Genomic DNA, 1153433 nt, shown 5'->3' on the forward strand with positions numbered 1-1153433 from the left:
TTAAGCAGCTGCTTGTAATATATTATTTAAACGAAAGCTTGAAGGCCGCAGGCCCGCAAATAGAATGAAGCGAGCGGTGATCGAGTACCCCTATGCGTTTTCTGAGGGTGCCACATAGGCGGGTGGTAGTAGTTACATCCGTTTCAGAACCAGGAAAACATCCCCCTCAATGAGACGATGTGGTTACGTAGTTACTTCTCTCCCCGGCACTGTTCTCTTGACTGTACTTACGTGTCTCGAACAGGTTACAAACGACGGGCGCAGTATTACAACCCGCAAATTACGGAGCCCCCCATTTGTCCCCTCCCCCTCCCCCCGCTCGTTTCTCTGACTGCAACACAAATATGCTGGTCCAAAGCTGGTGGATTACACGGTTGACTGTGAAAACTGGAAACCTCCTTCCCGTCAGCCTTCTCTCTTTGAACGCGCAGACATTTGACATCTTCGGGATATATTAAGAAAGAATATCTTAATTAATTAGTAAACCAAGTAGGTTAATTTTTAAGGTAGGTTAATATTTAAAAGATAATCGTGAAAGTAGGATGCATTAATGTAACTGTATTTATACACGGAAAGAATGATTTTGCTGAAAGATCTAAAATTTTGGATAGATGTAAAAATAATTTTGTTGAAAACTCAAACAATTGCTATCAAGATTGCTATAGAATATCAAAATTTATTTGTAGCACTGGTCATAACTTTTTACAGTTTCCAATATATAATAATTATTTTGATGATCCATTAAAATTATTTTCAGATTTGTATTCAACAAAATTTTAGATCTTTCCGCAAAATTCCGTGTAATAAAAAAGTAATTCTTTTTAACACTAATAAATATAATAATATAGTATAAGAATAATATATGAACAATATTATAATATTTTTACAATGACTTTTCATAATAATGACAAAGATTAAATGTAATTGACTTTCCGGGCGAATGAAAATTTGAATGTCAGGGAAAAAACACGTGATCACATGTGGAAGCTAAACGGAGGAGGTAGTTCTTCCGTTCATAAATTACAATATTCGTGAGCCACCCTCGTCGTTAAGCGAATGCGTGTTTCCCGTCGCGCGGTGGCTACGTGTGAAATTCATTTACGGAATTAATACCGTGGATTTGCTAAACGAAGAATTACTGCGTGTCCCGCGTTCGCCTTAATTGCGCGAGCAATACTATTTGCATCGGGTTTGAGATTGGTTCATTTTACACTATTAATTTTTTACTTTCGAATTACCGTATATAATTAATTAACATGTTCATGTCATCAGAGCTTTCTCAATTCTATTTATAATTATTTATGATTACTTTTTTATAAATTATTTTTTAAAATATTTCTTACGTGCTGTTAGGAATTACGTTATTATTTAAATTAGTCAACTCATAAATTATGTTAAATTAAAAGAAAAAAATAATGTATATAAAAATATAACATTTGTTTAAATATATAATTAATTATAAATGGTTTTTTAAAAGTATGATTGTCCATTTATCATTTAATTTTACATTATACGTTATGATATATTTATAATGAGTCATAAACATCATTTTTACGATGATAAATAGCCGCATGTAAAAGTTTCATTTTGCGCCGCGGTTTAATTTTCCGGAACGTTGAACCCGCAGGATGTTGCTCGCGTAACCAAAATCCTCATTTCGCCCAGAGGCGATCCTTTTCACCTCCTCGGCCCGTAATAACGCAGGAGTCTGCGTATTACGTCGTTTGATTAATTAATTTACGCCGATGAAGCATCGGATTACTAACCCTCAGGGCTGCAAGCTTTTCCTTGCCTCGTCTTCTTCGCGAAGAAACGAAGTAAACAAACGATTCCATCCGCTTTTCCAGTTGCCATTATACACCTAATGGTGTTAACATTAACCGTGACAACAGTTGCGCAGACAAGCAAATAATTGCATCGTGTAAATTTGCTAAACGGCGTGACTGCCGGTTCATACAAAGGTACATCTTAATTCTCTCGAAATGGGCTTTTCATTGTTTGAAAATTGTGTTCATATAACATGTTATTCTCTAAATGATTTCATTTACTCTATTATCATTCTTGAAATTTTCTAGCAATTTAAGTTATATAGCAAAGAAATCTAAATTCCGTTTATTTTCATAAAATATTAACATAAACCAAGATTTATTAGATATTGATTTTATAAAAACTCGATATATGATGATTATGACAATTTTAATTTTAAAAAATAAAAATAATATATTTATTATATAAAGATATTTTTTTCACATATATATATAAAGCTTATATAGATTTTTATCGTTGTATAAACAACTTTATAAATTATTATACGCTAATCTTTTATTGACAACAATAAAAATGGCTTTACAAAATGAAGAAAAGTTTGCGATAAGAAAGACAAAGGAATAGTCTCTACTGTACCGTTGAACACTATTCTTGAGATAACAATGAATAATTGAAGAAGAGACTCCGAAGGGGAGGAACACGCGAGGAGACGTCTAGTATGGGAAACTACTTTCGGTGTTAGAAGGGTAGGAGAAAGCATCGTATTCACGAGAAGCACGAAGGTACAAGCATTAATTTTTGCGAGTGTGAGACTCGAGGGACGAGTTGCATCCACGATGCATCCCGGAAGCTGCACCGTATTTTATGCGTGAGGTTTGCAAGTTTACATTACCAAGAGAGGATCTGTTAGTTTCGGTAAAGTAAAGGTTTATAGGGCGGCGAGAAATGTAGAAGTATTCGCGCTACAGCGTTATAAATGGCCGCAACAACTGCAGTTGGTCCTAATAGGTAGAATTACTACAATATTCTTCAGTACGCGTATTAAACAGAATAATCATGTATAAGTGTCATGGAACAAAAAGGAAAGGGCATACAAAATCAGCACAAATTCTGGGATTTTTTTCAGTATTAAGTATTTATTACATACAAGCATTTTTTACAATATGAAGTATTTGTTTCTTTAGACATGACTGGTGATATTTAGCATTTTTTTCGTTATTGTATATTTAGAAACATTCTCTCGTATTCTATTTAATTACCATTATTATTAGGTATTCTTATAGAATAGTTTTAATAGAATCTCTCTCAACCAAATCTAATAAAAATAGTATAAGTGTACACGTGACGCAGGGATAATATACGGTGTCCAAACGATTAATAAATATTTAAAAGAAGAACTAATATAAATAAGTTTCATACAATAAGTCGTAACGAATCGGGCGTTTCCAAGTTCGTTACAGTTGAAATTTTTACAAGACAAACGCAGAAACAATTTCTCATATAAGAACGGGCGATAAAACGTGTCAATAAATCTGTCACTTTGCATGGTTTCAGACTGTGTGTATACGCTTTTCTTGCTCGATTTTCTTTTTAGTGATCGGGACATTTTCGGCGTATGAACAAGTGACTCGCGATGCAACTCTGTACAAATACGTTCGCTCTAACAACTCTCAATAAAAATATATATTAATCGTTCATAAGAAAATATATTGATCATTCGCGAATGTGATAGAATTTTTCCTGGCGCCCGAAAAATAAGTCGCAAATGCGAACAAAGAAAAATCTCGAATTTAAAAAATTATTAACGAGAAAATTTGAATTTTATAATACATATCAGTTCGATAAATCCTCTACGCCGATTATGATAAAATGTGAATAAAGTAAAGAGCGAGGGGAAAAGGGAGATAAATCTCGCGCGTAAATGTACGAGAAAAATTGAATAACAAACAAATTTGTACACTAATCCTATCATTTTTCTAATGTCGACGTTTCTCTCGATCATATTTTTCGAACAAAATCAGAATAACAGAAATGCTCGTTTCTCTATTCTTGTTATAAATAATTTGTCAAACACTATATCGTGAAATAGGGCGAGCGCAAAATATAAAGCATGCTACCGATATTATTCCACGTCTCAGAATTTTTATGTTGCAAATAATGACAAGTAAAACTCACTTTTTGGACGTTGCAGCGATATTCGCTTTTACGTTATGCATTAACGTTGCGGTATCGATCGTATTTACCTTCATCGAATAAAGTGTAATTAAATCCCATCCATAGTATCTCTCGCATAACAATTCTTACAATTAACGTTACTAGATCGTCACTCACCGTTAACTTATGCAGCGGCTATCTCACAAAGCAATCAGCATTATCGTCTTCGTCATCACAGCTAGAAAATTTATGCACGATCCGCGAAAAAAACGTAACGATAGTGAAGTCTAGCAAATACCTAGAATATATACCAATGTTAAGTAGGCCCTCTAAATGAAATACGAAGAAGAAAAAACAGTAAGATTGCTTGACTAGTGAGCGCACGCCCCAAAATCTGGTATGGAAGAAAAGTTTTTTCTTTTTCTATCTACTTTTCCCCATCTCGTATCTGCAGAATGTCTCTTATGAATCTCCTATTCAAGAATGCGCTTAGATCTATTCATGAAATTATTATAAGATAGTACCACGCTACGTTATCTTATATGTTAGGGACATTCTCTAATTCATCGTTTTGGCAGATACGTTCTCAGCGTTTGATCTGACTTCTATTTTATCTCTCTTTTTCTTTTACATCTTGTATGTTTATTCGTCATTTACTCTCCGTGCAATTTCCAATTTTGTCATCTCTATTGATTAACGCCTCAAAAATCTTAATTGTAATCTACACACGCATGTATATGTGATAAGGGCGAAGTCGTGTGTGTATATGTGTGTTGCGTGTGTATGTGAGAGAAAAAAAATAATTTCATGTCGATTCGTTATCGTAAAATATGTCTGTGTGTGTAATGAACATCTGAAAATGATGTGTTACAAATAGGCCTCAATCCCCTTCCTTTAGAAAGTTACATTTGTCTAATAGCGTACTACGACACACAGATTGAGTGTCCATACTTGCTGTTGCGTAATAATAATCAATTAACATTATATATTATTTTACATTTCCTTCTTCCCGGTGACGACGCTCAGAGCTCGGCATGATTGTGAGGTACGGGGATAGTCTTTGCGCCCTCATTCTCGCTTCACCGAGATATCCCCTTTACACATGATACGTCGCGCGACGGCGGTTATTTACATTATCATAAACAACAACGTCTCGTTCCGAATGCTACCGCTCGCTATGAGCAATTCGATTGCCCAACTGCTCTTTTTCTGTTCGTCCGGGAACGTTTAAGAGACATCTTATGATAGTAGATCTGCGGAGAAAAACAGAGACAGCATTTATTCAGGAGTCTATTATCCAAGTATTTTCGATTAAAATGATATATTAGTCCATTTATAGTTGTAATATGTAGGTTCTATAAAATCGCGATTCCAGTTTTCTTTATTAAACAAAATTCAATAATTAAAAATGCAATAAAGACTTTGATTTACATACCTGGTACTTGATTGTTATCCTGTGGCTTGTTGATGAAATTGTCCTGGAACGGATTAACATTGGCATTAGTGGCAGCGGGCACGAACCCCATCGGAGTAAACGGCATCGCCGCCGGATTCAGATTGGAGTTGAGAGTATCCTCATTCGCCAGATTAGGCGTCAGTTCGAGTATCGGCCCGGTATCGTAGCCGGTACTGTTACTCAGAGTATCGAAGTCCGACAGGTCTAACAGGTTGTTGGTCACGTTGTTTTGCTTGCTACAAAACGAGCCAAATGAAAAACATAGAAAGACTAAGTTGATAGCCAGACATACGGATTAGGGACTACGACTTAAGCGACTATTTACGATCACTAACACGGAATCGCCGCCGCTAAATTAGCTAAGCCGATTGCGAACGATTCATTAACACCTTCAGTTGAATCACTAAAATGAAATGAAACGGATTCGGATTTTGTCGGATAGGAACATAGTTCGCGATTCTAGGTACATCTAAAAAACGTCATCAACTGAATGATAGAAAGCTAGATAAAAATAACTAAATAACGCATCGGATAAATATAAAGCGCTTATGCGTCAATTGTTCTGCGTCATTGATCATATAACTGCTTCTCAAATCAGACTTTAAATGCCTTGAGGGGTAACTATTTTGATATATAACTATATAAAGAACTATTATAAGCGATGAAGTCTGATAGAAATTGCTTTTATGCGTAGCAGTACTAACCAAGAAGGTTGACAACCTTTTGCGGTCCTTTGTAGTATCCAATATATATATATATATCTTTTGTCTGCTTTTGACCGAATAGAAAAATTTAAATATAACCAATATATTTACGTATATTATTCTGTTGTTGGATCGCAACAGGTTTCTGTTTAAATAACTACGGGAATCAGTTAGTTAAATTGATATACACATGTCAACTGTGTAACTATAATAATCATAGCTTGCTAGAACATATTACAGCAAAACAGCAAATACAGATCTAATTACATAAAAAATTGAATCACATTCGATCGAATCACACTCGTCGGATTAAGATATTAGAGAAGAAAATTCATGCCACGTTTGGTTTCTTCTTCTTTCGTTTATTTTCCTATACGGGTACCTTTGTGGAGGATTCGTGGATGTGGTGTGCGTGAAGAGACGTTTTCTCACGAAAAAGTACTATATCGGAAAATGTGGAAGTAAATAGTACATAGCAAAAGTAGGCAGTAAGTTGACATATATCGCGCTTGGTATACAATACACACAAGCATGAGGAACTCAGACAATCATTGTGCAAGGAAAAGAACAAGCCACACCATATCAACGTTAGTTAACATGCATTGGTGATTTGTTACGAAAATCAGTCGCACTTACGGTACACAACTGGTCAATAAATGGAAGAACACTTTTTATTAGTACCTAATTGGAGGAAAGATCAAAGAGAGATACTCAGCAAAGATGATATTTACAAATTATTATACTATATACTTATTATACTATGAAAATGTTAGTTGCATTTAATGTAACTGTGATAAGTTATTGTTTTGTTACTTTGCAAAAGTCATGTTAGCATTATTCATCCTTGCTGAGTTGGTATATTGTGAAATCACAAAACGAAACTTTTCGATGACTCATTAGATTTATGCCGTTTGTTTCTCTTTACATTATATATACTGAGATTTATTTGTCCTATGTGATTTAACACTAAATGTATTCTGCAGTTTTGTTAATATTTTTCTTAATTTCATATTTTTGTGTACGATATTACATAACGTTCTTCCAACTCGTTCACATAATACCTAATGACGATCGAAGTACGCGATTCTCGTTATCTTAGACAATCTAGCTAAAAATAGTATGTAAATTTGTCGTTAATACATAGCTGAATATCAATTATAAAATATATGTAACTATTACAATAGGTGATATACAATATACATTCTCATATTTGCAATCTCATTATCACCGCGATAGTAATGTTAGTCTCATAATTTATTATTGATTAATATGTTGCTAATTGTGCAACTAATCATATCATAAACGGTGAGTCGCAATGGCGTGCTTATTATGCTCGTCAACCGTTATTCTGACTACTTTTGCAATGTACAATACGCATGGGTTACTCAGAATATTTGCATGAAGCGATAAATGTTCGGTGAAATTAATTTCGATAGGCAGTTCCTTCCTATAGATGTCTCAGGAAAGCGCAGTATATAAACTTTTTTACTAAATAACTGTTTATTATAATAATGTACATATTGTTTATTTGCTACAACAATATAACAAAAAATTGTCATTCTTTAATTAATTGCAAAAAGAAAACAGAAATATTAAGAAAAAAAAATATATACTTTAAAAGTATATACATATTTTTACTTCTTTATGATCAATTCTTACATAAAAATTTCATTTCAAAATTAATATTACCTATAAAATTTTATTGATTCAAAACATTTAAACTTATTTACTAGACAACTTTTAGTATTTTGAGTTGTATCTTTGCTGCAGCAAATGAGCGATATATACATATGCGCACACACTCATATATATATATATATATATATATATATATATACATATATATATATACACACGATATAACTTTGAAATTTCAATTATAACTTAATTCACTTCAATAGTGAACCGATATTACAAGACACAATTATAAACAAGACAATTTATTATATATACAATGCCTTTCATAATAAAGCTTTTAAGAATACATCTAACAATTTTACATTCAACCATAAATACAAGTTCAAATAATTGCCATTTCAGAATCTGATAGAATCCCTCTTGCCGGTTCGGAATCTGATAGAACCCCTCTATGTATGTGTACAAATCTAAAATTCGAAATAATCAATCTGTTTATGGTGCGATAATAATTCATTGTGATTTATCACTACATTATAGAATTTTTATCACACCTATTTACAAATAAAAGCGTACAATATTTAATTTAATATATTTGGCGTGTCACGTATTCTCTATAGCTTTAAATTATACAGTGTACTCAAGAAATCTTTACGGAAATTTTCTTTTTAATAGATGCCATAGTAATATTTGATTTCTTAATTTTCTGTAACGCGTAGATGGTTTTATCATGTATAATGATGATGGTATATCATGTATAAGAATTTTATATGTTTAATTCATTTTATGTGCAATATTTAAAAGTTGATCCTTTTATTGCGGATTAATCGGATGTGTGTATGATATTTATTTAACATTTAGTTCTTTTTTCGATCGAGTAACCATACTGTTGACTTTGTGATAATCAGTTCATTTTAATTAAATAGTATATTGGCTAGTATCGTGCAAATTACTTATGCCCTATACAAACGTAAGTGATATTGCACTTTATCTATCTGTTTCATAGTTATTTCACAATTAATTATTAAATTAATTTTTAATTAATTAAATACAATAGAAGATTGTGTTCAAAAGTGTTTATTTTTCTTATCATGCTTAAAAGATACTTTCGCTGTTACGTAAAAAAATTAAATTTCCTTGATGTTACACTCTTGCCTTCAATGTATTTATTTTTGGATGTATTTTTCAATCGTATAATAAAATTTTAGCAGCGTATGTTGCATCTAAAATTGATCTTGAACGCTTTTCAATCACGTCGAAAATTATATGCTTCAATGCTTAATTAAATGCTCGTTACCGCAAAAAACAAGTTGTTACTATGGTATATTATTGTCCATCTAACGAGAAAAGACGCATATGTTTTTAACTCTCGGTCGACGAAGGTATAACACGTTTACGATTCCGTGGTTTAGAATTGGTATACTTACACAGTGGCATTGTCCAGCGTAATCGATTGACTGTTGATACTATTTCCGTGATTCGTATGATGACCGTTCAATTCTCCTTCAACGTTACCCTGATTATTATCCAATACGATTTTATTTTCGTTAATGCCGTTGCTATGTGTCGTGCCATTGTGCACTATATCAGGTGCAGGTACACTGTTTTCTGTGTGATGCGCCCGTTGTTCGCCGCTGATAAATTGCTGAGTCGCCTCGGAAATTAAACTAGCTGTCATGACGTCGTCACCTTTACCGTCCGGCATCGGTTTATTCTCGTCGGTAGGGCTATCTTCTTTTAGCTTGTCGCCATCACCGCCTTCTCCCTGTACATATTTGTTGTAAGAGATTATTTAATTTTATCAATTAATTTATTAATTTATATGCAAACTTCAGTCTGGATGAATTTTGCTCCAATATAATTAATTTGAATAATTTTTTAATTTAATAGAAACATTAATATATTTATATAAATGTTTCTAATATTACCTTGGTAGACGTATTAGTTTGATTTTTGCCTCTAGTCCTAAGCATAATCGCCTCGACTCGTTTACGTCTAGCATTGCGCTCCTCTTCTTCCTTCTTAAGCCTCTCAGCCATCTCGATTCGTTGCCTGTAATTTAAATATATTGATATTTCATCATGTAATCTATTATTAATTTTCCAAAAAATAAAGAAGGAGAAGATTCTAAACCAACTTTTCTGCTTCTTCTCTCGCTTTGCGTTCTGCTTCTTCTTTTTCTTGTTTCTGGCGAGCTTCCTCCTCTCTTTTTCTTCTATCTTCTTCCTCACGACGTTTAGCTTCTTCGATTGCCAATTGCAATCGCTGTTCCTCGGCTTCTCGAGCTTCATTAGCTAAGCGTATAGTTTCTTCCTCCAGACGACGTTGCTCTTCTTCCTCCGCGCGCAATCTTTCAGCTTCTATACGTGCTTCTTCCTCCTACGGAAATTGTTATACATAAGACGCGAACAGATGTAAAAGCTAAATTGGTCTAATTAAATTGATTTTGTAGATGGTATGTACCTGTCGCTGGCGCTCCAATTCCGCTTCTCGTTCCGCTTGTTCTCGAGCTAATCTTCTACGTTCAGCTAAAGCGGCTTTTGCTTCCTCTTCGGTGGTGATTCTGATTTTCGCGATCATTGAAGCTGTAAAGAATCATTAATATAGATAAATATTCATCATTAAATCAAGAGTTTGTCACAAATCATTCGACATCGATAAAATTTTGATGAATTATACCTGACATGTCAACTTGCTCGTCCATTTCAGCTTCAAGCTTAATTTCAGTCATCTCTGGCGATTTCTTCTCCTGTTTGTTTTCTTCCTTTTTAGCAATTTTCGACGGTTCTTCCGCAATAGCACCTGATAGATTCTCTTGCATTAAATTAGTTTCGTCTTTGACTTGTTTGCTTGCCGACACAGGTTCTGTCCCTATCTTTGTATCATTAGTTATAGATTCGACAATATTCGCTTCCTGTTAGAAAAAAATGAAAATGAAAATTTGAATATATCTTTTACTACGTAAAAATTATATATTGAAATTTACCTGTGTCTTTTCGCTACCCTGATCCTTCTTTTCCTCATTTTTATCCTCCGATTTCACATTCTGCGTCTCTTTATTCTCATCCTGCTTTATGATCTCCACGTTAGTTTCGCGAATGAGTGGTGCGTGCTCAGCTCCGGGACTCTGCAGGGGTGTCGCTTTCGGAGTTATTCGCGGTGATGACTTGGCGTTCTTGATTAACTTCTCCGTCGGCTTTCTCACTTCCGCAACTTTGGGTATAGAAGGTTTCTTTGGAGTGCTATGGACCTTTGGCAGTGGTGGCTTTGAATCCTTCGTTAATTTCGTGTCCACCAGATCTGCGATAATGAGAACGATCGGGATATTTTCTATTCTATCGCATATGAAGCTTCTCGGGTACATACATTTACAGTATTTACATGTGCAATTCTAACAATTGTGAACAAAAATAATATATACAAGAGGTGGAAATAGAAATTTAAAAGCAAAATTTCATTAAAAAGTAATAAAATATAAATTTCGTAAAAAAAAGAAATAAAATATAAATTTATACAAAAATATATTGTTCAAGAGAAGAAAAGATATACGAAGAAAAAAATTTCGAATAAAGCCGAGATGTCGTTAGACATGTATACATGTATCCTTGTATATCCTTTCAGGATATTTGGATTACAGGCATAAAAATAATTTTTATATTTATCTCCTTTTCGACCTAACTCCAACAGTAGTGTAGTACAATCTTCTGTAGTGCTCTACAATCTTCGTTAATCGAGGATTCAGTTTTGATTAATTGTTTTTCTTTTCTTTTTTTTCTAATCCCTTCGCTGATCCTCGGATGATGTAAAAGGGATGCTGTAGGGAGGAGAAGTAAAATGGGCATGCTCACTGTGTTTCTCTGTGACCGAGACACCGGTACCGGCAATAGAAGCAGGTCGCGGTCGGCGCGACGCGGCCGTACGGGTACGCAGATTGACGTTACTGCTGCCCACGCTGCTGGCACTCTGTTGACTCATGGAGCTGTGCGGTCGGGACGGGCTGTTGGGTGTCACTTCGCCGCTGCGGATACCTACGCGTACCCACCCAAGGTAAGTAATTTGTTTGATCTTTTCGATGGAAACTTGAACGCGATCGCGTAGATCTTTCGATAGAGAAGCACGGCGGTGCAAATGAATTTCTCGTTTGTACTTTTCACACTTTGCATATTGAGATCGTTTCGCGCTTGTGACGTTGTTGTGACGAACGCGAGGTGTAGCAGGTGAACAAGAAACACAAGCACCGCCACCGACGTTCAAGTGCAGTCCGTGAATAAAAAAAAAAAGAGAAGGAAAAGAATACAGTCGAAATAAAAGAATAAGCCAATACAAATAAGAAAAATTAAGCCAACAGAATAAGGAAAAATAAATTATAATCGCACAAAAAAGAGTGAACTGAAAATAAGAATAAAAAGTAAATTAATTAGGAATAAACTGCACACCAAATACGAATATATACATTTATAATACTAAGTGAATTGCAAGATAAGTTATATAGCGATATAATAAGGTATAAAAACGTGCAGCTTACCGGGATGTTAGCTCATACCTTCACCTGTGGTACCGAAAAGCCGTTGAAGAGATCTTCCTCAGGAGCGTTTTGTTAATCAATTCGGAAGTCAAAGAGCCGGCTGCATCAAAATCGCGTTGACAATGCTTAATTAAATTCTCTTCCTTTATATTATTAATTTAGCCGTTCTTTAATTAATGCAGATTATTGATACAATCGGCTCTTGATGTTAAAAGTGACAAAAGAGTCTGCCATCAAAATATAATATTAAAAAGTATAGAGATCGAGATTCGAAAATCGATGGGTTAATTATCTTTGAGAAAGTATTATAATAGATAGAAAAAAAGTTAGAACAATTAATATTTCGCGACTTGAAATTAGAAGAAGAACATCTTTACTTTTATGTTCACGGCGTGAAATAAAGTTGGTCATCCCGATTGACTTACAAAGACTCCTTTTCACTTATTCATACATGTGTGCACCCAACTCTGATTGAAGTTTTCTTGTTAAGACAGTGAGTGCATTCATGTGCTGTATTTTGATTCAACTTTGATTTATGAGATCATTTCCCATTTTATTGAAAACCATTTTATACCAAGCTTACGAAGCTTGTCATTAAGCAATGATCAGTTTGACTATATACAGTGACAGAAATTGACTAGAAAATTAGTACGAAGCGGGTGATTAATTATTCTGAGAAAAGCTACAATGTTGATCGGAGAAAGTTATATCGCATAAAGAGGATATTGAATATTACGAGATAAATTGATAAAACTGTAGTTTTTATATATAAAAAGAATGTGATCTATATTATTGAACTATCTCTTAACTATAATTATACTGTATAATTATCATCTATAATTATACGATTAAGGATAGACCTCTACACTTTCTTAATAACAAAGAATGGAAAAACTATCGATTTATTTCTTCGGAAATCGTGGGAGATACTTTTGCTATGTACAGAAGCTGAATTTAGTGAAGGATTCGAAGTAGTCGAGTTGAGTGCACAGTGACACTTACCTTGTTGCTGTTGGGTCTGCTGGTACTCGCGAGCCTTTCGGCGTAGTCTTTCCGCGCGGGTAGGTCTGGGCATAGGTGCCGCGCCCGGTAGCGTGCCCATGCTACGCGAGTTATCGGAGCGTTTTAGACTCTTGGCTCCTCCGGGCGCGGCCAAGTGCGACATGCTGCGACTCATGCTAGAAGCGCTCTGCAGAGGCTGGCTTTGCTGTTGTTCCGCCAACGTGCCGAGTTGTTGCTCGGTCGTGCGTTTCCTAGGCTGCGCCAGCTGATCCAGCCTGGACATGGAGTAAGTCCTACCTGGCGAACGTGTGAAGGCCTTGACGCTGGAGCTGCGTGCCGTCGACGGTGGGCCGTCGCGCGGGGACGGTATCGTCGGCATGAGGTCGGTGCGTCTCCTGTTCACACGTAGGTAAACCGAGGTTGGGGTGCTGGGCGTGCCACCGTCGCTATCATCACCTGCAAAGAATCTCGCTTAGGGTGTCGCCCGTACTGCGAAACGAGCGACGTCCATCGATTCGTGGGGAACGCGACGCGGCTCGCTCGATGGAGAAGCACACTCGAGTAAAGAGTTTCTCTGACGCGCCAACTCGGTCGCATTCAGATTCTCATCTCTCTTTTTTTTTTGCTATTTCTTTGCGGTTGTATTGCTTTTCATGCTGTGGCGTGTGGGAATGATGCGGAGGAGTACACTGAGAGAGATTTTATTTGGAATTTCATAGCTGTAAAGTACAATATATTCGCGTTTGCTTAAAATTTTAATGTGATAAAGAATTATATTTGATATAAATAATTGACAAAAAAAGAGATTTTTATTAATAAAGAAATATATATTTAAATATATTTAAATATATTTTTGAACGATTTATTTGATAAAAAATATATTCTCTCAACGTACATAAATCATGTATTAAAGCACATGTAACTATTTATAAATATCAAATAGGTATCAAATTTAATGTGCATATTTTATATACACATTAAAAGAAAATACATATATTACGATATTTTTTGTAAATAGCACATAAAAAACAACATTCAAAGATAACATTCAATTAAATAGAGTTAATCAAACAAATTCTAAAAACAGCAAGAAACCCATCTATGCAAGCGATAAACTTTATACTATTGACGATTGTAAGTTTACGTCAAATTAACTAACTAACGTCATTAATTGAGTTAGATTTTCACCGCCGTACTTTGTTACAACGTGCAATAATATTACTCTATCTTTTATTACTAAACTACAATTTAAATTCTATTATACAGTAAATTATCAAATATATCTTAAGTTATGTATGTAATTGTTAATAAACTGATAGTTAAACGTTGAATTGCGAGGTATATGCTTTAATGAAATAAATGAAAAATTGATTGTGACTGATAATCGTCCTAGATCGCATTCGCGACGAATTCATTAAGAAATAACGCTGAGCTAAGTATTAATTAACGTACTACGAATTAACAAATTAAAGGTTCGGCTTGCAAAATGCACGTTGCAACTAAATATTAATAGTGTCTAGTGATTAGTTCGTGTCAGTAACGAAATTAATAGGAATCACATACGGATAGGCAAACTAATTATTGCGTGATATTGATTACCACATGGTTTCACTCACAAATTGTAAAATCCATCTGATACCAATATCATGCAATCGGGAAGGAGCTACGGAATGAGAGAAAGTGCGCGAAATATGTTCTTATACGGTGTTAAATGAACGTTACATGCGTTGATAGAGTGTATTGTGAAGTAAATGAAAAACGTAATGGCGTAGAACACGAGAGAGAAAAGGAGAGAGTCCGACGAGAACAAGTGCTGCTAAACAAAACGAGAGAGAGAGGTAAAGGATCGACAATATTCATGACGAACAGAAACGGATCTCTCCCGGCTTTCTTGCAGGCTTCTGAGAGATCAGGACTCACCACTGGCAACCCGCTGAATCATGGGACGCCTAGTGTCGCTATCGGACTTATCATCGACGGCAAAGATGTCAGTTGTGGGGGGCAGAGAGAGGCTGGCTCTCTTATGCTTGGCAGGAGTTAAGGGGGGATCGGGGCTAGAATTCCAATTGAACACCTCGTACATGGACGAGGACATTCTCATATCTGCGAACAAACCATTCAACGCAACGCAAATATTAGGTGTTTCGCGAAAAGTCTTCTAAATAGGGCCGGGATAATGAGAAAAATAAGTCGGGAAAGCATAGGTATCAGCGTGAGTTAGATACAGTGCGAATCGCACACCCTGTTGCCTTCCCTTATTATTTTCCATACACCTCACTATGCAGAACCATCACCGGTAAGTCTAAATCATAAAAGGGACAGAAGTACAGAGAGGAAACGTAACCCCAACAATTAAAAATTATTTCCTGATATTTTAAGAAATCTATGTATCTTCCGTTTCCTTCCAGTGGTTACCAAAATGTTATTTCGTTAAAGAAAAAAAAGAGAATGTTTGGACAGAGAGGGAAGAATGTGTGGATGAAGATGTGATGTTTACAGAGTGAATACTATCCGAGCAATCTGTGTGTGCAGTGTAATATAATAGTAAAAATAAATGATATCGCGTAAAAAGCAAAACTTGCGATTTATATCGCGGGACTTCAAACGTTCTCAAGACTCGCTTGTGTAACCAATCTCAAGCTGAAAATACGTGAATTCGGCTGTCGTTTAAAGGAATATTGCCATAAGAGTGTACACAAAATAGGCTATAGAGAGTGTAAACCTGAAAGTAAAGAACCAAATATAAAAACTTATGCTATGGGCAAAATCGCGATACAGATTCTAATAGTGCTGGTACAATCGTTCTTTCATGCTTCGCGGTGTCGTCTTTGCAATTTCATACAATCACACGAAAACAATATTTTTTTTTATTTAAGAATTCAAAAAACGCAATTCAATTATTCAACCAATTTAATTTTACATAGAAGTAATTTAATCGCTTTAGTTATTAATTTCCATAATCATAATAATTCACATATTTTATTAAACACAATTATTTTTATTACTATTTACATTCCACATTATAATAATAGATACAACAATTTTACGCAGTGAACAAATTGAATTTTACAGCAAATATAAAATTTTATCTCCTGCGATGGAATCTTTTCTTACTTTGTAAATAGTAGTATCGATTATCACTAAGAAAAATATATCGTTATCAAAGGTATCGGAATCAAACCTGAAGTATAAGCCGCGAGTCGCTTTCTTTGTAACGTTTATTTGATTAGCTCTGAAAATCGACATGACATAGAAATATTTTAGAAGCGATGACGTGATTAAATGACACATTCCTCGTGAATCCGCGACAGAAAGAACGATTATAGGCTTGTACGACAAACATCAATCATCAATATATATGTCGGACGTTCGAGCAAATAGGGGTGGAGCAAGCAAATGGAAACGGGACGTGAATTCACCGATACGATTTATCCCTTCAGAACGTCAGATTTATCTCGCTTCAAAGAACAACTTTCACATCATTGCGAAAGACTTATAAAATACCGTCGTATATTTTATTACAAGATGACTTAACTGTCGTTAATCAGGTGCTTAATCTCAATCTTTCTCGTTATGCGATATAGCATGTATTAAGTATCCCGATCTGTATTTATACTCACATTGAAGTAAATCCGCTTCCGAGTCGCTCATCATGCGTGTTCGCATCAACGATTGTTGATTCGACGCCCGACTGAATTTTTTAGAGTAAATACTAATTTGCATTCTACCGGTGCACGGTGCAGAATAAATACCACGCGTGTATTATTTACCCGTCGTATCCGAGGAACGGAAAAGCCTTTAACGCTTTCAGCTGCTGCTGAGCTACTTCATATTACATATTTATGTTTTATGAGATATTTCTTATATATCACATTTCAATCTTCTCTCTGTGATAAATCACAGAATATTATTTACAAACAGTTGCCCGCACTTTAATATAAGAAAATTATACTGGGTTTTAGAAACATACGAGAGATTTATTTAATCAAAACTGAAATTGATCAATATTCGTGACGTAGATCAGAGAATAAAATTATCGTGCAAACATTGATTGAATCAAATTGCATTTTGTATATATATTGAGAAGAGAAACTATTCAGAAATATTCCAAATTCTTCGGAGTCTACCGGAGAATTCTCGATTGAGAATAGTTTATACAAAACAGAAACGAACAAATATGTAGAAAGTTTAACATCGCGCGCTGAAAGGGTTAATCGAATTTTCACGTGCGATGTGCAACTAACGTGCTCGCATCGCCTACTTGCCAATTGATATTTAGTGAACTTTGGTGAATTGACGTAATTCGATCGATCGATATTTGAAGAAACATATTGACTGACCTTCACCCGGTTTCCGGTCGAGTCCACCAGCGGAAGTAGCTCGTTTTTTGCTGCCATCCAGCTCCCTCTCGGAGGATCTCCTAGTGAGGGGCTGCGCAGCAGAAAACATCATGACATTGGTGGTAGAGGTGGCCCTGCGAGTACCCCAGAAGGTAGAGCCGCCGGTATCGGCGGGCTCCAGCATCCGCGGCGTGGAGCTGCCAAACGCGAAAACGATGTGCGACCTCTCATTCCTCTTCTTTGCCTCGATGCGTGCCTCCCTCTCCTGATTTTTACGGAGGATAGCCTCTCGTCTCTCTCGCTCTGCCTCGCATATCAGCCGTTTTCTCTCTTCGACTTGATTTCGTCTGTACAAAAAAAACGACAAAATATAAATGAATCTAATTTCAGACATAAAGTCTATTTTCTGTAGCTGAGCTAGTAGTATACATACAATTTTTTTGAAATTTAAAGTGAGATAGGTATATATTTGATATTTGGCGAACGCGAGAAAGAGAGTTCTAGTGCAATCTAGTGTAGGAAATAGACTTATAATTTCCGATGAAAGACTTATTTTTACAGATAAGAGACTAGATCATTTCCTATTTTACGTACAGATTACGTATTAATTCCTTTCAACCAAATATCAAGATACACGTAATTTAAGCGGAAAAGAATATACAAATTTGTTCTTTAAATTCTTGATCTAAAATCAACGAAATTATCAATTGGATCAATTGTAAAGTCCCTTAATTGCGGCATTTTTAAATCGACAAACCTGTCGTTATCACGCGATCTGAGTTCATCGATGCGTCTTCGTCGCTCTTCCTCGCGCTGTTCGCGGAAGCGTTGCGCGGCGAGAGCCTGCTGCCTAAGCTCCTCCAATTTCCGCTGCCGCTCCTCGTTCTGCCTCTCGCGGACGAGCTTCGCCCTGTCCAACTCCTTCGAGCTTCCCGTCGACTCCCGTCCTGCGAATCACGCGAAACAAAAATATTCAGTATCCGCTTGCTAATTCCAAAAATTACAAATATTTAGTTTGCGCTGACTGTTTTCCATCAACAAGTGAATTTGATTAGCGATCAACGCATCTTTTTTTTAGAATGTTATACAAAGAAGTTTTTAATCGCAGCTTCACTCAATTATACATTTAGTAATATAAATTTCAAGTTAAGCGGGTTTAAATACATTGAGATAATTTACAATCGAAATTTTAAAAGATTATTATAAGTCACAAATAAAAGTTTGCAAATGAAAATTAATATTCTTAAAATTTGAAACAATTCCCAAAGTAAAGGTAATATAAACATATCGTAAATAATATCAAATATCCAAATAATTAATTATTAAAAATAATGTATGTAAGACAAGTGTGTGTATATGTATATGTATAGGAATAATCAAAGGAATATGCTAATCTTATTCATTAAAAAAACAGATGGAGAATATATATATGTATATATAAAATACAATAAGATAGTAATAAAAATAGCTATTTACAAACGAAATATTTAATCAGAGAATACGGTAAAATACATGACGCGATTAGAGATAATATTCAACATAAATGAGTTTTTATTATTAGGTTAACGTATAGATACGCAAAATTAACATGAGTAATAACTGCCATCGTTATTCGTTGACTGATATGAATGTTAGCGTTAAAAGGCGTTATTATATCTTATTAATATTATCGAAAAAGAAAGAATTTACTGAGAAGAAAGAAGGAAATGGTCTGTACAATGCCCTTGAAAACGTTGATACCTTCATTGTCGTAAGGACGATCGCCATCGAGAGAGTCCTCGTCGTAGAGACTTCGCGGGCGCTTCACATCTGCCAAGAAGAAAGCGAGATATGTGCGTGTACACGTAAGATTCAAGTATTAATAAAACTACAGCACTTACGAATGAATGTATGAATGAATGAATGAATAAATGGTTATTAAGGTATGCTGTGTATAGTGATATGTGTACTCGCGCGGTTAAAATGAAAGATTTGCATGCATGTGAGTGCTCGTGTTAATGCAAAATTGTGGACAGATGTTGCAACGAAGAAAAGTAATGGATAAATCGTGATGATGTTAGTATCGATAGGTCCTAGTAACTTTGGTACATAAATATAAAATTTCATTAATGAAATAATTAGGAATTAAAAACTAAGGAGTATAAAATTCAAAATAATAGACCAGTTTTTTTAATGTTCATATCAAGAATAATTAAAACATTGTCTTTTTATGATTTCTCTTTGCTTAGTAAGCTTCTAAGTAAGGCTCCCTTAAAAATATCTCTATTTTATAAAATGACAACTCTCATTTTTTCTTTAAGCGATATTTTCATCCTGTAATCTTTGCGTCTGCCTTTTATAATTTCTTCGGAAAAGATAATCAGATTCTATAAGAAGAAGGTAATAATCTGCGTATAAATCTGCTCTTCAGATATACGTTTTATAAATACGATAAAAAAATGGGGTTATCATAAAATGTGAAAAGAAAATCTATTTTCATTGAATATTAAAAATGTAAGCCGCATTCGCTAAGAAGCTCTCAAGGCGAGTTGAAAATTGCGCAGTAGCGAAAAAAGTACGTCACATTTTACCAGCCCATTTTATTTACCATTAATAATCAAAATGAAAATTGTACAAAAAATATCATAATATTCAGTATTCTCTATTTAATACAAATCCTATTATTAAATTATTATATACAGTTCAGAAAGAAATTTTAATTAAGAAAATAACGTCAGGGTTTGTAAAAATATTTACTTTACTTGAAAAATAAACAATATTCACCTAACATTTTTAAGACATAGAGAACAAACATTTTTACAATGAATTCATATTTAATTTATTACATTTAAACAGCATTCACTCGCCGAATAAACAATATTTTGCGGTATTAATATACAGCGATAAATTTTTTATAATATCATTTATTAAATTTATAAACGTATCGGAAGATTAGTTTTCAAACTGAAAAGCGTTAACCATTATTCGAACACGCACTCCGTTACACAATTGTCAAATTACTGAACTCGTTAGTGTTGTTATTCATTGTAGGATGAATTCGATTTTTATATATTTTTCAAAATAGTACGTGCCGTCCAAAAAATAAAAACGTTTAACGTTGCATTGAGAAAAATTCTGATTGAAAATCAACGAACCAGAAGATTCTGATTATATCAGCCAGAGTTCTTGTTATCTTAAAATTATAATAGATTCAACAAGAAAATTGATGATTTATTTATTTTCAATCAGAATTCCAATTAATATAACCAGACTTTTTCATTGCAGTTTTGTTAAAAAATAGCCTAGCAAAAGCAATATCTTATAGGCTCAATAAACGCGAGTAGGAAATATTATGTTCTATAGCAATATTATATTCTGCGGCTTGTCGTTAAATAACATAATTCATATTCATATAAATTTATATGAATTTTTTTTCACATTCAGTGATGATATTGTTCAATTCTCATGCTTACAATTAGTTAAATTAGATCCTCGTAAATCGAGATGCAAATAAAATTCACATCAGGATTTGTCACACTCTTTGTCACATAAAATCGAATACCAACAGATATATTATACATTTTTAGTATTTACTTACAGATTTATTTAGCATTTTCTAGTTATAACACAGATATAAATTATCTCAATTTTAAAAATATGATATTAAAATTATCGCATTAGGATTAATCTTTTGTTAGCAACATCAAAATCATATGGAATCCCTTGGGTAATAAAACGAATGACGATATACATCACTTTTCACTTTATAAATTATCTCGAAAAATCAGAAGTGTCTCTGCGCACACAAATATGCAACGGGTTAGGATGCAATCTCGCTTTTAGATGTTCAACGCAATAAACATGGCGATTCTCTCAATGTTGCAAAGAGATAGGTACCACACACAAGTCACACAATCGTTATCGAAGTACGTTGAGCTCAACCCGAGCATACCTGTCAAAGAGAGAGAGTCGTCACCACCAATCTGGGCGAACCAGTGCATCGTTTGTTCTGCGGAAGATAAATTCGATGGTGTACACTTTCTCTGAGAGTTATAAAGTTCACGTGGTTCGTAATACTCTTCGCGCGATAACGTTACCACTACTGTCAGTGAAAAATATGTGTTTAATGATCAATGATATCAAAGTACATTGTTGTAGATAGCACCAGCTGATTCTAGTCAATATTGTTTACCTAATGATGACAGAGTGTCATATACGTTACATGATATTGCAATTTATTCGATCACATTACTTGTTAAATGATATTATTTTCTCTGATAAGAGTTGCTTAAAATTATACTATCTAATTATGCTGTGGCCTTTTGAAACTTCGCAATAAATAAATACTGTTAACTGTATCTGCGTAACGAAGTTATTCATTAAATCTCTATATTCGAAATTACATTTTCGTCGAGCGATGAGATATATTGATCGACACCTCGTTATCTCACCATGTTATTTATTGGTGCTAGTGAAGTCTTTCGCTTTGCATCCATACTGCATTAATCCGATGTATCACTTTCCCCTATGCTTATTAATTGCACTGCGGCTGGCTTATTTTCATCCTTCGCGGGCTGTTTTCGACAAGTGTCAACGGGAACGACCATCAAGCTGCCAATACTATTATCTACCACTGATTGCAAATACTGGATGAAAGGAAAGAGTGTAAAAACAAAGAAGAAGGAAACGTACCATCTACCGCTGATGATAATTAGACATGCCATCAGTAATACGGAACGTAGAATCGAACGGGAACGAGAAAAAGAAAAAAATGTCGAAGAACGCGAGAGATGAAATGCCGAAGACTACGGCGAATGATATGAAAAGAAGACATTTTGCGACGTCACGAATATCGAATTACGTCGCAACATGCAAAAGAGGGTTCTCTCCGATGAAATCAGCGCTTGGATTTTTCAAATAACATATGATAGTAATATAAGACTCGCTCTCCTTTTATCGAAGATAGGAAACTGTTGAGAGTCACTTGCACGTAAATATAATTTAGAAGACGAATTCGTATTGAATCATTAGGGAAATACTCGATATACTCGCTCAAGTTGAAGACGTTGAGTGAAGTGCTCTAAAAACAAAAAGGAAAAATAAAGAGCCGAGATATTCGCAAAAAATGAGCTGTATGAAAGTTTGATATCATCTTATCCATTTACTTAACTATTTATGAGAAAATCAATAGACTTTATATTGCAAAATTGTGAATTATTGAAGTATAATAACTTTTTATTACTCACATTTGTGCCATCGTGTCGTACTTTCGCCAATAAATTTTTTTGAAGATCGTTAAATATAAAAGAAATATCAAATGCTAAAATAATCAAATTCCTTGAGTTAAATAATATTTTTTTATTTCTAACTTCCATGTGTGTTCATAAAATGTAAATCAAACCATCATTTTTAAAGTTAGTTTCAAAGTAAACAACGTCTGCATAACATATGCACTTAGAATCAAATTTAGTATTTTTTAAAATTAAATTATTAAAGTCTAATATTTTAGTTAAATTAATGATGTATTGAAAAGAAGTAGTGGCGTATAAATTAAAATTGGGTATAAATAATAAGTTATGAATTCAAAAGTGTGTCTAAATATAAGTAAAACAATTTTCAATATTTCTCATATTTAATTAAGAATCAACATTTTATAATTGGATAAACAATGTTAATATAATACAAAATACTGCGGGTGTAACATACAATCGTAATTTTTACAGATAAAAAATGGAAAGAAAAAAAAATTCGCTACAAAAAGCGCGCACCAGATCTCTTCTCTTTCGTCTCCATTACCGTGATCAAAAAGATTTTTCTTGTTCGACTGTGGAAAACAAAGAAACTTCTAAAGAAGAGCGAAGGTAAAGATATTCGTTGGAACATTATTTTCGTAGATGCAAAATGTACTGTTTGATATTGCACGCAATCCGTAGAACTATTAATTTCCCTGAAAACGCACAATGCGTCTCGATCCATCCTCTGTCTGAAAGCTGTCCTCCACACAATATCGCCGTTAATTTACCCGTCTTTGATGAATGGAATGGAATAGCGCATGAAGAACAATGCGATCGCGTTTAATATATGGCGTTCCGGTTAATTTTGAGGGATTTTTTTGCCAAAAAAATACGTTTATCTTAGGGAAATGTTAAATCATATTTTATTCAAAATATTTGTCATCACTAGCTACAACTTTTTCTCACTTTTCTAGCAATAATTGGATTTCGCGATAAAAAAATGTTCGTCCTTCCCAGCAAGCAACCCTTCATCGAGCTACTTTTTTATGTCATCATATGTTTTGAAGTGCTGGTCAGCAAGGTTGTGCTGCATCGATCGAAATAAGTAATAATCCGAAGGAGCACAGTCTGATGAATACGCGGCATGTAGTAAAAGTTCCTTATACAGATTTCTTTAATAAGATTTAATACAACGTGCGAAGAATTAGAGTTAAATGAGAAATAGAAATGCTTAGAAACAGATTGCGAAGAAGCGTTAAAGTATTTTGTATAAACATTTTATTAGGTGTTGGAATTAATTCGTAGCGTTTTTAATGAAAGAATGTTATTTATTTCACATGAGCATTAAAAAATACATTAATGAAAGTACTTCCCATCACTTGTAAAACGCTACGAATTAATTCCAATACCTAATATATAAAATTTCGAAAATATAAACAAATTATAAATTCATACAATGAAGATATTTATTCTGCGGAATTGTTAGATTTTGACTTAGCAAGATCGTATAAAAACTGCTTTTTAATGAACTACAAAAAAATCAACTTAATACAATAAACTGCTCTCTAAATTTTATTCTATGGTAAGAATAATTTTGTAATAAAATAGGTATCTAAAAGTTTAATTATAGATGTAGATTTGTGAAAATAATTTTGTTAAAATAATTATGTAAGTCGCTCAAGCTAATCGTTAAAATATTTGCTGATTGTTACAAACTTTTTGTAACATTGCTCATTATGTTTGAGTGTTCTACATAATTATATTAATAAGCTAACATTTTCAGATTTGTATATATTTGAATTTTTAGATACTTTAGCAAAATTGTTCTTTCCGCACTGAAAAAAAAAAGATTGATTGCTGCAACAATTTAGACAGTAAAATATGGCATAGCATTTTTGTATGATTGTAACCATATAAAAATGCTATGCCATATTTTATTATATAGTATGCAGTATTTTAAGCAGACGATTCATTAAAATATCGATCTGACGAAAATATTTACAGCCATATATCCGTAATTTTGAGATGCAAGGATAGGTATAATGCGGTAACCGACACAATTTAACAAATGGGATAGTCGCAGCCTGTCGCCTGGAGGAATGCGCTCATTCGAACCGGTGGTTTATCTATCATGCAGCTGCAGTCATAACCTTCGTCTTGGAAGCTCAAACGCTGGAAAATCCACCAGTGGATACACATAGTGCTCTGTTAATCTCCCTTCGCTTGGAAGTGGGTCGGAAAACAATGGAATCCGTCGCTTCCATCTCTTGATGGAATCCGTCGCTTTTGTGTGGAGGTTGTCTTCCTAATTCTCTCCCTTTACTTCTTTCCACCTCCTCGGCTTTTCCTCTCAAATCCGCCATTCATTCATTTGACTGTTCTATCTCGCTAACCTTGCTCGAGTGGCGATGTAGAATGCGAATAGATATGCGCTAGTTGAAGTCACGCGAATGATCCATGAGGTGTTGCCACGTGGTATTCTTATCGATGATCGTGTTTTTCATGTCTGCTGAAGCGATAATTACGCGTCGAGTGACGCCTATAGATATTCATATATGAATTATGTCTCAGAAGGAATATATCATTGTAAAGATAAATCACCAATATCTCTTACTTGCAGATGGATAAATCGATATAAAAGAACGATATAAGAGAAATGTTAGAAAAATTTTTATTTTAAGCTATTCGTCTTTTATGATTTGTTGTTGATATTTAGTTTATACTGATATTTAATTTTTTAAATTACTAATTTCTAATTTATACAAAATAAATTGTAGTATACTTATTAAAATATATTTTTAGGAAATAAAATAAATTTTTGGAAAAACATATTTTTTTCGATGTGCGTAGAGTAATTTTATGTAGGTAAATTTTTAATGAAGGTCGTGGATAACGATCGAAATTGTTTTTATTTCTCACGTACGCTCTAGTATGCTAGTGTTTAATTTAACAAGCGAACGTGCTTCTTAAGCACAGACGATATTTATATTTCGAATTTAAAGCCTCGATAATTCTCTTTGTCTTTCAAGTTAAACAAACGTACTTTAAATATTGTGCAAGTGTTTCATTAATTTTTAAATAAACTAGAGAAAGTAACTCGGGGGAAAGACATACACGTGAATATTCCCCAGATAATATTTTCCCACTTTCTTCTTTTGTATTATTCTCATAAAATCCGTTATTAAAATAAAAGACGAATTAAACTTTCCATTAAACTTTCAACTGTACATAGTTAAGTATAAATTAATATGTTGTACGTGTGTGTAATAAATTATCTGGTGCGAGTTACACGTACGCACACATATTCGACATGGACCTTGTTAGTTATTTAATTATACCAGATGCTGAGATGTGTTTAATTATACAATCATATAATAAATTACGCATCGCGTCCCTTGTTTCGAATTACATTTTTATGCATTACTACGCGCGCGATTTTTCCATGAAGGATTTATTAATAATTTCATGGGCGCTTTTCACAATTGATTAAACTAACGCAACAGTGCCTTCCCACAAAAGCGCGAATTGCATTTGAAGCGTTATTAAATCCTCTTAACTGTTCCGCAGGTTGAACTAGGAGAATTGCATTTGTTATCTACCACGACTCAGAGATCGTACTTCGGATTCATCATGACTCGATAGTTCTACCACAGATTGGAAAGCAGTTATGTGGTTTCCCGCGCTAGATTAATATCGTTATCGACAGTGGAATATCTCGGATGCAGCAACCTATATTCTTAAGAGAGAATTCGACAAGGATTTTGAATTTACACGGAAAGAACGATTTGGTTGAAGTATCTAAAAATTTAGCTAGAAAATAATATTAAAATAAATTTAACTGAATCATTATATTTAATGTAAGAAACTTAAGCACGATGAACAATACTGTAAAAAATTTAGACAACCAGACCGTTTTACATAATTATTTTGATAGACCAAAAAATTATTTACGAATCTATATTTAGCTAATTTTTTAAATATTTCGGCATACAAAATCATTCTTTCCACGTACGCAAAATATTTGGCAAATTCTTCTCTATTATTCTTGTGTAATTTTATAAAACAGTTTTAATCATTTTTTAAATGAATGAATTGAGGAATTTCATGAAGATTGTTTGATGTTATTACTATTCAAATTAACATAATTAAAATGTAGCGTTTATATATATATATATGTATGTGTGTATATATATATATATATATATATATATATATATCCACTGATAGATATGTAGAAAATCTAACTAATTGTAAGTGAACACTTTGAGCAATTCGATCGTATCTCTTTATGTTTTGAAAGTACATGTTCAAAATGTCAAATGTCTCAAGTTCTAATAAAAACTGATCTGTATATATATTTGTATGTACATACGTCTGTGTCACTATTTATATTACAAATAAATGATCAAGCTGTGCTTTCAAGCATCACAGAAATGTCAGGAGGTACGAAGTGCGATATTAAAAAGTGCACCGCGTTCAAATCCGCCGTGTAAATGTCAAAAAGCCACCGTGAGAGTATCACATCGAACATCACACGAGGTAATAAAAAGTTCTCAAGCCAGCGCTTTAGAGTTTCGAAAATCAGTCAGGTTACATTACATAAGATAGACAAGAAAAAAAAAGAGAAAAGATTAAATTAAATTTTAAAGCACAAAAAAAACACCGCATTATATCATTTTCATAACAAAGCTATTTCTTTAACATAATTTTATCCGGAAATTAAAAAAATTACGAATTGATTAAGTTAGAGCTTTTATTTATGCTTGTTGCTAAGAATAGCAAATCATTTAATTGTTTATTTTGAGATACAATGTGGCGATCCTTTCGGCTCGATAAACTATAGTATTCTATTACAACAAACGAAAATGTCTTAAATGCAATTAGTTGTGTTCGTAGAACTTACCCTTCGTGAGAGAGTGGCGATTGTGTGCAGAACTGGACCTTTGGTTAGTTTCCTCAGGAGCGGCTCCAGCTGCAAAATAAATTGTTCCACATAAAACAATTCACTCCACTGTACCGAAGTTAGTTATTGAATATGCGAGCGTGTTATGGCAGTGAATAAAAATTTAATTAAAAGCGGTAGTCGTCTGGCGACATACGGTTTCGAATGCTTCGAACACCTTGCGTCGCGCCGGTATTAGTATTTTAGTAGCTGTCATCATTCCTTGCAGTGAAACTGGTGTCATGGAAGGCAGAGAGCAGGGGATTTAATTAAAGTTTCTGTTTTGGATTATATTATCTAAATTCATTATCTGATTTTAGTTTAGGATTATTAAGCGCATTTTAGACGTTCTATAATTTACGTCAGAATTCAAGATAGAATTTTATTTATAATTTTATATGTATGAGGTACATTCTATTGTATTATAATATACATATGAATTATAGATTGTTAGTTGCTATAATCAATTAAATTATGATGTAGAAAATTCATAAATTTGCAATTAGTTTCGCAATACCTCAATATTCAAAATTAGATATTATGTGAAAGTTAAGCAAATATTATAAAAGACAGATTTTCGAGAAATACGTCTATTATTAAACGAGAATTTTTTAATCGCAAATAAAACCGAGATATTGACAGTGAATGAAGCGAGACATCCACACGCACCATAAAGAAATTGTATTATATGTTAATGAGTATCGAATTGTGCATTGCATGTAGGTAAGAGTTAGGCGCAATGACAAGGAGATGCGTATCTGGTGCACAACATGTATAGGGTAGATGCGGTAGTTGAACTTCGACATTTCGCAGAGAGGGTCTTTTCCTTCCATTACGTAGAGACATTCACCGACTAAATTGGGTGGAACTTGGACGCGCTAGTCTAGAAAAGGTTCGATATGCAGGCTCATATCCTCCGAATGAAGCATATATTTCCAGCGCATCTAATTTACTTCGAGATTCGATAGATAAAATTACACTTCATTACTTCTTTTTACCTCAAATGTTAAAATCACCAGATTTAAATTTCTAAACTTCTTAAAAACGTGCTAATAGAGAATAATTTTTTGAAATTAATGTAGCAAAAGAGACACATTATTATTTTTAGCTTAATATAGGAACGATTTATCGACAATTTAAAAAAAAACTAAATTACCTCCTGCATAAGAAACGACGGAAAAGAGTACTTAGGTTCTAATTCCAACCGCAAGATAAGATTTTAAGTGAGAGCATAGAGAGAGAGTAGGAAGAGACTAATCTGAGTCGACGGTGAATCTCGCTTCCTATAGCAGGTGTGCTGTACTTTAAAGTATCGGGCGGTGGATAATGACGCGGAACGACGGATGAGGACGCTAACGATGATAACGCGAGACGTTTATGGCGAGGAGAAAGCATTTTATCGCACGTCGTCAGAGTTTACCATCGATAGTCGCTCTTACGAGGACAGCTCTCCAAATTCTCGCTAAATTCGCGCTATTAAGACGTCGCTGTCTACAGATAATGAGAACGGAGAGGGTAAGACGCCGATGAACGTCGAGATAAAATCTCCGATACAACGCGCATCGCGAAAGGAAACATAAGACACGGGACGAAAAGCCGAAGTGAATCTTTTGTGATTTAAAGATGCCGGAGGTGTACTCGGGAAAGCATTGTCACGATTTGTCAGAATTAGGAGTCTCGCTATGAAAGAAGAATCCGGCTCGCTTAACAATGTTATCTAATGTGTTTTTCTCATATAAAATACAATAACCATCGTTTTACGTTGACTTTTTGAAGATGCAGTCAGTTATAATATTTGCATTACTGTTAATCATACTAGAGAATACAAAAATATTTTTGCATTATTTTAGAATATTTAACTATTACTTTTCCCGGATTAAGAATGAGAAATAAAATATGAATGATAGAATTAAACAATTCAAAAGTAACAGAAGGTCCTAATGCGTCAATCTTTTATTAAAAATATTGCACGGATTTAGTAATATCAAGTTATTACAAACTAATGATCGCTTATTGTAACACAATTGAAATATCTGCGTAATGAATCTAAGAAATGATATATGTATAAATCGTGCAATAAAATCTATTCGTCGAAGAATATTAAAAATGTAATAATGATTTTACTTATTTCGTAATATGTGTTAATATTTAAACTTAGACGGTTGGCGCGCAGTGTTAATTTTCATGGGCGATCATGTTCACGCATCATGTTCACGCATCATGTTCACGCAATCATTTGCATATTGAGGCTCGTACAAATAGTTAGTCACACCATTTTGGGTGTTCTTCACATTTTTTTTTTGAATGCAATGGAGACAAGTGTTAGATAATATGAAACGTTACATATACTTTATAAATGCTCACAGTATATGCAGATTATTAGCTTGCGGTTAGCTTCATAAATGGATCGAGATGACAATCATGTATTACGGAACAGATGTTTCATATAGTCATGTATGTTCGTATAGTTTGGAATCAAAATGCGACAGAAAACAAGATTTATAATTATTTCGCAATAATTACGAACGAAACGTATTTTTATTTAACATAAAATTTTTCTTTCGAGTGCGTAGAAGTCTCGATTATACTTCGGACGGTATTACACGAGTAAAAAAGCAATGTTAATAAATACCCTTATTCCAAATGACGTAATTCATACGATTCCTATTTTCAAAATTAACGCATTTTGTATGTAGTTATTAATTTAATTAATTTTTCGTGCATCTTTCCTAATGCGATAAAAAATTGAGCGTAACTTTGAAATGGAATTATTTATCGGTAATAAAAAGAATCTTTCTTTTTCTTTAAGCATTCGATTGATTCTAATCATATCTTACAGATATCACAATAAAAAATTCAACTCTTCTATCTGCTCTGTATTTATTTCGCAGTGGTGACGAATTAACGTGTGTTTGATACTCATTTTTAAAAGTTAACCGATTACTGTAGTAATATAGATAATTCAGATAATTATATATTACATTTTCTAGATGATATCTTTCCTCTCACGGATACGACGTAGTGGAAGGGCTCAGTATCCCAAGGATATAAAAAAAAAAACGATTTTTCTAAAGTATCTAAAAATTTTTAACTCTGAATTATATATCTAGCTAAATTTTTAAAATATTTGAATAAAATCGTTTTCATGTAAAAAATCCAACGACGGGGAAACTAACGTACCGTCGTCGTCGATTTAATTGAAAATGAACAAATCGCAGTCGGTTCATCCGCGTTGCGCGTTTGTGTGTATGTGTGCGTGCTTCGAGAGTGCCATTGAAATTATCATACTAATGAACTTTTCACAAAACCCATTCGATAGAGTTGTAATTCGACGATGGTGTCATATCTTCGATGTATAGTAAGTGGAACTCTCTTATTGAGACGCTGTATAAGGTGTTCCATGGTCACTGTAACTCTCACGTCAAGTGCTCCGGGCACGAAGTGATGCCGTGTAATATCACGCACTCCGCAATGGTGCAGTTTGGCAATTACTGTTGCTGTTAATTGAGGACACGCTCTGTCTGTCGGCAAACGGTTCGGTCCTTAGCGGGGCTCTTTAAGAAGTGATCGATTGGTTCGGATTCGATTCTGGGATGCCCAAAAAGGAGTTGTATTACTCTGATCAGAGCGCTCATTTCTCTGCCTTTATCTATTAACGTCTCAATGTGTTTAATCTGACTTGGCCAGAGCCTAACTGGTTAATTTTTTGCTCATGACAAAGGCTGGATCTCATTTCTTAGATTGTCTAGATTGTCAGACTCGGCAATGGATACCAACTTTTCTCTTATTAGAGGCGCTCGTCACGTCTACCAGCCTCTTCGAATTGCTGGTGGTACTGCATCACTTGTGTCTCACTAGAAGTAGTAGTTAGAGAGTATACTTGAATCAATTAAACGTGATTTTTTGCGTAAACTAAAGATGACAGAGTCGATACGATCGATTTCGTTTTTTTTCATGTGAGACTTAATCCTTGTACAGCATTCATCGAGTGTTTCGCATATAATCGTCGACGTGTGCTGTTAATGCCACCGACCGAAATGGAAATTCTATCATGAATTTGGTAAATGTAAAATACCGCAGAATTTTATAATTCAAAAACTATTCATTTATTAAGCCTTATGTCTATGACATTTTTTGTCTATCATGTTATAAGCTGTATTGTATACCTACATATATGTGTACTTATTAACTCATTTCATCTAGATCCAATTTTTCATATAATAATTAGTGTGAGCTCTTTCTCGATTTTTAATAAATCGATAAAAAATTGAGCACAACATTTAGGAAAAGAGTGGAGCAATAATGCATGAGATTTATTTTAAAGATTGTATCTAAAGTGAATATTAAATAAGTTATTTTATTAAATCTCATAAAATATTTTACGTGCGAATGCAAGTGAAGAACATCAGTATTAGAAAGATTTTTAGAGTCTCGGTCGAAGTTTTCTAACATTTTTACGTTTCTCTCAATGCTGTTTTCCTAAGGGATTAACTCGATGTTGGAGCGAGGCGAATGAATCGAAATCGCGTTTACTGCGTCACTGAGAGTACGAATGAAGTCTTGGGCAAATTTAGACACACTTGAAACTACAACGAGAATACGAATCGGGATAAAAGGAAATGGCCTCACGGGAATAAACGTGAGTACGCGAGTTCTTGCATCTATACAAACGGCTAAGTTGAACAACATACGCTACATAATCTCGCGATTTGTCGGTTGTGTCGACACAAGAATCACGAATAAATTATATCGCTACCTGACTACGTCTGGCAACGATAATCTATGTAACTTATGGCAAGAAACTATGTTTTCAGTTAACGAAGGTTTAAGAATTTTATTCAACTCTAAAAAATGATAGCATACAAAAAACTACTTTAAATTTCTGAAATGTTTTTCCTAAAATTTTAATTATTATTTAATATTAAAATAGCTTTCAATATTATTTTTAAATTCATAAAAGAGATTGATGTGAAGATATATAATTTTGTTTGTTTTTTGTATAAAAGATTCATTGTTGCATATTTCTGTGATAAATTAATTGTTTTCTCTATTTGTTGTTCGGAAAAATTTTTTAAAATTCAAAATTTTTGAGCATGTGAAAACATTTAGTGAATATCATGAATTTGAGCCCGGAATTCAGCATCTCAATTTTTAAATGGAGTCTTTTGTATTCCCGGATGAACTCAGCTTGCCCGGAGGTACTTTTCTGGATGTGCAACAATTCTTATCGTGTCTCGCAAGTTACTCTCTCTATATCGTTACATAGGGGAAAAAGTGCGCTCACCAGCAGTCATAAATTTTCAGGCATTCTCATGCAAACTAATGTTGAAAAACTAATGGAACGGTATGTGTGAAAAAATTCAGAAGAAGTAAAGCAGAAGATTTAAATCCTTTTGGATAGAATAAATTTCATTAGTTTTAAAAGTCCTTTTCTGTACAATTAGATAGTTTTTTTTGGATTTGTATGCAGAGAAGAAGCTATACGCGGATATACACGGTAAAACACGTGAAAAAAATTTTTATTTCTAACAGCGTTATAACTAAGCAGTGTTACGTGAACAGTGATCAGGAAACTCGGTTTCTTACGTTACATAAGAAATTCACGTATAGGCAATAGAACCGATTTGCATAAATCTCTGACGAGGACCGTATTGTGTTAATATATTGCGAACGAGAGCAAGAATGTCAGCTTATGACACAATTAATTTTTATTACCTCCCTTCCGCGTGATATAGCCGGATTCATTTGTAGGTCATTAGCAAGAACCGGTGATTATCTCGTCGTGTTGCGTACACTCGAATGCACTTCAAGGTCCCAGGAGCAAATATCAGCAGCCGTTTAACTAGTTGGCAAATACACGCTAACGCATTTAGTACGACGATCGTCGGTGATTCGGAATTGCGTCATGTGTACTTACATACATGCACACACGCATACACACACACACACACACACACACACACACACACACACACACACACACACACACACACAAAATGATTAATGGAAATGCAAATCTACATCGAAAGCTTTCAGGCTGGTTTTTTAATATTCGGCAATTTATGAATGAAATAGCATCCGATGCATCATTTGATTTATAATCCATAAAAAATTGGTGAAGAATTTTTTTGTTAAATTACGTCTTATATATGGAAAGAATAATTGTGAATATCTAAAAATTTAGCTACAGATTTAAAAATAATTTTGTTAGCTTAAATTAAAATAATTACGTAGAAATCTCAAGCATAAATGATCAATGCTGCAAAAAATTTTGATATTCTAGGCTACAGTTAAGCGTATTACATAACTAACATAAAAATGTTATTAAGCATCAAGATCCACCTTGTGATTGAATGTAGTCCTTTTCGCTCATTTGAACATTTCTCGTTTAGTTTTCCTTAATACTGTCCTAATTATTTTGATGATACAACAAAATTATTTTCAGATTTGTATTTAGCTAAATTTTAGCAAAACTATCATTTCTGTCCACATAAATATCAAACAACTCTAAACAAACGTAAATTCGAAATAGTCCTAGTATTATATTATTTAGATTTTATAATCACGCAAAATAATGTAAAAATAATGTCAGACTTTTCTCGATGTTACGAGCATTATGATCGATCTTATTTGACAAGATTCATAATTTTATTGTTAAATTGTTTCGATAAGATTAAATTTAAATAGCGTAATTTAAGTGTAATATTCTTTTTTCTTCAAAGTAGCAACAATATCACATCAATTTATGTATAATCGGAGATATCGTGTATCGAGACAACGTAATGAATTTGTATTGGCTGGTTTATGGCTTCAAGAAAGTTAATTGCTATTACATGCCGACGAAGAAATAGCAGGTGTTCGTTCTTTAAAGTGCGCCAATGACACGACGTTCTACCGTATTTTGAAAAGGCGCTTAAATTGCTGCAGCGCAATCCTTGAGAGAGCAATGCGTATCTTGATCGGACAATGAGAACCACCGTCCTTCGTGTAGCAATTAAATAATCGATCGATTGAATCGTTAATTGCAATGTTCTGGTTTCACACTTTTCGCGAATATAAGGGTGTTAAGATAAAAACACATATTTTATTCATGTCCCAATAAATTTTCAGGATCACATTATTAAAATAAAAAAAAAATTTACATTTGCAAGAAATATAGTTCAAGTTTTTATCGAATATGCTATGTCAGGTAAATTAAATTTTGTAATACTTAATTCAAACGAGTCAAAAGTACATGCAATTACATTATGTTTTCATACATTAAAATTAAAGTTTATTAAAACGTTAAAATTGAATTCAATAAAAGTAATAGTTTCGTTATGTTAATATTGGTATTTCCGCGAGTAATTTTTATTTAAAGTAGCCTTATCACAGGAAATCTCGTTTCCATGAGACTAAGTGCATTGTTTCTAAATAGGAAAGAAGGTTGCGATGTATTTGCAAGAAGCCAATGAGGAAGCCTAACATCAATCGTTCTCCTCCCTCGTCAAAGCAACACAGTGAGCTTTAAAAGAACGAAGTTGCCATGAGGAAGAAAGGGAGAACAGTGATGGACGAGAAGGAGGCGATGGGCTATCAAGCAATATATTAATTTAACGGCTGGGTTAGTCTAGCAGAAGAATAAGGCAACCTATTAGATCTGCGGGAAGAAAATAAGTTCCCGAAAAACCAAAACTTTAATCACTCGCGAATTCTCTGGCAATGTTAATACTGCAATAATCGTCCTAAAATAATACAATTCGCAGAAAAGCACATTAAATTTTCTTAAAATGTCAAGGAAATTTTGACATTTTCGTGAAATCGTAAAATGAAATAGAATGAAAAAGAGATGGTTTACTATTAAAACTGTGAAGTAAATGCTTTCGAGTGTCATAAAGTTTACAGGATAGGAATTTTGCATTGAACGGTATTATTGGAATAACTTTTACGACAATTTCAAAGAAATGCATGTTTGCACAACGATTCGCGTTTATGGCGGCGACGAACATAAACGCGAACTAGTCTTCCTCGGTTATATGATCGTTTAATCAGATCGTTACTCGTTATGACATCCCGTGTATAACGAAGAGACACATCTATTATTTGGCATGAATGTCGCAAATATTTTATCTGTAATATATATGTATATGTCCGCCACTGCAGCACTGTTGTGTCGTGATAAATGCAATCGTAAAAGTATGGGGTTATCTCTAGAAAAACAAGAAAAGAAGCTATACGCCCTCGCAATCTTTCTTATATACTGATGAGAAAAAATCCGTCTGTTTCTGACCTGTTTTAGATTGAAATTTCATTGCGGTTTGCTTTCGAGTGGAAATTCGTATTTAAATTGCACTACTTTCTCCCGCATATTAAAATTTCATAAGAGTTCCTTGAAATAAATGTTAAGATATTCGTTTCACTATCGCATTGTATAATTAGATATTTAATTCATATTACTGTCTTTCTCTTTTGACGAATCGTTTAACTCATAACAACTTTGAAGTTTCGAATGCAACGCTGAATCTAAAAAGACAGCACATCTGCAAAACTGACATTTATCCATGCTGAAAATGTCAGAGACAAATGTCTACAGTGATAAATGATCCACATGATCAGACACGTCGAGTTACGCCGAGGCACAATTTTCAGCGCCGACTTTCAGGCAACGTCTGTATCGTTCTTTTTTTCATTGTTCGTGCTAATTTATTTTCTCGCGCGTATTTGATTTCCACTTGACTGTATGCAGCAGTTTCACCGACTTATCATCAATTTCGCGGAAATGGACGCTACTTCAAACCTTTCGCTTTCAATCTCGAGATTATCTGACATTTAAAAAACGTGAAATGCGCAAAATAAAACGTTATAATATTATTTAATCTCTTTCCTAGTAAACTTTTATACTGAACAAGGATGAAAAGATCTATTTCACAATGAAAAAGAAAAATATGCAAATACTAAAAACACAAAATACAAAGCTGTAGATAAACAAGGAAATGTTGGTAGAACTCTACCAATTTGTGTATATTATTTGAGTTTAATCATGGTGAGTACTTTGCGCGTCGCGTCATGATTTGAAACATTGCAATAAAGTATTTATACGTAAGTACATCATCAGAATATACACATATGATTTATTTATCGGAATCTAAAACATTGGGCTTTCTATGTAATTTAAAGATTAAAAAAAAAACGTTACTTTCCTTAATAAAATACATCCCATCGGGAATCAACCGAAAGCAGGCGGATGAAGAATAGAAAGAAATGTACATATGTATTGCATGTGTTTCGGAATAATAATCGAAGGCCTAGACGTTAGCGTGTCCTGAATAAAATAATGGCAGTGCACTAAAGTTTTAATCATTTTAATCCACGCGTAATTAAATAAAGTACGCGATAAATGATAATTTTTACGTAAAAGTGAGATAAACGGATAACTCCAAGTGATATAAAACACAAAAGTTATATATACATTTTTTCTTTAGTTGCATATATAAATAAACAAATTTTATTTAGTTATATATATATATATAATTAAATAAATTTTGTTTTTATTGCTTATTCGTTTAAATGATGTGAATGCGTGATTGCATTCCGGAAATTAAATTTGCTCGAAAAGCCAAGACAATTAGGCATCACTAAACGGACAATGACATATTTTCTGATAAGAATATTCTATCAAATCTTCCAAGGTAACAAAGACGCCACAATAATTGACATGACAGATTAATTGTCCTAGCTGATGTCTACGGAATGCAATTACAGTCAAGTATCAATTGCACTAAATCGCCTTAATTTTCTGACCGTCCACTGACGTACAGCGTTGACGTTTCGCATGCGGAGAGACACAGCTGATTCGATTCAGAACTCTCGCTTGGGCGTTTGATATGGATTCATTTGCATCCGTGGAACCACCTCACGAAATTACGTGTGCTCTTTCCTACGTGGGTGTGGGTCGACTGAATGGTTACCAAATTACTGTATAAGCCCAGATGCATAGGCATGTATTATGTATACAAAAAATCCAACAATTGCTTAAAATTCAATAGGCACTTCACAGAGATTTGAAATTGCAAGAGATACACGTTATCTCTCGAAATACATAATCGATAAATAATACAGTAATATGTTCGATGCAGGCAAAGACGAAAGCTCATTCAAGTATACAATATCTATTGCACCGAGAATGATTTCACATGCGGATATAAAGCAGCATTGCGAGTCGTAAAACTAAAAGGGAAAAACGCGAAAAAATATGTGCGTATCGAGCAAAACAAAGGCAGGCTTATCCGAGCCGACAATTCAGACCTCGGCGCTCGTTTCCATTTCCTATTTCGCGCTGCTGTTCGACGATGCAGGAAATCGGCCGTCGTATATACATTCGTCATGTCGGAAAATATAAAACACCGAGAATGGCCGCGAGAATTTCAAAGCGAGGGAGCGATTACCGTTTTGTGTTCATCGACACAAAAAAAGCTGAGAGCAACTTTATGCAGGAAATTTAATTAAGAGTTTAAGATTAAGATTGTTCCAAGTGTCGCTTTTCGTACTTTACAGAGCGTATATTTGACCCATATGAGTGTGCATCTTAGCGTAGGAGAGAATGGGGGAATTGTGAACGAGATAAACGTAAATTATGGCAGTGGTAATTCCTATAAGAGGAGAGTAATCTCTCTTTTCTTACATTTCTTAGATTCAGTGATCATTTAATATGCATTTAGTGCCGCATTGTAATCGGTTAAAATAAATATCATACATATTCTCGATAATGTAAGAGAGAATGGAGGAATTGCAAATATCTAAGAAAAAAGCTAAATATAACCGTTCATTATTTATCAATTATAGAAGATTTTATTTAAAGGATATCGATTTTAAACTACAATTAATTGAGATTTATATATCATTAATATAAATAATTTTAAAAATAAATAAAACAGATTTGACATTGTCCTACGTGACGGCGGATTTTCCGAACAAGAGTTTTATTTTTGTTTAAAAAAATTATAGTTTATATTGATAATAAATGAATTAATATAGTTTAAAGTCAAAAATATAACGAGCATTTTTTAAAATAAAGATTTCTATTAATTGATAATCATCGGTTTTATTTAATTTTTCTTTAGGTGTTCCAATTTCCTCATTTTCTCCTTTATACATTATATATTCTTTAAAAAGACGCAAAAGTGTGTGCGTGATTACATTTCCGTGTAAAACATAATTGCGTTCTTGCAAAGATGTAAAATGTAAAATGTATCTAAAGCAGAAATCCTTACTTTACTCTTTTCCACTGCGTTTTTTACTGTTTCTTGATTTGTCGTTACTTTAGTAAATAGTACAGAGAATACTGTAGCAGAGTTTATTTAAGTATACTTTACGTTTTCTGCTTCTAAATGTCGGAATGAATAAATATCGATTCCTACGCTACGCAAGCACGTGTTTTTTGGCCGTCTCGCCGAATCCAATTCTGGAATGACATTTAGAGGGAACGAGATATATACTTTGTATTCTAGTGCGAAGGAAAACCACTTTCTGTCAACGTACGCCACGTGCGTGGTAATATCGCTCGGAACATTTCTTTAAACGAGCCGAAAGTTTCGGCAAGAGGTGTAGGTGGGAAAAATAAAGTTCCGGATATGAAGGAAAGATCTTTGGCGCACCTGGCTACCGCATATTCTGGCACGGTATATCAGCAGTAAGTGTCGTGGAGGTAAACCTCTCGTATGTATGAAAAGTGCAGCTAGTATGCTAACAACAACTATTTCTTCATGCGGTAACTGAAAGCTCTAGAGATATAGTAGACAAATTTTGAAGATTAAGCGAATTTCTCTCAGAGAAGTAAATAAATAAACCAAAAGCAAGGATAATGCGATGATGCACGGAAAGAATAGTTCTGCTGAAGTACCTAAAAATTTATTACAGCTAAATACAGATCTGAAAATAATTTTGTTGGACCATCAAAATAATTATGTAGAAAGTTCAAACTGGTGGCTGGAATGTCAAAATTTTTTGCAATATAGTGCTCGTTATGCTTGAATTTTTACGTAATTAATGAGATGATATCCAACAAAATTATTTTCAGATCTGTATCTAGGTAAATTTCTAATTATTTCAAATCATATTTTTCAGTATGCAATTTAAAAAAGAAGAAAAGGTTACAGGTTTAATAAAAAATGTATCGAGCAAATGAACTAGAGAGGTATTAAATTAACAAAAGTTTCTCACAAATAAAATTTTCGTTCTTTGAAAAAAAAAAATTATTCTCGATTCATATATTGTTGGAAATCTTCGCTGAATGGGAATAGACTATTTGCAGTGTCAGTCGAATTTCTTTCGGGCTAGATGCCTGATTAGTCTTAGTAGATCTGTCGAATCGCATTTATACATTTACGTAGCGGTTAGATCGAAGGAGATAAAAATCGTGATATCTTTATCTAAAGGAATCTTGAGGAGAGAAAAGAATGTTGAATGAGGTCCGATCGCTCGTATTCTAACTCACAAAAATAGCTTGCATCTTCTTCCGTCAGTTCCTTCAGAGGAAAGATCTCATTTTATCTTCTTTTGTGGCGGATTTCAATTGGCAAGCCGTTGCCGCAGGGACTTCTTTCTTCCGGCGATATCGCGGAGGCAAGATGGACCGAAACAGGACGGGGGCGCAAATTAGGTCACTCTATTAAAAGAGTAATAAAAAGCTGAAGGTCTTTCTTCAACCAATATATTAGCAGTTGCGTGTATTTCCAGGAATTCAACTAATCACATAGTTGTTTTTTAATGAGGCTACTCTAGATAATTGGTAGTACAGGGAATTGTAAAATATAAAAGAGAGTGATGAAAATATAAATTATTACGTAAGAAAGAAAATATCTAATAAAGCAAATACATTAAAAATGATTTGTATTTTGCGTCTAAGAAAGTACAAAAAAAAAAACGATTTTGCTAAAGTATTAAAAAATTTAACTGGATATAGATTTGAAAATAATTTTGTTGGACCAAATAATTATGTAGGACGCCGAAATATAACGAGCACTGCTGCTAAAGTTTTGATTCTAGCAATCAGTTTCAACGTCCGTTTCCTATATAATAATTTTAATGGTCCAATAAAATTATTTCCACATTACCTGTATCTAGCTAAACTTTTAGATACTTTAGCAAAACCGTGTGACATTTAAAAGTATGTCGATTAATTTAAAATTATACAGTAACTCGATGAAATTAATCACCATTACGAGCAAAAGAATGAATAATTAAAAACTATTTTTTTTTATTAGAAATTCATATTTATCATAGAAAATGCTGCTGGCAAAAGGGTCGTTCATCACAAAGACGTGAGAATTCTATTTCCGCTATTTCTCAGAACGCCAACAGGAACGAATGTCGACTCCCAGTCGACTTTTTCACGCCAGACCTCAATCCATCGCAATCGAGCTCGTTTATCACGTGAGCGAGAGTTCTACTGGCTGCCGTCGAACAATCGGAAAATTTGTCGGGTCATTAGCATCCGCGATCAGATCTCGAACGCTACGACGATCCGTTGCACCGAGCATTACGCCATGCCGTTTGCTGTCTGCACCATCTGATTAATGGCCAAAGTCGATCGTCAATTCATTCTACTCATTTTCCTCCGGGAAAATCGCCTACGCTTTCGAGTTATTGATATTCAACGTGAAAACAATTCAACCTCTCGGATCCTCTTCCATATTGATGTGACGCGGACATCCAAGCCGATATTATTAATATTGTCGATTGTTATATTATATATATAATCTATGCATATATATCATTATAGTCTATGGCATTACGATGACATTTCTTGGGTTGAAGATGATCAAATGTCATTGAAATAGAATGGTATTACTTTTTTCTATTTTATTAGCCTGACATTTTACGGTTTATAGTTCTCAGCCTTTTTCACACCCTCTTCAATTACGAGATTAGAATCACGCTTTAAATAAACGATTCATTTGATATTTGGAACGATAGATGCTACTACCTTTCACTGTAATAATTATTAATCCTAGGCTGACAGCGCTCGACATGGTTCAGCATGGAAAATAGGATGTTTCTAGGTCGTCTAAGGTCCTGAGAATAAAGGGCGACGCCGACTACGTTTATCCCGTCTTTCACAGAGTAATTGCAGACTCGTAGCACTAGATAAGACTAGGATGCGTTCTCAGTTCTTCCAGAGGTCGATAAAAAAGAGCAAAATACGAGCTGAAATCTGCAAGTGGCATTGATTTGTAGCGCTGTTATTATACAGTTCCATCCAATTATTAATATCGAGTCAAAAAATTTGGCAACGTAACTGACAATAAATCTGTCTATCTGGTACTTCATTGAACGCATCGTAAAAACGCAAAAATATATTTATCAATTAAAAAATTTTATTCATCTCATTATTTCGAAAAATTTTCTAAAGTTAGTTTAAAAAAATAATTATTTTTAAATAGTGAGATATTTTTATTTCCAATATATTCTTGATGTCTTTCTTAATTGCTATTTTTTACTGCGCAGCTATTTCTCGAATTAGATGAAATTCCACGCAAAGAGCAAATGGCTGTTCCTCTCGCGAAAACGGAGAAAGCCTCTTGGCTTGATAGCATGGTCGAATAAACGCGAATTTACAGCTCATACGTAAGCGTCCTAAATTGCACGATTTATCGGCGTTGAGACCAGAGGCGTGCAAGAACCTCGTTAACGAGGAGTAGCTTTTAACGACGGACTTGGCTACTACAAGGAGGCGGAGGCTTCAAGAATCCGGCATACCGGCGATTCGAAATAACCAGCTGTCGTAATATTGTACATTTTTGCTTCTCATCAAGGATCGTAAATAGTTTCGTATTAATTAATTATTCGCAAATCGGGTTATTCGCTAAGAGGAGTTCAGTGATCGCGCGTGAGCTTGCGAAGATGTGCAGGGGAAATAATTAATCGCCCATTAACGTCGTCGAGCGTAATTATTGCTGCCGAGCATCGTGCGAAACGGAACCGCATCCAGCTGTGAGATAACCAATCGCCGTTTCCGCTTATACAACGAGACCCATGCAAGTTCCGATGATTTATAGCGAACGGAGACGTCACGTTCTGCCTCCGTTAAATCTGCCACTAACAAGGATAATATTCTTTCTTCAGAGTAGTCTTTCCATTGGGTTGCTTAACAATCGAGCTAGAAAACAGTATTGTTCTCTTTTAATAAGATAATCAAGTCAGATTAAAATTATTTCAATAATTTAATATGCTGTTTTCTCTTCGTTTGTATCGTGGTTAAATTTATACACTCAGTATTGTAATATGCATAAGTACGTTGCCTATATAAAAATTAATGATAATAGCAACAATATATTTTACGGCTACAGGAAGCGTAAAAGTTATTTCCGGTGGACATTTCAAAAACTTAATTCACGTTCGAATATCACGCGATCCAGGAAAGATTTAGACGAGAGAAGTGTTTAAAAAAGCATGACAGTTCGAGAATGAAATAGCAGGTGAATCGACTTCTTGGATAGAAGGTTTGATGTCTGCCTTCCGGGTGTTTGCGGATGCATCCTATATCCGTCGTGAATCGACGAGGTTTCTCCATTGACGTCTAGTTATATTCTCAACAAAGTAATTTGGGCAACTTGTATCGAGCAAAACGAATGACGCGAATCGTCGTCGTCTATTTTGCCGGTTGAGAGATCTCCAATACTTCCCAAACGGATTTAATTAAAACAACGGTGGGTGATCTTACTATCCAGGGAAGCGCATCTCAAGTACGAAACGCACATCGACAACTTACGAAAACTTAGTTGTAAGCGAAACTTGACTTAAAATTTTAAGGCCAGTTTAATAATAATAATAATAATAATACTGTTATATCTTTAATAATAATAATAATAATAATAATAATACTGTTATATCTTAACAATAAGTAATTACTATATAACATTAAAACATTAATAACTATAAAAATGAACCTAATTATAATTGTATGATAATTATTTTACCATGTAATTATAGTCATAAATAGCAAACATTTTTCTCTCAGTATACACGTATCTATATTTATATATTACATTTCTTTCAACAATGGTGTACTGAGTTCAATAAATTATCTCGAAATAAAATATTTAAACTTTCTTCGTCGTGAAAACACTACAGAAGAAGTTACTTATAAATTTGTTTTTCTTCCAAAGAAATTAACTGTAGCTTAGCAAATATGCGAATCAAGACATACCACGAAAATCCAAGTTTCGCCAGAAATTGGAGATTCCGCGATCTAAATGCACGTTCCCAGATATTCCAGAACATCGGCCAACTAACGAAGGAAGCTATTAGCGAAATATGTCTTCTTGGCAACCGATACCGGAGCACACCGAGGATCGATGTGGGAAGAGAGCGATTAATGCGCTCGAAACGTACTTACAAATGTACGACTAATTTTAAGCATGTGCCACTAGTTTCGAAACATTGATTAAACGGAGTCGGTCGTTCGGAATATCTAATTTACAGTCATGTACAAATTGCATGCATGCGACAATCGCGTGCTAAAAAAATAATAAATATTCAACTAAGATTTTTTATAATACAATAGCTTTAAAATATCATATAATTTATAAAATTCTGAGGTTTATTTCAAAATTGAAAATGCTAGTAATTTATTCGAAGAAAAAATTAATTCGTAATGTCAAAAGACTAGAGCACACAAATAAAGTAGCTGTATGATTTATTAGATCGTGTCATGTTATTAGATCATGTCATGCTAGCGTACATTTTGAGCCACAATAATCAACATAATTTATAACTAGATTTAATCACGGTTGCCCGCGTCGATGGTCGACGTAATCGAATTAATGGCCAGGAAACGATTCACTGCCGAACTTTGACGACGTCGACGTTTATGCGAAACACAGACAATCACGCGACATGAATTTGATTGATAGCTTCGGGATTTCTCGATTTAATCGGAATGTTCGTTTTGGAAGAATTCTGACAATGTTGATTGAAGCTATCAAAAAGATCCTCCGAAGAATACGTGAACATTCCAACTTCGTGAGAGAGTTTTAAAGTGTGTTCTTCGAACAATGAGCAAAGTCTTCCATGCTGACAGATAAAGTGACAGAAAAAAATGAACGTAGAAAAAATGCCAATGGGAAAAACGCAAGTTGAACGCAAGTTGAAGCTGAACTGAGCAGTGACCTCGTTGGAATGAAGTTCTTTAAATTAATGGCGTCTTCTTATAGCCTGCAACAGCGATAACGCGCGTTTGTCCGTCTCGTATAGTCAACTCTTTTAAGCTCTTTCGAATAGTATAGTGCGGTAAAAAGGATTAAAATCGCAAATCGATGTGAATACGATTTTCACTAATGATTATAAGTTCCTTTTCTTTTCTCTCAAAGATTAAATATAGTTAGATTTTCTTTCGGCAAGAATTCCATTCTCGATTCTTAGCAGGTATTAGAGGTAGTATTGTAAATTAAGGTTCGATTATGCAAATGACTTTTCCGTTATAAATACCTGACACCGTAGAAGAAAGATAAGACGCTTCCATCAACTTCGGCGAATACTCACCTGGAAAAAAATAAAAAATATAACATTAGAAATGTTAACCGTATTAATGAATCCAGACAAAAATTGTTTATATCGCGTCCTTCTCAAAAAGCTGTTTTTAATTAAGTTTTTTATATTGCTTATAGCAATAGCTTAAGAAATATTTTGTTTTTAATAATCAGTGGAGATATATTAATATTAAAATATTAAAGCTCAAATAATTAAAACTCAAAATCTTAAGGAGATTTATAATCTATGTCAGATTTCTATTTATAATTTTATCACATATTTCGATTCTTTAAATATTTTTTGTATTAGAAGTAACATACAAAATTATAAATATAATTCTACCGAATTTTTACATAAATGATCGCATCTAATGTGAGAGCTTTAAATTCTAAATCTAAATATTAAAAAATCAGTTGTGTGTATGTGAGAAGCAATGTTAAATTTTTTTAAATATATCTTGTAAACCATATGAAGTTGACCTCCAATTTCAACTTTTGAAAAAATTAAGTTTCTATAGCCCATGTACATTTCGAATTTTCGTTTATACACTTTTGATAAAAAAGTTATTGAAAAAACAATTTTTAATGTGGTGGCTAATTTCACACTATTTCCCCCAATCACGAATAAATTAAATTTAATTAGCCTCAATCGATAGATTTTTGTTTGCACATTCCGAAATAAATCGATTTTTCGTTTACACACATTTAGTTAGAAATTATTAACAATTAAAATTTCGAGGACAATTGATTCATGTAGATAGGTTCAAATCGCAATTACTATACTCAAAAATGACATAAATCGATAGGTTTTAGTTTTTTTACATTAAGAAACTAATTGATTCTTCGTTTGCACATTCTTGTTAAAAAGTTATATTTTAACGTATCTACCTGAGTCGAAACTTTAATTGTTCATAACTTTTTAACTAAAGGTATGTAAATGAAAAATCGACTATTTCGAAATGTGCAAACGAAAATCTATCAATTGAGACTATTTAAATCTAATTTGCTCGTGATTAGGAGGCTAGCGTGAAATTAGCTTCTTAAAATTGTTTTTCAAATAATTTTTTACCAGAAGTGTATCAAACGAAAATTCAAAATGTGCATACATGTGCAAACGACGAGTAATCAAATAGAAAATTAATTTTTTCAAAAGTTGGAGAGCTAACCTCATACGAGGATCTTGTATATGACAGGTCACGTGGAAAGAGAATTTGATATCGCAAGCAAACCCGAGAAGTGTCGTCGAACATCGTAAGTTGGCACACTGCGAGATAGCTTTTGGTACTTTTAGGCTTCGAGCGCAGTTGATATAGTTGCGAAAGTCTCCGGAAAAGAAGGGAAGTTCCAATTGTGAGAAAAGATGCCACGTTAAGCTACCAGCTCAGCAATTCGAGCATCCTTGAGAATATCAACGTATTGCTTCAGCGATCTTAGCAATCCATTGCAATTGAGATGTTCATGTCAATTGCAATAGCTCATATATAATCCGAGTAATGCTTATTATATAGCGTACTGAATCATACCTATATAAAATCTTACAGAAAATTTATAAATCCTATATAAAATTTATTTGGTTAAAATATGAAACAATAAAAATATTTGATAACGTTATTATGAAATCTTTTTATTATCTTTTTTTATAAAACAATTCAATACTTGTAGAATCTATTAAGGTATTTCAGTTATTTTAGTTACTTAAATAGTGTAATATCAAGTAATAGCTTCTCTTTTTTAAAATATTAATTACAAATTTATCAAAAAATCTGAAAAGATTGACGCGATAATAGTAGAATGCGTGTTGTATTTTATAACAGTAAATAAGAGGATATAAAAATCTAAGGGAAGAAAAGAGTACTTGTGTCTACTACAGAAATAGTCGGAATCCCAGGACCCAGGACACAATAGGGGAAAAAGACCGAAGAAAGGAACCCCTGCAATCGATCGCAGATTGTTTATCTATAAAGTAGCGCGGTCGCGTTTCGACCTTGTTCCTCCTTTGAAAAGTTTCCTTTTTCTAAAGCGTGGAAACGTTACACAGTGGAGCACAAACGAGCAAAGTATCATCTATAAAGTTTCGCATATGGAAATACAAAATAGCTAATATTATTAGAACCTCTTCTCAAATTTTGCCTTTTTGCAATGTATAAATCCATTTATATTGTTGAGCTTAAAAATAAAAAAAAGAAAAATACTATATTATCAACTAGTGTAATAATGGGAATTTATATCCGATCTTTTTTGCGATTTAACTGCAAATACTTGAAAGAACGCATAGCAAGTATTGATTTATATTTCCATCGAGTTTCTTGAATTTTTTATTTGCGCGACAAATCAAAGAATTGATATGTTTTCCAGATAATAGAAATAACTTCTTTCTTGTATTCATAAATATTATAATCTAATACTTCGTATTAAAGGGATAAAATATGGGATGAAATCTCGAATGCATGTTGCGTTTATATTTCATCTTCAAATTCTGAATGATATATTTGCATGATCTGTAAATGAGGCGACAGCGTGAATAAGCTAAACGCAGCTATTAACGTTTTCTCTGTGATTATGTGGTCTCCTCTTTCGACGAAGCTATCTAAGATCTCCCAATTCACCTTTGTCGAGATACTCTCTGCAACTTTGTGAACTCGATTCCTCGAAGAAGAACTACGATCAACAACTCCCGCAATCCCCGAGAGTATTTCCCAAACGCGGAGATCTCATCGAACTTCCACTATTCCGCGTCGAGCACTCAAGGGATTATCACTGAACATTTTCTATGATACATTCTTTTTCTTCTAAAAATAACGTGTTTAAAAGGTGCTATCTAATCTGATATACAATCAATACAAGAATTTTTAGGCAAATGTATTGTAGGCAATTATTAAATAATTTTAATAATGCTATAAAATAAAATTTCATTTAATTTTAATTTAATTTCTGTATCATACATCTCGATGGAATGAGATACATGCATCTCAGCGTAACTATACTTAGAGAAAAAAAAATAGCAACTATAACAACTGACATAACTGATGTAATTATCAGCGAATACTTGCTGTTTTTCACTACTAATATACTGATTCATTTTTAGAGATTACGATTTTCTGCAGATTTAATTTGCAAAAATAACTTCCAAAAGTAAATTAATATATCAGATATTACTGAAAAATAGTAATTCGTTAATGATTACATCAGTTATAAATGTAGCACTGAAGTCAGTAATAATACACTGATTCACTTTTAGAGAGTACCTACATATTTAATTCTATATATAAAATTTGTACACCTTTACAGTTGTACTATGTTTTTCTTTGAGTATAAAAAAAATAACATATTTTCGCATATTCTTAAAAACTATACAGGGAAGGCATTCGATCAGTTTATCACATCGATTACTTTCTAATTTTCACATTTAAACACGATTAAATTTTCCCATATCATATGATAATACATATAATTATTACGAATAAAAATCGATTAGAGATAATGGTAATCAATTTTGCACTTTGAATGCCGTACGAATTATACGATTGAATTCGTGTCGACATGCGAGAGCACGCGAATGTTTTACAATCCCGCGGGATAGACCGACGGGTCTAGTCGGGGTCAGCCGTGAAAAATTCAGTGTGCATGCGAGCAACAGGGGAAGGTACCTTCGTCGCCAGAAGTTGAGGAGTTGTCCTCGGGTTCGGGCGACGATCCTGAGGATCGTCGGCTGATTCTTGTGTCCGATCTACCGCATTCATTGCCGGCACTTCCACCTCCTCCTCGGTGGTCCTCGTGTTGACGTCCTGTTCCTTTTTCGGGGGATACCGATCGGGACTCCCTGAACTCGGTGGTACCGCACGTGCCACTACGTCGTCCCTCTCTTGCCTCGAGTCCGGGCAATCGTTTGCTGAAGTCAGTGGGCATCGCCGGTCGCTTTCTGGGAGTATGTTTACGTTTACGCCACGGTTTACGTATCAAAAAAAATTTTTTCCAATTTTTGACATGAGACTCGCAAGAACTGAATGAGAAATTGAAAATGAGAAACCGAATTTGATTTAAGAAACGCATTGAAATGATTCTTGGCATGTAAACAAACTTGGCGCGATGTCTCGCGTTAATTTTCGTTTAATTAATAAAGTCTTATTTGAATGATGTATTTTTTAACTGATTTTTTTTTCATTTATCATGTAATAACACGTCAGAATAAATATAAGCTCTGTAAACTGTTGATTCAATAGCGATTCAATCGCGAAACTGAATACAAGCGACTCGTATGTTCAGTATGTTCAGAATAAACGAGCGCGAAGAATAAACGATGTCGCCATACTAGCACTATGTTAAAAATCGAGATATTACGTCGGTGCAATGTTGTCGATTTTTTCTGATGACTGCACGTTAAAGCTAATCTCGTGGTACATGAAACGGAAGTGAGCGAATCAAACTGCATTGAGTTTCACGGAATGATGCATGTGATCGATCAATTTTCTCGGATGACAACGTCAGGCCATTCTAATGGATCAATAGATCCAATGCGAGCATCGACCGTCGCAATGCGAAAATGTCGTTCAACATTATTGTTTCGCGAAAATAACAATCACGCAATTTCCTAGTTATCATGTTTTTATGTTTTAATTAAATTGAAACTATAGATTGATATTGTATAATGGTAACTAGAATGAAAGAAATAATAATCATAATAATTTTACAATTTCGGGTTACATAAAATATCTTTATGTGTGTATATATATATATATATATAAAATATCCGTGAAACGTTTAATCATATAAGTTGTAGATTACAATAATGTAACAAAAGCTCGCAGAGTGCAGAATAGAAACCATAAAAATTCAGACAATTAGTTCTATGGGAGCTAAATGAACTGCCTATCCCGAAGGATTGTTCTAAAAAAATCAATCTCTTTTTATCTATCAGAATGTAAGTTCTGGAAGGAACCAACGGTTGATGCTCGATCTATTCCCAAAGAACATTGAGTAATGAACTAATGTCAGTCGCGCACCGGACGTAAACGTACTCCCTGAAGTCGTTCGGACGATCGGTTGGCCGATCGGAGGCCGATCTTTCTGAGGCCGGATCTCTCTGGCCGGACTCGCTGGTGGTGTTTCCGGTCGGCGACGTTCGCTTTCCGGCGGTGGTGGTCCCTGAATGATGGTGGTGGTGCTGATGGTCTCTGACTCCTTCGTGAATGGCATCACGGACATTTGCCAGGTCAGCGTTGGCAGCAGTCTTTGCCTCCTTGGCGGGTGATGGCGGCGGAGACGTTGGTGGCGATGGTGATGGACTTCCTGCACGAGCAGAGTAACACACTGCTGCCTTCCGCAGGGTCTCCCTGCACAGCTCGGAGAACATACTGTCTCCCCCATGGCCGGGGCCCCACCGGACCGGCCCGCTTCTTCTTCCTTCTGTTCGTTCTTCGTGATTCTCTTCCCGCAATACGCGAAATACGCAGTCACGAATCTCGCTCGCCGTTCATCGTCGTCTCATCTTTTCTTTCCCCGACCATCAACACGGTGATTTCACCACGACAATTGACATTACATTGCGTTTGTCAAACGGGAAATCGATCGCATCGCTGTTCAGAAAAGAACTCGCTTGGAGATGGAGAACTCGCTTAAGCGAATATCTGAGAAGGAGTGATTGGTAAGGTTACACCAGGCTCGGCCTTGGTTCGTCGGCCTTTGCGTCGTAGAGGTTGGCTCGTGTTTCATAGTCATCATTTAGCGATATTAGAAGGGAGAAACAGATATTGGAGTGGCGGATCGTTCGAAATCTCTAAGATTCTTAAATTCATTGACAAGTTAAAATTATATCTGAATAACTTAAATTCCTTCTCATTTCTTTGTCTAGACCTAACTCTTCCCGTGTAAATACTTTATTATGATGTTATAAATATTTATTAAACGACGAAGTCTAATAAGGAAAAGATGTGAGCTAATTCTAGGAGCGACGGAAAATAAATACTTATCTCCCTGAAACTGAGACACATGATTCCGATATGAACGTATTCACACGAGTAACGTGAGAATGTGGTGATCGAGAACTTGGCGAGCGGCATAAAGCACGATAGGCATGCCACCGTGGGCAGGTGACACGGGTACATTCCGATAGCGCGAAAGTGCACGGTGTTCATTAACGTAGGGTGCACGACACGGCGTGTAGCGTTACGCCGGTCATAGTCCGTAACAAAAATGTGTCTGGCTGGTTGCCAATCGTTTGTAAAATTTACAGCCTCGGCCGCAATTCTCCCGGCAAAATGCGAAATGTCTCGTACAAAGCGGGATTCCGTGACGTTCACGTTACGGGGGTGCCAGAGAGCGGGGGAGCACCGCGGTGATATCGATTTACATTACGCTAAAATTACGCCGCATGCTGTTAATTTAGCTCTCGCCGCGTGGGCATGCGAGGTATTTCTACCGCAAACGCGGGTATGAATACGCGGGCCCCGTTATTACGATTTATGTCGCGTATTCCACCCCCGTCTATCACGTCACCTATTGAAAATTATCAAAGCGAGTTTAACGACTCGTGTGTTCTCAAATAGGGCTATTCGTGAGAGACCTGTTTGACTGATTAATAACTAATAATCGCTGATGTAAAATAATTAGACCAATGCTAAACGAAGCGTAAAACGATGAATTAGATATGCGGATTTGATAATATACCTCGTAACTTTTTAAAATACATATATTAATTATAAATCAGATCAAACGATAAAAGGATTCTCAATAAAGATTACAGAAAATAAAATAAGAAAATAAATCATGTTTTTACATCTATACATGGAAAAAGTGATTAATAGCATCGGTCAGCAGCGGTATAATTAAAAATAATCTTATTAATTTTCAATAACAGTATTAATAAAACAAATAAAGTTTTTATTAAAGTAAGAGCATTTGTTTCATTAATACTCTCTGTGTAGGATCATACATACTTCTACACTGATCGGATAGACAGCAAAACCAATCAGTTCGTGTTGATAAAAGCTTATTATTATAATATCGCGATGAGTAATCTTGCACGTTAATATTTGATTTCATCAATAACACAAAAATTGCATTTGATTATTAAACTAGATGGTCGAATGTCAATACAGAAACGGACGTTTATTTTGAAAGCCGGTCTCCGTATCGCGAGTATTTAATAGATTCCATTATTCAGTATTCCATTACATCCCGTGTTAATGAGGATCATGATAAGTGCAGAATCATTCGTTTTTTCCGCGTTTGTTATCGAAACGCCCGCATTTAAACGCAGATAAACATTTTGCGGATAGCTGGATTTCGCGACGAGCAGAAATCCCACACATCCGCACGTTATCCGATGAGATAAGTATAAAATTCGAGTGTGACCTAGCGAGAGAATGATTTGGGAAATTTCAAGCAGAGAGAAAGGTGCTTTTCTATTTTTCTCTCTTTCTCTGTCTTCGTAGAGAGAAAATATAGTCTACATTCCTCTGCTTGAAGGACTCCATGATTTATAGCTGCACACGACATACAGCGTGCAAAAACTCTTTCGGTATGCGCACACTTAGCATGCACATTATTCCGTCAAACGTCCGCTGTAACGTTGCCAACTACACATCGGCTATTAGGAGGAAAACAGAATTGATGAGAATGCCCGAACATGACGATTTTCAGCCGCGTTAAAGAGAATTCCATCGCTTTCGTTGAAGCTAAAGAAACGAAAGTATCTTTTTACCGTTTATCTTTATCGCCTTCTAAAAGCGGATCCATAAAGTAACGTGAAAACGATGTTCCTTAAGTGATACTTAATGCTTGTATTTCGCAGCAAAACAGTATTACTATTTAAAAAAATCTTGTCTACTTGTCAATATTTTCTTCAGATTAAATTTTCAATGATTAGATTAGCTATTAATGCCTATTTCTACCAATGTGAATTAACTTTAATCTCGGTTCAACTGACTCTTCATTTTTTTCTAATTTTTAAGACTAGAAAAAGGTAAAGTAACCTAGATTAAAGTTAATTTATAGTAAGTTCATTTAAGTTAATATACATTGATAAGCATAAATTGAGTTTCATCCTGATTAAAGCAACAGATTAACTTTGGTATTATAAAATTATCAAGGAAAATATTATCAAGTCTTGATGCAAGTCCCACGAGATTACGTCGAGATATAGTTTAATGGAATATTGAATATATCTTCTCAAAATCTGATCGCGCGCAGAGTTGTGACGCGAAAGAATCGGAAGCCGACTTCGTCGTTGCGAACAACTATGCTGAAACGTATGTATATTTTCATTCGGGTGAGGCTAAGCGATTCACGCCCATGCGTGAAAGCAATCGCCGACGGCTGGTCGGCCTTGCCAATCGGCAAACGAATCATTGAGCTTCTGTCAGAGTCAGACGTGCGTGGGAACAATGCGCGCGTCATTCTCCTGGCATCTGGTACACGTGGAGACATCCTCATTTTCATTTACGTTTTCATATGTGTTACAACACGTCCGTAATACGGTTTACTTTTTACATCAGTGAGACTGCAGAAAATATAAGGAAAAGAAAGAGAACAATAAGTCCACGTCCAGATAAGTTATTTACGCGATGTGAATAATAATTGCAACGTAAAATAGAATCGTGAGTAAAATAGCGAAAGGGAAATACATTTCGGACTGACGACATTAATGACTAATGAGCGACAATAATAAAAAGATCTTTGTGAAATGGCGATGCATCCGACGGAGGCAGACGAGCGGCTTCAAAATAGTACACATAAATATTTGGTAAATTATTGCGAACTATAGGTACGTATGAGTCATCTTAATTTAACATTCTCCACTATTTGCCGAGCCCCATGAGAATTACTGTCCGCTTTAATTCTGGTACTTAGAACTGAACGTACGCAAAAGATAAATGGCGAGGCATATGATGCAGCCAAAATTCATTATGTTAATTCCCTCCCTAGGGCGAGAATGGATATAAGCTGAGAACTGAATAATGAAACAAAGGTAACGGAATTAATTTTATTCCGTAGATGATCGAATACGACTCATGTATTAAACTACAAATTGCCATAACAGATGTGGAGAAATTGAATTAAATAAATTCATGCTATTATTAAACATACTAAATTTAATAAATTCAAAACTCTGATTGAAAAACAATATTAACTTAAATATAAATAGAATACTAAATTTTTTATAATATTTTAAACAAGAAATATGCATAGATGACATTTGTTTCATGGAAAGAACGGTTTGCTAAAGTATCTAAAAGGTCAACTAGATACAAATCTGAAAATTATTTTGTTAGACCTCAAAATAATTATGTAGAATGTTTAAAGCTGATTGCTAAAATATCAAAACTTTTTGCATTGTTTATTATACTTGAGCGTCCTATGTAATTATTTTGATAGTTGAACAAAATTATTTTCAGATCTAGTTAAATTATCAGATATAAATTTCAGCAAAATCGTTCTTTCTATTCAATAATAATTAATTATTATTCAATATTAATAATTAATGTTTAACATAATTAATAATTAATATAATATAATATTAAAATATATTTTTTTCTTAATAAAAAGATCATGTCTTCTTTATCTTCAAATTTACAGAAAATCGCGCTTCAATGAAAAAAAAATATTCTGATATTAATCTGACAAAATTTTTATGATCAAAATTAATGACACTAATTAATTTCTCATCGAATATTCTGCAAGAAGTTTCAATACGGAAGTCATTTCCTTGCTTTACAATCAATGACACTTCGATTTCTTAAACTTCATTTTAAATAAGTTTTCTCGGATAAATTGACGTGTGTCATCGTAGAAGTCGATAAAACTTGATTTTAATGGCTTAACTCGAACTTTGATTACGAACTCAATTTGGGGCACTCCAAATTGAGTGGTCGTTTTCTAGAAAATCGAGCCTGCCAAGATGGTCGATCGCCAGTTACATAGACTGTGAGGGTGGAAAACAAAAAGTTTCCCCAAAACAACGTCACGATGCCGGTGGAGATATAATTCTGTTACCATTTCTACAGTTTACTGTCACATTTCTGTTTTACAGCATTTTGCTGGCAATCAGATCAACAATTTTAAAATACGTAAAAATGAAAAAAGTCATTTGATGGATAAAACTAGTATTAATTCAATTGTGTGTATCCGATTTGAAATATCTTAAATAAATAAAACGTGACAAGATATCGATATGTCAATCGTATGATGAAGATAAGGTCAAAGTTCAATTGGGGATTAATTTCGAAATTAACCAATCAATTCTCGAGATTGTCAATTTAATCCTCGATTAAAGCAAAGTCGATGTTGATGCTCAAAATTGCATCGATACCAGGTAATCTTCATGGAATCGTAGTGGCCACGTGATCGAGACGTTTGTGACATTCTATCTGTCCACGTGCGAAATTTCACGAAGTAGATTATTTCAGATATGTCAGTACAATAATTTAACAGTTTTTCCTGCACGTTCATTTGCTGAAAAGCTCTTTTTTTTAAAACAATAAAAGAATGCAGTTCATAAATGTGTCAATTAATTATCTTCTATGAGTAAATTAAACAACTAAGAAGACTATTAGAAACTATACCAGAAACTGTACTTCTATTTATTGCATCGTTACGAAATTATTTTAAAATTCTATATAAAAATTTAACAAAGTAGAATTAAGATATGCATGATGCAATATGTGATCGCAATCTTTTAAGTTGTCTTTGAAGCTTTACATTTCTCAGCATTTATAATTAATGAAATAAAATCTGTCAAGATAATACGACAAAATATCAAATATAAACGAGTTGTACAATTGAAGCTTCATTGAAGAGCATATAACAAATTAATTCCAAAATTAAAATTGCAGTCTCACACAAATAAAACAATTTACCGAATACTCAACTGCCAAGTTATTATTATCGAATACTCAATTGCCAAGCTATTTAAGAGTGGCTCACGCACAACTATCTCCAAAATATTGAATCGTTTTTACCATCTCCTCTTAGCTTTGTCAAACTACCAGACTCGACCAATGGAAACAAACAGATAACAACGAAAATTGTCGACACCAAGAGACAATGATCAATTCTTATCCGCATTAAAACGAGCCAACCGCAGCGGACCGCAGAGCAGGAGCAGAACAGGATGAAGTATCAGAGGGAGATTTTACAGCACAAGAAAGTACGATGAAAAAAAAGCACCTTAGGACGCGCGAGTCTCGCGTTCACCTCGTGAGCCGACGTGTCATCGCGAACTCGCGTTCGAGATGGATGGTCCCGGATCACCTGCGTACCGGATGATCTCCAGGCGAGAACTGAGCCTGCGAGATAGTCGAGAGGGAGAGAGAACAGCGCGAGGTGCTACGTCGAGGCAACCCCCGACTAGAGGGTGGCGCACGCGGAGAGGGTCGCACTGACTCCCACGAAGGTCCGACGTGCGCCGCTCGGTTAGTACGTGCGTAGTACATCGTTGCAAGGATCCTAGAAGGTTAGAAAGAGTCGGAGGGATATAGTGGAGGGATATAGTGGAGGACAGAAGTGGAGGAAGGGCAGATGATAACGGAGGGATGGAACAAGAGAGGTGGTACTGTCAGTTAGTGCGTACTTGGTATATTGTACGAGAAAGAAAGACAAGGTGAAAGAAGGAGGAAGCTAAAAGAATGACTATGAGATAAAGCGGGAAGGTAAAATCACGAAATACAGATACAGGAGGAGAAGGCAAGAGAGAAGTGGAAATGCCGGTCGTCCTCCATCGCCTGCGATGCTGAACGGCGCGGCTAGTGGCGCTGGTGTTGCATCGATCAGCCATCGCCGCCACCACCTGCAACCCTATCTCGAAATGGTCAACCCTCGATCTCATAGAGCGCTACGCGTTCGGTACATCCGTTCAGCTCGCCTAATTCCATCATGATCTTCAATCTTTTTCTCTTTCTCCTCCTCGAGTCTCTCCTCTTTCTGCCCATCATCCCTCGTTTCCTGATTATTATTCGCTATCAACCGTGACTTGATTTATTATTTTGCCGTTTTACTATTGAGTTTTCGCCTCGTCAGCGAGCGCTTTCGCGTGAAGCAGCATTTTGCATCGCGTTGAATGGTAGTCATCGCGATTCGCTGGAGAACCAGGTGACCTCGATCAGAAAATTTGATAGCTCTTAACACTTGAACGATCATACAAATAGAATCGTATACTGAAGTTGAGATCATCGTTAGATGTTCTTGGACAGGTTTGAATTCTTTTTAAATAAACTGAAAATAGCTTCGAGATGGGAAACTGACGTAAAATATCACAGAACATTGAACACCAAACGAACAGATTTTGTTGAGGACTGATTCTCAAGAGTTTCGCAAGTGAAGATTTAGGATAGAGAACGGCTGGCAATTCCCATAGTCGATCTGCTCTTCTCTCGGTCCACGACGTCGCCCTCGAGGATCGATAACCTTGAAGACGCCTTGTAGGGATCCTCTACAAATCCCCTGACGGATTATGGCGATACGGAATATCATGGTGCGGTGCGGGAATACAGAAACGTCTTCCTTTTAGGGAATTGTTCGATGGTGAAATCATATTATTTCTTCTTCAACGTTAAATTCACCGCGATGAAATTCGTTTTTAGATTGTCGTTCTTGATTTTATGATACGATAAATGAGTTGAGCGAATATAGCTTCGCAGAAATAGAGGATTACGAGTTTTCTCCTATTTTATGACTTACTTAAACGTATACGAATTCAAACTGACAACAAATTCAGCAAAGAAAATAGCTTGTGTACTAAAATTACACTGATCTAAATCGTCCCAAAACATTATACAATTCTAAGATATCTCAAAGACATTATTTTGATGTGTTTACAGTTTTTCGGAATATTTCTATGTACAGAAATTGTTGGAGAAGCAATATACATTTTCAAGATATTGTCCTACTTTTCAAATTTCCCGACTATTTTGTTAGATATTTTCGTGTTGCTTGCTACTTTTTCAAATTTCGCGATTATACCCTTTCGAAACTTTGTCGCTTTCACCAAGCGATGTTTCCGAACGTCACACCCGAATTTACATTGCTGACGTGAACGACGTAACTCGGTCTTGCGTATGTGTCCAACCGAAATTCCGGGCGTGTCTGGCGAGATGGGAAGACGACCAATTCGAGAAACCAGACTAATCGGAATCCCTCGCCGCGTGGAGCCGGTGTATCCATGTTTCCGCGCAAGAACCATTTTGACGGCATGGCGCGACGCGGCACGTCTAACATCGCCGCCGCTCTTTCTCACGTTTTGCTACTCATCTCGGAGAAGAAATCCCCAGGGTGATCCCAACTGTGTGATTTTGCTCTCGAGCGTACTACCTCGATCTGGAAAATTACATCTCGACACGGAGATAATCCGATGATGATCTCTATTCCGAGAGTGACTATTCTTATTCCAAACGTTTGGGTAAACTGGACACATTATCGATATTAAATATTTCACAATTTTGAAACAAGAATATTGAAAATGCGAAATAATCTGTATTGTTATGGTGACGTGATTTATTAGATATCGCTAATTTAACTTTCCTCATCAAAAACATTGTGATACATTTAATGTCAAATCCTATTTTTCAGTTCCCATAGAATAAAATATAATAAAATACAATAATTATTTTTAATAAAGAAATATAAAGATAAATGTGCTTTAACGTTTTCATAAGTCATATTTTAATAACTCAAAGTTTCCGAAGTTTTCAAGGAAAATATAGAGATCATTTGATCAAGGTAATCAATTCCAAAGTATCCCTGCATTTGCGGTTTGAGATATTTAATTGGTAAAGTTTTCCCGTATTCATGAAGAAAAGCTGTAGGAGTTGTGCGAGTCCGCGCGATACGATCATCAATCGTTAGTGAATTAGTCGTCGAGTCCTGAAGAAGTTTGCATCGAGCCTTATCGCACTGTGATTATCAAGCCGGAGACGAGAGTGAAGTAAGTTATTTATCGGAGGATTAATTTCAACAGCGAGGAAATGTCCATTGGTGGGGAATGCGATTTCTCTCGAATCTCTCGTTAACGCTATGAGAGAGCCCGGAATAGGAAAGCGGGAAAACAAGGAGCACTTTGCAGCACTTAAAGTGCTTTCGCATCTCTCGTCCCACTTCGCATTCGTAAATTTGCTTTATCGATGATTACGTTCATCCCGGTCAATAAGTTGCGATGAAATGTTATATGAGAAATATCTGTTCTATCCGAATATTTAAGAAAATTATTAATAAGATTGCTTGGCTTTCCATAAGGTATATATATCGTATTCACTTTGATCTTTGATATTATTTTTCACGAAAGTGCATTTCATGTAAACGTACCCTTCATCCTCTTGTCAATATTCTCATCGTGATTAAACGAATTAAAAATACGCATTTCCCTTTCTGTCAGTTTCACTAAGTTTCATTGGTCCATCCCGGTTAAAATCACATTCTTCCACTAAATGGAAATCAATCGAACGGCGCTGTGTCCACGCTGTACGTCTATATTGCCATCCCATCGCATCACTTCGTTCGTTAATTCTCTGTCATATCGAACTTCCGTAGCAAGTTCCCCTTATATTCTGTTCGCTGTGCTCACATACAGTTTTTCATATAATCAAAAGGCAACATGCTTTTGTAAGTTGTGTGAATCGGTTAATGTAAAATAGGATTTTCAATTGATAACTATGCGTGTATTCGCTCACACTTCATTAAAATGAAGTTAAGATTTCATCGACTGATTCTTGGACATCAAAATGACGAGGGTACAGTTTAAAATAGAAATCTAGCTTTATATATATATATATATATATATTGTATCTTCATTTTCTTAACTAAAAAAATTAGGGTTTTAACATGTCACATTTAATATCCTATTATTCATCCTATATTTGATCTGTATCAGATTCTCTCTTTTTTCCCCCCTACAAATCACTGTCATCATATTCGTTTGGACCTGTCGTCTTCGATACGATGACACCTTCAAAAAAGTTTAGAGATAGGTTTTCTTCAGCTTAAATTATATATAAGAGTCCGAGAATCTTTGTCGAAAAGATTTGATTCCTACAGGACACTAGGAGTTATACTACGAACATAGGTCGGTGTACCAAGTTGTGAGCACAACAAAGTTGATTCTTAAAATTGAGAAAATTTTATTTTCATATATTTTTCAGTTTCGAAAGTAGTGCTTGCCACTGGAATGTCTAAGGATTGAACACGAACGTCTCATATCTTCGATAGACAAAAGTCGATTATATAAAGCAATCATGAAATCAATTGAATTTAAGAGTATATCACGTAATATCCTTCCAAGATTTAAACCAACTACTAAATAAACTGCACCGACATTTTTTCGCCATCGTTCCCTGTTTCACCGGGTAATTGACATCTTCCATGACGCGAGCGAAGGGAAAGGATGAAGAACGATGTGAGAGGAAATGGATTGGAGGGAAATGGCTAGATAGGAATTGCCTGGATGCTGCGCAGTTGCAGCTGCTGTCGCGCTGAAGTAGGACGAACGTTCTCCCCGACTGCGTAAATAATAAACGATTCCTCGCACTAGCTGTGGTAGCGCGATATACAAACTCACCCGCGGAGAGAAGATTCTTTTTCGTAAGGTAATTTGGAGGACAGGCAGTTTACCCATCAGCTAAGCTATCGAAATTATGGCGTGCGTGCTTAGATCGACTGGTTCGAAATTCGATGAGACTAACTCGTCGATGATTAATGATTGTATTGCGTGAAGTAGCACAACTCTTTTTTCAGAGATAATTTCGCGGATGTGGAAAAAATAATCGGACGTCTATTTTTCAAATCTGGACTATACGAGACGATTTTAATGCAAGAAATCTGCGAAGCGCATAATCATGGTCGTGGAAAAAGGTCATTAATCAAAACTGAAAGTCGCTTTTAACGGAAGTTTGAGTGAACTTTGCCATGGATATAGCCAACTCGACGATCATCTCTGCAAAGCAGATCGACACACCACGTATTCGCCACACGGAGGAGGAATTATTCAAAAACTTGGGCTAGAACAAGCATATAACCGTGATATCGGTAATTTCTTGGTAACAACATGATCATGTTTGCGAATATTTCATATAAGATGCTCGAAAGGAATTTGTGCGCGATTTTGCTAAAATATTTGAAAATTTAATTAAATATAAAATAAAAATAATTTTGTTGAATTATTAATCCTTGGAAGGTCGCGGTCTTTAATTTAACGCCGGAGGTCGCGATGTATCCGAAATATATAAATATCTTAAATCGGTATTGCAGGGTTACTTTTTGCAAGAAAACAATATGAATGGAAAATTTGTTTTATTGAAATAACTAATTTATTAAAATTTATATTTTTTTTGTATAACGTAATATAATCTCAACTGTCCAACATGCTGTTAGAATCTTAATGACTCATATAATATTATTTAGCCAACAGGTCAATAATGTCACTACTTAACGATATTTACAAACACATTTTGTATATCTCTTAAATTTACCGCGATTTCTCGAGGATTAATATAATTACGTTAATACAATAACGTTGATTACAACATTGAAAAATTATATTTTAACAGCATTATTTTAATTGAAGATAATCTTGATGATTTAATAACAGTATGAATGAAACAAATAGAATTTTATTAAAACAAGAGCATGACGTATTTGTTTCATTAATGATGTGTTATTGAATTAACAAAATTATTTTCAATTAAAGTAATGTTGTTGATAGTGTATGTCATTTGTTTCAGTGTAGAATGTCAAAACTTTTTGTAATATTGCTCATCATGCTTGAGTATTTTGTATAATTATTTTGGATGATCCCACAAAATTATTTTCAGATCTGTATATATTTTAATAATCTTAAACTTCTTTCGATGTTAGTACATCGGTCCTTAAAGTTTTGATCATTAGAAGTAAGATAAAAAATCTTTCTTGCAAATCTCGGTTTGTGCGATTTGTGCGTGACATTAACGATTCGTATCACTTGTTACTGTAGTCTTTTTATCTCGCACAAGATTTATGTCAAGTGCATTGAAAGCCTCGGGCATTTTTATTCGATCGAGATAAAGTCGATGCCGTGTAGCTTCCTTTGTTTCACCATTGTAGCCGATTTCGGTGGACCACCTCGGCAGAATTATCAAGTGTTTTTGAGTCACAAAGGCATATTTCGATGTCAAAAAACAGACGATGTCCGAAATGTGAAATTCTGCGAATTTTGAAACTGAAGATCAATTCTTTTATTAAAATTAATATGTATATAAGTTGATAATATTAACAGATTAACAATATTAACAGAGTTGACAATATTAACGATTAAATTTTTTATTTTATTCCTGCTTTTATTTCATATAATTATTTCTTCTATTTTTTACTTTGCTAAGATGTGACTTCTTCAATTGGATTTTCGTTTTGTTCTTATAATGAGGCTGTAATGATGACCCACTGCCAGCAGTAACGAACGTAGCAGAATATAGAACGAGAACTTCATCATAATAGTTATATGAATTATTGCGAGTAACGAGAAAACACCCGTATTACTGTATAAAAATTAATTTTCATTGTTAATTATGAGACATTTTCCCAGGTTCGGAAAAAGTGAAATTATTATAGAATGTAATATTAAAAAGGAAAATATACATACATATCGATGCTTTAATGGGATGCAGTTTTAATTTTCAATCACAATAGACTAGCAGAGAAAAAACGGAGGAATCTTGCATAGTAAATGGTTTCGTATAAAAAGATTTTTTTTTCGATACGCTCATGATTACAACGCTCCCTTACATTTGGAGCAACCCTTTTGTTCTCAAGAGAAAGAGTTGTTTTCAGAATGTATCGTTCCCTAGAAATAGAGTGCAGAAATATTTTCGCTTATTCAGATTCATCTTCTATAAAATCAGAATTTTCGCCGTAGTTTCTCGTTGAATAATAGAAAAATGTACAAAAATATACCTCGTGAAATAACATTTTTAGGTAACAGACGCATGAATTGAATCTAGATTTCTCGGACAAGAAGTTAACTGACATAAATTTCTAAACAAATGTTTTCCCCTTTATATTCTATTTTAGATAATCTAGTTCGAAATAACATTAGCAAATGCCCATAAATATTATACCATTCCTAGGAACAACTAAATCTCAAATGAGTTTGACAGAGTGAAACCTCATTAAGAACTTTCCTTTCTCGCCCATTATACTTAACTTATCTTTGGGTCCGAGAGTTTCAGTAAGACCATCTCTAATTAATACAATGAGTCATGAGTATAAAAAAACCATTCTCTGATACATTGAATACGTTATCCCGATCATCATTCCAGCCACGTGGCAAAGCGGATATTCGTGGAGAACGAGGCGGACGTAAAGTTCGCGCGTTCATAGAATCGAAACGGTTCGTTTGTGCATCTTAATTTCGCCATTATCGGTTCTCATCCGTAAAATTTGTGAATCGATCAGGAGAACATAATATTGCTCTGCTTTGTCAGCGTCAAATCGAAAGCCACTTATAAATGGATAAGTATATTATTATTATTCTAGATCACTGATCGCGAATGCCTTTATTCAAATATTTATTCCCTGTCTATTCATTTTAATTTATTGCATTGCTCCTTTCAGAACAACATAATTTTTAATATGCTAAAACGCATTATTATTCGATTAATTGTTTCTTATTATAAATAAGTGAAACTGAAGAAATGAACTTCTGGATTGCTAAAATGAAAGAATTTTTAAATGATTCATTTAACAAATCCGGAAAAATAAGTAAGCAGTAAACTTGAAATAAAAAAAACATTTAAAAAAATCATAACGTATTTTATCTAGAACATAAATATGTTTAATCAGCAACTCTTAGCACTTAACTCTGACATGTTCTGCTCCAGAAAAGGTACTAGAGGAATATACATATCTCTCTGTAATATATGCTAAAAAAGAGATTACGTGCTTCTTTTCACGGGAATAGCTTTTAACGTTAGTTATAGTTAATACCTCTGCATTTAAAAACTGCAGTTTGCCAGTTATACGCATGCATGAATCGGGTGAGAATAAAAGTGTTCTGCCAAGTGGCATTGTGAACTTTCTCGACGATTTTATTAGACTTCACGAAGTGTATTAAGTCAAACACATTCTCGCGAACAATACGCTCAACCGTTTCATGCAATGAAACATTCATATGCTGCACATTCATTACCATGTGGTATTATTTTGTAAAGCCAGCAGCTAGATCCCCGACATTCAAGTCTTATTCAAGATCTCCTCACCAGAAGAGAAGATTCGCAATGGAAACAGATGGAATACCGTAGTCTTCTCCATCCGAACGTAGATATACATGTAGCTGAAGTGAATTTACGAAGTCGATTTTCTGATAGACGCCAATCAGTTAACTAATCTACATCGAGCAGATCTATTAAACGAATTCAATATGTAAAATATCGAGTGACGAATCGTATATCGATTGTACACGGAAATTGCAATCTCCCAATGTTATGCAGATTTTAACTTCATTTTATGAAAATTTATGAAATAAGAGATAGAATGTGGAAATAATTAAAACAGACTCGACAAAATTATTTATCTATTATATAAAATATTTCACATAATCTTATAATATTTAATTAAATTATAAATTATATTTTAATATAAATTATTAATTAAATTTTATAAATTAAGATCAATTTTGAAGTAAATCAAAACATTCTCGCGATATCACATTGAAAAAAACTTCATGATGAAAATTTACGCATGATCGCATCGTTATAGTCAAGGGAATAATATTTATCGCAATATATTACATGTTATTGTATATCACGGCTTGTGTCAATGCGATAAGAGTATCTTATTCTCGTTATTTATACCATCGTGGACATCATAAAGTTAAGCGCGTAAAATGTAGCTGGTAATAAACGATGATTAATGCATCATCAAAAACTTCCTCGAAAATTGTATCATTATGTTGATGTATCACTAGAAAATATATACTTGATGAACGAGTCTTATCTCGTTAAGTAAACTACATCTATTTTAACAAACCCAACAACCCAAAAAAGTAGAAGTACTGAACAATTTTGATAACCAGCGATAATTAATCAAATGTCTTAAATTAGAAGCATTTATCGTAATTGATCTTCTTTAATTGTGACACGATTTACGACACGCGAGAATAAACTATCTGCTGTCGATTAAACCAGGACGTTTTGACATATACATATCGTTCGCGTTTATATTTGTTCACTAGTGCAAATTGACAATGGTCAACGCCGCTCTTGATTTAAAATCAATATTTACTGACATGTTCGTCAACGACACCATTTCAAGCCTCGCTCCATTGATTCGCGTCAATAACAGACGTTTTTCAGAATTTACCTATTTGCTGTCTCGTTTTCATAATTTTTTCACAGTGATTCTCTCTCTTTTTCTCCCTCCCGCCCCTCTCTCTCTTCTTTCCCTCTTCCTCTTATTCATCAACAATATGTTAAGCATCAATAAAGAGTCACGTATTATATCTTCTTTTTGTCCTTTCGAGATTCAAGAGCTCATTAAGAAAGACCTAGAACTATCGACGACTTGATACACACTGCAAACTTTCTCGCAAACTCTGAAGATTCAAAAGGGTCTGAAATTAATTGCTCGTCACGCTCGACACCCTTTCGACGTAGGGTATTGCTTTAGCAAAAATGTTTGGAAAAGGACCTTTTTAATGGTTCACACTATTTCAGTGCTGCTCAACATATTGCACGAGAGAAAGAAAAAAAAAAGAGACAAGAGCAATGAACGCAATAACACGCGATGCGCCTCAGTTTCGTCCGAGTAATTTACCGCGCGATGCGCCCTTTGGGCACGAATTAAGCTCTTTGAGCACGTACGCACTCTCGGCGAGTTTCTTTCTCCCTTTCTAGCTTGGAATGATAACGACGCCGCAAAAGGCGACTTTGCCGATAAAGTGACTCTAAAATATGGCACACTGATCATTTTCGCTTTATTCCACCCTCGAGCGCCGAGATCTCGCGGAATGCAAGCGCGTTAAAGTGCAATATCGCGTGACCGCCGCGGACTTCCCACAAAGGCTTCGATATGTAAATTCTCCCCCTTAATCTTGGGAATTTATCCAACTGTTATTTATTTCATCCTGTCTTAAAAGGCCGTTTATTCTCGTATCGTCGCGCCGATTGCTCGATGCGGTCAGTAACGTGAATTTATACCAACCATAACGTACAGAATCCTAAATTCATCAAAGCAATTCATGATTTCAGATATTATACAAATATGCGAAAATATTTTCATTTTATGCCAGACGGTGAAAACATTTGAAGTTTTATTTTTAAAATTTCATACTCGATTTGAATCCTATATATCGCGCTAAATTATTAAACTCATCGAAATTCTACTACTAGTGTCGATCTCTCTCTGCTGGAAAACATATCGGTTCACGTTTGTATCGGCTTACTGTTGGATTGGAAGCATTGGATAAGATGAAATATATCGGGTTCGAGAGGACTGAACTCGGTGTGTCCCGTATATTCCGTAATTGCATTTGCAAATCTACATACCGCGATTATCCGAATGACTTGTATAGCAGCTTTTTATGGCAGGGTACTCACCTAAAACAGAAAAAGAGAAAATATTAGATCTATGTCAATTACAATAATTACAAAATGACGAAACTTTATATAATGTTGCGCGGTTAGTGAACGCTCTGTTTTGACGCAATGCGGATAAAAATATTCGTGAATAGTTACAGTAGTCTCCGAATGAGATATTATATTTCTCAATAAAGAGAAATGTCTTTCCGTAAAAAGAAGCAAAAAAGAAATGTATATTTAAAAAAATGGTAGGCATTTTTTCATTAAGATATATTGCCGCCAGTGTAATATCATTTTCTGAAAATATTAATATTTTCTTAATAGATATGATAAGATATTAAAATATTGGAATCTGAGCAATTTTTTTTTAGCTGAAAAGTCAAATAATAAGCATTTTGTAATGGATGTATTATAATAAGTGTACTACAAATATCTGCTTCTAGGCTATTCTGCCTTCAGGGGATGGGATGATATTGGTTGTTCTACTTACAAGATATTGATATATTGATATATATATCGATATATTGATATATAATCTATGAGTGTTGACAATAAGCGATCCGTGCTAGAAGCTATTGATCCTCAGCTGATGTAAACAGATACTACAAGAGCACACATTGGCGTGTATAATCTCCAACCAAATTTTGTTACCATCCGTTAAATATTGATTCGAGCGAAATATCACGCGTCAATATTTTCCGATCTTTATTCCTTTGTTAGTCAACAATTTAATATTATCGAATAATACTTGCAATCGGTGTAGTAAAAATGTTGCATGTTAAAAAGAAAACTTCTCTCGCACTGTGTAATGTCTTTGAAAGAATAATTTTGCTGAAGTATTTAAAAGTCTAGCTAGATATTTTGTTAGACCATCAAAATAATTACATAGGATACTTAAATTGGTTGTCAGAATGTAGAAATTTTTTTTGCAGTGTTGTTCATGCTTGAACGTCCTACATCATTATTTTGATTCAATTAAATTTTTAAATGTTTCAGCAAATTCGTTGTTCCTGTGAATAACATTTTTTTATAAAAATTAGTAAATAGAATGATCAAAAAACACGAGCACATTTATTGGATCTTTAATGTTAAACTAGTTTATTAAAACATACATTAGGAATTAAACTAATATTTCATCAAAAAAATCATAGGAAACATTTCGACTGTACTAAGTCTTTATCAGCCCAAATACAAATAATATGAAGGAGAAATTATAATAAAATACTTAATAATTAACCATTGGAAAAAAGATACAATATATCAAAAAACATAAAATCATATCACAGGTTGAAACCGATAAAAATAATTAAACATTACAAATAAAAATATATAAAATTGATACATAATTAATGTCATATTAACGTCAACGATGAAATAGTTAAAACTCTTGACATTAATATGATGAAAAAGATGTATCAACTTTATGTATTTTTATTTGTAATTATTTTTATTGTGTTCAATCTGTGATATGATTTCATGTTTTTTGATATATCTATTATACTTTTTTTCCAATTAACTTTTTAATGGTTAATTAACTTTATTATGATACTTTATTATGATTTCTCTTTCTTGTTATTCATATTTGAACTGACGAAGACTTAGTACGGTCGAAACATTTCCTATGATTTTATTGATTAAAAACTAGTTCAATTCTTAACGTAAATTTAGTACTATTATTTAATACTAATTAGTTTAAAATTAAAGATTCAATAAACGCGCTCGTGTTTTCTGACCTTTCTATTTACTAATTTTTGCAATCTCGAGTAAAAAAATTTTACATATTTTAATTTATTTCTTTATAATTTATAATATATCTGTAACTTGCTTTTAGCTTTTCATTAATAACAATTACAATTAATAAGTTTTAGTAATATTTAATTATGTTACTATCCATAATAACGGTAACTAGAAATAAGCTCTAGTCATTCGGGAAAATGGAAGACGGAAATGAAGTCTCTACCCTCTAATTAGAAAATTAGGATTATCGTTGAAAGGGGGACTTTCGCTGTATTTGTATCGTATGCGAATTAACAAAAATAGCACAGACGGAAGACGGACCCGCGTAAACGCAAACGTCGAGCCAATTAATTGGGGCGTGGATTGATTTATCCTGTAATTAACAATCAGAGAACCCCGCCCGTACCGTTTTTCCCATCCTGCGGCGTTTCCTGCTCATATAGACTGGTTAATAGAGTCGCGAATGATGATGCCTTTCACGAGAATCGCAATTATCGTCGCAATCCCTTTCGTCGAATCGATGACAGAAAAAATTAAGAATCCCAAAGAAGCAATTTTCTCTTATCTCCGAGTTATCTATCTACTATCTTATCGACGCGTGCCGTCACGCATCTCCAAAGATGTGTCACGTTTCTTCATTGAACGCGTTTTACGTGCAAGTCGTTCTAAACGCGTGACGACACTCCAATTGCGTTGCATCTCGGGTTTTTGATCAGACAACAATCGGCACTCGAGCCGGAACTTCGCAGACATCGTCGCACGTTTTGTGCGACGCCTATTCGAGAATGGCGTACTTTTCAGCGCGTGACATCAACGGATTCTATTAGTCACGGAGGAGGCGTGCGCGGTAATTGTCTGGGAGATCCGCTGTCAAGGAAACGATCGTTCCCAGAACGGCTATGAAGTGGCGGTTGCCCGTGGACGTTGCTTCCTAAGCAGCGCCGGCATTTAATGTGCTTAACGAGAAACGCGTCGCGAGATTTTTATCAGGACATCGCCGCCTGCGCGGCATAGACCATACAAGTTTCTCCTTACTCCTCGTAAGGAAGTTGTATTATTTTATGCATCCCCGTCGCGTGTTTCCGTCGATGAGAAAATTCGCTCGCGTATGCATTACGCATACCGCAATATGCTGACCGGATCTCTCTACAATCTCTGGAATTTCAGCGAAGTCAGGAATTTTGAATGGCTCATTGAAATAATAGATCATCGGAAAACATAATATATATCTTCATTATAAATAATTTTAAATTGATATTCACACACACACGCACATATGATCATACACACACAAATATCTAATATAACATACACAAAGAATGATTTTGCTAAAGTATCTAAAAATTTAGACAGATCTAAAAATATTTATTGGACTATCAAAATAATTACGCAGAACGTTCATTGCATAGCGAGTAGTGTTGCAAAAAATTCTGACTTTTTAACAATCAGCTTGGGGCGTTCTATATAATTATTTTAAATGCTTTTAAATGCTTTTCGTGACGCACCTGACAATGCTTTTTCCATTGCTTATAATTTCTTTATTAATAAAAATATATATACTTCAGCAAAATCGATCTTTCTGTGTACGTTATATTGGACATTTGTTATACGTGGATATCAATTTAAAATTGTTTTAACACGAAAATATTACATATATAATTTACATACGTGTTTATGTTATTTTTATAAGCCATAAAAAGCCATTCAAAATTTCTTCCACTAAATTTTTAAACTTCAGCAAAATCGTCCTTTCGATATTATATCATCATTTAAACAAGGTAAATATTAAAACTCTCGGTTAACATAACGGTGTAATGAAGTCTCAATCGCCATGACATTCTCGCATGAGAAAGTTCTGATCATCGAATTATAGATATTTCAGTGTAATTAATGAACCCACCCATACATCAAATAAAATTTCCGTCGCGAAACATTCTCGGGAGTTCATTATGACTGTTCATTAGGGCGGGTCAATTACGTTTGAGAAAATCACTATGTCGTTGTTTTATCGGTTGCCGGTTGAGTAAGTTACGCGCGCAATGTCGTAAGTGAAACGTGCAAACCGGAGACTATCCTTGAAGCACACGTCGAAGGCGAACCACCACTTAACGCTTGATGCATAGTCAATTTAAAGTTTTTAACATTAATTTGAATCAGAAACTATACGCTATATGTGAACGAGGAAGAAAATTAGACTGCGATTCTCTGCAAGAAGCTCTTCGATGATAATTTTATATTCAATTTAGATCAGACAGATTAAAAATTCAAGATGGTTTCAAATGAAATATTGTTTATTAACAGAGTAAATAAATCGGTATTTTTCAACGATTGCGCGAATCGAGTTGAATTACTGCTCTGCAATTATTTTAATTCTACGCGGATCTACGCCGTGGGAGACGGCTGAGAATCTTCTCGTTATATCCGTCTTTTAAACGATTATGGTAGTACATAAATCGCATGTGGGGATCAACATAATCGATCAATAATGTCATCGGTCGATGGGCGTGCCACTTCCTCCGTTTATATTTAAATTATCGCACGATCACGATGGAGGGATACACAACGTGTGGATGCACTCAATGTTGGGAACTTGATGCGCTCCCGTGTAATCAAGCTCTCCCTTATAACTTCGAATCGCCTCGTATGTAAATTGAATCGAAATTCAGACGCTACTTCGGTCTTAATTTGATCAAAACTTTTACGTGCGTGTCATTTCAGGTAATATCGTTTACTCTTAAAATTTCTTGGAGTGAAATCTCACTCCAAGATAGTAAAAATACAGCCACTTTTAGAGAAAAGTCAGTTTTATAGAGAATACATTTTATAGAGAATATTAAAAACCTATGTTCATTTGCTAAAATCCACAGATGAGATATGAATTACGCGGCGAAGCAATTACGCTGGATGAAATAGATAAGACCCGTTTCATTCACGCTCGTTATCTCAAAATGGTTTCTACTTCCGGTTTACCTTCGTGAAAATGCACTTTTCTGGCCGATCGATGCCTCGTATGCTCGTGAACGGGAAGATCGTGTGGGCCGAGATTCTCCCTTGACAACGAGCTCACCAGAATCCCTCTCAAGGTCGCAAGGGTGCTGCTGGGAATCTCTCTATTCATTTTGCCGGCTCCCATATCATCCGGGTCTTCGCCATCAGTGTCGACGCACGTGCTTACGGTCGGTGCAATGTCCCGGGAGGAAACGCGAGCAATCCTCGTCCGGCATGACGGTTTCTAAGGCGTTACATCGTAATGACGTTATTCACGTCCCGGAACGTATAATATAATTCGACTATGACAATCTCTGAGGAGATGCGAGGGGTGCTTCGACGAGAAGGCCGGATTCCACTTGGCTGCCTACACCGACTCCCAATTGCAGCAAGTTTTATTCGCCGTTCTCGTTTACGGCCGATAAACGTTCGAGTTAACGAAGTAATTCCCGCGAAAGGCTGATTAAACGTTCATGTGTTGCGAACGAATCGCTGTTGAAAGCGAAAGGTATCGTCTGAGGAGCGAAGCAAGAGGATTCGATCGATGCTCGTGTAATCACCTGCTGCTGAAGTTCTTGTGTAATTATTTAATTTATCATCCGTTGTAAAATTCCGTTTGACACAAACGGAATTTTAATTAGGATCATTAATTTTCGGAGCGATTTTAGTATGCTTTTACTAATGCAGATCAGCTATGGTGGTAGTAGTCACACGTTTCCATGACACGATATTTTAATCGATCCGCAAAAAAAAACTAACGCAACACGTTTCAAGATCGTGACTACTTTTTTTTCAAAGAGACTGCGCTTGCGATTAAACTCGAACGCGCATTACGTCAGCGTATAAATTTAATCTAGCATTCGGCGAAAGATAATTTGTTCTGCGTTAAGATTGCGGATTGTCGCTGAAGAATTGACGTTCAACATCGAATTTGGTTTACGTGGCGATCAAAATTGATAAATTGGATGAATAATTGTAACTATAAGCATAAATTTTTCACGATATAATAAATATATTCCTTTAATTAGCTATTAATCGAGATAGATACAAGAGATTTTCAGCTAATAGACAGATAAATCATGTTTGATAAAAAGCAGGTGATGACAGATTAATCCCTTAAGTATCCTCTCGAGGTAAGAATTCAATGGCAAAGATAAATTTATCTTATTACACATCAAATATGAATTGTGATTTTAAGATACGAAATTCTTGAATGTGAAATATCGATTCCATTCATCTCATTGATATTCGAATCCAAATGTTAGCAAGCAAAACAAGACATACTACATAACTTAGCATACTACATATAATATAATGTCTATTCCATTTTAAAATATCTCGAAGTTTTAAAAGTACATTGTCGATCGAATCCTTTTTTTCGATTTACACACAGATTAAATGTCACCGTGCAAAGATAAACTTGTTGGGATATTGTTGAGACTGGGATTCTGTATTCTGGTCTCCGATCTCTCTGTCAATCGGATCTCCATTCGATTTGCATACAGATTAAAAATTGCGGTGGAAAAGTTAACTTTTTCTTTAAAGAGCCTCTCGCGCGCGTACAAGCCGAATTCTGACTTGGAATAATATAATGTCTCCGCGTGACATTTTTACGTAATTAAGCCTGAAAGCCGAGCTTTCAATCATGCAACCAGTGTTTGCGAGTGTTCGATCGATCCGGACTAACCGGTTAGAAAAATTTAATTATAGCACTCTTGCGTGAGTGTAAAGTAAGAGCGATCGCGAGTATATCGTGAAGCAGCTCGCGCGATTTTTAAAAAGTCTAGCACCCGGATTCGCCGGAGCACCCGCTCGCCACGGCACGACCTCGCACATTTAGAAATCCCTGTGCAATACAACTTTTCCTTTTCTGCCGGTAAATCGCGCACTCCGGGACCGCGGTGGCACGCAACGCACCGTGGCGAGCAACCCACGTTGCATTCCGCACGGTGCACACAATAATGCATTCGATACAACAAAGCACTCAGCCGCGCGCACTACTCTCACTTGGTGCTCCCGATTTACCGGCGATTTCACTGAGAGACACACGTCACCACGGAGGAAGTTCGGTAATTCTGCAGCTTCCCGCGGGATCCTAGATTAATTTCTAGCCTTCCATTGTCCCAGAGACGACTCATACCTTTCGTTCAAGGACATATCGTATCATTCCACGAGTATATATACGTATCCTGCGGATGTGTCGAAACGTCACTGTATATCGTTGCGATGATATATCGTTCCAACGTGCGCGAACGTCCCCGTCGAACATGCCCGAGTGTGTGACTGACTTGCTGGAGGTACAGGTCTCTCCTTAGTGCGAATGCCTCTTGCTCTCTCTTTCCGCACTCTCGCACTCCTCTCCCACTCGCGGCGCGTCTCGCTTCGCAGGTACCACGCGGATAGGTATATTACCTTCTGTAAGGTGCCTCGCATTGCCGTTTGTCGCTGGACAGAGTGGGGATGGAGAACACCTGTATTATACCTATCGATGAACGTCTTGCAAAACGAGTGCCGTGCAACGTGAGACAGTCACAAGGCGGATCGCAACAACTGAAATTGGAGTATCTCAAGATATGTATGCTTGAACTTTCTGTGACTTTGAATAAAAGAGCACATGGAAAAAAAAACAGTTTTGCTGAAGTATCTAGAAAATTATTCAGATACAGATCTAAAAAAAATTTTTTTTTTATTGGACTATTTAATTAATTATATAAGACGTTCAAGTTGCCAAAATTTGCAATATTATTCAACATGCTTGAGTTTCCTACATAATTATTTGGATGATCCAATAAAATTATTTTCAGATCTGTATCTACCTAAATTTTTTAGATATTTCAGTAAAACTGTTCTTTAATGAATTCTTTCCGTGTAGTCAGATCATTCATGACTTTGGCGGAACTTCCGAAACGAAACGGTATATTGTTAACTACTTTTTCTTAATGATAATAATGAAACTAAATGCTGGTAAGACAGATAGTAAGAAGACTTTCACACCTAATTTGGATCTGCCGCCGAAGAATGTAACGCTTATTAGAATCCAAGTATAAATACTCTTCTACTTTCACCACGCTCTATTAAGAAGATTAAAACAGCAACATTCTCAAAGACGTCCACCAATGTTTATTATTATTGAATTAAAATAAAAAATTCCGCATTTAAGATCGAGCAACAAAGACTGATCAAAAGTCAACTGACGGTTCGTTGACTTTCCGTTTATGGTTATGGCGGAGTTTCACTCTGCAAGCACAACGGCGCATATAAACGGCAATGACGAAAACGACCTTAAAAGGCGACGCTAACAGACGTTCTCCTGATTATAAGTATGATAGAAATCTTGCTTACTCATTTAAATCATTTAATTAATTCCAATTTAATTAATTTTTGTTCTTTTACAAAAATCATCATCTTTTATTATTCGTCTGGCATTGTTGTGTTACAAATAAATTCTTGAACAAGCAAGAATTTCGTTAAATTTTTAAGTGAAGAACAATTTTGGATATTCTAAGAATATATCACATCATTTTTTACGAGAAAGTTACTATAATTTCGATACGAGATCTTCGTCAAGGTTATGAAATGTCGACAGCATAATCTGCTCACGCTTCGATGATACTCATTTTGGCGCAGCGTCGATATATCGCCGATATCTTTATAATCGTGAACGAAGGGCGGTCGTCCGTAAACTCCGTAAATCATCTGTAAAGTAACAACTTACAAGGATCAATCTAACGAAGATCTACGCTGACCTTACAAATAAATCCTGACAAATCTTTCGCTGTCGACGCCCACAAACTCTTAAGGCGAAAGAACAAATATTATACCAATTTATTTTTATCGATAAAACATTTGATTAAATTTCTATTTTATAAAAATCTATTGCTCCAAAAAATAAATGCTTTATGTTGCATCATTTTTATCCCCCTCCATTTTACGCGTCATAATGTGGATATAACGCATATACTGTATAAATATTGTCTGCGAAATTGATCAGAGGGAAAATAAATATGTTATGTTTGCCACATGAAAACCAGAAGGGAAAGAATAAAATTGAGTCGAAAGATCGATATAGTGTGTATTTGAGAGCACTATTTGTTTGATATCGATTTTGAAAATCAATACACTGTTAAATCTATAGTGTCAAATTTAATCTAATTTAAATCGCCACTGTGTCTATTCAATCATTCTTTTATACTAAAACAATAGTTAAATTTGACACATTATTATGTATAAATTAAAAAGTATCTTCTATCAGATGATATAAGTAGTTTTATAATACTGTTTGCAATTTTGCAATAATTAATTTTTTCTTAAGATAAACAAAAATAAGCGTTTAACAAAATGGGCTCTAAAACTGACACAGTAGGCAGTAATGCTACGTATTCCTATTTTTTTTCTTTTACAGAAATTATCGGTATAAAATACCTACGAATGAATGTAAGATTTTCCAAAATCTTTTCACTTCATTATAAAACATTTTTATTAAATTATATGCATATTTTCTTTACGCTGTTCTGCAAGATGCAAATATGTAACGTGATAGTTTTTCAAGAGTTTTTCTATATATGCACGATTGCCTTCAGTTCTAATAGAGTTATTTGATACTAAAGCCTGTAGAAAAACGCGCTTTTATCGATAAAAAACGCACTTTTATCTCTTTATAAAGAGTAATTTGTCTGTTTTACAGATAGGTGGCGATATACGCTGCATCCCAATTTTTAATTTAAAATCATATTATAAAAAAGCTATGAGGAAAAATAATATAAAACTGATTTAGGAAACTACAAGCATTTAAAATAACGTAATATTATCGATAATATAGTCACTATTTTATTTATAAACTACGCAATTTGCAAAAGAAAATCGTAAGAATTTTATTTTCGTATACATAGAATTCTTACGATTTGTTTTTAGCTGATTTGGTATAGAAATGAACCACAAATATATAATACGAATTATGAGTTTGTACTTTAATTAGCTAAAGAGGTCATAATTTTATTAATAAAATGCAATAGTTAATTTATAAGAAATAAGGAGGTGTTTAGAAGACCTATGTCAGTATCAGCGATTTTCCTGTATAGCGTCAAATTGAAATTTCAAACTATATGATGTCAAATTGACACTATTCAAATTTAACATTGTTTTAGTTAGTATAAAATAACGATATATTGAGTAAGAGAAGTGGCGACTTAAGTTAAATTTGACTATATATTTAACTTTTTTTTGACTATATATTTAACAGTGTACATACGCTATGTACAATTTGTCAGCAATATTATTGTCAGCAGGTCGAAGGAACATTTTTATCGGATCAACTGTATATGTTTTATGGCGCGGGAAAGTATAGCAACAGTATTTCTTTTTTTGCAGTAGCCCTTAGGAGAGGCGTTAGAGCGTGGCAGTCGTAAATCATCCGTAAAGTCGAATCGACTGTAAGTAACGACTCCGATCGCGGACATCAGCTTCGTCATGCTCGCAAAATACATGAAGAACCATCTTCGTTGGGTGCCTCTCAAATCCTGTGTAGCTAACAGATACGGAAAATAACGCACTTGGTATCCATTCTCTCTACAAATTGCTTTTAAATGTTAAAATATTTCAACTGCGTGAGAAAAACAAATTTTCATACCTATATATATATATATGTATGATACTTTCGAGATTATATCCGAAGGGAAAATGCATTCTTCGAGTCTTGATTGTGGGTCTTAAGAAAACATACGATGAGCATCGTGCTTACATTACTTGCGACGTGTGCATCCAATTTGCACTCGGTGAGCAAATCTATATTGATAATGCATGCTGCGACGGTAATGACTGTGAACGGAGAAAGCGAGGAAGTATTCCCTGGACTTTAGAAAAGCTCGGAAGAAACGAACTGCCTAAAATAGCTCGCGATTTCTTCTTCGGAGTCGATCTCGCGGATACGACTTCCTCCTTTCGTGTTCGCTATTCCGCGAACTGTTCGCAGAACAGTGGCACAATCGCGGGGCTAGAAAACCGCAAGATGGTGACTCAGTAAGTTCCAATCGCGAAAAGAATAAGAGTATTGTGCGAGACGAAGAAGTTGTTAAGTGTCCGCGTGAATGGCTGTTCAATGAATGGAAAATTTTACGGGCACTCTTTCTTTCGTGTGTCTTCAGAAACTCGGTTTGTAAACCAAATCCGACATGCCGTTCTAAATTCGACATGACACGTGGCGTGTGTAGATATCGAAGACGAGAGGTGTGTGAGTAAGCGAGTACTTCATTAAAATTCTAAACATAATACATGAAACAGAAAGAATAAATGTGCTGGATAAACGATCGATTCTTGTTCTTTTTTATCAAGTGTTTCTTCTAATATCAGCCCTTAATCCAATAACTATTTTATTGCATAACTGGAATATATGAGTTCTAATGATTCTAGGACTTTTCCTAATTTTTAAATATAGTACACGAAAACACAGCGATTTTGCTGAAGTTTATAAAAATTTGACTAAATACAGATCTGAAAAATAATTCTTTTAGTCCATAAAAATAATTATGAAGGATATTTAAATTAATTGCTAGAATATTAAAACTTTTTGCTGCACTGCACAACATGCTTGAGTTTGCTACGTAATTATTTTGATGGTCCAACAAAATTATTTTCAGATCCGTATCTAACTAAATTTTTAGATTTTTCAACAAAATCATTTTTTCCATATGATAATTTAGAACAATTTTATGTATCACAATCTTAATTTTCACAATTTTAAATTTGAAAAATTTTTTTTAAATAAAATTGAATAATACAAATTAAAATGGGTCCAAAAACATATATTCTTTTAGCGTCAAAAAATATGTGTTACGGATTAAGACCATACACAGCTTTTTGCAAGATAGTTCGTCTTAGCTAACAATTTTAATAAGCAATAATTTTACTCGTTGCGATCGCATTACATCGCGAGCTAAGATGTCTTCTACTGATTTGCATCACGGATTGCGCGCTGGCGATAGCACGCAGGTGCTTACGCAAGAAATTTGTCTCGGCTCGACATCATCTTGCGCAGCGGACACACCGTTGTGTCGTGCCTTCGCGATTTATGCGTCACGCAACGCCGGTATTCTCGTCCCGGCGGTCTTTCGCGGCCGGGCGACCTTGCAATGCCGTGGCGCGATACAATCGACGCGCATAGCGTTGTCGACATTAGCATCAGACATTATCGTCACTGATGCTGAAAGAGCATACTTCGGAACAATATGCAGACTTTTGCAGATAATAATGTACACGCGTAAAATATGCATTTCTGAGTGTACTACAAAAACATATGTGCGATTACATTTACAGGTATACTTTTTGCGACTATTTCGATTTAAGGATTTTCGGCTGGCATGTGATAAAAATTTAAAAATGTAAGAGTGAATTGAATCGAGATTAAAATTAATCTATATTGCACTCTATAAAATATAAGTGTAGATTTAACATCATATGCATTGATGTTTACATTAACATCATCATGATTTTAAAATTTCTAGTATTAAATCTATATTATGATATCTATAATCACAATATGATGAAAATTATACAAACATCGCATGATATTAAATTCACATCGAGATTCACATCCATATTTTTTAAAGTGTGAGTTTTTTAAACGGGCAATTAACTTACTTTCTCACATAAGTATTGTAATTATTTATATCCGAATTATTAGAATGGAACAATGCAAATATTATTACTGTAATAAAAGAGAAAGGAAAACAATAGATTTTATTATATGGTTACTGTTCGACTTACAATCAATTTACGATCGAAGTTTCGGAATGTTGTAAGTAGAAAGATGTCACCTGACATCTGTATAAAGTTAATCTTAAATCCCAAAATATCATTTCGATTACAATATCATGCGCGAAAAAAATCGATAACAAATTTCGCGGAAGTTACGAACTGAATTTAAATCAAGAGTCTTACATAAAATGTAAATCGAGTTCGTGCTATTCATTTTGCGATATACGCCGATTTCCGAGATAGATGCGCATCTCGATGCCATGGTTTAATAATGAATTCTCATAGGCATCAAAGGCTGGCGTAAAGTCAAGTAATTAGCAGCAACGCCGCGGAAAATAACGAGCATTCGAATATGAACTTCGAATATGAACTTCGAATATGAAATCTATTGGTGCCTAGCAAGTCCGTAAAAGAGCCATTAGGAAGTTTCCTGTCTACAAAACTTTAAATCGTTAATCCTCGTTTTCGTAAATCGTCGACAGAGTTATGCATTTAAAATTCTAATCGAGGCTATTTTTATTCCGCAAGGATCGGTCGCTCTAAAGCACAAGAAAAGAACAAGATTATCTCTTTGGTTTCCCGGAGACAAAATTACAATACAAGCGGTCCTCTGTTATTAACTCTTAAGTTCTTAAAAAAATATGTGCTATCTTTCGAGCATTCCAAGATTTGCATTTGTGTTAACAGTAAAGTAGTCATTTATTCATCATTTCAATTAAGTATCAAAATTTATTTTAAGCTTAGAGGATCCAATTATCCAATAGTGAGAAGAATATTGACCCATTTAAGAATAGAGTATGCTTTTCGTGATATTATCTTTCAATTTACGACCTCGAAATTTTTCTCCACTGAAAGCGCAAAATCATAAAACTCATAGTAACGATTATTGCTAAAAAAAAAAAGAGATGAAGGGCGAGTAATATTAGTCATAAAATATCTAAATAAGGTACTTTGGAGAAACGAAACGTTTCTATAAGAGACCTAGAAACACACGGTCCTAAAAGTTAAATCACACGTAGCGCACATTAAGACTTAATTATCGAAGTTCGTTTTAAGTGGAAAGGTGTAGAATAGGTATCGTAATTAAAAGGTGGCATTACAGAAATGGCGTTATGAAACTACGTAAGCTCTCATAGGAATAACTGATCCACACAGTCATTTGGACTTAGAGAAACCACAAATCCGACATTCAATCATGTTTATATATTACGTATATATGTTTTATAAGTCATAATGCAATAAACATTCGAGAAACAGTAAAAACCAGATACAACTTAATTTAAAAATAATAAGAAAGCTCTATATAAATACAAAAACATATAAATATAAATATATATGTATACTATATATAAGAATAAAAATACATGGAAAGAATAATTTTGCTAAAATATCTAAAAATTTAGCTAGATACAGATTTGAAAATAATTTTGTTAATTATTAAAATAATTACATAAGAATCTCAATGCTGCTAAAAGTTTAGACATTCTAGCAATCAATGAGCGTCCTCACATAACAAAATTATTTTTAAATGTCTTTAAATTTTTAGATATTTCAGCAAAATCATTCTTTTCATGTGTAGAATTATACTTATATTATACATGAGAATTATACACACTTGACACATATGGAACAAGTCATTGAAAATTAAAACTCATTTTTTATTTATATAATATACCTAAATTAAAAAAGATGCGCTAACTGTAATTGAGATCGTTAATTAAGAAGTTTTAGCACGCCTGAAGTTTGTATATGGCTGCGCATGTAAGTCGCGACACCCGACTTTTTCTAAAGATGTTACCTCGGATATTTTAAGCCGCTTGTGTAATCATCGAGTGCGAAATGAATGATCGGATAATACTTTTCAATTTAGACACGCACTGCGGATTACGTGATGATACTCGTGAAATCATTGCTTCTTATCGATCAATCGGGGCAATCACGATTGCCTTATGTATGTCAATTTCCTTCAGGATATAAATCAATTGCGAATTGTACTTTTATGATTATACGATTGGAAAATTGTGAGAACTTCGAGATTAAAGCGGATATGTATTAACGAATATCTCCTGAAACTCGAGGTTAAAGGAATACAACAGGAAATTCGAGGAGCGTGTAAAGGAAACAGAAGGCGTAGGAGGAAATGCAATAATCGAGATCGTCACCGATGCGCAAGCATTCAATTTAAGAACCAACGACATGGCTACCAAGTTGCGCGTCATGCATCGAGGATGCAACGGCACATGTAAAATTGCATCTCAGAGCAACGTGCTGGACGTTACGGTCCTCAGACAACAAAACGGTAAAATGTTTTACATGACTGAGAACCGACGTGCCCTTACCCGTTTCTCTTATTAGCCTTCAAGCGCACTGTTTCGAGTGCTGTGAAAATATCCGCGATAAAAGCATCCATTTCTCACTTTCAAGCAGACGAGCAGGACGTTATGAATAATTTATGAACAGATAATTGACATAAGAAAGTGTTGATCAACTAAAAAAATAGGAATCACGTTGAGAAAGTGGCTGTGCGGCATACACATCTTTAAATAATATTATATAAATCATTTGGAAATCTAACAGGATTAATATTTCTCTCACATCAAATTCTCTCATATCTGCAAACGAAGTTGATCGCTCGAATCCTTTTACGTCATTCATGTCGTCGTTTTTCTGAAACCTCCCGTATTTTCCCCGATTAATACTCGGCAGCTTCATTTTATAATGTGTGTTATGTAGGTATCCGAATACACACATACTTTCTACTGGTAGCACGATTTTACGCGAATGCAAACTCGTTCCGTTCGATTCCTCCGTACCTTTAGCCGTACCGCCGGTGACCGTAAAAGTCGAGCGACCAGTTCTTAAATCGTCGGGAAATGTATTTCGCGGAATGCGTTATGCCAAATAAAGGCCGATATATAGCCAGTTAATACCGCAATGTGGTGGAAAAAAAGTGACCCGCATCGGTCGCCGTATGTCGCAAGCACGCCGACATTTATTGGGAACCAATAACCACGTCATGGTAAGGTATAATACCATCGTGAAACTCTTTTCTGAATAAACATAAATCTACATTCCTACTCGTATGATGGATAAAATGGGCCTGACTGCAACGACGCGCAACTGAATTCATTTCAGTTGAACTTTCTCAATAATTGTCCGGAAATGAGGATCATTCTGGTACGAGTAAAATGCCGAAATTTTCTCTTTTACGTTTTATATCTCTCTTTTATCGTCCTATTTATAACTGTATCATTATTACATGAAAAATTTCAAAATTTTTTTTAATCTTAAGAGAATTATAATTTTCAATATTTTCAATATTTCTGTTATGTGTATGTGAATATTGTAAATCAAAAATTCTATGACAAAATCTGCATTTATATATCAAAACAATTATCTTTATCAATATCGCGATTAATATATGGAAAAACGATTTTGTTAAAGTATTTAAAATTTTTAGATAGATCTAGATCTGAAAGTAATTTCTCGTTAGCTATAAAAATAATTATGTAAGAAACTCAAGCATGATGAGCAATGTTATAAAAAGTTTTGACACTTTAGCAATCAGCTTGAACGCTCTACATAATTATTTCAATGAACCAATAAAATTATTTTCCGATCTGTATCTAGTTAAATTTTTTAATCTTCAGCAAACCTGTTCTTTTATAAATTCGTTCTTGTATAAATTTCAGATACTTTTTCCTATCCAATCACGTAAAAAGCATTAAATTATCATTGCTCGTACAATTCGCAGGAAATCTTATGTGGATTCAATCTATTCGCTTGCTTTTAGAATGCATACGTTATCAGTCCGTCCGTATGAGATGAGATAAATGAGAAAGCGAATTTGAAGGATATCGGATTAGCGAAGCTGAAAAGTAAGAGGCATCGCATCTGCGAGGCTCTCAGGTTCTTACAATTATACATCAGCAATCTCAGTAATTCGACACCTATAATAAGATCGAACCTCTACGAAGCCTAGTTCTTCGTTATAAGAGCTGTGTACCACCCACCTATTGATTTCATCGCGCTAATACTATTTTGACATTAGAGATGGATGGACGGATCATTTGAGCACAAAGCCGAATAGTTCAGATTTATATTACTATTGCTTACAGATATCACTACATTAAAGCAAAATAGGGAAGGAAATCGGATCCATAATTCATTCGGAGCACAAAACGAAAACAAATTCCAAGTAATGTAACCCATTAATTCAAATACTAATTAGAAGCTAATTAATTTCATTACATTCAACCAACGTTCTATTAAATGAATGAAAATACATTATGAATCACTGTTTATTATTTCGGAGCATTATGAAATGATGGACATGATAAACGCGACGATAATGAACAAACTCGTGCGCGGGCCATGTATGTGAAAATGTAGATTGTAAAGGGATGGAGAGACGTAACCGGCGTGTGTATCCTCCGGGCAAGGCCATCTACACGGTTTGCACGAACCGATGCACCGAGCACCATGGCGATTGCAGGTAAATACAGAGCGTGCGAGCGAAGCGACGACTGGAAACGCTCGAGATACCGTGGGTGGGTGAGAAACATAGAACTTACCGCCCACTCGACGAAGACCATCCAGGACAATAAAGGAGATGGTAGGAAGCTAATTCCTAACTCCAAATCAGTCGACGCGATGTAACAAAACGCGCAGAGAGACGAGCTGCTGAGCTTCGCAGATTTCAATGGAAACATAACTGTAGATCGGATGAATTGATTTATTAGATCAATGTGAGACCTATCTTGAAGCCCACTCTAGATGGATTATAATTCGTGTTGTAATTTAGGATTATTTATAATTTTTATTTTAAGTTTATTTTAAGTCGCATAGAAACGAAAAACGTTTGAAATGTATAAAATATAAAAATAAAATTCTGTTCTAAAATATGATGCGAATTACAAAATGGCTGAAGTGAAAACTCGCGTGAATATTTTATTATTTTATATCCTTTCCGTTTAAAATATTTTTTTTTACAATCGTGAACGAAGAGCTTATTTTTACCGATTATATATTGTAACTTTCTCTGTACCTGTCTCGTTTTTGGAAACTCATTAATAATCCCACCTTCGAGTCGATGACGAAATATCGTTTGCGTGCGATAAAATGAAACGCATAAGATTAACGTGCGGTGTAAATATCATGTAAAGGGGTCAGGTTCTCTCAGACTATGCATAGTCTGTGCGTTCGACATCTGATTCATGATGATTATTATTCACGTTCCTGGCCTAGGTCTCATTTTATTTTTAAGATATTCTTCCGAGATTCTAAGCTTAAGATCGCAAATCAGGTTTCCAAAGGCAAGAAGTTATTTGTTCAAGGCGAAATCTTGAATAAATTCAATTTCTTAAGAAATAGTAACGCGTGTACTTTCGATCTGCGAATAGCAGTAGTCAGGAAAAACTACTTATAATTTTTATTACTTAGGTAATACTAAAACTAAAGGAAAGTATAGTCTTACGAAGTATTAAAGCCTTTCATGTATTAATTTATTATATCTTTTTTTTATCAGAATAACATGATTTTTCATGAATGTTTCACTTAAATAAAATCATTTTACAATCCTTTTATTACATCATATCGTAACCATAATATTGAATGAACAGAAAATATTTTAAAGGTAAACTCAAAGAATAAGTGGATGAAGATACTATGTAATGTTTTTAGATAAATTAAAACATTTTTATTCCGTTTTTGTCGAGAAATATTTATTAAAATCACACAAAGAAAGCGATGATATAATACATAAACTGCAGAATATTTATATATCATATGACAAAAGCACGTGAAATATTTCTATGGAAATTAATCGTCGCCTAGAGAAAGAAGAAATGAATTATTCCGTTAATGAAGCATTCTCTATCTTTCTCTCTCGTATAATTGTTGCAATTAAAGCCACGAATATGCAACCACGTCACGGAATATAAAGGTTTTTAAGATGAAACAAAGTTTGTTAACTAATTCTAATAAATAAATACGATCAGCGGGCTCCGTTCGTATAATAAAGATTACCTAGGAATAATAAATGACGCAGCTGCAAAGGAAATACAATTCAGACGAAGAACATTTGTCCTGCAATTTATCGCGTTATTCGAGTTAAGAACTGTATGGATCTTTTATTAATATTTTTTATAAAATTGTAATTATTAGATTTCTTCACGAAACAAAACAGAATAAAAGAAGATGATAACAAATCGATGTTGAAATTTCATGTTTAATATCACTAATCGTTATGCTCTTAAATGATACAGAAGGAAATTTTATAACTGCAATTTTAGAATTCTTGCCACGTAAAAGCAGCACGACTCACGAGACTTCGAGGCATTTCAAAGATGCTATCGATCTCATAAATTCGGCTCGCGAGTTTACGTGACTGTGTACAGTACAATTTTTCTCCAATAACACGGATTCAATAGCAATATACGCTTAATGTTTTACTTAAATTTTAAATGGTAGCGTTGTTTTCTATCTAAGAATTCATTATCTTAATTTTAAGTCTTGTAATACTAGTAATGTGTACGTGTAGACACGTAACGATAGACACGCACGGTTGCGTTACATTTCTGTCAAACTTGCGCCGTCTCGTTAAAAGTCTCGGTGTCACCGCAAAATTTAAAGTCAATTTCCCTCAAGTTAAAACCGTGGAAATTACTGTGGAAGTTACGAGACACTGTCACGAAGTATTGCACGCGGACATTTATGCTGTAAGAAAAAGTCTCGTTACGGTCGTAGTGCGTTCATCACTGGCGTGTGCACACGCCAGTGACGTGTCCCTTTTTCACATCGCTTATCAAAGGCACCGACCAATTCATGGACGAAAATCTCAGTTAAACGCTTCCAACATTTTGTGCTGTCACGAACCTTGTGGCGTTTTAAAAAACGCCACATTAAAAAAAAACAATTTTATATTTTACAGTCATTCGTAACATTGTGCAGAATAGAAAAAAAATAAAAACCGTATTAATCCTCCAGGGATGTTGGACTTAAGTAAAATCGATTTTTGAAGTAAAAATTCTGATACACTGTCAAATCTGTAGAGGAGGGGGGGAAGAGAGAAAGAGAGGGGGAAAGGAGAGAGTATAAAAATTAATTTAATTTAAGTCGCCACTGCTCCTACTCATATATCATTATTTTATATTAAAAATAAAAAAAAAATTTAATCATTATTTTATATTAAAACAATGATTAAATTTGAAACTATAGAGCGTCAAATTGACATTATACAGTATTAAATTTAACCACTGTTTTAGTATAAAATAACGATTTATTAAGTAGGAGCAGTGACGACTTAAACTAGGTTAAATTTGACACTATACATTTAACAATGTAGATAAATTTAAAATAGATAAAAATAAGTGAAATACAATCCAACTTCTATAATAGTAAAAACTCGTTGTTTTCACAAGTATGTAAGAATTTTTTCAGATTTTTATACAGTTCAGTAGCATTTTATCGTCTGAAACGATAAAAATCTGTACTAAAGTTGAAGGCTCAAAACAAAGGGTGAAAATTTCACATTGTCGACGAAGGGATAAATTATATCGAGTTCTGCTTAATTTTAAATGCAGAAGAATGAGATCTTGGAATCCGTCATGATTCCTTGTTGCGATATCGTAGTCGCGCCTTTAACACAAAAAAACAATCAGTAAGGAATATCGCGCAAAACACGCCTGCTCGTTCTCATAGCATTTAAGACACAATGTAACGTTTTTCTGATTTTTCTGATATTTTCTTTAGAATTCGCGAGTAAATTATCGCATGAGAAATCGTCTGGCTGCATCGCGCAATTGAGTGATCTGCAGCGATTGTGTCACAATCGTGTGCGTGTCATACAACGCGAGTGCATATTCTCGTATACGGTTATCTAGAAACATTAGATCGAGATCATTCGACGCACCTACAAAAGAATTGAGCTTGCCTTGCTTCAAGAAGTCCTTGAAAGGGAATTTCTCCGCCTCTGCCTCATATTTTTATGCCTTTCGCTTTGCGCCCCAGATTAATTATTTCAATTATAAATAAGAATTAGATTCATAACTTATTAATCTAATTATCAATGATGAGAGCAAAGTAAGAGAACTAATCCTATGTTTGGTCAAGGAGATTTTGATGCTTAATAATATTCTTATGTAAATTTTTATATGGATAATATATTCTACAATTTTTTATAAACTGCGTGGCGATTCAGTTTTTGTTGGACTTAAAATACAATTGCAAATTAAAGCTAAAATATCAATATCTCAAATTAGATTGATCGCCGATTTAATAATGATGCTAATAAGCATCTTAAAAATCTGCAAAGAACTTAATTATTTTTTCTTTAGTATTAATTTAAATAACTGAAAAATTCTAAGCTCTAATTTTGTCCGAAAATACGTAAACGTTGACGAACCGTTTTAGAGTACGACTACGTAACTCAAAAGAATAATGTTTTAAGAATCGGCGTTCGTCGCGCGAAATAATCGCTTCAAGCCATATAATATGCGAGATGAAGGAAAAAGATCTCAAAAGCGTCTCACACAATATCTTCTTTTGTGCTCGTATGCATAATCGATCAATGTTTCTTTACATTCCACCAATCGGAATAACGAACAAAACGGAGAAAAAAACAGGAATGAACCTAGAAAATCAGAATAGAATTTATATTTTAATAGAAAATTCATCCAGCGCGAAGGGAACAGCGTTGCTCTTTTTGAACGACAGGGTGGAAGAGAAATGAATCCTGTATCGCGACATTCCAACGATAAAAAAGATATCTGGGGCAAATCGATTAACTATTATTCAGTTTCGCACAGATGATACGTACAAATCATACGTCATATCGCAAACCAGATCATCATAGTAATCATTGGCGTTTGATTTGCGAGCTTCGTTACAGATTGAATCCGAGGATAGGATATGATACCTTGAGTTAGTGGACTGGCTACACAAGAAGCCAGGACGATTACTCTTGCAAGCATTTAGTGGAAAGAACGATTTTGCTAAAGTATCTAAAAATTTAACTGTATACATAGATATTAGATTTGAAAATAATTTTGTTAAATCATCATCAGTAATGTGATAAAAAATTTTGACATTTACTATTAAATCTATAACGTGGGCATCCTACATAATTATTTTAATGGTTCAACAAAATTATGTTCACACGCAGATCTGTATCTAGCTAAATTTTTAGATACTTCAGCAAAACCATACGTCCTTTTCGTGCAGCTGAGCATTACGTCCGTGACAACGTAATTAATTCCTCCTCTCTTTTTCTTTCTTTCCGTTCATAACATCGTAATATTCTCCAGCTTTCTGCTCTTTCTTGCGAGGGAAACAAATCCCCTTGCAACGAGCACGGTGCAGTTGCTGGAATAAGAAGTGATGCGGGAGTCAGGTGATGGGGCTCGAGCAATACCTCGGTTGAAATCTGGGTCAGAGGCTCTCGTGCGTGCGGCTCGAATCGGAAAAATCTCGGTCGCGATCGTGCGGCAACCTTTTGTTTCTCGCTCCGTCGCGTTTCCTCGCCTGCCTTTTGAAAAATGAATTAAGTCGCGTGCGTTATAGAACACTGATTATTTCATTACCGAATATCCAACAATGTTTTCGCGTTATTCATTTAACAATGCGAGCTGTTATGTAATACGTTAATTATTTTGCAGGTCGTCGAAATCAAATTAATCAAATTTTTCAATAAAGCATAATCCGCATGTGTGTCATTTCTGTACACTAAATGTACAGCTAAATGACGATTACAGAGAAATAGGTCCGCATTAATTACAGAGAGAAATAATTAAAAAGCATCTCATTAAGAGAACGCATACCTTTCTCTCTGCGAAAATGTCTGCATAGAGAGAGTACATATATAATTTTAACATCGTCGAGATTCACGTAGCATTTAAACGAAATTAAGTCAAGATTGAAAAACGGTCAGGATTAATTTTCTTAAAATACAGTCAACGGAAACATTGAGAGCGATGATTAAAATGAGCGAAAGAGCGAGGGGTTGAACGTAGACTTTCGTCGTGACTGCTCAACTCTCTAAAAAGACGCGAGATTTTCCACCGAATTCATAACGTGCTCGCATCAAACGGCCGTAAATTGCAGTTAATTAGCTCGAAGCTGCAGATTATGCATAATTAAGAGCGGGGATGGAATAGCAAGAGAGAGGCATTACATAACGTTGAGCGATGTCTGCGATAATACCTCGCGTAGTATCATTCTCTTTTTTAACATCATTAACGCTGTAGTGTCATTCTCGTATAATACTATTAATTAATTATGATGAGATAGAATTGAAACTGGAATGACGAATTATGATGTATGGAAGACAAAATAATTCATTACAAATATGAAATGAAATTGATAAACGACTGTTATTATCCTCGATATGTTATTAATTAAGATGGATGCTTTTGAGGATAATATTGTTTTGTAATTCTATTTGAAATAATAAAATGTTTTTAATATTTCATCAATAGTTGCGTAACATTGAGATTGTAATCATACGGATATCGTACATATCCGTAGATAGTAATGCAAGTCCGACAGATCCTCAGTTACCAACTACTGCTGAGTTAGCATCGATCGGATGGCTATCATTCGTTGATGCAACTGCAGAATTTCTGCCATATCATCTGTGTTACAGGAACCTGTAATGCCTCTGCGGTAGGAATCTGTATCACAATTACCGACCATGAAATGATATATACAACCTGAAATATATATATATATAGACATATATATAAACGAAACACTTCCAGACAGAATGTAAACAATCAATGTGCAAACAGAATATTTTAATTTCGCAAATATTTTTTGCAGAAGAAAAAATTCGAAAAGAATTCGAAGAAATTTTCGAAAAAAATTCTAATGCCCATTTATACCAATGTTAACTTTAATCTCAAGTTCAACTCATTCTTTATCTTTTTCTAGTTCCAGAAACAAGTTGAATTGAGATTAAATCTACATTGATAGAAACGGATTTAAGAACATCGTTCCTGAAAAAAGAATTATTAATTCTTTTAATTCTTTAAGAAAGATTAACGAAAGATAAAATTCTTAGAAAGAAATAACTTATCTTTTTCAGCTATTTGCAAAGTAAGTTGTTACAACGAAACGACATTCACGATTACACGACATAGACTTTATCAGAGAAATCGCTATTCACAAACGATCGACAAGACGCTATATAGCAGCTACATCATGCTTATTGATTTCTTTAAATACAATCGGTACAAGTAGTACCCGTTGAATCACGCATTTCGCGAGGCTCTTGTTGATCACGAAGGGTAGGTAGAAAATGCAAATGTTGGGCGAGACAGTGACGCGACTTGTTCGATGCAACGATGTGGGCGGATTGTCTCGCCCCCGCAGCTCAAACACGCCTGAAAGACGAGGCAACCGACCGACCGACGTATTTCTTAACTGCACCCTTCGTGATTATCTTCTTGTCCTGCCCTATTCCCTACACTCCGCAGCAATTCGCTTCAAATCGAGTAAGAACCTACGGTCGCAGTGGTCAAACTTTAACACGACATTGAACATTCAGCATTATATTTTAAAGTGAGACCAATTTTCTATGTACAAAATAATTCTTAGCATAAAAGCTTGGTGTTTAGAAAAATACATACTGTATTTAATACTTAAATATTAATTACTTCAAGTATCACACTTTTTAGAAATTTATATAGACTTGAATGTTCCGGCTAGACTTTGATTTTTTTAGAAAATTTAATTCTGAACAATTTCTTATAAATATAAATTGAAAAATATTTCCTTAAAAAGTTAGCGCCTAAAAACCTCCGAAATCACGATTTTCTATACACATTTTTACAAATATCATTAAATAGGAAAAGTATATATTTTTTAAGAAAAAATAACAAAAGTTATAGAGAATTAAATTATCTTTTAAATGAAATAAAAATGATTATAGTACGTTCCACAGGTTTTGAGATAACCAGTTTTAAATGTAGAAAAAAGTGTTTTTTTAGCTATTGACGATGGAGCTTTTAAAAATACTCTTCAATAAATATTTACAGAGTATTTTAAGGAGCTGTACCGTCCATAATCAAAAAAACAATTTTGTTGTATTCGAAACGTTATCTCATAAAATAAATCATTTTTCTTAGCAGTAGACTATTTTTCTGTGTGTGACTTTTAAGTTTTATTTAAAAATATAACGACAGATTTATGTGTGTGTGTGTGTGTGTGTGTATGTGTGTGTAAAAAGTGAAAAAGATCATAAAATAATTCGAATCGAATAAATTGTATAACATAATAATTTTCTGATGATAAAATCAATAGTCATTTTAATAATTATTAAAATAATTCATCTCGAAGATGCGAGAGTTTATTATGCGAATACATTTATGCGAGAGAAATGACTTTATTTCTGCGAGAAGATATATTCGAAAAGCTGTTACGTTATCGAGATACAGGGTGTCGTAAACGTCACAGTTCACCGTCAGTGGTCTGACAAACGCAACGTTTGTTCCTAATAAAAATGTGGCGCTGTGGGCGTGAAAGGATCAGTGAGATAGAGAAAGTAAGAAATAAATTGGGGAGAGACGTCTCGCTTCCTCATGACGATGGTGCCTCATCATCAGGCACGTGCTGGACCGCCAAGAGAAACCGGTTCTCTCCTGATCGCCAACTGAGGAGTCTTTTTACCGGACCGCGATGACCTTAACGATCAATTTCGGTGCATTACTGTGTCGAAGGAAACGGTTTTCTTTCTAAGATAAGAGAACTTCCTGAATTAAAAAAATATTTCGGCGATTCGAAATCTTGTGAAAAAAAATTACATAATCTGTCTTCAATTCTACAGGGTATTCCCGGATTAAATGGCCAAACTTTAAATATGAATTTAGGACCTCAAAAACAAACAAAATTTTCTTCTAGAAGTATGTTCGCAAACTCTTCATTCAAGAGATATTGACTTATAAAGTTATAGAACTTATAAAGTTAGAAATGAATAATATAGAAATAATGTCGAAATAAGATCTATCCTCTTTATTGCTTTACAATAATCAAAATTTAATTATTAAATGTTTTATTCAAAGTAATGATCTCCAGCCCGGAAACAAGCATACATTTATCGATGAGAAAACGAGTGGCTAACTCACATTATGCGTCTGTAATTTCTTCGTACGCTTGCACAATTCTTTATTTTAATGATTGAAGGTTATTAACAGGCACCGTATATATTTTCTATGTGCTTCAAAGTTCCCCATATAAAAAAATCTAATAGTGTTAAATTCGGTGACGCAAAGGACAAGCCATAGATCCAGCACGACCGATCCATCTTCTGGGAAAATAAAAATTAAGTCACTATCGAGAATCTTTGCCATAGTGAGCAATACAATCATCCAATTGAAACCAGGAGTTCCCTCTCATATTCAAAGGAATGTTTTTCAAAAAGTCATAAAATTCATTGTCCAAAAATGCGAGAAATCCATTCGCATTCAAGCGAGTATAGAAAATGGGATCTAATAAAAATATCGCCCATTATTCCTATGTCCATATATTTTCATTTCGAACAAAACATTTAATAATTTAATTTTGATTATTGTAAAGCAATAAAGAAAATAAACCTTATTTCGACGATTATTCATTCCTATAGTTCTGTAACTTCAGAAGTCAATATCTCTTAAACGAAGCGTTTGCGAGCATACTTTCAGAGGAAAATTTTGTTTGTTTTGAGGTCCTAAATTCATATTAACGTTTGACTATTTAACCCGGGAATATCCTGTATAATAACATCTATGAAGTTAAACAGAGAAAGATTTTAATAATCTAATAAACAAAATAGTGCACATTTGTGTAGGAGCATAATTATGTAACGATAAAAACTAATTCATGTTTTTATGTATTTCTTTCTTTAAATTTTATAGAAGATAAGGTTACCTTTTATATTAAATTTTTCATAAGTCGCTAGCACGATCTATACAGCGTAACAGTTGTTAAAGCTTTAATTAGCACCAGCAATGAGGAGACGTACGAGAGAAATAACAGAAGTTCTCGACCAATAACAGAACTCGGAAGCCGATTTCCTACCGTCGACATTGCCTACTTTCTGAGACTCAAAATGAATCCTTTCAGAGTTATGAGGTAGAAAATAGACCCTCTGAAAGGAGTTTATTGTTGCAGACTAATTAACGGTTGAAGAGAGCCTCTCGGTACATTGTAAGTTGAGAGATTGAAGCTTGTAAGTTATATGAAGGTAGATTCGGTTCCATTGTAAATTATATCGTGTGCGACGCACTATCGTACGGTATTCATAAATCATCGTGCTGTAATAAGTCACGGCATCGAGATGAAAGTTTTCCACTCACGATGTCCCAGGCAGGATCTAATTACAGTTTAAAAAAATTCCCAACAATACTCGCGTACATCCCTCATACACTACGCTCGTTTCCACTCATCGTACAACTCTCAAATTACACATTTGCAAATCATGCATATACGATCATAACGCGCGTCGCAATTTTGTACAACATTTAATTAAACGTTGAAAGCGAAGAAGTGAAAGGGCGACGATGAATACGAATACTGACATGTCTGTTTAAAATAAGATTTTCCTCTTCCTTTCTAATCTCACATCGTGCCTGTCAATTAATGTTAACATAATACATAGTCTTTAAAATAAAAGACAAAATTATAAGAATTTCATTCTCTATCGAATATCCCAGAATTTTCGATCACGACTTTGATTCTTTCCAAGATTAGGGATAACGATTTGCGTTGAGAAGCAGCGGAGAACTTAAAGAATTCCGATGCAACGAGTCACTCTTAAATTGTTTATCCCGAGGACGTTGTCTCTCGGCTCCCCCTCCATGATAGAAGAATACCGACAAACATTCTATCATCTCCGGTCGTCGAACGACAAAGCGAACATCAGGAAATTGAATTCCGCTAGAAAATACCACTCCGACTTCGAGCTTCGTCCGATAGATTCAAGTACGACACTAACTCTACGCAAGTTAACAGTAGGACAGGTAGAATACTTGTTCTTTGTAAGAAGATATGTTCGCGTAAGAAGATAAAGAAACTTGTTTTGTCCATCTTGAATTTTGAACAAATGTCAAGAACAAACAAGATTGGACTTTTATTGTAGATATTCACAAAAAGAATAGTTTTGCTGAGGTATCTAAAAATTTAGTTCGATACGAATCTTAAAATAAATTTGTGGAATCATTAAAATAACTATGTACGACATTTAAGCACAATGAGCAATAGAAAAAGTTTTGACATTCTAGCAATTAAAGTTACCAGATATTCAAAGTACCACAATCAGTTCCAAACTTTCGCCATTTTGCTTCACACTTACATGGCCACATATATAAGATTTTACACAACAGAATCAGGTTAAGATAACTGCACATTAGAATAAGTGCATCAGATAAGCTATACAAAAGACACTATATACATTATCTGATGCTATTTTCTAAATGTTGAATACTGAGTCTTATGCGGTATTTTGTCTACCTAGTAACTTTACTAGCAATCAGTTTGAGCGTCCTACATAATTATTTTGATAGTCTATACTAAGAGAAAAACGTATTAAATTTTAATAAACATTTGTTTAAATAATGTCAGTTGAATATTTACTACTAAAAGTAAATATTTGATACAAGAACCATTAATTTTATTTAACCATGATTTTTTATTTAGCAAATATTTACTTTCCATAAATATATATTAGTACTAAATAAATATTAGTACTATGTATATTCAAACAATCATTTATTTTCAGTTGACTTTGATCCTGAATTTTATTTTAACTCAGCGTGCGCTCAAACATGCGCCAATCAGAGCGCAGTGACTTTAATAAAGAAATCATGCAGTATGTATTTAAGTTCAATATTTGTGCGCGGAGATAAATTCTCAGCGGAAGCCCGCTGAGAGGAACAACGAAGGAAACATAAATCGTAAAGTAATCGAATTCAACTAAAAAAAAGTGCATAGGCCCGCTTCTGTGCGATCGATCGAACTTCATGCAACCTACGGGTCGACGTTAGTCACGCATCGGGGAGCTTTGAGCTTGGTGTACTTTCTCTTGGAAGAACGACATGTTGCCGACATAAGGAAGACGAGGAAACAGCGTGGCAGGGCGCCTGTCTAAAGTAGGTTTTCCTAATAGAACGCACTTACCGCGTGCTTTTTCAACCTCTTTGTGGACGAAGATTCCTTACCACATTAAGTCTAGACATCGTCGAGGATTCGAAAGCTCTCAGCTCTCGACTACTTGAACTTTTCATCAAATTGTTAATAATGTATTAATGGTAATAAGATAATAAGTAGTAATAAGATATTAAGTTTTACGATTTTATCCTAAACGATTTGTAAAAAATTAATTTTTACAAAATCGTGCTTTAAAGATTTAAAAGGTTTGTTTCGCAAACAAAATAGATATCTTTCTTTAGTGATAACAATGAATCAAACTCCAGTGCTAATTGAAAGCTCCTAACAAGAGGATTCGCAAATTCCGTAACAAACTTTTTCGCTAATTGGATCAAAACTTGCGTGTGTCTGTGTTAAGTATCTACAAATATCCTTTAACTAAATATAGTTAAATATTGCCATTCATTTTTGAATTTTAACTAGAAATTGCTAAGTGGATGTTTAGGAAGGCATTGGCTTAAGATTCTAATTCATTAAGCAGTTCACTCAAGTCAAGTTTGTGTGATACGACAATAAATCGCGGTGATATTAAATGAAAGAAAATGAACGCAACCGAAATTCCGGATTTGTAGTATTAACGACTCAACGTTGTTCAACACTTCGAAAAAAGAACAATAGAAACTCTACAATCGTTCTTGAATAGTCAGTACTCTCGTTCTAAAAGAAAAAATTTTGATTATAAATACATAAATATCTTTATGATTTTATAATAAATTATTTTTATTTATAAGATTTATTATAATAGCCTATTATAATTATTCAAAATTATTGGCATATTTTTAGTTAAATATATCTCATAATCATAACATTTTCCTTCAAAAATATTTTTTCTATTAAATTTTGACTTCAGAGAGTTGTTCTGATAAAACTTCTACATTTTACGTTCTATTTATTCTTATTACTTTAGAATTAATAAAAATTCTAGTAGCATTGCCTCAAGAGTGTAAAAACGCTGTTTCCAGAAATTAAAACATGATAGCAAAGTTTCTATCGCGAATGAGATGGCATGACGTAGCAGGATTAGCAAGCAGACTCTCCTTGATTTTCTTTCCATAGTGTAATAGTCGATTGCACGGTAGCTGATATAACGGGCGGAGTCAAGATCTCCTTGATAAACCTTCATTCGTGACCTGTCTTTACCCTGAGACAATGACGCGATAAGGAGCGACGAATTTCCGGATATGCCCTTTGCTTATCAAAATTTGCCTGACACACAGAAAATCTGCGAGTCCGCGAAAAGTCAGGTTCATCAACTTGAATCTCACGTTGGTTGAATCATCTTATAAAAAATAAAGAAATTCACGCAAAAAAATTCTTGAATTTTTCACGAAGTTTTCTATCTCTGCGAGATTAAAGATATTTTGATAATATCTTCCAATTAAAAGTTCATTGTGAAAAAGATTGCAAATCTGATGTAGCCATATGTATGTTCATTTTTCTAGATAATACTTTTTCTTAGTTCTGCACGTTAGAGATAATAGCGCCGTAAATTGCTAATTTAGAATAGCTTTGAAGCTTCAAATACAATGGAAAAAATATTCCTTCTGTGATTTGCTACGGAAAGTTATTATATTGTAATTACAAGATAAATGAAACGTAAACATGTCACAAAATGCTATAAAATTAATGCATACGTGAAAAACAGTTAAATATACTTTTTACTTTTTACACGATACTATCGATCTCTTTTTAGCAGGCCGATGGTGATCACGGATTGGTGCACACGTTGAAATTTCTGTCGAACGATCGTAAAGTTGCGTAAACGTTCAAAGTAATGTCAGACTTCGAAATGGAACGCGTCCGGCGGATTTAATTAAACTCAAACGCAATAGTATGGAGAGTTCGGCAGAAACCGGCGTAACACGCTAACGACGGTGTGCACGCAAATGTATTATTTTGCATCCACTTTTGTTACGTGTCCTCTGGTAGTAATCAAGTGGGATCGGTGTTGCGTATTCTTCGCTTGATCGCACGATCGATACCTATATCGGTCTACAGACAAACCGAGTAGGATAGCGTGAAATTACCTTCGACTTTGCTCTATGATTTCTTTCATACTTTTCTGCACGTACGCTTGTTATGTATCATTTTATCTGTCTGATTCTCTGACGTAACTACGTATTTATTTATCTCTGTGTAAATTTGATTTTAACATAATTACATTTTCTGTGTGACAAAATATTTACAATTACTGAGGAAAATGTTGTTACGCAAAATTATATTACATGTAATTATATAATAGACAACACTATACGTGGCACGCTTACTTTCAACGGCAACGTTCCTAAAATATTATACATTTTATCATCTCAAGTATCAGGAAATATTCGAAGAATCGTTTAAGAAAGATTAATATATTCTCATTCAAAGAATCGTAAGTATACTGGTTTATTTTATAAACTCTCTGCGTGCAAACGTTTAATACAGATGTTGTTTAATACAGAAAAATACGAGAGCCATATTGTAGAAAATAATAGCAAAGTTAAATGAATGATCGAGATAAAATGGACGGTTGTCAAGCCAATCGTATACACGTGATGTGTTTAACCAGACCATCGAGTTCCCGTTCAGGAACTGGTCGCTGAAGGGACAATACCATCTTCCCGGTAATGGAATTTTACGGTCGTAGAGCGAAACCCGGACGTAAATCCATCTTACACCATAGCCGCCATATAAAAGTGTGTTATTTGCTCGGCGAATAGCTGCAAATTCCAAAAGTCGCATAAACGCTGGACTATATCTTGCGCGAAAACAATCGATTTTGAAATGTATAAAAATTATTTTTAAAAATTGCTGAGAATGTATTTATACAATAAGTAATCACTATTATATTTGTAAAAATTATTTAAAAAATTAAAGATTAATTAAAAAGTTAAAATAAATAACTTATAAATTAAAAAACTTTAAAATGGAAAAAATAATTACGATGACGACAGAAGATAATGATGTTCTCAATTAAAAGTTTAACGGAACGAGGACAGAGTCCATAGTATTGATCGTGGGAGTCTCTCGGCCAATGGTCGTCCTTGCCGTCGTACGCATTTGCGTAAATTCCGTGAGTGACGTGTTTACCGGCAATTTCGAGATTGCACGACGCGGAAAGAAGCAGCTGAGGTGAGGAAGCAAAGTGTGCTTTTGCAAATCATATGAAAATCGTCGGAAACTTGAAGTGAGAGACAAAGTTCTTGTGAAATAACTCTTTCGAGGTATGGGTTTTCTCGTTTTCCACCACTGTCCACGTTATTAGACGATAAATCGCCACGAAGGTATCTGGTATTTTAATAGGGCTATGCTTCTCCTACGAAATTCTGCAATAAAATTTTAGCGCGTTTTTCTGCTCGCAAAAAATGTTCACCGAGAGATTGTATAAATGTCAAAGTAAAAATAGTATATAATTTAAGATAGTCGTTTTTAAGATAAATATAATTATATACTGTCTCATGCATAATAAAAAGACAGATATACATATATACACTGTAAAAAATAAAATGTTGATTTCAATTTAAAGACGTATAGTAAACTTTCTAAGATATGCAAAAATGTTAAAATTAACGTTTGTGTGTTAATTTTAACATTTTTGCATGTTTCAGAAAATCCACTATACGTTTTTAAGATAAAATTAACATTTTATTTTTCACAGTAGGTATACAAATGTTGATAACAAATTACATTTGCTCTGAAAAAAGTATGAACGTTCATGTTTATATGATGTATAAAGATTTGCAGAAATTTAATTTGGCTTCTCGTTAGCGATTTAGCCTGACAATCCGCGTGATACTCATAAATGAAGCCGCACGCGGATAAAGGAAGTATGCCACGTACTATTTTAAGCGATATATCGATTTTAAAGTTTATCCGATGATTGCACAGTGGTACGATTTAATATTGGATCATTGATCCGTGAGGTGTCTTCATCGAACGCAGTTTGACTTGTCATGAGGGAGTATTAAAAAAAAAAAATGATCGACCATTTAAAAAAGTTAATTATAACTTGGATCTTTTTTCCGGAGCAACATCAACACACTTGCATTATTATACATTCCGCACATTCATACGCGTATATGTTCCTCGATGTTGCATCAATCGATAGGTTGACTCTCGAAGAATGAACAGCGCCTTTGTATCGGCGTCTCTCAATACATTCCCCCGAGAATCCTCACTTTACGAGCGCCGAGAGAAACCTAATGTCACAGTTGCCATTTGAAATGACTATCGGCCGTTAAATATCTCTCCATAATTCTATCACTAAGTCATCGTGTATACTGAAAGGCGGACTTGACTGCGAAAGACTTGGACGTTTAAAGCAGCGATTCATCCCGGTTGCAATGAACCCTGTGCGAGTTGATGATCCTCATCAAATGCCACTGTCAAAACACGACACAGCGTATTTACACAGTCAGATAGGCGCGATTCTACGTGAACTTGAGTGTCATAATGTTTCAATCAGTTACCGATATCGTAGATAAATAATGAAAAAAAATCGCGATATTACATTTTTATTTAAAAAAAAAAGCTTATCTTCATAGCGATAACTAGTGAGTATTTCAGAATTTTGAATTTCAGAGCTTCTGTTTTTCTATTTTAAATCATCCGACAGAAACGATATCGGCGAAATTACGTTTACTGTACATATAAATTAATCACTCGTTCGTTTCAGACAAAGATTGAATTTTTGTTGCACGATCGATAACTCGTGTAAACAGCGATTTGTCGAATTGCCGCGACAAACGCTTCGGATAACGCGTAACACGATTATGTAACAAGACGAGTTCGGCGTGCGTATTCACTTTGTTACACATGCGTCGATTACGTTTCATCGTGAGACATGTGTTTCCGGACTTTGAGAATGAGGCATGGTCAATCCGTACATTTCCCCGGACATAATTGCAAAGACCTCGCGTGCAATAATTGCAAAGACAGGGCGTGGTTAGAGCCCTGTGTGTTACAGCTGATTCATCTCATTAGTTACGAAATTCGAAGCAATCACAACTCGATGTAACATGGGAATATTTCGTATAAATTATCTAAAGCGTGACCCTGCCACACGTCATTAGCACAATAACGATGCGTTAATTCGTAAATATTTCGTAATATAGAGCAATCAAACTTGATGCTTAGCAGATGTCGCCGTTATAAATATTTCCCCGTATGCAATGAACATCGTAAAGCATAAGCAATTTAATTTGATGTATATAACTTTCTAAATTTCCCCTTCAATTGCGGCCACAAATTTGTTTTTATCTCAAATTTACAGCGCCTTTAACGCATTCGCTATAAAAATCATTTAAACTTGTGACTGCATTTTCGCAGGAATAATGAAATCAATGAGTCAGAACTTTCGTTTTAAAAATTTGATTTACGACAAGAGCCGTCGTAATTGCCAATAAAGTGCAATACACAAGAAAGAAGAAAACAACTAACCATAAGTTGAGGCAAGCGAGAAAAACGGGAAATTACACGATGCTATGTCGGCCTGACTCCAGCAACGCTCCAAGTGCTCTAGCTAGCTATGTTTCATTGCAAAAGCTTTTAATAACCGTGACACACTTGCGCTGCTTATCGCAAACAGCGTCCAAGCCGCAGCCCATTAGTCTTGATCGCGGAACTAGCCTAGACTGCGAAAGAATATCGTCTTTAGCATAAATATCTTCGTGCGTGTATTTACGACGTCGGCGTCGTTGGAAAAAAAAAAGATAACAAATTAAGAACATGATTTTATTCTGTGCCACTTATTAATCTTGCGCGACATTAATCTTGAACCTGTAAAAGATGATATATCGTCAAAATTAAAGTCCTGGTCAAAAACGAAGTTGGGATTACTTTATGTCGAAGAAAATGATTGACGATACCATCGCAGCAAGTCGTCCTTCTTACATAATTAAACTACGACCAATCGGATTATCATTGATCAAGCTGTAATCCGGTCCCAAACGTTCATCGACTAACTAAACGGCAAGGCACAAAGAAACTGACCCAACTTGAGTCACGCTTTGATGCTGAATAGCGACACGTACGTATTTCCAAGGTTCAGTTTACTAACTTTATTCGCTGAAAAAAGACAATGTTGCTGTTCAATATTTTAGCGTCTGATTTGAATCATAATTTTTTTAATTAATCATTTAAGAGAAAGTAAAAATAAATAAAAAACAATTCTACATAGAAAGATAGATCTAAAAATTTAGATACTTCGGCTAAAAAAAATAGCGATATAAAATTCTACAAATAGATAGGCCATGCAGGTCAGACATATGTAACATATTTGTTGAGTTTTTATTCTCTTCAAAATAGGTGATTATATATTAGAAGTGATACAGGAAATATATCATCAAGTAAAATTGCCATAATGACTAAAAACAATTCTACCGCGATGTGTAATAATGCGACTGGTGTGAAATAATCGCGATGATGCAAACAATGTCTCGTGTGCGCTCGTGTGTAGTAATAATGGCGGGGCGAGGTTTTATTAAATTACTCGGACGTGCATCATGAACATCTACTTCAAAAATAGAGCTTACATTAGCATGATTAATGATGGAACGAAAAATATCGATGCATGTTAATTATTGTCGCGAGTAAAAAATGAATAACTAATTTTGATGTAAAACTGTAGTTTCTCGTAAATATCTCGCGACATGAATTATTCAACGATCCTTTATCTCTTGCACGAAAGAGATTAGTCTTTTCCGGAAGAGGATTTACGTCGTGTGGCAATTGTACGCGTGGGATTTGCATCTAAATATGTCCCATTCAGTGAAACGATACCTTGCGCTTCTATCATGACTTTAACTTTCTATCGATATCGATCGCGCTTCGTACAAGCGAATAGCATAGATTGCTGTGACACGCTGCAGTTGTAAATCATCATAATGTGACAGTGTATACAGTGCGAGAACCAATCTCTTCAATTAACTTCGATAGAACTACTATATTAAGGTAAACAGCTGTCATCATCGTTTCATCATTATTGCCATCATATATGTCATTATATATTACAATAACTATTAAATTACTGTTGACTTCGCAGAATTGACGAATATATTTTATGCTGTATTAACATTGATAGTTGTAAGATATTTATCTTATCACATTTGTAAGACATTTAATTAATTTATTGTTATATGTGAAATAAATTAATTTTACTAGTTTTCTAACTACACAGATTACATTGCTTGTCTCATAGCAAAGTAGCAACAGGAATAATTGTAAGACATTTCAAACTGCACCAATAAAAATAATCGCAATACGAATATGGCAACTCATAATTTCGTAAGCTCGTTTTACGAGCCTGTTTTAACTTGCTCGAGATCGAGTTTACAGTTCCACGTGGTGCGTTCGTCCTGTCTCCGTTTAGCAAATTGATATTTGAAAGCGTAATGCTTGCCAGTGTAAAGCTAATATTATGTATTCCCTTTAGACACGCGAAATAATTCCGTGACACCTGCGTGAATTCCTGCTCGAGCAACTGACTTGTCCGCCTTCTGAACACGTGGGGATCGTAAATTTAATTTTAATAACGTAAATTGATATGAAATACAAGAACTGTATTCTTAAACCTACGTCATATTACGAATCATAAGATATTAGAAGATCACGAAGATTTATATATTAATTCTTGCATATCTTGGTTAATTACAGATTTTGAAAGTATGATTTTTTTTTTAAATCTTTCATTCATCATATTTTTGAATTTCCGAATCAAAAGAACAAGATCCTCGTATTTTTAAATATTCGACTTCTCAAATATTCAGAAACACTCTCCGGTATCTTTTCGATTTTATTCGCACGGAAAAAATTAAGTAGTGTTTATCTTACTATGACTAGCAAAAAATATTCTGACTATTTTTGTCGAATTTATAACAAACTTTATTTGTCTGAAAATAAAAATATCGGAGATAAAAAGTACATTACAATTATAATAAATCCATTCAAATAATTATATCTTGTAAAACAAAAAAATCATATTATTCTCAAGACTGTAAGCAAGAACAAACAACTCTCAAAACTTTACACACTTGTATTTTTTACCATGCAGTAAAGTACATTTTGTCAGCGCTAAGGCTCTTAAAAATACTTGGTGATAAAGTAAATTCTATTGAGATGTATGGTAATTTATAGGTTTACTTTCATGAAATATGTAAAAAGTATTTTATAATATGCTTCTATACAACGATCGCTCATTTACGAGGAAGGTAAAGTAAAAATTTTACATAAATGCGTAACCTGTTCCTATATGGATCTGCCAATTTCACAACATTTATTAGAATTCTAGTAAATTTTGTGGAGTTATTACTAATATTATTATTATTAGCATATTACTTTCCATTTTTCTCCGTGCGAGTTGTCTGTCGACGCATCTCTCTCCTCTACAATCCGTATATATTAATGATGTAAGAAAAGTAGGAAACGTAGCGCAGTACTTCTGTATATCAAATCGGACACGGTCTACCTCAGAGTAATCCGATGGCACCCGCGGTGCGCCAAATGAAAACACATCCCGGATGATTTCATAAATCTTTGCGGTGCTGTTGAACGTGCGTGGGGACAGCTGTCGTAATTAAAAAAAAAAAAAAAAAAAAAAAGAAAAAACAAGCGGGAAATATGCTACCGAACATGTCTCGTGCAACATCTTCCTATTACGAGCTTCGCGAATATGGACATTAACGTCGTGAATTGACCGCCATTACAAAAACCGTAATAATATGGTACGTCGACCTGATAAATATAAATCGTAACGATCTTCTTGCCGGACTTTCCGTAATCGCGCGCGGCACAAGAGAGTATACGATAAAGCCCCTCTCCTCTTCATCTGGGTTAATACACCCCCTTATTAATGTTCAATCGGGGATACTTCAATCGGCGACTTCCACGCGATCATCAGGCCGATATTTTGCACAAATTTCTGAGCATTACACGCGTCACGCGTCATTTCACGCTCAGCATTATGTATAAGGAAAACGAATAAGGAATAACCGTTAATGTGATATGGGACAAGTACAGCCACGATTTCTTAATAAAATCTTCATGCGCTAGTATATCTTCATTCACTGTACTACAAATTAATAAACGTTAAGAGCAATCGTTTCCACGGAAAAGAAAGTTTCATTGACATTTCTTAACTTTCGAAAAATTACCACATCAAAGCGTTTTTCTAATCGGGAAGTAAATACAATATATAAAAAATTGTTATGTCTCATTATTATATATTTATATTTTCACAAGGATAATCGAAAAATTTATTTGCGGGAAGTTTATACATCGACAAAAACAGACTTTTACTATACTTTTTACAGGAAATTAAGAGAACGACGTTTCGATATTTACCGCAATGATTTACGTTTTTATTACGATCACAAAAAAGGAGGAAAATCACTTTTCAGGGAAAGTATCCATTACCGAGAGGCTACTGTTACTTCAAAGCGAGTTATTTCGTTTACGATTTCACATCATTATTTATCATCATTTACGACTCGACAAGACGCTCGTTCGTCATCCGACAAGTTGGAGACAATTCCCTCGCTATTTAGCAAATAAAGGATAAGTTTTTTTGTCATTCAGTGAACCTCCATTAATCGAAAAACGCGAAACTCCTTCGAATGGATTAAAAAAAAATTTTCATAGCTTGTGGGATAATACAAGATCGCCATACGCGTTAACAGCATCAAATCTTTCAATCCGCAATCAGAACGTATAATTTTACCGTTAATATGCTAAAACGATATTTTGCGACCGAGGAGAACGTCCTCTCGACCAGACATGTAATAACTTATACTCAGCGTGTGTTCACACGTTAATTATTCATTTTATCCTGCTCCAATTATCGCCAGTTACGAGGAAAGAAGTACGTTGTAATAATTGTCAAGCACCGTAAGAAGTAATGGATGTATTCGTGTTTAATAAATACACGTCTGCGAAGAGGAATCGTACGCGACCTGGAGCGCGTGGCGCAACGAAAACGAACGCACCAATTCGCGTTAATTAAATTCCATCCGCCAAATTAACAGTCGCTCTCCTCGTGCCGGGATGATGGCGGAAAAAAAAAAGCACGATGACGAAGCATCATAATTGCACGGTATTCATTCGCGAGCGCGGCTTTTACGCTTTTACCGGTGGCAAAAAAGCACTTAATTGGCGATAATTTCGCGGCGCACCTGTTAACTCTCTCTCCGTATCTCTTACCTCTTTCTAGAGTCTGAGTTTTGCGAGGCTAGCTTCTTTCTTTCGTGCCTCGAAACATATATTTTTATACGCTATTGTAATTTATCTTCTTCCGTGTTTCTCCTCGCGAATTTCGCGCGCAAGAGTTATGAGTAACATCCGACTGTCAATAATTCTTCCCTCGGCTTCCTCTGCTCGCAATTTTCATCCCGCGAAATTCTGATGAAAATCGCACCCGATGATCTCGCGAGAACAATTCACGGCTTTTTGCGGAACAGCTATCGCCGGGATGCCGAACCATGTCTATTATTGACAGGGACCTATTATTGACATGGCACGTGAGAGATCGTGAAAGACAAGAGCGATCGGGTTTATATGCGTCACGTTTCAACACCTAATATCGCAGAGATATACACTTCAAGATAATAAAGTACCAAAAAATATAATATAAGAACATCTTTGCGTCATAAAGTAAAGCCTTGGCATACAATGTTTTTGTGATAAAAACTATAAATATGATACAAAAGTGAAGCTTACAGAAAGTTTATTTTAGTACAATTGTATTTCTTTATCTTTATCTATTAGTCGAATCATCGAATTTTTTCTGAATTCTTTGTTAAAGGAAGATTTTATACATACGGCGCAGATAAAATTAATGTTATCAACATTTGGGATTCGAATAGCTCGGACACTATCGGTTTATTTTGAAATAATTGGAAAATCTGTATATCGGACTTCTTTTAAAAAATAGTGCAATTGTTTTACATAGAACCGTATAAACGCGATGCTATTCGTTTAAGGCAATTTCCCTATTTAAACAGATAAGTTAGTGAGAATTCCATATTCACATAGATAAGCTACTTAAAAAATCTTTATCTGAACATGTGCTAATTTAAAAAAATACATGTCCAAAATGTCTCAACATGTCTCTTGTATTATCTGTTATTTACCCGGGATAATCAAAACCCCGATTTATCCCCGCCAATTGAAGTAATAGACGGATATAAAAACTTAAACATAGGGATTATCCTGTTGATTATCGGTGACACGTGTTATAGTATAAAATAATAATACGATTAACTACTATGATAATAATAATAAGATTCCTCCGAGAAATTAAATCAATTTAAAATAAATTGAAAAATTTAATTTTATCTATGTATTTATAAAAAATTTTTAGATATTATCCTTCAATCAATTGAGTTTTCATTGAGTTTCCATTAATCTTTAGAGAGCGAGATTCTATTTGTTAAATCTTTAGCTTTTCTTGAGTAAGATTTATTACAATACATTATTATATTCCTTGCCTTAAAAAATGGCATTGTTTTACAACACCATTACAATAATTTTTCTGTCCTGCAAATATCAAGTTCTTTAATGGTTTTATTAAAAATTGAAAATAATTCGTTTGATTTAATCCCGAATAAACGTATCTAAATCTTCTCTCTTTTTTCTGTTCTATTTATCAACTCGTTCACATAATCAAAATGTGTAGAAGTCGCAATAATACATAGACAGAACTACTTTCTTCCTCAAGACCGAGAGAATGAGAGAATCAGAAAGAATGAGTTCGGCAAATAAAACCAGGGGAAAATAGACGTCGGAGGTATTTCGAGAACGAATTACGACACCTTCCTCTCTCGTCACACAAGTTATCGTTCAATATCGTTCGTTTACGCGATAACTCACATAGCCAGACGTTGCCGCGGGGTGCGGTGTGCAGTAGGTTCAGGTGCAGATTAAAGTCCAGGCCAGCCAGGTCCTGTCGCAGGTGGGTGCTGTCCATGCCGAGAGCACGTTCCGGTAGCAGGAAGAGGTGATCGCTTCCCTCCGCGGGGCCCAGGGTTCGTGGCACGCCGAGCCCGAGAGGCCCCGAACGGGCCGTCAACATCCTATCGTCAAAATCAGCCAGGATCGCGTCGCCATGCGAAATCGCATTCTCCTGCGACCGCCTGACGCCCGACACGCTGATCCGCGACAGCGATCCGCGACTCTTCCGCACTGCGGATCGGTTTGTAACAGGTGGCACGTGACCGCCTTTCCTAACAGCGCCCGTCTTCGGATACTTAATCCTGATGTCGGAAACGCAAAGCTAGCGTGTCGCTCCCGATCTTCGATTTGTCGTCGAGGAGACAGGAAAATCAGAATAAATCCTCGAGAGAGTATGACTTGCGATACGCGAATCAGCTGCTAGGAATGTTGGTCGTAGCAGCTTCTAAGAATCACTGTCTTCTGTCATCGTGAGAGATCTTCTCTTTCGAGTTCAATTAGAAGAATATGAATGACTCGAGTACGATGATCGCAACGTACGTCCTGGGAAGCTGCACTTTCTTCGTCGACTTTTCCTTCTCCGGCTCCGATTAATTTCGATGACACACCGTCAGCGATCAAGGAGGCGACGAGGAGTTTCACAGTCAAGGACAAGTTTCTTCTCGTAATTCAATCCCAGGCTGTCGCAAGGTGCAATCAGCGATGTATTAATAATGCGATATCATGCGATCGATGTGTTTTTTTCGACGATGACGCGATAAGACTGTGAGAAATGCACCCGCGATCACACGACGCGACGATCACCACAGCTCAAGAATGACTTGTGATCCCGTGAGTCACGTCGGTCAGTCAACTTTCGACAGACGTCGACGACGGAGAGGAGGAAAGAGGGAGAAAGGGAACACTGGTCGATCTTTCGCCGCGTAAAGTGGCACGAATTGTCTGAACGGGTTCGCTCGTTAAATTCGTTTAGGAGACGACGAACTCCTCGTGCTCGAAGCGAGTTTCGTAAGGCCGGTTTCCGCGCGCGAAACCTCGATGCCAGAGAGAGGAATCAAGACGCTTCTTCCTCCGAGACTGAGACACGCGACTGAGCTCCACAATTTGACAGTTCGTGACAGATACAAGTAACTTTTCCTTCTTCTATCTATTTCGTGGATTTCAGACTCAACTGACTCTTAGTGCTATGCGAAAAATAACTTGAGGGGATGAACTCCCAAGGGAGAGAAGGTTTACCCAGTAAACACAAGCAATTCATGAAGCGAACTCAAACTTTGCCGCGCTTCACACAACTCAGCTGTGCGCTATCTACTTTGTCGCAGGTGAACTTCGTATCGATACACTGTTGCCGGCACGGCCTTCCACTATTTACGCAGCACGGGATATTAATTAATCCCGCCCACGTTTCTCCGTCGCTGTCTCAACAACGCGGTCGTTCCAGCGGTTCTCACGTTCCTTCGAGTGGGAATTGACAGTTCTGACGACAAGTGAGTCTTGTGTCAGTCACCGAGCGACACAATCTATTCCCGTCGTTACGACAGAGAAAAAGTGGAGTCTTGATGGGACGCGTCTCCCACACGCGACAAGCCGTCAATCTGACCTGGGTTGTCTTTAACAGCTGGATCTCGATCCAGCCGGTGGGACTCGTGGCTGCGTGGCTGACACCAAGTTCTCTCACGAACGGTCTCACGTGCACGGCGGTCAGCGTTCGACTGAGCGGGTCCGTCTCACCGCGTTCACGAGCGACACCGACGAACGTCGGAAACGACCGACAAGGCGCCAGAAGAGATGCAGCGCGGGCAGACAGATGCGTTTTCCGCATCAGAAAGAACATGGGAGTTTTCGCATGGAATCCACGCACGCGGAAAAGCTCACCGAGCGATTCAATTTTCGTGCATACGCTCGAACTCGAGCTTGGAAGCTCTTGCTGCATCACGCGAGAAATTCTACATCTCGGAGAAAAGAGAGTGAAGATTTTATGTGACATTGACAGCATCCATGATCATCTTTGATCATGAAATGATGATTGAAAACCACATCGATGCGCTTAATGATGATGATGATAATAGTTTTATGACAGGAAATAAAATTAGAAGTTTCACCAACAATGACGCTATGCAATAATAGATATCTTCTAAAAATTAATTTCGAACAATAATTGATGCTAAAATAATATCAGAAGTATTGTAATTTTTACACATTCCTTTTATTCCTTCCGGTTGCACGAAATTACGTAAAAGGGAACCAACGCCTTTCGGCGTCAGAAAAGCCAGTCGATCATTAAAATAGCTTTGGCCACAACCATTTTCTGGGTCATAATCCGAGCAATTAGACGGCTTGGAAACCGTCTATAAGAGGGGATTATAAATTTAGCCACGGTAACAGAATAATCTTAGTAGTCTATATTCAAAAAGTGATTTTACTCCCATTAAAACTCCTTTGTCATATCTAAACTATGTAATTCCCTCTTCAATCAAACTTAACTATTGTACACACATGAGTGAAAAGGACCATATTCGATCAAAATGAGTCTTGGTGCTTAGTAATATTTTTATGTGAATTTTTAAAATGTCCAGTTCAAAGTAAACAGCGTTCTGATTATTTGTCGGTTTTAAATAGTTCTAGACTGAAGGTGGAGTAATTAAATTGATACAAATTAAATTGACAAGACATTTAATATTACTGATGTTAATGAGCATCTTTGGGAATTGTAAAAATTCACACATATAAATATTATTAGGCACCAAGACTCGCCTTGAATATGTCCCCATTCACTTGTTTCTGTTAAATTTTTGTCGGTCAATTTTCGCTTAACAGTGTTAACTACTATACATGGCTACCATTGTGAATCGCTTCACAGTCGCATCGTTTGACCGTCTCGTTAAGTTTCTCGCGATTCGTTATAAAAAAATTGTCGTTATTTTGCATAAGCAATTCTTTCCCTTCTTTAAATATGCGCATCATCCACACAGGTCCATTTACGTAGTCGAAGATTTGATGTGCGAAAACCTAGCATAAATCGCAAAGAAACGTGGGTGGTTTGACCTGGGTGAATGCGGAATCACATTGTAAGAATATCGCGGTTGTACGGAAGAAGCGGCTCTTGTTGCGGTTACAGTAATTTGCGGCAAGACCGTTTTTATCGTTGGAAAATGCATCTCACGAATACGCATCAAAACTACCGAGCATACAACGAATCGTTTCTAAGAATATTTCTGAGAATATCTTATGCGGATATTTTTTGCGGTTAATCGAATGTACGAGATGCTCATTTATATTGATCGCTAAAGACAAAGTTTTTAAGATTTTTAAGACATCAACTATTCTTAGAGTAAAATCAGTAGTTAAAAATAAAAAGTTTTGAAAATTAAGTTAGCTATACTATTTATATATGAAAAGAATAACTTTACCAAAGTATTAAAAAATTTAGGTATATAAATACAGATTTAAAAATAATTTATTGAATCAAAATTATTATGTAGGAAATTCAAGCACGAGAGCAATGCTGCAAAAAGGTTTGGCGTTCTAGCACGACAGTACCTGTACATACAATTATCTTGATAGTTCAGCGAATGTTTCTAATCTCTGTAATGTTTTTACATCGTAACTTTTTTTAATGTATCTTAAATGAGTATTAATATTTGTTATAGTAGGTAAACGTCAAAAAGAATGTTCAAACAACAAGAAATCGAATCGTAAAAACGCTGGAAAATAATATACATTACATCTAACGGCTGTTTCGTTAGTGCGGACTTCCCTCTCGGATATATTGGGTCACTTTTTTTTCTATTGCTACGCAAGCGCGTCGAGGACGCACGTCGTCTCGACGGCGACGTCGCGAATAAACGAACCATCAGATTTTATCTGCGCGACATTCCACGCAGTAATTCAAAGATTAGGGTTAATCGACTGCGAGAAATATACGGTGCTTCTCTACTAATTAAATCAGCTGTCATTAGAAACTTGTTTAATGCGTTATCTACTTTTATTTAATAACTGTGTAAAATCACTGGAAAATTATAGTTATTAATTATAGTTTATCATTAGATAATAAATCTGATTGCGATTTGGTAGTTTATCTCGACTGTTATTTATAATAGATGGTCACATTTCTTGATTTTAATGTTAATTTGCACTTTGTCAACATTAGTAGCACAAAGTGGAAAATCTGTGTTCTCTTTTCTTGCAGTCGTAAGACGCGAAGCTATTCATTTCAATCGTCGTAAATCCGAGTTACATTGTTGAGTTAATAGGCAATTTTTGTGAGATCAGGATTTATATTAGAGAAAATTGTAAATCTGTATTTTAATTTATTTTTATCCGTTCCATGTTAAATTAATTCAATTGATTGTTAATTTAGTATGAAACATTCTTAATAGTGGCAAATATCAATAATACGTTCAGAAAATTTCTTCGACAGCGCTTTTATCATTCACCATTATGTACTCAGCAAACGTAGCGAGCGGTTTCTTGCAGCCTGATCTTCCGCGTGCGTGCCTCGTGTATGAAGTCATTCGAACGACGATCGATGTCCTCGTATGGACACTAATATGCCAGGTTCACTAGCTGACTTTATTAGATACAAGCGACACTGCACTGTCGAGCACCAAGGGCATTGATTGACGAAGATTGCTTATCACTCGTTACTAACTCGAGAGCTCGTGTCACATCGATTATCACGTGCGCTCGTATCTGTCTTGTGAAAGGAAAGCTCATAGCGAACAAAAGCCACGTAAATAAAACATATAGACGATAAATGATTCACCGTACGGATTTCTTGTCGTGACTTTGCTGACAATAGTATATGTAAAGAAAATCTTTTCTTTAAAATACCTTAAAATATTTTCAATATTCAAAACCAAAATTATTGTGCACATTTGGAGATAATGATGTTATATTTGAAATATGAATTGTACAAACGGAAATATGCAGATAGAAGCTTAGACTTTAATAAAAAGAGCGTAACACAAAAGATAGAGGTTTGACAGTGATGAAAATTTCATGAATTGCACGAACGGAAACGTGCAGGTAGAAGATCAGGCCTAAAAAAGGGACGTGACAAAAGAGGTTTGACAAAAATGAATATTTCAGAGGCAACGGCTGACCGTTAACCTGTTATTTTGGAACCTCGATACATCCTTTTAATTCACGATATGGAGAAAGAAAGATTTATTGGAACGTGACAGTAATTCTGGAGATATATATATAATATGTACCACTTACTTATTAATCATAAATTCACCACGCGTCGGCAATCCGGAAACGTTTCGTCGATAGAAAATTAAACGAGTTTAGCTGAAAAGTATAATCGCTCCATTTTTTATTGGATTGATTAACGTTACGCATGAGATATTATTGACATTTTAATAATAAAACGATTGTAAACGATAAATTACGTTAATGAAATATTAAAGTATCATTAATCATTCAACATGATATAGATTAAAGATATAAAATATAATTATAGTAATAATAGTAAAGGTTGATTAAATCATAATAATGTTAATTCCGGCAGCTTTAAGTGATCATTAATCATACGTAAAATAAAAGATCAATAGAAAAGAGAAGGAGAAGATTGCATACCCTTCAATTACTTGATGTAATTCACAAAGTACTTCGAACTTTAAACTTATATCAGTAAAGTAATATATGAAGCTGCTTCTTTGAAAGAATATTATAGATGATCAGAGCTAATAAACATATTAAAAACTTTTTCCAATAGAGCACACTATTAAAACGCCTCTATCCCGCGTTAAATGTCATTGATATAAGCGTAGTTAGTCGGGATCAGCTTTCCGTGAAAGACAATCCTCTCCTCGCGTGATGGGAAGCCGGATTGACGCGTCACAAATTGCGTCACCTCTGTCGTGCTTTCTCCCGTGATTGTCAACGAAGAGACAGCGAACGCGCAGTCTTAATGTCACCATAATTTGCGCGTTCTATTAGGCCAGTGACGAAACGATCTTCCGTTTCCCGCCGCTATGACGTGTCGTAAACAATTTTCCGCGAGTTTCGCAACGTGACTTTTCCGAGAGCGACCGTGACGTTTTCTACGCAAAACAGTTGCGTTGACTTGGCGTTACACTTCGCGGAGTTCAGAATGGCTGTGTTCAGCAAAAAAAAAAACCTTGTAATTATTGTAAAATTCTTGATGAACATGATTGGTTCTTGCTCTTAGGTCCAACAGGATCTACGTGACTAATCAATGTACAAATGTACACTGAAAAAAATATTAAATTTTAATAAATATTTGTTTAAAAGTTCTAAGTAAATCTGTATTCGCCAAATGTGAACATATATTTATCTGATACGAAAATACTTAATTTAAATATTGTTAATTATTAATTTTAAATAACATTTTTTTGTTAAGTAAATATTTATTTACGATGAATAAATGTTTACTTAGTACTGTTTAAAGAGAAATGAATTAAGCTTTATTAAATTTTTTCAATCACACAGTAAAGTAGTATAAATTACAATATAAAACAATCATAATAAAAAATCTTACAATAGCTGCTTTTTCTGCTGAACGCATCCGATGATTCGGAAAGTTACAAACGCCCGATCTATCTTTGATAGTTGACGAAGACAATACCGAATAATGTATTTCGATTGGATGAACAAATGTTTTAATTAACGACGTCTATTACGTTCCGTTTGTTCTTCAACATACCAGATTGTGCGGCGTATATCGGATGTGCGTGCATTCGCGATCATTACTTGTTTGGAATTCCGTTTTCCCATAGTCCTCATTATAATGAAGACCCAGAATCATGCGGCCAGCCGCAACCGACGCGTGCAATGCATTCGCGTTCGTATTGCGAGTAAATACAAGGATAGTTATGATCATTTCCAATACGAAATATACCTAGTCGTGTTGCAGATATTACGATATCGAATTGTGCGTTTGGAAGCATCTAAAGTAACATATCGCTACATTCGCTTTCGAATTTGCGATAAGCAGCAGTTTTTTTTTAATATACTACTTATAATAAATATGTTATAATAAATGACAAAATAATAAATTATTTCCGATAAAGAAGATTTTGGAGATTCAAACATAAAGATTCAAGTTAAAAATCTATATAAATCTCATGAATATGCTCAAGAATTCAGACTAATAAAGATTTACAGAATCGTGAATCCGTGAAAATGAGTAATCAATTTCATAGTCTAATCTTCAGTCTAGTAAAAGATACGCTCGTAAGGTGTGATCTTGAATAGTTTCGAAGTTTTAACAATGATTGATGATCCAACTTCATTGTTACAAATAATTTACAATTCCAATTGTACACGACCCCCATGCAATTTTCAACTTTAAACCTCGCCTGTTTACCTCGAAACCTAACGGAACGCCATAATTGGTATAAAGATCTTCAATCCTTTATTCACCGCGAGAATCGCACTGTGGGCATGGCGGAGGGAATTAGGTCGCTCGATCGTTTCTTAGAAGACGCGCAAAGGGACGCCAATAATTTCGTACCGAGGATCGTTTCCACTGTGGCGCAGGACGGAACGAAACAACGACCGATAATTCCTCAAACAACGGTAATAAATATCCCCTTCTTCGTGGATCTTCTTGCCTATGTCGAGCCCGCATCGGTTCCGCGCCTTCGAAGATTCTCGCCGCTGTTTCTTGCCGTGAATCGCAAATTAAATGAGCGAGCGTAGTCGGCGAAAGTCGAGCAGGGCGGGAGAGAAAAAGCTACGAAGAAGCATCGTTCACGAAGGAGTACCGTCTGAGGGAAAATGCGAAAGTAAACTGGGAAGTTGCCGGGGGAAGGGTTTCGAGGGACCCGACCGGTCTATCTACTTCCGCGATTTCTTTCGTCGCTTTTTAAAATATACTCGCATTTTTCTGTCTGTTCTCCGTATACGGAATAAACTGTTCGTATTTATATCCGACGAAAGAGAAATTCAGCTGTTTAAAGGTTGAATTTAAATCGGAGATATCGATTTAAATTCGATAAACTTATGCTAAGTTTCTCCGGGATTGTCATGAAATGATAAAAATGTTTTCTTTCTTGGAAATTCGAAACTTCTTCTAGAAACTTGAATTTATCAGATAATCGTTCCGGTACAGAAATCTCTGATTTCAAAGAAGTTGAGAAGAAGAGTGTCGTGTTTACATCGTGCGTGCTCTCGATCTCATATACTCTACTGTTGAAAGATGAATCATTAGGTAGGCCTGCTGATGATGCATTCGAAGGAAACACTTCGTATCGACAATATCAGTCTCGTTTAATAACAATACAAAAATATGCTCTCTCTCTCTATCTCTCTTTCTCTCTTCAAAATACTAGCGGCAATTATTACTTCTCAATATAATCGAATACAAGCAAGATGATTTTAATTTACATAAAAAAATGGTTTTGCTAAAGTATTTAAAAAATCAGCTAAATACACTGTAAAAAATAAAATGTTAATTTTAACTTGGACATATAGTAGATTTCAAGTTAAAATTAACATGCTATTTTTTACAGTGTATACAGGTCTCAAAATAATTTTGAGTTATCAAAATAATAATAATAATATTGTTTATCATATTTGAACATATTACATAATTATTTTGATGGTGCAACAAAATTATTTTCACATCTGTATCTAGTTGAATTTATTTAATACTTTAACAAAATCGTTCTACCATGCAAAATAATTATAACTATTAAAAAAATATATTAATTAATTAGCGCATGAAAATAATATCAATTTAAAATATAGAGATAGTTTTGCAGAGATGACATCACAAATGCTTGAAAAAAAAAATGTTTAAGACTGACTGCTCGAGCTCACCGTAATTTTAGACCTCACGCAAGAGACGCACAAAAATGCTAACCGCGCAATTGTGAGAGACTTGTTCAATTTCGGTCAAAGACAACATTATGAGCTGTCAAGTCGTCTGTACCTTGAAGAGAATTATAGAACCGAACAAGAGAGCTATTTCCGTAAATCTTAATCAAATCGGTATACTTTTTGCGGTTGATTTCCGCCTTTCGCGGCCGCAGAGATATTTGCACTTTCTCGCCTTTTAGACACCTAAATTGCGTTTAGGGAGATGCCTTCCGGTATTTTTAAAACAAATAAATAAACGTTATAATCTGTTTTGAGAAAATTAGTTAATCTATTCTTAAATTAAAAATATAATTAAAATAGAAAATAATATATTATCTAAAAACAGATGTTATCTAAAATTAATGCTATGCTCTCTAACGCGCATAGCCAATATGTTCGTGAATTCAATTTAATTCCAGAAAACAGAATATACAGAAAATAAGATTGATGAAATCATAGAAAAATGCAATATTTCACTTGAATGAAAAACTCAATTAATAAACAAATTCTTTGGGGTCATCTTTAACGTGTAGTACAACAAGCATAATTTTGAAAGGAAATAATGCGTTTATTGCTACCTTAACTCGTCCTTTGTACACCTGTCGATATCGACATTATTCTAATAGGAGAAGATTACATGCATCACCGAGCATAAAGTCGTCCCTGTTCCAGGACCGATCTTTTAATCAGTATCGCGATTCCTCGCAATGTTCAGGCATCGTCGGAGATACGGCAGTTTCATGCCTGTCTCTTTTCTGTCTTGAAACGGGCTTTGAAATTCGTCTCGCAGCGTGCCAAGATTTCGAAGAAAAGTGATTTCTATTATGCGGAGTAAATTAACTCGAACGAATTAAATTGCTCGTGTACGAAGTATAACAGCGCGCGAATGACTGGAACGCTTTTTAGCGTGATTAACAACGATTCCGCGGACGGTATGAAGAAATAAGAACGCTTTGATGAGGGCAAGCATCGCGAAACATTAAAATAAAGCAGACGTATTGCGTGAGATAAAAGCAAGATACTTTCGAAATTGAAAGAATCGTGCATGATAGATATTTCTTCGAAATAACAATATGAGATAATCTAGGAATTGCATGACGAAGTGTTGCAAATTTTATCTAAGCAATTAATGTACAATAATTCTCTACGAAAGATGTACGATATATTAATGATGTGCACGTAAAAGTTTATTACAGTATTCTGCTATATGTATTATGTACACGCAATACTATGAACTCGGAGAAAACACGTCCATCAGTAATGTTGGATGCTGCATTAACTCCAATAGGAAGGATCTGTTCTGATTAAAGTTAACATGAGACAACGTAGGTTGTAGTTAGCGTAGTCCGAGTATTTCGATTCGGCTTCTACATGGGAGAATCTGTAGCATCCGGTATTTCTCTCTTTCCCTCTTGTTAAAGTACACGTATCCCTACTACGTGGGAGACCCGCATCCTTCCCTTTTCTAAAAGTGATGTGCTGGTCTTCTTGCCAACTTAGATAATGCATAGGTGTATCCAGGTTTCCGCTCAAGCAGGAAGCAACCGCTCGTAAATACTTTATACCCGCAGACGGAATAGGCGTGGTAGCAAAAGCAGTGATCTTCCCTTCCGCCAACTATGTTGCAATTAAATATGACAGTTGTGAACTGTATAACGATGCATATAATAATAAAATATTATTTGCAATTCTTGATGCGATTCTTGGCTTTTATTCAAAACAAATTAGCCTAAGAAAACTTTGAAAACTCGATTATAGGTATGTATATGTATAGATCCTTCAAAGCATTGCGACATTACATTTTTTTAACTTGACTACATAAAATTATAATATTTAGCACGTGGATCTCTACTTATTCTTCTTCATTTACATTGAGTTTATCGTTTGATCATCGGAGAAGCGTTATTAAAGAGATTGAGTTTCTCTAAATATACCTTCCCGCTAAAAGCAAGAAAATAAACTTCGCAAGTGAGAATTTCCCGTCACTCCCTTTGGTCTTCGTTAATCGTGTGTTTTGCACATCAAATTGCAAGAGCGCGAAATTACTGGATTCCTAAGGCGATCCTGATCGATCGATCATCTTTTCAACGCAAGCCCATAAACGACGTCGTAACTCATCGTCCTAGGGTTGCCGTAAAAATTTCAATTGCGATAATTAACCCCGTGTGCGTAGAATTCTCGCAAGTAAGATTCTCTGTTACACGCTCTGATCCTTATCGGTTTTCTCCTCCGTTCTTGCGTGTTAATGTTCTAGCATCCGCGTAAGAAAGAACCAATAACTTTCTTGGATAATGTAATTTCCAGCACCAGTGTATGCTCAGACGTATGTGCGCCTTCATGTAAGTGAAGAAGACAAGCATCGGCTTTATAGGTCAAACAAGAAAATTTCAATATAATTATCAACAGAGATGAGCCACCATATATGTCGTATGTATTTTAGCTCCTCTTACTACGTGCGTGAAGAACATTCTTTATACACAGAAGATAGATTAGATAAAGTTACAAAAAAAAATACCTAAAGAATATCTAAATATAAAGAATGTTTAAGTACAATTTACAAACGTAAAATTTCCAACTGAGAGAAAGATGGCGACGACCGTGTATAAGTATTGCGGCGCTTTATCGACTTCCTGGCTGCACCTGTGCCTTTACTTCCATCTTATCTGCATAATAGCGTTGCCGTCTTCGGGATGCACCCGAAGATACCATTAGCATTACTGGTCAAATTTCTTGCTTGATACCCTGACTGTTAAGTTAAATCGAGGAGAATCATTGCTTGATATTTCGATGAATATCAGCAATGAATATTGGGTCATTCAAAAATTGAACAAAAAACCGCGGATACTCTTTAAATGACCTAATATTATATGTAAAATTACATCTCTTCAGATTTTCGATAAAAATAAAAGGAAAATGAAAACATTAAAACTATTAGGTTTACCAGACGTTTGCTTCCCTTACATTCGGTTAAAAATTGTGCATACATAAACTGTTAGATATCAAAGGGATTACAACTTAATTTCTTGACTTAAATTAAAAACATTTTTAAGTTTTATATGTGTCAAAATGCAAATCAATTTATTTCTGTAGTTAATTTCAAAGTACAACGTTTATAACGTATGAACTTAATAAATAATGAACTATTATATAAAAAGTTAAATTTAATTAACTTTTTTTAAGTTAAATGATTTAAAATTAAAATTTATAACGGTCTTTTGAAAAAAAATCAAAGTTATAAGAGAAAAGAGCGTACAAAAGCCAGCGCTGGATATTATTGCGAAATAATTTTATCACATTAAATTAATAAAACATATAAATACAGATGTTTCTTTGGACTTTTTTTGGATTATCCTCAGTATTACAATAGTAAAATTAAATTATATACTCCATTGTTTTAGTCAAATTAACAACATATTAAAAACATATTATTTAGAATCATTAGGCAATTAGGAAAAAATTTTAAAAACTTAAATTAGAATAATTCGACTACAAATTCAACAGTGTACGGAAGAAAAATTAAAGTTACGTGCGCGAGACCTTTCATATAATCGCGGAAAGATAACTGTATATTAAAACGTCGATCACAGCACAGATATTCGCAAATTAAAGATGCGAGTTCAAAGGTAGCAGAGAAGAATAGCATATCTCGTTAAAAATTCACCACCTTTTACAACCGCCCGTGATTTAGCGGGTTATTGCTTCGCATTCATGTTCTTTTCTCCTCTTGAGGTGCATCGGCCATCAATATGATATCGCGTGTAATATATCAAAGCCGATGCACAGGAGCATAAGCGAGTAGCTTCCCGGCGGCTGTAAAGTCTCGGTCGATGCTTCCTGTAATCCCGCGCGCGGTGATGATAAATAGGAGATAGAATGATACACGTTCGATGATACGCGCAAGAAGAGAGCGATCCAATGCCGACTTAATTAAGGAGTACGATTACGAGTGACTATACGTACATCGCTATTACCAGCGTAATCCACCTGTTTGTTACGCACAATCCTGATTATTCATCGTCAAGAAAGTCAATGAGACTAGCGGAATGACAATACATCGCGCTATTCTAACAGAAAATCGATCGGCGAATTAAAAACAGTTACTCCGAAATCACCAACGATTTAATAGCAGAGCCTCGCCGCGATGTACGGTCTTAATCTGTTATTCTCTATCATCTAATGCGCTGGAATAATTCCATCCAATGGATGATCTTTCTTTTCATCGTTTGGAAAGCGGAGTTAACGGAGGAAAATTAATATAATCTAAGAAATTATAATATGGGGCTTGTCGTACTATTAAAATAAAGCTGTGAAACTGCCTCGCGTAAAGAGGATTAAGATTTTGAATTAATCAGTGTACACCTACACCTCGTTCCAGGACTCAAACTAAAAGTAGTAATTAAAAGTAGTGATTAAAAGTATAACAGGATGTCGAGAGACCAGAAATATATTTTTCTGAATGATCGAGATTCAACGGTGTCTGTTTCAGATTATCTCTTCCTTCATTGCATTTCATATAAACAACTCATTCAAAGCTTCACCTTTTTTTCACCGATAAACCTGTCGATTCTATTTTTTTAGTAGTGTCGCCCCTTTTCTCACTTGTAATCTTCTCAATCACAGTTTCATTGGTAGATAAGATTATCCACAGATTAGCCACCCGAGGCAATCTTCTTCGGTGCCAGTGGAAGACGTGATGAAAACTGTCTTTGTTTTTCTAGCTCTCTCTCTCTCTCTCTCTCTCTCTCGAGCGTACTCGACCATCCGTTGACCGTGACGCTAACGAAGAATATACGAAGAGAAGATCCTCCAACCGTCTAGCCGGCGCGCATAACCACCATGTCTCGTCTATGCAAAAGGAATGGGCGAGGGTTGCCATGGGTGACGGCCTGCCGGCGCCCGACTGGGAGGGTCGATACTACGACATCAACGTCACCAATTCGTTCTTCGTATTCCGAAGAGACCATCCCTCCCGTTTGTCTTTTGTTGCATTGCATCCTTGGAAAGGATATTTCACAGAGCGATTTAACGGAACAATGAACGTTTTGTAATTTAAGGGTAACTGTCGCGCTACATTTTAAATATATAATTGGCTTTAATATTTACGATATTAGATTATTTCTATTTTAAAAATTGAACGAGAATATAGCATAGAATTGACACAGTAATGCATAATACTACTCGTATCTTACTTGATTGTAAAATTATTCATGTTAATAAGAAAATAATACCGTTAATTCCGTGATGGAATTAACTTATATTCACACACAATTTGAGTTTTTTAATTTTATAGATCGCCATACTCCTTAATTTAAGTAAAACAATGATGTTAAAAAAGTTAACTTAAGAAATTGACATTAAATTTGACTTCAATTTAATTTATTACAAGTACGTTAATATAAACGCTATTTAAAATCAATCAATTTGATTACAATCTAAAAAATAGCGATATGAAATAGCTATATGCTGTCTACATAGTTCTTACTATGTTAAATTAATACTGACATGGTGTGGATTAAAAATATCACATGATTTTAAATCCATACACCCATAGTATTAAATCTACCACGATGGTATTGATATAAACACCAGGGGTTTTAAATCTATATTATGCTTAGTGTTAAAGATATGGTTAGAATCGTATAGAATTATATACCATATGAATGTTAAATCCACCAGGAATGTGTATATGAAATTCACATCAACATTTTTTAGAGTACACAGAAATGGGTTGATTAAATGTGATTATTTCTTTAACCACATGTTTTGTATTAAAATAATAATACATTTTGATGCACTTGAAATAACAATGTTATTAAAAAATAACAATGTTATTTAACTTGAAAAATTCATTTAAATTCGGGTCTGTAATATTTAACAGAAAAGATAATATATATTGTACAGCTTACTTTTCAAACGTTAAAATTTTTAAACTTTAAAAAATTTGTATCATTGTAATAAGCTTTAGAATTTAAATTATTTTACTATTATTAAAAATGAAATATTATTATATGCTTTATATATATATGACTTTTTGTATCTATTATTTAAGGTAATAAAAAAAAATAATAAACTCGTCTTTCAAGAAGAAAGTACAGTTGTAAGCGGAAAATACGCAATGCGCAACTACATGCGTAAGTCGCAAATGGCATGCTATTCCATCATGCTGTATCAAAGATATAAAATAATATGCGTGGTGCGTTCAAAGCACATTCATTTTTCGAATAAATTGAGCTTGTTGAGCGCGACTCTCGTAGTTAAACGAAACGAAGACGCCGTTACTCCACTTACTCTTAGCAAGAGTTTCAAAATTTACGATCCGTCATGTACCGTACTCGTTCCAGTAACCTGCAACTACCTAACAAAAGAAAGAAAAGCGCGCGCAATGGCATTGTTATGACTTCGTGGAAGATATAAAGATAATCATTTAACTTTGCCCAGCATCATCGATCTATATCTCTTGACGTTTTTGTCATTGTAATATTCACAGTACATGAACACGTTCGTCGCGTTAACGCAGAAAAAAAACATCACAATTTTCACGCTTTCGCCGATGCGATGTAAAGAAAACGATTTGTCTTTCGCGACCGAAATATTTCTGATGGTAAAACTGGTCCATGAATAAAGGAAGATACTAATCTTTTAAAAGAAAGAATATTCTAATATTCTCTATATAATATTAAACTCTAAAAACGGCATCGCATTTGATTATTATCTTGTTGCAATTCTGATATTATAAAAGTATTTCAATCTTCTGATTCTCTAATTGTTTCAACTTTCTCAACGTACTGTCGAGATGCACTGGCACGCAACAAAACGATGAGTAACAAATCCCACCGAACCTTCGCGAAGCGATCGCGATATGGTTCGTAAAATTTTATGACGTCGATATCTCGCGAGTAGCTGGAGGGTCCGGGTTTTTCTCCAATCGCAGATCTTCTCCAATACGCAATCTCGCGATTTCTCGTAGCGCCAAAACGGAAACTGTGATACTTCACAGCCGTGCAAAGATGTTCACTCATGCTGAACGATTAAACGATCAATTCAATGTGAAATATCAGCATCTCCTATCGTAATAATACAAGTTCGCGATCCTCTCTTGCATAAAAGATATTTTATTTACAGTCCTTAAACACATGTCTTAAACACACTGTCACTGTTTATCACAGATATTTTTTGAGCTCATGAAATTATTTTGTACTTCATACAGTAGATGCCATATATATATATATATATATATATATATATATACATTTTTTCTACCGGTAAATAGATACCTTTACGTAATATGTAATAATACATAGATACACAGATAAAATGGTTTTCTTAACCTAAAAATTTAGCTATAGATTACAGATCTAAAAATTTAGCTATAGATACGGATCTAAAAATATTTTTGTTGGACTATCAAAATAATTATGTAAGATGCTCAAGCTAATTGTTAGATTGCCGAAACTTTTTGCAACATTACTCATCATGTTTGAGTTTCTTATATAATTATTTTGATGCTTCAACGAAATTATTTTCAGATCTGTATTTACCTACATTTTTAGATAGATACTTCAGCAAAATCATTCTTTTCGTACAGTTACTTCCAAATATTAATAAAGCATAACTTTATAAAAAATAAATATGTGATAGCAAATCCATCGATTCCTTCACAAAGAAATTGGAGATAAGCGAGATGGATATCTGCATTTCAGAGAGTTGCTTCGCGCAGACAATAAGAGCGGCAATACTATCAAGCATCAGTTTCAATGCATTCCGATTGCATTACAGAGGCAAACATGGTTAAGTCAGAAATGTCTGGAAGTTTACATCAGGATCTGCACGTACGCAACATGTTTGTAGACCGCAAACGATGTTTGTAAACGGCAGAGCAAGTGATCATGGCAGCGTGTGGTCAAGCTGCCCGAAAACTCTCGATGAATTCCGAGTTTCGCAATAAGGAAGGCGGAAGATGCGATATATAAACTCGTACGTGTGACACAAATACAAATTTATAACGAAATTTGCGCGTTATTCTTGGAAATCCAAATGCTAATTTCTCAAACGTTTACATTTCATTGAAAAAGTACACTGTAAGGGGTTGCGTAATGTTTTAATTGAGAAATAATATAGCAATATGTTGATAGAATGGAATATATTGATGGAATATTTAGATTACAATGCTGTTTAAGAAACAATGATTCCTATCTATCAGATAAGTAATGCAATTTTTAATTTTTATTAATTACACATACTTTCTTTCTTGTTAGGATAAAGTATATATAATCAAAATTGCTTTGATTAATGATTACTAACCATGCTATGGTGGCCCAGTTAAAAGTGCCGTCTGAAAGTGTAACTAATTAGACACTTTCGAAAGTTACCACAGAGTCTGACGTGACATTGTTTCATTCGGTTGCTTTACCGCAAACGCGATATTAATAAACGTAACTGAGGGAGAAAATCCACATTCTATTAAAAATCTATAATGATACGGAAAATGAAATCTGTTATTTGTACGTATATAATTCTTCGTATATTTATACAATACCTGAATATAAAGAAAACATTTAAGATCTCTGAATTACACGCCTATGACTTCTATAAAGGAATTTAAGGATTCAGAAATTTCGGGAAAAATTGGAACTGTTTCTGATAATTTTATCTATAAAGTGCACACTCTTGGAAGGAAGCCAAACAAATATCTAATAAGTAGACGTAATGACACTTTTCTGACAAAAATTTTGCCCTGTTTTTTCCAGACTAGTCCGTTCTTGGCAAGAATTCTCAATGTTTTAGAAATTATAAAAACGTTATCTTAACGATATTTTTAAGACTTGTCCTTAACAATGTTTCAAACTAGTACGTGATAGTGTTAACAAACGAAACTTGCCAATAATGCTTTTGCCAGAAATGCTTTCCATGTCGAATCAACATAGATTCATCCAAATTGAATGGAAATAATTATACAGTTACAAATCAATTCCTTAATACCTCTTAAATTTTATAATCAATATGATTATTCCAACTAATAACAATCGAGTCACAAAACTGCATAAAATTCTGAGAAGACAAATATTGAAAAAAAAAAACAAATACAAAATATCATATTGGCTTAAAAACTATTAATTAAATTTACTAATTTAACCGCTTAAATTGTAAAATTATTGCACTGTAAAATTTTAATTCATGTATTCTCGGTGCAATTCTTATTTTCACGTTACGTGCATTGGTCGGCCGCGACCGCGTTGAATTCGTTGAATCGTCATCGCTCGAACGAGCGCGATTGCGAAACGCGAAGGTACGGCCGCGGTCCGACGATTGCAATTTACGTGGGCGGCTTCTAAGGAGAAACAGCAGTGATTCAGAAATGTGTGCATGCAGCAAGCGCTAAGGGGATAACCGTAATATCGCGAAGCGGCTACATAAACCGTGACCCACCTCAAGCGAGTGCAGGCTACGTGCACCTGCGACGAAGGCGGCACGAGCGAGTCTTTACGCACGTGTTACACCTTGTTAAGCTCGCACGACCTTTGTAGCACCCGTAGCTCTTGCACGCATTAATAATACTATCAGTTAAGCAGCTGCACGTATGATTAAACGATGGGTGACGTGCGAAATTGTCGATCGATATATCTAACTTTTACGTAAAAAATATATCGATATCATTACGTCAGCTGATAGAAATTTCAATATTAAATAAATAAATAAATAAATTTTAATATTAAAAAGAAACGTACATTTTCTAATATTATATAAAGCGAATATATTATATGTACACGAAAAGAATATTTTGCTAATATATTAAAATATTATTTCATCACGTATAGATCTGAAAATAATTTTGTTGGATCATTAAAATAATTTTATAGAGAACGTTTGATTTATTTTAATGGTTTAAACAAAATTTACAGATCTACATTTAGCTAAACTTTTAGATATTTTAAGAAAACTTCTTTTCGTATATATTTTTTGAACAAATTAAACTTTCACAAAGTTTCCGAATTCTTTTTAGCAATCATCGTAACAAATATCTGGACGCGATGCATTTTTGTTATCTACTGTTCTTACTTATTGCATACTCGTAATTTTTCTGATCCACTTATTCCACTCCTTTTTGCAAATTATCGATCTGATTCTATGCTTGCTATCGTACGCTATTTGTGGCCAAATATGTGGGACATTCATTACGATGATTTACCCAGGGATTGTCGTTATTACTTGCCTTTCAGGTCAACGGTAACGCGATCCATCAAACCATTCTGTGACCGGAATACAAGTCCCCTTCGACAATGAGATCGCCGCGATCGAATTCTCTTATTACACCGCGAGTAATTAACTCGAGCACCGAGAGATCAATTAATACCGGTACCGATAAAGAGCAGAACGAATTAAATAAGAGATTGATACAGAAAGTTCTCTCCATAGTGCACCCGAGTTCTTGCAGAGAGCAATTCCGATATATTAATTATAATTTCAAATATATTAATTATTAGCAACGAAACATCAATCCAAAAACTTGACGAAAGCCGCTTTCTTTGGTCATACAAGACTTCACGTGCGTGCGCTTTAGAAAAAAATTCCGATTCTTCCCCTTGGAATTCTCTCGACACCGTCAGCCGTCGTCGAAACAAGACGATCGGTAAAATCGGGTCAAATTCGTTCCTTCTAAAGTCTCGGTATCGATCGATTGCGATCTTGACTGTGATTTACGAGCCTGAACGTGCTGCCACAGGGGAGAAACTTCGCGTTTGCGCGCGCACACATCAAATCGATCTTTTGTCACATTTTAACGCGCTGTTGCTCTAACCCAAGCAGAATTTATGACGAGACGTTAAACGATAGATTGCATAGTGGCCTTTACCAACGAGCAGATTTCTTTAGCCCTGACCAACGTGTCGATCGTTTCATATGGCTGCTCACACCTAAGCGCAACGAAGCGACGTGTACCTGATCTCCCCTCATGCGACTCATGATACATCCATCTGATTTTCGATGGTACGATTCGGTATATCTCGATCTTCCGTCGCGCAACGTTCCGGCCGCGAGGAAAGTCGGTGCGAGAAACATGATACAAAATGTACGCGAAACTCGCGACAAAATGTAAACGAAACTTGCAAATAGCTCGGAGTGCTTGGTGAGCACGATTTAAATTCAGGACATAAAAACATTTATTTAACATTTATTTAATTATTATTATGACAGTGAGCTTTATAAAAATTTAATATTGAATATAATTTAATACTGAAAGGGAATAATTAGAGTAGTAAGTAGTAGAGAGTAATTAATATTTAAAAAATAGTTATTAAATATTATTTTAATTATTGAAAGCATTGTTGTTCAGTCTTTTCAGTACTATAAGTAAGTAATTAATTATTATCTTTTAATAAATAAATTATTAACACCGTTCTCAATAATGCAATAAATTTATTAAGATAATAGAGAGTTTCTCTTCAAATTTTCGTTAAAAGAAAACATGAAAAAAAATATGTGAAAGCAACGACTCACATTATTATAAATCGTGTTTCAAACTGAATTTTCACATATTGTTTCTACATAATAGGCACATATAAGGCTCAGATAGTATCGGATTTACTTAATCCGGAGCACGAATGTCCGCCGGCCATCCAGACGAAAGATAATGCAGAAATCGAGGACGGTGGATTAGGAAAATAATTCGCTTTCACGCGATTCAACGGCCGGAAACTTGTTCGCGGCTGCGGGAGATCAATTCAACAATTAATCGTACGTATTGAATATTTTTTATACGCTTTCTAGTAGTTCTGCTAAGTGTTAACAAGTATAGTAGACAGTGCTAATGCTAATAGAAAATCTCGTAATTAAAACGCAGGCGAGGTTATAATTGAAGAATGAAACACGCTCATTAATATATATTGTTCCGCGTTCTCTAGATAAGTGTGTGTAATTAAAATTGATTACGCGATATTATCACGTTATTACGAAGTATTACTTTTAATAGCAAAAGTTCCAAAAAGGAGGAATATATTTGTTTTAAGTATTTACAAAATTATTATAATTTAATTATTTCTAACACTCAGAGAGAGGATCATATACTTCTTAAATCTTTGGCCTTGAAAGCTATAATGGATCACATGAAATGTACATTGAAGGAGCCTCCAATTATATGCGACAAGTACAAATAGCTAGCGAGCATGACAGTAGCGGACGATACGTATAAGGAAGGTCTACGCTATTTTAACGGTACATACGAGTCATCTCTGCCGAACAAATTGTCCTCTTTTTTGCTTTCTCACGTAATTAGCCGCGATCTTTTAGTAAAAATGATGTCGTGCTATGCTATCGCATATCGCAATTACTACAATTTTATGAAAACGAAAAAGTGGCATCATTTTGTGAAACTCCGTAAATATAATTACGAGACTTCCATTTAGCTTTAATTATCAAATCACGCAGTAAAATATAACTTATGAATTAATTTTAAAGAATTTAGTAATTTATAAAAATGTTTTTCCTTTATGATAATTTTTTAAAATTAACTTATAGAGAAATATTATGGAACTATAACAAATTTTTTTTAAATCATCAATCATGTCTAGAGTAGAACAAAGAAATATGGTCAAGATTGGCAATTTAAACAGATTTTATTTGTTTTAATAGAAGAACGCACGTTATACTATCACTTTGCGTGCCATACTGATCTCGACCTTAATTACTCTTAATTTAACGATGCTAATGACAATTAACGGTTGGCACATTTCTCGTTGCGCCTCTGATAATAATTGAACGCTCGTATCACGCCGATATCCGCCGCGTCATATCTCACAGACCATGTCATACGTTAATATCCGTTCAATTTTCCAGACTCAATTAATTTCCGGCAGATCCCGTTACATCGCGTTACACTCATCCGAATATTTGAGAATTCTTATTGTTTATGAAGATAACGACATTCGATCAACACTCACTTTATAAGGGTATACTTTGAAATTATTGCGCTTCAATATAATACTTCAATATAATACGTTAAAAATAATAAGATCTCATATGTGATGTTTCATGCAATATTCTGATTAAAAAAATATCTTTATTCGTCTAATAAAACTTTTTCTCATTCTTCAAACTCTTCGAAAAAATAGAGCATTACTATCAGCTGGCATGATCTTGGTTAGAATTGGAACGTCGATGCAATCACTGCCAACTGGCAACGGGATACATTTAAAGATTAGAGTACGCTACAGCGTGTCTCACTGCTCTGAAACTTTCTTTCGGCACGAAAGTACAAATATATCATTGTCATCGTGTTAATTAATAATTCATTTTTGCAGTAAAATCGCGACCGACGATAATAATAATTGTATTTTTCCATACACACACACACACACACACACACACACACACACACACACACACACGCAATATTAATGATGAAGACGTTCTCTCAAAGTTACAATTTTATAAGAAATCCTCTCTTGTGTGTGCAATATTTTTACACCATGATCGATATACGAAAAAAGAATAGGTAAAAATATAGGTAATGCTTTTGAAAGTTCCCACGTTCTTCGTTCGCTACTGTCAAATGCATGCATATATCTTTCATCTGGTTTTTCTCAATTTTATATGTAAAAGGAACGCGAGAGAAACTGCAGAGAGGCAAATGTCGTCGTAGCAATTTTACAGGCGAATCGGGCCAAGTCTATTTTCGAAATTCAATAGTTACTTGCATCTCCTCGCGATTAAAGCTCTTGCCAAGGGCGATCTTTGATTAAATGATATATAACACAAACTGCATACGAACGTTAATTATCGAAATGATTGGTCACAAATATCTTAGGATGTTGTAAAGCTTAGAAAGATAAGTCTATGGTACTTTAAGTGTTCAGATAATAGTAGATAATCAAATATTTGAATAAAAAATAATGTCTGTGAGAACTCTATTTTCAAACAGCATTTGTTACATACACTGTTAGAAATGTTTTTAAATTTCATTAAATTTTAAGTTACACAATTTGAATTTAATTTCATGACATTACATTAAATTTAATGTATTTATAATTAAAAAGTATATTTGTGTACATATAAAATTTAATGTATTTTTCATGAAAATTTATAAAATTTAATGTACTTTCCATAAAATTTTATTAAAAGTACATTAAATTTCATAAATTTATGAAATTTAATATACACGTTCATTACATTTAAGTAATTACTGTAACTTAATTTTCAGTTAAATCATTCATTACTTTTAATTTCATAATTTCGTAACCACGAGCTTCATTTACATGTACGGAAGTAAAGGAAGTTCATGGTTACATTTCTAACAGTGTATGGTTTATCTTCACGCTATCGAAAAATAATGAAAGTTTACCTGAATTTTGGATAGTTATTTTTGCGCAAACAGCTCCGTGAAATAAATAATGAAATTACAAGTCCTTAAATGCTGCTGCGAGCATAATTGTATAGAGCAATTCGTGACTCACCTGTAACAGAAAATTACATCTTATAAGAAAAGAGATTAAATGCATAAATATTGATCTAAAAGGAAAAATAAACCTGTAGCCCTCCATAGCCATATAACAGATTGTCATTCTAATTTATAGCGAAGGCAATTCATATTAATTCAAGCGATAAGTTGTAATTAATAATTTTATTAAACTTGAAGTTAAACTATAACTTATCTACCTTTGGCTATTGAGTAACCAGAAATAATTAACAGTTTCCTGCGTGAGAAAGTTTTCCTTATAAAATAATTTTTTGTTCCTCTCTCTAAAATGACCAGTTTTTGACATTTATTGGATATCTTTCAAATTGATTTTCCATCGTTCGTTTGAAAGTTGTTTGCGAAGTTGTAACGGAGCCATTGGAATGTGACGAAAAGGAGAAAGAGAAGGGGAGCAGAAGCATATGTTTGTGATAATACAGTAAACGGCAATCGACGCTCGATTGCACTCCGATGGGGAAATTTAATTGAATAGCTTGGCGATACGCGTCGATAGCAAACCGATTGGAAAAGCGGTCACATGAAAAATTACGATCAAACATAGAACGCCGCTTGCAATTCCTTCTTTTTTATCAGTGAGGGCAACGTGTCGCTTACAGTCGTAAAAACTGTTCACTCTCAGTTTAAACTTGCAGAACACACCGTATCGATACCCGAAAAAATCGAGAAACAAGAAATTTTAAACATTATCTATATGTTATATCGATAATGTTGCAGGGTGTCGCAGGAACTTTCTCTCGTCTATCCTCCAAAAAATTCATTTTTTCCTTGAAGAAATTTTATTCAGTACAATATATTGCGCAATAATTTTACCATGTAACAATTTTACTATACATCAATGATTTTGATTACACCGAGCCTCAAAATAAGAAAAATCCATTTTAGAAAAACAAATATAATTTTGTTACTAATTTAAAAATTATTGTAAAGTAAAATTTTTATTTTAATTATCCATTTAATCAACTTACTTCATAAATCCATTTAAATGCATTTAAATACAGATTTTTTTAAAATATAAAATATATAATAATTATATTTATGATATTTTTTTTCCATTAAATTAACCCTTAACGAATGACGGTATTATCAAGCATATCACCCAAGACAGAATGCGCTGTTCACGGTGATGGCTGCAGGAATCTGCAGCTCCGATAGTCGACGTCAAGAGTATAGGCACCAGTCTGCGAGTTTCGCTCGCCAGACGTCGTGGTCGAGAAATCACGATCAGTTGTATGCCTTCGACGGTAACTCGAGGCGAGAGGCTCGAAAAATGCAGAGCGCGCGCTTCCAAAAGACGCTTTTAGAGCGATGCCTCCTGCCGACCAAGTATCGCGAGGATCGACCCAACTCGATTATAAAATTAGAACCACGACATGCCCAGCGTCATTTGCATTCCCCTCGTTTATTATCCTATTTCTGCGCCTGTAATATGCGGAAATCCATACCGCGATAAATACTGACCATTTGCCACGTACAGTAATCAATAATTATCACAGATCCTGAATTTTTAAATAAATCGCATCTATTCTTGAGATGTACGGAATCGAAAATAAAATATCGAACGTTAATAATTATATAACGAAAATATACATATCTTACGATTACATTGCACGTAAGGTCTGTTCATAATTAATAGCAATCTATTTTAAAATTAAAATTTTCGAGGCAATGACGTGTTTCCCTTCCATAGGCTATTTCTGCGGTCACGTTCAAGCACCCTAGACCTCTCGTTTCGCTTTTGTTTATCCTCTGATGCATTCGGAGTAGTGCAGTGCGGATCAAAGTTACAGAATTACCGCTGTGCATGCTGGCGCGTTCCAAATTGATCGATAATTTTAAATACTTAACTTTTATTTAAAATAAAAACTACAATAATGGAAAAAATTTATGCAAAAATTAATTTTTGCCGATGTTATATCAACAATTCCTAAATCGATTTTTAATTAAATTTGAATTTTATAATACAGTTTCGATTACTTATTTATAATATAACTTATTTATGTAAATTAATTTCTACAGGAGCAAGTCACTATAATGAAACAGCGTTTGATTATTAGTATTTTAAGGCAAAGACAATAAAAAATGACAATTACAACAAACCTTACTCCAAGAAAAATTGTAAAATTTCAAAAATAAATCCCTATTCCCTAATGATTAATAATTAACTTAGAAATGCGTTATCCCTCTGTTACGATATCCCTTCGTGGCGGTTGCTCAACATCGGTTCTAAACGAATTCTAAAGACTCTGGGATTTAAGTAAAATTACAGGGATTGACGAGAAAACCATCCGCTAATTGCAAATGAATGACAAATGGTTATAGGATGAAAGAGAACAAGAAGAAAAATGCGAATGCAACCACGATAATTAAGAGTTATAAAAATCGTCTTATTAAATGAACATGAGTAGGACGAGATTCTAAACCGGCTATGAAACGACCTTTTCTCATCTAGAAAATGTTAATTTATACACCGAATCGAGAAATCACAGTCCAGTAATGCATCTTATTAAGTTCTTAACTTGATAATCATTACAAATTTAAAAAATAGTTTTGCTAAGAGGAAATTTAACTCGATACAGATCTGAAAATAATTTTGTTGAACTATCAAAATAATTATGTAAGAGATTCAAGCATAGCATTAATATATGCTGCATAAAATTTTGACATTCTAATAACCAATTTGAACGTTGTTACATAGTTATTTTAATGGTCCAATAAAATTCACATGTCCAGCTTTTTAGACACTTCAGCAAAACCATTTTTATCGTATAGATGTATAATTTTAAATTCTATTTGTTCAGCAATTATAATTAGATTATTAATTAGTAATCATCAATAAAATACACACACACACACACACACACATTTGCTCTTAAGTACGTTGAATTAAATTGGAATTACTAAAACTTCATTTACACACTGTTAAAAATAAAATATTAATTTTATTTTTAAAAACGCATAATGAACTTTCTAAGATATACAAAAATATTAAAATTAACATTTTGTGTTAATTTTAACATTTCTGCATGTCTGAGAAAGTTCATTATATTGTGTCTTTAAGTTAAAATTAACATTTTATTTTTACGAGAATATTGAGAAATAGAGTATTGGAATCTAATAGTTTTCCTCGAATTCGTTAACGTAATACTCTGGAGTAATTTTCTCTATTATCAGAAGCGTGACTTCGCGTCGTTACGGCAACCTCTTATTGTCAGCTAATTAACTGCAATCCCGTTGCCACATTATAAGACCGATTATGCAGAACGAGCGGCTACATCGAGCGCATGCGCTTATTTTTCAGTCTTGCCGCAGTATTTACATAATGTAATTATCGTTCTCGACCCCCTTCGCGATAAATCGATCAACGTTCATAATTTATCCCAAATCATTTCGAAAATACTTCTGTAGCACCGTTGCGTCTTTTAATCTACGATCGCGCGAGCAGCATAAATACAAGTAGTAACAAAGCACATTCATAAAATTATTCATCATATCATATCAATATCTAAGATGCAATTTCCGAATGCTATCGTAAATAATAACGATCTGAACCAGATGCAACAATTAGCATCTACAATTTATCGATAACTTTGTCGGCAAGACGTGCAACAAATTACACTCGGTCGACCTATATGGAAAACAATCTCGGAATCTTTAAATTACGCACTCCCCAACATCCTTCAGATTTCTAATCTATACCTAAGTCGATTGCCTCGTTTGATAAAGAAAAAAAGAATAAAACGACGCAATGTAAAAGAAAGAAAGCGATCAGAAAGTTAGGGCTAGTAGAGAGAATCCTAAAGGTCATTACCTTTCTAATTATGAATCGGTCAAGACACGTTCGTTAATGACGCAATTATGCGTTTGTAATCGGGATGGTGGCCTTCAGTCTGTCTTGCAACGCTCGCCAATCGCGAGGAGTCCTCGAGAAAAAGGCAATCGTTAATTAGGGCATCGAGTGGACGATATTTACGAAAGGATTTATTTTAAATCATTGCAACGGTCATTTATGAGTTATAGGCCTCTGGTACAGTTCTCCATCATTTGAATTTGCGACACAGCTCCGTAACACTCCCAATGGTCCGTACAGCGTGGTACTTTATATCGGGAAGAAACGACCCCGTTAGACGCGACAGAAATGAATCTCATCATTACGCGCGAGACGTACTGCTTTATTTATTGATTCGATCTGGCAGCGATTGTGATCGATGATCATGTCGCAAGGCACTATTGGTGCAACGAACTATCGACGTTTCTCATCTCCACGTCATCGCTCTCTTCAAACTTTCCTCGCAATCGCGTCAGTACTTTTGTTCGCTAACTTTCTTGCAATCAAAAATTTTTACCGCTTTTATTAGGAAAAAAAAAATGTATAACTCATTTTACAATTACTTAAAAAACTAAAATTTTTCCGCGCTGTGAATAGCAAATTCTATCATTCACACTAGTTTAGACATAGTGCATATTAAAGGATACTTTATATGGAGTATTTAAATGCAGTGACATAATATAATTAACTTTAACAATAAAATAATATTAAATAATGCAACAATATCATTATTTAATCATTTAAAATATTTATATGCTTTACGGTGAACTTTGATAATTTTATGTAGTTTGTACTAATTTAGTGTATATATATATAAGTGACTATAATCCGCTATCTCACTAAAATTGCATTCAAATTCGTTTGATACGATCAAATTTAATTAATTTCATTTTTATGCAAAGTAAAAATAGATTCCGTTTGGTTAATAAAGATTTTATTTATGAATATTTCGCATAATATTTATTGTATCTTGTACATATATGTTCTTACCGCATTCAGACACATTTCTACTGAATGTTCATTTCGAGACAATCCGATATACGATCGAAAGAGAAAGACTGATAAACGAGCGTTCATTGGTACCTGGTGTCGATAAGTGGCAGCTGCCCACGGTTGTTCGTTAAGCACTATAATTACTATCCTCAGAAATTCGCCAGCCGTCGCGTCGCGCGGGATTACGAAACTCGCTACCACAAGACAGGCTGTGTTTTCTGTCGGGGAGAGACCGATTCGCAATACACTGATTAGCGATCATCGTCTCGAATTCGATCGCATTAACCGATAGGAACGACGACTTCTGAGTGCCATCGATCCCTCGATCGAATATGCACCATGCCTGGGGCCACCATGCCTCGATAATCGACGGTTCCTCGATCCTGCTCGGCAATTCGCGATCTGCCGCAATCTGTCTTACGCGATTATATTGTACTTACTCGCGATATGTATAACGCTCAAGGCTCTTATATCAGATCAGGGTTATACCGAAGTGTCCCACTTCTACTGTATCATTTTTTTTTTCTTTTTGTCGAACTTTGAATCAACTTTTTGTAGCAAAAATTATATTATATTATTATATTAAATTATACTTGGAAAAAATTTGGGAGATATTGCCAAAGAGAACAAAGAAAAAAATTCTAGTAGTTTGTTGAACTAATCTAAATCGAGTCCATGTCGAATAATTTGTCGAATCTCTTCTCTCACGGTAAATCGAAAAAAAAATGAACATGAATTAAAAGTTAGAAAGTTCTTTGACAATATAATTAAATGGGAATCTCAACCTTCCTGGATCAGAACTGGGATCAATTAATCCTTTTTAACACCGGAATTACTTGATTTTTTTTTTAAGTAAACAATTAAAATATTTTTACACCCCCCCCCGTTTAAAGTCTCTATTATTAACACATATTATATATTATCGATTATTTTCCGATCTACTAGTATTTGAGAACTTTATAGATAGATATGGGTTTAATCATAATTTTCTTAAGAAAATAAATAAAAATCAAACAAATATTAATCGGAATTGTAAGTAGCTTGTTACGACAGTATTTCTAAGAAATAAGGATTTTAATTAATACGAATTTATAACGACTCTTTATTGCGAATTTTCAATGAAATTATTTAATTATGAACATATTTAAGGTTCGCAAAGAATAGTTATTAAAAAAGATAGAAAATATGTTAAACAACATCTATACAAAACATTATTTAACTATATAAAACATATTTTACAAAAATTCACAGAGTTTATCGTCGCTGAGGCTTAAAAACACTCCTCGATGATTATTCTCGGATTAAAAAAAGATAAGCATTAGTTGTACAGCTTTTGCATGTGGCTTATGGTCACGAATTTCAAAAATTCATTATTGATATTTTCCACGTAAAGTGACAAAACATACTATACTACTCTATTGCCTTTGTTTTGCAACAAGTCAATAAACCGAACAACAAGAAATATAACGGCAGAAAATTCGTCTCAGATCGATGTCAGCGTCACATCAATTTCGCGCTGGATTGTTGGAGAGAAGAACTAAGAAAATCTAAACGGTCGTAGCAACGCTTAATGACTGCCTTTAATCAAGGAATGTATAATGACTAAATGAAATTATCCGGAATGGCAAGTTTTCGTCTCTATCGTAGAAGACTATTTTCACTGTGGTGCAATCAAATAAAACACTTAACTTTTGAAAGTTTCGAAGTGACGATGAAAGTCATACTTGCTAGTAATGATGTCAGGTTAATAGTAATTATAATTAATTATAAGCTTTCCTGGTTTCTTTACAACCACATCTCTCTCGTGTCGGAAACTGCCTCTTCGCGTCATCATCGTACGACCAGATAGGTTAGTCGAACAATTTCCTCTGTGAAATTTCCTTACCACTTATATTAAAATGTCAAGAAAACATTGCCATAAAGTATATGTGTATATAATAATTATAAAGAAAGAAATATATAGAAATATATGACACGACTCAGAAAATCGTCATTTAAATATAGATAACGAAATATATCCAATAGATATCCAATAGAAATATGACTAACATCTTCGGAGTAATTTACAAATCACGATTTATGACACGTACAGTTTTCACATTTTATTTTAATTGCATGATACGTATATGACAAATGCGATAGCAGATGTGGGCGCATGAATTTGCATAAGGGCCTTGTAGAATCAGTCTCTCGAAGAAGTTGCCGTTGTTGGTATACGTGGGCAATGATATCTGGTACGCGATGGAGATTTCGCCATGGATCACGTAAGCAAGACGGCATTTTGTAGCGGCAGTAGCATTTCGCGAGTCACGATATTTCTTTAATGAAATCCCACAGAACTCCCGATCGGATAACGCGAGATTCATTGGCGTTTAACCTTTAATAGACAATATAATCGACGAGATAATCCGAAAAGATGGCTGCAAATACCTCGCGATTCAAATAATTTTTTCTCTAAACAGCATGGGGATTTTTACGAAAATATTTAAAGATCAAATATAATAATGACTTAACTTGAGAATAATCATATGAAGTAAAATATTGTTTTGTATGAATATTGTTTAATATATTTTCTTTTTTTTTAAATAACTATTCTATATGAATCTGTAAGTATATTCTATTGAAAACTCACAATAAAATAGCATTATATTAATTAAAATTTTTCTTTTTTTAGAAATACTGTCATAATAAATTACTTAATATGCTTATTACGTGATTTTTTATTCAATTTTTATCTATATATTTTTTTCAAAAAAAATTATAATTAAATCCATACCCATAATGTTCTCAAATACTAATAAATTAGAAAATAATAAATAATACATAATGTATTTTTAATAAAAGTAATTTTAATTTGAATTATAAAAACATTTGAGGTAATTGTTTACGTAAAAAAATGAGATGATACTCACGAGTTAATATGACAAAAATCGAAATATTAAGTTACTTCTTCATGCCATATTAATTAATTTACATAAATTTTATATTTTCAAATATTATTTTTTTTTTATTATCAAGCAAGCTAGAATCTATTTTATTGTAACTAAATAATTTTCACTGTAACAAAAATAATTTTTTGAACTAAGAGCCTTGTCGACGTGGACAGAAATAACTCGCAAACGGTCGACGCCTTTAGACGGCGGATGTGCCAAATACTTTTACCGACGCATAACGGAAGCCGTTATTTTTGCCACTGATATTCCTTTCACGCGGATCATGAAGAATTATTTGCATTAATAGCGCTGTCAATTGTGTAAAGTACGATGAGTAAATAAAAAATTAAAATGCTACATCTATTATTATACCTTCACATTCTGATGTTAGAATTACTGTAAAATTTTTTAGAAATGAAGAAAAATAACTTTTTTATATATTACAACGTATAGTATTAATATATATATATATATATATATATATATACATAAATTTCATTGCATGTGCAATGGAATTAGACATGTGCTGCAAGAATGATTCAGCTTTTACGCGAAGGCTTAATATAAGCATCGCACAAAGATCCACGTGGCGCGAAACTTCTTGTTTCCACGCAGAGGTACGTATTCCAGATGTCCCGCGGGTCCAAATCCGGTAACTGGGAGTTAACGCCGAAGTTTTACGACGTCCGGTTTTAACGCAATTGTAATTGCCGACCGGTCGCTACACGTCGCTAATTCCTTTTTAAATACTTGCCCTCAAATTGGTGAGAAGATAAACTCATTACTCTTGATTAACTCCGCTTTGCTATTATTTGTAAAAATAGTGCAAGAAAATATTTCGGTTTTTATCATAAATAAAATATTTAAGAGAGAAAAAATTCATGATTATAAATAAAATATTATATTTAAGAGAGGAAGAATCACATGATTAATTTAATATTATTCTAGATACGATATTATACTAGATACGATGTTGTTCCAAATATACTCTAAAAAAATTACACAAAAATTCATAGATAAAAAAATATAAATAAGAAATTGTTTCACGAAATAAATTTACTTTGTGCTCTTTGAAATTAAAGAATTTAATGAAGGTGGTTTAGAAATCGTTAGATTATCACAATCAATTAAAATAAAGGTACATCTGAAATTTACTTATCCAATTTTTAATCGCTTTAATCAGCCTTAATCATGATATCAAGCCTCAATCCACAGCAATCGGCAATTGCGGCTTGTTAGACTTCTATTTCCAGAAGAGACCGCTGCACGCGCACGTCATCCGCATTACAGCAAGGACCACAGCACAGACAAGTACTATACGCTGTGCTCAAAGTGTAAAGAGGAAAATCAATGATCGCGAGGGAGGTTGCGTTTGTTACGTCATTCATAAGTGGAATCAAATCAAATAACCTATCCAAGTGTTCAATGCGATTAAGGAAATATGCGCCGATATGCGACTTCCAATAGATCGAACAAAGTCATATTATGTCACGAGCTGGTTACGCACGATTTGTTTTCATAAACGATTGCGCGACGAAATTGCCGATGCTAAATTTAGCATGGCGATTGAGAGCCTTGAGGTGATAAGAGATAATCGATATTACGTCCTTCATCACTGCGTTCATCAGAGCGTTCATTATTTGTTAATAGTTGACACGAAAATTCGATGGATAACTTTAATCTATGTAAATCTTGTAGCAAAATAATTTTTTAATTATTTCATACAGAAGGTGCGATAAATACACAAAGCCAAAAGCGTGTATAGCTGAATTCAAGCGTACCATATAATTAGATTTATTTGCTTAAAAGATTAGAAACTAACAGATATAATACCATTATAAGTTTCTCTGATAATCCATTATCACCTACTCAATAAGCTAACTAGGACGATTCCATTTCGTAATACTCGACCTTGACGTAGGAAAAGCAGAGCGATATCGAACCAAGTGTTTGAGGAGTGTTCAATGAGAAAGCTAAAAGCATTATCGATTAAAAAGCTTTTATCCATCTCTATAATAAAACAACGTTGAAAAATATGAGCACAAAGAAGTCGCCTAAATCTGTTGAACGGATTGATGGATTTATCTGTCCGTTCAGCAAAATAATGGTGAGCGATTTTGCCAACCTCCTCTAAGAATTACATCCTTTGTTCATAAACTTATTAAACAACAATATTATTTTTCGCGTCCACATTATTCGAATTATTAAATATTTATGGTCAATGACCTAATGATCGTTTTATATACATACACACACACACACACACACACATATATATATATATATATATATAACGCATATTGCCTATACATAACGCAAATTTAAGGGAGGTTGGTAAAATCGATTAGCTTCCAAGGATAAAAACATTTTAGAAGACATCTTGGCTCAACATAATAAGCAACGTCTCGCCGAAATTCGAGCAACTCGCGAAGGTCTACGGCCTGGCGACCTGTTTCGTGTGGACACTGTTCGACCTTCATCTCCTCCTATCTCTTCTCGTACAGGTATGCGAATACTCTTTCTCTCTCTTTCTCTCTTTCTCGATGCAGCAAAGAAGCGGTGAAGAAAGCTGAAGAAGCACCCGTGAGGAAAAGAAAGAGAGAGACAAAGAAAAGAAAAAGACAAGTAGTCTCGAGAACACAACAACCTGATGTCTCGAACGTAAGAGAGGCAACAGCAGCAGCGACGTGCAGACAGGAAATGTTACCTCGAACGACGGTCGTGACTGGCCAATCGGAAGCATCTAGTCGTTTACAACACCACATATTGCTGAAGCAACGCAGGGATGATATCGATAACGATACGAGGACCGAAAGGAAAAACGTCTGTGAGGATAACGTCGAGTATTTTTTCCCCACGACACGCGGACTCTTCCCTCTGGCTTTAGCTCGAGACGCTCGGCTCGGCTCGGCTCGGCTTGGTTTGGCCTGGGCTCGCCCCGAAAGGTGGAGCAGTGAACCTCTGGCTGGCTGGCTGGCGTCGCGACGCTGCGCGGCGCCAACAGTACATGGTCGATAGACGCGACGCGCCGGATGGTTTTTCCCGTTTCCACAGTCGCAGTTCGTAAACTAAACCAGAAGATGGTGTTGCCACGGCCAGCCCCCACAAAGACCTTGAGACGTTACATCGAACGCATAACGTCGACGTCGACGATGCTGTCGCGATGACGTCGACGTGAACTCAACGCAGAAAGAGCATCGATTTTCTTCATATTCGTCATTACCGACTGTCGAGTTCGTTTCATCGAAACGAACGCAAAAAGGAAATAAATGTAGACAAAATTTCGAATTTTAAACCGAATTAATTAGGTACCGAATAATTATTAAATTTAATGTAAAGATGAAATATCATTTACTGCACAATATCGAATTAATAAGATCAAATAAAAAATAATTTTAATTAATCGACTATAATAAGTTTTAACGGAAAGATATCATTAGTTTGAAGATTGGCCAAGGCGATGCATTCAAAGGTAGGCTATAATGATGATCTGTTAAGACCAGTTAAGATCTCGGGCGAAGATCCGAAGAGCAGTTAAACTCGATCCGACCTTCCGGATGGCTCATATTGTAATCGCGAAATGAATGTGGTAGTCTCGAAGCTATTCCTATAGGACTGCCAAGATCAGACGAAGCTTCGATTAATCAAGGATAGATAGAATTCGACCTAGCCTCGCAAAGACGGATAATCTTTCGCGCGGATGGCGAACAGGCGAAGCTATCGATTTATGTGCATTTCTCTCAGATTCTCATGACCGCGGGCAATGGATAACGCAAACGAAGCGTTACACGTTTGACCTTAAAGTCTCTCTTTCTCTTGGCCTAATCTCACCGACAACTTCCGACGAAATCTAATCAACGAAGTTTTTCAATCCACAGAACCATTCAAGCGAAGCCGCGTGGATTTCGACGAGAAATTGAACGTAAACTCTCGAAACACAACTAGCATTGAATAAAATCAATATTTCCGTTTTCCATTAAATGCTGTGAGCTGCAACAACTTGATGTGTGTCTTCGCGGTCCGTACATTACGTAGTGCAACTACGACCATCAGTTTTATTAAATTACAAAATGTATCCAAGCAATAGAGAGATATTTCAACATTGAAATATAGACTAAAAATATAAAAGTATCTAAAGTATATAATATAATATATAAATATGAAAATATTTTAAAAAATGAATTATATACGTAAAGAAAGGAGATTATTAGTTTCATTAAACTATAAAATCCAAGCAATGTTTCAGTATTAAAATTAAAAAATATGAAAATACGTAAAACATATAAAATAAGAGAAAACAAATTTATATTGGATCAATGATCGAATAACGCATCGCGTAGATGTAAAAAATCATTTTTTTACTATATAAAGAAGAAAATAAATATGTAAGTTTAACATAAATTTCGTATATTTTTAACACACTATCATGTATGTTAAAAAGAATGCACTATTATGACATAACTGATAAACTTAATAACTTAATAACTTCAACTAATTTATATATTAGGTGTTGGAATTAATTCGTAGCGTTTTTAATGAAAGAATGTTATTTATTTCACATGAGCATTAAAAAATACATTAATGAAAGTACTTCCCATCACTTGTAAAACGCTACGAATTAATTCCAACACCTAATACAATATGATAAAATAGCGTAAAAAAATCAAAGTTTCCTGAATTGTACATTGCTCGAAAACATATTTTTCATTCCGGAGATCGTTTTAAAGATGTTTATTCCTTATTCCGCTGAGGTTGAACCGCAAACTAGGGTTCTAGGAAATCCGCTGGCATTCCCGAAGGGTGAATCCGATGTTTGACACGAAACCAGACAGGCGCTAGCGGAGCACGAAGAAGCTGGTTTGGCTCGTTGGAATCGCGGCAGGATTAAACGGGCAAATTACGGGTTTGTGGTGGACTACGAAGGAAGAGAATGAAAATGAGAGAGAAAGAGAGAAGAGGTTTAAATGGCGAAAATAAAGAAAGTGAAGGACAAGACGTCTCCCAGCAAATTCCATACGCGAACATGAGGCCCCAGCGAATTTATTGCATCCTCAGGACACCGATGTAATTATCCTCGTTCCGAAATCTTCGAACGCGTGTCCCCGTGTATACTCGAGCAGTGCAATGTACGAGAGATCGTGGATAAACTTCTTTAAATAAGACCCAACTATCTCTTTTTTTCTCTTTAACGAACGAAAGATTCTCTTTAGTAACCGAACTCGAAAAAATATACTCAATATAGTCTCACGAGAGACTAATCGATTCGTAAACATTCGCAAAATAAAGCTGTGCATTTCTTCAAGAGAGATGTGTGAAGAAGGAATCCTTACATAAAATTCTCCAATTAGCTTTTAAATAGATGTTTTCATGGACTCAAGAAATTCATTTTCATCCTACAAAAGAGGGAATTGCCGCATTCCCTCCACGTAGTTATAGCTAAATATACTTAAGACACGCTGTAGTTTCGCATTGCGAGATCTCACGATCGGAAAAAAGCACAAGCATAGTCCTGATTCCCGTGTGACTGCTTATTCGCGCGTGCAGATTAACTGGACATCAAACACGGAAACACGTCGCAAATTAACATCATTATTAGCGACCAGTATTATTGGCTAGACAAGACACGTGTTTGTATTGTAAATCAGAGGTTCCCAAATTAAGCAAAATAATACATTTCAAGATTAAAAAAAATACAAAAATAAAAAATATTGAATCCTTTACAGATTAATATTATTTTTCGGATCTGCATAAAAAGAAAATCATACACACCACGAAATATTATAATAAAAATAAATTATTAATATGCAATAATACTCAAAGAGAAATAACATAAAAAAAATTTATTTATCTTAAAATAAAATGTCATCTTAAAATCTTCCTCGATATAGAATCCTGCATCGTGTAAAAAATGAACTAATAATACAATACAATGTAAATGCAATGAATATGACTTAACGTTAATATTCGTTCTATCAATAAATAACTAATCAACTTGGAACACTATATGTTGCAAATGTTGTTATTATCAAAAAATGCTCAGATATCCTATAATCAACTAATTTAACGTTTGGGAACCTCTGTCATGTGTGAGGGAACCGGTAGCCTTTGCTGAGTATACTTGAGCGACGAAGAAACATGAGAACGCATCGCTATTTCCATAATGAAAAGGTTCGTCCGTTAACCGCTGTTAACCCTTGCCTGAAGAGAGCACGCATGAAATTGCATTCGTAGTTTCTTTCTAGGACTCCATATACCAGTTTCCAGAATGAAGACCAGTAACACGACAGTATTTCGATACGCATTTCGTCGGCAGAGCAATTGATTATGCTGTTATCTTACATCGCTGCAACTCGTGGGAGGTATATCAGGCGTAAAGTCAACAACTTACAGAATCTAACAAGCAAAAACATGAACGTTGGGATATCATTGCGCGTAAAGTAATCGAGCATATAATTATAAATCTAAAATAAACTATTTCATAAATTACATTTCTATTAATTTGCAACACTTTCCGAAGAGATCTTACAACTGTTTTCACTTTAAAAAAAAAACAAAACTGAAGAAAGTAGTGTTAGACAAAAAAAGCATAGCGTCCTAAGTAGATAGACATTCGAGAAATGTTACATTACTGCCTACATAAATATACTACTGTATATTTCCCATCTTTCTAAAAATCATTCTATATCTAATGGTGAACATACGTATAAATTATCTATCGTTAATATTCCACCCGTTATTAATAATTCGAAAAATTCCATAGACAATAAGAGTGGAGAATTCGTTCTGATTCGGATGGATTTAATTTATCGAGAGTAACGGCTGGCGAAAAGCTGTTTGGCTATAAGATCGGGCTTGTCGCCCGTAAATCGTCATTATGCCTGCAAACCCGCTACTGGTTTCGCTACACTGAGTTTTCCCGATCGCGGCGCGTACTTTCGCGATAAGGTCGTATCTCAATTATCATTGGATATGATTTATCGCAACTCGTCTCGGATCTACGGACGATAGAGTAAACACAAAGCTCGTAAAGATGCCCGTGAAAGTATCTCTGGTCAAGACATAGAACAAATCATTTCAGAAGAAGACTTTTGCATCTTGATATGTCGGACACAGCTAGTACTCGTATGACGACAGAGGCCACGAATTTCTCTTTTTCACGGTTAATAATTGCGTTTACAATGGATTGAGAACCTGAACAAATTGACACTTGCGCACATTATAAAGTTGATTTTATCAGCTTTCTAGCTGTCCTGTGAATGCTTGAAATATAAGCAACTGTTACGAATATAATTTACATTATAATTGATTCTATGTATGTAGGGGATATGTAGATTGAATAAATTTAAATCTATAAATTCAAATTTAAAAAAAGCTGCAAGATTTTGAATTTTTTTCATATTATACTGTACAACAAGCGTTCATATTGCACAGTTTCTTTTCATTCGACTTAGCTAACGAGTCTAAAATATTTAAACGCAGTTTATTAAAAAGCTATCTGTTGAGGAACTTGCGCTGCAGAAGTTAAGCTTTTCTAATCTATCTCTTTTACCTGTGCGAAAGAATAGTTATATTTCTCATATGTGCATCAGGAAATACGTAGACGATAGATTCTGGCGTAAAAGCATGAATTATATACGTGGTTCGTACCAAGTTGCTGTACTGACTAAAAGCGGATATTGGGAACGAGCATCGCGGAAAAGCACAACGTGTCGCGCGCGTCAGACTTAGCTATTTTTGCTTGGGCTTTCCAGAACATCCAGCAGCCCGTCATAGCTGCATTCCACTCGAGATACCGCTCTTTTAATACTTTTCATTGAGCAATAATGCATTATTAGTGAAGTATAAATCTATGGAACATTTAGTTCAAAAACAGTTTTTATTTATAATTAAACGCAAAATTATTTTATCAACGTATGATTTTACGTGATAATAAGATTTTTCATAATTTTCATAATATCAATTTTATTCTCTGTAATAAGTCGTTATATAAAAACAGGTTAATATAAATAAATTAGGAATAAATTAATAAAAATAAAATTTTTATAATTCATTTATTCTGTCTTTTCCCTTGCATAAATAATATAGAATATTTTTATACATAAACTTCAAGCGTTGTTATGGATTTATTTTAGACATCGTATAATCTTTTTTCTAGTGTGATATAAATTTAGCAGAATTGAGCAGCAGATCTCTCAGCTAAAAGTTAGTTTTATTCAAGAGCAATGCTTGAATCAGACGTTCAAGGTTCTAACGTAAGGACAAGTTCAAGATAAGTAATAGAAGCGGAAATACGTTGAGCACAAGGAAAGACGAGAAAGGAACGAGAGAATTTTAAGCGTATTTTGCTGCAAGATATTACAACTGTAATACTGCAGTTAGTCGAGTATAATTGCGAGTTTAATGTCGATCAATAGTGGCAAAATGTGTTTGTGTGCTCCTCACGATATGTACGAAGTTCAATTCATATCAGAGTTCAGGCTGAGAAAGTATTGTCAGAACAAATGTATAAAAAAATGCATATAATTTGTATAAAATATCAAGAAGATATACCCATTCTACATTTGCCAAAATTAATAGAAGAAAATAGTACGGGACCAATTCAAGTCTAGAATATTATATACATTATTAATTATACAAGAGAGAGAGAGAGAGAGAGAGAGAGAGAGAGAGAGAGAGAGAAGTATTAAAAAAGTAATTGACAAATTTATCTTCGAAAGACTATATTGACGACCTCGATGAATTGTGTAAAAAACAGCATACTTTTACTCCATACGATGTATTGACCTGCGAAGCCGCATCTCGCAATCTTTTAATATTAGCCAAGAAGCGATAACCATACGTTACACTCACGGATATGCGTTTCGAAAAGGTCACGCAAGGCAGGAGGTTCCATTTAGCCGTCGAACTGCGAATTCCATGCGTCTCGATATTAATTCACCGATCGTTTTAAATACCAAAGGGCGGATGATGTTAAGATTAAATTTCCATGTGTACGTTTTGTCTTGGCAGAAAATTTTTAGAATTTATTAGACTTAAATCAGATTTTTAAATATAATGAAAAATGAAGAAATTTATCAAATTTTTTCAATAATACAAAATCAATTTCTCAAATTGATTAAGAAATGCGCAGAAAATCCATGATACTTCAGTACAGTTAACGAATTAATAAATTTCACACAAAACAACAATCTAGAATTCATCATAATTTATAATATTCTTGCAAGCCAATATTAAAGCCGGTACTAAAAATGTGCAACATGCAACAATTGTCAATTAGGAGCGAGAGACGCACGCGAGGTATAAACAGCAATAAAAATTGCAAACATGCAACGAGAAAGAACGGTCGAAGGTGCATCAATATAACGGCAGTATGTTATGTTGATAAGCCTTAGATACAGTTCCCCTAATGAACTCGTTTGCGCAGAAAAATTACGGTTTGTCGCATTGCATGGTACGGCGAGATGGCGGCGAATTATTTCGAGTTCCCGTTCGGAATAAAGACTGACTACGGTAATCGTCATATCACCGTCGATATCGGAATTCCCCTCGAGTTTGTAAATGAGTCGTTTCCACGTCCCCGTAGGGTTAATGCACGACCAAGCATCGATCCCGACGAACAAACCGACACCTGCGAGCACGAGGTCGGCATACATGTCCCTCGATAACCATCAGATCGAGCGAAGAAAATCGATAATTACGCTAAGGCTACGTTCAGTAAAATTAATATGAAGCTGCAGGTGACCTCAACAAGAATTTTCGCATCCTTGCATGAAACGCAACGACGGAAATAGATGTAGGCATGGAAAATGGATAATTAGGTGCAACGTGTCCGGTAAACTTGTTGAGAGAAATGCATCCCAACTGTGGGTCTCAGATTTTTTTCGAATCGCGATAGGTGTGGTGGCGAGTGTGGAGAATGGATAATTATACGACATAATGTGTACGCAAAGAGAAGGAAGGAAAATATTCAGCTTTGAATATATATTTTTAAAAACCTGCTCAGAAAGGAGAAACTTCACTTTCATCGGTCAGGTACTTTTAAATCGTGTACGGAAATATTAGCAATGACAGACACCCGTTAAGCATGCAAAATCGATAATCATGGCACATAAAATGTGCCCATTGAAATCGACGCAATATAATACCTTATTAATACTTTCCTAGCAAAAGTTTATATAATGACGACGCGTGCGCCAGATTAAATTTCATGTTATTCAAGCTTTGTATACACGTTTTCTGCTGTAATTAATTCACAAACTGCATAGTAATCGAAGATATTTAAGCGTAACGAATAGATAACTCAGAAATGTAATAGCAAAATTCCGCCAAGTTCGTCGAGTATCACATTAATCCTGCTAGATGCTTTGGACACGATATATTTATGTTTTACAGTACTTGAGGTCGAATAACTTGTGCGTTATTACTCCGTTTCACAAAATAAAACAACCCAAGTGGTATGCGCAACTTAGCGGTTTCGCTCCTTGACTGTCGCTCTGATGAATATGACTTAGGTGTTGCTCAAATGCGAAGTATCATTCATTAGAAACTGCGATTCACCACAGCGACGGGAATATTTCAATGTCATCTCTCTTCTCTATTATCGTGCAATGAAAATAACCGTAAAGCGTATGAAACTGTACAAATGTATACTTTGTATCGCGAATATCCTCTTAATCTTCGCGGGATCGAGTAACGAGAGAGCTTCAGCTAGGAATCCGTGCGAATTCAGTTGGGATAAGTGACGGTGTGATAAAATATATGAGGCAGCCAATCGCGGAAGTGCGAAGATTGAGCGCACAGTTTCGGAGACAATAAAGGTCGACGTACGCGAAGTAATAACGGTGCAAGATTAATATCGTATAGATTATATCGAAATAGGATTGCCATCGAGATGCCCGCGCTTCCAGCTGTCTCGTATATATCTTTCAAAATAACATTCAAACAGCTTCATAAGCTACAAAAGCATTAAGCAGAAAATCTTTCTGAATACAGGATTTCATTTCTGTAAAAATGATTTCCATTTTTTAAATAATTTTATACTTTGCATCTTCTTAAAAATTTAAGATTTATTCAAACTTCAAACAGTTGCTATTTTTGTTAAAAATAAAATAAAATCTAAATTTTACTCTATCTAAAGAGAGAATTTAAGAATCTATTTTTTTAAATTGTGATAGTTTTGATAGAGTTATAAGCAATCAAAGTTAAAATATTCATTTTAATTTGTAACTCAGTAACAAAAAATCGTAGAAACATTTTTAGAAAAACGATTTTGTAGGAAAAATTTCAAGCTTTTACGATAGAGAGTCGAAAATTTTCTCAAATTTTTTTGGGGCACGTTACAAATCTACAAAGTGAGAAAGAAAATTTTTCATTTTTTTCAGCTCATAGTGTTCCATATGTAAAAATTATAAAACTCACATAAATTCAAAAAATATAATAACCATTCGAAAGTAGAAATTTCAAGTTTTAAAACACTTTTTTTAAATTTAAATTTCGTTTATTTTTAACAAAATTGCAGTTGTTTGAACTTTGAATAATAAATCGGGCATGAACTTTTGTACTGATCCTATATTTTTATCTTCTCAAATTATATTAAGTAAAACTGTAATCAAATTTTTTATCGCTCTTAAAATTTTTAAATAAACAGCAACCTCGAAATTCGATATTTTAAAGACAAGTGTTGCCTACACCGAGAAAAAGAAGTTGAAATATTCGCAAGTAAATAAAATGTTACGTAACGTTTTCTTCGACATTTATTGATTATATAAAGAAATTAAAATATGTAAAATATCTCGAGATTGCTAAACAAAAATTAGTGATTAGAAAAGTCAAAAAATGAGTAACGTTTAGTGGATCTTTACAAATAAACTAGTTTATTACAACATACATTAAGAATTAAACTAGTTTTTTATCTATAAATTAATCAAAAACGTTTCGGCTGTATTAAGTCTTCTTCAATCAATATACAAAAAATAATTAAAAATTAGAAAGAAAGATACAATATATCAAAACAATATATCAAAAAATGAGGTCATATCACAAATTGAACACAACAAAAATATTACAAATAAAAATTTATTTTAGTGAATTAAACATTATATCCCACAAATAAATTTTTAAGTATCCTTTTCTCAGTATGTATAATTTTATCTGATGTTCGTTAATAGAATTAATTGCATAATAAAAGAAAAATGATAAGTTCCCTGATAAAAATTTCCTAAGATTACAAACAGGAATTTTATATTAACTTTGATGTATGTTCATATATATTTATAATAACAATAATCTCATAAATATTGAAAATTATTTTGCAAGAACGATGAAATCACGTTTTGTTCGATCCGACGACCTAAACCACTGGTATGAGCGACGAGTTCACAAAAGGCCTTCACCTTAACCTTGAAGAGCACCGACCGTCCTAGCAAAGGTAAACCAGACGGATGGGGTATCTCTAACAACGTGAGTAGTTCTCCCGGTTCCGTAGTGAACATAATACACGGTTTCCACGCTTATGTAAGCCTGAACGTTTCCTTGCGGCACGTCATACGTCGTCGGCGGTCTGATCGTCCGCTCATCTTATGCCGGAACACGTCGGTGCATAACGATATTAGACACGGAATCACATTCCAAGCGCATAGTGTGCTCTACTATTAGGTTACTTGACTTAGAAATGCTATAACGTAAGGAATACAATTTTCCAACGAATAGAATAAAATAAAAAATTATTTTTATTCTCTCAAATTACATTAACTGTGTCCAGCAGAGAACGCAACTGTTGTAAAATTTTTTAAGATTGATTTATACATTTAGATCCAGTGAGGAACTAAAACTAATCATATTAGAGAATTTTATACAATAGTCACAAAGCTGCTTATTTTTTTGCTGAACGCAGCCATTAAAACTATACATAATCTTATTTTTTAATACCTAACATTATGACAAATAAAATGTTATTTTTTATCCTGCTTAAAATAAACAGCAGCCTCGAAATTTAATATTTTAATAAAGACGAAAGATCTAACTATTAAAATTAATTCGAGCTTATTACAGTCCGGTCAGGAAGTAAAAATCGTAATTGTGAGCGTAGTAGTTGTCTAATATAATATATAAAATTAATGATGATATTAAACTTTAATGATGAATCTTAGATGTAAAATACGATTTACAATTGAACAGAAACGATTTACGAATAGAGTTCTTCCAGCATAATTATTTGATACTTATCCGTTATTACTGATCCGTTAATAGAATTAATTGCGTAATAAAAGAAAAATCTGCGAGATCGATCCAATTTCTAAACGGGCATTAATCACGAAGATGATTCACGGGTCAGTTGGCACGATCTCTATTAAAGTGATCTCCATTAAAACGATCGTGCAAATAGTCGTTACACTTTCTGAGCACACGTCTTTCGCGCCGTATGCAGTTTGCGTTCGTTTTATTTCCGAAAAAACTCAGGTTTTATAGTATGATTAGTCGTACAAATTTAGCGTACGCTCTGCTGCAAAAGACTGGTGAACCGGACAAACAAGTCGAAAGGGAACTCAATCGTATATATAGAGTAATAATTAATGACACGAGCTACATTTTCCAGTTCAAATATTTCACGAATAACAATTCGTAATCTCCATTACTTTACAATACTATATAGCATCACACAATCTCTATCAAAAGTACACTCAAAAATACACTGAAGAAAATTAGTTGAATTAAATTAAATTTGTTTATAATAATCAGACTATTTGATAAAATATAAATATTTTTTAATTTTGATTAAAATAATCAGACAGATTTAATTGCATGGATTCTGACAGAAAAAAAATGACAAAACTTTTGGTCAAAATACCTGATTATTTAATTATGATAATCAAAAATTCTGTTTAGCTCTTTCTTTAATATATGTTACATTAATCCAATCTTCCTCTTTTCCTTTGTAATCGCGCTGATTTCCTTTCAGGAGATACGTTGACACAAATATCGTTCTATCTTTATTCATTGAATGGTAAGAAAGATAGAATGATGTCTGTGTCTCCTAAAAAGAAAATCATATACTCTAAAAAGAGTGTCACTCTTTCAAGAAATGAAATATTTTCTTTTTTTTTTCAAGGGTGGTTGTATTTTTATTCTCTTGGAGTGACATTTCATTGTAAGCAATTTAGAGTAAATAATTAGATTCTTGAATATTAATACATACACACTAAAATTATACACCAAATTTAGTATTATACCTAAATATTCCGGTTGCGTACCAAAATATTTGATTTTAATAATTAGAAATTCTATCTAATTTTATCAACAATGCTTAACCAAACATATCTTGTTAATTCAATTATGATTCCTAACATTAATTTTCTATCATGAACTTCGAGTTCTTAATGCTCAATGCAGCGATTGGAGCTTACGATTAAGACGATTTATTTGACGAAAATCTCTGTTGTGACGAGAGAAATCATTTTGCTATTGTTTCCGTGCGATATTATCAATCGCCAAGAGCACGTGTTCGCGCTAATAATGGCTGAGACGAGTAGAAGGAACAACATGACGCATCACGCCTTTCCGTAGTAAATTACGTTTCGACTTGCATCTTTTCTCACTATTGTATGTATCTTCCCACGAAAAGCAAGTGCAACCATTGAACACGACGGTATGACACGGTATTATCATCTACGTGTTCGCATGACATCTTTACATTAGATCTTCACTTTTACGTTACATAATCGATAATATCTTTCAAGAAATTTTCCTAATGTTCATATTCGTAGAGAAATGAATCTTCAGGACATAAGTTCAACGATATCTCTACCAGAAAAATCTGTCTCAAAGAATCTCGAAAACGATTTTGGAACATCCCCTCTTCGTTAATTGAGCCTGTTCAAGCACGCAATAGTCAATTCTCGCAATTCGCGACGAGGTATAGAAACTAGTACCGCGAAGGTAGTCACACCCAGCTGACTAAAGTGACGTTAAGTGGGCCTTCACATTTAACATCATTGGCCTCCGCACGTCAGCGCGTTGGCCGCACCGGATAACTTGTTCGTTCCAACTGCACCGTGCAAGCTTATATCTGTTTATGTAATCGCGTAATGAGACGTAGGCGAGGTCGTCTTTCGTTCTTATCCATTTGTATTTCTGAAACGATATTCGAACTTGAAAGAATCTGTTGGAGAAAAATCCTACTTGAAAGATTGTGGCAAAGATTATATACATTTGTTGCAACAACAACAAACTAAAAAAATTGTCATTTTTTTAGTATTTCAGTTACTTGCAGAAAAAGAAAAAATATAAAGAAAAGAAAAAATGTACTTTAAAAGAATATACTTTTATTCTTCTACAATCGGTTATTGTATCAAAATTGCATTTCAAAATTAATAATACAAAATTTTAATAATGCATAACATTAAAATTAATTTTCTAAACAACTTTGGTTTTTTTAGTTGTGTTGTTGTAACTGTTGTTGCAAATGAGCGATAAGTGATACGTTTTAAAAACAAGTGTTAAAGTAAATGTCCCAATGACCGAACACATAGAGGAGAGTGGGCATGAGAGACATGTTTTGAAAGAACCATTTCGTATTCCAACTAATTGAATATCATCAAAAATTAAAAAATATTTTCATTTGATAACAGTATTAAAATTATGTCATCCATAAACATTTGACAGTCATCATCAAAACGACATTGCTGTAATGAGAGATGCAAAATTATCGTTATAGAGAGGATTATATATATATATATAATCCTCTTTATAACGATAATTTTGCATATATATATATATATGTATATATAAAAATAACATCTTTCCTATTTCAAATAAGATAAATTAAATTAAATTCATACACACACACACACACACACACACACGCGCGCGCACACATATATGCACGCGATATCCAAATATTTCATCTCGATTATTAATCTCAGATTGATTGAAATATCCGAACGTTTCGGCGCACAGTTACATCTGAAATAAATTAAATTCATGAACCAAGAATATATATTATTCGAAACATCTAACTTTGATCGATCCTTGGCGCTCTCTACTATGTTGTATTAAATGAGTCTTACATATTTAACATCTTTAAAAAGTATTTATAAAGTTGTGTTTTAAAATAGAGTCATTATTTAGCCAAGTGCTCCTAGTATAATTTCAAAGAAAAGAAATTTACGAGGGGCGCAGGATACGAATGACCCAATCGCGTGTACTAAGAGTTATTGGCAGACAATGGGTCGCGAAGCAAACGATTGCGGAGCTCGACGAAAGTTGACGAGGGTGAATGACCGTGGCGAACAATTCGCAATCGGTTCCGGGCGATTTCCTCATTTGTCGGCGTTTGATTCGCTATAACGATTGCACAAGGGTCCAATACGAGAAGAAAACCTCGAGGCGAGACGGCAGATATATAGATGGTTTTCGAATGAAGGAAGGCTCAGGCTGGTTTCGCAAACGAAGAAGCTAGCTTTCTTTGTCACGACATGCACTGAGCACTTAACTTCCTCTTTGAGAAAAACGCACTTCCTTTATCGTTTGAATGAAATTTTGTTTTTAATCAAGTGCGAGCGTAAGATTCCTCTTTAAATATATACACAAAGAAAGCGAATGTTATTTTTCAATATTCTCTCGAATAATTCCTAGCCACAAAAATATATGGAAACATATTTTCTACTTACGTACGAAATATGATTTCGTTAACTTCTTACAATTAGCTACATGATACAGTTGAGTATGAGCGTGTTACATATTGACAAATGGGTATCCTTTGGAATTATCTGCAATTAGAGTTATGACCAATGATTTATCTTCGATCAGCATCTCACCAGAAACGAATTACCGCGGACACATTCCACGATCGTTTATCACGCCGCTAAGAAATCTGTCGACCAAGCCTACGTGTATCAGTTTCCACTAGAATGTCTATACGAACTACTATACGTGAAATCCACTTTCCTGAAATTATGGGCCACGCCCAATGCGGAAATGAAACCATGTTATCTATCATCGTTTGATAAAAATATCAACCTATTACGAAAAGCGAACGGATCAGAAATATCATTCTTTCGCGCGTACAAAGACATTGCTAAATCATAAATTACTTAAAAAAAAAATCTATTCAGACGTTATTTTATTTTTGCAATTTCTTGTTTTAAATATTAAATGCTCTTCGATAATTGCAATACAAAATATCAAATTTTGAAATAGTCCACGTAAAATTAAATAAAATATGAAAGACTTTAGAAATCAATAAAATTTACATTTAATTTACAATTATGAGAATATAAATTAGAGCAATACGAGCTAAAAATCTACGTTCATGCACAAATAATTCCTTATGAATAAAGACTTTATAATTTATTATTTAATGCTCGGCACTAAATTCTATTTCTATATATAAAACTCGATTGAGAGCAGTTTAATTTGCAGTCAGCTTGTAACTTGGAAGCTATTTTCATTTCAATATATTGAAATAAGCGACAATCTTTCTCAATTCAGTCTTTAGAAGGGGCCTATTTTATAACACTTAAAAGGATCCTAAAGTCGTCTGTATTACCGACTAAATTATATAATTTTTGTATAACAATTACTTTTTTCCTTTTTTATTGATTTGGAAATCCTTTTTCAGGATTAAAGTATACGCATTAATACGTGTCTGTGAAGTGGAATCTATATACTGAGAACAAAAATTTCAAAATTGAGATCTTTACCATTTCTTAGTCCAATATGGTACTTCAGCCAAGTGTTTGCTTCATATAAAAGCTGTGCAATCAATACTTACGAAAGTAGTCCACAGACTAATTTTCATGACGAAAAGGGTGGAATTCTTAAAATTGGATGTAGACATAATTAAAACGTAATTGTTATACGAAAATTTATGTATATGTATGACATACGTGAATGAAATATTGATGTAGTGATGTCAATGACACGTAAATCTTCTATATGTACTATTTTCAGTGACTGTAATCATTAGGATCCCCTTAATGACTGTAACGATATTATCATAATGTCGTTGCGCAAGTTTTTTACTGTATAAAACCTGCGCAATGACAATATAACGATAGAATTACAATTGTTAAGAATTACAGAATAGGCCTCTAAGAGGCAGTATTTAGTAATAAAATATTTGATTAAAAAAATATATATAGAATATCCCATATGTAGAATATTGCGTGGCTGCGAGAGTGATTAAAAAGTACGCAAGTCAACGGATGAACTTGGAATGTAATTAAAGGAAATTTAACGAGCTTCTTATCGTTATCTAGAGTTGGCGTTCAGAAAATTAGTCGGACATGCTCAAGGAAGCTCATCGTTTCCGCGAGGGCTTAATCTCTTCCTGCCACGAAATCGAAGAATTCGCCACGGTGATCTCCGTTCCTTCCTTTCATTCATATAACCGTTCCGCTCGCGTTTGCGTTTATACACGGTGAATACCGGTGAATTTATGAATAGCACACGAGATGGAAGTCATTAGGAAATTAAACGTTCGACTCGCAGATATTAACAAGAAGAGAAACGACGACGTTACGCATAGATATCGTGGGGTTAGCAAAAAAGGTGGGAGCTCGTCATCAACTTTGCAATGTTATATACTGTAACGTTTATCATATATATATTAGGTGAAAGAGAGATAATTTTCGTGCACATACATATAGACATTTGCAAAAAAAATAGCTACGAGTTTCTTCCTTCCGTTAACCATAACTGAACACGTTAGCGCGTGCTGCCTCGCGCCGCTGAATTATGCATCGTTGAATTATGAATGGCACGGGATAATGGAAATAATTAACGGTGTCCGATTCGCGGATGCTAATGAAGCTGGTGAGACGGTTTTCTGCTCGCATTAATGCACGTCTCGCCGTCGGAAATTTCTCGGCCGCGCTACGAGACGCACCTCGCAACAAAAGTCGTCCTCTGCAATTATTGTCGGTCCTATTTCGCAGCAAAGCCAATTCACACGCCGTGGAGTGGGTCGGGGCTACAACGGGAAAGATGAATTTCGATTTCACCGGGTCGACGACGTGACTCTGGGATCGCGAGGGCGGATAAGCAAAATTAGCGGTAACAAGAATAACTGTTATTATATTTTCTATAAGATACCCGTGTGTGCTAAAAGCGCTTTCGCAAAAATTCCACATTCAATTCTAAACTTATAAAGTATTCGCAAAAATGTGAGTTTGTTAAACGAATGTGTAATAAACTAAATTTTATTTCTTAAAATAAATTAAACATTTTAAGTCAAATTAGTCATATGTAAATAAAAGCAGAAAAGATATTGAAATATTGTTCAACACTATCTTCTAATTTCAGAATTTCTTTAGAAAGTTAAAGTAATTATGTGCAAAATATATACCTATACATATAAGCCTTTCTTCTTTCATCAAGTGGAAGAAATATTGCTTACCCTTTCCGCCGCTGTAACTCTTCTTAACTATAGTTACCTGATTTTTTTTTTATGTAAACACTCTGGGGTAAACACACTCTGTTTTTATACTCAATTAAAATTATTATTATTATTGACAACATGTTTCATATTATTGATTTTTTTCTTTTATTTTAGTATTTATTAAAAACATGGATACACTGAAAAAAAAGATTGTCTGCTGCAACCAATTAAAAATGCTATGCCATATTCAGCTAATCTTTTCTTTTAATATATGGATTTAATGACAGTTTTCTGTAAAAATAAATAGAAATTACAATATTAAATAAAATAGTACAAATATGTCAAATAGCTTATTATAATGACAATATTTCAAAGAAATAAAGATTTTAATTAATATAATGTATTCTCATTGCGAGTTTTTTATGGGATTGCAAATTTAAAGATTCGTAAATATTTATTAAAAAAGAAAAAATAAGTTAAACAATATTCACAACAATACAGTACAATACAAAATAATATTTTACAATTAACATTTTTTTGCTGCTGGTGCAAAAATACCCCAGGTGACTATTTTCGAGTTAACGAATGTAATTAACCGATCGCAATACATAAACATATGTTAATATAATAATCTGTCTTTTTAAGCGAAGCGGTGGACGAGAAGAAGCGTTCTGCAATCTTGGACAAGTCTGTTCTATATCTATATGGGTGGCCCTAATGATATTCAGCCTGCTTTCTCTCCTAAATCATTGAAAGTAGCGTGGATGCATGGAAGATTAACACAACAGGATAATGTTTGATTAGATCAGCGTACAAGATACGCGATTTGTAGCGACACGAACGATTCGTGCGTACGGGCGCGTAAATTCGCCCGCAAGAAACGATCGCTCGTGATAGCGAAGACTTTCCGCGGGATCGTTCCCCTGGCACGAATTCCTCGATCCGGCGATCGAGAAACGCAACGCACCTTCGTCGACCCACCTATCGTGGGAATCTATCACATTGATCGAACCTGCCTCTTGCTGACCCCCACATATACACCGCTAATCCGCGTGTCGAAGACCTGAATGTGAGAGCCAAGCGAGTATGCTGCCGCCGCTACTTTTTAACCCGCTTCTCGCTGCATGCTTTTTATACTGATGAATCAGACATCTATTCATTGAGCATTGAATGCTAAATAACTTAGTGCACGTAAAAATAGACACGCGTTGGTTGTTGCAGCTATGCAATTTGCATTATCCTACATGTTCAGCGGCATGCACTTGTTTCAATGGGAGACCATTTCGAATTTTTTTTCTTATCTCGAAAAGATTAGATTGACGATGATCACATGACGTTCACCCTTCCGGCGATAATAATTAACTTTCTATCTGTAATCTGTAATATTATACTCCCTCCGTCCAGCCCAAGTTTTTTCACTGCTCTAGGCTCTCAAAAAATGTAGAAAAATTCAGGATTAGTTTTCAACATTTTTATTATATGACTAAATAGTTTCTTAACAAGATTTTAAGAGGAGAAACCAGATTTCACCCTCCTCTTTATTTCGGAGAAATTTGAGAGTGAAATTTTACTTGTACCAAAAAAAATTCAGACTGAAGAGAAGATTGCGAGAAAAATAGATAAATCTCGTTAAACGATTTGTACAATACTTCCACATAGAAACGTGTCAAATTCTTACGGTTACAACTCTCTCGACGTTATCTTAATCGCTGGAACCGGTCATATATCAGAAAAGTTTCGCTTTAATTAATTCACATAACTCGCGCAGGTTGACATGTTAATTAATCGAAACCACGTTCCTGAGCAATATTACGATAGAAAGCAATGTTAGTTACAGAAAATCGCAACTCACTTTTTGGCGCAAATAATAATGATGAATCACCATGTACATAGAAAATATTCGCATCGACTTACCTGAAACAGAAAAAGTTATACAAAATTAATTAACGGAAATATTACAGAAATATTTCCAAATAATTTTTCATTATTACATAGAAAAAATAGTAATTTTGTTGCACTAAAAAGAAAAATTGGTTGCTGCAGCAAATTAGATGGTAAAATATGGTATAGCATTTTTGATTGGCTTATCTGCAATGTCAACATAAGATTTTGATAGACTAACGCAATCCAAAATTGACTGCTGCAATTAACCAATTAAAAATGCTGTGCCATATTTTATCATCTAATTTGTTGTAGCAGCCAATCTTTTTTTTCAGTATGAAATATCTAAAAATTTAATTAGACATACAGAGCTAAAAATAATTTTGTTGGAACATTAAAATAATTATATAGGAAATTTAAGTATGATAAGCAATGCAGCAAAAAATTTTGACATTTAGCAACAAATTTAAACGTTCTATATAATTATTTTGATGACCTGACAAAATTATCTTCAGATCTGTATTTAGCTAAATTTATAGATACCTCAGCAAAATCACTTTTTTCTGTATACATGTCTTTCTTGCCTCTTGACATAACTTTTTTTATTTTAAGATTAATTAACAACGACTATTGCGGGAAGCATATATTTACTAGTAGCGAAAACGTCGTCGCATAAACTTCCGCGATTAATGCTTCAGCCGCAATTAATGGTTGGCGAGATATCGATCTATGATATTCGGCCTCGCACGGCAAAAGATAAATTCCAAAGTTACCACAAAGCTATCACGGATTATCGCGACTCTTCATTCCTCCTCCTATTTCAATATGCGCGCTATAATATATCGCGTGAGCACGCAAGCGACCGCTAAGCAGAATTCGCGGCGCGGTCTCGCGCGCGGAACTTCGTTTCATGCCAGGCTTCGTGGTAGATTCGCGAGTAGATAGAAGAAACATTGAAGCTCCCCGGCGAATCGTCTCGCTATATACCCTACATTTTGCATCCGTCATGAATACTCAGCATTTAACGGTTATGTTACACTCATTACGCTGAAAAATCACGCTAAATGCAGCACGCTTTAGACTCGTGCTTCTCGCTCAGTGGGCTTCCGCGAACATCTTCCTCTCGAGACATTAATAAATCAAAGCAACTGGAATGCCTTTCCATAGATATGAATGTGTATTAAGACTTGAAATGGAATAAAGATTCAAAAAGAAGCTCGACGATTACAAAGTAAAATTATTGGTTTCCTGTTTTCTTCGAATAAATTTAAAAAAGATTTTATTTGGATTTTTATGGATATTTAGACACGTTAATTGCATTGTAAATATCGCGGTACAAGTCACGAAAGTAGAAAGTAATTCTGGTACTTAGATTCTCTATTAAAGAGAAGATTTAATGCTTCGACTCAACCTTTTGCCCTATGACTGAGAACACGAAATACCACAGTGATATCCATTACAGTTTTTCCAAAGTGTTCCCAAAGTGTTTTCAAATTTTGATATCGGCAGACAATATTTCATTTCCCATTTTATAAAAAGCCGAAAATTCTGAAGAATATTTTGTATGCATTTCGCGATACATGCGTACAGAAACAAAAATAATTTATATATATTTTAATGTATTATTACATCATAATCTTACGTAGTTAAATATAAAATTTTAATAAAAACGATATCAATACCAATCATACTTTTTAAATCTCGTAGAGTGAAATCTCACTCGAAGAAACTGAAAATTTAACCTGTCTTGAAAAAAGAGTGAAAATACTTTTTTTCAAGAGTGGCAGATTTTCACTCTTTTTAAAGTAAGATTTACTCTTTTGGAATGAAATTCACTCCAAAAGAGTAAAATCTCAATCTTTTTTTTGGAGTGAGGTTTCATCTACCCTGATATTACACTCCAAAAAAGGGATTGATGTTTCACTCATTTAGAGTGAATCTCATTTCAAAAGAGTAAATCTCACTCTAAAGGGTAAAAATCTGCCACTCTTGAAAAAGAGAGATTTTACTCCATGAGATTTAGAGAGTACACTGTTAAATCTATAGTGTCAAATTTAACTTAATGTGAGTCGTCACTACTCCTTCTCAATCATATCGTTATTTTATACTAAAATGATTATATTTATCACTATACAATGTCAGATTGACACGATATAACATCGAATTATCGTTATTAATTATTTTAATAAAAAATAACGATATATTTAGTAGCAATAGTGGCGACTCACATTAGATTAAATTTGACACTATAGATTTAATAGTGTAAATGTCAATTAACGTAAACGTTTTTCAATTTACGTAAACGTAATCGTTTTGTGACTTATCTCTGCGTTCGATTGCATTTTATAGCACGTTATATATATTATATTTTATCTTTATCGTAATTAACAACGACAGCAACAGCGAATTACTTTTTAATTACAAACGAATGCTGAAAGGAAAATCCAGCTGTGCTTTTCCCAATAGCTTGTGAAAAGCAACCAAGAACAATAGTACCGAACCGTGTACGGGTGTGCACAATACAAATACATCACAGATCTCTTTCTCCTTTCGTACACGTGGCCAGAAAGAGAAAGGAGTGAAACATATCCTTTACATTTTACCTATGTCAAATGCATATTGACCTAGGCCATGGATTATGCATTCATGTTAACATGAAATAATTTCGCTTGTGATTCATATAGTAATAAAAAATTGATCTAAAAAAACATTTTTTTTCAAAACTTAATTACAAAATTCAATAATAGAAATTCGTATACATTATAGCTATTTTAACCCTTAATATACACCTTAGAGTTATTCGTATCGTATACGTATTTCTTTTTTTTTTTTTGAAATATTAACAGTACTTACTTGATTAAATACCGGTCTGTTTTCTATTCCTAAAAAAGTTTAGTATTTAAAGAACAAGTTTTGTGCATTGCCGATCTCAATTCGTGTGTATCCTTTAACTAGAATAACTCCGAAGTTCACCTCTGGGTTACAAATAACGTGTGTACAGTGTATATTTTTTGTAACTAAAAAAAAATTTTTATTTGTTTTTTTTATTTTCAACTAATTCTCATTTGTATTAGCTGACACTTGAACTATTTTTTTTTGTAGTTTGGAATGTCAATTTTAAGAGATTGAAATGTAAAAGTAATGTAAAAGTGATGAAAATTAATTCCGGAACACGAATGATCCAAGTGTGTAATAAGAGTAGCCAAAACAAAGTGTGTACTAAGGGTAAGATAAAAAATACAATATTATTACCTACGTATGTTTTATACTTCATATATATATATATATATCCCTTAATATATAACACTTATTATATAATATATTTAATATATTCTTTCTTAATATATTTAATGAATTCTAATATATACATATAAATATATGTATAAAGTATAAGAGCATAAAATAAGATATAATAACTGATATTCTGGATATTATTAAAAAAAAACGCTTGTTAGTCTATTTTCCGTAATTTTCTTACTTCTATTTATTTAAATTTCTCACGTAGATACGTGAGACTTCGCACCAAGAATTAAAAAAACACAATCTCGTGAGGAAAATACTGATAAGCAACTTGAACAATGTACCATTGTGAAAAGCATTAGGTAATAATATGAGGAATCATTTTCCAATTTATTCTGCGCCCGACGTAATTAAGAAAGCCTATAGCTAATTACCACCAAGAATAGCGCACGCTTAATTAAAAGACATTGGCCGAGATGATATTTCGCGTCGCGACTTTCTCGCTATAAATACATCATAATCGCGGTCAATGTCATGTTGTTAATTAATCAAGGAAAAATCATTGTAAAAAATTCAACCGCAATCTGGATATTATTACGGTAAATCGAAGTTTACGCGTTGTATAAGGAGCAATACATACATCTCCTACATGTTTTTCCTAATATCTTCAAAATACAAAAATATATACTGCTTCATTTATCAAATAAATAAATTACCCTCTGGAAACAAAATATAATTTTGATATCCGGTTGCAATTAACCTGTGCCTCTTACACGATCATTTTCGAGCCAAGATTTCCCATTAGCTAACTTCTTCACCACGCTAATCTTTTTGTATTGCGGATACTTTGACTGCATTCAGCATAAAAAGTAGCTTTGCAACCGTTGTAAGATTTTTTAATATAATTGGTTTACACATTTAGATCCAATGACTAAGAGCAAGACCAATCGTATTAAAAAATTTTACACTAGTTGCAAAGCTGCTTTTTCTGTTAAACGTAATCTTTGTATCGCGGAAGAATCGGCCAGATTTTAAACGAACTGATTCGTGCTGCAGGCGAAACATCACAATGTTAAGAGGGTTAATGACGCGATTCGACGTGTGATGACGCCGGACAAGCTGATTGCGGAATTCGCCGCGACGAATTTCAATCCACCGTGCCTTCGGTCCGGCGTGAGGCGGGTCTTGCAGGGGCATCAGGCCGGCGGAATGCCATTAAGCCGGTTCCATCTCGAGTACCGCGGAATCTCTCCCGCAGTTTTTCAACCGTCAAGCGATTACGTATCGCGCAACACGATCGAGTTCTCCAGAACGATCGATGGTGGAGGACTTTCAACCGCGCGTGAACGCACTAGTCGGCCTCCGAAGACTTTAACGTACTTTTCGCCGAACGCACGATGCCGTACGTGTATGTATACCTTGCAATTACGGCACTCGACTGCAAATAAAGCAACCTGCCCCGCGCTAGACGGAGTAAACATGCTCCGAATGGCAAAATTAGCGCGGAAATTACAATCCCGCTCTCCGAATCGTGGAACTGCTATGCAGACGATTAGATGATAAGTGAATGAAGGAGGAGATTATGTTGTATCTTACGAAACTCGAACCATTATTTTGTACTTGAATCATTATTTTGAAATTTTCTGTACGTGTGCAATCAATTTAATAATAATTTTTTCGTTATCTAAACCTATTTCTCATTGATAATTATAGTACAATAATTATAGTAAAACTTATAGTTCCGTGATTAAAGGTATGGCTGGAGAAAGATTATGATCAAAGATTAAAATGTTTCATAAAGAATAATTGTTTTACTACAGAGATTATGTGTACATCGAGATTAACGAGTATGCGTTTTGATCCTGTTTTTTATCTACATTCACATAAATTTTATTATTTATATATATATATATATATATATATATATTCGATTAAATTTTATTTTGATCATTAATTGAGGTTTATTATATGAGGCTTATTAAAGTTAAATTTTTATATTTTTTATAGATGTAATCAGTATCAACATTTTGCGGAAGTAATAATCGATCAGAGTATTAAGGCGACCTATTTCACCCAGCGTTTTCATCTTGCCTCGTTACAACATAATACACTCGTTTATAATTATAGGTCGTTCGCTCGAGTTTGTTTAGCAGTGTGCAATTCATTAGAACAAATCTCTCGCTTCCTTCGCGTGGCCGAGATAAATTGCATCTCTAAACGTGCTATATCATACACTACATTCATTATTATCAGCATGTGTACAAGAAATACCATTGCGCAATAATTATGCAAGTTAACACCAATATGCTATTTGCGTAGCTATCGATTTTCCTTTGGTGATAAATCTAAATGCAATGTATTTTGTATAAATGAATGTAAATAAAAAATTTTGTAAATAAAAACTTAAACGACACCTAGATACTCAACATTATTATATTATCTTGTACAATATTAATCCCCTTTAAATAATTTAAAAAAATAATCTAAAGACTCAATGTAGCCTCCAGATAATCAATAATGTGCAATAATTGATCGTTTAAGGATCGTTTTAAGGAAAGATTTTTTGACAACACTACATATAATATGTAATAAAAATCTTTATAAAATAGAAATGGAAAAGCAATGGAAGTTTAAGGTTTAAGCACGTGTGAGCAATTTTAGTGTTTTCCTATTATAATCAATCAATCAATTAATCAGACATACCTAATTCGGACTGTCCATATTCAGCGACCATTGCGACTACCATTCTGAGTTACTACTCGATTTGTAGTCGTTTACACTAATCACCGGAAACAACGGGGTGTGTTCACGGTTTTCACGGAAGATGAGATCGAGGAATCCCGAAATTATTCGATCGTGAACAACCGAGAAAGGTAAGCGGAACGATACGATTTCGAGTGTTACGAACCCTCGATGAACGCTTAGTGAATCACCAATTTAGGACACTGTGTAGGCACGTACTGCCTTCGTTATAGAGAGATCGGGAGCAATTTATGTCGTGTTAAAATGATTTCACGCTGGCCTCACACTGAGACTATAAACGAGAGTTTACTTCATGCTTTACTTTATATTTAACAATATATAAAATAATGTATCAAAATATGTTGACAAAATCGATGGGATATCGAAACTTCGTTGTATATGATAATATTGATATTAATAATATAATTATATAATTATATAATAATATATTGGTTATTGAGGTAAAAAATATATGAAGAAAAAAATGAAAATACGATGCATGATCGGAGCAAATGGCGAAGAATTTAAAATGAACTTCATCCACGTGCCATAAAGTTTTGAGTGAATTTATATAAATAAAATTATATGAATAGAATACGCGATACATAGAATCACGTTTCACTTTACAGTAGTTTGCAAATTTGTAAATTTGACGCACGGATAATCACTTTATGCGATGATGTAACATCGTTTAACAATCAGACAATATATTCAAATGCAATGCAGACGTGCTTCATTGTGTGTAATTATTGAAATATTCTCTCCGTTTTCTATTTAGCATCAATTTAGTTTCTATTCGAAACTTCCTTCGCCACCGGCTTCGTTTAATCCTTATTTTCGCGACGTTATATTTTCTTTATCAAACTTTCTAGCATGCACTACTCCACTGTACAAGTGTAACACTATCGAATTTTTTATTCCCTCAAAGGTGAGGAGCAAAGATATATTGGTAAATATTCGTGAAATTGCCTAGAGGCCTAGAAGCCTTCCTTCTCGCTGGGAAGGAATCGAGGGACTGAAATGAATGGAGAAGTCGACTTTTAACTTAGGAAAGTCACGAGGATTGATAATCGCGGGATCCTCTTTCTCGTCCTACGAAATCACTGACCTCGGCAAATCACACGATCGACTGTTACCGTACACGCGCGCTCGCGAAGGTCGGGGAGAACTACGGAACCTCGTTTGCGCGTCCTTGACTTTCGCGCGGAAGACGCGTAACCAACTGGGCTGTCTGGCTGGCTCGTGCGCGCTCGAATCCAGGATCGGGACAGACGAGATTCGCTCTACGGCTGCGTGAAGCCGAGTGTGCGGCCTCTACGATGAATCAAGCCCCCCATTTCATCCCGAGTCGACCGAGTCGACCGAGTCGACCGAGTCGACGTACCGGCTGCCCCACCGTCTCCTGTCTCTTCCGATGCATTTCTTTTTCTGTTCTCGTGAAAAATAATAATAACAAACGGCGGCTGTCGCGGACGGACTTTTAGAAAGAAGACATTAGAATCTAGAGTCGAGAATTTTATTTTAATCGTGAAATTTGATTACGAACAGTACAACAAATGGGTCGCGTGTAAAATAAAATTGATCGTTTTGAAATGTGTGATCAACCTTTTTTAGACACACTTCTGCTTGATAGCAATGATGCGTGATGCCGAGATTATCAATCTGCAATGCCAATGGACTTTAACGTTAAGTACAATTTATAGTAAACGATCTTGGAAAACTAGTACTGAAGGAGAAGAACCCAGAGTATTGGAGAGAATTCGTAATATTAGAGTGAATCAATTTATGGTAATTCTTGAGGAAAGGCAACACGTGCAATTCGCACGCGCCTGGTGTTCAGAAAGCAGTAAATAATGTTGTCGAAATGATGGAGAAAGACGAGGCAACAAGAGATATTGAAGGCTGCATTCCGTCTATTTTGTTGGACATTTTCTTTTTAACCACAAGTTTGAAACGATGTGTGACGACATTAAATAGGCAGCATGCCAACGACTAAGTTAAGCAACGCGTCAAAAGTCCATGCGAGATTCACGTCTCTTGATGAATCTTCCTCCTATTTTTGCGATAAAACATCTGGCAGAATTATTTAAAATATTGCTCTACATAAGAAGTTGAATGATTTAATAATTCAGCTTAAACAGATGGACTGGAAGAACATAAATAAATTACAATTTATTCGAGGCATAAGCATGCCTGAGATAAATCGTCATTTATTCATGTGTTCCACTTGTGTTTAATCTCTCTCTCTCTCTCGAAAATAATTTTTCACAAATTAATATTAACAACGCCAAACAATAATGAGATTCATTCTGTTATCGTTTTAATTCCATACAGATATTAATTTACATAATCTTAATTTAATTATTATACAATATTAATTTAAAATTATTTATTCAAAATATTTCATGTTTAAAATTAAATCCATATACAAATAACCTTTTATTACAAAAAGTTAACTTTATATCAATTTAAAAAATTCATAGAATGACAATATTATCTTCGCTGCTAGCGAATACTTCATCGAACAATTAGTCACTCTTTTATCTAACTATCTACATGCAAACTAACAGAAGGTGTGCTTTTTCCGCGGTTGCGATAAAGAAAGAAATGACCCGCCATATCCTCATAGCGGGAAGAATAAAAAAAAATTTGCCGTGGCTCTGCACGGATAATTAGCATGCTAAGCGAGCATAAGTCACGATCTCATACTGCACGAGCGTGCCACATGCCGCGCGAACGAACGATGCACGGAGCACAACTTTCACGGAGCGGCCACAAGCAAAATTGCTTGGCGGTGCGGACAACAAATGACCGATGGTGCCCCGACGCGTGTATAGAAATCGGATGAACGGGGTTGGTCGATCGAACCGACGTTCGTCATGCGATCGCACGTTGCGTTTAATACATGGACGTATAGAAACGTGACCGTGGGAGGAGGTTTCCTCGCGTTAGCGCTACATAGCGGGAGAGACTTTCCTCTGAGGCGATTTCTAACGTCGGACATATAAATGCATAGACGGCGGGGATGTGAAAGATTGTTTCCACTTTGCATAATGTGCGCGGCGCGACACTTTCCGGTGATTTAAATCGAACAATGAAAATATGATTCAAAGCAACTGTTGCTGCAACAGATTTCAGCAGGGATTATCTGGCGAAAATTTGAAAGAACGATTTTATTGAGATATTTATTAAGTTAGCTAGATACATCTGAAAACAATTTTGTTGGACTATTAAAATAATTATATAAGAGACTTAAGACAGTTGTTAGAATGTCAAAACTTTTTGAACCACTTATTATGAATTTCTTATTAAAATTCCTAAAATTATTTTCTATAAGTATTTCGATGATCCAACAAAATTAGTTTTGGACCTGCATCCAGTTAAATTTTTAAATACTTCAACAAAACTTTCCATTTAGGTGTCAATCCGTTTAAACGCAATGTGTATTAAAATAAACTTGCATTTATATCATCATATTATCTTCGATATTGTGATTTACTTATTTTCGTGAAATTTTGTTTATTTCATGATACTGAAGCGTAAAATTACCTGATGTCAGAGGCAGGCAATATAAAGATAGGAAGATATAAAAAAGAAACGTATGCTAACGATACGTATAAAATATATCTTAGTGCTATCACATACGGAGTAGTTTCATTTCGCCAGTTCGATTACACTAATGATAACAGTAAAGGCGAAACAGAAAGTCCTGCGAAAAAGATATGATTATCGCATAGCGGAACGTATCTCGGAACGAGCACAAAGACAATGACCAAAGAAATCAATATCTTGTTCGAAAAAAGGAAAGAAAAAAAAACGATATACTATTAAATAAGTTCTCGTAATAAATAAAATATTTAAATTATAGTATAGAATGGCTCAAATAATATAAATAAGAATTGTGTCGAGAAGGGCTACGAGCCATAAGAAAACGATGTAATGTAAATAATATAGTATAATTAAACAAAGATATAACTGCAGATGGTGTTTCGACCCTGATCGGGTCGTTCTCAATGTTAAACAAAATAAAACATAATAATTAAATTTAAATTACAAACGGATTAATAAAATTAAAATTAAAACTATATACGACTTAAAAAATACTGAATAAAAATACAGACTAATGATAGACGTAATGTCGCTAAATCCTGTGGCCATCGAGCTAAGATAAAGATAAGTTAGAAGTGTTTCTTTGCGCATCTTAAGAGTTATAACAGGCTGAAATTTCAACCAGTAAGAAATATTTAATAAAAGCATGTGAAGACTATTATTATAAAACACGACATCAATAACACTCAAAATATATAAATAAAAGTACAAATGAATACACTGTGTAAAAGAAAATTTACGATACCCATTACTTATTAACATCTGCTTAACTGCCCCCTTCCTCTCTCTTAATCAAATCTTAATGAATAAATTATATAATAATGCACTATTTACGCAAAAAAAAAAATTTTGCGTTTATTTCGTTTAGCTAAAAAAAAATTTTGTGGAGAGGCTAACTGACTAGTTAGCCTACTCAGCCCCCTACAAAAAAATTTTTTTTAACCAAACGAAATGAGTGCAAAAATTTCTTTGCAAATTTTGAGAGCATAAATAGCGCATTATTGTATAATTTATTTATTAGAGTTTGGTTAAGTGAGGGACCAGCTAGACAAACGTTACTTATTATACACGTTATCAAACGAATGCTTATAAAAAACAGGCTTTAAAGCAAGGACGGAGTAGGAAAAGATTTCAGGTTTCATCAATCAAATGGATTGATTACTCAAGATAATTCTATGAAAGAGACATGGATGTAAAATCCGAAGACTTTTAAAAAGGACAAAAAGAGAAAGAGTCAGAAAACTGTATAAAGATATGCCTAGTAGATAGTATGCAAATGTAGGAGTATGTAAAATCGCAGATTGTTAACTTGATGCAGATAACGCTTGATCCAAAAACAAACAAGCGTGAACATATACGAATGAACAGCTTGATTCAATGAATGCGAACGGCGACGTGAGTATACCTTGTAAGCAAACTGTTTATTCATATTTGCTTAAGGTTGTTTACTTGGTCTGGATCCGGTTTAAGGTTTACGACACTTTCGAGTCCATCTAGAATAAATTACAATAAGAGAATCGAAGGACATACATCCATCGATCGATCGATCGATCGAGTTTTATCAGGCAAATTATGTTTAATTACATCGACGAGCGAAGTTAAAGTAAAATCCTCGTTCGGTTGTTTACTTGTTCTTTTTTATTCGGATGGTCAATGTGCTCGAAGAACAAAAAGCATTTCTCTTGCGGTGAGAAGCGACGACCGAAAAGTACCATCCGGCTGATGCGATTACGTAACGGTGTTAAAATAATTAGTGCGTATTACGTAGCGTTGCGCTGCACGCGGTCGTAATTGGTGAGCGCTGCGTGTTGGCGGGCGAGAAACACGGCCACGTTGCGAACCCACGATACGTCGCGATGAAACGGTGGACTTTGAACACACGAGATGCAAATTTTCTCGTTACGTCGTCTTCTCGCTAGCTTGCTACTTTGATCCAGCCGCGGTATACTTTCGTTTAATTAAATTCAATTTATTCTAGTGACACGATGAAAATCATCTATATAAAGACAAGCGAAACCGATAAAGATATATCTCGAATCTTACGAGAAAGCTATTTCATTAAATAAATTATTATATATTATTCGATCCATATTATCTATCGTTGCTGAGGCAGCTATAAATTGTCCGATATAATATCTAAAGATAAGAAGATAAAACGAGAAAAAAGGAAGATAAAAGGACAAATCTCCGTGGTCAGAGATTTTTTTGACACGATTAATGTCGAGCAAAGTCGCACTGTAAAAAAATCCATATACATTTGAAAAAGAGTCTTGCATTGATTAGAACTTTGACTGAAAATGGATCAAATCAACATTTTTTTATTAAACCTATTATAATTCTAGTTGAGGTAATCATATAATCAGTATTTTCTGATTCGTCCATTTTCCATCCAGAATTTTTTTTTCACTAGTGTACATTATATCTGCATATCCAAGGCAACGAGATTCGAGAAGTAGTGAGTCATGTATAATATTGATCCGTCTACATTGAGTAATCCGCGTACAAACACATATTCTAGAGCTTGAGCCGCGGACTTACACCTATCGATATGAGGGCGATGAAATGACGAGACACGAGATCAACGTTTCATTAAAACGACACCACGAGCAACTTCCCGCTGCCGATTCGACTGGTAGTCGACTGGTAAATGTCGACCAATTTAAAACGTTCCACATCGTTTCCTGTTTATTACGCCCCCGATGTCGGCACGATCAATGGTTACGTGACCCTGACGAGAGCGGAATATCACGCAAAATCGCGCTCGTTACTTATAAATTAACCTAATGTACCCTCTGTTCCAAAAATTAGTGGATAGTCTGTCATCAGTACTTCCCCGACAATAAGAGTCACCAGAGTCGTTGCGTGCGCACGCATAAGCATATAATACCATGTATGTATAACACCTTCGAGTCTTGAATGAAGCAATGTACAATGTTGAAATGAAGTTCCAAGCATGCCAAGGAAAATAAAGTTATTCTGGCAAAGTTGAGTATAGTGATCTCTCAATTTAAATGAAAATAAATACGCAAAGATATATAGTATGCCCAAGATTATAAGAAAAGGACAATTTTGCTAATATATTTAAAAATTTAATCAAATAAGATCTAAAAATAATTTTGGATTATACAATATTAAAATAATTATGTAGGAAATTCAAGCAATGAACAATATTGCAAAAAATGTTGGTATTTAATCAGCTGAGCATCCTACATAATTATTTTGATAGTATAATAGCAAAATTCTTTTCAGATCTATATCGAACTAAAATAAATTTTTAGATAGTTCAGCAAAACTGTTCTTGCCATGTATAAAGAATGAGATTAAAGTCGATACTCTGGTCACTCCAGTGCGTACGTGGCCATGATAAATTGCTTTTTTTTAAGTACACGACACGTGAATTCGACATTGAAGGATTAACGATAGAAACAGGCCGCGAACGATGAAATTATCAAAGCCAATAACAAATGGATGTATTTAGAAACGTAGCTTCGGAGACGGAAACGGACAACAACGCCGTTCCATTACCGAGAGAAGGCAGTATACGGGTGTTACGAGAATAAATAACTGCAACCTACTTACGCGCCTTCGTTACACGCTACTACTCGTATGCCAAAGAACTATCAATCTGAAACAGAGGCGCGGTGCTTCGAGTGATCGAATTGACAAACTTATATTCGTCTCGATGAAAGAGATGAAATCAGCTCAATGTAATTGCGGCTGCAAAGCTTGAAGAAATCAAAGTTATCATAATCGCTCTGCCAAATTATTTTTCTATTATTTTTGATTGTCTTAATCTCATTAATTATATCTTATATAGGAAATTACAATACATTATAACTTTTATAATTACGTTACAACTCTTCCATCTCATCTTTTTAAATATACAAAGATTAATCGACGTAATCGAAAATATGAGCTAAGATAGCGTTAATTTAATATACAAGATAAAATCATACAACATTAATGTTATGAAAACAAATATATGCAACGAGTTAAAGTAGCAGTAAAAAAAAAGAGTATTCAAATATTATGTTTATCTTTCTTACTTTCACATTTTAAGGTTTAACATAAAATGTGTATTTAGCATTTCGATGAAAATTTGTTAGGACTTTGCATCTCAATAGAGGTGATATGCAAATGTAAAATTTGCAAGATATTACGAGCTCATTCTTAAAATTACAATTAATAATACAATACAATATAAACCTATTTCTAATACAACACAATGGAAAAATAGTTAAAAATAAAGTTTTCAAAGAAATATAAAAATAGATAATAAAAATCGGATGCAAGGAACGAGACAATATCGTTTTACATGAAAATACATGAATATAAATTCGTATTCAATTATTCAAAGAAGAATACTGAAACCTGACCGTGAAACTCGAATGATTGAAGTGCAATGCGAAGTTACGTCATGACATTACGAATGTTAAAAAAATGTAAAATGCAGTATCATGAATCACGACATCATAAGAGATAGATATAAATAAAAATATCTCGAAAGAATTATTAAATTTATTTCGGAGCTTAGTGTTCGCACAAAAACGCGCGATCAGCCGACTTCCTTCCGTTAAAAATCGGTGAACCATACCGGCAAACATGGAACCATCTGGCGGATACGTATGCAGCCGACGTTACAACGCGGAAACCGTTCCTAAGTGAATTCTATGTCTTTTCAATCGTGTTATATATGTGACTATACGATGAATGAAAATATTTCTGAATAGCAACAATTACGTCATCAGTTAAGAATATTGTTAGGAGTGATGGAGTTATCTATCTATATTTATGTATCATTGAATGCGCTGTGTCGCAAGGAACTTCAGTTAGCTGTTAAGGCCGGTTATTCCATCTTCAGATAAACTATGTGGTAATTTATTTAATGAACAAAAGAAAGCCCAAACTTAAAGGTGGAACAACTCAGCCCAAATAATTTGTGTTACCTGAATTTAAAGCGAGCTAAGAGTTTATGCAGAATTTATCGAATATTCTTCCTTCTCATTGAATTCATTTTTTCCCTATATATAATATTAACAATATTAAATATAGCTTGTATTTTATCTATGTAATTTTATTTCTCATATAGAAAATTCGTTCATCTTTCAGAAGCCAAATTCTATAAATTGTTTGAGTTGAACATTCTATAAAATAAAAAATAAAAAAGATTGATGAAGATGTAAATTATGTTCCGAATTATAATTTGAAAAATTAAGAAATTTACAAAAAATGCAGGTAAGGTAGTCTTTACAGGATGAAAAAGTTATTATAGTAACGTTGAAATGTCATATTTTGAAGCAAGAAATACAATGTAATGATTAATTGTAACAATCAAGAAAAACAAGATTTAAAAAATAGATATTCTTTAAAGATTAGTTTGTTTTCTAAAAGTCTCGTGTAATTAATATCGTACTTCGTAAAAAATATACTTTCTGTGTTAATTATAGCATAACAAAGTATTTTCCACGGAATCCGTTGAATCATTTATTACTACTGTGCGATTGATTGAGATCACGCAATAATGCAACGAAACTGAAATGTATAATCGATAGATCGCGCGGATATTAAAGAGCGCGATAAGGGAATCTGGGTTGCAATCACGCAAAGCGACTCCTTGCATGAACCTTACGACTTATGTATGACCGGTCAAGTCGAGTCAATATCCTTCATCCAGCCGAGGAAATCCACCGAAGTTAATCGCGATATTTATTGGAAAGTCCTTTCGCTCGCTTTTAAAATATTATTTTCGACGTGCGTATATTTTCTCGCAAGATAAAATCAAAATTGTTAATCTGACACGTCTTTGGCACGTCTGGGAAATGCGATGCAATAAACATGTAAATTGATTAACATTACTTAGAACTCACGGTTACATAATTTAGACGTCAGGACTGTACGGTGAGTATAAAATGTAGATATTCGTTCAGGAAGCTACGAGATTCGTGTACAAATGTGCACCGAACCGATAAGCAAGGCATGCATCGTTACGGGATACGGTGCATCGTTGGATGCGTATTACAGTTAATCTTACTGCGCGTGCATAACGGACTATATCAAAAATATCAAGTGATAGCGCAATGATCATTCGAATTCTTGACTTGTTATAGGATTGCTTCGTGTAATATCTCATAGCTAATTCGATCATTTGTATTACACTAGATTAGTGCATACTAAAAAAACTGCTATACATAAAATTAGCGAAGTTAATATAAAAACATATAAACATTTTAAAAGATTAAATACTAAATAATAATATTATCATGTTATTTAATAGAATATGTATGTATTATTTCAAAATTATTATATAATATTATACCATTTTATTTAGATACTTTATATGAAACAGCTTTTTTAAAGATATTAATCCAGTGTAGTGCGAATGGTCAAAGTAATTATTAGTATTTCATATCTTAGGCAATTATATTAGGTGTTGGAATTAATTCGTAGCGTTTTACAAGTGATGGGAAGTACTTTCATTAATGTATTTTTTAATGCTCATGTGAAATAAATAACATTCTTTCATTAAAAACGCTACGAATTAATTCCAACACCTAATATATTTTCTAGCTTATTCTTAATTCGGTTGTTTTAATTTCCAAAAGATTACATAAAAATATTTAAAAAATTAATAATATTACTTAAAGCATGTCCTAAATACTGGAATAACAGCCAATATAGTTTAGCTAAAATTTATTAGTTTAAAACTTTAATAAAAATATTAATATATATAGTAATAAGAGACAATTGGAAGGTAAAAAATACAAATATAAATGATTGCTTAAGATATAAAGTATCTAATAGTTAATTCGGTCATTTACACTAAATAATATTTAGATTAGTACATATAATATTAAAGACTTTTATATAAATCTCATATTTATATATATCTCATATATATCTCAAATTTTAATATCTATTTCTGAGAAAGAAAATACTCCAGTATGCCAAGTAATAATAATTTAATATTTTTATATAATCTTTTGGAAATTGAAATAATAAAACATTAACATAATATTCCCAAATATATACAATTACATTTTTAGAAAATATTTTGATAAAATGTGTTGATCAATTAAAAAGTTCATTTTCGATATCTTCTATATAGTAATTGTCAAATGAAAAAAAACTTAAAAGAATATAAACAGAGTAAAAAAAAGTTTATAATATTCCAATGTGTAATTATCAAAATATAAAAGAATTGAGACATAGCACTTAAACTAGATTCGACAGCTCAACGTGATTAATATTAAAAAATAATATTAAAAAATAAAGAAATACAATATCGATCTATACAAAACTTAAGAGCTTTTATATCAATACTTTTTAAGAAATTCGATACCACCGAGAATTCCCACTACTTTGTTATATTTATATAGAGTAGCTCAGAATTACAAACTCCTCCAATGACATTAAAGTTCATTTAATGATATTTAACAAGCTCTCCTTTAATAAAAATTTATTTAGAGATACATTATTCCTCACTATTTGATATATTAAATCCTTATAATTAATTTAATCAAGTTAAAATTCTAAACTTGATGTTAAATTCGTCATTGTTCAGATATATTTCTTAATGATTCTCGGCTATTTAACACGTCGAATACTATGATTGCGATTGACATTACTTGACAATTCTTGATAACAAAAACAGTATTTAGGGTTTTCACAATATGTGTTACTAAAGATTAAAGGTGACCAAGAAATTCATTCATGAATTTCATTAATGAAATCTCTTGATAACCTATTTTAATTTTTAGGTAATCATATATTTTGAAAACGGTCCTCGTGTCCGTTTATTGTTAATCTATCTTTTTCTAGTTCAAAGAATTAAAAAAAAAATAAAAAGTACGTTGAAGAGATTAAAGTTAATCTACATTGATAAAAAAACGAGAATTAAAGAATTACACGAGTCACTAGTTCAAGTATCAAGCGAGGTAATAGGTGTACTCATTGAAAAGGCATCCATTATCTGACGCGTGTGTATGTTTATTTAAATTTTTGCAGAGATGATCGAATTCGTGTAGTATTCGACGTGTTAATACGGCACACAGAACACAATTATAGCGCACGCTGACGAATCCAGCGATGACGAAGAAGCGAACGGCCGGTAAGAGCACGTTGCGGCGCCGTGGCTGTCGTGCCGAACTGGTGCACGCAAGACAGGACGAGAACACATCCGTGTAGGTGTAAGGCGAATCAGCCGGCATTAAATTCATGAGGACGAATCATTGCGGTACAGAAAGATAGTGGTAAGGGGAAAAGAAGAAGAGAAATCGCGAAGGAAGGAGGAAAGATAGACGGAGACAGATAACGGTAATCTCAAACGACTGGCGGGGATGTCGTCGCGGCGACGCGAGTTGCAAGGCCGTCGGCGCGTGACCTTAATGAGTAATCACCTCGGCGACTCGGGAATTATTATCGTTTGTATTACGCGAGGTTGAACGCGCTGTCAAACGCGCGCGGACCTGGTGACGTCCGATAGACGAGCGGCGAGGAAGACAAACGTGACGGCGACGATGACAGCCGTCACCATGGAGTCGCGGATCTCGCGGATGACGTCTCGGATGACGGCGGAACACCCAGTTGAAATCGGACTCGATCGGCGCGCGCGCGCGATCGTCCAGCGGATGGTCCTCGGCACGCGGCGCGGCCCACGGCTGACCGACGACGTGCGGCCGCGGTCGCGCGTGCATAGACGACAGGACGTGTCGCGGCGACGGCTCGCCGTCTTGAGATGCGCGACGCACCGCCCGGCATCAAGACGTCCACGGTAAGACGCGATTGTGATGAGTAAGGGGCGCGACGCGCCGACAAATACCTCGTTTCTCGACGAGCTCCGAAATCTCCTCCCTGTTGTCAGCCATCTTAGCACCAGTCACCGTTCCACAATGCACACTGGGTAAAAACAAACGCGCCGTCGCCGTTGCTGTCGCCGCGGCGCTCCGGTACATGCCGCGCCAGCGACACCTGCTGTATGCAGGCAGAAGCATCTGTCCATCTGTCATTCGGCTCGTGCAGGATCGTGTCTATTGGTAATTAGGCACGTGCTGTCTTAAATCGGTTCTACATTAGTTGCAAGCTGATCGCAAGTTTGTTGCGACAGCCAATCTGAAGCTTGCATTTTGAAATCAACGCTTCATATTGGCTGTCGCAATAATCTTGCGATCAGCAACTAATGTCCAGCAAACGAGAATGGACTAAAATGGATTGAAATTTTTTTCTATCCGTAAATGCGTACTTTAAACAAAAAATATAACGAATACTTTTTTTTATTCAATTGGATTCAATTAAATTCAATTGGATGCAATTGGATTGAAAAACTGCATTTCCTATTCAAAATTTTGAATTGAGTATTCATAATTGTGTGTTTTTGAACAGAAAAAGTTAATATTATTTTTAGATTGAAAGGCATGGAGATATGCTCCATACAATTCCTATAAATGAATAAAAATGCAATTAGAAGAAAGAATTTTGCAAACTGACTAATTAAAAAACGCTTCAAAGTAACATCGCGTTGACGTACTTTAAAAAACATGTTTAATCGATATTTTAAATATGTTTAAGCTTTTTTAAAATACTTTAAAATATGTTCAGAACATGTTCAAAACATTAAAGATATATATTTAAAAAGGAAACACAAAGTTGTTTAAAAAAAAACATTTTACCAACCATGATCGAGTGTCGAACGAAATATTGTCGCTATATCTAATTTTTTTTGCTTGTCTCATTGATATTCCAAGCTTTAAGTTTAGTTTTTTTATTACCTTTTCGTATTTTGCATTGCACGCACGAGTATTGTATTTCATTACCAACAACTATTTTTGTTAACCTCTCTTTCTTATTCTTTGACCCACCTTCTTATATTATTTTTTGTGTTTAGCTAGCTTAGTGTAATATTTAACCGCTGTCAGTTCAGTTTAATGGATACGTTTAATAACACAGAATTTTATTTCTTTTTTAGAAAATTTCAATTTCGTGATTAATAAATAAATAATTGTTTATAATAATTGTGTCTGTTTATTTGAGTTTTATAGAAGGATTATTTTGCCGGGAAACTTGAATAATGTAACGATCAAATTTTTTAAAAATATATCAAAATGTATACTCTTACAAAGAAAGAAAAATGGAAGGGAAGATTTGACTGAAGTATCTAATAATTTAGTTATCTAGATACAGATCTGAAAATAATTCTATTGGGCCATAAAAATATAATTACGTAGGAATTATAGTGAAAACAATGCTGCTCCTATAGGCATATAATATTATTTAATATTAAATAATAATTTAAACATATTTCCAAACTATTAAACGTAACATTTGAGGAATATTTTAGTGAAATTAATATGATATTAAATAATATTCTTTAAATATTAGTGGATGGTTATATGTCCACAATTCCTGATAATATTACATGATTATTAAAAATAACATTATGTAATATTACTGTAATATTGTATGAACATTAACCAATCATAACATTTATTTTAATTTGTAAAACTATTACACCAGTTTAAATAATAATAGTTAAAACATATGTTTGAAAACTAAAAATAATTTTGGTGTGCAATTATAAGACTAGATATGTACGTAAAATCACATTGAAACGTTATTTAAGCACAAAACGCAGCATAGATAATAACTAATAAAAATGATAAGACTTTCATTACTGGATTGTGAATTCGAACTACACTAATATAAAAATAATTAATATTAATAAATATTTTAATAATATTTTATATTAGGGATGTTAAAGGAAATATACCAAGAATATTTATACAAGTGGACTTATAACATCCATAAAATACTTTCATAACATTAAAAAATATTGTACAATATTCTCAAAAATTATAATAACTTATTTTAATTTTTTAATGATATTATATAATATTCTAGGAATATTTTGCGCTTATAGGGGCAAAGCATTATTTGCAGCATTGTTCATTATACTTGAAATTTATAAAAAGAAGTAATATAAGAAGGTGGATCAAAGACTATTTTAATTATACGAAAATTACTTTACGTATAATTATATATAAAAATATACATTGTGTATGAGCAATTTTTCTTAGATGGAATCATCCCAGCAAACAAGAATGGATTGAAATGAATTGAAATGGATTCAGATTTTCAGAAATATTGATTCACGAATGTTAAAATAAATGCTTTTCAATCCTGAATGCATTTTTATTCATTTATAGGAATTGCATGGAGCATAACTCTACGCCTTTCAATCTAAAGATAATATGTATTAGCTTTTTCTGTGCACACATAACACATTGTGAATACTGTTCAATTCAAAATTTTGAATACGAAATGCAGTTTTTTCAATCCAATTGCATCCAATTGAATCTAATTGAATCCAATTGAATTTAATTGAATCCAATTGAATCCAATTAAATCCAAAAAAAGTATTCGCTATTTATATATATAAAATACGTATTTGGATAGAAAAAAATTTCAATCCATTTTAATTCATTCTCATTTACTGGGATATGATGCTCAATTTCTTGAATAATAATATGGGGAGCTTTCCAGCAAGAAATACAAATTGACACAAGAGTCATTTTGTCCTTGTTCAATAATCAGTGAGAAACAAAGACGGAATGACTCTTGTGTCGATTTGGGCCTGCTGGAAAGCTTCCATGTGCATACAGTCATGCCTGCTCTAATGTATGCTAGAACTCGTTCATGCATTGAGTGCTGTGTGCTGCATGTAAATAATGTAAATGATGTAAATCAAAAGAAACAATTGCTAATTTAAATGATGTAAATGATGTAAAGCAAAAGAAACAATTGCTAATTTTAATAGTTATTTGTCAAACGTCACTGTATGCATCAAACATAGAAGCATACACGTATGCATACATGCTTGCATACATGCTTTCGGTCAAAAAAATCGAGTACCATGTGATTCCATTTTTATATTTCTTTAAACTTGATTTTTTTTAAAACAAATAATATGTGAAAATTACTCTTTTAATTATTTTTATAATATTTTCACATTAGTATTACTATTTCTATTGCACTAAAAAATAATTTTACAAAAGAAAGAGGGATGCCCAGCAAACGAGAATGGATTAAAATGGATTGAAATTTTTTTCTATTTGAATGTGTATTTTAAATAACGAATATTTTTTTTGGATTTAATTGGATTCAAGTGGATTCAATTGGATGCAATTGGATTGAAAAACTGCATTTTCTATTCAAAATTTTGAATTAAACAGTATTCACAATGCACAGAAAAAGCTAATATTATTTTTAAATTGAAAGGCATAGAGATATGCTCCATGCAATAAATGAATAAAAATGGATTCAGGATTGAAAAATATTCATTTTAATGTTCGTAAATCATTCGTGAATATTTCTGAAAATCTGAATCCATTTCAATTCATTTCAATCCATTCTCGTTTGCTGAATGTATTATTTCATATAATCATATATGTTTATGAATATTTATGTATGTTTATACACATTTATACATATTCATGTCTAAAAAATTGTTTACTGGATGATTATGTGAATTCGCTTTAATACGTATCAGCATATTACATGAAATAAAATTTTAAAGACTTGTGTTATTACATTATTATCATTACATTATTTAGTTGGAGTTACTATTTCTTCCTATTCCCAATTTATTTGTTATTTTTATCAACATTGTGTATTTATCAACGTTGTTTTTTATCAACATTAAAGTCATTATTTTTTAAATCTTATCGTATATTTTACATACGTCATTTTTTTTAATCATTTTCGTCACGCATTACGTAATAATTTTTTTTTTTGTAAAATTCCTAAACATATCGAAAGACTCGAAAACAGCTCTACCAAGATCTCCCCTTCTTTATTCTCTGCTTTTCTTCCGCGCATGTACATGTTCGGCGTGACACAATTTCACGATATAGCCGCTCCTGGTACACGGCGTCAAGCTAATATAATTCCGTTATTCAGTCAAGACGTGGCAGTTTTTGTGTATCTCTCAGTAGATTCAGTTGTGCTTGTTCACGGACATAAAATGAGCGATCGCACTGTAGTGATTGTGTCTGCTGTAAGGACACCCATAGGTAATAACACTAATAACGAAATACGCAGCTAGTAAAATTCTGTGTAATAATTTGCAATGTTAAATTATTGAAGTTTAAACAAATGCGAAATTTGAATTTGAATAGTGCCATTGAAATAAATTTCTACGATATTTTGCGCAAAATTCTATCATAAGCGATAAAAATTTATCAAACCCACTTGGAGATTCATTCAGGTTATCTCTTTTGTTATTAGTGTATCAAAATACAATCAGGGTTGGGCATGCATTTGAAATATTTTTATTTTAAACTCAATACTTGTAATATAATTGTATTTTGTATTTCAAATCAAAAGATTGAAAATATATTTTGTAATTTATAATTCAAATAATAAGATTGATTAAGATATAATCAATCTTAGTATTTAAAACACAAAATATTAAATACAATTGTATTTGTGTAACAAATACTGTTTTTCAAATAAAAATATTTTAAATACATGCCCAGGGCTGAATATGATTATAGATACATTAAAAATACTATAATTGTGGAATAAAAAATAGTTTGTAAAAATATACAAATATTAAAACATAATATACAAATATTAAAATATACTAATATTAAAAATTGTGCTGTGCATCAAAGAAGCGAATTTACATCTTATTTGATTACCATAGGATATTATTCCTACAGAAAATGCTATAAATATAAAACTTGTTTTTGTAATAATTAAATTTACTGTTCTGTAAATGTAGGATCATATTGTGGGTCCTTATCTTCGTTAAAAGCATCAGTATTGGGAAGTATCGCCATCAAAGAATGCTTAATAAGAGTTGGACTGGAAGGATCAGATGTTTCTGAAGTTATTATGGGTCAGGTACTCATAATTCTAGAAGAAATAAAGCATTAAATTATATATATTTTTAAATACAATTAAATTCATATACATATAAGGCATTTCTATAATACGTTGCATTTTTTTCAGATATTTTCTGCAACTGAAGGTCAAAATCCTGCAAGACAAGCAGCAATACGTGCTGGCATACCTATCGATGTACCTGCTTATCAAATAAACATGTTATGTGGTTCCGGTCTAAAGTATGTCTACCTGTTCTACATGTGATATTAAGTTTGTTTTTTATTGCTGCACTGGATTAAAACTTTCCTTCTCACTCTTGCCAAATATTAAATATAAATGTATTTCACTTTAAGAGTACAAAGAGTACACTAGTTCAGCTATAAAAAACAGACTTATTTCCATATTATACATATAGTTAAGAAAAAAAATCACCTGAACTATTTGATGTAACATATTACATGTCTTACAGATCTGTAATGAATGGTTACTTTTCTATAAAGTTAGGGGAAAGCGATATAGTTGTGGCTGGTGGTCAAGAAATTATGAGTAGAGCACCGCATGCCATTTATCTCAGGTCTGGTGTGAAAATTGGAAGTTGTAATTTAGTTGATACACTATTGGAAGATGGTCTAACAGATTCCTTTCATAATATTCACATGGGAGTCACAGGCAAGACTACAAAATATTATAACTAAATATTATATTTTTGTACTAGGAAAATTTAAATTTTATGTATTATCATTTATATTATCAATTATTGGTAGCTGAGAATCTTGCTGAACAATATAAAATAAGCAGAGAGGAGCAAGATTATTACGCGTGCAAATCTCAACAGAAGGCAGAGATTGCTATCAATGCCGGATATTTCGATAAGGAAATTGTTCCAGTAACCGTTACAACCAAAAAGGAAACTTTTGTTATGTCTAAAGATGAATTCCCGAAATTTGGAACGACCACAGAGAAACTTGCAAAATTAAAACCAGCATTTATACCGGTATGGACATATAATATTCTATATATCTATAAATATATAATTGTCTAGAAAAAAGATAATATACGTTTGAAATCATTATATTGTATTTAGAGTAATGGTACGGTTACTGCCGGCAACGGATCCGGTATAAATGATGGTGGGGCTGCCGTAGTGCTCATGTCTGAAGAAACTGCTGCAAATAGAGGAATCTCACCATTAGCCAGTATTGTTGCATTTGCACAGGTTGGAGTTGAACCTAAAATTATGGGCATCGGACCTGTTGAAGCTGTTAAATTAGTAGTTAGTATTTATGTGTTACTTTTATTTCAACACGATATTATGAATTAAAATGTGCACTTATTTCAGTTAAAAAAAGCGAATTGGACAAAAGAGGAAGTGGATTTTTACGAACTAAATGAAGCCTTTGCTGCACAAGCAATCGCATGTATTCAAGAACTCGGATTAGACACTGAAAAAGTTAATGTAAATGGCGGTGCTATCGCCTTAGGTCATCCTATTGGTATGTCAGGTATGTATTAATGCTTGAACTTTCTTTAAAAGAATTCAAAAGAAATTTTATGATAAAATTTTATATTTCAGGCACAAGAATACTAATCACTCTGTTACATACTTTAGAAAGAACAGGAAAGAAAAAAGGTGTTGCATCTTTATGCATAGGAGGGGGAATGGGCATTGCCATTGCTATTGAAAGAAAATAACGAATGTCTTCTCTATTAATATATACATCTTATATAAAATTTCTTATATTCTTATTAAAGCATTTCTTGTTAAAAATGGCCTTCTTCTTGTGTTATACATTAAATAAAGGGATCTATTACAATATTCGTATATTGAATTATGTGATTGAATATTTATTTTGTGATTCTTTTTTAAAAATATATGTACATTTAATAAAATTTTGTATAAAAAAACAGAAATGTAAATTTACATAAAATATTACAAAACTGAGCTGTCAAGTTTAAAGTACAAACAGTCAACCAAAATAAAAATGATCATATACTTAGGCAATACACAATAAAATCAGAATCTACGAGTATCATTTATCTTCATTTTTTGTGGTTTCGTCTTTTGTTGTATTCCTACTCTCTAAAATTTTTTCTACAGCTGCAAGGCCTTCCTGTTGTCGCTGCTGAGCATATTTTGTTTTGAAAGTGCGTTTCTTATCTTTCCAAGCAGGTCGGCTTAATCGATTTAATTGTTGCTTGATAGCTGGGATAATCCGTATCTTAAATAATAATATACTTAAATTAGATAAAACTAAATATAAAAATAAGTTGCTCTATTTTATTAGAGATTATGGTTTTTCAACAACAGAATAAAATGTACGAATATACATAATATTTAAAAGTCTTATAAGCTAAGCACTTAAAACTTTTCTAATACTTGTAAAATTTTTTAAGCTAAAATTGTTTCTTTATAACGAACGATATAATATACTTAATCCTATATTTCTATTCTTATATTACATAGCTGATATACTAAGTGGTATAGCAGGATAATATCCGCGATATAACTTTCCATCCTTATCAAAACAAGGAATAGGTTCTTCCAATGATTTCTGTGTTACTAAACTGATATCTGGTATACATAGCTTCGCGTGTTTCTTTATTAAATGGCCCCATAAAGAGTCTACATTAATCGTCGAATCTTTTAAGCAAAAATAAGACCCCCAAAACCTCGAATTTAAAATCTTTTCGTCTGGATGAGTCAAAGCTTGTTGAAGCATTCCTTCCGACATTTGTTCTTCGATCACAACTAGCGTATCACAATGTGCGAATGCATTTGGTACATAAATGTCTTGTATGAGATTATCGCCAACGTACAAACATTGCTGATTAGTTTTCCCTGTTATATGAGCGAGAAATTCCAATAGTTTATTCCAGTTTCCTTGACTGTACATTTCACCTCGTTTTAAATCTTGACTCGGGGTATTGGTTTCGTTATTATTTATAACATCGAAAAATGGTCGATTATTAATAAAAAATCCTGGCTTCTTCGCGAAACATATTACAATATCGAAAAGTGATTGCCAGTCCTCTCCGAGAGCGTAACTCGCAGTAAAATTTACATAATCCGCGTTTGATCCGGTAAGAAGAAAGGTCGCGGACATTTTCTTTATTTCTTTCAACCACGAGATGGTGTTCGAGCTACATTTAAGTAGATATTTCTCCGGGTTTCTCTTAATGTGTCCAAAGATTCCCTTGCTCGATTGAAAGTGCTCTCTAGAAAACATGTAGAACAGCCCAGCCAATATGTCAGGCCAGACATTGTATCTGTCCAAGGATGATCCGTGTTCTTCGTCGAGTGCATCTACAATTCGTGCAAACGCGAGACTCGCCACTATATCGAAATAATCCAGCAAACTCCTGACTTTCTCTGACAGAGGACCACCCCAAGTTGCCATTACGTCGTGGCAGAAGATATCAGTGATCTCTGATTTCTGTTCAGGATATATCTCTCTTATTTGATCCATGTTTAGCAAACACGTACCATGGCATGCTCTGCGAATAACACCATCTGGACTCATCCTGAGCAAGTTTCCCCTTTCCAAGTCCAGCAATAACCCTTTCTGCATGAAGTCCAAGTCATCATCTGTCAGTGGTTTTAGCAGATTCCTGTTATATCCCCGTATTTCGACCAGGAATCTGGCTAGCATCTCATACTCTATACACACCAGATTCGTGACATTATAACGCAGCAACGTGTTATCCAGGTCGAAACCGATACAATCATAGTCTGTGAATTTGAACACATCCATGTCACTTTTGGCGGGATTACTACACGCGAAACCGTATCGGTCGTTAGAAATCGAACACACAGTTGTACCAGGAAATATTTCTATTTTATCAGTCACTTGTTTCACTCGTTTGCATATAGAAGAGTGTCTGTGTTTATATAACTTGACAGTACGAAAACCCACGTTTCTAATCATATCCATGAAGCGCAATTACCGACATCATGTTAGGCGATAGCAATGGATGTACGTTAGCATGATGCAGTTGAATAATTCAGCAGGTATGAGTAAATGGAGTGGCATATGACCCGGCAATTATAGGGACGTTTCAGAGTCAGACTGAGCAACTCTGAAGTACAAAATACCCTAAACTCTAGATACCCTAAATACTTTGATGACCCGAGTATGCTTAGATAAGTAATCCGAGGAGCGAATGAAAGATCGATTTTTTAGTCACGAAACGCAACATAACCTCAACGTGCGATCGATTATTCGAACGCTTCACTCTCGCCAAGCCGGGACAAGATTCTCGACACGGAGATAGTCGTTAAAGGAGAAAAGGATTTCGATGCACTCACGTTCATTGGCACGTGGACGCTGCGAATGTTACGTGCCTGTACGAAGAACATATCATATTTGAACGAGTCTCCGCGGGGATCCGTAAACACGCAGTCTTTCATCACAATGTTCATGTATCTACAAAATGAAAACGAAAGCAATATGTTCAGAGTATATGACGATAATAATTTATTTCGGAGTTATTTCAATTGCTGACATTTTCGAGGAAAGAATTTAGGGACATCGTTGGTTTTTCCAATTTTTATATGCATTTTTTCATAAAAAAAAACAGAAAATTTCTTAATACAACAACAAGCTCTATAAGGCCCGGTTTCATTTCAACGTAAGATTAACTTTAATCTTAATTCATTCTAAGAATTTTTAATTAGAAAAAGATAAACGCAAATTGTAAGTTAAAACAAGACAAAATTAATCTTACATCGATAGAATTAGGAGGTGCATTCCGTTTCACACATGATGCATCATTTATCTATAGGTCTGTTTTTTATTGCTGTACTCTGAACCGGTGCAATAAGTTAAAGTGGAACAAACATATATTTATGTACTGGTTCAGAAAGTGCAGCAATAAAAAACAGACGTCTTGTTGTTCACCAATTAAACAAGGATAAATGAAGCATTATGCACATGATGCTTGAATACACTCTAGGCCTAACCTACATGTACGACAACTTCACATCGCAGCAGAAACAAAACCCTTTACTTACGCGTCCGCATTTTCGATAATGCCGACGATTGTCGCCTCATTCCGCAGGTCTACGGTCGTTCGAGTTTTCTCTACAGCCTTTAGCAGGATCGACAAAGTGTTGTAGAGAAAGTATTGTTCACGTCTCGAATCATAAGGCATCGCGAATGGGAGCGTAAACGTGCGTATTGAACATGCAACACGTGGGAAATTTTCGTCTGCTCTGTTTTCGTTGCTGAGCAAACCACGTGACGATACCACGTGACGATACGTAATAGTCGTGCGCAGAAACGCGGGTAAATTGAGAACGCGTGTTGCATTCAGTTGCATTCGTAGAACATATCGAAGGTTATGGTATTATAAAATATGTATACAGCAAAATATATATATTGATTTAGTTTAATCTATCTTTCGTTAACTTTGTCATTCTTTTGATCACAGTTTTGCCATTATACAACATAATAATGGATTGTTTAAACAATAAATGATAGGATGATTCGATCATCACGAAAAACGTTTGTGTACGTGGATTATAGAAAATAGAATTATATTAATTTTGTCTGAATTATATTTAATAGAATTATATTTACTTTATCTGAAAATTATTAAAATCGCTTTCATGTAGATTCGCATAGAAACATATTTCTTCAATTCACAGCAGCATCGCATTTACATCTAACTAATCTAACATTTGGAATCAAACAACCGATCGAAAGAATTTAATTCTACATAATTATTAAATATTTGGCTTTGTAAATCAAAATGTAATAATAATTGTAAACATGATTTTGAAGTAATTTCAGTTAATTTGTTCCAAAATACAAATAGCGAAAAAGAAGATAAATTGCATGAGATAGATAGGAAAAGAAATCGAATTTATGCAAATGGAATGCACGAGCGACGACAATTGTAACTCAATTTTCTCAAATACATTAATTAATTCTATCTCGAATGGCTCGCTCTTTCGCTCAGAAGTTACGGGATGTTAAACGCGTTATCGTGGGGAGATTCGATTTGTCCTCGTATTATACTACCACCGTAAACCCGATGTTAGTCTATATATAGTCACTCATATAGCCGTCATTGCTAGAGGAATTAGGTTACTTCCCAACGGATATACAAAGGGGTCTTGTAAATGGTCGTATCCTACATGCATCTAAAACAATTACGCGCAAATATTTCCGCGTAACTGTTATCTTTTATCACTGTCAGGTTCACGAAAGTTTGGAAATCGATGATTTCAACCGAAATATGCTTGCAAAAGCTGGGTAGAATATAATTAATTGTAACATATTATGATCCTTTATAAATAAAATCTCAGAAAATATTTTGACATCTTAAATTCATCTAAGAGATGTCTTAAAATTACTGTAGACGTCTTATGAAACTAACAGAAAGAGATCATATGATGTTTTTAAGATGTCTAATTTAAATTAGATATCCCAGATAGCAAAACGTGTCTCAGCAAAATCGCACAGATCTGATTGTTTATGATGCTAGCAACTTGCCGTAGATTTATCTTCAACGATTTCGAATATACCGACATTGTAGCACATGCAGACAATAATGTGTATTGCCAACAATTTAACTGCAAGATAACTGCGTCAGTAACAGACATGTTGCTACTTGGATAGGTGTCAGAAGAACAGTACAGTAGAAAAATTAGTTAGAAAAAAAGAACATATAAGCTAAAAAATAACTTAATATAAATTAACAGTTGATATCAACTATATAATTTGATGATTTAATTAAATTAAATAAATTACAATAATATAACAATGGATTATTGGAGCCAATACGCAAGTTGTTTTAGTGCGATATAATATATTATATAGATGTTAATATCATTACAATTACGTCTTCAAACGTTTCGACCTTTACTCTAATCATTTTCAGTGAAAAATTATATTATTGTTCTAATGTCTTCCCCTGTCTATTATTACTGTCTAATATTAAATTGTGTTAACTATATATTTGTTCTTCATTATCATTGCATTTGTTTTTCTATTGTTATCGCATTATAAAAGTTCGTCTAACAATAAGATTATTTCGTTTATACCGTGAGGAACATAGCAGATCCTAGATTTGTCTTGGTTACAAAACTTCGTACATTCTTACAACATTTTCCAATATGTTTGATTGGACTATGTAAATAATTATTATAATGTAAATAATTATTAATTATTAATCATTAATAATGAAACTGACAAGTCAAAACGTTTGAGAACATAATTGTAATGTATTAATTTATTTAGTATTGTATATTATATCGCACTAAAACAACTTGTGCATTAGCACTAATAACCTATTATTATATTATTATAATTTATTTAATATAAATTAATATGTCAATAATTTAATATAGTTTTGATAACAATTTAAAGCAAATTTTATATATTTATTGTTATCATAAGATCTATATGTATATTAATGTGTCTACTAATGTCACTTATTATAATAATGTATATATTGTAATTTTTTAAAATACAATAAAACTTGCAATTAATGATATAAAGTACTTGTCTTGTAAATAAGCATATCCATATATGTATATAATATCCTCCATAATGAGCATTGAAAGTCTTATTATATTATTTTACTTATATTATATATATTGGATTAATATAATTATATATTTATTCTATCTATCAATGTTCATATTTCAGCTTCACATACACCTTTCTAATTGAATATTGCGCATTAGAAGATATCTAGTATTCAACACTCTTCATGCTCCGATATCATCATCATCAAAGACTTCCCTCTCATACAGCGCTATTTTAATTCTCTCTACCTTCATTTCAGAATGCCTTACGTCAAGCAGCGATTTTTACGAAATGCACCGGGCAGCGGCATTTTTACTCCCTTCGGCATTTATTATTCGGTGCCGTGCGACCCGCCGCGATGAGTGCCTTCTTCCTGTGATCTACCGGTCTCTCTTTCTCCTCGTGACACATCTCCGTTCATCTCGCCGTGTGTCCCCCTTTCCCCTTTCGGTGCGTGCCTTTCGTCTCCCCGGGGCCTCCCCCGACGCGCGCACTAATCAACTTCCTGGATGGGGCACATTATCGGCCTGATTGCAGGCAGATCCCAACGCCGCGGCGCGATACCTAACTCACCGGCGCGGCGCGGCGTGGCGACAGATCTATCCGATCTCTCGACAGTCGATTGCGCGATCACGAAAAGCACGTCGGAAGCTCTGCGGATGTCATTCGCGCCCGCAACTGAAGCGGTGCAATGATCCTGAACGTAATAGATCGGTTGTGACCTCCTTCGGGGCCTTACCACCTCGTCTTTCCCCCTCCCCCCTCCCCCTCCCTCCCGTCATCATCGGGGCCAGCGTTCCATCGTGCGCTTGTGCAATTTGCCCTGATGGTTCCCGGTGGTTCACGTGAAAGGATCGTCGTGTGTCGCGATGCGCTACCGAACGGTTCGCACGTGCCTCGATAATCGTTCGCGAGAAGAATTGTTCGTTTGCCGAATTTGATTTTCAATAGAAAACACAAAGAGCAGGAAGCGAAGCGGAGGATCGTGATAATTCAGGAAGATAATCACGGATTTTCATAAGCATTTTTTGCTGCAACAGTGGAAGCATTTGAATTTTTAATTTGACGTTTCCTTTAAGGTCACTAAAAAAAGTACTAAAAATAGAAATTTTCTTAACGATATAAAGTTCTAAATAATTTAATCTCTTAAGAAAAAGTGTTTGAATATACTGACTAATTATTCAGTACATTGAAACACTTTTTCTTAAGGAATTGCATTAAAAAGAAGTTTTTTAAACGAGTAATAAAAATAAAATATTTTAACGCTGTAAATCTTTAAGTAATTTAATTGCATTGAAGAAAAGTAATTTTATTCTTTAATAATTCTTGACATAGACAAACTTATGAAAGAACTATCGTAAAGGAATAATACACATTTCTTCTACATTTGATAATCCAGACAAATTGTGGAAGCCAGTGAATAAAATCAGGATGATTCGCATTGTGAAAAGGTATAACGCAGTTATAAAGGCCGCGGGATGAAGACTCGCGAGGCCTATTTCGACATTCCTCGTGCTACGTTTCACCTAAAATCTTGAAGCGACGTGTCTTCAAAAGCCAGAAGGATGTCTTTGGGGCAACGTATTTCTGGCGCGGTTGCAGTTCTCCGGGGAGCCTCGACGGAGGCCAAGGAGAGCGGCAGTCATATGTAAAAAGATTTCTTATGCTTTTACCAAAAATTCGGGCTGCTTTTCATCTGGAATATCTTCCAGGTCGTGTGTAGAGGAGATCGAGAAGATGACATCTGAGGAAGAAATCGAGGCCGAAGCGCAGCACAAAGTGACGGCGCTTGATAGGCTACAGATGGTCAGTAAACTTTTTCAAGAATCAAATTTTTATAGTAGAATCAATAAAATTTTCAGTGCGTAATCCTTCCTTATTACTTTCAATTTATTTTCTCAATATTCTCTTATCTTTGCAATGAAAGTGATCAAAAAGTATATGATGCTCAAAAATTAACTTTCTTGGAATCTTATTTGCTCCGGGAAGAAAAATATCACGCAGTGTGGCTTCATAAAATTTATTACGCATTGTGGGGAATGTAGGTGATAGAATGGATGGGAAATAACTTGCTTCTGGCACTAACCATCGCTGGAGTTTTGATGGGTCTAGTTCTCGGGTTTCTGGGTCGATTGGCAGATTTTACACCGCAATCTATAACCCTCGTCAGCTTCCCGGGAGAGCTTCTTATGCGGATGTTGAAGATGTTTATTTTGCCACTCATCATCTCATCGTTAATATCCGGTAATTATAATTCACCGACAATCCATTTTTAAGCAGATAATGAATAGAAAAAGGGAAAGAAAAAGATAAAATTTAATTGCTTAAAGATTAAAAACAAAAATTTAATTTCGAATGTCAGAGTTTTGTGTTGAAATAGCAAAGATATTATGTCTGTTCTAAACTTCTTGTAGCGTTTATCTTTTTTCTTTTTTTTTTCCAAATAAAGAGAAAAGAGAAAAGATGAATTGTGTAAAGAGTTCAGATGAAAAAAACAAATCTATTATACGTTTAAAATTTTTCAACTTGTCTCTACATATCTCCCTCATCCCCAAGGTACAAATAATTACTTATTTTAGGAATGGCACAGCTGGATGTTCAAAGGTCAGGAAGGATAGGATTCAGAGCATTAACGTACTACTCAATAACGACCATTCTCGCCGCTATAGTGGGTATTGCGATGGTGCTGATGATTCATCCAGGTAATCCGCAGATCAAAACTTCGGCCGCGGCGGTGGTGAAAGCTGAGGAGACAAAAGTTTCTACTGTAGACGCAATTCTCGATATAATTCGGTATGGAAAATCAGCCTCTATAACTCCACAGTAACAATTTAAATTCGAAAAATCTTTTGTAATCTTTCGTTCTTAGAAACATGGTGCCGGAAAACCTGGTGCAAGCGTGCTTTCAGCAGGTTCAGACCTCTTATGTGAAGAAAAAGGTGGTCATAATTGGTAGCGCGAATCAAAGCGAATATATAGTGGAGCCGATCTTGGTTTACAAGGACGGTACGAATGTGATGGGTATGATTGTATTTTGCATCATCTTCGGTGTACTCGCGGGACAGATAGGACCACGCGGCAAATTGATGGTGGATTTTTTCGTCGTGTTGAATGAGATTATCATGAAACTCGTCACGATCGTCGTTGTTTGGTATGAAACAATAAATAATTTCACACGAGCACAAATTTAAATAATTAAGTATATAACATTATTCAATTTTATTTTTCAGTTTTTGGAATATAGTCAATAAAAATATAACTATTAATTTGACATATAATATATATACATATATATATATATATATATATATATGTAACTCACAACTACCGCATTTCCTCTTATTATTCTTGAGGTAATTTTGAAACGAAAATCTTAATACGAAAATATCAAGCTACAATAATTTTTTAAATTATAAACTAACTTTAAATGTTTATAAGTCAAAAACCATTTTACTTTTATAGTCTCTATTATTATTTCTGGATTCTTTTAAACATTTTAAGACGAAAATCCTAATACAAAAATGTCGAGGCTATAATAATATAGTTTTCGAATTACATACTATCTTTAACCAATTATATAATTCGAAAACTATTGTAGCCTCGACATTTTTATAATAGGATTTTAGTCTTAAAATTACTTTAAGAATACGTTCTTAAGAAGAAAGGTGGTAGTTGTTAGACCCTGTATACACACACACACACACACACACACACACACACACACACACACACACACACACACACACACATAATTAGAGTTTGAGATAAAAAATAGAAATACATAAGAAATAAATAATAAAGTCAATAAAATAATTTCACATAAACTTAAGCAATAATTGATCAAACATAATTCAAATTTAGCTCAAGCATATGAGTTGATAAGAATACGAATATTAACTTAATGTATAGAAATTTAAGATAAATAAAACATTTCTCTTTTTTTTTATTTTCTCTTTTACGACAATACAATTGGCAATCGCTGTAGGTATTCTCCGTTCGGAATTATGTGTCTGATAGCTGGAAAAATTATGTCAATCACAAATCTGGCGGCAACCGCTCAAATGTTGGGTCTGTATATGGTAACCGTTGTATTAGGCTTGATGATTCACGCAATCATCACGCTACCATCGATCTACTGGTTTATGACCCGAAAGAATCCAGCAGTATTCTTCAGAGGTATGATGCAAGCCTGGGTGACAGCGCTAGGAACCGCTTCGAGGTAATAATTAAAAACATTTCTGAAATTAATCTTAAGTTTTCGTGATCGTTATTTTGAAGTTAATTCAAAAATTAATCAGAGATTATCTCAAAATTAATTAGAAAATCGTGATGCTACCATTTTTTATTTATATTTATGGAGTCAATTGTGTATAAAATTGAATTTTCTAGCATGACTAACTTTTTAAAGGAATAGCAATGATATAATCGATACATGGGTTTATAGCGCTGCAACCTTGCCATTGACTTTCCGTTGTCTCGAAGAAAATAACAAGATCGATCCACGAGTGACGCGTTTTGTTGTGGCAGTCGGTGCCACGGTAAATATGGATGGGACAGCTCTTTATGAAGCCGTAGCCGCAATCTTCATAGCACAATTGAATGGAATCTCATTGGGATTCGTTGAAGTCATTACTGTCAGGTACATGTATTTCGTGAATATGATTTCTTTCGTTTCACCAACTACTTAGTTATAATTGAAAGAAAGAATTTCAGTGTATCTAATAAATGAATTAAAAAAATTCATGTACTTTGCTTTAAAATTTACTCTTTTTACAGTCTTACGGCTACTTTGGCGAGCGTTGGAGCCGCAAGTATTCCCAGCGCAGCTCTAGTCACCATGCTGTTGGTGCTGACTGCTTTAGGTCTCCCTACGAACGATATTTCCCTGTTATTCGCTATCGACTGGATGTTGTAAGTTACATGTCTATTATTGTGTCTATACATTGTATGCTCATAATCGTTTTTTATCGATTATTGAAAAATACTAATCTGATCAAACTTTGAATATGCTATTAAAAATTATATATATATTAGTAGTCGATGATAATTGATAGACGGTTGAGAACAACAGGTTCGATTAGAACGGTAAAATTAGAGCAATCGTTTTGCTTCAAGGGATCGGATCAGGACTTCGATCAACGTTTTGGGCGATGGTTATGGGGCTGGAATAGTCTACCACTTAAGCAAAGCGGAACTAGACAAGATGGACGAGGAAAGAAGACTAGAGGGTTTGGAAACTGGAAAGCCTCTCGAAATTGCCGCTGAGAGCTGTCGAGAAGAGCCAGGAATGCATGAACAAACTTCCGAGACGAAAATCTGAGATTTTTCTACAGATTTTAGCAAAGACATGACGCTAATCTTCGTCTCTGCCATGTAAATTAACTTTTTAATTGCGGTTTAACGCTACTTACCTTTTTCTAATTCTCAGAACTAGAAAAAAATAAAAAAGTGAGTTAAACTGAGATTAAAAACTGAAATTAAAGTTAATCTATACATTGGTGGAAATGGACATAAGAATGTTATCCGTCAGTTCGCAAGAACTATTACTCGTCCCTGTGTTAAGTATATTCGTATAATGCGATTGATTTTCACTGCCGAAATCAAGGTTTTTCCGTGGATTTTTAACATATATCAAAGTAAGCTATATATATATATAATTATTAAGAATACTATAGATATGATTCTTTAATGACATACAAATATAAGTTTCCGTTTTTGTAGTGAGTGTTAGCTAGTAGCGAATGAATAAAGTTAAACATTGAAGTAGAAAATGTGAGCATGTTAAGTACAAACTAACGGAAGTTGTATCTCGATTTCTTATTCTCTTCTTTAGTGCGTGAGATTCTTCTATTTTAGAATAACTTTAGAATTGATAAATGTATGCAGAAATAAATATGTACAGTAAAATAAAGATATATAATGCAATAAATTATTGGAAATTGCATCTGACACGAAAATCGTCAAAGCGCTTATATTCATTTTTATTGAAGATATTTTAAAAAGATATATCTCATAAATAAATTTAATTTATTTTTATTTCAATGGTGTTGATTAAAAATAATATTATAAATACAATATTATTTTAAATAATAGTTCTTGATAACGATGAAAATAATGATAAACTTTTTAAATGTATTCACAGTCGTTGTTTAGGTACATGCATATGATACCTTCAGTCACTTTCATTGAATAATTGTAATTTAGTAATTAATAATTTATTATGCAAATATATATATCTACATATAGATCATACATTTAATAAAGAATATGTAACATCTCTATTGCATTGGCTTTCATATTGTCTTTTACGTTTAAATATTGGATAATAAATGCCAGTGATCATTTTAAAGAAACATGTCTTGTATATACATACATATTGACATACGTGTACAATAACGCGTGAATGCTTCGTCATTTATTTGGTCAATATTCGAAAGGCTTAAATAAAATAAATACAATGATTGGTTTATTATAATAATTATGCAACTTTGTTTATTTAGATAATTACGTGATGTGTCACAATTGTTGTAAGCCATCCACCCTTTCTCTTTTCAATAGACATGAACCATTCCATATAAAAATCTGAATCAGAATCATTAAGAAATTTATAATGTATTCGTACTTAAGAAACAATCAAGCAAAACAACAAGTCATGGGTCATGTTCTTTTTAGATGAACTACTTGCACGATTCAGTTTTTTTCTTTTTTTTTCCAACTTGGAGAGAATAGAAAGAAAGATGAAGTGTACAAGAACTTTAGCTAAAAAGAATAGCCCTATGATAACATCAAAATGATATTAAAATAAATCGTAATTGTAAATAAATCGTATTAAAATAAATCGTGATTTTTGGTAATCATTTTGAAATCATTTTGGAGTCATTTTGATGTCAATTACTCATGTTCTGTTTGAGTATTGCATATTTATAGAAATATATTGTTTGTATCATTTATATTGCGAAAAAGGATACGTCCAGAATAATACGTATGTCTGTAAAAGATTTTGCAATCACATATTAAGGAAAAAATATATAGGCCAGCCTCCGAAAATAAACTTTCTAAAACATTTATAGAGTGAATTTTATTCTGAAGAGTCACTGAAATGTCACTTAAAAATTGAAATTTGAGTCAACCTCTTTTAAAATTGGCTCAATTTTCATTTTTTAGAGTGAGATTGAAAGAATTTAGAGAGAAACTTTAGAAAGCAGTGTAAAGGATACACAAAGTCCCCCAAAGAATCCACTTGTTAAGAGATGCCGCCTGCTAATAAAATATTTTCTCCACTGGCCACCAGCCTTCATCAACAGCATCGCCTACGACGATGATTTGTGACATTACATACAATTATTGCTAATTCTAATATAGTGCTCTTACCCACAGTCCGAAAACTGCAAAGACGTAAAACACGAATCCGTACAATACAGTCAATCCTAGCAGTCCTGCTGTGCCACCTGATAAAGCTGCCATTGAGATCTTACAATATTCTACAACTGCGGCGTTGTTTGCAACAGCCGTCTCGCTATATGCAACAATCTCTGCAATACATAATCATATTTAATATCTACTTTAGTTGACCATTGATTTAGTAATTCTATTGCATATCTCTGATAAAATTTTGGAAATTTTTATACAAATTGGAATGCCTTTCAGAAATATTGAGAAAGTCTATATTTTTTAAATCAGAATTTTTCATATATGTGAATTATGAAATATTCTAAGATTTCTCATACTATAATTTCCGAATAATCTTACTTAATAATTCAGATTTGATAAGATTTCATTAGAAATTATAGAATAAAAAATTATAGAAATCTTAGAATATATATTTCAGAATTCTTCATATATAACGAACTTCTAAGAAAAATGTCGACTTTCTCAGTGCTTATGAAAAATATTACAATTTAATATAAGATCTGAAATGAGTACAGAAAATCTAAAAAATGTTCTAAAAAGTCAATTCATAAATTCTGAAGTTTACGTAAACATTTTTTTAAATTATATAAAAAATTCTGAGAAAAATATTCACAAGATATAAAAACTTCTTTAGAAACACGAAAATCACTCAACAATTCAGACTCATCGATCGTGACTAATTAGTTATGTTACTTCGTGGATTAATTAGATACAATGTGAATGATTTTATTAATTTATAATTTATATGTTGCTGCGTTTAAATAGCAAATAAATAAATAACAAACATAACCTCTCAAGAAAGTATTTATATTATTCAATTTTCTTGCGTTTACAATTACAATTTACTTATTTTCAAGATAATTCTCGCACTTACCGCCACTTTTCTCCTGCTTCGTTTTTATTTTCCCCAACATTATTTTATTAATTAACGAGATATTAACCTAACAATGAAAAATAATGATACGTCTGCACGAACGCACGAACAGTGTTCGTGTTCAATCAGCTGTTTCTATCGAAACACGTCAGCTTTTGCGCTGTGTAGATTCGAGAACTGACGGCGGTAAGTTTAAAGATAGTCACGTAGCTCATGAGACATTGTTAAAAACTTACAGACGTTCAATAGACAATTGCCTAGCAATCAGTGATATGATGTAAGTTTTTAATAAGTTACTTATCTATCAATTACTAATTTTTAATAGTATATAAATATGCAAACTCTAATAGATTAATGCTCTTTAATGTTACCAAAGAATGATTATAGAGCACATAGTATATACACTGTTTTGTGTATTTCTTGAAGAATCTATTCTATTGCATGTCCCCGTGACAATGACATATTATGTTGAAAATCTTGGCAAGGATCAATGGCAACAAAAGTAAGATTATAATAGTCGTTTACTGAAATTTGAGAATGTTATAAATCAAATATCGCTAAATGATTTATTAGACGTGATAGTTTTTAGTGTTAATCGAATTAAATTCTGCTGTTTTAATTCAACATTAGTTCGTTTAAAACATATGAGTTTGATATAAAATTATTAACAATTTCTCGATAAATTATTTAATCAAAATGTATAAAATATACATATATATGTAATACATAATTTCTTATATGATATATAATTGTACAGATCATATAAATTGAAAACAATTCTATGATAAGTGTAATATCCTACAATGAAAAAAATTTAATACAATAATATATATTTATTATGTAACAAATATTACATTATTATACAATAAATATTTATTATGTAATTTTTTATTTATTTTAATATTGTTTTAAACTTGTGCGATATGTTCTAATGGACATAATATAATACAGACACTCCTTAAATACATAATTATTCACAGAATTGCAATTTGTATAAAATGTAATCACACTTTATGTCATCACAAGAAATCAGACATAAAGTGTGATTTTTATACAAATTGCAATTCTATGAATAATTATATATCTAATCTTCTTGACATCTACTAAGATGAATTACTCCACTTTTTAATGTTTTATTTTTTTATGTTTTACTTCCATAATAATCAGTTTTCTTGTACCGCCACATTTTATACTTCATCTCTGGCAATTTGTGAATAACACAATCTTTTCAGGTATGTGAACATTTCGTTATATATCTATATTGCTAAAGAGAATTCCAAAAAAAGTTGAAACGTTCAAAATAAAAATTCTATCATCATTTATCGATAGAATATTCGTAATTTTCATTATTTTAAGATCTTACGCCTGATCATCTGCGTTTGATTCTCATTAATCTTGATTTATGTTAGTTATGTTTATAATTATTTCAAAATTATAAAAATTCAATTATTGTAATTATTTTCTATCATTCTATTTATTATTGCGACCACCAAGAGTTTTATGTTAGTATTTCTTTAACGATGTATTATACATGAATTTTAAGAACGATGCAAAAAATAATTTGTTAAAAAAATGAATAACATTGAACAAAGAAAAATTTTAAATAAATTGTTAAAAAAAACTATGCCATATAAAAATTATTCATATTTTTTAATTATTTTTATTATCATATTTATTACGTATTAATTAAAAAGTCACTGACAATCATTATAATAATTTCAATAATTATTCCGATAATTCTAACGTCGCAATTGCGAGTCTCCGAGGTTTATTCAGCTATGATGGGAAACACGCGGAGCGGAGCGGTGCAGTTTGCTCGGCTCGAGGCTGAAAATAGTCGTCGCTCCGCTCAGCTCAGCATAGCTCCACTCAGCATAGTTCCTCGAGCTCCGACAAATATTCCGTCGCGGGGGTCCGATTTAAAGCGGTCAGGAAAACAGGAGACTCGGCACCCCGAAGAACCCCTCGGCTCGCGGGTGTAAGATATACGATTTTTCGCGCCCTTGTGCAATAATGATGCGTTTGTTGTGCGTGTGTTCGTAAATTTCTACGTGAGATTGCGTAGAAAATTTTTTCGTTGATTTGTGACAAAATAAAACGTTATCCTGAGATGAGTCTTTTCGGGATGAATCGCGATTAATTCTATCTCTTCTCATTCGCGGACACGTGGTTTCAAGACCAAAACCACCGGTTGCACCCTGTTAGGGCGCACATGTTGTGTGTGTGTGTGTGTGTGTGTGTGTGTGTGTATAACTATGTGCGTAATGCTTTGAATGATGTGTATGTGGAAAAACGTAGTGTTTTTTTTTGTAGTAATCCGGCTTTTTTAAGTAATTAATTAATTCTATGGAATAGTTTGTTATTAGGAGTGTTATAAATGTAACTTCTATATGATGAATTTGAAACACCATAAAAAAAATATCATGCAAACATGACAATGATTTTGTAGCTTTAATACGCTACATAATCAAACTACACAATTAAATTAATTTTAAAATAACAATAGTAATAAATTCAAAGCTAATAAAAGTCAGCGCAATACTGGTATGGAAAGATAACTTAACTCCGTTGTTCTCACATTTAAAACTTGGAATAAAGAATTAAATTCTGCCGGTTTAATTTAATACAATATGTTTACTGATGGGCTTCTTATAATTATGACAATTAAAGTTTAATAATTTATAATAAAGAAGACTTCGTAGAACAATGGAGTTAAGTTATCATTCTATACTAATACTGCGCATCCTTTCTCGCGCTGACTCTTATTAGTCTTGAATTTATTATTATTATTTTAAAAAGTGAGTCCTGTGTGTTAAAATATTCTATTATCAATTTTAAAAATAAGTTTGGTTAAATAATAATATGGATAAATGCTTTATTACTCGCTAGAAGAAGCTTAATATGTTTCGAATGTTAAATATTATTTTCGCAATTTTAAATTCAGCAGACAGTCTTAAAATTAGAAAGTCGGTTTTATATTCTTATGTAATGCTGCTTTCTGAAATACCTCTGCCAGAAATGACGAAAAGACGTAAAAATGTTCCGAAAGACGAAATATTTTTCAGTTATCAATGAAATCTATTAATATTAAATTACTCAAAAGGTTTTTTAACTTAAGTAGGTTTTTTTAACAATTGCTACATTTTTGTTATTCAATTAAAATTCTGAAGTACTTTCTCTCTCTCTCTCTCTCTTTCTCAACTGCAGATAGAGGAAATGTATTTCACTATTATTTCACTTTGATGTTACTTTGTAATACCATCGTGAAATAATATTGAGAATAATAGTAAATCGTTTCCGATAAAATATATATTCAATACCGCCAACAATGAAGATAAACGAAATATTTATAGCACGCATGTTAGAACATATAGATTTTATCGATTTTCAATGAAGTTTTTATTAATTCATTCTAAAACGATTTTATCAGAAGTGCAATAAATACCCATTAATGTGGATCCAATTACTATAAATAAATATTTAAGAATTTTTAAAAATAGATATTCACATGTGCTTTACAAAAAATATATCTTTAACCTTCAATTATCATATTAAACGTGATAACGAGGAAACGAGTCTCATATGGGGATATTTCGGTAAGCCATCACGGATGCATCTATTTCTGCTTGCTGGAAATAAACTCTCAGAGAAGGTAAAATCAACCAGGCGATCGACAATTCTGTGTCGATGCATTGCAGCGTCGCTGCCAAACTAGGTTTTTTTACTATTCAAGTGTGTGAGAGAGAAAGAGAGAGAGAGAGAGAGAGAGAGAGAGAGAGAGAGAGAGAGAGAGAGAGAGAGAATACAAAGATTCTATGTTCAATAAAAATATAAACAAGACATAAAATATTATGAAACGTATTCAATATTTTTATGTAATTATCGCTTGATGATTTTAATTTCGTAAAAATAAATGAAATATTAACAAAACATCTTAAGATTCTAATTTTTTATATTTTAAAAACGTTACTGTATTGTATATTATAACAAAAAAATTTTTATGGAATATCATATATTTATTGCAGATTTATTTTTATCATTCGTGTGCTATGTTGTGCGCGATCCATTCACTGTAATGAAAATCAAAGAAAATAACAAATGTGTATACATTATGACAAATTATTAAACATTAATTATAATAATAATTGTGAAAAGCCGATCAGTGAACATATTATATTAAATTAAACCGATAGAATTTAATTCAGCATAAAAACTATAACATTAAATAAATTTTTTAATAATATTCGATATTTATAACACACATTCCCAAATCACAGAACAAACTATTATATTGTTAAAATCTTATTTCATTGCAACGCCATAATTAAATAACTGTTATTCGTACTACTTGTGTGAAAACTAAAAGCTATTTAAATGTGCTTAAATTAATGTTAATAACTTGTATTCCATTTATCGCTCATATTTAGTGTAATAATATTGCTTGCAAATATTATTGATCGATATTTTTGACCTTTATATTCAAATCGAAAGAGGAGTTAATAACCAGAAAATTTGTGCTTTTTATACTTTACTCGCAATATAAGCGAATTAGATCAAATCAATCTTAAATTAGGCGTTTTATTTATAACATTTTCCGCCTGTGCTCTTGTAATCCAAGATACTTTCTAATTCTGTAACGTAATCCGTTGAAGCATTCATTTATGACTTACTCATAAACACTCGCTTTTGCGTTCATCAGTGAAATAAAAGATGTGTTTGCTTGAAACTATTTTTATACAACTACAAAATCATCGGAATATACGTGTCTCGTCGAGTTTTAGAATTTTAATAACATGTATGAACATTAATAATCGAAACTATTTGGAAAATAGTTAACGCTACTCTATTTTCAAAGATTAATTTAATGAATCCAATTAATATGAAGAGCCAAGTTTTTCTCTAATTAAAAATACAATATATAGAACAGAAAAATTCAAATTGTCAAATTAAAAAACCATTCACATAGAAGACCATTCCATTCTACTTTCAGTTATTGCAATATAAGTGACAACATAATAACACGTTTATGATGTACGTTTTCATCTTCGAAAACCACCCTTTATCCCTATCGCGTTATTTAGATTTATTGGAAAGGTAAAAAAAGAAAAACTGTTCAACAATATTTCACGGTGAGACGGACGGCACCGTAACGCGAAAACCATGTAATATAGTCACATAACGTGGGATTTTTCGCGTTAACGGAATCTCGAGCATGCGGAATTTGATTGAAGGTGTTGGGCGCTTGCGCGAGAGACGTCGGCGAACGGTCTGGGTGCCATCCGATCAGCAGTGGGTGATCGTCGGTGCCCTACGACGGTTCAGCGTGCCGACGTTGACATCATCGTCGACGTCCTTGACAAGACAAAGAGGCCGGGGAACTGTGTGTAGTGACGGGAGCATGCCGTCCACGCGGAACTGTGAATGACCACCGCGTCCACTTCGAGCATCGATAAGGGTGCCTCGGACACGAAGTGACACGCGAGATACACACGCACACCCGCATACGCACGCACGAGAGCGCAGGGGTGACGCAGACGGAGGAGGGTCGTCGCGTGAAAGCGCGTCGAAGGGATGGCCGACAGCGAGGGTGGCTCCGAGCAGGACGACGTATCATTCCTCCGCACGGTAAGTCTTACTTTGTTGTGTAAAATTTGGGATGGCGCGATAGAATGGGACCATTGGTTTCAAAGTTTAAGAAGGATGCTGGAGAAACTGTAGACCAGAAAGCTCACAGTATCAGTAATAATGTAAAGTTGCTATCTTTTGGAATGCGAAGGAGAGGAGCTGGTATCTAAAGATGCTGACAGGAATCTCATGATTAATGATCTAGGAATGTTGAGGAAATTGTTTATCAATGCTGGAAAGATGAATTTACATGAAAAGAATTCTGATCTCTTTTCATGCAAATCAGAAACGCATTTTTTATTAACGTGTATTTTTTCATTAACAATTTAATTATAATTAAGTTTCTTTACTGGACCCTACATTATTCAACAACGTAACGTTATTTAAATAACTAATGAATATTAAAAAGAGTTCATGGTTTCTCGCTTCAACGAATCTATTCGTGATAAACTGGACAAAGATCAAGTAGCTTCATTAATAACTCTGCAAAGTTCACATAAAAGATGGACGTGATATGAAAGGTGTAAAGGTGATGTTTATCGATAGATTTGAAACGAGCCGAGTGTTAATATAACAGCCAGTATATACTAAAAGCGCGTGAGAACGCGGAGGTGATTCGCATTCAATGATTCACTGATGTGTATGTGTGAAAATGAATGAATGCCGATGCAGTCGGTGGAAGTTTGTTTGCACTACAAGAGATGGACAGACTATATGCATTGCGCGAGCCGGTGTATTGCACTGATGCAGTACAATGATAATATTATCATATTATAGCGTACTTATAATTTCTGTAATGTATCTCGGTGAAAATGTAGAAACGTTATACAATAATCTGAAAAATAACATAAAAACAAAGGCTCAAATAATTTATAAAATAATTTAATATAATAAAAATAGGGCTACGAGTCAAACAAGGTCTTAATGCTGAGTTATCATAAGACAAAAGAGTTTATTTCTACATACGTTTCGACCCTAATTGGGTCATTTTCAATGTTAAAATTGATATAATATAAAAATCAAATAATCATTCAAATAACAATCTTAAAACAATGTAATCTAATTTAAAAAGTAACATAAAAGATTAAACGTGGTGTATGTACATCAATAATTGTAGAAGGTTAAGATTGTTGTTCAAATGATTATTTGATTTTTATATTAATTTTATGAGTAACATTGAAAATGACCCAATTAGGATCGAAACGTATGTAGAAATAAACTGTTTTGTTTTATGATAACTCAGCACCTTGCTTGGCTCGTAACCCTATTTTTATTATATTAATCTGAAAAATGTTTAATTTTAGAAATTTAATAATTAAAGTTATGTAATACATTATGTTTTCATTTAAATTGAATTACAATGTACTTTTTAAAAAAATTAAAATTATGAAGTATTTATTTAATACCCAGTAAATTCGGACTAACAATAACATAACAATTTCGCATTCAACAAAATAACTGTAATATAATACAAATTCTATATAATAATTATATAGGAAATTATACAATGATGTCACGGCACTGTTAGTTGATGTTTGTAGAAATAATTTAGTAATTTGTATTGATGACGGGTTCAACTTTAAGTAAATTTCAGAATAGTTTACCTGAGTATTTTCAATTTATGTGTTCAATTTAAATGTTCGCATGTAATTTTTTACGTGGAAAGTCATAACAAGAAAAACTGTATGTGATTTTAGCGAACTGTGGAAGCACTTAAAGTACCTTGCAGCACAACCTTGACCTCGTTCGACCTACAGAGATCATGCGCGTGAATACAGCCTTGTAGTTGTGTCATTGCGTCATAATATTTAATTTATGTTTATGTTATCTATTTATTTGATACTTATAATTAATTATCATACGAAGTAAAATTTATATGCAGACATTTTAAATATTTCACAAATGCAAATATTCTTCCATAATTATAAACTACTAATTATGTTTTATTTTTAATATTTCATTAGCATTTAAATTAAAAAATTTTAAATAAATATATATTTAATAAAAATAATATATATTTCATAAAAACAAAGTTTAAAAATTAATTACAAATTGTACAATTTCAAAAATATTCAACTCATCATACAAAATTGGTCACAAATTGTACAAAATTGCATATTTCCTTGTGTTCGTTACAATTGTCTTACTATTCTCTTTCATTTTTATCTAAAACTCGATGCTTTAAAATCCTAAAATATATATATATATATATACATCAAAGGTGTATGTATACACATAGTAATGTATTATCGATAATATTTCGTGCAACTTTGAAATAAAATGGAAATTTAAAGGTTACAAACGTGTTCCAATGAGCAGAAATTTTCAATATGTTGTTTTATCAGTCACAGCTTATTTTCTCATATTTTTCATATTATATCTGTTTTGCTTCTTTTGTATAACTGACGGATTTTAGAATATTTAATTATTTCGACAACGTCTGCGTTTTCTTCTTATCCTCCTCCGTACCCTCCCACACCTTCCACGTCGTTTATTCTTTTCTCTTTCTGCCAGACGTTTGTACTTCAGCTTCTCTTCCTCAGGCAAAGTGCACCATTCCTTGCCGGCCTGACGGGCGACTTCTGCCACACGTTTGCCAGGCATTTTACAATACATCTCAAGATAAAAGATGATAAAGGGATTCTGTGAGACAATTCTTCGTCTTATTCTTCTAGATCTAATTCTATTTCTCTTTCTATTTCTCTGGTCACAACGGCATAGAGCTTTCCTTGCGGCCCTTCGTCTGCATCGATTAAAACATTTTGTTTTCTCAGCATCTGCCTCCTTCTTCTGCTCGCACGTCTTTTTATTCGTTTGTTCAAAAACACCTCTGCAAAGTATTTTAACCGGTTTATCTCATTATTGTATTCCATTATAATTCATTGTAAATTATAATGCATACAAATATATACAAATTAATTAACATCTATAATATTCAATTCAAACGAATTGTTAATATTCTCTCTAAATTAATTGTTAATGCGCGCATTTTTATTATGCATTTAGCGCAATATGTATTACCGATGATTAAAACGATCGAAATACTTGATTTTCACAAAATTTTCGGTTTTTCTTCAAAGTCGACTACTATTTGACTCACTTTACAACGAGTGGGTGTAAATTTTATCACCACGAAGTACACATAGGATGTTCTGGAAATCATAATCGGGAAGGAGGTAATTCCTCAGGTAAAAAAATAAATTGAAAATATAGTATAAAATTTTTTCGCACATTTTTAATATTTTTTCAATTAATAAAATAAATACATTATTGAAATTTATTGCATTATTTTAAATTATATCAAATTCAGACTGGTCTAAAAATAGCACCGAATCATGATTGAATAAGAGCAGATTGTAGCTATTTAAGTACTTGCGTATTTAACGAATGTTCAAACTTGATTTTTTTGAAAACAGAACTCTATACGAAAAAATTTAATTTATATTTTTTACTTACTTTTACACGAGTACTAATCACCTCCTTCTCGGTTGTATTATAATTTCTGAAACATTTTGTATACATAAAGCATACGTAACGTTAAGCAAAAAAATCGATTTCTTTTCCGGAAGGATGGCTTTGATTATCAACACGAGTGCTATCTTCGCGGGGTTAAATAGCCTTTCACATTCTTAAAGAACTGTTGCGGCGAAATCGCGTGTAAAGATACATTTCCATTAGATTCACATAACGACGATAACGTGCCATGTAAAATCGATGGAAACTATTCGTGTTCTTATATGAAATGTCACATCCGCATTTTTCGACAGGCTATCTTCCCTGCGAATGGATTATGTACCCGGACACGACAACGAAGTACAGAATATCGCTCACCTGTCATCAAATGTGCTTTCATTAATATTAGGATCCATCATTTGCTGTCATAATTTTCACTTGATAATTTGATTTGGTATTGAAAAGAAAGTGAAATGTCGTCCGCACGAAAACATCTGAAGCTTTACGAATTTAATTCTCTCACTTCGCACGCTCGAGAATAGTTGATGAGTATCGATTATCAACATTGCGATAACAAGAATTTTCCAATAGGATCAAATATCAAAAGTGTGCGCGCCATATCGGATACGGTTAGTTCCGCGTGTGAAGTTAAATTTGTATGTAACTTTGTAATTGCGATCATTTCAACTTCGTCATAAAAATTGCTTCTTAGCAAGATAATTATTTAAGAAAAATTAAATTTTAATTTACTATGATTTGTTAATTCATGTAAAGTTTGAATTAAAAAATTTATAATGCAACTTTAAGATTAAGAAAAATAAATTATTCAAATTAAAAAAAAATAAATTACTCAAATTTTTGCAGATAAGGTAAAAAAATATGTGTAACAATGTAATAATATCTCGAAATTCTTTCATTAAAGTGGATATAACTTTTAATTAATTACATTTCATCTTAATGTCACCTTCGAGGAGATACTTATAGTAAGTCGAGTGATTCATTGTGCAGTTTGCTGACAGTACTTTGCAACACGTGCTATGCACGTCGCGCGCATAGAAATCTAGCGAAGTTTCCGGCACATCGCATATGTTTTATCGTGGTTCTTCTTTAAAGTCGCTTCTTCAAAGCTAGTCGCTTTTAGTTAATTTTAGAATTTAATGTGACGCTGTTCTGTCTGATCGATAGCTGTCAGCTCGCGTAGCTTTCATTAGTGATGTCGCATCGAAAAGTGATGAATTTATAATTAATATACCGCGATGCAACGTGCGTCGGATGCATCGACTATCGAACAACAAACGATATACTACACGCACGATGGGGACACCTTTCTAAAGCCTCTTCCAGTTCAGTGGTGCCGTCACGAGGCTCACTTTTTACCGATATGTTTATCAAACGATCACTTTATATGTTGATATTTCTGATGAATAATGGAAGCAACGAATTGTTAAGTTAACTTGAGTAAATTTTAGTTGGAAAGGATTAAATCAAGCTTCGAATTTTTAGAAACGATTACTTCAAATAAATTTATATCTTCAGGATTTTGATTTTAACAATATTTAAATTTCTTTAAATATTGTTCAATTGTATATGTGATAACTTTCTCATATCACGCACTAACTTTTTTTCTGTACATCTGAATAAAAAAAACCTTGAAATGTGCAATATAAATGTGAAAAGATTAAATATGATTTATGATTATTCGTTGGTTTGATGGAATTGTAGGAGTTATCTGCTTGTGAAATGCAGGTTTATCCTTGACCTATACCGCAATATGTGTTTCGATCGTCAACCGACTCCGGAAGTAAACGATGTATTTGGTTCATTATCAATGCATACGTCGCTCGTTTATCTACTAAATTACCAACAATTCTATTCTAATGTTAAGAGAAAAAATTAAATATAAAATCGTATGCACTTATTTATATGTGTTTCCATAATCTCTGATGTTATACTTATTAACAGTAAAATCAATATCTTAAACACCGCAGGAAGAAATTACATGTTTGATGCAATTATAATAAAAAAAATTTAAATAATAGAGAATTCTTAATTTTTATTTTATCGCGTACATTATATATGGAAACACAATCACGAATTGGAAAATATTTTGAATACAAATATTTCTTCATATAATATCTAATTAATGTTAGCAATTTATAAAACCACAGTCCGCGTCATCAGTGAATTGACCGATTGCATTTTATTAATATCTCGATAAACAAGATTAGGATTTCTTGCCAAATTTCCAGCGAAAATTTTCGGTACTTCGCGTGTTTCAAAAGTAAATATACGATCTCACATATGGCGAATCGCGTGCCATTTCGTTTAACCCAGCAAGAAGTTATGTTAATGTGTCCTTTAACATTATTTATGCATTTCTCTCCGTTGCGTTCAATTTTTTTTAAACTTAAACAAGTCAGGAATGTGCGTGCACATTTTTAGTTACACCCACCGTTGCATTGCATCCGATAACCGAGAATATTCGGATTATATTCTTACTAAAATATAGAGAAAAAAAAAGAGTGAATATAATTGTGACGACACAGGTAGGATACAATTAATACGGTGGTGTAAAGCAATTTCATTTGCACGAACGGTCCTGTGAGCCGGGTTCTGCAATCGATTTCAATTTAACTCTATAATCGGTTGATTGCCTTAGATACGTTGTTATCACATTCTTGATTGCCAATAAATCATACTGATTAGCGATTGAAGAATAATTGAACGCAAATTGAAGAATAATTCAAGTACGAATTGCTTGCAGGTATTAACAATTTTTTAATCAAAAACTGATAAACGCGCGTGCATGTTTAATCTATTTTAATTTCATACAATGTACTTCAATTTTCTAATAATATAATAAAGATAACATTTTCTTTAATAATAAAATAAAGAGAACATTTTCTGAAAATGTTTTATGTATATATTTGTGATAAATTATATAATTTAATATGAGATTTTTAATTGGATTATATATTGCTTTATTTAGAACGAAGGTAAAAAAGAAAGCACTTAGATGATTGCTAGACTGTCATATTAATTTTCTTCTCGCACCATTAAACTGGGCTTGGAAATTGTTAAATACAGGACGATCTTATCTTAGCAACTCATTATATGTAATTTATTATATATAGGTGTGTACCGATTGAGTAATGAAGTCATCTGATCTAATCATATTACAGAAATACGAGATAAACGACAATTCTTTCTGAGACTTTTAAGTTTTATCAGCTTCTACATTCGCTCTCATATATTTTTCATTCATTTTGTCGTTCAATTAACTATTCTCTTTTCCCTCATTTCCTTTTTCTCTATCGTGTCTTAAGTTAAACTTAAAGGGCATGAATACATAATTCTTTGTTTACAATAGCTGGCCGAGTGTAAAGGAAAATAAAACCGTCGATGTAAGAAATAAATATTTTGAGATTGCAACTACAGAAAAGGGCAAAGAGGATGGAGCTTGAAAAAGTCCAGAGTACAGAGTAAAATCGAATACAAAGATGAACAAAATCTACGCATTCAAGGGTTAAAATCGAACGACGCAAATTGAGTGACTCACTCGACGAGCTTTTCGAGGCGCGATATTATTGCAAACCTGTATTAAATAACGCCGTTTTCCACTTCTCGCGGTGACGCATTCAAAAATTACGAAGTGCATTCGAAGCCGGTATACTTGTGTATGTCCGGTCCTCATGCATTCCTGAGGTCGTCCAAATTAATTTTGGCACGGCGGCCGTGTTCTGTCGTTCGGCTGGCAACATAATTCATGCGATTTCGCAAAAGCTAATTATTACTATCGCAGTGGAAATGCTTTTTAAAATGACATCATTCAGATCAATGATATCAGTTCGTCATCTGACGACATCCTCATTGAGCCTCGATTCCATATTCGCAAAATTCTACGGATCGTACTTTGTAGAACCATCTCTATTATGGATTGCAAAATTCTTAGATGGTATTGCGTATTATTGCAGCACATCAACGCGATGGAATCTCGAGAGAAATTCGAGATCTTTTTTAATTGCGATTAACATAAATTTCGAATTAAGCAATAGAAATATATGTATATATGTACACACACACACGCATGTGCGTGTATATATATATAGTTAAAGTAATTATTTGAAGATCTACATGAACAATGAATTATCTTTTGAGAAATTTTATAAAATTATTCAAAAATTGACGTTTTAATGCTCGTCAATGTCATTCTGGGTATGGCAACTTTTTTCCAATGCTTTTTCCACATTCCTATAATATTTTTATTAATAAAGATATATATATATAACATTTGCTATGATATCATTATATTGTATTTCTTAATACCATCTGACGTTTGGATTGAAAAGAATTTCATAATATGTTTATTTTTATAAAAATTATAAACAATAAATATATTCTATACTCAAGTATGTCGTAATGTGACATAGAGGTGAAATTCGCTTTCCTTAAAAAGTAAAGTAGATAGATTGTTATGCAGAACACATCTAAAGATATCATTTAAAATTTACAGGAGGATATGGTATGCCTGTCCTGTACCGCAACAGGAGAGAGGGTCTGCCTGGCAGCCGAGGGTTTTGGCAATCGACATTGTTTTCTCGAAAATATCGCAGATAAGGTAAAAGCGAGCGCGAATTTCGCAAACAATGTCTCTCATCTCGTCTTTGTGCATGCTTAATCTCTCTTCTCTTCCAGAACATACCGCCGGACTTGTCGCAATGCGTGTTCGTGATAGAGCAGGCCCTCTCGGTGAGGGCCCTGCAGGAATTGGTTACCGCTGCCGGCTCCGAGACGGTAACGTATAAATTATCTGCTTAATATCGTACACTCGTATGACTTCAGCTTTGCTAACGAAAACTCGTAGATTCAGGAAATAGTGATAGTTTCTACTTGCCATCAATGAAACAGCGACTCCTTCATTTCAAGGGAGGTGAATAATTCGAACATGTGATTACGAATGACGAGGCTCATACAGCCGAGCTTGATTCATACGATCCGCTAATTGTAGTTTACGCGATCACCCGCGTCTCGCGATTAGAAGCTCTTTACATTCCAAATTAATGGTCAAATATTAGGCTGTTACACGCGCTCGCGACCTGCATAGGAGTGGGCCATAAAACCCGCCCCCTTTTGCCAGTCTCTGTGTAAAAAGTCCCGGAACAACACACAGGTCTAAAAGATGTTTAAGAAAGAAGAAACGCTGAATGGTATCCGAAAAGATTGGGATGTCTTCTAGTGTAACATCTTTACAACGTCTGTTAGATCTTTAGGTTTGCTCAATTTTTCCGCCGAATAATTTCCGAAAGATTCCTTATACGGAATAGCTTCTCTTCAACGCATCTGCAACCCCCCCCCCCCGCCGCACCCCTTATCCGAATGATTGTGGCATGTGTCCATAGTCGTGTAAAAAGATTTCACATCAATTTCATCAATTTCATGTTTTATCATTCTCTGTTGATGGTTCCTATCTGTGATTTTGTCACTCAAAACATATCAGCATTGTAGAAAGAATAGAACATCATCTAAAAATTTAATCGAGATCCATTATCATAAATAATCGCGAAATGTATTATTTCCCTTTTTCTTTTTCTGTGCTTTTTTCTTTACAACAAATTTAAATTCGACACTTGACGAACGAGATTCATTACCTTTTATGTTTTTCTTTGCAGCGACAAGACAGTTTAGTAAGTATAATTTTCGTACCGTCTGCGGGGCGCCGTAACGTGCTCTTGGGTAAAACGATCATTTGTTTGTGTGTTAGAACATCGTAATGTCCGATCGAGTTTGGGTGAAGATACAAGTGTAGATAAGTACGTTCATTTCATGGCAAAGGCTTCAGCCAAATTTCGAAATACGATAGTCTGTATTCATGTCTCTATTTAGCGCCACTTAAACGTGATTCCACATTGCATTACGTTGCATTTATACAACCTAAAGATATAGACTTACAAATTAAATAGTAATAATTTTTTAAATCTAATTTACATTTTTTAAGATAAATAGCTGTATTGTTTTGATTTTTGACATTTATATAATAGAATTTCATAGAGTTATTTAATATAGAATTTTAATAATAATTTACTTTTTACAAAAAATTATGTAATAATATTTAATTTCTCCTAAATTTTTTTTCATCAAATACCGAGATGTTATTTCACCCATCGATCAATTAAGCTATCATATCTGAAAACTACAGTTAACATTAATATAATATATTGGGATTAATAACAGCAACCGCTTTCTTTCGTTTGACTGCATAATGTCGTATTAACATCTACATTCGAAAACGCGTTTAGTGCTGTGTCTTCAATTTATGCCTCGTAAGCTTCGCATCGTAGCCTGACCAGCACTTATGGCCTTCTCTTATCAGTACGCTTGTAGAAGTTGTCTAAGAAACTGTTATTTTGCGAACTATTAAAATCTCGTACGATATATGGAGAGGAACATTAGCATGAGGGGTTGCAAGGGCTTTGACCAATCCTTTGATGCTTCCAGGGAAAGGGCACCGGGTCAGGGCACAGGACCTTGTTATACGGTAACGCCATATTATTGCGACATCTAAACAGCGACATGGTAAATTACTCTTCTTTATAATAACGCTGTTATGCCACATTAATTTTTCATGGTTACGTAAATCTATGATCGTATACTGCAGTACCTGGCGTGTCTATCCACGAGTTCGTCGAACGATAAGCTAGCCTTTGACGTCGGTCTACAGGAACATTCTCATGGTCAGTGCAGCGTAATTACGCTTCAACTCTCAATAAATTCTTTTATCGAAGTTAAAGTTATTTCTTTCTATTCCGGCATTGGCATAATATATCTCTTTATTAAACATTCATGAATAATTACTTCTTAAATAAAATTCTTCTTAAATTATAACTTTTGACAGAATTGAAGCAAAATTGAAGTTTAAAGTTGCATGTAAAGCTAGTAAACTTTTGACGAGTCGAGAAGTATGAATGGAATCTCGTGATAGTTCGAAATTTCTTAAAGTTTTACTCTCGAAGGTGAGGCATGTTGGTGGACTGTGCACCCCGCTTCCAAGCAGAGATCCGAGGGTGAGAAGGTACGTGTGGGTGACGATCTTATTCTGGTATCTGTTGCGACCGAACGATATTTGGTAAGTGTTTGACAAAAGATTATAATATTTCAAAGGATTTCTTGTGAAATAGAAAAAGAATTCATATCTCTCTCGTTTCAGCACACGACGAAAGAAAATGACCTGTCAGTGGTGAACGCATCTTTTCACGTGACGCATTGGTCGGTACAGCCATATGGAACCGGTATCAGTAGAATGAAGTACGTCGGTTATGTCTTCGGTGGTGATGTGTTGAGATTCTTCCACGGAGGCGACGAGTGCTTGACGATACCATCGACATGGAGTCCAGCACCCAGTCAAAAGTAAGCTCTTTTAGAGGGATAAAATAATCTCTTTTATAATTACAAGAGTAGCGTAAAATTATAAAAGAAATTATCGTTATTTAAATAAAATAGGAGAGAGGATAGAAATAATCGTTTTACAGATATTTTCTTCGTGGTTTTACAGCCTCGTAATCTACGAGGGCGGTAGCGTGATGAGCCAAGCGAGGTCGTTATGGAGACTAGAACTCGCCAGGACAAAATGGGCGGGCGGCTTCATCAACTGGCTACATCCCATGCGGATCAGGCACTTGACAACTGGACGTTATCTTGGTGTGAAGGAGAACAACGAGCTCTATCTGGTCGATAGGTTAATATTTATTTTTAGAAAAGTTCAAGGGTCACGGCGATTCTTAGAGGATCATGATAATGTTTCCGAAATTCCGGATTTTTTTTTCCAAGGAACGAGGCGACAATTGAAACCTCGACGTTTTGGCTGCGGCAAGAGAAGGATGATCAAAAGATTGTTCTTGAGGACAAAGATCTGGAGGTCATCGGAATGCCGATTATAAAGTATGGTGATTCTACCGTGATTATGCAACATGCCACCACGTGCCTCTGGGTGTCTTATAAAGTAAATAAAAATTAATTTTTCTAAATTTCTTCTAAAACTAAATGTCAAAAGTAATTAAATAATCACTTGTAATGAAAGTACAATAGTAATTCTCACGAGACTTATCGCGATATTGTTTTAGTCATACGAAACAAAAAAGAAGGGCGTTGGAAAAGTTGAAGAGAAACAGGCAGTACTTCATGAAGAGGGTAAGATGGACGATGGTTTGGATTTTTCCAGATCACAGGAAGAAGAATCTCGCACTGCTCGCGTCATCAGAAAGTGCAGTAGCTTGTTTACTCAATTCATCACGTAAGTTTTTGTAGTTAAAATATTTTTAAAATGTAAAAAGAGATAAAAGAAAATTATGTACTATATATAGAAGTATGAAAGACAGATAAAAAATATCGGATATCAAGTAGAGAGAAAACGGGATAAGAGTTTACTAAAAATACCGAATACGTTTTAGAGGCCTAGAAACGCTGCAAGTGGATAGAAGAGCGTCCATGTTTTTTCAAAATGTAAATCTTAATGAAATGGTAATGTGTCTTGAAGACTTGATCAATTACTTTGCTCAACCCGAGGATGACATGGGTAAGAAAATACTTTTACATAATATTTTTAAATCTTTCTTTTTTTCTTAGTACTCTCTCTCTTCAGATTACTTTGCTAACAATAGATTCTTTCAGAACACGAAGAGAAACAGAATAAGTTCCGAGCTCTCAGAAATCGTCAGGATTTGTTCCAAGAGGAGGGTATATTAAATCTGATCCTCGAAGCTATTGACAAGATTAACGTGATTACTTCGCAAGGATTTCTCGTCGCTCTTTCCGGCGACGAGAGCGGTCAGGCTTGGGATCAGATATCCGGGTATCTCTATCAACTACTGGCAGCCATTATCAAAGGAAATCACACCAACTGCGCTCAGTTCGCCAATAGTAATCGTCTGAATTGGCTGTTTAGCCGATTGGGCTCGCAGGCTTCCAGTGAGGGAACTGGAATGTTGGATGTACTTCATTGTGTTCTGATTGATTCGCCGGAGGCTTTAAATATGATGAGGGTAAATTGCTTTTGCAATGTAGATTAGCTATTTGACAAACAATAATATTCTCACGAATAAAGCTTTTATAGAATAAATTAAATTTAATAAAAATTTATTAGGTGTTGAAATTAATTCGTAGCGTTTTACAAGTGATGGGAAGTACTTTCATTAATGTATTTTTTAATGCTCATGTGAAATAAATAACATTTTTTCATTAAAAACGCTACGAATTAATTCCAACACCTAATATATAAAATGGATTTAATTTTTTCAGGATGAGCACATAAAAGTAATTATTTCTCTGCTGGAGAAACACGGTAGAGATCCGAAAGTTTTGGACGTCTTATGTTCGCTATGCGTCGGTAATGGTGTCGCGGTACGCTCTTCACAAAATAACATTTGCGATTTTCTGCTGCCTGGAAAAAATTTGCTCCTCCAAACGCAACTGGTGGATCACGTGGCGAGCGTTAGACCGAATATATTTGTCGGTAGAGTTGAGGGCTCGGCTCTTTATCAAAAGTGGTATTTCGAGGTGACAGTGGATCACATTGAACAGACGACTCACATGATGCCGCACTTACGAATCGGATGGGCGAACACCGCTGGGTAAATTAAGTTAGATTACGTTTTTTAAGTCTTCATTTACAAAAATGTAAAGTAAAAATGTAAAGTACATGAAATGAAAGAACGATTTTGCTAAAGTATCTAAAAGTTTAACTATAGATCTGAAAATAATTTTATTAAAATGATTATGTAAGATATATTCAAGTTGGTAATTAAAATATTAACATTTTTTACAGTCTTTCTTACTTATCATGCTTGAGTTTTCTACGTAATTATTTTAATAGTCCAACAAAAGTATTTTCATATCTGTATCTATCTAGATTTTTAGATACTTCAGCGAAATTGTATTTTGGCTATAATTTCTTAAAGTGATAGTTATATATCTTTGGTATTTAATTAAGTTTTAAGTTTCGCATTATGAAGTTTAATAAAGCAAAATTTTTTCCTCGCAGTTATATGCCGTATCCCGGTGGTGGTGAAAAGTGGGGTGGAAACGGCGTAGGTGATGATTTGTATTCGTTCGGATTCGATGGCGCTTATCTATGGACCGGCGGTAGGAAGACGCAAGTAGTTCAAAGTGCCACCGAGCCTTACATACGAAAAAGTGACGTGATTGGTTGCGCTTTGGATCTAACGGTGCCGGTGATAACGTTTACTTTCAATGGCACTCACATTATGGGCTCTTTTCGGAACTTTAATCTAGATGGCATGTTCTTCCCTGCTATCAGTTGCTCGTCTAAACTCTCCTGCAGATTTTTGCTGGGTGGTGATCACGGTCGACTAAAGTTCCAACCACCGGAAGAGTTTTCGCCGCTGGTGGAGAGCCTGCTGCCGCAACAAATTCTGTCACTGGACCCATGTTTCTATTTTGGTAACATGAATAAGGTGGTTCTGGCGGGTCCATGGTTGGTCGAGGACGATACTGCCTTCGTTCCAGCTCCGGTCGATACTTCCATGGTCAACCTGCCTGCTTATGTCGAGCAGATTAGAGATAAACTGGCGGAAAACATCCACGAGATGTGGGCGATGAATAAAATCGAAGCCGGTTGGATCTACGGCGAGGTCAGGGATGATCTCAGGAAGATACACCCCTGTATAGTACAGTTCGAGCGACTACCAGCCGCGGAAAAACGCTATGATACTCAATTGGCTGTGCAGACCCTGAAGACCATTTTGGCACTGGGATATTACATCACCATGGATAAGCCCCCATCTAGAATAAAAACTTTGAGGTTGCCAAATGAACCATTTTTGCAAAGTAGTGGATATAAACCAGCTCCTCTTGATCTATCTGCGATCACGTTGACTCCCAAAATGGAGGAGCTCGTAGATCAATTAGCAGAGAACACGCATAATCTTTGGGCAAAGGAAAGAATCAGTCAAGGATGGACATACGGATTGAACGAGGATTCGGAAATGAGAAGAAGTCCCCACTTGGTACCGTATCCGAAAGTCGATGAAGCTATCAAAAAAGCCAATCGAGATACAGCCAGCGAAACCGTCAGGACTCTGTTGGTTTACGGATACATGCTCGATCCACCCACTGGAGAACAGCATGAGGGTGAGAATTTTAATCCTGGCTAAATATACTCGGTTATTTAAAAAAACAAATCAAGTTTATTTCATCAAAGATAACACTGTATCTTTTTTTTCAAATATTTACGAAACATGTATATGTATTATATATACATATATAAAACATTACTGCTATTAATTTAATATTAATTACAATTTGTAATAATTAATACAAATAATTTTTGTTCTCCTAAAGTCCTAAATTTTAATTTGTGTTTGATTGTTTGTAAAACTTTAATTAAAAATGTGTGCATTAAATTCAAATAGCGATTATCTTTTAGAGTTTTTAGATATTTTACATATTTTTTAAGATTTTTATATATATTTTTAAGATTTTGATAGATATATTATACGTATTAATATAATGTATTTACTTTCTGAAATTTCTAGCATTGCTTTTGGAGGCAAGCAGATTACGACAATTATACTTCAGGACTTACAGGGTTGAGAAACATTATGCAGTCAACAACGGAAAATGGTATTTTGAGTTCGAAGTTCTCACAGCTGGGCCTATGCGAGTCGGTTGGGCGAAAGCCGATTGTATGCCAGGAAGTATGCTAGGCAGTGATGAAAGTACTTGGGCATTTGATGGTTATAACGTAAGTGTCGATATAATTTCTCTTTTCATTTAATTTAAAAATTAGACAGACAATACTTATTGAAATTTGATGAAATAATTTTTCCAATCGTTAGAATGATAATTCGGCATTTTTCTAAAATATTAGATTTTTATTTTGAATTAAGTAATGAATAAATAAAATAAACAAATTAAATAAAAATATCTTTGCAAATTAAATTCAAATTTGTTTTACCTTTTATTAAAAAGCTACGCAATATTTTCCGTAATTTTAAATATATTGTAGCCACGAAAGGTGAGAATTTTATATAGACTTTAAAGTTCATTTTTTTTACTAATTTAAAGTTCGCGTTTAATTTATTTTTATAAAAATATTAATCAAGGAAGTTGCGTGCAATCATAGAAATTCTCATGTTGTAAGAATGCAAATATTAATTATAAGCGCTATATGGCTCTTATTGCGATCTCTGAAACATGAATAATCCATAAGAACATGAATGTCAGGTGACTAAAGTGCACGCTGGCACCCACGAGTCATTTGGTCACAAATATCAAGTGGGCGACATAGTTGGATGTTTCATTGACGTGGCAGACCGAACGATCAGTAAGAGTCCCATTTTCCAAATTAGCCGATCTTAGAGGCCCCACTATACGTATACACATCTTTTCTTTTCTTGAGTTTTCTCGTCACTACTACTATTGTCTTTGTCTCGCTCTATATGTTTCTTTTCATGTTGACTTTGGTTTTATATCTTACATCCTTGTCCCAAGACAAATAAAATCGCTGGTAATATTTCATTCGGCGAAGTGTGGCTTGATCTTTATCGATATCGAGGGAGGAAAAACCGCGAAATTTCCTCGAGATATTTTACTTAATATATATATTATGTCGAACCTTTAATATCGCATGAGTATAAATGACATCGAGAGCGATATTAACAGCAATAGAGAAGATAAATGTGTACAAGGTGTTTAAGACCGCGGACAAAAATAGAGCGGTTGGATTACCGGTCTGTCCTGATCTTCACGAGCGAAAGTAACCTTGAACTGGTGAACCATTCTGTTTTAAAGGAGGAAAAAGTATACTCGGGCACGACCGAAACATTCGGCAAACAATGGCAGATCGGAGACGTTGTCGGTGTTTTCCTGGATCTAATTGACCGAACGATTAGTAAGACGGAATTTTTAAGCGAACGCTTTAGCTGCCATATCTCAAGCTATACACATACGATTTGATCTCTGGTGATAGATTACTGGATACAGACATTGCGATTTTTAACACGAACCGTTTTGCTCTGCATAGTTATTCGCGTTAGTTAGTTAGATAGTTCTTTAACATAATATTAGATCTATAATATTATATTAACCGAGTAGATATTATGCAAATTGTATTGAAAACAAAAATATAACAGTGTAAAAAATTGAATAAAATTATACAAAATTAAAATAATATTTAATTTGCAGAACATATATATAATTTTATAATCATTTGATGTTCAAATAGATATTTATTAGGCAAAATTTTCGTGCCATGCACTTCGAGGAAGGGTCATTCCATTAATGCTTTCTTGATAAAAAAAAAAAACTCCGTTGTGACGGTTGCTTAAACAGCTGAGGAAATCATGCATTTTTCTCACACAAAATTATTTCATCTTGTTATTTTAACACACTTCTTTATGGGGTTAACCATAAAACCAGAAGCAGTCCTGGTTTCTACCATCATTAATAATACCGCATTCTCTCAAGTGACGAAAATCATAATCTGCCCAATGTCTTCTCCGGTATCCAGTACTCTACTCAGTGTTTATACTGTCAGCGACAACAGTGCTTCTATAATTCATACCTACTAATCACTAACACTAGGGTGACCCCAGATATTATATATATCGATCATATCACGTGCATTCTGAAACAGTAATCTCCGAATATACAATTGTTTTACGAACACAAAAACACACGATAAAACTTTTTCAAAAATGTCACAGCCTCTTTTTAAACTATTTATCTTTCTCTAAATATGATATTTTCTAAACTATTAATTACAAACTATTGCCAAATACTGCACGTGAACGTGTATGGATTAAACTATCGAATAAAAAATATTGAAGAAGATCTCTCATTGTCCAGTTTATGAACTGTTAAAGTCTTAATTTTTTTATCTCTATATATATTTACATTTTGTTATTTTTTATTGTAAGAGTTATTACTTAATGCATCTCTCTTGTCTGTGTATGATAATATTGCACATATTTAATTTTTAGTACATCACTTTCAAATAACACCGCTTGCATGCGTATTTCGTTTGATTTTGTGTTAATGGGTCGTATGAGTAAAGATAAAATGAATGCTTTATCTTCGAATTTTGAAATATTTTAATATTTTTGTCCAAATATCTAAAACAATGAAGCAGATGCTTTTCATACGGCCTTTAACACCTGCTTTGTTGTAATTTGTATTTACAAAGTGTTTCAAGCCGTTAAGAGAATCTTATTAAAATTCCTAGATTATTTTTTTATACAAATCGTAAGAGCTTGCGTTTTATATGTGTCATAACATTTGATATTTACGAATTGTAATCATTATTTATCGCCTAAATAGATTTCTGTTTTTTTCTAATAAGTCGAAATGAATGTTTGACAGTTAAAATTATTGAGTAAAAGATATATTACTTGATAATCATTATTGTTACTTTATTTTGTACAATTTTCTGAATTATATTGTTCGTTTCGATTTTTCATAATGCTCAATGTAAGTATATCGCAATACAAATTTGCGAATTACGTTATAGGTTTCTCCTTAAATGGAGAATTGCTAATGGATGCACTCGGCGGTGAAACTTCTTTCGCCGATGTGCAAGGCGATTCTTTCGTACCTGCGTTTACCCTTGGCGTTGGGCAAAAGGCAAGACTAACATTCGGCCAAGATGTAAACACCCTGAAATTTTTTACTACTTGTGGTTTGCAGGAGGGCTATGAACCATTCTGTGTGTAAGTAACTTTGTTTATTAAAATGATTTATTTATTAAAATGAAATGCAGCAAGTGACAGGAAAAAATTAATGTCATTTATTCATTTTCTCAGGAACATGAATCGTCTAGTCACATATTGGTACACGAAAGATCAGCCCATTTTTGAGAACACCGACGACATGGCCGACACGCGAATCGATGTGGCTAGGATACCAGCTGGTTCCGACACACCGCCGTGTATGAAAATCTCTCACAACACGTTCGAAACCATGGAAAAAGCTAATTGGGAATTTCTACGATTGTCATTACCTGTAATTTGCCAATCTAGTTTCATAACGGAGGGTGAGAAGTTGCGCAGGTGGCAGGAGATTAAAACGCGACAGAACAGACTTTTAGCCGAGCAAATTGAGCAAGGGCAGCAGACAGCACCGTCGGGTCATTTAGAACAGATTATGAAATCCGGCTTCAGTATGAGCGATATCAAAGGTAATTACATAGAAATCATTAATTTAAAAATATGATTTATATTCGAAATGTATATTTATAATACATAAAAAATATTTAATTATAATAAAAATAGTTTGTGGCTTCCAAAATAAATCAAATATAAATAACTATATATATTTTACTTATATTTGAGAAATCTTTTTAAATTTATTCACTAGTTGTAATTTAAAAAAAATTTTTAGATAAATTAATTGATGAAAAGATTGATTGGTTTTTAAATAAAACTATTCAATCTAGCAATAATATTACAATATCTAGTAATGTTACAGTAATGATATACCGATTATAATATTATGCAACAAATTTAATACAAATATTATTGAATAGGATTGCAAAGAAATTATTCGGAAGATGCGGCTGAGGCGGACGAAATGATGAAAGAATCACCACTTCCTATGCAAAGAGGTAAGCCTGCCAGACCGCCCAGGAAAGGTTCACTTTATGGATCACGTTTAGATAACGCGATCAGTGATGCTGAAATGAATGGATATGGCGAGATGAATGGTGACATAAAGGACGAGAAAAAGAAACGCGGTCGCTCACCTTTTCGGTAAGCATGAATTATATTAATAACCATTATCTGTAGTAACTGTTGTAAAAAACAAATTGACTTCGATATTTTGACTTTGTTAGCAAGCTTAGCAAAGAAATGGAGGATGCACCGTAAGTTTTTTTAAGTTTTTTTTCCAACGTTATTATTAAAATATAATCATTAATATTTTTAATTCAATGTTCGATATCTCAGTAATTGAACAGCATTGATTTTATTTTATCTTGTTATTAAAATTTTATTTTTTTATTTTTAATAAATTATTTAATTGATTCTTATCGTGTGCGCAGGTTCTTTTCGCGTAAAACGAAATCACCGGAGACAAAGTCGAAAACGCCTGAGCCGCAAATACGCGCAGATATCTCAGATAAAAGTACAAAAACGCTCGGAAGCAAAAGTGCCAAAACTCCCCAAATTCGTGTCTCAACTGTAAGTGTATATAAAATGTGTAAATAAAATTATATTAGAATAAAAATAGTATTTGAAGATATTTTCTACAACTTCATCTGAAGAAATTTTTTTTATCAATTCCGCAGACGATTTGCAACTTTTGAGAATATTAAGAATTTCGTAATATCTATAATTTCTCTTTATAGACGGACTTAAAAGTCGTCCCGCCACAAATCCCAGAACGTAACGTTCCCAAGGCGATGTCTGTTTTAACTGGAAGTGGCGTCGAAGCGATCGGCAATGAAATCTTCGACGCTGAGTGCATGAAACTAATGAATGAGTATTTCTATGGCGTTAGGATATTCCCCGGTCAAGATCCGACTCACGTTTACATTGGCTGGGTTACTTCGCAATATCATCTGCACACGAAGGATTTCAATTTATCTCGCGTGAGGAAAGCTTCCGTTGCGATTATAGATAATTACGATCGTCTCGTAGAGCAGTACGTTTTAATATATTTCTTATTATAGAATTTTTGCTAGAAATATAATTATAATGGTGCTCATCTAAAAAACAATGTTATAACATTGCAGAGTCGATAGACAAAGTTGTTATATGGTTCGAGCGGATGAACTGTACAACGAAGTCACTCAAGATGCATCAGGCAAAGGCGCATCTCAGGGTATGTTTGTTGGATGCTTTGTTGATACTGCCACAGGCTGGGTATCCTTCACTTGTGAAGGGAAAGAAACGAGTCACAAATTCAAGATGGAGCCAGACACGAAACTGTTCCCAGCGATCTTCGTTGAAGCCACCAGCAAAGAGATCCTACAGATCGAACTCGGCAGGACTTCGACAACGCTTCCACTATCGGCAGCTGTACTGCAGAATTCTGAACGACACGTGATACCGCAATTTCCGCCAAGATTAAAAGTGCAATGCCTCAAGCCGCACCAATGGGCCAGAGTGCCAAATCAGTCTCTTCAAGTACACGCCTTGAAGCTGTCTGACATCAGAGGCTGGTCAATGCTATGCGAGGACGCTATTTCAATGCTGGCTCTTCATATACCCGAGGAAGATAGATGTATCGATATTTTGGAGCTTATCGAGATGGATAAGCTGCTTAGGTAAGACATTAGCGAGAAATTTGCGGCGGAAATTTTGAAAAACATTTTTCCCTTTACCTGAACTTTTCTCTCTTATATTAAAACTACAGATTTATATGAACTTATAGAAGTCACAGACTTACAGAAGTCTGTGATTAAAACAATGTACTTCTTTTGCACAGTTTCCATGCGCACACATTGACACTGTATGCAGCTCTGTGCTATCAATCGAATTATCGTGCGGCGCACGCTCTGTGCCAACACGTTGACCAGAAACAATTGTTATACGCGATACGAGCCGAATACATGTCCGGGCCCCTGCGACAAGGATTTTACGACTTACTTATCGCCCTACATCTCGAGTCACATGCGACGACGATGGAAGTGTGCAAAAACGAATACATAATACCGCTTGGTAAGAACTTGATTTTTAAAAATAGAAAATTGTGCGTATATCAAACATTAAAATTTAAAATTAAAATTTTTCGAAACAATTTTGAATATATTCTTTGATTATATCTTGTATATTTAATTGCTATATTTTTAAGAATTTATTTAAAAAATATATAATATATAGAGAGAAATATAATTATAAATTAATATAAATATAAAAATATTTTTCTTAATCTCTCGTTAATTAAAAATTTAATAAAAAAAACTTCTTATTTTGCCCATATTAAGATATTTTTTATGAGTCTCTGTGTAGTAATTATTTGTCTGTTACGTAGGTCAAGAATTAAAGGATTTGTACGAGAACTACGAAATGAAACACAGTCTCAGGTACTTAGAGACTGAGTCTATTCGACCACAAATGAAAATGACAGAGATCAGGTAAGTAAAATTTTTTCCCAAGTAGATGCGAGATCCTTTACTAATCAATTGCCATCAAGGAATGTTCCTTCCAGTGACCAAGCGATCGAGAACATAAAAAACCTATATAGTCCACACTTTCCACTCGATGTCGTGCGGGATTACGTGATGATGGCGCTCAACGAAGCTGTCGAAGTGAATCAGGTGCACAACCGAGATCCAATCGGAGGCAGCAACGAGAATCTCTTCCTGTATGTAAGATAATAAGTGCTGCTGCTGCTGCTGCTGCTGCCGCTGCAACTAATTCTTCGTCAATACTATCGGGGCAACGATAATCGTCGTATTCATTTTCAAATATTTAAGCGAAAAACAAAATATGCGAGCTTGTTTCTATTTTTTTTTTAATAGGAATTTTCAATTTCTTGCTTCTCGCTTACAACATTTCACCTGATAGTCATATACGATATATGATATTCTGATGCAATTTTTGAAAATTATAGACCTCTTCTGAAGCTGGTAGATAGATTGCTCTTAGTCGGCATGCTAAGAAACGAAGATATATTCAAGCTACTCATCATGGTAAATCCTGAAACCTGGGACCCATCTTTCGATAAAGGTAAGTTGATGAAAGAAAAATAGCATTAAATATTGATAAATAGGAAATATAGTAATTCAGAGAAAGATAATTCAATACGATGTCATTAAAACATTATAGAAGGAAAAGACGAGCACAAGAAGGGCTTGTTGCATATGAAAATGGCCGAAGGAGCGAAATTACAAATGTGCTATCTACTTCATCATTTAAATGACATCCAATTGCGCCATCGCGTCGAGTCCATTATCGCCTTCGCTTACGATTTCGTTGGAGAATTGCAGGCAGATCAATTGCGACGTTATATTGAGATCAAACAATCAGATTTGCCATCGGCTGTCGCTGCCAAAAAGACCAGAGAATTCAGATGTCCTCCACGGGAACAAATGAATGCTATTCTAAGCTTCAAGAATTTAGATTTGGAGGAAGATCCAGACAGTTGTCCCTGCGGCGAGGATCTCATCGTCAAGATGAACGAGTTCCACAGCGAATTAATGTCCTATGTATCCTTGACCGCTCTTCAAGAAGCAGCTAATGCCGCAAACGAACCAGCCGAAGAAATTCAGAAACCTGGGGCTATGAAACGTCTCTTTAATTTTATCAACGCTGTTAAAGAACTCGAGGAGGAATCTAAACCTGAAGCCGAGCCTGAGAAAAAAACTCCGGAAGGTAAGATTTTTGTTTATTTTATACAATTATTAGTAGAAATTAAAAAAACAAAATTTTTTTATTTTAATAAATTTATTTTAAATAAAGCTGGTTCTTATTAGATTTTTTGCTCAAAATTTCTAATTTTTCGATAATTTTTCTGCATGCAGTTATAATAAATGTATATTATGTAATATATTTATAAACAATAATATTTGTCTGACTTTTTTATAGAGGTATTTCGCAAGGTGCTAATATCAACCATTGTGAGTTGGGCTGAAGAATCACAAATCGAGACACCGAAACTCGTACGAGAGATGTTCAGCTTATTAGTCAGGCAATACGATACCGTCGGCGAATTGATCAGAGCCTTAGAGAAAACTTACATTGTTAACAATAAGACGAAGGACGATGTCGCATTAATGTGGGTCGGTTTAAGTCAAATTCGTGCCTTGCTACCAGTACAAATGTCTCAGGAGGAAGAAGCGCTAGTTCGAGAGCGACTGTGGAAGCTGGTGAACAATCACACTTTTTTTCAACATCCCGATCTCATTAGAGTGCTGAGAATTCATGAAAACGTTATGGCCATTATGATGAATACCCTAGGAAGACGCGCTCAGGCACAGTCTGACGCTCAAACTCAGGCTCAAGCGGCGGAAGGTGAGCCAGCATCAAAGGAGAAGGATACCTCTCACGAGATGGTCGTAGCTTGCTGCAGATTCTTGTGCTATTTCTGTCGAACATCCAGACAGAATCAGAAAGCTATGTTCGATCACTTTGACTTTCTGCTGGAGAACAGCAATATTCTCCTGGCAAGACCGTCATTACGAGGATCAACGCCATTAGACGTAGCATATTCGTCACTGATGGAAAACACCGAATTAGCTTTGGCCCTAAGAGAACATTATTTAGAGAAAATCGCTATCTATTTATCGCGATGTGGCCTGCAGTCCAATTCGGAATTAGTGGAGAAGGGCTATCCTGATTTAGGTTGGGATCCTGTCGAGGGTGAACGCTATCTCGATTTCTTGAGATTTTGCGTATGGGTCAATGGTAAATTTTATCATTTTTAATTTAATTTATTCAACTTTCTACTGTAAAAGCGATTAATATTAAACACTGCGATCTTAATCACAGGTGAAAGCGTGGAGGAAAATGCAAACTTGGTAATCCGTTTGTTAATTAGAAGACCAGAATGCTTGGGCCCGGCTCTTCGAGGCGAAGGTGAAGGTTTATTGACAGCCATTATAGAAGCTAACAAAATGTCTGAACGTATTGCCGATAGACGAAAAGTAAGCTATCTCACTATTTTATTTATAGTTAACTATAAGCGAACTATTTTGTAAGTAAGAAACTATTTTTTCTTTTAATTGTTATTTTTAAGAAAGAACCTATGTGTGTATTATCAATTCTGTGTGAATTAGCCCCTAGAAATACCAAAGATATATCTATATTCTGTATATAGATAATATTCCCCTAATTTCTTTATTTCAATCATTTTTACTTAGCCCTTCTTTCTTTCTAATTCTTAGAATTGTGATTTTATTTATATTTATTGCATTTTGATACGCTATCGAAATTTCCTTGGAATTAATATGAACTTAATTTCTCATTTAATCCACATGATTTTCTTTATTTCCAAAACAAGTTCGCTAAATATAAGGCATAAAATATGACTGTGCGACAATGTTAAAATGAATCTCCGTAAGCATGTACCCGACCTTCCATTAATTTGATGTCAACTTAGTACCTCGCACAGGTGCATGACGAGGCCGAGGGCACGGCTATGATGATGCAATTCGAACATCCACTGCCGGAATCAGATGACGATGAAGATTACATCGACACTGGTGCGGCGATATTAAATTTCTATTGCACCCTCGTCGATTTGTTAGGCCGCTGTGCTCCGGATTCTTCCGTCATAGAACAAGGTAGGAAAATGAATTAAAAAAATTAAGCCAAAGAGTTAACGCGTTCATTGTCTTTTACAAAATTCACAAAAATAGTTACATTTTAAATTAATCGATTTTATGTATAATTTTTATGCCTACTACTTAAAATAACTGAAATAATTCAATATAAAAAAGTGTAAGCAATTAATATTAAATGATTTTTAATAATATATAATTTCCTTCAAATTTAAATCATTGGTAGAAATAGTATTTCAAACAACATTACAAGATTTTTTATATATGGAGAGAATTTTTTCTTAGAGTTTACCCTGAAAATATGATAGTCATGGGATAACATTATATTTTCAAGAATTTTAATGTAAATCTTATTTATTAATAAAATTAATAAAATTACAATAAAATATAAAATATGATATTTAATTAATTTTACTGAGGTGCATGATACAAATTATTAATTCTCCAATTATTTCATACTTCATACCATCATATTACATTGTTCGCATATAAAATCGCTCGAAAACTTCACTACATACGAACAACAACGAATTATCTAATAAAAATCGTTTATTTCTTTCTTAATGACCAACAGAGGCCTTCACAAAATCCGTTGGTAATATATGAAATGAAATTTTGCTTTAATAGATTATTAGTACCATAAACAATGCTCGTTTGTTTAAAGCCCTGCAATTATTTCAGGGAAGAACGAATCTCTGCGAGCCCGAGCGATCTTAAGATCGTTAGTACCCTTGGACGATCTTCAGGGCGTGCTATCTTTGCGGTTTACACTGCTCAATCCCGCTGCCGGCGAGGAACGACCGAAAAGCGATACACCATCTGGTTTAATACCAGGACACAAGCAAAGTATTGTGCTGTTTCTCGAACGTGTTTATGGTATCGAAACGCAAGAGTTGTTCTACAAATTATTGGAGGAAGCTTTCTTGCCGGATCTTCGCGCCGCCACCATGCTCGACAGAGTACGAATCATATTGATGTTTATGTACCTCATGTAAAAATCATTCAAATTTTATTATTCGCAAATTTTTTTTTATAATTTAACAAAATTAATAAATTTTAAAAAATTGCAAATTGAAACATTTTCATATTGTCTGATTTAATTTTCCGTTTTGTAGAACGACGGCTACGAATCCGAAATGTCGCTCGCTATGAATCGTTACATAGGAAACAGCATTTTGCCGTTGTTAATTAAGCATTCCAAATTTTACAACGAGGCAGACAATTACGCGAGTTTACTCGACGCCACATTGCACACGGTGTATCGACTCAGTAAGAACCGAATGCTGACGAAGGGTCAACGCGAAGCTGTATCGGATTTCCTTGTGGCGTTGACTAGGTAAGCAAAAACTTTTTAAACTATTGAATTCTTTTACTATTCTTTTGTTCTAAGAGAAACAAATTTTCATTTGTTTAGTAAATTTCAACTCTATTATTTAAAAATAACTGAGATTTAAAATAAGCGCTTTCTATTTTAATTGGTATAGTCTTCACAAATTCATGAATTATGTTCTAAGGATTAACTCGAATTTTTCTTTGCAGCCAAATGCAGCCGAGCATGTTGTTGAAGTTGTTACGGAAGCTGACTGTCGATGTATCTAAATTATCAGAGTATACTACAGTAGCTCTCAGAGTACGTCGATTGTTATTACTTTTACAATTTATTTTTTTTTGTTTAATGTAAATAATTATTAAAAATTAACAACCGTAAAATTTTGTTTATAAAAATAAATTTTGTTAAAAACCTCTATTGTTAATTTTATTACTGCATAATTTAATTTTTATGTTATCAGTTGTTAACGCTGCATTACGATCGCTGCGCGAAATATTATGGTTCCACCGGCTCCACCGGTCAAGGAGCTTACGGTGCGTCGAGCGACGAAGAGAAACGTCTCACGATGGTCCTCTTTAGCAATATATTCGACTCCCTGTCTAAGATGGACTACGATCCGGAATTATTCGGAAAAGCGCTGCCTTGCCTGACAGCCATCGGTTGCGCTCTGCCGCCAGATTATTCTCTATCGAAAAATTACGACGACGAATGGTACGGCAGCAAATCAGCCTCGACTCAGTCACCTGACGGTCCTTACAATCCGCAGCCAATCAACACTTCCAGGTTAATTATTAATTCTTATTATTAAGAAATTATTATAGCAATCATAAACAAAATTTTATAATAATTTGAAAATTTTTAATAATTTGATAATTGTAAAATATGGAAGATGATTTTGAACATTTTAATATTTCAATATCTTCTTTACAATCTTCTTTTAGCGTGGTGCTCAATAACGATCTTAATCAAATAGTACAAAAATTCTCTGAACATTATCACGATGCTTGGGCTAGTCGTAAGTTAGAGAATGGTTGGACTTATGGTGAGCAATGGTCGGACGTGAATAAAACTCATCCGAGATTAAAACCGTATAATATGTTGAGTGATTACGAACGAGAGCGATATAAGGAACCCGTCAGAGAGAGTTTGAAAGCTCTCCTAGCAATTGGCTGGAGCGTGGAACACGCAGAGGTCGATGTACCATCGACCAATCGTAGTTCGATGAGAAGATCTTCTAAGAGTCAAGTAAGAAATTATTTGCAAAATTTATTGTAGCTATAAAAGAAAGATATACATACATATTTTCAAATATGTTAGGGGGACTCGGCTAATCCGTTTAATTACAATCCTCATCCGGTGGACATGACTAATTTGACGCTAAGCAGAGAAATGCAGAACATGGCTGAACGTTTAGCAGATAATGCTCATGATATTTGGGCAAAGAAGAAGAAAGAAGAACTTACTACCTGCGGTTAGTATAAATTATGATCTAATAATCTCAATTTTTATCTCTTGTTTCTCTCTCTCTCTCTCTCTCTCTCCGTATTCTCAACAAATACCAACTATTAACATATTAGTTAAAATTTTCCATTCAACAATATAACTATAATATAAATATATAATACATCTACTAAATTACAGTTATATTGTTGAGGAAAATTATAATTAACGTTAATATTAATTAATGTTTGTTGAGTTAACATTTAATTTATATATTAAATAATTTTTTCGTAATATCTTATGGCTACAGGAGGTGGCATTCATCCTCAGTTGGTACCTTACGATCTGTTAACTGACAAGGAGAAACGAAAAGATCGTGAGCGATCGCAAGAATTTCTCAAATATTTACAGTATCAAGGGTACAAGCTTCACAAACCTAATCGCGGTGGCACGGAGACCGAAGTGGCTGGCGCAGTTGCTGCGGTAGAATTAAGATTTGCTTATTCATTATTAGAGAAGTTGATAGCTTATTTGGACAAAGCGACGATCAATATGAAGCTCTTGAAACCCTCTGACACGTTCAGCCGAAGAAACAGTTTCAAGACCTCGACAAGAGACATCAAGTTCTTCAGTAAAGTGGTCCTACCACTAATGGAAAAGTACTTTAGCACGCATAGAAACTACTTTATCGCTGTAGCTACCGCCACGAACAATGTCGGTGCAGCGTCGTTGAAAGAGAAGGAAATGGTAGCTGCTCTTTTTTGCAAATTAGCAAGTTTGCTAAGATCGAGACTCGCCGCTTTTGGCGCAGATGTGAGAATAACTGTTCGTTGTCTGCAAGTGTTAGTAAAAGGTATAGATGCTAAGAGTCTCGTAAAGAACTGTCCTGAGTTTATCCGAACGTCCATGTTGACTTTCTTCAACAATACCGCTGATGATCTGGGTCACACGATTCTGAACCTTCAAGAAGGGAAATATAGTCATCTCAGAGGCACCCATTTGAAAACTTCCACGTCATTATCGTATGTCAATAGTGTGGTTCTACCGGTGCTCACTGCGATGTTTGACCATCTTGCCGCATGCGAGTACGGCAGTGACTTGTTACGTAAGTATTTACAAAATTAATAAAATTAATGTTAAAATAAGTCCAGTTGGGAATGTTATTTCATGAAAATAATACTTTGTCATATATTATTATCATTTTTTTGTAAAAATTTGTTATTATTACTCGTTACTAGTTTTAAAAAGTAACACGTTACTGTTATTTAGAAAATAACATTTCATTACTTTTTCTCACTCTAAAAATATTAAGTGTTGGAATTAATTCGTAGCGTTTTACAAGTGATGGGAAGTACTTTCATTAATGTATTTTTTAATGCTCATGTGAAATAAATAACATTCTTTCATTAAAAAACGCTACGAATTAATTCCAACACCTAATAATTAATTGATTATTTTAATTTAATTACTATTAATAATTTAATTACTACTAATGTTATTAATTTAATTAATTAAATCAATATAATTTGAGCATTAATTTACTCATATTCTTCGTTTTACATAGTTGACGAAATTCAAGTAGCATCATACAAAATGTTGGCGTCTCTGTACACTCTTGGAATAGACGCTAGTTTAACGCACGACAGAAAATACCTCAAGACTGAGATCGAGCGACATAAACCTAATCTAGGCTCCTGTTTGGGTGCTTTTTCAAGTTGCTTCCCAGTGGCCTTCTTAGAGCCTCATTTAAACAAGCACAATCAATATTCCCTTCTAAATCGAATCGCAGATCATTCTCTGGAAGCTCAAGATATTATGACAAAGATGGAATCGAGTATGCCAACGTTGGAGACCATCCTTAATGAAGTCGATCAGTTCGTTGAATCCGAGAAGACCTACAATGATGCTCCTCACGTCGTTGACGTAATTCTACCTTTGCTCTGCTCTTATTTACCATTCTGGTGGGCACAAGGGCCTGACAATGTAAGTCCGACTGAAAGTACCTACGTCAGTATGGTAACGAGCGATCACATGAACCAGTTGCTGAAAAACGTGTTGAAGTTGATCAAGAAGAACATCGGTAATGAAAACGCACCGTGGATGACGCGCATTGCGGCCTATACGCAGCAAATCATTATCAATTCGTCCGAGGAGTTATTAAAGGATCCATTTTTGCCTCTCGCCGAACGCGTCAGAAAACGAACGGACACTATGTTCCACAAGGAGGAATCTCTTCGGGGTTTTATTAAATCTTCGACTGACGATACCTCGCAAATTGAAGCGCAGATTCAAGAAGATTGGCAATTACTTGTGCGCGATATCTACTCATTCTATCCCCTATTAATAAAGTATGTCGATCTTCAAAGGAATCATTGGCTGAGGAACAATATTTCCGAAGCTGAAGATCTATACAATCACGTAGCAGCTATATTTAATATCTGGTCCAAATCACAGTACTTTTTACGCGAAGAACAGAATTTTATATCCGCGAATGAAATTGATAACATGGTGCTCATCATGCCCACTGCAACAAGAAGACCTGCTACAGTGTCTGATGGCACCGCACCTTCCGGAGGAGGCAAAGTTCGTACAAACGATTAATTTTATTTACTCTCCAGCAAAAACAAGCTAACGTTATTTATTTATTTATTTACCGTTTTCTACATTAAAATGACATTAAAGACGATAAATAACGGCAACTTGTTTCCTTGGCTATTTGATTTTGCTCTAATCTACATTTAATTCAAGAATCAAAAGATCAAATGATTAAGTATCTCTTTCGTATTTAGAAAAAGAAAAAGCATCGCGACAAGAAGAGAGATAAGGACAAAGAAGTACAAGCATCCTTGATGGTCGCTTGCTTGAAACGATTGCTACCTGTCGGCTTAAATCTCTTCGCTGGTCGCGAACAGGAATTAGTGCAGCATTGCAAAGACAGATTCCTGAAAAAGATGCCGGAATCTGATATCTCGGAATTTGCCAAGACTCAACTGACACTGCCGGATAAGATCGATCCTGCCGATGAAATGTCTTGGCAACATTATCTATATTCTCAATTAGGTCAGAAGAAAGACGCAATAGAGCCTGTAAAGGCTCAGCAACTGGAAGATGTCGTTGCTAGAATCACCGATATGGCCAAAGTCTTGTATGGTTTACATATGGTTAGTTATGAAGCTGTTTAACATTATTGTATAGTTGTAATTTTTAAACTTTTGTGGATTCACAGTACTTAAGGAAAAATCTTCGAAGCTTTGTAACTTTTTTTTAATTTGCTATTGATATCAATGTTTTCGTGAACACTGGAAATGCAAACGCTATTTTTGGAAATCAGTTCATCATATCATCATTTTTCTGTTTCTTTAAGTCGCGCCGAAGTATTCATCGTATTCATTCCGTACTTTTGTTCTCGAGTAGATAGATCATCCACAACAGCAGAGCAAGAGTCAATATCGTTCAGTGGTGTCGATCCAGCGTAAACGAGCGGTAATCGCTTGCTTCCGCCAAACTTCCCTACATTCCTTGCCAAGGTATCCTTCTTGTTATTTAGTTTTTCTCTTCATTTGTGATTTCACAACATTATTAATTTTTTTAGTATCACCACATTTTTATTTTAAGTTAAACTGAATGTCGGCGGTGTGTTTTGTGTTATTGATTTATGTAGAATTTATTAGCTATTTTGCTGTTTATTAATCGGAGAGAGAAATAATTAGGCGATAAGAATCGAGTTTTGAGTGTTATATATATTATGTAACATTAACTGCAATAATTAATGAAAGTGATTGTTAAGTGATTTAATGAGTGCGCTTGCTGTTTACCTGCACGCTAACAGGCGACAAAGCCGCCGCCATCGCGAGATGGATGGAAACGTGTGTTGTGCGCTGCTAGAAAAAGAGCGGCGATTGCATGTTTGCGTAGTGAACCTCTATATAAATTGAGAAGGTATGATTAACGCAAATTAATTTCTACTGTATGTTTCTTTGAATAATATTTTAATTATATAAATTTATTCTTTTAGGCATCGAGCGATAAATATTTTTGCACGAACGTATTACGAGTTGTGGTTACAAGATGAAAATGTGGGTCAAGAAGTTATGATCGAGGATCTTACGGTAACAGCGATCTATATTATTGAATCCTTAGTACACATGATTCAGTCATTCGTATGATGACGATTTCGTCATCCTTCTCTTCTTTGAAATACTTGGAGCACCTTAAATAAAGATATCCTCTCCTTTTTTTAAAATTTTACAAATATTTTCTAAAGATGTTAAAGTATATGTAAGATCATACTTAATATTTTTTACATACTTTTAAAAATGACAGAAATTAACTCGGAATACGAAGGACCCAGAAAATTATCGTATGTATTAAGGGTTAAGACACAGACTTCTATAAGTTTGTGGGTTAAGCTGATTGAAATGTAGATAATTTAACATAAAATTAACAATAATATTAATATTATATTTTTTCTTTCAGCAATCGTTCGAGGATGCTGAGTTGAAGAAAATGGATAAGGCTGAGGACGAAGGCAAGCCCGATCCGTTGACACAATTGGTGACAACATTCTGTCGTGGTGCTATGACTGAACGATCAGGCGCTCTTCAAGAAGATCCGCTTTACATGAGTTATGCTCAAATTATCTCAAAATCATGCGGGGAAGAAGAGGAAGAGGGTGAAGAAGAAGGTGGAGGTGAAGAAGAAGGAGGAGCTTCGATCCATGTAAGTATCTTTGATTGATAAGTTCTCGTCTGATATAATAGATATAATTCTCATACACACACACACACACACACACACACACACTCACACACACACACACACACACACACACACACACACACACAAGTAAGAAAATAGAATTCTTTAAATTCCCACTAAATCAGTCTACCGCATTAATAAATTCCCTATTTTTTTCTAACTTACTAAAAGCGGAGACATAAGCTATTTACGGTAAGAATAAGTAGTTAGTGCGAGAATTCATCCGCTTAATATATGCTCGCAGTCCAAAGTATTAATCATATGAGTTTTCCATATTGTAACACCTGAATTTGTTGAATTATATATTGTTTTATTCATTGAAATCAAAGCAATATGTATAATATCATTCATGAATAAGCAAAACATCATAGGCTATCAAGATTTGTCTTCCTTTCATCAATCTATTACTAACAATATAATTAAATTGTGCATTTTTTTCTTTTATCGTAATTCTCAAGAGGCCAATGCATAAATTAATGGTAAGATATTCCATTATATTTAATGAACATTTTTTAACATAAAATAATGTTAAATCTCACCAACAAATGTAAAGTGATTATATAAAATTTTTAATTAGAGAAGTTTAATATTAATTATATTTTTTTATTATAAATTATTATATGCTTGGTTAAAAGTAATGTATAATATGTATGTATATTTATTAAATTTATGTACATGAAAGTGATTTTAATTTTATATAACATTTTCATCATGTTCTGTAATTATAGGAGCAAGAAATGGAGAAGCAAAAACTCTTGTTCCACCAAGCTCGTCTAGCAAATCGCGGCGTCGCCGAAATGGTCCTTCTGCACATATCGGCGTGTAAGGGCATTCCCAGCGAGATGGTGATGAAGACTTTAGAGCTTGGAATTTCGATCCTGCGTGGCGGTAATATCGAAATTCAGCGAGGAATGCTGAATCATCTGAAGGAGAAAAAGGACGTCGGTTTCTTCACGTCCATTGCAGGTCTAATGAACTCTTGCAGCGTGCTGGATCTGGACGCTTTCGAGAGGAATACGAAAGCTGAGGGTCTCGGTGTTGGTTCCGAGGGTGCAGCTGGTGAGAAGAATATGCACGACGCCGAATTCACTTGCGCCTTATTCCGCTTTATCCAACTCACCTGCGAGGGTCACAATCTTGGCAAGTATTATTCCGCTGAACACAAATTAACAATAACATTATATCAATAATATAATTTCTCATTCAACAACATAAATTTAATTACACACATATATAAGATGAGGCTCCAAAGAATCTATCAGTGAAAAATGTAAAAAAATTTTTACATTTTGCATTACTTATGTAACTTCGATTTATATTTTATATTGATAAAGACCTGAATTAATGGGTGAAACGTGTATATTTTATTTGTTACATTTACATGAAAATAAAGAATTTTCTGTGCATTCGAACAGCTGATGACGGCTTTTGATGGGCTTTTTTACATTTTTTATAAATGTAATTAACACATATTGTATATATAATAATTACATTGTTTAATAGGAAATTATAATATTGATATAATTGTATTGAACTAATTGTGTTCAACGAAACATTATCACTATTGAAAGTAATTCGATCAAATGACGTTTATTCTATATTCAATAGATTGGCAGAACTATCTTAGGACACAGGCTGGTAATACGACGACGGTGAACGTGGTCATTTGCACCGTCGATTACCTACTGCGATTGCAGGAGTCAATCATGGATTTTTACTGGCATTACTCGAGCAAGGAACTCATCGACCCTGCCGGCAAAGCAAATTTTTTCAAAGCTATTGGAGTTGCTAGTCAAGTTTTTAACACTCTCACTGAGGTTATTCAAGGCCCATGCGCACAGAATCAACAAGCTTTAGCGCATTCAAGATTGTGGGACGCAGTCGGAGGTTTTCTTTTCTTATTCTCGCATATGCAAGACAAACTATCGAAGCACTCCAGTCAGGTGGATCTTCTGAAAGAATTGCTTAACTTGCAGAAAGACATGATTACCATGATGCTTTCCATGCTTGAAGGTATATATTTCTTTTCAATTTTATTAAAAAAATGAATAAAGTAATCAATATTCATGTGATTTAAAGGTAATGTCGTGAACGGGACGATTGGAAAACAGATGGTAGACACTTTGGTCGAGTCGGCTAGTAATGTAGAACTGATTTTGAAGTACTTCGACATGTTCTTGAAATTAAAGGATCTTGTATCATCGCCGAGTTTCTTGGAAGTCGATCTTAACAATGACGGTTGGGTGTATCCTAAGGATTTCAAGGAGAAGATGGAGCAACAGAAGAGTTATACCAGGTATTACGCTTGCAAAATTACCTATCATCTAATATTTTTCGAATTAAATTACTTTACATCTAAAATTTAAGATTAAAAAAAAATCTAAATTTTTATTTTTCAAATGTTTTCAGCGAGGAAATTGAATTTCTCTTGGCCTGTTGCGAGACGAATCACGACGGCAAGATCGATTATGTTGCTTTCATGGATCGTTTCCATGAGCCGTCGAAGGAAATCGGTTTCAATCTGGCTGTATTACTCACCAATCTGTCCGAACATATGCCTAACGAACCGAGACTAGCCAGATTCCTTGAGACAGCCGGTTCTGTTCTAAATTACTTCGAGCCGTTCTTAGGCAGAATCGAGATCCTCGGTGGCAACAAGAAAATTGAGCGCGTGTACTTTGAGATCAAGGAATCGAACATCGAACAGTGGGAGAAGCCGCAAATTAAGGAATCGAAGAAGACCTACTTCTATAATACGGTAGTTGAGGCTGGCGAGAAAGAGAAACTCGAAACCTTCATCAACTTTTGCGAAGATGCTATTTTTGAAATGCAACACGCGAGTGCGTTGATGACCGTAGAGGAAAGCGGCGGAATCGGCAAAGCGAGGGAATCGTCGTACACGTATATGACCGAGGATGATGAAGAAAGAAATAAAGACCCAATCAGGCGGGGGATACAAGCCATCAAAGATGGTGTTTATTTCTTCTTTTACATGTTCTCGCCTACCAATATTAAGAACAAGATTGCTGAAATGCAACAGATGACGATACCCGAGCTCTTCATTGGTTTCTTCAAGATGATTTTCTACGCCTTCTATTATTCCGGTTTCGGTGTTGGCTGTGTGATCAAGTATTTCATGAGACTTCTATTGACATTAATGAGAGGACCGCATGTGGAGGAACCTGTTGTAGTCAAGGAGGAGGAAGAGAAACCGTCGAGGCATTTACCCGCTTTACCACCGACGCCGGATGAATCGAATTTACAAGTAAAATTTTCTCAATAAATTATGTTAATACAACACTAAGAAATATTATTTAACAAATTCGCATACATAGGTGCAAGCCTTCGGAATGGATATAACGAAAGAAGAAGGAGGGCAAATAAAACTAGCGCCGCACGAATCGACTACTTCTACGCCGCAATCCAGTATCGAAGAAACAGGTGAGAGTACACCCGAAGAGGGTACTGGCGAGGATGGAGCGAGAGCTGAAGGAGGAGAAAGCGAGTCGCCTGTTACTTTAGCTGATCTACTTGGGTTAGTATAAATATAGTATAAATATTAGTCCATTAATGAAAAATAATTAAATAATCCATAAAATTATAATTATTTTATAATTTTATTTTTAACGTTATTAAATTTAAGTTTATGTGCCATGGTGCAAAATGTGCTGCAAAATAGAAAACTTTAATACAAATTAAAAAAGAATGCCTAAATAGTACGCACTTATATTCTAAAATCAGAATATAAGATGTCTCAAAATATTTTTAAGACGTTTTTAAAACGCCTTATGTTGTTCAAATTTTGACATTCGTCATGTTTCGACATTGTCAAAATTGGGCCTAAGTTTTACGGTATCTGCAGATCGTGAAACGAAGAAAATACGCGTTTGCCGCATGTCGCTACGACAATTTTTCATTGAGTTATAGCGCTCCGAAAATCCGGCGGGCGCGTACGAATTATGAATAAGTACGGCGTGCGCTTGTGTGTCACGTGCATGTGACGCTTATGTTACTACGTTACTATACTACTACTACGGTCAGCTGATCAGCTGACCAATAGTAATCGCTTGACACGTGTTTCGCAATGCGAACGGGTGAGTGAGGCGGCCTCGCCTATGGATTAAAATCACAGGTCGATATAATCGACAATATCTTCGCATAGAAAAATAGCAGCGAGATGATCCTAGTCGCGTTGGAAAGCTGAAACTTTAGCGCTTCTAATGAACGCAGAATCATGTACCTAAGATAATTAGATCGTAAGATATCATCAGTTAATTACAAAAATATAATTAATTTCACTTCGAAACGATTAGCATCCTTGCAGCAGATATTAATATATCTTTAAATTACGATATTTCAACCTGAAAAAATCATGCTTAAAACAAATTGCACTGAAAAATGCGTACTTTCTTGTTTATAACAATATCGTTTATATTAGTATTATTTTATCTTCTTTTTTAAAAAAATAGAATATTTTCATTTTACTGCATGTTAACTAAATTTAGATAATAATTAATTAATAAATTATTGTAAATTTTTTTTTGTTAATTAAATGCTTTGTTACAATATTTGTTTAGCGGAGAACAAGCCAGAGCGCAAGCTGCCGCAGCGGCAGAAGCAGCGGCGGCACAACAAGCAGCCATGGCAGCAGTTGAAGCCGAAGCAAAGCAAGAAATTTCAGTCGAACCTTCCACAGGATCGAGCATCGATCTGTCCGAATATAGTCATCGTATAGTATCCTTCTTAGCCAGGAATTTCTACAATCTGAAATACGTCGCGCTAGTTCTCGCCTTTTGTATCAACTTTATGCTGCTATTCTATAAGGTTTATCAACATTTTCTATTATGATTTTTTTTTCTGTGCAAACGCAATAAATTAAATATAAAAATCTAAGATTATCTCTATAAATTCAAATTTTGCGTGTATATCGGTTTTTTATGTATGCTAATTTTAAATCTAGGTTTCGTCTTTGGCTGATGACTCGGACGAAGAAAGTAGTGGACAAATAGCGGATTTGTTAACGGAAATATCAGGCGAGGGGACATCGGGTTTGATAGGTAGTGGTATGGAAATAGGCAGCGGTAGTGGTGAAAACGGTTCGGAAGAGGAAGACGAAGAGGTTCAGGAATTTGTAGAAGTGTCTGAGGATTATTATTATATGGCTCACGTCATGAGGTTACTGGCTGCTCTTCATTCAATCGTTTCACTCGCTATGCTCGTCGCATATTATCATTTAAAGGTGACTTGAAACGCGAATAATAACAATAACTACACAATAAATCTTGAATATTTTTTTTCTATAACGTTTTCTATTGACAAAATATTTTAATTCAATGGTAGACATATGTACTCATATAATTATTGTAATTTAAAAAGTGAAATTACAAAATATTTATATTTATTCAGGTACCATTGGCCATATTCAAACGAGAGAAGGAAATTGCACGACGAGTAGAATTCGATGGATTATACATAGCCGAAACACCAGAAGAAGATGACATTAAAGCGCACTGGGATAAAATGGTAATATCAGCAAAGACTTTCCCCGTTAATTATTGGGACAAATTTGTAAAGAAGAAAGTCCGACAAAAATACAGCGAGACGTACGATTTCGATTACATCAGCAATTTGCTCGGAATGGAAAAGACTTCTTTCAGCCAGCAGGAAGATGAAGGATCTGGCTTAATACATTTGTAAGTAGATATTGTGATAATATCTCAAATCTTTCCGTGAGAGTCTTTAATGTAAAAAGTAATTTTTTATAGTATTGTAAATATCGACTGGAGATATCAAATATGGAAGGCCGGAGTCACGATCACCGATAACGTAAGTTCTTTCAAGTAAATTTTCAGCGAGATTAATTCATGTATTTTATATGTAAATTATTTAAATTAAATACTTATATATGTACGTATTTGATTTCTAGGCTTTTTTGTACAGTTTGTGGTACTTTACATTTTCAATCCTCGGCAACTACAACAATTTCTTCTTCGCCGCTCACCTGTTAGACGTCGCGGTCGGTTTCAAAACTTTACGAACAATCTTACAATCGGTAACACATAACGGCAAGCAGTTGGTCTTAACAGTGATGCTACTGACGATCGTAGTATACATCTACACTGTGATAGCCTTCAATTTCTTCAGAAAGTTCTATATACAGGAGGAAGACGAAACAGACAAGAAATGTCATCATATGCTAACAGTATGTTATACAGAAATACGTAAAAAAATCTTTTTTTAATTATAATGTATTTCATCTATAAACTTTGTGTTATTTTAATTTGAAGCTGTTGATGCATTTCTTTATTTACTTTCAGTGTTTCGTTTTCCATTTGTACAAAGGCGTAAGAGCCGGGGGTGGTATAGGCGATGAAATTGGTGAACCTGACGGTGACGATTACGAGGTTTATCGTATAATGTTCGACATTACGTTCTTCTTCTTCGTGATTGTCATTCTGTTGGCTATCATTCAGGGTGAGTATAATCGATTGATCCCCGATTGCAGCAGAAAAAAAAAACAATATTACATCGCGATTGATCCTTAGGTTTGATCATCGATGCGTTCGGCGAACTTCGAGATCAGCTCGATAATGTGAAGACAAATATGGAGAGTAACTGCTTCATTTGTGGTTTAGGAAAGGAATATTTCGACGCGGTACCGCATGGGTTCGATACTCATGTGCAACAAGAACATAATTTAGCAAATTACATGTAAATGTTTATAAATATTTTATGCTTTTAATTTTACAATCATTATATCAGAAAAAAACTTTATATCATCAATTTCTATATGATTTTAAATCACAGGTTCTTCCTTATGCACTTGATTAACAAACCAGACACCGAATACACTGGTCAGGAGACTTACGTGTGGAATATGTATCAACAAAGGTGTTGGGATTTCTTCCCGGTGGGCGACTGCTTTCGCAAGCAGAACGAGACAGTAGAAGAAGAAGCGAAGAAAAAATAAAATTAATCCTGACTCTAATTAAGGTGACCAATAGAAACGATCGATCTTACTTGACGAAGAGACTCTCTCATCGAACAGTCTTCGAAGTGTCTTCGATAATTTCGCATAAATTTTTGCTCATCGAGAGTGCGTGGATAGCACTCATTTAAAAATCAAATTTCGAAAGTTCTACATCTTACCTCATAACGACAAAGAAAGAATTTTTATCTTGTAAACTTATGCCTCCGTTTTCCACTTGGTAATTTATTCCGGCTAACTAATAGACTTTCTGACGTGTGAATGTAATGCATTAATTGCGTACTGCGTGTAATGAGGATTATAGAGAAATTCGTGTCTGATACCGCATCGGGGGAATAAAATTGAACATATTTTTCCAACTTTGTAAAAAAGGGCATAAACTGTATCATCAAAACCAGTAATTTTCTTTTTTAGATTATATTTCGAACACTAGATACCAAAATCATTGACAAAAGCTCGATTTCCTTCGATCGGCGGTATGTTATTGTTAAATCGTTGGAAACGGCGGAACCGACTGCACAAATTTACATATTCATAGCGTTATAATATTGCCTTCTTTTCATACGTCGGATGATCTATACTGTATAATTTTATGCTACATCGCATAAAATACGAAAAGCGATAACAAGTTTGAGATATATAATGATAGAATAAATAAAATTAAAGATGTTTAAAGTTTATGTAATGTGCAAATCTTTTTCTGACTTATATGAAAGTGAGAACTTTTTGGACATTATATGACTGGGCATCATTCTCATATATCTGAGAATGTCAATATATTGTAAATAAAATTCTACAGCAGGACTATCTGGTAATAAATAAAGACATAATTCTTTATTTCGTTATACTAGAATCTCTCTTTAACCTTGTGCACATCACTTATATATTTTTTTCAAATTTAATTAAAAAACTTAAGTATTAGCTTTATCTTCACAGAGTAACTTCAAAATTATGTTAAAATTTACAAATATATAAAAAATGTGTTAGAATCTACAAATTATTAATATCATTACATTCTTATTTAATTTACTTAGACTGATTATGTACGGAAAAAATTTTAAAAATATACCTATTTCAAATTTCAAAAATTATTAAAAATTCCTTTTTTATTTTCATTGAAATAATATCGGAAAGAGAATTTTATCAAAAAAGATTTCGTTCCTCTTAATCAGTTTTGAGATCGATGAAGCGCTAGCGGAATTCCGCATGACGTTATGACGCCGTGTCGTATCGATGTCTATCCCTGCATAGTAAAATCTCGCATTTCCCGTCGCGACACGCACCCCCGGGGAAATGAAAGAGGAACAACAAGAGTAACGGCGTGTCCCTCCGCACTAACGGCGGAAGGAGGTCGCGCAAGCGCATCGCATCAGTACTCGCTCGCCGGCGAGGAGCCTTCAGCCGCTTTCAGGGTGAAAATGCACCATGGCATGGGAGGATCGGCGGGCGATCGTCACGGCGCTCAAAATTCAGCGATGCAGGCCAGGAATGGCGTTTGTGACAAAATCGAAAATTACATATCCGAGTTAGGCCGATGGTACGTGAGTAAACGTCGGGGTGGTCACCTTAGACGCTCGCAGGAGCCTTTGCGTGTATTTTCCGCCCTGTGCCGCCCAGCAAAGTCGGTGGGGACGGGCGCAAGGGGGCGAATGACCCAGGGATAAAAGTGGCGGGTGTTTAGCTACGTTTCGTCGTAGCTTTTCACAATTGGCATAACAACAATCGTAGTGCAATCACGATGATTTAATATATATCAATCGAAGTTTCAAAAATTAGAGTAATAAAAATAAAACAAATCAATATACGTGATAATACAATTTCCAAAATTCGGAATGCGCTAGTGTTGGTGTATCTTTTGCATGGTTTCTGGATGTGTGAAATTCGTAGATCTCTATGTTAAGATATGTGTATTTTAGTAATCTTACATATTTTTAATAATTTCAATCATTTTTGTATGATTGATATAAAAATTTGCCACTATAAAGTATTATCTGTCATCTAAATTAAGCGTTTATTTTTACGCGGTATTTCTTATATTTTTGCATAGTCGCCTCGAAAGCGGGATATAGCCAATCTTAGTCTGACCAACGTCAAGCGTTACTACTTAAACACCGGGACACAAATATTTAATATAGTTAAATTTAAGTTCAATATGTAAATTTCTATTTAAAGAAAATCAGTTTCTTATTTTTTATAATAGGCTCAACCGTAGTAATTGTGACAATATCTAATTGTTTATGTATTAAAATTTAAAAAGACTTTATATTTCATGTTATTCTATGTTTGAAGATAATTTGACTTTAAATTGATACAAGTCTGAAATACAAAAATTTTATGTTATAACAATTATCAAATGTGTAAAGTATTATAAAAAGATTAGGTTACTAAAGTTTACAGATATCAATTCAATGTCAATTTTTTTCCAGATTATGTCGTTTTAAATATTCATTGTTTCAAGATTACTATGAATCTAAATTAATGTTTTGTCAAGGACATAGCATAATTAATAGTGTGTATAACACTTTTTAATTAAACATCATAATTACCCTACTGTCAATTCAATGTACGGGGTAATTGTGACGATAAACATCAGAGTAATTGTGATACTTCGTGCGCGATTACGCTGAGGTTTCTTCTGATGATTTGCACAATTTTTAACAGCTGCAAAAGATACCGTTACAAAAATCATCTAAATGAGATCCACAACATATAGACATTGATTTAAATAGAATCAAACCAGCAGAAGAAACGAAAACGTAGGATAAAATCGGAATTAGTGCAATACGTTAACACGAAGAATTTAATGCTCTTTATGTATTAATTTGTTGCTTTAATTTTAATTGCTCTAATTGCTAACAACATAAATCGGTTTTATGCTAACTTTTAAAGTTAGAATGCCCATTAAAAATAATAATGATAAGGCTTATACCATAATTTAGCACTATATGCTTTTAATACATATTACTAGAATATAAAAAAATTAAATTTCAACTGGAATTTAAATTTTGGTAATTTAACCGTAGTTTCGGTGCGCTACACTTCACTGAAACAACACCAAAACACATATCATGCAACAGCAAACTATCAAATTAATACTTGATGAATTCTAAATTATAATATAAATGTTTTTATTATATGTTTATTACTTTAGGTATTTTTTCTTGAAACGATATATGTTTCGGGGTTGTTTATGACGTGAAGGATAATGCACCGAAATTTAAACTAAGGTATATTAAAAACACATAGTTAGCACTAAATTACGATGTAAACATTATTATTATTATTATTAACATTTTTAATAGGCATTCTAATTTTTTTAATTTACAAATTAGCATAAAACCGATTTTTTACTAAAAATAATTATTAAAATATTGATTAAAAATAATAAAATTAAAATTAGGGCAATAAATTAGTACATAAAGAGCACTAAATTCTCCGTACATTGGAACCTGATTCTGTTCAAATTGGCGTGCTATCTTAATGGACGTCTATGTCTATTAAGATAACATGCCAATATGAGCACAATCAAATTTTGATATATGAGAATTTAATGCTTTTTATGTGCTAATTCGTTGCTCTAATCCTGATTTGATTGCTTTAACTATTTGTCAAAAAAATGTTTTAATCTATAGTTAGAAAAATTAGCTACATAAATCTTTCAACAGAATATATAAATATACGGAATACAAGAGATCCGGGTCGACTCCCGGTCGAGGTAATATTTTTCGCAATAAATTTATTTACAGTTTTTCAATACATTAATATCTTTCTAATAGAATGCCAGATTGAACATCAAATTATTAAATTACTTATCAATTTAATTTGTGATAATACTATAGTAGTTTGATTGCGTTTATATTTTCGAAAAATCATTTCGACGCGTAGTTCAAATAATTATATTTAGTAATTGAAATAAAAATTAAAAAAGGCTCCAAAGATTAAATCAATAAAGAAATGTAAAGCCAATGAGAGCCGACACAGTACGTGTGTAATCATAAAAATAATATATATATCAATCATCAATTACAGACGTTTCGATCATAGGATTAGGTCATCTTCAGTGTAACAATAAATCGGAATCAAAATTGATGCGTTGTAAAACAATAAGGTAAATGCTGTTAGTGAATCGTTAGGCTGTTGTCCAAAATTAACAACTTCATTATCGCCTGTGATACTTAGCTAGATACTCAAACAAGAATTCAATCATTTAACTAAAATCGAGTTAATATATGAAATTTATGAAATTTTAATTGTAGTCAAAATATTAAAATAGATTGTATCAGTTGGATAAAACTTACATTGTACTTAGCATAACGATGATCCGTTATAACGCGATGTACTTATAACTACGTCTTGAGAACGTGTGAGAGTTTATGGTCGAAATATCTGTAATTGGTGATGGATATACATATATATTATTCTTGATTACACACGTACAATTGTATCAGCTTTCATTGGCTTTACATTCCTTTATTGATATATATTTAATATATTAATTCACATAGAAATTATTTAAAAAGTATTAAAGATCCTTCGACCGGTATAGGCTTCTAATTTATCGATTGTGTTCTCACATGTACAGTCTAAAATAAGATATATTCTTATTGAGAATAAATAAATTTTAAATACTAATCTTTATGGCATTAAAAAGTGACACTAATTGACATTAATTGATTTAATATAAAATTATTAATACTTAAAGATATTAGACTTTTAAGATATTAAAATCTGTTTACAAACGCAATATCATGTAGTATTATATTTAGATATATTTTAAGGTACACATTTGTACATTCTTGGAATACGTACCAATGTTTATTAATGAATTATCAAATAGGGCAGTATGGAGGGCGATAATAATGGGCCAGTTCCTCTCGCTGGTGCTGTGCTTCATGACATTCATAAATCATTACATAAACACCGGTTCCTACAAGCTCTCGCTCCCAACAGGTAACTTATTTATTAAAAAAAAAACTGTTTTGTGCCTTCAGCGTCGGAAATTAAAGTGATTAAATTATAGCAATTTCAAGTTCATGAAACTTTGCGCGGCTAATTAATTATTATCGTTTTTGCGAGACAGGGCAAAATGTTCCACACTACGTGATGATGTGTTTAGTCTACACGACGTGGATGTCCTGTAGAGGTGTAGGGAATGGCTTAATTTCCGTCATACGAGCTCGTGGCTGGAGATATTTGTTCTTAGCACTGATTGACGTTGAGGCGTGCACTCTTATTACATCGTCGCATCAATATACCAGTCTCGCTAGTATACAGGTATGTGCATACATAAAGAACTTCAAAATACTGTTTATTGTAAGAGCAGTACAAAAATATAGGTAACAATTAATAAATCTTGTTTTGGAAAATCCATATATTATTGAGTAATTCTTACTTTCTAAAACTCTTAGAGCAAATCTTACTCTGAAGAATAAAATCTCACATAAAGATTAAAAAATCTTAAAGATTAAAAATTGAGTCATTCTTTTTCAAGACTGGGTCAATTTTCTTTAGAGTGAGATTCCACTTCAAAGAATTTGAAGAGTGTCATACATATTTTTCGATACTTATTTTTTTCATCAATTTTTTATGTTTATTGTATTACAATTTTTAAGCTTCATTGAATAATTCGCAAAAAAAAATATTTGTTTTGTGATTACCTCCGCTCACGTTTAAATTCAATTCAAATGCGATTTCTGTCGATGTTGTTTAATATACGATTTCCTACTCGAGTACGCAACTTTCCTCTCGCAGTTTGAGTTTGCATTATCTGGCATAGTAATATTCATATCAACTATGAATGGCGTACGGAATAGGCATTGTAATAGCCATAGCGGAAGAGAGAACGTTGGGTTTTCGACCCAACAATGCTCGTTCCCTCATGCTCGAGTCACTCATTCTTAATCAAACGCATTGCGCGCTTTATGAATTATCCATTGTTGCGTGTCTCTAACTCGCTTTTCCCCCTTACTATATATATATATATATATACACACACACACACACACATATATATACACACACACACACACAAATATGGCTAATATATAAACTTTTATAAAAAGGCTATAAAATATTTTAGCTTCTTGACTGTGTGGCGATACCGGTCGCGTTGGTACTTTCATTTCTGGTATTGGGCGTCAGATACAGAATGGTGCACATCGTCGGCGTATCCGTCTGCTTGATGGGCGTGGGATGCCTGGTTTGGGCTGGTATAGACGACAATAACGATCCCACTGCTACTGGTAATTATCGATGAATAGAATGCAAATAGGCCGATATTCATAGTTAATTCTTATATTTAAACATAAACGGTTTTTTAAATTTAAAACAGTCTTAAGTCCATCTTGAGTAATATCTTAAAATCTAATACGGTTCTGTGATTGGTTTATGTTTATAAGATCTTCAAACCGTCTTAAGAATTGACTATAAATATACTGGTTTATAAATCCTGGGCCACAAATAGGCTATTTCGCGATAGAAGAGAGTAAGAAAAAAATTAATGTTTAATGTTTCAACATGTTAGGGAAAAATCAACTTGTCGGCGATATGCTTTGTCTTGGCGGCGCGGTGTTGTTCTCGATAACGACGGTTCTTCAGGAATTGGGCGTTAAAACGGTCGATATTATCGAATACCTCGGCATGATTGGTTTTTTCGGTACGATACTGAGCTGCATGCAAACGTAAGTAGTAAATCATAATGGATATTAAAAGTTTTCAGAGGAATGCTTTGAATGAGTGACATTTTTGTATTGATCACGTCATTACAGCGCCGTACTCCAAAGGTTTCAAATAGAAGCATTTCACTGGGACAACGTACCAGTAATAACGATCCTGGTTCTCTATTGCATCACGCAATTCATGTTCTTCTCTTTGGTGCCAGTAATATTGTTCGAATCTGGTGCTACCGCCTTGCAACTAGCGCTGCTCACCTCAGATTCCTTCAATATATTAGCTGGAATGCTTAATCATCATTACAAGGTAAGCTATTGATTCGCACAAATGTCATCATTTCCTTTGCGCGATCGATAGTGTTCTCATTTAAATACATTAAATATAAGGTATTATTCAATACTTCTAGAATATTTACGCTGCAATATCTTTTCATCAAAGTAAAGTTAGCTTATACGGAAAAAACAGTGAAATATTTTAAAATTTAAATATAGATTTGAAAATAATTTGTGATACTAACAAAATAATATCAAAATAATGCTGTAAGGTACTCGAGTTGGTTACTTAATATCAAAACTTTTGCAGTATGATTCATCATGCTTCACTATTCTACATAATCATTTCAATGGTTCAAAACAATTACTTTCCGATCTGTATCTAGCTTTTTACAACTAGCATTTTAGCAAAATCATTCTTTCCGTAAATAAAAATAATATAAATCAGTATTGAAGTCTTTCTTCGTCTTCTCCAGTTTCACGCTTTGTACTTCGTTTCGTACGCACTCACGATGACCGGCATATACATTTACGCCATAAAAAGAACACCAATGTCGTCGAACTCACGGAGACAGCACATTGAACCGCCGATTCCGGATTATAGGTAAAAATAATCTTATTAAACATCATGCGAATCAATTCCGAAACGAATTATCGAATGCATTAACGTAACATTATTTTATTCTCAAGACACATGTCCCATCCCGATGTTGGTGAAGTGGAGATGGCTACGAGTTCCGGAATGTCCGGCGTGAGTGGTACTCTCGATATAAGGGCATCCACTCTCGGCAGCGAGAGAGAGACGATGGACGCAACAAGCCTACCACTTAGCGTCAGTTCCGACACGGCCTTCACCTCTTTCTACGGCAGTCAAGCAAATCTAAAGGTAGCATCAAGATCGATGCCGCGTGTCTCGTCCAATTCATTTTTCGATACGAGTACCGGTGTGCCCTGATATTTATCGGGAATGAACTTGACGCGAGCGCAAGGTTCGCGTGATATTCCGAGGCAGATAGAATCCACACGATTGAACATTTTCTCGAAATCTACCCATTTTCAATAATGCTTCGTGTTGCAACATGAGACTCAGTTTTACGCTACCGTAATTCTTTAAAATTTAGTAAACTCATTTTATAAAAATTATAGCTTTTTTGAACAGAAATAAATCGCATAACGTAACTGATTCATACAAAAGCAATAAAATCACACGACAAATAAAATTAATAATTGCATAAGTTTTAGATTATATCATTATGTGTTTGATAGCAGGCGTGATGCTATGGATTAAAGTAATGTCTAAATGATTGCCCGCGTACACAAAAAGAAAACTTTTCGTGGTAATCTGCCTGCGATAGCGAGTGATCTCTTCGTTCTTCTTTATCTATTTTTGGAGGTGTAAATGAAATCTGTGACGGTTTCAGGCTGCGAATGGGAACAGTGGTTCTGCCTGTAATTAATAAGCGGAAGAAAACGACTGCCTAGAATAGAATACCATGCGATTCATTCATTCGCGAACTTCTCGACTTCTTGAAACGGAGCCCTTAGAAAGCACGAAAGGATGTTTGTATGTCGACATCATAATTACGAACGCTAGCACACAGTCTAAAGACTTCTTTTAGATATCTGTGTGAAATTATTATTACACAGTGTTAATTGTACTTAATAGAGAAATGATAACTGGACCGTCTTTCAATTGTAATCCGATAATGTGATTAGACGTTATTTAGTAAATAAGTACAATTTATTTTTTATATTATAAATATATAATATGAAAAAATACTATTCGTTACAATATAACTTAATTATTGTAACAATTATAATTAACTTTATAATTTTCGCGCGCGTGGCAAAATAAATCTGGACAGCATAACAACTATAGTTTGATAATAAAAAATAATTTTATTTACTGTACATGTATGTGTAATTATCTAATTGAACTCTTTCAATATGCATATTATACATTGACAACTAATATTTAAGATTAAAACATTTCGTAATAATCACATATTTTTGTGTGTATATTCATCTATAATCGAATTCAATTCAAAGACGGTTATAAAATCAAAATATATACCAATCGTAGATATCAATATATTCTTTCGAATCAAAAACATTCCTAGTATTATTTATAAAAATGTGAACTAATTCTGTAAGAACGAAACGTGCCAAATGTTAAAGTCTATAAACACTTAGATCGTAGAATTAGGAAAATGCGAATGTAAAACATATACTCGTTTTACGTACATTGTATACTCATTTTCACTTAAATTTTTTATATTAACACGAATTACCTTCGTGGAAGTTTGTTATGATTATACGATCGATATACTGTAGTATATACAGAGATATTTATAACTTATAAGTTACGCTGATAAAATGAGGGCTGAGCGAGGAGAAAACTTTACATAATTCAATCCGACGAACTCGACCTAATTAATACAATAAATGTAAGTCAACTATGTAATTATGCTACGCTATTCTATTCTTCTACAATAGTACGATTTGTGACTGCAATGAACAAACATCATTACCAGTGCGGATAATATTTACAATAATTATAACAAAATACTTATTTGTATTCCGCTATTGCGCGCACAATATCGAAATGTAATAACAACTAAATCTAATATTCTCGTGAATAATCCACCTTTTTTGTTGAGATAACTAATCACAATGAAATTTCACAATATATTTACAAAATGAGCAGAAAATCCAAACTTGACACAACTTTGACCTTATTGTTACACCATACTAATTCATATTATTATACGATCAATCAATAAATTAATCTTACGTAATTAATGTTGAAAATATTATAGAAGACAAAGTGATAATTCAGCAAAAATTCCCTCTTCCTATCTTAAAATTCTAGTATTTACTGAAATTCTTTTAGTTTAGATTTTAGTGTTCTTTAGATTTAAAATGCATTATTCTTTATTTAAATTAATTTTTTAATAACATTGCTAACTTGTGAGAATTTAATTTTTCTCACTTAATGTTCCCATACTTAAAATTGTAGAAAGAAATTTTAGAAAACTCATTGCTACTTCTTGATTGATTACAAGTTCCATTAATTTTGCTGATTTGCGAGTTTAAGAAGATCTTAAACAATAGGAATTACTGACAATTGCAGATTGCCAATTTCTCCGAATTTATAGCTCATGAAATCCTTTTACATAATAAAGATATGCACAAAAAACACCGCACTAAATTTGACGAAAAAATCGAGGAAAAAATTAAAAGTTTACTTTATTTCAGCTCTCACAACTGTCACCTCAAGTTATAATTCCCCTATAGTACAAAAATAGGTCGTACGTATCAAATGATATCTTCCCCGGAAGCGTACGACATGCACAAATAACTCTGATCTTGCGAAATTGTGATCAAAGGTCTAACAAAAAAGATTTTCCAAAATTAAAATCGTCTTTTTTGTATAATTACTTTTTTCCTCTTTCATAGAAATCCTCTTTTGGAAATTCTTTTCCAAGCTTAAAGTATACACATTAATACGTGTCTGTGAAGTGGAATTTATTCCGAGAACAACAAAAAATTTCGAAATTGAAATCTTAAGAAAAATTTTTTATCATTCTCGGCATAAACTCTACCTCACAGACACATATTGTACTTCAATCCTGGAAAAAGATTTTCGAATCTGTAAAAAGTAAAAAAGTAATTGTCCAGAGAACATTGAGAATATAATATATCATAAAATATCATAAAAACATCTTAAAATTCATGAGACATTTTTTGGAAGTATTAGAATAATATCACTATCAATAAGAAAAGTGGACGTTGCTATATAGTTTACATCCACTTTGTCGGAGGGCAGTAGTGCGCGGCAGCATTTGTGACAGATTTCGGGTCGTCATGTCCTTTCTCAGGTTTCTCTCTGGTACATACAATATAGACACTGAACTTTTTATGTGGTCTCCAATTTTTAGTGCGCATGCGTCGATTTCCAACCAGTAATATAGCTGCCTTCAGTAAGTTGAAATTGCAGGTTAAGTTAGATTAGCTGAATCTCCTCATAAAATGTAATTAATAAAATTAAGTTTTACTAAAAAATTAAATCAAATTTTTTCGGAGACGCTATATTGTGTAGACTGTTATATTTGTATACAATAAAGTATTTATTCTCGTAATAAAGTATGCATTTGTGTGTACGTATATTATTAAATTATAACTTTACATTTAATTACAATTTTCATATAGTATTTAATTAATATTTTTAATTTACTTATTATTGTTTAATATTATTATTATTATTATTAATGTGAATATTATCTTTATATAATGAGTTCGTTAACATTATATTATTATATAAATCTGATTTAAAAATATACTTGCTATAAACAATTTTCATGACACGACCGAACTATGTCTTTTTTTTTTTAGAAAAATCATTCTGTAGCTTTATAAAAACCCAAATTTATAAGCGCCTTTCCAATCCACAATATGGCGGCGAGTCATGTGACCTGGGATCCACTATATCAAAGGTACCGATGGTCAGTGTCTATACTGTATGTACTTATAACTATGCTATGTGCTCTAAGATTTAATCGCCCTAACGTGAAAATATGTTACAATGGCGGGGTCTATAGAGATACCACTCCGCGATACAGACGAGGTAAATATGCTTTTTCTATTGATTATATCATTAATTTATAATATCTATATGTGATCCTGAGTGCAATAGAATTGGAAGACTAAAATTTTTGCAATAATCAGCGACGTCCATACAGACCTAACCTCAAAATAAGAACACGCTTCTCCTGGTTGAATAAATATTATATTTCACGTGCATACATTCGGATAGCAATATGTTGCTTTAACATCTCGGCGTTAATAAATTATTCTTACTTTGTTTACTTTAAACTCTCTTATTTGCCCCGTATATGTTTATATGTATCGTTGAATTTTTCTTTGTAATAATTGCATGTTATGTATCGGTAAGGTTATAAGTCTATAATATTTAAAATACAAATTCAATTTCGTCTGTTTATATTTCCAAGTGTTTTTAATTCTTTTTACCTGTGACAATGGTACAAATGTGAATCTTAATATTCCAGCTAAAATATAATTTAATATCACTTGCATAATTCTCTATCAGTATATTTGTACGAGTATAAATCATAAGCCTATGACTTTCCATCTAGAATAATCCAATATCACTTGCACATTTTCAAGTACTGTTAACAATCTTTTCTGTCTGTGACAATTGTATTGTCAGTATATAGCTTTCAATTCAAAATATCATCTAATCGTACTTATGTGTTTTTAAATAATTCTTGTAATAATTGTCTTATATATGAATAATTGTGATATTATGCAAATTATAATTTAAATATCACACTTCCTTTATTCTTATGTTATGATCCAAATATTATTTGTTCCATGAATTTTGCATTCATGGATACTTTGATATTAGATATCATGCAGTTATATATAATAATAGATAATAATAAATGTAATATTAGTCTTGTAGATCAATATAAACACTATCATATATCAGAAAATGATAGAAATATAAAATATTCATATGTAATTTTTCTATCATTATTTCTATGTTAATACGTTATGTTTTAAATATTACTTATTTTATGGATATTTTGATATTACAATGCAATTATATGATATTAATATGTTAGTAAAATGTAATAATCTTCATGTATCTATCAATATCAATATTAACATAAGAAAATGACAGAAGTGCACAATAATATTTATACATTTATACAACTTTCCTGTCTCCTCATTTCTGCAATATGTAACTTTTATATTTCTTATTAATTTTATAATATTATAATTCAAATGCTTATCTGATTTTTATATTACTTGTAAAGCAATTATAAGATAATAAATAGGTAACATGTAATATTAATTTCCATATATATATATATATATATATATATATATATATATATATATACATATACATATATATACAAACATTAAATCAGAAAATAATAGAATTAAGAAATATAGTCGTATGTATCTTTGCTAAGATTGTAATTGTTCTTTTCAATCATAGGTCATAGAACTTTATTTAGATCAGTTACCAGATGGAGATGAAGTTCTGGGAATTCTGCGACAGGAACATGCTCAACTTAATATCTGGGTCAATTTGGCCGTATGTATAACAGATAATTCTAATAGAAAAGGAATGTATGTTAGTATCTATCTAAGTTTATTTCTTATTTCAGCTTGAATATTACAAGCAACAAAAAATTGATGATTTCATTAAGATACTTGAATCTTCTCGTATTGATGCAAATATTGATTACCGTGACTATGAAAAAGATCAGATGCGGGCCCTTGACATGTTGGCTGCCTATTATGTCCAGGAAGCCAACAAAGAAAAGAATAAAGATAAAAAAAGAGATCTCTTTACAAAAGCTACATTATTGTATACAACAGCTGACAAGATTATCATGTATGATCAAGTACGTATTATCATATGCGTTTGAATAGTAATATCCATAGTAGTATCTTAATTTTTATATTTATCGTTTTTTCATTGTAGAATCATTTACTCGGTCGAGCTTATTTCTGCTTGCTCGAAGGTGACAAAATGGAGCAGGCTGATGCACAGTTTAATTTTGTATTAAATCAATCGCCAAATAACATACCTTCTCTGCTCGGCAAAGCTTGCATTGCTTTTAACAAAAAAGATTACAGAGGTGCCCTTGCATTTTATAAGAAAGCCCTTAGAACTAATCCAAACTGTCCAGCCGCTGTTAGATTGGGAATGGGGCATTGTTTTATGAAGTTGAATAATCAAGAGAAAGCGCGACTTGCATTTGAAAGAGCTTTACAGTTGGATGGACAATGCGTCGGTGCGCTAGTTGGCCTTTCGGTCTTGAAATTAAATCAGCAACAGCCCGATAGCATAAGAACCGGCGTGCAAATGTTATCGAAGGCTTACACGATCGATTCGACAAATCCGATGGTGCTGAACCATTTAGCGAACCATTTCTTTTTCAAAAAAGATTATAATAAAGTTCAACATTTAGCGTTGCATGCATTTCATAATACCGAAAACGAAGCTATGCGAGCAGAAAGTTGCTATCAACTAGCCAGAGCATTTCACGTCCAAGTAAGTATAAAGTAGTAACTAATATTATTTATGTCAATATTGCTTTTTTTGCTAATTAAATAAAAATATTTCAGGGTGATTACGATCAAGCGTTTCAATATTATTATCAGGCAACGCAGTTTGCTCCGCCTGTATTTGTACTGCCACATTTTGGATTAGGACAAATGTATGTTTATCGTGGTGATGCAGAAAATGTAAGAATATGCAATATACATTACTTAAAATAATTATTTGGTGTATATAAAATAATAATTTATTCCTCTAACAAAAGGCAGCCCAATGCTTCGAGAAGGTCTTGAAAGCACAACCAGGAAATTACGAAACAATGAAGATTCTCGGTTCGCTCTACGCTAACTCGAGTTCCCAATCGAAACGCGATATTGCAAAAAATCACTTGCGAAAAGTAACGGAACAGTTTCCTGACGATGTCGAAGCTTGGATTGAATTAGCACAGATATTGGAGCAAAGTGATCTGAATGCAGCCTTGAATGCCTATGGAACCGCGACCAGAATTTTGAAGGAGAAAGTTCAAGCGGACATACCGCCGGAGATTTTGAACAATGTGGGAGCGTTACATTACAGGTACGTGTATATTTTTATATTGTATTTATTTTGTATATTATAGTAATTTTGTGATGATTTACTTCTCAGACTCGGTAACTTGGAGGAAGCCAGGAAAAATCTAGAGGAATCTTTGGCGCGTTCAAAAGCAGACGCCTTACATGATTCTGTATATTACAATTCGATAGCAGTGACTACGACGTATAACTTAGCTCGACTTAACGAAGCGTTATGTGTATTCGATCGAGCAGAGAAACTGTACAAAGACATTTTAAAGGAGCATCCGAATTATGTGGACTGTTATTTGAGACTCGGCTGCATGGCGAGAGATAAGGGACAGATATACGAAGCGTCTGATTGGTTCAAGGACGCTTTGAGAATCAATAATGAACATCCGGACGCATGGTCATTGCTGGGTAATTTGCATCTGGCCAAGATGGAATGGGGTCCTGGCCAGAAGAAATTCGAGAGAATTTTGAAAAATCCGACAACGAGCACCGATGCTTACTCTTTAATAGCGTTGGGAAATATTTGGCTGCAAACATTACATCAAAGTGGAAAAGACAAAGAAAGGGAGAAGCGACATCAAGATCGAGCATTAGCCATGTACAAGCAGGTAACTATTATCTAATTCAATTTATTTAGATTCAATATTAACTAGATTAAAATACTTCTGATTATAACTAATATGATTTGCTAGGTTCTGAGAAATGATCCGAAAAACATCTGGGCTGCGAATGGTATCGGTGCAGTACTCGCGCATAAGGGTTGTGTAAATGAAGCTAGAGATATATTTGCTCAAGTGCGCGAAGCAACGGCAGAATTCTGTGATGTTTGGTTAAATATTGCGCATATCTATGTGGAGCAGAAACAATTCGTCAGCGCTATTCAAATGGTAGATAATATATATACAGAAGTAATTAATTTCAACTTAACTAATTTAATATTTTATATTGCAGTACGAAAACTGTTTGCGGAAATTCTATAAATATCATCACGTTGAAGTTTTGCAATATCTTGGACGAGCTTATTTTAAAGCTGGCAAGTTAAAAGAAGCGAAACTGACATTATTAAAAGTAATTAGCTATATATGTGATTTTTTAAGATTATTTTATTTTAATGTTTCATGTTAATATTTAATTTGTCGATATATTTTTAGGCACGCCGAGTAGCTCCACAAGATACCGTCTTATTATACAATATTGCTCTTGTACTTCAACGATTGGCCACGCAAATTCTTAAAGACGAAAAGTCAACTTTGACCACCGTATTGCAGGCAGTTCATGAATTAGGTCTCTCACACAAATATTTTCAGTATTTGTCAGCGCACGGCGACAGGATGGAACAGCTGGCGGAAGCTGAAGCTAGGAGGTGTCAAGATTTATTATCACAAGCGCAGTATCATGTCGCTAGAGCTAGAAGGTTGGATGAGGAAGAGAAGATGTTAAGACGGAAGCAAGAAGAAGAAAGGTATGTCACTCTCATCCTATGATATATGAGAGATGAAGATATAAAGATAGAGAAGAATATAAAGATATTCTTCTTTATACGCTTATCACTAAATTATCTAAATTTATAGGCAAGCCTTCAAAATGCGTCAGACGGAAGAGCAACGCAAGCTGGAAGAGATGCGTCGCCAGAAAGAAGAGGAGATGTTGCAAAAGCGACAAGAATATGTGGAAAAAACTAAGAACGCGCTGGTATTCGGTGAAATGCCATCAGAGAAACCCGGTAAAAAGGGCAAGAGACTCCGAACTGATCAATATGTTAGTGATAGTGGAGGCTCTGATAGAGATGAAGGCAGAGAAGAAATACCGAAAGAAAGAAAGCGTAAAAGGAAACCTAGCAGTGAAACTAAAGACAGGAAGAGCAAAGGTAAAGGCAGACGCAGGAAGGATGAAAGTGGCAATAGCGGTAAAACAATTATATTTTATTTTATTTTATAAATAATTAATCAACTACAAATTAATAGCTATATAGAGTCAAACGCTGTTTTTGTGTCAATTATGAACAAATATATCTTTGATACAAAAAATTCGAACGTTCGGTCCCATTATTTGGACCATCATCAGCGATAATATAATATACAAATGTTAATTAATGTTAGAGAGAATGGTATTGAAACGCTATAATATTAATATATATTGTTCTCTTATTTATCAACAGAGATTAGTTGTTAACAGAGGTTAATTATATATTGTCCTCTTATTTGTCAACAAACCTCTGACAACTAATCTCTGATAAGAGGACATATATATATTAATATTATAGCGTTTCCACACTATTCTCTCTAACATCAATTAATATTTGTATATTATATTATCGCTGATGATGGTCCAAATAATGGGACTGAAACGTTCGAATTTTTTGTATCAAAGATATGTTTGTTCGATAATTGACGTACCGAAAACAGCATTTGACTCTATATAGTCGTTAATTTGTACTTGATTAATTATTGTAATTTGTATTTAGTATAAGGATTGAATTAATTTCTTCAGTTTTAATTTAATTAATTTTGATTTTTGTTATTTATTTTATTTTTCCATAGCACTATAAAATTTTTTCATAGCACTATAAAATTACTCGTTTTGATTATGAAGTTTAATACTTTCACAAAATTAAAGAAACCATTTCTTACAAAATATGTATTTTGTAGGATCTGATAGTGACCAGCCGAAACGGAAACGTGGCAAGAAGAACGCGAGGACTAAAAAAGAGAAAACTCGTAAAGTGGTTGAAACCCTTAAGGGTAAGCTGGTTAAATCGAAGGAAACTATTTCGACGAGCGAGTCAGACAGCGATACAGGTGGCCTTAAAATCGCTAGTGGGTAAGTACGATACGTTATCTTAATATTATATGATTATCTCTAATTTTAGAATTCATTAAATCAGAGTTGATTTGATTTTTTTACGGATTCATATCATGTTTAATCATTTTTAAATTATATTATAAATAGTACTAAATATTGAAACATCTTAATAAATATATTAATTTCTTAATTTATCACACTCAACAAAATGTAATGTGTCATGTTAAACTTTGTGTTACTTTTATAGCGGCGAAAGCGGCAATGAGAATCAACCGCACAGCAGCAAACGAATCGCATCCGATTCCGAAGGCTCTCGCGTCTCACGCTCGAGATCTCGTTCAAGGTCGAAATCCGGTAGCCGTTCAAGAAGCAGTTCGCGTTCACGTTCGCGTTCGCGTTCGCGTTCAGCTTCTCGTTCGCGATCTCCATCACGATCGCGCTCTCGATCTCGATCTGCTTCAGGATCCAGGTCGAGGAGCGTTTCAAAATCAAGAAGTCGGTCGGTATCCGGGTCAAGATCAGGGTCAGCCAAAAGCAGATCAAGATCGAGGTCAGGTTCGCGCAAGAGCGGCTCGCGGTCAAGGTCTAACAGTGGCTCGCGAAGAAGTGGATCAAAGCCAAGATCAAGATCGAGTTCGAGAAAGAGTGGTTCTAGGTCGAGGTCACCAAGTGGTTCAAGAAAAGGCGTATCGCCGTCAAGATCCAAAAGTGGCTCGCGTTCAGGCTCGGAGGAACGCCAGTCAAGAAGCAAGAGTCGATCGCGGTCTAAATCGAAATCTGTTTCAAGGTCTAAATCAAGATCGAGAAGCGGTAGCAGGTCGCGATCGCACTCTAGATCGAAGAGTGGTTCTCGAAGCCGGAGTCCGAGCGGATCGGCACGGTAAGTTAATTTTTTTACATACTACAATTATAAATATATAAAAGTTTTTTTTGCGTATATTACACGTACTACTTTTTTTCACAGTTCTGCATCCCCGGTGTCTAGAAAATCAGTATCGGGAAGCGGCGGTAGTGATAGTGAATAAATCAGCCGTTCTTACAATTGTATATCACAGTGAAAAAAAAGATTATACTTAAATAACATACATAATTTGTGTGAAGATCGCTTTACAAAGTTCTTTTAATACAAATGGAAAATAAATGTTTATCATCTCTGCTGGATTTATTTCTTTTGTAATTTTATTGTGCAATTATCTTTTAAATTTTCATCTTTTTTTATTTAATAATATATTATTTAATATATTATTTTGAGCAACTATCTATCACATTTCGCCACACATGCGCACGCGCGCGCGCCACACATACACACACACACACACACACACACACACACACACACACACACACAACTAATAGAATATATTAACAAAATTATAAAAATAAATATTGAGAGACCAAATATTTTAAAGTTAACTGTGGCTTCCGCGCAATCTCTTATATGCATGAATTATCGATTTTTTTTCTCTGATTTTCTTTATCTTAAAAATTCTTATGTTATTTTATTTTTCCTATTAATAATAATGGTAAGTAAAGCAAAATAACTTTATGTATTATCGTATATAGTATATTATAGCACTGCGATAACAATATGAAAAAATACAAGACAAAATTGTACCTATAATTCACAATAAAATAAATTTTATAATACAATACTAAATAAAAAACAACGAAATTATACATTGGATTATTTCTTTAACCTAGATCAGGCGAAGAAATATAAACTCATAAGAGAGCGCGGCAGTGTCTTACGCCATGGCTTAGCGCTGAGACACTACCGTGTCTCCAGATAAGCAGAGCGACACAGAGATTATCGGATATATATTTACCTATACTAAATATTTCTGCTCCTAGATAGTATCAATATTACTCTCTCTCCTAAGTATCTTCGCCGCTTCGTATATATAAGTTCAGCAATTCATAATGAGAATTCGCAGAGAATTTAAGTCCTTAGTATTGAAAATAATTAATCCTCAATTCATTATTCTGGTTTTATTGAAATATCCTTCGACACAGGTTTAACAAACACTCTAAAATTAATAGTTGAATAGCTAAATTTCATATAATAATTAAATTGATTAATCATACTAGAGAAATTTATTTTCGAAATTTTGTACCAAGCAATGAATTACTTTATCATCAAGTATAACAAAGATACACATTGGATTTTAAGAATTTAATAAAAAAATTTCTCCAAGTTTATTTTGAATCATTAAATAAATTTAATCATTAACCTTTGAAAAATTATTTATATTCTGACATGGTATTTTATTGACTTTTAAAGTTCATATTCTGATCGAAATCGAAGCGTTTATGACTGATTTGACTCATTTTTATTTAATTATATCTTAACAGAATCAATAAATTTAAATATATAAAATATTGCGCTACTAACATCTTGCGTTGTAGTATATAGCCTTTATGTTTATTAAGAAATTTTTTTTTCGAGCCGAATTTTCGAGATTAACGACTAATACTTGTGAACGAATTGTGAAACGTAAATGTAAAACAGTCAATACTCGCTTAGCTAGCACGGTCGACGCTCCTAAGTTTGTACATACTCGTACGTTGTTATGCAAATATAATTAGATGTCTGTCGTGAGGGGAGCAGTATGCATATCGATTTCATGAGCGGTATAAAATAAATTATTAACGCTCATTCTCGAGGTGAGTGACACATTCGTATAGCTGGCGACTACTTATTTTACTTAAGACTCGCTTACATAGAAGTCGTAGACAATTGTGGGATCTTAAGTCATTAAATAGGAAATTGACCCATCACAGTCAAATGTAAGTAGAATACTTGATTGGTCAATTTCTTACGATTTGAGATCCTACCGTCTACGACTTCTATATAGACGAGTCTTTTTATTGTCGATGACAAACCGCGATTTTTTCTTTTTCATTTTAATTTTCTGACCTTTCCAAACAGTGGCTCTGAGTCGCTCGTGTATCGATATTCTGGTCTTTTTTCCGAAAGTTTAGAACTTATCAGTAGTATAATATATAATAAGTACAAAATAATTCCTCTTATTTTTCTGCTGAAAATATGGTAATTTTTAAAATATAACTATATTTAGCTACATTGCACATTTAAATGAAATCGTTAAATATTTTAATATTCTATTTGAAGTTATGATGATAATGGATTAACGAATAAATAATAACACATAATGTTTTTGCAGTAAATTCATTTCAGTTATATTTAATGAGTTTCTACCAATATACTAATGACGTTTATGTGCAAACTTCTACGTGGGGAAGCATACCAACTACGTGGTAATTTCATTATGAATGTTACACGAATATGGTCTTTGTAGAAAACGGATTAACCGGTTTTGGCGCGCGTGAGCACTCGCACGTATAATTATATGTTTAATTGTAATCACATTTTCAGTTCAGCACTCGTCCATTCCCATTGTCCGTGGGTTTAATCACTTTATTTTGCCTTAATTAATGAGTACCACTGAGGAAAATCATGCTACAAAATCATTTCGATGACATCTCTCTTCATCATTCCTCGACTTTCTCATGACCTTTCGTGACTTTTCTTATCTACTATGTCACTCGTGTTATTGTCGGTTTCTAGCTCTAAACACCCAGTTGAACTTTATCGTAACAGGCAGCCTTATAGTTCCATCGAGTCTATAAAATCTGATAGCTTCTTGTCAGGTGCTACATTATATATGATTTCTGATATATTTACGCTGACATACCTATCATTCCTAAGATATAACATATATAAAACTTGGTGCTATTATGTTTTCTTTCTCTCTTTCTCTTATCATTATTTTAACAATGAATTTAAATATATGATTTACAATGAAATGTAAAATTTTTAAACTTCAGTGCATATAGAATAAAATGTTTAATCTTTTTATAAGTAAACCTCATATATATGTATATAAACCATTAGTTGTGAATCATTAAAAAAAAATCATATTTTTATCTAGAATAATATCAAACAATTAATAAAATATTTAATAGTCATGATTGATCATAAAGATTACATTATGGATAATTTTATCAGGGTTGTTAAAGTTATCATTTTTTAATAATGTGTTACAGTTATTTGTGTAAAAAGTAATTCATTACTCGTTACTCGTTACCGATTCTAAAAAGTAACGCGTTATTGTTACTTAAAGTAACGGAAAAATCGTTACTTTTTTCGTTATTTTTCAAAAATGATTGCATTTATGTAAATTATAACTATAACATAAGAACAAATCGTTTTTTAATTTATATTTTTGTTTTATTTTATATTTTATTAGTTCTTTATTAGTTCTTCATTATGGTACATATTTTAATTTGCATCAGCACATATATTTTAACTTTAAATTATAATTAATTTGTATTGCTGAATCTTGAATTTTTGTTTAATAATAGGTAATAGGTTTAATATATTCGTCTGTTAGACAATATCGACAATTTCGGCTTTTTGCACTACTTACTATCAGCGCGAGTTCTGATTTGGAGTTCTGTTTTTCCGCTTTCTGTTTTTCCATCAAAGTGTGGACGCGTCCTTTTTAAAATAATTGTATATCAATGAAATAACGAAAAAAATAACATAAAATTTATTACGTTATTAGTTCCTAAAAATTAATTTAGTTATCGTTATTGTTACTAGGAAAAGTAATTTTTATTCATTCATTACTAAAAAAAGTAACGAAATCAGTAACTTCGTTACTTTTTATGTTAACAACCTTTATTCCATTTAATTATCGTTTTATATGTTTTAATTTAAATTAAATAAAGTAATGACAATTATTCACAATTAGTATCCCGCGTACTAATTGCGGATCAATTCACGAAATGTTTTCTCCTTTTTGATGGCGTTACTGCATCCTATAAGAATAATAAAAATGATTTGCGCATGCATATCATAATATATATAATAAAATTATAATTGATGATCCACATCTAGTTCTAAGGTCTAATTGTGGATCATGATGCAATTTTATAACATATTCAAGTTTATTTAAAATTAGTGACAGTCAAAAGCAACGATAATTAAAAAAATTAATGAAAATTAAACGTTTAGCAATAAAAAAATAGTTAAATATTATGAAAAGTAACACTTTTTGTATATAGACCCAGATAGCCAAATCTGTAGAAAGATTTTTTTAAATGTCTGCTACATATTATGCTAACAAAATGACAACAGAATTATATGTATATAATACTGTTGACAGACTGCTAGAAAAAACATAACAGAATCTGCAAGCGCCAGATAATGTCGGCAAGATCTGCTCAGTTTTTGCCAACAATTTGCCTTCACATTATATTGACAGGCGTGTTATAAAATTGCATCATGTATTAACAGAATACAAGCCTAACGACCCTGCCTAACAACACAAGCCTAACCCTGAACACAAGCCGAACGCAGTTAATGGCAGACTGCCATCATTTTCTGCTCGAACTTGCTGACAGTCTGCTAGAAGACTGCAGACATTTGGCTATCTGGGTAGGTATACTATATTTTATATTCTATTTTGATACTTAAAACAAATCTTTTTGGAATGGCATCATTTATAAGATATTTGACAAGTTTTAAAATATTTTTATAATAAATTTACGCAATAAAAATATCATTATAACATAATGATTAAACACCCGCGGACACATTTAATCTCAACTGAGCATAATGTTGATTTTTTCCATATAATCTAATGCTTTTTTATTAAAAATAATAATAGTGCAACTTGTGCGTTATCTTTAAGAAAATTATTCAATTATACAAATAAGAAAATAGATTCATTGTTACTTATCTTATCAAACTCAAGTATTTTCTGTTAACTTTTGATCTTAATTACTAACTTAGATCTTAATTACTAACTACTATAAAAGCTATAAGACAATTTTTATGATATTGCACTTCGAATGAATTTTTAAAGATACATACATTAGTTAACTTCGCTGCACATTTAATTAGTTAATGATATCAATAAAATGTGTAGCGCTGTTCCTAATAAATTTAATTCAATTGATATTTGAAAGAGATAAAACAAATGCTAAAAAATTTTGAGGTATGTACATACATATCATTTAATGAAAAATACTATAATTATTTAAATATAAAAAGTAATCCGGAATTAGTGCCACGTCTAATATTTTTATCCTATATTCCTTTTTAATAAAAACATTATGTATGTATTGTATATTGTATATTGCTTGTGATGATTTTTTTTCTTGATTATAGTGATGATGATAACTTTTCTATTTATTCCTTTGATTATGAGATTTCTTTTATACAATCCCAGTTTTACCTCCACATTTTCTGAATTATACCCGTACTATCGTTTTGTCTAGCTGTGTAAGAATCTTTCATTTTTAGACAAGTTTTACGACAGGTGCATCTGTTTTAATTCCAATAGCATATAAAGCTCGGTAAATCTAGTGCCACACGTGGCGCAAGCAAGATTTCATTCCATACATATATAATAACACTATCAACTGCAATGCGCGAAGAGCGAATGCTTTGAATTTCCCACGAGTAATTTTCGGTCTCATCGCTCATCGATAATAGTTAGCACACGTGAAATATCCTTAAATTTGGAAAAATAAATTGTCCACAATCCATAATCCGCATATTAATATCAAATTAATTATTTAATCATTATGCATTTATTTTTCTTAGAGTTTATCCTGAAAATATAGTATCATGGGATAACATTGTATGTCGAAGAATTTTTATGTAATTTTCTTTCATTCAACTAATAAAACTACAATAAAATATAAAATAAGTTTGATTAATTGTACTGAAGTGAATGGTAAAAATCTTTAAAATATTGTATCACAACTATCATATTTTCAAGATAAATTCTAAGAAAAAATTTTCTCCGTGCATACCTATAAATATTTCACATAATGTTTAAATTCTAGAACGCCGTTGACTCAGTAAAAAAGTTAAGAGCTATTTAGAATAATTTAAAATAATGGAAAAATAATGGTAGTGCACCTTGCATTTGTGTGTTACCTTATGTAACTAAGAAAACATTATTCAATTATACAAATAAGAAAATAGAAAATTCATTGTTACTTATATCTTATATCAAACTCAAATATTTTTCGTGAATTTTTGTTAGATCTTAATTACACAAGATCCTCCATGAAAATCTTACGATAATAATTAAAGATCCCGATTTAGAAAACGAGCAGGCGATTAAAGATGCCGTGCGCCGAAATTCATTCGTTATCGTTACGACCGCTTAACTCGCAAGCGCAATCTTCGTTGAAGTGTACGTACTCCGTACATCTAGAGGGAAATCTTCAGTCTGATATACAAGAGGAATAAGGTCGGCGAATGAAGATATTAAGGAAAGAGGGTGCGAGTCTCACCCTGTACTACGCCGGGCATACTGAGAGCTCCAAATATTTGCTGTTTCGATCCACCGGCGGGTGGTGTGGATTTATTTTCTCGCTCCCGTTTGCGTCCGCTCTTAACCATTTGCTGACTCTTGCCGACTCTGCTGATTTGGTCCAGCTCCTTCAACATTTGTTGTTTCAGTTTATTTTCCTTTTTTTTCACCTTTATGTTAATTATGTTAATTCGACGCTTATAATGTTACGAAACTCGTCTTTCTGGCAGAGGAATTATTTGTTGAAAATTATTTGTTGAAAATTGTTAGTTCTGATGTAATTAATTCTGATTAATTGTCCATCATAATTAATTATCGATCTATGTAAATCGCAAAAAATTCAAAGTCTAATAAGATAAGTAAATGTATCGTATTCTTCGTTTTACTTTCACGGTCGTACTTTCCTCTCTTTTCAACAATGTGGAAAATAAACAAGTTACTCTAAGGATATCAAGCTTTTTTTAACTATATTTTTAACTTTAATGATCTTGACTTCCTGCAGTGATTATACAGAATTTCACGAAACCAATCATTGAAATAGGAGAACTACCTAACTTTGCTTCTCGGTAGTCCGAAGTTTAATTAGTTCTATAACTTAGTACCACGGAATTATGCATAGCCGCAGGTACGTCAAAACCAATGCATTATTATTTGCGTCGCGTGTGTTTAGCCATGGATTGTTTCAGAAAATTTACTGTAACTTTCAACATTCTGTTTTGTTTTGCATTGCTTTTGATGATAATAAGTATAAATTTATATCTTTGTAACACACGTATTAGTTTAATACGTTGGTAAAATCAACTTAAATTTTACTATTTCTAAAGATTTTCAGAATTTAAAAAATTTTTAATCCTTTAGAATTATTCCTCTACGTTTTTTTATAATTGAGAAATCAAACTAAATGTATCTTTACTTTTTAATTTAATCATAAATCTTATTCTTTTTATATATGTCTAGTACATATTACAGAAGTAAAACTGAGTGTCAAATATTTGTGAAATGAAACCATCTTTACGAAAAATTACACTTTCGATATTCTAATATATTAGAATATTCTTTTATTCATCGCAACAATATGATTCTTGCTGAAGAACGGTCTTCACATCAAAGTCCGGATATAATTTTAGTTTTTTTTTCGAATGTAATTTTCGCAAACGCGAAATTGCGCGCAAAAATGGAACAATGATTAAATACAACCGCTTTAATAAGAGTTATTGCTAATGAATGACTTGGAATTACGAGTTGGCTTGCTTTTCGAGATGGCAAAAATTGCGACGAATTCATCGCGAGCCAAACGTTATTGCGAGTGCTGATACTCGAGACTCAAGCGTTTTCGTTTGAATTGCTTTAACAGGATTAATTACCATCGTTGCCCGTTGTTTATATATGTCTCTTGTCCCTCATGTCAAACGCTCATTACGTCGAGGGTTACGAATTGTTATTGTGATGTCGTTATATCATGGTTGCAACCTAGAAAAAATATTTTGGTAATAGCTACCAAATTTTTGTAATATCTAAAATAAGTTCAACCAAATGTTTTGGTTAATATAACCAAGACATAATTTTATTCTTACGGGTTTACTGTTTGGTGATACTAAATTTTTGTAATTTTGAATAAAATGATATTTGGTTGTATTAACCAAAATATTTGATTATACCTTTTTTGAGTGCATAGCTATTACCAAACTGTTTTTTCTGTGCAAGGTATTATTATTTAATCATCGATTTGAAGGATAATTTTACAGAACAATTTAAATTATTTACAACATTATATCAATTAAGAATAATTTATATATCTGTAATAATTAACTGTAAAAAATTCATAATTTACCAATTTATTGTGGAATGACAATGATATAAACAACAGGTATACATTCATTATCAATATTTTTGAAAGTTTTGACTTATTTTTTAACATGGTAAAAAATTACATATTACTGATGTATTTTTATATATTGATAGAATGTTTTCAGTGAGTTTTAATATGTCACGCTATCAAGGCGATCGATGAGAGATCGAGGGAAAAGCAATTTATAAAGCGATATATTACAAGGTGGTACCAACGACGTTTACACACGGAGTGTTAAAATTACGACTGTGTAAACGTCAGTAGAAGTTAACGGCACGTGTCTCTGTCTCCTAAACTTTATTGCCACATGCGTAAAGCGTTCTGGAATCTGAACGGAACGTTGAAACTTTAGCTTTACGACCCTTGAGCCTTACGACCGAAAGCAATCGCATTCTGGCTATCTCCATTTCGTTAAAAAATGAAAGATCCTTAGAGAGCGCCAAGATTTTTCAGAGCACATTTGGAACAATAAAACCATACCATTACATTGCCGCAATAAAATACAACTATAATGTGTCGTTTAAAATAATCAAAAAGCTTTAATTTGGAAATTATTATTATTACATAAATTATTATTATATCATATCATATCATATAAACGAAATTGAGAAGTAAGAATTATATAAGTATCTTAAGTAAGAATTATATAAGAATCTCAAGCTTCAATTATATAATTATATAAGAAAATAAAATTATATAAGAAATCTAAGGCTTTGGTAATATAATTATACAACAAACCAATGCAATCGTACTAACGATAAATTCAATTAATAATTCTATTTTCAATCTTATTAATAATTCTAACATTATATAATATTAATTCTATAGGATGTTCAATTCGTCATTTATTATTTACAGAATTAACGGAATTGATTTCCTGATATTGATTGTATAATTTTCACTTTTTATATCAACGAAATTCCAACTACTTTATTTGTATTATTACCGTAGTTTATTTACATTGTAGTTACTTATCTACGTAAAGGTGCAATATCTTCGTGCTTTCCGGACCATTGATCGACACCCTCGACTTAAGGAGGTGTTCTCGAAAATCTTCCATCAGGGTAGCATTTCGTCGATGCTGAGGAAATAAGGGAAAATTGATCCAAGAATTCCGAGGGTAGTTTGCTGTGTCTTCATCGGATAAGGTTTAAGATCATCAAACACTCGACCGCAAGACTCAAGGGAGTGGATGTTTCTCGATAATCTTTTTTTCCCCTATACGTCTCATGTTGCTTTCGTCGAAATTGCCGGACTTTCATTATGACCCAATTCGACGATGCCATTTTATCATTAGACAAAGAACTGGCCAAAACATAATTTCGCATTATTCCTTGATAACGAAAACGAACACTCGACATAGGAAATGCCCTAAGGAGCTTCTCATCGATTTGTCGCAACAGAATTCCGACTGAATTGAAATGGATTCCCATTGCATATCATTACGATAATGCTTAAGTGCGCTTTGTAATAGCCAATATTGTTCAGCGGTTACTCCAGAGCAACATAAATATAGGCAAAATTATACTTCCTATAAAACATATTTTACACACACACACACACACACACACACACACACACACACACACACACACACACACACACACACACACACACACACACACACACACACACACACACACACACACACACACACACACACACACACACACACACACACACACACACACACACACACACACACCCCACACACCATCTGTTTATAGATCGCATTATTAAAAGTAAAGTACGTCGATGATAATATACGAAATTAATGGCACATATAAACTCTTCTTTAGATAATTTTGTAGAATCCTTAATATGTTCTCATTTCTATTCAATACCGGCAATGGCCAGATTCAAAGGAATGTTTGTGAACAGAGATGTGACATCCAAGGAAAAGAGCTCATCGGATTCACCTTATGTAAGATGTAAATCGTGTTATAAATTGATAAAAGCTCTATAGAGTCAAAATGTTTTTATTATATAGTCCTTATTTTAAATGTATTTTAATCTAAGATCTGAATGTGCTCGTACTGATTGTTTATTATATATTATTTTGCTGTACAAACTTTCGAGCGTTATATTTTATTTATTATTGTTAATATATTTTAATTATTACACCTCTTTTTAGATAAAATAATTTTGAGAAATGTGCATTTCATTTTATTCTTTGTTAGTAAATTACTAAATTAATGTTTATTTTTAAAAAGTAAGGTTTTTTTTTAAAAGAGTGTGAGATATCTCCCATGTGTATATAATACTTTTTGCACTCACTGTATACGTATTGACAAATGTACACGCACAAATGAAAATAATATTACTCCGCGCGGTACTATTGTGCTCATTGCAGCAGTTTTCAAATAAAAATTTGACCTCGCAGCATTTTAGAGAATGCCAATTTCATTGTTCCAGTCAGAAAGGCAATTTCTGCTAACTGCAGTTTTCTACTGCATACCTTTCTCTCCCTCCACCCGAAATCTCTCGTTCTGGATGAGATGCGTCCTTGGTCTCGAGATGCAGAAGGATCGTTATCAATTTCTTAAACGACATGCATATTCATGCGTGCGTATCATATGCAAAACAAGACGGAAGCTTTGGCAAATATTTGCGCGTCGCCGCCGACATTTTCCGCGAGAATAGTGACGTGGACAAATCTGCAATTCTAAGATCTTCATCACCGTGAATCCGTTGGTTAAAGTGATTTACAGATATTGGATTACAGGTCACGTCTGTTCCTTTGGCTTTAAATACTAATAGAAAATCGCAACAATATTGACCATTAGTTTCATATGAAATTCGGAATAAAATTGATCTCAAATATTACCATTAGAATTAAAATTGACTCCAAATATTATAACCATTAAAATTAAAATTGGAATAGCATTTGCTATAACAACGACACAACTAAAAAAACAAAGTTTTCCAGAAAATCAGTTTCAGAATGTTGTAAATCATTATAAAATTTCATAATTACTTTTAAATGCAATTTTGGCATAGTAATTGAGTGTAGAGAAATAAAAGTATGTTTTTTTTTCTTCGTATTATTATTCTTTTTCTACAAACAATTAAAAAATGACAACTTTTTAATTATGTCATAGCAAATTATCGATATATACTACACACACACCACACACACACACACACACACGCACGCACGCACGCACACACACACACACACACGCACGCACACACACACACACACACACACACACACACACACACACACACACATATATATTATATATGTTTAGTTTAATTAAAATTTAATTTTTTAAAATTCTTAAAAAATCATAATGTAAAATTAATCTGATTTTTCATGCCACATTAAATTTAGTAAAAGATCTTTCGTAGAAAGTACCAGGTAAACTCGAGAATATTTCAAACAAGATTACTAATGTACATAAAAGTTTAACAGGTGAGTTGTTATCATCCTTATTTATCTAGAATCTCTTTGCATTTATCTTAAGATTTGAGACAACGCCGTTTTCCTTCTTTATAGTTGCCCTTTCATCTTTTCTTAAGTTTTCTCATTTCAATTTTTATATCCGCAAATGCACGCAAAAAATTCTTTCTATCTGTTAAAAAAATATTTAATTATAATAGTATTTTTCAGAGGAATAATAAATTGTTAATTAGTTGATTATCAACTAATAATTTATCTGCGATATTTCAAACATATTGCGCTCTCTTGAAGAAAATCTATAAATGAAATTTTTTTGTTTAGAAAATTTCGGAAGATAAGAAAACTTTTCAGCATTGTCGATTAAAACTTCGGACATTACGCCACTTTGCACAACTCTACTTTGTATAGCAGCAAATCCAGGATAATTCTTATTTTAACATTTTTTTTACAACTTTCTCACTATTCTACGAGACTGAGAAATTAGCTATCAACGAATCGAAAAAGATTTGCATAAGTGAGCTTTTATTTTTGATAAGGGACATTCTTCTATTTTTACTTCCTAAGCCTCAAATTTAAAACATACAACGCCGTGTGAAAACGCAAACATGAGACAGATGTTAAGGATTTAGGAATTCTGCAAATGGCCAACACGAAAGTCGACAAAAAATCTTATCGCGACGCTTTTACGATTGTAACAGTTAACTCAACGTTACGATTACGATAATATAATAGCATTGCTGCAAAAGTGAAAATGGTTTATTTAATATGCGAAGCGAAGTGGCCATTGTGATGTTTCTATCTTACTGTGTGTGTGTGTGTGTGTGTGTGTGTGTGTGTGTATGAATGCATATTTTTTAATAAAATATCTCATTTTGTGGTATTATATCTGCGCATGTTTTCCCTGGTGGCGTAACATGGCTTTTTAAGGCTGTTTAAGAAATATTTTTCTTCATTTTACTCGCAGTATGTGAATAGCGAATCACTTCTCTTCCTATGTAGAGTGAAATAAATTGAGTTCGGAGGATTTCAGTTTAAATACGCTTGCCTATGTTGATGGTCGTGTAATCAGTTTCAAGCAAATACTCAGGTCGCATAGGAGCGCACGTGTGCATACAGAATGTAGAGGCAAATAATAAGATGATCTAAAATAATAAAACATTGCGAGGAGTAAGAATAATGAAATATATAGAATTTTATTTTTTCAGCACAAAGCCAAAAATTGGGAATTAGCTAAAAAATTTTTACTATTGCACTGCATCCATTCATCCTTCATCCGTTACTAAACTAATCTATATCTAAACTTTTTTTGTATTTAAAATAATAAAGTACATAAGATAATAATATACAAAATAGTATAATAAAATGAATCCTTTTTTAGAAATTAATTACATTAATAATATGAAACGAACGGATGATACTCTCTCTCAGTTTTCCTCAATACTAAAGTTAGATTCTATTTTTGAATATCTCGGAAGAATAAATGTAATTAAATTTACCTCAATTGACCAGTTAGATCTAAAATGACCATTGAATTGACTATTCAATACTAACTAAAATAAGTTAGATTTTCTTCACGCACGAAAATGTTAGACGACCTTAATCCGTTCGGTATTGTAGATTACACCATAAAAAAAGGAATTTCGAAAATAAACCCGTACAGTCAAAATAAAATCCATTTCTCTCTCAGCGATTTTTCATTGGCGGTTAGACATCGTTGCAAGAATAAAAGAGACATGCCTCGCAAACGCGGTGGACATTTTTCGAGACCCAGTGTTGTCGGCTATTTTATTTTTATCGATCAAGCTTGAGTTCAATTCTGCATTACATGAATATATGCAGAATATTGCACATAAAACGGCTATTAATTTTACGAAATATTTAATCAAAATCCAATGTTACATTAATATAATTTACATAAAATTCATTTATATTGACATATTTTACGTAACAATATTCGATTTAATATCATTTCATATACATTTAAATATTTATAAATGATTTAATATGATTTTTATTTCGATACCGCTAATATCTGTTGTCCAAAATTGCTGCGGTTAATAATCCATAGAACGTCAATATCTACCTAGTAGGAAGTATTCTGTCAGAAATATATCACATTTCTAGCACATAAGCAAATTTCCGATGAAATCCAATTTTTCAAGTTCGATTCTGCCACATCAATCGTTACAATCTACGTTGATCGTTCCAATTGCAATAGAATTTCAACTACTTTCGCGAATATTCCTTGCGATAAAAAGCGATAGACTCCTCGCGAAATTTATGTTTGCAAATAAATCCTTCTTCCTAATCTGGTCCTCGCGTGTCATGAAAATGTATGGAATGTTTCATTTCATACATTTATATTTTTCTCTTTCTCTCGTCGCTAAAATGTTATTAAATTCGTAATGTTATTAAATTATACTTAATTTGAATTATTTTAAATCGTTCCTATAGGTCGCTGCTGTTCAATATGTTGTTAATTTAAGTAAAACAATGAAGCTAAACAAACTAATTAAAGAAAATGTACTAAATTTGACTCCAACAATTTAATTAATTATTTACTACGTGCATATATTAACGTGGACATTGTTTACTCCGAAACTAATCACAGAAGTTAAATTTATTTTGACGTACGTGGAAGTTAAAAATAACAAAATGTGACTCAAGGAACTAGGTTGCCCTTGCTACCTTGATATCTTAACAGGATATATCTCAATTCGCATAGCAATACCGTCACGTTCTTTTAGAATATTATTCCATCCTTTGTCATCACGTATTGCATAATTATTTTTGAGATTCTTTGTTAAACTTCAAGAACTTTGAAATTTAAATGTTACAATCGTTACAAATCAGCAAACAAAATAAATGTTATGGTTCACTCATTTGCGAAAATAAAAGTGTGCATATTTCACATAAGAATTAAGCAAACACTTGCAAAAAAATGAAATGAGAAGACAGGAAGAGAGAGAGAAAGAAAGAGTATTGTCAAAGAAATATGTAAACTCGCGTGTAACGAATTCCAATGCTAGAGCGCGAAGAACCTTGATATTTGAGCTGAGGATTTTTATTTTTTGCTTTTTGATATTCAATGCAACGCAATGCCGATCGAGACGCCGTCGAGCGTTGCGCGTGATATGAAAGCCCCAGATGCTAGATTTCGAATTCAATTGGCAGATCGTTGAGTATCGAGAAAACCCAGTGGAATTATTCTCGACAAAGGTTCGAGGGGGAGTCCTTAGTGTCGTGCGTTTAAACGTAAAATTCTTTCAGTCGATCTCGCGATCAGCCGATCCCTCGGAGTTCGAAGAAAAATTGAAAAATATGCTCGGAACACACGCGAGGTCGAGAAAATCTCATGCTAAGCGAGGTGATAGACGGGCAAATACCTTTAACCTTTACAAAGTAAACTGCCGTGCTGGAGAAAAGCTTTAACGCGGAATTGAGAACAACTGCATAATTGGATCGTGTTTTTGGACAAAAAGAATCGATGAATCGTAATTACATATTTGCCGATAAAAGCATTATTTCGTCTTAAAGGAAACGTACGTTAATAAATAATAAATTTGATAAATTTGATTCTAGTCAATTTGTTTAATTTTATTTTATTTTAAAAAACGCGAAAGTTAAACTACGTTGTGTGCTGATGGTCTCTCGATTATTTGACGGCGCACAAAGAGTTAATACAACGTTTCGGTAAATTTTCAAAGTTCACCACAGCATCCCTGTGTAACGTGCCACGAGTTGCAGACTAATCGTTCAACAGAAAAGAATCCTTTATACGCAGAGCACCGGCCGTTGCCAAAGTTACGAACAAATCGTTTAAGCAGAATTAACGATGAAAGGCGAAACAAGTACCGCACAGTCGATTCGATTTAGTTATGAAAAAAAAGTATTAAAATGTGTCGAATAAAATCTGTCGAATACGAGAGAATATATTTTCTTAGAAATATGGGGAATATCGAACAAATCGCGAATGTGGATGTAAGCTGTTCGTTATAACAAAAACGGGACATATTTACTCGATACGAGCACGTTTATAATGTTCGACATGACGCAAGTACGTAAAGTTAAGACATTTTTGTTACGTTATGTCATGTAGGATTTAGCCTTAACTCATCGTCTTGATAATCTACCGTGACGTAACGTCAATTCCAGTATCTAGATATTTGTTCTTAACTGACAAGGATAAATTGAAGAATATTTCTGTACCACGATTTATTCAATCACGGTACATATTTCTGAAGAACCTCCGCGCTATCTGCGCGCTAGTTTTCGGATGATCGAGTGGAGGTCTCGTTTTTCGCGACAATAGAGAACATTAATCGCGAGATTATTTGAACCGTGATATAATCGGTACGTTATGTAACAAGGATCATCCATGCGACACAACGTTATCGAGAAAATTCTGAGTGCAACATTGACAATGCGCAACACGCGATCCTACAAGTGGTCCCAGCGATGCATCGGAATAATGGCGGAGAATCCGATTGTTATGCAAAATCGATATGGAATATAACAATCGCAAGCAACTCGAAGACGATTGTCTGTTCGCCTGCAGGGATTGTAGCGTAGCTGTTCGAGAAAGGTTTCCGTCCCTGAAGATTCTCCAAGGACTTAACATTGGACAAAGCACTACTACAACGAGCTGCACATCTAAGCACCAAGTATATTGGCTTAATTTCATCCTCGTACCGGAGAGGTTGTCTTCGTCGAGATGCTCGCAGCGATGCTTTGCATAACTCAACTTTTTAATATGTGTATTACTCAGTTTTTATTTATTTTTTTTTTTAGATTTGTACGACACGACGTGACACTTTTAAAATTATGCGAATTACATTTATCGTTTAAAATCGGTTCATTCTAAGATGAATCTCTGACATTTAATAATTAAAAATTGAACAATTGAACAAGGAGAAGCGAGAAACGTATGATTAATAAGTTTCTTCATATTCGTGTTGCGATAAGATTGTCCAACATTTCGCAACTTTCGTTGCGAAAATGATATGTCGACTATTTCTTTCGCCGTCAGACATATATTAATGATGTTATTAATACGTCTGCTTCGAACGGTAAATGTAATGCGATTAATTTAATTTCAAAAGTCACATTGTGCTATCTTTTTGAAAATTTCAGAAGGATTTTTCTAGGACAGAAAACGCGCTCAGGAGAGAAATAGGTCCGATTTCGGTACTCGAGTGGTTTTATTGCTGCACGATTTCTACGTCAGAGTCGATGAAGAATCGAAGAGCCCTATCGTTTCTCATGGGTTCTCTCGGTACTCGATATCCTTTAATCGTGTTATCGCATGCAGTACTATACCACGTGCGGTTTTCACAAAGGACACGTGAGATCTTCTTTTTATATGCCATCAATTTTCCCCACGGCACGCGAGGAGTTCGCGTGTACTCCTGGCAATGGCCTCCGTCATCGCGCGTAGATTGATCCAGAGTTGTTTTCAGAAACAGACGTTGAATGATCATCCCTTCTTTAAGAAAAGCAATCTCGGTGATACGTGGAATTTAGAGAATGCCGTGTAATGCCGCTGCTGTTTCACAGTGCTTTCTCTTCCGCTTTTTCGCTTTTCTCTCTGTCTCCCTCGTCGCATGCTTTACATGAAATTTAATTTTGCGCTCGCCGCGCCATTAAATTTAAACTTTTAACAGTGAGACAGTTGCATCGGTGTCTCATCAGTTGAGCGGTGGAGAAAAAGAAATTAATAAACTTTTTTGCGAGTTAAGTTTCGGTAATTATACTAAAAAACTGTTTCTTTCTATTCTTTTTTATTTATTTATGAAACATTTTTAGAAATTTTATCTTTATTACTTTCAGAGTTTATATGAAAAATTATTCCTGTTCGGGAACTTTCTCACGTGAAGTAGTAAATCGCCGTTTTAATCAAACGGAAAAAAAAACGGCAGGAAAAAAAACGGTTTAATCGGAATCCGTGTCTATGCCTGATTAAAATTATTCTCATTTTCTTGAATTTACCGTGATAGATTTCCTTTTTCTCGGTCCAGATAGGCTGTATTTTAGCAATATCTATGGTAATTTAGACTTAAAAGGCGCTCGCGGCGTAGTCTACCGATTGAGGGATATCACCCCGAATTAAAGTGGCAGTATTGGAAAGTATAAAAAGAGATCTCAGCTTGATCGATTCGAGACGGGAGAAGTCGTTCACATCACGGTGTCGGGGCCTATGAATAAAGAAGAAAGCAACTTTTCAAGGTTTTCGACGCCAGGTAATTGCTGAAATAATGAAGAACACGAAAACGTACTTTGTTGACTGGTACAAACTTTCAAGTCTCAGAATAAAAGATCAAGCTTCTAAGTTAGGCACTACCTATATTTAGAAGGTCTTGGAGGGAATAAGTCTTGATGCAAGATCATCTCTCGACGAGAATTACCATCTACGCTTTGTTGCTGACTTATTCTTGCCAAAGTATCTAATTATCATACTCATATAAGCTTAGAAAATTATTTCAACAAAACATGCTAAAGGAAGGAAGATGGACTTAAAGAGGCATCAGGTTCGTAGCAACTTGATTACTGAACGTTGATCACGCTTGAATAAATTTTAATATTAGGTGTTGGAATTAATTCGTAGCGTTTTACAAGTGATGGGAAGTACTTTCATTAATGTATTTTTTAATGCTCATGTGAAATAAATAACATTCTTTCATTAAAAACGCTACGAATTAATTCCAACACCTAATAATATATTTGTGTGTTCTAAAGTTATGTCAGTATTTCCAATATCCAATCATTCGATTATTATTTTATTCAAATTTTGTAAACGCAAATCTAAGATTAAAGATGAGAATCTTTAACAATAACAAATTAATTTACATTGCTATATCAATAAATCAAATAAATAAGAAAAAAGAAGTAATATATCTTGAAGTTAGATTTTCATTGCCTAATAATATTTTTAAATGTAAATTTATACATCTTTCTCAGTTATATAAACTGTACTTAATGAAGGGACTTGAAACATAATCATAAACTAAAACAGAAATAATGTCATACTTATAAAGAAGACCTTTAAATGGAGGAGCCTTTAACTCAATCAATTTAAATTGGCATGTTTCAAATGCCATGCTGTCTTTTACTCGCGATATTAATGGCATGCCTTTAAAGCTTCGTGTAATATAACAGATAGTTAAAATATGGCTGCAGTAAATTGCGGACATGCTATAATATTATTCATAAAGCTTCAAATATTTAAAGCAATTACTTTACTTTGCGGTAGATTTTCTAATTAACTATATAATAATATTAATTAATATAATAATCTATAAATGTATCAAATAAATTCTTGAAGTCATTACTTTTCTCAGCACATTTTTCGAATAACAATTCTCAGAGCGTCATTTCCTGGTCAAATGTCAGACACGGAGATAGGTATTTTGCAAACGGAGCGAGCAATCGGAACTCATCGGAAAATTTTGCAAATTCGATCAAGAAGTTGCGAATGACTGCTGGGCGATGTTCCACGATCAAATAAAAGTTCGAGCGCGCAGTGGAGATCGGAAATTTTTATCATTTTTATTTTAACGTCACTTGACAAACTATGGGCTACAAACGTTTAACCTGGGAATAATCACCTGGGGCATTTTCACATCCCAGGATGAAAAATGTGAATCGTAAAATAATGTTTTGTATGGATATATATATATTATCGAACATACCTTCTTTCGTTTTTAATAACTATTCTTTATAAATCTTTATGTGCATATCGAAAATTCACAGCAAAAAAAGCATTTATTTATTTTTTAGAAATACTATCACAATAAGTTATTTAACGTGCTTATTTCATTTAATATTTGTTTAATCTTTACTAACTTTTTTTTTAAATTATGATTAAATCCATATCCATAATATTTTCAAATATTAATAAATCGGAAAATACTCAATAATATGTTGTTAATAATAATAATAATAATTTTAATTGAAATATAAAAACAATCCAGGTGATTGCTTACTTAAAAAAAAAGAAATAGGTAATTGTTTCCCGGATTAAAATAATAAAGGAAACGATTCTGTTCATATTTTTCTATTTGGTTCATTTTAAAGGTTTTATGGAGCAAAACAACAAGCATACCATTTGCGGATAATGAATTGAGAAATTTCTTTTTGCATATAATTATATCCTTGATATATTCCTACATAATTATATTTCCGAAATGTCACGGTGCTTTTCAAGCTTAATGGAAGGATCCGATTAGAGATAACCGAAGCTCTCGCGGTAATCGATTTGGCTGGGAATTTATTTGCGAGTATAAACGGCGATCACGCGTCGATTTCATCGAATAATCGAAGATAAACTCGTTATCCTACGCTCCGGTTAAAGTTCACGAAGCTATACTGTAGGCGTCTTCAATTAATGCAAAGTTAGATAATCATTAAGCAGCGTTTAGCTCACGAGATCAAGTCTCTCGTGTGCAGATAGTAAGTTAACTGTTTGCATAGTCCGAATAAACGCTACTCGTTGAATCCGTCAACATGCACGAACTTATCGTATGTTGCGTATACGATACAAAATACGGAACAAAGTAAAATATTCATACGGCACGTGAGAGGGTGATGAATAATCGAATTTTAAAATCAACATTCTGATACACAGCAATATACATGTACATGATAGGCGCTCGATTCAATAAAAAAAAAATGTGAACAAAGCTAATAATATAACGTATCTATTACTAGGATAAAAACGTGACCAGAAAGAATTCCAATTCCAGTGTAATGTACATTCGCAAATGTATTTTGGTCCAGAAAAAACTGATTTGCGTGTCTCTTTATTGCGACAGAGTTTCTTGGAGTAACCATCAACGTTATTAATTAACTTTGATCGACATTTATGAAATCGTTGTTGATTAGTAGTTACGTAGCAAAATTGCGAACCTCATCACGCTCGCATCTTCCGCATCCTTGTTAAATATAGATCCCTCTGTGAGCGACCCTAATTCTGAACGAACTCCCGATTGCGTCGCCTGGTCGGCCATCGCGTAATTGAACTATACATATTGAAGTGATCAAATTGCTGAGTTGGGTGAATTTCGAATCGAAAGGTTCTGAAGCTATTCATATTTTTAAGAAACATCAAATGTTATATGAGCTGGACGAAAAGGATGAAATCATATTAACTTCATTTGAAAGAAAAGAGTATTTAATGTAAGAGGCATCATCATTACAATTCTCTTTCGATATTTGAAAAACTGAAGGTTTTTATTCCATTGCAAAAATGAAAAAAAATATTATAATTTATAAGATCTCTGTTTTAAACCGGTAACCCAGGATATTTTTACATCTTAGCGCTAAAAAAATATGAATTGTAAAATGTCATTTTGTGTGTGCGTGTGTGCGTGTCGTGTGTGTGTAAATATTTGTTTAACATATTTTTCTCCCTTTTAACAACTACTCTTTACGATTTTTAAATGTGCAATTCCATCGAAATATCACAATAAAAAAGTGTTATATTAAGTATAATCTTTACTTTTTAGAAATATCATCAAAAACTTAATAAAGGAGACTGGGGACAAAAATAACATTGTGATGACTTTGAAGTGTTATAACAGTTAAAATATAATATTTACATTAAAAAAAATATGTATTCTTTAGATGTAGAATTTATTTAACTATACAAAATTTTTTGGTTTAATTTTTTTATGTAGAAAAAAAATTATGTTTGTTTAAAGACTATGAGGAATTTTGTTTCTAACCCCGTAGACGGGGTGGGTTGTAACAGTAAAGGGGGATAATTATACAACGTTTGCCAGAGGTACATAACACAATTACGTCATACTCTTTCTTGCAGCTGCACGAATGGATAACAAGTTTTGCGTTTATAAGTTCGGAAAATCAATTCGTGCGCGCAGTTCGAAAGACTATAAATATGATATATATGCATGCACATAGTATATATATATATATATAATTCACATTGAATTATTTAAACATTAAAGATCTAGCTTCGGTGATAGGCATTTCTAGTTCGTATTGATTGTGTCTCACATGTACAGTCTAAAATATGATTCTTATTGTAAATATTAACGATGTTACTATTGCTCCCTGTTATTTTTGTCCCTGATCTCCCCTATAAAGTGTTTATATATATTCCATTTAACATTTCTTTAATTTCGACTTACTTCTTTCAGAAAATTATGATTAAGACAGATTAAGTCCATATCCATAATTTTCTCAAATATTAATAAATTGAAAAATACTCAATAATATACAATACATTATTAATAATAGTAATATAAAACGTTCTATAGGTGATTGTTCCTGTAAAAAAAATCTTGTAACTATTGCCGGTTAAGTAAAGTTTCTGAGGATTTTAAATTCTAAAGAGTAACGCAGATTTCAAGATACAAAGCGTTGTATCAAGAGTATCAAGATTAATAAAATTCTAAAAGATATTACAGAGTCTTCGTATCAATGAGGCATAAACGAAGAAGCGGAATCGACTATCAAGGTGTCGTTTAAAGTTTTTACGTCACCTGGGTGACATACTTTAACCTATGTACTTTAACCTAGTGATGCACTTTAACCTATATTATCATGGATAAGATGAGGCAGTTTTTAGAAGGAGGAATCATTTCTCCTTGAAGCGTCGCCACGTTAGTGCAATCGCACGTCCTGTCTGAAGGTTAATCTTGGCAATAAACATAATGAAATGTTGAGAAGGAAGTCTTCGGTGACGCTCGGGGCACATGCTTTTCGTTCGATATGAAATCACATTATGAAAACGGATAAGCTACTACCTGATAAAAGCGATGATAGGAGAAATGAAATTACTCCTATAAGTTTCATTAAAATTAGTATCCTCGCGCTAATTAAAAAAGAGGTAGATAAATTTAAAGTGAGCTAACTAATTATAAAACCCTGAAGAAAATAAAAAAACCGAAGTTATTCAGTTTAGTCTTCATTATCGACTTCCGTTACTCTCTAAATCGTTAATATCGCTATATTGTCCTCGGAGCATCGAAGATTCATCGCATATGTCTCCGTTTCTTTATTTCTTTGGAAACTTCTTGATTTTTTCATCTTCTGGTGTTATGGGAGCACGTTCGCTGACGTGCAAGTTAATGTTATAGGTCACCCCGTGAGAACAGAACATTCTTTCTCTGACTGTTTCGGAGCTAAGAGCACCCTCTTCTCTCCGTCGCGTCACTATTAATCTTGCCCTGAGTACCAGACAAATCGACTACTCCAACCCAGTTTTGTCTTCCGAAGGAGCGTATTATGGAAGGATCCTATAGGATTCCGTGATATTAAACGCGCTTCACGTATATCATAAATTTGCACTCTCAATTTAGCCGCGTGACAAGATACACAAAATACTGTCCTGTCGACACCGAATTAATATTATTGTACTGAGGGAGTCAACAAAAACGTACTGCATGTGCAAACTGCGTATCTCTCGTATTTTTAAAGAATCAGCATTCACCAGAGTCAATCTATCTGTATTGTTTCCGCGCTCTTTGCGCTCGTCTATAAATTGTGTCGGTAGTATCTATACGATAAAATTGGATCGAAATTTCCAAACATGTTATCAATGCATATAAAACACATTGTATATTATACGCGAAGCAATACTTACTTCAGTGTCAATAAAGAATTGAATAGAATTTTTGACAATAATAACAGTAGCGTTCTATAAACATTATTGACAAAGATTGAGATCTCTGAATGCGATCAATTTATTTTAAAAATACGCAAATCTACGTATTTATATATATATATATATATAGATTGTATGTGAAAAAATTGTTGAAAACTCCATTGCACATTCTGGAGATTCGTAATTCAAAGTTACCTAAGTAAAAAAATATCTGGGAAAAACTGGTTACTGACTAAAAACTATCAGTTTTTATTGTTTTGAATTTACTCGATAGAGTAATTATTCAGTAATTGATGAAGAAATTTTATTTAGTAAAACTGGTCAACAGTCAATTAAAAACTAGTCAGGTCAAATAAAAAAGGAAATAAAATAGTAGCTTGAAATTTAATAATAATAAATATTTAAAAAATAAAAAAAGATTAAAATAAATAAAAATAAAATTATTTAAAAAAATCAACAAGCATAATTCGATACATGTTTTCTTCATTTAAAATATTTTCGAATATGACATATAACGAGCATGTCAATAATAATCTAATTGTTATAAAATGTTGTTACTAACCACAATATAATAATTCAATTTACTATTGTAAAAGCAATTATGAAAATAAATAGTTATGTTAGCTTTCGTGTTACAATAAATTTTGTTTCTGGTCATTAGAAACTGCTGAATAACTGGATAAATTTTTTGGTCAATTACTACTCAAACAAGCGTTGCTCAAACTGATCAAATACTGGTAACTAAAATTTCTGGTCAGTTACTAGTTAATTTCTGATTGGTTTCTATCTTGGATGCACGATTTAGGAAATATGCGAGTAAACAACAATTTTCTTTTAAGGCTATAGCACACAAAAAATTTAAACAGTAAGGAAATCAACATGTTGGATTTGCTACTGTTCACGTTATGGTCTTATATGTTCAACTGTGATTGCCCATCTAGCACAGATGTCCAAAGGACATTTTGAGAATGTTCCAACGTTCTCAGGAGAACGTTCACAGGACATCTAGAATAAATGTGTACGTTTACAACTTACGTTTTACTGCTTAATATTTTTTTGTATACTACGTGACCCTTACAGTCGCAGTCGAAAGAAAGATCTAAGAATGTATAAAGCGTGTGGATATAGAGACTTGTCAAGATGCAGCCATGCTGTGCTGCTGCATGATATATATGTATAGAAACGCGTAATACCACTATTTCATCGTGCTCTTCGGCAAGGTACTACAATAATGAGATTAAACCCGAGTATGAGCGCGAAAGTTCGGATGACATGCTTTCGAGTAACTGGCGTAACCATTATGCCATGGATGGTATTCGGTTGTTTTATTGTATAGAAGTCCTCGACGAGAGGAGTCGAGCTAGGTGATGTAAGAGGATTTACATGCGATGTTATTTTCGCGCTAAGCAGCCTGAGGCTCTTACATTTTCTTCGAAGCGCGAGAATGTTTTAATAACTCACGTTGCTATTCAGGGAAGGAGATGCGTTATATAAATTATACATAGAATTTTATATATATAATAAAAATCTAGCACAAAAATAGGTTCGAGGATTCAATACGCAGATCTGATTCAGAATCATCTGTTTAAATTATACCGATTTTGCAAGCTTGCACAAAATTTTCACGAACAAGTAAAAGTTGAACATTTCTTACGGTTTGTTCACTTTCAACTTCGATCGAACTTTTGGGAAGTAAATACGCGCGAAGCGCGAGATTTTTCGTGCTATGGGAATAAAATTTGCAGTTTCGCGAGCTTTGAACTGAAAGTGAATAATTCTTTTTAGCAAATTCAGAAAACTGCTCGGTGTATTGGTGCATTTTTTTCGAAAAGCATTTAATTTGTCTCTTTGAGCTGCTGCCAAATGTAACGCCGTGCCAGCAAAATGCATTGCATTGCTCTGTAGAATGAAATATTATAATAGATTTCTGGAAATGTCATGCAACGTGTTTAGCGTCAAGGTGACTGTTAATGTAACGGTATCCCGTTAATCGTTCGCAGCTACAGTTCCTATACACCAAGACATTTATCTACGTACAATAATTATAAAAGCAATAGCTCATGTTGCTCTTGGTTTATTCATGCAGAGAGATTTGCATATCAATGATAACGCTATGTACTTAGTAACTGATATTCTCATGATATTGACTTTAATATTATACACGATTTCTGATTATAATAATTAAAGTAACTTTTCCAACTTTAACGCAAGAGAGTGTATAATTTTCTAAGTCGAAAATAATTTTTATTAAAAAAATATAGACGCAAAGATCACATTATTATTCAAAGTTTCTGGTAGAAATAAGTCCAATTTCTTAAACATCCAATTACTAATCTAGTATTACTATATTCTTATTAGTTATAACAATATTTTGCATAGGAAATGAGTAAGAATTTACTAGAATTTTATTCAGTATCTGAAACAATTCTCTTGGGAAAAATATGTGTAATTTGCGTAAACATCTGTCTAATTATTGTATTATATAGATTATTACTAATAAAGTGCTGCGTAGTCCATTTATTGTTCTATTTTTTTTCAATAAATGGATTCAGATTTTGCACATCTTTTGTGCATAGAAATTACGGAGCGTTACATCTATAGATTGAGATTCTAAGTAGAGAGTTTCACTTCTTAAGACTATAGTACAAAACTATAGTTACTAGACTGTAGTATAAGTACATAAATATTCAAAAAGTTAATATAATGTAGAAAAGTTAATCCAACTGTTCAGTAACTACTAAAAAAAAAATGCATGAAGTTTTTATAAAAAAGATTCTTCGAAGAATGACTGTCTTTAATATTTTCCTGATCACTTCCGAATAAAAAAGTATAAGCACATCTAACATTTTCCAGCTCAACGTTAAAATAAAGAAATCCAGACGTGATCCCCGTTCGAAACTGCTTGTAGAAGGTTTCAACTTTGTCGTAAATCTTTGAAAGAAACTCGAACCTTGCTTCTATATAACTCGTTTCACAACGGATCCAAATAGGTAAGATCTAGATAGATGATGTCTTCTATATCCAACCGAAGCCATTGGGATAAGAGAGCACCCCGTATCCGCGACAGGTCGCGGTCTCGCGTGTTGCCGTCGATCTGCGCCCCACGTCGGATTCTCCACCCGCACCCTCTCGCTTAGGGTACGTTCAGTCAGCTTCGAGCCGCGAGTGGGGTAAGTTGCGTCGCGCGCCGGCTCGCTGGCCCTTCGCAGAGCGAAGCACTCAACGCCGCCCCGCGCACATCTCTCATTCTCGTCCGCCGATAACGAGAAGTACAACCCCCGACGATCGGCGCATCGTCGCGCGCCGATTCAACCGGCGTGGCGCGGCGCGTTCGCGTAAAAAGGCTTGCGAAGATCGAGAACGCGGGTGAATGCATCGTGAAACGCATTTCGCAAGCTTTTCTCTGACTTGGTTTGCACGTTTTAATTCTTCTCTTTCACGGAGGGACTCGCCCCGAACTTAATGACGGCGCCAGAAGGAAGCGGCATCGGTGGTAGAGTCGCGCATCGCATGTGAATGCGAGCGGATAGTTTCATCATGCTTGAGGTGAGTTCTCGTGTTCCTTCAGTCGATCTAGCTCGCGGCGTGACTATGACTGCGCAATTTCTTATATAACATAACCGCGAAAGACCCCTTGGGACGGAAAAAGATCTTGTTTTGCAATCATGATTGAAAGTCGCTTCTCGTCAGGTTGATATGTTCATTGTATTTTCACGTATTCATTGTCTTCTTTCAGTTGTGGATGTTCTTTGATCAATTTTGAATCAATTTTTTTCATGATAAAAGTATTAATACAAATCAACAATTTTCAGGGTTTTAAGTCTAACAATAAGACTTTCGATTAAGTCCAAATAAATGATAAAACCTGCGTTTAATTCTCAAGACCTTTCAACAGTATTTTATTTCTTATAATTTAACTTATTTTTTAATTTATGATCTTTAAAGTCTTATATCCGATTACAGTGCATTATGCCAATATAAGTGATAAAAATCATAGAAAGAAAAATATTTAATGCTCTTTCGAAATAAGTGTTAGTATTTCGAAGATGGCAGTTGCCAAGTTCTAGGCGGAAAATGTAGAAGAATTTTAACAAGTTCATTCAAGAGAGCTCAGTATTTGCATTTTCTTGCATCTTTTTTCAACAAAGTTTATGTAAACTAGCGATTGGCCGTTGACCCTGTTTCGCGACGTAATTTTGTTTCGTTTGAACTAAAGGTCGATTTTTCACTTCGCGATAAATGAGGAAATTTGCGTGACCAATAAGCGATTGTCGAGTCTGAATGTTTGAATGGAGACGCATGATCGAACGGAGAAATCGAATGGACTGTCGAATGTGAATTGCAGTCGAAGTACGACAGCATGAGCAAATCTCTTAAGTGGGTCAACAAGTTGAACATTCTGTAGGCAGAATATGGCTCGATTTTGTATTCGGTGGCACGTTGTGATACGATGATAAGAGTCGAAACGTGAATAGCAATCGTTCGTTTCACCGTCGAAAGCCTTTAGAAATTTATGATTGGAACGAATAACTGAATTAATACGTTTTAAATTGCGGAGCGAAAATTAATGGATGGATATTGCAATGTAAAAAGATAAGATAACCTATCGTATGCAGACATTCAGACACTATTTTCTGAAGTGTTTAACATTCGTGTACTGAAAAAAATTTCTGATTGGAAATGAACAAATCAGAATTTTTAATTAAATTTATTAGAATTTTAGTTGAGACAATCAGAATTCTGATTAATGTAATATTTCTGGCAAAATCTAATAGAAAATTCTTATTTTTACTAGAATAATTATTGATCAGAATTATAGTAATCTTAACTACAATTCTAGTAGCTTTAACAAAAAATTGTGAATCGTCCATTTTCCATCATAATTACCATTTAATCCAATTAGATCTTTTTTTCAGGAGAATATATTTAGCTATAATGATTACATAGCAGCGATGACATTCTAAAACGTACAATTTTATTCATTTCATCATAAGAAAAGAAACTCGAAGCTTTTCTTAGTCATCATCCTCGTCGTCTTTTCCGACTTGTTGACGTGAAGAAAAACAGACATAAACCGAGATTCCGCGCATTAGTATTCAGCTCTTCTGACACGTTCATAATGCTGCAAATGCACGACCGTACGCCATGACGAATTACACTAAAAGCTGCCAACGATAATAAGCTTTTTACGTTCACTAATATTCTTACTGCTTTTTTAAAGGCAGTTGCTGTTCGTTCCCTCGAGAATCTCCTGTGATATTAACTTCCTTCTCCACCTTCTCATATATTTTGCGCATGGCACAGTCCGTATAGAAAAACGAACATTTGCGCTCACAAATATTCCTTCTGTCAAAGTTTCAGATCATAAATTCTCGGCGATAGTATGTACGCGTTTTAATATTTACGAATGGCACTCACTCGCGAGCACTCGCATACCGTATAACTGCGGCCTTTATGTATTATTCGACGGCCCAAGATTTACCATGAAGTCGAGCGGATGGTAGAGCAATCCGAGTTGTTTGCGCACACGCTGACTAGAGTTTGGACTAACAACAATAAGACGAAGTGAAACGAGAAAACGAGAGAAAAGAAAGAGAGCAAATAAAAGAGAAAGAGAAGGAAAGTGCAAAAAATACAATAAAAGTTCTTTTTTGGAGCTTTTGAGGTCTTCAAAAGCAAGTTAATACAATGAAACTTAATCATATATTCATAGCGTTATAAACAGATTTAATTACACGATATTACGGCATTAATATAATTGAGAGTTTCGTTAATATAAAAACGATGTTAAAAACGGACCGATCAATTTCGCGCTCTATTTTTGCCACGATCGATCGTGGGTGCCGTCGAACGTGCCATTAAAATGACGAGCATCAACGTTGCGTTCATCCATTGTCTCTTCTTTCTATTTTTTTTTTCACTTGTCGTTACTGTGTCGGACATTCCGAAAGATTTCGTTATATACGTGACAAAGATGCGTCGCTTTCGGATCCCTGAGATTTGCCTGCACAATATGTTTGCATAATGCACAAGTTTACATTTCTCGGTAACCCGTAAAGCGCCTTTACGGCCCCAGGAGATGGTTATTGCGCGAGAGAAGGATAATACTTTTCAACTGGACTTTATTATCCACGGGTGCATCCCGCATCGCACCCGTATGTCTCTCCTTGCGCTAAGTTCTATTTTCGTTGCGCCATATCGATCCCGCTTACGCTGTTTGAAGTCGTAAGACCGCGTCGTTGGCCATGCCGGATCTCTTTTGCCAATGGCGGAATTAAGCGAGGGCATTTGTCGCGTATCAGCGAGAAAAGAAAAGGAAAAGGGGAAAAGAGAAAAAAGAGAGAAGAGTGACGCTAATACCCGAGGGGATAAAAGCGGACATACGTGTAAATCAGCTCGAGCTCGTATTTTAAGCGAACTCTCGTTTTGCGGAGCACAAGACGCACGCAAATAAATCGCCATATATAAATGTCGTATGTCGAAAGAGCGAGATACGAGTATTTATGATTTATCGATGTGTGTTCAATCTTTTCAATATGAATACTCAGTGTGTCAATTCTAAATAAAGGATATATCTCTTTCATATTTGCGTATTTAAGGATGCGTTGGCTTTCATATTCCTTTATATTGCGTTGCAATAATCGAGTTTTTTTTATTGCGTTCGAAACATTGTTCATTCGTCATCCAAAATATTTTCGTCGCGGTTGTTGCAAGTTGTTAAATTCGGCGTTACATATTTTTCCTTTTTGCTGTATGATATTATCTACTGGAGTGAAAACTTTTCGTATAACGACATTGCAATTCTCTGCGAAATGAATTGTGAAAATAGTAAAAACTAATAAAAACAACCATAGAGTAATTCTTTCTTCTTCTCCTTTTTATGTTGCAGCATAGCTGTTCTGCTTTAAAATGTGAACGTGGCTCTAAATATGCCACAGTCGCCTGACGTATGAATCAAATTTAAAAATTCCCAATGTGCCGTCCCGTCCGTCGAGTCAACTCCGTCACAGTGGTCGAGCTTGATAATTAAACCGACATGGCTGCATTAATATCATAATAAATGACTCTAGGCACAATCTTCATTATATCTTTTTTTAATCATTTACGCATAATGCTCTAATTAACGAGTAGCTGATATATATCAGAATTTCTGAATAATTGATGAAGCTTTTTAATAAATAAGCTCACAAAAATTTTTTTAATTAACTGTTGAGGCAATATCAGTGAATTTTTACTCTTAAATTTTAAATCTTTAGAACCTTAAAACGTTTTATGTTAATCTCTATAATTATGTCAATCATCGATTTCCTCTTCAGAAAAAATTCAATTATAATTTCATTCAGAATTTCTCAAAATATGATGCATAATTGCACGAAAGAAAGGTTCGATAAATGATATAGAATTTTATATATATAACAGAATATATGGAATAACAACATTTTCCGGAGAACTCCACGAGTGTCGAGAATATCCAACAGTTGAGAATATTTGCACTCGAATTTCCCTTATAGCGATTTTATCGACATCTAGTGTTTTGCGCATTTCTATGGAGATTCTATCGTATGTACATTAAATCTGGATAAATGGGAAACGTGCGTGATAATATATGAAAGTATTGGCAAAATGTTGAGTTCGTCAATTAACAATTGTGCCGATTAATGGTCAGGTTAATTATTATAGTTAACAGAGTGTTCGCTATGACAAAATCTCCCTTTGCTGGAACGGAGTAATTAATTGCTAACTGGTAACAAAGCTTGCGGACACGCACCGAGGACGACGGCACTCGTCATTAATTGAATCCAATCGAAAGTTACATTGTACTTTGACTATGTGTGATACAAGTCGAGTCGGAGCGCAGAGATCCGTTTTCATGTATTCCATTAAAATTCCTCACACTCTACTGGATCATTTATTCACATATTCCTTCAAGTAGGATGGTATTTCAAACGCGACACGTAAAACTTTATCTTGTATTTCAATTAAATTTTATTCTTGATTTATTTTAGATGAATTTTATTTCGAGACACGTGCGAGCAAATATTATTTTTGTAATCGTATTTATAGGTATTTCTATCATTTTTATAGATATTATTTATATTATTCAAGATGATTAGATCTCTCTTCCGATTTTAATTTTAACCTTTAGGACGAAAATCTATTTTTTAAATCTTAATTTTTCCATGAGTAAGATTTGTTATAATTCGTTATTTAATTGTATTCTTTATCTAAAAATATAACACCGTTTCAGCACATCACTATAATGACTTTCCCGTCCTGTAAAGGTTAATAATTATAATCCACAAATGAAAATTATGAAATAGTATTTAAATTTGTCTACTTTGTAAACACAATAATAGTAAGAAGATAGCGTAACATTTTCATTATTATTATTCGCAGATGCAAAATCTCGTTTCTGTAAGGATTTTAGTACGATATCGTAAGTTTTGAAAGAAACTTTTCGTTTACACATTTTCGAGAAATTCCGTCGCATAGGTTTCAAGGGCCCACAAGGGAGATTTTGCGATGCGCTTAATTCGAAATGTTTCTTCAAATTGCTGCGGGAATAAACCAACTTTATGGGATATAATGGTGTACCTTGGAGATATTAACGGCAGCCGATTATGCTTGGACGCATCAATATGATAACAAGATCGCGATATTCAGGGGAGATAACATTTTGTTCCGTTTAATTTATCTGTCGCTGCTTCTCTTGTCGATACGTGAGTGGCCATCTTCAAATTTGCATATTGAAATTTACCGACAATTTTTATGTCGGAATATACGATGAAGCTAAACGTACTGTGTTTGGTGAGACGAATCACGATTTTTTATGACACCGTAAAGCTTCCCTCGCGATTTCATTTTCCATTATGATTCAGCACTCAACGATTGTATTACATATTAAATCGGTCTATTACCGTCTATTTATTGAAGCACTGTTAGACATTTTGTAATAAATTTAATAAGTAATGTGTAACGGAAGTTTGTGGTTATAAAGTAACTGAAAAAGTAATAAAACTGAAAACTAAGTTTTATTAAGTATAGTAGTTTAAAACGTGTGATAAACGTGTGCATTAAATTTCATGCAAATCCACATAAAATTTTATCAAAAGTACATTAAATTTCATGTACATGTACACAAATATATTTTTCAGTTACAATTACATTAAATTTCATGTAATGTCATGAAATTAAATTCAACTTGTGTAACTTAAAAATACATTAAATTTCAGGATATTTTTAACAATGTATCTTAAGTTTATTAATTCTCATAGAAGCATAGAAGCTTGCAGCAACATTGCTGTAACGTTACTGCAATATTGCTGGAATGTTGAAATAATTATAATCCACAAATAAAAATTACGCAATATCATTTAATTTTATAAGTAACAATGAGTAAGAAAATAGCGTGATATTTTTATGTTTATTATGCATGGAACCACAAATAAAATTATCAAGATAAGGATTTTATTGCAATATTACAAACATCATAAATTTGAAAGAAATTCCGTTCAAGAATTTATGTTGTTGTAATATTGCTCGTGCTGTGATTCGTGCTGTGTGGATCGCTATGTATTTAATATTGTCTCAATAAACTTACATACGGAAAGAAGAGTTTTGCTGAAATGTTTGAAAATGTAACTAGATACAGATTTTAAAATAATTTTATTGCAAAAAATTTTGATATTCTAACAACCAGCTTGAGTGTTCTATACAAATATTTTGATGATTCAAAATTATTTTCAAATCAGTATATTTAATTAAATTTTTAAATACTTCAGTAAAACCGTTCTTTCTTTTTGCGATTTTCGATTCATCATAAAAAATGCATCTAACATAACTTTCGACTATTCCACTATTGATTAATCTGTCGAATAAGACTTCGTACCTGTTCTGAAATGTTATTTATCATTCATGCACCGAGCGTTTGTCATTACTGAATGCTTCATAATTATCATCTAATTCAAAATGCAACTACGAATAATTTGCGAGTAACCCCCGAACGTAATCCCCGAATGGCAGGACCTCCGAGATCCGTGCACATTATACAAACTCGGCGAGATCGAAACAACTTGCTGGAACAGGTCGGCGTTAATATCATTACATTGCCCATTTAATATGAATACCATCAACATAATCGTGTTTGCCAACATCTTGCCTTTGGGCTTGCCAGTCCTCTGTATCTCGTCTATTCAATTATGTTTCCTTCATCAGGATAACATCACAGTCGTAAAGCTAAACGCGGTGATATTTATATACAATAGCCGGACAACACCGACTTAGAAACGCCGCAATCGGTAGCAACTGCAGTTCTGATGGATTGTCATTTTGTCATCCTCACTGAATCTTAGTTCATGGATCGATAAAAAGTAATTGATATAGTTCAATGGATGACCCCGGAGAACAAAACAAAGAGGCGAATGGCACTTGGACAGATAAAAGGAGCTCTTGGCTGACTACTTTGTACTTTCTGACCAAGTTCTTTTTGCTACAAGTACCATGAAACGCTTTTTCCTCGTAGGAAGGAATGCGGTGTTTCCTTGGCTATACATGTAAGTGGTTACTTTGTTGAAGTGTTTGATATTCTGTTCTCAGAGACCTTTTTTGTTAACTGATGGACTTACTTTAAGTTTATTTACTAACCTAATTGTCCACAGAACTTAATCTAGTTTATAGAAATGGATATTTTTTTAATCGTATTAACAAAGTTTTTTCTTGAATCGAAGAGTTCAAGAATGATCAATTCCTGCTAACTCTTTAATTGATAATTTCTTATAATAGTTCAACTTATTATAGATATTTTTTGCTATATTTACTTTTAAAAAGGATGTACATAAATCTTAATAAATGTTTACAAATTAAGAGATTAAGAAAGTTTATCTTTTTCTCATTAAATTTCTCTCCCTATTTTAATATCCAAGATCAATATCAGTTTACATTGCGAGAAAAGTATATTTAGATTAGATGCAGCTCGTTAGTGGAAAGCATGTGTCCACCACATTACTGAAAATCTTGCTTAACCCATTAGTATTATGCGCAAGTCATTAGCGTAATTATGTGTTAATAAACTTTTTCTTGTATGTGAAACGGTCAGAATATCTCGAAGCTACTAGATTTTTCGCGAAATGCATTTCTACGCATTTTGTTTCCTTTCCCGCGGCATTGGAAATTTCGTTTTTTTTTTGTTTCGGACATGCCGTTTTGCTAGACTGAACGAAAAAGTTCCGTTGACACGACATCGATTTTTACAGTTGAATTTCCGACAGACTGTTACATTAGCTTTGAGAATGCACAGTTATAAAGAATTTTATTTTTACGGTAGTTATTGATTTTTTTAGATAACGTGTTTCTAGATGTGGATATTCTGATTTCGTTAGCAACATAATACGTTTTCTCATTTGCGAGGTAATGGAAGAAATTCACATGATAAGAGCTACTTTGTCTGATTCAGCGTTGCTATCTTAAATACGAGCGATGTTCTAATGCAGTAGAAATTGCATTCTTTTTTGTTCTCTCATTATGCTGTCATTGTCAGTAAACAATAAATTCCTGTGACAAAAGCAATACAACGATTGTTATCCCGAAATGTAAATATTACGGAATTCTGTACTTCGCGCGAAAAATGTTGCGTATTTCGACCTTTTATTATTATGCGCTTTAATAGAACAGGATTACTTGATTTTATTGTTATAGAGCACTTACGGTAATACGTTAAAATTCCGAGAAATGAGAAATTTATCGAGAAGTCTCGACCTTTTCCTAGAATCCATCTATAACGACACACGGCTTCCGTCTGGCTATTCTACGAAGTAAATATTTCAGAAAAACGAGTATTTAACGAGGAGATTCGCTTTTAGCGAAGCAAAACCAGCAATTTCTTACGTCTTACCTATATCTAAAATCACGATTGCTAATATAGATATACATATGAATTTTCTAGAACGATTTCCTGATAAAAATGGCAAAAAATAAAAAAACATGATATTGGCTTAACATACAAGTTATATCATCAAGAAAAGGTTAAAATATAAAAATTGGCGTTCTTACGGATAATCCTTGATTGCAATTAGAGTAAAGTGCTTTTATTCTCGGATGGAAAAGCACTTTAAATGTCAATGACAAAAATTAGAAAAGACGCTCTTTACATTTGTGTTATGTTACACGAAGACTTTTTAAACAAAAATTATTATTAACGAGATTCGCGCATATTGCTTCGCTTAGATTGATTTTCTATTTAATTTTAATTTTTCCTTAAACTTTTTATTAAATTTTGTCGAAAATTCTAAACGTGAGCGCTTGCGTTAAAATTTTATCTAGAAATAGCTTTTGTATTTAGGCTGTCATATATGACATACGCAAATAAAATCCCTCGAGGACAAAGCGAAATCATCGAGTATTCATCCTCTCGTGCTTTTATTCTCTTGCGTCCTCTTTGAATTTTTATTTTACTCATTTCGTATCTTTTCTTTCCTCTAGAAAAACCGTGGTATCAAAAAATTGAATAGAATTATTGACTGTGTCGCCTTTTCTGATATATTCGAATGGATGTTTTATTAGATATATACTGTTGTTTCCCCAATTTTTTGTACGAAATAAAATGGTTTATACTATACTTATTTATTTATTCTATAATAGTAATACATATTTAATTTAGAATTATCTTCAAAATTAGAATGTATAGCCCAAATATTCTAACAAATAAATGAGTTCATGTAGAACTTTGTAACAAGTAATTCTTGGTTTTATCGAAATAATCAGCGTTGACGATTGGTTTGTTGAAGAACTACAAGTAAATGTTGGCTTTGAGGACCATCACCACTTACGAGTTACGATATAATTTTCCCTCTTCCACTCGCAGTTTCTAGTATTATTGTACGTATTTCTTGTTTATCCTCAAACTGTCAGAAACTCTCTTATTCGTGTTCCACCCTTTGGGATAGGTATATATATATGCCCATGGAATTATTTTGTAGATGATAAAAAATTGAAATAAATCGCGGTCGTATGCGTATACACGACACTGCACTTCGCGGGATTGGCATAAATTCCACACCGTTAAGCTCGTCTGTTTCATTTGCCGACTTGCCCCAACAGAAGACAAATGGTTTTCCTTGGATGCCCGCGGGAAAAATGATAAGAGAAAAGGAACGAATGCACGAGGGTGGAAAAAATACTGCGCATCAGAACGTTTGTTGATCCGTATATATATATATTTAACGGTGATTCCACTCTTCAACTTTCAGAGGACTTAACTCGCTTCACTATCATTAGACGGAATCATTTGTCTTAATGGTACGTCAATTAGCATTCAGTTAATTTTTCGTGGTGACTATCGGTGGCGCCAATCAAGCGTGATAAATGTTTTCGCGTTATACATATTTGGATATCGTGGAGATTTAATAGAGTGGTGCGCGTGATTAATTACCTGCCTTCATTTAAGTACTGATACCTGGAAGCCCCAAAAGTGATTGATAAATGGTTACTTGATTAAGTCAAAGGATTTATTATGAGAATGTAATGTTTTGTAATTAGTTACTCTTCCATGACAAAATATCGTAAGTATACTACATAACAGTCTACTAATATACTCTTTACTATCTTTTTATTATCTAAAAATATTCTGACTTTATCTTATTCCTCATCGATCTTATTTGCATGCCATTGTTTGATCAATAGACCCTAAACCTGCCTGACAAAAATTAATTATCGGTGATCGACAAAGACAACTTCGAAATAGGAATACTTAATCAGTTTCGGAGTCGAAATCATAATGGCAATCTACATAGATTGCAAACAACAATTCGAGATATTTTAATGAAGAAAATAATAAAAAAAAATGAAATTATAATATCTGTATGTAACAGATATCACAATTTGAACTTTTGATCCTTAACATTTCACTTCTAATGATGTGAACATCGTCAGACTTCCTACACAGCTTTTCTATATGCATCGAATGCATTTCACCTTGGAGTCTAATTGTCGCACTCGGCATTATGCATTCAACAGCTTAAGAACTCGAACCAGCATACGGAAGTTCAGCCTCGCTAGAGAAATACGTGGAGAGATCAGAGAACACTCGCTATTACGAACTCGCGTCGCGTTCCATCTTCGTTAACGCCGTTTCTTGTCCATCCAATAATTCATACGTCTTTTCAGACACGGCGGTACGATGTGGTAATTACATTCTGAGAGATTAGGCCGTAATGGACGCGCGTGCAGCATCTAGGTAGACCGTCTTTCGTGGTTCGTCTTGGACGTGCGAAATTAATCTTCGTCGCGTAATTCAGACGGCGAACACCATATAGTAGACGTAGTCGCTTACAACTATACGAACGTTCGTGCTAGATGGCCGTAAACGACTTGTCGGTCGAGTGATATACGGTATGGCCTACGGCGGGGAGTCGATCCATCGAAGTATTGCAACGAGTAATTGACTACGCTCTGCTTGCTTCGATTAATTAACTTTCAGTACTTTATCATTCTCGTTATTCCAATATAGCGGACATTTAATAGGTATCCTTCAAACGTCCAATGTCAGACATCATTATTTTTGCACATTCTAATTTCTGAATTTTCTTATTTTTTCTTATTTTTAATCAAAAAACGTCACATGCAGAATTTTTTTCTTAACGACGTTATTTAATCCTTGATGTACATGCATTAAGATTTAAATTTAATTTTGGTTTATTCAATTAATTTTTTTGCACACATTTATTTACTTTTTTCTATTTCTTTAAAAACTTAAACAGATGCAATGCAAGTATTCGCGTCTTATACGTTTTTCCCACATTTTCTGCATCGGAATGAAAAGCTAGTAATTTTTATATGTAGCATCGCAGATGCATTTCCTTTTACAATTCGGTTAATTGCTCGTAATGTTTAGTAAATAGGAATATTTATTGATGCTCGTTTTGACGGTTTATTGTAGTCAATTAACACATTACTGTATTTAAATAGTTAATTACTCTGAACATTGGATATAATTATAAAATTGCTGTATCATTGTTACGTTATTGTATCGTGGTTGTTATTTTAAATTTATTATGAATGGGTCTTTTTAAAGGATATTTATTTAATATAAAATATATGTTGTAAAAAGTGATACTGATTTAGCATTAATCTCTGTACAAATTTGAAATTAGCACTATATCAAAAAAACACCTTGTATTATTTGATATTGTAAAGCAGAAATAATTAAGCTTCTAATTCCGTTATTGGATAGTTAGTGGTCTTAGTAGTTGATCTGTTCATTTTGTGGTCCATTAAAGCAACGTTATATTTAAGCTGGAAATTAATTTGAGTATGACACATATAATCGTAGAATGTCGTCGTACTTGCAACAGCATATTGCGCACCATCGAATATTATTAATTAGAACTCGTGTTACTCAATCAATATCAATAACATAATTAGGTTAATTAGTTTATTAACCCCTGAAACTTGCGCCTAGCTCAACCGTCGTAAGATTGTTAAAGAAAATGCCGATGCAGATAAAAATGACGTAGATAATCTAGAGACAATATACAAGTATCGAAGTTGACTTAACGTAGAAAGACTTTCACGTGGGCGAAAAAATAAAGAGCGCACGTCATGACTGTTAAATGTCAGCGAAATATTTTCAATGCACCTCATCGAGCGGCGCCATAAGTTGAGCAAACGTGTCGAGCTTGCAAAAGATTGCAATGAAGTCAACAGTTGTGAGGCCACTAAAATATGAAAGCTTTAATTTAAAATTATATTGTGTGTCGCCTTATGATTACATTCGCAGCGGATGTTATTCGATACTGAAAGAGCGATTTGGTTTAAAATTTTTTATCGTGATAGATTTGTATGTTTGTGAAGCTTTATCTTTATTTATATGAGAAATATGATCTATTACAAATGTATATGGAAGTTTTGTACGTTTTGAAAACATAATACATATATGAAAATCAAGAACATGTTGCTTACAATCAGTAGATGAAAATGTGTTGGCAAGTAATGTCGTAACATCGTATGTGCGATCTTAAAGTTTTCACGGGAGATTTCATTGCAAAGTTTTCGGAACTTTCTTCCAGAAGTCTCCTTTTGTGCTTTTGTTTGGAATAACAATAAGGAATAAAAAGAAGTATCAACGAAATTATGTGCCATCTTGCGCCTACGTCGAAAAGTTTTTCATAATGGCTAGATTTCACACCATTCGTTGCTTTAATTAATGAGCCACAGATTTACAGATTTCAGTTGGAAATTTTTCACAAAATTTCACATTTGTTTTACACAATTAATTTTTTATCTATTCTAAATGATAGCATTTTTACTTTTCTTAAAAAAGAAATAATATTATAAAGTGCTTTGTAATACAAAAATGTAATGAAAAAATTATAACACAAAAATTTAATGTTGCTAGAGCTTAAAATATCTTAATACGATATGATTATATGTGTGTGTGGATCTTATGTACTTATATTTTTTTCTAGTAGTTGCCAAGTTTTTTACGTTTTAAACATTTTTTCACACATTACTGAAAAATTATCTTGTATACAGTCTGTTCAATAAGAACGTGATGCTCATTATGTTCAATAAGAACGTGATGCTCATTATTCTACAAAGAGCGACCGTAGCGATATCTTCCTGAACTCGTTTGAACCTTTATTTCGTGCTCTTTTGCGCAATATATCCTACCAGCACATTGTGTAGTTTACGTCAGCGAATTTATTATTTTTACAATGAGTGCCAAATTCTTGAAGCGGTACGAGGCAGTGTTTTTAGTGAATGGAATGGCCGGCAATGTCCCCAGATGCTAATCCCATTGAAAATGTGTGGTCGTACATGAAGATGAAACTCAAAGGAAAGCCAGTGTACACGGTGGAGCAGCTGTCATTTCAAATTAAGAAGATATGGCGATCTTTGCCAAAGAAATATGCAGATAACCTCGTCGAAAGTATGGAAAAAAGGTGTCATGCAATAATCAGTAATGGAGGTGATTGGACAAAGTACTGGGATAGGTAATTGCGCAATAGCTAATAATGTGTACTTCAAAAAAAAAATAAAAAACTGTCTAAATGTTTATAGTTTTTTGATTATGGCAGACACTTTCTTATTGAACAGACTGTATATAGCAAATATAGCAAATATAGCCTCTCTAATAATATTGATTATTTTTCAATTTTTTTCTTATGTACACTTTTGTAATTATTACAATAATTTCTAAAGTTGTGGTAATAATACTCGATAATTACATGCTGTAGATTTATTCCAAAAATACAAATTATGTCAATGTGAAAATTTCTATGAGGATTCATTTGCATGGAAAGATAATTCACGAAAGATGAATGAAAAAATAATGTAAATAAGAAAAAAAAATCGTACATCTTTGTTCAATTTACATGAGAAATATGTGGATAATATTCTTGTAGTTAAATCAATTATTTTAAATTGATTTAAATCATTTCAGCTTTCAGGTTCAAAAAGCGCATCATTTTCTGTTTTATTTCTGGCAAAAAAATTATTCTCCGTCAATAAAAATTGCCCAATAAAAACCTTTATCGACTCCATCAAACCAAATATCCACCATCGTATAAAATACGAACGAGTTTTATTCATCATGTCGATTGCGTCTAACAAAACAATTAACGATATTACAATGATTCATTCACATTGTCGATCATTATATTTTGTGAATGCATTGTATCCTGTTCATATTTGTGCTTTCATATTTTATGTTTAATTACGTAATATGAGATGTAAACAAATGTTTAATTTCCTAGTTATTATTCAATTATATATAGTTTTTCAATAAATAATCATATAAATCGGTATCACACATTTTAATCAAAATATATATAATTTCAATTATTGTCCATCTTTCGCTCAGAATGGATTGCGAAATATATTTTTCCACGTGTTACTGAGCTCGTGTGAAAGCTTTTCTATATTGCTTACTTTCGCGACGTACAATACCCGGTCGTAAATTAATTTGCTGTCAGAACCGTTTTAAACCTACGCGAATCGATAATATATGCACAGCCTATATAGAAGAGGTTACGTGCGATGAGAGACATGCTCCCATCGGCGCATCAAAATGCACGTCGCAGTTATGGGTCGGGGAATTAGGTGGACCAGTATATAACGCACCGAACCTCGAACTGTATTTATCTGGGTCATCTTCCTAGTAGAAACTGTTCATGTTGTGTAGATATATAATGAATATACTCGAAATCCGTTGGGCATTTAATTGTCTATCGCGGAATGCATATGTGCAATACGTGCATTGAAGAGACAGTGTTTATAATTACAACTGTAGTTCAAGTCACAAATCCATTTTGCTTGAAATAATATTTTTATGTATTAAATGTCAATATTTTTATGTATTCAAAAATACTATATTTAATAGTTTAACAATATAAACACATTAGTATAAAATAATATAACAAATAAGTATAAAATAAAAAAATATTTATAACTTAGAAAAAAAGCGTTTCCCCATGTTTATATGAAACCATGTTTACATGGCTCTTTTTATCCTTACAATGAATGGAATATATTCTTAAAGTTTGGCTAACTATTTCTGAAACACCCTAGATATATGTATTAAAATTATTATACACAATCACTTAAAAGTTTCAGTATTTATAGAAATTTCGTAATATAAAAAATAAAATATGATTATAATTTGCACTATGTTTTTAAATTTATTATTACATAATATTCATTACAAATAAAAAAAATTTTCAGATTTTTTTATTTCTTCAAGCTTAATCTCTTTGGGTTTCGATAATAGAAGCTAAACTCTTGGCATTCTGTCGATAAGTTGTTCTTCAAGTGTTATAATCAAAGATTTGTGTTTAATCTGATGTTTAATTTCTGTAAAAATATATATTGTTCTTCGGAAGGCAATAGATTGCGCGCGCGCGTGGTGTGTGTGTCTGTGTGTGAGAGAGAGAGAAATTATTTCCATTCTTGTATTGTTAGTTGTCACGATATTCAAATGTTTATCGGTATCTAGCGCAAAATTTGAAATTAATATTTCTCTCAACTGATATACATATTTGTCAATTTGAGAAATTCATAATTTCCGATTATTTTTCGGCAATTCGCGATTCAATTGAACATATTCATGATCAAAAATAAAAGAATATGGACCATGTCTACTGATCCATCTTTAAATAAACTGTGGCCGATATTCATAGACGGATCTTATATTTAAGACTGTCTTAAGTACAGTTTTGAGAAGTCACGAACCAATTAGAGAGCCGTATTATCGCCTTAAGACATTACTTAAGACAGTCTTGAAATAAGAACGGATTATGAATATCATCCTTAAGACTAATTTATCTATTTATTTTCATAATATTTTATAAATGAAATATAAAATTGTTAGCGAACACATAAAATATGCTGAAACTTTTGGGCGGTAATGAATAAATATATATACATTTTCTATATTATGAATACGATTAGTATAATATATATCTCTTTCATATAAGTAAATCAGCGATTTGCTATAACTTTTTGAACATTTTCGAGAGAAAAATGTAATTTTAAGCATTTAAAATTAGTAATTCTATTGCAATGTGCTTATCCTTTTAATGTACCATGCGAGAAAAAAACGCGGAGGAAATTTAAAGAGTTTTGTTCCTTCTTCAACTTCTAACAGACACAATATTAGCCTCTGAAAGATGGAGGTAACATTTTTGCGATTATATGTTAAAGATATATGATCTTCAAAGCAAAACATTATTTTATCATCGCTGCAAAAGATGTGCTTTTAATTTTTTAACGAGATATTTCTCTCACAAATTTACATTGAAAATTCACAAGTTACTACATATTTTTCAAGTTACCATAGTTTACTTCATTGTTACTTCAACATTAAGTTACATTTTCCGTATTTTAGAAACGCTGAAAAAAATACAAAATTTTGAAAAATAGCATAAAAATACACAATTTAATAAATAACATAAAAATACAAAATTTTTATAAATCTTTATTATTGAATATTTATTAATATTTCTAAGTAAATATTTACTAAATATATATTTGATATGAAAATTATTAATTTGATTTAACTATTTTTTTTACTAAATAGATATTTATTTACTGTAAATCTATGTTGACTTAATATTATTCAAAGAAATATGTACTAAAATTTAATAAACTTTTCAATGTGATTTGATATTAATATAAATTAAAAATTAATACTGATTCTATAGTAATACTGGTCATTAATGAGTTTGTTAAATTAATAATTTTCGCTAATTCTTTTATTGCATTTTTTTACATTAATTCTGAAAATAAGGTTAAAATTTGTCCTGTAAGCTCCAATTTTTTGTAACATATCTCTTTTTAAAAACTTATACATTTTGTTAACAACAGCTAGTTTTTCTTAATTAAAATAATTTAGTTTAATTAATTCTGTCTTAAGTCTTTATAATGAATAGAAAATCTGTTGAATTCATTAGAGTAATTCCCTGTACATCATTTACTTGTACCTAAGAGCAGATGAGATAATTTTTAAATATTAGGTGTTGGAATTAATTCGTAGCGTTTTTTAATGAAAGAATGTTATTTATTTCACATGAGCATTAAAAAATACATTAATGAAAGTACTTCCCATCACTTGTAAAACGCTACGAATTAATTCCAACACCTAATACATATTATTTAAAAAATCTCTATACTCTTCTCCTAAATTTAGCAAACAAATTTAAAATCAAAGTAAAAAATATTATGAAGAAAACATTGTTAGATCAATTTAACATAAAAACAGCAAAATTTTGTAGACTAATATAATTTTTGCAAATGCTTTTAACGAAATATTCAGCGAATGATGAGAAATGCTTTGTATCAAAAGGATGAGAGAACATCGCCGTGATGTTACATCGAAGCGCTTCGTCGCGACGCCGGCGAGCGTCGCCAAACGTGGTAAATTCAAATCAGCCGGCATCTTCGACGATGCGAGGTCGACGAGCGAGCGTAGCGACTGAGAAACCCCTCATCTTACCACCAAGTAGCCCCGGCGGAACGATGGAAAGGCAGCGGTCGCCGAGGGGTAGCATAGTGCCGAATATCGCTCTGAATACCGAGAGCGACTCTCCCGACGAAGTTAGTATTCAACCTCTTATATTTTTAGTATAATTTTTTTATGTATATTCAAATCGTTATTTAATTATTTTTAATATATAGTGACATAAAATATAAATTTCTTGCCTATACAACAATTATTTCAATTTGTTATGAGATCAAACTTATAAATATTAAAAACTCATTCATTTCGGGAAGATGTATAAAGATTTAATTTAATATTTTTAAAACCGAATAACGATTTAAGTAATTTGATTTGATGATCAATTTTACTGGCGATCGCATAGAGTTATAAAGCGTAAAAAATAATTCCAAATAATTGAAATTCTCAGTCAACCGAGCTTCAAGCTTGAAATATACAGCAGATTTTCGTCCTCTTTTTCTGTTTTTTTTATTCCCTTCAGGCTACGCAATGTTATACGAAATATTCAATTACTCGAGGGATACTCGAGTGTACAGGCGTTTGACATTTGTACTCGATCGATATGAGCACCGCGTATATTCATCGATGAAACCGAAAACGCATTTTTTGTCACGCATGTTACACATCAGTTTATCCACGAAATTTTGAAGCCATGAAATGTTCAGGGCAGATGGATTGCTATCACATGTTATTCATTAGTAGATGATTGGCGCAGCATAGGCATGCGTTTCGGAAGTTATCGGTTGGCTTTGGACAGCAATGCTAAAATGATTAAAATACGTTTACTTCGATCGAGTATTTTAACATGTTTCGCGAGCGTGTAGCGCTTACTTCCATATGTGTGCAAATGTAAATTTATTCCCGCGTTAATTCCTATGCTAATTAAACACAATTAGATATATTGCAGAGATACGGATGCGTATAATATTAACATACATATCTCCAACGTTCAAAAATTTCCAAGTAGAATCAGAAAAATCAATTAACTTAAATAATTAGAAATTAAACATTTGTAAAGAGAAAAATAATGACCTAATTCCTGAAATTACGAGCTTATTATCATTCTTGATGAACATCTTTTACGTGAAAGGAAAAAGAAAGTCTCTTTTACAAAAACCTCATACCACGATTAAAAATTAATTCTTGCTCTAACAATTATTCCTTCTGTTAAAAAATTAAATAGATAATGCTTTATGATGTTTTATTTCAGGGAGTCTGTCGTAGGATCCTGCCGGATCCCGAACAGTATGGTACCGGCCGCAACTCCCTGGCGCCCGAGGCGAGCCGCAGCCCGCGAAACTCTCTGATACCTGACGATTACTGCAGAAGCCCGCGAGGCTCTCTAATACCGGACTCGAGCAGGAGCCCACGTAATAGTTTAGTACCCGATATGGTGCGGTCACCGCGAAACAGCTTGACGCCAGAAGTCTCTCTTAGTCCGCGACACTCTCTGGTGCCGGACTCGGCACTTAGCCCGAGAAATTCTCTGGTACCGGATGTGGCCTATAATCGGAGTCCACGGAATAGTATGGTGGCGATTGGCGGCTCTAGAATATCCCTCTTACCGGAAAATGGTAACGCGATCGTGGCCGCCAGTCGTAGTCCTAGACATTCGTTAGTACCGGATACGACGAGAAGTCCGCGAGGCAGCATGGCAAATTTGGATTTCGACCGAAGTCCACGTGGCTCGATATGTCCGGAATTGCACAGAGCATCCAATAGGGGCAATATCACACCTATGGAGGTTCCAGATAGAAGTCCACGCGGTTCGATAGTTTCGGAGTGTCTGAATCAGAGTCCTCGCGGCTCCATCGCACCTGATCCCAACAGATCTCCTAGAGGATCGATAGTGCCGGACGCGAATCGGTCTCCACGTGGATCGATATGTCCGGAGAGCAGCAATAGAAGCCCAAGAGGATCGATCGTGCCACATGATCAGACAAATCGATCGCCACGCGGAAGCATAGGTATGAACGATGTTGAAAGACATTCAAAAGGTTCTCTCGGAGCTATTAACGACGATGAAAACAGAAGTCCCAGAGGAAGCATCGGGCCTGAGGGAATCAACAGAAGTCCTAGAGGCAGTCTCGGAGGACATCAAGATAGAAGGGCACCGAGAGGCAACTTGGGCTTGCAAGATCCTAGAAGAGCTTCCGCAGATCAGGGTAAGAATTTAAGATTTTTGAATTTTTTTACTGGATCATCGAAATAAAAAACTATCTTGGAAGGATCATATAGGATGAAATATATTATATTTTGGTATTTTTTTATTTTAACATCTAGCAACAATTACCGTTAAGATTGCTATTAAAAACTAGTTATTAAGCTTCGAGTTGTATTGTATATTACTTTTTCTACTAAAAATAATTGAGTACTACGATACTAGAATTGTTGGAAACTTGTTTCCGCGAATTGCGACTGATGCGTATACGGAACCATCGCGAAAATGTCCTTGGACGTATTTAAACCACAGTGTGCATCGAAATACGGATGTAATCTGCGAAATTATAGCGTCATGGTGAAACGCAATGCAATGTGCAAAGGAACGTTTGCATTTACCTCAAATGCGGTTAAATCATGCCAATAATATGCTTGCATGCATGACATGTCAATTATACATGACAGAATGAAACAATTGCTCGTTCAGTTATTGACTCGAGAAATTACAATTATACTAACAAGAAACCGTTGGAAAAGCGAGTTTTGATAAAAACGTGACATTTGATAAAAATAATAATAACCTTATACTCGGAGATCGAGTATTTTTATCATGTGTCGCATACCAAAATAAACATTAAAAATAATCGTTGCTTTTATATCAAAATAAAAATTAAAAATAGTCGATGCTTTTATTTAGTTTCTGCTTGAACAATTATAAGGAAAGCTGTTTTATAAAGACAGCCCATAAAATATTCACCAACAAGATTCTATGCAAACGTTTCCTTACGTCCCCGCATTTACAAGTTGAGACTATCTCGAAGCAGCAAGCATCTTCTCTCCTTAGGGAATGTAATGGCAATTTGACGCTCATTACTGTACAACTCGACGTCGGATCTCCAGAGAGGCCGATTAGTTTTCGTTCATTTCTCCCGTGTTCAAGGCATCGAGTGCGATAGACACGTATAATATATCTCGAATGACGGAAATTGGTCGCCGGGTGATACATTCTCGCGCGTTTCGATTGCACACGATATTACACACCCGATACTTCTCACTGAAATCCTGCGACGGATGCAATAGACTCTCGCGCCTCAGAATAACGTAAGCGTGACACACGGAAGGAACGGATCTGCCAAGAAATGTAAAATAATATCGACAAGCCGACAAGTCGATACGATGTCAATTCCAGCGCAAAGCTTTCATTAAGAAACAATTGATAGGTTCCTATTTTCCTTGTATTCTCGCACAGTTAATTTATTACGATTTAATCAGGTCAGACGAATGCAAAGTACTTTCGAACTTCACATCAATCTCTCAATAGTATTATTGCATCACAAGTATAATACGACATTCAAAATTAAAGTGCAGCAAAAGAAGAAAATATATAGAAAAAACGATTTTATTGAAGTAAATTTAGCTATGTAAAAATAATATTTTGGATCAAAATAATTACATTATACATTGTAAAAAATAAAATGTTAATTTTGAATTAAAAACGTATAGTGAACTTTCTGAGAACTTTCTGAGAACTTTTATAGTGAACGTTCTGTTAATTTTAACATTTTTGCATGTCTCAGAAAATCCATACGTCTTTGAGTTAAAATTATAACATTTTATTTTTTACAATGTAGAATCTCAAACATAACGAGTAATGTTGCAAAAAGTTTTGACATTCCATCAATCAGTTTGAGCATCTTACATAATTATTTTGATGACTCAAAATTATTTTTAGATCTGTATTTAGATACTTCAATAAAACTGTCCCTTTCATGTACTAAATAATATAAAAATAATTTCTGTTGGTACGATTTTGTACTAATATTTATATTTAATTTAACATATAAATTATCAATTTCTTCCTCATAAAAATTCAGCTTCTATCGTAACGATTATATCGATTGCAATAAATCACGGATCACATTTTTGGCGAATCTGTGCAAATTATTAAACTTGAACATATCGTGAACCAAATTACTATTAGCGGTTAGAAAATCCACATACAATGTTGATATAGTAGTATTACACCTCTTAAGTCGACCTATGCAAATTAGTTTACCACAATCTTAGATGTATGCGCATGCTGATATGTATGTATGTATGTATGTATCTAGCGGTGATAATTCGCCGCTAATATATTCCATCAATGAGATAAAATCCACGAGAAACTTAACAACTTAACTCCGCATGCTAAGACCGCTTTTTTATCGACGTGATTCTTGGGGCTGCAACCACAAGAAATCGAAACGTGAAGTAAATACGAGGAATTTATCCCTGCGATAATTAACGCGAGAAAAGGTTATGTTTCGGTCGCGCAAATTGGCCTGATTTTGTTACACGTGTACACGATATTTATTAACGTTAGCAGCTACATTAAACCGGTCACGAGATTGAAATATGCGTCTGATACATAATGCCTACTTACCCACTTCGCGCGATTGCGATGCAAGAGAGATTGCGTGCGCGCTCTCAGGCGAGATCAACCAGTCGAAGCACGAATTTCTCCTTGAATATTCTGAAACAGTAAAAATGCAAATATAACAATAAATAATTCATAATATAATTTTATAATTGTTCTATTTTCATAAATATTATAGTAATGTATTATGCAAATATACTACCGCTCATGAAAGTTCGGACATCCGCATAAATTTTATCGAATGATTATGTAAAAAATTAAGACATTATAAAACAGTAATTGTATTATTTTTTAATATATGTATATTAAATCACTTGTACACATATTAACAATTGCAAAAGTTCATAAATTATTTTTAATTTTATATGCCAAAACGTTTTACCTTTATTTCGTTATACATTGATAGTATAATCGGTAAATTTCAAAAATTCTTTTAATATATAAAATTACAAATAATTTATAAAGTCTGTTTTGCTAGTCTCCTCAACCTATGGAGATAGGCTGGCAACATACACCACAGCATGAGCCCACATATGTGTTCTCTGAGCAAATTTTTTAAATTTATTGATTATATTATCAATGTTCTACGAAGTAAAGACAATACTTTTTGACATACAAAATTAAAACTAATTTATAAAGCTTTTTCAATTGTTAGTATGTGTACAAGTGATCTAAAATATATTTAAAAAACAATACAATTGCTGTTTTATAAAATCTTAACTTTTTACATGATCATTCGATAAAATTTATGCGAATGTCCGACCTTCCTCATGAGCGGTAATGTACGTATTAAATCATTTTTTATGGGTTTTATCGTTTAAATTCGTTTGCCTTCCATATGATTGTCAAAATCGATATGACAAGACTTGTTTACTGAGCTACTGCCATTAGGCGAGCGAAGTCGATAAATTTTGTGACGGAATGTCGCAATAATCGAAATCTCTCCAGCAGATGGGATTCGTATTCTGTAAATTGAAAGTGTGGATTTATCACGTAAAGCAGCGTGCATTAAATGAAAGCTTGTTGACAAAGATATCTCATCGCCTAAATTTGGATGATATCTCTTTACAACAAGCGAAATTCGTGCAAAAGGAGAATATAAACTAAATTGTGCACTAACATTGTTAATTGGCGCGTCGTTTGTCATTGTTTGCAATTGTATAGCTAGTATTCATTAGTTGCACATGTGTTAAAACGAGGAGAGTCAAAAACTACAAATCAGAATAATATAATCACAAAAAGTTCAAACGTAAAAATAAATTGAATACAACACAAAAAATTTTGTCTATTCAGAAAATACGCCAAGTAAAATTTGCAATTGTATAGCTAGTATTCATTAGTTGCACATGTGTTAAAACGAGGAGAGTCAAAAACAAATCAGAATAATATAATCACAAAAAGTTCAAACGTAAAAATAAATTGAATACAACACAAAAAATTTTGACAATCTAATAATTGCACACAAATTATAATTCATGTAGCATTTAAGAATACATCCCACGATGGCAGAAAAGAAACTACAAATCGATGCAAATAGTAGAAATATCTTTTATAAAATATATCAGTAGTTCGAAGTATACTACCATATACTATTTTGCAATTCTTTCGCCAGCGCGAATCGTCTTCGTCGTGTCTTCATAAATATTCATGGAATATCATATAAGAATTTTGCGAGATGTTTCTCGCACAAGAATTTTGAAAGACAGTCGGATAAATTCAAATATTTGCACTTATGTCCAGGGAGCACGAGAAACCGAAGTTCCTCGCCTTATCGCCAAAGAGAAGTGAGCTCGGGAAGCGTCAGATCGGGCGGAAGTGGTGGCGCACAGGTCAATCTAGGATACGGAACGAACGCCTGGGCCGATTCCAGGCGAGCTAGTAGCTCCGTTTCACAGGTAACTGTGCCTTTTCTATCTCTCTTTCTCCCTTCTCTCTCTCTCTCTCTCTCTCTCTCTCTCTTTCTCTTTTTCTTCCTCTCTTATCGTGCCCGTTGCAATTCCGGTCTGCAACGTTGAAGAAATTTCTTTCTCGGCCACGCTATTACGGTGCACGCCCCAATTGTGTTATGAGTGTTCCGGAATTTCTCACTCGAACGACGGAAATGGACGACTGGGATGTTCTCCATCTTTATGATTCAACGGTTATATACGCAGGTAGCTCGAGTAACGCGAGCAACTCGGGCAACGCGAGTAATACATACTCGAAGTTGCAATTTGTCATTTATCATCCGTTGCGGTAATTACGACGAAGTGAAGCAGTTGCAGGTAGAGAGCATAAGGATATTCTTTTTATTCGTCGGAAGTACGCTAACAAGGCAACTTTCATAAACCACGAGTTGTGAAAAGAGGAACAAAAAGTGAAACTTTTTGCGAACGCAGATTAGTTTGACACAACATATTTTTACGCAAATTATTTTTCTCCTATTGCAATATTATTTCAGATATCGAGAGATATTTTATTTTAGTTTGACGTACTTATTGTTCATTGATCCTTTTCGCTTAGAGTCTTTTAGAATATCATAAAATTTTACAAATTTTATTATGCGATAAAATAAGATTTCAAAGTTTTATATTTTTCGTAAAATCTAAATATTTCTTAAGATTTTATATTATTAAAAAAATAATTAAATTCATAAATTAAATATATATCCACATATACCTATATAAGTATTCATATATTTTTTCTCAATATAAAGTAAATTGTTAATAAGCTTAATTTTATTAATGTTTTTTTCTTAAGTGCGATAAAGAAATTACTGGAAGACAGTAGTGGACTTTTTTTAAATTACAAGCATGACGAACAGATTCATATGTGTAAATATAAAATAAAAAATCGATTCAAATGTAAATTCAAATTTTCGTTCGAAAATTTCGTTTTAAAAATGTTGCTCCTTGTCGAATAAATTTTTGTTGAGTCAAAAATCGGTTGAGGCAGCTTTGTAAAAGCGTTATTTCTTGTTTTTTTTTCTTGTCGCTTATCCCTGTAAAATCTTCAAAGTAATTTTCCTCGTTATTGCTTCGGGGACGTCACGTCGGCTTCGCCGACTTTTTACACAATTTTATTTTTAATAGCAAAATTTGCTTAAGTTCGATTATAAAAGCGGGAAATGAGCCGGGAACCCATTCATGGAATGAGAGTGAAAAAAGGCAACCACTAACTCCGAAAATAGTCTATCTTACTTAACCGGAAAAAGTGTTGCATTAATCACATATATAATGTGATTACGACGATAATGCCTCATTTCTAGGATTAGTCATTTATCTTTTTGTTAAATTACACTAACTATAGAAAATATATATTTCCTCCGAATATTACATTATCCTATCAATGGAAGAGGAATATTTCTTCTAAAAAAGAAGCTTAAAACGATCTATAAAATTGCACCCTGATTCGTTTTCCGATGCAGACACAACTTGGCACGATATGTTGCTGCAACGCACGCAAGGCGAGGTCGAATGAATGACGATACAAACGATAACTTCACGAGGAGATCCTCCTCACCCTGATGACTTGCCCATTGCCTTTTGATGGAAAACTATAATAAATACAAAAGAGTTTTCTATGAAGATATATATATATATATATTTATATGTATATATATATATATATATTGGGTCATCTAAAAAATATCCGCGGTTTTTTGTCACTAGATGTGTGTTGATGGTCATATATCTAGTGACAAAGTACCGCGGATACTTTTTAGATGACCCAATATATATATATATATATATATATATATATATATACATGCTTAACTAATTAAAAATATGTTTAACAAACAAAGCAGAAAAGTTATTAATAAAGAAATATACATTGTTTTAAAGCTTTTGTGTTTTCCTTTATGATTTTCTTAGAAAAACTTTTTAAGGAAATTTCTTTTTTCGAGATTTTTTTGTGAAATACAAAATAACCGATAAGTATATATTTTAACTTTACGATTTGGTAGTAAGAGCAGAAAAAATTTATATCTACGATAAAATTGACATATTTTGCAAACTATTAAAGCAGTTATTATAAGCGCATACTATCACTTCCCGTGAGAATTATAATATTAAGATACACAGAAAATTCAGAAGAGTGTGCCGGCATATACTTCTGATTCGTGCTCGTGACAGCTCAAATTTTTTTCGCACATATCACATCCACAGCTTATTTCCGCGCTTTTATCCGCACGAAAAACGTATCTGAGACGTGTACGCGTTACCCGAGGATCTCTCGAAGGATCTTATTCCGCAGAACGTAGAACGAAAATCGATGGAGAAAGAAGAGATGTATTTGCTACCGTTCAACGAAGCTGGCTCGTGCTTTGCAGGATCGTTTATTGAATCTACGTTATGTGGAAAATGAACGGAATATAAATTGAACTCTGACGCCAAATCAGCGCGGCATTTCAAAGAGACACGGTTAGATAAAAAGTACTAAAACTATTAATTAAAGCGTACCGTAAAGTCGAGTTTCTCGTAGAATATAAAAAGTATCGGCTTTCATTTGCCAGCGATTAAATTGCTGTATAAAAACCTTTCGTACAGTACAGAATTTTTATTATTAAAAAAAAAATATGGTTTTTTTCAAAAGAATTTTTTAAATACAAAAATCTTTGAATACACGTTAATTCTTATTTCTGAATTACGAACTGCGTTAATACGGATTCTCACTGAAAGATGAAAAAAACTGCACTTGTTCACTAATTGCATTACTCTGTAATCAGCGAAATACAGACAAAGCATGGTACACGGCAACGCACACTAGCACAAGATAATGAAAATAAAATAAAACAGAATTAAATTAATATTATTAAAATAAAATTATAAGAGATAAAAAATGTAAAGAGAAAGAGAAAGAGAAAAGTTAAAAAAAAAAAAAAATTGGAATGTGTCTTTCACAGTTTTGAGAATTTTTTTCCATAATAAAGTCTAATCTCGTATATGTGCTATTAACGAATGAGATGAATGAATTCGCCAGTATCAAATTGTATTATATCATGACATGGGAGAAAATCTGATTTGAGCTATTGCGTGTGCTTTCAGCTTTCAGGCGATGAGTCGCGCCGGCTTTGCGCCAGTGGCGTGAAGGCACCCGAAAAGGGCGACACAGAGGCTGCGAATCTCGGTGTAGCAACCTATGGCTCAGTCGTGTTTCAGCTGAAAGACGCTCATCTCGAGGCAAACGGCATCTGCGACTTCGTCTTTCGCGCTTTGAGAGTCATTAGCAAGACGATGACGTTCACTATATGTCTGACCTGTTTGTCCACTGTGCCTATTTTGATGTTCATCTTCGGTGAGTGAAAAGACAGGGAAATACAGTTAGACGGATAACGGACGGTTTTAATTAATCTCGGTTGCGCGAATCGAGAAAGAGGTCTTTGACTGATAATCGGCCACGTATATAATGGATAATTTAACTTTTCACAAGAAAATGTGTTCAGATAGCACAATGAATATTATATAACTAGCAACTGGATAAGTGGGTCGAAAACGACCTCACCGAAGTTTCAGTTCGATCCGTTTTACACTTCGAAATAAAAAGACGATCGATACCTCTGGTAGTATATCTATACTTAAGAACTATAACGACAGAGTTTCGTGAGACTTATTGTTAGAGAAAAAACTATATAGCCTCTGACTATTCTTTGATCTATGGCGCTTTTAAAAATTCAAGTATTACTAGCGCCACTTTTTTCACTCTATCATCATTTAATATCTTTTTTGCCTTGCTTGTTCTCAATACGTTATACTTTCTCAATATTGCTTTTAACGATTATTATATGAATAATTTATGTGTAAAAGAATATGCTTAAAAGAATGATGCAAAATGAGTGATTAAACAAGATGTTCTCTTTAACTTTCTTTGTGTTGCAATAAACTTCACAAAACCTTGTAGCTTTTTCTGATGTAAATTTTTCTCTATTACATATCTCTCGGGAGAGTTGAAGCTCTTTTATTGCCTCTTTAACCTCTCTTAAGGGAATAGTTTTACGCATAGTCCGACAAGGATAATTTTGCAAATATCAAAGAAAATTTTTAATGTAGTACCCGTCTCTAACGCTCTGTATTTAATCGCTTTTCTCTCTTCTACTAATCTCAAAGTTCAACTTGTTAAAAATACAGAGTCCGATAATAAAAGATAATTTCCTAAAATATTTCATGAGAAAGACACCAATCAGTGTAAGAGATAAGATTTTTTTATCAGTGCCCTAGCAGAAGTACATTCCGCGCAGCTGTCAATAACAGAAATTTGTACTGATTGTTTGAGATAAATAAATTCTTGAAATTTCTCTTCAGTGAAAAGATTTATTAGCTGATACTTTCTAAAGTTCGTCATGTCAATTAATCATATTTCTCGTAACATTACGTAATATCACCTATATAATTTCGTGGATGTAATTTCGTCATTAAATATTATTCTTGGTATACTCAATCTTTGTAAATATTTAATGTATAATAATATTTAGAATAACATACTCATATTTTGAAAATTAAATGTAATTAAATTTGTAGTGTAATTAGATTTCGGGACAAACTAAAAATAATTTGTCGCTCAGATAAATAAGAATCTTGTTTCCACTTTCTGACGGTGTAAAATTTAAAATAAAATCTATTTTAAACAATTTGTAATAAAGTATATACTTTAAAATTTATAGAAAAAAATTTTATTTATAATTTTGCTATTTAATAAAAAAAAAACATTTTAAAATTAGATATAATGTATTTTAAAATACGCGACATATAAAATTATAAATAGAATTCTATCTTAAAATCTGATGCAAATTGATGGATCGTCTAAAATAAATTCAAGACGTAAATAGTATATTGTTTTCTCTCCCTTTTATCATGTAAAGTTTCGACCAACAAAATGCAAATATTTGATAAATGTTCACAGCTGCAATCCACAGTTCCAATGTGGAAAGATATTTGCGGTAGTTCAAAGTAAATAAAATCTTATTTCAATAAATCTTTTAACACTTTACGAAATAAGATTTTTCAATTCTCGATGGTATTTTATTCATGTATAATTCTTTTTGCAACATTTGGGTACATATAATTTTAATATAACTAAATTTTAACGCGATAAATCTCTTAAGTTTCTATTCACGCAAATTATAGCACATTTCCCCTTCCGGTCAATTCGGTTGAGATTCTACGAAATATACGACATCATTTCCGAGCTAATTAATGCTACCGGGATTACGACACGCGAATCGCTAGCGTGTTGAGCTTGCAGCATGCAAGCATATTTAATTTCTCGGGTATAGGTTACTCGCGCAGTAGGGAGCATAGACGCACAACCTGATTTAATATAAGTCCGGTGCATTCACCCTCTGACGAAGTCCACCTGGCAAGAACATGCAATCGATAATAATGGCGCAGGTACGTAAACCGCAAAAGTGATCGCAAATCAGTGAATCCAAATACGACTTAATCTTTCGTAAATCACGATCCAAAAATGGAATGGAAGTCATCGATTGCGACTTGCGCTGTGCAAATTTAATGAACCGCATAAATCTAAAGGTTAATTCGAGTAATGTCAAGCATATTGAGATCCCGATATATTGAAAATGCCGCTGTCCGAAAGATTTCTTCATATCGTATGTTAAGATGAAAGAAAATAATCGACATATCACAATTTCCAATTGATTGCATTTCGAGAAAATTTATGTACATGAGAAGAACATTTTGCTGGAGTGTAGAGATCAGAAAATAATTTTGTTGGACTATCAAAATAATTATGTAGGATGCTCAGACTTGATGATAATGTTGCAAAAATTTTTAAATTTTGATCACCAGTTTAAGCGTTTTACATAATTATTTTGATAATTTAATAAAATTATATTTTCAAATCTGTATATATATATATATATATATATATATATATATATATATATATGTATATATAGCTAAATTTTTAGATACTTCAGCAAAATCGATCTTCCCTTATACATGTTACATATTAAATATTTAATTGGAGCTCATGAGATCGGCTCATTACAAAATAATGATAATAAAGATACAAAGTTAAAATAACATAAAATATTTCCTTGGGGTTTTTAACTTTTCAAAAATAACATAATGTCTCTCTTTGTACCTATCAAAGTATGTAGGACGACGATATTGATTTTTCATCGCAACGAATGTCACGAAATAAATTCTTCGAAAAACTGTCGAGGATTATGCTGTAGCAGAAAATTAATACATACAAAAGATGTGCATAATAACGAGGTACACATTACTCAAGTTACGTTGCGCAGCGGAGAAGCTTCCGTGGTATGCATGTTATCCTAGTCGAACGTCGAACCAGGACGTGATACATGAAATAGACTCTAGGCAACAAGCAATTAATGCTAAATTATTCCTCGCTGGTGTTGGAAAAAGTGCAAAATAATGATGCACGTCAGATATACGTTAAATCTTAATTGATGAGCAAGAATATCGGTTAAGGAGTGCCTCTTCTCCTTTTCTATTTGAAGAAAAAGAACAATAAAAAAAACTTGTAATATACTAAATAAATTAGTATATCATGTATTATTTCTATTTATTACTCAAACTATGAAGTATTTGGGTCATGGATATAAAAAGAACAAAAGGAAGACGGTGTCATAAAATATCTACTAATAAAGTTCAAGCGAGAAAGCGAGAAGGTAGAAGTCATATAATATCAATTATCAAGTTTATTACTATATGTCGTAATTATTACACATCGCACAACGTAACATGGAAATTTCCATATATATCTTATATGTTTAACTAGAGACAATATTTTACATTTTATATTTAAAAAATCTAAAAAATATACATTGTGTATTAATTTTCGATACACACGATAGGTTTTTTTGAAACCATATCAAATTCAGATCAAACACGAATAAATAAAATAGTATATGAATAGTTTGCATTTGCTTTTTCAATCTAAATTTTTAGTGCAACAAACAACGAACGTGTCGAAAATCAATATTTTAATTTACCTTTACAGGTGTGCAGTTCATTAAGGATTGCCCTAAGGAGCCATACATTCCCGTGTATATGCTGATCGGCGGAGTTCTGGGCGCCGTGCGTATGTTTTGGGCGCTGTATTCACAGATACGCTCTCGGAGGCCGGAAGTCTCATCCCATTCCGCCAACAGACCACACGTCTCGCCTATGAAATTACTCTCCATAGTTTTATCGTGCTTCCTGGTCGCGTGGTTCGTGTTAGGTGAGCAAGAAATTTTGTCTGAAATTGTACGCGACGTGTTATATTTCGCGCTGGCAACCGCAAACTTTCGGAGCGTTTAAACACGGAGGATTTACCGAACGAATGCAAAGCATAAGTCAGATTAGGAAAACACATGTTTCATAACTCGGCTCTATGATTCTATAACTAGAAACGCGTGATTAAATATTAAAAGATCATCATTATGTATAAGATAGATCAAATTATAAATAAAAAATGATTAAATTTCGTACTATTCTAACATTTTTTTATAAGTAATGAAATAGTTTTTATATTTATTTTTAATTAGTTTTCTTATTTCTTTTCATATTATTTTTTCTATTTTTATTTCATTATTTTAATTATTCATATTTCGTTATATTTCAACAATAAGTTTAATTGTATTATATAATACTATTTTCTATATATTTTATAAATAATATTCTCTGAGATAATTCACGAATCCAACAGAAACCTTCTGCGTACTAGAGCTGAATGTAAGCACACTCGAGAACTTTGAATGAATGAAGTTGCGTACAAAGCTCCAGAAACAATTCCGTTACGATATTATTATATCATTCCACAAATTACAACATATTATGTTTAACTTTCTTACATGTTGATCTTAATTGCGCAGTGCTTTCTCATGCTATAAGCGAATTTTTACGTTGACGAAATTATCGGTCAAGTGGCAGAACTTTGCTTATATTTGTACATTGCAATATAAACTGTTTTAAAAACATATTTTATCTTTTACCATAAATGAATTGATATAAAAGTATCAAAAATGCGCTTTAGTAGTACGGCACCATTAACATATAAGAGTTCATTAATGATGTCGCTACTAAAGCACAAGGGTCATCATTTTTTATAAATTATCGATATAAATTATAAAATATTGTGCTACGTATATATCGATTTATGGATTAATTAGACTTTTTATATTTTTCTTTTATTCTAGTTTTTTTTTAAACGTGTCCAATACGAATTTACGTAAAATAGTAAAGAGTACGAAGTGTTGAAAATATGTGTATGTAAATCTATATGCGAGAAAAAATTTTGGGATTAAAAAATTTATTATTTATGACAATTTAATTGTTCGTGATGAGGCACTGTCATGCAATATTTACATTTCGTACGGCAACATGTCACAGTTCGTTGATCGGAGTGCAGGATGAAATTGTAGACTGCTTAATTACTTAACATATATATGTCACATAGATCGTTATTATTTCAAAAGTTTTTGAGTCTAATACAAAAACAAAATTCTGATCGAGTCGAAATGAATCGAGTAAATACGAGGAAAATTCTTCTACGTATGTTTTGAAAAAATCCCTCGACATAATGAATTAAATAATTTGATCACTTAATAATATTTTACTTGATTTTTCCCTCATTGTTTAGAGTATTGTCCCATGGCACAGATTTTTCGCCTAACGCGTATCATGTAACCAACTAGAGGTGTTTTCTGTTACACGGAATTTTATTTCCATATATCTCATGAAATACAAAAAGTTTGGCGTACACGATAATCAATTATATCTTTACATTCTTTTAAACTGTCCTAACAGAAATATCAAAGATCACCATTCATTGATTACGCGAATGTGTAACACTTCATGGGACACTTCATGAAAATGAGTTTAGCGTAACGCATATCTCTAATTAATTACGCGATACATGAAATAAGACGGCACTCTTAGACTTTAAGTTGGATAATTAATTTCTACGTTCATTGTTGTATATTGTGTTGTTCTCCTTTTTGTTTTAGGACATTACTGGATACTGCATGCAATGTGGCCGGAATACGAATTTTCGTTGTACACGCCCAATAGATGGTGTCATAAGACGCTTTATATTTTTTCTTTAGTTCATCTGTTCGTAGTGTACGTGGTTTTATTTCTAATATTAATAGTGGCAGTCGGCCTGGCTTTCTGCAGAATTTTGGAATGCCCTTTACCAGAAAGGTAAGTCGATTTTTGGAACATAAAGTAATTTGTCCAAATCAAATTTCAAACAAACAATAAAAAGATCGTGTTACTTGCAGATAATAAAAAAAATCGAATGTTTCTAACGAAATATATTTTTAAAGCATAAAAAACTTAAAAAGATATTTAATAATTATTTATACAAAAACTTAACATCTTTGATTATTAAGTATTTGTAAATAATTTTCAAATTTTTGTTTATATATTACAAATATAATAAGCGACAATATAGTCCAATAAGAACTAATTTTATCTTTCTAAAAGTTAAAATATGAGAAAACACCGATGCTGTACGAATTTTTTCTTGTAATATACGAATATTGTTCATAATGAAAATAATACGCGATGTTGACCTAATTTTCGTAGAACTGACGATGCAAACTATTTTACGACGCCAAACTTGACGATAAAAAATATTTTGTCCTGGCGGCACCGCGTTTCAATCTACGTATGTTACAACATTCGATACATTTGGAGAGCTGAGTAGCAAGGGTCGTGTAACGTGAGGATCATATAAACGCACACCGATCATGTTTCTATCGAAATATGAATATCACTCACAGCTCGCGTTGCGTGTTCAATATATAATAACGACGTGATTAGAATATTCGCGGCGATTACAATGGATGTGTAAAAACGTTTGAGCTTGCAAAAATACCTGCATTGCAATTTATCGTTGTTTATTTCATCGTTTTTATTTTATACAAAAAAAGGCAAACGTTCAACTTGTTGAAATCGAGATATCTAATAATCGCTAATAGAAAATTATTTTCTGAATCGGTACATATTCGAGAGCATCTTTTCATACAATCTTTCATACGATCCGCATATTATAAGAAATAAAATGAGACAGGATAAACTTTACACATAAGACAACGAACTCACGATCGATAAGAGCATACTCATGCTCCAAAGCGCGCCCGTTTTGCTCGACTTTCAGATACAAATAACCACGGCGATCCGTTCGCCAGAATAAAATCCGTGAGAAGAAGAAAAAAAAGTTTGTAGTTGGCAGTGGAGTTAGCGGCTGGAGTTTAGACAGACACGTTCTGGAGGATCTGGAGGAGGAGGACGACGATGGCGACGGTACGCAGAGCGACGTTGATCTAAACGAGGACAATTGCGGCAATAAGATCGTGCAAGAGGTGAAGTTTTGCAGCAAAGTGCAGTTTCGCGCGCCAGATATCATCGAGCTGTGATGAATAAATGATGTCGCAATGGAAGGAATGAAAGAGACGTCTTGCTACCCCAGTGGCGGAAGGACTCCGGAGACAGGATGCCGGCAAGAGCAATTCGTGAGCTGAAAAACTTTCTCGTGCTAACGAGGATGCTAGCCGTGGGGTTGGAATTTGTGAGATAGAAGAGAATGGCGAGGGGAAACGGATAATGAGATCACTAAAGAAAAGCGCCGCCAAAGGTCGGCCTCCGAGTGTATCACTTTCGTAAATAATCGAGGTCTCAACTCCCGACACGTGCGAGATTCCGGAATGGAATCGTTACATTTTCCGCAGAGAAGAAATCCATGTGACGGAAACATATCGGCGAGAATCAGGATCGATCGCGAAAAAATTATCTCTCGACGGATGAAACGGATATAATGGAATTAAAGCGTGACTCGATTTATCCCAATTAATTTGTAGAATATGAGAGAGAAATAAATCCTGTGTAATATTTAAACAACATAAAACAAACGATAAAAGTAAGGATAATCCCAGCAATACAATTCTTTCAAGATGTAAATTAAAATATTGACATCGAGCTATTATTATTGTTTTTAACGGAAATGTTGCGCACGGTAGGAAGTTTGTTTAAATAATAATAATTTTATGATGGATTCAACCAAGCAATATTTGATGAAGGAAATTCATAGCGACGGAAATATCCATAGCAAAGGAAACGGAGTGAAACTTTCATCGTCGAAAGAAGATTACGTGAGGAACGCTTGTAACAATGATTGGAGCACGTTTTCACAAAACGAGAGAATATTTTCCGTAGGATTTCGCCCTTAAAGCGCCGTGGTATTGATTTAAGTCATGTCCTGACTGCGGTTAGACGAAGCAATCGATACGAGATTTCTTATCTTGGAGACCTCCACTCGTATCAAAACAAGGATCTCCAATTCGTCATTCTCACAAATAACACTCTTCTCTCTTTTTGCACGCCAATTAAACGCAGAAATTGAATTTCCAAGCCACATATAACTTAATTCAATTAGAACGACCAAGCAATATCTTCGTTTCTCCTGGAAACGTTTCAAGAAATTCAACATTGTTTTAATATAGATTCGGTGTGAATAATTGCCAGATATGCAATCATAGATCTTCCGATTATTTTTATTTACTCGACAACGTAACAGCCTATTTATTTTCCTGATTTTTATCATGTAACTCTCACAAGAACATAAATAAACCAAAAAAATATATTTCTTCTTATTCTGCTATAAATAATTATGAAAACTTTGATCAATAAATAACTTTATTCTACAAAACTACTTGAATTGGAGATCTCAAGCTTAAGTTAATTTCTATGTTAAGCTTTGTTAATTTCTATGTAGATACGTTCTTGCGGAAACATGACGCGTAACAAACTCTACCTACCATGTTTGAAGACTGTTGTTTGAAGACAAAGTTGGAGAAAATTCGCGGAAATCCTACGACTATAGTTTTACGACGGTGTAATGCTTGGTGTAAAGTTGTGGCCCGTTCAAATGTAAAGAAAATGTGAATTTGCGATTTCGCGGAAATTTACGTTATTATTTAGAATACTTGAAGAAGTAAAAAGTTGTGCAGAGTGAAAAACCGACATACGAAGAACGAAAGCAGGTATATATCGACTTATCCAGCGACGATGACGACGACGACGACGACGACGACGACGACGACGACGTGTTTCTGCCGGCTGACACGACGCGCAAATCCGCTTCATCGAATCAAGTCTGGCGAAAATAGTTATGGCAGTAACTGAGTCCCTTCGCTTAGTGACGGAAGTGATATCAAGATTATTTGTCCCGGTCATTCAATATTCTCTGTCGTGAAGATAATTTCTCTGTCGTGCAGAATTTCGCGTGCAAGAAGAATTAATGCTCGCCTGAGACAATACACAGCTACAATTCGTAAACGTGTTAAAGCTTTCGATCGTTTTTCTTCCGATAATATCGATCGAAAGTAAGTGGACTTGATTAAGAATGCTTTAACATAAAGCAGAGTATATGTATAAACTGGAGGAGGCATTATATAATATCATCTTTTTTACTTTGTTTTTTGTCTCTCTCTCTCTAAACCAAATTATAAAAATCGTAACTTTTTAACCAATTTCTTTCAGGGAAGTATAAATAACATTCAAATAACAGAGGCGTTCAACCTTTGCATTTGTACGAAAAATTTTTAACATAGTTTTTCGCTTTACTATTCGCTCCAAGTACTTCTTGTAGTTTCTGTTTAAAATATAAATATATCGAATAACGAAATGGGCTAAATGGATTCATCTGAAATGGATTCATCTAAAAAAGTCTGTTAAATGTTTGTGATCAGAATTAAGAACATCGCGTTAAAAAGTACCAAACGCATCTTGGAACGTGTAGCTGCCTAGTCGCGTATACTATCGATTAGTATACTAATTTTAACGCAATCAATTAATAATATACTCATTGTGAATGAACTTCGACCATAGACATTTTGTTACAAACAGATTTCTCTCTCTCTCTCTCTCTCTCTCTCTCTCTCTCTCTCTTTCTCTCTCTCTCTCTCTCCGCATTCAACCGCACGCTATAAAAAAATGATATTATGGTAATAACCGTAAAGGAGATAATTGTACAAGTTTCATATAGACAATTAATGTATACAATTGAATAAATTATTGTTATAAAAAATAGTTTATTCAACAATATACTTGCATTAATTCTACATATTAAACTTGTAAAAGTTGTCATCTTTATGATGGCCATCATTATGTTTTTCTGATTGTGAGTGCAGATATATTCACATACAATTTTTTTATAAACATTTTTTTATCGAACATAATGTTACCCACAGATCGTTACTATTCTCGTCTCATTCTTCAATTTTCATGGAATAACAACGTAAATTGTAAATAGTATTCTCGCGTTATCATTCAAAGGATGGTACAATTAACGGGATAGAAGTTAACGAACCAATTAACGATGCGACCAATGTTCTCGTTTTAATTTTACTTTGATTCCGTGCTTAAATACGTTTCTTTCCAGACAATTAACTATATATTTTTTTGAAGATTATTTTTGATCATAAATTTTTCCTCATAAAAGAAAAAAGAAAAGGTGATTAAAGCATAAGAATAAAGATTCAGCGAAAGAGATTGTATTGATCATTCTGATTTTATAAGAACGATAGACGAACAGAGAATAACAGAGCGAGTCGAGCCAAGGTTGAAAGCTTCTGCTTCAAATAAGATGTAAAAACTGATGGGGTACGATCAGAATACAGATTAAATTGAGCGAAAGTAGGTCAGAGAGCGGGTTTCTGTAGTAAAAATGCGATTCACCCTGCGATCCCTTTCGTTCGTGCAGGTATTATATGCGTGGAAAATTGTGACGTTATAAAACTTATTAATTATATATACTTAACGAAACGGTACGCGTGCAAAAATATTATCAAATGTAAATATTCGTAAATAATCATTATTAGTCATTAAAATATACCGTGTAATACTCACCGTTTTAATTTACGATGAAATGTACGTCTCTAAATTTGGAGGCTTTATAATTAGGCTAATGTTACATTTCGTTTCGCCGACATACGACCGTATAATGCGTGTTATGCACGCGTCTCGAACATCCTGTGTAAAGGACTTCGATCCAGGTATCGTCCTTTTGCGATTACGATGCGACCGATCGCGCCTCAATGCAAAAACATGTCGAAGAAAAAAATAGACCGAGAGAAAAGAAGGAGAGGAAAGGAACAATGCGTCAATTAAATTAGCACGTCAACAAGCTTCGCTCCAAGCTCGTTGTATGCAAGAACGTCTCGCGAGAGCTGATTTTGTATTATACATAGGTACCGAGAGCAGTGATTGTAGACATATAAAGATCAGACATTACATATTTAACTCCTAACGTCAACGAAAATTTTTCATTGCGAATGCGCGAATGTGCTCAAATCTAAACATTACAACAGAAGACATACATATTTTTGCACGTATATGAATATATTTGTACGTTTGTTTAGCCGAATGTTCTCAGTTCGAACGCGTTCCAATTATTTGGAAGGATAATTTGTATAATTTTTTACTTAGAAATAGAGTAACCCATAAACATTAATTATAATTCTATATGTACATATATTCGTTCTTTATGTACCTATAGTCACTGTACCGGGTTACACGAATAAATGTTTTTCAGATAGCGACGCATTTACTCGTGTGACGCACAATGTGTGTATAAATATAGATATACTCGTACGAGAATAAGAGTAGTTTCTCCGATAAAATAAATCTGACCAAACGCAGCGATAGGCGATCTATGAGAATGAAAAATGTTTCAAAAATCATTAATTTCTGCTTCAGATACATCGTTCTTATGTTTGCACTTGCGACTGGTTCGAAAACGGGTCCATATTTTATTTATTAAATAAATACGAATAAATAAATACTGATTGTGTCGTAATTAAGACTGTAGTTCAGCTCGTCAGTGTGCACGTGAACGTAAAATAAATCTCCGCTGGGAACGCGCCTTTCACGATATTTCCATACTCGCCGTTTATTCGTTGTTTATTCATTATTTCAACGAGTGAAAATCCCACTCGAGTTTGAATCGAATAGACGCTAGAAAATGCTTTTACTATTCTTTATTTATCACGTAAAGAATTACTTGTATAAAATAATTTAAAATAAAAACAGTAATGTGAAAATTGAAAATGTAAAATAAATACCTAACTGATTAAAATTATATCGATTATTCAAAGCATGGTTCACTTATTTTAAAATATTATATGAATGAACAAAATGCTGTTGGTTTTTTTATAATATAGAGACGTAACATTTCGTTTTAATAAAATTAAACAATAAGATAATGGATTACCTTATCGCATCAAACAGTGTAAAAATTTCAATGGAACGATGACAGGTAATAGTTAAATTGAGGTTTTGTTTGTATTGTAAAATATGATGCTATCACAGCTGATTTTATAAAAACAACGTGACTATACGTCACAGTCAAACGTGACAGCTATGGATATAAATCATATGATAGCCAGAGACACGTGCCCATACATATGAAATTCATGTGTGACTGAGGAAATTCTGGACAAGTTTTGAACGTGTGAATACTTGAATGTAAAAGTGACCCAATTCTGAATATGAATGTATGAATATGATTATACTGAGTTAAACTCACTAAGTTTTCCTATATCGATTGACAGTTACCACAAAGAATACATGATTTCGGTTATTAAAATAATATTAACACGATTATTACATTTTTCTCCTTCTTCTTCTTCACATTTATGAGATAGACATTTAGGAATTATATTCGTACATTTAATGATAAACATACCTGAACTATTTGCAATATTACTAACATAACATTACATGACGTAAACAAAAACTTTGAAAGGGGAAACCACCTTGAATGCAAAATGTGCGGCGGGGATGTGGAGATCCGTCTTAGTTCCTTGCAATTACTAGAGATACTAGTTTGTGCACAGTGACCAGCAGTAAATTGCGCATCGATTTTCATTGGCGAAAATTCGATAGTTGTTCCCAGCTTTGTGGTATATCTATGCCAAAGCAAACGGAATTGTAGAAGCGAAAGGGAGGGAGAAGGAAAGATATGAATCGCAATGCGGAGCGTTAAATCAAACTCCAAACCACTGTATTTTATGTTATCCTGATATCCCGAGAGAACCAATTTCAAAATGAAAAAGCTAAATTCATTAATAAAATGAAAATTTATATGAATATGAAATATACATATTGTACATCAAGTATTAATTTAAACAACAGATAATTATTAATTACACAGGCCCACAAAAAAATATCCTGTGCTGAGGTAGAGATCCAGCTATTCTTATGTATTTTGAGTCTTCAGCGATTCAAAATACATAAGAATAGTCTCCACTCCAGTACTTTTTTCTTTGTAGGCCTGTTTTATCTTTTCTGTGCAAAATATATTAAAAAATGTGAACCATGCTTTGACTAATGCAATTGGCAATAAGTTTTCTGTATTATTAAATAATAATGTATGATACATTGATAATGCAAAACTAAAATAAAATACACTTCCTAATAAATCACATTATCATTCGATCCATATTCACGTGTGTGTGTATAGTGAAATCATGTAAGCGTTCTTAGCTAACAAACGTACAAACGTCAACGAATGTGGAAGCTTGTAAATTAGAGAAACTACAACGAGAGAAAGAGAGAGAGAGAGAGAGAGAGAGAGAGAGAGAGAGAGAGAGAGAGAGAGTGTGTATGTGTGTGTGTGTGTGTATTGTGAGGTTACCATTTATCCCGTCCGTGATCTATTCTTGATTGCTTAATCGCGAATAATGACGATTTAGAGCTGTCTATAAGAATAATTGATTAGTATAATGCATCCTGTATACAGTGTGTGTCATATAAGCACGTATATGAGCCAGTGTTGTTGATTAACTATCTAGGTTATCATCAATGCTGTTCATGTTAGTATGATACATGTGCGTGCGTGCATGAATGTGAGTAATAATAACAATAATGACAACAGTGGGAGATGTCTTGATTTTTTAACATTACATTTTAAAGTTATCTCTTATTTATGTTGGAAATATCCAGGGATATTTTTTTCTTAAAAAACATAACAATTATTTCATGCATTAAGATTTTTCCAAAGATTTTTCCAAAATTGAAAAAATTCGGATACCATTCTAGAGTTAACAATTCACCGAGAATCGCAAACGTTCACCCAATTAGAATAATTAGCATATTAATCGATTAATCGCTTAGTGAGAAACAGTGACCTGATTTTTCATTCATTCCATTGGTACTACATTCATATAATGATATATGTTGTCTTTGCATAGAAACAAACCTATTACGATGCCTAAGCTGACAATTATAATAAAATGTACGAGATAGGATATATGTACTTATATATACGTATAATGATATATCGGACGATAGATGATATTTTATCGTGATAATCGCGCAAATGCGACATAACTTTATACTCGAGGACGAGTCGGCAGCGGGACTTTGTGATAAATATGTATACACACACACACACACACACACACACACACACACACACACACACACACACACACACACACACACACACATATGTATGTATGTATATATATATATATATATACATCGAGTGAATAATTTGGAACTATCGAGATAAAGCCCAAATCTCGATTTGAGAGCACACAGTCCTTTTTCCGGCTTCGATCCCTACATAGATATAAGTAATATCGTCGAGTTTAGCAATTATGTTATTAGACGTACTACTGAAATGTTGAATTTCCTAGAGAGTAGAGTTTATTTATTTTTATACTGGATGCCCTCCCCCACAGGTACAGCAGGGTCCATTGTACGGGCACGTGGGATACTCGTTATCAATATGCGCGACATTTTTCGGTTAATTCAAAATGTATGCGCGCGTGGTTCATCAGTTTCTCTCCCGTTGATTTTCCACAGAATTGCAGATTCGACGCTAATTATCGCTGAAATCGCGCGCGTGCGTGCCGTTCGACTGTTTGATACTCGAAGAGCGAAACGAATAAGCGATAAATGTGCGGAAACGGTGAACGATAAACGGTATTAGCGTTAATAACGCGAATCGATCGCGAAACATGATACGCGATTAATTGTACCTACTAGTACTACTTTAACCACTACAAAATGTATGATCCGCCAAGCGGCCGATTGCCATTGGTATAGGTGTTCCAAATCGAAGACATTTGTTCCCCGAATCTCTTGAGCGTCGGACTTGTCAGGGGGATGGATTTTTGCCGGACACTGCGTTATGTGTTTTAGCGATACGTACGTGTTTTTAGCTGTTAGGATTATTTGCACGCGCCAAGTCGCGAATTGTGGTCCAGGCTTTAACGTAGAATTTATATGCAGCGTCACGCAGACCGTTCTCGTCCGCCACGACAGCGAGACGAGACTTCTCGTGCAACATCGATCGTACTTTTCTACATCATTTTCGCTCTTACAAATAACTTATGGTTGGTCGCTTCGGTCCAATTTCGTAGTTACATCTAGAATCTTCTCTCAGCTTCTTTCGAGCCTCGCGTGCGCGACAGTGGCGTAAGACAAGAGCATAAATCGTGCAATGAGTTCACGGAATTTAACTTAGGAAAGTTTTTATGAAATTAATGCGTTACGCTGTGTCGAATTATATATTAAAAGGCCGGTATTAATAAAATATAGCGATAGTGATCATTTAAAATTTATGTTAAATAAAGATGTTTAAAAGGAACATATCCTAATAATTCTATATGAAAGCTATTAAATATGTATGTTGTCGGACGGTTATTAAATTTATTTGTTGAATTTATAAATGTTAAAACCATGTTACAAATTTTAATTCCTCGTGGAGATTAATTGCGGAAGAAATGTAAAAAATGATGCATCGATACGTGTGCATAATTGCTCGATAAACGTGTACGAATGTCAAGAAAAATTGCCGTTACAGCTCTGCTTCTCGCGTGAGTTTAACTACAGTTGACACGTACATTTATTCGTGTTAATCCCGTTACGCCACTGTACAAAATCGGTGCTTGTTTCAGCGGAAATCGATGCACTCGTTCATGCTCATCACGCGTACATGCCTCGAACACATTTTTCTTAAAAAGAAATCGCATCGATCGAACACTAAGAGAAATGAAAGCGACATCAGAATTCCCTCGTCGCATCGAAGACGATATATATTCATTATTTCGGATTATGTGGAAAGTCTAAAAGCATCAGCAAAGGATGAAATTCAAGCTTCTCGTTTCAACAAGTCGTCCTAGAATATAATATAAATCCGTTAAAAAAAATTATCACGCATATAAATGCACCACTGATTGAATGCATTGATTATAACAGATATTAAGCCATCAATAAACAGTCTTTCCACAATTTACATTGTGTTGCACAAATATTATTTCAATGACAATTATTGTTATAATTTCGATATCATAATCAAATTTACTTATATAACAGAATTATTAACGAGAGTTATCAATAAAATAAGCTTCAATGATTTATGACAAAATATCGCTCTATACTGTAACAATCATTATCTCGTAACTGTAACGGATATGTATCGATCGCCACAAACTGCCCGTTATTATTGATTTTGTTGTCGGTCGTTTCATTATTCTGTCGTGATGTAGTCGTTTGAAACGGGAAGAATAGAAAATCGGATAACGTTACAGGAAACATTCAGGGGTCTCGTTGACCCGACCACACATCGATGTGATTTCAATACAATTTTCTTAAACTCAAAAAGTGTTTTGCGATTTCCAAATCCTTTCCAGCCGCGGATTGCCGTTGCCATATGTAAAGTAAATCCGCTGATTCGCTACTCAATCACGATCATATGTTAACCGCTATATGAAGACTTCAAGGGTCCAATCACGGTTTTGAATCGCAATATCAACATAAGTCACGTTGTAATACATATACGATATCCTTCCTCCTCTCGAGTAAAAATCTTATATGCAGCTTTAAGAAACTTTAATGCCTAATCATATCCTTTGCTATTTCATTGGAATCTCTAACGTCTTATCGACTTTTGCTATTGTTAACTAGCTATAGCCAATAAGAGCCGTACTTTTTTCCAAAATCGTTTTGCCATTGACTGTCACTGGTTAACAATAACGGCAATTGTCGATAAGACAATTAGAGAATCCCGCTACACATTTGTATATACATATACATGAATGATAATAAAATTAGAGGCAGATTCAATTCAATCTTCTTTCATTCGCCAGTCAAAAGAATAACTCTTTCTCTTTGAAAAAAAAAAAAAAAAGGATTAAATTATTTAAGAGATAAATTTAATTTTGTTCATCTGTATTATCACTAAATCATATTTTTGTAAAAAAAAAACGTTTTGTATTATTATTTCGCTCTTAAAAAATTTATAATCGCATAAATATTAGAAAATTAATTATAAAATTAGTATAAATAATTAAATAAATTAGAATTTAAACAGTCGCTAAGTTTTATTTATACTCGTACATTAAAACATAGTATAACAGTGGTAATTTAACATTGCGATGATCCAAATTTAAAAGACGTAAATACAAACGTCTTCCAGTCATTGCAACGTTAGATCATGGTAATACGTAATTTAAACTTCACCCAATCACGACATATCGTTTTAAAGTAGTCACGCCGTCTGTAAATGCGGCATGCGTTTGCGAATCATTATAAATGCTCGCATTCTCACCGCACATTTAGCGCTAATTGCGGTTGTTCATTTGCGAGCTCGTCTATTAAAATAAAAAAAAATAAAAAAAAAAAGCAGAAACGCAACAAGACACATTTAACACTAAATGAGCGACGAAGATACGGACCAAAGTATCTTTACGGAATACAGGTAGCACTCGCGATTTGCGCGATTATGTAATGGGCTTCCGGAAATTTTTAATTAAGGACATATAAAATTCTGTCAGAAATGCTCCTTCTTTTTAGCACACTATTTCGGAACGGTCATTTATAGAAACGCGATGATCGCGCAGATCGTCAACTGCCTGTAATGAGCCCTAAGCTCGTCGTAGGTGCGAAAGAACGTTCCTCCGAAGCATGTTCCGGTTTTTTGTTGAACCTCCGAGTCTTTAAAGAGATGTTCATAACGTTTCGTCGAGAATCTTTCTCATTGTGATGAATCCCATATTTGCGACATATCAACGAATAGATGCGATCTAGTTCACGCGACATAAATTTTTCGCGAAACATATTGCAGGCGCACGTACGTGAAGATCCACTAAGCGCATTCTGCATACTAAACCAGTATTCTACTTTGAGCAAAACGACGATGGTACACGAAGATGTAAGCGCATCTACTATCTAGTTCCTCGTTGCTCTAATTATTTGGTATCTGTTATGTTATGCGATAACCGGATAGTCTCGTGATTCCGCTGAAACTCATTCTCCAAGATAATATACATTTCGTAATTTTATCGACATAATATCTTTCTGTATTTCGAGAATATTAGACATCTCGAATGATTAATAATTATGTTATTACAACCAATAATTCTTTACTTGTTATATAAAGGAAATTTGTATTGACATTTAAAAAAGACTGTTATGTACTTTTATTATATCTCCTAAATTAAATATGATAATTATATTAACTTTACGAACATAAAATAATATTTTGATATAACATCAAGAGTGGAGGTAAATACACGTGAGTAAAATTAACAGTGTTGTTTCTTTACACATAATTACAACGTCTGTACAAATAACCGGAACGTGTTTGAAGATATAACGTGCAACCGACGAAGGATGCAACTAAACAATCGAGCAGTGCCAGTGCATGTACCACATATTTGTATAATATACATACGATATAGAGAAGTGTAACATAATGTAACGTATGACACGCATACATTTCCTAATGTATTCCTTGTAGAAATATCAAGGTTGTAAAACAAACGATAACCGTACGAGTACATTTATATAGAATGTATACTGTAAACAAAGTGACTGTGTAAGCGGTATGGTGGACTCATAACTTGTGACCTATTTATAACGTGACCACCGAGTGCTGAAAATATAAAATGTCTACATGGTATACAGTGACACCTGCGCCTCAGTCTTTTTTCTCCTGCAAACAAACTCTCCTACCGTCTATCTTTACAGTATCACATTCACTACATCCTTCTCTTTCACAAAGTGCCTATACTTTTGCCCTTTTAGTACATAGATTTTCTTTTTTAATTAAAAAAAAAAGCGTACTTCGTGTGAGTTAGAATAAGTACAGTACATGTATCGTAAATAAAACGTTTTGTCTTTAGATATCGATTTTTGCGTACAATAATAATTTTGGTATTGTACTGTCGGTATCGCTCGTCTATAAAATAATTACGAAAGATCTAAATATCGTCGGGATTTGTAATGACTGATATCTAAACGAAGTCATCGCTTCAATTAACGTTGTGATTAATTTATTCGACGGGGATAATATTATAGAATTATTATATATTCGCATAGCAATTCGTTGGAATATTATTACGTGAGTTCGAGAATATTCGTTCAAAACCGGAATGAACATGAATTGTTGACGAATATATAATTTTGCCATCCTAATTAATTTATAATTTTGCACGAATGTGTTTATTGATCTTTTATCTATTTACGTTTATAAAAGATCTTACTCCGTGACTACGTATCTATTTGCAAATTGCAATATTGATCTGCTTTATTAGGTTTCAATTACATTATTGTCAATTCAAATGTTTTTTAAATCTTCGTGCAGTAAAAGATATGTTAATATATTACAAAAGCTTTTTTTATCAATATATAAAATCCGAAGTGTAAAAAAACACTTCTATTCTGTTTCGTGGATATTCCATCGATCGTTATCGCTATGAATGTGGATAGGAACATCGCGCATGTTAATTTAGATGCACCAACTAGTAAACGCATAATTCTATCATAGTTGCATGCATCCGAATTGCTATTAGCCTGCCATACAGTAGCTAACAATACCATCGTTACATAGTCAAGAGACAAAGTGATCGGGCAACGATACCTTGCCAATATATTAACAAACAATGCGGATTTCGGATAGTAAACGCTACACAGCGTTTACGTATTCTCAATCATTGACAAAAATGCATTGCATTTAAAATAATACCTATCATATGATAAAAGAATGTGATGTAATTAATTATTAATAAATGCGACATTCTTATAAAAATATCATTCAACCTTTTTGTAATTTAAAAACAGAAGAATTGCATATACTTCTCAGATATAGATTTTTAGGCTTGTTAATTAAGTAAGTACGTATAGCAAAATAAATCCTTTTTATTTTCATGTTAAACGAGAAATCCACTGAGATGTCCGTTCACACAGCCCTAGCAACGGCGATGGTGGTTATACGCAAAAATACGGAATTTCATCTAAATGTAAATGTGCATCGCCGCAAAGTATATTCGCGAAACGTGCATGAAGGGAAAACTCTCGAAAGAAAAATCCTTTTGCCGAATTCGAAAGGCGTGTCGAAAGTTTTCTCACTGAGATCCATCGATGTGGTTGCAATTGTCAATACATGTCCTGGAATACATGTCTCGCGTTGCGACACAGGATTTGTAAAAAAAAGCAATGCAAAAAAAGACATTTATTTCAATCTGCATGCGGTATCGACAAATGCACGGGTGCAGTTGCAGCTGGTTATCAAAAATGTGACAGACGTGGCTGACTGGACTGATGCACCGCGTGCGTAATACACGATGCCCTCCTAGTACTGCAATTTTGATTATTTGTCATTAACAAAAATAGAAAATTCAACTCTATAAGATAAATATTAAAAGAGAGAGATATATCATTTGCAGAATATATCGCAAATGTGTATCTATCGATTCTGTGTGAATTTAAGAGATATTATTTTCTCAGCATTTCAATATTCACCGTGGAAAAACATGTCAAATAGATATGAATTAAAAAAAGAAAACGAAATATCATGACACATCGATAAAGAAACAAACTATTTTTTTGTTCTGTAATTTCAGGTACACGCAATATACGTGATTTTTGGAACGAATTGTATAAAAACCGATCGATGACGAGTTGTGAACTCTATGTAGATGCAGTTTGTACACTTCGCGCGCTTTTCCGGAGCAGGTTCGACAGACCCGATATCGGCTTCTATTGATTTCAAAGTTCCTTTTTGCGCTCCAATGCGTTCCATCATATTTTATTTTCACATTCGATCTGTATTTTTATTTGCCGAGACGGTACGAAGCATTCCCAGTTTTTCCTACTCGAGGCCAACATTTCCCATCTCGGTAAAGCTGGCAATTTCAGAACTGTAGCACATTGCATCGAAATTGCCAATGGTGACCAAGCGGAAGCTTGTTGCAATTTTCCACAATCAGCACTATATGTATTTGAATTGCTACGATGGACTCCGTCTCGATTTATCGCAACGATAATGGTTTCAGTTATAATAGAATTTTTTAACGCGCAGAAACAAAACACAAGTGCTTCGTTTTTTTTTTATTCAATGGACCTTATTAGTGGAATTTTGATTGAAAAAATAAAAATTTATAAAGCTACAATTTCTTACAACGATCTCTGACGATACGTTTCTCGTGCTTTAATATAATAATATGATCGGCAGCTGTAATAAATTTGTTCGTTATTGGATTTCACGTTGCTATCGAAGATCCGACATAAAGTTCATTGCTGGGAACCGGTGATAAAATTATGCGAACCTTTCGCGGCTGCTTCTCCAGATTCGTATTTCTCTTTTGAGTAACTTGAGTGGCTGCGTTTATGGGTTGACATTTGACGACGAGGCGATTCTCTTTCGTCCCCAGGGCAATTCTACTCTCGTCACGTGACTGAAGCACGATCTAGAAAAAGGGCTCGACAAAGCCGATGGAGAAACCTCAAAAGAGATGGCATTAATTGTCCAAGAACAGAAATGCGTTCTTGTTGTGACAGAACGTTAATCGTTTGTGCAACCTTATTGTGACACGGCAATCGAAGCTGTGGGAACTACGAAGATTGCTTGGCTTCATTGAATTTATACGACGTAGAATAATGAAATTGATAAAGTAGGTTAACGCAAATGTAAATTCGTGATGTTTTCATACTATATTACAAAGACAATTATTAATAACTTGTATATATGATAAATTTAAGTTGAGTACTTAGAATTAATGGATATCTAGATATTAAACTGTAACTTCATGTTGCCTCGTTTTCACTTAATGAATTTCGACAAGATAAATGATAAGGATTTTAATTGAGCAAAGAACTGAGGTGAGTATTTTAATTATCGACAAAAGTTTAGGAGTATCATAATAAAAAAATGCAATTAAGAAAACTTTTCTGAATTTTCGATATCTTCCAAAGTATTTAAGTATCAATTATAGTTATTTAAATATTATTTAAAGATCGTTTAACTAACAAACGTTAATTAAATAGAACAAGGTAAGAGATCGTAAAATATTTTTACATAATATTTATTTTTTATGAATTTTGAGATTTTTTTAAATACTCTGAAATTATTTTAAATATTTTATTATTTATAATAAATATATTTATATGCAAACAATAATAATAGAAAATATTTTAAAACACTATTTGTAATATATGTAGAAATTAATTAAGCATCGTATATGTTAAATAAATCATTGCTATTATAATAATTGTTATGTGATTTTTATCTCGTTATCGACTCAGGCAAACGTGAATATATTAGATTTTATCGCCAGTAACTAATCCACTCTGTAGTTTAAGTTGCTAAAGATTACACACATTAGATTTCTTGATTAGAGAGCAATAACATGCGATATATCATATTACCACCATATTGGACACAGAAACCGGGGTGATATTAAATTGAAATGATTAAATCATCAAATCTTCTTTTACTTAAAAATATATTTACAAGTTAAATGGCGTATATATAACGTTTGCAAATTTTGTGTTTTATATACAAATTATTTACAACATTAAATAATGGCTGTCGCACACAGTCAATATTCATATTTATATTCTAGCCAGTTGCGTCAATCCGTTGCTTATCGCGAGATCTGGCATCTGTCCGAAGTGCACAACGCTCTAATTCAGCTACTAAATAACAGTGAGAAAGAAAAGACCGTTTGTCGTCTGGCGGGGGAATGGATCGGGTGGGTTAAACTGCGACGTCAAAACGAATTAAGTCATCGAGAGAAGAGATCCCATCCCTCACGTAGACCGACACTTCCATTTAGAGCGTTCGGGTCGGCTCGAAGATCACGCAGATGGATCCCTCGCGATCGTTCTCGCTCTCGCATACGCTCGTACATATCTTCGAAGAATCCGATCGATCGTTCGTGAAAGGATACACTAGGCGATGGGTAAACCTTGAAGTACCGACAATACCTTGATTCCCGATGCCGATTGTGTCGAGGAACTGTTCACGAACCGACTATTGTTCATGATTGCCAGACGACGACAACGTTCCTTCCTCAAATAACTCTTGCCTCCACAAGAAGAGAGGACGGGCCAGAAGAGAGTGGAAAAGAGAGAGAGAGAAAGAAGGGGGGGGAGGGGGGCAGGAAAGACGCAGAGTTGGATTAAACGTAAGATGATCGGGCTAGATTAAAAGTAAGCCAGTAAAGATATAGAGGACGTCGCGTCGCTTCAAGTCTCCCATTGAAAGAGAAAGCTCGCAGCAAATTTCCTTCAATAAGAGATAGGATTCTTAATCATTATTGAGATCACTATCGCACTAGCTGTATTCCTAAGTCGAACTATTTGGGACGCGTAAAATTAAAGATTCCGAAGGAATTCTAAACTGTTTGCTTTTTTGTATTTTTTACTACTCTTACTTCTGTGTACAGTTTCTGAGCAGTAACGCAAAATTGCATGGCAACCGAGTCGAGTTTCTATTTGAATGAGAAAGCTTGCATTAATTATACCGTTTCAGATAGGCGTTGCTTAAAATGACTTGGGAAAGTGAAATAAGTTAAAACAGTAATAGAGAACGAAAGACAGTGAGAGAAAGACAGACATCTGAATGTCGTAAGAAAGTTTTACATTCAGGTCTTCATTCTGATATTCTGAAGGTTTATATTATTTACAGTGAAAAATGTGCACGTTTAAAATATGAACTTTCAGTGCTAAACACGTATATGTATAAAATCGAAAGATGGCCTACTTTTTTCTTTTGCACATGTGAACATAATACGTTACAAAATAATAAAGTGTAAACATGATTAATAAAAAAAAATAATCACATCGATACAAATTTATTCAAATGAATTAAGAATTAATATTAAATATTTATTTATTTGTTACTAAGGTATACGTTTCGTTTAAGGCTCTTCTTTCATTTCAATTGCCTATGAAGGATAATAAATTAGTGCACCTAGGGACCATATTGAAAAAGGAACAAGTATTTCGAACCGAGATTATAACTCAAACGCTTTACACGCAACCCCTTGTTTTCGCGACGAGTCTCTCCTTCGTCTGGTTTCATCCATTCGAAATCATTCAAGCATACATCGAAAGACGATTTGCTCTCGACACCACGCCTACCGTAAAGAGCATCTCGTGCATACGGTAGCTGGGGCGACCCGGAAAACCGGATCCCTGTCGGACCTCCGCATAGGGTTTGGCTTAAGACCGCAACATTTCCCCTCCATTGTCGCGTTTTAAGCGTGACGGAATTGTGATCTCGCTCGCCATCGTCTGGCCATGACGTCACAGTGGTCAACTCGTTGTTGAATCGCATTAGTGCATTAAAGTCGCCATGTTGGCTCATTTCTAGCGTAGAAGAGTAAACACGAATACGTAAATAGAGCGAAAATTCGGCGACCTGAACTAATAGAGAGAGAAAATGTTCAGAGAAGAGCATACAAACGAGTGACAATGCACGAAAAGAACGATTTTGTGGAAATATATAAAAATTTGGCTACATAAACCTAAAAATAATTGTGTTAAAACTAAAATAATTACATATGTAAGAGGTTTAAGTTACTAACATTTTTTGCAGCATTACTTATTTTAAGTTTTTTACATAATTATTTTAATGGACTAACACGATTATTTTTAGATTTGTATCTACATTTTTAAATACTTCAGTAAAATTGTTCTCTACGAATATTATGTTCGCACACATTGTTGTACTTAATTTTATACAACTTACTATTTACACGATGCATATTTTATCGGTATACAAAATTCTATGAAAAAGTATACCTCAGATATAAACAGGAAAAACCAATTAAAGAATAATCGAGAGAGAGAGAGAGAGAGAGAGAGAGAGAGAGAGAGAGAGAGAGAGAGAGAGAGAGAGAGAGAGAGAGAGAGAGAGAGAAAGATTTCATTTCCGTGTTTAATTACTGTAGAGATAAAACCAGCCGACGATAATGAATTTAGAGTCTGTAAGTTACTAACAAATACAACGGAGACAGACGATAAAACGTATGCTGAGATCATCGAGCTATCTGAATTTACATGAACCAGACAGTAGCATCGATCCGTGATGCCGTTTTTAGCTTCTAGTCGTCAGTCCGCAGCATCCCTCTTGCGGTGACGACGACCTCGTGTTGCACGTTCCGTGTTCTATTCAATCTCATACGCGACTTGGATTTCAGATTACGGTTTTAGAAATGATCGACTCTAATTAATCCTTTCAGTAGTAAAGGCCAGTAAATGTCGGCAAATGCATCTATAGTCCTCTTAATTATATCTATTACAATTTTTTATTAGGAAATAGTTCATTAGACATGATTGTATGATATATAAGATATATTTGTCAACAATTATAAAGAAAAAAGTATTATCAATTTCAGTTCTCGATTTGATAAATACAGAGTGTGTAAAAAAATCATTCAACATTTATTTATATATAATATACATCATACTGAGTAAAAAAGTTTTAGTAAACATAGGTCGAAAGTTCAATTTCTCAGATATAAATAATTTTGTATATTAATATCATAATTGATTTATTGACTCTTCTACTAATTGCATATGAAAAAAGAAAAATTGAGATAAGTACGAGTAACACCGATAGTCTATTTGGAAGAACGGATCCAATGAGATGATCTCCCTAATGCCTATCCAATCGTAATGGTCATCCAATGGCAATGTGCTTCCTAGTGAAATTTTTCATTATATAGCGTATATGAAAATTGAACATTTAGAATTGTAAATCTTCACGTCGTATACGATACGTAGACGCCAATAAGTCAGTTATGATACTAACATACAAAATTATTTACATATCTTAAAAACGGTTAAATTTTCGTCCAATGTTCACTAAAGCTTTTTACTTAGTATGGTGTGTATTATCTATTATGTAAATGCTGAATGGTTTTTTAAATATCCTATATGTGTGTGTGTTTTTTAAATATCCTATATGTGTGTGTGTGTGTGTGTGAAATTGATATTGTTACAAAATTAAATATAAGGATTGTTGAATTTCTATTTTTGTTTAAATTTTCAATTATCTTCTCTCAAATATCATTAAATAAACAAGAAGTCAAAAAATGAGGTAGAGAACGAGAGGGTGAAACGACTGCTGCGAAATCTGCCTTTATTGATTCCGTTTTTCCTGAGATGGCTATCATTGAACATTAGATCTTTTTCTTTGGTTATGATGAAGAGAAAAAGGGAGGTAAATACAAAAGAGAAAAATGTGAGGAAGATATATATAATATTGCTAGGCCAAGAAGACTTCTGATATTTCATCTTAATGGAAATAATCATAATTAAATTTTAAATATTTCGAAGGTGGCTCAAAAATATAAAATATAAATAATAGAGAACATACACAACCATAGAAGTTAAAACGAGAATCATATATTTAAAATTATCATATAAAAACATAGATGTTTCAGTCAGATTTGACCATCATCAGTACATCAAGATGACAAATAGAAAAAATACATAAAATTAAAACAATGATCGCTAGTCAATAAGATGGTAAAAGAATTTTCCAATCGCTTATGGTACGAGTAAAATAAAGTCCAGAAAATGAAATTATATGTATTTTTTCTATTTTTTCTATTTGTCATCTTGATGATGGTCAAAATGATGACCGATCTTGACCGAAACGTCTACGGTTTTTTTTTTAGGTGATAATTTTAGATGTATGACTTTCGTTTTAACATCTATTGTGGCTATGCTCCCTATTATTTATATAAATCCCTATTATATACATAAATCATAATTTCTCACACGTGGCAATAATTTTCAACTCATTGTCGTTGTAGATCCTTCGATGGAACCTGACACATTGGTGAATACGTTAAGTGTTTTTTTTATTAGATGAAGCAATAACGGTATTCTTTCTAATCATGAATTCAGATAAAAGTCTTTTTCTACATGTATTCGGAATGTAAAATCAGATTGCGACACAATTTTTACGACACAGATATTTTATATGAAAAGAAGATTTATTTATTATCTTAGAGTTTTTTTTTCATTTTTTTGAGCTTATACTTTCATTGTAGCAATCAATTTGATCATTCTATATAATTATTTTGATAATCTAACAAAATTATTTTCAGATCTGTATCTAACTAAAAGTTTGTACACATTTTAATGAAAACTTCTTTCCATGTACGTATACATTATATATATTATATGTATATATATATATATATATATACGCGTGCGTGCGTGTGTGTGTGTGTGTGTGTGTGTGTGTGTGTGTGTGTGTGTGTGTGTGTGTGTGTGTGTGTGTGTGTGTGGCAGATGTGACATTTCGTTCAACATTTAAGGAATATAAGATCAATTTTCTCTCAGCAAGAATTTTATGATAAGCCAGATTATAAAATTATTTAATGCTAAATTTTTAAACGTAAATTAAAAAACCGGGAATAAAAGCTCAGGTTCTACGCGAAACTCAGTATATATATATATATATATATATATATATTCTATAGAATGCATGACTGAAATATGAAAAAAATTAAATAATCTGTAGGTTAAATAGAAAGATGCAATGTACTTTTCGATTTTTGTTGAAAGTTAACAAATTTTCATATGCATATCATATGCATAATTTAAAAAAGTAAATTTAAAAAAGTAAAAAATAAAATTTATTATAACATATTAGAATAAAATAACAATATTTATCACATTATTATGTTTAATAAGAAAAAAAATAAGATGAAAATTGTTACGTCAAAATTGTAATATGATTTGCAACTATTCAACTTTAAGTTCCAAGAGAATAAAACTCTGGTACTTGAATTTTAATGCTAAACCAAAAATGCTCGAAACTTGTTTCCACATAAAAGTAGTTTCTTAGTCGCGGGAAACTTCATGCCAATTTTTCGCGGGTAGACATTGCCAAGTTGCGGAATGTATTACATGTCATTGTGCTCCTTTTGTCCCCGATTTTTCAATTCTGATGCAAGGATTCGCGGTTCTTTGTTTCGGTCAGGAGTACACGCGGAAAAAAATGATGGACGCGAATGGAGAGTAGCAAATAGAAAGACAAAAATGTACAGACGGACTTTGACGTTCAACGGGAAAAACTTCATTTCGCGCGATTCATGCGCAACACGTCAATTTGTTACGATGTGGACAAAACTTTCATGACGATTCCCGAGATTACAGTCACGTACATTTGATACTTTTGAAACAGTAAGTCTAAACTCGACATGAACTTAGACAAGGTAAAGTTGAAATTTAGATCGACTATAAGGATAAATAATTTTCAGAACAAAAGATTGATGAAGTTTTCCATTGGAGTGACACAAACGTAAAACAGAATAACTGTGAAATATCATTTTTTATCGAAACAATTCATATGATTTTTCATAAAATTTGAAGCGATTGTTTGATTTTATGCAAAAATAGCGAATTGTGCGTAGCTCAATTATTTTATAACTTTTGCTAAATTAATTTAATTTAATTTTCGTTCGAGTATTTTGCAATTAAGAGATATCGATTCTGTCTCGCTTGCTGTTTAATGAGGGAAATGCGTAGTACATATTTTAGAGTACGTATTTATGATACATTCCAACAGACTTTGTGGATACATATTTGTTCATAAAGTGATTCATATTATTTAGGATATTATAACCGAATTATATGCGTATGTGCTGTCTCGGAGCAATAGTTAATTTAGAAGCTTCCGATAACCTTGTTATTTACCATTAACAAACGCATGCATCGTAATATTACGTTATCCTTTGCAAACAACTCCGTTAGAATTCCATCAATCATCGATTACTTTGTGGTATTGGGCGACATGTTTCACAAATAGCATACAAATTCACGACCAATAACGTGCCGACAAATACCGCGCGGTAACAATGCGACGGTACTTGTCACGGTTGATCCTCATTTGATTTTTCCTCGACCGCCATTGCCACGATCGCGTGCACGTGCTCGTGTAAATGTCCGCTGCAGTTTAACCTAATTACGGTGCGCGGCAGAGTGACTGCCCCTCGACTTTTCTACATCGAATATCCGTCTGTCACGGGAAAACAGTTTCCGGTCGCTGTTCCATTGCAAATGACATCGGCCGCGTGGTTGAATCAAACGGACGCGGTCTCTAATAACACGATTAGCGCAAAATTCAACGCTCATTCGCATCAGCAAATATCACTTTAAATCACCAATCGAATCGAGAGGCGACCACCCTGCACGAGGTCGGAAATTTACGTCGACTCGCAGAATAAAAGTTCCATTCCGCGGATTTGCCGCGACGATCCGGATGATCCGAAATAGGTACCATCGCTAGTTTCAAAGTTTTAACACTAGCGTAAGCCTATTTTGTTATTTGTACGTATCAGAGAAGAGACTGCAACATTATTAAACTTCAAATTGCGAAAAATAATGATTCTCGATTTTTTTTTTTCTAAAACCTACTACACATTTTTTCCTGTTGGATTGCTTACGTTTTAGTAAATTACTAAAAATTCTTCGCGGTGCAATCCTAGTAATTTACTAAAATGCAAGTGATTCAGAAAAAATGCTTAAACAAACATCGAGTTTAAATTTCCCAAGAGACATTATCCGTTCGCTTTTCACTCAATTATTTTCATGAAAAAAAAAACTTGGGATATTTATACTTTAATGTTTCAAGAGATAAAATCTTTTAAGAATATTTCTAAGATGCTACCGATAAGATGGGCTCGACAAGATTATTTATCCAATGAAGTTTATCTCTGGAAATAAATATCGGTGACACCGATATTTAGCAACATCGGCCTTTTACAATCAACGAGAATATCTTCTAGAGAAATCGCCATGAAAGCCGTATACTCACGTAACTTATTCGCTCGCAAATTTGAAATGTGATGCACAGCAGAAAGTACGTATGTTTTGTATATGTGGACCAATATATGCATACAATACACATTTGTATGTACGTTATATTGAAAATGTATAGAATTCCATGATGTTATTGATATCTCCCTATCCCTGTCACTCTTTGTCAATTTCTCCGAGTCTCTCTCGACATAAAATGCATCTTTAATAAAAGCGAGATCGTGGAGAAACTACATAAATAAAGTGCATACGTGTCAAATTGCGAAATTTCCGTTTCATGGAATCACTGACAACACCTCGTTTATGTTTATTTTAATCTCATTGAATTTATCATTGCATAGATAATTGAAATTTTCATTCGACTGATATAATGCAGCTTCGCAATGTAATTTCCCAAAAATTATATTGCTCTTTCGTATTATTGCATTAATAAAGCAATTTAATAAAGTAATTTAATTAAACGAGAACAATGCGTTGCTTCAGACATAAAAGAGCCGAAATATTTTACGAAATTATTGACGAGTTGATTGACGCGTTTATTTTACTCTTTGTTGATTTTCATATGCAAATAAATAGAATTGCTATGAATAATATCTAGAGTAGTTTAAGCCAAATTCAAATGACATTATTCCGCTTTTACAGACATTTATATATATATATATATTAGGTGTTGGAATTAATTCGTAGCGTTTTACAAGTGATGGGAAGTACTTTCATTAATGTATTTTTTAATGCTCATGTGAAATAAATAACATTCTTTCATTAAAAAACGCTACGAATTAATTCCAACACCTAATATATTCTTTTATTAAAAAAAATATATTAAGTATATGTATAATTTTAAAATTAGGAAAATTAATTCTTTTTAAGAAACTATCTTATAGAGGACAAAGTTTCTTGAAGTTGAAATTCTTGAAACGCGAATAAATATTTCTGTCATTTTAAATTATATTCATGTACAAAATATCATCGAGTTGGAATTGTACGCGCAAGTCAAAATATATATCCAGGAATAATCTCGACCCACATCGAACATCGAGTGGTTATCGATATATGCAGAGACATGATATCGAGCTGACGATGTCAGCTGCCTCTTCGACCACTTCCTCATCAAGATCTCTCATAGAGGTTTAGTAAAGCAAACTGGTCAATTATCTCCTATCTGTATCACTAATAGTAGCATAGATCGAACAAGGACTTAGGGACTCTCTGCCAAGGGAAGTAGTTTAAGATAAATTTCTGAATTTCTATATCTGAGAGTCAAAAGAATGAAATAGAAATCTAAATTTTGATTTAGTTTTTATGAACAATACTATGTATTTTAAAAAAAATATGTAACATTTTACACATTCAGAAAAAGATTTTTAGCCAATAACGCTTACTGCAATGAAAATCAGCACGTGTCGGCGATAGCATTCGTGCTATAACGACACGAAGACACAACGATCAAACGAGTAAAAGCCACAAAGCAGAATAAACGAAAAAAGGAAAAGCACTCAATTGGTGCCCACGTGAGGTCACGCGGTTCGAATTCTCGGGGCGAAAAGTCATCACCACCCGCGCTTGCATTTCTGCTCTTCATCGGTGTATGCATATGCATATGCATATGCGACATCCGCGCTTTCGCATATTACTGCTCGCGTACACGTGTCAACGAAAGATGAACACGACAGTCGGAACGCATTGTTTACTCGTACGAGTCGGAATTGCCGAGACAGGAAATTGTGAATAATCATCGGGTCAGTTAAGCGAAAAAAAATAAAAATACAAAAGGAAATCGAAGTCCACAGAAATAAAAGAGAAATTCTCTTCATTGATCTCTTAATTTCTCTTTTTTTCACACCCAATCTATATTTCTAGTTTTTTTCTCTTATTTCATGAAGACACTGGCGAGCGGAATAAATTATGAGGTGTGCTCTATTACGAATCTAATTAACAAACTTTTTTCTTCGGCATACGCTGAGTTAAGCGTAGTTTATTGGCGAACCTGTCAACCGTGCGGATTTATCGAGCGGTTTTTCCGCTGCATTTTTTATTGCTGACGACGTGTATGCCTCAGTGCGGCGATGGTATACCTCGTTTTAATAGATTCAAAAATTATCACAAATATCGCTGACGTGTCAGACGCGATCATATTTCCGCATATTTAAAAAAAAATAATCCATCGTGTGTTTCAATTCCGTTTTTTATTTTTTTTCCTGTTGAGTTTTCTTAGCACTGCATGATATTATTTATTTTTCATATATTTTTGTCCTGTTTTTTTTAAGCACTACTATATCTATCTTAACTTTATTTTACATCTATAAATAATATTATCTCATAATACTATCCATAGAGTATTATCTTATGATATTATCTATAAATATTACATATTTATTTTATTAGAAATTTATTTTATTAGAAATACTATTTTTATATTAGAGTTGCGAATACTATAAAAATTTATTATTAGAATATAAAATAAAGTGAAGGTAAGTAAAATAATGTGTACATAAAAGAAACAGGACAAATGCGAAAAATAAAGTGCCAGGTATTGTTAAAAAAATCAATAGAAGTAAAAAAATTAAGATATATAACTCTGATTTGTTTGAAGTTTGCGTGCGCATAAAGATCGTTATACATATATATATATTAGGTGTTGGAATTAATTCGTAGCGTTTTACAAGTGATGGGAAGTACTTTCATTAATGTATTTTTTAATGCTCATGTGAAATAAATAACATTCTTTCATTAAAAAACGCTACGAATTAATTCCAACACCTAATATATATATAATATGTATGTGTGTGTGTGTGTGTGTGTGTATTCTGCCTATAAGTATTGTATTTTCTTTAATCGCATAACGTCACATTCTTTTGTACAGAAACGAAGGTGCAGCATGATCTTTCAAGCCTAAGCAAACCACGACACGGGTGTGAGCCATTAATAAAATTGACCACGCGCCAAAACTCCCCTTTGCAAGGGGCGTCGGTAGCATTCGAGCAAGAAATAAAGAGCCGGACCATTGCAGAGAATAGAAAAAAAAGCATCGCGAGAGGAGAACCTTGTGAGGGCGAACAGGCACAAAGGGACAAACATATATCTACGAAGTGTGCTACAACGAGAAGGTAGTAACGGTGCTATTCTCTTTCTCAAAACTACCCTTGATGTCCAAGGAACGTAAGGGTGTCTTGGGCCGCCTTGTCGATGTGACACAAGCGTTAAACTGACCCGACTTCCTGCGACTTTTACAAAGCTATACGTACGTCATATGAAGTTAACGTTCTGGAAAATTGTCGAGCTATATATTACTAGAAATTCACTGAAATATACACGCATATGCGTGTCTTTCTTTCATTTTATAACGGTTAACGAATGATCTTTCTTTCTTTCCTTTCCTCCCTCTTCCTTCTTATGGCACTTTTACGACGATCCATTAAGTTTGCAAGACACGCGATCGCGGTTGCCAAGTTCGACGCGCCAGGCTGGTTCACGTGTTCATGTAGGCGATAATATAGAGTGGTTGGGAATAGCAAGGTTGAAATAGTTCAGAATCACGCTGGTTAAGCAACGTAGGTTGTTACCCCCTTGCTTTGCCTTTAGGTTTGTTCAGTTTTATCAATAAGGTGCAGTTGGTTAGCAATCGAATGCACGAAGCTCGGATCTACGATAAAAATCGACTTATAAAATAGCCATGCAGACATACAACACACATAAGATATTTTATACGTTTAACGCTTTCATAAAAAAATATAAAAAGAAAAAAAAATCAAACAAATTAATGATCCATCGTGAGGAGATAGATTGTATTTGGATGAATTATTGATCCGCACACTTTTTGCAATGAATTTTACTTCATTACCGAATAATTTATCGACGTCGTAAAATATCAAACTCGGTATTCGCGACGAATCACTCTTTTCATGATATATAGTTTTGAACGTTCGTACGTGAGTTATATAAGCCATCGGTTTTTGGGCATGTTAAATCATGCATGCGAGGGAATTTATGAAAACACCGTGGCTAAGCCATGTTTAATTAAACAAGAACAATACGTTGGTTATAAGCTACAAGACATAATCGGTGCCAGATTGTAAGTATAAGTTTAATTAAAATCGTGTAACGAAAGTGAATCGTATAATCATGTAATTTAATTTAAAATTGTTTCATTTAATAATCATTCATTTCTTTTTATTCTTGCAAAATCTTTATGGAAACAAATTATTTTATTATTCCTGTATATTTCAATTAGCTCCTCATTTTGAACTATTCTCCTTCTCGTCTAATTTCATATTCAAACGAAATAAATAGCTTCTTTTCCTTATCAATTACAATTTTTTTTAGTTTTCAATAATTTTAGATTAAATATAAATTGTATATTTAAATAAAACTTTTAGATAGGAATATCAATTATGTAAAATAATCTTATATTTTTTTAATTGTAGCGCATTAATTTAATAATCCCTTTTTTTTATTTGAGATATATTTAAAAATTATTTTCTTCACATAAGTCGCGTTAATCTTATAAAAACTATTTTGCAAACAAATCGATTAGTCGAACCACTTATCTACATGACACTTAATGAACCGTTTTAACACGAAGGACACTTAAATTAGCAGAGTGCTGTCGGGAAGCCGGTTTTCCCACCAAAGAAAGGGGAGAAAAATTTCCAGGACAGGAGTGAATGGATTCCCCGAGTTACCTACGCTATACGCGTATTCCACGAATCATTAAATCATATGGCTCAGCGGGCTGCCATCGGCAATATGCTACTTGTTTACTAAATCACTTCTCATTGACTACTCCACCAGGCAAATAACCGCCGACAATAATGAGGGACACTTGATTGTGCATCAAAGCCGAAGACGCGTGCCCCGCGTGCTGTTCGTTCGTTGAGTGCGTGTGTGTGGTTGATCACGCACAATGCCACGCGTGCGTACGCAGACGTACTTTGTAGATATTCGACCGTGTTCGACTGACACATATAATACCGAATAAATATATATGTATGTGTGTATGTGTAAATGTGTGTATATGAAACAGCAATGTGTATATGAAATGTGAGGTTGGTTTAGTATGTGACATCATCCCAAAGGGAATGATAGACAAACCTTCAAGGATAGTTGAAGCTTTTTTAACCGATCCCATGAGGTGTGTTAACCTTGTTCTCGTTTTTGCAGAATTTTGTTCTAAGTTTTACTACTCTACTCTCTTATCTTTACGATGTAACATAAAATCGTGTACGCCATCGTGAAAAATTCCCATTGGGAAAGAGGTGAATGGATGGTGCCGCGAGAGTTTTCGTGAGCGGCATTAACAGTGGAAATCGTTTCTGCCTTTATTTGTTTCGTTTCTGTATTCTTTAATCCGATTTAATTCGCGTCAGTAACGTCACGTTTCTCGGTAATGCCGCATTTTAAAAGGTAATGTTAATTACTTAATAGCATTGAAATATTGTGAATACCTCATTGTTGCATTGTTATATTCCAACGCCATTAAGCACAGCGCGCAACTGAAAGTCTAACTTTAACTTTAATGAGAAAACGCAGTAGCATTAGCCTCAGAGAACAAAAGAAAATTTACGCTCAGACAAAGAAGTTTTTTAAAATATTCTTGCGCGACAATTAACATTCTCTTCGTGTTGCAACATGCAATAATTCTCTCTAAGAGACTCTTTTTTATTCAGGTTAGTGATATTTTTTCATAATTTGATTACAGATAGATGAATAGCGCGTGTGATTGAAGTGCATCGGATGTCGTATTGGACTACAGCCGTATGCTATCGATTGTCGGCGAATCTGCATGACATAGGTCCAAATGTCACTGGGTTCGGCGACATATGATATTCGATCAATTTGAAGTCGACAATAAGAGAAACTCCGCTATGCCGAGAACTATCTGGGATCGCAACTGTTACGTCAACATTGTACCGGGTGATGAGTATGCAGAAACGTAGAAATGAAAATATGCCAGGTCATTAATACGAATTTGTCGTACGGCCAATTTTCAAATGAGATCGATGACGATTTCATTTCCATTCGAGCTTTTCACCTCCGCATTCATCGAGATGTGTAACAGTAGCAGCAGTCTCTCGAAGAATGACGAGGAATCATTAACTTTTTTCCTCCGACGCATGGAAAAGAGAAGCTACGCTTCTCGCGTAAACATCACCTTTTTTTCTTACACTCCAACAGTAGGCCTGCGTAAAAAATATCGTTGTAAAGGACTACTGAACCGTAACAAATGTAACATTCGATTGGGGGATCTCGTATTTTTTCCTAACTTCGCGTTTACAAACGTTTAATGCGAACGTTTCTGCAAATTAATGATAGTAATGATTGGAATTTTGTATCTTCTATGTCGGAATTGTATAATCCGAATTGTATCGGAATTGTTATATTTGCTTTAATTCTATCTCTAATTTCTGTTCATATATAGGCATCAGAAGTAATTAAAGCAAATACATAGCGTAATTATTTCATGAATCCAAGCATATTTAGAGCAAAAAAGATGAATGATAACTATTGCAACACTGGTGTAGCATTATCCTCGACTGTGTATTCAATCATGCAAACAGGCATGCATAGTGCATCGCGTGCTAATGTTATCCACATTAAAGCGTATAGAATAATTGACCTTTCCCCTCCTTCTGACTACTGATTGGTGCTTATTACGCGGTATCTAGAACCGGCACACACGATATCGATATAGTATATAAGGCGCATTAACGTGCGCTGTTGCGTCGAAGATGGAAACCATGACGGGAGTACACGTGCAGCCTGTACAAAGGGTGAGCAAGCACAAGAAAAAGAGAGAGAGAGAGAGAGAGAGAGAGAGAGAGAGAGAGAGAGAGAGAGAGAGAGAGAGAGAGAGAGAGAGAGAGAGAGAGAGAGAGTGTATGTGTGTGTATATGGCCTGCACCCCGCGTGCTCCGATTCCAGTGGTGTCGACGTGTTAAGTCGACCTCACCGGCGTTAGAAACGGACTCGCGCGTTACGAGTCTCCCAGTTACTTCGTACTAATCGCAACTGCCACGTACGTGTACGTTGTGTTACTCCAAAAACGCCTTGAAACTGCCGTAACTGTTTCGCGCGATTCCGATATCACGAAATTCGAGACGAGACTTTCTAACGTGCCGCGCGCTGCCGAATATACGCGCACCAATCTATTTTGCATCCGAACTTGACGAAAATTGCAAATCGAGTAAATCGCTTTAGCTAATTAACGTAATGCAGTATGTTAAAATTGAAAAGGTCAAATTCTCTGACAGATGTCTTCCTACTTGACTATTTTAGTATGAATATTAAATAAATGTGTATTAAATTGTAGACAGAAAGAACGAGTTTGCAGAAGTATCTCGAAATTTAGCCAGATACGCGGATCTGAAAATAACTTTGCTATCAAAATAATTATGTAGGACATTCAAACTGATTAGAAGAATGTCAAAACTTTTTGTAGCATTGCTTGAGTTGCAGCAAAATTGTTCTTATTTCTTCTTTCCATGTACTTTATAATTATCTATTATATTTCCATGTACTTTATAATTATCTATTATATTTGTCATATTTCCTTTTCTCTCTCGCCGTCATTTAATATCTCAAGAGAGAATAGACAAACCTGTTTGTCTATTCTTCGAGAGTTTTTCCAAGATTAAGATAAAGACTTCCTATTACACAGCAACTAAATTAACGTTTGTAGCGGAATGTCTGCCACATAGTGAAACGAAAAATACGCAATCTTTCTTCGTTTCTCTCCCGAGATACGCGGTTCATTCAGGAACGGTCGGAATCGACACAGTGGTAATTCATGATTCTACGCCAGTGATGTGGCTTCGACGTGCCGCGAATATAACACGTCGTTGTGTCTTTTTCGATGGTTTAGGGTCGCAGACACATATTGCTTACGCTTCGAGAACGTGCTCGGGTGACGCATATTTATTCTATTTGGTCGTGGACGTCCCGACGCGATGTTCTACGGATTCCACGTGGCATCACGTGGCATGCATTGGGGGTGTGCAGGTGCGCGCGGAAAATACGAGGCGGGAGTGTCCCGTGACGAAACAAACTTGCGTGCGCAATTTAATTAAGAATTAACCCCGTGCAATTTCTCACCGATTGCGTAGGTCGCCCGTTTGCGCGTGTCAGGACTCATCTCGTTGCCGGTTGCAGGTTGCGCCAATAAATGGAAAAACACTGCGAGCGACATTTTGAGCGAAACGTGACATTTTAGAGTAAACAAATTTCGTAATTCTTAAATTATTGTGTAGCTGAAAAATGTTTGTATAAGTTTAAAAAAATATGATCTATTAATATTAATGTAAAAAGAAGATTATATTATAATATGTGAGTGTTCAGATAAACATTGGAATATACATTTGCTAAATTGTTATTTGAAATTAGCAAGAAAATCATTCGGCACGAGAAAGCGAATACTAGTATCTGAGAATCTAACTTTATGCATTTAGTTAATGATGTATCTTTTAATTAGACAAACAGACTTGATTACTTGTACTGATTCCTCAAGTAACTATAGTCAACTTAATTTCAACTGGGAGTTGAGTTTCCCCGCAGTTTACTTGGTGATATCTGTGTGCTCGCAAGGGATGTCAGAAAATTATGCGAAGCCTCTGTATCTACTTTGCGAACAAACGGAAAAATAGATCAAAAAGGGATACATTGTTTTATTGTACAAAATTAAAAAAATAGTAATAATGCATTATAATGACTTTACGTATAATTGTGTAACTAATGATGAAAAATATTTAATTGGTATATTTTAAAATAAATAATTGTATATATAAGATAAATAATTTAATAAAAATTAACAAAAATATCGTTGCATTATGTTTTAATTCGAATTAATTGACTTAGAATTATATTCGAATAGAAGTTGTTATTTAAACCTCTAATTATATTGAGAAATTGTATATTCTCTCCTGAAAGCATTATACATGATAATATTCGTGATAGACATTAATACTACACAAACAGTTCTATAATAGCGTAATGACATAGTAATCAACATTGTTTCCAATTTCCATTTATGTAGAAATTCTGATGTGCTATTATTGATTATGATTAAATATCCTATTCTCTTATTCATATTAAATACAAATTTATTATTTTAGCAATATTAACATATACCAAGTAACTCCAGTAACTACACTATTTCAGAAGTTGGATATTCCAGAAAAAGACAAATAAGAGAAAACTACTCTATTCAAATCTTATTTTATTCGGAATTATACTATATTCGTTCCCCTTACCTTACAACACATTTAATATTAAATTAATTATTATAATCTCAAAATACTAATTAATAGCGCGATACGCTACAATAATTAAGAAAAAATGTTAAGCATTATTAAAAGCATGATTACTGAATATGTCACAATCACAGACTTGGTCTGTGCATTTATTTTCACGGCACCGTTCATCGATGCTTTCGTGACTTCTTGAGAAGACAACTTTCGCAATCATGACGCGATCGATTGACGACCTCGCGCTCTCATCGAGGAGGAGTTATATAAATGCAAGGATCTTTCATTCACAAGACCATCAATAACGCGCAACGGATCCTGAAAGCTATAGGTGCTACGTGCCGACTCCACCCAGTTTCCACGCTTCGCCGCTCCCGTCTAACAAGGCAGGTTCAAGTGCCCATTGTCGGGTTATGAATACGGGAAACATGTTCGAGGTCCTCACCCCGTGCATACTCGAGGAAAGCAGTTACAAAATTATGATATATCGCGCGTCACGCTGACGGCTGCGACAACGTACGCATATAAAAGCGCGAAATAAACCCGCGATAGAACCTGAAAATTTTGCAGCCGTAACTGGAATATATTCCCTTTCTCTCTCTTTTTCTTTTTTTTTTTACATATTTATACAGCAAACCCTGATTTTGGTAAATTTGATGACAGTGAGCGATGGGAAAAAACTATTTTGCTATGCGTTGACGCTCTGTGAAAATGGAAGTTATATAGTCAATTTGTTTTCACGTTGTAAATTTCCTTTTTTACCTTTGATTCTGTGTGATACGTGAATTTTCATGATGGATTTTCTCGTAATAATTGAAAGTTATATATGTAACTTGGAAATATTAATTTTAATTACGCGGTCATACAGAAATATTTAGACAAGATGTACTAAAAATGTAACGAATCGTTATTCCAGATTGTTGTATGTACACAATAAAAAATATAAATATTTCTTTTAAATTAGTTCACCATGTTTTAACGTCACTTGCAATTGCGTGCAGATTGTGCAGCATTTAACAATCGATTTATGCCGACTCTACGAGCTATAATAATCACCGTTGAAAATACACCGAATTTAGAAAAATTTTAGTTGCGCGCAACACGAAAAAAATCGTCACAATTGATTTCGCCACGTAATGTTGAAAATGGCACATCATGCATTTATTGTTGTCATAAAGTTTCAGTTGGAAAATGAATGTGACCGCCGACTGTGACTCGAGGGTTCACGTTACATTCTGACACAATAATGGTAAAGTTATTAGCTCCCGAGGCGCAATGAATATGCAAGCGATCCGCAATGAATCGACAAACTTTCCCTAATAACTCGACGATGATTTTATATTAATTTCAGATATCGTGTGAGAGCGTAATCGATACGTTTAATCAAGTATCGTTGGATTTCGGTAGAACTGAAGTCGTGTTTCAGCTCGCTTTAAGCTTCGTAGCGGAAAATAACATGAAATTACAAAAGCTACCATGAGTAGTTGTATGAATTAATCAGTTTTATCGATCAGACATAATTTTATTCGACGAACGTGTCTCCCTGATGGTCTAAGTAATGCATTTTAATCACGATAGTACCGTCATGATAATTATTAGCACCCTACGCGAAATGCATTTGTACCGTAACTTCTCTCCTCCCTGGCTAACAATCACCGTTGAACAACGGATCACCCTTGTCGCGCATTCCACGCTTTATCCCCCCCCCCGTCCCTCCCCCTCGCGTTGTTTGCGCAAGTCGCATCCACAACCCTCTGTCCCCTTACTACCTAATTTAATAAACGTCCTCGCACAAGGAAACCGAGGGGGTTGTGGTTCGTCCGCTAGAAGAATGACGATTCGCTCCTCTCTGACGCTCAGCTCATCTCTGCGTCTCTTTTTTCAATCGCTGTGCTTGTCGTCTCCGGAATGTTCAATTTGTACATACTTTGCACTTAATGTCGCCTGCTAACGTTCCTCGCGCCAGTGCCTGAACGGTATCGAATGACGCAACGATGCGGAATTTAATGACGCGTTCAGTTGAATTCACTCTCGTTTGCGTTCTTGCTCACAGCGTGCACTTCGCGATTAATCATCCCATAAATTGCATCATCCATTAATTATTCAACATTAGTATTATACATTCGATCCGACAAATAACCATTTTAATGTATTTATATTAAAGGATTTAAAGCATATAAAGAATGTGCGACCTTCATGCGATAGTATTTGTTGATAGTTAATAAGCTGTTACATTAATCAATGTAATTATTATCTATACAATTATAAAATTCTATACAATTATAAAATGTTTAATTTATGGGTAAAGATAAAAAAGGATACTTGCAATATTATAATTGGTGGATAAAATTTTAAATAGCCAAGATGGAGTGAACTGAACAAGGAATAATGCACCTCGATAAGTGAATAAGTTATTACATTAAGTTACTAATGTAAGCCAAAATATGAACGAGGTAAAATTATATTTTTGATCTATAAAATGTTCAATGTTTCATTAGAAAAAATTATAATACTCTATACTTTCATAGTAATTTGATCTAATTGTATGGAGTCAAAGTAATATGAAAATAAATAATTACTTCTATTTCTTTCTTACGCTTTTTATTTTATTCATAACGTTTTTATGGTGTTACAACTTATCCATATTTTTTTTTACTCTAATCTCTCCTAATAAAAAATTGAATAAATGAAAACTTTATTAATTTATATCTCCCCGGGGTTACAATTGTATACAATGTTAACAATGTCACATCATAAATATGTAACATATTCATATAACTTACAATTAATACCTAACTTAAACAATATTTACGCATACATACATATACGGACCTCCCCCTCCGTTGCACTCGGCATACTAATCATATCACCTCTCATTTCCTGTCTTACTTTGCAGTCTCTTTCCAATTTCCTTCCTTTCTCTTTCTCATTCTCCCTCTCTCTCACTCTCTCCCTCCTCTCCTTAATAAAAATTATTTGTCCATTCTAATTATTATTCTCAAAAAATATTTACATTCGCATAATCCCACTTTTACAGCAATCTGTAATGCCATTATATATATATATGAATGACAAATCATATTTCGCTAGTCACTTTATGCATGATCAATGAACATACATGAGTGAAAATTGCAGTAATCGATTGAAATGCATATTGCACATCCAACCGTTAGCCAATCTCTCATCGTTATAAAGTTCGTAGCTGACGGAGGATTTCGTATTTCAATTTTTCGACTGAAAGAAGAAAGAGAACGCGATGAAGCTCTCGATGGGAAAAAACGGTATGCGCTATTGAGGTGCATAAAATCCCTTGTTCAGTCCGCCCCAGATTGGCTATCTCTCTAAAGTTTTATCCACTCATCGTGATACCGCGAGTATCTCCTTTTATCACTTTCATAAATTAAGCATATATTTCATGATTAGTACTGATTAACCGAGTTCTCTTATAATCCTCATACACGTTTTACAGGCTGAACTTTAAAAAGTAATTTATCTTCTCATTTTAATAACGTTTTATATACATATATACCTGTAACCATTCTTTCTTATTTTATTCGTTTGTCGTATATAAGTATTTATATCTTTTAATTTACTCTTTTGGAATTTTTTTTGTGCATAATTACGCTTCTTAAATATTAAGTTATCGCAAATAATTTAAATTAAGCGTAATTTTTGCATTTTATGGACTATTTAATATATTAAGAGGCCGTGACCCAGATGTTCGAGTTAAAAGTCGCGACTCTGTTGGCACTTTATCAAAGACGTCAAGCAATACAGCACTTCCATAGTGCAGCCAGCAAAAAGAATCATGGAGAAGCCGCACTCTCAGTCGCCTGTGGAGCTTTAAGAAACTCTGAGAAATAAAGATTTATGATTGAGAAAGCTGGTTGATCTTGGAGGTAGAGAAGAAAAATAAGTTTCGACATTAAGGAATATCAAAGGACTGTATTTATTTTTTTTATTATTTTAAATTTTCTAATTTACGTATAAGAAAGAGCACATAAATTACATAACTCTAACTACATAATAAAGATACAATATATTTAAGTATTGCAATATTATTTTATCTCAATAATAATAAAAAGTATTAGAGAATAGACATAATAAAATTGTTCAAATATATATTTATGACACTGATTATAGAAATAAAATATCGAAAGAATTCGAAATACTTTAAATAAAAAATTTGATAAGAATCATAAAAAAAGGGATATTTCAATATCGTGAGTTGTTGATGAAATTTAATTATTGTTGAAAGATATTTAATACAATTTAGCAAGTTACATATTTACTTTGCCTCTACCACTTTTTTTATTTATCCTGCGTACCGTTTACGTAGGAAAAATACGCAAAATACGAAAATTACGTAGTTTGTTTTTTATTGTGGGCGTAAAAAGGGCGCACACGTGTAGCGCGACATACGTAAATTGCTGTTTACCTACGTATTTTATTTTATTATCAGGCATGATGTAGCATGTGGGAGTAGAGTAGGCAGTATTATCGTTAGATATGGCGCCTTTCTTCTAGTAAGATTCGATCGATGCGTTAGTAAATCTCGGTTCACAAAGCTCGGAAATTGCGGGGCAACCTTCGATATTTTCGTTCCTGACATTTTTCACACTTTTAAGCGCGTGCAGAGATAAATAAATAATAAAACGCTGTTCTGCAATTAATATCTCATATGGATAATATCGTCTTCGACAAAATTTTAATTTTACGTCTAAATCTGTCAAGATATTTATAAATTAATAAAATTAATCAAATTTTTGGTAATTAAATTCAACAAAATATACTAAAAAATTTGTAGAGAAGAATATAATGTTTCTTTTCCAAAAGACTTTTGCATATCTAACCTTTAAACTATAGAAACAACTCAGTTAGATTGCTTATAACTTTCATAAAAAATAAACACATTGCAAACAAATTATTTTTCAATTAAAACGCCAGACATTGACATAATGGCATCAAGCAAATGTATGTAGATATCTTTATGAATAAAAATTATCAGCAACAAAAAAATATTGAAAAAATATTGAAACAAGAAAAGTCGACGTATAGATACAGATGTTTAAAGATTAAAACTAAATATTTATCTATTATCAATAAACATCAACAATGATTATTTTCAGTAAAATAATTTTTATTTTGCAACTGTTGAAAATTTTCTTCGCTGTAATGGGATTATTCCTTTAGATTTAAAAGTACAATCCAATTAGCACAAAGAAAACAGTTGCAAAATAAATCTGCTAAACGTGGCTATTGTGTCTAATTGCCTAGCCTTTCACGACAGTCTCATTGATTATTTTATAATTCCTTTCTCGTTAACAGGAAAACTTTCGTTTCCCTTCGAAAAAGGTTGTTTATTTGATCGGTAGCATCTAATTTTCTAAGAACTACCGCAAGGATCTCTCCAGGGAAATCAATAGAATCACTCTTAAATCTTTTTTCATATACTTTGCCTTTCGGTTGGAGCGCAGGATCGACTTCTCAAATGACACCCATAGTGATATCCCGCGGTTTCTCACTTCATAGCGACTATTACTTCGTATGATATCTATAAAAGTAGGATGCCATTCGTTCGATCTCCATTCATCGCCGTCGATGAATGAAGTCGAAAGAGGCACTTGGCCTTTGCATCTCAACGTCCTCCAACATCGAGTTGAATCTCCTTTGCCACCCTCGAGAATTCCTGAACCATCTCTGTTCTATTCTCTCTTCGTCGAGCTGCATTTTATCTTTGTATACACTCGGAAGCTCAATGAGAATTCCCGGCGATGCGAAAAATTTAAATTTTATGTGGGCTTATTTTACCTATATCGCCGGGACTCTTCTAGGTTACAGGTACTACAGGTTACAATAGCAACGTCTCGAGCACTTGTGAATGAACTGCTTACTATGGTCCAGCATACGAATCAAGAAAAAGAAGAAGAGCCATCTGGCCAGTGTGACTTACTACGAGAATAATACAAACTCTCGGAGATCATTGAATTTAACGGTGATCCCAACGGGGCTCTGGGATCTTTATGTCCAATTTGGGGTACTCCAAAAGAGATAGAGAAACCGTGCAGAAGAATGACCTAGACACGGACACATGTTTCAATGAAAAGTAGCATTCATTCGCCAGAAGTTTGGCCGTCGTCCTCTCGCCAGGATGAAGGCGGGGTCGATTATTGATTTCGTATTAGCGCCTGTAGACCGCGAGCGAGGGAATTTCTCGTAAATTTGCGTCGGGCCGGAACGGTGTATTTCTCTTCCCGCGTTTTCTTTTTTCTTCGCATTTATAGCCGCAACGGTATGTACTGCCTCGTGCTACCGCCCGTACTCTTTACGATCCGCGTATAAAAACCTTTTTTTAATACTTTATTAATAACATAATAGAATGATGGCTGCGTAGATTGCGATGCTGAAAGTCAATATTTCATACGCCATAAAATTCGATTGCTTACTGATCGAGACAGCGAGGAAATTTCTACTGAATAGGAAATTTTTCGTGTAACAAATATAGCGAAAAAATATCATAAGAAGATGCTTAAAATAAATCTAAATTTTTGAAATATATAGAAAAATAAAAAATTTAAAAGGTCTCTTTATATCTTTTGACTTATTTATTTTTCAAATAAGGGTCACGTTACATATTACGTATAGTCTATCTATATTTATTTTTCGATATGTGATAGTAAGATGACGGCATAAGACGATGAAAATTTATTATTTACTCAATTCATTACTTACTTATGAATATCGATTTCATATTAGAACTGTGTTCTTAATATTTCTTTTGCGACTTTGACTCTTTCGAGGTTCGCAGAAGGATAGATATAAGGATGTCAGGTGTCGCAGCATGAAAGATCGATTTCCTCATTTAATTTGTCATTACTGGCACGCGGTACAATTTATAGCGATATTACGAACGGGTTTCTCGACCATAATAAAACCAAGTAAATGCGAAAATCGAGATAGTCGATGAATAGCTGACTCTTCCTATTCAGTTTACTACCGAAAGATATTTTTTTGCAAATACAATATCTATATTCAATGTCCTCTCTCTCTCTCTCTCTCCCTCTTTCTCTCTCTCTTTCCCTCTTTCTATATGAAAATAGATTAATAATAAAACAGACTGAAAATACAATTTATTAGAATCGTTCTTGAAAAACGTTGCATCATTTATTGCAATTTAACGAATGAAAAGCAGTTCGCGACGTTTAATCCTTCAATTTCCGATCTGTCTCATCCCTATGAAGAAAAATACAGATTGCTTTCCACATAGAGGAAAAAACAGTTTTATATCTTTCTAGGAGGCAATATGCTGTCATTTGCCCTTTTTCCAACCACCATCGATTTTTCGCTATGTAAAAGGTGAACATCCATAATAAGCTTCTGTTTGAAAAAAAAATATTTGCGCTTTTTGTTTTCCCAATATGTTATACACCATCTGAGATTCGCTCACATCGACGCGATAAAAAAACGTTCTCACTAAAGTGTAGCAACCATTTTATCGGGAGTGCACTGTTTCCTTCCCCTCACGTGAGGAATTTCACGGGAGGTATCCCCGCAGGGGTTTCGCGAATCGATTTATTCGGCGGTAGAAAGGAGCGGAGTTCTTTTTGTCGCGCAGCAAGAATTTCTTTCGAGCATTCGAGCATCGGGCGGACGCGAATCGAAAATGTATCGGAGGATCGTCGTCATCAGGATAGAGAAGTTTCATCAATTTCCGTCCTTTGTGACGGAGCCACTCGCCCCACGTAAAACCACGATCAGTTGGACCGTCGTTAAAACTGATTCCCTTCCCTTTTCGTCTTCCTTTACCGTTGGAAATTGCATTACGTGCAGAAGCGTAAAGTCAATCTAAAAGACGCGACATCGATGCCGTTACGCCATGTCGCGTCGCGATGCCTTTTACGAGTTAGCAGTTCACTTTTCATGCTTAATTACCGACTTTATATGTGAGATGCAACGTGCTACGTGCATCTTGCTCTTAATAGCGAAGAGAATGAGTATGAACTGACATAGACAAAGGAGTAAGTGAGTAAGTTATAACATGAATTACTCTTGTATCTTTTATATTTATGAAAAACAATATATTGATAAAATATTATTGCGAGGAAATTTTAAATCTGCCATTAATACAATAAATCAATTTATCATTACGAAATAAATTCAAATGTAAAACAGACTGATATATACATTTTGCTAACGGAATTTTCATTATATGAATTAATCTTCTCAATTAAATTAGATAGTAGATATCATTTTAATTTTTTCAAATTAAGTATCTTGGTAATTAAATAACAAATTGAACTAATGTTATAATAAACTTATGTTCATTTATCTTTGAAAATAACATTTCAAATATTTTTATTTATATTTTTTTTTTAGAAACAAAGTCTCTTTGCGCTTTCTGCAAAGCTAGACAAACGTAACTTACGGTATTACAATATGGTAAATTCTGTAGTTCTTGTTAATCATGAATTTTCGTCAGATATAACTGCTGTTCAGCTTTTAAGCGAAATAATCTCTTGTGGTAAAATGCTACAGTATCCGCGAAAGAAATGATCCTCTTTAAAAATACCTTCAACTGCTTTTTCTCTTATTCGTCGACTTATCCTCTCATTCGTAAACTGCACAGTACTTTGTCTTATTTTTTGTTATAAGTCTCAAATAACGTTTATATTTTGTAGTGCATGCATGATAAAATTTTCAATTGCTCTGTAGTTCTTTTTAAATATAAATGTTGCCACGAATTTTTAGAAATATTATTTTACGTAATCAACAATTAAAATATTGTTTAAAAGAAAAAAATTTTATTAAATTTTTGCGAATTCTGTTCCCTTCGAAAACAGATATTAAATAACATTAATTAAAATTGAGTTAATTTTTTATTTCATGTGGAAAGGGATCGAAAATCAAATTTTTACTTTTTATTAAATCTAATTTTGGAAATAATCTTTCTAACATTTTGCATTAGTGGACAAATACATTTCTATTAATAAATGAAAATTTCTAAAAAATTCTGTAAATTTGAAGTTTCGGTAAAATTTATAAATATAATTTAGCAATGTATAATGTAAAAAGCTATAATTTTTTGAATAGCTTATATATTTTGCGAATCTGAAGATAAGAGGAAATAGATTGTAAGCGCAGTATGTGAATTTTAACAAGAATATATGAGAGTTTAAATCAAAAGTTAAATTATTTCGCAGTAAAGTCGTGTATAAGTTCATCCTCTTACAACAATAAATTTGCATAAATTAAGTTAATGTCTAAGCTGAGAACGAAATTAAAAAACTAAAAGCTAGCTTATTAACCTATTTCTTCTCCTTCTTTCGCTCTATTTTCCATCTTGAACAAAAAGGACATAAGTATCACGCTTTATTTTCTTTATAAGGAAAAGGCCTCTTTGGAATTAGGAATTGGCACGTCAATGTTTTAAATATAACTTATGTCTTTACTTTTTACTTTTATTTATCAAGAAATATTTATGCATTTATAATTATTAAAACTGTCGTTTGGTCCATACGAGCTATACAAATTTTATATTAAGGAAACATCTACGTCAGGTGATAACTCTACGAGTTTAAAAAATGTAAGTTTTTAACTTTTTTTAAATTTTAATATAAAGTCTAAAGTCTAGCAGCACCAAATTTTGCGTTTATTTTAATCCTGTTAAAGGATTTTTTATTCCGTTCAGTAAATTCGGAGATTTATATCGACCTGCAAAATCCCGGCAATTTGGCCACTCCAGCATCCCCTTAATTGCAACAATGTATTTTCTTGCGCATCAATAATCGTGTCGGCTCTAATAAGCTTTTATTTACTTTATTGTTGCGAATTAAATGTATTTATATAATAATTAAATTTATTAATCCATGTGAGAGCTTTAAAATTGGTGAACCAAAACAGGTGCAAGTGCATTAATACATTGTTAAATCTCATGACATTCGCAATAATGAATTGCAAGTATTTCTCACCACATGCGTTAATTACTAACTTCGTGGCTAGTAATTGTCGATACGCGCGCGCGCGCGAAAACAACGACTCTTGCGCATTTTCGCACGTAATTGTAATTCTGCTCAACAATTACTTAAATTCTGCCCTAATTGCAAATTTCACGATTCATGATTCTATTATCCAATGTATAGTCAAGTGGTTATTGTATTTAAAGTCGCATAATACAATATACGTTAATTAAAATACGCATTTTCATAAAACAAAAACAAGGTATACGATTGAATGAAAATTCAAAATTAAAAATTATATCAAAATATTTAACGTTATTATAAATAATTTATTCGCTTATTTACTCATATAATTTTTTATTTATACTATTATTCACATAAAAATTCCGTAATACCGTACGCGATAAATAATGACAATTTTATAATAACCAGAAATTACACGAACGGATAAGACAGAAGCAAATTTAAAGATCACAAGAAATATAAATTCATGATGCACAAGAAGTTAACCGTATAGTTTGATGAAATACGACGGAAGCAATGAAAAAGCACTGAAAGGAGGTAACCGTGGAGAGTGCATTTGCGGTTAGCTTGTGAATTTCGTTTGGTTTCGCAAAGTTGTGTAGCTCCAAATACGTTCTCTTTAAACGACTGCGTAAACGAGCTGCAACTATCGTGTACTTATCTACACATGTCCGTGTAAGTTTTTACCTTTCTTTAGATTTCCCTCGTGTACGGTCGGTTGCATCAACGGATGCACTCGAGGAAACATTTACGGTTCGCGACGAACGCTCTCTTCGAGAAGAGGCGTGAAATCCTTCGTGCTTTTCGAAAATCCTCGAGAGATCCACCATGTCGAATCCTGATGGAGGGCTCCATAGCACATCCGACAAATAGTTTGGTTCTAACGCGAGAAATAGGCATGGAAACGAGACAGCTGCCAAAGACTTTCGCCGACTTTTGCGGATTCGCGGGATTCAAGCAAACTTTTCGAATAGTCGCGATTTATACCGTGAAGTTACGATACGACATCTTTTCATGTACACTGAAAAAAAGAATCTAGCCTAATACCTATCAAATGTTGAATGAAATAATTTCAATCAAATCAGTTAATATAACCAAAAATAATATTATTTTTTTAAATATTTAATAAGCATTACCAAATATAATAATATAACCAACTAATGTTTGATAATAATTACTAAATATTAAAAAAAATAAAATTATTTTTTATTATATTAATCAAACATCTAATTGAAATTAAATCACTCAATATTTGACAACTATTATCAGACTCTTTTTTTTTCAGTGTAAAAAAATCTGAAATGTCTCTTTAAAAATATGATGAAAAAAGTCAAATTAAACATAATTTTTAATTCTGTAAGCGCATCATCATCGAATATCGTAATAAATTCATATATATAATTTTTATTGACGATTTGATAACCGCTAAGAAATTCTTTTTAAAGATATATGAATAAAAGAAGTTGAAAAATGCATTTATTCAACTCAAGGATGATACTTGAGAGAAAGTATATAATATATATACTTCGCGATCTGTCCTACTTGTTTGAGAATCCAGCGAACTTTTATTGCGCTCACATTTACTGTCGACAAAATAAAATTCCCAAGGAGTACCTTATCTTTTACTGACAAGCGTATATTATAATTTCTTGCAACGATCGCGAAAACATTTGCTCGTTCATCTTTGAGCCTTCGGGATTGATGAAAATCAACGAATCCTGAAAATCGACTCCATCGATTTTCTTATATGGGCAAACTTGTTTTCATTTTAAAGCACGAGATTCACCCTCGATCCAGCCAATTTGTCAGAGAATCCATCGAGACAGCGGAGCGCCGACAAAGCCGACATGTTAGGGGCAGAAAGTCTCACATTGTGGCGAAACATACCACGCGAGTTCGAAAGGCATACTGGAGGAAGAATATTGAATTGAAGAAATCTGGAGGAGCAGCGAAAATTTTCGAATAGCTCGATAGTTTCGCTGGTCGGATACGTAGACACCTGGTGACTACCTGAATACCGTGTAAGGCGTGACGTAATTTATCCAGTGGCCAGTCACGAGCAGTAACCCCTCTTGACCTGGCCTTCTTCTTCATTAACGCGGGCAATAGAACGCGTTCTCTGACAAATTGTTGAATTCTAAGGCAGGCAGAAAAATCGAGTCCAAGATGGGGAAACTGATTGAATTAAAGTATCTCGAAGACCTTGATACGATAAATCTCATTCTGAATTAAAGACAAATATATTAGAATTTTTTAAACTGTTTTTTATGATAGACTACTACTTGAATGATTAATAAAAGAAGTAAATTAAGTTTATAGTTTATAAAATTCATTTTAAGAAACAATATTATAAATTCCATTAATAAATAATAATAATAATAATATATTAATTAATAATTAATCGAAGTAATCTAAATTTTTCTAAAACATAATTCTTAATTCGATAACCTTAAAAGATTACTAAAATGTTTACTACTCCATATAAATAATCTTTTCATATTAAATTAAGGATAATTTTAAAAAATATTTTCTGCTTATAACTTGCAATAAGATAAAATGATACTTAATCATCGAAGAGAAGGATCGTTTGGCTTCTTGAAAGGAAAAAGTACTGATGATTTTCACGCTTTAGCTCTAGGATAAAAATTTGTCGTCGGTGTCGCCGGTGCCACGACAGTCGATAAATCCTTGCCGGTCTGGATCTAATCCGACTGCCTATTTCTGCACCTGTGCAAGAGACTATAAACCGAGAATTATGCTCGGTCGAATTCGCTTTACTACCGGCCATACGATTCAGCGTCGGATTTGACCCCATTAATTATTCACATGCGAGCAAAACCGCAACGACGCTATAGAAAATTGATGAGCCGTCATTTCGTCGTTAAAATCGAAATTGAACGAAATTTTCCACAATTAGGTATAATACACATTTCCGTTAACACCGTCGTTAAATATAAAGCAATACGATTGTGTCTCGTAAAATTGAAACTCGTCTAATTAACATTAACCCGCGGCAATATATTTTTGTTAAAGAGAGCAAAACTGTATGAAATGATTATGAAGATAAAAGTGTTAAAATAAAGGTAAGAGAAAAATAATGAGACATAAAATCGCAAAAAAGAGAAAGTTCACATTTCGATGTGATGTTATGTAGAACATTAAATGTAGAAGTTAGTACTGGAAAACTTTAAAATTTAAATGGAGCATAGACTTGAACATAGTACATTAAATTACAAGTCTTTAGACGACGATGTGACTAAAACAGTCCTAATACCACGAAATCTCGTTAAAGTTAAAGTCACGGTACATTTGCTCTATCGAACTCACTATAGCACAGCTAATCTGTACAATTCAACTCTTCTCTCGTCGTTGTAATTCACTACTAAGCGGAATCGAGAAGCAGATGCCGTGACGCACATCGATGTGTAGCGATCAATTGAAGAAGCCAATTATAAAATTTACGAGTTCAAGTCGAAATCGAGACATGATTGTACGGTTCGCTTATTAATTTACGTTCCCGCCGGAAGAAAATCTCGTCAAGCGAGGACAGGGTCGTGTGTGCTGAGCAAAGAACACGGGCCATCGAGTTCCCGATGGTATCTTTATATTGCATTATTGCATTAAGCACTTCTGCACACAGCGAAGGGTACGCATCGCGTCGAGGCCAACAATAAGGGCACCCACGGGGGCCCTGTGAATCCTACGAACGCCGTATTATGGGTCGTGCGTACAATAGGTGGGTTCGATCGAATACACGCAACTCCTCGCCCCGAATGCACACAGAAAATCCTACTCGCCGATACAAACGCGACGATATATACTTTCGGATATATTTTTGCGCCGGATATAGCACGATCGTTTGCTCCTGCAGTTCCATTGTGAATCGACTGTGCCATTTACACGAGTATCAAAAAATATTAAAAACACTAAAGAGAAATACACTGATTATAAAGCATGCGATTCAAGTGATAGGAAAATTAAACAACGTGGTCATCAGTTAATTTCAAGATGCATAATTATGTGTATCTCTCTATTTATAATTAAAATTATTCAATAAATTATAATTCGATTATTTATATAAATTGAATTATTTATATAATCTGTTTAAATAAAATTATTCAAAAGTGACTGTAATGCCTATAATCATGTAAACTGAATACAGTATGACATCGCGGACAGATATTCATCATCTCATTGAACTCGTGAGAAATTCAAATCTGCGAACTTATATATCGGCCTTACCCGATACGCCATTCAATAGCCGGTTTGCATAATATAGTAGATGTTTTTCGAAACATATCGTTATACCCCGGAGGCGATCATCTTTTCTCTTTATGTACCTAAGAAAAATTATAACCGTGTAGCCCGCGGGCCCGATGAATGGCATAACTGCTGATCTCTGTTTGGTTATAGAACTAGTCGGGCAGGTCGGGCTCAACCGTTTTAACGAGCCATTAAACGACAGTTCGCTCGTTTCATGAGAATCATTGAGTTGCTACCGAATTTTGATCCACGCAAATATCCAAATAAATAATTATAATTTATTAAACAAATTTTGTTTTCTAACCAAATAAATTTTAACTCTATAAAAGTGAATCACAAAAAACTTATCCATAGATAGAATAATCTGTAAATTATAACTTGCAGAGAAAACATTCGAAAATAGTCCATTTTTATCTCGAAATTTAATTTAGATTAAACAGAATTTATAAAAGAAAAAGAAAATGAAATTGAAAAAGTTCATTGGTAATTGTATAATTGATTGTGTTATTTTAACCATGCCAAAAAAATATAAAATATATATATGTGTCTCCTTTCATTCCATTAACATGAAGACAAATGGAATCGTATGTTATTTTTATAGTTGCAATAAAATGTCACGTACCATATATAATTGACAAATATCACTCGATCTATCTATTTGCTAAACTACGTCAAATTGTTGACGCGAGAAATATATGAAGCGATAAAACATTTATACTGTATATATCTACATATTTATCTATAAATTATGCTACACGAATATCGATTATATGACAAGTATGTCTACAGTATCAAAAATTTTTATATAGCAATATTTATAATATCATTTTTATATTAGCAATATTTAACAATATAATATTAACTTTCAAAACGAATTTGTTCGATTCTTGTTTCGCAAAAACTGTGTGAATCAAATAATTTCATTACATTATTGTCAAATAACGTGGCAGAAAGTTCGATAAAATCTTTTTAAAGTTCCAGGTTATCTGCAGCATAAAAGTATTAAAAAACGAGGAAGTCGAAGAAATTCCTTTTTAATTTCTTTCGGAGTCACTTGACGCGCGTTCTTAAAGATTTTCACTACGGTCGTCACGATACTCGCATCTTTCAAACGATCGCACGTTCTTTCACGTAATTTCTCCTGAGAGATAGTGCATTATTTTCAAACGAATTTTCTGCGCCTTTACGCGACGTTTAGAAATTCCATTACGACGAGAGATACGAAGGAAGTCAGATAAATAAAGATGAAAACAGCACGCAAAGTATTTCGATACGACGTTTTATGTCGTATTTCATCTTTACATTTATTATGCTATATATCCTAGGCATCCTATAAAATACGATGTTTATTCTATTCGTCAATTCGTGTGTTATATGCATTCTAAATTCGTCTTTTGGAATCACACTGTGATACAATTTTTCTTAATTTGTACTTTTCTTTTATCTACTAATTTTTTGTTCATTGAATCTCTTTTAGTTTTAAAAATTAATTTAAAATACTTTGAGTATAGTATATAATTAAAGTGCCTGTATTACGATAAAATTATGTGACAAAGACTCTTCTCTATGAAAACTAAAACCTTTTTTTAACATGACCAGGAAAACGTGGTTTCACAACGACCACTCCCTTTGTTCTTTTCTAAAAGGGATTGGTTAATTGAAAGAATGTAAAAAATTTCAGTTTATATCGGAACTGTGAATTAAAGTATAATTATAGAGAATAAGAAATATAATTATAGAAGGTGGTATTATGGCCAGTGTATATTGTTGACTTCTCTTAATATCTCCGCTATTATATATATAGCGAATCCTAATGATTATTTATTCTCTAAATCTGAATCAGTCACTAATCTGGATAGTCACTAATTATTCAGTGGCATACTTGATGACTGGATAATCAATGGAGTTCAACTAAAAAACAAAGAATGTTGGAGCATTATATAATTAAAATACTGATATTTGCATGTTAATTTCAATCTTCTAATATTACATTCATTTAATTTATGCACTAAAACAAAGTTAGTTAGATCACAATAAAGATTAGATAGGTTAGGGATCTCACATTTCATTCACTGATTACCAGTGGCATACTTGACACTATATCAGTGATTATCCACTGATTCAGATTTAGAGAGTATGGAATTATTTATTCGCAGAGTAGTTCGCCGCGAGGAGCTACACTATGACGCTAATATACTAATACTCAATAGCTAGCACTTATTAAAACGCATTTTTACTTTCAAATATTTCGTTTCTGAGGTATATTTTAGCATTTGATTACACCTACTTCCTTATTTTTCTTGAACTGAGCGTATTATCACATGAATATATGTACTTTTGAGTGTATATTTGTTATTTAATTGTATATATAATTTATTTGATTGTATATATTTTGAGTTATGCAAATTTAAACAATAGCATAACATTTTGCTAATGTGGCCTTTAACGGATATTGAGTATTCACGATCTCTTTTTTTAGATTTTCATATCAAAATAATTATTTAATAATCGATTGTAGCTCTACTGTTAATAATCGATTGTTAATAATCTAAATAATAGTTTATATATTACGTGTTTATATATTACTATTTTTAGTACTGAGATTTTTAGTAGGTACTAAACAGCTTATATAGAGAAGTATATACATTCATTTGCATACATTTTAAAATATTTTACTTTTTTGTAACCAAATACTGTTTTCTAAACAAAACTAATATTTTAAAGTTATTTTTATGGAAGGCTACACTACTACCCATTTTTTTCTTCGAATCATTATGCAATATCGTCATATTTTTATTAATATAATAGTATCCTAAGTAGTGAATATTTCGTAATTTTGAATCTAGAAACGATTCAATAACATTTTAATGTTATTGTCAAATTTTAAACTTCAATATTGATTATTAATAATGTTATTGTGTAAAATGTAACTGGGATGTCATAATACCACTTTCTCCACTAATATTTTTATTTTTGATAAATGCCACATTTGTAATTTATTATTCGCTTTACAAATTCTAACATAAAAAGATAAAACAATTAAAAATTCTTTTAATTTATGGATGCTTATATGCCATGTATAAAAAAAATTATGTTATTTTTTTATATTTACATTTTAAAAATTCATTTATCATTAAGATTAATAGAAGCATATTTTTAATAAAATACACCTTTTATCTGTATTCAATTAGATAAATGGATTGCTTTGATTCTTTTTTTTTCGAGTAGAACGAAGATAGCAAGCGTAAGTCAAAACGCAGAAGTTATTGTGTCACCGTCGTTAATCTATTTAACAACTCTCTCAAATCGTTGGTAAGGCGGCTCTTGTATGCTCGACAACGCAAATATCCGATTGCAAGGACCACAAACCTATGTCAAATACCCACAGGGCATGAACCTGAAACCACGTACCTGAATGCGATCAAAGTTTGAACAGAAATATGTCTCCTTTGCGAAAGGAGATTAGATCAACGTTTTCAATCATTGTAATAATGACATTCTGTCATCGCCTAATATCGACGGTAACGATAGTATTCGCTTTCGCGATTAATTATTTTACAAATATGTATCTTGAAAATTTTCAGGGCGTATCTTTCACGAATTAGTTGTAAGGGTATTTCCTACTGAACAATCCTTGCAATAGTATTGTAATCCCACATTGAAACATTCTTGTTTCATGTTTGAAATTATATAAATCGCATTTCATCTCAGAATTTCTAGCTATAGCTTTGCTTTATGGTTGACGATTAATGTAAATGATCGATCGAAATTCTTTGTAAATTTATAAGAAACAATTTACTTCAAGATAAACTACAAAACTTACTTCTAAAACTAATATTAGTAAAAGATACACCGGACAGATCTCTGTAATTACTTTGTGGAATTTTGTTTCTTCCCAACAAAATTTCGAAAGTTCAGACGTGTCCCGTGGTGCCATGATTTACCGCTTACATTACACGAACGTGATTCAAGAAGTTTAATACACCAACCTGTTCTGCTTTAATGAGGCTCTTTTAAAGTTCTTGCAAAATGGAAGACGATATAAGAAAGCACGGAAGGTAATACAAAATAATTAAATGAATTTTCATTTTATCAAAATAATATATATATATATAGATATATAATAACATTTCATATCTAATCATTCTTTGTTATTCATTGAATGCCAAGAGGAATAAAACAACGTTTATGCCAACTTTGTTTCCTGAAAGGAGAGCAGTCTAATAAGACATTACTCGACGCGATACCTCTGAATTATTTAAAAGACATTAAATATTTTATGTAAAAATTGTATTGATTAAATTAATATATTAATAAATAAATTTCATATTTAAAAATAAATGTTGAAATCACATAAAGATACTTCATCTTCTAATAAATATAATCTTAAATCTAACAGTTGTGAAAAGGCATCAAATTTTGACAAATTCTTATCCTGGTGACTTTTTAAAACCAGCTATAGTGAGTGCAAAAAATATTTGTACAGAGAAAATATTTTGTAAAAAAAACAAAGTTATTTTTAAAAAGTAAACATTATCCAGCGAGAAATGTCGAAACAATATCGATAAAATAATTTTGACAACAATTCGTCATCGATTCAATGTCTAATTGGCGATCATTTCTTGCTAATTAACAATTTGTTCATAAAAAAAAAAATAAATTGTATGTTTCTCAAAATTATAGGTATATACTAAAAAGATATGTATTAATTATAGAAAATATATCGTCTTAAAAACAAGCGAAAATTAAAAATTGTATTGTTTTGAAAAAGTCAAGAAATACACGCGAAGCTTGTTTATTTATGTTAGAACAAAATGTATACAATTCATTGTATACAATTGCTAATTAATTTATTTTCTGCAAATAAGACTCTTTTTATAAAAAATTTCCTTGTACAAATACTTTTTGCACTCACTGTATACATTGCTTTTATAAAAGAGAATTGAAAAGAGACTTTGCCAAGTGAATACATAGGACATTCAATAGGATATTTACGATAGTGTTTTTGAATGAGCGTTTATAGATAATGGCTAAGCGCATAAATTTAATGATCTTGTTGGAGGTCATAGGAAGTTGAATTGATATAACCAGGTGCACTTGATCTACTCAAACGGTACAAACGAGTGGAGAAACACTCAACGTGGTTTTAACGATTCACTTGCCAGGCCGAATTGTCGAATTGAGCTACAAACAGAAGCTGGAGGCTTTAGAAGAGACGCGCAATATGACAAACAATGTAACCCAGAATGGGCTCATTAATTAAGTACGCTCCTTTTGCTCGAGTATGACATCGACAAGCGACCGAAACACGCAATGAACTCCTTTACAAAGGAAATTGCTCGCGTTAGTGCAAACAGAATGACTTTGAAGCGAGAGAATTGCTCTCTCTATTCCATTTCTTTAAAAGTTATGAATGTTTTAATATATTATATATGTAACAAGTAAGAGTTTGAAACTTATATATATTTTTATTACAGGTTATATATATATATATATATATATATATATATAGAGTTGTATCTCTTATAGTTTAACATTTAAGAGATTTTAGTCGTCAGTCAGACACTTTTGATAGTGCTAATGTCGGTAATGGCGGTATTGTAACTTTTGAATCTTATAATTCAAAAAGTATTTAATAAAAAATAACTTTATTACAATGTTTTGAAAAGCTCTTGACACCAACTATTAAATTTAATGTTAAACAAGGATAAAATAACACTGGGCACTGAGTGGAAATTTCTGAACGCAATTCTGCAAATATCGAACTAATTACAACTCAGCAAAATTCCCTTGAGATGTAAAAATAAAAAAATTGCACTAACCTATGTATCCTATCGATTTTGTTGTTTATGTCAGAAAGTTGATTGCGATAATTTGTAATCCTGATAAATGTGATACAGTATGTCAGAAGACTTTTAATAAAGATATGATAAAAGTAATCATTGTACGCTCATTTGATGATTACCAAAGCATTGTTTGCGACAAAGAATATAACCAGTAGCATAATAAAAAGAATTTTATTAGTATTTATTTAAAAATATCAATAAAAAATTTTTAATATTTAAAAAAATTGTTTAATATTACCTATTTTTAAACATTTTCAAAGACTGGAAATTGTTTATAAATAAAAACTTTAATTTAATTTATTTTAAATATTAACTTCTCTCCATTGATATAATTGTGATAAAAATCCATGCACAGTTAATAAAGTGCATGTACATGCACTCGTTCGAGTGTGATTGAAATTCGCATCACATAATCAATCGACAATATACCGAAATAAAAGACGATAAAAAATTTGATTATTCAGCCGATGCTGTTATTTCGCGAATAATAATACAAACAATTGAAATTAATACGCGGTACAATCTGAATTTCGTGTGTCGGTAAAATTAATTTCGTGCTCCAGTTAAGACCATATTCGTCTGACTAAGTCTGCATTATAGCGCCAAACGCTTTTAAATCTATCCATGCGCGCGAAAAAGTGTATCAATTAGATTAAATTTTTGACGTTGGCATATGTGATTTTATTTGATCCGGAAATGAAGAGATCATCCTTCGAAGATAGAAATGACTGGTATAAAAAAAGAAACATTCTCTGATATATGGTATCCGATATGCTAATGTGCGATGAAGAATGATGTTAATTTGCATGTTCGAAATTAATAAGAATTTTCTTGCTATTATGATAAATAGGCGAAGATCTGTCACCCGCGGCACACTCGATCCTCTCGATTCACTCATTTCGTAATTATTCTCCAGTTCGTACTTCTGCCGTGCCTCCATTTTTTGATTTAGTGGCACGATTGGTCTCGCCGGGAAATAAAATTAGCATAGACATAAGTGGCCACAATTTTTTACGACCAGTTAGGGAATCAGGCCCCGGGCGCTCATTATCGTGCTATTATGCGATAAAAGTTGCGCGCATTAATCCGTCGCGGAAGGGTTCAACTGTAATGTCATGCAAATTCTTCGTTAAACATTCAACGTTTAAAACCATAAGTCGCATGCAATGGTTGTTGCTGATCGATTCGCTTTTGGAAATGCGTATTGGTAATCGTATCGTTTAATTAGACCCGTAATGATGGGTAATTAGCGGCTCTAATCGTACTCGAATATCTTTCCATACAAATCGGGAAATAGAGGTCACAATTCACTGTGGATCTACGTCATTGTGGATATATCCGTTCTAGATTTAATTGAAAGAACTGATTTTGAGATATCGCAAATATTTGTCCTAAATTAATACGATAATAACAAGTTAATAATTTAATTAATAAAAAGATTTTAAAAAATACAACAACGAAAGATAGCAATATTATTATAAAATTTGTCAAATTAATAAATTTAACAAAATTAAGTTCGTTTCAGTTGATCCACGATTTGTGTCAAAAAATTCAGAATAAAATTTTATTCATTATAATTTTACGTGCCATGTAACATAAAAAGTATTTAGAGAATCAGAACGTACACATAATTAAAATATATGTATATTAAAATACACATATGGAATATAAAATTAAATCCTGAAATCCGACGTAAATTGCATATCACCTAAAGTGAACTTTAAACAGCACATAAAAATTATATAACATTCTATTTTGAATTTTGACATGAATTATAGATTATCTAAAGTAGGTATTAATTATTAAATCTATAATATATAACGTAATGATTATCACTTATATAATTGATAAAATATTTTGGTATTAATATTTTTGAAAAATAATTTTATGTCGTGAACATTTTATATGAAATCGTATTTCCGGAAATACAAAGATTTAAAATAAATCTTTCAGTTACGACGATTTAAAATAAATCTTCTATTATTTTAACCAGATTAAGTAATTAAAAGAACTGAGATAATTTTGGAGAAAGATATTTTTACAAAAGGATTGAATTATCCTATCATTTTTTTATATTTATATTCTGATATCACATTTCGTTGAAATGCAGTAATAAAATCCTCGTTGAGGATGATAAATGAGTGCTAACTGCGTTATTATATCAATTATAGTTATAATAATATTATTAGTGCACTCATTTATCAAAATCTCAAAAATCTAAATTTAGACACACTATTGCTACATCTTACCAGAACAAATCAAATAAGAATAAATATCAAAATAAGAATACGAAACAGAATGATGTACGATTTATGTTTGCAACGTAAAAATATCTACCTTATTTCCCCAGAATTATCTGAACAGTTAAAAGAAGATTTGACATCCAGAAATATAATTTTTCATATAAAGTTTCTTTTAGAAAGCATAGATGTTACGTGGAATCGTAACGTATATTTATCCTTTCAGGAAGCATGGATAATATGATCGTACAATAATATCTTATTCGCTGACGTTAGCAATTGTAAAGAACATTTTATATCATCGGAAATATTTAGTAGAATACATCTTCGCGAAACGAGAAACATCGCGGCGTTCGACGTTTTAATTTATCTTCAATGCTATGGATTGAATCGCATCTTGGATGCGTCAATCGGAGAGATACATCCCAGTGAGTCAAACCAGAATTCCTCACTCTATTTCCATTACAAAAAGAAAAAAAGAAAAGCGAAAAAGCTTCGTCGAGCGATCCGCAGGTACAAAAGCACTGACAACTCTCGTTTATGATCTCTATCGTTCTCAGCATCGAGATAGAAGAGGCCGAAGGTGCGTTAAGTGGTGTCCCCTCGTGCGTCCCATTGTGTTGGCGCGCGTCTAAGTTAATCCCGCGTACCTCGATGCGGCCGATAAACTCCGGGTTAAATAAGGATTAGCGCGCTGACTCGGCGAGAATGGCGGGTCGGTTTTACGAAAACTCCTTCCCGGAAAAACCGCGAGTTGGAGAAACGCATCTCGTGTGACGACTAGCTAGATCGGTATCGTAACGCGTTAAAATGATGTTAAAAGGCGTGGAACGAGGGGCGAGGATAATCGAGGATCGTCATCGGTGGATTATCTCGTTGAAAATTAACCGGCGAATGTCCCGAGCTTATCTGAAGATTGTATGCGTTTATAAAAAAATGCACACAGCAATTGCTCACAATGAAATTCAAATTCGAAACTATTGCTTACAATAGTTAACGAACAATGCTTAATATGATATAATATGTGATGTGATCAGATATACATCAGAGTTAAGAATAATAATGATCCAGATATAATATTCGCCAATAATAATCAAATTAAAGTAATGATGTTACTAACTTTTGATATTGTATCATTAACTTTAATTGTGAATCGTAATTTGATGAATAATTAAATATGTATGAATTTATATCTGTATACAACAATTTATTACGTTAATACATTGCCATGCATGCATAAACATATGTGTGTTCAGTTATTTATCAAATGATGATTTACAATTAAAAATTATACATTGCTTGTGAATATAAAAATATCTTAGCAATAGCGTTATCTCATGTAATTCTTAATAAATAAAATTCTAATGTAACTCATCAACTTTAACTTATACACAATTTTTTTCAGAAATTCTTGTCAGAATAGTCAAAATGTATTGTGACAAACGATAGAAGAATAAAAAATGCATACGTAAATAGAATATATTCAAAGATAATACTCGTATATCAATAAATATATAAAATTCAAAAAATTTATCCTAACAATAATATAAATTACAGCTTTCTCTTAAAATAAACTTCATAAAGTTAATTTCAAATTTGACTTTTTCATTTTGACTATATAGTGTGAGAAACATCATCAACTTCTTTAACATCAGTTTAGAAAATCAAAAATATATAGAAGATATACATATATTTGAAAAAATTTATATTATATATCAATATTAAATATTGAATCTCATTCGATCGTATATGTGAGGACACAAGCAATAGAGATAAATACCTTTAACGGTCTAAGCTGGATCTTAAGTGCTTATATAATTCTATGTTAATTTATATAGGTATGTAGTCTTTTAAGCTGCGTGCTGAAATAATTTTTCGGTCTTAAAATGCAATCTCTACTAAACTAGCAGTAATATTACGAGTTAAATTGACTACTAGCAGTTTAATAATTTAATGCTTCTTCGCATCTTAAACGATTTTAATAATGTTGAGTGACATATTAAAATCTGTAATTAATTCTTATTGCGAAAAATATTATCTCGGCCGGGAGTCGAACCCGGATCTCTTGCATTCCGTGCGAGCCTTTTATAAACTACCGAGACCTTAATATTCTTCGTAATAATTGCTATATGTAGGAACAACGTCTTTTTCTTATATGTCAATATATTTATTTATATATCATATTTTATATAACACGTCATCTTTATTTATGTATCAATTGCATCTTACATACACTGTTAAAAATAAAACGTTAATTTTAACTTAAAGACGTATAACGGATTTTCTAACATGCAAAAATGTTAATTTTAACATTATGGTTTTAACAAAGGTTAATTTTAACATGTCTCAGAAAGTCCACTATACGTCTTTAAGTTAAAATTAATATTTTATTTTTAACAGTATAAAATTATAAATAGAATACTCTAATGTAATTCATATATCTTCTCTCTCTAAATAAATTTTATAGAATCAATTCCAAATAATCTATTCCAGTCAGAGAAATGCCATATAATTTACAGTATTGAATCATGGCGAGCAGAATACACACGAAGTCACGCCGATACATAACAAATATATTCACTTACCGGTCGATGTATCGCCTCTGCAACTCGATAAGCTTCTCCCTTGTGACTGTTCCACTGCTCCAAATGGTTCAGCACACTAATATAACAAAAAGTTAAAGAATTCAAAATAAATACATATATAAAATATGTATTTAAAGATACATATGTATCAAAATGCTCCGCACATAGAATTATAAATAAAATTATATTCTGAAATCTGAATTATATATTTTATATATCTAAAGTGAGCTTTCTTTTTTAAAGATTTTATTTTGTATCAAACGATATTAATAAAATGCATGTTATATCGCTACAAATGATACAGTATTGAATCACAACAAGCATAATATATGAAATTACATCAATATATAATATTATAAATATATTGACTTACCAATCGACGTATCTCTGCAACTCGATGAGCTCCTTCCTTGACTGCTTCACTGCTCAAAATGTTCCATCATACTATATAACAAAAAATTGAAGAATTAGCAATGCATACGTACCTAAGTAAATTAATAAGTAATGCTAACGTTAATAAACCTTAATTGATTGGTGTCATCATTTGCGAGTGTCACATAACCAATGTGAAACATCCGATAGACCACCGTTGATTTCGCCGACATGATTCGTGCACTCGTAATAGACTGGCGACAAGTAATCAACGGAACACGACCATCCATTGTCTTATTCGATCCTTCCGTATTTCTCACCGAACTAACAATCAACACTACCGACGCGGACGCGACGCGTAAACATGTCGGTCGTTTATTGTCTCGCAATTTCGTGGAATTTTAGCAAGCACCTCGCGCGCCGAATATCACAGTCGTGACGTACTTGAGACAAACACGCGATACAACTATCTGCAATAAAAACTAACATTCCTGATTTGCTTTTTGCATTCGAAGTACGCCCAAAATACGATCGGAACAAGCAACGCGAAATGGCGACCCTCACTGTATCGAATGATATTGCCAATATAGCGCTAACTTCACGACGACGCAGGACTGACGAACGTTATAATGCGCGGGAACTTGACCGATCTTATTTGACGATTTTAAAATCGTTCAAGTTCCCGCGCGTTATAATGTTCGTGAAGAACCCTGTATCGTGAAGTTAGCGCGAGTCGAATCATTCGACGTAGCGAAGTAGAGGAGGAAAGGAAGAAAGTCGCCATTTTGCATTGTTCGTTTGAGCGTATTTCGGGCGTATTTCGAGCGCCAAAAGCATCGGAAATATCGGCTTTTATTGTAGATGACTTGTGTTGCGTTAACTACATTCTTGAGTACGTCACGAGCGTGATATTCGGCGCGCGGGATGCTCGACAAGTTCGACGAAATCGCGAGATAATAAATAACCGTCATGTTTATGCGTCGCATTCGCGTCGGTTTACCGTGAACTCGGTTTACGGTGAGAAGTGCGGGGAGATTATGTCTCGTTAATTATTTGTCGCGAATCTGTCATAAGTGCATGAATCGTGTCGGTGAAATCAATCGACGATGGACGATTGGATGTTTCACGTTGGTTATGTGGCACTCGCGAATGATGTCGACGACAAAAGCGTGGAGAGCGCGGATAAACCGTTTGCTGTGTCGCATTAATTATTCGCCCTGCGACGTGGGGGTGATAGAACATTGTCGATCGATAATTTGGCGATAAATCTTGATAACTTGACGTGGAGGTTACACTTCGCGTTGTTTACGCGTTCCCGGTGCATCGTGAGATAAAATAAACGCGTCGAGAGTGTCGTGTGAGGTAATCGGGCGGTAATTGTGTTGTGCTAATTCGTGCGATGGAGCGTCTTGGACGATAAAGTCTGAGAATAATGGAGCAGTCAAGGAAGGAGAGTTCATCGAGGCGATACATCGACAGGTAAATGAATATTTTTTTTTTGTATATTGTTGTAATTTCGTGTATTCTGTTTGCCATGATTTAATACTTCATTATTATAGCGATGTTCATGCATTTTGCATGGCCTGACACGTTGAAATAGAGTTTTTACAAAATTTAATCCAATTTTCGTTTTAGAGAATTTAACATATAATTCAGAATATTTTCAGAATAGAATTGCATAAATTGCATTTATAATTTTGTATATCGTGCATTTTGATATGTGTTTTTAAATGTATACTTTTTTGTACAATCTCAAGCAGAATATAAGTCATCGTATCATAGAAATAATGTCAAAATTATTACTAAGAGTTATTATTCAATCAGTTTTTTACGGTTCATTAATGTCATTTTAGCATTATCATGATTTATTAATTTGCATTTCTAATTCGTCAATTTTTTTGTCGTATTAGTACGATGGAACATTTGGAGAAGTGGAGCAATCAAGGAGGAACTCATCAAGTTGCAGAGGTGATATCAATTGGTAAGTCATTATATTTGTTATACTGATGTAATTTCATATATTCTGCTCGTCATGATTCAATACATTCATTATAGCGATATAACATTTTGTGTGGTTCGACACATTGTTGAAATATAATCTTCAGAAAACTAACTTTATATAATAATTCAAACTTCGAAATAGAATTTTATTTATAATTCTATGTGTATATTTCTATGTCTATATTTTAATACATGGTATATTTTGATACGTGCCTCTAAATGCATATTTTATACATGTATTTAGTTTTTAATTGTTTTGTTATATTAGTGCGATAGAGCAGTGAACACTTTTGGAGCAGTGAAGCAGTCATGGAACGACCTCATCAAATTGCAGAGATGATATATCGACTGGTAGGTGTAATATATTTGTTATATATTGGTGTAATTTTATGTTTCTGTTCACCATGCTTCAATACTGCATTATTATAATATGATATGACATTTTTTTTACATGATTTGTCACATTGCTGAAATAGAGTTTTTAGAAAATTCACTCTAGAGAAGGTTTATTTTAAAAAATTTATAATTCAAACCTTAAAATAGAATTTATTTATAATTCTGTATACCGTATATTTTAATACATGGTTTTTAAAATGTATATTTTATATACGTATGCATTTCTAATTCTTTAATTTTTTATTAAATTAGTGCGATGGAGTGTTTGGCATGATGCATACCTATCTGAGTGTAGTATCTATCAGTGGAGCCATCAAGGAAGGAGCTCATCGAGTTGCAGAGGCGATACATCGATTGGTAAGTGAACATATTTATTATATATCGGCATAACTTTATGTATTCTGCTCATGATTCAATGCCATATATTACCTGGCATTTCTCTGAGTGGGATAGATTATCTGAGGTCGACTTCGTAAAGTTTATATTTGGAAGTAAAAAAGAAACTTTTTCTGGCAGATTTTTTCTTAATTTTTATTCACATCACTCGTTTTGTCAAAAAAGAGGCATAATCTTTGATTTTATGGACAAAATAATTTGATTGTCCCTTCCTCTGTTTTATCAAAATAATTTAACCAATGCTACTCATAAGTAAGACAAAAGTATAAGTTTGTGCAAAAGTAAGGGGCGCTTACTATTTTCTCGCATTTGATGAAAAGTTAAATATCTCGGAGAAAAGAAATCTTAGAGAGGTTTTCTACCATGCATTTTAAAGCATGGAGATGGGGCTTTAAATCTGCGTTTAAATCTTTTGTCTCAGCAAACAAAATTTGATATAAAAATATCTTAAAGTAAGTTTCCTAAGCTTTAAAATGTTTTTTGAAAAAAATTTGTACGATAATTTTCCGCAAAGATATCGTATTTTTTATTATGTAAAATTTTATAATATTATACACTAACTTTTTTAAAATTGATGATCGAATAAAGTTTTTAAAAAAATTTGAAAAAAATTTATACGAATCAAGCACATTATAACAAACATTTTTTCTCTTTTGTCTTTTTTCCGTATATTTTTTAATTTCGAAATTAAAAAACATTTTTAAAAAAGTAAGTTTTTACACAATAAAATTTCATATAATAAAAAATATCTTTGCGAAAAATTATCGTACAAATTTTTTTCGAAAAGCATTTTAAAGCTTAGGAAATCTACTTTAGGATACTTTCATATTAAATTTTGTTTATTGATGTTTTATTAAATTGTAGCGCTTTAAAGTAAGATAAAAACATTGCAAAGATATCATTTTTCAATTTTATGTAACTTAGAAACAAAATATCGTAGACAAAAGATTCGAACGCACATTTATAGTTCTATCTTTACGCTTTAAAATGCGAAAATCTCTGAGATTTCTTTTCGCCGAGATATTTAACTTTTCGTAAAATGCGAGAAAATAAGTAAGTGCCTAATAGTGTTGCACATGATTGTATTTTTAAATAATGGCTATCCACTTTCTTTTATTTTTTTCTATAATTAAAAGAGGCTTAAATATCATATTCATAATAATTTAGCACATAATAATAATTTGACATTACATAAGAATAAATCTGAAATTAATTTTATGAAGTTTGCTTTAAGAAATCTATAATTTATGTTATTAGATGCGTTCAGCAGAAAAAGCAGCTTTGCAACTGTTGTAAAATTCTTTAATATGATAAAGGGTCTTGCCCTTAGTTCCTCACTAGATCTAAATTTATAAACTAATCATATCTGAGAATTTTGCAACAGTTGCAAAGCTGCTTTCTTTACTGAACGCAGCCATTGTTGAGATAGAATCTTGTAATTTTATGCATCTGATATGCAATTTCTTTAAATATTCCACTTACACTCAATAATGAATATATATATATATATATATATATATATGTATTCATTTTTTATATACTCTGTATCTTTAAATATATTCATATATTATATTAGGTGTTGGAATTAATTCGTAGCATTTTACAAGTGATGGGAAGTACTTTCATTAATGTATTTTTTAATGCTCATGTGAAATAAATAACATTCTTTCATTAAAAACGCTACGAATTAATTCCAACACCTAATATATGTATGGATTTCTGATTTTTTAATTATTTATCATATTATAAAGGTTAACTATTCCGAAAAAGATAGATGATATCAAGCGAATTTTTTTATAAAGATAACTTTTGTGAAATAATTTGCATCAAATAGTATAAATTTTATTTATAATGTAAGTGCATCATGCATTTTAATATACAAATGTTTTTAAATATATGTTTTATATATGAGTGCACTTTTGCTCGAGTCCTACAATTATTTGTCATTAAATGTCATTATTTTGACAAAGGTAGATAATCTAAACAACACATTTAAGATTTATATTTAGAAATACTGAAATTACAAAGTACAACCTTAACACAAATGATGTTGTAATAAACTATGTTATATACTATACCGAGTGTTAGTAAAGTAAATAAAATATGCATTTGAGTTAAGTCAATTATTTGAATAAGAGAGATGGTTTTCGCTATATTAGATTGCACAAATATAATTGTATTAATATAGAATCTATTAATTAGGGCGAAGAATATCACATTTTTTCTATTAAATATTCCTTCAAAATGATATTACAACCGCAACTGTAGCACCTGCCAAGTTATTATATTGCGTGATACACGTGTTTTCGAAGTTGTCAGTCAACAACCTTTAAGATTGTCCATAGCTCTATATCGCCGGCATCGTTCGAACGAACAATTGAAACGCGCCTTCTCGATTTTCGCTTTAGAGAAGTCTATTCAAAATCGACTGTCTGACCGCACGTCAATGGAAGGAGATTGGGATTCCGTCCCTTTGAGTTTCCTATGCGGTCCACCCAACGCGACCACAAATCTTCTCCGACCCTTCAGCTTGTATAAGGGTCGCGACGCGTTTCCATAGCACGTTTTTGCCGGAAGGGTGACGACACGTTACGAGCGAGTTAACTGCGACGAAACAAAGGTACAAGGGCCGGCTCTTTTTGTCGCCGGTAAACGAAGGTACCGCTGCTTTCTTTTTTTTCGCGGAGAGAAAGAGGGAGGAATCCCGTACTGAAATTAAGTGGCTATTTTGTGGCGCTAATTGTGATAAATGCCGTGGCCAAATGGCGGTCGGGCTTGTATCTGCAGTGTAATTTGTCGTTGAAAAGGGAATATTTTTCTTCTGACGTGACAATTCATTAATTTGTTTTTGGTATGTTAAACAAATATATTAGATTTCTAAAGAATGGAAGTTTATTTTTAAGATTTTTTTCCTTGAGTAAGATTTGTTATAATTTATTTTTTATTGTATTGTTTGCCTCAAAATATGACATTATTTCAATGCCACTATAATGGCTTTCATGTTTTATAAAGAATAATAACAATCTTTTATGACATAATGAAGATAAAATCTTGAAAGAACATCGTGCAAATCTCGTAAAATTAATTTCATAATAATTATAATTAAATTTGTGTTTTTAATTTTCTCAAATACACTTATGCATTAATCTTAATTAATACAATGTTAACCAAATTTAATATTTTAATTAGGTATTTATTTATATATTTATGATTAAATGAGAAAATAAAAATTTTATATTTACGTATAAAAGAAATTTACTGCACATTTCACGATGTCGTTAAGTAAACCTCACATTCCAAGAACGGCTCAGTGGTCTAGGGGTATGATTCTCGCTTTGGGTGCGAGAGGTCCCGGGTTCAAATCCCGGCTGAGCCCAATTTTTTTTATTTTATTTTTTTTATTTAAAAAGCTAAAAATCGACTTGACCTAAGATTTCTTTTATTAATGTATATTTTTTCGTTTAGCGATATCTGTACCTCAATGATATGCCAGCTTCATATGCACGCGATTTCTTATATGTGATAAGCGTTGTTATATGTCTTATCTTTTGACAGAAACATTATATTTTTCACTGATATCTATTTTCTTCGTTTAACTTAGCAAATTGACTGTACGTGATGTGTAAGTTAGATGAGTACTTGAAGGAATATATAGAATAAATCTTTGCACAAATAATATCTGCTTTACATGCATGATAGCGAATAATGCGTATCATGCATTAAAATGTATAACAGCTTTTATTATTCTTTGTACACTGCGAACATAATAGCTTCTATTTTATCGTTCAGAATGGTATTAGAACTCATTTAAGTTAAAGCCTGTGATTTAATATCAGCTGCAAAGATAAATTCTGATGTATTTATCATGAAAGTCCGAAAAATGAGATTTTAAGGTTGCGCTTGTTACGATATATAAAATTCATGTAAGCCAATTTGATTTTTAAATGATTATTACACTTTATAATAAATGTTAACCTTATTCTATCTCTAATCATATTTTTTCACCCTCTGTCTGTAATCTTTTTTGTTCAGTTCAGGTTTCTTTATTCTAGACTTTCAAAAAAATGTGGAAAAATTCAGAGTTATTTTTTAATATGTATTTTTACATTACCAAATATTTTCTCGATTTATTTCTTCTTTTTTCTTCTTTATATAGAGAAATTTAGAATGACATTTTACTTGTGCTAAAAAAGATCCAGAGGCCGTATTTAAAAAAATATCGCATACGAAAATATGCAAAAGTGTCTAGAGACACAGTAGCGCTAAGATAAGCGTGTTATGTTATAGTATACGTTACGTATATTATAAATTTTCTCACAGTAAGAAAAATGTAATTTTAATAAATATTTATTTGAATAGTACTAACTTAACATTTATTTATGGTAAATAAATATTTATTAAGTAAATAAAAAAGTGATAGTTAAATCAAATTAATGATTCTTGTACAAAATAAATACATGTATACATTTAGTACATTTTCAGTTGATACTAAACTAAAATTTATTAAAATTTTTGTATTATATTTTTTTTAGTATAGTATTTTCATATACGATATTTTTAAGAAATGAAGCTTTAGAGTGCAGACAGACAGTTAATACAAAATAATGAGATACATAAATAACGGTATTTATATATTTACTAATTGTTTTAATAAAATAATTAGATATTTGCAAAGTACAATTTTTTGACAATAACAAAGTTATTACTGTCTTATATAAAAATAAACGTGACTTGTATGTGTTACAATACGTCGATGAGGCACAGAAATTTTTCCGTTCATTGCCTAAAAACAGGTTTACAACGATCGATCGATTGTGGCACGCTCGGACAGGTTTTCGGTTAAGTTAAACTGGTCCCAAAGGTAATTTCCTGAAAGTTGCCGGCTCGTATTAGGCGATCACGCTTGGGACACAGGTGCGTTTAACGTGTGTATTTCACAGTTTAATGTGAAGATCACACAGGAAGAGGTGCATGGACGGACGGTGTTCATGCGGGTGATACGCCACCTGCCATGCGTAATGATGATGTAATGACTTGGTGAAACCCTATCTTTATTGTTTCTCCTTTAAAATTGCCGCGACTGTCGAGATACCTTTAGCGGCTGTTACCAATTTTCGGATGAGAAGAAAATGTTCTCTTCTATATTTACACAACAATAAAACTTAAAAAAAAAAAAGAGTTTGGAATTATTTGATTTTCTTGTAATTGGGAGTTAATTATACAGTATCCTCCATAAGTTTGGGAACACCCTACAGGAAAGCCATTACATGATAGCGATCTATACATGTTTTTGGTTTAAATATTTCGTAAAACGTCTAAATGACGATAAACATTTATTGGAACTCCTATAAGCTTGTACTGAAAATATGTTGAACAATCATTTCACAGCATCGAAGCGTTCAAGATTGAATTTCGCACTTAGGTTTATTGTTTATATGTATATTGTCACTTGTTTAGCAATGTCGTACTTGTACTCATTTTATATACACAGGTCATTTAATTGTAGTTTAATGGTTTCTATAAAAGTGGTAAACTATTTGATTTCACAAGTTGATTTCAGATTCCGTAAAAATTATAAAATGATCCCGAAGAATCAGATTTCGTATGAATCACATTTTAATTAAAATTCCATATTTTAATAGCATATTATTAAATTTTTAATTGAAAAAAGACGATATAAAAGTACATACGTACGTTATAGATAATATGTACTTTTATTTTGTCTTTTTTCAATTAAATAATTATTTACAAATCTATAAAACGTAGAGTGTTTCCAAATTTATGGAGGGTACTGTACATATTATTTGCTCTTACTTAAGTAATTTTAACTTTTCGTCTACAAATCTTTTTGGTACAATTTTACTTTCAAATTTCCCCAAAATAAAGGAAGGAATAGTTCTCACTTCTAAAATATTTTGTTAGAAAACCAATAAAGTAATAGTGATGTTGAAAAATAATCCTGAATTCTTCCACATTTTTTGAAAAAGAAGTATATATATATATATATATATATATATATATATATATATATATATATAGTTCAGTAAATAAATTTGGAGGGAATAAAATATGATTGCAAACGGAGAGTTAAAAAATAATTATAGTCACGCGGAAAATAATATTTGGCTGTGGCAAATGTAGAAATACATTCATATATTATAAAATTTATGTCTAGACAGCGTCACGATGCATACATAGCAAACTTGCTATCTCTATTTTTACTGTTTTATTTTATTTCTTTCCGTTTTCGCGCGTTGAACTGTTTCCAACGTATAAGAAATTTATTTCCCGGAACGCTATTTCGATGTTTCTCAATCATTTAACGACCTTTGCTGCAGTATCGATCTTCACGCACTTCTCGTCGGGATAGGATTCGCGACAATGAGAAATTGGATGACAACGGATTGTCATGTTTGCGGGCGCCTCTGCGAAATTATTCTTGCGTCACTAGTCATACACGATAATAATCGGCAACATCACGGCTGCGTGCGATGCATTCCTGCTATACCGTTGCACAATGTGCCTATACGATACAATGAGAATTCGTCGTTCGCAAGGTTTATGCTTTTCGAGAGTTTCGCGCTTTGTGTGAACGATGTTGGAGAGTCAGGAAACACCATTAACATCAAATTTATAGTGTCGATTTTAGTTTTTACTTCTTCCAGAAACGTTATCACAATGTCGGAACAGGATTCGTTTCGGAAGATATAGTTTCATGCTCTTTATGTTTCCGCAAAGTTGTCGATTTTTCTTGTATATTTTGAGGAAACTAAATCATAAAAGATTAATTTTTTCTTTTTTCGTAATATAGCAAACTTTTGTTTATTCTCTTCTTTTCTCTTCTTCCTTCATGTGCATTTTTGATAAACTCAAAAAAATTTTCCGATATGGATATCTCTAAAATGTTCTCGTGTTATTTATTGAAATGAAATTCTTATAGTCGCATCTGCTGGTATCAATCGATTGGTTCAAACACGAGCTGCCCGAAGCCACGCCATGAAAGAGATTCACAATGGTCGACGTCGCTATCGCCATTGTCCTCCGGTGTAAAGAGGCAAAAACGGTTTCAACTTTCGAGTGCCCGCACCACCCTGTCATCTCGCCCTCCGCCGATCTTCCGCGCTGGAGTGCTGTCGCGGTAGCTTTTTTGAGCTTTGATGGAGCGCCTCTTCAGTGCGCATAAGATGAAATGAATTAGTGCACCGGAACCAGAAATCGGCTGCCACCGACAACTCTCTCTCTCTCTCTCTCTCCGTTTCTCTTTTCTTCCTTGTCTTGTTCTTTATCGTTTCTTTCTCATGATTTTTGAATCACGCAGACCGTTGCGATCGTGTCCCAGTTTCTTTGGAGAGCATAAGCTTGTTCGGATTTATTACAATCACTCGTGTAAATCCTCTCCGACAATTCGAACGATCTGTCATGATCGTTGAATGAAAATAGTTGTAGTCGTAAATTGCTATAGGAGTAAGATCGCAGTTTCATTGGATTCAGTATCCAACAGAATGCAAATTGATAAAAAAATTAATCGTTCATAAAAAAATTAAGCGATAATGGAGTGTCTACATGAGTATCATCTTCTTTGCTATTCGCAACTTATATCAAACCAAATAATTCATGTAATAAAATGGGAAAGTATTCGTGATATAAACATGAAATATAATACATATAGATAATATAAACTATGTACACAGAGAGAGAAATCATATAAATGTATAGATAATATAACTGTTATAATACTATATAACATTTTTATGTAGCATTGAGAAAATATATTTTTTTATTGTCTTTTCTATGTATAATAATTGAAAATTTGTTATAAAGAAATTATATAAAGAAAGAATTTAAATGAGTTAATATGAGAGAAAAGTAACTTATTTGAAGAAAACTTTCAGTAAAATTACTATATTTTATATAACAAATTCTATTTTATACAACGAATTCTATTTTTTATATAAAAAAACATATAGATTAAAATATTATGTGTTATTTTATTGCTTGCTGTCTACTTCAATATTAGAAGTACGTTAGATCTCTCTCAGCTGTAGTCTTTAAATTACTGTTACAGGGAAATGAATCGGATTGCGTAATGCAATTTATACGTAAGGTTATATAATTTAATAGTGCTGTGATAACGTTGTGCATGCAGATTGTCTCTTAGAATTCGGTAAAGTGAACCGAATAACTCTTAATACACTGTCATTATTTTCTTCGAATGTCATTTGCAATTCCATTACGTTTCTCGACAGCAAGGATGAAATGTGCTTAATTATTCGTGCGGTTTCTCATTGACGCAATCAGTGTGGGATTGCGCGACATGACACATCGCGATTTGGTAGACGGGATCAACTGACACACACGAATAACGAATTGGAGTACAAAGAAACGACTGCATCTATGTATATATCATTATCGTTGCCGATGATCCGATTGAATTCGAGATGTGAACACGCGAGGGCCTGGAAAATTGAATTGCGCTTGAGCATCGTACGTTCATTTAACTTGATGCCGCTGCAAATGAACAAAACATTGGATTCAATTGAAACGTAGCTATTAAGCTTTTCTCCGATTACATATTTATTAAAGTTGCATTGAGTGCATATAAAAATGATCCTTTATTTTTATTTGACGGTTTATTCTTTCTATATACATATAATATAAATCTTGCAATTGATTAAAAGCGTCGTAACTCAGAAGCAACCGCCGTCTCAGGTAGAAAAGATTATAAAAGTCGTCGGGATTTAAGAGGCACTCCATACATCACTTGTATTCGCATTCACTTTAAACTGCCATAACCGAATGCGCCCGCTACCGCTTTTAAGAGGCGAGAAATTGTCGACGAATCCGCATTCCTTAAACGTTCTTTAGACACATTCCGAGCGATCATCCGATTGAAAAGCACCGGCCGCCGTTATGCAGGACGAAAGGCAGAAAGGCGGATCGTGCAAGCACGATTTTTCGATTTCGACTTTTTGTCGTCATTCAGTCTGCGAGATCGGTCCCTCTCCCTCCTACGCGTTATTGATTCTACGATGAATGAACCAAATCTACGCGACCACGGGGACTTCTTGGCTACCGTGAATGGGGCACGGTGTTGTCGCGTTCGGGAATAGAAAAAAAGGGCAGCCGGCTGGTTTTCACGTTTCGTCGAGTCCCGCGAATGGCAACACAAGTGTGCCATTGTCGGCTCGGGCTCAAGACTTCGAGAGCGCGAGAGATCTTAACGTATTGTCGCACAGCTTCTTAGCACTATTAACTACATTTTACCTTAAATTTAACCTAAAGTGGGGGCCCTCTTGACAAATTTTCGGGATTTAGGGCAACACGACCAGTTTCCCACCGACAATGGGTCCTTCGAGTGACCGTGTTGCACTCTTGTTGAGTTGTACTCTTTCTAACTGATCGTTTGACTGGAAAATCACACATAGGCGCGCGTTACGCTATTGAAGGTGGTGACGTGTGTCGGAGACACTTCTTTAGGATGAACATTTGATACATTACATTATTTGCAGGCTTTGTATATGAGAAATTATATTTTAGTGATCAGTTGTAACTTTCCAGTTCGTAACTTTTTATTTGCTGTCACACTTGTCGTTTGAATTGATATCGTCATATTTGAAATAAAATAAATTGTATACATATGTGCGTACAAGATAATACAATAATTACAAGATAAATTGAAATGATCTTTATTCTATGATCTTTATTCTATGATATTTATTGAAATGATCAATTGTCTTTGAAATGATTAATTGCATTTGTATTTTTCACAATGTATAATTATATATTTTTTAAATATGTGATATATTAAACAATAATAATATAAGATAATGCTCCTGTGTTTGTAAAGCAAAACATCATAATTTAAAACCAAGAGCAAATAAGATATTTAAATAAGTGGATTCTTTTTTTAACTATTTAATAAAATAACAAATATAATATAATATAATATAAATACGTTTCAGCTCACAGAGTCTTCATTAGTTTATAATAACATAAAAAATTAAAAACTTACAATCCTAAATTTTACATCTAACTCTGAAGTGACAATAAGCGACCAGATAATCAGACAAAATTTTCTTTTCATATATGATGTGGTCATTAGAAATGCAGGCATACACTATATCCAACAATAAAATATAAGTTAGCATCAATGTCCAATAACAAATTCATCATTTGACAACGAGAATTACGTTAAGTTCGATGTAAATTGTGAGATCGATAATGTAAAATTGTCTGAACAATTAAATTTAATAGTCAGTATAAATTTATTAATAAAAAACAAGAATGTTGATGATTTTAAACTTATAATACAGTGAGCTAATGTGTTCGAATTAAAACTTTCTTAAAAATGGTCTGATATTGTTTAATTTGTCTCTTATTGTTGACAATTATATTATATTATTTATATTATATTTGCTATTTTATTAAATGGTTAAAAAAAGGATCTACTTATTAAAATATTTTATTTGCCGTCTTTTGGTCATTTTAAGTTATTTATATATGATATATATTTATGTTAAGTATATTGAAAAGAACATTTTTTCAATTTGATTCTTGATTGTTTGCTATTTTTTAAAGTAATTGCAGAAGAAGCTTTTTCATATATATTTGAAATTATATTTTCATAAAACATATTGCAATAATCAAGAGCATTACTATCTTAACACATTAATATCTTATGGCGAATGCGATTGGAAGCATTAATACGCACTGATGTGTTAAAGTCTTTGTACACTGATTTAATTTGAGTATAAATATGAAATGTAAATATTTCGAATTATGAAGTACATATTTTATCTAATAGTACAATAAAATATATTGAGTATTTCATGATTTAATTAATTTTTATGTTTATTTACAAACATATCTTTATGTTATTTTGTGTATGACGGTTTTAATGTGCACCAGTGCGCACTGAGTGCGAGTCCAATCAAATTCGTTATTAGTAAAAAACTAAATATATTTAATTGAAAATGATTATACATTTTGAACATAGAATTGTTTTTATTAAATATTATTTTAATTATTTTATATCAGTAATAAGAAATTATTAATCTTTTGTTATCCAAAATTCTTATCTTTTGTCGTTTTATATATATATATATATGATTTTTTTTACGAAAAGAGGATACTTTTCATGAAAATTTAATGAAATTTTTACAAGTCAAAATTTTATATATATTGTGTAACTATTTTAAAATTTATGTTTTCTGAGCATAAAATAAATGAATATATTGTATTTGTTTAAAGGAAGTTTAAGATTTTAATGAAGGCACAATTTCATAATTGTGATATTTATTTTAGTTAAATTTATATTAAAAATATATACAATTTGGGGTTTTCTGTATAAATCATACAAAAATATATTTACAATATAGTCTTACAAAGTATTATAATTAATTTACAATATTCACAATTTGTTGAATGTATTTTGTATATAATCTCAGTGCATATAATTTCATTGTCTCAGTCCTTTTCTTAAAGTGCTATCTGTTTATTTATCTACTTGTTCAATTTGTAAAGGTATCGTGAGAGTTTGAACTTTACATTACTTTACAGTCCTCGAAAATTTATGTAGATTTTCAAATTTATGAGTTAACGATACTCTCAACAGTATGCTTCGTGCATGTTATACTTCTGAACATTGGAGTTGTAATCGCCTCCGGATTCGGAGTTTGATAATCTGCCACCGTCTCCATCTTCCTTCTCTTGTCGTTCTCTTCATTTGCCCCCAAACTCCTCTTGCAACCTCGAGAGAGATCCCGCGCTTCGTATCCGAGTACCTGATCTTCCTGTACGGAGTTTATTCTCGAGAAGTCAAACTTCTCTTCGGGACCGACGTCTTCATTCGCGATCGATCTCTCAAGACGCTCACTTATGGCAAGTCCACGACTGAATTTGCCATCATCACTCTCGCTCTTTATCGATCTTTTTTCATCCTCATCTTGATCGCACTTCCGGCCGGGCGATTCCTCTCTGCAACTATCCTTGCGTTTACCACAAGTCCGTAGGCAGCAGCATTTCTGACTTTGGCCAGATGGTAGATCTTCCTTCTTATATTTCACACGGCGATTCTGAAACCATATCTTTACCTGTTTTTCCGATAGCCGCAAATTCGTCGCGATCTCAATTCGACGTAGTCGTGACAGGTACATGTTCGAGGCAAACTCGCGCTCCAACTCCAACAGCTGAGTGCTAGTGAACGCGGTTCGGATACGCTTCGAGCTGTTGCTAATGGAGCTCGGGGATTTTGGCGGAGGCGTCGGGGTACTATTGCGGGACGGAGACTCGCTGGGTGTTGAAACGTCTGGGGAAAAAGGTCAGAGGTTAATGGTGTTGCTGCGAGAGGTAGTTATTGCGATAGAAGAAATTTAATAGCTTGCCAAATGCTTGCTTTTACATATTATATGTCTCTAGCGAGATTAGAAAAATATCACGAAAATGTATAGTTAAAGTGATATCTTAGAAACCTTAAAAATGAATAAATATAAAAAATTTTAAAATATCTACTAATTTTAATTATTTTTATATATAACTTATATTATATATAATTAATACATAATAACTTAATATATAATAATGGTATACATTTGATATTTATTATATAATATTTATATCATATAATTGCATTAAGTATAATTAAATGAAGATCGGTTTTTGAGGTACAATATCAAATACGATTTTAGACTCATTATGTTAATTGTTAACGATTAACATTGCATGTAATCACGAAAGCAATTATATCTTTATGAATCATTAATAAATAATTATGGATTTATTAGTAAGATAATAATATTAACTATATATTTACCTGGTAGTCTACTTGTCAAGTTGTTTAAAGGTGATGGAGGACTCTGTCTAGGTATCGGCATAACACCCAGCGTCGGTGGAGTGATTGGTACAGGCATAGTGGGTGGTCTGGGCACTGGTCTGATTGGTTGGTATCCCAAACCCACATTAAAAAAACTGAACATGTAATTAGGCAGATTCCCATAATATGGTAGCGGATACGACGGCGGCGAGTTGTTGCCGATTAAAGAATCCACTAGGAAGCTTCGAGACATTTTCTTTTCTTTGAAAAATCCCCCGGAAGATCAATACAACTGCTCAAGTTGTGTCCAAGCCGTGGAGTTCACACGCGACACAAAGTAATCCAATGATCATTGAGACCTGTCTCGTCGCACTTAACTTTCTGTTTAATTCTTACTTTGAATTTAACGGTACAAAGAATGCCACTTTGAAATCACTGCGTTCTTTCTTTGCTCTTTCTGATTACTCTTTTCGGTTATTTTTAAGATGATTATCTTTTTCTGCTTTCAAACTCGCACCTTTTAATGTTTTTAATTGTAACAAAGTTAAAAATATAGACTCGAAGATCCTAACTGCACGGAGGTGCATTGAATTCTGTATTTCGAGGACCCTGGTCTTGTTATATATACGGGGTGCAAACTCCACCCAGGGGTTGGTTTTGATTCGGGGCCCCTTTATACGGGGCCCCGCCCTTCTTCTCCACGAGGGTGCCCCATTCGGGGTTCACCCTAACTGCCCTCCCCAGGGAACGACAGTGAGTAGGGTATTTTCTTGCAGCGCTAATTCGACGGGTGGCTAATATCGCCGGAAATTTTATACGGCCTCTTTACCATCTTTCTATTATTATCGACGCCCGACCCCGCCATACCCTGCCCGTCGTTATTCCGGAGTACGACCGATGAACTCAAAGTATGATTTAAATCGATCGAATAAGCTAATGTAGATATTAGATCTTCTCTTTCTTTCTTGATAAGTTAATAAAAAGTTTCAAAGTATTCTTAACTCTGAAGTCAGCTTTAAAGCTCTCGAGTTATCGCAAGGAAATAGAGACAATTATTTGTTTATAATTTTAATTTTATGATTTATAAAAATATTTTGTAAAAAACATTTTATCGCGAAATACTGTTCGGAGATACTATAATTACTATTAATGAATCTTATTATAATGTGTTTTAATGCTGATATAATCTCCGTCGTTTAAATAATGACCTGAATTTATACGATCCAGTTTCGACAAGAGCAATGGAAGATAAAAGATCTTTCCGTTTTTTTCTGTGATTTTTCTTTATGAACAAGGGTGGAAAGGTTCCTTTTTTCCACCTTTTCTCCTCGTCAACGTTTATCAACTGAGCTTCCTTGGAACGTGCTGAAGAATCTGCGCGGGCAATCAAGATAAGCTTATAGGAGGAGTAGCTAAAGACGTTGGTATCTACATCGATTTGTGGAAAGCGTCATTAGTAGTCTCCGGTGGCGCGAAATTAGGTAAATGACGCCACAATAGATTTCCAGAAATTAATTGGATTCCAGAAAAAAATTGGACGTAATGAAATTTGTATATCTAATCTAATCTTTAACTGCCAATGCATTTAAGAAATATTTTAGAAGAAGAATAAAAGGATAGCACATCTCTAATTTTAGCTTGTCATTTTTTAAATAATTCTTTATTTTATTTTAAAATTCTAAAGTTTGTTTGAATAAATAGTTCTTAATGCGTTTAAACTTGCGATTTCATATTTATATAGATAAATGATTGAAGGTAAACATTAAGGTAAACATGTTTTTAGAGAGTATTGCTCTCTTACTGCACAAGTGACACAAACTAAAAAAATTGAATTTTCCAGAAAAGGGGAAAATTATTTTTTAACTTAACAGAAAATTATTAACTAATGAAATAATATTGACAAAAAGGACTTAACGTAAACAAATGTTATTTTTGTCATTTTTGTTTAATACTCTTAGAAACTATCCTTTTTAAGTCGTGATGATTTTGATAATTTTTTTAGTTAGTTTACTTTTGATAATTGATAAAGTTGATAATTGGTAATGTTTTTGCTTTATTCATTCATGATAATGATTCAAAAATTACGTTTTTTATATTTATGCCATTTTTGGAGTGAATGAACGGATTAAATGAATGTGTATTCAAGTAAAAAAACGAAATAAATCTGTATTTTCTTTTTAAATATTTGATTCACGAATCGCACAATCTCTGAAAGGATTAGCAAGAAAATAAATTTTGACATTATCGCCCTCTATTACGTGGATGGATCAGTTTCATAGGAATGAAATTACGCCGGTGTGACGAGCGTCGATTTACAGACGAGACCGCTTTCCGTCGGTGTCTCTCCGAAGAGGCAAAACGTAAATTCGTTTCCCGCCGCGGGTCGATATTCAGCGAGGAAGTTCAAATCAAATCTCGGATCTGCTTTAGAAACTGAGATTCTAGTCTTATTTTTGCTTGCTCCTTTCTTCTTTCTTTTTATGAAAATTTGCATCTCCGAGTGTATCATGCTGATGAAATCTCGCAGTTGAAATAAAAGTATGTTGACTGACCGAACATCATCAGAAAACCTTTTGCCTACTTGAAGAGTAGTATTTCTTATTTCTTTAAAATGATATTTTAATGTCCTTGCACAAGATTGCAGAAGTTTATTTTTTATTGCAATATTAATCGTAGAATATATTTTAATTAAATTGTAAAAGAGAACTAAACGATGAAATGAACCAAAAAATGATTGCTTTACATATAAAAATAAGTTGTAAATGTAAGATTTACAAAAAATTCATAGTCGTAGAGTATTTACTATTTATTAGTTTTTTTATTCATGTAAATGAAGACGTAATCATTATTCATAGAATATATGCAGCTGAATTTTAAGTAGAAACATATTGCATCTGCGCGTAACGTATTTTGTATTGAGATTGCTTCCGAAAATCGCCATCGCGGTACAGCGAAGCGTATCAACGGAAAGTCGAAAAGGTAATAATGATAATTTCGTTTGACTTCCATATACGCGACTAATTTCTTGATTAGCCGTTCCTGTAATTTATCGAGCGAGTCGCGCAATAGACGAAACCGTGATGCGTTCACAAAGCGGAAAATTAGTGTTTAACATGAAACACCGTTTCGAATATCCACTTTCACGATCAGAGTTTCGGCCTCGTCATTGCGCGAGTGTATTCTTGTGCGAACGATTCCATGCTGGCTGCACCTGTCGATATACCCGAAAATTAATTGCGCGCGACGACGCATTTGTTATGTCAAGGGAAACGCGACCTGATGATCATTTCGTGATTGGGACAAAATTGAGGCAATACGATACAATGATAACACGTTTTAGTAAAATACTCTAGAAGAGAAAGAAATAATAGTTGTTGCAATACTTAAATATTGATAGTTACGGAATTATTTGGCTTGCAATTGTGCCGTAAAAATAAGTAAACGAAATCTCGTCCATTAAATGATAATAAACTATTCAGTTAAATAGAAAAAAATGTTCTTTGAAGGAAGTTTCGCTTTTGCTGTAAAAATGTTTAACATTTTATTAGCTTAATTAGTTATTAGAATTTTAATATCTATACATACCTTATTATTATCAATGATTAAGTTACATTGGATCGTGATAATCTCTAAGGGTTGAAAGTCTCGATATTGACAGATAATATACCATATTATTTAGCGCACCGGTGAAGTTGAGAAAACATAGCCACGATTTTAAACTCCCTAACAACACGACTAATCCCATTATCGAAGTATACATGAAGGGGCACACCCCCCCACACTCTCACATCCTTGCATCCGCCTATTAAAAATCACGGTAACGTTATCTTACAGGGCTGAGAGTCGTGAATAATACAATAACGCTTCTCTCTCCCTTGCCTTAGCATATGTCCGCCGTATCCGCGATTCCAAGGGGATGCCCGCTGAACCCTTCGACTAGGGGTCGAAAACCACCCTTCCTATTGCAAAGGGAGCTATTCGGACTAGAACCATATAGTCCTCGTCCTGCGGACTCATGTACATCCTTAGCGACGTATCTGTAGCGTCATTACGTAGGAAGGATATTTTAATTTCGTCCACAACCCTCTACCTGGAGTTATCCTATTGGTCGCTCCCTTTTATCCGGGGCGTGACTACCCTCGTACAGTTTCGTTAGTTGTCCAATCTTCGTGATCGTAAGCACCCAAAATTTCCGTTTTGAGAGCATGCCTTCAAATGTGTGTGTGTGTGTGTGTGTGTGTGTTTTGTGTCTGCCGAGAGCATCGAAGCGTTGCAATTTTTAATCAGTAACAGCCATGGCAAAGCACAGCATCACGGAGTGATGACAGTATAGTTTAACATAAGATTTTAATTATTTTATTAACGGTATGGGTATCGATATGGTTCTTGTAAAAGTTTGTTACTTTATTCAGGGTGAGTTACAATAATAGTGTGGAATCTTAGTGGCATATTCATTATTCTTTCAAAGATTAAGGATGAGGGATTTCTAAGATTTAAGTACGAAAGTTATCTTTGAAATTTCATGTATTGTGTATAATAAGAGACAAGAACATTATATGTTTATACGTGTTCTTATGGAAGATGCACTGGGAGAAAAAGATATATGCATGATCTTAAAGAGAAAATTATTTTTGTCAATTTTATTCATAAGAAACCTCTACGTTGAAATTAAACGTTACAAGCGAGTGATCTTGGTACGAAATGCTCTCGACTCCAAATCCAGTATCGATCGCTACTCAGAGCTAATTGAATCAAAGCGAACTATATCGGGAAACTCGGTAATAATCGTTTACTATGGTCACGATAGAATCTGTTTATTAATTTGAGGTAAGAACATAATATCCACAGATGTAATATCACGATGTAAAACGTTGTAAATATATAGTCAACATATTTTTAATAATATCCCTGTAATACGTTACGTTACTTTATGCTAAATTGACGTGAAAATCGGTTTAGGATATTGAATTTAAACACGATTGAAAATCTCTGGAATATCGGGATAATCGCTGTCATATACTTACATATACTATTCGGCTTAGCCGGGCGAACTTATTCCTCGAAACTTTCAAAGTATCCTGCTGCGAAGCAATATCGCTGCGCAGGTCTTACGAAATGCTCGAGACTGCAGTCAAACTAAATATTTGAAAACATATCTCGGTACCTTATGTCCAGAAAATCGCGAAATGAAGCCGAGAGTCGAAAGGACTTTTTCGCGATTGTTTCGATAAGTGCTTCTGTGCTTGGGCAGTAACTTCTTTTAATACACTCCGAGATCAACATATTACACGAACATTGTATTTTTCTCGAAAATCAAACATAAACTTTAACTGTATATGTCTGGAACTGACGGCTTAACGAGAGTCGGAAAGGAGAACTTCCATCTTCAACTTCTGTAAATCGCATTTCGACAGTTCTCGCTTTTCCTTATAATTCTTACTTTCTCTCGTTTTCTGATATCAGCGGCTGACTTGTCACTTTTACAGTGAGATATTTAACCGTGCTTTTTCATTCGAAAAATTACTTTGACGAAATCATATTGTGACAATAAAATCGACTAAAAATATTTGAGCATCTGAAACTATAATTATTCATAAAAAAATATGTTTTATTTTTTCCTTCGTATATAATAGTTAAAAATTAGAACGAATATATTGAATTATGATTGGAACGAATAATTTACATGTTTAAAGCCTGAACAAAATTCATGTTTGATACCAATCTTAGCCGGCAACTCAGATATTTACGTCGCCATTTTTCAATCAGTCACGACGCAGTACGCTAAAAGTTCTGCCGGCGAACTGTCGTATATTGTGAGAGGATCCGCTACGAACTTTTCATATTTGCTTCTAATCGAATAAAAGTCATCCGCAAACCTCCTGCCTTGACAAATCGAATTTTTCGTATAACTATAGACACGAAATTTGCATTTTTCTAGATTAAAAGAGTTCATGTTTTTAATCTGTTGATGCTATAACGTTTAATATTCTTTTATTAATAAATGACATTTCATGTTCTCTTATTAAGCAAATAAAAACTATTAATATTCAATAAACAACTCAAGCATATATAATATGATCAAAAATTTTTTGTTTTGTTATTTCTCAGATAATCGAATTTTTAATCTTTACTGTTTGGTTGAATAATGCGTTTGTGCTTCACCGACTCCAGTATGACGTCACATTTGTGTTCAAACTTTATATCAGATTAAGATCGATGCGAAAGATTTTACGCATTGATAGTTGCTAACCTGGTCTTAATGCCAACGTCTGTTAGCAAAAAAGAAGATCGAGTACCCCCACAAGGCACAAAATAGAACATTCTACGAGATAAACGTGATAAAGCGTATAACGTGAAAACAGTAGACAATAACCCTTACGTTGTCATGTACGTGATCTATTTTAATCCAGGCTCTTCGATATCTCCTCCCAAAACATCGATCTCGATTGAAATTCATAGAAGATGGAATCAGGTTTTCTTTCCCAGTATGTACACACGGGGACACTCGGCAGATTGATGTTCTCGACAAACTCGCTGCTTCTTCGGAGTCTTTACTCCTTTCACCGTCGATAGTATCATCTCCCTACTTTCCACCGCCATCCCCGTTCGATCTCTGAGGTAGAGCTTCGGAAATTAGACTTCGGCTCATTTCACCCGGCGGAAAAAAAAACGTGCATTCTTTGCTCAGAATACGAGCTCACAAAGGAGCATCCCATTCGAGTTGAACAACCCACGCCGTTGGTCATCTATGAAAGGGAAAAGAGAGAAAAAAAGCGGCGCCGATGGATATGATCATGGGAATGGCAAATACGATTTCGGATATTTTCTTTTGCTGCCACGTCGGGCAAATAATTCGACTATAGTCGAAAGGGCGAAGACTCGCAAAAATCCTGTATAGTACTAGGCTACCGTATCCTCCTTCGCCACATTGTCGATCAATTCACAAAGACGCTGCGCGCAGATCAGCTGCGACAATTTGCTTTATTTGCGTCGATGCACCATAGCAAAGGACCACTTAACCCTTTTCGGAAAAGTAGAACTTTAAGGACGTTTGTTTTTCAATGAAATCAAATTGACGAGCAAAGGGAATGTTTCCAAATGAATTAGTCACGGTCTTGTCTCTTTTAATGTAATTGTTTGAAACTACTTAACATAAATATATATACACATACATCAGAATTTACTTATATCTTTGAGTAGTTTGAAACCTCCTGGTAGAAATGCAATTAGATTCCCATCCAGTTACCGTCTAGTATATTATTGTATTCCCATTAGTTGCAATAATATTACGTAGGAAATAGACAAGAACTTGATAGAGTTTTATCCAATGACTGAAGCAATTTTCCTGGTAAAAATTGTGTTATTGATGTAGACATCTGTCTAATTATTGCAAGATAAATAGATTATTAAGGGTTAAAATATTACGTAGACCATTTATTATTCTATTTTTGTTGAGTAAATGGATTCAGATTTTGTATATCTTTTATGTAACGCTTTGTCTGTACAATTGCAGACAAAGCGTTACATCTTGACTGGAATTCTAAGTAATTTTACTTCTTAGTTTCTAAACAAAAGTTAATATATAACTATCCAGTAATTGAAATAAAAAAATACATGAAATTTCTATCAAAGACTTCGGAGTTAACATTGTCACTGTTGGTGATTTTTTTAGTTAGAATATTTTTGTAAAGAACAAGTAAATTCGTTCTCTTTTCGTCTTTCTCTCAGCAATGAAAGTCACGTAGGAAGTTTCCGTACGAAAGTAATTCGTCCAGGATTCGTCGAATACAGCGCGGATTCCAAACGGATAAATAGCAATTTCGAAGTTTCTACACAGGTCGAAAGTTTCTTCAGCTCGATAACTTCTACAGTTATGTTGAGGCAGAATTAACTGTTTCAGAATTTCGATGTCATATTCTGAAGGATCTGAATCACTTTATTGTTAGTTATTTACTTTCTTCAAGAAATATTCTCTTTTTTTCTTTTTTTCTTTTTTTCTTTTTTACGAGAATTTTTATTTTTCCATAAGATAATTATTAGGACGATAAGTATTAGTCGACAGTGAGAAAAAAAAATTTTTTTCTCTTGCCTTTAACATTTCTTTTTTATCACGTAAATTTTTCTGTGATGTGAAAATCTACTAAAAATTAGTTTAATATAACTCTATTCTATTCTCTTAATCTTGCGTGTTGGGAAGAAACTTGTAACATTTCGGAGATTGAGATATCTCGGGGCTATACTAGTTAAACGTTAGTACTCACAGAAACTTGTAGTACGTTTCTCTAATAAGGAAACTTCTTGGTCCTAATAGTTTCAGTCCTTGACACCATCCTGGACAAGAATTGAGTTACTTTCATTTTCATGCAGAGTAATTATTTAAAGGTAATGTGACAATATTATTTAATCACAAATTCTATTTGATAATTGTAATAATATATGTACACAATATAAAAACGTATTATATATGTAAAAGGTAAAAAATATGATATTTCACTCGATCTATTTAAATGCCGATAGAAACTGATATTTTCGCTAATGAATGTTGCTGTGGGTTTTCTGATTTCCATTTATATCTCTAATTAGTCGGTCACGTCAAATGCGATATATTCATATTATAAAGATGTATATTTGGTTAAAAAGCGAAAGAGTATCGAGTCTTTTGTCGGCGATGTTACAATATTGTTTCGCGCTGTATTGTCGACAACAATGATCGGTCCGGCGGTGATAGGATCATTCTAGCGTAGATTATTCGATAATTTCACCCGTATTACGCGTGTTTTATTCCACATGCAGGAGGGACGTCTCTTTCCCCTTCCCCTTTCTGGTTATTTTGCCTGTCATTCATTTTTCCTTTTTCTATTCTTCTATAATTTCTCAGTCCTCAGTTTTCCTCTTATTTATTCTCTTTCTTTTTTATAAAATTATAATATATTTTTATTTATAAATTTATTATACATATATATTATAATATCTTGAAATTGTAATATATTTTTATTGCTCTGTATATTTTATTTACATTTTATTTAAAGTATGATTATTTATTGTGAGCTTTTCACTGTTTTGCTTTTAATTTATTTTTATATTCTTTGTTAAAATGAGATCTTCCTTTTTTGCTTTACATTTGTAACTTTTTTTTAAACCTTTACTCTTTAGAATTTGAGTATTTGTGTTTTGACACGCGCCGAGGATTCCACGTGAAAGCAGCAGTCAGTTTCACTCTCTTTTGCGTCTTCCTTTGAACATTCGTGATTACCGCACGGTTTGTCGAACGTGAATTGGATGATGATCGGCCCATAGCAGGATCTATGGTGAGAGTATCATGAGATGTAATGACTGGTTCGTCAAATGTTAAGATGTCCAAAAGATATATCGACGCGGATGAGAAAACAGCTAAGCGCATCTCTTTTTCAGAAATAACGGAACAAATGAATTTATGCTAATCCATTTTACGCGAGAGCATCCACTAGTTAGGATAATACGGACCGCCGAAATAATCGAATCATCATGTCGATTTCTATTCGCTTCAGATAGTCATTGAATCGAACCTTGTCTCGTAAAGAAATAGTTGCAATATGCAAATTCTGATTTTAATATAAATTAGCATACAGAATGTTTTGTATTTTTCTCACTTTCTTACACAGTTGGAAAATTTGTGTTAAGTTTAACACGTTCTGAGTATCTTATTAAATGGTATACTCAAATTTTTGTATTAATTTAATAAGTTTGTTAGGAAATAACAGAAACATTGTGTAAAAAATTAGCACAAAAAATGTAATATATTTTTTCAGTAAAATTAACATTTATAATATATTAAATTAACACTATTTATTTATTTATCTTAGAATTTACATTTTAAAATATATTATTTTTATAGTATTTTTTTTCACTTATCCATAAATCCTTGTGTTCTTTTTACTAAGAAATGTTAAATATCAATTTAATACAAAATGTTTCAATAACACAATCATTATATTAAATTAACACTTGGATACGCAAAAATTTTAACGAGAAATTTAAACAAAAAATTTAACAAGGACCGATTTTACAAATACAAAATGTTTTTACTGTGTATGTTTAAGAATAGACAGAAGATTAATAATTCTTGTGGAACAATTTATAATTAATTTTTAATTGATCAAAATTAAAGAAATATTTGAATTAGCAATTACGTAACTATTAACTTATTTTCAATTTTTATGTCTTTAACTCGATAATCGATAGTTTTATTGAATTAAAAATTCCAATGCTGTTCTTTTCTGGACGTATATAATATATATTGCGTAAAAAAAAAATAACGCAAGTTACATGGCAAATCCAGCAAATCCATTTTACACGAAAAAGAATTTAAAGATAAAGCTCAAACAGAGACATGGTTACCTTCTCTGCGAACCAAGAAAAAGGATTACATTGCGTGCTACGATTTCTTAAGTTCTCTCTATTCTTTAACCGTCTGCCATCGGCGGATTATATATAGCGAAAAAGTTCTTTCGTGCGCGCCTACAAGAGAATTTAGTTCGTTGGTTGTTTTTAAGCAAGATACTCAACAAAATATTCAAGGATATTCTACATCATTCTTAGGATTGTTTCTCTTTAGAAATTTGATTCACCATGAGAATATTTCATGTACCTATTTCACACACTTAATTATTACAGCAAAGTTTGATTAATGTTTACGAAACAATGTTCTTATTATCTTTCATATAAAAGTTCAGCATGAAGGACGGTGTTAGATGCAAAATGTAAGGCTCATAAAGCCCTTGATTTATTTGTTCCATTACAAGATATTTAAAATAATATGTGATATAAGAAAAAAGGAATAAATATAAAAATTGTGAAAGGTGTAACTACAGTGAAAAATATGTCATAGTTTCTATTTTTTATATTTCTATTACTTTATTATATATTTATTATTTAAATTATTATTATAATTATTATTTAAAGTATATATTTATTAGAAAATCCTTATTAGTAAATCCTTATGGACATAAAAAGCATAATAAATAATTAAGACATAAAAAGCGGAAATAATTAAAGAAGCTTTTATACTTTATAAATTCGAGAAAAAGTAAAGAAGTATATATTCTGTCGTATTGGTCGCATCTTAACGATGCGATCTAATCCCTTAAAAGCTCACCAGTCCTCGTTTCTCTCCTAAGTGGCTTCGCGAAAAATGAACTTTGGATGACGAAGCAACGCCAGAGATATCTTTTCCGCTCCGAATTTCGCCCGTATCCCCTTTTCCGACGGATGTTTTATAGATTCATCATGTGGTTCATGGGAAAGGACTAATAAAAAAACCGTCGTTGGTTGCATCGGCATCAATTATTTTTATATTCTAAACATCAATTTATATAATGAAGATTAATTGAAAAGAGAAGGAATAAGAATTTGACATTGTTATGAAAAATTAATTTAATTTTCATCCTACGATATTGTTAATAGTCTAAGAACGTCCAAGAACATTCCAGTAGAGTAGAGTAGTTTAAATAAAATAATACTAAACAAGAGACGGAGAAAAAGAGAGAGGGGAAGAAGATTAATGAAAAAAATTTTTTTAAATTTATTTTGAAAAATATTTTGATATATAGTGAATAAATTGATTATTATGTTGAAAAACTATTTAATTTTCGAAAGTAAAGGAGAACATGCATTGAAAAAAATAGTATCTTGCAATCTCTTCGGAGTAAGGGTGAATTCAGAAACCTCATTAAAGTTAGCTTCTCTCTGGGACGATTGCTCGAAAACTTCGTTAAACTATTCCATCCGTTTTTCCCGTCGACGATCAAACCTCGTTTTACGTTGCTGTCTACGTTGGACAATGGACGAAAATTGCGATTTAACTTCATTGCGAGCAACGCCCATAACGCTATTGCGCTTCCGACCACGTGCCGTCGCATAATGCACGCGTGCCAGGATAATACTTTGCCAAAGACGCCTCCTGATTAAGGATATGCCATCACGTTGCGCTAACGGGCGTATTGTCGTCTCGCGGTAATTGCATTATCGTTGAAAGGACTAGGTGCTTTGAAAAGAACAAAATTCTCAGTACACTCTATCGCGATTCGATTATGCTGTGTAATAAAAAAAAATCGTTAACTCTGAACTCGATGCATTTTGTTGATTGTAGAAATAACATACAAAAATTATAAAATAAATTTTAAATATGAAAGGATAAAAATATTGTTCTCTCCTTTAATGCTATTTTTCTATCATACGTTTTGCCTGCGAATATATGATATGAAATGTAATAGGATAGAACATTTTATTATATCGCACTATAAATTTTCTGTGAAGTTGTAAGCATTATTTTAATTAACTTTCTTTCTCTTTGTATTTATACAGCTTCATGTACGTATTATTTGTTTTAATTACAAATTTAACTTTTAAACTCTAACTTTTTATCATTTAACTTTTATATCAGTTGTTTATCCGTACGAAGAGATACATATTAAAAGAGAGTGTAGAAAAATATATTTTATCTGTTATTGCTCAGGAATAAAAGAAAATGTTCTTCAAAAAGCTAATGTGCAATACAGAACTGTGTATTAGAATGCAGACTGCTATGTGCTGTCTGCTTGCGTTGAATAGCACCATTGTTTTTGTCAGCACTGTTTACCTTTCAGCAGCAACGACTAAATCAGACTAGCGAAGAATGTTTGCGTAATAATTTTCATGCAGCAACTGTGTGCGGTGCTCGTTTACTGTTCGTGACAATACAAAAATTATTCAAGCTGGAGAAAATAATGGGGAATATTGAAAAGAAAAATTTAAACATCGCTAAACTTTTTACTTGTATTATAATGTCGTAAAGAAGTATCTCGATATCGATAATCGATATTTTTATTAATTGCAAATTTACTTTTTTTAAATTTAGTATATTTTATTCCATGAAATATTTATGCATTAAACTCTTTAAAATGTAAAATTGGGAAATATAGAATTTATTAAATTTATGGAATATTTTAAAAATGAAAAAAATATTTTGAAATATATTATTCCAAATTAATGACAGAATTATTTTATCATTGCAAAATACGTACATACATTTCAAACAACCTTCAGTTTTTCGCGTAAAGGTATTAAAGTCCTTAATCCTTATTGCCAGGCTTTTCTTTACGTTCTTGAAATTCATCAAGATGCCAAGAATGTATCGGCTACAATTCGATTCGCGCGGAATCATTATCATTCCATCCAGGTGCGCGCTTATTCGCGTGTTCAAGAGGCTGACAGCGTCCTCGTGGAAGGGGGCGACACGAGTCTATAAAATCCCATAAACATCCCCGAAGGACGCTATAGGGGCGGTCGTCGTCACTGAAAGGAATAAAATATCGCTTTCTGCGGCAATTTTACGGCAATTTTCCAACTCGCTGGAAACCGCGCAGAACGCATCAAGAACCAGGTGTCCGTTGATTCTGACATTCGCGCCTGGAGGACTCGCGCTGCTGGTTAGATCTTTCCAAATCATCGAGGACCGACGATTAATAGCCGGAGAGATTCGGTGACATTCACTGGTGGTTTCCAACAAAAACTGGATACCATGCAATGTAGACAACGCGTGCGCCGTTTAAACGGCTAATGGTCCGTGTGATCATATTCATTCTGTTTCAGGAATTTCTCTCTCTCTCTCTCTCTCTCTCTCTCTCTCTCTCTCTCTCTCTCTCTCTCTCTCTTGTTCATCAAGCTGGCAATTTCCATTTCTCGCGATCCTCGATTTATTGCAAAATTATGCTAATCACGGATACTTAGCGAACTCGTTAACATAAACCACGCTTGTATTGCGTTTTCATAACCACTGAGTCTCCATTATTATATGAAAATTATTGTAACAATATTAGTTGTGTAATGTAATTAGTATAACATTATTATTTTATTATCGCTGTAGCTATGCAATAATATTCGATGCGCCAATTATCGCGAATTTGTTATCGCGAGTTCTCTGCACCCTCGGGAATTTGATATCATGTTATCAACGCTCGGCTTTAAGTCGAGCGAAACATCGTGTTATTTCGGGCTGCGGTGTAAAATAGCAACGTGACGGAATTTGTTAGTTGGGCATTGAACGCTTTGTCATAGAGTTATCTATCTATTTCGCACAATATTGCAAATCCCTGCTCGATATAGTTTGCAAAGTGAATTTCTATTGTGAATAGTCAACTCCCAGTTTTAGTAAAATGCCTGGCAATTCTAAATTCGTTATTGAAGTTATTTTTCACTAGAGGAATAGTATATTTATGGATTTTTAAGGGATATGCGTTTTTAAAATATCGACACGAAATAATTGCTACAAAGATTGTATTTTATTTGTGTGCATACATAATAGATCAAAATTAAAATGAAAAAAATATTGTGATTATTTATTGTGATTATCTATAGAAAATAACATAAAACATGAGGTTTGTTCACAATTGACACTGAATAATTTTTCTTAATGATATAACCGTCTACATCATACGGATACAATAAAAACGTGTTTATAGTTTAGGAGCATTTTAATCTTTAGTAGATAGGTGAAGTGCTCAGAATATCTCCAAAATTTTATTTTTTATATTTTGTAATAGTATGTATTTATATGGTTATATTTACTTTATTTATACTCTATGAGATTGAGGAATGAAAAAATTATGAAAAGAACAAAATTCTTAGTACATTCTATCGCGATTCGATTATGCTTAATAAAAAAAAAATCGTTAACTCTGAACTTGGTGCATTTGTAGACATAACACACAAAAATTATAAAATAAATTTTAAATGTGATACTAATAATGAACTTTAAGACTTCTGAGCAATACTTTTTTTCTTTTTAAGAAAAAAGGAAAAATATTTTTAAAATAATTATAATATTATACATGAGGTGATATGGCCATCTATCTACTTAAGGGTTAAGAAAGATAAATGAAAAAAAAAAAACATTTTTGAATAAATTCATATTTTATTGTATAATGCATAATGTATTATTGTATAATATCTGATACTTCTTGAGTGGACTTCATGTTAACAATTTATCAAATTTTACAAAATATATTATAATTTTTGTATAACTTTGAAACTGTTAATTAAAAGTTTCGAGAGATGTACAATCGATGCTAATGTATTCACTTGCCATTTCTGATGTCGGTCAACCAATAATATAATTATAGGAGCATTTTTCTACTACTTTCTTTTTCAGAAAGTTAATTGCTAGTTTTTTATATTGTACAATATTTTACATTACAAATTATTAATAAAAATTTTACTTATCTCTAAAATTATTTTAAAACGACGCGAACGCAAACATAAATGAAGGAAATATAATTTAAAGTTGAGGCATCGAGCAAATATGAACTTTTTTGAAATCTTGATAGCAGAAAAAGAACTTACGAGAATTAGATCGTGCGCGCAAATAGTGAAGCGTAAAAATTAAAGTCAATATACGTGATTACTTTGCTCTATTTACGGTTTGCTCTGATTGGTCTTTCTGCTATCAAGATTAATCACGTCGAAAGCTAGCATGAAACGTACGTGGGGTGAGTGTCGCACCGATGATTAGATCCCACCGCAATTTTTCAAGCGATCGTACAATTATGTGAACAGACATATCTTGCTTGTTGTCGGCGAGCGAGCTCGTCCGGAATTTACTGTCCGTTTAATATGTCGCCCAACAAGCTACGTTATCAGAAACTGACATTGTTAACGTATTACATCGAACCTCGAGGACACGACGGCGTTGTCATTGAAATCGGACAAGTCATACGTCCCATTATAACACTGTACATAAATGGTTACATAGTCAATCTGCTCATTATGTCAGCGATGTGATCCAATAAAATGTAATATCGATATTGATCGACGGAGTATTCCTCACTGAGGATCATTTATAGTGTATAATCATTATTATATTGTAAATTATTTGAAGATTATAAATATCGAGTCTCGAACAGTGAGATATAATGCATAAATTATTGAAAAATGGGGGAATATGTGTTTCATTTTCGAAGAATTTAGATCTGCTGTAGCTTTTCTACATCACTTATTACTTAGTAACACGAATCAAAGGGCAAGAGAAATTTCATGAAAAATCGAAATGAAACATTTCGATTATAAGCGCTAGATCGACGTTGCGATTTATTTACGCGATTTGAATGATACAACGACGGGTAGTAGGTCCGTACATAAGTACTTAACGTGTTCCCCTGGTGACACCGTTAACGCGTGTCGAATCGCCCGTAACGTTGACAATATTCGAGCCCCTTTTACCAACGTAAACCTGAACAGGAGATGCTATTCCGGATGCAGCATCTCGATATTGTGCTCGAGTGGAGATGAGTGTCGAGTGGGGCTTATCTTTAGTTATGGTGTGTTAGTTACGCAATGCTTACTTCGCGATAAATTATATCACGATGAAAGAGCGTTCCTAGTGCATTCTGTATAGATAATTTTGCGATGCAAACTCGAGAGAAAAATATTCATCTCTGATTTACAAGATTCCGAGAAGTTTTCTTATTTTCACGTCGGAAAATATAAATTGATAGAATTCTCGATACGCGATAAGAAAAAAATAATATCTAGAGATTAATTGGTTTTTTTATATTGTTGAATATTTATTAATCTTTGAATTGCATATGTACAATCGTATAATATCATGGATTCGGAAGGGACAGACAAGTTTATTTACTATATTATACCAGCAGTTCCTTTGATCGGATTAACTCCGAAAGCTTAGCAGTTTTCCCAATAATTAGATTTTATTGACGTTTCTACCGCAGTTAGAGTTGAAACTGTGCTTGCCGAAAATGACGAAATAAAGAGAGATGTCGATGTCAATACCATGCATTTCTAATATTGGCAGGAGGATATGTATATAAGATGTGTTAGCATGTATTTTCTCAGGATGTTCTTTTCTCTCATTCAATCAGAAAGTTAGAAAAGGTCTGAGGAAGCCAGGTTGCAACATATTCCTTGCGCGTAATTTCCGACCAGATCAATGAATTACGCGATTATTACTACAAGCATATGTCATCTCGGTGGGTTCGCGCATTATCGACGTTCTTTATTAGGGATTTGCCTGTGCCAAACTGCGAGTTGAAGGTCGACGAATTGCCGAGGATTTGTTTGCTCAGGCAAAGCCCGGTCTTCTTTCAATACCACATCAAGCGGCGGGATGTAATCCCTCGATATATGGCTCTCATTTGTAACTTGTAATCTTCGGTAAAATGCTCGGCATAACTCAGAATTACGCCTCTTTCGTCCGAATGTCCAACTATAAACATCGAGAACTGGGTCGTTTTAACATTTTGATATCTCTATATCGGCGTCGTTTTGAATCGAATGGACTTAAAAAGTGAATAGTGTGATTGACGTAATCGGCCACGCGTTCGATTATATCTCGTAATTACCTAGCTTGATATTCATGCGAGAATGTATTATCAGCGACTTGTAATGAGTTTGCTCATTTTGATCGAATATGATACTATCACTTTTAATGCGAGGGTGTACGAATTATAGCGAAACGTATTATTTAGTCCTTTGCACACTCGTCCTTTGCATACTGCGTGCGGGCCTATCGCACTTTATCGCAAGCTCAGACATCAATATTTAATTGGTTGCATCTTGAGATCAATATATCGGTTATCTGCATTTGTATAAGCACGCTAAATTAAACCCTAGTGTCTAAGATGCGACGTCCTTTTTGCGTCAATACGGAAGAATAGCTTGTTGCTAAAATTATTCGGTCTGTTTTGTTGGAACAAAATGCGTAGGTGTAATTGTTATCACACAAGAGCTTCAATTATGACTGAAGGTACTTACGTAATTGCACGCTATAATTTCATATCTGATTTTAATATTTGATTAACGTGTCGATAAATGGTCTTATGTCATTGAGACGTAAGTATTTTTCATCGTATTTAGCGCTAAATAAAATTAAATATGTAAAACTTTCATGATATTATTAAGCGATTAGCATTTATTTTAAGAGTGTCTTAATAATTTTAAACTCAAATATCTTATTTTTTTTATAATGCGTATATGAAAAGCAGATATACACAGATTAAATCATCTTTTTACAAGAGGAAACACAATAAAGTGAAAATAAATTCCGATAGCAAACACTTGCAATGTTTAAAGTTATCGCGTATGTTTCTTTTAATATTGTAATTTATTATAATACAAAAAATCGTGAAGATAAGCGGATAGCCGGTTTGATCCGGTATTACTAAATCCGTTATTATTCCACTTTTTCGTATTGCAGCACGAACAATGCAAAAGGATTCATTGAGAGGCGTAATTTCGTACCAGGAATTCCATGTGGCAAAAACACGCGGCATAGTTGGCTGCATTTTACACGCATGCGTGTCTTTTGCTCGATCCCCTTCGAAATCAATTATCACTCCATTCCCTCGAAATTATCGTTAATGCCTATGCCTGTCGGATTATGAGACGCGCGCGAATTTCCAAAAAAGCGCAAAAGTTTTTGGGGTCGACGTAAGCGGCTTAGCAGCGCGTGTCTATGCCAGCTGGTCTAATCGATCTATCGAATACCTATCTATACGGGTATCGTGCACACGGAGGAGCTCATGGAAGCATTAATCCTATAAATATACCGAAATTATACGCGCGGTGAGCGGCTTTTACTCCAGGAGAATAGAGAGGCGTATAGGGCAAGATACCGACGTTACACGTAAATTTTCCCGTACAGCATATCTGCGCTCCTTTATGCGCGTCATAGATTGTGTTCGTGCGCTGAATCTTTAATAAAATACAAGCGCAATATACATACGGATTCATCTTTGTGGTATGAGATTCATTATACATACGGATTCATCTTTATGTCATGGAAATAAAGTTCTGGCTCAAAACGAGATTATGGATTATCGATTCAGTTTTTTCGAAGATGATCGCTTTCTTATATTTCTTTTGCCTTTTGTCTCGAAAGATCTGCGTCTTAATTATACCTTTGAATTTCTTTGCTGGCTAAAAAAAATATACGAAAAGGATTCTTTTAATAAGAATATTGCTACAAGGCATGTGAAAATTCATCCAAGTTAATGGAATAGAAACGTACGGTACATATGAATATATGTAGGGTACATATGAATGAGATGGAAGTGATCTCGAAATAAAACGAAAACTGATGCATCATTATCGACAAATCGCTCGCGTTCTTTTTGTATGCTGTTATTTTCACGGGATTCTGCTATAATTGTGAGTAACTATCATATTTACTGGAATCCGTTGTGTGTTCGGTAAACGAAAGAACCCGAAAAAACTGACCACTATATGGCACTCATTCATTTATGTTAGCAAAAAGAGATCCTTTCTGTTCGGACGATGTTCGATTCAAAAAACTTTTATTTTTTGTAGCTGCACACTATACTACATTATTTGTACTTAAAATGAGATAAAAGTTATAATTAGAAAGAGACTTTATATTTGTTTATTAAACTGTTTATTTAACATAAATATAATCAGTATTGTTTTTTTGTTATAGATCATGATATGAAACATGATTGATAATGGTATTAGGGAATAAAATTTAGGGGGATGGTTTTTGAAATCGATGTGATTCATTTTTTCTTTTTATTATGGATAATTATATATACAGCACATAAGTGAGGGATAAATTATATCAATAATGCAGAAAGAGGAGCTACGAACCAAGCTGGGTGTTAAACATTATATATTTATACGTATAATAAAAAAATTATACAAAACAAACGTTTCAACATCTATCGGGTCATTTTCAATGTTTAAATTACAATTAAAATTAATAAATATGGTTTGATTAATATTAATCGAACGGCTATTAAAAAAATACAATACAAACTCTATAATAGAAAAGTTCTTTTCTTACGTATTAGCATCGTTCGCGACTTTGTAAATTGTAGACAATTTTAAATGGCCCGTTGAGTCACAAATAGATAGAAAAGTTATTAAACCAGTAAGTCAAGCAAAAGTAAGTCAGCAACAATAAAATCGAAATCTGATTATGCGTTGAAGATTGAGATTGAAGAATGAAGATTAAAATTTGACGAATGAGAACAAAGAAATTTTAGTTCTTTTTGTTTTGATTGATTAAATTTCAATTTTTTAGTCTTCGCTCTCGATTTTCAATGCGTTACTAATCTGATACCGGCCTAACGGTCAAATGAATAAGTTATTTTAATAGCATTAATACAAGAAGAACAAAATCATGTTAATTATATTACAAAAAGCATGTTTGTTAAACTAAAAATGAATTTAAAAATAATATGAATGTCACATACACGAAGAAAATTGTTAGTCTAAATGTAGAAAGAATATATTAAATTCTAAATATTTGGAAGGGCCGTCCACTATCAAATATATTCTTATGCAATTTCTTACAACAGATGTAACATTATTAATAGAAAACTCATCAAATGGAAAATGGGAAATCCTTGCTATAACGGTTTAAGCTGAGATTTTTTAATGCTGAACTAATTTGAAGTAAATTAGTATATACTGTATTTGTACATATATATACATATATCATATTTGTACATACACATACATATACCATATTATAATCGTTTAAACTACGCGCTAAAATTTTTCCGGACTTGAAATAATATTACAATTAAATTTTTGATGCTCAATAGGCATCTATTAGAGAGATTTTAATATGATATAAATCTGTAAATAAATATATTTATTGCGAAAAATATTACCTCGGTCGGGAGTCGAACTCGGATCTCTTGCATCTATGCAAGCGTCCTAATCCTTCAGACTACCGAGACCTTAATAATATTCTTCGCAATAATCAGTATATGTATGGAAATAAATGTCTTTGTAGTGACGTAATAAACAATAAGAATCTTATTGGACCGTAAAATTTGAAACTCATGAAATAGGAAACAGGAAATCCTGACCATAATGATCACTAAGCTGTGATCTTTTTAATGCTTAACTAATTTAAAGTGAATATTAATTTATTAATAGAAATGCAATAATATTAATATGTAAGAAAGGAAGTTTTATTTTAATAGCATGTAAATTAAAAATGCAAAGAATTTCTTTATATTTTTATACAGTGTGTGTAAATTCCTCTGTTTCTTTCCTACTTGATATATGTAAATTTTTCGATACAGTTACGCTCTTTTATTTTGTTGCATATTATTTTTTTAGGAATCAAAAGATACAAATAATTATAAATTCCTAATGCCTAGAAATAATTATAAATTCTCTTTTGAAAATAGAGGACACGTATTCAAAGCTATTCAATTTCTTCTTCAATGTGCATTACAATTCGCTATGTTATTGATTTCTATGTATATTTTCAAGCATTAATATGTTTGATTATAAATTTTATACAATAAGCTCGAGTTTTCAAAGTTGGAATCTCTGAAAATACTACCATTTAATTCAGCAATGTTAAATATATTAGTACATTTAATAATGTTATATAAACAGAAAGAAGAAAGAGAGGGGGAGAGGGAAAGAGAGAAGAAGGGAGGGAAGGAGGAGAGGAGGAGGTGGGAGAGGGAGGGAGAGAGAGAGAGAGAGAGAGGGAGAGAGGGAGAGAGCTTCATTAAATGATGCGATACATTTTATTATTTTATTGTCATAATATTCTCCATTATTAAATTTTTTTTCCTACATGAAATTTTTAAATAAATTCTCGATGTATTTCAAAGATTTCAAAACTGTTGTCAAAAAGAAGAATTATTGGAATCAATGCCGTAGAAAGAGAAGACAACGTCAAGATTGGACAGAATTAAGATTAAGCAGAAACAAGATTATTGAGATTATTCTACCTATTTGTGACTCACGTTATAATTTACAAAAAAGCGAGCAGCGCTTTTCACGAGCAACACTAATATATAAGAAAAGAAGTTTTATTTTAAAGTTTGTATTGTACTTTTTTAAAATGCTATTTGATTAATTTTAATCGAACCGTATTTATTAATTTTAATTGTAATTTGAACATTGAAAATGACCTGATAGAAGTTGAAATGTTTGAATTGTATAATTTCTTTGTTTATAAATAGCATTTAACAGCTTGGCTCATAGCTCTTTTTTCTGTATTATATAATTTTTTAAAAATCTTTGAGCCTTAATACCTATATATAATTATTGATTTATATGCTATTCTTCCTATTTATGAACATGTGTTGTTGCTTTAAAAAAATCCACTCATTAAAATGCTAAATGTTAGCAATAAATCTTACAACCACGTTTAGAATGTGCCAGCATTTAAGATTTACCAGTGCAAAATATAGCAGATATTAAAATGATAAATTGAGTCATTCACCACGTTGACTGAAATAATTGCACAAAATTATTTTTCAACGATCCTTTCCACGCTTTATACCGTCTTACGAATGATAAATATCTAAACAATGTAATAGCTTTTTTTATATTAGTCAATTAATTCTTGTGCTTTTTCTTAATAATATATTTTAAAACATACTTATTATATATATATTCTATATTTTCACATTAATTTAGAATTAAATCTGTATATAATTTTCTAAAATAAAAATCTTATCAATTCTATTAATGTCATATTGATAACTTTTTTATAAAAAAATATTCAGTCCTCATTATATTGACATTTGATAATAGAGCGTTATCATTTTAAGATAAATTTATTTTTAATTATATGTATCTACGAGAGATCAATATATCTATCATATATCGTGGTAGCATATACAATGAGTAATTATCATTCTTTTAAATTTGTTGAACATTCACAGATGCAGTTAATTACCTGATTATCTTTTGCTACAATGTTAGGGGTATAATAACGATGACAGATAAATTGTCTTCTAAAGATATAGTCAGTAGATGAAATGGTACGCATTATTACCAGTTAATGTTAAAGAGTAGGCATAGACGAGGAATATCGATCATGAATAATCGTGTTACCGACACATGTTTTTTTCTAGTCATGTATCTAACTTAATTTTCTTCTAAGCAACTCTTAAATCGATAAAAAAACCGCGCGGTAACACGCATGAAGTATAGTGAAGCAAAGTATCAGCATATGATACGACTTCGTATAAGGTAAAAGCAAAGTATCAGCATATGATACGATTTCGAATAAAGTAAAAGCAAAGTATCAGCATATGGTACGACTTCGTATATGTCTCTGTAAAGTTAGCACCTTATTTCAAAAAATCGGAAATTTTATTAATAATTCCGCTTGCACTCGCAATAGTTCTACAGTTTCTATTAAGTTCATTCAGAGTGCAAACACATAACAAGTTTTAAGAAAAATAAACTTGCTTGATGTTTTGATGATATAGTTGGAATCAAACGTGTAGAATTTGAATACATTACATAGTTATATTTTATCGTTTATGTACCGATTATCAATATTAATATTCATGCCAGCGTTCAGATTAAAAAATTGTTTAAAAATACTTAAATGCTGGAATTCTAAATAAAACTTATAAGAAGAGGCGTATGTCAAATTCCCTAGGTGGTCTCCAGGTATCATGTCATCCTTGTCTAATGTAGGTACGATAAACAACAAGGAGTGATACCTGGGTGACATCGAGTGGGAATCTGAACTCAGCAAAGCGTCGGAACTATTGCAGAACTATTGGAAAATGCTAAAAAGTCAGCTGGAATATTAAAATGAGATACTTTACTCTTGTGGTGCTGTGCCAGCTCTCAAATTAAAAAATTATTTAAGAATGTTCAAAGACTATTGTTAAAATATATATATTGGATCATCTAAAAAGTATCCGCGGTACTTTGTCACTAGATATATGATCATTAACACACATCTAGTGACAAAAAACCGCGGATACTTTTTAGATGACCCAATATATATATATATATATATATATATATATATATTTCAAGAACTATAGAACTCCTCGAGAACTATAAGATTTCCTAATAAAAATCAATTTTCTCGAAACTTAGGGTATTACGCGGAGTTAGCACCTTATATTTCTATTTTTTTAAATTTTTTTTAGCTAAATTAGTGAAATTATTTATGAAACTTAACAGGAATTATAGAAGTATTGCTGATATAAGCAGAACTGTTAATAAAATTTCCGATTTTTGAAAGTATGATGTTAATTTCACAGACTTCGTATATGAAACAATATTATTTTTTAAGAAAATTTATTTTGCCTTTAATAAGATATCTTCTATTAATCTAAGGATGACAACACTGCTTTTGCTATAAGGTTTATTAAATAATTCCGTGATATGATATAAAAATACTATTTATTGATAATTATTACGATATAAATACTAAAACGTTGACAGAATTATTGAGTTATGTATTATTGTATATCGTTTACAATGATTATAAATGATAAAAACAATATAAATGAGTTATGACAATTTGTTGCAACATTTGCATTCCTTGGAATTAAACAATAATGTCAAATTTTACTAAATGATAAATTATGTCATGACGCAGTATATCCTTTTTTCCAAATTGTGTCTTTTAAATAGGCGCCTATCGTAGGATCATTGAGCATTTCCTCCACAATATCCTTAAAACCAAGCTGACTAGCTAACATGTATTTACATTCGACATCTGATAATTCAGATATTAGAATTTTCATATTATCTGTCATGGAATGATTGATACTCTTTTCCAATCTGTACCTATATATATAATAATAGCATTTTAAATAATTATTTAAATATAAATTTTTGAATTAAGATATACACACATATATATAGATCTCATGTTGAACTTACCTACGCGCACAATCTTCTACAATCACAGGCGTAAGGTTGATAACTGTCAAGAATTCTTTGAAATATCCCGTATCTCCTTTAAGAATACAGTGATGATAAATAAGATTAACCCAATCAACGTGATAATTATAAGCACGGATAACAATAAGAGCTTGAGGAAAGTTCAAGATGTGACACAATATTCTTTCTAATTCGTCGCTTTTCAAATTCAGCAGACATACTGCTTGCTGATTCTGTGGTACTGTGTTTAGCAGTCCAATTTGAAGTGCAACAAGTTGGGCTTGGTGCGAACATTGACTAGCAAGATTTAGTTTCTTATCCTGGAAGTAAAATTATTAAATTATACATTATTTTTTATGCTAATACTAGTGAAATGTATACGCATTTCTCATTTCTTTTTTACCTGTAAATAATATTGAGTAGCATGAGTAAAGTTAGTTACAGCCAGTTGTAATTGCTTTAAGACATTATCATTTCGAGTAAACTTTATTTCTACTGGAATCCCAGTTATGCCCTTTCCGCACTCTTTTAATATGTCAGATATTAATTTTGTGATTATTTCTTTCGACTCATTTTCCCACATGAGTGCGATTTCGTAATACAAGCGGAAATGAAGCGCCACTAGAGTAAACAGCTCTTTGTCTTCTGGGCATTGACGCTTCAAGAATTCTAACAGTGCCATTTTTAGACCCGGAACCTGCACATTTGAAACGCAAATGTTTTTTTAGTAGATTTAAAAAAATGTGCATCTATATTATATCGTACAAACAATGATACCTTATCCAAACCCTGTCCCAATAAAGACTCGAATTGATCGTTTTCTTTCAAGATTTGGAACACGTAATTCATTTCAGTAAATCGACCAACACCGGTTACAAGACGTACCTAACAATATAAAAAAAAAATTTGAATCAATTATATAATTTTGGGAATGAGTAATTAATGAGAGTAATTAAAGAAAATATTAATAAATACCAATAACGCCCAGTATTTTAAGATTTGCAACATATTTGCGAGGTTCTGACATTTTCGTAATATTGAGGCTATTCCTTCCATGTTACAAGAAGCCGTGAAACAATCGTGGGATCTTATCAATAATTCCACTATTGTTTTTAATCTTAAAACTGTAGTGTAATAAATAGAAATATATATATTATCATATCTCTTAAAAATAATGTAATATTGAAGTAAATCGTAAATTTTTTTACCATTTTTTTTTTCGTCGTGAGTACTAACGTATTTTTCCAGCAATGATTGTGCTGCCTTTAACAATTTTAAACCTAATAATGAGATATCGTTGCAAAGCTCCATTATTAAATGAAAATGTGAATTCAAGGAATAGCCCCACATAAAAATCAAATCTTCTTGACCATCTGTTGGGAGATATATATTATTATTATATTATTATTTTTTAATATTGGGATAATTATTCAAAACAAGAGATAAAGATTTTTCTCATAATTACTTTCTATAGCACGATTTATGTGCATTGTAATATTTTCAGTCAAGAATGTTGCCACATTTGCTGTTTTAATTTTGTAAGACATTATTATGTCATTAGCAGTCTCAAATTTATTTTCAATATTACTTTCTACAATCTCCTGTAAAAATTTTATCGGATCTTTTAGCATTAACAGTGATTGATATGTCTTCCCTAAAAGTACAGCAAGTTTATAACATGACACAATTCTGAAACATGTCTCTTTTCCATGTGCAAGGATTTCCGATAATTTTTCTAAAATTGAAATACACTCCATTTGGAAATGACGATTGCTGATTGTCGTATCATCTGTTTTGTTAGGTTCGACAATCGACGAAATTGTATTCACTGTAAAAATGAAATATATTGAATATAAAGAAATCGAAAAATATTTTTAGATGGACGAAATATAGAAATATTATCAATGTTAAAAAAGTAGCAAGGCATACAGGATGACGATGATGAAAATTTTTGCAGACCACGATTACGTAGAAATCCATATTTTTGTTGTTTATACTGATTCTTTTCTTCTAAAAGACTCTTTTGCTGCGCAGTTAAGTCCGTTGGTGAAATTTCACCTTCTGCTAAACTTAAACATAACATCAATATTTGCAAATCCTATAAAAAATATAATCCTTTTTAAATTCAGTAGTCTATCTATGAATTCTAAAATAAAAAAATATTATTTACTTTGTGATTGTAATGAAAAATTATGCTTATTCGTAAGGCAGTATCCAATTTTCCCAAATCAATTAATTTATTTATTAGAATTTCTGCAGCACTTTTTTCATTTTCATCTATCAAGGAGCAAGTGACTTGTAACTTATCTAAATCAGATAATAACTCTGTTTTTAATTTATTAAAAATACGATCATTATTGTCGAATTCTATATTTTCAGGTCCAGCTAAAATACATGATTTCCACATTGCCATTTCCAGAGTATCGATAGTTTGTTGTTCGATTTCAGCATTTTTCATAGTCTCATAGGCCAATTTTAAAACTTCATATCTAGAAAACAATAATTGATTATAAAATTAGCGTTATGTTATACGAAATATTATTTACCTTTCTTTATGCGATACAACTTTCTCGGCATGTTCGACAAAAAATTCAACAGCTACTTGAGGCGGAACTTTGTATTTATTAAAATCCTGAGCACATTGCATCCAGAAGACAGAATTTACTTCACCATCCTTATTTATAGATTGTTTAAAAGTATTTCGAGCCTGAAAATAATATATAGCAAAAGTAATATAGTAAGATAGTTATACAGAGTATTTGGTAAGTAACGATAAAACTACTCGCAGGAGTAGAGCGGACTAAACTGTCGAAAAGTCCTCTACAATGTCCTTTGCAATGTTCGCAATAGGTCTCAATTAACAAGATATTTGGTATTAAATTAGGTATTAAAAATCATCGAATATTGGTTTTCAATAATCTTTTACTCAAGTATAACATTATAAACTTTATAGAAAAACAGCAAGAGACAAAAATTGTTTATTTTCTTCTCATAGAGCTCTAAAAATTTTTTCAGAATTTTTTATCAACTTTTTAATACTGCATTTTCTTGACAACTATTTTTACCATTATGAAAAAATGCGCTACCTACTAAAAAATTCTGAAAAAATTCTCAGAACTCTATATAATAGAAAAATAAACAATTTTTGTCACTCGCTGTTTTTCTGTAAAGTTGATAATATTTGAATAAAAAATTACTGTAAGTAAAAATACCAATATTCGGCGATTTTTAGTAATTAATATCCTTTAAATATTATTTTTACTAATTAATATCCGTTAACTATTACGAAAATGGTAGAGGACTTTTTCAACTCAATTTAGTCCGCTCTATCCCTATGCGAGAATTTTATCCTTACTTATCAAACATCCTGTATATCTATTTAAAATAGTAATATAAGTGTTTGATTTCTCGATAAATTTCGAAAGATATTACTTGTGCTAATATAATTTCGGATGACTTGAATTCGGTGTAGCATGCTAACTCTAAGGCAGTACTGTAATTTTCGATTGCTATTAAATCATTAATACATCTTTGAATCTCTGTATCAAAATTATATGTATTATTGATTGGAATAACGGCTCTGAAATTTAATTTCACATCGGTTTTCTCCAGAATTTTTATTATATCCAACAAATGTTGAAAATCCGGTACAGCAACTATAATATACAATAACAATTTTTACTGCAACTATATTTAATAAGATAGATTAATGTAAAAAATTGAGCACATTTTACCTGGTAAATCTGCAGAAAAATTACATTTGATTAGCGCTTCGAGAAACTTTACTCGTAAAAACGTACTTTGAAAACCATAGCCGAGTGCCGTAACAATGCATTGGGTTGCAACAACTGCAACCCAATACAAGTTTTTCAAGTACGTAAAATGGACGCTATCCCAATCCACAATTTTCTAAAAAGAAAAAAAAGAAAAAAAGAAATAAAATCATTGAAGTTAGCTAATACATTGGGATGATTTTATTATAATTATGTACGTACATTAGTTTGAAGCGAGGAACATTGCGATTTAAACTCTATTAAATACTGTTGATTTTCCTTGAATTCACCATAACTGATTGCTTGCATTAGAAACTCAAAGAATGGATTCAAAATACTGTCCTACAAGACATTAGTACCAATTTTAATAAAAGATCTTTGGATATTACACTGTTAAGTTAATTAAACTTACAGGCATAAAAATTTTATAAGCTCGATTTATTGTCTTAATGTAACCATATTGAATCATTTTGTTTAGTAATTCTGATACTTTATCAGAAGGCCATATTTGTTTTTCTAGACATTCTGTGTAATCATGAAGTATGTCATTTCTTCCTGTCGATATTACCATCCAACAATAGCAATATGCTACTACAGAGGACGGCTATTAACACGAGATTTTTAAATAATTTAAATGAAAGATCAATAAAATCTGTACTCAATTGGAATAAAATAATACCTCGTAACACGTAGCTAAGACAGTCAATAGAGGCCTTAAATTTGATCGAGACGCATTAATTAATGCTCTAGGTGGATCTTGACTTTGATGACAGTTTAATATAGTTAACCATAAGTTATTATCTGAAGAAGTCGAGGTACAGTTGTTGGGAATATCTTTGGCACTAATTGTGTCTGTCTCAATTTCTGATGTGGCTGAAGTGGACTTTGGAGATTTCTAGAGAATGATATTGTTTATATATAGGAATTAAAATTATTAAGAAACAACAGCAATCTTACATTTTCTTTCGTTTCAACTTCTTTATGCTGTCTTGATGATGATTGTCTTGGGTCTTGAGATTTCGTCTTCTCGTTATATGATTCAGATTTGTTAAGTTTATCATTGCTTAAACACGTTAACAGATGTTCCCGTATGTTCGCATTATTGAACAATTTGGTGTTTCCTAGCACCTAGCACGTGATCGATTTGAGTTTTATTTTTATGCAAATTTTATTTTAATCAGCATTGTTTCGTACCTGGGTTTTGGGATAAGAGAATATATCACAGACTGCAACGAATTCGAACCATAAATCATGATCTACTAAATACTTCAACAATATTTCAGGTAACGCACAGTTGTGAACACGTGCAAAGCGTACGATGATGTCCCATGTTTTCAATGTTTCAACAAATTGCGCATTATCAAAAGTTTTATCCGCTAAATATTTTTGGAAGCTCTGTTCAAGATACAACATCACAGTCTTTAAATCAGTTTGATTCTTATACACCACATTTTCCAATAGATTCCCTATATAATAAACAATATCGGTATGAATTTATACCATTTCTGGTATGGATTTCAAATGATTTATATCAATGATTTATATCAACATCATAATGTAGATTTAAAACCCATAGTATTAGTCCACAACATATTGGTGTTAATATTAACATTTATATTGCGAGAATTACATTGATATAGTTATTTTTTTAGAATGTCATATTAGTTATATAAACTAAATTACCTATGGAAATATTTAACTGCTCTTGTACATATTTTGCCACAGTTACGTGTAATCGTAAATTATTCGAATCAATTTTCAGCAATTCGACGAACGCAATACAGCTGCATACAATATCAGATTTATCTAAATTTCTCAAAGCAAGAACATGTGCATACAAAGCCGCTTTGAATTTCCTAAAATTTGTTTTAATTATTAACGATCACAAAATGAACATTATATCATAAGAATACGAACCTATGGGAAGATACATTTCCAAGTAACTTCGCTTGAGCGTGTAAATGATACATAGCCATATTCGGCCTACCTTCTTTCAGATAATAACCATATGTTAGCGTTTCTTGATGTCCGTATTTCTTAACAAGTTTTTCGTTTGTGAAAATAGGCAAAGGCTCATTCTTGAAGCGCCACTTGAATGCAGATTTCGAACTTAAATTTCTATAGCCATCCAATAAATCATACACTGTAATATCATCTTTTTTACTTTGATCTTCGATGATATATTGCAGCTCAGGTACATGCCTAAGTGTGTACTGAAGAACTTCTTGGGAAATAACACGTGTATCGATTTTTAAAACAGTCTTGTTCGTAAATATATCTCTCATTAACGTGTTCTTTTCTAAAGCATTATCACACAACGCGTTTCGCATTTGCCATGATTGCAAAAATATTAGTGCTAAGCTTACTAAATAATTTGTTTTCAGATAATCATTAAAATCGTCTGAGAGATAATCAATCGAGCCCACAATTCCGTATATTAACGCATTTTCGTAATTATCTCGAGCATTGCACATATCAGTTAAAACGTTGAAGAATTTTGTAAGTTTTAAAGTGTCTTCTTGAATATGACAGTTTTGCGAGCAATCTATAAGACATAGTTGATAATCAATGTTGTGCAAGAACTCCGTTTTATTAATGTTACTAGAAGCTAAGGATAATATCTTTGTACTGAGTTCTTCCAATGTAATACCACAGCCAAAGGAACGATTTAATATCAATTGCAAATCATTTTTTTCTTCTATTGTAAAAATGCCGTATCTAAAATTAAAAAATTAGACATTTTTTAAAAATTTATTATTAAACCAGCAAAGAAAGTATAGATTAATATTAAATATTATTATACAGCTATTATGTGCACACCTGCATAAATGATTTTTAGCTAGATTTTTTACAAGATCACCAGCATTTGAAGAATCTATATAGTCAACCATATCAGGTGTAATATTTAAATTCGTAAACAATGATTTCAAATGAGAATCAATTTTATCTGAGATTTGTGAACCGTCTGGGTTATACTTTGTATCAATCCATATCTTTAATGCATTAATTTTATTATTAGACAATAAATAATCCCACAAAATATTATTTGACACATTTCCCAAAATTTCTGGATCATTCAAAGAAAAATATAATTCAATTCGTAAAGCTTCTTCAATATTCTGTGGTAACTTCATTATATCATCTAAACATATACAAGAACTTAATCCATTTTGAATTCTAAAATAAAAAGATATTATATATCAATATTTTTCCCTCCTGCTATATTTTTTTATCTTCACAAACTTACTTGCATTTTTCTTCATATTGTTTAATTGACTTGATAATATTCCATGCTGCAATATGTTCATTCTTGAATCCATTAATATTTATCATATATTCACACAAATAGTCCCTTAAAAGAGAATCCTTGCTCTTTATAGAAATGACAAAAATATGTTCCATGGGATCCTTTTCCTATATAAACAAAAATTATCGTCTATATAAATATATTATTTTTTTAGTTATCACTAAAACTTTATTAATTATAACCAATCTTAAAAAAATATATTAATATGTTTAACACACCATATTTTTTAAAACATGTGAAGCTCTGTGAACTTGCTTTTTGTTTAATAATTCATCGACCCAATTATCTACTTCCTTGTTAAAATATGTACATGCTTGTTCTACAGAACAATTTCTTCTATGTGCAAGACATTTATGAGCTAGTTTTATATGAGTTCCCTTGGCAGATGCTTCTCTCACAAGCTCTCTGTCTCCTAGTGTACGCCAGCCAGACCATATTGCAGCTGATTCTCCAGTTAGACACTCCACGGGAATACCACCAACCGTCATTTTCTCAGACATTTTGCAGTAGTGATTTTCACATCAATTTATTAACTGATATCTTAATACAATTATAAATCTTGTCTTGTATATATTAAAAGATGGTACTGAAAGAAATTAAGACGTTTTTATATCTTCACAATATACGCAGTTTCTGTTGGAAAAAATTTCCTTTGTAGACTGTATACTGTATTGTTAAATCACATTTGATTACTTTATGTCATATCATCAGTTTACAAAATATACCTATTTGTTTCGTTTTTATAATAAGTATATACATTTTTAGTAAGTTAAAATATTATAAAATTATGTAAATTTTTGTTACGTGAGATAAATGCGCAATATAATAGATAGAGAGGTTAGGTAAAATAAAAACAATAGTTGCAAAAATTATAGTACAGTTACTGATACACTATTACATTCACACTCTTATACAAACAGTCACAATAATTGTTTATTTACACGAATTATATATTTTTATTTAAGATATTAATCATATTTCGATCACATTTTGTTTTGTTGTTCATGGAAAGCATCATTGTCAGTTCGTGTTTCTCTGACAGCAGCAATTTAACCAACAATCGATAAAAATTATCAGCTGTCGGCTGACATCTGACGTAGTTATCCCATTACTACGTGATTCCTATTGGACAGAGATAGAATATAGTAACATTAGTTATAATATTATTAAATCGTTATGAATCTGTATTTTAACTCAATGAATTTTTAAAATTTTTTAATAATTATATATACAGGATTTCCTACTTGAACTTTGTCAGTCATAACCAGTATATATATATATCTCAAAATCCAAAAGAGAGATGTTAAAAAGAGGCTGATTTTTGCCCACAAAGGTGTAAGAAAATAAATAGCGTTTTTTCTAGATTTCATCTCCCTGAATATGATAATGTTAATAAAAAATTCGAGATCGATAAGGAATACCTTGAAAATTGAGCTTTTTATTAACATTATTTTTATTAATATTATTATATATATATTATTATATATATAGTATTCACGAAGTCAAAATCTATAAAAAACATTATATTCCTTTTACTTACATTTTTGTGAGAAAAAATCGGCCTCTTTTTAACATTCATTATAGAAGAAAACGTTTTATATAAAATATTTCGTAACTTATTAATTTTTTCTTAATTTTACCTTAATATGTTTAGGTGCAGTACAATTAGAATAATCATATATATTATGAAAAAAATTATATAATTTCATTTTTAAAAAATGATCTTTATGTATATATGACCTTTTATAACGAAAAATTGATTTTTTTTGGAAATTAATTTTACCATTATTTTCTTGAGACTACGATTTTTATCTAAAAGATTTTCTTCTAAAACCTACGAGATATTTGGCAAAGTTAAAGTAGGTCATCTTTAGATACGTACAATTAATATTATATCATTGTTATTTTACTAAAATGCTCACATTTGATCTATAAGTATTCTATCGTGAAGGAATCATTTTTGATATTATTCTTTTATGTATTTGCGTAGTAGTATATTCATACTACTAACGTTCGAAGAAAACTCAGGTACGCTAGACTTGTTTTGAGTACCTAATGAAAAATTAAAATACAATACTTTCTTATAATTTATAGTTTCTTATAGTTGCAGTCTTTTATTAAGAGCACATATAAAAAAAAGTAAAAGCATTTTTAAACAAGTAATTTTGAAATATTAATTTATTTCTTTAAATTTTTTTGTCATTAGATATGATTTCGTGTATAGGCTTTGCAACTTCTTACATATCCAAATGTCGCTAGTGATAAATCTATCATTCTGCCAGCACTGATCTTTATAGGATGGCTGGACATAGCAATTACTAAGACTAGACTGCGAACCGACTTTGCCGGCAGTTGATACCAACGTATCATGAAGCACCTCGTTCCAATTTGACTGCTCTGAAATATTAAATCTGCGAAAAATGCTCGACATGTGTCCTGAATTTCATCCATTTTTACAGTTTTTACAGTTTTATGCTCACGCGAAGATCACATAATTAAACGTAACAGAATTAAAATGTTTAATTATATGAATTAAAATCTAAATATACCTTCTCCACGAGATGCTCTCCAATGTAACATAATATGTACATATTGAAGCAAAATGAAACAAAGAGCAGGAAATAGGTTGTTAGTCCTACCGTATCGCTGTCTTGCCAGTCCTATTGAAAATTTTAAATAAATAATTCAATTTATATAGGATTTAAAGAAGGCATTTGTTTTAAATATATATATATATTTAAACGCACCACTATACAATAATATTCGGGTAAACACATTGTAAATATAGAACTGGCGAATTCTAGTAAACATACTTCCTGTAAAATTTCTTCCACGGCAGCGGAAAATCTGTAACAGATCCATTGTTACTTGCACATGAGAAATTGAATTTTATAAACCCATTCTCAGCATTGTCAAATGATTATATTATACAAATATAACAAAGTAAAATTTTTTTAACGAGAGTTCTGTTATTCTGCAATAATTTGGGCGTAAAAAATATTTTATATTACTTTTTAGAAATATTTGTGCAATAGAAAATTTAATTAATATATCAAATATAGATTTTCGAATCAAATAACAATATTTTAAAAATAATTACATATATACAAATGTTTTGATCTAAAAATACGTTTTCAATGTAATAAATTAATATTAAAACCGGCATGAAAATTTCGTTAGTCTGAATTACTTGCTCATTGTATCTAAAGATTAATGTCCTATCAATAACTGCAGCCTCTTGTGTCAGATTCTTTATAATTTATAATAATATAAATATGTTCTTTATAATTTAGAAATTCAAAGAAGCATGTAATGCGCAGGTCATGATTATTCTGTCATTGAATATCGACGCCTGAGAAATCAGAATTTTTTATCAACTTTTTAATACTACATTTTCTTATTTTTACCAACATAAGAAAGTGCGGCATTAAAAAATTCTGAAAAAATTCTCAGAACTCTATGAGAAAAAAATGAACAATTTTTATTACTTGCTATTTGTCTGTAAAATTGATAGTATTTGAGTAAAAAATTATTGAAAATCAATATTCGGCGATTTTTAGTAATTAATATCTTGTTAACTATTGCAAAAATTGTAAAATGATAGACTTTTCAACTCTAGTTTAGCTCTACCTCTATGCGAGAGTTTTATCGTATTTATCAAATACCCTATATATTATAATATGTGAAGCTCTCCTGCCAGAGTTACATTACATTGAGATCCATTCCACTAATATCATATTCAATAGCAGAATGACCATGACCTGTGCGTTACTTACTCCTTCATCGAATTCCTAAATTATGAAGAACATATTTACAATTTGACACAAAAGGTTGCAGTTATTTATATAGGCCATTAATTTTTGAATGCAATGAGCAAGTAATTCGGATGAAGTTTTCATGCCGGTTTTAATATTAATTTATTAACATAGAAAATGACCTCGTGTTTAGATTGAAACGTTTGCATAAATAAATTTCATGCAATTGTTAATATATTGTTTATTTGGCTCAAGGCTCTTTATTCGATATATTGATTTAATTTTGTGAGAGTTGTTTCTTGATATAATTTTAAGAAAATTTTATTTTTATTATTTATATAAAGATATGTTCAGAATTGGATTTAGATAAAGAAGCGAATGAGCATAAAACACGAACAGCTTGTTTCAACACTGAGAAAAAATGTATTAAATATTAATTAATATTTATTTGAATAGTGTCAATTCAATATTTATTTACAATAACTAAATATTTACTAAATAAAATGATTATTTAAATCAAATTAATGATTCTTATACTAAATAAATATATCTTTATATTTAGTTAGTACGATTTTAATAAATGATTTATTAAATTTAGAATATTTTTTTGTCAGTGAACGAATTTAATATTGCCCGTTTGTATTAAAGTAAATTGTTCGTTCGTGTTTGTTCGCGCTCGCTTGCATGCAAAGTCTAGATCTTTATTCAGCGAAAAGTATGTGTATAGGCATTCATTGAGGATATAACAACGCATGCGCATCTACAAGCACACAACTGTACCGCCCACTGAAATGCATTGGAGGTTCATTAAATACACCTGTTGCATTTACCCGCCTTTTGTATATTGCGCAAATCGTAATGAAAAATTATGTATATTATAAAATAGAATATTTTCACTCAAAAAAATTATTGAATATTAATGGTTATTATTCTACAATATGCTTTTTGTTTTTGTTCCTTGTTTTTTGCTACTTTTTTACATCTTGTCTTTTTGCTTTTTATCCGGTTTTTTTTGTTTTATTACCGCCCAAAATAAAAGTTAACGAACTTCGGAAGAAACAGGAAACATGTAGCAAGAAATATAATTATCGATAAAATGATCGCAAAGGAGGAAAAAGCAAGAGGTAAAAAGCAAGAAACAGGAAACAAAGGGCACATTGTAGGATAGGCTAAATAGTCAGAACTTTTTAAAAATATATTTAAAAATATATTGTCTCTGTAGAAGTAATTTTAAATCATTTTAGAGAAATTATAAAAATGAAATGCAAATACATGTAATACATATATATATACAATATATACAATATAATAGATATAGGTGTAAAGATAGAAGTAAAACTTTCTCATAGTTTTATGAATTTAAATTTCTTGCAAATTCATCGTTTTTTTTTTAGAATTCTTTTTTAGAATCTCAGGAATGCTATCGCAAATATGATTTTATTAAAATAAAATATTTTTTGCATTAATAACCAAAATATGTATAAAATTGAGGCATTTTTATCTTCAGGTTCTTATTTTGTATATTTATTTATTATGCTAGAAAATACTGTTTAAAAAAATAACAGAAATTTCAAAAAACTTATGAGAGGAGTCGAAATTCTATTAATTATACTGAGAGTCTGATAATATTAATTTCGGAGAACAGTATTAATTTGTAATTATATTACCTTAATATTCGAACATGACTTTTTACAATGAGAGCGATTCGTTGATTAACATCCGACAATTGCTCGAAGTTTTTGCCACATGAAAGATCCTCGAGTCGAGATATGATCACCTCGATCTGGCCACACGCATGAGTGGCAAATATTGCTGCCAATCCGCACGATCCGGCCGTCACTGAATACATGGTATATCCGCACACACAGTGGGCTAGATATACCATTTCATATATCGGACTCGCCTGCGTCTTAAAAAACTTACTGTAAGTTGGATATACGAGTGGTCTAATGGTTTGGTTGTCGACCTTGTGTTCGGTGCAAAACGGCAGAATTGTATGATAAATGAAGCCCGCAACGTACATGGAAGTCGCGCTGATCATGGATAGTCTTCGACCGGTGGCGGCATACTTCAGCATCAATTCGCGGTCGGAGCTGAATTTCGCCTGTCACAATTGCAAGCAACCAATTTGTCGAAAGAAATAAGTGACAAAATAATCATTATTTATCACAAAAATTATGGGATGGATAAAATTATTCAAAAACAAGATTTATTTTAATGCGAGATTTTGCGTGAACACGGAAAAGTTATCACGCAGGCTTTGAAATTAGATCTAAATTTTGTCGATGTATACAATACAGTTTGAAATCTGTAATAATCTTAAAATCTGCAATAATAAATCTGCAATAAATTTGATTAAAGAGCATTCAACAATATGAAATAAATGGACGTTTATATGAAGTTGACAAAATCGGATTACTTGAAAAACAAGATTACAGCCCACACAGAATGTGCAGCAATATCGCTCCAATAACGCTGCAATATTGTTGCAACATGCAATATTGCTGCTTTTGTGCTGTAGGGGAAATGATCGGTTTCTCACGTCGAGGATTTTTTGAACTCGCAAGAGAAAAAAATGAGTCGTTATTTATCATCATTACGCTGATAAATTTTGTGTATTGATCCTGTAACACACTTTACGTATTAACAACACCGACCTGCCACCAGTCACTCTTCACATGCTCGATGCAGCGCAATATCTTGGGTCGACGTATCGCGAGAACGCAATACTTCATCATTGCAGTAGTGCAGAAGCCTAGCAGGCCGAAAAGCTTCAGTCTTATGTTGAGATCCTTCTGATCGTAGATCATATGCAGAATACAGGGCACTATCGCGAAGGCTAACGCAGAATTACACACCACGATCGCTATTTTAGGTGCATATCGTCCGATTCCGCGAATCGTAATAGGCCAGATGCCGATTGAGCCGAGGATCAAGTTACCGGGCTTAAAGATGTACCGTATGTCCCGTTGATAATTAGCGTTCGGTGATGTCACATACTCGTCCTGTGAGCTTTCCATGTTCGCAATGACAGGTTCCGCTGAAGACTGCACGAGGTGAACGCGCGGCATTGATTGCAAGGTCGCCGGACATGCGCTTGCGCTCCTGTTACAGACATCCTTCCACTTTGTCGACACAGTCTGACAGATCGCGTGATTGATAGGAGAGTGTATAATCGTGTCTACCTTACACCCAATGGTTTTATATCAAAAAGTTTCTTTTCCCTATTTTCACTTAAATTATCCGTTTTTAATCAATTGATTCAGGCAATTTGAGAAACTAGAAATGTTAAAATAAAAAAATGAAATACGTTAAGAAATTAATTTAATCTATTTTATTCAATCGTCAAAGTTTAATTATTTGTATCAGCACGCGTTATAAAAAATACAAAAATTGAGATTGATGATACATAAATAATTCAACAACAACAGTAAGGTAAGGAAAGTGAAGACATCTATTGCCTGCTCCAATTCTATCAAATTTTAAATAGCATATATAATTCTATTATTCGTTGAGTTATTGAATTTTTTTTCTTTTAGTATATAGGATGAATAAGGATTTTGTAAATAGGGATTTTAAGTTTCAAAACTCTTGTTTTTAAATTTAAATTTTGTTTATTTTTAATGAAGTTATACATTAGCTTGAATTTTAAAGTTCGCAGTGTTACGTTTTTATTGTTCCAATTTAATATATACATATGCAGAGTTAGTATGTGTGCAAGAATAACATAATATTATAACTAGGCTGATATACGTCCCAGAGAAAACGCATGTGTGAAAGATATCTAAAAGACATCTTGAACTAAACGTCTTTAAGACTTTTTCAAAAGATATTTTTTAGACATCTTTCAAATATTTTAAAAAAATACATAATATCGAATGTATGATATGGTCAATCTAAATATAATACGTAACTTATTAAAAATATTGGATGTCAATTTGGCATTTTAATATTTTGTATTATCTACAACTGCACAATTATACGAAGCTTTGCGAAAACGCGTTGATAAGAGGAAGAATATGAAGCAACAATTCGAATTACCTGATAAATCGATATATGAATGTGATATTATACTTAATATATATTTTTTGAATAATGATTTATTATCTGTCATAATTAGTTGTTAAAAATATGTATTAAATATGATGTCATTCACATACTAATTTATCAGGTAATTACAACTTTTGCTCCGTATACTTCCTCTTATCAACACATTTCCATACTCTTATTTTTATTTTTTTAGATAAATGTCTGAAGCAAGTCTTAAGTATGATGTCTGTAAGACGCCATAAAAATAATTCTGTAAAATATCATAAAGGATAAGTCTAAGACATTATAAAGATAATATCTTTAGATGTCATATATCTGTAAGATGTCATAAATCGACGCATAAGACATCTTAAAGACGTCATATAAATTATACCCTATTGATTGTAGGAGTATCGACTAATTCTGTTCATGGTGAAAGGTACTTTAATCTTGAGCATAATAAGATTAAGTTTAATCGTTTTTCAAAGAATGTTTTTCAAAGAATGGATCAATATATTAACTTTTTCTTGCTGATACAAATTAGTATAAATTTAGTTCTTTTCATTTGTATTTCTTTTTTTTTTATTTGGTCCTGCTTAATATTAAACTAGCAGCGCCATGGTTTTTTTTCCCAAAAACGATATAAGGTACAAAATTTTTATTGATGATACAAATTAGTACAAAATGAGTACAAAAAAATTAAATAAGTTCGGATTGATTCTGCTCATTTGGTCCTGCTAATAGAAGTAACGACACCAGTGGAGTAAAAAAAGTGAAGAAGTGCACACCTGATATGAACTTAAATGTTTTATTCTATATGAGTAATATGAGTAATATCGTAAATTACATCTATACGAAAATTTTCTTCTATGCTGAACTAATAAACCAGATTAAATTAAAAATATTTTTTAACATATATCACATTATAATTTATATGACTAACGTCCGTAGGAAGCTCAGGTATGCCAGGCTAGTTTGCAGTACCTAAAAAGATATTAAAGATTATATTATTATAAAAAAGATTATATTATTATGATGATATTTCTGCAGCCATAATTAGATTTTTGCAATTTTTAGATTGAATCTATTACTACGTTTGTTACATAATAATATTATCAAATAATTTTTAACATATTTTTCGTAGAATTATTACAAATTTTGTTTTAAAATGGAAAGAATGGAAGTCACAAGATAGAAATGAAATTAATAAATGTACGTAATGTGCCTCACACTTTTAAAAGATTTTAATGACAGGTCTACCATTCTACCAGCAGTAAGTTTTATAGGATGGCTGGACATCGCTATTATCAATATAAGACTGCGAGCTGATATTGGCGATAGTTGATACCAATTAATCGTGTAGCATATCGATCCAATCTGAGTACTCTGCAAAATCAGTCGCGAATGATTACTCAGTTATGATTAACGAAATTAAACGTAGCATGTCTGAAAAACGAAGAAATAGTATACCTTTTCTATAAGAAGCTCACCGATATAACATAATATGTAAATATTGAAACAGAATGACACAAGGAGAAGAGAAAAAGTTGCGAAACTAAGTCTGTCGTCCGCTGTCCAATCCTATCAAATTTTAAATAATACATATAATTTTCTAATTCATTAAGAGTTATTGAATTCTTTTTTCCTTTAGTATATGTTAGCGCACCGCTATACAATAGTATTCGAGTAGACATATCGTGCATACAGAACTAGTGAATTCTACTAAACACACTTCTTGTAAAACTTCTTCCACTTTCGCCGCAAATCTGAAATAAGTTATTCTAGTTTATATGAGAGAAAATGCGTTGCTTCACTTATTCTAATTATAATGAGTTGTATTGAGCTGGAACAAAAGTTATGTAACGTTTATTTATATGATGTTTATATGTTTTTACCAAAATTTGACAACTGTTATATATCATTTGATAAAGCAAAGTCATTTTTAAAAATCTGTTTTAAACTTGTATTACGATTATTTCTGACAAAGATATGAAATAATCAAAATTCTTTTTTTATTTAATCCATAATAACTCATTAAAAAATGTTAGGAACATTTTTAAAAATGATTTTGTAAAGAAAATTTTAAATTTTTAGGTTCGAAAATTGAAGTTTTGAAGTTTTTTTGGCTACGTGATAAGCTTATAACGTAAGAAGAAAGTTTCCCATTTTGTCTAGATTTGTATATGCCAAAATTATCAAACTTATAGAAATTCAAAAGACATAGTAATCTTTCGAAGACATAGTAATCTTTAAAGATTTTAAACTTCAAAATTCTGTTTTTAAATTTAAATTTCGTTTATTTTTGATAAAGGTACATTAGCTTGAATTTAAAGTTTGTAGCATTACGCTTTTGTTCCAACTCAATATATATTCAGAGTTGATATACGGTGCAAGTACAACATATATTGTAACTAGGCTGATGTACATATAATAGCATATGCTTATAGACCGCGTATAGTATGACACGCAACAGTACTGTCTACTGGAATGGATTGGAGATTAGTTGAGCTCACCTGTTGCATTTATCTTCTTATCTTTTTCACATATAATACAGTGGAACAATAATAATTAAATAAATTATATAAACTTATGTAATAATATTAACAACGGTATTACAAATTAAACTAGACAATTTTTTCTTTTATTATGTTTATCAACTACTACTTATCAAATTGTGAAATAAATGTGTTCTGAATTAAACAAATTTAATTTATGAATTGTATTAAAAAATATTAAATTTCTAACAGTAATTTTTAATTTTTAATTTTGATAAATTTAAATAAATTGAAATTTTTAATAAATTGTTTACACGGATTGTTATATCGTACTTTATTATTTTTACGTGATTTCTTACGATGGCAGCGATTTGATAATGAACGTTCGGGCTTTGTTTGAATCTTTCACCAGCTAATAGATCTTCTAGTTGTGATATAAGTATTTGGATTTGGCCACACGCATGAGTAACGAACAAAGCGGCCAATCCGCAGGCACCAACTGTCACTGAGTATATAGTATATCCGCACATACAATGAGCCACATACACGATTTCGTATATTGGACTAATTTGCGATTGAGTAAATTTACTATAGGTCGGATACACGAGCGGTCTGATGGTTTGATTGTCGACTTTGTGCTCAACACAGAACGGTAGAATCAAGTGATAAATGATGCCAGCAGTGTACATGAAACACATGCCGATTATCGTTAGATTGCGACCGGTGGTAGCGTATTTCAGCATCAGTTCGCGATCGGACTTGAATGTCACCTGTCACAGTGTTGCTAGTAACTGTTATTTATCGAGATAAATGAAAGATCAGCATTTATTAATTTCGCAATGTAATTTTTTTTTAAGTTAAAGTTTTTTGTACAACGCGGAGAAAATATTAATTAATCATATATTTTGATTTATATCATTATATTAAATATGTTTACATACAAATATATTATTATGATCTAATACACAAAATATATACTTTTCAAACAACGATAGTAAGATCACAAAATCGAATTAATTTAAAATCAAGATCACTTTAATTATGTGTTTTTTTTTAATCATGTGTTTCTACTCTTTTTTACTCAAATAATTTTTTAGTACCTTTTAATAACCTCCATATTAACATGATATGTTATTAGCAACACCGACCTGCCACCAATCATTCTTCACGTATTCGATGCAAGCATGTATCTTAGGACGATGTATCATGAAGATGCAGTATTTTGTCATTGCTGTGAGACAGAATGCTAGAAGACCACTTAAGCGCAGCCTTACGTTGATATTCTTTTGATCATAAATGATATGCAAAGCGCAAGGCACTATCGCGAAGCTCAACGCGAAATTAAAGATAGCGATTGCAATCTTGGACATGTGTTTTCCAATGCCTCGTATCGCGATTGGCCAAATACCGAGCGATCCCATAATCCAGTTATTCAACTTGAAAACATATCGAATGTCTTGCTGATAATTGGAATTACGTGATCTAGCGGACTTATCGCGTATACTGGACATGTTTGCGGTGACAGATTCTGCCAAAGACTGCAAGAAGAATAGACTAAACGGACGCGCGGCATTGATCGCAAGGTTGCGAGATGTGCGCTTGCGCTGATGTGACATTGCAGACTTTTTTGTAATGGTAACTAATAGTCAGTAAGTCTGACAGTTAATGTGCACACTATTAATCGGGAAATGATCGTATAAAGCACATTTTATATCTAAAATGATGTCGATTTCAAATCAAAAAAATTGCAGTTTTGCCATTTTATTTGAATTTTTCTAATCGATTTTAGGTCATTATTTGAGGAATCAGGTTTGATAAAATTTGGACATCTGTTCATAGTTTAACATTTTCTGTTTTATTTAATTGTAAAACTTAAACTGTTAATATGGATTAAAAAATAAAAAATTATAAATTGTTTGTGCGTAGATGACTCAACAAACTGATAACATGGAAAGAAATGTGACTTATGTAGATATTTGATATTGATATAATATTCTAAATAATATTATTATATATATATATATATATATATATATATATATATTAAGATTTTCTACATTCTACAGATTAACTAGATAGAATTAAATACATTTCTTAATATTTTATATAATTTTATATAATTGTAATCATATTTACATAGCTAATGTCCGCAGGAAGCTCAGATACGCCACGCTTGTTTTCAATACCTAAAAAATTATATTAAAATGACATTTTATAATTTAACTTTTTATAATTTCAAAAAATTAAGTTATTGTCAGATTTGATATCCAAAAGTATCATTAAATAATTCTTCAATATTGATTTTTTTCGGTAGGATTGTTGCACTCATAAAAAAAAACATAGTGTTAACAACTATATAAGTGATAAATATAAAAGTTGTTTATGGAGAATTAGTATTATATATACATGTATATAACTGAATAAGTTATTTTATAGTTATTGCAACAAAAATTAAATGTAAGAAGTGATAAATTCTCGTAACCATTTCAGTTGCAATAACTGTAAAATATAAATATAAATTCATTTATTAATGTACATAATTTATCATATTTAACCTATTATATTAATTGTACATAAAATTTTTATAGGTGTTAATTGTCTATTAAGAATGCTTTTTTTCCCTCTGAGTGCGATTTTTGTTTTAAAACTGAAGGAGAAATAGAACGTAGTAAGTTAGAAATGAAATGTATATAATGTCTTACATTTCCAAAAGTCGTTAATGATAGATTGGCCATTCTACCAGCTGTAAGTTTTATAGGATGGCTGGACATAGCGATTATCAATATAAGACTGCGAACAGATCTTGGCGATAATTGATACCAATTGATCATATAACACATTGATCCAATTTCAATGCTCTGCAACATCGGTTGCAAACGATCATCTGATTATAATCAGTTAATTTTAAAATCTGAAAAACATACCTTTTCCATAAGAAGCTCGCCAATGTAGCACAAAATGTATACATTGAAACAGAATGAAATGAAGAGCAAGAAATAAGTTGCTAAGCTAATCTTATTGTCGTCTTTCCAATCCTATTAAATTGTTAATAGTAAATATAATTTTTTCGCGTTATTAGTTATCTTTTATCTATTGTTTTAAATATACAGTATATATTAGCGCACCACTATACAGTAGTATTCAAGTAGACATATTATGCATACAGAACTAGTAAACTCTACTAAACATACTTCTTGTAAAACTTCCTCTATCACGGCTGAAAACCTGCAATAAGTCGTCTTAACTACGAGGAAACTTGAATGTATTACTTCAAATATTTTTACTGAAATATAACTGTACACTTAACTGCAGTGCAGTATAAGTATGCAGTATGTATAAATGCAGATTGATATATATATAACAATATATGCTTATAGTCGATTCTTTGATATGTAACAGTACCATTTACTGACACTGTAACAGCATCACTTACTGAAACCATTTATTATATTGGATGATCATTGAGACCACCTCTTGCATTTTCTATTAGAATAAAATTTATACAATGAAATAAAAATAGTTGAACAAGTCATATGAACGAAGTGCAGCATTATGCTATATATATATTGTTTTTTTAAGTCCACAATTAAATTAGACATAATGAAATGAACACGTAATATTATTTTTGAGCCAAATTAATTGTGCTAATTAAGTTAATATTATACAAGAATATCTTAATAACTTGTATTAATTTGTTAAATACTTGTTTAAAATATTTTCAGTTAAATCAATATAAATTGCAAACCATTAATTTTTAGCTATATTTTTTACTTTTTTTGTATTATTGAACTGTCATGAGTTCTTAAGCACTGAAAGAAAAATGTTTGGTATTTGTTGACTATAATTACATATTATGATTATTATGTATAATATTAGTAATAATCTAATAATAACCATATGTATAGTTGCAGCAACGAATGTATATATAATAGTTGACAGCCTAAATTATTGTAATTATAGTTATTCTAAGATGTCAACTATTATATATACATTTGTTGCTGGAATTAAAATTATAAGTATTATAATCATAAAAATGATTCAAATTATATTATAATCTTATAGTTGTTTTGTGGGATATATTTAAAAAATATGTGACTATAGTAATTTGAATCATTTTTATGACAATTTCAATCTTTTTTATGATTATAATAACTATAATTATATTCATTTTAGGTTGTTTAAAACTTCAAGTGTTGAACAATATATTTTAAGAATATATAATAAATATATATTATACATCCACTTATAAATATTTTCATTATGTAAAAATAATATCAATCCTATAGTAAAGCCCGAACTCCGACCATAAGTAATGTCACCAGAAGTCACTGTTTTTCCCAAACGCATCAATATATCTTCATATATTACACCAATATCTCACGCAACCTATGATACATGCAGTCGCGCATTCGTATCAATTTTTGTATAACAAATTCGTCGCGATAAACCGTTTAAGTGTAATTCTAAAAACTTGTTATTTGTTCGAACAAACTACTTGTATATTACTGTTTCGTAAGTACAGGTTGCAAAACTTTCGTATCAAGCAAATGTTGTCACAACTTGTCAACTTGAAACGCCATGTTACACTAAGAAATGGTAAAAAATATATAAATTTTGAAATTTTTTGTCGCTCTCGGCAAAAACTCCATCTCACAGATGTAATAATGCATATACTTTAGTCCTGAAAAAGGATTTTTGAATCTGTGAAAGAGAAGAAAAGTAGATATTTATTACAAAAATTATATAATTTAATCGGTAATATTGACTTTAGGATCCCGTTAAGTATTTCTATTTATTTAAATTGATATCTTTTTTATTTAAAAGCATTTATACAATTGTTTTATCGTTTAGAAAAGTAATAAAACGTTGAATTATGTAAAAATTTTATTGTTAGTATTTGAACGATCAAAATTTACTTGGTCTAATGATTGAACAAAGCTGTCCCGGTGTCTGGACATGAAATTATAACCATGATGCGAGTAAACTACTTGCATCATACAAGTAGATTACTTGCATCATGGATTATAACTACAAAATGACTTCAAATGATTTCAAATGACTTTAAAGGTTATAATTATAAAAATAATTTTTTGTGAATAATATATTTAAAAAATGCTTATTTTTTGCTTTTAATATTGATACATTATATTTTAATAAGAACATAAGAACATTGTAATTAGAACATTAATATTTTCTCTTATTTTTTATGTAAAATGTGCTTTTAGAAACATCAAATTTTACGCTAGCAATCCCTAATGTCATACTCACCAGTCTCTCGTATGTAAGCGTCTTCTTGTTGACCGATGTAACATACATCACAGACCAGACACGAAATTTTGTATACCACATCTTGATTTGATAAAGGATCTAGGCGGTCTTTATCTAATTTTTATAAGGTTATTTAAGGTATTAAGAATGGATAAGGTTCTTTTCACATTAATCGTTGATGCCACCAATAGAAAACTTTCAGAAACAGATCTTACATATGGTAAAATATTTATTTTTTATCCTCTGTTAGTGATAGAATTATTAGCATTATAAAAATGGAATTTTAATCTCCTTGGCCGAAAAAATAAACGAATAAACAATTGTCTAACAAAATGTGAATAGCCTTTATAAAGTTTTTTTAATGGTAACGAAGATGGGACATAAGACAAAATTAATATATTTTGTAATTACTTATGTATAGAGAATATAATAAATATTTATTATAAATATTTATTGCATCATTCATAAACTATGTTCCACCATTGGGACGTTTACTTTATATACATTTGTTGCTAGAACCATTCATATGGTTATTATTACTACCAATAATAATCATAATTACAGTAATTATAGCTACAAATATCATTTTTCTCTTAATAAGAAATTGATATTCTAAGATATTACCTTACTATGCGGACGTGATCCTTCACGATGATAGCGATTTGTTGATGAATGTTTGAGTTTTTGTCGTTTAAGAGATTTTCCATTCGCGACATAATCACTTGGATTTGCCCACACGCATGAGTGACAAACAAAGCAGCCAATCCGCACGCACCAGCTGTTAACGAATATATTGTATATCCGCACATACAATGAGCAACATATACAATTTCGTATATAGGACTAATTTGTGATTGAGTAAATTTACTATAGGTCGGATACACGAGCGGTCTGATGGTTTGATTGTCGATTTTGTGCTCAACACAAAACGGTAGAATCAAGTGATAAATGATGCCAGCAGTGTACATGAAACATACGCTGATTATCGTCAGATTGCGACCGGTGGTAGCGTACTTCAGCATCAGTTCGCGATCGGACTTGAATGTCACCTGTCATAGTGTTGCTAATAACTGTTATTTATCGAGATAGATGAAAGATCAGCATTTACTAATTTTAATGTAATTTTTTTTAAGTTAAAGTTTTTGCTATGCAACGTGGAGAAAAGATTAATTATTCGTATATTTTGATTTATACAATATTATTATATTAAATACATTTATGGACAAATGTATTATTATGTTTTAATACACAAAATATATTTACTTTTCAATCAACGATAGATCATAAGATCGGATTAATTAAAAATCAAGATCACTTCAATCATATGTTTTTATTCTTTTTTTACTTAAATAATTTTTTTAATATCAGTTTGTAACGAACTCCACATTAATATGATATGTTATTAGCAACACCGACCTGCCACCAATCGTTCTTCACATATTCGATACAACGATATATCTTAGGACGATGTATTACGAAGATGCAGTATTTTGTCATTACGGTGAGACAGAAGCCTAGAAGACCGGTTAGGCGCAGCCTTACGTCGAGATCCTTTTGGTCATAAATGATATGCAGAGTGCAAGGTACTATCGCGAAGCTCAACGCGAAATTAAATATTGCGATTGCAATCTTGGACATGTGTCTTCCAATGCCTCGTATCGGGATTGGCCAAATACCGAGCGACCCCATAATCCAGTGGTTCAATTTGAAAATATATCGAATGTCTTGTTCATAATTGTAGTTATGTGATTTGACGGACTTATCGCGTATACTGGACATGTTTGCGGTGACAGATTCTGCCAAAGACTGCAAGAAGAGTAGACCAAACGGACGCGCGGCATTGATCGCAAGGTTGCGAGACGTGCGCTTGCGCTGACATTGCAGACTTTTTTGTAATGCTAACTGATAGTCAGTAAGTCTATGTGCACACTATTAATCGGGAAATGATCGTATAAAGCACAGTTTACAATGGTGTCGATTTCAAATCAGAGAAATTGCAGTTTTGTCATTCTATTTGAATTTTTCTAATCGATTTTAGATCATTATTTGAGGAATCAGGTTTGATAAAATTTGGACATCTGTTCATAGTTTAACATTTTCTGTTTTATTTAATTGTTAAATTTAAACTGTTAATATGGATTAAATAAAAAATTATAAATTGTTTGTGCGTAGATGACTCAACAATCTGATAACATGGAAAGAAAATGTGACTTATGTAGATATCTGATATTGATATAATATTCTAAATAATATTATTTTATATATATATATATATATATATATATTTATATATATTTATTAAGATTCTCTACAAACTTAACTAGATAGAATTAAATACATTTCTTAATATATTTTATATAATTGCAATCATATTTACATAGCTAATGTCCGCAGGAAGCTCAGATACGCCACGCTCGTTTTCAATACCTAAAAAGTTATATTAAAATGACATTTTTTATAATTTAACTTTTAATAATTTCGAAAAATTAAATTATTATCAGATTTGTAAAAAAAAAACTATCATTAAATAATTCTTCAATATTTATTTTTTTCGGTAGGATTGTTGCACTCAAAAAAAACATAGTGGTAACAACTATATTAGTGATAAATATAAAAGTTGTTTATGCAGAATTAGTATTATATATATACTTGTATATATACGTATATAATTGAATAAGCTACTTTATAGTTATTACAACGAAAATTAAATGTAAGTAGTGATAAATTCTCGTAACCATTTCAGTTGCAATAAGTGTAAATTAATTCATTTATTAATGTACATAATTTATCATATTTAACCTATTATATTAATTGTACATAAAATTTTTATAGCTGTTAATTGCCTATTAAAAATGCTTTTTTTCCCTCTGAGTGCGATTTTGGTTTTAAAACTGAAGGAGAAATAGAACGTAGTAAGTTAGAAGTGAAATGTATGTAATGCCTCACATTTCCAAAAGTCGTTAATGACAGATTTGCCATTCTACCAGCTGTAAGTTTTATAGGATGGCTGGACATAGCGATTATCAATATAAGACTGCGAACAGATCTTGGCGATAATTGATACCAATTGATCATATAACACATTGATCCAATTTCAATGCTCTGCAACATCGGTTGCAAACGATCATCTGATTATAATCAGTTAATTTTAAAATCTGAAAAACATACCTTTTCCATAAGAAGCTCGCCAATATAGCACAACATGTATACATTGAAACAGAATGAAATGAAGAGCAAGAAATAAGTTGCTAAGCTAATCTTATTGTCGTCTTTCCAATCCTATTAAATTGTTAATAGTAAATATAATTTTTTCGCGTTATTAGTTATCTTTTATCTATTGTTTTAAATATACAGTATATATTAGCGCACCACTATACAGTAGTATTCAAGTAGACATATTATGCATACAGAACTAGTAAACTCTACTAAACATACTTCTTGTAAAACTTCCTCTATCACGGCTGAAAACCTGCAATAAGTCGTCTTAACTACGAGGAAACTTGAATGTATTACTTCAAATATTTTTACTGAAATATAACTGTACACTTAACTGCAGTGCAGTATAAGTATGCAGTATGTATAAATGCAGATTGATATATATATAACAATATATGCTTATAGTCGATTCTTTGATATGTAACAGTACCATTTACTGACACTGTAACAGCATCACTTACTGAAACCATTTATTATATTGGATGATCATTGAGACTACCTCTTGCATTTTCTTTACATCCTTTATACAATGAAATAAAAATAGTTGAACAAGTCATATGAACGAAGTACAGCATATATTTTGTTTTTTTAAGTCCACAATTAAATTAGACATAATGAAATGAACACGTAACATTATTTTTGAGCCAAATTAATTGTGCTAATTAAGTTAATGTTATATAAGAAAATCTTAATAACTTGTGTTAATTTGTTAAATACTTGTTTAAAACATTTACAGTTAAATCAATATAAATTGCAAACCATTAATTTTTAGCTATATTTTTTATTTTTTTTGTATTGTTGAACTGTCATGAGTTCTTAAGCACTGAAAGAAAAATGTTTGGTATTTGTGACTATAATTACATATTATGATTATTATGTATAATATTAGTAATAATCTAATAATAACCATATGTATAGTTCCAGCAACGAATGTATATATGTATAATAGTTGACAGCCTAAATTATAATGTAATTATAGTTATTCTAAGATATCAACTATTATATATACATTTGTTGCTGGAATTAAAATTATAATTATTATAATCATAAAAATGATTCAAATTATATTATAATCTTATAGTTGTGGGATATATTTAAAAAAATATGTGACTATAAAGTTATAGTAATTTGAATCATTTTTATGACAATTTCAATCTTTTTATGCTTATAATAACTATAATTATATTCATTTTAGGTTGTTAACTAAAACTCCAATGGTTGAACAATATATTTTAAGAATATATAATATATTCATCCACTTATAAATATTTTCATTATGTAAAAATAATATCAATCCTATAATAAAGCCCGAACTCCGACCAATAAGTAATGTCACCAGAAGTCGCTGTTTTTCCCCAACGCATCAATATATCTTCATATATTACACCAATATCTCACGCAACCTATGATACATGCAGTCGCGCATTCGTATCAATTTTTGTATAACAAATTCGTCGCGATAAACCGTTTAAGTGTAATTCTAAGAACTCGTTATTTGTTCGGACAAACTACTTGTATATTACTGTTTCGTAAGTACAGATTGCAAAACTTTCGTATCAAGCAAATGTTGTCACTACTTGTCAACTTGAAACGCCATGTTACACTAAGAAATGGTAAAAAATATATAAATTTTGAAATTTTTTGTCGCTCTCGGCAAAAACTCCATCTCACAGACGTAATAATGCATATATTTTAATCCTGAAAAAGGATTTTCAAATCTATGAAAGAGAAAAAAAGTAGATATTTATTACAAAAATTATATAATTTAATCGGTAATATTGACTTTAAGATCCCCTTAAGTATTTCTATTTATCTAAACTGATATCTTTTTTATTGAAAAGCTTTTTATTTTTATTTAAAATTTATAGAATTGTTTTTATCGTTTAAAAAAGTAATAAAATGTTCAGTTATATAAAAGTTTTATTGTTTAGTATTTGAACGATCAAAATTTACTTGATCTAATGATTGAACGAAGCTATCCCGGTATCTGGACATGAGATTATAATCACGATGCAAGTAGACTACTTGTATCATACAAGTAGACTACTTGCATCATGGGTTATAACTACAAAATGACTTTAAATGACTTCAAATGACTTTAAAGTTCAAGGTTATAATTATAAAAATAATTTTTTATGAGCAATATATTTAAAAAATGCTTATTTTTAGCTTTTAATATTGATATATTACATTTTAATAAGAACATAAGAACATTGTAATTAGAACATTAATATTTTTACTTATTTTTTATGTAAAATGTGCTTTTAGAAACATCAAATTTTACGCTAGCAATCTCTAATGTCATACCCACCAGTCTCTCGTATGTAAGTGTCTTCTTGTTGACCGATGTAACATACATCACCATCCAGATATGAAATTTTGTATATCACATGTTGGTTTGATAAAGGATCTTGACAGTCTTTACCTAGTTTTTATAAGCTTATTTAAGGTGTTAGGAATGGATAAGGCTCTTTTCAAATTAATCGTTGATGCCACCAATAGAAAACTTTTAGAAACAGATCTTACATACGGTGAAATATTTATTTTTTATCCTCTGTTTGTTAGTGATAGAATTATTAGCATTATAAAAATGGAATTTTAATCTCCTTGGTCGAAAAAATAAACGGATAACAATTGTCTAACAAAATGTGAATAGCCTTTATGAATTTTTTTTAGTGTTAACGAGGATGGGACATAAGACAAAATTAATATATTTTGTAACTACTTATGTATAAAGAATTTTATAATTATAAATATTTATTGCATCGTTCATAAACTAGGATATGTTCCATCATTGGGATGTTTATTTTATATACATTTGTTGCTAGAACCATTCATATGGTTATTATTACTAATATTATAACAATAATAATCATTATTGCAGTAATTATAACTACAAATATCATTTTTTTCTCAGTAAGAAGTTGATATTCTAAGATATTACCTTACTATGCGGACGTGATCCTTCACGATGATAGCGATTTGTTGATGAATGTTTGGATTTTTGTCGTTTAAGAGATTTTCCATTCGCGACATAATCACTTGGATTTGGCCACACGCATGAGTGACAAACAAAGCAGCCAATCCGCACGCACCAGCTGATAACGAATGTATTGTATATCCGCACATACAATGAGCAGCATATACAATTTCGTATATAGGACTAATTTGTGATTGAGTAAATTTACTATAGGTCGGATACACGAGCGGTCTGATGGTTTGATTGTCGATTTTGTGCTCAACACAGAACGGTAGAATCAAGTGATAAATGAGGCCAGCAGTGTACGTGAAACACACGCCGATTATCGTCAGATTGTGACCGGTGGTAGCGTACTTCAGCATTAGTTCGCGATCGGACTTGAATGTCACCTGTCACAGTGTTGCTAGTAACTGTTATTTATCGAGATAGATGAAAGATCATCATTTATTAATTTCGCAATGTAATTTTTTTTAAGTTAAAGTTTTTGCTGTGCAACATGGAGAAAAGATTAATTATTCGTATATTTTGATTTATACAATATTATTATATAATACAAAATACATTTACTTTTCAAACAATGATAGATCATAAGATCGAATTAATTAAAAATCAAGATCACTTTAATTATGTGTTCTTATTCTTTTTTTACTTAAATAATTTTTTTAATATCAGCTTGTAACGAACTCCACATTAATACGATATGTTATTAGCAATACCGACCTGCCACCAATCGTTCTTCACATATTCGATGCAATGATATATCTTAGGACGATGTATTACGAAGATGCAGTATTTTGTCATTACGGTGACACAGAAGCCTAGAAGACCGGTTAGGCGCAGCCTTACGTCGAGATCCTTTTGGTCATAAATGATATGCAGAGCGCAGGGTATTATCGCGAAGCTCAACGCGAAATTAAAGATCGCGATTGCAATCTTGGACATGTGTTTTCCAATGCCTCGTATCGCGATTGGCCAAATACCGAGCGACCCCATAATCCAGTGGATCAATTTGAATATATGTTGAATGTCTTGCTGATAATTGGAGTTATGTGATCTGGTGGACTTATCGCGTATACTGGACATGTTTGTGGTGACAGATTCTGCTAAAGACTGCAAGAAGAGTAGACTAGACCGACGCGCGGCATTGATTGCAAGGTTGGGAGATGTGCGCTTGCGCTGACATTGCAGACACTCTTCAATGCTGATGAGTCAATAAGTCTGGCAGTTCGTGTACACACAATTAATCGTGGAGTGTTCGTAAAAATATATTTTATATCCAAAATGATGTTGATTCTATATCAAGGAAGCTGCAATTTTATTTGAATTTTTTTAATCGACTTTAATTCGTTATTTGAGAAATCTAGGTTTGATAAAATTTGATTCATCTGTTCATAGTTTAATATTTTCTACTTTATTTAATTATTAAATTTAAATTATTAGCGTGGATTGAAAAAATAAAAAAGAGATTATAAATTTGTGCGGGAATGACTCAACAATATGGGTAACATGGAAAGAATGTCTCTTATGTACCTTATATTGATATAATATTCTAAATAATATTATTTTATGTATATATATATATATATATATATATTAAGATTCTATGTGTTCTACAGATTAACTAGATAAAATTAAATACGTTTCTTAATATATTTTATACAATTGCAATTATATTTACATGACTAATGTCCGTAGGAAGCTCAGATACGCTACGCTTGTTTTCAGTACCTAAAAAATTATATTAAAATGATATTTTTTAATTTAGCTTTATATAATTTCGAAGAATTAAATTATTGTTAGATTCTGATATCTAAGAGCGTATCATTAAATAATTCTTCAATATTGATTTTTTTCGGTAGAATTGTTGCACTTAGAAAAAAAACATAATGATCACAACTATATAAATGATAAAAGTTTTATATGTAGAATTAATAAGTATATATTGTATATATAGTTGAATAATCTATTTTATACTTATTGCAACAAAAGTGGTGACTAATAAATTCTGATAACCATTTAGCTTTAGCTGCAACAACTGTAAAATAATTAATTTATTAATGTGCACGATTTGTTATATTTAACTGTATATTAATTGTATATTAATTGTACATATAAAACTTGTATAGCTATTAATATTATTGCTTATTAAAAAATGCTTTTTTTTTTAATGAGTGCGAATTTTTGATTTAAAACTGAAGGATAAATGGAACATAGCAAGCTAGAAGTGATATGTATTTAATGCCTCACATTTCCAAAAGTCGTTAATGACAGATCTGCCATTCTGCCAGCACTAAGTTTTATAGGATGGCTGGACATAGCAATTATCAGTACAAGATTGCGGACAGATCTTGGCGATAATTGATACCAGTTGATCATATAACACATTGATCCAATTTCAGTACTCTGCAACATCGTCGCAAACGATCATATGATTATGATCAGTGATTAACTTTAAAATCTGAAAAACGTACCTTTTCCATAAGAAGCTCGCCAATGTAGCACAATATATATATATTAAAGCAAAACGAAATGAAGAGCAAAAAATAAGTTGCTAAGCTAAGCTTATTGTCGTCTTTCCAGTCCTATTAAATCGTAAATAGTAAATATAATTTTCTCGTGCTACTATCTTTTATCCGGTGTTTTAAGTATACAGTACATATTAGCGCACCACTATACAGTAGTATTCAAGTAAACATATTGTGCATACAGAACTAGTAAATTCCACTAAACATACTTCTTGTAAAACTTCCTCTACCACAGCTGAAAATCTGTAATAAGTTTTAATTTATAAGGAAACTTGAATGTATTACTCCTGACATTCCTACTCAAATATATTTGTGCATTAAACTGCAGTGCAGTCTAAGTACGCAGTATATATGAATGTAGGCTAATATACAATGTATGCTTATAGTCGATTCTTTGATATGTAACAACACCATTTACTGAAACTTTAAATGAATGTTAATTGAGACCACCTGTTGCATTCTGTATCCTTTATACAATGAATTGTAAACAGTTGATCAAGTCGTATAAACGAAGTGCAGCAGTATACAATTATATTTTTTTAATTATTATATGCATTTATTTTTATTATATATATATTTTTTAATATTATATATATATGGAACATTCCACGTCAAATCGACAGCTTATCGACCTCTACCGATTTTTTTTACTGATTTTTTAATATATTCTTCATATTAAAGTATGTATTTAGTTTTTTTTTTATATAGATTTTTATCTCTATTAATTTCCTAGATATGAATTTCTTAATATTTTCAATTTATTTTATTTTATAAAGTTTAGTTGAACATAAGTTCTGTTTTAATTATTGAAAAATCAATCAAATTTTTTTAGTAGAAACAAGAACTTAAAGTTTTTTTTAATATTTTTTTCCTAACAGAAAATTTCAAGACGTTATTTTTTGTTTTTTAATAATTTAAATAGAACATAACTAAATCAATAATTTAAACAGAATTAACTTGAACTAAAGGTTTACGAAATAAAATAAATTGAAAATATAAAGAAATTCATATCTCGGAAATTAATAGGGATAAACATTTAAAAAAATTAATGAATACATATGTCAATATGAGAAATAATTTTAAAAAATCAGTAAAAAAACATCGGCACGAGTCGATGACAAAGACCGTCGATTTGATGTGGAATGCCTCATATATAAATTAACAATCAAATTAGACATGATAAAACAAATGCGTAATATTATTTCTGAGTCAAATTAATTATGCTAGTTAAGTTAACATTACACAATAAAGTCTTAATAACTTGTTTTAATTTGTTATTATAATATTGTTATTAAATTTCAGTTATAATATAAACTACATACTATTAAAAATTTTTAGCTATATTTTTTAATTTCTTTGTATTACTGAACTGTCTTGAGTTCTTAAGCACTGAGAAAAAAATGTTCGGTATTTGTAACTATATTTACATATTACTATAATTATGATTGTTACTGTTACAACATTACTATTAATAACTATCTATCTATATATATATATATATATATATATATATATATATAGTTCTAGTAATAAATGTATATATATGACAACCTGAAATAGTATAATTATATAAAAATGATTGAAATTATCATAAAAATGATTGAAATTAGCATAATCTTATAGGTCATTTTTTGGGATATGTTTCAAACAATGTGGCTATAAGATTGCAATTCGAATTATTTTATAGTAATTTTAATTCTTTTTATGGTTATAATAACTACTATGGTTATAATTTTACTCGTTTTAGGTTGCCAACATATATATTTGTTACTAGAATTATATATATGGTTACTAATGTTATAACAATAACTATAATTATAATAAAATGTAATTATAGTACAAATAACAAGCATTTTTCTGTCTCAGTGAGAAATAGATATTCTGAAATTACCTTACTATACGGACATGATCCTTCACGATGATAGCGATCCGTTGATGAATATTTGAGTTTTCGTCGTTTAAGAGATTTTTCAATCGCGACATGATCACTTGGATTTGACCACACGCATGAGTGACAAACAAAGCAGCCAATCCGCATGCACCAGCTGTTATCGAATATATTGTATATCCGCACATACAATGAGCCACATATACAATTTCGTATATAGGACTAATTTGGAATTGGTAAAATTCATTGTAAGTTGGATAAACAAGTGGTCTGATGGTTTGATTGTTGATTTTGGTCTCAGAAAAGAATGGGATCAGAATTCCGTAATAAATAACGCCAGCAGTATACATGAAAGATGCGCCGATTATTGTTAGATTGCGACCGATAGTCGCGTACTTCAGCATCAGTTCCCGGTCAGATCTGAATGTTACCTATCACAATATTATCACTAATTTTTAATTCTCTAGATAAATAAGAGATCATCGGTTTCACCAATGTCAATTACTTAATGGACGTTTAACTAATCAATCGCATTTGCTGTTTAGTAGAATTGATCAGTCAATTCTACTAAACAGAAAATGCAATTGATTAGTTAAATGCTTATTAAGTAATCAGCGTAAAACTCACTATTTACCAATTTAATTATCTAGCTATTATATTATCTGGTTTTTTATGTTCAAAGTTGTTGCTACAATGTCAGAAATGAAAATAATATTAAAAAAGCAATTTTTAGAACTGAGATAACACTAACTTACGGATTTTTTTTATTTAAACCATTCTCGATACTTCGAGACGATTAGCATCTGTTAAGTACTAATAATACCGACCTGCCACCAATCATGCTTTACATATTCGATGCAGCGAAGTATCTTAGGGCGACGTATCGCGAGGATGCAATATTTTGTCATCGCGGTGAGGCAGAATGCTAGAAGGCCGCATAGCTTCAATCTCATGATGATGTCCTTCTCGTCATATACGATGTGCAAGGCACAGGGCACCATGGCGAAACTTAACGCGAGATTACCGAGCGCGATCGCGATCTTGGGCGCGTGTCGTCCGATGCCTTGAATCGAGACTGGCCATATGCCAATCGAGCCCAGAATCCAATTGTTTAGCTTGAATATATATCGAATGTCTTGCTGATAGTTGGGATCCTTCTCATTGCGCGTACTTGACATGTTTGCGGTCACAGTGGCTGTTAAAGACTGCACGAGATAGACAGCGCGCGGCATTGATTGCAAGGTCGTTGGACATGCGCTTGCGCTCGAATTGCAGACATCCTTTTCTCTGCGTATAGACTGCTGCATATAGTCTGTACGCGATTTTAGCAATGTGTGAAACGTTTTTGTTCAGAAAGCATCGCCATAAAAACACATTACTTCTTGCGATAAAGCGATTTTAAGATAAGTTCCTCTCGATCTTAATTCATTTTTTTGGGTATTGAAAACACCAGATTGAAGTGAAATTCGAAAAAGATCAATTAATATAAAATAAGAAAGTACATTGGAAAAATAGGTATGTATAAGTTATTAAAAAATGTTATCTTTTTTTTAAATACATTTAAAAATATAATATAAATAAAGGTCATATTTACATAAGAAATTCTTATTATTGATGGAAAAATATTATCAAGGAAAAACTATGATAAATATGTGAATTGCATTTTGAATAATATATTGTATGCATTGATGCAGTTTAGCTAAATGATAAATGTAAAATATTTCTATTTCTAAAATCTAAAATTTTGAATCGGGATAAATTTATTATTGAATGTTTTGATACGTGCATTTAATGGATTTTATCAAACATGTATACAATATTATCTTGGAATATAATCATTCAGTGTTCATAATTCATTCACAAGTATTTATAAATCTTTTTCTCAATAAAAAGATTTTACTGAATATTATTTTGTTGATACAAATTCTCAGCAAAAAATAATTGATCGAATCGACGTCAATAGCCCAATGCCATCAATCAATATTAATTCGACTAATTATTTTGGGCAGGGACAAAATTATAAAGATTATCTCGTATATATCAAATAAATTTTTGAATCAAGTTTAGATACGCAACTGAAGTTTTCAGAACCTGTTAATGTAATAAATATGTGATTTAAAAAAAATTTTTCATTATTATGCCTTTTCGTCTTCTAAATGATAATGAATTGTACTTACGGAGCCGAAACTCGAGAACGAAAGACTAACTATTTTTCCTGCACTAATTCTTACAGGATGATGTGATATGCTGATTATTAACGTAAGATCGAGTGCAATTTTTCCTGGTAAATGGTACCACTCGATTTCGTACGAAGTATATCCAATTTTACTGCACTAAATTATTTTTTAATTTATATATGTATATTATTATATACATATTACACAGGTTGTCCCGCAATTGTTGGCTTAGCGCTTTTGTAGATAGAATGGATTAGAGTTAAAAAAGTTCTCTATCATTTTCGCAATGGTTAACAAGATATTATTTATTAAAAATCGCTGAATATTGGTTTTCTATAATTTTTTACATAAATACTATCAATTTTACAGAAAAACAGCAAGAGATAAAAATTATTTTCTTCTCATAGAGCTAAAAATTTTTCTCTAAGAGTTAAGAATTTTTGTCATACAGCTAAGAATTTTTCTTTAAGATTGTTTTATCAACTTTTTAGTATTACATTTTCTTATTTTTACCAACATGAGGAAATGCGGTACTAAAAAATTCTGAAAAAATTCTCAGAACTCTATGAGAAGAAAATAAGCAATTTTTGTCTGTTGCTATTTTTCTGTAAAGTTGATAGTACTTGAGTAAAAAATTATTTAAAACCAATATTCAGTGATTTTTAATAATTAATATCTTGTTAACCATTGCGAAAATTGCAAAATGATACAGAACTTTTCGACTCAGTTTAATCCGTTCCATTTACACAAAATCGCTTGGTTAAAAGCACTTACGTGACCCTGTATATGTACATATGTATTTTTAATTTATATATGTACATTATTTATGTATATGTAAAAATTTTTATAAATAACCAAATTAAAATTTTAAATTTTGAATTTAATATAATTTATTTTATTATTAAAAATCGAAGTATAAACACCTGACTTGTTAACTGTTCACCAATGTAGCAAAGTGTGAAAACGTTGAAGACAAACGATACTAATAGAAAGAAATATGTTAAAATAGCTATGCTATCGTTGTTGTTCCACTCCTGTGAGAATAAGATAATATTCAATCATTTATTCGTAACGTTTTTATTGAATTAAAAACATATGTTTACACTATAAAATTTAATTTCTTTAAAAAATGAGATTTGTTAATATATTTTTAATATTTATAAAGAAATATTAAATATCTACATGTAATGATAGAACTGAATATATGAGAATGCAAGTTGAACATACAATATATACAGTTGTGAATATAAAATACATAACATATAATATATTTGAACTTTTGCTTAAGTTAAATTTTCCATTTTTCTTAAGTTAAAAATTGTTTATATATTACCGTAATGCAATAATATTCCAGCGAGCATATAATCAACGTTGCTCCTACTATTTCAACCAAACCTATTTCGCGTAAAATCTTATCGATGTCGACTGAAAATCTACAAAATTCTTTAATATAGATTTTATATATATATATATATAGTATATATATTTTATTTGATGTAAATTATTTATTTCTTTTATTTTCCATAAGGTTAATATGAAAGATTCCTAAATTTAGATCCAATAAAGAATTAAAGGCAAGAACCAATCATATTAAAGAATCGCTAAGCGATTAATTGATTAGTTTTTTCTGCAGAACGTAGTTATTGAGTATAGTTAATAGGAGCTAAATTTACATTAATTTTCATTTATAAATATTTCTATATATCTGTATAAAAACTTAAATTAAAAGATTTACATTTTTATTTTTGCAAATATTTTTTATGTTATGTTTCATACGTTATGTTTATATAAATTTTTAATTTAAGTAATATACATCAGGTACGTCTGATACAGATAATTATTTCCGTAACAATATGCAACAAGACTCACCTCAATGACTGCACGTGATGTTTTACAATAATTGCCATACATTGCTTCATGTGATTGCTTTGTGCACCTTTTATAAAGCTTTCTACGCGATCCATTACGATCTCGATTTGGCCGCAAGCATGAGCTACGAACATGGCTGCTAAGCAGCACACTGCCGTGGTGACGTTGAATAATATGATGCTGGAAAACCATTGCGCGCAAAGAACAAACACATAAACTGGCATTAAATGGAAGTTGAAAACGTTATCGAAGCCGGCAAAAGGCATTGGTTTAATAGTGACATTCTGCTCGTTGATAGTATGCGACAAAAACGGCATCATGACATGAAACCACAAGCCTCCGCAATACATGAATATTATACTAAACTTGGATAACACATGGCTTTTTGCTGCGTTTTTAATCATGATTTTTCGATGATCTTCTTGTTGGATTGTACGCCAATCACTACTCAGTATGCGAATGCATTGCTGGATACTCTTATGATGAAGAATCAGGAAGAAATATTTCAACGTCACGACAAACACATAACATAATGGACCTAACACTTTAATTTTATCGCTTGTGGCACTGTGTTTTGATAGCGTAATAATGATCATGGAAATCAAAAGAAAACTGAGCGCGGACCAACATAATGCGAATGATATCGTCGCTAATATCTTCTCGATCTTTGTAGTATTCGAATAAACCAACGGCCAGATTCCGAGAATTCGTAGTATCCATCGATTCCACACTAGCGCTTTGATTATATCCCTCTCACTGTTCACATTCGACCAAGGGATGTTAAGCTTAGCCATACTATCGTCACGATGGCGCGAAGGCGACTGGTATGCTTCGTCGATAGCGTGATGGTAAAAAATTGCGCATGACAATCGCAGATGCTTTCAACATTGTTAGGACAGGAAAGGGGAAAAGTAACTTACGTGCGCTTGAACAATCAATTTTGTCGAGGGGAATACTGCTTTGTTACAGTTATATTACTACTTGAACAGAGGGATTTCTATAGCATGTAAAATTGCTTCTATTATTTCTATGTAATTTTCAACTGTGTGATAGATTAATTTTTTGTAATTAAATAAATGTGATATGATTTAAGATATGATTTAAGGGTATACGTTATTGTCTTACATGATGAACACAAGATAATAACATGTATATTATTGTTTTAGAATATATTTATTTAGCGTAATGCATAAATCTTTTCAATTTAGAGATTAATAAATCTTATTTTGTTGATTGATACGGAAAGCAATATTGAAAAGAAATATTTAATTACTGTTATCAAGAAATTTCAACCAGGCATATTACGAACATTGTTCCCATTATCTTGAATAGACGTAACTATATAATATCGCAAAGTATATCGATGCTAACTGAAGATCTAGCAGGTATGAACTGGCAAATATTTGTCAAATATTTTTAACGAAATAGATGAAAACGTAATTTTTTTAACAGATAATATTTCGAATAATTTTTTATATTTAATAAACTTTTGGTAAAGAGATTCGCAGGCTTTCTCGTGTAGACATAATTGGAACGTGCAGGTAGTTTTACAGATACTAAAATGTAAATAGCGAGACAAGATTACCTTAATGTTTGCACGTGATGCACGATAATCACCATGCATTTCTCAAACTTTGTATAATTGCATTTTTTTCTAAAAAAAATTTTCTACGCGTGTTATCACAATGTTATGTGACTATACGTATGAGCGATGAGTCATCCACTAAGCAGCGTGCCTACGTAATGATGTTAAATATGACAATACTGATGAGATATTGAGGAAAAACGGCGAAAGGATTACGCTGAAATTGAAAAACGCTATATCTTTATTTTATATCATTTTCTTTAAGTTATAATGAAATCGACAGAGGTATACAAACGATTTTCTTGTATAAACGGAATTTAAAAATATAATATTATGTGATCGTGCGTAAATCGTTTTGAGGTACAAATAAAATAACAAACAAAATAACAAAGTTCAAACACGTAAAAATGCACTATTAACCATTTTGATTTTTTTTTTAAATTGAACCGATTCACATCGGTTTCTTGCAGAAATGCGATTTTAAGATAAGTTCCTCTCGATCTTACTTCATTTTTTTGGATATTGAAAACGCAAGATTGAAGTGAAATTCGAAAAAGATCAATTAATATAAAATAAGGAAGTACATTTGAAAAATAGGTATGTATAAGTTATTAAAAAATGTTATCTTTTTTTAAAATACATTTAAAAATATAATATAAATAAAGGTATAAATATTTACATAAAAAATTCTTATAATTAATGGAAAAATATTATCAAGGAAAAACCATAATAAATATGTGAATTGCATTTTGAATAACATATTATATTCATTGATGCAGTTTAGCTAAATGATAAATGTAAAATATTTCTATTTCTAAAATCTAAAATTTTGAATCGGGATAAATTTATTATTGAATGTTTTGATACGTGCATTTAATGGATTTTATTAAACATGTATACAGTATTATCTTGGAATATAGTCATTCAGTGTTCATAATTCATTCACAAGTATTTATAAATCTTTTTCTCAATAAAAAGATTTTACTGAATATTATTTTGTTGATACAAATTCTCAGCAAAAAATAATTGATCGAATCGACGTCAATAGCCCAATGCCATCAATCAATATTAATTCGACTAATTATTTTGGGCAGGGACAAAATTATAAAGATTATCTCGTATATATCAAATAAATTTTTGAATCAAGTTTAGATACACAACTGAAGTTTTCAGAACCTGTTAATGTAATAAATATGTGATTTAAAAAAAATTTTTCATTATTATGCCTTTTCGTCTTCTAAATGATAATGAATTGTACTTACGGAGCCGAAACTCGAGAACGAAAGACTAACTATTTTTCCTGCACTAATTCTTACAGGATGATGTGATATGCTGATTATTAACGTAAGATCGAGTGCAATTTTTCCTGGTAAATGGTACCACTCGATTTCATACGAAGTATATCCAACTTTACTGCACTAAATTATTTTTTAATTTATATATGTATATTATTATATACATATTACACAGGTTGTCCCGCAATTGTTGGCTTAGCGCTTTTGTAGATAGAATGGACTAGAGTTAAAAAAGTTCTCTATCATTTTGCAATTTTCGCAATGGTTAACAAGATATTATTTACTAAAAATCGCTGAATATTGGTTTTCTATAATTTTTTACATAAATACTATCAATTTTACAGAAAAACAGCAAGAGATAAAAATTATTTTCTTCTCATAGAGCTAAAAATTTTTCTCTAAGAGTTAAGAATTTTTGTCATAGAGCTAAGAATTTTTCTCTAAGATTGTTTTATCAACTTTTTAATATTACATTTTCTTATTTTTATCAACATGAGGAAATGCGGTACTAAAAAATTCTGAAAAAATTCTCAGAACTCTATGAGAAGAAAATAAGTAATTTTTGTCTGTTGCTGTTTTTCTGTAAAGTTGATAGTACTTGAGTAAAAAATTATTTAAAACCAATATTCAGTGATTTTTAATAATTAATATCTTGTTAACCATTGCGAAAATTGCAAAATGATACAGAACTTTTCGACTCAGTTTAATCCGTTCCATTTACACAAAATCGCTTGGTTAAAAGCACTTACGTGACCCTGTATATGTACATATGTATTTTTAATTTATATATGTACATTATTTATGTATATGTAAAAATTTTTATAAATAACCAAATTAAAATTTTAAATTTTGAATTTAATATAATTTATTTTATTATTAAAAATCGAAGTATAAACACCTGACTTGTTAACTGTTCACCAATGTAGCAAAGTGTGAAAACGTTGAAGACAAACGATACTAATAGAAAGAAATATGTTAAAATAGCTATGCTATCGTTGTTGTTCCACTCCTGTGAGAATAAGATAATATTCAATCATTTATTCGTAACGTTTTTATTGAATTAAAAACATATGTTTACACTATAAAATTTAATTTCTTTAAAAAATGAGATTTGTTAATATATTTTTAATATTTATAAAAAAATATTAAATATCTACATGTAATGATAGAACTGAATATATGAGAATGCAAGTTGAACATACAATATATACAGTTGTGAATATAAAATATAATAACATATAATATATTTGAACTTTTGCTTAAGTTAAATTTTTCATTTTTCTTAAGTTAAAAATTGTTTATGTATTACCGTAATGCAGTAATATTCCAGCGAGCATATAACCAACGTTGCTCCTACTATTTCAACCAAACCTATTTCGCGTAAAATCTTATCGATGTCGACTGAAAATCTACAAAATTCTTTAATATAGATTTTATATATATATATATAGTATATATATTTTATTTGATGTAAATTATTTATTTCTTTTATTTTCCATAAGGTTAATATGAAAGATTCCTAAATTTAGATCCAATAAAGAATTAAAGGCAAGAACCAATCATATTAAAGAATCGCTAAGCGATTAATTGATTAGTTTTTTCTGCAGAACGTAGTTATTGAGTATAGTTAATAGGAGCTAAATTTACATTAATTTTCATTTATAAATATTTCTATATATCTGTATAAAAACTTAAATTAAAAGATTTACATTTTTATTTTTGCAAATATTTTTTATGTTATGTTTCATACGTTATGTTTATATAAATTTTTAATTTAAGTAATATACATCAGGTACGTCTGATACAGATAATTATTTCCGTAACAATATGCAACAAGACTCACCTCAATGACTGCACGTGATGTTTTACAATAATTGCCATACATTGCTTCATGTGATTGCTTTGTGCACCTTTTATAAAGCTTTCTACGCGATCCATTACGATCTCGATTTGGCCGCAAGCATGAGCTACGAACATGGCTGCTAAGCAGCACACTGCCGTGGTGACGTTGAATAATATGATGCTGGAAAACCATTGCGCGCAAAATACAAATACATAGGCCGGCGTAAAATGCATGTCAAAAATAATATCGAAACCGGGGTAAGGTATAGGTTTAACAGTAACATTCTGCTCGTCGATTGAGGTTTGCGTCAGAAATGGCATTACGGTATGAAAACACAAGCCTCCGCAATACATGAATATTATACTAAACTTGGATAACACATGGCTTTTTGCTGCGTTTTTAATCATGATTTTTCGATGATCTTCTTGTTGGATTGTACGCCAATCACTACTCAGTATGCGAATGCATTGCTGGATGCTCTTATGATGAAGAATCAGGAAGAAATATTTCAACGTCACGACAAACACATAACATAATGGACCTAACACTTTAATTTTATCATTTGTGGCACTGTGTTTTGATAGCGTAATAATGATCATGGAAATCAAAAGAAAACTGAGCGCGGACCAACATAATGCGAATGATATCGTCGCTAATATCTTCTCGATCTTTGTAGTATTCGAATAAACCAATGGCCAGATTCCGAGAATTCGTAGTATCCATCGATTCCACACTAGCGCTTTGATTATATCCCTCTCACTGTTCACATTCGACCAAGGGATGTTAAGCTTAGCCATACTATCGTCACGATGGCGCGAAGGCGACTGGTATGCTTCGTCGATAGCGTGATGGTAAAAAATTGCGCATGACAATCGCAGATGCTTTCAATATTGTTAGGACAGGAAAGGGGAAAAGTAACTTACGTGCGCTTGAACAATCAATTTTGTCGAGGGGAATACTGCTTTGTTACAGTTATATTATTACTTGAACAGAGGGATTTCTATAGCATGTAAAATTGCTTGATTATTTCCATGCTAAAATTATTTCCATGTAATTTTCAACTGTGTGATAGATTAATTTTTTAGTAATTAAATAAATGTGATATGATTTAAGATATGATTTAAGATATGATTTAAGTTTATACGTTATTGTCTTGCATGGTGTACACAAGATAATAACATGTATATTATTGTTTTAGAATATATTTATTTAGCGTAATGCATAAATCTTTTCAATTTAGAGGTTAATAAATCTTATTTTGTTGATTGATACGGAAAGCAGTATTGAAAAGAAATATTTAATTACTGTTATCAAGAAATTTCAACCAGTCATATTACGAACATTGTTCCCATTATCTTGAATAGACGTAACTATATAATATCGCAAAGTATATCGATGCTAACTGAAGATCTAGCAGATATGAACTGGCAAATATTTGTCAAATATTTTTAACGAAATAGATGAAAATGTAATTTTTTTAACAGATAATATTTCGAATAATGTTAATTTTTTTATATTTAATAAACTTTTAGTAAAGAGATTCGCAGGCTTTCTCGTGCAGACATAATTGGAACGTGCAGGTAGTTTTACAGATACATACTAAAATGTAGATAGCAAGACAAGATTACCTTAATGTTCGCACGTGATGCACGATAATCACCATGCATTTCTCAAACTTTGTATAATTGCATTTTTTTCTAAAAAAAATTTTCTACGCGTGTTATCACAATGTTATGTGGCCATACATATGAGCGATGAGTCATCCGCTAAGCAGCGTGCCTACGTAATGATGTTAAATATGACAATACTGATGAGATATTGAGGAAAAAAGGCGAAAGAATTACGCTGAAATTGAACAACGCTATATCTCTACATTTTCTTTAAGTTATAATGAAATCGAGAGGTATACAAACAATTTTCTTGTATAAAAGGAATTTGAAAATATAATAGTATGTGATCGTGCGTAAATCGTTTTGAGGTACAAATAAAATAAACAAAATAACAAAGTTCAAACATGTAAAAATGCACTATTAACCATTTTGATTTTTTTTTTAAATTGAACGCCGATTCACATCGGTTTCTTGCAGAAATGCGATTTTAAAATAATTCTCTGTCGTACTTTCATTTCTTTGAATATTGAAAATATATTAAAATGAAACACGAGAGACGTAAAGATTCATTGTTAATATGAAATAAAAAGATTGGAAAAACAGATGTATATGGCATTACTAAAAAATTCAAATTTTTTTTCTATTTTTCAAATGCATTTAGAAATATACAAGGTGAGTCTGATACAAAGTTTACCACGTTTTTTTTGAAAACGGTTAAAGATAAGTGGAAGACAGTTATTATCGAAATTGTAGGATAAGTAGAGAGTCATACTTTGATGAATAATCTTAAATGTGTTTTGTTTTCATACTATCAATAAAAAAATTTTTTTAATGGGAAGAGATATTTTTTACTTGTTTTATCGATGATGTTTAATGAATTGAACAATTTTTTATTAGAGTATTTTTTCTAAAATTCAACAATTGTCAGGATATAAACCAAAATAAGTCGGACTAAAAGTTTGGAACAAATTTTTTATTATTACAATAAATGTTCGCCATTTTAATCTGGATGCTTAATCCTGTAATTTTCATGGAAAGTTTACTTGAACTTCCTCTAATTCTTGGGTCGTTATTTCGCGAAAAATATTTTTTATTTTTTCTTTCATGTTTTCCGAAATGGTAGAACGTTGAAAATAAGGTAGCTCACTCTTCGCCAAAGATAATAATTCAGACATGTTGTATTGGATGATCTCACAGGGAATAACGAAGGATCACCTCTTATTCCATCCATCCATTTATTTGGGAACATTCTTTTGAGCTCTCGCTTTGTATTAATACCGAAGGAGGATTGTGCATCATCTAACTGAAGCCACATTCGATCCCTATCGGAATATCTTTCACTAAATTTGGAAAATCATTTTATAAGAGAAACGAATAAACTTCTCGATTGTTAGAAATTCCTTAAAAAAGAATGGCCTAATTAATCGAACACCAATCATTTTTGCCCAAACGTTAATACTTTACTAATGTTGATCCACAGTTCTCATTCAGTGGATTGACTTCGCTCCAATAATGCAAATTGTGCCTATTAATGGTTTCATCTTTTTAAATGTTTCTTCATCTGACCACAACAAAATCGTAAAAAGTTAAAATTTTTTATAATTTATTTGAGCTCATTTACAGAACTAGATCCTTATGTTAAAATCAATCTGTGAAAGTTCTTGGAGTACAATATACGATATGAATGTTTTTTTTTAGTATGTATGATACTGAAGATTGGCTAATATTTCTATCACAGCTGTCTGACTTATTTTGGCTCATATCCTAGTAATAGTTGAATTTTCGAAAAGGTACTCTAATGCAAAGTTATTCAGCTCGTTGAGCATTGATAGAACGAGTAAAAAATACTTATTCCTTTCAAAAAAATTTTTTTATTAGTGGTATGAAAACCCAGGACATTTAAGATTACTCGAAGTCATCAAAGTATCCCTCTACTTATCTGATAATTTTGATAGTAGATGTCTTCTACCTATCTCTAACCGTTTTCGAGAAAAACGTAGCGAACTTTTAATCAGATTCACTTTATATATGATACATAAATGAAAATTATGTTTGCAAACTTTGTCATAATTGATGGAAAATCGCAAATATTTCAATCGTATTTTTAATATGGCATATTGCAACCGATGCGACTTTATTAAATTAATAAGTATAAAACATTTTTATAAAATTTTGATTTGGACTATGTTTATTTAATGTATTGATATGTGTATTTAATTAGTTGTATCAAACACGTATACATTATTTTGAAATATATTTAATGTAATTATAAATTTTTTTTTCAAAGGAATTACTGAATATTATTTTATTCATTGATATGAAGCAGGATTAAAAAATCCTCTTGCATGGTTCAAACGAATGTTCGGAGCATGTTTAGATATGCAATCGAAGTTTTCAGTACCTGTTAATGTATGAAAAATGTGCTTAAAAATTTTTTTATTGTATTTTTTCACCTTCGAAATGATGACAAATAGTACTTACAGAGCCAAAACTTGAGAACGAAAGATTAATTATTTTTCCTGCAGTAATTTTTATCGGATGATGTGATATGCTGATCATTAAAATAAGATCGAGTGCAATTTTTCCTGGTAAATGGTACCACTCGATTTTATATGAAGCAAATCCAACTTTGCTGCACTAAGTATTTAATTTATATATACGTTAATTTATATATATATATATATATATATATATATATATATATTATGTGTGTTACGCATTTTTTATTACTATTAGAGATATATATTATTATTTTTATGATGTATATTGCAATATTCAAATGTTTTAAGATTTAATATAATTTAATTTGTTATTAAATATTATTAAAAATTTCAGTATAAACACCTGATTTGTTAATTGTTCGCCAATGTAGCAAAGCGTAAAAATGTTGAAAACAAACGATATTAATAGAAAAAAATATGTTATAATTGCTATACCGTCATTGTTATTCCATTCCTGTGAGATTGAAGTAATATTAAATCATTAATTACATTTTTTTATTGAATTAAAAACATTTGTGTTTACACTTTCAAATTTTATTTCTTTAAAGAATAATGCGTATATAAAAAATGTCAAATATTCATATATTTAATGAAAAATTTGATATGAAAGTGTGAGTTGAATCAACTTTTTATTTCAACTTTCACATCACAATTATTTTTGAAATTTTTTACACATTACCATGATGCAGTAATATTCCAACAGGCATATAGTTAACGTTGCTCCCACTATTTCAACTAGACATATTTCGCGTAAAATATTATCAATACTGACTGAAAATCTGCAAAATCTTTTATAGTACATTTTATATATTTTATTTAATAAATTAATTTCTATTTTTTACTTTCTGCAGTTAACTATTGAATACAATTAATAAAATTAAAGTTTAATTATTAATTAAATTAAATAACTATTTACAAAAGTTAACAATTTTGTTGCCTTTCTTCTACCGTAAATATTCTTTATCAAACAATTCATACAATTTTCAATTTAAATAATCAGATATAATTGACACAAACAATTTTTTCCGCATTCATGTGCATCGAGCACTCACCTCAATGACTGCATATGGTGTTTCACGATAATTGCCATACATTGCTTCATGCGATTGCTTTGTGCATTTTTCACAAAATTTTCTACGCGAACTATTACGATCCCGATTTGACCGCAAGCGTGAGCTACGAACATGGCTGCCAAGCAACACACTGCCGTGGTGACGTTGAACAGGACGATACCGGAACACCATTGTGCGCAAAATACAAATACATATACCGGAGTAAAATGCAAATCAAAAATAATATCGAACCCAGGGCAAGGTATTGGTTTAACAGTGACATTCTGTTTGTCGATTGTGGTATGCGTCAGAAACGGCATTATGGACTGAAAGCACACGCCTCCGCAATACATGAACATTATACAAATCTTGGATAACATGTGGCTTTTTGCCACATTTTTAATCATAATTTTTCGATAATTCTGTTGCTGGACAGCACGCCAATCGGTACTTAATACGTGAATGCATTGCCGTATGCTTTTATAATGAATCACCAGGAAAAAATATTTTAGCGTCGAGATTAACACGTAGCTTAGCGGACCTAGCATTTTGATTTTGTCGTTTATAGTCGTTTGATCTGATAATGTAAAAATGGCCATGGGAATTAAAAGAAAACTGAGCGCGGACCAGCATAACGCGAATGATATCGTCGCTATTATCTTCTCGATCGTTGTAGTATTTGAATAAACCAACGGCCAGATTCCGAGAATTCGTAGTATCCATCTGTTCCATACTAGTGCGTTGATTATATCTCTCTCACTATTCACATTCGACCAGGGGATGTTAAGTTTAGCCATACTGTCATTACGATGGCGCAAAGGCGACTGGTGTGCTTTATCGGTAGCGTAATGGTAAAAAATTGCGCATGACAGTTGCAAGTTGTTTTCAACATTGTAAGGATAGGAAAGGGGGAAAGTAGCTTGCGTGCGCTTGAACAATCAATTTTGTCGAGGGGAATATTGTTCATCATAGTTATATTACTACCTGAACGGATAGATTTTCTGCAGCATGTAAAATTGTCCTATTTCCGTGTAGTTTTTGTTGTACGTGTTATTGATTTTTTTAATTAAATAATGTGATATATATGATGATAATTTAAAATGGATACACGTTATTATTTTATATGATGTATGCAAGATAACAACATGTATATTGTTACCTTAGATTAGAATATATTTATTTAGCGTAATGTATAAATCTTTTTAATGAAGAGGTTAATAAATCTTATTTTGTTAGTTGATGTGGGAAGCAGTATTAAAAAGAAATATATAATTACTGGTGAAAAAATTTCTACTAAGCATATTGCGAATGTCGTTTCCATTATCTTGAATAGACGTAACTATATATTAGGTGTTGGAATTAATTCGTAGCGTTTTACAAGTGATGGGAAGTACTTTCATTAATGTATTTTTTAATGCTCATGTGAAATAAATAACATTCTTTCATTAAAAACGCTACGAATTAATTCCAACACCTAATAATAACGCAAAGTATATCGATACTAACTGAAAATCTACCAAGTACGAAATGACATTGGTTAAATATTTTTAACGAAATAGACGAAAACATAATTTTTTTAACAGATAATATTTCGAATAATGTTAATTTTTTATATAAAGAGATTTTGATAAAGAGATTCGCAGTTTTTTCGTGTAGATATTATTGAAACATAGGTTTACTGATATTAAAATGAAGGCGCAGGTAGTAAAACAAGATACTTACCCTAATGTTCGCACGTGATGCACGATAATCGCCATGCATTTCTCAAACTTTGTATGATTGCATTTGTTCTTCAAAAAATTTTCCATGCATGCTATCACAATGTTGATGTCTGGCCATACGCATCAGCGATGAGCATGACCTTTAAGCAGCATGCCGATGTAGTCATGTTGAATATGCAATACAGATGAAATATTGGGATGAAAAGGCGAATATGAAAGGATTACACTGAAATTGAAAAATGCTGTATTTGCATATCTTCTTTAAGTTGTAATGAAATCGACAGAGGTTTTCTTGCGTAAATTTAAAAATACAATATTATCATCGTGGGAGACCATTTTTTAATTGCCTGGTAATTTACTCACCAGATTTGAAGTTCGATGACAATTCAAACAGATAAAAACTATATTAATCATTTCACATTTTTATATAAGTTAAACGCCGATTAACATCGGTTTTTCCTTGCAGAAATGCGATTTCAGGATAAATTTTCTGTCGTGCCTTCATTTCTTTAAATATTGCAAATATATTACAGTGAAACACGAGATATATAAAAATTTATTGTCAATATGAAATCAAAAGTACATTTGAAAAACAGGTGTGTAGATGTCATTACTGAAAAATTAATTTTTTTTCTATTTTGTCTTAAATTCAGATGCGTTTAGGAATATATACGATAAATGTATAAATGAAGATTATGTTTGCAAACATCATCATAGTTGGAAAATTACAAATATTTCGATCGCATTTTTAATGACACATTGTAATAGATGCGGCTTCGTTAAATGATAAGCGGAAAATATTTTTATAAAATTTTCGGATTAAGTTTGTTTATTTAATGTATTGATATGTGCATTTAAATGATTTTATCAAATGTATACATAATTATCTTGAAATATATTCATTTAATATAATTATAAATTTTTTCAGTAAAGGACTTACTGAATATTATTTTATTTATTGATATGAAGCAGGAATAAAAAATTCTCTTGCATGGATCAAATGAAATTTCGGAGCATATTTAGATATGCAATCGAAGTTTTTAGTACCTGTTAATGTATGAAATACGTGCTTAAAAAATTTTTATTATTGTGCTTTTTCACCTTCGAGTGATGACAGAATTTGTACTTACAGAACCAAAACTTGAGAACGAAAGATTGATTATTTTTCCTGCAGTAATTTTTATCGGATGTTGTGATATACTGATTATTAACGTGAGATCGAGTGCAATTTTTTCTGGTAAATGGTACCACTCGATTTTATATGAAGCAAATCCAACTTTGCTGAACTAAGTATATAATTTATACGTTACTTTATATATACATATGTTATCTGTGTATGTCAGGTAAATTTTTATTATTATTAGAGATATTATAAATTTTTATGATATACAGAGTTTATCTGAAACGCTCATTAATTATATAGTGCTATTGTCAATAAAAACTGAACCAAAAGTCCTGTACAATTTTACAATTTTTGCAATATTTTTTTTAGTTACGTAAGGAACAAAATGTTTAAAATCGATGTATAAGAAAATTTTAAGATATCTTTAAGAGTTCTTTACAAAATATTTTCAAAATATTTTAAAAAGAACACTGAAATATATCTCAAAATTGTTTTGTGTAGCGATTTTTTATCCGTTTGTTCTGCAATCTTTAGAAATAAATATCTCGTTAATTATTGTGAACATTGTAAAATGATACAGGATTTTTCGTCTTATAATTAGTTTTTTATTAGAAATAGCACTGCATGATTAGTGGGCATTATTTGAGATACACCCTGTACATTGCGACATTAAAAAATATTTTAGCATTTAATATAATTTAATTAATTTATTAAAAATTAATTAAAAATTTAAATATAAACACCTGATTCGTTAATTGTTCGCCAATGTAGCAAAGCGTGAAAACGTTGAAAACAAACGATATTAATAGAAAGAAATATGTTAAAATTGCTATATTGTCATTGTTATTCCATTCCTGTGAGATTTAGGTAAATCATTAATTTTATTTTTTGATTAAATTAAGAACATATTTCCTCACACCATAAAATTTTATTTCTTTAAAAAATAAGAAATAATGCATTCATAAAATATGTCAAATATCCATACATTTAATGAAAAAATTGATATAAAATGTGAGTTGAATCATTTATTTTAACTTCCACAATTATTTTTGAAATTTTTCACACATTACCATGATGCAGTAATATTCCAACAGGCATATAGTTAACGTTGAGCCTACTATTTCAACCAGACATATTTCGCGTAAAATATTATCGATACTGACTGAAAATCTGCAAAATCTTGTATTGTACCTTTTATATATTTCATTTAATAATTTAATTTATATTTTCTACTTTCTCCGGTAAACTATTGAGTACAGTTAATAAAATTTAATTATTATTTATGAAGTAAATATTTCTATATTTATAAAAGTTAAAAATTTTGTTTACTTTTCTTCTGCTGTAATTATTCTTTATCAAGCAATTCATATAATTTTTAATTTAAATAATCGGATATAATTGATACATTTTCGCAATGATCTGCATAAAGTACTCACCTCAATGACTGTATATGGTGTTTTACGATAATTGCCATACGTTGCTTCATGCGATTGCTTTGTGCATTTTTTATAAAATTTTCTACGCGAGTCATCACGATCTCGATTTGACCACAAGCGTGAGCTACGAACATGGCTGCTAAGCAACACACTGCCGTGGTGACGTTGAACAGGACGATACCGGAAAACCATTGTGCACAAAATACAAATACATAGGCCGGCGTAAAATGCATGTCGAAAATAATATCGAAACCGGGGTAAGGTATAGGTTTAACAGTGACATTCTGCTCATCGATTGTGGTTTGCGTCAGAAATGGCATTACGGTATGAAAACACAAGCCTCCGCAATACATGAACATTATAGAAAATTTAGATAGCACATGACTTTTTGCCACATTTTTAATCATAATTTTTCGATAATTCTGCTGATGGACTGCTCGCCAATCGGTACTTAGCACGTTAATGCATTGCCGTATGCTCTTACGATGAATTACCAGGAAAAAATATTTTAACGTCGAGATTAACACGTAGCTTAGCGGACCTAGCATTTTGATTTTGTCGTTTATAGTTGTTCGTTCTGACACTGTAAAAATGACCATGGGAATTAGAAGAAAACTAAGCGCGGACCAGCATAACGCGAATGATATCGTCGCTAATATCTTTTCGATCGTTGTAGTATTCGAATAAACCAATGGCCAGATTCCGAGAATTCGTAGTATCCATTGGTTCCATATTAGTGCGTTGATTATATCCCTTTCACTATTCACATTCGACCAGGGGATGTTAAGCTTAGCCATACTGTCGTCACGATGGCGCGAAGGCAACTGGTGTGCTTTGTCGGTAGCGTGATGGGAAAAAATTGCGCATGTCAGTCGCAGATGCTTTCAACATTATAAGGATAGGAAAGGGGAAAAGTAGCTTGCATGTGCTTGGACAATCAATTCTGTCGAGGGGAATATTGGTCATAGTTATATTACTACTTGAGCAGATGGATTTTCTGCAGCATGTAAAATTGTGTAATATTTCCGTATAATTTTTCACTGTATATTTAATTAATTTTTTAAATTAAATTATAAAAATTCTATAGACTAATGAATTAAATTAATAACGAAAAAAAGCTTTGAAGAAAGAAGCCGATGCAATCATGTTTTATGGTATAAAATAATTGAACACATTTTGATTTTTATTTTCTTCAGTAAATATATTTATGATTAAAATATTTGTTTCTCGTAATTTGAACTGTGAATAATGTGTATCTGTTAAGTCAATTCACATCCATATGTCAATGCCCATTAAATTATTAAGTTTAATGGATGTTTGAGTATTGGCATATCGTGCGATGTTGACAACTCGCTTATCATGGATCTGCACTGAAGAGGATTCAAATCAAGGATCGAAACACCTTCACTTTATTATTTTATACAATAAAACGTGATTGCAACAACATCCAGTATCGGCTTCAAAGGCTTCTTTACTTTAGTTTTTGATTTTTTAATTAAATAATATGATATGATTTAGGATGAATATACATTATTATCTTATATAATGTACGTAAGATAACAACATGTATATTATTATCTTAGATTAGAATATATTTATTTAACGTAATATATAATATTTTCAATGAATAGGTTAATAAATCTTATTTTGTTGGTTTATACGGAAAGCAATATTAAAAAGAAATATATAATTACTATTATCAAGAAATTTCTACCAAGCATATTACGAACGTCGTTCACATTATCTTGAATAGACGTAACTATATAATAGTATCAAGTATATAGATGCTAACTGAAAGATCTACCAGGTATGAACTGACATTTGTCAAACATTTTTAACGAAATAGACGAAAACGTAATTCTTTAACAGATGATAACAATTTGAATAATGTTAATGTTTTATATTGAGTCATTTAAAAAGTATCCGCGGTTTTTTCATTCAAAAATTGAACAAAAAACCGCGGATACTTTTTAAATGACCTAATATTTAATAAACTTTTGTTAAAGAGATTCATAGACTTTCTCGCGCAGAGTATTATATTGAAACGTACAGGTAGTTTTACAGATATTAAAATGCAGGTAGCAAGATAAGATACTTACCTCATATTCGCACGATAATTGTCATGCATTTCTCAAACTTGTATGATTGTATTTTTTCTTGAAAAAATTTTTCACAATGTGTTATCACAATGTTGATCTGGCCACATGCATGAGAGATAAGTATGACCGCTAAACAGTATGCCCACGTAGTGATGTTGATCTGACAATACTGATGAAATATCGAAGAGAAAAGGTGAACATGAAAGAATTACACTGAAATTAAAAAATTGTATCTGCATATCTTCTTCGAGTTATAATGAAATCGACAGAGATACAAATGATTTTCTTATGTAAACGAAATTTAAGAATATAATATTATGGTTGTGCGTAGACCGTTTTTTAACTCCTAGGTATTTTCTTACCAGGTTTGAAATTTGACGAAATAACGGTTAAACGGGTAAAAATGTACTATATTAATTATTTTAGTTTTTTTTTTTAAGTTGAACGCCGATTCACATCAGTCTCTCTTTGCAGAAATGCGATTTCAAGATAAGTTCTCTGTCATATTTTCACTTCTTCAAATAATGCAAATATTAAAATGAAACACGAGAGACGTAAAGATTCTTTGTTAATATGAAATAAAAAGTACCTACATTGAAAAAACAGGCGTGTAGATGTTTTTTTTCATCACTGAAAAATTAATTTTTTATTTATTTTGTTTCAAATTGAGGTGCGTTTAGAAATATATATAAATGAAGATTATATTTGCAAACATCATCATAGTTGATGAAAAATTGCAAATATTTCGATCGCATTTTTGATGATACATTATAATTGATGCGGCTTTCCTAAATGATAAGCGTAAAACATTTTTATAAAATTTTGATTCGGATTAAGTTTGTTTATTTAATGCATTAATATGTGCATTTAATTGGATATATCAAACACGTATACATTATTATCTTGGAATTATATATTCATTTAATGTAATAATAAATTTTTTTAGTAAAGGAATTACTGAATATTATTTTATTCATTGATATGAAGCAGGATTAAAAAAATTCTCTCGCATGGATCAAACTAAAGTTCGGAGCATGTTTAGATATGCAATCGAAGTTTTCAGTACCTGTTAATATATGAAATATTATATATGTTTAAAAAAAATTTTTATTATTGTGTTTTTTTACTTTTGAAGTGATGACAAATTGTACTTACAGAGCAAAAACTTGAGAACGAAAGAATAATTATTTTTCCTGCAGTAATTTTTATCGGCTGCTGTGATATGCTGTTTATTAATGTGAGATCGAGTGCAGTTTTTCCTGGTAAATGGTACCACTCGATTTTATATGAAGCAAATCCAATTTTGCTGCACTAAATGTATAATTTATATATATAATACATATGTCATATATGTATGTGTGTATGTCACGCAAATTTTTATTATTATTAGAGATATATGTTATAAATTTTTATGATATACTAAGTGTGTCTGAAATGACGCCCGGTAATAATCATATAGTGCTATTCTTAATAAAAAACTGAGTCAACAAGTCCTGTAACATTTTGCAATTTTCGCAATATTTTTTTTAGTTATGCAAAATGTTTAAAATCGTCGTATAAGACAACTTTAAGGTATATTTATGAGTTCTTTACGAAACATTTTCAAAATATTTTACAAAGAACATTGATAGATATCTTAAAATTGTCTTATACATCGATTTTAATTGTTTATTCGGCAACATTAAAGAATAAATATCACATTAAAGAATAAATATCACATTAATTATTGCGAAAATTGCAAAATGGTGAAGTACTTTTCGTCTTACAATTAGGAACAGCAGTGTATGAGTGTATTAGTGTGCGTTATTTTAGATACATCCTGTATATTGCAATATTAAACACTGGTTTAAAATTTAATATAATTTAATTCATTATTAAAAAATTTACGTATAAACACCTGATTTGTTAATTGTTCGCCAATGTAGCAAAACGTGAAAATGTTGAAAACAAACGATATTAATAGAATAAAATATGTTAAAATCGCTATACCGTCATTGTTATTCCATTCCTGAGAGATGATAATAAATCATTAGTTTTATTTTTTTATTAAATTAAAAACATATGTGTTTACACTTTGAAATTTTATTTCTTTCAAAAATAGGAAATAATACTTTATAAAATATGTCAAATGTATGTAAAATATATTTAATGATAAAAATTTAATATCGAAGTGTTAGTTGAATCATTTATTTCAACTTCCACATCGCAATTATTGTTGAAATTTTTTACACATTACCATGATGCAGTAATATTCCAGCAAACATATATTTAACGTTGCTCCCACTATTTCAACCAGACATATCTCGCGTAAAATATTATCAATACTGACTGAAAATCTGCAAAATCTTTTATTATACATTTTATATATTTTATTTAATAATTTAATTTCTATTTTTTATCTTCTGCGATGAACTATTGAGTACAGTTAGTAACATTCACAAGCTTAATAATTAATTAAATTTAATTATATTATTTATAAAGTTAATATTTTTATATTTATATAAATTGAAAATTTTTTTGTTTTTCCTTCTTCTGTAAATATTTCTTTATCTGCAATTCCCATAATTTTCAATTTAAATAATCGGCACAGAATATAATTGACACAGAATTTTTTCCGCAACGATGTGCATCACAAGCACTCACCTCAATGACTGTATGTGGTGTTTCACAATAATTGCCATATGTTCCTTCATGCAACTATTTTTTACATTTTTTACAAGATTTTCTATGCGAGCCATCACAATCTCGATTTGACCGCAAGCGTGAGCTACGAACATGGCTGCCAAGCAACACACTGCCGTGGTGATGTTAAACAATACCGTACCGGAAAACCATTGTGCGCAAAATACAAATACATAGGCCGGCGTAAAATGCAAGTCGAAAATAATATCGAAACCAGGATAAGGTATTGGTTTAATAGTAACATTTTGCTCGTCGATTGTGGTGTGCGTCAGAAACGGCATTATGGTATGAAAAGACAAGCCTCCGCAATACATGAATATTGTACAAAACTTGGATAGTACATGGCTTTTTGTCACGTTTTTATTCATAATTTTTCGATAATTCTGGTGGACTGCACGCCAATCGGTACTTAGCACGTTAATGCATTGCCGTATGCTTTTACGATGAATCACTAGTAAAAAATATTTTAGCGTCGCGATTATTACGTAGCTTAGCGGACCTAGCAATTTGATTTTTTCGTATATAGTTGTTCGTTCTGACAGCGTAAAAATGGTCAGAGGAATTAGAAGAAAACTGAGCGCGGACCAACATAACGCGAATAATATCGTCGCTAATATCTTCTCGATCGTTGTAGTATTGGAATAAACCAATGGCCAGATTCCAAGAATTCGCAGTATCCATCGAGTCCATATTATTGCGTTGATTATATCTCTTTCACTATTCATATTCGACCGGGGGACGTTAAGCTTAGCCATACTGTCGTCACGGTGGCGCGAAGGCGACTGATGGTGTACTTTATCGGTAGCGTGATGGTAAAAAATTGCGCATGACAATCACAGGTTCTTTCGATAAAGTGTGGTAGCAAAAGGGAGATGTACTTGAATAATCAATTTTGTCGAGGGGAATATTACTTTGTCATAGTTGTATTTCTACCTGCACGGAGAGTTTGCCTGTAGTAATAAGACTGATTATTTCCGTATATTTTACTATTGTATGTGATTAATTAAATCTTTTTTTAAGTAAACAATTATGTATGGAGTCATTTAGAGAATTGAAAATTTTGAATGTTACATCTTGATAATAAAATTTTTAAAGATATTGTTTTATATACAGGTTATTCGGAAATTCAAGCGACAAGTTTTTGTTCTCATAGAACATTAAGAATTTTTTCAGAATTTTTTATCAACTTTTTAGTATTGCATTTTATTATTTTTACCAATTTGAGAAAATACAGTAAAAAATTTTGAAAAAATTCTGAAGAAATTCTGAAGAATTTTATGAAAAAAGAATAAACAATTTTTATCTGTTGTATATAGGAAATATATATACATAAATATTTATATTACCTGATCTTATTTTTTTAAAATATGCAAGTAAAATAACCATAATATGAATTTTACTTCTTGTGAATTTTAAAATCAATATTAATTTTTCATAAATGTCATTTTTGCATTAAATAATTTATTTAATATGCATCTTTATCTTAAAAATATGATTAAATATTGTTTCTTTTTGCACCGAGGATATCAAAATGATTGCATATCATTTCATGTATCTACCGAATGGCAGTTCGAAGTAAGTTTAAATACGCAACCGATGTTTTTAAAACCTATAAAAGTAGTTCATGAGCTATTATTGAAATCTACTTTCTTAAAATTATAAATTTATTTAGATTTAATCATTTTTTTTTTAATTTAATATTTTTCTTTTAAACATGAAAATGAATTATACTTACATTTCCAAAATTTGCAAAAGAGAGACTTAATAACCTTCCAGCAGTAATTTGTACCGGATGTCCAGACATATTAATCATCAGCATTAAATCAAGAGCGACTTTTCCCGGTAAATTATACCATTCAATTGTATATGTAGTATTCCCGACTTTGCTGCACTGTGTATCCAATTTTGTATATTTGCGAATTACGTATATACATATCAGTTGAGTATATTATTTAAATACAGAATTGGCCGAAATTAAATTCTGCGAAATCACATGGTAATTAATTTAGTTCGACATAAAATTTATATATAAGCACCTGTTCCGTTAATAGTTCGCCGATGTAACAAAATATAAAGATGTTGAAGACAAATGAAACAAATAGAAAAAAGTACGTGAAGATTGCTATACCGTCACTATTGTTCCACTCCTGCGAATGGAATATCGATTTCGTATATTTTATTGGGAAATGTGAACTAGGCAATGTATTAATTAAATGTAATTATTATTGAATATAATTATGATTACTTAAATATTACGATTACTTGAATATAATTATGATATTTGGAATGTTTGAAATATTTTGTTACCGTTATCAGGGAATATTCTACCAAGCACATTATCAATGTCGTTCCCACTATTTCGACTAGACATAACTCACGCAAGGTATCTTCGATGCCAGCTGAAAATCTACAAAGTTATGATCGAGCATTCGTTTTATTTTTAACAAAATGGACGGAAACATAATTCTTTTATCAGATATTATTTTGAATAATGTTAATTTTAAATAATGTTAATACTTAAATTTTTATTTAAAAAATTCGCAGAATATTATCGCGGAGACATTATTGAGACGTGTGGATAATTTTACAGGTAATAAGATGCAGGTAGAGCAAGACAAGATACTTACCTTAATGTTCTCACGTGATGCTGTACGATAATCGCCATGTATTTCTCAAACTTGGTATGATCGTGTTCTCCCTTGAAAAGATGCTCCACACGTGCAATCACAATGTCGATCTGGCCACACGCGTGAGCGACGAACATGGCTGCTAAGCAGCACACTGACGTGGTGATGTTAAACATAACAATACCGATAAAACATTGAAGAGAAAAGGCAAACACATAAACTGGCATTAGTTGCAAATCGAAAACAATATCGAAGCCGAGATAAGCCATCGGTCGGACGGTGATATTCTGTTCGTTTGCGTCCGATGTTTGCGATAGAAATGGCATTACTGTATTGTAAGACAAGCCACCGCAATACATGAATACTATACAAAATTTGGACAACAAGTGGCCCTTCTCCGCGTCCCTCATCATGATTTCTCGATGATATTTTTCTTGAACCATACGCCAATCTGTACTGAGAATCTGAACGCATCGTCGAATACTCTTATGACGTATCACTAGGAAAAGATACTTCACCATGGAAAAGAATACGTAACCCAGTGGACCCAACATCTTCATTTTCTCACCCATGATACTTCGGTCCGTAAAGGTATATATGCTCGTAAGTACCAGGAATAAACCGAGTACAATCCAACACGATGCAAACGAGAACGTTGCCAGGATCTTTTCGATCATTGTGGTGTCCGAGTATATCAGTGGCCAGATTCCAAGAACCCGCAATAACCATCGGTTCCATATCAGAATATCGATTACATCCTGCTCATGATTTGCATTGGGCCATGTCGGGATTTTGCCCATATTGCTGTGTCGAAGGTGCGCGAGCGACTGGCTGGTACCACATCGATTGTAGAATGGTAGAAAATTTGCGCATGACCATAATAAGTACTTTCAACTTCATATTAGGGAGAACAAAAGAAGGAGAATGGTAGAAAGGGAGGAGAAGCCAGCATGGGCTTGAAAAATCGATTTTGTGGTAGAGATGTATAGTTTCAGTTGTACGTTGTCACCTGCAAAGATAACTACGTAGGAGTACAGGATTATCATTGAGATTGTGTTGAATATAAATCGTTATGTTTTTCCTCCTTTGTTTCGATGATCGTTTTTTTTATTATGATCATGTATTTGAAACCTGTCTATTTCATTTGAATCATTATAGAAGCTAGTTTTTAAGTGTCATCATGAGAACGCATTAATAATCGAATAAAGGAGGTTCAAAAATTGTATTTGAAAATAATTATTTTTTAAATATATTATATTGACGTGGATAAATATAGGTAATTTTATTATAAAACTTATTATAAAATTTTATTATAAAATTTATTATAAAAATGATTTATTATACAAAATAATATTTTTTGATATCTTGAATAGTTTTTTAAATATGACAGGGAAGGGAGGGGAGCAGAAAACGGCTTTATTTGTAAAGACTGATTTTATCCTTTAAAATTGTTCTTCCACACAACTAATATTTTCTAACTTCATTTATAGATTAACGTAACTTATACGTGTTTCATTAAAATTATATCATATTTTATCAAATCAGAATTTGCCATTTTGCGAGGTCTCCTTGTAAGTATACTTTTGCTTAAAATATAATATCGAACTTGATATAATACTTGATATAATATCAAACGAAATAAATAATTAGTAATATCTGAATTAATCGAAGATTATAATATATTATTTTATTATTAATACACATTTCCTCTGTACAATATCTATAATAAAAATAGATCTGTCTCGCAAATTTTAAATAGTAAAAGCTAGAGTAGTATATGGAATATAAATTTTATTCTGTAACCGTACGAAGTAAATTTAAATATACTACTGATGATTTGAGTACCTGAAAGTGATATGAAAGTGACATGATTCAGAATTACATAAATAAGAGAGAGTACACACGCACGCACGCACGCATGCACACACAATGTAGACTGTCAATAAAATTTTTTTTAATCGGCTACTTAGCTCGAAAGCTTCCATTTCACTGAAAGGACTTTAAATTTTTATAAACAAATATTAAGATTTAGAGGTCTCTAGTGAATGATTTTTAAATCAAAGTTTCGATTTTCCTTAATACATGTTTGATTTGGTGCAAAAATGGCTTAATCTGCAAAAATGGCTTTCAAACGAGGTACTGTATGTTTTTTTGATCGCGATGCAATAAGTTTTTTAGGAGGTCCTGGGAAAATTCTAACTGAATCTTGTTCTGGGTGAACAGACCTACAATTGGAGAGGAGTAACGACACATTTGAACGGTTAGAATCCTGCTAAAACCGATCTTAAACTCAAAACTTAATCATTTTTTCATATTAATAGGACTATATTTCTTAAGCCTATATAATGGAGCTAAATGAACTATTGATCAGCGATCAAAAAAAAAAACATACAATAATACATTTAAAATCTGGATTAACTCATTTTTGTATAAAATCAAAATATATCAAGGAAAATCGAAACTTTGATTTAAAAATCGTTTACTAGCGATCTCTAAATCTTAATATTTTTTAATAAAAATTTAGGAGTGTTCTTTTGGTATGAAATGGAAACTTTTGAGCTAAGTAAATAAAAAAAAAATTTTTTTTTACAGTCTCATACATAGATAAATTAACAATCAAGTTTGACAATTAAGCAATAATAATAATAATTGTGTGAGAAACTTACAACACCAAATGTATTCATGGATAAATCGATAAATTTGCCAGCTGTAAGTTTAGGCGGATAATGAGACATTGCGATGATTAGCACGAGTTCGAGAGCTTTATTCCCAGATAAATTATACCAATCGATTTCATAAGCAGCGGCACCAATTTTGCTGTACTGAAAATACGAAACATTAATACATAAATGCACTTATATTTTCTATTATGTGTGCAAGATTTCATAAAATACATTATTATGTATAATCTACTATATGCATATATGAAAAAACATTTGCAAATGTTTTAATTTTAATAAATATTTATTTAAGTAGTACTAACTAAACATTTATTTACAGTAAATAAATCTTTATTCAATAAAAAAATTTAATCAAATTAATAGTTCATGTATAAATAAATATATGTTTACATTTAATAAATATTTAGTTACTATTTAAACAAATATTTATTAAAATTTAGATATATAATTATAATTATTTACATTACAGAATCAATGACCTTGATCTTGACATATGTTGTCAAGATCATGACCCTTAGTGACCTTCAACAAGTTTTAACCATCGCTCTTTATTTGTTAAAAAGTTATTTGCAGTTAAAGTTAGTAATTATTTCCCTGCTTTACACATGAAAAGTGAGATAATCTAGACAGGAAGACAGGTTTGAGGTGGACCGATTAAAGGAATATGACTTTCCACGCGAAGCGAGTTTCATCCCACTTCTGCTGTCAAGGAGCGTCCGACTTTCTACGCGAAGCGAGTTCTACTTCATCTTCCTCCTGTCAAAGGGCGTCCGACTTTCCACGTAAAAAGTCCACTCTATCCCCCCCCCCCTTGCTTAAGGGCGCATGACTTTCCATACAAAGCGAAGGCCACCCAATACTAGGATGGACTTCCGCGTGGAAAGTCGTGCGTCTCTAGGCAAGGGGGAGATGAGATAGATTTCGCTGCGCGAAAATCGTGCCTTAATCGGTCTATTCCGTACTTCTCTCCCTGCCTAGAGTTATTTGACTTTTTATGTTAACTTTTTATTAAACAGGGAAATAATTATCAACTTTGACTGTTAATAACTTTTTAATGAATAACGAGCGCTAAAACTTGTTGAAGGTCACTTAGAATCATGACTTTGACAACATATATCAAGATCAAGATCATTGGAAAGATTTCCTAATGTAAATAATTACCAAATTTAGTACTTTTTTTTCATTGCATTTGAGAAATTTTTTACAAAATCATAATAATTAAATAAAGCACATTTTAAACATTCTTTGAAAAATAGATATTAATAATGAAATTTATATTCTTCCTCTTCTTTCTATTGCAATTTTTTGTATTGCAGAATTAAACCAACTCATTAGTAATACAGTAAAAGATAAGTGAAAAATATTCTTATGCTACAAATATTACGAAAATACCTGTTCCACGAGGAGCTCACCGATGTAACAAAATATCAGAACATTAAATGTGAAAGATATCAACAAGATGAAATATGTCAAGATGGCTATGGCATCGCTATTTTTCCACTCCTGAGAAGGTAAAATGTACTATCACAAAGTTCAACAAAATTGTCTATACAAACTGAATTTTGCATATAACTTTAAGAAAGATTATGTTATCGTAATGTCAATATTACATCGATATTATTTTCTTTACCGTTAGGCAATAATATTCGAGCAAACATATAGTCAAGGTAGAAGTCAGCAGTTCCAGTAAACATATTTCGCGTAGCACTTCCTCCACGCTGGCCGAAAATCTAGAAGCGTGTCACGTATCTATCCAAAAATCTAGAAAATCACGCTCAATATGTATCTACTTGCACACTTTCCTCGCATTTTCCACTTACCTCAGTATTCGTACATGATGTTTCGCTATCGCGCTCAAACGTTTTTTCACGGTGGTGTCCTTGCTCCATTTCCCTTCAACCAAATCGTCCAACAATAACATTAGTATATCTATTTGCCCGCACGCGTGTGTTACAAAAATCGCTGCCAAGCTACAGGATGCCGTCGTGATGTGATACGTGATCATCGCGAATAGGCAATGAATGCAGAACACGATCTCATAAGCAGGGCTGGCTCCAGGATCGAAAAACATGTCGTAACCGGGATAAGTATGTATTCTAATCGTGTAGTTCTCGTTAATTTCCTGTCTGGAAGATAACGGCATTATTATATGGTAAGATAATCCACCGGTATAAAGGAAAATCGCACACAGCGTGGTGAGTCTGCGTCCTATCAGCACTTTCTTCAGCATTATCTCGCGAGTTTGATGCTGCACGATCCGCCAATCGTCCTCGACATGTCGAATACATCTTCCGAACGCGGTAGCACGCGCACCAAAGTAACAATATTTGATCGTGTTAGTCAGGCAGAAGCCGACCGGACCGAAAAGCTTGACTTTAATGTTGATGTCCTTCTCGCGAAATAAAGTATAAAATCCGGCAGGTATCAGGACGAAACATAGAGCGGAGAAGCACATGACGATCAATATTATCGAGATGAACTTCTCATTTAGCGACGGATGACCATAGATCGGGTGCCACATGCCAATCGGTTTTAGCACCCAGCGGCACAGCTGCATTGTGTAGCGTATGTCGTGCTTATGGTGTACATTGTACATCTTGAGCGTTCTTCCTGCAAGTTGGAATCGATCGCGCATACTGTCGCTCGCGAAGCGCAACGATGACTGAAACGCGGACGTTACGCAACGTTCCGTTTCTCGCGACGCAAGCGCGGAGAAGTAATGACTTCAGTATCGCGTGCATGTGCGTTTTATGTCTGTCATATGTATATGACTAGGTGCTTAGCCATGCGTATGCGAACGATTGACTTTCCCTCCGGTTATTGTTCGTCCGAGGGTTCGTCCAGTGATGTGCAAGGAATCGGAAATTCATAACGAGTTCACACACAATGCTTAACTTAGATATCTTTCAAGCGAGATTGTTGGCGACTTTTTGAAAATTATTTATACATTACATATAATATAAATGTGCATTTTATATATTATTTTACAATATAATTGCAGTTTTCTTTTTTTCTCATATGGTAAATTTTAATTTTTTTTTAAATAGTACAATTGATTTCTTGTCTCAAGGTTAATCAAATCATAATAGAGTAAGTTGATTTAATAGTAAGTTGAATTAATAATTTATCTATTTTAATTGAATGACAACTAATGAATGTGACATGTCAATTTATTATTGATTTCTATACAATATTTTTTGAGAAAAATATATCTATAACAAATTTGCTGCCACTAACAATAATAAGAATTGTTTAAGTTTTATTGCGTAACTGTTCGAAGTAAATTTAAATATACTACGGATGTTTTAAGTACCTAGAAACAATGTAAACGTGAATTAATCATGTAATTATAACAATTATAAAAGAATGAATAGAATTGATTAAGATGGAAGCTATCAATCTACAAGTGTAGAATTACGAGTATAGAATTACTTAATTCATGACACTCACGACGCTGAAAGTATTGAGAGATAAATCACAGAATTTGCCAGCTGTAAGCTTGGGTGGATAATAAGACTTCATCATAATCATAATAATATCCACAGCTTTATGGCCAGGTAAATCATACCAATTAACTTCATACGCGGCTGAGCCGATTTTACCAAACTAATGAAAATAGAAATAATTGAATATTATAATAGCTATTATTTATTTAAAATAGGATTTATATACTATGAATTTTTGATTGAAGATCTGAAAAAAAATTTTTATTATCAGCAGCGTAAAAAATACCTCTTCTGCGAGAAGTTCGCCAATATAACAAAATATTAGAACGTTGAACGTTAAGGCTACAAATAACAAAATATACGACATGATGCCCACGGCGTCGCTAGTACTCTCCCATTCCTGAGAAGATAAATATACAACTAATTGTAAGTAGATCTTAATAATTTATCAATGCAAAAAGAAGACTATTTCCGTTTCGTTAAAGTACTTGCTACAATACTATATTAACTCACATTTTGTAAAAACATAGACAATAAACTCTAAGGGTGCGTCCAGATTATCGAGCCGAAACTCTAGCCAAATACAGAACCGCGAACATTTCAGCTAACTTTCATTGCTTTTGCCGAGCAGCGTAACAAATGTTTACCGAAATACTCGCGGCGAAATTCGTCTTGAGTTTCGATTCGAGTTTCGGCTCAATAATAATCAGAACGCACCCTAACGTGAAAAATATTTATTTGTATATTCTACAAAAACTTTCATGTTTTGACATATCGGAAAAGATTATTACAGGTTGCAGATTGTGAATAAGGAATATTATGAGACGAGTAAAATTTGTCTGCATCAAATACTTACATTGTTGAAAGATAAAAAAAAATACGAATCACTACATAAACATAACAGATATAATATCAAGTAGTCTGACCTTTGGAACAAATACAGGACTCATCCATTTTTATCAATATATATTATTATAGCAAGCCCTTTAATTATTTATAATATTAAATCAAGAACTATATTAAAAGTACGACAAAATTTGTAATACGCAGATAGCTATAATTACATTATCGTGATGCGTGTCTGCTACCGTGATTTTCTTACCATTAAGAAAAAATATTCCAGCAAGCATATCATCAAGGTTGCGGTCACCAGTTCCACTAAGCATACTTCACGTAATATTTTCTCCACGTCAGTCGTAAATCTAGAAACGCGTCATGTATCTACTCCAAATAAGTCTAAAAACGCGTCATGTAAACTATCTCGGCGCTTTCTCCGTCTCACCTCAGCACACGCACGTGATGCTTCGTTATGAAGCTCAGACGTTTCTCCATATTGGTACCTTCAGTCCTCTTCCCATTGACTAGATCATCCAAAAGCGTCACCAATATCTGCACCTGTCCGCGTGCGTGCGTCGCAAAGCTTGCAGCAAGACTGCACGCTGCTGCTGTAGCACTATATTGTATCATAGCCGATAGGCAATGCATGCCAAAGATGATCTCGTAAGCGGGACTTGCTTGAGGATCCAAATAGAGATCATATCCCGGATACATCAGCAGTCTATTTGTGAAGCTACCATTTATCTTCGTTCTAGAAGACAATGGCAAGATCGTGTGATAAAACAAGCCGCCACCGTAAAGAAAAATCACGCACAGTATCGTTATTCTGCGGGCCATCAGCACGTTCTTCAGCATCATTTTACGATGATTCTGATATTGTACTACCCGCCAATCATTCTCGACGTGTTCGATACATTTTCCGATCGTCGAGATACGTGTTCCGAGGAAGCAATATTTGATCACGGAAGTTAGACAGAAGCTAACTGGTCCAAAAAACTTGATTTTAATTTCAATGTCCTCATCGTAGAATAGAAAGTACGAACCAGCAGGTACAAGCACAAAGCACAGACCGAAGAAACTCATCAAGATCATCATTAACGAAAGGAGCTTCTCACTTTGCGACGAACGACCGTAAATTATGTGCCAAATACCGATCGACTGCAGGATCCACCGGCATAACTGTATAGCGTAATATATGTCGTGCTCGTAACGTACATTGTGTATCCTGTCTGGAAGTGAAGATCGATAGCTCATGCTGTCTACGAAGTATAACGATGACTGAAACATGCGGACGTTGCGCGACGTTCCGTTTCTCGTGACGCAAGCGCGGGGAAATAATGACTTCAATGTTGCGTGTATGTGCGTTTCATGGCTGTCATATATGATCAGGTGCTCAGTCATGCGTATGCGATTGATTCTCCCCTCGGTCATTGCTTGTCCGTGGGCTCATTCAGTGATGTGCAAGCGCGAAGGGATCGGAAGTTCATAACACGAGTCCATACACAATGCTTAACTTAGATATCTTTCAAGCGAGATTCATTGTTGACGACTTTTTTGAATATTATTTTTACATTACATATAATATGCATTTTATATATTATTTTACAATATAATTGCAGTTTTCTTTTTTCTCATATGGTAAATTTTAATTTTTTTTTAAATAGTACAATTGATTTCTTGTCTCAAGGTCAATCAAATCATAATAGAGTAAGTTAATTTAATAGTGAGTTAAATTAATAATTTATCTATTTTAATTGAACAACAACTAATGAACGTGACATATGTCAATTTATTATTGATTTTTATACAATATTTTTTTAGAAAAAATATATCTATTACAAATTTGCTGCCACTAACAATAATAAGGATTATTTAAGTTTTATTGCGTAACTGTTCGAAGTAAATTTAAATATACTACGGATGTTTTAAGTACCTAGAAACAATGTTGTAAACTTTAAAAACATGAATTAATAATGTAATTATAACAATTATAAAAGAATGAAATAGAATTGATTAAGATGGAAACTATCAGTTTACAAGAGTAGAATTACAAGTATAGAATTAAACAATAGAATAACAATAGTTACTCATGACACTCACGGCGCTGAAAGTATTGAGAGATAAATCACAGAATTTGCCAGCTGTAAGCTTGGGTGGATAATAAGACTTCATCATAATCATAATAAGATCCACAGCCTTATGGCCAGATAAATCATACCAATTAACTTCATACGCGGTTGAGCCAATTTTGCCAAACTAATGAAAATAGAAATAATTTAATATTACAATAGTTATTATTTATTTAAAATAGAATTTATATACTATGAATTTTTGATGATTGAAGATATTCTGAAAAAAATTTTTTATTGTCAGCAGTGTAAAAATACCTCTTCTACGAGAAGTTCGCCGATATAACAAAATATTAGAACGTTGAACGTTAAGGCTACAAATAACAAAATATACGACATAACGCCCACGGCGTCGCTATTCTCCCATTCCTGAGAAGATAAATATACAACTAATTGTAAGTAGATCTTAATAATTTATCAGTGCAAAAAGAAGACTGTTTCCGTTTCGTTACAGTTAAAGTACTTGCTACAACACTATACTAACTCATATTTTATAAAAACATAGACAGTAAAGCCTCAGGGAGCGTCCAGATTATCGAGCCGAAACTCGAGCCGAATATAGAACCGCAAATATTTCGGCTAACTTTCATTGCTTTTTGCCGAGCGGCGTAACAAATGTTTCGAAATACTCGCGGTTCGCAAGATTCGTCTTGAGTTTTGACTCGAGTTTCGGCTCGATAATAATCTGAACGCACCCTAACATTAAAAATACATATATTTGCATATATGGTATTACAAAAACTTTCATGTTTTGATATATCGGAAAAGATTATTACAGGTTGCAAATTGTGAATAAGGAATATTATGAGATGAGTAAAATTTATCTGCATCAAATACTTACATTGCTAAAAGATAGAAAAAAATACTAATCACTACATAAACATAACAGATATAATATTAATTAGCCTGATTTTTGGAACAAATACAGGACTCATCTATTTTTATCAATATCATATATTATTGTAGCAAGCCCTTTAATTATTGTAATATTAAATCAAGAGCTGTATTAAAAGTACGACAAAATTTATAATACGCGGATAGCTATAATTATATTATCGTGATGCGTGTCTGCTACTATTATACTAATTTTCTTACCATTAAGAAAAGATACTCGAGCAAGCATATCATCAAGGTTGCGGTCACCAGTTCCACTAAGCATACTTCACGTAATATTTTCTCCACGTCAGTCGTAAATCTAGAAACGCGTCATGTATCTACTCCAAATAAGTCTAGAAACGCGATTGATGTATACTATGATGATAGATGTAAACTATCTCGGCACTTTCTCCGTCTCACCTCAGCACACGCACGTGATGCTTCGTTATGAAGCTCAGACGTTTCTCCACATTGGTACCTTTAGTCTTCTTCCCATTGACTAGATCATCCAAAAGCGTCATCAATATCTGCACCTGTCCGCGTGCGTGCGTCGCAAAGTTCGCGGCCAAACTGCACACTGCTGTCGTAGCGCTATACTGTATCATAGCGGACAGGCAATGCATGCCAATGATGATCTCGTAAGCGGGACTTGCTTGAGGATCCAAATAGAGATCATATCCCGGATAAATCAGCGGTTTATTTGTGAAGCTACCATTTATCTTCGTTCTGGAAGACAATGGCAAGATCGTGTGATAAAATAAGCCACCACCGTAAAGAAAAATCACGCACAGCATCGTTATTCTGCGGGCCATCAGTACGTTCTTCAGCATCATTCTGCGATGATTCTGATATTGTACTACCCGCCAATCGCTCTCGACGTGTTCGATACATCTTCCGATCGTCGAGATACGTGTTCCGAGGAAGCAATATTTGATCATGGAAGTTAGACAGAAGGTAACTGGTCCAAAAAACTTGATTTTAATTTCAATGTCCTCATCGTAGAATAGAAAGTACGAACCAGCAGGTACAAGCACAAAGCACAGACCGAAGAAACTCATGAAGATCAGCATTAATGAAAGGAGCTTCTCGCTTTGCGACGAGCGACCATAAATTATGTGCCAAATACCGATCGACTGCAGGATCCACCGGCATAACTGTATAGCGTAATATATGTCGTGCTCGTAACGTACATTGTGTATCCTGTCTGGAAGTGAAGATCGATAGCTCATGCTGTCTACGAAGTATAACGATGACTGAAACATGCGGACGTTGCGCGACGTTCCGTTTCTCGTAACGCAAGCGCAGGAAAATAATGACTTCAATGTTGCGTGTATGTGCGTTTCATGGCTGTCATGTATGATCAGGTGCTCAGTCATGCGTATGCGATTGATTCTCCCCTCGGTCATTGCTTGTCCGTGGGCTCATTCAGTGATGTGCAAGCGCGAAGGGATTGAAAGTTCATAACGTGTTCCACACGCAATGCGTAGCCTCGATATCTTTCAAACGAAATCCATTGATGATTTTTTAAATGTTATCTATATTATATGTTATTTTACGTTATATGTTATTTTTACAATTATAGTTTTCTAGTTTTACAGTCTAGTATTACAGTTTTACAGTTTTCTCTTTTTTTGATACAGTAAATTTTAATTTTTAAACGCAGTACATTTTTTGTCTTATGATCAATCAAATCATAATAGTAAGTTGATTTCATTTATCAGTATTTATAATCTATTTTTCATTTATCATTCAATTATAATTCTAATCTATTTTTTAAAATTGATTGAACGACATATAATGACAGATAATAAATGTAACATACGTTAATTTATTATTTTTTGAGAATAGATATATCTATAATAAACTTACTGCCAAGAACAATAATGAGGATTATATCTATAAGTTTTGTATATTTTTTGTGGATTGTATAAGTTTTATTGCGTAACTGTCCGAAGTAAATTTAAATATACTACGGATGTTTTAAGTACCTAAAAACAATGTGAACTTTAAAACTATTACTTAATAATGTAACAATAACAATTATAAATGAATAGAATTGAACAAGATGGAAGTTATCAGTAGTTTTACAAGTGTAGAATTACAAGTACAGAGTCACTTAATCAGTAAAAATAGTTATTTATGACACTCACGGTACTGAAAGTATTGAGAGATAAATCACAGAATTTGCCAGCTGTAAGCTTGGGTGGGTAATAAGACATTGTAATGATCATTACAAGATCCACAGCCTTATGACCGGGTAAATCATACCAATTAACTTCATACGCGGCTGAACCAATTTTGCCAAACTAATAAAAATAGAAATAATTGAATATCAAAATTATATTATGTTTGTTACTATTCATTCATCAAAATGGGATTGATATATTATGGATTTTCAATAATTGTATCTCTGAAAAAATTTTTATTATTAACAATATATTGTAAAAAATACCTCTTCTACGAGGATTTCGCCGATATAACAAAATATTAAAATGTTGAACGTTAAAGATATTAGTAATATAAAATATGTTAAGATGGCCACGGCATCGCTATTCGCCCATTCCTGAGGAGACAAATGTATAACTAGATATTTACAATTTATTAATGAAAAAAGAAGATCCTTTCTATTTCATTATGATTAAAGGACTTATTGCAACATTAGACACGTAACACTCATTTCGTAAAAACGGAGAAAGTAAATTTTAAAGTTAAAATGATGAGAAAAATACATTTATACATGCTACAATACTCTTTCATGATTTGACACATATTCAGAAAGTTTATTACGGAATGCAGATTGTGTATACAAATATTATAAGATGAGTAAAATTTTCTATATTATTCTTAATTACATTGCAGAGGTAAAAAATACGAATCACTACATAAACACGTAACAAATATAATATTAATTAACTTAACCTTTGTAATAAATAAAAGAGTCATTTAATATTACATATTTGGCTACGTTATTGCAGCAAGCCCTTCAATTATTGTAATTTTAAATCAACAGCTATATTAAAAATACGACAGAACTTGTTATACACGAAAAAGATACAATTATGTTATCGTGATACATGTCTGCTATCGTAATTTTCTTACCGTCATACAATAATACTCGAGCAAACATATAATCAAGGTTGCAGCAACCAGTTCCAGTAAGCATATTTCACGTAATATTTTCTCCACGTCGGTCGTAAATCTAGAAACGCGTCATGTATCTATCCCATATAAATCTAGAAACGCGTTATGTAAACTATCTCGGCGCTTTCCCCATCTCACCTCAGCACACGCACGTGATGCTTCGTTATCAATCTTAAACGTTTCTCCACATTGGTACCTTTATTTCTCTTTCCATCGACTAGATCATCCAAAAGTGTCATCAATATCTGCACCTGTCCGCACGCGTGCGTCGCAAAGCTCGCAGCCAGGCTGCACGCTGCTGTTGTAGCGCTATATTGTATCATAGCAGATAGGCAATGCATACCAAAGATGATCTCGTAAGCGGGACTTGCTTGAGGATCGAAATAGAGATCATATCCCGGATAAACCAGCGGTCTACTTGTGAAGCTACCATTCGTCTTCGTTCTGGAAGACAATGGCATGATCGTATGATAAGACATGCCGCCGGTGTAAAGAAAGATCACGCACAACGTCGTTAGTCTACGGCCCACCAGCACGTTCCTTAGCATCATTCTGCGATGGTCGTAATGTCGCACGATCCGCCAATCGCTCTCGACATGTTCGACACATCTTCCGATCGACGAGGCACGCGCTCCGAGGAAGCAATATTTGATCGCGGAAGTTAGACAGAATCCAACCGGTCCAAAAAGCTTGACCTTAATGTTAATGTCCTTCTCACGAAATAGAGTGTAGGGACCGGCGGGTACAAGCACGAAGCACAGACCAAAGAAACACACGAAGATCAGTATTAACGAAAGAAGTTTTTCGCTTTGCGACGAGCGACCATAAATCATGTGCCAGATACCAATTGGTTTCAGGATCCATCGGCATAGCTGCATGGCGTAGTATATGTCGTGCTCGTAATGTATATTGTGTATCCTGTCTGGAAGTTGGGATCGATCGCGCATGCTGTCGTCCATAGTGTACAACGCCGACTGAAATACGCATACGATACCATCCTGATGTCTGCGTGACGACGCAAGCGCGGGAAAATAATGATGTGATCGCGTGTAAGTGCGTTCCATGTCTGTTATATGTAATGTAAGGGGAAGACGTGCGTGCACATAGGTCTCCCTTTTCCAGTCATTGCATGTCTGAGAATCGTCATGTCGATGACGAATGAAAGTGCGTAATAACGTGAAATTTACGAGTTCTAATATAGTTGTGCGGATGTACGCATCCTTGCTTTCCCTAGTGCGTAACGCAACGTTGGAAATACAATCAGTATATAAGTGCGTAGGATATAAATATTTACACTTTGCATAATACAGCATATAACTTAGCTTTATATTATATTTTATAGGGAGTATAATTAGTTAATCTGTAATTTCAATTTTGTCAATATCGTAATCAATTTAATTCTATTTAAATTTATATTTACGTGACCGATAATTTGTATAACTTGATTTATTAACAAATATGCTGGCGTATATATCTAAATTTTATTAAATATATTTTTTAACGCACTAATGTTACTATATAGTACATCTCGATAACGATGATTTTACCGTATTAAACGTAGAAGGTACGAAGTAAATTCAGGTAAGCCACGGACGCTTTAACAATCTGGAATTTTGTCTTCTATCCATTTCTTATAAATAATCAAAAATAATTTTCATGTATGAATAAGTGAAAATAATTTTAATACTACTCACACTGCAAAAACTGGCTAAGGATAAATCCATAAATTTTCCAGCTGTAAGTTTGATGGTGGCATTCGACATGGCCATTATTAATGTCAAACCGAGTGCTCCCTTATTCGGTATACGATACCAATTTATCATATAAGACTTCATGCCGATTTGTATACACTGTTAAAAACATTTTGATGATTTTTATGTAGGCAACAATTATGTCGTATATGACGTATATAGACAACAATTCTTATAATGTGTTTAACAACTCAGTCATTTACGTTACAAAGCTCTTATAAAAAATTTGGATTTTTTAAATGTAAAATTAAATTTAACATGAATTTCAATAGAAAAATATCGAAATCCTTTAGTTCGAGGAAATTAATTGTAAAGTTGAGAAAATAAAATAAAATTTCTATTTTTTTTGCTGTTACTCTAAGAATATTTCAAGTCTCATCTCAAATAATATAAATAAACAATATAGGGAGAGTTGTCGAATATCACTTAATCTATTTTTTGTTACATTTTCCATTTGGCACTGTTTTGTACGCAAATGACATTAGAAATTGTAGCGTAAGGTTTTATTATATGTTTAACTTTTTATCAATAACAAATTAATTAATAAGTCTTTTTGTAATATGCTGCAAAAAGTATGATTTAGACAATTTCACCTAAATCGTTTCTGTCTTTTTTAAATTGTATTTATTTTGAAAGTAATGAATTTATGAACGAAAATAATTGAAAATATAAGATTAATAAAAAAAATCATTAACTGATATGTAATAATTAATTACCCAGATAACATTTATATTGCATAAAATATCTAAAAGATGTCTTTTAGATGTCTTATGTCTAAAAAATGTCTAAAAGACGTCTTTTAGATTTCTTATGCATGTTATTTGGGTAATACCTAGATTTAATTCTTATTAATAACTATATAATTTAATAATTTATTGAAAAAAATCAAGTATTTAATAATTATTCAATAAGAATTATAAAAAGACAAATAACATCAAAATAAAATTGGTTCATATATATTTATGTACTTGATATTTATACTGATATTAATTAGTTTTATTATTGTCAATTATCAATCTTATCTGTAATGGTATGAAGAAAACTTGATGAATTTTGTAAAAATGTCGGTTTAATCTTTATAATGGTTGCAAATATGTTATATACAATTAAAATATTCTACAATAAATCTTTTTTTTTATAAAAATATAAAAATTTATAATAAAATTGGATGATCGCGTTATCTATACAAATTAAATTAAAAATTAATATCAGATATACCTAATTTTTTAAAACACCACTAAGCTTAAACACCTTAAAACAAAGCGTAGGCTATTATATCTTTGTCTATATTACTCATTTTTCATTTATTTTATACTACTGTTACTAAATGTTGCCTATATTAAGTAATAATATAAAATATTGATGAAGTATGATTTAGGTGACCAGTACGTATTCGGTGAATTTCCTCTAATTATAGTAGAGGCTGCCATTACAATTTAAGTACCTGTTCAGCAAGGAGTTCACCAATATAGCAAAGTATAAATATATTAAACGTGAAAGATACAAGCAATGAACAAAATGTCATTGTTCCTAATGTTTCACGATGTTCCCATTCCTAAAAGGCTAACATCAAAATGTTATGAGCATGAAATGTAATTGTACTATATTATGAACTTACTTAAAATATTGTTTGCAAATATGTTTCGTACCGTTATCATATTGAATCCTAGAAAACATATGTTGAGCGTACATCCGACTACATCCACGAGACAAATTTCGTTTAAAAGTTTCTCTGTGCGATCGATAAAACTGAAAGTTACGTGATTAAAATTTAAAGCTAAAATCTATTTACATAATATATTTATATAATAATATATTAATTTTTTGATATGTGTTTGATAAGATAATTATCAGGATTGCTAACGCAAAGTTTATCTTCAATTATAAAATTGTTCGTGTGTAATATTGTATTAATTGTTTATCATAATGTTAGATTTCTTATATTTTATAAGAAAAATTTTCAAAAATTGCAAATAATTTCATTCTTCTGTGGATACAATCTTCATGTAGCAATGTTACCTGAGTATCCTAATATGATGTTCCACGATGTTACCGAGTCTTCCTTCGTGCGTACTATTCGCACTCTTCCTCTCTTTTCCGTCCGCGAGGTCCTCCATCTTTAGCATGAGTATTCGAAATTGACCGCAGGCATGCATGACAAATACTGCTGTCAGACTGCACACGCTGATAGTGATCGTATAAATGACGTAACCAGCTAAAGCTTGCGTGAATTGCGCGATTTCGAAGGATGGTGTAGTGCGTGGATCGAAGAGACCACGATAAATTGGGAAGGAGAGCGACCTCACTGTCTCGTTGTCAATAATCTCTGTTCTCTTTGCGCAAATCGGCATTACCGTGGTGAAGAATATACCTGCGGAATACATGAAGATCGCGCTGATGGAGGATAGCCATCTGCCGTACTTAGCATTGTTCACCATTATTTCTCGATCTTTCTCATGATTCAACGCGACACGGCTCCAATCCACGCGAATGTGCCGAATGCATTCGTCGATGTCTTTGCTGCGGATAATGAGGATATATTGTTTCACCGCGGCCATTAGGAAAAAACTGACCGGACCGATCATCCTGATCTTGGTGTCGAGATCAGTGTCTACTAGGATAGTGCAAAGAGTACATGGAATAAGCAGGAAACATATCAATAAACAACTGATCACCGTCAGAATCATGCAACCAATTTTTTCCACCGTGGTCTCGCAGAGAGTCAACGGCCATACGCCGATCGGTTTCAGAAACCAACGGTTCATTTGAATGCTATAGTTCCAACCATTCGTTATGGATTTGATAGACTTTGACTTTGAATAATCAGGCATGACTAAATCGCGACGATGCACGTAACTGACTGAGCGTCAGTGAACTGATCATCAGCCAGTTCAACATGCGCATGTGCGTCTTCTATCTATAAACGTTCGTGCGTGAACGCAATTGATTCCTTCCTATCCCTTTCTACCTGCTGGCCGTTTCATTATTAGTGAGGATTATAGTTCCTGGAATTTTATTGCGTGCTTCGTGCAAATCCTTTTGCGGGGATGCAGATAAGGAAATAAATTTTATAGGGAAGAAGGGTTCTAACCGTTGTTCATCAAAGGGGAATACGTAATATACTGGGAACATGTTTCCTTCATAGTATTTTCTAACATAGTCGGTGGAGGATCTCCTACGTGTATTTCATTTCGCATATGGTTACCTTGAACGAGAAATGAGTGTATCTTTAAAAAGAGTGGTGTAAGAGCAAATTTGAAATATAAATTTCTCTCTAAGGCCCGATTGTATCAACATTACTTTGACTTTAAACGAGGCTTAAAATTCTCTCTATCTCGTTTTAAAGCGGAAGAGAGACAGAGACAGAGAGAATTTTAAGCCTTGCTTAAAATCAAAGTAACGTGGTGCAACCAGGCCTAAAAGATGATTAAAATATTTCTTGAAATTACTATTGCCTATTATAAAGCAACGTGTATGAAAATACAGTGATAATATTGGCTAAATAAATTTATTTCAATAAGTGTATTTTTACATATGCAAAATGAATATAAATATATATATAAAATAATTACTTGGAACATATTGCTGCCAATGTCTTCAGAATTTAAAATAAAGTGAGAATTGTGTGTTGTATGCACCCCATATCCCAGCTAATAATAAGTAGAATCGACATCAATGAATTAGTGCCATCGACATTTGATCAATGTCAATTCTACTGATTATATTTAGTGGGATATATACATCGTATTTATAATCTTATAAAATTTTATAATTAACTATAATTAAAATTTATATCGTACATTTTTAAGTAAACTTTTAATAAACAAGGATATTATTTTGTTAATTTATAGTTTGTGACCTGGACAGTAGGTACTTATTCAACATAAACAAATATTACATAAAATTTTTATTAAATATCTATATTTATTTTATAATGCTATTTACTGTCTATTTTGCGTATTGTTATTTTTTCATGCCAAAGTTGTAATTATTTACGTAAGCAGTACAGTCCGAAGTATATTTAAATATGCTAATGCAGATTTAATTACCTAAAGCAATTAGAAGTCACTTATCTTCGTTTAAAAATTGATTATTTTTTGTAGAAATATTTGTATTTTAAAACTTTTGTACAACTATATTACTCGAATGTTACACAGATAAAATTTCAATAATACAAAAACTATACTATTCTTTATTCAAATATATAAGTTGCATATATTTTATATGCATAAATTGTATAATGTATTTTTGCTTACTTACATCACCGAAAGTGGAAAATGAGAGCTGAACAATTTTTCCGGCAGTTATCTTGAGGACAGCGTTGGATCTTAAAATTATCAGAATGAGCCCCTGGGCAGTTTTTCCAGGCAGAAGGTACCAATTTGTCATATAGGCAGATTTACCAATCTGTTCGCCCTAAAGGCCGTTTCGTATACCTGTTATAATTCGATTAAAGAAACCAGCGATATTGCATCTTAATAAATTCCTCAATACATAAATAAATCTCGATCTCATGAATGTATATTATACTTTTTAAAACTTTTAGACTGAATCTCACTCTAAAGAGTGAAAGAGAGATTCAAGACTGGCTTCATTTTTATTCTTTAAAGTGAGATCCCACTCTATAGAATTTAGAAAATAACGTCATAATTTTTTTATGTGTACAGTTTCTTACTGTTAAATTTTTAAGTTTGTTAAATATTACCTGTTCAGAAAGTATTTCCCCGATGTAACAAAATATAAAAATATTAAAAGTAATCGAAGATAATACCATCGAATGTGATAAGATACTTTGATGATTGCCATCAATAAAATCCTAAAAGAGACATTAAGTCTGACGTATATAGCTAAGAGTTAGAAATGCGAAGAGTTGAACGAAATAATATAAAGTATATACATATATTCCGAAATAATTTCCATACCATAATGCAATAATACCCTAACAAACATATATGCATAGTACATCCAATTAATTCCACAAGGCATATTACATTCATAATTTTTTCTGTACGAGATACAAAACTGCAAATATAGAGATCACGATCGATTATAATTATTTTCCAGCAATTTTAATTTTATCAAGTATACAACATTTATTATGTAACTTTTGCATTAAAAAATAGAATATCATAAATTAAAAACATGTAGATATTATAAATTAAACATTTGCATTTAAAAAATTTTGCTGACATTAATTATATTGCACTATTATCATTGAGTTGGATTAGATTTGATGATAGCGCAAATTAAAAAATATTGAAAGAGCCATAGAAGATAGATAGCTCAAAGAAGATAGCTCACCTCAAGATTCTTAAATGATGATTCACGATGATTGCAAATCTTTGCCTTAAAGAAATCCTTTCCTCTTTTTTATCGTCAATGAAATTTTCAAGCCAGGATATCATGATTTTCATTTGGCCGCAAGCATGCATCACGAAAACCGCTGTCAAGCCGCATGTTGCGACCGTAACGCAGTTGACGACGAAGGATGAAAGACACTGTAGAAAAAACACGAACTCGTATGCCGGACTGAAGTGCACGTTTAGAATCTTGTTGTAGAAGGGATAGGGTAATCCGCGAACTACTATGCTGCTATTTTCCATGTACAGGATACTCTTGGAGAGACCTTGGACGATATTATACGAGAATACACCGCAGTGCATGAACACGGCGCAGAAACCTGCGATGAATCGACCTAACTTGGCGCTCTTTAGCATCACTTTTTGATCCTCGAATCTCCTGATGATCAGCCAATCCATTTTCACGTGTTCCACACAATTGTGTATATCGTCAACGTGCATCAGGAGGCAGGAATAATTCACCATTGCTATGAACCAAAAGGTGAGCGGACCGAAATTTTGTAGCCTGGTCTCGTAGGACATCTGCGAATCGATGAACATACTCAAACCATTAGGTACCATGGTGATAATTATTAGGAAATAACATATAAATATCGCGAAATCGGAACGGATCTTTTCGATAAGTGAGGCATTGGCGGAACGCGGCCATACACTAATTGCCTTGAGAATCCAACGTATTATCTGGATACTATATTCGTTGTATTTATTGACTAAGTACGGAGAGATGCTAGAATTATCTGCTAGATCATCCTCCATGGTTTTCTGACGAAGGTAACCAACTTACTGAAGCTATCCCTTCGCTGTTGTACACGCGGTAGTAATGATCAGCGCGTGCGCAGACATTGAACAGTACATGATACAACGAGTGATTCTTACAATGTATTGTCGTGTATTATTGTGATAATGTGCAGCTGCCTCGGCAACAGGTAGAAACAGCGCGTAATCGATATTTAGGTCTGAAGTTTTACGTATACTGGACAGTTTTAAGCACGCATTTACATTGAGAATCACGTCTGCGAGTAAGATCAATTTTATTAAGGAAATTAATCATAATATGTATATTGGAATACATAGCAAATTTAAGATAGAAGATACAGATAAAGTAAAAATAAATTTTACTTAAAAATATGACATGCAAAATATTATTACGACAATATTGTTATTTATTTATTCAATTACACACTATATTCATTGTTTACAATCTATTGTATGTATAAAAAGTTATTTACGTAATGAGAGTACGAAGTATATTTAAATACGCTAACGCGGATTTAATTACCTGAAAGGTAGTCATTAATCATTCTGTCACTGTGACTTAAAAAGTTAATTTTTAATGACTATAGTTAAACAATTTTCTAATTATCTTTACAAACTATAATTATATATATATATATATATATATATATATATATATTGTATATATATATACACATACATAGTCTGATAATTATTGATACAACGATATGTTAAAATGTAGATTGATTAAACTGAATCAAATTTACTATCGGACGATTTAGTTTAGTCTGCTCTACCTACTCACGAATGTTGTTTCAATAATTATCAGACATCCTATAATATATAAAATTCGTATCTAAAATACTATTTCTATAAACTACGCATTTATAATTTGAAAAATACATTTTGTATACTTACATTACCGAATGTTGAAAGAGAAAGCTCAATCATCTTTCCAGCAGTGATTTTGACTACAATGCTGGATCTTAAAATGATCAAAACTAGATCGAGGGCTGTATTTCCGGGTAATAAATACCAATTTGTCATGTAAGCAATTTCACCAACTTGACCACACTGTTATATTACGATTAAATCGGACAATACGCTCGTGGCAATATCGCGTTTTGATAAAACTCACACAGGAAATTAACTATTAATATATAATTTAATTTCTTATCGGTCGCAAATTATTCGTAAAATTACTGATATTTTCAACAGGCATTGTCGTTACCTGTTCTGAAAGAATCTCTCCGATGTAACAAAATATAAAGATGTTGAAAGTAACCGAGATCAATATTATACCATATGCCACTATACCTTCTTTTTCGTTTTGGTTCCAATCCTAAAAAAGATTCTCTAATTCGTTCGAGTAATAGGCAATGATCAGCAAACAAATTTCACAATACGCGTACCAGTATACAATAATAACCCAACAGACACATGTGCAGCGTGCATCCTCCTACTTCCACAAGACAAACTACATTCGTAATTTTCTCTATATGAGATACAAAGCTAGAAATATATGTTTAGGAATAATATATATATGTATTTATAATATCATATATAATAATATAATATATGTATTTATACATCAAATAACATCCATTTCTTATGCATATATAGATTAATGTTATCTTAGATATCTCAGCGTATATTTATTTACTAATAAATCAATGTCTTATTCACACAACATTTAACACAGAATTAAAATGAAGGCAAGAAAAAAATATTTGACATCTATTACATGCAGAAAATTTGCTATTTTTACCTGAGTACTCTTAAATGATGCTCAACGATGACGGCGAACTTTTGCTGTGAAGAGTCTGTTTTTTCGTTTCTTTCGTTGATCAGACTATCCAGCAAAGACATCAGAATTTTTAACTGACCGCAGGCGTGCAGTACGAAGACGGAGGTGAGACAACAAGCGCTTACTGTTACAGAATTCACAACGAACGTGGATAGACACTGTATTATAAACACTATCTCGTACATTGGACTCGTCGTGGTATCCAGAATCTTATTATAGAAAGCAAAAGGCAGCGAACGTTCCGACGCGTTATCGCCTTTGACAACGGACTCGCTCAACGTCATTCCTCGGAAAATACTGTACGAGAATACGCCGCTGTGTATGAATACTGCGGAGAATATCGCGATGAAACGACCGATCCTGGCATTCCTCAGCATCATTTCCTGTTCTTCGAACTTCGTTATGGCCCGCCAATCCGTTTCGATATGTTTGATACATTGACGTATGTCGCCGACATGTACTAGCAACGAGGTATATTTGAGACTCGCCAGCATCCAGTTGCTGAGCGGTCCAAAATCACGTATCTTCATATTTACATCCTTAGTCTCGTCCAGGAATATAGCCAATGCGCAAGGCACCAATATGCTGACGATTAAAAAAATGCATGTTATCAGTAATACCACTGATGAGATCTTCTCCGTAATCGATGAGTCCATCACTGGCCAAACACTTATCGGCTTTAGCAGCCAACGAATTGGCTGTATGCTGTATTCCATATTCTCTATGTAATTAAATATGATCGGCGAGTTCTGTGGAAGTTTCTTCATGTTCGCTTCTCGAGCGTACAGACACGATTGAATAATATCATCGCACGGATGATACTCGAAACGCACATAGGATAATAGTCAGAAAGTAACGCGTGCGCGGTGTACTAACTATACTTTCGTTTAATACATACGTCTCTTAAGTAATCGATATTTACAGTGCAAAAGCAAATTGAAGTGGTAGTGAATTCATTGAGATAGACGGCGAGAGTAATAGATTGTTGGGTCACATCGTCACGCAATTCGTTCGTCTTTTTTATTACTGTATTGAAATAATTTTATTACAAATTATTTGTATTTTTATTTAAAACAGCGGACATAAGAACTTATCTGTTTGTGATAGTTTTATCTTTGTTCTCTATCTATTCTATTTGTCTAGCTTATCCGTTCAGAATAAAGGGAGTTGAATAACATGATATCTGCGCTTATATTGATTTGTTCTAAAGGAAAAGGGTAAAACTTTTCTCTAATCGATACACAAATGAAACTTGTTCCCAAATTAAATGATCAATTGTGTTACAGTACAATACAATATGCTTGTGAAATGATTGCTTCAAATGTGCATTTAATAATGGGACTCAAATTAAGTTATAGGTATGTACAGCATAAAATGTAATCATAAAATTATTAATATTACTTATTATAAATTACAATTTACAATTGTTTTAATTATAGAAAATATAAATTCATTGCTTTCTTGCGAAAAAAAAATAAATTTTTTAAATTTTAATTTTGTAATTTTAAAAATAATTTTAACATATTATAATTATGAAAAAGTTATAATGTACTGCTAATATACATATGTATAATATATATATATATATAATTTATTATATTATAAAATATAGTATATTATAAAAATGCTGCAATACTTATTTAAACAAACTTTATACATATTGCTTTCCATGTGTATGTTATATGTAAATACTGAAACATAGCTATATAACGAAATGTTCTTTTGTTATAAAATAAATTAGTAAATGATACGTAGTTTTCATAATTTAGGAGAAAATTATTTTAATCTGTCCGATAAACTGTAATTGTCATGCTTATTCACTTCAACGTTTCCTACCAATTTATGTTCAGTATAATCACTTTATAAAAGCACGCAATGCACGCGAATGTTGCATTGTGCAGAGTTGAATGTGAAGTAGAGCGTGAGCAAACCTTCGAAAAAGTTCGATGAACAACTTATTACGACTGTTTTCAAAGGATCACAAATCCGATCAATAATTGTTTGTCGCGAATTTACAGTACTAGTTGTGGAAAGAGAATATCGCGTGTCATGAGTAGATAAACTCGTAGAATGAATGTGATGTGACTATCAATTATGTTCTTCTATATTTGATTATGTGCAGTCATATTTCTTATACTGTAAAAAAGAACAAATATATAATTTCGATAAAAATAAGAATTAGTATTTTTTAAATATTGAAATTATAATAATAAGCATGAGAAAAATAATAAAAAATTATATAGTATATATATTTGTCACGACATCTCAATTTTTACATAATCATCCACATTTTATTTATGAAATCTTATTTTCAAGATATGTTAATTTATTCTATAAAATATATATCTTCCATATTTCTTAACCGTGTATCACATTATCACATAGGTATTATTCGGAACAAAATTTAAATATACTACAGAAGATTATTTGAAAAAAAGCGTTACTTCTACGCAATGCAAAAACAAAAATTTGAAATTGTAAGTCATATACATCCATATAATTGAATGTGTGGATATTTTAAACATAACATAGTTCAATTCAGACCAATTCTTATAAGAAGATTATAATTCAGAATTAATAAAGTTGAATGAAAGAAACATGTAATTTATTAATTATTTAATTAACAAAACAAAGGAAAGATATATCTTATTCACATATACTCACGAAAAAATTCCAATATACAGTTGGTAGGATTCTAATTGTAAAAAAACTTCGAACTTTATTCATCACCATATTATCGAAAGTTTAGTACTATAGATTCTGTAAGAACTTCAAACAAAATAATTTAAAAATATGGTTCGAGTTTTCATAACATCATGAAAAAAATTATAAAATATTACATAATATGTGTCATTGAAGGTATATTAATGACTCATACTGTCAATTTTAATATAATCATTGATGTTCTTTATTAATTTACTTTTGCTGCGCGTGTAGATGTTCCATATAGTATATGCATAGGACATTTATTCTCTTTGAAGTTTTTTCTATATTTTATACAATTACATAATTACTTATGTACACATATTTGATATTTGATTATGTTTTCTCCAGAGATGGGAGGGGAGAGGGAGAGAGAGAGAGAGAGAGAGAGAGAGAGAGAGAGAGAGAGAGAGAGAGAGAGAGAGAGAGAGAGAGAGAGAGAGAGAGAGAGAGGTTTGTATGTACATGAATAACATTGAATATTTTGCTTCAACAAATTATATTATATTATAAGAATATAAGATCAAAATTAGAATTTTAACAGGGAATGTTGAGCAATTTATGCTCGCTCGCAGGAAGCAAAATGATAATAAACGATTCCTGAAAATCTCGATATATTAATATTTCTGAGGGCAGTGATTTCTAATTTCAGTGCAACAATTAAATATTATTTTCAGACTATATATATAATTATATATTTTCTATATAAAATATATAATTTTTATATATTTTTAATTTATATTTCATATAACTTTTACATAGTCATTGTTCGCAAAAAATTGCAATATACGAACGATGTTTTAATTACCTGAAACAAGATATTTGTTTTTGTAGAAAGCAAAAATGATATGTATCACATTCCATAAGTTATAAATTTAGGTATATAGAGTTATTAACATTTGAAGTCTTAAATTATATACACGAATATCATAATTGTATGTATGAATGTTTTGTACATAATTTAATTAAATGCGGTTCTCATAAAATAATCATTTGAAATTTAAAAAATATTATATAATTTATTAATTTTTTATTAATCACACACACACACACACACACACACACACACACACACACACACACACACACAAAACACACAACGAATATCTGCATTACTTACATCACCAAAAGTAGCGATGGATAAATGAAATAATTTTCCCGCTGTTATCTTAACTATGTTATTCGATCGGGCAATAATCAGAATGAGATCACGTGCAATTGTGTGGTGTAAATTATACCAATCAGTCATATATGCCATTTCTCCGACAAGTTTGCACTAATTTAACATAAAATTTTGTATGAGTAATAATTTGATAATTTATAGATAGATTAATATCACGTGAAAGAAAATAAAAATAATTAAATTTGTTAAAAATGAGACAATTTCATTTAAAAAATTATAATTTAATAAAAAATTTTTTATTACAATGTGTAATATTACACTTTCCTCTTCTCTTAAAATACTCTTAGACTACATTGTTAAGAAAATATTAAAACGTGATTTTTTTTGTTTCAGTATTTGAATCTCCACGTAATACCTGTTCTGTGACAATTCCTCCGATGTAGCAGAATATAAAAATATTGAAACTCATTGATAAATATATAAAAAGGTAAGATATTAGTTTTATTATATCAAGTGTTTCCCAAATCTACGCAGAAAAAATTTGTACTAAATTTAACGTATTTTAGGTGCCCAATAATCCATTCAAATTTTTATGTAAATATAACATGTATTATATGAGAAAGTAAAAAATGAAATTATGTAAAAAAATGAAAACAAAAAAACATTTTTGATACAATTTTAAGACAAATTTTGAAGATATATTTCTTGAAGAATATTAACATTCATAATAATATGTTGCATTAATTCCTAAATTTTATTTATCTTAGAATTTACGTTTTCAAGCTATGTTATGTTTATGTTATATGTTTATGTTATATGCTCACCCTTCTATTGTGAATTATATTTCTTTAATAATTGTTGATATTAATAATTGTTGAATGTCAATTTAACACAAAATGTTCAAATAATGTAAGGCGTTTCACGTTAAATTAACATATGAGTATATAAAAAATCCAACATAATACCTTGCCAATGACCGATTTTAATACAAATACAAAATGGTTTTTACAATGTAAAATTTAAAATGAGCTCTATTATATAATTTATCGTTTTTAATACACATTTTGTAATAGTAACGATGTTCGATTTTTCGTAAATAAGTGATATTTATTTGTGTAAAATAAAATTTGCATTTTCTCACATCTATAACGTACCGTAGCAACGTAATATCCAAGCAAGCACATTATTGTTGTGCATCCCGTTAATTCCACAAAAGCTGGTTTATGCATAATACTTTCCAGTTGTGATATAAAACTGAAACGTATAAATATATATAACAGTTCAGTTTTTTTATAAATAAGTCATCCACATTAAACTGATTAAACATATCTTTTCATGAATATAATTGACAATAAATTCCTTTTTAGTAATCCATAAGAAAAAGAAAATAAATTTAGCCTAATTTTAATGTGAACCTCTGGTCTTTAAATGATTAATTATTAATTTAATTGATAATTTAGAACTTTTTTATAGAGTATTAGAAAATATGTATGTTTTTTCCGAGTGTCTGTTTTGAAATACCTCAATATTCTTAGATGATGTTCTACGATAGCAGCCAGTTTTTGTTCTACTTTATGATTTTCCTCCGTTTGGTTTTCAATTAATTCATGTAGCCACGCATATAGCACGTTTAACTGACCACAAGCATGTATCGCGAAGGCAGCAGCCAGACAGCAACCACCGGCAGTACAGAAACTTAGTATTAATATTATCACGTTTTGTAGAACTATCGCAATTTCATTTAGAGGAGTAAATCTCGTATCGATGATTTTGCTGTAAATCGGACACGTCGTCGCATGCGTTGTAAAAGTCTCGTTGCCGATGATGATAGTAGTAGTTCTCATCGATTGCCCTAAGCCGAATAATAGGGAACTGCCCTGCATCATTATTCCACAGATTATAGTAACGAAACGGCCAAACTTGGCATGTTGCAGCATCACTTCACGTTCGCCGACGCTTTGCATAAGATTCCAGTCTGTCTCCATATGTCGTATTAATTTGTGAATATCATCGCTGCGCTTTAACAATACCCAGTAATGCATCGAGCTAATAAATCTGTTGACCAATGGTGTTATGATACTCAGTTTTTGTTGAATATTCTCTGCTTCAAGTAACGCATACAAGATACATGGTATCGTTGTGACTATTAGTATGCTTGAACAAATGAAAATTTGCAGTAATATCATGATTTTGCACCCTAGACTCGGTGCATTTATTTGTGGCCACGCACCGATTGGTTTGAGAAACCATCGATTAAATTGTAAACAGTAATCGATATGTTTTTCCGGTGTTTCTCTTTCTGGCGCATGTTTTGAATTTGACATGGTCACTGCACGAGAGCTCACAATATACTGCCACGGATAGACAATTCATTGTACTGTAATATAAAGAAGCGCCTGCGCCAATCTTCCGAAGAGTTTGGTTATCGGTCTGACATTAAAAAGGGTTTTCACATGGACTGATATTTTCTTCGAAACGTGTATCGCGTAACCAATGAGCACATTCAATTCCGTATAACGTAAAATGCGGATTGTTTCTGATTGGTTACTCGTTACACAAAAAAAAATGTCAGTTCATGTACAAAGCTCTGAAAGGGGCATATATTTAATCGATATATTTGCTCGTTGAGAGTTTCTGTTGCTTGAAGTCTGAGTGAATATTGCGTGTCATGAACGGAAAGATTCGTGAAAGTGCTTCAACATAACAGATTTTTTTATTCGAAAATATATTGTATTTTAATCACGTTGTTTTTGCATCTTAATTAAGTGAGAATATATGTGAATAGAGTTTTATTATTTATAAGTGTTGATAAAAGTTACATGTCATGAAATATAGAAAATGTTATAAATGGATATATGGAAATCATATAGAAAAATATATTGTTTAAAATTTGAACAATAAATAAATAATTAATAAATTAATATGTTATCATAATGTTACAGTGGCATTGTGTGCCATTGTAACATTACAATTAATTTATTTGTTTTTAAAGTATATATTAAATTTAAATGTGTGTGTGTGTGTGTGTGTGTGTGTGTGTGTGTGTGTGTGTGTGTGTGTGTGTGTGTGTGTGTGTGTGTGTGTGTGTGTGTGTGTGTGTGTGCATGTACAGCTACGGATCTTTTGGATAAATACTAAGCGACAATTTTAATTGCATCTAAACCATAATTAGCACTTGTATGGTTGATACGTATGATTATATGTACGGTTGTAAAGTTCTACGTAGTAGAAGTTGTATGTAGAAAAACTCCGAATTTTTATTCATCAGTATATTGTGCAAGTTTGACTTATTACAGATTCTGTATTTGAAACAAGAGATTTTGCCATAAATAGAGGTTTAGAATAAAACTTTTGTGCATCAATTTTTTTTACATTTTTTTGTAAGCTCTTATTTATGATTTTTTTATATAACTCGAAAAATTCTTATTAAAATTTTTTTTGTTTACAGATTTGGATTCTATATAGTTCATTTGATTAAAAAAAAATAATTAAAATCGTGTAACCGAATTGTAATTGAAATTTGCGGAAGAAGCGAAAAGACTGATTTAGAATACTCAAATATAGAAATTAAAAATACTTTTAATTTTAATTTTTTAATTTTAATTTTGTAATATTAAAATTATTTTTCTTGTACAAAAATATAAGTGTGGATTGTTATCTACTGTGGATGTTATGATAAAAAAAATATTATACTGTACTTCGTTAGTAATATACTTATTATTATTCATGATTTTGAGCATATTAAATGTCATAATATCGAATTAAACTCAAATTCAATAAGCAAGATTTTACTCATAATGCTTTATGTATTAATTTTTTTACTACATTTCCATTCTTTTCTTGTGGCAATATACTCACAACTGCCCAATATACAAAAACTGCATGAATTTTTAGTATGTTATTCTCTAGACAAAAATAAGTGTATTGTGCCTGTACGCACTTTTAGGGGGTGAAACACCTCTTAGAAAAAAATTGATTTTTCTCTTTCGAAGCGAATATCGTCGGAACTGTAAGAAATAGAAAAAAATTTGTAGAATGAAAAACTCATTAACTACTAAAAACTCATTAAAATCGGAGGAGGACAATTGGGTCCCTTTCCTTATCAGTAATTATATAACAAAAAGAATCAGTGTATCCGATTCCAAATTGTACATGACATATTTAATTAATCCAATCGCTTGCTGCCACACAAGCACCGTCCTTGTCTTTGTTATTCATGCAATAAAAAGAAAAATAGGACGATGATTCGTATCGATTTGTGTCACCAAATAGAAAGCATCCATTATTAGCCTTTTTTCAGTGTGACCACTTTATGAAAGCACGCAGTGTGCTCTCACGAATGGCTATATTGTGCCAGAATTGAATGTGGAATAGAGCTTGAAAAAAATGTTTGATTAATAGCTTGCTATTACAACTGCTTTGAAAGGGTTACATGTTTAATCAATAATTGTTTGTCGTGAATTTACGTTATGGAAAGAAAATGTTGCGAGTCACAAAGAGTATAAATTCACTATAATTACTAGATATGTTCTTTTTTATTCGATTATATGCTGTTATACTTTTCATATTACAAAAAATATATAATTTCAATAAAAATGAAAATTAATACTTTTAAATATTGAAATTATAATAATAAGCATGAAAAAAATAAATAAAAATTATATATATTTGTCACGACAATATTTTACATAATCGTCCATTTTATTTATGAAATCTTACATTCAAGATATGTTAATTTATGCTATAAAATATATATTTTACATATTTTTTAACCACGTAGCTATTGGAATAAAATTTAAATATATCATGGAAGACTTAATTATTTGAAAAAACGTTGTTTCTATACAATGTAAATACAAAAATTAAAAATTTTTAATACACACGCATATAATTAATGTATGGATGTTTTAAACATAACACATAATTCAATTCAGTCCAATTCTTATAAGAAGATTATAATTCAAAATTAATAAAGTATAAAGAAATATAATTTACTATTAATTATTTAACTAACAAAGTAAAGGAAAGGTATATCTTACTATCCTAGATCTTATACTTACATCATGAAAAAGTTCCGATATACACTTGTTAGGATTCTAAACGCAAAGAAACTTTAAACTTTATTTATCGTCATATTGTAGAAGTTTAGTACTACAGATGTAAGAACTTCAAACAGAATGATTTAGAAATATGGTTCGAATTTTTAAACATCAAAATTGTAAAATATTATATAATATATAATATCATACGTGTATGACACTTTTGACATAATCATTGATCTCATTTATTAACTTGTTTTTGTTGAGTGCGTAGATGTCCTATAAAATATATCGAATATATCTTTTTCGAGTTTTTCTATGTTTTACATATAATTACATAATTGCGTGTGTAATTGTACATATGTGATATTATTATGTTTCCCCCTCAGACTTGTATATACATGAATAACATGAATATTTTGTTTTAACAATATATCATAAGAAAATATAAGCCCAAAATTAAAATTTTAAAGAATTATGCTTACTCACGGGAAGCAAAATGATAAACAATTTTTGAAAATCTCGATATATTAATATCTTTAAGGTCAATGATTTCTAATTTCAGTGCAAAAAAAGGGTTAAATAATATTTTCAGGATATGCTAATACTTCCTATATAAAATACATAATTGTATATTTTTTAATTTATATTTCATATAACCACTTTTACATAGTCATTGTTCGCAAAAAATTGCAATATGCGACCGATGTTTTAATTACCTGAAACAACAACATACTTGTTTTTGTAGAAAGCGAAAATGATATATATCACATTCCATAAGTTACAAATTTAGATTATATAAATTTATTAAAATTTGATGTCTTAAATTATACGAATATAAGATTTTATGTTTTTATTTTGAATGTTATTTATGAATGTTATTTATGAATATTTTTAAATGCAATTCTTATAAGATGATCACCATTTGAAATTAAAAAAATACAAGGAAGATGCAATTTACTAATTTTTTATTATTTATAATGAAACGAAGGAATGGAATATCTACATTACTTACATCACCAAAAGTAGCGATGGATAAATGGAATAATTTTCCCGCTGTGATTTTAACTACGTTATTCGATCGGGCAATAATCAGAATAAGACCACGTGCAGTTGTGTGGTGTAGATTATACCAATCAGTCATATATGCCATTTCTCCGACAAGTTTGCACTAATTTAACATAAAATTTTGTATGAGTAATAATTTGATAATTTAAAATCTGGAGACACGGTAGTGTCTCGGCGCTAAGCATTGGCATGAAACACTGCCTTTATGTTAATATAATGAAGAAAAATATAAATTTATTAAAAACGAGGCAATTTCGTTTTAAATATTATAATACAATAAAAATTTCTTCATTAATATGTAGCGTTACATTTTATTCTTTTCGTAAAATATTGACATTAAAAAAGTATTAAAACGTGATTTGTTTTCAAAAATAATAATAAATTTTCAAGGGGCTTTTAGGAATTAGCGCGGGAAGAAGTGCACACAGATTAATAATTTTAATATTTTAATGAAGATGTAGATTTATATACACTTATGGTGACTTTTTTGTTTCAGTAGATAGATTTAATTCTCGTATTACCTGTTCTGTGATAATTCCTCCGATGTAACAGAATATAAAAATATTGAAACTCGTTGATAAATATGGAAAAAGATAAGATGTTAGTTTTGTCGTATCAAGTGTTTCCCAACTCTACGCAGAAGAAAATTTGTACTAAATTTAACGTATTTTAGATACCCAATGATTCACTCAAATTTTTATGTAAATATAACATGTATTATATGAGAAAGTAATATTACGTAAAAAATGAAGACAAAAAACATTTTGATACAATTTTAAAACAAATTTTGAAGATATATTTAATGAATAATATTAATATTCATAATATGTTGCATTAATGCGTAAATTTTATTTATTTATCTTAGAATTTACGTTTTCTATATGTTCCTATGTTTATATTATATGTTCATATTCATTTCACCTTTTCTTTGTGAATTCTTTAATATTAATAATTGTTAAATGTCAATTTAACACAAAATGTTCAAACAACATAATGCATTTTACGTTAAAATAACACATGAGTATGTGTTATTGTGTATGTAAAAAATCCAACACAATATCTTGTCCACGATCGATTTTAATACGAATACAAAATGTTTTTTTACAATGTAAAATTTAAAATATAAGCTTTATTATATAATTTATCGTTTTTAATACACATTTTGTAATAGTAACGATGTTTGACTTTTCATAAATAAGTAACATTTATTTGTGTGAAATAAAATTTGCATTTTCTCACGTCTATAGCGTACCATAGCAACATAATATCCAAGCATGCACATTAATGTTGTGCATCCCGTTAATTCAGCAAAAGCTGGTTTATGCATAATACTTTCCAGTTGTGATATAAAACTGAAACGTATAAATGTGTATAACAGTTTTTTTATATATATTATTAAGTTACATACATTAAACTGATTAAACATATCTTTTCATGTATATAATTGACAATATAAATTCCTTTTTAGTAATTCATAAGAAAAAGAAAATTAATTTATCCTAATTTTAATGTATACCTCTGGTCTTTAAATGATTAATTATTAATTTAATTGATAATTTAGAACTTTTTTATAGAGTATTAGAAAATATGTATGTTTTTTTCCGGATATCTATTTTGAAATACCTCAATATTCTTAGGTGATGTTCTACGATAGCAGCCAGTCTTTGTTCAGCTTTATCATTTTTCTTCGTTCGATTTTCAACTAATTCATGTAGCCACAGGTACAGCACCTTTAACTGACCACAAGCATGTATCGCGAAGACAGCAGCCAGACTGCAAGCTCCGACAGCACAAGTACTTATTACTAATATTACCAGCTGTTGCAAAACTACCACGATTTCATTTAAAGGAGTAAATCTCGTATCGATGATTTTGCTGTAAATCGGACACGTCATCGGATGCGTTGTAAAAGTCTCGTTGCCGATAGTGATAGTAACAGTTTTTATCGATTGCCCTAAGCCGTACAATAGGCAACCGCCCTGCATCATTATCCCACAGATTACAGTAACGAAACGACCAAACTTCGCATATTGCATCATCACTTCATGTTCTTCGATCTTTTGCACGAGACTCCAGTCTTTCTCCATATGTTGTATTAATTTGTGTATGTCATTGCTACGATTCAGCAACACCCAGTAATGTATCGTGCTCATAAATCTGTTGATGAATGGTCCTAAGGTACTCAGTTTTTTCTTGATATTGTCTGCTTCAAATAACACATACAAGATACACGGTATCGTTGGGACTGCTATTATGCTTGAACATATGAAAATTTGCAGTAATATCATGATTTTGTATCCTAGACTCGGTGCATTTATTTGTGGCCACGCACCAATTGATTTGAGAATCCATCGACTAAATTGTAAACTGTAATCGTTATATTTTTTCGATCTATTATCTTCTGATGCACGTTTCAAATTTGACATGATCACTGCACGAAAGCACATAGTGTACTGCCACGGATGGACAATTCATCATACTGCAATATAAAGAAGCGCTTGCGCCAATCTTCAGAAGAGTTTAATGATCGGTCTGACATTAAAAAGTGTTTTTATATGGATGTTTTCTTCCTAATACGTATTGCGTAACCAATGAGCACATTCAGTTCTGTATAATGGAAAACGTGGAACGTTTCTGATTGGTTACTCGATACGCTTAAAATATCAATCTATATACAAAGCATCTTTACTCTGAGAGGGGCGTATATTAAATCGATATTTTTGCTCGTTCAAAGTTTCTATCACGCGAAGTCTGAGTGAATGTCCCATGTCATGAACATGAAGGAAATGTTCATAGAAGTGCCATTGAAAGTGCTTCAATTTAAGTCTTTTTTGATTCGATAACATATTTTAATCCCGTTTTTTTTGCATAATTAAATTAGAATAAATTAATAGAGCTTTATTATTTATAACTGATGATAAAAGTTACAATATTATAAAGAATAGGAAATATTATAAATAAATTAAAAAATTATTGAATATGAAAATTAGGAAAATGTTTTGCTTAAAATTTTGAATAATTTTGTGTACAATAATTCTGTGCTATTTCACATTGCAATTATTAGGTGTTGGAATTAATTCGTAGCGTTTTTTAATGAAAGAATGTTATTTATTTCACATGAGCATTAAAAAATACATTAATGAAAGTACTTCCCATCACTTGTAAAACGCTACGAATTAATTCCAACACGTAATATATATTAAATTTGAATGTAAATGTAATCGTAAAATGTTAATTTTATTAATCTTTAACAACTACAGGTCTTTTGACAAATTCTGAATGAATATTTTAATCGCGTCTAAACCATGATTTGCACTGGTAGATACGATTATATGTACGGTTGTAAAGTTCTAAATTGTACGTAGAAAAAGTTCAAACTTTTATTCATCTGTATGTTGTGGAAATTTGATATTACAGACGTTTTTGAAACAAAAAAGATTTTGTTGTAAATATACGAGATTTATAATAAAATTTGCTTACCAATATTTTTCGCATTTTTCTATAAGCTCTTGTTTAAAATTATTGACATAATTTGAAAAATTCTTATTAAATTTTTTTTTTGTTTACATCTTTGAATTTTATATAGTGCATTTGATTAAAGAGAAATAATTAAAATCGTAACTGAAGCAGAAATAAGCTGATTTAGTATCCATATATAGAAATTAAAAACTTTTATTTTTAATTTTAATTTTAATTCTAATATTAAAATATAATATTAGGTGTTGGAATTAATTCGTAGCGTTTTTAATGAAAGAATGTTATTTATTTCACATGAGCATTAAAAATACATTAATGAAAGTACTTCCCATCACTTGTAAAACGCTACGAATTAATTCCAACACCTAATATTAAAATTATTTTTTTACAATAATATAACTATGTTATCTCCTATGTATGTAACTCCCTATTTTTCATTGCATATTTTTGTAGCACATCTCAAGAGCTTTCCAAAACACTATAATAAAATAATTTTTCATGAAGTAATATAAGAATTATAAGGCTTGAAAGTTACAGTACCGCTAGCATTACGCAAGATGTCTGATCGACGGCTAAAATTTCTTGAATGTCATTCAGGATCATGTCTTGAATAACGTTTGTTAAGATCAAGGTCAATGATGATAGTTTCTCTTATTTTCATTTTTGCACTGAAAATTCATTTTTATGTAAATGAAAAACAATCTCCAGTGAGCTTTATCTTAACAAATGTTATCCAAGACATGATCTTAACCGACATTCAAAAGATTTTAGGTCGGACATCTTACGTAATGCTAATGCCGGCGATACTGTAACTTTCAAGTTTTGTCTGAAACGTTTTTTTCTAAAATGCTCTGTTTCCGAGATAAAAGGTGTGTACGGGTGATCTAAGCCTGTATATAAAGAAAAAGAATTATTGTATCCGATTCCAAATTGCACTTGGCATATTTAACTAATCGCTTGCTGTCACACAAGCATTGTCCTGTCTTTGTTACTTATGCAATAAAATGAAAAATGGGACGATGTTGTGTCGATTTATCAATCTTTTTTCAGTATGACCACTTCATGAAGTATGCAATGCATTGTCACGAATGGGTACCAGAGTTCATTGTACCAGAGTTGAATATGAAGAGCCTGAGCAAACCTTCGAAAACATTGGATGAATAACGTGATATTACAACTGCTTTGAAAGGGTTACATATCCAATCAATAATTGTTCGCCGCGAATTTATATACTAATTATGCAAAGAAAATGTTGTGTGTCACGAGAAGAATAAATTCACTGTAATTACTAGATATGTTTTTTTTATTCGATATGCATGCTTCTCATTTTAAAACTGATAAATATAAAATTTCGCTGAAAGTAAAAATAAATACTTTTCAGTACATACATATAAAAATTATAATAACATATACAGAAAGAAAAATTATAGAAAATTATATGATACATTTGAAAATAATTTGATAACTGACAGATTTTACATGAACATTGATTTTATTTACTAAATCTTATTTTCAAGATATAATTATGTATTCTACAAAATATATATATTATGCATTTCTTTACATTTCACTAACATGTTTTACATAGTCATTGTTCGCAAGAAATTTAAATATACCATAGAAGTTTTAATTACCTGAAACAGACATGCTTGTTTCTACACAATACAAAGCAGTATATATCATTCTACAAGATACATTAAAATTTTAAATTATGCATGCTCGTATAATCAAATGGACATAATCATAATTGATAATTTAATTCAGCAATTCCATTTCTTTTAAGGTGATTATATTTCATAATTAATTAAAAAATATGGAAAATTAGTTTACTATTTAATGAAATAACGGAAAGATATATTTGTATAACTTACATTACCAAAAGTTGTGATAGATAAATGGAATAATTTTCCTGCTGTAAACTTAATTATATCATTCGATCGGGCAATAATCAGAATGAGATCGCGTGCAGTTTTGTGATGTAGATTGTACCAGTCAGTCATATATGTCATTTCCCCGACCAGTTTACACTAATAAATTGACACAAAAGTAAAATTTTTTATGAAAGAATTTAATAATTGGATTAATAAAAGGTTAAAAATAATTCAGCTTCGTTGAAAGTTAGGTAATTACAATTTAGCATTTGTTTCTAAGTGTATTACAATACACTCTTTCTAAAAATATTGACTGCGTTGAGCAGACAAAGCTGCGCAGTGATTCTTTATTATAATACGCGCACGTTTCCATTAATATACCTATTGAAAAATTAAAAGTAGGAACCAATGGCCGCGTCTATTTTGCAGTTTTTTTTCTCTGCATTCTGATTGGATTATAGTTTCAAATCTAGAGAAATCGGTCTCTCTCAACGAAGAAAATTTATAACACAATTGCAATTAAACTATTATGTATAAACATGGTCAATAATTATTTAAAAAATGTCAAAATCAGATGTATCCAGTATGTATAATTTTTAACGATAGATTATCGTTTCGTTGCATAAATAATATGGTACAAAAAATTATACAACAACATAACGATACCGAACTGTTGTTAAAAGCTTCTTTCATCAATTTCTGGTTAAATTAATAGACGATCAATTCCTAAAAGCACTAGCAGCAATAAACTGTGTTTTATTCTCACAATAGCCATTAATCAATGATTAATTCAATCATCATGATGGTTATTGTGAGAATAAAACACAGTTCATTTTAGAAGAGAAAGAAAAAGGAGGCATTCTGATGCATTAAATTGCTGCTAGCGCTTCTAGGAATTGATTGTCTATTAATTTAATCAGAAGTTGATGAAAGAGGCCTTTAACAACAGTTCGGTATCCGTTAATTGAAATTGGTGAAAGAGATTCTAAGACTTATTGATTTCAGTATGTTTTAATTCTTAACCTGCTCTGTGATAATTTCTCCGATGTAGCAAAATATAAAGATATTGAAACACAACGATAAATACAATACGCCGTAAGATGTTATTTTCATTGCATCGAACGTTTCCCAAGCCTAAAAATTAAAACATAAGCTTATTTTTTATCTTATAATGATTTTCTGTATATATTTTATAATAAAGTAACAATGTTTTTGCTTTTCATAAGTAAATGACAGTAGGTATACTAGACAGTAGGTAGGCCTAAGTTTTTCATTTTTATGGTCGCTAGCCTACCATAATAATGTAATATCCAATTAAGCACAATGATATCGTGCATCCCACTAATTCCACAAGAGCGACTTTATGCATAATATTTTCCAGTTGTGATATAAAACTGAAACGTGTAACTGTACATAAATGATACAGTAAAATTTTGTAAATAAGTAGGGTGCGAATGTTCAGGCACGGGATGCTCGGAGAACCGCTGCGTGCAAGTGAGTCGGATGCTCACTGAAATGAAATAGCAACATTTCTCGTGGTTACTCAAAGCCTGCCGACTGTACTCGATTTATCTAAATATATTTATCTCGGTTGACATGTGGCCTACTCAATAGGTGCTTTCCAATTGCTTAACATATTTTAACACAAACGTACACAGAAATACACAAAGTGTAGCATTGTGCACGATTCATTTGGAACAGAATATGTACGCTTGAGATATACGTAACCTGTAGACTTTCAGCGTCGGCAATGAATTTTGGAACACAGCCTGTAAAGGCAGTAATCTGCCAATAATTTCGATTTATACAAATATTATTTATATTTATTACTTTGCTCTTGTCGATTCACAGAATAAATTATTAAATGTAATTATTTTACAAGTAAGTAGAATAACGCTTACAATAAAGTCGATCCGGCTTTGTAAAAATATCAAAAATATTTTTAACAATTTCATTAATTGAGGTCAATTTTTCCTCAAGATTTCGTACATTTTGAGGAAAAGAGTTCTCACGCGATCTCGAATCAATACTAAAAAATACAGAAAAAATCTCTGCACTCTATTTCTTTTATAGGCCGTGTGCCAAACGAGATAGATATATTCGGATAGATCGTGTACAATCGGCGAGCTTTGATTCTCCTCGAGAAATTTTGCTATCTCATTTCAACGAGCATCCGAAGCGGTTCTTCGCACGCGCCCCAGGATCGCGCCTGAACTTCCGTACCCTATATTATAAATAAGTTATTGTAAAGGTGGAATCTCACGATATTTGATTTCTTGCATGCAGCGCTTAATATATGAACGATTCTAGCATACATCAGAGCAGGCATGACTGCATGCATACTTATCATTAAAAAAATTGATCATTGTGTGATTCCATCTTTATATTATATTTATATTTCTCATATAACTGACAATATAACTGACAATAAATTCTCTTTTAATAGTAAAACATAAGAAAAAAAAATTTATTTATTCTAATTTTAACGTAAATATCTATCTTTTAAATGATTAATTATTAATTTAAATAGTAATTTAGAAATTTTATAGAATATTAAAGGATGTGTATTGATTTTAATGAGTGTCCGCTTGTGAAATACCTCAATATTCTTAGATGACGTTCTACAACAGCAGCCAGGTTTCTTTCAGCTTTATCATTTTCTTTTGTACTGTTCTTAATTAATTCATGCAACCAGGCGTATAACACGTTTAACTGACCACAAGCATGTATCGCGAAGACAGCAGCCAAACTGCAACCACCGGCATTACAGAAACTTATTACTAATAGTACCAAGTTTTGGAAAACTAACGCGATTTCATTCACAGGAGTAAATCTCACGTCGATGAATTTGTTGTAAATTGGACACGTCATCAGATGTGTTGTAAAAGTCTCGTTGCCGATGATAATAGTTGCAGTTTTTATCGATTGCCCTAAGCCGTACAATAGGCAACCGCTTTGCATCATTATCCCGCAGATTATAGTAATGAAACGGCCGAATTTGGCATGCTGCAGCATCACTTCTCGTTCATCGATCCTTTGCATAAGATTCCAGTCTGTCTCCATATGTCGTATTAATTTTTGAATGTCATCACTACGCTTGAGCAACACCCAGTAATGTGTCGAGCTCACAAATCTGTTGATCAGTGGCCCCACGGCACTCAATTTTTGCTTGATATTTTGTGCCTCAAATAATGCATACAATAAACACGGTATCGTTGTGACTGCTATTATGCTTGAACAAATGAAAATTTGTAGTAATATCATGATTTTGCATAATGAACTCGATACATTTATTTGTGGCCACGCACCGATTGGCTTCAGAAGCCATCGATTAAATTGTAAATTGTAATCGGTATGTTTTTTTAGTTTGTCACTTTCTAGTGCACATTTGAAATTTGACATGATCGCTGCACGAAAGCACACAATGTACTGTCATGGATGAACAACTCATCGTACCGGAGTATGAAGAAGCGCCTGCGTCAATCTTCGGAAGAGTTTGGTGATCGATCTTTGGTGACCTAACATTATAAAGGGCTTTCACGCTTGGATTAATATTTCTTTCACAATTGCCGCGTAACCAATAAGAACATTCAGTTTTGTGTAATAGTAAACGCAAAACATCTCTGATTGGTTAAGCGATATACATTACACAGACAATATGAATCCATATAGAAGCACCCTCGCTCTGAGACGGGCACAAGTTCAATCGATATATTTGCTCGTTGAGAGTACGGTAAAAGAAACCATAGTTGAGACTTTCTATTATCCAAAATCTGAGTGAATATGGCGTGTCATGAACATTGTGAGGAAAGATTCGTGTAAGTGACATTGAAAGTGCTTCAACTTTAAGTGCTTGAACTTTTATGATATTTTTTAAACTATAACGTTTTTTGCATATTGATTAACAGAATAAATAAGTTTTATTATTTTTTAAATAGTGATGAAGATTACAATATTATGAGATATAGAAAATGTTATAAATATATATATGGGAATCAGAAAAATATATTGCTTAAATTTTTAAAATAATTTGATGACTAATTACTCTGGGCAGTCTAATATTATAAGTTTGTTTATCAATTTTTTGGCGTGTATATATATATATAGATGTATGTATGTACACACACACTCACGCACACACGCACGCACGCACAATGTGTGTGTATATATATATATATATATTAAGTTAATGTGAATGCAAAATGTTAACATTATTATCCTCTCTGACTACGGATCTTTTAGACCAGAGACGTGATTAAAATTTTAATCACGTCTGAACACGATGGCATTTATATATAGTCATACTTACGATTCATGTGTACGGCTATAGAGTCCTAAATTGTATGTAGAAAAGTTTCAAACTCTTGTTCATCTATATTATGGAGATTCGATGTTACGGATTTTGTACTTCAAACAGGACGCTTTGCTGTAAAAATACGAGTTTTAGAATAAAACTTCTCTGCACACATTTTTTTTTGCACACATTTTTCTGTAAAGCTCTTGCTTACAAAAACTTTTTGACTTAACTTTTCAAATTTTACCACTACGTTTCTGTTCTATGCTTAGATAAGAATACTCTGAGTTGTAATAATATAAGAAAAACATTTAACATATCCGATTGCAAATTGCAATCGTCATGTTTATTTAATTCAACGCTTCCTGTCATACATTAGGTGCTTTCCATTCAGTAACACAAGCGACACACTAGTGTTCGACAACAGTGTAGTGTATTATTATAAGACCACTAGTTGACACAATCGTTGTTTTATTTTTTTTTGTATTCCATGAGTAACAAAGACAGAACGGTATCGATTTGTCATGAAATGAAAAACACCCACTACCAGCATATGTTTAATATGATTACTTTATGAAAGCACGCAATGCGCTGTCACGAATGAGTGGTTCATTGTACTAGAGTTGAATTTGAAGTAGGGTGAATAACGTGATTTTACAACTGCTTCGGAAGGGTAGCACGTTCAGTCAATAATTATTTGTCGCGAATTTGTAGTACTATTCTTAGAAAGAATGTCGCGTGTCAAGTGGAGAATAAATTCATAGAAATGAATGCGCTTTCTAGGAATCTATCTATTATATGTTGTTTTTTATTCGATAGTATGCAATCATACTGCTTCTCTTACTGTTAAAAAGGGTAAACATAAAATTTCAATAAAAATGAAAATTAGTACTTTTCAACATAGAAATTACAATAACAATAATTAAAATTACAATTTATAAAATTATAAAATGTTATATCTATATATATTTGAAAATAATTTAATGACTGACAATCTCAAATTTTATATAATCTTTGATTTTATTTACTAAAACTTATTTTCAAGATGTATTTATTTATTCTACAAAATATATATTATGCATATTTCTTAACGTATGTTTCACTAATCATTTTACGTAGTCATTGTTCGCAAGAAATTTAAATATACCACAGAAGTTTTAATTACCTGAAACAACATGTTTGTTTTTACACAATGCAAAACAATATACCATTCTATAAAATAAATTAAAATTTTAAATTTTAAATCATATATACTCATATAATTATTAAATGTATGAACATAATGATAATTTAATTCAATAGTCCAATTTTTATAAGATGATCATAATTCGCAATTAATAAAATATATAGAAAATTAATTCATTCTTTAACGAAACAAAGGAAAGATATTTTGCATTACTTACATTACCAAATGTTGCGATAGACAAACGGAATAATTTTCCTGCTGTGATCTTAATTACGTCATTTGATCGAGCGATAATCAGAATAAGACTACGTGCAGTTTTATGATGTAGATTATACCAGTCAGTCATATATACCATTTCTCCGACAAGTCTGCACTAACAAATTGACATAAGAGTTATATTTTCTATGAAAAGTACTCGACAGTCAAATTAATAAGATAAAAATAATAATTCAGTTTTGTTGAAAGTTAGGTAATTATATTTTAAAATTTTTTCTATTAATATAAGAGTATTATATTCCATTTTCTTCTAAAAATATTAGCAGGCATATTTAGTAAGCGCTTAATGATTATTTATTATAACATGCTTTTTTATTATAATACATTTATAATTCTAATTTCATAGATTTATTGAAAAACTAGAGACAAAAACCAATGGCCACGTTCATTTATGTTGCAGTTTTCTCTGCAATGCGCACAGGATTTTTTTAGATCTAGAGAAAAATAATTTCATATCTCAACGAAAAAAACTTTTAATACTTGCAAATGAAATATTGTGTATTGAACGCGGTCATTGACTGAATTATCAAAATCATATTCAGTATCTCGATTTTATAAGTTTTAATGACAGATTTGTATCATTATGTTAAAGATACACAGATATTATAATAACAGTGATAATGTATATCGATACTGAACTGTCATTAAGAGTCACAAAATTGAAGTACTGGTTTCAATATCTTTTAATTCTTAACCTGTTCTGTGATAATTTCTCCGATGTAGCAGAATATAAATATATTGAAACCCATCGATAAATATACAATAAGGGAAGATGTTACTTTTGCTGTATCAAGTGTTTCCCAAGCCTACGCAGTTGGAAAATTTGTATTAAATTTACAACGTATTTTAAGTGCCGAACGATCCATTCAAATTTGTTGTGCTAATGTAACACAAGTTATAAAGTAATGCAATTATTATATAAAAAGTTCACAATAAAAATACTTTAATACAATGTAAAGTCAAATTGCGAAGGTATATTTCTTGAATGATACTAACATTTATAATATGTTAAATTAATACGTATTTAATTCATTTATTTTAAAATTTACATTTTTAAAAATTCGTTTTTTTATTATACATTAACCTATTCATGAATCTTGTTTCTTTAATATTAATAATTGTTGTATCCACCAATTTAATACGAAATATTCAAATAATATAATAATATTATGTTAAATTAATATATGAGTATGTTAAAATTTGCAATATCTTGTCAACAACCGATTTTTTAACACAAATCCTAAATGTTTTTTATTACGTAAAATTAAAAATTAGATGAGCTTGTCTTTATTGTATAAATTAATGTTTTTAATACATATTTTGTAGTAGAATTGCGATATTTTTTTCTTGTGAATAAATATTTTAATGTGTCTAATAAGACTTTCTTACGTTTCTAACGTACCATAATAGTATAATATCCAAGTAAGGACATGATTACCGTACACCCCGTTAATTCCACAAGAGCGGCTTTATGCATAATGCTTTCCACTTGTGATATAAAACTGAAACATATAAATGTATATAACGCAGTAAAATTTCTTTATAGTCATCGGTTCATTGAACTTATACTCTTCATGACCACAATTCATTACCTTCTTAATCCACAAGAATTGCAAAAAATTTATCTTAATTTTAACGTAAATATCTATTTTTTAATTGTTGATTATTAATTTATTTACTAATAAACAATGTTTGACTTTGCATTGAGGATTTATCGCAGTACAGTCGAATCCGTCGAGAACGTTAGACGCTTTTCGCTGCTTTTTATTTTATTTTATACATTGGACGTTACGCTTATAACGTGATATTAATTTTTTCATCGTTTTTGACATTGAAATTTGACAATTTTTTTTTTTATAATATTAACATGGTTTTTCTCAATTATCGGACTATGAGGTGAGTTTTTACTCATTAGAGAAACGTATATGCTTGTGCTAAATAAAAAAAATTGTAAGTTTGATAATTTATAACGTTTCTATATTTCTTTATGTTCTCTTTAGAACAACGAGAAATTTTCGCAATCGGTCAACCAATCACTTGACGAGCAATTTTTCGTTTTTCTCTGTTTTAATTCTCATCTAATTATGCAACGAAACAGTCGCTTTCTTAATTTTTGAATAATGTATTATACTGTGCCAGAAAATAAAAATTTTTTGTACATTTGAAGAGAGCCTAAATATAAGGTCGAAACATGTATGTAATTATATTCTAGTGTTTCAACTTTTGTAACTCTCTACAGTTTGATTTATTATTTCTATCTTTAATTATACTTATGTTAAACGAATAATGGAGTTTTATTAAGTTTTTTTTACTCTTATTAGCCTTTTATATCTCATTGTTGGATTTTTTTAAACTAAGAATCCTATTACTTCAAGTTTTTTATTATTATTAATTTGAATAGTAATTTAAAAGTTTTTTATAGAGCACTATAGATTTGTACTTTTTTTTTACCGAGTGCCTGTTTGTAAAATACCTTAATATTCTTAGATGATGTTTTACGATAGCAGCCAGTTTTTGTTCAGCTTTATCACTTTCCTTCGCATTATTTTCAACTAATTCATGTAGCCACGCGTATAGCACATTTAACTGACCACAAGCATGTATCGCGAAGACAGCAGCCAGACTGCAACCACCAGCAGTACAGAAACTTATCACTAATATTACCAGGTTTTGCAGAACCAACGCGATTTCATTTAGAGGGGTAAATCTTGTATCGATGATTTTGCTATAAATCGGACACGTTGTCAGATGCGTTATAAAAGTCTCGTTGCCGATTGTGATGATAGCAGTTTTCATTGATTGTCTTAGGGCGAACAATAGGCAACCGCCCTGCAGCATTATCCCACAGATTATGGTAATGAAACGACCGAACTTGGCATGTTGCAACATCACTTCACGTTCGTCGATCCTTTGCACGAGATTCCAATCTATTTCCATATGTCGTATCAATTTATGAATGTCATCTCTACGTTTGAGCAACACCCAGTAATGCATCGAGCTCATAAATCTGTTGATTAGTGGCATCATAGTATTTAGTTTTTGCTGGATATTCTCTGCCTCAAATAGCACATATAATAAACACGGTATCGTTGGGACTGCTATTATGCTTGAACAAATGAAAATTTGAAGTAATATCATGATTTTACACACTGAACTCGATGTATTTATTTTTGGCCACGCACCGATTGGCTTAAGCAACCATCGATTAAATTGTAAACTGTAATCAATGTGTTTTTTTAGTCCCTCTTTTTTGGGCGTACATTTGGAATTTGACATGATCACTGCACGAAAGCACACAATGTACTGCCATAGATGGATACCTCATCGTACTGGAATATGAAAAAGCGCCTGCGCCAATCTTCAGAAGAGTTTGATGATCTAACATTATAAAGCTTCTATATGGACTGATATTTTCTTCACAACGCGTATCACGTAACCAATAAGGACATTCAGTTCCGTGTAATAAAAAACGTGGAATATCTCTGATTGGCTGCGCGGATAATATCAATCCATATAGAAGTACTTACTTGAACAGGGACGTATATTCAATCGATGTATTTGCTCGTTGAGAGTTTCTATTGTCTGAAGTCTGAATATCGCGTGTCATGAACGTTGTAAGGAAAGATTCGTGTAATTGACACTGAAAGTTCTCTAATTTAACAGGTTTTTTTGATTCGACAATATATTTTAATTACGTTTTTTGTATATTGATTAACAGAATAAATTAGTAGTTTTTTTTATTATTAATAGTCATGAAAGTTACAATATTATGAAATGTAGAAAATATATTTATATATATGGAAATCAGAAACATACATTGCTTAAGTTTTTGCATAATTTGAGTGGCCAATAACTTTGTACCATTTTAACATTACAATTAATTTTATTTATTGACTTTTGGTTTAATATATTTTAAGTAGTGAATATAATCATAAAGTAATTAATTAATTATTAATCTTCGATTACAGCTATGGATTTTTTGATTCAAGCAAAAATGTTAGTCACACTTATATATGGTTGATGTTACGAGGTTCTAAATTTTATTTTAATAAATTATAATTTAATAAAAATTTTTTCATATTTTATTCTTTTCTTAAAATATTGACTTCATTGTTAAAAAAATATTAAAACAATTTGGATTTCTTTGATTTCAGTATATTTTAAATTTCGACGTATTACCTGTTGTGTGACAATTCCTCCAATGTAGCATATAAAAATATTGAAACCCATTGTACAAAAAGATAAGATGCTATTTTTGTTGTATCAAGTATTTCTCATGTCTATGCAGTTAAAAAATTTGTGTTGAAAGAAGAGAGTCAATAAATTTTTTCACCCATTTTTTTCCCGATTCGATTTCCAACAATTTTTTTTATTAAAAAGTTGAATGTTATAACGTACGCTCGTAAAGTTGCAAAACAATAACAAATCACAAAATATAGAGATCCACAAATTTAAACGAGCTATCAAGATGATAATGGCTAAATTTATTTTGTATATTTTTTTTATGATATGTATATACACGGACGTTTCAGACTTTTTTACTGAGGAAAGATCTGTGACATCGAATTTTGTGAGATGAGATCCTTGAATAATTCATTTTACATATTATGCGTAACTAATTCTTTGCGTTGCTGAAAAAGGCTAAGTAAAGTCCGAAATGTCCACATGTATATATCATAGAAAGAATAAATTTAGTCATTGTATAATTTAGTCATTGATAGACAGTCTAAACTGACGTTAATATGATGGCAAAACAGTATAATGAGCAATAATATAATACTTTATTAATTTATTTTTTAATCATGAAAAGAACAGCGATATATGTAGATTAATAACACAGGATGCGAAAATGATATGCTGCATGATATACTGCTACAAATGGATAACTTATCGTACCGAAACTCCTGCGCTGATCTTCAGAAGAGTTTTGATAATCAATCTAACATTGTAAACGATCCTTCCATATTAGTATTTTTATTCTTGTAATTTGTATCGTAATCAATGAGAACATTCAATTCTAACTGCAAAAAGCGCGGAACGCCTCTGACTGGTTCTATGGTACACATTATGCGGAAAATGTGTATTCATATAGAAGCATCCTTATTCTAAGAGGAGTGGATTTTCAGTCGATATATTTGTTCATGGAGAATTTCTATTGTCCGAAGTCTGAGTGAATATCGCGTGTTGTGAACAGGAAATATTCGTGGAAGTGTCATTGAAAGTGCTTCAGCTTAATATTTATGATATGATTTGATAATATATTTTAATTACGTTTTTCATATATTGATCAACAGATTAAATTAATTGATTTTTATTATTTATTGTAAATGATAAAAGTTACAATAATAAGAATTTATTATATATTTAAAGACTTGTGTTCAAGATATGAGTTGATACCATGTTGATACCATGAAATAAAGAAAATATTACAAATGGATACATGGAAGTGAGCATACTACTTTAAGAATCATTAATATGATTCTTAAATTTTTGAATAATTTAGTGGCCAATAACTAGGCCATTTTTTTATTATAATTAATTTTATTTAACTCTTGCTTAAAGATTTAAAGTATATATTAGATTGTGCACATACATATATGAATATAATTATAAAATGATTAATATCATTAATCTTCGATTATTGCTACGGATCTTTTGGTTCCGAGCGAAAATTTTAATCGGATCTAAATGTAATTAGCACTTTTGTACTAATGGTGATACTTACGGTTGATATATACCGCTGTGAAGTTTTAAATTGTACGTAGAAAAACTTCAAACTTTTGTTAATCGGTATTGATGAAGTTCAGCACTTCAGATTTTGTATTTCAGACAGAATGCTTTGCTCTAAAAATTTTAGACAAATTTTAGACAAAACTTCTCCGCTTACAATTTTTCACATTTTTCTGTAAAACTCTTATTTACGGTTTTTAACATAATTTTTTAAATTCTTATCAAAATGTTCTTTCGTTTACATATTTAGATTCTATATAGTTCATCGTTTGATTAAAAAGAAAATACAATAATTAAAATTATATATGAATCATAATTTATATTTGCGGAAAAAGTGAAAAGAAGCTTTGATTTAAAATACCTATGGATGTGAAAATTAAAAATGCTTTTAATTTTAATTCTATGGATATAATTCCAAATGATCCTTAACTTAAAATCTTGCACATAAATTTTACTCAATGTGAGAAATAAAAAACAAAATCAACTTCGGGAAATAAAAAATAATTTTTTTTATTTTATAAATTATCGATAGCACTCATCAACTAAAATTGCAAGAATCATATATACAATATATATAATACACAATAATCATATACTATATAATACACATATAGAATGATTACACAACCTAACTTTTTGTTTTATATAAGCAACTTGACGAGATGGGGTGGAATTCGCTTCACGTGGAAGTCGCCCCTAAATTGGCAGGAGGTGGTAATACACTCGTCATTATATGACAAAAATTTTTTTTATTTCCTGAAATAGAAACTATAGGTTTTTTATTTTTTTACATTGAAATCAATTTATATGTAAAATTTCAGATCAATCGCGAGCAAGGGTCATTCGGAATTACACCCAATTCTGTGATAATAAAATTATTTTTTTAATGTAATAGTACATTCATGCTATGATAATATGATCATAAAAAAATGTAACGTATTGTGCTAGTAATATATTTATAAATAAATTAAAATGACAATTTAGATTCATAATGACGAGTGAATCACTGAATTATAATTACCTTTTTATGAGTCAACACAGGATATCAGTGTGTAAAAAATTTTTTTATTCTATACAATTGATACAAACAAATAATAACGTATACATTCCGATCTCAGATTTGAGTGCTCTTCATTTTGTGATACAAATATCGTTCTATTTTTCTTTAGACTCATTGAATAACAAAAGAGAACGATATTGTTCGAACGATGTGTTGATTTGTATCATCAAATGAAAACCACTCACTACCTACTTATATGATCAGTATGATCACTTCATTAAAACACGCAATGCGCGAATGGGCGTTTGCGTTCTATAAGATAGATTAAAATTTGAAATTTTACATCATGTACATTCGTATAATTAAATCTATTAACGTTTTAAAAATAATGAATAACTATTTTTTTATTAACCGAAGGAAGCAATGATATATGTGCATTACTTACATCATTATAAGTTGCGATGAATAAATGGAATATTTTCGCTGTAATCTTAATTACGTTATTCGATCGGGCGATAATCAAACAGACCATGTGCAATTTTGTAATGTAGATTATATCAATCAGTCATATATGCCATTTCCCCAACACGTTTGCACAGTTATATGAAAAGAATTTAACAATTATATTAATAAGATGTTAAAAATAAATGTTCAGGTTCGTTAAAAGTTAATTAATAATTATATTTTTTCAATTAATATAAAAATATTATATTCACTTTTTTTCTAAACATAGCTGTGTTAAAAAGACAAAGCAGTTCAGTAGTTCTTCATTATAATATGATATCTTATTATAATACGTTTCTAATAACACAGCTCTATCGAAAAAATCGCAAAGATAATATTCAATGGCTGTGTTCATTTATTTTACAATTTGATAGTTTTCTTTGCGATTTTCGTTGATTGGATTATATTTTTAAATATAGTGGAATAGTTCTACTTCTATCTCAACGAAGAAAACCTCTATAACAAATAAAACATAAAATGTAAAACACAATGTAAATAAAACATTGTGTATTGAATGCGATCATTGACTAAATTATCAAAGAATATGAAAATCTGACTTTTCAATTACATCGATTCTGTTACTCTTAATGACAGATTAGTATCGTTATGTTATCGCTGCGCAGATAATAGAGAGTTTTCCCAATACCATTTATCCAAATACAGTGAAAAAAATGCTAAAATCAAATTATCTTCTTCTTAATATCTAATGAAGAAAAGGATAACGTGAGCGTTCACCGTATCTGGATTTATGTTATTGCAAAAGCTCCCAGTATGTACAGTAGAGAAATTGTAACGATAACATAATGATACGGAAATTTCGTTAAGAGTCAAGAATTGAAATATATTAGTTTCAATATCTTTTATAATAATTCTTAACTTGTTCTGTGATAATCTTTCCGATGCAGCAAAATATAAAGATGTTGAAACACAACGATAAATTCAATAAGACGTTGTTATTCTTGTTGCATCGAATGTTTTCCAAGCCTAAAAATTAAAATATGAGCTTATTTTTATAGTATAATTTATGTGTGATTCTCTATACTATATACAGGGCGGCTCCAAATTTTGGCCCGTTCTGAGCAGATGGAGCGTTCTGAGCAGATGGAGCGAACTTAAACTGAGTCGAAAAGTCTTCTACCATTTTGCAATGCTCACAATCTGTTGTTTGGAAAAATCTGTTGGATTTTATTAAGTAATAACTACACTATGTAAGTAGAAATCAAATATTTCAGACAATCACGTACGATTGTAAAACAAAAACTTTAAGAATACAAATATTTACTTAGGTATACGATTTTTTTAAAATTGTGGCATAATTTCATAGATGTGTTCGCAACAAGATGTTACAGCGACAGTCGCTGCTGCGTGCTCAGACATGTTTACGCGTGTCTCGCGCGTTTTATTTTTAATGTAGCCTCGATTATTCTTCTTACCCCTATATATCTCGGTCTCCCCTATCCTTGTTTAATATTCGGTGAATAAGGTTAAATAATGCAGCATGCGCATCGTGCGTGAAACGGAAGCCCTACTATTGGCGAAGGTATGGCCCACCGATTGCACTGCGTGCAATGGGCCGCGAGGAGTGGGGATGGCCTAGCACGCAATTCGAGCTTAGTGGCTCGCGGCGATATGCAGAGTGCTCGCTTCACTCCCTGAGCGCCGTGCAATCGGTGGGCCGTACCTTTGCCAATAGTAGGGCTGCGTTCCGTTTCACGCATGATGCGCATGCTGCATTATTTATCACCTTGTTGTTCCGAATATTAAATAAGGATAGGGCAAACCGGGTGAGCGTACCTTAGACAATAGTAGATCGGGCGGATTCGGCTATCTTTAAATGTTAATATCTCGTTAATTCTCTATTGTGAGCATTGCAAAATGGAGAATTTTTCGACTCACAATCTGTTAGTCCGCTCTACCTGCTCAGGACAGATGGAGTTAAAATTTGGAGCCGTTCTGTATATAGAGTGTCCCACTTAACTCGAGCGTCTGAAATATTTTGCTTGATTTTTATGATAGGAAAAAATGTTTCAGATAAAAGTGGAATAGTTTCATGAGGGACGTATTTTAGTCATATTTTCTTTCTTCTAGGTAAAGGCGCCAAAAAGATGAGGGTCACTTCCATTTTTTTAAATGGAATTGTATAATTTTTTTTACACAATATGATATTCCTCTAATTATTCTGCATATAAAAGTATTAAGGTAGTGACATCAAAAAATCAATAGTTTACGAGATATTTTATACTTTATTGTGGCACATATTGACATAAAATATTAAATAACTTATAAATTATTAATATTTTGATAATCGTATCTTGATACTTTTATGAACAGAATAATGAGATGAATCAATTGATGAAATGAAAAAAAAAACACAGTTGCTTATTTAAAAATGATCTATTTTACATACATTTAAAAAAAAATAATTTTTTAAATAAGCAACTATGTGTTTTTTTTCCATCAATTGATCCATCTCATTGTTATTCTGTTCATAAAAGTATCAAGATACGATTATTAAAACATTAATAGTTTACGAATTATTTAACATTTTATATCAATATGTGCCACAATAAAATTTTTTGATATTTCTGTCTTAATACTTTTATATATAGAATAATTAGAGGAATTTTATTATGTAAAAAAAATTATACAATTCCATTGAAAAAAATAGAGGTAACTCTTATATTTTTTTGGCGTCTCCACTTAGAAGAAAAACAAAATATGTCCCTCTTGAAACCGTTTCACTTTCTGAAATATTTTTTCCTATCATAAAAACCAAGGTATTTCAGATAAGAGATATTTCATATGCACGAATTAGATGGGAGATCTTGTATATTATAGTAAAATAGCATTGTTTTTTATTTTTAAATAAATGACATATATAGATATGTTTAATAAGTTTTTTTATATTTTTATGATATACCATAAGTATGATATCCAATTACACAAAAGCCCATCGTGCATCTCATTAATTCTGCATGAGAAGGTGCATAATACTTTGTGCATAATGCTTTTCACACGTGATATAAAATCGAAATACAATATATAAATATAAAAGAATTATTTTTAGGAAATTATTCTTATATAAAATTGATACTTTTCTTGAATAGAATGACGAGATGCTCTTTTAGTAATTCAAAAAAAGAAAATGAATTTACTTTCATTCTAACGAAAATATTTTAAATTAATGATTAAATTATTCTAAAAGATTTGATGTTCTGAGACATACGATGGATATATTTCTTAATGGCGTGTGCGTGTGAAATACTTTAATATCTTTTTAGATGATGTTCTACAATAACATTCAATTTTCGTTTTGTATCGTTTTTTTTTCTTGATTTTCAACAAGTTTAAGTAACCATACATACAATACATTCAGCTGACCGCAAGCATGTATCGGGAAGACAGCAGCCAAACTACCGATGACAAAGAAACTCGCTATGAACATTGTCGGGTCCTGCAGAAGCAATACGATTTCAATCACAGGACTAAATCTTGTATTTATCCTTTACGTATAATTTTTTTATAAATCGGACAAATCGTCGGATACGTTGTCTCATTGTTGTAATGATGGTCGTAGTTTTCATCGGTCGATTTTCCGAAGCTGAACGGGAAGAAACCGTCTCATTACTCCACAGATCTTGGCGACGAAACGGCTGAACTGCATGTTGCAATATCACTTTACGTTCGTTAAACTTTTGTACGAGACTCCAATCTACTTCCATATATCGTATTGCGAATATCATCTCTGTGCTTGAGCAATACTCAATAATGTTTCGAGCTTATAACTGTGAAACAGTGATCCTACGATATTCAATTTTTGCTTGATATTTTCTGCTTTAAATAATATATATTTAATAACAAGCAAGAGATTGTTACGATTGCTGTTGTGTTTGAGCAAATGAAAATTTATAATATCATGATTTTGTACATTGAACTCGACGCAATTATTTGTGCCGATTGGTTTGAGAAATCATTAATTAAATTGTAAATTGTAATCGGTATGTTTCTTTAATTTATAGCTTTCTAATGCTACCAGATAAATAATATTTGGAATTTGTCATGATCGCTGCATAAAAGCATGGTATACTATCACTATCATAGACAATTCATTATGCCAGAAAATACGAAGAAGTATTTGCGCCAATTTTCAAAAGAATTTGGTAGGTCTAACATTAAAAAATTATTTTGAGAGGGTATTGTATTCGATCAATATAATTGTTCATCCAGAGATTCTATTGTCCGAAGTCTGAGAGAATATCGCGTGTTATAAAAAATATAAAGATAGATTTACAGAAATGAAAGTGTTTTAATTTAACAGATTTTTTTTTTGATAATGTATTTTAACGTATTTCTTATATTAATAGAGATACAGAATAAATTTCTAGAGTTTTATTATTTATTAATGGCGATAAGATTAAACTATTTTGAACTAGAAATTAGTATAAATGATAAAAATATATGATTTTGAAACATAATTATATGAGGAAATAATCTAAAATATATCAGCAAATTTTTAATTTTTATTTTCCTATATTTCTATTTTTTGCTTAGATGACAATATACTTACTTGTAATCTTTTATAACAAACAATCAATATATAGAATTATAAACTGCAATTGTCATACTTATTCAGTTCCACGTTTCCTATTATACGCTATCTATGTTTAGTATGCTCATTTTATAAAAGTACGTAATGCGCTCTCACAAATGGACAGTTCATTGTGCCAGAGTTGAATGTAAAGTAGCGCCTAAGCAAGCCCTCGAAAAAGTTTGATAAACAACCTGATATTATAACTTACTTCGAAAGGGTTACATTTCCGATCAATAATTGTTTGTCGCGAATTTATAGTATCAGTTATGGAAAGAGAATATCGTGTGTCACGAAGAGAAATCCATAGAAATAATGTACTTTAACTATATCTGATATGTTTGTCTTTATTTGGTTATATGCAGTCTTATTTTTTCTATTGTTAAAAAGATAAATATATAATTTCTATGTATATGAAAATTAAGCCTTTATGTTTTCTCTTATTTGTATTATTCGATCAATTTTCAATTTCTTATAGAAAATTAGTATTTCTCAAATAGAAATTATTATAAGTATGAGAAAAATCATAAGATATTGTATGTATTATATATATTTAAAAATTATATATTAATGACTCATTATGTCAATTTTGACGTAATCATAGAATTTATTTATTAATTTTTATTGCATAGTGTCTCATATAGAATATATAGGACATCTATTTCTTTGTAGTTTTATAAGAATTTTGTAATTGTGTAATATATCTAATATTGTTATGTTCTTAAGATTTATGTATATATATATATATATATATATATATATATAAATATGTAATCTTTTTATCAATAGACCAACCAATATAAGCCTAGCTAAAATTGGAATTCTTTATAAGAATTTCGTGAAGGAAAAATGATTGTAAACGTTTTCTAAAAATCTGTGTAATGTCTTTAAGGTCACTGATTTTTAATTTCAAATTTGTGCAATAAATTATTAAATCTTTTTTTCAAGTTACATAATTTTAATAATTTGTTCTATATAAAATATATAATGTATATATTTCTTAACTTACATTTCATGTAATTACTTTTTACATAGTCATTGTTCGCAAAAAATTTAAATAGACCATGGAAGTTTTAATTACCTGGAATAACAATATACCTACTTGTTTCCGCAAAAAGCAAAAATAATATATATTACATTTTAAAAGTTACAAATTTATAGATTTATTAAAATTTGACATTAAATTTAAATACACACTTATAATAGAATGTGTGAATGTTTTAAACATAATAGTATAGTTACTTTTGGACAGTACGATTGTTACGATTATTATAAAATGATTATAGTTTGAAATAAAGTACAAGAAAAGTATCAAAGATATCAAAAGCTTTGCAGGTTATCGCTGTATTTTTATCTATTACTGACATTAGCAATGGATAAAAATATGGCGATAAACCTTCTGGTATCTTTGAAAATAATACCTGTGAAAGCCTAAAAAGTGTTACAAGAAATGTATAATTTATTAACCAAAAAGAAAAATATTTTTTATTAATCAAAGGAAGCAACGGTATATATGCATTACTTACATCACCAAAAGTTGCGATGGATAAATGGAATAATTTTCCCGCTGTTATTTTAATTACGTTATTCGATCGGGCAATAATCAAAATGAGACCCTGTGCAGTTTTGTGGTGTAGATTATACCAGTCAGTCATATATGCCATTTCCCCAACACGTTTGCACTAACAAATTGACAGAAGATTTACATTTTCTATGAAAAGAATTTGACAGTGTAAATTAGTATGATGGTAAAGAGAAATATTTAATTTCATTAAAAGTTAGGAAAGTAGGGGTAAGACGATCTTAAGGTTTATTGATTCTTCTTTATTTCTGTGATATGACATAAAAAGAATTTTTTTTCAGATTTACTAAACCCTTAGTTATCATATGTGAAAATGAACTATATGTTACATAAATAATTAAATTTTTGGAAAATTCATATTTTAAGAATATGTCAATTTTATAATCTTGCTCACTACTGAAAATCATCTTGCTTGCAATCGTTGTGTTTATTTAATAAAAATATTGTAAGATGAATAATAAAGAATATTGTTATGTTACTCTATGCATTCTTATCTATACTATATTATACTGTGGTTTCATAGTAAAAGTGAAAATATTTGTTGCAATTATTTCATTATTTATAAACTAATAGCAATGAATCACAGATGAGTGCATGTAAATGTTTCTTATATTATCTTCTTTTCTGAAAGTATTGAAATCAAAGTATTGAAATACAAGAGATGAGATATAAGAGATGATTTATTATTATCAAAGCTTTTAATGAATTTAATACCGACTTGTCAACTGTTATTAACTTGTAACTAATATTAAAAATTGGTTATCTTTTCCACTTTGTCATCTTATCCCCCTTTCCCCTAATTAATTGTATTATTTTTTTCTGTAAATATATAATATTTTATTTATACGCTTTTCTACTGGCTGCGTCCAGCAGACAAAATGCTCAGTAAGCGCTCAGTGATTATTTATTATTATATAAATCCTTATTCTAATACGTTTTAAATATGAATCCATTAAAATATTAAAGACACGAATCAAAGACCGCATTTGTTTATTTTGCAATTTGGTAGTTTTCTTCGCGCTGATAGGATTATATTTTTAGATCTAGGTAGTCCTATTTCAGCAAAAAAAACTTCCACCTGCATTAAAATATTGTATTGTACGCGGTCATTGACTGAATTACCAAAAAAATATTAAAATCTGATATTTCTTGGTTTCAATATCTTTCTATTCTCGACCTGTTCTGTAATAATCTCTCCGATGTAGCAAAATATAAAAATATTAAAACCCATCGATAAATATATAACGACGTAAGATGTTATTTTGGCGGTATCGAATGTTTCCCAAGCCTAAAAGTTAAAATAATCTTTTTGTCATATTTTATATGATTTTCAGTACATATTTTATAATAGAATAGCAATATATAATATTTGCATTTCATAAATAAATGACATTTAAGTGTATTTTATAAGATTTTCAAATTTTTATGATAGTTAGCCTACCATAATAGTGTAATATCCCATTAAACATAAGATTATCGTGCATCCCATTAATTCTGCAAGAGAAGCTTTGTGCATAATACTTTCCACACGTGATATAAAACTGAAACGTATAAATGTAATAGAACTTTTATTTTTCGTAATGTAATTATATATATATATATATTGAATTGATGGTTTTCATGAACACAATGACAAGATTCTCTTTTAGTGATTTAGAAAAAGGAATTTATTTTAGCAAAAATAATTACTTTAAATAATTAATTAACAATAAAATTATTATAAAATATTTAAAAATTCTGAAATATAAACTTTGTATATTTTTTAATAGTGTTTGTGTATAAAATACCTTAGTGTTCTTAGATGATGTTCTACGATTGCAGCCAATTTTTTATTTGTATCATTTTTCTTCTGATTTTCAACAAGTTCATGTAGCCACGCATACAGCACATTCAGTTGACCACAAGCATGTTTTGCGAAGACAGCAGCCAAACTGCAAGCACCAACAGTAGAGAAACTCGCTACGAACATTGTTACGTTTTGCAGAATTAATGCAATTTCATTCACAGGGCTAAATCTCGTATCGATGATCTTGCTGTAAATCGGACAACTTGTTGGATGCGTCTTGAAAGTCTCGTTGCCAATGATGATGGTTGTAGTTTTCATCGATCTCCCTAAGCTAAACAGAAACAAACCGCCCTGCATAAACACCGCACAGATTATGACAATGAAGCGGCCGAACTTGGCATGTTGCAGCATCACTTCACGTTCGTCAATCCTTTGTATGAGATTCCAATCTGCTTCCATATGTCGTATTAACTTGTCAATGTCATGACTACGCTTGAGCAGCACCCAGTAATGTACCGAACCCATAGCCCTGTGAAGCAGTGGTGCCACGGCGTTCAATTTTTGCTTGATATTGTCTGCTTCAAATAACACATATAACAAACACGGTATTGTTGTGACTGCTATCACGCTTGAACAAACAAAAATTTGTAGTAATATCATGATTTTGTACATTGAACTTGGCGCATTTATTTGTGGCCACGCACCGATTAATTTCAGAAACCATCGATTAATTTGTAAACTGTAATCGATATGTTTTTTTGATATGTCGCTTTCTGGCGCACATTTGAAATTTGACATGATCACTGCACGAAGGCACACGGTGTACTGCCCATCTGCCCATACTGCCATGAATAGACAACTCATTGTGCCAGAATATGAAGAAGCGCCTGCGCCAATCTTCATCAGAAGAGTTTGGTGATCGGTCTAACGTTACAAAGTTACTCTGAGAGGGACGTATATTCAATCGATATAATTGTTCGTCCAGAGCTTTTATTCTCCAAAGTTTGAGAAGATATCGCGTGTTATGAGGAGTGTAAGGATTAATTCGTAGAAGTGACATTGAAAGTGCTTTAATAAATTTTTTTATTTGATAATGTATTTTAATAACGTATTTCTTATATTAATTAACCGAATAAATTTTTAAAGTTTTATTGTTTATCAGTGGCAATAAGAATTAGATTAGCTCAAAATATAAAAATTATTATAATTGAGAAAAATATTTTATATGTTATTGAAGCATAACTATGAAATGTTCTAAAATATATTAATAATAAATCCTGGCGGAAAGTTTTAACGAAAAACTTCTTTTTTCGTAAAACTAAGAATTTCTAAATATTGTTTTACATAAATTGAAACAATATCTTAGAAATTCTTAGTTTTTCGTAGATATTCATAATGGGACGTAGAGTTATTGTTTGAAAAATCAACAAATTTTTCCTCAAACAGCGTTTTTACGTCTCACTAAGAATATCTACTAAGAAAAATTAAGAATTTTTAAAATCTTAATCTATGTAGTTTTTGTATACTCTTCCGTAAAAATTTTTTTCCGCCGAGGAACTTTTTAATTTTTACCATTGCATTTCCATCTTCCTTTAATATGACAATATATTTATTTATAATCATTTATGAAAAACAATGAATCCAATTGTAAATTGCATTTGTCATACTTATTCAGTGCTCCTTATTCAACGCTCCTTACCATACACTATCAATCTGTGTTTAACACGATCACTTTATGAAAGCACGCTAGATGCTAGCACGCTCTCACAAATGGGCAGTTTGTTGTGTCAAAATTGAATGTGATATCTAAACAAACCCTCGAAAAAATTGGATAAATAGCCTGATATTACAACTTCGAAAGGGTTACATGTCCTATCAATAGTTTGTTGTGAATTTATAATACCAGATATGGAAAGAGAATTTCGCATTTCAGAAAGAGAATAAATTCGTAGAAATAAACGTACTTTAATTACTTGTTATGTGTTTCTTTATTCGGTTATATGTAATCTTATTTCTTTTACTGTTAGGAAGGTAAATATATAATTTATATATATATATTAAAATTAAGCTTTTTATATCTCCTATTTGTTATTTGATTGATTTTATTTCTTACAGAAAATTAGTACTTCTTAAATGAAAAAATTACCATAAGCATGAAAAGAATTATAAGATATTTTATAATATATTTTTTTTATTATATATTAATGACATATTATATCTATTTTGACGAAGCATAGATTTTATTTATTAATCTTTATTGTATCTCATATAGAATATAGGATGCCTATGTTTTTATAGATTTTCTATATTTTAATCATTTAATAATTGATTGTGTGTAACATATTTGATATCGTTATGTTCCTAAAACTTGTATGTACATGAATTGCATAAATATGTAGTTATTTTACCAATAGAACAATTTGTAAATATAAGCCCAGCCATAATTAGAATTTTTTAATAAGAATTTCGTAGTGAAAATGATAAATAAACGTTTCCTGAAAATCTTTGTATTAATATCTTCAAAATCACTGATTTCTAATTTTAAATTTGGGCAATGAAATATTAAATCTTTTTTTCAGTTTATAATAATTTGTTCAATATAAAATATATAAAATGTACTTTTCGTAACTTACATTTCATGTAATCATTTTTTACATAGTCATTGTTCGCAAAAAATTTAAATATACCATGGAAGTTTTAATTACCTGGAATAACAATATTCTTGTTTTTGTAGAAAGTAAACATAATATATATATATATTACATTTTAAAAATTATAGATTTATAGATTTATTAAAATTTGAGTTGAGCTTATATATACGTATATAATAGGATATGTGAACATTTTAAACAGTGCAATTGTAAGATGATCATTAGTTCGAAATAATATACAAGGAATGTATAATTTATTATCTAAAAAGAAAAACATTTTTTATAAACCAAAAGAGGCAACGATATATGTGCATTACTTACATCACCAAAAGTTGCGATGGATAAATGGAATAATTTTCCCGCTGTTATCTTAATTACGTTATTCGATCGGGCAATAATCAAAATGAGACCACGTGCAGTTTTGTGATGTAGATTATACCAGTCAGTCATATATGCCATTTCCCCAACACGTTTGCACTAACAAATTAACAGAAGATTTAAATTTTTTATGAGAAGAAATTAACAGTATGAATTAGCAATATGTTAAGGAGAAATATTCAATTTAAAAGTTAAGTAGGGGAAAAGAGGAGTAAGATGATGACCTTAAGATTTATTTATTTCTCTTTATTTCTATGATGGCTTAAAAAGAATATTTTTTTCTTCATACTAAAGCGTTGATTACCATCTGTAAAATGAACTATTAAATAAATTAGAATTTTTGAAAATTTATTTTTTAAAAATATGTCAATTTCACAATCTTTCTCACGAGTGAAAATCATCTTATTTGTAGTCACAATGTTTATAAATACAAATATTGTAAGGGTAATAATGAAAAATTAATATATTATTCCATATTATACATTCTTGGCTACACTATATTATACTGTGATTTTATAAAGAAAATATCTACTATAATTACCTATTTTATTATTTATAAATTATAACGACAAAAATTACATATGTGCATTCTAAATAAATATATTTCTTATTATTTTTTTTTTCATGGAAGTATTGTCAAATTATAAAGAACAATTTGTTATTTAAAACTTTTAATGAATTCATTATTGGCCCAATATCTGTTATTAGCTTATAGTCCAACAATTCGTCATCTTATCCACTTTATTATTTTACTTTCCTTTCATTTAATTACATTTAAAAATTTTTTCCTTTTCATTAATAAAAGAGCATTATATTTTACGCTTTTCTATTAACTGCGTCCAACAGCTTAATGAATCCGCTCAGTAATTCTTCATTATAATCCTTATTTGAATACGTTTTAAATATAAATCCATTGAAATAATAAAGATCAAAACCAATGACCGCGTTTGTTTATTGTATGATGGCAGTTTTTTGATAGGATTACATTTTTAGTTCTAGGGGAATAGTCCTACTTTAGCAAAAAAATTTTCAACATTTGTATTACATTGTGCACACCATTGAGTGAATTACAAAAAAATATTAAAATCTGACATTTCTTGGTTTCAATATCTTTATATTCTTGACCTGTTCTGTGATAATCTCTCCGATGTAGCAAAATATAAAAATATTAAAACCCATTGATAAATACATAAAGACGTAAGACGTTATTTTTGCGGTATCAAACGTTTCCCAAGCCTAAAAATTAAAATATAATCTTATTTTTGTCGTGTTTTATATAGTTTTTGGTACATATCTTATAATAGCAACATTTTTTGCGTTTCATAAATGAATGATGTTTAGGCACGTATTATAAGACTTTCAAATTTTTACAATCGTTGACCTACCATAATAGTGTAATATCCAATTAAGCACAATGACATTGTGCATCCCATTAATTCTGCAAGAGAAGCTTTGTGCATAATACTTTCCACACGTGATATAAAACTGAAACGTATAAATGTAATAGAACTTTTATTTTTCATAATGTAATTATGTATATATTGAATTGATGGTTTTCATGAACACAATGGCAAGATTCTCTTTTAGTGATTTAGAAAAAGGAATTTATTTTAACAAAAATATTTATTTTAAATAATTAATTAACAATAAAATTATTATAAAAGATTTGAAAATTCTGAAATATAAACTTTGTATATTTTTTAATAGTGTTTGTGTATAAAATACCTCAGTGTTCTTAGATGATGTTCTACGATTGCGCCCAATTTTTGATTTGTATCATTTCTCTTCTGATTTTCAACAAATTCACGTAGCCACGCATTCAAGACGTTCAGCTGACCACAAGCATGTATCGCGAAGACAGCAGCCAAACTGCAAACACTAACGGTAGAAAAACTCGCTACGAACATTGTTAGGTTCTGCAAAACTAATGTGATTTCATTCACAGGACTAAATCTTGTATCGATAATCTTGCTGTAAATCGGACAATTTGTTGGATGCGTCTTGAAAGTCTCGTTGCCAACGATGATGGTTATAGTTTTCATCGATTTCCCTAAACTATACAAAAACAAACCGCCCTGCATAAACACCGCACAGATTATGACGACGAAACGACCGAACTTGGCATGTTGCAGCATCACTTCACGTTCGTCAATCTTTTGTATGAGACTCCAATCAGCCTCCATATGTTGTATTAATTTATGAATGTCACGATTACGCTTGAGCAGTACCCAGTAATGTATCGAACCCAAAGCTCTATGAAGTAGCGGTCCTATGACATTCAGCTTTTGCTTGATAGTGTCTGCCTCAAATAACATATGTAACAAACATGGTATTGTTGGGACTGCTATTATGCTTGAACAAATGAAAATTTGTAGTAGTATCATGATTTTGTACACTGAACTCGGCGAATTTATTTGTGGCCACGCACCAATTGGCTTTAGGAACCATCTATTAATTTGTAAACTGTAATCGATGTTTTTTCTTCGTATGTCGCTTTCTGGTACATGTTTGGAATTTAACATGATCACTGCGCGAAAGCACACGGTGTACTGCCACGGATAGACAGCTCATTGTGCCAGAATATGAAGAAGCGCCTGCGCCAATCTTCAGAAAAGTTTGGTGATCGGTCCTACATTACAAAGTTATTCTAGCAGGTACGTATATTCAATCGATATAATTGTTCATCTATAGTTTTTATTGTCAGATGTCTGAGAGAATATCGCATGTCATGAGGAGTGTATATTCGTGAAAGGTATATATTCGTGAAAGTAACAATAAAAAGTTGCTTGAACTTAGCAGATTTTCCTGATTTGATATGTTATAATATATATTTTCCTATATCAATTTTCAAAGCAAATTAATTAAATGACGATAAAAGTCAGAATATCTTGAAGTAAAGGAAAAGTCTAAATATATATTATACATATATGGAAATCAGAAAAATATATTACATTAATTTTTGAATTATTTTATGTCCAGTAATCCTATACCATTCTAATGTTATAATTTTATTTGTTAAACTTTCATTAAAAATATATTAAACTGTAAATGTAAGCATAAAATTATTAACATTATTTGTTAATTCTTTTACTACAATTGTCTTTTGAATTAGAACAAAAATATTAGTTGGTTAACACTCATGTATGATTGATCCGACGAGGTTTTAAATTAAAGTTCGATCAATAAATTGAACTTTATTGATCGCTGAATCACGGAGTTTCAGTACACAAATTCTGTAGATATTTTGTAAGATCCAAGATAATTTAGAAATCTTGTTTGTGTTGTTATAATTCATGAGAAAAATTATAAATTATTAGTAATTATACCTTTGAAAGTATGTGGAATTTATAATGTTGATTTTTACGTAATTATTAATCTAATTTATTAAATTGTCTTTGCGTGCATTATGTCCTATATAATATATTATATAAGATCTATATTTTTTTATTATTTTTCTATGTTTTACATATAATTTTATAATTGCCTTGTATTTATATATAAAACATAGGTACATGCGTACTTGATATTATGTTTCCTCCTAAGAACATGAGCGACATAAATATTATTTTATTTTAACATATATTATAAGAATACAAGCCGAGTCAAAATTAAAGTTTTTAACAAGAAATTTTTGCTTGAAGTAATATGATGATGAGCGATTGCTGGAAATCTGTATTGATGTTTCTCAGGTCAGTGATTTTTAATTTCAGAGGAACAAATGGTTAAATATTTTTTTCTAGGATATACTGATCTGTTCTATATAAAATATATAATTTGTATATTTCTTAACTTATATTTCACATAATCATCTTTTATATATTCATTGTTTTATATATTCATTGTTTATATAGTCATTGTTCGCAAAAAATTTAAATATACCATCGAAGTTTTAATTACCTGGAACAACAGTATATACTTGCTTCTGTACACGGAGAAAAATATTTGGTTGAATTAATTGGAATTCTAGTGAAAAATAGACGATCCAGAATTCTGGTTAAGTCTATTAAACTTCCGGTTAAATCTTCTAGAATGCTAGTTAATGTCACTAAAAAAATTCTGAATATTAATTATCTTAATTAGAATTTTAATAGATTTAATTAGAAATCTAGTAGATTTTGGGATCGTTTCATTTTCCATTTTAGAATTCCAATTAATTCAACCAAAATCCATGGAGGATTTTTCTTCATGTAGAAAGCAACGAAAATACATATCAAATTCTATAAATTAGACACATTTTTAGATTTTTTAAAATTTGATATCTTAAATCAAACATATTCATGAATTAATTGAATATATAAATGTTTTAAAGATAATGGATATTTTAATTTTGAAAGTGCAATTATTATAAGATGATTATAATTTAAAATTAATAAAATACAAGAGAAATGTGTAATTTATTAACCAAAGGAAGGAACGGTACATTACTTACATCACCAAAAGTTGCGATGGATAAATGGAATAATTTTCCTGCTGTGATCTTAATTACGTTATTCGATCGGGCAATAATCAGAATGAGACCACGTGCAGTTTTATGATGTAGATTGTACCAATTAGTCATATATGCCATTTCTCCAACATCTTTACACTATTGAATTGACATAAGATTTGAATTTGTGTAATGTGAGTAATGTGGAAAAAATGAGAATTTGGATTAAAATATTGATATAAAGAAGACAAATATTTAAATTTATTAAAAATAAGATATAATATTTAAATTGCTTTTTATTAATGTAAAAGTGTGATATTATACTCTTTTCTCAAAATATGCACTGAATTATTAAAAAATGTTAGTTTAATATTTTTCTTTTTGAGTGTTTTTGAATTCTCGACATAATACCTGTTCAGTGATAATTCCTCCGATGTAGCAAAATATAAATATATTAAAACCCATCGATAAATATACAATAAGGGAAGATGTTATTTTTGTCGTATCAAGTGTTTCCCAAGCCTACGCAATTGAAAAATTTGTATTTAATTTAATATATTTTTCGTGTTTAATTATCTACTCAAATTTTTGTATGGATGTAGCATGGAATATATTAGAATATAATGTAAATATTAGGTGTAGTAAAAAGAAATCCATTATATTTTTCCAATAGATGGCTTTAGTAATCTGTATCTCGCGTTCGCTTTCTTTACTTATATAAATTATTTCTTTAATACTAATAATTGTGTCGAATATCAATTTAACACACAAAATATTCAAAAAGAATCCTATTATGTTGAATTGATATTTGAGTAAGTTAAAAATTCAAGACAAAAGCTTCAGCTATGTCTGATTTTAATACACCAAATGTTTTTTGTATTTTAAAACACAAAATGTTTTTTACTATGAAAAAATTAAGCTATAGAGACTTTAATGTATAATTTTTTATACACATTTATTTTATAATAGAATAACCATGTTTGATTTTTCATGATTAAATTCATGATATTTACTTGTATCCAAAATTTTTATTTTCTTACACCTCTAGCATACCGTGATAGTGTAATATCCAAGCAAACACATGACTACAGTGCACCCGGCTAATTCGACAAGAGCGGCTTTATGCATAATACTTTCCACTTGTGATATCAAACTGAAATGTATAAATGTATATAACAGTACAATTTTTTTATAAATAAATAAATCGGTACATTCAACTTATATTTTTCATGAACAATTAACAAACAGACTCTTTTAATAATCTATAAAAAAAGAAGAAATTTATTTGTCTTAATTTTGAATATACTCTCCCTCATTTTTAAATAATTCATTTTAATAATACTTAAAACCATCTTATACCATATAACCATATAGCTTTAAAGAATATGTATTTTTTATACGAGTGCCTGCATATGAAATACCTTAATATTCTCAGATGATGTTCGACGATAGCAGCTAGCTTTCGTTCAGCTGTATCATTTCCCTCCTTTTGATTTTGAACAAGTTCATGTAGCCACGCATTCAGTACTTTTAATTGACCACAAGCATGTATTGCGAAAACGGCAGCCAGACTGCAAGCACCGACAGTAGACGAACTCACTACTAATATTGCAAGGTTTTGTAGAACCAACGCGATTTCATTCACAGGACTAAATCTCGTATCGATGATCTTACTATAAATCGGACACGTCATCGGATGTGTTGTAAAAGTTTCATTGCCGACGTTAATGGTTATGGTTTTCATTGCCTTTGCTATGCTGAACAGGATTGTACCACCATACATGATTATACCACAAATTATGGCGACGAAGCGACCGAACTTAGCTTGTTGTAACATTACTTCACGATTATCAAGTCTTTGTATCAAACGCCAATCTGTTTCCATGTGTCGTATTACTTTATGAATATCACCACTGCGCTTAAGCAGCACCCAGTAATGTACCGAGCCCATAACTCTGTGAAGTAATGGCCCAACGGCACTCAGTTTTAGCTTGATATTGACTTTTTCAAATAATACATATAACAAACATGGTACCATATTGGATGCTATCATGCTTGAACAAATAAAAATATGTAGTAATATCATGATTTTGCACACTAAACTCGATGCATTTATTTGTGGCCACGCACCAATTGGCTTGAGAAACCATCGACTAAATTGTAAACTGTAATCGTTATATTTTTTCGATCTATTGTATTCTGATGCACATTTGGAAGTTGACATGATCGCTGCACGAAAGCACACGGTATACTGACACGAATGGACAATACATCGTAACGGAATATGAAGAAGCGCCTGCGCCAATCTTCATCAGAGTTTGATGAACGACCTAATATCATAAAAGTGCCCTGAGAGAAGCATATATTCAGTCGATGTAATTGTTCATCGAGAGTTTTTATTATCCGATTTCTGAGAGAACATCGCGTGTTATGAACAGTGTAAAATTGTGAAAGTAACATTAATGTTCGTATTCATAGTGAAGTCTTGTATTTAAGACTTCCTTAAATTTATCTTCAGGTTCTATAAATTATTTTATTAGCATCTAAAGATAAATTTAAAAAAGCTTTAAATATAAGGTCTGGTTGTGAATACTAGCATAATAGTTCTCTATTTTAGCAAATTTTTTAAATTTAGTAATATGTTTTAATTGTATTTACTTACTAATTCACAGAACAAATTAAGTGGTGATAAAAATTAGAATATTTTGAAATATAGAAAATATAGTGAATGGATATAATTATTTCTCTAATAATATGATCATTCTATTACTTATAATTATAAAAATATTAGAATACTAATATATTTATAGTATGCATGATTTTTTTAGATAATTTTAAATACAATAATATCCAATTGAACTTTACATGGCAAGTTAAACTTTACGCATAATATTTTTCACGTGTACTGAAACGTATTTATATATTGAAATGTTTTATAATATATCAAATGTTTATTTTTACCAATATGTTTCCATTTTCTAGATGACTGAATAACTTGAATACATATTCAATTATAATAATTTAAGAAAAGATGGTCGATTGCAAACTGTAGTCGTTTTGTTTTTCAATTCAACTTCCTGCCACACACTTATGGTTCGATATGATCACTAAAGTCACGCAAAGCAGTGTCACGAATGGGTCAGTTGATTGTGCCAAAGTTGTGAAGTAACGCCTTTGCCAACCTTCGAAAGAGTTTGACGAGTAATAATAATGCAACTGTTTCGAATGGTTGCGTGTCTGATCAATAAATGTTTAGTACATACATTTGGAATAATATTACATGCCACGAGGACTATACGAATATAAATTCGTAGAAATGAACGCACTTTAATGTCTGCTATGTTTTTTATTTAATTATATATTAGATGTGCTTCTTATATTGTTACAAAGGATAAATACGTATAATTTCGATGAATATAAAAATTAGTATTTTTAAATACAAAAATTATAATAATCATGAATATGTAAAAATTACTTAGTATATATCATTAAAAACAATTTAATGCTTTACAATCACTTGCGATTTTGACATAATCCGATTTTATTTAATAAATGTTGTTTTCAATAACTTGTTTTCAAGATTTATTTTATATAGTGCATATCTTGTATATTTCTTAACATATATTTTAACAGTCTTTACCAGGTTTTACAGAGTCATTGTTCTTAAGAGATTTAAATATACCATAGAAGTTTTAATTACCTGAAACAACAACATGCTTGTTTCTAAACAATGCAAAAACAATCATTATTTAATAAACTGTATATGTTATGATATATTAGATTTGAAAATTCATACATGTGATATGATTGAATTTATGGATTTAAGTTTTAAGTTAATAATAGATAAACGTAATGAAGATTATTAAAGAGTCCAATTCTTATAAGGTGATCATAATTAGTGTAGTAAAAGAATGTAATTTTTTAATTTTTTAATTAATGAAACGTTTAAGAATATTAGGGGATAGTTGCCGAATGCGTAACGATCTAAATCCTCCGTATTTTAACATAATATTTTATATTATTATTTAATATAAGCAACATTTAGTAACAAAAATATGAAAAAAAGAAATAGATAATACAGACAAAAAACTAACAGATTACATATTATTTTATTAGTATCAATAACATCAAAAAATCAAGTACAAATGGTATTTTTGATTAATTTATGCAGTTGATAATAATCTTTATCATTCAATTTTATTGTATTGTATGTTAAATTAATATTTAACACTTTTTTTTCAGTGAGTATAAATAACATAAAAGTAATGTAGTTTTAAAATAAAATTAGTGTGTTAATTTAACAAATTATAAAAAAAATGTTGATTTTATTTAAAAAATGTACTTTCACTATTTGTTTTTAGATACTGTCCAAGTGTTAAATTTTTATGTTGATTTTTCACATAATATTTGTGCTTTCATCATATTTCATTTTTTTACAAAGATATAAATGACTCATCGATGCACGTGAAATATATTAAATTCAACAGAAATTTTTCAACCGCGTAGACTGGAAAATAGCAATAGAATTTTTATATTGTTATAAAAAAAGTATAATGTAAAATATTTTACATTTATTGTACAGATTTGTAATTATGTAACGATTAAATCAGTATTTTTAAAAAATCTATTAAGTTTCCTAATTATATTATCACAAAGTAAAACTGATAATTGACAATAATAAAATTAATAATTTACATGAATGTAATAATTGCAAAAATAAACTCGAGTCATTTTTATTTCGATATCTTTTTTCATTATTGTTATTTAATAATTAATAATTATTAATAATTATTGTACAGTTGTTTCTTTTTGTTTATAAATTATTAAAATCAAGAGCCTATTAGCTAATTATTAGTATTATTTAATGATTTTTTTATTAATCTAATATTTTTATTTATTTTCATTCATATATTTTATATTCGATACTTTCAAAGAAAATATGATTTGAAAGTATCGAATATAAAATATATGAATGAAAATAAATAAAAATATTAGATTAATAAAAAAATCATTAAATAATACTAATAATACACACAGATTATTTAGTTAGATGGTCAGTTGCCCAAATTATATCTTTTGTTTTTTGTTATAAAAAGATAATAATTGTGATTAAAAGTTAAACATGTTATAATAAATATTTAAAACATCATGTTACAATTTACAATATTTATTTACGTACAAATTAGTATTAAATAAATAATAAGAAATAACTTGAGTGGTACGCATTCAATTACCCTCTTAAGTATAATACATTAAAATTTGAAATTTTTAATCTCACACATATAATAGAATTTATTAAATGAGTTTGAAAGATAACAAATGGATAATTCAATTGAACAGTTTGAAATCAATTATTCAATTCTTATAAGATGACCCTAATTTGGAATTAATAACGTATAAGAGAAATGAAATTTATTAATAAGACGAATCTTGGTGAAAAATCTGCATTACTTACATCACCAAAAGTTGGAACAGATAAATGGATTAACTTTCCTGCGGTGATTTTAATTACGTTATTTGACCGGGCAATAATCAAAACAAGATCACGTGCAGTTTTGTGATGTAGATTATACCAATTAGTCATATATGCCGTTTCTCCTACATATTTGCACTAATAAATTCATGAGATTAAAATTTTCTATGAGTAATAAAAGAAATTTAATAATTTTTTAGATTACATGATATTGAAAAAAACAGAAATACTCAAAATTGTTAAAAATGACAATTATATTTTAACATTTTTTTTTTTATTAATGTAATAACATTATATTTCACACTTTCTTTAAATATTGACCAAATTAAAAAATTCAATATTTTCCTTAATTTTAATATATTTTAATTCTCAATATTTCTTACCTGTTCTGTAACAATCTCCCCGATGTAGCAAAATATGAAAATGTTGAAACTCATCGATAAATACACTGTAAGGGAAGATGTTATTTTTCCTGTATCAAGTGTTTCCCAACCCTACGCAGTTAAAGAATTTGCATTGAATTCAATGTATTTCACATGGCTAATGATCCACTCAAATTTTTATGTGAATGTAATATGCTGGAATATGTTAGAAAGCAATGCAAATATTACTTAAAAAATTAACACAAAAAATAGAACGCTTTGATATAGTTTAAAATTGTAGAAGTATACTTCTTGAGCAAAATTAATATTTGCAATTTAAATTAACACATTTATTTTATTCATTTAACTTAGAATTTAACTTAGTTTTCAAACTATATTATTTTTATGTTATTTATATATTATCTAGAACCTGTTCATGAACTGTGCCTCTTTAATACTAATTGTTATCCATCAATTTAATACAAAATGTTTCAACAACATAATGATATTAAATGTTAAATTAACGTGAGTATGTTAAAAACTCAACACAATATCTTGTCAACAACCGACGAATACAAAATGTTTTTTTTACTTTGTAAAATTTAACATATAAATTTATCTTTACTATAATATAATTTGTCATTTTTAATACACATTTTATAAGAATAACAATGTTTGACTTTCCATAAATAAGTAACCTTTATTTATATAAAATAAAAAATTTGCATTTTTTCACACCTATAGCGTACCGTAACTGTGTAATATCCAAGCAAGGACATGATTACCGTGCACCCCGTTAATTGCACAAAAGCAGCTTTATGCGTAATACTTTCCACTTGTGATATAAAACTGAAACATTTATAAATGTATACAACACAGGAAAATTTTTTTATAAATAGTTATCGGTATATTGAACTTATATTTTTCATGAACAATGTCAATTTTTCGATTAACAACAAATTTCATTTTAATAATCTATTTAAGAAAAAGAAAATAAATTTTAACAGAAATATTTATTTTTAAATGATTAGTTATTAATTTATATAATTATATAATTTGGAAATGTATTATAAAGCATAAAAGGATATGAATTTTTTAAATGAATGCCTATTTTACCTCAATATTCTCAGATGATGTTCTACGATAGCAGCCAGTTTTCGCTCAGTTTTATCATTTTCCTTCGCCTGATTTTGAACTAGTTCATGTAACCATACGTACAGCACGTTCAACTGACCACAAGCATGTATCGCGAAGACAGCAGCCAGACTGCAACCACCGGCAGTACAGAAACTTACTAGTATTACTATCATGTTTTGCAGGATTAATGCAATTTCATTCATAGGGGTAAATCTCGTATCGATGATTTTGCTATAAATTGGACACGATATTGTATGTGTTGTAAATGTTTCATTGCCGATGGTGATGGTTACAGTTCTTATAGATTGCACGAAGCTGAACAATAGGCAACCACCCTGCAGCATTATTCCACAGATTATTGTAATGAAACGGCCATACTTGGCATGTTGCAACATCACTTCACGTTCATCGATTCTTTGCATGAGGTTCCAGTCTGTTTCCATATGTCGTATTAATTTTTGAATATCATTTCTACGCTTGAGCAACACCCAGTAATGCATCGAGCTCATAAATCTGTTGATCAGTGGCATCATGGGATTCAGTTTTTGCTGGATATTCTCTGCCTCAAATAACACATATAATAAACACGGTATTGTTGGAATTGCTATTATGCTTAAACAAATGAAAATTTGTAATAATATTATAATTTTGTACACTGAACTCGATGCATTTATTTGTGGCCAGGCTCCGATTGGTTTGAGAATCCATTGATTAAATTGTAAACTGTAATCGATATGTTTTTCCGGTATTTCGCTTCCTGGCGCGCATTTAGAATTTGACATGATCACTGCATGAAAGCACAGAGTGTACTGGCACAGATGGACAATTCATCGCATCAAAATATGATGGAGCGCCTGCGCCAATCTTCAGCAGAGTTTGATGATCGGTCTAACACTATAAAGTTACTCTGAGAGTGTATATTCAATCAATATAGTTGTTCGTCTACAGTTTCTATTGTCAGATATCTGAAAGACCATCGCGTGACATAAAGAGTGTAAAATATAGAGAGGTTGGAAGTGATTTATCTTAGCAGATTTTTCCGTTTTGGTAATATGTTTTAATCATATTTTTCTTGTATTAAAATTAATATGATAAATTAACTGAAAGATGATAAAAATTAGAATATATCTTAAAATGTAAAAAATATATATATGTATTATATGTATTATATATATTAGGTGTTGGAATTAATTCGTAGCGTTTTTAATGAAAGAATGTTATTTATTTCACATGAGCATTAAAAAATACATTAATGAAAGTACTTCCCATCACTTGTAAAACGCTACGAATTAATTCCAACACCTAATATATATATTATATTATATATATATAAGTGAAAAATATATGTTGTGCATAAATTTTTGAATAATGTCAAGAACTCAATGCCATTCTGACATAATTAATTATATTTATAAAATCTTAATTTAAAGTATACACCGAGTTGTGATTGTATATATAATAATCATAAAATTATTAACATTATTTATTAATCATCGACTTCATGGATATATTGGTGCCATGCGAAAGTTTTAATCAGTTGGCACTTACATATGATTGATATTACGAGGTTCTAAATTGAACGTAAAAAAACTTTGAACTTTTATTAATGATTTTATTAATGATGAATTAGTATTACAGATTTTGTAATTTAAACAGGACGGTTTGGAAATTCAGGTTTGACTTATTATAACAAGTATAAGAAAAGACACAAAATAATGTAATATGTATCTTTTGAAGTATATTAATGAGTCGATTTTGATATAATTATTGATTTTATTAATTTTTGTTGCAGAGAGAGAGAGAGAGAGAGAGAGAGAGAGAGAGAGAGAGAGAGAGAGAGAGAGAGAGTCTTATACAGTTTATGGAACGTTTATCATTTTATAATATTTCTTTGTTTTGCGGATTATATAATTATTTGTGTAACGTATTGGATCATTATGTTTATAAAACATAATGAATATGTACATGAGTAATATGAAGAAATAATTTTTTTGCATCAGCAATAGGTTGTAAGTATAAAACTAGCCAAAATTGAAATTTCTTAAAATTTTTATGCTAGATGGAATATGAATAATATTTCCTGAAAATCTTTATAGTAATGTTTTTAGGGTCATTTATTTTTAATTTCAAATTTGTGCAACAAGTTATTAATCTTATTTTCAGAATACAGTAATTTGTTTTGTATAAAATATATATAATATTTGTATATATTTTAACTTATATTTCACACATAATCATTTTTTACATCATTGTTCGCAAAAAATTTAAATACGCCATGGAAGTTTTAATTACCTGGAACAACAATATACTTGTTTCAATAGAAAGAAAAAATAATGTATATCATATTCTCTACAAGTTCTTACTAATTTAGGTATAAATTTATTAAAATTTTAAATTAAACATATGAGAGAGAATGTTTCATATATAATGAATAATTTAATTAAGCAATGTAATTCTTACGAGATGATTATTTTGTTAACAAAGAAGATATAATTTATTAATTTTTTAATGATCAATTTAAGGAATATGTGCATTACTTACATCACCAAAAGTTGCGATAGATAAATGGAATAACTTTCCTGCGGTGATTTTAATTACGTTATTTGATCGGGCAATAATCAGAATGAGACTACGTGCAGTTGTGTGATGTAGATTATACCAATCAGTCATATATGCCATTTCTCCGACAAGTTTGCACTAATTTGATATGAAATTTTGTGTGAGTAAAAATAATTTGGATTAACGTAATGTTAATGAAAATAGAAATATTAATATTTCTTAAAAATGAGATAATTTTATTTAAAAAAATTATAATTTAATAATAATTTGTTTATTAATATGAAAGTATTGCATTTTATTCTTTTCTTAAAATATAAACTAATTTGTTAAAGAAATGTTAAAACATGAATTTTTGTTTTAGTATATTTTAATCCTCGACGTATTACCTGTTCAGTGACAATTCCTCCGATATAGCAAAATATAAAAATATTGAAACCCATCGATAAATATACAATAAAATAAGATGTTATTTTTGCTGTGTCAAGTGTTTCCCATGCCTACGCAGTTAAAAAATTTATATTAAAGGAGATTAATAAAGCTGTTTTTGAACCCTCCCCCTTCCCCAACCGATTTTCATTAAATAATTTTTTACCATTTCGCATGTTTAATGATAAATTTGAACTTTTATGTAATTGTAACACAAGATGATATATGTTAAGAAATAATGCAAATATTATATGAGAAATTGTATAACACAAGTAAATGTTTAACACAAGTAAAACATTTAGACATAACAGGAACGTTATGAAAGTATTATATTTTGTGAGTAAAATTAATATTTATATATGTATATTATAATTAATATACTTTTTATTTATTTATCTTAGAATTTACTCTAAAAACATTAATTTTATGTTATATGTTTTTCTATTCGTAAATTGTGTCTTTTTAATATTTAGAAATGTTGAATATCAAATAACCCAAAACGTTCAAAAAATGGCATTATGCTATATTAAATTAACATATGAATATGTCAAACATTCAACACAATAGCTTTAAAAATGATCGATTTTAACACATAAAAAATATCTTTTATTGTGTAAAAATTAAAATATGGACTCATCTTTGTCATACGATTTATCGGTTTTATACATATTTTTAAGTAGGATTGCAGACTGATGTCTGCTTTCTTGTGAATAGATCGTATTTTGATGGGTTTAATAAGATTTTCTTACATTTTTAGCGTACCATAATTGTATAAAATCCAAGCAAGCACATGACCATCGTGCATCCCGTTAATTCCACAAAAGAAACTTTATGCATAATACTTTCCACTTGTGATATAAAACTGAAACGTGTAAATGTACGTAACATAGTAAGTCTTTTTAAATAAACAAGTCATCGACACACTGAACTTATGCTTTTATAAACACAATTGACAACAGATTGTCTTTTAGTAATCTATAAGAAAAAGAAAATGATTTTATATCCTAATTTTAACGCAATATCTATTTATAAATGGTTAATTATTAATTTGTATGATTGTATAGAAATTTAATATATTTATATACATTATAGAATATGCATTTTTAAAATGAATGCCTGCTTATGAAATACCTCAATATTCTCAGATGATGTTCTACGATAACAGCCAGTTTTCGTTTAGCTTTATCATTTCTCTCTTCCTGGTTTTTAACTAATTCATGTAGCCATTCGTACAACACATTCAACTGACCACAAGCATGTATTGCGAAGACAGCAGCTAGACTACAAGCTCCGACAGTAGAGGAACTCACTATTAACATTGCTAGGTTTTGCAGAATCAATGCGATTTCATTTACAGGGCTAAATCTCGTATCGATAATCTTGTTGTAAATCGGACACGTCATCGGATGCGTCGTAAAAGTCTCATTGTCGACAACAATGGTTACAGTTTTCATTGCCTTTGCCAAACTGAATAAGATCGTTCCTCCATGCATGATTATTCCACAAATTATGGCAACAAAACGACCGAATTTAGCTTGTTGCAGCATTATTTCACGATCATCGAACCCCTGTACGAGACACCAATCTGTTTCCATGTGTCGTATTAAATTGCTAATATCACCACTACGTTTAATCAGCACCCAGTAATGTACTGAGCCCATAATTCTATGAAGTAATGGTGCAATTGCACTTAATTTTAGTTTGATGTTGTCTTTCTCAAATAACACATATAATAAACACGGTATCATGTTGGATGCTACTATGCTTGAACAAATGAAAATTTGTAGTAATATCAAGATTTTCCACACTAGACTTGACTCATCTGTTCGTGGCCATGCGCCGATTGGTTTGAGAAACCATCGATTAAATTGTAAACTATAATCGTTATGTTTTTTCGATCTGTCGCTCTCGGGTGCGCATTTAACATTTGACATGATCGCTGCACGAAAGCATATGGTGCACTGTCACAGATGGACAACTCATCGTGCCAGAATATGACGAAGCGCTTGCGCCGATCTTTAGAAGAGTTTGGTGAACGATCTAATATCATATAAGTGCCCTGAGAGGGGCGTATGTCGATGTAATGGTTCGTCAAAGGTTTTTATTATCCGATGTCTGAGAAAACATCGCGTGTCGTGAGGAGTGTAAGGATTCATGGAAGTGACATTAAGAGTTTTCTTTATTTTATACTATAAAATAATCTCTGGGGAAGGGAGCATTCTCTAGGCAAATGAATGGAACAATCTAAGTCTTAGGGTTGCACAATTTTAATTATATGAATTATAATCGAGTCAAAACGAATAAAAATTAAGTCATATGAATAATTTCATATAGTGAAAAGGATTAAAAAATTTAGTCTAAGTAAGTGATTGGCTAAATTATTCAACAAAGTAACAAAAAAGAACTCACTAAATTATTGATGTATATTATATATGTTAATTTGATTTAGAGTGAGAGAGCGTTTCGCAGAACTCTCAGTAGACTGTTCGAAAAGAACAGTACAGACTGTACTTCGAAAAGAAAAATTCAACATCTATTTGTAAAAAACGGAGATGACATTTAAAATTGTTTAAAAATTATGAACAATATAAATATATTATTAGTGTATATTATAAAAATATTATAATATGCGCTAATAATAAATATTTATATTATTTATGATTTTAAATGCACAATTTTAAATGCAATAATAACCAATTAAATTTATATTTTGGCAAATCATACTTTGCGCATAATATTTTTCATATGTATTATAAAATTCAAACATAGCTATATAATGAAATGTTTGAAAATATACCAAATAATTTTTTTTAATTTTGCTAACTTATTTCCATTTTCCGCATAGAGATAACTAATATATACTTAATTATAATACTCACTTACAACAATTTAGAGAAAAGCAATGTCTTCGATTGTAAACTGCAATCGTCCTGCTTTTTCAATACAACGCTTCCTGCCGCATCTTATGGTTCATAGCATGATCACTTCACGAAGTCATGCAGTGCATTGTTATGAATGGATTTTATTGTGCTGTAGTTGTGAAGTAACACCTATGCCATCTTTGAATGAGTTTAATGTATAACTTGATATTGCAACTGTTTCGAAAGTTTGCGTATCTGATCATTAAATATTTTGCACATACATATGGAAATCATATACATAAAAAGATGAATTTAGAAAATATTAGTTGCGGTGGAAAAGCAGTTTGAAAAAGTGAAATCCTTATATAAATAACGCGAGTTTTAGCTTCCTTTTCGTTGTATCCATGATTTTAAAAACTATTCGAGATATCAAAACTTTTATACAAAACTTTTACAATAAAATTACTTCTGTTCATCCACGTCAATATTTTTTAAAAAATTAAAAAAAAATTTTTTTTATTAATTAAAAGAAATTGTTTTAATTAAAAGAAATTGTTACTGTAATTAAAAATATTATTAAATGAATATAAAGATAATTTTATCATAAAGCTTTAGTATAAAACATTTTTTCATATCGAATAGTTTTCGAGATATAACGGAAAAACTGAAAATCACTTTATACATGAGGAGTGATTTCTCCCTTCCAAATCGTTTTTTCGCCGCATATTTTCTAAATTTCTTTTTAATATATAATTTATTGTATATATATGTAAAGTTTCATTAAGATCAGAATTTATCACTTCGTGTAGTTCCCTTGTTAATTAATAAATTATAAATTTTGATTTTATTTAAGAAATATATTTCCACAAAAGTCATCAGATGTCGTCGAAATGTTAAATTTTGCATTAATTTTTTATATATTAGGTGTTGGAATTAATTCGTAGCGTTTTTAATGAAAGAATGTTATTTATTTCACATGAGCATTAAAAAATACATTAATGAAAGTACTTCCCATCACTTGTAAAACGCTACGAATTAATACCAACACCTAATAATATTTGTGCTTTTCAATATATTTCATCTTTTTACAGTTACACGAAAGTTTAAATGTTGATGCACGACAAATATGTTGAGTTTAACATAAATTTTACAAGGGGAAATAGCAATACATTTTTTTATACTATCAGAAATAAAGGTATAATATAGAATATTTTCATTGTATTAGGTGTTGGAATTAATTCGTAGCGTTTTTTAATGAAAGAATGTTATTTATTTCACATGAGCATTAAAAAATACATTAATGAAAGTACTTCCCATCACTTGTAAAACGCTACGAATTAATTCCAACACCTAATAATATTTGTGCTTTTCAATATATTTCATCTTTTTACAGTTACACGAAAGTTTAAATGTTGATGCACGACAAATATGTTGAGTTTAACATAAATTTTACAAGGGGAAATAGCAATACATTTTTTTATACTATCAGAAATAAAGGTATAATATAGAATATTTTCATTGTATTAGGTGTTGGAATTAATTCGTAGCGTTTTTTAATGAAAGAATGTTATTTATTTCACATGAGCATTAAAAAATACATTAATGAAAGTACTTCCCATCACTTGTAAAACGCTACGAATTAATTCCAACACCTAATATTTTTATTACATTCATTATATATGTATGTATATATATATATATATTGATATATATATATATATATATATATATCAATATATATACATACTCAGTAGTTTAAAGACTTAGGACATGGGCTCGAAATATTATAGATCCGAGTTCTTGGTCAAGGTAATATTTTTCGCAATAAACAAATTTATTTACAGATTTCTAGCATGTTAAGATTTCTTTAATAGATGCTTTTTTTATTGAGCATCAAAATTTATTTGTGATTATTATGTAGTTTAACTGCGTTTTAAAATTCGATAAAAGTTTAGGCACGCAATTTAAAATGACTACAAATAGATATGGTATATGCATGTACATATATAGTATATATACACATATATATGTATATATATATATATATATATATGAAAAATTGACATTAAATTATTTAAGCATCAAAGATCTAACTTCGATCATTATAGGTTTTAATTTCTATTTCTTATTGGTTGAATTTTTTCATTATATAATAAAATTAAATGAAATTTGAATGAAATTTGAATGTATTGAATACATATATTAAACATAATAGATGATTTAGTTGATCAGTTCCAATTATCCAATTTTTAGAAGATGATCCTAATTTGCAATTAATAAAGTATAAGATAAATGCAATTTATTAACTTTTTATTAATAAAACGACGAATTTCGATGAGGAATCTACATTATTTACATCACCAAAAGTTGAATCAGATAAATGGAATATCTTTCCTATGATGATCTTAATTAATTTGAGCAATAATCGAGCAATAATCAAAACGCGATCACATATGCAGTTTTGTGATGTAGATTATATTAGTCAGTTATATATGTATATCCCGCACATATTTGCATTAATAAATTCATATGAAATTAAAATTTTCTATGAGTGATGAAAACAATTTAATAATTTAGATTACATAATGTTTAGAAAAACAGAAATATTCAAGTTTTTTAAAAATGAGATAATTTTATTTTAGCATTTTTCTCTATTAATGTAATAGCCTATTTTAGACTTTTTAAAAATATTGACTAAATTATAATAATAAATGTTAAAATCCAATAATTTCCTTAATTTTAACATATTTTAATTCTCAAAATTTCTTATCTGTTTTGTGACAATTCCTCACTATAGCAAAATTTTTTAATGTTGAAAACTATTTTTAAATAGTGTTGAAACTATTTTTCCTATATCAAGTTCCCAACTCTACACAGTTGAAGAATTTGTATTAAATTCAACACACATGTCCAACGATCCATTTAAATTTTTATATAAAAATAACACAAGATGGAATATGTTATAAAAAGCAATGCAAATATTATCTAAAAAATTCGCATAAGAAATAAAACTCTTTGATATAGTTTAAAAGCAAATTCTTAAAGCATATTTCTTGAGTAAAATTAATATTTGTAATTTAAATTAACACTCTCATTTTACACATTTATTTTAGAATTTATATTTAAAAAATGTATTGTTATTTTTTCGCTTATTCATAAATTGTTTTTTTAATATTAAAAAACGTTAAATATTAATATTTTATACAATATTCAAACAACACAATTCATGCTATAACACAATCATTTTATGTTAAATTAATATTTTAAAAATTGAATATGTTAATGATTCAAGATAAATTTTAACAATAATTGTTTTAACACAAACATATAATGTCTTTTACTATACTAAAATTAAAATATTAGATTTATCTTTATTATATTATATATCGTTTTACATATTTTCTAATAGAATAGAACAGTTTAGTTTCTCATGAATAAATTACATTTACATATCTAATAGGAGCATTTCTTACATCTCTAGTGTATCGTAATAGTGTGATATCCAAATAAGCACATAATTATTATGTGGATATTAATTCCAGAAGAGATATTTTATGCATAATGCTTTCTAATCATGATATGAAACTGAAGTGTATGAATATATTACAGTAGAACTTTTTTTAAATAAGTTATCACATTTTGAATTGATACTTTTTACGATCACAATTCAATTTTTCTCTTTTAGTAATTTAGAAAACAAAAATAAATTGAACTTAATTCTGAGAAGAATGTCTATTTTTAAATTATTAATTACACAGACCCACAAAAAAATACCTTGTGCTGGGATGGAGACCTTGCTATTCTTATATATTTTGAGTCGCTGAAAAATTGGTCATTTTTTTCGCTCTAGATTGAAAATTTACTCTGGACAGTCCTATTTTGATGTGAGATTCGTATTGGGCGACGCAAAATACAAGAAATGACGTGACACGAATAGCTGGGTCTCAATCCCTCTCACAGGGTATTTTTTTTGTGGGCCTATGTTATTATTACTTATATATATATATATATATAAATTCATTTAAATAATTGATTATGAGATTTTCATAAAGTTTTAGAAGATGTGTATTTTTTTAATGAATACTTACGTATGAAATACTTTAATATTTTCAGATGATGTTCAACGAGCCAGTTTTCGTTCAGCTATCATTTCTCTTATGCTGGTTTTCGACAGTTTACGTAGCGTAAACACATTCAATTGTCTACTGATATGAATCGCAAAAGACAGCAGACTGCCAACCGACAGTAGATGAACTCACTATAAATATTGACAAAAGCTATACAATCAACGCAATTTCATTCACAAGACTGATTTTTATATCGATAATTTTGTTGTAATTCGGACACGTCATCGGATACATCTTAAAAGTTTCATTGCCGACAATGATAGGTATGGTTTTGGTCACCCACTATGCTAAACAAGAATCGTGTATCGCCATGCACGATTATTGCACAAATCAACGACGAATAGACCGTACTTAACTTGTTACAGCATCACTTCAAGTTTGTGTATTCTTTGTACGAGACTTCAATGCATGTATCGTATTAATTTGTGAATGTCACTTTTGTACTTGAGCAGCACTCCATAATTTATCTAACCCATAATCCTGTGAAGCAATGATGCACAACACTCAGTTTTTTGCTTGATATGATCTTTTTCAAATAACATATATAAGTGTATAACAAACATATCGTTATGAATGCTACTATGTTCGAACAAATGAGAATTTATAGTATAAAGATTTTCCACACTGAACTCGACATATTTATTTGTGGCTATGTATACCGATTAGTTTGAGAGATTATTGACTAAATTATAAACTATAATCGTTATATTTTTTCTATATGTCGCTTTCTGACACATTTAGAATTTGAAACCATTACCACACGAAAATGTGCAATGCACTGCTACGGAAAGACAACTCATTGAACTCATCATGTCGAAATATGACAAAGCGCTTGCGCCGATTTTCAGAAGAGTTTGGTGAGCTGATAAAAATAGATATACGCCCTCTGAGAGGGGCGTATATTCAATCGATGTAATTAGTTGTCAAAGGTTTTTATTATCCGATATTTGTGAGAGAACATCATATAAAATTATGGAATCACATAAAATTATGGAAGTTCATTAAGAATTTTTTATTTTAACAGATTTTTTTAATTTGGTAATGTATCTTAACTATATTTTTTGCTATATTTTTTGTTATGATTAATGGAATAAATTGCGATAAAAATTAGAATATTTTGAAATATGGAAAATATTATAAATAGAAATATTGAAATCAGAAAAATATAGGAATGAATTATACAATTTCGAACAAAAATTTCTCTCTATTTACTTTGAAATTTATATTGAATGGTACAAATGGATGATTAACTGAGCCCGCCATAAGTTAATATTGATTGTATCAGTATCTTGTTTGGGAGATTATAGTGTGTTCGAGGAGACGCTATTAGCGCTATTTGTGTTGTCTATCCTTGTTTTACGTTTAATAAACAATGAAGATAGAATGACAGAAGTAGCGCTAATAGTGTCTTCCCGAACGCACCATTTATGAAGGTAGTTCTACTTTATCTCTGACAAATCACAGTTTGAGAGCCTGATTTTGAGTTTGCTACCATTTGTGTGCTTCAGCGAATATTTATATATATATATATATATAGATATATATATATATATATATATATTTAATAACCTGTAACAATATAAAATGTTCATTGTATATATAATTTAAATTGCTATATATTTTAAGAATAATAAATATATTTATAAATATAAGTCAATGAAAAGATACAAAATTAATTATTTTTTATGAGGTTATTTGTTAAGTTTCATAATTATAAAATATAAAGAAAATATATACCTACATAGCGTTTCAATTCTAAAAACGTTTTTCTGGAGATACATGCACTAATACATCTTACATCGCCGAAAATTGCGATAGATAATTAAAATAATGTGTGTGTGTGTTTCTGCAATAATCTTTATTACTTCACTTTGCAATTATTAAAATAAGACCAAATGCAGTTTTGTGATGTTGATTATACTAATCGATCATATACGTATAACATTTCCCTGCTTGCACCAATAAATCGGTATAAAATTAAATTTTTTAAATATGCATTAAAAATTTTTTAAATAATGAATAAAATTTGTTAAATATTAAAAAATTTAAATAATATATACAAAATATAGACTCAAATACTAAGCTTTGTTAAAAGCAAAACAATTCTACTTTTAATATTTATGTATAATAATATAATATCGTATATTATAATGTTAAATCAAAATTCATAGACTTATACAAATATAAACATTCTGTTTCTAATACTTGTTTTATCTCTTTAATAAAATATAAAATATAATAAAACATAAAAATATTTAAATTTGTCAATGAGTTTAAATTAATAGAATGTTTTTTTTATGTATCAAAATCTTCCCAAATTTAAAAGTTATAATGATTATCTTTATCTTTATATCTTAATTAATTAAGTTATATAAAAATTAATTATTTTCCATAAATCTATTTTTTCAATAATATGATATTTGAATATGTATGTACATAGAAATTTTATTAATGACAAGTCGTTATTTTTAAAATATATTTTCAACATATCTTAATTGAACAGGTACTTATTGTACATCATATCAGTTTCACAAGAGAGATTTATAATACTTTGTACGCCTGCTATATAACTGAAATATTACATAACAATACTCATTATTAGATATAACGTTGTGAAGTTTTCTTTCGATAAAGTGCGTACAAATAAAACGTAAATATTTACGTTTATATGTTGATAAAGACATATCTGTTTTAGTAATTTAAAAAATTAATTAATTAATACAAAAATGAAAATAGGTTTGTAGTTCGAAGAATAAATTAAATGTAAATAAATTGTCAAGTGAGCCTCCGCAGTCATTTTTGTGTAAATTTATATATTTGAAAATGATAAGGTATAATTTGCAAATAATTGAAATTTACTTACCGAAATTTACTTAACTGCAAACGTTCCGACTTTAATTGAGTTCTCCTCAATGCAGAAATTAAATGTAAATTACGAATTTGATAGTTCGTACATGATTTCCGCACTGATAATGAGGAGGACTCTAAATATTTTTCATATTGTTAACAATGATAAATATGTAATTTAGATGAATATAAAAATTAGTACCTTTAAATATAGAGATTGTAATAACAAGCATAGAGGATCATAAAAAATTGTAATGTATACCTTCGAAAATTATTTAATAGCTTATAATCTCGATTTTGACATAATCGTCGATTTTTTTTATTAAATCTTTTCTTTAGAATATGTGATAATTTGTTCTATATAAAATATATATCCTTCATATTTCTTAACTTATGTTTCACACTATTATTTTTTACATAGTCATTGTTCGCAAGAGATTTAAATACGCTATGGAAGTTTTAATTACCTAGAACAATAACATGCTTATTTTTACACAAAAACAGTATATATATTATACAAAAACAGTATATATATTATACTGTATAAATAATATTAAGATTTGAAATTTTTAATCATATACTCGCATATAATTGAATGTATAGAATGAATGTTTTAAAGATAATGGATAATCCAATTTATATAAAATTTTCATTTTGCAATCAATGAAATATAACATGTAATTTATTATTTTTTTATTAACAAGATAAAGCAAAATAATATATCTGCATACTTACATCACCAAAAGTTGCAATAGATAAATGGAATAACTTTCCTGCAGTGATCTTAATCACATTACTCGATCGAGCAATGATCAAAATGAGGTCACGTGCAGTTTTGTGATGTAGATTATACCAATCAGTCATGTATGTTACTTCCCCAACATATTTGCACTAATAAATTGACATAAATATAATCGTTTAATATATTGACATAAATTGACATATAATATAAAATGTTACAATTTTTATGTGTAATGAAAAGAATCTGACAATATGGATTTACAAAATATTAAAGAGAAATATTAAATTTTATTAAAAGCAAGGCAGTTTTATTGTAGAATTTTTTTTCTTAATATAAACGTATCATATTTTACTCTTTTCTAAAAAGTACTGGTTGCATTTAGGAAACAAAGTAGTTCAATGAGTCTCAGTGTGTCTTTATTATGATTAGTTCCTACATTTAAATGCAGTGAAAAATTAAAAGCAAGGAATACCTATGTTCAGAAGAACGTTTATTTTGCAACAATTGGTACTTTTCTTCACGCAAACTTTACATTAAAATCTATAGGGATAGTTAATCGCAGCAAAGAAAACTTTCAATACATGCAAAAAACATATTCTGCTTAACGCGGTTATTGACTAATTAATAAATGAAAAAAGTTATAAATACATGTCAAAATCTGACATTTTAATATCTTTTAATTCTCGGCATATTACCTGTTCTGTGATAATCTCTCCGATGTAGCAAAATATAAAAATATTGAAACCCATTGATAAATATACAATGAAGTAAGATGTTAGTTTTGCTGTATCGAGCGTCTCCCAAGCCTAAAAATTAAAATATAAACTTATCTTTATCGTATAATTTATTATTTTTAATACACATTTTCTAATAGAATAGAATAGTTTGGTTTTTCATAAATAAATGACATTTATTTATGTCTAATAAGATTTTCATTTTCTTACAGTTCTAGCGTACCATAATAGTGTAATATCCAAGTAGGCACATACTTGTCGTGCATCCCATTAATTCCGCAAGAGAAACTTTATGCATAATACTTTCCACGCATGATATAAAACTAAATGTATAAATGTAACACAGAAGAATTCATTTACAATTAATTTGCACATTGAAACGATAGATTTTTTATCATTTAGAAAATAAAAGTAAATAAAAGTTTATCTTAATTCCAAATAAACCGACAATATCTATTTTTAAATGATTGAGTTGAATTATTCCAACAAATATAAAGAATTCGCTTATACAAGTATAGAGCTCTAAGATATGTATTTTCTAACAAGTATTAGCATATAAAATACCTCAATACTCTCAGATGATGTTCCACAATAAGGGCCAGTTTTTTTTGAGTTATATGATTTTTCTTTTCCTGATTTTGAACAAGTTCATGTAACCATATAGACAGCACATTCAGCTGACCACAAGCATGTATCGCGAAGACAGCAGCCAGACTGCAAGCACCGACAGTAGAAGAACTCAGTACAAATGTTGACATAAACTGCAGAACCAACGCGATTTCATTCACAGGGCTAAATCTCGTGTCGATGATCTTGCTATAAACCGGACAGGTCATGGGATACGTCGTAAAAGTTTCGTTGCCGACGATGATGGTTGTAGTTTTCAATGCTCTTGTTAAACTGAACAGAAACGTACCGCCTTGCATAATTAGTCCACAGATTATAGAGACGGAACGACCGAATTTGGCATATTGCAACATCAGTTCATGTTCGTCTATTCTTTGTGCGAGATTCCAATCTGTCTCCATGTGTCGTATTAGTTTGTGAATATCGCCGCTGCGCTTTAACAACACCCAGTAATTTATCATGCCCATAAGCCTGTGAAGCAGTGGTCCAATTACGTTCAATCTTTGCTTGATGTTCACTTTTTCAAATAATACATATAACACACATGGTGCCGTTATTAATGCTATTAAACTTGAACAAATGAGAATTTGTAATAATGTAAAGATTTTCCACACTGATTTCATATTTTTTTGTGGCCACGCACCAATTGGCTTGAGAAACCATTGATTAAATTGTAAACTATAATTATTATATTGTTTCGATATCTTGTTTTCTGGCGCGCTTTTAGTATTTGACATGATCGCTGCACGAAAGCGCACAGTGCACTGCGATGGTGAGACAACTCATCGCCGGTATATGATGAAGCGCTTGCGCTGATCTTCAAAAGAGTTTGATGAACGATCTAACATTACAAAGTTACTTTGAGAGGGGTGTATATTCAATCAATATAATTGTTCGTCGAGAGTTTCTATTGTCCAAAGTCTGAGAGAACATCGCGTGTCATGAGGAGTGTAAGGATAGATTCGTGGAAGTAACATTAGAAGTTCATTATTTCATCAAATTTTCGATGATATATTTTAACCATATTTCTCTTATATTGATTAAAAGATAAATTAATTAAATGACAAAAAAAATTCGCGAAAAAAAATATTTTAAAATATAAACAATATTATAAAAATGAGTATATGGAAATGAGAGAAATATAAGGGATAAAGTAGAAGTAATTCCGAACATGAATAATTTTAATAAACTTTTTATGTTAAAAAGAGAGAATATATAATTTCAATAAACATGAAAATTATTTCTGTATTTTAATATACAGAAATTATAATAATAAGCGTGATAAATATCATAAAAAAATTATTTAATATACATCTTGGAAATTATAATGTAATCACTTATAATCTTGAGTTTAACATAATCATTTTATTTACTAAATTTTATTTTCACGATATATTAATTTATTCTGATATCTTAAGATATATATAATGTCTTGAAAAAAAAAAATTTCTTAATACTATTATGTTTTACAATTATCCAATATCACTATTATTATTTGTTTGGACGTTGAACAATTACAGAAATAATTACCGTAAGATTACTACTGTAGGACATGTATAGACACTCTTAACTAGCATTCGGTGTATGTTGTTTAGCATATTATAATAGTGTAATATCCAAGAAGACACATGTCTATCGTGCATTCCATGAATTCCGCAGGAGAAAAACTTTATTCATAATATATCCAATTAAACATAAAATGAAACTGTAAAGTTTTTTTTATAATTATGTCATCTGAACTCTTCATGAATACAATGACGATAAATTAATAATTTAAAAAAGTGAAAAATAAATTTAAAATTATCTATTTTTAAATGATTATTTCAAGTTTAAAGAATTTATGTGTACAGATTTATGTGTATTTTTTTGAATGAGTATAATTTTCCTTCTCGTGTTTTTCAACAAGTTTATGTAGTGCATACAGCACGTTCAGCTAACTACAAGTACGTATTGCTAAAACAGCAGCTTGACTGCAAATACTGACGGCAAAGAAACTCACCATACTAAGAAACTTTAATAGAAACTCCATAATGCTATTTCATTCATAGGTATGAATCTCATATCAATAATGTTGTAAATCGCACTCATCATCGGATGCGTTTTGATGATGGTTGCGGCTTTTTTTATGTTATTGTACGTACTCGAAAAAAAAATTTGTAGTAATATAAAAGATATGTTCTATATTGAAATCAATACATTTATTTGTAGCCACGTATTGATTGACTTAAAAAGAATTGACTAATGTAAGTTATAAACTGTAATCGTGCTTTTTTTATCTGTCGCTTATTGATGCATATTTGATGCATATTTTTGCATGATTCTTGTATGAAAGGTGCACTGCCACAGATAGGCAATTCATTGTGTTGGAATATGAAGAAAAACCTGCGCCGATTTTTGGAAAAGTTTAGTGAACAGCTTAATATTGTAAAATTATTTTGAGAGAGATGTACATTCAATCGATATAATTGTCGAGAGTTTCTATTATCACATATCTGAGAGAACATCGCGTGTCATAAGGAGTGTAAGGATAAATAAGTAGAAGTAATATAATATTAAAACTATTTTAACTTAGTAAATTTTTTAGGTTCGATACTATATTTTATATATCATATTCTTTTATTTATTAATAAGTTATGTAAATTAGATAAAAATTAGAACTTCTTAAAATATAAAAAATGCTATAAACGAATATATGAAAATCAGAATCATTTTATTGCATACACTTTCAATAATAATTTGATGAATCATAATCCTGTATATAATTTTAATTTTAATATTACAATTGATTTTATCAAATCTTGATTTAGAAGATATATTTCCTATCTTGTTTTATATATATATATATAATATATATTTTCTAAATTTTTAAACGTTATGGTTTACATTGTTTGTGAAAGATTTAAATATACTTGAAAGTTTTTATTACCTATAATATTAGAATGTTTATTTTTGTCTATAACATATCAATATATTTATTTAAAAAATAATAATTACGTTTTTAATACAATAGGTAATATAAAATTAATAACTTTTTTTGTGGGGTTATTAAGATTTGTAATTAGTAAAATATAAAAAACATATACACTGTAAAAAATAAAATGTTAATTTTAACTTAAAGACGTGTAATGAATTTTCTGAGACATATAAAAATATTAAAATTAACACAAAAGTATTAATCTTAACATTTTTGTATGTCTCAGAAAATTCATTACACGTCTTTAAGTTAAAATTAACATTTTATTTTTTACAGTGTACATATTTCTATATAATAGTATTTTTTTTGCCTTTTTGATGTTTTTTGAATATGCATTACTTACATCGCCAAAAGTTGTAATAAACAATTGAAATAATTTTCCTTTATTATGTTACTTGTTCGTGTAATTATTATTATGAGATCAAGTGCAGTTTTGAGTTTTATGATGTAAATTATAATCAGTCATATATGCCATTTCGCCAAGTTTGCACTAGTTTATAAAATCAAATATATATACATAAATATATTTATATTTATATATTACTTATCACATACTAATTATTATAAATATAAATATAAATAATTAATAATTGTTAAGAAATTATGCTTTGGTACTTTTGTATAACATAAAAACTTGTTTTATAAAGTTAAGGTTCATTGAGTTATATCGAGAAACATAAAACATTATTCCATTCTTGATTTGTATATTTATGACTTTATTTATATATTTTTCCGTGACTATCTTTCCGATATAGCAAAATGTAAAAATATCGAAACGCATTGATAAATATATATTAACTTAAGACATTATTTTTGTTACATCAAAGTCTTCCCTAAAAAGTTATAATATAACTAATAATATTTATTTTTATATAAAAACACATGAGTAATTAGTATTCGAAATCTGTTTTTTCAATAATACATATAACGACATTTGAATATTCATATAAGTAATTACTGATATATTTAATAAAATGTGATTTTTTAAATATTTATCATACCATAATTAAGTAGTATTCAAGTAAGCACATATTTACATTCCATCAATTCCACAAGAGAGATTTTATTCATAATACTTTCTATGCGTGCTATAAAATTGAAATGTACATAATAATATTTATAATCATTAAACGTAAAATGATGAAGTTTTCTTCCGAAAAAGGATGTTTGCATATAAGTAGAATACTTACGTTTGAATAGAAGTAGAATACGACGAATGAATATTTACATAACGATACTTTCGCAGTAATTTCAAAAATTTATTAATGTTTATTTTAACAATAACGTCTCTTTTTGACCAATATTGTTATATATTAAATGTACGTTGTCTGAAATATTCTGATAAATATGTTTTCTATTTACATACCTCAATACTCGGAGATGATACTCCAAAATAATGTCTAGTTTTTGTTCGGTTATATAATTTCCCTTCTGATTTCCTACAAGTTTATGTAGCCATGTATATAGCATGTTTGATCACAGGCGTGCATTGCGAAAACGGCAGCTAGGTTGCAAGCACCGACAGTAGATGACTCACTATAAATGTTGCATAGAAATTGTTGACAACCAATGATTTTATTTACAGGACTGAAACTTATATCGATGATTTTGCTGTAAACCGGACATATCGAATGTATCCTAAAAGTCTTATTACCAACAATGGTGGGTATGGATTTTAATCGCCTTAGCTATGCTATAAATAAGAATATACCGCATGGCAGTGTATTCCTATTTAGCATAACTAAGGGTCAAAATCACCTATAGCATAATCACCTCATAGATCCCGGCGATGAAACGACTTAACTTAGTATATTATTTGGCGATTTTTGATTCTACATATAATTTTCCAATCGATCTCCATTAATTTACGACATTGCTATGTTTAAGAAGCAGTTTCGTAATCATTGTAATTTTTTAAGCTAATGATTCTGGACATACATCGAGACATAGGTCGAAACTTTATCATGTTCATATGAACGCACTCGACATATTGTGGACAATGTGCTTACAAAGATTTTATTTGAATGGACACATGCGCCAACTTCTGGCAAAGTTTGGAGAAAGTTCATATTGACATATTTTTTTCTGAGAGAAACTGCACAATCGATCAATAACTTCACAGAGAGTTGTTTGTTCTACCAATTTAACAGGAGGCCATTATTTAGACAAGTGTGTGAAAATATTTTGCGGAAGTAAGTATGAATTTTGTAAAGTATTGAACTTTAATTACTTTAATTTTAAGCGAATCATCGAAAAATTTCTACTAAACTTTAAAATTTAATCGTAAAAAATCTGATATACATATTATAAACATATATTTAGATAATGTTATTATAATATCCTACCTGCAAAGTATTTCATCTATTCTATATAAAATATGTTGTCCAACTTCCTAATTTGCTACATATTTCTAATTAACTACATTGCTCACTATAGGTTTTACATCATTGTTCGTAAAATATTTAAATAAGCCATGGAAGTTTTAATTACCTAAAATAGCAAAATTTTTGTTTCTATTAATACAATGTATTTTTACAATATACGATTTCATATATAAAATTTTGCATTACAACATTTTGGTCAAATATAATTAGCACAATTAAAACAAATATTAAATAAAATTTAAATTTTATATTTATTAAATCTGAGGAGTATTATAAGGAATTTAATTGATATATTACTTACATCGCCAAAAGTTGCAATAGACAAATGAACTAATTTTCCTGCAGTTATTTTGATTACATTATTTGATCGCATTATTATTAAAATAAGACAAAGGGCTGTTCTGTGCGGTAATTGATACCAATTAATCATGTATACCACGTCCCCGACATTTTTGCACTAATAAAAAAATATAAATATTTTTATATTTATAATTTTTCATTATAAATATAAATATCTACATTTCTGCAGAAAGTATCAAAAAAGCAGCCATTATATAAATATATTTATTTTGTTTCTATATTTTATAAACGGATTTGAATAGATTTCTAAAAAAATTATTTTAATTTTGAAAGATATATTACTTGCTCTGTCAAAATCTCGCCGATATAGCAAAAAATAAATATATTAAACCCCATTGAAGTATATAAAGTAATATATGACAATATTTTTGCTGCATCAAAAGCACCCCAATTCTGAAAAATTAATTTTACAAGTTTATGCATAAATAATAAAATTTACAATTCTATTATTATTACTATACTAAAATTTAACAACTCTGTTATTATTACTACATATTATTATATTATTAATAATTGCATTTCATTCTTTATAATTAAAAAGATGTATGAGAATAGCGTTTTTAATAATATATTTCTTTTAATCATACCATAATCGAGTAATATCCAAGTAAACACATATTTAGTGTGCAGCCCATCAATATTGCAAGACAAACTTTATGCATAATACTTTCCACACATGCTATAAAACTGTAATACATTTGTATAATTGCAGAATGTTTAAGTGCGAACTCTTCATTAACAAAATTTTTTGCTAAATTTTGTCGAACATATATTTACATACATCGTATTAATGACAATATTGATTTTATTTATTATGAAATGTTTGTATAGAAAAAAGTAAATATCTATCTCTCAAAATTGTGCCATATTTGTTAAAGCAAAGTATCATACATTCAAGAAATATAGTTCAATAGTAGAGTACCTTAATGCTCTCAAATGATGCTGCACAATAGCAGCCAATTTTTGCTCGACTGATTGATTTCCCTTCTCTTCGTAATCAATTACGAGTTCGTTCAACCACGCATACAATACGTTGAGTTGGCCGCAGGCATGCATCGCGAAAACTCCAGCGAGGCTGCAAACACTCACTATTGCGGAACTTACTACAAATGCCGACACGAATTGTATAGTCAGCATAATTTCGTTTATAGGGCTGAATCTCGTATCGAGAATCTTACTGTATGTCGGACATGTCATTGGACGTGTTTTAAAAGTCTCGTTACCGACCATGATGGTCATAGTCTTTATTGCTCTTGCGGTGCCGAAGAGCAGCTGACCGCCCTGCGTGATCGCCGCACTAATTCCGGCGAGAAAACGTCCGAACTTAGCGTATTGCAGCATCGTTTCACGATCTCCGATTCTTTGTATAAACTGCCAATCCATCTCCATGTGCTGTATGCAATTGTGAATGTCGTGGCTGCGCTTGAGCAACGTCCAATAACTTATCGAACCCATAATCCTATGAAACAATGGCCCAAAGGCGCCTATTTTTGCCGTGATAGTTTGATCCTCCAATATTACGTACAGTATACATGGCACCGTAACGATTGCTATTGTAAGTGAACAAAAGATGATCAATACTATCGCGACAATTTTTTCTAATGTACTCGACGTGCTTGTTATGGGCCAAGCACCTATCGGTTTTAGGCACCATCGGTTAATTTGCAGACTATAATTGTTAATGTGCTTGAAATCAATGTTTCTCAAGTCACGTTTCAAGTTCGTCATGCTCGCTTCGTGAACTAGCTTGGCGTACTGCCAGGGACAATGGTTCTAGCAAGGATTCTATTTGAATAAGCGCGTGCGCCAACTTCTAAAGTTTGATGAACGCTTACATTGGTACTTTTTTATTGAGAGTATCGCGTGCATATCAAATCGATTTTTTTCCTAGCAAATGTTTTGTCTTGTCAGTTTCGCAAAAGGTTGCATTTGAAGAGGAATATGAAAGTACTTTGTATGGCTATGCATACAAATTTTATAAGGTATTGAGTTTTTACTTCTTTAGTTTCAGGAGAATCATCAAGGATATACATTTTTTGCTTTTAAGAACCGTATCACAGAAAATCCTGTTATATCATAATTATTAGTTTATTTTACATTTCTATCTAGAAAATAATTTATGTGTGTGTCTTATAACTTGTTGTTTTTCTATGCTTTATACAGTCATTGTTCTCAAAAAATTTAAATATGCCATGGAAGTTTTTATTATCTGTAATAACAGGATTTCTCGTTTTTATTAATAATAAATGTACAATTGTTGATTAGATTGTTAATATTTGCTTTGGTACGGCATAAAACTAAACTTTTACGGTGTAAAACTAAATAGTCAAATCATTACATAGAATAATTATAACAATACATAACAAGAACAATGCATAACAAGAAAATAAATTATATTAAAATTTTATTTAACGCTATTAATAACTGTGCTATAATGTATGTACTTACATCACCAAATGTTGCTATGGATAACCGAAATATTTTTCCTGCCGTTATCTTAATGACATAACTCGATTGCATGAGTATCAAAGTGAGTTTAAGTGCTGTTTTGTGATGCAATTTATACCAATTGGTCATATATGTTATTTCCCCGATATTTTTGCACTAATAAATAAATAAATAAATAAAAGTATTTACAAATTTTGAAGTGCCTAAACATCTAACAATAATGAAAGAGATATTAAAGAATAATTTAGATATATATGAACATAATTATATTATTTTTTTCTTAAATATGATAATAAAATGTAAATAATCAAACATTCAATATTTTTCTAATTATATAATTAGACAACATTATATTATATTTTATATACAATCAAAATGAGAAGAGTTTCAAATGTCTAAAAAATCTTTTTGATTTTGAGATATTACCTGTTCTGTGAGAACTTCACCGATGTAACAAAATATAAATATATTAAATGTATATGATATATATACACTTATATATGAAATTATTTTTACTGCATCGAAATTAGCCCAGTTCTGCAAAATCAATTGACCGTTTTATTTACTGCAGAAAAATAAGATTAATCTGTTTTTGCAGCATTTCAATTACATCATTTGTAATATGGAAATGAAATTTTATTTGTTTGTAGCGTACCATAATAGAGTAATATCCAAGTAAACACATACTCAGCGTACATCCCATTAATTCTCCTAAACAAGCTTTATGCATAATATTCTCTATTTGTACAACAAAGCTGAAACATATTTATGTATTAGGGGGATCGGAAAATAATGTCGTCTTTTTAAAAATGCCTTTGGCACGATTTTGAAGTACACAATGAGCTGATAAACGAATATCGACATGCGACAAACGACATTACTTTCCGGTCCCCCTAATAGTTAAAATGTATTCAAATGTATTCAATAGGATATTTTCTTTCGTAAAATCCACTTTAAATCATGACTTGGACCTTTTCTTCAATTACATTGTTTATAACAAATTGTAATTTATTAATTTATAACAATTGAAAATTGTTTATAACAAATATTTTTTACAACTTTACATAAGTTTAAGTTACATAATTTTTTTTCTCAAATTTTGACTTTCAAAATGAAAAATGAATCGTTCAATTACTTTTAAAGTTAAAAAAAATACATTAATTTAAAGTACACTGGATTTGAAACTCTAGTTAAGAAAATTGCGGAGTAAATATTTTCGATTAAAGTTAACACTCAATGAAAAGAAACTTATAACACAAATTATAATTGATATTTAAGATCTAAATGAGCTAACAAAGAAACACAACTAAGTATACCCCTTCCGATTTTAAGTTTTGTTATCTTTATTGTTTATGTTAAAATATAAACAAAAATAAAAGATGCGAATTTTTAATAATTTCTTTTTGTACGTTGAAGGAATATAATTTTACTTTGAAAAAATTCGTTTTTTTTTTCTTTCTGAGTGAATATTAAACAGTTCAAAATATAAACAAATTTTAAATAAAAGTTGAATGATTTTAAGAGTACTTCATATTTTTAATAATCATTTTTTAATTTTTTTAATAAATAAAGTTTTTTAATAAATAAAGAATTTTTTATCATTATTATAAAGTACATCATTATTATAAAGTAGAAAATCTTATTTTTGTCTTAATATTTTAACATAACCGAAACTTATTAAAACCGGAAGACGACACTTAGTTTACGGAGAGAATTTTTTGTTACCCTAAAAATATGATAGTCGTGGGACAACATTATATTTCAAAAAATTTTATGTAAATCTATCTCATTCACTAATAAAATTACAATAAAGTATAAAATAAATTTTTACTGCATGGTGAAAATCTTTAAAATATTATATTGTACTACAACTGCCATATTTTTAAAGTAAATTTTAAGAGAAAATTCTTTCCGTGTTATGTTCCCTTTTAAACAAAATACCTGAGGACTCTCCAATGATGCTCCACAATAACAGCAAGTTTTTGTTCTGCTAAATGATATGTCTTCTCCTCAGCAAGTTCTTTTAGCCATATATGCAATACGTTCAGTTGACCGCAGGCGTGCATCGCGAAAACAGCGGCAAGACTGCATATAGCTATTGTAGAGGAGCTCACTATAAGTGTCGACAACAATTGCGCACTCAGTAGGATCTCGTTCGTAGGGCTGAATCTCACGTCAATGATTTTGCTGTACGGTGGACATGTCATCGGATACATCTTAAAGGTTTCATTACCGATAATAACGGTCGTAGTTTTCACTGCTTTGACCGCGGCGAAAAAGATCGCACTACTGTGCATAAATATTGCGCAAAATTTGGCTATGAAACGGCCAATTTTGGCATATCGCAACATAATTTCGCGGTCGTTCATTTTCCGAACGAGTTTCCAATCCGTCTCCATATGCAGCATGCATTGTTGAATATTTTTATTATGCGTAAGTAATTGCCAGTAATTTATAGATCCCATGATTCTGTGCATCAACGGAACGATAGCATTTATTCTAATATCAAATTTTTCTTTTTCAAAGCATATGTATAATGTACATGGTATCATAATGATTGCCACCACGATTGAAAAAATGAAGATTTGCATTGACAGCACAATTTGTTTTATTTTGCTCGCGCTTCTTTGCGGCCAAGCACCGAGCGATATAAGAAACCATCGATTAAATTGTATACTGTAGTCATAGAAATTTCCGAAATTTATTAGGATGCGTTTCAGATCGCTCATGATCGTTTCACAAAAGTGACCTATGTATTACTGCAATAATTGTATAGAAACTGTATAGAACGTATAGAATGTATCTAGAGACATATCCGAAAATACGCTTGCGCCAACGTTTAAGAAAGTTCGTGCTGTAAAACACGTAGCGTTGAGAAGAGCGCACGCGTGTCCAATCGATAATCTTTCCTCACACGAAGTGTATTTGTCAGTTTGACAGAAGACTGTGTTCTGTGAGGAATATGAAGATACTTTTCCGAAAGTGACAACGAATTTTTTATTTTTCATCATCTTGTATCGTTTGGAATTTACTAGGTAAAGCAATTAAAACATATATTAACACTTCCAAAAAATTTTAGGCATGCTCAATATAAATGAATGAAAGGCATTTAAAGTGGAAACTCTCACATACGTATATTGTAATACATAATAGGAAAACATTAAGGATGTATCAGAGGGGTATATATAGGCATATTTATGATCCAGTTTATAAATCGCTGTTTTATATTACTTTCAAACGTAATATATAGAAAAACCTGTCATTCTTTCCATAATTTTTTTCATTTTGTCAAAAAATTTATGTAATCCTTTATTCTATTTCATTTTCCTTTATTTTGCGATTAAAAATAAAAATTACTACTTAAAGAAATATCAATTTTTCAATAATAATTTTTACATCTTGTTTTTAGGATTTGAAAGTGATATAGATAATAGATATCTTGTATTTTATTAGTAATACATATAATTATTCAAACATAATATGAAATTATAGTAGAAAATAACTAAAAAATTTGCTAACATTTTGTACAAAATGGTATAAATCTCATTGTCTAAGAACCTGTCATGGTTCGAAGCATGTTTGGATATATCATGGAGGTCCTCATTACCTAAAACATTTTGGAAATGTATTTGGCTGCAAAAACATAATACACTTACATTAACGTGCACTCACATCACCAAAAGTTGCGATAGAAAGATGAAATAGTTTCCCTGCAGTTAATTTTATTACATTACTCGATCGGGAGATAATTAAGACCAGACTTCGAGCCGTTTTATGTGGCAAACAATACCAATTAGTCATGTAAGCTATTTCTCCTACTTGTTTACACTATTAAATTATTTTATAATGTGAAAAAGTTGAAGTGATAATATATTTTGCACTTTTTTATTCATAAAACTCGGAAAATATATATATATATATACAATATGTTATATGTATGTACAGGATGAATAAAAAGTCCCGAATCGGTGAAATATCTCGAAAACTAAGCATTTCCGAAAGAAATATTTTCTATAAATGTATAGTTTTAAATGATCTATACACTGATCTTATCAGTTTGACCTTAGGTGGTGTCGCCAACGTTAGGTCAAAGTCACATTAATTTTTTTAAAAAGAACACCCTATTTTTATTCCAGAATTTAATAACCGATGTCGAGAGCTTCCCAAAACACTATAATAAAATTAGTTTGTATTGAGTGCTTTTCCAGTTACAAGGCTCGAAAGTTACAGTATCGCCGACATTAGCATTATGCGGACACCTTGCGTAATGTTAACGCAGGCGATACTATAACTTTCGAGCCTTATAAATCAAAAAGTACTTCATAAAAAATAACTTTATTGTAGTGTTTTGAAAAACTCTTGATGCCAGCTATTAGATTCTGTAATCAAAAATAAGGTGTGCAAAAGACATCGATGTGACCTTGACCTAACCTTGTCGACGTCAATGTCAGACTGACCAGATCAGTAAATAGATCACTTAAAATCCTATAATATTTCTTTCGGAAATGCTTAGTTTTCGAATATTGCATTGGTCCGAGACTTCTTACTCGCCCTATATATTTGTATATTATAAAATTTGTATATATCATAAAATATTTATTTCATAATTTACATTTTTTACCTGTTCTGTTACTGTTTCGCCAATATAACAGAATATAAAAATGTTGAAAGTCATGGATACATATATAATCATCATACAGGCTATTGTCATTTTTGTCTCTATAGTATTCCATCCCTGAAAGTTTATCATAATGTATTATGACAATTATGTGTTGCAATTTATATATATAATTATTATTAAAAGTATTATATGTTTCTTCTTAAAGTATTAAATATTTCTAAAAAATAATTTAAGAACGCAATGCCACAGTACATCCAGTACGACAGTAGACGAAGATCGTGGACCAAAATCTGACAGCGCATGCACAAAAAATCACCGTATGACAGCGTTATTTGTTGTCCATGTCAAGTCATAGCCACGGTCTGATTCACATTTACAATTACATTCGTGAGTATCATTTATTCTTGTTCAATATTTAATAAAAACAAGAATGAGATAATTCTAATACTGATGATAATAATCTCATCTTATAAAAATGACCAAGTCAAATTAATATATGATATTATCTTTCTAATTCTGTTCATGATTTCGTTTCAAGACTGAAAAATGTCGATTCGTAAAGAGAATTTATAGAATTGGATTTATATATAAATTCACATTGAAATATTTACGCATTAAAATTTGCTTTGACTGAAAACAGGATTTTCTCTTGATTAGACTTATTTTCATTAATCTAATCTCAAATTACAATTATTAATACTTACCTTCTGAAATTTAACGCTTCCTTATACCTTATACCAAAATATGACGGTAAGTCATGTGATTCTCAAATCATAACATCGTGTTTGCTGTCACTTGGTTGTATTGTGGCACTTTTATTTCTGCGGTAGTTATTTCTTGTATATGCGTTTTTATTTTGCAATTTATTTAAGTATGAAAAGTCATACATGTATCTTAATCACACATTTAATTTTTTAGCGTACCGTAATGATATAATATCCGAGCATGCATAAGTTAAACGTACATCCTAGCAATTCTACAAAACATATCTGATTTAAAAGTGCTTCCATTTGTGCCACGAAGCTGTAAGCAACGTAATTTACAATCATATTTTACATATATAAACTTTTTTTGGAACTAAATTATAATATATTAAGAGAAGAAAAAAGAGAATCAGATGAGACATAGCTTTGGATTGGCTCAAAGGCATCAAAATATAAAAGATTTTATTTTTTATATATCAAGCAGAAATATTAACTTTTAAATTTATATCGATATTACCTTAACACTCTCAGATGGTGCTCCACAATGATTGCCAATCGATGCTGTATCATATCCTGCTGCTTTCGATCGTCCAACTGGTCCAGCCATCTCATCAGTATATTTAACTGGCCACATGCGTGCATCGCAAACACCGCTGCGAGACTGCAGGCACCGGCGGTGACGGAATTGACGACGATGCTCGAGATGAGCTGCACGGTAAACGCAATTTCGCCCGCTGGGCTCTTCGTAATATCTATGAACTTGCTGTACGTGGGACACGGTAATACATGTATTGACACGCTCACGTTCCCAATATATACAAATGTAGGCATGATGCCCTGCATCACGCTATGCGAGAACACACCGCCATGCATGAAAATTGCGCACAATCCAGCGAAAAAACGGCCAAATTTGGCATATTTCAGCATCACTTGCCGGTCTTCTGTATCTGTTATCATCCGCCAATCAGTCCTCACGTGCTCCACGCAACGGTATATATCGCGGCTGCGAAACAGCAGTGAGAAGTAATTCATGCCGCCCATATTCCAGTGATTTAACGGACCAATAGCTTGTAATTTTTTATGCATATCGGTTTCTTCGAGCAGGATGTTCAAGATGCAAGGTACGACCGTGTAGGCTATCAATGAATAGCAGATGATTATCAGTACTATTGAAATCACCTTTTCTTTGACGGTCGTTGAGGCTGAACTTGGCCAAGCTCCCACTGATTTTAGGAACCAACGGTTCAACTGAATACTGTAATCACTCGCGTCCAAATGTGACATGACACGTTCATTGATTTTCATGATTACTCACAGAACGCGCGGATGTTACTGAATCGACTTAAACATGCGTGCAGTTCACAGAAAGCAGCGCCTGCGCCAGGGAGTAACTACAGTAATAGGTAATAGGATATTTGTGCGTCTCATTAGTCGATCAATACTCACGGAGTACGATGCGTGGTGTCTCGTAAACGAATTTGCTATAATATGTATTCGCAAAGACATAAATTTAATGTTTTTCAAATATGAAACTTTTATATACATATAATTCAGATAGATATGTAAACTTTATTATACAAATAGGTATGTATATAAACTTCATTATTGTGTTTTATCTTTCAGGAATATTAACCAAAAAAGAAATTACTTTCTTATAGAAAAATACATATAATCTCATGAAGACACTATTTTTATAATCTCATCTCTCTTTTATAATTTCATCTCTTTTCGTAAGAAATATTTATCTTTTTAATGTTAAGAATAATTTATTTTTTTTAAGTAAATATTTGCTATAAAATTTAATCTTAAATTTTAAAATTACATCACCAAAAGTTGTGATTGACAATTGCAATAATTTTCAATGATAATCTCTCGATAACGTAACTCTATCGCGCTATTATGAGAATGATACCCAGACAATTTTAATGCGTTCCAATTAGTCATATGTGACTTTTCGCCAACTTTTTTACACTAAAATTAATTAATGTAGGTATTCGTAAAATTTCTAAAATTTTTAAGCGGTTTTTATATTTTCAGAAATGAGAGGAAAAATTAAGAAACAATTCAAGTCACAAAACTCAAGTCATTAAACGATTTTTTAAACATAGAATATTTAAGGCCCGATTTTAGGCACCAACATTACTTTGATTTTAAGCGAGACTTGAAACTCTTTCTATATCTGTTTCTTTTGACTTTAAAACGAGACAGATAGAGTTTTAAGTCTCGTTTAAAGTCAAAGTAACCAGCCCTAAATTATTCTTAAGCATGAGCGTCAAATGGTCTGCGGCTCGGTGCGATTGACTCACTATCTGTAAAGATGGAATCACACGATATATACTCGAATTCATTTTTTGAATGATAATACGCATACAGTCATGCCTGCTTTGATGTATGCTAAAATTCGTTGATGTTTTAAGCGCTGCATGTTGCATATATTATATATGATTTTTATTTTTATTATGGATTACTTCATAGCTTATTTGCTTGCATCAATCAAAAGTAACAATTGCAAATTTCATAATTATTTGTCAAACGTCAGATTGTATACATCAAATCAAGAATAGCAGCATACATATTTACATTGCTTATATCATTTAAAAAATCGAGTATCGTATGATTCTATCTTAAATCTGGGTTTACACGTTTTTTCGCGTTTAAAGAGTCCATAATGGTGATTAAGAGACCTTTGATCACCAATTCGACAATTAAACTATAGGTCCCTCTCAGACTGAGGATTAAACATTAGGCTATCAATCTAATTAAAAGAAAATTCATTGTCACTAACATTTTATTAGAGGCCCTATATTCGCAGGAGTTAAGGAACTTACATACATTCTTAAGCATAATAATTCAGGTAACTTTAATTATTCTAAATTTTTTGAGGAATTACTTTCGTAAGAATCTCGACGTTGTAACAAAATATAAAAATATTGAGTCATACATACATATACGATATCATTCGTGCTGCATCAAAATCACACCATTCTGGAAAATCAGAAATTAATATTAACATTTTATAAATAAGAACGTTACAAAATGGTAATAACATACATTCGTATTTTTATAATAGATAAATATACAAGTAAACTATGTATGTTTCTATAGTCATAAGAATTATAGTAAATTTATATGAATATTTTTATAATTTTATATTTATTGTGACACAAACGATGACCATATTAAAGATCAAAACGTTCATTTTATCATTTCTTACACTGAATATCGATATATTTAACATCGAAAACAAGCTCTACTAAAATAGCCTTTATTTATTTATTATTTGAATTTATATCATTAGATCCTTATAGTTTGCTTCAATTTAATTCTTAATAATTTTTATTTATTTATATTATTTTCTCGGGATATAGAAATATACTATACATTCTAGGTGTCCTATATTTTATTAATAATTCATTCATTGTTATTTATACATAGTATATAAATTTATAGTGATAACTAGAAAATTTGCTAACGCTTTATACAAAATGGTGTAACTATTATTGTCTAAGAAGCTGTCATAGTCCGAAGCATGTTTAAGTATATCATGGAGGATCGTATCACCTAAAACATTTTGAACATATATTTGGCTGTAAAACATAATATACATAATGTAGGCGCCAACTACGGGGAGGGGAAGAAGGGGTGGGCAAACCACTTTTTGCTTCCCCAATAATTTTAAAGAGTGCAATGCCCCCTCAATAATTTATATGTTTTGGTTTTTTAACAAAAGGTTTTTTTTTAACAATTGTAATTAAAAATCAAATAATTTCTGTGATCAAGGATAAAATTGTGAGAAAGGCCTGGCTACATGACATACGCTATACATAACGTTGACGCGGCGAATTAAAAGTGACACTGGCATGTCTGCTGTCCTAGAGTGCCTTCCAACAAGAGACGATATAATGACATGGTGTGACACAGTTTATTACATCATTATATTCTTGATCTTCGCCAATGTTAAACAAGGATGAGATGATTACTGTATTGTACTGAGTCTTGTTGAAGCGTGTAATTCCCATCAAGGTTCCTCGGATGTCATGTCATCCTTGTTTAACATTTATTAGACAGCAAGGATGACGTGATAACCGGGGAATATCCAGATGGGAATCCGAACATGCCACTGCAAGGAACCCTTAGTGTCCCTGCACATACACGTACCAGAGAGAAACCTGAGAAAGGACAAGCGGGTTCTTTTTCTGTAACTAACTACCTGCAAAATATCTTGTACATTCTCTGCAAAACATCTTGTAATCCTCTGAAGAAATGGATGTCAACTACAATATTATCCACTTTTTTGCAATACTCTTGATGGAAATCGCTGAAATTATTAAAATCTCCATTAATTTGATAAATTTTAGTTATTTCAGCGATTTATATCTACCAGTAGCAACGCAAAAATTTGAATATTGTTGTGTTTCTCTCCATTATTTCTCGGTGTCCCTCTAATATTTTTCGCAAGTCGGCGCCTAATAATATACATAATATACTTCGTGTACTTACATCACCAAAAGTTGCGATAGAAAGATGAACTAATTTTCCTGCAGTTAATTTGATTACACTACTTGATCGGGAGATAATTAAAATCAGACCTCGAGCCGTTTTATACGGCAAATGATACCAGTTAGTCATGTAAGCTATTTGTCCTACTTGTTTACACTATTAAATTATTCATTTTATATAATATTTTTTCCATAATATGGAAAAGTTGTGATAAATGCACATATTTAATACTTTTAATAAAACTTGGACAACACATATAACATATAAGAATATATATATTATACAATAAAATTTTTATTTCATAATTTGTATTTTTTACCTGTTCTGTTACCGTTTCGCCAATATAACAAAATATAAAAATGTTGAAAGTCATGGATATATATATAATCATCATACAAGCTATTGTCATTGCCGTCTCTACTGTGTTCCATCCCTGAAAGTGTATCATAATGTTTTATGATTTATGAAATTTATATATACAATTATTATTAAAAGTATTATTAAATGTTGAAAAATAATATTAAATATAACAAACTGTTGAAAAATAATATAAGGATGCAATGCCACAGTATATCCAGTAACGACAGTAGATAAAGATCATGGTTCAAAAATGGAGAACACATGCAGGAAAAATTACCGTCTGACGACATTACTTGCTGTTTACATCACAGCCACAGATTTACATTTACTCGTACCATTTACTCTTGTTTAATATTTAATGAACAACATGAATGTAATAATTCTAATACTAATAATCTTACCTTACAAGAACAATCAAGTCAATTCAATATATTACTTTCTAATTCTGTTCATGATTGCGATGCATGATTCTGTTCAAGACCGAAAAATGTCGGCTCGCAAAGAGAGTATGCAGAATGGACTTGTACATGAATTTTCACTGAAATATTTACGCGTTAAATTCGCTTCGACTGAAAATAGGATTTTCTTTTATTTGAATAGATTTATTTTCATCGGTCCAAACTCAAATTATAATTATTAACACTTATTTTCTGAAATTTAATGCTTCTTTACACCAAAGATATGACAGTTATGTTATTCTCAAATTACAACATCGTGCTTGCTGTCGCTTGGTTGTATTGTGGCAATTTTTTCTGTGGCTATTATATTGTGATAATTATTTATTGCATGTGCGTCTTTCATTTTGCAATTTATTTAAGTGTGAAAAGTTAATGTCGATATGTTTCAATTACACATTCACTTTTGTAATACTTTACGTACCGTAATGACATAATATCCAATCATACATAAGTTAAACGTACATCCTAGCAATTCTACAAAACATATCTGATTTAAAAGTGCTTCCATTTGTGTCACGAAGCTGTAAGCAACGTAAATTACAATCATATTTTACATATATAAATTTTTTTTGGAACTAAATTATAATATATTATTAAGAGAAGGAAAAAGAGAGTCAGATATGATAAAATTTTGGATTGGCTTAAAGATCAGAAATATTAAAATATAAAAGATTTTATTCTTTATACATCAAATAGAAATATCAACATTAAATTTATATCGGTATTACCTCAATACTCTCAGATGGTGCTCCACAATGATTGCCAATCGATGGTGTACCATATCTTGCTGCTTTCGATCGTCTAACTGGTCTAACCATCTCATCAGTACATTCAATTGGCCACACGCGTGCATCGCAAACACCGCTGCGAGACTGCAGGCGCCCGCCGTGACGGAATTGACAACGATGCTCGAAAGGAGCTGCACAGTTAATGCGATTTCGCCTGCCGGACTCTTTGTAATATCTACGAACTTGCTGTACGTGGGACATGGTAATACCTGCACTGACACGCTCACGTTTCCGATATATACAAATGTCGGCATCATTCCCCTCAGCACGCCGTGCGAGAACACACCGCTGTGCATGAAAATTGCGCACAATCCAGCAACAAAACGACCAAATTTAGCATATTTGAGCATCACTTGACGATCTCCTATCTCTGTCATCATCCGCCAATCGGTCCTCACGTGCTCCACGCAACGATGTATATCGCTTCTGCGAAATAGCAGTGAGAAATAATTCATGCCACCCATGCACCAATGACTTAATGGACCAACAGCTCTTAATTGTTTTTGCACATCGGTCTCTTCGAACAAGATGTTCAGAATACAAGGTATGATCGTGTAGGCTATCAACGAGTAGCAGATGATTATCAGTATTGTTGAAATCACCTTCTCTCTAACTGTTGTCGAGGCTGAACTTGGCCAAGCGCCCACTAGTTTTAGGAGCCAACGATTCAATTGAATACTGTAATCACTCGCGTCCCTTTGTGACATGACAGGGTCATTGACATTCATGATTGCTCATGGAACGCACGAATGCTACTGAAACGCACGTGCAATTGATAGAAAGTAGCGCCTGCGCCAGCGAGCAACCAGTAATAGTTAATAATAGGATATTTGTGCGTCTCGTCAGTCGATCGATACTCACGGAGTACGCTGCACGTGGTGTCTCATAAACGGTACCTCATAAAATATCTCATAAAATAAATTTGCTATAACATACATTCGCGACGCATAAATTTATTGCTTTTTAAATGTGAAACTTTTATATGTAATTCAAGTAGATTTGTAAACTTTATTAAACAAATAATATGTAAACTTCATTGTGTTTTGATCGTTATCTTTCGGGAATATTAAACAGAAGAAAAATTATTTTCTTTTAGAAAAATACCCGTGTAATTTAAGATGGCACTCTTTTTTATAACCTCATCTCTCCTGTAAGAAATATTTATTTTTTTAATATTAAAATTAAGAATAATTTTCTATTTATTATATAAATATGGTTTACGTTTTAATTACATCAGCTAAAATAGTGATTGACAATTGCAATAATCTCCACTATCTCCAGTGATATTCTCTCGATGATAGTATTCAATCGAGAATATTAGAATGATAGACTCAGAGCATTTTAATGTGATTCGTTCCAATTAGTTATATATCCCTTTTTGCCCACATTCTTACACAAATTAATTAATATGGATATTCATAAAATTTCTATGTAAGCATTTTTTATGTTTTCAAAAATATGAAAAGCAATTAAGGAACAATACACAAGTCAAAGTTCAAATCATTAAACGATTTTTTAAACATAAAATAATTAAATAGACTTATTGTTAAGCATGAGGTGTCGATTCGCGACCTGTAAATCCGGGTTCAACCACTTTCACCTGCATACACGATTTTTCGCATTTAAGGAGCCTAAAATGGCTCCACTTGGTGATTAAGAGACTTTTGATCATCAGCGCCATTTGAATCCAGCAGCAAACTGTAGATTTCCCCTCAAATTGGGGGGTTGAACATTAGACTAACAATCTAATTCTAAAAAAATTTCATTGTTATTGGAACTTCATTAGAAGTTCTATGCTCCATACAGAAGTAAATAAGGAACTTATGTACATTCTTAAGCATAATAATTTGAATATTTCTAAATAGTTATCATAAATTTCGAGGAATTATCTGTTACGTGAGAATTTCACCAATGATGATATTGAGCCATAGATATGTATACGACAATATACGATGTCATTCGTGCTCCATCAAAATCACTCCAATTCTGGAAAATCGTAATTAGTATCAACATTTTCTAAATAAGGGCATTACAAAGTGCTGATAATATATATTCATATTTTTAGCTCACCATAATAGATTAATGTGCAGGTAAACTATATATTTTTATTAAACTATATATATATTTTTATAGTCATAAGAATCATAGTAAATTTCTATGGATATTTTTATAATTTTATACTTATTGTGACACAGACGATGACTATATTAAAGATCAAAACGTTCGGTTTATCATTTCTTATTGAGTATCGATATATTTAGAAAAAAGCTCGACTAAAATAGCCTTCATTTATTTATTATTTGAATTTATTTCATTAGATCCTTCACAGTTTGCTTCAATTTAATTCTTAATAATTTTTATTTATTTATATTATTTTTTCAGGATATAGAAATATACTATATATTCTAGATGTTCTCTGTATTTTATTAATAATTTATTTAAATATAATATATAAAGTTATAGTGATAACTAGGAAATTTGCTAACGCTTTATACAAAATGGTGTAACTATTATTGTCTAAGAAGCTGTCATAGTCCTAAGCATGTTTAGATATATCATGGAGGTTCTCATCACCTAAAATATTTTGAACATATATTTGGCTGTAAAAAACATAATATATGTAACATACACTTGGTACTTACATCACTAAAAGTTGCAATAGAAAGATGAACTAGTTTTCCTGCAGTTAATTTGATCACACAACTCGATCGAGAGATAATTAAGATCAGACTTCGAGCCGTTTTATGTGGCAAACGATACCAATTCGTCATATAAACTGCCTCGCCTACTTGTTTACACTGTCAAATTATGTATTTTATAATATGAAAAATTGGCGTATTTTTTTTTAATTTATAAATCCTTGCGAATATTGCACTATACAATTCGTAACTTTTATTTTACCTGTTCCGTGACAATTTCGCCAATATAACAGAATATAAAAACATTGAAAGTCATGGATATGTAAATAATCATATAAGCTACTGACGTTGTTTTTTCTATTACATTCCATCCCTGAAAATTATTGAATAATATGTTAATAATTTATCTTATTATTATTGTTTAACATAATTAAATTTTATTGATACATTCAAATAATAATGTATATATAATATAACAATATAATGTACACATTACCAGTAATAATCGTGAGCCAATATCTGAGAGTATATGCATGAAAAATTGTACTAATAATATGGCGGCATAACTTTCTGATCAGGTCAAATTACGCGGTCAGATTCACGCTTACAATAGAGGCTATGTTCCAAAATTGACTGGCTGTACTGAATATCTATAGTGCAGATGTAAACTGTCGCATTTTCAGTATCGGCAATAAATTTGGAACACAGCCAGAAATGGTTCAAAAGATTGAACTGTTGAGGAGCGGATTCATGAGCGCTCACAGCTATTGGATGATCTAGAAGAATACATCAATAGCAACGAATGCTTACGGATCCGCTCCGCAACAGTTTAATCAGCTGAACACAATTAATGATTCTTATTTTCTTTATTATATTCAATAAATATTAAAGTGAAATTACAAATAAACTTATTACGAACTAAATCATTTATTTTACTTTTAGTATGTATTAGGTGTAGTAAAAAGAAATCCATTATTTTTCTAATAGATTACTAAAGCGATCTATTGGAAAAATAATGGATTTTTTTTTACTATACCTAATATTTAGTTTGAAAATATTAATAATTTATTTTTAGTATTTAATAGTTAACTTTTGAAATTTGACGCTTCTTGACACTGAGAATGTGACAGTAAGTCATGTGATTTGCAAATATTGGTGATTTGCAAATAAAAGTGTCGCGACACATACTCTCGCTATTGATTATATTATAATAATACTTCCTCTGCGATTAATTATTTCTTGCATATGCGACTTTCATATTGTAATTTAAAAAGTGAAACATCACACAATGCGATATTTCTTAATTACATATTCACCTTTTTAATTTTTTAGCGTACCGTAATGACATAATATCCGAGCATACATAAGTTAAACGTACATCCTAGCACTTCTACAAAACATATCTGATTTAAAAGTGCTTCCATTTGTGCCACGAAGCTGTAAGTAACGTAAATTACAATCATATTTTACATATATAAACTTTTTTTGGAACTAAATTATAATATATTAAGAGAAGAAAAAAGAGAATCAGATGAGACACATAGCTTTTGATTGGCTCAAAGGCATCAAAATATAAAAGATTTTATTTTTTATACATCAAGCAGAAATATTAACTTTTGAATTTATATCGATATTACCTTAACACTCTCAGATGGTGCTCCACAATGATTGCCAATCGATGCTGTACCATATCCTGCTGCTTTCGATCGTCCAACTGGTCCAGCCATCTCATCAATATATTTAACTGGCCACACGCGTGCATCGCAAACACCGCTGCGAGACTGCAGGCACCGGCGGTGACGGAATTGACGACGATGCTCGAGATGAGCTGCACGGTAAACGCAATTTCGCCCCCTGGGCTCTTCGTAATATCTATGAACTTGCTGTACGTGGGACACGGTAATACATTTATTGACACACTCACATTCCCGATACATACAAATGTAGGCGTGATGCCCTGCATCACGCTATGCGAGAACACACCGCCATGCATGAAAATTGCGCACAATCCAGCGACAAAACGGCCAAATTTGGCATATTTCAGCATCACTTGCCGGTCTTCTGTATCTGTCATCATCCGCCAATCAGTCCTCACGTGCTCCACGCAACGGTATATATCGCGGCTGCGAAACAACAGTGAGAAGTAATTCATGCCGCCCATACTCCAGTGATTTAACGGACCAACAGCTTGTAACTTTTTATGCATATCGGTTTCTTCGAGCAGGATGTTCAAGATGCAAGGTATGACCGTGTAGCCTATCAATGAATAGCAGATGATTATCAGTACTATTGAAATCACCTTTTCTTTGATGGTCGTTGAGGCCGAACTTGGCCAAGCTCCCACTGGTTTTAGGAACCATCGGTTCAACTGAATACTGTAATCACTCGCGTCCAAATGTGACATGACACGTTCATTGATTTCCATGATTACTCACAGAACGCGCGGATGCTACTGAATCGACTTAAACATGCGTGCAGTTCACAGAAAGCAGCGCCTGCGCCAGGGAGTAACTACAGTAATAGGTAATAGGATATTTGTGCGTCTCGTCAGTCGATCGATACTCACGGAGTACTGCACGTGGTGTCTCATAAAATAAATGTGTTATAACATATATTCGCGACGCATAAATTTATTGCTTTTTAAATGTGAAACTTTTGTATGTAATTCAAGTAGATCTGTAAACTTTATTATATAAATAATATGTAAACTTCATTGTTATGTTTCGATCGTTATCTTTCGGGAATATTAAACAGGAAAGAAATTAGTTCCTTTTAGAAAAATACCCGTGTAATTTCAAGATGACACTCTTTTTTATAACCTCATCTCTCGTGTAAGAAATATTTATTTTTTTAATATTAAAATTAAGAATAATTTTCTATTTATTATATATATATATATACGTTTATATATTTACGTTTTAATTACATCAGCTAAAGTAGCGATTGACAATTGTAATAATCTCCACTATCTCCAGATATGATATTCTCTCAATAATGATATTCAATCGAGAATATTAGAATAATAGATCCAGAGCATTTTAATGTGATAATTCGTTCCAATTAGTCATATATGCCTTTTTACCAACATTTTTACACTAATAAATTAATTAATATAGATATTCGTAAAATTTCTATGTAAGCGTTTTTTATATTTTCAAAAATATGAAAAGCAATTAAGAAACAATACACAAATCAAAGTTCAAATCGTTAAACGATTTTTTAAACATAAAATAATTAAATAGTATTATTGTTAAGCATGAGGTGTCGACTCGCGACCTGTAAATCCGAGTTTAACCACTTTCACCTACATACACGATTTTTAGGAGCCTAAAATGGCTCCACTTGGTGATTAAGAGACTTTTGATCATCAGCGCCAATTTGAATCCAGCATCAAACTGTAGACTTTTCCTCAGATTGAGGGGGGGATTGAACATTAGACTAGCAATCTAATTCTGAAATAACTTCATTGTTATTGGAACTTCATTAGAAGTTCTATGCTCCACACAGAAGTTAAGTAAGGAACTTATGTACATTCTTAAGCATAATAATTTGGATGATTCTAAAAAGTTATCATAAACGTCGAGGAATTACCTGTTACGTGTAAATTTCGCCAATGATGATATTGAGCCATAGATATGTATACGATAATATACGATGTCATTCGCGTTCAAAATAACTCCAATTCTGGAAAATCGTAATTAATATTAACATTTTCTAAATAAAGACATTCCAAAGTGCTGATAATATATATTCATATTTTTAGCTTACCATAATAGATTAATGTGCAGGTAAACTATATATATTTTTACAGTCATAGTAAATTTCTATGGATATTTTTAGAATGTTATACTTATTGTGACACAGACGATGACTATATTAAAGATCAAAATGTTCGATTTATCATTTCTTACTAAATATCGATATTTATTGAGAAAAGCTCGACTAAAATAGCCTTCATTTACTTATTATTTGAATTTATTTCATTAGATCCTTACAATTTGCTTCAATTTAATTCTTAATAATTTTTATTTATTTATATTATTTTTTTGGGATACAGAAATATACTATATCTATTCTAAATGTCCTCTGTATTTTATTAATAATTTATACCGTTATTTAAATATAATATATAAAGTTATAGTGATAACTAGAAAATTTTCTAACGCTTTATACAAAATGGTGTTACTATTATTGTCTAAGAAGCTGTTATAGTCCGAAGCATGTTTAGATATATCATGGAGGTTTTCATCACCTAAAATATTTTGAACATATATTTGGCTGTAAAAAATATAATATATGTAACATACACTTGGTATACTTACATCACCAAAAGTTGCAATAGAAAGATGAACTAGTTTTCCTGCAGTTAATTTGATCACACAACTCGATCGAGAAATAATTAAGATGAGACCTCGAGCCGTTTTATGTGGCAAATGATACCAATTCGTCATATAAACTGCCTCGCCTACTTGTTTACACTGTCAAATTATGTATTTTATAATATGAAAAATTGGCTTATTTTTTTTAATTTATAAATCCTTGCGAATATTGCACTATACAATTCGTAACTTTTATTTTACCTGTTCCGTGACAATTTCGCCAATATAACAGAATATAAAGACATTGAAAGTCATGGATATGTAAATAATCATATAAGCTACTGATGTTGTTTTTTCTATTACATTCCATCCCTGAAAATTATTGAATAATATGTTAATAATTTTTCTTATTATTATTGTTTAACATAATTAAATTTTATTGATACGTTCAAATAATAATGTATATATAATATAACAATATAATGTACACATTACCAGTAAAAAATCGTGAGCCAATATCTGATAGTATATGCATGAAAAATTGTACTAATAATATGGCGGCATAACTTTCTGATCAGGTCAAATTACGCGGTCAGATTCACGCTTACAATAGAGGCTATGTTCCAAAATTGACTGGCTGTACTGAATATCTATAGTGCAGATGTAAACTGTCGCATTTTCAGTATCGGCAATAAATTTGGAACACAGCCAGAAATGGTTCAAAAGATTGAGCTATTGAGGAGCGGATCCGTGAACGCTCACAGCTATTGGAAGATCTAGAAGAATACATCAATAACAGCGAACGTTTACGGATCCGCTCCGCAATAGTTTAATCTGCTGAACACAATTAATGATTCTTATTTTCTTTATTATATACAATAAATATTAAAGTGAAATTACAAATAAACTTATTATGAACTAAATCATTTATTTTATTTTTAGTATGTATTTAGTTTGAAAATATTAATAATTTATTTTTAGTATTTAATAGTTTACTTTCGAAATTTGGCGCTTCTTGACACTGAGAATGTGACAGTAAATCATGTAATTTGCAAATATTAGTGATTTGCAAATAAAGATGTCGCGACACATACTCTCGCTATTGATTATATTATAATAATACTTCCTCTGCGATTAATTATTTCTTGCATATGCATCTTTCATATTGTAATTTAAAAAATGAAACATCACACAATGCGATATTTCTTAATTACATATTCACCTTTTTAATTTTTTAGCGTACCGTAATGACGTAATATCCAAGCATACATAAGTTAAACGTACATCCTAGCAATTCCACAAAACATATCTGATATAAAAGTGCTTCCATCCGCGCCACGAAACTGTAAATTAAAATTATATTATTACATATAAATATTATATTACGTATAAATATTATTTTTTTGGAACTAATTTATATTATTGAAAGAAGGAAAAAAGAGTGAGAAAATAAATTTTTAGATTAGCTTAAGAATCAAAGATAAGTATAAAAAATTGTATTTTTTATTCATTCAGTACCACACACAGGAATACCAATTAAGACTTTTTAAATTTATGTCGGTATTACCTTAACACTCTTAGATGTTGCTCCACAATAATCGCCAATCGATGTTGTACCGTGCCTTGCTGCTTTCGATCATTCAACTGATCCAACCATCTCATCAGTACACTCAACTGGCCGCACACGTGCATCGCGAACACTGCTGCGAGACTGCAGGCGCCAACTGTGATGGAATTGACGACGATACTGGAGATGAGCTGCAGCGTTAACGCAATCTCGCCTGCTGGGCTCTGCGTGGTATCAACGAACTTACTGTATGAGGGACACGGTAACACATGCACCGATACGCTCACATTCCCGATATATTCGAACGTCGGCGTTGTACCCTGAAGTACGCTATGCGAGAATACTCCACCATGCATGAAAATTGCACACAACCCGGCAACGAAACGGCCGACTTTAGCATATTTCAGCATCACCTGCCGGTCCCCGATCTCCGTCACCATCCGCCAGTCGGTCTTTATGTGCTCCACGCAATGATGTATATCGCGACTGCGAAACAGCAAGGAGAAATAATTCATGCCGCCCATGCACCAGTGACTTAACGGACCAACAGCTCTTAATTTTTTCTGCACATCAGTCTCTTCGAATAGGATGTTCAGGATACAAGGTATGACCGTGAAGGCTATCAGCGAGTAACAGATGATTATCAGTATTGTTGAAATCACCTTTTCTCTGACTGGTGTCGAAGCTGAATTTGGCCAGGCGCCCACCGGTTTTAGAAACCAACGATTCAACTGAATACTGTAATCACTCGCGTCACGGTGTGACATAACAGGTTCACTGACATTCATGATTGCTCATTGAAAGCGCGGATGCTACTGAATCGACTTAAACGCACCAACGCACGTGCAATTGATAGAAAGTGGCGCCTGCGCCAGCGAGCAACTTAGTAATAGGATATTTGTATACGTCTCGTCAATCGATCGATAGTCGTGGAATACGCTACACGGGATGTCTCGTAATCGAATTGACACGTAGTTGCGAAAACATTAATTTACTGTTATTCAAATATAAGACCTACATATATAATTCAAAGATAAGATAGTACACTTTATTATTAGATAACTATATTAGGTCAATCATAAAGGTCAAAATGTTTGTTTCGTCATTTTCTACATAGATTTTTTTAATATCGATATATTTAATAGCCAAAAAATATATTAAGCTCGGCTCGAATATCTTTATTTATATTTTATTTGAATTTCTGTACTCATTACAATTCTACAGTTTGGTTAATTGTTAACAACTTATATTTATTATTATATTTTCAGGATTTAGAAATGATCTAGACAGAAGATATCTTATATTTTATTAGTAATTTGTACAGTTATTCAAATATAAGTAAAGTTACGGTGGTAACTAGAAAATTTGTTAATGTTTTGTACAAAATGATAACTTTGTACAAAGTGTAACTATTATTGTCTAAGAAGCTGTCACAGTCCGAAGCATGTTTAGATATATCATGGAGGTTCTCATCACCTAAAACATTTTGAATATATATTTAGCTATAAAAACGTAACGTACATTTTCGTGCACTCACATTACCAAAGGTTTCGATCGAAAGATGAATTAGTTTCCCTGCAGTTAATTTGATCGCATTACTTGATCGGGAGATAATTAAGATCAGATCACGAGCCGTTTTATGTGGCAAATGATACCAATTAGTCATATAGGCTGTTTCGCCTACTTGTTTACACTATTAAATAATTTATTTTATGATATGAAAAATTGTGATAATTGCATATTGGTTTATTTAATTATATTTGGTTTATTTAATTTATGAATATTCTCGAATATTGCATTATAAAATTTTAATTTTGTATAAATTTTTTTTTTATATTTTACCTGTTCTGTGACTGTTTCACCAATATAACAGAATATGAAAATGTTGAAAGTCATGGATAGATATATAATACAAGTTATCAAAATATCCATTGACATTTTTGTTTCTAATAGACTCCATTTCTGAAAATTTTTGGATAATGTGTTGACAATTTAAAATATATAATTATTAGTAAAATATTAATATTAATATAATATAAAATATAAATAATAATATAATATAAAATATAAATATTATTAAAAATTTATCAAATAAAAAGTGTTACAGTATATTCATAACGGCAGTATACATGATAAACATATTAGGTGTTGGAATTAATTCGTAGCGTTTTACAAGAGATGGGAAGTACTTTCATTAATGTATTTTTTAATGCTCATGTGAAATAAATAACATTCTTTCATTAAAAAACGCTACGAATTAATTCCAACACCTAATATTTTGTGTTTATCGTCTACACTCTATACTGTCACTAAAATCAAATAGCATATGCATGCAAAAATTATACTAACGATATGATAACATTACTTGCTGATCACGTCATATCATGACGATTGTGGTTCGATTCATGCTTACAACTCGATCATTATTTATCCTTGTTTAACAATTAGGTAAATGTAATGATCTCATTCTCGCTATTTATTAAGGCTCGTATTCAGAATGATAAAAGCTTTTTATCGATAAAATCTTTTATCCATAAAATTTTATAACATGTGTAATGTAAATTATAACATGCTAACGCGCTAATATTGTAAGCGCATTCTGAATATGGACCTTAATAAATAGCGAGAATGAGATCATTACTATTTTATTTATTATATTTCATAAATAATAAAGCGAAATTACAAATAAATTTATTTTTAAAGAAAACATGCAGTAGCAATAAGTTTTGTAATTCGGAAATCACAACATCAAAGATATCGATATGCTTTTTTCGCTATTAATTATACTATGGTAATGTTTTTTCTGCAATTGATTATTTCTTGCATGTGCGTCTTTCATATTGCAAATTATTTAAAAATAAAAAGTCGCACAATGCGATGTCTTAATTACATATTCACCTTTTTAATTTTTTAGCGTACCGTAATGACGTAATATCCTGCCATACATAAGTTAAATGTACAGCCTAGCAATTCCACGAAACAAATCTGATTCAAAAGTGCTTCCATCCGTGCCACGAAGCTGTAAGTTACAATTATATTTTTACACATAGAAACATTTAAACATTATTTTTTGGTATAAAATTATATTATTGAGAGAAGAAACAAGAAGGCAAGATAAAATAAAAATCAAAAAGAAAAATCACAAGGGATTTTATTTTTTATACATCATTCAAGCAGGAATATCAAACTAAAGCTGCGTTCCGTTTCACGTATAATGCGCATGATGTATCATTTTATCATTATCTTTCGCCGAATATCAAACAAGGATAAAATGATACATCATGCGCATTATACATGAAACGGAACGCAGCCTATATTTCTTACATTTATGTTAGAATTACCTTAATACTCTCAGATGGTGCTCCACAATAATCGCCATTTGGTGCTGTATCATCTCTTGCTGCTTTCGATCGTTCAACTGGTTCAGCCATTTCATTAGTACATTCAACTGACCGCACGCGTGCATCGCAAACACCGCCGCGAGACTGCAGGCGCCGACCGTGATAGAATTGACAACAATACTTGAAATAATTTGCAGCGCTAATGCGATCTCGCCCGCTGGACTCTGCGTGGTATCTACGAATTTGCTGTATGAGGGACACAGTAACACACGCACCTTCACGCTCACGTTTCCGATACATTCGAACTTTGGTGTGGCACCTTGCAATACGGTGTGCGAGAATACGCCGCCATGCATGAAAATTGCGCATAGCCCGGCGACGAAACGGCCGACTTTGGCATACTTCAGCATCACTTGTCGGTCCGCGATCTCCGTTATTGTCCGCCAATCAGTTCTTATATGCTCCACGCAACGATGTATATCGCGACTGCGAAACAGCAAGGAGAAATAATTTATGCCGCTTATGCACCAGTGATTTAACGGACCAACAGCTAGTAACTTTTTCTGCACATCGGTCTCTTCGAGCAGAATGTTCAGAATGCAAGGTATGACCGTATAGGCTATCAGAGCGTAGCAGATGATTATTAATATTGTTGCAACCACCTTTTCTCTTATTGTCGTCGAAACTGAACTTGGCCAAGCGCCCACCGGTATTAAAAACCAACGATTCAACTGAATACTATAATCGCTTGCGTCTCGATATGACCTAACAGATTCACTGACATCCATGATTATTCGTGAAACGCGCGGATGCTACTGAATCGACACTTGAACACGCGTACAGTTGTCAAGAAGTGGCGCCTGCGCTAACTTAGTAATAGGTAATGATAGGATATATTCGTGTGTCTCTTCAATCGATCGATACTTATGGGGTACGCTGCACGGAGGCTCTCGTAAACGAATTGACTGTGACATGCAGTCACGAAAACATTAATCATTGTATTCAGATATGAAATTTTTATAATTCAGATAGGTTTGTAAATTTTAATTATTACTATGTTTTGTTGTTTTTTAGAAATATTTGTTAGAGAAGGAATATTTTCTTCTAGACAAATATACGTAGTCTCAAAAGGGCACTTTTTTTTATAATCACTTTTCTCTTGCAAGAGATATTTTATCTTTTTAATGTTAAAAATATTTTTTTGTTTTTTAAAACGCGACGATATTGTACGTATCTTTAAAAAATATATTAATATATATTTAAACCCTAGCTGCATACACTGGGGTCTTCAGGCAACTTTCCGGGCTGGTCACCCCAGCGTAACTTTCTAAATCGAGATTTTTTCGCGTTTTAAAATTTTTTCTTTTTCTTTGAACTTATATATCTCAAAGTTCCTTAATTCTACGATTTTTACACATTATGAGCTTATTCCTTAATCAATTCTTCATCGGAAAAAAAATTAATTAAAATATATCTGTTTTTACGGAAGTTACGATAACAAATATGATCCCAGGGACCCCGATGGATATATCAAGGGTGCGAAAAACAAGTGTGTACAGCTAGGGATACATTTATATTTGCAGTTTTTTATTTATTAAATATATCTCTATTATTTCTCTATTATATCACATTTGTTCTATACAAAATATATTTACGATATACGTTCGAACTTAACATATGTAACTCACGTACTGGGAGTCATCGTTCGTAATATATTCAAATATACCACAGAAGTTTTAATTACCTGAAACAACAAGGTCTTCCTTCCTATTTACGATATAATTTTTCACATTTTGATATTAAAGCAGTATATATATATATATATATATAATAATATATATATAATATATATATATATATATATATATATGTCGCTCAGATCGAGATTGAACGAAGAGAAATATGAAGGAAAATTTTATAATAATTTGTAGAAAATGTATCGAATTTTTATTTATACAATGTCATTATAAATACGATATTCGTTTTACTTACATCACCAAAAGTTGCGATAGACAATTGAAATAATTTTCCAGCGGTAATCTTGATAACATTACTTGATCGCGCTATTATCAAAATGAGACCAAGAGCAGTTTTGTGCGGTAATTCATACCAATTAGTCATATATGCCTTTTCGCCAACATTTTTGCACTAATAAATAAATTAATGTAGATATTTTAAGTTTTCTGTATAAGAGTTTTAAAAAATGCGGAAAACAGTAAGAAACGTATTCAAGACAAAATTCAAATCATTGAACAACTTTTTATAGAATCATCAAATTATGCAGTATTTTTAAGCATAATAAGTCGAATAATTCTAATCGTCAATTTCGAGGAATTACCTGTTCTGTGAGAATCTCACCGATGTAACAAAATATAAAAATATTGAAAGCCATAGATACGTATACGATAATATACGATGTTATTCTTGCGGCATCAAAATTACTCCAATTCTGAAAAATCAGAAATTAGATTTAACATTTCATAAATAAAGAAGTTAGTGAAGTGCTGATAGCATATATTCACCTTTTTAAGTCTTTAGCATACCGTAATAGAATAATATGCAAGTAAACACATATTCATCGTGCATCCCACCAATTCCACAAGACAGATGTTTTGCATGACATTCTCCATTCGTGATATAAAACTGAAAAGCATATACGTATATCCAACATATTTTTATATTTATCACAAAAAAACATGTTTGAATTTTGATGTCACACACTTTGCACATTTCTCACAACAAATATTACGAATATCGTAATATCGGTAATAACTAATATGTGATTAAATTGTGTCTTGTATGCTAAAGACGCACAAATGCAATTTAATTTTTATATTTAAGTAAAATACCTCAGTACTCTTAAATGATGCTCCACAATTGTGGCTAGCTTCTTTTCGGCAAAATTGTTTCCATTATCTTCGACTTCGACGAGATCATTTAACCAAGCGAACAGCATACTTAGCTGGCCGTAAGCATGCATTGCGAAAACTGCTGCGAGACTGCAAGCACCCACCGTAATCGAGTTCACTATAAAACACGACAGCAACTCCACAGCTAGCATGATCTCGTTCGCGGGGCTGAATCTTGTGTCTATAAATTTACTATATATCGGACAGGTCATCGGGTGCACCGACATAGTTTCGTTGCCGATCATTACATTCATGGATGTCATCGCCTTGGCCACAGTGAAGAGGAACGTTCCGCTCTGCATGAATATCGCACAGAATCCGGCGACGAAGCGACCGATCTTTGCGTATCGCAACATTACATCCTGATCGTCGTTCCTGCGAACCAGCCTCCAGTCCATCTCCATGTGGTGCACACATTTACGGATGTCATCGCTGCGCGTAAGAAGCAACCAATAATTAATTGTGCCCATGATCCAGTGGCTTAGCGGACCCATCGCGTTTAACTTCATCTGGACGTCTTTTTCTTCCAATGACACGTACAACATGCATGGTACCATAACAACTGCTATCAGGGATGAGCAAGCGAGAACGTGTGCTTGTAGGGAGATTCTCTCCACCGTTGTCGATGTGGTCGCTCGTGGCCAAGCTGCGATCGGCATCAGAAACCAACGGGTAAGTTGAAGACTGTAATCGTTATTACTTCTATACATGAATTTGATACTCGTCAATATACGCTCGGAATACATCGTAATCGCTTCGCGGATGCGCACGATGCACTGGCCACGTCGGACGGTGCACCTGTTAAAGCTACGTTCGAACGGGCGCGTGCGCGAATCTTTAGAGCGGTTTGAACAATAGGCGAAGTAATGTGCGCTTCCTGACAGAGACGCATGTCTGAGAATATGTGATCGATAATTGCTGCGGAAATACAGCGTTGACCTTTTGAACGGAGAAAATGCACGGAATTTTATATAATAGTGGCATAATATTGGTTCTGTTAATTTTCTTTTACTACTGTGTGTAAATATGTGAATCATAATATCATGTAATATGTAAGACATATTACTAAAGAACATCAGCATCTTATTTAATTGATATGATATTTCATACTCGCGAATCGACATATTTTCATTTTTGTTTATATTAAACGTTAATCTTTAATTTTGGGAAAGTTGGATGACATGCGACTTTATTGTTCGTTTAAATAGCGTAATTATAAAAATTGTACTGTGTTCAACATAATTTCTATTTATTAAATAGTTCTACTATATTATATACTACCAGTTCTATACAAAATATACTTTTTACTTTTTCTAATTTAATATAATTCACGCAGCGGATGACATCGTTCGCAACATATTCAAATATATCATGGAAGTTTTAACTACCTGAAACAGCAACGTCTTCCTTCCTATTTATGATATAAATTCAAAATCCGGAAAATTTTTAATTAAAATAAGTTCGAATTAATATGAGGGGGACACAAGAATAATTGAAATTCGAGTGCAGCATACAACTGGACGTAGTAAAGCGTTATGCCATTAGAGATCGTATGTTCTGGATTGACTGATTTCCTTTGTGTTTGAAAGCAAATTTATTTTTAAAAAAATTGTTATTAAAAAAAAAGAATAGAGAGTTTACCTGAAGCTTTGCTCTTTTGAAAGAAAATTTGCTGCTGAAACTGTTTCAATGCTTTGAAAAGCTCATAATAACAAGCTTTAAGTTGAATGTAAGTACGAAGAAGGTCCTAAAAATAATTAGAATTGTTTAATAAAATGTTTCATGACTTTTTATTTCTTCCTTGAAACATTAAAATATTTTTAACATATTTGTTTAAATATATAATAAATATTATTAAATATTATTTACAACATATTTGTTTAAAAGAAAACAAAATTTTACGTACATACTTTGTTCTTTTTTTATCAATTATAATAAAAATCATTGAATTTGCTTGCAAAGACAAAAAAAATTCATCGACTAAGAAATCCTGTATAGCACAAATCATTATAGCAACATTGCAGCATTATAACAATGTTCTTTTGCAAGTTTTCCTGTATGCGATCAGTCGATCAAGAATCACTTCACTTGATACACTTTTTCAAAATAGTTTCAACTTGCGACCCTTAATAACGTAACGAGTTACTACGTCTAGATGGCCGTACTCAAATTCCGATTATTTTTAATGCCTCTTCATGTATGATTTTATTAAACGGAAAAATGCAATCGATTTAGGAACGTTAATGATAATTTTGATAAATAATTATAAAGTAAGTACAATATATATCAATTTTTTATTAATGTAATTCTTGTTATAAATTTAAGTATATTACTTACATCACCGAAAGTTGCAATAGACATTTGAAATAACTTTCCAGCAGTTATTTTGATGACGTTACTCGATCGTGTTATTACCAATATAAGTCCAAGAGCAGTTTTGTGTGGTAATTCATACCAATTAATCATATATACTCTTTCGCCGACATTCTTGCACTAATAAATTTAAACTTTATCTTTTTATTGTTTAAAAACGTAAAAAATAGTCAAAGAAATATTACAAAATGCGAAAGTTAAATATAAATATAAACTTTCTTGAATAATTGTCAAATATTATCTTAACTTGGCTTTTCAACTATTACCTGTTCTGTGAGAATCTCACCGATGTAACAAAATATAAAAATATTGAAAGCGATAGATAGGTATATAATGACATATGATATTGTTTTTGCCATATCAAACGAGTCCATATTCTGTAAAACAAAAGTTTAAGATTTTTTAGATAATGAAAAACTTTTCTTTCAATATTCTATATTAAAGATTTAAATTTGATATTTTATAAGTAACTTCTTGATTTTTATAAGTAAGTACAAAATTACAGAATGTAATTATATCACATATTTACTTTTCACATTATTAGCGTACCGTAATAAAATAATATGCAAGTAAACACATATTCAGCGTACATCCCAGCAATTCCACGAGACAGATTTGTTGCATAATGGTTTCCATACGTGATATAAAACTAAAACGTGTGCAATTGTAGCATATGTGATATATATTTTTTTTTAATTTATAAGAAGAATGCTTATGTGAAATGTTAAATGTGTGGTATATCTGTGAATAATAGTTTAATAATATTTTGATGCAATCTTCGATATTTAAATAAAATACCTCAACACTCTCAAATGATGTTCCACGATAATAGTCAATCTTTGCTCGGCACTTTCATTTCCCTCTTCATCCACGAGGTCGTTTAACCATGAAAACAGCACGTCCAACTGACCATATGCGTGCATTGCAAAGACTGCGTCGAGGCTGCAAGCACCCACTGAGACAGAGTTCACTATAAAACACGATAACCACTCTACACCTATTATGATCTCATTCGTGGGACTGAATCTCGTATCGATAAACTTGGTATACATTGGGCAGGTCATCGGATGTATTAAGACAGTTTCATTGCCCACGATGACGATAGTGGTTGACAGCGATTTGGCTATAGCGAAGAGGAATGTGCCACTCTGCATGAACACCGCGCAAAATCCGGTGATGAAGCGACTGATCTTGGCCTGTCGTATCATTACCTGACGATCCTCGATTTTCCGAACATACCGCCAGTCCGTCTCCATATGCAACACGCACTGACGAATATCGTCGCTACGCGTAAGGAGTAAACAGTAATTAATCATACCCATCATCCAATGACTTAGCGGACCTGCGATGTTCAATTTGATATCGGTATCTTTTTCTTCCAGTAATACGTATAACAAACATGGCACCATAATGATCGCTATTAAAGACGCGCAAGTTAAAATGTGTATGTGCGAAAAGAGTCTCTTCACTTTTGTCGCCGTGCTCATTTGCGGCCAAGCACCGATTGGTATCAGAAACCAACGAGTCAGTTGAAGACTGTAATCATTATCGCTTTTATAGGAGAACTTGGTGCCTCTTGTTACATGATCGGAATATGTCATGATCATTTTGCGGAAGGCGCACGTGCACTGACTGCGACAAACGGTGCATCGGCTGGAGTTACGTTCTATCGAGCGCCTGCGCGAATCTTTAGCTGGAGCGGTTTGGTGAACGGATAGGGTGATGTACTTTGTGAGAGAGGCGCGTGCATGACTGATCAATAATTGTTCGCGGAAGTGCTGCGTTGATTTTTTGCGCGGAAAACGCGCCTTGAAGGCACTTACAATGTTTCAGCGATATTACAATATTATATTAAACAAATATGGAAAGTTACTTCAAATTGTGTATTGTGGTTTCACCTGCATTGCAGAGGAACCGCATCATCGTGATCTTGAGACTACTATGAATGTAACTTTATACGTAAATGAATTAATAATTAAATATAATATTTTTTAATATATAAATTTGTTATTTAAGTGTCTTTATTTAAAAATACTATGCAAGTAAATAAATATTGAGATTCTTCTAGATCACATGCAGATTCACATTGTAACAGTTCGTAACATATTTAGGTAAACGAGAGACGTTTTGATAACCTAAAATGACGAAGATGATTTAAAAAATTTAAAGAGAAATCTATTGAAAGAAAGATACTCACGTCACTGAAAGTTACGAGAGAAAGTTGAACCATTTTTCCAGCAGTTATTTTGATTACGACACTCGATCTTGATATAATTAGGATCAAACTCATGGCTGTTTTATGAGGTAAATGATACCAGTCGGTCATATATGCTATTTCGCCAACTTTTTTACACTAAGAAATATTGCATCGTTAAATATGCAAATGTTAATTTTGCGCCAGTAACATCGTCAGTTTTTTTACCTGTTGCGTTAAAATTTCACCTATGTAGCAAAATATAAAAATATTAAAACTCATGGATATGTATACGATAATGTACGCCACTATGCCCTTTCTGTCAATCTTATTCCACCACTGAAAGAATCATAATGTATGAAAGATAAGTTTCTTGAGATAAAAATTTTCAGATGGTACCAAAGTCTTATTAAATTAATTTCAACTACCTTTCTACTATATTCACCTTTTAAGATGATTAGCGTACCGTAATGGAGTAATATCCAAGCATACATAAGTTAAATGTGCATCCAAGTAATTCTACCAGACATATTTGATGCATAACGTCTTCGATGAACCCTATAAATCTAAAGTCAAAACTTAATACAATCAGTAAAAAAACTTTGGTAAATCTCAAAAAAATTTTTATTAAATATTTAGTTTATTAAATATTATTTAATATTAAGTTGACATGTATTATACATATATTGTATGATAAAATTTGAACAAACTTTATAATAAAAAATTTTATTATAAAGTTTTTTTTATTCAAAAGAAAGAATATTAATAGTCTGCAAATTAAAAAAAAATCATATGAAATACAAAATTATAATTTAACCATTTATGAAGTATTATTAAATATTAAATTGAGTAGAGGTTGACTTTTTGAAATAGTTTTTTTTTACATAAAAAAACATGTTTATATGTGTACATGTATATACATATACATAGATTTTTTAAAATTATATTTTATTATCTAGTATTTAAATCTAGTATTACCTTAGAACACGTAGATGGTGATCCACAATATTGACCAGCCTCCTATGGACCGATTCATGTTTTTCCACATCTTCACCTTCGACGAGCTTGCCTAGACGTAAGATCAAAATATCGAGTTGACCACACGCATGTATAGCGAAAACCGCAGCTAAACTGCAAGCGCTGACAGTGGTGGAGTTCACTATGAAACCTGACAGCATCTGTGTCATAAGAACAATCTCATTTGCCGGGCTGTATCTGGTATCTATTAATTTGTTGTAAAAGGCACAAGGTAATTGGAGCATCGAGACGCTTTGGTTGTCACCGATCGACACCATCACTGTCGTCATACCGGATACGATGTTGTAGGAAAACACGCCACCGTGCATGCATATTGCACAGAAACCTGCCACGAATCGGCCCAGCTTCGCGTTTCTCGTCATAATCTCGCGATCCCGCGATTGCTTCATAATCCGCCAATCCATTTCCATGTGTTGCATGCACTTACGTATGTCAGCGCTGCGCAGCAATAAAGAGCAATAATTCAATCCGCCCATGAACCAGTGGCTCAGCGGACCGGCTGCTCTTAGTTTTAGTTCGATATCTTTCTCTTCAAAAAAGACATTTAATGCGCACGGTATCACGGTGAAGGCTATCAAGAAGTAGCAGATGAATATCAAAATTCGAGACACAGCTTTCTCGTTGTTAGAAGTCGTGGGTTCTTGCGGCCACGCGCCTATTGGCTTTAAAAACCACCGATTCAACTGCACACTGTGATCGTGAAGATCTTTAGTCACCGACCGACACATGATTTCAACGTGACGGCACGACAGCTACTAATCGACTGTTGAAGACTGGCTTCCTAGTCGCTGTAGCGTCTGCGCGAGAGAAGAAGAATCCACCACAAATGTTTTGATCGATTGACCAGTGTCATCGGACTCGTCGCTTCAATAACGTCATTGCGAATGTTTCTATACGTTGACTCAATGAATCAAACAAAATCAAACAAAGTGCTCTGTATTAATCATTTTTCATACGCGACATACAATGTAATTTTTTAATTGATACATTTTATTGATTCATGGGTGGAAATACGTTGCGAGCGAGAAAGCGGAATTTCATGCTGATCGATAGTGCAACTTGTTGCTTTGTTCGCCCCCGGCGTCGCTTTCTGATGCATTCACAAAATATATTGTATTAAAAGAAAAAGAGCACAAAATAACAATTTTAATATTTTATGAACTTTGAAATGCATGTATCGAGTGAATTTTTATGTATTTATATTTCGTATGTTCTTTATATACATACATACTTTAATTCTTTATATACTATGATAATTTCGATGATTTCATAAAGACTTCATTATTATTGATAAGAAAAGTAGCATTATGTGTACTCAAAGCTTCGAATTATAATAGAATATAAGAATAATCTCCTATTGCTTATCTATTTAATTGACATCTATTTAGTATTTTCATATAATATATTACATTACAGTACGAAGTATATTTAGGTAGGCTACAGAAGTTTTAATTACCTAGAAAGAAACAACAAATAAAATAAGATAAATTTTGTGAAAGATTTTTGTCAATATGATTCTTTTTTTTGAAGCTTTATTACGTTAAATTTTTTTTTTTAAACAAAAAATGTATAAATATTTATAATACATGCTATGCAAAAACACAATAAAAGATAGGTATTGAAGAAAACAAAGCCTCATTTTTTATCATAAAAATATTTGGTGTTGCATCTATACTTACATCGCCAAATGTCATTAAGGAGAGATGAATCAATTTTCCAGCAGTAATTTTAATTATAACACGGGATCTCGATATTATCAGCACTATATCGAGGGCAGTTTTATGAGGTAAATAGTACCAGTTGGTAAAGTAAGCCATTTCGCCAACTTTTCTACACTGCAGTAATTTTATATTAAATACAACGAGAATATTTTTGTGCAGAATAATGAATCAGTAATATTTTAAATATTTTTACTATATTCCAAAACACAAGCAGTTTTGTGGTTCACTTGCACGCGTTACCTGCTCCGTGATTATTTCACCGATATAACAAAATATAAAGATATTGAAAGATATAGATACGAAAAGAATACCATATGTTGTTATAGTCTTCGTGTTTTTTTCATCCCATTCCTGAAATTATAAAACAAATTATAAAAAGAAACAAAAATATTTTTCTAAAAAAAGAGTACATTCCTTCAAAAGGTATATGTATATTTGTATTAAAAAAAATTTTTATTAATTATATTTTTATCATACCTTAATCGAACAGTAACCAAGCAAGCACAAATTCAAAGTGCATCCAAATAATTGCACCATGCATATTTGATTCATGATTTTTTCAAAGCGTGATATAAAACTAAAAATATCATAATTTTCTCAAATTTTAAGATTGATTTACATTTGATATTGCAATTATTACAAATACCTTACTATAACTGGATTAGTGATACCTTACTTTAGTACACGTAGATGATGCTCGATTATGTTTGCCAATTTATTCTCGGCGGTTCGTTTTTCCTCGTCTGTCAATTCATTCAACCACGTGTAGAGCACGGCGAATTGGCCGCACACATGCATTGCGAAAACCCCAGCAAGACTGCAAGCACTGACCGTGATAGAATTAGCTATGAAACCTGACAGGAATTGTATCATTAGCACGATCTCATTCGTCGGATCGTGGCTGGTATCCAGCAGCTTGCTGTAAAACGGACAAGGCAATCGTCGCACCGAAACAGTTTCATTGCCGACCACGATGATTATCGGCGTTAAACTGTTCACTACACTGTACGAGAATACACCACAGTGCAGAAAAACGGCGCAAAATGCGGCCATAGATCGGCCGAATTTGGCGTATCTTAGCATCGCTCCGCGATCCACATTTCGCACCATGCACCAATCTTTCTCCATATGCTGGATGCAGCAACGTATGTCTTTGCCGCGCCATAGCAGAGAACTATAATTTAATGAGCTCATAATCCAATGGCTTACGGGACCTACTAATCTCATCTTGGTATCGAGATCCTGTTCCTCAAGATAGAAGTACATCATGCTAGGAATAATCGTGAAAGCTATGAGGGCGTAGCATATTATTTGGATAATTTTCAACAGGAGTCTCTCGCTAATTGTGGTAACACGCGATTCTGGCCAGGCGCCGATTGGTTTTAGAAACCAACGATTCAATTGCAGACTATAATCGTGATGTTCATTACGGCGATACGAAACCGATGTTGGTGTATCAGATGCGATCGTCATGGTCGTTCTTTGAAAGCGCGCAAAATACTAACCATTTTCTCGGTATTATCCCGTTTCTCAGTAGAAGTCAATATTACTATTGCGCAGGTCTTCATTCAGAGTTACGTGCAAGAGGCGGACCATTGTGCTAATCGATAACCACTACTTGTTGCACCGTCAGTTGCAAGTAAGGATATGTAGATAATATGCAAACTGTGACGCGTGCAGTACACATTTTGCTTCATAAGTGAGCGTATAGAATCATGAATTACTTAACTTGCATTGTACTTGTAAAATTAATTTTTTCTATCGCACATTTTTTAAATACTAACTAAAGATCTATAAAACACACAAATGAAAAGATTGTTGTAATATTACAAGTTGTAATATTACAAAAATCTACTATTAAAATGCACATTATGCATAACTTTTATGTGTATAATACAAAGTATAATAATTTTATGTAAAATATTTATTATGTGATATATATATTTACGTTTATATGATATTTACATATCATATAAACTTTACATGGTTAAAGTTTTAAACGATATATACTAATTTCAAATAAATTCAAGTTAATAATTATTTACACATTCGATCATTTCCTTAAAAATGTTTAAAAATAGTGCAAATGTTTATAATGATAAATTATACAGCAATCTTGCCTTAATGCTTACAGATAACGCTCGACCAGAGCCAATTTCTCTGACGTTTTTTTCTTGTTTCTTCTTAAGAAACTTTCCAGTTCTATAAGCCGCAACATTACCAAATTGCGTATGTCGCGAATAATACGACCAAACCATGCTTGACCTTTATCATGCACCATGTTGTTCATGATAAAGGACGAAAGGCTGTAGCATAGGATCACATATAGGTTAAAGGAGGCATGTTTTTTATGAATTTTAGTTCTCGGTTAAATCTTTTCATATTTTGGAAAATTGTAATTCCTCCAAGTGTCCTGATTAAAAATGTCAATGGGCGCGACATCCTAAAATTAACAATTTTCGAGATATAATTGTTCAAGCTTAGTTAATTTTTATTTCGGATATTGGGCGATATAAACAATCTTCCTACATGATCCTACACACTTGAAAAAAAATATCTAAATGAACATTATAACATGCGAAATAAGACTGTCGTAGTTGCATTTCGCTTCGCAATCTTAATTGTGGCTAAAAATAAACAATAAGTAATGTCATATCAATAAAGTTAATGTGCATACAATTTCCGACCTTTAACATTACCCAAGTTGAGTAGCAGTGAGAAGAATCGTGTGAAACGTGCTCTGTTGACTCAAATCGGTACAATGGTCATTGGAAAAATTCAGACTCTATTGATAATTTTATTATTATTTTACTTATTTTTATCATTATTTTACTTATTATTTTTATAATTATTTTACTTATTATCATTTTTAGCCACAACTGAGATCGCGAAGCGCAATGCAATTATGGAAACCTTATTACGCATGTTAAGATTCATCTATTTTAAGCTGTATTTTTTTAAGCTGTAAGATTATGTGGGATCGAAATTGTTTATATCGCCCAATATCCGAAATAGAATTAACTATTTATTATATCTCGAAAATTTCAGGAGACTATTGATTGTGACTATTGACACTTTTAATCAGGACACCTGGAACTACAATTTCCTAAAATATGAGAAGATTTGACCGAGAATCAAAATTCATAAGAAATGTGCGGATAAAATTAGTGTCCTTTATGTCCAAATCATATTGAAGAATGCATTAAATGACTTATTGCGTTTCATTGCCGATTACCACGTATCGGTGATATTTCCCTCGTTACATTGTAACAAAAAAATACCACCTTGCATAATGATGAATACTTAAGAGAGCCATCTATATTACCGACTAAATCATATAATTTTTATATAACAAATGTAATCTTTTTCTCTTTCACAGATTTCGAAAATCCTCCAGGATTAAAGCATATTCATTAATACGTGTTCATGAGGTGGAGATGAGTTGTATGCTGAGAACGATCAAAAATTTTGAAATTGATATATTTTTTATCATTTTATAGTATAATATGATATCTCAAGCAGTCAAGTCGCAACAACATTTGCTTGAAAGTTTTGCAACCTGTACTTACGAAATTCACACGTAGTTTGCACGAACAAATAACGTAAAGTTCTTAGAATTAAACTTAGACGCTTTATCACAATGAATATGTTACACGAAAATTGACACGAATGTGTCAATAACATATCATATACGCGACTGCGTGTATCATAGGTTACGTGAGATTTGGTATATAAAGACATGTCGGTGGGCTAAAAAAAACATCGACCTCTGGTGACTTTGTCGAAATTCGAGCTTCGCTTTAGGATCCTCTTAAACGCTTGCTATATTGCGTCTTCCTCTAGCGTGTCTCATTATGTCTTAATGCTCTTTCCTCACGATCTCTTCCATTTGCTAATCAATCTCCACATGTTCAATAAATTTACATATCTGACCTTTTAACACAAATACGAGCAATAATTTATATCACCCTAATAACCCAGTGATTTGGTTTTAGGTTCCACGGCCTACAGTTTTAAACGAACATCTTTCTCTTCCAGAAGAATGTACCATATAGAGAGTATCACTGTGAGAGTTATCAAGGAGCGACTAAGAGCGTTAATTTCAAAGTTTTCGATAAAATCTTCTCGATCATCAAACTCTAAACATCTACTGATTTCAAGATAGAACAATTTAGTTGAAGGTTATAAATTATTATTTTACCTGTAAACGTGTATTTTGAACGGCTACCGAAAAAACGCATTGTACTTTATTCGTGGAGAACGCTCAATCACTAGTCTTTACCATTGCCTGTCAAGTAGTTACGGCAGCAAGTGTGCGAACATATGACTTATTCCTGAGAGAAAGTATGTTGCTGTGTCGGCTGACCGTGCACAATCGATATTTACAGTATAACTTGTTGCATATAAAGTTCAATATAATGTGTAAGAAAGATAGGAAATGACTGAATAAGTGGTGTCAGTTATAAGTCACGTTACGTGAAAACACGTTGAATTTTTCATTTGTGAAATATAGTTCCATACATTATACCTTTCGTTCTGCACATTGGCACATCGTATGCTTTACTTGAATTTTTGCTTTGAATCTCTACTTAAAAACTCTATTTTATCTGATATACTCTTGAGACAAAAAAATATAAGTAAAATACAAATAATTATACGCTTCAAATTAAGATATCAATAGGAAATTAATATTAAGATTATTAATAAGATATTAAAAATAAAAAGAAAAAAAGAGCGATTAAGTGAATTTTAGCTAACATTTATGTTTGATATAAATATATAAAATATGTGAAATACATTATACACTGTGAACGTGGGAAATAATTTCTCAACATTAAAATTATTTTTTATTTTAATGGATTTATTATTTTGTAATTATTCCTTTTTCTAAATTATGTATTGCTAATATAATATTATTATTCATTTTGCAACAAATACAATTTATATCAATCATCAGTATTATAAATTAACATCATGAAAAATTTTTAAGTAGTTAGTGTACGTAACATATTTAAATAGGCAACTGATGTCTTCATCACCTGTTTAATAAGTGTTTATGAGTCATGCAATTAAAAATTATTCTATAAAACTTACAATTAATTTATATAAATACTTACATCACCGAAACTGCTTATAGATAACTCAATGATATTCCCAGCAGTAAGTTTAATTGATGAATTAGACATCGCAACCATTAATACAATAGCCAGAGCTTTCCTTCCTGGTAGACGATGCCAATCGATCATGTATGATGTTTCACTAACCCTCTTGCACTATGTACAGGATTGATTTATTAATTTATTAAATGTATCAATGTTGAATCATGCCAATGATTCAACATTGATTTATTTCGTTTGAGCCTGAAGAAATTGATTAATTTTATTAAATGTATTACACATATGTATTTTGCGTTAGAAGCAGAAAAAATTTTTGTTTTAATTTTTGAAGGTATGAAATCATACCTGCTCGGCAACAAGTTCACCTATGTAACAAAATACGAAAAGATTGAAGACAAAATTCATAAGCAGAATAATATATGTTATTGCAAAGCCGCCCTCCCATTCCTGCAATTAAAATTTTCTATTTTCGGAAACATATTTTGCGTACATCGATATTCTAATATTATTGCAGAAGAATGAGTTTTGCCACATATTTTGTACGATGTGCCTACCATAATTGTGTAATATCCAAGAAAACATATGTTAAACGTACATCCTACAACTTCCACTAGAGATACCTGGTGCAATACTTTTTCTGTTAACTTTATAAAACTGCAAAATAATACACGTGTAATTGGAAATACAATAATTAATTAATCATAAAATTACATATAAGAAAACAATGTATAATTTTTATGATCATTTTTGTGCGAGTGATTTTATCAATAAACTTTTCTTGTTTCTAAAAAATTTTGTTACATTCGTAATGATAGTGTTATAGCGAAAAAAAAGCATGAGATGAATAATAGTTTAACACAATATTCTTCAAATGTTATTACGGGAAATTAAAAATAAAAATGGAATGAGAATTTTGAATGTGCAACACGTAAAAGAAAATAATTGTTATTTTCTGAATAGCGGACTTACTATAAAATTCGCACATGTTCTTGCATAATTATGGCCAGCCGCTCGTCCACGTTATTAGAAAAATCTTCTCTCCCGTCCACTAAATGCATAATCCACTGCATGAGAACCTCCAGACGGCCGTAAGCGTGTACTGCCAAAACGGCAGTCAAACTACAGGTAGCGGCCGCAACAGTTTGCGAAATGATACCTGATGCAAATTGAGTCCAAAAGAAAATCTCATTAATTGGACTGTGACGCGTGTCGACGATCATCCTGGCGACCGGATACACCAGTGGCTGATACGTCAGATTACTCTCTGTAATCTTGCCCATGCCAATCGGCATGGCGATAAGAAAGAATGTGGCACCGCTGTATGTTAAGAACGCGTTGATCATTACAAGACGACGGCTGAATTTCGCGTTTCTAGTCATAATCACGCGATCACTATGATACCACGTATTCCTCCAATCGATCTTGATATGCTCGATACATACACGGATATCTCTCCCATGAAGGGCCAGCGAGCAGTACTTCATGGTAACCATCAGGCCAAAGGACAATGGTCCGGCGAATTTTAAGATATTGTATACATCTTGAACTTCGAGCACGACGTAGAAGAGACATGGGATGTAGAGAAAAGTCATTATACCAAGATAAATTATATTCATTAACACGCGCACATATTTCTTTATCGATGAAGAGGATTTGAGTGAATTGGGCCAAATGCCAAGTGACTTCAGTAACCAACGGATCTGTTTAATACTTATCTGCGCGTATTTCTCGTGATCATAAACGATCGCTACCGGATTTGATTTCTGAGTAAAGGATGATTTTCGCATCGTTAAAGCACCGAAGCTCAGATAGTACTGAAAGGAAACCGAAAGTCGAGGATGTGTAGTCACGTTAAGCGCTTGCGCGCTCAACTTCCTAGGAAAAAGCGATCAATCACGTCATGAAGTTAAAGGGTGCATTTTATAGTCATATTGACAATGAAGCGTAAGAGAGGATTTTTTTCTTCCTCTTTCTGATATATTGGTCACTTTCGTGAGTTATGTGTTCTCAAGCAGTGGATTGTGCATTTAATGGACGAGAGAGAAGATTTTTCTAATAACGTGGACGAACCATAATTGTGCAAGAACATGTACGAATTTTGTACTAAGTCCGTTATTCAGAAAATAACAATTATCTTCTTTTACACGTGTTGCATATTCAAAATTCTCATTACATTTTTATTTTTAATTTCCCGTAAGATGTATTCTCTTCCATGAGTATGTTTTGCGAGAGTAATCGGTAAGGACCATGATTCTCATTCTCCTTTTATAAATTCTTGTTTGAAATAAAAATATTGCATATGTACTAAATTATATATACATATACATATATATAAAATTATATAATTACAATATATATTTTAAATGAATCAATATTTTGGAATAAAATGATACTTTGAAATTCATTAGAGAATTTAATTGTAAATAGTGTGACAAAAAAGTTACAAAAATAAGACATGAATGAAGTATCACATTTTAGAATTAGTGTCAAAGTTCATGCACCACCTTTTATTTATTAAATCTGTGTTTATTTCTTATTCTTATTCTTTAATATCAAATAATACTTTCTTTAATACTAAATCATATAATTTTTATATATCAAATATATAATATTTTTCTCTTTCACAGATTCGAAAATCCTTGTCCAGGATTAAAGGATACGCATTAATACGTGTCTAAAAAGTGGAGTCTGTGCGGAGAACGATCAAAAATTTCGAAATTAATGTATTTTTTATCATTTTTTAATGTAACAAGGCGTCTGAAGCTATCGTGACAACATTTGCTTGATACGAAAGTTTTACAATCTGTACCTATGAAATAGTAATTCACAAATACACACACACACACACACACACACACACACACACACACACATACACACACACGAAGTTTGCACGAACAAATAACATAGAGTTCTTAAAATTAGACTTAAACGCTTTATCGCGATAATTTGTTATACGAAAATTGATACGAATATGCGACTACGTGTATTATATTGCGTGAGATATTGGTGTAGTAGTATATAAAGACATGCCTTTATGCTGGAAAAACAGCGATCTCTGATGACTTCTCCTTAATGGGATCCTAAAGCCGTCTGTATTACCGACTTAATTACATAATTTTTTGTATAACAAATACTTTTTTCTTTTTCACAGTTTCGAAAAATCCTTTTTCAAGATTAAAGTATATGCATTAATATGTGTGAGGTGAAGTTTATATCAAGAACGAAAAAAAATTTTTCTTAAGATTTCAATTTCGAAATTTTATCATTCTCGGAATAAATTTCCATCTTACATACACGTATTAATATGTATACTTTAATTGTGGAAAAGGATTTTCAAATCTGTAAAAAAGGAAAAAAGTAAATGTTATACAAATATACGACTTTAATATTGGAAAATCTTTTTTGTTAGGCCTTCAATCACAATTTTGCAAACTTAGGATTGTTTGTGCATGTCATACGCTTCTGGGGAAGATATCATTTGGTACATATGACCTACAGAATTTCTGCACTAAGGGAATTTTTATCTGAGGTGACAGCTGTGAGAGCTGAAATAAATTAAAGCTTTAATTTTTTTCCTGATTTTTTTCGTCAAATTTAGTGAGATCGGTGTTTATTTTGTGCGTACTTTTATTGTATAAAAGGATTTGGTGATCTAAATCTAATTCGAAGAAATTGATAACCTGCAATTCGGTAATTCCTGTTGGTTTAGAATTCTCTCAAACGATTGCTGTCTTCCTTTAGCGTCTCATCATGTCTTAATGCTCTCTCCTCGCGATCTCTTCCATTCGCCAATCAATACTCATATGTTCAATAAATTTACGTATCCCCTTTTAACACAAAAATACGAGCAATAATGTATCCTATCCCAGTCACTTGTAGGCTTCACGGCCTACAGTTTTAAACAGACATCCTTTTATTCGATAAGAATGTATCGTATAGAGAGTATCACAGTGAGAATTATCAAGGAGTAACTCGTTAATTTCAGAATTTTCAACAAAATTTTGATCATCAAATTCTAAACATCTATTGGTTTTAGGATCCAACAATTAGTTGAAGGCTGTAAATTATTATTTTACCTGTAAATATCTATTTTGGACGAGTACAAGAACACATTGTACTATATCCGGTGCATGAGCGCGTCAATCAGTAGTCTTTACTACTGTCCATAGTAAGTCAAGTAGCTACGGCAGCACATGTGCGAACATATGACTTATTCCTGAGAGAAAGTATGTTGCTGTGTCGGCTGACTGTGCACAATCGATATTTACATAACTTGTTGCATATAAAGTTCAATATAATGTGTAAGAAAGATAGGAAATGACTGAATAAGTGGTGTCAGTTATAAGTCGCGTTACGTGAAAACATGTTGAATTTTTCATTTGTGAAATATAGTTCCATACATTAGAAGATATATCTTTTGTTCTATATACTGGCACATTGTATGTTTTACTTGAATTTTTGCTTTAAATATCTCTACTAAAAACTGTATATTATCTGATATATTCTTGAGACAAAATATAAGTAAAATACAAATAATTATATGCTTCAAATTATTAATAAAAAATTAATATTATGATTATTAATAGAATATTAAAAATAAAAAAAATAAGGAAATAAAAACGATTTTGTTAAGTGAATTTCGGCTAACATTTATATTTAAAATTATAAATATATATTTATAAATATACATTTAAATTTGAATTTATAAATATGTAAAATATGTAAAATACATTATATTATATAATTTATATGTAGGAAATAATTTATCATCATCATCATATTTCTTATTTTTTATTTTAATGAATTTATTGTTTTATTCTAATTATTATTTCTTTTTCTACATTATATATTGCTAGTTTGATATTATTATTTATTTTGCAACAAATGCAATTTATATCAGTCATCAGTATTATAATTTAATATCATGAAAAATTTTTAAGTAGTTAGTGTACGTAACATATTTAAATAGCCAACTGATGTTTTAATCACCTGTTTAATAAATGTTTATATGAGTTATGTAATTAAGAATTTATTCTATAAAACTTACAATTAATTTATCAGTACTTACATCACCAAAACTGCTCATAGATAACTCAATGATATTCCCAGCAGTAAGTTTAACTGATGAATTGGACATCGCAATCATTAATATAATAGCCAGAGCTTTCCTTCCTGGTAGATGATGCCAATCGATCATGTATGATATTTCACTAACCCTCTTGCACTATGTACAGGATTGATTTATTAATTTATTAAATGTATCAATGTTGAATCATGTCAATGATCCAATGATTCAACATTGATTTATTTTGTTTGAGCCTGAAGAAATTTATTAATTTTATTAAATGTATTACACATATGTATTTTGCGTTAGCAGCAGACAAAATTTTTATTTTAATTTTTGGCGGTACGAAATCGTACCTGCTCGGCAACAAGTTCACCTATATAACAAAATACGAAAAGATTGAAGGTGAAATTCATGAGCAGAACAATATATGTTAGATATATTGCAAAGTCGTTATCCCATTCCTATAATTAAGATATTTTATTTTCGGAAACATATTTTGCATACATCAACCATATTCTAATATTATTGTAGAATAGTGAATTTTTTCATACATTTTGTACGATGTGCCTACCATAATTATGTAATATCCAGTGAAACATATGTTCAACGTACATCCTACAACTTCCACAAGAGATACTTGGCGTAATACTTTTTCTGTTAACTTAATAAAACTGCAAAATAATTCACATATAGTTGAAAATATAACAATCAATTAATCATAAAATTACAAATAAGAAAACAGTATATAATTTTTATGATTATTTTTGTGTGAGTGATTTTATCAATAAACTTTTCTTGTTTTTAAAAAAATGTTATTCCAATCGTAATGATAGTAAATCTATAAAAGAACGATCTATAATCGAGCCCATTGAGATTAATAACAGTATATCATAAATTTATTAAATGAAGAACATTAAGTAATGACATAAAATTATACGTTTCGGAATACACAGGTCCTTCTTCATCAATGATTAAACAAAGAATCGATATCAAAAGATTAACATTATGTATGGTTCATTATCATGGTACATTTCAAATAGTTGCAACGGAAAAGATATATCCTTAAGTCTTGAACTCCTGTTTTATAATGTGAGTGCAAAAATTGATGAAATCATTTTGGATAATATTCAGTCAAAATTGATGTCCAGATATATTACCTAAATTGTATTATATAAAATAATGATATAATAATGTACATCGTATAATTAAAATATTATCAATAAATAATTGAAATAAAATTAAGATTTATATAAAGGAGTCAAATAGAATTATGTCATTATTAAATTGATCAAATTGTCATTGTCAAACGTTAAAACAAGATTAATTGGAACAGAAAAGATTAAGACTTACATATAAACCAGGAGATCAATCACAATAAAAACGTCTAAATCGGTTAAATGTTACAATGATTAATTATAAACAATAAGAGATTGAGACCTATTTATTTTCGTTAGACGTATTTTAATAAATTATTGTAAGACGTGTCTAGATACTCTGTGTCTTTTTGTGAGTTAATGCCATTTCCCTTTTTTTTTATATGTGACATCTCCGAGATCATCCGTTTTTATAATTGATTTCTGTATTTAAAATGGATATATATCTTCCCAATCAAATTTATGATTGTGATTTAATATGTGCTCAGTAACAACAGAATATCTACAGAAGAGTCCCACTTTATGCTCATGCATTACGCGTCTAATCTTCAATTGTCTCTTCGTCTGCCCCACGTAAAACGCAGAGCAATCCTCACAATTGATCTTGTAAACTACATTTCGATTCTGAAATTTGTCTAATTTATTTTTTTTAACACTAATAAATGAGCTTAATTTATTTAATTAACTATGTCCAATCGTGAATATTACCCTGTTGAAAAATGAAGTGACAGAATTAGAGACTTTGGGTATATATGATACCACAAAAAGTTTTTTGACATTATTATTTTTAGTGTTCGAGACTGAATCGTTATTATTTTGTGAAAAATTGTAATTGAATTTGTTATGTATTACTTTTTTGATCCTTTTGTTGATGTGGTTGAAAATCAACGCCAAAGGATAACAATTGTTTAAAAGAATGTTGATTACTAATTCAAAATTCTTTTGATGAAAAATAGGGTGTAAGAGAAGGATTGTTCTATCGACGATGTTGTAGATGGAACCAATTTTATGGAAAATGGGATGATTTGATAGGAAGGATAAATATCTGCCTGAAAAAGTTTTTTTGTGATACCAATCAATAATTTTATTTTTTTCGCGTTTAAGAAGATAAAAAAAATTCAGAGATCTATTATTTTCAGTTTCCAATGTGAATGGAAATCTTTCCTAGATGCTATTGAAATTGGTCAACATGTTGTCAACTTGATCACTAGGTGCGGTCAAAACAATGTCATCTACATGTCTGATATAAAATATGGAATAAAAATTCAAAGAATTCAAAGTCTTTTCCTCCAAATCTCGCAATACAAATTCAGTCAAAATAGGAAATAAGGAACCCACAAGGGTGCCAAATAAATTTTTATTTACAGGGTGCTGGTAAATTTTATCGTTAAACGTAAAGAAAGTCGAAGTGAAAATAAATTTTAGAGTTTCAACAAATTCGTTCAATAGTTCGTTTTTAAAGTAATTAAATGCCTTTTTTTAATGCTACTGATTGCAAGATTTAAAGGAATATTCGTAAACAGAGATCACGTATAACGAAATTAAAATTGAATTGTCTATTTCAGATCCATCAAGTAATCTGTAAATCTCCAAACTATTATTTGCATGTCTTGGATTCTTTTCCACAATTGACGTAATGATTGTAAAAAGGCTGCTATATATAATAATAGTGTTAGCGAAAAGAAAAGCATGAGATGATTAATAGTTTAACACGATATTCTACAAATGTTATTATAGGAAATTAAAAATGAAAATATAATGAAAATTTTGAATATGCAACAAATATAGAAGAAGATAATTGTTATTTCCTGTATAGCGAACTTACCACAAAATTCGCACATGTTGTCGCACAATTATGGCTAGCCTCTCATCCACGTTATTAGAAAAATCCTCTCTCCCGTCCACTAAATGCAAAATCCACTGCATGAGAATTTCCAGACGACCGTAAGCGTGTACTGCCAAAACGGCAGTCAAACTACAGGTAGCGGTCGCAACAGTTTGCGAAATGACACCCGACGCGAACTGAGTCCAAAAGAAAATCTCATTAATTGGACTATGACGTGTATCGACGATCATCTTTGCGACCGGATACACCAGTGGCTGATACGTCAGATTACTATTTCTTTCTGTGATCTTGCCCATGCTCAATGGCATAGCGATGTGATAGAACGTGATACCGCCGTACGCGATGAACGCGTTGATTATTATAAGACGACGGCCGAATTCCGCGTTTCTAATCATAATCATGCGATCATCATGATACCACGTATTTCTCCAATCGGTCTTGATGTGCTCGATACATACACGGATATCTCTCCCATGAAGGGCCAGCGAGCAGTACTTCATGGTAACCATCAGACCAAAGGATAACGGTCCGGTAAACTTTAAAATATTGTATATATCTTCGACTTCAAGCACGACGTAGAAGACGCACGGAATGAAGAGAAAAGCCACCATACCGAGATAAATTACGTTCATTAGCACGCGCACATATTTCTGTATCGAAGAAGATGATTTGAGTGAATTGGGCCAAATGCCAATTGACTTCAGTAACCAACGGATCTGCTGGATACTTATCTGCGCGTATTTTTCGTGATCGTAAACGGTTGTTACTGGATTTGATTTTTGAGTAGAGGGTGATTTCCGCATCGTTAAAGCACGGAAGCTCAGGTAGTACTGAAAGGACAAAAGTCGAGAAAACGTAGTCACGTCAGGCGCTTGCGCGTTCCAAGGAAAGAGCGATCTACGTCATGAAGTTGAGGGGTGCATTTTATAGTCATACTGACAACCATGAAGGGTGAGAGAGGATTTTTTCTTCCTCTTCCTTGTATGATATATTGGTTCCGTGAATTATATGCGTAAGACATATAATCTCTTCCACGAGCGTTTTGCGAGAAGTATCGGTAAGCAGAAGTATCGCGATTCTCATTCTTTTATAAATTCTTCATTGGAATAAAAATATTGCATATGTAATATAAATTTATACATAAAGATATTCATAAATTTAGATAATTAGATGAATATGTATACGTATTAAATGTATTAATATTATGAAATATAATGATCATATTTTGAAATTCATTAGAGAATTTAATTGTAAATAGTACGAGAAAAAATTAGAAAAATAAGACACGAAAGAAATATCACATTATAGAATAAATGTCAAAGTTTATGCACACATCTTTTTATTTATTAAATCTATATTTATTTCTTATTCTTATTCTTATATTTTCTTTAATGTCATACTAAATGATTAATGTGTTATATTTAGAAAAAGAACATGATGATTATTTAGTACAGGGGACTATCCTCTAATGATCTTGATCTTGATATATGTTGTCAAGATCACGCCTCTGAGTGGCATAACATAATTAATAATTCCTTCTCCGCCAATTTGAATTTAGTTGTTAACTATTGATTCATAAGCTGAGAAGTCAGATTGTTGTAATTGAATATTTATAAAGTAGATAATTTTTAAATAAGTATACAAGTTTTCTATTTCAAAAATACTAATATTTTACTTCAAAAACACAAATTTCCTGCTTTACAAACAGTTGACATTGTTCTTCATTTATGCAGTTTTACCAAGTTATTAAATTACATGAATTATCCCCCTTTCTGCAAAAGTTAGTCAACGGATATATGTATAATAATATATTTGATTCTTTCTTTAAGAATGCTGCTTTACAAACACAGATTCTTTGCTATAAAACACACATTTTTTTGATGAACTTTTTTTGTTTGTGCATACGCAAAAAGTGTTAGAATACATGATAGGCACGTGACGACAATATCTGAAGAAACCAATTGAATTGATCAATTGGCTAAATTGTGCAATTATAATTTATTAATTTTTTCTTTGTCTGAGGTCTCGGAACAATTTCTAATCTCTTTGACACAGGTTTTAAAGTATGGTCAATATAATGTTACAAATGCTTTAAAGTGTTTTTTGATAAGTCAATTTGTAAAATTCTTTCTTTTAATTGGCTCATCAAATGCTTCGAAGCATTTGTAGCGAGACTTTGACTACAATCTTACTCATCTGCTTGTATAGCTATTCATCTCTTTCTTTACTTTGCATTCGTTTTCCGAGAATGTACAAAGCTATCCTGAAGAATATCGAGTGGACCAAAATGGAGAACCAATCAGAAGTTGTGCCCGCTTTCGCCAAACTCCGATTATAGGATCTCTAGTCTTTACTACTGCCTATGGCAATTCAAATAGTTACGGCAGTACGTATGACTTATTCTTGACAGAAAGAACGTAACTATGTCGGCTGACTGTGCACAATCGATATTTACAGTATAACTTGTTGCATACAAAGTTTAATATAATGTGTAATAAAGATAGAAAATTATCGAATAAGTGTTGTCAGTTATAAGTCACGTTACGTGAAAATATGATAAATTTTTTATCTACGAAATATAATTCTTTACGTTAGAAAATTAGAAGATATATCTTTGGTTGCATACTAGCACATCGTATGCCTTACTTTTGCTTTAAAACACAAATATCTCTACTAAAAATTCTGTTTTATCTGATATACTCTTGACTACTCTTGAGACAAAATATAAATAAAATACGAATAGTTATAATCTCCCAATTAAGATATTAACAGGAAATTAATATTAAGATTAAATGTTAACAGAAAAAAAAGAAAATAAAAACAATTTTATTAAATGAATTTTAATTAACATTCATGTTTATTATAAATATATAAAATATATTATATATTTTATAATATATGTGGGAAATAATTTATCAACATTTTAAAATAATTTGTAATTTTAATGAACCGTTTTTTTTCTAAATAATTATGAAATTGTAGCAGAAGAAATATTTACATTCATCACACAGAGTGAACTAGAAGTTATTTTAAAAATCTAAGAATAAAAGACGTATTAGATTTTTGGATTAATTTAATCCTTCTTACTTATTGAATCTGCATTCGAAACTTCATTTCTTTTTTTATTTTCATATAAAGTTAGATTAATTATTATAATTCATATACGTATTTTATAAAATTAATTGGTTTATATTATTATTTATTTTGCAACAAATACAATTTATATCAATCATCAGTACTGTAATTTATGAAAAATTTTTAAGTAGTAAGTGTACGTAACATATTTAAATAGGCAACCGATGTCTTAATCACCTGTTTAATAAACGTTTATGAGTCATGCAATTAAAAAGTTATTCTATAAAACTTATAATTAATTTATAAATACTTACATCACCGAAACTGATCATAGATAACTCTATGATATTCCCAGCAGTAAGTTTAACCGATGAATTGGACATCATAATCATTAATACAATAGCTAGAGCTTTCCTTTTTGATAGACGATGCCAATCGATCATGTATGATATCTCACTGACCCTCTTGCACTATGGACAGGATTGATTCATTAATTCATTAAATGAATTACACTCCTACAAAAGTTTTATTTTTGCAATTGCAGCAATAAAACTTTTTATTATAATTTTGACGATACTAAATCATACCTGCTCGGCAACAAGTTCACCTATGTAACAAAATACGAAAAGATTGTAGACGAAACTCATAAGCAGAATAATGTATGTTATTGCAAAGCCGCCCTCCCATTCCTGCAATTAAAATTTTCTATTTTCGGAAATATTTTGCGTACATCATCAGTATTCTAATATTATTGCAGAAGAGTGAATTTTACATGATGTGCCTACCATAATTGTATAATATCCAAGAAAACATATGTTGAGCGTATTTCCTACAACTTCCACAAAAGATACCTTGTGCAATAATTTTTCTGTTAACTCTATAAAACTGCAAAATAATACATGTATGGGGTTGGGAATATGTATAACAATTAATCATAATATTATAAATGAGAAAACAGTATATAATTTATATAATCATTTTTGAGTGAGTCACTTAAATAATCAATTTTTCTTGTTTTTAAAAAAATATTATTATATTATATCGTAAGTTATTGTTAATGTTATTATAAGTTAATGTTATTATATCGATAGTGTTATAATGAAAAGAAAAGCATTATTGCACAAGCATTATTATAGATAAATTATGGCCAAGAGATGATTAACAGTTCACAACTCATTCTTTAAATGTTATTACGAGAAATTAAAATAAAAGTGTAATGAGGAATACATATTGAATATGCAATACATTTAAAGGAGACAATTGTTATTTTCTGAATAGCAGATTTACCACAAAATTCGCACATGTTCTTGCACAATTATGGCCAGCCTATCATCCACGTTATTAGAAAAATCCTCTCTCCCGTCCACTAAATGCAAAATCCATTGCATGAGAATCTCCAGACGGCCGTAAGCATGTACTGCCAAAACGGCAATCAAACCACAGGTAGCGGTCACGACGGTTTGCGAAATGACAGCCGACACGAACTGAATCCAAAAAAAAATCTCATTAATTGGACTGTGACGCGTGTCGACGATCATCCTTGCGACCGGATATGGCAGTGGCTGGTACGTCAGATTACTATTTCTCTCTGTAATCTTGCCCATACTAAACGGCATGGCGATGTGAAATAATATAGCACCGCTGTACGCGAAGAACCCGTTGATCACTATGAGACGACGGCCGAATTCCGCATTTCTGATCATAATCGCGCGATCGTCGTGATACCACGTATTCTTCCAATCGGTCTTGATATGCTCGATACATACACGGATATCTCTCCTACGAAAGGCCAGCGAGCTGTACTTCACGATAGTTATCAGGCAAAAGGATAACGGTCCAATGAACTTCAAGGTATTGTATGTGCCTTCGACTTCGAGCACGACGTAGAAAACGCACGGTATGAAGACAAAAGTCACTATACCGACACAAATTACGTTCAGTAGCACGCGCACATATTTCATTATCGGAGAAGAGAATTTAAATGAATTGGGCCAAATGCCAATTGACTTCATTATCCAACGAATCTGCTGGATACTTAGCCTCGCATATTTCTCATGATCGTAAACAGTCGCTATCGGATTTGAATTCTGAGTACAGGGTGATTTCCGCATCATTAAAGCACAAAAGCTTAGAGCGTACTGAAAGGACGGAAAATCGAGGATAGACCCCGTAGTAACGTTAAGCGCTTGCGCGCTTAACTTACAAGGAAAGAGCTATGAAGTTGAAGGGTGCATTTTATAGTCATATTGATAACCATGAAGGTAAGAGAGGATTTTATTTTCTTCTTCTTTGTATGATATATTAGTTACTGTGAATTAGGTGCGTAAGGCATATAACTCTTCCACGAGTATGTTTTACGAGAAGAATCGGTAAGGATCGCGATTCTCATTCTTTTTTTATGAATTTTTCTTTGGAATAAAAATATTGCATATGTATAAAATCATACATATACATATTCATAAAATTAGATAATTAGATGAATATGTATACGTATTAAATGAATTAATATTCTGAAATATAATGACCATACTTTGAAATTTATTAGAGAATTTAATTGTAAATAGCGAAAAAAAAATTAGTAAAATAAGACACGAAAGAAGTCACATTTTAGAATAAATATCAAAGTTCACGCACATCTTTTTATTTATTAAATCTATACTTATTTCTTATTCTTATTCTTTCTTTAATGTCATATTAAATGGTTAATTGATTTAATAAAATTATTAGTTCCATTTTTTTATTGTATATTACAAAAATGTATAATTTGTACACAGAAAAAACAATATGGTTAGTCTACACAGAATCTAGTGATGCCAATTAGATTAAATAGTAAAATATGGAACAACTGTTTATGTGATTGCTTGAACCATAGTACAATAGTTAGGTTAGCTTATATTGCAGCAATGATGGCATTTCAAGTATACACATTTTTGTAAGTTTGGTAAGTCGCTTTTGCTTTTTGAAATTGTAACCTAATTTATAACATGATGCAATAAGAAATTAATTCATATTAATAATTTAATATGAATTAATATTAATAATTTTTATTTCATTTTTAAATCATGCTTTATAATGTTACAATTGACGCAACTATATAGATATATAACTTATCCATAGTAAATGGTCTCCTAATCAAGTTTTGGTTATCACCAGATCATGCCTGCTAAGTATTGATATAATTGACACGTCAGAGTAAACAAATCGTATTAATTATACGTTTTTCTGTTATATAAATATAATTAGGATGATGTTTCTATATTGCTCATAATTAAATATTTTTAGTTATGTAAACTATTAGGTGTTGGAATTAATTCGTAGCGTTTTTTAATGAAAGAATGTTATTTATTTCACATGAGCATTAAAAAATACATTAATGAAAGTACTTCCCATCACTTGTAAAACGCTACGAATTAATTCCAACACCTAATATATCTTTTTTTTCCGTGTACATTTTGAGTTGTCTATATAGTTAATGCACGTAATATGTTCAAGTAAGCAACTGATATTAATCATCTTTAAAAAAATGATATTTAAGTCATGTTTCGTGAATCAATTTAATAAATGATGTTTTACTTACGCTATCAAAAGTACTAAAAATGGACAGTTCGATATTTTTCTAGCAGACGATATCAATCAGTCATGTAGGATACTTCGTCCATCTTTTTGCACTGCAAGATTGTATTTTCTCTTTTATGTCAATCGTATTCATCTTTACGTTAAAAAAAAAACTTAATTTTCATAGTACAAATAAATTTGAACTTTTGTAATGTTTATTACAAAGAGAGCGAGCGTGGCAAAGCAGATAGCGCACTTGTCTGCTATGTTAGAAATCCCGGGATTCCTGATAAACCCAACAATATTTTCATACGTTTGTATCTCCTCTCGGAAGGAAGCGGTAATCCATCGAGAGTATCTTTGTCAAAAACGCTTTTCTAACAAAATTTTGACGTTCGACGTTAAAAAATATAGGTATGACTGTATGTGTATAATCATATAATACAACACAGCGTGAGCAATACAGGCATATGAAAGAAGTTACCACACTCGATTACAGCAACAGAACTAATTGTAAAAAGAATGTTAGTCATTATTACTTTTAATATAAAGATTTTAATATAAATTGCATATATGAAATTTAACGTTAGTAGTCAGAGATGCTTTCAAAGTAAAGACAAATGGACATTGACAATATCCATCAGAGTAAGATTGAAAATCTTATGGGATAATATATGCATGGAGGCAAGAATACATATCCATTTTCTACTTTTATCGTCATCTTTATTACATAATGCAGAATCTCAGAAGCATAGAGTTTATTATTAATTTTCTCTAATTTCTATCATTTGTTGATGCATCTGTCATCATATATGTTTATATGGATTAGATTTTTATTAGATTTATGAAACACACAATTTCTATACGAAAAACTTTTATATATTTTTTAATATATCTAAATAGAGAATATTACAAATACTCATATTTTATCATTTACATTCACAGCATTTACATAGTCAAAGTTCGAAGCATATTTAAATATGTGACCGACGTTTTAATTACCTAAAATGTTTAATAATTAATTTTGCATTTTAATAAATTTTATTTATATTATATGTTTAAAATTAAGTTATGCCATTTTATATTACTTTTTGCGGTACCCTTGGCGATAAAAAATACACTAAATATTTTAATTTTATTAGAAGTTATATTTATAATTTTTATAATACTTACAACACCGAAAGTCTGGATAGACATATGAAATACTTTTCCAGCCGTGATTTTGGTAACAATTCTTGATCGCAAGATTATTAAAATAAGACCAAGAACGATTTTATGTGGCAATTTATACCAGTCCGTCATATAAGCTACTTCACCAACTTTTTTACACTATCACATAATGAATCCGTTAATCCAAGTGTGAATATTTTAATTGCAGATAAATATATAAGGAAAGCTTTTGAAATGGAACACAATTACTTTATGTACCTGATCCGACACGAGTTCGCCAATGAAGCAAAATATGAAGATATTAAACATCATTGCTGTTAACACCATGATATATGTTATTATAGTGTTTATACTCTCTTCATGCCATTCCTGGAAGAATACCCAAAGTAATAGCATTTACAATATAGATATAGTAACGATATAGTCAATCTGTCACATATTCACCTTTCTTAAATTTTAAGCATACCGTAATGGTGTAATATCCTAACATGCACAAGTTGAATGTACACCCGATTAATTCCACAAAACATATCTCACTCATAATTGCCTCCAAATGTGAAAGAAACCTGCAATCGATACATCCAGCAACAGCCGCGACGTTAAAGACACTCAATTTTTTTATCCGAATATCTTACAGCCGCGACAGTTGCAATTCTGCAAATATGTTATATTTAGAAAAAAAAATATAAGATAATTTTTCCACATATTATAGTTTTTTGGCACTTTTTCCAGATAAAAATAACTAAATTTTACGAGAAATTAATTTTAAAGGTTATTCAAAAATCAGTCAAAGTTTATAAAATATACAACCGTATCATTTCTCGTAGAGAATTAAAATTTATTTGTACATAATCTTTTAAAATTAATTTTTACCTCAAGGCTCGCAGGTGATGCTCCACAATGTTCGCCAGTCTCAGCTGAAGGAGATCTTGTCGCTCGGTGACGAGTTCTTCGAGACGTAGCATCACTACATTGAGTTGGCCGGATGCATGCATCGCGAAAACCGCGGCGAGACCGCAAGCACCAATCGTGATGTTATTTACTACGATGGTCGAAAGACACTGCAACGCGAGCACGATCTCATATATTGGACTGAGTCTGGTATCTACGATTTTGTTGAAGGACGGACAAGGTAGGCGACCTGTTTCAATCGTCTTGTTGCCGATTTCCACAGATATCCGTGACATTCCTCTCGCTATGTTATAACAAATAACGCCACCTTGCAGGATGAGCGCGCAAATGCCCGCTATAACGCGTCCCACTCTCGCGTTTCGTAGCATTAATTCCCGATCGTATTCTCTCTTCGCCATCCGCCAATCGGTCTCCATATGCTTTATAGACGTACGTATCCGATTATTATGGTGCAGGAGCGAACAGTAATTAATTCCACCCATCAGAATATGACTCGTAGGTCCAATAGCCTTGAGTCTCAAACGGAAATCCTTTTCTTCGAATAATATGTATAATATAGCAGATATCACGGTAAAAGCTATTAATGAATGACATATTAATCGCAAGATATTTATTAAAACATTCTTAATCATTGAATTTGTTTGTATTTCTGGCCAAGCGCCTATCGATTTCAAAAACCAACGATTTAACTGTAAACTATAATCGTTGTCTCGTTTGTAATCGCTCACAATGATCTCGCTAGAAACGGGCTTCATAGTCGATTCATAGACAACGCGCTTCATAGTCGATTCATAGACAACGCGCCAGGTACTGATAGCATGGACTATAATCCTACTACTTGGTTTCTCAATGAAGTAGTGGTTACGTCAGCGCCTGCGCGGACATGTGAGGAGAGAGAACAAATTTGTACGCCATCCAGCTGAGACAGAATATAATCGATACTTATAGCTACTAGTTGCACGAAATCACATGAATTGTACGAGACATCTAAACACAATTCATGGGATAGCTTGGTCAACAAAGGTAATCAAATTTGCAGTTATTTTTGTTTAATGAGTAGTATTCTTAATGTAAATGATATTAGACAAAAGTATGATGTTTTTTGGTATTTTATATTACACTTTAGCTGTTAAAACTTATATCTTGTTTGTTACACACATCAAAATATAATATTGCAAAATATAATATATTATTAATAAGATAAAACATAAAATGGGATATATTACATAACCACATTATTGAGAAGTAAAAGATATACTTATTAATACCATAGAATCAGCTATATCACTACTTCATTATAATTTGAATATTTGTTATCTGGAGCTTTTATGTCACATACATCTACATTTTGTTATGTCGCTACTGTTCTGAGTATATTTAAATACGCAAACGATGTTTTCATGACCTGCAACAATCATAGTTGATAGATCCATCTTAATGACCTTTGCGCATTTTTTATGTAATAATTCTTAGACCTTTCTAGACGAAGAATAGACGAAGAATGTATTAGAATATTAAAATGAGCGATATAAAAGTTAATATTAAGCAATATAAACATAATATAATAAACATTAAGATATATAAATAGTTAAAATATAATAGTTCAGTATAGTTGTATAAAAATAGTTCATATATAAAAGTACATATATAAAAATAGTAAGATATTTAAAAAAATTTTATGGAAATTTACAAAAACAAATATGCCTCGAAATATTATTTATAAAAAAATGTTAATAAAGTATTTAGATAAACTTACATCTCCAAAACTTGCAATAGATAGCTGAATCATTTTTCCGGCGGTTATTTTAATAACGGCATTTGATCTTGAAATTATTAGAATTAGGTCGATCGCAATTTTATGATGTAATCGGTACCACTCTGTCATGTATGCCATTTCTCCTATTTTTTGACACTATACAAACTCTAACTTGATCTATGTTTTTACGTCATAATTTTATTTTTAGACTATTATAATAAAAGAGAAAAAATTTATATACACATATGTAATACGTATATACGATGTAACTACCTGGTCCGTAAGGATTTCAGCAATATAACAAAATATAAAAATGTTGCATGACATGGCTATCAATATAGTAAAGTAAGTAAGCAAATTTTTAGTATCGTGCAATTTCCATTCCTATAAATACATATAATCATTTTATAAATAAATATACACACACACACACACAAATGTCTGTATAAAATAATTCATTATTATTTAATTTGTTAAAAAATATAATAAAAAATGTAACATAAATGAAACGCGTAAAAAAAACAAAAACTTATTTTGCAGTTATTACAATTATTTGATGTGATACCAGCATACCGTAATCATATAATATCCAACCATGCATATATCAGTGGTACAACCTAAAAATTCGACGAGACATATCTGATGCATAATCGTTTCTATCTGCGATACAAAACTAAAATTAAAACTATTGTTTAGTAATACACATACACACTCACACACACACCCACACACACACATACACACACAAACACAAACACACACACACACACACACGCACGCACGCACGCACGCACGCACGCACGCACGCACACACACAGAATATATTGTATTACTAAAATAATAGTTTTAATTTCAGTTTTGTATCGCAGATAGAAACGATTATAAAATAATAATTTAATATATTATTACATTTTTTAATATCATTTTTTGTTATGTATAACTTCTTTACAGAAATTAAAATAAGATTTTGAAAGCTCTAACTACAAAACTAGTTAAACAATACAAATAAAAAGAATATTTTTTTAACGAATTGCTGAATCGGCGATTTAAATATTACAACTTCATTCCACTTATTTGAATTTTGATGGAAATATAAATAAAAAATCAAATACATTTTCAAAATCTACAATGTGTAAATATTACCTCAGTACACGGAGATGTTGCTCCACGATGATAGCCAATTTTCGTCGCGTGACTTTATGTTCGCTTTCTGTTTCGTCGACAAGTTCGTCCAATCTCATCATCAGAATGCTCAGCTGGCCACAAGCATGCATGGCGAAGACCGCAGCAAGACTGCACGCGCCCACCGTGACGGAGTTTACTATGACAGCTGACAACAATTGTAAAACAACCACAATCTCGTTCGCTGGACTATATCTAGTGTCCAGCAGCTCCATGTAGAATGGACACGGAAGCTGGTGCGTAGTTATCGTGACGTTTCCGATTCGAACGTTCGCCGGTGTCAGAATGGTAATGATACAGAAGGAACAGATACCGCCTTGCATGAAGACCGCGCAAAAAGCGGACACAAATCGACCGAATTTTGCATTTTGCAGCATCACCTCGCGATCGTACGTTGTACCCACGTACTGCCAATCGGCACGCATATGGTCCACGCACTTGCGTATCTTGTAGTTACGCATTAGTAATGAACAATAGTTCGCGCCGCCCATCAGGCAATGTATCATCGGACCAAAAGCCTTCAGCTTTAGATGCACATCCGGCTCAAATATGATGTATAATATGCACGGTACTACCGTGAAGGCAATCAGAGAATGACAGACAAATTGGATAGCATGGGATAGCACCTTGCCGGCGATACTAGTATTGGTTTCTGGCCAAGCACTGATTGGTTTTAGAAACCAGCGATTCAATTGAATACTGTATTCGTTGTCCTGTTGATACGCGATGTTGCGCATAGAGGACACACGGAAGGAATACGACATAGTGATTGGAATGTCGACGAACTATTGAGCGATAATATAGCGATGGAGGAAGCATCAAGTCATTCAGCGCTTGCGCATTTATTCTAACTCTTTTTCTCAAGGAGTATAGTTAGCTTAAGAGACAGAGTTTTAGATTTTCTAGAGTGAAGGGGTAGTAGCGATCGATACGGGTGCGAGTTGCGTCGATTAATCGGTAGTTATTATATGCCCTATTCTACTTAGATGCACGATAGGAAAATAATCTGCATGGAGCGAGGTAATATATGTAGTTTACATTTTATATCATGTTTTTTATTCTTTGTTATACATAACATTTCTTGATAATTAAAAATTTCTTACTTATACGTAATGTGTATATATGTATAATAAGAAATTTTATACCAAAAAATGAACTATGTCATAAAAATATAAATTGCATTCGTTTGATTTTTGCGTATTATGCCAAATAATATTAGTATATAACAAAATAAAAGGTATATTGTTTAATAAATACTTTAATAAGTAATAAGATATTTAATAAGTACCGTTTTCTATTTCTTAAAAAACATTTCTGTTTTTTTCTTGATACATGTCAGACAACTAATTGACATTTATTTGCAACCTTATCGATTGTGTCATTTATTAATATGTATACTTTGGACAAGAATATATATAATGTACGCAGCATGTTAAAGTAAGTGACTGACGTTTTAACCACTTGTTAATTGTACAAATCATATTCTTATAAACAGATGCAATAAACATTGATATTATGTTACTCACGTTTCCAAAAGTAATGAAAGACAACTCGATAATATTTCCGATGTAAATTTAATTGATGTATTGGATATAGCAATCATTAATACAATATCGAGGCTTTTTCTTCCAGACATACAATATCAATCGATTGTGATACCTCACCGATTTTCTTGTACTATTCATTGGATTGCTTTTTTAATTTTTTCCTATATAAAATGTGATATCCGACAAACGAACTAACGTTATTTGTCGTCATATTGACATCAAATGATGACAAATAAATGTCAGCTTATTTACATTTACACACAACTAAGAGTTTCTTAATTTCTGAAATATAATTCTAAATTTTGTAAATTTTAGTACGATTAGATATTTTTATTATAACAATACGTTATTATATATAATAATAATAATAATAATAAGTCTTATAAAAATACTCTTGCTATTGTGTAAAAATATATTATCCAGATGTGCAAAGGAATGTTCCGGTTGTTATAGGGCTTTACCTTTTCGGCAATAAGTTTGCCGATATAATAAAATATAAAAACATTAAAAGTAAAAGATAGAAAAAGAACAATATACGTTATATAACTTATAATCTTTTGGCTCTCTCATTCCTGCAATATAATAAGTTTTATATTTGGGGATATATTGTACATATCGATATAAATCATACATGATCTCCAACATTGCTCATGACAAATATTTCACGCAGTATTCTGTTCGTTAAATTGAATATATAAAACTGAAAGATATATTATCGTGCGCGCGCGCGCGCGCGTGTGTGTGTGTGGGTGTGTGTCTGTATAAATAATATGGTTGCGTTCCACTTAACGCTCGCAACGTTCATGAGCATCATTTGTCCTTCTTTAACATTTGATAAACGATAAAAGATGAAATGATTTCACGAGCGTTGTAAGCGTTAAGTGGAACGCATATATATTTCACAGAAAAAGTATGATTTCTTTAAGTTGTTCTTAAATAATCAAAAATAAATTGAAGCGGAATATAGATATATTGAATGCACGAACACTGACGAAGTTTGGAAGAGACTCACCGTAAAATTCGTACGTGATGCTCTGTAATTATCGCCAATCTCTCATTGTTATCACATAAATATTTTCGTCCGTCTATCAAGTGCTCGATCCAAGATCTCCATAAGGTCATAAGCGTGCATCGCCAATATGGCAGCTAAGCTTCTTGCACTGACAAAGATAAAGTGCGCAAGGAAACTCGATAGAAACTGCTTTCAAAAGAAAATTTTATTGATGGGACTATATCATGCGTCGACAATCACCTTGGCAATCGGATTTATTAATGGCTAATATATTGATTTTTCATCCGTAATCTTGCGAGTACTCAACAACAGAATAAGGTAATAAAAAATACCATCGCTGTACATGAAGAACGCGCAGAGTGCCGCCAAGTGTCAACTTCGCGTTTTTTTATAATCCAATCGAGTATTATAAAATATTAGAGTATTATTGTAATATCGAGTATTTATCCAATCTTTTTCGATATGTTTAATATCATTGCGGATGTCGTTCTCGCGTACAATTAACAAAGAATAGTTTATAATAACCATTATACAAAAACTCGCACCTCACAAAGCATACGATACGTATTACTCATTTAAAGTATCGTATACATGACAGAGGATATAAAGAAAAAAGCGATACAGATTAAATTTATCAGAAAATATACGAATTTTTCTATACATGAAATATTGAATAATGAATATTGAAACTTTGGAGAGACACCAATCGACTTTATTATTCAGCGGTTCAAATGCATATAGGTAACATTTGTATTTTATGATACATATTCCAAAAAAAATTTAGTTAGTTATTTAACAATTTAATGAGTTACATTTAGCATGAAGATTGCTATACTTCAAATAATGCTTCCTCAAGTTGTGAACATAGCATATTTAAGGTGAAAAATAATTTAATAATATATATTTTTTTCAAAGAAAGATAACTGCATTAATATGATATCTATGATTAACTTAGATATGTATTGATGAAAAATATCTATTGACTGGAATTTTATTTATATGCTTGTTTTTTTATAAAAAATTATATTTTATCATATTTCTATTATTAATATAAGATATAAAATTCTGATTTATTTTTTCATATGATATTGTACTTACATGGCTATAGCTGATGATAAATCAATTTTATGTCTAGTAGTAGAAAAGTTCTTGATTGGCAATGAAACACTTAAAACCTAGAAAAAATTACAATAATAATTGATAAAATATTAATTTTTACTTCTAATTTTTACTTCAAACATGATTAAATAATAAAATGAATTTTTTATAACTTAACCCACATATAAACCTGATAAAATTTCTCATACAGTAACTGAATTATTATTATCTACATTGAGACATTAACTATGCGTACTTATCATCATATAATGCAGAATATCGTCATATAATGCCTCTATTATATAATGCAGAATCTAAGTATAGAGTTTATATTCATATTTATTTATTCTAATTTCTATCATCCATTATTATATATATGTGCTTGTATGTTTATATGTGTGGATTAGATTTATATTAGATTTATGTATAAAACACACAATTCCTATACAAAAAACTTTATATATTTTTTAAATCTATTTAAATTTATATCTAAGTAGAGAATATTACAAATACTCATATTTTATCACATTCACAGCATTTACATAGTTAAAGTTCGAAGCATATTTAAATATGCGATCGACGTTTTAATTACCTAAAATGTTTAATAATTAATTTTACATTTTAATAAGTTTTATGCATATTGTATGTTTAAAATAAAATTATGCCATTTTATATTACTTTTTGTGATATCTTTAACGATGAAAAATACACTAAATTTTTATTTTAAAAAATTTACAAAAAATACCTTTAAAATCGACTCTCAAACGTAAATGTCCAATTAAAAAATGTTTTTTTTAATAAATGTGAATTTTTATATGCAATTTATTTATTATGTCATCTTTTTCTACAATAGATAATCATATACCCATAACAGTAACAAAAAAAAAATTGAAATTTAAACGATTACAGTCACCGTTGTCGATAAAAGAGCTAAAACCGCTTTGATTTCAGATTTTTCCGATACGGAATCAAAAAAGACCGAAACCGTTATCCGGTAAAAGGACCGGAATCGGAACCGAAATCGAAAATTGGATACAGCCTCTGACCGTGATCGTAGCCGGACCGATTTCATTTCGGTCTGAGTTCCTGGAGGAGAAACAAATTTATACGCCATCCAGCTGAGACAGAATATAATCGATACTTATACCTACTAGTTGCACGAAATCACATGAATTGTACGAGACATCTAAACACAATTCATGGGATAGCTTGGTCAACAAAAGTAATCAAATTCGCAGTTATTTTTGTTTAACGAGTAGTATTCTTAATGTAAATGATATTAGACAAAAGTATGACGTCTTTTGGTATTTTATATTACACTTTAGCTGTTAAAACTTATATCTTGTTTGTTACACATAATGAAAATGTAATATTGTTATTAATAAGACAAAACATAGAATGAGATATATTGCATAACGACATTATTGAGAAGAAAAAAATACTTATTAATACCATAGAATCAGCTATATCACTACATTGATTATTCATAATTTGAATATTTGTTAGGAATATTTGTTTGTCTGGAGCTCTTATGTCATATACATCTACATTTTGTTATGTCGCTACTGTTCTGAGTATATTTAAATACGCAAATGATGTTTTCATGACCTGAAACAATTATAGTTGATAGATCCGTCTTAATGATCTTTGCGCATTTTTTATGTAATAATTTTTAAATCTTTCTAGCATATATAAGAATATTAAAAAAATATAAGCTATATAATATCTAATATAATATAATAAACATTGAGACATAAATATCTAAAAGTTCTTACATAAAAGTACATATATAAAAGAAGAAAGAATTTTTTTAAAAAAATTTTATTTTACAAAGACAAGTTTACAAAGAAAAATTAAAGGAGTTTACAAAGGTAAATCATCAACATTTTGTTTATAAAAAAATGTTAATATAGTATTTAGATAAACTTACATCTCCAAAAGTTGCAATAGATAGCTGAATCATTTTACCGGCGGTTATCTTAATAACGGCATTTGATCTTGAAATTATTAGAATTAGATCGATCGCAATTTTATGATGTAATCGGTACCACTCTGTCATGTATGCCATTTCTCCTATTTTTTGACACTATACAAACTCTAATTTGATCTATGTTTTTACGTCATAATTTTATTTTAAACTATTATAAAAAAAGAGAAAAAAATTTATATACAGTTATGTATACGTATATACGATGCCACTACCTGGTCCGTGAGGATTTCAGCAATATAACAAAATATAAAAATGTTGCATGACATGGCTATGAATATAGTAAAGTATGTAAGCAAATTTTTAGTATCGTGCAATTTCCATTCCTATAAATACATATAATCATCTTATAAATAAATACACACACACACGCACACACACACACAAGCAAAAATGTCTGTACAAAATGATTTTACTATTATTTAATTTGTTAAAAAATATAATAAAAAATGTAACATAAGTAAAATGCACACGCGTACAAAGATTTATTTTGCAGTTACTGTTTGATGTGATACCAGCATACCGTAATCGTATAATATCCGAGCATGCACATATCGGTAGTACACCCCAATAATTCAACGAGACATATCTGATGCATAATCGTTTCTATCTGTGATACAAAACTGAAATTAAAACTATTATTTAGTAATATAATATACTATATATATATATATATATAATATATAATATAATATAACTTAATATATTATTACATTTTTTAATATCATTTTTTGTTATGTGTAACTCGTTTACAGCAGAGAAATTTAAACAAGATTTTGAAAACTTTAACTACAAAATCAGTTAAACAATAAAAATAAAAAGGATATCTTTTAAATGAATTGTTGAATCGGCGATTTAAATATTAAAATTTTATTCACTCATTTGAATTTTGATAGAAATATAAATAAAAAATCAAATATACATTTTCAAAATCTACAATGTATAAATATTACCTCAGTACACGGAGATGTTGCTCCACGATGATAGCCAATTTTCGTCGCGTGACCTTATGTTCGCTTTCTGTTTCGTCGACAAGTTCGTCCAATCTTATCATCAGAATGCTCAGCTGGCCACAGGCATGCATGGCGAAGACCGCAGCGAGACTGCACGCGCCCACCGTGACAGAGTTTACTATGACAGTTGACAACAATTGTAGGACGATCACAATCTCGTTTGCTGGACTGTATCTAGTGTCCACCAGTTCCGTGTAGAACGGACACGGAAGCTGGTGCATAGTTATCGTGACGTTCCCGATCCGAATGTTCGCCGGTGTCAGAGTGGTAATGATACTGTAGGAACAGACACCGCCTTGCATGAAGACCGCGCAAAAGGCAGACACAAATCGACCGAATTTTGCGTTTTGCAGCATCACCTCGCGATCGCGGACTGTTCCCACGTATTGCCAATCGGCACGCATATGGTCCACGCACTTGCGTATCTTGTAGCTACGCATCAGTAATGAACAATAGTTCGCGCCGCCCATCAGCCAGTGTATCATCGGACCGAATGCCTTCAACTTTAGATGCACATCCGGCTCAAATATAATGTATAACGCACACGGTACCACCGTGAAGGCGATCAGAGAATGACAAACAAATTGGATACCACGCGATAACACCTTACCGGCGATACCAATGTTGGTCCCTGGCCAAGCACCGATTGGTTTTAGAAACCAGCGATTCAATTGAATACTGTATTCGTTGTCCTGTTGATACGCGATGTTGCGCATAGAGGACACATGGAAGGAATACGACATAGTGATTGGAATGTCGGCGAACTATTGAGCGATAATATCGCGATGGAGGAAACATCAAGTCATTCTCAGCGCTTGCGCATTTTTCTAACTTTTTTTTTCCAAGAAGTATAGTTAGCTTAAGAGACAGAGTTTCAGATTTTCCAGAGTGAAGGGGTAGTAGCGATCGATACGTGTGCGAGTTGCGTTGATTAATCTGTAGTTATTGTATACCCTATTCTACTTAGATGCACAGTAGGAAAACAATCCACGTGGAGCGAGGTATTATATGTAGTTTATATTTTATATTACATTTTTTACTCTTTGATATTCATAAAATTATTTTTTGATGATTAAACATTTCTGATTTATACGAAATGTATATATGTACAATAAGAATTTTTTACCAAAAAATGAACACCGTCATTGAAAATATATTGTTTCAGATTGCATTTTGATTTTTGCGCATAGTGCCAAATAATATTTTAAAGAATAGTATACAAAATAAAAGGTATATTGTTTAACAAATATTTTAATAATATTTAATTAGTAACATTTTCTATTTCTTAAAAAATATTTCTGTTTTTTTTTCTTGATACATATTAGACAACTAATTGGCATTTATTTGAAACCTTGTCGGTTGCGTTATTTATTAATATGTACTTTAGATAAGAATATATACTTTGGACAAAAATTTTATATACTTAATGTACGCAGCATGTTAAAGTAAGCGACCGACGTTTTAACTACCTGTTAATTGTACGAATGATGTACAAATTATATTTTTATAAACAGATATAATAAACATTGATATTATGTTACTCACGTTTCCAAAAGTAGTGAAAGATAATTCGAAAATATTTCCGGCGGTAAATTTGATTGATGTATTAGACATAGCGATCATTAATACAATATCGAGGCTTTTTTTTCCAGACATACGATACCAGTCGATTGTGTATGATACCTCACCGATCTTTTTGTACTATTTATTGGATTGCTTTTTTAATTTTTTATACAATTTTTTATTTCTATACAAAATGTAATATCCGACAAACGAACTAACATTATTTGTTGTCATTTTGACATCTAATGATGACAAATAATGTCAGCTTGTTTACATTTACACACAACTAAAAATTTCTTAATTTCTGAAATATAATTCTAGATTTTGTAAATTTTAGTACGATTAGATATTTTTATTATAACAATATGTTATTATATAGTAATAATAATAATAATAAGACTTACAAAAATACTTTTGCTATTGTGCAAAAACGTATCATGCAAATGTGTAAAGAAATGCTTCGATTGTTAGGGCTTACCTTTTCTGCAATAAGTTCGCCGATGTAACAAAATATAAAAATATTAAAAGTAAAAGATAGAAGAAGAACAGTATACGTTATGTAACTTGTAGTCTTTTGGCTCTCCCATTCCTGCAATATAATAAGTTTTATATTTGGGGATATATTGTACATATCGCTGTAAATCATATACGATTTCAACATTGTTCCGAAATAGGGATATGTTTTACATCGCATATACTCTTTTGTATGATATGCATACCATGATAATATTATATCCAAGAAGACACATGCTTACTGTACATTGTACAATTTCCACGACAGATATTTCACGCAGTATTCTGTCCGTTAATGATATAAAACTAAAAGATCGAATACGTTATCGCGTAAATAATATGGTTCCATTTAACGCTCGTAAAGCTCGTAAGCATCGTTTATCCTTCTTTAACATTTGATAAACGACAGGGATGAAATGATTTCACGAGCGTTATAAGCGTTAAGTGAAATGCCGCCTATATTTCACAGAAAAGGTATGATTTCTTTAAGTATCCTTAAAAATAAATTGAAGCACAGTATAGATATATTGAATGCACTAAACACTGATAAAGTTCGGAAAGAGACTCACCGTAAAATTCGTACGTGATGCTCTATAATTATCGCCAATCTCTCATTCATGTTATCACATAAATCTTTCCGTCCGTCTATTAAGTGTTCGATCCATTGTATCAGAATCTCCATGCGACCGTAAGCGTGCATCGCGAACACGGCAGCTAAGCTGCATCCACTGGCAGTGATAGAGTGAGCGAGAAAGCCTGATAGACACTGCATCCAAAAAAAGATCTCCCTGACAGGACTGTATCGTACATCGATAATCACCCTGGCGACTGGATACACCAGTGGCCGATATGTTAGATTACCATCATCCTCTGTAATTTTGCTGGCACTGAATGGTAGGGCAAGATAGAAGAAAACGGCACCGCCGTACATGAAGAACATACAAATTGCCACAAGGTACTGGCCAAATTTCGCGCTCCTAATCATCGTGGTCCGATCACTGTGATACTGAGTATTTATCCAGTCACTCTCAATATACTTGATACCATTGCGAATATCTTCTTCATGAAAAATCAGCGAAAAATACTTCACGATGGCCAATACGCAGAAACTCAACGCTCCGGAAAGTTTCAAGATAAGGTATCCATTATCCATTTCAAGCACTATGTAGATGACGGCGGGTACGACGAGGAAGCTAATCAAACCAATACAAATAACATTTAATAGCGTATACGCATATCTCTCTATCGATGAGATAACGGTAGTTTTTGGCCACGTGCCAATTATCTTCATCATCCAACGAATCAGCTGAATGCTCAGCTTCATATCTTTCTTGTAATCGTAAACAGTCGCGACCGGATTTGTCTTTTCTGTGATAGTTCCATACATTGTTGAGGGAGCGAAAGCTCAATGATGACTGATCGGATTGTCCAAGCGTACATGCGAGGAAAGTCAAATGCGACTGCGCTACTTCGCATGACTTTTCTAGTAAAGAGATCATCGAGCAGGATACGGAGGGTAAACTTTGCAAATACAATTCTCCATTTCTATAAAGGGGATCAAGATTTCCTCATGTGATACTGCACATTGTCTATGAATTATGAACGGAATGAATTGCGTTCCTCGCGTAGATATTTTCTGCAATTTGTCTGGATGGATCGCAACCGGGTTTTTTTTTACGTATAATGTATTACACGTGGATGAGAAAATAGGATTACATACGTGTACATGTTTCGTAATGCTTGTACAAGTCATATGAAGATATAAATATTACTACAATATTTTTTTTAAAGAAATAAATAGTTTTTTTTATTTATAATATATTTTTCAAATTATAAATAATTATAGATATAATTAAAGAGAATTGCATTTTAATATTAAAATAACATTTAAAAAATTTATTTTTTTAAATTGAGAAGTGCTTTAGACCATTTGTATTAAAATTTGTCTACGCATTTAGTCTAAATAGTAAACAAAATACGAATAAAGAATTTCAATATTTTCGATTGCATTTTGCTTAATTTAATTTTGTTTAATTTTGCTCAATCGCAAGCGGTACTAAGAAAAATTATAACGGGAAATATCCAAAAGATAAACTAGAATCATTTACTTTGAACAAATATTATATCAATGTATGTAGCAAAAAGGTAACGTTTTAACCATCTATCGATTGGACAAATAATATGTAATTCATACCCAGACAGCACAGAATATTTGTGCAATAAATATTTATTATTACTAATTTTTTAAAATGTTATACAATATTTTATATAAAGCTTTGTTCAAAATATTATTGAAAGATAGATTAAATATTTATTATCCACAGAAGTGCAAGATCCTTTCTTCCAGAAACGATGCCAATCGATCATATACAATACTTCACTTCGACTTTTTTGCACTGTTTACAGGATTGCTTTTTCATTTCTTTTATTTGAAATACGACTAGACTTACGCTGCTATAAGCTACTTTCTACACTGGATTCTAAATTTTATAAATTTATTATTACAAAAAACATTGGCGGTGCTAGTAAAAAATAACTCACCGCAAAATTCGAATGTTATCGTTGTACGATTATTGCCAATCTTTCACACTGTTATATATCTTCCCGTCCGTCCATCAACTGTTTGATCCTGTATTAAGATTTCCAGGCGATCACAGGCATACATCGTGAATACGGCAGCTAAGTTTCTTGCACGGACAAAGATAAAGTGCACAAAGAAACCCTATAGAAACTGCATTCAAAAGAAAATTTCATTGATGGGACTATATCATGCGTTGACAATCATCTTGGCAATCGGATTTATTAATGGCTCATATATCAAGTTTTCATCCGTAATTTTACCAGCACTCAACAGCAAAATAAGGTAATAAAAAATACCACCGTTGTACATGAAGAACGCGCAGATCGCCGCCAGGCACCAATTGAATTTCGCGTTTTTTTATAATCCAATCCTCATAATATCGAGAATTCATCCAGTCTTTTTCGATATGTTTAATATTACTGCGAATGTCGTTCTCGCAGATGATTAACGAAGAATAATTTATGATATTATACCATTATACAGAACCATTATACAGAACCATTATACAGAAACTCGCACTCCATAAAGATTACGATATGTATTATTCATTTAAAGTATCATATACATGAGAGGGTATAAGAAAGAAAGCGATACAGATTACATTTATCAGAAAATATACGAATTTTCCTATACAAAAAATATTGGATAAGTTTGGCCAGACACCAATCGATTTCATTATCCAACGATTCAGCTGGATACTGGTAATATTTATATTTTATGATATATATTCCAACAAAAATTTAATGAGTTACATTTAGCATGAAGATTGCTATACTTCAAATAATGCTTCCTCAAGTTGTGAACATAGCATATTTAAGTAGGCGAAAAATAATTTGATAATATATTTTTTTAAGATAACTGCATTAATATATATATAATTAACTTAGATATGCATTGATGGAAGATATCTATTAACTGAATTTTATTTTATTATATGCTTTTGTAAAAAATTATATTTTATCATAGTTCGAGTGTTATTAATATAAAATATAATATTTATTTGAATTATTTATTTGAATTATTTGTTAATATGATATAGTACTTACATGACTAAAGCTGATGATAAATCAATTTTATGTCCAGCAGTAAGCCTGATAGTTGACAAAGCTCTTTTTTCCAAAAATCATGTACAATTTATCGTATTCTCGTGTTTTATGGTCTGTCATGAGATTTCTGCTATGGATAATTGTTGTGATTGCTATGAAAAGTGAACCTTATATGGTCCATGTAGTGCAGGTTGTAATCATATACATCATTGTTAAAAAATACTGTTAAAAGTTTATCTATGTAATAAAATATGATTATGTTGATCCTAAATAAAATAAGATCATTTGTATTAAATTATTTATAGCTTTAAAGTCCCGTTTAAATAATATATGATATTTCTAAATAATAAACAACAGCAAAAAGAATTATATTTCTCTAATTATGGGTGTTTTCCAACAACGTACACAGGTGACACAATGTAACACTGTCTTACACAAAGTGTTCCAACTATGAGACAGTGTTCGACACTGTAAAAAGCTAGGTAAAAGCGTGTAAAATATGTCAATGTTATCAACTTTTCAAAAAGTTTTTGATAGTCGAACTTATTTTGCAATAAAACCTTCAAAAATCGCTAATTCTGAAAAAATTATAATTAAGTCTAAATAAAAATCATAAATCTATTATTAGTAAATACGCTAAATAATTACAAGAATGGACGACTACAATGAATTCTGGTGTTACACTATAAAAACTAAACTGTGTTTCAACAAATATCTTACATAGTGTGAAACACAGTGTAATGTCCCTGTGTCCTAACTGAAAACAGTTTATATTATATCTAGCAATATAGGATATATAAAATGTGAATTTACTACCAGTACTACCATGTAGTAATAAAAGAAATATATAGGTACTTTACGCATCTTACAATAATTCAAAAAATAAATTTACTATTGCTCTTTCTGATTTTAATAAACACACAATTAATTGATCTTAAAATACACCACAAGCAAAGTTCGCTAGTCATGAAATATTTTTGAATGTTCATATAATGAAAAAAATCTAAAGCACTTACAGTATTAAATTGAAAGACAGTAAAAAGCGACCTGGAGGAATCACTTTTTAGAAGTCTCATTCGTTTTCAGGATTTCTTTAGGTTCGGTCATATATACCGATCAATCTCAATGTGTACCTACATGATATACCTAATATTGTCCTCGTAATTAGAACTCCGTAGATTCATTTGTTCGATGATATATAGGCAAACGAAAAAAAGAGAAAAACGATTCTCTCTAGATTACTTGTTGTAAAGTGACCGCACGATTGTAAGTGATAGATGAAAATACGATGAAATCAGTTTGTATTATGCACGCTTTCCGCTTTTGTTATCGTAGTATTTCTGTCGCAGCAAAATTAAAAGTTTGATACGAAAGATAGCATAATTTTTTGTTGGTAGGAGATAATTGCAGGACTGATTCACATCGAACGGCCTTTAACATAGTATTTATCTATGATCCATCTGTTTTACGTTACATTATAGATCATAAATAATGAATATTAAATTAACAAAACTACACCAATTGTTAATTAAGTCAACCGATTATAACATCTTGTAGCATCTAATTATAAAAATTAACAATCTTACATAAATTTTAAATAAATATAGAATATGTCAAAAAATTGTTTTCTTTGATATGTTACAAAATATCTAATGCCCAATTTCTTCACTTCCAAATTGTGGATAACCTTATCCAAGAAATATCTCCATTGTATTCTGGAAGATATCTCTTGGATATAGTTATCCAGAAGTGAAGAAATTGGACATAAATGTTTTAAGAGCAAAATTAATTAAAATAAAAAGTATTAATTGCTTATTTTGTTTATTCATTGAAAAAATAGTATTATTTACAAATTCATATTCGAGTATTGCATTGTTATAATAGTTATTTCAGCAAAATTATGTAATAAATTTTCGTAGCAGATTAAAGTATGCCAGTGACGTTTTAATGATCTATAAAATAATGAAATATGTATATTATGTATAATATAATAGCAAGCCAAAATGAGAAATTTTTTCTACACTTACGTTACTGAACGTAGGTAGGGACATTTCTATCATTTTTCCTGCTGAAATTTTTGCCGGAACATTAGAAACTGCCATTATCAAAATTAAAGTACGGGCTCTTTTGTAAGGAAGACGATGCCAATTCGTCGTAGATGTCATTGATCCAACCTTAATGCTCTGCCATGATTAATTAAGTATATATTTCGTAAATGCTTATTCGAAAATTCGCCTATTAATTTTTACAGCAAACAATATAAATATATCAATGCTATCTACCTGATCTGTCAATAGTTGACCAACATAGCAATTAGTAAAAATAGAAAAAGTAAAAGATGCGAGAATCACAAACATAGTTAACATAGCTGTAGAATCGCTTCTTTCCCATTCCTATAAAATTAACGCTATTGCTTAATGATTAAAACCTCTGAAATAATATTTCACAAATACTATCCCATTATTAATTTCTATGAAAATTAGCTGGTCTTACGATAATGTTACATTGTTGTTACATGGCAAAAAAGCTGTATAATGATATAATGATATTACAGTAACGATATCGTTACTGTAAAAGTTACAGAAAAGAGGCCTTGAACTATCAAACTATAATACATAAATAAAAGTTTCACGAAAATTGTATTTGATGTAATTACCATAATAACATAATACATAGTAAGGCACAAAAGTATAGTAGAGCCCGTTATTTCTACTAATAATATATATCGCATAGTTTCCTCTACTTGTTTTAGGAAACTGTAAATAAACATGATTTATCCATTAAATGATTATAATTTTTATGCAGTCTTGTGTTTACAGTGTTGTATTAGAATGTAATATATTTAATGAAATAGTAAAATAATTAAAATAACAGTCTAATATCTTATATGATTATTATGGTTTATTATAGATTTGCAACGTTAATCTAAATATTCTGTTGCATTTTCTTTAAAAGTTATAATTCGAAAAAAATTATCACAGTTATAATAACGCGCGATATAATATATATATATATATATATATATACATATAATAAATCTATTATATCAGTTCCATTAAAAAATTATTCGTTTATAATGAAAGTAATAAAACAATTACATATAAAAATCTTCTCTATTACTTATTATCATAGACTTACGTTTTCACTTTTATCTGATGTTCGACGATATCAGCCAACAATATTGCGACAGGTCGATCCTCAGGCTCTGGTATATTATTAAGATGCTTGAATTTGACGATTAAAATGCTTAGTTGTCCGCAAATGTGCATGACGAAAAATGCAGCCAATCCGGCTGCACCGACTGTTACCGAGTAGGTGATCAGTCCAGCAAAGAATTGCAAAGTGAAAACGATTTCGTATGCTGGCGACGCCTGTTCATCGAACTTGATGAAATAGCTCGGACATGCCAACGCTCTTACTGTGGTGTTCATTGGTGTGAGCATACGACCTTTTGAAAGCGGTACGAGTGTGCGGTAAGATAATCCACCAACGTACATGAAGACGGCAGAAATAATCGCGAACCTTCGACCTATTTTTGCCTTGGATAGCATTATTTTTCGATTTTTCCAATCAACTGTATCCCTCCAGTCATGTAGCGCCTGCTTCAGGCAAGATTGAATCTCTCTCGCATGATACATGAGCAGACTATACTTCAAGCAACCCATCCCACAATTCAGAAGCGGTCCGAGCAATCTCACTCTACGTTTAAAGTCGTGTTCCTTTAGGAATATTAATAGAAGACTCGGCACGATAATAAACGTGAATAAAAAATAACAAGAGACATTTTGTAAGCGAGTCGCGATTTTTTCCATGTTGGAAGCGTTACTGGGAATTGGCCACACACCGATCATTCGCAAAACGTTGCGAGTCACTTGCACTGCGTAATTGAAATCATTTTTGTATTTACTTTTCGACGAGTCTGCCATAATTGATTTTATTTAACGTACTTCCTTCTATTTTTGATTTGAAATTTAACACAATGGAATTCGTAACCGCGATTTTTGTACCGGTCTCGTACTTTCCCGGACGCTGAATTTCCGTTAATTCCGTTAATAGGATTTCCGGATTTCGTGTTTACGAGTGACAGATGGTTATACCGGACCAGAAGCTCGATCATGACTGGACACATGTATGTGATAATGGGTAGTTTCTCTTTCAACGGTAAGAACAGAATGAGTACCGCGCTTGCGTGCATAAAACGTCTGCGCGTGATGAGTGTTACACGAAAAGGGTTGGCGAATTATACGTGCCTAATTCTTGAATAAATGCTAGTGCGACAGAAGGATGTATACGTTGCATGACATACAATTTTATAAAGTTTCGAGTTATAACAGGATGTATTTACTACCTGGAAAACCTACAAATCTTAGAATTTTCAAGGGATTTCGTTTTACCCTTAAAAATAAGGGATTTTCATGGAATTTAATTAAAACTCTGGAAATTTTTGAAATTTTACTTTTAAATTTAAATTTTGTTTCTTTCTAGAATTATATTTTTAAATTACTTTTTTCTTAATAATGCAAAATGTTGATAATTGGCAATAAGTAGGACATGCACATCGATGTATATTTACGTACATTTTTTTATGTCTCGTAAATTAAAAAAAAAATCAAAACTATATTATCATAAAAAATTCAGCAAACCGAATAATTCATTGATATTATATTTTAGGACATTCTGCTTATACTGTACTATAGATTTCGTGGCATCAATTATAGAAAATGATAGGTATAGTTAAAATTGTATCTATTGTGAAGTCTCTTTCTTGTATTAATTTTCAACATATTATATTATATTTTATTTTCATTGCTTGCATTGCAATTACACTTTTTTATTTCTAAATTGCATTGAAAAATTCTGTAATCGTTCATCTAATCTCGAACAAAAATACTTGAAAAATCCAAAAAGAATTAAGAAATTTTTTTACAAGCTTTTAGTAACACGTTTTACATGCTGGAAGGAATAATTTGTGCTGCATATTGCTATGTAAGTATAATTTATATAAACATCACATAATTAAAATATTATAATTTACACATATGTATTATCCAACAATTTTTTGAAGAATCCGTTATTAGTACTAAATATTACATACTCCAATTTTTGTTCCAAGCGCAAGATTTGTAATAAACGCATTAAAAGTTCATAGCTATTTAATGTAAAATTTAATGTTATTAAATGATTACACTATAATTTAAATTGTATTTTCTCAAATAATAAACGTCTGTAGCATGTTCAAATAAGCGACAAATGATTTTATAATCTATTGTTTTTAAATTAATTGCGTTATGTTATAATATCTGTAATTAAATCGATATCTATTTTGATCGTAAAATGTAGCAAATTTTTTATTTCATGTTATTACATGTTTTTTAAATAAAAAATTAAACTATCGAGTCAATTTCAAAAATATTAATATAAAATTTATATATAAAAAAAATTCCAATTAAAAAAAAAATATTTATACTTGGATATCACTTATTAGGTGTTGGAATTAATTCGTAGCGTTTTTTAATGAAAGAATGTTATTTATTTCACATGAGCATTAAAAAATACATTAATGAAAGTACTTCCCATCACTTGTAAAACGCTACGAATTAATTCCAACACCTAATACATTATCGAAACTAATAGACAATTCGATTATATTAGGTGTTGGAATTAATTCGTAGCGTTTTACAAGTGATGGGAAGTACTTTCATTAATGTATTTTTTAATGCTCATGTGAAATAAATAACATTCTTTCATTAAAAAACGCTACGAATTAATTCCAACACCTAATATTTCCAACACCAATTCTGGACTGGAATACAGTTTACCAAGATGACAGCAAGACTTTTTTCGAAAGTAGTACCAGTCAATCATGTATGAGCTCTTACGTACTTCTATAATCTATCAAAAGATTTCTGCTATAGAAGATTATCACATAAAGTTTTTAAACCATTATATATCACCATTTGAAAGATTTGCACATTATATTACGTTGTTTTGAAAAATGATAAATGTATTTGTTCCATTGCAAATTCGCCTATATAACAAAATATGAATATGTTAAACGTAAATAAATTGAGAAATATCAAATATGTTAGACACTTGTACAAATTGCTTAAAATTCCCATTTTCATAATATATAATATTTATGATTGACAAATAAAAGACATTTAAAAAAGTAATAATTCTTTGATACATTATTAATTGGTATTGACATATTATTAAAAACATAATAATTTATGAATTTATTGCATTATATATATGAAATTAAATTTATTATATTAAATAGATATATATAGATATATTAATAATATCCAGGACAACATGTTCAACATATGTCCCACACTTTCACTAGAGAAACGTTATGTAACAATTCCTCGATTAGAGATACGAAGCAAAAACGCGTGGCACGACCCAACAAACATGACTTGGTACTGTTATATAATTTTTTTGTCATTATTCAGACATCTGTTTCACAACAAGACAGCTTTATGGCGTAAACGAGATATTCTGATGTAAATATGATAATTTTGTTACATGTCTTTGTTATATATTTAGCACATAACATAATTATGTAAATTAAATTACCATATATCATTCTATGAATGAGACATAACAAATACAAAATACATTTACATTACTAAACCATAATGGAAAGAGATGTAAATAATACATGTTTTGGTTACATCTGCAGAAATGTATACTATAGTCTGTAACAGTTATATCACTAAAATTATGAGATTGTACTTTCCTAAAAAATTACATCATTACGATGTAACATAATTTCATTAATTATACGTCGCTTTTTCAGTATTTGAGTATATTTCATTATATTTGTTTTTGCACTTTAAGAGAACTCTGTTATATAAACATATTAAGGGACAACAAATGTGATAAATTGATAAGAAAACAATCGATCAATAAGTACTATTACAAATTATTTCTCACATTATTCATCAATATAACAAATAATCAAAATAATCAATCGCTAACAAATAAAGTCTATCCAAAAGATAAGTTAGGTTCTATATAGTTTACTTTTACTATCAGTTAATTATTTTTATGTAATTAGATAATAATATATATTGTCGTGTAGATTTTTCCTTTATAGATACAAAAATATGAAGAATAAGTATTTAACATGGATAAATCATTATCACTTTCTAACTAAGTGAATAAATACCATATTATTTCGTTTCCATGTAATTTCTTCAAATTATTGTTACTAGGCTACTGTTCTAGGGATCTTAGGTTCAAATCTTGGCGGCGATGCGATGCGTTTTTTTAATAATTAATTGTAGTTAAGAAGACTAGAATATAGGTATGCGAAACAATAAATAATAAATTGAACTGAAAAAACAAAAAAAAAAGTAAATAATAACAAAAAAATTATTTTTTTCATTTCAAGATATAATCGTAATCTTTTTATTGTAAAAAATAGTTTTTATTTAAGAAACTTTCTTGTTACATACAAAAAATATATTTCTTTCATTTAAAAAAAGAGTTGCAAAACTACATAAATTATTTTTTTAATTCTAATAGCAAGAAATAACTAAAACACTACTTCAAATCAAAGAAATTGAGTCGGTGTCAATAAGTAACAAATAAATAACAATTTCATCTATTTGTGATGTCACAGTGGTAAATTTTGCATTGCATAAATGTTATATATGCATTTCATCTCAATACATAATTGTTTTATGTCAATTCTGTCGCCATTTCGTATTTAAATCATATCACTGTTATGTAACTACTATAGATGAAATGGGACGACAAATTTGAGAACATTCTCCGCAAATTCACGTAACTTTTGACGTCACTGTTACGATCCAAAAAATTAAGATTATGTATGAGTTACGAGTTTGAGATGTATTTTGCTGGAGAGTAATCGCGAATTTTTTCTTTATAAAATTTATAAGTATATATGTTGCGGCAAATTTTTACATACATATTCTTTTTTATCTACAAAGTTTTGTTTATTAATTATTTAAATTTACTGTCTAATATATGTCGTATTTATGCACAGTAATTAATTGCCGACATAATTTAATTTCTGATATTTCAACTGTTGACAAATAATACACACATAATGTCTCAACACGTTCAAAATTATACTTACTTCATATGTAAATCTTATCAATCTCTTATTTGTGATGTCGTTAATGCCCTGTAGATTAAATGGCCAACTAGATGGTTTCAAGATATAAACACCTGCAGATATCCATGCATTCCAAAGAGAGCTGCCAAATCACATGTGGCCATGATGTTGTAGGTAAAGTTGGAAAATAGCTAGATGAAATAAAAGATTTTGTTGCACTTCTAGTGGATCTGGTAGTTATTGTAATTCTGGTTATACGACCCAAGTTTGCGAAGATCTAGATAACAAGATAGACTTTCAATTGCAGCACGAGCGATACTAATATGTACTGATAGTTGCAAAGCTTTAAACTCGTCTTTGCAATGATTTGCGCTTGCGCCACTTTGTATATTCTCCATGGAAAAAAATGGATTTACGTAGAAATGTGGTCTAAATGAGTAACAAAAAACTTTGCACGATTATCGAAAATGATATGATGCTTTGAGAGCCGTTCTGTTACTTGAAAGGTGCATTTTATAATAGCTCTCATGATAGGGAGACACAGACACTGTTAGGGAGATATAATGTTATATTTAGATTGGATTTGTTCTCAATTGTTTCAGAAAATTATAAAAAAAGATAAAATATGCGCAAGTTGATGAATGGTTTGATTTTTGCAATGTGTTAAAGAAAATATTACATAAAGTGTGAAAATACTACAAAAAAGTGAATTTGAGGTATTTCGCGATACGGATTTAAAAAAGATCTTTAAATAATATTTCGTATAATGTTATATATACATACATACACACACAAGGTATACAATTTTTTTTAGTAATTTGATTAATAATGAAAATTTGAATTATATTTCTTATATAAGCGAAGAGATATCAGATTTTGGGAAGGTAAAAATCTGGAGATTATAGACGAAATTAAATGTACATGGGTACTATTTAACGTTTCGAAAATAATCACAAATTTTTGTTCTCCATAATATGACATGTTTTTTCGTACAAAATATGATGTAATATTTACTCAATTATAAAGTAACTGTCCGCAGCAAGTTTAAATATGCCATCGCGGTTCTAATAACCTAAAAAGTACATAAAAATATAATTTATATAAAATAATTTATATAATTTATATATAAATAAGTTTACAAAAAAATGTGCATACGTGTATGAAAAGAAATCAATTATACCGAATGACTCTATATATTTCTAAACATACACACAATAATTCTTAAATATTATGTTCAAGTATATAATTTTTCCTATGAAAATTATTCTTGAGAGATACTTCATATATATGAATTTTGCGAATATATATGATTATATATGTGATTTTTATGAAAAGATTTTTTTGTATTGTTATAGTACAAGTAAAATGTATACAGATAAATTTGCTTACTGCGCCAAAGCTGTTGAATGAAAGATCGATCACTTTACCCGCCGTGAGCTTCGTAGGATATCTGGCCATGGCGATTACTAGGATAAGATAACGAGCTTCTTTACTAGGTAAGCAATACCAATCGATCGTGCAGCAAGTTGTATTTACTTCACTCCCCTATTATACAAAGTGCAACAAGTGCATGTATAGTATTGACATTTATTTGTAAAAATTTTATAATCTCTTTATTAAATATGTTCATAAGTATATTAGTCGTTTGAGTATATTATCTATTACTTTCTAATTTACGATATTTTATTTTTATATACTCTTCCATTTAATAATAATTTATGTATCTGCACATTTCTATTATCTATGTACCCTACCTGACTACTTAAAAGTTCCCCAATGTAACATAATATAAAAATATTGAAGGTAAAAGATACAAGCATTATGCCATATGTCATAGAAGATAATGTATCATTTGATTCCCATCCCTAAAAAATTAATTGTATAACATATTATTTGAAAACGCGTATAAAAAATTTTTGCGTACATTCCTAAAAAATTAATGTATAACATATTATTTGAAAACAACGCGTACAAAAAATTTTTGCATATGTTCAAAATAAATATAAAATATCAGTAAATGTAAATGCAACTGCTGTTGTATACCGTTATCACATAATATCCAAGAAGACACAGTATTAAAGTACTTCCAATAATTTCGATAAAACACATTTCTCCTACAACGTCTTGTATCTGATGCAAAAATCTAGAATTCGAGAGAGAGAGAGAGAGAGAGAGAGAGAGAGAGAGAGAGAAAGAGAGAAAGAGAAAGAGAGATTACTCAAATATATATTATAGTAATGTTCCATTCTATGTTAAAGACTTTTAAAATTAATGTATAATTAAAATTAACTGTATAAGTTTAAACAATAATTTAAACAATAAATTTAGATAGATTTTTTCTAAATTTAATATTCAACAAATAGACAATTGATCCCAACAAGCACTAGAAACAAAATTGATAGTATTTCAATGTAAAATTTTTCGAGATAAATTTTAATTCAAATATTTCGAGATAAATTTTAATTCAATTTAATTTAAACTGTAAACCTAAAAAAAAATAAACTTAACAGAAAATGAGTAATAATTGCAGTTACTTACTTACGTATTCTCACGTGATGCATGACAATCGCCGCCAATCTTTGAGCAATAGCGCACTTTGACCATTGGTTTTCGATCGCTGTGTTTTCCAGCCAAACGGTCAACATTTTAAGTTGTCCACAAGCATGCATGCTGAATAATGCGGTAATCCCGCAGACGCTAGTTGTTACGATATATATGACGATGCCAGTTACTAAATGCATGGAAAATACGATTTCATAAGCCGGACTCTGTTGCGGATCGAAGAAAATGAAGTAATTGCCCTGCACCAGCGGTCTGATTGACACGTTTCCGATTACGATCGTACCGCGGAGTATTGGTTTAATCAGACGATGAGTGAAACCGCTGGTGAACAGGAATAACAAAGTGCAGATAATGACAAAACGTCCGGCTCTGGCCTGGTCCAACATAATTTTACGATCGTTCGCGTCCCATACATTCCGCCAGTCTTCCTGCAAATGCCTTATACATTTTTTAATACGATCCTCCCGTAACATCAGTGTAAAGTACATGGCAGGAACCATGCTGTAGAAGAAGAATCCTCCAATCATCCTGAGTCGTTTTTTAAATGTGTCCAAAATCAGAAACATGTATAGCACCCATGGTATTAGATTAAAGGACAGTAGGAAGCAGCACGCAGTTCTGAGAAGTCCCCTGAGAAGTCTCGCCCATTTTCCAGATTTCTCCATATTCGGCCACACACCGATCAGTCCCATGATAAATCTGTGCACTTGCACGGTATACCTAATGTCGTCTTCATAGTTGAAATTTCGTAAATTCGTCCGTTCGGTCATTGCATGCATAAGCCGAAGGAAAGCGATTATTCTTTCCACTTGTTTACGAAGCGGACGTATGATCGCAACTGACAGATGAAAGTACAATGAAACGTATTGTTTTGTATTATGCACATTCTCGCGTCTGCGTGAATCATCTCTGTTACCGTAGTTTCTGTCACGGCGCAGTATGAAGTTTGGAACAAACGTCGCGTGCGCACAATTTTTTTTCGATAGAAGATAATTATGGAATCGGATCGATTTACGAAGCAGCCTTCAACAAAAGTACAAATGTCTACCTTGTATCAAGTCATAAGATCGTCAGTTGTATTAAACCAACAAAACCACGTGAATTGTTGATTAACAAGTATTTACAAATAATAGATGGTTAGGGGCTAAAAGTTCAAGCATAACTGGACATGTATATATGTATGTGTTCATAGATATTCTTTTTTTTCTGTGATAAGAGCCGACGTTTACGTGCGTTAAATGTATGCGAATAATTACGGGGTTATACAAAAGAAGTTGACGAATTTTACTTGTTACATTGTTGGATAAATGTAATACTGATTAGAAAAAGGAAGAATCGCTATACAATGCGTGACATTATAAAATTTGAACTCACGAACCAGAAAGGGTAATGTCGAGTGTCATTTGTGCTACATATTGTTGCGAACATAATGGAAAGACCGGTTTTGTTGAAGTATCTAAAAATTTGACTTAAATATAAATCTAAAAATAATTTTGTTGGATCATCAAAATAATTATATGGGATGCTCAAATTGATTGCTAGGTTATTCTAACATTTTACAACATTGTGCAACATATTTGAGATTTCAACGTAATATTTTGATCGTCAAATAAAATTTTCCAGATTTGTATCAAGCTAAATTTTTAATACGTCATCAAAATCTTTCCGTATAAATAGAATGTCATGTAATTTAAAATATTAGGTGTTGGAATTAATTCGTAGCGTTTTACAAGTGATGGGAAGTACTTTCATTAATGTATTTTTTAATGCTCATGTGAAATAAATAACATTCTTTCATTAAAAAACGCTACGAATTAATTCCAACCCTAATATAATATAATTTATACACATACATTACTCGCAGTAAAGTTAATATATTCATTAATATGAAAATTCATTTAATAAGTTACAGTTAAGCGTAACATAACAGTTATATATAAATATAAAAGTATATACATACACACATATATATATATATATATATAGATTATAAACATTCTGTTTCTAACAGAGAAATATAAATGATAAAAGAATTTAGAAAATTTATGCTTGCTTTAATTCATACTACTAGTAATAATATTTATATTTAGAAGTCCATAGATTTCAAGCCTTAATTTTTTACATATGAAATTTAATTCCTTATATTATATATAATATTCAATAATTTTTTTTTTATTAATCCATTGTTGGTACGAAAGTTTATTTAATTACAAACGACAAGTGCGACATAACAATACTAAATTTTAAATATTTCTGATTGCATTCTGTGTAATTTATATCGCATAATGATACGTGCAGTACCAGAATATATTTTAAAGGAAAATGTATGAATGATTTTCGATGAATCTCAATTTCTTTCAAATATATTTTAGTGTATATGTTAATTTTTTAACTATTTATTAAAATTACATTCATTTCTTTTCTTCTTTTCAATAACTAATAACTAATTGGCATTTATTAGTGATCATGTTAATAATTTTTACATTTGAATAAGTTTTATGTAGTTAATGTACGCAACATATTTAAGTAGGCGACTGATGTCTTAACCACCTATCAATTGGACGAAGAATGTGTGAATCATGATAGTTATAAGGATATGATATGCAATGACATTTACTCACGTCGCCGAAAGTACTGAGAGACAACTCAAAAAGATTTCCAGCAGTAAGTTTAATCGATGTATTGGACACAGCGATCATTAAGATGAGATCAAGACCTTTTCTTCCTGACAAACGATGCCAATCGATCATGTACGATTTCTCGCCAATCTTCTTACACTATTTACGGAATTACTTCTCTTATTTTTTTAAATATTAGAAATTGTATGCAGCCAAAAATAACTTTTTAAAATAAATTATATATTTTATAAATTCATTATTATAATTACAATTCTGTTTCTATTGTAAAATTACATGGACCATTTTTCTTGTAGTACCAACAAGTGTTAATCTTTGTGAATTTTACTGATTATTTTTGAGAAATATTTACTTTTTTGTTTAATAAAATGATTTGGTGTACACACATTAGCTAACTTCAATATCTAATTTTTACAATCAGGTGAAATTAAAGATCCTCTAATAAGAGCTATAAAATAACGTCAAGGTTAGATTGACAATGACATTTTTCAGTAAAAATGTATGTTTAGTATACACAGTCATGTTATATTTAAAATAATACGACTAGTACGTGTCATTGTGTACACAGGTGTATTTGATGAAAAATGGCACCACAATCAAAATTTGGAATGTTATTTTACGAATTTGATTAGAGAATTTCTTGAATTTCATACTCAGTTTTTTACCATAGTCCAGTATCCATCGGCAATGTCTAATAATCTCAAACAGATACAATATTCTTCAGATACAGTATTCTTCATCTATCGATGTCACAAGGTGACCGTTATGTTCATGGAAAATATTTTTACGTTCGCATCGAAAGATATCTGTTAATAGTTCGACGGTACGCAGCGTTTCTGTATATCTCTTCCAATCTTTTGTGACACTGGCCTAGTCGAGTCCCCTGTTACAGTCGAACGACAAGGGAATGCTCGACTGTAGTTGATTGGTTCTTATTTGATTTAAACCTTTGGTGGAAACTAGGCCACTGACGTGCGTTGCTCCCTCATGTAACCTGTATTTTGATAAAACTCAACTGTGCATCCGTGAACATTGGTTAAGGTGATGAAATAAACGTTGAATTATTTCTCCTGTTTGTACAAATTAGACACTGAAGTTATGAGCTTATGTGTATATCAGATCATTTGAACGCGATTGGGAAGCGCACTGTTAGCGTTATCACGTCATTCTATCCCCGTTATTTATTAGATGTAAAACAAATAGAACGATGCAACAGCACTGATAGTGCGCACCTTTATTATAGGACAAAAAACTCTGAAAATGAATATTTCTTAAATAGTTAACTTCAATAATTATTGCCATTACGAGAAAATGACCTATGTATACCATAAAACGTACTTATGAGGTTTGATAATAAATTTATCAATGGTGCAAAGAGATGCTCTTTAAATTAGGACTTTAGAATTTTACCTTTTCGGCAACAAGTTCGCCGATGTAACATAATATAAAGATATTGAATGTAAGAGACGTATATAAAACAACATATGTTACATAACTTGTCATATCTTTTCTCTCCCATTCCTGAAAAAAAAATGTAAAAATGTCCTATATCATTGACATTGTTGTTAATCGTGAACAATAGTCTCTGGTATTGCTTCAAATAGTAATGCGCTTTACGTACTTTTTGTACGACTTTTTGCATACCGTGATAACAAAATATCCAAGAAAACACATGCTTAACGTACATCCTAAAATTTCCACCATAGATATTTCACGCAGCATTTTGTCCGTCAGCGTTATAAAACTGGAAGACAACCGATACGTTATCGCGTAGAAAATATTTTATAAAATATAATTTCGAAAAATATGATTTCGTTAAGTGCTCCTAAATAATTAAAAATAAATTGAAGCGCTATTTAGAGATATATGTATAAGTTAAATGCAAGAGAAGCACCGACAATGCTCGTCGAAAATTAACTTACTGTAAGATTCGAACGTGCTGCTGCACAATCATTGCCAATCTCTCATCCACATTATCGCAAAAGTCTTCCCGTCCATCCACTAGATGTTCGATCCATTGCATTAAGACTTCTAAGCGGCCATAGGCATGCATCGCGAACACGGCTGCTAAACTGCATGCACCGGTAGTGATAGAGTGCACAATGAAACCCGACAAGCATTGTACACAAAAAAAAATCTCACCGATAGGACTACATCGCGTATCGACTATCATACTAGAAACAGGATACATTAGTGGCCGATACGTCAAGTTTCCGCCGTCTTCCGTGATCTTGCCGTTACTTAGAGGCAAAGCGAGATAATAGAAAGTAGCACCGCCGTACATAAAAACCGCACAAATCGTCACAAGACGTCGACCGAATTTCGCGCTCTTGATCATGATCATCCGATCATCATAATATCGAGTGTTAATCCAGTCATTTGCGATATACTCGATACCACTACGGATGTCATTTTCACGGAAGATCAATGAGGAATATTTTATGACGGCCATTAAGCAGAAATTTAGCGGCCCGGTGAGTTTTAAGATATTGTAAGCATCATCCATTTCAAGTACCAGATAGATTGCGGAGGGTACAAAGAGGAAGCCGATTAGACTGATGCAAATGACATTTACTAACATATACGCGTATCTCTCTATAAATGAAATCTTGATTGATTTCGGCCAGGCACCAAGCGGTTTCAGTATCCAACGATTCAGTTGGATGCTTAGCCGCAGATCTTTCTTGTAATCGTTAACATCTATCACTGGATTTGTTTTCTCCATTATAATGATTTTGTGCCTAGTTGAAGTGATAAAAGCTCGAACGTTACTGATAGGATTGTGCAAGAACTCGTGTGTGGAAAGTTAAAATGCGACTGCGCTGTTCCGTGTAACTTTCTTTCTAGGAGAGGGACGATCAAATAATAAAGTACAAGTGAAGGGCAAACTTTCTAGACGCAATTCTCAATTTCCGCAAAGGGAATCAAGGTTTGCTCATGTGATACTGCACCTGTCTGTTCCTGAATTATAAACAGAAAGATTTACATACTTTGCAGAGATTTTTTTCCGCAATTTATTGGAGCAGCGCTTTTTTCTTGCGTGATATATTATATATGTGCGCGAATATGATTTTGCCTATAATGCTTATACATGAGTATATATAAAAATACAATTTTATAGAAATATAAATATTATTGCAATATATTTTTATCTAAAGAAAATACTTTGTTTTATTATTTTATGAAAAACAATTAGAGAAATTGTTTAATGTTAAATAAAATAAAATTACGTTCAAATTATTTAAAATTTAAGTAATATATTTAAACGTATTTTTATTTTAATTAATATGTTTGTATACATATATATATATTTATATATATAATCGTTGTAAAATATATTATGAAGACATTTTAAAAATATTTTGTTTTATTGTCTTATATTGAAATATCTATTTATTTTATTATTCGTTAATATATCAAGTAATAAAATATGTACCTGATAATACTATACGTATACGAAAAGATATACATATTTAATCTTGAAATACAGGATGTTTACGATGAACTTTCAGTATTTTGAAATAATAAAAAATAAAAACAAACAGTATATATTTCTAGATATTTTTAATGTAAAGAACAATTAAAAAATTGTTTGCAAAAATTTCCAAATTTCTACATGAACACCTTTAGTGATTTCTAGATCATTGGATTGAGCGAAGGAAATCTCGTTCCTCGATGATCTTTTTGACATCATTCCCTTGGATTTCTTCTGGAAGTTACATCCAAGATAGTTTACTTCATCAAGGTATTGATCGTAAATGTTTTACGCAATTGAACTACTGCCATTGGTATCATGACTGCTGTAGCCGCTATTGGTATCGATGACATATTTCAGCAAACATGATGTAAAGTGGAATACCTACATAATATTCTTTATACGACTAAAGGTGCTCATGTAAATGTTAGGTAATTTAAAAAAAAATCTTATTATAGTTATTCTTTAAAATAAAAAGAAATATGCATTCATGTTTATTTTTATTTTTTGTTATTTCAAAATATCAGAAATTTCATGTAAATCTTATAATAATAGATAATAAATAATACGATACTATATATTTTTATTTGAAAGATCATTAAAATGCTAATAAGGATAATTCAATATGTTCGAAATTTATTGTTGTAATTCATGAAAAATATTATGCCAATTAATAAGTAATTTTTTGCAATTTTATACTGAGTATTTCTTATTGCACAATTTTATATCATATAAAATGTTAAGAAATATTTTCGCAGAAAATTCTTATAAGAATTCTTCGCAAAGAATTCTCCTTTTCAGTAAATATTTGGTAAATTTGATCTATTTTTTCTATTTCTAAATTGCATTTATTTTCTATTTTCTTTTCAAAATGTATCAAATAATTGACTTTTTATTTGCAATTAATAATCATGTCAATAACTTTTACATTTCAGACAATCTTTATGCAGTTAATGTACGCAGCATGTTTAAATAAGCAACAGATGTCTTAACCACCTATTGGTTGGATAAACGATACATAAATTATTTCTCGATAAATACTGATAGATATTGACATTGCGTTACTCACATCACCAAAAGTACTGAGAGACAATTCGAAGAGATTTCCAGCGGTAAGTTTAATTGATGAATTAGACATAGCGATTATCAATACGAGGGCAAGACTCTTTCTTTCTGATAGACGATGCCAATCAATCATATATGATACTTCGCCGATTTTCTTGCACTGTTTACAGATTATTTTTCAGATTATTTTTTAAGATTATTTTTCTATTTTTTTATATACGATATAAATACACAAAAAGAATTAATTCTGAATAAATTCTTAATTTTACAAATTTTATTATTATACTAAAATTATTATGCAGCAATTATAAAAAAAAAGCCATATAAAGCACTTCACCATAAAGTTTATCATTAAATTTATCATATGTGCGCAGACAAATATTTCGATTGTGAAGACTTTACCTTTTCAGCAACAAGTTCACCGATATAACAAAAAATAAAAATATTGAATGTAAGAGATATAAGCAGGACAATGTATGTTATGTAACTTGTAGTCTCTTTTGTCTCCCATTCCTGGAACATGAAAACTTCTATATTTGACATATACACTATACATATCGAGTACATTGTATTGTACATATATTGTAAATCGTATACGTTGATCTTTGACATAGCGATGCGCTTTGATACGTACTTCTTGTACAATATGCATACCGTAAGAGAATAATATCCAAGAAAACACATATTTAACGTACACCCTACAATTTCCACGATAGATATTTCACGCAATACTTTGTCCGTTAGAGATATAAAACTGGAAAAAATAATGTATATGTTATTGCATAAAATATACCCAATCGATATCAAAAGTAAACATAACATCAATATTATAATTTTGCACTCTATTATTTATGTTATATTATATTACATTTATATTATTGAGATTAAAATTATAACATTAATATTATATTATCTTTAGATGGTATCGACTTGGCAAACACATGAAAGACGCGCTTTCGTTACTTGTTTGTAAATAATTAGAAATTAATTGGAGCGCTTTACATATGTATGAAGAGCGCTTTAATTATTTTTACTGACACTTTAATGAGAATTTTAAGAAATACCGACGATTCATGTCAGAGAGTAACTTACTGTAAGATTCGAACGTGCTGCTGTACAATCATTGCCAATCTCTCATCCACGTTATTGCAAAAATCTTCCCGACCATCCACTAAATGTTCGATCCATTGTATTAAGACTTCCAGACGGCCATAGGCATGCATCGCGAACACGGCTGCTAAACTGCATGCACCGGCAGTAATGGAATGTGCTATGAAACCCGATAAGCACTGAATCCAAAAGAGAATCTCACTGATGGGACTATGTCGCGCGTCGAGGATCACACTGGCGACTGGATACACCAGAGGCCGATATGTCAGGTTTCCATCACTCTCCGTAATCTTGCCTTTACTAAAAGGCAGAGCAAGATAGTAAAACACGGCACCGCCATACATGAAGAATGCGCAGATCGACACGAGGCGCCGACCGAACTTTGCATTTCTGATCATGATGATCCGATCATTAGAATGCCGAGTGTTTATCCAGTCGCTTTCGATATGCCTAATACCACTGCGGATGTCATTCTCGCGGAAAATTAGCGAAGAATATTTAACAACAGCCATTAGGCAAAAACTCAACGGACCGGAAAGTTTCAAAATGAGATATACATCATCCATTTCAAGTAACATGAAAATTACGGAGGGTATGAAGAGGAAACCTATTAGACTAGTGCAAATGACGTTCACCAGTCCGTATGCGTATCTCTCCATACGTGAAATTTCAGTTAATTTCGGCCAGACACCGATCGGCTTCAATATCCAACGATTCAGCTGGATGCTCAACTGCACATCTTTCTCATGATCGTGGATCGTTGCGATAGAACTTGTTCTTTCCATTATGGAAAGCTTCCTAGTATTTTTGAAGTGACGAGAGCTCGATGATAACTGAGAGGATTGCGAGAGAGATTTGAGCGAGAAAAGTCAAGCGTCGCGTCTGCGCCGTTCTATACAATTTCTTTTCCAGGAAAAAGGCAGAACACAGAAGGGTAAACTTTACAGGTGCTATTCTTGATTTCCGTAAGGGGGATCAAGGGTTCCTCATGTTGTATTGCCCTTGTCTGTTCATGAATTAAGAATGGAAAAATTTACATTCTTCACGGAGAGATTTTCCGCGATTTATTGGAGCAAATCGTTTTTCTCTTACGTAAGATATTATATGATATTAACGGGGATAAATATGATTTAGCATTTAATATACATACATTACATAATACTTATACAAAATCACATGGAATTATTAACATTAAAAATATTATAATATATTTCTTAATGAACGAAATGCTTTGTCTTATTTTACGACGTGCTTTTAAAATTGTACACATTACTTTATTAATAAATAGATTAATAATAGGTTATTCTAATATCATTTGAACGAAATTTTTCAAATATGTATATTTTTATGAAAACGTATTAGAAAGAGAGAATTTTAGTTTATTGCTTTGTATTGAAGCATCGTTTATTTATTATGCATAATAAAATAAAGCTGCATGAATCTAATGATACTATTCAAATATTATCTGAGAAAATTTTTCAAATAGTATCATAAATAAAACTGTGCAATATTACATACTTTGACTCTTATTCGGAGCGAAAAATTTGTTGAATAAATATATTCAAAGTTTACTGCTGTTTTGTGTCACTAAGATTTAATGTCATTAAATGAGTACTATAATTCAAATTGTACTTTCTCAAGTAGTAAACGTTCGTAGCATGTTTAAATAAGCAACAGATGATTTGATAACCTATAATTTTTAAGAAAATAAGATTATTAAAATTTTTAATTTTATTAATTTAAAATTTAAATTTAAAAAATTTTAATTTAAAAAAATTATTAAATTAAATTTAAAAAAATACATTTTTAGACCGTAAATTACATTGAATTTTCAATTTCATTATATATCTTTTTTGATGAAAAATTGAAGTATGGAATTTCATAGAACATAAATATACAATATTTAAAATTTAGATTACTTCTTTATAATATTTATACCTGAATATAATACGTACATCACCGAAGCTGCTGATGGACAATTCTATCATATTTCCAGCAGTGAGCCTAGTAGTCGCATTGGACATACAGATTATCAAAATAATAGCAAGGCTCTTTCTTTCCGGAAGTCGGTACCAGTCAATCATGTACGAGCTTTCACGTACTTTTATAATCTATTATAAGATTTCTGCTATAGATGATGATATTATGTAATGTTTTTTAAATTGTTTGATGTTATTATATCCGCCGTTCGACGGACTTACACATTGAGTAACGTTGTTTTGAAAAATATTGGATGTACCTGTTCCGTTACAAGTTCGCCTATGTAACAAAATATGAATATGTTGAACGTAAGCGAAGTGAGGAGTATCAAATATGTTAAGCCGCTCACAGGTTTCTTAAAATCCCATTCCTATAATACATAATATTTATGACTGATAAATAAACATTTTTAAAGATAAAAAAAATTTTAAGATAAATGATAATTTTTTTATACACACATTATTAATTGATATCAATATATTTGCTATATTATTACTTTAACAATATAAGAATTTATGAATTTATTATTTTAAAAATCATTTAGCATATATTATGAATTATATTACATTAAATTAAGTTTATTTTATTAATAGATATGTATATGTACCATCATGCAATAATATCCAAGAAAACATATATTTAACGTACAGCCTACAACTTCCACCAAAGAAATCTCATGCAACAATTCCTCGGTTAGAGATATGAAGCTAAAAACGCGTGGAACAAGTAATTGCATTTCTTCGTTATAAAATTATTAATTATAAGTGTTTATTCTAACGTTGTTATTTCTGGCGAATCTCATTATATAAATATATAAATATATACATATATAAATATATATATATATATATATATATGTATGTACACAAACGTATATTTTATTTATGCATAATTTAACATTACTTAATTGTTGGCATAATTTAATTTCTGATATCTCAACTTTTGAACAATGCATACGCAATATTTCAATACGTCCGAAGTTCATACTTACTTCAAGATACGCATGTGTAATTGTATTATTTTAGCTAATCTTTCGTTCGTGGTGTCGTTGACGCCTTCCCGACCATCAACTAAATGGTTTATCCAGGACATGAGGACCTGCAGCTGTCCACGTGCATGCATTGCAAGAAGAGCTGCCAAGCTACACGCGGCCACCGTGATGTTGTGGGCGATAAAGCCGGCAAATAACTGAATGAAATAAAAAATCTCATTAACTGGACTACGACGAGCATCGACAATCACACTGGGCACTGGGAACACCAGCCTGCGATAAGTGAGATTGGTATCCTCCTCTTTGATCTTCGCGCGAGTCAGTGGCACCGCCACGAAATAGAACATGACGCCGCCGTACATGAGGACGCTGCAGATGACAACCAGTCGACGACCAAAGTTTGCGTTCTGCAGCATGATTCTTCTTTCATCCATGTATCTCACGTTTCTCCAGTCACTCTTAATATAATCGACACATTTGCGAATGTCATTCTCGCGCAAAAGCAAAGCGCAGTATTTCAATACGGCCATGAAGAAGAATGTAAGAGCGCTACCAAGCTTCAATTGATTGTAGAAATCCTTGATCTCCAGGACGATGTATATGCCACTGGGAATTAAGAGTAAAGCCAACAATATGTAGCAGATTACATTTAGCACCCTATACCACAGCATCTCAATCGAGGAATGCGTCAGCGGCCACGTGCCGATTATTTTCATGATCCAGACATTTAATTGCAAATTGTTTCGAAGATCATTCTCATAATTCTGATTGTACGGTTCAGACTTGTGATGAACATTAAGATATCGAGAAGAACTCTCCATTATCGCAGTACGAGTGATTGATATGTACTGACAGTAGCAAGGCTTCATGCTCGTCATCGACATGATTTGCGCTTGCGTCACTTTGTATATCCATGGAAGAAAAAAGGGATTTACGCAGAAATTTTACAAGCGGAAAACTTTGCGCGATTATCTGAAAAGAGTACGTGGTGCTTCAAGAACCATCCGTTTCCTGAAAGGTGCATTTTATAATAGCTGTCATGTTAGTAGACACTACGAAGGAGATAATACAGTGTTATATATAGACTAGATCCCGTTTTAGAAAATCGTGGAGATAGAAAAAACGTCATGCGCAGGTTAACGAACATGTGGATTAGTCTTTGCAATATGTGGCGAAAAAAAAATATATTCTGTAGAAAAAGAGTGAATTGTGCTTTGAAGTAGTTTTATACGGACTCAGCTCTACGGCAAATAAAATTTCTGTAACAATCATAAGATAAACTTAAGCCGATGAGTCAATCAGTTTTTAAATTTACGTAATCTAATGAAAATAGCGCTAAACTTATCTGTAAGACAAATGTCAACCGGTTGAAATTTACTTTAAAGATTTGTATATATTTATGAAAAGAAACATTGCCGCGAAAAGATATTATATTTATCAATAAAATAATATTTTTAAAAATAATTGTATATTTAAATATAAAATATTTATCGAGAAATAAAAGCGGTTAAATAAACAAATGTTTATAAAAAGATGTATATGTTTATGAAAAGAAATCATTGCCGAGGATAATAGATATATTCAATAAAATAATATTTTTAAAAATTATATTCAATAAAATATTTATCGAGAAATAATTCTTACATAATATATTTAAATATGTGATTCTTGTAGGAACTTTCTTTGTTATTGTTATAGTGGATAATATGGGCGGACAAGAAATTGCTTATAGCGAAGAAGCTGGTAAAAGAAAGATCGATCACGCCGTGAGTTTCATAACAGTATCTGGTCATGGAGATTATTAAGATAACGAGCTTCTTTACTGGGCAAGTAATATCAATCGACCATGTAGCAAATATACTTACTTCATTTCCCTATTATACGAAGTGCAACATGTATAGTATTAGCATTTTGTTAATAAAATTTTACTTCCCTTAAGTTATATTATTCTTATAAACATGTTATTTATTACTTTTTATAATACTATTCATTTTTATGTACTTTTTCGATTAGTAATAATTTTTATATTTCCATATTTTTATCACCTATGTACCCTACCCGATTAATTAAAAATTCCCCAATGTAACATAATATCAAAATATTGATGGTAAAAGATACAAATATTAAGCAATATTTTATAGAAGAGAGTGTGTCATTCGATTCACAACTCTAAAAAATGTATTATTATCTGCATATATTACTATTTAAAAACTAAAAGTACGAAAGATTTGTATATTATATTGAAATTATATATTATATTGAAGATAAATATAAGATGTTAATAAATGCAAATGCACTGCTGTTGCGTCATCATTATCATGTAATATTCTAAAAAACATATTAAAGTATTTCCAACAACTTCGAAACAATTCTCCTATCTGACGTAAAAATGTATCTGATGTAAAAATCTCTAATTTGCGATTATTCAAATGTGTATTACCGTAACTTTTCGTATTGTATATTAGACTTTTTAAATTTAACATGTTTGATAAAAATCTTTAACTGTATAAGGCTACTAAATAATTCAAGGATTAAATTTACTCAGAATTTTTCTGAATTTAATTTGCAACAAATAAATAGTTGATTCCAAAAAATTAAAAACGAAATTCATAGTATTTGAATGTAAAATGTTCATATTTTAAGACAAATTGTAAACCTAAAAAGAAATTTAGAATCCACGGAAAATGAGTAATAAACAATTCAGCTACTTATTTACGTGATCCTTATGTGATGCACGACAATTGCTGTCAATTTTCGAGCAAGCGCGTTTCAATCATTTCTTGTGCAAGTTCTCCAGCCAGACGATCAACATTTTGAATTATCCGCAACCGTGCATGATGAATAACGACGTGATGCCGCAGATGCTAGTTGATATGATGTGTATTACGACGTCTGTCACCAAATACGATTGAAAATACGATCTCGTAATCTCCGGGGTCCTCTGAGGAGTTTCGTCCATTTTCCAGATTTGTTCACATTCGGCCACATACCGATCACTCCCATGATCAATTTGTGCACCTGCACGCTGTACCTAATATCATCTTCGTAATTGGAATTCCATAAATCCATCCGTTCGATCAGAGCATGCATATGAATGAGCCGGAGAAATTCTATTCTTTTTTTTCTTACGAAACGGACGTATAATCGCAACTAACAGACGAAAGTACAACAAAACTTGAATTATATTATGCACCTTCTCGCGTCTGCGTGAATCACCGCCGTTATCACAGTGGTTCTGTCACGGCACAGTTTAAAGTTTGGAACGAACGGTTGCGTGCGCGCAATTTTTTGTCGACAGAAGATAATTATGGAATAGTATCGATTCACACGAGACGGCCTTTAGCAAAAGTACAAATGTCTACCTTGTGTCAGGTCATGAGTCGTAGGTCGAGAGTTATATTGAATCAACGGAAATACGCGCATTATTAATTAACTCAAGTTTAATATTTTGATTTTCAAAATTAGGAAGCATATGTGTAATTTTGTTAATAAAGTTAATTAAAAAATTAAAAATCCGAAGTAAATGTAAAATATGTCGAAAAGTTATTTGACATTGTATAATTTTTTTTACGAAAATTGTTATAAATATAAAATTACAATAAGACGATTGGTCCTTCATCTTGATATTTGTTTCAAAAGTAGCATTAATTACAGATTAATATCGAGTACTGTACTATTATAATAATTATTTCATCAAAATTACGCAAATTTTACAAGCATGTTAAAGTACGCCATCGATGTTCTAACGATCTGTGAAATAATGGAACAGGCAAACAATTCACTGGTTGCAAATAAAATAAAACAAGCTTCCATACTTACGTTACTGAATGTAGGTAGAGATATGTCTATCATTCTGCCTGCCGAAATTTTTGCCGGAATATTGGAAACTGCCATTATCAGTATTAAACAGCGGGCTCTTTTGTACTGAAGATGATACCAATTTGTCGTAGACGTCATTAATCCAACCTTGATGCTCTGTTATAATTAAGTAAGTGTATATATTTTATACAGAATGTTTATGAAAACATTGATGCCTAACTTATAGCAAGTAAATATGAACACTTGCTACCTGATCCGTTAATCGTTGACCCACATAACAGTAGGTAAAAATGGAAAAGATGAAAGATGTAAGCATCACAGACATAGTTAACATAGCTGTTGAATCATTATTCTGCCATTCCTATGAGATTAACAATTGCAATACAGAAGTTTATGAAATAATCTATTTTTAATTCTTTTGAATTTTTGATTTAAATACTATCAGTTTTAATTTTCATGTAAAAATTAATTGTCAAATTATTATGCATGAAAAAATTCTTTTCAGAAAAAGTTCGTTGTTATTACCATAATAATATAATAGCCTGAAAGGCATAAAAGTAAACTAGAGCCCATTATTTCCACTAACCATACATATCGCATAGTTGCCTCTACTTGTGCTAGAAAACTGTAAATGAACAATTTATCTATTAAATAATTTTTTATTTATGAACGTCTATTTAATGATTTTTTCAATTTTGTTTTTAAAGTATTACACTATAATAAAATATATTTAATAAATAATATAATATATTTAATATATTAAAATATTAATACTTAAATAAAATATCATAATTTAATGTTTGTTTAATAACAATAATAATTATAATGTATTAGTTCAGTTTTTCTAATTTAACCATCTCATTTAATTTAAATATCTTGATTTTTTTTTTTCTAATATAAACATAATATGAAAGAAATACAACGATAATAATGATATGCTAATTTGATTACATCAACTATAATTTGTTTAATAAAATAATTATTTATTTGACGAAATAAGGCGTTTAGATAACACTTCCTCTTTTTATATATTTTTAGACTCACCTTTTCACTTTTATTTGATGCTGTACAATATCAGCCAACAATATCGCGACAGCTCGATCGTTAGAATTCGATATGTTGTTGAGATTCTGCAGTTTGCCCATTATAATGCTTAATTGTCCACAAACGTGCATGATAAAAAATGCGGCCAAGCCGGCCGCACCGACTCTTGTTGAATAGGTAAGTACTCCTGCGAAGGCTTGCAGAGTAAAGACGATCTCGTACGCTGGTGACACTTGTCCATCGAACTTAATGAAGTAACTCGGCAATGCCAGCGCTCTCACCGTGATGTTCTCTGGTGTGAGCATACGACCCTTCGAAAGTGGTATGAGTATTCGATACCCTACTCCACCGGTATACATGAAGACGGCAGAAAAAATTGCGAACTTTCGGCCTACTCTCGCTGTAGACAGCATCGCTTTCCGATCGCTTTCATCGACCGCATCATTCCAATCCTGATGCGCCTGATTCAGGCAAGATTGAATCTCCTTTGCGTGGTTCAGAATCAGGAAATACTTCATCCAACCCATCGAACAATTCACAATCGGCGCGAGCAGTCTGACTCTACGTTTGAATTCGTGTTCCTTTAGAAATACTCGTAGAAGACTCGGCATAATGATGAATCCGAATAAAAAATGACAAATTACGTTTTGGAAACGGGTCGCAATTCTTTCCATGTTGGAAGCGTTATTGGGACTCGGCCACGCACCGATTGATCGCAGAATAATGCGAGTCACTTGTACGGCGTAATTGAAATCGTTAACGTGTTTGCTCGTCGTTGATGAGCTTTTCATTATTAGTTTCACTCAATGTTTTTTCTTTTTTTTCACAAATAATTGAATTCTCGACCGAAAATTTTGAGTTTATATTATTTTTAGAGTTAAAGAGTTTCCGTTAATGTAGCGTTTCGGGGTTTACAAATGACAGATGGTTAAGCGAGACTAAACGTTATAACATAACTGGACAGATGTGTTGATAGGTAGTTTCCCTTTCTGTGGTAAGAGCAGAAAGTGTAAAGCGCGCTTGCGTGCATTAAACGTCTGCGCATAATGACGGGGTTACACGAAAGGGGTTGACGAAATTATCGAATAAACGCAATATTGACGAGTAAAGAGAAAATTCTCCATGTGACACATAATTGTAAAATTTAAACTCACGAAAAGATAAGATCAAGTGTCGTTTTATGTGCTGCATACGTCGTTTTATGTTATTGTGTACATCAACAGAATGTCATGTAAGTACAAAAAATATTGTAATACTATTCTATACATACATTACCTTCACAGTAAAGAGTCCATTGATATAAAAATACGTTTAATAGGTTGTAAACGTAAAGTAATAACATAAATATAAAAGTGTATATATGTAAATGTATAAAGATTATACATTCCGCTTTCAACACAGAGGAATATAATGATAAAAGATTCAGAAAATTCATGCTTGCGTTAATTTATGATACTAATGACGCTATTTACATTTAGCTTGATTACAAAACCTAATTTTTTTACATAATAAACTTAATTTTTTTATCTAATGAATTGCTGTTTTAAATACTGGTTGTGCGTAATATATTCAGATATGCCACGGATGTTCGCATAATCTGAAAGATATGTAATTACATTTCCAATGATTTACTGTTTACAGTAATTAGAAAACTATAACATTTTAACAAAATATTTGAAGTGCACTTACAGCACCGAAACTATTTAGAGATAGATCTATAAATTTTCCCGCAGTTATTTTAATGGGAATGCTAGACATCGCAATTATCAAAACGAGACCACGAGCAGTTTTGTGTGGAATTCGATACCAGTCGAGAGTACAAAAAGTGATGTACATTTTCGTGCTCTATAATGCAATAATATAATAGACATCAGTGAGTCTTACTCCAATCTGATAAATTAAAAATTATCGATCAATACCTGATTCGTGAGAAGCTCACCGATGAAACATAATATGAAGATATTAAAAATAAATGTTAAAAGAAGTATAGCATACGTTAGCATAGATACTGCATCATTATTTTCCCATTCCTATAAAACGAACATAAATAATAGTTTCTATTAATTAACTTCTTTTAATATAAAAATATATTTAAATTATATTAATAATATAAAAATTATAATAAAATTATATTAATTAAATAACATTAAATACGAAATGCCACTAACATCTGAATGTTGAGATGTTGAACTATTATATATATTCATATAAATGAATTTCAGATTTTTAAGATTAATTTGGGAAATTTGGGAAGATTATTAATATTTCAGATTGATTGCGTTGAAAATCCGACAACCATATCGGCACGCAATTATCATTTCTGAAATTAAATCATGAATTATATGAATATATATAATAGTTCAATCATCTCAACATTCAGACCGTAATGGCGCTTCGTATTTAAAGTAGTGTTATTTAACATAAATCTTGTTTCCAATCTTATTATTTATATTAATTAATATTAAAAATTTATATATATTTTATATTAAACTTATAATTTTTTCGTGTACCATTATTATATAATATCCAAGAAGACACAAGATGAACGTGCATCCGACTACTTCCACCAAACATATATATTGCAAAATTTCTTCTACCTTGCTTAAAAAACTAAATTGCATTAATAATAATATCTTATTCTCACTAATTTTTTTTTTATATTTATAGCAATTATGGAATTTTCCCGCACACAACATTATTGATGTAATAACATTACCTCTTTATTCTAATATGCTGCCTCACGACAGCTGCCAATTTTCCGTTGGCATATTTATCAGAGAAGTACTTAGCCTGCGTGAGATCCTCCATTCTAGTGATGAGAATTTTTAATTGACCACAGGCATGCAACACCAGAAGAGCTGCCAAGCTATAAGCTCCACTGGTTGCCGAATATTGCACAAACCCGGAGAGAAACTGAACTGAAAAGATGATCTCGTAAGCTGGCGTCTTCTGTGGATCGACGTATACATAATAACCATCAAATCCCATCGGTCTGATTGTCACGTTTTGCGGCGTGACGATGACTCCGCGAGATAATGGCACGATTGTGCGATACGAGAATCCGCTGCCGTATACGAAGGCTACGCAGAGGATCGCAAGGCTGCGTCCAATTTTCGAATTGCTCATCATGATTCTGCGGTCTCCTATCAGGCTCGCTTTACTCCAATCTTTCTCAATGTGCTCGATGCAATCTTTGATTCGATCACTTCGGTAAATCAACAACGTATGCTTTAGCACTGCCATCAAGCAGTTGCACATAGGACCAATCATTTTAATGCGCCGACGCGCATTTGATTCCTTCAGGAATATCTTAAGTATGCCCGGCACAAAAATGAAATAGAGTAAGACCTGAGACAGAATCCTGAGCATCTTTGTTTGGATAATTCTGAGAGTAGACGAATTGCCAGGCAACGGCCATAAGCCGATTAGGTTTAGGACACCACGCGTAACATTCACAGTGCGTCTGACATCATCACGATGAAGAATATTCACATTCATAACTTGAGAATCTACTTGATCTTGACGTCGTCGACGAAGAACTGATACGGACGTACCGTCATGAAGTGAAAAATGCAAATGGCGATGCGCTTGCGTCTTCGACGAGAGTGGAAGAAGTGAGGGATTGACAGGTACAGCGATTGTTACCCACAATCTTTTTTCCCTCTTGTAAATCACGGAAAAGTTGTAAAAGTTATTGTTAGGGACGTTCGAGGAAGCATTTATCCTGAAGGGAAGTCTAGTGACTTTAGAAGGCACACGAGAAAATAGCGAGAAAAAAATAGCGAGCACACGAAGGAAAACTACAGATGTTCTATTGATCTTTTAACGGTACGTTCATCATTTCGTGTTCAATAAAATATTTTGTCGTGGAAGGTAAGAAACAAAGTAAGGGTTCGAACAACGATTATATACGATTATAAGAGGTACGAACTATAAGTCATTAATGCAAATTTCTGTTCTTAATAAATTATAGACGTCAAATAGTTTATTAATAAGTTATAAAGATCAAATAGAAATGTCTGGTATATTGTTTATCTCACTATTGCATTTCTTGTTCTTCTTTATAGATTAACAATAAGATATTTAAATAAAAATTTTGTAATAGTTTTCTACAATTATTTAGATGATCTCCAACTCAAACAAGAAGTAAAAATGATAAAGTCTATACATAATGATTCACTGATATGATGTTCACTGATAAAACAAAAGATATAAATATTGAACCTAATTGTGAGCAGAATGAGATAGGAGCACAAAGATATAACATTTTGATCTTCCCATTCCTGCAAGATCGATAATTATATTTATATATCTCGTATATACACACACACACGCGCGCGAGCGCGCAGAATACATGTTTCGAATGTAATAAAATAGCGTCTATATTTTAAATTGTGCGAACTGTTATAACTGCATAATTTAGGCGCACCATGATGATATCGTGTTCTAGAAGACACACCATCATCCCATCACTTCTAATAAGTTCGTATATTGCAAAGTGCTTTGCACTAATAAGAAACTACAAAGGGAAGCGTACAAATTTTCATTAGAAAATCTTTCAACTTGCTATATTAAAAAAAAATTTAGTACTAAAGCAAAAACACAACACATTAATGTAATATATTAACTATATGTGAAATTCAATTATTTTGTTCTATTTAACGGATGTATTTCATTTAACATATGATCATCTTGATACAAATAAAAAGAATATAAAATAGATACAAATATAAAAATGTGATTGATATAAGATAGATAAGACTTACTTTCGCATCTATATCTGATATTCCACGGTGAAGGTCAGCTTTTTATCCAAATTCTTTTCCTCTGTTTCGTTTATCAGGCTATTTATTAACGTCATCAGTATTTCAAACTGTCCAAATGTATGCATAACAAAGATAGCGGCGAGACTGCAAATCACCACCATGATAGTATACTCGATAAATTCGGAGAAGAACTGTATAAAGAACATGATTTCGTACGCTAGACTGATTTGCTTAAATAGAACATAACTCGGGCAAAATAACTCGGGCATGGCAAATGCCTGTGAGGTTCTGATTGGTGATGGTTTTCTTCTTGCTTAACGGGACGATTGTACGAAAATATAAACGGATATGTACATGAATATGCACAGAATGAGAAAACGTCTTGCAGTCATGGCTTTATGAATCATGGAATTACGAGCACTAGTACTTATGACATTTCGCCGATCATCCTTCATTCGCACTAGACAGTTTCTTACTTGATTTTTGCTATGCATCAAACTGCTGTACTTCAGGACTGCCAGTGAACATTACAGATGAAATAAGTTTCAATCTGATGCGGGTTCGTTTTTCTACAAATTACATCTATTATGTACATGATTGTCGGGATTAGTTCGCAACCGAGGAAAAAGTAACTGCCTTATATCAGCGAGATCCTCTTTAAATGTTCAAAAAATGAAGATTCTGTTTCTGGCCTATTAAATGGCAAATATCGCGATTTAATTGTATAGTATATTTTATGTTGTTTACATAATTTTCATTTGGATACATTTCTAATATGATTATATCGTGTTTTTTTATAAGAACGATTTTGTGACTTTGTGTCGTACAGAACGTAGTACAATGTGCTGAAACTACTAGGATTTTCTGTCATTACTGATCAGCGAGCTATCTTTTAGTCCAGAGAATAACTTGCATAACGCACTTTCGTTCTGAACAACTATTCACAAAAAGGTAATGATATGCGCTTGGAATTCCCAAATAAACACGAAATGAATAAATTTTAGAAGTCCCTAAGGGTCGAGGAGAATTGCTTCCTATAAATTGTATTTTTTACTATCAACCTAATTATAATAACCTGAAAAGTTATTATGTATGTATAACTCCATTTCTTCTTCTTTCGTAAACTTGGTATTGTCTTAGTCGTATTTACAGAAATATGATGACGCAGGATAATAATCAAATAATAAAGTATATACTCTGAAAGAATTATTAATTTATCATTTCAAGTAATAAAGTATGTACTTGGTAATACTATGCATATACGAAAAGATATACTCAATTGTACTTTGAAATACAGGATGTTTATGATGAACTTCCAGTATTTTGAAATGATAAGAAGTAAAAATGAACAGTACATATTTCTAAATATTTTTAAGAAAAGAACAATTAAAAAAAGAACAACTAATAAATTGAACAAATTACAAAAATTTTCTAACTTCCGTGAACACTTTATTAGTATTTATATCACTAGATTAAGCGAAAGGAATCTTGTTCTTCAGTAATTTTCTTGATATCATTTTCAGTAATCTTTGATATCAAAATTCAGATTACTTCTTTACAATATTTATACCTATATATAATACTTACATCACTGAAGCTGCTGATGGACAATTCTATCATATTTCCAGCAGTGAGCCTAGTAGTCGCATTGGATATACAGATTATCAAAATGCAAGGCTCGTTTTTCCGGAAGTCGGTACCAATCAATGTACTTTCATGTATTTTTCATCAATCAACGCTTTTATGTATTTTTATAATCTATTATAAGATTTCTGCTATAGATGATGATATCATGTAATGTTTTTTAAATTGTTTGATATTTATTACATATCACCGTTCGAAGGACTTGCACATTATATATATATATGAGAAAAGAGATTTCGGGTAGTAAAAATCTGAAGATTATATACGAAATTGAGATTTCGAAAAAGATTACAAAAATTTGTTCAGCATAGTGTAACAAGTTCTTTTGTATATGTATTCGTTCAGATACAGAGCAACTGTCCGCAGCATGTTTAAATGTGGCATCGTTGTTCAACAAACCTGAAAATTAATGAAAGTTATTTGCAAAAAGCGTTTAAACAAATAAATGTTTATAAAGATTTATGAAAAGTATATGTTTATGAAAAGAAACATTACCGCGGAATGATATTATATTTATCAATAAAATAATATTTTTAAAACTTATATTTAAATATAAAATATTCATCGAGAAATAATTCTTACAGGATATATTTAAATATGTCATTCTTATAGGAACTTTTTCTTGTTATATTGATATAGTGTAGATAACATGCGCGGACAATGAAATTGCTTACGGCGAGAAAACTGGTGAAAAAAAGGTCTATCACTTTAACCGCCGTGAATTTCGTAGAGTATCTGGCTATGAAGATTAATAGGACAAGGAACTTCTTTACTCGGCAAGTAATATCAATCGACCATGTGGCAAATATACTTACTTCATTCCCCTATTATACGAAGTGAAACATGTATAGTATTAGGATTTTGTTACTAAAATTTTACTCCCTTAAATATATTATTTTTTTAAGCATGTTATTTATTACTTTTTATAATATTAAATTTTATTTTTATGTACTTTTCCAATTAGTAATAATTTTTATACCTCCATATTTTTATCATCTATGTACTACTGATTAATTAAAAGTTTCCAAATACAACATAATATCAAAATATTGATGGTAAAAGATACAGCATTAAGCAATATATTACAGAAGATAATGTGTCATCCGATTCTCATATCAGTAAAAAATATATTATTATTTGACTGCATTACTATTTAAAAACTAAAAGTAACGAGTACGAAAAATTTGTATATTCTATTGAAAATAGATCTAAGATATTAATAAATGCAACTGCACTGCTGTTGCGTACGATTACCACGTAATATCTTAAAAAACATATTGAAGTATTTCCAACAACTTCGAAACAACATATTTCTCCTATCTGATGTGAAAATGTATCTGACATAAAAATCTAGAATTTGTGGCTATTCAAACATATATCACCGTAACTTTTCGTATCGTATATTATACGTTTTAAATTTTAAATATTTAATAAAAACTTTTAACTGTATAAGACTAATAAATAATTAAAGGAATAAATTTACCCAAAGTTTTTCTAAATTTAATTTTCAATAAATAGATAGTTGATTCCAAAAAGTATCACAAATGAAATTCATAGTATTTCAATGTAAAATTTTCATATTTTTGTAAACAGACAAATTATAAACTTAAAAAAAATTTAGAATCAACGGGAAATGATATAATTCAGCTACTTATTATATTTACGTATCCTCATGTGATGCACGACAATCGCTGTCAATTTCGAGCAATGGTGCGTTTCGTTCATTGATTTTCTGTTGCAAGTTCTCCAGCAAGATGATCAACATTTTAAATTATCAACAATCGTGCATGGTGAATAATTCCGTGATGCCGCAGACGCTGGTTAAAATGATGCGTATTACGATGCCAGTCATCATATACGTCGAAAATACGATCGCGTAAGCGGAGGTCCTCTGAGAAGTTTCCATTTTCCGGATTTGTTCACATTCGGCCACATACCGATCACTCCCATGATCAATTTGTGCACCTGCACGCTGTACCTAATATCATCTTCGTAATTGGAATTCCATAAATCCATCCGTTCGATCAGAGCATGCATATGAATGAGCCGGAGAAATTCTATTCTTTTTTTTCTTACGAAACGGATGTACAATTGCAACTAACAGACGAAAGTATAACAAAACCTGATTTGTTTTATGCAAGTTCTCGCGTCTGCGTGAATCACCGCCGTTATCACAGTGGTTCTGTTACGGCGTAATTTTAAATTTGGAACAAACTATTGCGTGCGCGCAATTTTTTGCCGACAGAAGATAATTACGGAAAATAATCGATTCACACGAGACGGCCTTTAACAAAAGTACAAATATCTATCTTATATCATGGGTCGTAGATCGAGAGTTATATTGAATCAATGTAACTACGCGAATTATTAATTAAGTCAAGTTTAAAATCTTGATATACCTGATTTTCAAAATTTGGGACCATACATGTAATTTTATTAATAAAAGTTAATTAAAAAATTAGAAATCTTAAGTAAATGTAAAATATATCGAAAAATTGATTTTTTACGATAGTTGTTACAAGTAGTGAAAGGAGAAAATTAAAATTACAATAAGAAGATTGGCCCTTCATCTTGTTAATCATTTGAAAGATAGCGTCAATTACAGATTAATATCGTGTACTGTACTGTTATTATAATTATTTCATCAAAATTACGCAAATTTTAGGAGCATATTAAAGTACGCCATCGATGTTTTAACGATCTGTGAAATAATGGAACAGGCAAACAATTCACTGTTTACAAATAAAATAAAACAAGCTCCCATACTTACGTTACTGAATGTAGGTAGAGATATGTCTATCATTCTGCCTGCCGAAATTTTTGCCGGAATATTGGAAACTGCCATTATCAGTATTAAACAACGGGCTCTTTTGTACTGAAGATGATACCAGTTTGTCGTGGACGTCATTAATCCAACCTTGATGCTCTGTTATAATTAAGTAAGTGTATATTTTATAAAGAATGTTTATGAAAATGTTGATGCTTAACTTACAAGTAAATATGAATACTTGCTACCTGATCTGTCAATCGTTGACCCACATAACAGTAGGTAAAAATGGAAAGAATGAAAGATATAAGCATCACAGACATAATTAACATAACTGTTAAGTCATTATTCTGCCATTCCTATAAGGTTAACAATTGCAATACTCGAAGTATAGGAAATAATTTAATTTTAATTTTTTTGAATTTTTGATTTAAATACTATCAGTCTTAATTTTCATGTAAAAATTAATTGTCAAATTATTACGCATGAATAAAAATTCTTTTCAGAAAAAGTTTATTGTTATTACCATAATAATATAATAGCCTGAAAGGCATAAAAGTAGACTAGAGCCCATTATTTCCACTAACCATACATATCGCATCGTTGCCTCTACTTGTGCTAGAAAACTGTAAATAAACAATTTGTTTATTTAATTTTTTATTTATGAACATCTACTTTATAATTTATTCAATTTTATATTTAAAGTATTACACTGTAATAAAATATATTTAATAAATAATATAACATATTTAATATATTAAAATATTAATACTTAAATAAAATCATAAATCATAAAATCTCATAATGATAAACTCATAGTTTAATAAAATCATAATTTAATGTTTGTTTAATAACTATAATAATTACAATGTTTTAGTTTAGTTTTTGTAATTTTAATTTAAACATCATGATATTATTTTTTCTAATATAGATATAATATGAAAGAAATACAGCTACAATAATGATATGCTAATTTGATTACCTACATCAACTACAATTTGTAATTATTTATTTAACAAAAATAAAACGTTTAGATAACACTTCCCTTTCTCACATATTTTTGTAGACTTACTTTTTCACTTTTATTTGATGCTGTACGATATTAGCCAGTAATATCGCGACAGCTCGATCGTTAGAATTCGTTATGTTGTTGAGATTCTGCAGTTTGCCCATTATAATGCTTAATTGTCCACAAACGTGCATGATAAAAAATGCAGCCAAGCCGGCTGCACTGACTCTTGTCGAATAGGTAACTACTCCTGCGAAGGCTTGCAAAGTATAGACGATCTCGTACGCTGGTGACACTTGTCCATCGAACTTAATGAAGTAACTCGGTAATGCCAGCGCTCTCACCGTGATGTTCTCCGGTGTGAGTATACGACCCTTCAAAATTGGCATGATTATTCGATAACATAGTCCGCCGGTATACATGAAGACAGCAGAAAAAATCGCAAACTTTCGGCCTACTCTCGCTGTAGACAGCATCGCTTTCCTATCGCTTGCATTAATCGTATCGCTCCAATCCTGATGCGTCCGATTCAGGCAAGATTGAATCTTCTTTGCGTGATTCAGTATCATGAAATACTTTATCCAACTCATCGAAGCATTCACAATTGGCGCAAGCAGTCTGACTCTACGTTTGAATTCGTGTTCCTTTAGAAATACTTGTAGAAGACCCGGCACAATGATGAACCCGAATAAAAAGTGACAAATGACGTTTTGAAAACAAGTAGCAATTCTTTCCATGTTGGAGGCGTAATTTGGACTCGGCCACGCGCCGATTGATCGCAGAATAATACGAGTCACTTGTATAGCGTAATTGAAATCGTTATCGTGTTTGCTCATAGTTGATGAGCTTTTCATTATTAGCTTCACTCAATACTCTTTCTTTTTTTTTTACGATTAATTGAATTCTCGACCGCAAATTTTGAATTTATATTGTTACTTTCCAGACACTAAGAATTTCCGTTAATGTTGTAGCGTTTCGGGGTTTATACAAATGACAGATGGTTAGGCGAGACTAAATGTTATAACATAACTGAACAGATGTGGTAGGTTGTCTCCCTTTCTGTGGTAAGAGCAGAAAGTGTAAAGCGCGCTTGCGTGCATTAAACGTCTGCGCATAATGATAGGGCTACATGAAAGGGGTTGACAAAATTATCGAATAAACGCAATGTTGACGGGTAAAGAGAAGGTTCGCCATGTGACGCATGACATTGTAAAATTTAAACTCACGAATGTGAAAGAGTAAGGTCAAGTGTCGTTTTATGTGCTGCATAATATTGTGTGCGTCAATAGAATGTCATGTAAGTACAAATAAATATTATAATATTCTATACATACATTACTCTCACAGTAAAGAGTCTGATATAAAAGTACGTTTAGTAAATTGTAAACGCGATGTAATAATAACATAAATACAAAAGTGTATATACGTAAATGTATAAAAATTATACATTCCATTTTCAACACAGAGGAATATAATAATAAAAGATTCAGAAAATGCTTTCATTAATTTATGATACTAATGATACTATTTACTTATTTACATTTAGCTGAAATCAATAGATTTGAAACCTAAATTTTTTTACATATGAAATTCAATTCTTTTTTATCTAATAAACTACTATTTTAAATATTGGTTGTGCGTAATATATTCAGATATGCCACAGATGTTCGCATAATCTAAAATAATATGTAATTAGTAATGGTTTATGTTTGCAGTAATTAGAAAATTATAGCATTCTAATAAAATATTTAAAGTGCACTTACAGCACCGAAACTATTTAAAGATAGATCCATAAATTTTCCCGCAGTAATTTTACTAGGAATACTAGACATCGCGATTATCAAAACGAGACCGCGAGCAGTTTTGTGTGGAATTCGATACCAGTCGAAAGTACAAAAAGTGATGTACATCTTTGTGCTCTACAATACGATAATATAATAGATATCAGTGTGAGTCTTACCAATCTGATAAATTAACAATTATCGATTGATACCTGATCCGTGAGAAGCTCACCGATGTAACATAATATGAAGATATTAAAAATAAATGTTAAAAGAAGTATAGTATACGTTAGCATAGATACTGCATTGTTATTTTCCCACTCCTGTAAAACATAAAAAAATAGTTTCTATTAATTATCTTTCTGTAATATAAAAATATATTTAAATTATATTAATAATATAAAAATTATAATAAAATTATAATAAAATTATATTAATATAAAAAAATATGTATATATTAGTTATATTAAACTTATAATTTTTTCGTGTACCATTATTATATAATATCCAAGAAGACACAAAAGGAACGTGCACCCGACTACTTCCACCAAACATATATATTGCAAAATTTCTTCTACCTTGCTTAGAAAACTATATGGCATTAATAATAATATCTTATTCTTAATAATTTTTTTATATTTATAAAATAATAATTATGGAATTTTCTCGCACACAATATCATTGGTGTAATAAAGTTACCTCTTTATTCTAATATGCTGCCTCACGACAGCTGCCAATTTCCCGTTGGCATATTTATCAGAGAAGTACTTAGCCTGCGTGAGATCCTCTATTCTAGTGATGAGAATTTTTAATTGACCACAGGCATGCAATACCAGAAGAATTGCCAAACTAGAAGCTCCGCTGGTTGCCGAACAATGCACAAACCCGGAGACAAATTGGAGTGAAAAGATAATCTCGTAAGCTGGCGTCTTCTGTGGATCGACGAATACATAATAACCATCGAATCCCATCGGTCTGATTGTCACGTTTTGCGGTGTGACGATGATTCCGCGAGATAATGGCACGATTGTGCGGTACGAGAATCCGCTGCCGTATACGAAGGCTACGCAGAAGATCGCAAGGCTGCGTCCGATTTTCGAATTGCTCATCATGATTCTGCGGTCTCCTATCAGGCTCGCTTTATTCCAATCTTTATCAATGTGCTCGATGCAATCTTTGATTCGATTACTTCGATAAATCATCAACGTATGTTTTAGCACCGCCATCGAGCAGCTGCATATAGGAGCTATCATCTTGATGCGCCGACGCGCATTTGATTCCTTGAGGAACATCGTAAGTACACCCGGCACAATAATAAAGTAGAGAAGGACCTGAGACAGAATCCTGAGCATCTTTGTCTGAATAATTCTAAGAGTAGACGAATTGCCAGGCAACGGCCATAAGCCGATTAGGTTTAGGACACCACGCGTAACATTCACAGTGCGTCTGACATCATCACGATGAAGAATATTCACATTCATAACTTGAGAATCTACTTGATCTTGACGTCGTTGACGAAGAACTGATCGGACGTACCGTCATGAAGTGAAAAATGCAAATGGCGATGCGCTTGCGTCTTCGCTTGCGAGAGCGGAAGAAGTGAGGGTACAGCGATTGTTACCCACAATCTTTTTTCCCTCTTGTAAATCACGGAAAAGTTGTAAAAGTTATTGTTGGGGACATTCGAGGAAGCATTTACCGTGAAGGGAAGTCTAGTGACTTTAGAAGGCACACGAGAAAATAGCGAGAAAAAATAGCGAGCACACAAAGGAAAACTACAGATTCTATTGATCTTTTAACAGTACGTTCATCATTTCGTGTTCAATAAAATATTTTGTCATGGAGGATAAAAAGTAAAAAATGTAAGCGTTCGGACAACAATTATAAATGATTACAAGAGGTATAATGTAAAAAATCATATTAATGCAAATTTCTCTTCTTAGTTAATTATATATTGTCAAATAGTTTATTAGTAGGTTATAAAGATCAAATAGAAATTGAAAGAAATTGAAAGAAATCTGGTATATTGTTTATCTCACTATTGCATTACTTGTTCTTCTTTTTTGGATTAACAATAAGATAATCAAATAAAAATTTTGTAATAGTTTTATACATTTATTTAAATGATCTCTAGCTCAAACAGGAAGTAAAAATGATCAAATCTATACATAATGATACATCAATGTATGAGCGAAGCATATTTAAATTGAGATTTATATTTCGCAAAATATCTTATTTTTTCGAGTAAATGTTTGAATAAGTGAAAATTTACATTTTGTATTTTTTAGTTGTACACTTTTATCTTTATATTAATATTTCTACTAATAATTAAATGATGTTAATATGTCTCTATGTCTACATAAAAATACAATCAAACATTTTTATATAAAGGGTTATTATTCCATCATTTTTCGAATAAAATTAAGATATGTCACAGCCGTTTTAACAACCTGGAATATAGTACACATTTTCATTCAGCATTTTTTACAAGTAAACCCGTTACTTACATCACCAAAAGTTCTGATGGACAAATCGAAGAATTTTCCGGCTTTTAGTTTTGCCGGGACAATCGACGTGACTATAACTAATATCAGTGCTCGTGCTTTTGCATTCGGAAGACGGTACCAAGCCATTGTACATACTGTTAATGCTAATTTCTCTCCCTAATTTTAGTAAAATAAGTTACATGGTATAAAATAAAAATGAAAAAGAAAAATATCCGATATATTTTCAGCCTTAAATTACTAATTAAATACTTATTAAATCACTTATTAAATACGTTATACGGATTATATAATACGATACCTCTATGGAAAGTTGTTCACCGATAAAACAAAAGATATAAATATTGAATCCAATTGATGTGAGCAGAATAAGATAGGAACACATAGATATAACATTTTGATCTTCCCATTCCTGCAAGATCGATAATTATTCTGTTGATGCTTCCACGGGTGCTTTCTATATAAAGATTATGTATTTCACGGGTGTCCTCCGTGTCTTGGAGGTCCATTTTTGAAATACCAACGTTTCGTGATAAGTATCAACTTGCCCTGATGAAGTAGATTGCATGGTTCTGGAAACGTGGCATCCCAATAAAGAATGAATCTGGACACGGAGGAAACCCGCAAAACACATAATCTTTAGATCGATATATTTATTTATCTCGCATACACACACACACACGCACACACACACACACACACCGCGCGCGCGGAATAACATGTTTCGAATATAATAAAATAGAGTCTATGTTTTAAATTATGCGAACTGTTATCACTGCATAATTATTTAGACGCACCGTGATGACATCGTGTCCTAGAAGACACACAATTATCGTACATCCCATCACTTCTAATAAGCTCGTATATTGCAAAGTACTTTGCACCAATCGTAAGAAACTACAAAGGGACGCGTACAAATTTTCATTAGAAAATCTTTTAACCTGCTATATTAAAAAAAAGAACTTAGAAACAAAGCAAAAATGACACAACACGTTAATGTGTATTAACTTTATGTGAAATTCAATTATTTTGTTCTATTTAACGGATGTGTTTTATTTAACATATGATCATCTTGATACAAATAAAAAGAATGTAAAAGTAGATACAGATATAAAAGTGTAAGTGATATGAGATAAGACTTACTTTCGCATCTTTATCTGATGTTCCACGGTGAAGGCCAGCTTTTTATCCAAATTCTTTTCTTCTGTTTCGTTTATCAAGCTATTTATTAACGTCATCAGTATCTCAAGTTGCCCACATGTATGCATAACGAAGAGAGCGGCTAGGCTGCAAATCACCACCGTGATGGTATACTTGATGAATCCGGAGAAGAACTGTATAAAGAACATTATTTCGTACGCTGGACTGATTTGCCCGTTAAATAGAACAAAATAACTCGGGCATGGCAAATGCCTGATTGTGACGTTCTGATTGGTGATCGTTTTTCCCTTGCTTAACGGCACGATTGTACGAAAATATAAGCCAGATATGTACATGAATATGCTGCACAGAATGAGCAAACGTCTTGCAGTCATGGCTTTATGAATCATGGAATTACGAGCACTAGTACTTATGACATTTCGCCAATCGTCCTTCATTCGCGCTAGACAGTTTCTTACTTGATTTTTACTAAGCACCAAACTGCTGTACTTGAGGACCGCCAGTATCGTGAACATTACAGACGAAATAAGTTTCAATCTGATGCGGGTTCGTTTTTCTACAAATATTATGTACAAAATTGTCGGAATTAGTTCGCAACCGAGGAGAAAGTAGCAGCCTGATATTAGCGAGATTCTTTTTAAATGTTCAAGAAATGAAGATTCTGTTTCTGGCCAGATACCTAATAGACGGCAAATAACGCGATTTAGTTGTATAGTGTATTTTATGTCGTTCACATAATTTTCATTTGAATACATTTCTAATGTGATTATATCGTATTTGTTTATAAGAGCGATTTTATGACGTTATGATTTTAGGTCGTACCAAACATAGTACAACGCGCGGAAACGACCAGAAAGGTCTTCTTTCATCACTAATCACAGCATGCTACCTTCCAGTCAGAGAATAACTTGGTACGCGCTTGCGTTCTGAGCATAGGTAATGACATGCGCTCAGAATTCTCAAGTAAGCACGAAATGAATAAAGTTTAGAAGTCACTAAGGGTCGAGGAGAATTACTTTCTATAAATTGTACTTTTTACCATCAACCTTCCCTAACTATAATAACCGGAAATGTTATTATATATAACTCCATTTCTTCCTCTTTCATAAACTTGGTATTGTCTCAATCGTATTTGCAGAAATATACGCAAGATAATAATCAAATGGTAAAATATATACAATGAAAAAAAAATCTTAATTTCAAAGAAATATTTCTTTGCTCGTATTAAAAAAATTATTTTTTTGCATCAATGAAAATTTTTTTAAAAATAAGATATTGTACAATAAAATATTATATAATATCCTATTTTCAAAGAAATTGTTATTGATCCAGAGAGATAATTTTTTTGAATACGAGCAAAGAAATATTTCTTTACAATTAAAATTTTTTTTTTCATTGTATATTACATATATATCTACATTACATTAATTTATATTTGATACATGTCACTATTTCTCAAAACGCACATTTACATATACATAGCATTAAAATTAGAATCGAAATATTTAATTAAAGTACTGGATTATTTACTTTAGCATATTAAAACATATAGCTAGTTTTGTAATTTAAAATGTTTACTCTTTAAGCATATTTGTAATGTGCTTATAAGAATGTTAATGCCTATTTAGAATATATTTACGTTATATATATTTATTGATAAAAGTGTATTCTGAATACGGACTTTGATGTTTCAATTCATGAATTACGATTGATAATCAAAGACAATTAAATCGCGAAGCAAACTTACAACCAGATCTTGCATGTGTTTGCGTTAAGAATTTAAACGATACGTAGAAAGCAGGGACTATAACAATAGAATTTATGAGGAAAGTTGCTTGTTGAGAGGGACAAGCGTTTTCTAAGAAAACTTTATCTTTACTCATTTATCGGACTTCGTACTAACTAGGAAAAAGATTATGTTTATCTTGATGTCTTTGTAACTTGCTATAGCAACGTAATGCTAATAAGGAGGAAATAATTTTAGTTTTTGTACATATTAAATATTTTGATTTGTATGATTCAGCTAATATATCAATTAGTTAATGTCAATTCTTTAATCTTACGGAAAAAGTAACAGGTATGTAATTTTATTCTTAGTACAAATAAAAGTACGTATTAATGACTGCCTTACATAATATTTGTGATTTTTTTAATGAAATATAACTAAATACATACATTTAAATAACATTTTGTATTATGTTGCAATATGATTTTGTGTTCGATTTTATATTCATGTATATACAATTGATTGATTCATATGATGATATCGAGCACAGTTAACGTAGTTATAATTTTAAAATTTATAATTCAATCGATTACATTTCGAATCATATTAAAATATGTCCCAGCTGTTTTCATGATCTAAAACATTTTCAGTTGCTTTCTCCTCTAATTTATTTTCAATTAATCATATTTAATGTTGTAAATAACAAGCTATGTTAAAAAAAAATTGGCATATAAATTGACATATAATTGACATAAAATTGACATATAAATAACATGATACTTATTTTATAAAAAATGATTTTATCTTAATTATCTATTGCTATTAATGAGTAGAAAACACAACATTGATATCATTTAAATATAATTAAGACAAATGACTTATATGCTTTATGAAGTTTGCATTATGAATATAAAATATTTAGACAGTCTTGTAAGAATAATAAAATTAATTTAAAGATATTTTACTTACATTACCAAATGTCTTGAGCGAGAGATCAACAAATATACCAGCGGAGATCTTTGATGGCGCGTTAGACATACGAATCAGTAATATGACGCTACGCGCTTTTTTGTTCGGAAGACGAAACCACTCAAGCTCGCAAGAAGCAATGGCTACCTTTTCTGCCTATCGTTGGATTATTACATAAAAAAATTTGTTTTTATCAAATTTTTATTTGCTATTTCAAAAATATTGCAACACGTTCCATATATTTCTTTTACGATATATAATATTTATAAAGATATTTATATGTATAATTCATTTTACACGTAGTAACTCAAGATTTATATGTAAAATTGCATACAATTTTAATTACAAATAATTTGAAAGTAAATTATTTTAATTATAAAATGTTATTATTGTTATTTTCATTATTACTACTTCTGTTCTAAAAACTGAACACGTTAATTTCCGTGAAACTCACCTGACTGGTAAGCTGTTCACCGGTGTAACAAAATAGAAACGTGTGAATTATCACATTTGTAATGCTTATGCAATAAGTGCATACAGTTGCTATATTTCTACTTTCCCAGTCCTGCAAATATAAGTGTGTCATGTAACTATATTATTGTTAAATTATTACTGATCAACCGTAAAATCTGAAATGACTGTTTGTTAACAAAACATACATTTTTATAAGAATTTCAAGTTCAAGTTCAGATAAGAAAATTCTAAATTGTGAATAATTATCAAATTTTTTTTTCCCATTTTTCATTTTGCAATATGCCAAAATATTTGATTTATTTCGTTATTAAAATTAATTGACTTACGAACCACTAACATAAAATATACTAAAATACAAAGTGACGCCGTGTTCACTGCAATTTCCAATATATATACTTCTTGCAAGGTATGTTGTACCAATCGTAAAAAACTGAAATGCAATCGATAATGCATTATCGATAATAACAATTAATTTGATTTAATAGAAGAAAGTAAATATCAATCAAATGTGAAAGAATAAAAAGCTAATAATATTTACCGTGACATTGTTAATAAATATTATTATAATAAGCACACGTTAATAAAACGTACAAGTACTATATTATGAGCGTGAATATATTAGTAAATTGTGGGCTTACTTTCTCACTCTCATTTGATGATTCACTATTTCAGCTAGCTTTGTATTCACTTCATGTTCCTTTTGCCATTGTTTCTGTACGAGTGCTGTCATCAAACTGATCAAGATTTTCAATTGGCCGCAAGCATGTTCCACAAAAATCGCCGTAAGGCCGCATGCACTTGTCACAATCGAAACTGGAATGAATCCTATTACAAACTGGATTATAAAGATCGTCTCGTAAATAGGAGTGACTTGCACATCGAGGGAAAAGAAGTAACTCGGACAGGAGAAGTGTCTTATCGTGATGTTCTGATCGGTGATAATCTTTCCCTGGAACAACGGTAGGATTGTTCGGAAGGTAATGACAGCACTATACATGAAAATTCCACAGATCGTAATCAGGCGTTTCCCTATTCTCGCGGATTTTAGCATAATGTTTCGTGCGTCCGCATTGAGAACGTTCTCCCAATCCTCCTCAACGTGCATCAAACACTGCTTGAGTTGATTATAGCGAGATATAAAGATGCCATATTGACTAACGGACATAAAATCATAGAAGAGAAAAGGGATCATTTGCAGTCGAATGCGCGACGTTGCCTCTATAAACCAATAAAGGATACTGGGCACAAAGTCGCAAAAGAGAAGAGTGTAAGATATACAAATTAGCAAAAGATTGTAAGTCTTCTGGTATACAGATCTTTCTTTTCTGATGGAGGGCCAAGCGCCGAGCGCGAGTAACAAGTTGCGAATTGGTTGCATGACATACAAAATATCGTTTTGATAATGTTCATTTCGCGGCATTTCTTTAGATTTCGAATATTCTACAGTTATACTTTCGAGCTTTAGCCACGTAACGTGCACTTAATATAATGCCTGCGCGCTAACTGAACGCCACCGACTGTCGAAGGACGACGCTGACTGCGAAGTCAAGTCGTCGCTCGCGCATATGCTTGCGCATTTTAAAGATTTAAATGGCGCATGAGAAGAGAGAATAAAAGCAAAAAAGCTTGTAAATGGAGTCGTTTGCAAGGGTCGAGATTACTTGCCATAAAATATATTTTATCCGTTAACTTTCCTTTACTGTAGCAACTAAGAAAGTTATCAGATATTATTCTTCTTCCCATTTCATAGACTTGGCATTATTTTAGTCACAATATCATATTTGGCACAAAAATGATTTCTGTATGACGCATTTCTACATTTCATATTCTATAGGATAATAAAATTGTAAAGTATATGTGATACATATTTACATCATATTAATCTACATTAACAATTGATAATAATTATTATCAACCATTATCATAATTGTAGATTTATAATAGAATAGACTTATAATATAGAGTACGGAAAATATTTAAAAATGTATATTAAATATAGCAACAAATTAAATAAAATACAGTTTCGAAATAGATATAGCATAATAAGCGGCAGAAATTGAAAAGGAATTTTAATGATTGATAATAATTATCAGTAACAGGGATACTACAGCAATAAAGTTTACGAGGAAAATAAGTAAAATTCTCAGTACAAATAAATGTACATGATGGACACATTAGTAAATGTATAAAATTATATGAATTGTTCATTGAAATATAATTAAATATATATATTTAAATAATATTTTATATTACACATTTAGATTGTAATATGATTTTGTATTTTACTCAACCAATAGATTTATACGATATGATGGAACGAACAATTAATTATAATTTCAACTAATCATTATAATTTCATTACAATTTTAACTAGAATTTAATGATTCAATCGATTACACTTCGGAGCATATTAAAATATGTTCCAGCTGTTTTCATGACCTAAAACAATTATGTTTTTCTGTAATTTGTTTTCAATTAATCATATTTACCATAATTGCAAATATCAAGCATATATTTAATAAGTTAACTTATATAAACAACACGATATTTATTTTATCAAAAAAGATTCCATCTAAATTATCTAATTATTATTTATGGATTTAAAATGTTAATATTTATATCGTTTAACGCTACTATAATATAAAAAGACAAATAGCAATATAATTTTTATTAAGTATATTTTATGTAAAATTTCAATATATTCAGACAATCTTTTATGAAATATATAAATATATAAATAGAATTAATTTAAAGTTAATTTTTACTTACATTACCAAATGTTTTGAGCGAGAGATCGATGAACTGTCCAGCAGAGATCTTTGTCGGCATATTAGACATAATAATCAACAATACAACGCTACGCGCTTTTCTGTCCGGAAGACGATACCACTCGAGCATGCAAGATGTAATAGCTACCTTTTCCGCCTATCGTTGAATTTATCATCGCGTAGCAATGACCACAAAATATGTTTGTATCATAATTTCATTTGCTATTTCAAAGATATTGCAACACGTTCCCTGTATTTCTTTTTCACGATATAGTCATGAAGATATTTATAAAACTTATTTTAACATGCAATAGCAACTCTTTCAGGATTTAAGTAAAATTGAATTTGCAGTTTTAATTGTAAATAATATAAAAATAAATTTTTGTAATTATGGAACATATTATTGCTATTTTCATTATTATTACTTGTGTTTCAAAAAATGGACACATTAATATTTGTGAGACTTACTTGGCCGGTAAGCTGTTCACCAATATAACAAAATAGAAACATGTGAATAATCACATTTATAATGCCTATCAAATAAGAGCATAGAATTCCTATATTTCTAGTTTGCCAGTCCTACAAATATAAGTGTTTTATATGATAATCATATTATTATTGAATTATTAATGATGAACTATAAAATCTGAAATAACTATATTTTGCCAACAAAATATACATTATTATGAAAATTCAAGTAAAACATTCTAAATTGTGAATATATAATTATCGAATTTTTATTTAAAAAATTTTTTTATTTTAATAAATATTTAATTTGTTCTGTTATTAAAATTAATTGGCAAACTTACGAACCATTAACATAAAAAACACTAACAAACAGATTGTTGTTGTATTTATTACAATTTCCAGCATATATATTTCCTGTAAGGTATGTTGTACTAATCGTAAAAAACTGAAATGTAATTATCGATGATGACTATTAACGCTTCTTAAACTAATAAAAAAATAAATAAATATCAATAAAATGTGAGAGAATAGAAAGATAAAAATGTTTACCAAGCATAATATTGTCAATAAATATTATTATTAACATATAATAAGCATATGTTTATTAGTATAAGATAAATCGGAGGAAAATGCCATAGTTAACTCTTTGGATCGAGATATTTTTTCAATCATTCTCAATATATAAAGGGAAATAAAATCAATAAAAAGTTTGATTGGTCTTATTTATTGCTGTTTAATTACAGAAATAATTAAATAATATCTTGTAAGAATTTTTCACAATAAAAAAATAAAAATCTTTCTAAGTAGCATCTTACTCAACCTATTAGGTAAGATGTTACAAGATCTGTAATAAAATTCTCCAACGTTTTCATTAAATAAAACATAATATATAATATATAAATATTAAAAATTCTATTAATTATTATTCTCAACAATAAAGAATAGTTTCTAATAATAGAAAATAATTATTTCTTACAAACTGTAAACAGTCTTCATCCCCTTGGATCTTCTTTGAGTCATCTGTTACATTTTTTGTAATAATCAGTCTTTACTCACTCATATCTAGACTTTATCATCATAATAAAGTTTACCAATTGCATAATAATCGTCATTTTCAATGTTAATTGAAATGTAATAAATTTGCTTCTTGAAAACTGTTTGAAGATAAAGTTATTTTTTGTTATTTTTTGTTTTTAAAGCAACTTGCCCCTTGTGGCATCTTACTCAATACGACTAGAAAATATAGTATAGACTATATCAACTACGTGCTATTGATAATATAATCACTTAACATATAATAAAATTTACTCTTGTTGATAAAAAAATTTACTGATGCTAAATAATATCCATGTGTGCTAAATAATCCATTGCATATTTGTGAAATAAAGTCTACAAAAGATTAATATAAATTTTAAATAGTGTAAAATATGATTAGAAGAGAACTTTATCAACTTACCTTGATAAATTCATAATTTTTAAAAATAAATATGAACAGCGAGTTCTAGTCGTATCATCCCTGGCTTACAAATGAATAAACTGAGAATATCACTAATACCATCTATGCATAAACATGGAAATTATTATTAAATAGCATCTTGCCTGGCATGGCATGTTCCCCCGACTTACCATAAATGCTAAACTATGAACAACGTTAGCAAAGTTGCTGCCTTACTTGCGCACTCTTATTTGATGCTCCACAATTTCAGCTAGCTTCTTATTTGTTTCACATTCTTCTTGCCATTCTTTCTGTACGAGTTCTCTCATTAAGCCAATTAAAATTTTCAATTGGCCGCAAGCATGTACTACAAAAATTGCAGTGAGACCGCATGCACATGTCACGATCGAAACTCCAATGAATCCTGTTAGACACTGGATTACAAAGACCGTCTCGTAAACAGGGCTGACTTGTACGTCGAGGGAAAAGTAGTAACCCGGACAGGCAAAGCGTCTTATTGTGACATTCTGATCAATGACGATCTTTCCCTGGATCAATGGTAAGATTCCTCGGAAGGTAATGACGCCACTGTACATGAAAAATGCGCAGATCGTAACCAGACGTTTCCCCGTCCTCGCAGATTTCAGCATAATGTTTCGTGCGTCCACGCTGAGAATATTCTCCCAATCCTCCTCGACGTACTTCAAGCATCGCTTGAGTTGATCATAGCGAGATATGAAGATGCCATATTGACTGGCGGACATAAAGTCGTAAAGGAGAAGAGGGATCATCTGCAGTCGAACGCGCGTTGTTGCCTTCATCAACCAGTAAAGGATACCAGGTATAAGGTCGCAAAAGAGGAGAGTGTAGGACATAAAGATTAGCAAGAGATTGTGAACCTTCGAGTGTACGGATTCTCCTTTATTGATGGAGGGCCAAGCGCCAAGTGCGAGCAGAATGTTACGAGTTGGTTGCGTAATGTACAAAATATCGTTTTGATGATGCTTATTTTGCGACATTTCTCTATGAACTTTAATGGATCTTCGATGCTGTCGAGCTTTATCGTAACGTGCACTTAATGTGAAACCTAAGTACGAACTGGATTGCTATCAGTTGTTGAAGGACAAGGCTGACCGTGAAGTCAACTCGTCGCTTGCGCATATGCTTGCGCATTTTAAAGATTTAATGTCGCATGAGGAGAAAGAAAAGCAGAAAGGCTTGTAAATAAAATCATTCGCATCAAGGGTCGAGATTGCCTTCCATGAAATGCATATTTATCAACCTTCTCTTAGTAACCAAGAACATTATTACGTGTAACTTTGTTTTTTCCTGTTTCGTATGCTCGGTACTATCTCTATCACAATATCGTATTTGCCATAAAAATTATGTTTACGTTACATATATTTTACAATAGAATAATAAGGTGTTTAAGTACGAGATATATTTACATCACATTAATCTACATATGTATCACTGTTTCTAGAAATATTAATGCATACATTGAAAAAAAATTTGCTGAATTTTAATAAATATTTGTTTCAATAACACTAACGAAATATTATTAGGTGTTGGAATTAATTCGTAGCGTTTTACAAGTGATGGGAAGTACTTTCATTAATGTATTTTTTAATGCTCATGTGAAATAAATAACATTCTTTCATTAAAAAACGCTACGAATTAATTCCAACACCTAATACCTTACAGTAAATAAATATTTACTCAAAATAAAAAATTATGTTTAAATCAAATATACGTTTACATTTAATAAAAATTTCGTTAGTATTATTGAAACAAATATTTAATAAACTTTAGTATTTTTTTTCAGTATATGTGTTATATGTAACGTTAAAATTTTGATAATTGAAACTTAAATATATACAATAATTAAAACATTAGATTGTGCTTTGATACATACATCTCTTTTTAATAATCTAAAACATTTTCTTCATTACTTAATGTTTTAATTCGCGTCATGAGACACGACTTATGGTAGAAAATAACAATTGATCGTGAAGTAAACTCACAGTTAGAATATGAACTTGCTCGCAATAAGAATTTAATCATTGCATGGAAAACAGAGGCTAAGTACAGTGATAGAGTTTGCAAGGAAAGTTGCTTGTCGAAAGGGACGATTGCATTCTAAAGAAAATATTCGTATTCATTTGTCAAACTTTACCAACTAGGAAAACGATCATGTTTATCTTCATGTCTTTGCAACATGCAATTGCAACATAATGCCTATCAGAAAAAAATAGTTTCGTTTGACGTGTATTAAATGTTCTAGTTTTTATATGTATGAGTTAAAATATCAATTATTATTTTTTAATTTTGTCAAAAAAGTAAAAGTATTTATGTTCTTATTATTAATAAAATAATATGTATTAATAAAAATATTTAATGAGATATGAATTATTCAATAAAACAAAATTAAATATTGAAAAATTCTTTATCATTTTGCAGTTTTCGCATTACGATCATTACTAAACACTCTGTATAATTAAATGATATTTTATCTTACTTTTACATTTTAATATATGTTTTGTATTCGAATCACATATGCAATTGATTCACATAATATAATGGTATAAAACAACTAACGTTACAATTTCAACTATTAAAATTTAATGATTCAATCGATTACATTTCGAAGCATATTAAAAAACGTCCCCGCTGTTTTCATGACCTAAAACATTTTCAATTGTTTTCTTCTCTGATTTGTTTTTAATTAACCATATTTACCGTCATTGCAAGTAACAAGCATACATTTAATAAAATTGACATATGTAAATGACATGATACTTATTTTATAAAAAAGGATTCTAAACTATCTTATTGCAATTTGTAAATATAAAATATTGCTATTGATGTCATTTAATACTATAATTAAAACACAAACAGATTTACTTTAAAAAAAGCTACAATGTATTTAAATAATCTTTCAAAGAAACAAGTAATTTACTTACATCACCAAATGTTTTCAGCGAGAGATCGATGAACTTTCCAGAGATTTTGGTCGGCGCGTTAGACATAATAATCAGCAATACAACGCTACGCGCTTTTTTGTCCGGAAGACGATACCATTCAAGCTCGCAGGATGCAATGGCTACTTTTTCCGCCTATCGTTGGATTTATCATCACGTAGCAAAGGCCATAAAATGTGTTTGTATCATAATTTCATTTGCTATTTCAAGGATATTGCAACACGTTCCCTGTTTCTTTTTTTCATGATATATTTATAAAAATAGATATAAAACTTTTAGCACACAGTACTAACTCTTTCAAGATTTGATTAAAATTGAATGTGTAATTACACATAACTTGATAATAAATTATTTTAGTCATGGAACATTGTTATTGCTAAATTTATTATTATTGTTTGTGTTTTAAAAATCAGACTACATTAATATCTATAAATTTTACCTGGCCAGTAAGTTGTTCGCCAGTGTAGCAAAATAGAAACATGTGAGTTGTCACATTTACAATACATAACCAATAAGTGCATAAAGTTGGTATATTCCTATTTTGCCAATCCTATAAATGCATAAGTGTTTTGTATGATTTTATTATTATTAAGTAATTTATTATTATGATTAATTTCTGTAAAATCTAAAAAAACTATTTGTTACCGAAATATATTATTACAAAAATTCGAATGCAAATCAAAATTTTTAATTATGAGAAATTAATAAATTTTGGTTTCTTTTCTATTTTATTTTACATTAAAATATTTTATTTTATATAAAAATATTTAATTTATTTCGTTATTAGCATTAATTAACCAACTTACGAACCACTAACATAAAATACACTAAAAGGCAAATAGTTATTGTGTTCACCAGATATTCCACCACATATATTTCTTGCAAGGTATGCTGCACTAACCGTAAAAAACTGAAATATAATTACCGAGTAACAATTAACACTTAGGCTTATAAATAATAAAATAAGAAAACAAAAAGTTAATAAACACATTATTAATAAATATCAATATTAATAAGCACAGTTAATTGGAGCGAATACTAAAATTAAGAGCATGAATTAATAACATTCGCAAATTTTGCGAACTTACTTGCGCACTCTTGTTTGATGCTCGACTATCTCAGCTAGCTTCATATCCATTTCACGTTCCTCTTGCCATTGTTTCTGCACGAGTTCTCTCATTAAGCCAATTAAAATTTTCAATTGGCCGCAAGCATGTACTACAAAAATTGCAGTGAGACCGCATGCACATGTCACGATCGAAACTCCAATGAATCCTGTTAGACACTGGATTACAAAGACCGTCTCGTAAACAGGGCTGACTTGTACGTCGAGGGAAAAGAAGTAACCCGGACAGGCTAAGTGTCTTATCGTGATGTTCTGATCGATGACGATCTTTCCCTGGAACAACGGCAGAATTGTCCGAAAGGTAAAGGCGCCGCTGTACATGAAGATTGCACAGATCGTGACCAAGCGTTTGCCTGTTCTCGCAGATTTCAGCATAATATTCCGTGCGTCTGCGCTGAGAACGTTTTGCCAATCTTCCTCAACATGTTGCAAACATCGCCTGAGTTTATCATAGCGAAATATGAAAATGCCGTATTGACTGATAGACATGAAGTCATAAAGGAGAAGAGGAATCGTCTGCAGTCGAACGCGCGCCGTTTCTGCCATCAACCAATAAAGGACACCAGGTATAATGTCGCTAGAGAGGAAAATGTAGGATATACAGATTAGTAAAAGATTGTGTGCTTTTGGATATACGGATCTTCCTTTACTGACGAACGGCCAAGCGCCAAGCGCGAGCAAAATGTTGCGAGTTGGTTGCGTAATATATGAAATATCGTTCTGGTGATGCTTATTTTGCGGCATTTCTGTGTAAATTTTGACGAATATTTTGCGATATTCTCGGATTTTATCCGTTTACGTAATGCGAAACCTGAATGCGAACTGAATTGTCACCAGTCGTCGAAGAGCGAAGCCAACTCGCGCATATGGTTGCGCATTTAAAAAATTCAAATCCGCATAAGAAGAGAGAACAGAAGCAGAAAAGTTTATGGATAGAGTGGTTCGCTAGGGACAGGATTATTTTCCATGAAATGTATTCTTATCCGTTTACGTACGTTGACTTTTACAAGAAAATCATTACATTTAACTTGCTTTCTTCGTGAATTCTAACTTACAATCATAATATTGACTGTGAAGCAATAAGTTTCTACGAGAACTTTTCCATTTGTTTAACTGTTGCAGATATGTATGTAATTAATCAATATAGCAAGATTACGTTTATATGAGACCAGTTACATAGTTAAGTAACTCATACCATACATTTCAAATTATATCAAATTTTTTAAATACATTTTTGAGAGCATTTTATTTTATTTCAAAAGACACATTTATAAATAAATATATTACAATATCTTGAAAAATTTATTATTTTGCACAGCACATCATCGTTACTACCTCAACTCACGTTATTATCTATATAGTTATACTTACTGCATTTTCTATTGTGAATAATTAACAAGTCCATTTTTGTTTCGATAATCATTATCGTTGTTTAATCGATAACAGTCCAAGATATATTAAAATATAAAACTGTTGATTTACCTGAAACAATTAATAAATATCTTTATATAAAATTATTTCTACTAACATCGGGGAATAATATATACGATATTATTGAAATGTCGCAACGTTTTATATAAAAATACATATATTTTGCTTACATCAGTAAATGTCTTTAAAGAAAGAACAATAAATTTTTACGCACTATATTACGTGTACTCTTTGGAAAATAATACCATTCTAGTATATTTGCTCTCCAAGCTACTTGATCTGCCTATTGTAATAAATATGTATGGAATTGCTTTTATTTATGCAAGTTAAAGGTTTCAGTTCTTATGTAAGTCAATATTTTTATTTTTACATGTTTAAAAAATGATAAGAACGAGCATCAATTGAAGTCTAATATGATAGAATTAAATGAATATACCTAATAAACTTACTGCAATTATAATGTTCGCCGATATAGGATAGAAGAAAAATATTAACAGTATCAGAAGATAGAGCAAAAAAATCCTAGAACATTAGAGATTGGGGGATATTAATTAATTATATTAAAAAATAAAACAATCTATGCATTAGAATAAATAATCATAAAGTATGAAATAATTTCTTTCCGGTAATTATCAAAACGATCCCTTTATATTTTGACATATAATATTACAGATATTTAATAGACGTTTCTCGCTTAATTTTTTAATGAATTTCGTAATATAATTTTATATAAATATTTTATGTTATTTTATATGCACATTCATCAGAAATTGAATGAAGAATAACTTTAAATAAAAAATTATACAATAAAGTCTGATATAATTACAAATATTTTTAAATGTTTTCAATTTGTTTCATTTGGAATAAAGATATTTGAAAAAGAAAAACATTCTATTTAAGTATTTTATTTTCCACTTTATAGTTACAAATATTTATTACTACTCTTTTACTGCTATCTATACATTTACGATTAATTCTGAAAATTCAATCAACTCGAAGAAGATTTAAATACGTCACGGACATCTTAACAACCTAAAATAAATATATATCTAAATATTAATAGTTATTCTTTCCCAAAGGAATTATTTTTATGATATTAATTATATTAAATAAATTTGGATAAAAAATTAGCTGTGTCACTTACATTGCCAAATGTTCTAAGGGTAAGATCAATGAAATTTCCTGCTTTGAGTCTTAATGGTTTTTCGGAAATAGATATAAGTAAAATCAATGCTCGTGCTTTTACATCCGGAAGACGATGCCATTCCAAAGTGCATGCTGTTAATGCTATTTTTTCTCCCTAATTTTGATTAATTAATTATAAGTGTCAATAGTGTGAACGAAAAAAGAATACTATTCCATTAATGTCCCTCTTTGTGTTGTTTGTTATATATTTCACGATTACAACAAAAAATGTTTCGGTAACACATACCTGTTCAATGATTTGCTCGCCCATATAGCAATAAATAAATATGTTGAAACAGAACATTGTTAATCCACTGAAATATAAGCTCAGACGAAAAACATTATGATCTTCCCATTCCTGTAAATTGAATTCTTATTAATTTTTTATTGAACACACGAAACTATAACATAATATATCTTGTCACATTTATGTGAAGGTATTTTTTCTTTAAAATTTATTGTTACGTAAATAATTTTGCGTACCATGATAATAAAAAATCCTACATAGCATAACATCACGGTAGATCCCAGGATTTCTATTAAATTTGGATACTGAGTGATACTCTGCAGCAATCGTAAGAAACTAAAACGTATTGTCAGAAAATTATAAAAATTGATTTAAACAAAATTTATTAATTGCTAATTCTATATATCTTTAATAATTGATGACACGTTACCCATTTGCGTAGAATGTATTATCGCGTATTAAGCTCTGACATAGTTTCTAGTGTGTGAATATGTTAGAATTATATTAAAAAATCAGTGATTGATCTGATTATTACACGTAAGAAAAGACTCACTTCCTTATTCTAATTTGATGCTCCACAACATTGGCCAATTTCTTGTCCAAATATTCCGGTTGATTCTCGTTCACAAAATCGTTCATTAACGTCACAAGTATGTCCGACTGCGCGCAAAAATGCATCCCGCAAAGTGTCACGAAACTAAAAGTTGCCACCAAAATCGTATACTTTATAAATCCCGCTACAAATTGTATGAAATATACGATTTCATAAACTGGACTACGTTGCACATCAAATATAACGAGATAGGCCACACACGGCAGTGGTCTGATAGTGACATTTTGAGGAGTAACAATTTTCCCTACTGACAAAGGAATGATCATTCGGGCACACACGCCAGTCAAGTACACGAATACAGTGCAAATCACAATTAGACGTTTGCTAGTTCTGACCCTGTCAATCATAGAGATGCGATCCTTTAGATTGATAACGTTTCGCCAGTCCTCATCAACTAGCACTAGACAATTTCGCACTTGATTCTTGTAAAGCACGGCATAACCATATTTAATGATTTCTATTATTGTGAATATTCCATTAGCCATTATTTTAAACCTCAAACGAACGTCTGTCAGCACCATAAATACATAAAGTATAATCGGGATTAATTCGCCGAAGAGAAACGCGAAACACACGAAGACCAGCACGACCGTCTCCAATAACTCCGGAAGAAGACAATTCGTGCGTGGAAATGGCCATATGCCTAATAAACGAAAGAAAAAGCGATTTATCACGAAAGTATTCTCTATGTCGTGTTCGTAATACTTGTTGGCAAACATCTTGAAAGACTACTACAATTACTTATATTGAGTCTTTCCACTTCATAGTATGATATCGTATAGCATGTATCGAAAACACTTTTGTAATCTACGATATAGAGACGAAACGTGTCTGTTCGTCACTGATCGCAGCAACAAATCAGTATTTTTCGCAGAGTACAAACATAACTCACAATTCATGTGCGCTTGCGTGTCAAGAGAACTGAAAAGCCACGTCAAGTGAATGGTTAACATATGTATAGAAACTTTTAAAAGAGTTGCGTGCAGATCCCTTTACGCTTTTCCTTCATTCTAAGGAATATAAAGTTTTCTTTGGGAAGCTATAAAAAGGTTAACGTTTCTAAGAAAATTTATTGATATAATAATTGTGTAAGCAAAATGTGGTAGTTGACTTAATCGAGTATACATGGTAAAAAGTAACTGTATTTATGCAACTATATTCTAGGTAGCATTTTTATTTTTATATTATTATTCTTTCTTTTATTAAAATGTGTACTCTGACAATGAGATAATCGTACAGTGCTTTCTATAAAATTTGCTTGTGTATTATATTAATGTTTGGGAGATTTTAATGCTGCGTAAGATGGATTTTCAAGTGCGGTAATGGTTTCAAAAAATAAATTAATAAAAGTAAAATTTTTTACTCACGCTTCTGTATATGTACAATTTACTAAGTTCTTGTATTTGACACACCTATTTTAGGAAAGTATCACATCTATAGTAATTCATACATATCTATATTAGAAAAGAAAAATATACATCACTTGATATTACCACTTGATATTATGATGTGTTAATAAACGTTGTTCCAATGAGAAGAAAGAGATTCAGAGCAAAATTCATCTATATAGCAAAAAGTCATAGAGGATAGTTTGTGAATATAATTGTAAGTAATAAAATAACATTATTTTCTCTTACTCGCACTTATTAATGATAACAATTCAAATTATTTTAAATAATATTATACGGAAAGAGTAATTTTGCTTTAAATCTAAAAATTTAGTTAAACATAAATTGGAAAATAATTTTGTTGGACCGTCAAAATAATTTTGTAAGAATTTGAAGTATGATAAACATGCTGAAAAAAGCATTTTGACATTTTAGCAATCAGTTTAAACATCCCACATAATTTTAATGATTCAACAAAATTATTTTTAGATCTGTTTCTAATTAAATTTTTAGATTCTTCAGCAAAATCATTCTTTCCGTGTAATATATTATTTGTTTATAAAGCAATTTGGACTTTGAAATTTAATATATTTATTATTATACAAGCAATATGACAGACATTATTGAATATATGCATATCTCATGTCGTGATATCGACCTAGGGCATTAAAAAACTGTGGAATATTAGTTAGATTAAAAAATTAATTTATGCGTTAGAATAAATAACAACAAATTACATGGAAAATATAAATAATTTCCTTCTAATTACCTTTTACTATAACGTTAGATATTTAATAGGTATTTTTTATATACATTTTTAATGAATATCGGAATATATTTTTATTTTTAGACGTTTTATATTATATTATAAATATATTCATCAAAAATTGAATAAAGAATAATTCTAGTAATAAGTAAAGAACGATCTAATTATGAATAATTGTAAATGTTTTATTTGGAACAAATATATTTGAAAAAGAAAAATACTTTGCTTTAGTATACTATAATTTCCATTTTTTATTACAAATTGTTATTGCTACTGTTTTACTAATAGTTATAAAAATCCGTTATATTCATATGTTTCAGATTAATTCTTATAATTCAATCAACTGATCGAAGAAAATTTAAATATGTCACAGACATTTTAGCCACCTAAAATAAATGTTTATCTTTATTAATTGCTCTTTCTCCCGATAGAAAGAAGAATATCATTTTATGATATTAACTATATTATTATATTAATATATATTATATATTATTATATTAATTCAAGAAAATAGCCGTAGCACTTACATTGCCAAAGGTTCTGAGAGAAATATCAATTAAATTTCCTGCTTTAAGATTTAATGGGTTTTCGGAAATAATTATTAGTAAAATCAATGCTCGTGCTTTTGTATCCGGAAGACGGTACCATTCCAAAGTACGTGTTGTTAATGCTATCTTTTCTCTCTAGTTTTTATCATTAATTACAAATATCAGTGATGCGAACAACAAAATGACATTTCACTACTATTTCACTTTAATATATTCATTTGCTATATTTGCCACATCTTTCTGTTACTATCCATTGACAATGGAAAATGATTCAAGAATACATACTTGCTCGATGATTTGCTCGCCCATGTAGCAATAGATAAATATGTTGAAACAGAACATTATTAGTACACTGATATATGCGCACAGGCGAATAACATTATGATCTTCCCATTCCTGCGAATTGAACTTTCATTAATTTTTTATACAACACGAAAGAATAACATAATGCACCTTATCATGTCTATCTAGTATTTTCTTTAAAATTCATTGTTACGTAAATATTTCTTTGCGCACCATGATAATGTAATATCCTGCGAAACATAATAGAATCGTAGATCCCAAGATTTCTATTAAACTTGGATACTGAGTGGTACTCTGCACCAATTGTAAGAAACTAAAATATGTTACGAGAAGAATATGAAAATTATTTTTAATAAGAATTACTAGTTTCTAATCCCATATATCTTTGATGACACATTACCCATTTTGCATAGAATGTATTATCGCGTATTACGCTTTGACATAATTTTTCTCTAGTGTGAATACGTTAGACTTACTTTACAGAATCAGCGAATGAATCTCATTATTGTACGCAAAGAAACACTTACTTCCTTATTTTGATTTGATGTTCTACTACAATTGCCAATCTTGTGTTCAAATTTTCCGGTTGATTCTCATTCACGAAATTATTCATTAACGTCACAAGTATATCTGACTGAGCGCAAAAATGCATCGCGCAAAGTGTCATAAAACCAAATGTTGTCATCGTAATCGTGTACTTTATAAGTCCTGCTAGAAATTGTACGAAATATACGATTTCATAAACTGGACTACGTTGCACGTCAAATATAACGAGATAGGCAACGTGAGGCAGTGGTCTGATAGTGATATTTTGAGAAGTAACGATCTTCCCCACTGACAACGGAATGATCATTCGGACAGCCATTCCGGTCACATACACGATTATGGCGCATATTACAATCAGACGTTTGCTAGTTCTAACTCTGTCGATCATCGAAATGCGATCACTCGGATTGATGACGTTTCGCCAATCTTCATCAACCAATATTAGACAGTTTTTCACTTGACTTTTATAAAGTACAGCATAGCTGTACTTGATAATTTCTATTATTGTAAATATTCCGCTGGCCATAACTTTCAGTCTCAAACGAAAGTCTGTCAATATCATAAATACATAAAGTATAGTTGGGATTAATTCGCCGAAGAGGAACGCAAAACAAACAAAGACCAATGTGAACGTTTCCGCCAGTTCAAAAAGAAGGAAATTAGTGCGCGAAAATGGCCATATGCCTAATAAACGAAAGAAAAAGCGATTTATTCCAAAAGCATTTTCTATGTCACGTTCATAATACTTATTGGCAAACATCTTGAGAGACTGATTAATTTTACAATTTCTTATACGGAAATCTTTCCACTTTATAATATGATTGTAGCATGAGAACACTTTTGTCAGACACGATACAGAGACGAAACGTTCCCCACTGATCGCAATGATGAATAATATCCTTTGCTAAGCACAACATAACTCATATTTCATGTGCGCCTGCGTGTGAAGGAAACTGAAAAGCCACGTCAAGCGGATGGTTAACGAACATATAGAAACTTTAGAACATATAGAAAGGGGTTGCGTGCAAGTTTATTTACAATTTTCCTTTTGTGTAAGGAATAGAAAGTTTTCTACGGGAAGTTATAAAGGGGTGAATTTTTCGTAATAAAAACTTATTGATAATAGTAGGGTGTAAACGAAACAGAGGGGAGTTGTCTTGGCAGAATATAATAAAAGTAACTGGATTTATCTCCCTAATATATTCCAAATAGTTTTTTTTCCTTATATTATTATATTATAATCATTTCTTTAAATAAAATGTGTACGGTATTGAAATAGTAAATGTTACAATCCTCCGTATAAAATATTATTTGCTCGCGTGTCAATCTGACGTCTCAAAGATTTTGATATTGCGTAAAATGAATTCTCGAGTATGGTAATGGTCTCGAAAAATAAATAATGTTACTAAACAGCTTATTTTTATTATTAGGTGTGCAACTAAGTTCTCGCTGTTGTTTTGATGCATTTTCATCAAAATAATAGCGAGAACTTAGTTGCGCATCTAATATATATATTCTGTAATACTGCTTGATATCTTAAAAGAAGATAAATTATGTAATCAAAGATGTATTTAATTTAAAATATCTAAAGCTGATTCTACATTAATTTCAAGTAGATCTCAAATTTGTTGTGAGAAATCAATTAGAAACGTTAATAGTACTATTGACGTTTTCTGATTTGTAATCACAGACTAGATTGCAATTAACTTATTAGTAACCAGCTTAACTCATCAAATTTTTGTATTCTTCGTATGTTCATATTAAAGACAATGCGATGTTGTCAATACGAAGTGCAATTTAAAATGTATATTTGAAAAACGATTACAATTGATGTGTAGAGCTATAATAATAGTTACATCCTACGATACTTTGATTTGTTCGGAAATTACATTCATGTTTAAAAGTTATTGAGAACATAAAGGTGCATTTTATATACATGTGTTTGATTATATAAATATGAAATTATATTTTTATTTATTTTTTAATCTTTTTTTTCAGCGCTGTAATACATATTACAATAAAGTAAATATCTGAATCATAATAAAATTTATATTGAGATAAAATAATAATTGGAATATAATTATTTGAATACTTTGTATAAAATTAAAATTAACTTTTAATGTACTTAAAAAAAAATTTTACGCATTTTTCTGTATAGGAATATTGTAAGTCCTTGTATTTAATATATTAATACCATGTGAACACATCTATATATGATTTGATATTATCATTACGATACGTATAGTACTTTTCAGCGAGAAGGAAGATTCTTCAAAAATCTTCTGTATAAATTAAAATTCTTAGCGTCATTTGTAAGTAATATTATATAAGTAATAAAATAACGTCCCTTTTTTCACTCACGTTTATTAATAATATTACAAATTAATAATATAAATATAATATTAATATTAATATGTTAATATATTAAAATGCATACAAATTAATAATACATACATTAATTTGTCGACAGAGCATTTAAATATATTTTTTAATATGCATACTTGTTATTGTACATGCGCTAGGACATTATTAAAAAGTATGCATAATTATGTATACTGATTTTGACTTGAAACATACAAAGATTGGATTTTTAATTAGAAGAATTAAGCAATTTTATTTGTTAAAATGAATCATAAAGTGAAAAGCAATTTTTCTCTGATTACCAGCCTTTTCTTCCTTAATATAATATCACATATCTAATAGACATTTCTTGCTTATATTTTTTGATGATATATTTATGAATCTCATAATATCTTTTATTTAGACATTTTTTAATATTATTTTATATATGTATACATCAGAAATTGAATAAAGAATAATCAAAAATTATATTAGGTGTAGTAAAAAGAAATCCATTATTTTTCCAATAGATGGCTTTAATAATCTGTATCACGCGTAGACGAGATACAGATTACTAAAGCCAACTATTGGAAAAATAATGGATTTCTTTTACTACACCTAATATTACGAAGTCTGAATATGAACATTCATAAACGTTTTCAATACATTTCATTTCAAAGATATTTGAAAAATAAGCACTGTGTTTAAGTATGCTATTACTTCCATTTCATGGTAACAAATGTTTATTTTTACTTCTTTTGCTATCCATATTCTTCTGATTAATTCTTAAAATTTAGACAACTGATCGAAGAAGATTTAAATATGTCATAGACATCTTAGCAACCTAAAATAAATGCATATCTATATTAAAATACGCTCTTCCTTTCCGCAAAAATTTGATTTTAACTTTGTTATTTAATAAATTTGAAAGAATAGCTGTGTTACTTACATTGCCAAATGTTCTGAGGGAAATATCTATAAAATTTCCTGCTTTAAGTTTTAATGGGTTTTCGGAAATAGTTATAAGTAAAATCAATGCTCGTGCTGTTGCGTCTTCAAGACGGTACCATTCTAAAGTGCGTGTTGTTAATGATACTTTTTCTCCCTGATTTTTATCAATTAAGTACAAATGTGTTAATGATGTAAACAAAAAAATAACATTTCTCTGACTTTCCACTTTTTTGTTACATTTATTATATTTTATTATCATCGACGATAAAAAATACTTCAACAGCATACCTGTTCAATGATTTGCTCGCCCATGTAGCAATAGATAAATATGATGTACCACAACATTATTAGTCCACTGATATATGCGCAAATACTAACAACATTATGTTTTTCCCATTCCTGTAAATAGAACTTTTATTAGTTTTTTATAGAACATTGAATTATGACATAATACACCTTTTATTATTTATCTAAATTTATATTTTCTTTGAAATTTATTGTTATGTAAATACTTTTTTTGCGCACCATGATAACATAATATCCTACTAAGCATATCATCATCGTAGATCCCATAATTTGTATTAAACTTGTGTACTGAATAGTTCTCTGTACCAATTGTAAGAAACTAAAATGTATTGCGAGAAAAAATTATGAAAATTGTTTTTAAACAAAAATTACCAATATCTAGTATCTTATGTATCTTTGATACTATCATTTTGCATGCAAATATACTATCGTTTATTAAGCTCTAACATAGTTGCAAGTGTAAATACGTTACTCTCTAAATCTGAATCAGTGGATAATCACTGATATCAGTGCCACGTATGCCATTGGTAATCAAGGAATTAAATATGAGATCCCTAATCTAGCTAATCTTTATTGTGACTAATCTTGTTTTAGTGCTTAAATTCAATGAATATGATATTGAAAGAAATTAAATGCAAATATTATTTTAGTTAAATAATATTAGTATTTTAGTTAAATAATACTTAAACATTCTTCTTTTTTTAGTTGAACTTCGCTGATTATCAATGCAAAGTATGTCACTGAGTAATTAGTGACTATATCCATTGATTCAGATTTAGAGAATAGATTTACAGCAAAAAATTAACGAACGAATCTCACTATTGTACGCAAAGAAAGACTCACTTTCTTATTCTGATTTGCCGCTCCACGACAATAGCCAATCTCTTGTTCAAGTCTTCCGGTTGATTCTCGTTCACGAAATCGTTCATTAAAGTCACAAGTATATCTGACTGCGCGCAGAAATGCATCGCGCAAAGTGTCATAAAACCAAATGTTGTTACCGTAATTGTATACTTTATAAGCCCTGATAGAAATTGTATGAAATACACGATTTCGTAAACTGGACTACTTTGCACGTCAAATATAATGAGATAAGCAACGTGAGGTAGTGGTCTGATAGTGATATTTTCAGAAGTAATGATTTTTCCTGTTGAAAGAGGTATTATTATTCGAAAACCCATGCCGCTGAAGTACATGAATATAGCGCACATCATAATCAGACGTTTACTAGTTCTGACTCTATCGATCATTGAGACGCGATCGTTTGGATTTATAACATTTCGCCAGTCTTCTTCAACGAATTTTAGACAGTTTCGCACCTCATTCTTGTAAAGCAGGGTACAACTGTACTTGATGATTTCTATTAACGTATATAGTCCGCTGGCCATAACTTTCACCCTTAAACGAAAGTCTGTCAGCACCATAAATACATATAGCATGGTCGGGATTAGTTCGCAGAAGAGGAATGTGAAACATGTGAGGGTCAGTGCGTTAGTCTCCATCAATTCCAAAAGAAAAGAATTTGCGTGTGTAAATGGCCATATGCCTAATAAACGAAAGAAGAAGCGATTCATCGCGAAAGCATTCTCTATGTCACGTTCGTAATACTTGTTAGCAAACATCTTTAGAGATCAATTAAATGTACAATTTATTATATGGAGTCTTTCCACTTCATAGTATGATATTTTGTAGCATGAGAACACTTTTGTAATGCACGATACAGACGCGAAACGTGTCTATTCGCCACTGATCACAGTATTCTTCACTGAGCAGAATATAACTCATATTTCATGTGCGCCTGCGTGTAAAGATAACTGAAAAGCCACGTCAAACGGATGGTTAACGAATATATAGAAACTTTTAAAGGGATTGCGTGCAAGTTTATTTACGATTTTTCTTTATTGTAAGAAACAGATGGTTTTCTACGGGAAGTTATGAAAGAATGAACTTTCATAATAAAAACTTACTGATAATACTAGTGTATAACAGTGTATAAGCAAAACATAAGAGTTGACTTGGATGAGTATAATAAAAAGTAACTGGATTTATCTCGCGACTATATTCCAAACAGCATTTTTTGTCTCTTATATATATTATTTTAATAATTTCTTTAATTAAAATCTGTACGTCATTATCACATAATAAACGTTACAATTTTTCATATAAAATATTATTTCCTAGCGCGTTTATTCAGACGTTTCGGAGATTTCGATGCTGCGTAGAACGAATCCCCGATTATGAATTATCGAGTGGTAATTTGTTCATGTTTTTGAAAAATAAATAATATTACTATACTGTTTATTTCTATTACATAATAATGTAATATTGCTTGATATCTTAAAAGAAGACAATTTATGTAATTAAGGATATAATTAGATTATAATGTTTGAAGCTACTCCTACATTAATCGCAAGTAAATCTTAAGCTCGTTGTAACAGATAGGTTTGCAGTCACAGACAAGGTTATTGACTTATCATTATAAGATCAGTTTATTTCGTCAAATTTTTACATTCTTTGTATGTTCATATTAAGTATAATGCGATATTATACGAAATGTAACTTAGAATGTAAATTTGAAAAATGAACAATGATTTATATTAATAATTGCAATGATGTGTAGGAATTATATGTAATAATAGTTACATCATGCGATACTTCGATCTGTTCGCTAATTACGATCGCGCGCAAAAGTTATCGAGAATATAAAGCTGCATTTTGTGTATACGTAATTCATAAATATGAAATTATATTTTTATTTTTTAATTTTTTTCAGTGTTCTAATTTATCTTACAACGGAGTGAAAATCCGTTTTATAATAAAATTTATATAAAATAATATGGCCATTATAATGTAATTAGTTTCAGAATACTTTCTATAAAATTATAATGTTTACTTTCTTCATGCTGAGAAACAAAAATTTTATGCGTATTCTTCTATATATACGTATGTTATGCATGCATCATAAGTTGTCGTATTTGATACATCTATACTACGCGAGCACACCTATATATGATTAGATATTATCATTATAATGCGTTCGTAATCGTACTTTCAATGAGAAGAAGTACAGAGTCAAAATCTTCTATATATCAAAAATCAGAATTATAATAAAATAACATTTTTTTCTTTCAGTCACGTTTATCAATAATGATGGTAAAAATTAATATGCTAATATGTATATTAATTTGTCGCCGGAACAACTTAGGTTTTATAATTTAATATACTTATTGTACATACGATAAGACATTATTGAGAAATATGCATATCTTATATCCTGATTTTGACTTGGGACAGTCGAAGATTGGACATTTTAATTAGATAAAAAATTAAACAATTTCATACGTTAAAATAAATAACTATAAAGTCCATAAAAAGCACAAACAACTTTCATCTAATTATCAAAATTAGTTTTTTCTGTCAATATAACATCAGATATCTAATAGATAATATTCTTACTTACATTTATAATGAATCTCATAATATCTTTTCTTATCATCTCTAATATCTTTTACTTAGGTTAAACATTTTTATGTTATTTTACATGCATATTTATCAGAAATTGAATAAAGAATTATTATAAATCAAAAATTATACAATGAAGTCCGAATGTGAATATTTTTCAATATGTTTAATTTCAACTAAAGATATTTGATAAAGAAAATATTCCGTTTAAGTATATTGTTACTTCGATTTCGTGGGTACAAATGTTTATTATTATTATTCTATTGCTATCCATACATTTTCAATTAATTCTTGAAATTCAGTGATCAACTGATCGAAGAATATTTAAATATGTCACGGTCATCTTAGCAATCTAAAATAGATGCATATCTTTATTAAGATACGCTCTTCCTTGCCTCAGAAATCATTTTCATGATATTAATTTTATTATAAAATAAATTTAATAAAATAAGCTGTATTACTTACATTACCAAACGTTCTTAAAGAAATATCTATAAAATTTCCTGCTTTAAGTTTTAATGGGTTTTCAGAAATGGTTATAAGTAAAATTAGTGCTCGTGCTGTTGCGTCTTCAAGACGGTACCATTTCAGAGTGCGTGTTGTTAATGACACTTTTTCTCCCTAGTTTTTATCAATCAAGCGATGGAAACAAAAAAAATATTTTTCTAATGTTTTACTTTGTTGTTCGTTATATTTGTTATATTTTACTGTTATCGACGATGAAAAATAATTCAACAATATATACCTGTTCGATGATTTGCTCGCCCATGTAGCAGTAAATAAATATGTTGTATGATAACATTATTAGTCCACTGATATATGTACACATACGAATAACATTATGATTTTCCCATTCCTGTAAAATAAACTTTTATTAGTTTTTTATACAAACCTATAACGCAATACATTTTTTATCGTTTATCTAAACTTATATTTTGTTTGAAATTTATTGTTATATAAATATTTCTGCGCACCATGATAGTGTAATATTCTACGAAGCATATCAACACTGTAGATCCCATGATTTGTATTAAACTTGTATACTGAATGGTACTTTGCACCAATTGTAAGAAACTAAAATATATTGCGAGAACTATGAAAATTATTTTTAACGAAAATTACTAGCTGGATAATACGTTGCTCATTTTCCGAAAACGTATTATTGCGTATTACGCTCTAACATAATTGCTAATGTAAATACGTTAAAGAATTAACGAATTAATCTCATTATTGTACGTAAGAAAAGACTCACTTCCTTATTCTGATTTGACGCTCCACGACAATAGCCAATCTCCTGTTCACGTTTTTCGATTGATTCTCGTTCACAAAATCGTTCATCAACGTTACAAGTATGTCAGACTGCCCACAAAAGTGCATCGCGCAAAGTGTCATAAAACTAAAAGTTGTAATCGAAATCGTGTACTTTATAAATCCTGCTAGAAATTGTATGAAATATACGATTTCGTAAACTGGACTACGCTGCACATCGAGTATAACAAGATAGGCAACGTGAGGCAGTGGTCTAATAGTGATATTTTCAGAAGTAACGATCTTTCCTATTGAAAGAGGTACTATTATTCGGACAGCCATGCCAGTTAAATACACGAATGTGGCACACATCATAATGAGACGTTTGCTAGTTCTGACTCTGTCGATCATCGAGATGCGATCACTCGGATTGATAACGTTTCGCCAATCCTCATCAACGAATTTTAAACAGTTTCGCACTTGATTCTTGTATAGCAGAGTACAACTGTACTTGAGGATTTCTGTTAACGTGAATAGTCCGCTGGCCATAACTTTTATCCTCAAACGAAAGTCTGTCAACACCAAAAATACATAGAGCATAGTTGGAATCAATTCGCAGAAGAGGAACGTGAAACACATGAGGATTAGAGCGACCGTCTCCATCAGTTCCAGAAGAAAAAAATTTGCGCGTGTAAATGGCCATATGCCTAATAAACGAAAGAAGAAGCGATTCATCGCGAAAGCATATTCTATGTCGTTTTTGTAATACTTGTTAGCAAACATTTTGAAAGACTGATTAATTTTACAATTTCTTATATGAAGATTTTTCGCTTCATAGTATACTTAGTAGCACACTTTTGAGAACACTTTTGTAATGCACGATACAGACGCGAAATGCGTCTGTTCGCCACTGATCGCAGTGACGAGCAGTATCCTTTGCTGAACGCAACATAACTTATGATTCTTGTGCGCCTGCGTATTAAAGGAATTGAAAAGCTACGTCAAGCGAATGGTTAACAAATATATAAAAACTTTCAAAGAGATTACGTGCAAGGCAGGTTGCGTACAAGTTTATTTACAATTTCACAAATGTATAGAAACTTTCGAAGAGATTGCGTGCAAGGGAAGTTGCGTAAAAATTTATTTGCGATTTTCCCTTATTGTAAGGAACAGAAAATTTTCTACGGGAAGTTATGAAGGGGTAAACATTTCGCAAACTTATCGAAAATAGTAATGTGTAAGCAAAGCATAGAAGTTGACTTGGTAAAGCATACGTGGAAATATAATTGTATTTATCACTCGACTATATATCAAACAATTCTTTTTGTTTCTCATATTAAAATCACTTTTTTTTATTAAAATGTGTACTGCATGTAAAAAGCTGCACAGTACTCTTTATAAAATGTGACCCCTAAAAAAACTTTTTAAAAAAAATATAAGTATGTTAAAAAATATCAAAATTATGTTCTTCCTGAAATAAAAAACAAATTTTTTTATAAGCTATTTAAATATAATTATTTAATAATTAAAAACGATTTTCAAAAACGAATATGATACTAATGCAATTAGTCAAGTATTTTTTACTAAAAGAACCTTGAAAAGGCTCATTTGTAAACTCTCTCCCCTAATTCCAAAATACATAAAAAAAATAAAACCGACTAAAAGTGATTGGATTTATAGTGAAGATAAAACTTGGCGTTTCCAAGTCGTATTAATATGCAATATTTCAATATGTTTTTACAATATGGAAATTACTTGAGAGACGTATAAGAGAGAGAAGTATAATAAAAAATTGTTATATTTTTGCATATATCTCTAGATATATAAGCAATAATTAAACAAAATAATTTGCTTACTAATCTTGCAAATTTGTTATCTATAATTGTAAATGAAAATCGATATTATATTATATATTATTTTTCCATTTAAGTTTATAATGATGTGTAAATGATTTGTAACAATGCACTCCTATAAAACGCCTCGTTCGCACATTTGCTGTTTACTGCTGAGCGATAACGATTTCTACTCATTGCTGTAATTTGCTTTGGAATGAAATAATTCGGTTTATATAAATTTATATAAAAACGAAATAGTTATTAGATAATTTAATTAATTATTGAACTGTTTTCTATAAAAATTTAATGTATATCTACCATACTGAAACAAAAATTTCTTACTTATTCTTCTGCAAAAATATTCATTATATTGTATTAAGTTTTACATTTGACATGTCTATAAAATTCTTTTTACGATACGATATTATAATGAGTTACCATTATAATGAGTTCTAATAGTTCTAGAAAGAAGAAAAAGATATAGGATAGAAATATTCATTTAATTGTTTTTATAAGCATGTTAAAATACGTCACAGCTGCTTTGATAACCTGAAAAATGAGCATAATATCTCGTAATTATTTTTTTTATTATTATTACTTCTTCGTGATTTTATTTTTATTCAATTAATGTTGGATAAATTTAAGTTTATTCAATAAACGTAGAACTTCTTAGGTAAATACAATTAAGAAATATTGTATTTAATTTACGTCTACAAGTATTATATTTTGATGATAATTATAATTATTGGATAACGTATTTAATTGTAATATTGTTACAAATGTTATTGATTCATATATAAATGAGTGAATGCTTCTAAACGTGTATACTTACATCGCCGTATGTTTTTAATGATAGATCCATGATGTTTCCAGCAGTAATCTTGGTGGGCAAATTTGACATGATTATCATTAATACGATCCCACGCGCATCCTTATTTGGAAGACGATACCACTCAAGCATGCAAGATGTTCTAGCTACTTTTTCAGCCTGTTATTAATATTATCAAATATGTAGCAAATTTTTGTGAATTTAAGCATAGCTGATAAATATTATAGAAACATTTCCAACAACTTCTTTTCAAGTATTGTCTTGTATAAAGTAATAAAGCATTATATTATAAACTGTACATGTTATTATATATATATTGTACTATATAACAGTAATGTCCAACCTTTCTTAAACTGAGGACCATTTTCAGATTAATATCTTACGAACTGCATGAAGTCTATTCCGGTGTATATATGTATATAAAATTTTTTTATAGTGATATTAAGATAAAATTGTTTTTATTTATTTACTTATTAAAGATATTTTACTTTAATAATTGGTTTACATGACTATATGCGTGTAAAAATAAGTATCAAAATTCATTTTGAATGTAATCTCATCAATAAGAAAATAATTTATAAAAATCAAATATTTTACAAAACATATTTATTTATTTATATATTTAAATATAAACTGTATTTTTAAATATAAATTAAAAAAAAATTTTTTAATGCAACTAAAGTGCATTTTAAATTTGTATAAAATAAAGAATATAATTCTATATTCTCGAACTATGAACCGGTGAGCCACGAGTACGCATCACTGCTACATCCTATGTATAATTATACATATACTATAAAAATAATTGTTACATATATCACCGTCGTACAATATCATCTTTCGAGGGAAAGGTTTGAACACATACCTGAACAGTAAGTTGTTCACCAGTGTAACAAAACATAAACATGTTTATCAACATGGACATAAGTGCTGTAAAATAAGAGCTCATAGCTAATGGATTGCTATTTTCCCATTCCTATAAATATTATATTATTGCTGGAAATATTACTTCTTTTTGTTTTGTTATTGAAACTTCCGAATATGAATATATCAAATTACAAACTATTATTATAAAATATCCTAGAATGCAGGCATTCATCGTACACCCCGTCAGTTCTATTAGACACGCTTGTTGGAGAGTATTTTCTACCAATTGCAAAAAACTGAAACATTTGACGGTACCAAATCAATACATTCACAAAATGAGAAATTAGAATTGTCTGTACGAATATGATATTAAGTACCGATTAATGAATAATCACTTATTACAACCGTTTAGTCACTGCACGCGTACATAATTTTAATAAAACTCCAAAACTCTTACTTTCGAATTCTTATTTGATGTTCAACCATTATTGCCAGCTTCCTGTTCACTTCCCGTTTTTCTTGCCATTTCTCTTTGACAAAATTTCTCATCAAACTCATCAAGATTTTTAACTGGCCGCAGATGTGCATCACGAAGACCGCCGCAAGACCACATAAACCTGTTGTTATCGAGTAAGTGATTATCCCAGATAATATTTGTATTACAAAGATCAGCTCGTAAATGGGGCTGACTTGTACATCGAAGAAAATGAAGTAAGCCGGGCAAGGCAGAGGTCTGATCGTAACATTTTGTGGAGTGATGATTTTTCCTTTGGCAAATGGCAAGATCAGACGAAAAGAGAGCCCGCTGCCGTACATGAAAATCGCACAAAGTGTAACCAGACGTCTTCCAATTTTTGCAGATTTAATCATCGTGTTTCGCGCTTTCGCGTTGGTAGCAACTTTATAATCTTCCTCGATGTGCTGCAAGCAGCGTTTTATGTTCTTCTCATGGAATACCAAATTGCTATATTTACCACAAGCTATGAAGCCAAAAAGAAGCAGAGGGATTGTTCGGACCCTGACGCGTGGTCTCTTTTCGACCAACCAAAAAAGAGCACCGGGTATCAGAACAGAATAGAGGAGAATGTGACAGATCAAGATTAAAAAGTACTTCCAAATTTTCTCGCGGGTAGATTTTTTCCTATAAAACGACCATACACCAAGTAAGCTCAAAACGTTTCGTGTCAAATATGTAATGTAAATTATGTCGTCTTTATAATATTCGTTGCGCAACATTCTTTTGTTGATTTTATGCGAAGCCTTTAAACTTGGCTACTGACCACTGACGAACTGTCAATAAAATAAATTCGTCGTTTGCGCTTGCGCGCATTATAGATTACAATGTTTATGAAGGAGAAAGTTTAAAAGCAGTAGAGTTTCTAAGTCAACTTGCTCACCGAGGGTTGGAATTGCTTTCCACGAATGTTTTCATTCATCATACATTTTTTTTTTAAACTTAGAATAATCTTTTTGATGGCTTCAATTTTTCTTCCTGTATTAAAAAAAAAAATCGTGATTGCATTGGACATTGACCATCCACAATGGTTCTGATTACATAATACAATAATATATATTACAATAATATATATCGAAATATTTCAATTTTCTTAGAGTGATAATATATATGGTAACAAAATCATGATGTTTTCGATAATTTTGATAACATTAATGCCCTAAAGATGGGCATTCAGTAAAAAAATATCGATTTTGTATCAAAAGATGTTATAAGAAAAACATCAATACATCAATACATCAATACAACCATCTTAGAAAGTTTGTATTGATAGTAAGTTGTGTGTGATAAAATAAAAATAAAAATTACTTATACTTTTACAGTATCTTAGTATATTCTATAACTTGTGCGAGAGGCTAAAAATGAAAACACTATGTCGTTTTAATATGTCGATCAAATTTTTTGTTTCTGTAAAATAATCGTGTTTAACTGTCTCTGTTACAATTTGCAATTGAAAAGTCACATCTAGTGGATGTATAATGTATGCATAGAAACTTTTGAAATGTTGCACGCAAACTTATTTGCCATTTTCCCCCATCGTAAGAGACTTAAAGTTGTTCTGTTGAAATCAATGAAAAAAATTGACGTTTCGTAAAGAAAACTTACTAATAATAGCAATTGTATAAGCAAAACACGATTTATTACTTACTAGAATATCTGTGTAAAAGAAACTGCATTTATTACTTTATCTTAAACAATAAACGATACTCTGTTATTTATATTATCATTATTATTTCGTCGATTAAAATTAAAATATGTGCATTTAAATAATAAAGTTATTGTGCTGTGTAGGAATAATATTTGATTACGTGCCGGAGATTTTAATGCTATGTAAGATGGATTTCCAAGTGCAGTAATGGTTTCAAAGCAAAGAGAGATTACTTATTGTATAACTCATTTCTAGCTTATATAATGTCAAAATGCTGCTTAAAACTTTAGGAAAAGAAAAATTGTACAATGAATTAAAATTAAATAAGGATATATTTAAAATAATATTACACCGTATGTATACTTATTGCATCGATTTTTTGTTCTTTTTGCACAATACTTTGTGAAGTTTAGATTATAGTAGAAGACCATTGACTGACAATTGATGTGTGTTAGTTTGCGATACGTCTATACTTTTGCTCGCGAGTTACAATCGTGCACAAAAGTTAACAGGTACAATAAAACAGCATTGGTTTCATATATATGTAATTGATAAATGTAAAATTAATTTTAATTATATTATATCATAATTTCTATTCGATGCTCTTATTCGTCTTATAATGAAATAAAGGAATAATTTATTTAAATTTGTACAAAAGATGAAATAGTAATTAAAAATTAAATAATTATCGGAATGCTTTCTATAAAATTGTAATATTTAATTTCATCATACTGAGAAATGAAATTTCTTACTCACTCTTTGATATATACATATACATTATACCAAACTTTTGTACTAAACTTTTGGCCTATTTATATATAATAAACGTATACAATATAATATTATCATTATGATGCGTCCATAGTCATAATTCCGATAAGAAGAAGAAGGAAATACAGGACATAATATCAGCCAGTCATTTTTAGAAGCATATTAAAATACGTCACAGCTGTTTTTACAACCTGAACAATAAGCACAATATCCCGTAGTTATTTATCACTTCACGTCATAATTTTATTTAACTAACGTGATAGGCTGATTAAAAAATGTTATATTTGATTCACGTCTATTAAGCTATAGATAATAATTTTTGGATAACGTAATTGACCGCTGTATTACAACTGTCATTAATTTCTGAAAAAATTAGTGAATGCTTTTAGACAAATGTGCTTACGTCACCATAGGTCTTGAATGATAAATCCACGATCTTCCCAGCTGTGATCTTAGCGGGCAAGTTTGATATGATTATTATCAACACGATCCCCCGCGCATCTTTATTCGGAAGACGATACCACTCGAGTATGCAAGATTTTCTAGCTACTTCCTCTGCCTGTTATTAATATTATCAAATACATATAAGAAAATTTTTATTGATTTAAAAAATTGTTTAAAAAATATCATAAAAATATACTTTCATAACAATTTCTCAAATATTTTGCATAACAGAAAGTTATTATATATTATTATATATTATACGTAAGAAAAAAGGAAAGAAAGAAGAAAAAAATATGGACAAACATACCTGAATGGTAAGTTGCTCACCAGTGTAACAAAACATGAACACGTTTATCATCATGGATGTAATTGATGAAAAATAGGAGCACATAGCTATCCGATTGCTATTCTCCCATTCCTATAAATGTTGTATTTTATTGTTGGAAATATAACTTTTTTTCGCTTTGTTACTGAAACTCCCAAATATATAAAATATTACAAACCATTATTATAAAATATCCTAAAAGGCAGATTAACATCGTGCATCCCATCAATTCTATTAGACACGCTTGATGTAGAGTATTTTCTATCAATTGTAAAAAACTGAAATGTTGACGACACCGAATCAATATATTTAAAAAATTAAAATTTGAATTATCTACACATTGCACGTATATAACGTTAACCGATTGACAAATAATAAATTATTATAAATGTTTATATAATCACTTAATATATGTATGTGATTTTAATAAGAAAATAAAACTCTTAAACTCTTACCTTCGAAATCTTATTTGATGTTCAACCATTCTAGCCAGCTTTCTGTTCAGTTCTCGTTTTTCATGCCACTTTTCTTCGACAAGATTTGTCATCAAATTTATGAGGACCTTCAGCTGGCCACAGGCGTGCATCACGAAGAGAGTCGCAAGACCACATAAACCTGTTGTTATCGAGTAAGTGACTATCCCAGATAATACTTGTATTGCAAAGATCAGCTCATAAGTGGGGCTGACTTGCACATCGAAGAAAAGGAAGTAACTTGGACAAGGGAGAGGTCTGAGTGTGATGTTTTGTGGAGTGACGACTTTTCCCCTGGCAAATGGCAAAATCAATCGAAAGGAAAGTCCACTGCTGTACATGAAAATTGCACAAAGTGAGACCAGACGTCTTCCAATCTTCGCAGATGTAATCATCGTGTCCCGCGCTTCCGCGTTTGTAACAACTTTATAATCTTCCTCGATGTGCTCCAAGCAGCGTCTGATTTTTTTTTCGTGGAGTAGCAGATTGATATATTTACTACAGGCCATCAAAACAAAGAGAAGCAGGGGAATCGTCTGGATTCTAACGCGTGTTCTCTTTTCAATCACCCAGAAAAAGATTCCAGGAAGCAAAACGCAATAGAGAAGAATGTTACAGATCGAGATTAAGAAGTACCTCCAGACTTTCGCGCAGGTAGAGTCTTTTTTATCATTAGACGGCCAAATTCCGAGTAAGCTTAGAATGTTTCGCGTCAAATGTGTGATGTAAATCATGTCATCTTTATAATACTTATTGTGGAACATTCTTTTGTTGATCCTATATGAAACCTTTGTGCAAACTGGATGGTGACTGATCGCTGCAAATACGAACTGCCGATAAAGTAAATTTGTTGTCCGTTTGCGCTTGCGCGCATTAAAGATTAAAGGGTTGCGTGAATAGGATTCGAAAGCAGGAGATTTTCTAAGTTCGCTCACCGAGGGTTGGAATTGTTTTCCCAGAATATGAATTCCATTCGTCAAGTGTATATTTTTTTCAAGCAGCTAAGAATAACAATTGGCTTTAACTTTCTTTCCTGTGTAATATAAATCTAAAACTCACGATTACATCCGTTGGACGTTGACCGCCAATAAAAGTTCCGATTACGTAGTACAGTAATATTTCAATTTGTTTAAAGATTAATACTTAAATTACTTATAAAAGCAATTGTGATTTTTCTAACGTGATAATTGTGACAATGTCAGTGAATTAAATAAAACAAAAAATATTTATATTATATCTTATTATATATATATATATCCTATCGATAACTATTTAGTGCGAGAAAATCAACTTATGAAAGTCTTGTAGTTGCATAAGAGGCTAAAAATAAAAGCATCGTTTTAATATATCGACGAAGTTTTCCGATTCTCTGAAAATAATCAATTTAACTATATTAATGTTACTTGTAACTGAAAAGCAACATCTAGTGAAAGTATAATGTACGTAGAAACTTTCCAAGTGACTGCGTGCAAACATATTGGTGCTTTTCTTCGTAAGATAAAGAAAGCTGTCCTATTGGAAGCAATGAAAAGATTGCAGTATCGTAAAGAAAACAAATAATAACAGTGTATATAAGTAAAACGCGTTTTTGACATGGCAGAATATTTGTAGAAAAAAGTGTAGTCATATCATGTGATCATTATGTTAAACAATAAACTATATTTTTTTGTTGTTCTCATCATATCATTATGATTATTTGTTTTAAATACAGAATGCATTCAAACATGTTTGTCTACACTGTGTCGAATTTTTGACTGCTCATGTTACAGTATGATATTATTGATTCGATATGTAGCATAAATTGTAGTTTTAAAGACCGAATGTTGCTATGTGATTAATTGCTTTAATTAACAGCTTTTTATATCATATGAGGTCTCCGATCTGCTTACAAGTTACAATCGCAAACAGAAATCAATAGGTATAAAGCAGCATTAGACAGCATTTCGTAGGTAATATTGATAAATGTGATTAATACATGTGCATAATTATATTTTATAATTTTTACTTCTTAATTTCTATACTTGATATTCTTATTTATCTTGAAATGAAAATACATTTGATCTATATAAATTTATAAGAAATAAAATAGTAAATTCGACTTAATTAATTATCAAATTGCTTTATATAAAAATGTAATGTAAAATATTATATTGTAAACCAAAAATTTCTTACATATATTTTTATATATAGAAGAAATATATCTAAATGAAGAATATTTATACAGATATATGTACATTAGAGTAGACTTTTGTATTTGACACATCAATATCATGATTATACACGATACGATATTACCATTATAATTCATAGCTATAATTTTTTAATGAAAAGAAATATAAAGCCCAAAATATTTAACCGGTTACATTTAAAAGCATGTTAAAATACGTTACAGCTGTCTTTACAACCTGAAAAACGAACATAATATTTTATAGTTGTTGCTTTATCATAGTTTCATTTAATTGATTCTATAAACTAAATAAAAAAATTGTATTTAATTAACTATTACAGTATGTTGTAATAATAGCAATCACTTAATAACAAATTTAATTGTTAATGTTAGAATTGTTGATTCCTAAAGAAATTAGTGAATGCTTTTGAATATATATTCTTACATCACTGTATGTTTTGAATGATAGAGCCATGATTTTCCCAGCAGTGATCTTGGTGGGCATGTTCGACATGATTATCACTAACACGATCCCACGCACTTTCTTGTCCGGAAGACGATACCACTCGAGCTCGCAAGATGTATTAGCTACTCTTTCTGCCTGTTATTAATGTTATCAAGTATGTGTAGCAAAAAATTAAGCGAATTTTAAGGATTAAATATTACTTAAAAATTATTATAAAAATATTTTTAACAATTTTTTCCCAAATATTGTTTTGTATAAATAAATAGCGTTATTAGTATTATAGTAGAAACATTATCACACATTATTATATTACACGTAATTGTTGTACATAATAGCATCGCATGATATAATAATCACGAGAAAACGAAAAGAATCAAAAGATATGAATAGTTATACCTGAACGGTAAGTTGTTCACCAGTATAACAAAACATGAACATATTTATCATCAGAGATGTAAGTGTTATAACATAAGAGCACATAGCTATCGAATTGCTATTTTCCCATTCCTATAAAAGTTACATTATTGCAGATAATATTCTTTTCCTTCGCTTTATTATTAAAACTTTTGGATATATAAAATTACGAACCATTATTATAAAATATCCCAAAAGACAGACTATCATCGTACACCCCATCAATTCTATTAAACACGCTTGTTGTAGAGTATTTTCTACCAATTGCAAAAAACTGTCGACGGCACCAAATCATCATATTCGAAAAATGAGAAAATAGTACTAAATATATTCCGCACATGTATGACCGTATATTATGTTAATTACCGATTAACGAATAATCAATTATTACATAAGTTGCGTTGATGTACACACGTGGATTTAATAAAAATTAAAACTTATAATTCTTACCTTCGAATTCGTATTTGATGTTCAACCATTTTAGCCAGTTTTTTATCCACCTCTTTCTCCTGCCATTGACCCTCGACGAGATTTCTCATCAAATCTACTAAAATCCTTAGTTGGCCACAAGCGTGCATCACAAAAACGGCCGCGAGGCCACATAAAGCTGTCGTTATCGAAAAGGTAACTATCCCGGATAAAAATTGCATTGCAAAGATCAGCTCGTAAGCAGGACTAACTTGTATATCAAATGAAAAGAAGTAAGCCGGACAAGGCAACGGCTTAATCGTAATATTTTGCGCAGTGACAATTTTTCCTTTGGCAAATGGCAGAATTGATCTAAAGGAAAGCCCGCTGCCATACATGAAGACTGCACAAAGTGTGACTAAGCGTCTTCCTATCTTCGCGGATTCAATCATCATATCTCGCCTTTCTCCACTGGTAACGATCCTCCAATCCTGTTCCATGTGTTTCAAGCAGCGTCTAATATTTTTCTCACGAAATACCAAATTGCTATATTTACTAATGGCCATGAAACCGTAAAGAAGTAAAGGGATTGTTTGGACTCTGACTCGTGTTCTCTTCTCAATCATCCAAAATAAGGCACCGGGAATCAATACGCAATAGAGAAGAATGTAAGAGATCGAGATCAAGAAGTACTTCCAAATTTTTTCGCCAATAGTTTTTCTCCTGTTGTAATTCGGCCAAACCCCGAGTAGGCTCAAAACATTTCGTGTCAATTGTGTAATGTAAATCATATCATCTTTGTAATACTCGTTGTGCAGCATTCTTTTGTCCATTCTGTATGAAATTTTTTGCAAACTGAATGGCAACTGATTGCAACAAATAAAAACTATAGAGTAAATTCGTTATTCGTTTGCGCTTGCGCACTTTAAAATTTAATATGTTGCTTGAAAGAGAGGGTTTGAAAGCAAAAGAGTTTCCAAGTCAACTTACCGAGGGTCGAGATTGCTTTCCATGAATAGTTTTTCCATTCGTCAGAGTGTACATTTGTTTTCAAACTAAGAATAATCGATTTGATGATTTCAATTTTTCTTCCTGTACTAAAACTTATGCTGCTTTGGACGTTGACCGCTAGCAATAATAGTTTCTACTACATAGTATACAATACTTTGGTTTAATCAGAGATCAACGTATAATAACATTGTTTTAATGCTGTGATAGTGTCATCGTATTTCTGATATTGTGATTTTGACAACATCAATAAATTTAATAAAACTAAAATTATATTTACATTCTTGTCATATTCTATACGATAACTACTTGGGGCAAAAAAATAAACTTGCTAAACTTGTAGTGCGTGAGAAACAGAAAATGAAAACGGCAAATGGTTTCCATGGAAGATATTTCGTTATGCACGTCGGTTAAGTTTTCTGATTCTTTGGAAAATAATTACGTTTGATTCTGCTGATGTTGTGAACTTGCGTTCCTCGAAGCTTTAATGATGAGTAAAAGTTTATACATTTGTATATGAAACGTTAGTACGTATTGTAACTTTTCTATAGTTTTTATTACTTTTTAAAACATTTAGGGGGATACTGGGACTGGTTGTCACAATTTTTTATTAGTAATTTTTAGAAAAAAAGATTTGAAAATATTATATATGTTACAATATACCTATATTCTTTAGGTATTAAAAAAATATTATTCTTGAATTTATCATAAAAATAAATTGTTTAATTTAAAGCTGTGAAAATGTGACAATTAGTCCCGTGTTCTGGGTTGATTGTCACACGGGGATTGGCAGTAGCATATGTTATTTATGAATAACACATAAAAAATACAATTTTTAATATCAGTTATAATATCAGTTACCAAACATAATAGTAATTACGGTATTAATTACAGACAAAATAGTTATTTTAATAAATATTTATATTATTTTCATAAAATACATAATTTTTTTCTAATGTAATTTCTATATGAAAAATGAAAAAAACGTATATCTATATAAAATATAATATAATTGTAAGTATAATCTCTAAAAATATGTCGAACTCTAAAGACATTAAAATTGATTATTACTTAATTCAGCCTCATCTTGGTCAATTTATCCTACGCAGCTATTTTTAATAAAAGAAATTGTATTCACAAACTTTGTCAGGATAATGCTTAAATAATTGTAGTGAAGATTTTTTAAGACATGTCATTTTTATGAATACAGGGATATTGCGATTAATGACTTGCGACCAAAGACTTCTTAGACAACAAAATAGATGATAAGAAAAGTTTATTCAATTTCATTTTTTTTAAAGTCGTTATAAATAACATATGCAATGTTTTTGGTGCAAACAATTTTACACAACAAGTTAATATTATATCAGTAATCTACAGTTAAAGAAAGATTTTTCTGTCATGTACTTGAGTTATAAGCATTTTGACAATCAACTCCGTACAACTAGCCCCGGTTTCTTCTACTAGTGAAGGAATTATTGTTTAGGAATTATATACCTTGGCTATTTTTATTTAAAAGTTACATATTTCTTTTAAGACGTTTATGAATTTACTATTTAAATTTAACAACAGAGTGTAAAACAACAGAGTGTAAAAAAGATTTAAATATGTTACAGCCGTTTAATGATCTAAAATGTAATGAATTTTTGTAAAAATGTGATTTTTATTTTTCAATATATTATTATTTATGTTGCCGAATGTCCTGAAGGAAAGATCAAAATATTTTCCTCCTTTAATCTTTGTCGGAAAATTCGACATGAGCATGATTAATATCAGCGATCGCGCTTTTGTATCCGGAAGACGGTATCAATACAATGGGCACGTTGTTACCATAATCACTTTTTCTCTCTAATTTAATCAATTATACGAAGTAGATTATTAATAAAAAAAATGATGCTTACATTAATCGATAAATGCTAATTATTACTTCAATAATAGCATACCTTTGTCAAAAGTTGTTCACCAATAAAGCAAAAGATAAAAATGTTGAAACTAATCGATGTGAGTCCAAAGAGATACGAACATAGAGCTATAGCAATGTTATCCTCCCATTCCTGTAAATTACAATTATATTTATTTTTGTGATACTTGCTAAGTCTGTGCATTTCATATATTTTACATATTCTTAATACTCTTTTAAATCACTGAAATTATTGTCGCTACATATTTATTTTATGCATGATAACAAAATATCCTAAGAGACATATAATTATGGTGCATCCCATAAGATTTGTACATTGCATGATGTTCTGTACTTGAAACAAACTAAAATAATCGTAGAAAAAAAGATAAATTTTCGTCAAAATAAATGTTTTTCAAAAATTTGCCTAATTAAAGCAAGAAATATGTTAATTGTATAATAAATAAGATTCTCTATATTTTTATACAAAAATAAAAACGAATATAATCAATATAATCAATTAAGTACATTTTTAAAGAATCTTATTTATTGAATGTAAATCATGTCATCTTTATAATACTTATTGTGGAACGTTCTTTTGTTGATCCTGTATGAAACCTTTGTGTAAACTGGAAGGTGACTGATCGCTGCAAATACGAACTGCCGATAAAATAAATTTGTTGTCCGTTTGTGCTTGCGCGCATTAAAAATTAAAGGGTTGCGTGAATAAGATTCGAAAGCAGGAGATTTTCTAAGTTCGCTCACCGAGGGTTGGAATTGTTTTCCCAGAATATGAATTCAATTCGTCAAGTATATATTTTTTTCAAGAAGCTAAGAATAACAATTGGCTTTAACTTTCTTTCCTATGTAATATAAATCTAAAACTCACGATTACATCCGTTGGACGTTGACCGCCAATAATAGTTCCGATTACGTAGTACAGTAATATTTCAATTTGTTTAAAGATTAATACTTATAAAAGTAATTGTGATTTTTCTAATGTGATAATTATGACAATGTCAGTGAATTAAATAAAAATAAAAAATATTTATATTATATCTCATTATATCCTACGATAACTATTTAGTACGAGAAAATCAATTTATTGAACTCTTGTAGTTGCATAAGAGGCTAAAAATAAAAGCATCGTTTTAATATTAGGTGTAGTAAAAAGAAATCCATTATTTTTCCAATAGATGGCTTTAGTAATCTGTATCATGCGTAGACACAATTATATTTTATAATTTTTGCTTCTTAATTTCTATACTCGATATTCTTATTTATCTTGAAATGAAAATACACTTGAACTATAAAAATTTATAAGAAATAAAATAATAATTCGACTTAATTAATTATCAAATTGCTTTATAAAAATTTAATGTAAAATATTATATTGTAAAACAAAAATTTCTTATATATACTTTTATATATAGAAGAAATATATCTAAATCAAGAATATTTATATAGATATATGTACATTAGAGTAGACTTTTGTATTTGACACATCAATATCACGATTATACACGATACGATATTACCATTATAATTCGTAGCTGTAATTTTTTAATGAAAAGAAATATAAAGCCCAAAATATTTAACCGGCTACATTTAAAAGCATGTTAAAATACGTTACAGCTGTCTTTACAACCTGAAAAACGAGCATATTTTATAGTTGTTGCTTTATCATAGTTTCATTTAATGGATTCTATAAAAAAATTGTATTTAATTAACTATTATAGTATGTAGTGTAATAGCAATCACTTAATAACAAATTTAATTGTTAATGTTAGAATTGTTAATTCCTAAAGAAATTAGTGAATGCTTTTGAATATATATTCTTACATCACCGTATGTTTTGAATGATAGAGCCATGATTTTCCCAGCAGTGATCTTGGTGGGCATGTTCGACATGATTATCACTAACACGATCCCACGCGCTTTCTTGTCCGGAAGACGATACCATTCGAGCTCGCAAGATGTACTAGCTACTCTTTCTGCCTGTTATTAACGTTATCAAGTATGTGTAGCAAAAAATTAAGCGAATTTTAAGGATTAAATATTACTTAAAAATTATTATAAAAATATTTTTAACAATTTTTTCCCAAATATTGTTTTGTATAAATAAATAGCGTTATTAGTATTATAGTAGAAACATTATCACACATTATTATATTACACGTAATTGTTGTACATAATAGCATCGCATGATATAATAATCACGAGAAAACGAAAAGAATCAAAAGATATGAATAGTTATACCTGAACGGTAAGTTGTTCACCAGTATAACAAAACATGAACATATTTATCATCAGAGATGTAAGTGTTATAATATAAGAGCACATAGCTATCGAATTGCTATTTTCCCATTCCTATAAAAGTTACATTATTGCAGATAATATTTTTTTCTTTCGCTTTATTATTAAAACTTTTGGATATATAAAATTACGAACCATTATTATAAAATATCCCAAAAGACAGACAATCATCGTACACCCCATCAATTCTATTAAACACGCTTGTTGTAGAGTATTTTCTACCAATTGCAAAAAACTGTCGACGGCACCGAATCATCATATTCGAAAAATGAGAAAATAGTACTAAATATATTCCGCACATGTATGATGTTAATTATCAATTTACGAATAATCAATTATTACATAAGTTGCGTTGATGTACATACGTGGATTTAATAAAATTAAAACTGATAATTCTTACCTTCGAATTCGTATTTGATGTTCAACCATTTTAGCCAGTTTTTTATCCACTTCTTGTTTTTCCTGCCATTGTTCCTCGACGAGATTTCTCATCAAATCTACTAAAATCCTTAGTTGGCCACAAGCGTGCATCACAAAAACGGCCGCGAGGCCACATAAAGCTATCGTTATCGAATAGGTCACTATCCCGGACAAAAATTGCATTGCAAAGATCAGCTCGTAAGCAGGGCTAACTTGTATATCAAATGAAAAGAAGTAAGCCGGACAAGGTAATGGCTTGATCGTAACATTTTGCGCAGTGACAATTTTTCCTTTGGCAAATGGCAGAATTGATCGAAAGGAAAGCCCGCTGCCATACATGAAGACTGCACAAAGTGTGACTAAGCGTCTTCCTATCTTCGCGGATTCAATCATCATATCTCGCCTTTCTCCACTGGTAACGATTCTCCAATCCTGTTCGATGTGTTTCAAGCAGCGTCTAATATTTTTCTCACGAAATACCAAATTGCTATATTTACCACTGGCCATGAAACCGTAAAAAAGTAAAGGGATTGTTTGGACTCTGACTCGTGTTCTCTTCTCAATCATCCAAAATAAGGCACCGGGAATCAGAACACAATAGAGAAGAATGTAAGAGACCGAGATCAGGAAGTACTTCCAAATTTTTTCGCCAATAGTTTTTCTCCTGTTGTAATTCGGCCAAACCCCGAGTAGGCTCAAAACATTTCGTGTCAATTGTGTAATGTAAATCATATCATCTTTGTAATACTCGTTGTGCAGCATTCTTTTGTCAATCCTGTATGAAATCTTTATGCAAACTGAATGGCAACTGATTGCAGCAAATAAAAACTATAGAGTAAATTCATTATTCGTTTGCGTTTGCGCACTTTAAAAATTAATATGCTTGAAAGAGAGGGTTTGAAGCAAGAGAGTTTCCGAGTAAGTCAACTTACCGAGGGTCGAGATTGCTTTCCATGAATAGTTTTTCCATTCGTCAGAGTGTACATTTGTTTTCAAACTAAGAATAATCGATTTGATGATTTCAATTTTTCTTCCTGTACTAAAACTTATGCTGCTTTGAACGTTGACCGCTAGCAATAATAGTTTCTACTATATAGACAGAATACTTTGGTTTAATCAGAGATCAATGTCTAATAACATTGTTTTAGTGCTGTGATAGTGTCATCGTATTTCTGATATTGTGATTTTGACAACATCAATAAATTTAATAAAACTAAAATTATATTTACATTCTTGTCATATTCTATACGATAACTACTTGGGGCAAAAAAATAAACTTGCTAAACTTGTAGTGCGTGAGAAACAGAAAATGAAAACGGCAAATGGTTTCCATGGAAGATATTTCGTTATGCACGTCGGTTAAGTTTTCTGATTCTTTGGAAAATAATTACGTTTGATTCTGCTGATGTTACAACTTGCGTTCCTCGAAGCTTTAATGATAGTGAGTAAAAGTTTATACGTTTGTATATAAAACGTTAGTACGTATTGTAACTTTTCTATGGCTTTTATTTCTTTTTAAAACATTTATGGGGAGACTGGGGCTGGTTGTCACAATTTTTTATTAGTGATTTTTAGAAAAAAGGATTTGAAAATATTATATATGTAATAATATACCTATATTCTTTAGGTATTAAAAAAATATTATTCTTGAATTTATCATAAAATGAAAACGGCAAATGGTTTCCATGGAAGATATTTCGTTATGCACGTCGGTTAAGTTTTCTGATTCTTTGGAAAATAATTTGATTCTGCTTATTCACCAACTTTATTTTTTTTAAAGTCGTTTTAAATAATATATACAATGCTTTGCAAACAATTTTACACAACAAATTAATATTATATCAGTAATCTACAGTTAAAGAAAGAGATTTTTCTGTCATGTATATGAGTTATAAGCATTTTGACAATCAACTCCGTACAACTAGCTCGGTCTCCTCTACTAGTGAAGGAATTATTGTTTAGGAATTATATGCCTTGGCTATTTTTATTTAAAAGTTACATATTTCTTTTAAGACTACGTTTATGCATTTACTATTTAAATTTAACAACAGAGTGTAAAACAACAGAGTGTAAAAAAGATTTAATTACGTTTAATTACAGCCGTTTTAAAGATATAAATGTAATGAATTTTTGTAAAAATGTGATTTTTATTTTTCAATATATTATTACTTATGTTACCGAATGTCTTGAATGAAAGATCAAAATATTTTCCTCCTTTAATCTTTGTCGGAAAATTCGACATGAGCATGAATAATATAGCAATCGCGCTTTTGTATCCGGAAGACGGTACCACTACAATGTGCACGTTGTTAATGTCACTTTTTCTCTCTAATTTAATCAATTATACAAAATAGATTATTAATAAAAAAAATAATGCTCACATTAATCGATAAATGCTAATTATTACTTCAATAATATAATAGTACCTTTGTCAAAAGTTGTTCACCAATAAAGCAAAAGATAAAAATGTTGAAACTAATCGATGTGAGTCCAAAGAGATACGAACATAGAGATATAGCAATGTTATCCTCCCATTCCTGTAAATTACAATTATATTTATTTTTGTGATACTTGCTAAGTCTGTGAGTTTCATATATTTTACATATTCATAATACTCTTTTAAATCACTGAAATTATTGTCGCTACATATTTATGCGTACCATGATAACAAAATATCCTAAGAGACATATAATTATGGGACATCCCATAAGATTTGTACATTGCATGATGTTCTGTACTTGAAAGAAACTAAAATGATCGTAGAAAAAAAGATAAATTTTTGTCAAAATAAATGTTTTTCAAAAATTTGCCTAATTAAAACAAGAAATATGTTAATTGAACAATAAATAAGATTCTCTATATTTTTATACAAAAATAAAAACGAATATAATCAATATAATCAATTAAGTACATTTTAAAAGAATCTTATTTATTGACCAATTTATCCCATATTAATTCTAATGTCTATTTTACACATAGATTTCAATTAAAACATTAAAATACTAACAAACAGATTGGTTAGAGATATTTGTAAAATTAGTCTTACTTTTGCGTTTTAATCTACTGCTTTACTATGTGCCAATCTTTCATTCATATTTTTAAGTTTACATTTATTTACCAGATTATTCGTCAGATCCATCAGTATGTCCAGCTGTGCGCATCTCAAAAAGACCTGCAAGGCCGCATATCGTTGTTGTGCATTTCACATATCCGGAGAAGAATTACATAAGGAATATGATCTCATAAGCGAGCATATCGAATAAGCTGCATATCGAATAAAACAAAGTAAATCAGGTACAATAGATTGTAAATTTCTGTTCAGTGACGATCTTTCTGATAACGGTATAATTGTCCGAAAGGATACCCCAAAGGAGTACATGAATATAGCGCATATTATCAGCAAACGTCTGCCTATTCTAGCCTTGTCAATCATCACACTACGATCGTGCGAGTTGACTATTTGCCAATCGTCCTCAACCTGCGCGAGGCAGTTTCTTACTTGGTTCCTTTTGGTCAGGAATTGGCCATATTTGGCCATCGCTATCATCGTAAATATTACGATGGCGACGACTTTCAGCATGGCACGAGTCTCTCTCTGTACGATGGCCATGTAGAAAATCGCCAGAATGAACTCGTAAATGAGAAGGATGTAAGAGATGATGATCACCGTAACACTCTCTCGAAGATCTCCGAAAGCTAGGACTTTGTACGCGCGTATGGCCAGACATCCAGCAGATGAAAGACAAAGTGACTAAGCTTAAATACGTAATATATATTGCGTTTGTAATTTTTGTTGGCGAATATCTTTTCCATGTTAGTTCGTGTGCCACAGGTAGTGAAACGATGCGCGTTCACTCGCCACTGATGATGGTTGATCCGCTGTTCGATTTGAAGGAAACTCGCGATTCGCGTGCGCTTGCGTATTGAAACAATCTTTCAAAGCCACGTCGAACAAATCGCTAACATTGTAGAAACTTTGAAAAGACTATTTTTATTATTCGCAGAAAGGATTTCCCGGAAATTATTATAAAGGGTTGAAGATCCGAGAAAAAAGTTTACTTGTAATAGCGGTGCGGTAAGTTTTACAATTTTTCGTAAGAAATGTATAAAGAGATATTATAGAGATGCAAAAAGATAGATGTTTGTGATGTGTTATAACATTTTTTATGTATTTTTGTACTAAGTAATAATTATTTATTTTGGTATATTCAATATATATTTCTCATATAAGAGTAAATATCTGTGGGAAATTTGTATCCATATATTATCTAAGTTATAATGATATTATACGCACTTAAATGTTTAATTATTTTTTTATAATTAATACTACTTATTGCCATTGACATTGATAATAAATCTTTTATATTAAAATATATAATATGGATATGTTTATTTCAAAAAGAAATTTATTTCCAAAGTCCCAGTTTGCCATTTATTCGGTAAGTTGTCGAAGTATGTTAAGATAAATTACAGCCGATTTAATTACCTGAAACAATTTCTTAAATCCAAACTGATAACTAACTCTTAATCATAGATAATTATTGTATATTACTTACATCACCGAATGTTTTGAAGGACAGTTCGATGAATTTTCCAGCGGTAATTCGTGGTGGAATGTTCGAAGACATTATCACTAATATCATATCTCGCGCCACGTTTGTCGGAAGACGGTACCAGTCGAGCGTGCAAGTAATCAAGCCCACTTCTTCGGCCTATCGCGAACAATTATGAGTACCTCATATATAAAAAGTAGTGAATGTAAGTTTTTATTATAAAATAGTATTACTCATCTTAAAAGATATAAAATAATTACCTGCGCCGTTATATACTCTCCGATATAACATAAAATAAAAATGTTAATAGTGACAGACGTGAGAGCTGTTATGTACGTACAAAAGGCCGGTAAGTTTCTATTATCCCATTCCTGAGAATAAAATTAGTTTGTACTCGCGACACGCATTGTGCTTAAATACAATAAATTTGCTTGCATTATCTTTCGTACCCCTATTATGCAATATCCGGTAAGACACATCAACGTGGTGCACCCGACTATTTCGACTAAACTACTGTAGCGCAAAACATTCTCCACCAGTTGCAAGAAACTAAAATGTATTTATGAAGCACTCGAAAAACAAATTAATATTTTTTTTGTTTCAGTTTAAAACAAAAAAAATATTAATTTGTTTTTTGGAAAATATATAAATATATAAAATTTTTCCGACAATTTATTATTAATGATAATATTTAATATCAAATGTAACTATAAAACATAGATATTTATAGAGGATAATTTTATGGCTAGTATTCATAGTCGATTCTTATTTTAAGCTCGTCTTGAGATGTTAATACGGCTCTGTAATTAATTTATGACATTTTAAGACTACGTTTAAGATGATTTTAATCGATATATAAGAATATATGAATAAGATCACAGATTACTATTAGCATCATAAGACATTACTTAAAATGATCTACAAATAAGACTGCATATAAATACTCGCCTAAATCTTTGAGCATATTTATTCTATATCCGATTTATGCCGACAAAGAATTATTCAAAATACTCAGAAAAATTATAAACAAAATACTTACTTTTGTATTCTTATTTGATGTTCAACTATAATTGCCAGCTTTATGCCGATATTACGTTGTCCAAACTCGCTCTCGTCGACGAGGTTCTCTATCTGTCGCATGAGGATCTCCATCTGCGCGCACGCATGCATCACGAAGACAGCGGCGAGACCGCAAATCGCCACCGTGATCGTGTACATGACAAAACCACAAAGGACTTGCTGAAGAAACACGATTTCGTAGGCAGGACTATTCTGCGGATCGAAGAAAACATAATAACCGGGGCTGGAGAAAGGTCTGATCGTGATATTCTCATCGATAACAATACTTCCTCTCGACAACGGCACTATCGTATTGTAAGACAATCCACCGCAATACATAAACGTGCAGCACAAGGTGAACAATCGTCTTCCATTACTAGCTTTGTTCAGCATCACTTCTCGCGCATCATCGACGACTACTGTTCCCCAGTCTTCCTTGATGTGCCGCAGGCAACTTCTAATATCGTATTCATGAATAAGTAAAGTACTGTATTTGGCGATCGCCATGACTGAGTACAGAATCGGTGGCATCATTTTTACTTTCTCACTCGGCTCATCATCAACAACTGCGTAATAAAGAATACCCGGTACCATGTCGCAATGGAGGAGTAGATAACAGACGATTACGAGAAAAATATTTATGATCTTCTCGATTATGTTTGGCTGTCTGTCAATCGATGGCCAAATCCCGAGCATGCGAAGTACAACGTGACTTTGTTCGAAAACGTATTTCACGTCTGTTTCCTGATATTCATTAGGGATCATCTTAGCGTATTATGCACGATATAACTTTTCTGATTAAAAATGATTTTGATAATGTCAAAAGGATTGAAAATTCTACAATCGCGGCGAAGAAAATTAATGTAGAGAATCGAAATGTTTTAAATTAATTGTTGGTACTAAAAATTGAGATATATATGTTCAGGTTCAAGTTTGCGTAGGATTTAATCTTACTGATCACAACTTTGTGCATATCAGGTATGATGTAAACTCTCGGACGACTTGCGCCTGCGTGTTTTAAAAATTAAGGAGCCACTTGAAAGGGTTGCAAGACAGTGAACGAAAAGAAGTTTAACGATTGATTTTGCATACAATGTGGTTTCTCAACGCGTTCATAATAGTACGTAGGCAGTGGAAACTTTGACTTTGTAACTTGAACCACGAGAGCGTTTATTTTTCAAAGTAGCAAAGGACTTGGTCTTCTTCGAGCAACATAGTAAATAAAACTTTTATCCTATTCGTCTTCCAACGGTCAACGCTTACATTATACAAATATAATAATACTCTGATTTTTGAAACACAATACTACTGTGAGCATATATACTCCTTGTCTTATTTATATTTTGTATATCTTATTTTTACAGTAACTTTATAACATATTATTTTAAAGAGAAATAATTTATTCTATTGTAAGTGCCAACTAACACGTGCATTATTTGTCAAACTTTTAAAGTAATTCTCTATTATACTAAAATCCTAGCATGGTACACCTTTCGGTCTCCACCGAATGTGATCTTATCACACCATATCTTACATTCTCAGTCTCGCGAGGAAAATTCACGAAGTAAATTGAAATATGCCATTGACGTCTTTAAAATCTACGATATAATATTCTATTTTTATTGTCAGTATAGAGATTAGAACATATTAAGAGAACATTTTAAGAGATACATATTTTATTTGGATTTATTAAAACTTAGTGACAAATCACAATATTTAATATCAATTAAATTCAATCTTTAAGCAAGTAATAGATGTAACATGTATAAACACATTGTTACAAGCATATTAAGCAGTCTTAATTGACTAAGCATTTAGAGCATGAAGGGGTATTACTCACATCAGAGAACGTAGTAAGTGTCATCGTCAACATCTTTCCAGCAGTGAGAGTCGCGGAGTATCGAGATATTGCGATCGGCATTAACAAATCAATCGCCTTCCTGGATGGCATTCGATACCACTCGATCGTGTAGCAAATAGTTCCTATCTGCTGGCAACGCTCTTTGAGCAAATCTCCAATGTAGCAAAACATAAACACGTTGAAAATGACCGACACAAGTCCAAAGAAATACGTAAAAATCTGCAGGAACGATTCATTATTATTCATATCCTGAAATTTAGGAAGAGATTAACAATTGCGAGGTATCAACATTTGTTTAAAATTATTCTGAAGTTTTCATAAGAATTAGAACCAAAATCGAACATACGGTTATAATGATATAGCCCAGTAGACATATGTTACATGAAGCATTCATGAACTCTACGAGACATATCTCGGTAAATAAGTTCCTTATGCGAGACACGAATCTAGAAAATTATATCTAATAAAATTTCGAAAAGTTTTATTACAGTTTATTCATCACCAATGTATCAATTTTTGGATAATTTATTTATCAATTTAGTTATTTTATTTAATATTATATATAACTACTATCAAATGCAATTGTTGTAATAAAGGTACTACACAGAAAAAATGATTTTGTTAAAGTATCTAAAATTAAAGTATCTAAAAATTGAGCTGGATACAGATCTGAAAATAATTTTATTGGTCCATCAAAATAATTACGTAGGAATATCAATCATGACAAGCAATGCTGATGCAAAAAGTTTTCAATTTGTTTAAGCATCCTACATGAATATTTTAATGGCTCAACAAGATTATTTTCAAATTATCTAGACACTTAAATTTTTAGACACTACAAAATTCTTTCCGTGTATAAGTATTTGAAATTACACACACATACAAATACACACACATACACATACACACACCTTAGTAGATGCAAATGTCGGGTTATTATAAGAGCAATTCGATTGTCGATGGATCCGCTATTGAGTTTACCACCGTCTACGAGTTCCTCTAAAAGCGATATTAACACGTCACACTGACCGCATACATGTGCAACAAAATTGGCCATCAAGCTGCAAATACCGCAGAATGCACTGTAGGCAGTGATACCGGACAGAACTTGCAAGAAGTACACGATCTCATACACAGGACTAACCTGTTTGACGATAAATTAATTTATACGTGCCGATCTAAGATATGTGCATATCTAGATATACGTATAATTGAAACTTAAATGCATGTTATAAAAAAGAAACAATACTTAAGATGATAAACATATAAAGAATCTTTAAACGAAAAAATACTGATTAGGATTAACTGAATCAACGCTGCCAATTCTTAGCTTGCAAGTCGGAATTGAAAGTTTTACCTTAGAATCAAACACAAGAAACTCGCAGGCCGATGGATGCGATCTTACGGTAACGTTGTCTTCATTAACTAAGTTTGGTGTAACTATAGGTTGTAAGTAGTACAGTGTGCCGCAGCTGAACATAAAAACCACGGAAGTGATGCCAAAAGTGCGGCCGACTCTAGCGTTCGCCAACATGATATCGCGATCCTCAGCAATTATTGCGTACCGCCAGTCGTTGGCTACATAATCAATGCAGAACCTGAGCCGATCCTGATGCCAGAGTAGCAAAACATATTTCGCGAAAGCCATTAGAGTAAAGAGTAACTCACACATTAAATGAATTATTAGGAAGACGTCCTTTTCCTTCATCATGTGCAACATCATCGACACTATGATGAAGATCAAGAGGAACGTGGCGATCACCATCGATGCCCTGTGCAGGACGATCTTGAATTTCGACGTTTCATCATTGGCCAGCGGCCAAGCACCAAATGGTTTTAATAGACAGACGCTTATCTGAATGGCGTAATAAAAGTCCGAAACATGCAATTCGTTCTTCTTTGTTATATTGGCAGCGAGCGTGTTTAGCGTCTTTTCTTGTTTCCGATCAACCATCTCCGACGATATAACGTCACCGCCGGCTCTATCTTCACTGTCCCGATCATGATATCAGGTTTACGCGTTTTTCTATCACGAAGCATGCGCGTCCCGTTCGATGAACTCTCCTCCGGTCCAAGCTGCATAAAAGTAACTTTGATAACTCGTAATTTGCATTTTCTAATGTACCGGTTAAATTTTACGAAGAGAAAACAACATGTGCTGTTGGAACAAATCGGAAAGGGGAAAGCGGAGACGATGGTGGTCAGTGACTTGTCATAACCATGATGTGGTGAAAACTTCTGTCCGAGGATAACTATAAAATTACGTAATTCTGATAATACGTAATTCTGATTTTTTTTCTCGAAAAACTGTACATGTTGAACATAAAGTTTTTTTTACATAACTTTGAGACACTTTATGCCTCGCTTCATTCTTACATATATGCTTCGATCTTTTATATTTACTTGGGAATAGTTACCTGGAATATTGTTATTGCAAAAAAATTGTTGTAAAATGCTGTTTTGTACAGATATTGTTTAAGATATTTTTTTCTTTTTTAAGAAATATTTTTTAATTTTTTTTTTTATACTTTTGCTTTTTTAGTTATTCTTTGCAAACTTTTAAATATACAATTTCATCAAAAAATTTCATCAAACCCGCAATAAAAAAGCATTATATTAAAAATTTTTTTTTAAATACTGTCATAATAAACTATATACTATGCTTATTCTGTTTAATATTACTTTTGTCATAAAATCGTGATTAAATTTCCAATTCATAATGTTCCCAAATATTAATAAATCAGAAAACAATCAATAATATACTGTATATTGTTAATCATAACGATTTTAATTAGGGTATAAAAATATCTCAAATCGTTTATGTATAAAAAGTCAGGTGATTCCATATACATTTAAAAAAATATTAATTACTTCCTACGATGTTCAATTTTCTTATTATTAATTACTTCTACAAGTAAATTTTATTATCGCTAAGTAATTATCATGATGATTAAAATAGAAACATTTGTGTCTTATATTTTGTAGAACTCTGATGTGACAGAAAACAAGGGGATACTTTATAATGCGAGAAACTTTAAAACATAGGGGATACGATTTCTAAGTAAAACTAATTCTATTGTAAAATCGTAGTTTGTAGTTTGAGCGCGTTTCTTTCTGCGAAAAGAGAGAATTGTGGCCAAGTGTTTGTATATTGTTCAATAATAATAGCATTAAATATTTTACTGCGTATACAATAAATTAATATAATCAATATTATTGTAAAGATATATTAAATGATGAGCATAATAATAAATGAGTTATAATGACTCAGAAATGACGCTAATGTTACTTTAATTATTAGTAAATTAGTAACGCAATTGCGCGTTGTTTCATTCATAAATGTGATTTTAATAAATGACGCTAAATGATAAATACGAGCAATAAAAAGGGTTAAATATAATATTTTATATTTATAATTTAGTACAGGTAAAGAAGTTAATATATTTTGAGCAGGATAAGAAATTATTTCAGTGAATGGCACTTATAATAACCATTTGGAAAACAAACAATTGTTTTACTTCGTAAGCATTCGTATAAAATTCAGATACGCCATTGATGTCTTGCATACCTATGAATATTTAATATTTGCGAATGTTAATCGGACAATATACTTAATTGTCAAATTAATACAATGGAGGAAATTATACTTACCTCGCAAAAACTTTGAAGAGAAATATCGAACATTTTAGCAGCTGTCAAAGTTGACGGGCGGTTTGATCTAACCATCACCATAATTAAGCTGTTCACGTTCTTCGTTGGTACCGTGTACCAATCAATGGAATATGATACTTCTCCAATTTTTCCACTCTTTTGAAAATAGAAAATTGCATTTAAGAAAAAAAGTAAAATATATATAAATAGAGTTCAATTCAAATCAATTAATTAAATTTAATTGTATACTATTTGGCTTAAATTAATTATTAACAATTCAAATTAATTAAATTAATTAATTATTCGTTTTTAGTAATAGTTATTAAATTTACCTCTTCTTTAAGTCGATCGCCGATAGTCGATAAAGTAAAAACATTTACAAAAATTGAAATGACTAATATAAAATATATAATCACACCAAAAAATTTATTGTCTTCCCATTCCTAAAAGAAATTTGTGTAAAAAAATATAATTTGATTTTGAGAAATTATCTTTTCAATTATGGAAAAATATGTTTAAGTACCTTGAGAACTCCATATTCAAGAAAGCATATAACAATAGTGCATAGAATCATCTCTGATAGAAAAACGATATTTAATGAATTTTCGATCATTTCAACATATCTGTAATAGATATTATTATGGAACAAAAAATTATTATGAAATAAATGTAATTATTATAAATTGGAATAATCGCAAATAATTACATTGCAATTTAATAAAAGTTATTTATGCTATAGAATTTATGCTTCAGAACAATATTTAGCAAAAATAAAATCTAGATTCTTTTTACACCTATAAACGTATATTGTTGATGATACATTTGTTGAAAAATTGACAATTCTTTTTCCGACCTGAGAGCTCGCATGTGATTCGTGATGATCCAATTGAATCGTTCATGAAGATCATCAATTCCACCAACCAATAATGTTTCCATATGTCTGCGAGCGATCTCGAACAAGCAGCAGGCATGCATCACACAACTGGCAATTAAACTGTAAACACCACAGTTCGTAGAGAGGATCATAGTGCTAAACACAATCTGAACGACGAAAAGAATCTCGTAGAATGGTGAGTCTTCCACTACGAAGAAGACGTAATCGCTGAGATAAGGCAGAGGTAAATGAGTCGTATTGTCCTCCTTGATGACTTTGTCTGCCACCAATGGCATAATTATATGATAAGGTAATGCGCCACCATACAATAATACCAAATACATCATCGTGAACTGCCTGCCGACCTTGGCGTTTTTTACCATCACCAGTCGATCCTCTTCGCTCTCCACATCTCTGTACTGAATTTCCATCTCTTTCAGGCAGCACTTGATGTCGTTTTTGTTGATGATCATTGTCCAGAACTTGATGATACCTAACAGGCTGAACACCTGAGCGGCTATGACTTTCATGTATCTTGTCAGGTCTTCCGCGTCAAAGAAGGTATATATGATGTGCGGGACGAGCAGAAAACACATTAAGCAAAACACGATACTCGTCTGGAGATAGTATTTAATTTTATACATTGTAGAATCGTCCCCGTAAAGTGGCCAAATGCCAATAGGCGTCAACAGGATTTTGGCGACTCTTAACACGTACTCCGCATCGGACCTGTAATTGAAGTTTTGGAATAGCGCGCGATTGTCGACCGGCGACATGCTCGCGATCATTGCCCTACAATTATTTGCTTCGCAAAGTTTGATTCTCGACTGACAACAACAAAGTGGTGGAAGAGGGATCGTCGATAGGATAGCACACAAGTTAACGTAGGCGCTTGCGTGCAAAAAGTTCACCTCTCTCAAGAAACTGTCAGTAAGGGTTATTCTTCTAAGAACTTCGCAACTTTCTTTGGAAAAAAAAAATACATTATTTCAATGATGATTCTACGCAGGCGTTGTCAAGAGGTAGCTGCGAAGACAGAGATTTGCTTCGTTGAGCTGTTGAGCAAAAGAGTACGGTGTTCAGAATGGTGAATACATTTCTGTGTTTTACAAAGTGAAATCGAAATATTTACTGTGCGTTTTTAAGTTCAATGCTGAGAGATGATATTAGATATAAATTGACAATATTTGGACATTCTCTAACGCATTGAATATAAAAATATCGATCGAGTTTTTTAGATATAATAAGAACTTTATTATTATTTATTGTATTATAAAAAAATTTAGTTGTAATATATGAATTTATTTTAAAAAATTAGTAAATTTTTAAAACTATTCAAACCAAATAGTATCAAATAATATTTTTGTAGTAGGAATGCAATTCTGTATGCATCTTTAAAATTATGTAAGTACACACATTATATAATATGTATATAATATATATATATATATATATATATATATATATATATATAATCCTAATAAGTGATATCACGAGATACATAAAACGATGTTGATATCTGTAGATATATATTTATATAAGTTTTTAATTCAACTGAAGTTTTTCTCCACAATATTTTCAACAGCGCCAGGTCATTTTATCTTGGTAAGTTATTTACTAAAATGTTCTTTGCAAGCAAACTTTACTTGGCAATTTAGAATGATTGTAGAACATGCAGTCTATTACTTACGATTTATAAAATTTGAGAAAAGGAAAAAGTTTCGGGAAGGGAAAAATAATGATATACAATAAAAGTTCTAAACAAAGAATATGCATTACGCAATTGGGAAGTTAGTCGTATAACTCAGAAAGCCGACAATTCACATAAATTTTTTTTGCAGAAAAAAACGGAATCGTGGAAAACATTATATATGGGAATTATAATACATAACATGTACTATTCAAATTATTGTCAATATATGATTTATTGTTTGACAGAGAAGTGATTGTTTTTCGCTGACGTCATATAAGAAGTGAGATGTAATCTTTCATAAAGTGACGGTAACAGTATTATATTTCTTATATAAGTACTCGATGCGATAATAGTTAAAAATTTATGTAGTCATGGCTCGTATAAAATTAAAGTACGCCGCTGATGTTTTGCAAACCTAAAACGCGCATAGTATATCTAGCAAATGTTATATTTCTATCAATTTTTAGATGAACATTATAAACAATTACCTCACAGAATCCTTGAAGAGAGAGATCGAATATTTTTGCGGCTGTCAAAGTTGACGGGCGATTTGATCTAAGCATCATCAGAATTAAATCTTTTACAATTTGTGATGGCAAATCATACCATTTGATAGAATACGACGATTCTCCTATCTTTTCGCTCTTCAAAATAAAAACAAATAAATATTAATCAATTAATTTATTATATTATGTTTATCATATTATTATTATTATTATTATTATTATTGTTGTTGTTATTTTATCATTTAATCTCAATCGAGTTTTATATAAATTTTTCATTTATTTGTAATTGCAATGGATATATATTACAAGATATTTTCTAATTCATTAATTATTTAGTGCAAATTTATGGGAAGTACCTCTTCTTTAAGGCGATCACCGATAGCTGATATAATAAAAACATTTACAAATATTGACGTCATTAAAACAAAATATGTACCCATATTTAAAATTTTTCCATCTTCCCATTCCTGAAATAAATTTGCGTAAATGTATAATACATTATAAAATTTCATTTTTCCTGTGTTTTATTCTAATAATTTCTATTAAGAAAATTAATAATTTCAGAAATACCTTAAGAACGCCGAATTCCAAAAAGCATATAATAATAGTGCAACCAACCATTTCACATAAAAAAACAATGTTTAATGATTTCTCAATCATCTCTGCAAATCTATAACGTATTTTATTATCCAAATCCAGTAAACATAAAAACTGTATATAAATTATGAAAACACGTTTTTTTCTCTTTGTTTTAATACGTAATTGTCTATTGCATGTGATTTAATGAGGATATAATGAGGACATTTACAGAAATACTAATATAAGACGTAAATTAAAATTTTCTCACTTAATGGCCTTCATATGATGCTCGATTACTCTCCCAAATCGCTTGTGAAGATTATTGATTCCATCGTCGAGGACTGTTTCCATCTGTCTGCGCACGACTTCAAACAAACAGCAACTATGCATCACACAGGTAGCAATCAAGCTGTAAACACCGCAGTTCGTGGAGAGGATAATGCTGCTGATCAGAATTTGCGAAACAAAGGTAATCTCATAGAACGGCGAGTCTTCCACTATAAAAAGAACGTAGTCACTAAGGTAGGGTAGAGGTATTTGTGTCGTGTTGTCTTCTTTGACAATTCTATCCTCCAGCAGTGGCATAATTATGTGATAAGGCAACGCGCCGCCGTATGATAATCCCAAGTACGTCACCGTGAAGAGTCTGCCAATCTTGGCGCTCTTCATCATCACCAACCGATCTTCCTCGCACTCCACATCTCTATACTGCATTTCCATTTGCTGCAGGCAGTATCTGATCTCTTCTCTATTAATAATCATTGTCCAGAATTTAATAATGGCAAGTAGGCTGAACACTTGAGCGGCTACAACTTTCATGTATTTTGTCAGATCCTCTGCATCGAAGAAGGTGTATATGACATGTGGGATAAGCAGGTAGCACATCAATCCGAATATTACGCCTGTCTGGAGGTAATTTTTGATTTTGTCCGATTTGGAGTTACCTCGGTAGAGTGGCCAAATACCCACAGGTGTTAACAAAGTCTTGGCCACCTTCACCACGTAATCAGTGTCGGCTTTATAATTGTGATTTCGAAATAGCGTAAAGTCTTCCATCGACATCGATTTAGGAATTTTTAATTCGTTTTTATGTAGAATATATATATATTAACTGTACAAGTATTTTCAATGACTGATGGACACGAGAATGACCTGCGAGAATCAACCGTGAGCGCTTGCGTGCATAATTCGCGTTTTTTTGCGATGATCTCTTTGCGACCAATCTGTGAGAATTATGGAAAGTTTTAATGTTGAGGAAAACGCATGCAATTTCAGCGGCAACGCATGCGCTGTGATGGTGGTAGCTTTGAACTCTCCAAGTCGGAGCTTTATTCTTCCATGTCGTCTGAAGGAGTAAAGAGTTATTTTCAGAGGGTGAATGTGAGTAGATTCGTGCAACTAAAATATGCTTTTGACGTCAAAGGGATTATTTGATAATAATATTATATTTGAAATCTCCGCTATATCTCTACCAAAGTTTAAAGAAATGATGTGATATCATGGACACGTGCAGTCTTCGTATATGCAGTACATCAACCAGTGATTTAATTACGAAACACTTAACGTATCTATCGATAAGACATCGCATTCTTTTTTATATCCTTACAAAAAATAACGATGCAATGCGATTCGTGATAGTTTGCACAGATTGTTAAAGTAATAATCATAGCAAATTCAGACGCGACAGTGATTTCACCATGCAGCACAAACGAGGTAATGAGTTCATCACTATTGAGATTTATATAGATATCGAAATCTGTTTGTATGAATTTTTATAGGCGGAATATGGAAGTTACAGGAGAATACGATGACGATGTTAGCGGCGGAAATCATCGGCACAGCAATGCTCCTGTATATCGGTTGTATGGGGAGTGTTGGCTCTATGAGATTCGCACCTCCGGCGCTACAAACGGCACTTGCCTTCGGTCTATCGGTGAACTTCATAATTATGGTACGTGTCATATGACTTAATTGTCTTCAAAATTATTTTATAAATATTTTCTTTGTGTTAAAAACATGATATGGTATGTATTTTTCATTTATACGCGATATGAATTTCACAAGCTACAGTATCCTCCCTAAATTTGAGAACACCCTACGTTTTACAGGTAAGCCCTTACATGACAGCGATTTATACATGTTTTTGATTTAAATATTTCGATGTTTAAATGACGATAAACATTTATCTAGAAGCTTGTACATCTATAAGCTTGTACATGCCGAAAATATGTTGGACAATCATTTCACAGCATCGAAGCGCTCAAGATTGAATTTTGCGCTTTGGTCTATTGTTTATATGTATATTGTTACTTGTTTTGCAATGTTGTACTTGTATTCGTTGTATATATACACAGGTCATTTAATTGTAGTTAAACGGTTTCTATAAAAATGATAAAATATTTGAGTCGTAAATTGATTTCAGACTCCGTAAAAATTATAAAATATGGCTCCGAAGAATTAGATTTCGTATGAATCGCATTTTAAATAAAATTCCATTTGTTTTAATAACATGTTATTAAATCTTGAATTAGAAAAAGACAAAATAAAAGTATATACGTTATAGATAATATATGTATGTATGTATGTATGTACTTTTATTTCGTATTTTTTTAATTAAATAATTATTTACAAACCTGTAACGCAAGGTGTTCCCAACTTATAGAGGGTATAAATAAGCTATAACAAACTTATACTATAAACAAAAAATTTTGGGATTCTCTAAAGATATGCGAACATTGTAAGATCATTTTTCTTTCCATTTATTGCAACTGTCGAATTTACTATGGCAACGGATTATACCTTGTAATTATAATATTATTGTCACATTGATAATGACCTGATAAAGGTCTAAGTGTTTGCCGTTTTGTTTATATAAATTTTAAATAAGCAATTAGCAATAAATATCTTGCTTGGTTCGTAATCCTTATATATATTCATTATTTTATATAAATTACAAATTATATCTTATAAACTATAACTTGCAATATCAATATAGTTAAATCTTGATCAGATTTTATGAGACATATATATTTTTATGAAGCGTATTTTTTTAAAAAACATTTGGTTTATCATGTTTTTGTGTTCAAAATTTCATTTATTGATTTCTTAGACGATAGGTCACATAAGTGGCGCTCATCTTAATCCGGCTATCACTATCGGTGCTGTCATTTTGGGCCTGAAATCAATTCCTACCGGCATGGTTTACATCTTGGGACAGTTGATTGGTGCCATCGTGGGATATGGAATTTTAAAAGTATTATTTTATTATTATTTGTGTTTTATTATAAATTTAAATTATAAATTTTATTATATTTTGTTATTGTTAGTATATTTATCATGAACAATGATCTGTATTCCTGTAGTGGATAACACCAGTGGAATTGTTTAACGACGGAAAATCAAACTCGACTGAGAGCCTTTGCGTCACTGTTGTTTATCCGGGACTTAGTAGCGTGCAAGGTTTATTAATTGAGATATTTTGCACGTGTTTCCTAATTTGCGCAGCTTGTGCAACATGGGATCCTCGGTGTTCTCATCTTACGGATTCGGTCGCCCTCAAATTCGGCTTTTCAGTCACTCTCCTTTCTTTTACAGCGGTAAAATTATTTTTAAAACAACGCACAATTCTTATGTTTTTCCATTATTAAAATTATTATTAAGTATTTCATAACATTAATTATTCTTCTGTCTTACATTTTTATTACTGCTTAGAAATATATCCTGTGTAGTCTGATAATTTTAACAAAATTTATCATCATATATAGATATAATTTTATAAAAAATAGAAAATATAATTTTATAAACGAAGAAAGAACAAAATATACATAAAAATAACCAATAATATTTTTATAATTAAATATAAAATTGAAATAATCTATTTTTTTCAATCTCTCTAGGGTCCTTATACCGGATGTGGTATGAATCCAGTGCGATCATTTGCACCTGCACTTTGGAATGGTAATTGGAAGGATCACTGGGTAAGTTGAAAATAAAAATTTGTTTTATATAGTATAGATGAATATAAGAACAAAAATTTATTTCCAGTAAGAATGTTAAGTTTCAATTTCATATTATGAAAATATTGATTATATTTCAAAATTTATTACAATAGTATCTTTATCTTTCATTCTTTATCTATTCATTCTTTATGTGCACGAGATGCAGAAGCACGATTACCGTTAATAGGCGTTTAATTAATTAAGAATTTCTACAAAACTACGTATTACATACCTGATATACTCTGCGCGATAAGAACTGTGTAAATTACTCAACTGTAGCACACATAACAAAATTATCTTTAATGATATATCAGCTTATTTAAACATCACATATCGAAAATTTTTTTTAATTTAGTAGCAGTAACTAGAGATGTAAACAATGGAAAAATTCTAGAATTTTAGCGTAAAAAACTCGAGAAATAATGGTTTTTTTCCTTCAAATTTGACGGTATTTTATTCGGATATTTTTTTGTTTTTTAGCATTTTATAATTTCAACGTACTATTGTTCCAGAATTTAGTTTTTGTACTTATCCATAAGATTTTTGTGAAGAAATAGTTACAAAAGTTAAAATATTGTATATTGATTAATATAGTACTAGGTGGGGTGAAAAGTAACCTCCTTGGGAATGAAAAAAATTTTTTTCTTATGCAGAATCTCGCCCAAAATATGGCGTGTTCGCTCAGTACTAATCTTTGTAGCATCTGCTAGCTCGCGCACCTTCACTTTCCGGTCAGCCAACACCATTTCATGTATTTTTTTGACATTTTCCTCGGTAACCGCATCGGAGGGCCTGCCGCTGCGGACTTCATCGGTAGTGGAGTTGCGGCCACCACGAAACTCTCGAAACCAATATTTGACGGTGTAATCTGACGGAGTATTAGCCACATAATATTTATCCAACTTTTCTTTTGTTTCCTTCGCCGTTTTGCCTCTCAAAAATAATGTTTTATGAGAGAACGAAAATCGTTTTCGCAAACACGTCAACAACAATCAGCTCTCAAAACAAAACTAAGGGCAGTATCGCACTGCCACTTGGCATGTCTGCCTAAATATGAACGGACTACAAGGCACCATAAACTTTTTTGCAGTAGTGGCGCATTCTGGCGGTCAAGGAGGTTACTTTTCACCCCATATAATGGCGATGTGACTATAAATATACTTTACCTTTCACTATTATATTTTATGCTGTACTTCAATTTTAAAAGTTAAGTAAGTGTTCTACACTGTTACTAATACAAATAATACTTTATTAGACTAATTGACACTGTTTTTGTTGTATATTATGATTGTAATTATACATATTCTAAATTTAAATTAGTGAAACAACGTTTATTAAATCTTTAATTACTCTTAAATCAATATTATATCAATATTATTGGGATGTTGTTTCAAAATAATTAAAAAGAATACAAAATAATTAAAATATGGAGTACAATTATAACTAATATGTGCAACAAAATAGTGTCTATTATGATTGTAAAATATTACCTATATTAATAACATCATTTATTTAACTTGTAAATATAAAATATCTGTCGTTCAAATAATTATATTGAAATAACTATATATGTTTTTTCATGAATTTTATATAATTTGGTCAAAAATACCGTTATTTACAATTAAAACCTAGTTTTTTACTTGATACTTTTCTGCGAAGTAAAAAATAATTTTTACATCTCTAGTAATAACATTCTGAGATTAAAAACTATACATAATACGATTTATCATACAAGAGTGAAATGTATTTCCAAACAGTAGTTAATTTAAGTTATAAAAATGGTTTTTTATCATTAATTTATTAGGTGTTGGAATTAATTCGTAGCGTTTTACAAGTGATGGGAAGTACTTTCATTAATGTATTTTTTAATGCTCATGTGAAATAAATAACATTCTTTCATTAAAAAACGCTACGAATTAATTCCAACACCTAATAATTTTTTCTTAAACTTCTATGGTTTAATTTTTGTTTGTTTAATTAGATTTATTGGGTTGGTCCTATTTTGGGAGCCTTACTTGGAACGTTTGCTTATCAATTGCTGTTTACAGAAACACAACCAAACAGAAAAAAATCTATTTGTTTAACTGATATAAAGCCTGTTACCGTATTGTCATAATCGAATAATGTTATTATGTAATATAAATAAAATGAAGATTTAACAATTTATTATATGCCGTTTTTATAAATGAAATTGTACTATAATATCCAAATTTATAATATTATACTTGAAATACACAATTTTAATTGTTTGTAAATAATTATAATTATTTATTATTTTATTGTAAATTATGCTCTCACTTTTTTTTAATTATCATCTATTGGTCATGTTTCTTCAAAGTAACTTCAAGTTTTACTAGATGGCGGATGTAACTCAACGATAATTTAAATACAATCAAACTTTTTCATTTATTTATTATTAAATTGAACTAAAAATTAAAAATTGTTGAATAATCATTCAATCTAATATAATATAATTAGTTTTATATTTTTAGTATTTGTAAAAAGAATTTCCTATTAATATTAATTGATAAGTATACGAAGAAGTTAATAATATAATATAATTTTTTTTTCAAGAAAGAAGTCTATTAAATAAATAAATTATTTTCAATGACTGTTTAATATCAGTTGTAGTATATGAATCAGCTGTAGACAAAGAAGATCTGCGCCATGTATAGTTGCAGTTTCTATTATTTAGTCAGATAGGAAAACATTGATAAATATATAAATTTTTAACACGATTTTTCTAATTTTTTTCAATAATACATTTATCATATTTGAAGATATAATTCTTTTTGCCATTTAAAAATAGAAAATATTATCCTAGTAGATGAAATCTAATATGACCGAAGTGCAGATTGGATACTTTTAGAATATTATAGATCTCACGCTGAGTTCTAAATTATTTTTATACATTTACTTTTAGAATTATGTTTCTTTTCTCAAAGCGGAGATTTAAAAGCTGAATCTTAAAGCTTATATGTATATACAAGTAATATAATATTCTCGATTTTCTTTGTGTGATGTTTGATTTTCTATTTTAAGATAAATAAGAATACAATACATTGTATTAATATATATTTTTATTATTAGTTTTATAAATTCTATAATAATATCACAAAGTGATAATAAAGAATCCGAATCTCTCTCGAATCTATTTATTGTTATTTGTATCTGTTCTTTTCTTGAGATGCAAATGCATTCGTAACACATACATAAAAATCTCTCTCTCTCTCTCAGTATATAAAAATTCTTATCAATTAAAATAATATATAGTCTAAATTATTAACGTAATTCGACTTTAATAAAAGTAATATAGTTTATATTAGGTGTTGGAATTAATTCGTAGCGTTTTACAAGTGATGGGAAGTACTTTCATTAATGTATTTTTTAATGCTCATGTGAAATAAATAACATTCTTTCATTAAAAACGCTAGGAATTAATTCCAACACCTAATATTATATGATAATATATTCTGCGAATAAAGGTCTCCGATAATTCGCAACAATCCTGATGCGCAATTCCGCATGGCAGTTCGTAAGATTGCGTAATTTCGCTATAATGTATTCTATGGGTACATCGAATTCGCACCGGCCGGGCAAAACAACGTACGTGTAAGGTTCATCAACCTTCACCCAGCGACACACTCTCGCCGGCTGGGACTTGGTCACGGATGCGATCGATAACAGGGCGTTTCGTCGACGTTTCGAGAAACTCGCGCTCCAGGCTGCACACACACCTGCGTGCACCCCGGGGCTCGAAAACGCCCATCTAGCCCCCGTGGAAAAGGTATGTCTACTTGCAGTATTGTCGTGCCACAAGTGTCAGGACAGATCGTTGCAAACCGGCTATCCATTCGACCGGTTGGCCGACTTCGCGCGACCGGAATTCAAAATTTTGAGATCCAAGCCCGTCGATGTCCCGACCCGGCTGCAACATCATCCTCGACATGACTGCCGAGTTCAAGGTCGCGCAGTACCGGCGAAGCAACTAAAATTAGTCCAGCGGGCAGGTTACCTACGCGCTCGGAGAAGCACAACGCCGCGGACAAGAGTTCGTTATTTATGTAGCAAGTTGATGAGGGTAAACCGCGGTGCCGCGACGAGTAGAAAACTCTACAGCGAGAGCTTCGAGGGAGAGAATATTGCGACGCAGCGTCTCTTTTCCTTTCCCTCTCGGCAGATCGAAGTTCTGCGCGGCACGATTAGGGTGGGGCAATTTTTGTTCCATGTTGCGTAATAGATATTCACCCTTGCACGAAGACGCATTATCCTGACTGCGCAGTGAAGTCTAAACAACTTATTATGTTTAATATAGATGAGGATGCGAGGGAAACTGTCTAACTTTACACAAAGCTATTATTTATTCTGCCACATTGTAAGCTATATTTTAGCTGAAAAGAAACTTATCTATACGATTATTATATCATAAGGCTGCTATTTTACACTAAGATATTAATATCAGTCGCAAGAATTGTAATGTAGAATTTTTTTATAACTTAAAACAAAGATAGTGATAAAGATTATATTAATCTTTATTGTGTAATTCCTATTTTTTTTCGCTGACAATACAATCGTGGAAAGGGAAATAATGGATGAAATGTGTAATCGATGTGTTTATTTTGCTGAGTCGGAGACAGCGAACATTTGCGCACTTTCTATACGTTATATCTATAACTCACTTCGTGCATCTATCGATTAGCTGCTGCAGCTGAACCTCGAATGTTCTGGAACACGATGGAAACACCTAAACTGCGTTTATAACGATTTGTTGAAATGTCTGATAAACTTCTTTCTTTTTTACTAAAATCTTTTTAAGGCAAAAAGCTACATATTATTAATTGCTAATGTCAAATCTTAAAAAAATATGTCTAAAACATTAAAAAATCTAAAATAACAAAAAGCATTCAAAGAGAAGATTATAGGAGTGTAAGAAATGCGTAAAATTACACAGTACAATATATCGTTAGACATTAAAAGAATTGCCAACAAGCACAAAATCACGTATCTTTCGTTAGATCCCTATTCTGTAACTCGACTCTAACGATATCGTTATATGGTTGTTGTGCTTACTATGTACAAAACTTGCGTAACGACATATAACGATATCGTTATTGTCATTACAACATTATAGAATAGGGGTCTTTGGGACCTATTTTGTAACTCTTAACGACTGTAACTGTAACTGTAAGTACCATTTGTTTTTACCATATATAAAATTTGCTCAACGACACTATAACGCTACAATTACAATCGTTAAGAGTTACAGAATAGGTCCTTTAGTTTGTAATTTCTCGCTTAACAATATAACTATAATATAACACACGTGTTAGATTGTAATTATTAAACGGGAAATTATAATTAACCATACGTTATTACATGTAACTTTGCTGGGCTAATATACAGAATGTATATACATTTTATATTTACTTGAAATTTAACGTATTCTATATACTTTGTATTTATTGTTTGAATTATTTGCAGAGCTATATCACCTCCGGGGAATCACTCGCAATCAGAATGTAAAACCACATAAAAACCACATGATTTCTTAATATAAACCATATCGCTCGTTCTAAATTTACTTGCGAGAAAAACGCGGTGAATAATAAATTTAATCTAAAATATTCGTAGTATATACATCAAATTATACAAAATTTCTCAACTATAAATCCATTCATTTTTAATTAATCGTTGTCTTGAAAACGATTTATAATAAAAATAATTTCTTAAGATTAGAAAAAGCATGCTTTCAATTTCCTAACTACAGTTTGGATTTTCTAACAAGTCGATTTGTTTCAGTGTCTATCAAGAATGGAAAAGAAGATACATCGGTGGGAAGATGTACTAATTGAGAGTATGTTCATTAGCAATGTTCACTAACTGTATACTATTTTCGTTCCGACAAGATTGATAAAAAGAAAAACATGTCGTTGAGAAAGTTCCCACAGATCATCACGCCGTTCCCATTTAATGCAACATAGTTGGCAACCGTCTACCTTCGCGCATTTCATTACACCGTTCTGAATGACACCTGAATGTAACGAGGTATCGCACAGCACATTGTGCATATTTCTATGAAGTATACAAGTAGTTCCGTTCACCCTTCCATTCGAACCTAATCCGCTGGCCGTTGTTAACGGCCGACAAAAAGACGATCTCGCAGGGAGAAAGATAAGTATCTGATGCGCGCACGACCCTCATATATTTCTGAATAAAATTGCATTAATTGCGTCTACTTAAAAAGGAGCGTCCTTTGTGATACGTTCGGGCCGGGCTAACGAGCGATATGAAAAGGAAATCGATAGAGCGGTACATGATACACCGAAAGAGGAACGAACGTAATATTATGCAACCCGGTTGTAACGTCGCTATTATGCGCCGTTGCCCGACGGTCGCGCATCGTCGAAGCCGTTGCAATCTCTAATGCGAGTGTAAAGATTCATTTATCTTCTTATCTTTTTTTCTCTTCCATAATAATGCATCTTCAGAGACGAAGATCGTCTCTGCGACCTATATTCGCCAAACATAACGAGGCGAGTTATATATTACTGGCGTTATGTTGCGTAATATTTGCGTCTCTGATTGTCGTCGGCGATTTCGTGTCTGCGTCGAAATTGCTCATTCTCACGCTATCGGCTGTGCCATGCAATGAATCAACCCGGTCGTGTGTTTGCAAATATAATACGCGTCGCCAGCCGGGTCCCGACCGCGCCTCAAAATCTCATAAAAATAGCTGTCGTTCGCCTTAAGAGCTGATAAAAAAAACTACGTCGGAATGGCAGCAAGGTCACTCGGAGCTGCCTGCGCAGTACGGAAATCCCACCACGAACGCTTTCTGGCCGAAGAAACTACGTTTCAATGTTCGGCGTGGTACACACACACACACACACACACACACACACACACACGAGGCGCGCGCGCGCAGTTTCGCAATGTTGGGTCACGCCGCATGGCGTCCCTCCTTCTTTCCCTATAAATTAACGTTTACAAAATATTCTCGAAAACAATCTTCTAATCTATCCACTGACGACAACAAGTCTCTCTCTCTCTCACCCCCCTCTCTCCCTTCTTTGCTAGCGATAACAATCCTCATTATCGTACGTTATAGAATATGAATTTCGTCACACCTAGAACGCCGCCTCTGGTTAACATAAATCAATCATTCTGCGAACATAATTCCTTCCAGAGTAATAGGTTTGTCCCAAGGTTATTCCACGCAAATTAGGTCTTCGTAATAATTTTGCTACGCAGTAGGTTGCATGATCGTTTTTTTAATTTGGTCCTCCCGCACATTTTGCCGTCAAAGTATAAAACAAATCGACGCGTACCATACAGCCGCACGAAGCAGCCGAGAAGGCAACGCTACATTATACAAGCGGTATTATATCACACACCGGTTGACCGTGCTAATGGTGCGGGGGTAAACAGGGGAAATGACGGCGTTCTCCTGTGTGGGTTGAATGATATGGTGGGGCCTCTTCGGCTGAGCTGAGCGAACGTGCCAGAAATCCCGTCGTCCCTGCCGGCCGGGGACCGATCAATACTTGGCATTTGCGAATTTCTCGTCTATAACGTGAAAAAAATCCATCGGGCGACGTATCAATCGACAGATTTCGTCACGACGAAACCGATTATTGCGACCCCGGATGGAACCAAGTATCGCTAAGACCTGAAACAATCGGTCATAAGGAATTGCGCATTATATGACGACGCGGAGTAAGGACGCGGTGATCTCGAAGCTTCCTCCGCTTTGCGGCGACGCGGCGCGTACCTATATAAACCGGCCGGCCGGCCAGCCGCGGCGCATTCGTAAACAAACCCTGGTTCAGTTCGGACGCTGCGAACACCCGAAGACCCCCTTCACCCTCCATCATCAGTGTAACACACTTCGGCTTCTTACTTCGTCGAGACCGCCGGCACGAGAAAATGTAGGCGAGCGGGCACTACGTGCGGAGCGCGACAGTTTACCGTAGGTATTTCCCGATTTCGGGTTTTTTTCTTTTTTATTTCGTGAAACTTCAATACGATTGTTTAATCCATTGATTTAACTAGATTTAGTGCATTATATTTTATCACGGTAGTTTTATTACAATTAGAATGAATGTGTAGAGAGGAGGAAAATAATTCATTTTGCTATATAAATAGTGCAATTGAAAAGTAGTAATATCAAGGAAGATGAGCGTACAAAATTGTGACGCTTAATGCTTTGGTATTTCTTCTTTTTAATTGGCAGCCTCTAAATTTCAGTTATACACACATATTATAAATTATATTATTCATCATTAAACTTGGTTTCTTTCATTAAAATAATTTTAATTGAAGAAATGGAAAGGAGAAAATTATTTTGCTAATATTGATACAATTGGAAAGCAGTAATATCAAAAAAGATGAGAGCGTACCAAACTATGACGCTTAATGCTTTGATATTTCTTCTTTTTAATTGACAATCTCTAAATCCTAGTTATACACACATAAATTGTATTATTTGTTATTAGACTTGGTTTCTTTTATTAAGATAATTCAGGTTTGTCTCTTGGAGATCTATTAGTTACTTCTTTGTTCGAACTAATATCGGAAAGAGACAAAGAGAGAGAATCAGTTAAATCGAAATTCTCTTAATAAAGCTATCAGATAATTTTGATATATTATAAATTGAAAACAAACAAAAACTTTTGCAATTGATATCAAATGATGTAACGAAATATATTTAGATTATACATAAAAAATTATATCTTCATGAAATAAATATTAGAAAATTATTAGATGTGGCACAATTCTGTTATACTACAAAAATGTTTTACCATTACTAGAATCGAGAAAGTAAAAGAATGAAGTGAATGTCGGAATGAAAGTTTCGGATAATAAATTCTTCAGTTGGTGGTAGTGGTGTTTGTAGTAGTAGTAGTAGCAGTTGTTTCGACGGGAACCGGCTTGGCAGCTGGTATTCCCGTTTGAACAACGCTGATGACTCTTTCCGTGCCAGCCGGCGTCACGTTCTGAAAATGTAAAATAAACGTTGGTCACGTTACTCGATAAACGAATTATAAAAGCTATGTGTTTGTGTTTTTTAGTGCACCCTACGGGGTCGGTGCTTGAACAATCCGTACACGACGATAATAGCTGTGATTAGAATTTGAAATTCCTTCACGCTTTGAACAAATATGAGAAGAGAACTTCGAGATATAGGTAAGCGCATAAGGTGTCTAGACACGATAATATATTATACATTAAGATAATAGGATTATTATGTCTGTGGACGATGAGTTAAAAATACGTTAAGGTCAAAGTGCGAGGCATAACGTGAATAACAAATGCTTTGAACTATTCTTAGTCAACAGTGAAAAATAAGTCTTTGCTTCGATAACATAAAATTAATTTTTACACGTCATAGAATTATCGCAAAACAATTATAAGTTTACAGTCAAAATTTTGATGAAGCTGTTTAAAATAATTCTACGTTCTAATGTACAATCATATTCTAATGTTTACAATCATATTCATTTTGATGGTACTTGACAGCGTCTAGAATATAAGAAAGATGATATAAATAGAAAAAAAAAGAGATCAATAAACTATTTTATCAATAGTGATCGATATCGATCGATATTGATAAATCGATCAATTCTATAATCAATAAATTCTAATCAATATAATAGATTAAAACTGTATTACGTGTCTGATGAGGAACACTCGATTGTCGGCTAATTGTCATCGATTTTAACAGAATTCTATTTTTGAAACTCACCGAAAATGCAATTGCTTTTAAATCTGAAGACATTAAGTATCGAGATGAGAGCTGTTTAACGTGTCATCATCATTTTTTCACGATTATTTGTTATTCGCTCTTGCATTGGTATCGCCGAGTTTCAGGAATTTCCTTTAAAATCGACGCACGCTGATCTGATATCACGAATGTACCTCGTCCACGCACAAAGACTAAATTTTGAATTCTGTATGTTAACGAGACATATTCTGTTTTGTAGTTTAGAACAGACTCGTAGTGTTTGATCCAAAACCGTCGGCACCATTTGCCTCCTCTAGTACTGCACACTGAGGCGCAGCATTGGGAACGTCGGAATTGAAAAGCAAAAGTCAAATATGTAACGTAAGCTGCACCAGTTATATCAAAGACGAGAGAGAGGAGAAAGAGCGAGAGAAGGGGATAGAGAGAGAAAGAGAGAGAGAGAGAGAAAAGGAGGGAGAGGGAGAGGGAGAGAGAAGGCTTCGTTCGTTCGCGGTTGAATCCGCGAATGAAGGAGCGGGTCGAATGTTAACGCAAATTGTCTCGGCTCGATTGAGCGTACCTTTTTGGGCGCCGTGACAGTTAGTACACCATCCGAAGAGAGGGTCGAGGTGATGTTGACGAGGTCGTGAGACGGAGGCAGGACGTATCTGCGTACGAAGTGTCTGCTGATGTAGCCGTGCTCGTCCTGCTTCTCCTCATGCTTGGCCTCAACAACGACGTGATTGTCAATTGTCTTCACCGTGATCTCGTCCGGTGAGAATTGTTGCACGTCCAGTATCACCTACGGATCAGAGAACGCGGCCCCGCAGAGAGGCCCCGGGTACTTGTTATTTAGCTGCTCAAGATCCTTTCTCGTCCGCCATCGAGGATAAAAATCTCGCATTCTTCCGTGAACCATTGTAAACAGCCGCCATGTATCAGTAAAGCGAAAGTTAAGTATCGATCACTTCTGAACGAGCTTACTTCAAAACTAATGGTCGATTTTTGAAAAATTGGACTCGTCATCCTTTTTTTACATCGCGCGGATTAGCATTTTTTTTTTTTTACTTTGGTGTTTCGTTCTTTCTCTGAATTTTCATTTCGAAGAGGATTTTGAACGCCGCCGTGCATACTCTCTAGCGCATATACTAAATCGTATTCTAAAAACACCGTACGCCTTAGGCGCGCTATCTCACGCACAATAGTTCCGGCTTACCATTTACCAGAGCAAGCGCTTCGTTCGATCTCACATTCGTCTTTTCACGCTTCTACAAGGAGCCGCCGATCAGACACGGTTGTTGGAGTTTCCGCGACGAGCGAGGAAAATGACAATTCGGCCAACGTTTTAGATCCTATTCTGACCATCAAATAAGCGCGTTGTAAAATTAATATTTTTTTTCCTTGACTCTCTCTCATATATGTAATCTTTCACATTTCTTTAGATTATCGCGCGTTATGATACAAAAACAAATCGGGAAGATGTAGTTGTCGGGCGCACCTACTTGTGTGGAGATTGTTCCTTTTTTTTGGATAAGGAAAAAAAAACGAGCATACATACAAGTAGGTGAATCTTCTTTATCTGTAGTGAGTGCGCGGTCGTGCAGGGAGCAATCCCTTTGCGCGGTCTCGCAGGGGCTGGTCCCTTTGCGGCCGGCGGCTCGCTTCGGCGAGGAAGACAAATTTTACGAACCATTAAAAAAATAAACAAACAAAAAAAAACAAAAAAAAGATAAAGTAAAAGAGGAAGTAAAAGAAAGAGAGAGAGAGAGAGAAAAGATGAATAACACTCTGTCATAGAACGAGGAAGCTTTAACAACCGACGATAGTGAGGCAAACGTACCCGAGTCCCTCCGGGTGATCTTACGTGATCCTGGAGTTCGGTGAAACACGAACGCGAAGAGATTAGGATAATTGGCTGTGCATTTCGAAAATAGTACCAAAAAAAAAAGAATAGAAGAGAGGAGAAAGAAATTTGTGGAGCGATCGCTCCGCGAATGGTCGACTCGAGTGCTGCGCGCAGAGCGACATATTTTGTACAAATAAAAAATAAAGATACGAAACGAGTTCCGTATAAGAAAGAAATAAAGCACAAAAGTCATTTTGTACGACTCTATTGTTGTGGGTAATTCAAAAAGCATTTATTTTTGTATAATTATAAACGGAGAATCGGGGCCCGCGGGTCCCGTCCGCGACGCACCCTTTTCGTTGGGGGGTGCGTTTGTCAGGACGACACGAGTTTCGGTTCTTCCATTCGAACAAGACTGACGCGATACATCCACTCTTTCGGTTGCATATTTTATTCCGTGGCTGCTGCGCGTGATTTCTCGCGACTCTGAACGAAAAATTACAAGACCTTACGAACGGAATTAGATACAGTCACCTCGAACCTGCGGCAAACCGTGAGCGCGATTGCGCGAAGGAAAAAATATTGCAGAACTAGACAGAGAGAAGGAAGAGTGAAAATAAAAGAGAAAAATATATACACATTCACACATACATGTACAATAAGATTAAATAAGGGGGAGGTAAAACGAAAACTGTGGTAAAACTGTGATTTCATAGAGATTCTGTAACTGATGTGACTAACCGGAAATTATGGAGCGTCCTTCTTTCGTTATACACATATCTCTAGATGATTTTCGGCAAACGAGAAGAAAAACTAGAAGGAATAGAATAGAATCTGCTAATAACGATAATAATAATAATAATAATAATAATAATATGGGATCTGCTAACCCTCGATTTGTACCAAGAATTTGAAGTGAATAGGGCGATTGAATGAACTACTACATGCTGTAGGAGACGTTAGATTCTTTTCGGCACAAACAAAATCATAGTAAAAGAAGGACAACACCGTGAATGTTTTTTCTGACGAGCATTAAATTATTTGAATCTTTGCGGGGAAGAGAAAACTAAAAAAGAAAGTAAAGACGAAATTCGCAAACAAAAAGGAAAAGTCGTTTCCAATTTATTCGCTCTCCCTCCCCCAGAGGGGGGTGCAAAAACACGTCCCCTAGCCCCCGAAAATAGTTCCGATCAAACATTCGTTTCACCATTCTGACCCGTTGAAAATCTAGCTGCCCTCCTGGTCGACTTCGCGATTGCGCGATTATGAAAGCGTAATTATAACGCGTAAATACATAATATATGCGTGTATGACGATAGAGACAGCGATAGCTGCAGCAGATGCAGTCATCAGTTTTTCGGGCCTTCTGGTGTTCCGGATTCTTTTTCGTTCGTTGCTTTTAACCGCCCCTGTCAAGCGTTAAGTTTCACCCCGTCTCTTAACTCCTTTATATTTAGTTTCATCCAAGGGGATCGGCGTCAAGGGACGGGGTTTCTTTTTTTCTTTTTAACGGCCGCGCGGCTGATTCGTCCCCTTCGAAAGTAACGTTCGAATCCGTTCAAATAGACAGTCTCCATTTCAATCTTTTCCGTTAACGTCTTTTTTTCTATCCCATTTCTTCCTTCCCTTTCCTCCCCTCTTGATCCCTTCCCTCTCCTCTTCCTACTTTTTTTATTTTCCTTCTTACGAATGCGCTCTTTCGTCCTTCCCTCTCACGTTACTCCCGCCACCTTCGATCATTTATCTCCTGCGACTTTTCTATATTTCGAAATCTAATTACGATTCGCTACTCGTTTTTTCGCTAGAAGATAATGTAAAAGAAAGTATCTTCCCCTATAATATACTTATTACATATTGTACTTTTTTTTTCATAGGATATCATTCGAAGCTTTTTGTATTCGACACAAAATTTGTTATGCGTCCAATACAAATCGCGCTCGAATTATACAAGTATCAAAATAAGGAAATTTGAATCGCTAAAGAGTTTAAGTCGTGTCTTAGCCTAAGTTGTATCACACATAATCGAACACATTCCGTTCGCTGTTGCATCATTGACACTTTCTCTGAGGAAATATAATAGCGCATTGAGACAGAGCGATTTCGAATTCATGAATTTAGAGAGCTGTTAGGTTAATTGTGTTACATCCGTGATAAAATGCGAATGTGATTTGATGAACCGCAGACGAATTCGTGAGTTTAGGAGCTTTTAGGCAAGTTGCATATTTGTATTCGATGTAAAAAAAATCATTATAAAAAGAAAAAGGCTATCGCTTCAGACCGTGATTAAGTTGTTGCACAGAATAAACCAGTTATATTCCACTCGCGGTTGTATCATTAAACTTTCAGAGAGATAAGATAAATAATCATTTCAGCATAACCGATTGCTTCTGCAAATTTGAATCTTAGGCGTGTCGCAACACGCTCTCGCGACCAATAAATACGTATCTGCAGCTTGCATACATAAAGCAAAATTGAAACTATTATACGCAACAGCGACTGATTGCAACAAATGTAAATTAATCGATATTACTATCGAGTTACTAAGTAACTAAGTAACTATGCTAGATTCGAGGTGTGGTAACTGAACGATCTTAAAGATCGGAAGGTAGCGACCTCGCGGACGTTTTATCCAGTGCGAAATCAAAAGTTGAATATCTATCGACGAAAAGTGAAGTATCTAACGAACGATGAAATATCTATCTTAAAGGGATAACAATAATCTTTATCTGCGTTTAAAGAATCTTTCTAAGAGAGAGAAAGAAAGAAAAACAGGAATACTTTGTGTAAATTCTATCTAAATCGATCTGAATTCATACTCTCGGACACGACAGCAGGGCATTCGATTGATTCTTGATTCTCGACTTGTCTGCTATACGTTTTAGGATAACTGCAGCGTAAGATAATCGATATATTCCGCAGCGCGTGTTAATCCTAAGCATTAATCGCGTGCATATCATCCCGAATCGCGAGTCTTGTGTGGATTTTTCTGATATTTCTGCCGTGAAGCTGCATTTCTTTGATCGCTCCGTGTCGGAAACGCGACGGCTATAATTTTCCCGTAATTCGAGAAAGCCAGTATGTCCAGCCAGCTGTAGACAGCATCGTTCGCAGCGTTACAAAGTTATACTAAAAATACGCGAAAAACCGTTTAAAAATAACACGTTGCATCACACTCGCGTTCGGGACTTTCTGTGGTAATTTTAACGCGCATCGCTTCTTGTTTACGCTTTCTTGCCATACCACGAAATCAAACCAGACGAACGCACATTTGGCAGGAAAGTATTACGAATAATTTTTCCATTTTATGTTATTTTGAGATTGGAGGAGAGCTTCTTCCTATAAAAATTATAAGAGCACACAGTGTAAAAGCGGCTTGCAAAAATTATATATAAGCAATTTAGTATAACGACGATTCTTCTGAGGCGAAATTAGCGGTACGATTTGAATTGCAGATCAATCGAGAAGTGATAATAGTTTTATCGTCCATTTGCGTTATCGATTATTACTGTTGAGTCGATCATTACGTAAGAGAGATATTAAATCTTCCCTATAAACTTCTATTAATTCTAAATCATTTCCGGCCAATTCCTATCTTTCGCAGGATCCTGCTAACTTTATCCAGGATCCTGCGAAAGAAGGAATTGGACCGTTTACACAGCAGTACTTCCGCCCTATAATATATCTTAAGTAAGCTTTTAACACTTTCCCGATAAAAACGCATTAATGATTTTGTGAAAAAAAGTTAATCAAAATCAGCCAACGTCTGACAAATTAAATACTCCAGCTAGGATACATGAGTTATATAGTTTGCAAAATAAAATTCATTTCGACAAAAAACTTCGAATTCAACAAGTCCGTCTGATCGCAACACTTGCGCGCAACTAGATGCTAATAATTACTAAACCGATTAAACGTACGTCTTGTGAGAAAATACTCATTGACATCAAAGTGACTAAAAATAACGGCAAGTGAAGTACTGGCTAAAGCAAAATCCTTATAATAAGATCGTTTTTCGCCACAAAAAGGTGAATCATTTGATGACAAAATAACAAAGATTACTTTTATAGTGTAACGTCACGTAACATAGATGAGCATGCACGATCGCGAAAAGGGACGTATTTTCTGATCATCTGATCTATATAAAAGATTCCGTACAACACATTCTACCGTTCGATCTGTCGATGCAATAAATAGAATAAATTTCTAATGTTATCTAATAAACGGGAACAAATTTACGGAAACAAACATAGAGACACTCAAACGCACTAGTTTAAATATCGAAGAAAACAAAAATAGTTTGGCAATCTCCTCTAAACCTGCATATTCAAATGGAAAAAATAAAATATGAAATTACTATTTCGCTTTTTTATAAGATATTTGAATATAAATTACTAACAGCGTTTTAATCAAGTAAAATTATTTTTCAGTAAAATCGCTTGAAAAGATATAAAATCAGATATAAAATTACTTGAACATTGAAATATTTGCAAATAAATTAAAATAGAAACACCAAGTTTTCTAACATTTCAAAGCTCCATTGTAGACGACGTACAGGTATAAATTAAAAACTTTATCCTATTTACAAAAGTCCACGTTTAGACTCAATTCAAAATTATCGTTCAAATCAAAAGATTTACAAAGAGAAAAAAAAGATTTACAAATTCATATTTGATTTAATCGCGCAGCGTCCCGTTTTATTGTTTGATATTTTAAAGTCAATCTACAAATACTAATACCTGAAAATTATCATTGTCCAACTGGATCGTGCTGGTCCCGCTCGAGTTTTGACGCGTCACGTTCCCCCATGGTCGATAGTATCTATTCCCGAAGCGTACGGACGGCCGATCGAGGCCAAGTCCGGAGAGGCTCGAGATGAGATCATCTCGATGGAGGCCGATGCCAAAGTGCTGGTCCAATAGCCGCGAAACGGGACGATCGAAGTCGTCCCACCAATTGCGGAAAACAAGGGGCACAATGGACATCTATAAAGTAAGGATCATGATTTTGAATGTGTATTAAAGATACCCGTGTACTCGTGTATTTCAATGTCCGTGTACCCATATACTAAAAATTACACGGATTAAAACACGGATATGTTGATTACACGTGTAACACGTGTATTTAGATGCATATGAAAAAGAGATCTCTATAATAAATGACGGGAGCTTATCAGCTCATTAACAGTCTTGACAGAATGTTGACACTTGTCGGTAACAAGCACAAGCTGCAGGAAAACAAAGAAAAAAAAAGAATCCAAAAATCCAAAAAAAAAAGGAGAAAAGAAAACCTTCGAGGTGTGAACAATAGCATATAGATGGCTAAAAACGAGAGCGAATGAAAACTGAAGCAAGAGCGAAAGAATTTTATCGTTATCGAATAGTAATCGTAACTTACATCTACAGAGATTAACTCTAAGTTCTATTGTAAGCTAGACTGAATAAGGAGGTACTCGTTCTCTCGTTAGTATTATTGATCGGGCGATATTATCATAATTATCATTATTACGTTAAGCGTACAATTAATTTCTCGAATCCGAGAGATTAACATACATGCACTTATATACGCAAGAACCCCTCGAATAACAACTTACCACTTGACTCTACAATAAATACATTGCAATTACAAAAGGCTTACCAAAATCTAAGTCATCCATTCCGGAATGGATGAGTTTTCGCCGACAAAACGCATTTATAAAAGGCTACAATAAGCGCACATCAAATATCGCACATCTTCTCTCGACTCGTCAAGAGTTATTTACACGAAGTCTAAGTGGTAAATCGTCTACCTAAATATACCGATTAATCAATAGTTTTTAGGACAACGTAAGAATGCGTCAATCGAGAATCCATTAATTCACACTGTGAATTCACACTGTGCTGTAGATTTAAAAACTCCCCTCCGTTAAAATCTAATATAAGCGAGAAGCTCTTTTTCACACACACTTGAATTCTTCCATTCGACAGACTGGGTAAATCTGTATATAAAAAAATAGATCTTAACGCGGATCTTAATTTTGGATCACGTAATGTAGATGAGGCGATTTTGAACACAATTATAATCACAACTTCCTTTGCGGAACGATAGAAAAATTTCGCGTAAGCAGATTCAAAGATTCAAATAACGTCACCTAATTCGTATAATTCCACAAGGTGGATGAGCAAAGTAATATGTGCGCGAGGTACATAGATATCGGGGAGATTACTGATAGCTCGTACACAAATCGGTTTCGCGACTCAACACTCGAAAAGATAACGAAAACACGATAATAAAGTTAAGGCTAGTCGTAAGTTATAAGCAGCAGCGCGGAACCGCTAAGAAGCTAGTCCGTTTGCGTAAGCTCACGCAGGGAGTTTAAGTGAAAGCTCAATCTTGGGCCGACAGACCGTCGGAAATTGAGTATCGACCAACTTAGGCGATGGAACAACGATAGCGCAGGATCAATCAGATAGCGCAGGGACTAGTTTAGAATCATACGCCCACCGCAACTGCAAAGCCTTGTACCTCATACGCGTTCGAAACGCGCGATTTACTCAAATGCAATACGACTATTAAAGATCCGGATATCGCAAGTGACTCGCGGTAAAATTCCTTATTCTTCCCTTCTTCCAGAATTAAGAGCACGCGTTTTCAATGACCACTCTTGTCGGTAGTTGGATGGGTGGGTGCGAGGACATAAGGACCGTTAGCTTAAGATTATCTCGAATCAATCTTGCTCGAATACATAGAATCGCACAAAATATTTCGTACTAATAAGCATACATTTGGGTCTAGATCCAAAAAACGATGCTTGATAAGGCAAATAATTACTGTTAAATAATCTTAAGATTATCGATACATTACAATCTCCTTATAGCTAAAAACTTGTACTGAAAGCCCATTTAAGGTAAGCTATTAGTAAGCTATAAATGAGGACGCAAAGATTGCACTCCCGACCGGAGAAATCCCGGAGTTCACACAAAAAATTCACAACGCGGGAATACCGTATTTTATGTGGAACGTGGACTTCGATTAATTACTCGTAGATCACCAGACGATTCCGATATCATCCGAGTTGACTTCTGATTCGGCGCGAATCGCGGGTTCATCTTAAATAGCCGCGATGAGGAGGAGGTGCTCTCCTACAATGTCACGTGACGTTTCACTGACTATCCTGTCCAAGAATACATTGACTTTGAATACAGGGATCTTTATGAAAATTGACTCCGCCGTTCTTCCTCGCGACGGCATTTCGAATATTCTTACTACTTTGTGAAACTACGATCTATACGATCGGAATTCTCACCGGTTCGTCATCCCGCGATTGTCGCAAGACGTAGCGCCTTACGAACCGAATTTGGGGCTGATAACGGACGATATTGTGTAAAAATAAAACAGATTCGATACGTTCGAATTCCTCTGTAAAAACAACGCCGTTTGACTATTCAAGCAAACATCGATTTATTATCGAGCCTTTCTTTGTTTGAACGCTGCCTCCATCGAAATCGTGGAGTGGCGAAATAGTAGGCTATCTAATGCACTTTGCTTATCAGCCTGTTACTTTAGACATCGTATTTAAAGACGGAAATTCTAAAAGTGTATCAAAACGCGTAATTTCGTTATAAATAATCCTCTGTATTATAACTATTCAAAAAACTTAAAATCATCCGATCATTGTATCACACCAAAAAGCACTTCAATCAAGAGTTTCTCTAAAGCTTTTCTCGCTCCGGCCGTACTTCGCTGAGCAAACCACTAAAAATAGAGAAATTGACCGAAATAGAAACAGCGATCTTCGATCAGTCGTGATGAAAATTGAATGTCGGTTTATTCAGAAATCGCTACAAATATCAAAGACACTTTACTTACTTGTCGAGTTAAAAATCATATTTATAAGCTTAAAGTAAATCACTTTGATCCCACGGAGGAATATTAAATCGACAAGAGTTACCAAATATTTTTAGAAGACACGGAGAATGCTAAGAGCACATTCTTAATACGGGCTACGCCTACGTACGTGTTATTTTAGGATATTGGATTATACGCGTTTTTCTTAGAATAAGTTTCCTTCGATTTGCTTCTTTCTCGTTTAATATACATAAGAAATTAAGTTATGATATATTAACGCCGGTTATGTTAGCTTTGCGCGACATAGATTTTCATCGAGTCGTTATGGCACCTTTGAGTTTCTTTTTGGGATTTAATAATTTTGATCGCGATGATTGCGTGAGCACGATATTTATTTGCACGAAAGATAGGTCATAGTTTGATCAGTTTTTGCGTTAGCTTCGCGCGAAAATAATTTTAGCAGCAATGCACCACAATCGATGAAGACGGCGATTCACCGGATTACATAATTTGAATTGTAATGCTTGCCCTTATTGGGGAAAGGTATGTCATTAGAAAGATAATAAGCGACAGTATAAAACAATAACGAAAAATGACGTGCACGTCACCAAAAAAAAGAGAAAGCTTAGATATATATGTGTACTATTATAATAATGCTAAGAATAATATTTAAGGAAAGGCTATATGCCAATAAAACTATAAGTGTCATATTAACAATGAACTATGCTAATTCTTTATTCTTGGAATTCTGATTACTAACGACACAAGTGCTGCTAATAAAACAATCTCGAAATAGATCCTGGATTCATGTTTTGTCTAAAAATACGCTACTGATTACAACAATGAACAATTGATAAACAATTTTACACTATTAAATCTAGAGCAAATTTAACTTAACGTCGCCATTGCTCCTATTCAATCTTATTGTTATTTTATGCTGAAACAATGATTATATTTGACACTATATAATGTCAACTTGACAATATAGTGTCATGATATAGTGTCAAATTTAATTATCATTTTGGTAAAAAATAATGATATATTTAGTAGGAGCAGCAACTAACATTAGATTAAATTTGACTCTACAGATTTAACAGTGTATTATTATAGTTATTTCTAAAATGAATAAATTTTTTTATTTCACGCAACCAAAAAAAGGAGATTTATCTGTGATGTTTAAACTGGATTGGATAACCATTATCGAAATATCTCAGTGACCAAAAGCGAAAAGTATAGTTTTAGAAATTAAAAAAAAAACGATTGTCGATGGCAAATTCCAATTTTCACTGGAAGCGAATTTCTTTTGTTTGATTAAAAGACATATTTTGAAAGGGAAAGACTTCTTCTTAAAGCAAATTCTTAATTCTAGCAATGCACTTGTGGGTACGTTCAAAAAGCAGCGAGCATTTAGCATTAAGCATAATTCCTAGATGACCTTTCGATGAATCATACTATGTGGCATTATAATAATAATAATAAGCTATCTAAGATAATTAAGTTATTTTATGTCCGCCAACTGTGTGCCAACTGTTGGCACTGTTGGCGGACATCTTCGGTATTATGACCCGCTACTAAGGAGCAGGAGGCTTACCTTAAAAGAATCTTATCGTTATCTTCATCTTTACTCCAAAATATATTATTGTGAAGTATTCCGTGTGTTTACGTGTCATACTTCGAATAAACTCTAAAAATGATTCAATACTCTCTGATTGTCTTTCGAGGTAAAAAAGATCAATGTCTCGTTGATACTGGATAAAACGGCCATGATCATCCGTGCGTCCCGTAGACGTATTATGGTGTAATGCATATATACTGTAAGCATATGTCAGCATACGTAAGAATCTTTACAATGAATGTGACTTACATTAGTAACCATCTGTTAGGCTGATACTTGTAACTCGATGGATTATTGATGTTATTATTCTCATCCTTTTTCATTTATAACGTACATAAATGTATAATTATCGTTCTTAGATGCAACAACATTATATCAGGACAGTTTTAGATTGAAAAAGCGAATGCGTGTTTTTCTGTATTAACAAAAAAACGAAAAATTTGTAATTTGCATAACTGAAATTGTATACGCTCTGTTGATAAAAACTGTGCAAAATTTCATCTGGATACGGCTTACATTTTATATCTGATTTTATTTAATTCTGTATTTTTTTTATGCAGCGCATAGAAATAGGCCCTACGCCATTTCTTGGCTGAAAGAAACAATAAAGTGAAATCTGACCTACATAGTGCGAGTGTTTTCTTTCGACTTGAGTTATACCAATTCTCCTCTCTATTCCAAATATTAGTTATACCGTTGAAACTTAATGGCAAAATTAGGTAAAGGATTAATTTCTGGCTATAAGAAATAAGAAACAATTTCAAATGCAATGTTCTTATTTATTTGTTGGTCTCGTACAAATTTAACGATCAGCATGCGCGAACGCAGCGAAGATTTTGTTCGAAATAACATTCTTCGGAGTTGCATACACAAAGATATTTCTTTCATTAGACTACAAGTATTTTATTAATGTGTCACACACATGTTTAAAATAATAATACAGCGAATGTCATTGAGAGGAATGGAGTTATATATAAATAATGAAAATGCTAGTGGCACGCAAAACGGCAAATTATATGTATTTTCTTAAAAACGATTCGAGAAGACACGACATCGTTGCTCTATCCTTAAATACATAAATACTATACATGTTTTTGCGATAATCGCAGCGTAAATATTACATAACGAGGTATGAAATGAGATGCAAAACGAGACACGCTTTTCAAGATAATCGCAATATTTGCAGCTCGGGATGTTGTTGTAGCTTCTCGATATCTTGTAAAGTAGATATACCTTGTTCCTGTAAAACATAATTTAAAACGAAGCATGTCAATAAACAAACTTAGAACTTAAACATCCAGATTATGATGTCTAAATATCTGATGTTTTGTCTATCTCTAAATTTTGGAATAATATTACTATGAAATTAACTATGAAAATAATATTACTATGAATATTGTTATATAACTGTACAGTGATTTCGCGTTAATTATTTCGAAGTAATTAAATTGCGAATTAAATTAAAAAAACTTACATTATATTCTTTCCATTTCTCGTAATTGTATCGCATATAACCCACTATTTCCGGTATGTCGATAAACACTATGAAAATAACAAATGGCAAAATAATAATTCGAATATTAATATTTAATGAGTCTAAAGTAATGAAGAGAACGAACCATCCCAAGCCTCAATCATATCGTTAATGATATAATCGACGAAACCGATTTGCGATTTCGGTATTGAACACGTCAGTCTATCGAACATTGGCATTACGACTGGCATTTTCAACTTTTTTTCCTCATCGGTCTGAAAATTATCAATAAATATTTGAACGTAAGAGTAGTGAATTATCTTCCTTATATGAATTTTTTTAGTTACTAATTATCAAAATCACCTGATTAAAATATTCTTCCGCGATTCGTTTCGCCCATTCGACGCAACATTTCAATGGCCGTGTTGGATTAGATACGTCCGCGCATTTGATCATCATTCTTTTAATTAGTATTACATTATCTGGCTGTAATACCACAGTCATATCCAGAGAATCTGAATATGTCTGAAAGATTTTTTTTTAATTTAAATTTTCATTCATTATGAACGTATTAGAACAATTTATAGTAAAATATTCAATAAATTTATATAAAATTATAATCTCATCTACATTAGATATATCTATGTTAAACATTTCTAAAATAATTTTTTTAATATTGCAAAACTGATTTTTATCATTTATGTTTGGATCATAAAAATATAAAGAATTATTGTTGAAGAGTAATTAGATTTTTTATATTATTGATAATCCATATAACTATTAATTAAGAAGGTAATAATGAGGATGATACAAACTTTAATCTATAGTAGAAAATTAATAATGATAATTAATTAGATACTTAAATTAAATATAAAATTACTAACAATTTTAACATGAAAATAATATACAGTACCTCTTGACCGTCGCCAATTCTTGCGCTGCAAACATTCATGAACTTCGCCAGATGCTCGAAGTGCTTCGTCATTTCGGTCGCCAGAATCATGTCAATGACATTTTGTCGTAACAGTTTGTATGCATCTCGCTCCATATTCTAAAGCAGACATTCAATCCAGTGTTACAACTTCAGCATAGTTTACACATTCACTTTTAAATTAGCGATTCAACGAAAAAAACTTACTTTAAAAATATTCACACTATCGTCGGACAATGATAGTTTAAATGTTAAGGCTGCATGATGCGATTCGAGAACCGATAAATCATTGTAGAGTATTGCCAAACGACTGTTGGCATTGCAAAGAAATTGACTGGAAATGAATTTAAATTCAATACCAGATTATCAACATATATCAAGAGTTTAGATATTTTTGCATGATAAGTAATTAAATAATTTACTTCAAAAATAATTAGAAAATTTTGTCAAGTTTTCTTTTTAATATTTTGTGATTAAAATAAAAATCTATATATGTAACTTAAGCATATCATTAAAAAGCTACTTTTGTTAATATATCTTATCTTATTTTTCAATATCAAAAGTAAATCATCTTACCTAGATCGTCCAGGATGATCAATGTCGTGCGCAGCGGCGGCTAATAGAGCAGCAACCTCGTCTAAAGGTTCTAAAATTTCTTTGAGTCTCTTTGATTGCATAAATCTCGCAGTGGCTTGCAAGACATCGGCCGCGTGCGTTGAGTTGTGATAGCTATTCTCCGCATTATAATTGTGTTCGATAATGGCTAGCCAGTTCTGTAACGTTCTCTCATCGCAATGTATTGTAGCGGGCACTCGATATAAATTCATGATTGTCAATCCCAAAAAAACGAGCGGTCTGTAAGAAATCAAAAACGCAAACAATTTAGATAATAAACATAATGAATCGATTAAAATGCAGATACGAAAAAAATGTAGGACATCTGTTTTAAATTAATAATTATAAAACTGTTACAAAACATTGCGCAAAATGATGTTGATAGTTCACATGACCCACCTTCTCTCCGTCAATACTTCAAGCTTAAATATCTCGAAGTCCCAGTCGAGACTTTTGTCCAGTATCTCCATAATTTCTTGCGGCCCCCGGAAATTTTTTACTTGCACACGCGAATTGTTCGGACTGGTGATAGCCTTGATAGCGGATAGTCTCGCAGAATCCGACGACGACCTTCTAGATTCCCATGTTGTGCGCGGAGACTGTTAATCAAATAAACAAAATATCAATAAAAAGAAAAAAAATCTCATAAATGCATAATTTATATTGTTATTTTTTCAAGTTTGTAATTTTTTTCATTTGAAACGAAGAATGCTAAAATTCTTACAGCAAGTAATGCGCCAACGAGATCCGTAGCAACTGGATCGCTACACATTGCTCTATCTTCCTTAAGATGTGGAATATAGAGTTCCGTCGTCTTTAGGATATCGATTGCCTGTGAAAGACGTAGAAGATAACAGCAAACAACATATACCTATTTAATTGGATAGAACGACAAACATCTCGATTAATCACGTACTTTATCGATCTGTGCTGCTGTTTCCGGATTAGTTGTATCCGTGACCGCATTCGAAAGTAACGTAATGACTTTAGTGATAGGAGCTTCCAGTTGTAAGGTATGCAATTTTTGCAAGCTGGACCGTCTACGGCCTGTTACAAAAATATAATCTTTCTCGTACTAAGGATTCTTATATTAAATTAGATTAAGATTACAATGATAAGAATAATAATTTTTAAAATTAACTATGCAATTTAATGTTATAAAAATTTAGAAATTACATACACTATGTAAATACTACGGAATACTATACATAATTTCTATCTTCGAAAATATATCAGTAATTAATAGACACGTAAAGCCTTCGTATTAACCAGGCTATAGCAGGTGTGTCCCAGTTTTGTGCTATTAAATTTCTTGACATGTTTACAACGACAATATGTAGGGTTGATATTGGCGCGATAACTCTTTAACGTAAAAATACGTGCCGCAAAGTGTGTCATAAAATTGCCGGTGACTTAATTCGCGCCTTTCAATGTGTTCATTTTTATACCAAAGCATAAGCTAAGAAGACGAAATTTTCTTTATTGATAACTTTTTTTAATTATGTATATATACTATATATATATATATATATATATATATATATATATATATACAGTTTGTTAATATTAGTTTGTTAAGATTAGCAATAATATTTATCTGATATTGTAGAAATACCTTTGTCTTCATTTATAGAACCAGATCTAACATCCGAGGATTTTCGCGCATTCGTCGTATTCGTTTTAAGAGGAGGATGCAACGGGCTGCTAATTGGGCTTATTGGTGCTGAATTTTCCGATAAATACGTAGTATCGTATACGTATATATAATGACTTGGTTTTCTAAAGATAAATATAATAATTGATAAAGTTATAATAGAACAGCTATTATAAAATATAATAAACAGGGCATATTTTAATTTAATAGTGATACCATATAATAAAAAAGTTGCTTGTTTTTTTTAATAATTGGAAAATGTTGAACGTACGAAAAATTTCATCAAAGTAATAAAATTCTATAAAAAATATATTAAATATTTTTAGATTACATCAAGGAAACATACTTTAATGTGATACAGAATGGAATTATCCTGCAATTGATCGTAATCATTTGATTGTTTTTTCTCTTGCAATTCATATTTCCTTCGAATTCTCGGCCTTTATTCAGTTGTTGTTCCATGAGAGAAAAATTTTCGTAGCTTACTATTTCCGAAAGGTTTCTTCCCATCATCTCTTCTACATTGTATCCTAATAATTTTTCGCTGACTTTATTTAAAAACTAAAAACAATATAAAATTATGATTTATATATATAAATTAAAAAATAACACACAATAATGCATATTTATGTGTGCAAAATATATTTTTCTCATTTTAGTGGAAAATGTTGAAAAAGGCTACATAAGATGTAAAAATTGGATACAAATACATTATTCGCGATACCTGTACAATGTTTTTATCATTGGTCACATGCACCATGTCGCGGCATCTGTCGAGTGCCAAATATAATGCATGCGCTGCTGCTAGTTGAGTTTTCGGCAATAATGAGCTAGTATATATCCCTACTAATTCGTTTATTAATATACCTTCATGAGAACATTCCATCAGTGCCTGAAATATAAGTGAAACTAAATAAAGAATCCAATAGAAAATCTGTCTAAAAACCTCGTTTATGTACTTCTAAAGTTGCTTCTTATGTTTGAATAAGCACTCACTCTATCAAAACCTCTTTTTAGCAAGTCTAATGCAACAATACGGTCTTTTTCATCAAGCATGAAGTACCTAAAAGACGTGACACGTGACATTCAAATATTAAAATAAAAATAAAAGTAAATTAAATTTTTTTAATTGATAAACTTACGATTTCTTTACGAGCGCGATAATGACAGAACTGTGATAAACCGGACTTGATCTAATCGTTCTGAAATTTAATATTTTTAACATTTCAAATAGTATATAAAAAGAATGTGCACGTGTGTAGATAATTTATCACATTGTAAAAATTATATATAATAGAAAATTTTTTAAATAAATTCACATTTTGAACAAAAATCTTTTTCACAGATGGATTTATTACATTTTATTTAAATGACCTGCCATACCTACAAATAGCATCACCATCGTCGGCGTGATGTGCTCTATGATCGATAATCACTAATTCATGAGCACGATTTTGAAAAAGTTCTAATGCTTTTTCCGCATCTTTTGCTATCGATACACTCCATCCCAATCTTCTCGCGGTATTAGTAAGTATGTCCATTTGTTGATCATCTTTGCTAAAGACTAATAATATCTGCACAATGAAGAAGTTTGACAGAAGTATTGAAAACAGAACTAGTGCATTAGTGATGCCAAAAATGTTTCCAAAAAATTGCATGTTTTTTATAATTTCATCACAAATCGAACGTTGCGATACTTACTTTTACAATACTAGGAACGTTGGTTGTCAATAAATAATTACTAAAATCTTGAGGTCCTTTCTGTAAACAGAAGAAAAAAGTAGTTCGAGAAGCTGAATAAAATAAATTTGTGATTAAAGAGATTCATCAGTTCTTTTTTTTCATAATTGATGCATGTTTACCATGAGTAATTCTTTTATTTGACCAAATCTAATCAGAGACTTAATATTAATGCATCGATATCAATGCTGGTTACATACCGGTTCTTCTTTATCTAGATATACCGATTCAAGTAGTTTGTAAATTTTCATTCGACGACGCGCACGTGGAGATACTTCCACATTTTTTACGGTTTTATCATACGGAATTTGGTCTTTCATTTCACAAATTAATAGCTGGATCGTACTATTCTCTAACCTGTGTATGTCAAAAATTTGACAATAACAATGAAATTAGCAATTTTATATACACACATTTCAAATTAATAAAGATCGATCTTAAAGAATAATTACCGAATTATCACTGCAAATTATTGCAAACTCTTGGCTGTTTTAGAAACTATGTATACGTACATATGTACGTTTACTACGTATTGAAGATACATTGGAGAATATTTTGCGACTTAAGAGAAAGTAAATTTACAATATCCTTCAGAAAAATAAAATTATAAATGCATAAAAATTATATCAGAAATAATAATAATTTTATATCCTAATATACTACCAGTTCAAGCCACTTGCATCTTATTTTTAGTGCATTCATCTCTTTTACATATGTCCGTATATTATATCGAAAATTTTATTATATCATGTCTCTTCTTGTATGAAAATAGATTGTGTGACAATTGGATATTAATTATTCTAAATTATATTTTTTTTTTACATTTTTCGAAATTAATATTTTAATTTAAAGGTATGTTTTAATTATAATTTTTTAGCTGTTTTGCAAAAGTATTTCATATTTTAACTCTATCAAGTCACTACGAAAATTGCAGATACAATGACATTTAAAGAGAGGATTATTGTGACACTGATCATCGATCAATGACCAGTGAGATCGATATATTCACTCGATGCATCAGAAACAGAAATCTGCGATAAGGCGTCCATATCAAAGTTTCTGTAATGAGTATATTTTGTGAAAAAGCAGGATAAAGCTTTTTACTCTTTACGGAAAAAACATTCATAAATAAGCGATATCGCTGCAAGTTTTATCATGCCCTTTAAATAATGTATATGCATATATATATATATATATATATATATATATATATATATATACAACAATATTTTAAGATGTAATAATAATTTCATTCTGAAAAAAATTATTAGTTCTATTATTTTCTAAAATTTTTTTATCCATCCATAATAATATTAAATATTCATCCTTAATAAAATTTGCTTATTTTTAAATAAAATTCAAATTCATTGCAAACGTCATAAATTTGTGAAATAAATTAAATTTTACCGCGTTGACAATTACTGACTTGCTATACAAATATCTTTTGAGTCATCATAACTGATCGCTTGCGAATATTGTCGTGATCAAATATGGAATTAGGGAGAGAAATTTATGGTCAGTAGAAAATATCGCATATTCGATTTCTTTTACTCTGAAAAGACAACTGCTAATTTATAAAAAGAAAATTGTACATTGAGACGAAACGTACGTAGGGTTTATATTCGTTTTTTTAATTGTTCGGCGAACGTAAACCATAGAAAGGGTAGAAAAGTTCGTTTACGTTCAGGTAGGGAAAGTTCTACGACTAAGAAAAAAGCCTCTTGCAACAGAACAGCGGTTATCCTGCTATCGATTCATCGCGAGTCACTTCGCAATATTAATCTCCTATAGAAAAAGTAACGGTGAATGAACGAGTGTGACAATTATTATTTTATCTTACATTCATTTCTGTATAAAAATAGAAGAAATCAACACGCACACATACGACAATGAGCCAAAAATTTTGCACGAAAGCGGTGCGAAAATTCAATTCGTTCCATCAACAAGTTGATAAACATAAACGCAAACTGATTTAGCATTTAACTTGGTGCAATGTGCTCACTTTTAGCCTACAGTATTTAGCCTTTAGTACAGTCAAACATCATAACTTTTCACGAAACACTGCTCCCACCGATAATTCAATCAGAATAATTGCTGTGCGTGACAACTCCGACAATTGCGTTCAGCTCTGAATTATCGCTCGAACTATAGAGAGTATATAAGTACGAGCACGTTGGAGAGACAACGATTAACCGAGGGGAACAACAGCAAAGTGAATAAGACAAAAGAGTGACATCGCGTTCGAACACGTTCCAAACTTCTGATTAACTAGACACTTCTTCTGATTGCACAGACGAACTATAACTCTCGCATTCGACGCTTTGCAGATCGGAAATTGCTATCGTTCGTAGGGAAATAATAGAAAGTTTATTGTGGGGTAACTTTACACTCTTCAGGGGCTCTGAGCTGACGTGGTGCGTCGTGCTATCGATTTTCCCACTTTGATTTTACTTAAACACGTATAGTGCGTAACCAATTAGCACCTTTTTCTTACCTGACATTTTCTGATTAGCCCGAAATGCACACAGCAATCGCGTGCTGCATATCCGCATATTTTAAATGAGCAACTTGTCGGTCTCGACTGTCATTCTTCATCTGGCCGCTCGTGCTTGTCTAGAGACAGTCTATAGACAGTCTATAGACCTGTCTATAGTCGTTCCCGAGCGATGAGATCTTGACTCGTCGAGGAGAAGCAGCCAAATGAGAATTTGTCTTCACCGCGATTGCGCGCCGCGAATCAATTATTCAGCCGGCGTTTATGCCCATGAGATTGAAGAGCGTCCGAGCAATTTTCATATTTAATCGACCATCGAGGAACGGATGACTATCAAGCCGATCGAGCATTACCCTGTCGTTACCCTCGCGCGAAAACTTTATAAACGTCGCGCGAATTATTGAAAGGGTTGGTCTCGGTGGGAAGCCGCATCACAGCGATACGCAGAAAAACGCACGTATATTTAGAATCTCTGTCCGCGAAGCTTTTATCGCGGGGAGGAGGGACCTTGATTGCGGGTTTCCCGACGAAGTCCTGTGAGAACGGAGAGGGCTGACGCCGAGAACTACTCTTCGCTAGATTATTTCTCCACTTTTTTCTTTATCTCTTTTTTTTCTTTTTGCTGCGTTCCCTTAACGATTGAATATTCCTTGCGAGCGGGATTTGCGCTGTCTCTCCCTTTTTGAGCTATTTATGTCCACACTTCCGTATGGCTTTTTTTCATGAACTTTTCTTTTGTTTGATAGTTTTCATTTTCTGTCTCCTCTTCATTAAGCATTCTTTATAAAACCTGGACAATTACGCCGATATCTTATAATATTTTTTGGACGTAATATTATAGATAATTTTTAAATATTAATATTAGAGGTAAATTTATTTTTAATTGTTTGTAAAAGTCTTTCACGTAAAAGTCAAGAGAAAACCAAAAGAGGACAACAGAGTGGAGATATAAGAATAAAAGAGAGATACATTTTTAAATTAAAAATACAGCAAATTGAAATCAACATTTCAACTTTTTTATATATATGAATACAATGTTAAAAATATATTTGCTGACACTTTTATTATTAAGCTAAGTAATTAATCATGGCTTTATTAAAATATTAGCGATATCACTGAAATTAAAAAAAAATCGGTAAACAATCGACGGCAATATATCGAAAATCAGTCTCTTATCCATATTCAAAAATATAAAGTGGAACAATGCCTAGGCGATCCTTATCTTTGATTACAAATGGGAAAGAGTCTAGATAGCAGGCCTCTGATTAATAGAAATATGATAACGCGTACTACGTCACAAGCCACGTCACTTATCGTCAAGTGCATCGTCTTTATGCGATGTTAGTCTCCATATATTTAGCGAAAAATTCAATAAAATATTGTATTTTACGTTGTATCGCTTGATCAATAGAGTAGAGAATCCGAAGTTTATTATATTAATATAATTAAATTAATTTAATAATTCTATGATTTGAAGTATTATTTATTTTAAAAGAAACATAATGGAACTGTTGCATGTTGTAAACATACCGATTATGGAATAGTACATTGGAGGATAATATAAATAAATCACTCGGTTAATTGCTTGATATTTTATCAAGTAATTTATATAAAATAGAAAAATGACATTTAAACAATTTATATCAATTAAATAATATTCAGTAACGGGAAAGTAACTTACGATAGTTAAGTAATCGCCATTCTCATCGTTCGTGTTGTCCTCGAAGGGTGTTTTTTCATTCTTTTCAGCCACAATTTCAAACGCATCCGTCTTATCTGAAACAATCGCATCGAATATTCAATTCGATTATAATCGAAACTCGAAACTTAAACGGATATTCTTTTGAACAATCAAAAATTCTTAGCAACAAGTAGTTGCTAAGCATAACTATAACGTCGTAATTGAAGATCTATCGTCACTAAAGCCACATGTAATAAAACTGATACTCGCTATTCATGTATATTGATTTATGTATGTACTTGTATCGGACATTTTCCTAACCACGCTTGATCTCTCAATTAACGTATTTTAGTTGTTAATGCCTCAATAATTATGATAACGAAGCTTGTTAAAGGTACATTCACCTATTATAGTATATAGGCGTACTTTATGGGATTTAAGAGACACAGTAGCATTTATTGCAATTAAAAGTCAATTGAATTTAATTGAGAAGGTAGATTAATCGTTGCTCCAATTTTTTGAGAGATTGTTCTACTTACAGGATGTACTTATTACAAAATAATTACGTAATGCGTGCAGTATTTAATCAAAATGGAGAGTTTAAAATATTGGATACGATCATTTACGCACCAAATAAATAACCTGTAAATAATTCATCCTCCAAGCTGTCTTCGTCTTCGCTTGGGAAGAAATACTCATTCGGCGGCGATGCCATGAATTATGTTTTCGGCCTTGCGATCATTGAGTTAAGCAGAGCTACGTGATTTCGTACTGTTTGAAATTATATTTCTTTGCGTCTGCTTTCATTACACTGACAGTGTTATATTATTACATATTATTACCTACATTAAACATTTGTCAAAGAATTTCTTTTAAAAAGTTCACTGAAATTCGCAATAATAAAATAAATTTTTACATTTTCAGAGCTGAAATTAATTTTTTAATTATTTAATTTTTAATATTTGTTATTAATTAAGAGAATATTTTAATTATATTGTTATTAGAAACAGTATATTAATTTTTAATAATAAATTAAAATTATATATAGCATTAATATACAACAAATTATTTCTCACATAGGAATTGATATTTTAGTTTTAAACATTTGTATTTTTGTTTATCAACGCATTATACGTATTTTTCTTCGTTTATCATAAAAAAATCGTCTTATGAATAAAAATATAATAAAATTTGTTATTCTCGGATATATGAATATGTAGAAAAATGTTAAATTTATTTAATTTACATATTTATAAAAAAAAATAAATTTGTTTTCGCAATTTATAAATAGTACAAAAGGATTAACTGTTTAAAATATAAATGCAAATATATTGTACGTTAATTCCAAGATATTATAAACGCATTTAAATTAAAATATGAAAAATTCAGAAATTATTTATTATACTTCAAATTAACTAATGACAGAATTTTAATTAATGCAAATAATCAAAATATTATCAATTATTTCAATTTTTGAAATGCTAAGTCAGTTCCTTAGATTTAGATAAGTTATTCAATAAATTATTATTTTCGTTCCAAAAATCAAGATTATTTAAAAATAATCGCACAATTTTTTAATAGTGAATTATTTAAAAAATTTTTTGTTAAAAGTAATACAAAAATTGTATCAAACATATCCATTTTTATGATAAAATTAAAACTGTTTTTATTAGCTCAATCTCTTCAGAATTGTGTTAATTTTTCACAGCAAACTATTATCAAATAACAGTTATCAAAAATTTCACGTTTTAAAAAATCTTTAACCGCATTTATGTTAATTAAAAGAATTAATACATTTTTTTAACATTAATTTGTCTCATCACACCACATTATTTAAATATGTTTAAAAATGTTTGAAAGTTAATGAAAATTCGCTCATACATAACACATGTACTCGAAACAATTAGTTTCATGAGATTCCACAATTAACAACACTGAAGTACAATTTGGTTGCGGGCATTAAAATCGCGAGCGGATTAAAATTGCGACGATAAAAATCGGCATACATGTGTGCCGAACGATGCGTCGTTTGCGGCCCAAAGACACCGACTGACCGAGAGTACCGAATCGACCAAGTTAAAATTCTACTTGAGAGTGACTGGCCCCAGAAGAGCAACGCGATAGCGTCGTCGAGGAGATCAGAGATACTGCAGGTCCATTTAACGCGTACACAGACAGAAATATGCATCGCGTAAAATTGAGTTTCAGAAAAAGTAGAACAAGATTTTCCGATTTAAATGATTTTAGAAATAAAACGTCACTCATAAAAGAAGAATCATCATTATTATGCATAAAATACTAAACATACATAGGCGATTAATAAAAATTGAACATTCTTTCATGTTAAATCCACAAAAAATCACTGAATTATTTTAAAAATATGCATATAAATATAGCTATAGTCACACGCAATTAAATTTAAAAAAATTAAATGTTGATTTGACTAGATAAAAAAATGTATGTGCACTAATATGTAAATTGATATATGCTCTACTGTATTAACATAATTCTACTAAATATTAAAATAATAATCATTGTTTCAGCCAGAACGAAAATGTTGTCATAGACATTTAAATGAATTCATTGTTAATCTTTCATCTGATAAGATAATTCAAACTACTTGTACTTTGCTTACGTATCCACAAGAGTGCAAAAACATAGATATTATCGATTAGCTAAACGATTTACATAGGAGTCATGTTTACTGATTTCATGCGAACATTAGTGAAATTAATCTAATTAATTAATTAGAGATAGAGAGAAAGAGAGAGAGAGAGAAAATATGCGTATGTAATCATCAATGCTGATAACATATAAAAATTGTTTACAAGTTTAGATTACATAAAATGTAATCAAATAATGTCTTCTACTGTTTTATATAGATAGCTTTATATAACAATTAATCTAATAATTAACTAACGTTGCTCTACTTTTTGATCGTCCTCTTCGGTAAAATTATGAGACTTGTATGTGTCGAACGCGAGATACAGACTGTCTTCGTCCCTGTCGGGCTCTGTTGTATCTGTAAATAATACCTACATGTAAATATTTATCGCTAGTAAGCTAAATAAACTAATGTTTTAAAACACTTAGGCCGGTATTCATAATCGGATCTTATATAGTCTTAAGTATAGTCTTAAGATGTCATGAACCAATTAGAAAGCCGTAGTATCTTAAGACATTACTTAAGACAATCTTAAAATAAGAATGAAATGAACCTCCCTTAAGTTTTCTATGAAATCAAATAAAGTACCTGACATACATTTACTACATATTCAGATGATAGAAATATTGTACAACGTATCTGATTTAAATACATAATTAAAACGAACGTGGTTATATATTTAAAACGTATAAAAATTTTTTTTATACGTGTCTGATTTGACTTATGATATTGACATTCGAATTGAATGTATATGTATATATTTGTGCTTATGTGGCTATGGAATATTTATAACAAATCTCATTGCATCACAACAATAGTATTAAAAAAAAAAATGTCATTTATATAATTTCTGCAAAACATGCATGTTCACGACATAGCTACAGCGATTTCAAATAATACTTAATAAACCTCAATTTCTTCTCATAAAAGTTATAAAAAAATGATAGCCGTTATTTATAGATAAGTATGTCCTATTAAATATCTAATGATAAAAGCAATCTAAAAATATAGTAATCATATAGATAGTTTTCACAATCATAAAATATTTAAAAAGGCATATTTAAATAGAAATTCTAATGCATATTGTTATAAGTTTAGAAAAAAAATGAGGCGAAGAAGAAATTTATTGAAGAATTAAACAAAACAATTATTGTTGAAAAATTAGTGAATGGATTACTAAAAAATAATCAATTCATTTAAAGAATTACAGATATAAGTGTAGAATTGGTACAAGTGATAGAATTATAAAAGTCCTCTTGAAAGCGTTGGAGAATTAACCTTCATCCTAGAATCAATCCTTGAGAACGAAATATTATACGGCCGCGATTAGCATGACATTGCATTGCGCAGACTCCTAAATCGAAAAACTAGAAACTTTGCTACAAGTTGCTCCCTTTCGTACATCTGATTAATTCATGTCTCGAACGATGACTCCAGTCGACACACGCACGGCGTGGTCGGTCGTAGACTAGGTCAAGGAGAATGACTGTTACCTGAAGTCCACCTTCCCCGCTCTTCCTTCCCTTCTCTTTAATGAAAGGCATCCATCAGATGGACGCATGGTAATGCGATTTCCATTGATTATTTAACTTTTGTTAACGTCAAACCATTACGATCTTTATGATTAGAAAGTCGGAAGAAAAAATAAAAATTTATTTGAACAATAAAATCCCATTTGGCCGTAAAAATGTCAAAATAGTAGTTTTCTTCAATTATAATGGAACTTTTTATTATTGTGTAATGTATGATGTATTATGCTACACTCAGTTCGTAAAAGTTGAAATAATAATTAACGATTGATTATTGTAAATATCAAACGATTATATATATATATATATATATATATATATATATATATATATATATATATCTTTTAACCAAAAGATAGTTTTAATATAAATGCTCTAAGATATGAAAAATATTATGTTAAGAAACAATGAATAAGAAATGAAATAGATATAAATAAATAGCTATTTTCTATGACAGTTACAAATTTATGTTTTATCAGTTGAAAGTATTTAATAATATGAATTAAATTGTAAGTAATTATATCATTTATGTGATGCAAATTCCTTTTTATCATAATTATTACGTGAATATAATGCATATTTATGTGTAATTGACATAATTATAAGAATATTAACGATAATGTAGATTTTAGGATATAAAAAGCACTTACATTGGAAATTCTAAAAGCTTTCTTTTGCTATCAATTAAAGCGTCAAAATATGTATATCTGAGATATAGATTAAATTAATGCAATACAGAAATAGTCATTTAAAAAGTAAATTTTGTAGGAGTGTAATGTTGCTTTAAGCAACCGTAAACAGGTTATACAACACAAAGAATGTAATTATTTAGAAGTCGACCTTCGAGAGAAGATTACTATGCTTCGATGTTTGAAATTCCAATCATATATTATATGTCTCCAAGAGCCAAATACGTTCAAACTTGATTACATTTTGCAATCGAAAGGAAGCACTTAAGTTTCGCATCAAAAAGATTTAGTTGGAGATGGATACGTTGTTCATAAATTTTTATTTTATAGTACGAATCATTAAAAAATAATCAAATGCGGATTGCGATACATTATATTTATATCTCTATATTATTTATTGATCAAAATTATTAAATAATCGATTAATCTAAAATATAATTTTTCAGTGTATTCTGTCATTACGTAGAAAATCATATAGTAAAACATTTTTTTTTTAATTTTCAGTTGCATGAAGTGTGAAGTAAATTATGAATTGTATCTATCTTCATAATAAATTTCCAAAAATTATGTAATAGCTTTGCATTGTTATATAAATCATAATGTAAATGTCTGTCCAACTGTCTACATCTTTTATAAATTCTGATTTCCAAATTTAAGCTTACACGAACATGGAACAATTTATGTCCTGATAAAATTGGAAACGATTGAAACAAAAATATGTTAGAAGAAAAAAGTAACGTACCGCTTAAAACGATACTAGAACTGCTAGTTTCTGACGATATACTCTTCTCCTGCTCGACTTTGTCTTTCATGCACTTCGGTATACTAATCTTGCATCCCATTCTTAAGACGAGCTTTCAGTTCGCGATAGGTCTTCTTGTTATCTCTCACATTGTCGGAAATTTCGAAAAGCATCCGGCCAGATTCTGAATCGTCAATGACAGCCGCGACAAGTATCGTTAGGTTACCTTTCATCGAAGGCGATTGGTAGAAGCAAAATCTCCTGTTTTTTATTAAAAAAAAAAATAAGATTGCTGAGAATTCAACATTATTTAATTGAAACATGTGCTTACCGTGCACGCGTGTGTGTAAAAATGCACGCTCATGCACCATATCAATTTGCTTATCTCGAGACCGAAGGAAACAGTCCTCTGCGCACTGATTTTGCATAACCCAAACATTGATTGTGCGAATACTATTTTACATTAATTAACGTACATAAAAGATTGCGCTAATAAAGCTAAGACTAAACCACTTTAGAACGATATGCTAAATCGCTAAATTATTCGATTAAATAATCGAGTAATTAATAATGAGTAAAATGGTGAAATTTATGTTACATCAACTGGGATTTTTTCAATCACTTGGAATTTTTCACTTTCAAACAGATTTAATAAACATTCGTAACGTTTACAATACGCGATAATTATTAATTATTCATTAAAAAATCAGACAAAACGTTTGCTCTCGTCAAAACGAAATTTCACGGAAACTTTGCAACCGTTAACGATTAAGTCGGCATTGAACGCGCGTCAAGACCGAGGCGAAGATTTTGCATGTGCGAGGTCATACGTCAATGCAATTTTCCCAGTCAGCTTTATCTTATCTTCCACCGAAAGTGTCTACATGTAATTCAAAAGTTCCGCGACGCATCTCAAATAGCTGTATCACTTGGCAGCCACATAGCTGTATCCTCGGCATGCGCAATTAGAGACATTCTGCACGAGATAGCCGTTCACGTAAATCGTCCGATTACGCGTTGTGTGGGCATGAAATGGGCAAATAGTGTTGTGTGCATAATTACAGGAGGCACTGTTTTCATAGTGATACAAATCTGCATTTCCTATACCAAGATACGGATATTTAAAGTTTAAAGTTAAAGAGATAGATAAGACTTTTAAGATAATAATCTCTGATAAATAAAAGTTTTTATTTTTTTGATATCTATCTTAAAATGTGTTATGCTCATGTAAAAAGAAAAATATAAAAATAATGTTTATTATATTAAATATTTAGTTTGCAGCTACTTTTTTTTAAATAAAAAGGTAATCCAAATTATTTTTTTCTTTAAATTTAATTTATAAGATATATCTATAAGTTAATAAATTTAATTATTAAATATGTGTGCAATAGTATTTATAGTAATTATTACTATTAAGCATATACATATTAATTATTAATATTAAATTTTGTTTATCACCTTACAACATTAACATTTACATGTAATTACATTTAAAAATATTTATTAAGAAATATACGATGACTCTTGCTAAATTTAAAATAAGACGGATGCGACTTATAAATCGGCTCGAAATATCAAGATAACAAATAGACGTATACGTTTAATAATCGATTTGGTGAATAAAAATACACTTGAATTGTTCGATAAAGAAGAATAAAGCCGTTAATTGCCCTCGGAAATAAACAATGATAACAGGCCAGTACGTTTGTATAAGCATGTACGTATAGTATGTTTACTGAGTGTGCCTATCACATGTTTTTTAACACAATGTGTCAATCGTAGGTCGTCCAAATGAGTCTCTGTAGAAGAGGCGATCCTTACATCCGATAAGATTAACTCTGTAGTCTCATTAAATTGCAGTGCAGAAAAATTTTTTCTCTTCAAAACGTTTGCCTCGCGCTGAAGTAGATGCAAGTAGATACGGGACACTTGGTCAGACACGGTTCCGCGCTAACTCCCGACGTGTATTCGATATATTCCTGCGGTGTTTATTTCGGCGACTGAAGCGAAGATAGTGGGACAGAGGTGAAAACTTTTCATTGAAGACTTTCGTGATATCACGTAACGATTGCGATGACGACGATTTCACAGTAGGCAAACAGTAGGAATCGCGGGTACTCCTTTGTCAGGCGACACGGTGCTTCGAGGTGTGCGCGAGATTTTAATGAAGATAGAATCGGGTGTAGGCAGCACAATGGCCTCAGACTCACTGGCTAAATTGTGCGATTTCTCCAGGACGTCTTTGAAATCCGCGTATCTCATTCGTTCAAAGTCTTCTTGTCCGTCGACATGCATCTATCTCATGTTTTTACTTAAAATAATATAACAGATATTTAAGTAATATTCATAAACATATGAAGAATATATGAAGATACTGTATATAAAAGTATATGATCCACGCATGTCAATTTCAATTATAAGCGGTAATTTTAAACTACTAATACTCACGGACAATAGAGGGAGGGATAAGTAGAATTTGCGAGTAGCAAATACAAGATGTCGGGGAATTATCATTGTAAATTTAATCGCTTAACACAGCGACGTTTTTTATAAGGCGACTATTTAGGATCGTTTTAGAATTTCCGTGACGTAAGTTATCTTTACACAAGTGCTTATCATGTGTTTATATATCTGTTTTATTTCTTATTCTTTGCTTTTTAACACAATGCTTCTTGTACATTTAATGCAAATTTTCAATTTCTGCTCGCAGCTTAAGATAAGTAAATGCACGAGTGCATTCACTTAGAATGGTTGAAATTGTTTCGTATAATTTTATCATGTATATTATTCACATATTCTATCACATTCTATGTGACAACATTCTTTTATCTTATAAATATATTCTTATACATTTTAAGAAAAACGTTTTTATCTTTTTGTCTATAATAATTTTCAATATTCTATACATATATTTCTCTAATATAAATTTATCCTTTAGCTCGGATCCTCATACGGGTAACAGCGCTTTGACATCGAATGCTGATTGGTGAAAAATGGGTGATGGAAATAAATTTTATCCCCACAACCGGGTTTTCACCAATCAGCGCTCTGTGTCAAAGTGCTATTGTCTATATGAGGATTCGAGCTTATTGTATACAGATTTATCTATTATTTCTTAATATTCTTAAATCTATCTAATACTCAATTTTGTTAAATTTTTGATAGAAAATAATTGATTACGATCTCTATTGATTGATATTTTATTATTTTGAAATATTACTCATCTCAATCTTATATTTCTGCATGCGTATTATTCATTTTTCCAAATAATTATTCTTTTCTCCGATTGATCTTATTACGTATATTTTTTATTATAAATATATATATATATAAACAAATTTGAATAATTTTCATCATTTATCTTACCTACCATTGCACTGTTTACGAATAAACAGTGTCTAAATAAATTATAGCTTTAACTCTGGTTTTTATTACTCATATTAAATCGCATTTTTCCGCAATACCATTGGTGGAATTTATGAAAAAATAATTGTCATTCCTTCGACTAATAGTAGCATTCAAATGTTCGATATTTTTATCAATGTCTTCGTCCATTCAGAACGCGTAATCCGTCATCTGAATTTTATTTCGGTGAAAATTATAAGTCCTTAGGGAATGAAATTTGTAAGCAGGTAAAATTACACGTGACATTATGCAAAATTGCGAAGAGAAAAGTTTTAATGGATTATTTGAGTACACGTACAAGGTTTGTAATTATAAAACTTTTTCAAATATATAAAATTATTATTACGATTTAGCCATTTTATTTATACTTTGGAAATATTGCTAAATAAAAAATTCACTTTAACACTTATAAAAAATAAAATAATTAAGATATTTAATTTCTAAAAATTATTTGTAGATTTGATAAGTAGAACAGAGATTGTGTTACTTCTGTTTAATAACCTCTTACCAATTATAATTTCTTTTTTGAAAAAATATAATATCAAAGATGTATTTTTGATGAAGGTGCTATGCCGTGAGAAAAACGTGAAACCTTTGCCAATACAAATGTATCTGCAAAAGAACTATTTGCGATTTTGTGCTGATTATATAAATTTGAAAGACTGGTTGCCACTATTGAACAGTATAATGAAAGATCGAAGTCTGTCTGAAATTTATGTATATAGTCAATGTCGCAATAAAAAAATAAGAGAGAAAATGGACACAAAAGAGAAACTTATGAAATTATGGTAATTGAAAATATATAGAAAATTTACTTTATTTGTGATAGATGTATTTTAATTTCAATATTAAACGACTTTAGTAATTAAATGGAAATATGTTTAAAAATTTTTTTATTTGTCTAGAAATAATAATAAATATTAAATCATTTTTATATGAATTTTACATAATTTTTAATATGATTTTTACATGATTCTTAATATAAATTTATGAAAAATTATTTGAAATTCCTGATCTGATTTTCAAAAAATCAAGTCTCTTAGATTTTCTAATCTTTTATGTAAATATTAAAAATGCCAATTAAAATTGTGATAAAAAGACAAATAAATTACTTTTTTACAAAGTAATTTTATACACTCAAGAGCAATGTAAATTTTTTACATAAAATATAATTAATACAGAGAATTAAATCATATCTTATATATTCAATAATTTTAACATTTCTCAAAATAATTATTGTTACAAAAAATATTTGAATATTTAGAAATTAAATACTGTGATATTATTTGTTTTTTTTTCGGACACTACTCGCAGTAAGTTTAAGCTTACAGGTGACGCCGCGACAAAGAGATAATCAAAGGGAGAATTAAAAAAATATGAAAATGGCAAAAAAAACGATGATATATAAACTCGCAAATTGTAAAATGGCAAATGGATAGGCATTTTACTCGCACATTCAGGAGATGCGCACGAAAGGATCGACGGCAGCCAGTATTGTACACGAATTGTCTTCTACAATGCTTCGTTCATTCCATCGCAGACTGTCTGAAGAATTCGTTGATGATTACCAGTCTCATACTTGATGGTATCCCGCTGGCACCCAAGTATCTACGTATCCTTGCTGATGGCTTGGTAAATAATCGTAATCTACGAAACTTGTCATTGGCCAGATGTCGAATAGGTGATATGGGTTCGTTAAAATTTATAAAATATTTGAATTTTTCGAACAACCAATATAGATCTGACATATCTACGTATTTCAAGTATAACTTTATAAATTTCTTTATAAATTTATAAATCTTTATAAATTTTAACTAGTGTAAAAAAAATGAAGATAATAATATATTTGCATTTATGTCTTTTTTATAGGATGTTATATGCTGTTGGAAAGTTTGCAATGTAATTTGAATCTTCACGTTCTGAATCTATCGTCATGCTGCCTTACTAATAGAAGCGCTACGTGTCTATCATTTTTCTTCAAAAAGAGAAAAGCAGATTTGTTGCAAAATGTTTGGAAGGAGTCAACATTACTTCATGATGCTCGCACAACGAAGGTATGCATCAAGAAAAAAATTATTTTAATTAAAACATCACGTTTTTAATTTTAATTATTTAACACATTTGCATTCACATTTCAGGAAGAAGGATTGCAAGTATTGATACTTGATAAAAATTACCGATTTAACGATATTGGTTTGAAGCAGTTGATACGTATATTGAAAAATGACTTTTGGCTCAAAACATTATGTCTACGATGTTGCGGAATTACTCAACGCGGAGGAGAAATTGTGTTGGAACTTTTACAAACAAATAGCGTACTTACGCAGATTGATCTCAGGGATAATGAAGTGTCGGCCAACATATTGCAAATTATTCGTAAGTTTCTAAAGAAAAGGAAAAACAAAGGGGAAAGAATACCAATGAAGAAAAGGTTACTGAACCACAACCACTCTCTTGTACAAGATATAGTTCCTAAGAACAGATCTTGTCAGCATGCATCGAAAGAGAACAGATTTCTCAAAACTCAAACTGTAAATTATTTAAATTTAATATCGATTAAAATTACGCAAATAATTGCTAATAAAAGTGTTATACACTCGATTTATACAATATACTTTTCTGTTTTAGCACGCTCAAATAAAAATGAAGAAAGATAGCATTTTACAAATGCAAAAGACCAGACATGTATGCAAGTTAAAAAGAAGTGATAAAAAATATACACTGCACACTGCAGTAAATAAAAATCATATCAAGTGCTATAAAGCAGACGAATTAAAAAATCGCTTATCTCTCATGATTGAACACAATCAGAACTTAATAAGGGACTTAGAAACGAGTACTAATTTTCTGTTGGAGGAAAGAGATCGCCGTTTGAGTGCCGAAGAAGTATATCATAAAATACAACCCCGACTGAGAGATCTCAAGAATAAAATTGCTATGCAAAATTCTATCCAGTCGAATATGCGTTACGAAAATCAAGTTTACGCAAATCTACAAAACGTATTTAATGACTTGAAAATATCTACAAACGGGAAAATATTAAGAGTGGATGAAAGTCTTAGCGAAAAAGCTAATGAAAACAAAATTAAATCTAATATTTGTTACAATAAAAATCAACCGTTTAAAGATGATAAGATTGTTCAATTTTTTCACAGAAGACACAATTGTCCAACATAAAAATCATGGCATTGATAATTTTGAAAATTTATATCTCGTGTAATTGTGTTATGTTGTATACAATTTAATGAAAATTTATAAGTAAAAATTTTTTACGAATAAATAAATCAATTACCTTAATTATATTTCTTATCTATACACTTATCTATACACTTTTCTAGCATTATTTATATTTTCTCTTATAATTTATATATAATAATTATATATAATAATTATATATTATTTATATATAATAATTATAATTATAGTGTATAATTTTACATTTATATAACAATTTATTACACACTAAAATTCTAATATATTTTTGGATCAATCAACTTTGCGGCAATATCATTATCTTTCTTCGTTTTATATTTAAAAGTATATTTATTACATAAAAATCTTGTTCTCTCTGAAGTAGGTACAAATAAGGGCATCTATATCAATGAACGAAAAGCTTCATTAATCGGATCAATAGTACTGAGCAGTAGATACATTATCTTCACAATGTTTCCTACGATTAATTTAAATGTATTTATAGTCGGCAATGTATCGTTGAACTGTTATTACCATCAAAGAAAATCGATTTCTGTGCATGGTTCTAGAATACTATAGTTACAGAAGAAGATACAATATCGACACTTGATACTCAGAGTTTTTGATATTGATTCTAGAGAAATAGTACCTAAAATTTATGTTCTCCGGGAAGAAATAGAAACTAGCAGAAAAGACTTATCAAATATTACATATTCTACAATACCTTATGCAGTATTTGTTATAAATAAAAATATATTTGCTTTGTATATACAAATAAAGAAACAGACGGAAATCTACTACATAAAACAAAAAATTTTTTTTATTTCTTAAAGTTCATAAATTAATTAAAAGATTTCTATTTCTTCTATTTTAATTCTTCTAGCGGAAACTAATAAAACTGTTTAGTGTATTAGTTACATTTAATTTATTAATTATTTGCATATTTTGCAAAAAATGAATTGAAATATATCATTTTTTTTTATTACATAATGAGAACATTACTAACTATTTCAAACTATTATATAAAGCAAACAGTGCCTTAATGCTATATTTCTTCTTTTCATTTTATTCCTCTTTTCTTCTGAAATCTGATTTTTTTTTTATAATTCTTTTGCAATACAGTATACTAATTAAATATACTAATTAAATATATAATATTAAACTATATATATGATTCGGACAACAGATAATTTTAAAGCTTATAGATAGTAACAAGCTATATTATTCAACGTACATTTTTATTTATTTATTCTTATTTAATTTTATCAATGATTATTGTAAATATTTTTTTTTTTAAATAATGCCGAATTATGTCAAAAAGATTCACTGAGCAAACTTCACTGTATCTAATTTTAATTTTAGCTTGCCACTGTAATTATTACAATTAAACAAGAATCTCAATTCCTTCGTGATTTATCTCGGTAAGATAATAAGGTTTCCTGACTTAACATTCTTCAACTACTTCGTTGCTACTTTTCCCTCATAATCTCTCCGCGCGATCGCATAAAATTACTCCTTCCCTTCTGATTATTTTGGCACTGGCGAACAAACGCTGAAAACTTTTCAGCCCCACTGACGCTGGCTTATGCTAATGACAAGAATTCTAATCGCAGATTATAATTGTTAATTCGTTAAATGATCCATAATTTTTGTGTATTTCCATTTTCCTGCGTAATTCCATTTAAAACTAGTTGACTTATGTCCGATAATAGTGTTTCTTTTTTTTTATATTAACCAAAAAAAATCTTATTCTGGAAAATAATCTTTAACTCATTATCATTAAAATAAAACAAATAATCTAAATTTACATTTTATATTATAGACTCTACCTTTAAAATTTATATTATCTCAATATTTTATATTATGTGTAAAAAATGTATAATTAGAAATTATATATTAATGAATTATAAAAATAAAAAAAGTAATACAAGTTCTAAAAATAATTATTGTGTTCTATTTTCTAAAATCTCTCTCTCTCTCTCTCTTTCTCTCTCGTAGCTAATTACATTTACCTAATGATTTATCTACATTTAAGAAACTTTCAATTTTTGGTTCGTATTCTTCAGATTTAAAATTCTTGAATTTTGGAATCGTAATTTGTGTGTGTGTGTGTGCGTGTGTGTGTGTGTGTGTGTGTAGAATTAATGTTTTTTTTCTTAGATGATAATTACGTTCATTTTCTTAATATTTTATAAATTTTTCGAAAGATAATAAAATTGAATTATTTTAAACATTAAATATAATAAGAGAATATTTGAAGGTATATATTTTAAAAAGAAAATAATATAAAAAGCAGTTTTGTGGAGGATGCGCCGCGGATAAATTCCATCTGTCGAACGTTCGTCGGCTGTGCATGCCAGCACTCGTCGCACGGCCAGCTGCAATTAATCCATTTTATAGATGCTGACGATGTAAATGAAGTTTCCGGTCGAGTGTCCGGAGCGAGAAAAGAGTGGATAGAGAGAACTGCGCTGATGCGGTGGAAAAGGGAAGCCAAACCGGCCCGTTCGATGCTCGTAAAAAAAACCGTGGCTTTAACCGTCCGGTTGTAAAACCCTCTGGAAGCAATTAATAATAACCGCCCTTCGCAGTTCTCGCCCGAACGATAAAGCAAGCTTCTCCGCCTTTTCGGAGCGCAATCGTATTGCAATGAGAGCATAAACGCTGCAAAGATGTTCGTATCAACTTACTTTATTCACTGTAATTAACTGTGACTCTTAAAATATATTTAAATATATTCTTAATGTTTGTCAAAAAATATTCATGACTTTCATATCATTACGTGATTAGGGAATAATATAAAATAATAATTTTTTAATTTTTAATTTTGAAATTCAACAATAATTAATGTAATATTTAAATAAATATTTAATAATAAATTTAATAATTCATATTTATTGAGAAATGCAACCAAGTATTCATGATAATGCATCGAGAGATTATTTTTAACGATTGACATGCCACAAAGAAATATCACAATTATTCAGTTGACGAGTCACAACGACTTTTCTCGGAACGCTCAATCAGGCATTTTTGTTTTGAGATGACGGAATACAGTTCGCGGACAAATCGTAACATCGTGTCGAGATATCGGAGGAAGCTCCTGTCGGCCTGCAGGCCTTTCTCATCTTTTCCTGACTACCGGCGACCTTAGCTTGGTGATGGATGAGAGGACACAGACTTTGCCGACAGCGCAATACCGTACAGAAGTAAGAGAAGACATGGACACAACACGTGCAATTCGAAACGTTATACATTTCCGTGTATACGTTTCCACTACGCGATATTGCCACACCGAATGGAACGAGATAGCGGCAGGTAATACGTAAAAGGCTAGGAAGAAAGCAGTTTGTAAATACGCGCCAAGATAAGATTTCTTTGGAGCCTATCTGGAAAGAAAAAGTATCCTATCGCGATTGCCTCGAAGAACCTTCGGTGTAACAGTGACATTCTGGTAATTCTGAGCTTTGCAAAAATATATAGAGAAACAAAACTAATCTTAATATATATTACATATAATACTTAATACAATTTTGTATTATTTAAAACTAACAATTTTGTATTATTAAACAATTTTGTATTATTTAAAACTAACAATTAAATTTAAAGGCTCTTATAAATAAATTCAAATTTAGTCCAAAGAGCTATTAAACCTAGCCGGATGTTAATTGCTAAAAAGAGAGATTCGATCAATTCAAACATTGGACTTCTTTAGTGTATAATCAACTTAAAATTGAAATTAAAACAAATCAGCGTTTTTTTGGCACTTAACATTCGACTAGGCTTAGTAGCCCTTTGGACTGAATTTTACAATATATGTATATTGTATATATACCGGATATATATATATAATGTAAGTATATTACACAAGAGAACGATTTTGCTGAGATATCTAAAAATTTATCCAAATACAAATCTAAAAATAATTTTGTCAAAATATTAAAATAATTAATTATATATAATTCTTAAGTTGATGCAAAAATGCAAAAGATTTAACATTATGACGATTAATTTGTGTGTTCTATATAATTATTTTGATTTTACTTTTTCTTTCGAGATAGGCCAAATAAAATTATTTTCAGATTTATATTTCAATGTATCTATGTTAAAAATAATAAATAAAATTGTATATCTTAATTATAATTTAATGTATCTCAGAGTGAAGGAGATTTCACAGTATATCGTTATCACAGCACAAAAAAACACTCACCCTCTCGCATTGATCATTCACAAGTAAAATCAAACACCGGTTTTCGACGGATTCCTTCGTGAATCTCGCAGACGTGAAATACTCCATCGGCCTCGTCTACGCCTGTTTATTCTCAATTTACCGCGCCGAGAGGTGGAAATCGTGGCACGAGTTTACCGTGCAATTTTCGATCCTTTTCTCGACCGTCGTCGTCTCACCATCCACCACTGCCCCCTTCTTTCGCCCATCTACCCTCGTCGCAACAGCCAGCAACACTCCTGTCCGTCACCCTCCATTATTTACCACTTCGAAACGTCGAAGATGCTTCTTTCCACTCCAGTGCTCGAAAAATTTCATCCGCAGTCTCTCTAGTCTTGGCACAAGCGCGTCGGGTTCATGAAATTCGGGGACGATCTTAAATTGCTACGATGCATTCGGGAATTCTCCGAGTGTCCTGCAGATGATTCGCAATTCGCGCTGTAAATCGAATTGCAAATATCGTAGTGCAATCGATATAATTCACTATAAGGCCGGGCAAATAAAAGTTCTTCGTTAAATAAAGGTACTTATCTTATTCAACAAAATTGCAGTCTCTTCTTTCTGCTTCAAAGTTTTATTGAAATAATTAATAATAAAGAGATTACATCGAACTTAACTTAAAATCGCTTTATCTCATCCCCATAATCTTTAACGTTACCCCAGTTGCCATTTTTTTTCGATAGCGAACTATTCCGTGAGTTTCTTCGAAAATCCCCACAATCTTCTTCCTTATATAACCTAGTAGTTCGGCATGATAAAGATCGCGGGATGGCGAGGAAAGTATGCCGTCCACGTGCAGCGGAGCAACGAGCAGCGCAACCCTCCATCCCCAAACATGGAGGAGAGGAAAGACCGAGAGTTGCGAGAATGCGCGGGGAAAGAGGAATGCACACTTTGTCGCGCTGTCTCGCTCACATGTCGAAGTTATGAAAATTAATAAGAAAAATTGCCCATAAATTCGACGTCTCCTTCGCGAGCGCGCATCCCCCGCGCGGGCCAGGCAATAAAATTAGAATTATGTCGCAGCGGCTCGCGCGCCGTTCCCTTTTCCCTTTTCCCCGAGACACCCCCTTTTCATGGCCAGACTACTTCATACGGGGCGAGCATACCGACAGCCAGGGGTTGATAGCGTTTGTTAACGGCACCGGAATGTGTCTCCTGCTCCCGCGGTTCTTAGCATGTATGAGTTACCCGCCAAGATTACATCCATGCCTTACATCTAGGCCGTTCCTCCGTTGGGCGGAAGAACCTATGGTTATTAAATTCTGAGAGCACCTCGAATCCTCCCCTTCCACCCTCTTTTCTCTTTTCGTCATATCTCTCGTCGATCTCGCGCAGAGGTTGACTTATCACTGCGACAATGCCGCGCAGAAAGAAAGCGAGTTTCGCCAGTGAATAGTTCAAGGTTCGGCGCAAAGGGATGCAACCAGGAATAAGATGCACAAGAATTTTTATGAATCTTTTTCATCGCACCCCAGCTCAGTAAAAGGAGGAAAAGGAGGAAAAAATGCGCGATATAGCTCGATCGCGAAGTGAAGACGGCAAAGTTCTTTTCCTTCTTTTCTTTCTTCAGGTTACTTATGGAGTTGGCGAATTTTTCTGCTCCCTCGATCTTTGGTTTACTTTTAATACAAGCTGACTTCTATGCGATCACAATCACTAGTTTTTCTCTTCTGTTTCAAGTTTAATTGAGCGTCATTTTACATAAAGATAAAGTTGCTGCCTCAAGCTTAACTCTTTAATGAACAATTACACAAAAGTAATTATTAAGAACAATAATTACTTATCCATATATTTAAAAATCATGTAAAAATTTATTATTTTAACATAGAATACAATATTATTATAGGTAATGTTATTATAGGTATTTTACGAAAATTATTAAATATTTCATCAGTGTTATACTGTAGTAGCCTAAATATAAAAATTAATCCGCCGGTAATGAGGATCTTTAAAGGCACTATTAATATTTCGACTGTAAATTTTTATAGATAATTTAAATCTGTAAAAAATAAGTAAAATACAATCCGACTTTTATGATGGTAAAAACTCGTTGTTAAAACTGTGACAAGTACACCAGACTTTTTTTCAGATTTTTATATAATCCGAAACAATAAAAAAAATTGCTATATTTCTCGATGGCTCTTTTTGCTGACGGAAGAGTAAAAATTTATGTTGCTTACAATATTTTTTTCGCTACGATAATTCGATTTACCGAGGCCAGTTAACAATGAATCTTATGTTAATAGTAAATCTTTCTTTTCCTGCCTGTTTTTATCTTTCATTTTCGATTTGCAAGTGTTGCACTTACACACGCCATATCTTTCTGCAACTATGAAATCTCATTCCAGATGGAAATCATGAACGTCGGTGGCGTCGACGACAAAAATACATACGTCAGTCAGAGAGTAGTCGCCGTTGTATATGCGGCGACCACAATCCCACCGTCGTATGTGCATATACGCGTACAATAATAGCGTACGGCGGACGCGTCCGACGCGACGGATCGAATCGATGACGAGCTGCCAATCGTGGAACGGCAATTTAGCCGCGAAACGAGGAACGAGTCAGTTGCCTGCGACCGCGAATAATCTCGACCGTAGTAGATCCTCCGCGATCCATGAGCGTGTATCTACCCATGCCGCGGCGATAATCGAAAATCGCCGTTCCATCGACGAGACCTTCATTTCAAGGGTGGAAACATCGTGACCCCCCTGCGCGCTTTTCCCCGATTGTTGTTTCGTATACCGGCGAAGCTATTAACTTTGACTATCAAAACAATTTGCGCATCATATCTCGGCGTCATCGAAACAGCGTAATCATTTCGCAGCAGAATCATATTTGGTCTCTTTTTTTTTAACCCTCATATTAATAGAACATATACGTATCGCGAGACTTTTCTTTGCGTTATTGTTGGGATGATATATTCCAGCTTTCGCATCCATAACAATCAAAATGAAAAAAAATAATTGAAAATGAAAGAAAAATATTTTTATTGAAAAATACAAATTTCGATGGTTATTGTTTTCTCTATGGAAATCATGCAGAGGCTATAAAGATCCAAGAGGATTTCTTTAAAAATAAATATAAAAAACAAAATATAATGTGCGATTAAAAGCAAACTGTTTAGGATTGAAAATCGTTTTAAAGGAAAACACATTGAAGGTTTAAGAGATTTTGAGGAGCTTATCTTAATGGTAATGTTAGCGTTGAGGAAAGAAAAGCGAAATGTTTGTCGAGAAATAGAAGGAGTGCTAGTCCCGTTTTCCTTAGTGTATTAATAATGAGGCTAAGAGGAAAAAGTCCAAAATATATTGTTCCAGCGGACGATCCTCAGATAGCAAGATTCTCGAGGTATCTCTTCTCATTTCCGCGACTCAGATTATCCGTCGAAATAAACGTTTTACCTTGCACACCATGGATCATCCTCCAATGACAGCGCACGGCGATTAAAATTGAACGTAAGAGATAAAGCCGGCAATTACGAAGTACTTCCTCGATATATCATTTATGAACTTCTACGAGACCGGAAATTAAAACTAGATAGATTCCACAGATGTGACTTTGCTCTTAATATTTATTCGTTCCATGGACAATTAGTCGGTTTAATTAAATTGTTCCGTAATTGCGCCTTCGATTTTATTCTCATACAACAAAGATTATTCCAACGATATTACAGTAATATTGCAAACGTTACAGCAATGTTGCTGCAAGCTTCTGTGCTGTATGAATTCTTACTTATTAATTGAGAAATGCACCGAGAGTGTATAATGGCATGTAAATGTCTTCATAATGGGATGTAGATGTCTGAATCAATTTAGGAGATTTATCGGAACGCACACAAATCCGATATCTCTCTTGGGTCTTGCATCTCTCTCTTACGTAGGTGCCAAACAATCAGCACTTTCCGTGCGAGGGAAAAATCAACATTCTCGTGTTCGCCGCATGCATGGCGATGATGTTAAAAGCGTGACGAACATAACACTGAGATGATAAAGTCGTCCATCGCGGCGCGGTGTGTAACACGTTTTCTCTCACATATTCATTAGCCGCATTAGAGTTTCCTCCTCGTGGCGTTTACGCGCATAAATCGCTCGTCACTGGGCGGTGTTTGCAAAGTAAAAAGGGCGGTGGCGCAAATTAAAAAAAAAAGAGAGAAGACCAGAGGTTGTTTGCTCGCGATCGCTTACAAAATGCGCGGTGGTATATGCAAGCGGCACCGCGGGAAATCAGCTTTGTCGGCGTATCGGGTTTCTGCCGTAAAAGCGTGCCAAATTCGGCGTCGATTCGCTTTGAGGTACAGGTGCGGCAATGACGTTTAATAAATTCGCCGAGAAATTAACGTGCAACGTTGCCCCGGCCGCTCGAAGCGTCAGCGGCGCGCCACGGCTGTCGTTTTCCTCGCTTTTCCTTCGAGCTTGACAGCCAAATTAAATTGGCAGAACTCGCGGACGGCGCTTTTCGCCGCACTTTTGATAAGGTACCCGCCGATAAAGCCGACAAATTGATTCGTCGGGGGAGGAAAGCCAGCTTTTTCCTCTGGCAGCATGCTAATTAATTTTTACACGAGATGTATTTACCGAGAAAATATTCACGCAAGAGACAGACACGAGTTTTGTAAAAAAAAAAAAAAAATATATATATTACGCTTAATTGAAGATATTTAACAAGATTCGCGTGATAATTTCTGCGCATAGCAAAAATACTGCTGCTAAGAGCTCTATTTCCTGACGAATACGTTTTACTCGTTTTCACCCACATCTCCCAAGCTCCATCGCTCTTCCTTCGCTAAGGCTTTTAAAAAGCCCGTAATGCACGCGTATTATTCCGCACTGACCATCCAGGGCTTTCGCATTCGAGACGAGATCCGGGACTGCGCCACTGGGTAGAATCGCTTAGCTACCGTAGCACTCTCAATTTTCCCAAGCAGCAGCCCGTCTCGGGAAAGAGCATCCGGCCGCCGATAACGAATTCGTTTGCGAGCTACCGCCGCGCATATAACGATTATTCAAATCGTCTTCTCCGTGAAACGTCAGGAGCTTCGCGGTATTGAAGGATTCTCCGGTGTCGCTCGCGTGAACGATGGTGATGAGGGATGCAGGGGGTAGACGAGAGGGTAAGACTCAGTCGAGAAGGGCGCAGCAGCTCCCACCTACCTACCTACTCTGACTGAGTATCAACCGATCTGCGGTAGGCGACCTAGGCCATTAGGCAAAGCCTATTGCCATCCTCGCCCAACTTGGGTCGCTAACGTCTTCTCTCCTTTTATCCGTAACGCCTGCCACCCTACTATCGCTTCCACGCCGCGCCGTCTCGACGCCTTAACTGAAAAGGGTGAAGCACGTGTTCCCGCGGGATGCTTTTTGCACCCCCGACAGCGGGGGTCGTCGGAGGTTTCGCGAGCCTGCTAAGTCCGCTGCCGCAATCCGCGGCACGTGCGTTTCCAAGACTCATCCCCCTTCTTTGAAAGACACGACACGACGTCGTCCCTGTCAGGGCTCGTATCAGAATCCTTTTACTCGCCCCCTCGGTTCGTTTACTTGACTCTTTCTCTCTCATATCTCGCCTAGCTCTGTCGCGGGTAATTTCGATGCTCATGCTCAGGGATGCTCAGGGTCGTTCGGTGCCTCTTGCTTCAGGTCGAAGGATTTGACGCCGCGCGCTCAGGTAATTTGCGGCGTTTCGAGGTGCGCGCAGCCGGGGTTCGTGCTTTCGCTTTAATACCTCCGTTGTGCGTATGGCTCGTCCTATGCATTATGAAGGCGCCAATGGGAGAGCTCAGTACCGTGATCTAGAAAGGAGAGATTCTCCGGAATAAAGTTTGGAAGCTGATTTTCCATGAAATTTTTAATCATACATTAATTAAAAAAACATTTAATCAGAGTAGAATTTACAACACTCTAAAGAAGGAAGATTAATCGAAAATTAAGACAACGCAAATAGATGTGCAGACTAAAGCAATTTAATTTGTATCGAAAATTTTATGTTCGTTTCGAACATCATCTACATTAAATTAATTAATTTTTAATCAAGCAAAACATATATTATATGTTATTTGAAACTTATCAGAAATTATCATTTTGTAAACTGTATAACGAATATCATTAACAATCTTATTTTTGGCTGTGTACAAAAAGCGATAATGAGATAGAATAATTGACAACGGTGGCGGATGCACGAAGTAGTAATGAGCATTACGGGTCAGACGGCGTTGATGGTTCTAATTGAATTTCGTTTTGAGAGTCCGACGCATAGGTAATTCTCGTTAGACTGTCTATTTTTTTGTTATTCACGGCGGACATTTTCGGGAAGGGCCACGCCCGTCCCCGGACTCAATCCCGTTCAAATTTCCGGTCTCGAGGCACCTAAAGGAATTAGCATTCGATCTCGCCGTGCACGACGGAGCCGTGGGACTCATGGGAGTCGGCATAGTGTCCAGCGGAAAATTCGTGTCTCGCTCTGTTCGGGGCAGTGGCGATATCTTTTATATGTTTTTACGGCTTTACCCTCCATACGCGTATTAATTAAACAGAAATCGGAGCAAAAATAAAACAAAAAAAAGGAATTTCCCGAATACCAGCGGCAGTGTAATCTTCGAGGCGGTTCGCATTCGCCTCGAATTTCGGCGGATTTACGACGCGGTGGTGGATTATTAAATAGACGGAGGAGAGAGAGAGAGAGAGAGGGGGGGGGAGAGGGAGAGGGAAAGGAAGAGAGAGAGAGAGAGAGAGAGGAGAGAAGAGGAGAAAGCAAGAGGGAAAAAGAGAAAAGCAGAGAAAGAGAATGAGAATATAGAATGATTCCCGCTTGCATCGATTCGCTGTGCAACAGCTTTTCCGTGTACCGATTACTCTTTATAAATGCATGCGTATTAAATGAGATAAATCAATTCATCAGACGGGTCATATTAAATCAATATTAAATTTCTGCACATGGAAGTTTTTATTTAATGTTGAACAAAATGTAATCAACTAATTTTGTTGTCATACCCTGCGTCAATGACTGGATGTATTAAGTTAATATTTTTTAATTTGTTAGCATAATATTTTTTATTAATTCGACAAAACTAAGAAAAATTAGAAAGTATAAAAACCGTGACTGAGACTGGATTCCACCTTTTGATAAAATTTAGTTCTCTCTCAAATTCTCTTATGCTCTTACTTCCTTACTCTTTTGTTTCTCCATTAGATAAATTGTAACATAATTTTTCCAAAGAACAAATTGGAACAAATTCAAAGTTAGAACAAAAGATTTTATTTTTTCTAAAAATTGTATAATATTAATATCGAAATTTGATTTTATATTAATTTCAATAAAAAAAAACTCATTATAAACGTGTAACTTGAGAGATATTAGATTTTGTAAATTGAATAATAAACATCATTGATCATATATGATCGTGTCAATATTATTCGAAAATGGATAATGAAATGGAAATAATTGACAACAGTCGGATGTGCGAAATGATGGCCGACAGTTAGACCAGACACGGAAGGTCATTCTAATTTCAAATTAACTTGTTTCGAGCGTTTAACATATAAATAATTTCTGCTCAATCATTTTATATTTATACTGATTTTCCATATAATATGTTTCTAATAATACAAACAATAAACAATATAACAATAAATAATAATACAATATAATAATAATAAATAAAAATACAAAGTGTACAAAAATCTCATAATTTTTATATCTGACAATCATTTTACTTTTTATAATTTTTATTTTGCAATTATTTCTGAATCGACTTAGAACTGACCTATTCGATCGTGTTACCTTTCTTCCTTTCACATAAGGCACATTTAATTTCTCTTATTAGTTTCAGCAGACTCGGCGCAAATTACGAGCGAGTTGGCGTGATTCGACGGCATAATCCGCGGAATCGAAAGGTGCTGGTCAGCCATGCGTAATGGTAGCAGGCGAGATAATGGCACGGTCCGTAGGTCTGGCGTTAGGTAATAATGTTGCCCTATCAGGCATCGATTAGGCCCTTTAAAGCACCGGCAATCGAGCATCGCCGGCTGAGCCGAGTGCCGGCTGCCCCTCATTAACCCGATTGCGCAAATTGAGAAATGATTATCGCACGATTCCGTTAGAAGTTCTCGCAATCTGCGTTCATTTCCGATTAAAATTATATACTCATTCGTATTTCTTATCTAATGTCTTTGAGAAAGATCGGCAAGAATAAAGTATATAACGAACAAACGCACAGGGAAATTTTTATTATATACAAAAGTGAATAATTTTTTAAGAATAACAAGTTAATCTAAATGTCACCTATCAGTTATATAAACTGTACATCGCTTATTGTAAGATTTGAAATGCAATCATAAACTGAAACTGAAATCATAATATTACAATTAAATTAATCTGTTTAAAAATAATTTTAAGAATTTTTATATTTCAAAAGTAAGTTAGAGACTTTTCTCGTCGGATCATCTTTGCCAAGTTATTAATAGATACATGTGTGTCTCCAAGTATATACGATTCATCAGGGAGTTCTAAAAATCTATCCACTGCAAAATGCGTCTTCACTAGCTGAAAATCTTTGGCTCGTTTTTCAAATCGGCGATACGATCTCAACTCGTCCCACGTGGCAAACGACGATAGTTATCTCAACCCTATAATCTTTGGTCTCGATTACTCAAATTTATTGCTTGTTGACACATCGATGCGGCTTAAGAAGAAGCAATGTCTACCATGTTGACGTAAAGTGGGTCTTAAATATTTCAGCGATATCTGACGAGCCTGACTATTTACCTGGTCTCCAGCCGAGGAAACTTCCGTTTCATGGAAACGCAACGTTAGTCGAGCTTTCCAAAGTTATATCCCCATCGAGGGGGCTAATTTTCTCGACGAAAGTCGTTCCCGCGGCATCCCCTTCCCACATATTCGGATCCTTTGCCCTTCTGAAAGAGCAGAAAATTTCGAACTCTACTTCAAGTAACCCATCTTAAGAACAGACCGAGTCGGCGTCAATTGCAAACCAAGAGACCAATGTCTTCCCTCCTATTCTGATTTCTACACTGATAGGAATTCTCAAGGAATGTTCGATAATTCTCTTATAGATAATTAAAAGGATGGTAAAACGACTGCGCGAAAAATCACAAGCCATGTCGCCCGCAGGAATGTTCCATTTTAACGATGCATCGACTGCTAATCAGACGCAACGAGGACCGTTTACATTTGACCGGCGGATAATTTTCTTTTTCGCGGGAAACGGCAAATGGCGTTCGTGTTTCCCGTGTATTAATGTAAATGAGCTATGAACGCCCATTCAGTGTACGTCGGTCGCACGAAACATGGCGGTGAGTCGGTTTGGAAGGGTGGCTATCGGAGCAAGGGTGGTGAATGCGGTTGAACAGATCGACGGTGGAGATAAAGGTGAAACCGTTGCCTGACACCGAATGACGGTGAAACGATATAATTAATGAAAGCTAATCCCATTGAAATCATAATTAATCCGATATCCGTCGTCAAGCGAATAGTTAAAGAACAGAAATGTATGTACATTGTTATTAGAATTTTATTTTCTTTCTAACACACACAATCTGTAATATTTTGAGATTCTTTACAGACTTCATCTTTAAAAAAGATAACGAGATGTACAAATTAAGTGTAGTTATGCAAGAAAAGAGATAGATTTAAAAATTATCAATAATTGGTTAAAAAATATTGGAAAAATATTGAATTTCTCTCTATTTAACAATCTAAATTAACTCATTAATTTTCTTCAGTTAATTTTTTTTTTAACTTGGTTAAAAAAATTAATGCTTACTAAAACAAAATATTCTTCATGTAAAAATATATAATTAAATAAATTTATTTTATCTGAAAAGAAGCATTGCGTTTAATTAACTCATTTGTTCCCCCAATTTTCAGCGCATGTAACATATTTTATTCGTAATATCTGGAAATTAATTAAAACTTTTACTAAAGTCTTCTTAAAAATTTGGGACTCGTAATAGTTCTCGAGTTACAAGTAATTGGGATATAGCGTAGAAATCGTGCTAAACTCCGAGGCTTGAAAATCATTCGTGTCGTCGTAATATGCCGGAAAAACTACGAATAGTCGGGAAAAGCGACGAACGACAAGAAATAAAAGTACAATACACATAGACACATACACACGCACACACGCGCGCGCGCACGCGCACACATCATACACACACACATACACACACACACACACACACACAAGTCAGCAGAGTGTCCGTTCCCGTGAGGTGCATACGTTGCACGCACAACACCCGCGGGGGCACAGATTGAAACGGGGGAACAAGGGTGGATCGGAACAACGTGTGGCGGGGCATAGAGGGCACGGTCATGGGGATTGCGAGTTATGAATTAACTGTCACCACGTCTTTGATTTGTGATGTCTCTGCCGCTTCGTCGCGCTATGCCGCCTCTCTTTTCTTTTTCTTTACGTTTCCCCACTGATGCGATCTATTCCCCCTGCTTCTTCTTTTCCAAAGTGATTCCTCTCTTTTCGGATGCCACCCCCTTTCTCCTGTTCGTCCTACGATTTGCCTTCGTTTGATTGATTGTACTAGATCGAGCTCGATTTCAGCACCTTCGTCACTGTCCTTCTCCTTCTTCTACAATGACTTCACTCCTATCAATACTTCTATCAATTTTCTTCTTTTCTTTTTTGCTTGTTTCCTTATCTAACGACAGTGATATTAATGATATTAACGTTCGTGAACTTATTGCTGATGTTCTTTCTCACTTTGGCTTTCGTTTCTCCGATCTGTCGATCTTCTGGTGAAAAGTTAACGACCAGATACGGCAGATGTGGGAATTATTCGGATGTCAGTGGCTATACGACTCGGATATAAAAATTTTTCAATCTGTAAAAGTGCCGACGACCATCACAGTAGTCGATTGCAAATTCTGCTGCACCATGTGAATATTGTATAATTAATTTTCACTCCTCTATCAGGTGTGAACTGTGAGTCTTAATGTATAGGACAACTGCAAGTGGTCCTAACACATTTAACATATGACTTACAAGTCGCAATATGAAATAAATCGCGGTATTATAATGATTAAGAATTTAAATAAAAAAATAGAAGATTGTAAAATAAGAAAACAAACTATTATTAATTATATATATATAATAGGTATAATTTGCTTTCCTGTTTTACAATTTTCTATTTTTTAATTTAAATTCCTAATCATTATAATACCGTGATATATTATAATAATAACATAACATTAATTTTTTGGATATCAAATAAGTTGTATTTGAAATATCAAAGACTTAATTTGCTTATTTCAATTGTTAATTTTTTTTACATCCTACTAAACACCAACTGACAATAAAGTAACATCAATGTTATTATTTCGCATTCAACAATGTAACACTCTTGTGTAGCACACTTGTTATATTATATTTATATTGTCGAGTGTAAAATTAATAACATGATATTATTTTACCGTTAGTTGATGTTTACTAAAATGTGAAAAAAAATTTAACAATTGAAATAAGCTAATTAAGTCTTTGATATCACAAATACAATCTTTTTATCTATATGTCGATGATGGCTTCCGAGTTCTTTCGTGCCGTGGGTCGTATACGAATGTTAGATAGCGGTGTTCGTGAGGGAGCAAGAAGGCATGATTGATAGTGCCAAGGCACACGCTTCGCACGAAGTTTAGACTTTATCAGTAAACTTATCACCAAAGGTGCGACTCGCCTCTTCTTCTATCCCGTCCGGCCGCGTCTTTCGCCGTCAACCTGCGAAATATCCCCTCTTGCTTCCTCCCCTTCCATTCTAATTAATTTAGTTAATTATCCGGCGAGCTTGAAAACGTGCCGGCAAAGACGCCAAACGCATAGTCGATCTTCTATCTTCTTCGTCGATAAAACCTTGGTTAGATGCGCCGCTCGTGCAAGTTAATTCCGATACAGATGTCCAAGAATTGTCATAAATTCGTTTCCTAAATGCTTATACTTGTAAGCATTGTTTCGCATATGGAGTATCGCCTTCCTGTTATCATTCCTAAAGCAGCGCACTGCCTTACAATTTTACTAATGGAGGTGATTCTTTAATCGGAGATAGTGCTCTTCCCATTGGATTTCAAATGTTCACGATGAATTTCTTCGTGAATTTCAACGAATGCAAAGATGGATCAGCAATTCAGGATTGAACTATCAAGTACCATTATTAACTCCGTTATTACATGGAGCAGACACGTTTTGTTAATTCAACGCGATCGATGATTCGCTAGACTAATCACTTTGCATGCAATATAAATAACGTTGTATCACAGCGACATGACTACATTACAGACTGATATTATTCTAATAATAAAACATATATTTAAATTAGCTTTGACTCAATCGAGAGAGCAAATTAAGTTTAGAAAAATAGCACAAATATTTTTAATAGAGCGAAGATTGATTTAGATATGGGTGAACAATAAATTAAATTAAATTTTCAACTATTGAAAAACTTCATGTTTTCTCTTACAAAATTCCACTAATATTAATCAAAGCCTTTGACAATGAAAAGGCATGTACCGGTGAAAATGACAGCTTTTATCTTTATTATTTCTATTCAATTCATCGAATGCACGTGTAACCCCATTTTTTCCTTTTATTATACGTTTTTTATACTATACCTTTAAAAACTGCGTCATTCCGAAAAATCGGATAAAAGCACATAGCGTTTTTAATTATTTTTACTGTTTTATTTATTTATTTTTTTTTTTTTGTAAAGTTTTCTATTTTGAAAGGAACACATAAACAGGGATGAAAGGGTGCTGCAATTCAGAAGTGAAAGCCTCAGCCTCACCAGCTCGTTTAATGTTAATTACATGGCGCATAGCGAGCTATGGCATGGTATGGGTGGCACTCTCAAGATAATTCGATGCAATTTGTCCTGTAACCTCTGAAGGCAGTTCGGCTGAAAAGGGATAAAGGCTACTTTCTACACTCGACGACGATTATCGAGCGGTTTTAATAATTAATTTCATAACGACGTCGTTAAAGTTCTGCTCATCGCTGATGCTTAAAGATCAGTTTAATCTTGCGACCCTTCTAAAGTTTCGCGTCTCTGCCGCGACGTGCGTCTCGTTCTTCATCCCCTTCTCGAAACCCTTGGTATTTATAGAAGATAATTGTCATCGCTACGATTTATCCCTCTTTAAGTTTTTTCACGTTGCCACAATAAAATACTGTTATATGCTTATTATTCATGAAGAATTTTTTCTCGACAAATGTGTCGGCGATTTTCCTAGTTTAAATAAATTTTTAATGCGGAAAAATATTTTTAAATTTTATTCCATCCCACAATTCAATTTGTTTCGCGATATTTTTCTCAATTTGATGTTATCGCAGCATTACATTCGATTTACATAAATTCTCGCTTTTATTTTTATCAGCTCTCAATACTGACTAAAATATCTACTAAAATTTTCTACAATCTGCCTTGTTAAAGTGATCGAAGGGCGCGTAAAATTCGCATCTAAACCCCCGCGGGTCACATTTCAATAACTCGTAGATTCCACCAAACTAGTACTTAGACGACAATCGATGTTCACTCGCAGACACATGCTATGCGAGGAATACGACGCTCGTTCAAGACGCCGTTGGCAAGTTAGCCCTTATTCGAGACTAAAAGGGGAAAGAGGAACTCTCTCACGAGAGGAGGTGGAGTACTAGTGTAAGGAGTGGGGAGAAATAATGCGAGTGCTGCTGGAAAGTGGTGCCCGACAAAATTACAATTTGGGGGATGTAATTCCGCCCCAGAGAAATGGCCTCCACATACCGCGCGCGGCGGGGACGAGGACGAATAGTTGGATGAGGGGTGCAAGTAGGTAAAGAGGGAGGAAGAACAGCGTAGGTGGGAGAGATTTATCAACAGCTCGTTCCGCACTAACTAGACGCCGGAAACTCGAAAGATATTGCATCAGCGAGGCGATGATAGCGCCACGACGACTGGCATTAAATTGCATCCGGCCGTTGCAGGAATTTAGCCGCCATTACGGCATCCCTCGTGTAGCTTCCCCTCCCCCCCCCCCTCCAGTCGTGTGTATGCCTTTCTGCCACTTTCCGCACACCCTTCCACACACTGCAACGTAGATGCGAGTGGCTCTTCAGACATTTTAACGACGTCAATCGCGAATATAAACTTCGTTTTCGTCCTTATTGACTATGTGAGGATACTTTATCACATAATAACGTTATGTGATAAATAATAAGAAACAATGATATCCTCTTATTACGTTACGTAATATATATAAAACACAGTAGTACAATTATGTCATTAGCATCGCAAATTATTCTGAAAATATATTTTGTGATAGCAATAGCTTGCATATATGGAAGAAAGATTTGATCTCTCTCTCTCTCTCTCTCTCTCTCTCTCTCTCTCTCTCTCTCTCATGTGATAGAAACTAATTTAAAATTTTCACTTAGCAAGATCCATCATTATTAATTTTTCGCCAGCATATGTTGAACTTTAAAGGCACACACATAGTTAATTTTCTGATTGTAAATTCTGATAAATAAACTGAATCTGCATAAATAAGTAAAATACAATTTCTAGGATAGTAAAAACTCATTGTTAAAGCTTTCGCAAAAATTTTTTGAGATTTTTAGTAGTAACAATATAAAAATCTGCATTGAAGTTCGAAGACCTAGATTGCGGACCTGAAAATTTCACGTTGCCCATAAAGGATCGACGTTAAATTTTTCTAAAGAAGATTTTGTAAATATTTATTTAGAATATATTCATATAAATATTTATTAAAATTAAGCGATAAATACGTATGTTTTCTTTAGTGGTAAATAAATTTCTAAAATAAAAAATAATAAAATATTCGTTGCTTTCCGCTGTCGCCCAAGTTCTTTCTAGATCGTTCTCTGTTCCTTTGAAATTCCTTTGTCTCATTCACATAAATATTCACTCGCAAAAACATAGTTAATTACAGTCACGCGACACAATAATCTCGACGTATGAGACTTTACTACTTCCGTTGCGAATTAATGATTGATTAAAATTCAAGAGATCGTGTAAAAATATGAAATGTAATTGAAACTTAACATTCTCCTCGCGAATCGCTTCGATTTCTATGAATGAATAGATAATGAAATGTGCATCTGCTTGAACAAGCATTTATTATCTCGCTACGCGTACAAATCATTAATCGAAAGAGCTAGTTATACTTGCGCGGAAGAGTAATAATTGCTTATCATTTGCATAAAGAATGGTTATATCTCGAGAAAGCGTCAACGGTATGTGAAAAGATTTACCGCTGCCTATCGACTGAACTTTGATATGTATATGTATATAAATTGCTGTAAAACGATAAGTTATTGCGTGTCGATTTTTCGTCGAGTTATAGTATTTTAAAAATCCAATACGTATCATTCATAAAAGAACGCCGCGCGTATTTTTTGCATTTGATTTGACAGGTTCACTAATCTTTTTTCTAAAAAATTTGAGTGCAATAAATATAGCACATGTGTTTAGATAAGCATCGTCGCTTGAAACGCACGTATGTATCACAGGATATATTTAAATCGAGATGGGAACTCGATATAATATCTCTATATATGCGACATATAGTTGATTAATTAACACAAAAATATCAAATTCTGCTCTGAAAATCGATTTCTGTTTCTTAAATAGTAGAAATAATTGTATCTTTAAGTTAATTTATTATTATTTGGCTCGTAGCCCTTTTCAATATTATTTCTTTTATTTAATTTTGTATTACTTGAGCCATATTATATTATGTATTTTATTATTATTATTTTATGCACAATTTTTTATTTTGTAAAAATTATTTTTAATATGATTTTAATAAATTATTAAAATAATAAAATTGATCAATTAAGATCACGTATTCATTATAATATGACATTATAATATTACAATCACTCGAGATTTTACTATGCATTTTCAACATACGTTAAGCATTCGCAAAAAAAAAACGTAAGGTATTATTAATAAATAGAATAAAATTAATAACTTTCCGTTAATCGAATTATTTGATTACTTGTTTGTCATTTTACGTTTTTAATCGAAAAATATAGTAATGGGTAAATTTAAATTGATAAAGCAGTTTCAAGTACATGTTAAATATAATTGTATCTCAATTAACATATTTGTATCTCCTAAATGTGCCAACTAACTATTATTATTACTTGCTAAATTTGCAATGTGCATTCGTATTTATAAAACAATAATAAACTCTTATCGTAAATTGAATTGTCTCCAACTGATGTGTTAATAACTATTCTCTCAAAGGCAGCGTAAAAATGAATACGTAAAAGGATGAAGGCGATTTAAAGATGAAGGGCGAAAGGCAAACTTAATTGACGAAGAGAACATAATTTGCGCGAGGCTCGATCGAGCGACTTGCAAAGGGATTAACGCGCGCTCACGGAGATTGGACTTGTCGAAGCAGATGCCATCGGAGTTATTCCCATGAAGATTCATGAATGTTTACTTCAAGTCGTGCCGTAAGTCCGTACCCGCTCGAGGCGGATCCATTCGTTTGTCTTCCTCCCACCGGTGTAAATCATTAGATTTACGGCCGCCGACGTTACGTACTATACCCCCACTTCGGGGTCGTGCTCGCTCGTGAGTTTATTACATTTGACCCAACATGGATCTGTACTATTGAGAGGCGATATAATAAGCTCAGATCCGACATAGTGGAAATTAACAGATCACAATCGATCGATACACGCACGAGTATCTTCTCAGAACCACCTGTGCATGTGATACCAGAACACATTTTGCCACGTATCGTTGACATTCGCCAAAACGTTATCGATTTTCCAACATTGTAAGTTAGTCGTTCTGAAAACGTAAAATTCCTATTCTGTAACTCTCGACGACAATATCGATGTCATTGCATTGTTGTTACCCATGTTTTATACGCAATAAAAAAAAGCTGCGCAATAACAGTATAACAATATTAACATTGTTGTTAAAAGTTACAGAATAGAAGCAAAGTTGAGTCTTTGAGGTGACATTGTTCAGAGAGAAAAGTAATTTATTCGTGTTGTTTAAAATCCCCAAAAGTTATTGCATTTAAATTGAGATAAATATTCTAAAAAGTGAAACCTCACTCTAAAGATCGACAATCTCTTTATCAAGACCGGCTCAATTTTTATTCTATAGAATAAGTGTCTAAAAAAATTTTTTAAAAAGTGTTTCAAAAAATTTTGAGAGTATATATTCGGGCATTGAAAAGAAAGAAAGTGAAGATACTAAAAAAGTGCAAATAACTTAGTCCTAATTTAGTCCTAATATATGTGGAATTATTATAAGTGCATGTAATATTCGTGTCATTTATCACCAGACTGCCGCAGAATGTTGCGTCCGATAGAGATGTGATAGGGTTTATATATATGCACTGGCGGTTGCCCTATACACACCACCACGATGATACTAATTCGTATTTAAAGCTTTATCGGATGCTTTATCGCTTCGTGCCCCGCGCAACAATTTCACGCTTCACAGAAATCATCCTATACCTAGGATCACTGCCATTAACACCATCATTCCTGTGTGGTTTACGTGTACCACGGCATGAATCGAGCTCACTCGAGGTCCTCGAGTACGTATACGGTACAAGTATCAGTGGTAGCACTCACTTACATTAAATAAGTACTTCGTCCAGGTACCTCTTGTATAATGAATGAACAAGAATTTTTATCTGGACGGTGAACGTACTTGGATACCTTTGAATGATTATATATTTCTCTTTCCCGAAATAATTTATAATATACTTTCCTTAAATCGATATAAATTTTTATCTATTTAATCATTCGCTATATAACTGAAAGATATAATTTTCATTTTATTTGAAATTGATTTTTACGCACATTGATTAAGCCGTTAACCGTTCGCTGATTCTTTTTCGGCAAAAGCGAATCTTTACTCTCAAATTTCATCCTCATTTTCAAATTTAAATTTTTATTAAATAAAGGCTTTTGCGTTTGAGTATAAAAACTAATTGGAAATGTAATACAGATATGAAAAAAACTCGTTAATGTTTTTTAAAGCCTAGTAAAAAAAACATTTTATCTGGACGAAAAAGACGGAGGGTTAATTTATCAATTTTGTTGTGAAACTTCTGCTGTAATTCGAAAAAAAAACGTAAAATAATTTAATAATAAAATAACACGTCCATAATTGTATTATATAATAATATTTCAAAGAAACTTTTTTTAATTATTTTATCGGATTCAATTGCTTCTTTTTCGCTTCTTCTTTGCGATTTGCATGCTTTAAGAGGATCAACACAGTATTTTACTATATTGAAAATATTTTTTTCTACTGTCGCTGTTAATTCACATCAACTCATTGGCCCACAGCATCCCTATGTTAAATCGCTTCAATTCCCGAACCCCTCCCGGAATACCCTCTCCCCCCTCTCTCTCTCTCTCTCTACTTGGCTATGCACTTTATCCACCTCCCCGTCGCCGCTAGATGCAATTTTAATCCCGAATTCCAAGAAAATTACCTTGCCGTCAGAGCTGTTTAAGGGGGTACTAGATGAGATTGCTTCTGTTACCTGTCAGCCCGCTTGACATATAGTATATTATGCAGCTAGCTGTTCGAACTAGTCTTGAGATTATTCTCTAATTTAAATTTCTATTTTCCTTTCGCACTGTCGGCGCCGTTGCTGCCGCCGTCGAGCCGGAACAGCCGCGTTTTAATAGCAAGAGGGAGATAGATGAATTTCAAAGGTGCGGCTTTGAAAATTTCAGCGCATGTTTTCACAAACAAACAGGCGTGATCGAAAGGGGCCGTTTGTATTTTTGAACTGAAGCCGATGTTAAATTTTTAATTGTAATTTTGCTATGAAAGTTTCGGTTATTGTTGGATGAACAAAGCCTTTGCGGCAGTTGTTAGTTTACATGAGTTATAATTGGTGGAAACCGTAGAATGCGCATATTGAATATGGTTATGCATATACATATATCATTCAGTCATTTGTGGATGTTTTATGTTACGGAAATAACAAACCTACCTGTAACGTTGAAAGCTGCGCTCTTAGACCGAAGGTAATACATTCAGCTAAATGAAGAAAAAATGATAAGGCTAATGGACCAACATTGGACGATGAAATATACATTCAATATACATTCAAATTTCAAATGTACACTTGTATGTACATTGAGAGAAAAATGTTTGGTATTTATGCAATTATAATTGCATAAATATCAAACAAACTGCTAAAATGATTACGGTTAAGAGCTCTTTTTTATATTACTGCTATAATGTTAATAATAATAATTGTAATTTTATAAAAGAAATATATATATATAATTAGCATTGAAAATGTCTATAAATTAGAATTAAATTTTTGAACCAGAAAACTACCAGAGTGGCATTAAAGAAATATCTTATTTTGAAGCAAGAAATAAAATAAATTATAATAAATTTTACTCAGAGGAAAGATTTTAAAAACAGACCTCCCATTTTTTACAGGTTAAATTATAATAATTGCAGCCATTTTTTTTCTTTCAATGTAAAAAGATGAATCTGTACTAATATTTTGAGATTTCTATGCAATTGCCTATCTAATGTAATAAAATATAAAACAACAGGTAGGAATAATATAATATGAACAACGGTAAGAATAATATATTCAATAATAGACACCACGACAGTTAATAATAATAGTAACAATAACGACTTTATTGCCACATACATAAATAAATGGACATGGCCGATGTACAGCGTACAAGCTGGATCGCGATTCGATCCGGTTGCGTCAAACTACAGTCACAATCTCTCACGTTTTCACGTACACACAAGCACGCACATGTACATTCTCTTTCTATCTAACTTTTTCTCGCCTTTTCCGGCGGCACGTGCAGTCCGATGCAGCCGTCGCCCTACTTACAACAATGCTTCTACTTTGTATCGGAGCACGGATTAAACAGACACCGCGTTAGAAATAAGCGATTCGCGAGGAGTAATCTCCTTGAAAGGGTGCCCCGCGCCATCAGCACCGAGCGAAAGTGCGGATTCGTGGGGGGAGCTACGAACGATTTGCCTACAAGTGGTTTCGCCGTGTCAGGCGTATACCCAAGATATGAAGGTACACAAGATATAAAGTATCGAATGTTCAAGGAGACGATAGAGATGCTACGAGGGGACGGGAACGAAAGAGGGATGATCTCGAAGAGAGTTCGTCGATTCGATTTTATCGGGCACCGTCTAACGGTGATGAACGCGATTCGTCCCGACGATACAAAGCGTCCCGAATTCATCATCACCCATCTTCATCACCGTCGTCTTCAACATCACGTTTGGCAATCCTTCATGCAGCTACTTGATTTTATTTATTTATTTTTTTTTAACATTGCACTGAATTTAACTTTCCGCGTGTAACCTAGATCTCTTTTTTGGCAAAATTTTTTTTTATTATTCTATTCCCTAAAACTTTTAGAGTGAATCTCACTCTGTACAGTGAAATAAGCCGGTATTCATAGTCGGTTCTTATTTTAAGACCGTCTTAATTAAGACGCTAAATTACGACCCTTCGATTGGTTTGTGACACCTCAAGATAGAGCTTGAATATAACTGACTATGAATACTGACCTTAAAGATTGAAAATTGAGTTACTCTTTTTTAAGACTGCCTCAATTTTCTCTTTAGAGTGAGGTTCTACTCCAAAGAATTTAGAGGCTTTCGAAAAATTTAAAATTCTACATCTCTATTACTAACAAAATATTTTAAAAGGAGGAGGGGGGAGGAGACAACGCCTTCTTTTATTTTAGAGAAATTTGAGAATAAAATTTTGCTTGTGCCGAAAGAGATTCAGATTGTAGACGAAGGATTAAGATTAAGAACCTTATGATGGTTTTAACGACAAACGTAAGATGAGAATTCGATCCGAGTATCGCGCGTCGAGGAGTAGCATCGGCGACAGTGCTACGTACACATAGTAATACACGTTTTATCCGCGGTATCATGGGAATCTGATTTCTTCCGGATCCCCGATAGATATCTCGAGAACCCCCGACAAATGTCGCTCCGCTGGGAGAAGAAATATACAAGTTCGAGCCAAATTCAAGGATGCCGAGCGAGTGAGCGCGCCGCGAAACGGCGAGGAAATGTCGCATTGCGAGACATCTTTTACAATGCAAGACGGTGACTTTCGGCGAAAATCTCGCGCTCTCCCTCTGTTGCCATTGACCGATGGCGCTGGCGCGAGAAAAAGTTAAAGGGAAGACCTCTCGGTGTACGCCGTTTGGAAGAATATTCTTCAGAGAGAATTCCCCGCATACCCGTGAATTCGAGAGAATTTTTCCGGTCAAGACCTCGCGAGAATTCCCTTTATGCCCGCGCGACGGCTGCGTTCCCCGCTGCGAGGGAAACGCCCAACGTGTTTATTCACGCGTCTCATCGCCGTATCGGTCGGATATTTTACGGAACGAAGATTGGCTCGTGCCGTAAAACGCCGCGCCGTGACTAGGGAAGATTGACGTGTGCCTTAAGCGCGGGATTGAAGCCGCAACAACACCCGATTGTGCCCTTATACAACAACTCAATTAAATATGACTGACGTTGAACTGCAGTAAAATACGAGGGAGAAAAAAAAAGGGAAAAGCGCTCGATGCAATTCCATTTAATTGACATGTATGCACTTTGGGGGAGGCGCGACGCCGCTTGTTAACTGGATTAGGCCCTAAATAAACCTAAGTAAACCAGAGATTCTCGAAGGACACCCGGCACTTGAAGGCGTATCGTACGCCGCGTTCATTGAAAAATAGCGCGTGCTGGGAATAATTAATTATAGCTTCGACTATCCGTTACCGAGTTCTCTCTCTAACTCTTTCTTCGCTGCGAATATACTGACACATTGCACTTCGGGGGCATCTTTACCCGTTTGGCGCATAGATTCGTTTGATATCGTTTGCAGTGTTCCAATAAAGGCCTCGTCCCCGATCGCGCCGATAGCCGATCGTAGTGCATTTTCCATTCTTTCTCTCTCTCTCTCTCTCTCTCTCTCTCTCTCTCTCTCTCTCTCTTTGTTTCTAAGATCACCGAGTTACACAGTTCACCATGATTCCTAATGAATCATTCTGCGCTTTCGCAATACATCGTCGAACCACGTAATTGTATTAGCAAATCGATTTGTCGGCCTGACAACTGCCGTCCGGCCTGGCGAGAAATAGCTTGCCGCTTGCGCAGACACACAGCTGATAGATGGTCGTCTCCTTTTGACTCTGATGAGCGGACGAGGATCTGCCAGTGTGTTGTTGTTGCTGTTGCTGTTGCTCCCTGGATGAGTGTCCTTGTACCGGGATCGCCGTCTTCAGGCCCTTTATGTAGGCAGACTTGGCGTCAAGCCGGATGGCTCCATGAACGCTCTGCAGTTTCAAATCCGTCAAGCAAGAAGCTGAAATCTCGTTCGCCCAGGACTCGATCACCACCCGCTGAGGAGCACTTATCTTCAAGGATCTCGTTGCTGATTCGAGCCTATAGCATAGTAAATAGTTCGATTTATATGTGCTGTATGTAGAACTTTCTCTACTTCTTTTGTTTTATATTTTAACGACAAATTTCTTTGTTAACACGAAGACAATTTTTTCTTAACGAAAATATCGAGGCGCTAATAATTTCCAAACGTTACAAACGATTGAAGAAAGAGGTTTTTCCGCAAACATTTTCCTCCTTTAGATATCAAGAAGCCAATTCTTCAACTAATTTTTCAAACGGAATTTACGTTAATAGAATTTCAACTTCCAACTTAAATCATAGAGATATATGATGTTAAAGATTGGAAAGCCATAAATGATAATAAATTCAATGTTTTAAAATACTGATTAATTCGTTGTAAAGAAAAATTATGTGTAAGAAATAGAAATTTATATACGTATGTTATTACATAACTTAATCTTTATATAAAACATTTTTTATAATACATAAAATGAACAATATGAATTAACACAATGCACAGAATATTCATCAATTGGGATATGTTCAAGTAACAATATCATCATTAGACTTCCAAAGCCGTGAACTACATCGTGTGTCGCCATTAGCTTTCGAAACACGATTATTCCCCACGAATTATCACCGATTATCAGTCCACGTGATTAATTGACTTCCATGATTTACGATTTGATGAACATATCGAAGCGATGGCTATTTATCAAAAAAAGATACGCAGCAATTTATCAAAGAATATTTTGCACGATTTAATTATGAATCACGAATCAATATGTGAATCAAAACAGTAGAGATGTAAATAATTGTTTTATTTCAATAACTACAATGATCATCTCTTTAATAATTAAAATAAAATATATAATGCGGTTTAAATATTTAAATGTCGAGATTTGAATTTACATAAGGTAAATGTACCAGTTAGTGGATATGATTATTGGGCAAAGTGACAAAAATTTTAAATATTGAGCTTTTAATAATATGTACAGCTCTAAATAAATTCGAAATAAATTTCTAAATAATTATATCAAATTTTTAAATGAATTTATTTCGAGTCGTATATATTATTAAAAGCTTAGTATTTAAAATTTTTGTCCAATAATTCGGTTATGTCAACTAACTGTCTACTAATTAATATATATTTATTCAACACATTTTAGACGCGAAAAAATGTATGTTTTGTATGTATAATTAATATTTTTGATAGATTATTAAAATACACACACACACACACGCACACACACACGCACACACGCACACACATATATATATACAGGGTGCGTCACCAAAATCCAGACAAATTTACATTCATTTCAATTTAAATTTGTCTGGATTTTGGTGACGCACCCTGTATATACATAATGAGAGCAAAAAGTATTTGCACAAGAAAATTTTTATTAAAAAATCTATCTGTAGAAAATAAACATTAATTAGCAATTTCATACAATGAATACATTCTGTTTTAACATAAACAACCGCTTCGCCGAGCTTCGCATGTATTTCTGATTTTGGAAGCTAAATTTCTCGACTGACGAATACTTTTTGATCATCCAACCAATACAATTTTTAATTTTCGTTTATTTTTCAGATAATATATTTTTTATAATTACACATCTTTTTAGTATATATAATTTTAAGAAAGTCTGGACTTATACAGTCCATTTTATTCTTTATGAAGAAATTGTTAATTATCCATCAAGAAAGGATCGTCAATTAAACGTCGAATCGACATCAAACTAGTGTTGAAATTGAAATTATCGTATCGATATTCATTCGATATGAATTCAATAATTCATTTCTTGTTGGATAATGTTTACTTTTTAAAAATAAAGTTTTTTTTAAAAAACATTTTCTCTGTACGAATACTTTTCACACTCACTGTATATCTCTCGGAGCTACTTAATTCTATCGACGTTTATACATTATGGACTTGTTTCTTAATTATCCATCGATTGAAAAAAAAATTTATTGAAATATGTCCATTTTTTACGGAAGATACGGTAAAAAATATAGAAAAGAGTATTCCAGTGTATATATCAATAAATAATCTAAAGTATACACGATTTGAAGTGTATATATCGATAAAAAAAAGTGTATAGCTAGGAATATACATACATATATATGTATATATGTACATGATGAAAATTACACAACATATTTGAATTAAAATTCAATCAAATAGATCTGTAAGAATTTAAAACGCTTTTAATTGTTCAATGTTAATCGCTATTTTAATCCTTCATTACTCATGCACATGGAATATCCAGGACACTCCAGCCTTATGCATATTCGCTAAATATACGAATACTATTTATACACATTATATTTGGCTTTAGCCAAAAGTATTACACATCTATATTTTTTCATTTATCTGAAATTCTTTTATTATTATATTAATTGCTATTATTAGGTGTTGGAATTAATTCGTAGCGTTTTACAAGTGATGGGAAGTACTTTCATTAATGTATTTTTTAATGCTCATGTGAAATAAATAACATTCTTTCATTAAAAACGCTACGAATTAATTCCAACACCTAATAGTTATTAGCATTATACAAAAATTTAAGAGATTTTTTAAATAATAATTCAAACAATTAGTGTCTTAAATCAATTTTTTCGCTAAAAAATTAAATAATGGTTAATAAAATATTTAATACTTTTAGCCAAAGTTGTATTTAGCGCGAATTTACAATTTTAGAAAGAAAAATTTGCATTTGTCTTTATATAAAGAATATATAGAATATTATCAATTTCTATTTAAATGTGAATCATTAAAGAGAATAATGAAAATTGAGATATAATGTTATTAACAAAAATACGCCATACGCGTGCAATTAATAATTACGTTTAAAAAAATCACACAAGTAATGTAGAATTGAACAATTATTAAAGCAAAGCGCAAATGTACAAATGTACAATGTCCGTTCGTCAAAAGCACAAGTAACAATTGAATAATTCGTTTATATTTTTCATACGCGACGTGCGGTTGGTAATACGAACGACGCTCGGCGAACGGTGAGGGAAAGGAAGGAGGGGGGCGCGCTGCGCGGTACGATGGTTGATACGTCATCACTTTGGCATTCGCGTGGCGACCTTGTAAAGGAATAGCAGCGGTACGAGTCGCTCCGTGCGTCGCATAATATTCTATAAAACTTAAACATTTTCTACGAATAAAAATTGATCATCGCTTATGATTTGCGACTCGTGAACGTGTCGAAGCATCTACTATTCGTCAAAGGTATACAGTTTACTATCACAGGCTCGAAATAGAAGTAATGATGGTGAAAAATTATGAATTATCGCGTATTGGTGATATTTAGACTAATATATTGTATTCTTTAATGATCAAATCACGAGTAACAGCATGTCGAGAGCTTCGTATATCACTTTCTATTTTCGGATCGAAAAAGTGATGCATGAATTTAAATTTATTGAAGCACCGGTCAGCGCGATTAAAAAAAGTCAAAGGAAAATTGTGATATATCAATTATTCAGTATCCATTAATCCAGGACTAGATGCCTGATTTTTTTTTTTACGCAAACGTATCTAGAGTGTTTTTACATCTCAATTAAAATCACTATTATTAACAACATATTGCATACGATTATTACAATTTATTAGTATTTGAGAATGTGGATATGATTTAATCATAATTTTCTAAAAAAAGTAAGAAGAAATCAAACAAATATTTAAACAGAATAATAACCTTAGGTGGCTAGTATTTCTAAAAATAAAAATTTAATTGATATAACACTTTTATATTGCGGATTTTCAATGAAAATGCGCAATATAACATTTAAAGGTTTAAAGAATAATTATTAAAAAAAAATATGTTAAACAATCCATGCGAAATAACAATTCATGTGTGAATAATTTAAATCATTCATGTAAAAACACCCTAGGTGATTATTTCCGAATTAATAATGTATCATATATTCGACGGGATTTACAAGTTCAAAATGTATTGTGCGTTTGCAATACTCCAATGCATGATTTTGTATAATATTTTCAGATGCCTCGTCACGTCTTAAGATGTTTTTATGTAATTCGCAAATTGCAAACGCAAATGCAGAATAAAGATTTGCGTTTATTTTTTCATTGCATGCGATTGTTTCGTTTGTGTGTGTGTATGTGTGTTTTGCATATGGTGATCGTTATTTATTTAGGTGTTACTTAATTTATTTAAGCCCAGTTGCACTTTGATTTTAAATGAGACTTAAAACTCTATCTGTCTCGTTTTAAAGCCAAAAAGAGACAGAGACAGAAAGAGTTTTCAGCCTTACTTAAAATCATCAAAATAACGTTGGCAAACCTTAAGTGTGAATTCACCCGCGTGACGTATCGTATCGCGCGGTATCAGTGTGAAGTTGCCGCCCAGTTCATCCCATCACCCACTAAATGGCGGCACGACGTAGCAACAAATAGATCGACTTCGAACTGTGTGACCTAGTGACGCTTCGCTTAGTAAGTACGGTCGCAAATAAAAACGTATATAAATAGCGAATAGCTCTAGCATTCTTATTATTCGTTATTTTGTGCAACACAAGCGTGTATTCTGGTAATTTTTGAAAACGAAGGAACAACGCAAAAGCGAAGTGGGCGCGAAACGGTCGACTTTGAGTTTTATGGCGTCATGACGCGTTAATTATTCGCTCGGTGAATACGGTCATAAATTCGCAAGTGAGACATATGTAGATAGCGAATAGATCTCGTGTTCTTATTATTCGTTATGTTTTGCTCAGCCCAAACGTGTATACCGGTAATTTCTGAAAACGCATTCGATCGAGGGCAGAAATATTCACGCCAAAACGATAATTTCTCCCAATTCACATAGCGCGAATATTTATTTTTAACTCATACTCGTGTCCCTTCTGTCGTAATACATTAGTCGCCATTCTGAAACACATGTGCCGTTTGTCCGTTACAGGTACAGTAATTTTCCGAATTGAAGCGAGGGGAGCAACAGGTGCAGTGTCGCGGTGGCTGCCCGATTTCTGAACATTCTCGTCTCTGCCAGATTCATGACGATGCTAACTGCGTACCGCATGAAATTCGTAAGACATCGCGATAAAAGAGTACGTATGCAATAAATACCGAAAACATCATCCGAAATATCACGCGATAATTAACTTATTTTTGCGAGTCATTGTGAACGTTCTGGCAAAGCAGTTATCCTGCTCGCCGAGCTATTAAATTATTGGTAAACTTCTTACTTATAAATCCAATTAACCAAATTCAATCGCTCGGCGAGCAGGCGAGCATGTTTTGTCGATCGACTTGAACACGGCTATGTTCAACAGAACGTTTATTTTGCAACTGTTGGAAGTTTTTTTTGCTGATTGGATTATACTTTTAAATTTAGACGAATAGTCCTATTTCGACAAAAAGAATTTCCAATTGTTAAATAATTCTGTTAAACGCGGTTCACATTGCACGAGCATCATACAAAAAAGCGAGGTAACGTTAGAGAAGTTTCATAAATTTAAAAAAGCTTGATTGTCATCAATATTCTCGTTTGAGTCGACAGTCGCATTTCTGATGTTTAAATTCATAAAAAAGACACGTAACAATTCGTGTTTCTTGCACATTTTAATTAGTATTAATTTCGGGAATGTCACGCAAAGTATTACGCGATTACGTAATATGTCTTTAATTAATTCAAATATTTGGATTAATTTAAATGTGTGTTTAGTGAATATTGTGTAACCGGAAAACCGAGGAGAAACCTAATAATTTGAGGATAGGAGTCAGAGGATTCTGAGAAGAGGAGAAGCCCTAGCAAATCATTGGCGGAGCAACTCTAAGGTGAGCAATATTTTTGATTTAGCACTTGGTACTCTTTTGGAATTAATTATTTATTTTCATGAAATAGTCGTTGTATTTCATAAAATTTTTAAGTATCAAATTAATTGATTTGATATATTGACAGATATCATAATTAAATTTTTTAATTTATAAGGTTTTACATAAATTCTATAATTAAAAATATTTTTCATGAAAGTTGCATAATTACTCTACAAATTTCAATTTCAACCCTCTAAAACTTTTAGAATGAATTTCACTTTGGAGAATGAAATTTCTCTCTTAAAGATTGAAAATTGAGCCATTCTTTTTCGATTCGACTCAATTCACTCTTTAAAAATGAAATTCTACTCCAAAGAATTTCTTAAAGAGAAGATAAATTAATAATATTGTAAAATTTAATACACGTAATAATAATTTTCTTATTAATATACTAATTATTTTGAACACTTGAAAATAATATTGTAATTTGGATATCTTTTTATGTTTCAGATTAACATAACTACAGTGAAGTTACAACTCCGCTGTTAAGCATCATATCTGTAAGTGATATATTATCTTTTATTTTAAATCGAGATAATGGATCTATAAAAATTATATGAGTTGTTTATTACATGTAACGCAGATTTAGATTTGCGTATTAATTAAATTCGTATTTCATAGATCTGTTGTTCTAAGATGAATGGGTTTAAATAGATTAAAATCAATATTGAATTATGCTGGATAAAATTATAAATTTATTATTAATAATTTATTTTCAATATAAGAATGTATTTTTAATCTATTATGACTTCGTAATATAACAAAATAAAATAATAAGTTCTATGTTTAATATTCCATACAAGTGCATTCTTGTATCGAAAATAAATTAATAATAATAAATCAATTAAAATATTACAAAGTATTCTGTAAAACATGTAAAAATTTTAATTTTTTACTATATTTAAAATCATTTTTTCTTCATGAAACATATGTAAGTTTTTTTATCAAGCTTTAATTGCAAAATATTTTTTATTGTTGCTTTTATTTATACTTATGAATTTGTTTTATAAATTTTAAATAATTGATATATCTTAGAATATATATATATATTTTTTTTTTAATAAAACTCTAAAACGCATGTTAAATAAATGAATGCATTCTATAGAACAATTCTATAGAATTATAAACAATCAATGAGAAAATAGAATTAATGATAATAAAATTATTTAGAGAGCATCATTAATGTATTTAAGCTTCATGATATTCTTAGTTCACAAAAATCTTATCTACTACAAAGTATTCTGCAAAATATGTAAAAGTTATAATTTTTTACTAAATTTGAAATAATTTCTTTTTTATCTTTAAAAAAATCTTTAACTTTTTTTTATTGAGCTTTAGTTACAAAATATTTCCTGTTATAGCTTTTATTGATACTTGTGAATTTGTTCATAAATTCTAAATAATTGACATCTTACAATTTTTTAATAAGACATTAAAACATGTGTTAAATGCTATTCTATAGAAATAAACATGTGTTTTGGTATCTTAAAAATTCAATTGAAGATACATCAATTATTTAAAATTTATGAAACAAATTGACAAATATGGATAAGAAATATTTTGCAACTACAGCTCGATAAAAAATTTACAGACTTTTCATAAAGAAGAAATTATTTCAAATATAGTATATAAAAAATTATAACTTTTACATATTTTGCTTTATAGTAGATAAGATATTTAAGAATTAAGAATAAAATGAAGATTATTAATGATGTTCTTTAAATAATTTTATTAATATTAATTATATTTTCTTATTGATTGTTTATAAATAAGTAGATAATATTATAATTAATCCAATTTTTTGATTGAGTGTTTAAATAGTAGTAGAAGAAATAAGCAAAAATTCAAACCATAATAATTATAATAAGTATTCATATTTTTGGAGATATAAAATTTTTACGTTTAATTATTTTTTCTTTATGATGTTCGTATATCATTGATAGTAAACAATAAAAGATATTTATGTGTGAATATATAGAAAATTTTAAATATTTATTATAGATGTAATTTTTCTTTCTGTTTCTAAATATCTAGAATATAATATAATAATTATCTACATTGTCTTTTTCGAGAATTAAATATATTATATGCATCATGTAATATTACACGAAAGCAATAGTCAGAGATACCTCAAATATGTGTTATAAATAAAATAAATGAAAGAAAAATAAGAAATATTTATTATACGTAATATATTTTAATTAACATATTATAAAAGTGAGATGATCATTAATTATATTTTCTTACATGTATCAACTAATGTTTTATAATCCATTCATATTTTATTGATAATTTAATTTTGTATTACTTAAAAGAAAAATTATAATACATAAAACTTTTTCGGAATTTATCTAATAAGTACATGTTTCAGTAATACTAGAATATTTAATAATGAAATAATAACAAATTGTAAGGTATCATATAAAAAAATAATTATGATAACGTCTCGATACAGAGTTCAATATAATAACAATGTGTATCTCAAGAATATGAAAAATATTTTTGATATGTGATATATATATATATATATATATATATATCACTTATTAAAACTATTTTTCATATTATATACATATATATATATACGTACAAACATCTCGTTAGTCTCTCACTGAATTCTTTTTGAGAGAAGTGTGGCGGTATTATTTTTTTAACTTCACGATTTAAAATAAAACACTGATGCTACACAGCGATACAATCGTTGCTCGATGAACAATGGCATCAAATTCGTAGACTTTAATTTCAGTACATTATGTTCCAACAATGACTCGAATTACATCGTAAATCTCCGTGTGCCCGTAAACCGTCGTATTATATCCAAGTATTCCAGCAACAGAGTAATATCTGTATTGACTCCCGTGGTCCAAAGTCGAACAATAATCGATTCTCTCTCCGAAGGAGACAGTCCACGCGTTCGTTCATCTCCTCTCGTTCTCCGCGAAGTTGCTCCTTTACCGCTCTACTCTGCTTTATTTCTTTTCCCACAGTCAGCTCCCCGATCTTCGACTTCTGCTTCCGTCTATCCTACCTCTTCGGGAACTTGTACGATCCGCGGTATTTCATATCTGGCGTAAATCCAATCCTATGAATATAATTTTCCGCGCGAGCAAAGTTTTATTGTAATCGTAAATCCGTCTGTAAATTGCCCGGCGCTATCAATAACCGCGGTGCGGCGGTACAACTCCGTTTTGTCCCCCTCTTTGCTATCTTTCCAACCTCCCCGTCCTACCGTCACCACCATTCGCAGACTTCGATCTCTCGCCGTAATACACTGAGGTGCTTGGCGAGAGATGAGGATGAAGCTGGGGGGGCAGAAGGGTTAAGGGATTGTATGAGCTTATTCGGGCCAAAGGTGTGATGATTGAAGGTATAGATAGGTGAGAGTTGCCATTTTCGAAACGGCTTTTTCGCGAAGAAACGGCGCTACGTTGTTATTTGATCATAAGATCGAATGAGGACGATCGATTGATCTCATTCACTCGACGTCTTTATTAATTTGCCTGTTGATGCATTACTTACTAAATATAAATACGCTTTATCTTTAATCTATAAACTTTATGTTCTTCACGAAATTTTCCAAAAAAAACTAATGATCGATGATCATATTTTAGTTTAACAAATTATTTTTGCAACTTTCCGATTTTTCCATGGTTACATTGCTATTCGATTCGTCTGACTCTATTTATATAGTTACTACTTGCTAGGATAATTATGTGCACGGAAATTCACATTTGGACTTTGATGAAATGTTGGTACGAATATTAACGATAAACACAAATAATTGCATAATATTTCGAAATATCCATACATTGTTTATTTGTAGTATAATATTAGATAATTATATTATCCACAAATAATTTGTGGGGAAATCTATATACGTCAGGAATCTCTTTCGATTGCATAAAGTTAAATATTACGTATGCATTTAATATATCGTTAAGTGTTTGTAATATATTTACTTAAGACCGCGTCCCGATTCTCCTCTGACCAGCGGAGTCTGCACACTCCCTTGGAAAACGGCACCACCGTCGCCGGTCACCCTTAACATTTCTGCTCCCACGATAACTTGTTCTCTGTCCGCGGAAAAGAGCACGCCTCCTCTTGGATCAGTTATTCGGAAACCTCTAGACACACAGTCGACGCGATCTTCCCCTGGAAGTAGAATTTAATTGAATATACTCTGATTTTGACTGATTTTTAATCTGAAATATATCAGGAATTACAGAGAGTAAAAAAAAACATTCAGCATTTATACGATAGATAATACATATCATATTGAGTGAAAAAGCCTTAGTGAACATAGATTGAGAAAGTTCAACCATTTCTGAAATATAATCAACTTTGTATATTAGTTTCATAACTGATTTATTGTCTCTCTTCTGTGTTGCATATGATGTGAAAAAAAAAATTAAGATAAGTAAAACACTGATATCGTAATGACTGATTGATGTCAATTTACTGATTACTGATGAAATTTTTTGCTATAAAGTGTGTATGGAAATTGAATCAGAACATTTAAACGCGATTTTGTAAACACTGAAGTAAATCTTCACGTCGCACACGACATGTAGAAATTATTAAGTCAGTTATGATACACAATCGTTTGTATCTTAGAAATGATTGAATTTTTTTACTTATGTTCTCTGAGGTTTCTTTATTCAGTGTGTATTATGGTGTGTATTATTTATCATATACATGCTGAAATTTTTTTTTAACACCCTGCTTTAAAATGTATTAAAAATAATAATTATTAAAACTTTGTTTTTAAATTATATACATTGGTAAATTGAATAGTACTAACGGGATCTGTAGCTAAAAGTGGAAATATTTATCATTTTTTATATTTTATCATGCGAGATTCGCGAAGTTAACACGTTATATTTTTAATTTCGGTTTTTTAGTATAAAAAATGTGGAAGTCTTTTTTATTTTTATAAGGAATTGTATAGAATTATGAATAGAGAAAGAGTACTACTAGAACTGTTTTTTTTTATTATTAATGTTATACTAACTTTTCAAATCCCACTTTTGGGTAATTCTAATAGCATTTTTTTTCATAGTTCTGCAGTTAAAAATAAAAATAAAAAAGAGTTATACATTTTTTAAAATTAGGAAATCAAAATTGAAAAAATTGTAGCTTCGTTTAATAATTATAGCGTATACTAGAAAAAAAAATTGGCTGCTGCAGTAAATTAGATGGTAAAATATGGCATAACATTTTTAATTAGTTGCAGCAGCTAATTTTTAGTTGCGTTAGCCTATCTGCAATGTCAACATAGGATTTCGATAAGCTAACGCAACCAAAAATTGGCTGCTACAATTAATTAAAAATGCTATGCCCTATTCAGCCAATCTTTTCTTTCAGTGTATAGATTCCTGCTAGTATTAACGAGAAATGTTGCTAGAATTGCGATAAATTATCAGCATGACACTTTTTTCTTACATAATTTTCTTTGAATTAGTAAAATAATTACGTAACGCGCTCAAACTGATTAGAATGTCAAAAATTTTACAATATTTTTCATCATTTGAAATTCCTACGTAATTATTTTAATGATCTAACAAAATTATATCAGATCTATATTTAACTAAATTTTTAAAGATACGTTAGCAAAATAATTACACTCCCGTGTGCAAATTAATCTAGAATATCTCATGAAACTATATAGCTTCCGTATATAGTTTTAAGTTAAGACATTTATATAAATTCATTTCTCTCTGAGAAATTAAAATTACTTCTTAACGTCAAATTGTATGAAAAATGGAGACTGCTGTACGCAACCATCAATATAACTTACCAACTGTTAATCGCGCGAGAAGCCGACCATCGTGAGATCTCGCCGAGGCCGTAAAATTACTCCATGATTCCAGCACTAAGTTTTTGCCCCTCCGAGATCTCAGGCTGGAGGCTACGAGGGCGTCTAACACGGCAGCTTGACCTCTTAGCTCGATTCCCCCAGGCACCACTTTTAGCGAGCCGATACCTTCCTGAAAGAAAAGGAAATGACTCAGGACAGAAGGGCGAATCGTCGAAACTTTCTAGGCCGCGGCTATAACGCTCGATAAAAATAGAGCAGAGTTTCGCCACGATTTATTGCACCCTTGTATACCCATTCTATTTTCTCTCAAATTGATAGCTGATTCAGGCTTTCTATTTCCTATAAATTCTGTATTTTATCAGTCGCTAAAATACAATACTCGATTTCTAACGATGTTTCGATTGATTTTTTGATTTGTCAGGATATATGTTCCTGAGAAGAAATCAAACTTTAAATTACACGCAGAAATTACCGTCAAAATTAAAATAGCAAGCGATACTACAGTCTATCTATATAAAACCTAGACGGTCTAAAATGTTTCCTAGTCAGTGTATCGTCGTAGGTAAAGCCGGAATTTATTAAAATCGGACCGCACGCCGGGAAGCCTAGCAATATCGATATCTTTGAGATCAAGTGAGCACACCATCGCGCTCGTATCGTAAAATAAAATAATATACTCCATTACTGCGTCGAGTTTGAGCGTGGTAGTATTAAGTATCGGTGGCGCGCGCCATTATTGCCACTTCAGACGGATGAATTATAAATGCGGCGATGAGCTACGTGCGGGTTACGCGCAGTGATCCATTGTGCCCGTTCGTTTGAAATATCTGCTGTAATATCCGAAACAGTGGCGTAGGCAGAATTTTATTTTAGTTGATATCTCTCTTACTCCTTTCTCTTTCATTCTTTGTCTCCCTCTCGCCTATCGACCACCCATGGTGGGAATGTATCGAGCGAAGGAGAGTGGACGGCCACCGGGGTCGGGAGGAAAGGAGAAATGCACTATAAAGTAGACACATTGCACGTTTGCATTCATCTCGTAAACTTTGGGTAGTCTTCCACCTGGGACTTATCCCGAGTAGAAAGTGCAATTTGGCGTTTATGAAACCGCGTATAATTGCGATTGAGCTTTGCCTCTGACAATGTTAAAGGATATACGTCTGATAAAAAAGTTAAAATGTCTATACTTCTTCCTAAGATAATCTTAGATTTTACAAAATTAACTGAAAAAATACACAGGAAAATACATATTATATGCGAATGATAATTACTTGTTTCAAGTTCCAAAAGTTTATATACTTGCAAATCTATTATAAGTTCATTACATGCATATTATAAGCATCAAATTTCTTTGAAGTATATTCTGAATCCTAGTAAATTTAATACTTTAATCAAGATTATTAAATTAAAATCAAGAGTTTTTAATTTGATTTGTTTATTTATTAAGCTGAAATCACTTCTTCGAACTTTTAATAATTTTTAAAGAGAAAATAAATTCTTGTTTTGAGTTCATATTAATAAGAGATTTTTTTTTAATTTGTGAGAAGTATATTTTAAGATTATTATACAAAAATATTTTTTGTTAAAAATAACTGTTATTTAAGAGAAAGAAAGCAAATTGAGGAATCACTTTTCGTAGAATAGAATAATATTTTTCTGTGTGTATATAGAAGATATAAGTATGTCTATGGAGAAGTTTTCGAGAAAAAAATTAGAAAAAATAAAAAAGAAAAGCCACATTCTAATAATATTCGGTTCCTTGAATTTAATTGTAATAGTTGATTTAAAAATTCGTATAGATTTTGCTAGCGTGCATAAAATATGCGAAAATGGGTTGCATCATTCTTTAATCTTCTGTCCATGATATGAGGCATAAGAGAGACTGTCAATTACATTCCTCATATTAATACGAATGCGACGTATTTTAATATCGCTTGAGAATGCACGTATATCCGCGAAAGAGCTGTGAATCGCTAGAAACGTTAGAAACAGTTCGAAATGGATAGAGATCTCACTTGGCAAATCTCCCAGTCGTAGTCTTCTCCATCGCTGCAAAGCTCTCCTTAAAATACTATTGCGATAAAATAGTTCGTTCTTCTCTACATTGGTTTCCGATGATTGGCCGCTCGATCGAAAGCAATCGCCACGCTCCGTCCGCTTATTATTACAATTGCGAGGAAAAAAAGAGAGCTGATCCAGGTACATATTCTGTTTAACTTTCGATCCAGCGGACTCCATTTTATTCGTTTTTTTTTTCCTAACCAGCTATGGTACACGCTGACCGAGCCCGAAAATTTGCCGAATACGCGGTAGCAATTTGATACGTCGATTAGCGGCGAAACGCGGTAAGGATAATTTCCCTCCATTAAACGAGATATGAAAAGCCAAATAGTCGGAAAGACAATTTATTATCGCAAATACAACGGTATCCAATTGAAATTTAATCTTGACTTAGATACATATTTCGAGAAAAAAATTTAAAATAATTTATTTCATATGAATAGAATAAAATCTCATGTTAACAGATAACCGAAATTAAAAAAAATATATTTCTGAAATAATACAATTTCCATCTTGAAAACATAGGGAATCTCTTATTTATATTTTGTTGGTTTTGAAAGATATTACAAACTCATTGTCAAATATATTGGGTTTTCAAATATTCCTACATGCCAATAATGCTTTCATGATTAAATAAATTGGAAATGTCAAACATCAAATTCAATTATTTTATATTGGAATATCTTTTATAGTGCATGAAGATAAATATATCATTTTTCAATGTGGAAATGGACAATGAATATTGGTAAGAAAATTAAATTATTATGCTGCATAGACAATCACGATAGCAGACGAGTGAATGAACTTTGAATATATACATGTATATATATATATATATATATATATATATATATACTGGATTGTTTTCATACGTGTGTTGTTTCACTAATATTATTATTAGTATTATCGTCTTTATTAATCGATTCAATTGCATAACTCGCCAATGCATGTTATAAGTGTCGTCGTTCTAAAGAAAATGACCGGCTGCCAGATTTCGCCAAGCATCGAGATCGCGGTTTAAATACTCATCCATGGAGTTTCCCAACAACACTTCGAATGTGCATAGTTGCGATCGGAGAGCGGAAAGGGAGATCTCGAGCCACCGGCACTCGATTAGCCAAATCGTTCGGAAAACGATACGATCTCTTTGCCCTCTACTTAACCGTAACCGTAAAGCCCAATAGCGAGTACGGAGAGCGAGCGAGAGCGTGAGAAAGAAATAGAACGAGACACGATCATACGGGAAGAATGAGAACGAGAAGAAACTCTGGAACGAGAGATACGGGAACAATGAGAAAGAAAGACGAGGCACACAATAAAAAGAAAAAAAAATGCAAGCGAGAGGAAAGTGAGTGGAGGAATGAGAAAAGAATGAAGAAACGAGGAAGATAGATAGAATGAGAGAAAGAGAAAGACAGGAAGAACGAACTGCGGTTGCACCTGCTTTTTAGAATCGCTAGACGGTCTGGAGGAACCACTAGAGTCGAGAAGATCGTCCAATCGTGGTGGTGAGAACGCGCGGCAGTAGTAAAAGTAATCTACCGTCAGACAGCTATCATTAAGTCCTAGGCTTTATACCCTTTTTATCTCATTGTCTGTCGGCCGTTGATAAGGGGATTTAAGCGACAATAAAAAATATCGACCTTTAACCTTCTCTCGTAGCGCGATCGGGCACGTGCCTTTTTCCACTTTTCTATCCCGATCGTGTGGTTTTTCCGAAAAAAATCAAACGAAAAAGGAAATCCGTGCAATTAGCCGGTTGAATTTTTGGCAACGGATCGAACCGACCGTATTTCCTTCGTATTGGCACGATTGGTTGCCGCGAGTATCAAGTATTTATCGTATCCAAAAATTGCGGATTCGCGCTCGACAGCGGAAATTGCGCGGTGTGACCGATTAACAGATTTCCGGACGTAGAAATCAATCAAAGCGATGAATTCAATGAATTTATGTTTTCGTTTCTCCACGAAAAAAAAATTTCCGCGCGTTGCGTTATAATCTCATTTCGAATTGCTCAGCGTGTCGAGACGGGCGATGTGCACGACGAGGGTGAGCCAGAGGCGGGTGGTGGCGTCTGTCGGTGCATGTAATGAAATCCAAATAACACCCCTAGTAAGCGTATATCATCATAACGACGCCTCGGCTCGACGTTACTCGGCTGGTCGCCTCGTTCATAAATTAATGTAAAGCGCATCATATTTACAAGGATTACAAAACCATTCCATTTTCGCGCTCCGCTTGTTCTAATCGCGGTCACTTTTCCGCTGCTCCTCTATATAGAGATAAGCTTTATCCGAGATGCGAAACTATTAGATATTTTATTATTTCGTATTATTCATACATTTTTTTCCTGGATTATAACGCATTTTTATAGTTTATGTGAATATATTTTCCATTTTTTGTTCTTATTTTGGTTAATATGAATATATTTTTGTTTTTATACCAATATCATCATACAATCATAATATTTTAGATTTCTCATAATTTTTTTGCTCGACCAAATCATAATATTGGAAATTTTGAAAATAGAATGAAATTATAGGAGACAAGCATATCTAAAAAAAAAAAAAAACTATTTACACAATTTACAGTTGTGACATTTTATATCGCAGATATATTTTAAATTTTTCCTTTTGATAATAATTTTGAAAATTAGATTGATACTAATTTTTATAATTAAACGTATAAAAATAAGTTTAATTATAACATGTCAAAAAAACTTTCTGTCAGTAATGTAATTATTTTGTATGGAATATTATTTTACATAACAATATTATATTTATTATTATTTTATTTTTTAATATTATATAATATGTCATCATATTCTTACATTTTCGATCAAGTATTTGCTTTGTAGAAATCGAAGAATTTTCGAAGTGAGGCATTTGTGCTTTGGATATATTTATCGATGTATTTATTATTTAAATTCTGTCGAGAAGAGCAACTGCGAGAATCCAAGAATATATTTCCTAAATTGTTTTAACATAAATCTCCATTCGTATAAAATTCATTCAAGGCATAGTCAGATTTCAACCGCAATGAATTTCGTTCCTGCAGATGAATAGAAGTCGGTGCGTTGAGCGCGCGCGCCATTTTGGTGAACCAATTCGCGTGCACATCTCATTTCGCGGAAGTCGGAAATAACATTGAGAAAGTAAAGTGCGTTGGCTCTCTTGGCTACTCTACAGTTTTCAACATTTATATATTTACATTTCCTTTTTATTAATTTATTAAAACTATTCTAGCTAACTATTCAGCTAACAAAGACTCATAGGCATGTAATTAGTATCCTGCTTTTAATTGTATGTAATTGCCGGAAGTCATTATCGAAAATATTAATTGTCAAATCTCTTTCTTCATACGAGCGGATATAACATTCGTGTAAGTTTGCAGGACCGCATCGCTGATGGGTTAACCCACATGTACGTATACTTTCCATGACAAGCAGCCATCTCACGCTTCGCCTTCTCACACATATGTATGTATGTCGCGATCCGCACCGCCTGTGATTACACATATGCACGTGTGTTCTACGTGCGGCTGCGCTAATGCACCTCACGTAATTATCCCGAGCCGGACGACGCTAGGTAGTCTCACCTAACTTCTGCACCGCGCCGCACCGCGCCGCACCGCGCCGCGAGTAATCCGACTCTGAAATCCTGTCACCGCCTCTTCCTCGAGGGGATCCTCGATGAACCCTCGCCGGCCATAACCGAATCCGGTCCACTCCCAGTCGCCACTTTCCACCCCGTCGCGTCCTCCTTGCATCCGCGACATCGCAATTTCATGTTATTTTACCACGCGACGGCGCGGGGATTAAATCGCGAGTTTCCCTCCTGATGCGCCTTGCGAGGATTAACTCGCTCGTCCAGCAACGACTTCGCTCTGCTCATCATCGACGAATCGACAGGAGGATTATTTGTTAGTCGACGAAGTTTCGTATCAGTCCACGGGCAGAGGTCATACTTAGTGCCATAAATTCGAACACTAACAACGCGTTAACTGTTGTTCATCGATTTTTGTACACAGAAAAAATTATTTTGCTAAAGTATCTAAAAATTTAGCTAGATATGCATAAATCTGAAAATAATTTTGTTGGATCATCAAAATAATTATATAGAACTTAAGTGTAATAAGCAATATCGCAAAATGTTTTGACATTCTAGCAACCAGCTTGAATATTTTATATAATTATTTTGATGGTCTAACATTACAAAATTATTTTTAAATCTGTGTCTAAATTTTTAAATAATTTAGCATAATCGTTTTTTCCGAGTATTCGACAATTCTATCCTAATATATATCGCATATAAGAGCAAATTATAATTACAGTTAATATTTAAAAACCTAAATCGAAGAATTTTTTTCAACTATGTTAAAATATTGACTAATTTTTAACTGCATTTATTCACGCGATAAATGTTAATAGAATGAGATAGTAACGGTATGTCAACAAGTACAGAAAATCATGTCGCGTAACGAACCATTATCGCAAAGTTCTCCCAGATTATTTATTTTTCCTAAGGTAATGAGCGCGCAAAAGATCTAATGTATAGTGAGACGACTGTTTTCTTCATAAAAAATATATATATGTATATATATATATATATATATATATATATATATATATATATTCTTTTTATAGTGATGATAACAATTATATAAAGGAGATTCCGGAGATGAGACACCCTCGAGGCATCATTAATGCTGGCGCGCACTCGTCTCTTCTCCGGAAACTCTCTTATAATATTCCAGTCGTTTCTGAGCGAGTCGCCTTTACTTCCTCTCGAATCGTATCACCTTTTTTTGAGTTTCAATATAATAATTTATTGTATCGGGTTCATACACAAAAGTTCGTAGCGCTATGAACTTCAAAATTCAAGCAGCTGTAATTTCGTTAAAAGTGAAATTTAAATTTAAAAAAGCTTTAAATCTCTACTTTTGAAAATCATTGTGTCTTTTGAGTTTCTATGAATTTGATAATATTTATCTATAAATTATAAATTAGACAAAATAGAAAATTTTCTTCACATATTATCGCACGCCTAAAAAAACTTATTGAAATTTCTAATGCGACTTTTTAACGTGAAAGCTTAAAGTTTTCTCTTTACAATTTTTTTTAAAAATGTTCCTAAAATTTTTTTATTATTCAGTTATCGCAGATTAATTGAAGGGAGCATTTTGACTTTTGATTGCTCGTAAATTCCATTAAAAATCATCGCGTATATCGCAATTTAAAAAAATTGATTTTTAAAGCTGAGCGCCTAAACTTTGTTTTATCGAATAATATAATTGTCCAATTATTGTCAATTGTTTTAAGAAACATATAAATGTGTATATAAATGAAGTAATTCTAAGAATTTGTATTCCAATGCAATATTTTGCTTCGTCCTATTAACATTTCGCTTCTTCGGCCATTCAGATAGAGACCGTCGTAGTTTTCCTGTACAGTCCGGGTCAGTCGAGTACATGTCGCACGACACACATTTCCACGGATTATGCAATAAGGGTAGCGAGAGGAAAAGGGGGAACCTATAACCCCAATCTGGCATGTGACGTAGGGCTGCGGGATCGGTAGTTCAAAATGGGAAATCGATAAAAACGTCGCGACGGCTGGCGTAATGCGACTGCCGAATTTAAATCTTCGCCACGGCAATTTTTGTGGGACAAATATTGTTTTGTTGACTTTTGGCTTGCGACGAATGCGGCTTCGGCGATACGGAAAACGGAGTTACGATAGTAGAGCGAGATCTAAATTTATAGCTATTGGAACTGATTTAAGCGGATATATCCGAAATAGCCGTTTTGTAGAAATATAGATATATATATATATATATATATATATATTTATAAAACAGACATATTTATATATATATATATATAAATATGTCTGTTTTATAAATTATATATTTCTTGCAATTTATTCTACTTATTTTGAAATACACATGAAGTAATAGTTTGTTAAAAATGCGCAGTAAAAAACTTGAGACGAGACGTGAAGATAATCAACAAAAGCATATTTATTTAAGGGAACATTGATTGATGAAATATAGATCCTTCATAAGAGATTCGTACGATGGTCTCCTGTGGCTTGGTGTGAAATCCCTGGAAACAATAAACTTGTCTGTTCGGCCTTCCACGCGAACCAACCTATAACCGCTACCACTAACGTACTACGGTACTGCTATACGTTCAAAATTCATGGCGCTATACCCGCTATATTGCAGTTGCACTTGGTGGCTAGATGCTATAATGGATATCCTTTAATACTAACACACTGTATATATGTAACGTATACGTGGTGACCACTTGCGCTTTCACACGCACAAAACATCGCATTCAAATTTTTGTCGAAAATCTTGTAGCTGCATAAACTTCACGATGTCATATCACTTTTATTTTTATTCCTCGTTTTTTATAAAAAACGTGATAGAATTTATCATAAAATAAATTTAGTGATATTTGATATTGACCATTTAATTTGTGTAGAGTTATAAATTTCATATTCTGATTTATGCCAAAATTTTTTATACTTTATTATTCATTTACGTAAATATTTTAATGATAATATTACAGAAATATATTATATTATATATATTACTAATATCAATTAAATTTGATGTGATAGTAATTTTAAGAATATTGAAAGTATCAAATATAATTTATTGATAGAATATCGATTAAAACTTTTTATACCGTTCTAATTAAGTTCTCTAATTTAATTTAAAGAATTTTAAAACAGAATTATTGTTATGTTAAAATTTTTACGAAACAGTGTAATAATACAAATCTTTTTTCGTTAATTTTGTTTTATTATGCAGTTAAAACTACTAAGATTAAAATTTAAGAAATCAATTTTACACAAGTGACAAATTAATGGAAACGTACATGAATGTACATGACTTGAGTTGCCAAGTACTATTCATTTTGAAACGGATTTCAATTGATTCTGTATGAAAGGGATCCTGCGAAAGGAGCCACCTTATATGGGTGTGGAGGCGCGTGTGCAATATGTATCTTCGTAGAGGATGTAGGAAGGAATGTATACAGGTGAATTCTCTATGGATACAAGGGTTATAGAGGGTAAGGTCCCGCAAGCGATATTAGGTGGAAGGGGCATCTGTTCACTATGGCCATGTATGTAAGCCGTTAGTGCCAATATAGTGTCTGTATATTGGTTCGTCCGACATAACGTTCAAGGTGTATTATATATTGTCCGTAATCGAAGATCTCTCCTAAGACCTCTCCACTTGATAGGAATCCCGAAAGGAACCCGAAATATTGATACTCGTGAAACGACAAAGTGCCTCGTAGGGAAAATCTTTTCGTACCGATGCGATGTAAAAATGCAAACGTAATCGATAATAATATACCCAAATGGTACGCAGACGAAAATTGCAAAATACGGCGATACATAACACAAACACAAGAGTATTAAAAATTGATGAAGTATAATCTCGGATGGTGCAAAACGCAAATGATAAATGAAGGAAGTTTCTCAAATTATAAGAAGCTTAGCCGTCGAGATACTTAAAGTTGCGAAAAGATATCAGACGTTTAATTTTCCACTAGAAAAGAAAATTGATTCTAACTTCGTCGGAAAGACTATTCGAGGTAAAGCACGCCTCTGAGAGCGTTTCGTATGATTCACGAATGAATATGTTGGGAAATCGTTAGCCATACGAGAAATTATTAACCGGTAACATTGATCGCGGCGAAACCAGACTTTATTAATAAAGCGTACCGATCGAGGAGCTCTTAATTAATTCCGGGGTGAAAGTTTCGCAGTTACGAGGAGCAAGACGGTTTTCTTAATTGAGAAAAATGATTTAATTTCTTCGTGGTATCGTTTGCGGTGGAAGACGAGCGGGTAGGAGAACGTCGTTCGGGGTTGGCCGAGACGGGATAACTCGAGAGTGAAAAGAGGCAGTGGGAGGCAGACCGAAACTCTCATCAAATATGAATGGTCGGGGAGGATGGGTGGATAAAGATGGGGGAGAAGTACGGTGAGCATGAAATATTTCCCGGTCTGGGAGTGCATCGCGCTTTTACTCGCCTAGGAACACCTCGCATAGGAGCGGAAAACTTCTAGATGGGTATCAACCGAGTTCCGAGGAGTTCCAGCTCCCAACTCTACGTAACACCCCGTGACTCGTGGTTTCAGCGGTACTTGTAACCACCGTGATGTTGGTTTTTACACGTCATAATGGATACGTATTGCCGAAAACTGCATTTACGTTCTTTGCGATGTATATCATACATAAGAAATTTCATGGAAAGTAACAAGAAACCAAATGGAAATAAAACTATTTAGCATTTTTTTAATTCATCAAAATATTTTAATTTTTAGTTTTGATTAGCAATGTAATCATTAACGCGGTATCATTAAAATATTACTTTTAGAATTTCGTTGCATGTAAAAGAAATTTCGGATCAAATAGTTCCAAAGTCTTTTGTATAAATCTTTTGTAAAATATTGTTTAATTTGTGTCATCTCCATTTGTGTCCTGTAGAACATGTTGTTTCCGCCAGACTTATATCCGTGTCGTGGTTGATTGTATTAAAAAATACAAAAATATCTTAATTTCGAATGCTCTCTTCTGGTCTCATTTTTTTACGTACATACGTTATGAAAAATGCGAGAGAGTAATATTGTATACTTTACTCGTTTCATTTCGTATCCCGGAAGATTGCACATACTAAAATCGTCAAAAATATACTTGAGATAATAAAATTTATAAAATCATAATATCAGTTAATATTAAAAATGTCATATTGTTGAAATTCCGAGTGTTACATCTTTTATGAATTGTTACTTTCTTTAAAATAGGTTTGATCTAAACTACGCAAAAATAGTACGTGACGTTATATTACGTTTTATGTAGTTCGGATTCGTTTAGTTAATCCGTTTATGCAAAATCCATCCTTTCACATATAAAATTTTATATACGCGCTACAAAATTATTTTCTCACGGAGTGCACGTATATAGTATATAAAATTGTCACGCATAAGTCGTATGTATATATTCCACGGTTCATTCGATTTGCGGACTCATCGACGATCTTACATCTCGACTTTCTAGAGATATGTTAGTTTACATCGATTCCCAAACTTCTCGCCGTGAATCGAAATCTCCATAAATCGTCGATCGCAGCAGCCCGCAGCGGCCGCGTGCAATAATTAACGCGCCCGAACTCCTAATTGATTGTCTCGCTGATTTACCGAGTCGCACAATTAATCGGACATGAGTTATCGGCGCGAATACCGACCGATAAACGAGAGTTTAATTACCGCTGCTAATTACGACTTACGACAGATGAAGGAGAGAGAAATGAGGGAAAACGACACATTAGTTGGAGAAGTTTTCGGCATGAATTGGCAAACTGAGTAGCATTAGCGCGATTGAAGGATGTTTCGAAAAAAAAAGAGAAACAAAGAGAAAAGAAGAACCAAAGAAAAACTGTGTGAGAGATCAAATGAGAGAATCACTGTGAGAGAATGGGATGTGGAATGGGGATAAGAGAGTAGCAAGGGGTTGGTGGACGATTGTACAAGGAATGGAAGCGGAATAAAACGGAAAAGATAGCGAAAAGAAAAAGAAAAAGAGAGAGGGAAACGAGAAACTGGAAGGGTGACGAGGGATGGGGAAAGAAGTGGCAGAGACTTACATTTCCCACGGGGTATCCCTGCTGCTCCCGGACTCCTTACTTACGGATTGATACTCAATTTCCACCGAGTTTAGCCCCCATCGAGGGATCATTGCGCTAGATCGCGGGAGCTCCTTTCGATTTCGAATAAATTCGATAATGGCGAATAGGTAGCTGCAACTCAGCGGGAGTGCGAGACCGATACCAGGGTTGGAGAGTCTCACGATCATTTTACCTTAATCGAGCGAACTAGGCGCCAGCTTAGCGTCGACGAATTTCAATGCCATTGTTGCATCCGCTCGTAGGATACGTAGGAATGACGATTCGCAAAAGTAAAAGCGTTAGTACGACTGGGTGATAAAGTGGATTGGAAGAATTTATGCGAATCTCTGTTGCGCGTGTTGAATCGAATGTTACAAGATATGGTGCATTGTGCAGTCTGTTAATCTAAAATTTATACATTAAAATACAATTCTCCAATTTTTAATAAATTACTGATAGAATAAAATATTAATTTACCTGTTGCCGTTATGTTTAATGTTAAAAATATACAATTACAAAGAAAAATCTTGATAAAATCGTGATAAAATAGTGATAAATTCGATAAAAATTTATAATTTATAATATTGAATTGGAGCAAATTCTGTGATATTTTATTAGCTCAAAATTATATATAGAATATATTCGTTGCAAAATTTTCAACTATCTGACGTGAAGCTTAAAGTTTTTTCTAAAAGTTTGTTTTTAAAAAATATCCTTTTTGTTACTAACAAGTAAATCTACCTTCCGTTATTCGTCAAATTTCATGAAACTTGATACAAAGTAGACGAAAATATTAGACATGTATTTTTTTATATTGGCAATGGTGCAGGTTTAAAGGTGCAAACTATCCTTATAGTGATAAGCACGAGTACTTAATTTCTTACATTTTAACTCACTCTATTATAGCTACTTCTGAATTTTAGAAAATTTAAGAAGCTTTTATGTTTCCTGAAAGCAAATCCAGTGTAAAAAATGTAGAATTCAAAATGACGACCTACTGAAAGAGAAACAATATTATCTCTCTTTTCGCCGAACTCAGGAATAACCGATGAGGAAATGAAGAGAATCTATTTCCATTTTGTACCTTTTTGCTTTTTATTATTTTTTAAAAATATTCTTTGGTTTTCATATATTATATATGATACAAAAGTGGATATTTATAAGAGAAGTCGCTTAATTTTGATAATCCCGTAGATAATTATTTCAAAAATTGTAAATTTCTGAGTATTAATGTGTGTGTAATAACATAACAGTCATAAAATGTGTTTAGTGTATAAAATCTTCATGTATACAAGAAATTTTTTTGAATGTCATTTCTGTAAAGTATATATACAATAAAAACTAAAAAAATAGACATAGGTAAGAAGTAGTATAACTATAAATAAAAAATGAAAAAGTCATAAAAATATTTAAAAAATTATAAAAACAAAGAATATAAGAAAAATAATAAAAAATAAAAGCAAAAAACGACATGGGGATAGACTCTCTCCTCGTCGGTTATTCCTGAGTTCGGCAAAAAGAGAGATAAGATTATTTCTCTTTCAGCAGGTCGCCATATTGAGTCTGCCATTTAGAATTCTACATTTTTTTACACTGGATTTGCTTTCAGGAAACAAGAAAGCTTCTTATCATCTCTAAAATTCAGAAGTAGCTGTAATAGAGTGAGCTAAAATGCAATAAATTAAGTACTCATGCTTATCGTAAAGGTAGTTTGCATCCTCGAACCATTGCCGATATAAAAAAATATGTGTCTATAATTTTTGTTTGCTCTACAAATATATCAAGTTTCATTAAATTCGGCGAGTCACGGAAAGATAGGTTTACTTGTAAGTTACATGCGGATTAACTAAAAGAGCATTCTGATTTTGATTGCTTATAACTTCATTAAAAATCAGCTTTAAGAATCTGTTTTCTTAATTGCTATACGATAATTTTTAACAGAGTTATGAACAATCAAAGTCAGAATGCTTCTTTTTACTTAACTCGTGAATAATTCAAGAACAAAAAATCGTAGAAATATTTTTGAAAAACGATTTTGTAAAATTCTAAACGATAGATAGTCGAAAATTTTCACAAATTTTTTTAGTACATGATAGATCCACAAAATGAGAAAAATTTCCCTTTTTTCAGCTCATAATTTTCTATACATAAAAATGATCAAATTTACACGAACTAAAAAATTATGGTAATCTTTTGAATGTAAAGATTTCAAGCTTTAAAATCATTTTTTAAATTTAAATTTTGTTCATTTTTTATGAAGATATATATATTGTATATACAATTTGAGCTAACAAAATACTGCAGAACTTTTCCTCCAACCAATCAGAATTAACACATTTAATACGACATATGAGCATGTCTTCTCGTTCAATCGCCAAACGTGTCTCGCTAACTTCGGAAAATCGTATCCTGACTCTCGAGCGCGACACAGACATTTACATCGAAACGGCCTTTATATTACAGCCATTATCGCAATCAAGAAGTTGCTACGGGTCGCGTTTCTCTGGGATTGCGAGAAGCGAAGGAGAACGCTCGAACGCCGCCGCTTACTTACTAATGAACCCCGGTCGATTCCCGGGGACGGGTAATTGTAACGCGTCCGAATTAAGTCCAGATGAAGAAGAAGTATGAAGTGCAAACGACAATTTTCCGCGACGAATATAACAATGGCGTTGATGTAACGGTTCTGGCAATTACAGCAAATTATATTAACCACGTTTGCGCCTCGTGTTCTTCCCACTGCCGCTCTCAAAGCGACCTACTCTGATCGCACACGCTAGTACGATCCGACATCTTCGTCGAGGCCTGTTATTCGGGTTCAGGAACTCGCGCAAAACTAATTCCAAGCCGCAAGACGAAAGTCGACTTTAATGACTGTCGAAAGTTACACATCCTTATCTAGATCAAACTTGGTGAACACTAACCGGAAGGAATCATTCTGGACTGCAGCACGTTTCAGCGTTTTCATAATACGCGTATATTATTTCTCATATATTTATGACTAGAGTTACAAGATGTATGAAATTCTAAAATTAACATACGCGAAATAGATAGGCGAAATTTAGCTATCATATTTCTATGCCTTCTCAAATTTTTATTAAACTGAATATATAAATGAATATATAATTTTAATTAACGATCTTATAACATTAATTAACGATTTGTATAGCAATAATATTTCATTAATTGATGAACTTACGGAACTAAATCCCATGACCTTAAGAAGCCAGACGGTGAGGGCGAGATTGAGAATGACGATAACCATAAGAGTTAAGACGAGAGAATAAAGACATTTTTTTCTCCAGCCATAGACCCCTAATCTGAAGCCACCTTTACACGGCGTGGTACCGGAAGCTCGTTCTTCCAAGGCAGAAGATGCCGATCTCGAAGATCCCGCCGTCTGCCGTGCTCCACTGCGACGACTTGCACTGCCGGAAGTGCAGGGCTCGTCGGACCATCCTCCTTGGCCTCTGGACATTCTAAAAGAATATAATTCAGGATTAACAAAATATATATCGAAGAAAAATTATATATGAAGAAAAATTTCTGTTCTTAACAATTTCTTTCTAAAAAGTATTAATAATTAAACTAAACATATAATAATTAATTTATACTGATGTGACTTCTAGACTTTTGAAAGAAAAATTTATTTAATACCTGTAATTATAAGTAATTACAAGTAAATTTAACTTTTCGAATTAATCGAAAGAAATCTGTTTTCTCGAAGCAATTGAGAATTTATTCTAGATACTTTGTTTTTCATTCTCTCCCTATTTGAATACCTTCATGCACGTTTTCGTGCTACAAGCGATTTCACGCCGTAAATTGGCAGATTACGGTTACGAAATACAAACGAGATGCGTGTTATAGCTACAGGTCGTTACACCGTGCAGTTGCGAGCCATTAATAAGACTACAATTACGAGGCTGTTCTTTCTGCCGTGATCATTTATCAACGGTTTATACCTCATTCTTGAACACCGGCTGCGCAGAATTGTGTTCGGGAAGGCGAAACGCGTCACGAAAGACAGATCTTCCGATTTTTTTTTCTCCATTCCAACAACGAAATACTTTATATCAGACGTGCTCGGCCTGTAAAGATGGAACTTGCCGAAGATCACTTTTCGTAAAATCTTTCCCCGAAGTGATAATTTCATCAATTCGCTATGGGTCTCGCGAGTAGTGAAACGTTATGTTTTTTTCATGAGAAAAGCTGTCTAAGCTCTTTTATATTGCAAATTAAATTACTTTAAAAAAAAAATATTAATGCTTGTATTCGTATGTAAAAATATTACAATAGAAAAAAAAATACGGGATATATGTCAAATTGATTATGCTCGAAGGACATTTGCATATCGATGCAATTCATTTTCCTCGGCCTCCTCGACCTTTCGTCGTTCCCATCTCTTATTAACTATAACGATAAAATAAATTTGCTGACTTTTACAACATGACGAAACTAACATCACACCTTGAATTACTCATGTACATGATATCACGATCGTTCATCGTATTAATTATAACGATAAACTAGGTTCGTTGACTGTCAAAAATGATGAATATTTTATATTTTAAAATTCTCTTACGTAAATTTATATTTTAATATCCAAAACGCATGTATTTTGCAAAGCAAATGTATAAAGAAATAGTTTATAATTGAGCAAAATAAAGTTATTAACAACATTTTATCAATTTATACGAAGAATATACATATAGAATTAAACGTTTCGAAACACATAGGTCCTTTTTCAGCAATGATTTAAAATTGACCGATATCAAATGATTATATAATATTATGTTTATAATAGTTCGTTGTTTAGGAACATTTCAAATGGTTCTAAACATGAGAAGCGATTTGTCCTTCAGTCTTAAATTCCTGTGTTTTTTAATGTGAATGTGTAGATGACATCTTTTTGGGTAATGTTCGTCAATTTTCAGTATCAGAAAATGAATTGAAATTGAAGTCGGGATGTATTTTAATTATAAATGATATGTTCTTCGTATAATAAATTTAAATATTGTTAATAACTTTGTTATATTTTAATATTTTCTCATGTTAATTGTAACAAAATAGATTTGTTAACTCTAACAAATTGATAATTGAAATTTTATATTTTAAACATTAATATATATTCTACTAATTTTACTTTTTAAATGTAAATACATTTCATAATTTCGACATTTTTAAACTAGAGACAAAATTATTTCAAGAGCTCTCTGAAAGAATGTTACATCCAACATTTAAATTTCACAGAAAATATGTAGCATGTGCACACACACACACACACACACACACACACACACACACACACACAAAAGCAATATTTTTCTAAAACATTACTTTTCATAAAAATAATGATTGCGGCGTTTTTTCAAAAAGCTTTTTATTTGTTATAACATCAATTAATGCCAATTGATTTACGCTCGGTTCAATTGAATCTTTTTATTCTTTTTTAATTCTAAGAATTAAGAAAAAATATTATATCTCATAAATCAGTTATATAATGGGATACTTTAATGGTTTAGCAACGAAATAGCTTGTCGGATTACGATATAGAAGTTAATATGCAGTTCTGCATTTTTATCGGACATCAGCGTCCAAAATGAGAATCATGGAACATGGAGATGGAATACGAAACAACGCGAATGAAAAGGAACGAGATAGAACTGGAACTTATGCAAAGCTGGCCGCAAAATTCCTGACGTAACTTTTCTACCTAATCCTAGAGCCATAAGACGAGAAAAGGATCCCTTCTATTTTTGCTTTTCAAGCTACAAGCCTCCTTCCACTTTTCTGCGTTTATCCATTTTTATTTTCGTTTACGGAAAGAGAAGTGTCAGTATGAAGCCGAAAGAAGGGTAAAAAGAAGAGAGAGAGAGAAAGAGGGAAAAGAAGAAGAAGAAGAAGAGAGAAATGGACGAAGCTGCGAGAAGCAAGAGCTAAAATATTCAATGCCGACCCTCCATCCTTTTGTGGATAATTATCCACTCCTCGCAGGTATAAAGAGCTCCGTAGCTTGAAATTAAAAGCACTGGGGATAAACCAGTGCGGGAAAAGCGGCACGCGGTCGCTGCTGTTCCAATTTCCCGATCGTGCGATTTTCGACCGAGCGCCTGCAATGGTTTCATCTCGATTGTTAGCATTCTAGCAATTTTTTCCTGTCAAGAGATGTGCTCATTTTGCGCTATTGTTTCTGTGAATTTTATTCTTTTTGTTACAATTAGTAGTGAATATGTTCTTTCTCGATTCAATGATAGAATTTATATTTAACGTTTATGACTTCCATATACATATAATGTTAATGTTGCAATTATTAAACCTTATAATTTTTTGCGAGAGAAATATCATTCTCGAGTAAAAATCCAAGAGAATGATTTAATGTCGGACACGAAAGTCTCTCATTAGGGCCACCATAAAAATTGTAAATGAATTTCACGATATTCAACTTAAAAAAAAGAAAAAAGGAGACTAATCAGACCATGTGCTTTTTTTCATGCCATCGTGAGGGAACACTGAAAGTGTAAATTTATTTAATGCCCCTTACATATCTTTCTTTTTAAATGTTCGCGGGGCACCCAAAGAGGGTGGGGATAACCTACAGCATCAGAAAATGAGCATTATGAATTCAGGCTTCAAGGCACAATTATAACGCGGAAATATTTCATGGGCTATAAATAGTGCGTCGGACGTATGTTAAACGTTCGCCGGAACTTTTGACGTAACGCTAAGTTAGCACGGCGACCATTATTTCGCAGTCCAGAGCAGAAAATGCATAATTATAAGTTACGAAATTACTACTGCTACAGTAACTCGGAACAAGAATTTTTTAAGAATTTGTGCCGCTTATACTTGTATTTTACGAATAATTTTACTTCTCAAAATTTCAAAATTACCGACACGTAAATCAATTGATATCTGTGCAAAACATTATTACTTTAGCACGAGACATGAGTCAGACACTGATTCTTTTATTTCTCCATTTCGAAAGACGTGTTTCTACGTAACATGAAGTGGAAGTCGGACAGCCACATTCAGCACAAAATATACGACGCGGAAATACGCACCACTAGACAGTTTACTTTCGGCGACGAACAATGGCCAGCTTAATAAAATGTACGGTACGTACAATTACGGATATCATTTATTTCGCGCGGGTGACAACGATGGATTACAACGGCAACCGCAATTTAGATTCTTTGCTGCTGCGATCTCGGTGAGACTCGCCGCGCGGGATAGATTTATTTCCCGCTTTAAGCGCCTAAAAGCCCCTTCCCGGATGCAGATAGGGACGTTGAATGAATTAATCCATACCACATTTGGGTGGTTGTAAGAGTGTTTAAACGGGGTGGGAACCGGGGGTGTTGGATGGAGGCCCGCTTGTACAGCAACCGTTGTTTAAATCGTAAGCCGAGCTTAAATTGTCTGCCATCCAATCCTAGGTTTGCGCTTGACTCAAGTTGCAGGCAGGTATAACTCGGCGTTATAACCGGCAGGAAGCATTATGGCTACCATTGTTCACTAATATCCCGCTTCCCGTGTTACCGAAGTTGTTTCTAGGACGCCGATGACAGCTCTTGCACCACGCGCGGTTACGGGACGCAACAAGCAGTAATATCAAAGGCCAAACCCGCGGTTTTAATAGATAGAACTCAGTCATGTAATCGTGATTTTTATATTTTTAATTTGTTCCAATAAAGTACTGGAAATAATATTAAATATATATTGAGAGAAAATAAATATTAAATCTTAAATTTGTCTGGCATAAATTTTTATTTGCTTCTGAAAAAGGAAGCTTTTATAATATATTAAAAATGATTTTAATTAAAAACAATTTACTACTACTTGTTTATTCCAATTTTCGTTAATAGTATTAGTGTAGTTTTAATTTTCTAATTACGAGATCGAAAGAAACAATTTTCTCTGACCTAATTATTTGTTAAAAATTTTTAGTTAAAAATAGAAGTAATGAATTAATCAAACGAAAAATCGTTTCCTCTTCTATTCGTAAAAGTAAAAATACACGGACGTCGATTGTTCGAATGCAATCCTTGATCGACTGAAATCCTTCTTTGAAAATGCAAGGTATAGATAGATGTATTTATCGATGAATCCAAGTTCGATAGCCTACTCGATTTGAAATGTCGATCTCTTTACAAGCTTCTTCGACCTAAGAATAAATGCAAGCATATTTGACTTTGATGACTGATAAAATGAATTGGATACGTACGCATGATATGAAAGGCAAAATAAAATTTTTGTCTGCAATTAAGAGAAACGAATATTATATAAATTATAATTTATATAATAATTATTTATTTTTTAGCAAGCTTTGTTGTAATCGGATTTAATTTACTAAAAAATATCTTTCCTTTATTTTTGTTTGATAAATTAAACTGATTCATATTTCTATATTTAAGCATTTCGTAAATGACGAATAATTTATTATAAGTTGCTCAGTTCTGGGAGGCAGCTGACCTTCTTTTTAAACTCCTTTTTCAAATTTCATACGTTCTCCATGAAACAATCCTCATGTATTTCAATTCTCGAACATAGACGTAACATACGCAGTTACACGCACAATAGCGCATATGGACACGACGGAACAGCCTGACATGACAGAGGATTTGCTGCTGCTACATCAAATCAAGACATCTCTATGCGAGCTATTCCTCTAGATAGGATGAAGATTCACGTAGCCACATTTGCGAGAGCGCAATGTACATGCAGATTGAATGATCCGCCAAAACGGACGTAGATAATTATTTTTGTACAACGTATCCATGTCAAGAAGCCGCGGCTTTATCGGATAGTTAGTCGATCACCGCACCCTTGCGGTCTTTTAGTAAGTAGGAAGGAAGAGGGGTTAATTGGACGGTTTGACTTCTATATCGTTGATAATCCTCCCAGATGGTAGCGCCAAGCCCGCAAACTAAACATAGTTTAACCCGGATGGCCATTAATAGACTCGCTGCACCCCAATACGTCACCTTTTTACGTTTGCATGCCCTCCTTCTCTCTCTCTTCTCGCCTATTCTTTGGCGTATTGCTTTCCCCATTCTTTTCTTCCGCCATTCCTCGGCAATTTCCATGAAAAATGTTGGAGGTATATGGTGCGCGCTATATCGCAGGCGCCTTTGACTATATGATGACGTGACTAGAACGTACGTCGCGGAAATTGCAAACCCTTCCTATTAACCTTTCTGCCGACTCTTTTCGATTTTACCGCGCCACGCGGTTCATTGGAGTAAAATTGAATCGGCCAACCATGGCGCAGCACAATGAGTCATTTCTCGCCTCGTGTCAAGCAAAAGCGATTTGCTGAAGTGGCGCGCATCTCGTTCCAAGCGTCGTCATTATGCGTTACATTATGTGATCGCGTCGCTTTTCTCTTTTCAGCGTATTTTTGCTATTTGATAGATAGTTATTTAGATTTTCCATCATACAGATATCATTTCATTATATGGTATTTACCAAAATAATTATATATATGATAGTATATGTACATAAAATTATATATATGGTATGTATATATATATAATATATATAATTTTTTACTGCTATTTTTTACTTATATAATGTTAAATGAAAACGAATGATTTCAACAATTTCCACAAACGTTGAGCGTTCCATCAGCGTCGATGGATGAGGACGTTGGAAGTTTCAAGCACCAACTCAATGCGAGAAGACAGAGAAACCGCACAAGACAGAGAGATTGGACGGAAAAAGAGAGCGCAACGTTCTCGAATCAGAACATTAAAGGTTCGATATTTCCCGAGAGTCGTGCGAAACCCCTTAAGAGAGGTCAGTTATTGGCCGCGCAATTCAATCAAAAGATCAAACATCGAGGGTCCTCTCACCTCCTATATAGAGAGTTACTCAGAAATCATAACGGCCACCTTCTCTCACTTGATCCATCATTATTTCCAAAACGTGTTTCCGCAAATTCGTGCCAAGTTGAAGGACAAATTACGTTTCCGTGAAATTCCCTTCAAGGGAATGAAAAAAATTGCTCGAGAAAAATCTCGTTTTTTTTTTGTAGTTACGCGAATCTCGCAAATTTGCAAATTTGCAACTCGAGTATTTCATTTCCGTAAATTCTGCTTCGAAAATTCGGGATATCGAACCGAATTGCGAGAAAAGTAATTGAAGTAACGGATTACGGGTTACCTACGGCTAATTAAAGCCAACATGGTGCACGGCCGCGCATCGTAATGAAGCACGCGTGAGAGATTCCGCGGAGTACGTAATGTCGGTAATTTGCGCTCGCGGCAGCCATTAGCGGTGGTAATTTGCAACGAAAATAAATATTTTATTTCGTTTGCCAGCCTTCGCGCCCTCTACGCAACCGGGGACACGATGCGGTCAGCGCGTTAATAAATTTGACACGCGAAACGGCGAAAGCAGAAACGTTGCGCTTAATGCGCAGATAGGCATTTGTGGGCTAATCATTCGGGAATCATCGATTTATCGCTCGACGGCCGACGAAGTAAATTAAAAGAGCAGGTGCGCCGATTATTAACGCTCGTTACCGCGTCTCGCTGAATACAGTTAGCTGTATGTATGTCGTTAACATCAATCATCGTCATTGGCGTTTCACCCCCGGTTACACGACGTTGATGAGACACGCGACACGGTATTAATACCGCGTAACATCTTGCGGGCATTGTACGCATCTCGCCACACTGCAAATCTATGCTCTCTAAATAATATCGCGGCTTGCTGTCGTGATATTTCTTACGTAGCTTGCAAAATCCTATAACGACCAGTATTTATTAATTATCCGCTTACAGACATTATGTTAAATGTATAGACATTTACAAAAATTAAAAAGATTAATTTTTGTATGGTATGTCATATTTTTTCCCCTCGTTATTGATCAGATTATAGATATTTTATTCTGAACGTTTTGTGTGTGTGTGTGTGTGTATCGAAATAAAATTATTAAATATAGTTAATTGAAAAGTATGAATTATCGAGTGGATGATTAATACGAATTATCTTATTCGAAAGTTTAATATCTAAAATCCGATGCGTGATTTTTATGTGAAGTTAAATCAAAAGAATCTTCAATTGTGTCTACGGATGCTATCGCTGTTTCAAGTAATCTCACATTAGCCTAGTTACCAGCAAAACGTTTCCAAGCCACCCAGTAGAAGAATTTCCACGCGTCTCGCTTCTTCTCTCGTCGTTTCTCTTCTTTCTCCCTCACTTTCTGGCTCCATTACACCCTTACTTTGGCTGCTTACCAGAATCACTTCGAGAGAGACTCCCAGTATTTTCGTACCGCTCTGGTTCAACAGTCTCAACGACCATAAGCCGCTACTCCTATTTTTCTGGTTGAGATAGAGTGGATATAAACAAAGGTCCGATAAAGATTTTAGTTTCTCGAGCAATTTTAAACAACGGGAAAAATCACTTTTATACATCTATTTTTTCAACTTAGATTCATTTTTGTTAACTATTAAAGTATTATAGCGTTAAATTCTCTAAATTAGTCTGAATAAACGAAGCTCTGTCAATTTTTTGAATATGAAAAAGCTCTTTCGTGATTCTGAAAATAAAAAACATTTTGAATATTTGATTTAGAAACTCTGTCACGTTAAAACATGAAATACAAAATATCTGTCATCATACAAGTTATTTTTAATAGTTTAGTTGTACAGAATGCCGCAATTTTGAGTAAATATTTGATGGATTAATTCATCCGCAGATGAAAAATATTTGTTTGTTGAAAGTTTAATCTCACGGCTGCAGGAATAGTTACAGATCGTCTGCGAAGAGTGAAGGAATAATTAATGTTATCTATATAAAAATGCATATGTATCTTTGTATATTTCTAGTTTGATCAAATAATTCCAGTACAATTTTTCTTCAATAAAACATGACTTTATTGTTTTCGCGAATGTCGATAATGGTACTGATGGCTATCCGCTACATATTTCAATGTTCAATGCTATGTGTCTATTACAATTCATTATTTACAGTTAAAGTTATTTTTAACGTAAAATTTCGCACAGAGGCTTAATTGAAATATTCTTAGAGTTGTCTCGATGTACTTAATTATTTCGCGGGATTATCGCATTAGATACGTACATTCAAGGCAGTAAGAGCATTAATTCTCGTTCTTGTCTCGTTTATCCCCGACATGCGGGCGGACGCTTTCGTTTTGGATGTTCTTGAAATGACTTGACGTCGATAACGTTGACAGATCGAAAGATAACGAACGAAAGCACTAATACTCGACTCACAGTTATCTATCTATCATTATTCGCTTTCATTAATATCATCATTCACATCTGAGTAATACGCGACTAATCTACCTTTTTTTGCTAATTAATCACTTTTAATAGCATCAGTCGTCGTGTTTATTTGAAAATTTTATACTGAAAAAAATATATTAAATTTTAATTAATATTTGAATACTGCCATTGAAAAAAATATTTCTTTGCAATACGATTAAAGAAAAAATGTTTTTGATTTGAACATTATTTTTTGAAATCAAATAAATTTTTTAATTTGATTTTATTATAAAAAATAATCAAAGAAATGACGTTTCAATTCAAAGAAATTTTTTCGTTAACCGTATAGCTAAGAAACATTTCTCTGAATCGAAGAAATCTTTCTCTAGGTATTATTAAACGCGAGATATGAAGCCTGATTTGTAAAAAGATTATTTAAAATCACAAAAATAAAAAGAATTGTTTTTATTCAACTATTCATGTATCGATTCTGATTAGAAAAATATGTACAATATCATTTTTCATTATTAATAAATACAACATATTTTTCATTATTAATAAATACGGGTGCGCAAAATAAAATTTTATTTACGCGACGAGATTTGTAGATAAAAATAACTTTAAAAAAACTCACGAAGAAAACACACTCTGGAGAAAAACAGAGCTAAGGCTATTGATCCAAGAACGGCACGTTTCTACAAGTCCGAGGAAATCGGTTTAGAAACCGGAAGGGAACCGCTTTGATCGCGTTACCGGCTCGATCTCACGGATTATAGTCGATCTCCTTCTCCTCTTTTTCGCTTTTTATCTCCTTTCCCATCCCTTATCGTGTACGGTCTTCTCGCCAAACTCGATATTTCGACTTCAACCCTAACTTGGCTCGAGGAAACCCTCAGCTTGACTTACCTCGTAAAAGGATTTGCGGCAAACCTTAAATTTGACTTGATTTTTTTGTGCAATGCATATTAACTTTTTAAGTGTCATCTGCATTCAATAAAATCTATTTTAAATAATCTATAAGCTATCTTAATTCAAGAGAGAATTCTATTTTTAATACGTATTTTTGTGTGCTTTGATTCTTTAAATATTTTTCATTACATTACATAAAACTATAAATAGATAAAGTTATATATTCTAATTCTTTACATTACGAATTCATGATATAGTTTTATCTATTTATAATGTTTTGTAATATAATGAAAAAAATATTAAAAATATATGTAATGTAATGTATTATGTAATGTAATAAAAAAATACAATAGAAATTCGGTCTGAAATCTTAACATTAAAAATAATTATTACAGTGTACTGAATCCATTTTTAATACACAAAACCTATATGCGAAGTATTTTGAATGAATTTCATTTTTAGGACGAATTTTCCGAAATTAGTTTGTGGGCAAAATAATGAATTTTCGGCTCACGCTATATTTCTCACGGTGAGGACATTCGCGAAATCCCACTGTAGGCTGTCTGTCTACAGTATTTGATAAACGAAAGGCAACATCTCCGGGCGGAGACAGCAAGATATCTTCGCTGACTTTTGCCTTTGGTGTCGTTGACATTTCCCATCGGGCCTGTGGCTTGGCATTTCTACCCCGAGACCGCAAAGGCGCATCTTCGAACGAACGACCCCGCCTCGACATTCACTTTATATGCGCGAGTATATACTTGATACCCGTACCGGAACGCACCGCGAGTGTTGAGACATACATATTGAAATAAAATAGATGACGCACTTCGCGGTGCATTAATATTAAATTTTTTTTCACGAAATTTATTTTAAAATACTTCCAGGTTAATTAATTTTTATCACAGAAATTAGGATTGCAGCAAGAAATTGTTATCTCGCAGGAGAACAATGTAAATTACATACACCGCGAATCGTTAGTTTATACGGAAGATGCGAATTTTGATACAGATACACAGTTATATAGTGAAATCTACAAAAGTTCGCGCGTTCATGATTTCTTGCGTATCGATTTCGGAATCAAAATATTTGCACACTTATTGTGTACAAAACTCTGGCAGCTAACACACTTCGCGTACCACGTCCATCGTTTTACCGTCGATTTTAAATTCATTTGAACGCGGAAATAAAAATCTCGCTCAATGCGCAGGTCGACCCCGTTCCTGCCGCACGTTTTCTTCAGTACACCAAAATACGTGGAATGGAAAAACAGCAGAATATTTTTCATGCTACATGTCGATCAGAATAGGCATTTGTATTCATGCTGAGCTCGCAATATATATTTCCGAAATATTACTTCAGGAACGAAATATTGATTCTTGCGGTGAATATATGAGTTATCGCGGGAGTAGATATTAATCGTAGTTTTATTGTTTACGACATATATCGCACTTTCATGCGAGATGATAATAATTAACTCGTCCTCGAAGAATATCTCGTATACGTCTGGATTCGTATACGGCCTAGAATCTCCATCATAAACGTTATCTGAGCATGTCTAATAGTCGTATACGGTCGCGGACATAGTGCATATGCACACGTATAAAGTTAAGAACGTTAGATAGGATATGCGTACATATAGTGATAATAATTAAACTTCAGTATAGCAGCTTTGTATAGCAGCAACGTAATGCGTCTCGAAATCGTAGAACAGCATCAGTTCTGGTCACATATCGTAAGCTGTAGCCGCTGTCGGGCTATAAACCAGCAAGTGTACGATGCGGCAGTTAAAACTGTTAGATAAGTCACCCAGTATCCTCCCCGTAGATTCTTAATATTTCAATTAACTTCCGTACTCGGGTATTAAGTTTAGAAGAACGGAATTCGGAGAAGAATTGCAACACAACGTTCGTTTCCAAAAAAAAGAGAATTCTAAGAATGGTTAAAAAGACTTCTAGCTAGAATTGTACAAAAGATTATCTGTTAAAGCAGTAATGCGCAACCTTTTTAAGGCTCAAAAATCCTGAGAAATCGGGCAAATGAGACTGTAACGCAGTTGTTGGAGCGTGATCAAATAATATTGTTAATCAGTGCAGTAATTGATTACATATTTTCATAAAAATGAACGTTTCGACTGTTTTTAGAGTCATCATCAGCGTTAATACAGTTCTTAAAAAATATGAGACATCACTTATGCATCAACAGCAGAACTAAAGAATTGAAAGATCCTAAGTGCAATACTGGAACAAATAATTAATATTGCTCCTATAATCATATCTCTCAACATCAAATGAAATGAATTGTACAAGATTGCAACGAAATTCATGCACCTCACTTAGGATCTTTCAATTCTTTAGTGGCTGCTGTTGATGCATGAGTGATGTCTCATATTTTTGAAGAACTGTATTAATGCTGATGATGACTTTAAAAAGAGTCGAAACGTCTGTTTTTATGGAAATACATGCAATCAATTACTGATTAACAGTATTATTTGATCACGCTCCAACAACTGCATTATATTCTCATTTGCCCGATTTCTCAGAATTTTTTTATTATTTGGAAAGTTATATATATAAGGAAATTGTTATATTTCCGTTATTAATTTTTTAAGGATCTTTTTCAGAGATAATCATTTCTAGAAATAAGTAAAATTTTAGACCGCATAATGTTTATTTCGTTGCATAAAATAGAAAATATAATTTTATATTTTTATCTACGAGTTGGCAAGCCACAAAAAATTTACAGGTGGACCACATGCAGCTGATGGACATTACTATGTTAAAGAAACAGAATAAACCAGTCAGATTTTACGCACAGCGTATTTTTACGATGATCAAATGTCTGCATTATCGCAAATAATAGGATGCGAGCTTGATATGGCGTGACGCACGTCGGCGCTTTTTCACGCGAGCGCGTTTTATTAATTTTCCCTTGTTAGAATTTATACCTTTAATCATAGTTCTCGATCATCGTGGCTCACCGTTGTAACACTGCGGACGGTCTCGCTATCCCGCTGAATTATTCCTCGGAAGGATCATATTTCTTCCCGCATACGCTGCATTTCAATTGGTCCGCCTTGTACGCGTTACCTCGAAACTTCCGCGGTTTCCATCGTGCATTTTATTATGGCGCATCGCGCGCATTCTATCTTGCCAGGTATTAAAATAACACCCCACCGCCCTTTCGCGGCTGCCGCAACCGTAATACAACTCTTTCCCGAAGGCGTGCGAATACATAATGCGTCTTAAGTAAATGCCTTCCGCAAATTACGGGAAGGTACGGGAGAATTCTGATTACACTTACGTAAAGTGCGTTAATATTTCTCCGCTAATAATTAATCGTCCCGCAAAATATCCATATTAAGTATTCATCTAAAAATATACGAAAAAAGGATTAGCTTTTGCAGTTGTTGCTTAGGTTTTGTTGGGTTATCAATAATTATGCAGGAACGCTCAAATTAAAATATCAAAAATTTTTTTTGCAGCATTATTCATACCTGAAATTCCTACGTAATTATTTTAATCCAGCAAAAAATTATTTTCAGATAACTTAATAAATTTTTTAATAATTCAGCAAAATCATTTTTCCCGTATACATTGTATATATTTTAGACTTTCACTGTACAGTTTACACCACAAGTTATATCTCAGAAAGCACTAATTTTCCTCATTTTCTCGATGAAACGTGTTTTACGTAACGGCGTACTCTCTGCTCGAGTTCCTGCGGGAGTCCTTAAGAGAGGTGGGCAACGACGGTAACTAGCGAGACGAAGCTGAGGGCAGAGAATGGAAGGACGTTTTCCTCGGGCCGATGCACGTGGGATTTTCTATGACCTAGGACCTCCTACATCCTGTTTTCTCTTCGCGTCGTCGCTCCGCACCTGCGCCGACCGGCGTGGAGTTTCGGTATCAATGAAAATAACGCGTTGCATCGATCACTATGTATGTACATCTCGATACATCGACCGGAACATTCTGGTCTGTGTATCGCAAATAAAACAGTTAAGGAAGAAGATCGGTCAAGCTGCCTGAGCTCTTCAGAATTTCCGCTCTAAGAAGTACACTACTTTCCCGGATAAACGGACTCATTTGTTTTCTTTATAACGCTTCTCATGCAACTGTGAAAAATGCCCCGTCGGGCCCGCAGAATAAATTCTTTGTTTATCTACGTTGTTCACCAAAGCCTGTGTTTCTAATTAACGGCATCAAATTTTTTCGTGCATACGCGACGTAAACAAGTTTTTTATACGTGTACTTTTCGTGTAATATTAACAATACTCAATGGCAATTAGATATCCATTAGAGATTGTTTAAATATTCGCTTAATCCTACATTCGTGATGCGATGTAGGATTGTTATCATCATGTACAAATAAAACCGGTACATAAAAACAAATTGTTTTTTTTTTCAAATATAATTAAAATACGTTGTTATTAATGTACAAACCGGTTTTTCATTCTGTGGTTTCTTTTGCTATCGCTTCAGATCGTACGAATTACCATTCCACAAGTCCACGCAAATCTCGGCGTAGCCGTCAACGCGCCATTCGCCGTCTTGTTCCCAAAGTCAGCATCCCCGTCGTGCCCTTCCCTTCTCTTGACGGGGGGTTGAATTTATAACGAGTGCTGCCGAATTTATGAGACGGTCTTTTCCCGAATGGGGTGCGAGCCAACGGGGTTGTGCGGGGAAGGGCTGGAACTAGCAGGAGTTACTGTCAGAGCCGATGGAAAGTTGGAAACGGAGGACAGGGCGTGAGTTCGAAGGGAGTAGGGAGGATAGGTGCAAATGTAGACTCTAATCCGAGGCCGCGGTGAGCCATCGACAGGAAGATTTATCTCGACGAGGTTGGCGGTGCCAACCACCCTTTGCCATGCTCCTCCACCGTCCTCCTCCTTCTGATCGCCCTTTCCGCCACTTCCCCATGGAAATCCCTCCGTTTGACGTTCTGCTCGAATTCAGTCCGGAGAATTAAATTCAGCCGCGAGGTTAGCAATATTTTATGTTCTGACTCTGTTCTACTCCATGGCTGGGATTCTGTCCTTATCCTCGCGTCACATTTCCGCGACTATCACCACGTGCAACTTCGCTATATAATATGCGTATTAAAATTGGGAAATGAACATTTTTTTACAAAATTTTATCGTATCGTTTATTTTCCAATTGTACATTCTTCGCGAATGTGAAACATGTTTATACACACTAACGAGAATAAACATCAATGTACATATAAAATAGATGAAAAAATAGAGGAATACATAATAGATAAATAAATAATATATGATGAAGGGAACAAAATAAAATGTATAAATCAATATAACTACGTCAATAATAATAGGCACTACATAGAAATGTAGTAGAGGAGAGTGGGGGAATAACGAATACTTAATAAGGAAAAAGTTAAATAAAGCGATTATTTATAAAAATTAATATAAGAAATCTTTTTTCGAAAGATATTCTAGATATTATTTTGGCTTTAAACAATATTAATTAACATTCATATATTATTAATATAAACTCTGTAATTGTCAAAAAAAAAACAAAATCCTCGTCGTTTGGAATTATCATCACTGCAAAGTAATACCAAATTAGCTTTATTTTTTATTTAAAATTGTAGTTTATATTAATAATATACATATATTAACGTTAATTACACCGTAGTTAAAAAATGAATATCTTTCGAATAATGATAATTATATAATTGGTAAACAAAGCATCGATTTTATTTAACTTTTCCTTTAATAAGTCTCAATATATTCACTATTCTCCTATTCTTTTCTACTATCAAAATCATTGGAAACATGAAACGATATTTATCTTAAACAGCGTGTGCATTCCACAATTACATATTACAGGGCGGCACTAAAGCATAGGTATATCGAATTATTACTCAAAACGAGAAATGAGAGATTAGCATCACTCTAATACCGTAATAATATTGTTTGCGTTTACTCCGTGTTTGTAATATTACCCTACATTATTCTCTACGCTGAACAGAGAATGCAATATCAATCAAAATATTTTCCAAGAGAATCTCGGAAAGCTGTGGTTGCACTATGGCCAATACTAGAACTTTCTGTGCTCTTCGCGGAAAATCGAGTCGATTCGATATTAATTCTCGTGTAAAGCTGAAATGGCAATCTCTCTATGGTCAGGCCTGCCACGAACATAACCCGCATCCATATTCTCACATATTTCCCTGTCACATATTGCCCTCGCCCTTCGGCCAAACTAATCGAATGAATAAAATAGCGGGTGTTAACGAACAATTCGGGTCCCACTTGGCCGCGGCGTGAAACTTTGCTAATGGAATCGCATCCGCTTGTAAAGGAAATATTAAATGCTCGTCCTGTACGATCCTGTATCACAGTATCGATCCTGTGGTGCATTGCATGGATAAAAATGCGAAAGATTCTATAAATTATAACGAATATTCGAGGATTGAATATTATACATAATATACATTCATATTTTGAAATCTTTTTGAAAATTAAAAACTTTTTTCTGCAAATTTGTAAATTTATTAATAGAAATTTATTTTATTAAATATAATTCTCTAAAGTTACAAGATAACAGGAAAAAGTGCATTACTAAATATTATACGTTGAAAATTTTCTTACATTATGAGCGGTGAAATTGGAGCGAGATAATATGACTAAAATAGCAATTAAGGAGCCAAGAATTGCAGGGAAGTAAGCGGAAATACGAGCGCGCTTTTTTTTTACTTTTCCCGCATGAGCGTTCCCCGTCTTTTCTTCACGGAGCGAATTTAAAGCAGATTTACGAGGGAAGCAAATATTAATAGGGGCTCAGCGTCAAGACCGACATTAATTAAACTGATATGAAAGAAAGCATACTTATTTTACTTCTTGCGCGCGATGTAAAAGTTAACGCAAACAGTCACCTATTTTACACGGACACACAGAGGGAGATCAAAACGATAGTTTTAAGTACCGAAGTCGAGTATTTACACGGAAGTGCGGAAACTTCCGACAGACGCGCTTCGTTCGGGCGAAGCTGCCTTCCGGGTCAGTGGACTTCTGATAACGCTTGATTAATTTCGTAAGAGCTTACGCTCGCATTCGACAAAGTTAGGCTAAACGGATTGTCGTCCGGCCGGCGTGGCATAGTCTGATGTACAATGTACGTACAATTCCGGCACTAACGCGTCGCGGACTGACGGGGTAATGTGATTCTGCGTTGCGAGTTGAGGGTCAGTATCCCGTCTCTCAACTCGACACGTCTCTACTGAGTAGTCCATTTCTGACTCCGTCGGAATAATCCTCGTAGCAGGATACGCTCTTCTCGAAACTACGGATACATATTGTTACAAATGGATAGTCGGTTTAAATTCGAGACTGATAACCGTAAATCGACTCCAATATGCTTGTGTCCGAATTAATATCTCGTTATTTAGTTACATTGAAATAATAATTTCGTTGCTATCGGATTCGCAAAAAAATAAAAAAATTAGAAAGATAAAATTTTATAACAAAAATAGTAGAAATCATTTAAAAGTTATATGAGTACATATGATAGTGTTTCCGTACTTATAGATAATAATAGTTAGAAAAGATAAAGTAATTAAATAAGATATAAGTATAACTAACATTAATTTAAGCTTGGAATTCTTTTATTACGCTTATAATTTAAAAGATTTAAAAGATCACAGGCTGGAAGTAATAAATGTCAATATATGATTTTCCTGCAAAGTTCAAGTGAAAAAAAAAGTATTTTGTTTATTTGCACATCGAGTGCGCAATCTTTCGGCCACTTGCTCAAAACGATTTATCTTTTCGAGAAACTGTCGCGGATTCATCGCAGGACTAAACTTTTCCCAGCAAGGTCAAAGGTCGGATCTGTCGGATGGCCGGGTGAACGAGCAGGGTAGGTTGGAGACAGTACAAGAGATGGAGAGCGAGAAAGGGAGCACGGCAGAAAGACGGAGGCAAAGCGACATCCGAGACGGAACTCAAACATTGGTGTATCCTCTGACTCACCCTCTTCCTTTCTATGCCACCCATCTAACCCTTGCTACCTGTATACACACACTTAGGCACACATTTGCGCGAGAATACCGCCCGCAAAGTCAAGCCATGCCGTACCGTTTCTGTGTGCCATCACCGAGCTTATATTATCCAGTTACCCGTGAGGCTTACTAGCCAAACAAACGTATAAACTGCGGCCGGATTCCGTGGTCTTCGAACCATCTCTTCCGCTCCCTTCACTACCTATTGTCGTCCTATATATGTCGCTCCGCTTTATGAACCATTCGCCTTTCTTTCTTATTTTCATCGCCTATACAACAAAGCTTTATACATGGTAGAAACTTTATTCTGTACTTCTCGTGACATCACACTGCACTTGGTAATCGATGTAGTGCAGATAGATGAGAAATGATTTATTATGTCAAGCTTATAATTTGTTATCGTTGCATGCAGCGATGACAAATCACCAGCTTAAAATTTGTCGTGGAAAAAATTCTATCAATTATATCGATTTAAAAATAGACTGTTAATTTAAAAAATTGTAACTTTGTACATTCCAATTTTCACACAAAAAAAATAGTTTTGCATTGAAGTGTCTAAAAATGTAGCAAAATACAGACCTGAAAATAATTTTGTTGGACTATTAAAATAATTATGTAGGACGCTTAAACTGGTTGCTAGAATGTTAAAACTTTTTCGCAGCATTGCTCGTCATGCTTGAGTTTCCTACATAATTATTTTGATGGTTCAACAAAAAATTATTTTTAGATCTGTACCTAAATTTTTAGACACTTTAGCAAAGTTGTTTTTTAATGCACGTATCATTTCTTTTCAATAGTATTTTAAAAATTCGACAAACGTTGATAGTTTTCCCAGTTTGTATCTGCGATATATCTTTGACGATTGATTCGATTGATCGTAGCAATCTGCGATTTTACCAATGAAGGCGTTTGCAAAGCGCCGCTCGGTATGACGGGCTCTCGCCCTGTCAGTGACGACGGCTATTCTCGTGCCGGCCCTAAGCGTGCCTAACAACAATCTTATCGAGGAGTTATCAGCTGTCTGCCATAACTATCGATCCCACGGGTGCGATCTCACCGTTCGTCGTACGCGCGTATTGAATCTTCGGGAGATTCGTCGGGAGATCAGGTTTGAAGCCGGACGCGATGATCTGCGTACCTCGAATTACGATCCAGAGTAAGCGTTTGTGGGAGGTTGTTAAGACAGGCATGGTGGACTGCGCGCGTCTGGAATCCCGAGGCGAGATCTCGAGAAAGCTCTCCGCAGGTACGGTAATCTCTACCTGCCTTGTACGTCGGCTCGCCTACGAGCGCGAGTTTTAGGTCCGGGTTAGCTGCGGAACTTCCGTAATCCAATGGGCACGTATCCGTGCTCGAGATAACGTTCGTAACCGGGACGATTCTCTCATCTGGGGTACCGAAATCCTCATAGATGTCGTTCTCTCGTCGCGCCGGCGGCACCTACTTCTACGTGACGTCGACCCTGTCTCGGTAGTCCCGAGCCACTCTCGCTATACTCACTCGTAGATTGCGGTCCAAATTACTTACACTATATCTAGAAATCAGCTTATCTCACACAGCGCAAATCGTAATATTATTGAATATATAATTACGAACATACTAAAACCAGTCTTTTGTAAAATTAAATAAACCTTAAAGCTTAAATGAACTTTAAGCTTAAACGGGAAATTTTACAATAAAATTAAATAACATTATTCTCAAATAAAAATCTATTCATTGAGGAAATAAAGAAACAAAAATAAAAATGATAAAGAATAAATGATATCTTGAAATGAAATTGAAAGCATTTGTAGTACGTGAGATATTGATTTGATGTAGGAAAATAACGAACACATAATTCAAGAACGTGTAATCAATTCATAGCGTTTTAATTCGATGTAAGCGGCATACGGATTATTTTGTCACTCGTTAATACCTGTTAGGCAACCACCATTGAGTAGCAATTACTGGGATTCGATAAATAAATACGAGGGTTGTGGAATTCGAGAGCCAAACATTTCCCCGGTCTTCGTAAAATCCCTCGAAACGATAAATTATGCAGTCGCTCTACTTGCGAGGAAACCAGACAGAAACCGTCGAGAACCACCTCGACAAGTGTCGCCGTGTCCGTCCCGTTTTATCTCGGTTGCTTTTTTTTGTGTCCCTTCTTTTGTAAACGTTCAACGTACGTCTCCGGACACGAACATATGTACTACGATTGTAGAAAAACGCAATGGTGGAATTGTATTGGTGCGGTCATTGCAGCGGGCAGATTACGCAGTGCAACCCCGACTGAGTTTCGATGTAAAGCACGTTCGGCACGAAGAATATGTAAACAATGCTAATAAAACGTTATTTATTGCGCGTGCAGCGCCGAGCTTATTTTATCATTGTTTTTTATGCAATTTATTTATCCCGTTTATTTCGCGTTTTTTTTCCTAGATTTTTTGCGCGTTAAAGCGCGATGTATTCTTGGTTTTGTCGCTCTCGGGCTCAACGTTAGCACAACGTTACCGTAGTGGAGTCAAATCTGACTCGAGCACAGATATTTGATAAAAATAACATGAAACGAGACAACAATTTGTCCCATTGTAAAACAGGAAAGACAAAACTGTGTATTCGCCCGAGAGAATTTTCTATAAAATTATTATTCGCTGTCGGAAATTTTCTAACTCTCGCTACGTACCGGAATTGTCAGTGCACCGAAACAACATATATTTCGGAAATAGCAGCGCAAACTTCGACTAACGGGTATCGAAATCGCGTCTCTAAAGCTGTCTGGGAATTCGCCGGTCGACAGCTGCTTGTGTATCGTCTTCCTCCGTCTTCCTCCTTTCGTCCTTTCTCGAGTTAAGCTAAGTAATAAGACAAAGCGTCTCGGTACACGTCACAAGGACTGTCGCAGGGCGATACAACGCAATGTTGTTTTCGCAAGCACTATCAGTGTTGCTCATTCGAAAGAGGAAGAATAAAAGTGAAGGCAAAAGAGAGGATAAAGTTGAGAGAATGAGCCTGGCGTGCCCAAGAAAGTGCGAGAAATGCACAAGAGAATGACGCTGTATAAAACTGACAAAATGGGTTAACTCGGCTAGATATACGTATACTCAGTGAATGCAGTTTGGTTCCGAGCGGGATTCGACCTAACTTTGTTTGTCACCGCGTACGCTACCATCCCCGTCGCTCCAACTCGTCACTCCAACAATCCTTTGCTCTCCCTTTCTCTCTCTCTCTCTCTCTCTCTCTCTCTCTCTCTCTCTCTCTCTCTTTCTCCGTTTCGCTTTCTTTGTCGGCACTCCGACGAAGCCTTAACACCCGTTACAGTCTCGCACCAGGACGCGCGGTATGGTTATTCCATTATCCTGCCGAGAGGCAACGTTCTCTCTCCACCGAAAACACCCTCGTGGAATACGAAGACTTTCAAGATAACTGACGGCATACGTATACATACGTATACATACTTTAACTTTAGCTCGTTCACTTTAGCTCATTCACCCAGTCGTCTCTCTCATCTGACAGCGGTATGGGTTGTTTAAACGTCCGTCGTTTTCCCACGTGCATCATGTATCCTGCTTATTTCAAACGTCCTGCACGTGGTATTCTAGCTTGCTCACCTCCCTCAGAATCGTCAATCCACGCAAAGGAACCACTCAGATTGGTTTTGTCGCTAATTAATCGCGTCACGCAAACATCTCGGAGAACTTTGTTGCTCGGGAGAGAGGTCTTATTAAAGCTTACATTTCTCCAAAAGCTTTCTCGAGCATCTCGATTTTGCTCTGCAAAGTGCGCACGGTAGTTCCCCGGAGTGTCTCTGCCATTTACTTACATCGTTATATCCATCGACATACATACATACAATGTATGTTTAAAGACTTTTATAGAGGCGCTAAACAGGTCAGCTTCCTAGAACATTTTAGATATTGGATAAATATTGTATTTTAGATAAATAGTATCTATTTTCGTGTGAGTGATAATATTTCCGCAAAACACGATAACATCTCAATTTAAAATATGAAAATACAACAATCAATCACTTATAAAATTGAAAATTCTATTTGTTCCATTGTTTGCATTATTTGAACATGTCTGGCTTTTATTTTAATCGATAAGTAATTATTTCTGTTTTTATTAATTTATTTATCGACAAATTTCCATTCGAATACAATGATCTTCAATTAGTTCTTTAATGTTCTAAAAAAGCTTGCGGACAAACGGAGCTTATCTTTAACGAGGACAAAGGGTGGTAGTGGCTAAAATTAGCCAATCCCGCGCATAAAGGATGGTAATACGTAACGATGGCAAGAGTGGTAGCGCGAGATAGGACCAAAATTACTCTGGAGGACAAAATTTTCGTTCTTCCCTCATCTTTCCCTCTTCTTTTTTCTTTTCTTTTTTTCTTTATCTCGTCGAAACGAGAGGCGAGACGCTACGCGAAGTAGAAAGCTTGTACACGATGTAGCTACTTTGAGCTGAGGAGGGATCCTTCGAACGGAAGAGCTACGGTAAAGCCGATATACGACGTTTCAATTTTCGCCCTCGTCCAGCTTTTTCAATCCTTACCATCTCGTCGGCAAACTACGGTTCTCAGGGTAAAAACTAATATTCCTGCCTTGGAAACTTTCTAAAGCTGCTCCGTATTCGTTGACGACAATGGCGACGGCGACGATAATGACAAAGATGAGGACGACGCGACGCTGCTACTAGTAAGTGACTGAGCATCAAGTATATACAGCATGCGTGGTAATACGATCGACAATATTGAATCTATTAGGTCGGTAAGAAAATAATGTCAGTTTTCTGTATTACTATTAAGAGCAGCTGTATTAACCTCATTAAAAAATGATTTAAATTAAAAAAAAAAGTTTTTTATTTAAAAAAAAGAGTTTAAAGTCTGAAATCTCTACTTTTGAATGTACTATATTTACTATATTTACTATATTTTTTAGTTTATATGGATTTGGTAATTTTTACATATAGAAAACTACCAGCTAAAAAAAATGAAAAATTTTCTTTTTGTAGATCACAAAAAAATTAAGAAAATTTTTGAGTATTTAACGTGAAAGTTTGAAGTTTTCCCTACAAAATTATTTTTTAATTATGTTTCTATAATTTTTTATTCCTGAATTACTCGCGGATTAAGGAGCCTTCTGACTTTGATTGCTCATAATTCCGGTAAAAATCATTATATCGCAATAAAAAAATATAGATTCTTAAAGTTGAAATTTTGCTCTATCGAATGGTATAATCGCAAATATTGTACAATATATTGGAAAAGGAAACTATCTTTTTATAATACGGAAAACCGACATTATTTTCCTATCGATTTAATATTACTATGAACACGCGGATCTTATTCAGTTAGTGAATAAATAAGTTACGTGATTAAAAATATTTTTAAGATGAATATTGTTTCAAAATCGATTGTATTTTTTCGATAGAGTTTAATTATCGTTTGCTAGATTATTTTTGTTACAATGAAAATCTATCTTTAATGTCGGAATAAGCAGAGATAAACTTGATTCAATTTACTTTATCATTATATTAACTCAATTCATTTGCCAGTTGTATGTTTAGAAAGATATACATTCGCTACCTATATTTGTATAATAACAAACGAACCGTGTGCAAACTTAATCGTTGATTACAAATATACGGTAAATGTAAAGCGAGTGATGTGGTGGTTCGAAATATGAGGTTAAAATTTTTAATATTATGCATAAATGTAATAAAAATAATTCCTTGAAATAGGGCGGATGTAACTGGGAAGAAATTTTTCAGAATATAGAAAATGCTCTTAATTTTTTGAGATAGACGTCTATTTAGCTGCAGGCCGGTTTGCTGACCAAAGACCCAGAGCAGCTTCCAGTCGGACAATTCGTTAGAGACCTTCATCTCATAGATTCGTTCGTACGATGCACAATGAGAACTACGACAATAGACGTACAGAAATGGAATCGGGATGGGAATGACAGAGAAGGAACTCAGATTCCCGGATAACGGGTATGCGCGCGGAGAGAGTTTTCCGCCTGGAAATTCAGCCTGAAAACGCTTTTCCCGCGCTACCAAACTCGTCGGTCAGTAGAAAAATCTGAAGGAAGAAGCTTTGTCGATGGGGCATCTCAGTCGCGCACGAAGAGCATCGTCGAAGTTCATCTCGCAATATAAACGCGATATAACTTCCGGCCGCCTTTCTGTTCGTACGGCTGGACCTGAAAATATCTCGCGGTAAATGAAACGGACAAATTCCCCGGAACGGTATATTCGTTCCCCTTCTCCGAACCGGATGTGGTCATGATACCATCCGATTCGCTATTACCAGCTCGCGTAGAAAAGATGAAAGAGGGAAAGGATAAGAGAGAGAAAAGGGAAGGAACGGATCGTTTGCCGTTGCGCGGACAAAGCCGCCACACAGTTCGCTCTACGTACGACAGTTTCGAGAAACGATTCTTACCCCTGGGGTCGTGCATTCAATCACTATCCTCCTTTCTGCACAGTGTCATTCTAAGTTTTCCCCCTTTCCTACCTCTTCCGGATTCGCCTGTGCCGTTTTTACTGAGATGTTTTTCCTCCCCGTTGTCCCTCCTCGTTTGTGACCGCTCTTCATTCTCGATTTGAGTTTCTACTTCGACGGTGGAGAATAGTTGAGGAAACACTAACGTTACTTGTCTAGTCGCAGGTGTACTCAGTAGACGCAAATATTTTCTGCATCTTATACTGTGACGTTCCGTTGCACGTTGACAGCATTCTTTCTTCGTTACAAAATGCGAGTCTCGCGAAATGCAGGAACTTAGCAATGAGAAACGCAATCGCGCTAAAATTTCTGAGCGATCTTTTTTCAAATAAGTTTTGAAGCTTTTATAATTAATTCCATTAAAAAAAAAGTAATTATATTTCATAAAAAGCAATTAAAAGAAACAAAGTAACAGCAGAAATAGACTTCTTTCATAGTTTATGCTTGGAGAGATTTTTTTTACTGATACAAGATAAATTACGCTTTACTTGTTTGATTTTTACGATCTGAAAGAATTACTATCTTTTCGAAGTTGCTCTTAATCCCTTTACCTACAATATCGCGTGAGATTCGTGATAAGAAATTCTAAATTCAAACATAAGAAGCATGAATGAGAGTTGTAATACGTTTTTTGACATAAACATAATAAATATGGATCAGACTTGTGGTTCAACTGTCGCTGGTGTTTTTCTATTTCCCAGACATCTTACAAAATCAGTTGTACACACATGTATATACTTATCATAAAGCGTATGCGATTGGTACAAGTTCGAGTTGGAGCGTACGGCCGAATAGCTGAATGACTTGACACGTAATCGATCTTGTTGTTGATTGTGGCACATGCCGTCGGCGTCGAGATAAAATCATAGTATATCATAGTATAAAGGATCAAGCTGTGCTGTATAATTGCAAGTTCTGTTTCTGTAAGGATTATTAGTCTCATTCTATTTTTATACAATATTTAATCATCTTAATATCTTAGGAATGAATAAATTAGTATGATTTAATGAATTATAAAATAAAGATAAAATAAAATTAATAAATATTAGAATTCCACATATATAAATACATTATAGAGATTACGTTATTTTAAGATTTTTCAAATTAGTTGAAAACAAAATCGATTTTCTGAAGGTTTTCTGAAGGTGGATAATAAATTTATTATACTTTTGTTTTTTGTGTAACAACTAAAAAGCAAATTTGTCTCCCTATTAAACATAATGAAAAATATAAAAAAGATATCATATATAATAAATTATTAAGAAATGAAAAAAAATTGGCAGAAATTATTCAATACTTCGATCAAAATCAAGAGGTTAGTCGGATTTATGTCGGTGGATTAGTTGAATTAAATGGCGAACCACCCCTGTTTGTCATTTCGACTCGTTTACAAGCATAAACAAGCATCACGATATCACGATAAATGAACGTATCGTCGATTATCGTATTGTTAGCTATTTGTAGACAGGCCAATAAATGCTTAATATTCGCGCATTCGTGATACTGAAATACAAACCGCCGCACCTGCCTCGTTGTTGTGTATCATGCTCGATATATGCAGCGCGTTTAGTTCAACATTGTTTGTAAATGTTCATCAGGCGCGCTTTTAGTGGCGTATACGCGTGACGGCCGATGTACAATTCAATTAACGCAATTCCTGTTTGTGAGTGGAGAAGACGTATCAGTATTTCGCACTGTGGGGAAAACGCGTTTCATATCGACAATGTCAATAAATTCGATAAAAAAGATTTCAGACGATAAGTTAATCTGCGGGATTGGTAGTGACGTGTGCAGTTTTCCATGATTTCAAAATTAATAATGATGACTCTATTTATAGTTCCAAATTGCTAATTTTATCATTTTTAGATTATTATCTGCAGAATATAGATAAATTCTTTTATTATTTTATACTTAGTTTTCCAAAATTAGCAATGATTCTATTAATGGTAACTGAATTCTAAAATTTTAATTTTATCATTTTATTATCTGCAGAATATACAATGTATGAATATACATGCTTTTATTATTTTATAGTTATGTATTAATTTGTTATTAGCAGAAAATTTATGCATCGAAAATCGTTAATTATAATTAGAAATATTATGAATGGAAACCTAACCGTCCCGAAGAAACTCTTTTTGTTTTTCAAAAATGCAAATACCTTGAAATATATATTTCTCTTAAAAAAAAAAAACCGCTTCGATTCTCAAACAAAACCGAGATTGCGACCGTGCGGTGAAGCGCAAGAACGATTAAAATGCAATGACGACGATGCTCAGGGCCTCGATCGCCGCGCGCCGGGAATACGAGAGCCCAAACCGCGTTCCTTTCTCCTTGTTCTCCTCTCGCGACGGGCACAAGGGTAGACGGAAAAAGTTCCACAAAGCGCAACAGCTCATTATGTTTTCCCTTTGCGACGGTGCAGAGTAAAAGAGCCGCTTTTCTATTAGCGGGAGCCCACGCGCACGTGCGCGTGCCTGCAGCGCAAAAGGCTCAGGTATTTATTTAATAAAATGCGTTGAGAAAGATGGACGATGCCAGAGGGTAGGTAGGTTAGACTGGAGGTAGAAAGAGCGTATGATGGCGCGGGCAAGTAGAGAAGAACGGTTAGTAGCCGGACAGCAGCCGCAACGTGAGCGCCAAAGAAATTCTCCATGCTTTGTGAATCTTGTGCCTTGGTCGTGCTCTTATCCGCTGGCTACTCAACCTTGACGTATTTGCCTCTAAATCGTGGCCCATCCCATAGGCCATCTCTCTCTCTCTCTCTCTCTCTCTCTCTCCTCCCTCCCTCTCTCTCTCTCTCTCCCTCCCTCCCTCTCTCGCTTTTCGTTCTCTCGTCGATTTTTAGAAAATTTCTTTGGGGGTTACCGTGGTCAAAGGTTCCCATTCCAGGGATCTCTCTCTTTTACGCGAGAGTTGCCGAAATTTTCCGAATTTCCGGAAATATTACGAACCATCATGACCGCGGGAAAAATATCCTGCGAATGAACGTATAAAAAAACCCGACCTCGTTGTAGCGAGAGTAACGTATATTATATTATATAGATTGCGATGCGGCGCAGGTGAATTCTTTTAGCGTCGAGGCACGAAGCGTTCCGGTTATTATTAATTTAATACGACGTAATATTCCGCCTTTAACAGGTTACTTATGGTTGCAGGATCTATTTGGATCTATTTACATTAATATAACAAATAATTACGCTGGTTAAATAACATTTATAAATGTGCGTCGTTTAATCAGTTCGTCTATTACGAGAATCCATTGTTCGCGATGCAATGTAATTAACACATTCGCGCGAACGGACATGTAATTTTGCATTCGTTGTACGCAATAAAATGTAATCCAATTTAATGAAAACGAAGTCGCGGCCCATACGTAATAATTTTGTCATCGCGTTCCTGGGCGTTCCCTGATATAATTCAGCAGATCAGCGTGTCATAAATTCGGCGCGAATTTTGTTATCATCGGACAATGCTATGCTATTTAAAATTTATTAAGCTGGCTCCGGTATTCGCTATCTCGGATGTAGGTCTGTCGTGTTCGTTAATAATTTCCAGCGAGAAAATGCAAACACGAAGGAAGGACGCCAGCCAGAAAATCAGACAGATTTACCAAAGAATTTCATTACCTTCCTCCGACTGGCGTTTGACTTCACGTTTTCGTATTGATTTTTTGTTCCTGCAAAGTGTCAATACTAAAATCGTCATTAACGAGCACTTGGTAAGATTACTGGGTCGGCAGCGCGTGATAATAACAAACTCTCATCTAATACTTCTCTCATTTAATTTGGTTCATCCAGTCGTCGCTTCAACTAAGTGGCGAACCGCTTCCACAGGAATTTCTAGTGGCAACTTGCCAACTGTACACAATGCTAAGGGTTGCAAATAGGCTCTCTAACACACGCGTCGAGTGTCCGCCCGCAATATAACATACTCTCTATGTAGATCTCTCTGTTGGACGCTGCAAAACTTCAAAACTTTTATCGTGTTTATCACGTAAGTGAAAAATACTTGCGTATCGATTTCAGAATAAACATAGAATTTTTATTTACTGAAAATATGAAACTTATATTATTTGTGGTGATGTATACATATAAAAGTATATACAATAGATATTGAAAAATAAAATGAACATATGTTTCTCTTAGTGATTTGCGTTTTAATGATTGTTTTTTATAAATTAATTGGATTTATAGAGATATGTTTTTCTTCTTCATCTGCTCGGTTTAATGCGACATATAATATTCCGAGCATTACCGTTTCTTACTTTATTATTCAACCCTGTTGACTGAGCCTTATCTTCGTGATGAGAATTCTACGGACGATATTTCTACGCGCGAGTCGCGAGAGTTGAATTAATTTGCGACTGTTGGTGCCCGACAGTGATTCTGCGAGGTTGAATAATTCGGAGTCGACGGGACGAGACAAAGACGCGGAAGAGCACCCTTTGGCGGTGTCTGCTGTGCCATTAACCTTCCGAAGAGTTAACAAATTTCTACACGCCACCTAATTACCGGCTCATACTTGATGAGAAAATAAAATCGTACCGTTTGACAAATAAAAGGATACAGAATACGGAAAAAAGATCGAATCAAAATCAGATACGTTGCATAAACTCTTCATTTCGCGCATTGACATAGACAAATTTGTTGTACGGGATGCTTCCGGCATCCACATACTTTCGTTTCAGTTACAGATGTTAGAGATGAAGTCAACAGAACGTTACTTATTCCAATATTGACGTAATGATAGGTTTCAATTTATTTATTACTCGATTTTATAACGTAAAGTTTATTTTTTGATGTACCGAAATCAGAGAATGTATGAATTATAAAAAAAAATATTTGCTATGAAAAAAGCCATGTCAAATTTGTTCGAAATTTTAAAAAATCATCTCTACTCGATTAGATAAGACGTATCTAAACATTCACCAGACAACATAGCTCGAGCTGCATTTTATTTAGGCAGGAAGTTCGGCGAACGCGCCGAGGGTAAACGCAAGCTCGCGCTTCGTGACGAGACGTGAAGAAAAAGATAGAAAGAAAAAAGGTCGGAAGGGATGAAGACAGAGAGCACATGGCCTATGCACTGCACCTGCGGTGCCGAGACTGAAAGTATCAGCATACTGCCACGAACTTTATTTTTTTTCTTTATCTTTATTCTTTTTGTCTTTTTCTTTCTTCCCCCTTTTCTCTCTCTTTCTCTTTCTTTTCACGATATGCGGAGGCGCATCAGCAACATCGGTATCATCAACCAGCCAGTCGATAGCAGCAGCGACAGCACCGGGGCATCGCTTGCTGTAAGCCAGCTACAGCGCATCTTAGATCGCGCTTCTTCCTTTCTAACCGGATACGAGCGACGACGAGAAGAAGGGAAAAGAAGAAGAAGAAGAAGAAGAAGAAGATGATGATGAAGAAGGACGAGAAATGGCGGACAAGAAGAAAGAAAGAGCGAGTGAGAGCCCGCGGGAATAGGGAATGCGAAATGTATCAACGTATATCCGTCCTCGTTCTCCGGAGATTCTAAAAGTTTCACTGCGAGATGTCGGTCCGGTATCCATCTTGCGCCACATACCCGTCGCTCGCTACTCTCCCTTACGAATACATCCTCGAATATATCCCCGTCTCGATATTAAAGGTGACGTGTATCACGGTGGTCTCGAAGGGGTTTATAATTTTGGGAATTCTGCTTGTAGATGTTAATTAAATGAAGATATCCAACAGTACCAATTTTGGTATTTCACTATTACGAAAATAGAAATGATAATGCGTATATTGAGCGTGCTTATTCCAGGCTCGATTATAATAATATTGATAACCAAATGATATAAAATTATATATATTCAGCGTTTTAATTAAAGATCATCATCATATTTTATTAATTTTATCAATATTTATTTTATTAATAACTGTTATAATAAGTCTTCTAATTTAAGCACTTCTAAACTTAAATTAGCTTTAGGTGGCGACAATAATTAATTATCTGAAGGAATATTTTCACACAACACACTACGCACACGCACACACATTTGAGACAAATTGGAATAAGAAAATTATTACTTATCTTATTATTAAAATTAAATTTTATTTTTGTTCTTTTAATAAATTATAGATACCCAATCTCTTAACAACTTTAACGATAAATGTCATGACATTTAAGAGGTAACACGTGTAATCATAGAAATGTTTAACTGACATTAAGAATAGAAAGACCTTTTCTCTCAATCATTTTCTCTCACCGATATATCCCTCTCGAATATTACATCCATCTTTTCTTTCATCTACTTCTCTCGTTTATTGCTATTTTGTTTCTTCACGGTTTTCTCTCGGGCACATTTCTCGTTTAACTTTCTCTAGGAAAAATGAAGTCCTAAATGCCATTTATCTCAAGTTTATGGCCATCCCGGTAATTGCGGTATCAACACCATTGCTTGATAGCGGCCATTTGAACGTATGGCACCACGGCATTCAGGCTTAAGTCGACTCTTGACAAATGTTCGTATTCTTCAGAAAAAAAATATTTCTTTATACAGAAATAAATATCTATAGCTCTAGATTCGCCTTCCATTAAACAGTGTTTAGTCTTCAACATTCCAAAAAGAGAATGTACGGTCAGAGACAAAAAGGTTGCAACACTTTTTTTTCGATGGATTTCGGAACGCAGCTTACCGAATAATTGATTCTTACTCATGGATCGATAAATAAGAACCAATCGCTCGGTGAGTAGGCTGTATTTCCATTTGCCTTTTAGTCCATGACTGTACAAACTCCAAAAGTAAGAAATGAAAGTAGAAATAAAAGTGGATGATAAAATAGAGAATATTAATTTTAAATTTCGGAAATGAACTTTTTTTACGATGAATTTTTACAGTTCTAAGTGTGTACTTTTTAAGTAACGAATTTTTTTATTCAAATAAAATATGAGAGTTTATGACGCAGAAATGGCGTCTACTTACGCAAGTGTCAATTCCACTTCGTAAACATAATGAGCAGCATCGGCGTTTAAGCGCGTCCCAGCGCTGCGCCGCGACGGCAACAAAGTTTCGTATTGTCAGTATTTTAGGGCTGCGAGCTCGGTCCCGTGACAGCTCGTCTACTGCACAATATCGTTACACAGTGCCACGAACCGAACCAAAACGTTCATAAGTTCACGCGCCGTCGCATCACGCGTCGCTTCGGGCGCACGACAACCGAACGTCAAATAAACACCAATTACCATTTGCGCTTGCAAAACTATTTCGCGTACAAAACGTGTGCACGATTCAATTTCGATCCTGAGTATTTATCTCTGACCATCGTCCGCGTGCTGTGTAAAAAAAACGCCGCGCCGGCAATAACGTGCAGGAAGAATGACGGTACATACGTTGCTGCGAATGGTTTTTTAATGCGCAATAGAATAAAGCGCGTAAAATATCTGCAAATATTAAATATCCTGGACATTTAAGTATCTTATCATGCCAATGTTTGACCACCGGTTTTATGAATTTATACGTGCTAGATGTTAATAATATTCCATAAATATATTCAATTCCGAAAGATTGAAGCTTCATAGAATTAAAGTAGATATAGCAGTAAAATAATGAGAACCACATATGAGACAGATGAAGTAGCGAAAAACAAAATTGATTACAAGATTAAAATATATGCAATACATATGAAAAAAGAATGTCCTGACTTGTATTGTTAAATCTATAATGTCAAATTTAATCTAATTTAAATCGTTATTACTCAATATAAGATAAATGTCTCAATAGCCGGACAAGCGTAAGTTGTCATAAATAATATAATTTATAATGTATTATAGAAGGTTTTTAATATAAATATTTATATTCATTTGAAGACTCCTTTAAGCAAGGAAAAATTATTTAAATCCACTTATAACAATTATTAATTAAAATATTTAAATAAGTAACAAAATGCGTCAATGTATCAGTGACCGAACAGCCGATCAGACACTGAGAATTGTGTCCCAATGTCTGACCATAATTGGAAAATTAGTATGAGTAGTAGTTTAGTGGGAAATATTAATATAAATAGATGTTTAATGACAAAAGACAACTAATTCCAATCCATCTTTAAGGTAAAAAGCATTTGAGACTAATATTTAAATAAATAAAGTTTTGTGTAACTGTTCATTTACCTTATCGATATTTTATAGTAAACAATGAAGTTAAACAATTAAAATTTAATCTATGTATAGTATTAAATTTAACCCAATTTAAATTGTTTTATTTCATTGTTTTAGTATAAAATATTGAATACACTGTATTATCTAAAGTCAAATTTAACTTAATGTGGATTACCATTGTACTCAATCATATTGTTATTTTATACTGAGAAAGAAACAGTGGTTATATTTACACTATACAGTATTAATTTGAACTATATAGTGTCAAATTTAATTATCGTTTTAGTAAAAAATAACGATATATTTAGTAGAAGCAGTGGTGACTCACATTAGGTTAAATTTGACACTGTAAATTTAACAGTGTAGGAGCGCGCGCGCAGTGGCGACTCTGAAATTAAATTAAATATGACACTGTAGATTTTTAACAATGTGTAAAAGAGTTATTGATATGTTTAGATCAGCAATAGGATCGCGGTTGATGTACTTATATCTGACTATGTTCTAACTTCAATTACTGCGCCAACCGAGCGCTGCAACCAGAATCAAAGGATAACCGGAGTAGAGCAACTGAAATTAACAACAGTGACAGTTTCTCGCAAAGATGTTCGAACTCTGATACAATGACCGATATGTAGATTGATGTAAACCGAGCGCATACAAAGACCGCGCTCCGTCCAGGGTTATCTTTCGGATGCAAACTCAACCCTGCTGGTCGCATTCCCATGGAAATCGCGCGTTATGCGGCTCGTGTACACGTGTACAGTGCCGCACAGTGAGCGATGTGTGCACACACACAAGAAGGACTCGAACAAGGTACCTTTACCTGGGGTAATGCTTCGGGATGATAATGCGCACCCGCGGGAGCCTTTCATATAGTCTCCCGCCCTTTCACTGATGCACGTGTCCCTTTACCACATTATAAATGCATCCAGTTTGTGACCACTTATAAGATCAACTTCGTGATTATTTGCATTAAGCAATTGATCGAATATAAAACTACGCAAACTGTAAATTTAAAAAGAGAAACTATCTAATCTGACAGTTTTAGTTGATTTATTACATTTTTAGTTTAGTTTAGAATCTCATTTATATACTTAGAAAAAAAATTACGTGATATTTCAACTCAAACAATAATGTTGTTTCAAACCGCAATTGTATTCCGTATATTTGTATTGGTGGAAGCGTATGAAAGGCCGAAGATAAAGGATGTATAATGAGATGGCTACCTGTCTGAACCAAAATTGAATTTAAGCTTGAAACATTGTAATATGAGGGGAGTTAGAATATTATCTGAAATATTAATTTGTCTTTTGCAATTTAGCATTGATCTTAATTCAGTCTTCTCAATTTCATGCTTCCAATATTTGGATTACTTTATTAAAAAAGAAACAACAATAAGTTTATTCAATATTCATTCACCAAAAAAACGAATGATTTACTACGTAGATTTTTGTATACAATAATATATATAACGTAAAGACATTTATATTTCTCTGATATTTATATAGAAACGTAAAATTATTTTAAATTAACATGAAGTATCAAGTTTTACAAATGAAATTAATGTCATGATCCGAAAGTACATAAAAATCGACAAATCTGAGGTATTAGCAAACCGAAGATTCGTCCGCATCGTATGAGTCATCCATGCAGCAGGCAATTGAAAGTCGAGCGACTCGACAAATCACAGAACGTCGAGGACGAGTGTTAACATCCAATTCCCAAGACGTTCTCGTCCCATCCACCTTCTCGTAAGCGTCGTATTCGGGAATCGTGGCATACGGCGAACACGCATTTGAGAAGTACGACCCGAGATGGGACCCGATGCGAATATCTATTCCGGAGAATATAAACGATCGTCTCGATAGGAACGAGGAATAAATCTAACGGAGCCTGTTCTTCCTGGCAATGATCCTGTGCATCTTGCATCCACCTCCAATCCTCCTTCGTACGACTGCCACCGTCGGTGCGCAGTGTCGCGATCCTATACCATTTATTTTACTTCCACTTTCTACAGTATATTTTCGTCAACAGCGATGGAGCCGTTTTATCGATCGGACGCAAACTTATACATTTACGAAACCGGGATACATCCGGGGGCTTTTACGAAACAGAATCTTCGTCGCGCGCGACGGCAGAAAAATCTCAGAATATCTTGAGCGATTTCGTCTTAACTCCACGAAGTATCCAAGAATTTTTCGCCGGAGCTTGTGGATATTTCGTTCGTGCTATTGGCATACTCTGAGATGGAATCTATTTACAACTTTGCTAATGGCCACTCTGTCTTGCCTCTCGTAACTTTGCAGTATCATTCTCGCAATGTGTATCTATTCACGGGAAATGAAAGCTTGTCATATAATATATAAGTTAGGAATAAAAGTAAAATATATACATAGATAGTTCAATTTATTTTGGATTTCTCCGAGAAATGTCGGAGTGTCAAATTCCTGTATCTCGTAACAGTAGAGGAGTTGTCTTTGTTTAGAATGGGAGCGATCCAAGGTAGTTGTAGAATAATGGCGATAAATGGAGAGAATTGAAAGCAGAGCTATCTCGTCAATTTTTTTTTTTACTAAAGAGCGGATTAAGCTTTCAAAAATTTTACGAAATTTGCAAACCCAATTCGATGCTAAGACATTTTCCAAATCTTAAGTTATGAGTAGTGCGCAGAAGTTAGGAATGACCGAGAAAAGGTTAGTGATTTTCACCGAGTAAAGATCCAACACTAGTCTAAAAACTTCTATTCTGCAGGCATAGCACCGTTGCCAAAATGGTCGGAGAAGTATTCGCGCATAGAGGGGGAATATTTGGAAAAAGAAACTTAAATTGGGATTACATACAGTTTCGTTGCTTCTTACTGAAATTCTGAAGGGAAGTTGGACCACTCATGCGTAATTATACATAAAAATAAAGTAATTTTAAAGACTGCAAACATAAAATATGTTAAAACAAATTTTATCAATACAGAATTATATTTTTAATATTTTTCATTTTAATATTTTATATATTTTTCAAATTTCATATTATTATATTTTTAAACTAATTAAAATAAGAATTGCGTTACTTAATTCGTGATCAGATTATTGATTAATTAATTATAAAATTTTATGATGAGAATATAATTAATTATGAATTAATTTCACGACGTACACTTTGCATCGTTTGTTGAGAAAGGCGATTCCTGTAAGTACCGCGGGTTTGTATCAAACGACAGTTCATGGTCGACGGATGTTGGGGGTTAACCGATTTCCAATTTTCCAATATTCACAATGTCGCCCGGTGTATTTCCTGATTGAGGTTTTCCTGCTTCGCGAGGTCCTTTATTTTCAGAAACGAGGCCGTTTATATGGGAATAGGTAGGCGGAGAAAAGTGAGAAATGAAAAATTCTACGATAGGGCAAGAGGGAGCAAATGGGAGGGGATGAACGGGAACAAATAGAGACCGTCTCTTTGTACAATTCGTGATCGCTGCGGATGTAAAAAGCTTGGAGTTGATCAAACGCAGAAGAGCTCGGAAAGTAACGCGACTGTGCATCGGGACGGAAACGGAAGACGAGTGCGCACCGTCTCCGAGAGCGATGCTGTCGGGTTTCCGTAGTAAGAGTAGACACCTGGTGCGCTCTGCTCTCTGTGGTAGTCGAAATTCTAAAAGGCATCGCTGCTAGGTAAAACGCGAAGTTTGTTCCGCCGTATTCACTCTTAGCTCAGTTCTTCTACTATGATCTCTTTATTCAAAGACACAAATGCATCGCTATCTCTCATGTCAAAGTAAAGTTTTTTATCAAATTATTCTGGTAGTTTTGTTTAGAAAACTTTTAATTCTTGTAGATTTCTCATTCGCTCGGTGTTACACACTCACTGCATAATTTTTTTATTTGCTCGAAAATTTATATTCATATAGAAAAGAATAGGGAAATTTTGCAAACACGAAATAAATACGAATATTATTGCAGTACATTAGAGCGATAATCTCTGATTGCTTGTATCTAATAATTAATAATGTAATAATAGTTTGTTAAAAGTTCTAGTTTATATTGATAATATACAAATGTTAATTATTGCAGTTTAAATCTAAATAACTGAAGCATATTTTAAAATAAAGACTTGTATTGATAAATTCGTCGGTTTTATTTCCCTTAAATGTTCGCAGTTTCCCCACACTCTCTCCTACAAATCACAAAAAATATTTATAAATAAATATTTTAAAATATTTTATAATGGAAAAAATAGATTAACATAAAATTGAATTTCTACAGAACAAATATATTACAGCTGATGTTTATATATATACATAACTAACTGTTTATCATGTTAACTACGTTAGAGTGGTTTTTTAATGCTTATCCCAAATTTACATTGATGGTGCTGCTCCCATTAGATTAACAAAATCTAGAATTATGCGGCCGCATTCAGCGCTAAATGCGCGATAAAGATAAGGCTTTTCTGGGACAGAACGTTCGTGGCTGCCTCGGGACAGATCAGAACAGATCGGACGATGCGGAGGTTCAAGCATGATTTAGGATCAAGATTTCAAAAGATGCAAGATAAATAATCGTATTGTCATCCCTCCGCAGGCGGAAACTCACCGCACTTCTCCGTGCACTTCGCCGTGAGTAAGTGCGACATAAGAAGGAAGATACATGCATACATGCAGTCATGCCACGGGAGATGAAAGGTCTGGTTTATTCAGAAGTAAATATGTATATACAATACATATATTTATATGTGTACACACACACACATACACACACACACACACACACACAAAACACACACACACACACATATACGCGCACATTGTAACGTACAACGCGTAACTTCTCCATAGAGTTGAGAAATATTACATATTCATACAGCCGTATGTGAAGCCCTACGACATATGGACGGATACTAAAATGGCGATTGCATAACGTGGGTTATCAAACGGTCCGTCGCGTCGTACCGATATCGCCAAGGAAATGGCACTCGAGTAGCGACAAATTCTTCCTGTCCTTCCTCCCACGTGTAGAACTTGCGACAACTCGATTTTCTTTACGATTGAATGTTTCCTCCGATTTATTAGTCGAATGGCGAATCGAAATACGACAGTAGGTAACGTATAGAAATATTATATCGAAATTTGTAATATATAACTGTGTGACGTGATATTTTAAAAATGACTTTAACTATTTTGAAAACTATTGCGAAGTTTTACAGCCTTCTCTGTCAAATGAAATGTTGAAATTATAACAATCTTAAATTACAGATAAAAGTATTCTTAATTAATTAAATTTCTATTAAGTATCTTCTTTCTGACAAAATAATTGTTCAAATTATAGCAATTATAAATTTCATATTTACTCTTACAAATAAATGTACATATTTAAGTAATCTTAACTGATTAAATTTGAAACGAATTTTCTTACTTTTTTATCATTCTCTTTTTGATTGGTCATCCTTTTATTAGTGACATTTCTGAAAATAAAGATTTCGGAAGCAGTCGTGTACTGTTCGGCGTTTTGTGTCATTATTTCGTTGGAATAACGATAGTATGGAATTTGCTCCTCGCGACCGCCTCCACGCGTATCACATAACCGCCACAACGCGGCGGGGGATGCGGACAGGTTGACAGTAGTATCGATTTCCAGGGCGGTACTATATTTTCTTGGCGTATCATATCGGTCCTCGGGGTGCAACGAATTTATTTCTACTTCCCCTCTTCTTCTTCTCCTCTGTCCCGCTCGTGGCGCATATATTTATGCCTATGCGTATATATTGTACGTCCTTACCTTCCGCCTTCGTGACTTTTTCATTTTCGCACAAAGCACCTATCCGAGTCCATTTGCGAGCGAAGATACCTCCTTCTACCCCCGCTTGTCCCCGTCTGCCTACTCTTCACATTTTTCCTTGTTCTCTCCTTCCCTCTCTCTCTCCTCGTCATTCTTTTTTTTCTCTTTCTCTCTCACTTATTCACTCCCTTGGGTACAGCTCCGCGTGCAACGTGCAACCGCGAGTAACCTAAGGAAAGAAATCTGCGACTCACCATCGGACCTTTCTTTCACGGTTTATTCCGATGGTAACAGATATTGTCAAGAGGAAAGAAACAATCACGCGCGTACAGACAAAAACGGATATGAAGGGCAAGTATCATGGAATGGGGGATATCTCTTGGTTTGAAGAAGATCGAAGAAGGCTGGAGAAACAGGTGGATGTTCTAGCTCGAGCTCATGATTACTTTGTATGTGATTTGTATACGAAATGTAAATCGGATCGTATGTATGTCAGCACGTAGCTTAGTGATTTTCTTCTGGTTTCTATATCTTGAAATGTACGAGTCTTATGGATGATGAATATTTGATTCTATGACTGATGAAGGAAAATTGTGCATAGATTGTAATTTGTCGCTTTGACATGTCCAGAAGCCTGTTCCATTGTTCATTGATTCGAACATCTCGACTGGCAATTTCGAAATATTCAAATAAAATCAGTACCCACATGATTGCAGCATATTGACGTCTTTCTCCATATATGTCGGAGAGGTAGACATAGGAAAGTCGGAAATGTGTTTTCAATGGCCAGGAAGAAATGGAACAAATAAAAACACTTCAAGTTCTCAACAAGAGAGCAAATCAGGCAATGTATTATCGTGTAAATTTGAATATTATTAAAGATAACAATAAAAATTAGACAAGTTAAAAATTATTACGTTTAAACTGTTCGCGCTCGGTTCATCTTTACATAAAATAATTTTTAATGAGAAATTTAATAAAAAAAATTATGTTATCCATCTTTTATATTATGTATTCAATTAAACTCGACTATAATAACATTGATATCCTTTTAAAGTTTCGCCCGTTTATTACCGAATCATGGCGTGAATGGTCTACTCGTCAGGAAGGAAATTAATTGGAATCCATTGACCGCGTTATAAATTCGCACAAAGTTTAGAAAATCGACGATGCTGGTTAGGACGGAGCTCGTGGTACTAGCTATGTGTGTAGAAATTGCAAATAGTATTACGTCTCGTAATAGCAACTAGTTAACGGCACTGATATATACGATTCTCTCCGTAGACTATTAGTAAATTCTGGTTTTAGCCGGAAACTAGCATTCTAATCTGTCCGCTTAGCCCAATACACGCTTTTGCTCGCGTAAACCACACTAGAATCACAAAAGCGCGGTATGCACCGTGACCAAGTTGGTCGCCATATACAAAAATAGAGAGCGATAGGAGAAAACGGATTGTTACGGCGGTCAAGGATTGAACCTTCCATCCGGGCAGGTTGAACGCGAAATCATGCGCCGCTCTCGCATGTAATGGAATCTCGTCGACGTTGCACGCGGCTTGTCGCTGGCAATAACAATTATTTCCATGCCTCCTCGACATGCTCGATCGCCTATCGGCTCGCCGCGCTGCCCGACAATATGTTCGCCGATATAAATTTCGCGTGATTCCGCGGTCAACAACGAAACGTCAATCCGCACGTCCGGTTCGTACGCGCACGCACGCACTATCCAGCTCCGGATAATAATATCGCGACGATGATGCTGATCGTTCAAATAACGGTAACGCGATCGATTAAGGGCTTAACGTAATCGCTCTTTACTCCGACGTTCTCGTTGCTCGAACAATAGCTCGATTAAAATGATTAATATCGACGCATCGAGAATAGCCGCCAAATCGATCCTGATCTATTAGCAAGCAACCAGAGACCCGCGCTCGTGCGAATGAATAGACAGTTAAACGTTGAAAAATTTCGAGAATAATGGTACGGCTTCTCCCACCGTCGACGGAATAATTTACGTCATTCAACGCACGGACATCCAGTCCGAAAATTGATATTTCGAATAAAGTAATATTTCGGCCATTTGTTGATATGCTGTCGGTTTTAAAGAAAGTATTTCAACGATGACCCGATAACGAGCTAGTCGGGTAAAGGGGTCTGGAAAATTTACGCGAGAACTTGAAGACGTGATCGATCGATGCTGAACGATTAAAAGTGCCATTCCACTCCAAAATTGACGGTTCGGAACGCCAAACAATTCGATAATTACCGGAACCGCAAGAGGAAAAAGTTTTCCCCCGTCAAACTTCGGCAAACTTGCATCGCGACTTGTTTGCCGAATATCCGGAATAATCCATATTTTATGTCGAGATGATACTGCCAAGCTAGGCCCGCGTCCTTTCATGCGACGTCGCGCGTGCGGCGAGTTTATCCGCCAAGTTCTCGAGTTTCCCGGACCGGAGAAAAGCTGGTACGGTGGCTGGCTGGCTGGCTGGCTGGCTGGCTGGCTGGCTTTCCGTGTAAAAATTCGCTGTTTGCGAAGTACGCTATTTCCCGACGTGAAATCGCACCACTAGGGAAATTGGATACGCTCTGGCGAGACGAGCTTAGCGAGTATCGGCGTTGTGTCATTCGATAGATAACAACCATATGATAGCCTGATAATAACAGTTATATTTGAATTATATACTGAAGAAACCTAACTATCAGATAACAATCCGCAAGTATGAATTTTTTATATTAGCATTTTATTGCACAGCGACTGACAATAAGCGTTTTCACGAACGAATAATGTAATTTCGCGAACCGATAATTTATAATAACGATCTAAGAATACTTGTGGTATTTTTATTTGAAAGAAAAGATTTTGCTAAAAGGAACAACGTTAGTTAAATATCTCTATAAATAACTTTAAATGCGTTGACTACATTTAAGGCAAAAATGGAGGCAATTACCATATATCGTTTATCCTTGTTATCAGACTCAAGGCGACGTCAGTACCTATATGGTCGAAATTACATTTTGTTCATCCTCACGACCATAGTTTCTGCGACGCGAAGACTATTATACTAGCATCGTATTCGGGAAAGTTGTCGAGTTTAACTTGGAAGCAAGCCACCGTAGTATCGATGGGTAAACGCCCTCCACGTTTATTATTTGTCGACTTGCACGCTCTATAGATCATTTTTAATGAATTTACTAGTCAAACAAAATCTATTAAATTAGATAAAATTAACATCTTTTTAAAATTGTTGACAAGAAATTATTTAAAATTGTTCGTCTCCAATTATGACGTACGAAGATATTTTAGATATGTTTTAAATAATTCGAGATTCATTCAAATTGAAAGGATTTTATTTTATTAATACTTTCTCTCTCTCTCTCTCTCTCTCTCAGTAATTCGCATTTACGTATGTGAATAAAATTAAATATTTCGAATCAATTTCGATAAACTATTTCAAGTTGTACAGATACACATATACACAGAGTTTCACGTTGCAAAAGACTTTCAAAAACAAAGACATGAGTACCTATTTTCTGTCATACCATCTTGAATGTTAAGATTAGTCTTTGAGGTCGATCTCTATCGCACAACGAAAACTAAAGGAAATCATGAAGTCTCGAATACAGAAGTGAAAGTCGTCGTATTTGCGTTGGCAGTAAGCCAGAAGACGGACTTGAAAGCTAATCCGGTAAACGTGTCCCGCATAGTATTGCGCATTGTCGACGATGGTAAAACGTGTCTTTGCTAATTTTAGTTTCTTGTTAAATCATAAATTTATGACAGATGATGTAGACCGTATAACGATCCTACAGGTGGATCGGATATATTGTTTACTTTGCGTTCAACTTTCACCTAAAGTAAAAAAAGATATGCTTTGTGAGCTATGGCAGATTGATAGTTTAATACAGTTAGTTAATTTTGACACTTTTCGTGCATTTTTCGTTACATACATATTGGATGTGATTGGTTTATCAGGAATTTTCTGATATAGCGACAGTGGACGCTGTTGATGTCGAGTTATAGGTTTACGTTTATCCCAAAAGTTTTCCAAAATTAAAACGTTTTAATTAAAACACTCGCAGCGGAAACGTATTCCAGCGGGATTCCAATTCTGGATAGATGAAACAATATCGTCGTGCGTAACTTTGCAAAATAAATATGAACTCACGAACACAGTCGACAGATGTAACGCGTCGAGCGAGGATCCAAAAACTTTTGAATGCTTCAATTACGTTGTACCGACTATATGGCAAATATGCGTGGAAAATGTGTGTTATATATATATAGAACAGCAATCGCACGTATTTGCGAATGACCGATAGTACGACGGTGATTTACACAGTCTATACTCACAGGGCGAAATGGCTCTTGTAAAAATAAAGTCATAAAGTTATGATATGAAGTCATATCTATGATGTAAAACAGTAAAACAACGAAGAGAACTGAATTCTATATAGAAAAAATTATATGTATGTATATATTATATATATATATAAAATTCTATATATACATATACATATATATATATATATATATATATATATATATATATATAATATATCAAATAACCCAAAACGTTTTTAATAAATTAAATATAAATTTGAAAAAATATTCTAGATGTTTTTCACATATTCTATTTATATGATTTCAATATTTTATATTCTCTATTAAATATTTACGAATAGACTAGGTATATGAAATTATATAAATAGAATAAGTCTCGTATTTTTTATTTATGATTTTTTATTTATAACAAGTACAAAATGTAAAATCTCTTTATTTCAAAACGGACTTTACACTTCAGTGTAGTTATTATTAAATATAGCAATTTCTTGGAAGTATTTTTATATATACTAAAAGTGGAAAAGATAATTCAAAGGAAGGACAAAGTAGTTATCGAAGGTGCGAAATGATGCTTAAAATAATATCATGGTATTTTCTTTCAATCTGATCGACCGATTTAAGGTATCTACAGATAGATACTCGGCTTTGGAAAGGGATTCAAGGACCGATCCTTGGTTACCTGAATCAACGAGTAGCACAGATAAGAGCGCGCGCGCGCGTGCAAACTCATTAATTTCCGTCCGTCCATCCATCGATCGCGAATTGAAAAACACCACTTGATAACGAGATGATAATCCCGTTATTACAACAAAAGCCTGGTAATGATTATCGTCTCGTCCGTCGGCCGTCGTATCAACGATGATCCGTTAATGCTCGACGAGTGGCATTTGTAAATTTTCTAGTTATTATTACGCGGCCCATTGTCATTAATATTTCGTTATTAATTACGTGCGCGCGCGTATAATTGGCACTGCGGCATTAATTAACCCGCTAACATCCCTGTGCGTATTTCTTGCGAAAATCTGATTAACCTGATCTCATTGCAAGGGTCGACTCACTGCGGCACATCACTTATTATTTTTGACGCCGATTTCCAACCGAATGAGGATGAAAAATCATCGGACCGATGCCGAAACGGACGTACAGCTCGAACCAATTAAAAGTTCGTGGCATCGGCAGCCAATTACGTACATTGGCGTGGAGCGACTATAACTTTGAAAGAGTCGAGTGGTTGCTAGACGTATTTTCTCATCTGCAAATTCTCTTGCGATATGTTAACTTTGGCATCACTAATTTTGAGCAACATTTGGCCGTTTTCATATATAACCGGTTTTAAAAAGAAAAACCGATAAAATATTTTATTATTTCATAAAAGATAAAAACAATTTTTTTAATAATTTTAAATAATTTTTATCTTCTTTTATGAAATTATAATATGATGGATGACACGCAATCATATTCAATCGCGTGTTCTGAGAGATTCAATATTCGAATTCAATCCAAATCGCTCGAAAGTGATATGATATTCACATCATATTTGTACTCTCATATCTATACGACAGATAAAAATCTCGTGATACACAGGGCTTACAAGGTGTGAGAAAATTGTGCAGCACTTAAGGGATTATCCGTCAGCCGCGTGCGAGGGTACGAGTGACTGGGATTATCGGGAAATCGCATCGTGTGCGCTGTCATAAAATAAGCGTCAGCGGATTGAATACAAACGAGAGATTTATATATAACGAACAGACATAAGCGCTGACGGCGTGCGACGCCTTTGCCCGCAATACCGCAATATGACCCGCGAATTTGACACGCTCGCACCTTGTGACTCGTGGATGGTTGTTGCGCTAGTTGGGCGTTTCACGCCTCGCACATTTCAAGCTTCCCCCACTTTTCCCCTGTCTCTCGTCAGAATGTAGGTATAAGCGCGCGTATGAACGCGGTCGATGCGAAGTTACGGACGATTCACACGCCCCCGCGAATGGGGAGGTTTGATAACGCGGCGGGTAGATAAATAGATACGCCTAAACAGCCCCGACCGAGCAACGCCGCGATTGTTAAATTATAATAACTTGCAATCAGAAATCAGAAAGAAACCGATTATCCTCGCGATATTTCTTTAATTGTCTACATTATGAAGATTCGAGAGTCTTTTCACGACAAATAATTTCACTATTCGACAAACATTTTTTATTCTCTCCGAAGTACAATAGTACATTTTCCTAAGATTTTTTTGAATTAATTGAAATAAAATGGGTAAAAAGTAGCATTTTTGACATTTTTTATGTCAAAATAAAACCTTGTTTCTAAATAAAGTCTACAGCTCATAAAACTCAAGTACTTTTAAATGAATTTTATTTCATGGTCATATAATTTATTTTTATCAAATTGGCTGTTTGAATCTTGAAATTTCTGTATAATACACTATTTAATAAACTTCAAAATGTTATAGTAAATACTCCAAAGATTTATTCGCATTTAACGCGATGCCGTTCTCAGAATTTGCATAACACATAAGGATTTTAATAAATTAGGATGTTTTTGGTTTATTTTGTCCCAATTTATTAAAAATCCTGATATACTATGCAAATTCTAAGATGGAATTGTGTTCAGCGCGAAAAAATATTCGGTGTGTATATTGTACTACTTCAAAGAAAAAGAAAAATAATTTTTGTTGAACTTTGTTTAATTATACAGAAAGTTTAAAATTCGACCAGTCATAACTTAATAAAAATAAATCGTACAATCATAAACTAAAATTTATTTAAAAGTTCTTTTGTATTTTTATAATTTATTTTTAGACATCCTAGACTTTATTTAAAAATAATATTTGGTTTTATCGTAAAAAAATGTTGAAAAAGCGTCACTTTTTATTCATTTCATCTTAATCACTTTAATGTATTCAAAATCCTGCTACGTTAATTTTACCAACAACATCATGTTTAACACGAAAAAAATCTTACTGAAATATACTATCGCACTTTGGACAAAATTTAGTTATTGAACAGTGTTATTAAACATTTTTTCTCGTTTATTCCGTTGCTCGTTTCCATGAGAAATATTCTTGCGCAAATATCGGAGATTTTAAAGCTCGCCCTATATTGGGAGAATACGTTAGCGATCGATCAATTAACTCCATCGCATCGAATTTATGTATAAAAACGAAGAAACGAACAACGAGAGGTTTTCGCACGAAAAAGCTGGTAGAGACAAGAATTGCGGAGTCTTGTAAGGTTCTTCTATTCATTCATTTATCACCTAGTCGACGACGTAATAGACGATTGCGAACTACCGCTGCGGTATTTTATCGCGTGCCTGATAACAGTGGTTTCTTTCTCCTTAAATTTGAACGTAAAGTTTTACTATCCTCCTCAATACGACGAACTTGAACAATATTGATTCTTCAGCTCTTACGGCCACAAGCGCCATTAACGACGTCGTCTATGAACCATAAAAGCTGCTCCATCGTCAAATGTCAATCCAATTCAAAATTATAAATCACATATTCTGAAAGACATTATCTTTAACCTATATGAAAAGACACTCGTCATAAGGAATTCTATCAATATGCCTCGCATAATTTACTTCCCAGCGAATTAATAGATAATAATTTCTCTTTTTCTTTCTATTATTCACTACACTTAAATTTTAATCACCGTAGACTCTGAAAACAAAAAGCAAATTACATTTATTAACAATATGTTTATCTTTTTATCGCCATTCGACGAACATTGCAATTTTTTTCAGTATCATCTAGTACTTTTATTAATCAATAAATTGACACTAATGTCGTAACAATATCAATTGGCGGAAACTGGTAACCATAAAAAAGTGCGATATATCCATCATTGATATGCACGTTTATCCGTTATCTCCACGCCCCTCATCCAAGCCAATTAATTGGAACACATTGTACCTGGGAATCGCAGGTGTAATGAAAGATAATCGTTCCCGTCTGCTCCGGCTTCCGTCGAAGTTACATTACCGCCGACACGAAACGCTCCGATTCTCCATTAAAAGTATCGCAATCGAGCAGGGAAATAGCACCGTCGCTCGTAACGCAAGATGGATGCGCATTTCAGTCGAACGAGGCAGATTTAATGTGTTGGCTCGATTTCGAATTGGATCAATTCTAGCATCACATAATATGGCGATGGAAAAAAGCGCGTCGCACGTGCGACAGGCTGTCAATTGATTTTAGATCTTGCCGACTGATTGTTCATTCGGCTGGCTAACTTTTTCGACCGGTACATAATAAAAAAAAAAAGGAAAAATTGCATGCCAGACGCATGAATATTCGGCAATTGCCATGCTTCTCCTCTTCGTACGAAATAAATCGAATTCGGCCGCAGTAAATTTTACAGTAGACGATTCTCTAAAAATTTGTATATCTTATATATCATTTAACAAATTTCTCGATGCAATATACAATATATAATATTCTTAATATATATATATAGTATCCTTAACACTATCAAATATTTTATTGTTATATTTAAAAACTATTTTCTCATTAATAGAATTAATCTTCGCATATATATATATATATATATATATATATATATATATATATATATATAGACAAAATTGATTTAAATTAAAATACCGCATTTTTAGCGTCAAGAAAAAATCGGAGGATATAAACGCATTAAATTCGTACGAAGACATTTTTAACGTGATAGAATACTTTTCGGAATTTGATGAATTTAATGAATTTCGACTCGAATGTAGACGAGCGTGCATGTCGGGCCGGCGCAGCGGATGATGGTGCAAAACGATACCAGGATACCGCATTTTTAGAACAGCCGAAGGAATGGGTACGAGACACAGTTACGAGACGTGAATATATCGGCCATCACGAGATACCGATATGGAACATATAGCGGATGAGATTTCCTTAGTCCGGTAAAATCCTTTCTACCTACACTAGCAAAACGTGCGCGAAAGCGATGTTATTACTTTTTCTATCTACCGTTTTTATGGAGCAGCATTTAAAGGAACGTTTAAATTTCAATTTCGGGGATTGAATATTTTCATATTATTTGATATTTTCATAAATCATGTTTGTCGTATTATTGTGATTATTCTTGAATTATTTAATAATCGTATTTAAAAAAGATTTTTAAAAATCGTCGACTGATCTATATTCCGCACTAAATTTTACTATCGTCGCGAGCAGGCTGTTTCAGCGATCGGTTTAAGCGTTGTTAAATAAATGATGGATCGTTTAATCACGTAAGTTTCGCGATCGTTCTGATATTTAATAACGTCGTTTGGAAGAATGATTGCATCCTGTAATCACCAGTCAGGATTAACGATAGCGACTGCGGCCCGTATTAGAAGTCGATCTGTGCCACGTCAGGCCACCATCTCATCTCGCGTCATATGTCTTAGTTTTCGTTTTTGCAAAGCGTATTTTGCACGACATCGACCTGGCAATGTCTCAAGTATCGCAAGAATTCGCCCAGCAGTTTTAATGTTAACTCCGTGCGCAACTTACGAACGATACGCGTCACAAATCGCATATTGGACGGAGGAAAGCGGACTCTGAAATTTATCTTTCGCTGTCGGACTCTTGGCGCGATTCACCTGCACTCGAAATTACGTCAAACAGTCTTAGCAGTGTTCTATACTTGCCATATATTTCGCGATTAATCACTGAACCTAGAGAAACGATGCGGAAAATTTGTTATAATTATTTCCGATACATTAATTCTTGTCCTCTTTTTATTTATGATTCAAGATAATTACGGATTAATCATCAATTTCTATGCACGTACACAGCGTTTTATAAATATGTGTCCGGGAAAATTACAAAATTAGTAATTTAAAAAGCATGCATCGCTCTTTCTAAAGGCATTTTGATTATCGTGACAGTAGAATCTACTGTCCGCGTCGCCGAGACCAGTTCGCATTTTTATCCGAGTGCCTGTTTCCCTCGGTAATAACCTCGCTGGAGTTGCATTTGTTATTTCTTCGGCTTTGTTGCACGGTTGCAACGGCCCGACGGCGCGCGGTTTGTTTTCACTCACCTCAGTCTGCCGTGCTCCGTGTGCGGCGATTCCTCTGGCGATTTGTAACTGTTTCCGGTCTGCAACAAAGAATGAGACGCGTAATGAAGACCCCGATTCTCGTGGTCCATAACTAGCAGGGAGCAAAAGAATCTTGCAAATTTTATCCGCGTATTCTCCTACACAACAATATAACTGCGGACTGGAAATGCAGAATTGTGGCGGTGTTAAAAAGAAAGATTCATTTAAACGAACCAAAAGGAGATTCCACGTAAAATATATTATGCGATCATAAAGATAGGATGAAAAAAAATAGCTTATGAACGGTCAAAAGTGTCCACATTTTTTCATAGTTTTTTGTCGTTTTGAATTAAGAATGAAAGTATTAATCTTTAATTAGATAAATGAGGTGACCTTATAAATAGCTTTATTAGGTATTTAGTTTTTTTTCGATCTTGTTCTGGATAAGAAAAATGAAAAGCCTAACGCTTAAAGTTTATTATTTTTACATTGTATCTTATGAGAATATAACTAATTTAACTTATACTAGTAAAAAATATGATTATGAATAAAAAGATAGAATAATCTTAGATACTCTCGAAACTGACAAAAAATAATAGAATAAGACTATTGAGAGTGCGGCGCAGTAAACAGAGTGTAAAATTATTACATTACTAAGTCTAATTTCATTTAATAATAATGTTCGAACGTTTCAACTCATTTTGGAGTCTTCCTCGAAAAAATAGTCCTCGAATTTACAAGTTCCCCACTTTGCTATCAATCAGTCACTTATAATTAAAATTTTGGAATTATTTTAAGCATCCCATCTATCAACTTGCTCTTTAAATTACCTACATGCTTAAAGGTTAAAATAATAAATGGAACCTTTGAAGCTGTCTGCCTCCCAAGTCAAGTTTATGTTCAGACAGCTGTTGATACTCGAGAGATTAACCTCGATCAACCGGGCGGATCGTCGTTCATCGTGCTGACGTCTCTGGATTCTCGGGTGTCCGGGTGCCATCTTATTGTATTTGCCACATATTCGTAAATGCGCGGCGCTTAATTTTGTCAGAATGACGACACCCAAGTCGACAAGCAAGTCGTCGTCATCATAGTCGTCGTTCGCAAAATAATATTCTTGGAAACGAAAGTTCCCTTTTCGTGAACACGTGCGTCGACCGTTAATAAATCGGTCATGTGAAACAACGCCCGGTTACGACGACGGCAACGATGCCAGAATGTCAGGCAGGGCGAATTAGTTCGCGAGCAACATATTGCGAGAGCGTGTAACAACTCGGACAACAAATGGAATCCAAGGGATTTCGAGAAAACGCATCGCGCGGCAACGTAATTAGAATTTATGTCGATTAAAACGCGGCAGTGAAAGAAAAAAAGGCCATATCGATACACGAGAGACAGAGGAAGAGCAGAAGGGCATATCTGACCGCCGCGAGGCGCCGATAGCAGTATATTTTCATCGAGCAATTCGCGTCATAAATTCCTTCATTACGCGCAGATTCACGGATACCCCTTCGGGCTATCGTCCCGCTCGCCGGAAAGCAAATATTAAAGCGCGGGGGCGGCTATGCGTTATCGGTGATGCAATTACGTTTCAGATGGAGTGGCGTGTTCGTATCGTCGATCGTTATCAAGCACGATTATCAAGGTGGAAACGCGCGCGATGGAGGCAAGTCCCTTTGCCATACGATCACGTTCGGGGAAATCGCAAGCTTTTCTCTCATCTCATGCCAATAGAAACTCTTCTCTTTTTCGTTTTTCCCTCGTATTTTCTTTCGCCGGACAGTTAGTCACAGAAACACGCCGGAATATCCGGGAAATGTTATTCCCGCGCAAATTGTAAACGCGGTTACACCGCGACAATCGAATTACCAGTTATGGAAATTCGTATACGTTCGGAAACAATGGTCATTATAAATACCAGGCCGTTGCGGCGCGCGATGGAACCGCGTATCGTAGATGATCATGGTACGAACAATAATGATTATTTCATTTCAATCAACCCGCGGAAATTGAACAGTTCGGGAACCAAAACGAAAGTACGCTCCCTACAGCTGGCCCGCTCGCCCGCTCGTTACGCCGCACCGCCACTCGATGTCGATTTAAAACTATGTCTAATTATACATGCACATATAGTGCGGCATGCGCAATATATCCATTATGATGGGTTAACGAAGTTGGAAATCGATTTGATCGATCAGTTAAAGTAAATGATTGTCGAGCGCGTTTGACTGTTGGTCGATCTCGTGGATGATTTCATCACACCGATTATATCGCTACAATCGTGAGCTTTGACATCTGTTGCGGTATCACGACGTTACGAGATATTAATCAACGCAATAATCAGATGTAGATATATACTGCGATTAACGCCCTAAATCTTTCGTTACATTTATATCAATTTACTTCCCTTCGATCAAAGTATTAAACTATTAATAGTATCTCTTGATTAAATGAGGAGTTTGAGTTGTTCATTTTTGATAAATGAATTATTACACGAATAATTACGATCGTTAGCGTCAACGTTATTACCATTCTCTTCGAAATGGCCAATTCAATCGCTTCTCCAATCGCAATCGTCACACCGCGATTAATCGCGTCGCTTATCGGCTTATCATTCGTTCGCGACTTACCTACCGCGCGAACATTTATCTCGTAATGCAGCTCTGAGTAGCGACCGTCTGTTCCTCGTAAGTCTCATCCCGTCCACAATCTAAGATCAGCACTCAGTCACCGTACTCTCACCACCACTATTCTCCGTGCCGCGCAATCCGCACCGAAGTGAATTCTTCGTTCCATCCATCCCGGGACAGTCAATTTGTCCTTATTTTCTACTGTTCCTCCGACTTTCACCCCGCTCGAGTTAAGTGTTTTTTTTTCCTCTTTCTTTTCCTCTTCCTTCTAGAGAAGGTAGACCTCACGCGCGCTCCGGAAGCCACCCCTTGGCGAAAGACGCGACGCGACTTTCACTCGATTGTGCCTCGGCCAAGTTGTGCTTGGCCCGAACGAGTAGCTCTTGGCACAGGAATCACTATCATTCGTTCCCTCCTCCGAGAGAGAAGTCTCAAATGAGAATGAAGAACAAGAAGAAGACGAGGTGGTCTCTCCTTCTCTCTTTCTTTTCCTCTGCCTCGCCATCTGTCCATTTCCTCTCCCTCTTACCGATCTCTACTGGGGACTAGGAAGGCGAAAGGAGGACGAGAATACGAGAAGGAAAACACCATCTACCGAGGTCTAGTGCCTCCGTACCGAAATACACTGGTCCGTGGGTCCATGTCTATATAGTTTACTCGGACGACAGAGAACGACAGAGTGGGACGCGGGGGGTTGATGCGGGACAAAGGGTGTTGGAACGATTCTGGGTTAAAGTGGCGTCGCGTGTACAACCGCACCGGCGCGGCGGCGAAATATACGGCACTGCGACAGAGCGAACAGAGCGTTCCGCTCCGTGCCGTACCATCCTTCCGCTTCGTTCTTTCTCACCTACCCGTCCCGCAGTCGCGTCGCTATTTTTCTTCCGAGCTCCGAGGGATTACGCACTCCTGCTCTCTCACGGCCCATCTCTTTTGTCTCTGAATGCCATGGATTCATCTGCGATTATATAGTATGTCAAGCGTCGAAGAGCATCGAACCGCTTCTTTTTCGCTTTAACGCTCAAGAGAGCTTTTTTTATTATGCTGTACACATAATGGAAAGTATATCGTTTTGCCTGTTTATTATTTACTATAATTTGTTAAAAAAACCAAATTTAATAAAGATCTATTATTCGAAAAGACCCGAATTTCACAAAACCAAGGATATTTTCTATCTAGAAAAACTAGAGGATTCTCTCTTTTTATCGAAATATAATTTCTTAAAAGATATTTTTTGCAAATATTAAAGTATTACATAAATTTTGAAATTGTTAAATGAGATTTGTTCAATTTTCTGGATAAGTTTAATTTTGTTTTGAAGAAATTCTTTTCAATGTTTTAGCATGGCATTTGTTAATTATTTTATGAAAGTACCTTTCTCAAGTACCTTTTCAAATCTGATATTTAAAATGAGTATCTCTTAATTTTCTTTTCTTGATTCCACAAACATAAAAAGAAAAAAAAATTTTTAGAAGAAACTTAAAATTTTATATATTCAAATTCATCTAAAATTTTAATCTAATATCCTAACTTTGCTTGAAAATTTTAACAAAAATGTCAAGAAAATTTTCAGAGAAGTTTTATTCATATATTTTAAGGTATTTTCATTATATAATAATATCGAAGATCGTTCTTTTATAATAATTAAAAAGAAAAAAATCTACATATAAATAATATTAACATTTTTATTATCTCATATAATATTTATTATAGTATTTTCAAGTAATCACAAAGTATTGTATATGCATATATGTATATAGACTTATTATCAACAATATAAACACAACATACAAAGAGAAGAAAATTCCATGGCAGAGAATCAACAGTTCGTAGTTTCGTCTTTAACGCGTGTCTAAGGAGAAATTCCCTTAGGAGAACAATATGGGCGACCATAGCGAATAAATATTTGTACAATGTTGTACGTGCTAGGAGAACATTTTCGGAGGTGAAGGACTGAACGGTGTGATTCCCACCGTTCACATAGCCGTGAATTGTCAACGGCATAGGCGGACTGCGTACTTTATACAGAGCTGATATTCGGTTGTAAGTGCAGACTTAGGATCAATGGCGGCATCAGTCTAATCACCCGGAAGTGTTGCCAATGTCCGCCACTAATCCGATCGCAGATGTTTCACTCCAGCTAATTCTCTCACCGACCATTTCTCTCTCTGTTCCTCTGTTCCTCCTCGCATCTCGACAGGCGCAGGCTCGACGAACGGCCGCTTCGTGTGTCTGTTCGCGATGTTTGTTTGCGGCCGCGTTAGCGGATTCTAATCACGGTTACTCCGTTCACGCCCTAAATCTGCCACCGCCGCCAAACCGAGTACTTAAATCGAGTGAAACGCACCCGTTGTACAGCGCATTTAGGTTAAAGCACCTATTTTCAATTAGGCGCCCCGGGCCGCTTAGGCCGATATATCTCGTCCGCTTCGACGGTTCCGAGTCGTGAAACTGGCACGGTAAACGGAAATCTCTCGTTGATTAATAGCATAGGCGACTTTTTGCGATTTATCTTGTCGTCTCTTAAACGGTGCGGTTTTAATAAAACGGAGATCTCGCGGGGAATTCGGACAAATGTAATATTAATCACTTGATTAATACTTTCGCATTTTTAGGCCCGGTTTGGAATCGATAACAAATCCATGAAGAATGACTCTTACGTTAAAGTTTGGCAAGCTGTAAATGTAGATTGCAATTGAAAAATATATTTTGCGTCTTTTATAAGAGTTCAAAATATATTCTTTTTTACACTTTTATACTTCTCTTTGTAACATGCAATTTTATTATGTTTACTTGCAATACCGTCAACTATTTTTTTTTTCATTCTATTTGTAATGTATTTTTATATCATAATTGGAAACTGTGTTGATCAGTATTTTTTCTTTTTTAAATTCTATCTTTACATCTCTCTCTCTCTCTTTCTCTCTCTCTCTCTCTCTTTCTCTCTCTCTCTCTCTCTCTTTCTCTCTCCGCGTTTTACTCCGTTTTCAATCTATAGATTTGTTTACCACGCGTTTATCGTACTGGCGCGCTGACATACACGAAAACTGAGACTGGCGCCCATAAAGTCTCGAATACCTCTCGCGAGGGAAAAGGATAATGAAGTATGCTAGATGAAAAGAGTGGAAAAAATGGCAGTTACAGCGAGGTCTGTACGCAAAAGTGGTAGAAGAAGGATAAAGAGAAGGTGGAGACGGAGGGAAAGGCTCGAAAGCACGAGCAAACATGCAGCCGGAAAATATTTTTGAAGGGAAGAATGCGCGAGCGGGCAAGAGAGCCATTCTCTAATTAGCTTGGTATACGGGGTAGCTTTTTGTTTAATTAACACGCTCGTAGTAAACTACCCCCTACGCTACGCAAGGCCGCCCGTTTTATCCACACGGCGCTTTACATCCCCATTTTTTTCCCCGACCCATCCTCACAGGTTGGCCATCCTCCTTTCGCTCATGATAGAACCGATAGGTATTAGTTTACTTAAAACACGCGCTCAAGGGTGTCGGGTTTAAAAGAGACGATGTTTCTGGGATGCGCAGGGTAGGTGTGTCTCACCGACACGAACGACTCTTTATCTCCCGTTGCGCGTCACATCTTTTTTCATTTCTTTTTTCGCTGCCGGCCAGATAGAAACACCAGGCTTCCGGTGTCCGTATTTTGACAACCGGCGAGCTCTTGCGCACGCATATTTCGAATATTATCGCGTCCAAATCATGGCGTTTTAATTTCTGTTATTCTGAGCCGTCCAGGAAAACGGAACTCAAGTCGCACGGCTATTTAAACTCCCGAATTCTATGAGAGAAGTAATCTTGTTAATAGAAAACTCCGGAGCTTATTGGCACTGCGCCCGTCACTGATTGATTGCTCCATCTTTGCGAAGCTCTTAGACATCGCCGTTTATTTGATTAGAATAAAGGGCAAAGTCGACTCTTTGTTTCCATTTTGTTACGCTCGAACGACTCTATTATCTTACAACCAGATTACATCAAGACGTGTCCGTCTCTTTCTCTCTTTTTCTTTCCCTTTTTCTCGCGCTCTTCGCGCAAAAATAAGTCTACGTTGAAAGTGCAAACCTCGCCGGAGGATGAAAGAATAATATTATGACTAAAACATAATAGATATTTCATATTCCTAGCTTCTGCTTCATCCGTATAGTGACAGTTTGCTAAGATAATTCTCAGTAATTTCGTATCGGAATTAAGTATCTAATAAAGTATTAGAGCAATAAAAAATTGGGTTTTACTGCGTTTTTCAAAGAACGTCCTTTAATAGGTGCGTTAACACACATTTTTCATTTTTCCATTTTCGAGATTTTGATCACTAATGCCAGAATTTTTCTGCAGCTTATGACTAGTATCGCAGCTTGGGGAGATATCCGAAAAAGCGAAATTAGAGTGAATCGCGTGTCGAATGCGGATCCAGCTCTTTTAGTTGTCGCAGCGTTGAGATACGCGCGCGACAGCCACTTCCGTGCACGCTTTCGCGTTACAGTCTGGCAACGAAACGCGCTCCTCTCTCTCTCTCTCTCTCTCTCTCTCTCTCTCTCTCTCTCTCTCACTCTTTCTCTCTCTCTTGGTCTCCGGTCTGTACGTTAGCCGGTGAACGTTAGCTGCAGGTGGCGCGTGTATTTATAGCCGCGTCGTGACTCCTCTTCCTCTTCGCCAACAACACGCCGGTCCTCCGCCGTGTTTTCGTGCAACTCCTCACTGCGCCTCTTTCTCTCCTGTCCCTCTCTCTCTCTCTCTCTCTCTCTCTCTCTTTCTCTACCCTTCATCTTCTTCCCGCTATCTGTCGGCTGTTGCTTGGGAAAGTCTAGCTAGCTAGGAGGCGCTAAGCCGGCTGGATATGAACGGTGACTTCCGTCGGAAGACCCGGACGAGCGGGAGCGCTGTTGAAAAATGGGTTTAGCTGACGGAATTGTGCGGGAGTTTCGAAGCGAGATTATCTCGAGTCTCGTTCCGCCGTCGAATCCGCCGGTCGCGCGAAACGGAAATAAACGATCGAACGGCGCGTACGTGCGCCATGAAGAGTACGAGGACTCGACGCTGATCGGAATCCGTCGATCGCCGTTACGTGCCGCTCGTACCGTTCCCGATGACGGCATGAATTTTTATGCGCGTCGGAAAAATCGTTTTCCGAGTGTTCCTGCAATCGGAATATCGATTTCGGCAGTCGGGGAGATTTCCCAAAACGTACGCGTGTCGAAAAGTGTATTTTCATGGCACTCTCAGACCGAGAATCTCGAAATCTGACTGTTCCGATTCCTCCTTCATGCGAATCGCGTATGCGAAGTATCTGAACTCGCGATCAGACTCATCAATGACTTTGAGGGTGGAGAATCGTGTGACAAATTTCGACAGACAATTCATGAAGCTCGTTATTGATTGCAATGGACCGTTCGCATTTATTCTATCTAGATTCTTTGCACGGAAACGAGATCAGGATCTTGCACGCTCGCAGAAATAATTGTGATAATCGCGAAACGTGCCGCGCAACCGACGACTCCTAACGATTCACGTATTTAGCCTCTCTCGTCCGCTAGGGGTTGGTCACAACGGAATGGGTCAACACTTTTACATCTGACTAAGTTCGCCGCCATCAGATAACGTTTCGCGAGCAACGACACTGCCACAGCAGTCACTTTCAGCTGGCGCCGAAGCGACCTGTACGTCGCACGGCTAAACGGTTAAAGTCTTGTCCAAACTCAGCGAAGCTCGTTTGCTCCGCGGCTGCCGTTATCTCATAGCTGGGATCTCCTCTCAATCTCCACAAGACCGCCTTTACCGACTTGCCGCCGCGGCTGCTTTCTCCCCTTTTCGACTTGCTATCTCTCCCGGAGAAAGGTAAGAGGAACGGCCCACAGTCTTCCTAGATTATTTTCGATAACGACAGAATTATGGGGATTTAAAGATGCCGTGGATGTTTCTCACCCCTTTTATTGTTAGATAAATATGAAAATGTACTCAATAAGGGCCTCAACACGAAGATAATTGTAATTAAGTTGTGAAATGTGAATCCTAGTCATAGATCAATGCATAATGTTTTGCATTTTCAACTTACAACTACGACTTATGTTTCACGATTCAGTTACGACAATCTTTGTGTTTAGGCCCTACACAATTTCAAGATGATCAGGATCCTTATTCTTGAAAAGAAACATAAGAAAGACTTGTATAAGTACAACATATGCTGTAGTATCTCTTTAATTTTTGTATACGTTTCTTCTCAAAAATAGAAGCCCAAGTAAGCAAGGATAAAATTTACGACAAACTTGATCAAGTACAATATAACAAGTACTTTATATACAAACACACACACACACACACACAGACACACACCACACACACACACACACACACACACACACACACACACACACACATAACGCATGGATATTTTTAGACTCGTTTATATTCATGATATTTTGAGACATAAACCGGTTTAATAAATTTAGATTTTATGAATCAATTTAATATTCATTACTTTTATATTTGTAATCGTGATTTCATTAAAATCTTACACAAAGTTTGCTTTTAGAAATTTTTTAAATTCTTAATTTTATTAAAATCATATAATTTCATGCTTTTCTTAAGATAAAAAATTTAAAGTAGTTCGAAATAATAAATTAATTTACGTAAATAATTTTCTGTAGGAAAATAATTTTTATTTTTTAAATAATAAATTTAATAATCTTTCATAAATGAAATAATTATATAATTATTACTCCAATTATCATTAAAAGGAAGAATTAAATAATTTACATATAAGTTAAAAATGGCTGTGAATAATATACATTTATATATTAGTGACACAGCTAATATTAATGACATAAGCGTATAAAATGTAATAATAGTTATTAAATTTCAAATAAATATTTGAAATATAAAAACTAAAATATTCGGCGTATATTTTGTAATATGTTAAATATTTCATAACCGTGAAATATACTGTGTGTAATGTAGCGTACAAACTAGCCGTCCTATTTGTGTTTCCAAATTTCTAACTGATAAACAACTAAGCGAAAAATTACCCCATGTATTATTACATTCCATAAACAAATGTAATTCAAAATACATTATTTAGCTATGAATCTTCTTGCACTTTTCTTCTTACACTTTTTAAATACTTCGTATCGATCATCAAGTATAATTGTTTTCAATTTGAAAGTATGAATATACAAGGTGTGTTGTGTGTCCCAAAATTCGCACATTCGGAGTACAGGACATGATATTTCATGCTAAAACAAACAACTTTTTTCTTTTGCAAAATTGCGTCTGATAAGTAGTTTTTGCAGAAGAGCAGATTGAAGTTATCAAATTTACGCAAAAATTTTTTATCGAATATGATTTTACTACAGGAAAAAGTTGTTCGTTTTAGCACAAAAAAATTTTTTTTTAGCAAACTTGCATCCGATAAGTAGTTTTTGCAAGAGAGCAGGTTGAAGTTAACAAATAAACACAAAAATTATTTATTGGACGCAATTTTAAAGGAAAAAGTTGTTTGTTTTAGCATAAAGTATCATTCTATACTCTAAATGCGCGAATTTTAGGAATCTTGTATATACATGATCAAAGCCAGATTGTTTATTAAAAATTAAAGTATAAAAATGCAAGAAATACAAAATTCATAGTGAATTTAATAATAAAGATTAAATATTTAACATGCAACGGTTGGTACGTAACCTTGATGTTTGACATATAATATTGCGTTGTGTATACAATGTCGCCGCGTTACCATTCGTACAGTGACATTCGAGTAGGCAGGCAGCAGGACGAATCGTTCTTTTTCGTTATCTTTCGAATTACGATCATTTTTTATTAAAAAAAAATCAATGATTAATTCATACAGTCAATTAACGACTCACCGAAGCAGATATTCCGTCTTAAAACATGTAATAACACTTAACATAGGAACAGCTGATTCAAACAATTCAAATAACAAAAAGTCATAAAATATCATATGTTGTTTATAATATTTCGTATGTTATGCATCGTATACGAAAGTGCCTTACAAAGTATCGCACGTTATATTCTGACAGTTAATGTGTGATAATTAATTATTGTGAGTGAATATTGTATGAGTGCAACAAAATTTGGGAAGAGAATGGGAAGAAGGGAGCCTAGGAGACAAGTGATGACAGAGCAACTAAATAACAGCAATTAATTTTTTAAAGATTATATACTATCAACAAAGACAAATAAGGAATTCAAGCAAACTAAAAGAGATTAATATTAATACAATATTTAATTCGAATAATTTCGCAGAAAAAAATTATTTTCCAGTAAAAAGATACGTATTATAATTTCTTATATACATTTTGCCAAGAATTATTTGCTGATTTATTAAGTGTTATGCATTTTATCGAACAGTTACGGCACAAATAATATTATTAGAAAATAGAACGTTTTTCAAATCTATCACTATTTGTGCGATTTTCTTTTTTACTTCGTTTATACTATATCGAAATTCTCAAACCTATATGCTCAGCGAAACTTACAAGCAAGGCAAGGAAAGATCCTGCAGCATAAAAGGATATCTGGTTGTTAAACTGGAAGTGACAACGATTTTTCTCGGATATGTCTTGTATAAAGCGGGACGTGACCCCTTTTAGTCGGCGCTGGGCTATTAAGGGAGGATGATCGATGATTTGCACCATCCATTATACTCAGTGACCGGGAATGTAACCTAGAGGCGTTATTTGCACGAATAACGCTTTTGATTTTTTTTTAAGATGTAACATGAACAAAAGAGTTTCAAAAGTAGAGTATGTTTTGCGAAGCTCGCTTAATTGTCGACAGAATTTGAGATTTTCAATTTTAGCAATTTATCTCTCTATTCAGATTGTTTCGCATGTATATAAAACCGATTATGATAATTCATGAAATAAATCACGACAAACTTCTCTTCTTACGAATCGTTTGGTAATGAAAAAAGAGATAAAGACGTTTAAATAAATTACTGTTATACAATATTCTTCATATGTGCACATAAGGTAAGATGATATAATTTCGCACATGGTATACTTCTCTGAACAAAATTAAGTTTGAATTCAATTTTCAAAATTTAAATTTGATTTTTTTCTCTGTTTGGTTATTCTTCATACAATGAGATCAGGGTCACAAATCTTGTATCTCGAAAATTAGATTCAAATTTTATTTCGTTCAAAATTGTTCCATGTTCGAAATTATATCACTTACATATATCCATATAATCATTATTGCATTTAGGCCCGATTGTACTTAGAATAATATTCAATGAATTCACCGCAGTATAATTCCCTTGAGATACTGTGAATCAAATTCGCACTTATTAATATATTATATAAGGTATGTTTATCTAATGTATCAAAAACTCATTCACAACGTATACAATATGAAATTATTCTTTATATTCAGGCAATTTTTGAATAGCTTAGAGAAGAATTTTTATTGAGTAGTTTAAGAACTAAAAAAAGATAAATATAAAATTCTACCAGTACAAAAATATAAACATTTTTATTTTAAAAAATTCAATCTAGCTACCATCTGTATTACAGTCCACAATACAAAATTATCGCGAAGTATTCTCGTAAAGAGTTAATAGTCTGTTACAAATGATATTAACGCGTTTTTCAAAAAATATCCGGGCAAAAAATAAATGGTATTACTGGTAGACTCCACAGAGAATGTTCTTACTGCAGCAGCAATTCTACGAGAATTCGCGGAACGTTGTTTACCTCTCGTAAACTCAACTTCTAATAACACAAAGTTAATTCTAACAGGATGATGCCTATCGATCGAGGCTGTTATTACAGGATAATGACGGACATAATACCAGTGTCTGTAGAGTATCCTCACACCGGACTTACAAGCGATATGGGATAGGGCGCAAAACACATCCTGTACCCGTTGGAGTGGTAGAGGATCAACGAGGAGTAAGAGGCATGCTACTGGAGGTACGAACCACATAATCAAGCCACGTCACAATGGTATGCCGCTTATACGTGCGTACCCTCCGTATTGGCGCCTCACGTCGTTGAATGGCAAATACCAACGTGTCGTGCGCCGGATATAGGACACTTATACAAGGAACTGCGGTTGATTATTGCATGCCCATAGCAAAGAGCAGTCGACCTCATCCCTACGACGAATCCAACTCTCATCGATTTAGTCTCAATGTTATATTAGGAATGTTGGAATATATCGATGGCGTGCAATTACTCGTACATCGAATTTTCATGTCGATCGAATACTTTACATTCTACATATTAAATTAACTTTCCGCGACATGAAATTTTAACTCTTCCGTTAATAATAGGATTCTTTGAGAAAAACAAATTTCATTTTTTTTATTATTATAAAATCTTAAAAAATTCTGGTATACTTGTTAAAGTTTTAATAAGGAATTCTTATCATCCTAAAAGTCGGTCCTAAAAGTTGTATTTTATTTATTTTACTGTCATAGAAGTCGAATTTTTTTTACTTACTTTTTACAAATTTAAAATCCACCAGAATTTACAATCAAATATCAATTAATATAGATAATTTCTTTAAAAGATCCCATGTTATCAACGGAAAGTTTAAATATTATAACTATCTCAATAATAAAACTGTCGCGTGGCTCAGATTAGGAGAGACGGCGGAAACACCGGAAATTTGAAATCCAAACGAAAGGGAAACTGAATTAAGATAAGAAACATTAATAAATTATTTATATTCTCTAAATCTGAATCAGTGGATTATCACTGTCAGTCTAAACTGTCCCAAATGTGCCGCTGGGAATTAATGTCCCTTAAGATTTGATAAGTTAGTTACAGTGTTTTCCATTAACAGAACTAGTGCGCACTCAATGCACTTTAAAGCCGTTATACACAAATTGATATAAAAATATACGTTCAATAAAAATATAGAAATAAATTAAACCGCGAAATATTCAATACATTTTATTATACTATTTGATAAAATACACATTGGGCATTTTATCAATTGAGATATCTCACTTTTACATTTAAATTAAAATAGTGTATAACAAGTTTAATGTGCACTGGGTTCTACCAATAAAAAACGTTTATTAATTGAAAAACATTCCATATCCATTCATCATATTTGAGGCTAAAAAATTCTTAAATCTTCATCTAGATATTAAGTAATGAACTTGTGTGAAAATAAATTTGTTGAGAACGTATTTTTTTTAAATATGATTTTGCAGAAAATTTAAAGAAAATCTATATTTGATCATATTCTAAAATAAAGGACATTAACTACGAATCTCTTAAGTAGGGAAGATGGTCAATTGTATACATATAGAGCAGTATTCGTGACCGATCGTGTGGCGAAATTCCAGAAGAGACAATTCGTTTGGATAAAGCTGAATTGCGTAAATAGTCTTGAGCGACTTGTCTAACCTTCTCAGAGCGCTTAACTCCTTCCCTCCAACATGTCAGGGAATCAAGGTACGTAGACGAAAGAAAGAAAGAGGATGAGGGAAAAACGTGATACGAAGAGCACGCGAGAAGAAAGGAAAAGAAAGAGACAGAGAGAGCGAGGTCAGGCAGGGAAGAAAAGACGGAGAGAGAAAGGGTCGACTGTAAAAGCAACAGGTGCCGACGTCTAGCTAGCTAGCAAGCAAGCAGCTCTTGCAAACCCCACACCACATCCCGCTCTCGTTTCCATCCTCTCCCTCTCTCTTTCTCTCTCTCTCTCTCTCTCTCTCTCTCTCTCTCTCTCTCTCTCCCCCCCTCTCTCACTTCCTCTTCCATCTTCGAAACTTTCGTGCAATTCTCTCTCTCTCTTTCTCTTTCTTTCTCTCTTGTACCTTGCTCTTCTTTCTTTCCTTCTCGCTTCTCACTGTCGCGACTACCCTCGAGCAGATCCCAGCGAGATAGCAAAAATGTTTAATGGGGTGAACTCGCCGGAAAATACCAAGCGACCCGCGTCTTCTCGTAGCACCACCCTGAAAATGTCGTTTTCCTCGATCAGTTTCGCATTAACGTCCCGAGCCTGCTTATCGAGGGCCTTTTCGTGTTTAGTGAGGATCTTCCTTTAAAGGACCAATGTATCTCTCAAGCGCCGCGTGAATTTCTTCCATGAGATGTCGGTGCTTGCTGCATTGCGCGTAATTCTTACACGGCGGTTGCATTGCGAGTATTGCTGGTTGACATTTTTCTTCGAAGAGATAGAACCGCGGAAAAAAGTGCATATAAAGTGAGTATACATTTACCGTATCTCTTTTAAAACTATCTTTAAATTTATATTTCCCATATATTCTTTATTTAATAATATCTTCATATATTAGCACTTTAATAAGATGCTTTAAAAGAGCCACTGGATGATTTTATTTTTATCAGTATAATTTACTTTGACATAGAAAGAATTCGTAGAAAGAAAAATTTCATTGTACTTTTTTCACACTAATGCAATTGCTATGCTAATTTCTTTAATGGCAGAGATGTATATAGATATCTCTGATAGTAGTTACATAAGCGATAGTTGGGGAACGAAATTTGCTTAGCAACGAGGGATGTCTTCTTTCTCACAGAGAATCCCGCAATAAATGCCAGGGGAACAAATGCAGCAATAAATGTTAAAGAGATCTCACTCGTTCCGAGAATGCGGCTTTAAAGCGAAGAAAGCTCCTACGGGCCGTGAAAGAATTCCGAGAGGGATCGAGATTACTTGGGTGGGCACGGAACTTCTGATGGGAATAAATGAAACGCATTAATAAGACCGCGGGTATTTTACGTGCGGGTCTCCTGCATAATAAAATTTATAGGATGTTTAAAAAATTGTCCGGTAATCCAATCTTTTGTTCCGCGCCGCGTTTATATTTGATTCTTATTAATATCGAAATCTTGCGCGAAGAAAAAAAATACAGTTACATTCACTGGCGATGGAATAGTAATCAGTAGGTGTTTTAACGGAGCGTTGTATTATAATTATGTATTTTTCTAAACATTAACGATACGCTATTTTATTATTATCATCTTGATAGAATTTCAATGAGAACCAATTAATTAATGAGAGAAAATTGATAATCACGGGATCAATTATATTGCGAAATTATTATACGCAATCGAGTATATAGAATGTACTAAGCTTAATGAAATGACGTAAATCCGTCGTTAAATTAATTTACCACCAATCATACAATTTTGAATTTATATCCAGACTCCATCCAGTACGTGCGGTGGCGCTCGAAAATTCAGTGATTTATTGGAGATTTACTTTCGGTCGATGCGTGAATGGTCGATCGTAGTCTACCAATACAATTTGTCGAAGGTATAATTTATAGCCAAACACTCAAACCATTCCCGAGAGAATGCTTTCCCCGTATTATTAGATAAAATACATTATAATATATGCATTTCTGTAATCCTGTCGTCGATTCACTTTGTCGTGATAGGGATTCATCCACATGTATAGTCAGACCTAAAAGGTTGCAATATTTTTTTTCAATGGGTTTCGGAATGCAGCTTGCTCGAACGATGATTCTTATTCATGGATCGACAAATAAGAATCAATTGTTCGGTGAGTAGGCAATCTTTTAGGCCCTGACTATACATTCGCGTATTTCTGTGTCGGTTATTAAGTACGAGAGACCGTGCGAATCGGCCCAATACTTTGGTCCGCGATTTTTATACGCAGTTTAGATATTTTTCTCTCGGCAATTCCGTATTGAGCGCGCCGAGGAGCACGTTCCTTCGCGTGTGTACGTCGTGTACATCAGAATGGTGCGGCGAGATGCCGAGAGCAGCAGATGGAGGGTTCTGCCATCGTGTGAGCCTCCGCAGCATAGAAGGTGGTGGCCGGTGATTCGAATTTGGAGCAACGGACTTTATCGTTGCTCCGCAACCGCACGAAACGCTGTCTAGCCTGCCGTCGCGTATTAAACATTACCGAGGGGTCGTTTTACGATCCCTTGAACATATCGTATTAATGTCGCTCCCTGTACAGTCGCGCGGCGCTGCGGCTTTACGTTGCTCGCTTCCAATTTAATGCGTTTCCCTGCCGCGAGATCTTGCCGTTGTGCTGCATACGGAGTGACACACTTGGTCGGCGGTCCAATGAATACGATTACGAATGCATACGACAACGATCTTAATGACAAACGTCTACTGAATTAAGAAACTTCTCTTTGATAACTTCCATTATCTATATACTCGTGATGAAATAAAGCATGGATCTTTGCAACTATCTCTCAATTATTAATGATAACAATTATAATTCTAATATTAGTATAATTTTATATAATTTCTCTGAAATAGAAACAGTCATTACTATTTCTATTTCAATAATGAGAAATTTATCTTGAATTGTCTTTTAGATAAAGCTTTAATATGTTTATATATAATAATAATTCAAGACGTTTCTCTCTTGTTTTCTCTTGCTCAATCGATTGACCGAGAATATCTTTCCTTAGACTCTTTATTTATTTTATCACGGAATTTTCTTAGAGTGCAGGTATCGTAATTACGCGATAAATTTTTCGTTGCTTCTTTACCGTTAAACACGATCGTTACAGAAAAACAGCCGCTGTTGCTTCTTGTAGTCTTTCCCATACCGCGGAACGAATATAGAAGCGTCGTCGTAAAGAAACGCCGATGAAGGGAAACTCTCACTTCCTATGCTAATGCCGAGGGCGAGGTCTTCGTTGTGTTCATAAAGACGGTGCGCTTCTCCCGCGCGAAATAAGACCATTGCGGCGGCAGCACAGAGAAAGAGTAGAGGGAAAAATGCAAGGGGTTGTTATGCCCGCGGCATCTGCCACCACTGCAAGCGATATTTTCTTTGCCGAAAGTGCGCGCCGCCCGCACAATCGACGCGACATGAAAAAGTCGAACCTTCGTTTTGAGTCAATTTTTTACAGGTTCGTGAATTAATAATTTTCCACTGCTGCCGTAAATAAAATTTGTACATATAATACTTTATCTATAATTAATTAATTACAATAAAATATGTGATAGATGAAGTCTCTGTCATATTTTCCATTAGGTGCTCTGTAAATCATATTAAGCTTTTTGTGTAAAAATTTTTCAGATTAAAATTTTTTCGAAAGGAAAATATATCTCTCTGTGAAATGTTATCCTAACATTATAATTTCTCATTACAATCAGAAGGAAATATTAGACAATGTTACATCATATTATAGTATTGATAATTCAAGGTAACTCCTAATGCTTCTGCTCGATGAATATCCAAACCAGTATGTACTATTGCGCCATACAAATGAGATAACGTATGTCGACGTAACGATGCGATAATTGTACATGACAATGCAGTAAAATTTAGTTCGCATAAACGCGCCGCATTTGGATTTATCGGACGCATGACAAATGAACGTATTGTCTGTAGTCAACATCATCTATAATAATGCGTTTTAGTTGGTGACGTCACGTATGATATGCTCAACTAATTGGAGGTTTATTTTCGATGTGGTGTTACGGGATAGTAAGTAGATAGCACACGCGCGATTGAAACATTCGTAAAATCGGCTGCACGAATCGAGCGCACGTAGAGACAGGAGGCGTTCGCGTTATGTCATTCTGCGTTTCCGCGGCAGATCCGCTTGATTCCGCCCCCAATCGAGCAAATTCAAGCGAAAGGCGAACGTCGTATCGAATCCCCTGGCGATGTTACGTGTCTGATTTAATGTTTGGGGACTCGATGTCGCGGGCTGCCTGGTGTTTCGGTAAACGTTTTATCTACGGCGCTCTGACACTGATAGGATTTCAGACTGGCTTTTTCTCTCTCTTTCTTTCTCTCTCTATCTTTCTTTTCTCTTTCTCTTGCAAACACAAGTTCCCACTGAGAGAATTTGTAGACACGGAAATGGAGAGATAGAGTTTACTAGAGACGAGACGTGCGAACGTTTTCCCGCGTAATCTTTCTACGCGAAGTGTACGGAGAAAGGAAACTTTGATCGCGACTGACCGATTCTACTTTTGCACTCGAATAAACCTGGCTAAGATCGGGAATAACAGACGTTTTCGCGGTGATTAGAAGTAACAAGGCAGGTCGATGATGTCCAAGATAATACAGTGTCACGCAATCGTCGAATGATAGCGATAGTACGAACGATGATACGTTATTTGATGATATATCAAACGTAATCGGCATTCGAAATAGAACGAGCCGTGAGTTTCGGGTGCATGCCAAATCGAGTGATCAATATCCGATGTACCCGTGGCAGCCTCATAAACCGTGACACGTGTAAAGGAAACATCAATTATCAATCGCATGTAAATTAATTCGCCGATGGGGATAGCGCTGTCCCTTTCCTCGGCAAGTGGGATTGTCACTTTCCTTTCGCGCAGCTCGAAATCGTAAATCTGCCCGATTGTTTCGTCGACAGAGAGATACGAGACGCGAATGTGGAAGAAGAAGAGACAGAGAGGTAGAGCACGGTCGACCGGTTTGCAGGTTGTCTGTTGCTGCAGTAACAATTCCGGCCGCGTGATAATCAAATCTAATCCCTGGAAGCTTCGGCAGACTAACTGGTAACCAATGTTATATCGGCTTAGTATATTATATGAAAGAGAATGGTACACGAGACAGTGCATAGATTTCAAAATATCGGATTTCGTATGCAGCTCTCGATCTTTAGCCTCCGAGGGCTCCGAAACGATATCTATTTAAGGTCGACTCGAAGAACCATAGGGGAGCTAAACGCAGATATTTGAATTAAGACGTCGACGTCGTACTTTCTCTCTTTCATCCCTTCTCTCTCTCTCTCTCTCTCTCTCTCTCTCTCTCTCTCTCTCTCTCCCAGTGCTTCCAAGACCATCAATCAACTAGCCTATCATGTTCCGTTTTACAAACGTTTCTTTTAAACGAAATATTCCGTGTCTATTAAAGCGAATCGATTTGTCCGCTCGTGCAACAAACACGACGCGATGTCGAGCATGATTCTACCTTTAGGACCAGTTATTTTTTTATCATCATTTTTTTTAAATTCTATCTTCATTTTTAGAATTCTATTATAAATACTCTTTTTATTAAAATAACACGTTAGGATTACGCTTTGCATCTAAACAAAACCGAAATCAGAATTAAACAGTTCATCACTTTGATTCTTTATCACTTCGATCGAAATGCTAATTTTCAATCTTATCGTTGTCCCGTTTATCTAAGAATCGATACGAGAGTGCTACGATAATTTGTCAAAATTCATCTTTTATCTCTTCGGAGAAAGATGAAAAGGCAGCCTAATCAACGCCAATTTAAAAATCCTCGTCACGTTGCTCGATATCTCCGGTCATTCTTTTTCGGGAAAGAGTGCGCCCCGTTAGAAGGATGGGAAACGACAGAGGGTTCTGAAGGTAGAAGGTAAAGGGAAGAGTTAGGAGAAACGTGCCGTACCGTGAAGAGCATCATGCGCAATCTTGTATGCAAATCAGGGAAGAAGGACGAGGTGGTGTCGGACGGCGGCATGGGAAGGGCAAGAGGGTAGAGAGAGAGGGGTGAGAGGGCACGCGAGGTAGGTACTTTAAGAAAAATTTGTTCCCTCAAGATTTCTATATGCAAATGCGACATCGCTGGCGCTCTCTCTCTCTACAGCTTTTCACGACTCAGCTCGGCTCGCTTCGCACTCCGATCTCGGATTTGCATTTCGCGCTCTCTTCACATTCATGTTTCCCTCCCATGCAATGGCGCAACGGAAACGCGTACGTCACCCGCGTTTTATTAATGATCCATAAGTGTCGGCCGGAACCGCGGACCAAGCTGAGTGAAACTGCGATCCGGGATGGCCAGCGGTGGATGACGAAGCGGAGGCGTCTACGTGATGCTCTAATTACCATTAGCCCATTAGGACGCATAATTTGCCTAATCAGACCACCAGTGTATATTACGTCACGTTATTTGAGATAGGTTTACCTCGGTGCGGAATGTTTTGTATAATATTAGTTTACACGAGTGCGCGAGTCGGACGGCAGAGTTGCGCCATTGCATGTTAACGTAGCGTTATGTGAAATTACATACTTCGAGCTTGATGCATTTTATTCGTATCGTTTAATAAGATCGCGTACGGAAATTTCTGTTGGAATTGATCACATGTGAGCGTAAATAAAGTCCTCCACGTAGTAAAATGACGATCAAAGGATTTATCAATGAATTATGGTTCTTTTCTCATCAGAGAGAACAATAGAGAGAAAAAGATCGCTATTTATTGAGCGCTCTAAGATGATAGCCCTTTCAAGGGCTAATCAAGTATATAATTTTAAAAACAATATGTACGTATATAGTATAATAAATTCAAATTTAAAATATTAAAAAAATATAAAAGAAAAATAAGAATAACAAAGATTAAAAATTGATATTTATATTAGGTGTTGGAATTAATTCGTAGCGTTTTACAAGTGATGGGAAGTACTTTCATTAATGTATTTTTTAATGCTCATGTGAAATAAATAACATTCTTTCATTAAAAAACGCTACGAATTAATTCCAACACCTAATACATATATACGTATATAGTAATATAATAATGAGAGAGAGATGGAAGGAAAGAGAGAGAAATACACAACTTATATTTTTATCTTTATCCGATATTCTTGCGCAGATTACTATATATATCAATTTATTGAGATATCGCCTGAACATGCAAAGCTATTTTGCTGCCAGATTGGCTATATATTTACGAAAATATATAAAAAATTTATAAAGTATATCATCTGTGACGATAATATTAACAGTAGATAAATTGGAAAAGAATTATACCGTTTTTCAAACTTCATTATTGATAACTCTCAGCTGTCGTGTTTTGTGGCGTAAATTCTCAGTGATAGCGTCGATAACGTTCGATCGTCGTGCACAAGAACATGGCAGGAAGAGAAGCAAGCACATTTTCTCGTCACCGTCGTCTTCGTCGCGGTTGGGCGTAGGGAAATGTCAAGAAAAACAGTGTCGTCGGGAAGTGTGTCCTGACTGAATCGGTATCGACGCGAGAGTAGTCCCGAAGTAAATTACGAGCGCTCCCACACGAGGAAGAAAGACGAAAACAGGAACAAAGAATTAAGAGAGAGCCGTACGCGAGAGAAAGCAGCAAAGAAAAATGAAGAAAAAGAAAGGAAGAACGGGAGGTGAAACGTACGACGAATAATGCGATTCCGCTTTGGATAGGTGAGAGACTAGGGGATGTGTGCGTGTGAAAAAGTTCACCCCGTCTCATCCCTCATTCTCCGCTTGTCTTTCTCTTGCGCGTCATTCTTCCTTTTTTAGCTTATACCTTCGTTTTGGACGAGAATAGGTTAAATTGTGGCCACGATTATCTCGTTTGTCAATTTTCTCAAAATTGTCTCATCGAATTGCATAATCGCGTGATTTTTGAAACTGCCGTTCCGCCGCAACATCGGAGATACAATTATTTTCGAATATTTGGTTAATTATCTCGTGATGTTTTATATCTCTTATATTGTTCACTCGTTTCCATATCTTGCCATTGCGTCGATCTTGCACGCGAACCTCTTTACTACCCGTTAAGATTAAAGAGAATTAAAGAGAGAGTGGAAAAAAGGAACACGCTAGAAGCATTTATTTCGAGAACCCGCACTTAATGGGAGTAAGACCAGAATTAGAGACGATTTCACTCCGATCTAGAAGTCTTTCGCAGGCCGAATGCGATTTGTGGTAAAGGAACAAACCGTTGAGAAATGTGTTGTTTTGCCGTTTCGGAAAACATAAAAAAACTTATTCGGGTAAAACACCGCAAAGTGTCACATTATATACATATATATACATATATACACACACACACACACACACACACACACACACACATATATCTCAGTTATCAAGAATTTTATCTTTTAAGTTTGAGAATTTAAGAATATTAGATTTTTCAAAATGTGTGTAAAAAGGCGTCTTAACGAGGCTTCGTAGGAAACGTGGTTAACACCTCGAGATTTCGGAGACAATAATGTAATCGCAAACGACGTTATGCAACTCGAGGGATGTAGCCGCAGTCTGTCCAAGCCAGACTTCAGCCCCTCGAGCAACTCGGTCGGATGGTGGAACGCAAGTTTCTTCGTGGTAATTTGGTGTGCCAGACGCGGAAAGACGGACAGCTTGCGAAGCCACGCGACGGCGACAGTGGTGCGAGTGAGTTTAATTAGGAGTAAAAATCGAGTTTGCCCGATCGGCGTCGAGATTGTCGCTTGGCGAAACGAGATCTCGTGATTATTAGATTTCCGCTGGCTGCGCCTGCCATCGCCACCCTTCCGTGCAAGAAGGTAGGGAGGGCGGCCAGGCAGACAAGATGGTCCCAGGAGGGTTGCCTGGCTAAACAGTCCACGGACTACAATCTGAGAGAAAAGGGCGACTGGAGGAGGAGGGGAACTGGAAACTATTTCTCTTGCCTCCCCGGCACGCCGGTTGTGATTTGAATACATCCAGTTAGCGGCGCGTGCCTCGAATGCCGGATCCGCGACGGAAACGCTTAAAGGAGCCACTCGTTACTTCGTTCGTGCGATATTAGCCACCGTTCACGTCGTCGTTGTCTTCGTCCTCGTCTCTCTCGTCGTAGTCGCTACGATTAGTCCTCGCCATTCGAAACTTTATTGGACAAGTATTGACGAACGCCCAGCGTTTTATTCCCATCGATAGTAGCAGCAAAGTGTTCCTAGTTAATTGCACTTTGCGAGCTGCTTAATAATTTGTTACACACGGTGTGTTTGTCCCGGTGTGTTTGTTTCTATTGAAACATTCAACTGAATATGTAAGTTGGAGGCTGTAAATCGATCTTCAACTTCGTTGCCTGTAGTTTTCACGAAACTTGTCGAGATATCGGAGGAGAATAAAGCCGTTGGAAGAAGCAAGCTGTTAAAAGTGCCGTTGCTTCGCGATAATTAATCATCGGAACCTGTTTAACTGGCATTAAAACAAGGCCTGTTTGAACTCGGCTGTGCTATAAATTCTCTCTTCTCGGCTGAATTGCGCAAAAAGGTAATATATAATAGTCGCTAAAAATTTAATAAAAATTTTACCTCACCTTTGTGACGACACGTCTTTTTACGTGATAATGAAATTTTCAGGCGAACTCCATTTAGTATGCGCGTATACAATTTCGAATTTGGTTTAACCCGATGGATGTAAAACTGCGTGAAATAAATTCGCTTAAAATTTGTTATTTGAATTTCCCTGAAAAAACTATCTTGAAATAAAAATCCTTCGATGGTAAATGAAAATTGTAGCGTAGCAATTAAAGCTGGATATTCGTAATATTATGACTGCTTTTCTCTCGCTCTTTGCGTCGTATTATTTTAAAATAAACGTCACTGCAATCACGGGGATTGTTTAAAAATTGAAGAGGTCAGTGCGAGAGCCGTTGTTTGATGCGCACCTTTCAAAGGTAACACGAGCGCGAGTATACTTTATCCTGCATATATAGTTTCATAAATGACGCCAAAATAGTTTGCAACAGCAATTTATCTTACAACGAGGTAACACTGGTTCTCATCGAGGTAACACCACTGCTCCGGCCTGTATTATCTCAAAACTTAAAAGATCATTCAGAATGATACATCAACGCGCACAGTCACGGTATTTAATGCGCGCTCGCGTCCCGAGCAACTGAAATGGAAAACGTAAGAGTCAAATCTCTGAATTGTGTATTTAATGGACATAGATTGGTAGAGAAAAAAATGCATAAATTGATGCGTATTTATTTATGTAAATGCTTATCGAAGCTTTTGATTCTGCGAAATTTCTCTCGCGATAATTCTTGATCTTAATGAACTGATTTTATGCTACAATAGCGGGCAGTAACGTGAAATTAACCTATACGATATCCATGCTACGTCGTAATCGATGTTATCTCGGGTTTTACTCAGCTCAATAGCATAATAACCGTTCGTGTCTTTACATTATTTTAAGCAGGAGGGCGGCAATAACCTCGACCGTGAACCATCCGGATGGTTCGAGGCGTTGCACATGCGAGGGAACACGCGCTTCCGTTGCGAAAGATAAAGAAGTGGATAGGAGTTAATGGTACGATGAAGAGGATAACAAAGACAGAAAGAATAGTATCTCGGAGAGGGAGATGAGAAAGACGGAGAGGGAAACAGGCGGTAACAGCTTGCGATAATAGTTGCGAAATAGTCAGTTTTATCGTCAGCGTAATAACAATCATTGTTATTTTACGTGTTACAACCGCAATCTCGTAATTGCTTTAAGGAATGTATAACCTAACGCGGCGTACACTAGGACGAGAAATGAACGGATGGATAGGCGTACAAAGTAAGCGAAATCCCAATGGCGCCGACTTGTGTGACTTCAACTTCCGGATGCTGAAAACGTCAATTTCTGTCGCAACTAATCAAAACTTCCCTGCGATTACACGGAGTACCGCGCACAACCAGCTTTTCAATCTGTACAGCCACTTTAGACTGCTCGCCGATGCTAATGACTGCATCGCGGTATATTCCCTCATTGCTGCATCGGGCGAGCCAAGTATTTTGCAAATTCTCGCGTATCTCGCCTCCATCGGAACACATCGGAGGCGGATAAAACGATTAAGCCGCGGGAATTGAATTGGACTGGCGCCGCCAGTGCGCGAGATACACTTTCTCCCTTCGCACGTGCGCAAATTGCGAAAGCTGCGTCTCGAATAATATTGCAGGCGCCAGTTCGTAGCTTCTTTCTGTTTATAAATTTTGTTTATAATTAAATATAGCGAATATCAAGAAATGATTAATGTATTGCTATTATTGAGACACATTTGTCAAATTTTGAAACACAGAATATATATTATGTAATTTAATAATTTTGAAATACAAAAATTGTACTGATAAGAATATATTAATTAAGAGAAATAATCTTATTTTCACTCAGAACGAATTTTGGTGTTTAATAGTATTCATATGCTAGTTTTTGCAAATATTGATAGGCATCTTCGCATGTGAACATTATTAAGCATCAAAATCAGCTTTAATCAAGAATAAAATTATTTTTCTTAATTGATTTAATAATTTTAAGTTTTGAATAACTTTATGTTTACTTCATGCAAACTTTATCTAACCGAGTGAAATCGATTTGTAATAATTAAGAACACGCGCGCGCGTCGAATAGTGTTTTATACTTCATACGCTGCAAACAAGCGTATCCGGAATCTGCTGGCACAGGAATAAGAAACACCCTTCTCCTCTTGTTTTTCTCGTTGCAGTGAAAGGTAGTGGGCACACAGCCGGAGAAAAGAAGACGCGAAAGTACCGAGGTAGTAGACGAGTTTGAGAACAAAGTCGATATTAAAATCAATCCAAACTGTCGGACCAGCAGTTCGGCTGAGTTTGTAACCTTAAAAGTTCGTCTTCGTCCCCGCAGCTCGCCTTCCTTACCGCATATTGAACTTTAGTCAAGTTCACTCTCCTATTTGCGTTCCACCGCGGCACCGTGGTACGTTAAGAAAACCCGGCCAAACGAACACGAGAAAACGAGGATGGAACCGCAAGAAAGAAAGAGGATGGCGGGGAAATAAGCGGAAGTTTGGCCGCCGACCTTTCGTAGTATCCGCTAAGGCGCGATCTTAAGTGCCTGCACCTGGCAATCCGCCCCGACCTTTCTCGTATCCCTTTTCGCAAAATGAAGGAGAACTCCCTCGCTAATTCGAGAAATATTCGCCGCAATTCTATGTGGTGTTAATGAAACGGGCAGCGGATTTCTTATCATTAATCATCGTAAAAACATGATATTATACATCTCATCTGTCAAAATGTTTTACGGTCGAAAAACAATAAATTAAGAAGATATATTGCGTCGTTGTTCGAGCATATGGTTTTCGCTAGCCAAAGGCATAAATTTCTACGGAATTTTCCGGGACTCGTTTCGTGCGACGTGAAATGGCCGTAACGCCCTTAAAATGTCCGCCATCGGTCGTAACGTTGTGAAGTTCTTTTCAGATCTTGAGACAGGCGGACGATATGCGGACGTGTACAATATTATGAGCTAAAAGGCAAGGGTATAGCCTTGCGTTAATTAAAAGCGAGGTAGTGATTCTCAACTCCGATGAGACGTGTTGCACACTACACGATCGAAGAAAGCTTTTTAACTTTTCTCTCTCTCTCTCTCTCTCTCTCTCTCTCTCTCTCCAATTCTTTTTCCGTTGAAAAAAAGAAGAAAGAATTGTGCAAGTTCAGTTAAAAAGAACAGGCCTCACAGGCTTGCTACACATTCATTAAAATTTCCTAACTTTTTTCTGATTTCCAGAGAAAATTTCGTGATTTTTCAATTTTTTCTAATGCTTTCAACAATATTTTGAAATTTTTTGTAGTTTCATCTTGATTTGGACATCCTCAAATAATTTATTGAAGAAGCAGTTTAACATAGCAATGTAAATTAATGTTGCTGACTCTACTTGCATTTAATTCTTGGTTGGTAGCATTTTAAAATTGCATAGATGTGATGTATGCAATTTTGAAATATTATTAAATTTCTTCAGTTTAAAAATACTATTAAATTTCGTTAAAATCAAGAATTTTAATTTTCCAGAAAATGTTGCAAAATTCCCTGATTTCCAGTTTTGTGACAAGCGTGTCTCAGACACATCGCGCTGTACGATAGAAAGACAAAGTAATAGACGGATAAGACTAGTTATGTGCGATCAAAAATCAAAAGAAGGGGAAACAAATGGATTAAGTCAGACGGGTCGGTGCGCCGTGCCGCTCCGCGCGATCGTAGAAAGTGGAAGCGGATGAATTAAATCAGAAAGACCGACGGCGGACCTCGTCGCGCTGCGCGAACGAAGGAAGGGGAAATGAACGGATTAAGTCAGACAGCGTAGCGTAGCGCGGCAGCTCGTCATTAAGATCGTACAAATCGCCTGGCTTTTTAATGAGCGTTGGAGTTTGGTAGAATATTCACGGCTCAAGCAACTGAAGTCTATACTGCACCTATAAGGTGGGTGAATTAAACATTTTCACACTTTAGGCGCGTCGGGCCGCCAACTAATGAGAGCGTTTCTTCCCCTACCGACTCTCGCGCGACTCTCTCGTCTCGTCAGTCTGTTACGTTTCGAAAGTTACCACTCGCCGAAATTATCCTCGTAATTGCATCGACGACGATTGATTAAGTATAGAATCGCCCGACTTACTCCACGTTCATTTTACATGATTGAGCAAGATTCAAGCAATTGCTATTTATGTAGTTGCAGAACACAATTATATTAATTATAACTTATATTTAGATTGCGTTCGGTTATCAAATTAATATTCGTACGTTTCGTCTATCCGATGAATATTATTTCGCTGTATCTTGTTTTCGTTATCATTTGGGGTGCGATAAGAAAACGTGAGTCGTCACTCTGAGATTAATTCTGATCTGATGTTATTATTTCCGCAGGCTCATCGAATAGCGATATTATTTACGGAAAACCGATTCCTTCGCGACGATGATCCCGAAAGGGGAATCGTAAAACTGACAATAACACTGGAATAACCGAACACGCCCAGGTAGTAGAGCTTTAGAATCCGTAATTAAACGGGATGGCTGGAGCTTTGGCTGAACATAGAGCTTTCTCTAGCATAAAGGTTTTATGTCCGATCTCCCGCGTATACTCTTCATTCTCCTCATCCCATCTCTCACTTTGTTTCTATCTTGCCTTCGTACAAATTTGCTGTCCACGTCACCTCTATAGTATTCCTTGCGGACTCAGAATATCTTGCAAAAGGAAATATTAACTTAGCAAATATATATATGATCTCTCGTGCTTGATTTCATTTGCGGATTATTTTTCGAAGTTTGTTTTCCCACAAGAAAAAATTAATGTAATGAAATTATAAATGAAGGAATTGAAAGTACATCGGCAGACAAGAGAAATTTAGCAGAAAATATATTAAATAATTCTCCTTGGATTTTCTTACTTTGATTAAAAAGAAATATTTAATATATGAAATACATTGTATATAAAATATACTTTATCTAATTTTAAGTTTGCTAAGAATATGGAAGAAATAAAATATTTTCAAAAAATCATATATACTTTCACGTTGTAAACGACGAATCTTCAATCATGGCTAACGTTCGCAGCTCTTTCTATGTCATTTACGTGTCAATCTGTGTTGAATTTTCATTGATATTCAATTCAAACACTATATATATATATATATTTCAATAAATTTGGTTAACAAATCCGTGATCGAGAATCGTCGTTGACAGTCGCCGTACTTCACCAAGAAATTTCCGAATTGCGATTAATCTTGCGATTTTATTTCGAGCTCAAAATCGGCGCATCATCCACTTGCGCGAATCTCGATAATCGGCGCGCTCAGAGAAATATATAAATTACGCGGGCAGCAGTGGTGGCGATGGTGGCGGCGGCGGGTTATGGCGACGTGACTGCAAGTTGGTTCGTATTAAAGTTATGAATATAAATCACGGCCAGCTCGTTCTACGTTCTTTTCCTGCGCTCGACGGCCTCTCACTCTTACACAGACCTTACCGACCATCACGATCGTATTCCCTTTCTCTCATTCTTCAACCCTGCCGTCCGTCCTGCGTTCTCTATCGCGAGGAGAATTGGCCGACACCCCCCATTTTACCTGCGCGCACACACCCCCGTTCCCAAGCTTCGCACTCCCCCTCATTCTTCCAGAGTCAGGTGTAGCAGCTCGCGGTGTCAAAGCGGCAGCCCATTATTCACTCACCCCCATCAGAGTTCATGTCTCTCTGGCACGCACTCCATCGTCGCAACCCCTTTTCACTCCTTTGCTTCGCTCGTAGTCAAGATACATCTACAGCTGAACTTATGAATGCTTCGACACTAATACTGGATATGGCAATAGCTTGTCGAGTTATTCGCGCGTGAAAAATAGCCAGCGAATATAAAAAAGTTTAACCCCGATGGTTTAAAATTCTGCACGAGCAGACATGTACCGTACAAACCGGTTAAGCAATAAGGAAGCTAATGCATACTATGACATAAGAAATGATTTATTGCGATTTTTCACCGATATAATAAAAGTGTCGATGATAATAAAGATAAGTTGCATATAAATTGTATAGGAGTTTTATGAATAAATTGCATAAGAGATTTAAAAGAGATGTCAGTCGATCAATTATTTAACATTTTATGAACATTTTACGAAGTCTTTTCTATTTGGCATGTGTATTGCAGAAAATTGCTCACAAAATAAAGTCACACAGTATGAAACATCACGTGACGGAAATGACTCTATGTTCCGTCGAGACAAAATAATTTCTCGCTGTTGTGTTTTTGAACTACAAGTTTTCACACTGCGAGTCATATACATATACGTCAGCATGAAAAACTGGAATACTTCTTACTGAACTTTCTTCAGAAACGAAGATTAACGCCCACCTTTGCAGATTCACCATGTTTGCCGCTGCCGGGTGTCACGAACGCACTGGGAAGCCAGGAAAATATGAAGACAACTACGTTCTCTGCCAAGTGAGAGTTTTTATTCTCAGCAAATCGCACGTGAAACTGCGCAAATACAGTTGTACATATTGTTCAACAGTCGCGCGATCGCGATGCTATCATATTTTTCAACGAGTGTCGGTACGGGTTTCGCAGCTTCGTTCATCGTCATCAATATTTTGAATTGAGAATAATCGATACGATCCTATGGCTTTCAAGCGAAGGTTAGACAGGAGATATATCGAATTTTTTTTACGCTGTATTACAGAATAGATGATATGAACAATCAAAATGCTCTTTTAATTTAATTAGGTAATTCAATAACAAAAAATCTTAGGAACATTTTTTAAAAAATGATTTTGTATGGAAAACTTTAAACTTTCACGTTAGAAAGTCGAAAATTTTCGTAAATTTTTTTGGTAAAGTGAAAAGAAAATTTTTTATTTTGTCTAACTCATAATTTTCTATAGAAATTACCAAACTTACAGAAATTCAAAAAACATATAGAGACCTTCGACATTTTCAAAATCCTTTTTTTAAATTAAAATTTTCTTCATTTTTAACGAATTTTATAACTACTTAAATTTTGAAGTTCACAGCGCTATAAACTTTCATTCTGACCGAATAGATTCTTATTCAAGTGTGCATCTCAATTGTACATGCATCTATTGCTATAAACGCTTAAGAATTTTTAGTTCTGAGAACTTGCTATTTTCCTTTCCGTTGCTCTTCAAACAAAATATCAAGCGAAATAAAGGGATTGCGAAAATAGTCGTTTAGCTCAATTCCTGACTATAATGCTCGAAATACCAAGTTCGAAGTTCATAGAAGAAGGTGTGCATACACATTCCGGAAAAGGGGTGGAGAGAAAAGAAGCCCGAGGGATCGGCTCGATCACGCACGAATGCGTCCCTTGATCCAATACATTGACGCCCCGATTTCGAAACGTATTGGCGGGACGATGTCATACATATCCGATGCCAAAAGCCGCGGGGTGCTTCGCCACTGTCGGAGATTTCCGACGGCCCTAACCGCCATCCCTGATTCGCCAGCAATCTCTCCCGTAAGAGACACCTCCGGTTCCGACCTTTCTGTCGAGCTGAAAATGGTTCGCATCGCGAAAAATTGATCAGTACGCTTGGAAAAAACTATTTTTGAATTCGTAAAAAAAAAATCTGTTATTGAAATTGAGTGAAAAAGAGCCACAGGTATCTGACCCAAAATCCCCGTATTTTTTATTCGATAAAAATGTAACTTCAAAGCGATATTTTTTAAAAGCAACAACTGTAAACCATCAAACATTAACTGTTATAATTTTATTAATATTTAGATATTTAATTTAGAAGAATATGTGTATGTAGTGCAGAAATTCTACAATAATTTTATAATTTTAGTATACGTATATATAATATTTATGGATATCTTGTCACCTCATAAATGTCTTACTACCTTAGAAAAAAAAAGATATTCTTCGCCCACAGTGGTTAAGCGATTGGGAGTCAAAGCACGTTTACTTGTTTCGAATCAGAGAACCGAAACCACTTACGGCAATTTTACGAATCGCGGACAACTCCACACGCCGCGGGCCGCGATTCGTGGTTGTGCGACGAGATTTCGGGGATGATCCCTTTCAGCGAGAAGTGTTTTCGGATGTGGCGAGAGGATGATGGTGAAGCTAGCGGCCACATCCAGCGGCCAGATCCGAAAAGCCAGGGACGAATACTGGTGCGAACTCTCGATTATGAAAAATGGATTTTACGTATTTTCGTAGAAAAATTATTGAAAATAATAACTCACAATACACAGTGATAAATTAGACAAAATTAGGATAAAAATATTGAATACAATAATAATAATAGATTATAAAATATGTACATAATATAGACGATACAAAAATGTTAATATTATTCCCATACGCATAGTGTACACTTTTGGAAATAACTGTATAATGTAATGTCTGGGATATAGAAAAGCCAAAACACTTTGTACTTTTGAACATCAACCCCCTATTGTTTATTCAAAAAATATTAAACAATTAGCAGTCAGGTCACAGATTACACGCATGATGTTACACTTTTTGAAAATTTTTTAAATAAAAAGTATAAAGTGTTTTGGCTTTCCTAGATTACATTATAGAATTATTTCCAAAAGTGTAGCACACCATGCGCATGAGAATAATATTAACATTTGAATTGTGAGTTATTATTTTCAATGAATTTTTTTATGAAAATACGTCATAAAATCCGTTTTTCATAATCGAGGGCCTCGCACTAGTATTCGAATCCCTGGCTTTTCGGATCTAGATGTGGCCGCTAGCTTCACCGTCATGGCGAGAGGCTGTATTCGCATATTCACCACGCAATCTATGGTGCGCGTGCCTGTGTATATCGTGAGAAGGGGGCTGTTTATGAAATAGGCAAATGTGTAGAAGCGATAACGAACTGAAATACGATGCTGCGTTTTTCATTGCTCATTTGTACCTGTATTATGACTACTGTTCGCAATGTTCGGCGTCAATTCGAACTTTTTAACTGAAATTATTTCCCCATCCAAAAAGGAAAAGCTATCGAAAACTATTTAATATTTCATTTCCTAATTCTCTGAATTTCAATGAATTAACTGCAGTTTTTTGAATTAATGAATCATGTAGAGATTTTTTAACACCTAACTACTGATTGCATTAAACGATTGTCATCACGTTAATAATATTTGTACATGAAAACTGGAATATTTAATATGGGATAATTTGTTTGTGTTATTTTCGAGTTCAAAGAGTTACTGTCTGTTTCGTGCGGACAAAACAGAACAAGCGCGTTCTGTACGTTCCATTAAAAACTGATATCGGCTACGGAAATGGCGAAAGCGTCGAAGCGAGGTAGCAGCACAGTCGTCGAAAAAGCGCGCAACACACTCCGTCGGAGAGTTATTTTCGCCGCGGAATATTTAACTTCCGCGTGTGTGCGGTTTGAAATCGTATCAGGGCTTAGAGCTTTCGTGGAGTCGCTGTATTAAAAATGGACGCGTTCAGGGGATAAGAATAAAACATACCGATCGTGTGTGCCGCGAAACGTTTTGCGCATACGTTACGAGTCGATCGCGCGTTATTTCAGCGACCACGCCGCACCGCCGCCGGGCCAAGAGGGAAACGATTAATTTTCGATGCGCGATCCGGCATGAAAAGATAATCTCTCGTGTAGATTAAAAGAGAGAGACTGCTGCACTATCTGTTCCATCGCGGTCAGGCTGATCAGGTGAACCCTTTGACTGAACAAGATCGGTGGCAACACATTAAAATGCAGTGTTTCAAGCTCCAGCATTGATTTCAATACTAACGCAGGGTCCTTTGCCATCTCTGTAATCGTGTTTTCGTTTTTTTTTTTTGCACTTTATCCAGAGATTGCACGTGTATGGGCGGTACCGAGTACTGACCACGTGTATCCGTCGACACATGCAGCATCCGCACGCGTAATATGCTCGCGAACAGCCGAGATGACATTTATACGTCGATAGGAACGTATATCAAATTACGCAACATTGCAGGTGTTGTATACGCATACTCGTGTACATGTATGCATACATGCGTCTTATATGTACACTGTATTCGTGTGTATTTGATCTTGCACACGCGATGCGGACTATAACGGGAATATGAGCGCGTGCGAGAGAGAGAGAGAGAGAGAGAGAGAGAGAGAGAGAGAGAGAGAGAGAGAGAGAGAGGGAAGGATCCGGACAGGACATTTATTAAACATACCTTCATTACACGATCTGTACATATTTCAGCACGTTTCACACGTATGGATCGCACCCGACTGAAACGGGCCAACGCGATGGTGTCGTTAATAGTTAAAGTAAAAAAGACTGAGCCTAATCTCCTTCCCGCTTGCAGCCACGTGCCGCGCAACTCGCACCCGTAAATTTTGTTGCCGCCATTGCCATCGTTATCATCATGCTGTACTGAAAAATGCAGCAACTCGGCTAACCGGATTAAATGGTGGCGCCGCGGCGGTCCTTTTTGCCTATCTTCAGATTTTTAATCCCACCCCCTATTTGCTTAAGCTCGAGATTCGCCGACAAAGTTGGTTACGTAAGATATTCCATAATTTCATCGTATTATATAATTTTAAAACATTAAATCTAATCGTTTTTAGAACAAAATACGACTATTCATTTATTATCACCCGTAGACAATCAATTGGCAATCTCATATTGTATGCAAATAAAAATTGGAAAATGCAAAAATTATTTAGGATATAAAGGAAAAAATAGTTTGATCATGATGCATTAAACTGATAATTTGAAGCGGAAATTAATTTATTAATAGTATGAGAAATATTGGCCGTAATGTATCGAATAATAATTTGATCATATTTACTAAATGGTGAAGCTAAAGTGGATTATGTGAAAGAGAATTTTAAAGAAAATATTTTAAAACTGTAAATAAATAAAATTTTTATCTGTTCTGTACTACAATTTTTTAATAATTATTTAATAATATTAATATATGTAGATTATTTGTCAATCACGCTTATATGTACATATATTGATATAAAGTATTGATAATTTATTAGAAGCAATGAGAGAGATTGGAGATGAAAGAGAATGACTTTCGATGAGCTTAAGCTCATTTTTTAATTAATTTCATTTTATGTGTTCCATATCTATTAAGAATATGTATGCGTATTATACATATATATTTGAAAATAATATTCTAAAATGGATTACAATTACATTTACAATTCATAGAAATTTATTGATTAAGTACTTTTTGCATCGCGGAAAGAGTAAATGTGTGTAATTTATTAACATTTATTAACGCAATCCGATTGGCTCCACTCGAAAATGCACGATGCAACAACTCAAATCTTTGAAAAATGATATTTATCGTTCTCCAATGCGTATCGTTAATTTGCAACGCGTTGTATTTATTCGCCAGAAATATAATTTCTAATTCATAAGCGAGCGTGCAAAATTCGCGAACAAACGATCGTCCGAGTGAAAAATTGAAGCGTATACTCGTACGAATTAAATCTGCTTTATTCAACGAGCATTAAAAAAACATTTGAAAAGACAAAACTAAATCGTGCACGTAGGTCCTCACGGCACTCTAAACGCTATTAATCACTGACGACCCTGCAATCCGCAGCCAAATGCAACTGCACCTACGATCCGCGTTTTAATCGTTTCGCTCGAAAAGGGCACGATAGTGCGGGTTCTTCCTTTGATGCAGGTCGTTCCGACGCTCGCGGATACATGTCGCTACATCTGCTCATGACGCGTTTCCGTTTCGATTCTGAACTTGCGGACCGTCATGCGGGGTGGCTTTTGCGCGTACGTGTATACCGGATCGCACTATCACACTTACACGTGCGCGCACGCGGTGTCATGCGCGTACACAGACAAATGATACCGCACACATAAACGTACGCGTGGGCGCGTACTGGATCCCGAAATGCAGCGGCTGGCTGTCGTTGTAGGAAGGCTCAATAATACAGTAGCATAATGCCCAGCAATATAGCATAAAGGGGTTGACACGTTGACGCTGTCACGTGCCACCGGCGTCCCAGGGGCTATTGACTACGTGACGTAGTAGTAGACCGGCCTCTATGAGAAGTGAGCCTTTCTCTCTCTTACACAGCGCACTCGTTAAACACGCCCGATTCTTTCTTATCGCGACTTTCATTCAGATTTAGTCACAATTTTCTGTTAAAGCGGCTGGTCCCGTATTTCATCGAGCCAAACAACTGCAATAACTAACTTTTTCGCCATTCGAGAGAATAAAGTCCACAGGATGATAAAAGGAAAAAAAAGAAAGAAAAAATCTAGTTATTTGAGAATCATCGATGCGGTGTACGTTTGTTTTCATCATATTGCACTTGCAGTGAAAATCGTAAATAGCGTAAATTGTTAGTGTATTTAAAGCAACGGTAGCAAATGTAAATGTAACTCGATAGGCAAATTTGTAATCGGATGCTATTAATTGATGAATTATTAATTTTACAAAACAAACGTGTATAGAAACATTGAGGTGCCATTTTCGTATAGTAAACATTTTCAGAGAGACAGATATCCAACCATAGATTTTACATCGAAAAAAAATTTTTATGTATAAAGCCACAAGGTGTTGCAAATGTATAAAAAGAACGTTTTGTCGATAAATGTCAGAGAGAGAGAGAGTTCGTATCTTTTTAATCAGAACGAAATTCGAGATGGATATTTTCGTAATCGCACCTAATGTATTTCGTTAAAAATATTTCACCGATCGTAAATTATTAATTAGCTGTCAGTCACTTTGCTGGGTGATATTAATTTCGGAACACAGAACATGACAACGGCTTTCGCTCGCCCACCATTCGGCATGGCGTTCGTCGATTATCGTTCAACGAAAAATACACGATCAGACCTTATCGGGTGAAGCGAAATACGCGAAGGAAGATCTTCATCCCCCGCCACACGGGAGCAGCCGAGAGTCCAAGCGGAATGAAAGTTTTTAATTATTGGGAGATAGAGAGATGTGTGATGCGTATGCGTGTACTAGACGAGACGGCGGGACGAGGATGTGGTTAGTTACATCACAGTGCGATTGATGGGTGACCTAGATTCTGGGTGCAAATGTCTGGTTACATCTCTGTCGCTGATGAAAGGGATGGACGCCGGATGGGTGGCTGGGCGACAGAAGTGCATCCTAGAATGATCAGATTCTGTGACGACCGTCACATGTTTGTTTGGTCGCTCATTTGGCGAGTCACCTGCATGCGTCTCTAATTCTCCTCTTTCTAATCAAGCTCGCATTTACTAGATCACTCTCTAATAAGAGTCTGGACATAAGAAAGTCACTTTTGATTGGTCCGCCATGTTTTAACAATTCCTGTGTGAAAGAGAGAGAGAGAGAGAGAGAGAGAGAGAGAGAGAGAGAGAGAGAGAAACAAATGGTAAATGCACGTCTTTCTCTCTCTCGCCGATGTTATTAAAATAAAACTACTACCTTACAACATAAAATTACATGTCCATATTCTTATTACAAGGTCTCTAGCAGTTACAAATTGATTTATCCCGATTAATATACAACTATGCGGCTCTTGCAAGTGTCTCGGATAAGATTTTACCGGTGCTAATTAGTCAAAAATCTAATAACGCGACATGGAATTAATCCTCGATAAAAATTGAACATTTCATTCCAATTGCTGACCTTAACCGCGTGACCTCGCAGCGGACTCCATTTGGTTTTATATTTTTATGATAATGTTCAATCACGGTGCACGCGAGCAGGCTGGCCTTGACAGTGCACACGCGGGACGCGAAGACACGAATGAATTATGAGCGATAATGAGCATTTGTTGCGGGTTGATGAATTACGAGCTTCAATGAATATACATGATGCTAATGATGAGGAAATTTACGCGGTGCGCGGTAATCGAACGATCCCGAATGCAGCCGCAATATCCAATAATAACATCATCAAATTCTATAGAAATATCTCTTGCGCCCCTTCCCCTTATCCCTTTATGAAATTTTCGTGTATACAAAATAATGATTTCCTCACCGACGATCTAAAAATGAGAAATCTAAAAACATGAATATAATGTACTAAAAAGAAGAACCAAAAGTTATGTATTAATTGTACAATTAAAAATGGTTATGATTCTTCGAAAATAAAATTTTTTTAAAAATGTCTAAATTATTGCGTAACTATCCGTGCAAAAATATTTCTGAACATCCCTTTCGAGACTTTATTTCTAAGCATCATTTTCATCATCATCGTGTCTTTTTGCAAATATTGCGTCCCTAAGGACTGATCTCATTAAAGTCTCTAAACTTTATCCGTAAGTTAACCTACTTAATGCTCTTTACTCTTTTAGTTTTTTTAGAGAAAGAGAGAGAAAGGTTAAAATAGACCGAGAGTTTAAAGTTAATCTTAAAAGTTAATGCTTCATCGACCAATAATCAATATTTTTTCCGAGATACAATTTTTCCCAATCAAACATAAAGGCAGCAACACAAAACCGAACCGTTTTTCACATTGAAATTGGGAGCGGGAATCAATTTCCATGTGTAGTCGCCAAATAATTGCGCAGAGATACGTAACGCGCTGTTCAAACAAGAAATCCAAAAAGACGATCACAAATTGTAACCACTAGATCCCAAAGGATTAATTCTCTCTCTAATGAAGATCCGCGTAACGCTCATAAACGTGCTTGTGTTAGTAAATGTTCGTGTTAACATAGAATGCCTTTTGAACACACAACGTGTATTAATTCAGAGTCTGAAATCTCTATAATGGATACATTCATCTTAGGGCTCGTAACTATATATTCTTATGCCTGTTTCTGTTAATGTAGATTAACAAATCTTTGTCTCATTCGTTAAAAAAAGCGATAGTAGCTTCATTCAATATTTAATATTCGTTTCCAATATTAGGCCAATTTAAATTTCAATTCAACTTACTCTTCATCTTTTTCTAATTCTTAGAATAAGTCAGTTTTCATAGTCGATTTCTTATATTTAAGGTCACCGATTCTTATATTAAATATAATCTTAAGATTCATAATTCAATCAAGATCATAAATCAATCACAGGCTTATATTTATAGCCGATTATTTATATTTAAGACTATCTTAAATACATTCTTAAGATGTCACGAACCAATTACAAAGCGACATTCATATCTTAAGATATTACTAAGATGATTTTGAAATAAAAATGGCTATTAGTCTAAAAGTCTTCAATGCAAAGTGCATTTTGTAATCTTTTATTCGAAATCGGATATCAATCAAATCAGGAATGACCCGTTTTGATTTACGCGTGATCAATGAAATCGCATTAATTAACGTCATTATCTCATCGTTAAATTGAATGTAACTAGGGTGCCTGCTTTCATATTTAAAATGACTAATTCGAATAATTGGTTTCAGAAAATAGAGAACGCAAATGGAGCGAAGCACGCACACACACACACACACACACACACACACACACACACACACACACACACACACACACACACACACACACACACACACACACACACATACACACATACGTGTGTGTGTGTACCGTACTCATTAAGTGAAGAATAAATCTTGCGAGTCCTCTCAAGCGATCGCGAAACGTCGATGAATTTCAATTATCCCATTCATACGTGAATACTCGTTGCGATTTTTGTCATACCGCTGGCTTTAAATCCCGCCAGACCACACGTGTACGTACCCTACGCTTTTCCCTCTCGTCTCTTTTATATCTCTCGCGATCCCTCGAGGGGATTTCGCGTGCAGAAAGAGATCGGTGGAAAAGTGCCGCTTGTTTCACATCGTCGACAGCGTCATTGGCGGCTCGCTATGTTAATTCCCAGCTATATATATCGGATCATATGCACTCGACTTGTTTCTCATCCAACTATCTCGATATTGTGAAATATTATCGTTCGCGGACCTTCATTAGCGGCAGCCTTTCTCTACGGTGTAAATCACCTAAAACTACAAAACTGGAATTTATTTCCTTTGACGTTTTATTTCCTTGATATTATTATTATAACAGTATATACTTATCAATTCTGGTCGATTTTGTACGTGCTCATTATCGATTTAAATATAAACGTTATACACTTGAGTACTGTTGCGTGTAATACAATTACGGTCCATGGATTATTTCAAAATTGACATCACAGGCGATGTATGACTGATTACGGACCACAAATGTTAAATTGAATATAAAATAATAAAATACAAGCGGAGGGATGAGCATAAATATTTCAAATGATAAATTTTGACATCGAATAACATTGAATCATGAATAATAATCTTGATCGGTATCTTATTATTTAAATTTTTTACAAATAAATGAAACAAATGATTTCAACGATTGATGATTTTCCAGATTTACATCTTTGTTTTGTTTTGTTAAATAAAGGCTCGATATAACGTGAAATGTTTTAAATGTAATTTTTACATAGCTTGGAAACCGCAGGAAGTGCACTCACAAAGCATTTTTTGACCGGCAAGTTCGATATTACGCAAAATATTACCGCCTGTGAAAATTGATTAGTGACCAAAGCTATACGTGCGGATGGCAAACCACAGCTGCGATCGGCCTCGAGGAAATTGCTGTATTGGTTCGTTGCGCTGTGCACGCGTGTGCGTTACGTGTATGCAAGTGCACGTACGATACTCGGATACTTAGAAAATGGGGTGCATCCATTACGGGGTGCGAGGTCATGCGCGTGTCTCCTGTGCTCGATTCTGGTTTATCGGGAATTTCTAAAGATGCTCGCACCGACAATGCTTGTGTAACGCAGCTGCATTTTGCTCGCGACGGAGACGACGGAAAGGAACAGGAAAGAAGATACGCCGTTCGTCGTTCGTTCTCGGTACGATTTTCACGATTGCGACGTGGAGAATGCGTGAAAACGGCGTAATTTATGGAGATCGATTTGGACATTCCGATTTATTTATCTTCCCCCGTCGGTAATTATATTGGGATAAAACCGGTTTACAATATCGTACTCGGTGAAAATTACGCGGTTAATGGCGTGACATAATTTATGCAGCACGTGGCAATAATGCGGTGCCTATTCAAATTAATTTCGAATTTACATCATCCTGCGCAAACATTATAGACATATAGAATATTGATGAGACACGTATGATTACATGTAATTTTTATATTAATATTACTCTTATAATTATTGATTTCTTTCAATCATTTTTTAAGATTTATTAATTATACATATAATTAATAAATATTATATACATTTTTTATATATGAAAGAATGAACATTCAAAGGAATTATATTTTACATCTCAAAGAACCAAGAATTGTATAAAAGTAAGTACCATTTTCTCCCAATAAGATAAGATGCAACAGTTTTACAATGAAATCGATAAAGCTAGAGCTAGGATAGATAAAAAAAATAGAGGAGAGAGAGAGAGAAATCTCAGTCCTGTAATACATCCACCTCTATTTTATGCAAGTGGCAAGTGAGAGGCAAGATGTGCGCAGAAAAAACGTTAATCGGATTGCACGAGAGAGTGCTTCGTATTAAAAAGTGTAAAAGTTTAACTTCATTGACAGTAACAGCCACACACATTTAACACTCGATTTAAAAAAAAAAGAGAGAAAATGAACGAAGATGAACATGAAAAAGTGACTCGACAGATTTTATGGATCTTTTTAACGAAGAGATAAATTTTATAACATTTCTATGTTATAGATTTTTTTTTATTTTATTATGACAATCGCAAGCTCTTTATGTATGTGAAATATTATAGCTCGTTTTATGTTAGAATTACCGTATAAAATTACTAGCCGATCTCAAAATGGAGCAATTATAAAAATAAGGAGATGCTAAATCAGATCCTGGGTCAATTCGATTCTGCGAAATTTCGGGATAGGTTTCACGATCGTCGTTTTCAGTATCGCGAGAAATCGAAATTGTTTAAATTAATTTGCATTCTTCAGCGTGACGATTGATTTATTTCTATTAACGAGTTCAATTCGAGCCATTATATGCAAATAAGTCAGATCTCTCTGTATGGTTAGCTTGTCTCTCTTTGCGGTTGCTTTTCCCTCCCCCTCTGTCACCTTCTATCAGCAACACGCCTCTTCTCTATCATCCTCATCCTCATTTGTCTATCTATACGTTCTCTTTCCCTTTCTCTCTCTCTTAGGCTACTAAGACCTCAAAGCTTGAGGTTCGTCTTAATTACAGTTGTCTCGAGTCAATCTGGATGGTAATTAACCTGCTTGCCCGCATCCCGGGGTTACCTCAGAGAAATGAGGATCATCTCCTTTCCTTCCCGCCGCCTCGTCCCTGTCAAATACCTGTACATGAAGTGCGAGCGGTGAGGTGAAGGAGGAAGAGAAGCGAGTTCTGAAATCTCGCAGAAATGACAAGGGGAAAAAGTGTGCCGAGGGCGGCCAAGCAGGGCGGGGGTTAATGGATGTTGATTTACGCGTGGTTGCCGTGAAATTGACAAACAGATTTCGCGGGGTTCGCGAGAGAGGGAAGGCACGTCCGTGTTATTAAAATACACCTAAAGCAAGGCAGGGAAGTGAAGAAAAAGGGGATAGAGGGCAGTGGAAGGCGCAGGAGGGCAGGAAATTGCAGCTAAACAAGCGTGGCGGGGTATAAAAAGGATGATTTTGCATGAAAACAAGCGGTAAAGGCGGATTAACTATTCGCGGCTCGAAAACGACAAAGAAAAAAAAAGTCACCTTGTCGCATAATGGCGGACTTTACACTTGGCCCTCTCTCTCTCCCCCCGAAGGAAAAGCCGTGTCAGAGTAGGTACACACGGAGAGCTATCTTTATAAATGACTTCGCTGAGAATGCGCTGTTAAGTTTTAAAATACTCCTCTTTCTTCTGCTTTCTTCAACTTTCTACATTAATGAACAATTATTATATCAAATTTATTAACATTCGAACAATTTTAAATTTGAAATTAATAAACATAATCTCGTTGAAATTAATTTGAAATTCAAAGCAGAATGAGATATGAAATTTATTATGTTCGCCTGTCTTCGTTAAATATTTCGCGGTGTCGTAACGATTTGCGGACGATATACGAACGTTTATTTTTTTACAGTGTAAGTCATGCTATTGTGCATGTACTCGCAGTTATCTTGCTGCGTCACTTTATGGCGACACTTGAGCGGACAGGTAGCAGCGCAAGTTGTCCGTGTTACCGAGTGTCATTATCTGTCAAAATGTAACTATGACAAGTAACAAGAGAAAATGTGAATATTTTTGAATAATATCTTGAACAGCTTGCCACTCGGCACGATTAATTAATTTTTTAGATTAACAATTTATAAACGTATCGAGGTGACGTGCTGGTTACTTAACAAAATAAGGATTCATTTAGGTAAAAATTGGAGGAAGTATTGTGGAGTATAATACTTATGAATTTTTGTTTTATTGTGTGACATGTACATACGATAATTTCTCATATTTTGAATTGATTGTTTTGAACATTGTTTTCAAAACAATGTTATTAATAATTAATCAGTAGAATGTCAAATAAAATATTTGTAATATTATAACGTTAAATATTTATATTGGTATCTGCGACTAACGTGGCATGTAGGATTTTGTGCTCATTTTTGATAAAGCTATCTCGAACAGCAATGTTTTCAACGACAATAATCCCTCTCAAACGGATACGACCTCGACGAGGTAAGGGGTTCAATATCCTAAAGACTTTCAAATAAACGAACTGAATTCAGACAGTTTGTTTATTTGAAAATCCAATAATGGGGAAGCTAACAGTATCCATTGCACACTCATTGTACCCATTCTACTTTTAACATAGCAGTGCCATAAATCGTTCAATCGCTCTGATGTAGCAAAATCGATTACGTAAACAATTCGTTGCGTTGCATTTTTGAAAGTGCTATATAAACTGTCGCGCGATTTTAATAATTAGCAGGTTTTATGTAACCGCATACTTTTCACGTTCACGGATCACGGTAATCGCGGATTAATTCACATGTTGGGAAAATTACGAGATCGTAGTTACTCACGGTTTGTTTTCGCGAGTGTCATTAGAAAGTGAAGCTGACAACTCGAGAGGACAGCTTAAAAGGAGGAGAAGAAGGAGGAGGAAGAGGCCTAAGAGAGGCATCAGGCGTCGACGGAGCAATCTTACAATTAGTATAGTTTATATACTTATAAGAAATTTTATATATATACATTTTTGTTATACAAAAGTATATTCCTTTTCAATTGAGTTATTCATTTAGATGATTCAGAAAATAAGAATCAGAGAAAGAATTTTAGTTATGGAATCCTAACAACTTGTATTTAATGAATAGCAACAATAGTTGTTTTAAAAATTACACAATTTATTTTTGATAAAACTTTACATTCAGTTTTTCAAACTTTGTATTCGGTAATTATTTTTTGAAACAATCGTTTTTCTGTTCTGCTTTAATTTTTACAATTGCTTGTTATAGAATCATCCTAACGTTGCAGAATACAACTCCGTTGTTGCGCATTGGTCGGTGAGATAAGGAAATTTTTATAATTGAAGCATAATTGGATCTAGACATTCTAGACAAATAACTTAAATAATTACAGAGATATTTGAACTGTGTGTGAATAACAATACTAAATTATTATATATTATATTTCATAGATCTCATTGTTTTAAAATGAATAGACTGATAGATTTAATATTTAATCCTGGATGAATCACGCGCGTAAATTAATTTATATTATTATTCATTTATTTGTTATGAATTTATTTTAAGATTTTCATAAATCTATATATATATATATATATATATATATATATATATATATTTAGTACAAAGGAAATAAAAAATGTAACAGAATAAATAAATAAATATAATTGATATAATATTTCAATGATAGAACGTGAAGTTAGTTACATTTCTCAAATAACAAATGCTGTATTTTATTATTTCATCCTCATTCTTCCAAAACAGTATCTTTCAGGATTAAATATTGCATAAATAAACTTTTATAGTGTATTTATATGTATTAGTAATTAGTTTTCATATCAGTTAAAATAATATGACATGAGAGTTAACATTCACACTAATATATTGTAATTGTGTTCGATAGTTTCCTGCTTTTTAAGCTTTTAATTTTTCTTGTTCAGATAGTCATTTTTCCTTCCTCTTTTCCTTAAAGTAGCTATAAGTCAATGTTTCTAATATATTTAAGTATCTCTCGATGTCTCCAGATATAGTTTTTTGAATTATTGCAAATATATTTTTTTATATCATATATATAACATTTTTACTTTTCTGCATTATGCATGCTATCTTTTTTAGCTGCACTGTTTCTGAACTAAAATAGTGTCTACAATTTTTTGATCAAGATTTGCTGGAGAATACGTATTTATAAATCGTATTTTAATGAACCGTAATTCAATGTTCTTCATTTCTTTTTTTGAATTAGAATATTTATATCTCTGAGAAACTTCATATTCGAAATTTCATTTCTAGTGAACAATTAGGTCGACTACGTAACACATATGTGAATAGCATCCGCCGCTTGCGTATTAAACGCGTCAGAACTTTGTGGATAAATTATCTATTAGTCGTTCGACCTCCAGCCTGTCGACCATATTTCCCGACCCCTCACAACCAGTAAATAATCTACGCTATCTAACGACGTCACGGATCTGCGATACATTGATTATTCGTATGATAACGTACGGCGCGTCCCTATCCTTAGCCGGTTTTAAATAACTTTTCATTTCCCAGCATCATTAATGAATATTAACAATATCACGCGCGTTAAAACTACCGTAAACTGTAATCCGCAGTTTCGGTAATCGTATTTTTACCTGCCGTTTCCACCAGAAGATAAACACAAATTGCAATGGGATATGCGTTCGTAAATGAATTCCATTATGCGGGAGAAAAGCAGCGACGTTGTTTCGAATAATTTCCGAATAAACGTTGAGCCGCAATTCGGAGGCGGAAGAAATCATATCCTGCAAACGCCTGAAACGTTCTACTTTTTATACAACGTATTTACATTGCTCATTTAAATTCAGGGCATTACTTCTTCTTTTTTAATTCAAGCTTTAACGTGATTCGCATAGAAACTTGGCTTTTTTTCTTATCGCATAATAACCGGATACACCCGTGTATCGATATAATGCACGCGCACACGCACACACGACGTGCGTGTCGATGTGTGTGGCGAATAACAATAAGAAAAGTTATGCGACGACATACCACAGGGAAATATCGACTATGTCCGCAGGCGAGCGTTGGGGGTCGGTGTGTAAAATATATAGAGGTCGAAGTTACCGCTACGGAGAGCTTTCGCGGGGATCAGCCGCGCGACCGGAGGCTCGACGGGGTCGCAAGTTCACGTTCGTGTTGTGGAATTGCCGATCGGGTCGTACACGACGAACGACGGGGGCGGGCTCGCGTGTCGGGCTGCAGGTGCCGTTACATAGGCCCATACATAATGCATAATATCAAGACTTCCCCAGTCGTTTCACGGCGAGCTTTCAATCGCGTAAGCCGTCCTTTCCGCCCACCACCCGCAGGCCGCACGAGTGGCCACATTGGTGGTACCCCCTGTCCCCCACGTGCTGTGCGGTCGATAAAATTTTACTCTTGTACCACTGCTATTCTACCTATCACACAGTCGATCTTTCTCCTCAAGATTTCTCTCTGTATTAGTGTGCTACTTGTTCTACATGCTTCCTCACTCATCGGATAAGATAACGCGTCATTCATCGGATAAGATAAGCATCACGAATTGCTTTGACAATCAACATCTAGAATTAACCGTTGTCCTCTCAGTTGTACTTCTATTTCCTACACTGAAAGAAAAGATTGACTGAATATAGTATAGCATTTTTAATTGTTTGTAACAATTAATTTTTGGTTAGCCTATCGAAATCCTATACTGACAATGCAGATAGACTAACGCAATCAATTGGCTACTGCAACCAATTAAAAATGGTATGCCATATTTTACTATCTAATTTGTTGCAGCAATCAATCTTTTCTTTCAGTATAAGGAAGCATGCTAATCTGAGGATTGCGATTTTGATAAAACTTTACAGTATACAATGTGTTAATGAACGTATATTTATGGAAAGAACAATTTTGCTGAAGTATTTAAAAATTTATCTAGATTCAGATCGGAAATAATTTTGTTGGGCTGTCAAAATAATTATATAGGATGCTCAAACGAGTTACTAGAATGTCAAAACTTTTTGTTGAGCATCATGCTTATTTTCATAATTATTTTGATGTCCAATAAAATTCATTTTTAGATCTGTACTTAAATTTTTAAGTACTTCAGCAAAATTTTTCTTTCTGTTAGATTTTCACAGTTACTTTTAAAAAAAAATAGGTTAACAAAATTGTTGCAAATATATTTTTAATATTGGCTGCGTTCAGCAGAAAGCTTTGCAATTTTAAAATTTTAATATGATTGATCTTGCTCCTAGTTCCTTATTAAATATATAAACCAACCATATTAAAGAATTTTATAACAATTGCAAAGCTACTTTTTCTGCTGAACACAGAAATTGATTCTGAAATATCAATATATATTAATCTCGCGATATCTCCAAACTTGGGATTAAAAGTAATAATTCGCACGTTTGTTTCGAAAATATGCATTTCGTGCTTTCATTGCTCGCTGATGTGAGACAGCACGCTAATTAAGCTCCGAATGTTCGGATGCTTTAATGAAGCATCGCGGACCTCGTGTCTTTTCACTACGTTATTAGGCAAGCCGTACTCAAGACTTTGATTACTTCAGCCTTCAAAGGAACCAAGCTGGGGTTTCGTTAGCGGAAACCGCGCAATAATTATGCGATATCAAGCCTTCGCCTCGAGAAGGCGATTCGACAACCTACTTCAAACTCACATTCAGATTTCTCCTGTTAGGCACATCAAGATCTAACCTTTTAGTGCTGCTACGTATTTGAAATGCAGGATAGCAGGGAAATTTTGGAGAATATGCAGAATATATGAGGATGTTATTTTAATAGTGTCACCTGCTACTACTCGTGGTTCTAAAAGAATATGCTATTCATGTAAAATTCAATACAACACGTACGTTATACATCAAAGATCAAACTGAAAAGTCACGTCTCGTGAAGGATATGTTTCTTTAAACGCGAAATATAACACGTTTTTTATCATATTATTATTATTAAATGACTATTAAGTAGCTTTCATTACTGTAATTTGTACAACTATGAAAGTACTACTTTTTAAATGTGCATGTGAAAATAGATCGAAAATATACACATGTAGAATTTTCATAAAAACAGATTAAAAAATCAAATTAAATTTCTTTAGCAGTAATTTGTTCACTCGTTTCTTTGATTGCTCGTGCGTTTGTATTTCATTAAAAGGAAATTTCTAAATACATGAAAATATCTATTCTTGCACTAGATATATATAGGGATTTTCAAATGATGAACGTCGCAATTCACAAACAATAAATTTTTAAGTGACGAATATCGGGTACACGATCGATATTTGCATGCTTGCTAAGCAGCGGAATTTACAACTCTCCTCTCGAGAGCAAATATCTCTGAAGTATCTCCGGACAAGAAGAAAAATGTAGGACGAAAAAGAGAGGAGGGATGTGCGAGACAATTCGTTTCGACAATACATTCACGACTTGCCTCTCCACTAACGGAACGTCCACTAGGCATTTTACTTAAGCGCCATTAAGAAAGGCATTATTTTATTTTACTCTATCCTTTTTTTCGTCATCAACTCTTTGTCTCAGTGCAAGGTGCAGGGAATGTTAATGATATAACTTTTTCCTTGAGAAGTACGAGGTCATTTCATTGATTTAAATATTACAAAATTAAATACCGTGTTGTTGTCGTGGATATAATAAAATTCACGAATTAAATTAAATCAATGCAAAAAGAGACATAACTGGAATATATGATTACCGTTGTGAAGTTAGCCTCCAACATTTAAAAAAATTATACAATTCATTCGATTGCTCATCATTTGCACATGTATGCACATTTCAAATTTTCGTTTGCACATTTCCAGTAAAAAAGTTATTCAAAAAACAATTTTAGGAGATTAACTTCACATAGTCTCCCAACTTCGAGCAAATTACATTGAAAAGATCTTAATCGACATATTTCGTTTGCACATTTCGAAACAAGTCGATTTTTTGTTTGCACTCCTTTAGTTAAAAGTTTATTAAAAATTAAACTTTCGAGGACAGTTGATTTCCGTAGATGAGTTCAAATTGCAGTTACTATATTCAAAAAAGCATAAATTGATAGGTCTTCGTTTGCATATTTTAAAACAGATCAATTTTTCGTTTGCATACCTTTAATTAAAAAGTTATTAACCCTCTTAAAATTGTTTTTGAATAACTTTTTTATTGGAAGTGCGAAAATTCGAAATGTACATACAGTGTGCATACATGTGTAAACAACGAGCAATCGAATGAACTATACACTTAACTATATTTTTTTTAATAATGGGAGCTAACCTTACATATATGATTACGCATTTTCAAATTGGAAGAAGAGAGGATGTGACGTGTTATCTTTAAAAAAAGATTACGTGACAAATATTCGTGTCTCTCCGTTATTCTGAATGAACCCGCAAGATAGCTACAAAATTATTTACATCATCAAAGGGGAAGCGTGAACACAAAAATTCCGAGCGAGAACAAAGAGTCCAACTGAAAACAACGGATTCGCTGTATGGAATAACTGAAAATTAAATGCACGACAAAATATAATTGCATTTACATGCATGATGCTGAAAAAGTAAACATAATACTGCCAAATTTTAATTAATACTATATCATGTGCTGCCGCACATATTTTATATTAATTAATAACATGTAAATGATTTTGAAAGATTAATAAGATACGGGCTGCAATGATAATTGTTATGTTAGCAATCTTAATGGGATATAAATTTTATAATTTTGTAACCTCATTTTCCGAGAAAATCCGAGAATATCGAAAGGCTTAATTAATATGACGTTATTTCATAATATCTCTAATTCCGTATTGACATAATTTGATCGTATTTGATCAAAACCAATATTCTCGAATTAACGTCACGACCCAGTTTCACTGGATTATATATCAATTTAAAATCGTAAAATGTGTCGTTAATATAATTAGGATTTGACAGTTTTACAGACCAAAAAAATGTTTTGAAGACTACAATAAGATTCATATTTCTTTGCTACGATTATAATAATACATTATTCAGAGACCATTATTTCTTGAAAGCTCACTTCTCGACATTCAAATATTGAAAATCCATGTTATCGTTTTATTCAATGATCTAATATTCGATTTGCTAGATTGTAATGTACAGTTTTGTACGTCGTTATTTCCCTCTTCCTATCACCTTTATCCGTTCTAACACACTTCACAACGACGTAATGATCTGGAGGAAGATGCGCCCGAGGATCATCGTGCTGAAACGTCGTTGCAAAAGCAAGGATTTTGAGGAAAATATCACGTACGTATGTGTGACAAGAGAGTTTCAGCTGAAAACTCGGATATTGAAAATAACTCGAAGGGTAAGAGGGAGCGACTAGCGTTACCGCTCGCTCGACTGGTGTCACAAAGACCAATTTAATAGCGAATTCGGCAGACTGCACTAGTGCGCATTTTTTCAGTGCAAATTTTTTCAGTGTTACGCATTCGATTTGCGCGCACTGTATCAGTGCGTTAAGGTTGCTGTATTCGGCAAATGAAAATTGACCTAGTGTAATGTTGAATTTATATTCAAATCAACCGAATGAACTGAACGAGTTCAAGAAATGTTGCACCAACATTTCTGACAGTGCAATTTAGCATAGCACCAAAGTAATTTTGCACTCGCACCATGTCAGGGCAGCACTAGAATAGAATCAATGCATGTGTACAGCCGGTCACAACAATCATCAAAGGTTGCAACACTTTTTTTTATGGGTTTCGAAACGCATCTTATTCATGGATCCACAAATAAGAATCAATCGCTTGATGAGCAGCCTGCATTCTTAAATCATCGAAAAAAAAATGTCGCAATCTTTCTGTGACCAGCTGTACTGAATTCGTCATAATTGGCTGGGAATGTGCAACCGTATGACAATTTGTTTTCATTGTATCATTGCATTCCACGTTTTGCAGATTACCGGTACTTTTGCATTTAATATGACATTTTATTTTCCATGGTTCTCTTGTTCTCTGTGGTATGGAAAGACGAAGAGAAAAAAAGAGAAATTAAGGAGAGAAGTAATGGTCGCAGCACAGACTTTTGCATAACATATAACGCATAGTGCATAAGGGAATCAACCAATCAGAATCCTTCCTTTCCTTCCACTTCACAGAAAAGAAAAACTTTGATTGGTGGATTCTCTTGCACTATACGTTATGCATTATGCAAAAGTCTGTGTCGCGGCCCTATCTGTAAAAGGTCCTCTACATAGAAGTCGTAGACGGTCGTGGAGTCGTAGGAAACTGACCAATTCTAATCGAGTATTCTCTTTATATTTGATTGTGATTGATTGATTTCCTTCAACTTAAGACTTCACGACCGTCTACGACTTCTATAGAGGACTCTTAAGACGCAATGCGTGCGGTAAATTGCTCTGCCCTTTAAAACATTCTAAGAAGAATGGAATTGTTGAATTTGACCGATGCAAAGAGTAGCAGTGTCGAATGAAACTGAGCGACAGTTGAGCGTTGAATGAAACAGTTTAATGAGATTTTCTCATCGCGCATTGTTTATGCGCGTCTAACTCAATCGTCGAATTATTTTTGCGTGGTTACCCATGCGCGATAATAAATTGAAACGGAAATTTATGTCGATTGATCTAAATTAGCCCACTCTTTACAATGGAATTAAATGTGAATTTTCCTATGCAAATAAACGTACATATGCAATTATTCGCTAATCAAGCTTTTGAAATTATTCTGGATATGCTCACGTTAATGATAATATTCTCATGTGACAAAACGGACATTATTATTACAGTAAATTGCATAACATGGATTTCAAACGCAGAAGTTAAGTTTAATCGAACAAAAAACGTATCATAGGCAAGAAGCATCGTAGGGCATTTGTATTATATTAGAATGACACCGCTTTGAGAATAGACTAAGGGAAACAAAATCCTAGTATAACCATTCGAGCGAAAGACCTATAATTTAGAATTACCGGAGTTCATAAAGTTCAATGTTATTGCTTTGCATACCATGTAATCCACTGAAATGTCGTGTCTAGTAGCAACTCGCCGCCGAACTCGTCGCAACAACACTAATTAGCTTAGCAGTAGTGCTTTGCTGCAGGAATTCCGCATTGTTATTTCTTCATTTAATGATGCAGTATTATGTCGTAACTATGGGAGATGATTAAAAAGTCTCTGTGTGATTAATACCAATATCTTCAATAACATTAAAATATCTTACAAACACATGAACAATTATACTTTCAACAGCTTCAAGAAAATCTTTACACAATTTTTAATTAATAGAAAAGTATATATATTTGTGCATTAAAAAAATATCCGGTTAATCAGGATTTAGTTAAACTGGACAAATCAGAAAATTTTGATTATATCAATCAGAAACCTAGTTATCTCAATTAATTTTAATAGATTTAATCTGTAATTTGTCCATTTTTAACTAGAATTCCAATTAATCCAATCAGACATTTTCCTCAGTACTCCTTCAATTTTTAGATACTTCAATAAAATCGTTCTTCCCGTGAATAAAAAAACTTTTGTGTAAATGAAAAGTTATAATTTTCGAAATTATACTTTTCATCAGATGATATCATGTATAGTAACCACAATGTAAGTTACGCAAGTAGTTAGAACGTTTGCGAATTAGCCACGCATGTTGCAACTCCCTCGTCGTCGCCGCTCTTCTTTCCCTACCTTCATGATTACCTTCCGCTCGACACGAAAAGAAAGCCAACGACCGGAAGTACGCAAGAAAGCTCACGCTGTAACACTGGGCCGATGACAGCGTCGTCGGGGCGGCGCGCAAGAAATGCCACGACGCCCCGGCGACAACCCAAGGGGTTGACGCGTTGATACGAACTTCCCCAGGATTTAGCCCTTAGGCGTGCGCGTGCCTTTGCGACGCCTTGAAATTAGGTACATCCACGCGAGAAGATTGATTAAATATTCATTTGCAGCGAGTGGCACGACTCGTCCGATTTTTCGCTCTCTCCTCCGTTTTCTTCCAACCCCTTTCCAGTCGTGCGACTACCTTTCCCTTTCTCCCGTCGTCTCTCCCTTTCTTTTTCCCTTCCACGCGTCCTCATTCCCTTCTCTCACCACACACTCGAGCCGTTATATTCGCGTGCGTAGTTTATTGGCTATAACTCCGGCACGACTACAAATCGCCGTACCCCCTAACCCTTAGCATTAATGCTCACACGTGGAAAACGAAGACGGAAAGAACGTGAAAAGGAAAAACGAACAAAGCTTGTGTGCGCTTGTGCTTGAAAGAGTGTGGGAGTGCAAAAATGTGGGAGTTGGAAGAGCTACATGTTTGAATGTATATGAGAAACAGTAACGTCTTACAGCTTGAACAAAGGAAAAGGTGCCCCGGGGATCTACCGCCCCTTTTTCAGGTTCTGGATATGAAGAATATTTTTCACAATGAGGCATTTTTTCCGCCTCATGGAACAATGTTATATTATGCGAGACTAAATATAATAACGAAAAATGTTAACCAAAATAAATTTTCTTTCGCGTGAAAATTACGACACACAACAAATAATAATACATAAGCATTCTCATACTTATAACGACGTAACTAATAGAAATTTACTATTTTAATTAAAACGCGTAATGTATTTTCTCTTACATTCATGTATAAATATTATTTTTAATTTTTACCTATTTATTTATTTCGTTTTAAATCAACATAATGATTTTGAATTGTTTCACCAGTCTAGAGAGTAAGTAAGGATTACAAGTGTAATAAGTATGTGGCGAAGTCACAATAGATATACATATGAAGAAGAAAGGGAATCCGTAGATATGTGTAAGAGAAGAGCAGATTTTCAAAATGTGTTTTGTCTAAAGTTTCATTTTTTTAGTTAAAGATGGCATAATGTTTAATATTGAAAGATCCATATTATATAAGTTACTCTGAGACATTCAGAAAACATTTTTTCATCGTTAATTTACATGCTGAAAAAATATAAACATTTTAAAGTGCATTGTTTTTTTAACTAGAAACAAACAAAATGCATTTGTTTAATATTTTTAGCAATTATTTTAATATTTCACATCCTACTGATTAGCATATTGTTATTTTCTGTAAAGTGCATAATTTTTTTTGTGTACATAGTTTCTTTCTTTCTCGTTTTCTAAAAATTACAAATTTTGGACAAAATACATTTTAAAAGTCTGCTTCTCAAATATATATCGCTCCCTTACTTTAAAAGTGACATAACTAGAAAAACATGATTTTTCGGTTAATATAACATGAATGAATTATCCTATCAATCCTCAAAAGTAAACTAATTTAACTTTATAAAAAATCGTCAAAATTCATCACAACTCAAAAAGAATAGTTTTTTTAAGGATTGTGAAATAAAAATGATAAAAATGACATTTGATCATGTTAAAAATATATTCTTTTTGCCAATACTATTTGATTACTCAATAATTTTGTGTCAAGATGAAAAATAGTTTTCCTCTTTTCTGAAAAACTTAATTTTTTTAATTGTGTCACTTTTGAAGCAAAAAAGCTATATGCATATTTATAGGCCAGAGAGTAAAAAAAGAGAAGGTGAGAGAAATGAAACGATCGGACAATTGTCGTGCAGACGACGACGATCGCAAGGGGAGTATCCTGTAATCATATCGTTTTTACAGTAATTACGAGGAGGCACCCTTTAGTCGACGCTTAGGGGCGACATTATTTTCCCATTTTGATGCTAAGATTACAGGGTGGAAGGAGAGAAAGCTCGTACGCCGAGTGGTATAATATGTCGTATCTGCGGCCGTGAGGAAAATTGTACTCGGTTAACCCGATTACGGGGCGCGCCCCGCCGCATGATTTAAATCGACCCGCGTTCGTGACCGGCGCGATGATTAATTTTGCATTTTATTTGCCCGCGGCGAAACGCTCTTTCCACGCAAACGCCCGAGGCGCGCACGCCGCCGTTCTCTCGCGTTTTCCATACTAACCCCTCGGGTAGTTAACGTTACGCGCTTTATCGGCGGATGTCCGTCCCGGCTCGGCAAAACTTTTCGCAATAATATTGAGAAATAGAAGAAATCCACGTCACATCCTCTCCACCGTATTACGCGAAAAGGAAATCTTGTTTGATCATCCAATTAATTTTGTCCGTGAACAAAAGAATCAATGCATCTGTTCCCGATCGCATATCGGCCTTTTAGTCATCGCAATATCTAATCGCAGTAATTATAGAATTAATATCACAAACATAACGTAGGAAGTCAATGTCGAACAATCTAATAAATTTTTATGCGCTCGTCCGAATTTTGTGCTTCAGCTACACAGATTTTAAACCGCAGTACCCTCACTGCTTGCAAATTATATTAAAAAATTAAAGAAATGATTAAGCATTTTTCTCTTTCTTAATTATAACTTTCTAAATTGGTGACGTGTTTTTGTTACTTCTTTACAATATCCATAATATCTATAATATCCATAATCATTATTAATTAATTTAATTTAATTGAGATAATCACCCAAGTCAATCAAAAATACGTAGGAATTTTTTTCTGATAAAAAGAAACAAACCAATAAATCGAACGTATCGATCGGATTATATATGGTTTAAAAATAATAATGTTATTTGAACTCCGTGTGACCATTGTATTATATCAAATTACTAGTACTATTAGTAGTAGTTTCAAAACGGCAGACGCTATATTCAATCCTGTGACATTCACATTATAATTTCATGCAAAAGTAAAATCGTGGAATGATATTGTATCTGTGGAAGCAGCAATAAAAAGAATTTTATCTTGACTAATCGTTTTAATGTAATTGAATAGAATTATTTTCAGCGTTCACATGCCGTGCCGCTCGCAAGTCTTATATACTTAATTACCTTGTGTTTCTCATTTAATAGCACTCTTATATAATACAGATCAGTTTTCTATTTTTATTCTTTATCTATTACTTTGTTAAACTACTATAAAACATGAACCCCATGTCAGTTTCATTGAATTATATCTTATATGACTCAAGGTCATATATTTATGCAATCCATTTCCGCTTCTTATACTTATACTTAGAAGTGACAATCTTTTAGTAATTTTAACAATATATGGAAAGAACGGTTTGTTGAATTATCTAAAAATTTGGCTAGATATGGATCTAAAAATAATTTTGTTGGAGTATTAAAATAATTGTTTAGGACGCATAAACTGGCTGCTAGAATGCCAAAACTTTTTCAACATTGCTCATCATGCTTGTGTTTTCATACATAATAATTTTGACGATTTAACAAAGTTATTTTCAGATCTGTAGCTACTTAAATTTTTAGATATCTCGGCAAAGTCGTTTTTCTCTTTCCGTGGAAAGAATAAAATTCTTAAGAATAAAATATATCAAGTGTTACATTTCTGAATGCAGATGCAAATAATTCGGATAATCAGGTACGCAAGTAATAAGAAAAAATATTAACATTAAAAAAACAAATACAAATTAGAGTAGAATTCCAAGCAAATTCTCTTTTCATTGCCTGATAATTCGATCTCTTTCGCCCAATGCAGTACGACGAAACTTCACCCGGCTTAAGTTCACGTCCGCAGTAGAGATGTTCTAGTTAATTGGAGCTTATGTCGCATCGTAGTTCTAACGCGTGCTAGGCGAGCAATCGACAGCATCCGTATTAGACTCAAGCCGAGACTGCCAATAGAGCAATGATCTAGTCCCTAATCTGTTCTTCTGTGTGCATCTAACAAAACGCAAATACTCGCACATCACTCCGTTAAATTTTAAGTAACAATAACAAGTACAGTAACAATAACCTCGGCATTAAAACAACGAAAACTTGTTATTGTTGAAAACGTGTATCACTCGTTATTCTTTACCGCAGTAACCATTATTATTTACGACATATTATTATATATTGTGGCTTTTTATTATGTTGTTAAGCGTCACGCAGATTCGCAATAGTAACCTGTTTTTTGCCACATGTAAATATCCTGTATTAATGCACTCCGCACTCGGTGGTTCCACCGAGTCGGTGCGACGACAACGAAAAATAATGTACGCGGGAAGAAGGCCGGGCGAGTGAGCCATTACTGCTGCATGTAAATATGGACCGGCATATGTGCGGTAGCATTCATTAGCACGTGAGTTATAGCGAAAGCAAGAGAGGAGGAGAAGGAGAGGGAGGGGAGAGAGAGAGAGTGGAAGTCCCCTTTAAATTGCTATTTTTTTATTTAGCAGAGAGAAGAAAATCAAGAACATTAAATGTAGTCCTCGGAATAGTGTGTTATGTGCGTTTAAGAAATAAAACAAAATAATGCCCCTCGACAAAATTTATGTCTAATTTTTAAAAAATGTTTTAAGAACGAAATGTTAGATCGCGGTTATTAATACGAAAAGTAATATTAAAAGCAATTGATGTAACGAGCCTTTAACACGGATTGCCAAGCTAATTTTGACATTGAACTCTGGGAAAGCCAAAATTAAAAAATATGCAATTATTTATAGAATATGCAAATTCAAATTACAAAATAAATCATACAATAAAAAATAAATAAATGTAAGTAAACAAAAAGTAAAGATAAAAAATATATACGTTATATATATATTATTTATATTTATATATTTAATAATTTAATTTCCGATAAAATAAATAAAACTCGTTCACAAATCAAAATAATAATAAATCTTTTTGTGATTAAAACAAATATAAACAGAAAAATGAAACATTTTTCATTGTTTATTTTTTTTCTATTTTTAATAAATGTACCAAAACTTTAATTATAATTTCTTTATTAAACTCGATTATTAATCGTTTTATCATATGTTTTGATAAAACATTCCGTTTTAAATAAATTTAGTATGTTGTTTTAATATTTTATTGTTTTTCTTATGTCTTAAATTTTTAGTAAAATTATTCTTGGCCAGATAAATTAAATTGTTACCTACAAATGAATAATAGAGACTTTGCGGAAGCACGCATATCCAGACACGGATGACGTGACACAATCAAAGTGTTAATCGTTCCCCGCATTTTATTCCTATATACACGCCATAACTGCAATGCGTTTGACGACCGACGAGATTCGAGATAATCCTGGTAAACAACAGAACTCTGAATTGAACTATCTAGACGATTATCTGCGTTACCGTGAAATCGTCTCTCCTGAAATCGTCACGGAAATAAAGTATGAATGAAAAAAAATGATACATCAAAATGGAAGAAAAAAATCCTTTTATCCCCTTGAGAAGTACACTTTTGACGCAGAGACAAGGGACGAGCGACATTTATGCACGCGCCACAAACGTTCCGCAGTGAATGCGAGGTTGTCGAAGAAAGAGATGGATGAAGACGAGGGGTAGCAAAATGAGTGGCTCAACGGGGTGGGAGGGGGAGAGAAAGATGGTATTTCAGTATAGTGCGCGGGGGTAACGTAGGAGTAACGGAAGAGAGACTTAATTGGGTTACTCGACTCGTCTCTTCAACTCGATTAAAGCATCCTCTCGCGGCGTAAACATCTTTTGAGGGAAAGCTTGCGTGTCAGAGACCGAAGAGCACTCAGAGTCGGGTAATTAGCGCTGTTCCAGTCATTTTCCGGGTTTTCCGAGTAAGCGGCGATAATCTCTTTCACCTTTGCCCCCCGGCATGCTCTACGCTGCGCTGTGCTACCGAGTTTGCGGCGTGCTTTCCGCGGTGTTATCGCATCTGCGAAAGTGAATCAAACTCGCGATGTATCCCTACGAGCCAGGAATTTGTCGTAAGAAAGTATAAAAGAGATATTTAGACGATTACGGAGAGTATGAATCAGAGATCATTCGAGATCGGATAGATTTTGAATGAATTTTAACGAAGTGATCATATATATAATACATACGTATCACTCCTATCATTCCTCCGATCGTCTCAAAGGTGACATCACAACGGTGACATCAATCCGCAACACATCGTCGTCGTCATCGACTTCAAAGACGGTAGAAACTGCGGGGAAAAGCAGCCAAGCGAGTGGCATACGCATTCGCCATGCATACGAAATTCATCTAACGGAAATGAATGCACCGACAGGCGGGTGTGTTAGAAGACTGCTAAAGGACTCTGCGATGGCTCTTGCTCGCGAGCCGGATGGTCGTAACGATCACGAGAAGAGAAGTCAGGGCACGTGTATGTGTGGAGGTTGGTTTGAACCGCAGGCGGCCCGTGCCATGGTAATTAGTTGGCTGGCGCTACGGTTTTGCCGGGACAGGTCTCTCTCTCTCTCTCTTTCCAACTATCGTAGCGTCGCCGTCCCCGGGAGCTTTCTCTCGTCCAGCTAATCCACGATCACTTAGAGCGCGGAGCGCCACACTGTGGCCACCGTTAAACCTCCCCTAATTTCCCTCTCACCGTCCACGACGAGGTGCGCGCACGACGAGGTCATCCTGTTGACCGACCAACGAACGGCGAACGTGAAACTACCACCTGCTCTCTACTCGCGCGCGACCAGGCGCGAAAATCGCTCCAACTACCACACTGCACGCTACGAGGTGGTAGCATTGATCCCCGCAAGGGACGTACCAACTTGCAGCTTAATTAATATTAATTAGCTTAACGTCGGGTTTACATCGAGAAGTATTAAAGCGGAAATTTTTAATAATCCGTTACGCCGCCGCTCGACGCAATGATTGTCATTGCGTGCCCGTCATTAAAAATCAGGAGGGATGAATCGAGTTGATTGACCGTTAATATTAGCTGAGTTAAAGCTGACTAACAACATCGTATAACGCTCTATAAAGTGTTACTTTTGGTGACGCACGTGCAATTGTTGCAAAAAATACGGTGAATATAAAAAGGGCTAATACTGGATTTTCGATATCACACCGTCATTCATGTTCGATAATAGGCAGGGGGTTTCGGGCTTTTACGAAAAACGCGTGTATTTATTTTGAGCTTTCACCGAGACTACAGTTGAATAGTGACCGACGCGGATTATCGAATTCGCCATCTCGCGACACGATGCAGTCATTGCTATCGTTTTCCATACGCCAATGAAGGATTCAGAGCGATGGTCTATTTTTCTCTTGTCTCCTGCAAATCTGACAGCGATATCGCGAATTCGGGCGAATTAAACGCAATATTTCTTGTCAATCTGTTATCACGATGTGTTATCACGTGTCTATTAATAATAGACATTTTTCTGTCTAAATTCTTGCAAGTAAATTGACACATTAGTAAAGCATATGAATTTATGGTATCATTTTTATTAACAAATAAACAAAATTAATTAACATGTAGAAGAAGACTCAAGAAAAGTTTAAATTATGTACTAACAAAATTTAATAAAGACTAAATTTATTCAACTAACAAGATCTTTATCATTTCTTAATTTATTATCTAAAAATCTTAGCATTATTTAAATTAATTGTTATTTAGTTTGAAGCCCGAAATTTAGTATCAATTATGGAGAATTCTTTTATATTCTTTTATATTTTTTCGAGGTATTCAAATCTTCCATGAAAAATGTTTCTGATCGCAGTTATCATGAAACATGAAATAGGATACATAATTTTACACAGAGATTTTAGAAATACACATAACGTTCGAATGAATACTTCCTGCCTGGATTATATCGTCTATTTCTGAAGACAATATCGAGAATAATTATCCGACAGATGTGATGGAAGAAAATGACGCGAAAAAGCTTGGACAATATTTTCTCGAGATTTTTACGCAATAGAAGAGAAGAGCTCGAGCAACCAAGATGGCATTTTAGATACAATGAGTGTTAGCATTTTGAAATAAAACCAAATAAAATAAAAATTCGTGATACCCAAGAAAGATGGAATTAAAAGAATTAATGTGAAAGAATTAAAGGAATCTGATGCGACGTCTTATTTTAAATATACATCTCTCTAGTAGGTCATATTTTTTTAAATGTTATTTAATAATCGTTAAATTATTAATAATTTGTCATTTTTAACATATCCATACAACGAATCTTCATTTTATTAGCCTCTTATCGTTTCTTAGCACGATATCGTGCTATTGCATTATTAATGTTGCTGTTGCGATTACACGTTTGCTATTTTCATCCGCCCTTCCACCATATCGCGCCATAAATTGCGCGTTTAATAGTAATTACTTGCAATAATGGTATAATTATTCGGCATTTTCGAGTGCACAGCGGAAGAACGAGTCGGAAGGGCTTGAATGCCGAAGGCTCTTTTCAACCGTTGCTCGTGACGCGCGAGAAAAAGACAAGACAGAGGATTTGTAGCTGTGCCACGAGAGTAACCACGAGAGTAACCGAAGCAAGGCGAAGAAAGACTTAAACGAGCTGAAGTGAAAGTAAGATATTAAGTGTATGAGAACAAGAAGAAAACGCGTAATTAATGACGATTTAAAAAAGTACATATTTTACGAGTGATAAAAATTTGAAAAAAATTTGTTTAATGGTATCTCTTTAATATTATAAAATTATAATATTATAATTAACTTAATTGATTTTAAAAGATAATTGATTTTGAAGGATGTAATGAAAAATATAAGAAACTTTATAATTTTAACTAATAATTTGATGATGTAATTAATTAATTAATATAGTAAAAAAGATTTTGAAAATATGCTTCAGAAATAGTTTGATGTTTGCACGCTTCTGAAATCGTTTTTACTTTATCGTATTTTAAATTGGTATAGTTCAGACAGAAAACGGCGTACAGAAGGAAGTACAGCTCGAGCACTCGTGGTCAGAAAAAAAAAACGTTTCCCATCCTTTCCCATCCTTTCCCATCAGCCGCTTTTCTGTAGAGGAAAAACAACTTAACGAGACATGTACGAAGCACGACGTTGCCAGACGACGGAAATAAAGAAGCGCGGCCTATTATTAGATTTAAACTGTTTGCCCTCTCAAGTGGCGCGGCTAATTGTTCGGGGATTCAGGCGGGGCCGGATATTATTATTTGCCCGTTTCCCCTCGATCCTAGTTTCTTTCTTTTTCCTCTTTGCTCTTCCTTCTCTCATTTTCTCTTTTTCTCTTTCCCCATGGCGACCCGCCGTCCGCGTTTTCACAAGCCTCGTTTAGGTACGCCGCGGTCGCGCACGTTTCGTTTCCGCAATAATTTCGCGGTACCCAAGTTTTTTCTCTACCTCCACCCATCTCTCCACGCAATCGGCATCCGTGTCGTGCGCTCGTAATTAGGCGCGGCGAACCGTGCATTTCGCATCGTTGCATTATTCGCGACTGTCTCTCGCGAAATCTTTCTCCTCCTTTTGTTCCTCCAGTTCTTTTCTCGCTTTCGTCTCATGGACTTGGCTCCATTTTCGCTTTCTTTTCTCTTCTTTTGTTATTTTGTATTTCTAACTAGGACGCGTGCACATACAAATAATGGATGTAATGGATTTTCGGTATATGCGTGACAATCAATTTGCTGCGCCGGCTAACAAATTTAGCCCGTCGTCTATCACAGAGAACGCGAATGGTGCAATCTAACGCAACGCAATGTCGATTACATTAACACAGATCGAATTCTTGCGATTCTTCTTCCATTCTCTGCGCGCCCTTGGCGACCCTTTTGGTCCACGATCGATAGAGGGCTTCTTTCCCTTTCTCTTTCTCGTTCGCGCGCCGCCTTCTTCGCTCGATTAATTTTGCGTTCCCGCGGGAGAAACTTCCGCCCAGTACGCGGTGATGGCAGCCGGCACGAAATCTCACGGGAGAAGCGCGTTCGCGAAACACTCTCGCGAATCCACTTTTGTCGACAGGCTGCAAGAGATCACCCGTACCCTCCCTGCTTATCCCTCTTGCTTTCCCTCCACCTTCTGTGCGGACTGACACCGCGCATTTCCGTTGCAGCTGCAACAAGACGTTTACGGCCGGACTCGTTGCCGGCGCGCTGTAACAACGCCTGATTCAGCTGTCCGTCCGTGATGCCCGGCAGCTCGCTCCAATGCGCGAATAAAACGGCCGAGAAACGGAGGAGAGAGAGAGAGAGAGAGAGAATGATGAGAATCCATTCGGAGTGAGTTTACGTTTGGGCACTGACGAGCGAGCTTGGGCGAGTGAACGAGGGTGCGAGAGGAGGAATTGGAGGTTACTCGAGACGGCGAAGTGCGAAAAGGGGTGCGAAGGTACCCGGGGCTTGCCTCAGCGCTCGCAACGTGGAATATAAAGCAGAGGTCATTCTCAGCTCCGATTTCAACCCGCCGCGATTGGCCGCGATTTTCCGCCAGAGAAACTGCTCTTTCGCCGAGCGTTTTCCCTGCTTTACGTGTCACGTGGGAATTTTTACGTCGACCACCGTTTCCTGCTAACGCGGACGTGCACGTTGTCACCAGCATCTATGATAGGCCTCTGCATGAATTCGTAACGCGGAAGAGAGTCAGACGCGAAATTTCTATTTTCTGGTGTAGAAATAATTTTTAAATTATTATTCTCTTAAATTATTTCCGTGAAATTTTGTGAAAATTAACAAGAGAATAAAGGAACGGTAATAAAGCAGTGGTAATGTATTATATGTATAGAAGAATGAATTCACGTATCGCAGTGAAACAAGTTGCAAATTATGCAGCTTACAACATTCAAAGATTAACATAATAACTTTATAATTGGAGATTTTTATGTTCGCGGTTACATAATTTATATAGGTATAATACCATTTTGGTATTTTCATCGCGAATTTGGTCTGGTCTTACGACGTAGCAGTATTCAATAATTTTTCCTTTCCGCCGAGAGAAAGAGATTTCTATTAATAATTTATATCAGGCGAGAGTGTATTACGAACAAAAACGTGACTGACATCATATCGCGTCTTCGGCGACCCACATTCCTCGATCGAAGATTTTAAAAATGAAACACATTGCAAGAAGTGAAGTTATTTCGCGATTTCTAAGTTTATCATCAATTTCTGTGGAAATCAAATATATTACAAGACAAGTGACAATTACGATAATCGAATCAGTCATTGGAAAAATTGTTAAGTTATTCAACAATATTATATTATTGTTACAAATTCGTGAAAACTAATCGCGATTTACATTTCAGAAAATCCATGTCTGATCAAATATTTCACAAATTGTCGCGCGTAAAAATAGAAATTTGATAGAAAGTTTGTGATTGAATCTGACGGAATTGTAACTTATGCACAGTTATTTTAGCACAGTTGTGCAAAAATAAAACACTGGTCACCAACTCTCCTCAAATTCTTCGTCTTCTATCTTCTTAAATTCCACTCAACCGAAAATATGTTGTAATGCGGCGCGTCACGCTGATATAACACGTTTCGTTACGAAAATTCCACTGGCATTTTTCAACGGCAGATTTCCATGTGCTGTGAAGCCGGTATAACACGTAAATTGTATTACTCCGAGAGCCCACCGATATGTAAACGGCACTGTCATTTTTCGAAGAAATATTTTGGAAATATAAAACTTCATTACACAAACAGCATTACTTGTAATGCACGCTAATTGCCTGCTGGATTAAATTATTAATTACATACGTCGTAGATTTTCTCCGGAGTAAACTACGATTTCGTTTACATTATATTTATTTTTAATATATTTCGCTATTATTTTAATGATAAAGCAATTTAATATCTGCTTGTTTCTCAGATAGTTTTTTATTTTCTAATTAACTTGTAGTTTAAATTTAATTGCAATGATAATATAAAAATGTTTTCCAGTTATGTTTGAAGTAACTTTAAAGTTGCTCACTACAAAACCAGTTTTTAATCAGTTTTTAATGATTAATCATAACTAAAATTTTTTATATGATTATCGTATAATTATCAGATTAATGCCCGTTTTTATCAATAGGTTAACTTTAAAATTTCGTTTCAACTTGCTCTTCATCTTTTTTTAATTCTTAGAATTAGAAAAAGCTAAAGAGTTAGTTTAAACAAAATTAAACTTGAACCTCATTGAAAACCTCGATAGAAAAGATTTATAGACATAAATCTAACACGTTAAACAGAAATAAAAAACCAGACTTAAAAGGTAATAAAATAAAACATGGACACAAGGATTATTTAAAATAGAATAATCTTCGATTCGCATAATGATTTATATAATTTAAATTTGTATTAATTTTCTTTTTACACTACGTGTGAAAACCACACGTTGTTATTAATTCTATTTTGTAGCTTTTGTTCTACTAATATCTGAAATTCTTCGGCAGCTACTCCAACAGTTGTCGAAAACCCATTTCGTTGTTTGCCACGATCGTTAGATAAGTTTCACGACGCGTGTACGTGAATGTGACAAACGAAAAAGTCCCGCGATAACGCGATTCTTTCAAGAAACTCACGCTCTTCCGTCATGACCCGGCGTGCAAAGGAAGTCGCGCGGGTCGTGCAACGACTCGGAGTCGAGGATTCCATGTACGGTGTGCGCAAAGTAGCTCGTCGAAGTAGCCTTCCACGACTCCGTCGTCTATTCGCCCGGTTTCATCCGGCTCCACGCCAAGACACCCCCGTCCGACCCTCTTCCGTCTTCTTGTCGACGAGCAAGAGGCGCTGTCCGACATCATGTAGCTTCCATGGCACACTCCATTCACGCCCCACCAGACAGGTTAACCGCTGCCACTGCAACCTGTATACACGCGCGCATACTCTGATAGCTATCCTACATACACACGTAAGGGTAGTAACGTTCGTAGATACAGCCTCTCACACGTCTCCGCGATTTCCAGCTATAACGCGACTCCGGTGCCGACACTTGGCTTGGCCCCTGGGCGTATATACGACGAGGAAATTTCGACCCAAGGGCGCTCATCCGCATTCTCTTCTCTCTTCCTCCTTTTCTCTCCTCTCATACATGTATCTGTGTACATGAAGAAACATGAGTGCACGAGGGCGAAAAGCGCGTTACATGAGAATACACGTACGGGAGATATTCAAACCAGCAAGTTGAATCGCGAATGCACACCAACAATACTCTGTTAAGATGGCACACACGGACTATAAGATACATACTTTGGAGAAACACGGAGAGGTGATCCCGTCGCCAATTCTCCATCCCTCGCTACTGCATTAGGTAGTGTTTAATACCATCTCGACCAAACAACCCGGCATCTTGCGCCTGAAACCCAGGTTGTTGTACTGTTGGCTTCCAAAGTTGGCGCGGGCTACGATATCGTGTGGAAAATTGTGACGAGTTTCCCAGGTTCAGCTCTTGGCGAGCTTTCAGAAAATCGAATCTTTGCCACTTTAAAAGCATTTTATCGAACGAGAAAGAGTGGAGAGAGAGCTGATGAGCTCCATTAATTACTTTCATCTCATCGATATTGCATAATAAAGTTATGGCGAATCAAAATGGAAACACTGTGAGCTTTTGCATCTTTACGATAAAATAGTGCTATGTAATTATTTTCCAACGATATGTAATTTTTTTATCAACGATAAAATCAAGAATTATAATTCTTTAATGATATTCCGACGTAGAAATATGAAATGAATTCTTGTGATAATTTGATGATTTTATTATAGATAACTATCAATTTTATTAATGGAAAATTATTATATCGTTTCATTAGTCTGCTAAATTAATTATGACAGTAATCATTACGCCAATCGACGTTGCAGAATATGAGGATGCAACATAGAAAATATAAGCAGCTTGTCTGATCATACTTCATACATGACTACTTATAACCACATTAGTCACATATATAACATTAGTATGCATATATACCGTACATAAATTTAATTCTCCATAATATGGAAAATTAAAAAGACCCAGATTATATATTATATAGTGAAATTTTGCTTTCAAATTTGTCCGAAATAAAAGAAGCCGGAGTTCCTTCTCCTAAAATATCTTGTTAAAAAGCTATTAAGCTGGTAATAAATAATAAAAATACTGAAAACTAATTCTGGGTTTTTCCACATTTTTTGAGATGTCTAAAATGATAAAAAAAACTTGAGCTAAATGAAGGGACTAAAAATATCATTGCAGACAGACAGTTAAATATCCTTTATGATAACCTTTTTAGAAGAGCATGTATTATTCGTAATAGATTTGAGAAGACGTAAAATCCAAACAGAGATGGAGTAGAATCGTGAAGTACATCGACACATCCTAAATCTACAGCACTATGGTGAGTTCATTCGGAGGTCGCGGTTTGAAAAACGTCGGGTCAAGATTTACTATCGGTCGATACCTTACGCAAAGGCTTTCGAATCTGCGAACGACGTCATGCGAATACCCAGCACTGTAACCAGCCATCGTGGAAACGTAGGGCAAACGAGAGGAAGAGCGAGAAGAGTAGAGAACCTAAATAAGCTCGAGGGCTCGAGGTCTCTCGGGCGCGATCTCTTTTCCCACCGAAGGATGGCGCCGTGCAATCCCATTTTTAAGTCTCTTCTTCGGCTTGCTCAACCTTGCCGCCCTTCTTCATTTCTCTTCTCAGGTAAAAGTTAAACGGGTTAGCAGAAATCCGAAAGAATAAGGCGCGCCGACATTCAAGAGGATTTACCCTGTGCCAATGATCACTCTCTCTCTCTCTCTCTATTTCTCTCCCCCCCCCCTCTCTCTTTCTCTCTCACTTATTCACTCACTCATAGTACTCTCACGCAATTCGAAATGATATTAATTTTATCGTACAAACACAACTTGCGCAATTACAACTGATTTTTCGAAAATGCAGTATAGAATTATCTGCTGGGAAAGTAATTGAGTAATGTATATAACAGAATTTGATTCTATCATTATTCACGAATAGGCTCTCTTTGTGCTCACATATTCTGGTATATTAAAATTGCATTATCTTATTACGAAAGAAGAGATACGATAATATAATACAATACAATAATTAAATAATGCATATTGTAACATAATAATCGCCTGTTAGATATTGCCTATAGTTTTGTTGCAATTAATGTCATTCATCGCTTGGGATTTACAATATGTTCAATTAACGTACGATAATCTATTTACAAAAATCTCCGAATCAGCAATCGAGAAAAATCCTGAGGGAACGTAACGAGCGGGTGTGTAGTCTCTCTATTGCGTACCGTTGAAGGGAATGAAGAGAAGAAAAAGAGAAAACGTGGAAGGGCGTATTAATTTCATAAAAAATAAATTGGTTACGTTTGCAAGCGAATTTGCGACAATTTTATTGACAATCGGGTTAACATCTGCGCTTTTAGCGTAGAGCAGAGGCTGCAGATCGGACGACGTGTATCGGGATCGGTATTGACGTAGCGGTTGCTGTTATCGAATTTGCGGTCGCGAAAGTGGAACGACTGAATTTTATATAGAATGTCAGTGTGTCAAAGCAACGGCGAAGAAGTAACGGCGTAGATGGCGGCGATTGAGTTACCACCCGTGAACGTTAATTTCATACGTATTTCCGTTTGTGCGACTGTGCTCAAACGGCCCCCACGATTCACGTGGTGTCTCTCTTTTATTTCTCCCATCGTCCGACAATCCTCGCGGGAAAGCTAAAATGGTTAACTGGAAAGCTGATATCGCCTGTTCACAAAATATACGATACTTCGCCTGTGCTTGTAACAGCCGAAGACACGATGTATTGAAATGCTCTTTGATAATTCAATGATAATTAAAATGTGTCCCTCGCGTTTCATACTCGTATACAATGTTATATGTATGCACACAACGTTATATGTTTGCTTAATTAATAAATTACATAACAAAATCTTTTCTACGTGTAAATTCAATTCGAGCTTCGAGTCGCGAAAAATCAGAATTTTCTTTTTATGGGTCTACTCCAATTTCGAAAGCATACTTTCATGTTCGCGCACACTGTATTCACACATCATTCTTTCAAATCTAAATATCCTCGGCAGTGCTCTCATATTTCGTACTCCGCATACCTTGAATGGAGACCCTGTCGCGCCAACGTTAACCGTCGCGCTCTTGTCCAGAAGATATATTGTCAAAGAGGATTATCTTGTGCGTAAATTCTTGTCGTTAGCGTCCCGCTTGCGCAATTGTTGCACCATTCGCTCGCTCGTTCGTCCTGTTGCTATTTCGCCAAGGAGACAAAGTACGCCGTCGGCCGGTTGGCAAAGCCTCGCGCCCACCCTCGCAATTGCAGTTTTCATGTAATTTGCATTACAGCTGCGAGCACCGAGTAATTCGCTACCGCACGCTTGTACGCTGCGCTTGCTTGCTTAATGAGGGTACGAACGTACCCATGCTACTAACGAATAGTTAATAAGCGCAAAGCGACGTCGAAACTCGCTGAAACCAACGGAAAACTACCGTCGGGCGGTCGGTCGATCGCGTAAGAAAATTTGCAGTACTCACGCAGTCAAGAAGAAACACTTCGTTTCGCGGAAACCGAATAAGTATGTCTCGCGAGAGACGTTTAAATTTGCGTACGCATCGATGATCTGAATATTTTCGGTCCTTCTAGAATTTCTTCAGTCATTAGTATGAAAATGCGATAAAACCTGAGGTTATAATTGGAGATAAGTGTTTACATGGAAAAAGAAGTTTTTACTGAAATACCTAAATATTTAACCAGATTACTAATTTGAACATAATTTTGTTGAACTATCAAAATAATTATGGCGGACCATCACAATTATGTAAGACGTTCGTGATGCTGCAAAAGTTTTGATATTTCAGTAACCAATTTAAGCATAATTATTTTGATGTTCCAATACACTGTTAAATATCTATAGTGTCAAATTTATAGTGTCAAATTTAACCTAATTTAAATCGCCATTGCTCCAACTTAATATATTGTTATTTTATATCAAACAATAGATAAATTTGACACTATTTAGTTAAATTAATACCATAGTGTCTCGATTTAAACTATTTACTTCCATTGTTTTAGTATAAAATACCTAACGATATTTAGTAGGAGCAATGATAATTTAAATTAGGTTAAATTTGATATATAAATTTAACAGTTAAATTCTTTCCAGATTTGTATTTAGTTAAATTTTTACATGCTTGAGCAAAACTGTTTGTACTATTTTTACTATGTAAAAAATAGTTAAAAAATGTAAGTATCCGAGAAATTTAAATCATTCATTTACTTATTTTCTAAAATTGATATAATCAAATCTTCGATGTATTTTTAGACGATTATAAATTAATACTTAAATAAATTTATACATTGTTAAATCTATAATGTCAAATTTAATCTAATTTAAGTCACCACACTGCTCTTATTGAATATATATTTATTTTATATTAAAATATATTAAAATACTGATTAAATTTGATATTATACAGTGTCAAATTTAACTATTTTAATGTAAAATAATGATATATTTAGTAGGAGCAGCGGCGGCTTAAATTTAACACCATAGATTTAACAGTATGCTGATTGGAAGAAACTTACTCCAGTTATTCTTCCTCAACGAATATAATATTAAATAATCGAAGGGAAGGAACGGAAATCCCAGTGTAATGAGTTTGGGACAATAAATTATCAATGTCTCTAGTCTCGATTATACAAATTAAAGTTATTCACGCTACTGTAGGGCAGATAGAATCGCAAATTTAATTAGTAGGTATACCTTTATACGTATTACAAACGGGATGGAATTTGCATGATAAAACAGTGTTTCTATTACAGTTACTATCCGCGCAGATAGATAAATTTAACTGATAACAATATATAAGTTCCTTCTAACATAATTAAAATAAAATATAAAAAGAAAATAAATTTATCTTTTTAAATAAGCATTATCGATGAACAAAGAGTCAATTATCATGAAAACATGAATACCAAATGAAGAGAAAAACGTAAAATATATACATATTTGTATCATACGCACGAATATACGACAATACGTGAATAATTATTCAACACGTTTCTCGGTGTGTGTGTCGCTCGTTTGAGAAAATTGCATTAACGCGCAACTGTAGCATCAAATCTCACGAACTTACGTATCCTGATAATCAGCTACTGGAGGTACTACCAGTTTAATATGCGTAACAAACATACAAGGGGAACAAAAGTGAGTGCTATCCAAGTGCAATCAGCCAGTCTTCGTTTCGTAATGGCAATTTACATAATTGAAATAAGCTGTCTTTCGTCGTTCTTTCTTTCTTTTCCAATGGCTTTCTAATACTCGACTACGAATCCCACGGAAAAACAAACGAGACAACTTTATACACCGAGTATCGTACTTCTTATGCGCTACCGTGGCGACCAAGAAATTCCATCAGGTCATTATTTTCGTCGACATCTTCACCGACAGTAATACACAAAGCATGTCAGATACGTTAAAAATAACACGGTAGGATGTGGTTAGAACGTTATCTAGAGGTAGAAACAGCTCGAAGTGCGTAATTAGGTGTGAACCTGGCACGCGTGCATCACCCTTCGCTTTCGACACGTATAAAACGGCTCTTCTGCGTTTATTTGTCCGGAGACAACGGATAGAGGTGACAATGGGAGAACAATGGTTACGACGACGGGGCGAAAAAGAGCAAAAAGGGATCGGGGATGACAGGCTCGAAAAGACCGTAAGCGGCAGGTACAGAGGACGAGAGGCAAAACGAGGGTACTGGCGGGCCAGTGACATAAACCTGAAAGCTCTCCAGGTCGCCAGGGAAGAGACCAATATCAAAGGCTACCCTACAGTATAAAAAAAAAAAGAAAGGAAAAAACCAGGAAAAATATAAAACTGCGTGTAATATTCCCGCGAGTAAATTCGTAGATTGGAACGAACGAGAGAAACAAAATGGTTAATTTTTTTTCCATACGTCAGTTTTTGTATGCCAGTGATTGTAGGACAAGCGGAACCAGCCAGACTGAGAGAGACAAACGGCAATGCGGGCAATGCGCGTGGAAGGGTGAAAGGAAATGGATAAACGAGGGGGTGAAAGGCAGCCTCGAAAGTACACGCAACGAAGAAAATATGAGAAACAAGGACGACGAAACGCGACGGGGGAGCACGCACGGCGGTTTATTCCGACGTAATTAATTCTATTCCCCCGCTGTTCTCACGCGCGCGGCAGATATGAGACCAGGCGATTACGGTTTAACGCGATGCGAAAGTGAAGCTAAGCGAGCGGTTGAGTGGCTGCGTGACAACCCCGTCGCTCGAGCGTGTTTGCCACTCGCGTTCGCGTCCCTCCTGCATTTCCCAATGCGTTTACCGAGGGGTATTTTTCAATGACATCCCGCGAAAATGAGGAAGAAAATATTGAGACCCACGCTCGTCCTCCCGGAATAAACGGAATTTCATGGTCGCACGAGCGACAACGATAATAAACTCGCGCGATTGTGAGAAAGAAAGAAAGAAAAATACAGCTCGGCTATATTTAATTCAATTGACCTAGTATGAGATAACAGGTTACTCTATGAAGAAAATGAAATTTTTCCTCCATCGGGGAGTACTTTTTTCACGACAAAGATGAGAAACAGGGCGCGGAAAGTGACGGGGTGGAGAATCGATAACAGACGCGCGCGGCGTGAGCGGAAGTTAAGAGCGGAATCGTACAGAATGTAATTAACCTTTTTATGGCTTAAAGAACGGTCCCGTGGATAATGAGGATTAAAGTTGAAAGATTACTGCGAAATGGAAACGTCGAATTGAATCTTGACTCGGTGCGACTTGCGATAATAGCCGCAAATGTGATAGCGTCGCATTCTTTCGATCGATGCCCGATCCTTTGATATTAGCAGATTTTCAAAAATATAGTCTCTTCTAATTAATTTATGTTACGTAGATAAAGTCTAAACTATACTTATTGAAGGAGAACTTAATTGATTAAAGGGATCACTTACAAATTCAAACTAACTTTAACTTAAACTTGCGCTATCGCACCCGCTTCTTCGTCGCGCCACCAGGAAGAAAAGCAGAAATAAATAACGATGCGGTATACATATTTAAGTAGCCTGCAATATTCAAGTAACCTTATTCCACCAGAATTCACTACTCTCAACGAGCGTATTATTCGCGGCGCATGATTTAACGTCACCATCGTTGAAGAGAATTATCCTTAAAACGCGCGTATACGAAGAGTTTAGAGACGCAAGGACGGAGAGCGATAGTTTTAACGAAAGCTCCGAAGATTATAATGCGTGTACAAGAAGAAACTGTGAAGTAGGTAAGGCAATGCCGAGGCGTAAACGTCGAGTTATCTCGCTGTAATTAATTTTTGCTGTCTACCCGAGATAAACTTTAGCAATTACCGTAGCGTGGGGGCGGCAAGGTTGCTGCTACTGTCGACCTGGCCCGGTAAGTAGTTGCAGAGCGTTATTGGTACACGCCGACGATAGAAATAACGATATATTCTTCGTAACAGAGAGAGAGCACGCATAGATATCTAATATATGCAACCAGCGCTGTGTTTACGCAAAGCACAAAGAGCATGACTCGCGGATAGAAACAAAAACGAGCCGCCAAGCGTCATAATTAATTTTTGTTTCGCTAGCGGTTACGCGCGACGCGGAGATAAAGTTGAACAATTAAAATGCTACGAACGTTTCGCGTACTCGTTGGGTAAAAATAACGGAAAACTTAAAGCATTTCCTTTTTCCTTAATCATCCCGGCCGATATTACCGCCGTGACAATTCATGTAATCGATAAGTAATTCTCGATTTGTTTGATCGTTAAATGGAATTAATTAAAGCGGTGATCTTGCGCGGGAGAGGATTTTTTTGCATTACTTTCGCTTAAAGATTCTGTAACGTGGTATAACCACAAGCGATTTTTCAAAAAAATATATTTTCTTTACAAAAGATATATACACATATCTATAAAAGATACATATACTTTTTTTTTCTATGTATGTATACATATATATATATATATATATATATATATATACATATATATGTATATCTCATTTTAATTGAAGTTATATCTACATACGTATGGAAAAAATGGTTTTGGAAAAATGGCTGAAGCATTTAAAAATTTAACTAAATACAGATCTGAAAATAATTTTCTTAAACCATCAAAATATAATTATAAAGAACATTCAAATTAATTGCTAGAATATTAAAACTTCTTATAGCATTGCTTATCATGCTTGAGATTCCCACATAACTATTTGGACGATCCATCACAATTATTTTCAGCAAAATCTTTCCGTATAGAGTGAGACAGTATGAGTGATATACTATATAGGAAAGAAATATATACCTATACTTTTTCTCGCCCCTCCCCCTCTCTCTCTCTCGTGGGATTTTAACAAAATCGCTGGCCAGACTTTGTTATAGGAACTCTAATTGTGCTGCCAGGGTTGCACAAATTCCTCATCCAAAAATTCCATAACTTTTCCCTGATTTTCAAACAAAATTTCATGATTTTCCCTGATGCTTTCAATAATATTTTGAAATTTTTTGCATTTTTGTCCTGATTTCGAAATCGTCAAATATTTTGTTGAGATAGCAATTTAACATAGCAATGTAAATTACTATTATATAATATTGCTGACACTATTTGTATTTAATTGTTAAGTTAGTAATATTCCAAAACTGCATAGGTGTGATATATGCATTAAAGTTCTTTAAAGCCAAGAGCTTTAAAGCCATTTTTTATTTTCCAAAAAAATTTGCAAAATTATGTTAATTTTTTAATTATTAAAATTTGCTTGTCAATTTAATTTAATTCATGATATTATTACAGTAATTTAATTGCGATTGTAAGTCCGGCAAATCAATTCGGCAGTTCGAATGACTATAAATATGGTATATAACATATATAGATATAGTATATATATAATTCATATTGAATTATTTAATAGCATTAAAGATCCAGCTTCAATCGTTACAGACTTTAATATTCTTATTATCTAATTTTTCTCTGATTTCCCTGACATTTTCCTGATTTCTCTGATTGTGTAGCAACTCTGGCTGCGTTCACAGTGTCGCTACGCTGAAGATATACTTTCGCGGGCCAACATTCTTGCGAATGCTTAATAAATATTACATTATTTATATGCAAATTATATGAATATAATTTGCATATACTCCACCGAAATTATCAGTGAAATCTGCGAAGCCAGATGCGTTCATCAAATCCGTCTGTAAATACATAACTCCTCCGTAGAGATTATCGATTCGCCGTTTCGTTGAGCAACGTTCCGTAAAAAAGGAGATTGCAGAGAGAACGAGCTTCGAATTACCGTCCGATCGATTCTTATAATTTTTTCACTAGGATCCCTCTTGAATAGCGGTACTTAGTCGTACTTTTTGAGTAAATCAACTGAATGCACATTCATTATATATATATTTGCGAATCGTCAACATTATTTTAAGTTACACGTAATCACGTAAATTGATCGTTATCATATTATATGGAATCATATTAAAGAGGGTATTAATATATAGTTTCTCAGTCTATTTAAAATTTGTCACAAACAAAAAATATATTTATGACCTTCTAAAGTGCTTTTAATTAATTAAAAATACTTTTCAAAAATATATTTCTATTCCTTTAATTATTTACAACATGCATACTTAGTTCCACTTAACAGCATGAAGCATTTCGTACAAAATTTGAAATACGGTCACCATTTACTCTTACGACGTTTACAGTCTCGTGCATTCGTATCGAACAAACCATGGACGTTGTAACTGTCGTGGCTTACGCGGTTCGTCTGCATAATTGCGATGGTGTAAGGTTGTACGTAAGGCAGAAGGGAGTTTAAGCTGTTTCGACTCCACCACCGACCGCGGACGAGAGTCTGGTAATTACCTTAATTACGACAAAGCTCGACTTACCGTTTATATACGAGCTGAGCAAAAATTTCGCGAAAACGTCTCTCTATCTCGGACAGTTGAAAATAATCTGCGCGCAATTTTTTTTTTCTGTAAAACTCGATATCGGTCACAATTTAATACAATACTATGTATAAAATTGTGAATCGAAGATCTATAGGGCAGGCGTCTGTTGCTGCGATGAATGTTTTATTAACATAAAACTGCTACTGTTTTGTTAAGTACAGCAAACAGCAAATCTCGCGTGATGAACACCGAAAGCTTCTGAATAATAATTAATCTCTTGCAAATATGCTGCACGTGTAATGTAACTCAATATTTCATCTTGCAATACGCGAGTGCATTTTGCAGAACCGAATTTATGGAAACCCAGAGAAAATAACAAAATAGCAGAAAAATAAAATAATGGCTGTCCATTTTAAAATTTCAACGCGTATTCGCGAGTGTCACGGTTATAATGCGATAAAGAACTACCTTGAGCCGGACGAGCCGGAAGAGCATTAGCCAAACGAGAGTCGAATTTCCTAGAATATTTTCGATTGAGCATTTGTCATCGTGTCAGTCTATCATTATATAAGATTAACGTAGTATCATTTGATATGTGAAGATGATGAGATCAGCAGGAATACTTTTTGTACTAAACTCATCTTCGCATTTGAAATACGTCTAATGCTACCAGCATTATCGACGAATTGTCGCCTATCTACTTTTTTTTTTTTTCAATGTATCCGCCACTCGTTTATGCTATTTCAAGTGGCTATTAAGCTTTAGAAAAGTTCGAATTGTTAATACACAAAAAACGACGAGCCTGTAATTGTCGTTTTGTCGCCTTAAATGTCGCGTCAATCTTAATGTCATATTAAACGCGATCGATAATCGGGCTGCCGGCACAATCGAAAGTGCTGGAGGTAAATTATTCCTTGAAGTTTCGCGATCAGAAAAGCTTCGGCCAAGAATATCTGCAAGTTCGATAACGCGGCTAGTCCGAGCAGCGACTCCAAAAAAGAAAGATTCTTGGTTCGGTGAAAAAGACTCGTTCGCATCTGAATTATTTAGTCGAAGCACCATGAGGTTGATTCTCACCCTCACGGTAAATATTACGGTACGGATCTCTATTTTTAATGGGGATGAAAAAGCGAGACGTTCGAATGAGTAATCGTTAAGCGAGAATCGAGCAAATCAGCAAAATTTTCTCGAATGCAGTTTCCTGATATTATATTCACGAACGGACTTAAAAACACCACGTCATTCCGCGCGTATCGCGTCAAACAATAGGACGGTATTGGCTTTTAATTAGCCGTTCAAAGTATTGAAATAAGGGAGCGGACAGTTCTCCGATAATACGCACCGTTTGTTTCGGACAAAAAAGGCTAACGGCTGTATTATTCGGCATTGAAGTTCGTGATGCGAGTGCGATTTTGTGTAGCGAACCCACTTGGATCCAATATTAGCATACCTGCCTAGCTCAACGTCCACCGCGACGGAACGACGGTGACCACAACGACGACAATGACGACCACAACGACGGCAATGACGATGCACACAACAGTAGTGGAACACCATGAAAGTACATCTCGGGTCGCGCGTATACGCGGTACACGCCGGTATGCATCTATGGGGAGCCATAACTGCCTAATAACGTTTCGTTCCTTATATCATGCTTAGCCGTAACAACTGCAAAACTTTATGCCCGCGGCACGAACGACCCCCATTCCCTGAAATCTTTCAAGTTTCAGATCTATTAACTGAATTGCACGGCAATGTATTTTGTGCCATGCAATCGAGCGACGATATTATTAACAGCGCAATTTCATTCTCTTTACAGAAATAGCGAAAGATAGTCTGAGAAATTTCGCGAGTTTGCAACAAAATGGAAATTCAGAATATGTATTTAATGAAAGACAATTTAATGAAAGGTAAAGATACGAGTAATGTTGAAGATAACATTTGAATGTTAAATTAAAGGGAAATAAAAATATCTTTTTTTCTAAATCTGGAACAAAATGTAGAATTATAGAGCATAGAAGCTCGAAGAAACAAGCAATTTATCTCTGAGACAATATCTGCATATCTCCTCCAGAAATTAAAAAGATATCTCATGTCTTTTATACATACTTATATGTATATACCGCACCATTATCGTCGGTCTTTAAATTTGAAACGTAAACGTCGGCAAGAGTTTCTTCCCGCGCGCAAATTTTCTTCGCCCTCACGAGAAAATCTCAATTCATCTCCAACGTTCCCGGGCTGTCGGTTATTAAGCGGCTAACCGGAGAGAGAGGTCCCGTCGGTAGGTACTTATACAGTAGCGGACTTTAAGTGTAAGCCGCAACGCCGAGCCGCAGCGGTTTACCTGATACCTGGGAACCGGCGTTATTCACGCTGCGGACTACCCACGCCCGTCGCGTCTCTCTGGGTTGGGTCTAGCTCAGGTTCGGTACAGTACAGTCTGATCTACTCTGGTCTGGGCGGTGTGGGTGACGAGCGCGCACGATGCAACACCGAGGTATCGCACCAGTGCATAATCGGTCCGGCGCGAGAATAGACACGGGTAGAGAAATTGGGTTAAGACGGCACCACCGGGAACAGTTTCGGATTATCTCGCACATGTTACCCAGCCTCGCGTTTCCTAGAACGTTACCGCGCCGCGTCTTTCCAACGTTTCTGAACGTCTACTCGCGATCGATGCTCGTGAATTATTTCTCGAATGCCCGGCGCGCGAAATGCACGCGCCGAGAAGGTGGCGAAGTGATTCGATTACTCGCGACGATATGGCCGATTAATCGAACACGTTAGCGATAATATCCGGCACGTGAGACAGCTGGGTATCTTATTATTTTCAATGTCTCTTGCGAAAGAAAATAATACGAAAAGACAAATAAATGAAACAAAAAGAATTCTTCAATAATATTTCGATAGTAGTAGAAGGACTGGAAGAAAAATTAAAATCAGTGGCTGAATATACATCAATATATTTGATCGTCAAACATTTTATCGTTTTGTACAAAAAAGATGATTTATTACATGTTTATTGCGTCATTCATAGAATATTTAATGCAACAATTAATATATGATACAATGTTAAGATGAATCGTTGTCTAGCACTTTATCTCTTTGAAAGTTACAAGTTTGGCGAAATTATTTTCACATATAACGACACGTTAAAAAAAAATAAACACTGCATGGTGCGAAATACCTACTCCACTTTTATCATTCACTGAATTACAAAACCGCGCGTACGTCATTGTGGCGTAATTAAAAATGCAGAAATTCTCTTTTCTCTTTTTCGACTAAGCGGACTCTCTTGACTTCTCCCGCGGACTTTAAACGCATCCCTTAATCTGGATCGTGAAAAGATGATCCGCTGTGAGAGGATTGGATATTCTCGGAAATAATAACGAGCAGTGCTATTAGTCGTGCGGACTAATGATTAAAGAGAGAGAGTATGTTCTTTACGAAGTTTCCGTTCATACAGTGACGAGCGAGAAAAAGGCGCTTGGCAAAGACGCAACGAAGTTAGGAAAGAGAGTTAAAGGAAGGCTGCGCTGTTTTCGCACGATTGCACGAAAATTTGGCGAACAATCCTTATCGTTTCAAGAGATCCTCGCAGTACTTGAGTAAGTTCTTTCTTTCTATTTGTTTAACGATAGATGAATCCATGAATTTACCTGTGTTAATGTTTTGATAGTCATTTGTATCATTAAGAAAATTTGAACAAGTCTTGTGAGTTGTGACATAACAAAAAAATCGCTTTTTATTTAACTATTTTTATTTAGCCATTGCATCTTAAATAATTTTTTAATAAAGTTTAGAAAATAAGTACTGTCGTCGTCTATTCTCTTGAAGTAGATACTCGAATATTACGTCGCTGACATGAGTGCTAAAACGTGTCGTAAGTTATGACTGTATAGGAACGTGTCTAAGTGTGCGGAAAACTATTTCACATAGCTCATTATAATTCTAGTGGCTGGCCGGACTCTCATACGCATCCATTATTTCACTCGGGAGCCTCGGCACTCGGTCACTTAAGCTCTGCTCGATAGCTTTAAAAGCTGACTTGTAATTAACCACCCTGAAGTTAAGATCTTCAGTTACTAATTATGAAAACATGCGCTCAATTTCTATTACATTCTGTTCTTAAAAAGTCTAAGAAAGAATTACTATCAGGGACTGTGAAATCACTATTTCTTTAGATTTATTTTTTACACATAAATCAGAAGACTGCAAGAATAATTACTACATATTAAATTAAAATATACTAATCTACTAAAGTTAAATTAAATATTAAGATATATACAATTATTAATGAGTATAATAAATAATTGATATATAAAAATTCGTTTACTTTTTATATATAATAAAAATGCAAGTAGGTAAAGCCATTTATCAAATAACTTGTATAATTGCTATATAAGAAGCAACCAATTTTCATTATTTTATTTTATATAAATTAAATTATATTAAGAGTATTACATTAAAATAGTATTTACTTCATATAAATAAAAAATACATATAAGTAAATACATATAAGAAAAATAAAAGTAGCTAAAGCTGTTCATAGTTACACAATTTGTAAGCTGCGCAAGAAGGAAACAATTTTTGCTTCTGCAGGATAGCGTTTACAATGCGACTATTCACGCGACTTTTCGTGTTCACACGAGCGTGAAATTTGCGCCATAACTGCGCAAACAACTCTGGACCGAGATAACTCGGACGAGGACACAAAAAGCGAAGAAAGGTACTACCCGACTGCGTGGCCAATGATGGTGCACGCTGGTTGCTCCGCCAGCGTTCGAGCTCGTACTCTCGACGAGAGTCTCACCCACTCGTGATATTCCCCCTTGCTGCCATTACGGGCACTTGGCTCTATTCCTCCCGGAAGAGGAAAGAGGAGGAAGACGGGGTGGGTCGAACTAAATGCGTTGATGCAACCTATGCATGCTAATGCCTATCTTACGGTCTTGCAAGCTCTAAACTTCGCGATACTCGAACCTGCGGATCCATGAATTCAATGGCCGATCGAATGTGACCGAAACGTTGGATTTTTTAGCAACCAGTAAACAAAAATCCTACAAATTTGATGAAAATATTAATACAGCGAAATAAAAAATTTGTTGTAACTCTACATTAGAGAGATAGATAACTTTGAGCAAAAGTTCAGTGTAACACTGCGTGTGATGGATAAAGTATTCGAAGATGTGCGAACAAAGTAAAGTCAATATTAAAAACCAGTCTCCAAAAAGGGTGATTATAGTATTTCGATTATTTGTTAAATGTCCAATTTTCCCTTTAAAATCATATCTACTATCATTTGTCGAGTCTTTAATGTATGAAAATTAATATAAAAGTGAATATCTTGACAGTTATCAAAAACAAAATATTAATTATATTATTGTTACAAATACATTTAAATACATTTTAAACAATACATTTATAATATGTTAATTGCGATACATGTGAATAAAATTACTTTAATGTCGTTCAATATAAATAATATACACGGTTCTGATATCTTTGCATACGGAATTACCAGCAATCGGACTCGATTCACCTACTCGTTGCACCTTATTCCTCACCGGAAGCGTACACCCGGTAACCGATTTTGAGGCAGCCGATAGTGGCATAAGTAATGCGAGGAGGCAGTCACGATAACCAGCCGTATTCTCGTAAGCCGGATTAAACGGATTAAGCGGCTGTCTACGTGCTGATCATGGCGCGAGCTCACGCGCCAGGCTTCAAGTTACACACTAAGGGATCATATCCCGTCTTCCGCGAGATCTTTCGATTTTGAGATAATCCGTAGTATTGTACGGACATTGGGAGTATCATGCGTGTCTATGCGAGTTTTACCGGTCCCTTCATATTTCACGAGTCTGATTAGATGTCCCGAAAATCGTGGCAATTGTACGCATGGATGCATAAATGAATAATCAATGAATATTTTATTTCTCTTGCCGCATAATGTTATAACAATATTAATTTTATTGAATGCCAGAGAAAAATGAATCACAAATGTGAGCATGAATATACATATAAATACATTACACGCTTAATAGCAGATATGTAAATCAACAATGAAAAAAATATACGTCAATAAAATAAAATGTAACTATTAATATTTTTGAAAATAAAAACAGGATATTATGCTCTATCAGAATTAAAGTACAACAATATCTACAGATTAAAATCATACTTATGATAATATTTCTTAACTGGTCATTCGCTGGTGCACCTAATCTAATCGATAATATTCCGATCGATAGTTTAATGCAGAAACGCACGCAGCCCCGTAGTTCCAACCTTATTAATAATGATCAGCCGGGTGTTTAGTCCGGAGATAGAGACGCGCGAACCGGGCACGTCCCGATACTTAATTTTATACAGGAAGAGTGTCGAAGGCGGGGGAGGGCAAGAACCCGTTCTCATTACGGACATCTCTCCTCGCGCTCTCATACCCCTTTCACCTACGTGAGCCACCCTCTACCCTCGTCGTCCATTTTGAACTCATCCTCTCTCTTTCCTATTCTACCTATCTCTCTCCTTTTCTTCTCTCCTTCCTTTCTCTTTATCTCTCTCTAAATATATATACATGTATATTTAGCACATAACACACACACACACACACACACACACACACATCCCCATATCGTTCTATCTCGGACCTCGGAACGGAGACAAGTCGAGGTTTTCCCCCAGGACACTACCTTGTCTTTATGCCGTCGCCGTTTCAGCAGAAGGAATTGGAACGTGGGGATTAATGTTTCGCAATTAGAGATCCAACACGTCGCTAAGATCACCGATGAAGAATGCTACGGCGCGTTTCAAGCCATGGCGATTTAACGAGCACAAGTTTCGATGTATGTAATTGACGATCGTGGACAATCGTCAAACGGAATTCCGGCGAACAGAATAAAAATTTATGAGGGAGAACCTCACTTAATTTTTATTTCCCTATAAGCGTTTTTATTGAAGTGGTTTGGCTGATTTAAATCAATAATACAATCGATTTATCTCTTTCGCCTGTATTTTACAGCACGCTGCGACTTAAAAAGGGATAGAAAATCTATTTCAACTAATAAATTAGGAACTCGCAAACGGATAATGTCGAGGCCGAACGAGCGGTAACTGGTTTACTTCATATTCTTGCACGGACTTCTAAACGGGCTCTTCGTCTTCCTGAGATACAGCCGCGCGTCAGCGGAAAAAGAGGATAAGAAATAGCGCAGTATAAAATTCAAGAGGTGGAAAGTTTTTTTCTTGACGCCCGCTCTTCCGCCGAGAGAGAGCTCAACGTTCGCGATCTTTAAGCATTCGTCTCTTCATGAAAATCGAGTATCGTTTTTTCCGCTGTGTCTCGAAGTTATCGGTATTGATTTAAAAAATATATATATCCGCTCGGCAGATACCTTTTCATCGCATAACTCACGAACGATCTGTACGGTGGATTTACATATTGCAACGTTTTCGCGCTGTTTTTCTCGCGAAATCTGTTGCGCTTCATGTAAATATATTCGTACACGTATGTTTATGTATAGCTTTATGCTTTATGGCATTCAGAAATATTTCTCTCCTGTATCGCCGAGATTTTGCTGTATCTTTCACTTTTGATCAACAGGCTGTTTAATGAAACTTTATAAGTCGAGAAAAGTATAAAACCTCACCCATCTACAGACAATTGCGCATGAATTGATGTACATCTTTTATTTTTTATTGATTTGCATTACTGTGGCATCCAATGGCTCGTGTAAAAAATTGTGTTTCTTCAAAAGTAAAAAAAAATATAGTTTTAACACGGACAGCTTTAAAGCAAACACTCTACTGACCATGAAAAATTCTGCATGAACGTACACAAACGTAGATGGAGCATTTGTATCTTCTATATCTGCGGTATGATCGGATATAGGGTGAATCTCTTCTACCCCGAAGTCTCGTTCCAGCTGCGCATGAATTATCGAGCTATGATCGTTTTTCGATCGCCGTTATCGTGGTACGATACACCTCGGGAAAGCCCCCCCTTGGTTCGAAACCGAGAGACCTGCTCGATGTATTCATAGCGCGGTGTCTTCACGCGCGATGTGCAACGACATAGCGTTTACTGACCGCCGTGGCCATTGCGGAATTACAATTACATGCCATAAATTATTTACCAACACGCGGTCCAAGCCGAAGGCACACACGCACAAGGAGGAGGAGAGAAGAGACGAGGCTCGGCGGGAGGGTGAGAACCGAGAGCTGCGATGCACGGGGAACGATTCTGGATAGTGGGTGCCCGGTAGTCGGGTCAAATTGCAACAAATTAACCGCGTTAATCACCCCGCGGTTGGACTAGACTTTTCCAGGTGACGCTCTAGCCCGACTCCGACCAACCCGCTTCTGACGACCGGACAATTATTGACCGCCGCACCGCGGCACCCAGGGTTTTTTACGGCCGACCATTTTAAACGCGCCTTGTCGAGGGGTGGAAAATAAATCGCGTTAAAATTTTTAAGTCCGCCGTGTCGATCGGCCCTCTTGAACTATCTCAAGTTTTTTCCCTTTGACGCTGAAGTTCATAAACAACAATCATTTACCAATTTATCGGATTTATAGTGGCTGTAATTTATTTAAAAAAAACTATCTTGCAGTTATCTTTGCAATTTGATTTTTCCGTTTCATTTCTGTTATTTGTAACAAAGAGAAAATACGTACTTGCTTCACACTTGCGGATCGCATAGAAGTGATCCGTAAATATAAACGATTATGATCAAGTTTATGTGTACATGAATGATAAATTTTAATTTTCAAATGTATCGTCGTAACTGAAAATCTTCAACGATGAACGTTACAACGCTAAGTATAATTGAACGATAATCAACGCCAACGCATTGTAGAGAAAAAGAGAAAGATAAAACGCACATAATTATTTTCCAAATGAAATTCCAACGCAATCCGTATATCTACTTATTATGAAATGCAACTAATTGTTTTTGCCCAATATATCGTGCGTAACGAGCCGTCAGTTGACAAGACGGATACATTAATTTTGTATTATTAAACCCTGAAACTTTTAATGACTTTTACAGCGTGGAATTACACATATAAATATTATATTACACATTTCTTGTACATATTTTTTTACGAAAAAAAGAGAAACATATACTTAGGTCATTTTGTACATATTCTAAAATAACGTAAGTATATGTTTATCTCTTTTCTTAAAAAAATTTGTAATATAATATTTATGTAATGTAACTCCATGTTGTAACAGTCATTAAAAATTTCCGGGCTTAATAATACATAATTAATATCTTATCAATTGACGGCTTGTCACATACAATATATCGGAAAAGTATAATTAGTTGTATTTTATGATACGAATTGTATTGGAATTTTAGTCGAAAAATAAATATTTGGATACAATATGTAAAAGCCTAGGTAGACTATATAAGATTCATTATTTTATTTAATAAATTTACTTTTGCAAAATATTTAATTATTATAAAGAATAATTTTATTTCTAATTATAGTTGACTTTACGTTGTAAATATATTTTTTTAATCCCTGCAGAATTATTTATAATTGTTGTAACTTTACTTGTAATTTTTTAATAGAATTATACAATGATATTATCTTTTAATACATACTTTTAAGTCATTCGTGTCCTGCGCATTTCTTTTTTTATTTATATACAACGATATTATATATAACAATTGCATATAGCAATTTATATATAATTTATTGTAAATATATAATATAACTTTCTAAAGATGTCAAAATATATGTAAAAATTGCGTAATAATTTTTTTATACTCGTAAAAGTGATGGAAATTAATTCAGGACACGAAAGACTCATCGTGTGTAGTAAGGCTGCAAAAAATTAAAGTGTGTACTAAGGATTATTGATAATTTATATAATAATATTATCAATAATACAATACAATAATTGAAGAATGACATTTCAAAACTCAATAAGATGAAAGCAATAGTCCTTACTTATGTGTTATATTTTTAACGAAATTCAAGGAAAATAAAACTTTAATTTTTTTCTGAAAAAAATTGTATCAAGGTGACGTATAGGAATTCTTAATTATAATATAAATATAATATAAATATAAATTCCTTTAAAATATGATTGCTATAATAATAATTAATATTCAGCAGTTCGCATATGTAGTTAACTTTTAAGATTAATATGTAAGCGTGTCAATGCGGTATCGAAAACGTACTAAAGCAAATATCTCGTATTCATTTGAAACATAATACGTGGATACGTAACTTCATAGATATATAGAATATAGGAATTACAAATCACTTACGATCAATATCAAATCTTCAACTTGGAGCTTAGAATCCAACAAATCACTTTGCATTATAGATTTGAATATACTTTACCTATTAGTTTTCTCTTGAATTAAGAATGCAGAATAAGAAGTGAATGAAATTAAACAATTCAAAAGTAATAAAAAGTTGCAATGCGTCAATTTTTATTAAAAATATCATATATATTGCGCGGATTTCGTGTAATATAAAGTTATTACAAACTAATAATTGCTTATCGTGACACAATTGAAATATCTAACAATAAGATATAGATGAGTTGTATGTGTGCGTAACAAATCTAAAAAATAAAGCAAAAACCGTACAATAAAGTTTATTCGGAGAATATTAAAAATGTTAACAAATAGATTATTTTATTTATTTCGACAAACAATCGGCCTTGATGTTTGTTTTGACGAGGCAGACAGGCGGATGGCATGTCATGTTTACGCGCGGAAACCACGCAGTCATTCGCATGCCAAGGCTCGTATGGACAGGCAGCCGCACTGCTCTTCCGCTATCTCTACATTTCTTTTTGGAATGAGATCGCGACAAGTGCTAAATAATACAAGTCGTCGTACTTTATAATTACTCTGCAGAGTACACAATTACTAGCGTGGTTAACTTATTCATAAATGGATCGAGATAATAATCATATATCAACGAACAGATATTTCGTACGGTTCATTCATTTCGAATCAAAACGTGACAAAAAACAGGATTTATAATTATTTCGCGATAATTACGGACGATAATTATTTTTATTTAACTTAAAATTTTTCTTTTGCTTTTTTGCGTATTAAATATATAACTCTCGATTATATTTTGAACAATATTTCACGAGTTACCAAAAGCAATGTTAATAACACCCTTATATTATAGTAATAACACAGTTCATGCGATTTCTACTTTCACAATTAATACAATTTATGTAATTAATAATTCAATTAATTTCTTGTTTTCGTGCATCTTTCATGACATAATCCGTATAAAAAGTTGAGCGCAACATTGAAATTATAATTAATTAATTTTGTCGGTAATAAAAAGAACTTTACCTTTTTTTACTACTCAGCTCATTTCATTGATCCTATTATATTTTACAGATATCACAATATAGAGATTTAACTCTTCTATTTGCTCTTCATTTATTTCACAATAGTGACAAATTGACACGTGTTTGATATTCACTTTTAAAAATTAATCAATAACTGCATAATAATATATAGATATAATAAAATAACTTAATAGACTCCAAAGAATAAATCAAGTAATCAAACGCCTAATAAGAGTCGAACACTGGATGTACATGTGTAATAAATTTATTCCATAACTATCAAAATATAAAGATAACCGTTTCAATCCTAGTTTGGATTCTTCTCAATATTGTTAATTAAATTTAAATTAACTTCTTAAGAAATTTTAAATCATATAAACATATTAACCAAATTATGCGAAATTATGTATGTTTCTTGTGTTGTAGATGTGATAAGATTTTGTTGCCCTAGCATATTTTCATTATAATTGAAGGAGGATAGTATATATACGAATAGAGTAGTATATATACGAAAAGAATGATTTTTTTTAAGTATCTAGAAATGAATTTAGATCTACGTAAATTATATATTTAACTAAATTTTTAGATACTTGAATAAAATCATTTTCTTCTATAAAAATCTAACGGGGAAATTAACGTATCCTCGTCGTCGATTTAATTCAAAGTGAACGAATCGCAATCGTTTATCGTGTCGCGCGTTTGCTTCGGGAATGCCGTTGAAATTATTGGACTAATGGACTTCACAAAATCTATTCGATGGAATTCTAATTCGACGATGGAATGATATCTTCGATGTTTGGACAATAAACGGAAACTCTCATCGAAACGTTACTGCATGAGGTGTCCACCACGGTCATTGTAACTCTCACACCAAGTACTCCGTAATGTCACACACTCCGCAGTGTTCGCGGTTTAGTAACTACTGTTACTGTCGGCTAATTGAGAATACGCTCTGTCTGTCGGCAAATGATTCAGCCCTTAGCGATAGGAAGCAATAGATTGATTCGGATTCGTCTCTGGATCACTCAAAAAGGAGTTGTATTACTCAAAGCTCATTTTTCTGTCTTTATCTACCAGCGTCTCAATCGCATTAATCTAACTTGGTCAATGCCTAGCTGTTAGTTATCTGCTCGTGACGAGGGGTTGGATCCCATTTCCTAGATTGTCTAGATTGTTAGACTCGGCAATGGGTATCAACTTTTCTTTTATTAGAGGTGCTTGTCACGTCTATTAACCTTTTCGAATCGCTCGTGATACAGTACGATTTGTGTCTCACTAGAATTAGTAGTTAGTATGCTTGAGAGTCAATTTTAAACGCGATTTTTGCATAAACCAAAAGTGATGGACTCAATCGATTTCGTCTTCTTTCATGGGACTCAACTTTTGTTCGGCACTCATCATGTGTTTCGCATATATTCGTTGACGTGTAGTGTTGATTCCATTGATGGAAATGGAAATCCTATCATGGGTTTTGTAAATGGGTTTTGAAATACCGCAGTGCCGCACGAAAGACTTTTATAAATAATTATAGTCCGCGCGCAATTATAATGTATTATCGCGAGCGTTTTGCGCGAGTGTCCTGTACGAGAGGATGCCATTTTTGAGAAGAGAAAGATAACAAAGGAATTCATGAATGAATTTCATGGTTATCTTTAATCATATATTATGAAATCGAGCCTGAGAGGCATCAGGCACCGGCGGAGCCTTGCAGTTAATATTAATTTTTACTTATATAAAATCAATATCTTTTTTCTGTTTATTCTTGAGTCGTTTTATTTTACAATAATTAAAAATGATAATTAGAAAAAAAGAACGACTTTAAAATTATTTGCAGATTTTATAAAAATTTTTAATATCTTTTTTAGAAAATGTTTAATTATTTTTATAAATATTTAATTGAATAATGAATTAAAAAATTCAATGTTTATAAAAATTATATTTTAAAAATTATATAATTATTTTTAAAAAAAAACTTTGTTTAGTAAACATTTTTTTAAATACTGACTATTCTTTCTGCTCTGTTATAATTTAGATTATATATCTTTTTGTTACAGATCATCGTAATCATCGTAGTGACATTATAGATGTAACTTTGTTGTTGCGCATCGGATTGGTGAGTGATGAATTAATGTTTTTATTGAGGTAACAGATGTATAGTAATTTCATTAATATATCATATATCTAGATGCATCTATGCATCAATTTAATAACAATATATAGATACATACAATATGTGTATAGCATTCCATACATCCGTTACATTAAAATGGATAAATTAGAACCAGTGACGGATTAACGCATAAGCAAACAAAGCACTTGTCTAGGACGGCAAATTTGAGAGGGTGGCAAATTTTTTAAGATGAAAAATTTTTATACAGATGAGATAAATTTTTAATTTGTTAATCTAACGTTTTTGCACGAGTTACACCGAACATATTTTATCAGAAACGATATTTAAAAAATAGTTAAAAATGTATCATATTTATATTACTTATTAAGGATTATTAAATGTTTTACTTAATGTGAGGGACAATAAATCTTTTTTTTTATCCGTTTTCCCTTTTATCAAATTTATAAATTAATGAAGCCAATTGGAGGCGATTAGACATTGGTGCCTAAAGATGGCAAAGTGCTTAATCCGTCACAGGTTAAAACAGATTAGGATAAACTTAATTCTGGTTTCTTTATTACTGAACTTTACTATATTGTGCATATGAGTTTAATTTAGTGTGCATACGAAAATTGTGAATACCATAAAGATATATATAATAGAATATTATTTATCAATAATTATATTGATCGTTTAATAATATTGTTTGGTCAATATAAGAATCAAATAGATGAAAATTTATTGAATTTTCTTATTTATTACAAATATATATTTCATGATTTTAGTTATTATTACCACATAAATAGTAAATTAATTTAAAAAAAAGGTTATACTTATTATAATTGCGGTTACATTTATTGAATAATGTCTATCGTATTTATCATTTACATCTTTATGTTTTACTATATCAATATTCAAAATTATCAGAATTTGTAGTATAATTTTTTCATGTTTGAAAAAACTATGTATGTATGGTTATTATCCCTATTATTATTATTATTACCAACATTACAGCAGTACATAAAAATGGAGTTCCTAAGCATAATTATTTTACAGTGCAATTATTATAGTCAAGTATCAAACACTTTTTTCTTATCTATCTTATTCGGAATAAGATTTAATAAATAATAATCTTTATAATAAGTAGTCTTATTAATTGAAATAATCTTATTTGAAATAAAATTTAATTCTGGAATATTTGGGAATAAATTATTCCTAAATATTCCAGAATTAAATCTTACATAAGTTAATGCAAAAAATAATTACGTATGAACCGATATTGCTTTAAAAAATTTTTTTTTAATTGCTCCATAATTATATACATGTACATTTTATAATGAAATAATAACAACTATTTTAATGTCAAGTAATATAATTTCATATAATTTATTTCGATGTTTTTTAAATATTTTGATTCTTAATCAAAACGCGCTTTCGCGCATCGTACAGAAGTGTAAAAGCTTACGCTTATTAGTGGCGATGATTAGCCGCCAGTAAAAACAAGTATTTCTCTTTGTTATCGATTTCTGGCATATGAATCCAGAATATTCATCAGAAGCAACAAGAGGTAAATTCAATCTTTAAAATTAGAAGAAAGAAGTTGAAGAGGAGCTGTATAAGGTAGGTTGGTATGTGACACCAATCAAAGTATACAAGGTATATAAAATTAATGCTATAAGATTTTTCTGCATACATATGATTATAATCGAAAATTTAAACATCTCGAATTAAATTACAAATTCGTGTAAATTAACCCTCCAATAAAAATCCGAAAATAATCGCGATTTAAATTCAATTAATTGCGTTTCTAATTTAATCGATTAAAAATATAAATAAATTTAGATAAAAAAGATACTTGTAAACAGGAATAATTAAATAAAAATTGGGTAAGTAGGAAGCAAATAAGTATACGGGTAAGGATATATAAATAAAAATCGGGTAGGTAGGAAATAAGTGAGGATACGGGTAAATAGGAATACATAAATAAAAATAGAGCAGGTAAAAAATAAGTAAGGATACGAGTTGATGGGGATATCGTGGTGGGATTTTTCGACATTAAAAAAATTAAGTTTGTAATTTTAAGTTTGTGATTTTGAAAATAATGAAGTAAGAATTCGGATAGGTAGGGATATAATTAAATAAGGAGAAGGAGCATGACTCAATAATGGAAAAAAATTTATCTTTGAATGTATAAGAAATTAAAATTTATTTCTAATTAATAGGATGTATGTATTGATATAGAAATTTATTTTCGTAGGAAGATACAAGATTAGATTTAATTATATGATAAATTATTTTATCACAATAATTGTTAATGTTACATAAAATTATATGAACTTAATGTATTATATTTGTGAATCGAAATGCGCATGATAACACAAAATTTCCTGAATTATAATATTATTATATATTATACATATATTTTTAATATTCTGTTCATATTATTGGGGAATTTACTTTTAATATAAAAAATTCATTGATAAATTTAGGAATTATTTGAAAAGTTTACGTTTAAAGTTATAAATCTAAAATTAATAATAAATATATAATCACTTATATATTATACTAATAGAGAAAGAGAGAATAGCTGGAATAATAATAATAAATATCATGTTATTATACGCATTTTATTTGTAATTTCGTGTTGAAAATATAAGATAATATTATATATATTGTAATTTATTTATATTATTGTATTATAATTACATGATATTTATATATAATTATATTAAATTGTATTGGTAATAATGTATATATTGCGCAGTTTATACAATTTATATAAGTATTTTATATATTATAATGTATTATTTTTGTACATTATACTATTTTAAATTGATGCAAATATTTGTCACATTTATTGAATAAAATTGTAATTGTAATCTCTTGTAATTTTATATTGTAACATTTTGTAAAGTAAATTGTAAAAAAAAGTAATAAATAATAAAAATTTTTTAAGTATTGTGAAATAGGTTAACTTTGATCCAGTAAATAATCGAAATAACTTTGACTCAAAAATTTTTTAAATATATAGATGCAACATGTACATTCAAAATCGAGACATAAAGTATTTTAAAATATTTTTAAGATGTTTTTTAAGTGTCTTATATCCAGATTTTGATAAATGTGTTGTTTGGATATTATTATTAGGTGTTGGAATTAATTCGTAGCGTTTTTTAATGAAAGAATGTTATTTATTTTACATGAGCATTAAAAAATACATTAATGAAAGTACTTCCCATCACTTGTAAAACGCTACGAATTAATTCCAACACCTAATAAATTTAGTCAAAATTTACCCTATTTTACGGTATGTAAATAAAAGAGGCTGATTGGAATCAGGCGGGAGTGGTGGAGAGCCTCTACAGATTAATCCAGTTTTACCGGAGATCTTGATTTAAACTTCAAATTGAAAGTATTTATATATCATCTAAATACGAGACGCGTCACTTGACGATCAAAGTTAAATGTTGAATTAATACACACACACATATATATATATATATATATATATATATATTCTTTAAATGCATTTATTTCAGAAATATGATTGCACCATTACTATCGCACTTTAATCTATCTCGCAATCTATCTGAAATATTAATAATCCTCTCGAATTTATTTCTAATCTTATTATTGAAAGTATATATTTTACTGAGAAAGTTTTCATGCTTATTTGTAGCTTTTCTAATAGCAACTGTATCCGATAAAAACTGAACAATCTGAATTTAGTAATTTATTCAATCTTTATGTAATTTAACGTAAAATATTATAAACGTATGAGTGATTAAATTGTTTTTCATGATTTTACTTTATCAAAGTTTGAAAAAATTTAATAAAATAAATTGTATAACAAATAATAATAAATGAAAAAATAAAAAACAAAGCCCGTACAGAGCACACTTTATTAAGGGATATTCTTAAGATATAGACCTCTAATTATCTTTATATTGTTTATATAAAGTTACTGCGATGATGAGATCACTGTACTATCATTCACACTATAACGAGCAAGAAAATAGTATTTAAATATAATATTATATAAATGTTTTACACAAGCTGCGATCTTCAACAATCTAGCGTTACGAATGTAGGTTTAAGAATCTCTCGCCTTCTACCCTAATGTTCGCGTTGATATTCCGTTTCGATGATATACGTTTTCCAACGGAGAACCAACTACGCTTTATGTAAAATCGAAGTTCCGGAGAAACGTGTTGGTGTTGTTGGCACGGTAACCCCGTTTACATCGCCGAATTATTGCCAAGCTGGCGCACGATATCGCGGGCGTCAATTACACGACTACATCGATGAAATTAACGATTTCGACCGTGTTGTACAATGTACCCGCCCGCCGTGTTCCTACACGCCCGGTCCATGTATATCCAAAAACTGCCGCTAAATCAATATGTGCGTTCCGCCAAGAGCAGCTTGTTTCGTGCAATATTTCATATTACTTTACAATCAAACGCTCTGCTTTGGTGAAATTACAAATACGGACATCGGACAAACTAAACAAAAAAATAATGCGACTTATTTCAATGCGATAATATGCAAAATTAAATTAAATTAATCTATATTTGTGAACATACGATATAATCACTTGTTTATAATTTTTAAATAGCAATCAACATACAAGAACAAAATTAATATAATCATATAAATTGTATAATCGTCATATTCAAACATGCTTCAAAATTGAAATATATTAATGTATCTTAGAAAAATGAACACAATCGAAGAAATGATCATTATCGTTCAATCATCAGTCTAGGAAAATATTTCGAAAGTAGATACGAAATCAGAAAAAAATAAAAATGCAAACCACATACAATTCAAGGAAAATGTGTCATGGAGGAACTTTGTGCGAAGTCATTTCTCTTGTCGAAGAATTCGGTTTGTCGGCGCGTGCTTGAAGAATGAAACAGTCAATATGATGGAGAACGGTTCGCGAGAGAGATACGGGGGAAATCTTTTCGGAATCACCACGATTCGGGAATCATCGTTGGGATAGTGTAGCAGAATTCGGTTTCAGTGTGACATGTGCAGCAGGGAAAGAATGATGGTATAGCAGAAACGACCAGCAGCATCGATAGTAGCGGTTACACCGTTTGATCGTAAAGCTGAAATCGAAGAATGCGCCGCTCTATCAGCAGTAAACTTTTGCGTACTACTTTCTTCGCGTGGAATGCTCGAAAGGCTCGTTCCTGTACAGTGCCGCAGATTTCACCATTCATGAATTTCCGGACGATTTAGACTCAACCTTCTCTCTCCCTCTCATTTAAGAAAAATTCTATTCTTTTATTTCAGCGTTAATTATACATTTCAAACTTACTTATCCCGGTAATTCAACCTTAAATTAAAATTCCGCTTAAATGAAATTCACTTAAAAGAAATGGGAAATAAAATAATGTTATCTAATTATTCAAGCTTAATGCATGGCACATTTTGTATATTTTTAATTATAATTTAAAAGGCAATCTAATGCCACATTTTGGTCAAGTCTTCACTCGAGACTAGTTTACGAGTTTTAGTACAGTCTATACTAAACACATTCTGTGTACCTACTATACACATTCACGAACGCATGCAGCTACATATATCTAATCGAACCGGAAGTTGACTGCCATTATCGAACGAGAATGCGGCCAAGAACGGTAGAAAGCGCAAAGAAAAAACGAGATGACGCACGGAGTATCGTACCATGAGGATGAACGAAGGAGAGAAGAGAGGAAGAGGGCAACGAGGCAGAAGAAGGCGGTGGTTACTGATATTGGTAATCGATTTTCACGGAATCGTCCAACGGGGTTCATGTGTCCGGGTCGACGCGTTAACGACGACGCTTCATTACGCTTGCGAACGTTCATACGTTACGCCACTACCTAATTTATCGCCATAGCCACGTTCGTGCTTGCGATCTCTCTCTCTCTCTCTCTCTCTCTCTCTCTTTCTTTTTTTATCAGGCCCCGCCGGGTCCCCGATTGCGCGAAAACCAGCAGCCGTGCTAAACACGAGAAACTTCTCCGTTGCCGATGGCATGTTCCTGTACACTACTTTTTATTTTCTTCGTCGCCAATAATAGATACTACGTCACCATGGTCGCCACCACGCGAAAAATTTGGTGGGAAAAATATTTTGCTGCGTGTGTCCGCGAATGAGGGAAAAAGGGGGACACGAATAATCCAAGAGAGAGTTAAATTATTTCCGACGACCCGCGCGCGCGGTCCGACCCAGTTCCACAGTCTGACATTTTGCTAAAATAGCTAAGCGGCTACGCGTAAAAGAGGGTAACGTTCATAAATGTGGGACGTAATAGATTACAATGATGAGTGCAAACAGTATCTCATAGACATTAAATATCTTTTTATATCTTCATTCTTATGCATAAGTTTCATATATTTAAACGTGAATATGACAGATCAATGTAACCAGATTTATATCAGTAAAATTGCATTTGACGCAACCTAGAAATTTATAAATAATCTTTGAACGTGACATTTAGGACGCGTGCTACTTTTCGCTCTTTGTCTTTGTTGGATTGCATTTTAGGCTACATTTAGACTGTTCTTTACAGAAATCTTAAATTTTATCAAGGAGAGAAAGTTTGAATCGATTTCTTTTATAACTGTTATAATCTAGGAACGACTTTTTATAATTCATGTGTTATGTTAATTTTTAATGTAAATTAACTTTAATTTCAACTTATAGCAAATTCGGTTGAATGCACTGGTGCATATTAAACTGTTATATACAGATTTAATCTGAGTGTAAAAGTAAAATGCAAATATTTCGAATCATAAAATACATATTTTACCTAACAGCACAATAAAGTGTATTGAAAATTTCACTGTTTAACCCATTTCCATATTTATATTCAGCATATATTTTTACGTCAATCTATGAACGACGGTTTTATGTCCATTTTCACTATAATGTAGATTAACTTTAATTTTGGTTCAATTTTTTCATCTTTTTCTAATCCTTAGGACTAGAAAAGATAATGAGTAAGTTGAATCAAGATTAAATTTAATCTACGTTGATGAAAACAGATATTATTGTGCACCAGTATACTGAGTACTCCCTAAATCTGAATCATCTGACATCATTTCTAAGTATGCCACTCGTAATCAGTGAATGAAACGTGGAGTCCTTAATCCAACAAATCTCTTAGTGCATAAATTCAATATATGGTATATGTTATTGGAAATTAAAACTGACATGCAAATATCAGTATTTTAATTATATAATGCTCAAACTTTTTTCTTCAGTTGAATTTCACTGATTACTGAATGCTAAATATGTCATTGAGTAATCAATGATTATCCACCGATTCAGATTTAGAGAGTACGTCTAATCGAATTCGCTATAAGTATTCGTCGCTATAAGTATTTTTCTTAGTTCTAAGAATTAAAAAAAGCCGAAGAGGACCAAGATTAAAGTGAATCATCGATGAAAACGAATATTAGGCATCGCCATCTGATTCAAAATCACTCGACTTGGAAAATGGGAAATCGTATCGCTGCCAATTTGAAGAGATACTCTCGCTCGATTTAGAAATTACGCATATGTTGGCCACGGAAAGAATGCACGTGAAAATGTGGCAAAAAAGTAAAATATAAAATTGGCAATACCGGAACGAAACAATGCTAGCGCGGCCACGGAGCACCGTAAATTTCGTCGCGGTCTATATTCGGCGCGTGGGGTACAATCGAATGGTCGACATAATAACACTTGGACGCCGATCGTAAATTTCGGGCCGATCGGCGGGGGTTAGCTATCCACGAGTTCGACCACTATTGGTATTCTCTTTGGGTGCCACCCACCGCCGATCCAAGTCCCAATCGAGGGCCCATCTCCTGGTCCATACACGTACCTATCACATCGGAAACAGCTATTCTTCTCTTATTCTTTCTGAGTTCAGCTTTCACGCGCATAACTGCTCTTTCGTGCTTTATCTCTCTTCTCTTCCCTCCCCTTCTCTTTCTCTCTCTTTCTCTTTCTCTTTCTCTCTAGCTTTGCGTTCTCTTTCGCGTTAATCGAGCATAAGTGCACGTCTAATCGCCTTAACGTCCGAATAATTTTGATCACGGAAACAGAATTTCCGCCCCGCAAGCGACATCGATTCTTCGAATTAACGACGATCGAGTACTGAAATAACACACCCGAGAGAGAAATTCATTCTCGTCAAGGACTAAAATTCATTGCGATTGCATGTCGGATTTTTTTAAAAATGATAAAACATACTTTCGGAAATAACGTATAATCTGAAACAGTAATAATAAAATTTAATTATAAGGAGAATGTTTTATCATTGATTGATTTAATTATGTAATCGCATGATTACATTGAAGTTCCACCATTTTGCTGACATAGCACTGCTACAATGCAGTTCATATTAATCGTATTAACTATCGAAAACGTTTCTTTTTTTCAAACGATTGCTATACATTTATGAGAAGATGGCAAAGTTTCACAACGACGCAGCGTGATCCACAACGGCATGCCGCCGGTGTGCTCTCGGCGAGGAATACGGTTTGGAAACTTTATGCAAGAAATTCGATCTCATCTCGCCGCGACGCAACATCGATTCCATCGATCGCGACTGGTTGGCCAATGGATACTAAAGACATGAAGAGGAGGGAGGGGTGGAGAGAAGGAGAGGGAGGGAGGGAGAGACAGAGAGAGAGAGAGAGAGAGAGAGAGAGAGAAAGAGAGAGTGAGATGACCGGAGAAGTCATTGGCAGCCTGAATCGTCTTCGGCTCTCGAAGACTTTAGACTCGCTCCGTTAGATAATGCGGTCGCCATCGTATCGGCCAGACTACCTAGCCAAGTTCTTGTTCCTTCCGTATATACTCCGGCGCCGGTGAAATTCCCAAAATTACCGGCATTACTGCGGACAAAGGCCGGAAATCCCGAGTTCCGATCCTAGAGCGCGTAAGGACCATCGCCTGCACCGAGCACTACGACGGCGTCTCTTCATTAATTGTATTAATTGGTCCACTAAACCGCGATAAAAAGCGCTCTTATAATTCAACGTGGCATTTATAACAAAGCGCATTCGCTGAAAAATATTTTAATTTATTTCCTTTGTATTAATCTAATTGTTATACTACAATAATTAATTGAAACTAATCTGCAGATAACTGATAATAATTAAAATATTATTTTTAATAATTAAAATAATAATAAATAAAATAATAATAATTAATTAAAATGATAATAATTAAAATATTACTTTCTATCTCGTTTATATATTTACTTAAACTACTTCTTGCAAAGCTCTGATTATTACAAAGAAAAGATCTTTCTTAAGAGACGTAAAAAAATTCTCTTCTCGTGTACAAACTGCAAAGCGTTAAAGACAATCCAGATATGATTTACCGACGCGTTTGGCAAATGGCACGGTCTTGTACTGCGCCGTGGCCCGAACTCACCTCGACCTTTCAACCTTTCCTAGATATATCGCTCCCAAATAAGATCATGACGTAGTCGGTCGAGAGCACCAGAAATCGATTCTTCCGCACCCGTTGATTGCGAGTCTCCTCTGACTTTTCTCACCCCGCGTATACGCTAACAAAATTGACCTGTCGCTACAAATTTTACGATGTTCCAAAAGCTCACAGAATCGTATCGCTTTCCCCGTGAACTCGCGAAATTATTTCGATACTCGTTCATAAATACGCTAGCGCGAGCAACCTTAAGTGCAAGCTATTACAAAAGAGAAATAGGGAACATTGTGGATTGTAGAAAATACATGGCAACATGAAATACTGAAATTCAAGAATATCGCGATTCTGATATTCTTTTAGAAAAATATTAATATTTTTAAGGATGAAACTCTTAAAAATTTACTTAAAATTTAATTTGTCTTTATATCGAGAGATTTATATAGATACACGATTTAATTTTACTCATGACACGAACCTTTTTGCTCACATTCTCTCGCCATCAACGAAAGCGCAACGTACGTCGGTACGCTCTCACAATATTCGCATATTCCACGACGCGTCGCATTATAACCAGGCATTCCCGAAACCTTATGAATTACGCCGGGCGTATAAATATAAAATAACGTGAGATATATACGGCGAAAGCGGGCACGACGTTAGGGGCGTAAGTCTGACGTAATGATACATCACCGTAATGAAACCGCCATGCGGTAACCCCCTCATCCCTCTCTCTTCACTACTCGTTCAACCCCCTCGCGCACGTATGTGGTACTAGTCTGGACCTCCCTCTTCAACACCTTCACCTCTTCGCTCTTTCATTTTCTCTTTTTCCATATCTCTCTCTCTCTCTCTCTCTCTCTCTCTCCCCTCCTCTCTCTCTCTCTCTCCGCGAATGCCATTGCAAGCGTTCACGTTCGTGCCACGTCTTATAAATCATGGTTTACCTTTGTTCCTGGGAGCGGTGCCTCGAGGAATACGCGGACCAATCGGATTCACCCGGTCGTCCGGATGCACGGTAGAAATCCCATTCGCCGGAACCACACACGATTCCACGACATTATCGATGATCGAATAGTAAACGGAGTGACACAAGACCCCGAATTGTCTTCCGAAGCGACGACGTGTGTCGTCTGTCGCGGCGGTAGGCAAATTCAGTGAAATAGGATGTGGCGGATAGGGATTAAGGGATCGATCGAGCAGCGCGTTTTCGCATATCAGAAAAGTGTTTCAGAGATACGATCGCTTGAAGCAAGAAAATATCAGACACTTAATAATTACTGTTAGTATTAAGATCTTATTTCAAATATAATTAATCTGCGATATAATCTGTGAATCCCACACAGATAAAAAGATATTCCCTTTTAAGAAGGTAAAAAGGTCGTAAGAAACTTTTTGTAAAAAAAGCATATATCTCTCTCTTTCACTTTCGTAAAATTTTTGATTGGAAGCTGCATTTCTCAAACACCTTATAAGCGGAAATTATGGTGGTTGATTCATGATATTCCATAGACTACTCATCCCATGAAGACAGTTTTATCTTCACCAATATCGCGGCAAAGTCAACGAACAACCAGCTATCAGTCTAGACCACTTACGATGGAACTTAGCAAAGCTGCCAAAACCGAGAAGAGGAAGGGTGACTCGAGCTTAGATGATCGCTGCCATAATGGGACCTCAGTGCGTCGTTAAGAGATGACACTGAGTGTAGCCATCTTTGCGCACGTACATCGACAAGTGTATCTCTTCCTACACACTCTCTTATCATAAATTCTAACGTCTTGGCTCTTATCGATGCACATTGAAATGCTACCTCGTTGTTTGAATTTTTGTAATACATTTCAATGCATTCTATCTTTTTCTTCTATCCTTTTTATTTTTCCCAATGTAAAAATTGCAATATAGAATACGATTTGATGCTAGATCTTATTTCTTAACATTATCTTTCTGTTGTTCTTCCACAATGAATTTTTTATAGCATCTCTGTTAATATTGCTGTGTTGTTCTTTAAGTGTCAATGCCATTGATAATTTATTCAAATTATCGTTAACACTTCTATCATATTTCGTGAACGGCAAATCGGAAGACATATATGGTATAAGAGACTGACAAGAATTAGTTTCTCAACTTTGCTGTACGAGAATTTCGGGCAAATGCGAGAGGTCATAAGGGAATGAGCGTGCAGGGAGAACGAAACGCGGACGCGTGATGGAGGAGGGAGAAAATCGAGGGGGAACGCGAGAAGGGAGGCCCTGGGGGCCGAGATTCATGCATATGCCACAATCTCATTTGACTACATAATCGTATTCCGACCCCGGCGGGATCATCCATGTCAACAAGTTACATATTTTTTTTCCATTCCCCATCCCCTCGTTCCTTTTTTTGTGCGACTGGCCGCGCCACTTTTCGTCCTATTGTCGCGATTTTGCCGTCGTCGCTAATTCGCGACGATTATTTGATCCCTTGTCTCGTTTTCCCTTTGCGCGCCGAGATGCACAAGATACAAGCTTGGTAGCTCGTTTCGGGATAATCCTTTCGCGGACTCCGGAACGGGCGAAAGTTTGCGAAGTCTTCAGATAGGGTGTGGGGACGAACGAACTACGCGCTGAAATTCTTAATACAGCGGGGAAAATGGAGGATAAATGCGCGGGTGCATTAATGGCTCGCTCGTAATGTTTCATTTTGGCCACTGAATTTTCGAGAGAATTTCTTGTATTACATTAAAGCTACATTTATATTATTATATTTGAACAAATTTTACTAGTTAGATTAAATTATTAACTAACTTAATTAATATATTAATATTGGAAAAACAATGAAAATACACGTTATTAAAGAGTTTATACATATATCGAGATGAAAAAAGAAGATATTGTATAAATATGTACAAGATATAGACATTATATTAAAATTATATATTTTGGAAATCTCTCTCATTAGAAATTTAAAAAAATGTAAGTGAAATTTCTCTTCGTTGTAAGCAAACAGAATATGAAAGGAAAAACCTAGCAGTGATAAGTACACGCATAAATCACGCATAAAGAACAAAACTATCATAATAGCCGAGAGTTAAATTGAAGTTCGTGAATCTTCAAGCACTGAAACAGCAACGTATAAGTCGCATAAATAACGCTTATTTGAGTAATCGCGGAGGTTGCATTGAGGAGTAACTTTCGAAGAATTATAGAAATGTCATCTTGTACGCAATCTTGAATAGATAAGGATCAAGTGATGATTGGATAACGATGCGCGTTTGGATGAAAAAAATTCATGATTTTCTCGTCTGCGAAATTTAATTCATCGATTTTTTTTAACCAATGCCAACTTTTCAGGACGGATCCATATATATTATACAGCCATCCTCGGCGTTCACTCGTATGAGGAAAATGGCGAGTCTGAGGTTAAAACGTAGCTCTCCAGTTATACAGCGCGTTAAGGGTGGTAGGAGACGCTTGAATAATATACACGGCCCGTCCGACAATCCGAGCTTGAAGCTTCGAAGTCTCCTCTAACCTAAATCCGGAAACGGATCCAGGAACGAGGTCATTCTCGCTCCGGACACGGCTTTGATTTTGTTACTTCAAATTCTCGTCATCCTCTTCGCCGTAGTAGGTGCTCTTCCAGTTTTGTTCGTTAACTCGGTTGTGTCTTTCTGCTTTGACAGAACAAAGTTACTTCGCGCCCTTCATTTCTTTCTTCCTTCCTTTGCAGAGTACTTCTAAAAACATACAAACTTTCTCTCTTTTTTTCTCTTTCTTTCTCGAGAATTTCTCTCAAAAATATTACAGTGTTTTAAACTGAAGGTGATTAATGATTCGAAACCGAAAGAGGTAAAAGCAATAGTATCGACAACTATTCGGTGCGAACGTAATTTGGAGAGACAGTAGAAGACTCCATTACTTAAGATATTATTAGATCGTTGTTGGGTGTCGTCCGGGAGATTCCAATATATAAGCAGTTTACACCGCAGGATTGCTGGTTCAGATTCCATTTGTTCCGGCTGTCATCCCATGACGCATGTCCCATCCATCCACCGAGAGCAGCTCCGCTCTCCCCCTTTCCATAACGCATTACAACCCTTTATATATTACTCTGTCGCATTCACGTATCTTCCGCGTCTACGAGTAGTCACGATACGCGATCGGTTTAGATACTCCCTTGACAAAAGTATCCATTGATATTTCTACTTTTTTAAACACGTGCATTATACAATGCATAATGTACAATATTATGTGCTTTATACGCACAACTGATGTGTAATAATTAAGCGCTCCATTCGATTAATTCTCTTTCTGAATTTAACATTTTATAGCATAATTCTTTTAATATATTAGCATTTAGAAAATTTTAGATGTTGAACATAATAATAATAATAATAATAATGAAGTAGAATTTAATTAGAGAAGATTGTATAAGCAAAAATCTCATTTGGACTTTGTTGCAAAAATTTCAATCAAAAGAAATAATAATTTTCTGGCTGTGATATCACATTCACCGAGTTTGGCAGACTTTCAGAGTATTTGATATTATCAACGGCCACGAAAGGCTGTATATTTGGTACAATTTACAAGCTCCTCCTGTCTAGGGTAGACAGTGTAAATAACTTTTCGACAAGTTCTCGAGTAAGCACTGTGATGTCGCCGTGAAATTTTGAAGATACTCGATTGGTGCACAGCTATGTGACCCACCCGAACATCCCTCGTAACATAAACAAGGATTGCATTTCTCTCCCCGGAGCTCTACGGTAGGAAACGAAGGAGGGATTTCATAATGAATTTACTGCTCGAATACACTCGGTAAATACAATTACTTAACCTCGCCATTGTGATGTCCGATTCAAGATATAAATCGGTATTATTAGACATCGTGTATCGATCCTATCCAATTGACCTTAATAACAGTAAATATGTCGTAATAAGTTTCTTAATTCAATTACCGCATAACGAAGATATTAATATTTGGCAGAATCGGACTGCCCCTTAAAAGTGTGTAAATACGCATATATGTCTTCATTTTCATTGAAATAAGACATACAGATGATAATGTATAAATGATAATACATGAAAAAATATTCCATTGTAAAAAGAGAATCGAAACACACGAAGTACCGCGGTCGATAAATACAACCGTGATAGTTCATCGTCCTTATGGAGTTAAGGTCCGAGCAAAGGCAGCAGGGCGAAAAGGAGCGCTCCACTTATCTCACAATCACTTAGAAAGCAATCCTCCACGTCCCTCTCCCCTCTCCTAGCCATCCTTCCTAGCAAGATTGCATATCTTCACGGAGCAGCATTTTCGAGCAAATCCCTCGGCGGTGACGTTAATAACGACCGTGCAGCGTGTACGTATGGTTTTTCCAGCTCTCGCTTTACTCGATTTCCTTTCTCTTTCTCTCTTCCTCTTTGTTTCTCTTTCTTCCTTCTCATCGTTCTACTATCCTATCCTTCTTTCTCACGTCGTCCTTCATGGTATACGCCGCATATCAGAACGTGAGTGCGCCACGGCCACGTAGCTAATTATCCCCAAGAGCGCACGACCTGGAAGGTGATCTATTCGCGGCGAGGAGTTTCCATGAGCAAAAGAGCCGCCATTCGTGCGAGAAAAGAAGAAGAGAGAGAAAGAAAGAGAGAGAGAAGAGAGAGAGAGAGGGTAAAGAGAGGGACTCGAAAAGGACCGGGAGATATCCGTTTTCGAGGAATGCAAATGAGAGAACGAACGAGCGAAGTAAGGACGGGAAGGAGGAAGGAAGTTCTCTCTTCTCTCGGAGGGGAGTTAAGGCCGTCGCCCTTCTCCCCCCCCGTCAACGATGGGGGCTCCGGAGGGAGGAATGAGAGATGTAAGGTAATTAAAGCGAACGTGCACCACCTTGTAGGAGATTTAAAAGCTCGTAACTTTTTATGATTTACATTCCTTTCATTTAGTCGCGCTTACCTACAGATAGACTCCATCGCGCCATTTCTTCGCACCCTCCTTTTACCTCCCCTTCCCGTCCACGAGTCACCGCTTTTCTCGCGCTCAGCAGGCCTCTTCCTCTTTCCTTTATTTCTCTTCTCTCTCTCTCTCTCTCTCTCTCTTGCGTTTTCTGGTTTCTTTCTCTACCTCGTGCCGCCCGTGCTTCTCTTTCCTTCTCTCGCGTTCCGCCTCTGCAATCTCGAGATTGCGCGCGACAACTTTGCCACACGCTGCGGAACATAAGTTCCCAACTTGGGACCTTCCCTGCCACGTCCCTTCCTCGCGTTCCTGTCTCCTTGCCTCCCTGCCTCCTCCTCCTCCCCCTCGCTATCCCCATATACCAACGCCAGAGACTCGATTAAGCTTCCACGAGATCGAGATTAATCGAATACCTCCGTGCCTTATGTCCGATCAGCTTCCAGCCAATAATTAATATTCAGTGTCATCCTTCCGTGTGCTGGAACGCCGATTCATGCCGGAAGGTAACCCCTTTATAGTTACTATCTTCGAAAGTACCGTGGTACTTTTCGATTGCGAGCGATTTCCATTAGTTTGAATAATTTACTTATGGAAACTATCTTTAGAAAAGAGACGTATCATACGTTTTACAAATTAGCACCCAGTGAAGAATATAGACATGCAGTTTGAAAGAAAGGATGTAACAATGATACGTTTTTTAATCGATACAAAGTTTGACCTTTCTAGCGAAAATCTCACAAGGTAAATCTATTTAACATCTCACAAGAATATCTATTTAACATTTCACAAGGATACCTATTTAATTAAATATTGAATAAATTGGGACGTGAGAGACTCCGTTGTTTATTTACATACTTTTAAAAGTTGTTTCGCTTGACACTTTTAGAATTATCAATTTTTATTAAATTTCCGGTCAGAATTCAATTAAGAAATATTTTAAGATATTTTAAGATTCGATTTACATTTAAATGAACTTTATCTACTCAAATTAAGCGTGAAATACCGAGTACTAGTCAATAATAAATTAACTAGCGAAAAAAATCTATTTCATTCAGCGCTCTGCTATTTAACACTTTCACGTACATTGCAAAAAGCGAAGTAAAAGAAGTATCAGCTTATCTCATTTAGCCTTTGCAAACCTTAATATATTTCATTTATATACTTCTACTTACTTCGACGAGGATCGTTGATCTTACTTAATTTGGTTTATGAGAAGCTTCCTAGTTTTAAGTCTACTCTACATGGCAAAGCCACTCGTAATAAGGTAGATTTCTGATACGTGGCACGCATACACACGAGAAGAGTCTTGAGATCTCTTTGAATCAGTGGAGAAGCGCTTGGAGAAGTTTCATATAAACAACGTCTTGCATACATTCGATACACATTTCGAACTGTTTAATCATGGAATCAGGGACCCGACCCGACGACGACGGCGGGCAAAGTTTGTCAACGTGACGATTAGTCACTCTATCTCTCTTTCCGCCAATACCCTCTTGTATGTGACGGAGGGTCGCAACTTCGACGGGGCCGTCGCATTGATGATTTTACGGTTCTCGTTCCCGATAACCACGAGATTAATTCGCGAGCGCGTCGACGCCGACTCGGAACTCATCTCGGCGATCGTGTCGAGTTCTATCGCGTCGTACACACGCACGTACATGAACGCGTGCATAATAAACTGACATGGAGAAATTAAGCAGAGAGCAAATGCGCGTCCTGAATTACCCCATCGAACTGCCTTTTGTAGCGGTAGACAACATTAGAGGAAGAGATAGGAGGAGACAGACAGACAAAGAAGAAAGGAGCACACAGAGGAGAGTGGATGGAGAGACGGATACATCTGCTCAAAGACAATGGATACATTAGGAATGCTCTCTGAACACACAGTTTGCGCACAGTTATCGATTAACTGGAGCATACTGCATCGACAATAACCCGATTCGAAATGGCGCGGGAGGATATGTGCTTCATCGGTGATTCACAGTAGCATCAACTGGCTCGAACGTAAACGATCCAGTCAACAAATTTAGCCACAAATGGACGACGACGTTACTTAGCTCGTTAATCATTCACAGTTTATTTCTAAAACATTCACCGTACCGCAGCACGTGTCGTTGTTTGAAACTCTTACCCTAATTAGATGAGTAAGGAACGAGATACAAAAAATGGGAAATTTAATGAGAATTGCAAGGAAGCCTATATTTTCAAATTAAATGTGATTGAGGAATTCGGCTGCGTTCAGCGGAAAAAAAGCAGCTTTACAACTATTGTAAAATTCTTTAATATAACTGGCTCTATACTTGCTCTTAGTTCTTCAGTAGCACTACATTCCAAAACGTTCTCTCCGAGGAAAATTTTACTTGATATAATATAATCGTTACGTGTACTATATGTTTCGAGTAAAATTTTCCTCGGAGAGAACGTTTTGGAATATAGCCTAGATCAATTGTATATGTATTAATCAATCCTATTAAAAAAAGCAGCTTTGCAACTGTTGTTAAATTTTTTAATATGATTGATCTTGCTCTTAGTTTCTCATCTAAATGTATAAACCAATTATATTAAAGAATTTTACAACAGTTGCAAAGCTGCTTTTTCTACTGCACGCAGCCACATTACTACATGCAGTTTTACAAAAATCGCCGATCGGTGATGGATAAAAAGACATGTAAACGAGAGAACGATCAATCGATTCGCGGAGAGCCGATCCGACGGTCCTTTTCCTTTCCCTCGTCATTAAAATATGCGTCGACGGCTACGAGAACGAGCGGACGTATCACCGATCGCTGCGGACGGCTTTTCCAATTTCCCACGAATCACTCGTGTCTGCAAAGATTTACGTGCTACTGCGATACGTATTACCGTAAATTCGAAAGGACGTGCCGGGATGGTAAAGAATCGGTTGTCCGTCCAACACGAGCGTACACGCGCGCGGGAATATTGCGCGACCGCGGTGTATCTTGGTGTGACTTATGGATATATCTATTGAAAAATTGAAAATTCTTGATCGAAATTTCCCGCATGGAACGCGCGTAATTGATTCGCTGGAGAATTCACGTGTGTAATCCGCGCCGGATTCCTATTTTAAACCATTCTCTCGATAACGACTCTAATTTTAGTATGTCACCGCGAACGTGACATACAACGTTTCTGCAAAACGAGGTTTCAGGTCAATTTGTAGATCAATATAGATTTTCAGCGCGTCAATTTCATTAGCGAAAGGGTAAGGCGTGTCGCGTCATCGATATACGGCAAACTTCCTCTAAGGGGAAGACAAAAACGCGAGAAAAACTATTCGGCTCTATTTCATCTTTATTGGAGCTTATCTACGATCGTTTATCAGCCGTTCACCTCCTAATTCGATTGGATGGAACCGATTGCGAACTGAAAAAACGAAATGATTATTGGTAAGAGTATTGGATGATAAATAAGAAAGTCTACTTTTTTTTTATTTTCGCATGCTATCGATGCTTTCAGGATATACGACGACCTACCGTACAATAATGAGTGATGAATAATTCGTTTTGCCTTCAAGATAAAGGATTTATTTGCGGAATAATACTGTCTTCTCTCGTAGAGCGAAAGTTTATAAGTTCCGCCTAAAATTTATTAAATAATTCTTACACATACAAGTTCGCTCTCCGTCTAATTAAAGAGTACTTTCATCGTGAGTAAACTACGCAATACCACTTACGATAATGAAATGATAGGGCCATATTCCATCTCTTGATATCACGTCGGTAAGCCTACATTTATTTTTTTTCAGCGTAAAGAGCATCAGAGTAATTGCCGACAAGTTAAACATTGATATAATTCTGTCCTCACGTTACTCAGCCACACCAATTAATTTATAGCACCTGATGCAAGAGAGACGTAATTGTGTATTCGCCAGTAATCAGGATTATCCGCAAGTTAATCAATACTATACCAACGTCCACCTGATTACATCGCGTTTAATTCGCAAACTGATGTTACGAGATTCTGAGTGGCCGGCAGGAAAAATACTCGCACTCGTTTTCCCATTAAAGCGGCTATTGTTGTCACCTGTGATATGTGTCCCTTTAAATCTCGCTTTGACAAGCGTGCTCTACAAACGAACATATTTTTCTTCTCAATTATAAATATATACAGGTAAATTCAATTACCATCAATTACCGCGAAGAGAAATAATTGCCGCCGTTGAGCAAATAATCGATTTCATCGATTGTTCTACCACGGGTTGACATTCATTTAAATTGGAGTATTCGAGTGAGTCCGAGTGTTAATTGTCCGCGAACAATTCGAGGGATCCTTTCCCAGAGTTTCTATTTGCTGACCCCGTCGATTCGTATAATCATCTTCTAGCCGGTTTATACATAAGAATTCGAGGTATACTATACCGAATCTTAAAGCATCCCTTATCCTTCTCCGGCGTAATCTCTGTCCCCCCCCTTCGTTAGCTTCTGCCTCTCTCTCTCTCTCTCTCTCTCTATTCCTCTCTTTCCTTTCCGTCGACCTGTCAGCCGAGTTAAACGAGCAGCGAATTAATTAAACTTCTATTTACGTTATCGATGAATCAGCGATATTCCGCGAGGCGGCATGCGACCACCGTCGCGTCGCATCGATGCGGGAGCATCGATGTCGTAATAAATTTTCAAAAAGTTTCGTGTAGTATCGTCTCGTTTCGAATCTCCTATCATAAATCGTTATACCAGAGGAGACACGAGGGGTGTATTTCCTTAAGTTTGAAAGAATCTAATGAGAGGTAATGGGAGTAGGAGATCGCAGTAGAAGTAACCGCACTTGAAAAGTTGAGAACGCAATAGTTTTTTAATAATCAGCAATTATAAAGTTATCCACTCTCCAACTTTCATTTTCACGCATTCAGCAATAAAGTAGTGGTACAATCATTGAACATAGCACTGCTGTGTGTGTATGAACACTATAATTTACTTACCAATTAAAAATTTATAAAATTATCGTGTTTATTCTTATTTCAACTTTCCTAACTTGACGTTAAACTTCGTTAAATTTAATGGAACATCTATATAAAAGAGAAAGAATCGCTTTTACAGAAAATCGCGACTGGCGGACTTTAAAGACCGCTGCAGATAAGACGCCCCAGGGATTAACTCGCGATTAAATAAATACAGAAAAGATATGGTATATCGGTGGGAATAAATTTGCAATTACAAATCGATTTAAACATACATGAATAAACTGTATTTAAACTAAATTATCATATATCATTGTGTAATCGCGTACAAATTCGCAAGATCGTTTCGTAACCAATGAACTTTGGCGAAATCAGATATCGCGTTATCACTTTCAATCGGCGAGCGTGCGTACAATACCAAACTTCATCCGGTCTATAAAACGGTATTGTTTTGAAACGCGACTCCAATAACTATCGGCTACCAAAGAATTACTTGTTCACGCGAGCTCGCAGCGTGCTTGATTTACAAAGGAAATATTAGAAGTGGTATGCTTTCGAATATACCAACGCGCAAAAGAACGAACGAGCGAGAGGGGATAAAATGAACGAGAGATGCATCGCAGGAGGAGGTCCTCGAGAAAATCGATGTTAAATGAATTCTCTCGGTGGCCTTTGTACCGCACTCGAAAGCAAAGTTTTCGTACAGAAGGCCTCCGTTGTGTTGCGCGCGAACGAGTAAAACAGGACGAAATACGAGCTCGATTGAAGCAAAGCATCACTTAAATAATCTAATTAAACGGAGGGAAGTGCTGTGAGTGCCGCGTAAAATCCTCGCGACTTCGAATGTCCATTTCCTTTCTATCTCTCTACGAATGACCTTGATTCTTATCTGAAGTATCTTTCTCTCGGTGCGCCAATTCTCTGTCAACAGAGATATGCGTTGGAGATTTTTTTTTTTGGAGCTTTTCCAAAAAATGCACAAATGAGAGCATAAAAAAACGAGTGTTCTTCTTTAATCAACTTGAAACTTGTTTGTTGGATATGTCCGATTATATATTTTATATATTAGAGCGATGATGAAATATTTCTATTCTTTTATTCGAAGAGAATCATGATTACGATAGGAAAATCAAATGTATTTAGTAAAAGGGTAGCATCGTGATCGCGATACGGAAGTTACAATCGGCCGGATGTAGTATCTCGCATTAGATGGCCGATAGAAACGGTCGGTTTACGAGGAGTTTTTTGTGCACGTCCGATAATTGACCGAATACAGGGTGATTTGAAAGCGAGCGAGCGTTCGTTCGTTTGCATTCGCGTTTCGATACTGCCGTGCGTGAGCCCAGGGCGCTCATTTGTATGCACATTTGCTTAAAAGTATCGCCTCTAGATATTTGCCGCGCGCCAGCCATAGCACGCGGTGCAATGCGCTACGGTGAATTTAATATTGAAAACATTCGATCGATCCATCGTGGATCGATGCCGCCAGATAGCCAATAACAGCAATCGCTACCATATAGCTGCTAAATAGCATTCCCCGATGCCGGAAGCTGTCGGCGAGGTGCATCTGCTCCGAGATTTACTTACTTCGAACTCACTTCAACCGTACAAAAGAAATTAATGAACTTTCGTCCGCGCACAATGTGTTATGTTCTATGTATAAAATATTTATTATTAAAATGTATAGATAAGATATCGAAGAGAGAAAGAGAAAGAAAGAAAAAGAAAGAGAGGAGAGGAGAGGAGAGAGAGAGAGAGAGAGAGAGAGAGAATGCTTGCCAAGGTTCCCCATTTTTTTTTATTTCCACCAATTAGATTATAACTTTCATCTCGGTTCTGAAAACTGACCCTTCAGCTTTCTAAGAATTAAAAAAAGATGAAGAGTAAATTGAACAGAGATTAAAGCTAATCTCATTCTTGGAAACGGATCTCATTATTTATGGATTCTTCGATCGATCAAGAGTTAATCCTTCGTTTAGAAAAATTTAGCAAAACATTATTTTTCAATAAGTAAACGAGTATACCTCTATTTTATACGCGGAAGATATAAAAAAAATTGTAGAAAGCACCCATATGTACCAGCAATATATTAGCTTGATATGAGTGTCAAGATTTGGAAATCTTCCGGAAGGAAATCATTACGTACGTATGCGAAGAGTACTCGCTTCGCCACGCTGTGACTTGTAATAACATATCGGCGTCGGTGAAATCTCTGTACGGATGACGAGCGTCGCAGGATTCGACGCACACGTGGTCTCTGACACGCCGCGTCGCGTCACGCCGCAGCGGAGTGTGCGGCGAGCAAACCACCGAATGGTCGTTCTGTCCGGCTAATTTACTTTTTGTATTTTCGGTTTAAATTGACCGACCGTGCCCGATAGCCGCACGCTTCCCTTCCCGCACGGAACCACCCTCTATCCACCAGTCGGATATCCTGCGCTCTCCATTCGCGACCACCGAAGCTTCACTAACCGTGAATGCCAATCTCCTCCGTCCACTGCGAGGTGATTCCGTCTTTTTTCCTTTTTTCTCCCTCTCTTTTTCACTTTTTTCTTGTTTTTTTTTTTTTCGTCATTTCCCACCATGCCCATTCTCTTCCATTCTAACACTCCTGACTCAATTCGTACCTTCACTCCTCCCCCTCCCCCCCCTCTCTCTCTCTCTCTATTGCGACTCTGTTTTCCTCTCTCTGTTTCTCTCCTCTACCCTTACTCTCTCACCGCACTCTCTCGCATTCTTTAGCGTGACGGAAACGATGGACGATCGTGTTTCCGATCGAATTTTCCCAATGGCAGTAATCGCTCACGCTAGAGAAAGTCGACTCCGTCGCGAAGTTCTCTTTACCCTTTGACGGAATCGTCACGTGTCTTTTTTTTTTAGCAGGCAAATATCAAAATTCACAACGAAAAATTGTAGCTAAAAAAAACCGGATTCATTGACGTGGGCTACACGAATTATTAAACATTCGTACAGCTGTGCTATGATAAATTATAGAAAGTCTTTAGGTATCCAAGAAAAGGCACAACTATAATTTATATACAATTCTAGTTATTTTTTTACATAGATAAAAATAATAAATGAAAAGTCAAGTCGATCATTGGATAAATCGGATTAATATCTTATCGCGGATCGATTTAATTAAATTTAAAAGAAATCCCCGAAATGAACAAGAACCGAACCATTACGATGCTGAAAAAGCAGAAAAGCCGAATAATGGACGCGCGCGTCGGGAAAATAATTTCGTACGCACGAGATGAGCGATTCGATGAGGTATTTTGCATCACAAATTACATTCGATCGAGCTATTTTATCGCGCGCTACGTGTATTTTCTTTTTTTTTTTTTTTCACCACCTTTTTTTCGGCAGAGAGATCGCGTGTGCGATGATAGCGTGCGAAACTAGATTCCCGTGTTTTTGCGTTGTGCAAGGTGCCGGCCGGATTTTTCCGGAATAATATAGTGGAATTATACTTTCAACGATATTTCCTTTACAGCCTTCGCGGGGCGCGCTCGAATGTTTGCAGACGTCGGGACTGACTGTCCAGCATGCGATGCGTTTATAGTCACGAAGAGAGAAACGAGTGGCGCTTTTCATATATATATATTGTATATATATATATATATATATATATATATATATATATATATGTATGTATCGTATATATGTACAATTGAAAATCAGGACACGCGTGCGTGTCCGCGCGCTGATATTGCCATCGATGCGTTGCAACGTCAAATTGATTACTTCCGACAGTGACACTTAAAATTTAGTGTGCAGGCAAATAGCGCACGTCGTTACATATATCGTGTAGGTGGCTACCACTAACTATACATGCAGCGAATTTCAAAATGCGACAGGAGAGGATACCAAAGAGAGATGTAATTTTGCATACCGCGGATTCCTACGAAAAATTCATGAATTTTAAAAATAGGAAGGAGGCCAAGACGATTTCATTAATCCTTGCACGCCTTACTTTGCCACGTGTTGCTAAAAAAATTTACCGTCATTTATTAATGAAGTCGACTTTTGAAACAACGTCTATAAAAAATTCCATATCATGCAGCGAAAACGCATTCATATTTAATATCGTAAAATAAGCTGAAACAAGTGAGAAGATTAAGAACATTATTTGGCAAAATATAATTTCAAGTAAGAAATTAAGCTGCAAGCGCTTCTTTTTAATAAACAAAGTTCTTTTATCGCACCAAGTTCATCTGCGTGACTGAAGAACAGCGACAATGAAAATATCTTCGAGTATTAACAGTTTCAACAATAAGTTCGATGCGAGTAAACTTCGCATTCAAACCGTCGAACGGCGAAAAGATTGAGCGAGAAGATTCGCAAAGTTCGAAGCGTGTTTATTGATTCCCTTAAGTATATTTCTAAGTTTAGTGCCGCCAGCCGGAATGTCGGTCATTGCGACGTTCTTAATTCGGTACAATGACGTAAACACACAATGCCGATGTGAATCGTCTATATTTTCTTTGCAGCTCTGTGCTCTGAAAATCTTTGAAATATTTTCTTGAATTCCAAACTCAACGTAATAAAAATAGACTCACTGGAAATCAAACATAAATCAGATGGCGCTCTATTATTTTATCTAACAAATAGATTAATCGACATACCGTATAACCACATATTTCTCTCTCTCTCTCTCTCTCTGCTCTCTTACACACACTCTTGCATTCATGCACGGTCCTGATAATTCCAACAAATCCATTAGTGATATATGGTGTCATCTCTTTCATAATTTTATACGGTTTATTTTTATGTTTTTTCGTCGTATGGATAAAAAATGATGAAGAGCAGATGAAAATTAAATAAAAACAGAAGTAAAACATATCACCATATTCATATACAAATTTATTACGCATACGTAAATGAATTTAAGAGTTGTAATCGTATCGGCATAAATCCGACACTGATAACACAGAGGATATATAATATTATTAATATAAATATTGCACATGCTAATAAAAAGTGCATACTCGCGTAAATGGATGAAAACAAGAATGAACGTGCATCGTGTCACGTCGCTTTTATCCAAAAGGCCCATTCGTCGCACCGATCGGTGCAGACGAGATCTAAAGCCGAATGTAAACGAGCACAAATAGCACCATTTGTAATGTTAAAGTATAAAGCTGTTCATTTATGCTCGTGCTCGTTTGATCAAACTGGACCTAGCTTTATGAAATCATTCGTTCGCGATGAAATGCGTAATATCAATTGATATATTTCTCACTCGGAAATATGCGGTTCATAAATTGGCGCAAAAAAATTATTTTATCATTTTTATTTATTTTTAGACGAAGATTCAATCAGGAAAAGTCAAAATACGCGTCGTATATTTTCCGTGTGATTTTTTGCGAGATCGTGCGTTAATCGAGGGAGAACAGATTCGGAAAAGTTCTCGAATTAAAACTGGGTGCGTTGCAGGAAATACTTAATTATCGGACGGCAGTGCCTCATCGGTTCTCGTTAGCCGCCGATCGCTTTTACAAGCTCGCCTGCGCTAAATGAGAACAGTTCGAAAATTTGGTACGCAATACTGCGTGTATGCGTGCACGTTTGCGGCTGTGCCCCGTGCGGTTGTAAAATGCTAAACAAACGGAGGGTGTCCGTTCCGAATAACGCGATCGAATCGCAGCACTAAATAACCGGCCGAACAAGCGCTGCGTTGCGCTGCGCTGCGCTCGTTTCGCCTAAAAGAGTTCGACGTCGACGCGTCGATCTTTTATTCTTTTTTTCTCTTTTTTTATTTTTTCCGATCGTCGCCGCGTCAGTTTCGTAGCGCAAATGGTAAAAGGTATACGCTTTTACCTGTGACAAGCGGATTAATTCACAGTTCCTTCTAAATAAAATGTTGATTTTTATTTCGAATCGATCTAAAAGTGTAGAGAATTGCAACGGAAATCGGTTAAATCAAGCTGAGTTTAGAATAACATCGGAAATTAAATATTCAGATATTCATTTATGATTCGTCTTATTCTGTTACTCGTCGCGTTAAGATTTTAAAATATTATGAATAGTGTATGAATAAACTTTTATAATCTCGTGATAATTATGCTGGTGTAATATTATCGTAATTGTGCTTGTACCATTCTCGTATCTCTCTGTCAACGTATCATCACGTCCAATCGGATTAACAATAATAATCAACGTGGCGGCTTTCTCATTGCTGTCGTGAAATATTCCGCGCGTCATCATGATATTCGTGATCGAATCAGTATCATGGTTTAAATTCAATCAGTTAACACTTTGATCTGATATTACGCGTATTCTTTATCATTCGAAGAATCTTTAATAAGTAAAGTAGGATGAGTAAAGGATTATCGCGTCGGCAACTGAATTTAATGCGTTGTAAAGTCGTCCCAAGACGTCGTAGAAACACCGAATGCAATCGCGGTTCAAGAATCCACCGATCCACGTCCTGATACGACGATTCGTATTACGAACGTTCATGTCTAAAGAAGAAGGGAAGGAGAGGTAGTTCGTCCAAAGCCACAAGCAAGCCCTCAGCATAGGAGCTTTGAGGACGGTCGAAGGGAAAAAGCAAAGGTTAAGGTGTGTACCCGTGTCTCGCCTCGGGAGTCCGCGAACGTGACTGGACTTTTCGCGCGGGTCGACGAGAGTTACCCGATGGGAGAAACCCGTTCGGCTTGGCTTTGACATCGTTCTCGACAACCCTTATTCCTCTGTCCTGAAATACTCTCTCTCGGTCCGGTCCCTCCTTCCACGCTTCTTCGCCGACGCGACTTCTCCGCGTCTCGTCCCGTGACGATTTTCGCGATGTCTCTTGAAACCACGAGATATCTTTGAGCAAGATAACCTACGGAGAGAACGCGATTAAATTAGCTTGTGATTTAGGAAACGGTAACGAGAATTTGAGACAATCAAATTGTAGTTTCAGCTTAGTTTTAATTATGACAGGAAGGAAAATGCACTATTGCTATCTCTGTTTTCGAAAGATAGAAGCTGAATTAAATTTCAGGTAACTCTGTCAAAATAACTGAAGTTTCAAAACAAATTATTAATGCTAAAATGGTATTTTTAATGGTTGTTTTATCGAATAACGTGCGTAATTGAATTCACGGATGGTGTATTTGACAGTGGAAATACGTTTCTTTTCTCGTTCGTCTCTTCGTCTTTATCGGAAATTAAGACATCCGTGAAGCGACTGAAAAATCTACGAGTGCCTCGAATTATCGATTTTTTTTTAAGTACATTAATGAAATACTACCGAGGTTGTCGGGGCAAAGAATTCCGCGGCATTCACCCAGTTCCTATTCACGAAACGGCGTCCAAGAAAATTCGCTCCATCCGAGGTAAGCTCGCAAACATTACAAACTAGTTGCTGAATCTCGTAAAAAATGGCGTAGGTATTCAGGACGAGAGTTAAAAGTTGCTAGTAGTAACATTACTCTCTGATCGCGATCCTATCGAGAGTTTTGCTCTCTAACAGTGCATTTCGAAAGTTCACTATCCGAAAGATACTCTCAAGAGTTCTGAGATCGATAATGCACCGTAAAACAGCTGAAAATAAAATTTTAATCAGACAAAAACACTTGAGAATATATAGATTTAGATATAGCTGGTATATATTTTTCGAAAGTTTCATCCTCTTTGTTCTTGGTAGCTGTCCTTGCCATTATCTCGCCATTAAATAGCCGAGAATTTCATTTGCCCCCGAGTCTAACTCAAGAGACGGAGCTCGTGCGCTTTTGTTGCAAAGAAGAAAGAGGAGAAGAGAGAAAGTCACGACTGTCCTAAGCATTATTTCTCGCGTTGATTGTCAGCCGAAGAGAAACGTGACGCGAACCGACGGAAACGTAGTTTCTCCAGTTGTTTGCGTAAATGCCGCAGGTAAAGTCGGTCCTCGGTTTCCATCCCGCGGGACGATCCATCTCCAGAAGTTCTTGGAGATTACCTCGAGAGCGAAAGCGCAATAGAGGAGTCGACGCGCGGGAAGACGGGATGAAAGAACAACGGAGAATTGACGCGGGGGTTGAAGACGGAGAGTGAAAGAGAGAGAATGTATGCGATAGACAGAGAGAGAGAGAGAGAGATAAACTATGAAATTGCTTTTGATATCCGCAGAATCGGGACCACAGCGGTAAATCTTGGTGACGACCGAAACCTTCGTACAGAGAACTGTAGGTCTTCGAAAGATACATAAACAAATTGCGATTTGTCTTCGGCGAAGTCGAAGTTGTGTTCGACTATAATGCGATTGTACGCACGAGTGATCGATGAAGACTCAGAGCAAAAGAATTTAAAAAAAATATATAAGATACAAAGCGTTAGAAGTTTGCAAAGTTCTGCAAACTAAAAGAAAGAGAGAGAGAGAGAGAGAGAGAGAGAGAGAGAGAGAGAAAGGAGGAAGGATTCGTACTTACTCGCAAAAGTAAATAATTATCACATGTCTCAATTATAAATCACACATTGCGATTATAAATTCGATAAATTAAATTTCGTAGCGCATATCCCGCCTTGTGTGCATAAATGCAATTATTTATGAGTTCTCCGAAGACTTGCCCGCCGCATAAAGTTCTCCTTCCGTAGAGAGAGAGAGAGAGAGAGAGAGAGAGAATCATATGGTAAAATTTTATAATACAGACCTGCGCGTGGTTCGCAACAAAATCTTTACAGTGCCTTACGCCGCTCTCGTGGGAGCAAAGTCGTGACTGTACTCGAATTCTAATTCGGTATCTGCGCGAAATTCGTCCTGGACGATATTTTGGCTTGTCGAGACATCTTCACTCGACTCTCCGCCTCGAGATTATTTATGGATGTATAACATTCAGGACATGCTACTACACGTTTGACATCTCGAACTCAAAAGTATTGTGGCATTAGCGGTCTCGATATTGACACTTTGTGTCACAAATTGTATGATATACCTTGCATTAGAAGTTATTATATTTTCAAGAGATATTGAAATATTAAATTATTATTCGTTATTAATTCTTTAGGGATGTTGCATATTTGCAACATTTGTTTACTTTAAAATTAAATTCGTGATTTGTGTAAATTAAGGACTAAAGATGGAAATGTACGTAGCAATATTGAACACTGAAATATAGTACTTTTAGTCGTCAAAAAGATTATACATTGATATACATATATCAATAGTGTAAATATATATATATATATATATATATATATATATATATATTAATAGATTCTTCAATATAAGATAATTATAAGTCTTAGCAAAAATAGTGAAAAAATTATTTCTTTAATGATAAAATAATGCCGTCCCTAGAGAGTTAATGTTCTTTAAAAGTGACAATTTTGAAAGCAATCAATGCACTTATCTTTAAGTAAAAAATTATTCTGTACTGCGTATTTATAATCGAGAGAATCATAAAATTAAAATAAATATTTATTATCAGGTTTTTAGCTTCGATGTGCGATATATTTACAAGAGCTTGTTGTAAAGCTAATTGTGCGTTAAACTGCAAATAAAAATCTGTGTGCACAAACGTTCATCTCTAATTTTATTCCTTTACTGAGCATTCAGCATTTTCCATTTCGTTGTACAAAGCTATTAAGGGTATCTCTATCTTCAATATTCTCGCCCTTTTTCTTAAGTCCTTATCTTTTCACCCTTTTTCTTAAGAACAATGCAAACACTTAAAAACCACACTCAGGAACAGACGACGCTATGTTAGATCACGACGAAGATCGTAAGTGGAAAACGCGAGAGCGATTTGTCTTCAAACTTGGATTGCGACTTTTTACAGGCAGTTGTTAAGTAGCGGCTTGTATGTACGAATCTCGATAAGAATCGGCGTCGTTTGTCACACAGAACGCACGAATTTTTAAAGATATACATGTATATCTTCAAAAATTCGTGCCGACAAGAACCGTGTCGTGTTCTTTTCCCCCTTTTGAGTTGTAACGTACGTCGCTTGTTATAATACATTTGTATCTTCACATAAATCTCATTTCTTAAACGGTCTGATAATGACTTAATCCCGACTGCTATGCACGTGAAATCCCTGACCGCAGCAAGTTACGCTTTCAAACGTCGCTCGCGAATTAAAATACCCGCAACTTGCTTATTTTCCGAAAGTAGCGCAACTCACCATTAAAAGTTTCACCAGCCGCGAATATATATATCTTTCGACATAGATTAATCTCTGTGAATAAATTAAATGAATAGCTCATTCGTATTTACATATCTTTGTGTCACTTGAGAGAGCTTTTTTATTTTAAAAAATAAATAAAACATTTTTACTCTTAGTCAAGAGAAAAACGTGTAAACATTTACACGAAGTAACGTCGATAATCAGATTAAATTAATATTATTCAAGATGGCAAAAAGACAATAAAGTAGATCATAGTAAGGTGCAATATTTGATAACTCCGTTAAATTAATACTAAAATCTAAAACAGTTACTGATCTGTAAAATCCAATAAACTTATATTAATTAAAAGACATTAATTAATTTCAAGGAACTTGAAGGAAAATGACGATAATGAATACTGATTATACCTTAATAAAAAAAAAATCTAAATTTGCAGATGTAATGTAAAGAAAATTAAATTATTTGATATTTTTGACAGAGAGATTTATAATTGAATAAGTCTAATAGACTCACGTCAGCTGTGGAGAGTTAATGAATACAAATATTATTTCTCTCACAGTTTTTCATTTTTTTTCCATTATTTCGAATAGTATTTGGTATATAGAAAAACCTCCCATTTATGAATATATAATTACACGTAGCAGTAGTTACGGGAAACTGTTTACCGTAAAAGTACATCGGTGAAATAAAGCAACAGCTCACAGGGAGATTTACTGGAATCTCCCCGGTTTCGAGCCCTTTTACAATGTTTCCTTAGACTTCGACAACTTTGTTCCATTTACCGGCGCGCGCTCGTGCGCGATATCGGCGTCGCTATTTCAAGAGGTGCATATTTTTCACCGCGCGCAGGAAAACTCCGGATGGATCCCCTTCGTCCGCGGAAAATCCTGGGACCTTCGGGTTAGCTTACAATCTCGAGACGAGCTTACCTACTTTAAAGCCGATCACCGCGAATTCCTATGTGGCCGTATAAATATCGTTGAGTAACAAAATTTCCGAGGGACGCGCATATTTTTCATACCACCCGCTCGTCTAAATGGTGGCTATCCGTATGCCACACGATGACGCGAATGGAAATCACATAAAATGTAAAATTAAAAGCAAAACGCCTCGTTGTCAACGTGTGTCAACGTGTGCCATGAAATTCTCTGCAACTCCTAAAAACGATTTGATTCAATTCTTTGTACATACGAGCGTGAGCGAAAAAACTTCTTGCATCTTTTCGAGTACAAGATTTCGTCAGTTGACAAGAAACAATTTGTTCCATCTTTCTTTCTTTTCCTTTGACATCTTCGTCCAGCGCGGAAGGTCCGTCGACTGTTGCGGACGATAACAGTTTTTACAGAGTCCACTCGCCGTTTCTCCATCGTAGGTGATAAAAGAAATTGCAGTGTTGAGCACGAAGGGGTGGACGGCAGATCGGAGGCCACGAAAAGGTCCGTGTTAAAGAAGAAAACTTAAGTAGAGAGCTCAGGGAACGATGGGGGATCTTAAAAATCGTGATCGTGGTGAGAGTACTAACCGCCGTGCTGGGCGCACGGCACAACGGTCTCAAGCGCTTTGTCGTCCTTATCTCGCATCTTGCACGGTGCATGTGCATTTCGCGGGTACAATCCGCATTTTGCAGAGGAAGTCGAGCATGTACCTCCTCGCGCGTGAAAACGTAAAATATGCAAAATCGTGATCAGTGTACCGCGAAATTGTAAACACCGAGAGCGAAAAGTGCCGCAGACATTTACTACGGACGCGAGACAATTTATGTGGTTAATCGCGTGTTTTAAATGGAATATTGTCGAAAATCCTGCCGATAGGAAGTTCGATTTTCTAATATGGAGTTATAAAACCTCTTACGTCTTATATAATAGACACATATGTTCTATTCAAGTCTCATTATATTTCGTCAAAGATATTCTAATGTCTGTTTGTATATCTGCGTTGAGAAAAAGATATTAAATAATTTATTTGTGCGATTTAATATTTATTTAACTGAAATAAATCCTTATTTAAATAAAGTAATATAAAATTTTATTGCTAGCAAATATACCATCTTTTATTTTTTTACAATTAATAAGATACCTTTCACAGAAATGTATATTTCGTAATTACGGTTAAATTTTTTATAATTAATAAATATCGAAGAAGCCATAATTAATATTTGATTGCGAAATTTCAATTTTTTTCTCGATATTATGAGATAAGGAATGAAATGATCAATAAAATATAAAGAAAAGTGATAACAAAAATATAAAAAATGAAATTGAAAACTATCGAAATAAAACTAACGATATAAATTTGGTTTAAATATATTCTGAGGATTTTAACATATATATAAAACATAAAATATATCATACAGTTAGTGCTCACCGCAATCGTAACAGAATCCAGTATTTTAATTATTCAATATCTAAATTGATCACTACTATCCATCAATGTGGATATTGACATTACGCACATGTATACACATATTCGTATGCGGAGGAAATCCCTATTATCTGGGCCAACATAGTATTTCTTCGTAGAACAGCGAGGTCCCTCCGTATCATCCTATCGATTCAGCCAAACAGTCCTGACAGGTGACAGCAGAAGAAGAATATCCCGGGGGCGCGTGTCGTGCGAGGCGTCGTCGTTTTAATACAACTTTCGATTGGCACCCTCGGACCGGACCTTCAGCGAATCCGATACCGGCAGCCGAAGACGAGGGGTAGTAAATCAGTCGAGAGTGCAACTCGAGGGTTGGCCGCCCAGGACAACACGTACCTGCCATCTATATTCGTACACAACGTTCTCCAAAGCAGAGTTCTCCTCTTCACACCCCTCCACATCCCTAGCAACTCGACGTCTCGACGCCGCGCCGCAACCGCTACCCTGTAACCGGCATGAGGAGTACCCTGCCTCTTGTAACTCGTCCCGCCCTACCACTCTCTCTCCCTTCCATTGGAAAGGCACGATACACCTTGTCGTAGACTCCGAGATTTATACCCGCGCGAAATCGAGTCCCGATACCGATCGTATCTGACGCGAACGACGTCAACGACACTCGATACGTTTCCACGTTCCCACGTGCAAAAGCTTCAGCAAGATAGCGGGCAATGACAATCCATTTTGAAAGTTTGTCGAATGAATAAGTATCAAAACAGTGACAACTTATTACGTATCCATTCAGATTTTCATGTACAATATTGCATCAGTGAGACGATCGATATTTCGATGCGCAGAATCGTTTTACGTAAATGCACCGACCATGAGCTCGCGAGTGACGATTATATCAAGCGATATAAAAAGCATCCGTGTTTCGTGACACGCAAAAAGGCAAAGGTAAATTTTGTTAACGCCGCAGCACATAACTTTCCGCGCACAAAATTTAGCGCAGCTTTCCATTAACACGAGCAAAGCACGCTTTCCTGAAAAGTGTATCTGGCTCTCGCCTACAAAAGTAGAGACTCATAGCTCTCGTTGCTTTTCAGGATTAAAATACTAGTTTTTTCCACTTGAATCATGCGACATGTATGATGTTATCTCTACGATTATATCTTCTTTGCATCGAGCAAAGCAAAAAGCTCTGCCTTCATATCAATTTAAAAAAATCTCTTCATATTTAAAATTTTAGAGAGAGTTTTCAAAGCAAAATATTTTAACGATAGTAGTATTTTTTAAATAATTGCTAGTCATATGCACAAAGGAAACAATTGACAATATTGTGGATATAAAAAATCAAATGGAGAAATACAATACATTAATACGCGTGACAAGTAAATAAAAAAATGTGCACAAAACAATAAATAAAACAAGTTTTTTTCGTAAAATCAATTAATCCATTGCGTGAGCATATGCGGTTTAGTGTGCTTTAAAAATAATTTACCCCGGGTGCGCCCAAATCCGATGTCATACAACTTTAAATTAAAAAAAGTGAGCAAAAAGTAATACCTATACCTTTATTTATTGTAAAATGAAAAAAGCTTAGAGACTCTGCGTGTGTGTGTGTGTGTGTGTGTGTGTGTGTGTGTGTGTGTGTGTGCGCGCGCACGCGCGCGCCTAAAAAGCGTGTAAATAAAAAATCAATCCGCACAGTGTGTTACTGTTGATTACCATGAAGGAGTAAGTATTTTTCCATATCTCTTTTGTTTACGATGTATAGTTTCTCTTTTTACACATTTGTTACCTGAGGATTATTAGATTCGTTTAAAATCGCACGAGATCCAACTCTAATGCGGCAGTTTCGTGTTTGCGGACGTTTGTTCGTCTGCTTCTTTCAAAAGGAGACCGCGATTTTGACGTTCACTCGTTACGAAACCCGGATTTAATGAACAAACCAGTATGCAAATAACGTGTCGTCATTAATAGTTTATGAAACAAAATAAAGAGGTGCAAACGCAGTCGCTAACTGCTACTAGCTATTTTATCCGCTTAACATATTCAAATTTTATTCCTGAACCTTATTACAATATTTTATTAATCCTTCTAATACCAAAAAGCATGGCAAATATACTGCAAATTTACCTGGAATTTATTATTGAATATTATTATTTTATTTATAGCTTCGCCATTTCGCTTGAATCTGAAATTTAAAATGTCGAGAAAATTATGAAAAAATATAAAATATAATGTTCCAATAAAATAGAAAATCGAACTGTAATATTTTATTTCTATTTTAAGGAAACGTCAAAGGCAATCTCCTGATACAATATTATGTGTTATCATTAAACTAATGCAAAACGTGATCGCACAATGGATAGTTTGATCAAGTGCAGCTCATGAAATTGCCTAGTCCAACATTTCGCCCTCTGCTACTTTGTCTTCGGTTCTTTCGGCACAGAGTATTTCCATTTTATTCTCTCACCTCGCTTTTGGAGATAAACGGCTTACAACTCTCTCAATGCATCACGCCGCGCAGGAGCGAGTAATACGATACTGTGTTTAACATCAGTTATATTGTGCTAGAGCACCGCCGGCAAATAAGTGATCAATTTATTTACCTCCTTCTCTATATCGCGGGAAGAATGCAGTAAATATGAAGTAATTTGTTGGCGAAAATGTTTCGCAGGCACGCGATCGTTTATGCGCTGCAAGGCGGCGCGCGTAGTGTTATTTCCGATTCAGAAATATGTAATAACTATACTACAGCGCGCGTAATAATGCAATAAACTGTATCGCGAATAATTATATGAACGTAGCTTTATGTTGCCACTCTTTCACGATGCACGCTGCGAGATATAATATGTATAAGTTGTCTGGGTGCGTGTGTATATCCGACAAAAATTTATGGCTATTAATAAATGGTAAATCGACTAAAAATTTTAATATTTTTTTTATAAATATAGTAGATTATTGAGATTTTCGTTTCTATTTCTATCTTTCTTCAGTACATTAACATTAATATTTTTTCGTATATAGTAAATGTTATATCTCTTAAAAATTAGTGATTGTTTCTAGAAGCAGTTAATGATTAATGTCGTGCTTAATTCTTTATTAGGAACAGGATTATCTTGTCAACAAAAAATCTTGGAAACATTTTTAACAAACGATTTATAAGAAAATTGAAGCTTTCATATTAGAAAATCAACAAAAAATTTCGCAATTTTGGGAGGCACGTGATAAGCCCACAAAGTAAAAAGAAAATTCCCCATTTAATCCAGTTAGTAGTTTTCTATGTACAAAAATTATCAAACTTACAGTAAAAGACATAGTGATCTTTCGAAAATAAAAATTTTAAGTTTTAAAATTTTTACCTTTTCTTAAATTTAAATATCTTTATTAGTTTATTTGATAATAAAGTTACAGCTGTTTGAATTTTGTAATTTTGGCGCTACGAACTTTTGTTCGAACCTAATACATTTTCATCTTCAGTTTTAAGTACAATTGTAATTTATACAGATTTCGAATTTATCTCAAATTTATTCCGAATTTAATTTTAAACTAAACACTGCAAATTTGCAACATTCTTCCTCTAGAGGTTTAAAGAAGAGAATTCTAGCGTGACAATGACGAAATAAGAACGATGACTGATGGATGTAATTAGAGACGCTAATGTACAATTAATTAATTCATTAATTATTTCTGCTTAATTATTCTCGAACCGGCCATCTCGATGTCAGTAGCTCCAATTTGTACTTTATAAACTGCGGAAACTACTTGCGCCAATAAGCACAATCTATTAATCACTTTACAAGTTTTCCAAGTCAAAACTATTAGAGCGGCATTTAAGGATTATATTATATCGCGACTCTCTTTTTTTCTATCGAACCTGTATATCTTACTCATTACTAAACCAGATTTTATTACTGAATCAGATTCCATCCATTTTCGACGATCGGCAACGAGCGTAAGCGAAAATTGTTGCGCATTATTCACGAACACAACCAGACCGGTGAAAACACGACGGCGAATCAATTTTATTCGGAGCGTGAGCCGCGGATTTGCTCGTTTTATCGATAACTTTGGCGATCCGGCGCGGACAAAATTGCCAGAATAAAGGGGCGCAATATCGACGCGAAATTAACAAGGAGCATAAAGGCTGACGGGATAAAGAGGACGAGGGAGAACGAGGGAAGAAGAGTCGGCGGACTCCGAGACTTTTGGCGGCTGGCTGCGGCGAAATCAGAAATCGATTGTTCGGCAATAACAATTCGGTGCACTCAGCCGGGAGACGGGTTTCGGTCGAAGCGATGTGCTTCTGTGTCGGCGACGTTAATATCTGTGAGTGCATTTTTTCCGGATATTCCAGACGGACCGCACGCAGCCATTCGGATAGCGGCTCTTGGCCGAACCGAGTCAGTTTCGATTTGACGTGGTGTCCTCGGACTCGCCATCCTGACCATTATTGCCGTACGCACAATGCGCATGATGTTATACCGCGCGAGTGGCTTTACAAAGTGCAGTGATATATTCTTCCGATCTTTGGAAACGCGTTTCAACAATGAATCTATTCGGAGAAACGCAGAATCGTCTTTGCGATCCCGAGCTCGTTAAGAAAGAAATATCGAGGATATATCAGGGCATGAAAGAACGCAGTACTGAAAGAAAATTTCTTTCGGATATAATACGAATGTAATTACGCGCGGATGTCGCACTGCTGTTTTTTCATTAATTAACTTATTCCCATTTCTTTTGCTTTTTCTCTCAGTACTTTATTATTATCTATGAAAAACCACTACGAATTAACAAGCATTTTTACCGGAAACATATTAAAAAATAATTTATTATAAATATTATAATAAATATTTATTTCAACCTACTAAGTATATTTACTAAATGCAAACATATATTTATTTGGACAAGAACTATTAACTTGATTTAAGTATTATGTTTTTTAATTATAAATATTTATTTACGGTGAGGAAATGTTTGAGTATTATTTAGATGAATATTTATTGAAATTTAGTAAGTTTTTTCAATCATTAACAGACTAAAATAAACTTTAACGATATTTATTTTTTTATACAAGTTACTAACTATTAAAAAATGTCGCCAAGAAATTAAGATATTAATATCTAATTTAGACTTCCAATTTTCACATCGTGTACGGGAGCGACAATTGATTTCTCACATTTATTCGCCGCGCCCGCGAACACAGGCCGTATGGTTCGCAATTTTGAAACAGAGGATGCATCGCACAGAGCAATTTAATTTGCGCGTTGCTCATGTACGCTCTTGAGGACGATAAAAATTCGTTTTCGAAGGCGCATAGCATCCATCCGTCGACATCCCGTATGTTTTATGCGGGCATATAGCACACGCAACGACGACAAGTTACGCGTGTAATCCTACGCCACAGTGTATGAGATTTCTTACATCGTAAAAAAACTCGTATTTCGTGATTTGGCAGCGCGGCAAGAACGAAATTGCGCGTTTTACAATCGTTTGCTGCGTCATGCCAAAAAGATGACACGCGTGCAAAAAAGAACTCACCTACAGTCGCGTTAAAATCATCCTTCTGATAACTCTTGTATCTAATACTTGAGATCTTACGCCAAAATATTTCGATCTATGAACAACAAAATGGGACACCCTTTGGCGGCGCAAGAAATATATCCCCAAGTTTGAGTTGTATTACATAATTTTATTATGCTTCAAGAAAGCATGTATTACAAATGTTGAAAACGTTTGATGTAATCGCGCGACATTATTCGAGATTAATTCGGTTAGACACCTGTTCCTAAAAAAAGGGAGGAAAAGAAAAATGAATAAGAAAGAAAAATAATTTCTAGCGGATAGTATCATTTCCCGGGAAGTCGACGTAACGCGTTTGCGCGTCCATTAAGATAAGAATTATTCTCGTCGTGCTAATCTCGGAAGCTGAGCTGCGTTACCCCCATGTTATTACGTCTTCCCATTTACGTCGCATTCATTACACACGCGTGTGTAAAAGCCGCGAAAATGTATTCCTATGGGCGCGTATAAGGAATGTGTTGGGTCGGGATACGCGGCCAATTTAGCCGCGTAACCCCGGTATGGTGGATGCAAACGTTTTTACGTTTATGGCAGGTAATTCATAACGGGTGGCATAACATCTAGCGATCACGAGCGAGAATGCAGAGTGAGGAAGAATGAGAGAGAAAAAGAGAGAGAAGAGAGAGGAGAAGAGAGGAGAGAACGACATTCATAGACGCTAAAGGGGAGAAAGAGGAACGGGGGGTTATAGTTCGGCCGCGAGGGAGGCTGTGAGAAGAATGAAAGGAAACGAAACGAATGGCACTACGTAGAAAGGTATAGTTGTGCGATGAGAAAGGGCGAGAGTCGGAGCGAGAATAACTAACAGTGATGGAGGAGGCAGCCTGCACAATGTTGGAACGAGAGACGCGTAAACTTAATTGACAAGCACAGGTGGTGCTTAAACCTGACTACCCTTCGCTCGTACTTAACTACTTGCTGCAGCCTCCTCCGTCCCGTGTGCTCTCTCTCTCTCTCTCTCTCTCTCTCTCTCTCTCTCTCTCTCTGCTTCTCTCTTCTTCTTTCCTCGTTACGCGCGGATCGAACAGCCGTATTCCTGTTTGCCGGATCCGCGTTGTAAAATTGCAACCACCGGCCGAATGAAGTTTCGCTTGCTTGACGAAGGCGGCGAGCAAGGCGGGAAAGCGGGTCGAGGGAAAATTGGAAACGCGAGCCGAGCGGAACGGGAATCGAACCGATTTCAGAAGCCCAGTCGTCTCGAGGTTTACCGTCACGAGAGTATACGTAATATTTCCTCTGCGGCACGAGCACATCTTCCACCGCCTCTACATCTCGAAATATCGCATTCACGCCGCACTATCGGGATTATTCCCATAGATATTAATTAAAACACTGAAGATGACCAAAGCAACGATACTGCGAATTGAACTCTAGAAGTGAAGGTTTCGCTGTGCTGAAAACGCTCGAAATTTAGAAGAGAGAAAGAGTGAGAGAGAGAGAGAGAGAAGGAGAGAGAGAGAGAGAGACTCCTTTGTATCATGTTATTCATGAAATATATATTGCATATGAATATTTTATAGTGGTATTTATCATAATTAATCAATACAATCAGAATAATTGATGATCGATATTAAAGATACCAATGTAATAAATCGTTTATTGAATGTAATGAATCGTTTATACACTTTTATTAAAGTGTATAAGTGATATAGAGTATCGATGTTTTCCAAATGCAATAAAGATTTGCAATGTTATAATTTATAGTCTATAATACGTTATTTCTGCTTCCAAACGCATCGTGTCTGTAAGTTGCGTGGTTCATCGTTCAGTAATTTTCGTGTCAAACATTATCGTATGAATCTTTAATCGCTCCGATTTACGGTACTTGAAAGGGATTTGGTAGCGGTATCGCACCTTGTCGATACCCTTGTCGCCGAAGCGTGTAAAAAATTAATGAGTTTCCTTTCGAGGTCAAGTACAATGCTAGTAGACGAATTAACGGAAATAGAGAAAGATTTTCGAATGCATATTTCATACAGGACGATTTGCTATAATTATAAAAACGCAATTACAACGCACAAACACCATTACATATCACATTTTGTTTTCTTCAAAATTATACTGTATCTTATATGTATCTATAAATCAGCTTTGTAGCGAAAAATACTTTCTTTCTTTGTAAAATTCTTTCTTTGTTACACAAGTATTGAATATTGAATACACAATTAATCTGAATTAATTAATTCTTAGCTAAATTGTTATTATAGCTAAAAATTAATTTAGATTAAATGTATACGTATTAATATTCAACAATTTGTATAATAAAGAATATCTGTAAAATGTATCAACAAAGCATTGCTACTCTCGATCTCTTTCTTCTACGATTGATCACGGATATTATGAACAGAATCTTGACTGCGCTGCGAGCAAGAACGGTGAGAGGGGAAGGGGAGTGTCAGGATGATTTCTGAGTCCCAGTTACATGTCGGGAGTTTCCCGATCGCAGTTTCCGTCGTATCGACCACCTGCAGCCGCGCATAGGAAACTGAGAACGTCCCTCCCCCCCTCTCCCCCCCGCAATACTAAAACAAATATTTGTCCGACTGTGATGCGATATATTTTCCGTTGCAAACAGCGACGGTACGATAGTAATTCCTGCCGAAAGAGTCGCGTTCCGCGAGAGCGTGTAAGGAGAAAAATAAATGTGTCAGTAAACAGTAGACCAGTTAACAGAGGGATGTAGTTGATGAGGGATGCGGAAAGATCGCGTGCACGTTGACGAGCGATCGCGGCGAGCTGTTGAACTCATTTGTTAAATTCAATTCGAGCAGGTATAATTACGCAAGTTTGTATTCTGCCATAAAGGAGAATATTATGTAGAATTCTATTTCGAAATGACCAAATTATATAATAAACGGTATCAATTAATGTCGATTAATAATTATTAATGAATCAAAGATTTATTTAAAGATTTATGTACAAAGATGAGTTTATCAAAAAATATTAATAATATTGTTTAATGTATTGCTTGATAGAAAAGTGATATAACTAAAAAGTGATATAAAAAAATTAATATTTTTGAAGTAATGATAGAAAATCAACTCTAAAGATATATATATGTATAGAAGAGATATTTTTTTAATTAGATACTATGAAAAAGTGTTAAAATAATTTTTAAAAAATATTCTATTTGGATTTATGTTATTTTTTTTTAAAAGTTGTTCTAATTCAAAATTTTTAAGTACTGTCACAAAAACATAAATATATATTATAGATTATCAGATATATAGATTATTATTGTTAATAATATTTTTTATGTTTACTTACTTTTTATACATATCTCAATAGAGTTCTCAATAAACAACAGAACTCTTAACAATATTATTTCTTATCGTAATTCGACAAAATACTCGTGACAAAATTTACACGTCCACTGGCACCATTTGACACAACGAGAGAATATTCTCGGCAAGCGGGAAGCCAATAGAAGAGGATGAAAAGCAGGAGTACCGATTCAACGCCGGCTCAGTCAAGGGGATCGACGATCATTTTGATCGCCAAGCTCGACGTTAACCGAATCTGCGGCGCGCGGTAAATGGAATTAACGATTCGCTCGTCTGCCCGACCACGAAACGGTACAGTACGATGTGTCCTGTCTCTCTTAATCTCTCTTTCGCACCCTGCACCTGATGCCGTTGCGTTGTTGCTGATGACTGTTGTTCCGAAAACAGCCCACACTTTGAGAACATTTTACACAATACTTATTTCTCTTGATAAAGAAGGATTCTCAAAAATTAAGGTTTACTCATAAATAGTTAAATACGTACATATAAATAATATATTGATAAGAACGCTACAATTATAGTTAACAATGACATAATTTATTATGGGATTCTTCATCGATACAGTAGCTAATTTAACAACTATATATATGTATACATATATATAGGTATATAGTTGCACAATTTCAGCGATTACAAATTATATTAATAATTTATCGTCTAAAGAATTAATCATATCATTAGTCAAATGGCTTAATCCACTCTCGGTTAATTTTTGATAATATTTTTACATTAATTCTCTGTACGTTAAATTTCAGTAAACTGTACGCAAACAGTTGTAAACTGTTATTCAATAAAATTTTATAAAAAAATTAATCAATAAAGAAACCCTGATATTTTTCTGTTAAAAAATATAATTAATTGGTACTACAAAAATATGAAGCTTCTTCGTACGATTTCTTGTATTATATTTTAATTTAAAAAATTGTTAGCTATGTTCTGTAGTTAAAAATATGTGGTATATAAAAAGATAAAATTTTGTAATTTCTTATTAATATTATATAATAATTTAATATAATAATTTAAGATGTTACACACATCATGTTTGAGTTTTATTAGAGATCACGATTATATTACGCGTTGATTGATATGTACAAAAATATTTAGAATACTCGGATTGGTAAAACAATGATACTATATTTTTACGTCATGTTGCTCGATGTTATTATTTCTTCATTTTTTTTACCCGTGAGAAGCTATAGAAAAACACTGTGCGTGTTTGTATAGCGCCGATTAATGTTACGGCGATATTGAAAAAAATAGCGGACGGCGTACGCTGATGCCGAAAATGCAAATGTCATTTTACTGCGATGATTGAAACAAAACTGCAAAATACTAGTGGCGAAAATCGCAGTCAATTTACGTTAATTATTCGCCTCGTATTGATTTACACCATTTGTCTATAGTTTCAATCAACGATATTCTATTTGAACACGATACATTTCAGAGAAGGTTCAAACGTTGCAACATCAATAAAAAATCTCATCAATCACGTATAATCTTTTCCAATTGCGCACGGTTGTAAAATTTTCCGCGTGGAGGCTTAGCCTGCGATTGCCTCAGGAGCTTTGCAACATGCGGCAAGTTTTAGCGAGCAAAAGGCGTCAGTACGGAAGAAGCACTTTGTGTCCGCGCGTCCGTCTGCTTGCGTGTATATACTCCCGTATGTGCATTCGTGTCGGTTGAAGGAAGATGAGGTCGGTCGTAATATGGCGATACGGTAACAAGAGCAGGGCTGAGCGAGCGAGTGAGCGAGCGATGAATTCAGTTTACGATGCCTATTTTCCAGGCCTGGCTACGCCGGCTATCCGGTACTTTATTATTGTCGCTACTTCGAGGTAGCAGAGTGGTGTACGTGCGCGCGCGTACATCCACGTCGAAGAGATTTCCGCGATAGAAACGGAAAGAAGAATAGCCGAGATGGGTTGCGTGCTCCCGACTGAGAAATGGGACGGGATCCTGTCGAGCTAGGATATTTCTTCGTTGCGCCTTGCGATGGACATCGCGATCAAGAAATGGCGCGAGAAACGATTGAGATCGAACGATGCGCTACGTCGTGAAATTAACTCCCCACTTGAGATCTTTCAGAGAGATTCTACAAATAAACGATTTATTCTGCTTTGAACGTTTGAATAGTATTTTACTGATTGTGAGAAATTTGGTACATCAATGTGAGTGTCAACATAAAAATTAACATGATTAATCTAATTTAGAATTTTTGTACTATGGAAATGTTTATTGTGCTATCCGCGTTTTTATTGTGCTTCGCATTTATCACAAAAGTATTATTATCGGCGATCTTTATTTCGAGAACGTTAGATCGAAGCCGTATTTTATAAATTAGATTCTATACGAAAACACTTTTGTTGAAGTATCTAAAAATTTAGTTAGATACAGGTCTAAAAAAGAATTTTGTTGGACTATCAAAATAGTAGTATGGGAAATGTTGCAAAGATATTTACCTTGAGCACCTATATAATTATTTTTATAATCTGGCAGAACTATTTTCACAGATCTGTATTTAACTAAATATTTTTGGATACTTTAGCAAAATCGTTCTTCGCGTGCGTACCAGAATTAATATATACTTTCCTTCGAATTTCGCTGCGTTGATGGATATTCCTTCTTAGGATTGTACAAGTTAAGCAAGGCTGCTTTTAACTTTCCTCCATAGTCGGCTGCATCGTTCGCTGAGCAGTAAAAGGAAAACGTCGAGGCTCGTTAAAAAAAAATATCCTTTTTCCCCGTGTATACCAGGTGCACGTACGCGTACAAAGGTGCAACCAGCTTCTGGCCGGTACGCGTGTTACGACCATTAATAAATCACGTTTAAGCGTTTGTCGCACGTAACGTTAAGTCCCCGATCCGACGAGAGCCAGAACTGTACATTGCCGTTTATTGCTTATTCGCGCTAGTAGCAAATTGCGAAATCGAAATAAATTTCCCATGAAGAATCTGCTTGTATATATTTATCCAGAAGAAAATTTATAACACTCCCAATGAAAATTCATATAACCGTCTGCAGGAATTAATCTTGAATATTTTTTTTATATTCTTAACTTTTACAAGACAGGAAAGCCACTATAGTGACGAAACAATATCATATTTTGAGTAGGGTTGCCACAAAATTGGAAATCAGATAAATCAGCAAAAATTTAAGGAATTTTGCAAAAATTTCTGGAAAATGAAAATTCTTAACTTTAAAGAGAAGTTTAATATGTCATACCTATACAGTTTTGGAATACTGCCAACTGAATTAAGTACAAACAGTGTTAACAACATTAATAATAATTTACGTTGCTTATGTTAAATTGCTCTTTCAACAAAATATTTGACGATTTCGAAATCAGGACGAAGATACAAAAAAATTTCAAAATATTATTTGTGACAATCTTGTCGAGAGACTCGAGACAACATAAATCTAATGAAATTATGAATTATAAGAAATCTTACTCAAGAAAAATTGTAGGATTTAAAAAATTGACTCCTGTTCTTTAATGGAAGGGAGTTAATATGACTAGAATGACATGTCCATTAGAGGACGGGGATTAATATGATTAGAACTACTAATTTATTGTATCCTCTTGTTCATTATTTGATGTGTATATACGTTATTTCTTGTTCCTTTTCTTGAAGTTGCACGCCGATGAGAAAGCGTATAACGTTAAATCACAAGATTCATCATATCTGCATGACGTACAGTGACATGCTTTCTATTATGGTTGTACCCCGGAGGCTGTATAGATATAATTCAGGATTCCTCTCACTCTTATTTTTCGCGGAGACATATTCTGGCATTCCGCTTGGCTCTGGCATCTCAGAATCTTCGTGATGAAGACGCGGAAAAACAGAGAGCGTATGTGTGGTGTTACTGATATCACTTTAATAATAATTTTATATTTCTCATGGCACAACGAATACGCAGATGTCGGACGTCTGAACTAAAATTAGATTTAAGATTGAATTATCGAAACGTTTCGTATCGAATGTGATTTCCGAGGAAGAGAGCTGTCATAGTTTCCGGTGATTGATAAATAGCGCGGAATTTCTGGGAAACATTCCGCATGCACAGAACAATTAAGTAGAAGCTACTACTATTTCATAAGGACTATGAAATGCTAATACGCATTTATGAAGCATATATGTAAAGGATAATGTGTCCATGTTCTTCTTCCGATAAGAAAGTTTACAGCAGCAATCTGAACAAGAGAGGGTATAGAAGCGGTCGTTCGAATGGAACATGAAAGTGAGAAAGAGAGAGAAGAAAAGGGGAAGAATGAGAGAAGGGGAGAAAGAAAGATAGGGAGGGAGAGAGAGAGAGAGAGAGAGAGAGAGAGAGAGAGAGAGAGAGAGAGAGAAAGACAGAGAAAGTTATTAAGGAGATTATGGACGGGTCGTTGCGCAAACTTCAAAGGACCAATTCCCATTTTCAATTTGCTTTGGGGTAAGGGGAATGGCGCGGAGACGGAAGCTTTGCGGGGGTCAAAGCCAAGCCGTTCCACCAGCGGCTAGATCCTTGCCGTCCGAACATCGGTTCCGTGTATTCTCGGCTGCCGAAGAATCCTATTTCGAGAGTTTTTCCTCGGAGAAATGTACCGAAGCTCCAGCGGCTAGTTGCGACTGTACCACGAAGGAAACTCACCCCCGAGAACGACGGCAAGACGAGACGACATGCGTGTTTCGTTCTTATAAATACGTAAATGAAATGTACCTTCTTCTCTCATCTAACCGTGCACACCTCCACCTGTCGCGCCTGAACACGGGCGAGATAGGAAATGTCGCTTTTGTCGATGATACGAGCGGTAAATTTCACGAGGCACAAACCACCATTCCGAATTAATTCTGTAGGTATCGAAGTACATTATTGTTCTGCGCTCGAATCGGAATTAGCATGTAAAACCCTGGAAATGCGCGGTCTTAAGTTCGCAAAAGGATTATTTGAAATTTTTTTTTGCTCAAAAAGTAAACACTTAGTGTTTACTTTTCAATTATATTCCATCTACAACAGCGGCTCGAATAATTTCGTAAATAATCTGTGGAAATCTCTAGAACGACTTCGTACTTTGAAAATAGGTTCCCACAGACTTCTCCGTCATGAATCTCGAAAACGCGCGACGACTCCGTTAGAGACCCAGAAAATCCCAAGGGCGTGTAACTGTCGGAGATATTCGAAGCGAATCTTGAATTCCGTATCTTCAGAACTCTACCTTAATGTCGAGTAAAATTTTAAAAAACTGTCGGCTAAAGTTTTCCTTTACGACTTTCCCTTATATTGATTTACGTGGAAACGTAACGAAGTTAAGTGCACCATAACTACAATGCCCTTTTTCTTCGTTTATTGCTAATTTAGAAAAACGAGACTCAACGTGACGCCATGGATTGAATAGCTGCGAACGATCCGCTTTGAAAGCCTTGACAATCCGCTCGACATTTGGTCGCTGCAGAATGCCGATTTCATTCGCGGCCTGTAGACCAGAGTCTCGACCTGGCAATCATCAATCTCTCGGCCGAGTGGCACTAATTCAGCGCCCTTGTCCCGCGATCTCCTCGTAAGCCTCGAACTTCGTACACTCCCGCCACTTAGGCGACGTTGTACGGAGGACAGGAAGGTATTTCGTTCGTGCCGGCAGTCGAATAAATAGCCGTCCATACATCAACGCCCTCCGTGATCGCGGGACTTCCACGGTACAGTCGCCTTAACATTGTCTACAGTCGATGGTTGAGAGACGCATTCGGTGCTCGAGTTAAGACGGACAGTCAGTCGACGGGAAAGTACTCGATAGTCCAGAATATCCCACAAGGAAATCAGAATATCAGAAAAGAAAGCCAAAAATCACTGGCTTGGCCGTCGTTATTTTCAGAGAGCAATTCATCACGCGATTCTCGTACGTCTTCTTCTTCGTGCGCAAATTTAATTTTTTGTTTTGAAGAAACAGGAAATTCGTCAGTTTATCAGAATTTAAAAAATCTACATAAGACATCGTCGAGAAAACGTATTAATTTCTTAGATCAATTAGCAATTGTTATGAATTAATTTTCTTTTTCTACTTAAATATAATGAAGAATACAGGCAATAAGATCAGAGAATAACAGATTTCAATCTATCAGAAACCATGCATTCCAGTATATACAGTTTCTGATAGGCTAAAATCTTTTATTCCCTGTTCCTGTTGTCCGTGCTTTTCATGTGTTTAAGTCTTTAAGGTCAAAGATTCGTGAACGATCTATGAATTTTTCAAAATATGATTATTCGAGAATACTTATTATAAAAAAGATCGATGATTTTCGAAGTACGGTTGATGTGAGATATTCGAGGATGCTTAAAGGAGACTGAATAAGGCAAAAAAGCGATGAAATAAATGTCGACCATTTTACAAATTCTGAAATGACAAGAGCAGCCGTGTTATTATTCTTATATCACCCCGTCGCTCGGGGATGGTGCTATATACGTCAACGAGACCGCAAGGGTTGGGCCGATAATTTCAACGGTGCGGCGGCACGAGCACACAAAGTAATAGAAGAAGCACGAAGAAGAAGTCCCATTCATCCGGCGCTCGTACCGAAAACTGACAAAACAGTTGATACGCCATGATATAGCAGCAGACCACAGGAATACGAATGGACGTGGGTGAATATAGGAGGCGCGAATGGCGTCGAAGGGGAGTTTGAGGAAAAGTCTTCGGTCTGTTGTGTGGGTGAAAGAGAAAGAAAAAGAGAGAGGAGAGACAGAGATCGTTATGAGAAATGGAGCGAGAGGAAGAGAGAAATAGGAACGGCACAGAAGGGAATAGTAAGCGAGAAAGTCATGGTGGAACGGCGAGGGCGGCAAAAAATATTCGCGAATATGAAGGACGATCCCAACGACATGGGGAGAGGAGGAGAGAGAAAGATTGAGGGTGATGGGGAAAACACGCACAGTAAAATGTCATCGAGCGATCCTGATTTACGGCGGTAGGAAAATCGGCGGTGTCAAACTTCGAGTGGAGTCCGTACGGTCGGAAACCGCGAAATTTTTGTTCGAACTTTCATCAACGCGTCTCGTGGATGGCTCACGATAAAAAAGATATATTTGGTCCTCGGCCACGTCTTCTCCTTCAAGGGTAGACACAACGAAAAGAGGCGAGGAAAAGTTAGAAGGAAAGAGGAGAGAGGAAATTATTTTCGAGGAGTGGAAATTATTTTCGATCGGTTGGGAAATTAAATGAGATGCCGAGATCAGACGAGATTGGGCAGAAACGTGTATTATTAATTCTTCCTTTAAGTCACGACGCGGGTTCCGCATGATGAGGGCGTAAATCTGTGCCGTGTAGAACGTGGGAAACTGAGTTAGTACGTCGTTGAACAGTGCTTAACGGTCGATCTAATAGCGTCATCATAACGCAAGACTAATTCCAGGATTATGGGAGATCGGAGGACGCTTATTGCGACAGCTATGTTAATAAGAAGAATAATGTAGGTTTTGTAATAACAGTTATTATCACAATGTAACGTATTATTTGTTTTAAGTTTTGACATATAATAAATAAATATTACAATATGTAAATATTTAGCATATAATTAATAATAAAAATTATTTTAAAAATTAAGAATTTAATCTTGTATCAAAAAATTGTTATATGTTATTTTAAATAATTAATTACAATAATCGAATAATATATGTGTTATTTTTTTACTAATCACATGAAATTTTAATTCTTCCACAAAATAATTTTTTTAAAAATGAAGCAATTTTTTTTCCAGATTATATAAGAACTGAAAAAATTTTGGTATACTTATCAAAGCTTCAACAACGAGTTTTTACTATCATAGAAATCGGATTGTATTTTACTTATTTTTTACAGATTTTAATTTATCAACAGAATTCTCTCACAATCGAAATATCGATAGTATCTTTAAAGACTCCATATTGCCGACACGACGCAAGGCGTTATAATGACGTTCATTATACTACTATTATCGTTATTACTTCTATAATTATCTTGTTCTGTTTTCAACGGTTGACGAAGATTACGTGACGAATATAATTCCGCAGCGAACAAGAGGTGTCGTCTCTCAAAGTGTAGTACCGAGTTCCGGCACGCGGAACTCCAGTATAAATTGCGTGTACAATTAGCCGGTTAAACTGCTAATTAGTAAAGGAGGCTTGCGTCTCACTTCGTGATACGCTTCATCACGACGCTAACCGCGGTGGAAACAATATTTGTCTTTGATTACCTTGGAAGTGTTTGGGTAACGGGGTAAATAATACCCAATTGCCGCCGTCGAAGCGTTCCATATCGATTACACCCCTCGCAATTGCGCGCGAAAAGGTACTGCGCTCTTCGCCGAGCGTATTTCGACGCTAATTACCGAATTACCACTCGAATTAAGCTCCATTACGTATGATTGGCCCATTTATCGACCACCACGAAGAACCGGGCAACAACGCGCGGGCCATTACGTTTTCCGACTTAATACACGATACTAGATGCTCCTTAATTCGTTCTGGCTTGAATTATTGATCGAATCCGAATGAGTAATCCATTCATTCGCCGTTAATCCACATTTATTCGATAATCGAATATTATTAATGGCAGAATGATTTGTAATTTAGCATAATTTGAAACATGAAATCGAATAAATATGTATAGCTACGAGAGAGAGAGAGAGAGAGAGAGAGAGAGAGAGAGAGAGAACTCTTGCATTATATCCTATAATGAAGTATCTTGAAAGTAAGATTCGAGTCTGAAAATTCCCCTGAAACTCTTAAATTAAATTTTCGCCGTCGTATGGAAAGTGTCTGAATAAAAGCTCCGGAGCTTTCTCTCTTAATAAATACGAACATGGGCGAATTTGAAAGGGTTAGAATCAGTCGTCGATTTATGGCTTGGGCCACTTGCCGCGTTTTACGTCGCGACAGAAACACGAGGGTGCGAATGAAAGGCGCAATCGCTGCCGGTGGTCGATAATTTCGACGGTGAAATTCTCGAAGGCCGACCCGTAACGACTTTCATCCGGCGCGGCTGAATAACTATGCAAATGCCCCAACCCCCGCCGGGGGTTAAGCAGGAGGTTCGTCGGCGATGCGGCGCCCTATAACCGCATGCGGTCCCGGAGTTCAAATGGAGGAAAAACGGATGACGAGGGAATAGGGGGGTGGTTCCATAAAGCTGCATGCACGGCCAAGATTGACCCTCTGATGACGTACATCGTGAAACGCGTAACGAGATCTTTACCGACCCTGCAGCCTGCATTTTCCGCGAATATCAAATTGCCATCTGAAACCGAGAAGCGAGCGTTCGGGATTCGTCCGGCGGAACTTTTCCCACTTCTCCGGAGAGCTCGCGGCTGCTCTCAAAACGCCATTTACCTCAAACGAAGCTCCACATCCACGAAGGCCCTCTTATCCTTCGTTAATACTTGCAGAACGAACGTTGCAGACGGATCGCGCTCCTCGAGTGTCCGCGATCCATTCGTTCTCATATCGGATATCAACTTAGATACTTCTCGTATTTATGAATTTTTATTTCAATTCTAATTATTAATCGATCAACTATTCGTTTCAGTTTGAATTATGAAGAACAAAGGACGGAGCTCAAATCGGAACTCAAATTACTGCTGGCTAATTAGCATCGGTGAAACTGGAACGTAGCGAATAATAAAACGAAGATTGGATTTGTCAGGCATGACGGGAGTAATCGGCTAACCTAGTAGATGTCTACACTCTAGTGGATATATAAAATGTTCAGGAGTCGCACAGAGAACCAATAGCAGTTCGCATCTCGTAATTAATCACAGTGTCGTAACGGAGTTCCCGTATCGAAAATCGTTTCGAATCGTCCGAGCCGCATCATGAAATATTTAAACCTTCATGCCGAGCGACTACGAAGATAGTAATGCTATTTTCAGCACACCTGCCTGCTCGTGATGACCGAGTGTCGCATTGATGTATCACGAATAAAGGAACCGAAGAAAAATTCGTCGCAAATTATATAAAAATCATCTAAATAATATCCATCGAAAACGCCTTTCTCACTGTGCATTGTCACGTGCGTGTATATGTAACTGGCATGGTATATATGCCACTAGCATACGGGAGGCGAACCGAAATGGTAGTCTCTCAAGCTCGTATCCATTGCCGTTAAATTAATAACCGTGCTATCCGCGTGTACCAAACTCCTCCGAAATATCGTCTGACGCCCTCCAGGGCCCTGTACATCCGCGCCCGGTCCCGGTCCATACAATCCCGCCATGCATCCCGCATATATAGATCTCGCGTGCACGCGCACGCAGCCAAATACGTGCGGGTGACGAACGGAATTCAGAATTCCAAATGTGCGACGGGTTGCCCGCTCCGCGCGATGCATCGTCCGTACGAATAGAGATAGACAGAGCGAATGCAAAGAGAGAGGAACAGAGAGCAAGTGAGTCGCGTGTCTCCCACCAAAGGGAGAATCACAATGCCAAAGTGAGCCCGTATCGCCGTCAGGCTAGCCGACACGAGCGATAACGGTCAATGCGTTAAATGCATCGGAATCAAATCTAGCCAATTCATTTTCGTGCCGTCCTGGCTTGGCCTGAACAGGTTCAATTTGTTTTCGTATGTCGGCACTGTGATCTTTTCCCGAGTAAAAATCTGCTCTCCCAAGAAATATCGAGTAGAACAAATTGATATTGATTATGTCAACTGCGAGATAGTTTCTATTTTCTTCAAAAATTCTGTTCTATAATATATTACCTATACATAAGTTAATGAAATTAATTTCAAATCGATATAATACTATTAATTTATGTATAAATATGAAGTCAGTAATGATATCGAGTTCATATTGTGCATTAATATTCCTAGAAAAATCGAACAATGAATCGATAATTTGAATCTATAAATTATTATATATAATTGCTTATGAGTGAAAACTTGGAAAAGATTATCTCTTTATAAATCTTTGTTTCTTCTTCTCTTCTCTTGTCTAATTAATTCGTTAATTCCGAGTTGGATTCCAAATCGACCGGGGGACATCAGGTTGATTATCGGCATCTCGATTTTGTACTATTTATTTCCCGGTTTCGTCAATCATGCATTAATTATTTCGAGAATCATCACCTGTCGCCGCGTAAATGTCCGTCGCGACGGTAGATATTTCCGTGTGTCAACGTGATGCGAAGCTTATGTCGGTCCCAGAACGTGGCGTCGATAGGCCAGGCCATTTTAATTTCGATTGCATCGACCTACACGCGTGGCATAATTCAACATGTCGTAAAAGGTCCAAATGGTTCGCACGAATCGATCCCCCGTTATTCACGACGAAGTAATTTCGCTCTGGCTAGCGCGCGCAACGCGCGAACTTCCACTATAATTAAATCTTCGCATGTCCTCTGATTGCTTCATTAGCGCATTACTTGTTATTCGTTGCGCCAACGATTGCACCTCGTAAAAGAGGCAAACAGTAACCAGCCAGGCAAAAGAGTGATAAATCTCATCGCTGACATCGACACGACATCGAGGTATAATTAAAGAGTACAAAATAGCGTGATTAAAAAACTGGAAATGCGTCAGTCTATTTGCGAATTAAATAAAAATAAATAAATAACTAAAAAGTGGTTTAATAAATATAAACAGTAAATAAAAGCAGCATACAGCTACACGCAGCATTCGTAGCGAAACGTCATATATTTCAAATTCTTACTTAATAATATAAAATTGTAAACGCGTTTTGGCCTCATTTAGGTCATCAATATGTCATAAATCATAAAAATAATTGTCAATTAACAGATTGATTAAAACCGGATATATATATAACAAATTTTAAAGTTGCATCTACTACTTAATACATATGATTTAAGTGATAATTAGCTACCCTATATGCCAACATAAAAGGTGTCAGAAGATATAATATAATTAATCATAATATAAAACCCTTAACGCTCTTAATATAATATTTTATGATTTTTCGGTCTTACTTTATTATTTGCGCCATTGTAATTGAATTATTAATCGTTGCGTAAACACAAAATTTCCAGATTCTAATAATTAATAGATATTATTTTTTTTTAATTTTGTAAAGTTAATTTTTTATATTACGAATTAAATTCTCATTTAAAAATCGAAATGTTTAACGTATGTAATATAAAAGAGCGTATTATTATTGTAAACATTAAAAGATATTACGAACAGATTAAAATATAGTATTGATTATTAAATAATTTAATTTAAAAAAAGTAGCTGAAAATATATGCATAAAAGATATATTTCAATACAAAAATATATATATATATATTAGTATAATATATATTAGTAAATATATATACTATATATATATAATATAATAAAGAAGCTCATTATTATTTATATATATATAAATATATATATAAATAATAATAAGCTTCTTTATTATAAATAGATAATAATTATTTCAATTTTATTATTAAAAATAAATAAAAAATAAGCTTCGAGAAATGAAAGAGAACGTCACACGCGCACAGTCGCATATTCCTTAGTTAATCTTTCGAATTCAAGTGCCAATTTAAATCTTTGTCGATAAGTCACTTGAACATGCTATACACCTTTTGCTGATGAACTACATACCGTGTGCGGCGACCAATGGTGAGGCCAGGTCTTGGTCTCGTGACTACTGCCGACTGAGGGTTGACTTGCTAAAAAGACGACCCGTCTGTCAGTACTGCCGGTTCCGGTGCCGCTAGTGGTCAAAAGGGCTGCCCTGGCCCTCGAACCGCCGATGCTTAACGTTGGTGACGTGTCCATTACGTCCTGAAAGCCACACGCATTACAAGGATCGTCGAACCTTGAAGCAGACATTGAAATCGAGGCAATTCATAATAGTAACAGAATCTTTTTTTTTATGACAATATAATCTTAATCTAATTTTTTTATAACAATATATTTGAACTAATTTTGTATTAAAACTATTCTAAATTTTAAATTACACACACAATCAATATCCTCTATGGGCTCTTTTTGGCGTTTTTTTAATTTATTCACTATTAGATTTATTTTCGTCTTATTTACATTTGATTTAATTTTTTATTGTAAAAGTATTCTATTCTAAAAGTTGCAACGTATATTTTCATACAACACGTGAGTTTATTCTTAGAAGATAATGTTTTCTGTCTCCTTGATAAAAGACGAAACTTATTTGTTCAAGTGCAGCGATTTTGATTAAAATGCGTCGCGACTTGCACAAGGAGAGTACGTTTTTTTTTTCTTTATTTCATCGAGCGGATTTCGACTACTCGCGTGAGATAGTGACTTTCAGTGAAATTCAATGAAGGTAATGAAGCCCGTCAGCTGGGAGGATGAATACAGCCCCGAAGGATGCTGAAAACGTGGCTTTCGTGTCGAATGTACTCCTCGGAGAAAAGTCTTATTAATCCAAGCTTTTTCACGTCACCCTTCGGTATTCACCGACAGCAGGCAACGACTTAGATTTTAATATTATCTACTGTGCAATCAATAATGCCATAAAATTGTGTTTATTTTCCGTCTGATTAAAACAAATGACAAAGAGTAATGAATAAAAGAAATGTCGAAGAGCGGGAATGAAAATTGCATCCCATTACTTAATTTTAGCGTACGTGAGTCCACGTTCTGAATTAAAATTTTCCAACAACGTTACCACTGAGCCGTTGGTTTCTTAAAAATTTCATTATCCTCTCTCGGAAAACCGCCGGTGTTCCCTTTTCCTCTTTATCCCTCTTATTTTAGCTACGCTTGCGCGACGTGGATGCGATTCGTAAGGAAGGATCGACCGGCGGCGTGCAATACGACGATCCACATCCAACAGCATTGCGAAGCGAATGAAATCCGATGAGCGTAATCGAGCTCGTTAGACCGTCAGGATGAAAACCCCCGAGCAAGCCATACGTACGTCAGTAAAGTTCGTGATGGGGATGAGGAGATGGAGCGCAGAGTACCAGGGAGAAGAAGAAACGCTAGGAACCGAGAGTGTAGCGTTTTTCAACAGGATTTACGGATCGTTGGCGAACATTAAGAGAAATGATGCGCGACCACATCCAGCACGAACACACGGGACAGACGAAAGAATGGCGGGAACCGAACCCGACGATCGAAGCGTTACAATACTAGTTAAATTTTCAAAAGCGAATGTTCAACATCGATCGTTTCCGTCGAAAACAAATGTAAGAATCACCTATCTACTGCTTACAAATTTGAACAAAAAATAGGAAAAAAAGAATAAGAAAAAGATGGCTCCTAAGAATCAAGATGATGTTTTTAAGTTGACATTTTATTGACGTTGTATAAATGGCATTAAGATCATTATTAAGATATCATTTATAACGTCACTTTACTGCTTGAGATTTTACAACAAATTTAACACATCGATATCTTCCGACAATATACGTATGTATACATAAAACATGTTGGTAAATTTTTGGTGTTACCAATTTTCATTTTATCCGTGAAATATAATTAGTTAAGGATTAAATAATATTAATAGGAAATTAAATGATTACATAAGCGTTTTATCGGGACGTCGCATTTAAATTTATTCCGACATCATATTTATCTTGGTGTCGCCATTATCCTATCGATTTGCCGTGGAACAAACCAGACTCGCAAGAGGAGAAAAAAGAAAGTGGAACAGAGGCAAAGGATAATCGCGATTGAATAGGGAAAAAAGGGGGGAAGAAAAATAGATAATCGTGAAATTGACCTCACCTTCCAATTGAATCTTTTCAACGATCGAGTACGTGAAAACGTCGATTCGCGCCTGAGCGTGCTAACGATCAGCCCGTTGGATCGTTTGGTCGAAAGGTACCAGGGACGAGTTCGTCGGGGTCGCGCGATCAACCACCCTCGTATTCAGATTTCAGCCTCACGTTAGCCTCTCCGTCTCCGTCCACCCTCGCGTCTCGGAGCACCTCGGGGTCCTCCACCTCAACCAGGTAATCCCCGTAGTCGCGTGCACCTAATCATTATAAACGGAGGGTGCGGGTGGCGCTGCTAGGTGTCCCTTAAATCGTTCCAGCACGACGTCGGCTCCTCCTCCGCGCAATTACGAGTCATTACGAGCGGGATTCCACAGTGGCAACACACACGTACACGCGACCCGGGGACCGCACGGTTGGCTTTCGCCAATCGTTACTTTCGCCAAAGTGCGTGGCTTTGTTATTTATGACAATCGAGAATTGCGTCGGACAAGTCAGCAGAGATTGATGATTTCTGAGATAATGATGACAATAAAGATAACAACGATGGCAGTGGTAACGGCGGCGAATCCTTACGAAGTCGCCGTCTCGGTGCGATACATTTCGTAGAACTCGTCTGTCGACCGCGTGATGTACTGAAGAGGGTGTTGTCAGTCGGAGCAGAGCGAAGCGGAATGGAACGGCGTTTCCGCCTGACAGCAGCGCAAAATCCCGTCACCTTGTGATTTACTATCGCGTGGCTCTCACGGCACGAGTTCCTATTTTGCGGCGGGATGACTGACAAGCCACCTGTCTACCCCTTTAGTTTAGTCTGAAGATTAATCCTCTCCCGGCTGCCAAACGGTTTCTATTACACCCGCGTCATTTTGACGCGAGTCGTCGACTGCTATTATTCCGTTCGAACGATTATCGAGGAATATCAGAGTTCTCTAGGACAGTATCGCCTTGATGCTTCTCGCGGCCGTTTGTAATACGATCTTCTGTTCGATCGTCGTTCTATCGCGCTTTTCTGTCGCGAGACTAATCGTCGGGCTCCATCATGACTAGGCCCATAGAATCTCGTGATTCCCGGATGATTGAAGTGCCCGAGCCGCGTGCGATCTATCACCGATCTGTCGACGAGAACGTGGTGCGAGTTGTGTTCTGGCACAGTTGTCGCCTCGCCAAGCGCCGCGTACGGAATCGCGCACGACACTGAAGCGGCAGGAAGTCTCGCGCTCGAGGTGAACCTCTCTCGCGGATTCGCGGGCTCACGTGTGAAATTCTTGCGCATGCACCAACGCCTTCCATCCCTCCTCATCCCTGCTCGCACCCTCCGTTCGCGTCGTCCTCTGGCTCGTTTCACTCTTCGAAATACCCGCTTCTTCCTCCCTTTTGCTCCCTCGCTCGTCCTTTCATCCCCCTGTCTCTCCCCCTCTTCTCTCTCTCTCCCCTCCCCTCCCCTCTCTCTTTCTCTCTTTCTCTCTCTCTGCGCCGTCAACTCTTGCTCTTCCCTCTTCGTCTTCAGTCGTCGACGTTCTACTTCCCCTTCTCCTCCACGTCTCTCACGTTGCTTCTTCTTCTTTCCCTTCTTCCGGATCGCTCCTGAATCATGAAGCGACAAGTGTTTGGCGCCGGGACACAGCGCTTGTGCGGGAGTTAAAGAAGTATTTCATGAAGTAAACGCGGGAGTATCTCAGCTCGCAGCTGTGGAAACGGATAGTGTCCTTAATTGGTCCCTCTCTACCGTTCAGCGGACGATCGATATCGTGTCGGTAACCTGGGTCAAAAAGAGCAGCGATTCTCCTTTAGAAAGTTGATTCTCGTTTCTCATCATTAATCGTTTACGGTACAACGATCACGGAATGAAACTAGGTTTTCTTATGTCCTCTCAAACTTCAATTGTTGGACACTTTCAGCCTTTTCCAATTATCCTGACATAATAAAGCACGCTCTGCTTTATCCATTACTCATTTTACGCAGAAACTTTTCGCGAATGGAAAACGCAACGCGGACTCTAATCGCAGAAAATGCAAATGAGAAACGTACAATATGGATAATATAAATGTCAGAAACAATTGCGCGCATGGTTTCGTACTTCTCATACTTCTCATACTTCTCATGCCTACTTTACAAAAGAACATTCATTTCTTCCATACTAATCTCATGAGGAAAATCCACAGTCTAGAAAGTGATACGAAAATATGCTAATTCAAGGTAAGCTAACGCAAATCCGCGATGTGGACTTGCGGTAGGAAAAACGAAGGGTTTATAAACGTTTGACGTGAGGTCGGCCACGTGATTCGTCGCGGAACAATTCCGCGAATTGTAACTGACGAGCATTGTGTTTCCGACCTAGTTAATGCTTATTTTAACACATGATTCGAAATCATGCGCGTATTCACGTGTATGAAATACGCGCGTGATCATAATAAATTATGCTCTCGCCTGATCTACTTGTCTTTTAATTGTTAAAAAATCATATGAAACATATCCCTTATAAAAAGGCGCATATTTTCTGGTTAAATAGCCTTTAGGCTATTAGTCTAAAGGCTTAGAACGCTCGCACGGAATGCAAGAGATCCGGATTCGACTCCCGGACGAGATAATATTTTTCGCAATAAGAATTAATTATTTACAAATTTCTACACTCAGAAAAAAAAGTCGTATCAATTACTATAAATTTGTAGTGAAATAGCGCCTCAACTATATACACACATATATATATATATATATATATATATATATTTTATATAATTATAAAATTTTAATAAGAATACTAGATTAAGTAAACTAAGAAAATATACTAACATTAACCATATACTCAATTACAAATGATTAATATTATTAAATTTTTTTAGTTCAATTAATTTATTTATTGTTCTTATTAAAACTTTATGATACATAGTTACAAATTTTTGTATGCATTTTTCATTTATTTTTTCTTCCAAGTTCGAATCCAATGCTGCGCCTTTTATTGTAAGCTGAGTGGTTTTCTTCTTAGGAGACACTAAACTCCGCTACGTTCCTCTGGTGACAATATGTACTGCTCGTGCTGAGTGACTTTAGAGAAAAAGTTTTGAATGTATTCCTTAAAGTTACTTCAACAATGATTAATTAGTTATTACGATATAAAGTGCTTTATTAAAAAAAAATTTTTTATCTAAATTAGAAAAATGTAATTATTATCTATTTGCAATATTTGTGAACTCCAAGTAACTACTCAATGTAGTTAAATCACTATTTCACTATCAATTAATAGTACTTAAATATTGTTACTGTGACTTTATTTTCTATAGTATTTAATATTAGTTTAATTGCTATTATTTTGTAAAACTAATTACAGATACTTAGATTGCAAAGGTTGTTAAATTTATAATTGCCATAACTATATTCGTCGTTTTCTTTCAATGTATCATCATATTAAAATCTCTCTCTAATAGATATTGAGCAACAAAATTTAATTGTGGTATTATTTCGATAGTTTAGCTGCGTTTCAAGTCCAGAAAAATTTCGATGCGTAGTTCAAATGATTACAATGTGGTATATATTCATGTATATATATATATATATATATATATATATATATATATATATATATATAATATATATAAAATATATATAAAATATATATAAAATATATATAATATATATATATATATATATAATTCACATTGAATTATTTAAACATTAAAGATCCAGTTTTGGTCGAGCCTTTTAATTCCTATTTCTTATTGATTGTGTTCTCACATGTACGGTCTAAAGTAAGATTTTTATATTGTTAAATATAATACTTCAGTTATACATTTCTCGAATATCGCAATGCTAAATACGATTATTTGTTTTTTCTACTAAATTTAACACTATTCAGATGAAGTGAAATTTTATTACAACATTGAGACAATGCACAATTATCGTTTTTTAATTGTGCAACATCTCAATGCTAACCCCAAAGCACGTAAAACCTTATATATTTGGCTGATGAAGCGCCTAGCAGCCTCGATCGCTTATCACTTCGACGGTTAACGCTCACCATTTAAGAATCTTCCTAGGGATCGAAGTAATTTTCTTGGAACTCTCTCTGCGAAAGCGCCATCGGAATTAAATCGAAAACGGTCCGGTCCGTTGCTTTGACAAATGAATCGGCACTAATTACTGATACGACTGTCTTGTATACGGGATTATATTCTGAAATGCATCAGCAAGATTAATAGTGCTTCCGCAATATAATTTAAAAAAAACTATTAATAAATCAATATGCATGGGAAAAAATGATAATCGAACTGCATAAATCCTCCATTTTTTCGTGAAATTGGCAGTTTATCTCTCGACTTTTACGAGTGATAGAGAAATGACTTTCCATTGTCAAATGAAAAAGTGCTTCACAAATGTAATTGAAATATTGATGTTAGTCTCCCACCGATACGATGCCTGGCTAACATCTTAATTATATTTTATAATTTTCACTATTATTATACACGCTAAACCTTTATCTCTTATCGAATCATTAATGAATAACTTTTCCTCTTCGTTTCCACAATATAATGGTTCTGACAGTTATGACCTTCTATCTCAACTTTTCGATTACAGCTCGTCAATTACAAGTCTACGAGTTACAGGATCGTTCGTCGGAACACGTACGTACGCACATACACACACACACACACACATACACACAAAATATCCGCCAACCGATTAACTGCAAAACGCAAACAGCGCGCGATTAATCGCAATTCGATGGCAACGTCAAAGCGACGAAACGGATAGATCGCGACGAAACGCTTCTACCGTTTGCCACAATCGAGACAATACAGTGTTGCACGAAGATTGGAATTGCAAAATGTAGAATCGACCGGCTATATACACTTCCTTCTCTCCTTTCTTCCTTTGTCTTTATAGTTTCGTGCAAGCTCCTCTTCCCGTTTGCGTTACGTCTCTCTTCCCTCCTTCCCGATTCTCCTCATTGAAAATCCGAGCTTCTATCGATTCTTTATCTCTCGTAAAGAAAAGGAAAAGTAGAGAAGAAATACGAATGGGAAAAGACACGACGATTCTTTAGACAGACTGACTGACTGTTTCCTTCAGGATTTGTGGTGTCTGCATCCACCTTGAAAGAAACGGCAGCAGGATACGACGAGGTAGATTCGAAAAGACAGACGTACCGCACCGGGGAACGGAAGTATTTTGTGTCGATCGCCGGATGTCTTCGCCGTTTGAAGACGACTTTCGACATTTTTCGGCGACGATTGCGCGTCTACGGACGAGTTCTTTCGATGCCGATTGCCAATATGATCATATCGTCTCACATTCGGTGCTGTAGTGTATGTATTGTGCAAAAGTCATTGGATTTTTTAAGCTTAATTATAATCAATTGTATCATTGATGGCAAATGTTTCAATGGCAAACTATCGCAATAGCGAAATTATTAAATGTTAAATTTAAAGAACATTTATGAATTAAAAAGATGTAACTAAATAATATAATCTTAATCGCTCCAATCACAACACCAGTTTGATTTTATTTAAATAAAAATATAATATCAAATAAAAATTACATTATTTCTCTTTACTATTTCTCTTTACAAGAGCACAAAAAATTTTACACATAGTGAAATACAAGTGTACTTTTTTTCTACAAAGAGCCTGCAAAACAGATATTGCAAATATATCAAGTGTAAGTCAATTAGCGAAGGGATGATAACTCGCTCAAGGGATGATAACTAGTGAAGGGATGATAACTCGCTCAACACTAGAATTGTGGCATTGTGGCATTTTGACGCTTCGTAAAACGCGATTTTATTCGCGACCGAACAAATTGAAACATAAGCCGCCCGTAAGAGGGTCCCTATCCATGATGCGCGTCCTTCCGCCCTCCAATCCCCGGTCTGCCCATTCGTTTTCCTTTACACGTATTTCTCTCAGATATTTTACAACGCTGACTGAAAACGACAAGAACAAGGTTGTGGCATTCATACAAGCGAGTTATCCATGTCAACGCCATTTCGTGAGATGTCGATGTCGTCAATATGAATTTATCTTCTGGCATGCCTTTTACTATGCCTCTTCTCTGTCGTGAAAATTTATTTTTTTTTCTCCCTTCTATAAGCGTGTATAACGTCAAAAGAAAGCCTTTGACTTTGCTTTTATTCAAATATTTTGCATTCTTTACAAAGATCAATATTAAAGTTTTTTGCTTCGTCTCGTTCTTCTTTTACTTTCAGGATTAAAGTCATATAAGCTCATATTTATAACCTTTTTACTTGTGATACTTATGAATCTGTGATACTATATATGTAATAAAAATTTATTATGCAAACAAATGAGCAAACAAGCTAGTGAACAAACAGAAATGCGTAATAAAAAAGTGAAAATCTGAATAGAAAAGAAACAGAGAAAAAGAAATAGAGAATATGTGTGTATCTTTACAAATAAGGATGTAATAAATAAAAGATTCTTTTATTTTAAATATTTGTAAAGATTTATCATCAGTTTGTAATTTAGTAAAAATAATAGTGCTATTTCAAGAATTTTTACAAAAAAGTTTTAAATTATTTTATAATATCTAATCCAATAAATTCGATCCTGCGATATATAAAGATTAGATAGAAAAATTATAATGTTATAACCACACAAAACTGTTTAGTAATTTTTTAATTATAGTAGTAATATATAAAAAGGGAAATATTAATTAAATATAAGTTAATTAGCAAGTGAGTAGCGACATATTAGCTTCCAAATTGGCAATTCTTGTCCAATTTCGAAATTCACCGTATTATTTAACTTTAGAATGCTATCATTATTAAGTGATATATTATTACTATACCCGTATCAAATTGGCCCCCCAACTTTTGAAAAAATAAACTTTCTATGACTCACTCAATTACTCTTCCTTTGCACATGTACGTACGTACATTTCGAATTTACGTTTGCACTTCTGGTAAAAAATGTTATTATTATAAAAAATTATTATATTATATTATTATTTTATAAAAAAGTTATTATTATTATTAAAAAATTGTTATTAAGAAAAAACAATTCTGATGGGGCTAATTTCACACTTCCAACTACGATCAAATTAGACTAATCTTTAATTAATCTCAATAGATAGATTTTTGTTTGCACATTCTGAAATAAATCGATATTTCGTTTGCACACCTTTAGTTAAAAAATTATTAACAATTACAGTTTTGAGGACAGTTGATTCAGGTAGATAGGTTCAAATCGCAGTTACTATACTCAAAATGACATGAATCGATAGATTTTTGTTTGTATATTCCGAAACAAGTCGATTAGTCGATTCTTCATTTGCGCACTTTCATTTAACAAGTTATTAACAATTAAAATTTCAAAGACAGTTAACTCAGGTGGATAAGTTTGAATATAATAACTTTTTAACTAAAGGTACGTAAGAATCGACTAGTTCGTAATGTGCAAATAAAAACCTATTGATTCATACTTTTTATAGTAACTGTAAACCTGTTTACCAGAATCGTTGTTGAAACTATAACCGTTAATAATTTTTTTTGACTATAGGTGAGCAAACAAAAAATCGATTTGTTTCGGAATATGCAAACAAAAATCTATCTAAATCTGTAATAATACAAAACTACTTAAAAATTGAAACCATTTACCATGCTCTCTCTGTTATATATAATACTGACCACCAGGGGATTGAAATTGGACTATATACTGAACAGAATTTTTAAAAGCTTGTTTCTCTCCGCTTGTCCAAGCTTTTAGCATGGCAGATTGGATCCTAATGACCACTGAAAGCATAGCTTAGCGCTTAATGATTTCGCTCATTTGTGTATAAAATTTACGAATCAATAGCATTTTAGGATTAAGCCCGACGCATAAACTCGATATAAGAAGAAATGCTAACGATGTAAGAAGAAAGAATCGTTGATAGCTGGCAACGACAGTGGGAAGTCAAGCGCAAGATGGGGGTAGAAGAAAGTGCGAGCTACGGCACGTACAAACGACGTTACTCGCAGAGTTGGCGAGAAGTCGCCAAATAGCGGGGTACAATTAAAAGAGATGCCCGCCTCGTGAATTAAAAGCGTCAGCCCGCTAAAAGATCAAGAATTCCCTTGTGTTTTTCACCATCTTCCTTTTTTATCCATCATCCCGCCCGCTCCATTTACCTCCATCTACTTTCAACCCCCATCTACCATTTCGCGTTCAGCCTTCGCAGCCTTCTTCGAGCGAACAGCCATCTCCCAGCGATCGAAGGGTGGGAGGAATCCGGAACTAAAAAGAGAGTCCACGAAACCGGAATGAGGGTGCACTACTAGAGTGGAAGGTGAGGAGACGAAGAGGAGAAAGTTAGGTTGGGCGATATTCTCATTTCGAGTCTCCTTTTCCTTCTCGTTCACGAATTGAAGAGGCCTTTATGATGGGATACCGCTTTATGAAAACGGCTTCGCCATTATTATATCGTGCATCGTTCGTTGAAGGTAGGGACGGCAGTCAATCGGAGCGAAAAAAGGAGCGAAATGCAAGCAGCATCGAAACGTATATGGTTTTCGGCCTCGAGAAAACGGGTGAGTTTAGATTTAGGAGATTGAAAGGGAGAAAGCTATGACGAGTCGACGAAAGGAGAGAGGCGCTGAAGAAGGAGAATATGAAGGAGGAGCGGAGGGAAAACTGTGCTTTGGACCACGAGACTATTGTCGGGATAATGAAGCCAAGGCGAGATTTCTCCCTTTTCAGCCGCGCACGGCGAAACGATATCTCGAATGACTGATTGTGCGATCCCTTTGGCTGCCGGGGCTGCACGTAGTGCATCGCCATGAAGTCACGTTGCTACGGAAGACTAGAGGAGAGCCTCGCACGAGACCTCGACGTAGTGATCAGTATCGCGCGTAGGGGCTCCTCTTTGAGGGCGAGTTAATTACTGAATTGATTACCGCGAATGTATTGTGAAGCAGCGGCTGTGACGTGCAATTAGGATAACGAGTACTATTCCGCTGATTTTAATAGATAGTAGTCACACGTGTGTCGTTAAGATTACAAGTATCTGTTTCACTCACATTAACGCTTAATTTCAGAAATATCGTTGATGATCGCAGGGATGCTACGCTTTACTATAAATATGTATATTTTCCGAGAGAGAGAAATATCAACTTGAGATATGCTATCGTCTCAAGATATACTACTAGCAGGAAATTTTCTACGTACGTTAAAAAATTCGCCGACGAGATATACCGCTGCTCTGAACGGTAAGCCAAGGTTAAACGCATTGCCATCAGTTTCCCCGGTTTGTGTAAATCACGCCGGGGACAGTATTAAAAATATACGTAAGTGAAGGAAAAATATATTACTGCAGACCCCTCTTCCGCCCCAATTCCAGTAACATGGCGTGGGTAAAGGGAAAAGCCTCGCACGACCTAAGAAGGATGAAGGGAGGATGGGGAAAAGTGGAAAACCGTTGAAACATCACGGGGGACTTATTACGCGTGTTGCGCGCTCGAGTTTCACCTATCGCGGACGGTACACTCGCATATTTTAAGCCGGTCATTTTTCAGCATTTACGCTATACATCTACGTCGAATTTGCATGAACCAACGATTCGCGACTTGTTCAGGCCAACTTTCGGTGTCTCCACACGACACAGCTCGAAAAGTCCCCTCACGAATACTCACCGACGAATCAACCATCCGCTTTAAACAGACCGCAATTTTCTAGTTGTGTGCATACAATTCGCACAATTTATAATAAGTTTATCTTTTAGTCTGTTCGTTTGAAATTAATCTTACGACAGAAAAAAAGAGACACAGAGAGATGAAGACTACAAGCTCAAACAAAATACAAAGGCTGCGTTTAACGGAAAAAGCAGCTTTGCAACTAAAATTCTTTAATATGATTGGTCTTACCTTTAATTTCTCATTCTATGGATCTAAATGTATTGTATTATATAAACTAATCATATTAATACATCTTACAACAATCGTAAAGCTGCTTAACTACTGAACGCAGTCATTGTAATTAAAATAAATAAATTGTAAAAAAGAAATAATTGTCATACACGTTTTATATAATTTATTACAATTTATATATATTATATATATGTATTATATATATATATATATATGTGTATATGTATGTTTATATATAACTATTTCATCGCGATTAATAAATTGAAGATAATATTTGACTTTCTTTTATATGCGAGAGGCGTATCGTTTTTCAGGATTATTAGCAGGATTATTTAATCTTTACGTAATAATTTCACGCGTATATACCCATACTATTTACAGCCGAACCTCTCAATTAATCACAGCACCGCTCGATATATTTCTAACGAAGGAAATTGAGGTAATATCGCTTGGGGAAAATCGCGAAACAAACGTTCCGATATTATCGGCAGATGCGTCGTTTATGGCAAGCGAGCTGTGACGACGCAGCGAACGGGAAAACGATAAATTCTGCAGGATCGCTCGTGACATTACGGTAACATCCGTTCCGTGGCAGTCAGAGTTTACGAACCAGTTGAGAGACACTGGTCTAATCCTAATGCACGCCGTCTTATTTATGCAGCAGCGTCGTTTCGCACCGCAACGCTGAAGACCTTAACGGCTTTCAATTTCCGTTGGCCATCAATATTATTTAGTTTAGTTTGGACCATCCTCTCGCGCACGGGATGCCCCGCCGCCCCTTCGGCATGCTCCTCACGCCTCTGCCAAGGAAATTACTTGTCCTCTTCCTCCTTTCTCTCGCGCCGGATCCACCGGCTCCTTTCGCGTCCCTTTACCGTGCAGCCTTCCTTTTCCCGTGCAGCCTGCATTTGCGATCGCACCAAGTCCTGCACTACCCTTAAGGATGTTCTTCATATCTCATGATTCGATATCCTTTGCATCGCCCTGGTTAATGGTCGAAAAAGATTTCACCGATGAGAACAGATTTATCTTCTAGGCGTTAAAGAAGTCGCTCTCTTTCTCTCTCTCTCTCATTCAATTTTAACAAGATAAATTTTCTCGGTTATTTAATTTCAATTTAATTTACACTGTTTATCTTTTCCTAATTCTAAGAATTCAATTTAATTCTTAGAATTAGAAAAAGATAAAAAAGTTAATATAAGTTAAATCGAGATTAAAGTTAAGTTATAATCTTATGTTAATCTTATATTGTTGGAACCGGATCTAAAAGGCTCAAATAAATATAGAAAGTAATCGGCAGGATATCTAAATTGCAATATTATATTTCGTAATTATAATTATGCTCTCAAATCTTTTAATTATTTTAATAATTAGCTTGAAAGATAGTGTTCCCAAAAATCTACGATCGAAGATTAAGACTCCTAGATTTCTTTATGAAAAAATTTAATCAGGAAACAAGAGGTTTTCCGCAAATATTTATACTGAATTTAACCAGCTGCTTTCATAGTTATTGAATGATGTAGTGCACAGGTATTAAATAATATCCCCGTCAAAATGATTCGTATTGGCGCAACTAATCCCTGTCTTACGGCGCATTATCAGGATTATGCACGTATTATTAATATCTGGCCAGTGAGCGTGTTGCAAAACGTATTCCATTAGGTTAAACACTCAAATCCGATAGCTCCCCATCTGGACAAGGGTAAATGCACTTTCTCGCGACTCTACGCAAAATACCTCGTTGCATTCACATTCCACCTCACAACTCCCCTTTCTCCTATCCCGCTTGGTCGCCGATAAAATGGAATTACAAACCAATTCGATTCGTACGGCCCGCGGTAGAATGAAACGTTTTGCAAGTTCCCACGAAACACGATCGCTTCGGTCGTCCGCCAATCCTGATGTTTCTCTCGTATCTTCCTTCTTTTATCTGCTTCTCTTCTTTCTATCCCCTTTTTCTCCCGCACGCTCCCTAGTGAGCTACAACACGAGAGTATGCTGTTTGCAGTGCGATAAGTAGTAAAACTATTTTTCGTCCGTACGTCAGCTGCGTCTGTTTATACGTAACCTGAATGAAAGTTTTATCGAAGAATCATTACAGCTAGACGAAAGAAAGAAAACAGTATCGAGCTAAGAAATCAAAATATTTTAAAAATCATATCAGATAGAGGCATAAATAAACTTTGCTCAATCCTGAAACAAAACCTTTTACAGAATACGCAGCATAAAAGATACAAAAAAATTGCCAAAAATTTTAGAATTAATAAAATATTGATTTTATAGAGAAAGAATGCGAATGGGAGAAAACAATTTTATAGATCTCTATTTATAAGAGAGATTTTCTCTTTTTTTAATTGCTAAATAATACGGCAACGCACACAGTGTTAATGTAATCAATCCCATTAAATTGAGAAATTTTCTATCTCTACTGGGTTCTCGCTGTTTATTTACAGTCGATCGTTCGATTTCTAAACCTGTCGCTCGTAATTCACTGTAACAGAATCCCGAAGCAATTACCCCAAGTTGCAGAAGGGCAGAATACTGATGGTAAGACTTAAGACTTTACGCGCAAAACTTGAACGTATAATCTTACAAAGGCTCTCCTAATTCAAGACATGGCTATAACAAAACTAAACTTCAGTGAAGGAAGAGAAAGATTCTTTTCATGAAGATCGTCTCTAACATCTCTCAAAGATCTCTCCATTGCATAGAGAATTTCAGTACAAAGAAAAAAACATAAATATCTCGACTGCTTTTTAAAGCAAAAATATCGCGAGTCAGGGAAAAATGGCTGACGTATAGAAAAAAATTCTAGTAGCTTTAAAAAGTCTTAAATTAGAACAAGAAAAACTTGCATTTAAATCTCTATTAAAAAATGAATAAATACAAAGCGGAAAATCTATAACTCGCAGATTTGTTATGATCCTCGTTTACATTGCAATACGTATAGATTTTTGCCTCGGTTTAAACAACAGAAGCTTAATACACTTGTCTCTTCAAAGTACGTCCTAAAAGATCCTTCGTATTTATTCCATTTTTCCTTTCCAGCATAAAGTTTTTTCTCAAAATCTTTTTATTATAAACAATACCATCAGTTTTGTCAAATGCGATTCTTCGACACAATTTCGCTTGAGAAAAACACGATATTCAACTAAGGCACGACCGCGCACATTGTTCGATTATAATAGCATTCATAATAATTTCGCCGAAAAAGACACTGTAATTTAATAATCCCCGATAATCTTCCAACTGGGATTGTACTCGGCGAGCAAGAAAAGAACAGGTGCGACCAAGGCGATGATGAACGGGCCGCCTTCCCAGCCGGATTTTTCCACAATCTGCTTTCGCTGGACCCGGCAACGGGACGATGCTGGCCGCATTCCGCTCGAAGATATTTCCCTCAAACCGATACTGCGAAGACAATAGCATACTCTCTGCGGCGTCGTGATTAAAACAAGCATCCTTCGAATGGCAGCAGGAGGACGGTGGAAGAGAAAAGCGATGGAGAAACACGAGATAAGGAGAAGGTCGCTCCGTTTTCTTGGAGCTAACGAGGATTGAGAACAAGAGAGTCGCGTAGACGGAGTTTAGAGTTCTTTTCATTGCCAGCTCACCTCGCACAAATGCGATGATCACAACGTCGGATTCTCATATATATATATATCGCCGTTTGTTCTTGTTTCCGATTTTCCCATGGTTTTAACGATTATGTTCGTGGAAACTGCTCTTATGTTCCCACGATATTTGAGATACCATCACGTTAACGAGTAGCAAGAACGTCTAGAAATAGTACGTGGGATAGTGTTAAATTTCTGAGATGATTCGATTAGACATTGATCGATTATAAATAAATAGGTATCCTCAATATACGGCAACTTATAAAATTCGATTAAGTATTATGCCCATTTTTTTTACTTCCAGATAAGTTGCGGATAACCTTATCCAGGAGATATCTTGTATTCTGCGAGATATGTCTTGGATAAAGTTATCTAGAAGTGAAGAGATTGGGCATTAGAGACTTATTTATAGGATAACGATTTAATTTTATAAAATGGATAATTATTTTCAGAAAACTCGTAAATTATTCACTTGAATTTTATTTGAGAATCCATCAATTTACATTACTCTGCTTGTCTTCCTCATTTATTTTTCTGCTCCTTTTTCTTTCTCACATATTTTTCCACGAACTATCTCTTTTTTTTACATTCGTTAAATTAAATTTTATTAAGCGCGCGTTTAGTTCTTATCAATTATCATTAACGCATTTATAAATGGGCTGAATTCAATCGGGCGTAGTAATCAACCGCCGAACATAGCCGGATACACCGCTGGTGCAACATTGACTGGCTAACCTGCGCGACCCTTGCATCCCCTGTGCCTAACACCGCTGTGCCCGTCCACCCACCTCCCAACCCCTTTATTATTCCGTTATATGTGTAGATGGTGTACGAGATACCGCATGATCGAATCACGGAGCAGTTCGGACACGATAACCTAATGAACGGACTGAATAATGATCAGGCGACGATTATGCGCTGTCTATTAAATTGATTCGTCCTGTTCTACGCGCAGTCCTGCCATGACCTGCCAAAAGGAGGAACGTCAACGAGCAGTGCGCAACCGTTGATCCTTAACGAACTCTACACAGCAGGATTACGACGGGAAATTCAATTTGCCTCTTTAATCCCGCGACCCAGGCGCCTCTTTTACTTACCGACGATAGCAAAGAGTGCGGATGCACCGCTGTCCTCGAGGGCTCGAGAAATTGCTTTGTACTTTAACTCGTCGCTAGTCGCTAATTCACTTCCTGACGTGTGGCGCGCGGTAGCACAAAAATGATAAAATAAATTTTCCATTTTTTTCTAAGAAAACTAACAAAAATACGTGTTTGACATTATTGGATTTAAGGATAAAAATAATGTGATTTAAGTACTCGCTGGAAACGCTATGAGGGTTAAAATGAGGGTTAAATCCTTTATCTATATTTTTCGTGTATAACCATTCCTCGGTTTCTCAATTAGACTAACTAAACGAAGCTGGAGAACCAACTCTTCGGAGAATGACGGCGCGGCGGCGGCGGCGGTCCGACGTTGGCCTACCTCGAAAAGCGCAAGTTGTTTCGCGAAGACACTACCGAGAGTTTTAAATCCGACTTACACGATATCTTTCCCGTACACTCACGATGCCACTGCATTTTATCCTATGATACCGTCCTCGTTACTGCAAGTATCTATTAAAATTGTTACAATAGAGCGACGAATCTCGCGGAAAAGGAGCATGGCAGGTTTTCTTTATATATAAATGCGATTATATGATTCTATCGCGTATTATATATAATAGCCACGTAAGAAGCTTGCCGATACGAAAATGACATAATCCGTTGATCGCGTTTATTAACCGCTTTAGAATGAGGAGAATCGCTGAAAATAGCATGGAATGTAGTTTCGAGCAAATCCGATGACATTTGATAGAAAATCAATTATAACAATCCGTGAAAATGTTTTATATATCGACATTGTTGTTATAGATAATTTTTTTTATCAGGTATTTTTTCAATACATATTTACAATATTGTGAAATATTTTATATATCGACATTGTTACTATAGATAACTTTTTTATTAGATATTTTTTATTACATATTTACAATATTGTGAAATATTTTATCATAACTGCTATCATTACTGGATGCCAATCATTTTTTCTCACTGCCAGTCAAAATTTTCTTTTTTAAAATTATTAATCTCCATTCTATCAAGGTATTTGTAACTAGCCAAAAATTTGTTTGCGCAACAAATGCTACAATATCCTATATGAATAATAATTACAATTTTGCGAGTATTGCAAATTCTGTAGTAATAACATTTCACGTCAACTTTTATTCAAATTGATCAAGAGACTTCAGAAATATTTAATAGTGAAATAGCTAAAAGAATATGGACAGGAATAGATAAATAGGTAAATAAAAAAATATTCTAAATAATTGGAAGTTTGATGTACACATAATATTTTTACGTTTCGTCCTAAATTTTTTAAATAAACAGAGTAAACTGCTATTTCCTCATCATGCGTAAATCTAGAAGCAAATGAGAATTGCATATTACCACGTGCTTTTTCAACGTCTGCCGATTCACTTCTCACGGACGCGGACTAACAGACGGCGGGTTCCAAATTTCCGGATGGTACTCCGTGCAAGCAGGAATTATTTGTGATCCAAGTCGAGGAATTTCCGCCCCGAGGCTTCACCGTTTCCGGACATTTCCGATTTTGATGACAATCGAAGACAAAGACAATGTTCTCAAATACCATTCACGTATTTGTACATCGTTCTATAAATCTGTTTATATAAGTCTCTGAGGATTTGCACAAAATATTAAGCGAAAAATATCGCAAGACGCGCGAATAGCGTCAATATTGCAATTGATCTGCGTTATACTATAGTATTTTACTATAGCGCAGTTTCTTTTTTTAAGGAAAAAGCTGTCAACATGCATCTCGCATCTTCGCAACCTCCGACAATCACTTTGTGCAGCGCCGATCGCCGTAACACCCAACGATTCTTTGCAGCCCCCAGCCCTCTCTCTCTCTCTCTCTCTCTCTCTCTCTTTCTCTCTCTGAAAGCGACGAAGTTCTCGCGTGCCGGAAATTGAAAGTCCGCGACGTGACATCCGAAACGGTAGATCTTCCGCGACCTCCACTGAAACTTCATATTAACGACTTGAAGGAAAAGGAAGCCGCGTGACTTTATAGATACACCTCCACGCTCCCGAATCTCTCTCTCTCTCTCTCTCTCTCTCTCTCTCTCTCCCCTCCTTTCTTCTTTCTTTCTTTCTCTCTCTAGATGTTTCTTTTTTTTCTTCTCCACGCATTTCGCGACACTGCGACCCGTCTTCTCCGAGACGACGACATTGAGTTTCCCATTAAATTTCCCCTGTCCTTCCCCATTCCCTACTCACATCCACTGTCGATTCGTGCTATCTCGTGGCAACGATCCGCGCGTTATAATCGATTCGGCCTGATTTCGGTTAACTGCCGTCATCCAGAGTTTGGCGGCGCGTCCGAACCCCCGCGAGCAAGCCGCGCCGTAGTTGTGTCAGCCATCAAACCCCCCATTGCGCTACCGAGCTCGCGAGATGAGGGATGAAGCGTGCGTTTCATCACCGTACTAAAATTATCTCTCGGATTTTCCTCGTTTCAAAATGTATATCTGTAATATTATTCAGTGAACCGAATCGGCAATTCATTAAACTGACTTTAACTTAGCAATTTGCCTGTGGCTGTTTAAATTCTGAATTTATTTTACAGGAGAATAAAATAATAATTAAATTTTACGAGAACTAATTTCGAAATTTATTTAAAATTTTAACTTGACAAAAAATTTGAGAATTCTGAAAATATATGTTTAATGAGTGCGTGTATTAAAGAGATCCTAAAGCCGTCTATATTACCGACTAAATCGTAATTTTTGTATAACAATTACTTTTTCCCTCGTTTACAGATTCGAAAATCCTTTTCCTGAATTAAAGTATATGCAATATTATTAATAAGTATCTGTAAGGTGGAGTTTATGCTGAGAACGACAAAAAATTTTTCTTAAGATTTAAATTTCGAAATTTTTTATTAGACAAAAATTACGATTTAGTAACACAAACGACTTTAGGATTAATCCTACATTACTCGCGTGATTTTTTTAACATAATTATTCGTATATTTCTGGCAATTCCAACATTATATTTCAATTTTCATTATTCTTTTTGATTCAATTAAATAAAGATTGATAACAATCAAAATCAAATATTAAAAATCGGCCAAAGAGCGAATAAATTAAGATATTTAAAATATAATCATATAATTTAATGTTTCAAATGCATTAAAATTAAGCGAAACTAGTTTCAACTTTACAAAAATCTTCTTCAATGATGACTGAGCGTTTTGATTCATATTTTTTTTGTGTTCACTCTTTAGTTGCTTCTTCGTCTGGCCAACGTACGAAGCATCGCACTTTACTAATATTATAAATGGCATTATTATTGTAATCGTTAGGATCTCTATATATATCTTTATGTCTCTTTATAATATTATTAAGTTTATTGAAACATTTATTTTCAATCAATTCATTTTTATTGATAGTTGGGGCAATTTCAAAAGCTTTTCTGATATATGAGAAAGATGCTATGATCCTTCTCTCATTCTATCCTATTATCATTCTACTGTGTTTCTGAATTATTATTAAGCTTTGTTGAAATTAAATGTTTTATATATATAATCTATCATCCTTTTTTTTTTTTAATTAACTCAATTAGGTAACTATTATTTAATAATGTGTCGATTATACAAACTATAAGTTCTTTTGATGAAAACATGGATGTGACAAAAGAATTGCCCTATCCTAAACTATATTGTACTAAACTATATTGATCTTATGGCATAACGGATAATTCAATAGAAGAGACAAGTATCTTTCTGAAAGGGATGCTTTGTGGAACCAATCTAACATAATCCTATTATTTACTATTTTGATTGAAATTGATACTTAAAAAATTAATACTTTGTTCCTCTTCAAGCTCCACTGTAAATTGTACTCATGCATGAAAATTATTGAATATATCCAGTATATTATTAAGACTGTTTTTTGGAGATGAAAATAGGATATCATCTATATATCGATAATAAAATGGTAATTCTAACCTGATACTATTGAATGCCTTGTCCTCTAAATCCTATATGACGATATCGGTAATAATCGATGACAATGGCGATCCCATTGGCACCCCGAAAATCTACTTATATATCTTTCCGTCAAACGTAAAAAATGAAAATGATAATATAAATTTTGTAGCTAGCATAAATTCTTCTATGGGTAAGATCTTCTCTTTTATGCATGGCCTGTCTGTCTTTTAAGCCAACTAATGCCAAATCTAACGGAATATTTGTGAATAATGTCATATCCAGTGCATCATTATATAATTCTCCGGAATAATTTTGCCTGGTAACTGTTTGTATAAATCGAAACTATTTTTTATAAAATTATTACAATGTGGTAAGCTATGTAAAATTTTATACAAAAAATAAGTCAAAGCAAATAATATGATCTCTTTCATAAGAGATATTCTCTAACTTATTTTTATTTTTTAACCGAATTTTGTCTAAAAAACTATAATAAGGCTCAATAAATTAAACAAACAGAAAGACAAAGGCTATGAACCTAAAATATGTAATATCTGTGTCTAAAGTTATTAAATGATATCGAATGGTGACCATATAAGGAATTTCAAATATATACAGATAATTCATTAATTATAACTATAAAATATGTAATCGGAACATATCTATTTAAATTGTCTTGGATCTATATAGATCAAATATTTAAATATTTAAGACTCCAATTATAAAGTGATTTAAAGATGAATTCAACTTGTGTACATTTATAATAATTTAAGCAAAATTTAATAATTTAAAGATTTATAATAATTAACTTGAAATTTAAAATTTGTAAAGACAAATGTGTATACATTATTGCCTATACATGCTTTTAGAAATTTGATATGAGCTGCAATCTTAATTATTTTGTAGTTTGTATCTATCCATTTCTTCAGTAACAATGTCAAATGTAAACCAAAAAAGAATGTAATAAATTTAAAATTATATTTATGATTAGAAAAAGACCTATTATTATAACACATTATAAGACCGCATTATAAGCGTAACTAAAAATATAAACAATGATAATCTGCTCGTTATTGAAACACAAAATCAATTATATTAAAAATTGGCCAAAGACGAGCGAATAAATTAAGATGTTTAAAATATAATAATATAATTTAATGTTTAAAATGTATTAAACTGATAATATTCTAATCTTTTAGATAAGGATAAAAAAAAATTTTTTTTATTGTGAATAGTTTGCGCTAAATATACAGAAAAAATGATTTATACAGAAAATACACAGAAAGAATGATTTTGCTGAAGCTAAAAATTTAGTTTTAGAAATAGATTGAAAATAATTTTATTGAACTCCAAATAATTATGTAGAAAATAGTTACTAGAATATCAAAATTTTTTTTGCAGCATTATACTTGAGTTTTCTACATAATTATTTTGATGATCCAAGGACATCGCAAATAATAATAGAAACAGTTCATAGCATTTAATGTATTAAATCAATTATTAATTATCCTACATCAGAATTCAACATTTTCACGAGACAGTGTCCAGAGACAAGTGGCTCTATTTAATGCTAAAACACAGCGCATTTTTTGTCTCACTCACATCTCTCTTGACCATTCGCCAGGCATTAACTTTGCTTGTATGCAACGGGTGTCTCGCGAGTAACGACTTATGTATGCTCTCACAGGGACTGCTATGTGCACCTGTGTGTCGCGCAAGGGATGAAGGGAGCGAAGGGGAGATAGGAGCTGATTGCGTCCGGCCGAGATGATTGCTTTTCGCGTGACTATGCAGACGCATACAGACACGCGCGCGCGGACGCTCGTGAGTGCAAACATCGACGGACGTAAACATGCGCGCATATTCACACGCATGCGGATCGTGCGCCTGTATTCGCAAGCGATTACCTCCGTGCGAGCGAGCGCACGGCGTATGGAACGGCGGCAAGGGGGATGTTTCAATATTCCGACAGTTTATTTGTCTGGATCGGTGGACATCGGCTACCGGCGGAAAATCACTTCGATTTTAGTTAACACATCGCTGTTACACGCTCGAAATAACACGGGATAGTCACCGACGAAATAGCGTGTGCTGTGATTTTTCTAAGTTCTCCCTCAAGAATCAGTGAAATTTTTCATCTTGAAGATGAAAAATGATAAGAGAGGGAAAAATCCTTGGTCATATGACTACGATTATTGTCGCCGTCGTATTAAATTTTTTATGTAAATTTATAGAGATGTGTATAATATCCGAGTTCTTTATGCTTTTACTAAGAATTAAAAAGAAACTGTAAAAGTTGTTCTGAAAGATCCTGTTTTGACATCGTATTCTTTCGAAATATAATTTTAAGAATGATTTTAATTCGTACACTGAAAAAAAATTGAAATATTCGCAAGGAAATGTTGCATATTTTCTTTGATATTTAATGGTTATAAAAAAAACCATCTTAATGAGATATTTCACAGAAATGTAGATATATTTTGTCATATACAGTCAAATTTTTTTATAACCATTAAATATCAAAGAATACATGCAATATTTATATTTACATTTATAAATTTGTATAAATTTAACCGAAAAGTAAACATATCTTGTTTTCGATGAAGATACAACTCTTTTGATTTACTATTGTATGTTCTATACTATTTCATTAAAATATACACGTAGTTTTAATATTTTATCCAAATTATTCAAATATTTATAACTTTAGATGGGCCCTGGTGAGGGCCCAAATTTTCAGCACTTTACTAAAGAACCACCTTAAGGGTCAGTATAATTCCACCATTCTTCAGAGAACCTATGTAATTTACCTATTGGATAAACAAAATAATAAAAGAGTAAGAGCATAAGAGAGTAAAAGAGTAAGTTGAAATTTATCAGGCAGTGAAGTTTATCGAAATGGAACGACCTAGCCTAATTGTAAAAAAATAAACTAGATAGTTTATGTTTGTTAGGAATAAAATTTTATTTCACTGTAATTAAACAAAAATTTATTTCAGTGAAGTAAATATTATCTCACAAATAAGCTTTAAGCATTTTTTTTCCTTAGTGTATAATATCAAAACGCAATGAACATCATTCTCCACAACTGGCTTAATTTTTCTTCAGTTATATGTCTCGATTCTACAAAATAACATATTAAAAGCTCATCAAAATTGAAGAGGGACTCTTAAATCCCTTCCCTTGTTAGCCGATTTGCAGCGGTTTCGAAATTCATTCATGACAGCCTCGCTTAAAATGAGCTCGTTGTAAACACCGTGGAGACAATTGCGGATAAGACGCTGCATATCTTGGAGCCGTCTGAAATTGATCCTAATCCGGCTGTTCAGTCTCGCTTCCGTCTGTCAATTCTCCCAAGGTACTTAACGCCAGGACGAAGAAAGAACACGCGTGGAAGAGCAAGGAAGACAGGAAGTACGGTAAAGAAAAAAGGAGAGACCATTCAATGGAGAGAAAGAGATTGCGTTTCTCTTCAACGAGAGGTACTTATATTCGGAGGAGCATCCGGCGCTCAAGAGAATGTTCCGTGCATTATGCATGACACGACGATGCTTAATGTTCGTCCGAATTATCCCCCGCTTCGCGTTCCATCAGCATCCCAAACCGCGCGATTCCGAATTTTGTCGAGCGGACCACGAAAATGCTAATTGAAGCGTTACTGCAATTACTTTTGAAGATGCTCTCAAATATCTGTTATTAACTTCCGCCATCCAGAAAGTTTGCCGAGCAGTGACTGGCTGAGAGTACGGGATTTTATTCACATCAAATTCTAATTGTTTCCAATATAAGATAGCAGATTGTGCAACGCCCTCAAATTCCCAATTTATGCGTGAATTGAAAAAAATGTTCCCTACAAAAATATACGAGGACTGCATTTTTTATTACATCGCAGTTATTATTTAACCGATTTTTATTTAATTCCGAAAGAATTTAGACATTTTATTCTTGGAAGAGAAATCAATACGTTTATTCGATATGTATAAAATCGGCAAAATCACAAAGTATGCGATGTAACATATTTCTGAATTCAGCATTATATTAAGGATTACGAAAATATTGGAGTTATATCGCGATTACAGTTGTTACAAGTGCAATCTCTGATCGTATCGAAATTCCTTCGGAAAAGTCGTTCACTATTTGCGCGAAATTGTCACGAAACTGTCACTGTAAAATATATAGGATGGCAGCAGTTTCCTATATGCTCCGCGGAATATCGCGGATCGCCATTGCGAACCATGCTGGTACCATATATTTTTATCTTGGACGCAAATCGCCGGTTGTCATGGAAATCTACCGCGGCCTGAATATCGATATCAACGCACGTCAACGACGCCGACGAAGTAGAATGAGCCGTCGATGCCTAAATCGCAATCTAAAATCTTTGTGCGTTTATCAGAAATTCGCATTGAAACGCAGAGATTACAAAAAAATCGTTTATCAATATAAAACATATCTCTGGCAACTAATCAAACTAAAGCTCTTTCTCGAATGTCGATTTTGTTAACTTCGCAACATTCTTTCTCCTCGCAATATCGCGACACAATAACTTATTCCGCGAACTTCACTCTAACGTCTGACTTGATTTACTTCTCGTTCCACTATTTCGAGCACGCTTAGAAATTGCAATGCGTCTTGCACCCATTTCGCGACAGTCACGGCTCGATATGTAGGAAATGAAGTGTCCGACCACTCGTATCCGCGTCCCCCTCCCTCTCTCTCTCTGTCCGTATTTCTCTCTCGCGCGACTTGTAAAATTTCAGGATGTTCAGGCAGCGAGTAAGTTACACGGCGGCCCGCGTACGAAACGAACGAATTAATTATTCATGCACGCCCGACGTCCGAACCGGCGCGGCGCGCCGCGCCGCGCCACGCCGGCCGCGTCGTCGTCATTTCGCAACGGCAGCGCGCGAATCCGGCACACTGACGTTGTTTAGCATGACTATAGCGCGACGAGTATACCCCTGGTACATAAGGAGAACACATTTGCGGCCACAGATCCGCACCGCGCATCCTTTGTACGGACCGTGTCGACGGACGCGCGTAATGGCTGTAATTAATGCGACGCGCGTCCAATCGAAACACTGCGCAGTCGACGTGCCGTGACAACGTCTCTTTTGCAAATCCATCCAGTCCGGTTTCCGATCCCGAACCGTTATGGAAGACGTAAGATAAGCATGCGAAATTCTCTAACATGCTCTACAGGATAAAATCGAATTTTATAAGAGATGCCTGAGAGGAAAGATGTTGAGAGTTTCTTTGCATGAGGTATAAAGGATGCCGTAAAGAGAGTTTCGTGTGTTTTTTTCTCGTTTGTAAATTCTCCGATCTTTTATCTGACAAAAATGTCAAGGCGACTTTGTTAGCGAGCTTAATAAGCTACGACTGATCGCGGCGACAAGCATATAAAATAAATTGCGTTCCATCTGGCATCGTATGCAACGTCAAAAATATGTATTTACATTTACATTATTATTACGTTCCAGTAATGGACATGACTATGAGCGTTGCCACAATGTTGAAGACAACAAAAAAATTCATGGAAAAACTAGGTCGACAACTACATGTAAATCTGCTTTGCATTATTCTTATTTTGTGGTATCTATTAGTAGGACTTCACAGAATGTCCGCAAAGCTGCTCCAAATGCATGACCAACATTCAAATTAATCTTGATATTTTGATATTTTAAATAAAGAACTATATCAAATATTTTTACAAAATATTATTATTAACTGAATATAAAAGTTTTTCAATATGATCCCTATAAAACTTTAAATTTCTATATTAATTTATTAAAAACTATTTTTGTCATCAGTTTAGATTTTATAATAGAATAAACTATTAGAGATTAATTTTTAAAATAACTCCAGTAAAAATTCTGAGCATGTTCAATGCATAATTTAATTTTATAGAAATTGTTGTCGAGAAACGTTAATAATATTTTAAGATTTATATATATTTATATATATATATATATATATATATATAACATATATATACATATATATATATATATATATATATATATACATATATATATATATATTGCATTCTATTCTAGAAAATCTATAAAATCTAAATTTTTCACAAATAGATACATAAATATTTTATACATATATGCATAAATACATATACAAATACGGCGCGTGCGCACACAATACATACACACGCACACAATATATATGCATATAAACAAGAGTAAGAAATGGAGATGGAATATACGTAGTAGATTGGCGATCTCCCAGACCATCTCGCGTTCTTCATTTTGTTGCGGATTAAACCACGCTCGGTATCGCGAGATTAAGCGTATGCAAGCGTCCCGGGTTAACTTTACGAGAATCGTTATGGATCAGGTAAGGGACGTGAGCGAGAGTTCCGAAGCATAGCGGAAGTTTCGACGTTAAATGTTTTTTTAACTCGTATTACTTACAGCGAGAGCTCGGCCGCCCACCCGCTTGCGCGTGTACTGCGGTACACGTTAAAAGCGGAAAAGTAATAAAGTCAACTTATAAATATTAAAGTTCCCGGTCGCTTCTGCCGTTTCTTCCGAATACTTAATGCCCAAGCGAAATGAGACGCAATATACGCGCGTGGTTTTATCTCCATTCTTTTTTTTACAAATGTTACGAATGCTCAAATATATTTCCTTAGATTGCTTATTAGACAATACACTCTTTATCGCTAACGAGAATATACAAGTGATATAGACATATCGATTATATTTACACAATTCTATTACACGTTACATCATTACATGTAATTGAATGAGAAACAAAGTTTTATATCTTGACAAGGAAAATTTTTTTCTCTTAAGTGACATATTTCGATACAATGAATTGACGCTTATAGTAACGCAGACGGCGGGTCGATCTAATGGAATTAATAAGAGCACCACTGCCGAGGATCGCCGCCCAGATTTCTCACGTTCAAAGAACAGCGACGAACACCCTCACTTTACGAGATCCCATCGATCATCCTCGCCAAGACTCCGGAAGTTACGGAGCGGCAAGAGCACCATTCGGGAATGCCAAACCGTGCAACGCGATACGGCCGGACGCATTTTAAGTAGCGTAACCGTATCGGTGTCCGATTAGAATCGCGTTTCTCGCAGCGCCGTTCTTTCCTTTACGATCGTCGGGCGAGTTCTTCCTCATCGAGTCATGTTTTTATTTCCTCGCTCGCCGCCAGACTTCCAGTTGGATAATCAATAGTGAATGCTAATTTTAGTGCTCTGAAAATCTGGTCGTATTTATCGCATTTATCATACAGTCAATTATTTCAACCTGCATGTCGTTTTTCAACCTTCTTGCAAATAAACTGTAACTACTTTCAGTCGCAAAATGTAACTGAGGCAAAATATAAGCGAGATTATTGGAATTAATTTTTCGATAACCGTATTCTATAATTTTTAAAATATAATTTCATTATAAGGAATATTTTATTTTTCAATAAAAAATAATATATATTAGGTGTTGGAATTAATTCGTAGCGTTTTACAAGTGATGGGAAGTACTTTCATTAATGTATTTTTTAATGCTCATGTGAAATAAATAACATTCTTTCATTAAAAAACGCTACGAATTAATTCCAACACCTAATATATATATATATATGTACATATAAAATATGCATTTACGTGTGCATAAAGAAACGTTGATTCCACATAATCTACATTTCTTTCAACATAAATTTGCTTGTTGCCTTCTTCTTACTTTCTACTTTTTAATAGATAAGTACAATCAAAATTTCGTGTATGATTTTTTTGTAGAATGTCACTATCGCTTTACTTCACATAAATTCCCCAATTGTATCAACTATTACAATCCACTGATCGTAAATTGTGCTGATTCGCGTCTGAGATCCCACTTCTTTCATTTCGACCAGCATAGGAAGCCGTAGGTTGATCTTCAACATTCTACAGCGTATTCCGATGCGATTTCGATATTCGGTAAACAATGGAAGCCTAGACCGCTAAATACGATTTCTATCCGTATCTATCCGGTAAAGGGATAGATGCTCGAAGAACAGGAAGAGACGGAGAACACGGCGGAGCGTTAGTAACTAAAGCAGCGGGAGGCATCAGAGAGAATCCTTATCCCTCTTATCCTCGCACTTGCACTGTTTCCATTACAAATCCAGTAGCGAGGATTACCCAACTGAGGAAATTCATCTGAGCGAAAAGAAGAGAGCAGCTTCAACTTGACCGGCAGATCGATTAGTGAAATAAAACTTTGAGTCGCGATGCGATGAGAAAAGCATTACGAATATAAGATTCTCATCGCAGTTGTAGTAAATGATCATGGAAACTTCCCCATTTTTATAACAATAACAGATCTTTTAACCAATTTCAATTATTTCTTAACATCGAAGGAATAATCTTTAAATTATAAACGTTTGAAGAAAAAGTGCTTTTGGCTAAACTTTCAAGAATAAAATGCATAATAAATACATATTCTTCAATTAATTTCAAGTGAAATTCAAGAGAATTTTAATTTAAAATATTCATGTATAGCAAAAATATACGATGTCAAAAATTAGGGAATTGCAATAACGACTTCCGGTAGTCTCGCTTTAAAAAAATCAATTTGATCCAAGATTCGTCATTAAAAGGACATTCGATGGTTTTGAGATATCTTGTATATAATCATGTAATTTTAGAAACAATTCCACGGATCAGTCATTCCACGGATTAATTTCATAAATTTAATCTTTATCATATCTATTATCTAACAAAAACAGCATGAAAACTTAACTTCTATGTGCCATTAATTGCGCTATTGATAATTGGAAAATTCAATTTGGAAAATGCAATTACCGTATGTAAGCTGTTTAATTTAGTTGCTAAAGTATGTATGTTAATTGGCAATCACCGCGTGAAACCCGCGTGTCAACGAGATTTATATATATATATATATATATATATATATATCGATAATAATATCTATAGAAAAAGAAGAGAAGGATAATAAATGTCGTCAATAATAATTACTGCATGCATTTTTAAATTATCGTGTGAAATTAAACGATCATTCATTGCCATGGAAATATTCTGTGCGAATCTTCGACGGAACGATATCAGGACAAGGAAATGTTTCGAGTGGCAAAAGGAAACGTAGATGGAGCACGTCAAAGAGTTATTGGTAATTGCGCTGGCCTTCTCGGACCATTGCTCTTGATAGCTTCATACTTTACGAAATCGAATGGGAGACCGCATTCGCGTATACGTGTATGTGTTTGGCTCTTCTTATATACTACCTTACTAAAATCTTGGCCTGGACAATAGATAATAAAAGGAATACCATCGCAGCTGGCAAGGAGAAGGATCGTCTGCCACGATATTTAGGTAGCTATCTGGCTATCTCCACTCTCTAGACGTACCATTTACAAATTATTCTGAAATACCTGAGAACCACTTCAGATTATTGGCATAAACGGTGTACTACGATGAAAAACAGTTCGTTGAGTCATACTAAAATATACAATCTTTGTCGTCACTTTCTATAGTAATTCGATGACGATGTTGCAATTTTTTATGATGGTAAAGCTAACTAACTAAACGCTAAGGTTGTGCTAAGGTTAGAAAAAAAGTCACTTTGAAAAGTAATCTGTCAGTATTACGCGTTACTTACTAAAAAAAGTAATAAATAACAAGTAATGCGTAACGTTGCTCGTTACAAGTAACGCGAGTAAAAAAGTAACGTATTATAAATTAATGAAAAAGGAGTTATTTTTTTCAATAACGAATGACTTTTTCAACCTTTATAAAGTAATTTTGATTTTTTGATTGATTTTGATTGATTTTTCTAACTCTGATGTTACTATTGCCGTCATAAAAAATTCACAATGTCATTATCAAATCGTTATAACAAGGTAACGATCAACAAAGTAACGGCATTAAAAGTAACGCGTTACTGCTAATCCTGGTTATGCGAAAGTGCTATGGCCTTAAGACCGATCAATGAGAGTCTAAATCAATATGGCGACTTTGTGCTGGATGCTCATTAGTACAAACTGCTATGCAGCTATGCCATTTTACGTGCTACAACCCTTACACTAAGAATATATAAAAACCTACATAACTGAAGAAATGTATATGTATATACTATATATATAGTACTCATTCCATTGCAGTCTAACTTTTTTTCATTGTTTATTCGGCGATTTCTTTTTCTTTTCTACGTATTATCACGACCATGATCATAGTTCCCGCATTCGGATTGTTCATCACGGTGACGTAATTAAATATTAATACGGTGACAAAATATGACGGTCCATTTTTCCGGTAGTCGATGATGTAATTGTCGGAATGAGATGAAATTTTTCTCGGTCGAATACGAAACAGGATGCGAAACAATCGCAGTCTTTCACATTGTCTTTCATCCTAAGTCTGGAGGGGTGTGTACGCGAAAATACTAAATAATTAGTGAGTCGCGCGGGTTTCGGTAGTTAAGCAGGTCGGTAGGTTATGTAGCAGTGCTAAGCAATGACGATGACGGCGACAACGACGAGGACAAGGACGAGGACGACGATGGGATAAGAAAACGGGAGACAGTAGAGCGCAGTGTGTACCGAGGGTAAGAACTTCACACCCCTTGCGCCCTTCCAGTAAGTAGATGCTTGTCAGCGGAAACTTAATTAAATATCCAAAGTGCATGCCGGAATTACTACAATTAGTATGACGGCTCTCCTAACCCGTCCCTTATTACCCGGCTAGTCTCCTGTCCGACCCGTTCGCCCGTATTACTACTTAATGTCTAATAAACGTCACGCCAACTTGTCAAGTCGTATGTTATTTCTTCTTTTTTTCTCCCTCATTCTCGCTCGTCGCTTCTTCGTTCGCGTCGGAATTTCGGTGAATATCACACAGCGGAGGATGAGTGTAGAGTGAAACTTGGCTAATAGTCGTCATCAGAGTTATTCCCAGCCGCCAATATCCCGCCGATAACTGCCCGTTTAACAAGCAAACTGAAAAAAAGAGGAAAACGAGGAAAGCGACAGTCGAATATTCAGGAACGTGGAAACTCTGACAAGCTCCAGCGCAGCGGAAGAACAATGTCTCGCTTAATTGAATCGGCGATTTTAAAAACGCATTGGAAGTCTAAAATATCACTTTCACAGAATTCTCATTTTAATTTTAGTTTCATAGAGTTAACATTTCAAGAATATGAGAACAAACAATTCTCTTTCGCGATCGTTACGATTGCGTAACAATGCATTATAAAATTGAAATTACAATTTGTGTAATGCCGTCTCTCTGTGATCGAATAATGATTGGCTGGATAAATGTATTCACTGGAAAATCGAGTTTATCGAATGTCGAAATAAATTCATAAAGTGCGATGGGAAATGCCGATATAAATATTCATAATAATTCATGTTTAATCCGGTACGTATATAGCAATTCGTTTCGAGCCTTCGTACAAAACGATCATTAGTATCACTTAGCGGCAAATAAAGGCGTACATCGTGGTTGCCATTGTAATCTGCCAACTTGCAATAATTCAGAATAATAATTTCATAAAGATGCAACAGCGAAATTTATACATTATTTGACAATATTTATAACTTTCAATACTAATACATTTGCTAGAAGTTTCATTTCAAAGTGATTCTTATTTCTCAGAATCTGGAAAAAACAGAAAAAGAAAATGATGACTTTTCTTTCGTCCGTGTTTTTCCTCACCTGCTTTAATTTTGGAAAAAGAATTACTAAAACGAATAGAGAAAAAAGAGAGGACGACGTCTATATATTAAGTTGACGCAGATACTGTGCAGCAAATTGAGTATAAAACATATATATAAATTTAACATTTTTAATTTGTTGCCTTATTTATTTTTTTTTTCGTTTTAACTGATTTGATAGTGATTTTGAATGTGCTAATTATAAACTTATCATCCAACTTTATATGCATCTATGAAGTTAGCACGACATTTTATTAACGTAAAAAAATAATATCAGTTCTAATAACACTTTTCATAGTTCTATGACAAATTTCTTTACTTTAGAGAGCAAATGTCGTGCTAGTTCGCGAAGTTAATATGCCACCATTTGATTTTTTAGTGACAAAAAATGTAAAACTTATTTTATATTTTTTTTTATAAAGAATTGCAGAACTGCGAAAAATGTTACTGAGGAACCGTCAAAACTCCTGATATTCGTCAACACATTAATGTTTACTTTCGACAGACTGAAAGATACGAGATCGCGGAGCGTGAGTTATCCGACGGATTTGTTGATCATCATAATGGATATACCTTTTAAGGAAAGACTAATAGTGAACGAGACTCATTTGAATTAATTTATATATGGGCTAAATAAAAGATAAATGGATCGAAAATAATTGATCTGTTGTTCGATTAAAAATTCTCAACACTTTCGTTAACACATACTATTCACTTCCGACCGATTAAAAGACGCGAGATCGCGAAGCACAAATTATTACACGAGAACGAATCGCCACTTCAATGTGTGCATTTTTTGAAGGCTATGTTTAGAAACTTTAGATGCATTCATGTATAATTTTATTCTTGTTCATCGAATATTAAACAAAAATAAAATAAAGTTTCTAAATGCAGTCCAGAAGAGACCTATAGCCGTGATGTAAACGCGAACAAGATTCAAGTACCACTTTTAAAATCTTAAATCTATTTTTACATTGATAAAATAAAAAAAGCATGGAGAACCTTCAGACAAACAATGAGTATTACAAAGTGAAACACAATATACTGAACGGGACGCATTTTACAATACCGAATATTCTGCGTACTTTACATACCGTATTTCTCATAGTCACTTCACAAAAACAACATGATAGAAGGAGGCAAATGCCCGTTATTCGATTCGATACTCTCGATATTCGTTATTCCGACACGCGATAGGTATTTACTTTCGATCGACTAAAAGAAATCGCAAAAAGCGATCAGATTGCGAAGCACAAGTTCCTATACATATAGCATAAAAACTTGCAGCAATATTGCAACGTTATTACAACATTCCAATATTGCTGGAACGCTGCAATGTTGTTGAAATGTTGCAATGTTGCTGCGATATTGTTGAAATAGTGAAATGTTGCTGCAACGTCACAATATTACTACAATATTGTTGGAACGCTGCAAAAATCTCTTACCTAAAAATATTTCGAAATCTTATCGTAAGAAGGGGCAAAATTATAGGAAGGGAACAGTAATTTATTGGCCATTTCAAAACGAATTCTCCTTCCGCGAAAAAGGTGCCAACGCAGCGTAAAGACGCCTCCAAACGATATAGCCAATGTCACCTTCACACACATTCGCTAAACATTGATTTAAATTCAATGTGAATAACTACGAAATAGATCGTAAATTATTCGATCCCGTATCTCTGTTTATACGTTAAAAAATAAGAACTTAGCAAAGATTTTAGCTTTCAAAAAGTCTTTCAAAAAAAAAATTAGCCTCGATATAGTTAGAAACTCTTTAATAAGGGTATGGATACTAGCCGTAATTTTGTAAGATAGTTTTAACAAAATCGAGAGAGAGGGACATACATTTACTATTTTTTTCTCTTTCCATTCTGTTCTTTTTCTTCTCTCTCTCTCTCTCTCTCTCTCTCTCTCTCTCTCTCTCTCTCTCTCTCTCTCTCTCTTTGAAATTGTTAAAACATAGCGAACCAATCAAAAGCTTTCCAATGCCCAAACTCTTATTAGAGAGTCTCTCTAGCGTAAAACTGAACACGAGTGAAATTCGAACCGACCATAGTTGTTAATTTAGCAATTTTGTTACTAAATTTGATGATTTCAGGTGTCATCTTGACGGACAAATTTTAGCTAATAATGACTTTAATTATGAGTTTGTAATATTCAAATGTCACATGCATAACGGGCTAATATAATACTCGTATGGAATACAAGATCCGAGTTTAACTCCCGGCCGAGGTAATATTTTTCGTAATAAATTTATTTACACTTTTTCAGTACATTAATATCTTTTTAATATGATACTGGATTGAACATCAAATTATTAAAATTTGCTTGTCAATCTAATTTAATTTGTAATATTATTACAATAGTTTAATTGCGTTTATAAGTTCGAAAAAAATTCGGCGCACAAATTCGAATGACAAATATATATATATATATATATATATATATATATATATATATATATATATAGAGTATATATATATATATACATGTATATATATGTATAATTCACATTAATATTTAAGCATTAAAGATCTAGCTTTGATAGGCTTTGATATGCTTATTTGTTGTATATTTACATATTACGATCTTAATCATTTATTATTTAATATAATATAGCCTAGTATAAATAGTTTTTGGACACTATTTTTACTTATTGGCTACAAGTAACGAATGCAGCGTGATGCAGTACAAAAGTCACTAAAAATCTGGCATCATTCAAGCTCTGCTTCTAAAAATTTAATTCTTATAACGTGATGTCTACAATGAAGTAGCAAACTTTAAGAAATTGAGCAATTATAGTCGAATATGCGAAAAATAATTGATTAGCCAATTTCTTACGATTTATATATTATAAATCTTTTATAAAAGATTTTTGTCATTTTATAATATATTTCTATAGATTTCCATTAGAGAAAAAAAATAATATGATACTTCTTATTGAAACAGTTTTTAATCTAAATTCTAAATCGTCGCTAAATTTTTTGTATTGCTGTTAAATGCGATTTAAAATAATGTGTAAATTTTAAAATCATTTTTCCGTTATTTTGAAAATACGTAATATAGCCTTAAGGCTCTCTTGTTGATACCGCATAAGGATGAAACAAAGGAATGTATCCTTTTCATTAAAAATAGAATTGAAATAATACAGTAAAAATTCAAAAATAAAATAATTTTTGATAATTTAAAATATTTGAAATATTTATTTTAAAAATTTTTTGATTTCAAGTAATACTTAAAATAGGAATTTTGAACGCAATTTTGAACCCATCATTATCTTGAAAAAAATATGTATATGCACACGCAAATAAAATTATTAATGACAAATTAAAAATATTTTTAAAAAGTATAAAATATAATGAAATGAAGAAAGTATTTAGGAAGAAAATAAAATAAATAAACAGTCAAACGGAAAAATGGAGACGAATTAAGCGGGTGACGAGAATAACGAGAAAGATAATACGCGATGGGGTATGTGCTACCAGTATCTATTTGGCGACGTAGAGAGTGGATGGGAGAAACAGTTTACAACAGAATATTGTCCCGTGTAATCCGCTCTCCAATATTTCATCAACTTTTCTATTCTTTTTTTTTCCGGGTGGCTTTCTTCGGAAAGGACAAATGTGTAGCGTCTCTCTTTCCTACTGTATAAAATGTGCAAAGATGTTTTCTTTCTTCTTCACCTCAATTTCTCTATTATATATAACGGAAAATAACTGAATTCAATCCGATTACTAATATAGCGTTAATAATAGCAAAAGTATATTTGAGTATATTTTACAATCATTGGCATGTATTAAAGAGCTATTTCGATTCTTCTCAATGCAATATACATGTAAGACATCTTCTCAGAATATTCTCAAGACAGTTCTCTGTAAATTACTCCCTTCGGAAAGAAAAAAATAAATCAAAGAAAACTTTCTCTTTATTAATACTTTAAGATCTTGATTTCAGCTCATTTTTCTTTTTGTCATGTCTTATCAGTATTTAAAATCCAGCGCTAACAAAAACCTTATGTAATATGCAAAGTACCGCGAGGGAAACTTAGGCGTGACGGTGTGTTTTCATTACCTCCATCTCGGAACGCAGCCGCGTGGTAAGGAATTAAAAAATTTAGTACAATCCGCCGCGGGCTATCGCGCGGAAGTCGAGCACCTCTGGCTGATGGTAGAGAGAACACGAAAACTGGCACGGCGTAGCGCGGGGGAGGAAAAAAAATTCGCCGTGTAATTCTGACATTCGCGGCATAAATGTTACATCTCGCCGACGAAGTGACTCGGCATCCTGTAAACGTTCTCGCGCGGGACAACGTATTTACGCGAATAACCGGTCGCTGTAAACGAGCGGCTATATTGCAATCGAGTGCGATATGCACAGCGAAACTAAATTTCAAAAAAGGTCGCGCACCATGAGCTAATTGTGTCAACGCGCGTCCATGTTTTTCCGTGCGCGTTCGTAACAAGGTTCGGCTAATTAACGGAGGGTTTGCGATGTAATTGCCTATTAGCCGAAGCCAATGCCAAATTGGCGCTTTAAATTAAACGTCACGGTAAAAGGAGAGCAAATCAATCGCGATATTTGTGTACAGCTGAAGATTATGTTATATTAAGAGACGTATATTCTCGTCGCGCGCGAGTAACGTTGATCGTTTTACCGAATTACAGACCGTTGCCCGTAATCGAATCCCGGTCGATCTAATTAAAAAAGCAATATTCGGCATCACATGTTTTATTTACACCCTATATGTATGTTATTATAAAATAAAAAAAATCTGCAAAAACAGTGAAATCAAAATGAACGGAAACGATGGAAAAAGCCGCGAATAATTGCTGATTGTGGTTACCGGAGATATTGTCATAGTTTCCGTATATTAGAGTGATCTACCGTAAAACGTCCGGCCCGCGACCAGATATTAAACGTCGCTATTAGTCGAGGTAATGAATTTTAAGGGAGATGAGCGGCCGTGCCCATGCAGCCCATTCTCTCTTTCTCTTCCTCGCTCTCTTTCTCTCTCGCACGTTCCGGGTACTCGACGTAAAGGATTGCCCCCGCGAAATTATTTCCTTTATAAATCAGAGGCCATACGTTTCGGCGTCATCCCACCTTATCCCGCCCCATACAGACGCCCCCTATTCCGCTGTTCTCTCTCGCTCGCGACGTCTCCACGCCGACAAGAGGGGAGAGAAATGGTTGAAGTTTATTAACGATATCTTCATGGATGGAAAATTTTCCATCCTTAAGAAAGCTGAAAGCTCGAGAGTGGAAATAAGGGAATCCTCCTTTTTCTAATAAATTACTTAGAGATTCGACCGCAGCAAAGTAGTTTAATGCTGTTCTAAATTAATTAGACGTTTTTTCGAGGAAGCGTTATACCGTTATTTACCGTGACCTTATGATACTTTGACCTTAGGCAGCTGCGAGTGCCGTGAGGGAGATGACACAAGGAAGAGACACAAGCAAACCAGTGCTACCAGAATAGGAGAGATCGGCGTGATTTGGTACCAGAATGGTGCGCTGGTGGGGATGTAGTAATTTGTCGGCTCGGAGAAGGCGGCTGGCTCCGAGCTGATAACAGGAGGTGGTCCATTCTCCTCTGATTCGACCTCGCGTTACTACGCGTCCTACGACCAATCCTCCTCCACTCGTCGACGACGACCTCCGTGTCTGTAGTCCCACACGGGGTACGTCGAGAATCCGGGATAAGCCTTTTCTCGCGAAGCACGTGAGACGCCCGATGGAGAGACGCGCGAAATCGTCTGGTGGAATGTGTAAGACAGCGGCGAAGGATAAGGAAGGAAGGAGCTCAGCAAAGGGAAAAGAAGAGTCATAGGATTTTCCATAATCGAGCATATTCCCCGGCGTTTACGAGCGACGATAACCTCGGGAAACCACTTTCTCCGCGGCACTGCTTTTTATAAAACCTCGTTCGCAGTGCACTCCCACTCGCAGTAGAAATTATCATCGTCGTTTGACTAACTCTAGCAAATCCGGCGCATATTATCCGAATCGAGAAAAGTACAATTTTTGTATAAAATTCAGAACTTATTTCTTTTCTTGTAAAAATACGTCATTGATAAAATTCATAAGACTCCTTGTTTCAAGAGAAAATAATCAGCGCGCAGTTTGCGCTTGAATTGGAAATTGAAAAAAAAAATCAAATATTATTATTAGGTTAAAAATATTATTAAATATTAAAATCTCCACCTTTTAACCGAATATGATCCTTTTCATTCATTTGTGTTGATAATAGGACATCTAGGTTTTCGTTGAATTTGAATAATAGCTTTTCCCAGAACGATTATAATTACATACTCTGACTGCGAGATTATGGAATATTAATTAACGCCATTCTCTGGACGAGATGTAGACATGATGTACAAATTATTTCAATCACGAACTACGTGACGGAAGTCATCTTAATTCGAGAAGAATGCACTCGGGCCGAGTTGAGATTCTTGGGCCTGCTGATTGGTTCTGGCAAACAAAGTTAGCCGCCTAATCTTGTTTTCCCGTGCTTCGACTGCTTCTCAAATTCATTCTGCCAGACTGTATGCGCACGTATTGGTGTGCGAGCGAACGAGTACACGAACGGTGTTCCCCAATCAGTTTAGTATTAGCGCGGAAAAGTTCTAATTACTCCGTGTGCACCGAATAACCATTAGTTCGGCACGTTTAAAAATTTTTTCACGCACCCGCTCTCCGCTCGGTAAAATTTCGAGTGCGTACCCACGTACTATATGAGCGACGAAATAATTACGCGTAACCCGATTATGTCGTCGAAGTTTGTGTGCGCGTTCGAATATTTAACGCATAATGTACCTATGCAATGATTTAAAGATTTTACATTCACGAAAACACATTTCTCATATCTCTCGTATTTGACAATCTATTTTTCAGTAATTTCAATATTGAATTGATAAAGCAGGTATAAATTTTCACAAACACACACACACACACACACACACACACACACACCAATATTTTGCGTAGATATAAATATAATATAAATATAACGCATCATGATATAAATAACTCTTATATAAAAAAAAATAATTTTACAATTGTTACAAATAAATAATAAAAATTATTTTATTAAATCTACATTGTGTAATGAAAAACATAAAATTAATTAACAAATTAAATTGAAAACAGGATTAGTAAAAGCTTAACTCGGGCGATAATATACAATTATGTGACATAAAATAATAAATCAATACATAAAAATAGATTGCACGTTTTATCTCAAATTTTAGCCATCCTCAATAAATATAGAATAATATAAATAAATATAAATCTCGTCGAGATTTCATCTACGTTTTATTGACAGAGAGTCTTGAGAGAATCCAAACTGATAAAATTAATTAACATATAATGTAATAAATGCGTAATTAATGCTTTTATTTCAAAATAATATTAAAGAAATATTTATAATAGATATTTACATAATTAGAAGCCATATCAACTATTGAAAAACTGGCATTGCTTGTTTTTGCTATAATTTTTGCTCATAATTTTTAAAAAAAGCGTATTGACAGAGATATCAAATTAATCAAGTTCCAATAGTTTGATTTCGAGGTATCTCATAAGATGCAACGAAACAACTCGTAAGACGCGACGGAGCTATTCACGAAGAAGACGCCGGCTGATTATCAAGCCCCAGTCTGGGATAGTAACAGGCAAGGAGAGCCAGCAATATGCCTGACGTATGAGAGCGAGTTAAATTAAAGTTTGTTGGCAGCGGGCGGGGGAAAACAGGCCGCGGCGCCTTGTTTCAAAGCCGTGCGTTAACTGAAAGCCCAAAGTAATCTCACGTACCGATCCTATCGTGGCTCGTGCCGTGCTTTAAACGTTGCGGTGGCGCAGAAAGGCGTTATCCTCGATTTTTCCCGTAACAAAGAGCAATTCCGTTCCGCAATTAATTGCCGCCGCTGCGCGCGTCCGTTCCAAACTGCGTCCCGCGCTTTAACGACGCTGATCGTATCTTATTTCATACGTATAAGCGGCAGAGAAATTACTCGGATTGTGCCCCAATTATACATCCTACGGGCAAATATAGCCCTTAAGCGGCCCTTAAGCGGCAACGTACAATTCATAATTTACAACGCGTTTATGTTTCAGTCTTCCATGAACATCTTTGTATAACGGTATCCTTTGACGAAATAATAGACAAAGCGTGAATGAGAAGACCCCGGCACGGCGTCTCACTTTCAGATGCGTTTAAATTTAATCCCCAATTAAATCTGCAGTTAAATTGTGACATTTTATTTTCAGGAAGTCTCGCGATTATACGAAATTATGCTAGATTCTCTTGTGCGAGGCGGAAAGTAGTTTTTATAAAATTTATCATTATACGCGGATTCGCACAACAGCTTTCCCAACTTTATTAGCCTTACTACCGTACAATGAATATTTCGTGAACCACGCTACGCAACATACATTTATAAGCTTATGACATTACGGGATTTCTAATCAGAATTTATATTTCGAAAACATGAAACTTGCATTTCTGGCCGATGTGCAATTATTCCCCCGTCCGCGCGACGGAAAACACGTGTAATTTTCCACCGAGTTTCTCACTATCATTGTCACGCCGACTAACTTTATACACGTCGACGACCCGCTGTCAGAGTAGCGAAGTATCAGACGGTCTGATATCCGACGTTGCTTAGACATTCGCTGCTCAAATATTCCCGGGATTTCTGCACGACGTGACGTCCTCACGTCTAACCGCTGTGTATGCACGCGAACTTACGTTTACAACGTATACTTGCGGAAACGCGTAACATGTCGTGTTACTAATGGATTTTCTAATGACGCACTTTTGCACGCTTACAATTCGTCATTCCACATTACAAGATCAAATTGATTTTTCTATGCGGTAAATATTCATTTATAAACATTACTATGTGTCAATTATGTAAAATATCGTATGCATTATATAAATTAAGTAACACTAATTTAAATAAATGCTTTATCGTGTCTCGCATATAAATAAAAATAATTTTAAAAATTGGTAGATCAATCGCTGTTCTTTTCAGCTGAACTTTTCGCGTGATTCATTTTTCCTCTTTTTCTCTCCACGAGAAAAAAAATTATAGGTTTAATAAGAGAAGAAACAATCTTAAGAATGTGAGAAACAAAAGAAAACAGTGTCTTAACGTTAGAAATAGTTTTGAAAGAAGGAACATTTTGTATGTTCAAATTTTAATTAATATTATGACAATATCTATGGAACGAGTTCCAAGCATTAATGAACACCATTGTCCGTGACTACACCGGTGACGCAAAATGTGCGCGTATACGCATTCTCCTGACTGTCAACTCACTTCCTGTGGGCGCAGAGAGCTTTTTAGCGAACTGTCAAACTCCGCCGAACCACGAATTACTCATTCCAACACGTCCACTGTACTCCAATGTACTCTCGCGCGGATCAAAGATTCCGGAATTCCGTGGGCACAGATTCGAAACATCGATTCTCGACCACGAAGTACCGAGAGATCGTCAAACGATCGAGCGACATACTCGGTAGACTCACGTTTAACAGCTAGTAATACTGAATAATTCGTTAGCGGCAGTGTCGAGAATATTTTTACAAAAATGTTTCGTCGATCTCAATGATAATATTCTCTGTATATTTGCATTCATTTCTCAGAGAGAGACGTAGAGATAAAATATTTGATAAAACTCAAATAATTATTTTTTAATTAGCATATTTTACATATGGAGAGAATTAATGCGCAGTTTGATAAATATGATTAATATTCCCTTTCAATTAAGAGCCGAATTTATAATTTGATATTTGGGGGGGGGGGAGGATAATAATAAATTGCTTTTTTAAAAATTTTCAACTGCATTTAAAAGAACTACATTTAAAGTCCAAATTTATAAAGATTGATTACCGATTTCATACGTTTCAAATGTTACATACAAATGTTGACCCTAAACTGCCACCGTTCTTTATCAAATTTGACGAACTTTTTTTCATACTGGCACTTTATGAGACCTGTGAATAAATTACGATTCTTGAAAATAAAATTTTTTATTATTTCTAACATCGATTTTATAATTATTCAGATCAAAAACTTTATTCGAAATTTCGACGTAGATATACAAGTGATTCCGATTCGGACTACAATGCGGCAAATAATTATTTTCGTCCAATTGTCTCCTCGCCGAATGCAATGTGCATCGAGTCACCCGACCGGAAGACTGGCGACAGCTGAGACAACGGAAATAAGATGGCGGCCATACTGGTACCTTGTCCCATCGTTAGGTCAATGTACCATAGTGCGAACGTTAGTGTGCTTCTCCTCGCGTAAGTTATGTACGTAATTACGTACGTAACTTATTGTTAGCGCAATGCGTCTATTTATTGCAAAATACACACGTGCGCGAGCGCATTGGAAGTTTCCGAGCTTCCTCGGTGGTCGCAAGCGAGCGCAATATGTGCTGTAGCTTATTGGCCGGCAGTTAATACTGAAGTTGCGTAACTATACGATACCCCGTTGTGAAAAGATGTCCCTTTTGCCTCTAAATAATTACTTCATGAGATGTATTCTCTTTGCCATCCTATCTCTTTCCTTCTCTCATTTCTGCTAAACTTTAAAATTATATTCTATATTGCTTATATTTTCTAAAGATAATCGGAATTTCATCGTGAATAACATTGAAATGCTATATAAGATATAGATGTAAATTTGATATATAAGTCATCACATTATTAATGTTTATTAATATACAGAGTGTCCTAAAATTCGCGCATTCGGAGTACAGAACATACTTTATGCTAAAACAAACAACTTTTACCTTTAGCAAAATTGCGTCCGATAAATAATTTTTGCGCTTATTTGTTAACTTCAACCTGCTCTCCTACAAAAACTACTTATCGGACGCAATTTTGCTAAAAGAAAAAGTTATTGCTGTGCTAAAACAAACATCTTTTTCCTATAGTAAAATATATTCGATAAATAATTTTGCGTTTACTCGTATAATTTCAATCTACTCTTCTGTAAAAGCTACTTGTCAGACGTAATTTTGTAAAAGGAAAAAGTTGTTTATTTTAGCATAAAGTATCATATCCTGTACTCCGAATGCGAATTTTGAGACCGTATATTTGAGACTGTATATTAAATTACACAAATATGTATGAAATAAAATTATACGTATATAATTTGTATTAAATTAAAAAAAATAAGCTCTTTTATTTCCATTCTTGTTATATTTTTATTCTTCCTACACTTGCTTCTATTTTTCTTCAATATGTTGAATTAACCCTTACAATACAAGGTACAATTTGATTCCTCATCTGTCCAAACTGGGTCACTGAATCCGTTCATTTTTTTTCACCTAATCAGGACTATGTTTAGATTCTTACCTGAGTACCACCCAGGTATCACTCCATCTTTGTTATTTACCAACTATTAAACAAGAATGACATAACACCTAGAGAACACTCGGATGGGAATTCGAACACGCCTCAAAATGGTTCAAAAAATTTCTAAAAATTCACCAACATGCTTTCAACTTTCTAAAATAAATATTGAAATTTCATTTTGAAAAATAATTATCGAAAGAGACTCAAAGAAACTTAAACGAACAGGAATCGTTCGATCACTAGTGACTCGGCCTTGTACGGTAAGGATTAAAAATTAAAAAAGTACAAAATTTTAATAAATATTTGAATATTTGAATAGTATAAACTAAATATTTACTCTGAATGTAAATATTTATATTTATTTGCTACAAGAACCATTGATTTAACTATATTTTCTATTATTGAGTAAATATTTATTTACCGTAAGTAAATGTTTAGTTAGCACTATTGAAAAAAATATGTATTTAGATGTAGCAAATCTTCTTCTTATCGCATCATACATGAAAACGTGTGTATATAAATATGATATATAAATATATATGAATGTCTGCAGTGCAGTGAGTTCGGGTTCATAGGTTTGCTAAGTCGAAATGACTATGCATATCAATCATCCCTGTGGAAGTATGTACATAAAACGCAAAACTTAAATGGTGAAGACATCTTGTGGAACATCCGTTAGATCTTGAGCAAAATCCCCAACAAACACGTGAATCTTTTTCAGATAAATATTAGAACTTTACGATATTATCCACGATAGATACAATCACGAAAACGTGGTTTATGTTCAGAGAACGAAAAGGATCTCAGAACACGATGAACGTCAGTCGATGGTACAGAACTCGACCTACGTACGCGATCAATACAAGCTTTAAAGGAAAGTACTACCATCTCTTCCTGGTTCCCGGAAGCTTGTCATGATGACTGCGATATTTACGCTATGCTCTGAATTTGTTTGATCGATAACGAAATTAAATACCTTCAGTAGTTGACAGTAGTCCATATTGGTCCATATCGGCAATCACTACAGAATACCGAGAATCGTGGCTTAATTAAATATAAAAAAATTGCGTCGTTGAAACAAACTCATCGATCTATTACATAGTGTACAAAATACTATAAAATTGTTGAAAATGTCTCATCCATCAAGATTGAAGCAACCTAAGCATCACTATTTAAAGCTACGTGTTATGGAAGGAACAAAGTATGTTGAATAATACAAAATTAGTGTGTATAAAAATATAATGTATATTTAATATAAAAATATTTTAGCGTTAGATAAATTTTACTATTAATCATATAGTTTAATAAATTTTTTTTTATTATTATGTCAATTAATTAATTTCTTTATTAAGCACAGTATTTTACAGAAAATGTTCCTAAAATAAATATATATTTTATTAAATTATTGAATTAAAAATTAATGAAAAATTTCTTATCATGTATAATGTATAACCTCGCTTCAGATGGGATCGTCCTTTTCCTAAACCGAAGGAATACTGGAAGAAATTTTGCGACGATGAAGAGAAAAGATTAATTAGAGTAAGAAACTCATTTCCAAAATCACCCTACCTTCCAATTATTCCTATTCTGCGCGATTTGAAAACAGACGTTCGCGATATTATAGATTCTTCCGTTCCTCGAAGCTTCGATGAAAACGTACTTCTCGTAGATCCGAAATCCTCCGAAGCGCCAGATATTTCTTCAATAAGAGACAACGAAAATTTTATTTCTAACGCTAGAGAGCCAATAGTTAAAATCTCTCCTCCCACCCCAAAGAAACCATCAAAAAATGATGCAATCACAATTGCTAGGACGAATGCAGAGGAACAACACATACTTGTTACTATTCAAAATAAATCTACAATCAAAAAAGTGGATTCGTATAAAGAACCAGAGTCGCTTGATGTTTCTTCCAAAAATTCTATCATACCGCATGACGGATCGAGAGATGGAAGAATATATTCAAAGAAGACGTGTCCTTTTCACAGATATGAACCCATGGTGAAAATTTTTGACGACGATATCGAAAGATATTTGACGGAAGATCCGAGAGCAAACGTGTCGCTGGGAGAAAAATTGAACAAATTGCCACACGTGCAGAATGCGTCTAAATATGATAAAGATAAGAACAGAATAACTTCTGTCGAGAGTAAGAAGATCAAAAGGGTTACTATTCCACAAAAGGAGTGTTATCTGGACAATACTGTTGATTTAACTACAAGTGGAACTACAAAAGTCAAATCTAAAAATAAGAAAAATTATATACTCGACAAACAATACAATTTCAAATCTGACGTTTATACGTCGAAATTTAAATTTTCTTCTGGCAAAAAGTCTACAAAAGAGATGAAGTCTATGAATAGTTTAAAAATTGCACCGTCGTTTCCAAAATCGTTACAACCTCAAAATAGAGTTAAAAGAACACCTGGAAAAGTAATAAATCAGTCATCGAATTTACAGATTCTTGAAATTCGGAAAAAGCTTATCGATGAATCTGAATGACAAGATGCACTACCTAATCTTCAAACGCAATTGGAGCAGACGATTGATAATAGAATGCAGGAATTCTTGAATTACTCGCAACGATGCGCATATAAGGCATTGAAGCGCTTGACGCTTAACAAAAATCTGAATTTCAAACCCGAAGTGTGGGAGGAAACGTCGGTGAGATCGCGCGCTTCCACTGACAGATCGATAATAGATACAAACGAGTCAGACGTGGCTGAGAGCGAAAGTCCTGAATCCAGGACTCACATCCCAGAATTTCCTTTCTCACGCGAAAGGCAAAGAAGATTGAGAGAAACGTGGGCTGCAAATATCGAAGAGCAAGGCGTTAAATATAAGCTGTTAAAGTTGAATTCCGACAAATCCTCCATGGTTCCCGCAAAATCATTGACGAAGTCCGCCTTTAGCACAAAGTTCGCTAAGTACGAAACCTGGGAAAATCGTTCAGCGAAACTCCTAGACGCTATTCCGAGGATTTCGTGCTTTCGACGCAAGAACCGTGATAGGTGCTTATCCTGCATGCATAAATCCCTGCGGAAGGCGAACGAAACCGAAGCTGTCTCCTCGCGAGCGTTATTGCTAACGGAAATTGAAGCAAAAGACGATAGCGAGTCCAGCTCCGACGGACTTCCGGAATTTCGCGAGGAATTGCGGAAGATATTATATTCTCAGAGAAAGGAAATTCTAAGATATCCGGAAACGGTTGAGGATGGGTCAAGCAAATCAGCATCGTCGTCGCTTCAAATGGAGCAAGAAGATACTGAGATTTCGATGCAGATCGATCCAATTCAATCTAAGGATAAAACACCGAAACCCACTGAAAGCCTGCTATCTAAAGATCCAAAGAGCTTGAAAGCCACCTCCAGCTCGATTTCAATATCGTCGGACATTGAACAATCAAAAATTTCGTCCTCGGAGGTGCATACCTCTGACGATGAGACATCATCTCCACTGGATAATGATTCATCCCAATACAAAAACATGGCGCCCTGTCACTTACCTACGATCTTGGTACCCAGCATGGAACCTTTGCGAGCTTTGAGACACAAAAAACCGATTATCATGGAGTCGCGAATCGCTCTCATGAAGACTGCGACTTTGATGAAAGAAGAATCTGACAATGAATATTACGATGACGAAGAAATAACGAAGGAAAGACCGCCATCTAAAACAACCAGCGAGAAATCTGAAAAGGCTGACGAGAAGAAAGATACACTCACGAAGACCACGAGTGCCCTCTTGAAAGTTAAGTCGCAGCAACAGCTGATATCGCCAATCGTAGAATCTGCACGAAAGGGTGAGCTGAAGAGAGGATACAGTTACGCGAGCATCAAGGATTTATCGAAGGATTCTACGAGACGTACGTTCGAGATTCCTCGAGGCAAGGAGGAAGGTGGGCAAGGAAAGGTAATCCCCGTGGAGGAGATAGATTCCGCGAAAGGGTCGACTTCCTCCGACTCAGTGAAAGCGGAGAGGCGCGTGGAATTACCGCTTTTGACGATCGCTGAAGTCTCGCGATTTTTAGAGAAAACTAATCGCGACGACATGTCGACCACGACCATGTTGAGGAGCTTGGCGAACGAATTTTCTTCGCGAATGATAAAACAACACAGCACTAGCATGACGGCGACAAAAAAGCGCGCTAAACTAGTCGCGAGATTAACGAAGTTACTAGTGGATTCCCAATGTTATTTGAATCCTGATAAATTCCCGTCTGACCTTGTTTTCTCCACAAAACAGCCTCCCGCTTGCAATATTCGTTTGCTGAAACGTGCCCTGCCGCTTGATTCCTACAATCTTATCGCCCCAATATTGGGTATGCCGAATTGGTACCCGAAAAAAGTCATAAAGAAAGTGGAGTATTATGAAGAGAAAGAGGAAGAAGAAGAAAAAGAAGAAGAAGAAGAAGAAGAAGAAGAAGAAGGCACGATTCCCTTCGATTTGATTGTACGTATGTAAATATATTCTGCTATCGGATATTCTAATACATTCTATAACGAATTTGGTTTTTTTTAAAGAAGAACTTTCGTAACTTTCAAATTTTTGACATTATATTTTCATGTTTATGATTCTAATTAATTTCTTTTAATAAAAATCAATTAAAACTAATTGGAAATTACATTCTCGCTACGTTATATATTTTTTATGTTCAATAAATTGATTATATAAGTCAAAAATGGAAATAAGTCTCTCATTTAATACTGTGAATTCTATTACTCGGACACAGTACGCTTTGTCTGTTCGAAAGTTATTAGTTGAAAGTAAGCTTTTATACGTATCTGCAGGTGCATCCCCCGACAACCAAAGACATTTCGAACGGAGATGAGTATAAAGTAGGTCAAGTCAGATCGAATCCTTACGCTCTCTTTTTAAAGAAACCGCGGCGCAAGGTACGACATCGACAACGCGAAATAACATTATTAGTTTTGTAAGCTAAAATCAGCTTTTACAGCTCCATGCAAAAGGAGCTTCTTCGGTTTCTTAATACCGAAATCCGCTGATCGTTACAGGTTGTCACTTGGCGTCCTTTAACGGCGGCCGATCTTAAAGGCTACGATCCCGAGGCTACTCTTGAGATGAGAACCAGAAATATTACGGACAGGATATGCCGTGACTTCTGCGACTGGCTGCGTAGTTTAAGCGGCACCGACAAAGTCATCGACGAGGAAATCCTAGGAGATATGTTCGAAATTGACTTTACGGCCGACGCCAGCAGAACGATGGAGGTACAGATAGAAACAAAGTGCATAGACGCATAGTGTATTGCGCTCCGTAAATGCGTTCTCGCGCGTGCACGCGATAGTCCTACAACGGCGTAACATCATAATGCGATGCATGATGTAACAACGATAACACGCACTTTGAGCGGTGAACCACACAACGCGGGATTTGAATTATAACTTCAACGCGGTACTAGAAGGCTGACCTGATTGCACGTTCGCATTTCTCAAATAAAGCTCGTCGAGTCTCTCGTGGAGAAAATGATATTTCCTTCCAATAGAAAAAACACAATTAAATTAATGACAGAAATCTCATTATCGTAAGATTGTTTTTTTTTTATATGTTCTTTTTTTTCGAGACTGTCAGAAATTCATAGCAAAAAGGAAATTTTTCTACGTTACGTCGAAGGGATATAAGAAAATAAAATATTCGATTATATTTGAGATAGATGTCAATCAGAGAAATGCCGATGGTACCTAACAATGTTGCCGCAGCGAGACAGTGTTTTGATGCAAGTGAGCTTGCCATGACCAAGACGCATCTGATCAGAGATGCCAAAGCTGAGAGTAAGCCAAGCAAAACAATGGCCTTTGGTACCGCGATTCCCTGGAAGCTTCGGTTTGTACCACCCAAAAATCGGGTGAGAGAAAAATGGCTACAATGTGAGAACGTGATGACCGATCTAGAAACGATGGACGTGGTCTGGAAAGACATAACACATCTGGACAGCGTCAGGTCTTTCGCAAAATGGCTCAGTGAACGTTCGGAAGTAAGTGCATAAGCAATTTTTGACTGTAAACAATTGCTTTCTTCATCTTGTCATTATACTTTTAGATTTTACCGGATGCATTAAAAACCGCAATGACCACCAATTTTGCAAAATACGCCAAAATTGTCGACGAAACGCATTTGCAAACGAATGTCAAACAGATTAGCGGCTTTAAAGCCCGCGACGCCCTTCAGAGTCCTGACTCGTCCTGATTTGACGAGTAATTAACAGAAGCAGGAGAGATCGGTACTTGGAAAGAAATTGTCGATAGACCCTCAAAGTTCCTCCATACTGGCGCCAAATACGTTCGTGTAACCGATACGACCGCATGATGACACGGCGCAGAACGCCCATTTCCTGTATGCGGCGAACGGTTAACCTCCGTGTAGCCGCCGTGGATGCTTCAATCGCAAACAATTCCCGTGGAAATTTCGACAAACGTTCAATTACGGGACCTAATTTTCTGCTAATGATCGCCACGTTTCACTAATCCAACGTAACGTAGAAATCAAGTTTCTCGCCGGGTTCCTACCTCGAATCAAAATGTATGGATCATTAAAAGGCGCGAACGGTTACCGGGCCATCATTCCTGATTTGGCGTGTAGATTGGATTAACAGTCCGATTTCTGTCTCTCCTACTCTCCCTCACACTATGTACACATACACCCGCACATACACACGACAAATTAATTCATTGGCAACGCAGCGCACCGACTAATACTGTATTTCGCTGCACCAATTATCGATCACTCAAGTCTCATTGCATTGAACTCCATTAAATACGTGCACGTAATAACTGTAATGTTAATAATGTTATTCGCATATATATATATATATATATATATATATATATATATATAGATTAATAATAATCTCTTATCAATATAGAAGAGATAAGTAACCCGCGGAACATATATTTCTCTTCATGTTGGAAACAAAAATGTCCTACGGTGCTTGACACTTCCGATATTTCTCGATTCTATTCTCGATTTAACAAGCCGAACGCCATTGCAAATGGCATTTTACATTATTACATAGGTAATAATATGTAAAGTGATCCTATAAAAAAAGAAACAAAATGACAATGGCAAATAAAAAGCATGGATACCTGAAGCTGAACCATAGAGCCGACGATCTCGCATCGACGAGTTGTCTAGCAAAATAACGCAAACGAGCCGATGAAATATTGGAAACGTATCACGGACGCCGGATGTCCTCTGACAGTACTTCTGCTTACGACAGAAAACGCGCCTTAGACTCGCGGCAACAACGGTAGGAAAGAGAAAAAAAGAGGGAGAGAAAAAAGCAAAACTCGCCTCATTCGCGATACATCTTCCTTGGTACGACGTATCTCCCTACCATAATTTTCTTTTCGTTTTTCCGCGAGAATATCACGATTCAAATTATATCGTGTCAACGAACGAAGAGTCATTACGAGGCAACGAGGCATCAGGGTGACATCGTGACTAAAATCGTAGTTGGGATTTTTTTGCCTCGGGGGTACAGGTCGAAAGTAAACGAGAGAGATAAAGAAAGAAAAGAGAGAGGAGAGAGAAAGAAAGAAAGAAAGAAAGAAAGAAAAAGTCCAGATTCAAAAGAACGATATGCGTCGGTCGGGTTTGCCGCATGCTTCAAATCCCGTTCTTCTCTGTTTGTCTTTAATATTTATTTAACCTTTTTTTCCTGCATGCACGCCGGCATACGAAACGTGAAGCACTATTCGCGCGAGCGTTTTGCTAAATATTTACATGTAGCACAGTGGCATCTAGACAGGCACGCCAAAGATACACGATTAACCCGTTTTTCTCAGACGCTTCGTATTTCCGTTGACTTCTTTATCTCAGAGGGGATTTTTTAATTACAATCAAACATCAATCACGTAATCTTTATTATATCACTAATTATATAGAAATTATATAGAGATTTATAATTATATTTTTAAAGTGACGACTTTAAAATCAGAAAAATAGCTAACTAAAGGATATTCAATAAAAATTATAATAGATTACGTTAATACAACCATTGATGTATATCTAGGAAAAAAATTTTCAGCATCTTCAACAAAACTGTATTGTTGTTTAGTTAAGATATTTTTAACAGCTATATGGTTTTTGGTTATATAACAAAATATTTTGTTACTTCTGCTCAATACTTTTCAGCTTCAAATATTTTTTTATACCAAACAATTCAGTTGATATAAACAAATATTTTTGTTCGTTTTAAATTTCATAAAACAAATTAGTAATCCACTGTTACATTAGAAAAATTGTTTTGTTCTGTGAACCAAAATTTTGCTATAACAAAATATTTGGTTAAAATTTACCAAACATGAATATTTAGTTACATCAACTGTTTAGTTGATGTAAATAAATATTTTTATTATATTATTTAAAAAGCTGAAAAAGCGTGTATTTTGCAGAAGCAGCTAAATTTCTTTACATTAACACAATACTTGGTTTCTGTTAAAAAATATCAATTTTGCTAATTTATTGAATTTTTTCCAGGTATAATCACTAATACATATATAATTAAGATATAAATATATTTTAATTTTATATTTTTCGATAAATCTTCTTGCAGGACGATGAATCTAAGAAAAATAAATGATTTGAAGAAAGATTAACATATTTTCTACTAATAGTAACAAAACTGTTCAGTCGTCCCGATACTAACAAGGATACTGAAAAATTTCGAACTTGAAAGATATATCCCTTAGTGTCTCTTTTTTTTAATCCCCTTTCCAAGAAAGGACTGCCAGTGAGTCACGAACTTTACGAGAAAAAAAGTAAACGAGGGAAAGAGGAGCTTTTAAAAAGGAGACAGAAAGGGAATCGGAAGCGCATCGTGGGTGACTCGACGGAGGGAGGGGCAAGGGAATGAAGAGAGAGTTTTAGAATCATCATTGGCCATTGGCCATCCGTTTCGCTCCACTTGCGACGAAGGATCTCGCTCGACCGAGAAATTTAACAAGGCGCACGCTCTCGACTGACAATAGCCAACTTTCCTGACCCCCGCGTACCCGGGTTTTAATTACTTCAATTTGAACCCCGAGTTTGCCTCGCGACTAGTACTCCGGCCGCCGAATCTCAATATTTTTCTGTTCAAATCGACGAACTATCCGCCGCGAAAATAGAATGCGTGATGAATAGTGTTAGACAAAACTGAATTAATCCATCACATATACAAATACTGCTGGTTTTCATACGAACGCGGAGTCTCCTGTTGTTTTATGATTCAGCGATGCGTGCAAAATTATGTATTATGCATATATCGTAAACTATGAATCAGATCAGTGGATTTTATCATATAACAGCATATATACTCGCTCGAGTCACATCTTTCGATTGTGCGTTATTATCTGCTAACGCTTTTATTGATTTTGATCACCACTGTTTAATATTATGTCGTCAATAAATTAAAATTAACCTATGACTAAATTCAATTTAGATCCAGTTTCAACAAGGTAAGATTAATCTCAGTTCTATTTACGCTTTATCTTTTTTTAACTCTAAAAATTGAAAAAAGATAAACAGAAAGTTAAACCGAAATTAAAATTAATCTTAGCCCATTAAATCTAATCATTGCCCAGTCAGAAATATACAGTTGATACGACGTCCAATTAATGTCGAAAAGCTGACATTGAAATAAAATCAAACTTTAGATCGATTTCGACATCGAAATACTATCAAATATCAACAAGTTCTCAATAGTCATTTCGACATCATTTCACTGTGGAAACGACCTTACTTTTATATATAAATTTACTAGGAATTTTGATTGGTTCATTCTTTTATGTTCTATGCGTTATGCTAAGCGTTATGTAAGAGTCGATCTGAACGCTGCACAAATACTTCACGAAAAAGTTCGATTAACCAGTTAGTTGCTTTAAGTCTAATATAATATTACATTCTGTTTTTTATCATACGACAACAAACTTTTTAACCTGTTGATTGGCTGCAGGATAGAGGTTTTCGAATCTCTCTGTCTGCAGTCAATATTGACAGGCTTGAAAAATTTGTCGTACGATAAAAAACGGATGAACGTAATTTTAATAAAACGTATCTTTATAAATTTCTTTATCCTGATTGGTCAATTGAACGATCATTAACTATTATAACGCCAAGATGCAAGAGCGGCACACTTGCACACAATTCAATTGCACACATCACTTACATCGATCGATTCCTAGTAATTTTTAATTATTTTACCAATGAGATTATATTATTTTAAATTAGTCAATTAGCTATGTGAGCAATTAGCTATGTGATATACATCTGATGCTTGCAATCCCAGTTAGAAAAGGCATTTATTCTACACTAAGAAAAAAATATTCTAAACTCTTAAATATTTATTTGAATACTGTCCCAACAAAACATTTACTTACAATAAATAAATATTTATTTAATAAAAAGAAGTGATTGTTAAATCAAATTAATGTTTCTTGTATCAAATAAATACAATATATATTTTTATATTTAATAAATATTTAGTTGGTACTATTCAAATGAATATTTATTAAAATTTAGGATATATATTTTTTTCTCAGTGCACGTCGAACAAATTGATAATCAAATGTATTGAAAAAACCGACTTATTTTGGATAATGACATAACATAACTTTTATATCTGTTTGAAATTGAAATAATTGAAATAGTGTAAATACATAATAAGTATATATATATATATATATATATATATATATATATATATACATTTGACTGCGTATGTCTATATTTGCTAATTATTATTTAACTAAAAAGAAGTCGATTCAACAGTTCGACGTTGAAATCAATTAACCAGCTGTCAACCTCTTCGACGATCGAATGAACGTCATATCAATATCTCCTTTCTGACTGGGTGGTAAAACCGGACCTTATTCGTTGATTTCGACTAAAACGATGAACGTATTTCCAACATCGGACAATATCCACGCAATTTTCGTGCCTTGCAATTTTCTCTCGTCTATCCCCCGCTTACTACGCACACCTTCATTGCGTAATATACCATGAATATAAAATAAGACGCGGCCATTCGTATCGCTCGGTGATTATCGTTATCGTTATTGTGCGGCGCACCCTTGGAAAAAAAATAAAAACGTCACCGGAAGTGACACTTCAGTCACTTTATTCAGTAGCGTCGCACATTTCAGCGGACGAGCGAAACGCTGCCCATGGTAATGGAACTCAGATGTGTTCTTGTGCATACATTTCTAACAGTCAATGAAGACATGAGACCATGACATATATGCTATGTTGCTGAAGTTATATGAATTAGATGTTATATCATTAACATTTTACTTATTTTTATGTTTTTAGTTATATTTGCTTATACAATATATAATATAATTAATTTGGTTTTATCTTTTATCATAATAAAAACTGATTTTCTGCAAGCTTCTTCCCACTTTAATATTAACACTTTCTGTTTTTGGAAGCGAAATTTATAATTATTATATATTTATAAAAATATATATTTTTTAATTCTTCTTTCAAATGACTATTTTACATGTTTTTATTTGGCAAGTACTCATTTTGGTATTTCGAGCTCACTTCAAAATTATCGCGGTACAAATGTTTAAATGGCCGCATATAGAATCTGCGCAGAACGTACAAAATTCGTCTCGAGAACACAAGGACATCTGACTTTTTTCCTTCATGACGCTGCTGATACTGAGAGAATTTTAAGTGCACGAGTAATCGAATTGATCGATGTCAAGTTTTCTTTTTTTTTTTTTTGCTTTTTCTCTATTTCCTATAAAAATACAGGACGCGATTCAAGTGCTTCGTATCTCGGTTATCCTTCAATTTTCCACGAATATTTTACAAATTCTTAAATTTTTCACATTATATCTTTATGTAACGAGCGTTCAATATAAACTTTCGCTAAAGAGAAATCCATTTGAGATTAATCGCAAAAAGACATTTTTATTCGAACATCATTTATCATTCGTAGTCCATAGTTTTATAATTTCAAAGTCCTAAAAGTAGATCTCAACGAACGTCATGAGTTAAAATAAATGACAGAAAAATAGGAAAAAGTTAAATCTAAAGCTTTTTTTGGATATTAGCTTCATATTAGAATTACTATAAAAACTATCGGTATGGATTTAACATCATGCGATATCTATAAATTTTTACTATGTTGGTGTTAATATTAACAACAATAACAAATGTAGATTTAACACCATAGGTTTAAATCTACACCATATTAACATTAACATCAACACGTAAGAATTATATAGATACCATACAGTGTTAAATCCACACTAATATTTTTTTTGTAGTAATATTTCAAAATAATCCGCGAGCTGCAAGATTTCGTAAAATTATTCAAAATTAACAAAGAAATCCTGGTTGGGATAATATTTATTGTAATAAGTTCTTCACAGGTTTTGAATTGCTCATGACATTATTGACGATCAATTTAATTGTGATATTATTATTTTAACTTCAGTTAATGACTGAAAGCGTCAGCATGCAGTTATGCGTTTCAAGTCTGATAGTATAAGCGGTATCACAATTTATATAATTGAAAAATGTATTTTTAGAATTTACTTATAAAAGTATTATTAAACACTAAGATTTACAGACATATTAAGAATTTTAAGCACGTATATGTGAATACATCAAATACGATAAAGAAAGCCAAGATCGATCAAATTTTAAATGTTACAAATAATACATTATATATTCTTTTATTAAATCAATTTATTCCAGATATAATTGCAAGCCGATAACATTTTTTAATCGTTCTGACGCTAAGAAACGCTAAGAATTTCCTCTAAATTAAAATAGAAAGAAAGAAAGAAAGAAATCTATTGCGAAAAATATTACTTCAGCTAGGATTCGAACCTGGGACCTCTCAACTTTCCGAGAAGAGTGTCTTAAGATTTAGTCTCCATTATATTGGCTCTCTCCTTACTTATTCAATCAACAAAAGAATGGAAAATTCAGAAGATGAAGGAAGATGTGATATTCTGCACATACATTCGTCATATAGATATGGAACTGCGGGGCGATCCGCTTCGTTACTTGCGTGCAATGTACGACAGAGAGCAAAACATACGGTCGCACGCACACCCATTCACACAAATCAGACGAGGAGCACTTCCTGCCGGCTATTCGTGCCCGTTCGATCTATTGTCATAAAGTTTCGTGATGGTGTGCGCGTCGTCAGCGCGGCACCTATATAAACGTACAACACCGTAGCAATGGAATAAATGCGCGATAATCCATAGAAGCTATCAAATTGAAACCACAATGCTCACGCTTTCTGTGACACGTTGTCTTTTTTTTTGCTTCTGTGTATTTCTAATTAAAATTTTAAATTTGTTTCTCATCTTTGTTGGTCTAGAAATACGACAACATATAAGCGCTAATCGAATTTTTTAGAATATCTAGGTTTCGATAGTGAGATTGCGATTTTTTTGCTAGACGTCTGATAAGATCGTTAAGATGCATAGTAAATGATCTTGGAAAAAACGCGTAAATTAAACAGAAGATAAATGAAATCTATGTTAAGCGAAGTAAGCAGTTACGTAAGCAACACAAGATAAATGAACTTGTAATTTTTCAGACCTTTAATTCATTAAATAAACACGCTTTGCGCATATTGTTACATATTTTCTCGAAACTTACAACAATTTTCATTTATATCAATTTCGATGTAGAGTCACATTTTCGAAAGATGGCTATCCAAGATCGGGACTCCAGTAATAACATAAGTAAATTGTTTTATTGTTTTTATTTAATCGTTTTTATTTAAACTAATTATTAAATTTGTCAAATAACTTTGTCGTGCCAAGGGAAAAAGCGGCACGATGCAATGCTCGCCACGATTTACTATCGAATTCGGGGAACTGTGCGACGCGATTTTGTGCAGAGGATTACCACTCGTAATGGACTTCGTCCAACATCCGGTCGTATCCGGAAGGCCGCGCCCGTCACGGTTGCTCCCGACATCGTTACATCAACCGAGCGACGCGACGAGGCGCACGATTCTTCTGTTTCGCTCGTGCGTCACGTAGTATTATTGTTAAAACTATGCTGTGCCGATGGCAACTATATGCGATTCACCGCGCGACAGTCTACCGATGTCCTTTGACCTGGTGAGATTCCAATAAGCAACGCGAGAGCGAACGACATTCGGACTGCATTTTGACATGAGAAAACACCGATCGACTCTAGGAGTGATGAATTTTAATCATTATTGTAATTATCAGTGTACGTTCCGAGTGTTAAATTCTGTGAATTGATATCTTTTTAGATTTGTGTACATGTGCCTTTATGATGTTCGATAACTAGATTTAACTAGATCACGTAAATTGCAAGAAGAGAAGGTTGAAAACGATCTTGTAATGTTCGTATCTCGCTAATATTGTACAACGTCGACAATGTAATTTCTATATACCTTCCCCGCGTCCTTTCTACGGTTCGGTACAGATGCATAATCTCAATGACCGAAGCAACAGTGCATTGCAATGAGAAGCAGTGAGCTGTTCCACGAATGTGTGCGAGAATGGACATTAAAGTCTCGTAAGCTGCAGCACCGCAAATGCACATTTCTCCGACTGTTAAACGCGACGAGACGCACAGAGGAAACTTTACGGCGAAGCGATTCAAGCAACGTCGAGGACACGTGACCGAAGAGCTTCGTCCGTTAAACGTAAGCAATTAGACTGAAATATGAAAGAAAAGACATGAGAAAAAAGCGTAAAAAATGGTTTCTCGAGTCTTCCGCTCGATTTAACCAAACCCTCGATAGTATTTAGCTCATTCGTTATTTCATGGTCTTTACAGCTCGATAATAAGTACTGACGTCGTTCAATGTCTCACAAGTACCTATATCGTCTCGACTAATGGGCTTTTCAATCGCGTATTCATCTATTTTCTTATTACAGTTTTCAAGTCTCAAGTCTACATAAACTTAATATGTCTTCTATCAGCTTATCGATCCATTGAACAATGACTTAACACTAAAACTGTCATTTTGACAGTTAGCTCCGCTAACCATTCCAATTTTTTTCTTTTTTGTATTAACTGTACATCAGTATAGAATATTGAAAATATGGGAATATAATACAAACCTAACGATACAAATAATATCAAAATAACTTTTCATTAATCAAGGAATAAAAATAAAGATAGGCAATACCAAAGTGACATCTTCGACAGTTTTAGCGGGATACTATTGGCAGCATTCTAATGTTATAATAAACTTTTTTTACACTCTAAATTTTTAGGAATGAAATTTCATTCCCAAAAGTTCCAAAAAAATGGTAATGGTACCAATCTGGCAGGAGTGAATTTTTTCATGCTTAGAGAATGAAGAATGACTTCAAGCGAGAGTCAATTTTCAATCTAGTCTCTCTCTCTCTCTCTCTCTCTTTCTCTCTGCGAAATAAATAATCTTACTCTCCCTCTCATTCAAATTAGGCTCATTTCGATGTTTTTTCCACAAAATGAATGAATTTGGTAGAAAAAAAGCGTCATTTTGCCTAGCGAAGCAAGATATTAATCATTAAAATTGACCTTGTTAAGTTAGAAAATTCACTCCTTGAAGGAGTGAAGCGAAATTTACTATTCTTGCCAGACTGGCGCAATTATCATTTTTCTTAGAATAAAATTTCACTTCCAAAAATTTAGAGTGTAAATCAATATTTTATTGCATTCTACGTTTCTTTGGACAAATTTTTAATTTTTTGCATTAATCATTTTGGCGATTAACGAATGAAAATTTCGATATAATTTAGACTCAAACAAAGATGATTTTGTTATCTATGTACACATCACGATTTGCTAAAATTTCAGTTTAGTTAGAGCGATCGTTGTTAGCGCGACGATTAATGTTACTATCGAATTAACCTTGGGTTAAGCCGTAGTGTAAATGGAATTGCGAGACGACCGAGCGAATTACCCGGTCGCCTCTAGGGCGGATATTACGCTGCACCGAATTATCGATTGTGAATTCAAAAAGCGGGCGCGCAATCGGAGGGGAGTCTGAAGCACGAAGGCTTCCATGTACCGTCGAATACTTCGAAAACTTATTACGAACGAAGTCCCAATTAAACTTCCCCCGTGATTACTTCTCTATAGGCAAGCGGTTACAAGAGCCCGCGAAGTCTGCTAAGTATGCAAGCTTGTGATCTAGATGCAAAGAATTAAAATTGCAAGCGTTGACGAATATTTCAAATATTATTAGATTGATTTGTTAATTACTTACGAATATTGGTCTAGCTTTCTGCAAAACGTTTGTTTGAAATTGCTTACGTTGTATTATAGAAGATTTATTATACATATAGGTATAACAATTAGATTTGATTTGAAATGATTTAATGATTCCAAAATTAATTTAAACTTGCTCTCCTAACTACTTAGGCTACTTTTTAACTAATTCCTATATTTCTCATGTTATAAATAATTATCATTGTTTTCTGCATATGAATCTCAGTATAAAGTATAGTTTATAAATAAACTTGGCTTCATAGAGCAGGATTACATTGTAATATCGTGTCATGCGAGTCGCCATGGACCGCAAGCGTCTCAGTTATCCAGACGTAGGAAAGCCGGATAACGTGGCACACGGTCCTGGCTCTCTTGTCCTTGTTCGAACCTTCCAGAGCCCCGCGAGGTAGTTCTACGGCTGTTCCGTATTGGAATGCGGGTGTTACGAGGAATCCATAGGGAACTCGTACCATCTGCAGGAGTGGTAGCGCGGACCAACGTCATCGCAGAGAAGGCCGCAAAGTGTATTTACATACCGAGTCTTGGTCAAAGCCTTTACTTTGCGCAGCCGTCCGCCATGCACCCGAGATGTTCGCAGCACCTCGAGCTCTTATTCCACCGAATTCAGAATGAGCTCGTCCTACTCGACGCATCGCATCCATCGCCAGAAATCCATTACCGCGATAATGGTTATCGAGTTAAATTTGCAACGTGTATCCAATTTCTTTATTAAATATTGCGATACAAGAGTAGAGAGAAGAGAATCAGAAAATTTAAAACTTTAAAAGGATACTTTGTGACACGTGATTATTCTTGCCGAGAATAAACTACTGGAAAATTTAAAGAGCTCAAAGAAAATTTTGCTATTAATTTTAAAATAATACAATTAAAGATACTGAAAATTTGAAAAGGAAAGTATAGAGGAGATTGTCAAAAACTCCAGTCAAAGACTAGCGTAGAACTGAATGAGATGACTGTTTCAGCAGATTGACAGATCATATATTGCTTTCTTATTAATCCTAGAACGCTTATTATGTAATTCTTATGTACCTGTAATGAGATATTAAATACTAACAATAAGTTACGACTGTAGTGGACTTAGAAGGTTCAATCTGTCATATTAAAAGCTAGAACAAGCAAAGATAAGGTTTTGAAAATTCTATTTGTTATCAATTTAGATTCCTTGATAGTTAGTATTATAATAGAAAGCGTAATAAGTGATTTCAATTTTTAAGCAGTTTTGTGTTATATTATTTTATGTTATGTTTTATTTAAGTATAACGAGATACCCTCATACACACACACACACACATATAGATACACAATTGAACTGTATACTGCATATCATTTTGCTAGTAAGCTTTTCTTTCTTTCCTTTTTAGTCAATAAGATTAATTATGTTTATAAAGATCTAAAAAGTTTAAATAATAAAAATTCTGTTTAAATATTAAAAGTGTAAGTGTACGAAAAACTTGTGTTATATTATGAGTGGCCTATTTTCTTATATGTAAAATTTAGATATCAGTACTGTATTATTCAATATCGCCTCAATAGCGTTTTATAGTTAAATCATTAAAATTTTAAAAATGAATAATATAAGATACATTATTTTTAGCAAATGCACGATCAAATTACTGTCTTAATAAAAAAAAATAAATGACTTTTATTTAACCCAAGCATTATATAAAATAAACATTTCTAAATATATGTAGAAAATTTAAAAACGATGTAATGTCCAAATTACATATTTCTACGTAGCAAGACTAGTAACACTGTTGTTATTTTATATATATATATATATATGTCGCTTAAAGTCGCGTCATTCTGCTGCAAAACTGACGCGTACAGCAAAATGGAACTTCGCCTGGTAGAAATTGGTTCCTCGGCGAGTTTCTAGTGCATCAGAAAATTTCATTTTTCTCTTTCTATCCCAAGCTATCTATCGACCATCGATACATTCTCCTTTCTCGAATTTCACATGCATCCTCGGCGATCGATTACTCGTCGTGACGCAGTTAACAAGCGGCAACAAAATTGTTGTGATGATAACGTTTGCATTTAGACGGGTGAGAGAAGCCTCGGTTGCACGGCAAACGGTGACATAGAGTGCGGCCCCCGGCTCACATTTTTCGCCATTTTCAAAAGCTATAAGCCCGTGGGGTCGGATCAGGGTAAGCATCCCGCGGCGAAAGCCGTGCTCGAACCGGCTCTCTGACAGGCGAAGGGGGGTAATTGCGCGTCGGTGCTGACTTATAGCTTCTAAATCAGTGTCGGCCGGATTCACCCCTTGTGCCATCGCCTCGTGCCAAACAGCCTTTGCGAAACTTTCGGGATAAAATGATGGTCGGTTTCATCGTCGCTTGATTACGTGTCCACCGGACATGCCCACCGACGAGGATGTTGATCGATTTATAGCTCGAAAATATAATAGAATAGGCCAATACGATCGACATAAACATTGCAGAAAATTCATAAATAACTCTGTAGAATTGCTACATTTTTTCTTTCAGCGGAAAGATAAAACAAAGATGTCGATTCGTCGCTCGAAGAAATGTTGGTATCTTAATTAACATCTAAAATTATTTTCTTTGATTTATTTTTCGTTCTAAAAAAAATGGCTTTGCTAAAGTATTTAAAATTTTAGATACTTTAACAAAATCGTTTTCTCCATGCCCTATCAAAATTGTTAATATTGCAAAATGGTCACTTTTCGTTACTAAATGCTTATATGAGATTGCTATCCAATATCCTGTTGATGCGCAAAGATATCCGCAAATATATCATGTTCCATCTGCAGGAAGGCATAGGTAACCACTAAGCCGATCTCGTTGGCAAACAATTAGCCAAGTTTCAATCGTGCCCGCTTTTCATCAGAAACGCGCCGCGAATTTCTCGCGAGAGAAATAGAGAGAGAGAGAGAGAGAGAGAGAGAGAGAGAGAGAGAGAGAGAGAGAGAGAGAGAGAGAGAGAGAGAGAGAGAGAGAGAGAGAGAGAGAATATAGTAGAACCGCCCGAGCTTTCGGCGCTCAAGTGGTTGAACTTTATTAAACGATATTTCTCTAATTATCTCCGCTCCAACCGAGCCGTGCAAAGCGTAAACCTCCGCCGTGTAGTTGCAACCATGTTTACGGCGTGTGCTGGGGGCGCGTCTCGAAACTATAAACATTAAAAAGGATCGCGAGGCGCCGAAGTTAGCACCCTCCTAGTTCGCCTCCTCCTCTTATGCTTCATCCACTTCCTTCTTTTTTCTTTCCTCATCTCCTTCTTCTCTTGCGAAACTGAGGAACTTCCAAGACCCATTTCGAGGAAAAACTTGGAAAATTAAACGCCACGAGACGGCACCGTCCGTATCATCCAACATCGAGGAAAAAAAGCGGCGGCAAAACGCTTAACAGTAATGTACCGAGGCGTCGTCGATTTCTAAGTACTCGTTCGTCCTTGATAACCGTGTACACGTCTCACGATACAATTCTAATAGCACAACGCGGTTAACTTTTTAATTGGAAAAGGAAGAATAAAGTACCTGAGAACAGCGTCGTCCAATTTTACGAGCGCGCCTGCGAATCGCATTTTCAGAAGACGATACTCTACCAGGTAGCATGGGGTACATAATGTAAAATTGGACTTTTTGAAACTTACTTCCCAACAGTATCGTGTACGTATACCGAGCAATAAACAGCAGATTATTAGGCTTTCATAGAATTCCGCGAATCGCTAATCAAACACTAAAATCGCTTTCGCGTAATTTAAATAAGTTCACGGCTAAGCTTGCCTTATCGTTATTACATACAGGTCTCGACGCAATCGCGAATGGAAATAGGGCGGAATAAAATTAGCGGCTCTCCCGAATACCCAAGTAATTACGTGTAATTTATATTACTCACCATTGGTATGCAAATCACGCGTACCGTGCATGCCCATTATGCCACCTGCCGCGTGAACTTCAATTCCGTCGCTTCCAGCCTGTCGGAGTCCTCTTGCCGCTTTCTTCTTTTTCGCCATCGCGTTGTATTCAGGAATCGTAAGATTGTCTCTACGAAAAAAAGTAAAATTCGCATAGAGCATAGAAATGTTTCAATCCTAAAGTTTTCAAGCAGTATTTCAAAAAATATGAGTGCTAATATTATATTTCTAATCTGCATTTGTGCTACTATATATATATTCAATTACGTCATGAATCAACTGTGGAAATTTTTTAGTGGAAATTTTTCAATATTTAATATTATTCATAGAAAATACCTGGTAATTTTAATGATAAATTAACGATACACGCTAAAAAAAAAATAATACTCCGAAATAACATAATAATAACGTAATAATAATCAGATTTGATGAAATATAATCCATAATTTTTTTTATAACTAAAACCGAATTATTTATAATGCATTATTTCTAGTATACATATACACAACGATATTGAATAAATACTGAAATTTTATTTAGCTCTATTTGGATCCTAAATATCATCGAATATAATTAAGGCTCGCCCAAGACAAGTAGACTGCAAATCCGTCAAAGAATCTGTCGTTAAAAGGGAAAGGCGAACTTGAGAGAGGACAAGGATCCGTTGTACAACAACGCGAGACACGACACACGACGAGCGATGAGATAGAGAAAACGAGAAAGGTTGCCAATGGTAGGACGAAGAGGCGACAGCTTAGATACGGCTGAATTGGTCAGTGGCGTCAGTCTTTTGATCTAAACTAAAATACAAGCCCGAAACAACGGCCAAAGCAAATCTGCTCAAAGTACCTGCCCTCTTCAAAGTACTTGGTTTCGTCTATCTCGCTTCACCCCGCGCGATGGCATACCCCAATGACCAATTATCTTTGTATCTTTGCCGATGACAAGCGAACCGCGAGTAAACTGTCAACGGGGGGGAAAGGGTTTAGTACGTGTCGGTCTATCGGATAAGGGGGTTGGTACATCGCTCACTCTCTCTCTCTCTCTCTCTCTCTCGCTTACACACACACACACACACACACACACACACACACATACTCCACACACACATACACACACACACACACACACACACACACACACACACACACACACACACACACACACGCACGCACGCACGCTCATACACACATTCACATATTATCTCTTGCTTTCTCTCTCTTTCTTTTTACCTCTTTTAGCCTTATCGTTATTCTATCTTTCTCTTTTTTTTCCTGCGATCTCCTCTCGCACGTTACGGCTCGTGCGCATCCTCTTTTTTTCCCTCTTTTCGCATTCCTAATTTCATTTTCATCGGCCGTCGATTCTGAGCGCGCGCGCATTTTGTCGCGCGGATCAGCCGAAACAATGGTTTGCCTCACGGCAAATTAAATCGAAAGCGAATTAAATCTTCCTGCCACCCTTCGCCACCCCATCGCCTCGCGCTGTGACTCCTCGTCTTCGACAGAGGTACTTCGAACGATGAATTTAGGACGAGACTTTAATTGGAGTCTCGCGCGTATCCGTTTAATTATATCTGTCGTTTTATTTTTCTTATGTTGCGAAATGCACAATATTTTGTTATCACTACGCTTTCGGTATTTTGTTTATGGTATTCTTAAGAAAAACTTTTTACATTTAATATATTTTACAAAATTAAAATAAAACATTTATATAATATAATTGCGAAAAACGATAATATATTAGGTGTTGGAACACCTAATATAATAATAATAACAATATAATAATAATATAACTTTATACCATTCAAACAGTTTGAATGTCCTCAATATTATTATAATAAATATTATTGTGTGTTGAGTGGTATTCACAAAGTCTGTCTTATCAAAAAAATAAGATTTCTCCGATCGTCCTATGAACACTGAAAACAATATATTACTTAACATTAATATTTTATAGTAATACATTAAATGCGACATTTGACTGACAGTCATTTAAATATATATCTTTAACTTCGTGAGAATTCATCGTCGTCGTCCTCATTGGTGAAACAATAGTAGCCTAATGCCACGCAGGAGAGAAACCCTTTTACTACCGCGATATGGCTTTAATTCGTGACATCTTATTCAGTCGTCTGACGAACTCAATGGCCGTTTGATGTTCACGACGCTTTAATATACAGCGGCTGGTCAACAGCCGGGTATCCATACACCTTTTCTAAGAGGGCTTTCATTCTGATAATGATTAACAAGACGGAAATTAACGAAGAACAGATTGGATCCGTTTAACGCCATTCTCGTTATCCTTTGTCTGGAAATGCTGTACTTACAAATACTTCTGTAATTGCTCGCATCCTCCTGCAGTGTCTATTCGATCTTAAAATATACTTAGTAATTCCCTCTTGTACTTCGTAGTTTTTTTTAGCAAATTCCATTATTAGAACGTTTTACCCTGACTATATTTTTCGATTACTTATCTTTAATTAGACGAAGTCACCAGAGATTTAGTGTGTTAGTAAATAGATTTTTTTACCAAACACTAATGATACGTATAAATAAATATCCTTTGTGACTCCTCAAATATATATACATATATATATATATAGAGCTTGATTATTTTAAGAAACCAATCCCTTTAAGTTACCTTTTTAATCCCTTACGCCTGATTACACTAAAAAGAATCTTTCATGTTTAACAATTCTTTCATAAAACGATTAATCATCTCTCTCTATAACAAAAATTGTATAATTTATGTTACCAGTTTTTATGCAACGACAGATTGATTTATAAGCATTATTAGTACTTTATTTTAAGAGCCAAAAATAATAAACAAATCAGAAATACAAGGCAAAATAATACCGCTATTATTCTGAAACCTACACCATTTCCGTAATATATAAGTATAAATGTGTTCTAGACAAACTGCGAAATGCGAAAACGGGCTGTTGAATGTTAGACGTTAGTTTACGTCGACGTACTTATGGCCCCTTGATGTTGCCTTTCATTTAATGTATCTCTGTCCAAGACCTAATCCCGTGGTAATAATCCACGTACCCTGCTGCTCGCGCACACAAATCTGTGCAGTAAACCGTGCCAATAACGTGATTCACATTTGTTAGAAGCGGGGTAGAACTCGCCACTGATTTATATGTATATTTCTCTACAATGAAACTCATCGACTTTAATTAGTGATGATGTATTACATAATAAAACACACACACAATATAAAAGTAAAGAAAAGAGAATAAAACTCGATTGCTCAGGAAAAATAAAAAAGAAATAACCAAAGCCGAGCAAAACAGACGTTGTAAAGCGGTGTATTATTGACAATACTCTATATATATATATATATACACACACACACACATATACTATATATATATAGTATTAGGTGTTGGAATTAATTCGTAGCGTTTTACAAGTGATGGGAAGTACTTTCATTAATGTATTTTTTAATGCTCATGTGAAATAAATAACATTCTTTCATTAAAAAACGCTACGAATTAATTCCAACACCTAATATATATATCGCTTTAATTGGAATTTAAACTTCGTGTTATTTTGCTGTAAAATTTACTGTTTTTTTTTAACCGATAGTAAGGTAATAATTTTACATCTTTACTAGGAATATAAAAAAATGAGTGACATTCTATAGAAAATTATTCTATAAAAAAAATTATATACCTATAAAAATCACATCGTACAAAGAGTTATAAAAAAATAAGTTCTAGATACAGTACAATCGTGTTGGCGTGTAAGTCTAAGCAAAAAATAAATCTCGATTTTATCGATGCATTGGCTCTTGTGAATTTTTTACGACAAAGTTTCGCGTCAAGGATCGGGCCGTTTCCGTTCGGCAGGACTCCACCACGTTAATTCCGCAGGACGTTACATTAATTCCAAATTGGTTTCGGCCAAGCGGAGATCCTCAGCGTCGCACAGGTACGAAGGATCACCGATCCACGGAATACCCGGCTTAGTTCCGTCGTAATTACAGGCCAGAACGGGGCTTAGCCTGTCCTTATTTATACGCAAGCTAGGACGCGACGCGACGCGCACGCTGATACTTCATTTCGCTACTCCGTATACCTCGTATGCGTTTCTTATTAACTACATCCTGGCAGGCAGATATTATCCTCATCTCCGATTGGCCTTGATAAGCGATCACTCATTCAAGTGCATGCAGCATTATGTTTGAACTGAGAAGATTGGAAAACAATGATTCTTTGATGCATTCAGCTTTTACTGTTAAAGACACAAAGAAATGAACTATGTATAAACGTAATACTTTTCGATGTCATGATATTCAGAATAAAATCTTTAAAAATAAACACTGACCAAGAAAATCTTTAGAGATAAACAATGATTAAGAATTAAATTCAATTAAATCAACTTCAAGTTTTCTTAAACTTTCCTCATTTAAACTAAACCTTGGAAAAAATTGTACAAACAACTCTCCAAAAATCTAATGAAGTCTATTTGTCATATGACAATATCAAATTTTTTAGGAACGCATCTATCTCTTTTCACAACGAATAAGAAAGCGAATACACGTTCATTATAGTAGTGAAAAAAGTTGGCGAAATTCCGAGCGCGCGACTAAGAGAGGCGCTTATAAGACTGAGTAAGGGTGTTCGAGGTAGGTGGGGGTGTCTTAAGCACCACGTCGCTATATTTAGGACGCATCCTTATCTCCGCCGACCCCTTCTAACCGCAGTTTTGAATCGTGGCGGGCGCGCCGGCGCTAAGCGCCGGTCCATGTCGGTGGTGATTCCGCGACAGGAAGGGGTTGCACTTTGTTAGACAGAGATAGACGACGAGGCGAATGAGGGGAAACTGAAAACGAGAGAGAGAGAGAGAGAGAGAGAGAGAGAGAGAGAGATGCCGTAGAAACGAGAGAAAGCAGAGATCCAGCGAACGATGGGATAACCCTGTGAGTGGTCAAAGGCGTCGAAGCGAGACGGCTGATGGTCGCGACGAGGGGGATGAAACAACTCACGGGGGCGAAAGGTGTCGTAATGAAGCTCTGCGAGGCTGAAGGATAAAGTGAGACGACGAATAAGTGGAAGGGGTGGTTGAGAGAATGATAGAGTAAAATAGACCATTAGTGGGAAAAAGATAGAAAATCAGTCCCGAAGGAAAGGAGAAAGAGAGAGAAAGAGAAAAAGATATAGAACGATACTATGAGAGAAAAAAGGAGGAAAAGATCCTAGAGGGTAGAAGGAAAATAGAGAAGGATTGTCACGCTCGACATTCTGGTGGGGATGAAGGTGGTGGGGTGTGTAGAGCAGTACAGAGAACGTGGGAGAGAGGAAGAAAGGGAGAGAGTAAAAGGGGAGAACGAAGACAGAACGAGGGTAGTGAGGAGGGGTTGAAACGCGTAGGGACACAGAGCCATAAGAGGGTTGATGGCGGCCGGGGTTGGCCCCAGTAGCACAGTCGCGCGCCAAACTCCCGTAAGAAAGCACGTACCCGGTGATTCTCGAACGCTCTCTCGCGCATCCTGCATCCAACGTCGACGGACGGATTTCTTTTTTTTTTTTTTCAACGACGACGAGTTCGACGAGTTCGGGCCACTGACCCGCCACTCTTGTCGTCGCGTACCTTCGCGCCTACACTCGAGAGGGTTGATACTACCTGTGACTATTGGGGCCGGTGACTCGAGACACACACAAGCGGGTTTTTTCTCCTGAAAAGACTAAAGTCTCGTCGTGGTTGGAACGCTCGAGACGATCGAAGTGGAAGGGTGGATTTAGCAGGTAAACAGCAATTTATTATTAGATGTAATGTTAATTACAATAAACAAAGACATCAACCTCGAGTGGCTGATGGAACACTATGACAGAGCTGCTGAGAATCTTTAGCTGGTTGTCAGCTATCTGATAAGTACAATTTTTGGATTCGATCTGTCATTCGTGTAAATATATTTGTTTCAGTAGTATTTTTATTTGAATGATACTATTAATTGCATATTAATTATTTCGCCTAAAATTAGGAAATTACTACGAAATACTTCAATAATCATCTAATAAGGAAAGGAAATTGCAATTGAGTTTTTACATTGTGCATTATATTTCATAAAGAAGATATTCTAGTGAAATCCTATCTATCGAAAAATAATTGTGAAAATTAAATTTACTCACAATTAAATTTATTGCTTAATAAAACTTAATAATTTAGATTTATTACTTGCAAAAATTTATACTAACAAATAGTTATTAGTACATAATTTAGCAAATAAAATATTCGGTGTGGAATATTTTTTTTTTTCATAAAATAGTCTTTCGATTTGAAAAAACGATATCGAGACGAAAGAGGATCGATGCATTTGCTATTAAGAGTTGAGCACGAGACGATCGTGTTCACCGTATATTTCGTGTTGTCGACGATGTTTATGTCCGCGTTTCACGAGCTGCATTTTGCGTTACTGGCGCCTGACATAATGCAAAAGTTTTCAAACGGCGCCAGATGCGACTCCGTCCGCGAGCGAGAGAAACGCGCCCAACATTTCCTCTGCGCTTGTGTCGCTCGTTACTGAGAAAGTAGTCTAATTTACCAGAGTGTCTCGTCCAACACAAATTCTGGGAGACCTATCTCCAGGTTCTAAGCGGCATCCTCGTAACAGCAACGTACAAACGACTTTCTGATTAGTGAAAACTTTCGAAAATCCTGTCTCAAAATTTATTTCAATCCTAAGCGGCATTTTTCGTCGCAACAAAATATTATATCATAACTATAGAGATCCGTAAATCACGAAATAATATCACAAACTTACTCTTACAGATGCATTATCATGATTTAAAATAGTTATGAAACCGATAATTACAAAAAATAATAATTGAAATTAATTTAATTTTTGAACAAATCAAAGAGAGAGAGAAAGAGAGAGAGAGAGAGAGAGAGAGAGAGAGAGAGAGAGAGAGAGAGAGAGAGAAGTATTAAAATTTTAATTACTAGAGTTTTGGTTATCAATATTTAGTTTTAAAACATACATTACATACATATTTTTTAAACATATATATACGAGTATCGTCATACTATATAATTTTATTTTGAAAGAATTATCTATAATACCTTAAAAGAATGATAGAATAGAAAAAGTTTTTCGCATTAATATAAAAAAGAATTAACATTTTATATATAATTAATAATAAGCTCAGATCTTTATAACGATAATTGTAATGATGTCAATGGGATTACACGATATAGCTTCGGTTCGATCTCGTCCATTATCATGAAACAAAGTAGCCAAGCGGTTTATTATGCTGCGCACTGATCGGACGTGTTGCACAAGTGCAACCAGACGCAATATTGTGCCGAACTGGCAGCGGGTACACGACAATTTGCCTGACAATTCATCGCTTAAGCGTCATGAGATTAACGCGCTGCACGTGCTAGCAAACGTTACAAAATTGAATCTTCGTAGCACGTTGCAGACTTCTCTCTCTCTCTCCCTGCGCCTCCTCTCGTTTTCTCTCTCTATTTCTTTCATGAACGCAGTTCCTGTAACATTACTGCCTTGGTGGCGAAAAGATAAACGCATAAACTCAACGACAGTAATATGAATGAAAATATGTACGCGTCAATATTTTTAAACGGCGAATCTTTGGGATCGCGTCCATTACCAATGGATGCATCATTACGCGTGATACATGACGGGGATCATCAAGGGTTCGTCGCCGCTACGTGTTAACGTCCCGTTAGAGGGATTAAGTGCCAATTACGTTCTTACCGCGGTGAAATTACATGACACGGTTAAACTTCTAATTCGATAAGTGGCAGTTAACTGCGCTCGAGCTGTTTCTGGCGCTCTCTGATGACTGAATGCATTCATTGCTCGTTGTTTGCGTCGTACATTCCGTTGGAGTATTTAGCGGCAATCTCTCGCAAGATTAAAGTATCCGCGATTACGTAGAAAAAATTTGTACGGAAAAGTATCGCATTTTATATATGTATAGAAACTTTCGGTCAACGCAGGAATCACATTTTTATCAAAAATAGATAATTACATAAAATTCGATTAAAGTCATACATGGAAAGAACGGTTTTGCTGAAGTATCTAAAAAATTAGGTAGATACAGATCTGAAAATAATTTTGTTGAAAATAATTTCGTATCAAAATAATTGTATAGGACACTCAACTTGATTGTTAGAATATTGAAATTTTTTGTTGCTCATCATGTTTAAATTTTCTATCTAATTATTTTGACGATGACAAAATTGTTTTCAAATCTGCATCTATAGCTAAATATTCAAATATTTCAGCAAAAATGTTTTTCCTATGTATATATCAATACACCAAAAATATGAAATGTTTAGGAGTTTATTTATCCAAATATTATTAAAATATATTTCTATGATATTCTATTAATTCTATGAATTCTTGATATTCTATGAATTCTTGATCTATGTTCTTAGAAACTAATTGTGTTCAATCTTTTATTCACGAAGTAAGTGTAAAATATAGCCATTTTTATGACTCTCGTGCAATCTGCAATAGAAGTTCATAATTAAAGATTTAGTTATTCGAAAATATAAAAAATGGGGGAGTGAAAAATAGAGATATTGCGCCCGCGCATGTGTGTGTGTGTGTGTGTGTGTGTGTGTGTGTGTGTGTGTGTGTGTGTGTGTGTGCGCGGATTTTCTTCTCGAATTACTTCTCTCTCGGTTGGTGCAGCTGTATCTTCATTGTAGATACGACGCATCTACCCTTCTTTGTTTTTACATTGTTGGTTTTAAGACGTGTCCCATTGCCGCTGTAAAAGTACGCTTAAACTCGGCACAATTTATTTCACCTTATCTCTTCCCCCTCTCCCCCCTCCCCCCCCCTCTCTATCCAACTTCATCTTCACTCGCGTATCTCACGTGAACAACTGACTTTATACGAAATCATCCGTTATCATCCTATATTGTCATTAGTCTCCGTCCGCCTTCTTAATTGTATTTGATAAATTTTCTGTATATCATGATTTCTATATCATCATTTTGCATGTTAAATTTTCTCGATACAATAAATATCTTTATTATAAAAATGATAGCAAGTTATTGCAAAGAACTTGTTAATTGCGAGCGCAACAATCTCACGATCGTGTTTCAATTTGTCTCGAATATCCTCGAGTAATTTATACGCAATTTATGCTGAACTCTCACGCGCATAACGTAGCATGATGTTTATCGGGCTCTTGAGCAATCTCAAGTTTATCTAATATACAGGGTGTCCTAAACATCGCACGTTTTTTCTATAAGAATAAATTTTTTTCATAATTTCAATAGCAGAAAGAATTTCTCGATAACAAATATTTTTTATTTAAGATTTAGTTATCGAAAGAATTTATGAATGTTCATCAAATATTTACACACTTTCGCGCGTTTGCGCAGGTGGAAATTATTTGGGAGCTAATTGACGTCACTGATATCTCGACGCACACGGTAAATAGCCATAAGCGACGACGGGAGCAAAAAAGGAAAAAAAAAAAGAAAAGAAAGAAAAAAACGAGCACAGATATAAGGACATGGAGAGGACGGGGCCGACCTCCGGTAATTTTCATTCCGGAACGAGACAGCGCCGAGGCTCTGAGAGGCTGAAACGTCGTTTAAGGAAATCTTGCCTTAAGTCGAGAGAGGCGTAGCGTTTAACGCAATTGGAGCTCATTTAAAAATCCCATCAAAAATGTACTCGGAAATATCTGCGTGTCCCTGCCACCCTCTCACGAGGATCACGAGGCACCTTCTCCTCTGCTACAACTATACCGCCCCTTACTTAAACCATCCTCGAGGCTATTTCTGCGGCCCTGCCGCTTCTGCCTTACTATCCACCCTCTTCTTGATCATCGTCCTCGCAGCTACTACCCTTCTCTTCTCAAATGCGCTCTCTCACACGCACACGCACACACACACACACACACACATACACGCGCGCGCGCGCGCCTTGGACCTAGACCTCTTCTTTCTCTTGCTTTCGTCATTCCTTCCCTCGAGCGTCTGACGAACCTCGGAGAGCTCGAAAGAGAAACAGAGTCAGGGGGGCTGTCTGATTGGATTGTAAGCTCGATTTACACTACTTTCGGTTCTCCAGGCTTCCCTCTCGTTCTCTTTCTCTCTTTCTCTTTTCCTCTCATGAACGCGAGTCGACACGGTCCATCTACGTATCAATTTCGCGAACCGGGGCGTTTTAGGAAGTTAGTGGACGAGCGCGACGCGCCGGGCAATAAAATAACGCCGACGGTGACCGAGTTATAAAGAGACAAGTTACGCGAGAGCTAAATAACGTTTGCTTAACAAACGTTTTTATTTCTCGTATCGGGATTGGAATTTTGCGCGGTGCATGTAACGCAACATTCACCAAACGAAAAAGTTTGTTGCGAATTTTACATGCAACTACAATCCAATCTTTTACAATTTCAAGATTTATATAAAAGTTGCAGGCGAATATTCATGATGAAAGAAAGATGAAAAACATGAGAGGGAAAGAACTACAGTTAGAGATCGTTATACGTGTAAACATATCCTATAGAAACTATAATATCTTCCGGAATATTAATGTTAAGTTCCAATAAATGTCATTAGCTTTGAGATACTGCATAGGCGAGAATAGCGATTAAAATCGCGCGTAGGCCTTGGGCGAAACTTTAACAAATCGCGGCGCGAGGGTATCGACAGAAGTATCGACAACTTCGCATTCGCGGACATCCGTCGGGCCGTCAAAACGTCGCGCGGAGTTGAATGACTCGATGATTGCAAAGCATCCAGAAAATTTGTTTTCGTAGTTAATGAAGCGCCGCCGTTAACGAACCCATTGTTCACAAGCAGAGTTTTGTTTCTTCGTCCTCGTCCCGATTATACGCTTCGCATTATTTGCCGCAGCGATTAAATAGCTGCTTCGTAACTTACTCATTAATGTGTAAAAGTAGTACAGCTTGCGTGTAACATGAGCTGAAACTTATACTATATAAAAACATACTTTGGCACAGAACTGTATGTAAACATATATATATTTTAATAAACGCTAAAGCAAATATTTATCTAAAATTATCTAATGTCTGTAAAAGTATCTTTTCGTTGAAACAGATTAATCTTATAAAAATAACAAGATTTGCTTAGCAAGTATGTCAGTAATATGTTGTTTCGTAATCTATTTGTAATTTCAAAATTATCCTTTGTTACATAAATTAATTTTGCAATATTAATCTCATTTAATTTTTATCGCTCGTCATCATGTAATATACAATAAAAAATATTGTAGTTTAGAAAAACATGTTCTAATGGTATTTAACAAAATTGAGACGAATTATTATAAACTGTCAAAAGGCAGAAGAGAAATAGTGAGAAAAATGAAAAGAGGAACATATTTATTTTCAATGAGATAGCCAGATATTTGGAATTAACAATTTATGCACCTCTATTGTACAGGCTGTTAAACAAATATTGCAGTGAAAATACAAGGAAAATATTCCCATGTTATAATAAGAGAGGCGCTAGCTTTAACAGTAATTATTTTCTAACCACATGTTCTACTCGTATTACTTCACCTGTCCAAATTATCTCCGCATCTCACGTAATGTAATAAAACGCGATAAGAACTAAAAAAAGTGTTAAATGAAATCTCGACTGTATAATGTGAAAATGTGAATATGAATTAACTTGCAAATTTTTTGAACGTATTACACGGAATTAATTAGGGAAATATATTTGGAGAATTACAATTCTCTGATAAAAACGAAATGGTCGTAGTATTTCATTCCTAGTCAATTTGATTTTTTCAAATCTTATATCTAAATGTAGACGATCACGCGTACAGGAGAAAAAGAATTTTTGTAAAGTATTAAAAAATTTAGTTAGATAAATCTGAAAATAGTTTTGTTAGATCATCAAACAATTATGTAGAACGCTTAAATGTTAATAACAAAGCTATAAAAAGTTTTAACATTTTTGAGCGTCCTACATGCATAATTATTTTGGTAGTTTAGTAGTTTGGTAGTTAGTTAGAACAAAATCATTTTTTAAATGTTTGTATTTAATTATTTAAATATTTCAACAAAACTATTTTTTCATGTATCTTCTGTTTATCATTCGCTGCTCATATTTCATCTTATACTTCATTGCATCTCGGAGTTAATGTAGGCGGGTACAAGACTCAGCGATTATCCGCAAGTAGTCAATGGCCGACTTTACACCGGCACGGTGTAGTTCGTACCAGGCGGGGTTTAATATCGCCGAGCTGGCTCGCTTGCGGCGATGTTGTCACTTCTGCAGGCTCCTACCCGGCTGGCAAGTATCTTAATCTTTAATTATCGCCCCTCACCGTTCTTAATTACGCCGTAATTGTAGTTAGATAGCGTATCAGTGTCCCGCGGAAAAAGTTTGACGGCGGACGCCCGTCGGTGACATAGGCATGAACGACGTCAATTCCAAGACGTTCAATTATCAGAGGCTGATTATCGGGTCGGTGAATATACAGGAAAGAGCTAAAGAGGAAAAGGAAGGGAGAGGAGGACGTGGATAGAAAGAGAAATGAGGATGAACGAGCCTCGCCCTCTTCCTGCAGCCAATCTTATGCAAGCTCAATGGCGATCGCCGCATTAATCGTTTCTCGCGGCGAAAAGGCATATAGATTTTTTAATACATCTCGCAATAACATTTCCTGACGATTGCGAATATTGTCCTTTACACGAATAATTTTAATCGCGTAACACAAGACAACCTTAGAATTCAACATTGAATCGCCATTTGAATTTCTCTATTAATTTCATTTTTTTTTCTTTTTTGTATTAGATACACAATATCTATAAAATATTAAAAATATGTTAGTATAAGATAAATAATTCTAACGATACAAGTAATATCAAAATAACATTTTTTACTAACTATGGCGAAAATAGGAATAGAAAATTACCAAATTAACGTCTTCGGCAATTTTAACGAGATTTCATTGGCGTTTCTAATATTAATATTATAATTCTTAATTTTATTTTTTACATTATCCTGACAATATTACTTGTAAAAACTGTACATTCTAAAAAATATCGGTGTGATTTTAATACCATGCGTATCTATATAATTCTTACTGTATTGATGTTAACATTAACAGAGAATTATATAGACATCATATGATGTTAAATCCATACCGATAATTTTTAGAATGTAATCATTTGATTTTTTTTCCTTTTTCCACAACGAGATTAATATATCTCCAATACAAATTCACCGACGTGACACTTGGAAATTAACTGTAAAATGTATATTATCGAATAAACGATTACATATTTTCTGATAAAGATAGACAGCGATATTATTCCCCAGTACGAACATAATTACAACCGGACACGAAGAATGCAAAGGGTGATAGCTTACATGTAAATTGCTGCTTAGATCGATCGTGCCCAACTCTATTCTGTCGGCTAGATTAGAAAAAGTATGGAGTCTTTTACACGCTTGACTGGTCACGAGCTACTGTGAAGAAAAGGGGACTGGAGAGGAAGAAGGGAGGCTGGAAGATGGTTGCAAGCGTAAAAGAGGATGCAGGGAGAGGCCGAGCTTCAAAGTAAATAAGGCGAACAAAGAAAGGAAGAGCGACAAAGAGAGGAGGGTACGTATAGCGAACGAGAATGGAAGACGATATTCGAGACACGTTAATTCGTTGCCGGGCCGATAATCAAGCAGAATAACGATCGATCTCGCAGCCACTTCGCCTAATCTCACGCGTTTGTCAAAATAAGGGGAAATGGAACAACAAGAGGGCAACCCAGCGGGTTTCCTGCACGCTAACGTTCGTAATTAGCATCCTGTCGGCCGCGCGAAGCGTGAAATAACACGCGTGAAATATAATCGCGCCCTCATCGAATTAAACGGAGTCGTAACTCCAATCTTCGCGGCTTTTCTTAATCATTAATAAGTGGATTATATCGGCGGATCTAATGATAAACTTTGATGATTTTACTACTCTTAAATCTGGATAAGTTTTATTTAATATTATTATCTTGTCATATGTCGCCTTTGAGCACTCGCTTGATTTTTTCTCCAACCATCCTTTAAGTGAGTGTCAGAAGGAAGATAAGGAGATTCCAGACCGATATGCGTGAATGCGTGCATAACGTGGCAGATGAGATGCGTATTGTTGATATAAACGTTCGAATAAATCATAGTTAAAAATAGTGCGTTCATCACTTTAGCGGATCATTCGAATTCTACAAGAGTTCGTCTAGGAAATGTAGGAGATCCAATATTCTCTCTGCACTATAAATGAGTAAATAATGTTACTTTTACATATATGTAATTGAATATATGCGTTATACAATGTCGTGCACAGTACTATATTATAAATTAAAATAAAAATATGTAATATATCCAAGGTAATCTTTTTGTCTGACATCAAATATGAATCTTGAGTGATTGTAGAAAATAAATTAAAAAATACCTATAAATATATATAATATAATTCCAAATAACACGATCTTTTCAAGATATCTTTAAAATTTTAACAAAGAATGCGATAACAAAAGAAAATATAGATATAAGACAAGAATTGGAATTATTTAATTTAAATTGATATGATAATATTTACTTAACATTCCTAACACATCAGAGATTTATCTCTGTCTATCATAATACGTCTAATCGAAATTTTAAGACGTCTTTTAAACATTTTTAATAAATTTTTTTAAATATTTATTTAAAAATAAGTAACATAATGATTCTTTAGCAATAATTCCTTATAAAAAATTCCATCAACAGCTCATACATTTTCGAGGAAAAAAAAGAATCTCTACTTACGGCGTGTATGACCGTATTCAATGACATTTCACTGAACATTTCACTGACAGGACAAATCTAGCTTATCTAGTCTATCAAGACTGACGACTGTTTCGGTGTAATGTATAGTCGTATAACAAGAACGTATGAGGACGTTACTTGACATGGAATATCCGGTGAGGAAATCGGCAAGAGAGAAAATATCGGACCTGCTATAGCCATAGCTATAGCCAATGAACTTTCAGCGATTCGTGCAGCGTCTGTGCGTATAGGCAGCAATCCTATCTATTCGCATACGTCTACTTTCGTTTACGTATTTTCCTTTCCTGCCTGCAAGGCAGGGGATTGAGAACGTCGTGAAAGGAATCGGTGAAGAGCAGAGGGGCCGACGAGACGACGACGAATCGCGTTCGGATGCGGGATGCAGCAACGCTGAATTCAACCGGGTTGATTGATTTCACGGGAAAAATTCCTCGCCAATATGCACGCGTATATCTCCGTGCCCGGGGAGAAGGTCGAGCTTGTTCGCACAGCGATGCGAGATTTCGCCGACTCATCCTTGTAATTGTGCAAAATTAAATTGTACAGAAGCGAATCGAGTCGGTCTCGATGTCTCGATTAATGTCTATCTCGCGATAGCGTCTCCTTACTCGCATAATGCGTAATTATACGTACAAATCAGCGAGATCGTTCCTCGTCATTATCAACATAATCTTCTTTTTCTCTTCAACATTCCAACGAGATCGCTTTCATACGAGCATTAACGTTCCATCGCGAAATCGGAGAGATGATAATACGCAGGTGCCATATGCGCGAGATGAAATAGCTCGCGATAAAAGCGCGGACTGCCTCAACGACTCGTCACCGGTTCACAGTAATCTCCCGCTTCAAGCTCGCGTGGCAGAGAATTTCTCTCCACGTGGCGCTTTGGGTCAAAGGTCGGCCGGTATGCAAACAGAAATTACCGCGTGGCTAGCATAATCAGGTGAGATGAGAATACATAGCCGCTCGTCGACAGTGAATGTCTTCATTTCACCCTAAATTGCATTCAATTGATCTCTATACATTCGCATTCTCTATCACAACGAAGTGCATTGCATTATTAGCAAAAAACAATAAAAGAAAAATAATCTTTTTTAGAATTTATAAATATCTTCTAATATTAATCTATGTTAAAACTTATTGTTCACACAATTTAATTTTTCTGTATTATTAAGATTTTTACCATGTATCGTATTTATAACTCATCCGAAATTTATTGAAGTTATTTTATTAAACATTTTCTTTTTCGTTAACAAATGGAAGACATTACTATTATATAATCAAGTTACTATATTTTTTATTAAATTTTTCAGTTAGAAATTCTGAATGAACCAATGATGGTTTAACGAGCAATCGCGATTATTGATAACCTAATAATTTTCTAAATAGTTAGCGACAATTGTACAGTAGGATACTTGAGAGCAACAGAGCATCTAAAAATATGCCGACCGAGCGCAGTATCTGCAACGAGGTCTTTAAAAGGCGAATGAAATCGCCGACACTAACATTTAAGCTTCTAAAAATTTAATTCCCTCCTAATGGGTTACGACGAGCCTCGCGGAAAACAGCCGGTGATAAAATTACAGGCAAAGCCTCGAACGCTTGTAAAATTTTATTTTATTCGCCAGTCGGCAATTCAACTCGGACTATTCCTCCAGCTGTGTCTTGCTTGTAACATTCTCTATGAGTGCAATCTTTTGCCATTACGTATGTAGATTTCATAGAAATCAAATATAAACACTTCTAAATGATAATAATAATAATAATCATCTGTATCTACGGCAGGGCCCGGCAAAATAATCGATACGACTTATTTAAAATAAAAAATAAAAAATAAGTTCCAAAAACTTATTTTTAAAATATAAAATCGTAAGAGTAAGTAATCGGTAAAGTAATTGATAAGACTTATTTGAAATAAAAAATATAAAATAGATTCCAAGAACTTATTTAAAATATTAAATAAGAAATAGGTCACGAGAAATTATTTAAAATATAAAATATAAAATATAAGAAATAGAAAAAATATAAGAACTCGAAAATACATTAATTTATTTAAAATATAGAATAATTTTTATTTAAAATAGAAAAATAACTTGTCTTTTATTTTAAAAAAGTTTTCAAAAGCAATTTCTTATTTTAAATAAGAAATTGTTTTCGAAAACTTACTTAAAATATAAAATAAGAAATATATACTTTAAATAAACGTTTCAAGTAGTAAATACAAAATATTTTAATGATTTTTAATAAATCAAGGCTTATTAAGCCTTGACTTATTGATTATATTGCGTTGCACGTACATGAGCCTATTTTTCTATTTTTAATTTTATTTATTTGAATATATGAATATACATTTATAAGTATAACGTTTTAATTTTTTTTATAACTGTAGCCTATAATTAATATTTAATAGTATTAACCTTTCGCGAACTACAGATGGAAAATTGAAACGGATCATATGTGAGTATATCTTGTACCCCACACTTCATCATAAATATACTATAATTTAGTTATTCACCATTACTTTTACTGACGGATAACATAACTGACACAATTTATTTAAAATAAAAAATATAAAATAGGTTTCAGAAAATTATTTAAAATACAAAATCAATAAAAAACTGATACAACTTATTTAAAATATTAAATAAGAAATAGGTTAGAAGTTATTTAAAATAATAAATATTAAATAACATTTTAATTTTTTCTTTATTTAAAATATATATTTTAAATAAATTTATTTGAAATAAGACCGAACCTGATCTATGATATAAATCAAGAGGTTTCTTATGGAAATATTACATGGTTTGTAAGCAACTGCATTTCTACTTAATTTTATAACCAAACATAGCTATTTATAAAAATGAAGTGTGTGTGTGTGTGTGTGTGTGTGCGCGTGTGTGTGTATGTGTGTGTATAAAATCTTTCAATAGAGATATATTTCCATTTCCTAGGATAAAAGTAATTATTAAACCATATAATAAGAAACATGAAATTAGCTTCAATTCGCTACCGCAGTATTATTCTCTGGTAATTACTCTGCAATACATAATGCACAATCTTTTTCTGCTTTGACGCAACTTCATTGCCCTTATACATGAAGATAAGATACAAAGAGATTGAAATCTTCTGAATCTTTAACACCAGGATTCTCTTGTCTAAGAATACCGAAGCGAATCGTCGCGAGTACTCGGATCTTATCTCTCGACGAGGAAACGGAACGATCTGATTTCCACCCCATATATAGGGAACCGATTGTGGCCAGAATTGAAATAGAATGTCGCGAAAAGACGATAGGTGTCTGTAACGGCGCATCTTCGATTGGGCTGTATAAGAGAAGATTTCCGGGGCCCGTACATACCTACGACGTCGTTAAGGGGAGTTAAGGGTGTTGCCGGCCGCGTTAGCACGTTCACCCTCACACGGCTCCAACCCCTTACGACGAAATCACGTCCGTGCAACTCACGTGCATGCGGAAACGATCAGTCCGCGCGCACGCTCATACGGATTGCGGTCGGAGCGTTGCATAGACGCATCTCACCCCTTGCTTCCAACCCTCGCTCCTTCGCTTTCTCACTATAGCGACCGCTCGAATACGTCTTCGCGCTACGTGTACGGGACGTGCCCGTCGTCGGCGTACGTGAAACCGGAATCGCATTCACGTAAATACTCGGCAGTATAACGGGTGCGCATAAAGGAGAGCGTATATATGACATATGAACGGAATAAAAGCAGAGAGAGGGAGAGAGAAAGAGAGAGAGAAAGAAAGAGAGAGAGAGAGAGAGAGAGAAGGAGAGAGACAGAGAGAGGGAGCTGTAGATAGCGACCAGGTAATAGAGAGGAGCCATCCAGCAGAAAATCTCTTCCGCTGAATATAGTTTGAGAGTATAGTAGACAAGGAAGGAGGGTGAACATAATATAATGGATATACGCGAGCTATCACGCAATGCATACTAAGCTCTCCTGACCGTTCGCGAGTTGCTGTGACCTTCGGCATCGCTTTTTCCAGCCTCTTTCGCCTTGGGTTAAGCCGCCGTCGGATTGTCTTTTGATTTTGTTGGGATCATCTTTGCGAGACACATCGAGAAGACTTTTCTCCTCATTCTTAAGACGATTCAGTTATCTCTATTCCGGACAATCGCAGAGCACGAATCGCGAAATCGTGGTGGACATTTTACGGTAATAATTTTACATTTCTCGCGATGTACAGTTTAGGACAAAAGAAAGTTTAAAGTACCCGTGTATATGAGCATCGGTAACTTCAGTATTAGAACGTTTTTAGTGATGTTGATAACATTGAACTAATGTGGTAGCACTACTTTATATCACATATGATTATATATTTGTTTTGTTTATTTTCTTGCATTGTTCATTAACGATCTATTTCATTCAATATTTGCGGCTGACAAAAGTAAGTTTAAAAGATATTTTATTTAATAAATATCTATGTAATTAGATATTTTATAATAAACTACTAAAAATTTGTTAATTTTTTTCTTTCTATACACATTTCATTCCTTTTAATCTATTCATTTTTACTTTAATTTCATAGATGAATAGAAAAGAAAGTGAGAGATAGAAAAAATGGTTTAGGATTCAAAAAAATTTCAAAAAGATATGAAATTTCTGTGATGGAAGCGAAAAAAATTTGTGACAAATACGATAAATACGATACTGTAAATGATTTAGTAAAATGTGGCAGACCGAGAAAAATATCGATGAGAGTTGACAGAAGGATAATTCGACAAGTAAAAAAAGATTCCGTGATAGCTCGAACCATCAAAAAAAATTTAAATCTTGTTCACATACATGAAAGAACAGGGAGAAGGAGATTAAATGAAAATGGATTAAAAAATTATATAGCAAAAAAGAAACTTTTTATTAACGTTAAAAATCAGAAAAAGCGTCTGCTGTTTGCTAAACAGTATATTACTAGCCCTTATCATTTTGGGAACATATTTATGGTTTGATGAATCTACATTTGAGTTGATAAACAAAAAGAAAAGGAAAAGAGTATGGTATAGATTATCAGATTACTTAAAAAAGCAAAATGTTCAATCGACGTTAGCACGGTGGCTCGACTATGATTTGGGGCTGTTTTTCTAAAAAGGATATTGGGAAATTGGTTAAAATCATTGGGAGAATGACTGACATTAAATTATTATAATATTTTAAATAATAATTTACTACGGTCAACAGCAAAAATGTATTTGGGATCGTTTATCTTCCAGCAACGATCCTAAGCATATTCCTAAAGTGGCATCCAAATTTTTTAATAAAAAGAAAATTGAAAAACTCGAATGGCCACCATAGTCGCCAGATATTAATCCTATAGAGAATCTCTGGACAATTTTAGATGAATCCCTTTAAGTATCCGTACTAACAAAAAATCATTTTGGGAATCAGTACAATAGAAATGATATAATCTTCAATAAATATATTAGAAAACTTAGTTAATACGTAGTATACCAAAAAGACTATAAACAGTAATAGAAAGCAAAGGAAGTCCTACAAATTATTAAAATTAACAAAATATTCAAATACAAAGATAATATTCAAAAAATATAAATATAATTAAACTTACTTTTGTCTATCTAATTTTCTTACTTGTTCAATTGTTTAAAAAACTATTAATTCTGTTCTTATGTTATTCATTACTTTGTAAGATATAGATACCTATTTAAAAAATACTCATTCATGTTTCAAAATAAAGCTCCGTTTTCTCAGAATGATGATGTTTTTTGTATAATTTACTTTTTAAACTTTCTTTTGTCCGCCACTGTAAATGTTAAGCCGACAACTTTTAATGAGGTACACCGAGACATCCTGCATTTTATTAACCTTTAAAAGCTAAAGCGATGTGTGATGTGCATCCTGTGATATGAGAGATTACTCACTCGTCGATACATCCACAATTTTATAGCACTCATTAAAACATATTTCGTACATCGCGAGAATTTGAACGTTCTGTTACGAAATCGAAGTTAATCTAGCATAATCATTTTGAATGTAACTAATGTATATAAATAACTGATTGAGATATAAAGAAGTTGTTCGAAGTACGAAGGCAAATAAAATTTAAAAAATGTTTAATTTTCAAATTTGATGGAAATAATTACATAAATTGAAAATTAGTACATCTAGAATTTACAATATTAGTACGTGATTAATTCTAATAGCATGAAAAATCACAAACAATTGAATGTTATTCAATTGTACGAATATCGACACGATTGGCAAACGTGAATACGCTAAATTTATCGAATTGTCATTTGCGTATCGTCGCGTCACCCGGGCTCATTCTTTTGTCTATCGTTCATGGTGTCTATCGAACGTTTCGCGCAATGGTATCGTTATCGCTCGTATCCAATTTCGCGATCCAACCATAACGATGGATCATTAGGCACGAATTTGATCGTCAAGCCATAAGCAACTAACTGCATCACCTATTAGATACAGTTGACAAATATATATAGCAATATATATAGCAATATATGCTATATTTATATTGTAGTTAAAAAGAAATATTCTGTGTAACTATTATTAACATTTCTTTAAAGAATAAATAAAAAATTCTTTGAACAAATTTAGTGGTAAAAGTGAAATAAAATGTTTCATTAGACATAATATGTCTTGTTGTCAAAACGGAGAATACAATTAATTCAGCACAAACTGAACACGAATAGCCAACAGAGCAACATTCATTCAATCTATATAAAGAAATTAACAAAAAGCCATCAGAAAGAAATGTTTTCGCACGCTTAAAACTAACTGTGGGAATTATAATAAATTAAATAATTACGCGCGTTATCGTAGCGGCTAATTTATGCGAAAATAATCCGCGGGTTAAAACTGTATTTGCTCGTAATAACACTGATAAATATTCATGATTCTTTGAGAATTATTCAAATCTGAAACAGAACGCTATTAACACTAACGCCGGTTACTCATAACCATCCCCGCGAGAGGAAAGAGTGTTGTTGAATTATTATTCTACCTCATTATCACTCTTAAATTCTTCATAAAGTTTCATGACAAAGTAACACCAAGTCTTGCTTGTTAATTTGATGGAAAATTATCTTCGCATTATACTTCATATTATTATGTTCATAAAATCCGACAGACTAAATATATACACAGCATCATGATATTTTATTTCTTATTTTAATCTGAGAGTAGATCTTTAGTCGGATTTTATGAACATAATATAAAGTACAATGCCTTAACGTAATCAGCATGCTTAGTTAAATAAATTATTATGTGTACTTTCTTTTTGCCAAAATACTATCACACGTTTGCTTGCTATTAGCTTTCTTTTATTTTTATAACAATTTCTAAATGGTAATTATACCTTAAAATTAGCCTCATGTCTATTTCTACCGAGTTGGACCGAGATTAAAATCAAACTGCATTCTACCAATGCAGTTTAATTTTAGTTTCAGTTTAACTAACTCTTCATCTTGTTCTCTAGTTCTAAAAATTAAAAAAAGATGAAGAACAAATTGAGCCGAGATTAAAGATAATCTACATTGGTAGGAACAGTGAATGCACTAGTGAAGTTAATCATATTGAAAGGCTAAAATATTCAATACCTTATTCTGTGCTTTTTATTCGGTCGACATCGTATAATTCGTAAAACGATGATCGCGTTTGCGAATTCATCGAATACCGTCGATAAATTCGCGCGGCACACCGGAAAGCTGTAAATTCGATAAATGCCGCACGCTCGCAAGCTGGCTAAAGCCGCGCGATTCGGTCACCCAGTTCATTCGCAAAAATTAACGCTTAAGCCCGGCCGGATAAAACGCCGCTGAACGACCATTGATCCTCGTAAGCTCTCCAGTCGTGCTCCCTGATATTCGACGTGGAATCGCGTGTGTATGCGGCGAGATTACACCTACGTCCACGCTACGTGCTCGCCACTTGGACGGGGTGGATCCCGATACCATGGGCACGCGTACAGAGCAATTTTAAAAAAGAATAAAAAAATACGGGGGATATGTACAAAGAATGACTAATTAACGCAGATTTGCAGATTAATTTCAACAGAAATATATATAGATAATTTAATTCATTTGTCGGAGCTAATTAGAACAAACTATGATACCTCATGCTCATGATTGCCTTTTAACTAGTCTTCCATTGGAGATCGAGGATTCTCTAGCTGAAAATCGATAACTAGTACCAAAATTGTTGAAACTATTATAAAATTCTCTGGCAGTGCGTTTCAAAAAAAAAACAAATCTAAATTTGACTTTTCAGAGATATCTTTCCAAAAACCAGAGAAAAATCGACGCGCGCATTTAAAAAAAAAGTTATTGGACTTTGGATCGATTAGAAATTTCGGCTGAAGATTTTTTCCGTTGCTGGAGAACTGGAGATTTGTTCAAAAAGTCAGAGTTTCTGGTCGAAAAGCGGAAAAATAGCAACCGTAGTCATGACAAATAAATGTTCAGCATTTTTGTGCGCTTATTAGACGTCTGTCTTGATCGTGAATTACTTAATCATATCAGTTTACTTGTAATCAGCTTTTTCAAATATAAATTGCTCATATCTCAAGGCTGATTTGTAAGCTTGTTAACTGGATATCATCCTAAGTTTTATATGTCAAAATTTCATCATTTTAAAATTTTATATTACTTTATTTTAAAGTGCTCGATCTATATAAACGATTGATAGTTCCATGTCTCTCTTTATTTCAAGCCCCCATATAGCCGTGTACATTCTCGTTATTGGCGCGATATTTCAGTTAGCGAGCGGAACGAAAGCGCTGTAGGTGCAAAGCAAAAATCGAGCGCAATCGTATAAATTTCACGGCCATAAAGAAAGATTCGTGCATGCTTAACGGTTTTAAATCGTGGCAGTTAGCCGGGATTGCAGCGTGAAAGTACGAAGCATGTTGTCGTTAGTGACATTTATCGGGACATTGTTAATTGGTGATTATCATTGAACAGGAAAAAGAGGGCTGTAAAAAAGATTCGTTTAGTGGTTTTAGATGGGAATTGAGAGATGAATTAAATTTGTAAGCAAAAATAATTTCATTCACAATGTCGGGTATTATTTCTAGTAAAAAATTAAGATAATAATGACATTAACTCTCTGATAAAAAAAATTATATAAAATCTATCAAATTTATGTAACTCTTTTTCTCTCTCTTTCTTTCTCGTATTAATAAACGTGACATAATATTGTACAATGAATAATTACTCGTAAGAGATCGATTCGAAAACCGACTTAGTCTGATTGAGGTTTTACTATAGTATTCTCGCTGATAACAAGGAACAAAGACATAATAGCTCGGATTGGAAATGTTCTACTGATGTCTATTGTGACGCAGGACAATAGATTAGGAGCAAAAAAATACGAGGAGTTATCAATATCGAGGCAAGAGAAATACATGATTGTTCCACGGCTCGATAATAAGACGGAACGTGCGATTGGCAAGGGATTTAATGCGAAAGAAATTCACCGATCAAAAGAACGTCGTCCGATATTCTCTCTTAATGTCGCGGAAGAACACTCTGGATCTAGCACGCCTGTTCATGCTTTCTCTTCCTCCCCCCCCCCCTCTCTCTCTCTCTCTCTCTCTCTCTGTCTATCTTTCTCTCTATCTCGGTTTCTCTTTTTCTGTTTCGCTGTTCCGAATGCCTGATGTAGCCTACGCATAATTAAAGTCGTCGCGAACTTAGATTGGCGAGAATTGCGCATCCACTCTTTGGTGAGTGCGCGAGGAAATTGGTACTTGCAGCTCCAGAGAAACTTCGGCGAGCTCTTTAATTGGGAGAGACGCTACGCGAGATGCCGGAAATGGAAATCGACCTTGAGAGCCGTGGATATGCTTAAAATTTCGTTAAAACGTTGAAAGGAAAACCACAGCTTCGCATTCCGTCAGCCACGCTAGAATCCATTTTTCGACCGCTCTTGAAGATAATGATGGTCTCTTTCCATTTAAAAACATAAATGAATTAACAAAGATCGATAAACAGATCAAGTTCTTACGAGTGTCTATGTTTTTATATACCGAATAAAGTTTATACATCTATTTTTTATTTCTAATTTATTATAACTTTCAAAAAATGTATATCACATGACATCTTTTTCTTCAAAGAAAAAAATATCTATGTCGATTAAGAATTAAAAATATTGAGACAGAGAGAGAGAGAGAGAGAGAGAGAGAGAGAGAGAGAGAGAGAAATCAAGATTTATATTATATATTTTATTTATACACATATATTTTAATTATTTATAATGATATGCTTGGATTGGCGTAGCTTTGTGATTATAAATATGTAAATTATCTGGATGATTAATAATTGGCTTGATGTAAAATTATTTATAATAACAATATAGATTATACATAGAATATCATCCAATAATTTAGCAGAATTTCGAATAAAAGTAGCAATGTAGAAAATTATCGCTTATAAATGCATTTTTTCAAGGAACATTTAGTAAGCTCTTTTTGTGGCGTTCCAACCTGAATGATTTCGCGGAAGTCGTGCATTTTCGTTTGAATATAATAATTGAGTGAACGTGACGGGAATCCTCTCGGACGCTACGTAACAAGAACGATTTTCACGAACGAGAACTTTTTAGCTGGACATTAACGAGAGAGGAAAGAGGTGAATATATACGATTCGTCTATAGAGGAGAGGGGACGAGGAAATGGGTGAAAAGCCGCAGGGATAGAAGTAGCAGGCAATGGAAGGCGGTTGAATGTCACACCTACGACTTTTAGAGTCGTAAAATTTGAAATTGCCCCGAGGGCCATTTGCATGCCGCGTTTTGAGGGGACGGTTTGCCGCAAATTTATCGTCCTCTTTCGTTTCTTATCCCCCGTTTCTATCAGTCCTCCTTTTTCCCCTTCGTTCTTCGCATCGTACGAATAGAATGAGTTTAGTACTTTTAGAAAGACGAGAATGACGCTGAATTCAGAATCTATGTCGGGAAGCAAGGCAGGAGCTTGATTATCACGCACGAGTTCATGCATTTCAAAAAATCCGTGTCACATCAAGCAAAAAGGACAGGTATTCTGTTACAGTATCAATTTATAATACATAATAAGATGGACATAACATTAATGCGAGAATAATCACAGTGTATTTTTACACTCCAGTGATGAAAAAAATGTAAATTATTGTAAAATATTGTTTATTATGGATGTTCAACATATATATATATTTTTTTAACTATTCTATAAACTTTTAGATATACAATTCTATCGAAAATCCACTAAAAAAGCATTAATTTATTAATTAAAATCTTTATGTTTTAGAAATACTGTCATAATAAACTATCATTCCGTTTAATTTGATTTATTTATTCAGAAAATTTGACTTAAATTCGTATTCATAATATTCTCAAATACTAATAAATCGGTGAACAATCAATGATATACAATTGTTAATAATAATAATTTTAATTAGGGTGTAAAAATATTCAGATGAGCAGTTATATAAAAAAATCAAATGACTACACCTCCAAGTTAATAAAAAAAATTAACAAAAAATATTTTCGCTCGAATTATTATTTATGTTTCAAAAATTTTCATATTAATTTGTTAAAATAAATTCTAATGAGATAGGCTTCAATAAATATTATAATGTTAGCATAAGCTATTTTAACACAACGTTTAGTTAAACGTGCGCACATTTCACGGTCTAATTTTAATGTTTGTCAAGGAACACTAAATACGTATGCGCTATTTTACTCGCTATTTTGCTGCGTTAGACGCATACGATTGCGGTTACGCGACTGGTGAGACTAAGTGGAAATTGTTTTACGCTTAACAGGCTCATTCCATCATCAAAGCTGCGATCCGTAAAACTTGCCAGAACTTTCGCTCATTTTCCTTACATTACACGCTGAATTATTCTCCAAACAAAAAGACATTGCAGTCAAATTTTGCATATATAGAGAAAAAGAGAGAAATGGAAAGAAAAAAGAAAAATAAACAGGAAGGAAGAAAACGAGTGACTTTTCGAGAGTGCAGAACAAGAAAAGCGGGTCACATCGATTGAACGATATACAAGGAAACGGTGCAGATATCATGCAAGAATCGTAACAATATCACTTCGCGCCTTCGGCTGTTTTCTTATCTATAGAGCCGATCTACAGATGCAAGCGGCAGCAATCGCTTGAAAAGCCGATAGGAAGTTACCACTATCGGCGACAACGAGTACCACCCATTGGCTATACGATACGTGCCTTTATTGCCGTTAGATAATTCGTTTGAGATTTGCTTGGAAGATCATTGTTAGCGATCGTGCACGGCGACCTTTACATTCGGACTACGACATGGAAGCTTTAACAGTTGCGATCTTATCGATTGCAATTTGAAACGGGAATATAACCATTACGTCATCCTAATTATTATAATTAACATTCTCATTAGTGCTAATAATTAAATATTGTAAATTATTTTATAAACATCCAATAGACATGCGATATGATGAAGTCTGACCATGACTGACTGTTTCTACTTAAAATAAAATACGTCATAAAAAGGATCAACTACAAACGCAACGTCTGTCTAAAAATGATTTATACTACTGTGGTCAGTTTAATCTTGAACTTACTCCACGTAATGTCGATGAACTCAAAAAAGAATCTCGCGAGAGAAGATGGAAGATGTATCTTTTTTTTTAAGTTAAACGCATCAGGATATCTAAATTCATTACCGCTTGTTTCGCGAAGTTTAATTGAATGGGAGACGCGGCGAAGAGCTCTATGTAAATCCGAAGACAATGGCAGGTAGGGACATTAATACAGGATTCTCCGCAAGAAACGAGAGAGATAAAGATTGCGAAGTCAGGAAATTAATAAGTGTCTATGCAAATATTTCATGGGGGCAAACCGCTTCTCGCGATTCGATAATTAAATTTCTAGAAAAGAAAAGACTTATGTCGAACATGGCGGCGTTTCTTACTTAGAAAAAAAAAATTATTAACGAGTTCAGAATGAAAAAGTTTCACGCGCAATTCGCGTGCGATAAAATCGCAACAATGATCGCGTGCAAATTTAGGAGAGTTGGGCGTATTAATTCCGCGCAGTAGGAAAACGTCGTCCCGTTGCTTCCGCGACCTCCGCAATTATCCGGCTAGAGCTCGACGTTTAAATTGCGAAAGTTGAGCGATACTCGCGACCCAAGTTCATTACGATTTTTCACAAAACTCGCAATCAGGTAAATAACTCGATTTCGACCGGTGCAAACTCTTATTGCCCGTGCCATACGACACGAGTTCTCTTTAGCGTGGCTAACAGGAGTGCGAGATAAAATTACGAATTTATCGATTTACGTAGTTCAAAAACCGACGGCAAGACACGTTCGCGCATTTTGCAAGCTCGCCAAAACTGTATGAAAAAAAAGAAAGAAAAAGCATCTCACTTTCCTATCGAAATTAGAGAGAAATTTGTCGAGTTTTTCTAGCTTGAGATGCATCTCCACGCTCGATTTTCATGTTTGCATCCACGATATCATGACAAAATGTAATTAAAATGCATATCAATCGCGACTTCTATCTTCCGATCAGATTTATGACAGTCAATCCAACCGAATGACATAGCACGACTCAATTTTCAGGATAAAACCATTCATAGAAATTGAATACGTCAAGAGCGACACTGGTTAAACCTGCAACTCAATTTCTTCATGCACCCATATTTCGCAAGATGGTTTATTAAAATTGTAACATATCTACAGACATCCTCCGTCAATCTTGAATAATTCGATTTCTTCGTCCTGCTCTACTAACCAGCCCGATTAAAAAGCGAGGTCGCATCGAGTCAACGTCACTTCCTGAATTTGCAGTATGCTGCGCGCGAGATGTATGAATTACTGTATGGATGCGTGTCGGTGGAGGACAATGACGTTAGAATGCAGAGAGAAGACGAGAGAAGGCTGTCAGATAGTAAAGCCGCGATAGCCAGACCAACTCACTATGAACCTGTTATTCTGTACACACACACACACACATACACACACACATATATATATATATACATATATATATATATATTCTCTCTCTCTCTCTCTCCCCCCCCTTTCTCTCTTTCTCTCTGCGTACAATATACCCTGTGCGCACAATACAGGCGATTGCCTACGACACAAATGCGCAACGTGCACACACTCACTCGTTCGCTCACTCGCGCACGAGCGAAGCGAGCACAGCACGAAACGTTAAGCATGGCACGCTCGAATCGTATCTCGAACGGAACTCGGAAGGCGCGCAACGTGCATTGTTTCGCTCGAGCGGCAACGCCTGACGTTGCCGACGACATTTCCTTCGCACTTTAAACACCCGCATTGCGCTCTGTCTCTCTCTCTCTCTCTCTCTCTCTCCCCCCCCCTTCCTCTCCCTCTCTCATAATTCTCCTCTTCATTCCGCGTATACAGGGTGTTCCCAAACGTCTTTCGCTGCATTTCCTTTTTCGAAAATATTGAAAACAAGGAATGTCAATTATTTCGGTGTTAAAGTAAAACTCTTCATTGCAAAAACTTCAAAGATTTAAGTAATTTTCCTTGATTTATAACAAAAATAAGGATAAAATCTTATCTTTTAATTGAGAGCGACGATTTAACGCTACAGAAACAATTTTTTAATATAACGAATATTTTTTAAATCAAATGAGTTTCGTTTTTTATGAAAACTATCGTTTCCAAGGTAATGTTAAATTCTTATTATAAAAACGTAATATAAATATCTGTATGTACATACATTTCTTGTACATGCGCAAAGTATATTCATATACATTTTCAATACACCGCACAGAATTACAAGTTTAGCCTAGTAACAAATTTCCATTAAAAAAAAAAACTTCCTTACGTCCGTCACGACCGGCATCAGCAGTAACAACGACAGCAACATCCGAAGTCTCAACTTGAAGCCGACGTCTCCCTTTCCTTTCTGTTTGCCAGTGCCGGTCACTCCTCCCGCCGCTTCGCAGCGTAATTTTATTTCTCCGATTTTAAGCGACGCTCGGGGCCCTAATTTCGTTAAATGAGTTGTTTGCTAACTCGGTTAAATTCGTGAGCAGCCAGCCAACCAGCCAGCCAACCAGCCAGCGAGCTATCTAGGCAGGAGGCAGTAGTCTAGCAGTCAGACAGGCATGCAGCTCTTCCCGGCCGGTCGTCGGTCGACCGACCAACCAGCACCGAACCGGTCGACAGGGTCTCGCACGGGTAATGGTTTGACATGGTTATTGACGTTTCAGGCCGAAATCTAATTATTTGATATACGTGCTTGTCTGCCGTCACTGCGGCATACAGATACGTCAACCATCAACGCTCCTCCCGTTGACCCTCTCTTTCTCTCGTTCTCGCTCTCGCTCTTCATCTCCCTGTCGTCATTCTCGCTACGACTACCCGCTTCCTGGCTACTCACTACACGCGGCCATAGCTGCACATGAGCAACAAATTATTCAAGGTGTACCCACATGCTCCTGATATAGATAATAAAGAGACACAAGGTCGTGAAAAATACAAGAAAAATGGTTAAACATAAAAGGTATAAGGATTCTTAATGCGAATCTCAGACAAAATATTCTTTGTTCAAGATTCACAAATTCCTCATCTTAAAATTTTATAATTTTCCAGGCAATTTATGATTTCTAGACAAAATTTTATGATTTTCCCTGATTTTCATTATTTTAAAATTTTTTGTATTTTCATCCTGATTTGAAAACTATTAATATTTTGTTGAGAGATCATATGAATATAGCAATATAAATTATTATTAATATTGACACTACTTGTATATTTAATTGTTAAATTGATAGTGTTACCAAAACTGTGTTGGTGTGATATATATATATATATATTGAACTTTTTTAAAGTCAAGAATTTTAATTTTCCCGAAAGTTTTGCAAAATTCCCTGATTTTCCCTGATCGTTTTCAATTCCCTGATTCTTCCAATTTCCAGTTTTGTGGCAATCCTATTACAATTCACAATCAGACAAAAAAATAAATTTCTGAAAATCTCACACGTCTCAGACGCATCGTCTTCCACAATTTAAATTTTAATAAATTTTAGTCATAATCACAGCCATATGATAATATATTATTATAAAAAAATCGATAGTCACTCAACGAGAGCCTGAAAAATTTCTAGATGCGACAGAGGCAAATACGCGAATAGAGACTATATATTAAGCACGTGCACGACCAAAGCACAGTTAGTTAGTGTCTGATCACAAGAGCGGTCGGTTGCATTACTCTATAACAGCGTTACGTTATAGGCCAGCTCGCAATACGCTTCCCTATCTACCGCTTCTCCTTCGTACACCTCTCCGCTTCCTCTTGACTTGTCTGCAGGGGTGAATCTCGAGGCAACTATTGGGAGGTAGTTCAGTATATGTGCACTATATGGCTTTCACGCGCGCTACGCGACGGCGTACTTAACATAATTACAGGACGCCGCGCGCCATAGCATTGTTCCACATCACGATGCCTTCGGGACAAACGATAATAAAGGTCGAACTTTGGTCACCAAACCAACCAGCGATTTTCAGTTTAATCTACCTGCCTGCAATCGGCACGCTGCTCTCTCTTTCTCTCTTCCTCTCTCTCTCTCTCTCTCTCTCTCTCTCTCTCTCTCTCTCTCTCTCTCTCCTCCCTCTCCTTCTCTCATCCTCTTTCTTTTTCTACATGAAGGTTAATAATGTAATATCTCCTTTGAAACTAAGTAGTTTATTCTATAATTCTAATACGGAATCTACAATAAAAGTCATAGTGATCGTAGGGTCTTAAATCATAAAAAATTAACCAATCATAGTCGATTATTCTTCTCATATTTGACTGTGATTGGTTAATTTTCTACGATTTAAAATCCTACGACCGTTACGACTTCTATTGTAAATCCCGCGTTAAGAACTGCAACGATATCGTTATTATTGTTGCACAGCATTTTTACTACATACAAAACCTGCGCAATGTCAATACAACGACATCGTTACAGTCGTTAAGAATTATCGAATACCCTTAAATAGCCCATATATTCGCAGTATTTAGTAAAAGATAAAACTAATTCGTTTATATGCTTAAATTGCTGATTTTGTTAGTTTCGATTCGAAATCGAAATTATACAACTTTTACAAGTGCAATGCATAACGTTCGACGCGAAATAAATCAATAGCGGAAATTTTATCCGTTCTTTCTGAAGTCGTTCATTACTATGATATACTTAGGTGCTGCTCATCGTCGTGGCCTAAGTTCGCAAATGAAGCACAAAGCTGTCTCTTTGATGCGTCCTTTATCTTTGTCCCTCGCTTTTATAATTTTAATCGTTATTATAACAGAAGATAACACCTCGAACGAAAGATGGGTCAGCTCTTTACAGGCAGACGAACAGGTTTCACCCGAAATCGATCGCGCTTTTCATCGACGATCCAGGAGATGAACCGGACTTCATCAAAGGACGTCGGGGAAGCGATCGGCCGGATTTTCAGGGAATATCACGGCAACCTGGGTCCATGGCGTCAGTTTTACGCGTATGGAAGTTTAACCGGTTAATGCAACGAAAAAAAAGAGACTGCGAGAGATAGAGATAGAGAGAGAGAGAGAGAGAGAGAAAGAGCAGGGAAGAAAGGGACGAAGTATTTTACCAGCGTCTCTTTCACTCCGACTCACAACACTATATTCCTCCACCGCTTCACACTGACGTTTTTTCTGCCCTCCCCCGATATTTTGTCGTCTACTAATAGGAAGACCTGTCAATTGCGCTTTTCACAAAGCTCTCGTTCGGCACTTTACAAAGAGCTTTTCCGCGGCGAAAGAGCGCGGATGCGCGCGACGCGACGCGTCGCATATACGCGTGTCTACACGCGTGCTTGCACATTGCACAGGCAGGAAGGACACTCGCGATACATACACGCACGTGTTTATACGTATGCACATGTATACATGTGGAAAAACATGCACGCACGGACACACGCTCGGACATGGCCCGGTGTATGTAATGTATGTACGCGATGTGATACAGGGATGGACTTTACGCTCTGATCGCCGCGTGTACCCATGCCCGCCTCCACGGGGCGTCTTTCAGGGAAGTAACATCGTAATTTCATTAGGTATCCCACTCACTGACTCATTCGCTCCCGCCTGTTCCTTGCTCCCCCCCCCCTCCCCTCTCTCTCTCTCTCGCTCTGTACTTTTATCTCTCTCGTGTGCACATAGATGCGCAAACAATGCCTGCCAGGCTGCCAATCTCTCTCCCCCCTCCTCTCTCTCTCTCTCTCTCTCTCTCTCTCTCTCTCTCTCTCTTCCCTTCTGCTCTTTCCTTGAACCATCCCCGTAGCTATCCTGCTCGTCGTCATCGTCGTCGACTACCCTTCCTCAACCTCGATACGGACGGCGAATAAATCGGGCGCGCATATCGAGTGCGCTTATTAACTCGGTTAACGCGGACGATTAGCGACCGCTGACGGAATATTTAGCAGCGCGGCTTACAATAATTTCGTGTCGCACGTTGCACTATCGTAATATCATCGTAAGCACTGATTAAACGCGAGCCGGCCGTAACGATCGCGATGCGATACGGCGACCGCGGTAATTTCGCCGAGAGTATTACGAGCGCAGTAATGGAATCGATAATAATTACACGGCTGTGAGAGCAGCGCAACGCGCCGTTGTCCTCCGGAGAGAGCCTTCTTTCAAAGGCTGCCCCATCGGCTTTATCCTCGGATTGGCGGACTGCACGTGCAGGATGTTAAAACCGAACCATGATTTCTTTTATACCGGACGGCCCATTTTTATCAGATTAACCGTTAACGGCAAAATCTTTGACGAATTCTATTCTTATTTCTTCCTTAAAGTTAGTGAAAAAAAATGTTGAAAAAAAATTAAATAAAAATATTCCTCCTGTATGCAGGAAGGAATATTTTAATTTTTAAATTAAATTAAAATATATTTTTAAAATCAAATGAAAGGAAGATTTTATGTACCATATTTCTGAAATTATATCGAATCTATACACATCAACAACTATACTCATCACCTGCGTTACATTTCTGATCCGATTTTCACTGTCACAAACACGTATCAAACTCTCATATAAAATGAGATGTTATTCTACTTATTCGTAACGTAGTTTATGCATAAAAAAGAGAAATGCTGTTAACCTCAAGAGCGGAATATCTGTCATGGCTTTAAATTCATAAAGCGTCGGATTATGTTTTCCTGCATCAGCTTTCTATACTTTCTCGTTTATTCTTAAAACAAGGTTACGCTGCAAACTTAATGCTCGCATTTTAATATTAGCTTGTCCGAATCATATATTCTATCATATTAATTTTCGCAGAAGCAATCGTATAAAGAGGTTCTGTACACTACTAAAAAATAATTTTACCTTGACACCTTGACATGTGTCGTATCAAAATTTTGAAAATAATAAGAAAGGAAATATTTACGTCGACAAAATTCTAAATAAGTTAAATAAAGAGACATCCAATATATTATGTGTTATTTATTGTGTCGTTTGAGGATCAATGAGGAAGAAGCATCAAAAAAGCATCAGAAGAGGACCAAGCATGGACGCAGACGTCCGGGTTTCGTGACAGGCGAGCCGTTCATAAAACTTGGTTCGTTGTCGACGAAACCTGCACGATCTGCAACCACATCGGCGGTGTGCCAGCGGCGCATGGCGTCGCGATGGAGATGCCTCGGATTTCTCACTCGTGCGTGTGTCGGAAATAACACACGGAACTGAAAACCGCGGGACCTCAAACAAAATCGTACCGCGTGAAACATCGATGCGCGCGTCCGTCATGCGAAGCAGAGCAAGTAATATACCGTATCGCGAATAAAATGAACCGGAATACGCGCAAGCATCATGTAAACGCACGATTCTCTGTGTCTGTGTATGTATAGGGAAAAATATGGAACATGGACTAACAAAAGAGAAATACGTAATGAATGCTCACTCGAATAAAGGACATATATAATTAAAGATAACGTATTATATTTAGAATATAATATAATAATTTTTCTTTCGCATTGTAACATTCTTTTAACAAAATTATTATCCATTTTCAACCATGAAACTACATATAACCGCAATATTCTTTAATAATTAGCTTTACGCATGAAATTACGTTTCTTTACGTTCCGTAAATATATAAATTTACAGTGTACTTGGGACGGATAAAGAGAACATCTCTTTCCAGAATAATAGGATAACGTGGCTATAAAAATAATAGCTTCGTAACATCGACGATAGCAGGTTTTAACTATTTTCTGCAATCGACGAATAGCATTCCATTCTGTTTTTGATCAGAAAATAAGTTTTCTATTTTTTAATAATTATTACATATAAGAAAAATATTTTTCAAAATTATATTATACAATTCCATTATCGTCACAATTATGTCATATTAAATACTTTATGTGACTCATAACTTGCACGATAATAATTTAAAAATACTCAACAATCTTGATTTCAGGATCTCAAAGACAGATTAATACATGCAGCTTCTTTTCGAAATTAGATAAACTTTTAAATTAAATAAATATGTTAACTTTTGTTACCGAGTCAAACTTATTGAATTAAAAAAGGGCAAGCCAAAACGTTGCTTTAAACAAAATGCATTTCAAGAGAATTTTTATTTTATCTTATAAAATACTTATAAAGAAAGAGCCACAACTTCACGGACTTTCAGTGGTCCCTCCAGGTATATTCTCTAAATAAAATATAACTTCAAACGTTCAAAAATAATGTTTTTGCTGAAGAATAATATTTATTCTCCTTTTCTAATCCCCATTGAATTTATTCTCGTTTATGTTCTAAAATCGACGAAATTTTCGGCGGAAGCGAGTCTCTCGTCAAAGATCGCCGGGAATCCCGCAGGATTCTCGATGGTTGGTTCTCGTTAGTTCATACGACGCAAACGTAGGCGAAACGGATGTTCAAGAAGGGCGGAGCAGCTGATCTAACGAAGTAGCGAGAGGATCTCACTTGAGGTCTGCTTAGGGGTTTCCTTAACTTGAGATTAACTCGAGGTTAATTCACTTAGGAGGACTTGGCCCGACCACTGCTCTAGGCTGCTATTAAGTATTACTACTCGGATTAGTATTACCAGTTTACTCGAGTCGCATGATGCCGACGTACCGTGTCGCGTGCGCCGATCTGCACGTACTCATGCATATACGCAAGAATTTACGCACGTTACTACGTTAACATGCTTGAAAAGCACATATCTCTCTCTCTCTCTCTCTCTCTCCCTCTCTCTCTCTCTCTCTCTCTCTTCCTTTCTCTCTCTCGAAAATGATTCCCGAGGCTATCGTATTTCCCTTAATGATATACCCAGAGTGAAGGACGACTTTTTGGGATTTCACACGACGCCGCTGTTTTACAACAAACACCAGGATAAAGCAGTGTTACTATAAAGCGATGTAGTTCCGCGTGGCGTTTCTACAATGCTCGAGGCATTATCGTAGATTACGTCTTCCCGCTACCTCTGATGTAGTGTTGTTCAGCTGGTATGTAGAACAACACTAACTTTTGAGCCGACAATTATAAAAGGTTTCAATGAAAAGGACCTTGTTGGAATAACCAACAAAGTCCTTTTCGTTGAAATTATTTTCAATAACCAACATGTGACCCTTCTCGACCTTTTATTATGAGAATAGGAGAACTTAAGTATTTACATGAAATTATAATAGTATGAAATATTAATTCATATAGCTTCTCATAATTCCTACACTTCTCTTTCCTTTGTAGGATTTTACTGTAATATTATGCAAGATAGTCTTTCTTATATATTAGTATAGGAGAAGAGAGAGATTAATTATTTGCTTTGTATTAGAAAAAAATATCATGCAATAAAATTCGCAATGCAAATAAATATCGCAGGTCAGATATAAATATTTGCACATTATTCAACAAAAATTCATATATTTAATTAATTCCTTAATTATAGCTATAATAAATTTTTTCATGTTGTAAAGTCTGTCATTATCCATATGTGGTCAACTTAAATACCATCCTTCTTCATATACAATTTCATGAAATTTTCTACGTCGACTACCTTTATCTTGTTTATATATGAATAAAAAATATATTAACATAAAATTTTTACTCATGGACTACATCTGATAAATACCTATATCTCTGCAAACTCTGAAGAATATTAAAATATTTTCTAGTATCCAAATCATCCTCTTTCTCTTTTGTAAACAAAAAAGTTTACAAAATACCGTAAAATTCTATTTAAAATATTAGTTAAGAAGCTTAAACTATTTAATTTATGCCATTAATGAGAAAACTTATTATATTTTCTCACATTTATGTACAATTTTGCAATAAAGATTACAAAACACATTTATATACCATCGTTATAATAAAATTTTCTAGAAACAAATTGTTGTTGTACCTGCAAATGACTTATACAACCCTCTCCCAAGAATCCTGCAATATTTTACGTTCTATAGACCTCCGCTAGTATGATACATGTCTGTTGCGTGACGCGACTGTTTCTCTTTTCTCGTTATTTCTGCTCGTTTCTCGACTGCGTTAATTAGAAACGCGTCACGTATTAGCCATTAACGACGGCGATAGATACAAGCGTCTTTTTCGCATGTACAGCAACGTTTGACACCCGAAATGACCATCGTCTGGTTACGCGAGCTATTGGAAATCATAACGTATCGTTGTGCACATGGCATAATAACGAGCGTCGGTTCGTAATGACAATTTTCTATTACCTGTGGATGGACGAGCGTGACCTGTGTGTAGCGATGGCATCGATATTGTGCTAAATATGAGTTTTTCAAGCCAAGCGCCGATCCAACATCGCTCTCTAGACTGTCCAATTGATACTAGAAATAAAATAATGTAAATATTAGTATATAAAAAATATCTGCATACTTAAAAGATACGAAATAAAAATGAATCATACATTTAATCAAAATTCACTAAGTTTTTAAATTAGTGTATAAATTTTATAGATAATACAACTTAAAATGAAGTTTATAAAATGTGAATTCTGTACATTTTTACTCTCTGACTGAGTCCCCTTTTGATCGAGCATCCATATTTGGTTTGCTCGAAAATTGCGAGCAAGCATTGGTTCGAGGGCCATCACTACTCTATCTCTATCTCTCTCTCTTGCTCTCCAGGTGGCCCTTCCGCACGGACGCTGTTCAATACTCACGTATGAATAGCGATGCGAAATCGGACAGCGCCACGTGAATTCGCGATGCACGCCCGGGACTCGTTTAAACGCGTCACAAATGGCATGCACCTGCCCAACGAAATCGCCGTGCCAAATAGCGGTCGAGAATTTTTACGCGTCGACGGCGTCGATCACTCTCGTGCATCACAAGGATGATCATTGTGATTTTGGCAAAAAAATATAGCAAAAGTCAAAATCGTTGCGAGTAACCTGATATCAAAGATCAATACTCTAAATTATCCGTACTTTTTTTGTTTGATGGAATTTCATAAAGTTTTGGGGCAATTTATATATGATTTTCATCTAGAAGATATCGATTGATTAAGCAGAAGGAATAAAATTATGTAATGTATATTTTTTATTAAATTACATGTGCACTTTAATATAGTACTTTATGTAGAAACTTTTGTTTGATCGAACTATATCGTTTAAGATAAAAAAATTAATAAAAGATTAAGAAGTAAATGATTAAATTATTAATTAAATGATTTCTCCCAATTTTGTCGAGCATGAGAAATAAAAATATCATTGCATTAATTATATTCTTTGTTTGGGATGTAACAGATTAAATTTCTGGATATACATTACAATATATGGAACTAAAGAATAACAACTTTACATATTAGAGACGTACGAGAAATATAGCAAAATATAAAAAAATTTACATATTACAGTAGTTTATTTCAATTGCAACATTGCAATTTTCAACATGTTGTTCCACGAAAGATAAATTCGCGGCACAAAATTTCTGAAACTATAATTTGCTTTGCGTATCTCACTTGTCGAAAAATAATCACCAATAATTAAGTTGAATTTCCGAACATTCTACAATCCAAATTGTAATCTGAGAATTAATGTGTGAATTAATAATATAGACGCGGTAGCAGTTCCGTATATAGCCGAATGAGAAACCTTTACTTCTTTCAATTCCCGTTACAAGCCTAAAGCGACAACGGCAAATGGAGAAAGGGGATCAACGCGGTTCCAGTAGGATGATCGGCCGAGAAAAAAAGAGGATCTAACAAGAAAACGAGCAACGGGGGCAAGAGTGGCGGGCAGATTTCAATTACAAACAGCAACGTATCGCAAAGTGGTGGACACCAGGCATAGTATTAAAAGCCGGGTGGACTTGGCTTTTCGGCGTGAACCTCCCCGAGGAGAGAGGAAAAGAGAGCCGGGCATCACTCGCGCTGGCTAGCATTCATCCGTTTCCATTGAGCCGACCTAGCTGCCGTGCAGCCCTCGCACAATGCCAGGCACTCGCTATTGCGCGCGAGAGACCTATTATTTCATCAGCTCGTCCCTTTTCTTCGATCCGCGTATCCGATATATCCTCTCAACCCCGGTTTTCCAACTATCCTCCTCGTTTCACGATCTTCGTGCACCTCGTCCGATCGTCGATCTTTTTCTTCTTCCTCTTTCCGCATTGCCTAGGTTTCTCTGCCTCGTATTTCGCGTTATTAAGGATCATCCTGGACCGCCGACGTCGTCGTCGCGATACGCTCGAGTGAACCGGATCGATTTTCGGCTCCCGTGCTCGAGACGTCGGCAGAATGCACCTGCACCTGCATCTCGCTCGAAAGAAGAGATCAGTTCCTATTCTTAGACGCATTTCCGTTCACATTCTACGTTAAAAGTGAAATAAACTTGGATTTTATTGATATTTATATTTGAAAGGAAAAAAAAATCGGCTACGAAAAAGGCAACTATATTTTACGATTTTATCTTTCCTCTTTTTAATATGTTATTTTAAATATAGGTAAATATACTAATATTCATATGTAACTCGCCGTCTATGAAACTTTTAAAATAAAAAATTATTAAAACTTTATTATTTAATACCATGAATATTTTGCGACAATTCGAAACTCTAATTTTTGTTTGTGAAGTTTTCGAAGATGTCTTTATTTTTTTTCCATCAGTGCGCTATTTTCGTTCTTATTCTATATCATTCACACTTACTAATTAACTTTCATTGTTTCTTGTCTCCAGGTTAATCAATACCAGCACTGACGTTGCAAGTTTAGATAAATTTTCTATGTATTACAAAGTAAGCAAACCTATTGTGTTTCTCCCCCCCCTCTCTCTCTCTCTCTCTCTCTCTCTCTCTCTCTATTTAGTTCTATCTCTCAACTTCCTCGTTTCTCCTATGTACGTATGCACGCTAACAGGAAGCTGTGATAGCTCTTGACAAGCACATGACGTTTGCGGCCGTCCTGCTGCCGAGCATGTAATTATCGCATACCACGTAGGCAGCTAGTTGCATTGCTATCGGCTGTTCTTACTCGCGATGCATTAAGAGACATTCGATTGTATTGGGATGTCTAGAATTAAACGTATCTTTTTGGTGTGCTACCATTGAACGTTGATTTCACGAATATTATAATTTGTAACAAAATTATACTCATGAATGAAATACTCATAGTCGCTAAATTATGATATTAATAACGATAACATTCATAAAACTTTTTGACCTGAAATTTTTAAAATATGTAATTTAATCTAAGTAATACATTTTTCGTATAATATGGCGAAAAATAAAAATAATCAACATTCGCAAATTAAATGGAATGATAATATTTTATTATGTGTATGTATCTTTCAATTTACCTCTTTCTCTTTCACCGACATGTAACATAGAATTTATTAAAAACGCTTTCAAGTTATACTTTGTAAAAACAATAAATATTCGCTATGTATGTATTTCTATGCGATAGATGTATTTCAAAATAAATACTGAATTGATCTGTGCTATATTGAAGTCAGATATCCTTGATGTTCCAAGTATTTTCAATAAATAAACTCAAAATATTCGATAATTTCACAGTTCGCTGTACGCGTGTAGATCGTATTAAAAGGAATGGTATGATCTCGTAGCAAGGCTTTCGGACGAGCTAATCCAGCAATAACGACGCGATAGCACTCACAGACGATCTCACATCCGGCCTCTTTCCGCATTAGAGAACTTAATTGCACCACAAGCAGATCGAGAGAAATGCTGGACGTGAACTCGTTCTGTGGTACTCGTGCGGAATCGCGTATTGTCTCCCGACCAACCCTTCAAGCTCGCTTCGTCGCCCACACGCCTCGTCAGTGCGGCACCCCGTACCACCCGCTCCACGTGTGCGCCATCCACGGTAACGAACCATCTCGCCATCACCATCACCGACTAGCACCAGTACTAGCACCAGCATCAGCAATGACCGGCTTTACCTCTCACGCGCGCGACAGTAACGTCGTTGTGTGAAAGCCGCTCCTGATCATTCGCGCGTGCTATATTATTTTTACCTCGGCAACTAGAGCGGCGAAACACGTAGCGTTATCAAACAACGGCTTTGTCTAACTTTAATTGAAAATATTGGAATAAATTTTCCAATAGACGTTGCCGATGAAACCACCGCCACCGTCGCTACTGCTACCGCTGCCACCAAGCGCATAGCCACCCACCCGACACAGGGTGAATGGATGACTGAATCGCGCGAAGGGATATACCAGGGAATATACCAGGGGAGAGAACGGGGGTTTCATTGGCACCGCACACTGAGAGATGGTTAGGTAAATAGCCGTTTTGCGAGACACAAGTTTATATATGACGCGGGATTGTTGTTCAAAAACGGGACCAGTAGCCAGTCAACCATTTTCGGCCCGATTGATGTCGTGCTGATGCCTGCACCTCCGTTCGAATGCAGCAAGTAGATCATAACGGAATCACCGATGCCATAAATGAAATACACACGTATGTGCGGATGTGAGCTATATATGAGCATATCGGTCGCGGTGACCACCGTCGCGTGCTAATGTGTGCGTGTCGGGATAAACGATGAAATCGGTCAGACCGCGAGCGAGCGACGCTGACGCCTGTTAACGATTAATACACGTCCCCGCGTATGTCGCCAAGATCTAGTCGTTATCCAGGAAAGGTTGCAGCTATTTTTCATCACTCTCTGCTGGACTCTCAGCTGGACAGGCAGCCGCGTCTGTTGACGATTTAATCTAACTGATGATAAGCGTCTGTTGTGCAAAATATGTCAATCCGTATGGTGAGGAATATAATTTATATTCACAAAATAGGCATGAAATTTGTGAAATTTTAGATTAATTGTAATATTAATATGTTATACTTAATTGTAATATTTTACAAATATTATAATATCTTTAATAATTGTTATTTTTATTAAACGACGATAAATGAAATTTAACAACAAAAATAAAATTCTTTAATTAAAGATCGATGAAAAAATTCTTCTCTGATCTAAAAAATGATCAATGAGAAGCTAAAGATAATAATCAATTATCAAGTTGCAAAGGATAAAAATATTAAAGAAAATTACTTAATAAAAAATTATAAGAGCATTTTCTATCTAATTACAAAATCAATATGCTAAAGAAATAAAATCAATCACCAGTCATCAATTATTCGACACAGGTGAGAGAGATTTAGCGGCGGGTTACAGCAGGCAAAATGACAGACTGGAGAGCAGACCGGAAGCGAGTTCACCGCTCATTTGCGTCAGGATGAAGCCATACCCTCAGTCCTGACTTCTGCGCCTCCCCGATTTTCTCCCGTCTGTCTCTTCTTCCCTTCCGAGCCCTCATCCCTGCTGCGTGCCCCCACCGTAAACCAGCCTCGTTGGATGCCTGGGGCCCATCGCCGCCGAAGGTCTCTTCTTCCCGGGGGCGGGACTAGGCAGAACCGGAAGTGCCCGGATATGAGTTTCCGGCGCGGACAATTTGCAACGCGAAATTGAATGATCGACTTCGATAACCGTCCCGGGGCTGTTCCTATCCAGCAGTCGACTACGCGTATTCGAGGACGGCGTCGTCATCGTTATGTCGAAAACGAATCGTCGGGCCGCTTCGCCATTAGTACGATTCGTTATCGTCATTACCGGCATCGACGTTGCGCGCCGGATCGTTCCGGGAGAGGACGAAAGAGAACATATGGCCAACGATGATTGTTGTAGTCGCGGTCTGCGGACGCAGACATAGAGGTCATCTTGTCGTCAGCTACATTTCAATTTGGACTGGTTTAAGCAATAATAATAAAAAAACATTTACGGAAAGAACAATTTTGCTGAAAAATTTAGCTACAGATTTGAAAATAATTTTTTTATAAGAAATATTGACATTCTAGCAATTAGTTTAATTATCTAATTATTTTAACAATCTATAATAACAAAATTATTTTGGAATCTGTATCTAAATTTTTAGATACTTCAGCAAAACTGTCCTTTCTGTATAGCTAAAAATAATTCAAGAAATAAACTTAGATCACATCTACATTCGATTTTAACTTATCGAACCAATTAATTTTTGCTCCTTGATATTTGTATTCGTCATCAAATCAGCGTGATTATTAATATTGTTGTTAGCTAGGTTTAACAGCAAGCACGATTGCAGCAATAACGATTAACTACGTTACGCCTCGCAAACCGGTCACGCTTCAGGCAAAGTCAACCTGCGTGTCATCGGCGGCGCGTTCAGTATGATACAATCGATAATGGCGATTAATAATACGGATATCGCGATTATAATTAGCAGAATCATACGCGTGGCGAGATGGGAGGGGACTTGTCGTTTAGCGCGACAATAAATTTTCGCCGTTATCCGCGTCAACGATTTGATCGACGTAAATTTCGTCGCAATTAAACGCGCTGCGCAAAACCGCATTTTGACCGAGATGTCTCTATATATTCAACAATTGCATCGTTTTGTAATATTTCAGCTCGAGGGAGGCCAGAACGAAACGAAACGTCAACGCAGACGGTAATAGCTTACTTCGACATATGTACATACTGCGTAACACTTTTTAACGTGAAGCGCTCACAATTTCCGCGTGATTAAAGTGACTGCGATTTACATTCAAAAATTTTTTTATAAACTAGTTAAAAAACTAGAGAGATTCTAACTCAAAATTAAAACATTTTTCTCTGTAATATATTTCTCGTTCCTACGAATCTTGTAAACTAAAACTTCATATAATTATCGCAATAATTATTTTATTCCTAATAAATGTTGTAATTGTTGTGAAAATTGTACTTGACTTCCCGATAGCCGAATTTTTCGGTGTTGCATCGAGCAACAATGTTTCTGGGAAGCAAGCAAATGGATAAAAGAAACAACCTTATCTCTGTATCTCTCTGTCTCTCTCTTTCACAAAGGGACATTCTCGCAGTGGGCTTTTGTGCGATTCGTATCATCAATGGTAGTTGGTAGCTGCCTGCAGCTTGCAACGCCATTACTGCCTTGCCTTGATGGCGACAGAACTGAACTCGAGTGGCACATTACGACTGTTTCTGTCGACTGACGCACCGATAGCGTCACCAGTTTCCACGATTCGTTCAACATAATTCAAACAAAAGTTCTCGAAGTTACGGCCGTTGTGTACTGCAGTCGGCGTCATATGTACCTACGTCGAATCAATGCGCTGGGAATTACAATCCAACGAGGTGAAGGTAAAAGGAAGAGACGCGGACGACAAAGATGTTGCTTCAAAGTGCTTTAACGTCATCAAAGTTATATAAGCTTTATCTATCTCCTTGATTATACCTTGTACAAAAATTTGTGGGATGTTACGCTTATCGATCATTTCGATCTTCGACAGGGAAGAGAAATATTAAATTGATACAAAAGTAACGCTACAAACTTCAAATTCAAGTAGCTATAACTTCATTAAAAATAAACAAAATTTAAATTTAATAAAAGGATTTTAAAGCATACATTTCTACTTTCGAAACTATGTCTTTTGAATTTCTGTGAATTTGTAATTTTTACATATAAAACTACGAGCTGGACAAAATAGATATTCTCACTTTGTGGATCTGTCACGTGTCCAAGAAAGATTTGCAATTACTTTCGACTTTCTAACGTAAAAGCTTAAAGTTTTGTACAAAATCACTTTAAAAATGTTCCTAAAATTTTTCTATTATTAATTCTTATCCGAATTAAATAAAATTAACATTTTGACTTTGATTGCTTATAACTCCATTAAAAATCATTGAAAGGTATAACAAACAATTTTTTTTTAAAATACATAATACAAATGAAGTAACGCTATGAACTTTTATTCCAGTACAATACATTGTTACGTACGAAAATATATCTATAAAATTACGCAATATATATTAAATTATTTTCAGAACTTATTATTGTTGTTGTTATATTTCTATTGCAATTGTAAAAGAAAAATTATTCATCTTTACTATCTCACGCTGATAAAAATCAGTTATAATCGATACGTCTGTCAATATTGGAGTGTACGTTCTTGTTCTAGATCAAGAATTTAATTTCCTTTTCTAGCCGCATGTTAAGTCAGTAACAAACTGTTCTCGATCCATTTGAACACGTTCAGCGCGAAACAAACGCAAAGGGAGAAAGAGAAAGAGAGAGAGATCGATCAATCACTTCTCGCGTGGAGAAGAGGGTGAAGAGCACAACGAATGAATTCTCGGATCTCTAGCGACCTTTTTGCCCTCGTTTCACGTGAAGAGAAGGCAGAGATTGACTCCAACAGAATCGCTTTCTTATAGACGATTAAGCGAGAGGGTGGGCGGCGTTTCGCTGCCACCGTAAGAAAGAAACTTCTGCGCGTCAGCCTGCTAAAAATTCAAACGCGCGAATTTCCCCAAGAATAAATTTCCAAGTTTCCCGGCCGAGAACAGTCGAGCAAATACATCGTACCGAGCTTACCCAGCGTCGTGCAGCCAGCCAGCGCGCGGTCCAACTGGAAAGTTTGGCGCATTGTCGGCGAATAAACGGAAACGATTGTTGTGCGCGACGCTTGCGGAGGGATGGAGGGCTGAAACTTTGCGGACGCGCGATGCGCATTTATTGGTACTCGCGATTGGCAACGAATGCGTCTCATCATGCGGGGTGACGTAAGTCAGAATAGCGTGGGATGCGCGAAATAAAAAGGCATTTTAACAGAATAATTCATTTAGAAAAAGAGAACACGGGAACCGTATTCCATGAAGTATCGAGATACTTCATTAAACATTACAGAGAATAACAACAGGGAAATTGTTATTCTCATCCTTATGAGATATTCTTGAACAACATGTATGTAAGGGAACTAAACACATATAATAAATAGCAATGAGAAAAAATATATATACTAAATTTTAATAAATATTTATTTGAACACAGTATCAACTAAACATTTACTTATAGAAAATATCTATTCGATAAAAAGAAATGATGATTAAATGAAATTAATGTTCGTATCAAATAAATATATACTTGCATTTAATAAATATTTAGTTGGCACTATTCAAATAAATGATTTATTAAAATTTAGTTTTTTTTCATTGCATATGTGACACGAAGAAGGTTTCTTGATTGATATAGGTCTGATAATATTATTTTCTTTATAAAATTATTCTTATAAATATCTAAGGTACGTAGAAATTTCTCGAAAAGATAGAAGTTTTGTTGAAACTAATATTAACTAATATTAACTTATAAACATTAACAAAATCAATATTTCAAGTGTTGCAATAAATATAGAAAATTAGTCGCAAAATGAAAATTTGATTAAAGGAATATCAAAGTAATTTGTCGCGGGATTACAATCAGATATATGTGAATACAAGCGGAAACATTCCACCACTTGATCAATAATAGATTAAACGTGCTTTGCGCGAAACTGCTTGTCGTAGTTGAGAAAGCTGTATTAGATATAACCGCAGTCTTAATCACAAAATATCAATTGCTCCGAATCAAATCACTAATGACATTGATGGACCACGTATGCACCTTCCACTTGTAGCACGTCTCATTCTTTCTGTGTACTTTCGCTATATTCGTAACGAAGAAACACTGAAGTCAATTTACGCTAATCCTTTATGTCCGTGATTTAAAGAATGAAAGTGCCAAGAATACCAGGTGACAAAAAAGTTTCTAGGACAAAGTTTTATGTGTTCATTAAGTCATTACATAGATAAAAAGCTGACGTTATTTATCGTCATTTTGACGCCAAAATGACATTACAGTTGCAATTTTGACGTCAAAATGACCATAAATAACGTCAGCTTGCTATCTGGATAGTAACATATATAAAATAAAACAAATTATGGAATGTTAGTTATATCTTATTAAATACCAAAGACTATGCACCAAAAAATTTTCATCAGTTGATAAAGACCGCTCTATTATGCTAGGAAAATAGATCCTTGAAAAGGTAAGCGGTTATCGATGATGCATTTCTGAAATATCTTAAAGTTTATAGATATATCAAGGAAAGTGGCTATTTTAAATATTAATAATTATTTTTAATATTTAATAAGATACAAAATCCAATAAGATATAAAAAAAATCTAAAATTTATTTTTTGTAAATATAATTTTTACTAATGATAAACACAAAACTTTGTGGCTACTTCTTGTAACACTATAATATTTTAATTATATTTTATATAATTAATTAAAATTTAATTTTAAATTATATTTTATATGTTAATTTTATATAATAGGACGATCATTCTAATCATTTCTTTGAGAGAAATTAAAATTACATAATAAGATTAATAATAATATAATATAATACACCAAATTAATCTCACTTCCCACGCGAAGTCATTAGAATGAATATACATAATACAATGACCACATTATGAAGAGAGATATACATATTGCAATAACGTATGATAATAACTGCTACGTATTTTTCATTACATATCTATTTTTAAAGACATTTGTCTTCATAAACAGTAGCATTTAAATGCTTGTACATATATGAATTATGAAAAAAGCTCTAATTATCATACTTATATCATTCACTGATCCTGTTACTTATGCCTACGATCTGATTCCATTTTATTATATGGCCTGTAAATATTTACGTACATAATAAATATGCCACAGTAATCGGGAGCAAAAGTCGCTTCGAAAAGTACATCATTATACATGGTGCTGCAATAACATTCGGTGAATGTTATGAGAAAATAAATACCACTTAATTAATATAAAAAAATATATATACATATATATATATATATATATATTACTGTTTTATTTCAATAGCAATTATTTGTTGCATTTGCAATATCAAAATCATATGATCAAATATATTCATAATAAATATATCTAACACATCTAGACAGTTGTGTTTTTAAACTTTTATTATCTATTGCATATTTTAACAAATGGGAACATACTAAACAAACTTTCATAATAAAAGAACAATTTTAAGATGTATATTATAGAAAATAAACCTGTGGATATTTTAAACGAATTATATAAGTATAAATTATAAATATATATTTTTCTTATTTTTTTTTTATTTTTTATTTTTTTTTTACTAAATAGTAGACTAATTATATCAATATTAATACCTTTTTTGATCGTAAAAACAAGAGCATAATTTAAGGTAAAAAAAATAGAACTTTAAAAAAAAAAATAACCGCCATTTTGTTAATTTTTATCTAAAGTAAATTATTATAGTCTATTCGGTAGAGACATTCTTTCTAAATAGGAAAATCGTTTTTTGAACTCTTTCAGATGATGCGATCTGCAGTATTTCCGTTCTAGCATATTCAAATCGGAGAGCCTTCCTTTCCGACTTTATGTAGACTAACAATCAACATATTGACTTCATACAATTTAAAATTAAAGAGAAAAATATAAAAAAATAACGATATAATGAAAACAATGAAATACATATCTTCATTACTTTTTCCGATAAAAATTGCCAAAAAATCGCCCTCTTTTTCAAGCTATAAGAT

The 1153433-nt window shown here is 33.4% G+C and overlaps 90 protein-coding genes, 20 long non-coding RNA genes, 1 other non-coding gene and 4 pseudogenes across 327 annotated transcripts in view; 29 read left to right on the forward strand and 86 right to left on the reverse strand.

The window, feature by feature from the left end:
- Window positions 1–2883: 2883 nt before the first annotated feature.
- Window positions 2884–178274, reverse strand: LOC105146433 (uncharacterized). Of its 20 annotated transcripts, none has more exons than XM_011056673.2 (19): window positions 56409–56539; window positions 50261–50869; window positions 48893–49164; window positions 27700–27768; window positions 21515–21571; window positions 19324–19392; window positions 18341–18530; window positions 17584–17930; window positions 15164–15346; window positions 13244–13699; window positions 11565–11744; window positions 10703–11016; window positions 10396–10630; window positions 10180–10301; window positions 9854–10095; window positions 9645–9768; window positions 9144–9481; window positions 5357–5613; window positions 2884–5174 (listed from the first exon to the last, which is right to left on the reverse strand). In XM_011056673.2, the coding sequence occupies exons 2-19, from the start codon at window positions 50593–50595 to the stop codon at window positions 5161–5163; spliced, it is 3804 nt and encodes a 1267-aa protein (XP_011054975.2). In that variant the 5' UTR covers window positions 50596–50869; window positions 56409–56539; the 3' UTR covers window positions 2884–5160. The 20 variants fall into 20 exon arrangements, with proteins under 20 accessions (XP_011054975.2, XP_011054980.2, XP_011054974.2 ...); XM_011056678.2 differs by having other exon boundaries at window positions 13541–13699; window positions 50246–50869; XM_011056672.2 differs by having other exon boundaries at window positions 50246–50869.
- On the reverse strand, window positions 63065–109074 carry LOC147909991 (uncharacterized). Its single transcript, XR_015544795.1, has 2 exons — window positions 107273–109074; window positions 63065–66793 (listed from the first exon to the last, which is right to left on the reverse strand). It is a non-coding gene; the product is annotated as an uncharacterized LOC147909991 (long non-coding RNA).
- LOC147909992 (uncharacterized) lies at window positions 141385–158302 on the forward strand. The gene is made up of 2 exons (XR_015544796.1): window positions 141385–141712; window positions 141845–158302. It is a non-coding gene; the product is annotated as an uncharacterized LOC147909992 (long non-coding RNA).
- Window positions 178275–182159: 3885 nt separating the features above from the next.
- Acat2 (Acetyl-CoA acetyltransferase 2) lies at window positions 182160–184951 on the forward strand. Its single transcript, XM_011056670.2, has 8 exons — window positions 182160–182318; window positions 183032–183153; window positions 183262–183374; window positions 183605–183804; window positions 183900–184129; window positions 184220–184408; window positions 184475–184637; window positions 184709–184951. Exons 1-8 carry the CDS (start codon window positions 182270–182272, stop codon window positions 184825–184827), a joined length of 1185 nt encoding a protein of 394 aa, XP_011054972.2. The 5' UTR covers window positions 182160–182269; the 3' UTR covers window positions 184828–184951.
- An 8-nt stretch (window positions 184952–184959) lies between these two features.
- On the reverse strand, window positions 184960–188353 carry LOC147909993 (U7 snRNA-associated Sm-like protein LSm10). The gene is made up of 3 exons (XM_087405400.1): window positions 188147–188353; window positions 187442–187559; window positions 184960–185354 (listed from the first exon to the last, which is right to left on the reverse strand). Exons 1-3 carry the CDS (start codon window positions 188284–188286, stop codon window positions 185166–185168), a joined length of 447 nt encoding a protein of 148 aa, XP_087261526.1. The 5' UTR covers window positions 188287–188353; the 3' UTR covers window positions 184960–185165.
- On the reverse strand, window positions 185394–187422 carry Nt5a (5' nucleotidase A). Its single transcript, XM_011056669.2, has one exon. It carries the CDS (start codon window positions 187065–187067, stop codon window positions 185592–185594), a length of 1476 nt encoding a protein of 491 aa, XP_011054971.2. The 5' UTR covers window positions 187068–187422; the 3' UTR covers window positions 185394–185591.
- Window positions 188354–191231: 2878 nt separating the features above from the next.
- Eaat-2 (excitatory amino acid transporter 2) lies at window positions 191232–196599 on the forward strand. Of its 2 annotated transcripts, none has more exons than XM_011056666.2 (10): window positions 191232–191749; window positions 192006–192318; window positions 192383–192476; window positions 192716–192914; window positions 193250–193463; window positions 193540–193821; window positions 194656–194889; window positions 195115–195309; window positions 195447–195581; window positions 195786–196599. In XM_011056666.2, exons 2-10 carry the CDS (start codon window positions 192236–192238, stop codon window positions 195988–195990), a joined length of 1641 nt encoding a protein of 546 aa, XP_011054968.2. In that variant the 5' UTR covers window positions 191232–191749; window positions 192006–192235; the 3' UTR covers window positions 195991–196599. The 2 variants fall into 2 exon arrangements, with proteins under 2 accessions (XP_011054968.2, XP_011054967.2); XM_011056665.2 differs by having other exon boundaries at window positions 192070–192318.
- A 270-nt stretch (window positions 196600–196869) lies between these two features.
- Window positions 196870–199110, reverse strand: EMC6 (ER membrane protein complex subunit 6). 4 transcript variants are annotated; one of them, XM_011056664.2, is made up of 6 exons: window positions 198955–199110; window positions 198042–198202; window positions 197888–197980; window positions 197639–197658; window positions 197179–197252; window positions 196870–197108 (listed from the first exon to the last, which is right to left on the reverse strand). In XM_011056664.2, the coding sequence occupies exons 1-5, from the start codon at window positions 198992–198994 to the stop codon at window positions 197222–197224; spliced, it is 345 nt and encodes a 114-aa protein (XP_011054966.1). In that variant the 5' UTR covers window positions 198995–199110; the 3' UTR covers window positions 196870–197108; window positions 197179–197221. The 4 variants fall into 4 exon arrangements, with proteins under 4 accessions (XP_011054966.1, XP_087261528.1, XP_011054965.1 ...); XM_087405402.1 differs by lacking the exon at window positions 197639–197658; XM_011056663.2 differs by having other exon boundaries at window positions 196870–197252.
- A 1698-nt stretch (window positions 199111–200808) lies between these two features.
- Window positions 200809–244625, forward strand: RyR (Ryanodine receptor). Of its 8 annotated transcripts, XM_087405002.1 has the most exons (61): window positions 200809–200932; window positions 204186–204579; window positions 212546–212650; window positions 212728–212826; window positions 213702–213716; window positions 214528–214605; window positions 214688–214763; window positions 215043–215155; window positions 215237–215436; window positions 215582–215764; window positions 215857–216028; window positions 216150–216319; window positions 216477–216601; window positions 216697–217067; window positions 217324–217655; window positions 218066–219174; window positions 219579–219787; window positions 220837–220936; window positions 222554–222752; window positions 222846–223219; window positions 223568–223790; window positions 223874–223903; window positions 224081–224219; window positions 224387–224682; window positions 224774–225307; window positions 225469–225701; window positions 226015–226117; window positions 226177–226347; window positions 226597–226712; window positions 226812–227357; window positions 227571–228389; window positions 228474–228628; window positions 229084–229267; window positions 229839–229859; window positions 229946–230223; window positions 230380–230600; window positions 230804–230894; window positions 231055–231377; window positions 231536–231839; window positions 231912–232065; window positions 232345–233139; window positions 233599–234617; window positions 234824–235195; window positions 235449–235561; window positions 236050–236143; window positions 236511–236753; window positions 236964–236984; window positions 237251–237271; window positions 237521–237932; window positions 238401–238805; window positions 238872–239088; window positions 239202–240057; window positions 240128–240327; window positions 241370–241616; window positions 241753–242031; window positions 242199–242485; window positions 242558–242618; window positions 242719–242994; window positions 243110–243266; window positions 243338–243503; window positions 243600–244625. In XM_087405002.1, exons 2-61 carry the CDS (start codon window positions 204526–204528, stop codon window positions 243760–243762), a joined length of 15429 nt encoding a protein of 5142 aa, XP_087261128.1. In that variant the 5' UTR covers window positions 200809–200932; window positions 204186–204525; the 3' UTR covers window positions 243763–244625. The 8 variants fall into 8 exon arrangements, with proteins under 8 accessions (XP_087261128.1, XP_087261129.1, XP_087261130.1 ...); XM_087405003.1 differs by lacking the exon at window positions 229839–229859 and having other exon boundaries at window positions 226192–226347; window positions 229096–229267; XM_087405004.1 differs by lacking the exons at window positions 229839–229859; window positions 236964–236984; window positions 237251–237271 and having other exon boundaries at window positions 229096–229267.
- A 501-nt stretch (window positions 244626–245126) lies between these two features.
- Window positions 245127–253522, forward strand: LOC105146427 (queuine/queuosine transporter SLC35F2). Of its 3 annotated transcripts, none has more exons than XM_087405012.1 (9): window positions 245128–245317; window positions 247446–247495; window positions 248618–248730; window positions 248861–249054; window positions 249860–250022; window positions 250304–250460; window positions 250548–250758; window positions 251201–251328; window positions 251415–253522. In XM_087405012.1, exons 3-9 carry the CDS (start codon window positions 248640–248642, stop codon window positions 251677–251679), a joined length of 1209 nt encoding a protein of 402 aa, XP_087261138.1. In that variant the 5' UTR covers window positions 245128–245317; window positions 247446–247495; window positions 248618–248639; the 3' UTR covers window positions 251680–253522. The 3 variants fall into 3 exon arrangements, with proteins under 3 accessions (XP_087261137.1, XP_087261138.1, XP_011054962.2); XM_011056660.2 differs by lacking the exon at window positions 247446–247495 and having other exon boundaries at window positions 251415–251610; window positions 252146–253522; XM_087405011.1 differs by lacking the exon at window positions 247446–247495 and having other exon boundaries at window positions 245127–245317.
- Window positions 253523–255207: 1685 nt separating this feature from the next.
- Window positions 255208–262352, forward strand: Ctr9 (RNA polymerase-associated protein Ctr9). Of its 2 annotated transcripts, none has more exons than XM_011056658.2 (14): window positions 255208–255351; window positions 256756–256854; window positions 256928–257167; window positions 257248–257820; window positions 257895–258014; window positions 258092–258402; window positions 258472–258997; window positions 259082–259276; window positions 259341–259457; window positions 259541–259851; window positions 259961–260295; window positions 261038–261209; window positions 261439–262071; window positions 262156–262352. In XM_011056658.2, the coding sequence occupies exons 1-14, from the start codon at window positions 255310–255312 to the stop codon at window positions 262214–262216; spliced, it is 3735 nt and encodes a 1244-aa protein (XP_011054960.1). In that variant the 5' UTR covers window positions 255208–255309; the 3' UTR covers window positions 262217–262352. The 2 variants fall into 2 exon arrangements, with proteins under 2 accessions (XP_011054960.1, XP_011054961.1); XM_011056659.2 differs by having other exon boundaries at window positions 259961–260256.
- Window positions 262353–288818: 26466 nt separating this feature from the next.
- Window positions 288819–354895, forward strand: LOC105146425 (uncharacterized). Of its 3 annotated transcripts, none has more exons than XM_087404955.1 (10): window positions 288819–288973; window positions 306264–306514; window positions 307627–308581; window positions 312733–312887; window positions 316020–316269; window positions 319960–320181; window positions 321950–322145; window positions 348949–350157; window positions 351784–352855; window positions 354188–354895. In XM_087404955.1, the coding sequence occupies exons 2-8, from the start codon at window positions 306284–306286 to the stop codon at window positions 348965–348967; spliced, it is 2028 nt and encodes a 675-aa protein (XP_087261081.1). In that variant the 5' UTR covers window positions 288819–288973; window positions 306264–306283; the 3' UTR covers window positions 348968–350157; window positions 351784–352855; window positions 354188–354895. The 3 variants fall into 3 exon arrangements, with proteins under 3 accessions (XP_087261081.1, XP_087261082.1, XP_087261083.1); XM_087404956.1 differs by having other exon boundaries at window positions 348949–349192; XM_087404957.1 differs by lacking the exons at window positions 348949–350157; window positions 351784–352855; window positions 354188–354895 and adding an exon at window positions 323107–334928.
- Window positions 308588–381137, reverse strand: LOC147909994 (uncharacterized). The gene is made up of 4 exons (XR_015544699.1): window positions 380761–381137; window positions 380612–380682; window positions 380239–380314; window positions 308588–311088 (listed from the first exon to the last, which is right to left on the reverse strand). It is a non-coding gene; the product is annotated as an uncharacterized LOC147909994 (long non-coding RNA).
- Window positions 381138–381365: 228 nt separating this feature from the next.
- On the forward strand, window positions 381366–582190 carry LOC147909995 (uncharacterized). 33 transcript variants are annotated; one of them, XR_015544912.1, is made up of 9 exons: window positions 488318–488407; window positions 489074–489224; window positions 500207–500438; window positions 506719–506812; window positions 563113–563389; window positions 572636–573242; window positions 581098–581250; window positions 581782–581897; window positions 582099–582190. It is a non-coding gene; the product is annotated as an uncharacterized LOC147909995 (long non-coding RNA). The 33 variants fall into 33 exon arrangements; XR_015544913.1 differs by lacking the exon at window positions 581098–581250 and having other exon boundaries at window positions 572636–572712; window positions 572970–573242; XR_015544904.1 differs by lacking the exons at window positions 488318–488407; window positions 489074–489224; window positions 500207–500438; window positions 581098–581250; window positions 582099–582190 and adding exons at window positions 381366–382089; window positions 382521–382591; window positions 382880–382962; window positions 383260–383364 and having other exon boundaries at window positions 581782–581888.
- Window positions 386708–386779, forward strand: TRNAP-UGG (transfer RNA proline (anticodon UGG)). Its single transcript has one exon. It is a non-coding gene; the product is annotated as a tRNA-Pro (tRNA).
- Window positions 394682–399618, reverse strand: LOC105146424 (uncharacterized). Its single transcript, XM_011056655.2, has 2 exons — window positions 396215–399618; window positions 394682–395710 (listed from the first exon to the last, which is right to left on the reverse strand). Exons 1-2 carry the CDS (start codon window positions 396465–396467, stop codon window positions 394992–394994), a joined length of 972 nt encoding a protein of 323 aa, XP_011054957.2. The 5' UTR covers window positions 396468–399618; the 3' UTR covers window positions 394682–394991.
- On the reverse strand, window positions 420378–428460 carry SPG11 (spatacsin). Its single transcript, XM_011056653.2, has 22 exons — window positions 428179–428460; window positions 427901–428067; window positions 427474–427830; window positions 426571–427371; window positions 426337–426509; window positions 425848–426119; window positions 425611–425781; window positions 425333–425548; window positions 425066–425257; window positions 424876–424995; window positions 424615–424789; window positions 424313–424536; window positions 423427–423587; window positions 423051–423369; window positions 422810–422978; window positions 422346–422708; window positions 422089–422253; window positions 421856–422004; window positions 421658–421765; window positions 421284–421577; window positions 420881–421200; window positions 420378–420784 (listed from the first exon to the last, which is right to left on the reverse strand). Exons 1-22 carry the CDS (start codon window positions 428458–428460, stop codon window positions 420583–420585), a joined length of 5400 nt encoding a protein of 1799 aa, XP_011054955.2. The 3' UTR covers window positions 420378–420582.
- On the reverse strand, window positions 428755–434803 carry LOC105146562 (odorant receptor 4-like). Of its 4 annotated transcripts, XM_087405639.1 has the most exons (8): window positions 434373–434803; window positions 433682–433819; window positions 433383–433618; window positions 430708–430807; window positions 430510–430620; window positions 430202–430352; window positions 429883–430012; window positions 428755–429082 (listed from the first exon to the last, which is right to left on the reverse strand). In XM_087405639.1, exons 1-7 carry the CDS (start codon window positions 434784–434786, stop codon window positions 429927–429929), a joined length of 1236 nt encoding a protein of 411 aa, XP_087261765.1. In that variant the 5' UTR covers window positions 434787–434803; the 3' UTR covers window positions 428755–429082; window positions 429883–429926. The 4 variants fall into 4 exon arrangements, with proteins under 4 accessions (XP_087261765.1, XP_087261764.1, XP_011055205.2 ...); XM_087405638.1 differs by having other exon boundaries at window positions 433383–433819; window positions 434373–434801; XM_011056903.2 differs by having other exon boundaries at window positions 430202–430357; window positions 433383–433819; window positions 434373–434801.
- Window positions 436390–440070, reverse strand: LOC105146561 (odorant receptor 4-like). 2 transcript variants are annotated; one of them, XR_015544884.1, is made up of 6 exons: window positions 439388–440070; window positions 438573–439009; window positions 437411–437510; window positions 437235–437325; window positions 436975–437130; window positions 436390–436728 (listed from the first exon to the last, which is right to left on the reverse strand). XR_015544884.1 is itself a non-coding variant. In XM_011056902.2 (6 exons), the coding sequence occupies exons 1-6, from the start codon at window positions 439853–439855 to the stop codon at window positions 436675–436677; spliced, it is 1326 nt and encodes a 441-aa protein (XP_011055204.2). In that variant the 5' UTR covers window positions 439856–440059; the 3' UTR covers window positions 436390–436674. The 2 variants fall into 2 exon arrangements, 1 of the variants encoding a protein (XP_011055204.2); XM_011056902.2 differs by having other exon boundaries at window positions 437215–437325; window positions 439388–440059.
- Window positions 440372–445335, reverse strand: LOC147909997 (odorant receptor 10-like). 3 transcript variants are annotated; one of them, XM_087405655.1, is made up of 6 exons: window positions 444924–445335; window positions 444132–444556; window positions 441365–441464; window positions 441164–441274; window positions 440942–441097; window positions 440372–440425 (listed from the first exon to the last, which is right to left on the reverse strand). In XM_087405655.1, exons 1-6 carry the CDS (start codon window positions 445284–445286, stop codon window positions 440372–440374), a joined length of 1209 nt encoding a protein of 402 aa, XP_087261781.1. In that variant the 5' UTR covers window positions 445287–445335. The 3 variants fall into 3 exon arrangements, with proteins under 3 accessions (XP_087261781.1, XP_087261782.1, XP_087261783.1); XM_087405657.1 differs by lacking the exon at window positions 440372–440425 and having other exon boundaries at window positions 440667–441097; window positions 444132–444285; window positions 444376–444556; window positions 444924–445289; XM_087405656.1 differs by lacking the exon at window positions 440372–440425 and having other exon boundaries at window positions 440666–441097; window positions 444924–445289.
- LOC105146559 (odorant receptor 10) lies at window positions 445644–450802 on the reverse strand. Of its 3 annotated transcripts, XM_087405659.1 has the most exons (7): window positions 450424–450802; window positions 449668–450092; window positions 446877–446976; window positions 446676–446786; window positions 446454–446609; window positions 445885–445934; window positions 445644–445692 (listed from the first exon to the last, which is right to left on the reverse strand). In XM_087405659.1, the coding sequence occupies exons 1-7, from the start codon at window positions 450784–450786 to the stop codon at window positions 445659–445661; spliced, it is 1239 nt and encodes a 412-aa protein (XP_087261785.1). In that variant the 5' UTR covers window positions 450787–450802; the 3' UTR covers window positions 445644–445658. The 3 variants fall into 3 exon arrangements, with proteins under 3 accessions (XP_087261785.1, XP_087261786.1, XP_087261784.1); XM_087405660.1 differs by lacking the exon at window positions 445644–445692 and having other exon boundaries at window positions 445802–445934; XM_087405658.1 differs by lacking the exons at window positions 445644–445692; window positions 445885–445934 and having other exon boundaries at window positions 446049–446609.
- LOC147909998 (odorant receptor 67a-like) lies at window positions 450920–455428 on the reverse strand. Of its 4 annotated transcripts, none has more exons than XM_087405627.1 (7): window positions 454944–455428; window positions 454120–454547; window positions 452438–452471; window positions 452175–452285; window positions 451951–452106; window positions 451382–451431; window positions 450920–451010 (listed from the first exon to the last, which is right to left on the reverse strand). In XM_087405627.1, the coding sequence occupies exons 1-7, from the start codon at window positions 455421–455423 to the stop codon at window positions 450974–450976; spliced, it is 1296 nt and encodes a 431-aa protein (XP_087261753.1). In that variant the 5' UTR covers window positions 455424–455428; the 3' UTR covers window positions 450920–450973. The 4 variants fall into 4 exon arrangements, with proteins under 4 accessions (XP_087261753.1, XP_087261750.1, XP_087261752.1 ...); XM_087405624.1 differs by having other exon boundaries at window positions 452372–452471; XM_087405626.1 differs by lacking the exon at window positions 450920–451010 and having other exon boundaries at window positions 451287–451431; window positions 452372–452471.
- LOC105146558 (odorant receptor 13a) lies at window positions 455890–459544 on the reverse strand. 2 transcript variants are annotated; one of them, XM_087405732.1, is made up of 5 exons: window positions 458163–459543; window positions 457627–457726; window positions 457217–457327; window positions 456294–456449; window positions 455890–456207 (listed from the first exon to the last, which is right to left on the reverse strand). In XM_087405732.1, the coding sequence occupies exons 1-5, from the start codon at window positions 458954–458956 to the stop codon at window positions 456157–456159; spliced, it is 1212 nt and encodes a 403-aa protein (XP_087261858.1). In that variant the 5' UTR covers window positions 458957–459543; the 3' UTR covers window positions 455890–456156. The 2 variants fall into 2 exon arrangements, with proteins under 2 accessions (XP_087261858.1, XP_087261859.1); XM_087405733.1 differs by lacking the exons at window positions 455890–456207; window positions 456294–456449 and adding an exon at window positions 456459–457073 and having other exon boundaries at window positions 458163–459544.
- On the reverse strand, window positions 460619–464455 carry LOC105146557 (odorant receptor 13a). 2 transcript variants are annotated; one of them, XM_087405730.1, is made up of 5 exons: window positions 462886–464453; window positions 462352–462451; window positions 461941–462051; window positions 461010–461165; window positions 460619–460923 (listed from the first exon to the last, which is right to left on the reverse strand). In XM_087405730.1, exons 1-5 carry the CDS (start codon window positions 463680–463682, stop codon window positions 460873–460875), a joined length of 1215 nt encoding a protein of 404 aa, XP_087261856.1. In that variant the 5' UTR covers window positions 463683–464453; the 3' UTR covers window positions 460619–460872. The 2 variants fall into 2 exon arrangements, with proteins under 2 accessions (XP_087261856.1, XP_087261857.1); XM_087405731.1 differs by lacking the exons at window positions 460619–460923; window positions 461010–461165 and adding an exon at window positions 461351–461797 and having other exon boundaries at window positions 462886–464455.
- LOC105146556 (odorant receptor 13a) lies at window positions 466733–470271 on the reverse strand. 2 transcript variants are annotated; one of them, XM_087405712.1, is made up of 6 exons: window positions 470133–470271; window positions 468049–469995; window positions 467676–467775; window positions 467340–467450; window positions 466977–467132; window positions 466733–466896 (listed from the first exon to the last, which is right to left on the reverse strand). In XM_087405712.1, the coding sequence occupies exons 2-6, from the start codon at window positions 468843–468845 to the stop codon at window positions 466846–466848; spliced, it is 1215 nt and encodes a 404-aa protein (XP_087261838.1). In that variant the 5' UTR covers window positions 468846–469995; window positions 470133–470271; the 3' UTR covers window positions 466733–466845. The 2 variants fall into 2 exon arrangements, with proteins under 2 accessions (XP_087261838.1, XP_087261837.1); XM_087405711.1 differs by having other exon boundaries at window positions 467676–467784.
- On the reverse strand, window positions 470283–474116 carry LOC147909999 (odorant receptor 13a-like). Of its 3 annotated transcripts, none has more exons than XM_087405717.1 (5): window positions 472329–474115; window positions 471963–472071; window positions 471636–471746; window positions 470900–471055; window positions 470283–470816 (listed from the first exon to the last, which is right to left on the reverse strand). In XM_087405717.1, exons 1-5 carry the CDS (start codon window positions 473123–473125, stop codon window positions 470766–470768), a joined length of 1224 nt encoding a protein of 407 aa, XP_087261843.1. In that variant the 5' UTR covers window positions 473126–474115; the 3' UTR covers window positions 470283–470765. The 3 variants fall into 3 exon arrangements, with proteins under 3 accessions (XP_087261843.1, XP_087261844.1, XP_087261845.1); XM_087405718.1 differs by having other exon boundaries at window positions 471963–472062; window positions 472329–474113; XM_087405719.1 differs by lacking the exon at window positions 470283–470816 and having other exon boundaries at window positions 470916–471099; window positions 472329–474116.
- LOC105146555 (odorant receptor 13a-like) lies at window positions 474981–477878 on the reverse strand. Of its 4 annotated transcripts, none has more exons than XM_087405725.1 (5): window positions 477071–477878; window positions 476664–476772; window positions 476325–476435; window positions 475583–475738; window positions 474981–475016 (listed from the first exon to the last, which is right to left on the reverse strand). In XM_087405725.1, the coding sequence occupies exons 1-5, from the start codon at window positions 477862–477864 to the stop codon at window positions 474996–474998; spliced, it is 1191 nt and encodes a 396-aa protein (XP_087261851.1). In that variant the 5' UTR covers window positions 477865–477878; the 3' UTR covers window positions 474981–474995. The 4 variants fall into 4 exon arrangements, with proteins under 4 accessions (XP_087261851.1, XP_087261853.1, XP_087261849.1 ...); XM_087405727.1 differs by lacking the exon at window positions 474981–475016 and adding an exon at window positions 475040–475057; XM_087405723.1 differs by lacking the exon at window positions 474981–475016 and adding an exon at window positions 475115–475493.
- Window positions 478612–480538, reverse strand: LOC105146554 (odorant receptor 13a-like). 2 transcript variants are annotated; one of them, XM_087405728.1, is made up of 5 exons: window positions 479737–480538; window positions 479417–479516; window positions 479146–479256; window positions 478845–479000; window positions 478612–478718 (listed from the first exon to the last, which is right to left on the reverse strand). In XM_087405728.1, the coding sequence occupies exons 1-5, from the start codon at window positions 480534–480536 to the stop codon at window positions 478665–478667; spliced, it is 1221 nt and encodes a 406-aa protein (XP_087261854.1). In that variant the 5' UTR covers window positions 480537–480538; the 3' UTR covers window positions 478612–478664. The 2 variants fall into 2 exon arrangements, with proteins under 2 accessions (XP_087261854.1, XP_011055197.1); XM_011056895.2 differs by lacking the exon at window positions 478612–478718 and having other exon boundaries at window positions 478873–479090.
- Window positions 481411–485057, reverse strand: LOC105148415 (4-vinylanisole receptor-like). Of its 2 annotated transcripts, XM_087405685.1 has the most exons (5): window positions 484238–485057; window positions 484048–484147; window positions 483810–483920; window positions 482403–482558; window positions 481411–481581 (listed from the first exon to the last, which is right to left on the reverse strand). In XM_087405685.1, exons 1-5 carry the CDS (start codon window positions 485050–485052, stop codon window positions 481528–481530), a joined length of 1236 nt encoding a protein of 411 aa, XP_087261811.1. In that variant the 5' UTR covers window positions 485053–485057; the 3' UTR covers window positions 481411–481527. The 2 variants fall into 2 exon arrangements, with proteins under 2 accessions (XP_087261811.1, XP_087261812.1); XM_087405686.1 differs by lacking the exon at window positions 483810–483920.
- LOC147910000 (uncharacterized) lies at window positions 485418–486221 on the forward strand. The gene is made up of 3 exons (XR_015544941.1): window positions 485418–485507; window positions 485783–485974; window positions 486135–486221. It is a non-coding gene; the product is annotated as an uncharacterized LOC147910000 (long non-coding RNA).
- Window positions 485570–488139, reverse strand: LOC105148414 (uncharacterized). Its single transcript, XM_011060121.2, has 5 exons — window positions 487146–488139; window positions 486966–487065; window positions 486150–486263; window positions 485868–486023; window positions 485570–485730 (listed from the first exon to the last, which is right to left on the reverse strand). Exons 1-5 carry the CDS (start codon window positions 488129–488131, stop codon window positions 485677–485679), a joined length of 1410 nt encoding a protein of 469 aa, XP_011058423.2. The 5' UTR covers window positions 488132–488139; the 3' UTR covers window positions 485570–485676.
- Window positions 488344–491111, reverse strand: LOC105148373 (odorant receptor 22c-like). Of its 2 annotated transcripts, XM_087405619.1 has the most exons (5): window positions 490126–491111; window positions 489925–490024; window positions 489088–489198; window positions 488801–488956; window positions 488344–488633 (listed from the first exon to the last, which is right to left on the reverse strand). In XM_087405619.1, the coding sequence occupies exons 1-5, from the start codon at window positions 491109–491111 to the stop codon at window positions 488580–488582; spliced, it is 1407 nt and encodes a 468-aa protein (XP_087261745.1). In that variant the 3' UTR covers window positions 488344–488579. The 2 variants fall into 2 exon arrangements, with proteins under 2 accessions (XP_087261745.1, XP_011058381.2); XM_011060079.2 differs by lacking the exon at window positions 489088–489198.
- On the reverse strand, window positions 491609–493819 carry LOC105148412 (odorant receptor 10-like). 2 transcript variants are annotated; one of them, XM_087405684.1, is made up of 5 exons: window positions 492985–493819; window positions 492805–492904; window positions 492158–492268; window positions 491856–492011; window positions 491609–491693 (listed from the first exon to the last, which is right to left on the reverse strand). In XM_087405684.1, the coding sequence occupies exons 1-5, from the start codon at window positions 493803–493805 to the stop codon at window positions 491640–491642; spliced, it is 1242 nt and encodes a 413-aa protein (XP_087261810.1). In that variant the 5' UTR covers window positions 493806–493819; the 3' UTR covers window positions 491609–491639. The 2 variants fall into 2 exon arrangements, with proteins under 2 accessions (XP_087261810.1, XP_011058421.2); XM_011060119.2 differs by lacking the exon at window positions 492158–492268.
- LOC105148411 (odorant receptor 82a-like) lies at window positions 494149–497428 on the reverse strand. Of its 3 annotated transcripts, none has more exons than XM_011060118.2 (5): window positions 496617–497428; window positions 496247–496346; window positions 496042–496152; window positions 494541–494696; window positions 494149–494451 (listed from the first exon to the last, which is right to left on the reverse strand). In XM_011060118.2, exons 1-5 carry the CDS (start codon window positions 497426–497428, stop codon window positions 494398–494400), a joined length of 1233 nt encoding a protein of 410 aa, XP_011058420.2. In that variant the 3' UTR covers window positions 494149–494397. The 3 variants fall into 3 exon arrangements, with proteins under 3 accessions (XP_011058420.2, XP_087261805.1, XP_087261806.1); XM_087405679.1 differs by having other exon boundaries at window positions 494149–494466; XM_087405680.1 differs by lacking the exon at window positions 496042–496152 and having other exon boundaries at window positions 494149–494466.
- On the reverse strand, window positions 498502–500968 carry LOC147910001 (odorant receptor 10-like). Of its 4 annotated transcripts, none has more exons than XM_087405671.1 (5): window positions 500609–500968; window positions 499899–500479; window positions 499520–499619; window positions 499303–499413; window positions 498502–499013 (listed from the first exon to the last, which is right to left on the reverse strand). In XM_087405671.1, exons 1-5 carry the CDS (start codon window positions 500711–500713, stop codon window positions 498783–498785), a joined length of 1128 nt encoding a protein of 375 aa, XP_087261797.1. In that variant the 5' UTR covers window positions 500714–500968; the 3' UTR covers window positions 498502–498782. The 4 variants fall into 4 exon arrangements, with proteins under 4 accessions (XP_087261797.1, XP_087261796.1, XP_087261795.1 ...); XM_087405670.1 differs by having other exon boundaries at window positions 498502–498646; window positions 498858–499013; window positions 499899–500966; XM_087405669.1 differs by having other exon boundaries at window positions 499899–500967.
- Window positions 501100–503267, reverse strand: LOC147910002 (odorant receptor 10-like). 5 transcript variants are annotated; one of them, XM_087405692.1, is made up of 5 exons: window positions 502461–503267; window positions 502105–502204; window positions 501924–502034; window positions 501611–501677; window positions 501100–501236 (listed from the first exon to the last, which is right to left on the reverse strand). In XM_087405692.1, exons 1-4 carry the CDS (start codon window positions 503264–503266, stop codon window positions 501636–501638), a joined length of 1059 nt encoding a protein of 352 aa, XP_087261818.1. In that variant the 5' UTR covers window position 503267; the 3' UTR covers window positions 501100–501236; window positions 501611–501635. The 5 variants fall into 5 exon arrangements, with proteins under 5 accessions (XP_087261818.1, XP_087261816.1, XP_087261817.1 ...); XM_087405690.1 differs by having other exon boundaries at window positions 501611–501766; XM_087405691.1 differs by lacking the exon at window positions 501100–501236 and having other exon boundaries at window positions 501660–501842.
- LOC105148410 (4-vinylanisole receptor-like) lies at window positions 504145–511273 on the reverse strand. Of its 3 annotated transcripts, XM_087405756.1 has the most exons (5): window positions 507847–511273; window positions 507480–507579; window positions 506741–506851; window positions 506323–506478; window positions 504145–506010 (listed from the first exon to the last, which is right to left on the reverse strand). In XM_087405756.1, exons 1-5 carry the CDS (start codon window positions 508647–508649, stop codon window positions 505957–505959), a joined length of 1224 nt encoding a protein of 407 aa, XP_087261882.1. In that variant the 5' UTR covers window positions 508650–511273; the 3' UTR covers window positions 504145–505956. The 3 variants fall into 3 exon arrangements, with proteins under 3 accessions (XP_087261882.1, XP_087261881.1, XP_087261880.1); XM_087405755.1 differs by lacking the exon at window positions 506741–506851; XM_087405754.1 differs by lacking the exon at window positions 506741–506851 and having other exon boundaries at window positions 504145–506478.
- Window positions 511411–515430, reverse strand: LOC147910003 (4-vinylanisole receptor-like). The gene is made up of 5 exons (XM_087405682.1): window positions 514056–515430; window positions 513685–513784; window positions 512954–513064; window positions 512380–512535; window positions 511411–512083 (listed from the first exon to the last, which is right to left on the reverse strand). The coding sequence occupies exons 1-5, from the start codon at window positions 514877–514879 to the stop codon at window positions 512030–512032; spliced, it is 1245 nt and encodes a 414-aa protein (XP_087261808.1). The 5' UTR covers window positions 514880–515430; the 3' UTR covers window positions 511411–512029.
- LOC105148409 (4-vinylanisole receptor-like) lies at window positions 517251–521197 on the reverse strand. 3 transcript variants are annotated; one of them, XM_087405722.1, is made up of 6 exons: window positions 521089–521197; window positions 520380–521004; window positions 519075–519174; window positions 518804–518914; window positions 517781–517936; window positions 517251–517543 (listed from the first exon to the last, which is right to left on the reverse strand). In XM_087405722.1, exons 1-6 carry the CDS (start codon window positions 521180–521182, stop codon window positions 517490–517492), a joined length of 1140 nt encoding a protein of 379 aa, XP_087261848.1. In that variant the 5' UTR covers window positions 521183–521197; the 3' UTR covers window positions 517251–517489. The 3 variants fall into 3 exon arrangements, with proteins under 3 accessions (XP_087261848.1, XP_087261846.1, XP_087261847.1); XM_087405720.1 differs by having other exon boundaries at window positions 520380–521182; XM_087405721.1 differs by having other exon boundaries at window positions 517251–517593; window positions 520380–521182.
- On the reverse strand, window positions 522116–531828 carry LOC105148408 (4-vinylanisole receptor-like). 8 transcript variants are annotated; one of them, XM_087405703.1, is made up of 7 exons: window positions 530983–531828; window positions 530712–530756; window positions 526010–529380; window positions 524939–525038; window positions 524232–524342; window positions 523478–523633; window positions 523076–523239 (listed from the first exon to the last, which is right to left on the reverse strand). In XM_087405703.1, exons 3-7 carry the CDS (start codon window positions 526810–526812, stop codon window positions 523186–523188), a joined length of 1224 nt encoding a protein of 407 aa, XP_087261829.1. In that variant the 5' UTR covers window positions 526813–529380; window positions 530712–530756; window positions 530983–531828; the 3' UTR covers window positions 523076–523185. The 8 variants fall into 8 exon arrangements, with proteins under 8 accessions (XP_087261830.1, XP_087261831.1, XP_087261829.1 ...); XM_087405705.1 differs by lacking the exon at window positions 523076–523239 and adding exons at window positions 522122–522206; window positions 523240–523286 and having other exon boundaries at window positions 526010–531828; XM_087405701.1 differs by having other exon boundaries at window positions 526010–531226; window positions 531648–531828.
- On the reverse strand, window positions 536205–540772 carry LOC147910004 (uncharacterized). Of its 6 annotated transcripts, none has more exons than XM_087405616.1 (5): window positions 538728–540772; window positions 538382–538481; window positions 538118–538228; window positions 536885–537040; window positions 536205–536439 (listed from the first exon to the last, which is right to left on the reverse strand). In XM_087405616.1, the coding sequence occupies exons 1-5, from the start codon at window positions 539627–539629 to the stop codon at window positions 536386–536388; spliced, it is 1323 nt and encodes a 440-aa protein (XP_087261742.1). In that variant the 5' UTR covers window positions 539630–540772; the 3' UTR covers window positions 536205–536385. The 6 variants fall into 6 exon arrangements, with proteins under 6 accessions (XP_087261742.1, XP_087261740.1, XP_087261741.1 ...); XM_087405614.1 differs by lacking the exon at window positions 536205–536439 and having other exon boundaries at window positions 536449–537040; window positions 538728–539346; window positions 539431–540772; XM_087405615.1 differs by lacking the exon at window positions 536205–536439 and adding an exon at window positions 536449–536789.
- Window positions 540900–545219, reverse strand: LOC105148407 (4-vinylanisole receptor-like). Of its 8 annotated transcripts, none has more exons than XM_087405665.1 (6): window positions 543481–545219; window positions 543141–543240; window positions 542881–542991; window positions 541699–541854; window positions 541360–541431; window positions 540900–541087 (listed from the first exon to the last, which is right to left on the reverse strand). In XM_087405665.1, the coding sequence occupies exons 1-5, from the start codon at window positions 544275–544277 to the stop codon at window positions 541378–541380; spliced, it is 1218 nt and encodes a 405-aa protein (XP_087261791.1). In that variant the 5' UTR covers window positions 544278–545219; the 3' UTR covers window positions 540900–541087; window positions 541360–541377. The 8 variants fall into 8 exon arrangements, 7 of the variants coding, with proteins under 7 accessions (XP_087261791.1, XP_087261790.1, XP_087261789.1 ...); XM_087405664.1 differs by having other exon boundaries at window positions 540900–541093; XM_087405663.1 differs by having other exon boundaries at window positions 540900–541221.
- LOC105148406 (4-vinylanisole receptor-like) lies at window positions 545595–549365 on the reverse strand. 2 transcript variants are annotated; one of them, XM_087405713.1, is made up of 6 exons: window positions 547856–549365; window positions 547603–547783; window positions 547235–547334; window positions 546593–546703; window positions 546185–546340; window positions 545595–545652 (listed from the first exon to the last, which is right to left on the reverse strand). In XM_087405713.1, exons 1-6 carry the CDS (start codon window positions 548403–548405, stop codon window positions 545599–545601), a joined length of 1152 nt encoding a protein of 383 aa, XP_087261839.1. In that variant the 5' UTR covers window positions 548406–549365; the 3' UTR covers window positions 545595–545598. The 2 variants fall into 2 exon arrangements, with proteins under 2 accessions (XP_087261839.1, XP_011058414.2); XM_011060112.2 differs by having other exon boundaries at window positions 547603–549365.
- LOC105148372 (4-vinylanisole receptor-like) lies at window positions 549508–554207 on the reverse strand. Of its 2 annotated transcripts, XM_011060078.2 has the most exons (5): window positions 553133–554207; window positions 552766–552865; window positions 552038–552148; window positions 551637–551792; window positions 549508–549881 (listed from the first exon to the last, which is right to left on the reverse strand). In XM_011060078.2, the coding sequence occupies exons 1-5, from the start codon at window positions 553933–553935 to the stop codon at window positions 549828–549830; spliced, it is 1224 nt and encodes a 407-aa protein (XP_011058380.1). In that variant the 5' UTR covers window positions 553936–554207; the 3' UTR covers window positions 549508–549827. The 2 variants fall into 2 exon arrangements, with proteins under 2 accessions (XP_011058380.1, XP_087261824.1); XM_087405698.1 differs by lacking the exon at window positions 551637–551792 and having other exon boundaries at window positions 553133–554206.
- Window positions 554752–558496, reverse strand: LOC105148405 (4-vinylanisole receptor-like). Its single transcript, XM_011060111.2, has 5 exons — window positions 557270–558496; window positions 556901–557000; window positions 556099–556209; window positions 555695–555850; window positions 554752–555445 (listed from the first exon to the last, which is right to left on the reverse strand). Exons 1-5 carry the CDS (start codon window positions 558070–558072, stop codon window positions 555395–555397), a joined length of 1221 nt encoding a protein of 406 aa, XP_011058413.2. The 5' UTR covers window positions 558073–558496; the 3' UTR covers window positions 554752–555394.
- LOC105148404 (4-vinylanisole receptor-like) lies at window positions 564744–570124 on the reverse strand. Of its 2 annotated transcripts, XR_015544890.1 has the most exons (6): window positions 568014–570124; window positions 567673–567772; window positions 567411–567521; window positions 566709–566864; window positions 566236–566440; window positions 564744–566110 (listed from the first exon to the last, which is right to left on the reverse strand). XR_015544890.1 is itself a non-coding variant. In XM_011060110.2 (5 exons), the coding sequence occupies exons 1-5, from the start codon at window positions 568811–568813 to the stop codon at window positions 566387–566389; spliced, it is 1221 nt and encodes a 406-aa protein (XP_011058412.2). In that variant the 5' UTR covers window positions 568814–570124; the 3' UTR covers window positions 566233–566386. The 2 variants fall into 2 exon arrangements, 1 of the variants encoding a protein (XP_011058412.2); XM_011060110.2 differs by lacking the exon at window positions 564744–566110 and having other exon boundaries at window positions 566233–566440.
- LOC147910005 (uncharacterized) lies at window positions 571317–572916 on the reverse strand. 4 transcript variants are annotated; one of them, XR_015544897.1, is made up of 6 exons: window positions 572824–572916; window positions 572588–572661; window positions 572417–572489; window positions 572241–572339; window positions 572052–572138; window positions 571317–571540 (listed from the first exon to the last, which is right to left on the reverse strand). It is a non-coding gene; the product is annotated as an uncharacterized LOC147910005 (long non-coding RNA). The 4 variants fall into 4 exon arrangements; XR_015544896.1 differs by lacking the exon at window positions 571317–571540 and adding an exon at window positions 571743–571883; XR_015544899.1 differs by lacking the exons at window positions 571317–571540; window positions 572241–572339 and adding an exon at window positions 571743–571883 and having other exon boundaries at window positions 572052–572129.
- Window positions 573396–575669, reverse strand: LOC147910006 (uncharacterized). Its single transcript, XM_087405699.1, has 5 exons — window positions 574717–575669; window positions 574382–574481; window positions 574077–574187; window positions 573736–573891; window positions 573396–573540 (listed from the first exon to the last, which is right to left on the reverse strand). The coding sequence occupies exons 1-5, from the start codon at window positions 575520–575522 to the stop codon at window positions 573490–573492; spliced, it is 1224 nt and encodes a 407-aa protein (XP_087261825.1). The 5' UTR covers window positions 575523–575669; the 3' UTR covers window positions 573396–573489.
- Window positions 575859–579419, reverse strand: LOC105148403 (odorant receptor 82a-like). The gene is made up of 5 exons (XM_011060109.2): window positions 578184–579419; window positions 576898–576997; window positions 576669–576779; window positions 576243–576398; window positions 575859–576003 (listed from the first exon to the last, which is right to left on the reverse strand). The coding sequence occupies exons 1-5, from the start codon at window positions 578969–578971 to the stop codon at window positions 575950–575952; spliced, it is 1209 nt and encodes a 402-aa protein (XP_011058411.1). The 5' UTR covers window positions 578972–579419; the 3' UTR covers window positions 575859–575949.
- Window positions 579763–583171, reverse strand: LOC105148402 (odorant receptor 82a-like). Of its 2 annotated transcripts, none has more exons than XM_087405695.1 (5): window positions 582085–583171; window positions 581787–581886; window positions 580855–580977; window positions 579915–580070; window positions 579763–579849 (listed from the first exon to the last, which is right to left on the reverse strand). In XM_087405695.1, exons 1-5 carry the CDS (start codon window positions 582870–582872, stop codon window positions 579793–579795), a joined length of 1224 nt encoding a protein of 407 aa, XP_087261821.1. In that variant the 5' UTR covers window positions 582873–583171; the 3' UTR covers window positions 579763–579792. The 2 variants fall into 2 exon arrangements, with proteins under 2 accessions (XP_087261821.1, XP_011058410.2); XM_011060108.2 differs by having other exon boundaries at window positions 580864–580977; window positions 582085–583161.
- Window positions 583172–583332: 161 nt separating this feature from the next.
- LOC105148370 (odorant receptor 82a-like) lies at window positions 583333–588617 on the reverse strand. Of its 4 annotated transcripts, none has more exons than XM_087405648.1 (5): window positions 588535–588617; window positions 587614–588462; window positions 587307–587406; window positions 586387–586500; window positions 583333–586223 (listed from the first exon to the last, which is right to left on the reverse strand). In XM_087405648.1, exons 2-5 carry the CDS (start codon window positions 588399–588401, stop codon window positions 585945–585947), a joined length of 1281 nt encoding a protein of 426 aa, XP_087261774.1. In that variant the 5' UTR covers window positions 588402–588462; window positions 588535–588617; the 3' UTR covers window positions 583333–585944. The 4 variants fall into 4 exon arrangements, with proteins under 4 accessions (XP_087261774.1, XP_011058378.1, XP_011058377.1 ...); XM_011060076.2 differs by having other exon boundaries at window positions 587614–587804; window positions 587883–588565; XM_011060075.2 differs by having other exon boundaries at window positions 583333–585128; window positions 586068–586223; window positions 587614–588565.
- Window positions 588618–588755: 138 nt separating this feature from the next.
- On the reverse strand, window positions 588756–594215 carry LOC105148368 (odorant receptor 82a-like). 3 transcript variants are annotated; one of them, XR_015544889.1, is made up of 6 exons: window positions 591950–594215; window positions 591650–591749; window positions 590575–590685; window positions 590316–590471; window positions 588906–589659; window positions 588756–588821 (listed from the first exon to the last, which is right to left on the reverse strand). XR_015544889.1 is itself a non-coding variant. In XM_087405687.1 (5 exons), exons 1-5 carry the CDS (start codon window positions 592735–592737, stop codon window positions 589579–589581), a joined length of 1236 nt encoding a protein of 411 aa, XP_087261813.1. In that variant the 5' UTR covers window positions 592738–594215; the 3' UTR covers window positions 588756–589578. The 3 variants fall into 3 exon arrangements, 2 of the variants coding, with proteins under 2 accessions (XP_087261813.1, XP_087261814.1); XM_087405687.1 differs by having other exon boundaries at window positions 588756–589659; XM_087405688.1 differs by lacking the exons at window positions 588756–588821; window positions 588906–589659 and adding an exon at window positions 590095–590247.
- Window positions 594216–594334: 119 nt separating this feature from the next.
- Window positions 594335–597372, reverse strand: LOC105148369 (odorant receptor 82a-like). The gene is made up of 5 exons (XM_011060073.2): window positions 596199–597372; window positions 595875–595974; window positions 594893–595003; window positions 594635–594790; window positions 594335–594564 (listed from the first exon to the last, which is right to left on the reverse strand). The coding sequence occupies exons 1-5, from the start codon at window positions 596984–596986 to the stop codon at window positions 594508–594510; spliced, it is 1212 nt and encodes a 403-aa protein (XP_011058375.2). The 5' UTR covers window positions 596987–597372; the 3' UTR covers window positions 594335–594507.
- LOC147910007 (uncharacterized) lies at window positions 596713–599651 on the forward strand. The gene is made up of 3 exons (XR_015544947.1): window positions 596713–596802; window positions 599113–599219; window positions 599554–599651. It is a non-coding gene; the product is annotated as an uncharacterized LOC147910007 (long non-coding RNA).
- On the reverse strand, window positions 597488–600571 carry LOC105148367 (odorant receptor 4-like). 3 transcript variants are annotated; one of them, XM_087405631.1, is made up of 6 exons: window positions 599859–600571; window positions 599540–599774; window positions 599118–599217; window positions 598041–598160; window positions 597741–597891; window positions 597488–597674 (listed from the first exon to the last, which is right to left on the reverse strand). In XM_087405631.1, exons 1-6 carry the CDS (start codon window positions 600325–600327, stop codon window positions 597523–597525), a joined length of 1227 nt encoding a protein of 408 aa, XP_087261757.1. In that variant the 5' UTR covers window positions 600328–600571; the 3' UTR covers window positions 597488–597522. The 3 variants fall into 3 exon arrangements, with proteins under 3 accessions (XP_087261757.1, XP_087261756.1, XP_011058373.1); XM_087405630.1 differs by having other exon boundaries at window positions 599540–600571; XM_011060071.2 differs by having other exon boundaries at window positions 597736–597891; window positions 599540–600571.
- A 375-nt stretch (window positions 600572–600946) lies between these two features.
- Window positions 600947–603572, reverse strand: LOC105148365 (odorant receptor 10-like). 3 transcript variants are annotated; one of them, XM_011060069.2, is made up of 5 exons: window positions 602389–603471; window positions 602083–602182; window positions 601878–601988; window positions 601532–601687; window positions 600947–601283 (listed from the first exon to the last, which is right to left on the reverse strand). In XM_011060069.2, exons 1-5 carry the CDS (start codon window positions 603192–603194, stop codon window positions 601224–601226), a joined length of 1233 nt encoding a protein of 410 aa, XP_011058371.1. In that variant the 5' UTR covers window positions 603195–603471; the 3' UTR covers window positions 600947–601223. The 3 variants fall into 3 exon arrangements, 1 of the variants encoding a protein (XP_011058371.1); XR_015544881.1 differs by lacking the exon at window positions 600947–601283 and having other exon boundaries at window positions 601669–601687; window positions 602062–602182; window positions 602389–603572; XR_015544882.1 differs by lacking the exons at window positions 600947–601283; window positions 602083–602182 and having other exon boundaries at window positions 601548–601687; window positions 602389–603572.
- Window positions 603573–603604: 32 nt separating this feature from the next.
- Window positions 603605–606677, reverse strand: LOC105148366 (odorant receptor 82a-like). The gene is given in 5 exon segments (XM_087405681.1): window positions 603605–604750; window positions 604753–604941; window positions 605088–605198; window positions 605371–605470; window positions 605620–606677. Coding segments are annotated over 5 exon segments (1248 nt in total). The 5' UTR covers window positions 606429–606677; the 3' UTR covers window positions 603605–604711.
- A 147-nt stretch (window positions 606678–606824) lies between these two features.
- Window positions 606825–609098, reverse strand: LOC105148364 (odorant receptor 13a-like). 2 transcript variants are annotated; one of them, XM_011060067.2, is made up of 5 exons: window positions 607994–609098; window positions 607482–607581; window positions 607244–607354; window positions 607019–607174; window positions 606825–606956 (listed from the first exon to the last, which is right to left on the reverse strand). In XM_011060067.2, exons 1-5 carry the CDS (start codon window positions 608779–608781, stop codon window positions 606903–606905), a joined length of 1209 nt encoding a protein of 402 aa, XP_011058369.1. In that variant the 5' UTR covers window positions 608782–609098; the 3' UTR covers window positions 606825–606902. The 2 variants fall into 2 exon arrangements, with proteins under 2 accessions (XP_011058369.1, XP_011058368.1); XM_011060066.2 differs by having other exon boundaries at window positions 606825–607174.
- Window positions 609099–609230: 132 nt separating this feature from the next.
- LOC105148363 (odorant receptor 10-like) lies at window positions 609231–611417 on the reverse strand. Of its 2 annotated transcripts, none has more exons than XR_015544891.1 (5): window positions 610451–611417; window positions 610252–610351; window positions 609968–610125; window positions 609733–609888; window positions 609231–609509 (listed from the first exon to the last, which is right to left on the reverse strand). XR_015544891.1 is itself a non-coding variant. In XM_011060064.2 (5 exons), exons 1-5 carry the CDS (start codon window positions 611245–611247, stop codon window positions 609459–609461), a joined length of 1215 nt encoding a protein of 404 aa, XP_011058366.1. In that variant the 5' UTR covers window positions 611248–611417; the 3' UTR covers window positions 609231–609458. The 2 variants fall into 2 exon arrangements, 1 of the variants encoding a protein (XP_011058366.1); XM_011060064.2 differs by having other exon boundaries at window positions 610015–610125.
- Window positions 611418–614614: 3197 nt separating this feature from the next.
- On the reverse strand, window positions 614615–617442 carry LOC105148401 (odorant receptor 22c-like). 2 transcript variants are annotated; one of them, XM_011060106.2, is made up of 5 exons: window positions 615861–617224; window positions 615446–615545; window positions 615237–615338; window positions 614892–615047; window positions 614615–614813 (listed from the first exon to the last, which is right to left on the reverse strand). In XM_011060106.2, the coding sequence occupies exons 1-5, from the start codon at window positions 616676–616678 to the stop codon at window positions 614760–614762; spliced, it is 1230 nt and encodes a 409-aa protein (XP_011058408.1). In that variant the 5' UTR covers window positions 616679–617224; the 3' UTR covers window positions 614615–614759. The 2 variants fall into 2 exon arrangements, with proteins under 2 accessions (XP_011058408.1, XP_087261815.1); XM_087405689.1 differs by lacking the exon at window positions 614615–614813 and having other exon boundaries at window positions 614978–615134; window positions 615861–617442.
- Window positions 617443–618574: 1132 nt separating this feature from the next.
- LOC105148362 (4-vinylanisole receptor-like) lies at window positions 618575–625758 on the reverse strand. 2 transcript variants are annotated; one of them, XR_015544888.1, is made up of 6 exons: window positions 622942–625758; window positions 620534–620633; window positions 620316–620423; window positions 619963–620118; window positions 618971–619883; window positions 618575–618721 (listed from the first exon to the last, which is right to left on the reverse strand). XR_015544888.1 is itself a non-coding variant. In XM_011060063.2 (5 exons), the coding sequence occupies exons 1-5, from the start codon at window positions 623763–623765 to the stop codon at window positions 619830–619832; spliced, it is 1242 nt and encodes a 413-aa protein (XP_011058365.2). In that variant the 5' UTR covers window positions 623766–625758; the 3' UTR covers window positions 618575–619829. The 2 variants fall into 2 exon arrangements, 1 of the variants encoding a protein (XP_011058365.2); XM_011060063.2 differs by having other exon boundaries at window positions 618575–619883.
- Window positions 625759–626144: 386 nt separating this feature from the next.
- LOC105148361 (odorant receptor 10-like) lies at window positions 626145–628152 on the reverse strand. Its single transcript, XM_011060062.2, has 5 exons — window positions 627325–628152; window positions 626823–626922; window positions 626625–626726; window positions 626352–626507; window positions 626145–626274 (listed from the first exon to the last, which is right to left on the reverse strand). Exons 1-5 carry the CDS (start codon window positions 628149–628151, stop codon window positions 626221–626223), a joined length of 1239 nt encoding a protein of 412 aa, XP_011058364.2. The 5' UTR covers window position 628152; the 3' UTR covers window positions 626145–626220.
- Window positions 628153–628857: 705 nt separating this feature from the next.
- LOC147910008 (uncharacterized) lies at window positions 628858–631733 on the forward strand. Its single transcript, XR_015544937.1, has 3 exons — window positions 628858–628978; window positions 630971–631148; window positions 631642–631733. It is a non-coding gene; the product is annotated as an uncharacterized LOC147910008 (long non-coding RNA).
- Window positions 629492–632456, reverse strand: LOC105148360 (4-vinylanisole receptor-like). Of its 3 annotated transcripts, none has more exons than XM_087405634.1 (5): window positions 631636–632456; window positions 631229–631328; window positions 631021–631131; window positions 630766–630921; window positions 629492–629705 (listed from the first exon to the last, which is right to left on the reverse strand). In XM_087405634.1, the coding sequence occupies exons 1-5, from the start codon at window positions 632454–632456 to the stop codon at window positions 629667–629669; spliced, it is 1227 nt and encodes a 408-aa protein (XP_087261760.1). In that variant the 3' UTR covers window positions 629492–629666. The 3 variants fall into 3 exon arrangements, with proteins under 3 accessions (XP_087261760.1, XP_087261759.1, XP_087261758.1); XM_087405633.1 differs by lacking the exon at window positions 629492–629705 and adding an exon at window positions 630450–630594; XM_087405632.1 differs by lacking the exon at window positions 629492–629705 and having other exon boundaries at window positions 630601–630921.
- LOC147910009 (uncharacterized) lies at window positions 631804–640074 on the forward strand. 3 transcript variants are annotated; one of them, XR_015544938.1, is made up of 5 exons: window positions 631805–631894; window positions 631989–632103; window positions 632417–632697; window positions 633639–633775; window positions 639221–640074. It is a non-coding gene; the product is annotated as an uncharacterized LOC147910009 (long non-coding RNA). The 3 variants fall into 3 exon arrangements; XR_015544940.1 differs by lacking the exon at window positions 631989–632103 and having other exon boundaries at window positions 631804–631894; XR_015544939.1 differs by lacking the exon at window positions 633639–633775.
- On the reverse strand, window positions 632768–635377 carry LOC105148398 (4-vinylanisole receptor-like). Of its 4 annotated transcripts, none has more exons than XM_087405708.1 (5): window positions 634574–635377; window positions 634004–634103; window positions 633704–633814; window positions 633431–633586; window positions 632768–633079 (listed from the first exon to the last, which is right to left on the reverse strand). In XM_087405708.1, exons 1-5 carry the CDS (start codon window positions 635374–635376, stop codon window positions 633026–633028), a joined length of 1224 nt encoding a protein of 407 aa, XP_087261834.1. In that variant the 5' UTR covers window position 635377; the 3' UTR covers window positions 632768–633025. The 4 variants fall into 4 exon arrangements, with proteins under 4 accessions (XP_087261834.1, XP_087261835.1, XP_011058406.2 ...); XM_087405709.1 differs by having other exon boundaries at window positions 632768–633153; XM_011060104.2 differs by lacking the exon at window positions 632768–633079 and having other exon boundaries at window positions 633450–633597.
- LOC147910010 (uncharacterized) lies at window positions 635511–637717 on the reverse strand (annotated as a pseudogene).
- On the reverse strand, window positions 635511–642012 carry LOC105148397 (odorant receptor 10-like). 2 transcript variants are annotated; one of them, XM_087405715.1, is made up of 5 exons: window positions 641210–642012; window positions 640780–640879; window positions 640472–640582; window positions 640200–640355; window positions 639560–639877 (listed from the first exon to the last, which is right to left on the reverse strand). In XM_087405715.1, exons 1-5 carry the CDS (start codon window positions 642010–642012, stop codon window positions 639824–639826), a joined length of 1224 nt encoding a protein of 407 aa, XP_087261841.1. In that variant the 3' UTR covers window positions 639560–639823. The 2 variants fall into 2 exon arrangements, with proteins under 2 accessions (XP_087261842.1, XP_087261841.1); XM_087405716.1 differs by lacking the exons at window positions 639560–639877; window positions 640200–640355; window positions 640472–640582 and adding an exon at window positions 635511–638346.
- A 518-nt stretch (window positions 642013–642530) lies between these two features.
- On the reverse strand, window positions 642531–644854 carry LOC105148396 (odorant receptor 43a-like). Of its 4 annotated transcripts, XM_011060102.2 has the most exons (5): window positions 643915–644854; window positions 643552–643651; window positions 643311–643421; window positions 642815–642970; window positions 642531–642738 (listed from the first exon to the last, which is right to left on the reverse strand). In XM_011060102.2, the coding sequence occupies exons 1-5, from the start codon at window positions 644730–644732 to the stop codon at window positions 642685–642687; spliced, it is 1239 nt and encodes a 412-aa protein (XP_011058404.2). In that variant the 5' UTR covers window positions 644733–644854; the 3' UTR covers window positions 642531–642684. The 4 variants fall into 4 exon arrangements, with proteins under 4 accessions (XP_011058404.2, XP_087261778.1, XP_087261780.1 ...); XM_087405652.1 differs by having other exon boundaries at window positions 642531–642970; XM_087405654.1 differs by lacking the exon at window positions 642531–642738 and having other exon boundaries at window positions 642828–642985.
- A 3922-nt stretch (window positions 644855–648776) lies between these two features.
- On the reverse strand, window positions 648777–650898 carry LOC147910011 (4-vinylanisole receptor-like). Its single transcript, XM_087405734.1, has 5 exons — window positions 650111–650898; window positions 649629–649728; window positions 649255–649365; window positions 649000–649155; window positions 648777–648924 (listed from the first exon to the last, which is right to left on the reverse strand). Exons 1-5 carry the CDS (start codon window positions 650896–650898, stop codon window positions 648871–648873), a joined length of 1209 nt encoding a protein of 402 aa, XP_087261860.1. The 3' UTR covers window positions 648777–648870.
- A 714-nt stretch (window positions 650899–651612) lies between these two features.
- On the forward strand, window positions 651613–664837 carry LOC147910012 (uncharacterized). 4 transcript variants are annotated; one of them, XR_015544903.1, is made up of 7 exons: window positions 651613–651700; window positions 651903–651958; window positions 655137–655231; window positions 655369–655777; window positions 656417–656557; window positions 663890–664165; window positions 664670–664837. It is a non-coding gene; the product is annotated as an uncharacterized LOC147910012 (long non-coding RNA). The 4 variants fall into 4 exon arrangements; XR_015544901.1 differs by lacking the exon at window positions 655369–655777 and having other exon boundaries at window positions 663890–664004; window positions 664095–664165; XR_015544900.1 differs by lacking the exon at window positions 655369–655777.
- LOC147910013 (uncharacterized) lies at window positions 654421–655189 on the reverse strand. Its single transcript, XR_015544952.1, has 2 exons — window positions 655083–655189; window positions 654421–654925 (listed from the first exon to the last, which is right to left on the reverse strand). It is a non-coding gene; the product is annotated as an uncharacterized LOC147910013 (long non-coding RNA).
- On the reverse strand, window positions 655808–658533 carry LOC147910014 (odorant receptor 4-like). Of its 2 annotated transcripts, XM_087405696.1 has the most exons (5): window positions 657600–658533; window positions 657105–657204; window positions 656816–656926; window positions 656451–656606; window positions 655808–656133 (listed from the first exon to the last, which is right to left on the reverse strand). In XM_087405696.1, exons 1-5 carry the CDS (start codon window positions 658400–658402, stop codon window positions 656080–656082), a joined length of 1224 nt encoding a protein of 407 aa, XP_087261822.1. In that variant the 5' UTR covers window positions 658403–658533; the 3' UTR covers window positions 655808–656079. The 2 variants fall into 2 exon arrangements, with proteins under 2 accessions (XP_087261822.1, XP_087261823.1); XM_087405697.1 differs by lacking the exon at window positions 656816–656926.
- Window positions 658540–663342, reverse strand: LOC105148359 (odorant receptor 4-like). 5 transcript variants are annotated; one of them, XM_087405650.1, is made up of 5 exons: window positions 662182–663340; window positions 661904–662003; window positions 661670–661780; window positions 660245–660400; window positions 658540–658646 (listed from the first exon to the last, which is right to left on the reverse strand). In XM_087405650.1, the coding sequence occupies exons 1-5, from the start codon at window positions 662982–662984 to the stop codon at window positions 658635–658637; spliced, it is 1182 nt and encodes a 393-aa protein (XP_087261776.1). In that variant the 5' UTR covers window positions 662985–663340; the 3' UTR covers window positions 658540–658634. The 5 variants fall into 5 exon arrangements, 4 of the variants coding, with proteins under 4 accessions (XP_087261776.1, XP_011058362.1, XP_087261775.1 ...); XM_011060060.2 differs by lacking the exon at window positions 658540–658646 and adding an exon at window positions 659971–660173; XR_015544886.1 differs by lacking the exon at window positions 658540–658646 and adding an exon at window positions 660925–661513 and having other exon boundaries at window positions 660309–660400; window positions 662182–663342.
- Window positions 664228–667145, reverse strand: LOC147910015 (odorant receptor 10-like). 4 transcript variants are annotated; one of them, XM_087405674.1, is made up of 5 exons: window positions 665892–667145; window positions 665454–665553; window positions 665202–665312; window positions 664804–664959; window positions 664228–664730 (listed from the first exon to the last, which is right to left on the reverse strand). In XM_087405674.1, exons 1-5 carry the CDS (start codon window positions 666692–666694, stop codon window positions 664677–664679), a joined length of 1224 nt encoding a protein of 407 aa, XP_087261800.1. In that variant the 5' UTR covers window positions 666695–667145; the 3' UTR covers window positions 664228–664676. The 4 variants fall into 4 exon arrangements, with proteins under 4 accessions (XP_087261800.1, XP_087261803.1, XP_087261799.1 ...); XM_087405677.1 differs by having other exon boundaries at window positions 665202–665329; window positions 665420–665553; window positions 665892–666777; XM_087405673.1 differs by having other exon boundaries at window positions 664228–664959.
- Window positions 667146–667484: 339 nt separating this feature from the next.
- On the reverse strand, window positions 667485–669764 carry LOC105148395 (odorant receptor 10-like). Of its 3 annotated transcripts, XM_087405635.1 has the most exons (5): window positions 668881–669764; window positions 668497–668596; window positions 668149–668259; window positions 667865–668020; window positions 667485–667599 (listed from the first exon to the last, which is right to left on the reverse strand). In XM_087405635.1, exons 1-5 carry the CDS (start codon window positions 669762–669764, stop codon window positions 667546–667548), a joined length of 1305 nt encoding a protein of 434 aa, XP_087261761.1. In that variant the 3' UTR covers window positions 667485–667545. The 3 variants fall into 3 exon arrangements, with proteins under 3 accessions (XP_087261761.1, XP_087261763.1, XP_087261762.1); XM_087405637.1 differs by lacking the exon at window positions 667485–667599 and having other exon boundaries at window positions 667878–668034; XM_087405636.1 differs by lacking the exon at window positions 667485–667599 and having other exon boundaries at window positions 667878–668037.
- Window positions 669748–670814, forward strand: LOC147910016 (uncharacterized). The gene is made up of 2 exons (XR_015544895.1): window positions 669748–669898; window positions 670555–670814. It is a non-coding gene; the product is annotated as an uncharacterized LOC147910016 (long non-coding RNA).
- Window positions 670815–671495: 681 nt separating this feature from the next.
- On the reverse strand, window positions 671496–674768 carry LOC105148357 (4-vinylanisole receptor-like). 2 transcript variants are annotated; one of them, XM_011060055.2, is made up of 5 exons: window positions 673744–674768; window positions 673225–673324; window positions 672950–673060; window positions 672700–672855; window positions 671496–671911 (listed from the first exon to the last, which is right to left on the reverse strand). In XM_011060055.2, exons 1-5 carry the CDS (start codon window positions 674532–674534, stop codon window positions 671699–671701), a joined length of 1371 nt encoding a protein of 456 aa, XP_011058357.1. In that variant the 5' UTR covers window positions 674535–674768; the 3' UTR covers window positions 671496–671698. The 2 variants fall into 2 exon arrangements, with proteins under 2 accessions (XP_011058357.1, XP_011058358.1); XM_011060056.2 differs by lacking the exon at window positions 671496–671911 and adding an exon at window positions 671989–672630.
- A 405-nt stretch (window positions 674769–675173) lies between these two features.
- LOC105148358 (4-vinylanisole receptor-like) lies at window positions 675174–677241 on the reverse strand. Its single transcript, XM_011060058.2, has 5 exons — window positions 676460–677241; window positions 676254–676353; window positions 675663–675773; window positions 675433–675588; window positions 675174–675340 (listed from the first exon to the last, which is right to left on the reverse strand). The coding sequence occupies exons 1-5, from the start codon at window positions 677239–677241 to the stop codon at window positions 675287–675289; spliced, it is 1203 nt and encodes a 400-aa protein (XP_011058360.1). The 3' UTR covers window positions 675174–675286.
- Window positions 677242–678130: 889 nt separating this feature from the next.
- On the reverse strand, window positions 678131–679277 carry LOC147910017 (uncharacterized; annotated as a pseudogene). The gene is made up of 2 exons (XR_015544892.1): window positions 678510–679277; window positions 678131–678262 (listed from the first exon to the last, which is right to left on the reverse strand). The product of XR_015544892.1 is annotated as an uncharacterized LOC147910017 (transcript).
- Window positions 679278–680309: 1032 nt separating this feature from the next.
- LOC105148394 (4-vinylanisole receptor-like) lies at window positions 680310–684977 on the reverse strand. 4 transcript variants are annotated; one of them, XM_087405622.1, is made up of 6 exons: window positions 683993–684977; window positions 683447–683546; window positions 683169–683279; window positions 682924–683079; window positions 681818–682131; window positions 680310–680552 (listed from the first exon to the last, which is right to left on the reverse strand). In XM_087405622.1, the coding sequence occupies exons 1-5, from the start codon at window positions 684781–684783 to the stop codon at window positions 681928–681930; spliced, it is 1362 nt and encodes a 453-aa protein (XP_087261748.1). In that variant the 5' UTR covers window positions 684784–684977; the 3' UTR covers window positions 680310–680552; window positions 681818–681927. The 4 variants fall into 4 exon arrangements, with proteins under 4 accessions (XP_087261748.1, XP_087261747.1, XP_087261749.1 ...); XM_087405621.1 differs by having other exon boundaries at window positions 680736–682131; XM_087405623.1 differs by lacking the exons at window positions 680310–680552; window positions 681818–682131 and adding an exon at window positions 682153–682437 and having other exon boundaries at window positions 683993–684976.
- A 444-nt stretch (window positions 684978–685421) lies between these two features.
- On the reverse strand, window positions 685422–687305 carry LOC147910018 (odorant receptor 4-like). Its single transcript, XM_087405735.1, has 5 exons — window positions 686410–687305; window positions 686202–686301; window positions 685923–686033; window positions 685693–685848; window positions 685422–685605 (listed from the first exon to the last, which is right to left on the reverse strand). The coding sequence occupies exons 1-5, from the start codon at window positions 687189–687191 to the stop codon at window positions 685552–685554; spliced, it is 1203 nt and encodes a 400-aa protein (XP_087261861.1). The 5' UTR covers window positions 687192–687305; the 3' UTR covers window positions 685422–685551.
- LOC147910019 (uncharacterized) lies at window positions 686881–693306 on the forward strand. Of its 3 annotated transcripts, none has more exons than XR_015544950.1 (3): window positions 686881–687003; window positions 690191–690311; window positions 693217–693306. It is a non-coding gene; the product is annotated as an uncharacterized LOC147910019 (long non-coding RNA). The 3 variants fall into 3 exon arrangements; XR_015544948.1 differs by lacking the exon at window positions 686881–687003 and adding an exon at window positions 687523–687610; XR_015544949.1 differs by lacking the exon at window positions 686881–687003 and adding an exon at window positions 687523–687610 and having other exon boundaries at window positions 690191–690286; window positions 693217–693292.
- LOC105148393 (4-vinylanisole receptor-like) lies at window positions 687805–690540 on the reverse strand. 4 transcript variants are annotated; one of them, XM_087405752.1, is made up of 6 exons: window positions 690265–690540; window positions 689358–689931; window positions 689012–689111; window positions 688516–688626; window positions 688218–688373; window positions 687805–688160 (listed from the first exon to the last, which is right to left on the reverse strand). In XM_087405752.1, the coding sequence occupies exons 2-6, from the start codon at window positions 689888–689890 to the stop codon at window positions 688107–688109; spliced, it is 954 nt and encodes a 317-aa protein (XP_087261878.1). In that variant the 5' UTR covers window positions 689891–689931; window positions 690265–690540; the 3' UTR covers window positions 687805–688106. The 4 variants fall into 4 exon arrangements, with proteins under 4 accessions (XP_087261878.1, XP_087261877.1, XP_087261879.1 ...); XM_087405751.1 differs by lacking the exon at window positions 690265–690540 and adding an exon at window positions 690055–690197; XM_087405753.1 differs by lacking the exon at window positions 690265–690540 and having other exon boundaries at window positions 689358–689548; window positions 689834–690197.
- On the reverse strand, window positions 691511–694616 carry LOC105148392 (odorant receptor 4-like). 2 transcript variants are annotated; one of them, XM_087405736.1, is made up of 5 exons: window positions 693183–694616; window positions 692875–692974; window positions 692525–692635; window positions 692071–692226; window positions 691511–691736 (listed from the first exon to the last, which is right to left on the reverse strand). In XM_087405736.1, exons 1-5 carry the CDS (start codon window positions 693962–693964, stop codon window positions 691683–691685), a joined length of 1203 nt encoding a protein of 400 aa, XP_087261862.1. In that variant the 5' UTR covers window positions 693965–694616; the 3' UTR covers window positions 691511–691682. The 2 variants fall into 2 exon arrangements, with proteins under 2 accessions (XP_087261862.1, XP_011058400.1); XM_011060098.2 differs by having other exon boundaries at window positions 691511–691808.
- On the forward strand, window positions 693445–701819 carry LOC147910020 (uncharacterized). Of its 3 annotated transcripts, none has more exons than XR_015544944.1 (4): window positions 693445–693521; window positions 700197–700374; window positions 701511–701623; window positions 701688–701819. It is a non-coding gene; the product is annotated as an uncharacterized LOC147910020 (long non-coding RNA). The 3 variants fall into 3 exon arrangements; XR_015544946.1 differs by lacking the exon at window positions 693445–693521 and adding an exon at window positions 698470–698560; XR_015544945.1 differs by lacking the exon at window positions 693445–693521 and adding an exon at window positions 698549–698638.
- LOC147910021 (odorant receptor 4-like) lies at window positions 694759–698234 on the reverse strand. 3 transcript variants are annotated; one of them, XM_087405737.1, is made up of 5 exons: window positions 697453–698234; window positions 696126–696225; window positions 695781–695891; window positions 695314–695469; window positions 694759–694983 (listed from the first exon to the last, which is right to left on the reverse strand). In XM_087405737.1, the coding sequence occupies exons 1-5, from the start codon at window positions 698232–698234 to the stop codon at window positions 694930–694932; spliced, it is 1203 nt and encodes a 400-aa protein (XP_087261863.1). In that variant the 3' UTR covers window positions 694759–694929. The 3 variants fall into 3 exon arrangements, with proteins under 3 accessions (XP_087261863.1, XP_087261864.1, XP_087261865.1); XM_087405738.1 differs by lacking the exon at window positions 694759–694983 and having other exon boundaries at window positions 695430–695570; XM_087405739.1 differs by lacking the exon at window positions 694759–694983 and having other exon boundaries at window positions 695455–695534.
- LOC105148390 (odorant receptor 10-like) lies at window positions 699648–702438 on the reverse strand. 2 transcript variants are annotated; one of them, XM_087405740.1, is made up of 5 exons: window positions 701285–702438; window positions 701007–701106; window positions 700636–700746; window positions 700179–700331; window positions 699648–699898 (listed from the first exon to the last, which is right to left on the reverse strand). In XM_087405740.1, exons 1-5 carry the CDS (start codon window positions 702064–702066, stop codon window positions 699845–699847), a joined length of 1200 nt encoding a protein of 399 aa, XP_087261866.1. In that variant the 5' UTR covers window positions 702067–702438; the 3' UTR covers window positions 699648–699844. The 2 variants fall into 2 exon arrangements, with proteins under 2 accessions (XP_087261866.1, XP_087261867.1); XM_087405741.1 differs by lacking the exons at window positions 699648–699898; window positions 700179–700331 and adding an exon at window positions 700342–700430.
- On the forward strand, window positions 702235–702969 carry LOC147910022 (uncharacterized). Its single transcript, XR_015544954.1, has 2 exons — window positions 702235–702313; window positions 702445–702969. It is a non-coding gene; the product is annotated as an uncharacterized LOC147910022 (long non-coding RNA).
- Window positions 702659–705517, reverse strand: LOC105148389 (odorant receptor 10-like). 6 transcript variants are annotated; one of them, XM_087405641.1, is made up of 7 exons: window positions 704739–705517; window positions 704422–704521; window positions 704186–704296; window positions 703898–704053; window positions 703203–703275; window positions 702924–703036; window positions 702714–702804 (listed from the first exon to the last, which is right to left on the reverse strand). In XM_087405641.1, exons 1-6 carry the CDS (start codon window positions 705515–705517, stop codon window positions 702972–702974), a joined length of 1284 nt encoding a protein of 427 aa, XP_087261767.1. In that variant the 3' UTR covers window positions 702714–702804; window positions 702924–702971. The 6 variants fall into 6 exon arrangements, with proteins under 6 accessions (XP_087261769.1, XP_087261767.1, XP_087261772.1 ...); XM_087405643.1 differs by lacking the exon at window positions 702924–703036 and having other exon boundaries at window positions 702659–702804; XM_087405646.1 differs by lacking the exon at window positions 702924–703036 and having other exon boundaries at window positions 702786–702804; window positions 703190–703275.
- A 511-nt stretch (window positions 705518–706028) lies between these two features.
- LOC147910023 (uncharacterized) lies at window positions 706029–727080 on the forward strand. Its single transcript, XR_015544953.1, has 3 exons — window positions 706029–706117; window positions 706220–706403; window positions 726999–727080. It is a non-coding gene; the product is annotated as an uncharacterized LOC147910023 (long non-coding RNA).
- LOC105148387 (odorant receptor 10-like) lies at window positions 706167–709269 on the reverse strand. 2 transcript variants are annotated; one of them, XM_011060093.2, is made up of 5 exons: window positions 708331–709269; window positions 708017–708116; window positions 707786–707896; window positions 707480–707635; window positions 707174–707338 (listed from the first exon to the last, which is right to left on the reverse strand). In XM_011060093.2, exons 1-5 carry the CDS (start codon window positions 709107–709109, stop codon window positions 707288–707290), a joined length of 1197 nt encoding a protein of 398 aa, XP_011058395.2. In that variant the 5' UTR covers window positions 709110–709269; the 3' UTR covers window positions 707174–707287. The 2 variants fall into 2 exon arrangements, with proteins under 2 accessions (XP_087261754.1, XP_011058395.2); XM_087405628.1 differs by lacking the exons at window positions 707174–707338; window positions 707480–707635 and adding an exon at window positions 706167–706252 and having other exon boundaries at window positions 708331–709201.
- LOC147910024 (odorant receptor 10-like) lies at window positions 710937–713740 on the reverse strand. Its single transcript, XM_087405748.1, has 5 exons — window positions 712790–713740; window positions 712166–712265; window positions 711929–712039; window positions 711639–711794; window positions 710937–711533 (listed from the first exon to the last, which is right to left on the reverse strand). The coding sequence occupies exons 1-5, from the start codon at window positions 713566–713568 to the stop codon at window positions 711483–711485; spliced, it is 1197 nt and encodes a 398-aa protein (XP_087261874.1). The 5' UTR covers window positions 713569–713740; the 3' UTR covers window positions 710937–711482.
- Window positions 715637–718049, reverse strand: LOC105148386 (odorant receptor 10-like). Of its 2 annotated transcripts, XM_087405746.1 has the most exons (5): window positions 716661–718041; window positions 716383–716482; window positions 716154–716264; window positions 715874–716029; window positions 715637–715760 (listed from the first exon to the last, which is right to left on the reverse strand). In XM_087405746.1, exons 1-5 carry the CDS (start codon window positions 717437–717439, stop codon window positions 715707–715709), a joined length of 1200 nt encoding a protein of 399 aa, XP_087261872.1. In that variant the 5' UTR covers window positions 717440–718041; the 3' UTR covers window positions 715637–715706. The 2 variants fall into 2 exon arrangements, with proteins under 2 accessions (XP_087261872.1, XP_087261873.1); XM_087405747.1 differs by lacking the exon at window positions 715637–715760 and having other exon boundaries at window positions 716029–716073; window positions 716661–718049.
- LOC105148385 (4-vinylanisole receptor-like) lies at window positions 718747–721423 on the reverse strand. Of its 4 annotated transcripts, none has more exons than XM_087405742.1 (5): window positions 720645–721423; window positions 720384–720483; window positions 720186–720296; window positions 719324–719479; window positions 718747–719040 (listed from the first exon to the last, which is right to left on the reverse strand). In XM_087405742.1, the coding sequence occupies exons 1-5, from the start codon at window positions 721421–721423 to the stop codon at window positions 718987–718989; spliced, it is 1200 nt and encodes a 399-aa protein (XP_087261868.1). In that variant the 3' UTR covers window positions 718747–718986. The 4 variants fall into 4 exon arrangements, with proteins under 4 accessions (XP_087261868.1, XP_087261869.1, XP_087261870.1 ...); XM_087405743.1 differs by lacking the exon at window positions 718747–719040 and adding an exon at window positions 719181–719201; XM_087405744.1 differs by lacking the exons at window positions 718747–719040; window positions 719324–719479 and adding an exon at window positions 720010–720092.
- LOC105148384 (4-vinylanisole receptor-like) lies at window positions 723223–725141 on the reverse strand. The gene is made up of 5 exons (XM_087405629.1): window positions 724345–725141; window positions 724068–724167; window positions 723872–723982; window positions 723524–723679; window positions 723223–723311 (listed from the first exon to the last, which is right to left on the reverse strand). The coding sequence occupies exons 1-5, from the start codon at window positions 725124–725126 to the stop codon at window positions 723258–723260; spliced, it is 1203 nt and encodes a 400-aa protein (XP_087261755.1). The 5' UTR covers window positions 725127–725141; the 3' UTR covers window positions 723223–723257.
- Window positions 725611–731789, reverse strand: LOC105148383 (4-vinylanisole receptor-like). Of its 2 annotated transcripts, XM_087405678.1 has the most exons (7): window positions 730769–731789; window positions 728808–730673; window positions 727860–728651; window positions 727584–727683; window positions 727392–727502; window positions 726975–727130; window positions 725611–726767 (listed from the first exon to the last, which is right to left on the reverse strand). In XM_087405678.1, exons 2-7 carry the CDS (start codon window positions 728843–728845, stop codon window positions 726714–726716), a joined length of 1251 nt encoding a protein of 416 aa, XP_087261804.1. In that variant the 5' UTR covers window positions 728846–730673; window positions 730769–731789; the 3' UTR covers window positions 725611–726713. The 2 variants fall into 2 exon arrangements, with proteins under 2 accessions (XP_087261804.1, XP_011058391.2); XM_011060089.2 differs by having other exon boundaries at window positions 728808–731789.
- Window positions 731790–732199: 410 nt separating this feature from the next.
- On the reverse strand, window positions 732200–734899 carry LOC105148382 (4-vinylanisole receptor-like). 2 transcript variants are annotated; one of them, XM_011060088.2, is made up of 5 exons: window positions 733442–734899; window positions 733177–733276; window positions 732985–733095; window positions 732568–732723; window positions 732200–732373 (listed from the first exon to the last, which is right to left on the reverse strand). In XM_011060088.2, exons 1-5 carry the CDS (start codon window positions 734221–734223, stop codon window positions 732320–732322), a joined length of 1203 nt encoding a protein of 400 aa, XP_011058390.2. In that variant the 5' UTR covers window positions 734224–734899; the 3' UTR covers window positions 732200–732319. The 2 variants fall into 2 exon arrangements, with proteins under 2 accessions (XP_011058390.2, XP_087261855.1); XM_087405729.1 differs by having other exon boundaries at window positions 732200–732723.
- A 10-nt stretch (window positions 734900–734909) lies between these two features.
- LOC147910025 (uncharacterized) lies at window positions 734910–737373 on the reverse strand (annotated as a pseudogene).
- Window positions 737374–737495: 122 nt separating this feature from the next.
- LOC105148380 (uncharacterized) lies at window positions 737496–742960 on the reverse strand. Its single transcript, XM_011060087.2, has 9 exons — window positions 742292–742960; window positions 741846–742078; window positions 741281–741380; window positions 740914–741183; window positions 739054–739847; window positions 738464–738563; window positions 738275–738385; window positions 738018–738173; window positions 737496–737947 (listed from the first exon to the last, which is right to left on the reverse strand). The coding sequence occupies exons 1-9, from the start codon at window positions 742886–742888 to the stop codon at window positions 737894–737896; spliced, it is 2415 nt and encodes an 804-aa protein (XP_011058389.2). The 5' UTR covers window positions 742889–742960; the 3' UTR covers window positions 737496–737893.
- A 56-nt stretch (window positions 742961–743016) lies between these two features.
- Window positions 743017–746337, reverse strand: LOC105148378 (odorant receptor 13a-like). The gene is made up of 5 exons (XM_011060085.2): window positions 745439–746337; window positions 745109–745208; window positions 744918–745028; window positions 744586–744741; window positions 743017–744502 (listed from the first exon to the last, which is right to left on the reverse strand). Exons 1-5 carry the CDS (start codon window positions 746245–746247, stop codon window positions 744449–744451), a joined length of 1230 nt encoding a protein of 409 aa, XP_011058387.1. The 5' UTR covers window positions 746248–746337; the 3' UTR covers window positions 743017–744448.
- Window positions 746338–746467: 130 nt separating this feature from the next.
- Window positions 746468–747389, forward strand: LOC147910026 (uncharacterized). 2 transcript variants are annotated; one of them, XR_015544943.1, is made up of 3 exons: window positions 746468–746863; window positions 747045–747064; window positions 747301–747389. It is a non-coding gene; the product is annotated as an uncharacterized LOC147910026 (long non-coding RNA). The 2 variants fall into 2 exon arrangements; XR_015544942.1 differs by having other exon boundaries at window positions 746816–746863; window positions 746985–747064.
- LOC105148356 (odorant receptor 49b-like) lies at window positions 747366–749487 on the reverse strand. The gene is made up of 5 exons (XM_011060054.2): window positions 748506–749487; window positions 748229–748328; window positions 748015–748125; window positions 747641–747796; window positions 747366–747567 (listed from the first exon to the last, which is right to left on the reverse strand). The coding sequence occupies exons 1-5, from the start codon at window positions 749297–749299 to the stop codon at window positions 747514–747516; spliced, it is 1215 nt and encodes a 404-aa protein (XP_011058356.2). The 5' UTR covers window positions 749300–749487; the 3' UTR covers window positions 747366–747513.
- A 190-nt stretch (window positions 749488–749677) lies between these two features.
- On the forward strand, window positions 749678–755746 carry LOC105148377 (aquaporin AQPAn.G). 3 transcript variants are annotated; one of them, XM_011060084.2, is made up of 6 exons: window positions 749678–749950; window positions 750016–750188; window positions 751347–751490; window positions 751600–751833; window positions 752134–752214; window positions 754217–755746. In XM_011060084.2, the coding sequence occupies exons 1-6, from the start codon at window positions 749935–749937 to the stop codon at window positions 754349–754351; spliced, it is 783 nt and encodes a 260-aa protein (XP_011058386.2). In that variant the 5' UTR covers window positions 749678–749934; the 3' UTR covers window positions 754352–755746. The 3 variants fall into 3 exon arrangements, with proteins under 3 accessions (XP_011058386.2, XP_087261884.1, XP_087261885.1); XM_087405758.1 differs by having other exon boundaries at window positions 750036–750188; XM_087405759.1 differs by lacking the exon at window positions 754217–755746 and adding an exon at window positions 753326–754173.
- Window positions 755747–759938: 4192 nt separating this feature from the next.
- LOC147910027 (uncharacterized) lies at window positions 759939–773868 on the forward strand. 2 transcript variants are annotated; one of them, XR_015544893.1, is made up of 3 exons: window positions 759939–760204; window positions 761307–761421; window positions 762219–773868. It is a non-coding gene; the product is annotated as an uncharacterized LOC147910027 (long non-coding RNA). The 2 variants fall into 2 exon arrangements; XR_015544894.1 differs by lacking the exon at window positions 762219–773868 and having other exon boundaries at window positions 761307–761426.
- Window positions 760906–768787, reverse strand: LOC105148355 (protein lethal(2)essential for life). Its single transcript, XM_087405764.1, is given in 3 exon segments — window positions 760906–761231; window positions 762540–762803; window positions 768542–768787. Coding segments are annotated over 3 exon segments (636 nt in total). The 3' UTR covers window positions 760906–761105.
- A 369-nt stretch (window positions 773869–774237) lies between the features above and the next one.
- Window positions 774238–789927, reverse strand: Pde8 (phosphodiesterase 8). 8 transcript variants are annotated; one of them, XM_011060046.2, is made up of 21 exons: window positions 789790–789927; window positions 789459–789719; window positions 786754–786855; window positions 783834–783928; window positions 779620–779679; window positions 779302–779492; window positions 779061–779120; window positions 778915–778981; window positions 778643–778810; window positions 778265–778479; window positions 777880–778043; window positions 777181–777311; window positions 776989–777096; window positions 776664–776863; window positions 776226–776504; window positions 775857–775983; window positions 775632–775769; window positions 775082–775243; window positions 774864–774993; window positions 774719–774786; window positions 774238–774484 (listed from the first exon to the last, which is right to left on the reverse strand). In XM_011060046.2, exons 2-21 carry the CDS (start codon window positions 789556–789558, stop codon window positions 774407–774409), a joined length of 2643 nt encoding a protein of 880 aa, XP_011058348.2. In that variant the 5' UTR covers window positions 789559–789719; window positions 789790–789927; the 3' UTR covers window positions 774238–774406. The 8 variants fall into 8 exon arrangements, with proteins under 8 accessions (XP_011058348.2, XP_087261736.1, XP_087261734.1 ...); XM_087405610.1 differs by lacking the exons at window positions 783834–783928; window positions 786754–786855; window positions 789459–789719; window positions 789790–789927 and adding exons at window positions 779859–780015; window positions 780111–780246; window positions 780322–780717; window positions 782153–782525; XM_087405608.1 differs by lacking the exons at window positions 783834–783928; window positions 786754–786855; window positions 789459–789719; window positions 789790–789927 and adding exons at window positions 779859–780015; window positions 780111–780246; window positions 780322–780717; window positions 781268–782145.
- LOC147910028 (uncharacterized) lies at window positions 777187–778235 on the forward strand. The gene is made up of 2 exons (XR_015544951.1): window positions 777187–777277; window positions 777898–778235. It is a non-coding gene; the product is annotated as an uncharacterized LOC147910028 (long non-coding RNA).
- Window positions 789928–790329: 402 nt separating the features above from the next.
- LOC105148353 (protein Cep78 homolog) lies at window positions 790330–796160 on the forward strand. 5 transcript variants are annotated; one of them, XM_011060041.2, is made up of 5 exons: window positions 790330–793651; window positions 794178–794553; window positions 794733–794917; window positions 795002–795394; window positions 795492–796160. In XM_011060041.2, the coding sequence occupies exons 2-5, from the start codon at window positions 794295–794297 to the stop codon at window positions 796038–796040; spliced, it is 1386 nt and encodes a 461-aa protein (XP_011058343.2). In that variant the 5' UTR covers window positions 790330–793651; window positions 794178–794294; the 3' UTR covers window positions 796041–796160. The 5 variants fall into 5 exon arrangements, with proteins under 5 accessions (XP_011058343.2, XP_087261746.1, XP_011058342.2 ...); XM_087405620.1 differs by having other exon boundaries at window positions 790330–793164; window positions 793428–794553; XM_011060040.2 differs by having other exon boundaries at window positions 790330–794553.
- A 23771-nt stretch (window positions 796161–819931) lies between these two features.
- Window positions 819932–1153433, reverse strand: part of Scgdelta (sarcoglycan delta) — a 351842-nt gene continuing 18340 nt past the window's right edge. Inside the window, exons 2-9 of one of the 7 annotated variants that reach the window (XM_087405814.1) lie at window positions 1142244–1142357; window positions 1104742–1104890; window positions 1040963–1041145; window positions 898072–898130; window positions 849336–849615; window positions 834365–834554; window positions 832527–832719; window positions 819932–822752 (exon numbers count right to left, since the gene is read on the reverse strand). In XM_087405814.1, the coding sequence (XP_087261940.1) occupies window positions 822395–822752; window positions 832527–832719; window positions 834365–834554; window positions 849336–849615; window positions 898072–898130; window positions 1040963–1041145; window positions 1104742–1104744 (1266 nt within the window). In that variant the 5' untranslated portion in view covers window positions 1104745–1104890; window positions 1142244–1142357 and the 3' untranslated portion in view covers window positions 819932–822394. Of the gene's footprint in view, window positions 822753–832526; window positions 832720–834364; window positions 834555–849335; window positions 849616–898071; window positions 898131–898935; window positions 899359–900701; window positions 902336–1040962; window positions 1041180–1043074; window positions 1044320–1104741; window positions 1104891–1142243; window positions 1142358–1153433 lie in introns of those variants that run through there. The other 6 variants (XM_087405815.1, XM_087405816.1, XM_011060037.2 and 3 more) reach the window with 6 other exon arrangements.
- LOC105148348 (uncharacterized) lies at window positions 825296–988387 on the forward strand. Of its 2 annotated transcripts, none has more exons than XR_015544979.1 (5): window positions 825296–827187; window positions 827651–827798; window positions 828416–828528; window positions 829018–829067; window positions 986733–988387. It is a non-coding gene; the product is annotated as an uncharacterized LOC105148348 (long non-coding RNA). The 2 variants fall into 2 exon arrangements; XR_015544978.1 differs by having other exon boundaries at window positions 825304–825960.
- LOC105148376 (uncharacterized) lies at window positions 1083797–1087152 on the forward strand. The gene is made up of 2 exons (XM_087405384.1): window positions 1083797–1085840; window positions 1086103–1087152. Exons 1-2 carry the CDS (start codon window positions 1085770–1085772, stop codon window positions 1087139–1087141), a joined length of 1110 nt encoding a protein of 369 aa, XP_087261510.1. The 5' UTR covers window positions 1083797–1085769; the 3' UTR covers window positions 1087142–1087152.
- LOC105148350 (uncharacterized) lies at window positions 1087145–1091477 on the forward strand (the record flags this gene model as incomplete). The annotated part of the gene is made up of 5 exons (XM_087405135.1): window positions 1087145–1089091; window positions 1089430–1089534; window positions 1089655–1089870; window positions 1090314–1090640; window positions 1090700–1091477. Coding segments are annotated over 5 exons (2742 nt in total), but the record flags the coding sequence as incomplete, so codon positions are not given.
- Window positions 1108138–1138884, forward strand: LOC105148351 (uncharacterized; annotated as a pseudogene).
- Window positions 1152787–1153433, forward strand: part of LOC105148375 (major royal jelly protein 8) — a 9621-nt gene continuing 8974 nt past the window's right edge. The window contains exon 1 of the mRNA XM_011060082.2: window positions 1152787–1153433. This exon is cut by the window's right edge and continues 726 nt beyond it. The gene's annotated coding sequence lies outside the window, so the exon portion shown is untranslated.

The sequence above is a fragment of the Acromyrmex echinatior genome, chromosome 4 (genome assembly GCF_024713525.1).
Source record: "Acromyrmex echinatior isolate Ae372 chromosome 4, ASM2471352v2, whole genome shotgun sequence".
NCBI classification, from domain to species: Eukaryota; Metazoa; Arthropoda; class Insecta; order Hymenoptera; family Formicidae; genus Acromyrmex; species Acromyrmex echinatior.

What these genes read in the sequence shown, in the direction of transcription:
- Acat2 (XM_011056670.2), top strand. Translation starts at nt 182,270, where the DNA reads ATGAGCGATCGCACTGTAGTGATTGTGTCTGCTGTAAGGACACCCATA. An exon ending in TGCTGTAAGGACACCCATAG is followed by an intron (nt 182,319 to 183,031) that starts GTAATAACACTA and finishes CTGTAAATGTAG; the next exon opens with GATCATATTGTGGGTCCTTA. An exon ending in TTATGTGGTTCCGGTCTAAA is followed by an intron (nt 183,375 to 183,604) that starts GTATGTCTACCT and finishes CATGTCTTACAG; the next exon opens with ATCTGTAATGAATGGTTACT.
- LOC147910003 (XM_087405682.1), bottom strand. Translation starts at nt 514,879, where the DNA reads ATGTGCTTTCGTGCAGTGATCATGTCAAATTTGAAACGTGCATCAGAA. An exon ending in CATCACCTAAGAATATTGAG is followed by an intron (nt 513,785 to 514,055) that starts GTATTTCAAAAT and finishes TATACGTTTCAG; the next exon opens with TTTTATATCACAACTGGAAA. An exon ending in GAGGAATTATCACAGAACAG is followed by an intron (nt 512,536 to 512,953) that starts GTAATACGAGAA and finishes ATGTTAAATTAG; the next exon opens with TGCAAACTTGTCGGAGAAAT.
- LOC105146433 (XM_011056672.2), bottom strand. Translation starts at nt 50,595, where the DNA reads ATGTTCTCCGAGCTGTGCAGGGAGACCCTGCGGAAGGCAGCAGTGTGT. An exon ending in AGGGAGTACGTTTACGTCCG is followed by an intron (nt 49,165 to 50,245) that starts GTGCGCGACTGA and finishes ACATACTCCCAG; the next exon opens with AAAGCGACCGGCGATGCCCA. An exon ending in TCGTCCTTACGACAATGAAG is followed by an intron (nt 18,531 to 19,323) that starts GTATCAACGTTT and finishes CGTGATTCGCAG; the next exon opens with GACGGGAGTCGACGGGAAGC.
- SPG11 (XM_011056653.2), bottom strand. Translation starts at nt 428,460, where the DNA reads ATGTCTGAGAAAATGACGGTTGGTGGTATTCCCGTGGAGTGTCTAACT. An exon ending in CAATATGAAGAAAAATGCAA is followed by an intron (nt 427,831 to 427,900) that starts GTAAGTTTGTGA and finishes TTTTTATTTTAG; the next exon opens with AATTCAAAATGGATTAAGTT. An exon ending in GGAAATGTATCTTCCCATAG is followed by an intron (nt 426,510 to 426,570) that starts GTTCGTATTCTT and finishes AACAAATTTTAG; the next exon opens with GAAATTCAAAGCGGCTTTGT.
- LOC105148397 (XM_087405715.1), bottom strand. Translation starts at nt 642,012, where the DNA reads ATGTCGTATTCCTTCCATGTGTCCTCTATGCGCAACATCGCGTATCAA. An exon ending in CAACATCTCCGTGTACTGAG is followed by an intron (nt 640,880 to 641,209) that starts GTAATATTTATA and finishes TTTTAATTTCAG; the next exon opens with TTTTGTATCACAGATAGAAA. An exon ending in CTATTGCAACTTTTGGAGAT is followed by an intron (nt 639,878 to 640,199) that starts GTAAGTTTATCT and finishes TAATTGTTTCAG; the next exon opens with GTCATGAAAACATCATTTGC.
- LOC105148396 (XM_087405652.1), bottom strand. Translation starts at nt 644,732, where the DNA reads ATGTATGGAACTATCACAGAAAAGACAAATCCGGTCGCGACTGTTTAC. An exon ending in TTGGATATAATATTATCATG is followed by an intron (nt 643,422 to 643,551) that starts GTATGCATATCA and finishes ATTATATTGCAG; the next exon opens with GAATGGGAGAGCCAAAAGAC. An exon ending in GCGAACTTATTGCAGAAAAG is followed by an intron (nt 642,971 to 643,310) that starts GTAAGCCCTAAC and finishes TCCAATAAATAG; the next exon opens with TACAAAAAGATCGGTGAGGT.
- LOC105146425 (XM_087404955.1), top strand. Translation starts at nt 306,284, where the DNA reads ATGTTACATCGAAGCGCTTCGTCGCGACGCCGGCGAGCGTCGCCAAAC. An exon ending in TATTTTGATGTTCATCTTCG is followed by an intron (nt 316,270 to 319,959) that starts GTGAGTGAAAAG and finishes TTACCTTTACAG; the next exon opens with GTGTGCAGTTCATTAAGGAT. An exon ending in GGTCGCGTGGTTCGTGTTAG is followed by an intron (nt 320,182 to 321,949) that starts GTGAGCAAGAAA and finishes TTTTTGTTTTAG; the next exon opens with GACATTACTGGATACTGCAT.
- LOC105148367 (XM_087405630.1), bottom strand. Translation starts at nt 600,327, where the DNA reads ATGGATGTCAGTGAATCTGTTAGGTCATATCGAGACGCAAGCGATTAT. An exon ending in GTGAAACAGTCACAGAACAG is followed by an intron (nt 597,892 to 598,040) that starts GTAAAATATAAA and finishes ATTATTTAATAG; the next exon opens with TGTAAACAAGTAGGCGAAAC. An exon ending in TCTTTCGATCGAAACCTTTG is followed by an intron (nt 597,675 to 597,740) that starts GTAATGTGAGTG and finishes AAAATGTTTTAG; the next exon opens with GTGATGAGAACCTCCATGAT.
- LOC105148372 (XM_011060078.2), bottom strand. Translation starts at nt 553,935, where the DNA reads ATGTCAAATTCTAAATGCGCGCCAGGAAGCGAAATACCGGAAAAACAT. An exon ending in TTGGATATTACACAGTTACG is followed by an intron (nt 552,149 to 552,765) that starts GTACGCTATAGG and finishes TTAACTGCGTAG; the next exon opens with GGTTGGGAAACACTTGATAC. An exon ending in GGGAGATTGTTACAGAACAG is followed by an intron (nt 551,793 to 552,037) that starts GTAAGAAATATT and finishes TGAATTTATTAG; the next exon opens with TGCAAATATGTAGGAGAAAC.
- LOC147909999 (XM_087405717.1), bottom strand. Translation starts at nt 473,125, where the DNA reads ATGGCTAAGCTTAACATCCCCTGGTCGAATGTGAATAGTGAAAGGGAT. An exon ending in TGGAATATTACTGCATCATG is followed by an intron (nt 471,747 to 471,962) that starts GTAATGTGTGAA and finishes TAAATCTCACAG; the next exon opens with GAATGGAATAACAATGACAA. An exon ending in CGTTCTCAAGTTTTGGTTCT is followed by an intron (nt 470,817 to 470,899) that starts GTAAGTACAAAT and finishes ATACATTAACAG; the next exon opens with GTACTAAAAACTTCGATTGC.
- LOC105148404 (XM_011060110.2), bottom strand. Translation starts at nt 568,813, where the DNA reads ATGTCAAATACTAAAAGCGCGCCAGAAAACAAGATATCGAAACAATAT. An exon ending in CATCATCTGAGAGTATTGAG is followed by an intron (nt 567,773 to 568,013) that starts GTATTTTATATG and finishes TTATACATTTAG; the next exon opens with TTTTATATCATGCGTGGAAA. An exon ending in TTGGATATTACACTATTATG is followed by an intron (nt 567,522 to 567,672) that starts GTACGCTAGAAC and finishes TTTAATTTTTAG; the next exon opens with GCTTGGGAGACGCTCGATAC.
- LOC105146554 (XM_087405728.1), bottom strand. Translation starts at nt 480,536, where the DNA reads ATGGGCAAAATCCCGACATGGCCCAATGCAAATCATGAGCAGGATGTA. An exon ending in TAGAATATTCCCTGATAACG is followed by an intron (nt 479,257 to 479,416) that starts GTAACAAAATAT and finishes TTCCATTCGCAG; the next exon opens with GAGTGGAACAATAGTGACGG. An exon ending in GCGAACTATTAACGGAACAG is followed by an intron (nt 479,001 to 479,145) that starts GTGCTTATATAT and finishes TTGGATACACAG; the next exon opens with TGCAGCAAAGTCGGGAATAC.
- LOC105148358 (XM_011060058.2), bottom strand. Translation starts at nt 677,241, where the DNA reads ATGAATGTGAATATTCTTCATCGTGATGATGTCAGACGCACTGTGAAT. An exon ending in CAGCATATTAGAATAAAGAG is followed by an intron (nt 676,354 to 676,459) that starts GTAATGTTATTA and finishes AATGCAATTTAG; the next exon opens with TTTTTTAAGCAAGGTAGAAG. An exon ending in CTCTAAATAGTTTCGGTGCT is followed by an intron (nt 675,341 to 675,432) that starts GTAAGTGCACTT and finishes CATATCTTTCAG; the next exon opens with ATTATGCGAACATCCGTGGC.
- LOC105148364 (XM_011060066.2), bottom strand. Translation starts at nt 608,781, where the DNA reads ATGTGTCGGTCGGTGACTAAAGATCTTCACGATCACAGTGTGCAGTTG. An exon ending in TTGGATATTACTCCATTACG is followed by an intron (nt 607,355 to 607,481) that starts GTACGCTAATCA and finishes TGATTCTTTCAG; the next exon opens with TGGTGGAATAAGATTGACAG. An exon ending in GTGAAATTTTAACGCAACAG is followed by an intron (nt 607,175 to 607,243) that starts GTAAAAAAACTG and finishes AATATTTCTTAG; the next exon opens with TGTAAAAAAGTTGGCGAAAT.
- LOC105148411 (XM_087405679.1), bottom strand. Translation starts at nt 497,428, where the DNA reads ATGCCTGATTATTCAAAGTCAAAGTCTATCAAATCCATAACGAATGGT. An exon ending in CATCATATTAGGATACTCAG is followed by an intron (nt 496,347 to 496,616) that starts GTAACATTGCTA and finishes CGTAACTTTCAG; the next exon opens with TTTTATCGATCGCACAGAGA. An exon ending in GTGAACTCCTTGCTGAACAG is followed by an intron (nt 494,697 to 496,041) that starts GTACTTAAATTG and finishes TGTTTTTAACAG; the next exon opens with TGTATACAAATCGGCATGAA.
- LOC105148402 (XM_087405695.1), bottom strand. Translation starts at nt 582,872, where the DNA reads ATGAAAATCAATGAACGTGTCATGTCACATTTGGACGCGAGTGATTAC. An exon ending in CACCATCTGAGAGTGTTAAG is followed by an intron (nt 581,887 to 582,084) that starts GTAATATCGATA and finishes CGTTGCTTACAG; the next exon opens with CTTCGTGGCACAAATGGAAG. An exon ending in CTATCGCAACTTTTGGTGAT is followed by an intron (nt 579,850 to 579,914) that starts GTGAGTGCACGT and finishes AAAATGTTTTAG; the next exon opens with GTAATGAGGACCTCCATGAT.
- LOC105148398 (XM_087405708.1), bottom strand. Translation starts at nt 635,376, where the DNA reads ATGTCGTATTCCTTCCGTGTGTCCTCTATGCGCAACATCGCGTATCAA. An exon ending in CAACATCTCCGTGTACTGAG is followed by an intron (nt 634,104 to 634,573) that starts GTAATATTTACA and finishes TTTTAATTTTAG; the next exon opens with TTTTGTATCGCAGATAGAAA. An exon ending in CTATTGCAAGTTTTGGAGAT is followed by an intron (nt 633,080 to 633,430) that starts GTAAGTTTATCT and finishes TGATTGTTGCAG; the next exon opens with GTCATGAAAACATCGTTTGC.
- LOC105148410 (XM_087405756.1), bottom strand. Translation starts at nt 508,649, where the DNA reads ATGTCAAATTCAAAACATGCGCCAGAAAGAGAAACACCGGAAAAACAT. An exon ending in GAGGAATTGTCACAGAACAG is followed by an intron (nt 506,479 to 506,740) that starts GTATTACGTGGA and finishes ATGTTAAATTAG; the next exon opens with TGCAAACTTGTCGGAGAAAT. An exon ending in CCATCGCTACTTTTGGTGAT is followed by an intron (nt 506,011 to 506,322) that starts GTAAGTAATGCA and finishes ATCTTGTTTCAG; the next exon opens with GTAATTAAAACATCGTTCGT.
- Nt5a (XM_011056669.2), bottom strand. Translation starts at nt 187,067, where the DNA reads ATGGATATGATTAGAAACGTGGGTTTTCGTACTGTCAAGTTATATAAA.
- Ctr9 (XM_011056658.2), top strand. Translation starts at nt 255,310, where the DNA reads ATGGCGGGGTCTATAGAGATACCACTCCGCGATACAGACGAG. An exon ending in CATTAGCCATGTACAAGCAG is followed by an intron (nt 258,998 to 259,081) that starts GTAACTATTATC and finishes ATGATTTGCTAG; the next exon opens with GTTCTGAGAAATGATCCGAA. An exon ending in GGCCTTAAAATCGCTAGTGG is followed by an intron (nt 261,210 to 261,438) that starts GTAAGTACGATA and finishes TTACTTTTATAG; the next exon opens with CGGCGAAAGCGGCAATGAGA.
- LOC105148353 (XM_011060040.2), top strand. Translation starts at nt 794,295, where the DNA reads ATGGATAGGCATTTTACTCGCACATTCAGGAGATGCGCACGAAAGGAT. An exon ending in ATGATGCTCGCACAACGAAG is followed by an intron (nt 794,918 to 795,001) that starts GTATGCATCAAG and finishes TTCACATTTCAG; the next exon opens with GAAGAAGGATTGCAAGTATT. An exon ending in GATTTCTCAAAACTCAAACT is followed by an intron (nt 795,395 to 795,491) that starts GTAAATTATTTA and finishes TTTCTGTTTTAG; the next exon opens with CACGCTCAAATAAAAATGAA.
- LOC105148394 (XM_087405622.1), bottom strand. Translation starts at nt 684,783, where the DNA reads ATGAAAAGCTCATCAACTATGAGCAAACACGATAACGATTTCAATTAC. An exon ending in CATCAAATAAAAGTGAAAAA is followed by an intron (nt 683,547 to 683,992) that starts GTAAGTCTACAA and finishes GTTTATTTACAG; the next exon opens with TTTTCTAGCACAAGTAGAGG. An exon ending in CAGGCTATTATATTATTATG is followed by an intron (nt 683,280 to 683,446) that starts GTAATAACAATA and finishes TTAACCTTATAG; the next exon opens with GAATGGCAGAATAATGACTT.
- LOC105148392 (XM_087405736.1), bottom strand. Translation starts at nt 693,964, where the DNA reads ATGCCGCGAAATGAACATTATCAAAACGATATTTTGTATGTCATGCAA. An exon ending in CATCAAATGAGAGTGAGAAA is followed by an intron (nt 692,975 to 693,182) that starts GTAAGCCCACAA and finishes ATTGCATTTCAG; the next exon opens with TTTTTTACGATTGGTACAAC. An exon ending in TAGTATATTTTATGTTAGTG is followed by an intron (nt 692,636 to 692,874) that starts GTTCGTAAGTCA and finishes TTATATTTGCAG; the next exon opens with GACTGGGAAAGTAGAAATAT.
- LOC105148405 (XM_011060111.2), bottom strand. Translation starts at nt 558,072, where the DNA reads ATGTCAAATGTTAAATGCGCACCCGAGAGCGACAGATCGAAAAAACAT. An exon ending in TTGGATTTTATACAATTATG is followed by an intron (nt 556,210 to 556,900) that starts GTACGCTAAAAA and finishes TTAACTGCGTAG; the next exon opens with GCATGGGAAACACTTGACAC. An exon ending in CTATCGCAACTTTTGGTGAT is followed by an intron (nt 555,446 to 555,694) that starts GTAAGTAATGCA and finishes TTGTTGTTCCAG; the next exon opens with GTAATTAAAACTTCCATGGC.
- LOC105148389 (XM_087405641.1), bottom strand. Translation starts at nt 705,517, where the DNA reads ATGTTTGCCAACAAGTATTACGAACACGACATAGAGAATACTTTCGTG. An exon ending in TAGGATTTTTTATTATCATG is followed by an intron (nt 704,297 to 704,421) that starts GTACGCAAAATT and finishes TTCAATTTACAG; the next exon opens with GAATGGGAAGATCATAATGT. An exon ending in CGGCGAACATTATAATTGCA is followed by an intron (nt 703,037 to 703,202) that starts GTAAGTTTATTA and finishes TTATTACAATAG; the next exon opens with GCAGATCAAGTAGCTTGGAG.
- LOC147910011 (XM_087405734.1), bottom strand. Translation starts at nt 650,898, where the DNA reads ATGGCAGACTCGTCGAAAAGTAAATACAAAAATGATTTCAATTACGCA. An exon ending in CTATGTATTATGTTATTATG is followed by an intron (nt 649,366 to 649,628) that starts GTAATTACATCA and finishes TTAATTTTATAG; the next exon opens with GAATGGGAAAGAAGCGATTC. An exon ending in GTCAACTATTGACAGATCAG is followed by an intron (nt 649,156 to 649,254) that starts GTAGATAGCATT and finishes TAATCATGGCAG; the next exon opens with AGCATTAAGGTTGGATCAAT.
- LOC147910001 (XM_087405669.1), bottom strand. Translation starts at nt 500,713, where the DNA reads ATGGAGGATGATCTAGCAGATAATTCTAGCATCTCTCCGTACTTAGTC. An exon ending in TAGGGTATTATTGCATTATG is followed by an intron (nt 499,414 to 499,519) that starts GTATGGAAATTA and finishes TGTCTCTTTTAG; the next exon opens with GATTTTATTGATGGCAATCA. An exon ending in GGGAAATACTTTCTGAACAG is followed by an intron (nt 499,014 to 499,302) that starts GTAATATTTAAC and finishes AACGGCCTTTAG; the next exon opens with GGCGAACAGATTGGTAAATC.
- LOC105148384 (XM_087405629.1), bottom strand. Translation starts at nt 725,126, where the DNA reads ATGTTCCACAATAAGTATTATAAAGATGACATGATTTACATCACACAT. An exon ending in CATCAAATAAGATTTCGAAG is followed by an intron (nt 724,168 to 724,344) that starts GTAAGAGTTTAA and finishes TCAACATTTCAG; the next exon opens with TTTTTTACAATTGATAGAAA. An exon ending in CATTCAAGACCTATGGTGAC is followed by an intron (nt 723,312 to 723,523) that starts GTAAGCACATTT and finishes CTTATTGTTCAG; the next exon opens with GTTGTAAAAACAGCTGTGAC.
- LOC105148363 (XM_011060064.2), bottom strand. Translation starts at nt 611,247, where the DNA reads ATGACGATCGCATCTGATACACCAACATCGGTTTCGTATCGCCGTAAT. An exon ending in CATCATCTACGTGTACTAAA is followed by an intron (nt 610,352 to 610,450) that starts GTAAGGTATCAC and finishes TGATATTTTTAG; the next exon opens with TTTTATATCACGCTTTGAAA. An exon ending in CCTTAATGACATTTGGCGAT is followed by an intron (nt 609,510 to 609,732) that starts GTAAGTATAGAT and finishes GTTTCTTTCTAG; the next exon opens with GTAATTAAAACTTCTGTAGC.
- LOC105148365 (XM_011060069.2), bottom strand. Translation starts at nt 603,194, where the DNA reads ATGTATTCCGAGCGTATATTGACGAGTATCAAATTCATGTATAGAAGT. An exon ending in GTGAGATTCTCACAGAACAG is followed by an intron (nt 601,688 to 601,877) that starts GTAATTCCTCGA and finishes TTTATTTATTAG; the next exon opens with TGCAAAAATGTTGGCGAAAA. An exon ending in CTATCGCAACTTTTGGTGAT is followed by an intron (nt 601,284 to 601,531) that starts GTAAGTAAAACG and finishes TTGTTGTTTCAG; the next exon opens with GTAATTAAAACTTCTGTGGT.
- LOC105148362 (XM_011060063.2), bottom strand. Translation starts at nt 623,765, where the DNA reads ATGCGGAAATCACCCTCTACTCAAAAATCAAATCCAGTAACAACCGTT. An exon ending in CAACATGTGCGAATTTTGTG is followed by an intron (nt 620,634 to 622,941) that starts GTAAGTTCGCTA and finishes ATTATTTTGCAG; the next exon opens with TTTTATTAAGTTAACAGAAA. An exon ending in GTGAACTTGTTGCCGAGCAG is followed by an intron (nt 620,119 to 620,315) that starts GTACGATTTCGT and finishes TCCTGTACATAG; the next exon opens with TGCAAGAGGGTTAGTGAAAT.
- LOC147910024 (XM_087405748.1), bottom strand. Translation starts at nt 713,568, where the DNA reads ATGTTTGCTAACAAGTATTACGAACGTGACATAGAGAATGCTTTCGCG. An exon ending in CGGCAAATCAGAATAAGAAA is followed by an intron (nt 712,266 to 712,789) that starts GTGAGTCTTTCT and finishes AATACATTTTAG; the next exon opens with TTTCTTACAATTGGTACAGA. An exon ending in GCGAGCAAATCATTGAACAG is followed by an intron (nt 711,795 to 711,928) that starts GTATGCTGTTGA and finishes GATAAAAATCAG; the next exon opens with GGAGAAAAAGTATCATTAAC.
- LOC147909998 (XM_087405624.1), bottom strand. Translation starts at nt 455,423, where the DNA reads ATGCAGCAGTCTATACGCAGAGAAAAGGATGTCTGCAATTCGAGCGCA. An exon ending in GCGAGCTTCTTATGGAAAAG is followed by an intron (nt 452,107 to 452,174) that starts GTACGTTTTTCA and finishes ACGATGTTGCAG; the next exon opens with AGTACTGAAATTGGATCAAT. An exon ending in TTCCTACGGACATTAGTCAT is followed by an intron (nt 451,011 to 451,381) that starts GTAAATATAATT and finishes ATAAAATTGCAG; the next exon opens with CTTCCTTGATATAGAATCAA.
- LOC105148395 (XM_087405635.1), bottom strand. Translation starts at nt 669,764, where the DNA reads ATGTCGATGACGAGCATGAAGCCTTGCTACTGTCAGTACATATCAATC. An exon ending in TTACACATGCGTATCTTGAA is followed by an intron (nt 668,597 to 668,880) that starts GTAAGTATGAAC and finishes ACGCGTTTTTAG; the next exon opens with CTTCATATCTCTAACCGAGG. An exon ending in GCGAACTTGTAACGGAACAG is followed by an intron (nt 668,021 to 668,148) that starts GTACATCCAATA and finishes ATCTTATAATAG; the next exon opens with ATTATAAAAGTACGTGAAAG.
- LOC105148383 (XM_087405678.1), bottom strand. Translation starts at nt 728,845, where the DNA reads ATGGAAAAACTATTCATGGAAAGCAATCTCGACCCTCG. An exon ending in TGGGATATTTTATAATAATG is followed by an intron (nt 727,503 to 727,583) that starts GTTCGTAATTTT and finishes TAACTTTTATAG; the next exon opens with GAATGGGAAAATAGCAATTC. An exon ending in CATTCAAAACATACAGTGAT is followed by an intron (nt 726,768 to 726,974) that starts GTAAGAATATAT and finishes TTCGTTTTTCAG; the next exon opens with GTTGTAAAGACAGCTGTAAC.
- LOC147910002 (XM_087405690.1), bottom strand. Translation starts at nt 503,266, where the DNA reads ATGAAGAAACTTCCACAGAACTCGCCGATCATATTTAATTACATAGAG. An exon ending in GAGAGATTCTTTCAGAACAG is followed by an intron (nt 501,767 to 501,923) that starts GTAACGACAATG and finishes GTAATATAACAG; the next exon opens with TGTGGTCAAGTTGGTGAAAT. An exon ending in CTCTTTCAACATTCGGTAAT is followed by an intron (nt 501,237 to 501,610) that starts GTAAGTATACAA and finishes ACTACCTTTCAG; the next exon opens with GTAATTAAATCCGCGTTAGC.
- LOC105148401 (XM_011060106.2), bottom strand. Translation starts at nt 616,678, where the DNA reads ATGCGAAAATCATCCTTTACTCAGAAATCAAATCCGGTAGCGATCGTT. An exon ending in GTGAACTTGTTGCCGAGCAG is followed by an intron (nt 615,048 to 615,236) that starts GTATGATTTCAT and finishes TCCTGTACATAG; the next exon opens with TGCAAGAGGGTTAGTGAAAC. An exon ending in CTATAAGCAGTTTCGGTGAT is followed by an intron (nt 614,814 to 614,891) that starts GTAAGTATTTAT and finishes CTTATTAAACAG; the next exon opens with GTGATGAAGACATCAGTTGC.
- LOC105148415 (XM_087405685.1), bottom strand. Translation starts at nt 485,052, where the DNA reads ATGCGCGATCGATTCCAACTTGCAGGAAGAACGCTCAAGATGTACAAT. An exon ending in CATCATGTACGAATACTGAG is followed by an intron (nt 484,148 to 484,237) that starts GTAAGTGGAAAA and finishes ACACGCTTCTAG; the next exon opens with ATTTTCGGCCAGCGTGGAGG. An exon ending in CCATGAATACATTTGGTGTT is followed by an intron (nt 481,582 to 482,402) that starts GTAAGTTTCTCA and finishes TATCACTTTCAG; the next exon opens with GTACTCAAATCATCAGTAGT.
- LOC105148370 (XM_087405648.1), bottom strand. Translation starts at nt 588,401, where the DNA reads ATGAATGTCAATGACCCTGTCATGTCACAAAGGGACGCGAGTGATTAC. An exon ending in TTGGATATTATGTCATTACG is followed by an intron (nt 586,501 to 587,306) that starts GTACGTAAAGTA and finishes ATACACTTTCAG; the next exon opens with GGATGGAACACAGTAGAGAC. An exon ending in GCGAAACGGTAACAGAACAG is followed by an intron (nt 586,224 to 586,386) that starts GTAAAAAATACA and finishes ATAATTTAATAG; the next exon opens with TGTAAACAAGTAGGACAAAT.
- LOC105148361 (XM_011060062.2), bottom strand. Translation starts at nt 628,151, where the DNA reads ATGATGCGGAAATCACCCTGTACTCAGAATTCAAATCCGATAGCGACT. An exon ending in TTGGATATTATACAATTATG is followed by an intron (nt 626,727 to 626,822) that starts GTAGGCACATCA and finishes TTTTAATTGCAG; the next exon opens with GAATGGGAGGGCGGCTTTGC. An exon ending in CTATGATCAGTTTCGGTGAT is followed by an intron (nt 626,275 to 626,351) that starts GTAAGTATTTAT and finishes TTTATTAAACAG; the next exon opens with GTGATTAAGACATCGGTTGC.
- LOC105148378 (XM_011060085.2), bottom strand. Translation starts at nt 746,247, where the DNA reads ATGATCGCGAGCATGTCGCCGGTCGACAATCGCGCGCTATTCCAAAAC. An exon ending in AATCACATGCGAGCTCTCAG is followed by an intron (nt 745,209 to 745,438) that starts GTCGGAAAAAGA and finishes TATCTATTACAG; the next exon opens with ATATGTTGAAATGATCGAAA. An exon ending in CTCTTCAAAGTTTTTGCGAG is followed by an intron (nt 744,503 to 744,585) that starts GTAAGTATAATT and finishes AAATATTCATAG; the next exon opens with GTATGCAAGACATCAATGGC.
- LOC105148360 (XM_087405632.1), bottom strand. Translation starts at nt 632,456, where the DNA reads ATGAAGCGCGTTGTCTATGAATCGACTATGAAGCCCGTTTCTAGCGAG. An exon ending in TAGGATATTACACCATTACG is followed by an intron (nt 631,132 to 631,228) that starts GTATGCTTAAAA and finishes GTATTCTTCCAG; the next exon opens with GAATGGCATGAAGAGAGTAT. An exon ending in GCGAACTCGTGTCGGATCAG is followed by an intron (nt 630,922 to 631,020) that starts GTACATAAAGTA and finishes ATTATGTGATAG; the next exon opens with TGTAAAAAAGTTGGTGAAGT.
- LOC105146562 (XM_087405638.1), bottom strand. Translation starts at nt 434,786, where the DNA reads ATGCCGCGCGTTCACCTCGTGCAGTCTTCAGCGGAACCTGTCATTGCG. An exon ending in CCGAATATTATTGTATAGTG is followed by an intron (nt 430,621 to 430,707) that starts GTGCGTTTAAAT and finishes AATTTTCAATAG; the next exon opens with GACTGGCAAGACAGCGATAC. An exon ending in CACTAGCGACATTTGGATAT is followed by an intron (nt 430,013 to 430,201) that starts GTAAGAAGTTGC and finishes ATTTTTCATTAG; the next exon opens with GTACTCAAAACAAGTCTAGC.
- LOC105148412 (XM_087405684.1), bottom strand. Translation starts at nt 493,805, where the DNA reads ATGGACGACAGCATGCGCGATCGATCCCAACTTCCAGACAGGATACAC. An exon ending in GCGAAATCCTCGTAGAAGAG is followed by an intron (nt 492,012 to 492,157) that starts GTATTTTTTACA and finishes TATTTTTATTAG; the next exon opens with TTTGGCAAAATTGGTTCAGC. An exon ending in CTCTCAATACTTTCAGTACC is followed by an intron (nt 491,694 to 491,855) that starts GTGAGTGTCATA and finishes CATTGTTTTTAG; the next exon opens with GTACTTAAAACATCCGTAGT.
- LOC105148373 (XM_087405619.1), bottom strand. Translation starts at nt 491,111, where the DNA reads ATGACCGAGGGGAGAATCAATCGCATACGCATGACTGAGCACCTGATC. An exon ending in CATCACGTGCGTGTGCTGAG is followed by an intron (nt 490,025 to 490,125) that starts GTGAGACGGAGA and finishes ACGCGTTTCTAG; the next exon opens with ATTTACGACTGACGTGGAGA. An exon ending in GCGAACTTCTCGTAGAAGAG is followed by an intron (nt 488,957 to 489,087) that starts GTATTTTTACAC and finishes TATTTTCATTAG; the next exon opens with TTTGGCAAAATTGGCTCAAC.
- RyR (XM_087405002.1), top strand. Translation starts at nt 204,526, where the DNA reads ATGGCCGACAGCGAGGGTGGCTCCGAGCAGGACGACGTATCATTCCTC. An exon ending in TTGCGACCGAACGATATTTG is followed by an intron (nt 215,156 to 215,236) that starts GTAAGTGTTTGA and finishes CTCTCGTTTCAG; the next exon opens with CACACGACGAAAGAAAATGA. An exon ending in TCGCATATTATCATTTAAAG is followed by an intron (nt 242,032 to 242,198) that starts GTGACTTGAAAC and finishes ATATTTATTCAG; the next exon opens with GTACCATTGGCCATATTCAA.
- LOC147910021 (XM_087405737.1), bottom strand. Translation starts at nt 698,234, where the DNA reads ATGTCGCAAAATAAGCATCATCAAAACGATATTTTGTACATTACGCAA. An exon ending in TAGTGTTTTTTATGTTAATG is followed by an intron (nt 695,892 to 696,125) that starts GTTCGTAAGTTT and finishes TTATATTTGTAG; the next exon opens with GACTGGCAAACTAGAAATAT. An exon ending in GTGAACAGCTTACCGGCCAA is followed by an intron (nt 695,470 to 695,780) that starts GTAAGTCTCACA and finishes ATTCAACGATAG; the next exon opens with GCGGAAAAGGTAGCTATTAC.
- LOC105146556 (XM_087405711.1), bottom strand. Translation starts at nt 468,845, where the DNA reads ATGGCTAAACTTAACATCCCCTGGTCGAATGTGAATAGTGAGAGAGAT. An exon ending in TGGAATATTACTGCATCATG is followed by an intron (nt 467,451 to 467,675) that starts GTAATGTGTAAA and finishes TCAATCTCACAG; the next exon opens with GAATGGAATAACAATGACGG. An exon ending in GCGAACAATTAACAAATCAG is followed by an intron (nt 467,133 to 467,339) that starts GTGTTTATACTG and finishes TTAAATACTTAG; the next exon opens with TGCAGCAAAGTTGGATTTGC.
- LOC105148393 (XM_087405750.1), bottom strand. Translation starts at nt 690,130, where the DNA reads ATGTATTCAAATGAAAATTATGTGAACGACATAAAATACACTATACAA. An exon ending in GTGAACAACTTTCCATAGAG is followed by an intron (nt 688,374 to 688,515) that starts GTATCGTATTAT and finishes TACTAAAATTAG; the next exon opens with GGAGAGAAATTAGCATTAAC. An exon ending in CCATCAGAACTTTTGGTGAT is followed by an intron (nt 688,161 to 688,217) that starts GTAAGTAACGGG and finishes ACTATATTCCAG; the next exon opens with GTTGTTAAAACGGCTGTGAC.
- LOC147910014 (XM_087405696.1), bottom strand. Translation starts at nt 658,402, where the DNA reads ATGCATGCAATGACCGAACGGACGAATTTACGAAATTTCAACTATGAA. An exon ending in CATCACGTGAGAATACGTAA is followed by an intron (nt 657,205 to 657,599) that starts GTAAGTAACTGC and finishes CTCGAATTCTAG; the next exon opens with ATTTTTGCATCAGATACAAG. An exon ending in GGGAACTTTTAAGTAGTCAG is followed by an intron (nt 656,607 to 656,815) that starts GTAGGGTACATA and finishes TTTGTATAATAG; the next exon opens with GGGAGTGAAGTAAATACAAC.
- LOC105148386 (XM_087405746.1), bottom strand. Translation starts at nt 717,439, where the DNA reads ATGTTTGCTAACAAGTATTACAAAAACGACATAGAATATGCTTTCGCG. An exon ending in CGTCAAATCAGAATAAGGAA is followed by an intron (nt 716,483 to 716,660) that starts GTGAGTCTTTTC and finishes AATATATTTTAG; the next exon opens with TTTCTTACAATTGGTGCAAA. An exon ending in GCGAGCAAATCATCGAACAG is followed by an intron (nt 716,030 to 716,153) that starts GTATATATTGTT and finishes GATAAAAACTAG; the next exon opens with GGAGAAAAAGTGTCATTAAC.
- LOC105148414 (XM_011060121.2), bottom strand. Translation starts at nt 488,131, where the DNA reads ATGACCGAGGGGAGAATCAATCGCATACGCATGACTGAGCACCTGATC. An exon ending in CATCACGTGCGTGTGCTGAG is followed by an intron (nt 487,066 to 487,145) that starts GTGAGACGGAGA and finishes ACGCGTTTCTAG; the next exon opens with ATTTACGACTGACGTGGAGA. An exon ending in CTCTCAATACTTTCAGCGTC is followed by an intron (nt 485,731 to 485,867) that starts GTGAGTGTCATG and finishes CATTGTTTCTAG; the next exon opens with GTACTTAAAACATCCGTAGT.
- LOC105146555 (XM_087405723.1), bottom strand. Translation starts at nt 477,864, where the DNA reads ATGGCTAAGCTTAACGTCCCCCGGTCGAATATGAATAGTGAAAGAGAT. An exon ending in TGGAATATTACTGCATCATG is followed by an intron (nt 476,436 to 476,663) that starts GTAATGTGTAAA and finishes ATCATCTCTCAG; the next exon opens with GAATGGAATAACAATGACGG. An exon ending in GCGAACAATTAACAAATCAG is followed by an intron (nt 475,739 to 476,324) that starts GTGTTTATACGT and finishes TTATACATTTAG; the next exon opens with TGCAGCAAAATTGGATTTGC.
- EMC6 (XM_087405402.1), bottom strand. Translation starts at nt 198,994, where the DNA reads ATGTTGGGGAAAATAAAAACGAAGCAGGAGAAAAGTGGCG. An exon ending in GAAGCAGGAGAAAAGTGGCG is followed by an intron (nt 198,203 to 198,954) that starts GTAAGTGCGAGA and finishes TATGTATTGCAG; the next exon opens with AGATTGTTGCATATAGCGAG. An exon ending in GATTCTTTGGGGGACTTTGT is followed by an intron (nt 197,253 to 197,887) that starts GTATCCTTTACA and finishes ATTCTGATTCAG; the next exon opens with ATTTTTATATGGAATGGTTC.
- LOC105148359 (XM_087405649.1), bottom strand. Translation starts at nt 662,984, where the DNA reads ATGGAGAAAACAAATCCAGTGATAGATGTTAACGATTACAAGAAAGAT. An exon ending in CAGCACGTTCGAATCTTACA is followed by an intron (nt 662,004 to 662,181) that starts GTAAGTTAATTT and finishes GTTGTCTTCCAG; the next exon opens with TTTTATAACGCTGACGGACA. An exon ending in GCGAACTTGTTGCCGAAAAG is followed by an intron (nt 660,401 to 661,669) that starts GTAAAATTCTAA and finishes TTCCGTAAATAG; the next exon opens with TGTAAGAAGATTGGCGAGAA.
- LOC105148403 (XM_011060109.2), bottom strand. Translation starts at nt 578,971, where the DNA reads ATGAGCGATCTGAAACGCATCCTAATAAATTTCGGAAATTTCTATGAC. An exon ending in TTGGATATTACTCTATTATG is followed by an intron (nt 576,780 to 576,897) that starts GTACGCTACAAA and finishes TTGATTTTGCAG; the next exon opens with AACTGGGCTAATTTCGATGC. An exon ending in CCATAGCAACATTTGGTGAT is followed by an intron (nt 576,004 to 576,242) that starts GTAAGTACATAC and finishes CTGTTATTACAG; the next exon opens with ATAATAAAAACTTCCATGGC.
- LOC105146561 (XM_011056902.2), bottom strand. Translation starts at nt 439,855, where the DNA reads ATGTCACATCAGCGCAAGCGCACATCTCGCAACCTTGCGATCAATGCC. An exon ending in TGAAGAATGATTGGTGGCAG is followed by an intron (nt 439,010 to 439,387) that starts GTCGGTGTTGCT and finishes ACACTGTGACAG; the next exon opens with GTGACATTCAAGTCCGATCG. An exon ending in TCGAATACTATTGTATAGCG is followed by an intron (nt 437,326 to 437,410) that starts GTGCGCTAACAT and finishes AAAATTTGATAG; the next exon opens with GATTGGACAGCGGACGACAG.
- LOC105148390 (XM_087405740.1), bottom strand. Translation starts at nt 702,066, where the DNA reads ATGCCGCAAAATAAGCATCACCAGAACGATATTTCATATATTACGCAA. An exon ending in CATCAAACAAGAGTGCGCAA is followed by an intron (nt 701,107 to 701,284) that starts GTAAGTTCGCAA and finishes ATTATATTTCAG; the next exon opens with TTTTTTACGGTTAGTGCAGC. An exon ending in GCGAACAACTTACTGGCCAG is followed by an intron (nt 700,332 to 700,635) that starts GTAAAATTTATA and finishes ATCCAACGATAG; the next exon opens with GCGGAAAAAGTAGCCATTGC.
- LOC105148409 (XM_087405720.1), bottom strand. Translation starts at nt 521,182, where the DNA reads ATGTCAAATTTCAAATGTGCACTAGAAAGTGACAAACTAAAAAAACAT. An exon ending in CGTCATCTAAGAATATTGAG is followed by an intron (nt 519,175 to 520,379) that starts GTATTTCACAAG and finishes TACACGTTTCAG; the next exon opens with TTTTATATCACAACTGGAAA. An exon ending in TTGGATATTACATTATTATG is followed by an intron (nt 518,915 to 519,074) that starts GTAGGCTAGCGA and finishes TTTAATTTTTAG; the next exon opens with GCTTGGGAAACGTTCGATGC.
- LOC105148380 (XM_011060087.2), bottom strand. Translation starts at nt 742,888, where the DNA reads ATGGTTGATCGGAAACAAGAAAAGACGCTAAACACGCTCGCTGCCAAT. An exon ending in GAGAGTATATAACGGCGCAG is followed by an intron (nt 738,174 to 738,274) that starts GTAATTATTTTA and finishes TGTTCGCGATAG; the next exon opens with GCCGAAGAAGTGGGCTTGAT. An exon ending in CCTTCAAAACATTCGGTGAT is followed by an intron (nt 737,948 to 738,017) that starts GTAAGTAATATA and finishes AAATTGTTTCAG; the next exon opens with GTAATTAAATCGGCTGTAAT.
- LOC105148385 (XM_087405742.1), bottom strand. Translation starts at nt 721,423, where the DNA reads ATGTTGCGCAACGAATATTATAAAGACGACATAATTTACATTACATAT. An exon ending in CATCAAATAAGAATTCGAAA is followed by an intron (nt 720,484 to 720,644) that starts GTAAGAGTTTTG and finishes CAAATGTTTCAG; the next exon opens with TTTTTTGCAATTGGTAGAAA. An exon ending in TAGGATATTTTATAATAATA is followed by an intron (nt 720,297 to 720,383) that starts GTTTGTAATTTG and finishes TAATATTTATAG; the next exon opens with GAATGGGAAAATAGCAATCC.
- LOC105148376 (XM_087405384.1), top strand. Translation starts at nt 1,085,770, where the DNA reads ATGTCTCATCCATCAAGATTGAAGCAACCTAAGCATCACTATTTAAAG. An exon ending in CGTGTTATGGAAGGAACAAA is followed by an intron (nt 1,085,841 to 1,086,102) that starts GTATGTTGAATA and finishes ACCTCGCTTCAG; the next exon opens with ATGGGATCGTCCTTTTCCTA.
- LOC105148387 (XM_011060093.2), bottom strand. Translation starts at nt 709,109, where the DNA reads ATGTTTGCCAATAAGTATTATGAACGTGACATAGAAAATGCTTTTGGA. An exon ending in CATCAAATCAAAATAAGGAA is followed by an intron (nt 708,117 to 708,330) that starts GTAAGTGTTTCT and finishes AACATATTTTAG; the next exon opens with TTTCTTACAATTGGTGCAGA. An exon ending in CTCTCAGAACCTTTGGCAAT is followed by an intron (nt 707,339 to 707,479) that starts GTAAGTGCTACG and finishes CATTTATTTTAG; the next exon opens with GTGGCTAAAATGTCTGTGAC.
- Eaat-2 (XM_011056666.2), top strand. Translation starts at nt 192,236, where the DNA reads ATGTCTTTGGGGCAACGTATTTCTGGCGCGGTTGCAGTTCTCCGGGGA. An exon ending in GCGCTAGGAACCGCTTCGAG is followed by an intron (nt 194,890 to 195,114) that starts GTAATAATTAAA and finishes ATGGGTTTATAG; the next exon opens with CGCTGCAACCTTGCCATTGA. An exon ending in TTCGCTATCGACTGGATGTT is followed by an intron (nt 195,582 to 195,785) that starts GTAAGTTACATG and finishes TTTTGCTTCAAG; the next exon opens with GGATCGGATCAGGACTTCGA.
- Pde8 (XM_011060046.2), bottom strand. Translation starts at nt 789,558, where the DNA reads ATGGGATGCAAGATTAGTATACCGAAGTGCATGAAAGACAAAGTCGAG. An exon ending in CCATTCTGTATCACATTAAA is followed by an intron (nt 778,044 to 778,264) that starts GTATGTTTCCTT and finishes ATTTATCTTTAG; the next exon opens with AAAACCAAGTCATTATATAT. An exon ending in CGGAAGAATATTTTAATCAG is followed by an intron (nt 774,994 to 775,081) that starts GTGATTTTGATA and finishes GATAATTTTCAG; the next exon opens with ACCGATGAGGAAAAAAAGTT.
- LOC105148382 (XM_087405729.1), bottom strand. Translation starts at nt 734,223, where the DNA reads ATGCTGCACAACGAGTATTACAAAGATGATATGATTTACATTACACAA. An exon ending in TGGGATATTTTATAATAATG is followed by an intron (nt 733,096 to 733,176) that starts GTTCGTAATTTT and finishes TAACTTTTATAG; the next exon opens with GAATGGGAAAATAGCAATTC. An exon ending in GTGAACAACTTACCGTTCAG is followed by an intron (nt 732,724 to 732,984) that starts GTATAACTATTC and finishes CGTTAATAACAG; the next exon opens with GCAGAAAGAGTAGCTAGTAC.
- LOC105148408 (XM_087405701.1), bottom strand. Translation starts at nt 526,812, where the DNA reads ATGTCAAATTCCAAATGTACGCCCAAAAAAGAGGGACTAAAAAAACAC. An exon ending in CATCATCTAAGAATATTAAG is followed by an intron (nt 525,039 to 526,009) that starts GTATTTTACAAA and finishes TATATGTTTCAG; the next exon opens with TTTTATATCACAAGTGGAAA. An exon ending in GAGAAATTATCACAGAACAG is followed by an intron (nt 523,634 to 524,231) that starts GTTAAGAATTAA and finishes TCAATTTGTTAG; the next exon opens with TGCAGACTTGTCGGAGAAAT.
- LOC147909993 (XM_087405400.1), bottom strand. Translation starts at nt 188,286, where the DNA reads ATGCCTTATGATTCGAGACGTGAACAATACTTTCTCTACAACACTTTG. An exon ending in ATTATCGAAAATGCGGACGC is followed by an intron (nt 187,560 to 188,146) that starts GTAAGTAAAGGG and finishes TTCATTTTGTAG; the next exon opens with ATACATGAACATTGTGATGA. An exon ending in GCGTCCACGTGCCAATGAAC is followed by an intron (nt 185,355 to 187,441) that starts GTGAGTGCATCG and finishes TTATTATTTAAG; the next exon opens with ATACGGATTATCCCAGCTAT.
- LOC105148407 (XM_087405661.1), bottom strand. Translation starts at nt 544,277, where the DNA reads ATGTTAAATTCCAAACATGTACCAGAAAGCGACATACGAAGAAAAAAC. An exon ending in CATCATCTAAGAACACTGAG is followed by an intron (nt 543,241 to 543,480) that starts GTATTTTATACA and finishes TATACGTTTCAG; the next exon opens with TTTTATATCACGTGTGGAAA. An exon ending in CCATCGCAACTTTTGGTGAT is followed by an intron (nt 541,639 to 541,698) that starts GTAAGTAATGCA and finishes TTTTCTTTTTAG; the next exon opens with ATAATAAATTATACATTCCT.
- LOC147910015 (XM_087405677.1), bottom strand. Translation starts at nt 666,694, where the DNA reads ATGGAAAGAACAAGTTCTATCGCAACGATCCACGATCATGAGAAAGAT. An exon ending in CAAGAAGTACGTATCAAAGC is followed by an intron (nt 665,330 to 665,419) that starts GCATCGCTATGT and finishes TGTCAAATATAG; the next exon opens with AAGTTTTCATGTTCCAGGAA. An exon ending in CTCTCAGTACTTTTGGTGAT is followed by an intron (nt 664,731 to 664,803) that starts GTGAGTAACGCA and finishes TCCAACCAATAG; the next exon opens with GTGGTTAAGACATCTGTTGC.
- LOC105148356 (XM_011060054.2), bottom strand. Translation starts at nt 749,299, where the DNA reads ATGTCGATGGAAGACTTTACGCTATTTCGAAATCACAATTATAAAGCC. An exon ending in TGGAATTCGGCGTTCTTAAG is followed by an intron (nt 748,126 to 748,228) that starts GTATTTCTGAAA and finishes AATTTATTTCAG; the next exon opens with GAATGGGAAGATGGAAAAAT. An exon ending in GTGATCGCCTTAAAGAAGAG is followed by an intron (nt 747,797 to 748,014) that starts GTACTTCCCATA and finishes TTTATTTTGAAG; the next exon opens with AGCGAAAAGATAGGAGAATC.
- LOC105148377 (XM_011060084.2), top strand. An exon ending in CTCTCCTTTCTTTTACAGCG is followed by an intron (nt 751,834 to 752,133) that starts GTAAAATTATTT and finishes CAATCTCTCTAG; the next exon opens with GGTCCTTATACCGGATGTGG. An exon ending in GTAATTGGAAGGATCACTGG is followed by an intron (nt 752,215 to 754,216) that starts GTAAGTTGAAAA and finishes TTGTTTAATTAG; the next exon opens with ATTTATTGGGTTGGTCCTAT.
- LOC147910006 (XM_087405699.1), bottom strand. Translation starts at nt 575,522, where the DNA reads ATGACGAACTTGAAACGTGACTTGAGAAACATTGATTTCAAGCACATT. An exon ending in TTGGATATTACTCGATTATG is followed by an intron (nt 574,188 to 574,381) that starts GTATGATTAAAA and finishes TTAATTTTTCAG; the next exon opens with AATTGGGGTGCTTTTGATGC. An exon ending in GCGAGATTTTGACAGAGCAA is followed by an intron (nt 573,892 to 574,076) that starts GTAATATATCTT and finishes TTTTTTTATTAG; the next exon opens with TGCAAAAATGTCGGGGACGT.
- LOC105146424 (XM_011056655.2), bottom strand. Translation starts at nt 396,467, where the DNA reads ATGTCTCGAAGCTTCCTAGTGGATTCTTTAATCGGCAACAACTCGCCG. An exon ending in CTTGACAAGTAGACTACCAG is followed by an intron (nt 395,711 to 396,214) that starts GTAAATATATAG and finishes CTTTTTCCCCAG; the next exon opens with ACGTTTCAACACCCAGCGAG.
- LOC105146427 (XM_087405011.1), top strand. Translation starts at nt 245,199, where the DNA reads ATGCACCATGGCATGGGAGGATCGGCGGGCGATCGTCACGGCGCTCAA. An exon ending in CAAGCTCTCGCTCCCAACAG is followed by an intron (nt 248,731 to 248,860) that starts GTAACTTATTTA and finishes TTTGCGAGACAG; the next exon opens with GGCAAAATGTTCCACACTAC. An exon ending in TGCTTAATCATCATTACAAG is followed by an intron (nt 250,759 to 251,200) that starts GTAAGCTATTGA and finishes CGTCTTCTCCAG; the next exon opens with TTTCACGCTTTGTACTTCGT.
- LOC105148368 (XM_087405687.1), bottom strand. Translation starts at nt 592,737, where the DNA reads ATGGAAATCAATGAACGTGTCATGTCACATTTGGACGCGAGTGATTAC. An exon ending in CACCATCTGAGAGTGTTAAG is followed by an intron (nt 591,750 to 591,949) that starts GTAATATCGATA and finishes CGTTACTTACAG; the next exon opens with CTTCGTGGCACAAATGGAAG. An exon ending in CTATTGCAACTTTTAGTGAT is followed by an intron (nt 589,660 to 590,315) that starts GTAAGTACCAAG and finishes ACGATTTTCCAG; the next exon opens with AATTGGAGTGATTTTGATGG.
- LOC105148357 (XM_011060055.2), bottom strand. Translation starts at nt 674,534, where the DNA reads ATGAAAAGCTCATCAACGACGAGCAAACACGTTAACGATTTCAATTAC. An exon ending in CAGGCTATTATATTATTATG is followed by an intron (nt 673,061 to 673,224) that starts GTAATAACAACG and finishes TTAATCTCATAG; the next exon opens with GAATGGCAGAATAATGATTC. An exon ending in CTCTACCTACATTCAGTAAC is followed by an intron (nt 671,912 to 672,699) that starts GTAAGTATGGAA and finishes AGATGATATTAG; the next exon opens with GTACAGCGTGCAGGTGCACA.
- LOC147910004 (XM_087405613.1), bottom strand. Translation starts at nt 539,629, where the DNA reads ATGAAGATTGGCGCAGGCGCTTCTTCATATTCTGGCACAATGAGTTGT. An exon ending in TGGGATATTACACTATTATG is followed by an intron (nt 538,229 to 538,381) that starts GTAGGCTAACTA and finishes TTTAACTTTTAG; the next exon opens with GCTTGGGAAACATTCGATAC. An exon ending in GAGAGATTATTACAGAACAG is followed by an intron (nt 537,041 to 538,117) that starts GTCGAGAATAGA and finishes TCAATTTGTTAG; the next exon opens with TGCAAACGTGTTGGGGAAAT.
- LOC147909997 (XM_087405656.1), bottom strand. Translation starts at nt 445,286, where the DNA reads ATGTCCAGTATACGCGATAAGTCCGTCAAATCACATAACTACAATTAT. An exon ending in GATCACGTCCGCATAGTAAG is followed by an intron (nt 441,465 to 444,131) that starts GTAATATCTTAG and finishes GACTTATTGCAG; the next exon opens with GTTTTCAGCCGTGATAGAGG. An exon ending in GCGAGCTTCTTATGGAAAAG is followed by an intron (nt 441,098 to 441,163) that starts GTATGTTTTTCA and finishes CCGATGTTGCAG; the next exon opens with AGCATTGAAATTGGATCAAT.
- LOC105146558 (XM_087405732.1), bottom strand. Translation starts at nt 458,956, where the DNA reads ATGGCTAAGCTTAACATCCCTTGGTCGAATGTGAACAGTGAGAGGGAT. An exon ending in CATCACGTGCAGTCATTGAG is followed by an intron (nt 457,727 to 458,162) that starts GTGAGTCTTGTT and finishes AGAATTTTGTAG; the next exon opens with ATTTTCAGTCGACATCGATA. An exon ending in CGTTCTCGAGTTTCGGCTCC is followed by an intron (nt 456,208 to 456,293) that starts GTAAGTACAATT and finishes TTACATTAACAG; the next exon opens with GTTCTGAAAACTTCAGTTGC.
- LOC105148406 (XM_011060112.2), bottom strand. Translation starts at nt 548,405, where the DNA reads ATGTCAACTTCCAAATGTGCATCAGAATACAATAGATCGAAAAAATAT. An exon ending in TTGGATATTACACTATCACG is followed by an intron (nt 546,704 to 547,234) that starts GTATGCTAGAGG and finishes TCAATTGCGTAG; the next exon opens with GCTTGGGAAACACTTGATAC. An exon ending in CCATCGCAACTTTTGGTGAT is followed by an intron (nt 545,653 to 546,184) that starts GTAAGTAATGTA and finishes CTGTTGTTCCAG; the next exon opens with GTAATTAAAACTTCGATGGT.
- LOC105146559 (XM_087405658.1), bottom strand. Translation starts at nt 450,786, where the DNA reads ATGTCCAGTATACGCGATAAGTCCACCAGATCACATAACTCCAATTAT. An exon ending in TGAAGAACGATTGGTGGCAG is followed by an intron (nt 450,093 to 450,423) that starts GTCGGTATTGCT and finishes ACACTGTGACAG; the next exon opens with GTGACATTCAAGTCCGATCG. An exon ending in GCGAGCTTCTTATGGAAAAG is followed by an intron (nt 446,610 to 446,675) that starts GTATGTTTTTCA and finishes CCGATGTTGCAG; the next exon opens with AGCATTGAAATTGGATCAAT.
- LOC105146557 (XM_087405730.1), bottom strand. Translation starts at nt 463,682, where the DNA reads ATGGCTAAGCTTAACATCCCTTGGTCGAATGTGAACAGTGAGAGGGAT. An exon ending in CATCACGTGCAGTCATTGAG is followed by an intron (nt 462,452 to 462,885) that starts GTGAGTCTTGTT and finishes AGAATTTTGTAG; the next exon opens with ATTTTCAGTCGACATCGATA. An exon ending in TGGAATATTACTGCATTACG is followed by an intron (nt 462,052 to 462,351) that starts GTAATACATAAA and finishes TTATTCTCACAG; the next exon opens with GAGTGGAACAACAACGATAG.
- LOC147910018 (XM_087405735.1), bottom strand. Translation starts at nt 687,191, where the DNA reads ATGAATGTGAATATTCTTCATCGTGATGATGTCAGACGCACTGTGAAT. An exon ending in TTGGATATTATATAATAATG is followed by an intron (nt 686,034 to 686,201) that starts GTACACGAAAAA and finishes TATGTTTTACAG; the next exon opens with GAGTGGGAAAATAACAATGC. An exon ending in CTTTAAATAGTTTCGGTGCT is followed by an intron (nt 685,606 to 685,692) that starts GTAAGTGCACTT and finishes ATATTATTTTAG; the next exon opens with ATTATGCGAACATCTGTGGC.
- LOC105148369 (XM_011060073.2), bottom strand. Translation starts at nt 596,986, where the DNA reads ATGAATGTCAGTGAACCTGTTATGTCACACCGTGACGCGAGTGATTAC. An exon ending in CAACATCTAAGAGTGTTAAG is followed by an intron (nt 595,975 to 596,198) that starts GTAATACCGACA and finishes TTTAATTTACAG; the next exon opens with TTTCGTGGCGCGGATGGAAG. An exon ending in TTGGATATTACGTCATTACG is followed by an intron (nt 595,004 to 595,874) that starts GTACGCTAAAAA and finishes AATAATTTTCAG; the next exon opens with GGATGGAATGTAATAGAAAA.